Source organism: Phyllobates terribilis, unplaced genomic scaffold (genome assembly GCF_046119375.1).
Source record: "Phyllobates terribilis strain yellow unplaced genomic scaffold, ASM4611937v1 Scaffold_1__5_contigs__length_1240528914, whole genome shotgun sequence".
NCBI lineage: Eukaryota > Metazoa > Chordata > Amphibia > Anura > Dendrobatidae > Phyllobates > Phyllobates terribilis.
The window spans coordinates 1,151,429,722-1,152,583,154 of record NW_027362761.1 but is presented as its reverse complement, the minus strand read 5'-3'; the positions used below and the strand labels follow the sequence as shown (position 1 = coordinate 1,152,583,154).

General features: G+C 46.5%; 2 protein-coding genes across 3 annotated transcripts; both read left to right on the top strand.

Moving 5' to 3' along the window:
* Nucleotides 1-201,924: 201,924 nt before the first annotated feature.
* On the top strand, nt 201,925-245,324 carry WDR1 (WD repeat domain 1). Its single transcript, XM_073648526.1, has 15 exons — nt 201,925-202,134; nt 203,074-203,195; nt 208,179-208,269; nt 210,778-210,925; nt 221,345-221,525; nt 228,398-228,475; nt 228,570-228,650; nt 230,243-230,476; nt 230,556-230,645; nt 231,408-231,562; nt 233,370-233,451; nt 238,309-238,419; nt 239,857-240,030; nt 241,071-241,215; nt 244,657-245,324. Exons 1-15 carry the CDS (start codon nt 202,119-202,121, stop codon nt 244,764-244,766), a joined length of 1,818 nt encoding a protein of 605 aa, XP_073504627.1. The 5' UTR covers nt 201,925-202,118; the 3' UTR covers nt 244,767-245,324.
* Nucleotides 245,325-330,592: 85,268 nt separating this feature from the next.
* On the top strand, nt 330,593-1,072,369 carry SLC2A9 (solute carrier family 2 member 9). Of its 2 annotated transcripts, none has more exons than XM_073648512.1 (13): nt 330,593-330,713; nt 468,818-468,877; nt 470,880-470,978; nt 577,705-577,865; nt 611,737-611,861; nt 661,060-661,205; nt 722,437-722,569; nt 773,951-774,138; nt 791,884-791,994; nt 830,248-830,349; nt 832,217-832,292; nt 1,012,256-1,012,383; nt 1,071,863-1,072,369. In XM_073648512.1, the coding sequence occupies exons 1-13, from the start codon at nt 330,708-330,710 to the stop codon at nt 1,072,124-1,072,126; spliced, it is 1,599 nt and encodes a 532-aa protein (XP_073504613.1). In that variant the 5' UTR covers nt 330,593-330,707; the 3' UTR covers nt 1,072,127-1,072,369. The 2 variants fall into 2 exon arrangements, with proteins under 2 accessions (XP_073504613.1, XP_073504603.1); XM_073648502.1 differs by lacking the exon at nt 330,593-330,713 and adding an exon at nt 416,263-416,361.
* The last annotated feature ends 81,064 nt before the right edge of the window (nt 1,072,370-1,153,433 follow it).

Here is a 1,153,433-nt window from a genome sequence, read left to right as displayed (position 1 = left end):
TGGGGACCGAGTACCAAGGGATGGCCTCCGCCATCAGGTTGCGGAATGCTTCCGTCTCCACGAGCCTAAAAGGCAACATTTCGAGCGCAAGCAGTCGTGAAATGTGAGAATTTAGTAGTGTGGCCTGTGGGGCGTTGGCTGCAATTTTGCGCTTGCGTTCTAAGGACTGGGGTATGGACAACTGAACGCTGCGCTGGGACAAGGACATGAACGTGCTTCCTGATGCTGCTACTTGAGAGTGTGCAATGACAGGTGCAGAGCAGGAGGCATTTTTGCATGCACCATGGACAGGGGATTGGCTTGCATGCACAACAGCGGAAGAAGCAATGGTGCTACCCGCAGACACTGTTCCTGGACCCTGGGGTTCAGCCCACAAAGTCGGGTGCTTTGCTGCCATGTGCCTGATCATGCTGGTGGTGGTCAGGCTGGTCGTTTTGCCACCCCTTGCTGATGCTGGCCTGGCAGGTGGTGCAAATGGCCTTTTTGGGGTTATCGGCAGAGTCTTTAAAAAACAACCAGACTTGGGAAGACCTAACAGTTGTACTGGCAACTTCCTTCGTGTTGGTGTTACGGGGATCGGTTGCCTGCCTTCTGTCTGCAGCCACCACATTACTTCTTCCTGCCTGTTGGGGTGCTCTGCCTCCCTCCCCCTGTGTGCTACTGTCCTCGCTTTGCATGTCCTCCTGCCAGGTTGGGTCAGTTACTATATAATCCACCACCTCGTCTTCCACTTCTGTACCCTTGTCCTCCTCCTGACTTTCTGGCAATTGTGTCTCATCATCGTCCACCTCTTGTGACACTTTCCCACTGTCGCCTTTGTGTGACCGTGGCTGCTCAAATATTTGGGCATCGCTACATGCGATCTCCTCTTGCCCCGCTTCAAGTGGACCGGGCGAGATGCTCGAATCTATAAATGGAAAAGTGAACAGCTCTTCAGAGTGTCCAAGTGTGGTATCAGTTGTCTCCGGGCACTCGGCATGGTGGGAGGAAGGAGGATCAGGGTGAGGAATGTGCAGTCCACACTCATGGCTACTGAGACTTGACCGTGTGGAAGACAGGGTGGTGGTGGTGGTGGCTAAGTGACTGGAAGCAATATCCGCTATCCAACCAATAACCTTTTCACACTGCTCTGTGTACAATAGTGGTGTTCTGCGATCCCCTATTAGTTGGGACAGGAAGGTCGAGCGAGAAGATGTGGGTGTGTGTCGTGGCACAATTTCAGCTTGCCCATGGCCTCGGCCTCGTCCTCTGCATGCACCATCATCACCATCACATCCACTTCCCCGTCCCTTGTCACGCGCCTTGCCTATTTTAAATGAAGGACAATATTTTCCACGTTCACTACAAATGGCTGGATTTGAACCACAGTATATGTGATACGTGTGGCGGAAAACCACAGTTTTAAAAAGCTGGCCTGTAGGTTACTATTTTTCACAGCGACCTGGTGTCAATAACTTCACTAACACACGGAAACAAAATTTAAATGGAGGCCAATATTTTCCACTACAAATTTCTGGATTTTCATCGCTGTAATATGGAAAGAATCTGGCTGTATTCCTCTGTGGCAACAAGCAAATGGAGCAGAAAAACAGTGTTCTCTGGATTGCTTTTTAACCAAATAATCACAATTAAGATAAAAAAATTATCCCTGGCCCCTGATACCTGGGGCTATTTGTAGAAATGTCTGTAACAGAAGCAGCAGGCGGAACTGGAATGGAGCCTCTTGTGATGTATTATACGCTGCAATCTGCCACATATACAGTGTCCATTTTAGGACATGATCAGATATCAAAATCAAGCATCAGAATTATGTCAGTTTGAGGCTAAATACCCTGTCTGAGAACTGATTCTGACAAGTGATTCTGACGAGTGATTTTGATGAGTGATTCTGACAAATGATTCTGACGAGTGATTTTAATGAGTGATTCTGACAAGTGATTTTGACAAGTGATTCTGACGAGTGATTCTAACGAGTGATTCTGATGATCTCATAAGACAAGAAAAGCTATCAGTTAGTATCACTTGACTGGATAGGTTAAAGGTAAGGCATCAGTCTCTAAAACTACAATGTTAGAGTTCAAATCCTGATAAAGTAAGATTTTTTCATTATTATTATGGCTATTAAGCACACAAACTACAGGGGTGTTTTACTTTTAATATCTGACACTGATAGTCATACTGATGTGTTAAGAGTTTCAGACATGCTGTCTATTTGCATGGTAAATTACATAGCAAAAGTAAATTGGGAGTTTGCAGCAAGTACTTGGGTGGATGGAAATAAAAATTTACAATAAAGACATTTTATCATTAGACCCCTTTAAGAAATTATGCAAATATAAAGTCACTTGGAAATAGATATGTAGTAAATTATTGCCTCCCAATTTACTTTGGCTATGTAATTTACCATGCAAATAGACAGCGTGTCTGAAACTCTTAACACATCAGGATGAAAATCAGTGTCAGATATTAAAAGTAAAACACCCCTGTAGTTTGTGTGCTAAATAGTCATAATTAAAAAAATAAGTTTTACTCCTATCAGGATTTGAACTCTTAACACTGTAGTTTCAGAGGCTGATGCCTTACCATTAAGCTATCCAATCAAGAGATTCTAGCTGATTGCTTTTCTTGTCTTATGAGATCAACCATGAAAATACTCAGGGTGACTAAAAGTCATTGTGAGTCTGATTCTGATGTTTGAAGAAAGTCACACATCAGACTCACACATCAAAATAATCAAACATCATTTGAATTTGGCTTGCTTGCAGTCTGTGCATAAGTCCCAATGAGTTTTAGACAAGTTTGCACTGAAAATCATATAATCAAATAGAACTCCTAGGAGTTTATAGCTCAGTGGTTAGCGCACTGGCTTTAGGGCACAGAATTTTGGGTTCAAGTCCCATCAGCGAACAGTTACTTTTTTTTATTATTATTATTACAGTTGTCAAAGTCACTTGTCAGAGTCACTAGTCAGAATCGCTCGTCAGAATCGCTCGTCAGAATCACTCGTCTGAATCACTTATCAAAATCAGTTCTCAGGCAGGGTATTTAGCCTCAAACTGACATCATTCTGATGTTTGATTTTGATATCTGATCATGTCCTAAAATGGACACTATACAAAGGGGCAGTCCTTGTAATGAAGCGGGTGGCTCCCAGGGAAGGCAGGCAGGTAGTCACGGCAACTGACCGGAACAGTCTCTGGGTAGAAGGGCAGGAGGTCACGGCAAGTGACGGGAACAGTCTCTTGACAGGCGGGTGGTCACGGCAAGTGACAGCAGGGGAAGAGTCTCTAGACAGGCAGGTGGTCACAGCAAGTGACAGCAAGGTAAGAGTCTCTAGACAGGCAGGTGGTCACGGCAAGTGACGGCAGAGCCTCCAGGTAGGCTAGCAGGCGGGTAGCAGGTGAGCGCTCCCAGGTGAGCGGGTAAGAGTCTCTCGGCTGGCTGGAAGGTGGTCACAGCAAGTGACGGAAGAGCCTCCAGGTAGGCTAGCTGGCGGGTAGCAGGTGAGCGCTCCCAGGTGAGCGGGTAAGAGTCTCTCGGCTGGCTGGCAGGTGGTCACAGCAAGTGACGGCAGAGCCTCCAGGTAGGCTAGCTGGTGGGTAGCAGGTGAGCGCTCCCAGGTGAGTGGGTAAGAGTCTCTCGGCTGGCTGGCAGGTGGTCTCAGGCAGGTATCAGGCAGGTATCAGGCAGGTATCAGGCAGGTATCAGGCAGGTGCTTCCTGATCCGCCGGCGGACTGGTCCATAAACAGACTGGTGGATGCAGGTAGACAGACTGTCGGACCGCAGGAATGCAAGCAGGTAGACATAGCTGGAAAGCAGACTGGCAACGGGACCTGAGGGCTGAAGCAGAGGTGAAAGGCTTTGCAACAACTTTGCTCGGGCACCTCCATTTTGGAGGAGGTGCCTTATATATGGGAGCTCCACCGGCAATTGGCCGGGGACTCCTTAGGACGGCGTGCGCGGCCCCTGTAAGAGAGAGGGAGCGCACGCATTCCCTAAGCACAGTGCCCGGGAAGCAGCGAGCGCTGCCAGCAGCGCGGGAAGAGGACACCGAGGACGGAGCAGGGAGTTGAGAGGAACAGCGTCTCTGCCTAGCAGGAGGCAGAGACGCCGACGCTACAGTACCCCCCCTTTAGGCCCCCCTTTTTTAGGCTGGAGAGAAATTTATCAAGGATGAGCGGGGCATGGATGTTCGCCCGGGGCTCCCACGTTCTCTCCTCAGGACCAAACCCCTTCCAATCCACTAGGAAAAAGGTCTTTCCTCTTACCCTTTTGGTGGCCAGAATGCTCTCTACCTCAAACTCGTCTTCAGCGGAAACTGGAGCAGGAGGCGTACCTGTAGACTTGGAAAAAGAGTTAAGTACCACAGGTTTGAGGAGAGATACATGGAAGGAGTTAGGGATCTGAAAGTTGGCCGGGAGTTTCAATTTATATGCCACCAGGTTGATTTGTTTGATAACTTCCAGTGGGCCGATGAACCGAGGCCCTAACTTGTAGGAAGGAATCTTGAGCCGGACATACTTGGACGAGAGCCAGACTTTATCTCCAGGACGGAATTGGGGCGGATCCAGACGTCTTTTGTCAGCCTGTTTCCTCATCCGCTCGGAGGACTGAAGAAGTGCGGATCTGGTACTCTCCCAAATGGAGGAGAATTCGCTAGCAAGAGATTCCGCGGCCGGATTATCCACCGAGGCGGAGACGGGAAACGGGATCCGAGGATGTTGACCGTAGACAATAAAAAACGGGGATTTGGAGGAAGACTCGCTCTCGTGATTATTATTGGAAAATTCGGCCCACGGTAAAAGATCCACCCAGTCAGAATGGTGGGCATTAACAAAGTGCCGGAGGTAACTGGTTAAAATTTGGTTGATCCGCTCTACTTGACCATTGGACTGTGGGTGATAAGCAGAGGAGAAGTCCAAGGTGACCCCCAGCAGTTTACACATGGCTCTCCAGAAGCGAGAGGTGAACTGAACTCCTCGGTCGGATACGATGCGGAGAGGGAGACCATGAAGACGGAAAATATGATGGATAAAGTCTTTAGCCAATTCAGATGCAGACGGAAAGCCCGGCAAGGGAATGAAGTGAGCCATCTTAGAGACGTGGTCAGCGACCACCCAAATGACCGTACAACCAGCAGAGACAGGGAGATCCGTTATAAAGTCCATCGCTATATGCTGCCACGGGGCAGCAGGTATGGGAAGAGGCAGAAGGCGGCCGGCTGGCAGATGTCTAGGAACTTTGTTGCGGGCGCAGGACGCACTGTCTGAGACAAAGTCTATTACGTCCTTGTGCAGGGTAGGCCACCAGTAATGCCGGGTAATAATCAGGAGGGTCTTTTTCTGGCCAGCATGGCCAGCTAGCTTAGATGAATGTCCCCAGTGTAGGACTTTCTCACGATCAGGTACTGTTACGAACGTCTTACCGGGTGGAAGACGATTTAGATCCACGGGAGCCACCAGCATTACCTTGGCGGTGTCGATGATGTGCTTTGGCTCCTCCTCTAGATCGGAGAACAAAAAGGATCGGGACAAGGCATCAGCTTTGATATTTTTGTCTGCCGGGCGAAAATGAAGAATGAAATCAAAGCGGGCGAAGAACAAGGACCACCGGGCTTGGCGCGGGTTAAGTCTTTGGGCACTCTGGAGATAAGCCAAGTTTTTGTGATCCGTGTAGATTATTACCGAGTGAAGAGCCCCCTCGAGCAGGTAACGCCACTCCTCCAGTGCCAACTTAATGGCTAACAATTCTCGGTCTCCTATAGAATAATTGCGCTCAGATGAGGAGAAGAGTTTGGAGAAGAAGCCGCAGGTTACCATTCTTCCGGATGAAGATTTTTGGGTGAGCACCGCTCCGGCTCCGGAGGAGGAAGCGTCTACTTCTAAGAAGAATTGTTTGTTGCTGTCCGGATGGTGCAGCACAGGAGCGGAGGAGAAAGCTTGTTTCAAAGACAGGAAGGCCTCCCCTGCCTCGGGCGGCCATTCTTTGGGATTAGCGCCCTTACGGGTGAGCGCAGAGATAGGGGCAGTCCGGGAAGAGAAGTGCGGAATGAAGAGGCGGTAGTAGTTGGCGAAGCCCAGGAACCGCTGGATAGCCTTCAACCCCTCCGGTCGGGGCCACTTCTGGATGACAGAAAGTTTCTCAGGATCCATTCGTAGACCGGTCTGAGAGATGATGTAGCCCAGAAATGGAAGCGAGGTCTGCTCAAAGAGGCACTTCTCAAATTTTGCGTAGAGCCTGAGCAGGACCTGACGAACGTCCCTCTGGTGTGTGGGGAGATCCGGAGAGAAGACCAAGATGTCGTCCAGGTATACCACCACGCAGGAGTAGAGAAGGTCACGGAAGATATCATTGACCAACTCTTGAAAGACAGCGGGATCATTACAGAGACCGAAGGGCATTACGAGGTATTCATAGTGGCCGTCCCGGGTGTTGAATGCCGTCTTCCATTCATCCCCCTGACGGATACGAACCAGGTTATAGGCCAAACAGAGATCCAGCTTGGTGAAGATTCTAGCACCCCTCAGACGGTCAAATAATTCAGGAATGAGTGGAAGGGGGTATTTATTCTTCACCGTGATCTGGTTAAGGCCTCTATAGTCTATGCAGGGACGAAGTGAGCCATCCTTCTTTTTAACGAAGAAGAAGCCTGCTCCCGCCGGGGAGGTAGATTTCCGGATAAATCCCCGGGCCAGGTTCTCCTCGATATATTCAGACATGGACCGGGTCTCAGCAGCGGATAAAGGGTAGATACGTCCTCGGGGCGGAGTAGCGCCAGGTACCAAGTCGATAGGGCAATCGTATGGTCTATGGGGAGGTAATGTCTCTGCTTCCTTTTTATTAAAGACATCAGCATAAGACCAATAGGGTACCGGCAGGCCGGGTAGATTGGCTGGGGTAGGAGAAGGACAGGCGGGACGAACGGGAACTAAACAAGTCTTATGGCAGTCCTGTTCCCAGCGAAGGACTTCTCCAGTCTGCCAATCAAGCACGGGTGCATGTCTCTGGAGCCAAGGTAGGCCAAGCAAACGGGCATGAGAGAGTCCAGGTAGAACATGAAAGAAGATGCTCTCAGAGTGCAGCATTCCCACCTGCAGAGTTATGGGTTCGATGATAAGTTGGATGGGATGCGGTAAGAGACCCCTGTCCATGGAGGCGACAGATAAGGATTCGGCCAGAGGTTTGGTGGGAATGCGGTATTTCTCTACCAGGGACTGAGAAATAAGATTTCTGGCAGCTCCAGAATCAAGTTGAGCTAGTTCAAAGTAAGGGTTCTCCCCGCAGATGATAGAGACCGACAGCATCAGAGATGGAGAGGGTTTATTCTTGTCTAGGACGACCTCTCTGAGCGATCCTAGACACAGGCGTTTCCCGACCTCTCCGGGCAGGAACGGATCCGGTGCTCCTTACTGCCACAGTAGAAGCAGCTCCCCTCGGCACTGCGTGACTCTTGACGGGTTTTGACCATCTTGGTCTGGTCGACCTGCATAGGCTCGGGTGAGTGCGCCTGGGGAGTAACAGAGGAAGTGACGGGATTCTGGAAGGTAGGAGCAAGGCGAGGAAACCTCCTCTCACGGGCGACCTCTTTGGTACGCTCCTGGAACCGGATGTCAATCCAGGTGGCAAGTGTTATTAAATCTTCAAGAGTGGTAGGAATGTTCCGACCGGCAAGTTCATCCTTAATCCGGCCGGATAGACCTTCCCAGAAGACGGACACCAGGGCGTCGTTATCCCAGGCAAGCTCAGAAGCAAGGGTACGGAACCGTATGGCATATTGGCCCACGGTGAGACTCCCTTGACGGAGGCGTAGCAGAGATGAGGCGGATGAGGTCTTTCATCCTGGTTCGTCGAAGACTTTCCGGAAAGCCGTGAGAAAGGCTGGCAGGTTGGACACCAGGGGGTCTCCTCTCTCCCATAGAGGATTTAGCCAAGCCAGCGCCTCCCCAGTGAGATGGGACATGATGAAGGCCACTTTGTCTCGGTTGGTGGAAAACTGGTGTGCCAAAAGTTTGAAGTGCAGGGTGCACTGGTTAACGAAGCCCCGTGCCTGACCGGGATCTCCACCAAAACGAGGCGGGGCGGAAAGGTGGGGACCGGGAAGGGATGCCATGGTATTGATGGGCAGCGGCACTGCCGGGGTAGTAGTTGTGCGAGTGGAAGCAGCTCCCAAAGAGGCAGTCAGTGTGTCCAGGCGAGAGTGAACACTACGCAGGTGGCCCAAGATGGAGTCCTGTTGGGACCTCTGACGGGAAAGTTCATGACATAGGTCCGAGAGCGAGGGAGTTTGGGTGCCACCAGGTTCCATGGCCCGAGCAAACTGTAACGGGTCTGGGAGGTGGAAACCTCTGAGCTACTATACAAAGGGGCAGTCCTTGTAAGGAAGCGGGTGGCTCCCAGGGAAGGCGGGCAGGTAGTCACGGCAACTGACAGGAACAGTCTCTGGGTAGAAGGGCAGGAGGTCACGGCAAGTGACGGGAACAGTCTCTTGACAGGCGGATGGTCACGGCAAGTGACAGCAGGGTAAGAGTCTCTAGACAGGCAGGTGGTCACGGCAAGTGACAGCAAGGTAAGAGTCTCTAGACAGGCAGGTGGTCACGGCAAGTGACGGCAGAGCCTCCAAGTAGGCTAGCTGACGGGTAGCAGGTGAGCGCTCCTAGGTGAGCAGGTAAGAGTCTCTCGGCTGGCTGGCAGGTGGTCTCAGGCAGGTATCAGGCATGTATCAGGCAGGTATCAGGCAGGTATCAGGCAGGTATCAGGCAGGTGCTTCCTGATCCGCCGGCGGACTGGTCCATAGACAGACTGGTGGATGCAGGTAGACAGACTGTCGGACCGCAGGACTGCAAGCAGGTAGACAGAGCTGGAAAGCAGACTGGCAACGGGACCTGAGGGCTGAAGCAGAGGTGAAAGGCTTTGCAACAACTTTGCTTGGGCACCTCCATTTTGGAGGAGGTGCCTTATATATGGGAGCTCCACCGGCAATTGGCCGGGGACTCTTTAGGACGGCGCGCGCGGCCCCTTTAAGAGAGAGGGAGCGCGCGCCCTAAGCACAGTGCCCAGGAAGCGGCGAGCGCTGCCAGCAGCGTGGGAAGAGGACGCCGAGGACGGAGCAGGGAGTTGAGAGGAACGGCGTCTCTGCCTAGCAGGAGGCTGGGACGCCGACGCTACACCTAGCTCTGAAATACACTGCTCAAAAAAATAAAGGGAACACTTAAACAACAGAATATAACAACAAGTAAATCAAACTTCTGTGAAATCAAACTGTCCACTTAGGAAGCAACACTGATTGACAATCAATTTCACATGCTGTTGTACAAATGGAATAGATAATAGATGGAAATTATTGGCAATTATCAATACACCCTCAATAAAGGAGTGGTTCTGCAGGTGGGGACCACAAACCACATCTCAGTACCAATGCTTTCTGGCTGATGTTTTGGTCACTTTTGAATGTTGGTTGTGCTTTCAAACTCGTGGTAGCATGAGACGGACTCTACAACCCACAGAAGTTGCTCAGGTAGTGCAGCTCATCCAGGATGGCACATCAATGCGAGCTGTGGCAAGAAGGTTTGCTGTGTCTGTCAGCATAGTGTCCAGAGGCTGGAGGCGCTACCAGGAGACAGGCCAGTACACCAGGAGATGTGGAGGGGGCCGTAGGAGGGCAACAACCCAGCAGCAGGACCGCTACCTCCGCCTTTGTGCAAGGAGGAACAGGAGAAGCACAGCCAGAGCCCTGAAAAATGATCTACAGCAGGCCACAAATGTGCATGTGTATGCACAAACGGTTAGAAACCGACTCAATGAGGGTGGTATGAGGGCCCGACATCCACAGATGGGGGTTGTGCTCACACCCCAAACTGTGCAGGACGCTTGCCATTTGCCACAGAACACCAGGATTGGCAAAGTCGCCACTGGCGACATGTGTTCTTCACAGATGAAAGCAGGTTCACACTGAGCACATGTGACAGACGTGACAGAGTCTGGAGACGCCGTGGAGAGCAATCTGCTGCCTGCAACATCCTTCAGCATGACCGGTTTTGCCTTGAGTCAGTAATGGTGTGGGGTGGCATTTCTTTGGAGGGCCCTCCATGTGCTCGCCGAGATCCTCAGACCCCTTGTGAGACCATATGCTGGTGCGGTTGGCCATGGGTTCCACCTAATGCAGGACAATGCCAGACCTCATGTGGCTGGAGTGTGTCAGCAGTTCCAGCAAGATGAAGGCATTGAAGCTATGGACTGGCCCGCCCTGAATCCGATTGAGCACATCTGGGACATCATGTCTCGCTCCATCCACCAACGTCATGTTGCACCACAGACTGTCCAGGAGTTGGCGGATGCTTTAGTCCAGGTCTGGGAGGAGATCCCACAGGAGACCATCCGCAACCTCATCAGGAGCATGCCCAGGCGTTGTAGGGAGGTTATACAGGCATGTGGGGGCCACACACAATACTGAGCCTATTTTTGACTTGTTTTAAGGACATTACATCAAAGTTGGATCAGTCTGTAGTGTGTTTTTCCACTTTAATTTTGGGGGTGACTCCAAATCCAGGCCTCCATTGGTTAATAAATTTGATTTCCATTGATGATTTTTGTGTGATTTTCTTGTCAGCATAGTCAACTTTGTACAGAACAAAGTATACAATGAGAATATTTCATTCATTCAGATCTAGGATGTGTTATTTGAGTGTTCCCTTTAATTTATATATATATATATATATATGTGTGTGTGTGTTGTGGAATACCTATAGTAAATGAATGTTCAATGGACCCTCTTGCTATATGCACTGCAGTCAAACACATACACTGCCTGCCTGCTTCCTGCTATCACCACTGAATATATGCAGCCGGATTAGACCTCAGAAGGACTGTTAGTTCAGATGGATATATATATACTAGATGGTGGCCCGATCCTAACTCATCGGGTATTCTAGAATATGTATGTAGTTTATTTATGAATATTTAAGAATAATGCAATGAATACACAGGATTTTACAGGGAAAATATATACATTACCATTAAATTGTATTGCTCATAGAACTTAATACAACTGAATGAAATTATTAAACAGATCATCAAAATATATAAACCATTACATGAATATCTAACTGTATTTAAATAAATCATTAGACGAAAGAAGTACATCGACATTATAATATAATTGTTAACAATATCAACCCAAAATATTTTTGTACACCACATATCTTGTGAATACGTTTTGACTATCTATAAGCAAATTTCCTTATAAGGGGGTATGAAGAACTTGCACCTTGACGTTGGATCTCAGGTTAACCCTTGAAAATGCAACATAGAGTTGTCCATAATAAAAAACGGGCTCCGGTAGATATATGCCAACACGGTGTAGAGTTTGACCTTCTGACTTGTTTATTGTCATGGCAAAAGCTGGTTTTACTGGAAACTGTCGACGCCGAAGCCTAAATGTAAGACCGGTGTCCGAAGGACATAAATCAATGCATGGAATGAGCACTTCGTCTTCTTTTGCTGATCCAGTGATCACTCTTGCTTGAATTACGTGGGAAAGGAGTCCAGTAACAATAAGGCGAGTTCCATTACATAAACCATTTTTTGTTTTTTGATTCCGCAGCAACAGTACGATTGTTCCAACTTTGAGTTGTAGTCTGTGGGATAGCATTCCTGATGGCGTAAGACTATTTAAAAATTCAACTGGATAATGCTCTTGTTCATCTTCATTGTCTACATCCACTGAATCATCACTTTTGTACAACTTATACTCTTCAGGCATTCTATCCATCACACGGGAATTTAGCAGAGCCACGTCATCGTTCTTGGGACAGAGAATTGCATGGGAAGAGGCCCTCTCAACACTGCTTTGGTCGTTCACATCAATTTAAACGCATTGTCCAAAAACATCAGTTACGATGCAGTCAGTGCACAACATGTCTTCTGGTATTTCAATAATGTCTTCTCCAAGTTTGTATTCGTTGCTAACTTCACCGTTACCAAGTTTAAGAAGCCACTTGCTGTACTCTGGGTCAGAAGATCCCATGTTGTTAATTAGTTGGAGTTTATTAAACTGTTTCCAAAGGTCAGACATTTTTAAGCTGGACTCGATAACATCTGTTCTTGTTCCATTTGGTATGACTGGAAGGCATTGCTTAAAATCTCCGCCAATTAACAAAAACTTTACCTCCAAGCGGAATTTCATTTTTTTCAGCAACATTTGTAGTCATTACTTCACGCAGAAGTCTGTCAATTAAGCTCAAAGCGTATTTGGGTGCCATGATGCACTCGTCAAGTATCAAAAGATTTGCGTTGTTTAACTGTCTTCCTGCAAATGTGTCTTGTTTTAATCTGGAAACGGAGATTTCGTTGACTGGAACTGGTATCCCAAAGAGTGAATGGATAGTGTGACCTCCTCGTAAAAGGTTTGCTGCAATTCCTGTTGTATGGCAATATGACTTTTCCCAACCCTCTAACGTGATGCATTAAAACTTCATAGAATCATAGAATCATAGAATGGTAGAGTTGGAAGGGACCTCCTGGGTCATCTGGTCCAACCCCCTGCTCAAAGCAGGATTCACTAAATCATCTCAGACAGATGTCTGTCCAGCCTCTGTTATACTTCATAGAGGTATGTTTTACCGCTGCCTCCTGGACCGTCAATAAAGAAACATTTTGGCCTTGCATCTTCTTGGTTTTCTATAGCGCTCACAATAGTGTCATATGCAATCCGTTGATGTTCATTTAAGGAGTTTCTCTTCTCTGTTGCCAACAATAATTTGTAAGCTTCTTCATACTCTGGAACTTGTGGAACTTGAATTGCAGGCTGTGGCAAATTAACCCCTTTCTGACCCAGGGCGTATTAGTACGTATCTGTGCCCTGGGCCTTATGGGCCTGATACGTATTAATACGCCCTGGCGATTTCGCCCGCACACAAGTGGTGAGGGCGAGATCGCCGCCGGGTGTCAGCTGATTGTCACAGCACCGCACCGCTCCTGGCACATTAACCCCCGAAATGCTGCAATCGAAATCGATCACAGCATTCCGGTGGGAAGAGGAGGTAAGCGCTATACTTACCTTCTCTGCCGGCATCCAGCGGTGTCTGAATCCGGTCCCGGATGTTGCCATGGTGACCCGACATCATCATGACAACATCCGGGTCACCAGGAGGCTGGAAGTTGCTTTAGTCATGCGCAGTGCACGACCAAAGTAACTTCTCCCTGTGCAGCGCTGACAGGCTGCATGGCATAGGGAGCTGCTGCTCTCTATGCCATGCAGGCGATCAGGCTGCAAAAAGTGAAAGTCCCATAGTGGGACAATGTGAACAAGTAATAAAAATGTCAGAAAGTGAAAAAAAAAAAAAAAAAAAAAATTGTAAAAATATTTTTTTTAAAAAAATTAAAATAATAATAATAAAAAAATATATATATTGTACCCATAAATAAATAATCTTATGAAAAAAAAAATAAACCAATAAAAGTACACATATTTGGTATTGCCGCGTCTGTAACGACATGACCTATAAACTGTCCCACTAGTTAACCCCATTAGTGAACACGGTAAAAAAAAATAAAAAAAACGAAACATAAAACAATGTTTTATCATCATAACGCCAAACAAAAAATGGAATAAAATGCGATTAAAAAGACGAAAGTAAATAAAAATGGTACCGCTGAAAATGTCATCTTGTCCCGCAAAAAAAAAGCCGCAATACAGCTCCAACAACAGAAAAATAAAAAAGTTATAGCTCTCAGAATAAAGCAATGCAAAAACAATTCTTTTTTCTATAAAATAGTTTTTATTGTGTAAAAGCGCCAAAATATATATAAAAAAAAAAATGCAGTACCGCTGTAAATGTACTGACCCGAAGAATAAAGCTGCCTTATCAATTTTACCACACACAGAACGGCATAAAAAGATAAAAAAAAACAATTCCTGAATTGTTGGCTTTTGTTTATTCTGCCTCCCAAAAATCGGAATAGAAAGCGATCAAAAAATGTCATTTGCCCGAACATGATACCGATAAAAACATCAACTTGTCCCGCAAAAAACAAGCCGTCACATGGCTCTGTCGGCCGAAATATGGAAAAATTATAGCTCTCAAAATATGGAGATGCAAAAACTAGTCTTTGCAAAAAAATGCGTCTTTTAGTGTGTGACAGCTGTCAATCATAAAAACCCGATATGAATCTGGCATCGCTGTAATTGCACCGACCCGAAGAATAGCGTCGTCTAATCACTTATACCACACGAAGAACGGCGTAAAAAATAAACTTTAGGGTTAGGGTTGTGCTAGGGTTAGGGTTGTGCTAGGGTTTGGGTTAACGTTGGGCTAGGGTTAGGGTTGGGCTAGGGTTGGGGTTAGGTTTGGGGTTAGCGTTGGGCTAGGGTTGGGGTTAGAGTTGGGCTAGGGTTGGGCTAGGGTTAGGGTTGGGCTAGGGTTAGGGTTGAGCTAAGGTTCGGGTTGGGGTTGGGATTTTTTCAGAAGTAAAGAAAAAAAAAATGACGACAATATGGCGACTAGTGAGCGCAAGTACTCGATAATTGAGTTTGCATTGGGTGCTTGGGTATGCACCGAGTATGGCAGGTGCTCGAGTGACATGCTCGAGTCTCCTCCCCAAATGTTTTGCAGCTGTTATACAGCCAAAAAAACCTTGCGGGGATTGCCTGCCATGCACGAGCGATCCCCGCATGTTTTTTTTTGGGTGTCTAATAAAAGAAACATGCGGGGCAGGGACTCGAGCATGTCACTTGAGCACCCGCAATACTTGGTGCATACCCTAGTACCTGATGCAAACTCAAATAGCGAGCACTTGCACTCAAGACTAATGACAACTTATTCAATATGATGACCTAATGTTATCAAATTCTGTGTCGTACCTCTGGGTTCAAAATGTTCACTATACCCCTTGATAAAATCCTGGAGGGGTGTAGCTTCCAAAATGGAGTCACTGGGGGGAGGATGGGGTGGTTTCCACTATTTAGGCTCATCAGGTACTCCCCAAATGCAACCTGTTACCCTTGTAAATATGCAAAATTGGGGGCTGAAAAACATTTTTGTTGAAAAAATGTGAAAATGTTATTTTTATGGTTCAATGTTATAAACTTCTGTGAAGCACCTGAGGGTTAAGGGTGCTCACCACACATCTAGATAAGTTCCCTAAGGGGTCTAGTTTCCAAAATGGTGTCACTTGTGGGGGGTTTCCACTGTTTAGGCATATCAGGGGCACATCCGCTAATTATTCAAGCAAATTTTACATTCAAAAAGTCAAATGGTGCTCCTACCCTTCCGAACTCTGCCGTGCATCCAAACAGTGGTTTTCCCCCACATATGGGGTATCTGCTTACTCAGGAGAAATTGCACAACAAACTGCATGGTGCAATTTCTCCTGTTACCCTTATGAAAATGCAAAATTGGGGGCTGAAAAACATTTTTGTTGGAAAAATGTGAAAATTTTATTTTTACGGCTCAATGTTATAAACGTCTGTGAAGCACCTGGGGGTTTAAGGTGCACACCACGCATCTAGATAAGTTCCATAAGGGGTCTAGTTTCCAAAATGGTGTCACTTGTGGGGGGTTTCCACTGTTTAGGCACATCAGGGGCTCCCCAAACGCAACATGGCGTCCGCTAATTATTCTAGCAAATTTTACATTCAAAAAGTCAAATGGCGCTCCTTCCCTTCCAAACCCTGCCGTGCGCCCAAACAGTGGTTTTTCCTCACATATGGGGTATCTGCGTGCTCAGTGGAAATTGCACAACAAATTTTGGGGTCCATTTTTTCCTGTTACCCCTGAGAAAATAAAAAAAATTAGGTCTAAAGTAACATTTTTGTGAAAAAAGTTAAATGTTCATTTTTTTCTTCCACATTCCAAAACTTCCTGTGAAGCACCTGAAGGGTTAATAAACTTCTTGAATGTGGTTTTGAGCACCTTGAGGGGTGCAGTTTTTAGAATGGTGTCACTTTTGGGTATTTCTGTCATAAAGGCCCCTCAAAGTCACATCAAATGTGATGTGGTCTCTAAAAAAATGGTTTTGTAAATTTTGTTGTTAAAATGAGAAATCGCTGGTCAACTTTTAACCCTTATAGCTCCCTACTAAAAAAAAATGTTGTTCCAAAATTGTGCTGCTGTAAAGTAAACATGTGGGAAATGTTATTTATTAACTATTTTGTGTGACTTATCTCTTTGATTTAAGGGCATAAAAATGTAAATTTTGAAAATTGCAAAATTTTCAAAATTTCCGCCAAATTTCCAATTTTTTCACAAATAAATGCAAGTGATATCGAAGAAATTTTAGCACAATCATGAAGTACAATATGTCACCAAAAAACAAACTCAGAATAAGGGGGGTCCGTTGAAGCGTTCCAGAGTAATTACCTCATAAAGTGACAGTGGCCAGAATTGTAAAAATTGGCCTGGTCATTAATGTGCAAACCACCCTCGGGCGTAAAGGGGTTAAAGTCTGAAAACATTTTTTCCATGCAGTAGTAAGACATTTTGGACATCTTGCATGGCATAAGATTCACAATTTTGACAATTTCCACTTCTGTTGTGAAGACGTAAGCAGTAATCCTCGATTATATGTTTTTTGAAATTTGTCCAAAGTTGAGCCGGATTTGTAGGCGGTCCAAATATGCAGATGTAGGCAAACAATTCACGAAGTTGCTTAGGCATATGCAGGGTAACTGCGTCTTCTAAAGTAAGTCTCCACACAATATCATTCAATAGAAGTCCTAAAGCCAAAGCTGCAGCTTTAAATGTATCGTGCAATACTCCGTTAACTGTTTTCAAATCGTCATAACTTGTAGCTCCTTTCGCATGCAGTAGTAACAGCCAAAGGCAATATCTTTCTTGATCCTTGACACTAACAGTATACATGCATCCAATTATTCTGCTAAGTCCTCGTTGTCTTGGATTCCAAGTTTTATTCCAAAGTAATGCTCTGGAATCTTTCGATACAAATACTGCCTTGCGTTTTCGTCACGTTGGTTCAGCAAAAACCATTCCATTAATGTTGACGTCGTTCTTAAAGTTTTTGAGACATCTTTGACTTGAGCATCTTCAAAGAAATAAAGCTGCTGTTGATTTGGTAAATGAATAACTAAACGTATAATGGCTTGGGACTGTGAATGCATTGGAAAAGAAAATATCCTCCAAGCAGCTTCTGGAGCATTCACATATCTTGAGTCAACAAAAGTTGATGATTCATCGTGATTGACTGTTTTCTGTTGTATTTCGACGTTAGCTTTGTCATGGCCCTTGTAGATGTACTTGAATATTTTACACTTCTTATTGAAGCACAGATTTCTACATTGATGTGACAGTTGTAGCGTTTTGATAAGTACGGGTTGTATGGAACTATCCATTAGTTATTTATCATTTTTTTGTTGCGAACAATGTTATCAATGTGTTGTCGCCGGTAGGATGGGTATTCTTTAACAGTGTGCTGTTTGAACTCCTTTGGAAACCCTTTTGTACACTTTCCGTTTTCCATGCATGGACTTTTTGGATTTGTTACACGGGCCATGAACCATATGAGAGACAACAATATTATACAGTTCAGGATACTTTTCTTGGTTAGGAATTTCAGCCCACACTATGTTGTCGATTTCTTCTTCCGTGCGAAATTTGGAATCTGCGTCTAAGATAATTAGTATATGCGCATGTGGGAGACCTCGTTTCTGAAACTCTATGATGTGTACCATTGCTACGACTGTTCCAAAAAGCCCATTTTTGATGTCTTTCAAAAGGCTGCTGAGTTTCAGTGAAAATACGCGTGCGACTAAGTCCAGCCTGTGTTCAACTTGTTGCCAGGGTTCTAGATTTTCGGTAATTTCCGGCCACTTAGGATTACAGGTCATTGTCAGAAAAATGTCAGGTCTTCCATACTTTGTTACTATTGCCATTGCTTCTTGATAACGCTGTTGCATGTTGCGGGGACTACCTTCAAACGACGACGGGAGAATTACTGTTTTTCCAATTGGAATTCCCTTTTGAATTGTTTTTGCAAATCTTCTTGAAGAACGCAGTAGTCTTCAACTTTAAGTTGTTTTTGGTTTATTTGTATGAAATTTAGACGATTAGCTTCAATTTTAACGCATGCATCGACTAAGTACTGTTGTGTTAGTTTCCCACCGTTTAAAATAGGATTGAAGTAATTTCAGACAGACAGAAGAAAACTCTAGTAGTGCAGTTGTGTAATTCTTCTTGAAGTTCCTTGCTGGTGTAGGTTTTCATGCCACCCTTGATCACCTCTTGGAAAGAATAGCGGATACAGAAGAGCATCAAGGTTGCTGTGCTAAATGCTAATTCGTTGTGTCTTAGGAACCAAAGGGTTGTTTTGGTCTGGCTTAAGATGGATTAATATATCCCTTTGAAAAGAAGGCTCTCCGTCATCGTTTTGAAAAACAACTGCGACCTCACTTACACGTGGTTTGTTGTAAAGTCGGGGATCCTGTTTACATTCTTGTTTAATGGCCATGACAATAGAAGGCATTTCAGCCCCATTTTGTATAGCCCTCTGTTCCTCCTCAGCTTCTACGTCTTTTATCATGCGATGTACGGCAGTAAATGGGCTGATTTTTTGAAAATGTACGGCAATTTGGTTCATCAGTTCAGCATCACACTTTTCGTTTTCTTTCAGGTTCATCCTTTGTTCTGTAGCCTCATTTGTATCAAGGATGTATAATTGTGCAAATTTTGGTGGTTGTCCTATTTCTGGGTGAATTTTAAAACAATACGGTGCGAATCCAGGTGGCATTGCAATGTTGGCACCAAATGAAGCAAACACATGAGAACTGTTGATGCTTCTGATATTTTCCATAAAATTTCTACTGTGTTGATGCTCTCCTTTCATCAACTGCTCAAACAGATCTGAGTAGTGAGGTCTCTGTAGCATAACTTTTCCTTTTTGGCAGCATTGAGTAAACTGATTGTCAGATGGTTTTTCATCAATAAAATTCAGAGAGTCGCATTTAGAGCAAACTGCATTCATATTCCCACAGTAGTGTTCAATAATTGTAGTTTCATTGTCTGTTACGTAACGTGCAAGTTGTTGAATATTCTGCTGGGCTTGCCTTAGTTGGTAGATCATTCGTTTTTTAAGAATTTGGCGATCTTGTTGTTGTCTGTTTGCCCTGGATTGTGGAGATTCATTCACCCGACGTTGTCTGTGGGATTCCGCATCGTGTTCCTGCCTAGCGGCAATGTGTTGTGGTGTCTCCTGTTCCCGACGTTGTCTCTGTGAATCAGCTACTTGTACCTGTCGTGTGGCAGTTTGTTGAAGTGTCTCTTGCTCTCAACATTGTCGTTGCCTTGCTGCTGCTTTTCTGTCATCCTCATTGGCGTATTTTCGCTTACAATCCATTAGAAGACAGGAAGCGTAAATCGTGATAGCGTACAGTAAAGAAGTATCTGTTCAGCGCGCTGTGACTGACAGAACGTGTTCAGTAAACGTGACTGAACTACGTGGCACTGTGACTGACAGAGCGTGTTCAGTAAACGTGACTGAACTACATCACACTGTGACTGACGGAACTTGTTCAGTAAACATGACTGAACTACGTGGCACTGTGACTGACAGAACTTATTCAGTAAACATGACTGAACTACGTGGCACTGTGATGGACAGAACTTGTTCAGTAAACGTGACTGAATTATGTGGCACTGTGACTGACAGAACTTGTTCAGTAAAAGTGAGTGAGCTACGTGGCACTGTGACTGACAGAACTTGTTCAGTAAATGTGAGTGAACTACGTGGCACTGTGACTGACAGAACTAGTTCAGTAAACGTGAGTGAGCTACGTGGCACTGTGACTGACAGAACTTGTTCAGTAAACGTGAGTGAACTACGTGGCACTGTGGCTGACAGAACTTGTTCAGTAAACGTGAGTGAGCTACGTGGCACTGTGACTGACAGAACTTGTTCAGTAAACGTGAGTGAACTACGTGGCACTGTGACTGACAGAACTTATTCAGTAAACGTGAGTGAGCTACGTGGCACTGTGACTGACAGAACTTGTTCAGTAAACGTGAGTGAACTACGTGGCACTGTGGCTGACAGAACTTGTTCAGTAAACGTGAGTGAGCTACGTGGCACTGTGACTGACAGAACTTGTTCAGTAAACGTGAGTGAACTACGTGGCACTGTGACTGACAGAACTTATTCAGTAAACGTGACTGAACTACGTGGCACTGTGACGGACAGAACTTGTTCAGTAAACGTGACTGAACTATGTGGCACTGTGACTGACAGAACTTGTTCAGTAAAAGTGAGTGAGCTACGTGGCACTGTGACTGACAGAACTTGTTCAGCAAATGTGAGTGAGCTACGTGGCACTGTGACTGACAGAACTTGTTCAGCAAATGTGAGTGAACTACGTGGCACTGTGACTGACAGAACTTGTTCAGTAAACGTGAGTGAGCTACGTGGCACTGTGACTGACAGAACTTGTTCAGTAAACGTGAGTGAACTACGTGGCACTGTGGCTGACAGAACTTGTTCAGTAAACGTGAGTGAGCTACGTGGCACTGTGACTGACAGAACTTGTTCAGTAAACGTGAGTGAACTACGTGGCACTGTGGCTGACAGAACTTGTTCAGTAAACGTGAGTGAGCTACGTGGCACTGTGACTGACAGAACTTGTTCAGTAAACGTGAGTGAACTACGTGGCACTGTGACTGACAGAACTTATTCAGTAAACGTGACTGAACTACGTGGCACTGTGACGGACAGAACTTGTTCAGTAAACGTGACTGAACTATGTGGCACTGTGACTGACAGAACTTGTTCAGTAAATGTGAGTGAACTACGTGGCACTGTGACTGACAGAACTAGTTCAGTAAACGTGAGTGAGCTACGTGGCACTGTGACTGACAGAACTTGTTCAGTAAACGTGAGTGAACTACGTGGCACTGTGGCTGACAGAACTTGTTCAGTAAACGTGAGTGAGCTACGTGGCACTGTGACTGACAGAACTTGTTCAGTAAACGTGAGTGAACTACATGGCACTGTGACTGACAGAACTTATTCAGTAAACGTGACTGAACTACGTGGCACTGTGACGGACAGAACTTGTTCAGTAAACGTGACTGAACTATGAGGCACTGTGACTGACAGAACTTGTTCAGTAAAAGTGAGTGAGCTACGTGGCACTGTGACTGACAGAACTTGTTCAGTAAATGTGAGTGAACTACGTGGCACTGTGACTGACAGAACTTGTTCAGTAAAAGTGAGTGAGCTACGTGGCACTGTGACTGACAGAACTTGTTCAGTAAACATGAGTGAACTACGTGGCACTGTGGCTGACAGAACTTGTTCAGTAAACGTGAGTGAGCTACGTGGCACTGTGACTGACAGAACTTGTTCAGTAAACGTGAGTGAACTACGTGGCACTGTGGCTGACAGAACTTGTTCTGTAAACGTGACTGAACTACGTGGCACTGTGACTGACATAACTTGTTCAGTAAACGTGTGTGAACTACGTGGCACTGTGACTAACAGAACTTGTTCAGTAAACGTGACTGAACTACATCACACTGTGACTGACAGAACTTGTTCAGTAAACGTGAGTGAGCTATGTCGCGCTGTGACTGGGGGTTAAATTTTGCGCCAATATCTCTGATTGCTCGCGGCCGGCCGGGCGACTGATCCGCGAAGCGGGGTTTAAATTGCACGCTAATATCAGCGTAACGGGGTTTAAAGGGGTTGTCCACTACTTTGAATTAACCCCCCAATGTATCCCCCCGGGGCCCCTAATGAATTTCGTAAATACCTCATGTTGCCAATACTGCCTGTGGCGCGGCGCTATCGCTGACCGCGCACAGGCAGCACGTGACCCCCAGCTGCAGCCGGCTTTGCTTCCCCTTACGCCACGACTATTTGCGGCTGCAACCAGGGGTCTCCTGTTCCGCATTCCACGGTGAGTGACAGGTTGTGGGCGGGGTTATCCCCCATTGCATCACACCCGGCATCCACCGCGCGCCCGGTGTATGGGCAACATGAGGTATGGTATTTACAAAATTCATTAGGAGCCCCGGGGGGGATACATTGTGGGGTTAATTTAAAGTAGCTGCGCCAATATCGCTGATTGGGCGGACGCGACCAATCAGCAAAGCGTGGTTCAAATCCCACGCCAATTCGCGGCCGGACTGGTCCTGTCACTGATTGGTTGCGGGCGGCTGGCGCGACCAATCAGCGACGCGGGATTTCCGTTACAGACAAACAGAGAGAATTAGACGATTATATATATCTATATATATAATTGTCTTATCCCGTCTGTCTGTCTGTCTGTCTGTCTGTCCGTCCAGGAAATCCCGCGTCGCTCATTGGTCCGGCAGCGGCCAATCAGCGCCAGGGGATTTCTAAATAAAGATGGCGGCCGTTAGCGGCTCATCTGCGGGAGCCAAGATCGGTGATTGGTCGCGGCCGATATTTAAATTTGGCGCCCAAACACAGTAGTGTTTAACTTTCGCCGCAAGATTCGTGATTGGTCGCGGGCCAAGTCGGCGACCAATCACCGATTTGTGCGGCACATTTAAATAGCGGCCGCGACCAATTGGATGTCAGCGCCGCTCCCCGGTCCTCCCTTCACGCCCTAGCCGCATGGATGTCAGCGCCGCTGCCTGTGCGGATACTTCCACTGCGAGAACCCGGGATATGAGCGGGCGCTCGCAGCAGAAGTATCCCGACCCGCAGCTCCGCTCCCCGGTCCTCCCTTCACACCCTAGCCGCTGATGTCCCCACAGTACCCGCATGGTGATACAAAGGTCCGGGACATTTGTGTTAAAAATCGCTGATTGGTCGCTGGCGCTGCTCGCGACCAATCACCGATTTGGGCGCCAAATTTAAATATCGGCCGCAACCAATCACCGATCTTGGCTTCACATTTAAACACCGCTGTACTGATTGGTCGCGGACGCTATTTAAATGTGCCGCCAAAATAGGTGATTGGTCGCGCACAGCATCGGCGACCAATCAGCACAGCGGTGTTTGAATTTGACGCCAAGATCGGTGATTGGTCGCGGCCGATATTTAAATTTGGTGCCCAAATCGGTGATTGGTCGCGAGCAGCGCCAGCGACCAATCAGCGATTTTTAACACAAATGTCCGGACCTTTGTAACACCATGCGGATACTGTGGGGACATCAGCGGCTAGGGCGTGAAGGGAGGACTGGGGAGAGGCGCTGCGGGTCGGGATACTTCTGCTCCGAGCGCCCGCTCATGTCCCGGGTTCTCGCAGCGGAAGTAGCCGCACAGGCAGCGGCGCTCCCCGGTCCTCACTAATACGATTCCGCTCCCCGCTCCTCACCAATACGATTCGCTGATTGGTCGTGCTCTCCACACCCGACCAATCAGTGACCTTGGCGCTAAAGTTAAACACCGCTCTGCTGATTGGTTGCGGCCGCTGCCCGCAACCAATCACCGATTTAGGGCGCCACATTTAAATAGCGGCCGCGACCAATCACCGATCTTGCCGCCACATTTAAACACTGCTGTGCTGATTGGACGCGGACGCCGGACGCGTCCAATCAGCGAGATTGGCGCCAAATTTAAACAACGCTCTGATGATTGGTTGCAGACTCCAGCCGCGACCAATCAACGAGACTGGCGCCAAATTTAAACTTCACTCTGCTGATTGGTCGCAACCACCGGCCGCGACCAATCTGCGTTTTTTGTGCCAAATTTAAACAACGCTCTGCTGATTGGTCACGGTCGCTGGCCACGACCAATCAGCAGCTTTGGGGCCAAATGTAAACCCCGCTCTGCTGATTGTTCGCGGCCGCCGGCCTCGACCCATCAGCATTTTTGGTGCCAAATTTAAACCCTGCTCTGCTGATTGGTCGCGGTTGTCGGCCGTGACCAATCAGCAGTATTGGCGCCAAATTTAAACCTCACTCTGCTGATTGGTCGCAACCACCGGCCGCGACCAATCTGCGCTTTTTGTGCCAAATTTAAACACCGGTCTGCTGATTGGTCGCGGCCGGCGACCAATCAGCGATTTTGGCGCCAAATTTAAACCCCGCTCTGCATCGCTCTGCTGATTGGTCGCGGTCGCTGGCCGCGACCAATCAGCACTATTGTCGCCAAATTTAAACACCTCTTTGCTGATTGGTCGTGGTCGCGACTAATCCGCGATTTTGGTGCCAAATTTAAACACCGCACTGCTGCTTGGTCGCGGCCGCCATCCGCGACCAATCAGCCAGATTGGCGCCAAATTTAAACAACGCTCTGCTGATTGGTCGCGGTCGCCGGCCTCGACCAATCAGCGATTTTGGCGCCAAATTTAAACAACGCTCTGCTGTATGGTCGCGGCCGGCGACCAATCAGCGGTTTTGGGGCCAAATTTAAACCCCGCTCTGCATCGCTCTGCTGATTGGTCGTGGTCGGCGGCCGCGACCAGTCAGCAGTATTGGCGCCAAATTTAAACACCGCTCTGCTGATTGGTCGCGACTAATCAGCGATTTTGGTGCCAAATTTAAACACGCTCTCCAGTCCTCACTAACACGGTTCGCTGATTGGTCGCGGCCGCCGCCCACGACCAATCATCGATATTGCCCCCAAATTTAAACACCGCTTTGCTGATTGGTCGCGGTTGCCGAACGCGACCAATCAGCGATTTTGGCGCCAAATTTAAACACAGCTCTGCTGATTGCACCCGGTCGGCCGTATACCTATTCTAGAATACCCGATGCATTAGAATCGGGCCACCATCTAGTAGATATATATATGTTGAGGAATGCCTATACTAACTCTAAACAATCAATCTCTCCCTGACGCAGCAGCATCTCTCCCTACTCTGCCTGATTCCTGGGTAGACTGTGACGAGCATGGCGGCGCCAGGTCTTATATATACACCTAATGATGCTGTGTGGCCAGCGAAGCATTGTAATGCCCACAACCAACATGGCTTTGGCATTACAGTGAGTGGCAGGCAATCCCTGCATGTTCATTGGCGCTCTAAAGACCGCCAAACATGCAGGGAGGAGACACGATCTCCCGCCCGAGCAACCAGGAAATACTTGTCGAGCGTCGAGCTCGTCGAGCAGTGAAATGCTCAGGTGAGTACCGAGCAGTGGCGAACACGTTTGCTCATCACTAGTGAGCGTGCTACCATATGCCTTTTCTGTCAGCCCTCACCATCTCCATTTCATTAAACATTTCTGCACTATGGAGTGCCCTGCTTTTTTATTTACATTAAAAGTTCACATTTTATACTGGCTATGACAGTCGTTTTTTATAGGCTGGTCTATACCATGTGATGTGATAGTTGCAAGACATCTTGGGGAAGTTCGTGCAGTTGCGCCTTAGGTATATGAGTCATCTGAAGATCATGGAATCCCAACCTTCTGCAATTTGTAAAATGGATGCGTGCATTTTCTTTTGCAATCCATGTAAATCAAATTGCAAATTGTTCAAATTCACTGGGATCTGCAAATGTAATACATTTTGACACAAATTTCATTCATATCGAATTGTTTTGCTAATTTCTAGACTGCTTGTCTAAAGAGTTCAGGTGAAAAGCAACAAATTAGACTTACTGTTATTTGTTTTCTAGAGAGATTGCAGGTAATAAATTATTCAGATATAACGTGTAATCTTTACATGGTCTCTGTAATACTGGAAACACAGCGCCAAATTGCCATACCAATGTGCAGCCTCTCTAAGTTCTTCAATTATATAACTAGATTTTGAGACTTACGTGCAGCAGCTAACGTCTGTTCTTCGCTCCGTTAGTTGATCTACACAGTACATATACAACATGAGCCATTTTCTGGGGAAGCCTCTGTTCTTCAGCTGCTCTGCTCCTTTTCTCCTGTTATCCTCCTTTAAAGGGTATCTGTCAGCAGGTTTTTGCTACATCATCTGAGAACAGCATAACGTTGGAAAAGAAACCCTGAATCTAACTATATATCATTTATTTTACTAGGTGCAGCCGTTCTTACACAATCAGAGTTCTTAGATTTAGCAATGCAGCAGAGCTGAGAAAGCTAACTCCGCCCACACCAGACTCTGTATGTACATTGTGTATGGCCAGTGAGCTGCTTATCACAGAAGAGGGTGGAGACAGACTAGCATGCACGCTGCTGTAGTCTGGACAATGATAACCATCAGGTGATAAACCCTTCAGTGTAAATAAAGCTTGACATGTGATACATCATTGAAATCTGTTTTTTTAACCCCTACATAATGCTGTCCTCAGATTACATAGCAAAAACATGATTCCCTTTTAGCTCCACTTGCTGCTGCTCACTCTGGTCACTGACCAAACCTGACACTCTGTCGATCCTCTGAATCACGATTCAAAGCTGTAGCTCTTCTTGTTTCTCATCATTTTTTTCTTTACTTATCAAAATATCAACTATGGTAGGGGGGTGTAAAAGAATTTTCGTACTAATTCATGCCTCATCAGCGATATTGTGTGGCTTGGAAATTCACCAGTGACCACCAATTGTCAAAAGTGAGAACCTTGTCAAGCAAATGTTTTCACCTGTATAAGTATAAAATGGGAGACGCTGAACACTAGGTATAATCACAGCAATATGTGCACTTTTAGCTTTGGGTCAAAATAAAAACCATATTTCGGGCAGAGTTGCCAACTTTATTTTTTATTTTTTCTGGACAGCATCTCAAATAATCAAGGACAGCCTGCTTTTCTTTTACAGACACATTAGAAAACCACAATAAACCATTAGGATTTTAAGTGATACATGTCTACAGCCCATAATTCTGAAAGGAAGACATCAGCTGCATTCACTATAAACTGTAAAATGATGATAATTACAGTCAAAATATTCTGTAGAAGTTCTCCCAGTTTCAAAAAAATCATGGACGCAATAATTTTTTTACAGACAGGGGTAAAAAAAGTGCCCTATTTTTGCGGACTGTCCAAAAATTTCTGGACGGTTGACAACCTGGATGTTGGGGGAACTATTATCGGAGTTGCTAATTTTGCAGCACTATAGTTGCACTAAAATTTGTGATTTTTTACTCCTGTTGCTAAACTTGTTTAGAAAGAGTAGGGCAGTCATGTATCCGACACGTTTATTGCTAACCTAGAAGTTAATGAAAATTGGAGCGTAATGATGCGCTTGCTAATTCATTTTCTGTCTGAAGAACAGCCAACGATACGCCAAATTTATTTATAAACATCTGCCACCTAATGAATTTGGAACATTTTACCAATTTTATCATTTTACCATAATTAGATTCAGTACAAGGTTAGACAGTCCAATCGTTTGCAAAATTATTCAACATGAGATTCAAGGTGTAAAATTCTCAAAATAACATTAAAAACTGCAGAGGCTCACATCCATGGTTGTGGAGGGGTTACATACAGCACAGCTGCAGCTACGAAGGGGTTACAGGTTTTTCTTCCACGCTAGCAGGTCGTAGGAATGTGGGTTGTGCTAAACGTCTGTGCCGTGTTAAGCAATATCTAGAAAAAAATATTCACATAACACTGGGTCTGTCTATAATGGATCACTGGGAAATCAATATCTTACAATTTTGTAATCCTCAAGTATTAGACCTTCTACTTTTGATTTATATCTTTTGAACACATGTATTTCATTTTTCATTCATTCCATGCAAATCTATAGAAGAAAAAATCTAATTGTAATTATTTTTTAAATATTGTCTATTTTTTATTTCTATTTCTTACCAGGATGGAGGTGACATATTTGGGGACATACTTCCTAGATGTTTACATCTGTATAGTAAGGTTAAGAAACAGCACATTATTTTTGATGCAGGTTTTAAAGATTTTTTTTTTCTTTTACCATAACATGGTACTTAAAAAAAGTAAAAGATTTCATACATACAGTACTATAGTGCCTTGAAAAAGTATTCATACCCAGCGAACTTTTTCACATGTTTTCAAGGTACACCCACAGACTTAAATGTATTCTATTTGGATTTTATGTGAAATACCAACACACAGTATTTGTGAAGAAATGTAAAAGAAATGTTACTTGGTTTTCTAATTATTTTAAAAGCGTAAATTTGAAAATTGTGACTTGCATTTGTATTTAGCCCACCTGAGTCAATGCTTTGTAGGACAAACCTTTAGCTACAATCAGCGTATTTTTTGGATTATAAGACGCAGTTTTTTCCCCTAAATTTGGGAAGAAAATGGGGATGCATCTTATAATCCAAATGTAGCTTACCGGGAGTGGGCGGCTGTGGTGGAGCGGGGTCCCAGGAGGCAGGGTCGCTGTTGCAGGAAGCTTGTGGGCGATGCTGCCGTCCCCGGGCTGGGAGGAAGGGGGGATTCGGCAGTGTGAGGCTGCGGCGGGTTCCGGGCTTTTAGAAAATGTTGAGTCGACATCTCAACCTCAGCTTCTGGTAGCCATTTTCCCATAGTCCCCTGCATTGAAAATTATGGGAAGTGCGGGGACTCCACCGACATCTTCTGAAAGTCCAGAACCTACCGCAGACTCACACTACCAAACATGCTTTCCTCTAAACCATCCATTGTAGCTGTGGCAATATGTTTAGGGTCAATGTCCAGCTGGAAGGTGAACCTATGCCCTAGTCTCATCTTTTGCAGCCTCTAACAGGTTTTCCTACCGGATTGTCCTGTATTTAGCTCTGTCCATTTTCTGATCAACTCTGGACAGCTTCCCTGTCACTGCTGAAAATATCATCCCCATAGCATGATGCTGCCGCCAACATGTTTGACGGTGGGGACAGTGTTTTCAGCTTGATGTGCAATGTTAGTTTTCCCCTACACATAGCTTTTGCTTTTAGCCCAAAAAGTTCTTCTTTGGTCTCATCTGACCAGAGCATCTTCTTCCACACGCTAGCTTTTTGCAAACAGGACTTCTAATGGATTGCTTTCAAAATGACGCTGTTTGAGCCCTCATGTTTTTAAGCAAACCTCTGAGGCTTTTACAGAACAGGTGTAGTTATACTGAGAATAAATTACACATAGGTGGGTTCAAATTACCATTTTGTTACTCCTGGAGGGAATTTGTCACTTAGGATTTTATTTTGGCGTATCAGACTACAGGAGGCTGAACATAAATGCACGTCACAATTTTCAGATTTATATTTTTAAAATTTAGAAAACCATGTATCATTTTTCTTTACACTTCACAAATACTCGGTACTTTGTGTTTGTATATCCCATAAAATCCCAATAAAATACTTTTAAGTTTGTGGGTATAAAGTGAAAAAATTAGGAAATGTTCATGAGGCATTAAATACTTTTTCAAGGCACTGTATGTCCTAATTACTAAGCACTAAATACCACCATTACCCAAATAAGAATTACAGCAGGATGTAACCAGTAACCACACTATTAAAACATTGGTTGGATCTGGGGTTCATAGGCAAACAAAATTCTATGGAATATTGTTATTTAATTAATTGATGTCAATTATATAAAATTTAGTAACAATTGTTAATATGCTCTTTATTTCTGAAGGTGTAGTCCAAGACATATAGCTTGATGTCCTTTCCTAGAGATAAGTCATAAGTATAAAGTCAATGGGGGTCTGACACCCACCTCCTATTTGCTGCTCCCGTTGTGGCCTGTACATATTCTGACCCATTCACTTCAATAGGAGCTGAGCTGCAGTACCAGAGAATGGCCATTACACAATAAAAGCTACGTCTGTAAAAGTGAGAAGAGAATAAGACACATCCTCCCTGAAGACACCTTGCCATTTTATATGATGTAAAAAGATTTGAATAAAGGAAAAGAGGAATGCAATCATTCCCGAGTGCACACCAGTCTGATTGCCGTATGCCATGGACGCAGGTTTAGTATACGAGGACGACGTAAGTCACCCACAGACCAAATGGGGACGCTAGCTACCAACACATAATGATGGCTAGTGGGAATTAGGACATGGAGGCCAGCTAGGGGTCACGGCCCTAGAAGAGTGGAAATTATTTCCATAGTATCAGTACTGGACACCAGTCTAGAGACCCGGATGGACTTGTTGCTACGCACTCCTAATGCATGCCTGGTTTTCATGATCTGCTGCTATAGCCTGGTCACTGGAAGTTGCCTTGAAGACAAACTGTGCCCTCATTGGCTGTCACAATCTGCTGTTGCTTCAGTAAAGTTTACACCTGGTTTAGCAACATCGTGCCTGCTTACTGACTCTCTCCTGTTTCCTCCACCATGCCAACACCACAGGGAGCACCAGTAACCACATAGCTACCGGGAAACAGTAATCTCCAGCATTAACCTCTGCAACCTCACAGACATGTGTCCTATCCACTGCATCATTGCACCAGTCACCGGGCACAGCCACTACCACCACTGACACACAGGATCCGACCCTCTGCCAGGCACCAGGCACGCCCACCACCACCACTGACACACAGGATCCGACCCTCTACCAGGCACCGGGCACGGCCACCACCACCACTGACACACAGGATCCGACCCTCTGCCAGGCACCGGGCACGCCCACCACCACCACTGACACACAGGATCCGACCCTCTACCAGGCACCGGGCACGGCCACCACCACTACTGACACACAGGATCTGACCCTCTACCAGTCACCGGGCACGGCCACCACCATCACTGACACACAGGATCCGACCCTCTACCAGGCACCGGGCACGGCTACCACCACCACTGACACACAGGATCCGACCCTTTGGCTGATGCACTGGGTTCCCCTGTGCACTGCATATTCATTATTGTTGAGTGCTATTTTAATGTGATTTTGCTGCATTGTTTCTCATTAGAGCTGTGGTAAACTAGTTTATAGGGAATAAAGAGTTAACAACTAGTCAGCTCAGTTGGAGGGAAAAATTGTTAGAGCAATGAAGTTATGCAGTTTCCTGTGTGCAATGTTCAGATAGTGGCTGACAATAAGCAAGGAGAAAAGGAATAACTGTGAGCCGCCTACTAGTGTGTAGGAATATGCTGGGTAGCAACATTCATGACTGGAAATATAGCAGACTGAATGTAGTCAAAATATCCTGGATCCTTGGAAGTGGAACAGACCAAGCAAGTGTCAGGATTCCTGTTGTCGTTCTACAGTTTAAACACTAGTGGATGCAACTGTTCACCTTAATAATTTTGCTGCAAACCTTTCCCTTACCACTGGAGACTGCAGTTGTGTTCTGCAATTGCCTTTTACTAAGATGGAAGATTCTGAACCTGTGGAATCCATCTTGTTTCCTGTTTTGGCCTAGTTAAAGCCACATGGATCTCTCACTCATTGCTTGAGTATTGTATCTAGCTGTTTAGTCTAGTTTCAGTCTCCAGCTCCTGGACTGTCTTACCCCGACTGTTCTCACCTATCTACGGATTGTTTCCAACAACTCCTTTTCTATATCCAAGAACATCTATAACCGCTTGCTGTTCCTGATTGTGCTCCTTTGGCCACTGATTTCCAGCAGCGCTACACCAGTATCGTAACAGAAAGAGGGCTCAGCTGCAGTAGTTTGGCTGAAAGTCCAAAGTGGTATAGCTGTCAGTTGTGCGTAGCCCTGAGACAGCTCTGGCAATTCGGAGCTAACAAATCAATGTGTAGGCCAGACCTGGGAGTGTTAATGATGAAGTAAAGTTTGCCGGGCTAGAAGTGGGCTGTGGTATGTGAAGAACACTTATTAAAGATGGAGTATGCAAGCCACTGGTAGACACAAGCAGAAGATGGCCCCTGTGCAAGAACAGCATATGAGCTTTTTGCAGTCTAATATTTCATCTTATTTCAAAACTTCATAATCTTGAGTCACTGTGCGCCTGCACAGGTTGCACTAATGATATGTCCACCCCTGATGCAAGCCATTTATGCTATATTGCTGAATTGTTGTTAGCAAGTGTTGTGCCATCATATGTGGTCGTTAAGCCTACTGCAGAAGATGTAACCAGCAAGCTTTGTACAAGTTTTGTGCCTTTTCATAAAATAGTCAGAATCCTTTCTTGTTAATGTACTACCTCTGGGATTCCTGTGTCATCTGAGAGTTTGCGGCCCAAGTGGGAAACATCTGAAGGGAATAACATCACATATGACCAGAGGAACCCATCTGACTGGTGCCTGGGGTCACAACAGAACACAACCCTTACAAGTCCATGCTAAGCTAAGTTCTGGACAATCCATTTAATTAATCTTCATTTTGGGAATCATAAGTTTTGAATTAGTTTTTTTTATTTTTTTTAAAGCCGAAGTCTGAAATGTATCCAAGATAAAAGAAACTTATTAGTCCTTTCTTTACATGTTTTTCTCATTTCGTAGTATGACTCTGAAAACTACTGGATATCTTTTGTAATTATGTTCCCATGAAACCCAAATAAATCCCAAATAAATTGTCTGAAAATACTTGGTCTTTGGAGATCTAATATACAGTATGTGGTAATATAATTACTATAAAATTAACAGTTATAAATAGCTTTAGAGACACATCTACGCTGCAGGCTTGTTTACAAAAAAAGAATTCAAGGCCTGTTTCTTTTTTGTTTTTTTGTTTTTTTTAATTTGGATTGTATCCCAGCTGAGAAAAGAGGAACACCGTGTCCGAAAAGAAACATTTTCCTCTATTTAATTCTGTACACAAGCCGCTAGTTATATGCTAGAGAATAAAAAGTCTGTGCAAAGCCAGAAAAAGGAAGTCCCATGGGTGAAAATTACATTTGTTTGTTCAGTTACATAAAACATATATTTTTATCAATTGATATAATTTATAAAAAATGCTCCAGTGTCTACTAGTGTTGAGCGAGCATACTCGACACTGCTCGGTGCTCGCCCGAGCATCTCGCTACTCAGGATGTTCGGCGAGCACCGAGCATTTCCGAGTTAATCGGGCGGGAGCTCGGGTCTCCACCCTGCACGTTTGGCGCTCTTTACTGAGCCAATGAACATGCAGGGATTGCCAGCCAGTGATTGGCTGGCGGCACAGCGTCACCTCGAGTATTTAAAACCGGGTGCCGCCATCTTGGACACAGTCGCTCCGGATCAGACAGTGTAAGGTCAGTGCTGCTGAGTTTGGGAGAGATATAGTGCGAAATAGGTAGTGTAGGGTCTCTAAAGCCTGCAAAATCAAACAAACAGTCCTTCTCAGGACTAATATCCATTCCAGATATCAGGCAGGCAGGCTGTATAGGAGAGGCAGTGGTTATACCAGCAAACGCTGCATTACAGTCCTGTGTGCTCCTGCTGGTCAAATTGATAGACTTATACCCCGGTTTCAGAGGCAAGGAAAAATCCTTTTTTTTTTCATCTAAATCCTGTATTTTTTTCCCTCAGTCAGACTGTACAAATATGCGTCTTATTAACCTTTTGGTATTCCCCCCCCCCCCACCAAAAAATAAAATTGAGCGTGTCTGTGACTGTTCAGACACCAATATATCTGCTTAAAAGAGTCTGGTGTAGGCCAGATAACTAGAACTTTGGTTTTGCAGTTCCACGGTTCAAATCTCTGTATTATCCTGCTTTTGGCATTTTTACCGTAAAAAAAAAAACAGTAATAGTGTCTCCCTGACTGTTCAGACACCAATATATCTGTTTAAAAGAGTCTGGTGTAGGCCAGATAACTAGAACTGTGGTTTTGCAGTTCCACGGGTCAAATCTCTGTATTATCCTGCTTTTGGCATTTTTACCGTAAAAAAAACAGTAATAGTGTCTCCCTGACTGTTCAGACACCAATATATCTGTTTAAAAGAGTCTGGGTGTAGGCCAGAGAACTAGAACTGTGGTTTCCTCTTCCAGGGTTCAAATCTGTGTATTATCCTGCTTTTGGCATTTTTTCCGTAAAAAAAACTGTAATAGGCTCTCCCTGACTGTTCAGACACAAATATATCTGTTTAAAAGAGTCTGGTGTAGGCCAGAGTAATAGAACTGTGGTTTTCCTCTTCCACGGATCTAATATCCTTTTTATTACCCTTTTTCCACTGATAGTGCGAGTGTAAGCTATTTTACTTCATTTACAATGGGCAAGGAGCGTGGCAAGGGACGTGGAACTGGACGTTCTGGTGATGGTGCATGTAGGGGACGGGGCCGTGGCCAAGGTCAAAATGTGCCACAACCAACAGCCACATCTTCTCGCTCCCACTTCTTGACTGAATTACTAGGGAAGCACACTACAACACCAGTATTGCGAACTGATCAGTGTGAACAGGTTTTAGCAGAAAATACTTCCAGTTACCTGGGCACCACCACCTCCGGTCTGTCTTCCACACGGTCAAGTTTTAGTAGCCGTGAGTCTCAACCGCATACTCCTCTTCACCCTGATGCTCCTTCCTCCCACCATGCCGACAGCAACTGATCCCACACTTGGACACTCTAAAGAGCTGTTCACTGGTCCATTTCCATATTTGTGCCCCTCGCCTGCTACGCTTGAAGTGGTTGAAGAGGAGATCCCATGTAGCGATGCCCAAATATTTGAACAGCCACGGCCAGAGGAAGTTGACGCTGGCAATTTGTCACAAGAGGTGGACGATGACGAGACATAATTGCCAAGAAGTGAGGAGGAGGATCGTGGTGCGCAAGTGGAAGAGGAGGAGGTGGTGGATGATCTAGTCACTGACCCAACGTGGCACGAGGACACGCAGAGCGAGGCCAGCAGCACACAGGGGGAGGGAGGCAGAGTACCCCAACAGGCAGGAAGAAGCAATGTGGTGGCCGCACACAGAAGGCGGGCAACAGTTCCCCGTAACACCAACATGAGGGAATTTGCCAGTACAACCGGTAGGTCTTCCAGAGTCTGGAATTTTTTTAAAGACTCTGCTGATAACCCCAAATAGGCCATTTGTACCACCTGCCATGCCAGCATCAGCAGGGGTGACAAAACTACCAGTCTGACCACCACCAGCATGATCAGGCACATGTCAGCAAAGCACCCGACTTTGTGGGGTGAACCCCAGGGTCCACAACCAGTGTCAGCGGGTGTCACCACTGCTTCTTCCGCTGTTGTACGTGTAAGAGAACCCCCTGTTGTGCGTGCAAGGCAATCCCCTGTCCATACTGCATGCAAAGATGCCCCCTCCTCTCAGTCTTCACATGTTATGGCAGTTTCTCAAGAAACAGCATCAACGTCCACGTCCATGTCCCAGACCTTTGAACGAAAGCGCAAATTCTTAGCCAACGCCCCACAGGCCACAGTCCTAAATTGACACATTTCACGACTGCTTGCGGTGGAAATGCTGCCTTTTAGGCTGGTGGAGACGGAATCCTTCCGCAACCTTATGGCGGTGGCTGTCCTTCGGTACTCGGTCCCCAGCCGACACTATTTTGCCCGTTGTGCCATCCCCGCACTACACAAGCACGTGTCCCAAAACATCTACCGTTCCCTCAACAATGCAGTTACTGGGAGAGTCCACCTGACAACGGACACATGGACAAATGCTTGTGGCCAGGAACGGTACATCTCCCTGACGGCACACTGGGTAAACATAGTGGAAGCCGGGACCCAGTCGGACCTTGGGACGGAACACATCCTCCCCACACCGAGGATTGCGGGCCCTATGTCAGTCAGAGTTGCCCCCACAGTGTACAGCTCCTGCGCATCATCCTCCTCCTCATGTTCAGCCTCCATCTCAGATATCACCACATCAGTTACAAGCTGGAAGCACTGCAGTACTGCCTCAGCCAAGCAACAATAGGCTGTGCTGAAACTCATAAGCTTAGGTGATAAACCTCACACTGCTTGTGAGTTGTGGACAGCTGTGAAAGAGCAGGCAGATCTGTGGCTGAGACCGCTGAACCTACATCCAGGCACGGTCGTGTGTGACAATGGCTGTAACCTGGTGGCGGCTCTGAGGCGAGGCGAGGCGAGATCACACACGTACCATGCCTGGCTCATGTGCTTAACCTCGTGATTCAGCAGTTTCTTAAATCGTACCCCGAGTTGCCAGATCTGCTCATCAAAGTACACCGCCTGTCAGCTCATTTTCGCAAGTCAGCTACAGCTTCTGCCGCCCTTGCTGTGTTGCAGCAGCGTTTGCAGCTTCCGGCACACCGACTGGTGTGTGACGTCCCCACACGTTGGAACTCTACCCTCCACATGTTGCAAAGGATTTGTGAGCAGAAGAGAGCAGTTGTGGAGTACCAGCTGCAACAAGGCCATCGATATTCAGGTCAGACTCCACACATAAGACCTCAGGAGTGGACCTGGATGTCTGACATATGTACCATCCTGACAAACTTTGAGGAGTCCACCAAGATGGTGAGTGGCGATGACGCCATCATTAGCGTCAGCATCCCACTTGACTGTCTTTTGCAACGCTCTCTGCAGAGAATTAAAGAGGAGGCATTGCAGCCAGATTATGATGAGATGGATCAAGAACCCGTAATGGGCGATTACACACAGCCCAGCCTCATCTCATCCCAACGTGCATTGGGGGACAATGAGGGAGAGGAGGAGGAGGAAGAACAGGAGCTGGTATCATGCGCTGTAGACGGAAGTACCTGTACAACTGTCATACAGTCGGTTCAGCGTGGGTGGCCTGAGGACAGGGGGGAGGAGGAGGAGGAGGAGGAGGAGAGCATGGTCAGTCGTCATCTTGGTGAGGACACGGAAGTCTTGCCCATTACCAGTCTGGCACGCATGGCTGACTTTTTGTTACGCTGCCTTAACCATGACCCTCGCGTTGTCAAAATGTTGGGTGACAGTCATTACTGGTTGGTGACACTTGTAGACCCCCGCTACAAGGAGTACTTTCACTCTCTTATTCCTGAGGTGGAGAGGTCTACAAAAATGTGACAGTACCAGAAGGCCCTTGCTGCAGAACTGTTAAAAAAATTCCCATCTGAACACGCTAGCGGCAGAGGTCACAGTTTGTTGACCAACCAAGGCGTATTGGCGAGAGAGACGCAACTCCAATCCAGCAGAGGCAGGTGAACACTCTCAACGTTCTGGGACAGTTTTCTGAAACCCACCCAGCTTACAGGCCCTGAGGCGCGGGGTACTCTCACAAGGAGTGGAAAGTTTCAAACGATGGTGAGGGAGTACCTTGCCGACCGTACCAGCATCCTCCGTGATTCCGCTGTGCCTTTTAATTATTGGGTATCCAAGCTGGACACTTGGAATGAACTCACTCTGTACGCCTTGGAGGTCCTGGCCTGCCCTGCCACTAGCGTGTTATCGGAGCGTGTTTTTAGTGCCGCTGGGGGAATTATAACTGATAAGCGCACTCGCCTGTCAACTGACAATGCTGACAAGCTGACCAGACTTCTCATCACCACCAAATGACAGCAGAGTAACATAAAGTCTAATCCACTGTGTTATTTCGGGAGGTGTATTCCCATGCACCGCTTCACACCCACACATGGGTATACGCTTCCTCATTTCGGCTGTATTTTGCTCTTCTCCTTATCCTCAGCCTGCACCACCACTATACCACCAGGGTGACCGTGGTCGGTGTTGCCAGCATTGCAAGTTCCTCCGTCCTAATTTTTGGCAGCTTTTGCTTGGAAGGCATAGGCAAAGACTATGGGAGACCCACTCCCCAATAATGGGAATAATGTTTTGAATATGCTGTACTGCATGGCTCTTGTTTGCCAGCATTGCAAGTTCCTCCGTCCTAATTTTTGGCAGCATTTGCTTGGAAGGCATAGGCAAAGACTATGGGAGACCCACTCCCCAATAATGGGAATAATGTTTTTAATATGCTGTACTGCATGGCTCTTGTAAGGGGCATTAAAACCGTCTTGTTAAGCTACTGCGACCTCCAAGTCTCTTCCAAGTGGCATTAAAACCGTCTTGTTAAACCACTCTGACCTCCACGTCTCTTCCAAGGGGCATTTAAAACATTTTGTTATGCTACTGCGACCTCCACGTCTCTTACAAGGGCCATTGATATTGTCTTTTTATTCCACTGTGACCTCCACATCTCTTCCAAGGGGCATTTAAACCGTCTTGTTAAGCTACTGTGACCTCCATGTCTCTTCCAAGGGGCATTAAAACAGTCTTGTTAAGCTACTGCGACCTCCACTGCTCTTCCAAGGGGCATTAAAACCGTCTTGTTAAGCTACTGTAACCTCCAGCACTTCTCCAAGGGGCATTAAAACCGTCTTGTTAAGCTACTGCGACCTCCACCACTTTTCCAAGGGGCATTTAAACCATCTTGTTAAGCTACTGTGACCTCCACGTCTCTTCCAAGGGGCATTAAAACTGTCTTGTTAAGCTACTCGACCTCCACGTCTCTTCCAAGGGGCATTAAAACCGTCTTTTTAAGCTACTGCGACCTCCACCGCTCTTCCAAGGGGCATTAAAACTGTCTTGTTAAGCTACTGCGACCTCCACCACTTCTCCAAGGAGCATTAAAACTGTCTTGTTAAGCTACTGCGACCTCCACCACTTTTCCAAGGGGCATTAAAACCGTCTTGTTAAGCTACTGCGACCTTCACGTCTCTTCCAAGGGGCATTTATATTGTCTTTTTATTCCACTGTGACCTCCAAGTCTCTTCCAAGGGACATTTAAACCATCTTGTTAAACCACTCTGACCTCCACCACTTTTCCAAGGGGCATTTAAACCGTCTTGTTAAGCTACTGTGACCTCCACCACTCTTCCAAGGGGCATTAAAACCGTCTTGTTAAACCACTCTGACCTCCACGTCTCCTCCAAGGGGCATTGATATTGTCTTTTTATTCCACTATGACCTCCACGTCTCTTCCAAGGGGCATTTAACCATCTTGTTAAGCTACTGTGACCTCCACGTCTCTTCCAAGGGGCATTAAAACCGTCTTGTTAAGCTACTGTGACCTCCACGTCTCTTCCAAGGGGCGTTAAAACCGTCTTGTTAAACCACTCTGAACTCCACAGCTCTTCCAAGGGGCATTGAAATGTTGTTTTTAATTACCTCTAACCTCCACGACTCTTTCAACGGGCATTGCATTTCCTCCTAATTTTAGTCAGCTTTTGCTTTTCAATGCATAGGCGAACACTAAGGGAGACCCTCTCCCCAATAATGGGTAGAAGGTTTTTAGTATGCTGTAATCCACATCTGTTTCAAGGGGCATTGCAGTTCCTCATAATTTTTGGAAAGCCTTCCATTCACTGCTTAGGCCAACAGTGTACAAGAGACCCAGTTGCTATAAATGGAAAAAACGGTTTATTAAGGCCCTCTGACCTCCATGTCACTTCCAAGGGGCATTGGAGTGCCTCGAAATTTTTGGTAGGCATTGCACTCACTGTATGTCCTATAACTGTGTAGCCGAACTGCTCCTTTTGATACAGAAACATATCCTACAAGACATGTGTGGTTGACTGGCCTGATATTGATGTGAATGGTCCCTGTTCCTCCTGCTCTTTCTCCTTTGCCACCACCTCATCCATCATTCATCACCTGAAGCTTTGTTTCAATGGGAGTCATAGAACTGGGATAGTAGCAGGAAAACATCCAGCAATCCTCGGAGGAGGTAGGATATGCACCAAAACGCTGACCACCTCAGGTCTAGCCGCTACTACATACATGTGCTTGCATTCCAAGGAACAGAAAGCTAAGGAGATGGATGGCCTCATGATCATGAATAATTTACTCGTTGTGTAGGATGTCGACCACTGCTGTGGTCTACCTTCTGAACTTTGTGTTGAAAGCTGATTGACCCAGGACCCGCAATCCTCTATGTCTGGAGGACGTGTTGTATCCCAGTGTCAAACTGTGTCCCGGCTTCCACAATATTAACCCAGTGTGAAGGCGTCAGTGAGATGGACCATCCCTGGCCACATTCACTTGTCCACGTGTTTGTGGTTAGGCTGTCCTTCAAGTAGGGGCGGCTGGGGACTGTTTATGGACACCCGGCCGCCCCCAGGCGGCTGGGGACCATGTGTGAGCACCCGGCCGCGGGGCGGCTGGGGACCGAGTATGGACACCCGGCCGCCCCCTGGCGGCTGGGGACCAAGCGTGGACACCCGGCCGCCGGGCAGCTAGGGACTGAGTATGGATACCAGGCCGCCAACGCAGCCATGACATAGTGGCCGGCGTCTGCCTCCACATGCCTAAAAGACCCAATTTCAAGTGCAAGCAAGCTAGCAGTATGGTATTGCAGCCTGGGGGTGGGTGGGTGGCAGGTTGCACACTTATGCTTGCATTCCAAGAAAACAAAGCAGATGCTAACTTCTATCATCATGCTCCTCACCTTGGCACTCTCAACTCCCCTGATGGAGAAGCCAGGGCCCACCGGAGGAGTCTGGTTCTCTGGGGGGCTCGTCCAATGCTGCCCTAAAGTAGGCCAGGCTAAGAAAAGTGTGGGGGAAGTTCCCAGGAGAAATAGGGGCGGCTAGGGACCGTTTATGGACACCCGGCCGCCCACAGGCGGCTGGGGACCGTGTGTGGGCACCCAGCCGCGGGGGCGGCTGGGGACCGAGTATGGATATCAGGCCGCCGACGCAGCCATGACATGGTGGCCGGCGTCTGCCTCCACATGCCTAAAAGGCCCAATTTCAAGTGCAAGCAAGCTAGCAGTATGGTATTGCAGCCTGGGGGTGGATGGGTGGCAGGTTGCACACTTACGCTTGCATTCCAAGAAAACAAAGCAGATGCTAACTTCTATCATCATCATCATGCTCCTCACCTTGGCACTCTCAACTCCCCTGATGGAGAAGCCAGGGCCCACCGGAGGAGTCTGGTTCTCTGGTGGGCTCGTCCAATGCTGCCCTAAAGCAGGCCGGGCTAAGAAAAGTGTGGGGGAAGTTCCCAGGAGAAATAGGGGCAGCTGGGGACCGTTTATGGACACCTGGCCGCCCCCAGGCGGCTGGGGACCGTGTGTGGGCACCCGTCCGCGGGGCGGCTGGGGACCGAGTATGGACACCCGGCCGCCCCCTGGCGGCTGGGGACCGAGCGTGGACACCTGGCCGCCGGGCGGCTGGGGCCTGAGTATGGATACAAGGCCGCCGACACAGCCATGACATGGTGGCCGGCGTCTGCCTCCACATGCCTAAAAGGCCCAATTTCAAGTGCAAGCAAGCAAGCAGTATGGTATTGCAGCCTGGGGGTGGGTGGGTGGCAGGCTGCATACTTGCGCTTGCATTGCAAGGAATGGGGGAGGTACAATTGAACACTGCCCTGGGACAAGGACTTGCACGGGGATAGTTGCAAGTCTGCATCTTCTGATGCGGCAAGGATCACTTCTGATGGGCACACTTTTAGGCAGTGACCTGGGTGTCAGAGATGCTTCCAGGGGTCTTCCCCATGCTCTTCCCATGTCTTTTCAGCACTGTATGCATGTGTCACACAGCACATGGCCAGATAAGATTGTAAAATGTTAAAATGACATTTCCCGGTGAATGCATTTGTCACGGTTGAAAGCAATACAAAAGTGCAAAAACGCATAAAAAATGCTACTTGTGAACATAGCCCAAGGTGTGGAGGAGTATTTTTGTTTTTGGTTATTTATTTTACCTTATACACAAGTCTTTACCCTGGAAAGGAAGTTCCTTAACATATTTCACAGGAAAACAGTTTCAGTTTCGTTTTTGAACGTTTTATTGTGAGCCCTTAAAAGTGGTTTAATACCTCTGACCACGTTGTTGACAGCAGTGACCTGGGGGTCAGAAATGCTTCCTAGGGCGATCCCCATGCTGTCCCCATGTCATTTGAGCACTGTCACTATCGTTTTGGGCACTTTTTAGGCTTTCTACAGACTGCTGGGGGTGCCGCCGCAAAAATGCTCGGGTCTCCATTAACATTGGGCTCGTTGCTCGGGTCGAGCACCCGAGTATCACGGTGAGCTCGGCCCGAGCTTCAAGCACCCGAGCATTTTAGTGCTCGCTCAATACTAGTGTCTACATGTTGCTGTTGTATGCTGATTATGTCTTCTTCTTTTTGAAGAAAATATGGCGGCATAGAATTTCTTATTCCCAGACTTTTGATGATGTCACTATAGGATACAGCTTCTGGTCATTTATTTCCATTTAAATGGCCATTGCATGGAATATATAGTATTACATATTGGGCTGTAGCTATATGTTTTGCAGAGATGGCAGTCACACCTAGTACCTGAGGTAGCCTAAGGGATCTTCTACACTTAAAGGGAATATGCCACCAGGTTTTTGCTTCTGAAAGCAGCAAGATATACAAGCAGAGACCTTGATTCCAGCGATGTGTCACTTACTAGGCTACTTAGTGTAGTTTTTTATAAAATAATTCTTTTATCAGCAGGCTATTATCACTAGAGGAACTAGTAAACCTGCTGCCATGTAGTCCTCCGTATTAATGAACTGTGTATAACCCCGCCCCCACCACTGATTGGCAGCTTTCTGCCTATACACAGTGTACACAGAAAGCTGCCAATCAGTAGTGCGGGAGGGGTTATACAGAGCTTCACATTCAGAGAACTAATACATCTGCAGAAGATAAAGCTGTGATTTTATCAAATTTAAAGCAAGCAGCCCAGTAAGTGACACATCATTGGAATCACGCTTTCTACAACATGCTGCCCTCAGATGGAGCAGCAAAAAGCTTGTTACAGATTCCCTTTAATACTAGAATTATAAATATGATTTGCTAAATTGGGACACTGTTAGAGATTTAGCTCACTAAATCTCTTAAATACTGACTATTGAAATACATGAGCATTTATATATTGAACATACGATTTGAGTCTTATTAAGTTACTCTCTGTTTTGTCTCATAAAAGGGCACATGGACAGAGATTGTCTTGATGAGAAACTCTGGTAAGTGGTTAATCTATTTTCATGTTTTTAGCCCCCTCTCCACATGCGATGTATATATACATCACATGTTGAGTTCTGGTGTCCACACAGGGCAAGAAATAGCCAACACTTGCTTCTAACAAAAGTGACCAGAGCTTCAACCACTTAAAGGGAACCATGTCCTCCAAGTTTAGAAGATAGCTTCTGGTCATGCACAGTACAGGTCTCTGAAGCCGGGAGGTGTACATCTGGCTTCAGAAACGCAGTGACGCTGCTGGAATAATCAGCACGAATTCGCAAGATTTGCATCAGCGGCGATGACGCCGTTCATGCAAGTTATGTTATCACGCCCACCGGGGCGTGATTACATGAAAGAGGGCTGACTAGTCTGGAGTAACTTATGCCCCATTGACTAGTCAAAGCTTTCATTAACATAGGAAACGGGGACAATATAAATGCTTTTTTATACCTTGTTTTCACTCTTAACTTTATACAGGGCTGGTTAGGCAGGGAGTTTAATCATACATAGGTGAATGCTGCTGTGTTGGAAGTCATGGGGGACCTGTCAGGTTTCCTTTAAATACCACTGTCAATCTCTGATGGCCACATTTAAGTTTAGTGATCCACTAACACAACCCTTGCGGTGCCCGTCGCCCCCTCCCCTATTCCTATGATTAGATTGTGAGGTGCAGATAGGTTGCCAACGATGTCTCCTGGTGCCACCAACTTTGCATTCCCACTTGCCGGGCTTCATAAAAGATCATTATTTCTACTACATACAGCAATACTTTAGTACTGAAGTATACAATAATCTTGACATTCATTGACCCTAAATCACACCTACTGCTTATCCGTCTATTCTGGCACGTTCATGTTTCCCTCCCCTGCTAGCAAACTTTTCTCATCTCCTATCTGTTTATTCTTCCCATTCCTAATTGCCTGACCGGTCTCCCTGAGGCTCCTTCATCCGGTTGTCATCTGGTATCTTTCATGTTCAATTAAAGGTGAATAAATATAGAGCAACAGGTCTTTGACCTAGGTTTCACACCTATCATCCCTCGACCTCAACTCTACGTCCAGCTATCGTCCCATATAGCTGCTCCTATTTAACTCCAAACGTCTTGAACAGCATGTTCATGCTGAACTTTCCTCTCACCTCGCATCTAACTCACTCTTTGACAATCTACAGTCTGGCTTCCGTCCCAACCACTCGATTGAAACTGACCTGACCAAAATTACTAACAACTTACCGCCAAAGCTAACAGACAATTTTCTATACTTTTCCTTCTAGATCTGTCCTTTGCCTTTGACACAGTCAACCACTCCCTCCTACTACAAATGATCTCTTCCTTTGGCGTCAAAGACCTTGCCCTCTCCTGGATCTCTTCATATCTTTCTAACAGCACATTTAGTGTTTCCCATTCCCATACTACCTCCTCACCCCACTCTCTCTGTTGGTGTTCCTCAAGGCTCTGTACTGGGACCCTTACTCTTCTCAATCTACACCTTTGGCCTGGGACAACTCATAAAGTCACATGGCTTCCACTACCACCTATATGCTGGTGATGCTCAGATCTACATTTCTGGCCCAGAAGTCACCTCTCTGCAGTCCAGAATCCCCGAATGTCCAGCAGCCATATCTTCCTTCTTCTCTCGCTTCCTAAAACTCAATGTGAACAAAACTGAACTCATCGTCTTTCCTCCATCTCACCTAACTCCCTTCCTAGATCTTTCTATCACAATTAACGATGCCATGCTTTCCGCTTTACCAGAAGTCTACTGCCTTGGAGTAACTCTTGACTCTGCCCTGTATATAGTTACTTAACCCCTATAGTAAACGCCGTAAAGAGAAAAATAATCAAGATGACAGAATTGCCATCACCAAAAAATCTAATAAAAGCTAGCAAAATGTTGACTGAACCCCAGAATGGTAGCGAATAGAAAACATCACCTCAGCATGGAAAAAAAAAAAGAAAAAAAAGCTCTCATACAGCTCCACTGACAAAAAATATAATAAGTTACGGTCCTCAGTAAAAGGTGACGCAGACATTTATTTTAGAAAGATCTGACCTTAAATTAATGTTGCAAGTTAATTTTTACCACACAATGATTGCCATAAAAGCAAAGCTCAAAAAACAATGGAGTAATTAATTTTTTTTCACCATTTTACACCAAATGGAATTTTTGTTCATATTTTAATGCAATTTAAGATAAAGTGAATTAAGTAATTCAAAACTACAATTCCACAAAACCTCATAAAGCTATGAAGAAAGAAAATAAAAATGTTATAGCTCTTGGAAGGTAAGGACAAAAGTGCAAAAAAGAAAAATCACCCGTGGAAAATCTTGTACTCGCCTTCCACTTATATTACAAATTGAGAAAAATTCACAGCTCAACAAGACAAATGAGCTTGAGTAGGGGTAAACTCAGGGGCTCTTTAATATAAAAAGGTAAAAGGCTTATATAAAAGGTACAAAAAGATGACAAGGCAAGAGAAAGAAAAGAATGAAAATCCTTGTTGTACGGAGTAACATTTCTGGCGAGCGCACACCACTGATAAGATGCTCCGAATTCATAAAGTGAAGTACGCCTCTTAATGAATTTGGCACATCTTATTCCTGCACGCCCTCATTAAGACTAGTAAACAAAATGACAGTAATAATGAATTGGGTCCATGGTCTTCTTAATGTGACAAATCCAAAACTCGAAATGTGAAAAAAATTCAGAATAATGCCAATGCAAGCTAAATTGCAAAGGTTTTGCCTTAGGGCTTATTCAGGCATCCATGCCAATTGGTTCGCCAAAGCATGGATTGGCCATAGCTCTCCCGATCCCTGACATGACAGCTTCATATATTTCTATGAGGCAGTCACCCTCGAGTCGGGAGACTGACGGTCAGTCCTTGCATTGCGATTTGAGATCGAACCAAAATCCACATATGTCTAAATGAGCCCTCACCCTGGAAATGGACCAGGTTGGCATTAGCTGCATTCAGATTTAGCTTTATATACTTCAATACTTCACGGGACATTGAATATAAATGATGCTTGAATTTGGGCTGTTTCCTTCTTTGCTGCAGTTGCGGTGTTATATCGGGATTACAGCGGACCATGGCCTTCTTTAAAAGAATTTCTACCTTTTTGCTTTCCTTCCTAGTGTAACATTTTTCTATAGTTACCTTGCCATTCTAGAACAAGACTAGCCTTTGTCACGACTGACTAGTTTCATCACGCCTTCACACATAAAGGAAATAGAAAACCACAAGATAAATAACAATTTCCTTAAGGAAGAATTAGACACTGAACATGTCCATGGGTTTTATAAAATCTCAAACCATTTGTATTCAAAATCTATTCCGGAATTTTTTTAAAAAAAAGGTTTACATTTTTCTGGCATTATGTGTTTTTTATATATGTTTTGAAAAGTAATTTGATGATATTTTTAAATATCAAAAGTGTATTGTTTGGTTTGATCATTACTAGTGATGAGCGAGAATGCTCGCTACTGCTCGGTGCTCGCCCGAGCATCTCACCTCCTTCTGAGGACTAATCCATCTGCAGAGATATCAGGCAGGCAGGGTGTATAGGTAGGCAGGGTATATAGCAGACTGCAGTGCATATAGCACAAGAGGCTCCATTCCAATTCTGCCTTCTGCTGCTAATAGATATTCCTATACAAAGGCCCAGGTCTCAGGGGCCAGGAATACTTTTCTTTGGATCTTAATCCTCATTATTTGCTTAAAAAGCAATCCAGAGAACACCATTTTTTCTGCGCCATTTGCTTGTTGGCACTGCAGAATACAGCCAGGTCCTTTCCATATTAGAGCGCTAGAAATCCAGCTATTTAAAACTGTGTTTTCTCCGTCAAAAGGATCACATATACGTTTTCAGAAAATACTGCCATTTCTGGCCTCCATTAAAAATTTCCTTTAGTGTGTCATTGAAGCAATTCACCGCAGTTTGCTGTTCAAACTACTTACCTACATGCCAGCTATTTAAAACTCTGTTTTCTCCATCAAACGGATCACATATACAGTGTGTTGTTTTTCAACAGGACAATGACCCCAAACACACCTCCAGGCTGTGTAAGGGCTATTTGACCCAGAAGGAGAGTGATGGGGAGCTACGCCAGATGACCTGGCCTCTACAGTCACCAGACCTGAACCCAATCGAGATAGTTTGGGGTGAGCTGGACCGCAGAGTGAAGGCAAAAGGGCCAACAAGTGCTAAGCATCTCTGGGAACTCCTTCAAGATTGTTGGAAGACCATTTCCAGTGACTACCTCTTGAAGCACATCAAGAGAATGCCAAGAGTGTGCAAAGCAGTCATCAAAGCAAAAGGTGGCTACTTTGAAGAACCTAGAATATAAGACATATTTTCAGTTGTTTCACACTTTTTTGTTAAGTATATAATTCCACATGTGTTAATTCATAGTTTTGATGCCTTCAGTGTGAATGTACAATTTTCATAGTCAAGAAAATACGGAAATATCTTTAAATTAGAAGGTGTGCCAAACGTTTGATCTGTACTGTACGTTGTCAGAAAATACTGCCATTTCTGGCCTACATTAAAAATTTCCTTTAGTGTGTCATTGAAGCAATTCACCGCAGTTTGCTGTTCAAACTACTTACCTACAAGCCAGGTATTTAAAACTCTGTTTTCTCCATCACACGGATCACATACAAGTTCGCTCCTAATTCAGTCATTTGTAGTGAGCGTGGAAGATATTGTTCTCCATTTAAAATGGGCAAGGCACGTGGCAAGGGACGGGGAACTGGACGTGATGGTGATGGTGCATGCAGAGGCTGAGGACAAGCCAAAATTGTGCCACAACAAACACCCACATCTTCTCGCCTGACCTTTCTATCCCAATTTCTAGGGGACCCCAGCACACCACTATTGAACCCAGAGCAGTGTCAAAAGGTTGTTGGTTGGATAGCGGATAATGCTTCCAGTCAATTAGCCACCACCACCACCATCCTGCCTTCCACACGGTCAAGTCTCAGTAGCCGTAAGTCTGGCCCGCATATTCCTTACCCTGATCCTCCTTCCTCCCACCATGCCGAGTACCCAGAGACAACTGATCCCACACTTGGACACTCTGAAGAGCTGTTCACTTTTCCATTTATAGATTCGAGCCTCTCGCCCAGTCCACTTGAAGTGGGGCAAGAGGAGATCGCGTGTAGCGATGCCCAAATATTTGAGCAGCCACGGTCACACGAAGGCGACGCTGGGAAAGTGTCACAAGAGGTGGAGGATGATGAGACACAATTGCCAAAAAGTCAGGAGGAGGACCAGGGTGCGGAAGTGGAAAACGAGGTGGTGGATGATATAGTAACTGACCCAACCTGGCAGGAGGACATGCAGAGTGAGGACAGCAGCACACAGGGGGAGGGAGGCAGAGCACCCAAACAGGCAGGAAGAAGCAGTGTGGTGGCCGCAGACAAAATGTAGGCAACCGTTCCCCGTAACACCAACACAAAGGAAGTTGCCAGTACAACTGTTAGGTCTTCCCGAGTCTGGTTGTTTTTTAAAGACTCTGCCAATAGCCCCAAAAAGGCCATTTGCACCACCTGCCAGGCCAGCATCAGCAGGGGTGGCAAAACGACTAATCTGACCACCACCAACATGATCAGGCACATGGCAGCAAGACACATGGCAGCAAAGCACCCGACTTTGTGGGCCGAACCCCAGGGTCCAGGAACAGTGTCTGCGGGTGGCACCATGGCTTCTTCCACTGTTGTGCATGCAAGCCAATCCCCTGTCCATGGTGCATGCGAAGATGCCTCCTGCCCTGCACCTGTCGTTGCACACTCTCAAGTAGCAGCATCAGGAAGCACGTCCATGTCCTTGTCCCAAAGCAGCGTGCAGTTGTCCATACCCCAGTCCTTGGAACGCAAGCGCAAATATGCAGCCAAACCCCCACAGGCCACACTACTAAATTCTCACATTTCACGACTGCTTGCGCTCGAAATGTTGCCTTTTAGGCTCATGGAGACGGAAGCATTCCGCAACCTGATGGCGGCGGCCATCCCTCGGTACTCGGTCCCCACCCGCCACTATTTCTCCCGGTGTGCCTTCCCCGCATTACACAAGCACATGTCCCAAAACATTAGCCGTGCTCTCAACAACGCAGTTACCGGGAAAGTCCACCTAACCAAGGACACGTGGACAAGTGCTTGTGGGCAGGGACGGTACATCTCGCTGACGGCACACTGGGTTAACATAGTGGGAGCAGGGACCCAGTCAGACCTTGGGATGGAACACGTCCCCCCGACGCCAAGGATTGCGGGCCCTAGGTCAATCAGGGTTGCCCCCATGGTCTACAGCTCCTGCACCTCATCCTCCTCAGCCTCCTCCTCCTCTTCAGCCTCCATCTCCAAAATGACCACATCAGTCACAAGCTGGAAGCACTGCAGCACTGCCTCGGCCAAGCGGCAACAGGCTGTTCTGAAGCTAATATGCTTAGCTGAAAAACCGCACAATGCTGAAGAGTTGTGGACAGCTCTGAAAGAGTAGGCAGATCTGTGGCTCACACCTCTGAACCTACAGCCAGGTATGGTGGTGTGTGACAATGGCCGGAAACTGGTGGCGGCTCTGAGGCGAGGCGAGCTCACACACGTACCATGCCTGGCCCATGTGCTTAACCTCGTGGTTCAGCGGTTTCTCAAATCCTATCCGGAGCTGCCGGATCTGCTTGTTAAAGTATGCAGCCTGTGTGCCCATTTTAGGAAGTCAGCTACAGCTTCCGCCGCCCTTGACGTGCTTCAGCAGCGTTTGCAGCTTCCAGCTCACAGACTAGTGTGTGATGTCCCCACGCGTTGGAACTCTACGCTGCAGATGTTGGGAAGGACTTGTGAGCAGAAGAGGGCAGTTGTTGAGTACCAGCATCAACAAGGCCGTCGGTATTCAGTTCAAACTCCACACATAAGACCTCAGGAGTGGACATGGATGTCAGACATATGTACCATCCTCCAAAACTTTGAAGATTCCACCAAGATGGTGAGCGGGGATGACACCATAATTAGCGTCACCATCCCGCTTCTCTGTCTTCTGAAACGCTCTCTGCTCACAATCAAAGAGGATGCATTGCAGGCAGAGCACGATGAGATGGAGCAAGGAACCATACAGGGTGATTACACACAGCCCAGCCTCATCTCATCCCAACATGGATTGGGTGACAATGAGGAAGAGGAGGAGGAGGAAGGACAGGAGCTAGTTTCATGCACTATAGACGGTACTACCTGCACAGCTGTCATACCGTCTGTTCAGCATGGATGGCCAGAGGACAGAGAGGAGGAGGAGGAAGAGGAGAGCATGGTCAGTCATCCTCTTGATGAGGACACGGAAGTCTTGCCTGTTAGTAGTCTGACATACATGGCTGAGTTTGTTCCACTGCCTTTCCCATGACCCTCGCGTTCTCAAAATTTTGGGTGACAGTCACTACTGGTTGGTGACACTTCTAGACCCACGCTACAAGGAGAACTTTCTATCTCTTATTCCTGAGGCGGACAGGTCTACAAAAATGGGGCTGTACCAGAAGGCCCTTGTTGTGGAACTATTAAAAGAAATTCCCATCTGAAAACACTGGTGGCAGAGGGCACACTTCGTTGGACAACCAAAGAGTACCGGCGAGAGAGACACAACTCCAATCCAGCAGAGGCAGGGGAACACTGTCAAAGTTCTGGGAGAGTTTTCTCAGACCCTCCTATCGTACAGGCCCTGAGGCGTGGGGTACTCTCACAAGGAGTGCAAAGTTTGGGAAGATGCTGAGGGAGTACCTTTCCGACCGTACCAACGTCCTCCGTGATTCCACTGTGCCTTATAATTTTTGTGCTGAGGGAGTACCTTGCCGACCGTACCAACATCCTCCGTGATTCCGCTGTGCCTTATAATTATTGGGTATCCAATCTGGATACGTGGAATGAACTGGCTCTCTATGCCTTGGAGGTCCTGGCCTGCTCTGCTGCCAGCGTTTTATCAGAGCGGGTTTTTAGTGCCGCTGGTGGAATTATAACTGATAAGCGCATCCGCCTGTCAACTGAAAATGCTGACAGGCTGACTCTTATAAAAATGAACAAGGGCTGGATTGGGCCAGACTTCTCAACACCACCGAATGATAGCAGCGTAACATAAACTCAAATCCAGTGCATGGGCATTACAAGTATAGGAGGCCCGCTCCTTTCTAATGGGAACATTTTTTTATGAGGCCCTCCTCCACGTCTCTTCCAAGGGTCATTGAAGTGCCTCCAGATTTTTGGCAGCTCTTGCGTTCAGTGCATAGGCCAACACTATGGGAGACTCTCTCCTTTCTAATGGGAATTTGTCGTTACTGTGGCCCTGCTCTATGTGTCTTTAAATTCTTAGTGGGGTTTTTCCTAAAATTGGTCAGTCGTTGGACTCACTGCATACCCTATAACTGTATAGCAGACCTTTTCCTTTCTAATGGGAACATGTCGTACCTTGTTACTGTGGCCCTGCTCCCTATGTCTTTAAATTCTTAGTGGGGTTTTTCCTAAAATTGATCAGTCGTTGGACTCACTGCATACCCTATAACTGTATAGCAGACCCTTTCCTTTCTAATGGGAACATGTCATACTTGTTACTGTGGCCCTGCTCTGTGTGTCTTTAAATTCTTAGTGGGGTTTTTCCCAAAATTGGTCAGCCGTTGGACTCACTGCATACCCTATAACTGTATAGCAGACTGTCTACTTTCTAAATGGAATTTCTTGTTACAGTGGCCCTGATCTATGTGTCTTTAAATTCTTAGTGGGGTTTTTCCAAAATTTTGGTAGCCCTTGCAGTCACAGAATGGGCATTACCACCCGCTCCTTTATAATGGGAACATTTTTTTACTGAGACCCTCCTCTATGTCTCTTCAAAGGGGTATTGGATTGCATCTAAATTTTTGGCAGCCTTTGCAGTCATTGGATACGCAATAACAGTATAGGAGACCCACTTGTTAATAATGGGAAAAACAAAGCATAGCCGGCTGATGGCTCTCTAACAATAGCGAGGGCCGACTGCTGGCCTTTTAAGAATAGTAAGGGCCGTCTGATGGCCCTATAAAAATAGGCTTTATGACCTTCAGAGTCCCTCCATCATAAATAAAACAGGATGTGTTTGATGAGGTGTCACACACCACATTGCCAGATAAGGTTGTAAAATGTTAAAATGACATTTCCCGGTGAATGCATTTGTCTTAAAAAAAATAACGTAAACAAAATAAACAATAGGATCTTTCTTTAGTATAAAAAACAGCATCACCAATTTAACCTCAATGTAATCACATTGTTTAGCTCATGCACCTCCTCCTCCATCTCCGAAATGACTACATCAGTCACAAGCTGACAGCACTGCAGCACTGCCTTGGCCAAGCGGCAACAGGCTGTGCTGAAGAGAACATGCTTAATGCCTAATTGACAAACCGCCCAGCGCTGCAGAGTTGTAGAAAGCTGTAACACAGCAGCCTGATCTGTGGCTCTCACCGCTGAACATACAGCCAGGCATGGTCGTGTGTGACAATGGGCGGAACCTGGTGACGGAGAAATGACAGCCGGGGTAGATACGGTTTCCCTCTATGCCAGTCCTTTCACTGAGCTAAAGAATATGGATGTGGTGAAATACAACTCCCACTGAGAAGCTGTTTCAGATTGAAAAACATTGTACCCACCAGAGAATTTGACTCTGAGGGATAACCTTTCTCACCCGCTCAAGAGCCCCATAGCAGCTTAAAAGTTAGCGCTATCATGAACTCTCCCGAGATAGAAGCAAAGGTACACCAGAGGATTCTCTGGTTGGACTGTTCAACCCTGCCGAGAAGCAGTCCTTGCTAAGAAAAGTGTGTGGGAAGGTTCCCAGACACTATTTTTACGAGGAGGAAACACACGCAAACACGGGGAGAACATACAAAGTCCTAGCAGATGTTGTCCTTGAACCCAGGATCCCAGCGCTGCAAGGCTTCAGTGCTAACCACTGATCCAATGTGCTGCCGTTCACCCTCTAATATCTAACAGGCTGGAGAAACTTGCACCTACTGCCACTCTATCTTCAGCTCCTTTGTGAGAAAATGTATTTGGGCAGCCACTCAGTCTACCAAATAAAATTCCTGAGAAGTAAATTGGGGATGGCTTCGCTACTGGTACTGGGGGCAGTGCTAATACCATGGCATTGTACCATAGTTTGCTGGAAATATTCCAGGCTGGTAGGAGGCAAGCAAATTCCCACAAAAAAGTACCAGCAGTAATGTTCAGGCCACATTTCAAGTGCAAGCAGCTTTAGAGGACTTCCTGGGAGAAATGACACGCAGGGTAGATACGGTTTCCCTCTATGCCAGTCCTTTCACCGAGTTAAATACAACTCTCAGCAAAAACAGTTGTGGACTGGCTCCGTACCGTCCCTGGCCACATTCACCTGTCCACGTGTTTGTGGTTAGGCGGTCCTTCCCAGTAAGTGCACTGGGGAGGGCACGGGTAATGTTGTGGGACCCGTGCTTGTGGAAGGCGGAGGCAATACCGGGAAATATAGTGGCGGCTGGGGACCGAGTATGGACACCCTGCCGCTGCTGGCATGAGGTTGTGAAAAGCTTCTGCCTCCACAAGCTTAAAAGGCCATATTTCAAGTGCAAAGAGCTGGCCAGAAATCTGGCAGTTTAGTATTGCAGCCTGTGGGTGGGTGGGTGGGTGGCTGCATACTTGCACTTGCATTCCAAGTAACAGAAAACTAAGCAGATAGTGGCTTCTATTATCATCATGGCCTCACCTCGGCACTATGAACTCTCCTGAAGGAGAAGCCAGGGCCCGCCGGAGGAGTCTCCGGTTCTCTGGTGGGCCGGTCCAACCCTGCCGAAAAGCAGCCCTGGCTAAGAAAAGTGGCAGCTTTTTAAATGTGGATCGGCCATGCTTATGCATGTTATTTTTCAAAACGCATTACAGATCAGGCCATTGTCCAACTGTATTCAAGACATTAAATGCGCAAAGAAAGATGTGTGTGTGTCAAAGCACCACCGACAAGTGCGAGTTGATGTTGAACGGGCTGCCATTGCTTCTGCAACAAGCTCAATTACAGGACTTCCTGGGAGAAATGACACGCAGGGTAGATACGGTTTCCCTCTATGCCAGTCCTTTCACCGAGCTACCGAGTGGCATGTAAAAGTTTGGGCACCCCTGGTCAAAATTACTGTTATTATGAACAGTTAAGCAAGTTGAAGATGAAATGATCTCTAAAGGGCTTAAAGTTAAAGATGACACATTTCCTTAGTATTTTAGGCAAAAAGAATATATATTTTTTCATTTTTTTACATTTTAAAAATTACAAAATGGAAATGGGCCAATGCAAAAGTTTGGGCTCCTGCATGGTTAGTACCTAGTAGCGCCCCCTTTTACAAGTATCACAGCTTGTAAATGCTTTTTGTAGCCAGACAAGAGTCTTTCAATTCTTGTTTGAGAGATTTTCATCTATTTTTCTTGGAGAATTCTTCCAGTTCTGTGAGATTCCTGGGGCGTCTTGCATGCTCTGCTATTCTGAGGTCTAGCCACTAGTGTTGAGCGATACCTTCCGATATCAGGAAATATCGTATCAGATTGGATCGGGCCGATACCCAAAAAGTATCGGATATCGCCGATTCCGATACCGGAAACCAATGCAAGTCAATGGGACACAAATATCGGAATGAAAATAAACCCTTTCTTTCCTTGTAGGTTAATTCTACATGAAGTAAAACAACTAAGAATAATGTAGAATGACATGAAAAGCCGGCAATTCATCAGCGGCATACACCGGTACCCGACAATTTACAACAGAAAGAATAGAGCTTCACACATAGATTAGATAGATAGAAACATGTCAGTCACATATATATGAAGTACAGTGACAGTGTTGCTTACTGTACTTGTCATTTAGTGTAAAGGATTTATTAAAAAAAATATTAGTGTTTTCGTGCACCGTCTCTTTAAAAAAGCCGGCCGGCAATTCAGCAGCGGTACCCGACAATTTATAACAGAAAGAATAGAGCTTCACACATAGATTAGATAGATAGAAACATGTCAGTCACATATATATGAAGTACAGTGACAGTGTTGCTTACTGTACTTGTCATTTAGTGTAAAGGATTTATTTAAAAAAATAATAGTGTTTTCATGCACCGTCTCTTTAAGAAAGCCGGCCGGCAATTCAGCATCTGTACCCGACAATTTAGAACAGAAAGAATAGAGAATCACACATAGATTAGATAGATAGAAACATGTCAGTCACATATATATGAAGTACAGTGACAGTGTTGATTACTGTACTTGTCATTTAGTGTTAAAATAAAGGATTTATTTAAAAAAAAATTGGCGTGGGGTTCCCCTTAATTTTAGGCTCTAGCGGAGGTTAAGCAGACAGCTGGGGCAAATGTTTGAAGCCTGGGAAGGGGGTAATACCCACGGAGCTTCCCAGGCTACTAATATCAGCCCCCAGCTGAATACCTAGCCTTTACTAGCTATTAAAATGGGGGAACCCCCCCAAAGAAATAACGTGGGGTCCCCCCTAATTTAATAGCTAGCACAGGCTAGGCAGACAGCTGGGGGCTGATATTAATAGCCCAGGAAGGGTGCCATGAATATTGGCCCCCTCCCAGGCTAGAAACACCAGCCGTCAGCCGCCCCAGAAATGGCGCATCCATAGGATGTGCCAATTCTGGCACTTAGCCTCGCTCTTCCACGCTGCCCTGGTGCGGTGGCAGGGGGTAATAGGGTTGGGGTTGATGTCAGCTTATAATGCCAGCTGACATCAAGCCCAGGTTAGTAATGGAGAGGCGTCTATAAGACACCCCCATTACTAACCCCATAGTCAAAGTTAAAAGAAAACACAAACACCCAGAGTAAAGTCCTTTAATTGAAATAAAGACACAATTCTTTATTGTTCTAAATTAAACCATACTTACCATCACGCCCATTCCAGCTGAAGCCAACGATCTCCTGCAATAAAAGAAAAATAATAAAGCAACCTCATCCTTACCTTTCGATGGTTCCCAGGACAGCTCCAGCTCTGCTACATCGAGATGACAGGCTGGACCGCAGCAGAAAGCTGCCATCCAGCCTGTCATCCCGCAGACACTGAGAAGCGCAGGCATGCTTGCGCTCCTCAGTGTCTCTCTGTGACGTCATCCAGATGAGCCGAGTTCATGTCCAATGAACTCAGCTCACCTCATGCACGTCACTGACAGCGTGGGAAAGTTCTCCTGCACTCAGCGCTTCAGCGTGAGAATTCTCCCACGCTGTCAGTGAAATACATGAGGTGAGGTCATGTCCAATGAACTCAGCTCACCTCATGCACGTCACTGACAGTGTGGGAAAATTCTCACGCTGAAGTGCTGAGTGCAGGAGAATTTTCCCACGCTGTCAGTGACGTACATGAGGTGAGCTGAGTTCATTGGACATGACCTCGGCTCATCTGGATGCCGTCACAGCCAGACACTGAGGAGTGGAAGTATGCCTGCGCTTTTCAGTGTCTGCGGGATGACAGGCTGGATGGCAGCGTTCTGCTGCGGTCCAGCCTGTCATCTCGATGTAGCAGAGCTGAAGCTGTCGTGGGAGCCATGGAAAGGTAAGGATGATGTTGCTTTATTATTTTACTTTTATTTCAGGAGATCGTTGGCTTCAGCTGGAATGGGCGTGACGGTAAGTATGGTTTAATTTAGAACAATAAAGAATTGTGTGTTTATTTCAATTAAAGGACTTTTTTCTGGGTGTTGTGTTTTTTTAAATACTTTACTAGAAATTCATGGTGGTCATGTCTAATATTGGCGTGACCCCATGAATTTTGGGCTTAGGGCCAGCTGATAATGCCAAGCTGGCCTTAACCCCTTTATTACCCAGTGAGCCACTGCACCAGGGCCCTGGATGAGTTGGGTACAGCGCCAGAAGATGGCGCTTCAATGAACGCGCCATTTTCTGGGGCGGCTGCGGACTGCAATTTGCAGCGGGGGTGGCCCAGAAAGCTTGGGTCTCCCTGCGCTGCGGATTCCAGCCCCCAGCTGCCTAGTTGTATCTGGCTGGGCACAAAAATAGGGCGAAGCCCCACGCATTTTTTTTTTAAATTATTTCATGAAATTCATGGAATAATTAAGAAAAAAAGGGCTTCCTTATATTGTTGTGTCCAACCAGGTACAAATAGGCAGCTGGTGGTTGGGGGCAGCCCATTCCTGCCTGCTGTACCTGGCTGGACACAAATATAGTGCGAAGCCCCACGTCAATTTTTTTTAAATTATTTCATGAAATAATTTTTTTAAAAAAGGGCTTCCCTATATTGTTGTGTCCGGCCAGGTACAAATAGGCAGCTGGTGGTTGGGGGCAGCCTGTTCCTGCCTGCTGTACCTGGCTGGACACAAATATAGGGCGAAGCCCCACGTCAATTTTTTTTTAAATAAATCCTTTATTTTAACACTAAATGACATTTGACGAGTTAATAAAGATGCAGTCCCTAAATTATTATTTATTTTTTAATTAATTTTTCCCAAAACTTTTGACGTGGGCTTCGCCATATTTTTGTATGCCAGCCAGGTACAGCATCCAGCTTCTATGAACGCGCCATTTTCCGGGGTGGCTGCGGACTGCAATTTTCAGCGGGGGGGGGGGGGGGGGGCAGAAAGCTTGGGCCTCCCTGCGCTGCAGATTCCATCCCCCAGCTGCCTAGTTGTACCTGGCTGGACACAAAAATAGGGAGAAGCTTCACGTATTTTTTTTTTTTAATTATTTCATGAAATTCATGAAATAATTAAGAAAAAAAGGGCTTCCCTATATTGTTGTGTCCAACCAGGTACAAATAGGCAGCTGGTGGTTGGGGGCAGCCCATTCCTGCCTGCTGTACCTGGCTGGACACAAATATAGGGCGAAGCCCCACGTCAATTTTTTTTAAATCATTTCAGGAAATTCATGAAATAATTAAAAAAAATTGATGTGGGGCTTCGCCCTATATTTGTGTCCAGTCAGGTACAGCAGGCAGGAACGGGCTGCCCCCAACCACCAGCTGCCTATTTGTACCTAGCCGGACACAACAATATAGGGAAGCCCTTTTTTTCTTAATTATTCCATGAATTTCATGAATTTAAAAAAAAAAAACGTGGAGCTTCGCCCTATTTTTGTGTCCAGCCAGGTACAACTAGGCAGCTGGGGGCTGGAATCTGCAGCGCAGGGAGGCCCAAGCTTTCTGGGCCCCACCCGCTGCAAATTGCAGTCCGCAGCCGCCCCGGAAAATGGCGCGTTCATAGAAGCGCCATCTTCTGGCGCTGTACCCAACTCATCCAGGGCCCTGGTGCGGTGGCTCACTGGGTAATAAAGGGGTTAAGGCCAGCTTGGCATTATCAGCTGGCCCTAAGCCCGAAATTCATGGGGTCATGCCAATATTAGACATGACCACCATGAATTTCTAGTAAAGTATTTAAAAAAAACACAAACACCCAGAAAAAAGTCCTTTAATTGAAATAAACACACAATTCTTTATTGTTCTAAATTAAACCATACTTACCATCACGCCCATTCCAGCTGAAGCCAACGATCTCCTGCAATAAAAGAAAAATAATAAAGCAACCTCATCCTTACCTTTCCATGGCTCCCACGACGGCTCCAGCTCTGCTACATCGAGATGACAGGCTGGACCGCAGCAGAACGCTGCCATCCAGCCTGTCATCCCGCAGACACTGAGAAGCGCAGGCATACTTCCACTCCTCAGTGTCTGGCTGTGACGGCATCCAGATGAGCCGACAATGAACTCGGCTCACCTCATGTACGTCACTGACAGCGTGGGAGAATTCTCCTGCACTCAGCGCTTCAGCGTGAGAATTTTCCCACGCTGTCAGTGACGTGCATGAGGTGAGGTCATGTCCAATGAACTCGGCGCACCTCATGCACAGCGTGGGAGAATTCTCACGCTGAAGCGCTGAGTGCAGGAGAATTTTCCCACGCTGTCAGTGACGTGCATGAGGTGAGCTGAGTTCATTGGACATGACCTCGGCTCATCTGGATGCCGTCACAGCGAGACACTGAGGAGCGCAAGCATGCCTGCGCTTCTCAGTGTCTGCGGGATGACAGGCTGGATGGCAGCGTTCTGCTGCGGTCCAGCCTGTCATCTCGATGTAGCAGAGCTGAAGCTGTCCTGGGAACCATGGAAAGGTAAGGATGAGGTTGCTTTATTATTTTACTTTTATTGCAGGAGATCGTTGGCTTCAGCTGGAATGGGCGTGACTGTAAGTATGGTTTAATTTAGAACAATAAAGAATTGTGTCTTTATTTCAATTAAAGGACTTTTTTCTGGGTGTTTGTGTTTTTTTTAAATACTTTACTAGAAATTCATGGCGGTCATGTCTAATATTGGCGTGACCCCATGAATTTCGGGCTTAGGGCCAGCTGATAATGCCAAGCTGGCCTTAACCCCTTTATTACCCAGTGAGCCACCGCACCAGGGCCCTGGATGAGTTGGGTACAGCGCCAGAAGATGGCGCTTCTATGAACGCGCCATTTTCCGGGGCGGCTGCGGACTGCAATTTGCAGCGGGTGGGGCCCAGAAAGCTTGGGTCTCCCTGCGCTGCAGATTCCAGCCCCCAGCTGCCTAGTTGTACCTGGCTGGACACAAAAATAGGGCGAAGAGCCACACATTTTTTTTTTTAATTATTTCATGAAATTCATGGAATAATTAAGAAAAAAAGGGCTTCCCTATATAGTTGTGTCCGGCTAGGTACAAATAGGCAGCTGGTGGTTGGGGGCAGCCCGTTCCTGCCTGCTGTACCTGACTGGACACAAATATAGGGCGAAGCCCCACATAATTTTTTTTTAATTATTTCATGAATTTCCTGAAATAATTAAAAAAAAATTGACGTGGGGCTTCACACTATATTTGTGTCCAGCCAGGTACAGCAGGCAGGAACGGGCTGCCCCCAACCACCAGCTGCCTATTTGTACCTGGTTGGACACAACAATATAGGGAAGCCCTTTTTTTCTTAATTATTCCATGAATTTCATGAAATAATTAAAAAAAAAAAAACGTGGAGCTTCTCCCTATTTTTGTGTCCAGCCAGGTACAACTAGGCAGCTGGGGGATGGAATCTGCAGCGCAGGGAGGCCCAAGCTTTCTGCCCCCCCCCCCGCTGAAAATTGCAGTCCGCGGCCGCCCCGGAAAATGGCGCGTTCATAGAAGCTGGATGCTGTACCTGGCTGGCATACAAAAATATGGCGAAGCCCACGTCAAAAGTTTTGGGAAAAATTTATTAAAAAATAAATAATAATTTAGGGACTGCATCTTTATTAAGTCCTCAAATGTCATTTAGTGTTAAAATAAAGGATTTATTTAAAAAAAAAAATGGCGTGGGATCCCCCATAATTTTAGTCTCTAGCGGAGGTTAAGCAGACGGCTGGGGCAGATGTTTGAAGCCTGGGAAGGGGGTAATACCCACGGAGCTTCCCAGGCTACTAATATCAGCCCCCAGCTGAATACCTAGCCTTTACTAGCTATTAAAATGGGGGACCCCCCCCCAAAAAAATGACGTGGGGTCCCCCCTATTTTAATAGCTAGCAAAGGCTAGGCAGACAGCTGGGGGCTGATATTAATAGCTCAGGAAGGGTGCCATGAATATTGGCCCCCTCCCAGGCTAGAAACACCAGCCGTCAGCCGCCCCAGAAATGGCGCATCCATAGGATGCGCCAATTCTGGCACTTAGCCTCGCTCTTCCACGCTGCCCTGGTGTGGTGGCAGGGGGTAATAGTGGTGGGGTTCATGTCAGCGCCAGCTGCCATGAAGCCCAGGTTAGTAATGATGGGCGTCTATAAGACACCCCCATTACTAACCTACAAAGTGTTAAAAAGAAAAAACACACTACACCCAGAAAAAAATAATTTATTTGAAATAAAACACCATTTTATTTAATTCTTAGTTTACTAAAAAAAAATAGTTACCTGTCCACGTTCCTGCGCTGATCTCCCATGCACAGCTGTCACATCTGGAGATGGTGACAGCTGTGCATGGCTGCTGTAAGCTCACGCTGCCGGGAACACGTCCGCTCCCGGCAGCGGGAGCCACTGACTGAGGTTACCGGAGTGCATTCAGGCAGCGCAGCTCCGGAGACCTCCTTTACGGCAGTGCTGTACCGTGGGAATTTCTCACGATACAGCAGTGCCGTAAAGGAGCTAACCGGAGCAGCCCTGCCTGAACTCCGGTGAACCCTTACGGCCCCGTCATTCTAGCGGCGGCAGCGGTTCAGAGCGGTCACATTCTATGTGGCTGCTCTGAACTGGAGATCTTCGTGGGACACTCGTGGACTGCTACGGAGGGGTAAGGATAAGGTTGTGGTTTATTATTTTATATTTTATTACAGGAGATCGATGGCTTCGGGGAATTAGGTGTCTAGGTGAGTATAGGTGTAGTTTTTTATTTTTTACTTTATTTTAGGTGGCGATCGGCGGGGACAGGTAATGTATGAACTAATTTCTTTTAGGTAACCACTGGCCACCAATGACATGTATCTAACATTTATTGGGGACACAGTAGGGCAATTTATATAGCAGGATCAGGCTGATGGGAACTACTGCTCCCATCGAGCTGATCCTGCTGGCACGAGTGGACGGGGGACAGACATAGGCCGATGGGAGTAGTAATGTCACATCGGCCTATGTCTGCCTGCACGCACAGACACCCCGCACACACACCCCGCACACACACACACCCCGCGCACACACACACCCCGCGCACACACACACCCCGCGCACACTAATCATGACGGGTCTGGGAGGAGTGGCTGACCTGTGCGGCCGTGGGAAAGTTGATGTGAGTTCATGCAGTCAAGCATGAACTCACATGAACCCTCTGAGGGCACCGCGGCTACTTCAAATGAACAGCTGATCGGCATCACCTGATACCTCAGCTGTTCATTTGAAATAACCGGCGGGAAAGCGCAGCACAGAACGGGAAAGCCGGCGGTGAAGTCTTTTCACTGCCGGCTTCCCCGCCCGGGTCCTTCGCTCCTTGGTGCTGCGCTCCCCGCCCGGTCCTAATTTACGATTGGGATTGGAGGTGGCGAGGGGAGCGGAGGATCGGGGTGGGAGGCTGCGGGGAAGCAGTATGGGGCTGTGTGATTGTTTAAAAGCCGGCGGCTTTATACCGCCCGCCGGCTTTTAAACAATCAGGAGAATTCTCCCACGCTGGGATGGCATTCTGATGACAAGCTGGATCGCAGCTGAGCACTGCCATCCAGCTTGTCATCCTTCACAGACACTGCAGAGCGCAGGCATTATGGGAACTTCCGATTCCGGTATTCGATATTATAAAAGTATCGGAATTAAGTATCGGAATTCCGATACAGTGAATATCGGCCGATACCCGATATTTCAGTATCGGAATGCTCAACACTACTAGCCACACATTTTCAATGATGTTCAGATAAGGGGACTGTGAGGGCCATTGTAAAACCTTCAGCTTATGCCTTTTGAGGTTGTCTATTGTAGATTTTGACGTGCGTTAAGGATGATTATCCATTTATAGAAGCCATCCTCTTTTCAACTTCAGCTTTTTTACAGCTGATGTAATGTTTGCGAGAATTTGTTGAAATTTAATTTAAATCCATTCTTCCCTCTACCCACGAAGTGTTCCCCGTGCCATTGGCTGCAACACAACCCCGAAGCATGATTGATCCACCCCCATGCTTAATGATTGGTGAGATGTTCTTTCCTGAAATTCTGCGCCCATTTTTCTCCACACATACCTTTGATGATTGTGGCCAAAGAGTTCTATTTTAACCTCATCAGACCACTGGATTTGTTTCCAAAATGCATCAGGCTAGTTTAGATGTTCTTTTGCATACTTCTGATGCTGAATTTTATGGTGAGGACGCAGGAGAGGTTTTCTTCTGATGACTTTCCCATGAAGGCCATATTTGTGCAGGTGTCTCTGAACAGTAGAACAATGCACCACAACTCCAGAGTCTGCTAAATCTTTCTGAACGTCTTTTGCAGTCATACGGGGGTCTGATTTGCCTCTCTAGCAATACTACGAGCAGCTCTCACTGAAATTTTGCTTGGTCTTCTAGACCTTATCTTGACCTCCACTGTTCCTGTTAACTGCCACTCCACTGTTCCTGGTAACTGCCACTTTTTAATTACATTTCTAACTGAGGAAAGGGCAAATTGAAAATGCTTTGCTATCTTCTTATAGCCTTTTCCTGCTTTGTGGGTCTCCAACATTTTCATTTTCTGAGTACTAGGCAGCTGCTTAGAAGAACTCATGACTGCTGTTTTTGGCACAAGGTTAGAGGAGACTGGGTTTTGATAAAGCTAGGAAATTTGCATCACCTGACCTTTCCTAACGATAATAGTGAACAAGCCATAACCCTAACAGGCTAATTAAGGTCTGAAACCTTGGTCAAAGTTATCTGAGCACACAAATCTCCAAGGGTGCCCAAACTTTTGCATTGACCAATTTTCCTTTTTGTAATTCTTGAAAAGAAAAAAAAAAGACAATATATATATTTTTGCCTAAATTGAAGGGAAATGTGTTATATTTAACTTTAGGCCTATTAGAGATCAATTCATCTTCAACTTGCTTAACTGTTCACAATGACAGTAATTTTGACCAGGGGTGCCCAAACTTTTACATGCCACTGTAAATACAACTCTCAGCAAAAAAAGTTGTGAACTGGCTCCGTACCATCCCTGGCCACATTCACCTGTCCACGTGTTTGTAGTTAGGCGGTCCTTCCCAGTAAGTGCACTGGGGAGGGCACGGGTAATGTTGTGGGACCCGTGCTTGTGGAAGGCGGAGGCGATAACGGGAAATATAGTGGCGGCTGGGGACCGAGTATGGACACCCGACCTCCGCTGGCATGAGGTTATGAAAAGCTTCCGCCTTCACAAGCATAAAAGGCCACATTTCAAGGGCAAGTAGCTGTCAAAAATTTGGCAGTATAGTATTGCAGCCTGTGGGTGGATGGGTGGCTACCTGCATACTTGCGCTTGCATTCCAAGGAATATGGACAACTGAACGCTGCAGTGGGACAAGGACGTGGACGGTGATTGTTGCAAGTCTGCAACGACAGGTGCATGTTGGGAGACATCTTCGCACGCGCCAAGGATCACTTATGATGGGCACACTTTTAAGCAGTGATCTGGGAGTCAGAGATGCTTCCAGAGGTCTTCCCCATGCTGTCCCCATGTCTTTTCAGCACTGTATGCATGTGTCTGATGATTAGAGATGAGCGGTGTTCGACTCGAACTGTTCACCAATCTCAAATTCGAGCTGTTTTGAGCTGTGTTCGAGCCGTTCGGGCGAACACGAACGATTTGAAAAAAATCCGGCTGTTCGAGGTTATGTTCGATAACTGTTCGTGCACCAAAATCATAGCTGGATTTTTTCACAGTAATGCTGATAATCAATGTTAATATGCAGTTTGAATGTACAGCAGGGTGGGGGGAGGGGCAGGAGATGGATCTCTGCAGAAATAATGAAGATCTCCATTTTTTTTTCTCTTTCCTGCATTTACAGTGGGGAGGTGCAATCTGTCAGCCTATCAGCAGCGCACACACGGAGCGAACTGCTTTTTTTCACACAAGCAAGGGCGAGAGTCATTGGCTGTGTATGTCACATGTCCTTGCCCTATAAGACCCAGTCATATTCCCCGTCGCCACCATTTTCTCACTGCTGCAGCTTCCTGTTGGACGGCACCGCTGTTGCTGTGTGCGCTATACTTTGAGTGTTAATTTCAAGCCAATTTTCTCTGAAATATACAGATAGCTTGGGAGTAGGGAATAGTTGTGATTGTAGTCGCTTTGAGGACTAGGTTACAGCATTTCCTACGACTTTTAGCAGGCAGGTCTGTGCTCTGAAATAGATAGGTTGGGAGTAGGGACTAATTGTAATTGCAGTCCTTTTGAGGACAATTTTACAGCATTTCCTAGGACTTTTTGCCAGGCAGGTCTGTGCCAGTGCTGTGCAAGTGTTTTTCACAGCATTTGGCTAAATCTAGCTAAGTAAATCTTTTTTGGCCTCTTGCAGTGTGTGTTAGTCAGTGGAGTAGCCCATCTGTGTTGCAAGCTACACCACCTGTGTATAGAATACAATTTTTTTTACTACACCTAGCCAAGTAAATCCTTTTGGGCATAGCATCATTCTATTAGGCCACCTATACTAAGCTCCACCAGCTTGCAAATTAGTAATAATTTTTATCTGCATCTAGCTCGGAGAATAATTTTGGGCTTGTAGCAGTGTGTGGGACTTATTCTTAGTCCATCTATACTAAGCTCTTCCAGCTTGCAAATTACAAATAATTTTTATCTGCATCTAGCTCGGAAAATAATTTTGGCATTGTAGCAGTGTGTGGGACTTATTCTTAGTCCATCTATACTAAGCTCCTCCAGCTTGCAAATTACAAATAATTTTTATCTGCATCTAGCTCGGAAAATAATTTTGGCATTGTAGCAGTGTGTGGGACTTATTCTTAGTCCATCTATACTAAGCTCCTCCAGCTTGCAAATTACAAATAATTTTTATCTGCATCTAGCTCGGAAAATAATTTTGGGCTTGTAGCAGTGTGTGGAACTTATTCTTAGTCCATCTATACTAAGCTCCTCCAGCTTGCAAATTACAAATAATTTTTATCTGCATCTAGCTCGGAAAATAAATTTGGGCTTGTAGCAGTGTATGGGACTTATTCTTAGTCCATCTATACTCATCAGAGGTGTCACCCCAATTGCACTTGCTTCCTCACAACTCCCAAGTCTCCAGCTGCCCGTTTGAGTATGGGGTAGAACAGATGGTTGAGTCTGCAGAGCTGTTTACTCATACTATAGCCTGGGAATCAGAGGTCGGCTTCAGAGCTTCTGTGAATCCAGACGAGGAAATGATCTGCACTGATGCCCAGAATCTTTATGAGTCGGATCCAGGACCAGACGCAGAAGGTTCTGACCATAATGTAGACCCTCGTTCCCAAACTAACTCCTGTTGGTGGAGACAATGAGGAAGACGACGATGAGACTAAAGTACCTGATTGGAGCGACAACTTGACTTTTTTGTCAGGGCAGGAAGAGGTTGGCTCTGAGGACGACGGGTGTGAGAACACACAGGGTGATGATGACGAGGTTGCAGATCCCACTTACTGTCAACCCACAGTCAGCCAGTCGATGAGGTCAGCAGAGGAGGTGGAGGAGGATGCTAGTGACGACGAGGTCAGGTTGCACCTTCCTGGACAGAGATGTAGTACTGGTATGCACGTCAACAACTGCATCCTCAAACACAACTCTGCCTCTGACCACAAGTCGTGGTGGCTCATCAGGTCGCATGGGTGCTAAGCCTTGCATAGCCTGGGCATTTTTTCAGATCGATAAGGATGACCCAACTCGTGTTATCTGTAACTTTTGTCACCAAAAGCTAAGTAGAGGCCAAAAAATCCATAGTTTGAGTATTTCATGCATGAACCGTCACATGGATACGAAGCATAAGTTGCAGTGGGAAGCTCACTGTGCTACAATGCGGCCTAGCGGGCCGGGCCAACCACCGTCTGCCCCATCTTGTGCATCCGCGGCCTCTTCATCCTCTGTGACTGGGGGGACAGCAGTCACACCTGTTTTGGGACGCAGACCTGCCACCTCTTTACCCGCAACAGCCAGCGTGATTGTCAGGTCATCATTTTCTTTGGAGGTGGAAACACCAGCTGGTGTTGAGCGCTCTCTGACATCGAGAGCACCACCTTTGGATCAAGGCAACCTAACATGTCCGCCTGCATCTTCCTCACAGACCGGCAGTTTGTCGGGGACACCCTTCTCAACCCCGACTAAGCACAACAGCCAGCCCTCGGTCCCTCAGATGTGGACAAGTAAAAGACCATTTCCTCCTAGCCATGAGAAAGCTAAGAGGTTGAATTTCACCATCTGCAAGCTCTTGGCTACAGAAATTCTGCCTTTCCGCCGGTGGACACAGAGGATTTTCGAGACCTTATGTCCGTTGCAGTGCCCCAGTACCAGATGCCCAGTCGGCACTACTTCTCAAAGAAAGGTGTGCCTGCGCTCCACCAGCATGTCGCACACAACATCACCGCTTCTTTGAGAAACTCTGTGTGACAGGGTGCATTTCACCACATACACTTGGGCGAGTAGGCATGGACAGGGGCGTTACATGTCGCTGACTGGGCACTGGGTAACTATGGTGACAGCAGGACAAGGGGCTGCTGTCCAAGTCTTGCCGTCCCCATGAGTTGTGCGTCAATCCTCTTTATCTCAAAGTTCCTCCACTGCTTCTGCCTCCTCAACCTCCTCTCGGTCCTCCACCTGCACCCAAAGCCTGTCTGGTCATGCCACCCACTTTCTAACTGCGCAGAAGGGATCCTGCACACCTCCTTACTATGCTGGCAGCAGGGCTCAACGTCATCAGGCGGTTTTTACTTTGAAATGTCTGGGAAATGTGAGTCACACAGCTGAGGAGTTGTGGTCAGCTCTGGAGAACCAGTTTCATGAATGGTTGTCTCCACTGGACCTGAAACCAGGGAAGGCAGTGTGAGACAATGCTGCAAACCTGGGTGCGGCCCTTCACCGGGGCAATGTCACACACGTGCCTTGTATGGCTCACGTGTTCAACCTGGTTGTCCAGCAATTTTTAGCCCACTATCCCGGACTAGATGGCCTTCTGCAGAGGGCACGGTCGCTGTGTGCTCACTTCCGCTGTTCGCATCCCGCAGCTCAGCGACTTACATCTCTACAGAAGTCGTTGGGCCTGCCACTTCACCGGTTAAAATGCGATGTGCCTACCCGGTGGAATTCAACTCTGCACATGTTGCAGCGAATGTGGCAGCACCGACAAGCTCTGGTGCAATACGTTCTGACGTATAGCCTGGGCCAACGGGATCCAGAGGTGGGGCAAATCATGCTGGAGGAGTGGTCTCAGATCAAGGACCTATGCACCCTTCTGCACAGTTCTGAAATGGCGACGAAGATGTTTAGTGCTGATTATGCCATTTTCAGCATGACTATTCCGGTGATTTACATGCTGGAGCACATGTTAAACTGAATTCGGAGTCAGGTGGTGCGACAAGAGTAGGTGGAGGAAGTAGAGGAGGAGGAGTTGTATGCGGAAGGGCTAACATCTGCAAGGTCCAGATGGTCAGCAGCACCAAGGCGGCAGGCATGTGAGGGTGGGAGAGATGTATTTACCAGGGCGCATGGTAGCAGCCAAACTAGTGAGGAAGGTGCAGGAGCCCAGGAAGAAGTGGAGGACGAACTGATGGAAGACTCATCAGATGAGGGAGACCTTGATCACATTTCTGTTGTGCGAGGTTGGGGGGAGAGGGCAGAGGAAGGAAGCATGATTGTTACCTCGCTACCAACACAACAAGGACTTGGTCCTCCTGGATGCGCAAGACACATGAGTGCCTTCTTGCTGCACTACCTGCAACATGACCCTCGAATTGTCAGAATTCAAAATAATCCTGATTACTGGGTGGCCACACTCTTAGACCCCCGGTACAAAAGTAAATTTGCCTAAATAATTCCTGCCATAGAAAGGGTTTCACGCATGCAGGAGTATCAGCAGAGACTGTTGCAGAATCTTACATGTGCTTTTCCACAAAAAAACAGTGATGCATGTAGTGAATCTCACAGTTCTAACTTGCCAACCGTGGGACTGTCGAGTGTTGAGCACTCAAACCGTTACAGAAACACAGTATCTGCTGGTAACAGTAATTTTGCGGAGTCATTTCACAGCTTTTTTAGCCCATCCTTTGCAAGGCCACAGGAGATAAGAAGTCTGACACATAGTCAACGCCTAGAGACGATGGTACAGGAGTATCTCCAAGTAAACATCGAAGCCATGAGTGTGTCACTGGACCCTTGCTCTTTTTGGGCTTCCAATCTGGATAAATGGCCGGAGCTCGCCACTTACGCCTTGGAGATCTTGTCATGCCCCGCAGCCAGCGTTCTGTCTGAACGTGTGTTCAGCGCTGCTGGTGGTGTGTAGTGTTGAGCCACCCCCGTAGTGTTCGAGTTCGGTTCGGTTCGTCGAACACCCGTGTGTTCGCCGAACTGTTCGTCGAACTGTTCGTCGAACACCTTCGAACACCGTTAAAACCAATGGCAGGCAAACAAAAACACATAGAAACACATAGAAAACACCTTCAAAGGTGTCCAAAAGCTGACAAACTGCTCAGAAGACATAACTAACACATGGAAAAGTGACAAGTACATATAGTCATGCGAAAATAAAAGAGGTGGAGGAGTAAAAGGAGGGGGAGACACAGATATAGGCATGTCATGCCCTTCTAAAATCCAAAAAGTGAGAAGCCGACACGGCCAGTCCGCTCCTGCCCGTGCCACCTCCGTGTCGCCGGGTTTGTGCCAGAGCCGCGGTGAACCCTGACGGCCAGCCCCCCTCTCCCAATACTGGTGCCTGTCCGCTGGTGGGTCGAGCGAGCCCCCCTGTGATGGAGGCAGCTCTAAGCTTTTTAATTTAAATTGTCTCTCTAATTTGAATGAATACACTTTAAATCCATTTACAAGGATCTATTGGAGGGCAAGTCTCATGCCAGCAGCCGCGGTAATTCCAGCTCCAGTAGCGTCCACTAAAGCTGCTGCAGTTAAAAAGCTTTTATAAGGATCGAGCTCGGCTGTCCACCGCAAGGCATCCTACTGCCAGTCCCAGCCCCTATGCCTTGGGGTGCCTCCTGATGCTCTTCACTAAGTATCCCATGGTCCCGAAGCATTTCCTTTGAAAAAATTAAGTGTCTAAACTACAGGTGGTGTAGCTTGCTTAACAGCCGGGATAATCCGCTGACTAGCAGACACTGCTACTAGGCACAAAGTATTTCCTGGGCTAGATGCAGTTAAAAATTTGTAATTAGATACTCTCGTTGGATGCTGAGAAAGCATTCCATAGAGTCTCCTGGCACGCCATATATGATTCTCTTAAAAAGCTTGGGGTAGGGGTCTAGGGGACCCTTTTATAGCCAAAATCACGGCCCTGTATCGCAATACGTCACCTAGGCTGAAGATGAATGGAACTGTAGCACCCTGAGGGCTCGGTTGCTACAGACGTATTGCACCTCACCCAGAGGTGTGATATCTCACTCTCAGGTAAGGATGGAGTGTGGATCAGGACCCGACACCTGCATGCATTACACCACATTGCCGTGGGGCAGGGTGACCAATATGCCCCTGAGATGGGCACGACAGTCCCTGTCCCTGGCTGGAGTGGGGGGAGGGAACACTGAGGAAGGGGAACCCTGTAGTGCAGGAGCAGGGAGGAAGCAGTTCCTGGGTGCATTGAGAAGGGAGTATAAAAGGTGGGCACCATCTTAGTTCAGTGCAGAGAAGTCTGAGCAGAAGTGGCAGGGAGCAGGGGCTCTGCATGAGCTCTGCTCCGGAGGCGGGCCTAGTAACAGAGGCCCAGGCCTGGAAGAGGGAGAAGGAAGGAAGAGGAGCGGAGAAGGCTCCAGGAACGAGGAATGAAGGGATCCCAGGGGTGCGGACGGGCGAGTCGCCACCGCACGCCCGAATCCACCTGCGTGGAGGGGTCAAGCCAAAGGGGGAGACCGGTCCCGGAACTAGTGGAGGCAGGAAACGATCCTCAGCTAGAAACCGGAGGCTCTGACATTTTATGTGGTGCAGCCCCTCGCTACACCCGCTAGGAAGGCACCACATAGGGTCAGGGAAACTGGCGCCAAGTTTACCAAGAGGAGGCCCGAGGCAGCCGGACAGAAGTGTTGGTAAGAAAGGCCAGACAAAGGACACACAAAGGGGGTCCTGTGAAGTGCTCCAAAGTTATCTGGGAGTTGTCTGAGCCCCTCACCTGGTGAGCACAGTACGACGTGGGCAGCCGTTACCTGCAGACGTGGTCTGGATAATAAGAACTGTGAGTAAAGGCCCTGGACTGCATCACTGACTCCGTGTCGTTACTGCTGCTGCCCTGCACCATCACCCCCATCCTCCGCATACACTGCCCTGAGGCTATACTCCTCCCGTGGGAAGTTATGCTACGCTCTGCTGCTGTCACGGGTGTGTTGCCACGAAGATCGTCACGAGTACACAGCCTGACTTCTCGCAGCTGACTTGTTGGTGCTTTGTGTTTTCTCGGCAGTGAAGGAGTTAATTCTCTCTCTCTCTGGGCTAGCTGAGGTCCAGCCTCGCCCAGCTGCAATCAATGCTTCGTTAGTGAGACTCCTTTATATTCCTGCAGGTCTGTTTGTGAGGTGTCGGTGAAAGCTTTTCATTCAGACTTACAGAGCGGATCGTGGTGTTTGGAGTTGCTGAGATAAGTGTATTTGAAAGTGTTATTTCCCTTTCCTCGCTTTATCATTTATCTCCTGTCCCGTTGGTGTTCCCTCTGTTGTAGTTTTGTTGAAGTTGTATGCAAGGTGGTTTTGGTTTTTCCCTTGTACTGTCTCGTTCGTCTAAATACTGTGTGTGGGCATATTATTGCTGGTTCCCTATTGTTGTGATCGGGGTCCTTCTCAGGACTAGATTACTGTGGTGCAGGGATCCTCAGGAGGTAGGGGTTACGCTGGCGGCCTGGACCTCTGTACCTTTAACAGTACCTCCAGGATGAGGGATTAGTCAGGGCCCCAGCTTAGGGTCAGCTTAGGCCCCCTACCTCCAGTATTCTGTGACAGTGTGACATTTTCACCGACCATCTTAGTTTTTCTACAGCTACCATGGATCCAGTAGCCGGTCTAGCTCAGCAGTTGCAGAGTTTGTCCATGGGGCTGGCGGACGTTAGGTCCAAGGTTTTGCATCCTCTGGAGCAAGCCGGACCAGAACCTAAAGTAGCTCTCCCTGACAGGTTCACTGGGGGGCGGGACAAGTTTTTTGTTTTCCGGGAGGCATGCAAATTGTACTTTCGGCTGCGGCCTCGGTCATCGGGCAGTGAAGAACAAAGGGTGGGAATTGTCATCTCGCTCCTACAAGGGGACCCACAATCTTGGGCGTTCTCTCTTCCCCCTAGCTCCCCAGTTCTCCAGTCAGTGGATAGGTTTTTCGCTGCTTTGGGACTCGTGTATGATGACCCAGATCGGATCTCCCTTGCTGAGTCTAAGTTACGTAGGATTCAGCAGGGAGATCGTCCGGCGGAGGAATTCTGTTCGGAGTTCCGTAGGTGGGCCACGGACACCCAGTGGAATGACCCGGCTCTTAGGAGCCAGTTTTGTCATGGTTTATCCGACAAATTACAGGATGTGTTGGCACAGTATGACTCTCCCGCGTCACTGGAAGCCGCTATGGCCCTTGCTATTCGCGTTGACAGACGGCTTCGGGAGAGGTGCGGGATAACTCTACCCCCTGTAATGTCTCCACCTCTTACAAGGTCCCCTCATATGGTGGTTCCCCTGGTCAGTCCGGAGGAGCCTATGCAATTAGGAGGGACATCATTTCGGGGAAGGGGACCGGTGGTGCGCCATAAGACAGGAAGGTGTTTCCTCTGCGGGAAAAAGGGACATTTTATTGGGGGGTGTCCATCCCGCCCCTTGCTGAGTAAAGAGTCGTCGAAAAAACTGTTGATCCCAGGTTGTGTGGTGGACGGCAATCTGGGAGTAGGTATTTCGTCCCTAGGTTCGTCTCAGTTTCTCGTACCGGCGGAGGTGGTGGTGGGTACGAGAACTGAGAGGATATCTGTTCTTCTGGATAGTGGGGCCGGGGCTAATCTGGTTGATGCTCGGTTTGCCCGGGTTCAAGGTATGCGATTGAGTGAGTTGGCTAAACCCATCCCCATATTCTCGATCGATGCCAGGCCTCTCGGTCAGGGAAGTTTTTTGCAAGCTGTGCATGGCGTAAAACTTCAAGTGGGGGCAATACATAAAGAACTGTTGTCTTGCTACGTGTTGGAGGGTCTTCCCACTCCTATAGTGTTGGGCCTTCCTTGGTTAGCTAAGCATAACCCTGTTATTAATTGGCAAACCAGAGAGATAAGCCAATGGAGTAAATTCTGTAATAAAAACTGCATGAACACGGTCATCGGTGCGGTTACTCCTTGGGTCTTACCTCCATTTCTGGCAGACTTTGAGGATGTATTCTCGGAGAATGGGTGTCAGGAACTACCTCCTCATCGCGAGTATGACTGTTCTGTAAAACTGCTCCCTGAGGCCAAGTTACCTAAAGCTAGGTTGTATAACCTTTCTGGTCCTGAGAGGCAGGCCATGAAGGATTATATTTCTGAAAGTCTGGCTAAGGGGCATATTAGACCTTCATCTTCACCGGTGGCCGCGGGGTTCTTCTTTGTTAAGAAGAAAGATGGAGGCCTACGCCCTTGCCTGGATTTCCGTGAACTTAATCGGATTACGGTCCGAGATCCGTATCCGCTCCCACTTATTCCCGATCTCTTTAATCAGATCGTGGGCGCCAAATGGTTCTCTAAGTTGGATCTCAGGGGGGCGTACAATTTGATTAGGATGAAGGAGGGGGATGAGTGGAAGACGGCTTTTAACACTCCGGAGGGGCATTATGAGAACCTTGTCATGCCATTCGGTCTGACTAATGCCCCGGCGGTGTTTCAACACTTTGTTAATGATATTTTTCGCCACCTGGTGGGACAGTTTGTTGTCATATATCTGGATGATATCTTAATTTACTCGCCGGATCTGGTGTCTCATCAGGAGCACGTTAGACAGGTGTTACAGATCTTGCGGGATAATAAACTGTATGCCAAGTGGGAAAAGTGTGTGTTCGCTGTACAGGAACTCCAGTTTTTAGGCTTCCTGGTTTCTGCGTCCGGTTTTCGTATGGACCCTGGGAAAGTGCGGGCAGTTCTTGAGTGGGATCGGCCGGAGAATCTTAAGGCACTACAACGTTTCCTGGGGTTTGCTAACTATTACCGGAAGTTCATTCGTAATTTCTCGTCCGTGGTTAAGCCTCTCACAGACATGACTAAAAAGGGGACGGATTTTTCTAGGTGGTCTGACAAGGCTTGTCAAGCATTCTCCTCCTTGAAAAAATGTTTTGCCTCGGCACCCATACTCATTCAACCTGATGCGTCTCAGCCATTCTTTGTAGAGGTAGACGCTTCCGAGGTAGGGGTGGGAGCAGTATTGTCACAGGGTTCGTCCCCTGGTAAGTGGCATCCGTGCGCCTTTTTCTCTAAAAAATTGTCGTCCGCTGAGAGGAATTACGATGTCGGCAATAGGGAACTCCTGGCCATTAAGTTAGCTTTTGAGGAGTGGCGCCATTTTTTGGAGGGGGCAGTTCATCCGGTCACCGTCATCACCGATCACAAGAACCTGCTATATCTGGAGTCCGCTAAACGTCTGAATCCCAGACAAGCTAGGTGGTCATTGTTTTTTACCAGGTTTAATTTCGTCGTTACATATCGTCCTGGGTCTAAAAATGTAAAGGCGGATGCCTTATCTCGTAGTTTCCCTGGGGCCGGGAATACGGACGACCCGATTCCTGTTCTTCAGGAGGGGGTGGTGGTTTCGGCAGTATGCTCTGAGCTGGAGGAGGAGATATTGGAGGCTCAGGGGGACGCCCCTGTTGGACCTCCGGGGAGACTGTTCGTTCCAGATCAGTTGCGACAAAAGGTGATCGAGGCACACCATAACTCAGTTTTTGCAGGACACCCGGGAAGTAAAGCAACTGTGGATCTCCTCTCGCGTCGGTTTTGGTGGCCTAACTTACATAAAGAGGTGGTAACTTTTGTCGCGTCCTGTGGGGTTTGTGCGCGCTCTAAGACCTCACATACCCGTCCGTCTGGGGCCCTCTTACCTTTGAAGATCCCGGAGCGTCCTTGGACTCATCTGTCTATGGACTTTATTACGGACCTCCCTCCGTCTTCGGGTAAAACGGTCATACTCGTTGTAGTGGACAGGTTCAGCAAGATGGCACATTTTATCGCTCTTCCAGCTCTCCCTAATGCTAAAACTCTTGCGCAGGTGTTCATTGGGGAGATTGTGAGGCTTCACGGGGTACCCTCCGAGGTGGTGTCTGATCGGGGGTCTCAGTTTGTGTCCAAGTTCTGGAAGGCGTTTTGTGCACGGCGGGGGATGCATTTGTCATTCTCGTCGGCTTTTCATCCTCAGACCAATGGTCAGACGGAACGTATGAACCAGAGCTTGGAGACATATCTTCGGTGTTTTGTGTCAGAGAACCAGGAGGACTGGGCTTCTTTCCTACCTCTGGCAGAGTTTGCTCTCAATAATAGGCGAAGCGAGTCCACTGGTAAGTCCCCGTTTTTTGGGGCATATGGTTTTCACCCCCAGTTTTGTACTTTCAGTAGGGGGGGCTCTTCGGGGGTTCCGGAGGAGGAACGATTTTCCTCATCTCTCGCTTCAGTATGGAGAGGGGTGCTGAAGAATCTGAATACTATGGGGAACCGATACAAACGTATGGCTGATAGGAGGAGAGTGTCTGGTCCGGACCTAAGTGTTAACGATCAGGTATGGTTGTCTACCAGGAATATTAAACTTAAGGTTCCCTCCTGGAAACTGGGTCCCAGGTTCATCGGGCCGTACAGAATCAGTTCTGTTATTAATCCGGTGGCATTCCGTCTTGACCTCCCCCCTACGTTTAAAATTCACAACGTGTTTCACAGATCATTGCTTAAGAGGTATGTGGCGCCGGTGGTACCGTCACCTTTACCTCCCCCTCCTGTGGTTGTCAATGGTAACTTGGAGTTCCAGGTATCGAGGGTCATTGATTCACGCTTTAATCGCCGGTCCCTTCAGTACTTGGTTCATTGGAAGGGGTATGGTCCTGAGGAGAGGATGTGGGTTCCTGCGTCGGATATTAACGCAGACCGATTAGTTCGGGCCTTCCACACGACTCACCCGGATAAACCTGGCCCTGAGGGTCCGGAGGCCCCTCGTAGAAGGGGGGGTACTGTCACGGGTGTGTTGCCACGAAGATCGTCACGAGTACACAGCCTGACTTCTCGCAGCTGACTTGTTGGTGCTTTGTGTTTTCTCGGCAGTGAAGGAGTTAATTCTCTCTCTCTCTGGGCTAGCTGAGGTCCAGCCTCGCCCAGCTGCAATCAATGCTTCGTTAGTGAGACTCCTTTATATTCCTGCAGGTCTGTTTGTGAGGTGTCGGTGAAAGCTTTTCATTCAGACTTACAGAGCGGATCGTGGTGTTTGGAGTTGCTGAGATAAGTGTATTTGAAAGTGTTATTTCCCTTTCCTCGCTTTATCATTTATCTCCTGTCCCGTTGGTGTTCCCTCTGTTGTAGTTTTGTTGAAGTTGTATGCAAGGTGGTTTTGGTTTTTCCCTTGTACTGTCTCGTTCGTCTAAATACTGTGTGTGGGCATATTATTGCTGGTTCCCTATTGTTGTGATCGGGGTCCTTCTCAGGACTAGATTACTGTGGTGCAGGGATCCTCAGGAGGTAGGGGTTACGCTGGCGGCCTGGACCTCTGTACCTTTAACAGTACCTCCAGGATGAGGGATTAGTCAGGGCCCCAGCTTAGGGTCAGCTTAGGCCCCCTACCTCCAGTATTCTGTGACAGTGTGACAGCTGCACCCACAACACCAGCCTCAGCGGTCTGCCCTGTAGCGGCGGTTCACTCTGACCGCAATCCACGGGTGGCGTAGTCGGACATTTAAACATCAAAACCACATAAATAGTTCCGCCACTGGTTTGACCGCCCTGAGCCACGGAACCGGGTCGCCGCCACGAAGACTACAACCACCAGCATCCACCAAAAAGGGTCCGGCTCCGGGTGTCCCAAGGCCCAGGGGGTGCGTCAGAACATTTTCATCACCTTTCACAATCACCAATGGGACAAGGCAGGGATGTCCTCTGTCCCCTCTCTTATACATCCTAGTGACGGAGCACCTGCTCTCATCAATTCGCCATAACCCCAATATTAGGTGGATTGAGGTGGGAGGCACCGAGTACAAGTGCTCTCTATTTGCTGATGATGTCCTAGTATATATCACTCAATCACATATATCCATCCCTGCTGTTATGGCTGAAATAGATCACTTTGTTACATGGTAAAATTTTAAAATCAATGCAGCGAAGTCTGAGGCCCTCGATGTCTCTCTCCCCAAATCCATATAGGATTCCATCCAGTCCAACTTTCCCTTTGCTTGGCCCTCACAGGGTATCAAATACTTAGGAATTCCTATTCATAGAGACCTCTCCCATCTATGTTATCTTAATTTTGGGCACTTTATTGAACAATTCCATACAGACCACGGTTGGCAAGTTAGAACTGTAAGATTCACTACGTGAACCACTGGTGTTTTGTGGAAAAGCCCATGTACACTGCGTTCCAAATTATTATGCAAAAAGTGTTTAGGAGTGATAAGGGAAGAATTTGTTTGTTTGTCAGTTAAACTCATTGATGGTGATGTGTGTCAGGGCTCTTTATATCACTGTAAGCAATTGCAGACACCTGTGCTAATTAGTTTGGCAGGTGTGTCCAATGAAAGGCAAGACTACTTAAGAAGGCTCTCTCACATTATTAAGCAGCCTACATTTTCTGCCAAAATGGGAAAGAAAAAGGATGTGTCGGCTGCTGAGAAGCAACAAATTGTGGAGTGTTTAGGTCAAGGCATGACTACAATCAACATTGTGCGATGATCAGGATGAAGTGTCTTGGCAATCAAGAAGTATGTAGCTGATTCACAGTACACACGTGTGCGTGCTGATAAGGGCAAATTGAGGACTCTTTCCTACAGGCAATTACGTCAGGTTAAAAGAGCAGCGGCAAGAAAGCCTTGTCATAGCAGCAGACAAGTTTTTGAAGCTGCTGGTGCCTCCAACGTCCCCCGAACAACAAGATGCAGGGTCCTTCAGAGGTTTGCAGCTGTGCATACGCCATCCTGTCGACCTCCTCTATCCACTTCACACAAGCAGAAACGGCTCCAGTGGGCCAAACATTACATGAAGACTGATTTCAAAACTGTTTTGTTCACGGATGAGTGCCGTGCAGCGCTCGATGGTCCAGATGGATGGAGTGGAGGATGGCTGGTTGATGGACACCCCACGCAAACACGGCTACAGCGCCAACAAGGAGGAGGTGGAGTAATGTTTTGGGCTGGAATCATGGGGAGAGAGATTGTCGGCCCCTTTAGGATCCCTGAAGGCGCTAAAGATGAACTCCATAATGTATGTGGATTTTCTCAAACAGCACTTCCTGCCATGGTTCAAGAAGAAGAACCGTGTATTTCACAGCAAGATCATTTTTCTGCATGATAATGCACCATCTCATGCTGCACATAAAACATCTGCATCTCTGGCTGATATGGGCATAAAAGGGGACAAACTTATGGTGTGACCCCCATGCTCCCCTAACCTCTACCCCATTCAGAACCTTTGGAGCATCATTAAAAGGAGTGTCTATGATGGCGGGAGGCAGTTCACATCTAAGCAACAGCTCTGGGAGGGTATTCTGTCCTCATGCAAAACAATTGAAGCAGAAACCATCCAAAACCTGACAAATTCAATGGACGAGAGAGTTCAGAAGCTCCTTTCGAACAAGGGGTCCTATGTGAAAATGTAACATCACCTACAATAAAGTTTTGAGTTGAAAACTGTTTGATTTCAGTTTCTAACAACCTGCTAATGCTTATAATTTCAAAAATGACCATTTTTTTGGTCTTTATTAAAATGAAAAGGTTGATCGAAAAGTTTGGGGGATCTAAGAGTGTGGCAACCCAGTAGTCATGATTACTTCGAATTCTGACAATATGAGGGTCATGCTGCAGGTAGTGCAGCAAGAAGGCACTTATGTGTATTGCGCATCTCAGAGCCCCAAAACTATTTTCCGGGCTAGATGCAGCTAAAAATTATTTTTAATTTTAAATCTGGTGGAGCTTATTATAGATGGCCTAATAGGATCAGTGCTGCACACTGCTACAAAGCCCAAATTATTTTCCAGTCAAGACACAGATAAACATGATTAGTAATTTGAAAGCTTAAAATGGTTGGTAGGGTGATTTTAACCAATCATCAAGCTTTTACTCTCCCCAGGATGACACAGCGGTAGAAAAGTCGTTTCGGATCCATGATTTGTTCATCTTTATGAACGTGAGTCTGTCTACATTATCAGTGGAGAGCCGCGTGCGCTTATCTGTCAGCACACCACCAGCAGCGCTGAACACACGTTCAGACAGAACGCTGGCTGCGGGGCATGACAAGATCTCCAAGGCGTAAGTGGCGAGCTCCGGCCATTTATCCAGATTGGAAGCCCAAAAAGAGCAAGGGTCCAGTGACACAGTCGTGGCTTCAATGTTTACTTGGAGATACTCCTGTACCATCGTCTCTAGGCGTTGACTATGTGTCAGACTTCTTGTCTCCTGTGGCCTTGCAAAGGATGGGCTAAAAAAGTGGTGAAATGATTCCGCAAAATTGATGTTACCAGCAGATACTGTGGTTCTGTTACGGTTTGAGTGCTGAACACTTGACGGTCCCACGGTTGGCAAGTTGGAACTGTGAGATTCACTACGTGCACCACTGGTATTTTGTGGAAAAGCACATGTAAGATTCTGCAACAGTCTCTGCTGATACTCCTGCATGCGTGCATCCCTTTCTATGGCAGGAATAATTTCTGCAAATTTACTTTTGTACCGGGGATATAACAGTGTGGCAACCCAGTAGTCAGGATTATTTCTAATTCTCACAATTCGAGGGTCATGTTGCAGGTAGTGCAGCAAGAAGGCACTCATATGTGTTGCGCATCCAGGAGCACCAAGTCCCTGTTGTGTTGGTGGCGAGGTAACAATCATGCTTCCTTCCTCTGTCCTCTCCCCCCAACCTCGCACAACAGAAATGTGATCAAGGTCTCCCTCATCTGATGAGTCTTCCATCAGTTCGTCCTCCACTTCTTCCTGGGCTCCTGCACCTTCCTCACTAGTTTGGCTGCTACCATGCGCCCTGGTAAAACCATCTCCCCCACCCTCACATGCCTGCCGACTTGGTGCTGCCGACCGTCTGGACCTTGCAGATGTTAGCCCTTCCGCATACAACTCCTCCTCCTCTACTTCCTCCACCTCCTCTTGTGCCACCACCTGACTCCGAATTCTGTTTAACATGTGCTCCAGCATGTAAATCACCGGAATAGTCATGCTGATAATGGCATCGTCAGCATTAAACATCTTCGTCGCCATTTCAAAACTGTGCAGAAGGGTGCATAGGTCCCTGATCTGAGACCACTCCTCCAGCGTGATCTGCCCCACCTCTGAATCTCGTTGGCCCAGGCTATACGTCAGAACGTATTGCACCAGGGCTTGTCGGTGCTGCCACAGTCGCTGCAACATGTGCAGAGTTGAATTCCACCGGGTAGGCACATCGCATTTTAGCCGGTGAAGAGGCAGGCCCAACGACTTCTGTAGAGATGTAAGTCGCTGAGCTGCGGGATGCGAACGGCGGAAGTGAGCACACAGCGACCGTGCCCTCTGCAGAAGGCCATCTAGTCTGGGATAGTGGGCTAAAAATTGCTGGACAGCCAGGTTCAACACGTGAGCCATACAAGGCACGTGTGTGACATTGCCCTGGCGAAGGGCCGCACCCAGGTTTGCAGCATTGTCGCACACGGCCTTCCCTGGTTTCAGGTCCAGTGGAGACAACCATTCATGAAATTGGTTCTCCAGAGCTGACCACAACTCCTCAGCTGTGTGACTCACATTTCCCAGACATTCCAAAGTAAAAACCGCCTGATGACGTTGAGCCCTACTGCCAGCATAGTAAGGAGGTGTGCAGGATTCCTTCTGCGCAGTTAGAAAGCTTGTGGCATGACCAGACAGGCTTTGGGTGCAGGTGGAAGACCGAGAGGAGGTTGAGGAGGCAGAAGCAGTGGAGGAACTTTGACATAAAGAGGATTGACGCACAACTCGTGGGGACGGCAAGACTTGGACAGCAGCCCCTTGTCCTGCTGTCACCATAGTTACCCAGTGCCCAGTCAGCGACATGTAACGCCCCTGTCCATGCCTACTCGTCCAAGTGTCTGTGGTGAAATGCACCCTGTCACACACAGAGTTTCTCAAAGAAGCGGTGATGTTGTGTGCGACATGCTGGTGGAGCGCAGGCACACCTTTCTTTGAGAAGTAGTGCCGACTGGGCATCTGGTACTGGGGCACTGCGACGGACATAAGGTCTCGAAAATCCTCTGTGTCCACCAGGCGGAAAGGCAGCATTTCTGTAGCCAAGAGCTTGCAGATGGTGAAATTCAACCTCTTAGCTTTCTCATGGCTAGGAGGAAATGGTCTTTTACTTGTCCACATCTGAGGGACCGAGGGCTGGCTATTGTGCTTAGACGGGGTTGATAAGGGTGTCCCCGGCAAACTGCCGGTCTATGAGGAAGATGCAGGCGGACATGTTAGGTTGCCTTGATCCAAAGGTGGTGCTATCGATGTCGGACAGCGCTCAACACCAGCTGGTGTTACCACCTCCAAAGAAAATGATGACCTGCCAATCACGCTGGCTGTTGCGGGTAAAGAGGTGGCAGGTCTGCGCCCCAAAACAGGTGTGACTGCTGTCCCCCCAGTCACAGAGGATGAAGAGGCCGCGGATGCACAAGATATGGCAGACGGTGGTTGGCCCGGCCGGCTAGGCCGCATTGTAGCACACTGAGCTTCCCACTGCAACTTATGCTTCATGTCCATGTGCCGGTTCATGCATGAAGTACTCAAACTATGTATTTTTTGGCCTCTACTTAGCTTTTGCTGACAAATGTTACAGATAACACGAGTTGGGTCATCTTTATCGATCTGAAAAAATGCCCAGGCTATGCAAGGCTTAGCACCCATGCGACCTGAAGAGCCACCACGACTTGTGGTGAGAGGCAGAGTTGTGTTTGAGGATGCAGTTGTTGACGTGCTTCCAGTACTACGTCTCTGTCCAGGAAGGCGCAACCTGACCTCGTCGTCACTAGCATCTTCCTCCACCTCCTCTGCTGACCTCATCTCTTGGCTGACTGTGGGTTGACAGTAAGTGGGATCTCCAACCTCATCATCATCACCCTGTGTGTTATCACACCCGTCGTCCTCAGAGCCAACCTGTTCCTGCCCTGACAAAAAACTAAAGTTGTCGCTCCAATCAGGTATTTGAGTCTTATCATCGTCTTCTTCATTGTCTCCACCAACAGGAGTTACAGTTTGGGAATGAGGGTCTACATTATGGTCAGAACCTTCTGCGTCTGGTCCTGGATCCGACTCATAAAGATTCTGGGCATCAGTGCAGATCATTTCCTCGTCTGGATTCACAGAAGCGCTGGAGTCGACCTCTGATTCCCAGGCTATAGTATGAGTAAACAGCTCTGCAGACTCAACCATCTGTTCTACCTCATACTCAGACGGGCAGCTGGAGATTTGGGAGCTGTGAGGAAGCAAGTGCGATTTGGGTGACACCTTTGAGGACTGGAGTATTTGTGATGTTGAAGTTGATGTGGAGGAGAGCCCACTTAAAGGAGCACTTGATATCCGTTGAAGCACCTGCTGTTTTTGTGCCTCATCTGGAATTTGTAGCGATTGGCATGGCCGTAAGAAAGGGATCTTATCACATTGTCCGCTAAAAGAAGTAGACATTTTAGTTTGGCTGGAAGATGGTCTTTCTTCTGCAGATGTTACTGTTGCTTTAACACCTACCCCACGGACACAACCTTTTTTCCCCTTCCCAACACGCCTATTCCCCTTTCCACCAGCAGCAGGCCTTTTTCCACTCATTTTGGTGGTTAACTAATTCACAACTCTGGAGTTGTTTGCACAAAAAAACAATGGATGGTAACCGAGCAGAGCTGAGTGGCCAAACTGTGGTATTAGGCCAAAACTATTGGCTGGGTTAGATGCAGAAAAAAATTATATTCAATTTGCAACCTGATGGAGGTCAGTATAGATGGACTAATAGACCAAGTCCCACACACAGCTAGAAGCCCAATATTTTTTCAGAGGTAGATGCAGAAAAAAATATATTCAGTTTGCAACCTGATGGAGGTCAGTATAGATGGACTAATACAACAAGTCCCACACACAGCTAGAAGCCCAAATATTTTTTCAGAGGTACTGTAGATGCAGATAAAAATTATTTTTAATTTGCAACCTGATGGAGGTCAGTATAGATGGACTAATAGAGAAAGTCCGACACACTGCTAGAAGGCCAAATATTTTTTCAGAGCTAGATGCAGAAAAAAATTAGATTCAGTTTGCAACCTGATGGAGGTCTGTATAGATGGATTAATAGAACAAGACCCACACACAGCTAGAAGCCCAATATTTTTTCAGAGGTAGATGCAGAAAAAAATATATTCAGTTTGCAACCTGATGGAGGTCAGTATAGATGGACTAATACAACAAGTCCCACACACAGCTAGAAGCCCAATATTTTTTCAGAGGTAGATGCAGAAAAAAATATATTCAGTTTGCAACCTGATGGAGGTCAGTATAGATGGACTAATACAACAAGTCCCACACACAGCTAGAAGCCCAATATTTTTTCAGAGGTAGATGCAGAAAAAAATATATTGAGTTTGCAACCTGATGGAGGTCAGTATAGATGGACTAATACAACAAGTCCCACACACAGCTAGAAGCCCAAATATTTTTTCAGAGGTACTGTAGATGCAGATAAAAATTATTTTTAATTTGCAACCTGATGGAGGTCAGTATAGATGGACTAATAGAGAAAGTCCGACACACTACTAGAAGGCCAAATATTTTTTCAGAGCTAGATGCAGAAAAAAATTATATTCAGTTTGCAACCTGATGGAGGTCAGTATAGATGGATTAATAGAACAAGACCCACACACAGCTAGAAGCCCAATATTTTTTCAGAGGTAGATGCAGAAAAAAATATATTCAGTTTGCAACCTGATGGAGGTCAGTATAGATGGACTAACAGAGAAAGTCCCACACACTACTAGAAGGCCAAATATTTTTTCAGAGCTAGATGCAGAAAAAAATTATATTCAGTTTGCAACCTGATGGAGGTCTGTATAGATGGATTAATAGAACAAGACCCACACACAGCTAGAAGCCCAATATTTTTTCAGAGGTAGATGCAGAAAAAAATATATTCAGTTTGCAACCTGATGGAGGTCAGTATAGATGGACTAACAGAGAAAGTCCCACACACTACTAGAAGGCCAAATATTTTTTCAGAGCTAGATGCAGAAAAAATTATATTCAGTTTGCAACCTGATGGAGGTCAGTATAGATGGACTAATACAACAAGTCCCACACACAGCTAGAAGCCCAAATATTTTTTCAGAGGTACTGTAGATGCAGATAAAAATTATTTTGAATTTGCAACCTGATGGAGGTCAGTATAGATGGACTAATAGAGAAAGTCCGACACACTGCTAGAAGGCCAAATATTTTTTCAGAGGTACTGTAGATGCAGATAAAAATTATTTTTAATTTGCAACCTGATGGAGGTCAGTATAGATGGACTAATAGAGAAAGTCCGACACACTACTAGAAGGCCAAATATTTTTTCAGAGCTAGATGCAGAAAAAAATTATATTCAGTTTGCAACCTGATGGAGGTCAGTATAGATGGACTAATACAACAAGTCCCACACACAGCTAGAAGCCCAATATTTTTTCAGAGGTAGATGCAGAAAAAAATATATTCAGTTTGCAACCTGATGGAGGTCAGTATAGATGGACTAATACAACAAGTCCCACACACAGCTAGAAGCCCAATATTTTTTCAGAGGTAGATGCAGAAAAAAATATATTCAGTTTGCAACCTGATGCAGGTCAGTATAGATGGACTAATACAACAAGTCCCACACACAGCTAGAAGCCCAAATATTTTTTCAGAGGTACTGTAGATGCAGATAAAAATTATTTTGAATTTGCAACCTGATGGAGGTCAGTATAGATGGACTAATAGAGAAAGTCCGACACACTGCTAGAAGGCCAAATATTTTTTCAGAGCTAGATGCAGAAAAAAATTAGATTCAGTTTGCAACCTGATGGAGGTCAGTATAGATGGACTAATAGAATGATGCTATGCCCAAAAGATTTTACTTCACTAGGTGCAGTAAAAAAATTGGTATTCTATACACAGGTGGTATATCTTGCAACACAGATAGGCTACTCCACTGACTAACACACTCTGCAATAGGCCAAAAAGGATTAGCTTTGCTAGATTCAGCCAAATGCTGTGAAAAAAACTTGCACAGCACTGGCACAGACCTGCCTGGCAAAAACTGATAGGAACTGATGTAACCTAGTCCTGAAAAGGACTCCAATTACAATTAGTCTTTACTCCCACAACCTATCTATTTAAGAGCACAGACCTGCCTGATAAAAGTCGTAGGAAATGCTGTAACCTAGTCCTTAAAAGGACTGCAATCACAACTATTCCCTACTCCCAAGCTATCTGTATATTTGTGCGAAAATTGGCTTGAAATTAACAAGGTATAGCGCACACAGCAACAGCGGTGCCGTCTAACACGCAGCTGCAGCAGTGAGAAAATGGTGGCGACGGGGAAAATGGCTTGGTCTTATAGGGCAAGGACATGTGACATACACTGCCAATGACACATGCCCTTGCTTGTGTGAAAAAAAGCACTTCGCTCCGTGTGTGCGCTGCTGATAGGCTGACAGATTGCACCTCCCCACTGTAAATGCGGGAAAGAGAAAAAAAAATGGAGATCTTCATTGTTCCTGCAGAGATCCATCCCCTGCCCCTCCCCCCACCCCGCTGTACACTCAAACTGCGTATTAACATTAATTTTCATCATTACTGAGAAAAATCCAGTTATGATTTTGGTGCACGAACAGTTATCGAACATAACCTCGAACAGCCGAATTTTTCTCAAATTGTTCGTGTTCGCCGAACGGCTCAAACACCGCCCAAAATAGCTCGAATTTGAGATTGGCGAACAGTTCGAGTAGAACAACGCTCATCTCTAGTGGTGTGCTGACAGATAAGCGCACGCGGCTGTCCATGGAGAATGTAGACAGACTCACGATCATAAAGATGAACAAATCATGGATCCGCAAGGACTTTTCTACCCCTGTGTCATCCTGGGGAGAGTAAATGCTTGAGGATTTTGTAAAATCACCTCACCAACCGTTTTAAGCTTTCAAATTACTAATAATTTTTAGCTGCATCTTGTCTGGAAAATAATTTTGGGCCTGTAGCAGTGTGCGGTACTCATTCTATTATGCCATCTATACTAAGCTCCACCAGCTTGCTTATTACTAATAATTTTTAGCTGCATCTTGTCTGGAAAATAATTTTGGGCATAGTAGCAGTGTGTGGCACTCATTCTAACCAACCATTTTAAGCAACTCTGGGGCAATTGATGCCACTTAAGTGGTGTCTGTGCCACAAATTTATGGAAAAAATGGAGACTCTTTTTGGAGTCCCCTTGCTTTGTTTTACGTGACGTTGCCATCGTCAGTTAGAGGTGGGTTGGGTCTCCCCCCCCCCCCCCTTTTAACCGTAAGAAAATACATACACTATGGCTTGGGGTAACACAGATGGTTGAGTCTGAAGAGCTGTTTACTCAGAGGTCTGCTCCAAAGCTTCAGTGTCTGCTAGTCAGCGTAGTAACCCAGCTGCGAAGCAAGCTGCACCGCCTGTGTATCTAATAATGATTTTTAAATGCATCTAGCCTAGGTAGACTGTGGAGACCCCTAACCAAACCCAGACGCTCAGCCCCCTAACGCCCCCCTTTCATGGACAATACAATCATGTAACTCTTACAACTGGATGGGTGAGGATCGGTCACAGCTTTATTAACTGTTTATACTCATTCCATTAGAAATGCATTTTATTTCTAAAATAATTCAGCTTGTTGCAGCATGCCTTGTGTCTCCAGTCTCCACAATGGCAAGTTGGCCAACAAGTGTAACTCTCAAACATGTCCTTTCTATTTACAGGCCACGGAGGATCCTGCTTACTCATATGCAGGACTCCGACCCCCATCCATCACTCTTAACGCTTGTTCCACTCCGTCCTGGAGTCCTGACAGGAATATGTCCAGTCCAATATCCATTAAGTGAACACCGTCGGGCCGTATGAGGCCTGCTTTATCTCCTTCCAGTTGTCGGTGTCGTATCACTACACAGCCTCTGTCTCTTATAAATTTTGCCATCCGAATATTTATTACCTGCCTTGTCCATTCGATGGCCGTGATGTCTCACGCACCTTGCCATACCAATCTCGGCACAATCTCTGACCATACTATAGTTAGTTTTGTGAAAAATTCTCTGAAGCGCTCAGTGTCTAGTTTCATTATTGCCATTAGTTATGCGCTCTTGTGATAAGCTATGTCGTTTCCCCCGGCCTGTATAACTAAGATGACCGGACCTCTTGCCTCTTGCCTCTCTCCCTACCTTGATTATCTCCATTAGTAACTGTGGCCATTGCAGGCCTCTAATACCTCTCCAGTTCAAATATGTGTTATGAAACTCCAATTTCCTCCCGCCTGGGCGGACTTTCACCCTTCTTTCTGCCCAATATATATACGACTTCTTAATCATTGCATAGCAAAAAAACAGCAAGGAAGTGGTATTTATATGTCATGTCCTGCTATGCACCTGTTCAAAGCGGAGTTAATATTGGTGTTATCGCGAATTGATGAGAGCAGGTGCTCCATCACTAGGATGTATACGAGAGGGGACAGAGGACATCCCTGCCTTGTCCCATTGGTGATTATGAAAGGTGATGAAAATGTTCCATTTATCTTCAGCCTAGCTGACGGATTGCGATACAGGGCCATGATTTTGGCTATAAAAGGGTCCCCTAGACCCCTACCCCAAGCTTTTTAAGAGAATAATATATGGCGTGCCAGGAGACTCTATGGAATGCTTTCTCAGCATGCAAAGAGAGTATCTAATTACAAATTTTTAACTGCATCTAGCCCAGGCAATACTTTGGGCCTAGTAGCAGTGTCTGCTAGTCAGCGGATTATCCCACCTGTTAAGCAAGCTACACCACCTGTAGTTTGGACACTTAATTTTTTCAAAGGAAATGGTTCGGGCCCCATGGACACTCAGTGAAGAGCCTCGGGGAGGCACCCCAAGGCACAGCGGCTGGGACTGGCGGTAGGTCAGTGGACGCTTTAGTGGATGCTACTGGAGCTGGAATTCCCGCGGCTGCTGGCATCAGACTTGCCCTCCAATAGATCCTTGTAAAAGGATTTAAAGTGTACTCATTCAAATTAAAGAGACAATTTAAATTAAAAAGCTTAGACCTGCCTACACCGCAGGGGGGCTCACTCGACCCACCAGCGGACAGGCACCAGTATTGGGAGAGGGGGGCTGGCCGTCAGGGTCTACCGCAGCTCTGGCACAAACCCGGCGACACGGAGTTCGCACGGGCAGGAACGGACTGGCCGTGTCAGCTTCGCACTTTTTTGGTTTTAGAAGGGCATGACATGCCTATATCTGTGTCTCCCCCTCCTTTTACTCCTCCACCTCTTTTCTTTTTGCATGACTATATGTACTTGTCACTTTTCCATGTGTTAGTTGTGTCTTCTGAGCAGTTTGTCAGCATTTGAACACCTTTGAAGGTGTTTTCTATGTGTTTCTATGTGTTTTTGTTTGCCTGCCATTGGTTTTAACGGTGTTCGAAGGTGTTCGACGAACAGTTCGACGAACAGTTCGACGAACATACGGGTGTTCGAATAACCGAACCGAACTTGAACACTACGGGGGTGGCTCAACTCTACTGATGATGTGTCACACACCACATGGCCAGATAAGGTTGTAAAATGTTAAAATTACATTTCCTGGTGAATGCATTTGTCTTGGTTGAAAGAAATGCAAAAGTGCAAAACCGCATCAAAAACGCTACGTGTGAACATAGCCCAAGGTGTGGAGGAGTATTTTGTTTTTGGTTATTTATTTTGCCTTATATACAAGTCATTACCCTGGAAAGGATGTTCCTTAACATATTTCCCATTTTGGTTTCATTTTTGTATGTTTTATTGAGAGTCCGTAAAAGTGGTGTAATACTCTGACCACGTTGCTGACAGCAGTGATCTGGGAGTCAAAGATGCTTCCAGGGGTCTTCCCCATGCTGTTCCCATGTCATTTGAGCACTGTTCTCATCGATTTGGGCAATTTTAGTCCCTCTGCAGACCGCCGGAGGGAGCCGCCTGAAAAATGCTCGAGTTTCCCATAGACTTACATTGGGCTCGTTGCTCGGGTCGAGCACCCGAGTATTCTAATTTTCTTGACCCAAGCAACAAGTACCCGAGCATTTTAGTGCTCGCTCATCACTAATCATTACACTTTTTATTATTATATATTTGGTCTATAGATATAGGTGTAAAATTGTCACTTAGCATTTATCACTTGAATGAATAGTTATAAAAACCTACAGAAAAATACAATTAAAAGGGTTTTTTTAGGTTAGAAAGTCAACTGCAAATACCATATTTAGAAATCTTGAATTGATAGGAACCTCCATCAGTTAGAGTGGAAATTTGCTATGAGAAACCCAACATGTCCCTGCACTTAATAGTTGGTATATTAATTTTAATGGCCACTATGTAATACCTTTTTTTATTGCATTTTTGGGGAGGAGGTGCAGTTATGTCAATTATGAATGCAACACATTTACTCTCTGCACTGCAATGCTATGGTAATGCAGTCTATAGTATAAGCGATTGCACAATCGCTGGTTCAATTCCCTTCTTCAGACTTAAAAATAAAGCATAAAATGAAAAAAAAAAGTGTCTAAAAAGTTTAAATGTTCAAATCACCCACCTTTTCCCCCACAAAAATAAAGAGATGTAAAATAAATAAATTAAACATATTTTGTATTGCCATGTTCCTTAAAGACTGAACTATCAAAGTATAAAATAAATTAACCCGATCAGTAAATGTTGTAACAAGAAAAAACAAGACACGAGAATGGTGTTTTTTGGCCACCATTCCTTCCTAAAAAATGAACTAAAAATGGATAAAAATATCGTATTTATCCCAAATTAATATAAGTAAAATAGGCAGTTCATCATGCAAAAAGCAAGCCCTTACATAGCTCAGTCGATGGAAGATAAAAATGTTCCAAGTCTCAGAAAATGGCAACACAATAGAAAAAAAATGTTTTCAAATTTTTTAAACATTTTTCTCCACATAAATTAAAAAAAAAACCTATGCAAGTTTGGTGTTGCCGTCATCGTAATGACATGTAGAATTATAATTAAAAGTAATTTTTTGCAGAATTTACAGCGTAAAAACAAAACATTTGTCACACAATTTCATAGCATTTTGAATTCTTTTTCACGTTTTTTTTTCCCATTGCATTGAATGTTAAAATGAACATTCACTCCTCCTTCAAGAAAACAAGTGACTCGCCCCCTGGGCCGTGGGGTACCCGGAACCAGGCCTTCTAGTGTACGGTGCTGATGGGGGTAGTAGTGGTAACCCGGTCCCGTGGCTCAGGGCGGTCAGACCAATGTTGTGGCAGTCTATTTATAGATTTATGAAAGTCCGACTACGCCACCCGTGGATTGCGGTCAGAGATAACCGCCGCTGCGAGGCAGACCGCTGAGGCTGGTGTTGGTGTGATAACTCCCCACGGGAAGAGTGTAGCCTCAGGGCAGTGTAGGTGGATGCTGGGGGTGATGGTGCAGGCGCAGCAGAAATCACACAGAGTCCAATGATGCAGTCCAGGGTCTTTTACTCACAGTTGTTATCCAAGTCACTTCTGTCAGCAAGGACTGCCCGAGCTGTGCTGCATCCACCAGGTGAGGAGCTCGGTCAACCCCCAGGCAATTCAGGAGTATGGCACAGGACCCCCTTTTGTCCTTTCTCTGGCCTCTCGTGCCCCACCAGTGTCCTGACTTCTGTCCGGCTACCGCGGACCGTGTCGGGTAAGCGTTGGCCTTCACTTCCCGCTATCCTATATGGTGCCTTCCTAGCAGGTTTAGCGGGGGGTCGCACCAATAAATGGTCACAACCTCCGGTTCTTGGCTGAGGGTAGATTCGCCTCCACCAACTTAGGAATCCGGTATCTTTCCACAGCCTGACCCTTCCCCCCAGTATAATGGGGTATGCAATGGTTGCTGGCCATTCTGCTCTCTTAGGGTCCCTTCTGCCTTCTTGTTTCTGGAGCCCTTTCTCTCCTCTATCTCTTCTCCTTCCTTCCTTCTCCTTCTCCTCTTCTCTTCTCAGGCCCAGGCCTTCTCTCTAGGCCTGCCTCGTGGAGCTGAGCTCAGCTTAAGCCGCTGCTCCCTGCAGCTCTCTCTCTCTTCTGCTCTGACTGAGCTACTACTCTACTTCTCCTCTACTCTCAAGATGGCTCCCACCTTTTATCTGCTTCTCTGTGCTGAGCTCAGGTGACCTGCACCCAATGAGCTCCTTCCTGTGCTCCCAGAAACCGCCCCCTTTCTGCTCCCACACTACTGGGTTCTCTCCCCCCTCCCCACTCCAGCCAGGGACATGGTCAGTTGTGCCCGCAGCTGGGAGCACCGTCGAGCTGTCCCCCGGAAATTGGGAGTGTGTGTACAGCTAACTGAGCCCTGGTCCACACTCCATCCTTACCTGGGAGTGGAATATCACACCTCTGGGTGAGGTGCAATACCCCTGTAGCAACCGAGCCCTCGGGGCGCTACATTCCCCCCTGGTAAACCACAGCACGTCCTCGGGTTGGAACAGAGCAAAAGACAGTTCAAAAACATGCAAGTTTTTAGAACGCGTCCATATATAAAATTATAAACCATTATTACTCATCCCTTTATGGGAGGCAATTTTTCTCTTTTAACGTTACTAACACATTTTCTCTTTCAGCAATTATTATAAGACTTTTCTTCACATATATAAAACTCTTTTCACTTTTATAACCACATCTGTCACATATAAAACATTTTTCTTATAAACATTCTTCATGTAAAACTTTTGTTAACTGGTCACAGTGCGCTTTGCGAGCAGGTGTCCATCTTTCTATAAAATGCAAACTTGTAAACACAAACATGAGGGACCCATTCGTAAACCCTCAACGTAGGCCCTGGGCGTGGCTGCAGGGCATTGGTGATCCGGTAGCTGGACGTCTTCTGCCACGCCAAACGGGTTTTTGTTCTGAGGTCAGTTGTTGTAGTACTTTATAAAACCAGTAGGGGGCACTTTAAGAAGTGCAAATATTTACAAAGTTGACCGCTCCCAGTCCTCGGCCGGATAGTTCACTAAGTTGGCTGCTCCCAGTCCTCAGTCGGTTTTAACTGATCCGTTGCCGGGTAACTCTAGGTAACTGTCTCTTTACCCTGATGGGTAACTATATACATTGTACGCTGCCACTCCTTAGTAGCGGTGTCCTCCTTGCACACCTTCCTCCTCAAAGTGTTCTTCAGACCCGTCCGGGTCCTCTGAGCAGTAGTGCTCACGGTAATACTCTTCCTCCACCCTCTGGACATTGAGGGCATACCACCCTCCAGACCTCTGTGTCTGGTGTAGGACACTCGATCTCCCGGGAACAGATCCCGCCCCTGGTGACCTTCTGGCAGGTGGCTCTCCACGTCCCTCCGGGTAACAAACACATCCATGTCCGTCGTCGGGTCTCTGATGAAACCCCACCCTCCTTCTTGTTGGAATTTCACCACGGTCCCTATGATTCTGGGACTGCGTGCAGTTTGGGGGTCTCGCCGGGCGCGCATTTTCTGCTCCGTACTCCGGGCCTGCAGCTGCTCATGCCTCTGGCACCGCACCCGCCTCTCCTCCAACTGCGCCACCTGTCGGTGACAGAACTCCCGCCTGTGGGCTGCGGCCTCCCGCGTCTCCTGCGAGAACCCCATGAGGTCCTTCCCGGCCTGGTCCCACTCATGCAGGACCTCTTCGATCGGGAGCTGGGGGACATCAACGGGCTGTGGAGCAGGCAGGAGCGGACGAAGCAGGGCTCCATCCTCTGCGGACAGGCCCACCCGGAGACAAGGGTGGACCCACCCGGGTGGTCGGGGGACTGGCCCTCCATCCGGACCGGTCAGTTGGGCATATAGGTCCGCGCCCAGGGTGGCAGCATCGGAACCGGAGGCGCCAACGGGTGACAGGCGCCTGGAGACACCAGGCCTTGCGACCAGGCCTGAGGCGGGCTGCTCCCGGTCGCGCCCGGGGTCAGAGGGCATGACGTGGGGCATGGTTCAGTGGTGGCGCTCGCGGCTTGAGGCCCAGGTGTATGTGGCGGGAGCATGGAAGCTGCAGCGGCTCCCGGGACTCCTGGCTCCGCGGCGGGATCCAGGGGTAAGCCTACGGTGTCAGGACCCAGGGCAGGGGTGTCCGCCTTACCTGCCTCCGCGGCAGCGCTGTTCTCAGCCTCCGGTCTCCTATCTCTGTCCTCAGGGGCAGGCGCGCTGCCGGGTGCTGGTAGCGTCTCTTGCTGCCGGGTCGCGACCCACCGGGCCATTTCCTCCCTCCATCCGGCGATGACTTCCCTCTGCGCCCGGACCATCCTCCGGTCCAGCTCCTCCAGCACCGTCTGCAGGAATTCAGGGTCTTCTGCAGGGAGCTGAGCCATTATCTCCGTGAGGCTATACGGGGACGCCTCGGCCTGCAGCAGGCCGCTTGCCAGGGTGCTGGAGTTGGTGCTCCTCTCCATCTCCGTGTGTGATCTGGTGAGACTGATCCAAACCACACCCTGCTCCACAGTTTTCTTCTCTTTCCGCCCCTGTTGGGGGTGGTCCCGGAGCCATCTGCTGACAATCACTCTCAGGGGCAGCCCCCCACATTGATGGACATCTCTGCAGCCGCACTCATGGCTGTTGGGGGTGGGCTCCGCCATTGGCGCCATTCTGGGACCTCACCCACGATGGGAGGTGGCTTCTTGTTATCTTTTGGCACACACATTATGGCGTCTGTTCATCTGGGGTGGGCACCATTTTCAATACAGTGAAACAGTCTCTTTTCAGGCACGCAATACCCGTTTGTGGCGGGTTGGTCACAATCCTGCCGACTATGCCAAAGCTGACTCGCCCCCTGGGCCGTGGGGTACCCAGAACCGGGTCTTCTAGTGTACAGTGCTGATGGGGTTAGTAGTGGAAACCCGGTCCCATGGCTCAGGGCGGTCAGACCAATGTTGTGGCAGTCTATTTATAGATTTATGAAAGTCCGACTACGCCACCCGTGTATTGTGGTCAGAGATAACCGCCGCTGCGAGGCAGACCGCTGAGGCTGGTGTTGGTGTGCAGCACAGGGGTAGGATAACTCCGCACGGGAAGAGTGTAGCCTCAGGGCAGTGTAGGTGGATGCTGGGGGTGATGGTGCCGGCGCAGCAGAAATCACACAGAGTCCAATGATGCAGTCCAGGGTCTTTTACTCACAGTTGTTATCCAAGTCACTTCTGTCAGCAAGGACTGCCCGAGCTGTGCTGCGTCCACCAGGTGAGGAGCTCGGTCAACCCCCAGGCAATTCAGGAGTATGGCACAGGACCCCCTTTTGTCCTTTCTCTGGCCTCTCGTGCCCCACCAGTGTCCTGACTTCTCTCCGGCTACCGCAAACCGTGTCGGGTAAGCGTTGGCCTTCACTTCCCGCTATCCTATATGGTGCCTTCCTAGCAGGTTTAGCGGGGGGGGTCGCACCAATAAATGGTCACAACCTCCGGTTCTTGGCTGAGGGTAGATTCGCCTCCACCAACTTAGGAATCCGGTATCTTTCCACAGTCTGACCCTTCCCCCCCAGTATAATGGGGTATGCAACGGTTGCTAGCCGTTCTGCTCTCTTAGGGTCCCTTCTGCCTTCTTGTTTCTGGAGCCCTTTCACTCCTCTGTCTCTTCTCCTTCCTTCCTTCTCGTTCTCCTCTTCTCTTCTCTAGCCCCGGCCTTCTCTCTAGGCCTGCCTCGTGGAGCTGAGCTCAGCTTGAGCCGCTGCTCCCTGCAGCTCTCTCTCTCTTCTGCTCTGACTGAGCTACTACTCTACTTCTCCTCTACTCTCAAGATGGCTCCCACCTTTTATCTGCTTCTCTGTGCTGAGCTCTGGTGACCTGCACCCAATGAGCTCCTTCCTGTGCTCCCAGAAACCGCCCCCTTTCTGCTCCCACACTACTGGGTTCTCTCCCCCCTCCCCACTCCAGCCAGGGACATGGTCAGTTGTGCCCGCAGCTGGGAGCACCGTCGAGCTGTCCCCCGGAAATGGGGAGTGTGTGTGTGTACAGCTAACTGAGCCCTGGTCCACACTCCATCCTTACCTGGGAGTGGAATATCACACCTCTGGGTGAGGTGCAATACCCCTGTAGCAACCGAGCACTCGGGGTGCTACACAAGCCTTTATACGTCGACGGAAAGATAAAAACGTCATGGCTCTTGGAAAAATTGGAGGAAAAAACAAAAGCACAAAAATGAAAATTGGATGCAGAATTAAAGGATTAAAGCAATTTATGTATTTGTACTATACAGATCTTCTGTCTGTGACTGATCTCTTGTATATATGTAAAATGAAATGAGCAGAAGATTGGATAATGTAGCAGTATTGTTAATGCTTATGTTACATCATGGTGAATTTGCTTTTGATTATTTCACATTAGAAATGAAAACAATATTTAAAATAATATTTTTTTTTATCCAGAAATATTTAATAAGGAATTAAAGTATTAACAAAACTGCACTACTTTGTCTTGTAATATACCGTACAGTATATGATTGCCTATAGAAAACGTTATACTAACCTGAGAAATATATTTTTCAATTGTGTTACAATATTTGGGCTTCTTATATTTTAGATAGTAGGAAATGAATATCTTTGTATTCTTAGGATTATAGATAGAATATAAGTGCCATCTTGTGTGACTCAATGACTATTACTGCAGAATGAGAAAAGTAACCATGAAAAATGCTGATATGCAGCTACACATTCACCAGAAGGAGCTGAGAACAAAGACGGGGAAGAGAAGATCCCATAATCCTCTACTCCATGTACAGCAGTAACTCTTTCTATCCTGGGGCTATGCACACTTTGCAGCAGTATCCAGTCTAAGCACGTGGTCCTAAGAGACCTATTCTTTTACTAAGATACTCAAATGGCCAGAAAATACAGTTAGGTCCATATATATTTGGACAGAGACAACATTTTTCAAGTTTTGGTTCTAGACATTACCACAATGAATTTTAAACAAAACAATTCAGATGCAGTTCAGACTTTCAGCTTTCATTTGAGGGTATCCACATTAAAATTGGATGAAGAGTTTAGGAGTTTCAGCTCCTTAACATGTGCCACCCTGTTTTTAAAGGGACCAAAAGTAATTAGACAGATTAAATAATTGTAAATAAAATGTTCATTTCCAGTACTTGGTTGAAAACCCTTTGTTGGCAATGACTGCCTGAAGTCTTGAACTCATGGACATCACCAGACGCTGTGTTTCCTCCTTTTTGATACTCTGCCAGGCCTTCACTGCGGTGGTTTTCAGTTGCTGTTTATTTGTGGGCCTTTCTGTCTGAAGTTTAGTCTTTAACAAGTGAAATGCATGCTCAATTGGCTTGAGATCAGGTGACTTGACGCGCCCCTGGGCCTGTGTCGCGCTGCGTTGCGCACGCGGGAGCTTACCCGGAGCCGGATCTCTTGAGGGTTGTAGTCTCGTGGCGGTGACCCGGTCCGTGCCCAGGGAGTCAAACTGAGCGGCGATGTAACAGCGGTAGATGCAGGACAACTACGCCACCCGTTGAATGCAGCTATAGAGCTGCCGCTGCAGGACAGTCCGCTGAGGCCGGTGGATGGATGGTGCAGCGTAGATGGTATAACCCCCAACGGGAGGGGTATGGCCTCAGGGCAGCGGATGTGGATGATGGGGGTAGCAGGAACCACTCAGAGACGGTGCGGTGTAATTCAGGGTCTTTACTGGTAACAACGATAGACCCTCCCGGAGTACTTGCTAGTGAACGGGGCCTGGTCAGTCCTTGAGCAGATGGGATCTCCCCTGGCCAGGCGGAGTTGTAGGCCTCCCAAACTGACTGTACTCTTCTGGCTATCTTGCTAGAAGCGGATATAAGTAGCCCACGTCCCTGAGTGTACCGTGTGGTGCTCACCCGTATGGCCGGTGACTCGGGGCCTTCTAATGGCTTCCGCTCCACGATGGCGGTGCTGGTCCCACGCGTGTGACCGTGCCTTCGGGTTTCTGGGCCTGAGGACCTGAAATCCCCTGCCGGTCGGCTTCTGCTGCTGGGTAAGAGTTAGTCCCCACAGCCTCGGACGCCGGGTCTGGTAAGAAAGCTTCTCAGTCAGGGCGAGCTCTGCAGCTGCCAGCCCCTGACTCGTAGTAGTATTGCTTCTGCTGTTTCTTGTCTCTACTCTCCTTGACTCCAGGCTCAGGCCCCTGGACAGGGCCTGCCTGTGGAGCAGAGCCCATAGAGCAGCTCTGCTCCCTGTCTTCTCCTCTCAGAACTTCCTACCCTGCCTCAGCCCCAGGTTTATATAGGGGAAGTCCTTCCCCTCCCAAGACTGGGCAGGAGGTGTGGCATGTGACGCGCCCCTGGGCCTGTGTCGCGCTGCGTTGCGCACGCGGGAGCCTACCCGGAGCCGGATCAGTGGAGGGTTGTAGTCTCGTGGCGGTGACCCGGTCCGTGCCCAGGGAGTCAAACTAGATGGCAGTCTATTAGTAGTAAATAGTTGATGACTACGCCACCCGTTGAGTGCAGCCAGGAAGCTGCTGCTGCAGGGCAGACCGCTGAGGCCGGTGGTAGGATTGTGCAGCGTGATAGTATAACCCCCAACGGGAGGGGTATGGCCTCAGGGCAGCCGACGTGGATGATGGGGGTAGCAGGAACCACTCAGAGACGGTACGGTGTAGTTCAGGGTCTTTACTGGTAACAACGACAGACCCTCCCGGAGTACTTGCTAGCAAACGGGGCCTGGTCAGTCTTTGAGCAGATGGGATCTCCCCTGGCCAGGCGTAGTTGTAGGCCTCCCAAACTGACTGTACTCTTCTGGCTACCTTGCTAGAAGCTGATGTAAGTAGCCCACGTCCCTGAGTGTACCGTGTGGTGCTCACCCGTATGGCCGGTGACTCGGGGCCTTCCAATGGCTTCCGCTCCACGATGGCGGTGCTGGTCCCACGCGTGTGACCGTGCCTTCGGGCTTCTGGGCCAGAGGACCTGAAATCCCCTGCCTGACGGATTCTGCTGCTGGGTAGGAGTTAGTCCCCACAGCCTCGGACTCCGGGTCCGGTAAAGAATCTTCTTAGTCAGGGCGAGCTCTGCAGCTGCCAGCCCCTGACTCCTTGTAACTCTGCTGTTTCCTATGCTGCTTCTTGTCTCCACTCTCCTTGTCTGACTCACCCTGCCTCAGCCCCGGGTTTATACAGGGGAAGTTCTTCCCCTCCCAAGACTGGGCAGGAGGTGTGGCATGCACAGGATCCCTGACCAAAGGACCTCCCACCTGCTCTCAGACATAACATTACATTACTGTGGAAAACCAGACCCCTGGGGTGCCACATTCCCCCCTAGTGAAATTTAGTACTCCGGGACTAAACACATTTAGAAAAACATAACAAAGTATAATAATAACAATACTATAAGAAAAACACATAAGATGGTTACGGCGTGTCCGCAACCGGATGCAGTCTTTGAAGAAAAGCAAAGGTGTCCATTTCACCAACACAGGGAGACGTAACCAGGTAGGGGTCTGTCCTACCCCGAGTCCTTAACAGTCTCTAGTCCATCCTGGGTTACGCTCCAACTATATACAAGGATTCCCGGTAAATCCACCAAGGTTTCCTAAAAACAACTGGAAACACAAAATTATACACAAGCAACAATACACAGATAAACATAAATAAAACTATTTTTACACTTCAAATTCTCCAGCGTGCGGGTAACTGGCCTCTAGTGGCCCTAGTGGACCTACGGAGCTGACTGTCTGGCCCTGAACTACAGGGTGTAGGAGCTGTCAAGGGTAAACTGGGCAGCTGTCTACCGGCTCTTTGTCTCACTAGGGGTACGGCAGGCTCACTATAAGCAGAGGGTTGATTCTCCTGTTCTACTCGTGTGGAGTCTTCTGCCTCCTGGACCGGCTGTTCTTCCAGCTCTACCCGTTGCTCCGTAGGTTCTTGGGATGATGGTTGGAGGAAGGTGAGTACGGGTACCACAACTGCACCATTGACTTGAGTCCAAGACCGAGGGAAGTCCCCGAGCACGGTACTAACCATATCTTCCCTTTCTCCCACGGGTCGATGGTCTTCTTGTTCCTCTTCAGGGTTCCTCAGTTGTTCGGGACACTTCTTCAGGTGGTCCCGGGATACAATGGCTGTGGTTTCCCCTCCGTCTTTACTGATGGTACAGACCTTCGGGTTCTCGTGGCTTGAGGGCAGTACGGTGTACGGGTCCTTCTCCCACTGGTCATCCAACTTGTGGAGCCGTCTTTTCCTCTTCAAGACCTGCTCTCCGGGTACCAGGGGAACAGCGGGAGCATACTGGTTGTAAGTCTTCTCTTGTCTTTCCCTAGCCTGACAGAGACTTCGCTCCACGCTCTCTTGTACTCTCCGGTACTGCTGCTGCCTCTCTGTGTCCCAGTCTGTTTCTGGTGAAGTGTCCTCAGGTGTCAGGACTCCCATTTCCAGGTCAACAGGTAACTTACCAGGTCTCGCCCTCATTAGGTAAGCCGGGGTACAGTTGGTGGAACCTACCGGGATGTGGTTGTATAGGTCCACCAGATCGGGCAACTTCTCAGGCCACAGACTGCGTTTTTCCAGGGGCAATGTTTTTAGAAGATCCATTACCACCTGGTTCATTTTTTCACAAAGTCCATTAGTTTGCGGATGGTAGGGTGTCGTCCTTATCTTCCGGCAGCCATACAGATTGCAGAATTCCTGGAAGACCTCCGCTTCAAAGGCAGGTCCCTGGTCCGTCAGCACTTGGTCCGGGTACCCGTGTGGACGGCAGAAGTGCTGCTGGAAGGCTCTAGCTGCTGTTTGAGCCGTTAAGTCCTTGACGGGGACGACAACCAAGAACCGGGAGTAATGATCCACGATGGTTAACGCGTAGACGTAGCCACTTCTGCTTGGGGTCAGTTTTACATGATCCAAGGCTACCAGTTCCAACGGTTGCCGGGTGACGATGGACTGCAGGGGAGTCTTCTGGCTGGCCCGGTCCTTCCTTCTCAGATTGCACGGGCCACAGTCTCTGCACCACTTCTCGATGGTTCCCCTCATGCCTACCCAGTGGAACCGCTCGCGCAGCAGGAACTCCAGCTTCTTCCACCCGAAGTGTCCAGCTCCGTCGTGGTATGCCTCCATCACCATGGCTGCGTCTCTTCGTGGCACCACTACTTGCCAGAGTAATTCATGCGTCCGGGAGTTAACCATTCTGCGGCACAACTTCCCTTTGTAAAGGAACAGTCGACTCTTCTCTGCCCATAGTTGTTTGGCTTCCTCCGGAGCGTCTGGTTCAAGGCGAGCCTCCGGCCGAGTCAGCATCTCCTTCACCAGTCGGACGGCAGGGTCGCTGTCTTGCGTTTCCGCCCAGTTGTAGTGGGGTAAGGGGTTCAACGTAGCAGCCTGCTTACTCCTTACCCGGTGGGAATACTGGATAGTCCCATGACGGTGGAACGCAGGGAGTTCAACTTCTTCCAGTCCCTCCGGATCTTCTCCTTCGTCCGGCAGGTTGGGCATCCTGGACAGGGCATCCGCGTTAGTATTGGAGCGTCCTGCCCGGTATTTGATTGTGAACTCGTAGTTGGACAGACGGGCCATCCACCTCTGCTCCAGGGCACCGAGTCTTGCCGTGTCCAGGTGTGTCAACGGGTTGTTATCCGTGTATACGGTGAACCGGGAAGAAGCGAGGTAATGCCTAAAGCGCTCGGTGACTGCCCATACCACGGCCAGGAACTCTAGCTTAAATGAGCTGTAATTCTCGGGGTTCCTTTCGGTGGGTCGCAGTTTTCGGCTGGCATAGGAGATTACTCGTTCTCTCCCCTGCTGAATCTGGGACAGTACGGCTCCTAGCCCGATGTTACTGGCGTCGGTGTAGAGGATGAAGGGCTGGCTATAGTCCGGGTACGCCAAGATTTCATCCCCCGTGAGGGCCATCTTCAGCTGGCGGAAGGACTCTTCTTCTAGCTCTTCCCATTTGAAGGGCGGCTTCTGGTTCTTGGCCTTTCGGGACTGGCCTATCAGGAGGTCTTGCATAGGCGCTGCCTTTTTGGTGAAACCGGGAATAAACCTTCGGTAGTAGCCTACCAACCCTAGGAACTGCCGCACTTCTTTTACGCTGGAGGGGCTTGGCCATCCCTTAATTGCGGTGATCTTATCGGGGTCGGGAGCCACTCCGTCAGCGCTCACCACGTGTCCCAGGTATTGCACCTTTGGTTTCAGGAGGTGACACTTGGAGGGTTTCACCTTTAGGCCGTAACTTGCCAGAGCTTCGAACACCTCCGCCAGGTGTTTCAGGTGGTCCTCATAAGTTTTGGAGTATACGATGACATCGTCCAGGTACAACAGGACCGTCTCGAAGTTTCTGTGGCCCAGACAGCACTCCATTAATCGTTGGAAGGTTCCTGGGGCGTTGCAGAGTCCGAACGGCATGCAGGTGAACTCGCTAAGTCCCATCGGGGTGGTGAATGCGGTCTTCTCCCGGTCCGCCTCTGCTACAGGAACCTGCCAGTACCCGCTAGTGAGATCCAAGGTAGAGAAGAAGTTAGCAGATCTTAAAGCAGCCAATGACTCCTCTATCCTTGGTAAGGGGTACGCATTCTTGTGTGTGATACGGTTGATTTTCCGGTAATCTACACACATCCTCATGGTGTTGTCTTTCTTTTTGACTAAAACTAGTGGGGCTGCCCAGGGGCTACAGCTATCCCGGATTACCCCAGCCTCCTTCATGTCTCTAAGCATCCCCTTGGCGTGTTGGTAATGTGCAGGGGGTACGGGTCGATACCTCTCTTTCATGGGAGGATGATCTCCCGTGGGGATGCGGTGTTCTACCCCCTTGACTCGCCCGAAGTCTAACGGGTGTTTACTAAACACTCTCTCATACTCTTGAACCACCCGATAGACTCCTTGTTTCTGATGTGAGGGAGTGGAATCAGTACCCAAATGTAGTTGCTGACACCAGTCCTCCATGTCTTTCTTAGAGCCGTTACCTTCCTCCGGGTGAGATGGAGGCAAGGGTTCCACAGATTGTATAGAATTTTGATTAGTGGTATATAATTTGGCTAGCGTGGCATACCGGGGCAGGTACACTTCCCTCTCCCCGATATTTATTATGCGAATGGGCACCCTCCCATGGCGTACATTGACCACCCCCCGTGCTGTCAAAATGGTGGGCCTACTGTCTGAGTAAACTGGTTCTACCATTGCCTGGTAATCTCTACCTCTCAGACCAATAGCTGCCCGGCACCAAATCATCATTTCACTTTTTGGGGGCATGGCAATAGGAAAAGGGTCACACATTCTTACGCTACCAATCTCACCGCCGGAGAGTTCCACTTGTTGCCGTTGCATCAGTGCCCGGATCTCTTTCTGGAGCACCCGCTGCTCGCCAGAGCTGGCGTTCTTGGCAACCTGCTGTAAAAGGAAAATCACCTCTGCAAGACAATTTTCAATTACGTTAGTTCCTAGAGTTATTTTTGGGTGACTCTCATGTTTATCAATATCTACAATGATCAGTCCCTGTGCGGCCAGTTCGACTCTACCGATTTTGAGGGTCACCTCTTTAAATCCGATCTGTGGCACGGGCTGGCCATTGCTGGCGATGATACTCAAGTCGTCGTCAGGGTAGCGGGTAATATCCGAGTCATTCCAGTACTGCTTGAAGAGCACGTACGGGATGGTGGTGACCTGTGACCCAGTATCCAGTAGGGCACTCATGGGAATGCCATCCAGTACCACAGGCAAGACTGGACGTCCTCCCACATATCTGTCGCGCCAGTTCGATGGGCCTGGTGATCTTTTTCCTGGGGGTTGGCCCTCTACCCCAGGTTGTGCCCGTTTAAAGAACAGTACCTTTCCATATGTCCGGGTTGATTGCAGCGGCGGCAGATGGGTCGTCCGTCCTTGCTGTATCGGTCACTGGGTCTTCCTCTGGCCGGTGGGGTCCTCCTTGGTCGACGCCACGGGATGTCCTCCGGTCCGGATGCCAGCTGGATCTTCCCTGGGGTGGAAACCTGTAAAGACTGCACAGTTCGGGTTAGCGCAGCAACGCTCTTAGCTAGCTCTTGGACCTGATGGTGTAGGTCTGGAGCCGGGTCATTGTTCAAAGCCTGCGCATCAGCTCCCACAGGCCCTGCCGACAAGGGCGCCACCTCCTGGTGGTAAGTGATAGCTGGGCGCCTGTGGGTAACAACGCCACCCGGTGCTGGTTCTCGGAGCACCCGGATAGCTCTATCCTTGAACTGTGCAAAGTCCAGATGGGGATCCTGTAAGGCCATTGCCCGCAACTGGGTTCGGTGGGCATTGCAATATAAACCCTCTATAAATTGTTCAGTCAATAGCCTGTCCTCGTTTCCCACCCCATCAGGGTCGGTCTGCTTTATGGCCCTCAGGGCCTCTTGTAGGTTTAGTGCATAGTCCCTTATACTCTCATGCGCTCGCTGCTTGCACCCGTAGAATCTAAGCTTAATCTCGGCTGAGGTGCGGGTATCAAAGGTGTCCTTCAGCCGGGTTAGTATCCCTGCGACAGTCTTCCTCCCAGGTGGCCAGGATTTTACTTCCCTTTTGGCTGCCCCGGTTAGTTGGGCCACCAGGATGCTCACTTTTTGCTCTTCTGTGAGGGGGTACACCTGGAAGAGGCTATCCAGCTTTTCTCTAAAGTCATGCAGGGTATGTGACTCCCCTGAGTACTGGGGTAGCCAAGCTGCTCCCGGGATATAGGGCATGGTGAAGGGCATAACTGCAGCAGCGGTAGCGCTGGCGGGGGTTGAGGCAGTGAAGCTCTCCTCCGTATCCGACATCTTCCTCCCCCCTAGTGGACCGTGGCCTACCTTGCGATGATCCTCTTCCGTAGGCCGCGGCTCCGCAGTGGATCGTCAGGGTTGAGGACCTTCCGTCGCGCTCCTGTGACGTCGGCGTCTGCTGGGCTCCTTCCAGGACCTTACGCCACGTCCGGACGTGAGGCGGGGCTTCAGTTCTCGCGCGCTTTCGGAGTCCACGCCCCTCTTCTTCCCGCGCGGCGTCCTCAAGATGGCGTCCAATGGCGGGAAAACTCCACGGATGGCGGGAAGAAGGTCGAAGATGGCGCCGGATGGCGGGAAAACTTCGCGGATGGCGGGAAGAAGGTAGAAGATGGCGCCGGATGGCGGGAAACCTTCACCACTGGTAAGTTTGAACAGTCTTTGCTTTTCAGGCACGCAGTACCCGGTGGTTGCGGGCACGAAATCCTGCCGACTACGCCAAAGTTGACGCGCCCCTGGGCCTGTGTCGCGCTGCGTTGCGCACGCGGGAGCCTACCCGGAGCCGGATCAGTGGAGGGTTGTAGTCTCGTGGCGGTGACCCGGTCCGTGCCCAGGGAGTCAAACTAGATGGCAGTCTATTAGTAGTAAATAGTTGATGACTACGCCACCCGTTGAGTGCAGCCAGGAAGCTGCTGCTGCAGGGCAGACCGCTGAGGCCGGTGGTAGGATTGTGCAGCGTGATAGTATAACCCCCAACGGGAGGGGTATGGCCTCAGGGCAGCCGACGTGGATGATGGGGGTAGCAGGAACCACTCAGAGACGGTACGGTGTAGTTCAGGGTCTTTACTGGTAACAACGACAGACCCTCCCGGAGTACTTGCTAGCAAACGGGGCCTGGTCAGTCTTTGAGCAGATGGGATCTCCCCTGGCCAGGCGTAGTTGTAGGCCTCCCAAACTGACTGTACTCTTCTGGCTACCTTGCTAGAAGCTGATGTAAGTAGCCCACGTCCCTGAGTGTACCGTGTGGTGCTCACCCGTATGGCCGGTGACTCGGGGCCTTCCAATGGCTTCCGCTCCACGATGGCGGTGCTGGTCCCACGCGTGTGACCGTGCCTTCGGGCTTCTGGGCCAGAGGACCTGAAATCCCCTGCCTGACGGATTCTGCTGCTGGGTAGGAGTTAGTCCCCACAGCCTCGGACTCCGGGTCCGGTAAAGAATCTTCTTAGTCAGGGCGAGCTCTGCAGCTGCCAGCCCCTGACTCCTTGTAACTCTGCTGTTTCCTATGCTGCTTCTTGTCTCCACTCTCCTTGTCTGACTCACCCTGCCTCAGCCCCGGGTTTATACAGGGGAAGTTCTTCCCCTCCCAAGACTGGGCAGGAGGTGTGGCATGCACAGGATCCCTGACCAAAGGACCTCCCACCTGCTCTCAGACATAACATTACATTACTGTGGAAAACCAGACCCCTGGGGTGCCACACATGCACAGGATCCCTGACCAAAGGACCTCCCACCTGCTCTCAGACGTAATATCTCTATCACTGTGGCAACCAGACCCCTGGGGTGTCACATTCCCCCCTAGTGAAATTTAGTACTCCGGGACTAAACATATTTTTGTAACACAACAAAGTATAAACAATAACATTACAATAAGGAAACGCATAAAGCTGGTCACGGCGTGTCCGTAACCGGGTGCAGTCTTTGAAGAAAGCAAGGTGTCCATTTCACCAAAACAGGGAGACGTAACCAGGTAGGGGTCTGTCCTACCCCGAGTCCTTAACAGTCTTTTAGTCCATCCTGGGTTACGCTCCACTAACTGTACAAAGGATTCCCGGTAAATCCACCAAGGACTCCTATAAATAACTGGAAACACATAATATTTACAAGATATGGCCGCTCTCAGTCCTCGGCCAGTGGGGATAAGGATTGGCTGCTCACAGTCCTCAGCCTGTGGGGAGATGGGATGGCTGCTCACAGTCCTCAGCCTGGTTAAGGATAAGGGACACACGGGAACAGTTCACACTTGTCCCAACGGGGACCATATTTTAATTAGCAACACAAGTACCCCTACGGGTAACTATGTACAGTTCCACTTTACCGTACTTCAGTAACGACATCCTCCTGCTCCTTCTTGTGTGTAGGCTTCAGACCCGTCCGGGTCCTCTTGGCTTTCCTCGTATTGGTAGTATTGCAGCTCCTCCTTGGTTAACGTGGAGGGCGTACAGTCCTTTTGCACCTGGGGAGTTCAGGCCTTGCGACCAGGCGTGGAGAGGGTCGCCGTTGATGACGCCCGGGGTCAGAGGGTGCAACTTTGGGCCTGGGCGCGGGCTGGTGGTGGTAGTGCCCAGGGCTGGAGGGCTTGGCCGCAGGGCTTGTTGCGGGGGCTGGAGCAGGTCGGTGTCTGCAGCGCCCGGAATCGGCGGCTCCACCAGGGGGCCCGGGAGCAGGCTGACGCTGGCAGCGTCCGGGACAGGGAGACTCCTCTTACCTGCTCCCGCGACCGCTCCTGCGTCACGCGTCTTCTCCCGGCGCTGGTCGGGGCCGGCGACGACTGGGGCACTGCCGATGCTGGGCAGCTTAGTCTGCTGCCGGTCCGCCATCTTGCTGTCCGTTCCTGGTGTCCTCCTCCCCCCTAGTGGACCGTGGCCTACCTTCCGGAGATCCTCTTCCGTAGGCTGCGGCTCCGCAGTCAATCGTCGGGGTAGAGGACCTGGCGTCGCGCTCCTGTGACGTCGGCGTCTGCTGGGCTCCTTCCAGGACCTTACGCAACGTCCGGACGTGAGGCGGGGCTTCAGTTCTCGCGCGCTTTCGGAGTCCACGCCCCTCTTCTTCCCGCGCGGCGTCTCCAAGATGGCGCCGGATGGCGGGAAAACTCCTCGGATGGCGGGAAGAAGGCAGAAGATGGCGCCGGATGGCGGGAAAACTCCTCGGATGGCGGGAAGAAGGGAGAAGATGGCGCCGGATGGCGGGAAAACTCCACGGATGGCGGGAATCTTCACAGATGGCGGGAATCTTCACCACTGGTAAGTTTGAAAAGTCTCTTTTTCAGGCACGCAGTACCCGGTGGTTGCGGGCACGAAATCCTGCCGACTACGCCAAAGTTGACGCGCCCCTGGGCCTGTGTCGCGCTGCGTTGCGCACGCGGGAGCTTACCCGGAGCCGGATCTCTTGAGGGTTGTAGTCTCGTGGCGGTGACCCGGTCCGTGCCCAGGGAGTCAAACTGAGCGGCGATGTAACAGCGGTAGATGCAGGACGACTACGCCACCCGTTGAATGCAGCTATAGAGCTGCCGCTGCAGGACAGTCCGCTGAGGCCGGTGGATGGATGGTGCAGCGTAGATGGTATAACCCCCAACGGGAGGGGTATGGCCTCAGGGCAGCAGATGTGGATGATGGGGGTAGCAGGAACCACTCAGAGACGGTGCGGTGTAATTCAGGGTCTTTACTGGTAACAACGATAGACCCTCCCGGAGTACTTGCTAGTGAACGGGGCCTGGTCAGTCCTTGAGCAGATGGGATCTCCCCTGGCCAGGCGGAGTTGTAGGCCTCCCAAACTGACTGTACTCTTCTGGCTACCTTGCTAGAAGCGGATATAAGTAGCCCACGTCCCTGAGTGTACCGTGTGGTGCTCACCCGTATGGCCGGTGACTCGGGGCCTTCTAATGGCTTCCGCTCCACGATGGCGGTGCTGGTCCCACGCGTGTGACCGTGCCTTCGGGTTTCTGGGCCTGAGGACCTGAAATCCCCTGCCGGTCGGCTTCTGCTGCTGGGTAAGAGTTAGTCCCCACAGCCTCGGATGCCGGGTCCGGTAAGAAAGCTTCTCAGTCAGGGCGAGCTCTGCAGCTGCCAGCCCCTGACTCGTAGTAGTATTGCTTCTGCTGTTTCTTGTCTCTACTCTCCTTGACTCCAGGCTCAGGCCCCTGGACAGGGCCTGCCTGTGGAGCAGAGCCCATAGAGCAGCTCTGCTCCCTGTCTTCTCCTCTCAGAACTCCCTACCCTGCCTCAGCCCCAGGTTTATATAGGGGAAGTCCTTCCCCTCCCAAGACTGGGCAGGAGGTGTGGCATGCACAGGATCCCTGACCAAAGGACCTCCCACCTGCTCTCAGACGTAATATCTCTATCACTGTGGCAACCAGACCCCTGGGGTGTCACAGACTGACTTGGCCATTCAAGAATATTCCACTTCTTTGTGGAAAACTGGATTGGCTGGGTGAGAGGCTTCTCACAGGGAATTTAAGAGGTAAAATTTCTCCTTGTGAAGAGTGCCAAGTTGGTTTTCTAATTCTGGCAATTCAAGTGATGTCATGATGTCACGTTAGGCCTACTGAGAGCCAGAAGAATGAAGAAGACAAGTGAGAAGACTGGAGCCACAGTGAGGAAGCAAGCCAAAAGAGAATGGATGGGAAGCTGTGGTGCTACGATGGATGATTGGCAACCTGAGTATAATTTTTTTTTTAAACCTTCTGTTTATTAAGCTATGGGGTCTAAAGAGACCTCAGGATTTTAATAAATGGCTTTAATTGGTAATTTGATTTGCATTGAAAAAATTAGATGTGAAATGAATTTCCGAACCAAATGTGAGCAAATCTGGCAAATCAATTTTTGGCAGATTCACTCATCTCTATTATATGTACTTTTTTTGCCACTTTAGACTAGTAAATTAGTATTCAAAAAGCATAAAGTATTTGAATATTAGAATCTAAAGTGACCCTCTCCCTGACACTGAAAAGTTTTGATTACATTTGTCATGAATAATCACCCTACCTTTGTCCTCTATTCACCGCCTGTTGCCTTCTCTGGTTAAAACAGTGTTCAGGTCCTCCTGAAAACCACATGGCCATCACAGCGGCATAAGGAGAAGTAGTAAGTCTAAGGCTAAGTGCTCACATTCAGGATTTGAAGCAGAAATTTCCTGAGCATTTCTGCATCTCCTTGGCAGGAAAAACGCTGCGGAAAAACCATGCGGTTTTGAAGTGTTTTTGATGCATTTTTTAATGCGATTTTTGAAGCGTTTTTTGAAGCATTTTTGTACAATGAATGCTTTTTGGAGTTTGACAGAGTCACTGGTAATGTGCTGGAGTGGAGATATGTTTCCCTGAGGCTGTGCGCTTCAACGAACTAAAAACTATTAAATTTCCTCCAGCATATTATTTGTTGAGAGGGGTTAAGTCTATAGTAAAAGGGAGTGTTTTTTTTGTGAATGACTATTGTGAAGGGTGGGAGGTCATTCACCATATCTCTCCATTCAGGGGATACATCCCCTCATATTGGGACGCGATTTTCCCTTGTTCTGGGACTTGTGAGGGGAAGGGATCAAGACTGAGTCACATGGACAAAAGCCAGAACACAAGAGAAATATCGGAAGCGGATGACACTGTGTGTCCTTGCCGGCGACGAAGATGAGACGTGACCGAGGTGGCCGACCTTCCTGAATTAGAGGTGCCCAGAGAGAACTTTGGGTCAGCTCAAGTTCGGGACTTGACCTTGAATGGGGCATGAGACAATGTTACTGTTTGTAAAGGTGTTGCTCAAGAGCCGGGGGTGGACAGCAGGTACCCACACTTTGCAGTTCAGAGGGAGCTAGTATACCAGGTGGCTAAACTAAAAGGTGAAGAGGTAGTGGAACAGTTGTTAGTTCAAGGGCCATACCGATGGAGGGTATTAGATATAGCCCACTCACATATTCTGGGGGGACACCTAGTGTTATGTACTGCTACAAACACTAAGGAAAGATAGGAAAACTGTCCCTACAATAGGACTAAGCTGATTCCCTACGATGCAGCGGGGGACCTGTTCCTTGTGAACAGACCCGCCAAAGTCCTCGGCTAGTCTGAACGCAGACCTATAGATATAAGAGAGGGGTCCCTACAAGAACTAAGGACTGGGATATAGTTGAACACCTCCTAGCAGAAATTGTAGCAGAGCAAAGACAAACAAGCAAACTGAAGTACTAGTGTTCAAAAGACCAAGCAAACTACAGAGTAAGGTACAAGGCACCTGGCTAGCTTAAGAGTAAATGTAACACTGAAGTCCAGCAAGGCCAGGAGGGCGGAGCTGGATTAAATAGGTGTAGCGCCCCAAGGGTTCGGCCGCTACAGGGGTATTGCACCTCTGCCAGAGGTGTGATATTCCACTCCGGGGTAAGGATGGAGTATGGACCAGGGCTCAGTTAGCTGCATGCAACACACACACCCCATTTCCGGGGGACAGCTCAACGGTGCTCCCATTAGTACAGTAATGCAGGCACGACAGACCATGTCCCTGGCTGGAGTGGGGAGGGGGGAGGAAAACCCAGTGATGTAGGAGCAGGAGGGGACGGTTTCTGAGCATAGATAGAAGCTCATTGGTTGCTGGTCACCCGAGCTCACACACTAGGGGAGGGTATATAAGGTGGGCACCATCTTAGTTCTGTGTGCAGAAAGAGGAGAAGTTCAGTCAGTGGAGTGAGAGAAGGAGTTCAGCCAGAGAGGGCTGACAGGGGGCTGTGGCTCAGTCTGGGCCCAGCTCCACGAGGCAGGCCTAGAGTGAAGGCCGGAGCCAGAAGGAAGGAACAGAAAGGAACAGAAACGGAAAGGAACAGCAAAGAAAAGAGAAGTACCCAAAGTGTAGAAGGGCTCAGAAACAAGAAGGCAGAAGGGACCCTAAGAGCCCATGAGAATACCGGGTGAAAGGGTCAGGCAGATTAAGGGTACCGGATCCCAAATTGGTGGAGGAGAAACTACCCTCAGCCAAAGACCGGAGGTCGTGATCATTTATTGGGGCGACACCTCACCAAACCTGCTAGGAAGGCACCATATAGGACAGCGGGGAATGGGGCCCACGTTTACCCGCGCAGATTCGCGGTAGCTGGACAGAAGTGTGGTCACTGGTGGGGCACGAGAGGCCAGAGAAAGGATGGAAGGTGGTCCTGTGCCATATTCCTGAACTGCCTGGGGGTTGACCGAGCCCCTCACCTGGTGGACGCAGCACGGCTTGGGTGGTCATTGCTGACAGAAGTGACTGGGAATATACGAACTGTGAGTAAAAGACCCTGGACTGCAACACGTTGTCTTTGTGCTTTTTGCTTCGCCAGCACTAACGGTACTGGGACTCCCTGCACCATCACCCCCACCATCCACTACATTGCCCTGGGGCTGCACTCTTCCCGTGGGGAGTAACACTACCTCAGCTGCCTACACCATCAGCCTCAGCGGTCTGCCTTGCAGCGGCGGTTCATAATAGTCGCAATCCACGGGTGGCGTAGTCGGACATTACCTACAGCACATAGCAGACTACCACTGGTCTGACCACCCTGAACCATGGAACCGGGTCGCAACCACTACCCCCCCAGCGTCTCCCTATTGCCCGGCTCAGAGTGCCCCACGGCCCAGGGGGCGAGTCATAGGCAAAAAGTCATGTGACCAGCAAAATAGAAAAAACTAACAGGAGGGTTCTAACAGTACTCCCATCTTCTATGAGGATCCTCCGGATACTCCAGGCACAGGTCTATCAGGAAACCTCCTGTGAAACGCTCCGACAAGTCTAGGAGCAGAGACATCATCCGCCCTTACCCAGGAGTTATCCTCGGGACCGAAACCTTTCCAAGCGACGAGATACTGCAATCTCCCTCTATGCCATCTAGAATTAAGAATGCGAGAAATTTCATATTCACCGTATTCCTCCACCGGAGGAACAGAGACAGTGGTATCCCTATCAGAAACATCAGCTTTTTTCAATAAGGAAACATGAAACACCGGATTAATCTTCCAGGAGGTAGGAACCACCAACCTAACAGCAGATTGGTTAACTACCTGAAGCACCTTAAACGGACCCACAAACTTCGGGCCCAGTTTCTTAGAAGGAATCCTCAACCGCAGATTCCTAGAGGACAACCAAACCATGTCACCAACAGCAAACAAAACCTCTTGACGTTTCCTGTCAAAGTACCTCTTGGATTTTTTGTTAGCCTCTTGAAGGTTACGACGTACATCAGTCCAAACTCTCTCCAAATTATCGGAAAAATTCTCCTCCTCCGGCACAGCCGATACCAATTTGGAGAATGACCCAAACGACAGATGTCTCCCAGTACAACAAAAAAAAGGAGAACACCCAGCAGACAAGGATGTATGGTTGTTAAGAGCAAATTCCGCCAGTGGCAGAAACTCAGACCACCCCTCTTGATTGTCAGCCACAAAACAACGCAAAAACTGTTCAACATCCTGGTTCTTTCTTTCTGTCTGAAAATGACAAATGGACTCCCAACCTGTCACAAAAGGCACGCCAAAAACGAGCCACGAACTGAGGTCCCCTATCGGAAACAATGTCGGTAGGAACACCATGGAGCCTGACAATTTCTTTAACAAAAGACTTAGTGAGTGTCTTGGCGCAGGGCAGTTTGATGAAGGGAACCAAGTGACACATCTTGCTAAAACGGTCCACGACCACCCAGATAACAGTGAAACCCTCAGAGGCAGGAAGGTCAGTAATAAAATCCATAGCAAGATGCGTCCAAGGAGCACTAGGAACCTCCAAAGGGCAAAGCAACCCCGCAGCAGGAGCATGTGAAGACTTAGATCTAGCACACACAGTACATTGACGCACCCACTTAATGACTTCCTTCTGCCACCCAGGCCACCAAAAACTGCGACCTACAAGTCTCTTAGTCTCCGATATTCCTGGATGACCTGCCAACCGAGACTCATGACACTCCACAAACAAATCTCTCCTAAAGTTCCTAGGCACAAACAACCTCCCATGGGGAGTGTTAGATGGGGCATCCACCTGGGCTTTCAGAATCCCATCTTCCAAAACGGAGTCCAATGCTGCTATCACAACACCTTCCTGTAAAATGCTCTCCTCTTCCTCGGTACCAACCATGGGAGAAAAACTGTGAGATAAAGCATCAGATTTTACATTCTTGGCACCCGGGATGTAAGTAACAGAAAAATTAAACCGCAAAAAAAAAAGTGCCTACCTAGCTTGACGGGCATTCAAGCACTTGGCTGCATCATGATAGATCAGATTCTTATGATCACTAAAAACCTGAATGGGAAATTTAGCACCTTCCAAGAGATGACGCCAATGTTCAAATGCGAGTTTAATCGCCAGCAATTCCCGATTACCGACATCGTAATTAAGTTCGGTCTCAAAAAATTTTTTTGAAAAAAAAAGCACAGGGATGTACTCCATCCTTGTTTTCCTGAGACAAAACAGCACCGACCCCCACCGAAGAAGCATCAACCTCGACCAAAAAAGGCTTGGTCTCATCAGGCTGCATAAGGATGGGGGCAGAACTGAACCTCTCCTTGAGATACACAAAAGCTTCAATGGCCTCAGTAGTCCACTGGACCGTATTCGCACCTTTCCTGGTGAGATTGGTCAGCGGCTTAACAATTATAGAAAAATTCTTAATGAATTTTCTGTAATAATTGGCAAAACCCAAAAATCTCTGTATTGGTTTCAAACCAATAGGCCTAGGCCATTCCTGAACCGCCTGAACCTTCACCGGATCCATCTCAAAGCCCTCGCTGGAGATAATGTAGCCCAAAAAACTAATTCTCTGCACAGCGAACTCACATTTCTCCAGCTTAGCAAAAAGTGAATTGTCGCTTAACAACTGCAATACCTCACGTACACTCTGCCAATGAGACTCCAGATCCGGCGCAAAAATCAAAATGTCATCCAAATACACCACCACATTCTTACCAATCAACGGTCTTAGGATGTCATTAATAAGGTTCTGAAAAAACGCTGGTGCATTGCTAAGACCAAAGGGCATAACCAGATTCTCAAAATGACCCACTGGAGTGTTAAAAGCAGTTTTCCACTCATCATCTTCCTTCATACGTAACAAATTGTATGCCCCCACGGAGATCAATCTTAGAGAACCACTTGGCCCCCACTAACTGGTTGAACAAGTCAGGAATTAATGGCAGTGGGTAGAAGTTGCGTACTGTAATTTTATTGATTTCGCGAAAATCCAGACATGGACGTAAACCGCCGTCCTTTTTTTTTTACAAAAAAGAATCCAACAGCCACAGGTGACTTAGAAGGTCTAATGTGACCGGCGGCCAAGCTTGTCTGTATGTATTCCTTCAAGGCCTTTCTCTCAGGGATAGTAAGATTAAATAAGCGACTCTTGGGAAGAGTTGCTTCAGGGACAAACTCAATAGTACAATCATAGTCCCTATGAGGAGGCAAAACTTGCGACTCCTCCTCAGAAAAAACCTTCCAAAAATCCTGAATAGGTACAGGTAATTCCCCTCTTTCCACAGCAGCAATGCGACCGTTGCATCATCTATCATAACACTTAGGACTCTAAGACATAATTTCATTGGTAGACCAGTCCAGTACAGGATTGTGCAATTTTAACCAAGGTAACCCCAAAACCACTGGAGCAGGCAAATTATTTAATACCGCCAAATCCAAATTCTCTTGGTGGATACCATTAATGGTGAGGGGAAATTCAAAAACCTTGTGAGTAATACCTTTCAAGGGAGAGCCATCAACAGCAACCACAGAAATAGGAGATCACAAAAGTTTGGATTCTAATTTAAATTTTTCCCAAAAACCCTCATCAATCACATTGAGTGTAGAACCACAATCCACAAATACCCGAAATTCAATCAACTCCTCCTGGAATGAGGTGCATCCAGAAAGAAATACTCCTTTTGAGTTTAAACAAGCTATGTGGGCGCAACTGACCTCTTTTTTTTTTCTTTGTTCAAACAAAGCACACAGTTCTTAATAAAGTGGTCAGATTTACCGCAATAAAAAGACAATCCTTTAGCAAACCTGCGGTCTTTTTCCTGAGAGTGGGGTGACATCGCTCCAACCTCCATCGGTTCTCCACCCTCCGAACAGACCCTCTGAAAACTAGGAGCTGCCATAGCAGTAAATTTCTCTTCATTACTCCTAGCACGCAGTCTCCTGTCCACACGTATGGCTAATTGCATTGCCTCCTGCAAGGTTCCAGGTTTTGGGAAGGCAATCAGCAGATCCTTAACCCTTTCACCTAGACCATCAAGAAACAAACATTTTAATGCTGAGTCATTCCATTCCACTTCAGCCGACCATCTTCTGAAGTATGTACAATAATTTTCCACATCACCTGATCCCTGCTTCAAACGTCTTAATTCAGTTTCAGCAGATGAGACTCGATCAGGATCATTATACAACAACCCCATAGAAGAAAAAAAAATCTTCCACAGAACTAAAACATGGATCATTAGGTTGTAGAAAAAAGGCCCATCCCTGTGGTTCTTTGCGCAAAAGTGACACTATAAACCCAATGCGCTGTGGTTCATTCACCGAGGATCTGGGTCTTAAACGAAAATATAATAAACAAGCGTTTTTAAAGGAAAAAAAATCTTGCCGTTTACCATAAAAAAAATCTGGCAGTCCTACTTTCGGTTCGACAAAATGCGCTCCAGGACAGCTACTCACGTGTTGCTGGAGATTGGCCACCTCCAAAGACAGTCCCTGCAGGCGTTGAGCCAACTCCTGAACCGACACAATGATGAAATCAGGATTTCTTTCCTTAGAGTGTTTTATTTTTAGGCTGGACTTACTGTTATACACTGCTACAAACACTAAGGAAAGATAGGAAAACTGTCCCTACAATAGGACTAAGCTGATTCCCTACGATGCAGCGGGGGACCTGTTTCTTGTGAACAGACCCGCCAAAGTCCTTGGCTAGTCTGAACGCAGACCTATACATATAAGAGAGGGGTCCTTACAAGAACTAAGGACTGGGATATAGTTGGACACCTCCTAGCAGAAATTGTAGCAGAGCAAAGACAAACAAACAAACAGAAGTACTAGTGGTCAAATGACCAAGCAAACTACAGAGTAAGGTACAAGGCACCTGGCTAGCTTAAGGGTAAATGTAACACTGAAGTCCAGCAAGGCCAGGAGGGCGGAGCTGGATTATATAGGCAAAAAGTCATGTGACCAGCAAAATAGAAAAAACTAACAGGAGGGTTCTAACACCTAGGGTTTGAAAGAACCCAGAAGAGAATAATGAGGAGGTTCTATTGGCCAGGATGTTACCGGCAAATCTTAAACTATTGTAGGTTTTGCCCCACCTGCCAGATAACCGTGCCCACCTCCCATTTCCGTAGTCCCTTAGTTCAACTACCGGTGATAGAGGTCACCTTTGAGAGGATTGCTATGTACCTCGTGGGGCCCTTAGTCAAACCAGCCCTGGGCCACCAATACATTCTGGTGGTCATGGACTATGTGACCCAGTATCCAGAAGCGGAATCACTAAGGAACTCATCAAGTAAGTGCATAGCCAGGGAACTTGTCCATATATTTGCTAGGACCGGTCTGCCAAAGGAAATACTAACTAATCTAGGAACCCCGTTCATGATCAAGGTAATGAAAGAGCTGTGTAGGGTCCTCCAGATTACCCAGCTGCGAACCTCCGTTTGCCAACTCCAGACAGACGACCTAGTAGAGCGCTTTAATAAAACCTAAAAGCGATGCTCAAGAAAGTCGTAGAGAAGGATGGACATAACTGGGACTATCTGCTACCGTTCCTGCTCTTCTTGATAAGGGAGGTTCCGGAAGCCTCCACTGGCTTTTCCCGGTTTGAAATACTGTATGAACGACATCCGCGAGGGCTAATGGATATCACTAAGGAAACCTGGGAATCCGAGGTTATACCACACCGGAGCATCATTGAACATGTCGCCCAGATGCAAGAAAAAATGGCGAAAGTGATGCCTATCTTGAAGGCGCATCTCCTCCAGGCAGAGGAGGCCCAGGCAAGGGTCTATAACCGATCAGCGAGGCCAGGGCAGTTCCAGCCTGGGGACCGTGTGTTGTTCCTAATCCCTATCATTGAGAGCAAGTTCCTGGCCAAATGGCAAGGCCCATACGAGGTGGTGGAGAAAATCAATGAGTTTAATTATAAAGTCCACCAACCTGTCCGAAGAAAGCCGCATCAAGTGCACCATGTGAACCTGCTCAAGCTGAGGTGATATCGGGAACCTGTGGAAGCTCCTTGCTGGGAGCGCTCCCGAAGGTGGAAGAGGTCACAATAGCAGAGACTCTATCGCCGGCTCAAAAGCAACAATGTCGAGAACTGCTACAGCGGATTCGTGACCTGTGCTCAGAGTTGCCGGGGCATACTCAGGTGCATGATGTGCTAACAGAGACCATATACGAGTGAAACTGAAGCCCTACAGGATTCCTGAAGCACGCCGAAAGGTGAAAAGGATGCTAGACCTAGGGGTGATAGAGGAGTTGAAGAGTGGATAGTCGAGTCCCATCGTCCTCGGGCCAAAACCCAATGGGGAGTTTTGTAACGGCTACTACCGGCTGAATAAGGTGTCCAAATGTAATGCAAACCCGATACCCCGTGTCAACGAACTCATCGAAAGGTTTGGACTGGCGAGATATATCACCACCCTCGACCTGACGAAGGGTTACAGGCAGATCCCCATGTCTCAGACAGCCAAGGAGAAGACGGCTTTCTCGACACCTGATTGGTGTTTCCAATACACTCAGATGCCGTTTGGACTGCAGGGGGCCCCAGCCACTTTCCAGAAGGCTATGGATCGGATCCTAGCCCCTCATAAGCAGTATGCCACAGCCTACCTTGACGACATTGTGATCTTTAACCCAGACTGGGCTAGTCATCTGCCTAAGGTACAGGCGATTTTGGATGCTCTAAGTAAGGCGGGATTTACAATAAATCCGAGAAAATGCACTATTGGAAAGGAAGAAGCACTTGGGCTATGTCATCGGGAGAGGAGAGAAAAAAAACACAATTCAATAAAGTGGAGGCAATCCAGAACTGGCCATAACCTCTCTCCAAAAAGCAAGTGAGAGCATTCCTGGGAATGGTGGGATATTACCGGCGGTTTATCCCAAATTTTGCCATGATGGCCGCGCCACTTATGATCTCCTCAAAAGGCACCAGATCAACAATGGTGAAATGGACAGAGGAAACACAGACAGCGCTCCAACGTTTGAAGCTAGCACTGTGTAAGCAGCCGGCCCTGGTCGCACCAGTCTTTGAGAAAGTGTTCATGGTCCAGACAGACCCTTCATAAGTTTGTCTAGGAGCCGTACTCTCTCAAGAGATAAATAGGGAAGAACATCCCATTCTCTATCTGAGCCGAAAGCTCTCGTCCTGTGAGAAAAACTACTCGATAGTAGAAAAACAGTGTCTAGCCATAAAGTGTACCATAGATACACTGCGATACTACCTATTAGGTCAGAAGTTTAGACTGGTATCAGACCATGCCCTGTTGAGATGATTGAGAGAAAAGAGAGGTAAAAATGCCCATGTAACTAGGTGGCTCCTAGCACTACAAGGCGTTAATTTTCTTGTAGAGCTCAGGCCCGGGAAACTAAATGGAAATGCAGATGTCCTGTCCAGACTTCCCTGTTTAGTGAGTGAGGGTGCCAAAACCCCCGGCTTTGGGCAGGGGAGGGGGATATGTGACAGAGTCACTGGTAAAGTGCTGGAGGGGAGATATGTTTCTCTGAGGCTGTTCGATTCAGTGAACTAAAAAACATTAAATTTCCTTCAGCATATTATTTGTTGAGATGGGTTAAGCCTATAGTAAAAGGGAGTGTTTTTTTGTGAATGACTATTGTGAAGGGTGGGAGGTCATTCACCATATCTCTCCAATCAGGGGAGTGGCTGGGCTTTAAACATTTGACACTCTGGTGTGGTCAGTATCTGGAGGTCAGCTCCAGAGAGAGGAGCATGTGTTTGTTCCTGCTGAACCTGAACCATGTGGGTTTTGCTAACCCGTCGTTGCCAGACCCTGGCTGGAGCAAGGACTTTGCTGGACTCTTTTCGTCCTTTTAATTGCCGTTAGTCCGAATGGGCTTTATTTTCCAGGAATTTTTTATTGGTTTATGCTGCATAATAAACCAACTGAAAATTTAAAGAGACAGTGTTCCATTTATACCTCAATGCGTAGCCAAATGAGCCAATCTACCACAGGAACTAAATAAAGTTACTTGGTGGGACATTGCTTTTTGGATTACTCTCAAAACTGGGATGAGTATATTGGTTAATTTAAATGATTAAAGAATGTGTGTGTTATATTTCAAATAAAGTGTTTGCTCTGTGTCTGTGTGTTTATTTAACTCTTTACTTTACTTTAATTACGTTTAGTGATGAAAGGGTCTGATTGCCACCTTGTCATCATCAAACAAAAGAGCTAGGTGTCAGCTAATCCCATTCGCATTTCCATTCATGTAATTTATGCAGCAGCTGTGAGCTGCTATTTTTAGCCTAGGAAGGTGCCATTTGCAAACATAGTCCCTGGCCTTTATTAACAGCTCATAGCTGTTTGGTTAGCCACTATGTCAACCCATTCAGCACTCAGCAGCGCTTTGGACTCAGTATTTTTGCAGAGTCCAAAATGCGGTGTTCTAATGCCACACTTTTGTTGTCGGTACATGTGAATCCACCACATATAATGACACTTCAATCAGTCAAAATCTACTGTCCGCTACAGAAATTGACATGCCGTGAGTGAGTTTGGGTTCGTCGCCACTATCAGGAGCCGCTGCAGGTTTAACGCTGCGTTTAAATACAGTGTCAAACTCGCAGCATCCAGATGTTATAGCATAGTGGATGGGATCTCTAGAAATCCCATGTCCACTATGCGTGCATCTGAGGCAGCAGATCACCCATAGACCATGACATGTGGCGCATCTTTCACGACTGCAGCATGTCAAATTCTCTTGTGGAGTCGCTACTGTCCGCAACAGAAATTTGACCACTAGAATGTATTGAATGTGGTAAATATGCAGGTTCAGTGAACCCATGTGGATTTACCTATGTTCAATAGAATGCAACGTTTTAGACGCAGCAAAAAATATGCGTCCAAAGCGCTGCTATGTGTGGATCATGGGCACAGAGCCTAAAGTAAAAAAAAACATGGCGTGGGTCCCGCATCATTTTTATAATCAGCACAGGGAAAGCCGACTGCTGGGGGCTGATATTAGAAGCCAGGGAAGGGGGCCATTATCCAAAAATGTTCTCTGGCTATTAATATCAGCCCACAGCTGTTTGTTTAGCCTTTACTGGCTAGATTACAGGGGGACCCCAGAAAAAAACTGACATGGGGCCCCCCTATAAAATCTAACCAGAAAAGGCTAAACACACAGCTGCGGGCTGATATTAATAGTCAGGGAAGGGACCATGAATACTAGCCCCCCCCGCGGCTATTAATATCACACCTCAGCAGTTCCAGAAATGGCACATCCATAAGATGCGTCAAATCTGGTGCTTAGCCTCCGCTCTTCAAACTGCCCTGTAGCGGTGGAGAGAGGGGTAATGGGGTTGGGGTTCACGTCAGCCTTGTATTGGCGGCTGACGTGAAGCCCAGGTTAGTAATGGTGGGGGTAACTGAGTAAAGTTATCGCTACCTTTTCAATAAAAGACACGACCAGAATAAAGTATTCTAATGAAATAAAAAAGACGTGGTTTTGAATTTTTTTTTAATTGTACTCTGATCAAAACCATCGATCTTCTGAAAAAAAAGTAAAAAAAAAACAACCATATCCCTCACCTGTCTGCCACCAATGACTCAGTCCACGATTACGCCAATGATTGTCCCTCGGCGATCTGGGTCACTTCTACAGCAGTGACATCAGCAATCACTAATGTCACTGCTGTAGAAGTCTGCAATATTCACTGACAGGGGTGTAAAATCACTCCTGTCAGTACACATGCTGCTGCAGGAGGTCACTGGGTTTCATCAGCTGAAGATCAACTGATCAGCCTTGGTTAGCCCACCACCATGGGAACATTCTTCAGAATGTTCCCACGGTGAGGTCAAGTGAGTGATCAGCTGATAGCTCACGTGACCGCAGGTCCTGGCAGCGTAGTACACTGCTGGGAGCAAGCACGCTCCCCGCAGTGTACCGCCGGCCGCCGAGCATCGCTGGGGACCAGGACCAAGAGGACACCGGGGGGGTGCCGGACAGGTGAGTATTGTGTTTTTTTTCATTTTTACTTTTTTTTTTTTCTTTCTTTTACTGCGGGCACGCCGACTCAGCAAAGCAGACTGCTCCCCCCAGCCACGCCTCTCTCACTGTTATCAACGAGTAAAATCATTCTAATATGTGTGATTTCTTTTGTCATATGATTTTTGTATGTAACTTTATGTGTATGTCTTGTTGATTATAATCAATTTTAAACATATATGTGTGAATCTATTTGTCATGTGACTTTTGTCCTATATGCTAATTGGTGGATAATTGTATATATACCATGTGCATACTATTTGTAAGCCAGTCTTGACAAAGAACGCAAGTCCCGCGTTTGAAACGCGTTGTCCTGGCCATAGAACATGACTGTGGAATCTGATTTTAAGAAATTTTTTCTATAATAAAACAATTTGGGACTATTTATGAAGCTTGAACCCTCACTTGCGACCTGTTTGCTTGTAATCAGTGTGTGTGCATAAAAGCTGAGTGAGTTTCTGGGATCCAGAGAGACTCTTGCATCTTTCATCCAGCTACTGACGTTTCTGGATTGTGAGTCATGGGGAAAGCAAAAGAATTGTCAAAGGATCTATGGGAAAATGTAGTAGAACTGTATAACACAGGAAAGGGATACAAAAAAATATCCAAGGAATTGATAATGCCAGTCAGCAGCGTTCAAACTGTGATTAACAAATGGAAAATCAGGAGCTCTGTAAAAACCAAACCACGGTCAGGTAGACCAACAAAAATTTCGGCCACAACTGCCAGGAAAATTGTTTGGGATGCAAAGAAAAACCTACAAATAACATCAGATGAAATTCAGGACTCTGTAAACTAGCGGTGTGGCTGCATGGTCGAGTCACCAGAAGAAAGCCATTACTGCACAAATGCCACAAAGTATATCACCTACAATACGCCAAACAGCACAGAGACAAGCCTCAAAACTTCTGGAACAAGGTAATTTGAAGGGATGAGACCAAAATTGAACTTTTTGGCCACAACCATAAACGTTACATTTGGAGAGAGGTCTCCAAGGCCTATGATGAAAGGAACACCATTCCTACTGTAAAGCATGGAGGTAGATCACTGGTGTTTTGGGGATGTGTGAACTACAAAGGCACAGGAAACTTGGTAAAAGTTGAAGGAAAGATGAATGCAGCACGTTATCAGCAAATACTCGAGGCAAATTTACACTCATCAGTCCGGAAGTTGCGCATGGGACGTACTTGGACGTTCCAACATGACAACGATCCAAAACACAAGTCGACCTGTTATTGGCTACAGCAGAACAAAGTGAAGGTTCTGGAGTGGCCATCTCAGTCTCCTGACATCAATATCATTGAGCCACTATGGGGAGATCTCGAGGGCACAGTTCATGCTATACAGCCCAGGAATTTACAGGAACTGGAGGCTTTTTACCAAAAAGAATGGGCTGCTTTACCATCTGAGAAAATAAAGAACCTCATCCACAACTACCACAAAAGACTCCAAGCTGTCATTGATGTTAGAGGTAATACACGGTATTAAGAAAAGGGGTATGTGAACTTTTGATCAGGGTCATTTGGATGTTTTTGGTTGTCATTAAGATTTTAAAAGAGAAAACACAGTAGTTTGACAATAAATGGCTTCACCCAACCAATAGCCACGAGAGGACAAAAAGTTTTTTTATCGCGCATATTCTCTGAAACAAGGCCAAGACAGGAAACATTCTGCCGGGGTATGTAAACTATATATATATTTTCATCTTTTACATTTTAAAAATTACAAAAAGGAAAAATGGGCCAATGCAAAAGTTTGGGCACCCTGCATGGTTAGTACCTAGTAGCACCCCATTTTGAAAGTATCACTGCTTGTAAACACTTTTTGTAGCCAGACAAGAGGCTTTCAACTCTTGTTTGATGGATTTTCAGCCATTCTTCCTTCAAAAATGTTTCCAGTTCTGTGAGATTCCTGGGTTCCTGGGTCGTCTTGCAAGCACTGCTATTTTGAGGTCTAGCCACAGATTTTCAGCTCTCACTGAAATTTTGCTTTGTATTCCAGGCCGTATCTTGACCTCTACTGTTCCTGTTAACTTTAATTTCTTAATTAAATTTAGAACTGAGGAAAGGGCAACTTGAAAACACTGTGCTATCTTCTTATAGCCTTCTACTGCTTTGTGGGCATCCACCATTTTCATTTTCAGAGTGGTAGGCAGCTGCTTCGAAGAACCCATGGCTGCTGTTTTTTGGCACATGGTTAGAGGAGGCTGGGTTTTTATAAAGCTGGGAAATTTGCATCACCTGGCCTTTCCTAATGATGATAGTGAACAAACCATAACCCTAACAGGCTAAGGTCTGAAACCTTGGTCAAAGTTATCTGAGCACACATATCTTCAAGTGTGCCCAAACTTTTGCACTGGCCCATTTTCTTTTTTGTAATCTTTAAAATTTTAAAAATTACAATATTGTTTTTGCTTAATATACCAGGGTCAGTCAATAAGTAATGCCTCCTATTTTTTTTCTCCTTTTAATTGGCAAGAAATTCAAATGCAATTACATAGGTTGAAAACTACAACATTAACGATTAATTTGTCATCTCCATCCATTCCCACAGTCTTGGTCCACCGTTTAACAAGGGCATGTATTCCAGCATGGTAAAAAGCATTCTTGGGACCCACCATGCACAAACTTTTCTGTATCCCAGTTGTCCAATAATTTTCATCACACTGCCTTTACTGAGGCAGATAATGCCACACAATTCATCTGCAGTCACCCGGCGGTCACCACGAATGATGTCATCGACTTGCTGAATGTTGCTTGGAGTCACTGCGGTTACTGGCTTGCCACTCCAGCATTTTGTCAGCCAACGGTGATGGCCCTTCAGCTGTGTTACAGCGACAAACCCATCGTCTAACAGTACTGACATCCACTGTTGCATCACCATACACATTTTTCAGTCTCTCATGAATTCGAATGGGAGTTTCACCTTCAGCATCTAAGAATTCAATCACAGAATGTTGTCTAATACGAACATCGATGTCAGCCATTTTGCAAACGGATACAGTCCTGCCACCTGTTGGTGCAGGAAGTTGCAATTGCTGTGGATTGGAGAAGAAGGTTTGAGGAATTGTGCCAAATTCGAATATTTAACATAACTACCTTATTTAAGGAGAAAAAAATAGGAGGCATTACTTATTGACTGACCCTCGTACAAAGAAAATGTGTCATCTTTAAAGGGGTTGTTCACTACTATTGAAAAAAATAAATAAATAGGCCAATGTATTTTTATGATGAAAATAAGTATCTTTGTAAATACAGTACCTTGTGCTGGTGTTACTGCCTGTGAGCGGCGCTATCACTGGCCGCTCACAGGCATCAAGTGCTACCCCGCTGATGTCACATCAAGTGAGGCGTGACATCAGTGACGCGGTCCCCACGGTGGCTGCTGGATTGTGGGCGGGCTTACCCCGCGCATCACACCCTGCATCCACCGCGTGCTTTCCCAATGAATGGGGAGAAAGAGAGCGAGCGGTGGATGCTGGGTGTGACGTGCGGGGTAACCCCACCCACAGTCCAGCATCCACCGTGGAACGCAGAAGAGAGAGATCCCCGGCTGGATCCAGAACATGATGTGACATCAGCGGATGTCAGAGCCGGCTTCACTCTTTATCACCTACTCAACCACTCTCCTTCTTTGATGATATCATCTACTCAATTAGGTTACCAGGTCGTGTCCACTACACAATCATGATCATCATCATTATCACAAAAAAAGAAAAAAGAATTGAAACTACCTTGGATCCTGCTGGAAATTCTTCCTTCGATATCATCATCATCCCTGACTCAGCTCACAGTTGTCTCAGTGTGGAAAATAACCTGAGCTCCTCACACCCCCTCTTGATTCCCATCTTTAGATTTCATGGTACTCAGAGTGCTACCACCATCTCAGCTGCCACTGTCAGTGACCCTACCACAATAGTTGACGGAGTCATTAATACAGCTAGGCTTTGAATAATATCCTCTATTTTCTATGCCCCCATCTCATCTAATAAAGCAACTGAAAGAAGCTTTTATTGTTATGAATTATCTTCTTTAGTCACATAAGTGGTATGGTTTATGTGACTAAGGAGCAGTAAAGATAAAGACAGATGGCTTAGGGACAGATTTGAAAGTCCATAATGTAAAAGAATAACTATGGAAACATGGGACTATGCAGAACAATTCAAATTGACAGTGTCACTGTCAGAGGTAACATCATTCTGCTGTAACTGAGACAAATTATGTACTACATATTCCATATCATCCTCTGCATCTTCGTCATTAATATGCATGCCTGAGGCAAGGGTCTTGTAGTGCTACGGCTTGGCGTATTCTTATTGCCAAATACTATGGTTTGTCTTTTTCTTTTACCGTACCCTTTTTACTACGCTGCAACTTTTTCATTGTGTTCAACCGTAATTCCTTTCTTTCTGAAATGACTGAACAAGAAATGTTAATTATACACCTAAAAAGTCATCAGCAGCAACATTATTAGTATGGCATCTTCAGGTATAATAAAATAGGTATGCAAAAAACTGTAGTCTATAATGTGCACACTTTGAGAAGAAGACAGTAGCAGTTAAATAGTTTGAATTTTTTTTAAATTTTCTTTGTATTTTTTTCACACAATTATTCCCCACTTCCCAACAAGGACTGAACAAGAAAACCTAGGTACATGTCCAAAATGCCAGTGGTGGCAAAAGCAAGCAATATTATTGGTGTTGCGTGTTCAGATGTAACATTTGATTACTAAAACAGGTGTGCTTAAAACAGCAGTTTGTGACATGCACAGTTTGAGAGGTAAACAGTCACAGTTAAATGTTTGGATTTTTTTACATTTTCTTTGTATTTTTTAGTACAATTATTGCCCCTTCCCAAAAAAGGATTGAACAAAAAATACTAAGTACATACCTAAAGAGCCTGCAGTGACAACAGGCCACACTCTTGGTGTGGCACGTACAAATGTCAAATTTTACTACTAAAACAGGTGTGCACAAAAACAGTAGCTTGTGACACGCACACTTTGGGAGGTAGACAGGTCTGAAAAGGACTTAATAAGAAATGCAAAAACTCAGTACAGTTGCTTGTGACATGCACACTCTCTCTGACTAACACGGTGTTTAAAAAAAAAAATCTTTAAGAAATATTAATGGTTTGCCATTTGTTTCTTCATGAACAATTAAAATAATGTGTAACTGATACCTATCATGACAACTGCCAGCTATACTGTGTTACTATGTAATCAATTACTGACACTGCTGCTGTCAGCTCTCTCTCTCCCCCTATCAATAAAATCTCTGTATTAGGCCTCATTCAGACGTCCAGTTTTCGCATACAAGTGCTATCTGTGGTTTTCAAGTATAGCACTTGTACCTGTGATGGTCTATGGGGCCATTCACATGTCCATGATTTTTCGTGGACCAAGAGGTCAACGGAAAATTGCAGCGACAGGTCTAATTTTGATCCGCAGATTGGATCAAAATTGGCAATGCAAGTCTTTGGGTCCGTAAAGAAATCGGACTGCATTCAGATGACATCCTAGTGCTGTGTGATTTTTCACGGACTGTCAAAAAGGAGAAGGTGGAGAAACTTTTATCTCTACATGTAAGAAGATGGACATACTGCCCACATTCCCCTTTGAAGATATGCGTATTGTTATGATGTATAATGTGTATTTTGACATGTCCTATTAGTGACAGTGTTGTAGTTTGACCGACAGTAGGGAGAGTTAGAGTTAATGATCGGGACTAGCTCACAGTGTGAAAGGCTAAAGTTCAGGGACAGAGACATTTCAGGGACAGAGACTTCCTGTTAGGGCCCAGCATGCAACAGAAACAGACCTAGGGTCTGACTAGTCAGCAAAGTCGCATGATGTGGGTGTCTCTGATGTGAGTGAAGACAGAAGCAGTGAATATCGAGATTCGAAGTAAAGTAAGGAAAAGTGATCAAAGGACAGAGTGATGCATTGGAGATGGGTCCTCGGATAGTACACCTAGCAGTATGACCCAGAGTTCACTAAAGAGGTAAAGAGCCAGGACGGAACAGGGAACGTGAGATGAAGAGAGTGACCCAGGCAGTAGTTCCAAGGCATCAGCAAGCAAAGAAGTCAAATAATGGCCATAGTGGCAAATTAGTTTACCTAAGAGAATGGAGGATGTGGAAACGTGGGTTGAGGACAGGACTCTCACTTACTGGACTGTAGCACTGTGCTGAGTTGTGGTAAAGGCAGAGGAACTTGGGGGCAAAAACAAGTAAGCTCGAAGAGATTGAGAGATCGTGTGAAGATGCTCGATGTTGTAAAGGAAACGTTGGTGAAGTTATACACCCGCTATCTATTGTACATAGTTGCCACCAAGTTAATGTTAAGTAAAAGACTGTATTTTTGAGTGGTGACCTCCCTCATTAAACAGTTTAACAACCGATCCTGGTAAGCCGAAGTCATTGGCATCATGCGGCCTGCAAGGGCACCCATAGATGAAGCCTACACACCAAGCCAGGACCTCATCTTTATGTAACGTGCCGTACGTTACACACGTTCGTTAAAAACTGATGATGCTCTAACCCCACTTTGATTAAACTCTGATCAAAATAATCGCTCCGTTTTTGTCGAACGTGTAAAATTCTGATGTCTGAATGAGACCTTAAAGTTGGGAAGAGCCGTTTGTGGAACTCTTGTCCATCGGCCAAGTCAGTGCTCTGTGACTGCTAGACAGGAGCTCTACAAAACTCTTACCTTCCAGGAACCCCAGCGCAGGTATTGGTTACCTGGGCTGGTGCGACATCATCCATGCATCAAGCTGCAATGATGACGTCACACCAGCCCAGCTAATTAAAAGTCATACTGGGGATCCCGGAAGGTCATAAATTCGTGAGCCGCTAATCTAATCTAACAGCCAGAGACTACTGACCTGGCCGATAGACCAGAGTCATGCGAAACGATCCGCCCAACCCTACCCTGTTTAATAGTCAGATTATTATACTCATCTTCTTCTTTACTACTGTATTTGTGCAAAACACACATTATGTGTAGTATTTATCCACAGTTTTAGGGCTAGAGCCGAATAAAAGCAACATTTTATTCAACTTTGCAGTCATTTTTCCATGACGTGGCCAGTTTAACAAGCTAAAACTGGGGAAGGTCCTCTTAATGAAGATAAACATAAGCAACTTTGCAATTTACACCAGCTTTTTTGCAATATTACCTATTTATCATGTTGAGGCAACCCAGATGAAGATGGTTGCCTCCCTAATAATGGGCAGAAAATAAAATAAAAATAATCTACAAAAACATAAGATGAAAAGATTATGTTTCAGCATCGGGTTTTATTTAGCAAAACCATCTAAATGATACATTCCCTGTAAATCAAAATCATATTCCAGAACATTTACAATGCAGAAAATAAAAATGTGATTCATCTCTGGAGTGACCATTTCTGCTTTGTCTCCCAGGCTAATCTAATTGTACTTGCGTCACATAAACTGCTGAAAACACACAAGGAGAGAATAAACTTTACATTACAAAGAGCCATAAACTGATTGTGAAATGTTATCTCCTCTTCTATAAATCATGGATGAGTCATTATGGAGCTGGCATAAATGTCACCGCACAAGAACAGAAAAATGAAACTTTACTTTTGTTTGTGACATTTAAACAATTCCAAAACAACAGTTTATACCTTAATCTCTCAGTACTTTTAATTGCAAGAACACAGAGTAAATATAAAGGGTCTGCCCAATACCAAAAGCAACAATTAAAGGGGATATTAATTTAATACTTAAGATGTGTGGGCAGACAATGGTCTATGGCTGTTGGATGGGAAAGGGAGTTCCAAGTCTTACCTTGCAACGTTCACAGCTCTTCTTTTGATTAGCCTTCCTGGTGTAACGTCATGTGTTACATAGTTACATAGGTTGGAAAAAGACACAGGTCCTTCAGGTTCAAACTTTCTCCACCAATTATACAATATCTATTACTAAATTATTTATAGCCCAGACATTTTTTTTTTTTTACGAAAAACATCCATCCCTTTTTTCAAATGCTGATATTGTACCTGGCATTACTTTCTCAGGCGGTTGGGCGTTCCAAAGTCTCACTACTCTAACTATAAAGAACCCTTTCTTATTTAGCTGCTGAAATCACCTTAATTGAACCCGTAATGAGTGCACACGGTACTTTCTAAGGTTTTTGGAAAAGAGTAAGTCATGTGCCAGTCCTTTGTATTGGCCACACATGTATTTATACATATAAATGAGATCGCTTCTGTGGTGTGTTTTTTCTAAGCTAAACAGAAGCTTTTCTAATCTTTCAATATATGAGAGGCCTTCCATCCCATGTAATAATCTAGCTGGCGCCTTTGAACTGATTCTAACTTAGTTTTTTTTAAAATGTGGAGCCCAAAACTGGATCCCATATTCAAGATGTGGCCTCACAAGTGATTTATAGAGGGGTAATAATATATTGGAATTGCAGGATTTTTATACACCCAAAAATCTTGTTTGCTTTTGCGGCTGCTGATTGACATTGAGTACTGCTGCTCAGCTTACTTGTAACCTGAATACCCAAGTTCTTCTCCTGTTCTGTAGTCCCGACTATACTCACATTTAATGTATATGCAGTAATAGGATTACTCCGTCCAAGGTGCATTACTCTACATTTATCTACATTAAATCTCTGAAGTCCGAAGTCATGCACAGGCGTCAAATGATCGCAGCTACAAGACTATTGAAGCAAGGAAAAAGTAAAAAAAAAAAAAATGTTTTTAAAAATATATTAAAAATTTAAAAAAAAAATGAAAGTTCAAATCACCCCACTTTTTCCCCATTCAAAATAAAACAATAAAAAATACACATATTTGGTACCGCTGTATTCAGTAATGCCCGATCTATCAAAATATAAAAAAATAATAATACGATCGCTAAACGATGTAACTGTTATGAGATTTTAGAAATCTCCTGCACACGACTGCTTTTTTTCCAGACTGAATTGGAAAATTGCTGCTTTTTTTAAATCATGTCATTTGTTTCTGCAGCATTTTTTGACCACAGAGAGCATTGAGTAAGTGCAAAAACGCTGCTAGAAATGAAACCACACGTTTTTGCTGCATTTTTGGTGAATGAAACTAACCTTTCTTAAGCATGTACTTACTGTAGACAAATTACATATATTATTTACACCAAAAAAACACAGCAAAACGCACGAAAAAAAAGCATCAGAAACGCAGCAAAAGTTGTTTTTTTTGTAAGCAGCTTCTTTACTGCAGAAAAAAACATTGCAAAAATGCAAAGTGTGAACAAAACCTTCGTGGGGTTTGGGGGTTTCCAAATGTTTTGGGCTAATTCATCAACTGCATCAGCATTTTTGTGCATGGAATGATTTTATGTACCAGTAGTGGGTGATAAATGCAGAATTGATGACTTGTTGCTATTATACCTTTTCTCTGATTGTTCCTCACCAGGTTTTGGCTCCCACTCCTGAGAAAAAATACTGACCGAATACTGACCAAATACTGATAGTGGGGACATGGCCTTATACTGAAGCTACAGAAGAAGGGAATAGGGGACATTGTGTGCACATGGTTAAAAAACTGGTTAAGGCACAGGACAAAGTGTATTTGTAAACAGTACATTCTCTAAATGGGATAATGTCTACAGGGGGACCACAAAGATCTGTTTATTTTTAACCCCTTCATGACTTTGGGATTTACCATTTTTGCATTTTCATTTTTTGCTTCCCTTCTTCCCAGAATCATAACTTTTTTTATTTTTCCATCCTTATGGCCATGTGAGGGCTTGTTTTTTGCAGGACAAGTTGTACTTTTGAACGACACCATTGATTTTACCATATAGTGTAGCAGAAAATGGGAAAAAAATTCCAAGTGCTGTGAAATTGCAAAAAAAATGCAATTCCTTAAGTTAATTTTTTTTTACCACGTTCACTAAATGCCAAAACTGACCTGCCATTATGATTCTCCAGGTCATTACGAGTTTATTGATACCAAACATGCATAGGTTCTTTTTTATTTAAATGGTGAAAAAAAATCCAAATTTTGTAAAAATAAAAAAAATGGCGACATTTTACGAGGTCTGTAGCGTCTCCATTTTTCGGTCCCCTAGTAATAGCGTAATAGCATCCCAAATCTAGGGGACCGCAGCACACCACTATTGAACCCAGAGCAGTGTCAAAAAGTTGTTGGTTGGATAGCGGATAATGCTTCCAATCACTTTGCCACCACCACCTCCCTGTCTCCCACATGGTCAAGTCTCAGTAGCCGTGAGTCTGGACTGCATATTCCTCACCCTGATCCTCCTTCCTTCCACCATGCCAAGTGCTCGGGGACAACTGATACCACACTTAGACACTCCAAAGAGCTGTTCACTTTTCCATTTACAGATTCTTCTGGTCTCTCGTCTGGCCAGCTTCAAGCGGGGCAAGAGGAGATCGCATGTATCGATGCCCAAATATTTGAGCAGCCACAGTCACACAAAGGCGACAGTGAGAAAGTGCAATTACTGTCACAAGAGGTGGACGATGATGAGACACAATTGCCATAAAGTCAGGAGGAGGATAAAGATGCAGAAGTGAAAGATGAGGTGGTGGACGATGAAGTCACTGACCCAACCTGGCAAGGTGACATGCAGAGCGAGGACAACAGCACACAGGGGGAGGGAGGCATAGCACCACAACAGGCATGAACAAGCAGTGTGGTGGCCGCAGACACAAGGCGGGCAACCATTCCCCGGGAACACCAACGCAACGGAAGTTGCCAGTAAAACTGTTAGGTCTTCTCGAGTCTGGTTCTTTTTTAAAGACTCTGCAGATAACCCCAATAAGGCCATTTGCACCATCTGCCAGGCCAGCATCAGCAGGGGTAGCAATACTAGTAGCCTGACCACCACCAGCATGCTCAGGCACATGATAGCAAAGCACCCGACTAGGTGGGCCGAGCACCAGGGTCCAGAAACAGTGTCTGCGGGTGACAACACTGCTTCTTTCGCTGTTTTGCGTGCACGCCAATCCCCTGTCCATGGCGCATGCGAAGATACCTCTCGCCCTGCACCTGTCGTTGCACACTCACAACTAGCACCATCAGCATCCACGTCCTTGTCCCAGCGCAGCGTTCAGTTGTCCCTACCCAAGTCCTTGGAGCGCAAGCGCAAATACACAGCCAATGCCCCACAGGCCACGCTACTAAATTCACATATTTTGCGAATGCTTAAGTATTGCTGCCTTTTAGGCTCGTGGAGATGAACGCTTTCCGCAACCTGATGGTGGCGGCTGTCGCTCGGTACTCAGTCCCCAGCCACCATTATTTCTCCCGGTGTGCCATCCCCGTATTACACAAGCACATGTCCCAGAACATTAGCCGTGCCCTCAACAACGCAGTTGCTGGGAAGGTCCACCTAACCATGGACACGTGGACAAGTGCTTGTGGCCAGGGATGGTACATCTCGCTGATGGCACACTGGGTTAATATAGTGGAAACCGGGACCCAGTTGGACCTTGGGACGGAACACGTCCTCCCAACGCCGAGGATTGCGGGCCTTGGGTCAATCAGGGTTGCCCCCACATTCTACAGCTTCTGCACCTCCTCCTCCTCTTCAGCCTCCATCTCCGAAATGACCACATCAGTCACAAGCTGGAAGCACTGTCTCGGCTAATCGGCAACAGGCTGTGCTGAAGCTAATATGCTTAGGTGACAAATCGCACACCGCTGACGAGTTGTGGACAGCTCCTAAAGAGCAGGCAGATCTGTGGCTGTCACCACTGAACCTACAGCCAGGCATGGTCGTGTGTGACAATGGCTGGAACCTGATGGCGGCTCTGAAGCGAGGTGAGCTCACACATGTGCCATGCCTGGTCAATGTGCTCAACCCTGTGGTTCAGCGGTTTCTCAAAACCTACCCTGATCTGCCGGATCTGCTTGTCAAAGAACGCCACGTGTGTGCCCATATTAGAAAATCAGCTACAGCTTCCGCCGCCCTTGCCGTGCTTCAGCAGCATTTGCAGCTTCCAGCTCACCGACTGGTGTGAGTTGTCCCCACGTGGAGGAACTCAACTTTGCATATGTTGGGAAGGATTTGTGAGCTGCACAGGGCAGTTGTTGAGTAACAGCTTCAAAATGTCTGTCGTTATTCAGGTCAGCCTCCGCACATAAGACCTCAAGAGTGGGCATGGATGTCAGACATCTGTGCCAGCCTCCAAAACTTTGAGGACTCCACCAAGATGGTGAGCGGTGATGACGCCATAATTAGGGTCACCATCCCGCTTATATGTCTCCTGAAACGATCGCTGCTCGCAATTAAAGAGGAGGCATTGCAGGCGGAGCACGATGAGATGAAGCAAGTAACCATACAGGGTGATTCCACACAGCCAGCCTCATCTCATCCCAATGTGGATTGAGTGACAATGAGGAGGAGGAGGAAGAACAGGAGCTAGTTTCCTGCTCTATAGATGGTATTACCAGAGGCATAGCTAGGGTTTTGATTCAGGGGGGGGGGCGAAACTTCTGAGTGGGCCCCCAACCAGGTAACCATGATTACAGCTATGGTGGCGCTCCCAGATAGTGTATGTAGGAAAACCTTAGCAGATGGCCACGCTGTTACTAAAAATAATCTCTATACAAAGACCAGCACTGATACTACAGCCATATGGTGACCATATATTGATAGATGCCCGGCCTGCAGAACATACAAGAGATAACAGCAGAGTTATATATACTAACTTACAGCTGATGTTCTTTCTGATTAAATTGTTCACTTTTCCATATAGCCCAGACTGACACAACGACTTCTCCAGTCAGGACTCAGAGTCTCAGTGTAGCGTCGGCGTCCCTGCCTCCTGCTAGGCAGGGACGCCGTTCCCCTCACCTCTCCGCTCCGTGCCCGGCGTCTTCCTCCCGCTCTCCTGGCAGCGCGCGCTGCTTCCCGGCCTCTGTGCTTAGGGTGCGCGCGCGCTCCCCCTCTCTTAAAGGGGATGCGCGCGCCGTCCTAAGGAGTCCCCGGCCAATGGCCGGAGGACCTCACCATATATAAGGCACCTCCTCCAAAATGGAGGTGCCCGAGCAATGTTGTTGCAAAGCCTATCAACTCTGCTTCAGCCCTCAGGTCGCATTACCAGATACCTGCCAGTGACCTGCCAGATCTCTGCTTGATACCTACCTGATTCCTGTCTATCTGCTTGCATTCCTGCGGTCCGACAGTCTGCCTTCCAACACCTGTCAGTCTGTCTATGGATCTGCCCGCCCGCTCACCTGGGAGCGCTCACCTGCTACCTGCCTGCTAGCCTACCTAGAGGCTCTGCCGTCACTTGCCGTGGCCACCTGCCTGTCCAGAGACTCCTGCCCGCTCACCTGGGAGCGCTCACCTGCTACCTGCCTGCTGGAATACCTGGAGGCTCTACCGTCACTTGCCGTGACCAGCTGCCTGTCCAGAGACTCTTGCCCGCTCACCTGTGAGCGCTCATCGGCTACCTGCCTGCTAGCCTATCTAGAGACTCTTTCCCTGCTGTCACTTGCCGTGACCACCTGCCTGTCTAGAGACTCTTATCCTGCTGTCACTTGCCGTGACGACCTGCCTGTCTAGAGACTCTTACCCTGCTGTCACTTGCCGTGACCATGCACCTGACAAGAGACTGTCCCCGTCACTTGCCGTGATCTCCTGCCCTTCTACCTAGAGACTGTTCCTGTCACTTGCCGTGACTACCTGCCCGCCTTCCCTGGGAGCCACCCACTTCCTTACAAGGACTGCCCCTTTGTATAGTTGCTCTGAGGTTCCACCTCCCAGACCCGTTACAGTTTGCTCGGGCCATGGAACCCGGTGGCACCCAAGCTCCCTCGCTCTCGGACCTATGTCATGAACTTTCCCGTCAGAGGTCCCAACAGGAGTCCATCCTGAGCCACCTGCGTAGTGTTAACTCCCGCCTGGACACACTGACTACCTCTTCGGGACCTGCTTCCAGTCGCACGACTCCTACCCCGGCAGCGTCGCTGCCCATCAATTCCATGGCATCTCTTCCCGGTCCCCGCCTCACCGCCCCGCCTCGTTTTGGCGGAGATCCCGGTCAGACACGGGGCTTCATTAACCTGTGCACTCTGCACTTCGAACTGTTGGCACACCAGTTTTCCACCGACCGCGCCAAAGTAGCCTTCATCATGTCCCATCTCACGGGGGAGGCGCTGGCTTGGCTAAATCCTCTATGGGAGAGAGGAGACCCCCTGGTGTCCAACCTGCCAGCCTTTCTCTCGGCTTTCCGGAAGGTCTTCGACGAACCAGGACAGAGGACCTCATCCGCCTCATCTCTGCTACGCCTCCGCCAAGGAAGTCTCACCGTGGGCCAATATGCCATACGGTTCCGTACCCTTGCTTCGGAGCTTGCCTGGGATAACGACGCCCTGGTGTCCGTCTTCTGGGAGGGTCTGTCCGGCCGTATTAAAGATGAACTTGCCGGTCGGGACATTCCTACCACTCTCGACGACTTAATTACACTTGCCACCCGGACTGACATCCGGTTCCAGGAGCGCACCAAAGAGGTCACCCGTGAGAGGACGTTTCCATGCCTTGCCCCTACCTTCCAGAGACCCGTCACTTCCTCCGTTACTCCCCCGGCGCACTCACCCGAGTCTATGCAGGTCGACGAGACCAAGATGGTCAAGACCCGTCAAGAATTACGCCGTGCCGAGGGGAGCTGCTTCCTTCTACTGTGGCAATAAGGAGCACCGGATCCGTTCCTGTCCAGAGAGGTCGGGAAACGCCTGTGTCTAGGATCGCTCAGAGAGGTCGCCCTAGACAGAAATAAACCCTCTCCATCTCTAATGCTGTCGGTCTCTATCATCTGCGGGGAGAACCGTTATTTTGAACTGGCTCAACTTGACTCTGGAGCTGCCGGAAATCTCATTTCTCAGTCCCTGGTAGAGAAATACCGCATTCCCACCAAACCTCTGGCTGTACCCTTATCTGTCGCCGCCGTGGATAGGGGCCTCTTACCTCATCCCATCCAACTCATCACCGAATCCATAACTCTGCAGGTGGGAATGCTGCACTCTGAGAGCATCTTCTTCTATGTTCTGCCTGGACTCTCTCACGCCCTCTTGCTAGGCTTACCTTGGCTCCAGAGACACGCACCCGTGCTTGATTGGCAGACCGGAGAAGTTCTTCGCTGGGGACAGGACTGCCATAAGACTTATTTAGTTCCCGTTCATCCTGCTCGTCCTTCTCCTAACCCAGCCAATCTACCCGGCCTACCGGTTCCCTATTGGTCTTTTGCGGACGTCTTTAATAAAAGAGAAGCAGAGACATTACCCCCTCATAGACCATACGACTGCCCAATTGACCTGATGCCCGGAGCTACTCCTCCCAGTGGGCGTAATTACCCTTTGTCCGCTGCTGAGACCCGGTCCATGTCTGAATATATTGAGGAGAATCTGGCCCGGGGATGTATCCGGAAATCTACCTCCCCGGCGGGAGCAGGCTTCTTCTTCGTCAAAAAGAAGGACGGCTTATTCCGTCCCTGTATAGACTATAGAGGCCTTAACCAGATCACAGTGAAGAATAAATCCCCCCTTCCGCTCATTCCGGAATTATTTGACCGTCTGAGGGGGGCTAGAATCTTCACCAAGTTGGACCTCCGTGGGGCGTATAATCTGGTCCGTATCCGTCAGGGGGATGAATGGAAGACGGCATTCAACACCCGGGACAGCCACTATTAATACCTTGTAATGCCCTTCGGTCTCTGTAACGCTCCCGCCGTCTTTCAAGAGTTGGTCAATGACATCTTCCGTGACCTTCTCTACTCCTGCGTGGTGGTGTACCTGGACGACATCTTGGTCTTCTCTCTGGATCTTCTCACTCACCTGAGGGACGTTCGTCAGGTCCTGCTCAGGCTCAGGCAGAACCACCTCTACGCTAAATATGTGAAGTGCCTCTTTGAGCAGACCTCGCTTCCGTTTCTGGGCTACATAATCTCTCAGACCGGCCTACAAATGGACCCTGAGAAACTGTCTGCCATCCAGAAGTGGCCCCGACCAGAGGGGTTGAAGGCTATTCAGCGGTTCCTAGGCTTCGCCAACTACTACCGCCTCTTCATTCCGCACTTCTCTTCCTGGACTGCCCCTATCTCGGCGCTCACCCGTAAGGGCGCTAATCCCAGAGAATGGCCACCCGAAGCAGAGGAGGCCTTCCTTTCCTTAAAACGAGCTTTTTCCTCCGCCCCTGTGCTGCATCGTCCGGATGGCAACAAACAATTCTTTCTAGAAGTCAACGCTTCCTCCTCCGCAGCCGGAGCAGTACTTACCCAAAAGTCGTCTTCCGGAAGAATGGTAACTTGCGGATTCTTCTCCGAACTCTTCTCCTCTACTGAGCGCAATTATTCTATAGGAGACCGAGAATTGTTGGCCATTAAGCTGGCACTGGAGGAGTGGCGTTACCTGCTCGAGGGGGCTCTTCACCCGGTAATAATTTACACGGACCACAAGAACTTGGCTTACCTCCAGAGTGCCCAGAGACTTAACCCGCGCCAAGCCCGGTGGTCCTTGTTCTTCGCCCGCTTTAATTTCATTCTTCATTTTCGCCCGGCTGACAAAAACATCAAAGCTGATGCCTTATCCCGATCCATTTTGGTCTCTGATCTTGAGGAGGTGCCTAAACACATCATCGACCCCGCCAAAGTAATGCAGGTGGCCCCCGTGAATCTAAATCGTCTTCCACCCGGTAAGACGTTCGTAACTGTTCCTGATCGTGAGAAGGTTCTACACTGGGGACACTCGTCCAAGCTAGCTGGCCACGCTGGTCAGAAAAAGACTCTCCAGCTTATTACTCGGCATTACTGGTGGCCTACCCTGCACAAGGACGTAATAGACTTTGTTTCAGCCTGTGTGTCCTGCGCCCGCAACAAGGTTCCGAGACATCTGCCAGCTGGCCGTCTCCTTCCTCTTCCTGTACCTGCTGCCCCGTGGCAGCATATAGCTATGGACTTTATAACGGACCTCCCTGTCTCTGCCGGTTGTACGGTCATATGGGTGGTCGCTGACCACTTTTCCAAAATGGCTCACTTTATTCCCCTGCCGCATCTCCCGTCTGCATCAGAGTTAGCTAAAGACTTTATCCATCATGTCTTCCGTCTTCATGGTCTTCCTCTCCACATCGTATCCGACCGAGGGGTTCAGTTCACCTCTCGTTTTGGCGAGCCATGTGTAAACTGCTGGGGGTCACCTTGGACTTTTCTTCTGCTTATCACCCACAGTCCAATGGCCAAGTAGGACGGATCAACCAAATTTTAACCAGTTACCTCTGGCACTTTGTTAATGCTCACCATTCCGACTGGGTGGATCTTTTACCGTGGGCCGAATTTTCTTACAATAATCACGAGAGCGAATCTTCCTCCAAATCCCCGTTTTTTGTAGTCTTCGGTCAGCATCCTCGGATCCCGTTTCCCGTCTCCGCCTCCGTGGACAATCCTGCTGCGGAATCTCTCGTTAACGAATTTTCCTCCATTTGGGAAAGTACCAGATCCGCACTTCTTCATTCATCCGAGCGGATGAAAAAACAGGCTGACAAGAGACGTCTGGATCCACCACAATTCCATCCAGGAGATAAGGTCTGGCTCTCGTCCAAATATGTCCGGTTCAAGATTCCTTCCTACAAGTTAGGGCCTTGGTTCATCGGCCCACTGGAAGTTATCAAACAAATCAACCCGGTGGCCTATAAACTGAAACTCCCGGCCAATTTGCGGATTCCTAACTCCTTCCATGTATCTCTACTCAAACCCGTGATACTTAACTCTTTTTCCAAGTCTACAGGTACGCCTCCTGCTCCGGTTTCCGCTGAAAACGAGTTTGAGGTAGAGAACATTCTGGCCACCAAAAGGGTAAGAGGAAGGACCTTTTTTCTAGTGGATTGGAAGGGGTTTGGTCCTGAGGAGAGAACATGGGAGCCCCGGGAGAACATCCATGCCCTGCTCATCCTTGATAAATTTCTGTCTGGCCTAAAAAAGGGGGGGCCTAAAGGGGGGGGTACTGTAGCGTCGGCGTCCCTGCCTACTGCTAGGCAGGGACGCCGTTCCCCTCACCTCTCCTCTCCGTGCTCGGCGTCTTCCTCCCGCTCTGCTGGCAGAGCGCGCTGCTTCCTGGCCTCTGTGCTTAGGGCGCGCGCGCGCGTGCTCCCCCTCTCTTAAAGGGGCCGCGCGCGCCGTCCTAAGGAGTCCCCGGCCAATGGCCGGAGGACCTCACCATATATAAGGCACCTCCTCCAAAATGGAGGTGCCCGAGCAATGTTGTTGCAAAGCCTATCAACTCTGCTTCAGCCCTCAGGTCCCGTTACCAGATACCTGCCAGTGACCTGCCAGATCTCTGCTTGATACCTACCTGATTCCTGTCTATCTGCTTGCATTCCTGCGGTCCGACAGTCTGCCTTCCAACACCTGTCAGTCTGTCTATGGATCTGCCCGCCCGCTCACCTGGGAGCGCTCACCTGCTACCTGCCTGCTAGCCTACCTGGAGGCTTTGCCGTCACTTGCCGTGACCACCTGCCTGTCCAGAGACTCCTGCCCGCTCACCTGCGAGCGCTCACCAGCTACCTGCCTGCTAGCCTACCTGGAGGCTCTACCGTCACTTGCCGTGACCACCTGCCTGTCCAGAGACTCTTGCCCGCTCACCTGGGAGCGCTCATCTGCTACCTGCCTGCTAGCCTATCTAGAGACTCTTTCCCTGCTGTCACTTGCCGTGACCACCTGCCTGTCTAGAGACTCTTATCCTGCTGTCACTTGCCGTGACCACCTGCCTGTCTAGAGACTCTTACCCTGCTGTCACTTGCCATGACCATCCGCCTGTCAAAAGACTGTCCCCGTCACTTGCCGTGATCTCCTGCCCTTCTACCCAGAGACTGTCCCTGTCACTTGCTGTGACTACCTGCTCTTCTACCCAGAGACTGTCTCTGTCACTTGCCGTGACTACCTGCCCGCCTTCCCTGGGAGCCACCCGCTTCCTTACAAGGACTGCTCCTTTGTATAGTTGCTCTGAGGTTCCACCTCCCAGACCCGTTACACTCAGGTCTGCAGAGATCACAACAAAGACACATTTGACTCCTTACATTTCAGGCCACATCCTGATCTATTCCCAAACTGCACAAACCCCTTATCCTGCTGATAATCCAATACTGAGCCGCTGCTGCCATGTCCCTACACTGTGTGCCGAATTATTAGGCAAATGAGTATTTTGATCACATGATATTTTTTATACATGTTGTCCTACTCCAAGCTGCATAGGCTTGAGAGCCAACTACCAATTAAGTAAATCTGGTGATGTGTATCTCTGTAATGAGGAGGGGTGTTGACTAATGACATCAACACCCAATATGAGGTGTGCTTAATTATTAGGCAACTTCCTTTCCTTTGGCAAAATGGGTCAGAAGAGAGATTTGACGGGCTCTGAAAAGTCCAAAATTGTGAAATGTCTTGCAGAGGGATTCAGCAGTCTTGAAATTTCCAAACTTTTGAGGCGTGATCACCGAACAATCAAGCGTTTCATGGCAAATAGTCAACAGGGTCGCAAGAAGCGTGTTGGCCAAAAAAGGCGCAAAATAACTGCCCATGAATTGAGGAAAATCAAGCGTGAAGCGGCCAAGATGCCATTCGCCACCAGTTTTGCCATATTTCAGAGCTGCAACGTTACTGGAGTATCAAAAAGCACAAGGTGTGCGATACTCAGGGACATGGCCACGGTAAGGAAGGCTGAAAAACGACCACTTTTGAACAAGAAACATAAGATAAAATGTCAAGAACGGGCCAAGAAATATCTTAAGACTGATCTTTCAAAGGTTTTATGGACTGATGAAATGAGAGTGACTCTTGATGGGCCAGATGGATGGGCCAGAGGCTGGATCAGTAAAGGGCAGAGAGCTCCACTCCGACTCAGACGCCAGCAAGGTGTAGGTGGGGTACTGGTATGGGCTGGTATCATCAAAGACTTGTGGGACCTTTTCGGGTTGAGGATGGAGTGAAGCTCAACTCCCAGACCTACTGCCAGTTTCTGGAAGACAACTTCTTTAAGCAGTGGTACAGGAAGAAGTCGGTATCGTTCAAGAAAAACATGATTTTCATGCAGGACAATGCTCCATCACATGCATCCAACTACTCCACGGCATGGCTGGCCAGTAAAGGTCTAAAAGAAGAAAAAATAATGACATGGCCCCCTTGTTCACCTGATCTGAACCCCATAGAGAACCTGTGGTCCATCATAAAATGTGAGATCTACAGGGAGGGAAAACAGTACACCTCTCGGAACAGTGTCTGGGAGGCTGTGGTGGCTGCTGCACGCAATGTTGATCGAAAACAGATCAAGCAACTGACAGAATCTATGGATGGAAGGCTGTTGAGTGTCATCATAAAGAAAGGTGGCTATATTGATCATTCATTTTTTTGTTTTTGCATGTCAGAAATGTTTATTTCTAAATTTTGTGCACTGATATTGGTTTTCCAGGTGAAAATAAACAAGTGAGGTGGGATTATATTTGGTTTATATTAAGTTGCCTAATAATTCTGCACAGTAATAGTTACATGCACAAACAGATATCCTCCTAAGATAGCCAAATCAAAAAAAACACACTCCAACTTCCAAAAATATTAAGCTTGGATATTTATGAGTCTTTTGGGTTGATTGAGAACATAGCTGTTGATCAATAATAAAAATAATCCTCTAAAATACAACTTGCCTAATAATTCGGCACACAGTGTATTACTGCACCTGCTGTGTGCACTCTAAATGGTAAAACTAACCTCTAGAATAAAGTAATGCCATATGCAAGTGTCCTAGAAAACAGAGCCCACATTGTGCCCCATATAAAGTAATAATGCCCTCTGTGTGCCCCTTTGACAGTCACAATAATCTGAGTTGCACTATAACAAGTGCCCACTTAACATTTAATAATGTCCTGAGTCTCCCCCCATGTACAGATCTCCTCTGCACAGTATGATGCTCTCCTATACATAGTATATTGCCCCCTCACTGTATAGTACTGTATAGTACCCCCCACACAGTATACTGACCCTTTAGTAGCATCCAACACTGTATAATGGCCCACACACTGTGCAAAGACTCCACATTATCTCCCACACTGCATGACCCTAACTGTAATCCCCACACTTTATAAATAGCCTACATATAGTATAATGCACCAGATAGTCGTCAATACAGTATAATCCCCTTTAGACAGAGTCTGTAGCATAATCCTCCCCCCATAGGCAGAGTCTGTAGTATAATCCCCCCCATAGGCAGAGTCTGTAGTATAATCCCCCCATAGGCAGAGTCTGTAGTATAATCCCCCCATAGGCAGAGTCTGTAATATAATCCTCGCCCTATGCAGAGACTGTAGTATAATCCCCCCATAGGCAGAGTATGTAGTCACACTCCCTCTCTCATCACTGAGCTTGCGGTGATGGGCGAGGGGCCCGATGCTGGCACAAGGGGCCCCCCTCCTGCTCAAGGGCCACATAGCGGTCACCGGGCAGTGCAGGGACATCGAGTCTCCCTGCTCTGCCCCAGGGTGTAACTGTATGTGACTCGCCCCCTGGGCCGTGGGGTACTCGGAACCGGGCAATAGGGAGACGATGAGGGTAGTAGTGGCGACCCGGTCCCGTGGCTCAGGGTGGTCAGACCAGTGGCAGTCTTTTAGATGTTTTAGATAATGTCCGACTACGCCACCCGTGGATTGCGGTTGTTAGGAACCGCCGCTGCAGGGCAGACCGCTGGGGCTGATGATGTATGCAGCTGGGATGATGTGGCTCCCCACGGGAAGAGTGCGGCCCCAGGGCAGTGTAGTGGATGGTGGGAGTGATGGTGGTGAGAGTCCCAGTACCGGTAGTGCCGGAGGAGCGAAAAAGCACACAGACAACGTACTGCAGTCCAGGGTCTTTACTCACGGTTAATATCCAAGTCACTTCTGCAGGGAATGACTGCCCGAGCCGTGCTGCGTCCACCAGGTGAGGGGCTCGGTCAACTCCCAGGCAGTTCAGGAGCATGGCACAGGACCCCCTTTAATCCTTTCTCTGGCCTGCCTCACCAGTGACCCACTTTTGTCCAGCTGCCGCGGACTTGTGCGGGTAAACGTGGGCCCCGTCCTCCGCTGTCCTATATGGTGCCTTCCTAGCAGGTTTGATGAGGTGTCGCACCAATAAATGATCACGACGACCGGTCTTTGGCTGAGGGTAGTTTCTCCTCCACCAACTTGGGATCCGGTACCCTTAATCTGCCTGACCCTTCACCCTGGATTCTCGTGGGTTCTTAGGGTCCCTTCCACCTTCTTGTTCCTGAGCCCTTCTGTTTCTCTCTCTCTTCTCCTTCTTTCCTGTTCTGTCTTCTCCTCCTTCCCTTGGCCTCTTCTCCAGGCCCACTTCTCCTTCTCCTCTCAGGCTCCGGCCTCTTCTCTAGGCCTGCCTCTGGAGCAGCACTCAGCCTGAGCTGCTGCTCCCTGTCAGCTCTCCTCTCCTCACAGACTGAACACTGTTCTAAGATGGTGCCCACCTTTTATACCTCCCTCTGACCATGAGCCCAGGTGACCAGCAACCAATGAGCTCCTATCTACGCTCAGGAACCAACCCCTATCTGCCCCTACAGCACTGGGTGTTCCACCCCCCTCCCCACTCCAGGCAGGGACATAGTCGGTCGTGCCTGCACTTCTGTCTAGTGGGAGCACCGTTGAGCTGTCCCTCGGAAATGGGGTGTGTGTGCTGTATGCAGCTAACTGAGCCCTGGTCCATACTCCATCCTTACCCGGGAGTGGAATATCACACCTCTGGACTGAGGTGCAATACCCCTGTAGCGGCCGAACCCTCGGGGTGCTACATATGCACACGCCCATATAGTTACACTAGCGTAGTTCCGGGTGGGCCCCCTGAGAGCGCGGGGCCTGGGGCCACCGCCCCCTCTGCCCCCCCCGGTAGCTACACTACTGGGTACTACCCACACAACTGTCATACCATCTGTTCAGCGTGGATGGCCTGAGGAGAGGGAGGAGGAGGAGGAGGAGAGCATGATCAGTCGTCCTCTTGGTGAGGACACAAAAGTCTTGCCTGTTGGCAGTCTGGCACACATGGCTGAGTTTATGTTACACTGCCTTTCCCATAACCCTCGCCTTCTCCACATTTTGGGTGATAGTCATTACTGGTTGGTGACACTTCTAGACCCACGCTACAAGGGAACTTTCTATCTATTATTCCCACGGCGGACAGGCCTAATAAAATGGGGCAGTACCAGAAGGCCCTTGTTCTGGAATTATTAAAAATATTCCCATCTGAAAATGCTGGTGGCAGAGGTCACAGTTCCTTTGACAACCAAGGATGTACAGGCGAGAGAGACACAAATGTGTTCCAGCTGAGGCAGGGGAACACTGTCAAAGGTCTGGGAGAGTTTTTTCAGACCCTCCCATCTCACAGCACCTGATATGCGTGGTACTCTCACAAGGAGGGATAATTTTATGAAGATGCTGAAGGAGTACCTTGCCGACCGTACCAACATCCTCTGTGATTCCTCTGTGCCTTATAACTATTGGGTATTCAAGCTGGACACTTGGCATGAACTGGCTCTCTACGCCTTGGAGGTCCTGGACTGTCCTGCTGCTAGCGTTTTGTCAGAGCGGGTTTTTAGTGCCATTGGGGAAATTATAACTGATAGGCACAGCCACCTGTCAACTGAAAATGCTGGCAGGCTGACTCTTATAAAAATGAACAAAGGCTGGATTGGGCCAGACTTCTCAACACCACCGAATGATAGCAGCGGAACATAAACTCAAATCCTGTGTCTTATTTTTGGGAGGTCTATTCCCATGCATCTCTTCACACCCAAACATGGGTATACGCTTCCTGATTTTGTCTATTTGCTTTTGTCCTCTTCCTTCTCCTCATCCTCATCCTCCACCACCATATCACCAGGGTGACCATGACGCGACACCCACATAATTTATTTAAGGGTGCTTATGATGCCCATAGGAAATGTTTGTTATACAGTATGTTCATGTATACCTCCCAGGAGTAAATGTTTTCTATTACAAGTATAGAAGACCGGCTCCTTTATAATGGGAACATTTTTTAATGATGCCCTCCTCTACCTCTATTCCAAAGGGCATTGGAGTGCTTCCAAATTTTTGGCAGCCCTTGCAGTCACTGCATGCAGAAGAACAGTATAGGAGACCCACTCCTTTATAATGGGAACATTTTTTTAATGAGGCCCTCCTCTACGTCTCTTCCAAGGGGCATTGGAGTGCGTCTAAATTTTTGGCAGCCCTTGCAGTCACTGCATACGCAATAACTGTATAGCAGAACCACTCCATTCTAATGGGAACATGTTAATATGGAGGCCCCCCTCTATGTGTCTTTAAATTGGTCTTGGGGTATTTCCAAAATTTAAGCAGCCGTTGTAGTCACTACATACACAATAACCCTATAGCAGATCCTCTCCTTTATAATGGGAACATTTTGTTAGTGAGGCCTTCCTCTATGTCTCTTCAAAGGGGTATTGGGATGTGTTGAAAATTTAGGCAGCCGTTGCAGTCACTGAATATCCAATAACTGTATAGCAGAACTGCTCCTTTATAATGGGTACATTTTGTTACTGAGGCCCTCCTCTTTGTGTCTTTAAATTGGTATTGGGGTTTTTCCAAAATTTAGGCAGCCGTTGCAGTCACTGCATACGCAATAACTGTGTAGCAGAACCGCTCCTTTATAATGGGCACATTTTGTTACTGAGGCCCACCTCTATGTGTCTTCAAATTGGTATTGGGGTATTTCCCAACTTTAGGCAGCCGTTGTAGTCACTGCGTACGCAATAACTGTGTTGCAGAACCGCTGCTTTATAATGGGAACATGTTGTTATGGAGGCCCTCCTCTATGTGTCTTTAAATTGGTATTGGGGTTTTTCCTACATTTAGGCAGCCATTGCATACACAATAACTGTATAGCAGAACACCTCCTTTCTAATGGGATCACGTTGTTACTGAAGCTCACCTCTATGTGTGTTCAAATTGGTATTGGGGTATTTCACAAATTTAGGTAGCCCTTGCAGTCACTGCATGAGCATTACCACTATAGGAGACTCACTCCTTTATAATGGGAACATTTTTTTTAGTGAGGCCCTCCTCTATGTCTCTTCAAAGGGGTATTGGGGTGCGTCCAAATTTTTGGCAGGCCTTGCAGTCACTGCATACACAATAACAGTATAGGAAACCTACTCTTTAATAATGGGAACAATAAAGCATAGCTGGCTGCTGGCCCTTTAAGAATAGTAAGGATCACCTGATAGCCCTATAAAAATAGGCTTTGTGACTTTCAGAGTCCCTCCTTGATAAATGAAACAGGATGAGTCTGATCATGTCTTACACACCGCATGTGAAGATAAGGTAGCAAAATATTAAAATGACATTTACTGGTAAATGTTTTTTTCACCGTTGAAAGCAATGCAAAAGTGCAAAGACGCATCAAAAATGCTACATGTGAACATAGCTCCAGGTGTGGAGGATCATTTTTGTTTTTGGTTACTTATTTAGCCTTATATAAACACGTGGTCAAAATTGTTGGTACCCCTCGTTTAATGAAAGAAAAACCCACAATGGTCACAGAAATAACTTGAATCTGACAAAAGTAATAATAAACTAAAAATCTATGAAAATGAACAAATGAAAGTCAGTCATTGCTTTCCGACCCTGCTGACACAAAATTTAAAAAAAAATTAAACTCATGAACTAGGCCTGGACAGAAATCATGGTACTCTTAACCTAATATTTTGTTGAACAACCTTTTGAGGCAATCACTGCAATCAAACGATTCCTGTAACTGTCAATGAGACTTCTGCACCTCTCGACAGGTATTTTGGCCCACTCCTCATGAGCAAACTGCTCCAGCTGTCTCGTGTTTGAAGGTTGCCTTTTCCAGGCGGCATGTTTCAGCTCTTTCCAAAGATGCTCAATAGGATTTAGGTCAGAGCTCATAGAAGGCCACTTAGGAATAGTCCAATGTTTTCCTCTTGGCCATTCTTGGGTGTTTTTAGCTGTGTGTTTTGGGTCATTATCCTGTTGCAAGACCCATGACCTGCGACTGAGACCAAGCTTTGTGACAGTGGGCAGCACATTTCTTTCTAGAATCCCTTAATAGTCTTGAGATTTCATTGTACCATCCACAGATTCAAGACACACTGTGCCAGATGCAGCAAAGCAGCCCCAGAACATAACAGAGCCTCCTCCATGTTTCACAGTAGGGACAGTGTTCTTTTCTTGATATGCTTCATTTTTCCATCTGTGAACATAGAGCTGATGTGCCTTGCCAAAAACATCCATTTTTTGTCTCATCTCTCCATAGGACATTCTCCCAGAAGCTTTGTGGCTTGTCAACAGGTAGTTTGGCAATTTCCAGTTTGGATTTTTTATGATTTTTTTTCAACAATGGTGTTCTCCTTGGTCGTCTCCCATGAAGTCCACTTTGGATCAAACAACAACGAATGGTGCGATCTGACACTGATGTTCCTTGAGCTTGAAGTTCGCCTTTAATCTCTTTAATCTAGAAGTTATCCTGGGCTCTTTTGTTACCATTCGTATTATCCGTCTCTTTGATTTTTCATCAATTTTCCTCCTGCGGCCACGTCCAGGGAGGTTGGCTACAGTCCCATGGATCTTAAATTTCTGAATAATATGTACAACTGTAGTTACAGGAACATCAAGCTGCTTGGAGATGGTCTTATAACCTTTACCATGCTTGTCTATAATTTTCTTTCTAATCTCCTGAGACAACTCTTTCCTTTGCTTCCTCTGGTCCATGTTGAGTGTGGTACACACCATGTCACCAAACAGCACAGTGAGTATCTGTAGCCCTATAAACAGGCCCACTGACTGATTACAAGATTGTAGACACCTGTGATGCTAATTCGTGGACACAACTTGATTTAACATGTCCCTTTTGTCACACTATTTTCAGTGGTACCAACATTTTTGTCATGAGTTTAATTTTTTTTTAAAATTCTGTGGAAGCAGGGTTGAAAAGCAATGACTGACTTTCATTTGTTCATTTTCATAGATTTTTAATTATTATTACTTTTGTCAGATTCAAGTTATTTCTGTGACCATTGTGGGTTTTTCTTTCATTAAACGAGGGGTACCAACTATTCTGACCACGTGTGTACAAGTCATGACCCTGGAAAGGATGTTCTTTAACATTTTTCCCAGGAAAATCCAGTTTGGTTTCGTTTTTGTATGTTTATTGTGAGCCCATAAAAGTGGCATAATGCTCTGACAACAATGTTCACAGCAGTGACCTGGGAGTCAGAGATGCTTCCAGGGGTCTTTCCCATGCTGTTCCCATGTCATTTCAGGACTGTTCCCATCGATTTCAGCAATTTTTAGGCCCACTGTAGACCTCCGAGTTTCCCATAGATCTACATTGGGCTCGTTTCTCGGCTAGAGCACTCGAGCATTCCAATTTGCTCGACTCGAGCAACGAGTACCCGAGCATTTTAGTGCTCATTCATCACTAATAATGACAGCTCATTATTGATGAGCGAGCATGCTCGCCACTATTCGTTACTCGCCCAAGCATCACAGTGCTCGATATGCTCTATGTAATTTTGAAATGCTAAGGCGGGAGCTCTAGTCCCGGCCCTGCATGTTGGCACATTTTAGGCAGCCAATTACTGTGTAGGGATTGCATGACAGTCACTGTAATGCCATAGCCATGTTGATTATGGCATTACAGTGATTGGCTGGCCGCATAGCGTCATCGGGTCTATATAAGACCCGGGACCCTATGCTCATCTCAGTCTATCGGACAGAGACACAGAGTAGGGAGAGCTGCAGCTGAGTGAGGGAGAGAAATGGCGGTTATTTCAAACAGAGATTCCACATCACTATCAGAAATCTACTCTAACAGTCCTTGTAAGGACTAATTCTGAAGAAAATATAAATCCTGCTAATAGCAAAAGTTATGCAGAGTTTGTGGAGACCTAGTATAGTACAGAATAGGGTCCATTGCACGTTCTTTCTGCTGCTGAAACTCCTATCAATAGCCCTAGATATCAGGGCTGATAATATTCTTTTTGCTCTTAATCCTGCTAATTTTGGTGAAAAGCAATATAATACACCATTTTTACTGCTACATTTGCTTGTTAGCAGCATACAGCCAGATTTGGTTGATTTGAATAGCATTGCTGTAATGTGGAAGTAGAGAAACTTGTCCATCATCTCAGGTGGTCAAATATTACTGCAGTATTAATTCTGTTTATTTTTGCAAGCTGCAAAATATTATATTGCATTTAAAGTCTGGTACTTGTGTGTCAAAAATACATTCACACTTGTTCGCTGACCAAGAGCATCGCTATACCCTCACTGGGCAAAATAATTGGTCATCAGAAGTGATCAAATCCTGTGGTATTAATCCTGATTTTTGTTTTGCAAGCTGCAAAATATTATAATCCATTTAAAACGGGCAAGGCGCATGGCAAAGGATGGGGAAGTGGACGTGATGCTGATGGCGCACGCAGAGGCTAAGGCCATGGGCAAGATGAAACTGTGCCTGCTGAGGGAGATCAACAAACACCCACATCATGTCGACCTACCTTCTTGTCCCAATTTCTAGGGGGCCGCGGAACACCACTCTTGAAACCAGAGCAATGTGAAAAGGTTGTAAGTTGGATAGCAGATAATGCTTCCAGTCAATTTGCCACCACCATTATGTCTTCCAAACTGTCCAGTCTCAGTAGCCGTGAGTCTGGACCACATATTCCTCACCCTGGTCCTCCTTCCTCCCACCATGCCGAGCACCCAGAGACAAGTGATCCCACACTTGGACACTCTGAAGAGCTGTTCACATTTCCATTTATAGATTCTGGCCTCTCGCTCGGTCCGCTTCAAGTGGGGCAAGAGGAGATCACATGTAGCGATGTCACACAAAGGTGACAGTGGGAAAGTGCAATTACTGTCGCAAGAGGGTGGATGATGATGATGAGACACGATTGCCAGCAAGTCAGGAGGAGGCTCAGAGTGCTTCAGTGGAAGACGGGGTGGGTGATGTTGAAGTCACTGACCCAATCTGACATGCATAGCAAGGACAGCAGCACAGATGGGGAGGGAGGCGTAGCACCACAACAGGCAGTGGGGTGGCCACAGACACAAGGCGGGCAACTGTTCCCCAAAACACCAATATGAAGGAAGTTGCCAGTCCAACTGCTATGTCTTCCCGAGACTGGCTCTTTTTTAAACACTGTCCAGTTAACCCCAAAAAAGGCATATTTGCAACATTTGCCATGCCAGCATCAGAAGGGGCAGCAAACCTACCAGGCTGACCACCACCAGCATGCTCAGACACATGACAGCAAAGCACCCAACTAGTGCAAGGGTCCAGCAACAGTGTCTGTGGGTGACACTACTGCCTATTCCCCTGTTCTACGTGCACACCAAGCCTCCATCTAAGATGCAGGCAGAGATGCACACTTGCAACCATTACCGTCAGCAACCACATCCATGTCCTTGTCCCAGAAAAGCATTCAGTTGTCCCTACCCCAGTCCTTTGAACGTAAGCCCAAATATGCAGCCAACCACTCACAGTCCACAACATTAAACTGGCACATTTCTCAACTGCTTGCACTGGAAATGTTGCCTTTTTGGCTCATGGAGACACAAGCTTTCCACAACCTCATGGCGGCGGCCATCCCTCGGTACTCAGACCCCAACCGCCACTATTTCTCCCGGTGTGCCGTCCCCACCTTACACAAGCACGTGTCCCAGAACATTACCTGTGCCCTCAACGCAGTTACTGAGAAGGTCCACCTAACCATAGAGACGTGGACAAGTGCTTGTGGCCTGGGCGGTACATCTCGCTGACAGCACACTGGGTTAATATAATGGAAGCCGAGACCCAGTCGGACCTTTGGACGGAACACGTCCTCCCGACGCCGAGGATTGCGAGCCCTTGGTCAATCAGGGTTGCCCTCACATTCTACAGCTCCTGCACCTCCTCCTCCTCTTCAGCCTCCATCTCCGAAATGACCACATCAGTTGCAAGCTGGAAGCACTGCAGCACTGCGTTGGCAAAGCAGCAACAGGCTGTGCTGAAACTAATTTGCTTAGGTGACAAACTACACACCGCTGCAGAATTGTTGAAAGCTCTAACAGAGCAGGAAGATCTGTGGCTTTCACCGCTGAACCTACAGCCAGGTATGGTCGTATGTGACAATGGGTGGAACTTGGTGGTGGCTCTGAAGCTTGGCAACCTCGCACACGTACCATGCCTGGCCCATGTGCTCAACCTAGTGGTTCAGCGTTTTCTCAAAACCTACCCAGATCTGCCTGAGCTGCTTGTGAAAGTACACCGTGTGTCTGCCCATTTCAGAAAGTCACCTACAGCTTCCGCCGCCCTTGCCATGTTTCAGCAGCGTTTGCAGCTTCCGGTTCATAGACTGATGTGAGATGTCACCACATGTTGGAACTCAACGTTGCATATGTTGGGAACTATTTGTGAGCAGTAGAGGGCAGTTGTTGAGTACCAGTTTCAACATGCCCGTCGATATTCAGGTCAGCCTTTGCACATAAGAGCTGATGAGTGGGCATGGATGTCAGACATCTGCACCATCTTCCAAAACTTTGAGGACTCCACCAAGATGGTGAGCGGCGATGACGCCATAATTAGCGTCACCATCCCGCTTCTCTGTCTACTGAAACGCTCGCTGCTCACAATTAAAGAGGAGGCATTGCAGGCAGAGAACTATGAGATGGAGCTTTACAGGGTGATTCCACGCAGCCCAGCCTCATCTCATCTCAACGCGGATTGGGTGATAATGAGGAGGAGGAGGAAGAGGAGGAGGAACAGAAGCTGATTTCCTGAGCTACAGACGGTACTACCAACACAACATTCATACCGTCTGTTCACTGTGGATGTCCTGAGGAGAGAGAGAATGAAGAGGAGGACCAGGAGGGGGATGAGGAGGAGAACATGGACAGTTGCCATATGAAACAAACTATCAAAAGCATTCCTGTAGGGGAACTAATAAGGACCAGAAGGAATACCAGTAGTGGTAAGCAATATTTACATGAAGCTCGAAAAGTAATGGAAAGATTGAGTCAGAGAAAATATCCATATTGGATGCTTAGGAGAGCAAACAATATAGTCAATGATATGAATCGAGATTCCATGATGAAAGATAGAAAAGACGCAGAATTATCAAGACTAAACTCTTTGACATTTGTATCTAATTACAGTCCACAGTTTCCAGAAGTAAAAAAGATAATCAGTAAATACAGTATATGCCACTTTTATATCAGGATCCCAAGTTTAAAAAGATTCTTGCTAGTCCTATCAGATTTGCAGCAAAAAGAGCCACTAGTCTGGCGGATCTCCTTTCCCCTAGTCTATATCTTAATAATATTATCGCTAATAATAAAAAACCGTGGTTGTATAGCAATGGTTTTTATAAGTGTTATAAGTGTGGACACACCGTATGTAAGACCTTAACATATGTTACAAATTCACCATCCTTCACATCCACAGTTACCAATAAGTGTTATCAGATTAGAAATTTCATAAATTGTAACACGGCATACATTGGTTATCTGATTATCTGTAGTGCATACCAGCTTCATTATGTTGAATGCACGTCGGGTCCTCTTAAAGGTCGTGAAAGACGCCACCTATTGGATGCAGAAAATAAACTGGTGAATAAGAGTTCGGCAGCCTCTCGGCATTTCATTGAATGCCATGCAGGCGACTCTAGATCTTCTTCAATAATAGGACTACAGAAGGTGGTCAAACCATTCAGGGGTGGATATTTATTTAGGAAATTGCTCAATAGAGAATCATGGTGGATGTACAGTACATCCTCAAAATTAGGTCTCCGATGGGGATGAATATCTGCCACGATCTAATATAGAGAAAGATTAAGCAGGGGTTCTATTAAATCGATGACATGTGATAATGTTTTTATATTGTTTTTTGTGTTTTATGGAGTATTTAATGTTTGTGAAGTCTGTTTCCATTGGTTTTTTAAGGAACTCATATGATTGGACGTAACTACTCATGTGACTTAATCAGAACAGGTATATAATGTCTGTGTCCATACTTTTTAAGACATGCAATGAATAAGGACAGCAGTTCGAAACGCGTTTGCATATAACATATACATTCTGGATCAGGTTGTTGACCGAGGGTTATGAAGAATTATTTTTAAACATTTTGCAATGGAATTGATTACTTTTATATGAAGCTGGAATATCTACTATTGTTTTTCAAAAACATAGACAGTTGTCCTCTTGGTGGGGACAGGGAAGTCTTGGCTGTTGGCAGTCTGGCACACGTGGCTGACTTTATGTTCCACTGCCTTTCCCGTGACCCTCACGTTGTATGCATTTTGGGTGACAGTAAGTACTGGTTGGTCACACTTCTAGACCCGCGCTACAAGGAGAACTTTCTATCTCTCCATCCCGTGGCGGAGAGGACTGATAAAATGTTGCAGTACCACAGGACCCTTGTTGTAGAATTATTAAAAAAATTCCCATCTGACAACGCTGACGGCAGGACGGCTCCTTGGACAATCAAGGAGTACAGGCGAGGGAGACACAAACCAGATGCAGCAGAGGCAGGAGAACACTGTCAAAGGTCTGGGACAGTTTTCTTAGCCCCTCTCAGCGCCCAGGCCGTGATGCGCGGGGTACTCCGACATAGAGGGAAAAGTTTTGGAAGATGCTGAAGGAGTACCTTGTAGACCGTACCAGCGCCCTCTGTGATTCCTCTGTGCCTTAAAGCTATTGAGTATCCAAGCTGGATAAGTGGAATGAACTGTCTCTCTACGCCTTGGAGGTCCTGGCCTGCCCTGGCACTAGCGTTTTGTCAGAGCGGCTTTTTAGTGCTGCCGGAGGTATTATGACTGATAGGTGCATACGCCTGTCAGCTGAAAATGCTGACCGGCTGACTCTTATCAAAATGAACAAGGGCTGGATTGGGACAGACTTCTTGACACCACCGGATGATAGCAGCAGAACATAAAGTCAAATCCAGTGGTTATTTTTAGGGCGTCTATTCCCATGCACCACTTCACACCTAGACATGCGTATACGCTTTATGATTTTGTCTATTTTATGTCCCCCTCCTTCCTCTCCTTCTCCTCATCCTCCACCACCATATCAACAGGGTGACCATCATGCAACACCCACATCATTTTTTTAAGAGTGTTTATGATGCCCGTAGGAAATATTTTTAGAGGCCTACCTCTAACATTCTGTATGTTATACAGTATGTTCATGTATACAGTATGTTCATGCATATCCCCCCAAAGGTAAATGTTTTTCAGCCCATGCACTTAGTGCATGGGCATTGTCAGTATAAGAGACCCATTCCTTAATAATGGGAACAATTTTTTTTAATGCTAACAAAACGCTTGGTAGAAGGTCTGCCATATTCCCCAATGATAATCCGAAATTTCCGCTGCAGATTATCATTGCGGAAAAATCCTCAGCACTACCATTTATTTTGCCGAATCGTGGCGTTTTAGCCGCCATTGACTAGCATTGGACCTCATGACATCCGCATGACTACACGTGCACATACGGATATCATGCGGTTCAATGCACGGATGGTACCCGGTTCTGGAGAAGAGGAGACTCTCCTCCAGACCCAGGTACCATAGTGCCTGTAGTAAAAAAAGAATTAAAATAAAACCTTATACTCACCTTTCCGGCGCCCCCCGGTCTCCTCTGAGCGGCGCTGCTTCCAGCGGTGGTCTGCAAGGATCTTCAGTGATGTCATTTAATCATGTGACTGTTACGCCACCGCTGACGTCAGTGGTCAGGTGACTAAATGACATCATGGAAGGTCCTTTTTAGAGCACCAGGAGCCGCCGAAGATACCGGACGCATCGCTAAGGAGGCCGGGGGCCATCTGAAGGTGAGTATAATGTTTTTTTTATTTTTTTTTTACTATTGATGCTGCATTTGCAGCATCGTAACTTGGTCACACTATATAAATCCATGCCGGTCGCATGGATTTATATACTGTGACCAAGTTGTCAAGCACTTTTTCCAAGTGATGCTAAAATCGCTTGGAAAAGCGCTTGACAACCCGCATGCGAAATTGCATGATCAAAACTCTTCACTTACGCTTCTACCTGGCAGAAAAAATGCATGTACAATCCACATGTACAATCCGCATGCGTTTTTTCTGCCAGGGAGATGCAGAAACGCTCAGGAAAAATCCGGAGCATTTCTGCATCGTGGGCACATAGCCTTAAAATATAATTTTTTTACTAGAACATAAACTTAGGTCAGACCGTTCAAAATGTAATAAAGAGGACAATAAAATAACAAGTACAAAATGTGGAGAGGCTAATAACAGGGCAGCTGAACAAGGTCAGAGCTTTGGTGAGCATATGATTATGGACAGTCTGATTTCACATATCTATTGACTATCTGCCAAGTGGGGGATGAGACGTAGCTCAGCAGAAAAGATAATAAAAGAGAATAAAAACAAAGGCAGAGGTCTGCAGTTTTTATTGACATGGAATATAACCTTAAAAATGTAGAATTTCAAGTCCTTCACAATTACAGCCACCATTTAAGGGAATCTGTCACCCCCTGGGCGATATCAGACCTCTACTATGGGCATACAGGTTTGCGCATGCTCTGCCACCCCTCCCGCGCATGCGTAAAGTGTCGCTACCATAGAGCACACTTTGTTTCCCTCCGGTCCCATTTGGCTGCGTACTGCCAGCGAAGCGGAAGTCTCAGTGACTCATCGTCGCTTGCGCAATACAAGGCTGCGGAGCAGTACGCAGCCAGACGGGGCCGGAAGGAAACAAAGCGTGCTCCATGGGAGTGGCGCTTTGTGCATGCGCGGGAGGGGAGGCAGAGTACGGCACGTCACAGGGCCTGTCACAGGGCCCCGTGACATGCAGGGGAGGTGGGGAATATGGTAATTTAGCACAGAGATGGCAATTTAGGGGAATAGTAAGCAGATAGGAGGCGTTTGCTTGGCTTCCCCTGGATACCAAGCCTGTTAAAAATGTAATTTATAAAACCAGATTTCTCTGCAATCAGACCTCTACTATGGGCCATACAGGTATGTATAGATTTACTTTTCTATCACCTGTATGCCCATAGTAGAGGTCTGATATCGCCCAGGCGGTGACAGATTCCCTTTAACATTTAACTCTTCATAGAATTCATTAAATTGTAGATCATTTAGAATTTGGAAAAACTTTAATTTTTATATGTAATATGCAAATTGTCTCTTCAGAGAGGAAGTGGACTAGAACTGTAGTGCCACCTATAGGAAGTAGCAATTCTAAAAGTCAATATCGACTCTCTAACAAGCCTTGTTAAGCATGTCAAGGTGAGGAGACTTTTAAGCCACAATGCTCCTCTGGGAAATATGCAACTTGTGTCTTCAGACATGAAGAGGACTAGAACTCTAGTGTCACCTATAGGAAGAAGCAATCCTAAAGGTCTATATCGACTCTCCAACGAGCCTTGTCACATGACTTAGGATAAAGGCCAGAACCAGAATCTCAATTTGAAGACACTGTGTTTCAGGGTACTGCCCCTCGTCAGTGTAAAGTGTGAGATCAGGTTTGACTGGATGAGAGGTGTGTGACCGGTATCCAAAGGTAACGTTTCTCCCTGCGGAGAGTGAAATGTTAAGCATGTCAAGGTGAGGAGACTTTTAAGCCACAATGCTCCTCTGGGAAATATGCAACTTGTGTCTTCAGACATGAAGAGGACTAGAACTCTAGTGTCACCTATAGGAAGCAGCAATCCTAAAGGTCAATATCGACTCTCCAACGAGCCTTGTCACATGACTTAGGATAAAGGCCAGAACCAGAATCTCAATTTTCAGACACTGTGTTTCGGGGTACTGCCCCTTGTCAGTGCAAAGTTTGAGATCTTGTTTGGCTGGGTAAGATGCGTCCTACCAGTATCCAAGGGGTAACGTTTCTCCTTGCGGAGAGTAACATGTTAAGCATGTCAAGGTGAGGAGACTTTTAAGGTGCAATGCTCTTCTGGGAAATATGCAAATTGCCTCTTCAGAGAGGAAGAAAACTAGAACTCTAGTGCCACCTATAGGAAGGAGCAATCCTAAAAATCAATATCGACTCGCCAACAAGCCTTGTCACATTACATAGGATAAAAGCTGGAACTAGAATCTCAATTAATATGATGATTTCTTCCATTGTGACATATCATTAGGGAATACTCATTGAAACACAAGTAAAGATATTACTTTCATAATCTGAAAAATCTAAAATGAATGTCACATAATGTAACAAAAACGCCTTTTAAAGGGGTTCTCTGAGATTGCTTTTACTCTCAGTAATGAAACTTTCTGATTGTATTATACACTGCTCAAAAAATAAAGGGACCACTTAAACAACAGAATATAACTCCAAGTAAAACAAACTTCACTTCTGTGAAATCAAACTGTCCACTTAGGAAGCAACACTGATTGACAATCAATTTCACGTGCTGTTGTGCAAATGGAATAGACAATAGATGGAAATTATTGGTAATTATCAAGACACACTTAATAAAAGGAGTGGTTCTGCAGATTGGGACCACAGACCACATCTCAGTACCAATACTTTCTGGCTGATGTTTTGGTCACTTTTGAATGTTGGTTGTGCTTCCACACTCGTGGCAGCATGAGACGGACTCTACAACCCACAGAAGTTGCTCAGGTAGTGCAGCTCATACAGGATGGCCCATCAATGCGAGCTGTGGCAAGAAGGTTTGCTGTGTCTGTTAGCGTAATGTCCAGAGTCTGAAGGCGCTACCAGGAGACAGGCCAGTACACCAGGAGATGTGGAGGGGGCTGTAGGAGGGCAACAACCCAGCAGCAGGACTGCTACCTCCGCCTTTGTGCAAGGAGGAACAGGAGGAGCACTGCCAGAGCCCTGCAAAATGACCTCCAGCAGGCCACAAATGTGCATGTGTCTGCACAAATGATTAGAAACCGACTCCATAAGGGTGGTATGAGGGCCCAACGTCCACAGATGGGGGTTGTGCTCACAGCCCAACACCGTGCACAACGCTATGCATTTTCCACAAAACACCAGGACTGGCAAAGTTGCCACTGCCACCCTGTGCTCTTCACAGATGAAAACAGGTTCACACTGAGCACATGTGACAGACGTGACAAAGTCTGAAGTCGCCGTAGAGAGTGATCTGCTGCCTGCAACACCCTTCAGCATGACTGGCTTGGCAGTGGGTCAGTAATGGTGTGGGTTGGCATTTCTTTGGAGGGCCGCACAGCCCTGCATGTGCTCGCCAGAGGTAGCCTGACTGCCATTAGGTACCGAGATGAGATCCTCAGACCCCTTGTGAGATCATATGCTGGTGCGGTTGGCCCTGGGTTCCTCCTAATGCAGGACAATGCCAGACCTCATGTGGCTGGAGTGTGTCAGCAGTTCCTGCAAGATGAAGGCATTGAATCTATGGACTGGCCCGCCCGTTCCCCAGACCTGAATCCGATTGAGCACATCTGGGACATCATGTCTCGCTCCATCCACCAACGTCACATTGCACGACAGACTGTCCAGGAGTTGGCGGATGCTTTAGTCCAGGTCTGGGAGGAGATCCCACAGGAGACCATCCGCAACCTCATCAGGAGCATGCCCAGGTGTTGTAGGGAGGTCATACAGGCACGTGGAGGCCACACACAATACTGAGCCTCATTTTGACTTGTTTTAAGTACATTACATCAAAGTTGGTTCAGCCTGTAGTGTGTTTTTCCACTTTAATTTTGGGGGTGACTCCAAATCCAGGCCTCCATTGGTTAATAAATTTGATTTCCATTGATGATTTTTGTGTGATTTTGTTGTCAGCACATTCAACTTTGTACAGAACAAAGTATTCAATGAGAATATTTCATTCATTCAGATCTAGGAGGTGTTATTTGAGTGTTCCTTTTATTTTTTGAGCAGTGTACAAAGCTCTCTATGCATAAAAGTAATGTACAAAAAATGTCATGTCAAATCTGGAGATGTGGATCCTTAAAGGCTTTGGTAGATGGAATGCAGAAAGGACTGATGACATTGATGCAGTGAGGTTAACTGGTGGAAGCAATGGAGGCTTCAGAGGAATGGAGGCTGCAGACTGAAGATTTAAGGCGATTAATGGGACAGTTGTCACGCAGGGTGTGGGAAAGACTTAGTGCAACACAGAGGGAAAGGGAGCCCAGACACTAGGGAAAGGGGGGAGTGGAGACCTCCTAGTCTGGTCTAGTGTCACCCTGTCTCACCTACCGTCCCTATATCGGCTCTTCACTAATCGCCGCACGCGTGCCTCGCCCTGACTTTCAATGGCGTATGGCGAAGACTAGGGAAGGGAGGAGATGAGCACTAGTCGATCTCCACTAAACTCTAGAGACAACAAGGGTAGACAAATGGGGGGGGGGTTGCTTAGTTTTAGGCAACTCCAGCCAAATGCGCACACAGCCTCAAGCTCCAGAGAGGATGAAGTACTGCTCTTACTAAAGCCTCACAAGTAGTAATGAAAGCACCTCCCTCTCAGACACACCAGGCATTTATACACTCAGGCCAGAGAGCTAATTAGCCAGAGAGAGGTAGCCGCTGGGTCCTAGAGACTGCCAGCCTCTAAGAAGATGTCTGTAATGCCAAACGTAGAGATCTCCTGCAACCAACTGCAGGGTGACTGTCACCTCTGACACACCTGTGACAACATCCAGACACAATGCCCTTAAAAATAGCATTGTCATTATAATGCTCCTGATTAAAATATCTGTCCTACGCTGTGCCTCTGAATAAATAATTGCCCCTCACTACATTCTCTGCACAAAGTATGACCCACACACTGTTCCTCAGTCAGTATCAACAAGTAAACCGCTCTTGTAATGTCCCACAGCCAGCCCCTAGTAATGTCCCCACAGCCAGCTACTCATAATGTCCCCACAGATAGCCCCTAGTAATGTCCAGACAGCCAGCCACTTGTAATGTCACATAGCCAGCACCTCATAATGTCCTCATATCCAGCTCCCCATAATGTCCACACAACATGCCCCTCATAATGTCCACACATTCAGCCGCTCATAATGTCACCACAGCCAGCCTTCCATAATGTCTGGCAGGCATTATGATGTTTTTTCCCAAATCAGGGAGGCAAAAGGTCAAGTCCTGGGAAGGTGACTGTCTAACCTGCCTACTCCTTGTCCCGGCCCTGTATGAGATATATCACATCATGTCTGAATGAGGAAAACATAAAAAAAAACAAAAAACAAATAATTAAAGGGCACGAAAGAGGGTAACCTGCTGTGATTGTTCATTTTCTTTTCCATCACAGGAAGTGGGGGAGATGTCTAGAGATGAACGAACCTCTCAAGATTTGATTCATTTCAGATCGGCGAACGTCCCGATGTTCTCCAAACAATTTGCCGAACAGTTCATCAAACATATCCGAATCCCATTGGATTAAATGGGAGATAAAACCAAACGCATATACAACACCTTCAAAGGGGCCCAAAAGCTGCCAAAACAGCTCAAATTAGGGGCAGACAGCAGGAAAAGTGGCATCAATTGACCCACAGTCGAAATTTTATAATGGCACAGCAGCAGTCAGCCATGGGTCATGCATGAGATATCAGGGTCTGGGCCAGCATTTACAGCTTTGAATTTAACTTCAACTTCAGACACACTCAGGTGGAACAAATATCAGGTTTGTAGACTACTGTTGCTAGAAAAATTTAAGGATAGTAACACAGGTAGTTGACCAAAAGTAAGTGAAGGCCTGCTGGTCTGGGATCCCTACTGTTACAGGCAACACACAAGAAGGAGACCCAACCAGGATTCTCCACATTTCCAAAAATTAGGTGCAGACACCACCAAAGTGGCATCAATTTCACCAGAGTAGAACTAGCATAATGGGCCACTGACACACCTTCCACTACAGCCAACCTAGCAGATGGAGACCCAAACAGGAGTCTTCACATTTCCAAAAATTAGTGTTAACATCAGCAGCAGCAACAGTAGGCGCAGAAGCCACGACAAAGATATCACAGACTGCAATAATGCAAGATCAATGCAGCACACTAAAAACAACACCATCGTCTAGTCTGCAAAGTCTGCGACTGGGGTGCAAAAGTCCTTGGATATCCATGACTTGTTCATCTTTATGAAAGTTAGGCGGTCTACACTTTCAGGGGACAGCCGAATTCGCTTATCCGTCAGGACACCACCAGCAGCGCTGAAGACACGTTCTGAGACAACGCTGGCTGCTGGGCATGATAAAACCTCCAAGGCGTGACAGGCGACCTCAGGCCACTTTTCCATTTTTGAAGACCAAAATGTAAAAGGGTCCAAACACTCCCTGATGGTATTGATATTGAACTCGAGATACTCCTTCACCATACTCTTCAGTCATTCACCACATGTCAGACTTGTACTCCGTTGTTCTGGTGCACGAGTTGGTCTAAAAACTGTGTGAAAGGACTCACAGAAATTGCTTCTGCCACTTTCGCTGCTGCTGCTAATCTTTTTGCGTTGGCGAATTGACGTTCCAGAGGTTGGAAGTCTACAGCTACGATGCACACTCTGTGCCTCACTGTTGTCTTGGGGAAAGCCTCTCTTAAGGTTGTCTAAAAGCGTGTTTCGATACTCCAGCATGCGCGGGTCCCTTTCCAGGGTGGGAAGCATGTGGCAAAATTTACTCTTCTAATGTGGATCTAACAGAGTGGCAACCCAGTAGTCAGGATTATGTCGAATAGTAGCTACATGAGGATCATGTTGCAGCAAGAAGGCACTCATGTGTCGGGCTCTTCCATGAGGTCCAAGCCCATGTTGTGTTGCCGGCAACCGCGACCAATCAGCAAAACGGTGTTTAAATTTGGCGGCAATATCGGTGATTGGTCGTGGGTGGCGGCACCAACCAATCAGCGAACTGTGTTAGTGAGGACCGGAGAACTTGTTTAAATTTGGCAATAAAATCGCTGATTAGTCGCGACCGCGACCAATCAGCAGAGCGTTGTTTAAATTTGGCGCCAATCTCGCTGATTGTTTGCGGCCGGCGGTCGCGACCAATCAGCAGAGCGGGGTTTAAATTTGGCGCGAATAATGCTGATTGGTTGCGGCCGGCGACCGCGACCAATCAACAGAGCGGTGTTTAAATTTGGTGCCAATCTCGCTGACTGGTCACGGTCGGCCGGTGGCCGCGACCAATCAGCAGAGCGGTGTTTAAATTTGGCGCCAATATCGCAGATTGATCGCGGCTGGCGGTCGCTACGAATCAGCAGAGCGGTGTTTAAATTTGTCGCCAATAATGCAGATTGGTCGCGGCCGGCGGTCACGACCAATCAGCAGAGGGGTGTTTAAATTTGGCGCCAATATCGCTGATTGGTCGCAGCTGGCAACCGCGACCAATCAGCAGAGGGGTGTTTAAATTTGGCGCCAATAAATGAGGAGGTCGAGTCCTTATGGGTGGAGATACATGGGGCAAAAAACAATAATAAAATTATCATAGGAGTCTGTTATAAACCACCAAATATAGCAGAAGCCACGGAAAGTCTATTAATGAGACAAATAGACGAAGTAGCAAAAAATAACGAGGTGATTATTATGGGGGACTTCAACTACCCCGATATAGACTGGGAAACCGAAAGCTGTAGATCTCAGAAAGGAAACAGGTTTCTATCAATTATCAAAGACAATTATTTGTCACAACTTGTGCAGGAACCAACTAGAGGGACGGCCCTTTTAGACTTAATATTAACTAACAGGCCAGACAGAATAACTGAGGTGCAGGTCGGGGGGCACCTGGGAAATAGTGACCACAACATTATACAATTCCACATGTGCTTCAGTAGGGTGCCCAGCAAGGGGGTCACAAAAACACTGAACTTGAGCTAAGAGATGCCCTTCACCTTATAGACTGGGATAGTATCTTCAGTAATAGGAGCACGGATAGAAAATGGGAAATTTTCAAAACAGTCCTACATAGTCACTGTAGAAGGTACATACCTTATGGGAATAAAAGGGCTAGGAATAGGAGGAAGCCAATGTGGCTAAATAAGGAAGTCAAGAGGGCAATGAAAAACAAAAAAAGGGCTTTCGGTAAACTTAAACAAGAAGGCAGCGAGGAAGCGCTAATATCTTATAGGGAAAAAAACAAAATCTGTAAGAAACAAATAAGAATAGCAAAAGAGGAGACAGAGAGACTAATTGCCAAGGAAAGTAAAACGAATCCCAATCTCTTCTTTAACTATATAAACAGTAAAAGGATTAAAACTGATGGAGTTGGCCCATTGAAAAATAACCTGGGTAAAATCATAGAGGGCGATGAGGGTAAAGCAAACCTACTCAATAGCTTCTTCTCCACTGTTTTCACAAAAGAAAACAATTTATCGGAGGAAATGCAGAGTGATAAAGTAAACCCTCCGCTAAATATCACCCACCTAACCCAGGAGGAAGTTCAGAAACGCCTAAATAATATCAAAATAGACAAGTCACCAGGCCCAGATGGCATACACCCCCGGGTACTAAAAGAATTAAGTAATGTGATAGACAGACCGCTGTATCTTATATTCAAGCACTCTTTATGGACAGGGACTGTCCCACTAGACTGGCGCCAAGCAAATGTGGTACCAATATTCAAAAAGGGGTCTAAAAGTGACCCTGGGAACTATAGACCAGTAAGCTTAACGTCTGTTGTGGGTAAATTGTTTGAAGGATTTCTTAGAGATGTTATTGTAGAATATCTTAATGATAATAACTGTCTAACTCCATATCAACATGGATTCATGAGAGATCGCTCCTGCCAAACAAACCTGTTGGCCTTCTACGAGGAGGTGAGCTCACAGCTGGACGGGGAGAGTCAGTGGATGTTGTATACCTTGACTTCTCCAAAGCGTTTGATACCGTGCCACACAAAAGGTTGGTATATAAAATGAGAATGCTTGGTCTGGGGGATAATGTGTGCAAGTGGGTAAATAGCTGGCTGAGTGAGTGATAGAAAGCAGAGGGTGGTTATCAATGGAGTAAGCTCAGGGGGTGTCAAGGTTACTAGCGGGGTGACTCAAGGGTCTGTCTTGGGCCCTATATTATTTAATATATTTATTAATGATCTAGTGGAAGGGTTGCATAGTAAAATAGCAATATTTGCAGATGATACTAAACTTTGTAAAGTAGCTAATACAGATGAGGATAGGGCACAGCTACAGGAGGATTTAGATAAATTGGGGAGTTGGGCCAAAAAATGGCAAATGGGGTTCAATGCCGATAAATGTAAGGTCATGTACATGGGAAAGAAAAACAGCAGTCACCCATACATATTAAATGGGAAACCGTTGGGGAAATCTGACATGGAGAAGGACCTGGGCGTCTTGGTTAACAGCAAATTAAATTGGAGTGCCCAGTGTCAGGCAGCAGCTGCGAAGGCAAATAGAGTTATGGCATGCATCAGAAGAGGAATAGGGGCATATGATGAGAACATTGTTCTTCCTCTGTATAAAGCGCTGGTAAGGCCACACTTAGAATATTGTGCACAGTTCTGGGCTCCGGTGCTCAGGAAAGACATATTGGAGCTAGAGAGGGTACAAAGGAGGGCGACTAAGGTAATAAAGGGAATGGAGGGACTAGAATACCCAGAGAGGTTGTCAAAATCAGGCCTATTTTGGTTGGAAAAGAGAAGGCTTAGGGGAGACCTCATAAACATGTTTAAATACATCAGGGGGCAGTACAGAGATCTCTCCCATGACCTGTTTATACCAAGGATGGTGACAAAGACGAGGGGGCACACTATGCGTCTGGAGGAAAGGAGGTTCCTGCACCAGCATAGAAGGGGATTCTTTACGGTCAGAGTCGTGAGACTCTGGAACTCTCTGGGAGAGGAAGTGGTGATGTCCAACTCACTTAATGAGTTCAAGAGAGGCCTGGACGGCTTTCTTGAGAACAATAAAATTACATCTTATGCTTAGTGATAGTTAATTAATCCAGGGATTTAATCTAACTGCCAGATTGGAGTCGGGAAGTGAATTTTTCCTCAATGATGTAAATTGGCCTATACAGCATGGGTTTTTTTTGCCTTCCCCTGTATCAACGCTGCGGAATAGCTGCAGTGCACAAGAAATATGCTGAACTAGATGGACGCTTGTCTTTTTTCGGCCTTATAAACTATGTAACTATGTAACTATGTAACAATATAGCTGATTGGTCGCGGCCGTCAGCAGAGCGGTGTTTAAATTTGCCGCCCATATCGCTGATTGGTCGCGGTCGGCCACCACGACCAATCAGCAGATTGGGGTTTAAATTTGGCGCCAATAATGTTGATTGTTCGCGGTCGCCGACCTCGACCAATCAGCGTCGTATTAGTGAGGACCGGGGAGCAGTGCTGCTTGTGCGGCTACTTCCGCTGCGAGAAGCCGGGAGATGAGCGGCTGCTCGCAGCAGATGCATCCCAACCTGCGGCGCCGCTCCCCGGTCCTCCGCTCAGCTAGCGGCCGAGAGATGAGTGCCTCGCGCCGGTCATCTCCCTGCTGCATCGCCGCTGACCTCCGTCCTGCAGATGAGCCGCTAATGGCTGCCATCTTTTTCTCAAATCCCGCGTCGCTGATTGGCCGTGGCTGGACCAATCAGCGACGCGGGATTTCCTGGACAGACAGACAGACAGACAGACGGGATAAGACGATTATATATATAGATACTTGTTTATTATCACAATTTTCTTTTCTTTTTTTTAATTCCAGTGTATTTGAGATCTATACACATACTCTGTGTATAACATATACACATATAGTACTATGCAAAAGTTTTAGGCAGGTGTGGAAAAAATGATGCAAAGTAATAAAGAATGATTTAAAAGAAAAGTTTTGATAGATTATTTTTATCAATTAACAAAATGAAAAATGAATGATCAAAAAGGGAAATTTAACTCAAATCAATATTTGGTGTGACCACCATTTATCTTCAAAACATCATCAAAGCTTCAATTCTTCAAGGTATATTAGTCACTTGCAGACAGTTTTTGAAGGAACTCGGCAAACATCTTAGAAACATATCCATAGATCTTCTGTTGATGTAGGCTTGTGAAAATCCTTCTGTCTCTTCATATTTTGCCAGACAGATTTGATTATGTTGAGATCAGGGCTCTGTGTGGGACATATCATTACTTCCAAAACTGTGTCCTATTCTTAATGCTGAAAATAGTTTGTAATGACACTAGCTGTATGTTTGGGGTCATTGCTTCTGCTGCAGAAAAAAATTGCATTATCTGCCTGTATTTCCCAGCCTTGAGAACACCAAAAAATTTGGCAACTTTGAGGACCATAGATCCATCTACACTCATCTACAGTTTGGAGACATCGGGCCAGAATTGGTCTTTAAGTGTATACCACACAGGTCACTGATAATACTTCCCAGATACGTATTAACCACAAAGAGACTAGAGCAGGGGTCTCAAACTCGGCTGGGTATATGGGCCGCACATGGAAAAAATTTGAATTTGGGGGGCCGCATTCTTTGTTCAATGTGACATTTTTAGTGATACCATTTTTTTTTGTATACACCTTTTGAACATTTTTTCCGTGTTTATTTTTTTATAGCTTGGGTCGTTATGGATGTGGCGATAATAAACGTGCACTTTTTTGTGTTTACTTTAGTTTACATATAAAACAGCATTTTTAGTGCCCAATATTTTTTCAGGCTTTATTTTTATTTTTTTGATTTTTACAATTTTGTTTCCCCCAATTGGCCACATACAGTAATATTGTCTTACAATTAGCATCATATAGTAATAATGGCAAACATCTTGTAGTAATGTTCCCCATCCAAGTCCCCATCTTGTACTAATGTGCCCCATCCAGGTCCCCATCCTGTGGCTATGTGCCTCATCCAGGTCCCCATCTTGTGGCTATGTGCCCCATCCAGGTCCCCATCTTGTGGCTATGTGCCCCATCCAGGTCCCCATCTTGTGGCTATGTGCCCCATCCAGGTCCCCATCTTGTGGCTATGTGCCCCATCCAGGTCCCCATCCTGTGGCTATGTGCCCCATCCAGGTCCCCATCTTGTGGCTATGTGCCCCATCCAGGTCCCCATCTTGTGGCTATGTGCCCCATCCAGGTCCCCATCCTGTGGCTATGTGCCCCATCCAGGTCCCCATCTTGTGGCTATGTGCCCCATCCAGGTCCCCATCTTGTGGCTATGTGCCCCATCCAGGTCCCCATCTTGTGGCTATGTGCCCCATCCAGATCCCCATCTTGTGGCTATGTGCCCCATCCAGGTCCCCATCTTGTGGCTATGTGCCCCATCCAGGTCCCCATCTTGTGGCTATGTGCCCCATCCAGGTCCCCATCTTGTGGCTATGTGCCCCATCCAGGTCCCCATCCTGTGGCTATGTGCCCCATCCAGGTCCCCATCTTGTGGCTATGTGCCCCATCCAGGTCCCCATCTTGTGGCTATGTGCCCCATCCAGGTCCCCATCTTGTGGCTATGTGCCCCATCCAGATCCCCATCTTGTGGCTATGTGCCCCATCCAGATCCCCATCTTGTGGCTATGTGCCCCATCCAGGTCCCCATCTTGTGGCTATGTGCCCCATCCAGGTCCCCATCTTGTGGCTATGTGCCCCATCCAGGTCCCCTCTTGTGGCTATGTGCCCCATCCAGGTCCCCATGCTGTGGCTATGTGCCCCATCCAGGTCCCCTCTTGTGGCTATGTGCCCCATCCAGGTCCCCATGCTGTGGCTATGTGCCCCATCCAGGTCCCCTCTTGTGGCTATGTGCCCCATCCAGGTCCCCATGTTGTGGCTATGTGCCCCCTGTGTTGTTCTTCACACACATAAAAAAAAAAAAAAGATGATTCTCACCTGTCCTCCGTTCCCTCGGCGGCCTTCCTGCAGATGTGGCCCGCAGGCACCACAGAGTCCGACCCCTTGACGATCCCGACCTGGTCCAGGAGGAGCCGCCGACAGCAGCGCTGCATTGCCGCACAGAGACTGTCTCCCAGCACAGCATTTTCAATGTCAGCCGCCGGCCAATCAGAGGCCAGCAGCTGACATCTGCATATGGCAATGACGTCATACTCGCTGCGCCGACACGCAGATATCAGCTGCTGGCCTCTGATTGGCCAGCGGCTGGCATTGGAAATGCAGTGCTGGGAAACAGTCTCTGTGTGGCAATGCAGCGCTGCTGTCGGCGGCTCCTCCTGGACCAGGTCGGGATCGTCAAGGGGTCTGTGCCTGCGGGCCGCATAAAGCAGCCTCAGGGGCCGCATGCGGCCCGCGGGCCGCGTGTTTGAGACCCCTGGACTAGAGCTACATAAACTCATGCTCAAGGAAGATACATTTACATATGTTAAAATAAATATATTTTTATTTCAATAATTTAAAACAGAAAAATATATAAAATCAATTAAAAGCAAAAAGCCTTCCAGTTCCAATTTGCAAAAACCCTTAGTATAAACTCCAAAAACCATGTATCAATGGTTAATAACCTGAAAAATGGCCCACATAATATGTGCGTGTTAGTATTGCACTTTGACCAGTTAATAAATTATGCATGTAAGGGAATTCCTTATCATAAATAAAGGGAATTGCTAAGATTATAATAACTGTAATGCTGATTTCATATGGTACATACAGTGCCTACAAGTAGTATTCAACCCCCTGCAGATTTAGCTGGTTTGATAAGATGCAAATAAGTTAGAGCCTTCAAACTGCAAACGAGAGTAGGTTTTATGAACAGAAGCATAAATCTTACAAACCAAAAACTTATGTTGCTCAGTTGAATTTTATTAAATTTTAAACATAAAAGTGTGGGTCAATTATTATACAACCCCTATGTTTAATATTTTGTGGAATAACCCTTGTTTGCAATTACAGCTAATAATCGTCTTTTATAAGACCTGATAAGGCCGGCACAGGTCTGTGGAGTTATCTTGGCCCACTCCTCCATGCAGATCTTCTCCAAGTTATCTATGTTCTTTGGGTGTCTCATGTGGACTTTATTCTTGAGCTCCTTCCACAAGTTTTCAATTGGGTTAAGGTCAGGAGACTGACTAGGCCACTCCAACACCTTGACTTTTTCCCTCTTGAACCAGGCCTTGGTTTTCTTGGCTGTGTGCTTTGGGTCGTTGTCTTGTTGGAAGATGAAATTACGACCCATCTTAAGATCCTTGATGGAGGAGCGGTGGTTCTTGGCCAAAATCTCCAGGTAGGCCGTGCTATCCATCTTCCCATGGATGCGGACCAGATGGCCAGGCCCCTTGGCTGAGAAACAGCCCCACAGCATGATGCTGCCACCACCATGCTTGACTGTAGGGATGGTATTCTTGGGGTCGTATGCAGTGCCATCCAGTCTCCAAACGTCACGTGTGTGGTTGGCACCAAAGATCTCGATCTTGGTCTCATCAGACCATAGAACCTTGAACCAGTCTGTCTCAGAGTCCTCCAAGTGATCATGAGCAAACTGTAGACGAGCCTTGACATGACGCTTTGAAAGTAAAGGTACCATACAGGCTCGTCTGGAACGGAGACCATTGCGGTGAAGTATGTCACTTATGGTATTGACTGAAACCAATGTCCCCACTGCCATGAGATCTTCCCGGAGCTCCTTCCTTGTTGTCCTTGGGTTAGCCTTGACTCTTCAGACAAGCCTGGCCTCGGCACGGGAGGACACTTTCAAAGGCTGTCCAGGCCGTGGAAGGCTAACAGTAGTTCCATAAGCCTTCCACTTACGGATGATGCTCCCAACAGTGGAGACAGGTAGGCCCAACTCCTTGGAAAGGGTTTTGTACCCCTTGCCAGCCTTGTGACCCTCCACGATCTTGTCTCTGATGGCCTTGGAATGCTCCTTTGTCTTTCCCATGTTGACCATGTCTGAGTGCTGTTCACAAGTTTGGGGAGGGTCTTAAATAGTCAGAAAAGGCTGGCAAAAGAGATCTTTAATCCACACATGTGAAGCTCATTATTCTTGGTGCCTGAACTACTTCTTAATACTTTAGGGGGACAAAACAGAATTCTTGTGGTTTGAGGAGTTGAATAATAAATGACACTCTGAATTAACTTTTAACGTTTTAAAAAAAAAAAAAAAAAACAACAAACAAACAAAATTTGCTGCAGTGCATTTCCCACTTCCAGGCTGATGTACAGTACAAATGTCACAATGCCAAGTTAATTCCGCATGTGTCAACCAGCTAAATCTGCAGGGGGTTGAATACTACTTGTAGGCACTGTATATCTGCAAAATCCTGAATAACTGGTCTATATCCAAGTTGCAATCAGAATCGTGTAGTTAAACGCGGTATATCAAAAACAAAGTGTCTGAAACATAATGCAGAGACAAGTTCTGGGATTATACTTACAAATAGACAAGGTTTGCAAAGAGGAATCAACCCCGACGACGCCGTTTCGCCAAGTGCTTCATCAATGGGGGCGTGTTTGTATGTACATAGTGTCCCGTTTTATATATACTCATGGTCAGCTGTTTAGGATCACCTGGATAATCAGAGTGGCCAGGTGCATGCGCAAGTTACTAAGACTTCCGTTTTGAAAAAAGTGACTTCCGGAATCTAGCGTCTGACACGCATGCGATGGAACGCATGACGTGTCTAATGCGCATGACCGGAAGTCCAACGGGTCCGTTCACGCGCATGCGCGCTCTCTGTTTCAAGATCCCCATATGGCGGTAGCGGAGCTTGGAGGGGGTGTGTATTATTTAAATAAGGTAATGTGCTCCAGTGATGGGTGGTCTTTAAGTGGTCAAAAAATAATACCGACATAGAAACAAGGCATATTGAGGACCTCTGAGTTATGATACAGGTCAACAGGTCAAGCCAATCATAGAATCATGCTTCTTAGTTTTTAGAGCTGCTATGTATTTTTAAGGGCCTGTGCACACATTGCAGATGTGTCGGGTTTTTTTCTGCGCCGATTTGTCATAAAACCTGAAGAGTTTCCTGATGCCAGCAAAGTGAACCAGAATCATGCACACGTTGCTTATTTTTGACTTGCAGATTTAAATCTGCAGCATGTTAATTCTTTTAGTATTATTGCTGAAGATTTCACCCATACTAATGAGTGAGGAAAAATCTGCAACAAGAGAAACAGAAATGTTACAGAAATATCTGCACCAAATACTTAACGTGTGCACTGCACACACCCTAGTTTCATACAAATGCAGTGATGTAGGACTGAGAAGCTCCAGTAGGTGGCAGTGTGATAGCAAATATATGAAGCTTTTCGTAAAAAAAAAAAATGAAAATAAGGAAAATCCAGAATAATCTTATAATGTATGTGTGAGCAATGCTGTTCCTGGAAACAGTTTTATTGGGTATCCTCATTCATATGAAATATTTGCTCTTTAAATACTTTTGTAGCATGAGAAAATTCTCTTCTTTTATTGAGTGTGCCTGCAGAAAGGTCAGCAAAAACAGTAATATCATGAAAACGTTCCGGTAACTCACTAAGATATTTATCTGTTGTTGCTGACTTAGAAATCATCTCATTGTAAGTGAATTCTAGTGATCACTGTTATGGGCTTATATGCTGAGGTGGATTCTCTAAGCCAAGGGTCTTAAAAATGCTTTTAAGTGTTTTAAAAAAAAAGTTAAAAAATCCCCCAAAAATTCCAGTTTTCTCTCCCTAAAAAATGTTTTAAATCTGTAAAAAAAATATAAACGCAGCTAAAAAAGTTACATAATTAGTAGTGCCACGTCCACAGTGACATGTAAAAACACAATATCATTATTTATCCCACGCTGTGAACGTCCCGGAAGAAAAATAAGGAAACAACCCCGAAATTGCCATTTTGTTAACCACGCTTCACAAAAAAAATAAAAAGTGATCAAAAAGTTTGGATTTCAAAATGGTACCAATAAATACTACAGCTTCTTAAGCAAAAACAAGCCCTTATACAGTTCTGTAAAGGAAAAAATAAAAAAAGTTATGGCTCTCAACAAAAAACTGATTCAAATTTTATTTTTTTTTTTGTTTCTTAAAAAGTGATCTTCTTTTGCAAAAGTATCCCAATGTAAAAAATGATCTAAGTTGGATATCACTGTAATTGCATTGATCCATACTATAAAACTATAACATTATTTATCACATATAGTGAACGCTGTATGACATTTTTTTTTATAAAACATAAAAAAAATAACAGAATTGCTCAATTTTGTTCATCCAGCCTCACAAAAAAATGAATTAAAAAATGATCAAAAAATTCTATGTACCCAAAATGGCACAAGTGAAAACTACAACTTGCCCCGCAAAATATAAGCCCTCATACAACTCTGTGTATGCAAAAATAAAAAAATATGGATCTTGGAATATAGTGAACCCCCAAAAAGATTTGTTTTAAAAAAAAATGTTTTGTGTTCGAGAGTAGTGAAACAAAAAAAAAACTACCGTATATAAATGGGTATTATTATTATCTTCCTGTTGACAAGCAGAATAAAAGTTAATATGTCAATTAAACTAAATACTGAAGTGTTTAAAAAAAATCCAGAATTGTTGTTTGTTTTCTACATTTTACACTCAAAAAAGTGTAAAAAAAATAAGCAATCAAAAAGTCATATGTTCCAAAAAAGTTGTACCATTTAAAACTACGTATTGTACTGCAAAACATAAGCAGCTCCATTGATAGAAAAATATAAAAAAAAAAAACAAGCTCTTATGTAGCTACGTCAGCAAGAAATAAAAATACTATGGCTCCTAGAATGTGATAATGAAAAAATGAAATAATTTGCTTTGTCCTAATGACTGCAGACTCGTAGCGTGCCCAGTACGCACTGTCAGGATTCTATAATGCCGATAGAAGGCACGTGACTTCAAGAATGTGATTTGCATACATGCAGTCACACGCCGACTAGATGTCTGCGGTCAATACAAGTGAATTGAGTGAGGTTGGGCACGTGTAGTCGGAATGTGGCCAAATGTGTGTCAGATGCAACTGTGACGCCTCTACTCGAAAGCCCCTTTTTACCCTGGGAGATGGGGGACTCAGAGTCGGGTCCTGTGATGGAGAGTTGGGGTGCAGCCGTGGCCCGGATCCGCTCCGTGCCCAGGGCCGTCACATTAAAAAGAAGGATGGTATGGGCTTATCCGGGTTGAGTGGCTGATTACGACTACGCCACCTGTGGCACCTGGTGAAGGCCACCAGTGCCGCTGCAGTCTGCTGAGGCATGGTGTTATGGCGGCTGTCGTTGTTACTACTCCCCACAGGCGGAGCAGGGCCTCAGGACAGAGGGACAGGATGACGGGGGTAGTAGTCTAGAAACTCTGCGTAGTGCGGTGTAGCGCAGAATAAAGAGTCCGGAGGCCATAGGGGTGAACTTCCAAGGCTTTACTCACATAAGAGATGGCAGTAGGAAGGCGACTCCCTGCTCCTCGCGGAGTTCTGCGGTCACCAGAGACGAAGGGGATTCAACGACCTCCGAGTAAGTCCAGTGTTCAATCAGGACCCCGCACCAGAGTGTTCCTAAACTACAGACCGAGTGCTGTCCTGTCTCTGTGTGTAAATAGGCCGGGTCTCCCTCTGAACTCCTCTCAGAAAAAGGGCATGGGTGGCAGCTCGGCTCTTTCCGTTACCCGGTGGGATCCTCAGGGCCTACCGGGCTTCCCCGACCAGGACATGAAGTAGCAAGGTCGGGTGTCGGGGGCCGGTACCCCTCTTGCAGCCGGAATCCCTCTGAATAGATCAGCATAGCGAGGACAGGTGGCGTACACCGCTCCATCTGCATCCTCCCTGGGATCCATTTGCGGTGGAGCTACACTCCTGAGCTCCGGGCCTTCTTGGTCATGGTCCTTGACCGGGTTGAGACATTCATTGCCTGCAACCTGCCCCCTCGACCCAAGGCTAAGGTACGAGGGCCGTGTCTCCGTCCTCTGCAGGCCCACACAGGATCCACGCTCAGGGAGGGAGATCACAATACAAAGACTGATCAAAGACCAAGAACCAAAATGGCTTTATTATTAAATATGAAATTTAAAGTGTCACTAAAATGTGAGTCCTCCACCCTCGCCCACTAAATGGTTCCCCTAACTCTTGGTTGCCCAGTCTCCCTGTAACCAGGAGGGCAGTAGCTAGTGCATTCTAGCCCCCTTTGGTGGAGAAATGTGGTATTGGATGTGGAGGTGGAGTCCTGACCATCACACTGTTCTTACCTCAGAGGAGAAACACTACGCTCCATTAAAGAAGTGCAGCATCCCCCCCTGGTGAAACACAGCACATCCGCGGGCTGCAAAAGAGTAAGACCTAGGAAAGTTTTCTTTTTTTTTTTTATAACAATAAACCATCTTCCCTTCATGGGAGGCACATCTTCTTGAACGTTTCAAACATAGGATACAATACAAAAGTACAAAAATATAAAAGTATAAAATTATAAAAGTGATAGCATTTTCCAGAGACATTAATATGCGGACAGACGGGTTAAAGTGCAAGGACGAAGAGTCAGTTCAGAAGTGCGAGGGACCTGTCCCAAACCCCCAACGTGGGCCCTGGGGTGGCTGCAGGGCATGAAGATCCCGAGTTGGACCTCCAGGAGAGCCACCCTGACAGGTTTTTCTTCTGAGGTCTGAGGTAGAAATATATACGCGGCTTTACATAAAACCAATAAGGAGCACCTAAAGAGATGCAAACTATATACAAGAAAGGAGTCTGTCTGCTGCAAGTCCGCACGGACCAATGTCTCCAGAAACCGGGAATAGGAAATCAAAACTTAAACGTCAACATAGTAACTTTTAAACAGGTTACAACCGCCGGGGCTGCTTAGATCTCGGGTTCCCTCCTGGGAAAAGGCTCATTCCTCCCGACGGAGGCCTACCGGTCCCCTGAGGCTGATCGCGAGGGGGCGTCGCTCCCAGACACCTTGTGGACATCCAGGGTGTACCACCCCTGCACTCCATGGTGGCGAGAGTATGTAACTACATCGCCAGGGAAGAGGTTCCGGTCGGGGTGTCCCTTCTTTAAACGCGCCTCGACGTCCCGCCTGCTGACAAATACGTCATCCTCGTGCTGGGGGCTCCTGATTAACCCCCACCCCGCCTCATGGTGGAAGAGGACGACTTGCCCTTCCACACAGGGACTGGGACGGGTTGCCTCTTCCTGTCGGGCCCGGGACTTAGCAGCTTTGGCCCGTACCTCGAGGCACTCGCAGCGGAGCTCCCTCTGGCATTGCTCCTGAGTGAGCTGGAGGATCAGCTCACGGCACCGCTTACTCCTCCTCTGCGCTTCAGCCCGGGTCTCCCGGGGGAAACCCATGAGGTCCCCCCCCTGGTTGTCCCAGGCCCACTCCTCAGCCTCCAGCCAGGTGACTGTCGGTGCGGGTAGCGGTGTCATTAGGGGTTGCTGCTGGTCCTCTGCAAGTGTGGACCAGTCTGGGTTGGGGTCGGTGGATACCCCAGCAGCCTCAGGCGCTTCCGATTCGGGAGTTGGGCGGCAGCACAGGTCCCCACCTATAGCTGAAGTTTGCAGCTCCGGGGCAAAGACCTGCTCCCAGGTGACCGCGCCGGGCAGGAGATACTCAGTCATGAGGTCCAGTATGAGTACGGCAGGCTCAGCAGCCGGGGCAGGGGTAGCACACTTACCCGCCTCTGGGCCGCTCACGACCTCTATCACCGCGTCTCCCTGAGCTTCAGCTCCTTGGCGGCGGGCCCGGATGCGCAGCAGCATTTCTTCCCGACCCCGCAGCAGACGCCGCCTCCTGGGCCTCTTTCTGTCTCCACACAAGCCCCGGGGCTTCCTGGTGGAGAAACTATAAATCTCCCGCTGTTAGGATCTTGCCGCCTCGCTCCCCGCCGGGGGAAGGACCTGGACCGGGTTCGGAAGGCTCCGTAGGTTGCGCTCCAGAAGCGTCCATGTCTGCTCCCGAAGATTGCCAACCTCCGACTGCAAGGGCCACACCTTGTTGCTTTTCTTCTTCCTCCTCTTTCGGGGAGGTTCCTGGGCGGCATGCTGACAGGCCCGCCTTCGTTCAGCCCATCCGGTTTGACGGGCATTACCCCGAGGACAGTCTCTGATGGAAGGGGCGGTCCATTCTTTTGGCGCCAAGTGGGAGCCTGGCCCACGATAGGAGGTGTCAGAAGGCCATCTTTCCACAGCATTATGGCGCCTGTTCTTCTTGGGCGGGCGCCATTTTAAGTGAAAAACGAAAGTGCAAGGTGTAAGGCACACAGTACCCAGTAGCAATTGGTAATTTCTTCCTTTGCTGCGGGCGCGCAATCCTGCCGAGGACGCCAAGTTTTGTGACGCCTCTACTCGAAAGTCCCTGTTTACCCTGGGAGATGGGGGACTCGGAGTCGGGTCCTGTGATGGAGAGTTGGGGTGCAGCCTTGGCCCGGACCCGCTCCGTGCCCAGGGCTGTCACATTAAAAAGAAGGATGGTATGGGCTTATCCGGGTTGAGTGGCTGATTACGACTACGCCACCTGTGGCACCTGGTGAAGGCCACCATCGCCGCTGCAGTCCGCTGAGGCATGGTGTTATGGCGGCTGTCATTGTTACTACTCCCCACAGGCGGAGCAGTGCCTCAGGGCAGAAGGACAGGATGACAGGGGTAGTAGTCTAGAAAGTCTGCGTAGTGCGGTGTAGCGCAGAATAAAGAGTCCGGAGGTCATAGGGGTGAACTTCCAAGGCTTTACTCACATAAGAGATGGCAGTAGGAAGGCGACTCCCTGCTCCTCGCGGAGTTCTGCGGTCACCAGAGACGAAGGGGATCCGACGACCTCCGAGTAAGTCCAGTGTTCAATCAGGACCCCGCACCAGAGTGTTCCTAGACTTCAGACCGAGTGCTGTCCTGTCTGTGTGTGTAAATAGGCTGGGTCTCCCTCTGAACTCCTCTCTGAAAAAGGGCACGGGTGGCAGCTCGGCTCTTTCCGTTACCCGGTGGGATCCTCAGGGCCTACCGGGCTTCCCCGACCAGGACATGAAATAGCAAGGTCGGGTGTCGGGGGCCGGTACCCCTCTTGCAGCCGGAATCCCTCTGAATAGATCAGCATAGCAAGGACAGGTGGCGTACACAGCGCCGTCTGCATCCTCCCTGGGATCCATTTGTGGTGGAGCTACACTCCTGAGCTCCGGGCCTTCTTGGTCATGGTCCTTGACCGGGTTGAGACATTCATTGCCTGCAACCTGCCCCCTCGACCCAAGGCTAAGGTACGAGGGCCGTGTCCCCGTCCTCTGCAGGCCCACACAGGATCCACGCTCAGGGAGGGAGATCACAATACAAAGACTGATCAAAGACAAAGAACTAAAATGGCTTTATTATTAAATATGAAATTTAAAGTGTCACTAAAATGTGAGTCCTCCACCCTCGCCCACTAAATGGTTCCCCTAACTCTTGGTTCCCCAGTCTCCCTGTCACTAGGAGGGCTGCAGCTAGTGCATTCTAGCCCTCTCTGGTGGAGAAATGTGGTGTTGGATGTGGAGGTGGAGTCCTGACCATTACACTGTTCTTACCTCAGAGGAGGAACACTACACTCCATTAAAGAAGTGCAGCATCCCTGTGGCGGTCGAACCCTCAGGGGCGCCACACAACAGACAAATGTGTAGATATTGGCCGCACTCAAGTTAATTTGCAAAGAAGTGAAACGTTTATTCACAATAATTACATTCACCACACCGTAAAAATAAGAGTATATGAAGCTTAAAGCGATGTTTTGCTTGAAAAAGACCATTAGTGGTCGAAACGTCACGTCTTATCGCTTTAAGCTCCATATATTCTTATTTCTACGGTGTGGTGAATGTAATTATTGTGAATAAACTTTCCACTTCTTTGCAAATTAACTTGAGTGCGGCTAATATCTACACATTTGTCTAAGGAGAAAATCCCTTTTAGCGAGCACCTCATCTAGTGCAGTGTGCGCATCTTCTTCTACTAGATGCAACAGACAGTCGCTTTGCATCTGGCTGCAGAAGGTCTCTGCGTTTGGCATTGCAGACGCCATCTTAATCCTTCTGACTTTTGGACACAGCGACAACCTCCCTCCTGCTCTGATTGACACACCTTGGCCTAAGTGTTTATAAACTCTCAGTCTGCTTCAGGGAGTCGCCGGTGATATTCACATTTTCCCTTGTGAAGGCTTGGAGCTTTAGCAGTCGGCTTACTTCCACTCTGGTGGCCTTGGAGGATGTTTGGTGTTATCTCTCTGGAGTCAGCTCTAGCTAAGTTTCTCTCCCTTTGTATCCCTTGTTGTCTTTAGTTTATAGTGGGGACTGACCAGTGTTCATCTCCCACCCCCTTCCTATCCAGGGCCTAGCTCTAGAGATATACAGGGCTTAGGTTTCCTTCTCGGCGATAGGTGTGGAACCAATATCGGGACAGTAGGAGAGGCAGGGTGTTATTAGATCTGCTTGGGGGTCGCCACTCCCCCTTTCCCTAGTATCTGGGCTTCCTTCCCCTCATCCCTTCATGTTGCACTTAGTCTTTCCCACACCGTGCGTGACAAAATATTTGCAAATCACATTCTTGTGGTTACGCGCCCTCTACCGGCAAATCCTGATAGTGCTATGAGGTTTCAGAAGTCTGCAGTCAAATAGTGACAGCAGACTTGAGCCCCAAGCCTGGACAACTCCTTTAAGGGATTAAGTAACATTTTCATCTGAGAAAAATTATCCGATTATGCTAATCAGACTCTGATCAGAGTTTGATCAGTGTCTGATCAGAGTGGGATCCATTTTTTTCAGATGTGTAGAATAAAAAAAAAATCTAAATCTTCTCTATTCTGTCAATTAGTGAAAATCGGACTGCACTCAAATTTAACAGACCCATAGACTTGAATGAGCAAGTCACATCCGATTATCGGAGGAAAATTGTTCTTGCTGCGATTTTTTTTTTTTACCTTTGACCAATTGGTCCGAGGAAAAAATTGGACATATGCACGGCTTCATTGAATAACATTGGTCGGAGTACGATCTGATGTTTTGACAAATCGCACTTGGACCAAAAACTACAGTCATCTGCATGAGCCCTTATACTAAAAGATGTCATGTAAAGCAATATGTAATACAGCGTCGGACACAAGATGTCACTAGACAGCAGGAGATGATCTCTTTCCTACATACTACTATTTCTTCATTATAGGAATGTAAATTAAAAAGTAACTGAACCTTCAGCGTGTCTTTTTTTATATGTTGCAGACACTTTAGAGAGGATTTTTCACCGGTTTTCACATGTTAACTGGCCAAGCCATGGAATAGTGGCTGCAGTGCTGAATAAAACATAGGTTTTTATTTTAGAATTTCTCATCTCAGTGGCGGAGATCATAACTTCTAAACAGGTTATAATTTCCCCTTTAACCAAGGGGGCGCTTGCAGAGATTGTTCTGAGCGGTTGATCTGCGATTTCTCAACATGATAAACAGATAAAGGAGCAAAATGTTTGGAAAAACAAAAAAACTTTGCAATTTACCTTTTATTGAAATGTATCGCTAACCAGTTTCGGAATGCTGAACTGACCACGTGATGGAAGAGCGGTACCAGAGCTGAATAAAACATCCATTTTATTTATTAATTTGCCATCTACCTCTGCGGAGATATTATCTTATAAGGTTTAGAATTTATTTTTTGCTGAGACCAAAGGGGGCATTAACAGAGATTCTTCTCTGGGGCTGTTGACTTTTTCCCCTGCATGGCGTTGACCAATCAAAAGCAGGAGGCATCATGCAGGGGAAAAAAAAACACAAGACCCGAGAAAAGGGTCACTCCTAGCTTTGTCTATTAGAGACATGTAAGACACACAGTCCTGCTCCCTTCACTGATCTCACTGCTGACACCTACTGTGATTACAAGTGGGTGAAGGAAGTAGAGCAAAGCTGCGTGTCATTACAATCACCTCGGCATGTACAGCTCTCATTCCCAGGCACTGTCAGTGTGGAGGGAGGGGAAGTAGAGCAGAGCTGACAGAGCCATGAGATGAGAGCTGCACATGTAAAAGGTGTTTGAAGTTACACACAGCTCTGCACTACTGCTCTTTCCACTTGTAATGTACAGTAGATGCCAGCAGTTAGATCAGTGAGGAGAGCAGGGCAGTGTCATTATATGTATCAGACATAGAAAGACAGTTCTGACATTCTTTGAGGGCGTGGTCTTCTTTTCTCCTGCATGATGCCTCCTGCTTATGATTGGTCAACATCATATAGGTGAAAACATACACGTCCCTTGAGAAGAATCTTGGCTGCTAATGCCCTCTTGGTTTTAGTGCAAATTAGAATCTAATCTTTACAAGCTAATATAGATTTTATTCATCTTAGCAGTCGCTATTCCATAATGTGGCCAGATTAATATGCTAAAGCTGGTCAATGGTCCTCTTTAATTGTCAATAGTCCACAGATCACACAAAAGTCCCCCAAGAAGTGTGGAGCTCAGGCGATTGGAGCACACACTTAAAACAGAGTATGGATTCAATAGCTCTATACACCGCTCTGTACAAGCTGGGTGCTTCTCTGAGGAGTTTTCAGCGATCGGTGGGGGGTCTCAAGACGTGGCTGCAACATACAATCAGAAACCTACTGAAGAATTAATTACTTTTATTTACCTTCTGAGAAGTATTTTCTTAATTTAATGGTTATAAGTTTATATTTCACCTTTGAAGGGAATCTGTCAGCAGGATTTTGCTATGTAATCTGAGGACAGCATGAGGCAGGGGTTAAAACACAGATTTTAATGATGTATCACATGCCATGCCATGTGCTGTTATTTACTTTCAATGGAGGTTTTATCACCTGCTAGTCAGACTCCGCCCCTCCTGTGATAAGCAGCTCACTGTCTATAGACAGTGTACATACAGAGCCTGGTGTGGGCGGTGTAAGGTGGCTAATGGTTGCATAGTCAATGGGAGGTATGTGTCACAGAGATGGCTGTCCTCTGATGTAGCCCGGAGTGTTTCTCTAGTGCACGTAAGCACTAAGAGGCTGTTTGATGCATCTGGGGCCAGGTTATGGGTAGCTTTGAGAATTGGGCAGGTCCAGCTACCCATATACCTCACCTCAGGATGTGGTTAACAGCCTATATAATGGAGGCTGTTGTTTGGCACATGGTCTGTGTGTCTGGAGGGAGAAGGCCTCCTGTGTGTGGTTGTCTGCAGACTGGGCCGTGTACTGGATGCTACACCAGCCTATGTGACCACAGCGCTGGCTAACCAGAGACGTTGCCCAAAGGACTGTTTTCTCTGTTTTTGCCTGCACTAAAGGCTGTTTGTTTGCATTTTGCTTTTGACTGGTTTATGAAGCAAATAATCCGTTATGGACATTTAAAGGAACATGCCTCCTGTTTGCCTCCCATCGCACCCAAGTGAGTACCATCCCCACAGCGGGCTTAGCTTTCTCAGCTCCACTGCATTACTAAATCTAAGAACGCTGATTGTGTCACAATTACTGCACCCAGTAAACTAAGTGATAAATCTTCGGAATTAGGGTCTCTTCCCCTACATCAGGCAGATATACATAAAGGATCATTCAAACGAGTTTATTATATGGATGTGTTGTCTATGTGCATCACAGACCCCACCCTTTCATAGCCAATGAGGCAGTACACACTGCCGATTTTGCACAAGGAAAAATGGTATGCGTGGAAAAAAAAAATCGCAGCATGCACTACTTGGGTTCGATTTATGGACCAGACTAGTGCATGTCAATGGCAGGCAGCTCCTGAACTCATCCGATATGCGGATGATCACAAGGTGCTGCACATGGAGCCAGTCTTGTCCTCAATTTGCAGACGTGGCTGTCCCGAGTTTTAGTATGGCCATCTGAACCCGACTTTTCTGTGAGTATAATGTAAAGAAGTACATGGAGCAGAAGGTTTATAGAAGCATTTAACAGGATAAAGGCAGTGTATATGGTGCATTGTGTACACTAAGAGAGGACATAGGCTGCTGAATGTACTGATGGACCTCATGAGAGGAGCTCTGCTTCCTGCTATCCTGACAGTGTCACCAGATTTCACAATACAAACCGCAAACAATATTAAATAGGTCTTTGAGAGCTGATCATAATGGTGTGCTTAGTTGATGTTCCATTTCAGAATGGCTGTATAACTCTTTGTGAAAGTTTTACTCATTCTCCGCCTACCTAGTCTGATTGACAGTTCCTCAGCGTCCCTCCTTCCTGCTGAGATCTCACATTTCTCAGTACAAGCTGCAGCTGTCAGTCAGCTGATTAAGCAGAGAGCGAATACACTTGGACTCACGAGCTCGAGTATCAGGATTTTGCACTCATTTTCACATTTATTTTCACCGTAACCACACCAGCCTCATCAGGTCTAATGGCTATCTTATAATGTATGCAGCTAGTATTATGAAATCTGATGACAGATCCGCTTTAAATGGACTGACCACTACTTTGATACTGATGTACTGTCAATAGGATAAGCTATTGACGCGCCCCTGGGCCTGAGTCGTGCGGCATCGCGCGCACGGGGGCTTACCCGGAGCCGGATCAGATAGGGGTAGTAGTCTCGTGGCGGTGACCCGGTCCGTGCCCAGGGAGTCAAACTGAGTGGCAGTATTTAGCAGTAGATGTTAGAATGTTCGACTACGCCACCCGTTGAATGCGGCTATGAAGCCGCCGCTGCAGGGCAGACCGCTGAGGCCGGTGATGTGGTTGTGCAGCGTAGATGGTATAACCCCCAACGGGAGGGGATATGGCCCCAGGGCAGCAGATGTGAATTGGATGAGGGGAGTGATGGTGCGGGTGTCCCAGTACTGAAGGTGCAGGTGTGACCACGAAACACGGAGGCTTGAAGTGCAGTTTCAAAAGCTTTACTCACTGTTCTTTATCCGGTCGCTTGTGCACAATAAGGACCACCCGAGTCATGCTGCGTCCACCAGGTCAGGGACTCGGCCAACTCCCAGGTAGTTCCAGAGCGTGGCCCAGAGCTCCCCTCTCTTCCTTCCTACTGGCCGTTCTCACTAGGGACCCACCTATGTCCGGCTCCCTCGGGCCTCTTGGTGGCGAAACCTTTCCTGGCTTCCCTGGCCCTATGCGTGGTGTGCCTTCCTGGTGGATGTGGTGAGGGTCGTGCCAAAGCTTGACCACGACCTCCGGTTCCTGGCTGAGGATGATTAGCCTCCACCAGTTTGGGATCCGGTACCCTTCTCTGCCAACCCTTCACCCTTTTCGTTCTCCTGCGGGATCTCAGGGTTCCCTCTCTCCTTGCGTCTCTGGGCCTTTCTGCCTCCTTCTCTCTGCTTCAGGCCTGGCCCTGGAGCTGGGCCCAGCCGGAGCCACAGCTCCCTGTCAGCCCTCTCTGGCTGAACTCTCCCTCAGCTTCTCCTCAGGCTCAACTCCCTGTCTCAAGATGGTGCCCACCTCTTATACTCCCTCTGACACCCGAGCCCAGGTGACTAGCACCCAATGGGCTCCTTCCTATGCCCAGAGTCCCTCCCCTTTCTGCTCCTACACTACAGGGATGTTCCTCCCCCCTCCCACTCCAGCCAGGGACAGACGCTGTCGTACCTGCACATCTATCTGGTGGGAGTACCGTTGTTCTGTCCCCCGGAAATGGGATGAGTGTAGTGCATGCAGCTATCTGAGCTCTGTTCCACACTCCATCCTTACCCGGGAGTGGAATACCACACCTCTGGTTCGAGGTGCAATACCCCTGTAGCAGCCGAGTCCTCGGGGTGCTACATTATCAATATATGATTGACGGGGGGTCCAACAACCAGCACCACCACCAATCAGCTGAGAAAAAAGCCAGAACAGCACAGCTGCAGCTTAGCTCCCATTCACTTGAATCAATAAACTGGACAGAAGTGCTGGTTAGTTTGAGGAAACCGCACTAACTAGAAAAACTGGACAACCCCTTTAACTTCTTTTGGACTGCCCATAGATCATTAACATCCCAGCAGTCCACGTTCTATTCTGTAGTGATGTCACTACATAGTCGAACAACTGCACAAAACCATACAGCTGCAGAGGGCGAGGATCCGGCAAACACAGCCAAGCTCCCCATAGATAAGGAAGGGGTTGTTTGTTACTGTCTCTGCCTTCCAGATCACTATATGAACAGCGCTGAACAAGCGTTGCGTATAGAGGATATAGGAAGTGCTAATTGTGCTTTCTTCTACTGACACAGAGATCATATGATCACTGGTTGTATGGCGAGAGCAGGAGCTGCTGGGGCCCTACGAGACGCAGTCAGCTCTGCTATGCAATCAGGAGGCTGAAATTCCCCTGTAACTGGGGCTAATATACCAGCCCTAGTTACAGGGGAAATCACGTAAAAATAATTCAAATATTAAAATGCCCCCTAAAAATCTTTTATGACTTTATGGAGGGCACAATATGTGAAATAAATAAAAAATAAATGAATACAAAAATGAATAAAATAAATAAATAAAAAGCAGGTGAAATATTTAAAAAAAAAAAGCTGATTAATCCAAATCACTGTTACTAGTAGAGACAAGACTAGTCCAGCATTGACCACGGCCAGATTTTCCTTGGTGGACTCGTCTCATCTCTGCTCATGCTATTGTGGCACCCCAGGGGTCTGGTTACCACAGTAATAGAAATATTACGTCTGAGAGCAAGTGGGAGGTTTCCTGGTCAGGAGCCCTTAAGCATGCAACACCTCCTGCCCAGTCCTGGGAGGGGAGGAATCTGTCCTTATAAATTGGGTCTGGGCGGGGTTAGAGGAGAACAAGCAGACACAGGGAAAGAAACAGCAGGAGCTCTGTAGGAGCAGGAGCTGAGTGCCAGGGGCTGCAGCTAAGCAGAGCTCGCCCTGGCAGAAGAATCTAAGAACCGGACACCGGAGTCCGAGGCTGCAAGGATCTTTAAGTCCAGCAGCAGAACCCAGCCGGCAGGGGATTCCATGTCCTCTGGCCATAGAAGCCCGGAGGCTCAGTCACAAGCAAGGGACCAGCACCGCCATCGAGGAGCGGAGGCTAACAGAAGGCCCCAAGTCACCAGCCATACGGGTGAGCACTACACGGTACACTCAGGGACGTGGGCTACTATCACCCACTTATAGCAAGGTAGCCAGGAAGAGTGCAGACAGACGGGGAGGCCTACAACTCCACCTGGCCAGGGGAACTCCTGTTTGCTCACAGACTGACCAGGCCTCTTATGCTAGCCAGTACTCCCGGGAGGGTCTGCCTTATTATCATCAGTAAAGACCCTGAACTGCACTGCAAAGAGTCGTTCCTGTTGCGCTCGTGCACCATCACTCCCATCATCCACACTCATTGCCCTGAGGCTATACTCCTCCCATGGGGAGTCATCCCATTCTCTGCTGCGCATACAACACCAGCCTCAGCGGTCTGCCTCGTAGCGGCGGTACACCCTGACCGCAATCCACGGGTGGCGTAGTCGGACAATAAACCTAAAACCCATAAAAGACTGCCACTGGTTTGACCACCCTGAGCCACGGGACCGGGTCGCCGCCACGGAGACTACAACCCCCAGAGACCCGGCTCCGGGTATCCCACACACGTGCACACACGGCCCAGGGGGTGCGTCACTATGGTCCCCGGTCGGCTCTTTAAAGTAAGTTTTCTCTAAAATGCTGGAGTGTATATGAGGTATACCTGGCTTCAATTGTTCATCCAGGTTCTGATTCATGCTGCCCGTGGTTTAGGCAGCATGAACAGGCTGGCAGGTTCCTTCTAAGAGACGTGACTTAGTATATGGGCATTACGTTCATGAATGGTGCATGAAACTCCAGTCTTGATAAATTCTGCCCTGTTAGGACCACATATCCGTGTGGAATTTCTGTAGTGGAAAGTCCACATCTAATCTTTAGCAGTAAAATCAGCACCAAAATGCGCAGATTTACCGCAGATTACAGCAGTATAAGTTGACTTTTCAGTGGATCTATCATATCGATTATAGTTACTAGTTGCAATATATTTTAAGAGGAAATGCTCCAGAACGCATAATTCTAATTCTTCTAAAAATGGGGAAGAGAACCGTCCCGTCCTGTCAGATCGGCCATATAAGGACTACTCCACCCAGCAGGATAATTCTGTGCTGCAGAACATCCAGATTTGGCAAACTTTCCTCTACAGTCCGGGAGTGAAAAGAGCTGATTATTATGTGAGACCTCAGTGACAGCGACTACATATAGCCATGAGCTCACACTGCTCACCGGCCACATGTAACACGAGCACGGCCGCTGACCAGACCCGTAGCCCTCCACAGCTGCTCCTTTTATAGGGGGCTTCAAACATATGGGCAGATTTATCATGGGAATTGCCCTTTCTTCCTCATATGAAAAACAACTGGGCATTATTATCTAGAGCGAAGTAAATATCAAACACGAGGACTGAAGTGATTTTATTCTTTTTTCCCATAGTAAAGATGGTGCTGGCTGTATGTTCGTCTCATTGAGCTGGTGGCCATATTTAAAATGGGAGTCACCCCCCCTTTTGGAAATAGGAGGCGTATCCTACTCAAAATGTAAGAACTGCAAGTCCCAGCATGGTTACTACAAATAGTATGTGGTGGCCTTATACTTGTGGCATACGCGTACATATTATATATATATATATATATATATATATATATATATATTACAGTACAGACCAAAAGTTTGGACACACCTCATTTAAAGATTTTAAAGATTTTTCTGTATTTTCATGACTTTGAAAATTGTACATTCACACCGAAGGCATCAAAACTATGAATTAACACATGTGGAATTATATACTTAACAAAAAAGTGTGAAACAATTGAAAATATGTCTTATATTCTAGGTTCTTCAAAGTAGCCACCTTTTGCTTTGATGACTGCTTTGCACACTCTTGGCATTCTCTTGATGAGCTTCAAGAGGTAGTCACCGGAAATGGTCTTCCAACAATCTTGAAGGAGTTCCCAGAGATGCTTAGCACTTGTTGGCCCTTTTACCTTCACTCTGCGGTCCTGCTCACCCCAAACCATCTCGATTGGGTTCAGGTCTGGTGACTGTGGAGGCCAGGTCATCTGGCGTAGCACCCCATCACTCTTCCTCTTGGTCAAATAGCCCTTACACAGGTGTGTTTGGGGTCATTGTCCTGTTGAAAAATAAATGATGGTCCAACTAAACGCAAACCGGATGGAATAGCATGCCGCTGCAAGATGCTGTGGTAGTCATGCTGGTTCAGTATGCCTTCAATTTTGAATAAATCCCCAACAGTGTCACCAGCAAAGCACCCCCACACCATCACACCTCCTCCTCCATGCTTCACGGTGGGAACCAGGCATGTAGAGTCCATCCGTTCACCTTTTCTGCGTCGCACAAAGACACGGTGGTTGGAACCAAAGATCTCAAATTTGGACTCATCAGACCAAAGCACAGATTTCCACTGGTCTAATGTTCATTCCTTGTGTTCTTTAGCCCAGACAAGTCTCTTCTGCTTGTTGCCTGTCCTTAGCAGTGGTTTCCTAGCAGCTATTTTACCATGAAGGCAAGCTGCACAAAGTCTCCTCTTAACAGTTGTTGTAGAGATGTGTCTGCTGCTAGAACTCTGTGTGGCATTGACCTGGTCTCTAATCTGAGCTGCTGTTAACCTGCGATTTCTGAGGCTGGTGACTCGGATAAACTTATCCTCAGAAGCAGAGGTGACTCTTGGTCTTCCTTTCCTGAGGCGGTCCTCATGTGAGCCAGTTTCTTTGTAGCACTTGATGGTTTTTGCAACTGCACTTGGGGACACTTTCAAAGTTTGCCCAATTTTTCGGACTGACTGACCTTCATTTCTTAAAGTAATGATGAGCACTCATTTTTCTTTACTTAGCTGCTTTTTTATTGCCATAATACAAATTCTAACAGTCTATTCAGTAGGACTATCAGCTGTGTATCCACCAGACTTCTGCACAACACAACTGATGGTCCCAACCCCATTTATAAGGCAAGAAATCCCACTTATTAAACCTGACAGGGCACACCTGTGAAGTGAAAACCATTTCCGGTGATTACCTCTTGAAGCTCATCAAAAGAATGCCAAAAGTGTGCAAGCAGTTGTAGCACCCCGAGGGCTCGTTTGCTACAGAGGTATTGCATCTCAACCAGATGTGCAATATCTCACTTCCAGGTAAGGATGGAGTGTGGATCAGGACCCCGACACCTGCATGCATTACACCACATTTCCGGGGGGCAGGGCGACCGATATGCTCCAAGTAGAGCACAACAGTCCCTGTCCCTGGCTGGAGTGGGGGGAGGGAACACCAAGGAAGGGGGGACCCTGTAGTGCATAGGAGGGAGAGGGCAGTTCCTGGGTGCACCTAGAGGGAGGTATAAAAGGTGGGCACCATCTTAGAGATGGGGAGAAGTTGAGTTCAGACAGTGAAGAAGAGGGAGCAGGAGGTGGGAGCAGAGGCTCTGCATGGGCTCTGATCCGCAGGCGGGCCTAAGAGAAAGGCCGGAGCCTGGAGGAAGCAGAAGGAAGGAGAGGGAAGGAAGAGGAGCGGAGGAGGCTCCAGGAACAAGGAACGAAGGGACCCCAGGGGTGTGGACCGGCGAGTCGCCACCGCACGCCCGAATCTACCTGCGTAGAAGGGTCAGGCCAAAGGGGGAGACCGGTCCCCGAAACTAGTGGAGGCGGGGAACTACCCTCAGCTAGAAACCGGAGGCTGTGACATTTCACGTGGCGCAGCCCCTCGCTACACCCGCTAGGAAGGCACCACATAGGGTCAGGGAACCGGCGCCAAGGTTTACCAGAGAAGGCCCGAGGCAGCCGGACAGAAGCGAGGTCACTGGCGGGGTATGACAGGCTAGAGAAAGGACACACAAAGGGGGTCCTGTGAAACGCTCCAAAGTTATCTGGGAGTAGGCCCCTCACCTGGTGAGCACAGTGCGACATGGGACGTTATGACCAGCTCTAGTAACGTGGATAAAGAACTGTGAGTAAATACCCTGGACTGCATTACAGGACTCTGTGTCGTTACTGCGGCTCCTGCACACCATCACCCCCCTACATCCTCACTTGCTGCCCTGAGGCTACACTCCTCCCATGGGGAGTTATACTATCCCCTGCTGCACTCCCAAAACCAGTCTCAGCGGTCTGCCCTGCAGCGTCGGTTCATTCCGACCGCAATCCACGGGTGGCGTAGTCGGACATTCGGTTTAGAGACCGTCATTTGAGTTAACCACCCTGAGCCACGGGACCGGGTCTCCGCCACACGAGGACTACAACCCCCAGCATCCGCAACGGGTCCGGTTCCGGGTATCCCCACACACGCGCAGCCCAGGGGGCGCGTCACAGTCATCAAAGCAAAAGGTGGCTACTTTGAAGAACCTAGAATATAAGACATATTTTCAGTTGTTTCACACTTTTTTAAGTATATAATTCCACATGTGTTAATTCATAGTTTTGATGCCTTCAGTGTGAATGTACAATTTTCATAGTCATGAAAATACAGAAAAATCTTTAAATGAGAAGGTGTGTCCAAACTTTTGGTCTGTACTGTGTGTATATATATATATATATAATACACACACTGCTCAAAAAAATAAAGGGAACACTTAAACAACAGAATATAACTCCAAGAAAATCAAACTTCTGTGAAATCAAACTGTCCACTTAGGAAGTAACACTGATTGACAATCAATTTCACATGCTGTTGTGCAAATGGATTAGACAATAGACGGAAATTATTGGGAATTATGAAGACACCCTCAATAAAGGAGTGTTTCTGCATGTGGGGACCACAGACCACATCTCAGTACCAATGCTTTCTGGCTGATGTTTTGGTCACTTTTGAATGTACTTTCACACTCGTGGTAGCATGAGATGGACTGTACAACCCACAGAAGTTGCTCAGGTAGTGCAGCTCATCCAGGATGGTACATCAATGCGAGCTGTGGCAAGAAGGTTTGCTGTGTCTGTCAGTGTAGTGTCCAGAGGCTGGAGGCGCTACCAGGAGACAGGCCAGTACACCAGGAGATGTGGAGGGGGCCGTAGGAGGGCAACAACCCAGCAGCAGGACAGCTACCTCCTCCTTTGTGCAAGGAGGAACAGGAGGAGCACTGCCAGAGCCCTGCAATATGACCTCCAGCAGGCCACAAATGTGCTTGTCTCTGCACAAACGGTTAGAAACCGACTCCATGAGGGTGGTATGAGGGCCCGAAGTCCACAGATGGGAGTTGTGCTCACAGCCTAACACCGTGCAGGACGCTTGGCATTTTCCACAGAACATCAGTGTAGCGTCGGCGTCCCTGCCTCCCGCTGTTCCCCTCACCTCTCCGCTCCGTGCCCGGCGTCTTCCTCCCGCTCTGCTGGCAGCGCGCGCTGCTTCCCGGCCACTGTGCTTAGGGCGCACGCGCGCTCCCCCTCTCTTAAAGGGGCCGCGTGCGCCGTCCTAAGGAGTCCCCGGCCAATGGCCGGAGGACCTCACCATATATAAGGCACCTCCTCCAAAATGGAGGTGCCCGAGCAATGTTGTTGCATAGCCTATCACTCTGCTTCAGCCCTCAGGTCCCGTTACCAGATTCCTGCCAGTTACCTGCCAGTTACCTGCCAGATTCCTGCTTGATACCTGCCTGATACTTGTCTATCTACTTGCATTCCTGCGGTCCGACAGTCTGCCTACCAGCCCTGCCAGTCTGTCTATGGATCTGATTGCCAGCTCACCTGGGAGCGCTCATCTGCTACCTGCCTGCTAGCCTACCTGGAGGCTCTGCCGTCACGTGCTGTGACCACCTGCCTGTCCAGAGACTCTTACCCGCTCACCTGGGAGCGCTCATCTGCTACCTGCCTGCTAGCCTACCTGGAGGCTATGCCGTCACGTGCTGTGACCACCTGCCTGTCCAGAGACTCTTACCCGCTCACCTGGGAGCGTCCGCCTGCTACCTGCCTGCTAGCCTACCTGGAGGCTCTGCCATCACCTGCTGTGACCACCTGCCTGTCCAGAGACTCTTGCCCGCTCACCTGGGAGCATCCACCTGCTACCTGCCTGCTAGTCTACCTGGAGGCTTAGCCATCACTTGCTGTGACCACCTGCCTGTCCAGAGACTCTTGCCCGCTCACCTGGGAGCGTCCACCTGCTACCTGCCTGCTAGCCTATCTGGAGGCTTAGCCGTCACTTGCCGTGACCACCCGCCTGTCAAGAGACTGTTCCCGTCACTTGCCGTGACCTCCTGCCCTTCTAGCCAGAGACTGTCCCTGTCACTTGCCGTGACCTCCTGCCCTTCTACCCAGAGACTGTCCCCGTCACTTGCCGTGACCTCCTGCCCTTCTACCCAGAGACTGTCCCCGTCACTTGCCGTGACTACCTGCCCGCCTACCCTGGGAGCCACCCGCTTCCTTACAAGGACTGCCCCTTTGTATCGTTGCTCAGAGGTTCCACCTCCCAGACCCGTTACAGTTTGCTCGGGCCATGGAACCCGGTGGCACCCAAGCTCCCTCGCTCTCGGACTTGTGTCATGAACTTTCCCGTCAGAGGTCCCAACAGAAGTCCATCCTGAGTCATCTGCGTAGTGTTAACTCCCGCCTGGACACATTGTCTACCTCTTCGGGAGCTGCCTCCACACGCACACTTACTACCCCGCACCGCCGCAGCCCATCAACACCATGGCATCTCTTCCCGGTCCCCGCCTCTCCGCTCCTCCTCGTTTTGGCGGAGATCCCAGCCAGGCACGGGGCTTCATTAACCAGTGCACTCTGCACTTCGAACAGTTGGCACACCAGTTTTCCACCGACCGAGCCAAAGTAGCCTTCATCATGTCCCATCTCACGGGAGAGGCACTGGCTTGGCTAAATCCTCTATGGGAGAGAGGAGACCCCCTGGTGTCCAACCTGCCAGCCTTTCTCACGGCTTTCCGGAAAGTCTTCGACGAACCAGGACGGAAGACCTCATCCGCATCATCTCTGCTACGCCTCCGTCAAGGAAATCTCACCGTGGGCCAATATGCCATACGGTTCCGTACCCTTGCTTCGGGGCTGGCCTGGGATAACGACGCCCTGGTGTCTGTCTTTTGGGAGGGTCTGTCCTGCCGTATTAAAGATGAACTCGCCGGTCGGGACATTCCTACCACTCTCGACGACTTAATAACTCTTGCCACCCGGATAGACATCCGGTTCCAGGAGCGCGCCAAAGAGGTCACCCGTGAGAGGAGGCGTCTAGCCCCTACCTTCCAGAAACCCGTCACTTCTCCCGTTACTCCCCAGGCGCACTCACCCGAGCCTATGCAGGTCGACCAGACCAAGATGGTCAAGACCCGTCAAGAGTTACGCCGAGCCGAGGGGAGCTGCTTCTACTGTGGCATTAAGGAGCACCGGATCCGTTCCTGCCCGGAGAGGTCGGGAAACGCCTGTGTCTAGGATCGCTCAGAGAGGTCGTCCTAGAAAAGAGTAAACCCTCTCTATCTCTGTTGCTGTCGGTCTCTATCATCTGCGGGGAGAACCGTTATTTTGAACTAGCCCAACTTGACTCTGGAGCTGCCGGAAATCTAATTTCTCAGTCCCTGGTAGAGAAATACAGCATTCCCACCAAACCTCTAGCTGTACCCTTGTCTGTCGCTGCCGTAGATGGGGGCCTCTTACCACATCCCATCCAACTCATCACCCAATCTATAACCCTGTAGGTGGGAATGCTGCACTCAGAGAGCATCTTCTTTCATGTTCTGCCTGGACTCTCTCACGCCCTCTTGCTAGGCCTACCTTGGCTTCAGAAACATGCACCCGTGCTTAATTCGCAGACCGGAGAAGTCCTTCGGTGGGGACAGGACTGCCATAAGGCTTGTTTAGTTCCCGTCCATCCTGTCAGTCCTTCTCCTACCCCAGCCAATCTACCTGGTCTTCCGGTTCCCTATTGGTCTTATGCGGATAATAAAAAGGAGGCAGAGACATTACCCCCTCATAGACCATACGACTGCCCAATCGACCTGATGCCCGGCGCTACTCCTCCCCGTGGGCGTATTTACCCTTTGTCCGCTGCTGAGACCCGGTCCTTGTCTGAATATATTGAGGAGAATCTGGCCCGGGGATTTATCTGGAAATCGACCTCCCCGGCGGGAGCAGGCTTCTTCTTCGTCAAAAAGAAGGCCGGCTCACTCCGTCCCTGTATAGACTATAGAGGCCTTAACCAGATCACGGTGAAGAATAAATACCCCCTTCCGCTCATTCCGGAATTATTTGACCGTCTGAGGGGGGCTAGAATCTTCACCAAGCTGGACCTCCGTGGGGCGTATAACCTGGTCCGTATCCGTCAGGGGGATGAATGGAAGACGGCATTCAACACCCGGGACGGCCACTATGAATACCTGGTAATGCCCTTCGGTCTCTGTAACGCTCCCGCCGTCTTTCAAGAGTTGGTCAATGACATCTTCCGGGACCTTCTCTACTCCTGCGTAGTGGTGTACCTGGACGACATCTTGGTCTTCTCTCCGGATCTTCTCACTCACCGGAGGGATGTTCGTCAGGTCCTGGTCAGGCTCAGGCAGAACCACCTCTACGCTAAATATGAGAAGTGCCTCTTTGAGCAGACCTCGCTTCCATTTTTGGGCTACATAATCTTTCAGACCGGCCTACGAATGGATCCTGAGAAACTGTCTGCCATCCAGAAGTGGCCCCGACCAGAGGGGTTGAAGGCTATTCAGCGGTTCCTGGGCTTCGCCAACTACTACCGCCTCTTCATACCGCACTTCTCTTCCCGGACTGCCCCAATCTCTGCGCTCACCCATAAGGGCACTAATCCCAGAGAATGGCCGCCCAAAGCAGAGGAAGCCTTTCTTTCCTTAAAACAGGCTTTCTCTTCCGCCCCGGTGCTGCATCGTCCGGACGGCAACAAAAAATTCTTCCTGGAAGTGGACGCCTCCTCCTCTGGAGCCGGAGCGGTACTTACCCAAAAGTCGTCTTCCGGAAGAATGGTAACTTGCGGCTTCTTCTCCAAACTCTTCTCCCCTTCTGAGCGCAATTATTCTATAGGAGACCGAGAGTTATTGGCCATTAAGCTGGCACTGGAGGAGTGGCGTTACCTGCTCGAGGGGGCTCTTCACCCGGTAATTATTTACACGGACCACAAGAACTTGGCTTACCTCCAGAGCGCCCAGAGACTTAACCCGCGCCAAGCCCGGTGGTCCTTGTTTTTTGCCCGCTTTGATTTCGTTCTTCATTTTCGCCCGGCAGACAAAAACATCAAAGCTGACGCCTTGTCCCGATCCTTCCTGGTGTCTGATCTAGAGGAGGAGCCTAAGCACATCATTGATCCCGCCAGAGTAATGCAGGTGGCCCCCGTGAATCTAAATCGTCTCCCTCCCGGTAAGACGTTCGTAACAGTACCTGATCGGAAGAAGATCCTAAACTGGGGTCACTCGTCTAAGCTAGCTGGCCACGCCGGTCAGAAAAAGACCCTCCAGCTTATTACCCGGCATTTCTGGTGGCCTACCCTGCACAAGGACGTAATAGACTTTGTTTCAGCCTGTGTGTCCTGCGCCCGCAACAAGGTTCTGAGACATCTGCCAGACGGTCGCCTCCTTCTTCTTCCAGTACCTGCTGCCCCGTGGCAGCATATAGCTATGGACTTTATAACGGATCTCCCTGTCTCTGCCGGTTGTATGGTCATTTGGGTGGTCGCTGACCGCTTTTCCAAGATGGCTCACTTCATTCCCCTGCCGGGCCTCCCGTCTGCACCCGAGCTGGCTAAAGACTTTATCCGCCACATCTTCCGTCTCCATGGCCTGCCCCTCCACATCGTGTCGGATCGTGGGGTTCAGTTCACCTCACGCTTCTGGAGAGCCACATGTAAGCTGCTGGACGTCACCCTGGACTTCTCCTCCGCCTACCACCCACAGTCCAATGGTCAAGTGGAGCGGATCAATCAGATCCTGACCAGTTACCTCCGGCACTTCGTTAATGCCCACCATTCGGACTGGGTGGATCTCCTACCATGGGCCGAGTTCTCTTACAATAATCACGAGAGCGAATCTTCCTCCAAATCCCTGTTTTTTGTAGTCTTCGGTCAGCATCCTCGGATCCCATTTCCCGTCTCCACCTCGGTTGTACAATCCGGCTGCGGAATCTCTCGTTAGCGAATTCTCCTCCATTTGGGAGAGTACCCGATCCACACTCCTTCAGTCGTCCGAGCGGATGAAAAGACACGCTGACAAAAAACGCCTGGATCCTCCACAATTCTGTCCTGGAGATAAAGTCTGGCTCTCGTCCAAGTATGTCCGGCTCAAGATTCCTTCCTACAAGTTAGGGCCTCGGTTCATCGGCCCACTGGAAGTTATCAAACAAATCAACCCAGTGGCCTATAAATTGAAACTCCCGGCCAACTTGCGGATCCCTAACTCCTTCCATGCATCTCTCCTCAAACCCGTGGTACTTAACTCTTTTTCCAAGTCTACAGGTACGCCTCCTGCTCTGGTTTCCATTGAAAACGAGTTTGAGGTAGAGAACATTCTGGCCACCAAAAGGGTAAGAGGAAAGACCTTTTTTCTAGTGGATTGGAAGGGGTTTGGTCCTGAGGAGAGAACGTGGGAGCCCCGGGAGAACATCCATGCCCCTCTCATCCTTGATAAATTTCTGTCTGGCCTAAAAAAGGGGGGTCTAAAGGGGGGGTACTGTAGCGTCGGCGTCCCTGCCTCCTGCTAGGCAGGGACGCTGTTCCCCTCACCTCTCCGCTCCGTGCCCGGCGTCTTCCTCCCGCTCTGCTGGCAGCGCGCGCTGCTTCCCGGCCACTGTGCTTAGGGCGCGCGCGCTCCCCCTCTCTTAAAGGGGCCGCGCGCGCCGTCCTAAGGAGTCCCCGGCCAATGGCCGGAGGACCTCACCATATATAAGGCACCTCCTCCAAAATGGAGGTGCCCGAGCAATGTTGTTGCATAGCCTATCACTCTGCTTCAGCCCTCAGGTCCCGTTACCAGATTCCTGCCAGTTACCTGCCAGTTACCTGCCAGATTCCTGCTTGATACCTGTCTGATACTTGTCTATCTACTTGCATTCCTGCGGTCCGACAGTCTGCCTACCAGCCCTGCCAGTCTGTCTATGGATCTGATTGCCCGCTCACCTGGGAGCGCTCATCTGCTACCTGCCTGCTAGCCTACCTGGAGGCTCTGCCGTCAAGTGCTGTGACCACCTGCCTGTCCAGAGACTCTTACCCGCTCATCTGGGAGCGCTCATCTGCTACCTGCCGGCTAGCCTACCTGGAGGCTCTGCCGTCACGTGCTGTGACCACCTGCCTGTCCAGAGACTCTTACCCGCTCACCTGGGAGCGTCCGCCTGCTACCTGCCTGCTAGCCTACCTGGAGGCTCTGCCGTCACGTGCTGTGACCACCTGCCTGTGCAGAGACTCTTACCCGCTCACCTGGGAGCGTCCGCCTGCTACCTGCCTGCTAGCCTACCTGGAGGCTCTGCTGTCACCTGCTGTGACCACCTGCCTGTCCAGAGACTCTTGCCTGCTCACCTGGGAGCGTCCACCTGCTACCTGCCTGCTAGTCTACCTGGAGGCTTAGCCATCACTTGCTGTGACCACCTGCCTGTCCAGAGACTCTTGCCCGCTCACCTGGGAGCGTCCACCTGCTACCCGCCTGCTAGCCTATCTGGAGGCTTAGCCGTCACTTGCCGTGACCACCCGCCTGTCAAGAGACTGTTCCTGTCACTTGCCGTGACCTCCTGCCCTTCTACCCAGAGACTGTCCCTGTCACTTGCCGTGACCTCCTGCCCTTCTACCCAGAGACTGTCCCCGTCACTTGCCGTGACCTCCTGCCCTTCTACCCAGAGACTGTCCCCGTCACTTGCCGTGACTACCTGCCCGCCTACCCTGGGAGCCACCCGCTTCCTTACAAGGACTGCCCCTTTGTATCGTTGCTCAGAGGTTCCACCTCCCAGACCCGTTACAACCAGGATTGGCAAAGTCGCCACTGGCGCCCTGTGCTCTTCACAGATGAAAGCAGGTTCACACTGAGCACATGTGACAGACTTGACAGAGTCTGGAGATGCCATTGAGAGTGATCTTCTGCCTACAACTTCCTTCAGCATGACCGGTTTGGTAGTTGGTCAGTAATGGTGTAGGGTGGCATTTCTTTGGAGGGCCGCACAGCCCTACATGTGGTCGCCAAAGGTAGCCTTCCTGCCACTAGGTACCGAGATGACATCCTCAGACCCCTTGTGAGACCATATGCTGGTGGGGTTGGCCGTGGGTTCCTCCTAATGCAGGACAATGCCAGACCTCATGTGGCTGGAGTGTGTCAGCAGTTCCTGGAAGATGAAGGCATTGAAGCTATGGACTGGCCTGCCCATTCCCCAGACCTGAATCTGATTAAGCACATCTGGGAAATCATGTCTCGCTCCATCCACCAATGTCACGCTGCACCACAGACTGTCCAGGAGTTGGCGGATGCTTTAGTCCAGGTCTGGGAGGAGATCTCACAGGAGACCATCCGCAACCTCATCAGGAGCATGCCCAGGCATTGTAGGGAGGTCATACAGGCACGTGGAGGCCACACACAATACTGAGCCTCATTTTGACTTGTTTTAAGGACATTACATCAAAGCTGGATCAGCCTGTAGTGTGCTTTTACACTTTAATTTTGGGGGTGACTCCAAATCCAGGCCTCCATTGGTTAATAAATTTGACTTCCATTGATGATTTTTGTGTGATTTTGTTGTCAGCACATTCAACTTTGTGCAGAACAAAGTATTCAATGAGAATATTTCATTCATTCAGATCTAGGATGTGTTATTGTTATGTACTGCAACTTAGAACTAAGGAATAGGAGGGAAAAACTGTCCCTGCTCTGAGACTCAGCTAAACCCTATGCTGCGGTGGGTGCCCTATTCCTTATGAATAGCTCCACTGAAACTCCTGCACTGAACTCAAACGAAGACCTGTAGGAAGGGGAAAGGGGTCCCTAACAGATCTAAGGACTGGGAGCAAAAGCAGGAGACCTCCTAACAGAAAAGTTAGTTGCAGAAACAAAAATGAAAGGAAACAAAACTGGTGGAACAAGAAGTCCCAGGATAACAATAGTCCAAAGCAAGAAAAACTAAACAAGGCTACTTAGCCAGAGCACGAGCGTTACCACACTGATGTCCAGCAGCGAATGGAAGTCAGGTGCTGGGTAATAAAGAGTGCAGAGATCACGTGACCAAGAAACCCAGCACCAGAGGAAAAGACTAGAAGCCAGCAAACCACAACAAGATGGGCGATAGTAAAACAACATAGATTCTAACAGTTATTTGAGTGTTCCCTTTATTTTTTTGAGCAATATATATATATATATAATATATATTATATAATATATATATTTCTCACTCCACAGTCTTTTGGACATTTTTTTTAATTTAAAAAACAAAACAATTAAAACATTTTTTAAGAATATATTGAAAATATATATTTGTATTTATGTATAATATCATTCACAAATGTTTGATTGTATATTTTGCTTTATGCCATATGGCGCATTATATATCATCTATTATTCGGTTGTCACATTTTTTTTTTATTCTTCACACCTACCTCAATTTATTTCCACCTTTCATCTCATTATGTCTATATTGATCCACTTTGCGACTTTACTGTGTATTTCTTGTCTTTCAATTTGCTTTTATACAGGGTGATTCACTCCCTACTTTACCTGGAAAAATTGCTGTAATTTCTAGAAGAGACAATCTATTATACTGAAATTTTGACTGTACATACTTTGTTCATGGGGTACAGGGGTCCCTGGACAAATCATTTCCTGAAAAACGCGTGTCAGGTGTGGTGGGACTCTGCAAACACCTTGCCACAACTACTGGATTTCCTTGGGTTACCTATTGCGTGAATTGCCAATTGTGTTTGAGAAGGGTCCTGATTATTATGTAGGAGACCTACTTAGACATAGCACTATTGAGTATTTCACTTCTTTATTACATTTACACATGACTGGTTTGTTATACAGGAGGCCTACTTAGGCATAACATTAATTATTATACTTTTTAATTTACTCTCTGTATTACTCTTATTATTATAACAAGCCCTCTGTGTGGGTCACCCATTGTTACGATACTGGCGTAGTACTGCTGGAAATCAGTGTCCGAAGAAGCACAAGCAGCAAGAGCAAGCGGTAGTAGAAGTTCTTGAAGTTAGCAAGGAGTTGTAGGAATCCGTAGATGAATAAGAACAGTCTGGGTAAGAATGTTCAGGAGCTGGAGATTGGAACTAGGCTAACAGCTAGACACAATAATCAAGCAATGAATGAGAGGTCCATGTGGCTTTAAGTAGGCCAAAACAGGAAGCAAGATGGATTCCATAGGTTCAGAATCAGCCATTTTAGTAATGGGCAATTGTAGAACACAACAGCAGCCTCCAGTAGTAAGGAGTGAAACTCCAGTACAATTATTAAAGTGAACAATAGCGGCCACTAGTGGTCAAACTGTAGAAGGACAACAGAAATCCTTACACCCATAGTTAATATTAACATACATATATCCCCCTTTTTTAACTGGTAAGGTACCTATTACCAAAACATTTTTTGGTAGTTGTCCCCCATTTTTTCATTACCTGTGGTATTTCATTCTGTTATATGGTTTTAGACTGTTTTGTCTGTACAAATTTTTATTTAATACATACAATCATTTTAAATGGCTTGCACTGTTCTTTCCTTTGGTGTTTCTGATAATTAAAGGATATTAGCCTTAATATGTGGATTGTTAGTTTAGGTGTTTATTTTCGTCTCTTTTAGATGTTACAGCAATTTTTCCGAGTAAAGTAGCGAGTGAATCGCCCTGTATTATCCCTTCATTCTTTATAACATCATTCGCTCTATGTGTTCATCAACGGATCATATGTTGTATTGTGCCTATTGTGCATGCCTTCCTTATTTCTATCACCTTCGATGAATGCCGCTTCACCTCCATGTTTAGCTAGCGCTTTGAGCATGTATGGACCACCTTGACTGGATCGTTTAGTTTGGTGCTGCCCTTCCTGACCAGACACGTAACATGTGATGCATGTCACTTATGCGTTCCATGAAGCGTCACACATCATACGTTCCACTTGCTTTACTTGTATGTGTCATCTTTTATACTTTCTTAGGCATTGATGACTCTAAACCCAGGGGCGTAATGATCGTGGTCACAGAGGGTGAGATGGCGACCAGCGTCTATTTCAGCTGGATGTGCGTCCAAGGACGCACATTCAGATGAAGTGTATTGTGTCGCAGAGGCCTGCTGGCTCCCTGCACCGCAATACACGCCGCCGGTCAATCAGAGGCCTGCGGCTGAAGTCTGCATGCCAGTCATGGGCAACGCATGATAGTGACATCATGCGCAGTACATGTGTCACGGGTGTGTCAGGTGTGACAGTCATTCTGGATCCAGCTGTAGAAGGTCATTGCACTTGGCTCTGCATGCACCTTCTTGATCTTTTCATCTCTGTAGTGTAGTAATATCCTTCTCCCTCTAGGACCTAGCAGTGACCTCAACTTTCTGCTGCTAATTGACACACCCTTGCTAGATGTTTTAATACCTTCAGTCTCTTCAGAGAGTCGCCGGTGATAGCTCTATTTTCCTCTGTCCAGGCCTGAAGTACTAATAGTCAGCTAGTGTCTTCTTGGAGTTCCTTGGAGGATAGTTGGCATGATCTCTCTGGTGTCTTCTCAAGCTAAGTGTTTTCCCCTGTCTGTTTTCCTGTTTGTCTTTAGTTGCTGTGGGGGCTGACTAGTGCTAACCCCATCTCCTCCCTATCTAGGGCCTATCGCTAGAGGCAGTCAGGGATTAGGTTCCTGCTCGGCGATAGGTGCGGAACCTATTTAGGGACGTTAGGGGAGAAAGGGTGTTGTCAGATCTGCCTAGTGGTCTCCATTCCCCCTTTCCCTAGTATTTGGGCTTCCTTTCCCTCGTCCCATCATTGTGCACTTAGTCTTTCCCTCACTGTGCGTGATAACATGGCTGGCACGTCAAAGTCAGCAGCAGGCTACAGAAGAGGATGCCGCAAGGTGTGGAAGAAGAGGAAGGTAAGAAGAATTGTTTATTTTTTATGGGTTGGAAAAGAGAGACAAAATAGAAATTTTATGAAGAGGGGACCCAGGATAGAGGTCATTATACAAGGATGAGGGGCATTATAACAGGAAGGGATCCAGGATGGAGGATATTGTTATAGGATGGGGGGCATTATACCAGGAAAGACCCATGATGGGCGACATTATACCAGAATTGGAGGGAGGAAATTGTTACAGGAAGGGATCCAGGATGGAGGACATTATACCAGGAAGCAGCCCAGGATGGGGGACATTATACCAGGAAGGGGCCTAGGATGGGGGACATTATACCAGGAAGGGGCCCAGGATGGGGGACATTATACCAGAAAGGGGCCCAGGATGGGGAACATTATACCAGGAAGGGGCCTAGGATGGGGGACATTATACCAGAAAGGGGCCCAGGATGGGGATCTTTATACCAGGAAGGGATCCAGGATGGAGGACATTATACCCGAAAGGGGCCTAGGAGGGGGGACATTATACCAGGAAAGGGCCCAGAATGGGGGAAATTATTGCTGGAAGGAGTCCAGGATGGGGGCTTTATTACATTGAGTTTGTCTTTATAGGATTTAGAACACTACAAGGGACCATACATCTGACCAACATGCAGATGGAGGGTCAGGTCCAAATTTTGCAGCAGGGCCCATCGGGCTTTATTTATGCCACTGTTCACATCCCTTTTCTGGCGACATGACCATTATACACAGCACAAGCACTGTCATCTCACTGATTGCTCTTGTACGTGGACATTTGATCCCTGTACATCACACTCGGTGCATTTATTACATATTTTCCTGTATTGCTCGGCAGTAAGAGGTTTGGGATTACTCCTTTTCTATAACCTTTTTTATGCATTTGTCATTGGTTTTATGTTCTTGTTTTGTATCTTGGTGTGAATAATCCGTATTTTTGCACATCTCACCCCCTTTTGCCCCTTTCTCTTTATGCGTTATCTATAATCTGCATGAAGGTCTGACTTGATGTCTAATATAGTGCAGATTTTTTTGCTAGTGAACTTTAAAGGGAATTTGTTACCGCATTGGAGTTATCAGACCTCTACTATGGCCATACCGTGTATAGAAATACTTACCTGTATGGCCCATAGCAGAGGTCTGATTGCAGAGAAAAGCGCTTTAATCAATTCTATTTTGTACAGGCTAGGCGTCCGGGGGATGGGAAGAAATCCCCACCTATGTGCTTATTATTCCCCCAAATCCCCGCCGGGGGGAAACAAAGCGCGCTCTATGTGAGCTCTATGTGAGCGGCGCTTTGCGCATGCCCGGAAGTCAGGGAGCACAGTGCACGTCACAGGGCCCTGTAACATGCAGGGGAGGGGGATATGATAATCAAGCACATAGGCAGGGATTTGGGGGAATAATAAGCACATAGGCGGGGATTTGGGGGAATAATAAGCACATAGGTGGGGATTTAGGGGAATAAGCACATAGGTGGGGATTTGGGGGAATAATAAGCACATAGGTGGGGATTTAGGGGAATAAGCACATAGGTGGAGATTTAGGGGAATAAGCACATAGGTGGGGATTTGGGGGAATAATAAGCACATAGGTGGGGATTTCTTCCCGTCCCCCGGACGCCAATCCTGTACAAAATAGAACTGATTAAAGTGCTTTTCTCTGCAATCAGACCTCTACTATGGGCCATACAGGTATGCATAGATTCACTTTTCTATACCCTGTATGGTCATAGTAGAGGTCTGATAGCTCCCAGGGGTGTGACACATTCACTCATCTGATGAATGGAGCCTTGTGTACTGGAGTCTATGGGGCTCACACTGATCTCTATTGGCTTAGACTCAATGAATGAGGTTTGTGCTCACTGTGGTGATGACGATTTGGCAGCGGTGCATGGCTGCTGATTACTGCTGTCTGACATGCGGGTAGTGCGCCCCTACACGTCACAAGATGACACCAGACTGAGCTCTGCCCACGATAAACATGGCGCCGGCCGCCTCCCCGCCCCCGGGTGACGTCACGCACAGTGACAGCGCGGCGCGGCTGCGGGGGGAGCGGCTGGAGCAGCGCTGTGTGTTGACCATATATGGTCACGGGCTCAGGGAGACGTTGCCGCTGGGAGCTGGTCTTCGGCTTCCGGGTTTGAATCGTTGGCGGCCGGGAGGCAGCAGAGCACATCGCCAGACTCTCCGTGCAGCGCCGGACACTCCGCACCATGCCCTATGAGATCAGTAAGTGAGCGGGGAGCAGCCGTCACCCCCGCGGATACCGACATGGGAGGGTGCCCCGGGCTGTGCAGCGGCCAGCGGTGACGTCAGCACTGTGTGTATACAGCCGCTGTCACCAGCACTTGTCATGTAGTTTCCCGGCCGCTCCTCCGCCTGTTGCGGTGATGTCCTCCCTGCTGTGCAGATGATGGGGAGTGTAGAGCCAAGGCCGAGAGCTGGGAGAGCGGACACGGGAGCAGCGGCAGCTCCCACTACTGTCATCTGTCTGAGCCTCTGTATGAGGCGGCTGCGACGGGGCTCCCCAAAGGGGGGAGATGCCTGGGGCTCCCCAAACGGAGGAGATGCCTGGGGCTCCCCAAAGGATGTACAGCCTGGTCAGGGGGGTGCTGTTGCCGGTTGAGCTCGCTATTCCGGGCTGTTGGTGCTGTTGTCAGTAGGGGTGCTGCTTGCCTAGTTGGGGTGTACTGTTGCTGGTTGGGGCTCCCTATGCCTGGCTGTCGCACACTGTTGTCAATTGGGGTGCCCTGTTTTCGGTCGGCTTGTCAGTTGGGTGCGCTCTGCTGACTTGTTGCAGACTGTTGGCGGTGGGGGTTCCCCTGTACGTGCCGGACTGTTGCTGGTTGGAGCGCCCCGTGCCAGGCTGTTTCAGGCAGTCATCGGTGGGGATGTGCTGTAGGAGCAGAAGAATGAATGAATGTATGAAGACAGTTCCACCATTCATTCATATGTTCGTTTCCCATAATGCTTCTTGTTGTACACCATTCTGGTATATGGATGCTCGGGGCTTGTGCCTGCAGTGAGTGAGGAGTGGCGGTGGCTCATGTAGGTAGACGCGGCGGCCACCGTCCTCTTCAGGGTCCCGTGAATCTATAGATGGAATAACCTGTTTATTGCCGGAATCTCTTAACCTATTTTTCTCTCTCTCTCTCTCTCTCTCCTTAGAACATGTGTTCGCCAGCCTTCCTCAGATGGAAAGAGGGGTGGCCAAGGTCCTCGGAGGAGACCCCAAGGGCAACAACTTTGTGTACACGAATGGGAAATGTGTGATCATCAGGAACATTGAGGTACGGCACCGCCACATTGTACGGACGCTGCGTCTGTCCGGATCCTGCTGATAGGAGCTAAATGGAGCGTGGTCCTGACACAGGACAGGGCGCGCAGCATGGTTGTAGCCGAGGGATGTGACTGATCAAACACTGGCGAGATCAGCACAATGGAAAGTTCTGGTTTAATGGGGCCCAGTCCAGGTGTCCCACGTGTCAAGAAATCTAAGGGGCAGAGACCCTTCTGTTATGCGGCTGAAGCAATTTTTAGGGTACCAGCCCTTCTCAAGCCTATGTTAGCCGAAACTTTGCATCTGGCGTTTGATTATTTTTTTATTTTTTTTTATGAAAACCGTCCCATTTTATCACGGTTCAAAAAAACAAAAACTGACCTGAAACTGGGATTTATGTGCACACGGCGTCTTTTTTTGGGTGGAATCTGCTGGAAAAAAGCGCCCCATAAAGTGACCATAATGCACAGCCACATTAACAGTATAGAGAGGAAGGTGCAAGAATGACGGCCCCTGGTATCTTCCTGAAGCCTCTTTCCCGCCAATGCTCGGTGGCGGCAGCAGTGCCGGTGTCTGATTGACGCACATAGCCTTACGTTTTGTGTTTTGGTTTTTTTTTACTCACTTTTATATATTTACCATATTTTTTGGAGCTATAAGGTGCACCCCAAATTTAGAGGAGGAAAAGTTGGGGGTGGGGGAGAAGAATTTTTAATGTTAAAATGGGGGGGGTCCATCTTGTAGGCTGAATTTAGCGTACTGGAGGGGCAGTAGCGGTGGATCCTGTCACGGAAGACAGGAGCAGGGTCGCCGCTGCAGGAAGCTGGCGGACGTGGTATGGGATCACAGGAGCAGGGTCGCCGCTGCAGGAAGCTGGCGGACGTGGTATGGGATCACAGGAGCAGGTTCGCCGCTGCAGGAAGCTGGCGGACGTGGTATGGGATCACAGGAGCAGGGTCGCCGCTGCAGGAAGCTGGCGGAGGTGAAGCAGGGGTCACAGAAGACAGGAGCAGGGTCGCCGCTGCAGGAAGCTGGCGGACGTGGTATGGGATCACAGGAGCAGGGTCGCCGCTGCAGGAAGCTGGCGGAGGTGGAGCAGGGGTCACAGGAGGCAGGAGCAGGGTCGCCGCTGTAGGAAGCTAGCGGAGGTGGAGCAGGGGTCACAGGAGGCTGGAGCAGGGTCGCTGCTGTAGGAAGCTGGCGGAGGTGGAGCAGGGGTCAAAGGAGGCAAGAGCAGGGTCGCCGCTGTAGGAAGCTGGCGGAGGTGGAGCAGGGGTCACAGGAGGCAGGAGCAGGGTCGCCGCTGTAGGAAGCTGGCGGAGGTGGAGCAGGGGTCACAGGAGGCAGGAGCAGGGTTGCCGCTGTAGGAAGCTGGCGGAGGTGGAGCAGGGGTCACAGGAGGCAGGAGCAGGGTCGCCGCTGTAGGAAGCTGGCGGAGGTGGAGTAGGGGTCACAGGAGGCAGGAGCAGGGTTGCCGCTGTAGGAAGCTGGCGGAGGTGGAGCAGGGGTCACAGGAGGCAGGAGCAGGGTTGCCGCTGTAGGAAGCTGGCGGAGGTGGAGCAGGGGTCACAGGAGGCAGGAGCAGGGTCGCCGCTGTAGGAAGCTGGCGGAGGTGGAGCAGGGGTCACAGGAGGCAGGAGCAGGGTTGCCGCTTTAGGAAGCTGGCGGAGGTGGAGCAGGGGTCACAGGAGGCAGGAGCAGGGTCGCCGCTGTAGGAAGCTGGCGGAGGTGGAGCAGGGGTCACAGGAGGCAGGAGCAGGGTCGCCGCTGTAGGAAGCTGGTGGAGGTGGAGTAGGGGTCACAGGAGGCAGGAGCAGGGTCGCCGCTGTAGGAAGCTGGCGGAGGTGGAGTAGGGGTCACAGGAGGCAGGAGCAGGGTCGCCGCTGTAGGAAGCTGGCGGAGGTGGAGCAGGGGTCACAGGAGGCAGGAGCAGGGTCGCCGCTGTAGGAAGCTGGCGGAGGTGGAGCAGGGGTCACAGGAGGCAGGAGCAGGGTCGCCGCTTTAGGAAGCTGGCGGAGGTGGAGCAGGGGTCGCAGGAGCAGGGTCGCCGCTGTAGGAAGCTGGTGGAGGTGGAGCAGGGGTCACAGGAGGCAGGAGCAGGGTCGCCGCTTTAGGAAGCTGGCGGAGGTGGAGCAGGGGTCACAAGAGGCAGGAGCAGGGTCGCCGCTGTAGGAAGCTGGCGGAGGTGGAGCAGGGGTCACAGGAGGCAGGAGCAGGGTCGCCGCTGTAGGAAGCTGGCGGAGGTGGAGTAGGGGTCACAGGAGGCAGGAGCAGGGTCGCCGCTGTAGGAAGCTGGCGGAGGTGGAGCAGGGGTCACAGGAGGCAGGAGCAGGGTTGCCGCTGTAGGAAGCTGGCGGAGGTGGAGCAGGGGTCACAGGAGGCAGGAGCAGGGTCGCCGCTGTAGGAAGCTGGCGGAGGTGGAGCAGGGGTCACAGGAGGCAGGAGCAGGGTTGCCGCTGTAGGAAGCTGGCGGAGGTGGAGCAGGGGTCACAGGAGGCAGGAGCAGGGTCGCCGCTGTAGGAAGCTGGCGGAGGTGGAGCAGGGGTCACAGGAGGCAGGAGCAGGGTCGCCGCTTTAGGAAGCTGGCGGAGGTGGAGCAGGGGTCACAGGAGGCAGGAGCAGGGTCGCTTGTAGGAAGCTGGCGGAGGTGGAGCAGGGGTCACAGGAGGTAGGAGCAGGGTCGCCGCTGCAGGAAGGTGATGGAGGTGGCGCAGGGTCGCTGGCGCAGGGTCGTCGCTGAAGGAAGCTGGCGGAGGTGGCGCAGGGTCGCCGCTGCAGGAAGCTGGTGGAGGTGGACCGGGGATCACAGGAGGCTGGAGCAGGGTCGCCACTGCAGGAAGCTGGCGGTGGCAGGAGTGGGGCGATGCTGTGGGCCCTGGGCTGGTAGAAGGGGGTGTCCTGGCAGTGCGAGGCTGGAGCCATTGATCTCCCGGCGGTGGTCTGCAGGAAAGTTGTGCCGGAAATCTTGGCTTTTCATTCCACCTTGCTGGAACTATAAGACGTTACGTTTTTAGCGCAAAAATATGCCGCGTCAAACTCCTTATGAGCAAAGAGCCTTATAGACCCCCGATGTTTTTTTTTGGTTTGTGGTTTCTTCTAAACACTGCAGCATTTCAGAGGAAAACGCACAACTCCCAATAATGCCGCCAGTGTCTGGTTCTGCTGCCCGTGGTTTGGGCACCGTGAGTCAGGAGACAGGTTGCTTTTTAAAGAAGGGTATTTATTAAGAATTGGGCACATTTGCACCCTCTGAGTATCCACGCGGAATAATAGTTCTTCCGGCTGAGTGTACATGGCTGGCTTTGCGGGATATAGAGGTTTCCTCTTCAGCGGTCTGCCCATGGCTTGTACTGGGCTGGTGTGCAAGGCAGCAGGGTTTACAAGTGATGTTTTGTGTGACGGCGTCAATCCTGTGTTTGGTGCACGTCCTGTAAAGACCCCTCTGCCCCCCGTGTTGTACGATGTTCGCCCAGACGTTTGTAGACAGCAGTAGTTGGATAATTCCATGTGTTTTGCGTCCATTGCACAATGTTTGGGCGTTTTCCGCGCTCTTCTTCGTGGACAGAGAAGGAGCCACCTAAAGTTGTGATTGTTGGCGTTACCAGGAGTGTCTGATCCACAGAGGGAAGTGACCGCTGCTGCTTCATACAGGATTTTGCAGAAATGTTATATTGGGGAAGTGCAGAGTACGAGCAGCCATAGTCCGGACACTCGGCATTCCATGTATGCACAGTACCGGTGATTATGTAGAAGTAATGGGATCCTCAGCGAGCCTGGACTTGTTCCTCTGCCCAGTGTGCAGAGCGATCTGCAGAGCCTTGCATGTATTATTCTGCTGCCCGTAGGACCTACGTAACTGAGGTGAGTCAGAGCCGCGCCCGCAGAGCTCACATGTGCCTCGTTCCTGGAAGGGCTCATCTCTGCACACAGAGGTTACATGCAGCTCAAGTTTTCATTGCGTAAAACCTGCAGAAAATTCTAAAATCTTATGCACCTTTCAGTGTAAAACTCATGGGGTCTAGAAAGCTGAGATAGGAGGAACTGCTTGTTAGTCTCTGCACACTGTAAAACTGATTGCACATGCTCACTAACCATCCATTACTGGGCTGTAGGAGTTGTAGACAGATATTGGAGCAGTGGTTGCATATGCTCGCTAACACTTCACTTACACAATGAGCTTTAAGCAGGGGTCACAACAGCCAGACCCCGGCAATCATACATGTATCTTTCTTGCAGATAGGTGGTAAATGTTTATTGGACAGCCTCTTTAATGGTATATGCAGCATTTTTTTCCAGATGACAAATCCGCTAGTAATTACTATGTTTTGGATAAGACTTTATGTAGAACTATCTACACAGTTAATAGACAATCTAAGACCTAAATTAAGTGACACTGCACATGTAAAATCCACTGCAGGTGTCAATTTATGCTTCGGATGTCCCCTTACATCCCCCCCCCCCCACCACTCCCCTAGTGGATATGGCCTGTATGCATATTCCCTAATGTGATTGCAGGTGTCTCCCCTTGGAAGATCATTTGACAAACTTCATCTAGCCGGATAAGTGTGCGTTGCATCTGCTGCACACAAACTGATTTTAATTTTGAGATGTAGATGTGTAGGATCTCACCATGCTGCTGCCCATCAGAGCAGATCTCTTGTACGGCCGCCATGCGAGCAGAGCGTCTAATGCTCTTAACCACGCCGTAAGCCTGTGCACAGCTGGATGGCCCTGATCACAGCGTCTGATCTGCTGATCCTTCATGTAGCGCCTCCTTAATGAGGATGGGAGAAGGGGGAAAAAAATGAATTAATAATGGTCCGGCTTGTAGATAGATCAGCTTTGATTCTCAGATTCCCCAGTTAAATCTCCTCTCCATAGGACTGATGGGCGGGAATGTATGTGACGGGATGTGAAGATCCCTGCACCTTGTACCTAAGATAAGAGATTCTCTATATACTGTATGTAATCTGCTCTGTTTCCCCCTTTGTAGAACCCGTCCATCGCAGACGTCTACACCGAGCACGCTCAGCAAGTCGTCGTTGCCAAGTACGCTCCAAGTGGATTCTACATCGCATCCGGAGGTAGCGCCCAAGTTACCGTAACCTCATGATGTAAAGAATATGTTGCTGGTTAACCCTTAGGATATCTTCACATATTATCTTTGAAGATATAGATAGATATATATATATATATATATATATATATATATATATATATATATATATATATATATATATATATATATATATATATATATATATATATATATATATATATATATATATATATATATATACTTTTTTGCGTAATGCGCACTCCATTTTTCATGCAGGAAAAAAAATATCGCCTATCCGCAGGATAACTTACTGATCAGTGGGGGCCCAACCGCTGGGATTTGCTCTGATCGGCAGAACGGGGCATCTTTATCCTCCCTGTTACAAAATGAAGTGGAAGGTCGACGATTGACAGCCGCTCCATTCATTCTCAGAGGCTGCTGGGGAAAAGCCGCACTCGGCAGCCGCATAGAAAATGAACGGCGCGGCAGCTGCACATGCTCACTGTCCCTCCATTATAGGGGGGATGGGTTTCCCGTTCTGCCAATCAGTGGCGATCCTTGTGATCAGACCTCATCGGATCAATGAGGGAACGTGTTTTCACTGGACAACCCCTTTAAGCCGAACTCGGGAAAAGACCTGATAAAATGGAAATGAACGCTACAGTACTGGTTAGTACTAGACCACCGCTCATGGCTTCTCTTAGTGAGCAGCAGTAAGAACGGCCACAGATATCAATGGACCTGAAGTAAAGGATAAAGACAAGCTCGGGCTATTAAACATCTGCCTTATTTTACCTATGGTTTATATTCCCCATTAAGTAATTTCTTAGAACTTTTTGTTGTGCTGTTCCTCTGTTATTCCTCTTAGAAATATCTGAATAACTTAATGGCTGGGAGTTCGCATTCCTCTTGTCATAAGGTGTCTGTCCATGTACAGCCACCACTGATTGGACAATGCCTATTCGTGCAGAGACTCGCCATCTGGTAACATTAAGTCGTTAAAAGATCCAGTCCTAATATGTAGTAGATGTAATAATATTAGCAAATGCCTCCAAGTAGAAATGTAGTATAGTTCTTCTGAATCGCTATGTCGCTTACCCCATGTGCAGGGCATTGCTGCAGCTAAGGTATCCATGGTTACCACCACTAACAGCTAACTGTCATTTATATCCGTAGTTGTAACCATGGATACCTAAGCTGCTGCAATGCCCTGCATAATAGGTCAGAGACCTATTTATCAGAAGAACTATTATTACATTTCTAATTGGAGGTATTTGCTAATATTCATATTGGGATAGGATCTTGGAGATGGGAATACCCCTTTTAAAGCGCACCTGTCAACAGGATTGTGCTCAGTAAACCATATACACTGTCGGGTGCGCACTGCGCCGTTACACCGAATAAAATGATACCTTTGTTGATGAAATCCATCCAGTTGTTCTTTTATAATCTTTATTTTTAGTTCTGGCATAATGATATGCTCGTGCTTTGGGAAGGGGGCTTTATCTGGTGCTCCACTTATGTATTCCTATCTCTGCCTTCTGACATGTCACTGTGCTTTCAGTCACCTGCCTACTATTTTAAATATTGCCTGTGTAATTTGTGTGGCAAACCTAAAATTTACATGTCCCAAAATGGCCGCCGCCACCCACACATGCGCAGTAGCATTTTTCGGTTGCCGAGAGATGCAACTGCGCATGCACGGCGCCATATTGCTGCACCCAAATTCTATTTCCAAAAGCGAAATGGCGCTGGCGCGTTCGCAGTAGCGTCTCAGCAACCGAAAAATGCTACTGCGCGGGCCGTGGCAACCATTTTGGTGCATGTAATGTTTTATGTTTGCCACACAAATTGCAAAGTTAGTATTTAAAACAGTAGGCAGGTGACTGAAAGCACAGTGACCTGCCAGAGATAGGCATACATAATGAGAGCACCAGCTACAGTCCCGCCCCAGAGCACGAGCATATTATGGCAAAACTGAAAATAAAGATTATAAAAGAACCACAGGATGGATTTCATCAACAAAGGTATCATTTTACACACACTGTCAGGTGGGCGAAATTACACTATGTGGTTTACTAAGCACAATCCTGCTGACATGTGCGCTTTTAAGGCTGATTATTTGAGACCACCAGTGATCAACTGCAATCTGTTCAGGAACCTGGCAGCAAGTGCTTGGTTTCTCTGCCGCCCCCTCACAGGGGGAAGGGAGCATTGCAAAAGATCCATTGATAAAAGGCTGTAAATGTGATTAGTCGCCATTCTGAGTCCTTGAAGGTGAGAGCCTTCACTACATATGTACATTTCTCATGGGTCATTTTAAGATGTTTGTCCTTAGCCAGATGCCGGTAACCCCTGGGGCTCTGCACCTGATCGCTCTCCTCCGTGGTCTTACCGGCAGGACTTGAGACTGCCATATATGAAGGGAATAAAGGAGGCCGTTTTTCCAGCTGAATAAAAATGAATGTCTGCAGATTGTGTATAAGCGCCTCTACATTATTCAGTAAGTTCATTGTTGCGTCCCGTCTTCTAGATATCACCGGGAAGCTGAGGATATGGGACACCACGCAGAAGGAGCACATGCTGAAGTACGAGTACCAGCCATTTGTGGGGAAGATTAAGGACATTGCCTGGACCGAGGACAGCAAGAGAATCGCGGCGGTCGGCGAAGGAAGAGAGACGTAAGTCCTGGAAGCATTTTAGCATCCTGACTTCTGTGATGTCGTAGCTTTCACGTGATTATAGGTAATTCTGCATTCATGGTGGTCCACAACCTATCGGGTTCCATCAGATCTTCCTAACAAGTGTATAGTGTAATGCAAGTGCTACAAGGCGTTGTTCATCAGACCTTCTGGAGTATTAATGGTCTGGGCGGGCGGCATGTGCCCAAAGCTTCTCCTGTTAAGGAACTACGCTGCAGAGTCTTTCACCAACCAGACTGCTTTTCCCATCTCTTACAAAACTTCTGGCCGGAGGTGCCACATAATGCCATTACTTGTCATCATTGTGCTCTATACTTTGTACATAAAAGGCTATTCCCAACATCAGTTATTCTGACATGGAGTTTCATAGTAAGTATGCCTGCGTTATCAGGTCCAATATATGTACGCAGTTTGAATTGTGAGTTCTGTGCATGACTGAGCTCCGCATCTCTGTGGGATTGCAGGATAGTAAAACCTTCCTATTGTAGGAGGTATTGATTCCTTATACCCCTTGATAAAGATGTTTGATAATGAGCTGATACAGCTTTTGTTACATGGTATGTGAGTACGACTGTCTGGAGCAGTCTTGTAACTAGGGCTTCTGAAGTCTGCCGCCCTTGTGGGGGTAATATGTACTACATTCCGGCCATTCACTTGGATGGGTGCATGTTAGTGGCTGATACTCTGCACCCTGGCTGATGGTGGGAGATGGGTCTTGCTCTAAAAATGCAGATGCAAAGGAGTCATGCCATGAAGATCACATAGGACTGGTGACAAATGGGTTTATCATTAGGTGATCTCAATGGGCTAATTTATCCTGAACGTGGCCTGAGCGCTAATGGTGGAAATAAAACTCATGTGCAAAACGGGTTAGTGTTTAGCCATAGTAAGACATTGTGAAGAGAAGTGATCACTGGTGGTACATGGTTAGCTGAGCCGTCAGCGCCGGGCATCATGTCCTGTATGAATGGGTACGCCCGCTCTGTGTGCTGTTAGTGTCGGGCAGGTCATAAACATGTGTTGTGGGTTAAGTGGCTATAAAATCCACCTATGTATGAGGTATAATGGAGCTAAGCTCTCAGGAGACCACGAGGAAATGGAGAAGACTTCCCCCCCCCCCCCTTCTAAATGCTTCCATTTGTGCACTGAAGAGTAGAGCGAATACTTAAAAGGGTATTCCCATCTCCAAGATCCTATCCCACTATGTAGTAGGTGTAGTAATATTAGCAAATACCTCCAGTTAGAAATTAAGTAGAGTTCTTCTGATTCACTATGTTGCTTACCCCATGGGCAGGGCATTGCAGCAGCTTAGGTATCCATGGTTACAACCACTAACAACTAACTGTCACTATATGAGTGGTCATAACCATGGATACCTAAGCTACTGCAGTGCCCTGCACACGGGGTAAGCAACATGGTGAATCAGAAGAACTATGCTACATTTCTAATTGGAAGTATTAGCTAGTATTATGTGTATAGAATATTATTACACCTACTACATATTGGGATAGGATCTTGGAGATGGGAACACCCCTTAAACTCTTGACTGAACATTGTGGGATTGCCCAATATTGGTAAAACAGGTCTGCTTTTTTTTTTTTTTTTTTTCTTTTTAATTATCGTCTCCAGTGTAATCTCTATAGAGGTGCTATGGCTCATGGACAGGTGGCGCTGTTCCTGGAAGATGGCAGCCACTGTTTTCTAATTCTGGTAAAGGTCCGTGCCCCTGTTATAGGGGATTTGTTTTTCGTGGAGACCATGTCCTAATCTTGTTTTACAGTCTAGAGATTTAGAATTTGTCATAGCAAAGCCATTAGCCTATATTCTGCTGTTCTAGCTGGTGAGGGGTCATGTGAATATCCCAACAGGTGGGCCAGCCTCGCCCCACACCAGAGCGGACCAGCGCTAACCCCAGGTGGAGAGTGATGACTTTGTTGTCGGTAGCTACCATAACTGCCATTGTTTTCAGTGGAGAGTGATGGCCACAGCCATCTTTCTGTTTTGGGCCCGTGTCAGTCAGTGAATCATTGCTGTCTCCATAGTAACAGACTACAAGCCAGCCTGTGTAGTCAGGTTCTGCAGTCATGCTCTCCTTCCTAGAATGCTACATTTGTAAATTAGCATGAAGTTGGGGACTTCACCTGCGCTTGCTGTTGATTTTGAGGAGCGCAACACACGACCACCTCGCAAATACCAGATCTTCAGAAATTCTCAATATCTGACCCATTTATGACCTAATTCAGACTTCTGATTTTTCTACTGTCTAGAAAACTCTAATTTTCATAAAAATCGAGTGATCCCAGAGGGACATTGCTTCACACACAGTGAATTCCCAGACATGGCTGACGTATGGAGTGATGTGGTATCTGCTACTCCACCTTTCCCGCGGTTTCCTTTGTAATAGGATTCACCTGCCGGTATGATGGTTCTTTGTTGGGATTATGCTGTTACTTTTGTTCAGCCGCATTCCTGTTGAGGTTTATTTGCTTTCTATTAAGCGCAGATGGAGCAGGATGCTCCATAATAATAGGCAGGTATTTTACAGGCCGTGCTCAGATGAGAAGACCTGGTCCAAGCGCCGGGGCTCCTGATGGACACATGAGGTCGTTAAATCAGGTCATGAGCCCGGCTGGCGGGTCTGATCTTCCGATCCAAATACAGAACTTGTGAAACCGGCCTAATTGAGGGATTGTGGCATGTCATTGATGTTTTAATATAATTTTCTTGGAAACGTTCTTATAGAAAGTTATGAAATGTTCTCCTCCATCAGTAGTGTGTAGTTATGATTAAATGGTGGCTATGTTGTACTGCTGAGACTAGATAGGCAGGATTACACAGCGGACTAAAGCGGGAGCATGTACAGAAGAGCACTGCTCCATGCTGCTGTCACTGTCCTGCATGCGAGTCTCAGAGCTAAAAATGTAATTTATGATGGGGTCTGGTGTTCGGTTACCCTCTGTTTGCATTGAGCATGCAAAACTAAAAGCTGTTATTAGTGTGTGATTCCGGTTGCGCTTTCATTCGGGAGCCCATACCCTGCCACGCGATCCTGCAGTGCACATTGGTTGCCATCGCAGCCGGCGGCTTACTAAAGGACCCCTGTTGCTGCCATCTTGGCACTGTTGTGCTGCTCATCCATAGGTTGGGTTTTGTTGGAGAATGTGACTTTTGGCATTGCAATTTATAGTAAAGGAACGCAAACCATGAGAGGTTACAGCCCCTGAAGAGAACTAGTGTGTGTGTGTGTGTATGTATGTATGTATGTTTATATATTATATTAATGTCTCCCGTCTGTCCCTTCCTTATTTTGTTAGACATTAATCTTGTAGTTATGATACCTTTTTTATCTTGTTTTTCCAACTGAGAGCAATAAAATATCAATAAGAACTACAGCTCCTCATGCCCACATCACTGAGAGCAATACAGTATCAATAAGAACTACAGCTCCACATGCCCCCATCACTGAGAGCAATACAGTATCAATAAGATCTACAGCTCCACATGCCCCCATCACTGAGAGCAATACAATATCACTAAGAACTACAGCTCCTCATGCCCCCATCACTGAGAGCAATACAATATCAATAAGATCTACAGCTCCACATGCCCCCATCACTGAGAGCAATACAGTATCAATAAGAACTACAGCTCCACATGCCCCCATCACTGAGAGCAATACAGTATCAATAAGAACTACAGCTCCACATGCCCCCATCACTGAGAGCAATACAGTATCAATAAGAGCTACAGCTCCACATGCCCCCATCACTGAGAGCAATACAGTATCAATAAGAGCTACAGCTCCACATGCCCCCATCACTGAGAGCAATACAATATCAATAAGAACTACAGCTCCACATGCCCCCATCACTGAGAGCAATACAGTATCAATAAGAACTACAGCTCCACATGCCCCCATCACTGAGAGCAATACAATATCAATAAGAACTACAGCTCCACATGCCCCCAACACTGAGAGCAATACAGTATCAATAAGAACTACAGCTCCACATGCCCCCATCACTGAGAGCAATACAGTATCAATAAGAACTACAGCTCCACATGCCCCCATCACTGAGAGCAATACAGTATCAATAAGAACTACAGCTCCACATGCCCCCATCACTGAGAGCAATACAGTATCAATAAGAACTACAGCTCCTCATGCCCCCATCACTGAGAGCAATACAATATCACTAAGAACTACAGCTCCACATGCCCCCATCACTGAGAGCAATACAGTATCAATAAGAACTACAGCTCCACATGCCCCCAACACTGAGAGCAATACAGTATCAATAAGAGCTACAGCTCCACATGCCCCCATCACTGAGAGCAATACAGTATCAATAAGAGCTACAGCTCCACATGCCCCCAACACTGAGAGCAATACAATATCACTAAGAACTACAGCTCCACATGCCCCCATCACTGAGAGCAATACAGTATCAATAAGAGCTACAGCTCCACATGCCCCCATCACTGAGAGCAATACAGTATCAATAAGAGCTACAGCTCCACATGCCCCCAACACTGAGAGCAATACAATATCACTAAGAACTACAGCTCCACATGCCCCCATCACTGAGAGCAATACAGTATCAATAAGAGCTACAGCTCCACATGCCCCCATCACTGAGAGCAATACAGTATCAATAAGAACTACAGCTCCACATGCCCCCAACACTGAGAGCAATACAATATCACTAAGAACTACAGCTCCACATGCCCCCATCACTGAGAGCAATACAGTATCAATAAGAGCTACAGCTCCACATGCCCCCATCACTGAGAGCAATACAGTATCAATAAGAACTACAGCTCCACATGCCCCCAACACTGAGAGCAATACAGTATCAATAAGAACTACAACTCCACATGCCCCCATCACTGAGAGCAATACAGTATCAATAAGAACTACAGCTCCACATGCCCCATCACTGAGAGCAATACAGTATCAATAAGAACTACAGCTCCACATGCCCCCATCACTGAGAGCAATACAGTATCAATAAGAACTACAGCTCCACATGCCCCCATCACTGAGAGCAATACAGTATCAATAAGAGCTACAGCTCCACATGCCCCCATCACTGAGAGCAATACAGTATCAATAAGAGCTACAGCTCCACATGCCCCCATCACTGAGAGCAATACAGTATCAATAAGAGCTACAGCTCCACATGCCCCCATCACTGAGAGCAATACAGTATCAATAAGAGCTACAGCTCCACATGCCCCCATCACTGAGAGCAATACAGTATCAATAAGAGCTACAGCTCCACATGCCCCCATCACTGAGAGCAATACAGTATCAATAAGAGCTACAGCTCCACATGCCCCCATCACTGAGAGCAATACAGTATCAATAAGAACTACAGCTCCACATGCCCCCATCACTGAGAGCAATACATTATCACTAAGAACTACAGCTCCACATGCCCCCATCACTGAGGGCAATACAGTATCAATAAGAACTACAGCTCCACATGCCCCCATCACTGAGGGCAATACAGTATCAATAAGAACTACAGCTCCACATGCCCCCATCACTGAGAGCAATACAGTATCAATAAGAACTACAGCTCCACATGCCCCCATCACTGAGAGCAATACAGTATCAATAAGAACTACAGCTCCACATGCCCCCATCACTGAGAGCAATACATTATCAATAAGAACTACAGCTCCACATGCCCCCATCACTGAGAGCAATACAGTATCAATAAGAACTACAGCTCCACATGCCCCCATCACTGAGAGCAATACAGTATCAATAAGAACTACAGCTCCACATGCCCCCATCACTGAGAGCAATACAGTATCAATAAGAACTACAGCTCCACATGCCCCCATCACTGAGAGCAATACAGTATCAATAAGAACTACAGCTCCACATGCCCCCATCACTGAGAGCAATACAATATCACTAAGAACTACAGCTCCACATGCCCCCATCACTGAGAGCAATACAATATCAATAAGAACTACAGCTCCACATGCCCCCATCACTGAGAGCAATACAATATCACTAAGAACTACAGCTCCACATGCCCCCATCACTGAGAGCAATACAGTATCAATAAGAACTACAGCTCCACATGCCCCATCACTGAGAGCAATACAGTATCAATAAGAACTACAGCTCCACATGCCCCATCACTGAGAGCAATACAGTATCACTAAGAACTACAGCTCCACATGCCCCATCACTGAGAGCAATACAGTATCACTAAGAACTACAGCTCCACATGCCCCCATCACTGAGAGCAATACAATATCACTAAGAACTACAGCTCCACATGCCCCCATCACTGAGAGCAATACAGTATCAATAAGAACTACAGCTCCACATGCCCCATCACTGAGAGCAATACAGTATCAATAAGAGCTACAGCTCCACATGCCCCCAACACTGAGAGCAATACAATATCACTAAGAACTACAGCTCCACATGCCCCCATCACTGAGAGCAATACAGTATCAATAAGAACTACAGCTCCACATGCCCCCATCACTGAGAGCAATACAGTATCAATAAGAACTACAGCTCCACATGCCCCCATCACTGAGAGCAATACAATATCACTAAGAACTACAGCTCCACATGCCCCCATCACTGAGAGCAATACAGTATCAATAAGAACTACAGCTCCACATGCCCCCATCACTGAGAGCAATACAGTATCAATAAGAACTACAGCTCCACATGCCCCCATCACTGAGAGCAATACATTATCACTAAGAACTACAGCTCCACATGCCCCCATCACTGAGGGCAATACAATATCAATAAGAACTACAGCTCCACATGCCCCCATCACTGAGAGCAATACAATATCAATAAGAACTACAGCTCCACATGCCCCCATCACTGAGAGCAATACAGTATCAATAAGAACTACAGCTCCACATGCCCCCATCACTGAGAGCAATACAATATCACTAAGAACTACAGCTCCACATGCCCCCATCACTGAGAGCAATACAGTATCAATAAGAACTACAGCTCCACATGCCCCATCACTGAGAGCAATACAGTATCAATAAGAACTACAGCTCCACATGCCCCATCACTGAGAGCAATACAGTATCAATAAGAGCTACAGCTCCACATGCCCCCAACACTGAGAGCAATACAATATCACTAAGAACTACAGGTCCACATGCCCCCATCACTGAGAGCAATACAGTATCAATAAGAACTACAGCTCCACATGCCCCCATCACTGAGAGCAATACAGTATCAATAAGAACTACAGCTCCACATGAAGGCGGAGGAGAGCAGGGCCTGTGCGTCTAGGAAGCCCGAGGGACTCGGTGACTTCTCTAAGGATGGCTGCTGTGACTTCTGCACTTGGCTAGAAGAGGTCGGGGTCGTAGATGGCAAAAATGATAAGGAATGATTTGTGTTTTTCATGTTTTGGCATATGCAATGTGTAGATTTGCATTTCTTCTCCACTTGGTTCTATCATTTACTTCTTTGCATTTTCTCTACACGACTTTATGCAAATCTCTGAATCACAATGTAATTGTACGAACCTGAAAGAGAGGGGCCGGGTTGCATGTAAGCGGCCCCCACGCAGCTCGAGCTGACAAATGTAGGAAGCCCATAGAGTGCAGTTGCTATGAAGATGCCTCATGTAATTATAGACTTTCTCCGCTACATCTGCAAATCCCACACCTCATATTAACCCTGTCTCCACCATTGAGTGTGCTTGCGTTTAGTCTTATTCATCTGCAGTGTGCATTTAGGTCTCCAGAGAATCCACAGTCCTGCCATGGATTATTTTTCTTTCTTTAGAGAAACTCAAAGTTTGCACATAAATACCTGTATTAAAGCCCTGCCCCACACTATAGGAGGCTTTGGACACACTGTGCTTCACTTGACAAGTGGGCATGACTTAGTGGAAAGGGGTGCATGACATATCGAAAAATGGGCACCACTTAAAATGTGACTGCACCAAAATTTTTGTTGCAAAATATTGGTATAAAGCTTAAACTAAGTGCTGAAAATCTGGACAATGGTGTCTAGAGATTCACAGATGGACCTGAGAGTGCTTGAAGTTCACATTTACGCTGTCTTAAACATTAGACAAGACTTGTAAATCAGCTGTTTTTGTGAGTATTGACCTCATACGATGGCGCACATATCGTAAAGCCATAGGCAATTGGTGTCCTGACATATCATTGCTCTGTATTTAGTGACCACTTCTGGAATATGGCAGAGTTCACACTGCTTCACTTGTACATTGCGAAAACGATTCCTTGCTACTTCTGGACAGAATCTGCTGACATTCTGCAATAATGCAAGTTAGTCTCATACGTATCCTCAAGAGCGCACCTCTCCCCTGCCGAGCCTATTGGCTTCCTGCTTAGTGGCGGGGTGGGTCCACTCCTGATTGACCGCTCAGACCATCAGTGTGTCACTTGCCCAATCTGCACTCTCTCCAGTGCAGCATCAGAGGAGCGCAGGGGCACTGAGGCCGAATCCCACAAGCTTCAGAGCAGCGCTCACAAGCTGCATAGAGAGAGCCTGTAAGCTCTGCACTTCTTGCCTAGGAGACCAATATACGCTCGCACACTGCAGCGGTCACCGATGAGTTGGGCAATGAGCAGCAAACCATAAAATTGAAAAATCCTTCCGGTCTGGAAAAAAAAAAAAGTTAACGGGTAGATTTCAAAGCAATTGTACCCTTTTTTTAGAAGAGGAGACAACCCCTTTAGTGGGGTATATTGTAACCCATTCACGTGCTCCAGGAGAAAAAAAAAAATCTGCTCCCAATAACGACCTTGCTGCATATTTCCAAATCTCCATCATGGTCACATTGCTGTTGGTTCTACATGGGGAAAGCTTGGGATCGGCGATACTGACGTATGGTCTGCGGGCACTTCCATGGCAGGAATGTCTCCTGCAGATTCTATGAAGTATTCTTTGTAGATTTTCCTAAGGAAAATTCAAGCCTTATTAAAAAAAAAACCTGACTGGTTTGCTGCAATTTTATTATCCCCCTTAAAGGACTTGTAACCTAAATTATCCCCCATTACTAATAATAACTTCTCGATCACTGGAGCTCCCACCAATCCCGAGAATAGGACTGAGAAGCCCCATCTGGATGGAGCCTCGAAGAGAATGGTTGGAGTGGAGGAGCATGCTCAACTTCGGCTCCATTCAGACCGTGATCCTGTTCTCTGGATTAGTGGGGGGTGGGGGTCTCCGCACCTGCAGCGATCAAGATTATTCCCTATCCTATAAATCCATGGAGTGGAGATGACTATGAAACCTTTGCACCCCATTTAAGAACATATAATATTTTGGCTTTCACGGCTTAAGGTTTTTTTTTCTGGTTTCCATCCCTGTATTATGCAATTTTTATTTTTCCCAGTTTGTGACCCTTTTAATTTTTTTCCATCACCGTAACTTCATAAGGGGCTGTCACCAGGTTCAAGATGGGCAGTTTTCACTCTTACTTTATTGCCGCTGCTCTTAAAGACGGCGCTTCTGATAAGCATACACCCCGCTACAGAGGTGCAGTGATGCTGCCGAAATGAGTGGCGTGTATGCTCGAGACTTGCATGCGCTTTTTTTTTCTTCTTTTTTTTTTTTTTTTTACCAACAGGACGTATCTCATAGATTCCCTGGGGTCGCCTCTTTAGACTGCTCTGTGAGCGGTAAAGACAATAAAAATTAGCACCAAATTAAATAATAAAATTAAAAAAAAGCTTGTATCTCTGTAACCTAAATGATCATGAAAAATCAGAGGAAAGCAAGAGGAGCGGCACTCTCCACTGGCAATTTCAGTAAAAATACACTTTATTTTGGTCACAGGATTGCGGACAGACATCAGTAAAATGAGCAACAGCTGTTTCGCATGAGTACACGCTTCTTCAGGCTTACAACATTGAGCCAGAAATGTGGCACACCTTGTCACGTTGGGATGGCTATTGCTCTCTTCATCAAAATGGTGTCAACTAAGCACCTTGTGTTATTTACATGTACTATTCATGCTTACTTCAGAGTCTCTATTCGTTGGTTTTTATTCTAGGTTTAGTATATCATTGTGTTGGTATGTGCAAAAAAAATCACCATGGGGCAGAGATGTTGCTGGTCTTTCTTTCGGTGATGCCATCGAGGAGCACCGTAGTTCACACAGTGCCCACCCATGTGGGGTAGATCGGCTGCTGTGGCTTCTTTTGGGAGTAGAGATTTACTAGATACAGCGCCGCTATGTGTTGTGTTTTGGTATTGCAATTTAACTTATTACAGGGCTGATCTGCAGGAATAGTACTGCGTCACCCTGTGTTCTGGACCCCGCACAGATAAGGGTGTGACTCTCTTTTTTTTTTTTTTTTTTTTTTTCCGTGAGGCATCTTCATGACTCTTCTCTCCACATTCAGGTTCGGCTCCGTGTTTCTCTGGGACACCGGCTCCTCTGTGGGTGAAATCACAGGACACAATAAAGTGATCAACAGCGTGGACATCAAGCAGACCCGGCCCTATCGTCTGGTGACCGGCAGCGATGACAACTGCACGGCTTTCTTCGAGGGACCACCATTCAAATTCAAGTTTACAATTGGCGTGAGTCCTGCTCCTCTCTCCGCTCTGACCTGGTGTGAACTGTCCTTTCATTCCTGCTGCTTTTGCTTACTTAGAGATTATGTAGGGGAGGGAAACCACACGGGATGTGGAATCTCACATCAGCGGTATCGGCATGCTCTTTTTCACTGCTTTGGAGAGACTGGTTTCTCTAATGAATCATTTTCCTGCTTTTTATATGGTAATGCCAGGGACTTTGGGATGGGGATTTATCACGAGGATTATTGAAGTCAGATTTGCTTGTGGCTGCATTGCCGTTATTTGCAGCAATTTTACCTACATGTTGCACAATGATTAACATCTTTAGGTTAAGTGCCCACGATGCAGAAATACTGCATATTTTTTCTGCATTTCCTTGGCAGAAAAAACGCATGTGGATTTTTCATGCATTTTTTTTCTGCAAGGTAGAAGCTTTTTTCCAGCATTTTTAACATGCTCTTTTCCAAGCGATTTTAGCATCACTTGGAAAAGTGCTTGACAACTTGGTCTTGGGCTTTTTAAGAACATAAAAACAAACTACACATGTTCTTGTGACCCTGCCAAAGAAGTGGCACCTGCTGGTTGAAGCCCCCAGTATGCTTAGTCAGGTGGTCTGTCTTCCCAGGCTTAGCCTTGCCTAGTAATATATGAATATTAAAGCGGGGGCACTGCACGGTCTAGTAATCCTTTTCGTACACAATGGCTTTGGACATGCAAGTGTTAATCCAGGAAGCCATTATTTCTGCAATATGAATAATAAATTCCTAAGAAGCGGTGCGGTTGTGGCGGTTGCTGGCTGTGTAATTGCATTGTAATAATGCAGAAATCTGCCCCCACCTCTCCACTTTGCTATTAAATATGGTGAATTATAAAAGACCCCGCTTGTCGGTCCCCAGCATGTACGTTAAAGTGACAGGTCCAAACTTTGCTGTGCCGCTCTGTCACCCCTAATTGTAACATGCTTTCTAGTTCCCGGTCACATGTACAGAAAGAGACAGACCCCGGTGTTGTCTTTCTCTCTGCGTCCCTAATGATCCAGTCTCCGCTGTCCCTCTGAATTATTCATGCCTCCTTAACCCGCTGCCCGGATCAGTCTGTTTCCAGAGAGAAGCCGTCTGGTAAATCTGTTATTCGGCTCCTGCGCTCGCTGCGTTAATACTGTAATGGCTTTCCTAACAGATTTTCTGTTGCCCTCCCGCATCGGCCTTCACTGCTCACTAAATCAGGAAAACCTGATAAACCTACAGCGATCAGAGCGAGCGCAATCACTGATTTCAGGTGGTCTTGCACAGAAATAGGACCTAGTGATCAGTGATGCAAACTCTGTAGCCAGAATCCATCCTCCAAAGCCTGTCTAGTGTTGGGCTATGTTCATACATTGCTTTTTTTTTTTTTTTTTTTTTTTTTGCTGTTTTTTTTTTTTTTTCTGCAGCCAAAACTTGCTCTCTAGGCAGTAAAAATAGCCTGTTTACAAAAAGTAGGTTGTGGTGCTGATTATTTGTCAATTGTCTACTGTACAGGTTTAATAAAAATTTGTTTCATGCAGCAAAAATGCATGCTTTTTTTTTTTTTGCTAGTGCTCAGTTTTCAAGATCTCTGCTTGCAGTCAGTCAGTTAATAGGGTACTAAAAATGAGCTAAGGGGAAGTTAAAGGATAGTGGGGAGACCCCCATACACATTAGACTGTCTGTCGATCCTGCAGTTTCCCTTCGCTCTGCAACTTTAGGTCCATTGTCTTTTGAAGGAACAAGTTTCTTACTGCCTAAGACCACGGCCCCACTATCAGTATTTGGTCAGTATTCGGTCAGTGTTTTTTCTCTGGAGTGGGAGCCAAAACCAGGTGAGGAACAATCAGAGAAAAGGTATAATAGAAACAAGTCACCAATTCTGCATTTATCACCCACTCCTGGTTTTGGCTCCCACTCCTGAGAAAAAATACTGACCGAATACTGAAGTCTGTGTGTACAGAGATTTATTACTGGCTGTGGATACTGACTGAGGAGCAGCACAGCGCTGCAGCCAATCAGTGCACACAGGTAAAATAGCACTCATAGGTGTTGTTGCAGTCCGAGAGGGGATCGGCACTCCCATTCATTGCTGTGTACGCGATGGCAATGCCCCTTTAAGTGACCACACAAGTGCATGACTCGTTACATCAGTTGCCAGAGCCGTGTCGTCTGATTGGCCGCGCACTTCTGTTTTTAATCAATGATCTCCAATAGACATTATAGGGAGGAGCGGGTGGCATCTCACAGTAGCCAATCAGATCACTGCTTACATTCCACATAAGACCTTAGAAAAAGAGAGCCTGAAATCTGATTGGTTGCTATAGGCAGCTGCTCTTCTGTACCATGGCAACGGATTTGATGCTCCCTTTGCAGATGACTCTGTACATTTTAGCCTTTTAATGGAGGATACAATTCCCTAGAGCGAGGCGTCATTGTGATAATGGCCTGAAATAATGGCATTCTTGCCACTAGAAACATAAAATTGGCACCAAATGCAGAAAAGACCCTTTTTCTCCATCCCATAATATCTCGCCTTCTATTTCAGCCACAGCCTGTTTGAGCAGAAGTTGCCGCACTGAGGCCATTTGAGAATCCCAGTGCTTGCTGGTACAATCAAATGAAGACTCATCAGTGACGTCCGTTTCAGGGGCTGCGCTAGTCCATGCTCTGCTGAGCATGTCGGTTGTCAGATTCAATGGATGCTCAGTAGATTCCTGTCACTGTGCAATATGCACAGTGACAGTGCGCTCGCTCCCAGCTCTGATCAGAAGTAACTAGCCGATAAGAGAGCACTGTCCGTGCCCATTGTAAGAAAAATACCTGGAGTGAAGGAAAAACTACGCCCTTTGTGGCGACAGCAGCACTGGTCTCTGCTTTTTCACCACATCTGGTATTCTTCTTACAATGCGCACTGACTGTGCATTCTCTTGCCAACTTGTTAAAGAATGATGGGGACTCTTTAATTTAAAGTAGATTGGATTATGACTAGGGTTGAGTGAGTATGTTTTGTCCGAGTATGCTCGGGCCGAGCTCCGAGTATTTACAGCTGCTCGGTGATATGGTTGAATCGCTCCCGTATGCATGATTTGCAACTGTTTGACAGCTTTATTACATGTGAGGAATGTGTAAGAAATAGACATTCCTCACATGTATTAAAACTGTCAAACAGTCGCAAATCATGCACACGGGAGCGATTCAACCATATCACCGAGCAGCTGTAAATACTTGGAGCTCGGCCCGAGCATACTCGGCGAAAGGGTTAATAGAACATACTCGCTCAACACTAATTATGACCTTTAAATGGGCCTTTAGGATTGAAATACATTTTAGTTTCGGACCACCCCTTAAGTGAGTATTATCAGATAGAAACTCGTACAGGGAGAAGATTCACATGCTTCCATTGAAAACGCAGTCTATCTATCTCTCTCCATCCATCCCATTATTTTGCTCTGCAGTCGCTGTTACGTTGTGTCCAGTTCAACCTGCAGCAGATCCATGCTATCCGATCCGTGTATCAGGCACTCGCTATACAATCTCAGCCATGTGTGTTTGTTTGACTTCGAAACACTTCGGCATTTCGGAGAAAAGCATAACTTTTAAAAGCCATACGGGACGCTGTTTGGACAGGCTGCGCTCTGTGGCTTCTCCCCGCTCTCTGCCAGTGACGGAGTCTCTCCCTGCACACTTGTATAACAAGAGACCTGCCACTCCAGGGGAGAGGCTGACTCGGAGAGGCGGCGTGTGGTGTGTTTTTTTTTTTTTTTTTTTTTTCTCTTCTCTTCACCAAAGTGTTTCCGAGTTAAACGTACCTGGCTGAGATCATACAGCCAGTGTCTGTGCTGCCCGTGGATCGCAGCATGTATCCGCTGCCAGGTTCCCTTTAATGTTTATAGCACAAATCCCATGAGGCAGGTTGCTAATGCTGTATGGCCTCATGTGTTCCCGTCAGGTGTACATTTATTCCCTCTCATTATGGAACATGCTGGATCTATGTTATGTGTACAGGTAGCTCCGCTTTCCAATGTGTCGCATCCCTAAAATCACATTATCCCTACAGACGAAAGGAAGAACACACGTGTGTGAATGAGGCCTATTAAGTTGCTGTAAGACTTCCAGCGTCATAAGTGAATGACACAATGACTTAATTGTGGTGTTGGCAGTCACTATACTCGCCATTCACTTTTCCTGTAATCTACCCACGTATGACAGATGAGACAGCTGATCCTGCCTTGGAAAGTGGAGCACACGTCCTCCGTCAATTAATTATTAGTTTTCTACTCAACCCTTTCACAGCATGGGTACTCAAAGCTAAGCAGCGACACACGTTGCCATACCTCTATCGCCATCATTACTTCAAAGGCCACGCGTAATATTAGAAAAGGGAGCGTTACTACATAAGTAGGGACAGAGACCCTGATTCCAGCATATGTCGGTGTCACTTACTGGGCTTCTTGATGTAGTTCTGGTAAACTCCGTTTTATGTGCCACAGCGCTTGGTCCTCTGTGATGAGCTCCTGCTGTATAGTCTCCCATACCCATGAGCTCTGTAAAACCCCACCACTAGTTGGCAGCTTTCTGCCTATGCACAGTGCACACAGAAAACTGCCAATTGATGTTGTGTCCAGAGTTATACACAGCTCGGCACTTAGAGGACGAGCAGAGCTGCTGAAGATAAAAATGGTGATTTTTAATAAAAATAGGGAAAACATCTGAATTAGGTCAGATCCCCACATCTGTGTTTCAGTCTGAGTATGGACCGCCATGCACGGAGCGGCCGCTGGTCTCCAGACCCAAACTCAACAGCCTCATATGTGCCAAACTCGGACAGCAAAACAGCCATGTGACTCTACCGAAGTAGCTCTGGAATCAGAGGGTCTTTTTCCTTATTATGCAGTGGCTTGTGAAAGTATTCACCCCCTTGGCTTTTTACCTATTTTGTTACATTACAACCGGTGTTTTACATTTTTTTTGTAATCTGAGATGTGTGGTGCATCAGCACTAAATAGCGTAAGCTGGTGAAGTGAGAAAAATATAGGCTTAAATGCACCTCTTTAGCAATGAAGCCACTAAAAATTTCTGGTGCAAGCAATTACCTTCATAAGTTGGATGCTTTAGTGAAAGGAAGTCCACCTGTGTGCAATCTAAGTGTCATATGGTCGGTCAGTATATACACGTTACCTTTTCTGAAAGGCCACAGAGGCTGCAACAACTTTAAGCAAGAGGCACCACTAACCAAACAACACCATGAAGACCAAGGAGATCTCAGGGACAAAGTTGTTGGGTTATTAAAAAATAATAATAATAATAATAATAATAATTCCAATCTCTTATGATCCCCTGAAGCACCATTGAATCCATTATCAAATGGAAAGATCATGGTACCACAACAAACCTGCCATGAGGACCGCCCACCAAAACTCTCAGCCCGGGCAAGGAGGGCATTAATCAGAGAAGCAGCGCAGAGACCAAAGATAACCCTGAAAGAGCTGCAGAGTTCCCAAGCAAAGCCTGAAGTATCTGTCCATACGACCACAATAAGCCGTACCATCCATAAAGGTGGCCTTTATGGAACAATTGGCAGAAAAAAGCCTTTACTTTAAATATTTGTGTGTAAGGCTTGTTTTAAGTTTGCCAAAAGACATGAGGGAGACTCCCCAAATGTATGGAGGAAGGTGATGTGGTCCGATGAGACCAACATTGAACTTTTTGGCCACAAAGGTAAAGTCTATGTCTGGTGCCAAACCAACACAGCTCATCACCCCAAGAACACCATCCCTACAATGAAACATGGTAGTGGCCAGCATCATGCTGCGGGGATGTTTTTCGGCAGCAGACACAGGGGAAAATGGTCCAAGGCGAGGGGAAGATGGATGGTGTGAAATACAGGGATATTCTTGGGCAAAACTGGTTTCAGTCAGTGATTTCAGACCAGGACGGAGTTTCACCTTCTAACAATACAATAAACCTAAGCGTACTACTAAAGCAACACTCGATTGGTTTAAGGGGAAACGTGTAAATGTTTTGGAGTGGCTAGTCAAAGCCCAGACCTTTAATCCAATTGAGAATCTGTGGTTAAACTTGAAGATTGCTGTTCACCAGAGCAAACCATCAAACTTGGAAGAAGCTGGAGTAGTTTTGGTGCCTTGAGGAATGGGCAAAATTCCCAGTGGCAAGATGTGGAAAGCTCAGAGACTTATCCAAAGCGACTTGCAGCTGTAATTGTCACAAAAGGAGGCTCTACAAAGTACTGACTTTAGAGGGGTGAATAGTTATGCACACTGAAGTTTTCAATTACTTTGTCCTATTTTGTTGTTTCTACACAAAAAAAAAAAAAAAAAAAAGAATCAAATATTCCCAGTTGTAGGCATGTTCTTTACATGAACTTATGCAAACCCTCAAAGAAACCAGTGAAATTCCAGGTTGTAAGGTAGCAAAACACGAAAAATGCCAAGGGGGTGAATACTTTCGCAAGCCACTGTATACTGCCCTCAGATTGGGAATCCTAAACCTGGTGACAGATTCCCTTTACTCCCTGTAAATGGTCAAAGACGTCTTTCCATCCAAAAATTATTCAGTCACGATTATTTGTAAAGCTTTGTCTTCGGGCAATACTTATCCTATATCAGGTTATATCACCATGTCGATCCTACACCAAATAAATGGAAATATACAACTAAATCGCTTTGAAAAAAAACAAACTGCCCGTTCTGAAAAGTGGCAAAATTATTTGATTCTTGTGGTTACAAAAAGTTGTCCCAGTACTGTAGATTTGGGTAGAACAGTGTGGTGAACTGTTGCCAACTTTTTAATGCACACACTTTTATATATTGTTATTCAACTGCTATTTTATCGCCCCCCCCCATGCAGGACCACAACCGTTTTGTGAACTGTGTGCGATTTTCTCCCGATGGCAACAGATTTGCAACTGCCAGCGCAGACGGCCAGGTAATGGACGGGGAAATGGCGGAGAACTAAAGAACGGCCAAGTTCACCCAATGGTTCCTACTTTAATTTTAACATTGTTTTGTGTATCTTATAGATTTTGCTGTATGATGGAAAAACTGCTGAAAAAATCGGCTCTATTGGAAATGGAAAAGCTCACGATGGAGGAGTTTATGCAGTAATTACTTCTAATTTTTTTTATAATCTTTTATGTGCTTCCTGTATAGACGGCACAGCAGGGTGTGCGCTTTATGGCAGCTGCAATAAATGGAGGGCAGTTTTTGGAAATGTCAGAAATTACTGTCCAGAAAGTAGAGACCTGAGAGACACAGAATAGTAGCACTTTACAGACAAGGCTCTATATACATCTATCAGTACATTAGAGCCACCGCTAAAGGCAGCCGTACACATTACGTTAAAGGGGTCTTCCAGCTCCATTCACTTAATGCTACCAATGCCTGCTGGGTCACGTGCAGCATATGGTCGGTATCAGATATGAGGTCACTGGCCCCGCTCATGTTCCAATGTGAAAGAGTAGAATTGGAATATCCCTTTTAATAGAGAGGAGGGAGAGAAAAATTGTTCCGCCGGTTTTCAACATGCCATTTCTTTTGCTCTCAGGGAAGAAAAGCTGCCTTGCACTTGCTCCCCATCGAAGACATGAACGCTCTCCCGAGCATGCATGTGTTTGGGCTGCCATCAGAAACTGTTCTAAAAGTGTGACCAATTTAGGGTACTGTTCACACTGCATTTTGTAAGTGCGTTCATGTCTCTGCCCAGGATTATCCTGAAAATGGAATTCAGAAATGCCACTCACAGACCCCTCCCTATGCAAACTTTTGTTCATTTCCGGTGGGGCTTGTCTTCTTTGGAGAGAAGAAAAAAAAAAAAAAAGGTTCCTCTTGTTCCCCTCCCCCTCTCACTTCTCCCTCTTTTCCCTTCTTGTTCCCCTCCCTCTTTTCCCTTCTTGTTCCCCTCCCTCTTTTCCCTTCTTGTTCCCCTCCCACTTCTCCCTCTTGTTCCCCTCCCACTTCTCCCTCTTGTTCCCCTCCCACTTCTCCCTCTTGTTCCCCTCCCCTCTCACTCCCTCTTGTTCCCCTCCCCTCTCACTCCCTCTTGTTCCCCTCCCCTCTCACTCCCTCTTGTTCCCCTCCCCTCTCACTCCCTCTTGTTCCCCTCCCCTCTCACTCCCTCTTGTTCCCCTCCCCTCTCACTCCCTCTTGTTCCCCTCCCCTCTCACTCCCTCTTGTTCCCCTCCCCTCTCACTCCCTCTTGTTCCCCTCCCCTCTCACTCCCTCTTGTTCCCCTCCCCTCTCACTCCCTCTTGTTCCCCTCCCCTCTCACTCCCTCTTGTTCCCCTCCCCTCTCACTCCCTCTTGTTCCCCTCCCCTCTCACTCCCTCTTTTCCCTTCTTGTTCCCCTCCCCTCTCACTCCCTCTTTTCCCTTCTTGTTCCCCTCCCCTCTCACTCCCTCCCTCTTCTCCCTCTTTTCCCTTCTTGTTCCCCTCCCCTCTTCCTGTGAAAGAATGTTCCTAGAAATATTGATCGCTAAATAGTAATATCCAGTATAGACTAAAATGGTCTGTGCCGATGTAATGATTGTTCATCCAGCAAACTTCTTTTATGAAATGTGTATGGTCGCCTATAGAAAACCTCATCAGATCTGATAAATATTCTCAAGAAAAAATAAGTGCATCCCGTGTCTCCTTTCTCCCGTTATTCTGCACCGGCAGGCATTCGGCAGTAATATCCACCTTTGTTTTACTACAGATTAGCTGGAGCGCTGACAGCACCCAACTGCTTTCTGCATCTGGGGACAAAACAGCTAAAATCTGGGATGTTGCGGCGTCTAAGGCAGTCACCACGTTCAATCTGGGCAGCGATATGCTGGATCAGCAGCTGGGATGCTTGTGGCAGAAGGACTACTTGCTGACTGTTTCTCTGTCTGGCTACATCAACTATCTGGACAAGAATAACCCAGACAGACCCATCCGTGTGGTCAAGGTAGGGTGGACACAATACAATCACTGGTGAATAATTGTTTAATGTTAGGGACTGGTGAATAATTTATTTTCCATTTTAGGGACACAGCAAATCTATCCAGTGCATGACAGTCCACAGAAATGATGGTCGATCCACAATTTATACCGGCAGCCACGATGGACATATCAATATCCTTTCTATGAAAAGTTTATTACTTTACATGGGCATTCCAAACTCTTACATTAATTTCGTAACCTCCGACTATACCATAAATGTATAGTAGATGCAAGTCTTGCCAACAGGGCTCTGTTAATTGCTGATTTTATAAAGAGGTGGTCGGAATGAACAGGAATTCTCCACTGACTGCGGCGCGCGTCAGGACCTTCTAAAAAAAAATATATGCAGGGCCTATTGCTGCGACTTGTATGTACTCTACGTTTATGGAATAGCCTGTGGATTTGCTGTAAATGTGAGAAATGGGAATCTGCATCTCATCCATTTATATGGGATCTGATTGTTGGGGCATGTCACTCAAGGATGGTGTTGGCCAATCCAATCAGGAGGATGAACGGACTGAGGTCCATCGTGTTTCCTTTGGTACAGTGGCACGCCTGACACTTTACTCTAAGGATTGAAAATGGCCTTGCCTGGCGGACCCTCTCAAAATTTCATGGTGGTGGCATATTCTTACCATGATGGGATGTAGAGGAAGTGCTAGATCTCAAGGGTGTCGCACTCAGACTAGCTTCTTGACCCTTCGTATGTCTTGCGTGCGGTTGTGGTGGTTGTTCTACAGTTTAAAGTATAAGGCGAAGTAATTAGGCATATTTTAATTTGAGCATGTCCAATCCTGTACTTCCCTGGGGAGGTTTTGTTCGGCAAAGAGATGTTGTGATATTTTCTTTTCTCTTTATTATACCGGATATACTTTTCTTAACTATCGGCCATACATTATTTTGATGCGGAGACAGGAGAGAATGACTCCTTCTCTGGCAAAGGCCACACGAACCAGGTGTCCAGCATGGCTGTGGACCGCTCCAACCAACTGGTCACTTGCAGCATGGACGATACAGTGCGTTACACTAATGTCAGGGACGGAGCCTACAGGTTTGTGAGGAGACGACTACGACACTCAACAGCATTATATGTAGATTATGAGGAACCAGTCTATTTTAAAAAAAAAATAAAAAAAAAATTAGCAAGACTGTATTTCCTGCAGCCATAGTGGAATCTGCAGGGAAATAGAGTTAAACCTACACTATGTGTCTAATTGGGAGTGCGGCTGCAGGGAGGAAATGAAGCTCTATTTTCCCTGCAGCCGCTCTCTTCCAGTCATCGGGGCAGCGCTAGGGCTGTGATCAGTCAGTGAGCGTGCTGTGATCACTCCCGCTGCTCCTTCACTCTGCACTACCAGGTCATGCGTTTTGTATTGTAGCTCCGCTACATTCATGTGCATGATGTTGAGCATCAAACACCACATTCAATGCTGTTTTTGTAACAAGATGCCTATAATTTCCTAGTTTTGGAAAACTGACATCTGTACGGGTAGCTTTAGTTTGTCTTTGGTTTTTTTTTTTTTTTTTAAGTACCTAATATGAAGACAAAACATTTCAGCTAGAGCTGTGGAGTCGGTGAACCACTAAGGCTATATTCACACGTTGCGTTTTTGCAGCGGTTTTTTGTCTGAAAGTCTGAAGTTTCAGGAAACTCATGCAAACACCTTGTTTTTTTTTCTGACTGTTTTTTCAAAGAGCTGTTTTTTTGAAAATGCAGCATGACACTACTTTCAGTGTTTTTGCAGCGTTTTTCACCCATTGTGTGAAATGTGTAGTGCAAAAACCTGAGGTATCCTCTTTGGTGCCAAAAGGAAATTGAATCAGGTGTTTGTTTTTTATTTTTATTTTTTTTTATTTTATGCACTAAACTTTATCAGCATGCACAATAGACAAAAGTACCATGACACAAACTCGACAATCTGCTTCTTTACAGCCAAGAGAGCAGATCTTGCTGCAGAAAAAAAACGCATCAAAAACATAACAAGTAAAGATAGCCTAAGGCTGTGCGCCCCCGATGCGGATTTAATGCTGTGCACATGCTGCGGAAATTTCCACTGCGGATTATTATTGCAGAAAAATCCGCAGCGCTACCAATTATTGTGCGAAATCGCCGCCATTGACTTGCATTGAACCGCATAACATCTGCATGTATACATTCAATGCGTGGATTGTATCCGGGTCTGGAGAAGAGGAGACTCTCCTCCAACCCAGGTACCATGGTACCTGCCAGTTAAAAGAGAATTCTAAAGTAAAAAATATTCATACTCACCTCTCTAGCGGCCCCCAGTCTCCTCCCGGCCGCGTCCCCTCTCGGCGGCCTGCGGTGTACTGCCAGGACCTGCGGTGACGTCATTTAGTCGGCTGATGGTCACGCGACCGCTGACGTCAGGTGATGGTTGCGTGACCATCAGCTGACTAAATGATGTCACCGCGGGCCGCTGAGGAGAGGGGACGCAGCCGGGAGGAGACTGGGGGGCCGCCAGAGAGGTGAGTATGAATTTATAATTCTATTTTTTTTTTTTTTTTTTTACTATAGATGCAGTATTTTAAGCAGAAATCTCGGTCACACAATATAAATCAATGCCAGTTGCATGGATTTATATTGTGTGACCAACTTGTCAAGCCCTTTTCCAAGTGATGCTTAAAAAAAGCTTCTCCCTGGCAGAAAAAAAAACGCATGTAAAATCTACATGCGTTTTTTCTGCCAGGGAGAGGAAAAAAACGCTCAGGAAATTGCTGCTTAAAATCTGCATTGTGTGCACATACTCTGAAGCAGGCAGTATTGTGTATACAGCTTTGTACTAAAACGCGCAAGTCAAATGATATTTTTCACTTGTATTCAACTTTTTTTTTTCTAGTCCTTCTCTCAAGTTGGATGTCCAGCCAAAAAGTATTGCTGCGGGCGACGATGGCTATGCGGTCACCGTCTGCATTGGCCAGGTGTGTAATGCGAAATAGTTACAAACCGTAACTCTTCAAGTTGTTTGTGTAATTTTTTTTTTTTTTAATTATATTTGAATTGTGTACGAGAATGATCAAGCCACCGACCACCTTGGTGCGCACTCCGTATCGCCATATTTAACCGGTAACCAGGGTAAACTCAGTGAGATGGCATCACCGTCCCCCATCAGTGCGTCCCTTCTGGTCGCATGCGCTCAACATCAAGACATCTCCCTGGCAACCAGGGTAAACTTGATGAGCGCGCCTCGTGACCGCTCATAAGCAACAGCACATCCTGCCATTACCATGGTAACTGCAACTCGTTTCTGAGGTTGTGCTCCGGTTAACAGCACCTTCACAGGTGGTCATCTCTGAGGTGACAAAACCATGTACCAACCAGAAATTCATCAATCAGGGCAATACTCAGCCCATAGGGATGGAGAACATGTGGGCCTTGGATAGTAACTGCACAGTGACTGTATTAGATGAAGTGATTATAACTAAATCCCTTTTGTCATTTCTCCCCCAGAATCAGATTAAATGCTTCTTACAATTTGGCCAATGAGATATTCCAATCCTAAGGTTTATTTATTAGACCCCACTGTAAGAGAACGTCATATATTGGTACACCAGAGGTCCACGTACGATATAAATTATATTCAAGAACTCATGTAAATATTTATTTTACTCCCTTATATAGCGCCATTAATTCCACAACGCTTTACGGACAATATCGGCACTGTCCCCATTGGGGCTCCGATTCTAAGTTCCCTATCAGTAGGTCTTTGGAGTGTGGGAGGAAACTGGAGAACCAGGAGGAAACCCACGCAAACACTGTGAGAACATACAAACTCCATGCAGATGTTGTCCTTGGTGGGATTTGAACCCAGGACCTCAGTGCTGCAAAGGTGCAGTGCTAACCACTGAGCCACCATACAGTGCTAACCACTGAGCCACTGTACTGCCCATATTTACAACCAGGTTTATAGGCATTATCATGTGATAAGCCTATTTCCATTGGCAAGATGGGAGGGTTTTATTCAGTCTGAATGAAACAACTATAACTTGGCTGTTCATTAAGCCCCTTTGGGGGCAATGGTTTGCAGGTGAGAATCCACTTAGTGTCTTTCTGTAAATGAACTTTATTAATGCCCCCCCCCAACTCCCTATTAGGTTTAATGCAGTCAATCCCGGTGAAGGTGATGGCCCCAACATCTCCCCCATGCACGAGGTTGACATGCTTTGTAATGGGTGTATCTGTCGTTCAGAATGTTATTCAGGTGTTCTCCCACCCTTCTCATTTCTCTTCTGGTTTTTCCTACGTACTCTTTCCAGCACATGCAGGTAGCCTTAGAGGACATATTTTAGTTCTAAAGTTAATGATGCTCCTGGTCATGGAAGATTTCCCTCGTAACATTTCTCGTAAAAGACTTTATTGTCATATTGGGGCAAGCCACGCGCCTACTGCATTTAAAATAGTCCTTTGGTCTATCGGGTAACCATGTTTTGTTTTCAGCAGGCATTATAAAGTGGCTTCTCCTAATCCTCCTCTAATCGATCTACTTTTACAGAGTAATTTGCGGTTTTAGCCCAATGCTCTTTCAGGTCATTATCCATGTTTAAAATTCCCCAGTATTTTTCTTGACTCGTTGTGACCTTTTGGAGCTCCATTGTCGTAGGTTGCCCTTAGTCTTTATAGGCTCTTTTTTTCCTCACTTGCTTATCTGCTGGAGAGAGTAAGCTTTCCCTGTCCTCTGTTAGGGCAAACTGATAAGCCAGTCTCAAAACCCAGTCTGGGTACCCCCTAGCGGGGAACCTTTCTCGTAGATGTTTGGTCTGCCGAGTGAACTCCTACTCTTTTGAACAATTTTGTCTTGAGTCTAATTTACAGTCCTTTGGGAAAGCATGGTGGCTCTCCCACCCAAGAAGGGGATTTGTGGCTGTAAGTTTACGAAAGATCGTGGTATTTAAAATGCCATTGCTCTGTTTCGTGATGGAGAAGATCTAGAAATAATAACGAAACCCGGTCCATCTCCTATGTAAATTTAAGGCCCAGAAAGTGATCATTGAGCACCTCCACGAATTCAACAAATTTTTCCCATGGTCTCTTCCATAATACTAGAATCATTGATATACCTTGTCCACAAATCAATGCGAGCAACATGGTTATGTTTATCGACGAATATTTCTGTATCTTCCCACCAGCCCAGGAACAAGTTGGCATATGTTGACACACAAGAGTTACCCATGGCCGTGCCCCTGAGCTGGTGGAAGATTTTTTTTTTGTCAGAGGAAAAAAATTATTTGGTAATACAAACTTCAAAAGGTCCAGTATCAGATGATGATGCGCCTGAAATTGTGTCATAGGAAATAGTTTACTGCCTCGATACCTTATTCATATGGTATCGAGGAGTACAGGGCCTCCACATCTACACTGGCAAGCCAAATCTAGTCGTCCACCTGGATCTCCTCTAACTTCCACAGGAGATCCATGGTATCTCTTGAGTATGAGGGAAGTACCTCCACTAAGGGTCTCAAAACCTCATCCAAGCATATGCCTACATTTTGGCTCAGGCTGTCAATACCTGCTACAATATGTTTCCCTTTTACTGGATCCAGAACTTTATGGATCTTTGGATGAATGGGAACAAGGAATTCATATTCTTTCTTGCTAATTAAGTTATCTTTTACATAGTGGGGGTCAGGTTAGTGGATAAAATCGCATATCCATCTTTATCTGAAAGCAACTTCATACGCACATCCCTGAACCCACAGATGTCCATAATCGCTATGTTCCCTCCTTGATCAGATTTTTTGATAACTATCATAGAATTTTCTAGGTCCTTCAAAGCCTGTATCTTTGTGGTTTTTTTGAGAGATTTGGTCTAAAGGATGTGAGAGCTACCTTCCTAAGCTCATTATTCACCATGCTAACCAACACCTCAATCGAAGATACAGTACAGACCAAAAGTTTGGACACACCTTCTCATTTAAAGATTTTTCTGCATTTTCATAACTATGAAAATTGTACATTCACACTGAAGGCATCAAAACTATGAATTAACACATGTGCTATTATATACTTAACAAAAAAGTGTGAAACAACTGAAAATATGTCTTATATTCTAGGTTCTTCAAAGTAGCCACCTTTTGCTTTGATGACTGCTTTGCACACTCTTGGCATTCTCTTGATGAGCTTCAAGAGGTAGTCACCGTAAACTGTCTTCCAACAATCTTGAAGGAGTTCCCAGAGATGCTTAGCACTTGTTGGCCCTTTTACCTTCACTCTGCGGTCCTGCTCACCCCAAACCATCTTGATTGGGTTCAGGTCTGGTGACTGTGGAGGCCAGGTCATCTGGTGTAGCACCCCATCACTCTCTTTCTTGGTCAAATAGCCCTTACACAGCCTGGAGGAGTGTTTGGGGTCATTGTGCTGTTGAAAAATAAATGATGGTCCAACTAAAGGTAAACCGGAAGGAATAGCATGCCGCTGCAAGATGCTGTGGTAGCCATGCTGGTTCAGTATGCCTTCAATTTTGAATAAATCCCCAACAGTGTCACCAGCAAAGCACCCCCACACCATCACACCTCCTCCTCCATGCTTCACGGTGGGAACCAGGCATGTAGAGTCCATCCGTTCACCTTTTCTGCGTCGCACAAAGACACGGTGGTTGGAACCAAAGATCTCAAATTTGGACTCATCAGACCAAAGCACAGATTTCCACTGGTCTAATGTCCATTCCTTGTGTTCTTTAGCCCGAACAAGTCTCTTCTGCTTGTTGCCTGTCCTTAGCAGTGGTTTCCTAGCAGCTATTTTACCATGAAGGCCTGCTGCACAAAGTCTCCTCTTAACAGTTGTTATAGAGATGTGTCTGCTGCTAGAACTCTGTGTAGCATTGACCTGGTCTCTAATCTGAGCTGCTGTTAACCTGCTATTTCTGAGGCTGGTGACTCGGAGAAACTTATGCTCAGAAGCAGAGGTGACTCTTGGTCTTCCTTTCCTGGGGCGGTCCTCATGTGAGACAGTTTCTTTGTAGCGCTTGATGTATTTTGCAACTGCACTTGGGGACACTTTCAAAGTTTTCCCAATTTTTCGGACTGACTGACCTTCATTTCTTAAAGTAATGATGGCCACTCGTTTTTCTTTACTTAGCTGCTTTTTACTTGCCATAATACAAATTCTAACCGTCTATTCAGTAGGACTATCAGCTGTGTATCCACCTGACTTCTGCACAACACAACTGATGGCCCCAACCCCATTTATAAGGCAAGAAATCCCACTTATTAAACCTGACAGGGCACACCTGTGAAGTGAAAACCATTTCCGGTGACTACCTCTTGAAGCTCATCAAGAGAATGCCATGAGTGTGCAAAGCAGTCACCAAAGCAAAAGGTGGCTACTTTGAAGAACCTAGAATATAAGACATATATTTTCAGTTGTTTCACACTTTTTTGTTAAGTATATAATTCCACATGTGTTAATTCATAGTTTTGATGTCTTCAGTGTGAATGTACATTTTTCAAAGTCATGAAAATACAGAAAAATCTTTAAATGAGAAGGTGTGTCCAAACTTTTGGTCTGTACTGTATGTCGCCTGATACCAGTGGCGGTTTAACACTTTTTTTTATTCTTAAGAGACCTACGGGACCTACGCCAGTTGAACCTGGTGGATACTCCCCCAGTTCCAATAGTTCCCTAACTGCTGGGAGTAGGTCAGTTGGTATATTGAGACCAGCACGTACTCATTTATCCTGTTGTGCAAAATATTTTCGCCATCTTAATTTCCTGGCGACCCGATTTGAACCTGCACAGGATTAGCAGGGTTCTGAGCTAAGCTAACTTTTATCATCCCACAGATTGTGCTGCTAAAGGACAAGAAGCAGGTGTTTGCCATCGATTCTCTGGATTACGAACCGGAAGCTGTTGCCATTCACCCAGGCTCTGGAGATGTCGCAGTTGGCGGAGCGGTATGTACCTTGTCCAAAAGTGTGTGGGAGGGGGGGGGCAAAAAAAAACAACCGTTGGTTGAAGGGGTAGTTTGGCACTGCTCACTTCAGCACCAGGAGGCGAAGAGTAACGATTATGATGTGTCCCCCACATACCTGCCAGGACGTGTGCACCATCGAGAGGCCTTTTTATTTTTGCTTTGTGCCTATATTGGTGGGACTCGTCCTCTTACATCAGGTCTGATGCCGCATTCACACGTCCTTGGGTTTCCCAAACCAAACTCAACAGCCTCATAGGCATATATGAGAATGTCAAGTTTGCTTTTTGGAGACCCATGACCGGTCCATGCTCCAACCACCAGACACATGTGTAACTGCGGCATCATCCATATTACAAGTCCCTATTGGTTCTGTAATCTAGTGCTGGAGAGAGTCCACCACTGCCTCCATGCAAGGGTCAGGAAGTTCTTGGTATACTTCTTTTTAAGTATCTTTACAAAAGATCCAGCAGTGATAATAGAAGACGAAAAATTGTACATTGTGGTTGGAAATTGCTCTCTAGCGACAACAAAGTATGCGCCATTCTCTTTTAGGACGGTTCTAGCAGCAGAGTAACTACCTCTGCCATCATCCTGCTAGTTCTGTGATCTATCCACTAGGTGGCGCTCTTAGCTTGTTCTTCACTGAAGGATGCAAAACAAGGTTCCCCAACTCCAGTCCTCAAGAGCCACCGACAGATCAGGATTTCCGTAGTATTCTAGACGTGATGGAACAATCACCTGAGATGATCTGTCAGTGGGCTTAAGTTGGGGAACACTGATTTTAAAGGTATAGGGAAAGTTATCATTCACACTTTCCATATCACTGAAGGCGCCTCACTTGCTTGGGAGTAACCCTTTATCTCCTGAAATTGGTGCTCTGCAGCCCCATCTTGAATGCTGGTTCGAACACCCTTCCATGTCTATGGGACTGCAGGAGAAGAAAAAAGTTTACAGCGCAACTTACTGATATTGAATAATGCAGGGTGGTTGTTGTGGTGGTTGTTGTGGTGGTGGTGGTGGTGGTGTTTTTTTTTTTTCCTGGCTTGGGTAGAATATTCCTATTTTAAAGGTATGAGTTAAGGTTTCAACTCAGGAACCCCTCTATGAGTTAAAATGGAGAACTGCTTGGGTGGACCCTGCTCATCCAAGCGTTAGGGCCTGTGCACATGTGGCCCAAAGGTTTTCCTAGTTCCAGCAAAGTGAATTAGATTCCTGAAGTCACATGTTGCTTATTTTTTTATACATCATGGCTAGTCTTTCAGCGTTTTTGCTGCAGATTTCACCCATACTAATAAGTGTAGAAAAATCTGCAAAAAAATAGCGCCTATTTTACTCTTCTTTTTTTTGCTGCTAAAAGATGCAGAAACTCCCCCAGCAAATACTTGACGTGTGCATTTACCTTGTTCTTTCTGGACAGGACGGCAACATCCATCTATATTCCATACAAGGAAACTCTCTGAAGGATGAAGGGAAGTCTCTACTGGTGAAGGCCGCTGTCACCAGCCTCGCCTATTCCAACGATGGTGCCTTTCTTGCTGCCACTGACGTCAACAGGGGGGTGACGGTCTTCACTGTTGCTGACGGATATGCGGTAAGTAGTTGGTCACATGGAATGCTGTGGGATATGTGATTCCTATTTTAGTTTCTATGGTTGGACTTTGTGGCATCGTTTCTAAAATGCCGCTAGGAGAAATTTCTTCTAGATTATTGGTTACTAATGGGGTTGAGCGAGTATGTTTTGTCCGAGTATGCTCGGGCCGAGCTCCGAGTATTTACAGCTGCTCGGTGATATGGTTGAATCGCTCCCGTGTGCATGATTTGCGACTGTTTGACCGTTTTATTACATGTGAGGAATGTGTAAGAAATAGACATTCCTCACATGTATTAAAACTGTCAAACAGTCGCAAATCATGCACACGGGAGCGATTCAACCTGATCACCGAGCAGCTGTAAATACTCTGCGCTCGGCCCGAGCGTTCTCGGCGAAAGGGTTAATAGAACATACTCGCTCAACACTAGTTACTAACCTACAGCAATCCAGCTGTTGGGACACTACAACTCCCAGCATGTACTAATGCAAGCAAAAAAACAATGATCGGGAGTCAAAAGTAATATTCGAAACCCAAAAAGGTCTTTATTAGAAAATATACAGGCAGGGGGAACTGGGAACTTGCATGCATGTGAAGCAATTGTGTATGGGACTCACAGGTTAGCAGCTAATACACATATATATGTATATGTGTATCTCTTGAACAATTAATATAGATGGTAGTGTATATATAGTAGGCAAACCCTGCAATTACAACCATGTGGTATACTTGTAAAGAGTCCATATAGGTAAGAGTTGGCAATTAATGGAATGGTATGTTACCGTATGGACCCCAATAGATACAGGGGCTCCAAGGGTACTGTGCATCCACCCCGACGCGCTTTTCCGATCAGCCTTCGTCAGGGGCCCAACTTCCAGCGGATTATAAAAAATCGCAAAACCTCTAACATATAAGTAAAGGTTTACTGACCAGTAATGCCTGTCTACGTAATTTACACAGCCACTGTGACTTTTATTCCTTTTATCACCGTTTATTGCCCGACATTTCCAGGGTTGTAATTCTCCCTTGTGTTGATCACCAGGAGAAGGACCGCTTTTACGGACACCATGCAAAAGTTGTCTGCGTGGCCTGGTCACCGGACAATGAACACTTTGCCACCGGGGGAATGGATATGATGGTTTTTGTATGGACAGTGAGTGACTCAGACGCCCGTATCAAAATGCCAGGTAAGCCTCTTATCAACCGGAAAGTGACCGTAACCGGCTAAGGACATTAACCAAATCCTGTTTCCTAATATACGTCCAAACACATGAATAAAATTGAAGGTATGCCACAAAAGAGAGGATAACCGCAGGACTCTAAGCATAAAAAATACTTTTTTGATGGCATCAAGACATTAACAAACGGTAACGTTTCGACTCTAGAGGAGTCTTTCTCCAGCCGACATACGAAGTGAAAGAACGCACATTATCTAGAAGCTCAAGATGTTGCGTGACTAATTATGCCAAATCCTCCTATTTAGAGTCATGAGGACAAGTGCAAATATGCATCTAATATCTAATGATATACTGCAGAAAGACTGTTTAATATTGTAACCAGCTTGGCATTTAGGCTAAAATCTGACACCACATGCACTCGATTTGGATTATCGGCTACCTACTCTTTAATGCTAAGGAGGATATGCAGTGCTGCTGATTGATGAAAAATGCAATGTTGGCCACTAGGGGGCACTGCAATACATTGAAATATTTCATGTACCGTATTTTTCGGACTATAAGACGCATCTAGGTTTTACATAAGGAAAATATAAAAAGAAAATCGAAGCAAAAAAATGTGGTGATGATGTTATGGGGGGGGGGGGGATCTGCTGCGGACGCTGTCATAGGGGTTAAGTCCTCTAATTCTGCACTAATATACCAGGATGGGGAATGTATCCCTCCCCCATCCTGGTATATGTGGCCCTCCTCCCCCCATCCTGGTATGTATGGCACCCCTTGATTCCCCCATCATTCTGCCCAGAAAAAATAATAAACAATCATACTCACCTCCTCTCTCCTCCAGCGCTGTCCTACTCTGCTGCCGACACTCTCTCACTGTGTGAGCCATGCATGGCAGGGCGCTCATGGCGTCCCTGCCATTCGCCCTCACACAGTGTGAGATGCTGTGCTGTAATAGTCTCTGCTCCCTGCGTTGGGACTGGGGAGCAGTGACCATTCAGTCTCTTCAATAACCCGCACACTGTATGGCAGCGCGGCTCCTGCGGGCAAACTGGTCTTTAATAGCGGTCAGTGTGCCCGCTATTAAAGACCATGAATATTCACTACAACCCATGGGAGCTGCAGCAGGAGGCTTCTGCCTCCTGTGCCACGCTGTTCCCCTGCTGCCGCTCCCCCACACCCGCCACCACGCACAGCCATACAGTATGTACTAGAAGACACACACCCCCCACACACACTTTCCTCCAAAATTTTGGAGGAAAAAAGTGCGTCTTGTAGTCTAAAAAATATGGTACGCTTGGAATTGTTTGTTCCCCATTTTTCAGTACATTATTTGATAATATGAATGGGGTCACTCAAAACTACAATTCGTCCTCCAAACAAGAAACCCCTATGGCTACAAAAATAAAAATTAAATAAAATGGAGCGAAGAGATGAAAAAAAAAAATCAAAACTGCAAAAGAAAACACCCTGTTTGGAAGAGGTTAAATCGGAGCTTGGCAGTGGGGCCGGATTTCATCCCATCAATTTTTGCTTTCCTCCTTCCCCTGTAATGGGCAAGCGGTTCTCCGCAGCCAGGTTCGATGTAACATTACTCAAGCTCACACTACGCAGCCTGGTTTATTCCGGACAACCCCTCTTAGTAGGATTGCTCTTTAATTTACAGTTTTTGTTAGATTTGACGACGACCCCATTATTAATCCGTGTGATCTGTGTGTATTATGGCCACCTGACTACTGACCTGAGCGCTAACTAGACCAGCGGTCGGCCCTGAGCCTGTCGTGTAGCTTTACACCCACAATACATGTAGATATACAGTGGGGGAAAAAAGTATGATACACTGCCGATTTTGCAAGTTTGCCCACCTACAAAGAATGGAGAGGTCTGTAACTTTTATTGTATGTACACTTCACCTGTGAGAGAGAGAATATAAAAATGAAACCCAGAAAATCATTGTATGATTTTTACATAATTAATTTGTATTTTATTGCATGAAATAAGTATTTGACTACCTACCAACCAGCAAGAATTCTGTCTCTCACAGACCTGTTAGTTTTTCTTTAAGAAGCCATCCTACTCTCCACTCATTGCCTGTATTAATTGCATGTGTTTTGAACTTGTTACCTGTATAAAAGACACCTGTCCACACCATCAATCAATCACACTCCAACCTCTCCACCATGGCCAAGACCAAAGAGCTGTTTAAGGACACCAGGGACAAAATTGTAGACCTGCACAAGGCTGGGATGGGCTATAGGACAATAGGCAAGCTGCTTGGTGAGAAGGCAACAGCTGTTGGCACAATTAGAAAATGGAAGAAACAAAAGATGACTGTCTATCTTCCTCGATCTGGGGCTCCATGCAAGATCTCGCCTCGTGGGGTAAGGATGATTCTGAGAAAGGTCAGGAATCGGCCCAGAACTACACAGGACCTGGTCAATGACTTGAAGAGAGCTGAGACCACAGTCTCAAACATTATCATTAGTAGCACACTATGCCGTCATGGATTAAAATCCTGCAGGGCACGCAAGGTTTCCCTGCTCACGCCAGCACATGTCCGGGCCCTTTTGAAGTTCACCAATGAGCATCTGGATGATCCAGAGGAGGCATGGGAGGTCAGGTGAGACCAAAATAGACCTTAGGTATTAATTCCACTCGCTGTGTTTGGAAGAAGGACGAGTACAGACCCAAAAACACCATCCCAACCATGAGGCATGGTGGGGGACGACACATACTTTGGTGCTTTTCTGCAAAGGGGACAGGATGACTGCACTGTATTGAAGGGAGGATGGATGGGATCATATATCGTGAGATTGTGGCCAACAACCTCCTTCCTTCAGTAAAAGCATTGAAGATGGGTCATGGCTGAGTCTTCTATCATGACAATGACCCGAAACACAGCTAGGGCAACTAAGGGGTGTCTCCGTAATTAGCATTTCATGGTCCTGGAGTGGCCTAGCCAGTCTCCAGACCTGAACCCAATAGGAAATCTTTGGCGGGAGCTGAAACTCAATGTTGTCAAGCGACAGCCCCGAAACCTGAAAGATCTGGAGGAGTGGGCCAAAATCCCTGCTGCAGTGTGTGCAAACTTGGTCAAGAACTATAGGAGACGTCTGACCGCTGTAATTGCAAACAATGATTTCTTTGCCAAATATTAAGTTCTGTTTTTTATTGTACCAAATACTTATTTCATGCAATAAAATGCAAATTAATTATTTAAAAATCATACAATGTGATTTCCTAGTTTTCTTTTAAGATTCTGTCTCTCACAGGTGAAGTGTACCTACGATAAAAATTACAGACCTCTGTTCTTTTGTAGGTGGTAAAACTTGCAAAATCGGCAGTGCATCAAATACTTACTTTCCCCACTGTACAATCCAATGACTGCAGCCCAAGTTCGGCTTAAATGGCATGAAATCGCCTCTCTAATTGACCTGTTTGCTTTCACAGATACCCATCGGCTTCACCACGTCAGCGGCCTGGCCTGGCTGGACGAGCACACCTTGGTCACAGTGTCCCACGACGCTTGTGTCAAACAATGGACAATCACCTACAAATGAGCTCCGGCGTGGACTGGCACAACACAGCTAGGACTACTGCAATTGGAAATTCTATTAAAAATAACAAAAAAAAAAATGATATATATTTCTGTTCTACGCTCCGTGGTTACGTGGCCACATTCTCATTCTCCAGATAGGTGGTGTGTCTATCTATAAAAAGAAAAAAAAAAAAGCTTTAGTCAGTGACTGCGTGCAGGTGAATAGCTCTTACATGTCCGGTTATGTCATCGACATTCCAGAGGCGAGCGGCCAAATACTGTAGCGCTCAACGGAAGGTCGCGGGCGGATTTCCACCGGTGAGAGTGTATGTGTGCGTGCTACGTCCCAGCATGAGAGAAAGCAGACTTCTCACTTCTTTCCTTTTACAGAACATTTCCGTATCTGCTCCCATGGTGACCATAGTTGTGATCTATTTTTACAATCCTGGTATGCATTTACTGTGTTTTCTTGCTCTGTTTTGTCCCAAAAACTGTTGCCTCAAACTATAAAACCAAGTAGTACCCCCTTCCAATGACAACGGGGTGCGTAAGAAAAAATTAAAAGTTTTTTTTATGTACAGTTTTCCTCTGGTTTGTGGGTTTATGTGGTGTGGAGGATTTGGTGACCTCATGGATATTACTGGAAAGTTGGACGCTTACTAGGTGGTCCTTGCACTTCACCTCTCCGGCCCCTTCGCTCCTCAGTCACCTGTTGAGTTCTCACCACTTCTCTTGATCTTCTGCAAATGTGCACTCAAGGTTATGGCATGCGACAACCTTTTGTGCACTTCCATAGAACCCTTTTGTGCCTTGTCAAAAGTCCTGTACAGTGGCTTGTGAAAGTATTAACCCCCTTGGCATTTTCTGTATTTTCCTGCCTCACAAACTGAAATTTCAGTTTTGTCAGAACTTTGCAGAGCCTCCTTTTGCGGCATTTACAGCTGCAAGTTGCTTTGGACAAGTCTCTGAACTTTTTCACATCTTGACACTGGAATTTTTGCCCATTCCTCAAGGTTTAACTGCTCTAGCTACTTAAAGTTTGATGGTTTCCTCTGGTGAACAGCAATCTTCAAGTCTGACCACAGGTTCTCAATTGGATTTGGGTCTGGGCTTTGACTAGGCTACTCAAACATTTACACGTTTCCCCTTTAAACCACTCGAGTGTTGCTTTGGGGTATTTTCTTGTTGGAAGGTGAACCTCCGTCCCAGTCTCAAATCACTGACAGACTGAAACAGGTTTTGCTCAAGAATATCCCTGTATTTTGCACCATCCATCTTCCCCCCTCAACCATTTTCCCTGTACCTGCAGCCAAAAAACATCCCCACAGCATGATGCTGCCACCACCATGTTTCACTATGGGGATGGTGTTCTTGGGAAGATGAGCGGTGTTGGTTTGGTTCCAGACATGGCGTTTACCTTGGTGGGCAAAAAGTTCAATTTTGATCTCCTCTGACCACAGCACCTTCCTCCATTCATTTGGGAAGTCTACCACATGTCTTTTGGGAAACTCAGAATGAGCCTTACAATTTTTGTGTGTAAGTAAAGGCTTTTTTTCTGCCCACTCTTCCATAAAGACCACCTCTATGGAGTGTACTGCTTATTGTGATCGTAGGGACAGATACTAAAGTCTCTGCTTGGGAACTCTGCAGCTCCTTCAGGGTTGGCTTTGATCTCTGCGGCCTCTCTGATTAATGCCATTCTTGCCCGGGCTGAGAGTTTTGGTGGGCGGCACTCTTGGCAGGTTTGTTGTGGTACCATGTTCTTTCCATTTGATAATGGATTTGATGGTGCTCCCAGGGGCTCATCATAGATTGGGATAACTTTTTATAACCCAACCCTGACTTGTACTTCTCAACAACTTTGTCCCTGACTTGTTTGGAGATCTCCTTGGTCTTCATTGTGTTTGGTTAGTGGTGCCTCTTGCTTAATGGTGTTCCAGCCTCTGTGGCCTTTCAGAAAAGGTAAAGTGTACAACCCCTGGCAAAAATTATGGCATCACTGGGCTTGGAGGATGTTCATTCAGTTGTTTAATGTTGTTGAAAAAAAGATTGCAGACATGGCACAAAACTAAAGTAATTTCAAATGGCAACTTTATGGCTTTAAGAAACAGTAAAAGAAATAAAGAAAAAAAATGAGGTACTCAGTAAGGGTAATTTTTTTCAGACCAAGCAGAGGGAAAAATTATGGAATCGCCCTGTAAATTTTCATTTCCAAAACTCACACCTGCATCAAATTAGATCTGCTCGTTAGTCTGCATCTAAAAAGGAGTGATCACACCTTGGAGAGCTGTTGCACCAAGTGGACTGACATGAATCATGGCTCCAACAGGAGAGATTTCAATTGAAACAAAGGAAAGGATTATCAAACTCTTGAAAGAAGGTAAATCATCACGCAATGTTGCAAAAGATGTAGATTGTTCAGTCAGCTGTGTCTAAAATCTGGACCCAATACAAACATGGGAAGGTTTTTAAAGGCAAACATACTGGTAGACCAAGGAAGACATCAAAGCGTCAAGACCGGAAACTTAAAGCAATATGTCTCCAAAACAGGAAATGCGCAACAAAACAAATGAGGAACGAATGGGAGGAAACTGGAGTCAATGTCTGTGACCGAACTGTAAGAAACCGCCTAAAGGAAATGGGATTTACATACAGAAAAGCTAAACAAAAGCCATCATTAACACCTCAACAGAAAAAACAAGGTTACAATGGGCTAAGGAAAAGCAATCGTGGACTGTGGATGACTGGATGAAAGTCATATTCAGTGATGAATCGTGAATCTGCATTGGGCAAGGTGATGATGCTGGAACTTTTGTTTGGTGCCGTTCCAATGAGATTTATAAAGATGACTGCATGAAGAGAACATGCAAATTTCCACAGTCATTGATGATATGGAGCTGCATGTCAGGTAAAGGCACTGGGGAGATGGCTGTCATTACATTTTCAATAAATGCCCAAGTTTACATTGATATTTTGGACAGTTTTCTTATCCCATCAATTGAAAGGATGTTTGGGGATGATGACATCATTTTTCAAGATGATAATGCATCCTGCCATAGAGCAAAAACTGTGAAAACATTCCTTGAAAGAAGACACATAAGGTCAATGTCATGGCCTGCAAATAGTCCAGATCTCAATCCAATTGAAAATCTTTGGAAGTTGAAGAAAATGGTCCATGACAAGGCTCCAACCTGCAAAGCTGATCTGGCAACAGCAATCTGAGAAAGTTGGAGCCAGATTGATGAAGAGTACTGTTTGTCACTCATTAAGTCCATGCCTCAGAGACTGCAAGCGGTTATTAAAGCCAGAGGTGGTGCAACAAAATACTAGTGATTTATTGTATTTTCTTAAAGCCATAAAGTTGGCACAAAACTAAAGTCATTTCAAATGGCATGTCTGTGATCTGCTTTTTTACAACAACATTAAACAACTGAATGAACATCCTCCGAGCCCGGTGATTCCATAATTTTTTTGCCAGGGGTTGTATATACTGACAGAACATGTGACACTTAGATTGCACTCCAGTGGACTTCCTTTCACTAGGCATGTGACTTATGAAGGTAATTGCTTGCGCTACAAATTTTTAGGGGCGGCTTAGCAAAAGGGGTGAATACATATGCACATGCCAAACTTTAGTTACTTGATCCCATACATTTTAATTTAAGCCTATATTTTTCTCACTTCACCAACTTAGACTATTTAGTCCTGATGCATCACACACAAATCGGATTATAAAAATATTTAAACACAGGTTGTAATGTACCAAAATGGGTAAAAAGCCAAGGGGGTGAATACTTTCACAAGCCACTGTATAACTGAGAGGGCACGGGTATAAGAAGATGCAATGGAGACTGGATGGGTGATGGTAAGGAGAGGGGGTGTACTTTAAAGAAGCACTGCCATCAAAGTTTGTATCCTCTTAGTATATTGCATTCATCATATTATATAGCACTGTGTACTTACAATTGCTCATTTCGCCTTTCTACCCAGTTAATTCTTCTCTTTTCCATTAGGTCTATGACATCACGTGATTAAAAACGGACTAGCTGAATTCTGCTCAGCTCTATGTAGAAACATGAAGTTTCTTTTCCCTGCATGAGTCATCACTGCAATAGTACCTGGCAGGGGGAGGAGGGAGCACCTGGGTCATCAGTTGGAGGGGGAGATGATAAATGCAGGGACAAGAGACTTCCTGTATCCACAGAGCAGCGAAAAGAGCAGAATGAACTGGGTAGAAAGGCAAAATGAGCAATTGTAAGTATATTTTGCTGTAGAATATGATTGCAATATATTAAGAGGATGAGAACTTTGATGGGGGGAGGAGGAGTGCTTCTTTAATTTTAAGCATGATTTACTATCCAAAAAATCACCAATTTAGTCAATAGAAAAAGTGTATGTACACAACACTATATTTACAGATCATACCCCTAAAATCACTGTTTATTCGTATCCATTAAAAAATTGCAAAAAAACAAAACACAATTCCCTCAAAAAAATGTGACCATATCCAATATAAAGATAAAAATTTAAAAAAATCGCGTAGTGCAAGAGTAAGAGAGTAGGGGTCAGTGACCTTAAAATAACCACTGATCTCGAGGTTGGAACCATCTTGGACGCAAATGGTGCCGTCGCTCCACGGCGGCTCTCCCTAATCGTCCCTATGAGACCCCCCCCTAGTCCAATGAGAAATCATGGAAAGTGGGAAACCAACCTCTTATTCTGGACATTGGTCCACAGCAGACTAGAAATCCATTTTAATGGATAATTAGTAAATTGCAAAAAAAAGTGATTTTATGTGTATGATCTGTAAATATATGATTTACTAGTCAGCGGATTTTTGACTAAAGTTAAGGTTCCTATTGGTACATGAAAGATTGTTGAAAAAAAAATGGAAAAGTTGAATTAAACACCCTGAAAAATTGAAATGTGACAAAAGATATTAGTTGTCCTTAGTCAATCGTGTGGTCCACTTTGGTTTAGTCATAAGCGAGAACAGGGCTAGAGCCTAGAGGGATCATTGGATTTACTATACTTATCACTGCCCGAGCCATAGAAAAAATGGCCGCAGAAGAAGAGTGTCCTGATTACTTGTGGGAGGTAGTGACCTTTTCACTCGTATTTATGAGGACTGGTCTGTGAGTGATTTCGGTTATGAAACGACCAGCACTTATCACTACTCATCATATGGATATAATGGCAGCAGCAGGAGAAGAGTGAGCTGCCTTTGCAGGATGCAGTGACCTTTTTCTTCTGATTACAGCATACATCTAATTTTATTCCTTTTGGATGGAGGTGATCTGATCAGAAATTGCACAGATCGTTGAGTGTAATGGTGCAGATGTGGCGATTTTTTTTTTTACCAAAATCAATGAGATTTCAGAAATATCATGCACATCCATCTTTTTTTTTTCTCTGAATGTTAGTACTGCAACGGTTTGAAAATCTGCATTGTCAATTGTCAGCTTTTTTTTATTGTTTTCATTCATTGAAAGTAATGAGAATTGTGAATAAAACTAACTTGTACTGTAGGCAAATTACACATGTAGTCCATTTGAAAAATGAACCCATAAAAAGCAGCAAATGGCTGAGATTGATACACAGCACTTTTACTGCATAGAGTGAATTTTTGGCTGCTGAAAAAAAAAAAACTAAGTATGAACATACCACTGCCAAGGAAGTGGTTTCTTCTTTGGTTATGAGGTTTTCTCTCTACTATGAGATTCTGGAAGTTTATGAACAAGTCTTTGTATATCCCATGAATCATTACTAAATGGAACGTTAATCGGTTGCCCATTTCTGCTGATCTGTGATCTTAAAGGAGTTATCCAGGCCTGGGGCTCAAGTCTGCAGTCACTTCACATTGCTGTAGACTTGTGAATCTTCACAGTACCAGGTGCTGTCAGGATTTTGCTGGCAGTCATGTCGACTGCTTTTGTGATTTGTTTACTTCATGCCACAGTCCAACTAGACTTGTTTGGCCTTGTTCAACTCACTTGCATTGAGTGAGGTCGCTCACGTCTAGTCTGCATGTGCCCACATCTATGAAAATCACTTACTTTCAGTCAGGCACTTACCCGCTCCCAGCACTAGAGAATCCAGACATCACACACACTGCTTTTGAGGATTCACAACTCCGTAGTAATGTAGAATGACTGCAGACTTGAACCCCAATGCCTGTACAAGCCTTTTAATCAATGGTCTTTCCTAAAATGGCCAGTGCGGGGCTGTCTTACCCTATGTCAGGGCTTTTTGGTCAGTATTTTTAAACCAAAATCTGTAGTGGATCATAGAGAAAGAAATTATAATTGAAGCTTTGTAGCTTTCCGGGGCTTTTGTGCCACTTCTGATTTTAGCTTACATGTACTAATGAAATCCTGACCTCTGAATAAGGGCTTAAAGTGGTATTCTAGTTATATATAATCTTAGTAATTGAGTAATGAACATTTGCAAATAGATTTCTTCTTTCTGGAGGAGAGGTCCATCTCCTTAGTCCTACCTTTTGGAGGTTGCCACCTTTTATAAGTCAATGTCTAACTGTTTTATGGATCTTGCTTCCCCCTTACACATTAAGCTAATGTTGGCAGAGCTCACAGTCTGTGTATTGTGGCCCCCCAAACATATGTCGGGAGAGATAAAGACCCTACATGTCCAATTTCGGACTACCGATCCTTTTGTTCTCTGAAAGATAAGCTGCCGCGTCAGAGATGACTGTCAGCGGCTCTTTCAGCAGAGTCAGCGCTCCTGTGTGTGGGTTTGTCGCCTGACCGCTACTGGCTGCACCATCGTTTGGCCTACAGCCATCTAAAGTGTATGGGGGCCTCAATCTTGCTGTTTGATGTAGACTTCTAGGATAGAAATTTATGGAAGTCATAGTTGGAGGGGACCATCATCATAGTGTCCAACCCCCTGCTCAATGCAGGATTCCCTAAACCATCTCAGACAGATGTCTATCCAGCCTCTGTTTCCAATGAAGGAGAACTCACCACCTCTCGTGGCCGCCTGTTCCACTCATTTATCACCCTCACCGTCAAAAAGTTTTTTCTAATATCTAATCTGTATCTTCTCCCTTTCAGTTTCATTCCATTGCTTCTTGTGTTTCCATGTGCAAATGAGAATAAAGATGATCCCTCTACACTGTGACAGCCCTTCAGATATTTGTAGACAGCTATTAAGTCTCCTCTTCTTTTTTTACAAGCTAAACATTCCCAGATCCTTTATACATTCATCATAGGACATAGTTTACAGTCCGCTCACCATCCTGGTCGCTCTAATCTGAACTTGCTCCAGTTTCTTCTTGTCTTTTTTAAAATGTGGTGCCCAGATCTGGAGACAGTATTCCAGATGATGTCTGACCAAAGAGGAGTAGAGGGGGATAATTACTTCATGTGATCTAGACTCTGCTTCTCTTAGTACATTCCAGAACTGTTTGCCTTTCTTGTTGCTGCATCACACCGTTGACTCATGTGCAGTCTGTGATCTATTAGCACTTGTTCATATATTCATGGACTATGGAAATCTCTACCTGTGTATGTGTTACTCTATTGAGGAGGAGGTTACAGACCGAAAATCACAAAGGTATTCCACCTCCCCAAACTTATTCTCACGTCTGAACCAATTTTACGTAGTGCAGTTATTCCTTGTTACGACCGTTGATTTAATCAGGTCTACAAATTCCTTATATCAGTGCCTGGGTCCTCGTGCAGCTCCTTGTTCTTGCCAGCATCATGGATGGTTGCAGGAGCTGCCGTCCATTACAAGCGGTATGCTCGATAGTAATCCGGACCACAATAGTGCGTGCTGCGCTTTTTTTTTCCCCACATGAGCTCTGCTTTGCCGGTACATTCTCATTTTCTTATTTACAAACCTTAGTTATCATGCCAAGTCTCCTTCTGCTAACGCCCGGGTATAAGGTGCCCATTCATACAATAGTGAACCATTACATTAATCAGTTTAGGGTGTGCATTATAATCAGGCGTTACTCACACTTCCAGCCAAGTGTCGGACTCCACGCGGCAGTGTGACCGTGCACTCATCCGGCTGCATTCACAGTCTGAGCCTTTACTACAAGGTATTTGTTTCTGTGACTTTTTGCTTGTTCTTTAACTTTTCATAATCGGTCATTGGCTCAAAGATTTGTGTCTTTGCCTTGGATACTACAGTATTAGTTACCACTATGTCTAACTTGTAGGGCGTAAGGTGTAGACACAGCCGTATCGAGATCGCCTTACTGCTGAGGTTTTCACAAAGGGCTGTGTTCACACTTGTGTTTTGACATTCCTTTTGCCTGCACATTTTTGCGAACAGACTGAAGTATGTCAAAATCTGATGCGTTGTATAACTGATGCTAACGGGAAGATGGGGGACCCTGTTAATTATTATGGGGGAGGGGAGGGTTTTGTTTTGTGTCCATTTTTAGAACAGAAGACAAAGGACATCATGTAGATTTTTTTTTTTTTTCCTGTTCTAACAACTACCCCATCTGTATGCACGGTCTGCAGTGAATGCTGATTTTCAACTCTCTCAGAAATGAGGACAGTTACTGCTCACACTAGTCTGTGGAGGGAGGTAGAAGTTCTTCTGGATCCATAAGTACACTTTAAATCCTGAGTGATTTATCAGTTCAAGAGTGGGCAATTTTTCTCTATTCCTGGAGATAATCCATCCACCCCATAGGTATGGTATATCAAGACGCCAATTAGACAGCATGATTATTGCACAGGTGTGCCTTAGGGTACTCTAAAATGTGCAGTTTTACAGTATTGGGGAGACAGAAAACCGATCAGTATCTGGTGTGACCACCACTTGTGTCACGCAGTGCAACGCATCATCTTCGCATAGAGTTGTTAGGATTTCTGTTGTCCTTATACAGTTTGACCACTAGTGGCCGCTATTGTTCACTTTAATAATTGTGCTGCAATTTCACTCCTTTACCACTGGAGGCTGCTGTTGTGTTTTGCAATTACCCTTTACTATGATGGCAGATTCTGAACCCGTGGAAACCATCTTGTTTCCTGTCTGGGCCCACTTGAAGGCACATGGATCTTTTATACATTGCTTGAGTATTGTGTCTAGCTCCAGTCTCCAGCTCCTGGACTGTCTTACCCAGACTGTTCTTACCCATCTACAGATTGTTTCCTACAACTCCTATGCTAACTCCAAGAACATCTACTACCACTTGATGTTCCTGCTTGTGCTCCTTCGGCCACTGAATTCCAGCAATGCTGCGCCAGTATCATAACATCAGGTTGTTGATTGTGACCTGTGCAATGTTGTTTCACTCCTGTGCAATGGTTGTTTGAAGTTGCTGGATATTGGCAGGAACTTTGAACACGCTTCCAAACCATTCTCAATGGGTAACATGTCCGGTGAGTATGCTGGCATGCACGAACTGGTGTTTTCAGCTTCCAGTAATTGTGCACAGATCCTTGCAACATGGGGCCGTGCATTATCCTGCTGCAACATGAGGCGATGATCGGCACAATAGTGGGCCTCAGGATCTCATTTCGTTATCGCTGTGCATTCAAAATTGCATCAATAAAATGCACCTATTTTCGTTGTCCATAGCATACACCTGCCCATACTATAACCCCACCACCACCATGGGCCACACGATTTCCAACGCGGACATCGGCAAGCCGCTTACCTACATGCAGTTTGCCATCTTCCTTGTACAGTGAAAACTGGGATTCATCCGTGAAGAGAGCATCTCTACAACATGCCAGATGCCATCGAATGTGAGCATTTGCCCACTCAAGTCGGTTATGACGACGAACTGCAGTCAGGTGGAGACCCCAATGAGGATGATGAGCTTACCTGAGACTGTTTCTGACACTGTGTGCAGAAATTCTTTGGTTATGCAAACCAGTTATTACAGCGTGTGGCTGGTCTCAGACGATCTTGGAGGTGACAATGCTGGATGTTGATGTCCTGGGCTGGTGTGGTTACATGTGGTCTGTGGTTATGGAGGTCGGTTGGATGTACTGCCAAATTCACTGAAACGCCTTTGGAGACTGCTTATGGTAGAGAAATGAACGTTCAGTTCACGCGCAACCACTCTGGTGGACATTCCTGCAGTCAGCATGCCAATTGCACGCTCCCTCAAAACTTGCGACATCTTTGGCATTGTTCTGTGTGATAAAACTGCACATTTTAGAGTGGTCTTTAATTGTGGGCCGCCTAAGGCACCTGCGCAATAATCCTGCTGTTTAATCAGCATCTGGATATGCTACACCTGTGAGGTGGATGGATTACCTCGGCAAAGTAAAAGTGTTCCTAACACAGATTTAGGCAAATTTGTGAACACTATTTGAGAGAAAAAGGCCTTTTATGTACATAGAAAAAGTCTTGAATCTTTGAGTTCAGTGTTGTGTTTATATTTTTGTTCAGTGTAATTTCCCCTGTAATTGGGGCTGTTATATTAGCCCCAGTGCTACTTTCAAAAAGGGGGCGCTACTAGGTACTAACCATACAGGAGCCCAAACTTTTGCATTTGCCCATTTTCCTTTTCTTAAAATGTAAAAGATATATGTGTGTATATGCTTATATACACTGCTCAAAAAAATAAAGGGAACACTCCAATAACACATCCTAGATCTGAATGAATGAAATATTCTCATTGAATACTTTGTTCTGTACAAAGTTGAATGTGCTGACAACACAATCACACAAAAATTATCAATGTAAATCAAATTTATTAACCAATGGAGGCCTGGATTTGGAGTCACCCCCAAAATTAAAGTGGAAAAACACACTACAGGCTGATCCAACTTTGATGTAAAGTCCTTAAAACAAGTCAAAATGAAGCTCAGTATAGTGTGTGGCCTCCACGTGCCTGTATGACCTCCCTACAACGCCTGGGCATGCTCCTGATGAGGTTGTGGATGGTCTCCTGTGGGATTTCCTCCCAGACCTGGACTAAAGCATCCACCAACTCCTGGACAGTCTGTGGTGCAATGTGATGTTGGTGGATGGAGCGAGACATGATGACCCCGATGTGCTTAATTGGATTCAGGTCTGGGGAACGGGCGGGCCAGTCCATAGCTTCAATGTAGGAGGAACCCAGGGCCAACCGCACCAGCATATGGTCTCACAAGGGGTCTGAGGATCTCATCTCGGTACCTAATGGCAGTCAGGCTACCTCTAGCGAGCACATGGAGGGCTGTGCGGCCCTCCAAAGAAATGCCACCACACACCATTACTGACCCACTGCCAAACCGGTCATGCTGAAGGATCGCTCTCCACGGCGTCTCCAGACTCTGTCACGTCTGTCACATGTGCTCAATGTGAACCTGCTTTCATCTGGGAAGAGCACAGGGCGCCACTACATGCCTCCTATCTATGAAGGGCAGGAAGGAGGGCCACTCAGGACCAGATTTTCTTTGTTTAGTTTTGGATGTTTTTCGGCTTTTTCTTTTACGCCTTCTTCTTTTAATGTGCACCTTTTTTAAAGTCGATGGTATGTGTTCACCTATTTTTCTTTGTTTATCATTATGGGCACAGTTTGGGGTTTTCCAAATGTTTTTAGCCTTTTGATCAATTGCAACTTTTTAAAAAGTAAAAAAAAAAAATGTGCAGCTGTACCCTCCAGTCCCACTGTGGAGCAATTTTACATGTGCCTGAAATTTACCAACTTTTTAGAGGAACATGGCGTTAAAAAGGTCACAAAAAAACGTTAAAGACAAAAAATAAAGAGCATTTTTGATTTTGAGCAAAACTCCCGAACCGCATGCATCACTTGGCACAAAATACAACCACAAATAACATCAGAAGAAAAAAAAGAAAACTGGCTTAAAAATGCAAATGATGAAGAAGAAGAATTTTTATTTATATAGCACCAACATATTCCTCAGCACTTTACAATTAAGCGGGGACATGTACAGACAATAAATTCAATACAAGGTGAGACAGCTTAAACAGTTACATCAGGAGTGAGGTCCCTGCTCGCAAGCTTACAATCTACAAGGAAATGGGGGGACACAATAGGTGGAAAGTGCTTGTTATTTCAGGTCTGGCAATTATAATACATAGGGATTTTCATATAAAGCTGCATGATCCGGTCATCAGCCCGTATGTTTAAGTGCAATAATCAAGTATTGAGTGCAGTTATCGTGTGCATGGAGGGTGTAGAGACAGATGAACAGTAGGGAGCAGATTCTGAATAGTATTTAGAAGGAGGGAGCAGGGGAAAGTTAGTTTACTGAGTAGTTGAGGTGGTAGGCTTGTTTAAAGAGATGGGTTTTTAAAGCGCGCTTGAAGACGTGGAGGCTAGGCATCAGTCGAATCGTCTGGCGTAGAGCATTCCAGAGAACTGGCGCAGCACGAGAGAAGTCTTGGAGATGGAGGTGCGAGGTTCGGATTATGGGGGATGTTAGTCTTAGGTCATTTGTAGAACGGAGGGCACGTGTAGGGCGATAGAGATGAGAGAGGAAATATAAGGTGGTGCAGAACTGTGGAGAGCTTTGTGGGTGAGAGCGATGAGTTTATATTGGACCCTGTAGCGAATGGGCAACCAGTGTAATGACTGACACAAGATGGAGGCATCGGTGAAGTGGATGGACAGAAATACTACCCTGGCTGCCGCATTCAGGATGGATTGGAGAGGAGAAAGTTTGGTAAGAGGGAGATCGATCAGAAGAGAGTTGCAGTAGTCCAGACAAGAGTGAACAAGAGCGACAGTAAGAGTTTTAGTAGTTTCAAATGTGAGAAAAGATCGGATTCTGGAGATGTTTTTAAGATGCAGGTGACAGGAGCGAGTGAGTGATCGGATATGGGGGGTAAAGGAAAGGTTAGTGTCGAATATGACCCCAAGGCAGCGGGCATGCTGCTTGGGAGTTATGGTTGAACCCTCCAAGGTAATTTCGATGTTAGGTAGAGTTGGGTTAGTGGAGGGGAGAAACACAAGAAGTTCAGTTTTAGAGAGATTCAGTTTAAGATAGAGGGAGGACATGATGTTAGAGATAGCAGACTGACAATCCTTGGTATTTTGTATTAGGGTAGGGGTGATGTCAGGGAAAGAAGTGTATAATTGGGTGTCGTCAGCATAGAGATGATACTGGAACCCAAATCTGCTGATGGTTTCTCTAATAGGGGCAGTGTATAGAGAGAAGAGGAGGGGACCTAGGACTGAGCCCTGCGGGACCCCGACAGTAAGGAGACGAGGAAAGTAAGAGGAGCTGGCAAAAGATACAGTGAAGAATTTGGCCTTCCGCTCAAAATGCTGCAGCAAATTTCTTAAACTGCAAAGCCACACGCCTACAGAAGCTTCACTGGTGTTTCCATATTGTTTAATACCCCTATTATGGCCTCTAAGCATTATGATGCTTCCTTCCACTCAGTTTTTCCTGCCACACAGTTTAATGCCCAATATTCGCCCTCTCACCTACCACACAGTATGATGCCCCCACAGTGTCACACACTCTGATGCCCCACAGAGCTCTCACCAAACACACAGTATAATGTTTCATGGTCACACACACACACACACACACCCATACACTATGGTGCCCTCCCTCCCACGCACAATAAGAAGCCCCCTACCCCTACACACTGATGCCCTAATAATTGCCCCATACAGCATAGTGCCACCACAGCGCCCCCTTCCCACACACACAGTATGATGCTCCTCAAAATCCCTCCCACCTTGTAGTACCTAATATAACACTTTCTACTTTTTACAAACAAAAAGTAATTTTTGTTATACCACTATGTAAGGTATCCTTGATTTGCATCACTACAATTCAGAAAAGGTCTACAAAATGTTGGTCTATTCCTGATCTTGCCCCTGAATGCTTGTAATGGCCTGGTTGGGAGAAAGTGTGAACAGCAGTTCCTGGCCCTAATCCAGCAATATGACAGTAAAGACATCATATTTATGCAGTGCAGGAGAGCGAACAGCAGAGGGCAGTGCAGCATAATATATAACTAGCTACATATATATACTGTATATGTACACTGCTCAAAAAAATAAAGGGAACACTCAAATACCACATCCTAGATCTGAATGAATGAAATATTCTCATTGAATACTTTGTTCTGTACAAAGTTGAATGTGCTGACAACAAAATCACACAAAAATCATTAATAGAAATCAAATTTATTAACCAATGGAGGCCTGGATTTGGAGTCATTCCCAAAATTACAGTGGAGAAAACACACTACAGGCTGATCCAACTTTGATGTAATGTCCTTAAAACAAGTGAAAATGAGTCTCAGTATTGTGTGTGGCCTCCACGTGCCTGTATGACCTCCCTACAACGCCTGGGCATGCTCCTGATGAGGCTGAGTATTGTGTGTGGCCTCCACGTGCCTGTATGACCTCCCTACAACGCCTGGGCATGCTCCTGATGAGGTTGCGGATGGTCTCCTGTGGGATCTCCTCCCAGACCTGGACTAAAGCATCCGCCAACTCCTGGACAGTCTGTGGTGCAACGTAACGTTGGTGGATGGAGCAAGACTAGTGTTGAGCCACCCCCGTAGTGTTCGAGTTCGGTTCGGTTCGTCGAACACCTGTGTGTTCGCCGAACTGTTCGTCAAACACCTTCGAACACCGTTAAAACCAATGGCAGGCAAACAAAAACACATAGAAACACATAGAAAACACCTTCAAAGGTGTCCAAAAGCTGACAAACTGCTCAGAAGACACAACTAACACATGGAAAAGTGACAAGTACATATAGTCATGAGAAAAGAAAAGAGGTAGAGGAGTAAAAGGAGGGGGAGACACAGATATAGGCATGTCATGCCCTTCTAAAAGCCAAAAAGTGAGAAGCCGACACGTTCAGTCCGCTCCTGCCCGTGCCACCTCCGTGTCGCCGGGTTTGTGCCAGAGCCGCGGTGAACCCTGACGGCCAGCCCCCCTCTCCCAATACTGGTGCCTGTCCGCTGGTGGGTCGAGCGAGCCCCCCTGTGGTGGAGGCAGCTCTAAGCTTTTTAATTTAAATTGTCTCTCTAATTTGAATGAATACACTTTAAATCCATTTACAAGGATCTATTGGAGGGCAAGTCTCATGCCAGCAGCCGCGGTAATTCCAGCTCCAGTAGCGTCCACTAAATCTGCTGCAGTTAAAAAGCTTTTATAAGGATCGAGCTCGGCTGTCCACCGCAAGGCATCCTACTGCCAGTCCCAGCCCCTATGCCTTGGGGTGCCTCCTGATGCTCTTCACTGAGTATCCCGTGGTCCCGAAGCATTTCCTTTGAAAAAATTAAGTGTCCAAACTACAGGTGGTGTAGCTTGCTTAACAGCCGGGATAATCCGCTGACTAGCAGACACTGCTACTAGGCACAAAGTATTTCCTGGGCTAGATGCAGTTAAAAATTTGTAAGTAGATACTCTCGTTGGATGCTGAGAAAGCATTCCATAGAGTCTCCTGGCACGCCATATATGATTCTCTTAAAAAGCTTGGGGTAGGGGTCTAGGGGACCCTTTTATAGCCAAAATCACGGCCCTGTATCACAATACGTCACCTAGGCTGAAGATAAATGGAACTGTAGCACCCTGAGGGCTCGGTTGCTACAGACGTATTGCACCTCACCCAGAGGTGTGATATCTCACTCTCAGGTAAGGATGTAGTGTGGATCAGGACCCGACACCTGCATGCATTACCCCACATTGCCGTGGGGCAGGGCGACCAATATGCCCCTGAGATGGGCACGACAGTCCCTGTCCCTGGCTGGAGTGGTGGGAGGGAACACTGAGGAAGGGGAACCCTGTAGTGCAGGAGCAGGGAGGAAGCAGTTCCTGGGTGCATTGAGAAGGGAGTATAAAAGATGAGCACCATCTTAGTTCAGTGCAGAGAAGTCTGAGCAGAAGTGGCAGGGAGCAGGGGCTCTGCATGAGCTCTGCTCCGGAGGCAGGCCTAGTAACAGAGGCCCAGGCCTGCAAGAGGGAGAAGGAAGGAAGAGGAGCGGAGAAGGCTCCAGGAACGAGGAATGAAGGGATCCCAGGGGTGCGGACGGGCGAGTCGCCACCGCACGCCCGAATCCACCTGCGTGGAGGGGTCAGGCCAAAGGGGGAGACCGGTCCCCGAACTAGTGGAGGCAGGAAACGACCCTCAGCTAGAAACCGGAGGATCTGACATTTTATGTGGCGCAGCCCCTCGCTACACCCGCTAGGAAGGCACCACATAGGGTCAGGGAAACTGGCGCCAAGTTTACCAAGAGGAGGCCCGAGGCAGCCGGACAGAAGTGTTGGTAAGAAAGGCCAGACAAAGGACACACAAAGGGGGTCCTGTGAAGCGCTCCAAAGTTATCTGGGAGTTGTCTGAGCCCCTCACCTGGTGAGCACAGTACGACGTGGGCAGCCGTTACCTGCAGACGTGGTCTGGATAATAAGAACTGTGAGTAAAGGCCCTGAACTGCATCACTGACTCCGTGTCGTTACTGCTGCTGCCCTGCACCATCACCCCCATCCTCCGCATACACTGCCCTGAGGCTATACTCCTCCCGTGGGGAGTTATGCTACGCTCTGCTGCACCCACAACACCAGCCTCAGCGGTCTGCCCTGGAGCAGCAGTTCACTCTGACCGCAATCCACGGGTGGCGTAGTCGGACATTTAAACATCAAAACCACATAAATAGTTCCGCCACTGGTTTGACCACCCTGAGCCACGGAACCGGGTCGCCGCCACGAAGACTACGACCACCAGCATCCACCAAAAAGGGTCCGGCTCCGGGTGTCCCAAGGCCCAGGGGGTGCGTCAGAACATTTTCATCACCTTTCACAATCACCAATGGGACAAGGCAGGGATGTCCTCTGTCCCCTCTCTTATACATCCTAGTGACGGAGCACCTGCTCTCATCAATTCGCCATAACCCCAATATTAGGTGGATTGAGGTGGGAGGCACCGAGTACAAGTGCTCTCTATTTGCTGATGATGTCCTAGTATATATCACTCAATCACATATATCCATCCATGCTGTTATGGCTGAAATAGATCACTTTGTTACATGGTCAAATTTTAAAATCAATGCAGCGAAGTCTGAGGCCCTCGATGTCTCCCTCCCCAAATCCATATAGGATTCCATCCAGTCCAACTTTCCCTTTGCCTGGCCCTCACAGGGTATCAAATACTTAGGAATTCCTATTCATAGAGACCTCTCCCATCTATGTTATCTTAATTTTGGGCCCTTTATTGAACAACTCCATACAGACCACGGTTGGCAAGTTAGAACTGTAAGATTCACTACGTGAACCACTGGTGTTTTGTGGAAAAGCACATGTACACTGCGTTCCAAATTATTATGCAAAAAGTGTTTAGGAGTGATAAGGGAAGAATTTGTTTGTTTGTCAGTTAAACTCATTGATGGTGATGTGTGTCAGGGCTCTTTATATCACTGTAAGCAATTGCAGACACCTGTGCTAATTAGTTTGGCAGGTGTGTCCAATGAAAGGCAAGACTACTTAAGAAGGCTCTCTCACATTATTAAGCAGCCTACATTTTCTGCCAAAATGGGAAAGAAAAAGGATGTGTCGGCTGCTGAGAAGCAACAAATTGTGGAGTGTTTAGGTCAAGGCATGACTACAATCAACATTGAGCGATGATCAGGATGAAGTGTCTTGGCAATCATGAAGTATGTAGCTGATTCACAGTACACACGTGTGCGTGCTGATAAGGGCAAATTGAGGACTGTTTCCTACAGGCAATTACGTCAGGTTGAAAGAGCAGCGGCAAAAAGCCTTGTCATAGCAGCAGACAAGTTTTTGAAGCTGCTTGTGCCTCCAACGTCCCCCGAACAACAAGATGCAGGGTCCTTCAGAGATTTGCAGCTGTGCATACGCCATCCTGTTGACCTCCTCTATCCACTTCACACAAGCAGAAACGGCTCCAGTGGGCCAAACATTACATGAAGACTGATTTCAAAACTGTTTTGTTCACGGATGAGTGCCGTGCAGCGCTCGATGGTCCAGATGGATGGAGTGGAGGATGGCTGGTTGATGGACACCCCACGCAAACACGGCTACAGCGCCAACAAGGAGGAGGTGGAGTAATGTTTTGGGCTGGAATCATGGGGAGAGAGATTGTCGGCCCCTTTAGGATCCCTGAAGGCGCTAAAGATGAACTCCATAATGTATGTGGATTTTCTCAAACAGCACTTCCTGCCATGGTTCAAGAAGAAGAACCGTGTATTTCACAGCAAGATCATTTTTCTGCATGATAATGCACCATCTCATGCTGCACATAAAACATCTGCATCTCTGGCTGATATGGGCATAAAAGGGGACAAACTTATGGTGTGACCCCCATGCTCCCCTGACCTCTACCCCATTCAGAACCTTTGGAGCATCATTAAAAGGAGTGTCTATGATGGCAGGAGGCAGTTCACATCTAAGCAACAGCTCTGGGAGGGTATTCTGTCCTCATGCAAAACAATTGAAGCAGAAACCATCCAAAACCTGACAAATTCAATGGACGAGAGAGTTCAGAAGCTCCTTTCGAACAAGGGGTCCTATGTGAAAATGTAACATCACCTAGAATAAAGTTTTGAGTTGAAAACTGTTTGATTTCAGTTTCTAACAACCTGCTAATGCTTATAATTTCAAAAATGACCATTTTTTTGGTCTTTATTAAAATGAAAAGGTTGATCGAAAAGTTTGGGGGATCTAAGAGTGTGGCAACCCAGTAGTCATGATTACTTCGAATTCTGACAATATGAGGGTCATGCTGCAGGTAGTGCAGCAAGAAGGCACTTATGTGTCTTGCGCATCTCGGAGCCCCAAAATTATTTTCCGGGCTAGATGCAGCTAAAAATTATTATTAATTTTAAATCTGGTGAAGCTTTAGTATAGATGGCCTAATAGGATCAGTGCTGCACACTGCTACAAAGCCCAAATTATTTTCCAGTCAAGATACAGATAAACATGATTAGTAATTTTAAATCTGGTGGAGCTTATTATAGATGGCCTAATAGAATCAGTGCTGCACACTGCTACAAAGCCCAAATTATTTTCCAGCCAAGATACAGATAAACATGATTAGTAATTTGAAAGCTTAAAACGGTTGGTAGGGTGATTTTAACCAATCATCAAGCTTTTACTCTCCCCAGGATGACACAGGGGTAGAAAAGTCATTTCGGATCCATGATTTGTTCATCTTTATTAGTGTTGAGCCACCCCCGTAGTGTTCGAGTTCGGTTCGGTTCGTCGAACACCCGTGTGTTCGCCGAACTGTTCGTCGAACTGTTCGTCGAACACCTTCGAACACCGTTAAAACCAATGGCAGGTAAACAAAAACACATAGAAACACATAGAAAACACCTTCAAAGGTGTCCAAAAGCTGACAATCTGCTCAGAAGACATAACTAACACATGGAAAAGTGACAAGTACATATAGTCATGCGAAAAGAAAAGAGGTGGAGGAGTAAAAGGAGGGGGAGACACAGATATAGGCATGTCATGCCCTTCTAAAATCCAAAAAGTGAGAAGCCGACACGGCCAGTCCGTTCCTGCCCGTGCCACCTCCGTGTCGCCGGGTTTGTGCCAGAGCCGCGGTGGACCCTGACGGCCAGCCCCCCTCTCCTAATACTGGTGCCTGTCCGCTGGTGGGTCGAGCCCCCCGCGGTGGGGGGGGGAGTAACATCTGCAGAAGAAAGACCATCTTCCAGCCAAACTAACATGTCGACTTCTTTTCGTGGACAATGTGATACGATCCCTTTGTTACGGACACGCCCATCGCTACAAATTCCAGATGAGGCACAAAAACAGCAGGTGCTTCAGCGGATATCAAGTGCTCCTTCAAGTGGGCTCTCCTCCACCTCAACTTCAACATCACAAATACTCCAGTCCTCAGAGGTGTCACCCCAATCGCACTTGCTTCCTCACAGCTCCCAAGTCTCCAGCTGCCCGTCTGAGTATGGGGTAACACAGATGGTTGAGTCTGCACCGCTGTTTACTCATACTATAGCCTGGGAAACGGAGGTCTGCTCCAGAACTTCTGTTAATCCAGACGAGGAAATGATCTGCACTGATGCCCAGAATCTTTATAAGTCGGATCCAGGACCAGATGAAGAAGGTTCTGAGCATAATGTAGACCCTCGTTCCCAAACTGTAACTCCTGTTGGTGGAGACAATGATGAAGACGATGATGAGACTCAAATACCTGATTGGAGCGACAACTTGACTTTTCGGTCAGGGCAGGAAGAGGTTGGCTTTGAGGACGACGGGTGTGATAACACACAGGGTGATGATGACAAGGTTGGAGATCCCACTTACTGTCAACCCACAGTCAGCCAGTCGATGAGGTCACCTGGGCCTTTTCCTGGCCTTTGGGATGTCGCGGTGGTCGGCTCCCTGGCCCGTACCCTGGGGTCACTCTTTAAAAGGGTGGATAATTGTTAATTTTATAAGAGTTTGTGACACCACCTGTGGTATCTGGTGAGAAGCACCAGCGCTGCAGCAGTCCACTGAGGCCCGTGATAAGGCAGCTCGATGGTATAGCTCCCCACAGGTGGAGCTAGGTCTCAGGGCAGCGTATGCAGGGGGAATGCAGGACAAGCGAGACCCAGCTGGGTCAGAGCAAGAACGGAAACGGACACGGTAGTCACTTCAGTACCTTTTACTGGAGGAAATTCATACACATCCTGGAGCACTGTAGGGTGAAGGGTGCATATCAGGATCCTCCCCAATGAGCGGGTGTAGGGCCTCCTGTTTCTTGCCTCTGCGCAGTAAGTTTCTGACCTGCCTGGAGCTAGGCCTAACTTTGTCTCTGTCCTGCGCTGGCTGACCTTGTGGTAGGGCCTTCTCTTGAAGTTCACGCTCCCAGTATGCGGGGCCTAAGCGTCTCCTGGCTCTGTTACGTATCAGCACCTTAGCGATCCTGGGACTTGTAGTTCTCCAGGGATTCCGGTTATGCCTTACTGGGTCATAGAGATCCCGGTAAGCTCGGATCCGGTGTCCGGTAAATGCTTCGGGGTGAGCTGGTTAAGCTCCTCTGCCCCTTATGTACTAACTCGCCACTCGCCTTCGGCCTACTCGGGCCCTCAATAGGCTATACACACTAACGGCAGCTTGCCGCGCTTCACCGATCTTATGACGCTGGCACACCTTAAGCTCTATCTGGGCTCCCTGAATCTAGCTAGCAGGAGCCTCGTGCTCCACTGCTGAACTATTAACTGAGTTCTCTAGACTAGACTAAGCTCCACTGCAGACTGACCTCTCTTAGGCTTCTCTACTGCAGGAACTCTTCAGAGGAACTGAACTGCCTAGCTCCACCTTCCCTATTTATATCCCTAACGGGCTCCCTCTGCTGGTCTGAGGTGGAAGGTGGAGATGTGTGAATGTTTATGGGGGCCTCTTGTGGAGGATTCCATCAATACACTCTTCTAGGATCTGTGATACCAAGCGCAGCGGGGCGTCACAGATGCTATTGACGATGAGGTTAGGTTGCGCCTTCCTGGACAGAGACGGAGTACTGGAAGCACGTCAACAACTGCATCCTCAACCACAACTCCGCCTCTGACCACAAGTCATAGTGGCTCTTCAGGTCGCATGGGCTCTAAGCCTTGCATAGCCTGGGCATTTATTCAGATCGATAAGGATGACCCAACTCGTGTTATCTGTAATATTTGTCACCAAAAGCTAAGTAGAGGCCAAAAAATCCATAGTTTGAGTACTTCATGCATGTACCGTCACATGGATATGAAGCATAAGTTGCAGTGGGAAGCTCACTGTGCTACAATGCGGCCTAGCAGGCTGGGCCAACCACCGTCTGCCCCATCTTGTGCATCCGCGGCCTCTTCATCCTCTGTGACTGGGGGGACAGCAGTCACACATGTTTTTGGACGCAGACCTGCCACCTCTTTACCTGCAACAGCCAGTGTGATTGGCAGGTCGTCAGTTCATTGGGAAGTGGAAACACCTGCTGGTGTTGAGAGCTCTCTGACATCGAGAGCACCACCTTTGGATCAAGGCAACCTAACATGTCTGCCTGCATCTTCCTCACAGACCGGCAGTTTGCCAGGGACACCCTACTCAACCCCGTCAAAGCACAACAGCCAGCCCTCGGTCCCTCAGATGTGGACAAGTAAAAGACCATTTCCTCCTAGCCATGAGAAAGCTAAGAGGTTGAATTTCACCATCTGCAAGCTGTTGGCTACAGAAATGCTGCCTTTCCGCCTGGAGGACACAGTGGATTTTTGAGACCTTATGTCCGTCGCAGTGCCCCAGTACCAGATGCCCAGTCAGCACTACTTCTCAAAGAAAGGTGTGCCTGCGCTCCACCAGCATGTCGCACACAACATCACCGCTTCTTTGAGAAACTCTGTGTGTGACAGGGTGCATTTCACCACAGACACTTGGACGAGTAGGCATGGACAGGGGCGTTACATGTCGCTGACAGGGCACTGGGTAACTATGGTGACAGCAGGACAAGGGGCTGCTGTCCAAGTCTTGCCGTCCCCGCGAGTTGTACGTCAATCCTCTTTATCTAGAAGTTCCTCCACTGCTTCTGCCTCCTCAACCTCCTCTCGGTCCTCCACCTGCACCCAAAGCCTGTCTGGTAATGCCACCTGCTTTCTAACTGCGCACCTCCTTACTATGCTGGCAGCAGGGCTCAACGGCATCAGTGTTTACTTTGAAATGTCTGGGAAATGTGAGTCACACAGCTGAGGACTTGTGGTCAGCTCTGGAGACCCAGTTTCATGAATGGTTGTCTCCACTGGACCTGCAACCAGGGAAGGCCGTGTGCGACAATGCTGCAAACCTGGGTGCGGCCCTTCGCCGGAGCAATGTTACACACGTGCCTTGTATGGCTCACGTGTTGAACCTGGTTGTCCATAAATTTTTAGCCCACTATCCCGGACTAGATGGCCTTCTGCAGAGGGCACGGTCGCTGTGTGCTCACTTCCGCCGTTCGCATCCCGCAGCTCAACGACTTACATCTCTACAGAAGTCGTTGGGCCTGCCAGTTCACCGGCTGAAATGCGATGTGCCGACACGGTGGAATTCAACTCTGCACATGTTGCAGCGACTGTGGCAGCACCGACAAGCCCTGGTGCAATAGTTTCTGACGTATAGCCTGGGCCAACGAGATCCAGAGGTGGGGCAAATCACACAGCAGGAGTGGTCTCAGATCAGGGACCTATGAAGTTGACGCGCCCCCTGGGCCGTGGGGTACCCGGAGCCGGGCCGGTAGACGCTGGGGGTTGTAGTCACTGTGGCGGTGACCCGGTCCGTGACCCAGGGCGGTCAATCCAACGGTAATTTGTATATATGGATTTTATAATGTCCGACTACGCCACCTGTGGAGTGCGGCCAAAGGGGCCGCCGCTGCGGAACAGTCCTCTGAAGCTGGTGGTTTTGCTGCAATGGTATTATTACTCACCACAGGAAGAGTGTAGCTTCAGGGCAGTGTGGGTGGATGATGGTGGTTGTAGTGCAGGGAGTCAGTAATGAACACAGAGTCCGTGTGATGCAGTCCCAAGATCTTTACTCACAGTTGTTGCAGTCCAGATTACAGGTACCAGAGCTATCTCACCCGTCGTGCTGTGCGTACTCAGTGAGGGGCTCAGTCCACCCCCAGATAGCTCCGGAGTACTTAGCAGGACCCCCTTCTGTGTGTCCTTTCTCTGGCCTTCTCCCTGCACCTCACACCCAGTGACACTTCTATCCGGTATCCTCGGGCCTTGGCGGGCGACTTGTGTTCCGTCCCCTGGGTCCTATGTGGCTACCTTCTTAGTGAGACTGGTGTGGACTTTTGCCTGCAGTACATGAAATGCTGCAGCCTCCGGTTTCTAGTTGAGCCTTGCTGTTTCTCCTCTAGTTGAGGGACCGGTTCCCCTTATCTGGCCTGACCCCTCTACCTCCTGGTAGCAGCGGGAGTACAGGTGGCCTTCTGCACGGCCCGTAGCCCTAGGGTCCCTTCGGTTCCTGGAGCCTTCCTGCTCCCACTCCTCTCTTCTCTCCTTCAGTCCTGGGCCTCCCAGGCTAGCCCCGCCTCCGGAGCAGAGCTCATGCCGAGCCTCTGCTCCTGTCACTTTTCCTCCTCTGACTGGCTTGCTCTTTCTAAGATGGCTTCCTATTTATACTCTCCCTGTCATGTGCTCCCCTAAGCTGCTCCCCTAAGCACCCACTACATAGGATCCTCCCACCAGCTAGGGACCTGGGACTGTGCTCTCCCTTAGGAGCAATCTCGCCCTAACCCCACTGCGGGTATGTGTTGGATGCAGGTATTAGGGTCCCGAGCCATACGCCTTCCTTACCTGAGGGTGAGATACCACACCTCTGGGTGAGATGCAGTAACTCTGTGGTGACTGCACCCTCAGGGGCGCCACACACCTTTCTGCACAGTTTTGAAATGGCGACGAAGATGTTTAGTGCTGACGACGATGCCATTATCAGCATAACTATTCCGGTGATTTACATGCTGGAGCACACATTAAACAGAATTCAGAGTCAGGTGGTCGGACAAGAGGAGGTGGAGGAAGTAGAGGAGGAGTCGTATGCGGAAGGGATAACATCTCCAAGGTCCAGACGGTTGGCAGCACCAAGGAGGCAGGCATGGGAGGGTGGGGGAGAGGGATTAAACAGGGCGCATGGTAGCAGCCAAACTGTTGAGGAAGGTGCAGGAGCCGAGGAAGAAGTGGAGGATGAACTGGCGATGGGCATGGAAGACTCATCAGATGAGGGAGACCTTGATCACATTTCTGTTGTGCGAGGTTGGGGGGAGAGGGCAGAGGAAAGAAGCATGATTCTTACCTCGCTACCAACACAACAAGGACTTGGTCCTCCTGGATGCGCAAGACACATGAGTGCCTTCTTGCTGCACTACCTGCAACATGACCCTCAGATTGCGTAATTCGAAGTAATCTCGACTACTGGGTTGCCACACTCTTAGATCCCCGGTACAAAAGTAAATTTGCCGAAATAATTCCTGCCATAAAAAGGGATTGATGCATGCAGGAGTATCTGCAGACGCTGTTGCAGAATCTTACATGTGCTTTTCCACAAAACACCAGTGGTGCACGAAGTGAATCTCACAGTTCTAACTTGCCAACCGCGGGACTGTCGAGTCTTCATCACTCAAACCGTAACAGTAACACAGTATCTGCTGGTAACAGCAATTTTGTGAAATCGTTTCACCACTTTTTTAGACCATCCTTTGCAAGGCCACAGGAGACAAGAAGTCTGACACATAGTCAATGCCTAGAGAGGATGGTGCAGGAGTATCTCCAAGTGAACATCGAAGCCATGACTGTGTCACTGGACCCTTGCTCATTTTGGTATTCCAATCTGGAAAAATGGCCGGAGCTCGCCACTCACGCCTTGGAGATCTTGTCATGCCCTGCAGCCAGTGTTCTCTCTGAACGTGTGTTCAGCGCTGCTGATGGTGTGCTGACAGATAAGCGCACGCGGCTGTCCACTGAGAATGTAGACAGACTCACGTTCATAAAGATGAACAAATCATGGATTCGCAAGGACTTTTCTAATCCTGTGTTATCCTTGGGAGGCTAAAAGCTTGAGGATTTGGTAATATCACCTCTCCAACCGTTTTAAGCAACTGTGGGGCAATTGATGCCACTTAACCCTAGAACGCATGACCATAAAAATCTACACTTTCATATACCTGGGGCCTTTTAGGCCCGTGTGCAAATAACATTGAATAACTCAAACTCAAATGACAAACAACTATATACATGAAGAATACCTAGAGTTTCAAAATTCTAACTAAAGTAATCTTGCAGAAAATAGAAAACAATTAACAGGGCGGGACTGCGAGGCCCCAGGTATGCGTTCTAGGGTTAAGTGGTGTCTGTGCCACAATTTTGGGAAAAAATGGAGACTCTTTTTGGAGTCCCCTTGCTGTGTCTTACGTGACGTTGGCATCGTCAATTCCAGGTGGGTTGGGTCGCCCCCCCCCCCCTTTTAACTGTAAGAATCTACATACACTATGGCTTGGGGTAACACAGATGATTGAGTCTGAAGAGCTGTTTACTCAGAGGTCTGCTCCAAATCTTCAGTGTCTGCTAGTCAGCGTAGAATTTTTAACTGCATCTAGCTTAGGCAATACTTTGGGCGTAGTAGCCCAGCTGCAAAGCAAGCTGCACCGCCTGTGTATCTAATAAGAATTTTTAAATGCATCTAGCCTAGGCAGACTGTGGGGACCCCCAACCAAACCCAGACGCTCAGCCCCCCTACCGCCCCCCTTTCCTTGACAATACAATAATGTAACTCTTACAACTGGATGGGTGAGGATCGGTCACAGCTTTATTAACTCTTTATACTCATTCCATTAGAAAGACATTTTATTTCTAAAATAATTCAGCTTGTTGCAGCATGCCCTGGGTCTCCACTCCGGCAACTTGGCCAACAAGTGTAACTCGCCAACATGTCCTTTCTATTTCCAGGCCACGGAGGATCCTGCGTACTCGTATGCAGGACTCTGACCCCCACCCATCACTCTTAACGCTTGTTCCACTCCGTCCTGGAGTCCTGACAGGAATATGTCCAGTCCAATATCCATTAAGTGAACACCGTCGGGCCGTATGAGGCCTGCTTTATCTCCTTCCAGTTGTCGGTGTCGTACCACTACACCGCCTCTGTCTCTTCTAAATTTTGCCATCCGAATATTTATTACCCGCCTTGTCCGTTCGATGGCCGTGATGTCTCGCGCACCTTGCCATACCGCTATCGGCACAATCTCTGACCATACTATAGCTAGTTTTGTGAAAAATTCTCTGAAGCGCTCAGTGTCTAGTTTCATTATTGCCATTAGTTATGCGCTCTTGTGATGACCTAGGTTGTTTCCCCTGGCCTGTATAACTAAGATGACCAGACATCTTGCCTCTCTCCCTACCTTGATTACCTCCATTAGTACCTGTGGCCATAGCAGGCCTCTAATACCTCTCCAGTTGAAATATGTGTTATGAAACTCTAATTTCCTCCCGCCTGGGCGGACTTTCGCCCTTTAATCTGCCCAATATATATACGAGTGGCCTATCACCCACACTGTTGGCTTAGCGTCACCTGTAAAAGAAACAAACCACGTTAGGATAATAAGTCCGGTCTTATGTATCTTGCCAAACACGTGGATCACCATCTCTCTATCCTCTGAACTTCCGTTTCTGACAGTCCTGCTCTTGCTGCTTCTGTGGCCGCGCCTATGCGGAATGAGTGTGTCCCGTAATCTTTGGGGTGGTTCCCTGCCGATGTTATGCATTTATTAAATATAGCTTGGAACTGGTATCTTGCTAATGGCGTCCCATCAATGTGTGATAGGAACAAATTACTTTGTGATCTGATGGTTAGATATGGTTTTACTATTGTTACCTGACTCAGTGTACCGTTTGTGGGTTGTAGAAGTACCCAAGTGCCCCTGCCCGCTGGAACCATTTTCGATTTGTGTATGCGTAGACGTATTGCATTATTGGCTATGACTACGTCCTGGTGTAATAAGCCTCCACTGGTGCTAATTTTGGATTGAGGGACTAATTCGCTTATGCATAGCGCCCCGAAGAAGGCGATCACAAATGCAGTAGACAGTAGTGTTGCTTCAAATTGTGAGTGTCATGTTAATGGTGTTAGGGATATGATGTGAGAAATCAGTTTTAGTGACACGGGACGGGACGTCTACACTCCTGACTTGGCTGACCCCTTTTCCACCCTTTTATGGATTGTCTGATGATGAATCTTTGTCACATCTCCCCAATTCAGTAGTTGGAAGTGAAATGCTACTCCGGTCAGACACCGCTGCGCTGACGCCCCTGATATGCCCCTCATCATTAGCTGGTGGAGAAATTCTATGGTGACTTGTGATCTGGCTTGTTCACATTGGTCAACCCGTCTGCCTGCTACTAGTCGTGTCCACTCTTCCCATGCCTTACCGTATGCTTGCCACGTCGACGGGGCAACTGACGCTCTGATTAATGGCATCAACTATTCGCCACTAGATCCCATAGGGAAGGTGGGCAACTGTTGTCCCGATGGGTGGGCATTGTGGAAGAGCTCTGTGAAAATCTGCCAATTGAATTGTTATAAAGCGTTAGCAGCAGCTTTAGACCCCTCAGCATAGTGGCTAGCGCGGACCCATACATTATGTTTTAGGCACAGGAATGCTAGCCTGGGTAGTAGGCCTAGCACTGGGAGAGACGATGATGCCATCTTATTAATGCAGTGCGCTAAGCTGGTGTTTTTTGTTATGAAGCGTATATTTTTGTAAGCCAGGAGCGCGCCCCATATTTCTATTGCTACCACTATTGGGAAGAAAAATTATTTTCAGGGCTAGATGCAGCGAAAAATTATTATTAATTGAAAAGCTGGTGGAGCTTGGTATAGATGGCCTAATACAATGAGACCCACACACTGCTAGAAGGCCAAATATTTTTTCAGAGGTAGATGCAGAAAAAAATTATATTCAGTTTGCAACCTTATGGAGGTCAGTATAGATGGACTAATAGAACAAGTCCCACACACAGCTAGAAGCCCAAATATTTTTTCAGAGGTAGATGCAGACAAAAAATTATTTTGAATTTGCAACCTTATAGAGGTCAGTATAGATGGACTAATAGAACAAGTCCCACACACAGCTAGAAGCCCAAATATTTTTTCAGAGGTAGATGCAGAAAAAAATTATATTCAGTTTGCAACCTTATGGAGGTCAGTATAGATGGACTAATAGAACAAGTCCCACACACAGCTAGAAGGCCAAATATTTTTTCAGAGGTAGATGCAGAAAAAAATTATATTCAGTTTGCAACCTTATGGAGGTCAGTATAGATGGACTAATAGAACAAGTCCCACACACAGCTAGAAGCCCAAATATTTTTTCAGAGGTAGATGCAGACAAAAAATTATTTTGAATTTGCAACCTTATGGAGGTCAGTATAGATGGACTAATAGAACAAGTCCCACACACAGCTAGAAGCCCAAATATTTTTTCAGAGGTAGATGCAGAAAAAAATTATATTCAGTTTGCAACCTTATGGAGGTCAGTATAGATGGACTAATAGAACAAGTCCCACACATAGCTAGAAGCCCAAATATTTTTTCAGAGGTAGATGCAGACAAAAAATTATTTTGAATTTGCAACCTTATGGAGGTCAGTATAGATGGACTAATAGAACAAGTCCCACACACAGCTAGAAGCCCAAATATTTTTTCAGAGGTAGATGCAGACAAAAAATTATTTTGAATTTGCAACCTTATGGAGGTCAGTATAGATGGACTAATAGAACAAGTCCCACACACAGCTAGAAGCCCAAATATTTTTTCAGAGGTAGATGCAGAAAAAAATTATATTCAGTTTGCAACCTTATGGAGGTCAGTATAGATGGACTAATAGAACAAGTCCCACACACAGCTAGAAGCCCAAATATTTTTTCAGAGGTAGATGCAGACAAAAAATTATTTTGAATTTGCAACCTTATGGAGGTCAGTATAGATGGACTAATAGAACAAGTCCCACACACAGCTAGAAGCCCAAATATTTTTTCAGAGGTAGATGCAGAAAAAAATTATATTCAGTTTGCAACCTTATGGAGGTCAGTATAGATGGACTAATAGAACAAGTCCCACACACAGCTAGAAGGCCAAATATTTTTTCAAAGGTAGATGCAGAAAAAAAATTATTTTGAATTTGCAACCTGATGGAGGTCAGTATAGATGACTAATAGAACAAGTCCCACACACAGCTAGAAGGCCAAATATTTTTTCAGAGGTAGATGCAGAAAAAAATTATATTCAGTTTGCAACCTTATGGAGGTCAGTATAGATGGACTAATAGAACAAGTCCCACACACAGCTAGAAGCCCAAATATTTTTTCAGAGGTAGATGCAGAAAAAAATTATATTCAGTTTGCAACCTTATGGAGGTCAGTATAGATGGACTAATAGAACAAGTCCCACACACAGCTAGAAGCCCAAATATTTTTTCAGAGGTAGATGCAGACAAAAAATTATTTTGAATTTGCAACCTGATGGAGGTCAGTATAGATGACTAATAGAACAAGTCCCACACACAGCTAGAAGGCCAAATATTTTTTCAGAGGTAGATGCAGAAAAAAATTATATTCAGTTTGCAACCTTATGGAGGTCAGTATAGATGGACTAATAGAACAAGTCCCACACACAGCTAGAAGGCCAAATATTTTTTCAGAGGTAGATGCAGACAAAAAATTATTTTGAATTTGCAACCTGATGGAGGTCAGTATAGATGACTAATAGAACAAGTCCCACACACAGCTAGAAGGCCAAATATTTTTTCAGAGGTAGATGCAGAAAAAAATTATATTCAGTTTGCAACCTTATGGAGGTCAGTATAGATGGACTAATAGAACAAGTCCCACACACAGCTAGAAGCCCAAATATTTTTTCAGAGGTAGATGCAGAAAAAAATTATATTCAGTTTGCAACCTTATGGAGGTCAGTATAGATGGACTAATAGAACAAGTCCCACACACAGCTAGAAGCCCAAATATTTTTTCAGAGGTAGATGCAGAAAAAAATTATATTCAGTTTGCAACCTTATGGAGGTCAGTATAGATGGACTAATAGAACAAGTCCCACACACAGCTAGAAGCCCAATATTTTTTCAGAGGTAGATGCAGAAAAAAATATATTCAGTTTGCAACCTGATGGAGGTCTGTATAGATGGACTAATACAACAAGTCCCACACACAGCTAGAAGCCCAATATTTTTTCAGAGGTAGATGCAGAAAAAAATATATTCAGTTTGCAACCTGATGGAGGTCAGTATAGATGGACTAATACAACAAGTCCCACACACAGCTAGAAGCCCAATATTTTTTCAGAGCTAGATGCAGAAAAAAATTATATTCAATTTGCAACCTGATGGAGGTCAGTATAGATGGACTAATAGAATGATGCTATGCCCAAAAGATTTTACTTCACTAGGTGCAGTAAAAAAATTGGTATTCTATACACAGGTGGTATATCTTGCAACACAGATAGGCTACTCCACTGACTAACACACTCTGCAATAGGCCAAAAAGGATTAGCTTTGCTAGATTCAGCCAAATGCTGTGAAAAAAACTTGCACAGCACTGGCACAGACCTGCCTGGCAAAAACTGATAGGAACTGATGTAACCTAGTCCTGAAAAGGACTCCAATTACAATTAGTCTTTACTCCCACAATCTATCTATTTAAGAGCACAGACCTGCCTGATAAAAGTCGTAGGAAATGCTGTAACCTAGTCCTTAAAAGGACTGCAATCACAACTATTCCCTACTCCCAAGCTATCTGTAGATTTGTGCCAAAATTGGCTTGAAATTAACAAGGTATAGCGCACACAGCAACAGCGGTGCCGTCTAACACGCAGCTGCAGCAGTGAGAAAATGGTGGCGACGGGGAAAATGGCTTGGTCTTATAGGGCAAGGACATGTGACATACACTGCCAATGACACATGCCCTTGCTTGTGTGAAAAAAAGCACTTCGCTCCGTGTGTGCGCTGCTGATAGGCTGACAGATTGCACCTCCCCACTGCAAATGCGGGAAAGAGAAAAAAAAATGGAGATCTTCATTGTTCCTGCAGAGATCCATCCCCTGCCCCTCCCCCCACCCCGCTGTACACTCAAACTGCGTATTAACATTAATTTTCATCATTACTGAGAAAAAATCCAGTTATGATTTTGGTGCACGAACAGTTATCGAACATAAGCTCGAACAGCCGAATTTTTCTCAAATTCTTCGTGTTCGCCGAACGGCTCGAACACCGACCAAAACAGCTCGAATTTGAGATTGGCGAACAGTTCGTGTAGAACAACGCTCATCTCTAATCTTTATGAACGTGAGTCTGTCTACATTATCAGTGGAGAGCCGCGTGCGCTTATCTGTCAGCACACCACCAGCAGCGCTGAACACACGTTCAGACAGAACGCTGGCTGTGGGGCATGACAAGATCTCCAAGGCGTAAGTGGCTAGCTCCGGCCATTTATCCAGATTGGAAGCCCAAAAAGAGCAAGGGTCCAGTGACAAAGTCGTGGCTTCAATGTTTACTTGGAGATACTCCTGTACCATCGTCTCTAGGCGTTGACTATGTGTCAGACTTCTTGTCTCCTGTGGCCTTGCAAAGGATGGGCTAAAAAAGTGGTGAAATGATTCCGCAAAATTGATGTTACCAGCAGATACTGTGGTTCTGTTACGGTTTGAGTGCTGAACACTTGACGGTCCCACGGTTGGCAAGTTGGAACTGTGAGATTCACTACGTGCACCACTGGTATTTTGTGGAAAAGCACATGTAAGATTCTGCAACAGTCTCTGCTGATACTCCTGCATGCGTGCATCCCTTTCTATGGCAGGAATAATTTCTGCAAATTTACTTTTGTACCGGGGATCTAACAGTGTGGCAACCCAGTAGTCAGGATTATTTCTAATTCTCACAATTCGAGGGTCATGTTGCAGGTAGTGCAGCAAGAAGGCACTCATGTGTGTTGCGCATCCAGGAGCACCAAGTCCCTGTTGTGTTGGTGGCGAGGTAACAATCATGCTTCCTTCCTCTGTCCTCTCCCCCCAACCTCGCACAACAGAAATGTGATCAAGGTCTCCCTCATCTGAGGAGTCTTCCATCAGTTCGTCCTCCACTTCTTCCTGGGCTCCTGCACCTTCCTCACTAGTTTGGCTGCTACCATGCGCCCTGGTAAAACCATCTCCCCCACCCTCACATGCCTGCCGCCTTGGTGCTGCCGACCGTCTGGACCTTGCAGATGTTAGCCCTTCCGCATACAACTCCTCCTCCTCTACTTCCTCCACCTCCTCTTGTGCCACCACCTGACTCCGAATTCTGTTTAACATGTGCTCCAGCATGTAAATCACCGGAATAGTCATGCTGATAATGGCATCGTCAGCACTAAACATCTTCGTCGCCATTTCAAAACTGTGCAGAAGGGTGCATAGGTCCCTGATCTGAGACCACTCCTCCAGCGTGATTTGCCCCACCTCTGAATCTCGTTGGCCCAGGCTATACGTCAGAACGTATTGCACCAGGACTTGTCGGTGCTGCCACAGTCGCTGCAACATGTGCAGAGTTGAATTCCACCGGGTAGGCACATCGCATTTTAGCCGGTGAAGTGGCAGGCCCAACGACTTCTGTAGAGATGTAAGTCGCTGAGCTGCGGGATGCGAACGGCGGAAGTGAGCACACAGCGACCGTGCCCTCTGCAGAAGGCCATCTAGTCTGGGATAGTGGGCTAAAAATTGCTGGACAACCAGGTTCAACACGTGAGCCATACAAGGCACGTGTGTGACATTGCCCCGGCGAAGGGCCGCACCCAGGTTTGCAGCATTGTCGCACACGGCCTTCCCTGGTTTCAGGTCCAGTGGAGACAACCATTCATGAAATTGGTTCTCCAGAGCTGACCACAACTCCTCAGCTGTGTGACTCACATTTCCCAGACATTTCAATGTAAAAACCGCCTGATGACGTTGAGCCCTACTGCCAGCATAGTAAGGAGGTGTGCAGGATCCCTTCTGCGCAGTTAGAAAGCTTGTGGCATGACCAGACAGGCTTTGGGTGCAGGTGGAGGACCGAGAGGAGGTTGAGGAGGCAGAAGCAGTGGAGGAACTTTGACATAAAGAGGATTGACGCACAACTCGTGGGGACGGCAAGACTTGGACAGCAGCCCCTTGTCCTGCTGTCACCATAGTTACCCAGTGCCCAGTCAGCGACATGTAACGCCCCTGTCCATGCCTACTCGTCCAAGTGTCTGTGGTGAAATGCAACCTGTCACACACAGAGTTTCTCAAAGAAGCGGTGATGTTGTGTGCGACATGCTGGTGGAGCGCAGGCACACCTTTCTTTGAGAAGTAGTGCCGACTGGGCATCTGGTACTGGGGCACTGCGACGGACATAAGGTCTCGAAAATCCTCTGTGTCCACCAGGCGGAAAGGCAGCATTTCTGTAGCCAAGAGGTTGCAGATGGTGAAATTCAACCTCTTAGCTTTCTCATGGCTAGGAGGAAATGGTCTTTTACTTGTCCACATCTGAGGGACCGAGGGCTGGCTATTGTGCTTAGACGGGGTTGATAAGGGTGTCCCCGGCAAACTGCCGGTCTGTGAGGAAGATGCAGGCGGACATGTTAGGTTGCCTTGATCCAAAGGTGGTGCTATCGATGTCGGACAGTGCTCAACACCAGCTGGTGTTACCACCTCCTAAGAAAATGATGACCTGCCAATCACGCTGGCTGTTGCGGGTAAAGAGGTGGCAGGTCTGCGTCCCAAAACAGGTGTGACTGCTGTCCCCCCAGTCACAGAGGATGAAGAGGCCGCGGATGCACAAGATATGGCAGACGGTGGTTGGCCCGGCCGGCTAGGCCGCATTGTAGCACACTGAGCTTCCCACTGCAACTTATGCTTCATGTCCATGTGCCGGTTCATGCATGAAGTACTCAAACTATGTATTTTTTGGCCTCTACTTAGCTTTTGCTGACAAATGTTACAGATAACACGAGTTGGGTCATCTTTATCGATCTGAAAAAATGCCCAGGCTATGCAAGGCTTAGCACCCATGCGACCTGAAGAGCCACCACGACTTGTGGTGAGAGGCAGAGTTGTGTTTGAGGATGCAGTTGTTGACGTGCTTCCAGTACTACGTCTCTGTCCAGGAAGGCGCAACCTGACCTCGTCGTCACTAGCATCTTCCTCCACCTCCTCTGCTGACCTCATCTCTTGGCTGACTGTGGGTTGACAGTAAGTGGGATCTCCAACCTCATCATCATCACCCTGTGCGTTATCACACCCGTCGTCCTCAGAGCCAACCTGTTCCTGCCCTGACAAAAAACTAAAGTTGTCGCTCCAATCAGGTATTTGAGTCTTATCATCGTCTTCCTCATTGTCTCCACCAACAGGAGTTACAGTTTGGGAATGAGGGTCTACATTATGGTCAGAACCTTCTGCGTCTGGTCCTGGATCCGACTCATAAAGATTCTGGGCATCAGTGCAGATCATTTCCTCGTCTGGATTCACAGAAGCGCTGGAGTCGACCTCTGATTCCCAGGCTATAGTATGAGTAAACAGCTCTGCAGACTCAACCATCTGTTCTACCTCATACTCAGACGGGCAGCTGGAGATTTGGGAGCTGTGAGGAAGCAAGTGCGATTGGGGTGACACCTTTGAGGACTGGAGTATTTGTGATGTTGAAGTTGATGTGGAGGAGAGCCCACTTAAAGGAGCACTTGATATCCGTTGAAGCACCTGCTGTTTTTGTGCCTCATCTGGAATTTGTAGCGATTGGCGTGGCCGTAAGAAAGGGATCTTATCACATTGTCCGCTAAAAGAAGTAGACATTTTAGTTTGGCTGGAAGATGGTCTTTCTTCTGCAGATGTTACTGTTGCTTTAACACCTACCCCACGGACACAACCTTTTTTCCCCTTCCCAACACGCCTATTCCCCTTTCCACCAGCAGCAGGCCTTTTTCCACTCATTTTGGTGGTTAACTAATTCACAACTCTGGAGTTGTTTGCACAAAAAAAACAATGGATGGGAACCGAGCAGAGCTGAGTGGCCAAACTGTGGTATTAGGCCAAAACTATTGGCTGGGTTAGATGCAGAAAAAAATTATATTCAATTTGCAACCTGATGGAGGTCTGTATAGATGGACTAATAGAACAAGTCCCACACACAGCTAGAAGGCCAAATATTTTTTCAGAGGTAGATGCAGAAAAAAATTATATTCAGTTTGCAACCTTATGGAGGTCAGTATAGATGGACTAATAGAACAAGTCCCACGCACAGCTAGAAGGCCAAATATTTTTTCAGAGGTAGATGCAGAAAAAAATTATATTCAGTTTGCAACCTTATGGAGGTCAGTATAGATGGACTAATAGAACAAGTCCCACACACAGCTAGAAGGCCAAATATTTTTTCAGAGGTAGATGCAGAAAAAAATTATATTCCGTTTGCAACCTTATGGAGGTCAGTATAGATGGACTAATAGAACAAGTCCCACACACAGCTAGAAGGCCAAATATTTTTTCAGAGGTAGATGCAGAAAAAAATTATATTCAGTTTGCAACCTTATGGAGGTCAGTATAGATGGACTAATAGAACAAGTCCCACACACAGCTAGAAGGCCAAATATTTTGTCAGAGGTAGATGCAGAAAAAAATTATGTTCAGTTTGCAACCTTATGGAGGTCAGTATAGATGGACTAATAGAACAAGTCCCACACACAGCTAGAAGGCCAAATATTTTGTCAGAGGTAGATGCAGAAAAAAATTATATTCAGTTTGCAACCTTATGGAGGTCAGTATAGATGGACTAATACAACAAGTCCCACACACAGCTAGAAGCCCAAATATTTTTTCAGAGGTAGATGCAGAAAAAAATATATTCAGTTTGCAACCTGATGGAGGTCTGTATAGATGGATTAATAGAACAAGTCCCACACACAGCTAGAAGCCCAAATATTTTTTCAGAGGTAGATGCAGAAAAAAATATATTCAGTTTGCAACCTGATGGAGGTCTGTATAGATGGATTAATAGAACAAGTCCCACACACAGCTAGAAGCCCAATATTTTTTCAGAGGTAGATGAAGAAAAAAATATATGCAGTTTGCAACCTGATGGAGGTCAGTATAGATGGACTAGTACAACAAGTCCCACACACAGCTAGAAGCCCAATATTTTTTCAGAGCTAGATGCAGAAAAAAATTATATTCAATTTGCAACCTGATGGAGGTCAGTATAGATGGACTAATAGAATGATGTTATGCCCAAAAGATTTTACTTCACTAGGTGCAGTAAAAAAATTGGTATTCTATACACAGGTGGTATATCTTGCAACACAGATAGGCTACTCCACTGACTAACACACTCTGCAATAGGCCAAAAAGGATTAGCTTTGCTAGATTCAGCCAAATGCTGTGAAAAAAACTTGCACAGCACTGGCACAGACCTGCCTGGCAAAAACTGATAGGAACTGATGTAACCTAGTCCTGAAAAGGACTCCAATTACAATTAGTCTTTACTCCCACAATCTATCTATTTAAGAGCACAGACCTGCCTGATAAAAGTCGTAGGAAATGCTGTAACCTAGTCCTTAAAAGGACTGCAATCACAACTATTCCCTACTCCCAAGCTATCTGTAGATTTGTGCGAAAATTGGCTTGAAATTAACAAGGTATAGCGCACACAGCAACAGCGGTGCCGTCTAACACGCAGCTGCAGCAGTGAGAAAATGGTGGCGACGGGGAAAATGGCTTGGTCTTATAGGGCAAGGACATGTGAATTACACTGCCAATGACACATGCCCTTGCTTGTGTGAAAAAAAGCACTTCGCTCCGTGTGTGCGCTGCTGATAGGCTGACAGATTGCACCTCCCCACTGCAAATGCGGGAAAGAGAAAAAAAAATGGAGATCTTCATTGTTCCTGCAGAGATCCATCCCCTGCCCCTCCCCCCACCTCGCTGTACACTCAAACTGCGTATTAACATTAATTTTCATCATTACTGAGAAAAAATCCAGTTATGATTTTGGTGCACGATCAGTTATCGAACATAACCTCGAACAGCCGAATTTTTCTCAAATTGTTCGTGTTCGCCGAACGGCTCGAACACCGCCCAAAACAGCTCGAATTTGAGATTGGCGAACAGTTCGAGTAGAACAACGCTCATCTCTAAGCGAGACATGATGTCCCAGATGTGCTCAATCGGATTCAGGTCTTGGGAACGGGCGGGCCAGTCCATAGCTTCAATGGCTTCATCTTGCAGGAACTACTGACACACTCCAGCCACATGAGGTCTGGCATTGTCCTGCATTAGGAGGAACCCAGGGCCAACTGCACCAGCATATGGCCTCACAAGGGGTCTGAGGATCTCGGTACCTAATGGCAGTTAGGCTACCTGTGGCGAGCACATGGATGTCCTCCAAAGAAATGCCACCCCACACCATTACTGACCCACTGACAAACCGGTCATGCTGAAGGATGTTGCAGGCAGCAGATCGCTCTCCATGGCGTCTCCAGACTCTGTCACGTCTGTCACATGTGCTCAGTGTGAACCTGTTTTCATCTGTGAAGAGCACAGGGCGCCAGTGGCGACTTTGCCAATCCTGGTGTTCTGTGACAAATGCCAAGCGTCCTGCACGGTGTTGGGCTGTGAGCACAACTCCCATCTGTGGACATCGGGCCCTCATACCCCCCTCATGGAGTCTATTTCTAACCATTTGTGCAGACACATGCACATTTGTGGCCTGCTGGAGGTCATTCTGCAGGGCTCTGGCAGTGCTCCTCCTGTTCCTCCTTGCACAAAGGAGGAGGTAACGGTCCTGCTGCTGGGTTGTTGCCCTCCTATGGCTCCCTCCACGTCTCCTGGTATCTGCTCCATGCTCTGGACACTGCGGACAGACACAGCTACCCTTCTTGCCACAGCTCGCACTGATGTGCCATCCTGGATGAACTGCACTACCTGAGTAACTTCTGTGGGTTGTACTGTAGACACAGCCTCATGCTACTGTACCTCTAGGGGTGAGAACAATGGCAAAATGAAAAAGTGACCAAAACAACAGCCAAAAAGGATAAGAACAGAAATTGGTCTGTGGTAACCACCTGCAGAACCATTCCTTTATAGGGGGTATCTTGCTAATTGCCGATCATTTCTACCAGTTGACTGTTCCATTTGCACAACAGCAGGAGAAATTGATTCACAATCGGTGTTGCTTCATAACTGGAAAGGTAGATTTCACAGAAGACCAAAAGTTTGGACACACCTTCTTATTTAAAGATTTTTCTGTATTTTCATGACTATGAAAATTGTACATTCACACTGAAGGCATCAAAACTATGAATTAACACATGTGGAATTATATACTTAACAAAAAAGTGTGAAACAACTGAAAACATGTCTTATATTCTAGGTTCTTCAAAGTAGCCACCTTTTGCTTTGATGACTGCTTTGCACACTCTTGGCATTCTCTTGATGAGCTTCAAGAGGTAGTCACCGGAAATGGTCTTCCAACAATCTTGAAGGAGTTCCCAGAGATACTTAGCACTTGTTGGCCCTTTTGCCTTCACTCTGCGGTCCAGCTCACCCCAAGCCATCTTGATTGGGTTCAGGTCTGGTGACTGTGGAGGTCAGGTCATCTGGCGTAGCACCCCATCACTCTCCCTCTTGGTCAAATAGCCCTTACACAGCCTGGAGGTGTGTTTGGGGTCATTGTCCTGTTGAAAAGTAAATGATGGTCCAACTAAACGCAAACCGGATGGAATAGCATGCCACTGCAAGATGCTGTGGTAGCCATGCTGGTTCAGTATGCCTTCAATTTTGAATAAATCCCCAACATTGTCACCAGCAAAGCACCCCCACACCATCACACCTCCTCCTCCATGCTTCTTGGTGGGAACCAGGCATGTAGAGTCCATCAGTTCACCTTTTCTGCGTCGCACAAAGACACGGTGGTTGGAACCAAAGATCTCAAATTTGGACTCATCAGACCAAAGCACAGATTTCCACTGATCTAATGTCCATTCCTTGTGTTCTTTAGCCCAAACAAGTCTCTTCTGCTTGTTGCCTGTCCTTAGCAGTGGTTTCCTAGCAGCTATTTTACCATGAAGGCCAGCTGCACAAAGTCTCCTCTTAACAGATGTTGTAGAGATGTGTCTGCTGCTAGAACTCTGTGTGGCATTGACCTGGTCTCTAATCTGAGCTGCTGTTAACCAGCGATTTCTGAGTCTGGTGACTCGGATAAACTTCTCCTCAGAAGCAGAGGTGACTCTTGGTCTTCCTTTCCTGGGGCGGTCCTCATGTGAGCCAGTTTCTTTTTAGCGCTTGATGGTTTTTGCAACTGCACTTGGGGACACTTTCCAAGTTTGCCCAATTTTTCGCAGTGTCTGACTTTCATTTCTTAAAGTAATGATGGCCACTCGTTTTTCTTTACTTAGCTGCTTTTTTCTTGCCATAATACAAATTCTAACAGTCTATTCAGTAGGACTATCAGCTGTGTATCCACCAGACTTCTGCACAACACAACTGATGGTCCCAACCCCATTTATAAGGCAAGAAATCCCACTTATTAAACCATACAGGGCACACCTGTGAAGTGAAAACCATTTCCGGTGACTACCTCTTGAAGCTCATCAAGAGAATGCCAAGAGTGTGCAAAGCAGTCATCAAAGCAAAAGGTGGCTACTTTGAAGAACCTAGAATATAAGACATATTTTCAGTTGTTTCACACTTTTTTGTTAAGTATATAATTCCACATGTGCTAAGTCATAGTTTTGATGCCTTCAGTGTGAATGTACATAGTGAAGAAAATACAGAAAAATCTTTAAATGAGGTGTGTCCAAACTTTTGGTCTGTACTGTATATAGCCACTGCAATGTCATTAGTGGGATTCCTGACCTCTGATTGGGGTGAGCAGTAATAAGAGAATAGCCACAGTTTGTTCTGCATGGGATTTTCTTTGAGAACACGACAAGTTTCTGAATCCACATGATTACAATGTAGTATTATTTTTTAAAGAAATTCCAAAAGGTGGCATAAAGTGTTGAACAATCTTATAAAAGCATGGCTGCTTTCTTCCAGAAACCATAAATGAGACTGAGCTGCAATACCACATAGCACCTGCAGACAGGTATGGCGCTGTTTTTATGAAGAAAGCATTTTTTTCTATTCCTGTGCAACAGAGTAAATACTACATACATTTATAACTAAAGCATGCAGTCTGTAACAATAAGAATAGCATTTTTAGGATGTAAAATTTGAACTTTCTATTTTTCTGTTGTGTCAGACATTTAGCACATATGTTGTGCATAGGTCATAAATGTGTTTAGTTGGAAAACTCTTTTAAAAGGGTTCATCTGACTCCTTTATATAAAAAAAGGAGCAGGAAAAGCTCCAAATAACAAAATTACAGGAAATGAAAGTACTCACCTCTTCAATCTACTTAATCCAGCCCAAATGCTTCAGTTTTCAGTTATTTACACCCATCTTTGGATTTTCGTGACATTTTAATTTTTTAAAGGAGCACGCCGGCATTTATTTTATTGCTCAATCTGTTAGCAATGATTAATGCGTAATGTGGAGAGTGTATTAAATCACTTAGCCATCGCCGGCTTTTGCCGTTTACAGCAGAGCTCCACTGCACGAGACCACATTCGTGACCTGTCGAATGACACGGCGTCATTTGGAAATGTCAAAAGATGGTGACTTTTAAGTATTTTAATATTCTCTACACACATTAATGTATGGTAACAGTTCAATAATAAAAAAAACCACGGCATTCTCATTGCCGACTTCTGCTGTTTATAGCGCAGCTCCACTGCACGAGACCACATTTGTGACCTACCGACTCACATAGCATCTTCTGGGAATGTCAAAAGATTGTGACTAATCTTAATATTCTCTACACACATTAACCAATGTTAACAGAGCAATAAAAAAACACTGCAGTCACATATTCCTGTAATAGTCAATTTGCTAAATAGTGTAAGGTTTACATACATAACATTTATTTTTTTTAATGTTTTTTTCCATTTTTTGGATGTTGCAGACATTTTTTTTTTTACATGCATTCTACTCTCTCTCCGCCATTATTTCTGAAGTTTTTCCCAAAAGCTTCTCTTTATGACTTAAAAGAAAAAAAGTGGAAAAAAAGGTAAAAAAAAAAAATACTAACCATAGTATATATGAGACCTTGCTCTGGATCGCAGCAGGATACGGGGGTGTCTGTATTCACCCAATTAAAAAATCAAAGGTAGTGTATAGGAAAAATACTGTGCAGATGTCTACGGGGTGTAAAGCGCTAAGTGTGCAAATTATTAAAAGACCAAATGGAACAGTGAGGGTAATGAGCGGCAACTAAACCTATAATGACAATAGGTATAAAAGTGAGACAATAGCTGCAAATAATGTGCCTGCTAGTCCTATGGTCCGACTGAGTAAATGCTTCTTCAGAAAGAAATAGTTGGTAGAGGAGAATCTTGTCTGAATGTAATACAATAAAAATGAGGCTGGCGACTCTCCGAAGTTCAGGGCTACAAAGATGCCACTGACAGTGACGTCGCTATAAAAGTCCAAAGCGGACAAAAAAAACATCCAACGCGTTTTGAAAAGTTGCGCTTTTCTTTCTCTGGAAGAAAAAAAATTCTCCTCTACCAACTATTTCTATTTGGAGAAGCATTTATACCATCGGACTAGTATACACATTATTGGCGCACATAGGTCATTAACTACCTACTTGTTATACTTATTGCCATTGTAGTTTAGTTGCCATCCATTACTTTTGCTGATCCATTTGGTATAGTAATAATTTGCATACTCTATTGCTTTGCCCACCATAGACATCAGCGCAGAAGGTAAGGTTTCTTATACACCTGCTTTGAAAAAATGCCTCTATCATGTCATTTTACAGTTAGTTTCCCAGTTATTTATTGTAGGGTTCTTGTAAAGTCACCGTGCTACAGATATAAAATACTAACTAAACTTTTTTCCTTAAGTTTCATATTTAGTAGGCACTTCAATTGCCTGCAGCTCAGTGGTGGTCCTTATCCTGAGACTCCCCACTGTTCGCGCTATAGACCTCCAAAAAGTGCACCGCTCAGTAGACAAGAGCACACAAAGGATGGAACACGGATTCAATAGAAAGCATAGGCAGGCTCTTCTTGGGTTCTATTGCATGGTCGATGAGGGTCTCAGAATATGGATCCTCGCTGTAGACAATTCAAGTGCCTGGTAAGTATGAAAAAGCAGGTAGAAAGCTTAGATAGTCTTTAAAGGGTTTACCCAAGTCAGTTTTTAGGCTCATAGTGAAAAACAAACAGCAGATCTCTGCTTGAATAAAGTGGACCGCTCTTGCCAACCATTCTGCAGCTTCCACTGATGTCACGTCGACAAAGCAGTGGCTTCTCTTCCGCTCTCCTCTGTTGATGGGGAGTAACAGCCGATGTCATGCTCATTGACGATCAGCTGTCCATCACCTTGATGTCGGCAGTCACACCCCGCCGACAGAGCAGCCCAGAAGAGGAAGAGCTGCTCTATTGACGTTGAGCATCTGAATCGCTGGCAGGATCGGTCAATGATCGCTTTGTGTCAGCGATGGATAGAATAGAAAGGTACATGTCTGTTAGCTTTTAGGCCCATAGTGCAAAAAAAAAAAGTCCTGGATAAATCCTTTAAAGACAGCCTGTCTCCAGAGATAAAAAATAGATAAAGGACCAGCTCACCTACACTCTTAGGCGTCCGGGGGCACAGAACACAAGGGACCACTTGCAATAGTTGACTGAGAAAAAGCTTCCATAAAGTGCAAAAATATTTATTGATACAAAAAGTATTCCATATAAAATAGCAACGCGTTTCAAACGCAAAGCTGCGTTCTTTATCAAAGTTTTTTTTTTTGTCTCTAGAGATGTCTATTTTAGTAAATTCTTGTATTCCCCATGAAAAAATAATCCACTGTAATGCCTCTTGGATTTATGAATAAACAGAAAGGTGAGAATTAACTAGATTGTTTAGACCTATAAATCTTAAACCCTAATAGGTCATCCCATGTAACAAAAGGCACAGACACACAGTATTTTGCTGAGTGGGAACCGGTCACAGTCTTCTTATAGAATAATGATAATGCTCCAGTAATGTACCAGAACAGTCACGGTATGAAGCGTTATGCAGATACCGCTCCCGGTGTGTAAGCCAGCTCTTCTGACCCAACTGAACCTTGACCTCCACACAAACAAAAATAAAAGCCTGTTCTATACCTTCCTGAAGGCCCGTAAAAAAATATATAGAGGCCGTCAGATGGACACCATCTGGTCTGAGTAGGTGAGAACTATTCCCGTCCAATTGGCAGTGTCTGATCCCACCCAATTATGTAGTTACAACATGTTGGCCATGCGAGCATTATCCATCCTATATTCTTGCTCAACTGACTCAGCATCCTTAGCCCCCCACCAAGGGAATTGTCAGACCAGAAAATTTTAAGGTCAGAGGAAAAAAATGAAAGACTATCAAGCCTAACCACATAAGCATGAGCAACTCAGTAAGTTTTAGTAATTCCTTCAAGCATGGACTACTAATATGTTGAGGGCGAGTATGACCTTGACCACGTAAGGCTCCTTATGCCCTTCCAGGGCACATAAAAATCCCTGATGTTCGGGCTCCTGCCTCCCCTACTAATAATCCACAGTCTGAAACATTGGAGCAGCCGAGGATCCATTCCAGACATTGGGTAGAGGTGAACCTGCAAGAAACAAAAACTGAAATATTAGTTCAATAAATCCGAACAAACATATCTTGTATAAAAAGTGGAACACTAGTGACCAGTGCTCTGGACTTCTGACTTCGAAAGGCCCACCTCTGCTGCCTCTCTGGCTACCTTAGTCTAGAAAATGAGTTCTGAATTCCTGGGGGCCTACTTCTGCATCCCTTCGTAAGCAACAGAAACAAAGGTTGAAATTGATACTGGATCAAGGGGAAGCCGTCCTCAAGGACCAACATTGATTGATTGATTGTCCCTGTTTTTGTAAACTTAACAATGGAGATAAAAAACTTAGGGGGCTGTTGTGAAAAGAAGACTCCAAATAAGTCAGCCTATCTAAAAAAAAGGAAGACATTGGTACATAGCGAATTTTCCTGGCTTTATTTTCAACCAGCAGACCAGCTCACTTAGGGTGCCAAAAAAGCAAAGACAAAAAGCTGCTGCAAGCAGGACAGCACAAAGGGAGAAGAGCGAGTGTTTTGGCAAGTTTTAACAAAGATAAATAGGATATTGCCCTCCAGGAAGTCCAGGGTATCCCACTCTGTAAGCCAACCCTTAGTGGTTTGATGCACCATGAAGAACCTGGTCACATCTATCCAGCCTAGAAGTTTAAAATAGAAGAAAATACCCACTAAGCATTGCTTAGCTACTGAGGTTGATAAACACTAGTGATGAGCGAGCACTAAACTGCTCGGGTATTCGTTGCTTGAGTTGAGCAAATTGGAATGCTCGAGTGCTCGATTTGAGCAACGAGCCCAATATACAGTGGTGGCCAAAAGTATTGGCACCCCTGCAATTCTGTCAGATAATACTCAGTTTCTTCCTGAAAATGATTGCAATCACAAATTCTTTGGTATTACTATCTTCATTTAATTTGCTTATAAGGAAAAAACACAAAAGAGAATGAAGCAAAAATCAAATCATTGATCATTTCACACAAAACTCCAAAAATGGGCCAGACAAAAGTATTGGCACCCTCAGCCTAATACTTGGTTGCACAACCTTTAGCCAAAATAACTGCGAACAACCGCTTCCGGTAACCATCAATGAGTTTCTTACAATGCTCTGCTGGAATTGTAGACTATTCTTCTTTGGCAAACTGCTCCAGGTCCCTGATATTTGAAGGGTGCCTTCTCCAAACTGTGATCTCTCCACAGGTGTTCTATGGGATTCAGGTCTGGACTCATTGCTGGCCACCTTAGAAGTCTCCAGTGCTTTCTCTCAAACCATTTTATAGTGCTTTTGGAAGTGTGTTTTGGGTCATTGTCCTGCTGGAAGACCCATGACCTCTGAGGGAGACCCAGCTTTCTCACACTGGGCCCTACATTATGCAGCAAAATTTGTTGGTAGTCTTCAGACTTCATAATGCCATGCACACGGCCAAGCAGTCCAGTGCCAGAGGCAGCAAAGCAACCCCAAAACATCAGGGAACCTCCGCCATGTTTGACTGTAGGGACCGTGTTCTTTTCTTTGAATGCCTCTTTTTTTTTCCTGTACACTCTATGTTGATGCTTTTTCCCAAAAAGCTCTACATTTGTCTCATCTGACCAGAGAATGTTCTTCCAAAATGTTTTAGGCTTTCTCAGGTAAGTTTTGGCAAACTCCAGCCTGGCTTTTTTATGTCTCAGGGTAAAAAGTGGGGTCTTCCTGGGTATCCTACCATACAGTCCCTTTTCATTCAGACGCCGACGGATAGTACGGGTTGACACTGTTGTACCCTCGGACTGCAGGACAGCTTGAACTTGTTTGGATGTTAGTCGAGGTTCTTTATCCACCATCCGCACAATCTTGCGTTGAAATCTCTCGTCAATTTTTCTTTTCCGTCCACATCTAGGGAGGTTAGCCACAGTGCCATGGGCTTTAAACTTCTTGATGACACTGCGCACGGAAGACACAGGAACATTCAGATCTTTGGAGATGGACTTGTAGCCTTGAGATTGCTCATGCTTCCTCACAATTTGGTTTCTCAAGTCCTCAGACAGTTCTTTGGTCTTCTTTCTTTTCTCCATGCTCAATGTGGTACACACAAGGACACAGGACAGAGGTTGAGTCAACTTTAATCCATGTTAACTGGCTGCAAGTGTGATTTAGTTATTGCCAACACCTGTTAGGTGCCACAGGTAAGTTACAGGTGCTGTTAATTACACAAATTAGAGAAGCATCACATGATTTTTCAGCAGCAGAAGGGAAGGAAGGGAGACACAGATCCATTACTAGTGGGTAGGCGGAACCCCACAGGATAGTTCACCTCAGATTTATAAAAAGTGACGACCGGCCCCTCCAGCTTAGGCTCCTCCTACTCCCATGTTCCTCAGTCTGAAATTTGAGGTCGCAGAGGATAGTCGCTGCCTTCGCAGCTCCTCAGAAGATTTTCTTATTTTTATTCCGGAGACCTGGACCCCCTGTGAACTAGAGGTCTCAGGGGGTCTCAGCGCTGCTGGGACCCCTGACCCTCCCCTGGCAGATCTGCGTACCCCATAAGGAGGTCCCCGCAGAACCCTGCTGGCTCTGGGGGATACAGGGCGCTCCTGTTATGCACACGCCCGGGCTAAGCGGCGTGTGCGTGTGATTGTAGTGATTCCACTGGACCGTGCCGGAGAGTGAATGCCTGGAGGGGCGTGACTAAGTATTCACCCGATCCGACCAGGGTCGCACGACGGCATACGACGCCAGTGCACCAAGGAGGAACCGAGCAGAGGGACCAGGTGCTACTCCAGGACAGACCCCGGACACGGCTGTTGACCCACACAGGGGAATACAGGAACAGGCTGGTAGGCTGGCACACAGACTGGTGGGTATAGGCAGGCACGACTGGTATGCAGGCAGGGGGGTAAAGGCAAGCACAGCTAGAGTGCAGACAGGGAGGCACTAGCAGGTAGGAACACAGGCGGGATAGGACCCAGTACACACCGGGACTCAGGAACAATACAGGCAGAGGGTTACAGGCAAGCACAGCTAGAGTGCAGACAAGGCTGAGCAGGGAGGACAGGGCTCTGTTCACACGGAACAGACAGGAAGGGAAAGACAGAGCCAGATACTCACACAGTACTTGCAGAGACAATAAGCAGGAGTTAGGTACGAGTTCAGACTCTGCAGAAAAAGGAAGGGAACGGACATAGAGGCAAAACAGGTAAAGGACAGGAGAGAGTTCAGACTGGAACTGAGTGTACGGAGGAGACCGACACTGCAGAGGGATACAGGAGCGGGTCTGGGAATACGGCCCCCAGAGAGGCGGAACGAACAGGCAAGGAGCGTGTTCAGACAGGACAGACCAGACGCAGGAGCGGGTCTAGGAAATCGGCCACTAGAAGGCGGAACGAACAGGCAAGGAGCGTGTTCAGACAGGACAGACCAGACACAGGAGCGGGTCTAGGAAATCGGCCACTAGAAGGCAAGAGGAACAGGCTAGGAGCGTGTTCAGAGAGGACAGACAAGAGAACACAGAAAGGAGTCAGTTCAGACACGGGAGCTGAAACCGCAAAGCAGGAGACATACAGGACTCAGTTCAGACACGGGAACTGATACAAAAAGCAGGAGACAAGAGACGGGACCTGGCACCTTCAGAGTGCAAGCACACACTAAAGGAAACACTATGCTCAGGCCGGGATAGAAGGGAGCTGCCGAGCTATATACCAAGTGACAGACAGCAATAGGCTGAGGACGCACAAGGGGTGTGACCCACAGCAGGTACAAAAGGCAGGAAGTGATCGGGCGCCGCCCTTAAGCAGCAGAAACAGACACAAACAGACAGCATGGAGGGAAGCCAGAGAGACATTCTGGACAGGAGATCAAGTGCGCCCTCTTGCACAGTGGGAGATGGACCACCATGCAAGGACGCCGCCAGGTATGTTACAGTACCTCCCCCCTTACGCCCCCTCTTCTTCAGGCCTGCCAGAATCTTCCGCAGGGAATTCGAGGACCAGTCGTTCACTGGGTTGGAGGGGGACAGAGACTTAAGGGTAATCTCTGCTTCGAGGTACATCTTGTCAAGCTCACAGGAAGAAATAGATGGGTTATCAGGTACATAATGAGGAAAAGTCACTGTCTCTTTGTTATCTGGTGGTATCCCGGAGGATTCAGGAAACAACTGGAGGTCCTCCGCCGGGTCAGAAGAGTGCAGAGGCTCAGAGAAAACAACTGCTTCAGAGTACACTAGGTCGGACTCACTGGAGGAAGCAGGCGAGGTATCGGGTACCGAGTATAGGAAAGTCTCTGTCCATTCACCACCAGGTGGCACCCCGAAGGGTTCTGGAGACAGCTGGCGGTCCTCCGCCTGGTCAGAGGGGTGTAGAGACTCACGGGTAACCTCTGCTTCAGAGTACACTAGGTCGGACTCACTGGACGAAGCAAGCGAGGTATCAGATCCAGGATATAGGAAAGTCTCTGTCCATTCACCACCAGGTGGCACCCCGAAGGATTCTGAACACAACTGGAGGTCCTCCGCCTGGTCGGAGGGGTGTAGAGACTCGGAGGTAACTACCACTTTGGGGTACCCATTGTCAGGCTCACAGGACGAAGCGGACAAAGTATTGAGTACCGGGTGTAGAGAAGTCTCTCTCCATTTGTCATCGAGTGGTATCCCGGAGGGTTCAGGAGGCAACAGGGGATCCTCCGCCAGGTAGTAGAGGTGCACAGACTCTGAGGTAACCACAGCTTTGGAGCATCCTTGGACATGCACACCGGTTAAAGAGAAAGAAGCATCTGATGCCGGGTGCAGGAAGTTCTCCTGTGTGGAGTCTGGATGGGCAGAAGTCTCTTCGGCCAGGAGAACTGGCGCACTACCCACGCACATTACCCATTGGGGTTTCTCCGGGATACAGGGAGATGAAGCTTCAGTAGGGACTTCAAGGTTGGGGTCAGGAGGTCTCAGGGAGGACAGACCCTGGCGTGACGGCTTGCCTCTAAGTCTAGCACGTCTGGGCTGCCTCTTGAGGTTGAGAGAAGTATTCCGGAAAGCGTAGTCACCCTGTGAGGATTCTGGGTGGGCAGTAGTCTCATTGGGCTGGAGGACTATTGCGCTACCCACACACATTACCCGTCGGGGCTGCTCCGGGATATTGGGAAGTGAAGCTTCAGCAGGGGCTTCAGAGTTAGGGTCCTCGAAGACCATACGAAAGGCCACCAGGAAGGCCTGCAGGTCAAGGATGACAGGATCCCATGCTTCCCATAGGGGGTTGACCCATTTCAAGGCATCACCCGCTAGGTAGTCAATCATAAAGGCCACTTTAGCCCAATCGGAAGGAAAATAGAGAGGGTAGGCCTTAAAGTGTAGCATGCATTGCTCCACAAATGCACGACACTGTCTTGGATCCCCATAGTAACGTGGCGGATCCGCAGGAACGAGGGCTGATAGATCCATCTGGACGGGTGCGTAATTCGCCTGGAACTCAGCTAAAGGGGGAAAAAAAATTATTTATTTTATTTTAATGCATGTATTCGCTGGAAAAACTTCTCAAAGAGCGAAGGCCGTGGGGCTCAACGGGAACCATGGCCTGAGCATGCTGTTATGCACACGCCCGGGCTAAGCGGCGTGTGCGTGTGATTGGTAGTGATTCCACTGGACCGTGCCGGAGAGTGAATGCCTGGAGGGGCGTGACTAAGTATTCACCCGATCCGACCAGGGTCGCACGACGGCATACGACGCCAGTGCACCAAGGAGGAACCGAGCAGAGGGACCAGGTGCTACTCCAGGACAGACCCCGGACACGGCTGTTGACCCACACAGGGGAATACAGGAACAGGCTGGTAGGCTGGCACACAGACTGGTGGGTATAGGCAGGCACGACTGGTATGCAGGCAGGGGGGTAAAGGCAAGCACAGCTAGAGTGCAGACAGGGAGGCACTAGCAGGTAGGAACACAGGCGGGATAGGACCCAGTACACACCGGGACTCAGGAACAATACAGGCAGAGGGTTACAGGCAAGCACAGCTAGAGTGCAGACAAGGCTGAGCAGGGAGGACAGGGCTCTGTTCACACGGAACAGACAGGAAGGGAAAGACAGAGCCAGATACTCACACAGTACTTGCAGAGACAATAAGCAGGAGTTAGGTACGAGTTCAGACTCTGCAGAAAAAGGAAGGGAACGGACATAGAGGCAAAACAGGTAAAGGACAGGAGAGAGTTCAGACTGGAACTGAGTGTACGGAGGAGACCGACACTGCAGAGGGATACAGGAGCGGGTCTGGGAATACGGCCCCCAGAGAGGCGGAACGAACAGGCAAGGAGCGTGTTCAGACAGGACAGACCAGACGCAGGAGCGGGTCTAGGAAATCGGCCACTAGAAGGCGGAACGAACAGGCAAGGAGCGTGTTCAGACAGGACAGACCAGACACAGGAGCGGGTCTAGGAAATCGGCCACTAGAAGGCAAGAGGAACAGGCTAGGAGCGTGTTCAGACAGGACAGACAAGAGAACACAGAAAGGAGTCAGTTCAGACACGGGAGCTGAAACCGCAAAGCAGGAGACATACAGGACTCAGTTCAGACACGGGAACTGATACAAAAAGCAGGAGACAAGAGACGGGACCTGGCACCTTCAGAGTGCAAGCACACACTGAAGGAAACACTATGCTCAGGCCGGGATAGAAGGGAGCTGCCGAGCTATATACCAAGTGACAGACAGCAATAGGCTGAGGACGCACAAGGGGTGTGACCCACAGCAGGTACAAAAGGCAGGAAGTGATCGGGCGCCGCCCTTAAGCAGCAGAAACAGACACAAACAGACAGCATGGAGGGAAGCCAGAGAGACATTCTGGACAGGAGATCAAGTGCGCCCTCTTGCACAGTGGGAGATGGACCACCATGCAAGGACGCCGCCAGGTATGTTACAGCTCCCTGGTGGAGACGCAAACCGCTCGTGTGGGGTCCCTGTGCACTCCGCCGTGGGGGGGAGCAAGGGCCACGGCGCCACACATCCCTGGGGGTCCCTGTGGCGCTCAGCTGGGTAAGTGCCCTGTATGTGTGTGTGTGATTCAGCGGCAGCTGCGGCAGCCGCTGTTACTGTCAGTATGGTGACTGCATCTTCTGTTGTGCCTTCCTAGTAGTACACTGCCTGTAACATCACCGCTGCCGTTGGGGGGGAGCGGGACAGAGGAGCGCGGGCTCCGTTAGTTTAACGGGGGGGGCATGACTTATGTTCTTGGCTGCCTGCCATCTTCTCTGCAGTCAGGAAAAAGCGCGTGCTGGGCAGCCCCCGCCCCCCTCCTTCCTTCCTCCTTCTCAATTGCCTCACGGAGCTCAGTGCTTCTCTCCCCCCCCCCCCCCCCACCTGCTCTCCACTCTCCACTCTCACACACAGACTCCAGGAAGCTGGTGAGTCATCTCTGTTTACCCACTATTACAGTGCAGAGCGCTGCGGCCTCTCTGCTGCACGCTCTCCTTGGTCCTGTTAAGGCTAAGGTGCATTGCGTGGTCAGCAGCATTAACCCCTTCTGACGGGGTCTGGCCTCATCAGGGCACTTAACCTTTGGTCTGCAGGGCTGGGGTAGCTTTTCTCCCTAAGGAGAAGCTTTAACCCTTCAGTGCTTGGTATATTTTTTGTGACAGGCTGTGTTTGCAGACCACACATCCCCGGTTACTGTACCCTCAGTGTTGTTAAAGTGGAGGCGCTCTCACGCTCCATTGACAGTCTGTATGAACTCCTGGGTCATTGGGAATCACCTAAGTCCCAACCGGCGTCGCGGGGCAAGAAATGCCACAGGCTTGTGGTGGCGCTGTCTCCTCCGCGCAGCGCATCGGAGGCCTCGGAATCACCGACAAGCTCTGCTGGTGAGATCTCCGATTCTGACGAGGATCGGCAGGGCCGCTCGGCTTCGCTTTCGGGCCGCGTGGACGCTTTTATGGGGCCATGCGGGAAGCAGCTGTCTGAAGAGGTGACGAGGCCTGGCAAGTCGGTTTGGCTGTATCAGGAGTCGCGTCGGGCTCGTTCGGCTCTGCCGGCGCACGATGAACTTAACGAGGCGGTGGAAAAAGAACGCCTGTGCCCTGATAAACGCTTCCAGGGGTTGCGGTTTTTTGATGCCCTGTATCCCTATTCCACGGAGACGAAAGCTAATTGGGTCCCTTCTCCTGAGGTGGGCGTACCATTATCTCAGCTGAGCAAATTCTCTTTGCTTCCTTTCAAAGGGAAGGCTAGTCTACAGGACCCGCTAGAGGAGACGCAGTATCCAAACAAGGTTTGCTGAGTCTGGCGTACAAGGGCGGTCAGCTTTTTGGTTCGGACCTCACGGAGCTGATTGCTAAGGCCAAGGCCAAGGATACGTCTTTGCCGCAGCGGAAAGCAGCGGCTTTTACGTCTGGCAAGTCAAGTGCCGGCAGTGGTCGTCGGTCCTTTCGGCCCAGGGGGCGGTTCGGTCAGCCCTCTTGGAGATCGGGTCATCCCTCGTCTTCCGGAAAGAAGACCACCCAGAAATCCCGTACACCCTGGAAACAACATTTCCGTCAGGACAAACGGGAGGTTGACAAGAAGCCCGCTAAGGCGGACTGACCCCAGGAACCCTCTCGAGGGCTCTCGGGTGGGACGTCGTCTGCTACAATTCGGGTCGATTTGGGCGTCCCACGTATCGGACGCCTGGGTGACGTGGGTTATGTCGGCAGGCTATTTCTTAGAGTTTCATTCTCGACCCCCGGACAGGTTTCATCAGTCACGCATCCCATCCGAGCCCAAGCTGGCTGCCGCACTGCTGCGGGAGGTCGACCCTCTTCTGCAGCAGGGTGTGGTGGTTCCAGTTCCGCCGGAGGAACGGGAAGGGGGTTTTACTCCAACCTTTTTGTGGTCCCCAAAAAGGAGGACAAGTTTCGCCCCATTCTGGACTCAAGGAATTGAATTTTCATGTCCGGACCCGGAAATTCCGTATGGAGTCTCTTCGCTCTGTCGGGCGGCCCTGTCGCAGTACGATTTCTTGGTGTCGATCGACATCTGCGACGCCTATTTGCATGTCCCTATCGGCAGGGCTCACCAGCGCTTCCTGCGTTTCGCCATAGGTCAGGCCCATTACCAGTTTGTGGCCCTACCATTCGGGTTGGCCTCGGCGCCCAGGGTTTTTACAAAGATTCTGGCGCCACTCATGGCACTCCTTCGAAGGCAATGAGTTACGATTCTCCCCTACCTGGACGACCTGTTAATTGTGTCGCCCACAGTGGAGGAGGCGGTGACTGCTCGCGATCTCTCCCTTCAGCACCTGGAGGACTTCGGGTGGCTGATCAATTGGAAGAAGTCGTCTTTGGAGCCGTCGCAGTCAATCCTGTTCTTGGGGATGCGTTTCGACATGGTACGGGCAGTGGCCTCCCTGCCTCCGGACAAACAAGCGAACCTTCGTCTCCATGTCCAGGCTATGAGGTCGGCGAGGGCGATGTCCCTTCGGAAGTGTATGCGCCTTCTGGGTCTGATGGTGGCGGCTACGGTACCGTTGGCACAATCTCATACCCGTGATGTTCCATTGGCTTACTGGGTTAATGCGCCTGCCTTGTACACAGGTGTTTGTGAGTTCGAATCCCCTGAGCACTTTTAGTGATGTCCCAGTGGCTTACTGGGTTAAGGCACCTATTCAGTAAACAGGTGTTCATGAGTTCGAATCCTCCGATGTGATGTTCCAGTGGCTTACTGGGCTAATACGCCTGTCTAGTAAACAGGAGTTCATGAGTTCTAATCCAGTCTCGGTGGTTCCATGGTGTAATGGTTAGCACTCTGGACTTTGAATCCAGTGATCTGAGTTCAGATCTCAGTAGATCCTGGGTATTTCTTCATGAAGCACAGGTTTCACTTACCTGAGTTAATGGCTCAGTGGTTAGTGCACTGGCTTTAGGACACAGAACTTTGGGTTCAAGTCCCATCAGAGAACTGTTACTCTAAGGGGTCTCCAAGATCTTATTCTGACCCGTTGGGATCGATCGCCGGATTCGCTGGATCACTGTGTTGGTATCTCCCACAGGGTGCGAGAGTCTCTTGGATGGTGGGGAAATCCTTCCTCCTCCCACGGTGGTCGGTCATTACCACCGATGCCAGCCTGACTGGCTGGGGGGGGGTTTGGAACGATCTCTGGGTTCAGGGGGTCAGGTCGTCAGAGGAGTAGTCTCTGCCGATCAACATCCTGGAGTTGAGCAATTTTTCCTCTGCCTCCGACATTGGACGGTCTCTTTGAGCGGTCTGCCGGTCCGGATTCAGACGGACAATGCAACAGCTGTCGCGTATATCAACCATCATGGCGGGACGAGGAGTTCCAGTCTCATAATGGAGGTCTCTCGGATCCTGGTTTGGGCCGAGTCCAGGGTTCCAGCCATCTCCGCGATTCACATCCCAGGAGTGCTGAATATCACGGCAGACTTCCTCAGTCGCGAGCAGGTGGATCCCGGAGAACGCAGCCTTCATCCAGAAGTTTTTGCACTGCTGTGCTCCCGTTGGGGGACTCCCCAAGTGGACTTGATGGCATCCAGGTTGAACGCCAGGATCCCGAAGTTCATGTCCAGGTACAGGGACCCGGAGGCTGTGGCGGTAGATGCTCTATTGGCCCCGTGGGACCAGTTTGAGCTGATCTATGTGTTTCCGCCGGTATCCTTACTTCCTTTTGGTGATACGACGGATCAAACTCGAATGAATTTCGACGATTTTGGTGGTGCCGGATTGGCCGCGGAGGGCGTGGTATTCAACGCTGGTGTCTCTTCTGGCAGCGCCTCCGTTTCCACTGCCTCTTCACCCGAACCTGTTAACCCAAGGGCCTTTTCGCCATCCGGACCTGAAGTCTCTTCATTTGACGGCGTGGCACTTGAGACCGAGATCTTGACCCGTCGTGGGTTTTCGGCCGAGGTCATTGCCACTTTGCGAGCGGCCAAAGGTCCAGCTACGACTAGGATTTATCACAGAACTTGGGAGGCCTTCTATTTATGGTGTTCTGAATCTTCAAGGAACCCGAGGGTTTTTTTCCATTTCCAACTTCTTGGCTTTTCTGCAATATGGTTTGGCCAAGGGTCTGGCGGTTAGTACCTTGTGGGGTCAGGTATCTGTACTATCCGTGCTTTTTCGGAAGGCTATTGCTTCGCGCAGAGATGTGCGTTCGTTTTTTCGCGAGGTTGCACGTCAGTTTCCGCCTCGGAGGGCGTTTGTGGCTCCTTGGCGGCTCAATCTAGTCTTGGAGGCTCTTCAGCATGGGCCGTTTGAGCCTATGGATTCAGCTACGCTTTACTTGCTTTCTTGGAAGGTGGCCTTCCTGGTGGCGGTCACCTCCTTGAGAAGGGTTTCTGAGTTGGCGGCACTGTCTTGCTCGCCCCTTTTTCTGGAGTTCCACTCGGATCGCATGGTGCTTCATACCCGTTGCGATTTTCTGCCTAAAGTGGTGTCGCGTTTCCACGTCAGTCAGGACATCGTGTTACCCTCTCTCTGTCCGAAACCGAAGAGTCCAAAGGAGCTGGCCTTGCACTCGTTGGATTTGGTGTGGGCTTTGAAGTTCTGTCTTACAATCACGCAAGGGTTTCGGAAGTCGGACTCTCTTTTTGTGATTCCTGCTGGTCGTCGGCGTGGTCAGCGGGCTTCCAAGGACACTATAGCTCGGATACGTTCAGCTATCCTGGAGGCGTACCGGCTCAAGGGCGAGCCTTGTCCGGTTAAGGTTCGAGCTCATTCCACGAGAGCTGTTGGTTCGTCGTGGGCTTTTCGTCAGGGGGCCTCGGCAGCGCAGCTCGGCCGGGCGGCTACCTGGCGTTCCGTTCACACTTTTACTACATTTTATAAAGTGGACGTGAGTGCTTCTGCCGATGCGGCCTTGGGACGCAGGGCCTGCAGGCGGTGGTGGTTTAGGTTATATCTTTATCTAGTTTTGGCGCTTGTTGCGCGCTTGCCTAAGTTGTTGGGGGTTGGCGATTCTGCCACTGTTTCCCACCCTTGAGTTCTGGACTGCTTTGGGACGTCCCACTAGTAATGTCTGTGTCTCCCTTCCTTCCCTTCTGCTGCTGAAAGACGGATTTTGGTAAGAACTTACCTGTAAAATCCTTTTCAGCGAAGGAAGGAAGGGAGACACAGCACCCTCCCATGGCAGAAGTGCATTATTGCTTTCCAGATGCCGCGTGACTCTTCTCTGATGGCGGTCATCTGTGCTGGGGTGGGCGCGCTAGGGCTCTGTTCCAGCATTGCCAGCTCATCGCAGTTGTCAGGTCCAGTGAGTAGCGCCTGGGACTGTGTGTTCTTTCTGTTATATGCATAACCTGTTCTCTCGCATTTCTGAGTTTTCAGAAGGGGTTGTGTTGTTCCGCTGGTGTTGTCTGCTCTTCCTTAGCTTGTGTACGGACTGAGTAACATGGGAGTAGGAGGAGCCTAAGCTGGAGGGGCCGGTCTTCACTTTTTATAAATCTGAGGTGAACTATCCTGTGGGGCTCCGCCTACCCACTAGTAATGGATCTGTGTCTCCCTTCCTTCCTTCGCTGAAAAGGATTTTACAGGTAAGGTCTTACCAAAATCCGTCTTTCAAACAGTGCCAATACTTTTGTCAACCCCCTTTTTTAGGTTTGGTGTGGAATTGTATCCAATTTGGCTTTAGGACAATTCTTTTTGTGTTTTTTCATTGAAGACAAATTAAATGAAGATAATAATACCAAAGAATTTGTGATTGCAATCATTTTCAGGAAGAAACTGACTATTATCTGACAGAATTGCAGGAGTGCCAATACTTTTGGCCACCACTGTAGATATGCTGTGGAATACTTTTATTAACTATAAACAAGCAAATTTCTCCCTGACTCAGCAGCACCTCTCCCTACTCTGCCTGGTTCCGGGGTACACTGTGACGAGCATAGCGCCACCAGGTCTTATATAAACCCAATGATGTAATGCGGCCAGCCAATGACTATAATGCACACATCCAACATGGCTACGGCATTGCTGGGATTGCTTGCCACACACTGTATGTTCATTGGTTCATTTCCGAGCAAGCCGGAAATACTCGCTGAGCTTGTCGAGCACAGTGATGCTTGGGCAAGTATGGAGTAGTGGCGAGCACTTTCGCTCATCACTAATAAGCACTTGTCATAAAGATGAAGTAGCTACTAAAGGGTGACTTCCATCATGCTCGTCCACCACTTTGCCTACAGCATATTGTTTCCAATCATTCTAAGGCTTACTTTACATCTGCAATGTCCTTGGAGCAACCAAAGATCTGACCTTGGCCATCAGTTGATCCACACGAAGTTCCACATGAGTTGAAAACACAGGGGCCCACCAAACTGGCGCTGTGCGCATTAACTGTAGGAACTCCTGCCAATGAGAATGTGAGATAGTGTCATCTCTTGTAATTGTTGATAACTGGAACATGTTGTTCCCAAAACCAAATATTTTTTTCAAATAGCCTGCCGTGTGCTGCAAGAGTTGTGCTGTGTGTGGAGAGAGCTCCTGGGAAGGGAGGAGAGCCAGGCGGAGGTGACCGAGCGGACCGGGAGGACCAGTAGGAGGCGACCGGTGGGACGAGCGCAAGAGAGCGCTGTGGCAGCGTGCAGTGCCCGCCAGCGGAGGGTGCCAGGTGGTGGTTACCAGGAGGTGATCAGGAGGACCGGTAAGAGGCGACCGGAGGGACAAGCGCGCTGTGATAGCGTGCAGCGTCCCTAGAGGAGGTGAGTGAGGGGCAGGAGGCCGCGATAAGCGGCCCTACTGAACCCAAGTGTGTACTGTACTGTATTGTATTTGTATCTGTATTGTAATTGTATTGTATTCCCTAGTCCATATTTAATTGATTACCCCCCCGTCCATATTTAAATTGATTCCCCTGAACACCCCCGTCCATATTTAACTGATCCCTCTGACCACATTAAATTGACCCCCCCGTCCTCATTTAATTGATCCCCGACCACCCCCCGTCCATATTAAAGTGATCCCCCTGACCACATTTAAATGATTGACCCCCCCAGCCCATAATTGATTGATCCCCCTTGTCCTATTTAATAGATTCCCCTTGTCCACTTTTACTCATCCCCAGTCCCTATCTATTTGCCTTATCCCCCACCATATTTAATTAACCCCTGTCCATAATTAATTGATTGATTCCCCAGACCACAATTAATTATTTCCCCAGTCCATATTTATTGATATTATTGATACTTATTGATCCCCAGTCCTTAGTTAATTGACCCACCGTCCATACCTATTTTTTTGCTTTACCCCCATCCTATTTAATTAAACCTCCTGTCCATAATTAATTGATTGAATCCCTAGTCCACAATTAATTATTTCCCCAGTCCATACTTATTGATCCCAGTCCATAGTTAATTGACACACCGTCCACACTTAATTAATCCACCTGACCCACTCAGCTGATCCGCCGTCCATACTTAATTGATACTTAATTGATCCCCCGTCCATACTTAACTGTTCCCGCGCCGATATCTAATCGATACACTTGCACATCCCTAATTGATCCCCGTCCATACACCTATATATAAATAATTGTGTTTTGTACTTGTACATATATACTGACTGTATCCCCATATTTAGAATGACGTCCATGTTGGCCGGAGCCGTGCAGTGTACATCTTGCGCAATGTATGCATTCCCTGAGCTACCGCTCAGGGATCCATACTGCTGCGAGAGATGTGAGCATATCGTGCACTTGGAAGCCCAAATCCTGGATCTAAGTGCTCAGATAGCGGTACTGAGGAGCATCGACAACATGGAACGGAGTTTGCTGCTCACCGAGCAGACACTCAATGGGTCAACACTGGGGGTGGAGCTTAGTGGGGAAGCGCAGGCTGAACAGGCAGGGAGCTGGGTAACGGTTAGAAGGGATAGAGGGAAGAAGTATAGGAAGGCTGGTTCAGAACCGGCATTATTGGAGCACGACAGATCCTCTGACCGCCGGGGGAGTGTATGCTCCAGTAATGAGGGGGAGGGGGGAAGTGTAGGGCAGGCTAGACAGGTCCTGGTAGTGGGTGAATCTATTATTAGGGGGACAGACAGGGCAATCTGTCACAAAGACCGGGATCGCCGAACGGTGTGCTGCCTCCCTGGCGCTCGAGTCCGGCACATCGCGGATCGGGTTGACAGGTTACTGGGTGGGGCTGGCGAAGACCCAGCGGTCATGGTCCACATTGGCACCAATGACAAAGTGAGTGGTAGATGGAGGGTCCTTAAAAATGATTTCAGGGATCTAGGTAGGAAGCTTAGGGCAAGGACCTCCAAGGTAGTTTTCTCAGAAATACTACCAATCCCGCGAGCCACACAGGAGCGCCAACGGGAGGTTAGGGAGGTGAATAAGTGGCTAAAGAGTTGGTGCAAGGCAGAAGGGTTTGGGTTCATGGAGAACTGGGCCGACTTCGCTGTCGGCTACAGGCTCTACCGTAGGGACGGGCTGCACCTCAATGGGGAGGGTGCAGCGGTGCTGGGGAAGAAGATGGCTAATAGGTTGGAGGAGTTTTTAAACTAGAGATGGGGGGGGGAAACCAAGGAAATAGGTGGGATGTGAGGCAAGCAAGGGGGAAGGGGAGAAGTGAATATAATGAGGGTGGAGAGGGGGGTGGGGATAGTACAGTTAGATCGTTAGAGAAGAATAGGATGCTAAATAACCCCAAAGTTTTATCTTGCATGCTGACCAACGCAAGAAGCCTGACCAATAAGGCGGATGATCTGCGGGCGCTTATATCGGAGGAGAGGTATGACATCGTAGGTATAACAGAGACTTGGCTAGACGATAGCTACGACTGGGCGGTAAATTTAACAGATTATAGTTTATTTAGAAGGGACCGGAAACAGGGGAAGGGCGGAGGAGTCTGCTTATATGTAAAGTCACGTCTATAGCCCAGACTAAGGGAAGATATAGGAGAGGGAGAAGAGGGGGTCGAGTCCATGTGGGTAGAGATAGAGGGGGCAAAAAATAATAATAAAATATTACTGGGGGTCTGCTATAAGCCACCCAATATAACAGAGGAGAATGAGAAACTGCTATTAGGACAAATAGACAAAGTAGCAAAACATAATGAGGTGATTGTAATGGGGGACTTCAACTACCCGGATATTGACTGGGAAACAGAAACCTGTAGATCGCAGAAAGGAAAAAGGTTCTTGACAAATATCAAGGATAATTATCTCTCCCAACTAGTGCAGGAACCAACGAGAGGGAAGGCAGTGTTGGACTTAATATTGACTAATAGGCCTGATAGAATAACTGAGGTACAGATAGGGGGGCACCTAGGTAATAGCGATCATAATATTATCAATTTCAAAATGCCCTTCAGTAGGGTTATCAATAAGGGAACAACTAAAACATTAAACTTTAGGAGGGCGAAGTTTGATCAGCTGAAAGAAAACCTTCAACTTATAGACTGGGACAAAGTTCTTAATCAAGGAAATACGAATAGTAAATGGGAAACCTTCAAAAGAATTCTGAATACTCAGTGCGAGAGGTATATACCGTATGGGAATAAAAGGGCCAGAAATAAGAGGAAACCAATATGGTTGAATAAGAACGTAAAAGGGGCGTTAAATAGCAAAAAAGAGGCATTCAAGAGATTAAAACAGGAAAACAGCAAGGAGGCACTAATGTGTTACAAGGAAAAAACGAGAACCTGCAAAAAACAAATAAAAATAGCAAAGGAGGAAACAGAGAGACGTATTGCAAGGGAAAGTAGATCAAATCCCAAACTGTTCTTTACGTATATAAATAGTAAAAGGATTAAATCGAATAATATTGGACCGATAAAAAGTGATGAAGGCAAAATCATAGAGAAAGATGAGGATAAAGCTAATCTATTAAATAAATTTTTTTCGTCAACTTTCACAAAGGAAAAAGAACTAACAGGCGAAATGAGAAGTGACAAGCTTAATCCTCCACTAAGTATGATAAATCTAACCCAAGCTGGGGTACAGAAACGCCTCAGTAACATTAAAATAAACAAATCACCAGGACCTGATGGCATACACCCACGGGTACTAAGGGAACTAAGTAATGTGATAGACAGACCGTTATATCTTATATTTAAGGACTCTGTTGAGACTGGGTCTGTACCACTTGATTGGCGACAGGCGAATGTAGTGCCAATATTCAAAAAGGGAGCAAAAAGTGACGCCGGAAACTATCGGCCGGTGAGTCTGACGTCCGTTGTGGGCAAAATTTTTGAAGGCTTTATTAATGAGGCAATCATGGAGCATCTTGACGCTAATAATCTATTAACCCCGAACCAACATGGATTCATGAGGAATCGCTCCTGCCAAACAAACCTGATTGACTTCTACGAGGAGGTTAGCTCTCGAGTAGATCAGGGGGAACCAGTGGATGTCGTGTATCTCGACTTCTCAAAAGCGTTCGATAGCGTGCCACATAATAGGTTGGTATACAAAATGAGAATGATGGGGCTGGGGGAAAATGTCTGCAAGTGGGTAGCTAACTGGCTAAAGGATAGAAGGCAGAGGGTGGTTATAAATGGAATATACTCAGATTGGGTAAGCGTCACTAGTGGGGTACCACAGGGGTCTGTACTAGGCCCAATGTTATTTAATATCTTTATTAACGACATAGTCAACGGGATAAATAGTAAAATATCAATATTTGCAGATGACACAAAGTTATGTAAAACAATTAATACAAAAGAGGATAGTGAAGACCTTCATAGGGATTTGGATAAGCTGGGTAGGTGGAGCATTCAATGGCAAATGAGGTTTAACGAGGAGAAATGTAAGGTCATACATATGGGAAGGAAAAATGGAAGTCACCAGTACTCACTGAATGGGAAATCATTGGGGAATTCAGAGATGGAGAAGGACTTGGGCATCTTGATTGATAGCAAACTAAATTGGAGTGCCCAAAGTCAGGCCGCTGCTGTAAGGGCAAACAGGGTAATGGGATGTATCAGAAGAGGTATAGCTGCAAAGGATGAGAACATTGTTCTTCCACTGTACAAAGCACTGGTCAGACCACACTTGGAATACTGTGCTCAGTTATGGGCCCCAATATATAGAAAGGATATAAATGAGCTTGAAAAGGTACAAAGGAGGGCAACAAAATTAATAAAGGGAATGGAGGGACTGCAATACCCAGAGAGGTTGGCAAAACTACGACTATTCAGCCTGGAAAAGAGAAGGTTGAGGGGGGACATAATAAATGTGTACAAATATGTTAGGGGACAGTATAGAGACCTTGCCCGGGATTTGTTCAAAAGGAGGGATATTACGGTAACAAGAGGGCACTCACTAAGACTGGAAGAGAAAAGGTTTCAGCACCAGCATAGGAAGGGGTTCTTTACGGTAAGAGCAGTGAGAATATGGAATTCACTGAGTGAGGAGACGGTAATGTCGGATTCACTACACCAGTTCAAGCGGGGACTGGATGCTTTTCTAGATACCAGGCAGATTTCTGCATATACTTAAAAATAGAATAAAATAGTAGGTTGATACAGGGATTTATTCTGACTGCTGGTTTCAGAGTCGGGAGGGAATTTTTCCTCAGGTGAAGATTGGCTAAATCATTTGGGGTTTTTGCCCTCCTCTGGATCAACTTTAGCAACTACAGAACTTACAGGTCCAACTTGATGGACGCAAGTCTTTATTCGGCTTTACAAACTATGTATAATACTAGCTGTAGAGACCAGACAAGTAAGGCTATGTTCAGATGAACGTATTTTCGGTCCGAGTGCTGTCCATCTAGAAAACTTACATCACATGGACAACACTCGGACCAATATTATACAATTGGGCAGTTCAGATTACTGTTTTTAACATCATCCAGGAAAGTGCTATTTACCTGCAGATGTAGAATTAACTTGCAGGTAAATAGAGTTAAAATGCTGCCCGGCCACCTTACTGAAAGTACAGCCACACTGCAGAAAATGAACATATTTTCAGTCATGGGGCCCCGGCACTTTAATTTACAGCTTGCTCTGCACCGTTGTCCTGGACTGCAAACTGACTCATCAGTCCAGAGCACCTGCTGCCATTTTTCTGCACGTCAGTTCCTATGTTTTTGTGCATATTTGAGGCGCTAGGCCTTGTTTTCATGTCAGAGGTATGTTTTTTTTCTACTGCATTTCTTCCATAATAAACACTTCGGCCAGCATAATGAAGATCACGAGTATGGAGTGCGGAAGAACCACGACTCACACCCCATAGTCGCACAAAAGATTGCTTACTCAAGATGAGTGTAAAAACACAAGAGAAAACTGAGTATACAGCATATAAAAAAGACTTTATTAGTAGAAGTATAAATACATAATATTACATATATAGTGAATAAATGCAAATAGGGAGACGATACAGAACCACGGAAGCACGTAGCAGCTATCCACAGCTCACCAGTGTAGCAGGATAGTGTAAAAGAGGGGAGAGGGAAGAGCGACCCAAAATAGCATATGCTAATGAATGACAAGATAGGAGAGGTATCTATAGAAAGATATCAGTACTTCAAGTAATGGTGGATACATATCCCATTTTTCCCCCTAATGGGGCCAGAGTAGATATAAACCATAGTGTAAGATACACTCACCGAAGAAGTCACCAAGGGACGCTCAAGGAGGGGGCCATGGGACAAGGCAGGAGCAAACCAGTGTGGGACCTGCGGGCCTCGACGCGCGTTTCGCAAGTTTGCTTTGTCAAGAGGCGTCACAGTGAAGGTGCCGGCGTCTTTTTAAATATCCCCCCAAAATAGGTCGAGGCGCTAGGCCTTGTTTTCATGTCAGAGGTATGTTTTTTTTCTACTGCATTTCTTCCATACAGACCACTTCTGGCCAGACTTCCTTAAACAGATGGGTGTAGCTGAGTGCCACTGGTTGCTGCCACTTCTGAGCTGATGGCACTGCTAGGCATTTACAATTTTGAAGGTAAGCATGATATGTCTTTCATCTGCTGAACTCCATTCCTCTTTTTATGGTTCTCAATGATGCCCATTTCTTAGTGCTTTTTTTTAAAAAAGCTTGTGACGCGCCCCCTGGGACCGTTGGGTACTCAGTAGCCAGGCCGGTCGGTGCTGGGGATGTCACGGTGGCAGTGACCCAGTCCGTGGCCCAGGGCGGTTAATAAAAGTAAAAGGGGAATAAAGTTTTAAGAGATGATGTTCATGACGCCACCTGTGGTATGCGGCTATGTGGAGCCGCCGCTGCGGTGCAGATCCACTGGAGCTGATGGTGACGCAGCAGAATTGGTTCAGCTCTCCACAGGCAGAGCTTAGCTCCAAGGCAGTATATGAAGAATTTGTGGAGGTAGATGTTGCTGTGCAGTGTAGTGCAGGTGATAGCACAGCAATTATTCAAGGACACAGTGGGGTGCAGTCTTCAGGTTTTACTAACATTTCTTAAGTTCTCCAAGTTACAGTTACGGGTGTGCAACCGCCCACATCATCCTGTGTCCTCCAGGGTAGTGATCCAGCAAACTCTCAGGTATCTCAGGAGCACTTGGACGGGACCCCGTTCTATGTACCTTTCCCGGTCGTCTCACTGTGCTGGCTCTCACCCTCCTGTCCTGCGCCTCACAATCAGTGTCCCAAGCCAGTGGCCTCTGGCCTTGTCGGGCGACTTGTTCTCAGTCCCCTGGACCCTATGTGGCCACCTTTTCAGTAATGTAATTGTGGATTTCGGCTGCAACGCCTTGAAAATGCTGCAGCCTCTGGTTGGCTAGCTGAGCCTGGTTGTTCTCCACTAGTCTGTGGCCGGTCCCCTTCTGTGGCCTGATCCCTCCACGTCAGCGTGAATTCGGGCGCACGGGTGGCATCCTGCACTTGCCGTGCCCCTGGGATCTCTTCTCTCTCACTGGAGTCTTTCCCACTGCTCCTCTCTTCTCTCCTCACCTCACTCTCCTCCTGGGCGTCTCTCACTAGGCCCGACTCCTCTCTCTCCACTGAACTCCTGCTCCAAGCACTGGAGCCAGGAGAATGGACCCTTCTGCACTGCTCTCCTGAGCAGGACTCCCCTCTGAACTCCACTGCTCCCCTGTGCAGAATGCTCTCTAGAACTTTCTACCCTTCTTTTTATACTCCTACCCTCTGTGCTCCACTGAACTTCTTCCTCCACCCACCTCCTCTACCTAATTCCACCCTCCAGCTAGGGACCAGGGACTGTGCTCTCCCTTAGGAGCAATCTTGCCCTTCCCTACTGAAGTGGAGTGTATTGGATGTGGTTTCTGTGGGTCCCGGGTAGTACTCAGTCCTTACCTGAGAGTGGAGTTCCACACCTCTGGGTGAGATGCAGTACCTCTGTGGCTACTGGACCAGCAGGGGTGCCACACTTGAACAACACATCTTGAAACCCCAATCTACTGTGAAATATTTCCCTGGGAGACACCTTGCTGATGCAGTATAAATTCCTTGTGTCTTTTTGCTGTGTTCAGTCTTATCAAGGTGTATGACCTGTGACATGAAACTGTTTTCCAAAACCTCACCTTTATAGCAGAGATTGGCTGTTCCTCACCAAATTTTCAGCCTCCTACACAGCTGTTTCTGTTATAGTTGATGACTGTGTTTCAACTTGCATATGAAAACTGATATTAATTGTAATACTAGTAATAGAAGTAATACTGATATTTGCTCAGTCCATAGACACTTAGAATTAATTGGGCAGCATGGTGGCTCAGTGGTTAGCACTGTAACCTTTCAGCGCTGGGATCCTGGGTTCAAATCCCACCAAGGACAACATCTGCAAGGAGTTTGTATGTTGTCCCCGTGTTCTTGTGGGTTTCCTCCCACACTCCAAAGACATACTGATAGGGAATATAGATTGTGAGCCCAATGGGGACAGTGATGATGATGTCTGTAAAGCGCCATGGAATTAATGGTGCTATATCAGTGAGTAAAATAAATAAAAAATAAAATGAAAACAGTGATCATTATCACCGGTTTGGTATGTTTTGTTACTCATACACCTGATTTTAATCCTACACGGAATTATGTAACTAAGGAAGCACAAGAAGACATTATTAATACACACTTCTATATTACTATGATTAGTCACAGGGGGATATTATTACTTTAGGGGGCTATATTTCTTTGACAAGGCACAAGGGGGAATCATTACTATAAGGAGGCACACGGGTTATCATTACTACCAGGGTGCATAATTACTAGGTGGGGGCACGGGGTGCAGAGATATATGTATGTACAGAGGTGGTAGCTATTATTGGTGGGACAGAGGGGCCTATATTACCATATGGAGGCACATAGGGCAGGTGTTATTACTGTATGGCATACAGAATGAAGATAATATTATTTCTCTATAGAGCCCTATGGGTTGTACTTTGTGGTTTGTGTAAAGCTTGGGGGAATGTGAGACAGGGGTTGTAAAAGCAATAAGCCAAAGATGTCTTTGTTACGTTCTGCAGAGTTGAGTCATGTATGGAAGAAGTGGAGTGGTGGTCTGGGCTGAAAGGAGAAGATAAGGGACAGTAAAAAAACTAAGATCAGTGAGAATGTCACCGATGGGTTCCTGTATTTTGCTGCACCGTATATATATGACTTGTCTATAAAATTATAAAACATTTATAATTTTAGAGACTGCATAAGAATACACACTTTCAGTATTTCTCTTTTAATGTGGAAATCGCATGATGGATAGATGTGCTAATATGCAAATGTGGAAAAAATGGAAACAACATTTTCCAAACATCTCTATTTATTAAGTATCTAATATGAGCGCAATGTGCAGAAATCCCCACACTCCCAGCCTCTGCTGCTATCTGTTATTAATAGTTGTTTAAGGAATGTTCTGCTGCACTGAATGCACTTGGGCAAGTCATCAAGATCCACTGCTGGCAGCTTCAATGATGTCCCAGGTGTGCTCGATGGGAGACAAGTCTGAAGACGCTGCAGGCCATGATAGCACGTTTAGGTCACGCAGGCTGCTCACAGTAGCATGAGCAATATCGCGACCTGGTGTTGTGTTGAAAATCTGCTCCTAGGACACTTTGGAGTGTATTTTTGCTTGTGACGCTCGTACTCAATACTAAATAAATTGAAATGTTTTGAAAGTTTTGTTTCCCTTTTTTCATTATTTACATATCATTAACATTTCTTTACATTACTTTTTCTTCTTGCTGTTGCAATTCCAATGTTGACGAGTGTGTGTGTGTGTGTGCGTGTATAATATATATATTTTATAAATCTACATATATATGTATATATATATATATATATATATATATATATTATGTACTGAACATATCTCAAACTTAAAATAGGCAACACAACTGTGATTCTCCTGCAGTACATGCGTTGCTAGTGTTGTCTCATGACTCCTAATTACAAGAAGATTTGGTTATTAGTTTAGATTTACATGGAGAGTTTGCAGGCTTTTATGTTCTTAATGTAATTTTGTAGCTCGAGTTTCGTGCTTTTCTTTTTATGAAGTTTTAATTACAGCCTACTAACATTAATACTGGAAATCATGGGTAAATGTGATCTAAGCCTCTTTTTACATGTCCAGTATTTATTTCTGTTTTTTGGATCCATTTTGGAATGACAAAAATTAAAATGAAAAGATCCAGTACAGGATACATTAATTTAAGTGGGGACTGAAATGTCCTAAAGTGTCTTCCATTTGCCTCCTTTCTAACTGCAATCCATTTTTTTTAGCTGAATCAAAATATCTTGTTTGCACTTCTCTTTCATCTGGCCAAAGAAAGACAGACCTGTTTTTTGTTTTTTTTCGACATTAAAGTCTATCAGAAATGGATCATAACTGATGGTCATCTGTTATGTCATCTATTACCTGATCCGTGTTTTCAGAACTGTGCATGTGTTACGCAAGGTGAGAGAAAGACTAAGTGCAACATGAAGGGAAGAGGGGGAGGAAGCCCAAACACTAGGGAAAGGGGGAGTGGAGACCCCTAGGCTGATCTGATATCACCATGCCTTCCCTACCATCCCTATATAGGTTCAACACCTATTGCAGGAACCTAAGCCCTGAATGTCACTAGAGCTTGGCCCTAGGTAGGGAAGAGGACAGAGTGAGCACTAGTCAAGTCCCACTACAAACTAAAGACAACAAGTTAGACAAACAAAGGGGATAAACTTAGCTTGAGCGGACACCAGAGAGATAACGCCAACTGTCCTCCAAGGGCACCAGAGAAGAAACTAGCCGACTGCTAGTGCTCCAAGCCAACACAGGGGTACATAGAACTATCATCGGATCCTCTCTGGAGAAACTGAGAGTTTTTAACCACCAACCAAGGGTGTGTGGGCAGCAGAAGGTGGAGGTAGCTGTTGGGTCCTAAAGGAAGAAGGATATAACAATACTAAATACATAAGAGGATCAAGAAGGCGTCTGCAATGCCAAGCGCAGTGACCTTCTGCAGCCGGCTCCAGAGCATCTGTCCATCACACCTGACACACCCGTGACAGTATGCCCAAAAAACACTGGAGATGTTTAGACGGTTAGTTGGTGCTATGGGGCATCAAGAGCAGGCGCATAACTTAAAGCTCCTGGACCTCAGTGCAATATCTAGAACAGGAATCGTTACCTACTGTACTAACCTCCTTTTCTAATATTGAAACAGGATATATATATATAAATATTTCATTGTGGAAGATGATGCTGTATAGAGCCACGTAAAAAGTACACTCTATAGTTATATCTCTAAGCAGAGAAATGAATGAAAAATGTATATGGGTGCTGCACAGGGCATAACAAATTCTGAAATTGCTCTACTGTGGCCAGTACTGAAGTGGTAAAATAAATGACTACCGTCAGGCAAAGAACATTTTGCTCAGATCCCTAAAATGCACGTTAAACTATTACAGGTGGAGCTGTTGGCACAAAGACAATGACAGAAGCCACCTGCAGATTGTAGAATGCAGCTCTGGGCTATAAAGCTGTGTATTTCTATCTATCTAGTGTAAATGAATGCAGTTTAAAGCAATGAGGAAAGCATGTGATAGCCATTCCTTAGGCACCTGAACTCATCGTAATGAAGATGGGACAATGGAGTACATAGAAAGCATCACCTTCTCGAATCAGCACAGATGTATCAGAGCTGAATATGTTTTGGAAAAGGGACTTCTGGGATCAAAATATTGGTACAGTGTAGCTGATCTGATAATGATGCTCTATCCTAAAGATAGGCTATACATATTGTCATTCCAATAACATTTTTTTAAAGGGAACCTATTATGTCCCCAAATGCTATTAACCTGCAGATATAGGGTTATTCTGAAGGTTAATAGTTTTACAATGATGTTTGGCTTCTGTACCGAAAGCTGGGTAATCCAATCTCCAAGACCCTATCCCAATATGTAGTAGGTGTAATAATTAATATAAGCAAATGCCTCCAATTAGAAATGTAGTATAGTTCTTCTGGTTTGCTATGTTTCTTACCCCATGTGCAGGGCAGTTGCTTAGGTTTTCATGGTTACAACCACTAGCAAGTAACTAACTGTCACCATATAAGTGGTCATAATCATGGATACCTAAGCTACTGTAATGCCCTGCACATGGGGTGAATGACATAGCGAATCAGAAGAACAATAGTACATTTCTTATTGGAGGTATTTGCTTTTATTATTACTACACCTAATACATACTGTGATAGGATCTTGGAGATGGGAATACCACTTTAATTCCTAATGAGATCCACCGACTTTAGGTCATAGTCATGCCAGAAGCGCCTAAAATGACCACTCGGTGCACAGAGAGCGGCGGTGGTAAGCGGTGGTAAGCATGGATCGGCACTTTGACAGCTCACTGCAGTGCATCTGTGTAAAGCCGGCTGTAAATCAAAATGTCGGTGTGTGCTTACAGGCGCTGTGAGCAGTGACTGTAGCTGTTCCGTCAAACCTCAATGACTGAAAGCCGGCGGCGCTTGGGAGGTACAAAGTTCATTTTCTCTCGGTAGCCGCACTTTCAGTAAGGCGGCCGAACAGCATTTGGGGACATGACCGGTTTCCTTTAACATTTCGAGGCTTCTGTTTTGAATGTAAATTTGTAGCTGGAGATTTGTGTTTTCAATCACCTCTTAATCACGGACTAATAAGATTAATACTAGAAATTATGGCTTCATGTAATCCGACTAATCATCCAGTCTAAGGGGAAATAAATTATTCGCTTTTTAAAGTAGAGTTACTCCTGGAAATACAATTTTACATTTTACATAATCTACAGAAAAGGTCGCATTATAAATATATTGCTTTAGTGATTTCAGTCCCAGCAAAACCGACTATGGCTCTTTCTCATCAATGGCTGCATTGTTTTTACTACTGGCTACTAATTTAACCAATTTCCTTTTGCCCTTTTATTTTTTCTTCCAAGAGCCATTACTTTTTTTTTTTTTTTATTCTGATGACAACATAACCATATGAGGGTTTATGATTTTGCAGGACAAGTTGTAGTTTTGAATGACCCCTATTCATTTTACTATACAAGGTACTGGAAAGCAGTATCGGTGCCATTCTAAGCAATGCCGCCATTGTAATGTGCAGTACAAATGACCTGGCAACATAATTCAGCATTTCAGTATAATTACAGAAATACTATATACACTTATATTTATATATTTTTTAAACATTTTTCTCGCTTTTAAAAAGCTTAGAACTTAAAAAAAAAAAGAAAAAACTTAGTTTTTTGTTGCCATTTTCTGAAATCCATTATTTTTGGGTTTTCCAATGATGAAGTTGCACGAAGACTATTTTTTTGTTGTGCGAGTTGTAGTTTTATTGGCATAATTTCAGGGTACATTCAATGTTTTGATCACTTTTTTAACTGCATTTTTTGGCAGGAGATGACTAAACAAAAAACGTTGTAACGTGTATGTTTTGATCAAACTTTTATGGATGCAGCGAAACAGAATATGTTTATTTTTTCATTTGAACCTGTTATCGTTTGATCGCTTGCACAATACACTTCAATACTTTTTATTGCAGTATATGGTGAAATTAACTATTCCTTATCCCTTCATAGGGATATGGGGATGACAGTGAAGGAGCCTTCACCAGCACTTACGACATGGGGTAGGGGGATAGGATCACGTTAATGTGGACCTCCAGGATCACTTTAATGCTGCTGCCAGAAGTGTTTAAGCAGTGGCAATCAGAGCTTGCTACATACGGTACAACCGCACCTAATATGTGACATCTATGTATATCAGATGTGGGGAAAAGGATAAAATCTCCAGCATTCCCTTCTTGTTCCTATAAGAGTTCAAGTCTTGACCACAAGTTGGTCCACAAAATTTGAGTCCAAGACTGCAATTCATCAAGATGAGCGGTTTTCTTGTCGTTCTTGATAATGGGGCGGGGTAGGGTGCAAGGAGCCTAGTTCTTTAGAAGACCCCTGCCTCTTAATGAATCAGGCGAGGCGTTGAGTGACGTGCACCTCACCACAAATCTTCAGTCAGATGGCCATATAACTCTGACGGGGATTGCAACGTAGTCCTCGGACTGGCCAACTGCTCTTCCTACCCGACTGCAACAACTGCATAGAAATATCAGGTTGGGAGAGCCAACGACCAGTCTGACCATTCCCTGAGGGACTCAGCCGCTTGTCATGAATTTGACTAGGTGGGGTCGCCACACTCCGTCCCACCCCAGTTATGACCACTTTGGTGGAGCTGGGCGAAAATGGAGTGAAAATGTAAAAGATCACAAACTTTTTGAACAGTCTCCCATTGTGCAAAAATGTTTCAACTTTGCAAAGCTTTTTACACCAGCATTTTGACATTTGATGAATCAAGACCAAAGTCTTTCATTATACTCTTTCAAGAACACACAAACTGGAATTGCAACACTACAATTATTTTGCTTACTGCCGCCTGAGTTTGACACAGAAATTACATTCCTGTGTTCACAATTGAAACGATGTGAAAGAAGATTATTTGGCAGCAGTTGTACCTCGCGGGAGGAGGCTCACTAGTAAACACTCGGCTCAAGGTTAGGCCAATTGCAGACTCGTTTCGTCAAAGTCTTGAGATCTCGGCTTACAAATCCATATGCTACAGGGGTGGCCTCAATGAGAAGAGATGTCCATAGAAGTCAGATGTACCAAATTTATTAACCCTCCGTCACATACAATATCGGTTCTAACGAGTTCACATACAATGTGACTGTTAGGCGCAGGCTAGAAAAATACCTATAATATCTAATGTTTGCAATTTCAGTGCTCTAAAAGTGATCAGTGACCTTCATAGGGATGTAATAAAAGAGACTACACATAATGAGGTGCAAAAAAAAACCATTTACTTAACCTAAAACTAATAACTCTGAAATACAAACATTTCAAAATTCCCGCCAAATAGTCCCCAGTTCGACTCTGTCAAAAAACTCTACAAAGAAAATTTATGGAAACAAACTTAATTTTAAGGTACCTTAAGTACTATTAAACACATATTCAATCAGAATTAGATCCTGAAGTTTCCCCAGAAAAATTACACTTGCAGAGCAAAGAGCAAGAATTACACATCATTTTTGCATGTGTTAGGCAGATTGCATTATGACATTTGTGACATTCATAATTAGAAAGCCTTCTGATTCCGCTTTCCGTGGTGCAGGTGGTGCATCTCCTTCTTTTGGGAGGTGATGCAGGTGGTGAATTTTCACTATCATCTTCTGGGCGGAATCTTTTGAGCTGAACTTGAAGGCGAGAGGGGATACCGATTGTTTTCATACTTCTCCTGCATAGCTCTCCAAGCACTAGTTCATGGGCCAATTTTTTCCGATAGAATCGTCTACGGAGTGGTTCAAGCTTGTTTTCAAGGTAAATGACTTGTGAATTTATACCACCCAAATTCAACATAGCAAAAAATATGACCATTGGCCAGCATTTGGTGTTTCTGCTGACGTTGAAAGTTGAGCACATCTGATCAGCTGTATCAACACCCCCTTTGGTTGCATTATAAAATGTAATTATCTCCTGTTTTTTTTGTGCCTCAGTCCCAGGATCGATGGCATCATCATCATGAAGTGTTGATAGAAGAAGTACAATTTTTTTTGCTTGTGGTACATAGGAAACCAAAACCTTTCCATTATGGAATGCAAACATACTGCTGTACTGTTGTCTCCCTTTCACACTTACAAACTGTGTAGGCAATTCTTTTTTATTTTTTCTTACAGTTCCGACATATGAAAGCTTCTGCATTTTCAGATAATCAATCAGATCACAATTTGAAAACCAATTGTCAGCTGTTATATTGCAACCCAATCCAAATAAGGGCTCAGCCAGTCTTTTTACAACATCACTGGGTTTGTTGCTGACACAGTAAGGACCTTCTGGTTGTTTTCCTGCATAAACTTCCAGGTTGTAAGTGTAGGTCTTACTGGCATCAACAAGGGCATACATTTTTATTCCATATTTGTTAGGCTTTGATGAAATATATTGACGAAAGGCACATTTACCACGAAAACCAGGGAGCATTTCGTCAATAGTGAAATTCTCCCCAGGGCAATAGCTTTTTTTACAGTTTTCAACAAATTTTTGGAATATATCACGAATTGGAGCAAGTCGGTCATGTGTTTTACGTTCGGTTCGGGTAGTTCTGTCGTCAAACCGAAGGCAACGAATTAGAAGCTTGAATCTGTTTATGGACATAACAAGGCCAAATTTTTCAACTCCATCCCCATCTTTACTCCAAAGTTCCTCCAAACTTTGTCTATTTGCCCTATAAGCTCCTGCAAGGTATAATAATCCAAAAAAAGCACGTAGTTCTATTTCATCTGTGGCCTTGATGGTTCTGTTGCAGATGAACTTGTCCTTTATAATGTCTATATATTGGTTGGTATATGTGACAATAGAGTCCAGAATGTCATCTGTGAATAAACTATTCCAGCATTCAACTGCAGTTTTTGCATTACTTGCAGCTCCTATAACTGCAGGAAGGTGAGTAATAATGTTTTGAGGTTCCCTACGTTTTTTCTGGAGTGGTTTCTTGTTCCATTGTTTTTTTTTTTATCTTTTCCCATATAATAAGATTCTACATCTTCATCCTCATCACTGTCACCATCTTGCTCTGTTTCAGAATCCACTTCACATACTTCCACCTCATCATGAGAATCAATCTCACTTTCCTCTCCTAAATCCTCATTCAGTGTGGGGTCTGCATCATCTAACAGCATGTTTGTTACTTCCTCAACATCAAGGTTTTTTGATAAATTGTACATTTTCCTCTCCATTTCAGCAGATAATCTGAAGCAAGAGAAGGAATATGTGTTAGGGAACTACTGTATATGCCTGAGCAGCACACTTTCTTTTTAAATCTGCCTTATTTCTATTAAATATCCTCACACTTTGTGCTATACATTCATAAAACAAGCTAAATAAACAATTGTGATGAATAAAAACATAAAATACCAACCTAATTGAGTGTGATGTGTTCACATACAATGAGCCTGAGAGATTAACGCAGTTATATCTGTCCTCCTGAAGCTCTGCAATCCAACTGTGGTATGAGGTTTCACAGAGCTGCTAGAGACAGGAGACTACCTGGAGGGAGGGGATTTCCTCACAATCTGGTGAGGAAGGAGAAATGAAAGTAAAAGAGATGTGTCTGTCAGGCCTATTGTATGTGACGGAGGGTTAAGAGGTCTACATTACTAAGCTGAACTTGGTCAGGGGGCACCACACAATTCATTGACCACTGGCTCTCTTGGCAGAACTTAGGATAAAAACAATTAAGCAAATACCCTGAAATAAGTAAATAAATAGTGATAGTTCTTGTAAATAACATGGGGCACTTAGTTAATATTATATTGAGCTAAAGAGTGTAAAAGCCAACCCACCACGACACGGTGTACCCAATCAGGATGGTCCATAACTCTTGTAGTTCATCTTGCTACGTGCCAGGAGGCCTCAAAATTGATGGCGGGCAGAGCAGAATCCAAAACTGACTTTTGTCTATATAGCTTTCCATGGGCAGGTATTGAAACAGTCAGCTCTGGGTCCTGCTTTGCCCTCTCTCCCCATCTATTTTGAGGCCGCTGGCAGGAAGCAAGGTGAACTACAAGAGCTATGGATCATCCTGATCGGGAACACCTTGTCGCAGTGGGAAGACTTTTACTCTCTTTTGATCAAAATAGTATTAGGCTAAGTGCCCATGAAGCAGAAATGCTCCGGACTTTTTCTGGATCTCCCTAGCAGGAAAAACGTATGCGGATTGTACATGCGTTTTTCCTGCCAGGTAGAAGCGTTTGTGAAGCGTTCTTCACATGCATTTCTGCATGCGGGTTATCAAGCGCTTTCCAAGCGATTTTAGCATCACTTGGAAAGTGCTTGACAACTTGGTCACACTATATAAATCCATGCAACTGGCATGGATTTATATAGCGTGACAAAGTTAAGATGCTGCAAATGGAGCATCAATAGTAAAAAAAAGAATAAAATGGTGACAAATAAAAAAAACAATTATGCTCACCTTCTGATGGCTCCCGGTCTCCTTCTCCGGTGTCTTCGACGGCTTCCGTTGGTGTAAAAGGACCCTCCATGATGTCATTTAGTCATGTGACAGGTCACTCGACCGCCGACGTCGGATAAATGACATCATGGAAGGTCCTTTTACACCACCGCGAGTCGCCGAAGACACCGGAAGCACCGTACAGGAGACCGGGGGCCATAAGAAGGTTAGTATAATGATTTTTTTTTAAATTCTTTTTTAACTACAAGTACTATGGTACCCGGGTCTGGAGGAGAGTCTCCTCTTCTCCAGACCCGAGTAGCATCCGCGCATTGAATCGCTTAATATCCGCATGTGCACATGTACTCATGCGGATATTATGCGATTCAATGCAAGTCAATGGCGGCAATTACACCACGTTTCCGCAAAAGTAATGGACGTGCTGCAGATTTTTCCGCAATGATAATACGTAGAGGAAATTTCCGCATGCGGATTATCATTGTGGACCATTGCAGACCTTCTACCAAACGGTTTTAAATTTTGCCGCTGCAGAAACGCTTAAAAAACGCATAGTGGGCACGCAGCCTTAACTAAGTGCCCTATGTTAATTACATGTACTATTTATTTATTTATTTATTTACTTACTTACTCCAGAGTATTTGCTCAATTGTTTTTATCCCATGTTTTGTCTGTTAAATGGTCACAATGTGAATGTGCACCTAGACATTACATTAGACATTACATGTCTACTAACATGTGTGGTGGCTAGTGTTGAGCATTCCGATACTGAAATATCGGGTATCGGCCGATATTCGCGGTATCGGAATTCCGATACTTTTACAATATCGAATACCGGAATCGGAAGTTCCCATAATGCCTGCGCTCTGCAGTGTCTCTGAAGTATGACAAGCTGGATGGCAGCGCTCAGCTGAGATCCAGCCTGTCATCAGAATGCCATCCCAGCGTGGGAGAATTCTCCTGATCGTTTAAAAGCCGGCGGGCGGTAAAAAGCCGCCGGCTTTTAAACAATCACACAGCCCCATACTGCTTCCCCGCAGCCTCCCACCCCGATCCTACGCTCCCATCGCCACCTCCCATCCCGATCGTAAGTTAGGACCAGGCGGGGAGCGCAGCACCAAGGAGCGGGGAGCGAAGGACCCGGGCGGGGAAGCCGGCAGTGAAAAGACTTCACCCCGGCTTTCCCGTTCTGTGCTGCGCTTTCCCGCCGGTTATTTCAAATGAACAGCTGAGGTATCAGGTGATGCTGATCAGCTGTTCATTTGAAGTAGCCGCGGTGCCCTCAGAGGGTTCACGTGAGTTCATGCTTGACTGCATTGCATGAACTCACATGAACTTTCCCACGGCCACACAGGTCAGCCTCACCTCCCAGACGATCAGCCCGTCATGATTGGTGTGTGTGGGTGTCTGTGCGTGTGTCTGCGAGTGTGTGGGGGGTGTCTGTGCGATGTCTGCGGGTGTGTGCGATGTCTGCGGGTGTGTGCGGTGTCTGTGCGGGTGTGTGCGGGTGTGCGATGTCTGCGGTGTCTGTGCGATGTCTGCGAGTGTGTGCGGTGTCTGTGCGATGTCTGCGAGTGTGTGCGGTGTCTGTGCGATGTCTGCGAGTGTGTGCGGTGTCTGTGCGATGTCTGCGAGTGTGTGCGGTGTCTGTGCGATGTCTGCGAGTGTGTGCGGTGTCTGTGCGATGTCTGCGGGTGTGTGCGGTGTCTGTGCGATGACTGCGAGTGTGTGCGGTGTCTGTGCGATGTCTGCGGGTGTGTGCGGTGTCTGTGCGATGTCTGCGAGTGTGTGCGGTGTCTGTGCGATGTCTGCGGGTGTGTGCGTGCAGGCAGACATAGGCCGATGTGACACTACTACTCTCATCGGCCTATGTCTGTCCCCCGTCCACTCGTGCCAGCAGGATCAGCTCGATGGGAGCAGTAGTTCCCATCAGCCTGATCCTGCTAAATTGCCCTACTGTGTCCCCAATACATTTTAAATACATGTCATTGGTGGCCAGTGGTTACCTACAATAAATTAGATCATACATTACCTGTCCCCGCCGATCGCCACCTAAAATAAAGTAAAAAATAAAAAACTACACCTATACTCACCTAGACACCTAATTCCCCGAAGCCATCAATCTCCTGTAATAAAATATAAAATAATAAACCACAACCTTATCCTTACCCCTCCGTAGTAGTCCACGAGTGTCCCACGATGATCTCCAGTTTAGAGCAGCCACATAGCATGTGACCGCTCTGAACCGCTGCCGCCGCTAGAATGACGGGGCCGTAAAGCAGCCCCGTCATTGCATAAGCGGGTTCGCCGGAGTTCAGGCAGCGCTGTTCCGGTCCGGTTAGCTCCTTTACGGCCCTGCTGTATCGTGAGAAATTCCCATGGTACAGCAGTGCCTTAAAGGAGGTCTCCGGAGCTGCGCTGCCTGAATGCACTCCGGTGACCTCAGTCAGTGGCTCCCGCTGCCGGGAGTGGACGTGTTCCCGGCAGTGTGAGCTTACAGCAGCCATGCACAGCTGTCACCATCTCCAGATGTGACAGCTGTGCATGGGAGATCAGCGCAGGAACGTGGACAGGTAACAATTTTTTTTAGTAAACTTAATAAAATTAATAAAATAATAGTAATAAAATTGTGTGTTTTATTTCAAATAACTTATTTTTTTCTGAGTGTAGTGTGTTTTTTCTTTTTAACACTTTGTAGGTTAGTAATGGGGGTGTCTTATAGACGCCCATCATTACTAACCTGGGCTTCATGGCAGCTGGCGCTGACATGAACCCCAACCCTATTACCCCCTGCCACCGCACCAGGGCAGCGTGGAAGAGCGAGGCTAAGTGCCAGAGTTAGCGCATCCTATGGATGCGCCATTTCTGGGGCGGCTGACGGCTGGTGTTTCTAGCCTGGGAGGGGGCCAATATTCATGGCACCCTTCCTGGGCTATAAATATCAGCCCCCAGCTGTCTGCCTAGCCTTTGCTAGCTATTAAATAGGGGGTACCCCACGTCATTTTTTGGGGGGGGGGTCCCCCATTTTAATAGCTAGTAAAGGCTAGGTATTCAGCTGGGGGCTGATATTAGTAGTCTGGGAAGCTCCGTGGGTATTACCCACTTCCCAGGCTTCAAACATCTGCCCCAGCCGTCTGCTTAACCTCCGCTAGAGCCTAAAATTATGGGGGATCCCACACCAATTTTTTTTAAAATAAATCCTTTATTTTAACACTAAATGACATTTGAGGAGTTAATAAAGATGCAGTCCCTAAATTATTATTTATTTTTTAATTAATTTTTCCCAAAAATTTTGACGTGGGCTTTGCCATATTTTTGTATGCCAGCCAGGTACAGCATCCAGCTTCTATGAACGCGCCATTTTCCAGGGTGGCTGCGGACTGCAATTTGCACCGGGGGGGCAGAAAGCTTGGGCCTCCCTGCGCTGCAGATTCCATCCCCCAGCTGCCTAGTTGTACCTGGCTGGACACACAAATAGGGAGAAGCCCCACGTATTTTTTTTTTAAATTATTTCATGAAATTCATGAAATAATAAAGAAAAAAAGGGCTTCCCTATATTGTTGTGTCCGGCCAGGTACAAATAGGCAGCTGGTGGTTGGGCGCAGCCCGTTCCTGCCTGCTGTACCTGGCTGGACACAAATATAGGGTGAAGCCCCACGTCAATTTTTTTTTAATTATTTCAGGAAATTCAAGAAATAATTAAAAAACAAAATACGTGGGGCTTCGCCCTATATTTGTGTCCAGCCAGGTACAGCAGGCAGGAACGGGCTGCGCCCAACCAACAGCTGCCTATTTGTACCTGGCCGGACACAACAATATAGGGAAGCCCTTTTTTTAAAAAATTATTTCATGAAATAATTAAAAAAAAAAATACGTGGGGCTTCGCCCTATTTTTGAGTCCAGCTAGGTACAACTAGGCAGCTGGGGGCTGGAATCCGCAGCGCAGGGAGGCCCAAGCTTTCTGGGCCCCACCCGCTGTAAATTGCAGTCCGCAGCCACCCCGGAAAATGGCGCGTTCATAGAAGCGCCATCTTCTGGCGCTGTACCCAACTCATCCAGGGCCCTGGTGCGGTGGCTCACTGGGTAATAAAGGGGTTAGGGCCAGCTTGGCATTATCAGCTGGCCCTAAGCCCGAAATTCATGGGGTCACGCCAATATTAGACATGACCACCATGAATTTCTAGTAAAGTATTTAAAAAAAACACAACACCCAGAAAAAAGTCCTTTAATTGAAATAAACACACAATTCTTTATTGTTCTAAATTAAACTCTACTTACCATCACGCCCATTCCAGCTGAAGCCAACGATCTCCTGCAATAAAAGAAAAATAATAAAGCAACCTCATCCTTACCTTTCCATGGTTCCCACGACAGCTTCAGCTCTGCTACATCGAGATGACAGGCTGGACCGCAGCAGAACGCTGCCATCCAGCCTGTCATCCCGCAGACACTGAGAAGCGCAGGCTTGCTTGCGCTCCTCAGTGTCTCTCTGTGACGGCATAAAGATGAGCCGAGGTCATGTCCAATGAACTCGGCTCACCTCATGCACGTCACTGACAGCGTGGGAGAATTCTCCTGCACTCAGCGCTTCAGCGTGAGAATTTTTAACTTTGACTATGGGGTTAGTAATGGGGGTGTCTTATAGACGCCTCTCCATTACTAACCTGGGCTTGATGTCATCCTATGGATGCGCCATTTCTGGGGCGGCTGACGGCTGGTGTTTCTAGCCTGGGAGGGGGCCAATATTCATGGCACCCTTCCTGGGCTATTAATATCAGCCCCCAGCTGTCTGCCTAGCCTTTGCTAGCTATTAAATTAGGGGGGACCCCACGTCATTTTTTTGAGGGGGTCCCCCATTTTAATAGCTAGTAAAGGCTAGGTATTCAGCTGGGGGCTCATATTAGTAGCCTGGGAAGCTCCGTGGGTATTACCCCCTTCCCAGGCTTCAAACATCTGCCCCAGCCGTCTGCTTAACCTCCGCTAGAGACTAAAATTAAGGGGAACCCCACACCAATTTTTTTTTAAATAAATCCTTTATTTTAACACTAAATGACAAGTACAGTAATCAACACTGTCACTGTACTTCATATATATGTGACTGACATGTTTCTATCTATCTAATCTATGTATGATTCTCTATTCTTTCTATTCTAAATTGTCAGGTACCGATGCTGAATTGCCGGCCAGCTTTTTTAAAGAGACGGTGCATGAAAACACTATTATATTTTTAAATAAATCCTTTACACTAAATGACAAGTACAGTAAGCAACACTGTCACTGTACTTCTTATATATGTGACTGACATGTTTCTATCTATCTAATCTATGTGTGAAGCTCTATTCTTTCTGTTGTAAATTGTCGGGTACCAGTGTATGCCGCTGCTGAATTGCCGGCTTTTCGCGTAATACATTCTACATTATTCTTAGTTGTTTTACTTCATGTAGAATTAACCTACAAGGAAAGAAAGGGTTTATTTTATATCCGATACTTTTTGGGTATCGGTCCGATCCAATCCGATACGATATTTCCTGATATCGGCAGGTATCGCTCAACACTAGTGGTGGCCCATTTCTTTGGTTTTGCACTGGCTCTCTTGGACAACAATGTTTTATCGGAAACCCCAACCTTAATAGTACTTTGTTTATCTGTCACAATTGACTTTCAGAGTCCAGATCCAGACTGTCTCTCTCCATCTCACACTGCAATAGCAACTCCACACCTCCTTAGGCTTCAGCCACTTCCTGCCTGTCTCTAGACTCAAACCTTCATGCTGACCCTTCATAAGGTCTCTCTTTACACTCATGTACCCTACTGCACTGCGGCAAGGGGAACTGTTTGAAATTGAAGTTTCTGACGGAAAAGCATACTCGAAGGAAAGGTTTACATTAACGCTAGTTTAATACTCTGTTTTTTTTTTTCATTTTTAAGGTGGACCTAGATATAACGAGTCATGGTCGGGAGAAGTCTTCCGGCAGTCTGGGGGGCATGGGGTTGAGAAGGAAAGTGAATAGCTGCAACCAGAGAAAATGTCTCCTGTGGGTCCCTGGATTTAATGTAATGCATCACTTACATGTTCTGCACAACGGCAGTGTAGATCTGGTATCTACCACTGTATGATAACTGTATGGGGGTAATAATGGTCTATTTATTTATATATATTATCACACTGTGATTCTGGTCACTACTCATGGATAAGCCGCGAGGGTAGACAAGAGGTCCGAGGTCAAAAAGCCACCCTCCCAGGAAACCTACAATGGTCAGACGATCAGCATTCACGGAACAAGCCAGGACCCAAGATCTCTTATCAGGTCGGTAACTCGGTATCCCCTCCATAGAACAACATTTCAAAAAACATCACAGAAAAAAAGATACAGCCTTACCAACACCAGGTCAGATAACCCATGCACTAGCAGGATGCAGCAGACCCTCATGATAAAGGCGGGGTCCGAGGTCAAAAAAACACTCGAGAGTATGTCATAGACAGAGGGGTGAGACAAAGGCATAGTCAGGAAACAGTCCAAGGTCAATAATCCAAGAAGGTAGCGGATCACGACAAAAGGGCTAGGCAAACGGATGGTCAAGACAAATCCTAGGTCGAGCACAAAGATCAGAATTCCAAGGAATACAGAACAAACACACACCTCATGAGCAAAGCTACAATTAGCAGCAACCAAGGGCAGAGAGCTGGATAAATAGCTAGGTAATTACTCTGGACAAGAGACACATGGATGAAGCCCCAGCACACCCTGGTCCTGATTGGGACGGCTAAACTGTCACTCCAGACACTGACAGCTCAGCATGCCCCAGCATCCGATTGGAAGGTTTAGCTGCCATGGGAAAAATTATTTTTAGTTTTTGTTTTTTTTAGAATTTGTTTACCTCCGTTAACTTAATATGCAGGGACAATGCTGAGTCAGTATAACTATGCCCGTCATGTTATAAAAGGCTTCATTTTATACATGTGTATAAATAGATATATATGTGTGTGTGCATATATATATATATATATATATATATATAATACAGACCAAAAGTTTGGACACACCTTCTCATTTAAAGATTTTTCTGTATTTTCATGACTATGAAAATTGTACATTCACATTGAAGGCATCAAAACTATGAATTAACACATGTGGAATTATATACTTAACAAAAAAGTGTGAAACAACTGAAAATATGTCTTATATTCTAGGTTCTTCAAAGTAGCCACCTTTTGCTTTGATGACTGCTTTGCACACTCTTGGCATGCGTGGCTTCGTTAGGAGGCATGGCTAAGAGTGTGCTAGTGGGTGTATAAGTATGACACAGCAGTGATGTCCGGCCAATCAGTGCAGTGTGAATCAAGACACGGCGCCCCTTCCGGCAGCCGGGCGGGCCCTGAGCACACCGTGCACAGCAGGGCGAAGGACTACGTCATCCGACCCGCTGCCTCGGCAACCCAGACACGCCCCGGATGCAAGAGACATGCGGCGCCAGGTGCACAAGAAAATAGCACCGATCGGAGGGAGCGATACTTACCATGACTGCGATCAGGTGCGCACATCCTGACAATAGGTGGGTGGCCAGTCCAATAGTGTCAGGGTCGTCCCCCGATTTCCTCATCGTCAGGCCTATAAAAGAGGTATGCACCATGAGCCTATGGATAAATATAAATATATATATATAATGATATAATATAATAATCTGCCATTGCGGAAGTTGAATGTGCTGACAAGAAAATAAATCACACAAAAGTCATCAATGGAAATCAAATTTATTAACCAATGGAGGCCTGGATTTGGAGTCACCCCCAAAATTAAAGTGGAAAAACACACTACAAGCTGATCCAACTTTGATGTAATGTCCTTAAAACAAGTCAAAATGAGGCTCAGTATTGTGTGTGGCCTCCATGATGTCTCAGATGTGCTCAATTGGATTCAGGTCTGGGGAACGGGCGGGCCAGTCCATAGCTTCAATGCCTTCATCTTGCAGGAACTGCTGACACACTCCAGCCACATGAGGTCTGGCATTGTCCTGCATTAGGAGGAACCCAGGGCCAAACGCACCAGCATATGGTCTCACAAGGGGTCTGAGGATCTCATCTCTATACCTAATGGCAGTCAGGCTACCTCTGGCGAGCACATGGAGGGCTGTGCGGCCCTCCAAAGAAATGCCACCCCACACCATTACTGACCCACTGCCAAACCGGTCATGCTGAAGGATGTTGCAGGCAGATGATCGCTCTCCACTGCGTCTCCAGACTCTGTCAAGTCTGTCACATGTGCTCAGTGTGAACCTGCTTTCATCTGTGAAGAGCACAGGGCGCCAGTGGTGACTTTGCCAATCCTGGTGTTCTGTGGCAAATGTCAAGCGTCCTGCACGGTGTTGGGCTGTGAGCACAACCCCCATCTGTGGACGTCAGGCCCTCATACCACCCTCATGGAGTCGGTTTCTAACTGTATGTGCAGACACATGCACATTTGTGGCCTGCTGGAGATCATTTTGCAGGGCTCTGGCAGTGCTCCTCCTGTTCCTCCTTGCACAATGGCGAAGGTAGCGGTCCTGCTGCTCGGTTGTTGCCCTCCTACAGCCCCCTCCACGTCTCCTGGTGTACTGGCCTGTCTCCTGGTAGCACCTCCAGCCTCTGGACACTACGCTGACCTCCATGCGGCTAACGTCGGAAGATCAGCGGCTTGGCCCGCTGATCTCCCGACAGCAAGTGTGAACGGAGGACCGGGGAGCGGCGCCGCCGGTCGGGATGCTTCTGCTGCGAGCAGCCTCTCATCTCCCAGCTTCTCGCAGCAGAAGGAGCCGCACAGGCAGCGCCGCTCCCCGGTCCTCGCTAATACGGAGCCGCACAAGCAGCGACGCTCCCGGGCCCACACTAATACGACGCTGATTGGTCACGGTGGCCGGCCGCGACCAATCAGCGAGATGGGCGGCAAATTTAAACGCCGCTCTGCTGATTGGTAGCGGCCAGCCACCGCGACCAATGAGCGAGATGGGCGGCAGATTTAAACGCCGCTCTGCTGATTGGTCGCGGTGGCCGGCCGCGACCAATCAGCGAGATGGGCGGCAAATTTAAACGCCGCTCTGCTGATTGGTCGCGGTGGCCGGCCGTGACCAATCAGCGAGATGGGCAGCAAATTTAAACGCCGCTCTGCTGATCGGCCACCGCGACCAATCAGCGAGATGGGCGGCAAATTTAAGCGCCGCTCTGCTGATTAATCACGGCCGGTCACCGCGACCAATGAGCGAGATGGGCGGCAAATTTAAACGCCGCTCTGCAGATTGGTCGCAGCCGGCCACCACGACCGATCAGCGAGATGGCCGGCAAATTTAAACGCCGCTCTGCTGATTGGTCGCGGTGGCCGGCCGCGACCAATGATCGAGATGGGCGGCAAATTTAAACGCCGCTCTGCTGATTAATCGCGGCCGGCCACCGCGACCAATCAGCGATATAGGCTGCAAATTTAAATGCCGCTCTGCTGATTGGTCGCGGCCGGCCACCGCGACCAATCAGCAAGATTGGCGCCAAATGTAAACACCGCTGTGCTGATTGGTCGCGGCCGCCAGCCGCGACCAATCAGCGAGATTGGCGCCAAACTTAAACAACGCTCTGCTGATTGGTCGCGGCCGCCGGCAACCGCTACCAATCAGCGGTTTTGGCGCCAAATTTAAACACCGCTCTGCTCATTGGTCCCGGCCGACCACCGCGACCAATCAGCAGAGCGGCGTTTAAATTTGCAGCCTATATCGCTGACTGGTCGCGGCCGGCCAACGCGACCAATCAGCAAGATTGGCGCCAAATGTAAACACCGCTGTGCTGATTGGTCGCGGCCGCCAGCCGCGACCAATCAGCGAGATTGGCGCCAAACTTAAACAACGCTCTGCTGATTGGTCGCAGCCGCCGGGAACCGCTACCAATCAGCGATTTTGGCGCCAAAATTAAACACCGCTCTGCTCATTGGTCCTGGCCGCCGGCCGGCCGAGACCAATCAGCGAGATTGCCGGCAAATTTAAACAACGCTCTGCTGATTGGTCGATTTTATCGCCAAATTTAAACAAGCTCTCCGGTCCTCACTAACACAGTTCGCTGATTGGTCGCGGCCGCCACCCGTGACCAATCACCGATATTGCCGCCAAATTTAAACACCGTTTTGCTGATTAGTCGCGGTTGCCGGCCGCGACCAATCAGCGATTTTGGCGCCAAATTTAAACAATGTTCTGCTGATTGCGCCCAGTCGGCCGCATACATATTCTAGAATACCCGATGCGTTAGAATCGGGCCACCATCTAGTATATATATATTTAGAATGTCTCTCCTGGTCTTAAATGTCATGTCATAATAAGTGCAGAGCTGCTGCGTACGCTGATGGTAATAGCAGTTCATTTCTTGGCTCCAAAGACAAAATTGGGAAAGTGCTCACGTTGCCAATTACAACAAATCAAATGACTCAGTGCACAAAAATAAGGGAGTTCTTTTACAGCATGTGATATCTATTTCCTAAGTACTGTAGCTTCATAAAAATATATTAAGTGCAGTCTCGTCTCCAAAACTCTTATTATAAAGAAACTGGATGATGGTAAGTACATAGACAGCCCTAAACAATTGTCAATGATGTAGCAGAGCTGTAGGTGTTTATTTAATTCTTTAGATCTGCATTATGATTATTCAGAAAAAAAAGAATTAAATTACAAACTCAAGAGCTGTAAGTTTTGCTTAATTTTCTATATATTATTACTCCAGCCGATTTAATGATTTTCAGAATTCCGTTGCAATATTAACTTTCTGTTATGAAACACAATAAGATGTTTTATATATTATTGCCATTTTTTATTTTGGTACTAAGAAAGTGCACATTGCCTTAAAGAGTGATTCCGCACACATTGTTTTTAGAGAACTGACATTGCACATTTCTTTGAAGTTTTCTAGGACAGGGTAAAGCCAAAATTGGATCCATCAGGAAGGAGAAGTATAAGTCCTTCCTTTATATTTCTATGACTTCTCCATCCAATTTTGACTTTGGCTAAAATATAACTGTATCAAAAACTGCAGTGGTGTTTTTGCAAAAGACGCTGCGTATGATACCACCTTTAAGGATCGTTCACACCACCGTATAAATCGGACGACTGTTATGCAATTTTTTATTGGATAGAACTCGGACCAATGTTATTCAATTGGGCAGTGCTGATGACAGAATCTATGTGTGAAATCGCGCCATGCTGTGACTTTTTTCACAGATACTGGCAGTGAAAAAAATTGGTCATCACTCAGTACTGTTCCACTGAATAACATTGGTCCGAGGGCTGTCCGATAAAAAATGTGATAGCACTTGCCTTGGACTGGGTTAGCAAAGGCCCGTAACATTGATTCTTGGGGTCCACTGTTCAGCTACATGCAAAAATAACCTGACATTAGTACACAATTATTTTTTTGCTTCTACATAGTATTAATCTTGCTTACTTGTTTAATTAATTTTTAGCTTACAAATTTTGAATCAAGTGTAACAGCACTACTCATCAGCACTTCTTCACTGGGGCCTACCGGAGGATTCTCCTGCTCTCCTGTGGGCCAGTCCGAGCCTGCACTCGTCTGATTTATACGGTGGTGTGAACGAGCCTTGAAGAAATGTGCTTGATATGCCTATGCTCATTGATGATTTTGAGTGCAATGTTCGCACTTGCTGATAAAATGTCTGCAAATCTTTAAAGTCTGTATTTGCAAAACACTAGAGTCTCAGTAAATTATAAACTAATTAGAAAAGTGACTCATAAAGGAATCCATGTGGGCAGGGGGTGGATAGATTTTGGTGGAAAGCAAATCTGTTTATATTTCTTTCTGCCCACTTTATTGGCAATTTGCCCAAAACAGGTGAAAATCCATAAAACTGTGGAGTACCAGTGCCAGGACATCTGTGAATGAGAAGCACAATATATTCTGTTCTGCTAATTTATGTACATAATAATTTACAGTGTAGGCATACAGTATATATGGCGTTCATTTACCAGAGTATATACATCACTCTTCTACTGATCCCGGATCACATAATATTATAGCCAAGAGCTGCATTCCTACTTCTGCTCCTTTAGTTCAGAATTTGCTTCTTGGGTTTTGCTTTTACGGTATTCATTGTATGGTAAGGATGATCTGGGAATCTGATTCTTCAGATCAGTGGAATTACAGCGATACTGAACATTCATAGATTTTTTTTGTTCAATGGTTTTTGAAAAGTGTATCAGTTTATCATTTTTATTTTTCCTTCTATGGAGCTGTGTGAGGGATTGTTTTTTTGCGTACATGAGGTTTAAAGAGCTGTAAAAAGTGTTTGGTTTTTTTGTGATATGTGGGGTCTAGTTTTTATGTTAACGTCATACTCTTGTTTTAATCTTGTAGCCAATATCGGGCAATATTAGTGTAAAAATATAGAAACTACATGTCTGTTATTCTTATTTTATATTAAAAAAATTATGACCACAAAGGACCACATTTAAAAATCCCCCTTTTTGTAATAATTATTTGTATATACCAGACAAATTTTGTTCTTTTACTAGGTCGGGGCTAGTAACATCAACATAAATTGCCAGTGGCTTTTTATTTATTCTGGTATTTATTTTTTATTCATTTATTTTTACACCTATTTCACATTTTGTTTCCCCCACAAGGTATTAAAAGAGCTTTGGGTGGGGGATTTTTACCTGTAAATAATGTTTCTTTGTAAATCTGATTTAATCTGTAACTTGGGTTGGTGTATTAGCCCAAGTTACAGGGTAAATTCAGTCTCCTGCCTGCTTAGGAGAGGTGACAGTGTCTCCTAGGACCAAGAAGCGTCTATTCCCTCAATACACCCAACGATCACATAACTGCTAGGTTCAGAGAAGGAAGCTCCATTAGCGCTTCCTGTTACTGTATACACAGAACTTGTTTAACACTGTATATACAGAGATAGAAAAGGCAGAGACGGTAATAAACCATCTTTGCCTTCTCTATGGGAAGACTGGATGTTGTGCAGCTGCTCTACTGTACAGTGATGTTTTAGAATGTCACTTCAGAGTAAAATGTGAACCTCCCGGACTTCACCGTTTGATCAGTAGCACAACAAAAAGTCTCTGTGGCCATCTCTGCAGTCACCTCTAGCTCCTGAGTAAAAATGTCTTCTGCCTCACAGAACAACCACATGAGCTACAAGACTACACCTCTCCACAGACAAAGCATTCAGTGCCAAATATCCAAGTCGTGATTCATATGCACACGTATACAGCTAAATACATGAATTAGTAACATGCAGCAGAGCGAATACCACAAAGAAAAACAGTTTCACAGTCTTAAGCCTTATTCAGATGTGTGATTCTCGCTGATAGCACTCGTACCTGCGATAGTCTACGGGGCCAATCATATGTCCAATTATTTACCTCAGACCGCGCGGTCCGTGGAAAATATTGGAAACGTCTGATTTTGATCTAAGGGTTCGATCAAAATCATTAAAGCAAGTTAAGGGCCCATTAAAAAATCGGACTGCATCTGATTTTCATTGACTGCAAGAATGGAGATAGCGGAGAACTATTCTCTTTAATTTCTTCACGTACGAGAAGATTGGATGACACTCATATCACACTGTGATCAAACTCTGATCAGAATAATTGGTCTGAAATTGGACGTCTGAAATGAGGCCTCACACACATGCAAAAACAAACCCTATGCTGAATGGAGAAATGTATGCAAGAAAAAAAAATCTTTAAAATATAAATTTACCTTAAGGTTTTACTCGCTTTTACTCACTTTTTGTTGCAATTTTAAAAAGAACTTTGCAAAAAATTGTTGAAATGTCCATGGTGCATTCTTATTCTTGCTGAGGCTTTCATAAGTCACAACAAAAGCACAATGTTTTTGCCGTAATATTAGAAAAAGTGCAGAAGAAATACTGCATTTATACCGCAAAAAACTGTAATGAGTTTTTGCTACAACTTCAGGTAAGCTGCAGAAACAAAAATGCACCATACTGTGACCGCAATGAAACTCTAGTCGGTAGTGCTATTCTCTGAATCATTCCATTAAAAACGAATTTAATTAAGGCCTTGTGTTTAGAAATTATTCACATCGTGCTCTTTCAAGAACACAGGGCTAATTAATTAAAATTCTGTACTTTGAAGCAAATGCAGACGTCACAGACTTCATCACTTTTTCTTCTTGTTTTTTTTTTTTTTTCATTCTTTCTTCTTTTTTTGGGAAATTACAGACAGTAATATATATATTTATTGTCAAAGTTTACAAACTTTCTGCTGTTTTCATGTTTACTAGTGATGAGCGAGCATACTCGCAAGTACTCAGTACTCGCCCGAGCATATCAGTACTCGAGATGCTTGGAGCTCGTCGAGTACTTGCGACATGCTCGGGCGGATGCTCGGATCCCCTCCCTGCATGTTTGGCGCTCTTTAGAGTGCCAATGAACATGCAGGGATTGCCTGCCACTAATTGTAATGCCGCAGCCATGGTGGTTGAGGCATTACAGTGATTGGCTGGCCGCACAGCATCATCAGGTCTATATCAGACCTGGCGCCGCTGTGCTCGTCACAGTCACTACGAAATCAGACAGTGTAGGTGTAGCACCCTGAGGATTCGGCTGCTACAGGGGTATTGCACCTCAACCCAGAGGTGTGATATTCCACTCCCGGGTAAGGATGGAGTGTGGACCTGAGCTCGGTAGGCTGCATGCACTACATACATCCCATTTCCGAGGAACAGGCCGACGGTACTCCCACTTAGAAATGTGCAGGTACGACCGAGTCTGTTCCTGGCTGGAGTGGGAGGGGGGGTGGTACATCCCAAGTAGTGTAGGGGCAGATAGGGGGAGCAGCCTGGGTAAAGATAGGAGCTCATTGGGTGCTGGTCACCTGAGCTCACACATAGAGGGTGTATATAAGGTGGGCACCAACTAAGAACAGGGTCAGTCTGTCAGCCTTTGCAGAGAAGTAAGAAGCAGAGGAGCAGAGAAGCCCCAGAGAGTGAGAGAGGAGAAGAAAGAGAGACCCAGAGGGGGAAGCAGAAGAGAGGACTCTAAGACCCCAAATTCAAGCTACGGGTGAAGAGTCGGCATTAGGGTACCGGAACCCAAGCTGGTGGGGGCAAAAACACACCCCAGCCAGAGACCGGAGGCCGTGGGCAGCGTCTGCCACGGCCACCCACCACATCCACCACGAAGGCATACCACGTGGAGGGTCAGGGAACCCAAGGCCAAGGGTCACCCAACAGAAGGCCCGAGGGAGCTGGACCTGGGTGGATCAATAGTGGGGACGGCCAGAGAAAGGACAGAAGGAGAGCTCAGGGTCACGCTCCGGACTCGCTTGGGGGTTGGCTGGATCCAGGACCTGGTGGACGCAGCACGGCTCGGGAGGTCACTTGAAGCTGGAGTGACCGGAACATCAGCAGTGAGTAAACACCCTAAACTGCACAACCCGACTCTGTCTTCATTTAACACCTATGCTGCACCACCACAACCCCCATCCTCTGCACCTGACCCCCTGAGGCTATACCCCACCCGTTGGGGGTTATACCATCAAACGCTGCACCTACACCATCAGCCTCAGCGGACCCTGCTGCAGCGGCGGCCATAGTGACCGCAACACAACGGGTGGCGTAGTCGACAATAAAGAACTTATAACATCTGTAGGACTGCCACATACAACTGAGTTTGACACCCTGGGCACGGACCGGGTCACAGCCACTCGGAAGACTACAACTCCCATCTGATCCGGCTCCGGATATTCCCCCTAAAGAATATGGCCCAGGGGGTGCGTCAACTTTGGCGTAGTCGGCAGGATTACGTGCCCGCAACAACCGGGTACTGCGTGCCTGAAGAAAAGAACGAGTTTACCTCAAAAAGAAGTCTCCTGCCGGTTCCGGAGGGTCCCCGCCATCGGACCCCATCACCAGTCGATTCCCGCCGGTTGTCCGCCATTAACAGCTTTTTCCCGCCATCTGCAGAGTTTCCCGCCACTGGGAAGCGATTCCCGCCATTTCCAAAGGTTTCCCGCCTTGGAAGAGCGGACGCCATTATGGGCGTGCCAGAGGGTGGCAGGAGGCCACCTCCCATCGTGGGCCAGGACCGAAAATGGCGCCAAAAGTGGAAACCGCCCCCACCAACAGAGACTGTGATGCTAGAGGTGTCTGTCAGCGTGAAAGAACAGCCCCTGGAGCTGACAGTCACCAAGTGGCCCCGGGACCGCCCTCGAGGGGGGAGGAGACGAAAGGAGAGAACAAAGATGGGTGCCGCCTGGAGCAGTCGAGAGCGAGCGCACCCGGAGGCAAGAAGCCTGGAGAAGAACATCGGAGGAGCTTACCCAGAGATGGCGAGAAAGCAGAGCAGCACCGGCCCGCTGGCCAGGAGCCTGCCGGGAACAGCAGAAGGAGAGCAGAGCAGCACCGACCCGTTGGTCAGGAGCCTGCTAGAAGCAACGACCCCACTAGGCCTAGTGGAGGTCCTGGCACAGCTCCCCCGAGATCGGGAGTGTGCGCAGACCGCTCTGGAGGGCCTCGCAAGGAGGATGGCCCGGGTGCAACGAGAGACGTTGGCGCAGTGGAGCCGAGAGATGGCCCAGCAGACCGAGACTCGTCAGCGGAGCACGCCACCCGAGATGAGGAGACAGACCGCCTCTGAGGATGGCGCAGGAGGACTGAAGGCCGGAGACGGCGCCGAAAAGGGAGCCGAACGAAAGGAGGCAGGTAAAGGGGACGTTTCTACCCCAAACCGGGAAACCGCGTACCTGCCCCAGCTCCCCGTCGCAGAGCCCGAAGTACCCCCTGCCGTGCCCGTAACCGCAACGTCACCGCCGCAGACTAGGCCTCAAACGGGAGCCGCGACCCCTGTGACGTCACACGCCTCGACCCCGGGCGTGACCAAGCAGGAAGTACCACCAGCCTGGTCGCAAGGCCTAGTACCCCCGGGCGCCGCAATACCAACAGCGCCCCCTACCTCCGCGGAGCCCCCGGCCTGGTCGCAGGGCCAAGTAGCCCAGGGCGCCGCCGTCCTTACGGTGCCCTTCACTTTCCAGATACCCCAGGCCTGGCCGCAAGGCCCGGGCAACCCGGGCGCTAACACCACCGCGCCCATAAGACCTAAAGTGCCGCATCTGGGAGAGGACCTGTACGCCCAGCATACGTGCCCGGATGGGCAGCCATTTATATGGCCACCGGAGTTCCACCATCCCCGACTCCGGAGAGAGAGACCCCTGGATGAACCCCTGATCCCGGCTCCAAAGCCCGTTAAGAGGATCTCGCCCCCGCTAGCGGAAGCGCAGTTTGAGTGGGACCCCACCGGAGAAGATCTTATGGGGTTCACTCAAGAAACTCGGGCAGCTGCAGCGGAGCGTGCTGAGTGCTGCCGCCAACAGCTCGAGGACTTCGAGAGGGAGCGGAGAGAGAGGCGGGTCCGGGAACAGCAAGCTCAAATAAGGAGCGCGGAGCAGAAGAGCCGGGCCAGGAGAGACCCCCGTGCAGCGCATAGTCCCCGCACCACCGGGACTGTGATAAAGTTTAACCTGCAGCATGGGTGGGGCTTCAGCCGAGACCACCACACCCTAGGCGACGTCTTCGTAACAAGGAGAGACGTTGAGTCCCACCTACCGGAGGGACACAGAGGTCGTGACCTTTACATCGGGGACGAGGTCACCTTCACCCGGCACAAGTGTGCCAAAGGACCCTACGCCCTCCATGTGCATCGTCTGACGGAGGAAGAGCTGCGGTGTGAGGAGGAAGAGCAAGAGGACCCGGACGGGTCTGAAACTAGAGCCAAAGGTAACAATAAAGAAAGAGCAGGAGGACGCCGTCGTTAAGTACAGCGAAGCAGGAGCTGTATATAGTTGCCCGTCGGGGCACAGTAAACTGAAACTGAAACTGAAACTGTTGCTGTTGCTAAATATAGTCCCCGTTGGGACCAGCAAGTGTGAACTGTTACCCGTATTTCCCTAAATCCCACTGACCGAGGACTGAGAGCGGTCATCCCTATTCCCATTACCTGGCCGAGGACTGAGAGCGGCCACCTTCCCTTGTAAATAGTTGCGCGTCCTAAAGCGCCCCCTACTGGTTTTATAGGAAAGCCACGAGTTCCAAAGACTGTCGCACTTTACCCGGTCACACGTTGCACAGTGACCGGAGGAGGAGCCAGAGGCGACGAGAATGTTTTATATTGATCTATATATATATATTGTTTTATATGTTTTATATGTTTATGAAAAAAATTTGTATGTTTTGGTGTTGTTTTATGTCTTACAGCCCGAGGACGTGCTGTGATTTACCAGGGGGGAATGTAGCACCCTGAGGATTCGGCTGCTACAGGGGTATTGCACCTCAACCCAGAGGTGTGATATTCCACTCCCGGGTAAGGATGGAGTGTGGACCTGAGCTCGGTAGGCTGCATGCACTACATACATCCCATTTCCGAGGAACAGGCCGACGGTACTCCCACTTAGAAATGTGCAGGTACGACCGAGTCTGTTCCTGGCTGGAGTGGGAGGGGGGGTGGTACATCCCAAGTAGTGTAGGGGCAGATAGGGGGAGCAGCCTGGGTAAAGATAGGAGCTCATTGGGTGCTGGTCACCTGAGCTCACACATAGAGGGTGTATATAAGGTGGGCACCAACTAAGAACAGGGTCAGTCTGTCAGCCTTTGCAGAGAAGTAAGAAGCAGAGGAGCAGAGAAGCCCCAGAGAGTGAGAGAGGAGAAGAAAGAGAGACCCAGAGGGGGAAGCAGAAAAGAGGACTCTAAGACCCCAAATTCAAGCTACGGGTGAAGAGTCGGCATTAGGGTACCGGAACCCAAGCTGGTGGGGGCAAAAACACACCCCAGCCAGAGACCGGAGGCCGTGGGCAGCGTCTGCCACGGCCACCCACCACATCCACCACGAAGGCATACCACGTGGAGGGTCAGGGAACCCAAGGCCAAGGGTCACCCAACAGAAGGCCCGAGGGAGCTGGACCTGGGTGGATCAATAGTGGGGACGGCCAGAGAAAGGACAGAAGGAGAGCTCAGGGTCACGCTCCGGACTCGCTTGGGGGTTGGCTGGATCCAGGACCTGGTGGACGCAGCACGGCTCGGGAGGTCACTTGAAGCTGGAGTGACCGGAACATCAGCAGTGAGTAAACACCCTAAACTGCACAACCCGACTCTGTCTTCATTTAACACCTATGCTGCACCACCACAACCCCCATCCTCTGCACCTGACCCCCTGAGGCTATACCCCACCCGTTGGGGGTTATACCATCAAACGCTGCACCTACACCATCAGCCTCAGCGGACCCTGCTGCAGCGGCGGCCATAGTGACCGCAACACAACGGGTGGCGTAGTCGACAATAAAGAACTTATAACATCTGTAGGACTGCCACATACAACTGAGTTTGACACCCTGGGCACGGACCGGGTCACAGCCACTCGGAAGACTACAACTCCCATCTGATCCGGCTCCGGATATTCCCCCTAAAGAATATGGCCCAGGGGGCGCGTCATAGGGAGAGGTGCTGCTGAGCTAGGGACAGATTTGGTTGTGTATGTAATAGTGGGGAAGGGCGTAGCCTTCCCTTGGTACTGAGATAGTTAAAGGAAGTGTCCCTGAGGTCAGACCTCCCTAACTGTGGTAGACCAAGCTAAGGGGGTTAGCTTTAGTGGTCCAGTTAGTAGAGTAGAGGGGGAACTTAGTGCCCTTATCAAGCCTAGAGAGATATAGAGCTTGTTCCTGGTATAATTCCTTCTGGGCTGTAGTACCTGAAAACAGCCACAAGATGCCACTGTTCTGGGTGCAGATGTCAGGTTGAGTCTGCCAGCAAAGTTATAGACAGTGATGGGTTAAAGTTCTGTGATGACAGCTCACTGAGGGTGGGCATATTAGGAAAGTCTCTGTTTAGTTTCCAGAATCAGGAAGTGATTCTTTAGTACGAGTTGAGACCACAAGTTGTTCAGACAGCCTGATTATAGTGGCTGCTAGGGTAGACGGGAGCTCCGTACCCTCAGACAGTGGGATCCCAGTGTGCAAGTCTCCCCACACAAGAGCACGAGTCCTGTCAGCCCGCCGGAGAAACTCATCAAAGCGTAGTATTTGAAGGACCTGTATTGTTCAACATCTTTATAAATGATTTAGATGAAGGAATTGAGGGTAAACTGATTAAATTTGCTGATGACACAAAGCTAGGAGGGATAGCTAATACTAGAGAAGAGAGAGAGAGGATTCAAAAAGACCTAAATAAACTGGAGCAGTGGGCAGCAACCAACAGAATGGTTTTTAACAGGGAAAAATGCAAAGTACTACATCTGGGCAATAAAAATGAAAAAAGCATATACAGAATGGGAGGAATAGAGCTAAGCAACAGTACATGTGAAAAAGACTTAGGTATACTAATAGATCATAGACTGAACATGAGTCAACAGTGTGATGCAGCAGCAAAAAAGGCAAATACAATTCTGGGATGTATTAACAGAAGCATACAGTCTAGATCACGTGAAGTCATTATCGGTCTTTACTCCTCTTTGGTCAGACCTCACCTGGAATACTGTGTACAGTTTTGGGCACCACATTTTAAAAAAGACATAGACAAACTGGAGCAAGTTCAGAGAAGAGCGACCAGAATGGTGACTGGTCTGCAAACCATGTCCTATGAGGAACGGTTGCAGGATTTGGGAATGTTTAGCTTGCAAAAAAGAAGACTGAGAGGAGACTTAATAGCTGTCTACAAATATGTCAAGGGCTGTCACATTGTAGAAGGATCATCTTTATTCTCATTTGCACAAGGAAAGACTAGAAGCAATGGGATGAAACTAAATGGGAGGAGACACAGATTAGATATTAGAAAAAACTTTTTGACAGTTAGGGTGATTAATGAGTGGAACAGGCTGCCACGAGAGGTGGTGAGTTCCCCTTCAATGGACGTCTTCAAACAGAGGCTGGACAGACATCTGTCTGAGATGATCTAGTGAATCCTGCTTTGAGCAGGGGGTTGGACCAGATGACCCAGGAGGTCCCTTCCAACTCTACTATTCTATGATTCTATGATTCTATGATTCTAGTGAGGACACGGGGCACTTCTAGTCTGCAGGAAGCAGAGGAAGCTAAATAGGACTCCAGGCTAAGACGTGGGGGAGAGATATCGGATCAAGGTCACTGTGAATACAGAGGAGTCTCTTGGGCCAGGGATTATAGCCACAGAGATGCTCCGCTTAAAGAGGGAACCAGGGCTGAAGCAGTTAACAGCGCCTGTGAGAGAGATGATTGCCTGTCGGGCCTTATCCATTATATCTGACTGTAAATATTGTATATATTCCTCTTCCCCAAGTAAAGTCCAAGTTCTGGTTAAGAACCTCGTGTCCTCTGAAATTATTGCTGCCCTGGTCCCAGAAGAAAATTGCCTGGATACAGCCGTGATCGGATGGCTGGAAGTAAGTGAAGAGCACTACATACACAGCCACACTTCAGAGGGAGGACACGTATTGTCTGTAGGGTGCCATAGCGAGAGGGGGCTACAGCTCGCCCACGACTACCTCGCTGGGGCACCTTACATTTGGCGTAGTCGGCAGGATGCGAGTTCCTCGCACGAAGAAAGCGGGGAAGAGACGACGCAGAACACTGAGGAGAAAGTGTTGGAAGGCATGAGGCCCAAGATGGCGGCCCGAAGCATGGTTTCCAAGATGGTGATGAGGCAGTAAAGTCTGGGAGAAGAACCGCCTATCGTGGGAGTGGACGGCGCTGGAGAGCGCGAAAAGATGTCCAGTCCCTACGAGTTGCGGCCGGTAGAGGGAGGGGCCCAGCGGTGAAGATGCGTCCCAGGATGGGATGTCCAGAGAGGAAGAGGGCACGGCGCAGAGTGAAGCCCAGCCCCGTGAGTATCAGCGCGCACAGAGAAGGGGCGCGGCTGAAGGCGGAGCGGCCGAGAGTGACGAGTGACGCGGTGGTCGCGTCAGAGGTCCGGCCCAGGAAGAGGCGGAGCTGGACGCGCAGGACGCGCGTCACCGGTAAGCGACCGGCGCCATTTTCTGTCCGACACGTCAGGAGAAGGGGATCCGGCAGCGGACGTCTCGCAAGAATGGCAGCCTCAGGGCCTCACGGCGTGCGAGAGACCGGCGGAGAGTTGGAACCCCTGCAGATCGTTACCCTGGGGGCCGCGGCTGGAAGCCGTTCGCCAGCGGGCGCTGCCCGTGACCCGTTGCCTTTACCCCCAGTGGCTGTTCAGTGGGCCACTAGGCCCGATCCGGAGCTGGGCCTGCTACTGCACGAGCTTCGCGTGTGGTGCTGGAGCCGGATACCGGTGGAGTCGTCCCCCTCGGCTGACGGAGGAGAACACCCAGGAAGGGCCGGAGCAATCGTTGCAGCGGAACTAAGAGAAGGTGAGCGGTCCATGCCCCAGCAGCCGGTCACCTCTGTAGGACCTGCCCCAGCAGCCTCGGCGACAACAGAAGCCCTCAGGCCCTCAAGAGGCGGAGCAGAAGAGAAGCCTCCTAAGAGAAAGGCTCCGCAAGAGAGCTTCTGGTCATTGGCCATGGAGGCCCTACATTCCCCCTCCGCAGAGCGGTACACCAAGCCGGGAGTCCACAGTGGGCCACCCGCGACCCTCCGATGACCTCGCGGGAGCAGCGGAGGTGGACCCACACTTTCCTAAGAGGCTGGCTGGAGGGATCCAACGCGGCGTGGAGGGAGTCAATGGAGGACTCCCAGACCCGGGGGCAGGTTGTGGAGTTCCATGTCCGCGAGGGATACGGGTTCCTCGAGGAAGAGTGGACTGGGCACGAGGTATTTATCAGCCGGAGGCCATTAAACGCGAATACCTGCCCGATCGCCTCCACAATCTGCGGGAAGGGGAAATTGTCATCTTCGTAAAATGTGAGTGTGCAAGGGGGTGGTATGCGGCTGCGGTCACCCGCCCATACAAGTGGGAAGACATCCTAGAGAAGGACCGGCAGGTCTTCCGGCGAAGGGCTGAGAGGGAGGCTCGGCAACGTCGGGCTAGGGAAGCTCCTGGAGGATTCTTGTCCCCTCCCAAGGTCAGCACCCCGCAGGAGGAAAAGCCGGGAAGCCAGCAGCTGAGAGATGGTGCCGAAAAAGAGGAGGATGTCCCAGATCGTAGTAGGGCTGACTCTCCAAGTGAGGCTATGGGCTCAACAACCAAACACCCAGGAGGGGCCGAGGCAGCTAATAGTGGAGTCGCCGAAAGGACTCAGGCGGCTGTTAGTCAGGAGGTCCACAGTTTCACCGTGACCAGCTACGGCCCCACGCAAGTTGGCTGTGGCAGCGCTACCTCCTCGGATGAGGACCCGGGGCATAGCCGACACCCTGACCAGCCTTGGAGGTGGAGGAAGCCACCTTCCTCTGCAGCATGGGCCGCCTTGATGAAGGAGAAGAAGGACGCCCGGAAGAAGTGAGCTGGCTAAAAGGTCCGTTGACCTTCCACTTTTCTCTTTAGGACCCATCGGTGGTGGTCCTGTCTGTAGTTTGGGACTGTTACCCAGTGGGGGCGGAATGCCCCATGTTGACTTAAGTTAAAAGGAAAAAAAAAAATGGAGGACTGTTCCCCTACCTCCTAGGCCAGGAAGGCCTTAAGCAGCACCCAAAAGTTGCGTGCCCGGGAGAGCTGCTCTTTTTGTTTTTACTTTTGTTTTCTTTTTGTTGCGCTTGTTGCGCCTTTTTCTGCTGGAATTTAAAATGCTGAGGCACACTTTGAGGATGGATATCCTCCAAATCTAAAAGACTTGCGGCCTAGCGGGAAGAACCGGTGACCCCCACTAGGGCCAAGAAGAAAGAGACTCACAGGGTGTTACCTGTGACTGTGTGCCTCAGAATGTAGCCCCAGGAGGGGATTGGGGGCTATTGAGGTGTTGACTTGACTTAAAACTGTGGACACTTCGTTCCCAGGTTCCTTACCCAGAAGAACCGGTGCCTCTGAAAAAGTTGATAATGGACTGTCCTGAATTGCTGTTCCAGGGCCCTTAACCGAGAAGGGCCGGTCTTCCATCCAAGAAGATGACCTCAGGACCAGTCGTTTACTAAAAATGTTTTAGTAAAATTTAGTTATGTAACATAATTTTAAAGCTGTTGATTGATGTTTATTGCTTAGTGTGGTCAGGGACGACCAACATTAAAGTGTCGGGGAATGTAATAGTGGGGAAGGGCGTAGCCTTCCCTTGGTACTGAGATAGTTAAAGGAAGTGTCCCTGAGGTCAGACCTCCCTAACTGTGGTAGACCAAGCTAAGGGGGTTAGCTTTAGTGGTCCAGTTAATAGAGTAGAGGGGGAACTTAGTGCCCTTATCAAGCCTAGAGAGATATAGAGCTTGTTCCTGGTATAATTCCTTCTGGGCTGTAGTACCTGAAAACAGCCACAAGATGCCACTGTTCTGGGTGCAGATGTCAGGTTGAGTCTGCCAGCAAAGTTATAGACAGTGATGGGTTAAAGTTCTGTGATGACAGCTCACTGAGGGTGGGCATATTAGGAAAGTCTCTGTTTAGTTTCCAGAATCAGGAAGTGATTCTTTAGTACGAGTTGAGACCGCAAGTTGTTCAGACAGCCTGATTATAGTGGCTGCTAGGGTAGACGGGAGCTCCGTACCCTCAGACAGTGGGATCCCAGTGTGCAAGTCTCCCCACACAAGAGCACGAGTCCTGTCAACCCGCCGGAGAAACTCATTAAAGCGTAGTGAGGACACGGGGCACTTCTAGTCTGCAGGAAGCAGAGGAAGCTAAATAGGACTCCAGGCAAAGACGTGGGGGAGAGATATCGGATCCAGGTCACTGTGAATACAGAGGAGTCTCTTGGGCCAGGGATTATAGCCACAGAGATGCTCCGCTTAAAGAGGGAACCAGGGCTGAAGCAGTTAACAGCGCCTGTGAGAGAGATGATTGCCTGTCGGGCCTTATCCATTATATCTGACTGTAAATATTGTACATATTCCTCTTCCCCAAGTAAAGTCCAAGTTCTCGTTAAGAACCTCGTGTCCTCTGAAATTATTGCTGCCCTGGTCCCAGAAGAAAATTGCCTGGAGACAGCCGCGATCGGATGGCTTGAAGTAAGTGAAGAGCACTACATACACAGCCACACTTCAGAGGGAGGACACGTATTGTCTGTAGGGTGCCATAGAGAGAGGGGGCTACAGCTCGCCCACGACTACCTCGCTGGGGCACCTTACATGTATTAGGTAGTGTAGGGAGAAAAACCGTACATTACACATATCCATCTTAACAAACAGGCCTTCTGAGGACTAATCCATCTGCAGAGATATCAGGCAGGCAGTGTATATAGGCAGGCGGTGTATATAGCAGACTGCAGTGCATATAGCACAAGAGGCTCCATTCCAATTCTGCCTTCTGCTGCTGTTAGATATTTCTATATAAAGGCCCAGGTCTCAGGGGCCAGGAATAATTTTTTTTGGATCTTAATCCTCATTATTTGCTTCAAAAGCAATCCAGAGAACACCGTTTTTCTGCGCCATTTGCTTGTTGGCACTGCAGAATACAGCCAGGTTCTTTCCATATTACAGAGCTAAAAATCCAGCTATTTAAAACTGTGTTTTCTCCGTCACACGGATCACATATATGTTTTCAGAAAATACTGCCATTTCTGACCTCCATTCAAAATTTGTTTCAGTGTGTCAGTGAAGCAATTGACCCCAGATTGCTGTTCAAAATAGTTACCTACAGGCCAGGTATTTATAACTGTGGTTTCTCCATCACACGGATCACTTATACGTTCGCTCCAAATTCAGTCATTTGTAGTGAGCGTGGAAGATATTGTCCTCCATTTAAAATGGGAAAGGCACGTGGCAAGGGACGGGGAACTGGACGTGAGGCCAAGGCCGTGGGCAAGCTGAAATTGGGCCACAACAAATACCCATATCTTCTCGCCCGACCTTCCTGTCCCAATTCCTAGGGGACCGCAGCACACCGCTATTGAACCCAGATCAGTGTCAAAAGGTTGTTGGTTGGATAGCGGATAATGTTTCCAGTCACTTAGCCACCACCACCACTACCCTGTCTTCCACACGGTCAAGTCTCAGTAGCCGTGAGTCTGGACCACATATTCCTCACGCTGATCCTCCTTCCTCCCACCATGCCGAGCGCCCGGAGACATATGATCCCACACTTGGACACTCTGAAGAGCTGTTCACTTTTCCATTTATAGATTCGGGCCTCTCGCTTGGTCCACTTGAAGCGAGGCAAGAGGAGATCGCATGTAGCGATGCCGAAATATTTGAACAGCCGCGGTCACACGAAGGCGACGGTGGGAAAGTGTCACAAGAGGTGGACGATGATGAGACACAATTGCCAGAAAGTCAGGAGGAGGACAAGGGTGCTGAAGTGGAAGATGAGGTGGTGGATGATATAGTAACTGACCCAACCTGGCAGGAGGACATGCAGAGCGAGGAGAGCAGCGCACAGGGGGAGGGAGGCAGAGCAACCCAACAGGCAGGAAGAAGCAGTGTGTTGGCCGCAGACAGAAGGCAGGCAACCGTTCCCCGTAACACCAACACGAAGGAAGTTGCCAGTACAACTGTTAGGTCTTCCCGAGTCTGGTTATTTTTTAAAGACTCTGCTGATAACCCCAAAAAGGCCATTTGCACCACCTTCCAGACCAGCATCAGCAGGGGTGGCAAAACGACCAGCCTGGCCACCACCAGCATGATCAGGCACATGGCAGCAAAGCACCCGACTTTGTGGGCCGAACCCCCGTGTCCAGGAACAGTGTCTGCAGGTGGCACCATTGCTTCTTCCGCTGTTGTGCATACAAGCCAATCCCCTGTCCATGGTGCATGCGAAGATGCCTCCTGCCCTACACCTGTCATTGCACACTCTCAAGTAGCAGCATCAGGAAGCACGTCCACGTCCTAGTCCCAGCGCAGCGTTCAGTTGTCCACACCCCAGTCCTTGGAACGCAAGCGCAAATACGCAGCCAACGCCCCACAGGCCACACTACTAAATTCTCACATTTCACGACTGCTTGCACTCTAAATGTTGCCTTTTAGGCTCGTGGAGACGGAAGCATTCTGCAACCTGATGGCGGCGGCCGTCCCTCGGTACTCGGTCTCCAGCCGCCACTATTTCTCCCGGTGTGCCGTCCCCGCATTACACAAGCACGTGTCCCAAAACATTAGCCGTGCCCTTAACAACGCAAATTATTGGGAAAGTCCACCTAACCACGGACACGTGGACAAGTGCTTGAGGGCAGGGACGGTACATCTCGCTGATGGCACACTGGGTTAACATAGTGGAAGCTGGGACCCAGTTGGACCTTGGGACGGAACACGTCCTCCTGACGCCAAGGATTGCGGGCCCTAGGTCAATCAGGGTTGCCCCCACGGTCTACAGCTCCTGCACCTCATCCTCCTCAGCCTCCTCCTCCTCTTCAGCCTCCATCTCCGAAATGACCACATCAGTCACAAGCTGGAAGCACTGCAGCCCTGCCTCCGCCAAGCGGCAACAGGCTTAGGTGACAAACCGCACAATGCTGAAAAGTTGTGGACAGCTCTGAAAGAGCAGGCAGATCTGTGGCTCACACCGCTGAACCTACAGCCAGGCATGGTCGTGTGTGACAATGGCCGGAACCTGGTAGCGGCTCTGAGGCAAGTTCAAACACGTACCATGCCTCCCAATTTTTGGCAGCCCTTGTATTCACTGCATAGGCCAACACTATGGGAGACCCACTTCCTAATAATGGGAATATTTTTTTATGAGTTCCTCTACGTCTCTTCCAAGGGGCATTGTAGTGCCTCCCAATTTTTGGCAACCTTTGCATTCACTGCATAGGCAAACACAATGGGAGACCCACTTCCTAATAATGGGAACATTGTTTTCAGGAGGCCCTCTGACGTCCACGTCTCTTCCAAGGGGCATTGGAGTGCCTCCAAATTTTTGGCAACCCTTGCATTCACTGCACAGGAAAACACAATGGGAGACCTACTTCCTAATAATGGAAACATTGTTTTCAGGAGGCCCTCCTCTAGGTCTCTTCAAAGGGGTATTGCAGTGCATCCAAATTTTGTGCAGCCTGGCACTCACTGCATAAGCAATAACAGTATAGGAGACCCACTCTTTAGTAATGGGAACAATAAAAGATAGCCGGCTGATGGCTCTCTAAGAATAGTGAGGGCCGACTGTTGGCCCTTTAAGAATAGTAAAGGCCGCCTGATGGCCCAATAAACATAGGCTTTGTGACTTTCAGAGTCCCTCCTTCATAAATGAAACACGATGTGTCTGATGATATCTCACACACCACATGGCCAGATAGGGTTGTAAAATGTTAAAATGATATTTCCTGCTGAATGCATTTGTCACGGTTGAAAGCAATGCAAAAGTGAAAAAACGCATCAAAAACGCTACGTGTGAACATAGCCCAAGGTGTGGAGGAACATTTTTGTTTTTGGTTGTTTATTTTGCTTTATATACAAGTCATTACCCTGGAAAGGATGTTTCTTAACATATTTCCCAGGAAAATCCATTTTGTTTTTGTTTTTGTATGTTTTTTTGTGAGTCCGTAAAAGTGGCGTAATACTCTTACCACGTTGTTGACAGAAGTGACCTGGGAGTCAGAAATGCTTCCAGTGGTCTTCCTCATGCTGTCCCCATGTCATTTGAGCACTGTTCCCATCGATTTGGGCAATTTTTAGGCCCTCTGCAGATCGCCAGGGGGAGCCGCCTGAAAAATGCTCGAGTTTCCCATAGACTTACATTGGGCTCGTTGCTCGGGTCGAGCACCCAAGTATTCCAATGTGCTCGACCCGAGCATCGAGCACCCGAGCATTTTAGTGCTCGCTCATCACTAATGTTTACCCATGAAACAAGAATAATTTAACCCCTTAATGAGCTGGAGATTTGTTTTTCTATTTTCGCGCTTTGCCATTTTCTTCCCGTTCTTCCAAGTGCAATAACTTTTTGATTTTTCACTTGACATAGCCGTATGAGGGCTTTTTTTTCTGTTTGTGGAGTGATTGTAGTTTTGAGGGACATTTTACCATATACTGTACAAAAAAATAAGACAAAAAATTCCAAGTGAGGAAAAATGGTCAAAAAAACTCAATTCCATCATTGTTTTTTGCGTGTCGTTTTTACAGCTTGCATTGTACCGTGAAAATGACCTGACAATATGATTCTCCAGGTCAGTACAATTACAAAACAAAAATTTGTAGTTTATTATTAATATTATTTTTTTTGAACCTCTTAACCCCCGCCAAGGTGGATATATCAGCCATGGAGCATGTCAGGGACTTTGGAGTGGACTCAGAAGCAGAGCCCGCTCCACAGAGGGCAGATGTAACCTATGTTGTACAGCTGATATCTGCAAGTGGGTAGCTAACTGGCTAAAGGATAGAAGGCAGAGGGTGGTTATAAATGGAATATACTCAGATTGGGTAAGCATCACTAGTGGGGTACCACAGGGGTCTGTACTAGGCCCAATGTTATTTAATATCTTTATTAACGACATAGTCAACGGGATAAATAGTAAAATATCAATATTTGCAGATGACACAAAGTTATGTAAAACAATTAATACAAAAGAGAATAGTGAAGACCTTCAGAGGGATTTGGATAAGCTGGGTAGGTGGAGCATTCAATGGCAAATGAGGTTTAATGAGGAGAAATGTAAGGTCATACATATGGGAAGGAAAAATGGAAGTCACCAGTACTCACTGAATGGGAAATCATTGGGGAATTCAGAGATGGAGAAGGACTTGGGCATCTTGATTGATAGCAAACTAAATTGGAGTGCCCAAAGTCAGGCCGCTGCTGTAAGGGCAAACAGGGTAATGGGATGTATCAGAAGAGGTATAGCTGCAAAGGATGAGAACATTGTTCTTCCACTGTACAAAGCACTGGTCAGACCACACTTGGAATACTGTGCTCAGTTATGGGCCCCAATATATAGAAAGGATATAAATGAGCTTGAAAAGGTACAAAGGAGGGCAACAAAATTAATAAAGGGAATGGAGGGACTGCAATACCCAGAGAGGTTGGCAAAACTAGGACTATTCAGCCTGGAAAAGAGAAGGTTGAGGGGGGACATAATAAATGTGTACAAATATGTTAGGGGACAGTATAGAGACCTTGCCCGGGATTTGTTCAAAAGGAGGGATATTACGGTAACAAGAGGGCACTCACTAAGACTGGAAGAGAAAAGGTTTCAGCACCAGCATAGGAAGGGGTTCTTTACGGTAAGAGCAGTGAGAATATGGAATTCACTGAGTGAGGAGACGGTAATGTCGGATTCACTACACCAGTTCAAGCGGGGACTGGATGCTTTTCTAGATACCAGGCAGATTTCTGCATATACTTAAAAATAGAATAAAATAGTAGGTTGATACAGGGATTTATTCTGACTGCTGGTTTCAGAGTCGGGAGGGAATTTTTCCTCAGGTGAAGATTGGCCAAATCATTTGGGGTTTTTGCCCTCCTCTGGATCAACTTTAGCAACTACAGAACTTACAGGTCGAACTTGATGGACGCAAGTCTTTATTCGGCTTTACAAACTATGTATCACTATGTATGCCCCTAACAGCAGGAGCCCACCGATAATCTGCTGTTAACCTCTTAAATGCTGCTGTCAATTGCTGACAGCGGAAATTTACCGGTACGTCAGTTAGGGCAGCCATCGACAGGGCAGCCAGGGAACCGATGGTTTGCTATCATAGCCGGAGCGTCATAGAAGACAGTGATTTTTACTCTAAAGAGCAATGATCTTGCATTGCTGTATATAGTAGAAGTGATCAGACGATCACAGGTTTCAGTCTCCTAAGGGGACTAACAAAGTAAAAAGTAAAGAATAAACGTTTTGAAAAAAGTTAAAAATCAATAAAAACTGATGAAAATTTGAATCAAGAAAAAAAATTACAATAAAAATAAAAAATACACATATTTGGTATCGGAGTGTTCAGAAAAGTTGGATTCATGAAAATATAATAGTAATTAACCCGATCTGCAAAAACTGTAATGAGAAAAAAATAAAAATGCCAGAATTGCTGTTTTTTGGTTACCACAACTCCACAAAAAAATGCAATCAGAAGCGATCAAAACATCATACATATACCCAAAAAATAGTATCAATAAAATCAACAGTCTATCATGCAAAAAATGAGCCTTCACTCAGCTCCGTTGACAGAAAAATAAAAATGTTACGGGTTTTGCAAAACGGCGACTCAAGATCTTTTTTTTTTTTTACGAATTTCTGAATTTTTTTCACCACTTAAATTAAAAAATAAAAAAATAATGCAAGTTTGGTATCACCGTAATCATACTGACATAGACGATCATATTTCCAGGTAATTTTTGCTGCAGAATGAATGCAAAGACAACAAAATTCTGGAATTGTGGTTATTTGTTTTTCACTTCACTTGCAATTTTTTTTATCCCATTTTCCAGTAAACCGTATGATAAAATGAATAGTGTCATTCAAAAGTACAACTAGTCCCTCACAAAAATAAGCCTTCAAATGACTTTGTCAATGGAAAAATAAAAAAGTTATGGCTCTTGGAAGAAGGGGAGGGAAAAATTAAAGCGCAAAAATGAAAAATTGCTCTGTCCTTAATGCATTAACGCATAGATGAGGGTATAGAGTGTGTTGGAAACCAAACATTGTATGAACATGTAAGAAACTAATCAGGTAAGTTACAGGCCAAGTAAAACAGTAAATTATTAGAAAGACAATATAAGAAAGGACTCATGACAGCAGCTCTGTGTTCATAACTTCGACCATAAATTTTCATTTTGTATATTAAGAGCTCGAAATAAAACTAAGAGAGGGGTATATCATACAAAGAAAAGAAAAAGAGATAAAAAAAAAAAATAAAAAGATCAATAAATAAACAAATGGGGTGCGGCGGAGGAAGGTCCGGGAAGTGGGGCAGAATTGGCACTGTAGCATACAGATGAAATCAGTAATCTAAGTAGCTGGATTCCTATATATTTATGAATGTAACAGTATCAAATATGCTTATATTTTGATATTTTTTTTAACTGGGAATGATTCAGATTTTTAGTTGTTTTCTTTTTAAAAAAGTTTTTTTTTTCTGTTTTTGACTTTTTTCAACTTCATAGGGGACTTGAACATGCGATCTTTTGATCATTGGTACTATTTACTTCCATACTTCTCACTGACCTGCTACAGGACAGATAAATCTGTTATTGGGTGTTAATAGTTAAAATGGTCAACACACCTACTATTTCAACAACAACTATTTCTATCGCACTTTTCTCACAGTTGATTCAAGTGGATTCTTCAAATTGAACACAAAATGCCACTTTCAATGATTACTGCAGGCTCCGAATTATTCAACCCCTTCATGATATGCATCTTTAGCACAAGCCAGATTCCAAAAAAGTTGGACGCTGTGTAAAATGGAAAGAAAATAAGAATGCAATTATTTGGAAATCTCTTATAGCCATATTTTATTCACAATAGAACATGGACCACGGATCAGAAGGTGAAAGTTAGACATTTTTCTTCACACTTAACAGAGTCCGACCTTGGAATTGGGGTTGTATTTAGTAAACTAACTTTGGTTATTATGACTTGTTGCAAACATGAAGTATAACCAAACACCGGCTTCTGGCAATATCCCAGAGGAATCTTAGCCAATTTAAAATGAGCAATGTCTTCCGGTTCACTAATTTTCTTGGGTTTGTGTGTTGCAGCTACGTTATTCAAATCCCACCAAAATATTCTATGGGGTTCAACTCCGTCAACTGTGCTGGTCATGCCAGAATTTTATAGGACTTCTTTTGAAACCAAGCCTCGGTGTACGCTGATGTATTCTTTGATAATTGCCCTGTTGAAATTTCTAATGACGCCTTCAGCTTTCATCGATGGCATGATATTTTTTCCTAGGACTTACTGATAATTAATTGAATCCATCTTGCCCTCTACAGGCTTGGTTGCATGGGCCGCGGATCACATCAGCAGCCCAAAACAGCAGTGAAAACAGTTCTCTTATACGTACAGTGCCCACAAGTAGTATTCAACCCCCTGCAGATTTAGCTGGTTTGATAAGATGCAAATAAGTTAGAGCCTTCAAACTGCAAACGAGAGTAGGTTTTATGAACAGAAGCATAAATCTTACAAACCAAAAAGTTATGTTGCTCAGTTGAATTTTATTAAATTTTAAACATAAAAGTGTGGGTCAATTATTATACAACCCCTATGTTTAATATTTTGTGGAATAACCCTTGTTTGCAATTACAGCTAATAATCGTCTTTTATAAGACCTGATCAGGCCGCACAGGTCTGTGGAGTTATCTTGGCCCACTCCTCCATGCAGATCTTCTCCAAGTTATCTAGGTTCTTTGGGTGTCTCATGTGGACTTTATTCTTGAGCTCCTTCCACAAGTTTTCAATTGGGTTAAGGTCAGGAGACTGACTAGGCCACTCCAACACCTTGACTTTTTCCCTCTTGAACCAGGCCTTGGTTTTCTTGGCTGTGTGCTTTGGGTCGTTGTCTTGTAGGAAGATGAAATTACGACCCATCTTAAGATCCTTGATGGAGGAGTGGAGGTTCTTGGCCAAAATCTCCAGGTAGGCCGTGCTATCCATCTTCCCATGGATGCGGACCAGATGGCCAGGCCCCTTGGCTGAGAAACAGCCCCACAGCATGATGCTGCCACCACCATGCTTGACTGTAGGGATGGTATTCTTGGGGTCGTATGCAGTGCCATCCAGTCTCCAAACGTCACGTGTGTGGTTGGCACCAAAGATCTCGATCTTGGTCTCATCAGACCATAGAACCTTGAACCAGTCTGTCTCAGAGTCCTCCAAGTGATCATGAGCAAACTGTAGACGAGCCTTGACATGACGCTTTGAAAGTAAAGGTACCATACAGGCTCGTCTGGAACGGAGACCATTGCGGTGGAGTAAGATACTTATGGTATTGACTGAAACCAATGTCCCCACTGCCATGAGATCTTCCCGGAGCTCCTTCCTTGTTGTCCTTGGGTTAGCCTTGACTCTTCGGACAAGCCTGGCCTCGGCACGGGAGGACACTTTCAAAGGCTGTCCAGGCCGTGGAAGGCTAACAGTAGTTCCATAAGCCTTCCACTTACGGATGATGCTCCCAACAGTGGAGACAGGTAGGCCCAACTCCTTGGAAAGGGTTTTGTACCCCTTGCCAGCCTTGTGACCCTCCACGATCTTGTCTCTGATGGCCTTGGAATGCTCCTTTGTCTTTCCCATGTTGACCATGTCTGATTGCTGTTCACAAGTTTGGGGAGGGTCTTAAATAGTCAGAAAAGGCTGGCAAAAGAGATCTTTAATCCACACATGTGAAGCTCATTATTCTTGGTGCCTGAACTACTTCTTAATACTTTAGGGGGACCAAACAGAATTCTTGTGGTTTGAGGGGTTGAATAATAAATGACACTCTGAATTAACTTTTAACGTTTTTAAAAAAAAAAAAAATAAAAAAAAATTTGCTGCAGTGCATTTCCCACTTCCAGGCTGATCTACAGTACAAATGTCACAATGCCAAGTTAATTCCACATGTGTCAACCAGCTAAATCTGCAGGGGGTTGAATACTACTTGTAGGCACTGTATGTGCCATGTACCATGTGGTGCGCAAAAGTTACCACTCCGGCATGGCAGTGACAAAAAAAAGAGAAAGTTTGTGACGCTAGGGTGTACTTGATTCCTAGTAGTGTGGTGTAATGTGGTGCACTCCAAATAGCCAGAAAGCAGGGAGGACACAGGAGCAGCTGATAACATTTACTTGTTGTAAGAGTACACAGGTACAGTACCGACCAAGAGTTTGGACACACCTTCTCATTTAAATATTTTTCTGTATTTTCATGACTATGAAAATTGCATCAAAACTATGAATTAACACATGTGGAATTATATACTTAACAAAAAAGTGTGAAACAACTGAAAATATGTCTTATATTCTAGGTTCTTCAAAGTAGCCACCTTTTGCTTTGATGACTGCTTTGCACACTCTTGGCATTCTCTTGATGAGCTTCAAGAGGTAGTCACCTGAAAAATGAGAAAACAAATCCTGAAAATCACATTGTCTGATTTGGAAAGAATTTTTTTTCAAATTTTGGTGGAAAATAAGTATTTGGTCAATTACAAACAAGCAAGATTTCTGGCTCTCACAGACCTGTAACTTCTTCTTTAAGAGGCTCCTCTGTCCTCCACTCATTACCTGTAGTACTGGCACCTGTTTGAACTTGTTATCATTATAAAAGACTCCTGTCCACAACCTCAAACAGTCACACTCCAAACTCCACTATAGTGAAGACCAAAGAACTGTCGAAGGACACCAGAAACCAAATTGTAGCACTGCACCAGGCTGGGAAGACAGAATCTACAATAGGCAAGCAGCTTGGTATGAAGAAATCAACTGTGGGAGCAATAATTAGAAAATGGAAGACATGCAAGACCACTGATAATCTCCCTCGATCTGGGGCTCCACACAAGATCTCACCCTGTTGGGTCAAAATGATCTCAAGAACGGTGAGCAAAAATCCAAAAACCACACGGGGGACCTAGTGAATGACCTGCAGAGACCTGGGACCAACGTTACACAGGCTACCATCAGTAGCACACTACGCTGCCAGGGATTCAGATCCTGCCGTGCCAGACATGTCCCCCTGCTTAAGGCATTACATGTCCGGGCCAGTCTGAAGTTTGCTAGAGAGCATTTGGATGATCCAGAAGAGTATTGGGAGAATGTCATATGGTCAGATGAAACTAAGGTAGAACTGTTTAGTAGAAACACAACTCGTCGTGTTTGGAGGAGAAAGAATGCTGAGTTGCATCCAAAGAACACCATACCTACTGTGAAGCATGGGGGTGGCAACATCATGCTTTGGGGCTGTTTCTCTGCCAAGGGACCAGGACGACTGATCCGTGTACATGAAAGAATGAATGGGACCATGTATCGTGAGATTTTGAGTGCAAACCTCCTTCCATCAGCAAGGGCATTGAAGATGAAATGTGGCTGGGTCTTTCAGCATGACAATGATCCCAAGCACACTGCCAGGGCAGTGAAGGAGTGTCTTCGGAAGAAGCATTTCAAAGTCCCGGAGTGGCCTAGCCAGTCTCCAGATCTAAACCCTATAGAAAACCTTTGGAGGGAGTTGAAAGTCCGTGATGCCCAGCGACAGCCCCAAAACATCACTGCTCTAGAGGAGATCTGCATGGAGGAATAGATCAACATACCACCAACAGTGTGTGCCAAACTTGTAAAGAATTACAGAAAACGTTTGACCTCTGTCATTGCCAACAAAGGATATATAACAAAGTATTGAGATGAACTTTTGTAATTGACCAAATACTTATTTTCCACCAAAATTTGAAAAAAACATTCTTTCCAAATCAGACAATGTGATTTTTAGGATTTGTTTTTTCATTTTGTCTCTCATAGTTGAGGTCTACCTATGATGTCAATTACAGGCCTCTCTCATCTTTTTAAGTGGGAGAACTTGAACAATTGGTGGCTGACTAAAGACTTTTTTTCCCCCAATGTACAGTCATGGCCAAAAGTGTTGGCACCCTTGAAATTGTTCCAGAAATGAAGTATTTCTCTCAGAAAATTATTGCAATACACATCTTTTGTCATACACATGTCCACTTCCTTTGTGTGTATTAGAACAACACAAAAAAACTGAGAAAAAAAGGCAAATTGGAGATCATTTCACACAAAACCCCAAAAATGGTCTGGACAAAATTGTTGGCACCTTTCCAAAATTATGGGTAAACAACTTCAATTCAAGCATGTGACAATTGTGAGCAATATGAAAATCACATCTGAAACCAGATAAAAAGGAAAGAAATGGACTCATCTTTGCATTGTGAGACTGTGTGTGCAACACTAAGCATGGAGAACAGAAAGAGAAGAAAAGAGCTGTCATAGGACTTGAGAACCCAAATTGTTGAAAAATATGAACAATCTCAAGATTTTAAGTCTATCTCCAGAGATCTTGATGTTCTTTTGTCCACGATGAGCTCCATAATCAAGAAGTTTACAACCCATGGCACTGTAGCTAATCTCCCTGGACGTGGACGACAGAGAATAATTGATGAAAGGTTGCAAGGCAGGATAGTCCAGATAGGCGGTAATCAGCCCCAATCAAGTTCCAAAGAAATTCAAGCTATCCTGCAGGCTCAGGGTACATCAGCGTCAGCGCCAACTATCCATCAACATTCGAATGAAATGAAATGCTATGGCAGGAGACACAGAATGACCCCACCGCTGACACAGAGACATAAAAAAGCTAAACTGCAAATTGCCAAAATGTATATGAGTAAGCCAAAATCCTTCTGGGAAAGCGTCTTGTGGACAGATGAGACCAAGATAGAAAAGAACACAGTACCTACAGTCAAATATGGAGGAGGATCAAATATGTTTTGGGGTTGTTTTGTTGCCTCTGTCACTGGGTGCCTTGACTGTGTGAAATTGGATCCAGTTAGATGAACATCTAAATGGGCTGAGCTGCTGGAGTAAATCAATTCTTCAGAAATGATGATGAGAATAAGGTCTTTTATTCACAATGAATTTCAATGCTGTACCAGCATCTTTATCAAGTGAAAGAAACAAATGTGCAAAACATGACAACAGATGGGTTTTTAAAGGCCCAAAATGGATGTCAATTACATAGGGAACATCCACAGAAATACTTAAAATGGTTTTCCTACGAACAAAAGTTCATTTCAATAATGGCTGTGTCTGACCGTCTGATAATACCACAGCTCCTGGGCGGGGGGGAAGCAAAAGACAATAGAAACATTACATCAAGGGATCACAGAGGATTCCTTGAAGTAAAACATTGTTTAAAAACAGGCAGTGAAATGTTTTACCATACAAAAAGAATCAGCTGTGATCCCCTGCTGTAATGTTTGTATTGTCTTTTGCTTCCTCACCTGCCCAGGAGCTGTAGCATGATCAGACCATGTTCCTGTATGGTCAGTAACAGCCAGGGCTGGCTCCAGGTTTTTCTAGGCCCCGGGCGAAAGACTCTCTGTGGGCCCCTTTAACACATACCACGTTTCATGATGCACAGATACAGCAGAGAAATATATATATATATAGTACAAGGCCAAAGATTTCACTTCTTACATTACATGACCTATATCTATTGTAAATTCCACAACAGCTCAGAAACCGGCGAATTTCTCCATACAGAATGCTGGCCCCCATAAAATGCTCCACGCAGGATACTGACCCCCATATTACGCTCTGTACAGAATACTGGCCCCCAGATAATGCTCCATGCAGGATACTGACCCCCATTTTACGCTCTGTACAGGATACTGGCCCCCATATAACTCTCCATACAGAATACTGGCCCCCACATAATGCCCCATGCAGGCTGTGCCCCCACATAATGCCCCATGCAGGCTGTACTCCCCACATAATGCCCCATGCAGGCTGTGCTCCCCCATAATGACCCATGCAGGCTGTGCCCCCTACATAATGCCGCATGCAGGCTGTTCCCCCCACATAATGCTCCATCAGGCTTTGCCCCCACATAATGCCCCATGCAGGCTGTGCCCCCCACATAATGCCCCATGCGGGTTGTGCCCCCACATAATACCCCATGCAGACTGTTCCCCCCACATAATGCCCCATGCAGGATACTGGCCTCCATATTATGCTCTGTACAGGATACTGGCCCCCTTATAATGCTCCATACAGAATACTGGCTCCCAAATAATGCTCCATGCAGGATACTGATCCCCATATTACGCTCTGTACAAAATACTGGCCCCCTTATAATGCTCCATACAGAATACTGGCCCCCAAATAATTCTCCATGCAGGATACTGGCCCCCATATTACGCTCTGCAAAGGATACTAGCCACCTTATAATGCTCCATACAGAATAATGGCCCCCTTATAATGCTCCATACAGAATACTGGCCCCAAAATGATGCCCCATGCAGGCTGTTCCTCCCACATAATGCCCCATGCAGGTTGTTCCCCCCACATAATGCTTCATGCAGGCTGTTCCCCCCACATAATGCCCCATGCAGGCTGTTCCCCCCTATATAATGCCCCATGCAGGATGTCACCTCTCCCCTCCCTTATAATGCCCCATGCAGGATGTCACCCCCTTATAATGCCCCATGCAGGATGTCACCCGCCTTATAATGCCCCATGCAGGATGTCACCCCCCTTATAATGCCCCATGCAGGATGTCACCCCCCCTTATAATGCCCCATGCAGGCTGTTCCCCCCACATAATGCCCCATGCAGGATGTCACCCCCATATAATGCCCCATGCAGGATGTCGCCCCTCATATAATGCCCCATGCAGGATGTCACCTCTCCCCCTATATAATGCCCCATGCAGGATGTCACCCCCTTTATAATGCCCCATGCAGGATGTCATGTCCCCCCCATATAATGCCCCATGCAGGATGTCACCCCCTCTTATAATACCCCATGCAGGATGTCACCTCCTCCTTATAATGCCCCATGCAGGATGTCACCCCCGCCCTTATAATGCTCCATGCAGGATGTCATCTCTCCCCCCCCTTATAATGCCCCATGCAGAATGTCATCTCTCCCCCCTTATAATGCCCCATGCAGGATGTCATCTCTCCCCCCCATATAATGCCCCATGCAGGATGTCATCACTCATATAATGCCCCATGCAGGATGTCACCTCGCCCCCTATATAATGCCCCATGCAGGATGTCAAACCCCCTTATAAAGCCCCATGCAGGATGTCACCTCTCCCCCCCATATAATTCCCCATGCAGGATGTCACCTCTCCCCCATATAATGCCCCATGCAGTATGTCACCTCCCCCCAATATAATGCCCCATGCAGGATGTCACCCCCATTATAATGCTCCATGCAGGATGTCACCTCTCACCCCCATATAATGCCCCATGCAGGATGTAACCTCCCCCCATATAATGCCCCATGCAGGATGTCACCGCCTTTATAATGCCCCATGCAGGATGTCACCTCTCCCCCCCATATAATGCCCCATGCAGGATGTCACCTCCCCCCATATAATGCCCCATGCAGGATGTCACCCCCTCTTATAATACCCCATGCAGGATGTCATCTCTCCCCCCCTTATAATGCCCCATGCAGGATGTCATCTCTCCCCCCCTTATAATGCCCCACACCTCCATATATTAAAAAACAAAAAAACAAATACTCACCTCACTTCTCACCTGCTGCCGCTGCTCCAGACTCCTCACCCGCGCCGACGTCTTCCCGCTCTGTGCTGTCACGGCTCAGGAGAGAGCGTGGTGGAAAGACGTCACCGCGCCCTCTGACCTGAGATGTCACAGTGCAGCAGCCGCGGGAGAGACCGCAGCTGCTGCAGAGGCACGGGGACAGGTAAGTATTGTAGTATTGTGCCGGGGCCCTGAGCAAGCGCGGGGAGCGGGCGCTGGCACCACACCGCTCACGGGTCTCATAGCATGCAGGGGTCCCCGACAGTGAGTGGGCCCCTCCACCTGCTCAGGGCCCCAGCACTTGCCCGGGAGCTGACGCCGGCCCTGGTAACAGCCATTGTTTAAAATTAACTTTTGTTTATGAGAAAACCCCTTTAATTCAATAGGTAAACTGGGAAGGGGGGGACGTTCAACTGGCAATTTCAAATTGATTAAAATAAGAGGGAAAAAAAAGGGGAGACCATACTTATTGATGATAAGATGTAAATAGATGAATAGAAGACAAAGTGAGGAGGAAAAATGATTGGCGTGTATGAGAAATGGGATTAGAACCTGGGATGGGCCAGTGAATAGAAGCCAGACAGAGAACATTTATCATTTGACTGTGTGCAAGGCATCATGAAATCTGAAGGTTACCAATGGATTTTGGGTTGCAATGTAGTTCCCAGTGTCAGAAAGTTGGGTTTGCGTCCTAGATCATGGTTCTTCCAGCAGCACAATAACCCCAAATATTTCAGAAATGGATGGAAACAAAGTGCTGGAGAGTTCTGAAGTGGCCAGCAAAGAGTCTGGATCTAAATCCCATTGATCACCTGTGGAGAGATCCTAAAATTGCAATTGGGAGAAGGCGCCTTCAAATATGAGAGACCTGGAGCAGTTTGCAAACAAGAGGGGTCTAAAATTCCAGTTGAGAGGTGCAAGAAGTTGTTTGATAGTTATAGGAAGCGATTGATTGCAGTTATATATTCCAAAGGGGGTGCAACCAAATATTAATGTTGTCCGGCCCATTTTGGGGGTTTTTGTGTGAAATTATGTCCAATTTGCCTTTTTTTCTGTCTTATTTTGTGTTGTTCCAATACACACAAAGGAAATAAACATGTGTATGTGTATAACAAAACGTGAAATTGTAATAATTTTCTGAAAGAAATACTTCATTTTCTGGAATAATTTCAAGGCTGCCAACACTTTCAGCCATGACTGTACTATACACATTAAGGGCCTTCCATATGTGTGATGATTCATCTTACAGACACTTTCCGAGGCAGCCGTGTGCTTCTAGCAGATACTGAACTTTGGAACTCTTGCTCACATAAAGCAAGGAGAGACTTTGTTTTATAAAAAATAAACTTTCTATTAGTGCAGACTTTGGTTAACACTACAGTTAGAGGATAGCAGGCACATAGCTTCACAAATACATCTTCTTTAAAAAAGGTACTAACCTTGCGGTTTTCATTAGCAGTATACTTGAGGATAACATTACATTTGCACGACAAAGCCTACTTCTTATAACTAACTGGTTGACTATGGCTGGGTTTTAGCACATTACCTAGTGTTCCACAGTAGTGTTGAGCCACCCCCGTAGTGTTCGAGTTCGGTTCGGTTCGTCGAACACCCTTGTGTTCGCCGAACTGTTCGTCGAACACCTTCGAACACCGTTAAAACCAATGGCAGGCAAACAAAAACAGATAGAAACACATAGAAAACACCTTCAAAGGTGTCCAAAAGCTGACAAACTGCTCAGAAGACATAACTAACACATGGAAAAGTGACAAGTACATATAGTCATGCGAAAAGAAAAGAGGTGGAGGAGTAAAAGGAGGGGGAGACACAGATATAGGCATGTCATGCCCTTCTAAAATCCAAAAAGTGAGAAGCAGATACGGCCTGTCCGTTCCTGCCCGTGCCACCTCCGTGTCGCCGGGTTTGTGCCAGAGCCGCGGTGGACCCTGACGGCCAGCCCCCCTCTCCCAATACTGGTGCCTGTCCGCTGGTGGGTCGAGCCCTCCCGCGGTGGGGGGGAGTAACATCTGCAGAAGAAAGACCATCTTCCAGCCAAACTAACATGTCGACTTCTTTTCGTGGACAATGTGATACGATCCCTTTGTTACGGACACGCCCATCGCTACAAATTCCAGATGAGGCACAAAAACAGCAGGTGCTTCAGCGGATATCAAGTGCTCCTTCAAGTGGGCTCTCCTCCACCTCAATTTCAACAAATATTCCAGTCCTCAGAGGTGTCACCCCAATCGCACTTGCTTCCTCACAGGTCCCAAGTCTCCAGCTGCCCGTCTGAGTATGGGGTAACACAGATGGTTGAGTCTGCAGAGCTGTTTACTCATACTATAGCCTGGGAAACGGAGGTCTGCTCCAGAGCTTCTGTTAATCCAGATGAGGAAATGATCTGCACTGATGCCCAGAATCTTTATAAGTCGGATCCAGGACCAGATGAAGAAGGTTCTGAGCATAATGTAGACCCTCGTTCCCAAACTGTAACTCCTGTTGGGGAAAACAATGATGAAGACGATGATGAGACTCAAATACCTGATTGGAGCGACAACTTGACTTTTCAGTCAGGGCAGGAAGAGGTTGGCTTTGAGGACGACGGGTGTGATAACACACAGGGTGATGATGACAAGGTTGGAGATCCCACTTACTGTCAACCCACAGTCAGCCAGTCGATGAGGTCACCCAGGCCTTTGCCTGGCCTTGGGGATGTCGCGGTGGTCGGCTCCCTGGCCCGTACCCTGGGGTCACTCTTTAAAAGGGGGGATAATTGTTAATTTTATAAGAGTTCGTGACGCCACCTGTGGTATCCGGTGAGAAGCACCAGCGCTGCAGCAGTCCACTGAGGCCGTGATAAGGCAGCTCGATGGTATAGCTCCCCACAGGTGGAGCTAGGTCTCAGGGCAGCGTATGCAGGGGGAATGCAGGACAAGTGAGACCCAGCTGGGTCAGAGCAAGAACGGGAACGGACACGGTAGTCACTTCAGTACCTTTTGCTGGAGGAAATTCAGGCACATCCCGGAGCACTGTAGGGTGAAGGGTGCATATCAGGATCCTCCCCAATGAGCGGGTGTAGGGCCTCCTGTTTCTTGCCTCTGCGTAGTAAGTTTCTGACCTGTCTGGAGCTAGGCCTAATTTTGTCTCTGTCCTGCGCTGGCTGACCTTGTGGTAGGGCCTTCTCTTGGAGTTCACGCTCCCAGTATGCGGGGCCTAAGCATCTCCTGGCTCTGTTACGTATCAGCACCTTAGCGATCCTGGGACTTGTAGTTCTCCAGGGATTCCGGTTATGCCTTACTGGGTCATAGAGATCCCGGTAAGCTCGGATCCGGTGTCCGGTAAATGCTTCGGGGTGAGCTGGTTAAGCTCTTCTGCCCCTTATGTACTAACTCGCCACTCGCCTTCGGCCTACTCGGGCCCTCACTAGGCTATACACACTAACGGCAGCTTGCCGCACTTCACCGATCTTATGGCGCCGGCACACCTTAAGCTCTATCTGGGCTCCCTGAATCTAGCTAGCAGGAGCCTTGTGCTCCACTGCTGAACTATTAACTGAGTTCTCTAGACTAGACTGAGCTCCACTGCAGACTGACCTCTCTTAGGCTTCTCTACTGCAGGAACTTTTCAGAGGAACTGAACTGCCTAGCTCCACCTTCCCTATTTATATCCCTAACGGGCTCCCTCTGCTGGTCTGAGGTGGAAGGTGGAGATGTGTGAATGTTTATGGGGGCCTCTTGTGGAGGATTCCATCAATACTCTCTTCTAGGATCTGTGATACCAAGCGCAGCGGGGCGTCACAGATGCTATTGACGACGAGGTTAGGTTGCGCCTTCCTGGACAGAGACGGAGTCCTGGAAGCACGTCAACAACTGCATCCTCAACCACAACTCTGCCTCTGACCACAAGTCGTAGTGGCTCTTCAGGTCGCATGGGCTCTAAGCCTTGCATAGCCTGGGCATTTATTCAGATCGATAAGGATGACCCAACTCGTGTTATCTGTAATATTTGTCACCAAAAGCTAAGTAGAGGCAAAAAAATCCATAGTTTGAGTACTTCATGCATGTACCGTCACATGGATATGAAGCATAAGTTGCAGTGGGAAGCTCACTGTGCTACAATGCGGCCTAGGAGGCTCGGCCAACCACCGTCTGCCCCATCTTGTGCATCCGCGGCCTCTTCATCCTCTGTGACTGGGGGGACAGCAGTCACACATGTTTTTGGACGCAGACCTGCTACCTCTTTACCTGCAACAGCCAGTGTGATTGGCAGGTCGTCAGTTTATTGGGAAGTGGAAACACCTGCTGGTGTTGAGAGCTCTCTGACATCGAGAGCACCACCTTTGGATCAAGGCAACCTAACATGTCCGCCTGCATCTTCCTCACAGACCGGCAGTTTGCCGGGGACACCCTACTCAACCTCGTCAAAGCACAACAGCCAGCCCTCGGTCCCTCAGATGTGGAAAAGTAAAAGACCATTTCCTCCTAGCCATGAGAAAGCTAAGAGGTTGAATTTCACCATCTGCAAGCTGTTGGCTACAGAAATGCTGCCTTTCCGCTTGGAGGACACAGTGGATTTTCGAGACCTTATGTCCGTCGCATTGCCCCAGTACCAGATGCCCAGTCGGCACTACTTCTCAAAGAAAGGTGTGCCTGCGCTCCACCAGCATGTCGCACACAACATCACCGCTTCTTTGAGAAACTCTGTGTGTGACAGGGTGCATTTCACCACAGACACTTGGATGAGTAGGCATGGACAGGGGCGTTACATGTCGCTGACTGGGCACTGGGTAACTATGGTGACAGCAGGACAAGGGGCTGCTGTCCAAGTCTTACTGTCCCCACGAGTTTTGCATTAATCCTCTTTATCTCGAAGTTCCTCCACTGCTTCTGCCTCCTCAAACTCCTCTAGGTCCTCCACCTGCACCCAAAGCCTGTCTGGTAATGCCACCTGCTTTCTAACTGCGCAGAAGGAATCCTGCACACCTCCTTACTATGCTGGCAGCAGGGCTCAACGGCATCAGTGTTTACTTTGAAATGTCTGGGAAATGTGAGTCACACAGCTGAGGACTTGTGGTCAGCTCTGGAGACCCAGTTTCATGAATGGTTGTCTCCACTGGACCTGCAACCAGGGAAGGTCGTGTCGACAATGCTGCAAACCTGGGTGCGGCCCTTCGCCGGGGCAATGTCACACACGTGCCTTGTATGGCTCACGTGTTTAACCTGGTTGTCCAGCAATTTTTAGCCCACTATCCCGGACTAGATGGCCTTCTGCAGAGGGCACGGTCGCTGTGTGCTCACTTCCGCCGTTCGCATCCCGCAGCTCAACGACTTACATCTCTACAGAAGTCGTTGGGCCTGCCAGTTCACCGGCTGAAATGTGATGTGCCGACAGGGTGGAATTCAACTCTGCACATGTTGCAGCGACTGTGGCAGCACCGACAAGCCCAGGTGCAATACGTTCTGACGTATAGCCTGGGCCAACGAGATCCAGAGGTGGGGCAAATCACGCTGCAGGAGTGGTCTCAGATCAGGGACCTATGAAGTTGACGCGCCCCCTGGGCCGTGGGGTACACTGAGCCGGGCCGGTAGACGCTGGGGGTTGTAGTCACAGTGGCAGTGATCCGGTCCGTAACCCAGGGCAGTCAATCCAACGGTAATTTGTATATATGGATTTTATAATGTCCGACTACGCCACCTGTGGAGTGCGGCCAAAGGGGCCGCCGCTGCGGAACAGTCCTCTGAAGCTGGTGGTTTTGCAGCAATGGTATTATTACTCACCACAGGAAGAGTGTAGCTTCAGGGCAGTGTGGGTGGATGATGGTGGTTGTAGTGCAGGGAGTCAGTAATGAACACAGAGTCCGTGTGATGCAGTCCCAAGATCTATACTCACAGTTGTTGCAGTCCAGATTACAGGTACCAGAGCAATCTCACCCGTCGTGCTGTGCGTACTCAGTGAGGGGCTCAGTCCACCCCCAGATAGCTCCGGAGTACTTAGTAGGACCCCCTTCTGTGTGTCCTTTCTCTGGCCTTCTCCCTGCACCTCACACCCAGTGACACTTCTATCCGGTATCCTCGGGCCTTGGCGGGCGACTTGTGTTCCGTCCCCTGGGTCCTATGTGGCTACCTTCTTAGTGAGACTGGTGTGGACTTTTGCCTGCAGTATATGAAATGCTGCAGCCTCCGGTTTCTTGTTGAGCCTTGCTGTTTCTCCTCTAGTTGAGGGACCACTTCCCCTTATCTGGCCTGACCCCTCTACCTCCTGGTAGCAGCGGGAGTACGGGTGGCCTTCTGCACGGCCCGTAGCCCTAGGGTCCCTTCGGTTCCTGGAGCCTTCCTGCTCCCACTCCACTCTTCTCTCCTTCAGTCCTGGGCCTCCCAGGCTAGGCCCGCCTCCAGAGCAGAGCTCATGCAGAGCCTCTGCTCCTGTCACTTCTCCTCCTCTGACTGGCTTGCTCTTTCTAAGATGGCTTCCTATTTATACTCTCCCTGTCATGTTCTCCCCTAAGCTGCTCCCCTAAGCACCCACTACATAGGACCCTCCCACCAGCTAGGGACCTGGGACTGTGCTCTCCCTTAGGAGCAATCTCGCCCTACCCCCACTGCGGGTATGTGTTGGATGCAGGTGTTAGGGTCCCGAGCCATACGCCTTCCTTACCTGAGGGTGAGATACCACACCTCTGGGTGAGATGCAGTAACTCTGTGGCGACTGAACCCTCAGGGGCGCCACACAACCCTTCTGCACAGTTTTGAAATGGCGACGAAGATGTTTAGTGCTGACGACGATGCCATTATCAGCATGACTATTCCGGTGATTTACATGCTGGAGCACACATTAAACAGAATTCAGAGTCAGGTGGTGGGACAAGAGGAGGTGGAGGTAGTAGAGGAGGAGTCGTATGCGGAAGGGATAACATCTCCAAGGTCCAGACGGTTGGCAGCACCAAGGCGGCAGGCATGGGAGGGTTGGGGAGAGGGATTAACCAGGGCACATGGTAGCAGCCAAACTGTTGAGGAAGGTGCTGGAGCCGAGGAAGAAGTGGAGGATGAACTGGCGATGGGCATGGAAGACTCATCAGATGAGGGAGACCTTGATCACATTTCTGTTGTGCGAGGTTGGGGGGAGAGGGCAGAGGAAGGAAGCATGATTCTTACCTCGCTACCAACACAACAAGGACTTGGTCCTCCTGGATGCGCAAGACACATGAGTGCCTTCTTGCTGCACTACCTGCAACATGACCCTCAGATTGCAGAATTCGAAGTAATCCCGACTAATGGGTTGCCACACTCTTAGATCCCCGGTACAAAAGTAAATTTGCCCAAATAATTCCTGCCATAAAAAGGGATTGACGCATGCAGGAGTATCTGCAGACGCTGTTGCAGAATCTTACATGTGCTTTTCCACAAAACACCAGTGGTGCACGAAGTGAATCTCACAGTTCTAACTTGCCAACCGTGGGACTGTCGAGTCTTCATCACTCAAACCGTAACAGTAACACAGTATCTGCTGGTAACAGCAATTTTGTGGAATCGTTTCACCACTTTTTTAGACCATCCTTTGCAAGGCCACAGGAGACAAGAAGTCTGACACATAGTCAATGCCTAGAGAGGATGGTGCAGGAGTATCTCCAAGTGAACATCGAAGCCATGACTGTGTCACTGGACCCTTGCTCATTTTGGTATTCCAATCTGGAAAAATGGCCGGAGCTCGCCACTCACGCCTTGGAGATCTTGTCATGCCCTGCAGCCAGTGTTCTCTCTGAACGTGTGTTCAGCGCTGCTGATGGTGTGCTGACAGATAAGCGCACGCGGCTGTCCACTGAGAATGTAGACAGACATGTTCATAAAGATGAACAAATCATGGATTCGCAAGGACTTTTCTAACCCTGTGTTATCCTTGGGAGACTAAAAGCTTGAGGATTTGATAATATCACCTCACCAACCGTTTTAAGCAACTGTGGGGCAATTGATGCCACTTAACCCTAGAACGCATGACCATAAAAATCTACACTTTCATATACCTGGGGCCTTTTAGGCCCGTGTGCAAATAACATAGAATAACTCAAACTCAAATGACAAACAACTATATACATGAAGAATACCTAGAGTTTCAAAATTCTAACTAAAGTAATCTTGCAGAAAATAGAAAACAATTAACAGGGCGGGACTGCGTGGCCCCAGGTATGCGTTCTAGGGTTAAGTGGTGTCTGTGCCACAATTTTGGGAAAAAATGGAGACTCTTTTTGGAGTCCCCTTGCTGTGTCTTACGTGACGTTGGCATCGTCAATTCCAGGTGGGTTGGGTCGCTCCCCCCCCCTTTTAACTGTAAGAAACTACATACACTATGGCTTGGGGTAACACAGATGGTTGAGTCTGAAGAGCTGTTTACTCAGAGGTCTGCTCCATATCTTCAGTGTCTGCTAGTCAGCGTAGAATTTTTAACTGCATCTAGCCTAGGAAATACTTTGGGCGTAGTAGCCCAGCTGCGAAGCAAGCTGCACCGCCTGTGTATCTAATAAGAATTTTTAAATGCATCTAGCCTAGGCAGACTGTGGGGACCCCCAACCAAACCCAGACGCTCAGCCCCCCTACCGCCCCCCTTTCCTTGACAATACAATAATGTAACTCTTACAACTGGATGGGTGAGGATCGGTCACAGCTTTATTAACTCTTTATACTCATTCCATTAGAAAGGCATTTTATTTCTAAAATAATTCAGCTTGTTGCAGCATGCCCTGCATCTCCACTCCAGCAACTTGGTCAACAAGTGTAACTCTCCAACATGTTCTTTCTATTTCCAGGCCACGGAGGATCCTGCGTACTCGTATGCAGGACTCTGACCCCCACCCATTACTCTTAACTCTTATTCCACTCCGTCCTGGAGTCCTGACAGGAATATGTCCAGTCCAATATCCATTAAGTGAACACCGTCGGGCCGTATGAGGCCTGCTTTATCTCCTTCCAGTTGTCGGTGTCGTACCACTACACCGCCTCTGTCTCTTCTAAATTTTGCCATCCGAATATTTATTACCCGCCTTGTCCGTTCGATGGCCGTGATGTCTCGCGCACCTTGCCATACCGCAATGGGCACAATCTCTGACCATACTATAGCTAGTTTTGTGAAAAATTCTCTGAAGCGCTCAGTATCTAGTTTCATTATTGCCATTAGTTATGCGCTCTTGTGATGACCTAGGTTGTTTCCCCCGGCCTGTATAACTAAGATGACCGGACATTTTGCCTCTCTCCCTACCTTGATTACCTCCATTAGTACCATAGCAGGCCTCTAATACCTCTCCAGTTGAAATATGTGTTATGAAACTCTAATTTCCTCCCGCCTGGGCGGACTTTCGCCCTTTTTTCTGCCCAATATATATACGAGTGGCCTATCACCCACACTGTTGGCTTAGCGTCACCTGTAAAAGAAACAAACCACGTTAGGATAACAAGTCCGGTCTTATGTATCTTGCCAAACACGTGGATCGCCATCTCCCTATCCTCTGAACTTCCGTTTCTGACAGTCCTGCTCTTGCTACTTCCGTGGCCGTGCCTATGCGGAATGAGTGTGTCCCATAATCTTTGGGGTGGTTCCCTGCCAATGTTATGCATTTATTAAATATAGCTTGGAACTGGTATCTTGATAATGGCGTTCCATCAATGTGTGATAGGAAGAAATTACTTTGTGATCTGATGGTTAGATATGTTTTTACTATTGTTACCCGACTCAGTGTACCGTTTGTGGGTTGTAGAAGTACCCAAGTGCCCCTGCCCGCTGGAACCGTTTTCGATTTGTGTATGCGTAGACGTATTGCATTATTGACTATGACTACGTCCTGGTGTAATAAGCCTCCACTGGTGGTAATTTTGGATTGAGGGACTAATTCGCTTATGCATAGCGCCCCGAAGAAGGCGATCACAAATGCAGTAGACAGTAGTGTTGCTTCAAATTGTGAGTGTCATGTTAATGGTGTTAGGGATATGATGTGAGAAATCAGTTTTAGTGACACGGGACGGGACGTCTACACTCCTGACTTGGCTGACCCCTTTTCCACCCTTTTATGGATTGTCTGATGATGAATCTTTGTCACATCTCCCCAATTCAGTAGTTGGAAGTGAAATGCTACTCCGGTCAGACACCGCTGCGCTGACGCCCCTGATATGCCCCTCATCATTAGCTGGTGGAGGAATTCTATGGTGACTTGTGATCTGGCTTGTTCACATTGGTCAACCTGTCTGCCTGCTACTAGTCGTGTCCACTCTTCCCATGCCTTACCGTATGCTTGCCACGTCGACGGGGCAACTGACGCTCTGATTAATGGCATCAACTATTCGCCACTAGATCCCATAGGGAAGGTGGGCAACTGTTGCCCGATGGATGGGCGTTGTGGAAGAGCTCTGTGAAAATCTGCCAATTGAATTGTTATAAAGCGTTAGCAGCAGCTTTAGACCCCTCAGCATAGTGGCTAGCGCGGACCCATACATTGTGTTTTAGGCACAGGAATGCTAGCCTGTGTAGTAGGCCTAGCACTGGGGGAGACGATGATGCCATCTTATTAATGCAGTGCGCTAGGCTGGTGTTTTTTGCTATGAAGCGTATATTTTTGTAAGCCAGGAGCGCGCCCCATATTTCTATTGCTACCACTATTGGGAACAAAAATTATTTTCAGGGCTAGATGCAGCTAAAAATTATTATTAATTTAAAAGCTGGTGGAGCTTGGTATAGATGGCCTAATACAATGAGTCCCACACACTGCTAGAAGGCCAAATATTTTTTCAGAGCTAGATGCAGATAAAAATTATTTTTAATTTGCAACCTGATGGAGGTCAGTATAGATGGACTAATAGAACAAGTCCCACACACTGCTAGAAGGCCAAATATTTTTTCAGAGCTAGATGTAGATAAAAATTATTTTTAATTTGCAACCTGATGGAGGTCAGTATAGATGGACTAATAGAACAAGTCCCACACACAGCTAGAAGCCCAAATATTTTTTCAGAGGTAGAAGCAGAAAAAAATTATATTCAGTTTGCAACCTGATGGAGGTCAGTATAGATGGACTAATAGAACAAGTCCCACACACTGCTAGAAGGCCAAATATTTTTTCAGAGCAAGATGCAGAAAAATATTATATTCAATTTGCAACCTGATGGAGGTCAGTATAGATGGACTAAAAGAACAAGTCCCACACACAGCTAGAAACCCAAATATTTTTTCAGAGGTAGATGCAGAAAAAAATTATATTCAGTTTGCAACCTGATGGAGGTCAGTATAGATGGACTAATAGAACAAGTCCCACACACTGCTAGAAGGCCAAATATATTTTCAGAGCTAGATGCAGATAAAAATTATATTCAGTTTGCAACCTGATGAAGGTCAGTATAGATGGACTAATAGAACAAGTCCCATACACTGCTAGAAGGCCAAATATTTTTTCAGAGCTAGATGCAGATAAAAATTATTTTTAATTTGCAACCTGATGGAGGTCAGTATAGATGGACTAATAGAACAAGTCCCACACACTGCTAGAAGGCCAAATATTTTTTCAGAGCTAGATGCAGATAAAAATTATATTCAGTTTGCAACCTGATGGAGGTCAGTATAGATGGACTAATAGAACAAGTCCCACACACTGCTAGAAGGCCAAATATTTTTTCAGAGCTAGATGCAGAAAAATATTATATTCAATTTGCAACCTAATGGAGGTCAGTATAGATGGACTAATAGAACAAGTCCCACACACAGCTAGAAGCCCAAATATTTTTTCAGAGGTAGATGCAGAAAAAAATTATATTCAGTTTGCAACCTGATGGAGGTCAGTATAGATGGACTAATAGAACAAGTCCCACACACTGCTAGAAGGCCAAATATATTTTCAGAGCTAGATGCAGATAAAAATTATTTTGAGTTTGCAACCTGATGGAGATCAGTATAGATGGACTAATAGAACAAGTCCCACACACAGCTAGAAGCCCAAATATTTTTTCAGAGGTAGATGCAGAAAAAAATTATATTCAGTTTGCAACCTGATGGAGGTCAGTATAGATGGACTAATAGAACAAGTCTCACACACTGCTAGAAGGCCAAATATTTTTTCAGAGCTAGATGCAGATAAAAATTATTTTGAATTTGCAACCTGATGGAGGTCAGTATAGATGGACTAATAGAACAAGTCCCACACACTGCTAGAAGGCCAAATATTTTTTCAGAGCTAGATGCCGATAAAAATTATTTTTAATTTGCAACCTGATGGAGGTCAGTATAGATGGACTAGTAGAACAAGTCCCACACACTGCTAGAAGGCCAAATATTTTTTCAGAGCTAGATGCAGATAAAAATTATTTTGAATTTGCAACCTGATGGAGGTCAGTATAGATGGACTAATAGAACAAGTCCCACACACAGCTAGAAGGCCAAATATTTTTTCAGAGGTAGATGCAGAAAAAAATTATATTCAGTTTGCAACCTGATGGAGGTCAGTATAGATGGACTAATAGAACAAGTCCCACACACAGCTAGAAGGCCAAATATTTTTTCAGAGGTAGATGCAGAAAAAAATTATATTCAGTTTGCAACCTGATGGAGGTCAGTATAGATGGACTAATAGAACAAGTCCCACACACTGCTAGAAGGCCAAATATTTTTTCAGAGCTAGATGCAGATAAAAATTATTTTGAATTTGCAACCTGATGGAGGTCAGTATAGATGGACTAATAGAACAAGTCCCACACACAGCTAGAAGGCCAAATATTTTTTCAGAGGTAGATGCAGAAAAAAATTATATTCAGTTTGCAACCTGATGGAGGTCAGTATAGATGGACTAATAGAACAAGTCCCACACACAGCTAGAAGGCCAAATATTTTTTCAGAGGTAGATGCAGAAAAAAATTATATTCAGTTTGCAACCTGATGGAGGTCAGTATAGATGGACTAATAGAACAAGTCCCACACACTGCTAGAAGGCCAAATATTTTTTCAGAGCTAGATGCAGACAAAAATTTATTTTGAATTTGCAACCTGATGGAGGTCAGTATAGATGGACTAATAGAACAAGTCCCACACACTGCTGGAAGGCCAAATATTTTTTCAGAGCTAGATGCAGACAAAAAATTATTTTGAATTTGCAACCTGATGGAGGTCAGTATAGATGAACTAATAGAACAAGTCCCACACACTGCTAGAAGGCCAAATATTTTTTCAGAGCTAGATGCAGACAAAAAATTATTTTGAATTTGCAACCTGATGGAGGTCAGTATAGATGAACTAATAGAACAAGTCCCACACACTGCTAGAAGGCCAAATATTTTTTCAGAGCTAGATGCAGAAAAAAATTATATTCAATTTGCAACCTGATGGAGGTCAGTATAGATGGACTAATAGAATGATGCTATGCCCAAAAGGTTTTACTTCACTAGGTGCAGTAAAAAAATTGGTATTCTATATACTGGTGGTGTAGCTTGCAACACAGATAGGCTACTCCACTGACTAACACACTCTGCAATAGGCCAAAAAGGATTAGCTTTGCTAGATTTAGCCAAATGCTGTGAAAAAAACTTGCACAGCACTGGCACAGACCTGCCTGGCAAAAACTGATAGGAACTGATGTAACTTAGTCCTGAAAAGGACTGCAATTACAATTAGTCTTTACTCCCACAACCTATCTATTTAAGAGCACAGACCTGCCTGATAAAAGTCGTACGAAATGCTGTAACCTAGTCCTTAAAAGGACTGCAATCAAAACTATTCCCTACTCCCAAGCTATCTGTAGATTTGTGCGAAAATTGGCTTGAAATTAACAAGGTATAGCGCACACAGCAACAGCGGTGCCGTCTAACATGCAGCTGCAGCAGTGAGAAAATGGTGGCGACGGGGAAAATGGCTGGGTCTTATAGGGCAAGGACATGTGACATACAATGCCAATGACACATGCCCTTGCTTGTGTGAAAAAAAGCACTTCGCTCCGTGTGTGCGCTGCTGATAGGCTGACAGATTGCACCTCCCCACTGTAAATGCGGGAAAGAGAAAAAAAAAATTGGGATCTTCATTATTCCTGCAGAGATCCATCCCCTGCCCCTCCCCCCACCCCGCTGTACACTCAAACTGCGTATTAACATTAATTTTCATCATTACTGAGAAAAAATCCAGTTATGATTTTGGTGCACGAACAGTTATCGAACATAACCTCGAACAGCTGAATTTTTTTCAAATCGTTCGTGTTCGCCGAACGGCTCGAACACCGCCCAAAACAGCTCGAATTTGAGATTGGCGAACAGTTCGAGTCGAACAACGCTCATCTCTCTTCCACAGCGACTTCCACCGCCCCCCATTGCCAACTCCTCAAGGGCTGTTCCTCTCAACCCCCACTCAGGCAGCACAGGAACAATCGTTGGAAATTCTGGAGTATTTTGTTAATGCTATTCTAGGCATAGAGGCTTGACCTCCCTCCAGAGTTCCTCTACTGCAGAGAACTTTTACTGCTGACTAACTTCACTCATTCTGGCAGTCGATGTCAGGAGCTCTTCTACTACACTGTTGCTCATAGGATGGCTGCCCAGACACTGATGCACATCTGCCCTGATTTACTATCCTTCCCTCTCTTCACACCACTTTCTTGCACGCATCTCCTTCGATGGACAGGACTTCTTAAGCATTGCGCTCTTTTCCAATGTTTCTATTCCAATGTTGGCTAAGCTTCACTGGGCTACTCTGCATTGTCTCCTCTCACGATGGGCCTATCTTTTCTTTCTTACTGTGCCATACTTTGCCATCAAGAACAGATATTTGGAGCAGCAACGGAGACTCAGTACTGGACCTGGGCAAAGTAACTAAAGCTCAATTTGTTTTTCTACTACTAAGGGAACTTCTACGAAAAACTTTTTTGAAAGGGACAACACACTGAAATGACTCAAATAAACCGATCCTAGTCTACACAGTGCAGTTCAGGGGTGGACATATGATTGGTGTATTCTGTGTGGCCGCACAGGGGTGTAAGAGGTAAGGGGGCCCATTTCTACCTCCAAAGCAGGTGTAATTTTATATTTTTAGGAGATCTTGGGCTGCAAAGGGCCCATATATTGTCCTTGCACAGGGGCCCTTTTCTGTCTGTGTTGACAGAGGTGCAGATGCCTAGTCACCCAAAAAATTACGAAAGTAATCTGTCATTTTCTGGTGACCCATTTTGTTCTAAGGGATTTTAAAATACCACAATATCTTAAGCTAAGGAAGGTGAAAGGAATTACCAGTGATTAGCTGCAGTGGTCACATGGGTATGACGTGGGGTGCTCGGTGGCAGGCCGTTCGTTGTTAAGGGAGATGTCACAGTGGCGGTGACCCGGTCCGTGACCCAGGGCGGTCAATAAAAGGCTATTTTATAATTTTTGTATTTAATGTTTGTGACACCACCTGTGGTATGAGGCTATATGGAGCCGCCGCTGCGGAGCAGGTCCTCTGGAGCTGTTGTTAATGCAGCAGAGTTGGTTCAGCTCTCCACAGGTAGAGCTAAGCTCCAGGGCGTTGCTGTGATGTTGAATGATGAAGTAACTGTGGTGGTGCAGTGTGGTGATGGCGCAGCAAAGGGGTGCAGTCTTCAGTGTTTACTCACGGTTATCACGTTGCTCCTGGTTACAACGGCCGTTCATAACCACCCACGTCGTCCTGCGCTTACTCAGGGAGGGGTTCAGCAAACCCTCAGGTAATCCAAGAGCACTTAGCGGGACCCCTTTCTATCGTCCCTCCTGGTCGTCTTCCTGCGCTGGCTCTCACCCTCCTGCCCTGCGCCCCGCAAAAATGTGTCCCAAGCAGGTAACCGCAGATCTTGGCGGGCAATCTGGAGTTCCCTGGATCTTGTGTGGCTACTTTTTTGGTGATTAATTGCGGCTGAGGCAACTACACCCTGAATGCCCCTAAGCCTCCGGTTTCTAGTTGAATATGCAATTCTCACTAGTTAGGGGCCGGTCCCCTCTGCGGCCTGATCCTTCCACTCCTGGTAGATTCGGGCGTATGGGTGGCCTCCAGCACTTCCCGTACCCCTAGGATCCACTCTTCCTTTCTTGGAGCCTTTCTCCCTGCTCCTCTCCTCTCTTCAGTCTCTCTTCCTCCTGAGCAGAACTCCTGCAGAGCTCCTGCTCCTCCTCTGACTGAACACTGAACTGACTGACTGACTACACACCCAAGATGGCTTCCCTTTTTATATCCTCCTTCTCAAGTGCTCCCCTGATCTTCTTCCTCCACCCACACCCACTACATGGTTCCCCCTCTCTTGGTTCCCCCCACTCCAGCCAGGGTCAGGGCTCAGCAGCGCAGCAGTGCATCTTGCTCCTCCTGCTGGTCTGGAGTAGTGTAGTGTTGGATGCAGGTGTTTGGGTCCCGGGCAGTACTGATACAGATGAGGTTGGAAGTGCATTGGGGACGTTGGTGTACTGAGTGCTTTCACAAGCAATCATTCCACTTCTAGGTTGACTTGCATGTGGTCACAACAAAGCTTAAAGGGGTTGTCCAGGCTTGGGATTTAAGTCTGTGGTCACTCTATGAGACTGCAGACTCATGAATGCTCACAGTTCGCACTGTCAGTATTCACCAGTGCTTATACCGGGGGCGGGCATGCTCTTGACCACAAGTATGTGATTTGCATACTTGAGGCCACATTTCGACTAGACGTGTCGTATTGAGTGAGTGAGGCTGTGCACATCTAGTCGGCGCATGACTGCATTTATGCAAATCACATACTTGCGGTCACGAGTCTGCCCGCTTTCGGCACCAGTGCTGGAGAATGACTGCAGATTTGAACGTCAAGCTAGGACAACTTCTTTAATTTCTCAGTACTGGCACATTGGATTACTACAAGACAAGTATCATTTTTACTGATGTACTATGACCTATACAGTCGTTCCACTAGTTTGATTAGTTAAATCTTCCTGACAGGCCCTATTTAGAGCAATAAGGTGAACTTCATTTTGGCCATGTATTTATGGAAGGGAAGTCTTTGGCTGTGTACACAGGCTGCAAACAGTTATGATTTACTAAAAATCTATTACCGCACTTCCAAGGGTCCACATTGGGAGACAATGACCTGTGAAAGAGTATTTACTACCCAAGTAGTTCTGGCTGCAATATCAGCGCTGGTAATATTTATTGTGTTCCTGGAGTGATAACCTTCACATTTCATCATCAGCAGTTTATATTGGAGTTGAAGGTTCTGTTCCCTGAACGAGTGGGAGATAAGAACTTTGTAATTTACTCTTGTGTGATCTATGTGCTAGTAATCTTATTAGGTATCATGAGGGGAGGATTTAAGGTATCTGAGGCTGTTCAAAAATTGGGGTCCCCAGTATGATTTTCGATCATGTGATTGGGATCATGTGACAAATCACTTGACAAACACAGATGATCAGGTGCACGTCTGAGAGTCACAGAGAAGGTGGAAAAAAAGTAGCGCTCAAAGCAAGCCTCCCCAAATTTTTTACATGCATTGGCACCTTTGACATTTGACTCATAAATAACACATATGACCAATATTAAGTGAATACCCACCACACCCTAGCTAAATACATACAGCAAATTTGCAATTTACTTGTTATTTAAAATGCTCTCCATTCTCAAGAATAGAGGAATTTTTTATTTAATTTTCTGTTAGATGCCTAGGTTACTGGCCACCACTGTAGTCTCTCATCGGTTCCCAGTTTCCTAAGCAAGGTGTGCAGTACTTACAAGCTCTCTTCTATAGAGCATGTAACTGCTGGATCGGTGAAGTTAATGGTTTGCTCCTAAATTGGCTAGCTTCAGTACCACTGAGCTCTTCCAATCATGCAAACGCAAAGCTGTCTCATATTGCATTATCAGTAAAGACATAGTTCAGGGAAGCATTATCATGATGCCCCTGGTATGAACTGGTTATCAATAAGAAGTTCAACACCTCTCAGCAGGGTGGACACTAACAACTTGGGGCTCCTGTGCAAAAAAACGTGTTTGGGCCCCCTACTTTTATGGCAACCAATGTACAGATACTGTATATATAATTACAGTCTCCTCGCCTTGTGTATATTGCCGCCCCTTATTACACAATGCACTCTCTTGTTATGTGCAGCACCGTCCCTTACATATCGGATTCTCGTAATTTATAGCGCCCTGTTCTTTATTACATGCTGTCCTCTCTTGTTAGATATAAACTGAAATGACAGCTGATGGAACATGGTAAAGTTTCCTTCCTGATAGAGGAGGCTGATGAACTTGTCTCCTGGTCAGATACTGCTCCATCAGCATTTGAACCACAAAAATAACAAGAATATGCTATGTAAGGGATGGTGCTATATATTACAAGACATAATAGTATGTGATTATGGGACAGCACTGTACATTACAACAGAGGATGCTACGCAATAAGGGACCGCCCCATACATAACTAGAGAGAATGCTATATAATAAGGGTCATCCCTTCCAGTAATAATGTCCCCCATACCAGGCCCATTCCTGGGATAATGTCTCCAAACATGGCCTCTTTTTCTTGGTATAATGTCCACCATCCTGGTCCCCTTCCTGGTATAAAGTGTCCCATCCTGGTCCTCTCCCTTGTATAATGTATGTCATCCTGGTTTCCTTCCTGTTATAATGTTCCCCGTTCTGGTCCTCTTCCTGATATTATGTTCCCCAAATGTGGTCCCCTTCTTGGGATAAGGTCCCCATCCTGGGCCCCATCCTGGCATAATGAACCCAATCTTGATATAATGTGCCCTATCATGGTCCCTTTTCTGGTATAATATGTTTCATTCTTGTTCCCCATCCTGTTATAATGCCCCCCATCCTGGTCCCCTTCCTGGTAAAATGTTCCCCATCTTGGTCTCCTTCCTTTGATAATGTACCCCATCCTGGTACTGTTCCTGGTATAATGTGCCCCATCCTGGTCCATTTCACTAGTATAAAGTGACTCATCCTGGTTTAATATGCCCAATACTAGTCCATTTCCTGGTATAATGCGCCCCATTCTTTTTATAATGTGACCCATCCTGGTCCCTTTCCTGGTAAAATGTTCACCATCCTGGTCTCCTTCCTTTGATAATGTGCTCCACGGTAGTATTGTTCCTGGTATAATGTGCCCCATCATGGTCCATTTCACTAGTATAATGTGCCCCATCCTGGTATAATGTGCCCCATACTGGTCCATTTCCTGGTATAATGCTCCCCATTCTGGTATACTGTGCCCCATCCTAGTATACTGTACCCTATCCTGGTATAATGTGGCCCATCGTGGTGCATTTCCTGGTACACTGTCTCCAGTCTTGTATACTGTCTGTGACCCATCATGATCCATTTCCTGCTATACTGTGCCCCATGCTGGTATACTGTGCCCCATTGTGGTAGACTGTGCTCTGTTCTGTTATTCAATACATTAAAGAAAACCACAACACTATTCACCTTTTCCCACGCTCCAACGCCGCGCAGGGTCCTCTTTTACAGCCGGCACAAGAGCCAGCAGCTGACTTTGGCGTCCCTGATGTCACTGCCATGCACCCTAAGTCATAGGCAAGCCAGTGTCAGCTGCTGGACTCTGATTGGCAGGCGGTCTGTATTGCACTGCTGGGAACCGGCGGGTCCCCTGTGCTGCAATACATTTCAGCAGAATGTACGTTCGAGGATGCACAGCTGAAATAGTCACTAGTGCCCCAAGGGGTCCACCTCCTCCTTCATGCCTCATTGGAGCTACCCCCCAGATGAAGCAATCTCTCTAACAAGGGTAATGTTAATGGGGTTGTACACTACTATTTAATATATGCCAAAGCGTTTTTATGATGAAAAGCAACTTCTTTATAATTACCTCCCTCTGCCTTTTCTGCCTGTGAGTGGCACTATCACTGGCCGCTCACTGGCAGCACGTGACCCCCCGCTGACGTCCCGTCTTTTGAGGCGTGACTCAGCGCTGGGGTCCCCGTGGTGGCTTCTGGGTTGTGGGCGGGGTAACCCCACTGCGTCACACCCAGCATCCACCGAGCGCTTTCCCAATGAATGGGGAGAGGGAGAGCACGCCGTGGATGCTGGGTGTGATGCGCAGGGATAACCCTGCCCACAACCCAGCAGCCACCGTGGAACGCGGAAGAGAGAGACCCCCGGCTGCAGCCTGGACTTGTCATGACGTCAGCGGATGTCAGAGCCGGCTGTTGCCGGGGGTCACGTGATGCCTGTGAGCAGCCAGTGATAGCGTCGCTCACAGGCAGAAAAGTCAGAGGGAGGTAATTACAAAGAAGCTGCTTTTCATCATAAAAATGCTTTGGCATATTTTGAATAGTAGTGGACAACCCCTTTAAATGTAATAAGGGTCTAAAGGGTAACATCTCTCCTTGAGGAGAGTGACATATCTGACATGCCAGGGTAAGAAGACTTAAGGCCATGCAATGCTCCTCTGGAAAATTAAATATGCAAATTGCCTCTTCAGAGAGGAGGAGGACTAAAACTCCAGTGCCAAATATTGGAAGCAGCAATCCTAAATGTCAATATCGACCCTTTAATGAGCCTTTCATGACCTATAAGTCTCCTTACCCTGGCATGTCAGACATATCACTCTCTACAAGGGGAGACGTTAGCCATTAGACCCCAGTCAGAGGCCTCTCATACAGTCAAATCAGATCTGAGGAGGGGCAACATGTCGAAACACGTCTCTGCAAATTGAGATTCTGGTTTAGCTTTTATCCTAAGTCATGTGGCAAGGCTCGTTAAAGGGTGATATTGACATTTAGGATCGCTGCTTCCAATAGGTGGCACTAGAGTTCTAGTCCTCTTCCTCTCTGAAGAGTCAATTTGCATATATAATAAGGGAGGACACTATGTACCAAGGGACAGGTCTTAAACTACCCATCTTATCTTTTCAGGTCACACAGTATAAATACAGAATACATATTAATGTCCAGGGACCTACCAGTGACACCTCATCTGATTAGAGGTTTTTCTTTTATTTCTTCATCACCTGCTGCCGACCTTCATAACGACTTCTCCCAGCTATGATTTGTCTACTACTTCTTTCTTATTAAGCAGATATCTGCATCCTTGAATAAAAAGTGCTGCACGCTGCATCTCTGAATGCAAATATGCACCACACCATTATTATAAAATTAGCCATGGTGCTTCCATTTAAAATAGAAATGAATTACCCAGCGCTGTGTGCCCTCCATATTGTACACATTAATTAGTAACTTTCTGATTAAAAATATTAATTAATTAGCTTCCAATTGTCTCTTCTGGACGGGATCCTGCAGAAAGACCCAGGGAGCTCAGTGTCATCACAGCATTGCCTGAGTTATGGAGAAGGCACAGGCAGGCGGTGCTCCATTCTCCTCTTTACGTGCCTGCTCTCTTCCGAAATAAATGTGAGAAGTTGCATAGAGAATATTTAAGGGCGATACTGGTCTCAACCTTGGCTCCTCTCAAAATGTTTGTGAGCTTGAATTTTGACTTGTCTTAGACTTTGCTCATTTATCTTTTCCTGATTACTGATTATGGCTTCACTCCAGGATCCTCAACGCCCATTATACGTCATTCATCCTCTAGAGAGTCATCTCTGAGAACAATGGAAGTCCTTAAAGAATTATTACCAACATTGAACGTTTTCGCCAATCCATATCCATATAGGAGTGGTAATTACTTTCAGATTAGTAAATGTCTTACCCCTGGCACCCCCACTGATCCTGAGAAGGGGTCTCTAAAATTTCCTGGCAGAACTGAGCAGTTGCATCACATGCATGCCACCACTCTACTCGTGACTTTCAGATATGGAATGGACCCCACTCCACTGTAAAACAACCATAACTACACTAAACCTAAATGCAATAAATGTACAAAGCACATTGGTTTGGTTGTCAAAATGGCCACAGCTTTATTTACATCACAGGATTAAAACAATCACCGTAGAAGTCAGGTGAAGTGCTCATACATTGGGATTTGTGAATATTGTTATATCTCCAGCTGTCTTACATATAACACCAGAACAAACAGCACCAGACCAGACAGCCAAAGAAGGCAGCACCCACTTGCTTGACATTCAAGCAGCGCCAGTAACATCACCAATGACCCTACTGAAGATCCTCACTCAGGTGATTAACCAAGCATGCCCACCCCAGATTGACATTACCATTACGACATCCTTCAGGCTGGTCACCAAAGCCGAGCCATTGCACCACAAGTTTTCCATACTATATTAGCTAAAATTAGTCCACGGTAACTTGCCTACGACTTCCACCTAACTCCAAATCGGCAAAACTGACACCGGTTAGAGAATATTCCAAGCCACATTTGACACTCGGATCCATTTTTTTAAATTTTTTTAAACACTTAATTAAATGTTGTGGACGAATAAAGTAGCTGCCCCTGCAAAAGATATAAAAAGGGGACTAGACACGGCAAAACTCTGACTAACAAAAAAGGAGTGGAAATATCCCCCTTTGCAGGAAACCTCTAAGGAATCATGTTTGAATGATTGCTATGCCCTAGTGCTTAGAAGGTTAATTCTAACTTGAATTCTTTATTGCCGGGGTGGGGAACCACAGGCCCTCGGGCCGTTTACGGCCCTCGATTGCGTTTTATCCAGACCCCGGGCAGTGCTTGGGCTGGCAGCTGTATTTTGATGTTTTCTCCTGGAGAGAGAAAAAGGAAGAGAGATAAGACAGGAAGTTACATCTCTTCATAAACCTCACTCTCCTTACAGTAAAACACTAGCAGCACACATACTATGTTCCTTTCTATTAAAGCAGAACTACCCTTGCTTAAACGCTACAAAGCAGTAGGACTTATATGTCCCCCCCACCTCCCAAAGTCATGCACCACCTTGCTTAGTGCTCCAGGCATGCCTTGCTATATGGGATTGTTGGAGAAAGCCAAGCAATATACTCTGCTATCTTCAGCATTCCCATAGAGAATGAATGAATGAAGCCGAACTGTTCACATTTTGGATTACATTTTGGGTCAAATTTTGCCCCAGTTGTTTATCCATTGGTTATTTCCTCAGCTCTCTCCACCAGTCAGTGACTATACAGAATCAGCCTATGTGAGCATTCAGAGAAAACCAAATCTCTACACAAATGTATGGAATCCAGGGTATCTCTTGCACTCTGTGAAACAGAAAAGCCAGAGCCAAAACGGACCATAAAAAAATCTCACTATTGTAAATGATTGTAGCTATCAGGGTAGCAAGCATATCAGCTGATATGGGGACCATGCTGACCATAAGAGCTTACACTCTACAGGACAGAGAGACAGAAAGATAGAGGACCCTGCTAGAGCTACACTCTACAGGAGAGAGATGACCCCACTGACCATAAGAGCTTACACTCTACAGGAGAGAGAGAGAAAGAGGACCCCACTGACCATAAGAGCTTACACTCTACAGGAGAGAGAGAGAGAAAGAGGACCCCGCTGACCATAAGAGCTTACACTCTACAGGAGAGAGAGAGGACCCCGCTGACCATAAGAGCTTATGTAGCACCCTGAGGATTCGGCTGCTACAGGGGTATTGCACCTCAACCCAGAGGTGTGATATTCCACTCCCGGGTAAGGATGGAGTGTGGATCTGAGCTCGGTAGGCTGCATGCACTACACACATCCCATTTCCGAGGAGCAGACCAACGGTACTCCCACTTAGAAATGTGCAGGTACGACCGAGTCTGTTCCTGGCTGGAGTGGGAGGGGGGTGGTACATCCCAAGTAGTGTAGGGGCAGATAGGGGGAGCAGCCTGGGTAAAGATAGGAGCTCATTGGGTGCTGGTCACCTGAGCTCACACATAGAGGGTGTATATAAGGTGGGCACCATCAAAGAACAGGGTCAGTCTGTCAGAGTAAGAAGCAGAGGTCCAGATGAGCCTGCAGAGAGAGAGTGGAGCAGAGAAGAAAGACCCAGAGGAGACAAAGAAAGGAACTCTGAGAACCCAAAGTCCATCAGCGGGTGAAGAGTTGGCATTAGGGTACCGGAACCCAAGCTGGTGGGGGCAAAAACACACCCTAGCCAGAGACCGGAGGCCGTGGGCAGCGTCTGCCACGGCCACCCACCACATCCACCCCGAAGGCATACCACGTGGAGGGTCAGGGAACCCAAGGCCAAGGGTCTCCCAACAGAAGGCCCGAGGGAGCTGGACCTGGGTGGATCAATAGTGGGGACGGCCAGAGAAAGGACAGAAGGAGAGCTCAGGGTCACGCTCCGGACTCGCTTGGGGGTTGGCTGGATCCAGGACCTGGTGGATGCAGCACGGCTCGGGAGGTCACTTGAAGCTGGAGTGACCGGAACATCAGCAGTGAGTAAATACCCTAAACTGCACAACCCGACTCTGTCTTCCTTTAACATCTATGCTGCACCACCACAACCCCCATCCTCTGCACCTGACCCCCTGAGGCTATGCCCCACCCGTTGGGGGTTATACCACCAGAAGCTGCACCTACACCATCAGCCTCAGCGGACCCTGCTGCAGCGGCGGCCATAGTGACCGCAATACAACGGGTGGCGTAGTCGACAATAAAGAACTTAATAACATCTGTAGGACTGCCACATACAACTGAGTTTGACACCCTGGGCACGGACCGGGTCACAGCCACTCGGAAGACTACAACTCCCATCTGATCCGGCTCCGGATATTCCCCCTAAAGAATATGGCCCAGGGGGCGCGTCAACTTTGGCGTAGTCGGCAGGATTACGTGCCCGCAACAACCGGGTACTGCGTGCCTGAAGAAAAGTACGAGTTTACCTCAAAAAGAAGTCTCCTGCCGGTTCCGGAGGGTCCCCGCCATCGGACTCCATCGCAGGTCGATTCCCGCCGGTTGTCCGCCATTAACAGCTTTTTCCCGCCATCTGCAGAGTTTCCCGCCACTGGGAAGCGATTCCCGCCATTTCCAAAGGTTTCCCGCCTTGGAAGAGCGGACGCCATTATGGGCGTGCCAGAGGATGGCAAGAGGCCGCCTCCCATCGTGGGCGAGGACCGAAAATGGCGCCAAAAGTGGAAACCGCCCCCACCAACAGAGACTGTGATGCTAGAGGTGTCTGTCAGCGTGAAAGAACAGCCCCTGGAGCTGACAATCACCAAGTGGCCCCGGGACCGCCCTCGAAGTGGGAGGAGACGAAAGGAGAGAACAAAGATGGGTGCCGCCTGGAGCAGTCTAGAGCGAGCGCACCCGGAGGCAAGAAGCCTGGAGAAGAGTATCGGAGGAGCTTACCCGGAGATGGCGAGAAAGCAGAGCAGCACCGGCCCGTTGGCCAGGAGCCTGCTAGAAACAGAGGAGGGAAAGCAGAGCAGCACCGGCCCGCTGGCCAGGAGCCTGCTGGAGACAACTGAAGGAGAGCAGAGCAGCACCGACCCGTTGGTCAGGAGCCTGCTGGAAACAACGACCCCACTAGGCCTAGTGGAGGTCCTAGCACAGCTCCCCCGAGACCGGAAGTGTGCACAGACCGCTCTGGAGGGCCTCGCACGGAGGATGGCCCAGGTGCAGCGAGAGACGTTGGCGGAGTGGAGCCGTGAGATGGCCCAGCAGACCGAGACCTGTCGGCGGAGCGCGCCACCCGAGACGATGAGACAGACCGCCTCTGAGGATGGCGCGGGAGGACTGAAGGCCGGAGACGGCGCCGAGAAGGGAGCCGAACGAGTGGAGGCAGGTAAAGGGGACGTCTATACCCCAAACCGGGAAACCGCGTACCTGCCCCAGCTCCCCGTCGCAGAGCCCGAAGTCTATCCTGCCGTGCCCGTCGCTGCAACGTCACCGCCGCAGACTAGGCCTCAAACGGGAGCCGCGACCCCTGTGACGTCACACGCCTCGACCCCGAGCGTGACCAAGCAGGAAGTACCACCAGCCTGGTCGCAAGGCCTAGTACCCCCGGGCGCCGCAATACCAACAGCGCCCCCTACCTCCGCGGAGCCCCCGGCCTGGTCGCAGGGCCAAGTAGCCCAGGGCGCCGCCGTCCTTACGGTGCCCTTTACCTTCCAGATACCCCAGGCCTGGCCGCAAGGCCCGGGCAACCCGGGCGCTAACACCACCGCGCCCATAAGACCAAGAGTGCCGCATCTGGGAGAGGACCTGTACGCCCAGCATACGTGCCCGGATGGGCAGCCATTTATATGGCCACCGGAGTTCCACCATCCCCGACTCCGGAGAGAGAGACCCCTGGATGAACCCCTGATCCCGGCTCCAAAGCCCGTAAAGAGGATCTCGCCCCCGCTAGCAGAAGCGCAGTTCGAGTGGGACCCCACCGGAGAAGATCTCATGGGGTTCACTCCAGAGACTCGGGCAGCTGCAGCGGAGCGTGCTGAGTGCTGCCGCCAACAGCTCGAGGACTTTGAGAGGGAGCGGAGAGAGAGGCGGGTCCGGGAACAGCAAGCTCAAATAAGGAGCGCGGAGCAGAAGAGCCGGGCCAGGAGAGACCCCCGTGCAGCGCATAGTCCCCGCACCACCGGGACTGTGATAAAGTTTAACATGCAGCATGGGTGGGGCTTCATCCGAGACCACCGCACCCTAGGCGACGTCTTCATGACGAGGAGAGACGTTGAGTCCCACCTACCGGAGGGACACAGAGGTCGTGACCTTTACATCGGGGACGAGGTCACCTTCACCCGGCACAAGTGTGCCAAAGGACCCTACGCCCTCCATGTGCATCGTCTGACGGAGGAAGAGCTGCGGTGTGAGGAGGAAGAGCAAGAGGACCCGGACGGGTCTGAAACTAGAGTTAGAGGTAACCATAAAGAAAGAGCAGGAGGACGCCGTCGTTAAGTACAGCGAAGCAGGAGCTGTATATAGTTGCCCGTCGGGGCACCATAAACTGAAACTGTTACTGTTGCTAAATATAGTCCCCGTTGGGACCAGCATGTGTGAACTGTTACCCGTAATTCCCTAAATCCCACTGACCGAGGACTGAGAGCGGTCATTCCTCCCTAATACCTGGCCGAGGACTGAGAGCGGCCACTACCCCTGTATATAGTTGCGCGTCCTAAAGCGCCCCCTACCGGTTTTATAGGAAAACCATTTTTCTAAGAGACTGTCGCACTTTTCCCGGACACACGTTGCACAGTGTCCGGAGGAGGAACCAGAAAAAGAAGAAAGAATGTTTATATGAAAAGTTTTATATGATGTTTTATTATGTTTATGTTTATGAAAAAAAAAAAAAAAATGTATGTTGTGGATGTTTTTGTCTTACAGCCCGAGGACGTGCTGTGATTTACCAGGGGAAAATGTAGCACCCTGAGGATTCGGCTGCTACAGGGGTATTGCACCTCAACCCAGAGGTGTGATATTCCACTCCCGGGTAAGGATGGAGTGTGGATCTGAGCTCGGTAGGCTGCATGCACTACACACATCCCATTTCCGAGGAGCAGACCAACGGTACTCCCACTTAGAAATGTGCAGGTACGACCGAGTCTGTTCCTGGCTGGAGTGGGAGGGGGGTGGTACATCCCAAGTAGTGTAGGGGCAGATAGGGGGAGCAGCCTGGGTAAAGATAGGAGCTCATTGGGTGCTGGTCACCTGAGCTCACACATAGAGGGTGTATATAAGGTGGGCACCATCAAAGAACAGGGTCAGTCTGTCAGAGTAAGAAGCAGAGGTCCAGATGAGCCTGCAGAGAGAGAGTGGAGCAGAGAAGAAAGACCCAGAGGAGACAAAGAAAGGAACTCTGAGAACCCAAAGTCCATCAGCGGGTGAAGAGTTGGCATTAGGGTACCGGAACCCAAGCTGGTGGGGGCAAAAACACACCCTAGCCAGAGACCGGAGGCCGTGGGCAGCGTCTGCCACGGCCACCCACCACATCCACCCCGAAGGCATACCACGTGGAGGGTCAGGGAACCCAAGGCCAAGGGTCTCCCAACAGAAGGCCCGAGGGAGCTGGACCTGGGTGGATCAATAGTGGGGACGGCCAGAGAAAGGACAGAAGGAGAGCTCAGGGTCACGCTCCGGACTCGCTTGGGGGTTGGCTGGATCCAGGACCTGGTGGATGCAGCACGGCTCGGGAGGTCACTTGAAGCTGGAGTGACCGGAACATCAGCAGTGAGTAAATACCCTAAACTGCACAACCCGACTCTGTCTTCCTTTAACATCTATGCTGCACCACCACAACCCCCATCCTCTGCACCTGACCCCCTGAGGCTATACCCCACCCGTTGGGGGTTATACCACCAGAAGCTGCACCTACACCATCAGCCTCAGCGGACCCTGCTGCAGCGGCGGCCATAGTGACCGCAATACAACGGGTGGCGTAGTCGACAATAAAGAACTTAATAACATCTGTAGGACTGCCACATACAACTGAGTTTGACACCCTGGGCACGGACCGGGTCACAGCCACTCGGAAGACTACAACTCCCATCTGATCCGGCTCCGGATATTCCCCCTAAAGAATATGGCCCAGGGGGCGCGTCACTTACACTCTGCAGGAAGGACTTACTCAGTATTTCTGAAGATAGAAAACGATTCTACCTTAAAAATTATGCTCCACTGAGAACTGTTGATACCCAGGTACTGACCCCAATGTACAAGGTATGATAATCTGCTAAATGTAATAGCTGCAGGGCAATATGGGGAGGCCCACAAGATGACGTTACCCTGCTCTCTGAAGAAATGGTGCAGGGCAATTTTTAAATGCTTTTATCTGTTTTTGCAAATCGATTCTCAATGTATTCGAATGCACATGAAACCACAAATTTCAGGAAATTCGACTCAAATTCGATCCCTCGCTGATCGAGCCACTATCTCTAGTGATTGTGGATGTTGAGTTTGGAAATTCATCATTAGATCAATAAAAAGGAGTAAAAGACAAAGGACACAGAATAGACACTAAAATGTTCATCATAAGCTATGTGGTCCAATGATTACTTGATACATCCCTCATCTATAGAGCAGGGTGGATGTTACTTGTATGAGAGACAATACAGCAGGTTGTCTCCTCTCACCAACTCAGAGTCAACTGCAAATAAAGAGATAGAGCCTGCAGAGGGGAAAATGGTGAAAATTCAGAATATAAGACATATTCTGGCCATAAATGGTATTATTCCTAATGTACACACCAGGCGGCTTGTTCTGAAAAGATATTGAAAGTACTCAGTAAAACGAAGGATGAAGTGTATTCATGGCCAAAACATTCAACCTATTCTATTGGGGTCTGACCAGTGGCAAACCCACAAGCCACAAAGGCGTAGTTCATATTTCCCTTGTGTGAATGGGGTTGTAATGATTGTACATCCATAACCACCGCTCCATTCACTGTCTATGGGAATGGTAGTCACACATTCACGCACCCTCTCCCATCGACTCACAGAAGTTAGTACATCACTACTGCCACTACAGCTATATTCACACTGGAATTTGAGTATTCCCTTTTCAGAATCAGTGAGGGTCCCAGTGGTCAAGCCCCCACCAATCATACATTTATCATCTATTTTGTGGATAGGTCAATGGTATTTGTAGAATGACCCTTTTGGTTGTTTGCAAATCCAACATTTTCAAAAGTTTTGGCCACAGGTTGTTGAATTTAATTTTTGCCGAGGTTGACGGAATATTTCCTCTTTCTTTGCGATTTTCAAGGATAAATGTACCATAAAGTCTGAAAATGCAACTGCGCTGAGGGAATGGGCTTTTAAGTTTTCTTTTTGGTGCATTGAAAAATTTAGACATTTTAGGAGTAAAAACACCCGCCTCATCAAACCTCTCTGTTTCAGATCATACTATAAGGAAAGTTATGCACATATTGTGCTGCTTTCACATTGCCATTTTGCCCACATTCATTGGTCACATTAGGGTTTGACGTAGTAGACTGCATCTGAATGTCCACCTCCAGTAGACGTACACTCCTGCACGTCAGAGCACACGTTGACTCTGTCGAAACCATTATAGTCTATGGCTTCGTCTACGCATACTCCCGAATTCCGGTTTGTGGGGAGTGGGGTGGATGACGCAAGCCCCGATGGGACCAATGAACGTGGGCAACAACGCAAGGTTAGAAGGGCCTTAGTATAGATAATCTGTAGTATGAGATTCCTCTGGACAGTGAGCTGACATTTTTGCTCTGCATTTCTAAGTTGATATGTGGACACAGGGTGGCGTGTTTTGTAGTGTTTGGTTACAGGACAGATCTCGTATGTTTCTTACGTTTTGTTCAGTTTTGCATTATCTCACGCTGTCTGCCCACGGGTGTAGACTCTAAAATCTCCTTGGAAACTGTGTTCCGTCTAAATAAATGTTAAATAAAGGATGTTGTGTTATCCTAAACAGGCAGCAAACTGTTCTATAGGTGTTTGAGGTAAAACAGTACTTACTTAACACATGGAGTACTCATGACTCATATGCTTGTTAACAGGTGCGGGAACGCAGTGGCACAGAGAATGCAAACTCAGTGGTACAATTAAACAAGTTTATATTTATTAACTATGTATAGGCTTAGCAAATGAAAGTGCAAAATTAGGAAAATGACAGTTCGTACATTAACAAAAATGCAAACAATTCAGCACAATTCCTGCAATCTCTCTTGGCCGCGTGGTTACCGTTAGTGATGGGCGAGCACTAAAATGCTCGGGTGCTCGATGCTCGGGTCGAGAAAATTGGGCAACGAGCCCAATGTAAGTCTATGGGAAACTTGAGCATTTTTCAGGCGGCTCCCCCCCGGTGGTCTGCAGAGGGTCTAAAAATTGTCCAAATCGATGGGAACAGTGCTCAAATGACATGGGAACAGCATGGGGAAGACCCCTGGAAGCATTTCTGACTGCCAGGTAAATGCTGTCAGACGTGAGACATGATCAGACACATCCTGTTTCATTTATGAAGGAGGTACTCTGAAAGTCACAAAGCCTATTTTTATAGGGCCATCAGGCGGCCTTTACTATTCTTAAAGGGCCAGCAGTCAGCCCTCGCTATTATTAGAGAGCCATCAGCCGGCTATGCTTTGTTGTTCCCATTACTAAAGAGTGGGTCTCCTATACTGTTATTGAGTATACAGTGAGTGGCAGGTCTGCCCAAAATTTGGATGCACCCCAATACCCCTTTGAAAATTTGGACGCACCCCAATACCCCTTTGAAGAGACGTACAGGAGGGCCTCCTGAAAAAAAATGTTCCTATTATTAGGAAGTGGGTCTCCCATTGTGTTGGCCTATGCAGTGAATGCAAGGATTGCCAAAAATTTGGAGGCACTCCAATAACCCTTGGAAGAGACGTAGAGGGCCTCATGAAAACATGTTCCCATTATTAGGAAGTAGGTCTCCCAGTGTGTTGGCCTATGCAGTGAATGCAGGGGCTGCCAAAAATTGGGAGGCACTCCAATGCCCCTTGGAAGAGACCTAGAGGGCCTCATGAAAAAATATTCCCATTATTAGGAAGTGAGTCTCCCATAGTGTTGGCTTATGCAGTGAATGCAAGAGCTGAAAAAAAAAATTGGAAGGCACTTGGAAGAGATGTAGAGGGCCTAATGAAAAAATGTTCCCATTATTAGGAAGTGGATCTCTCACAGTGTTGGCCTATGCAGTGAATGCAAGGGCTACCAAAAATTGGAAGGCACTCCAATGCACCTTGGAATAGACGTGGAGGAGGGCCTCATAAAAAATGTTCCCATTAGAAAGGAGCAGGACTCTTATACTTGTAATACCCATGAACTAAGTTTATGGGCTCACAAACATTTACCCCTGGGGGGTATACATGAACATACTGTATAAAATTTTTTTTTAAGGGCATCATAAACACCCTTAAAAAAGGTATGTGGGTGTTGCATCACAGACCATGGTCACCCTAGTGATATGGTGGTGAAGGATGAGGATGAGGAGAAGGAGGAGGACAAGAGAAAATAGCCAAAATCAGGAAGCGTATACCCATGTGTGGGTGTGAAAAGGTGCATGGGAATACACCTCCCAAAAAAAGACTCTGGATTTGAGTTTATGTTACTCTGCTATCATTCGGTGGTGTTGAGAAGTCTGGCCCAATCCAGCCATTGTTCATTTTTATAAGAGTCAGCCTGTCAGCATTTTCAGTTGACAGGCGTATGCGCTTATCAGTTATAATTCCACCAGCGGCACTAAAAACCCACTCTGATAAAACGCTAGTGTCAGGGCAGGCCAGGTCCTCCAAGGCGTAGAGAGACAGTTCATGCCACGTGTCCAGCTTGGATACCCAATAATTCTAAGGCACAGAGTAATCACGGAGGACATTGGTACGGTTGGCAAGGTATTCATTCAGCATCTTCCCAAACTTTGCACTCCTTGTGAGAGTACCCCGTGCCTCAAATGGGAGGGACTGAGAAAACTCTCCCTGAACTTTGACAGTGTTCCCCTGCCTCTGCTGGATTGGAGTTGTGTCTCTCTCGCCTGTACTCCTTGGTTGTCCAACGAACTGTAACCTCTGCCATCAGCGTTTTCAGATGGGAATTTTTTTAATAGTTCCGCAACAAGGGCCTTCTGGTACTGCCTCATTTTTCTACACCTGTCGCCTCAGGAATAAGAGATATAAAGTTCTCCTTGTAGCGTGGGTCTAGAAGTGTCACCAACCAGTAATGACTGTCACCCAATATTTTGAGAATGCGAGGATCACGGGAAAGGCAGCGTAACATAAACTCAGCCATGCATGCCAGACTGCTAACAGGCAAGACTTCCGTGTCCTCACCAAGAGGATGACTGACCATGCTCTCCTCCTCCATTTCATCCTCATTCATGTCCTCAGGCCATCCACGCTGAACAGACGGCATGACAGTTGTGCAGGTAGTACCATCTATAGTACATTAAACTAGCTTCTGTTCTTCCTCCTCCTCTGCCTCATTGTCACCCAATCCACATTGGGATGAGATGAGGCTGGGCTGTGTGTAATCTCCCTGTATGGTTCCTTGCTCCATCTCATCGTGCTCCGCCTGCAATGCATCCTCTTTGATTGTGAGCAGAGAGTGTTTCAGATGACAGAGAAGCGGGATGGTGATGCTAATTATGGCGTCATCGCCGCTCACCATCTTGGTGGAGTCCTCAAAGTTTTGGAGGATGGTACATTTTTCTGACATCCATGTCCACTCCTGAGGTCTTATATGTGAAGTCTGAACTGAATACCGACGGCCTTGTTGATGCTGGTACTCAACAACTGCCCTCTTCTGCTCACAAATCCTTCCCATCATATGCAGTGTAGAGTTCCAACACGTAGGGACATCACACACAATCGGTGAGCCGGAAGCTGAAAACGCTGCTGAAGCAAGGCAAGGGCGGCGGAAGCTGTAGCTGACTTTCTAAAATGGGCAAACAGGCGGCATATTTTGACAAGCAGATCTGGTATCTCCGGGTAGGTTTTGAGAAAATGCTGAACCACGAGATTAAGCACATGGGCAGGCATGGTACATGTATGAGCTTGCCTCACCTCAGAGCCGCCACCAGGTTCCGGCCATTGTCACACACGACCCTGCCTGGTTGTAGGTTCAGCGGTGTCAGCCACAGATCTGCCTGCTCTTTCAGAGCTGTCCACAACTCTTCAGCATTGTGCGGTGTATCACCTAAGCATATTAGCTTCAGCACAGCCTGTTGCCGCTTGGCTGAGGCAGTTCTGCAGTGCTTTCAGCTTGTGACTGATGTGGTCATTTCGGAGATGGAGGCTGAAGAGGAGGATGAAGTGCAGGAGCTGTAGACTGTGGGGGAAACCGTGATTGACATAGGGCCCACAATCCTTGGCGTTGGGAGGATGTGTTCCGTCCCTAGGTCCAACTGGGTCCCGGCTTCCACTATGTTAACCCAGTGTGCCGTCAGCGAGATGTACCGTCCCTACCCACAAGCACTTGTCCACGTGTCTGTGGTAACTGCATTGTTGAGGGCACAGCTAATGCTGTGGGACACGTGCTTGTGTAATGCGGGGATGGCACACCGGGAGAAATAGTGGCAGCTGGGGACCGAGTACTGAGGGACGGCCGCCGCCATCAGGTTTAGGAAAGCTTCAGTCTCCATGAGCCTAAAAGGCAAAATTTCGAGCGCAAGCAGTCACAAAATGTGGGAATTTAGTAGTGGGGCCTGTGGGGTGTTGGCTGCATATTTGCGTTCCAAGGACTGGGGTATGGACAACTGAACGCTGCGCTGGGACAAGGACGTGCTTGCTGATGGTGCTAGTTGACAGTGTGCAACGACAAGTGCAGAGCAGGAGGCATCTTCGCATGCACTATATACAGGGGATTGGCTTGTACGCCAACAGCGGAAGAAGCAGTGTTGCCACCCGCAGACACTGTTCCTGGACCCTGGGGTTCGGCCCACAAAATCGGGTGCTTTGCTGCCATGTGACTGATCATGCTGGTGGTGGTCAGGCTGGTAGTTTTGCTACCCCTGCTGATGCTGGCCTGGCAGGTGGTGCAAATGGCCTTTTTGGGGTTATCGGCAGAGTCTTTAAAAAACAGCCAGACTCGGAAGATCTAACAGTTGTACTGGCAACTTCCGTCGTGTTGGTGTTACGGGGAATGGTTGCCTGCCTTCTGTGTGCGGCCACCACACTGCTTCTTCCTGCCTGTTGGGGTGCTCTGCCTCTCTCCCCCTGTGTGTTGCTGTCCTCGCTCTGCATGTCTTCCTGCCAGGTTGGGTCAGATACTATATCATCCACCACCTCGTCTTCCACTTCCTCACTCTAGTCCTCCTCCTGACTTTCAGGCAATTGTGTCTCATCATCGTCCACCTCTTGTGACACTTTCCCACTGTCGCCTTCGTATGACCGTGGCTGCTCAAATATTAATATTTGGGCATCGCTACATTCAATTTCCTCTTGTCCCGCTTCAAGTGGACAAGGCGAGAGGCCCGAATCTATAAATGGAAAAGGGAATAGCTCTTCAGAGTATCCAAGTGTGGGATCAGTTGTCTCTGGGCACTCGGCATGGTGGGAGGAAGGAGGATCAGGGTGAGGAATATGCGGTCCAGTCTCACAGGTACTGAGACTTGACCGTGTGGAAAACAGGGTGGTGGTGGTGTTGGCTAAGTGACAGAAAGCATTATCTGCATTATCTGCTATCCAACCAATAACCTTTTCACACTGCTCTATGTTCAATAGTGGTGTTCTGCGGTCTCTTATTAATTGGGACAGGAAGGTCGAGTGAGTAAATGTGGGTGTTTGTTGTGGCACAATTTCAGCTTGCCCACTTCCTCTGCATGCACCATCATTATCACCATCATGTCCAGTTCCCCGTCCCTTGCCACGTGCCTTGGCCATTTTAAATGGAGGACAATTTCTTCCACGCTCACTACAAATGACTGAATTTGGAGCGAATTTATATGTAATCCGTGTGATGAACAAACCACAGTTTTAAATAGCTGGCCTGTAGGTAACTATTTTAACAGCGCCGAACTCATGTCAAAAAGTTCACTGACACACTGCAACAAAATTTCAATGGAGGCCAGAAATGGCAATATTTTCAGCCCAATTATATGTGATCCGTGCAATGGACAAACCACAGTTTTAAATAGCTGGCCTGCAGGTAACTGTTTTTAACAGCAAACTGGTGTCAATAACTTCACTGACTCACTGAAACAAAATTTTAATGGAGGCCAGAAATGGCAGAATTTTGTGCGAACTTATATGTGATCCATGTGACGGACAAACCACAGTTTTAAATAGCTGGCCTGTAGGTAACTATTTTTAACAGCGACCTCGTGTCAATAACTTCGTTGACACACTGAAACAAAATTTCAATGGAGGCCAGAAATGGCAGAATTTTAAACGCAATTATATGTGATCTGTGTAACGGACAAAGCACAGTTTTAAATAGCTGGATTTATAGCGCTGTAATATGGAAAGGACCTGGCTGTATTCTGCAGTGCCAACAAGCAAATTGCACAGAAAAACTATGTTCTCTGGATTGGTTTTTAAGCAAATTATCAGGATTAAGATAAAAAAAAATTATTCCTGGCCCCTGATACCTGGGCCTATTTCTACAAATATCTGTAAAAGCACCAGCAGACAGAACTGTAATGGACCCTCTTGCTATGTGCACGGCAGTCTGCTATATAACCTGCCTGCCTGTCTAGCACTGATATCTCTGCAGCTGCAGTCCTCAGAAGGATTTTTAGTTGAGATGGATATGTAGAGAATCTTGTAGAATACCTACACTAACTAATAAACAACTGAATCTCTCCCTAGCTCAGCAGCACCTCTCCCTACACTGCCTGATTGCAGAGTAGACTGTGATGAGCACGGCGGTGACAGGTCTGATATAGACCTGATGAAGCTGTGCGGCCAGCCAATCACTGTAATGCCACAACCAACATGGCTGTGACATTACAGTGTGTGGCAGACAATCCCTGCATGTTTATTGGCACTCTAGAGACCACCAAACATGCAGGGAGGGGACCCGAGCTCCCGCCGAGTAATCCCGGAAATACTCGGTGAGCGCCGAGCATCTCGAGCAGTGAGATGCTTGGGCGAGCATCGAGCAGTAGCGAGCATGCTTTCTCATGAATAGTTACCATCTATCCCTAATTCTGGTCCTGTTGACCTGACCACTGCCCTATAAAATAATAAACCTGGCAGAACCGCATTAAGAAGTGCGACACTCATAGCCTAATTTTCAATTAGATATGCCTAACTTTCCCTAATACAAATAGCCACTGTCTGTCAAGCTAATGCACCTTGTATCACTCAATTATACTCCTGTAGAGCTACTCACTAAGAACATATACAGTATTGTATACAATTCCAACTATAACATTAGTATTCACAAATGGCATATGAAACATAATTCAATAGACTTTAGTATGGATATACATAGATGATAATAACAAGCATAAGGAGGAAGGAAGAAATCCGGAACAAATGTCCAATGTAAAATCCAGTTTATTCACAAACCATTAAAAACAGAGGCCCAAGGAAACCATATTAAAACTTTCTGGCTCTTCACAGGCGCCCTTAGTCATAGTCATAGTCATTCACTATGACTAAGGGCGCCTGTGTAGCGCCGGAAAAGGATCAGGTTTTAATATGGTTTCCGTGGACCTCTGTTTTTAATGGTTTGTGAATAAACTGGATTCTATGTTGGACGGTTGTGATGGATTCCTTTTTTCCTCCTCCTCCTACAACTGTGCCTCACCAGCAGAACCAGTACCCTCCACGTGTATTTTCATGTCGGACATCAATTACTTCACAGCATAGAATAGAATTATAGAATGTTAAAGTTGGAAGGGACTTCCATGGTCATTGTGTCCAACTCACTGCAGGATTCACTAAACCATCTCAGACAGATATCTGTCCAGCCTTTGATTGAAGACAACCATTGAAGGAGAACTCACCACCTCTCATAGAAGCCAGTTTTACTCATTGATTATCCTCACTGTCAAAAAGTTTTTTCTAATATCTAATCCGTATCTTCTCCATTTCAGTTTCATTCCATTGCTTCTCATGTTTCCATGTGCAAATGAGAATAAGGATGATCCCTCTACACTGTGACATCCCTTCTGGTATTTGTAGACAACTTTTAAGTCTCCTCTTAGCCTTCTTTTTTGCAGGCTACACATTCCCAGACCCTTTAACCGTTCCTCGTAGGACAGAGTTTACATCCACTCACGATCCTGGTAGCTCTTTTCTGAACTTGCTTCAGCTTTTCAATGTCTTTTTTAAAATGTGGTGCCCAGAACTGGACACAGTATTCCAAATGAGGCTTGACCAAGGAGGAGTAGAGGGGGATAATTATCATTTTTCGTGCCCAGATGTAGAATCTTGCATTTCTCCCTGTTAAATACCATTCTATTAGTTGCTGCCCATTGTTCAAGCTCATCTAAATCTTCTGAATCCTTTCTCTGTCTTCTCTATTTTTGGCTATTCCTCCTAGCTTTGCATTGTCTGTCAATTGTCTGTCATTGTCTGCCACCCCACAGGCCGCCCGAAGCACGAGCATATCATTATCTCCAAACTGAAAGTAAACATTACACAAGAACCACAGGATGGATTTCATCAGCCAAGGTATCATTTTGTAATAGTGTAATGTCGCCCACCTGACAGTTTATGTAGTTTACTGAGCACAATCCTGTTTATTTATTCTTTAAACATTCACATGCTTCATCTAGCTCTCCTCTGAAAGTAAGAAAGTTGTCCCTGCGATGATGTTAAAGTGTCAATGCAAGCGCTTTTGCACATGAACATACTTTCGGTCTGAGTGCAAACCAACAAAACATCGCATCAAACTCGGATCAATGTTATTCTATGCGGCCATGCACATGACCAATCTTTTAGTCAGGTCGAGTAAGGCAGAGGAAAAAAAATGCAGCATGCTGGAGTTTTATCCAATATTCGGATCACACTCAGCCATGCAAGTCAATGAGTAGGGATGAATGGACCAGTGGAAGTTTGGATTCGGCGGGTTCAGTTGAACTTGAATCCAAAGTTTGGTTCGGGTACCTGAACTTGACCCATACTTGACCCTGGACCCGAACCCCATATAAGTTAATGGGGACCCGAACTTTGGTGCTGTAAAATGTCTGAATTAATGGCTAGGGCATTGTGAAAGGAGGCTGTCATGACTCTGTCGGGTATCTCGGGACTAGGGGCTCCTTCCCTGTCCTCAACGCTAGGAGAGCCCTAGCTGGCCCTGTTCCCTGGATTACTTCTGAAGGTGAAGACGTCGAGCCCACATACCTAGTCTGAGCTCCTCAATCCACTCTCAATATGTTTCCTCCCCCCACCCAGGGAAGAGGGGAGTAGTAGTATATCACAATACACTAACCAGACTAACAAGTTAATACAAACAGGGATAAAGAAAAATACCACTCATACAAGTATATGCACACAAAAATAAGAGAGGAAAACACAGGGGAGTGGAGGATGTGGAAAACCAAATAAGGAGAAGGAAGGGATAAACACACAACCAAAACCACGCAACAGTCTTAGATAAATCCACCAATTGCCTTCTCAAACAACAACAAACCACAAACTCCTGAACCATGCAGCAATGAAGCTAGCTCTGGCAATTACTGCTTGCCAAAGCTCAAAGTATATAGGCTCCGGGAATAGCTAACAATGAACAGCTGCAAGTGTCAAGGCAGGTAAGCTTCCAGGAGCTGAGAGCTAAGCAGATTAACCCCTGCACTGCTAAAAGAAACCTGCACAGTTTAATACACTGCTCAAAAAAATAAAGGAAACATTCAAATAACACATCCTAGATCTGAATGAATGAATGAAATATTCTCATTGAAAACTGTACAAAGTTGAATGTGCTGACAACAAATTCACACAAAAATCATCAATGGAAATCACATTTATGAACCAATGGAGGCCTGGATTTGGAGTCACCCCCAAAACTAAAGTGGAAAAACACACTACAGGCTGATCCAACTTTGATGTAATGTCCTTAAAACAAGTCAAAATGAGGCTCAGTATTGTGTGTGGCCTCCATGTGCCTGTATGACCTCCCTACAACGCCTGGGCATGCTCCTGATGAGGTTGCGGATGGTCTCTTGTGGGAGCTCCTTCCAGACCTGGAGTAAAGCATCAGCCAACTCCTGGACAGTATGTTGTGCAATGTGACATTGGTGGATAGAGCGAGATATGATGTCCCAGATGTGCTCAATCGGATTCAGGTCTGGGGAATGGGCGAGCCAGTCCATAGCTTCAATGCCTCTTGCAGGAACTGCTGACACACTCCAGCCACATGAGATCTGGCATTGTCCAGCATTAGGAGGAACCCAGGGCCAACCGCACCAGCATATGGTCTCACAAGGGGTCTGAGGATCTCACTGACTCGCCCCCTGGGCCGTGGGGCACTCGGATCCGGGCAATGGGGAAACGGTGGGAGTAGTAGTGGCAACCCGCTTCCGTGGCTCAGGGTGGTCAGGCCAGTGGTAGTCCGTTATGTGCTGATGATAATGTCCGACTACGCCACCCATGGATTGCGGTTATTAGGAACCGCCGCTGCATGCAGACCGCTGGGACTGATGATGTGTGCAGCTGGGGTAGTGTGACTCCCCACGGGAAGAGTGCGGCCCCAGGGCAGTATAATGGATGGTGGGAGTGATGGTAGTGAGAGTCCCAGTGCCGATAGTGCTGGAGGAGCAAGGAGCACACAGACAACAGGTTGCAGTCCAGGGTCTTTACTAGAACAGGTAAATTGACCCACAAACAGTCCCGGCTAGGAGGGGACCTGGATGTCTGAGAGCAACGGGGAAATTGGCCCTGGTCAGGGTGAGGGTGTAGGCCTACCGTGCTTTCTGTGCTCCTTCTGGCTATCTCCTCGTTATAGGGTAACAGCTCACGTTTCCGAGCTTTCCGTGTATTCTCGCCTGTATGGCCTGCGACGTGGGTTCCTTTCTGCTCCCAGCCTTGTACGGCTTTACTGGTCCCTTCGGTTGTGGCAGAGCCTCCAGGCTTCTTAGGCCAAGGAATATACAGTCCCTTGCGGACTGGTTCTCTGCTGTGGGATGTGGAATCCTCCCAACCTCAGACACCAAAGTCTGGTAAAGTAAGTCTTTTATCTGCCAAGACAGGCTCTCTTCGCCTCTTGTCTCTGGCTTGTGGCTCTCCTCCTGCCACACTTCCTCTTAGGTGCAATACAACTGTCTGTCCCTGCTCTGCTCTGGGACAAGTCTCAGTCCTGAGACAGGCCTTCAAGTTCTCTCTAACCCTGCCCCCAGCACCAGCTTTTATAGGGGCAGCCTGCTCCCCCTACTGGCCTGAGACAGGAGGCATTGCATGCTAATGTTCCCCTGATCAGAGAACCTCCCCTTGCTCTCAGACACAGCTTTATTACATTTTGTGGCATCCAGGCCAGGGTGACACATTCCCCCCTAGTGAAATTTAGTACTCCGGGACTAGACAATAAACAAAGACAATATGCATAACTATAAAACATTAATAGACAGGCGACGCACAGATTGAGTTCTTAAGGTCACAGTGTGGCCTGTGACCGGGTGTCCATATCACCAGCACAACGGGGAGCCTTAACCAGGTGGGGGTCTGTCCTACCCCAATACTTTACAGTCTTAGTTCATTCCTGGGTTAGGCTCCGAACGCAGTCCATACAAGGTCCCGGTTATACAAAGTCCATAACCTTTGAGTCCTTACGGTAGCTGCAAGAAACTGAAACACAGAATTACCAAACATGCACGTAACTTGGCAAACAATTCAACATTTGGCAACAGGGTCATTTACAATCTTAGTGCGCTCTATATTCTCCAGCGAGCGGGTATCTGCCCCTTTGTGCTCCTGGTTTACCTCCTTAACCCACTGTCTGGTGGTGGACCAACCTGGCTTTCCCCACTAGCGTTAGGGGTACAGCTACCAGCTGGGTGTACAGGTAGGGCAGGCAGCTGTCTGCGGGTTCTTTGGCTTACCACAGGCATGGCAGGCTCACTGTCAGCAGAGGGTTGACTCTCCTGGGCTGCTGGTACAGGCTCTTCTGCCTCTGGAACTGCTTGCTCCTCTTCACCTTCCAGCTCTGGTGTTGGTTGTTGCTGTGCCGGTTGCAGGAAATGCAGGACGGGTACCACTATGGCATCATTTATGCGAGTCCAGGACTGAGGGAACTCTCTGAGAACGGTGCTGATCATTTCTTCCTTGTCCTCTGCGGGTTCAAGGTCACTCTGATCCTCTTCTGCACTACGGAGTTGCTCGGGGCACCTTTTGAGGTGGTCTCTGGAGACGACACTAGTGGTTTCTCCTCCGTCCTTGGTGATTACGCACACCTTTGGGTTGTCGTGGTCAGACTGCAGTACTGTGTAGGGTTCCCTTTCCCACTGGTCGTCCAACTTATGTAGCCTTCTTTTTCGCTTTAGGACTTGCTCACCAGGTTCTAGGGGACCAGCAGGGGCGTGTTGATTGAAGAGTTTTTCTTGCCTCTCTCTCACCTGGGCCAGGCTCTTCTCCACACTCTCCTGTACCTTCTTGTACTGCAGTTGCCTTTCCGTATCCCAGTCCGCATCCGGGGAGGTGCCCTCAGGTATTAGGACTCCCATCTCAAGGTCTACGAGCAGCCTACCTGGTCTAGCTCGCATCAGGTGAGCCGGGGTGCAGTTTGTAGCATTCACCGGGATATTGTTGTATAGGTCTATCAGGTCCGGCAGTTTTTCTGGCCACAGGCTGCGTTCCTCCAGGGGTAACGTCTTCAGGAGATCAATGACTATATTGTTCATCTTCTCACACATCCCGTTGGTTTGGGGGTGGTAAGGCGTTGTACGAATCTTCTTACAGCCATAGAGGTTGCAGAACTCCTGGAAGATTTCAGCCTCGAACGCTGGACCCTGGTCTGTCAGGACCTGTTCCGGATACCCGTGTGGACGGCAGAAGTATTGCTTGAAGGCTCTGGCCGCTGTTTGGGCTGTCAAGTCTTTTACCGGGACCACCACTAGAAAACGGGAATAGTGGTCCACGATTGTCAGGGCATAGATGTATCCTGACCGGCTTGGAGCCAATTTGGCGTGGTCCAGAGCTACCAGCACAAGAGGCTGCGTGGTGACGATGGGCCTCAAGGGTGTCTTCTGGCTGGTGCGGTCCTTCCTCCTCAGGTGACAAGGGCCACAGTCTCTGCACCATTTTTCTACAGCTCCTCTCATGCCGACCCAAAAGAACCTTCCTCTTAGTAGGAACTCCAGTTTCTTCCAACCGAAGTGTCCCGCTCTGTCATGGTAAGCCCCCAGGACCATAGCTGCATCCCGCCTTGGGACCACGACTTGCCAGGTCAGCTCGTGCGTCCGGTGGTTAACAATCCTTCTGCACAACTTGCCTTCGCAGAGGAACAGCTTGCTCTTCTCCTTCCACAGCTGCATGGCTTCCTCTGGGGCATCTGGATCTAGGCGGGCGTCTTCCCGGGTCAGCAGATCTTTCACCAGGCGGACTGCAGGGTCACTATCTTGGGTCTCGGCCCAGCTGTGGTGAGGTAGGGGATTGATCATCACAGTTGTTAGATCCTCCTCCTTCACGCGGTGAGAGTGTTGAGCGGCTCCATACCGGTGAAACGCGGGGAGTTCTACCTCCTCCAGCTCTTCTGGGTCTTTGTCACCCTCAGGTAAGTGAGGCATTCTTGATAGGGCGTCCGCGTTGACATTGGTTTTGCCTGCCCGGTACTTGATCACGAAGTCATAGTTGGAGAGATGGGCCATCCGCCGCTGTTCCAGGGCACCCAATCTTGCATTGTCCAGGTGTGTCAACGGGTTGTTGTCCGTGTACACGGTGAACTTTGCGGAGGCCAGGTAATGCTTGAAGCGTTCTGTCACGGCCCACACCACCGCCAAGAATTCTAGCTTGAAGGAGCTGTAATTCTCCGGGTTCCTCTCGGTGGGCCTCAGCTTCCGACTGGCGTATGCGATCACCCGTTCTCTGCCCTGTTGGTTTTGGGACAGTACGGCTCCCAGTCCCACATTACTGGCGTCTGTGTGAAGGATAAAAGGCTGGCCATAATCAGGGTAGGCCAGGATCTCATCCCCCTTGAGGGCCATCTTCAACTGGCAGAAGGACTCCTCTTCCGGTTTATCCCACTTGAAGGGTGGCTTTTGACTCCTGGACTTAGACTGTCCGATCAGGAGGTCCTGCATAGGAGCTGCCATCTTAGTGAACCCGGGGATGAACCTTCGGTAGTAGCCTACCAACCCGAGAAACTGTCTCACCTCCTGGATGTTCGAGGGGCTTGGCCAGCTCTTGATTGCCGTGACCTTGTCAGGGTCGGGGGCTACTCCTTCCGCACTTACCACGTGCCCTAGGTACTGGACCTTTGGTTTCAGCAGGTGACACTTCGATGGTTTCACCTTCAGGCCATAGCCTGCCAGCGCTTCGAACACCTCAGCCAGGTGTTTGAGATGGTCCTCGTAGGTCTTCGAATAGACGATCACGTCGTCCAGGTAAAGGAGTACCGTCTCGAAGTTTTGGTGCCCTAGACAGCATTCCATCAGCCGCTGGAAGGTCCCTGGTGCGTTGCAGAGCCCGAAAGGCATACAGTTGAACTCGTTCAGTCCCATCGGGGTGGTGAAGACGGTCTTCTCCTTGTCAGCCTCTGCCACAGGAACCTGCCAGTACCCGCTAGTAAGGTCCAAAGTAGAAAAGAAGTTAGCTGATTTTAGTGCGGTTAAAGACTCCTCTATTCTAGGCAGCGGATATGCGTCTTTGTGGGTGATACGGTTGATTTGTCTATAGTCGACGCACATTCTCATGGTGTCGTCTTTCTTTTTCACCAGAACCAAGGGGGCTGCCCAGGGGCTACAGCTGTCTCTAATGACCCCAGCTTCTTTCATTTCTCTTAGCATGCCCTTGGCGTTCTGATAATGTGCAGGGGGTACAGGCCTGTGTCTCTCTTTTATTGGTGGGTGGCTCCCTGTGGGGATGTGGTGTTCTATCCCCTTTACTCTGCCGAAGTCTAGCGGGTGCTTACTAAAGACTCTCTCGTACTCCTGTACCACCCGGTAGACTCCTTGTTTTTGGTGCAGGGGAGCGGAGTCAGCACTAGAGATGAGCGGTGTTCGACTAGAACTGTTCGCCAATCTCAAATTCGAGCTGTTTTGGGCGGTGTTCAAGTTGTTCGACGAACCCGAACGATTTGCAAAAAATTCGGCTGTTCGAGGTTATGTTCGATAACTGTTCGTGCACCAAAAGCGTGTCCTGCATGTCTGGCGCTATTTAGAGCACCAATCATGCAGGGATTGTCTGCCACTCACTGTAATGCCACAGCCATGGTGGTTGTGGCATTACAGTGATTGCCCAAATCGATGGGAACAGTGCCAACAGTGAAACATGAAAAGCCGGCAATTCAGCAGCGGCATACACCGGTACCCGACAATTTAGAACCGAAAGAATAGAGCTTCACACATAGATTAGATAGATATAAACATGTCAGCCACATATATATGAAGTACAGTGAAAGTGCTGCTTACTGTACTTGTCATTTAGCGTAAAGGATTTATCAAAAAAAATAATAGTGTTTTCATGCACTGTCTCTTTAAAAAAGCCGACCGGCAATTCAGCAGCGGTACCCGACAATTTATAACAGACAGAATAGAGCTTCACACATAGATTAGATAGATAGAAACATGTCAGCCACATATATACGAAGTACAGTGACAGTGTTGCTTACTGTACTTGTCATTTAGCGTAAAGGATTTATCAAAAAAAATAATAGTGTTTTCATGCACCGTCTCTTTAAGAAAGCCGGCCGGCAATTCAGCAGCGGTACCCGACAATTTATAACAGACAGAATAGAGCTTCACACATAGATTAGATAGATAGAAACATGTCAGTCACATATATATGAAGTACAGTGATAGTGTTGGTTACTGTACTTGTCATTTAGTATTAAAATAAAGGATTTATTATTAAAAAAATTGGCGTGGGGTTCCCCTTAATTTTAGGCTCTAGCGGAGGTTAAGCAGACGGCTGGGGCAGATGTTTGAAGCCTGGGAAGGGGGTAATACCCACGGAGCTTCCCAGGCTACTAATATCAGCCCCCAGCTGAATACATAGCCTTTACTAGCTATTAAAATGGGGGACCCCCCAAAAAAAATGACGTGGGGTCCCCCCTAATTTAATAGTTAGCAAAGGCTAGGCAGACAGCTGGGGGCTGATATTAATAGCCCAGGAAGGGAGCCATGAATATTGGCCCCCTCCCAGGCTAGAAACACCAGCCGTCAGCCGCCCCAGAAATGGCGCATTCATAGGATGCGCCAATTCTGGCACTTAGCCTCGCTCTTCCACGCTGCCCTGGTGCGGTGGCAGGGGGTAATAGGGTTGGGGTTGATGTCAGCTTATAATGCCAGCTGACATCAAGCCCAGGTTAGTAATGGAGAGGCGTCTATAAGACACCCCCATTACTAACCCCATAGTCAAAGTTAAAAAAAACACAAACACCCAGAATAAAGTCCTTTAATTGAAATAAAGACACAATCCTTTATTGTTCTAAATTAAACCATACTTACCGTCACGCCCATTCCAGCTGAAGCCAACGATCTCCTGCAATAAAAGAAAAATAATAAAGCAACCTCATCCTTACCTTTCCATGGTTCCCACGACAGCTTCAGCTCTGCTACATCGAGATGACAGGCTGGACCGCAGCAGAACGCTGCCATCCAGCCTGTCATCCCGCAGACACTGAGAAGCGCAGGCTTGCTTGCGCTGCTCAGCGTCTCTCTGTGACGACATCCAGATGAGCCGAGTTCATGTCCAATGAACTCGGCTCACCTCATGCACGTCACTGACAGCGTGGGAAAATTCTCACGCTGAAGCGGTGAGTGCAGGAGAATTCTCCCACGCTGTCAGTGACGTGCATAAGGTGAGCTCATGTCCAATGAACTCAGCTCACCTCCTGCACGTCACTGACAGCGTGGGAGAATTCTCCTGCACTCAGCGCTTCAGCGTGAGAATTCTCCCACGCTGAAGCGCTGAGTGCAGGAGAATTTTCCCACGCTGTCAGTGACGTGCATAAGGTGAGCTCATGTCCAATGAACTCAGCTCACCTCCTGCACGTCACTGACAGCGTGGGAGAATTCTCCTGCACTCAGCGCTTCAGTGTGAGAATTCTCCCACGCTGAAGCGCTGAGTGCAGGAGAATTTTCCCACGCTGTCAGTGACGTGCATGAGGTGAGCCGAGTTCATTGGACATGAACTTGGCTCATCTGGATGCCCTCACAGAGAGACACTGTGTAGCGCAAGCAAGCCTGCGCTTCTCAGTGTCTGCGGGATGACAGGCTGGATGGCAGCGTTCTGCTGCGGTCCAGCCTGTCATCTCGATGTAGCAGAGCTGAAGCTGTCATGGGAACCATGGAAAGGTAAGGATGATGTTGCTTTATTATTTTTCTTTTATTTCAGGAGATCGTTGGCTTCAGCTGGAATGGGCGTGATGGTAAGTATGGTTTAATTTAGAACAATAAAGAATTGTGTGTTTATTTCAATTAAAGGACTTTTTTCTGGGTGTTGTGTTTTTTTTAAATACTTTACTAGAAATTCATGGTGGTCATGTCTAATATTGGCATGACCCCATGAATTTCGGGCTTAGGGCCAGCTGATAATGCCAAGCTGGCCCTAACCCCTTTATTACCCAGTGAGCCACCGCATCAGGGCCCTGGATGAGTTGGGTACAGCGCCAGAAGATGGCGCTTCTATGAACGCGCCATTTTCCGGGGTGGCTGCGGACTGCAATTTGCAGCGGGGGTGGCCCAGAAAGCTTGGGCCTCCCTGCGCTGCGGATTCCAGCCCCCAGCTGCCTAGTTGTACCTGGCTGGACACAAAAACAGGGCGAAGCCCCACGTCAATTTTCTTTAAATTATTTCATGAAATAATTAAGAAAAAAAGGGCTTCCCTATATTGTTGTGTCCGGCCAGGTACAAATAGGCAGCTGGTGGTTGGGGGCAGCCCGTTCCTGCCTGCTGTACCTGGCTGGACACAAATATAGTGCGAAGCCCCACGTCAATTTTTTTTAAATTATTTCATGAATTTCCTGAAATAATTTAAAAAAATTGAAGTGGGGCTTCGCACTATATTTGTGTCCAGCCAGGTACAGCAGGCAGGAACGGGCTGCCCCCATCCACCAGCTGCCTATTTGTACCTGGCCGGACACAACAATATAGGGAAGCTCTTTTTTTCTTAATTATTTCATGAATTTCATGAAATAATTAAAAAAAATTGAAGTGGGGCTTCGCACTATATTTGTGTCCAGCCAGGTACAGCAGGCAGGAACGGGCTGCCCCCAACCACCAGCTGCCTATTTGTACCTGGCCGGACACAACAATATAGGGAAGGCCTTTTTTTCTTAATTATTTCATGAATTTCATGAAATAATTAAAAAAAAGTACGTGGGGCTTCGCCCTATTTTTGTGTCCAGCCAGGTACAACTAGGCAGCTGGGGGCTGGAATCTGCAGCGCAGGGAGGCCCAAGCTTTCTGGGCCCCCCCCGCTACAAATTGCAGTCCGCAGCCACCCTGGAAAATGGCGCGTTCATAGAAGCGCCATCTTCTGGCGCTGTACCCAACTCATCCAGGGCCCTGGTGCGGTGGCTCACTGGGTAATAAAGGGGTTAGGGCCAGCTTGGTATTATCAGCTGGCCCCAAGCCCAAAATTCATGGGGTCACGCCAGTATTAGACATGACCGCCATGAATTTCTAGTAAAGTATTTAAAAAAAACACAACACCCAGAATAAAGTCCTTTAATTGAAATAAAGACACAATTCTTTATTGTTCTAAATTAAACCATACTTACCATCACACCCATTCCAGCTGAAGCCAACGATCTCCTGCAATAAAAGAAAAATAATAAACCAACCTCATCCTTACCTTTCCATGGTTCCCACGACAGCTTCAGCTCTGCTACATCGAGATGACTGGCTGGACCGCAGCAGAACGCTGCCATCCAGTCTGTCATCCCGCAGACACTGAGAAGCGCAGGCATGCTTGCGCTCCTCACTGTCTCGCTGTGACGGCATCCAGATGAGCCGAGGTCATGTCCAATGAACTCGGCTCACCTCATGCACGTCACTGACAGCGTGGGAAAATTCTCACGCTGAAGTGCTGAGTGCAGGAGAATTCTCCCACGCTGTCAGTGATGTGCATGAGGTGAGCTCATGTCCCATGAACTCAGCTCACCTCCTGCACGTCACTGACAGCGTGGAAAAATTCTCCTGCAATCAGCGCTTCAGCGTGAGAATTTTCCCACGCTGTCAGTGACGTGCATGAGGTGAGCCGAGTTCATTGGACATGAACTCGGCTCATCTGGATGTCGTCACAGAGAGACGCTGAGCAGCGCAAGCAAGCCTGCGCTTCTCAGTGTCTGCGGGATGACAGGCTGGATGGCAGCGTTCTGCTGCGGTCCAGCCTGTCATCTCGATGTAGCAGAGCTGAAGCTGTCGTGGGAACCATGGAAAGGTAAGGATGAGGTTGCTTTATTATTTTTCTTTTATTGCAGGAGATCGTTGGCTTCAGCTGGAATGGGCGTGATGGTAAGTATGGTTTAATTTAGAACAATAAAGGATTGTGTCTTTATTTCAATTAAAGGACTTTATTCTGGGTGTTTGTGTTTTTTTTAACTTTGACTATGGGGTTAGTAATGGCGGTGTCTAACCTGGGCTTGATGTCAGCTGGCATTATAAGCTGACATCAACCCCAACCCTATTACCCCCTGCCACCGCACCAGGGCAGCGTGGAAGAGCGAGGCTAAGTGCCAGAATTGGCGCATCCTATGAATGCGCCATTTCTGGGGCGGCTGACGGCTGGTGTTTCTAGCCTGGGAGGGGGCCAATATTCATGGCTCCCTTCCTGGGCTATTAATATCAGCCCCCAGCTGTCTGCCTAGCCTTTGCTAGCTATTAAATTAGGGGGGACCCCACGTCATTTTTTTTGGGGGGTCCCCCATTTTAATAGCTGGTAAAGGCTATGTATTCAGCTGGGGGCTGATATTAGTAGCCTGGGAAGCTCCGTGGGTATTACCCCCTTCCCAGGCTTCAAACATCTGCCCCAGCCGTCTGCTTAACCTCCGCTAGAGCCTAAAATTAAGGGGACCCCCACGCCAATTTTTTTAATAATAAATCCTTTATTTTAATACTAAATGACAAGTACAGTAACCAACACTATCACTGTACTTCATATATATGTGACTGACATGTTTCTATCTATCTAATCTATGTGTGATGCTCTATCTTTCTGTTCTAAATTGTCGGGTACCGCTGCTGAATTGCCGGCCGGCTTTTTTAAAGAGACAGTGCATGAAAACACTATTATTTTTTTAAATAAATCCTTTACACTAAATGACAAGTACAGTAAGCAACACTATCACTGTACTTATTATATATGTGACTGACATGTTTCTATCTATCTAATCTATGTGTGAAGCTCTATTCTTTCTGTTCTAAATTGTCGGGTACAGATGCTGAATTGCCGGCCGGCTTTTTTAAAGAGACGGTGCATGAAAACACTAATATTTTTTTTAATAAATCCTTTACACTAAATGACAAGTGCAGTAACCAACACTGTCACTGTGCTTCTTATATGTGTGACTGACATGTTTCTATCTATCTAATCTATGTGTGATGCTCTATTCCTTCTTGTCTAAATTGTCGGGTACCGGTGTATGCCGCTGCTGAATTTGCCGGCCGGCTTTTTTAAAGAGATTGTCTTCTGAGCAGTTTGTCAGCTTTTGGACACCTTTGCAGGTGTTTTCTATGTGTTTCTATGTGTTTTTGTTTGCCTGCCATTGGTTTTAACGGTGTTCGACGGTGTTCTAAGGTGTTCGACGAACAGTTCGACGAACAGTTCCTCGAACATCCCGGTGTTCGACGAACCGAACCCGAACACTACGGGGGTGGCTCAACACTAGTCAGCACCCACATGGAGTTTCTGGCACCAGTCCTCCTTTTGTTTCTGGGAGCCATTACCCTCCGCCTGAGGACTTGGAGGCAAGGGTTCCACGGCCCTGATAGCTTTGTGTTCGACCACAAACAGCTTGGCGAGTGTAGCGTACCTGGGTAAGTGTACCTCCCCCTCCCCAATGTTGAGGATACGGACGGGCACCCTCCCATGATGGACATCAACCACCCCCCGGGCTGTCAAAATGGTGGGCCTGCTGTCTGAGTACATGGGTTCTACCATGGCTTGGTAGTCTCTACCTCTCAACCCGATTGCAGTCCGACACCAGATCATCATTTCACTTTTGGGAGGCATGGAAATGGGGAATGGGTCACTCAGTCTTACGCTACCGATCTCACCACCAGACAGTTCTACCTGCTGCCGTCTCATCAGGGCTTTTATCTCCTTGTTGAGGACTCTCTGTTGGCTGGAACTAGCATTCACCGCCACCTGTTGTAGAATTACAATTACCTCTGAAAGACAATTTTCAATTACATTAGTACCCACAGTTATTTTAGGGTGACTTTCACGACGGTCAATGTCCACAATAATCACTTCCTGTGCCGGCAGTTCAACTTTACCAATTTTAATGGTCATCTCCTTGAACCCCATCTGCGGCATGGGTAAGACATTACTGGCGATGATGCTCAAGTTACTGTCTGGATACCGTGTGATATCAGCATCAGTCCAATACTGCTTAAAAAGTACATAAGGGATAGTGGTTACTTGTGACCCAGTATCCAGTAAGGCGCTCATGGGGATACCGTCCAGCACCACGGGTAAAACCGGGCGCCCCCCAACGTACTTATTACGCCAAATGTAAGGGCCTGGTGATCTTATGCCTGGGGGTTGGCCCTCTGCCCCAGGTTGGACCCGTTTAAATTACAGTACCTGGAAATGTGTCCGGGCTGGTTGCATCGACGGCAAATGGGCTGTCCATCCTCTGCGTAGCGGTCTGTGGGCCTCCCTCGGAACGACGGGATCCTCCTCTGTCGACGCCATGGGACATCCTCCGGACGGTCCTGGTCAACGCCGCGACGCTCCTGGTCAGCTCCTGGACTTGGTGGTGCAGGTCTTTCGACGGGGCTTGTTCAGGGCCTGTGCATCAGCCCCCACAGGGTCCATAGAGGAGGGCGCCGCCTCCTGGTGGTAGGTGAGAGCAGGGCGCCGGGGGTTTATAGCGCCACTGGTTGCAGATTCACGGAGCACCCTTATGGCCCTGTCCTTAAATTGGGCAAAGGTCAGGTCGGGGTTCTGAAAGAACATGAGGTGCAGTTGGGCCCTGTGGGCACTAGACAGCAGACCTTCTATGAATTGTTCTGTTAGTAGTCTATCTGTTTCCTGCACACTGCCAGGGTCAGTTTGTTGAATAGCCCTCAAGGCTTCCTGCAGATTTAGGGCATAGTCTCTGATGCTGTCCTGTGCCCGCTGCTTACATCCATAGAACCTCATTTTAATCTCAGCGGAGGTACGTGTGTCAAAGGTACCCCGCAGTCGGGCCAGAATACCCTTCACAGTCCTTTTCTCCTCAGTGGGCCATGATTTTACCTCCCTTTGGGCTGCGCTAGTTAACTGCCCTGTTAGTATGCTGACCTTCTGTTCCTCTGTCAGGGGGTAAACCTGGAATAAACTGTATAGCCTTTCCTTAAAGTCAGTTAGGGCATGGGGCTCCCCTGAGTACTTGGGCAGCCAGGCCGCTCCAGGGATGTAGGGCAGGGAAAAGGGCATCACCGCTGCTGCAGCTGCGCTGGTGGTAGTGGGCGCCTCTGTATCCGACATCTTCCTCCCCCCTAGTTAAGCGTGGCCTACCTTCCGACGATCCTCTTCTGTAGGCCGCGGCTCCGCTGCTGCTGCTATGGACGAGGACCTGGCGTCGCGTCCTGATGACGTCAGCGTCGCTCTCTCTCCCTTCCAGGACCTTGCGCAGCGTCGGTGCGTGGGGCGGAGCTTCGGATCTCGCGAGGTTTTGACGTCCACGCCCCTCTTCTTCCCGCGCGGCGTCCTGAAGATGGCGTCCGATGGCGGGAAGCAGCTGCGGATGGCGGGAAGATGGCAGAAGACGGCGGGAAACGGTCCAAGATGGCGTCTGATGGCGGGAAAACGGCTGGAAATGGCGGGAACCGGCGGAAGATGGCGGGAGACGGCTGGAAATGGCGGGAAACGGCTCCGGATGGCGGGAAACCTCTTTTCAGGTAAGTGCAAAGTCTTTTCAAGGCACGCAATACCCGTTTGTGGCGGGTTGGTTGCAATCCTGCCGACTACGCCAAAGCTGACTCGCCCCCTGGGCCGTGGGGCACTCGGATCCGGGCAATGGGGAAACGGTGGGAGTAATATTGGCAACCCGGTTCCGTGGCTCAGGGTGGTCAGGCCAGTGGTAGTCCGTTATGTGCTGATGATAATGTCCGACTACGCCACCCGTGGATTGCGGTTATTAGGAACCGCCGCTGCATGCAGACCGCTGGGGCTGATGATGTGTGCAGCTGGGGTAGTGTGACTCCCCACGGGAAGAGTGCGGCCCCAGGGCAGTATAATGGATGGTGGGAGTGATGGTAGTGAGAGTCCCAGTGCCGATAGTGCTGGAGGAGCAAGGAGCACACAGACAACAGGTTGCAGTCCAGGGTCTTTACTAGAACAGGTAAATTGACCCACAAACAGTCCTTTCTGTGCTCCTTCTGGCTATCTCCTCGTTATAGGGTAACAGCCCACGTTTCCGAGCTTTCCGTGTATTCTCGCCTGTATGGCCTGCGACGTGGGTTCCTTTCTGCTCCCAGCCTTGTACGGCTTTACTGGTCCCTTCGGTTGTGGCAGAGCCTCCAGGCGTCTTAGGCCAAGGAATATACAGTCCCTTGCGGACTGGTTCTCTGCTGTGGGATGTGGAATCCTCCCAACCTCAGACACCAAAGTCTGGTAAAGTAAGTCTTTTATCTGCCAAGACAGGCTCTCTTCGCCTCTTGTCTCTGGCTTGTGGCTCTCCTCCTGCCACACTTCCTCTTAGGTGCAATACAACTGTCTGTCCCTGCTCTGCTCTGGGACAAGTCTCAGTCCTGAGACAGGCCTTCAAGTTCTCTCTAACCCTGCCCCCAGCACCAGCTTTTATAGGGGCAGCCTGCTCCCCCTACTGGCCTGAGACAGGATGCATTGCATGCTAATGTTCCCCTGATCAGAGAACCTCCCCTTGCTCTCAGACACAGCTTTATTACATTTTGTGGCATCCAGGCCAGGGTGACACATCATCTCGGTACCTAATGGCTGTGCGGCCCTCCAAAGAAATTCCACCCCACACCATTACTGACCCACTGCCAAACCGGTCATGCTGAAGGATGTTGCAGGCAGCAGATCACTCTCCACGGCATCTCCAGACTCTGACACGTCTGTCACATGTTCTTAGTGTGAACCTGCTTTCATCTGTGAAGAGCACAGGGCACCAGTGGCGACTTTAAATATTCTGGCGTTCTGTGCCAAATGCCAAGCATCCTGTACGGTGTTGGGCTGTGAGCACAACCCCTATCTGTGGACATCGGACCCTCATACCACTCTCATGGAGTCGGTTTCTAACCGTTTGTGCAGACACAAGCACATTTGTGGCCTGCTGGAGGTCATTTTGCAAGGCTCTGGCAGTGCTCCTCCTGTTCCTCCTTGCACAAAGGCGGAGGTAGCGGTCCTGCTGCTGGGTTGTTGCCCAGCTACGGCCCCCTCCACATCTCCTGGTGTACTGGCCTACCTCCTGGTAGTGCCTTCAGACTCTGGACACTACGCTGACAGACACAGCAAACCTTCTTGCCACAGCTCGCATTGATGTGCCATCCTGGATGAGCTGCACTACCTGAGCAAAGTCTGTGGGTTGTAGAATCTGTCTCATGCTACCACGAGTGTGAAAGCACAACCAACATTCAAAAGTGGCCAAAACATCAGCCAGAAAGCATTGGTACTGAGATGTGGTCTGTGGGCCCCACCTGCAGAAACACTCCTTTTTTGAGTGTGTCTTGATAATTGCCAATAATTTCCATCTATTGTCTATTCCATTTGCACAACAGCATGTGAAATTGATTGTCAATCAGTGTTGCTTCCTAAGTGGACAGAAGTTTGATTTACTTGGAGTTATATTCTATTGTTTAAGTGTTCCCTTTATCTTTTTGAGCAGTGTATTTATTTATTTTACTCACTTATATAGCGCCATTAATTTCACAGGGCTTTACAGACATTATGTCCACTGTCCCCAGTGGGGCTAATCTACATTTCCTATCAGTATGTCTTTGGAGTGTGGGAGGAAACAGGGAGCACCCGGAGGAAACCCACGTAAACATCCCACTACAAACTCCTTGCAGATGTTGTCCTTGGTGGGAATTGATCCAGGACCCCAGTGCTGCAAGGCTGCAGTGCTAACTACTGAGCCACCGTGCTGCCAATATGAAGGTGAAAGGCTTTTAATGAGTGCAGGAGTAGGAAGAATCAGCCGCTGGGGTCTTATGGCTCCTCTCTGTCGCAGTAAACCTGTTTTTTGAAATTATCTATTTTTTTTAACACTGTCAGGCCTGGTCACGTGCTGCGCCGGCCAATCACACCATGCTATTACTTGACATGGCTGTGATGGGGCAGGAAGCCAATAAACAAGTCTTAAAGCCTGTTGATTGGCTATGCTGCAGTCTATCAACAAGCTTTATCAGGCTGCCGAACCCAAACAGTAACCCGGACGTCCAGTAAGAAGTCTGGGTTTGGGGTTTACTTTACAGTTCGAGTTCACTCATCCCTACCAATAAGTCCATGGGAAGCAGATTTCCACAGACTAACAGAATGAAGAAATTTTTTCCTCCATCTTCTCCTCATCCGAGAGAATTGGATCACACTTTGCTCATACTCTGGTCAAATTGTGATCACAGTTTCACCAGAGTGTGATTTGCATAGTTGGCCTGATTCTATTGGATGAAAAAATATACGCTTGTGTGACCCTAACCTAAAACAGAGACTTTGACGGTGTCACATGAACAATTTCCTTACTTCTGACAGAGAGGTAATTTGCAAACTTTTTTTACCCCAAGAAGCATTGCCCGACCACCAAAAACTCCCTATGCTCGCTGGCAGTCTCCACCAGGAGAAACATTACCCCCCCAAGATCTGCAAGAAATCATTGTGACACAATTGGTGCCCATAGCTTGTATGGGGAGACGGCACAGAGGCCATTGAAGGGCCTCAGGGCTATCAGACCATATTGCATTTTATTAGGGCACATTCATCTATAAATATTAGAGCGGTTGTATGACAACTACCACCGTGTCCCGATGAACACAATGTCCTGATGACTTGCCATGTGCATGTTGCCTTCCCAGAATCTGCTCAATATTTGTTTTTTTTTAACAGGAAAACAGAAATTAAAAGTGAAAGCAATGGAATTTCTCTGGTCAAATATGACGAAATCTGTAATGGGGGTTTTGGACATAGATATTTTAAGAAAAGGGATACAGCTATGGTTGGATGGCGGTGCTACTCTTGGTGCTGGATTGATGGTATTTTGATACCTGCTTAATTGTCAGTGAGGAGAAGTTTTTCTGCGAGTAAAGGAAAAGCTAGCCAAAAGCTTCAGTGATATTCATAAACTGAATGGTAAAGCTACAGGAGGTATCGGTGCCAGCTCAGACTGTTCACCAAGTCCATCCCATAACTAGTAATTGCCTGAAATGGCTTATAAACTGAGTGACTTTCTATTGATTATTGTTAATGATTTATCGATATAAAAAATAATTCAGTGAAATTGGGGCCAATAAAAGCAAATGTGTTTAATGATTAACGTGCAGTTCTGTTTTGGTCCCATTCGTAAAGTTTCTTTAAAACATTTGGTAAGTCACGCGAGGACACATTACACAATGAAAGAAGAAAACGGAGTCAGCCAGCTGGTAGGTGGACGTCCACTCATGGGGATTTCTAGCTTGGACTTTTTAGGATTGAAAGGTTACTATTGTATATTAATTGGATTCACTATAATGAAATTATGGCAGGGATCCTTCCGTGATGTAAGATTTAAAATGGATTGTCTAATCTTTCTCCAGGAACTCCTGAAGATTTACAGTTTGGATCAGCAGCATGATTGCACTGCTGGTCTGAACTGTGTCTTCCATGTTACAAGCAGAGGCAGCTTTGTCTTTACAGCATCATAGAAGCTTCGGGGCAGTGAAACTTAACCAGCTTCAGAGCAGCGGTTGCAAGCTGGTTAGGAAACAGCTTGCAAGTGCTGATTCTATGCCTAGGAAACTGCCTACCCCTGATAGACTGCAGAGGTGACAAGTAACCCAACCATAGAGCAGTAAACTATAAACGTAAAAATCCCACTGTTCTTGAGAAGGGAGTTAAATTAAAAAGTTGCTTGTTTTTATAAGACATTTCTAATTTTAACCCTTTAAAAAAACACTCCAGCCTTTTTTTTTTTGTTTCAGCGCTGGAGTGGTGCTACTAAGCTAAATTCCCTGCCCTAGTCTCATACTTGCCAGCCACCATCTCCATCTGTTCCAGAAGCTGCTCTGGTCGGTCCTGTGCTGTCGGATCACTCCAGGGTTTGCCAGAGCAATCCTGAACTCACAACTCCATGTAAGTTTATGAGAGCCAAAATGAGGCCAGAACAGGGATCTCATAGACTTACACTGAGAGATTGTGACTGTTACCTCGGACTTCCGGTCAGTCAGAAGTTGCAGTCACAAGATGGCGGTGCGGAACCGGAGCGGCGCCAGGTAGAGCTGAAGACGGCGACTGGAGAGTATAATACTAGGGTCAAGGAACTTAGTTTAGTAGCACCACTCCAGCGCTAAAATAAAAAAAAACACAGGAGTGGTGCTTTAAGAATCAGAGACAATTTAATATTATTTTAATGGATATCATCTAGAGTCGAATATACGTACATTAAATTAAATTAATTATTTTTCTCCTTGGATGATCTCTGTAGTCTGCAAATCCAGTAAATAGTTGAGTTCTTTGTATATCTTCTGGGCAATGTTGGAAAAAATGTAACAGCCTGGAAATCGGGAATAAGTTGCTGTTTACTGATGCTATTTTTCTTCTTGTTATAAACATTTATGAGATATTCAGTGTTGGGATAAGGAAATTATTCTGAGGGTCTACCTTTCACCTATAATAAATATGTGCACATCTTCCTATAATTACATTGTAATGTAGTTTTCATTGTACACACAGAGCATGTAATGTAATAGATTATTTGTGAATTAGTCTATAAGTAGTAGATCCTGGTGAAAGGTGATTGTCTCCAGTTGAAGGTTTCGTCTGCTGGACCTTTTGCATAAAAGCTCCATTTATAAGAGCATGTGCAGATGGTAGAATTATAATTTGATAATCGTCAGTCCAAGTTCGAACCGACAAAACATCGGATCTCACCCAGACCAATGTTATTCTATGGGGTTATGCACATGTCCGAGATTGATCCAATATTCGGATCACACTCGTCCATGCAAGTCAATGAGTACATGGAAATTATCGAACTGCACTTGGATTCCATCTCAGTGTAGTCCGATTTCTGCGCACTGGCACAATGGAGAAGATGGAGATATTTTGTTCTCCTTCTTCTCCTCGGTGTGCTCTTATTTTCTCAGATCACACTATGTTGACACTCTGATCAGAGTTTGATCGCAGTGTCATTTGTATAATTGGCACGATTCTCTTGTATAAGAGAATCTACGGCCATCTGCACGAATTCTAATATTGTGTATTACTTTGGTTGCCCTCCTATGAACCATCTCCAGATTGGTTTTTTCTTTCTTTTCCACTTTATCTGTGATCTGAATTATGATTTGAAAGGAGTTAAAACTGTGTCTCCTTATTTTACTTGGCCTGCCTGGCACTAGTTGCCGCAGTTCAGTTTACAGTCAACTCAGATGCCCAAGTCCATTTCAGTTTACCCAGTGCATGTAATGGTGTAGTTTGTTTTCATTTCCCAAATTCATAACATTACATCAAGGTTTCCCAACCTGTTTATCATTCGGATACCCCTAGTAAAAAAAAAATAATTATCTCCAGGAACCCATACAATTTTCATCTTTCCAAAACAAGAAATATGGGTAAAAACAAGTAACAAGCAAAATTAATTTAGCCCACTCCTACCCCCAATTTAATTGAAAACCCAGACCAGACTCCTTAATAATTCAGACCCAACACCAGACATAAGAATTAATTCAGACTTCTGACCCCACAATCAAATCAGATCGCCCACAGGAAAATTAACTCAGACCCCAGAAGTCAAACCCTAAAATGATTTACCGTAAGATTCTGTTTTTCAAAATTAATCTGGACCCCTAAGAGACTAGATCCCAAATTTGACATTCCACACTAGAACTCTAAAAAAGTTTTAGACCTCAGAACAAACCCCGAAATTAATCAAATATCTACATTAATCAGACTCTTACATCCAACCTCTAAATTAATTAAGACCCCACACTACACCCCTGAACTAATTCAAACTCCATTTTAGACCGCAAAATAAATAAGACCCCATATCAAATGATGTTCCAACAACCGGCACCCGCAGCAATCAGTAGTTTTCAACTTAACCTGTTAGCTGGATGTAAACAGTGAATAGTTCTGACACAGCACAGCTCCATACATTGTGTAATACCCGTTCCCAGGTCCTGCAGATCATCCTGGTGCCTGGTTTCAGACCCTGCCTGATCTAATATTGATGAGGGACCAACCTATAGATAATCAATATATTTTATCCAGTAAGCACTTTTAATTGCATAGTCTTTGACCTAGTACAATAATACAATAAGGTTGGCAGCACTGTTGCTTTGCAGTGCTGGGGTCCTGGGTTCAAATCCCACCAAGGACAACATCTGCAAGAAGTTTGTTCTCCCCGGGTTTGCGTGGGTTTTTTCGGGGTTCTCCGATTTCCTCCCACACTCCAAAGACATACTAATAGGGAATCTAGATTGTGAGCCCCAATGGGGACAGTGATGATAATGTCTGTAAAGTGCTGTGGAATTAATAGCGCTATATATAAGTGAGAAAAATAAATAGGTATTTGTAGAATCGTTCAATTTAACTTTAATTGAAGGGAAAGTGCCATCAGACAATGACCTGTTGTTTAAATCAGGCTTAGTGTTTATGAAGCAGTCGTGTCGTCCTGGGTACTTGGTAACCGGGCAGACTGTCCGACGCGGGTATCACGGTGGCAATTGCCCAGTCCGGTGGCCTTGACCAGGCAAGTGAAAGGGGGGAATTATTTATAGGGGATTATAGTTTATGGATGATCCGTGACGCTAGCAGAGGTATCTGGCCAGGGATGGCCAGCGCTGCATATGGGGTCCCCAGGAGATAGATGGTAGTGCAGCAAGGTAGATCACTCCCCTCAGCCGAAGCGGGCCCCTGGGGTGATGATGGGGTTTGTGATGAGCAGTTCAGGAGAAAGAAGCAAGGAAGCAAATTAATTCAATCTTTACCTTTACTGATGAGGGATGCAAGTTGATTCCAGGAGGGGTACTGGTCATTAGGTACAGGGTCAAGCCAGACTGGAAGCACATGGAGTCCAATCCACCAGGTGGGATGAGTATGCCTTCCTTCTGCTCTTTATATTTAGGTTTTTCAGATGCCTGTGAGTTGATCTGTCCCTCTGTGTACTTTCTTCTCCTTGTAGTTATTCCAGCAAGCAGAGCGAGCCTAACAGAGTGCTGTACTGTGTCTTACAGCTCCTGGCTCTCTATTCTGCTGTGCTGTTGGCCTACACGTGTGACCAGAAAATGTTGTATTCCTCTGGTTTCCAGACTTGGCTGCTGGGGCTTGCAATCCCCTGACTAGCCCAGCACTCTGGTGTCCTCTTCTCAGCATGAGCCTGGGGCCAGTCTTCCTAAACAGACCCTGACCTCCCAGAGCTCTTGTCCCCTCCAGACTCTTCTCCCTTCCTCTCCTCACACTCTCTCTGTGGAACTCTCTGACTCCCCCCCCAGCCAGGAAAAGCCCTGACTCTCCTAAAACTAGGTACTTGTATTCCTCCTTCTGGTAAGGGATGAGGCGTGTGTGTGGATGAGTGGATACCTGATGTAGGGAGCTTCATTTTCCTCCAGACATGATACCACTCCCCGGTTAGGGAGGCGATGCCACTGTGGCGCTGGACCGCAGGTTCGCCACATTCCCCCCTAGTGAATCACAGTACGTCCCAGACTGTAAAGACATAAAATACAGGGTATTGGTAAATAACATAAAACATTTTCATAATAACAAATAACATGGTATGAAGTCATAAAAACGTTGTAAAAACGGCAAACACTGCGTTGTAGTGCATTAGTGGATAACCACCCCAAACCACCTTTTAATTTGAGGTATCGTCCCTGGGCGTCGCTACAGGGCACACAGACCGTATATGCATATTCTCTTTGGCCACGCCGACGGTTTTTGAGGTCTCCAAGGAAGTGCGAAGGCGCTGACTCGCCCAGGGGCAATGGGGAAGACTCGGTACCCGGGCCTTTGCCTGGCCTTGGGGATGTCGCGGTGGTCGGCTCCCGGGCCCGTACCCTGGGGTCAGCTTTAAAAAGGGGATTGTTTGTTAAGTTTATGAAAGTTTGTGACGCCACCTGTGGCTTCTGGTGAGAATCACCAGCGCTGCGGCAGTTCACTGAGGCCGGTGATAAGGCAGCTCGATGGTATAGCTCCCCACAGATGGAGCTAGGCCTCAGGGCAGCGTACGGAGAGGGGGATACAGGACAGGCGAGACTCAGCCGGGTCAGAGCAAGAACAGGGACAGACACGATAGTCACTTCAGTACCTTTTACTGATGGAAATTCAGGCACATCCCGGAGCACTGTAGGGTGAAGGGTGCATATCAGGATCCTCCCCAATGAGCGGGTGTAGGGCCTCCTGTTTCTTGCCTCTGCGTAGTAAGTTTCTGACCTGCCTGAAGCTAGGCCTAACTTTATCTCTGTTCTGCACCGGCTGACGTTGTGGTAGGGCCTTTTCTTGGAGTGCACGCTCCCAGCTTACGGGGCCTATGTGTCTCCTGGCTCTGTTACGTATCAGCTCGCTGGTGAACCTGGGACCTATAGTTCTCCAGGGATTCCGGTTATGCCTTACTGGGTCATAGAGATCCCGGTAAGCTCGGACCCGATGTCCGGTAAATGTTTCGGGGTGAGCTGGGTAAGCTCCTCTGCCCCCACTGCTACTCACTTTCCACTCGCCTTCGGCCTACTCGGGCCCTCACTAGGCTTCTCACACTAATGGCAGCTTGCCGCGCTTCACCGATCTTATGGCGCCGGCACACCTTAAGCTCACTATTCTGAGCTACAACTGAGCCTTAGTCTGGATGAGCTCCACTGCAGGATAGCAGCTGCAGGAGCTGGAACAGGCTCTGTCCTCTGAGGTAAATCTTCAGAGAAACTGCTGAATCACTCTGTACTCTAAACTAGACTAGACTAGACTGAGCTCGACTCTGTATTCAGGTCTGTACAGGTCAGGCACTTCTTCTTGGGGTTTAAGTAGATCTGGACACAACTTTAGGTGGTCCCTGGACACTGTTGCAGACGTTCTTCCTCCATCTCTACTAATTATGCAGGTCTTCTTATTATCAAATCTTGACTGTAACACAGTTTAGGGTTCTCTCTCCCACTGGTCATCAAGTTTGTGGTTTCGTCTTTTCCTTTTCAATACTACTTCACCAGGTGTGAAGGGTTCTGCGGGCGCGTTTTTGTTGTAGTTCACCTCCTGCTTTTCTCTCACCCGGGAGAGACTGTCCTTGACACAGGCTTGTACTCTTCTGTACTGGTGCTGTCTGGCCGTGTCCCAGTCCTCAGTGGTCATATCAGCTTCAGGCTCAACAACATCAAGCTCCAGATCCATGGGCAGCTTTCCTGGCCTTGCCTGCATGAGATATGCCGGAGTGCAATTGGTGGAACTTACTGGTATATGATTATACAGATCTACTAGGTCAGGTAGTAAGTCTGGCCACTGATTTCTTTCCTCAAGTGGTATGGTCTTTAGCAGGTCGATGATGATGTTATTCATCTTCTCACAGAGACCATTGGTTTGTGGGTGGTACGGTGTAGTTCTTATCTTCTTACACCCATATAGATGGCAGAACTCCTTGAACAACTCAGCCTCAAAGGCAGGGCCTTGGTCCGTCAGCACCTGCTCAGGGTATCCATGAGGTCTGCAGAAACACGCCTGGAATGTCTTTTCTGCTGTCTCTGCCGTCAAGTCTTTGACGGGGGCGACCACCAGGAAACGTGAGTAGTGATCCACCTGTTAGAACTCTCCTGTTAGGTTTTTTCTATCTTGCTGGTCACATGACCTTTTTTGCCTATTTAATCCTGCTCCGCCCTCCTGGCCTTGCTGGACTTCATTGTAATTTCTACTCTTAAGTTAGCCTAGTGCTTAGTTACCTTTCTCAGTCAGTTTAGCTAGGTCTTCGGACCTTTATGTTCTATGTTGATTGTTTGTCTTTTACTGCTACAATTTCTGCTAGGAGGTGTCCAACTTTATCCCAGTCCCTAGTTCTTGTAGGGATCCCTCCCTTGCATCTATAGGTCTTCGTACAGACTAGCCGAGGACTTTAGCGGGTCTGATCGCAGGATCAGGTTCCCCGTTACTTCGTAGGGATCTAGCTTAGTTCTATTGTAGGGACAGATCTCCTTTCTTTCCTTAGTGCTTGTAGCAGATCTTAACACCACCATGGTCAGAGCATAAAAGTACCCTGACCGGCTGGGGGACAGCTTGACATGGTCCAGGTCCACGATCTCCAGGGGTCGAGTCTTCTTGATGGGTTGCAGGGGTGCCTTCTGGCTGCTGTAGTCTTTTCTTCTAAGGCCACAGGGTCCACAGTCCCGGCACCACCGCTCAATGGAGCTGCGCATTCCTACCCAGTAGAATCGACACTTCAGCAGGGTCTCTAGCTTTTTCCAGCCAAAGTGCCCCGCCTGATCGTGGTAGGCCTCCAACACCATTTGGATGTCTGTCTTGGGGACCACTATCTGCCATACCATCTCATGGGTTTTTGGATTGACGTACCTCCGGCATAGCTTCTCACGGTTGATAAACAGCCGGCTTCTCTCGTTCCACAGCTGCTTTGCTTGCGGAGACGCTTCTTTTTCCAGGGAGGCACCTTCTTGGGTTATCAGCTCCTTAATGTGGCTGACAACCGGGTCTCTGTCCTGGGTCTCTTTCCAGCTGTGGTGAGGCAGGGGGTTTAACGTCTTTCCACGCTGCCTCCTGGAGGCTCGTTGCTCGTGGATCATCCCATTCCGGTGAAAGGCAGGTATCTCAATCTCTTCCAGGTCATCCACTTCTTCCGTGTCTGACTGGTGAGGCATCCTGGACAGGGCATCGGCGTTGGCGTTCTTGCGGCCCACCCGGTATTTAATTGTGAATTGATAATTTGACAGCCGAGCCATCCATCGATGTTCCAGTGCTCGTAGCTTAGCTGTTTCAAGATGGATAAAGGGGTTGTTATCAGTGAAGGCAGTGAACTTACTGGAGGCTAGATAGTGCTTGAACCTTTCAGTGATGGCCCAGACCAAGGCCAGGAACTCTAACTTAAAGCTGCTATAGTTCTCTGGGTTCCTCTCGGTCTGGCGGAGCTTCCTGCTTGTGTATGCGATCACTTTCTCTTGGCCATTCTGCTTCTGACTTAAGACAGCTCCCAGTCCTTCGTTGCTGGCATCAGTATACAGCAGGAACGGTTGGCTGTAGTCAGAGTAGGCTAGGATCTCATCACCTGTCAGGATCTCCTTCATCTCCTGAAACGACTTGGCTTGCTTCTTACCCCAGTGGAATGGGGGATTTTTGCCTTTGGGGGACTGCCCTAGCAGGAGGTCTTGCAGAGGAGCTGCTTTCTTGGTGTAGTCTTTTACAAACCTCCGGTAGAATCCTACTAGTCCCAAGAACTGACGCACCTCTTTGAGGTTCTTCGGCTCCGGCCACTTCTGGATGGCAGTGACCTTCTCCGGGTCTGGTGCTACCCCTTCCGAACTGACAATGTGCCCCAGGTACTGTACCTTTCTCTTGAGCAGGCGGCACTTTGAGGGCTTCAGCTTCATCCCGTACCGGGACAGTGACTCAAATACCTCCGCCAGGTGCTTCAAGTGGTCCTCATACATTTTGGAGTACACTATCACATCGTCCAGGTAAAGTAACACAGTCTCGGTGTCCCAGGCAGCACTCCATCAATCTCTGGAACATTCCAGGGGCATTGCAGAGTCCAAACAGCATACTGTTGAACTTGCAGAGTCCCATCGGGGTAGATCTTCTCCCGATCCTCCTCAGCCACAGCTACTTGCCAGTACCCACTAGTGCGGTCAAGGGTGGAAAAGTAATTTGCAGACTTTAAGGCAGCTAGGGACTCCTCTATGCGTGGTAAAGGGTATGCATCCTTATGTGTAATGCGATTTACTTGTCGGTAATCTACACACATTCTCATGCTCCCGTCCTTTTTCCTAACTAGCACTAGGGGAGCTGCCCAGGGACTACAACTATCCTTTATTGCCCCCGCCTTTCTCATGTCATGCAGCATTTCCTTAGCCTTCTGGTAGTGTGCTGGTGGTATAGGCCTGTAACGTTCTTTGATGGGTGGATGGTCACCTGTGGGGATATGGTGTTGAACCCCCTTAATCCTCCCGAAGTCAAGTGGATGTTTACTGAACACCTGCGCATATTCTTGAACCACCCGGTGTACACTCTGTTTCTGATGGGCAGGAGTGGTGTCTGTCCCAACATGGAGCTGTTGACACCAATCCTCCACCTGGGTTGCAGGGTCATTATCCTCCACTTCATCTGGTGAGGCTAAGGACTCTGCCTTGTGAATGCAGTTGTTATTTACAGCATGTAATTTGGCAACAGTGGCATAACGTGGCAATCTGACCTCATTTTCCCCATAGTTGAGAAGACAGACGGGCACCCTCCCATTGCGTACATCTACCACTCCTTTGGCGGTTAAGAGCATGGGTCTGTGCTCAGAGCAAAGGGATTCTACTACCGCCTGGTAGCTCTGTCCTCTAAGACCTATAGCAGCCCTACACCAGATAAGCATTTCACTCATTGGGGGGATCACAATGGGTATGGGGTCCGTCACCCGCACATTACCGATTTCACCATGTGTTAACCTTACTTGCTGTTGGTACATCAGGACTCGGATCTCCTTCTGCTGCACCCTCCTCTGTCCTGGTCTGGCAGTGTCAGCTATCTGTTGGAGTAAGAACACAACTTCTCCCAAACAGTTACCAACAATGTTAGTGCCTAGTACCATATACGGATTGGTATCATCAGGATTAGTCTCTACTACAATTAGCCCCTGGTCCTTCAGCTCCACTCTCCCCACCTTTACAGCCACATTCTTAACCCCGATTAGGTAAAGGGGGAGTCCATTTGAGGCATAAACCAGAAAGATTTGGAGCTGGCGGACGTAGGTCGTCCATGGACCAGAACCTCTTGTAGAGGACGTCAGGCATTATGGTTACCTGTGATCCTGTGTCCAGCAAAGCGTGCGTCGGGATGCCGTCCAGCACAATGGACAGGAAAGGTCTTCCTCCGACGAACCTGTTGTACCAGTCTGATGGGCCTGGGGAGTTTACTCCTGGGTGTCGGCCCTCGGCCCCAGGGTTTTCTCGTTTAAAGGACAATTCTGGGCAGTGTGTCCGGTCTTGCGGCAGCGGTAGCAGGTAGGGTCCTTCTGTGGACGGCGCTGGTCACTGATCCTCGTAGAGGGTGGTGTTGTCCTCCTCCTCCTTCGCATCCAGGGGACATCCTCAGGGCTATTGGCTAACAGGATTTTCCCTCCTTCCTCAGGCTCCGTCCGCAGCTGCAGGGCACTCAGCACAGTGGTCAGGGTTTTGCTCAACTGGCGCACTTCAGAGCGCAGACTGTCCAGCTCTCTAGGGGACGTTGCTGGAACCTTGGCTTCAGTAGCCACTGGGGAAAAGGTGGGTGTAGCAGGCACTGGGATAACCCCACCCTGGTAACATTGGATGGCATTTGTTTCCAGGGGCTGCAGTCCTTTTATAGCCATGTCCTTAAGATTGTCAAAGGTGGCATCTGGATGATCTAAGGACCACCAACGCACAGTCCTGCGCTCCTCTGGAGACCTCAGTCCCCGGACAAACTGTTCCTTCAGCATTTTGTTTACATTCTCGATGCTGGTCAGACTAACCTGTTTCAGAGCCCGCAGGGCCCCTTGTAGACGCCAGGCATAGTCCCGAACATTGTACTCCGGCTGTTGGAAACAGTTGTAGAACCTCATCCGGAGGTCCGCCTCAGTATGATCCTCAAAAACAGTCTGTAGCTTTTTAAAGATTGCGGACACTGACTCCTGGTCTGCGGCCGACCATGTCAGTTGTCCTAATACAACAGCGGCCCTCTGCTTGCCTGTCATAGAGTACATGTCCAAGATACTGCATATCTTCCGTTTGAATCCATACAGGGTATCTGGTTTGCCGTTGTACTGGGGGAGCCACTTTGCTCCCGGCATGTACGGTAGAGTTATGGGGATGACAGGAGTTACAGGCGCTGCTGGTGGAGCGGGCGCCTCGGCCTGCCCGGCGTCGGGCGCGGGTTGAACATCAGGGCCGTTAACCGGTATTCCGGCGTCGTGCTGTTCCTCGGACATTCTAGCGCCCCCCTTGCGAACCGTGGCCTACCTTCTTTTTCTTTTCTTCCGGTAGGCCGCAGCTCCGCAGGTGACGGTCGTATTCAGGACCTTGCGTCGCTTGCGTCCTATGTCAGTGCGTTCAGCGACGCTCCTTCCAGGACCTGGCGCTTCTTGGTTTGACGTCGAAGCGTGGGGCGTGTCCGGGGCTTCGCGCTCTTTTGCAGGTACGTCCCTCAGTTTCCCGCGGTTACGCCCTTCTTGTCGCTCGGCGGCCCAACAATGGCGGCAATCTTCACCACAGTTTAACGTACACAGTTTTTAATTAAAGGCGCACAGTACCCGGTGGCAACGGGCATAACACTCTGTCGTTGCAGCGGGCACCCGATCCTGTTCGTGATGCCAGGAAAGATGACTCGCCCAGGGGAATGGGGAAGACTCGGTACCCGGGCCTTTGCCTGACCTTGGGGATGTCGCGGTGGTCGGCTCCCGGGCCCGTACCCTTGGGTCAGCTTTAAAAAGGGGATTGTTTGTTAAGTTTATGAAAGTTCGTGATGCCACCTGTGTCTTCTGGTGAGAATCACCAGCGCTGCGGCAGTTCACTGAGGCCGGTGATAAGGCAGCTCAATGGCATAACTCCCCACAGGTGGAGCTAGGCCTCAGGGCAGCATACAGAGAGGGGGATACAGGACAGGCGAGACCCAGCCGGGTCAGAGAAAGAACAGTGACAGACACGATAGTCACTTCAGTACCTTTTACTGATGGAAATTCAGGCACATTCCGGAGCACTGTAGGGTGAAGGGTGCATATTAGGATCCTCCCCAATGAGCGGGTGTAGGGCCTCCTGTTTCTTACCTCTGCGTAGTAAGTTTCTGACCTGCTTGAAGCTAGGCCTAACTTTATCTCTGTTCTGCACCGGCTGACGTTGTAGTAGGGTCTTTTCTTGGAGTGCACGCTCCCAGCTTACGGGGCCTATGTGTCTCCTGGCTCTGTTACGTATCAGCTCGCTGGTGAACCTGGGACCTGTAGTTCTCCAAGGATTCCGGTTATGCCTTACGGTTTCGTAGAGATCCCGGTAAGCTCAGACCCGGTGTCCGGTAAATGTTTCGGGGTGAGCTGGGTAAGCTCCTCTGCCCCCACTGCTACTCACTTTCCACTCGCCTTCGGCCTACTCGGGCCCTTACTAGGCTACTCACACTAACGGCAGCTTGCCGCGCTTCACCGATCTTATGGCGCCGGCACACCTTAAGCTCACTATTCTGAGCTACAACTGAGTCTTAGTCTGGATGAGCTCCACTGCAGGATAGCAGCTGCAGGAGCTGGAACAGGCTCTGTCCTCTGAGGTAACTCTTCAGAGAAACTGCTGAATCACTCTGTACTCTAAACTAGACTAGACTAGACTGAGTTCGACTCTGTATTCAGGTCTGTACTTGCTTAACTCTCCAGAGGAACTGAACTGCCTAGCTCCACCTTCCCTATTTATATCCCTAACAGGCTACCTCTGCTGGTCTGAGGTGGAAGGTAAAGATGTGTGAATGTTTATGGGGGTCTCTTGTGGAGGAATCCATCAATGCACTCTTCTAGGATCTGTGATACCAAGCACAGCTGGGTGTCACAGCGCGATGTGACTCTCGCCACGACACGTTAAGGCAAAAGGAAAGAAAAGAGCAATAGTCCCCGAAAGGTGAATTGAGTGCTCAGCAAGTACATTAGTCCACCTTTAGGTACTCTTAGTTTAGCTTATAAGTCCCTATAATAGTCTTTGTAGGCAACTTAAGGGTATTGCTTACTGGGTCTCACATTTAGTCCATGTGGGCGCAAACCTTTTCAACATTTCTAAACAACGTTACAATAAAGCACACTTTAACATATGTACAGGTTTATAGCATGTTCTATGTGTCCTGTCTATAGCGACTAGGGATTTGTCCTTGTGTGCTACGCTGTGACCTGTGCACTATGGGGATACTTGGCAGCTTTTTGCGACTCTTTGAGTTTACCTTAGGTACGACAGGCTCACTGCCGACAGGAGGCAAATTCTCTTGATCCGAAGCAGGTAAAGTGTCTGTTGCTAGGGTTAACTGCTCTTCTTCTTGAGGATTCGCTGTCTCTGATGTGTCTGGCGTGGTCAACTGCGTGAATGTTAGTACTGGCACTACTACTGCATTGTTTACTTGTGTCCACGACTTGGGAAATTCACCTTGGATTGTGTGAACCTTTGCTTCAGCCTCTTCTATTTGCTGAGGAACTTCTGGACTTCCATCTCTCTTGCGCAATTGGACTGGGCACACTTTCAGGTTGTCTCTGGATACAGTAGCAGAGGTTTTTCCTCCGTCCTTGGTGATGAAGCACACTTTGCTGCTGTCAAAGTTGGATGGTAGGACTGTGTAGGGTTCAGCTTCCAACTGATCATCTAGCTTATGTTGTCTTCTTTTCCTTTTCAACACTTGCTCTCCTGGTAACAAAGGAGAGGCAGGGGCATGTTGATTGTAGTCTTTCTCTTGTTTTTTCCTGGCCTGCTACAGGCTTTCTTCTACACGCTGCTGGACTATGCGGTACTGTAGTTGTCTCTCAGTATCTCAATCTGTGTCTGGCTGGCTAGGTATGGTTTCTGGTGTTAGGACACCCATCTCCAGGTCGATGCGGGGTTTACCTGGTCTTGCTCACATCAAGTAAGCCGGGGTGAAGTTAGTCGATAGGAATGTGGTTATACAACTCGACTAGGTATGGTAACTTCTCAGGCCATTGGTTGCGTTCTTCTAGTGGTATTATCTTTAGTAAGTCGATCACCACTTGGTTCATTTTCTCTCACAGGCCGTTACTTTGCGGATGGTACGGTGTTGTCCGGATCTTCTTACAGCCATACAGGGTGCAGAATTTTTGGAAGACCTCTGCTTTGAAAGCCAGACCTCTGTCTGTCAAAGCCAGACCTCTGTCTGTCAAAGCCGGACCTCTGTCTGCCCCACAGGACTTCTGCAGATCCCACAGTTACATACTGATAGGGAATCTACACTGTGTTCCAATAATAATTTGGAACATGCATTTTGAGTGCAGTTTGAGTTTTTTATTTTTTTTTTAAATATACTGTTATCTTAGGCAGTTTGTACAAAAACCTTTCAATTGTACTCTAATAGTTATTTGACTGGAAAATTACAATGACTGCAATTCATATAGGTAATTTGGGAAAATCTGAGAAAATATTATTTGCATAATAATTTGGAACACAGTGTAGATTGTGAGCCCCAATGGGGACAGTGATGATAATGTCTGTAAAGTGCTGTGGGATTAATAGCGCTATATATAAGTGAGTAAAATAAATAGGTATTTGTAGAATCGTTCAATTTAACTTTAATTGAAGGGAAAGTGCCATCAGACAATGACCTGTTGTTTAAATCAGGCTTAGTGTTTATGAAGCGGTCGTGTCGTCCTGGGTACTTGGTACTCCGACGGGGGTATCACGGTGGCAATTGTCCAGTCCCGTGGCCCTGACCGGGCAGGTGAAAAGGGGGAATTATTTATAGGGGATTATAGTTTATGGATGATCCGTGACTCCAGCAGAGGTATCTGGCCAGGGATGGCCAGCGCTGCATATGGGGTCCCCAGGAGATAGATGGTAGTGCAGAAAGGTAGATCAGTCACCTCAGCCGGAGCGGGCCCCTGGGGTGATGATGGGGTTTGTGATGAGCAGTGCAAGTGAAAGAAGCAAGGAGGCAAATTAATTCAATCTTTACCTTTACTGATGAGGGTTGCAAGTTGATTCCAGGAGGGGTACTGGTCATTAGGTACAGGGTCCAGCCAGACTGGAAGCACGTGGAGTCCACTCCACTGGGTGGGATGAGTATGCCTTCCTTCTGCTCTTTATATTTAGGTTTTTCCGATGCCTGTGAGCTGATCTGTACCTCTGTGGGCTTTCTTCTCCTTGTAGTTCTTCCAGCAAGCTGACCGTGGGGTCTGCAGAAGTACTCTTGAAAGGCCTTGGCAGTTGTTCTTGCTGTCTGATCTTTTACTGGCACCACCACTAGGAAGCGTGAGTAGTTGTCCACTATCGTCAAGGCATAAGTGTATCCTGACCTACTCGGGGACAATTTCACGTGGTCTAGAGCCACTATTTCGAGTGGTTGCTTGGTGATGATGGGCTGCAAGGGGGCCCTCTAGCTGTTGCGATCTTTTCTTCTGAGGTTACATGGGCTGCATTCTCTACACCATTTTTCAATGGACCGTCTCATACCCATCCAGAAGAAGCGAGCACGGATGATGATTTCTAACTTCTTCCATCCAAAGTGTCCTGCCTGGTTGTGGTAGGCTTCAAGGACCATCGGTACATCCTTTCTTGGGACCACGATCTGCCACACCAGCTCATGCGTACGGGAGTTGATAGACCTTCGACACAGTTTGCCTTCATAGAAGAACAACTTCTTCCTTTCCTTCCACAACTGTAAGAATTCTGGTTGTGAATCAGGAGTGGGAGATGAATCAGCGGTCCTAAGCAGTTCCTTCACCATGCGGACGGCTGAATCGCTGTTCAGTATCTCCGCCCAACCATGATGAGGTAGTGGATTGAGAGAGAACTCTCGGACTGCTGAGCGCTTGTTATTCAGGCAGTGGGAGCATTGGGAAGCTCCCTGGCGATGGAATGCTGGCATCTCGATCTCTTCCAGGCCTGCCGGGTCTTCTTCCCAGTCTGGAGTGTTCGGTATGCGGGATAAGGCATCGGTGTTGGCGTTTTTGTTACCAGCTCGATACTTGATGACGAATTCATAGCTGGACAACCGCGCCATCCACCATTGCTCTAAGGCACCGAGCTTTGCAGTCTCCAGATACGTCAGTGGGTTGTTGTCGGTGTAGATGATAAACTTGAAAGAGGCGAGGTAGTGCTTGAACCTCTCAGTCACTGCACAGACGATAGCTAGGAACTCTAACTTGAAGGAACTGTGATTGGCAGGATTTCTCTCGGTAGGACGAAGCTTCCTACTGGCATAGGCGATGACTTTCTCTTTTCCCTGTTGTACTTGAGAGAGGACAGCTCCCAGACCGACGTTGCAGGCATAAGTGTAGAGAATGAATGGCTGACCATAGTCTGGGTAAGCCAGGATCTCTTCTCCGGTGAGAGCCTGCTTAAGGTTGTTGAAGGACTCGTTCAATTTGGTGTTCCACTCAATCGGGGAACTCTTTGTTCTGGCCTTTTTGGAGTGGCCCACTAAGAGGTCTTGAAGGGCAGTCGCCATTTTCGGGAAGCCTTTAATGAAGCGTCTGTAATAGCCGACTAACCCCCAAAATTGTCAAACCTCACGGACGGTAGTGGGTACTTGCCAGTCTTGGATGACAGTCACCTTGTCTTGATCCGGTGCCACTCCTTCTGCGCTCACGACATGGCCTAAGTACTGCACCTTGGGCTTCAGGAGGTGACACTTTGATGGTTTCACCTTCAAACCAAAGTTGGACAGTGCTTCAAACAATTCTGCCAGGTGTTTCAGGTGGTCCTCATACGTCCTGGAATAAACTATGACATCGTCCAGATACAACAGCACAGTCTCAAAGTTCTAGTGCACGAGGCAGCACTCCATTAATCTCTGGAAGGTTACAGGTGCGTTACACAACCCAAATGGTATACAGTTGAATTCACATAGCCCCATTGGTGTGGTGAAAGCAGTATTCTCTTTGTCTGCCTCTGCTACAGGAGCCTGCCAATACCCATTGGTTAAGTCTAGAGACGAGAAATACTTGGCTGATTTTAATGCTGCTAGTGACTCCTCTATGCGTGGCAAGGGGTAGGCATCTTTGTGAGTGATTTTATTTATTTGCCTATAATCTACACACATGCGCATGGTACCATCTTTCTTTTTGACCAATACCAAGGGAGCTGCCCAAGGGCTGCAGCTGTCCCTTATTTCCCCTGCTTCCTTCATCTCTTTTAGCATACCTTTGGCACACTGGTAATGAGCAGGAGGGACAGGATGATACCTCTCTCTGATACATGGGTGATCTCCTGTAGGGATTTGATGTTGGATCCCCTTGACCTGCCCAAAATCCATGGGGTTCTTGCTGAAAACCCTCTCATACTCCTGGACTTCTCGATAGACCCCATTTTTCTGGTGTGAAGGAGTGGAGTCAATGCCAATGTGCATTTTCTGACACAAGTCCTCCAACTGTCCTTCGTCGACTCAGAGGGGTCCAAGGGCTCTACTGCCTGAATAGCATTGTTACTGACAGTAAAGAGCTTGCCTACAGTAGCATACCTGGGCAAGTTAGCTTCTTTCTCCCCACAATTCACCACTCATACTGGCACTCTTCCCTTTCTGACATCCACCACCCCTCTAGCGGTCATGACAGTGGGCCTGCTGACGGAGTCAACTGGCTCCACTAAGGCCTGATAGTCTCGGCCTCTAATACCTATGTCTGCTCTGCACCATATGATAGTCTCACTCCTGGGGGGAAGCACAATGGGGTAGGGATCACTCACCCTTACGCTGCCAATCTCTCCACCGGTCGACTCTACCTGCTGCCATTGCATGAGGGCTCTAATCTCCTTGTGAAGGGTCCACTGTTGCCTGGAGTTGGCGATCTCAGATACTTCTTGCAGGAGTACAATGATCTCACTAAGACACTTTTCAATCACATTAGTACCCAGGGTGACCATAGGGTTACATTCAGATTTGTCAATATCAACCACTATCAAACCTTGAGGTTTAAGTTCCACCCTCCCCACCTTAATGGTAACCTCTTTATACCCCACCTGAGGCAAGGGCTGACTGTTACTCGCTATCACTGTTAAGTCTCCATCAGGGTGGTGAGTAAAGTCAGTATCAGCCCAATTTATACAGCATGTGAGGCATAGTGGTTACCTGAGAACTGGTGTCCAAGAGGGCGTTTAAAGGGATGTCATCGATCACAACGGGTAGAATCGACCTTACTCCTGGAGGTTGGTCCGCTGCCCCAGGGGTCGCTTGTTTAAAGGACATCCTCTTTCAATGTGTAGCGTCGGCGTCCCTGCCTCCTGCCAGACAGGGACGCCGTTCCCCTCACCTCTCCGCTCCATGCCCGGCGGCTTCCTCCGGCTCTGCTGGCAGCGCGCGCTGCTTCCCGGCCTCTGTGCTTAGGGCGCGCGCACGCTCCCCCTCTCTTAAAGGGGCCGCGCGCGCCGTCCTAAGGAGTCCCCGGCCAATGGCCGGAGGACCTCACCATATGTAAGGCACCTCCTCCAAAATGGAGGTGCCCGAGCAATGTTGTTGCAAAGCCTTTCAACTCTGCTTCAGCCCTCAGGTCCCGTTACCAGTTACCTGCCAGTCACCTGCCAGATACCTGCCTGATACCTGCCTGATATCTGCTTACCTGCTTGCTATCCTGTGGTCCGACAGTCTGCCTACCAGCACCTGCCAGTCTGTCTATGGATCAGTCCGCCTGCGGACCAGGAAGTACCTGCCAGATACCTGCCTGATACCTGCCTGCCTGTCCAGAGACTCTTACTCGCTCACCTGCTACCTGCCTGCTAGCCTAACTGGAGGCTTAGCCGTCACTTGCTGTGACCACCTGCCTGTCCAGAGACACTTACTCGCTCACCTGGGAGCGCGTACCTGCTACCTACCTGGAGGCTTAGCCGTCATTTGCTGTGACCACCTGCCTGTCCAGGGACTCTTGCCCGCTCACCTGGGAGCGCTCACCAGCTACCTGCCTGCTAGCCTACCTGGAGGCTCTGCCGTCACTTGCCATGACCACCTGCCTGTCCAGAGATTCTTGCCCGCTCACCTGGGAGCGCTCACCTGCTACCTGCCTGATAGCCTATCTAGGGACTCTTCCCTGCTGTCACTCCTGCTGTCACTTGCCGTGACCACCTGCCCGTCTAGAGACTCTTTCCCTGCTGTCACTTGCCGTGACCATCCGCCTGTCAAGAGACTGTCCCCGTCACTTGCCGTGACTTCCTGCCTTTCTACCCAGAGACTGTCCCTGTCACTTGCCGTGACTACCGGCCCGCCTTCCCTGGGAGCCACCCGCTTCCTTACAAGGACTGCCCCTTTGTATAGTTGCTCAGAGGTTCCACCTCCCAGACCCGTTACAGTTTGCTCGGGCCATGGAACCCGGTGGCACCCAAGCTCCCTCGCTCTCGGACCTATGTCATGAACTTTCCCATCAGAGGTCCCAACAGGAGTCCATCCTGAGTCACCTGCGTAGTGTTAACTCCCGCCTGGACACATTTACTGCCTCATCGGGAGCTGCCTCCACTCGCACACTTACAACCCTGGCACCACCGCTGCCCATCAATACCATGGCATCTCTTCCCGGTCCCCGCCTCTCCGCCCCGCCTCGTTTTGGCGGAGATCCCGTCCAGGCACGGGGCTTCATTAATCAGTGCACTCTGCATTTCGAACTGTTGGCACATCAGTTTTCCACCGACCGAGCCAAAGTAGCCTTCATTATGCCCCATCTCACGGGGGAGGCGCTGGCTTGGCTAAATCCTCTATGGGAGAGAGGAGACCCCCTGGTGTCCAACCTGCCAGCCTTTCTCATGGCTTTCCGGAAAGTCTTCGACGAACCAGGACGGAAGACTTCATCCGCCTCATCTCTGCTACGCCTCCGTCAAGGAAGTCTCACCATGGGTCAATATGCCATATGGTTCCGTACCCTTGCTTCGGAGCTTGCCTGGGATAACGACGCCCTGGTGTCCGTCTTCTGGGAGGGTCTGTCCGGCCGTATTAAAGATGAACTCGCCGGTCGGGACATTCCTACCACTCTCGACGACTTAATTACACTTGCCACCCGGATTGACATCCGGTTCCAGGAGCGCACCAAAGAGGCCACCCGTGAGAGGAGGTTTCCACGCCTTGCCCCTACCTTCCAGAGACCCGTCACTTCCTCTGTTACTCCCCCGGCGCACTCACCTGAGCCTATGCAGGTCGACCAGACCAAGATGGTCAAGACCCGTCAAGAATTACGCCGTGCCGAGGGGAGCTGCTTCTACTGTGGCAGTAAGGAGCACCGGATCCGTTCCTGCCCAGAGAGGTCGGGAAACGCCTGTGTCTAGGGTCGCTCAGAGAGGTCGCCCTAGACAGAAATAAACCCTCTCCATCTCTAATGCTGCCGGTCTCTATCATCTGCGGGGAGAACCGTTATTTTGAACTGGCTCAACTCGACTCTGGAGCTGCCGGAAATCTCATTTCTCAGTCCCTGGTAGAGAAATACCGCATTCCCACCAAACCTCTGGCTGTACCCTTATCTGTCGCCGCCGTGGATGGAGGTCTCTTACCTCATCCCATCCAACTCATCACCGAATCCATAACTTTGCAGGTGGGAATGCTGCACTCTGAGAGCATCTTCTTTCATGTTCTGCCTGGACTCTCTCACGCCCTCTTGCTAGGCCTACCTTGGCTCCAGAAACACGCACCCGTGCTTGATTGGCAGACCAGGGAAGTTCTTCGCTGGGGTCAGGACTGCCATAAGACTTGTTTAGTTCCCGTTCATCCTGCCCGTCCTTCTCCTACCCCAGCCAATCTACCCGGCCTACCGGTTCCCTATTGGTCTTTTGCGGACGTTTTTAATAAAAGAGAGGCAGAGACATTACCCCCTCATAGACCATATGACTGCCCAATTGACCTGATGCCCGGCGCTACTCCTCCCCGTGGGCGTATTTACCCTTTGTCCGCTGCTGAGACCCGGTCCATGTCTGAATATATTGAGGAGAATCTGACCCGGGGATTTATCCGGAAATCTACCTCCCCGGCGGGAGCAGGCTTCTTCGTCAAAAAGAAGGACGGCTCACTCCGTCCATGTATAGACTATAGAGGCCTTAACCAGATCACAGTGAAGAATAAATACCACCTTCCGCTCATTCCTGAATTATATGACCGTCTTTGGGGGGCTAGAATCTTCACCAAGTTGGACGTCCGTGGGGCGTATAATCTGGTCCGTATCCGTCAGGGGGATGAATGGAAGACGGCATTCAACACCCGGGACGGTCACTATGAATACCTTGTAATGCCCTTCGGTCTCTGTAACGCTCCCGCCGTCTTTCAAGAGTTGGTCAATGACATCTTCCGTGACCTTCTCTACTCCTGCGTGGTGGTGTACCTGGACGACATCTTGGTCTTCTCTCCGGATCTTCTCACTCACCGGAGGGATGTTCGTCAGGTCCTGGTCAGGCAGAACCACCTCTACGCTAAATATGAGAAGTGTCTCTTTGAGCAGACCTCGCTTCCGTTTCTGGGCTACATAATCTCTCAGACCGGCCTACAAATGGACCCTGAGAAACTGTCTGCCATCCAGAAGTGGCCCCGACCAGAGGGGTTGAAGGCTATTCAGCGGTTCCTGGGCTTCACCAACTACTACCGCCTCTTCATTCCGCACTTCTCTTCCCGGACTTCCCCTATCTCGGCGCTCACCCGTAAGGGCGCTAATCCCTGAGAATGGCCGCCCGAAGCAGAGGAGGCCTTCCTTTCCTTAAAACGAGCTTTTTCCTCCGCCCCTGTGCTGCATCGTCCAGACGGCAACAAACAATTCTTTCTAGAAGTCGACGCTTCCTCCTCCGGAGCCGGAGCAGTACTTACCCAAAAGTCGTCTTCCGGAAGAATGGTAACCTGCGGCTTCTTCTCCAAACTCTTCTCCTCATCGGAGCAATTATTCTATAGGAGACTGAGAATTGTTGGCCATTAAGCTGGCACTGGAGGAATGGCGTTACCTGCTCGAGGGGGCTCTTCACCCGGTAATAATTTACACGGACCACAAGAACTTCGCTTACCTCCAGAGTGCCCAGAGACTTAACCCGCGCCAAGCCCGGTGGTCCTTGTTCTTCGCCCGCTTTAATTTCATTCTTCATTTTCGCCCGGCTGACAAAAACATCAAAGCTGATGCCTTATCCCGATCCTTTTTGGTCTCTGATCTTGAGGAGTAGCCTAAACACATCATTGACCCCGCCAGAGTAATGCAGGTGGCCCCCGTGCATCTAAATTGTCTTCCACCCGGTAAGACGTTCGTAACTGTTTCTGATCGTGAGAAGGTTCTACACTGGGGACACTCGACCAAGCTAGCTGGCCACGCTGGTCAGAAAAAGACCCTCCAGCTTATTTCCCTGCATTACTGGTGGCCTACCCTGCACAAGGACATAATAGACTTTGTTTCAGCCTGTGTGTCCTGTGCCCACAACAAGGTTCCGAGACATCTGCCAGCCGGCCGTCTCCTTCCTCTTCCTGTACCTGCTGCCCCGTGGCAACATATAGCTATGGACTTTATAACGGACCTCCCTGTCTTTGCCGGTTGTACGGTCATATGGGTGGTCGCTGACCGCTTTTCCAAAATGGCTCACTTTATTCCCCTGCCGGGTCTCCCATCTGCATCAGAGTTAGCTAAAGACTTTATCCATCATGTCTTCCGTCTACACGGTCTTCCTCTCCACATCGTATCCGACCGAGGGGTTCAGTTCACCTCTCGTTTTTGGCGAGCCATGTGTAAACTGCTGGGGGTCACCTTGGACTTTTCTTCTGCATATCACCCACAGTCCAATGGCCAAGTAGAACGGATCAACCAAATTTTAACCAGTTACCTCCGGCACTTTGTTAATGCTCACCATTCCGACTGGGTGGATCTTTTACCGTGGGCCGAATTTTCTTACAATAATCACGAGAGCGAATCTTCCTCCAAATCCCCGTTTTTTGTAGTCTTCGGTCAGCATCCTCAGATCCCGTTTCCCGTCTCCACCTCGGTGGACAATCCGGCTGCGGAATCTCTCGTTAGCAAATTTTCCTCCATTTGGGAGAGTACCAGATCCGCACTTCTTCAGTCATCCGAGCGGATGAAGAAACAGGCTGACAAAAGACGTCTGGATCCACCACAATTCCGTCCTGGAGATAAGGTCTTGCTCTCGTCCAAGTATGTCCGGCTCAAGATTCCTTCCTACAAGTTAGGGCCTCGGTTCATCGGCCCACTGGAAGTTATCAAACAAATCAACCCGGTGGCCTATAAATTGAAACTCCCGGCCAATTTGGGGATTCCTAACTCCTTCCATGTATCTCTACTCAAACCCGTGGTACTTAACTCTTTTTCCAAGTCTACAGGTACGCCTCCTGCTCCGGTTTCCGCTGAAAATGAGTTTGAGGTAGAGAACATTCTGGCCACCAAAAGGGTAAGAGGAAAGTCCTTTTTTCTAGTGGATTGGAAGGGGTTTGGTCCTGAAGAGAGAACATGGGAGCCCCGGGAGAACATCCATGCCCCGCTCATCCTTGATAAATTTCTCTCTGGCCTAAAAAAGGGGGGGCCTAAAGGTGGGGGTACTGTAGCGTCGGCGTCCCTGCCTCCTGCCAGACAGGGACGCCGTTCCCCTCACCTCTCCGCTCCGTGCCCGGCGGCTTCCTCCCGCTCTGCTGGCAGCGCGCGCTGCTTCCCGGCCTCTGTGCTTAGGGCGCGCGCGCTCCCCCTCTCTTAAAGGGGACGCGCGCGCCGTCCTAAGGAGTCCCCGGCCAATGGCCGGAGGACCTCACCATATATAAGGCACCTCCTCCAAAATGGAGGTGCCCGAGCAATGTTGTTGCAAAGCCTTTCAACTCTGCTTCAGCCCTCAGGTCCCGTTACCAGTTACCTGCCAGTCACCTGCCAGATACCTGCCTGATACCTGCCTGATATCTGCTTACCTGCTTGCTATCCTGTGGTCCGACAGTCTGCCTTCCAGCACCTGCCAGACTGTCTATGGATCAGTCCGCCTGCGGACCAGGAAGTACCTGCCAGATACCTGCCTGATACCTGCCTGCCTGTCCAGAGACTCTTACTCGCTCACCTGGGAGAGCTCACCTGCTACCTGCCTGCTAGCCTACGTGGAGGCTTAGCCGTCACTTGCTGTGACCACCTGCCTGTCCAGAGACTCTTACTCGCTCACCAGGGAGCGCGTATCTGCTACCTACCTGCTAGCCTACCTGGAGGCTTAGCCATCACTTGCTGTGACCACCTGCCTGTCCAGAGACTCTTACTCGCTCACCTGGGAGCGCGTACCTGCTACCTACCTGCTAGCCTACCTGGAGGCTAAGTCGTCACTTGCTGTGACCACCTGCCTGTCCAGAGACTCTTGCCCGCTCACCTGGGAGCACTCACCTGCTTCCTGCCTGCTAGCCTACCTGGAGGCTCTGCCGTCACTTGCCGTGACCACCTGCCTGTCCAGAGACTTTTGCCCGCTCACCTGGGAGCGCTCATCTGCTACCTGCCTGCTAGCCTACCTGGAGGCTCTGCCGTCACTTGCCGTGACCACCTGCCTGTCCAGAGACTCTTGCCCGCTCACCTGGGAGCGCTCACCTGCTACCTGCCTGATAGCCTATCTAGAGACTCTTCCCTGCTGTCACTTGCCGTGACCACCTGCCCGTCTAGAGACTCTTTCCCTGCTGTCACTTGCCGTGACCATCCGCCTGTCAAGAGACTGTCCCCGTCACTTGCCGTGACTTCCTGCCTTTCTACCCAGAGACTGTCCCTGTCACTTGCCGTGACTACCTGCCCGCCTTCCCTGGGAGCCACCCGCTTCCTTACAAGGACTGCCCCTTTGTATAGTTGCTCAGAGGTTCCACCTCCCAGACCCGTTACACAATGTGACCAACCTTGTCACAGCGTCGGCAGATGGGTCTTCCGAATGGGTCGAAGTAGTCTGTTGGCCTTCTCCTGGCGTAGGTCGGTGGTCTCCTCCTCTGTTGTCGCCATGGCAGGTCATCCGGGCTCGATGCTAGCTGGATCCTCTCTGTAGGGGAAGACACCTGTAGAGACTGGACAGTTTTAAGCAATGTAGCCATACCCTTAGTCAGTTCCTTGACTTGCAAGCGCAAATCTGCAGTGGAGTCTTCACCCTGTGTCTGAGCATATGGTTCAACAGTTGTTTGAGGCAAAGATGCTGCCCCCTGGTGGTACAGAATTGCTGTGCGTTTAGTGGGCTCAGTGTCGGCATAGGTTGGCTCCCGCAGTGCACAGATTACCCTGTCATTGAACTGAGCGAAGTCCATATCAGGGTTTTGCAAGGACATTATGATCAATTGAGTCTTATGGGAGTCAGACAGAAGGCCCTCTATGAATTGCTCTGTCAGCATCTTGTCCTCATCCTGCACACTGCCTGGATCTATTTGTTTGATGGTTCACAGCTCCTCCTGCTCTGCGGGTCACTGTACAGCTGCACAGCTTCTCACACTTGAAGTGTATTAACAGGGTTGCAGCAGCTGGCTGGGATGGTCAGATGGATGGATTACACAGCACAGGGCTGCAGCAGCTTGGATGGTCGGATGGATGGATTACACAGCACAGGGCTGCAGCAGCTTGGATGGTCGGATGGATGGATCACACAGCTGCACACAGCTCACACAGCCCTTTGCAGCGGGAGACAACAATCTCCCCATCCAGTCTGATGTAAAGGGGAAGGCTGGCACCTTTCAGCTTGAGTGACAGACAACTCCAGGTACAGTCTATGCAAGTGGGAGGGGCCTCTTTTGGCACCGATTCCGAGGCTCCGCCCACGATGGGACACCCCACATATCATTAACTCCACATATGCTGCAGTAATGTCTGCTCTCACAGTTAAAATGCACCACACAGCATGCAGCATTTTACACAGTTGACAACAGTTCAAAAGCAAGGATTAGGCGCACAGCACTCCGCTTGGCGGCAGTTCTTTAATCCTGTTCGTGACGTCAAGATATAGCCGCGGTCGTGTCAGCCGGGGTACTCGGTAACCTGGATATCCCGGTGGCAATTGCACAGTCCTGTGGCCCTGACCGGGCAAGTGAAAAGGGGGAATTATTTATAGGGGATTATAGTTTATGGATGATCCGTGACGCCAGCAGAGGTATCTGGCCAGGGATGGCCAGCACTGCATATGGGGTCCCCAGGGGATAGATGGTAGAGCATCAAGGTAGATTACTCCCCTCAGTCGGAGCGGGCCCCTGGGGTGATGATGGGGTTTGTGATGAGCAGTGCAGGAGAAAGAAGCAAGGAGGCAAATTAATTCAGTCTTTACCTTTACTGATGAGGGTTACAAGTTGATTCCAGGAGGGGTACTGGTCACTAGGTACAGGGTCCAGCCAGACTGGAAGCACATGGAGTCCAATCCACCAGGTGGGATGAGTATGCCTTCCTTCTGCTCTTTATATTTAGGTTTTTCAGATGCCTGTGAGTTGATCTGTCCCTCTGTGTGCTTTCTTCTCCTTGTAGTTCTTCCAGCAAGCAGAGCGAGCCTAACAGAGTGCTGTACTGTGTCTTACAGCTCCTGGCTCTCTATTCTGCTGTGCTGTTGGCCTACACGTGTGACCAGAAAATGTTGTATTCCTCTGGTTTCCAGACTTGGCTGCTGGGGCTTGCAATCCCCTGACTAGCCCAGGACTCTGGTGTCCTCTTCTCAGCATGAGCCTGGGGCCAGTCTTCCTAAACAGACCCTGACCTCCCAGAGCTCTTGTCTCCTCCAGACACTTCTCCCTTCCTCTCCTCACACTCTTTTTGTGGAACTCTCTGACTCCACCCCACCCCAGCCAGGAAAAGCCCTGACTCTCCTAAAACTAGGTGCTTGTGTTCCCCCTTCTGGTAAGGAATGAGACGTGTGTGTGGATGAGTGGATACCTGATGTAGGGAGCTCCATTTTCCTCTAGACATGATACCACCCCCCGGTTAGGGAGGCAATACCACTGTGGCGCTGGGCCACAGGGGCGCCACGTTTAATGTATTTTTTATGTTTGGCAATGTTTTATCCATATCATCATAACCTTCATTAAGAATAAAAATAAAAATCTTCCAATTTTCACACTGGCCACTGTGGCTTTTTTAGACACCCTGTTGTTTCATGAAATGCAGCAATAGACTGACTCAGACCCTATGTTTTGCAATGAAACATCTAATGAGCGTGTGAAAAAGTCATTGTGAAGGAAGAGAAGCCGGGTCAGCTGTGAAATCGCCTCACCAGAATGTCATTGCAACCATGCCTCTGATGATAATGAGCTTGCTGAAAGCTCTTTCTGTTAAAGACATTAAGTATGAGCCAAAAATAGCCCCAGTGGCCAGTGTGAAAATAGCAAGACTACTACATTTTCATTTTTAAATAAAAATCATGATATGAAAAAATAATTGCTAAACATTTGTAAAAATACACATAACACAAAAATCTGATTTAAACAACCAGTCATTTTCTGACAACACGATCCCCTTAAGCCATAGAACACTTGGCATAAGGGCAAAAAAACTATTATGGATTTCACAATGGCGACTTTTTTTTTTATTCCTATGTGTTCCCCTGCCTGTCAATCAATATTGGTAATCTGCTAATCTCTAAGGAGACCACCTGAGACCCTTGCTATATTCTCAGCATTAAGAAGCAAATGACCTTGAAAAAGACAAATAACCTTGCTTTAATCCTTACAATATTCTTTTTCATTCCTTTGGCAGTTTGCACGGTCAGGGATAAAGCAGCTCCAGTTAGTTACATATAATTTTCCGTTTCATACGTGTCACTGTTCTTTCTCGGTAATATCTTCAGTTCTCCCACACTAACCTTCCTAAGGTTAGAATTTACGTTTTAGTGCAGATTATGCCATTTACTGTATTCATTGGTGCTATGGTAACAAATAAATGTGCTTTAACTGTATCCTCGTCTAGTTTCTTAGCTATAACCCATAATACTGGTCTTGGCTACGATATACAAGGATGAGTGATTTTATTACTAAATTAACACCTTTGCCCCCCAAACCTCATGACCAAGCCAAGTTTTACAATTCTGACCAATGTCACTTTATGAGGTAATAACTCTGGAAAGCTTCAATGGATCCCACTGATTATGAGACTGTTTTTTCGTGACATATTGTACTTTATTGTAGTGATTAATTTTTTTCGATATATTTTGCGGAATATTGGAGAAAATTTTAAAAGTTTATCAATTTTCAAACTTTTAATATTTGTGTCCTTAAATCAGAGAGTTATGTCACACAAAATAGTTAAAATATAACATTTCTCACATGTTTACTTTTGATGAGCACAATTTTTGAAACATATTTTTTTTTTTGTTAGGAAGCTATAAGGATTAAAAGTTGACCATTGATTTCTCATTTTTCCAGTAAAATTTACAAAACCATTTTTTAGGGACCACATTACGTTTGAGGTGACTTTGAGTGGTCTATATGACAGAAAATATGCAAAAGTGACACCATTATACAACATTTCACCCCTCAAGGTGCTCATAACCACATTCAAGAAGTTCATTAACCCTTTAGGTGCTTCTCAGGAATATTTGGAATGTGGAAGAAAAAAAATAAACATTTAACTTTTTTCACCAAAATTAAATTTTAGACCCAATTTTTTTTTTTTTTTTGCAAGGGTAACAGGAAAAAATGGACCGCAACATTTGTTGTGCAATTTCTCCTGAGCATGTCAGTATCCCATATGTGGGTTAAAACCACTGATTGGAAGGAGTGGCATTTGACTTTCTGAATGCACAATGTGCTGGAATAATTGGCGGACGCCATGTCGTGTTTGGAGAGCCTCTGATGTACCTAAACTGCGGAAACTCCCCACAAGTGACACCATTTTGGAAACTAGACCGCTTTAGGGGTTTAGTTTCCAAAATGGGGTCACTCATGGGGGTTTTCCACTGGTTTGGCACATCAGGGGCTCTCCAAATGCGACATGACACCCGCAGTCCATTCCAAGAAAGTCTGCGTTCCAAGCCGCCACTCCTTTTCTGAGCTCTGCCATGCACTCAAACCGTAGTTTACCCCCACATATGGGGTATCTGCGTACTCAGGAGAAATTGCACAAATTTTGTGTTTCATTTTCTCCTGTTACTCCTGAGAAAATAAAAAAAATTGGTGGTAAAAGAACATTTTTGCAGGAAAAATGTGATTTTTTTCTATTTTCACCCTATTTTCAAGGTGCTCACCACACATCTAGATAAGTTCCCTGAGGAATTTATTCAGATGTGTGATGAGCACTAGTGATGAGCGAACGTGCTCGCCACTGCTCAGTACTCGCCTGAGGATCACGGAGCTCGACAAGCTCGGCGCTCGTCGAGCATTTCCAGGTTGCTTGGGCGGGAACTCTGGTCCCCTCCCTGCTTGTTTGGTGCTCTTTAGAGAGCCAATGAACATGCAGGGATTGCCTGCCATGCACTGTAATGTCGTAGCCATGTTGGTTGTTGGCATGACAGTGATGGGCTGCCGCACAGCGTCATCAGGTCTATATAAGACCTGGCGCCGCTATGCTCATCACAGTCTACCCCGGAACCAGGCAGAGTAGGGAGAGGTGCTGCTGCGTCAGGGAGAGATTTGCTTGTTTATAGTTAGTATAGGTATTCCACAATAGATACACTGCTCAAAAAAATAAAGGGAACACTTAAACAACAGAATATATCTCCAAGTAAATCAAACTTCTGTGAAATCAAACTGTCCACTTAGGAAGCAACACTGATTGACAATCAATTTCACATGCTGTTGTGCAAATGGAATAGACAATAGATGGAAATTATTGCCAATTATCAAGACACACTCAATAAAGGAGTGGTTCTGCAGGTGGGGACCACAGACCACATCTCAGTACCAATGCTTTCTGGCTGATGTTTTGGTCACTTTTGAATGTTGGTTATGCTTTCACACTCGTGGTAGCATGAGACGAACTCTACAACCCACAGAAGTTGCTCAGGTAGTGCAACTCATCCAGGATGGCACATCAATGCGAGCTGTGGCAAGAAGGTTTGCTGTGTCTGTCAGCGTAGTGTCCAGAGGCTGGAGGCGCTACCAGGAGACAGGCCAGTACACCAGGAGACGTGGAGGGGGCCGTAGGAGGGCAACAACCCAGCAGCAGGACCGCTACCTCCACCTTTGTGCAAGGAGGTGTAAGATGCCCCAGCTAGGTAGTCGTGGGCGAGCTGTAGCCCCCTCTCGCTCTGGCACCCTACAGACAATACGTGTCCTCCCTCTGATGTGTGGCTGTGTATGTGGGGCTCTCCACTTACTTCAAACCATCCGATCGCAGCTGTCTCCAGGCATTTCTCTTCTGGGATCAGGGCAGCAATAAATTCAGAGGACACGAGGTTCATAACCAGAACTTGAACTTTACTCGGGGAAGAGGAATATGTACAATATTTACAGGCAAATATAATGGATAAAGCCCGACAGGTTATCATCTCTCTCACAGGCGCTGGTAACTCCTTTAGCCCTGGTTCCCTCTTTAAGTGAAGCATCTCTGTGACTCTAATCTCTGGCCCAAGAGACTCTTCTGAAATACTAACAGTGATCTGGATCCGATATCTCTCCCCCACGTCTTAGCCCGGAGTCCTATTTATATTCCTTCCTATTTGATCAAGTAGGAGAGTGATAGGGTGCTATGCCAGATGACCTGGCCTCCACAGTCACCAGACCTGAACCCAATCGAGATGGTTTGGGGTGAGCTGGACCGCAGAGTGAAGGCAAAAGGGCCAACAAGTGCTAAGCATCTCTGGGAACTCCTTCAAGATTGTTGGAAGACTATTTCCGGTGACTACCTCTAGAAGCTCATCAAGTGAATGCCAAGAGTGTGCAAAGCAGTCATCAAAGCAAAAGGTGGCTACTTTGAAGAACCTAGAATATAAGACATATTTTCAGTTGTTTCATACTTTTTTGTTAAGTATATAATTCCACATGTGTTAATTCATAGTTTTGATGCCTTCAGTGTGAATGTACAATTTTCATATTCATGAAAATACAGAAAAATCTTTAAATGAGGTGTGTCCAAACTTTTGGTCTGTACTGTATATACAGTGCGTATGGAAAGTATTCAGACCCCTTTAAATTTTTCACTCTTTGTTTCATTGCAGCCATTTCGTAAATTCTAAAAAGTTCATTTTTTTCTTATTAAAGTACACTCTGCACCACATCCTGACTGAAAAAAAACAGAAATGTAGAAAAATTTTTTTGTGTGTTTCCTATACTGTTACTGCATATGCAACAATTTAAAGGGCTTCCAAAACTTAGGATGCACTCCAATACACATTTGAAGAGACTTAAAAATGAAAAATAAAAACACAGTGGGATCTTTCTTTAGTATAAAAACCAGACTCGCCAATGTAATCTCAATGTAATCAATTTGTTTAGCTCCTGCAACTCCTCCTCCAGTTTGGTCTCCATTCTCCAAAATGACTACATCAGTCACAAGCTGGGAGCACTGCAGCACTGAGTTGGCCAAGCGGCAATAGGCTGTGCTAAAGCTAATATGCTTAATGCTTAGGTGACAAACCGCCCACCGCTACAGAGTTGAAGAAAGCTGTAACACAGCAGCCTGATATGTGGCTCTCACCACTGAACATACAACCAGGCAGAACTTGGTGGCAGAGAAATGACAGCCGGAGTAGATACGATTTCCCTCTATACCAGTCCTTTCACCGAGCAAAAGAATATGGCTGTGGTGAAATACAACTCTCACCAAGAAGCAGTGTCAGACTGAAAAACATTGGGCCCACCAGAGGATTTGACTTTGAGGGCCCACCTTTCTCGGCCGGTTCTCTGGTGGGCTCCGGTTCTCTGGTGGGCCCATCCATCCCTGCCTAGAAGCATCCCTGGCTAAGAAAAGTGTGTGGGAAGGTTCCCGGACACTCTATTGCTATTTATTTTTTGTTTATTGTGGACTGGCTCCGTATCGTCCCTGGCCACATTCACCTGTCCAAGTGTTTGTGGATAGGCGGTCCTTCCCAGTAAGTGCACTGGGGAGGGCACGGGTAATTTTCTTGGACCCGCGCTTGTGGAAGGTGGAGACAATACCAGGAGAAATAGTGGCGGCTGTGGACCGCATATGGACACCCGGCCGCCGCCAGCATGATGCTGTGAAAATCTTCCGCCTCCACGAGCCTAAAAGGCAACATTTCAAGTGCAAGCAAGCAGTCCAGAAATGTGGCAGTTTAGTATTGCAGCCTGTGGGTGGGTGGTGGGCTGCATATTTGCCCTTGCATTCCAATACAATATTAACCCAGTGACATGCGTCAGTGAGATATACCATCCCTGGCCACCTTCACTTTTCCACATGTTTGTGGTTAGGCTATCCTTCCCACTTAAGTGCACTGGGAAGGGCACGGGTAATGTTCTGGGACTCGCGCTTGTGGAAGGCAGAGACGATACCAGGAGAAATAGTGGCGGCTGAGGACCGAGTATGGACACCCGGCCGCCGCCATGAGGTTGTGGAAAGCTTCCGCCTCTACGAGCCTAAAAGGCAACATTTCAAGTGCAAGCAGTCCAGAAATGTGGCAGTTTTGTATTGCGGCCTGTGGGTCGGTGGCTGGCTGCATACTTGCGCTTGCATTCCAAGGACTGTGGTAGGGAAAACTGAACACTGCAAAGGACATGGACGGTGATGGTTGCAAGTCTGCAATGACAGGTGCAGGGCAGGAGGCATCTTCGCATGCACCATGGACAGGGAATTGGTGTGCACGGAAACAGTGGAAGAGGCAGTGGTGTCACCCACATACACTGTTTCTGGACCCTTGTGTTCGGCCCAGCTTGTCAGGTGCTTTGCTGTCATGTGCCTGAGCATGGTGGTGGTGGTCAGGCTGGTAGTTTTGGTGCTCTTGCTGATTCTGGCCTGGCAGATGTTGCAAATGGCCTTTTTTCGGGTTGTCTAAACAGTCTTTAAAAAGAACCAGACTTGGAAAGACCTAACAGTTGTACTGGCAACTTCCGTCGTGTTGGTGTTCCAGGCAGCAGTTGCCTGCCTTGTGTCTGTGGCCACCACACTGCTTGCTCCTGCCTGTTGTGGTGCTACGCCTCCCTCCCCCTCTGTGCTGCTGTCCTCGCTCTACATGTCTTAAATGGAGTTTAAGATTTGTCACGCTGCCAAAAATGTCTGTATTATTACCGCAGTAATATAGGATCACGTCTGATGAGATGACCACAGTTTTAGGCAGTGCCCTGGGAGTCAGAGATGATTCCAGGAGTCTTCCCTATGCTGTTCCCATGTCGCACACCACATGGCCAGATAAGATTGAAAAATGTTAAAATTACATTTCCTGGTGAATGCATTTGTCTTGGTTGAAAGCCATTCAAAAGTGCAAAAACACATAAAAAACGCTACGTGTGAATATAGCCCAAGGGGTGGAGGAGCATTTTTGTATATTTATTTTGCCTTATATTCAAGTCATTACCCTGGAAAGGATGTTCCTTAACATACAGTACAGACCAAAAGTTTGGACACACCTTCTCATTTAAAGATTTTTCTGTATTTTCATGACTTTGAAAATTGTACATTCACACTGAAGGCATCAAAACTATGAATTAACACATGTGGAATTATATACTTAACAAAAAAGTGTGAAACAACTGAAAATATGTCTTATATTCTAGGTTCTTCAAAGTAGCCACCTTTTGCTTTGATGACTGCTTTGCACACTCTTGGCATTCTCTTGATGAGCTTCAAGAGGTAGTCACCGGAAATGGTTTTCACTTCACAGGTGTGCCCTGTCAGGTTTAATAAGTGGGATTTCTTGCCTTATAAACGGTGTTGGGACCATCAGTTGTGTTGTGCAGAAGTCTGGTGGATACACAGCTGATAGTCCTAATGAATAGACTGTTAGAATTTGTATTATGGCAAGAAAAAAGCAGCTAAGTACAGCAAAACGAGTGGCCATCATTACTTTAAGAAATGAAGGTCAGTCAGTTCGAAAAATTGGGCAAACTTTGAAAGTGTCCCCAAGTGCAGTTGCAAAAACCATCAGGCGCTACAAAGAAACTGGCTCACATGAGGACCGCCCCAGGAAAGTAAGACCAAGAGTCACCTCTGCTTCTGAGGATAAGTTTATATGATTCACCAGCCTCAGAAATCACAGGTTAAGAGCAGCTCAGATTCGAGACCAGGTCAATGCCACACAGAGTTCTAGCAGCAGACACATCTCTTCAACAACTGTTAAGAGAAGACTTTGTGCAGCAGGCCTTCATGGTAAAATAGCTGCTAGGAAACCACTGCTAAGGACAGGCAACAAGCAGAAGAGACTTGTTTGGGCTAAAGAACACAAGGAATGGACATTAGACCAGTGGATTTTTGTGCTTTGGTCTGATGAGTCCAAATTTGAGATCTTTGGTTCCAACCACCGTGTCTTTGTGCGATGCAGAAAAGGTGAACGGATGGACTCTACATGCCTGGTTCCCACCGTGAAGCATGGAGGAGGAGGTGTGATGGTGTGGGGGTGCTTTGCTGGTGACACTGTTGTTGATTTATTCAAAATTGAAGGCATACTGAACCAGCATGGCTACCACAGCATCTTGCAGCGGCATGCTATTCCATCCGGTTTGGGTTTAGTTGGACCATCATTCATTTTTCAACAGGACAATGACCCCAAACACACCTCCAGGCTGTGTAAGGTCTATTTGACCAAGAAGGAGAGTGATGGGGTGCTACGCCAGATGACCTGGCCTCCACAGTCACCAGACCTGAACCCAATCGAGATGGTTTGGGGTGAGCTGGACCGCAGAGTGAAGGCAAAAGGGCCAACAAGTGCTAAGCATCTCTGGGAACTCCTTCAAGATTGATGGAAGACCATTTCCGGTGACTACCTCTTGAAGCTCATCAAGAGAATGCCAAGAGTGTGCAAAGCAGTCATCAAAGCAAAAGGTGGCTACTTTGAAGAACCTAGAATATAAGACATATTTTCAGTTGTTTCACACTTTTTTGTTAAGTATATAATTCCACATGTGTTAATTCATAGTTTTGATGCCTTCAGTGTGAATGTACAATTTTCATAGTCATGATAATACAGAAAAAGCTTTAAATGAGAAGGTGTGTCCAAACTTTTGGTCTGTACTGTATTTCTCAGGAAAATCCATTTTGGTTTCTTTTTTGTATGTTTTATTGTGAGTTCGTAAAAGTGGCATAATACCTCTGACCATGTTGTTGACAGCAGTGACCTGGGAGTCAGAAATGCTTCCAGGGGTCTTCCCCATGCTGTTCCCATGTAATTTGAGCACTGTTCCCACTGATTTTGGCAATTTTTAGGCCTCTGCAGACCGCCGGGGGGTGCCGCCAGAAAAGTGCTTAAGTTTCCCATAGACTTACATTGAGCTCGTTACTCAGACTGAGCACTCGAGCATTCCAATTTGCTCGACCTGAGCAACGAGCACCTGAGCAATTTTTTTTAAACTGTAATTTTTTATTAAAGTATAAAATATAACCAACATAACAAACATAACCAAAATCCCGCAACATAATATGAAATTGAGATAGATGGAGTGAAAACATTCTTATAATTCGATTGACCTTTTCTATCATAAGGCTTAGTACCTGCCCACTTAGTGCTATCCAAGATGTCAGGATAGAAATGGACCCGCAAACAGACCCAACTTCCCATCAACTGTAGGCCTTCCAGCTGTCAATGAAAGCCTTTCTTCAGACCATCCTAAGCAATAATATATTCTATCATATAGACATTCAAACTGACAAAGGACATAAGACACATACAAGAAGGAGGGAGAGGAAAGGAATGGGTAGGAAGAACCATTCAGCTGTTATGTTGTGCCCAATAGTAATCCCATGGGGTCCAAATTGTATCAAATAAGGCTACTTTATCATTTAGTATGGCTGTCATGTATTCCATCCTCCTGATATCAGAGATCCTACTCAACAGTTCCCCAAAAGAGGGGGGAGCGCTTGTCTTCCAATGAAGACCCGCCAAGCATCTGGCCGCTGTCAGCATATGTAGTAGCAGTTTGGAGGAATTCTTACCCATTCCCCTAGGAGTGACATTGAGCAGGTATATAAGTGGATCTAGGGGAACATCAGCAAATAATACCCTCTGCAGCAATGTTTTGACTGATTCCCAAAACCTTATAATCATTTTACAGGACCAGAAAATATGAAACTGAGGGGTGACCCACAGCGCCAGCAAACATCAAGTTTATGCAACAGTTCTGGAGTATGATACCAGAACATTAGTATTTTGTACTGTTTCTCCTTGTACAATATGTATATGGAGGTTTTAGCCGCCTTGTACCAGATGGTTTGCCAGCTCTGCGGCGGAATATCCTTATAAACCAGCCTCTCCCATCTAGCCATATACGAGTGTTTGGGAAAATAATTTTTACTAGGAGCATTAAGGATACTATAAATATTAGAAATCAGACCCTTAGTTGAAGGGCCTCTTTTGCACAATATTTCAAATTCAGTTGGATACTTTTGCTGATCCATAAAGGGTTGAGGCCAGATGCTTGATTTGTAGGTACTGAAAAAATTCCCGATTGGTTATTGGGAATTTGGATTTGATACAATCAAACGATAACATTTCCAATGTGTCTCTATCCACGATATCAGTGTATCTGAAGAGGCCTACTGAGACCCAAGGGTGGACCATTGCTGGATCTGATCTATTGTGTAGTAAAGGTTGAAAAATTAAAGAGACCATTGGTGAGTTTGGAGAGGATAGGTCAAAGCGTTTCATGCATGCCATCCAAATATCCTTTGTAAACTGGATGGGGCCTAAAATTGGGGCCGATAATTTGATGGGCTGGACGACAGACGCGCCCCCTGGGCCATATTCTTTAGGGGAATACCCGGAGCCGGATCAGATGGGGGTTGTAGTCTTCCGAGTGGCTGTGACCCGGTCCGTGCCCAGGGTGTCAAACTCAGTTGTATGTGGCAGTCCTACAGATGTTATTAAGTTCTTAATGTCGACTACACCACCCGTTGTGTTGCGGTCACTATGGCCGCCGCTGCAGCAGGGTCCGCTGAGGCTGATGGTGTAGGTGCAGCTTTTGATGGTATAACCCCCAACGGGTGGGGTATAGCCTCAGGGGGTCAGGTGCAGAGGATGGGGGTTGTGGTGGTGCAGCATAGATGTTAAATCAAGACAGAGTCGGGTTGTGCAGTTTAGGGTATTTACTCACTGCTGATGTTCCGGTCACTCCAGCTTCAAGTGACCACCCGAGCCGTGCTGCGTCCACCAGGTCCTGGATCCAGCCAACCCCCAAGCGAGTCCGGAGCGTGACCCTGAGCTCTCCTTCTGTCCTTTCTCTGGCCGTCCCCACCAGGGATCTACCTAGGTCCAGCTCCCTCGGGCCTTCTGTTGGGAGACCCTTGGCCTTGGGTTCCCTGACCCTCCACGTGGTATGCCTTCGGGGTAGATGTGGTGGGTGATCGTGGCAGATCAATCCTGCCCACGACCTCCGGTTCCTGGCTAAGGTGTGCTGTAGCCTCTGCCAGCTTGGGATCCGGTACCCAGTTGCCAACTCTTCACCCGCTGATGGACTTTGGGTTCTCAGAGTTCCTTTTCTGTTCCCCCCTCTGGGTCTTTCTTGCTTTCTCCTCTCTCTCTCTCTCTAGGGCTGTTCTGCTCCTCTTCCTGACTCTGACAGACTGACGTCTCTCAGGCTCCTCACAGACTGACGTCTCTCAGGCTCCTCACAGACTGACCCTGTTCTTTGATGGTGCCCACCTTATATACACCCTCTATGTGTGAGCTCAGGTGACCAGCACCCAATGAGCTCCTATCTTTACCCAGGCTGCTCCCCCTATCTGCCCCTACACTACTTGGGATGTACCACCCCCCTCCCACTCCAGCCAGGAACAGACTCGGTCGTACCTGCACATTTCTAAGTGGGAGTACCGTTGGTCTGCTCCTCGGAAATGGGATGTGTGTAGTGCATGCAGCCTTCTGAGCTCAGTTCCACACTCCATCCTTACCCGGGAGTGGAATATCACACCTCTGGTTTGAGGTGCAATACCCCTGTAGCAGCCGAATCCTCAGGGTGCTACATTCCCCCCTGGTAAATCACAGCACGTCCTCGGGCTGTAAGACATAAACACCAAAAACATACAAATTTTTGCAAAAACATATAAAACGTATAAAACAACATATATTAGCATAAAACTTTTCATATAAAACATTCTCGTCGCCTCTGGCTCCTCCTCCGGTCACTGTGCAACGTGTGACCGGGTAAAGTGCGACAGTCTCTCTAGACAAATGGTTTTCCAATAAAACCGGTAGGGGGCGCTTTAGGACGCGCAACTATATACAGGGATATGGCCGCTCTCAGTCCTCGGCCAGGTAATGGGAATAGGGATGACCGCTCTCAGTCCTCGGTCAGTGGGATTTAAGGGATATACGGGTAAACAGTTCACACTTGCTGGTCCCAACGGGGACTATATTAGCAACAGTTACAGTTTCAGTTTACGGTGCCCCGACGGGCAACTATATACAGCTTCCGCTTCGCTGTACTTAACGACGGCGTCCTCCTGCTCTTGCTTTATGGTTACTTTTGGCTTCAGACCCGTCCGGGTCCTCTTGCTCTTCCTCCTCACACCGCAGCTCTTCCTCCGTCAGGCGATGCACATGGAGGGCGTAGGGTCCTTTGGCACACTTGTGCCGGGTAAAGGTGACCTCGTCCCCGATGTAAAGGTCACGACCTCTGTGTCCCTCCGGTAGGTGGGACTCAACGTCTCTCCTCGTCACGAAGACGTCGCCTAGGGTGCGGTGGTCTCGGATGAAGCCCCACCCATGCTGCATGTTAAACTTTATCACAGTCCCGGTGGTGCGGGGACTATGCGCTGCACGGGGGTCCCTCCTGGCCCGGCTCTTCTGCTCCGCGCTCCTTACTTGAGCTTGCTGTTCCCGGACCCGCCTCTCTCTCCGCTCCCTCTCGAAGACCTCGAGCTGTTGGCGGCAGCACTCAGCACGCTCCGCTGCAGCTGCCCGAGTCTCCTGAGTGAACCCCATGAGATCTTCTCCGGTGGGGTCCCACTCAAACTGCGCTTCCGCTAGCGGGGGCGAGATCCTCTTTACGGGCTTTGGAGCCGGGATCAGGGGTTCATCCAGGGGTCTCTCTCTCCGGAGTCGGGGATGGTGAAACTCCGGTGGCCATATGAAGGGCTGCCCATCCGGGCACGTATGTTGGGCGAACAGATCTTCTCCCAGATGCGGCACTTTTGGTCTTATGGGCGCGGTGGTATTAGCGCCCGGGTTGCCCGGGCCTTGCGGCCAGGCCGGGGGTATCTGGAAGGTGAAGGGCACCGTAAGGACGGCGGCGCCCTGGGCTACTTGGCCCTGCGACCAGGCCGGTGGCTCCGCGGAGGTAGGGGGCGCTGTTGGTATTGCGGCGCCCGGGGGTACTAGGCCTTGCGAACAGGCTGGTGGTACTTCCTGCTTGGTCACGCTCGGGGTCGAGGCGTGTGACGTCACAGGGGTCGCGGCTCCCGTTTGAGGCCTAGTCTGCGGCGGTGACGTTGCAGCGACGGGCACGGCAGGATAGACTTCGGGCTCTGCGACGGGGAGCTGGGGCAGGCACGCGGTTTCCCGGCTTGGGGTATAGACGTCCCCTTTACCTGCCTCCACTCGTTCGGCTCCCTTCTCGGCGCCGTCTCCGGCCTTGAGTCCTCCCGCGCCATCCTCAGAGGCGGTCGGTCTCCTCGTCTTGGGTGGCGTGCTCCGCTGACGGGTCTCGGTCTGCTGGGCCATCTCACGGCTCCACTCCGCCAACGTCTCTCGCTGCACCCGGGCCATCCTCCTTGCGAGGCCCTCCAGAGTGGTCTGCGCACACTCCCGATCTCGGGGGAGCTGTGCTAGGACCTCCACTAGGCCTAGTGGGGTCGTTGTTTCCAGCAGGCTCCTGACCAACGGGTCGGTGCTGCTCTGCTCTCCTTCTGTTGTCTCCAGCAGGCTCCTGGCCAACGGGCCGGTGCTGCTCTGCTCTCCCTCCTCTGTTTCTAGCAGGCTCCTGGCCAACGGGCCGGTGCTGTTCTGCTTTCTCGCCATCTCCGGGTAAGCTCCTCCGAAACTCTTCTCCAGGCTTCTTGCCTCCGGGTGCGCTCGCTCCAGACTGCTCCAAGCGACACCCATCTTTGTTCTCTTGTCCTCAGTCCTCCCACTTCGAGGGCGGTCCCGGGGCCACTTGGTGATTGTCAGCTCCAGGGGCAGTTCTTTCACGCTGACAGACACCTCTAGCATCACAGTCTCTGTTGGTGGGGGCGGTTTCCACTTTTGGCGCCATTTTCGGTCCTGGCCCACGATGGGAGGTGGCCTCTTGCCACCCTCTGGCACGCCCATAATGGCGTCCGCTCTTCCAAGGCGGGAAACCTTTGGAAATGGCGGGAATCGTCTCCCAGTGGTGGGAAACTCTGCAGATGGCGGGAAAAAGCTGTTAATGGCGGACAACCGGCGGGAATCGATCTGTGACGGAGTCCGATGGCGGGGACCCTCCGGAACCGGCAGGAGACTTCTTTTTGAGGTAAACTTGTTCTTTTCTTCAGGCACGCAGTACCCGGGTGTTGCGGGCACGTAATCCTGCCGACTACGCCAAAGTTGACGCGCCCCCTGGGCCATATTCTTTAGGGGAATACCCGGAGCCGGATCAGATGGGGGTTGTAGTCTTCCGAGTGGCTGTGACCCGGTCCGTGCCCAGGGTGTCAAACTCAGTTGTATGTGGCAGTCCTACAGATGTTATTAAGTTCTTAATGTCGACTACGCCACCCGTTGTGTTGCGGTCACTATGGCCGCCGCTGCAGCAGGGTCCGCTGAGGCTGATGGTGTAGGTGCAGCTTTTGATGGTATAACCCCCAACGGGTGGGGTATAGCCTCAGGGGGTCAGGTGCAGAGGATGGGGGTTGTGGTGGTGCAGCATAGATGTTAAATCAAGACAGAGTCGGGTTGTGCAGTTTAGGGTATTTACTCACTGCTGATGTTCCGGTCACTCCAGCTTCAAGTGACCACCCGAGCCGTGCTGCGTCCACCAGGTCCTGGATCCAGCCAACCCCCAAGCGAGTCCGGAGCGTGACCCTGAGCTCTCCTTCTGTCCTTTCTCTGGCCGTCCCCACCAGGGATCTACCTAGGTCCAGCTCCCTCGGGCCTTCTGTTGGGAGACCCTTGGCCTTGGGTTCCCTGACCCTCCACGTGGTATGCCTTCGGGGTAGATGTGGTGGGTGATCGTGGCAGATCAATCCTGCCCACGACCTCCGGTTCCTGGCTAAGGTGTGCTGTAGCCTCTGCCAGCTTGGGATCCGGTACCCAGTTGCCAACTCTTCACCCGCTGATGGACTTTGGGTTCTCAGAGTTCCTTTTCTGTTCCCCCCTCTGGGTCTTTCTTGCTTTCTCCTCTCTCTCTCTCTCTAGGGCTGTTCTGCTCCTCTTCCTGACTCTGACAGACTGACGTCTCTCAGGCTCCTCACAGACTGACGTCTCTCAGGCTCCTCACAGACTGACCCTGTTCTTTGATGGTGCCCACCTTATATACACCCTCTATGTGTGAGCTCAGGTGACCAGCACCCAATGAGCTCCTATCTTTACCCAGGCTGCTCCCCCTATCTGCCCCTACACTACTTGGGATGTACCACCCCCCTCCCACTCCAGCCAGGAACAGACTCGGTCGTACCTGCACATTTCTAAGTGGGAGTACCGTTGGTCTGCTCCTCGGAAATGGGATGTGTGTAGTGCATGCAGCCTTCTGAGCTCAGTTCCACACTCCATCCTTACCCGGGAGTGGAATATCACACCTCTGGTTTGAGGTGCAATACCCCTGTAGCAGCCGAATCCTCAGGGTGCTACACGACCATAGTAATGAATTCGGATAAATAGGTGCTAACCATAATTTCTCTATCTACGTCCATTTGTTATATGCCTAGACTGAGGCCCAAGAAGGAATTCTTAGTAAGTGAGGGGCCCAATAATATTTAGTAACATCAAGAACCGACAGGCCACCATGATGCTTATGGGCAATCAGATTTTGTTTTGATATTCTATGTTGTTTCCCACCCCATATAAATGTCATGAGGCTAGCCTGTGAGGATTTAAAGGGGTATTCCCATCTCCAAGATCCTATCTCAATATATAGTAGGTGTAATAATAATAATATTAGCAAATACCTCCAATCAGAAATGTAGTATAGTATTTTTGATTTGCTATGCCACTTACCTCATGTGCAGGCATTACAGGACCTTAGGTATCCACGGTTACAACCACTAGCAGGTAGCTAACTAAATGTCACTTTATCAGTGGACATAACCATGGATACCTAAGGTCCTGCAGATGAGAAGAGAGACATAGCGAATCAGAAAAACTATACTACATTTCTAATTGTAGGTATTTGCTATTATTATTATTATTACATGTGCTACATATTGGGATAGGATCTTGGAAATGGGAATACCCCTTTAAGTTCACTCAGGGGACTTTGACTGGAAGGGTTTCAAAAAAATACATCAATTTTGGAAGCAGGGACATTTTACTTGACGCTATTCTACCCATCAGGGAAACTGTTATTGACTTCCACTTGATTAGTAATCCTTTCAGTTCCCTAAATAATTGTGGAAAGTTAGATGAGTATAGTAGTGTGTGTAGCGTCGGCGTCCCTGCCTCCTGCTAGGCAGGAACGCTGTTCCCCTCACCTCTCCACTCCGTGCCCGGCGTCCTCCTCCCGCTCTGCTGGCAGCGCGCGCTGCTTCCCGGCCACTGTGCTTAGGGCGCGCGCGCGCGCGCTCCCCCTCTCTTAAAGGGGCCGCGCGCGCCGTCCTAAGGAGTCCCCGGCCAATGGCCGGAGGACCTCACCATATATAAGGCACCTCCTCCAAAATAGAGGTGCCCGAGCAATGTTGTTGCAAAGCCTTCACTCTGCTTCAGCCCTCAGGTCCCGTTGCCAGTTACCTGCCAGTCACCTGCCAGATTCCTGCTTGATACCTGCCTGATATCCGCTTACCTACTTGCAAGCCTGCGGTCCGACGGTCTGCCTTCCGACACCTGTCAGTCTGTCTATGGACCAGCCTGCCCACTCACCTGGGAGCGCTCACCTGCTACCTGCCTGCTAGCCTACCTGGAGGCTCTGCCGTCACTTGGCGTGACCACCTGCCAGTCCAGAGACTCTTACCCGCTCACCTGGGTGCGCTCACCAGCTACCTGCCTGCTAGCCTACCTGGAGGCTCTGCCGTCACTTGCCGTGACCACCTGCCAGTCCAGAGACTCTTGCCCGCTCACCTGGGAGCGCTCACCTGCTACCTGCCTGCTAGCCTACCTGGAGGCTCTGCCGTCACTCGCCGTGACCACCTGCCTGTCCAGAGACTCTTGCCCGCTCACCTGGGAGCGCTCACCTGCTACCTGCCTGCTAGCCTACCTGGAGACTCTGCCGTACCACCTGCCCGTCCAGAGACTCTTGCCCGCTCACCTGGGAGCGTCCACCTGCTACCTGCCTGCTAGCCTACCTGGAGACTCTGCCGTACCACCTGCCCGTCCAGAGACTCTTGCCCGCTCACCTGGGAGCGTCCACCTGCTACCTGTCTGCTAGTCTACCCAGAGACTGTCCCTGTCACTTGCCGTGACTACCAGCCCTTCTACCCAGAGACTGTCCCTGTCACTTGCCGTGAGTACCTGCCCGTCTTCCCTGGGAGCCACCCGCTTCCTCAAAGGACCGCCCCCTTGTAGAGTTGCTCAGAGGTTCCGCCTCCCAGACCCGTTACAGTGTGTTGTAGGAGGCGGAAATATCAACCCCCAGATATTTAATTGCTTCATCCTTCCAACGAAATTTGTAATTTAATTTAAGTTGATCTATCATATCCAACGGCATATTCAGAGGGAGAGCTTCTGTTTTGGAGACATTAATCTTGTATCCTGAGAGATAACCATACTCCTTCAAAGTCAAAAGCAGGTTGGGCAGTGTGGGCAGGTTGGGCAGTGTGGTGTGTGGCTTAGTGAGTGTTAATAGCACGTCATCTGCGAATAACAAGATCTTAAATATCTTGTCCCTCACTGACACCCCCTCTACGTTGGGGTTAATGCGAACAGTTGCTGCCAATGGTTCTATGCATAGTGCAAACAAAAGGGGGGATAAGGGACACCCCTGTCTCGTTCCATTAAAAATTTTAAAGGTCGGGGAAGAAAATAGGGTTAATTTGATGGACGCAGAGGGAGATTTATAGAGCACTTTCAGTGCTGTAAGAAATGACCCCCTAATCCCAAATGCCCCCACAGTCTCAAACATGAAGGACCAGCTGAGGCGGTCAAAAGCCTTCTAGGCTTAGGAGTAATGCCTTAACCTTATTTTTATTAGCCACTTCTATCAAGTCCACTGTTCTCCTGGAATTGTCTCCTACTTGACAGAAGGGGACAAACCCCACCTGGTCCTTATGTATAAGCTGTGGCAACCAATGATTCAATCTATCAGCTAAAAGATGGTTAAAAATGTTTAAGTCCGAATTGAGGAGTGCAATGGGTCTATAATTTGAACAGTCTAATGGATCTTTACCAGACTTGTGGATAAGGGTAAGATATGAGTGGGACAGAGACTCAGGAATGAGTGATCCCTCCATAAAAGAGTTAAACATCCTAACCATATGGGGGATCAACTCCTCTCCAAAAGTCTTGTAATACAAATAAGTCAGGCCATCTGGACCTGGAGATTTACCCAAAGGGAGGTCCTTAATAATTTCCTCTACTTCTTCCACTGTAATAATATTATTCAATGAGCTAATCACCTCTGAGGGAAGTTTAAGTTTATATAAATAGCCCTTTAAAAGCTCGGACCGCGTTTCCTGATTCACTGGGAGCGGGTCTTGGAGGTTATAGAGGTTTTTATTGTATTTATAAAATATTTTAGGGACTTTAGCATGGTTATATTGGGTTATTCCATTCTCGTCTCTAAGAGTCTGAGGAGCAAGGGTCACAGAGCGCTCCTTCAGTTGATTGGCCAAAAGAGTATGGGCTTTATTACCCTTCTCGGAATATTTCTGTCTGGAGTATAGAAGCATCTTCTCCACTTTACGCATGGTCAGATCTTTTAATTCCTCTCTTGTAGTAACCAACTTCCTCAAGACTCTCTTAGACAGCGCATTTACCAGTTTCCTTTCCAAACATTTAATTTGAGATGTGAGTCTAACGTAAATTTGATTTGTATTTTTTTTTAGTTTGGTAACTTCCCTGATGCAATAACCCCTCATCACTGCTTTATGGGCTTCCCAGAGTACCTAGGGAGAGGACACAGAACCTGTATTGATCGAAAAGAATTATTTTAGATGATCCAAAAGTATTTGCTTAATATTAGGGTATTTTATCAGGAATTCATTCAATCTCCAGTGACTTGTTCTTACCGACGGAAATGTTGATTTCAGATCTAAAAGAATTGGGGCATGGTCTGACCACATAATTGGGTCCATCTCCGCATTAGTCATCATGCTAAGAATTGTGATATTACCAAAGAAAAAATCTATTCTAGTGTAAGTGTTATAAGGGGGTGAGTAGAAGGCGTAGGCTCTCTCTTTGGGGTGGGCGATCCTTCACAAATGAAACAATGAGTGAGATCTAATCAGCCTCCTAAAAATTTTTGTTATGTTAACTAGGTTTGCCGAGGGGGTGGAATCTCTTATTGAGTGTCTATCAAAAAGTTTGGAAAATGGGATGTTAAAGTCCCTGCCCACTAACAGTGGTGCTGCACTCAGATCCCGAAGAAGATAAAACACCCTTTTTAAAAATCAGATTTGACCCATAGTTGGAGCATAAATATTGCATAAAATAATGGGTTTACCCCCAAGAAGGGTCTCTAGTTTGATGTACCTGCCGTCCGTGTCTAAGTGAGAACCAGTCACCTGAAGTGGGCAAGTTGAGGAAATCAAGATCACCACACCACCCTTCTTATTCCTATTAAAGGCTGAGTATGTAATAGGATACTGTCTAGCTGCAAAATGGAAGGTTCCAGATTCATCATAGTGAGTCTCCTGGAGGAAAACTATTTCTGGCCCCTAGGTCCTCAGTTCCCTCTGAGTTATTCTTCTCTTCTTGGGGGAATTCAGCCCCAATTTAACATTTAAAGATAATAGATGGGTGTGGCCTAGCAAGGCATGTGAGAGGACATGTGTTGGAGCTCTCCCACTGCACATACCGAATACAGGGCTGAACGAAGGCGCCGCCGAATGCCTGAGATAGCTGCTCTGGTTCCCAAGATTGCGGTGAGCTTGAGGAACCCGCCGGAGGCTACATCCGAGATCCAGATGATTCGCAGGAGGCAGAAAGAGCTGGGGACAGAGGGGAGTACCCGGACCCAAGATGGAGCTGGATCAGCAGAGGAGGCGGCGGCCAAGGCAAGTGCTGCATACAGGAGGAATATGGAGGGGATCTCCAGGCTGGAGACGTTTGCCAGAGTGGAGCGAGCAGAGAGGCAGCAGCAGGGAGCTGGAGGTGCGGAGGCTGGAGGTGTAGAGGACACAGGGGAGTTGAACAGAGAGTAGTCCCAGGCACAGTACAGCCCCATTACTCAGCGGATCCCCATGCATGTTGATAATTCACAGGATAAGTGTGACACATCCGCCACTGCAGTAACCTCACAGGCCCCAGCACACAGCGAACAGCCTGTAGACTCATGTGAAGCAGCTGTGAATGAACCAACACTGAAGGATGTATTCTCAGTAGTGACATTTTGCAAATCTGCACTCACAGCCCTGACCCTGCCAGTTGCTGGCTTAAAGGTTGAAATGGCTAATTTCCGTACTGCCATGCAGAAAGCTGAGGAGATGATGGAGGCGGTGGAGGAGCGTGTAGGCAGTGCTGAAGAGCAGATTGCTGAACTGTTAAAAAGGAAGAAAAAATATGTCCAGCGCATTTCGGAGCAGGAATTTAAAACAGACAATCTTGAAAACCGTTCCCGTAGGAACAATCTAAGGATAATTGGTGTGCCTGAAAAGGTAGAAGGGAACAACCCCACAAATTATATCGAATCATGGCTGAAAACCAAAGTGGGAGGAGACAGCCTTACAAAATTGTTCGCAGTGGAGAGGGCTCATCGAGTACCATCAAGACCCTTTCCCCCAGAGTTGGCCCTGAGATCTATCCTGGCAAAAATCCTAAACTACCGGGACCGCGATCTCCTACTTAGAAGGGCCAGAGACATGGTAGACTTAACTACTGATGGCAACCGGATATCTATATACCCGGACTATTCCGAGGCAGTTCAAAAGCTCAGAATGAAATTCGGAGAGGTCAAGAGGAGACTACAGGGACTGGGTTTGGCTTACTCAATGCTATATCCAGCCAAATTAAGGGTGGTGGCTCTGGGAGGGGTACACTTTTTTCAGACCCCTGAGGAGATGAAAATTTGGCTGAATCAGAATGGCAAACATATCAGAGCTGATGGGGCCCGTTGAAGAAGGCTCTGGTTGTTCGAGGGTTAATTGTTATTAAGATTGTAAAATTTGAATGGTTATAGGATAATTGTCCTTTGGTACTGCGGGACGAAAATGTTTATAATGGTTGTGTTTGGCGGCGCAACAGGCATTTTATTCTGTCATCAGTGGGCGGGAGAGACGAAGAGGTGGAGAGTTAACTAGAAGAGTAGTAAAGCGTCTGAAATCTCAGACCCTAATAATTGCTAAGTTGTGGAAAGGCATTCTTCTTTCTCGTATAGAGATTGGAGTATAGGTATTAAAACAAAAGGTTGATAAAGTTCCTGTGGGGAAAGGGTTGGGGAAGTTCGAGGGGTAGTTTAAGTTGAGTTTTAAAATTGGGAATCGGGGGGCGGTAGGTGTTAGAGAAGGGAGGGTACTGGGGGGATGGAGACCAATGGGGGGGGGGAGAAATACTGATATCACTGACTATGATGGGAGGAAGAGTTAAAATTTTGAGCTGGAATGTTAGAGGCCTATCTAACAACACGAGACGAACAGCAATACTGCAATATATTATGCAACAGAGGCCCTCGGTGATATGCCTTCAGGAAACACACCTGATTAGTGAAAAAAAAGCTGTGCTACAGAAGAGATGGGTGAGGAAGGTGTATCACTCGACATTCTCAGCCTACACTAGAGGGGCGTCAATACTGGTACACTCAAGCACGCAGTTTGTAGAGGTAGAGGTGTCAATAGACAAAGATGGTCAATATGTATTTGTAGTGTGTAAGATTTTCAATAGACTATTATGCATTGTGTCTGTATATATCCCTCCGCCATAATCAGGGAAAAAGATGCAGGAAATTCTAGAAATATAGGGTAGATGGGTAGGGGTTCCTATGCTTATAGTGGGTGATGTAAACAATATTGTCAATGACCACTGGGATAAGGGAAGACATGCCTTGTTGAGGAATGAGGGGAATGAGACAGCGTTTGGTAACTATTTAAAGGAAGTAGCCTTGACAGATCTATGGTGGGTATGAAATGTGGATAAGTACTGTTACTCCTGCTATTCGGCCACATATGGCTCTTTGTCCCGTATAGACGTAGCCCTGGGAAATGAATGGATGAATAATTTGGTACAGGAGGTGGAGTATTTACCAAGAATGGTGTCGGACCACAGTCCGCTAGTGGTGCTACTACAAATTGAGGGGGAGTAAATCGGTCATCCTTTTTGGCTGCAACTCCTAGACATGGGGAAGATTGGTGATGAGGTCGCTGAATTTTTTACGCTTAACGAGGGTAGTGCAGAGCAGCACATTGTTTGGGACACTATGAAGTCATATTTAAGGGGGATTTTGTTCAGAGACATATCAAGGCATAAGACTACATCCAGAAACAAGGATATAGCGGTAATGGAAGAATTGAGGGCAGCGGAGGGAGTGCTGAGTAACCAGAATTCACAGGACATGCAAAACCGCATGAAGGCTGCTCAGGAAGACGTAAATAAACTACATTTGCACAAGGCAGAAAGGTTGAGGGCATTTCCAAAAGAGGCTTTATATGCAGAAGGTGAAAAAGGAGGACATCTGCTCTCAGTGGTGGCTTCTGCGCAGCGGGACTCGGTACATGTATATGCATTAAAACAAGAGAATGGCTGTGTAGTTACTCAGGGGGAGCAAATTTTGGAAGTCTTTAGGGGATTTTACAGGAAGTTATACTACTCGCAGTCGCAGCAGGTGGAAGGGGAGAATGATGCTTTCCTAGGGGAGGCTCACCTACCTAAGTTAAGCAACGAAGATAGAGAACTGTTAGACGAACCGCTTTCAGCGGAGGAATTGGGAGAGGCTTTGGCATCCATGGCATCGTATTGGAATGGTGTATAGGTGTATTGTCCCTAGGGAACCACTGACATGTATATTAGGGTACGCTGAGGAAATAAAAACAGACAACATGACCAAAAGAGCAACTGCGAGATTATTGTTTATTGCCAGAAAATTGATTGCAAAATATTGGATTAGAGAGGAGCCCCTGTCCAGACGCGAATTCATTGCCCAAACGAACTATATAATTCAACTTGAAAAAAGTATTTACACCAAGAGGAATAAGCAGGAATACTTCCATAAATTATGGCAGCCATGGTTGGATAGGATTAATTAGAGTACTCCTATATATACTACTGTAGAGTAAAACTCTTGGTAAACTGCATGGCGGAGTGGAGAGGGAAGAAGGAAAGAAGAAAAGGGGAAGAGAAGGAAAGGGAGTAGGGGAAGGAAAGAAAAGGAGTAAAGTACGGAAGAAAAGGAAAGGAAAGAAGGGGGGGTAAAATTTAAAAAAAAAAGAGAAAGAAAGATCTCCATGGAGAGCATGGGGGGGGGTAAGGGAAGTGGGGGAACTTACTATAATATTGTAAAGCAAGTATTGTCATGTAATATCTGTTCCAAGTTTTGTTGTGTTTAATAAAAATGTATCTGATTAAAAAAAAAAAAGATAATGGACGTTTCATGATAATATGTTAATGGATGCATAGAATTTGATGTACTAACACTACTCACTCTTTTGCTGTACCCCTCTGTGAAGGCACCAGGTCTCCACTGGAAGGACCAAATGCCACCGTCCATCACAAACAAGAATAGCCAAACTTGTGAGGGGGGAAAGGAGAGATACGTAAGGGAAAGGGGGAAACAAGGACAATGACAACATTTAACATACATGAATAATATAGAAAACTGTACAATAATCTCAAGATTCCTAGAAAATTTTCTGGTTAGGGACATATCCTTTGGCAACTAATGAGCCCACAGAGTATCATATAATGAGGCTGCAACCTTGTCAGCCCGCCTCACCAATGATAAAACTATTGGAAAGAAACAATAAAATACACACAACTGTCCCCTGTAGAAATTGAGGAGGGGAGTCTCCAGGACAACCGAATGGAAGCGTCACCAACTTTCTTCGGCGACCCCTACTGAACACCTAGAGCAAATATTCTTGTAGATATCTCGCAAAACTGAATTATCTCAAATATCACATCAGTATAGCAAAATAAAGTACCGGCCACTACTAATATAAATTTAGACACGCCCCCTCTGGTGGGTTGAAGGGGCCTCAATGTCCACGTGGTCGGGGAGACCGATGAGTCCCCAGGCGTCTTCCATCATCACGTCTCCGTCGACCTCCGCCTCCCTTCCTCTTCCAGACTGGCAAGGGTGCATCAGAAGGCTGTAGAGCATTCCAGTCCACAATCTTGGGCAAGGGAATATTTAAAGTTTCACAGAAAGCAGGAAGATCCCCTACAGACCTCAAAATAGATGAGACTCCATCACGCTGTGAAATCAGGGCAAATGGAAAACCCCACCTATAGGGAATTTTATGATCCAGCAAGATCTGTAATAGCGGCTTTAGATGTCTTCTCTTTTGGAGAGTTAGGTGGGAGAGTTATGGAAATAGCTGTATGTCAGAGCCCATGTACTTTATAACCTTCTCTTCACCGTCGGCATGAACTCGGGCGCACAGGTGGACTCCGCACATCCCGTGGCCCTAAGATCCTTTCTCTCTCTGGAGCCCTTCTCACTGCTCCGGTCCTCTCTCCTCACTCTCCTACCTGGCCCCTTTGACTGGGCCCTCACTCCACCTGGACCCTACTCCTCAACGGTCCTCACTTACTCGTTCTGGACCCAGGACTGGAACCCTCTAGATTTTTCTACCCTTCCTTTTATACTCTCTGTCATGTGACCCATGTCACCAACTGTCACTCTATATGGTCCCTTCTACCTTCAGTCCTTCCTTTAGTGCTCCCCTAAACTACTTCCTCCACCCACCTCTTCTACTTAGCTCCATCCTCCAGACAGGGACCGGGTCTGTGCTCTCCCTTAGGAGCAATCTTGCCCTTCCCTGATGGAGTGGTGTAGTGTTGGATGTGAGTGTGTGGGTCCCGGGTAGTGCTCCCTCCTTACCTGAGAGTGCGGTACCACACCTCTGGCTGAGATGCAGTACCTCTGTGGCAACTGGAACCGCAGGGGCGCCACAGAAGCACCATAAATTATTATACAATGGAATACAGAAATTTGTATATACAGAATAGTAACGCACTATTGTTGTATTATTACAAAAAAACAAATATTATCGTCAGTGATGTCTTGGTCTTAATATCTTAACCTGAGATGCGTCACCATCACTATTGGCTCGTTACCGCGTCTCTCTGTCACTCTTCAGGCAATGTGAGCAATGATACAGACCCTAACAGAGGCTAATGATACCATGCCATTAGGCTGCAGGTTCCTCATCGATGAGTCACTTTGCACACCAATTACACTGGCTGCCTTCGTCCCCCTTATGTACCGTACATGTACACTGGAAGTCGCAGCTCACAAGAACTTCCCTCTTCAATGGCCTGGTCGTCTCTATCGGGTCTTGCTCTGCTCCCTTGGCTCAGATCTCTTATTTCTGGTCACACCCCCCCGATTCTGGTTACTTGATTCTTCACTCATGTCTAGTCACTCGATTCTTCACTCGGGTCTGGTCACTCAACTTCACTCGGGTCTGGTCACTCGACTCCTCACTCGCTGCTGGTCACTCGAAATGGCATCCATAAGCCAACCTCGCGGCACCACGCTTCCGTCCTGCTACAAGTACAGGTCCTCCTCCCCCTCACTGCCCTCCTGGACCTTTTATAATTATTAACTGCTCCACAGCTGTCACCTAACCTCGTGTCTCCTCCAATCTGTTTCCCTCAGGAATCAAGTGCTTCCTTATGCAGTTCCTGCTGATGCAATCCTTTCTATTTTCTCTTGTTTTACAATCTTTGGCCAGTAGAAAGCGGCGCTGACTTGCTGACGTCCTGTTATATATTAACTGCGGATATCTTCCATTTGTGCATTTCCTTGCAACAGGGTCAAATAAAGTTATACAAAGTTATGAAGTTATAATAATAACAACGTCATCAAGTTGCAACTGCCATTAGGGGCTCTCACTTCATACCAATATATTCAGATCCCATTGAGTTACAATATGAGCCACATAAATCCATATACTGTGACTGTGTGCCAGGGCCTTGCCACAATTATACCTCGGTATTTGTACCCAATAGTTATCATTTACTGCTCCTTGGTGTTCTTTATACCACTGTAAACTGGCATTATTCTTAATTACATTCCTGTTGCACAATAACAAAAATACACTATATGAACAAAAGTATTGGGATGCCTACACATTACACCTACAGGGGCTTCTCTGATCTCCCATTTTACATCCACAGACATTAATATGGAGTCTGTCCCATTGCAGCTATAACCACTTCAAGTCTTCAGGAAAAACTTTCTTCAAGATTTTGGAGGTGGCTGTGGGAAGTTTTGCCCATTCATCCAGAAGAGAATTTGTTGCGTCAGACAATGATGCTGGAGGAGAGGCCGGGCTCACAATCTCTGTTCTAGTTCATCCCAAAGGTGTTGGATGGGAATTAGGTGCAGCCAATCATGTTCTTCCACAAAACTCCCCCAACCGTGTCTTTATATGGACCTTTCTTTGTGCACTGGGGCACAGTCACGGGGAACAGGAAAGGGCCTTCTCCAAACTGTTCCCACAACGTTAGAAGCTGCAATTGTCCAAAATGTTTTGTGCAGAAGCATTAAGATTTCCCTTCACTGCAAATAAGGACCCCTGAAGACAAGCCCATAGTATTATCCATCCTCCATCAAACTTAAATTCAATGATTAAGAAGTGTGTCACAATACTATTATCCATATTGCGTATGTATATATCACCTTGATAACAAAATACTTAACCTGTGTTTACTTCAATAGGGAAAAGAAAATGAAAATATGGACCCACCCATTAATGTGAAAGTAGAAAACCCTAAAAAGGTAAGCGACCACAGTAATAATTTAGGCAATAAAACTACATCTAATTTATTCATCCTATTTAAAAAAAAAAGTTAAACAACATTTTTCGAATTACTCAGAAACAGTTTTTCAAAATGCTCTAAACGATTCTCAAAATACCAAATTCTCAAACATTTATCATGGTTTCCAAGTAAAATGGATATGAATTCATGACACGTTAAAGAGGACCTTTCACTATTTTTTTATTTAAACTAATTGTCGCTGCCCCAACTGATTCTAGAACACTTTTTTTCCTGCTCCCCTCCATTCCATAGTTATTCCCCCCAGAACTAAAGATGTAAATTTTCCCTTCAACCAACAGGGCGTGTATGACTTCTCTGTGGGCGTTTGCTTTTTTTTTCCCTCTGATAGTGGCCAATCAAAACACAGCCACACCCACAAAGAAGATGAGTGACACATGCCCTATTGGTTGATGGGAAAATTAATATCTTTATTTCCAGGGGTCTTAACTTTGGAACAGAGGGGCACAGAAGAAAAAGAAAAAGGGTTCCAGAATCAGTGGAGCAGTGTCAACTATTTGAATTACTGAGTTTAAATAAAAAAAAAATCAAATGAAAGGTCCTCTCTAAAGAACCTAAAACTATTTGATCACCCCTAATGACACTCAAGATATTTTTCTTCAGAGCGAACATTAATTGAAATGTTTATTTTCCATTACTGCCCTGTGCAAGCATGGTAACAATCATCCGATTGACGTGTGACATCATCAATCAGTGCATGTTAGGGGCAGATGTTCTTCTCAGCTATCCATAGGCTAGGGTCACACAACAGTATTTTCTCGCATCCGAGAGAAACGGGCCGATTATGCTAATCACACTCTGATCAGAATTTTATCAGAGTGTGATCATAGTGTGATCCGATGTTCTCAGATGAGAAGATGGAAAAAAAAGTCTCCATCTTCTTCATTGTGTCAATCCATGAAAATCAGACTACACTCAGATGTCATCCAAGTGCAGTATGATGGTTTCCATTGACTCATTGACTTGCATGGCCGAATGCGATCCAAATCGGATCGAACTCAGGCACGTCGCAACTTTTTCCTCTGACCAGCTCGGTCCAAGGAAAATATCGGACATATGCAGGACCCCATAGAATAACATTGGTCATAACTGGAAATACATGCATGAGACCTTACTGAGAGCCATTAACATGCACACAAAACTCGCCCAGTATTCTTATTTATTTCAATGGCGAGAGGAGAAAAGTATCGATCGTTGGGAGACTGTAGGGACATTGAAGAATCTATAACATTTTTTATCTCAGAAAAAATGTAGGAATATTTCAAAATGTTTTCATTTTTCTACACTAGCCTGCTTTCAGTCACACAAATCTATTTAGGTAGGCTATCAGAAAAAGGGAAGACTTTTTAGACACCTGGAAGAGCTAGAAGTCTTCCAGACATCACAAAAATTTCACGTGTTACTTAATTTTTTTTTGCCATGACACAAAGCCAGGAGTCCAGATGCACATTTAGTAGGCATTATTGAGGTGTAACTTAATAAGGGGTACGGTCTGTGGAAACTGAGGCATATACCATATATTGGCGCACTTCACCAAATCTTATAGAACAATGTAAAAAAAAGTTGAGAGTTACAGTATGTAAACAACATTACTTTTGTCTTGGCTTAAATTGCACGGTGTGCCTTTAATATGTGTTCTTGGTGCTGTTTATTTTTGAAAATACAGAACGGAATAATTCCCGCTGTCCAAAAAATTTTTGTCTTGAAAAGGATCTGTCAGGCCACAGTCACTTCATTACATTGAGAAAATGCTGGGATGATCATACAATCTTTTGTCTATGTAAGAAGAGTACCCGCCACTGATTCACGTTGAGCGTATTAAAGGGCTATAACCGCAAAATAAACAGATGAAGTTAAACATCATGTAATACAAAAATAAGCTATATTTTTTACATATTAATTCCATTTTTTGTGACACAATTTTTTGTTTTATTTGCATCTAGGAAATCACATGGAGGCTGATAATGGCGGCTCTTGTTGGCGCTTTGGGATCCTCCTTTCTATATGGTTATAATTTATCTGTAGTGAATGCACCTGCAACAGTAAGTACTCAGGATTTAGTAAAGCAGCTATAATAATAACAGTAATGGGTCTTTTACATGGGCTGATAATCTACTGAATAAGCATTTATAGGAACTCTCTTTTCCAACCATTGGACTGTATAAACCTATAAGTGATCACCCGATGAGTGAGCAAATGGCTAATCACTTCTTTGTGCAACATAAAATATCATTGTTATGGCCGCTCATCTCTCATTTTAAACAGGGAATGTACTGATGACAACATGCAAACTGTGAGGGACGGAGTGAGGATAACAAATGGGCTCTCCAAGAATGTAATAAAATGGGCCATATAATTCAAATGATAGCCTGCCCACTCACATGTCAGTCTGAATAAAACACAGCTCCCAAGACCTGTCTCTCAAATGACAAAGAATTTTTATCGTAAGCACATATACCGTGGATTGCGATAGTATTCATTCCCTTTGGCTTTTTACCTATTTTGCTACTTTACAACCTGTGTTGAAATATTTTTGTAATCCGATTTGTGTGCGATGCATCAGCACTAAATAGTCTAAGTTGGTGAAATGAATTGAGAAAATATAGGCATAAATTAAATTTATGGGATCAAATAACTAAAAATTGTCATGTGCATATGTATTCACTCCTGTTACTATGAGCCCCTAAAAATTTCTGGTGCAAGCAATTACCTTCATAAGTCACATGCCGAATGAAAAGATGTCCACCTGTGTGCAATTTAAGTGTCATATGTCTGTCAGCATATACACACCTTTTCTGAAAGGCCACAGAAGCTGCAGCACCATTAAGCAAGAGCCACCACTAACGAAACACCATGAAGACCAAGGAAATCTCCAAACAAGTCAGAGACAAAGTTGTTGAGAAGTACAAGTCAGGGTTAGGTTATAAAAAGTTATCCCAATCTCTGATGATCCCCCGGAGCACCATCACATCTATTATCAAGTGGAAAGAACATAGTACCACAACAAACCTGCCAAGAGAGGGCTGACCACCAAACCTGGCAAGGAGGGCATTAATCAGAGAGGCAGCACAGAGACCAAAGGTAACCCTGAAAGAGCTGTAGCATTACCAAGCAGAGAATGGAGTATCTATGCATACAACAACTATAAGCCATACACTCCATAGAGGGGGTCTTTATGAAAAAGTGGGCAGAAAAAAACCTTTACTTGCGCACAAAAATTGTAAGGCTTGTTATGAGTTTGCCAAAAGACATGTGGGAGACTCCCCAAATGTATGGAGGATGGTGCTGTGGTCAGATGAGACCAAAATTGAACTTTTTGGGCACAAAAGTAAACCCTATGTATAGGGCCAAATCAACACAGCCCATCACACCATGAACATCAGCCCCACAGTGAAACATGGTGGTGGCAACATCATGTTGTGGGGATGTTTTTCAGCCGCAGAGGCATGGAAAATGGTCCAAGTCGAGGGGAAGATGGATGGTGTGAAATACATAGATATTTTTGAGCAAAACCTGTTTCAGTCTGTTAGTGATTTGAGACTGGGACAGAGGTTCACCTTCCAACCGGACAATGACCCAAAGCATTCTGCTAAAGCAACACTCGAGTGGTTTAAGGGGAAACGTGTAAATGTTTTGGAGTGGCCTAGCCAAAGCCCAGACCTTAATCCAATTGAGAATCTGTGGTCAGACTTGAAGATTGCTGTTCACCAGAGGAAACCATCTAACCTGAAGGAGCTGGAGCAGTTTTGCCTTGCGGATTGGGTAAAAATCCCAGTGGCAAGATGTGGAAAGCTCATAGAGACTTATCCAAAGCGACTTGCAGCTGTAATTGTCACAAAAGAAGGCTCTAAAAATATTGACTTTAGGGGGGTGAATAGTTATGCTCACTGAAGTTTTCAGTTATTTTGTCCCATTTGTTGTTTGCTACGCAATAAAAAAGCAAACAAATGTTCACAGTTGTAGGCATGTTCTTTACATGAACTGATGCAAACCCTCAAAAAAACTGAAATTCCAGGTTGTGAGGTAGGAAAACACGAAAAATGACAAGAGGGTGAATACTTTAGCAAGACACTGTACCTTCATGAATCGAGGAGAAAGGCTGTGACATGAGAAGCAATAAATCTTCTCCTCGGCTGACTGAGCACACGGATTCATACACATGTCCAATATTATCATATTAGTACTATCAATTGTTTTCATGAATAGCACTTGCACCGATGATAGTCTAAGGGGCCATTTACATGTCCGTGATTTTTCGCCGTCGGAGTGGTCCACAGAAAATCATGGAGACTGTCTGATTTTGATCTGAAGGTCAGATAAAAATCAGCAATGCAAGTCTACGGTTCCGTGAAAAAAATCAGACCACAATTGATCTGACTTTCACGGACTGTCAGAGAGAATAAGGTGGAAAAACGTTATTTTTTTTTCTTTACATGCAAGAAATGCTAATGATGCATTTTGATTAACTCTGATCCAACTCTGATCCAACTCTGATCAAAATAATCAGTCTGTTTTCTCCAGCCTCAGACCATCGTGTGCAGTAAGCTGAGGAGAAGATTTTTTTTTTCCTGGTACAGCCCTTCTCTTCTGCTCATGGAGATACAGTATGTGTGCTTATTAGAGATGATTGGTGTTCGACTCGAACTGTTCGCCAATCTCAAATTCGAGCTGTTTTGGGCGGTGTTCGAGCTGTTCGGCGAACACGAACAATTTGAAAAAAATTCGGCTGTTCAAGGTTATGTTCGATAACTGTTCGCGCACGAAAATCATAACCGGATTTTTTCTCAGTAATGCTGAAAATTAATGTTAATACGCAGTTTGAGTGGACAGCGGGGCGGGGGGAGGGGCAGGGGATGGATGTCTGCAGAAATAGTGAAGATCTCCATTTTTTTTTCTCTTTCCCGCATTTACAGTGGGGAGGTGCAGTCTGTCAGCCTATCAGCAGCGCACACACGGAGCGAAGTGCTTTTTTTCACACAAGCAAGGGCATGTGTCATTGGCAGTGTATGTCACATGTCCTTGCCCTATAAGACCCAGCCATTTTCCCCGTCGCCACCATTTTCTCACTGCTGCAGCTGCGTGTTAGACGGCACCGCTGTTGCTGTGTGCGCTATACTTTGTTAATTTCAAGCCAATTTTCGCACAAATCTACAGATAGCTTGGGAGTAGGGAATAGTTGTGATTGCAGTCCTTTTAAGGACTAGGTTACATCATTTCCCACGACTTTTATCAGGCTGGTCTGTGCTCTTAAATAGATTGGTTGGGAGTAAAGACTAATTGTAATTGCAGTCCTTTTCAGGGCTAGGTTACATCAGTTCCTATCACTTTTATCAGGCAGGTCTGTGCTCTTAAATAGATAGGTTGGGAGTAAAGACTAATTGTAATTGCAGTCCTTTTGAGGGCTAGGTTACATCAGTTCCTATCACTTTTTGCCAAGCTGGTCTGTGCCAGTGCTGGGCAAGTTTTTTTCACAGCATATGGCTAAATCTACCAAAGCAAATCCTCTTTGGCCTCTTGCAGTGTGTGTTAGTCACTGGAGTAGCCTATCTGTGTTGCAAGCTACACCACCTGTGTATAGAATACAAATATTTTTACTGCACCTAGTGAAGTAAAACCTTTTGGGCATAGCATCATTCTTTTAGTCTATCTATACTAACCTCCACCAGGTTGCAAATTCAATATAATTTTTATCTGCATCTAGCTCTGAAAAAAATATTTCGGCTTGTAGCAGTGTGTGGGACTTGTTCTATTAGTCCATCTATACTAACCTCCACCAGGTTGCAAATTCAATATAATTTTTATCTGCATCTAGCTCTGAAAAAATATTCGGGCTTCGACTTGTAGCAGTGTGTGGGACTTGTTCTATTAGTCCATCTATACTAACCTCCACCAGGTTGCAAATTCAATATAATTTTTATCTGCATCTAGCTCCGAAAAAATATTTTGGCTTGTAGCAGTGTGTGGGACTTGTTCTATTAGTCCATCTATACTAACCTCCACCAGGTTGCAAATTCAATATAATTTTTTATCTGCATCTAGCTCTGAAAAAATATTTCGGCTTGTAGCAGTGTGTGGGACTTGTTCTATTAGTCCATCTATACTAACCTCCACCAGGTTGCAAATTCAATATAATTTTTATCTGCATCTAGCTCTGAAAAAATATTCGGGCTTCGGCTTGTAGCAGTGTGTAGGACTTGTTCTATTAGTCCATCTATACTAACCTCCACCAGGTTGCAAATTCAATATAATTTTTATCTGCATCTAGCTCTGAAAAAATATTTTGGCTTGTAGCAGTGTGTGGGACTTGTTCTATTAGTCCATCTATACTAACCTCCACCAGGTTGCAAATTCAATATAATTTTTATCTGCATCTAGCTCTGAAAAAATATTCGGGCTTTGGCTTGTAGCAGTGTGTGGGACTTGTTCTATTAGTCCATCTATACTAACCTCCACCAGGTTGCAAATTCAATATAATTTTTATCTGCATCTAGCTCTGAAAAAATATTTTGGCGTGTAGTAGTGTGTGGGACTTGTTCTATTAGTCCATCTATACTAAACTCCACCAGGTTGCAAATTCAATATAATTTTTTATCTGCATCTAGCTCTGAAAAAATATTTCGGCTTGTAGCAGTGTGTGGAACTTGTTCTATTAGTCCATCTATACTAACCTGCACCAGGTTGCAAATTCAATATAATTTTTATCTGCATCTAGCTCTGAAAAAATATTCGGGCTTCGGCTTGTAGCAGTGTGTGGGACTTGTTCTATTGGTCCATCTATACTAACCTCCACCAGGTTGCAAATTCAATATAATTTTTATCTGCATCTAGCTCTGAAAAAATATTTTGGCTTGTAACAGTGTGTGGGATTTGTTCTATTAATCCATCTATACTAACCTCCACCAGGTTGCAAATTCAATATAATTTTTTATCTGCATCTAGCTCTGAAAAAATATTTCGGCTTGTAGCAGTGTGTGGGACTTGTTCTATTAGTCCATCTATACTAACCTCCACCAGGTTGCAAATTCAATATAATTTTTATCTGCATCTAGCTCTGAAAAAATATTCGGGCTTCGGCTTGTAGCAGTGTGTGGGACTTGTTCTATTAGTCCATCTATACTAACCTCCACCAGGTTGCAAATTCAATATAATTTTTATCTGCATCTAGCTCTGAAGAAATATTTTGGCTTGTAGCAGTGTGTGTGACTGGTTCTATTAGTCCATCTACACTAACCTCCACCAGGTTGCAAATTCAATATAATTTTTATCTGCATCTAGCTCTGAAAAAAATATTTCGGCTTGTAGCAGTGTGTGGGACTTGTTCTATTAGTCCATTTATACTAACCTCCACCAGGTTGCAAATTCAATATAATTTTTATCTGCATCTAGCTCTGAAGAAATATTTTGGCTTGTAGCAGTGTGTGTGACTTGTTCTATTAGTCCATCTATACTAACCTCCACCAGGTTGCAAATTCAATATAATTTTTTATCTGCATCTAGCTCTGAAAAAATATTTTGGCTTGTAACAGTGTGTGGGATTTGTTCTATTAATCCATCTATACTAACCTCCACCAGGTTGCAAATTCAATATAATTTTTTATCTGCATCTAGCTCTGAAAAAATATTTCGGCTTGTAGCAGTGTGTGGGACTTGTTCTATTAGTCCATCTATACTAACCTCCACCAGGTTGCAAATTCAATATAATTTTTATCTGCATCTAGCTCTGAAAAAATATTCGGGCTTCGGCTTGTAGCAGTGTGTGGGACTTGTTCTATTAGTCCATCTATACTAACCTCCACCAGGTTGCAAATTCAATATAATTTTTATCTGCATCTAGCTCTGAAGAAATATTTTGGCTTGTAGCAGTGTGTGTGACTTGTTCTATTAGTCCATCTATACTAACCTCCACCAGGTTGCAAATTCAATATAATTTTTTATCTGCATCTAGCTCTGAAAAAATATTTCGGCTTGTAACAGTGTGTGGGACTTGTTCTATTAGTCCATCTACACTAACCTCCACCAGGTTGCAAATTCAATATAATTTTTATCTGCATCTAGCTCTGAAAAAAATATTTCGGCTTGTAGCAGTGTGTGGGACTTGTTCTATTAGTCCATTTATACTAACCTCCACCAGGTTGCAAATTCAATATAATTTTTATCTGCATCTAGCTCTGAAAAAATATTTTGGCTTCGGCTTGTAGCAGTGTGTGGGACTTGTTATATTAGTCCATCTATACTAACCTCCACCAGGTTGCAAATTCAATATAATTTTTATCTGCATCTAGCTCTGAAAAAATATTCGGGCTTCGGTTTGTAGCAGTGTGTGGGACTTGTTCTATTAGTCCATCTATACTAACCACCACCAGGTTGCAAATTCAATATAATTTTTATCTGCATCTAGCTCTGAAAAAATATTCGGGCTTCGACTTGAAGCAGTGTGTGGGACTTGTTCTATTAGTCCATCTATACTAACCTCCACCAGGTTGCAAATTCAATATAATTTTTATCTGCATCTAGCTCCGAAAAAATATTTTGGCTTGTAGCAGTGTGTGGGACTTGTTCTATTAGTCCATCTATACTAACCTCCACCAGGTTGCAAATTCAATATAATTTTTTACCTGCATCTAGCTCTGAAAAAATATTTCGGCTTGTAGCAGTGTGTGGGACTTGTTCTATTAGTCCATCTATACTAACCTCCACCAGGTTGCAAATTCAATATAATTTTTATCTGCATCTAGCTCTGAAAAAATATTCGGGCTTCGGCTTGTAGCAGTGTGTAGGACTTGTTCTATTAGTCCATCTATACTAACCTCCACCAGGTTGCAAATTCAATATAATTTTTATCTGCATCTAGCTCTGAAAAAATATTCGGGCTTCGGCTTGTAGCAGTGTGTGGGACTTGTTCTATTAGTCCATCTATACTAACCTCCACCAGGTTGCAAATTCAATATAATTCTTATCTGCATCTAGCTCTGAAGAAATATTTCGGCTTGTAGCAGTGTGTGGGACTTGTTCTATTAGTCCATCTATACTAACCTCCACCAGGTTGCAAATTCAATATAATTTTTTATCTGCATCTAGCTCTGAAAAAATATTTCGGCTTGTAACAGTGTGTGGGACTTGTTCTATTAGTCCATCTACACTAACCTCCACCAGGTTGCAAATTCAATATAATTTTTATCTGCATCTAGCTCTGCAAAAAATATTTCGGCTTGTAGCAGTGTGTGGGACTTGTTCTATTAGTCCATTTATACTAACCTCCACCAGGTTGCAAATTCAATATAATTTTTATCTGCATCTAGCTCTGAAAAAATATTTTGGCTTCGGCTTGTAGCAGTGTGTGGGACTTGTTCTATTAGTCCATTTATACTAACCTCCACCAGGTTGCAAATTCAATATAATTTTTATCTGCATCTAGCTCTGAAAAAATATTTTGGCTTTGGCTTGTAGCAGTGTGTGGGACTTGTTATATTAGTCCATCTATACTAACCTCCACCAGGTTGCAAATTCAATATAATTTTTATCTGCATCTAGCTCTGAAAAAATATTCGGGCTTCGGTTTGTAGCAGTGTGTGGGACTTGTTCTATTAGTCCATCTATACTAACCTCCACCAGGTTGCAAATTCAATATAATTTTTATCTGCATCTAGCTCTGAAAAAATATTCGGGCTTCGACTTGTAGCAGTGTGTGGGACTTGTTCTATTAGTCCATCTACACTAACCTCCACCAGGTTGCAAATTCAATATAATTTTTATCTGCATCTAGCTCCGAAAAAATATTTTGGCTTGTAGCAGTGTGTGGGACTTGTTCTATTAGTCCATCTATACTAACCTCCACCAGGTTGCAAATTCAATATAATTTTTATCTGCATCTAGCTCTGAAAAAATATTTCGGCTTGTAGCAGTGTATGGGAATTGTTCTATTAGTCCATCTATACTAACCTCCACCAGGTTGCAAATTCAATATAATTTTTATCTGCATCTAGCTCTGAAAAAATATTTTGGCTTGTAGCAGTGTGTGGGACTTGTTCTATTAGTCCATCTATACTAACCTCCACCAGGTTTCAAATTCAATATAATTTTTTATCTGCATCTAGCTCTGAAAAAATATTTCGGCTTGTAGCAGTGTGTGGGACTTGTTCTATTAGTACATCTATACTAACCTCCACCAGGTTGCAAATTCAATATAATTTTTATCTGCATCTAGCTCTGAAAAAATATTCGGACTTCGCCTTGTAGCAGTGTGTGGGACTTGTTCTATTGGTCCATCTATACTAACCTCCACCAGGTTGCAAATTCAATATAATTTTTATCTGCATCTAGCTCTGAAAAAATATTTTGGCTTGTAACAGTGTGTGGGATTTGTTCTATTAGTCCATCTATACTAACCTCCACCAGGTTGCAAATTCAATATAATTTTTTATCTGCATCTAGCTCTGAAAAAATATTTTGGCTTGTAACAGTGTGTGGGATTTGTTCTATTAGTCCATCTATACTAACCTCCACCAGGTTGCAAATTCAATATAATTTTTTATCTGCATCTAGCTCTGAAAAAATATTTCGGCTTGTAGCAGTGTGTGGGACTTGTTCTATTAGTCCATCTATACTAACCTCCACCAGGTTGCAAATTCAATATAATTTTTATCTGCATCTAGCTCTGAAAAAATATTCGGGCTTCGGCTTGTAGCAGTGTGTAGGACTTGTTCTATTAGTCCATCTATACTAACCTCCACCAGGTTGCAAATTCAATATAATTTTTATCTGCATCTAGCTCTGAAAAAATATTTTGGCTTGTAGCAGTGTGTGGGACTTGTTCTATTAGTCCATCTATACTAACCTCCACCAGGTTGCAAATTCAATATAATTTTTATCTGCATCTAGCTCTGAAAAAATATTCGGGCTTCGGCTTGTAGCAGTGTGTGGGACTTGTTCTATTAGTCCATCTATACTAACCTCCACCAGGTTGCAAATTCAATATAATTTTTATCTGCATCTAGCTCTGAAAAAATATTTTGGCGTGTAGTAGTGTGTGGGACTTGTTCTATTAGTCCATCTATACTAAACTCCACCAGGTTGCAAATTCAATATAATTTTTTATCTGCATCTAGCTCTGAAAAAATATTTCGGCTTGTAGCAGTGTGTGGGACTTGTTCTATTAGTCCATCTATACTAACCTTCACCAGGTTGCAAATTCAATATAATTTTTATCTGCATCTAGCTCTGAAAAAATATTCGGGCTTCGGCTTGTAGCAGTGTGTAGGACTTGTTCTATTAGTCCATCTATACTAACCTCCACCAGGTTGCAAATTCAATATAATTTTTATCTGCATCTAGCTCTGAAAAAATATTCGGGCTTCGGTTTGTAGCAGTGTGTGGGACTTGTTCTATTAGTCCATCTACACTAACCTCCACCAGGTTACAAATTCAATATAATTTTTATCTGCATCTAGCTCTGCAAAAAATATTTCGTCTTGTAGCAGTGTGTGGGACTTGTTCTATTAGTCCATTTATACTAACCTCCACCAGGTTGCAAATTCAATATAATTTTTATCTGCATCTAGCTCTGAAAAAATATTTTGGCTTCGGCTTGTAGCAGTGTGTGGGACTTGTTCTATTAGTCCATTTATACTAACCTCCACCAGGTTGCAAATTCAATATAATTTTTATCTGCATCTAGCTCTGAAAAAATATTTTGGCTTCGGCTTGTAGCAGTGTGTGGGACTTGTTATATTAGTCCATCTATACTAACCTCCACCAGGTTGCAAATTCAATATAATTTTTATCTGCATCTAGCTCTGAAAAAATATTCGGGCTTCGGTTTGTAGCAGTGTGTGGGACTTGTTCTATTAGTCCATCTATACTAACCTCCACCAGGTTGCAAATTCAATATAATTTTTATCTGCATCTAGCTCTGAAAAAATATTCGGGCTTCGACTTGTAGCAGTGTGTGGGACTTGTTCTATTAGTCCATCTACACTAACCTCCACCAGGTTGCAAATTCAATATAATTTTTATCTGCATCTAGCTCTGAAAAAAATATTTCGGCTTGTAGCAGTGTGTGGGACTTGTTCTATTAGTCCATTTATACTAACCTCCACCAGGTTGCAAATTCAATATAATTTTTATCTGCATCTAGCTCTGAAAAAATATTTTGGCTTCGGCTTGTAGCAGTGTGTGGGACTTGTTATATTAGTCCATCTATACTAACCTCCACCAGGTTGCAAATTCAATATAATTTTTATCTGCATCTAGCTCTGAAAAAATATTCGGGCTTCGGTTTGTAGCAGTGTGTGGGACTTGTTCTATTAGTCCATCTATACTAACCACCACCAGGTTGCAAATTCAATATAATTTTTATCTGCATCTAGCTCTGAAAAAATATTCGGGCTTCGACTTGAAGCAGTGTGTGGGACTTGTTCTATTAGTCCATCTATACTAACCTCCACCAGGTTGCAAATTCAATATAATTTTTATCTGCATCTAGCTCCGAAAAAATATTTTGGCTTGTAGCAGTGTGTGGGACTTGTTCTATTAGTCCATCTATACTAACCTCCACCAGGTTGCAAATTCAATATAATTTTTTACCTGCATCTAGCTCTGAAAAAATATTTCGGCTTGTAGCAGTGTGTGGGACTTGTTCTATTAGTCCATCTATACTAACCTCCACCAGGTTGCAAATTCAATATAATTTTTATCTGCATCTAGCTCTGAAAAAATATTCGGGCTTCGGCTTGTAGCAGTGTGTAGGACTTGTTCTATTAGTCCATCTATACTAACCTCCACCAGGTTGCAAATTCAATATAATTTTTATCTGCATCTAGCTCTGAAAAAATATTCGGGCTTCGGCTTGTAGCAGTGTGTGGGACTTGTTCTATTAGTCCATCTATACTAACCTCCACCAGGTTGCAAATTCAATATAATTCTTATCTGCATCTAGCTCTGAAGAAATATTTCGGCTTGTAGCAGTGTGTGGGACTTGTTCTATTAGTCCATCTATACTAACTTCCACCAGGTTGCAAATTCAATATAATTTTTTATCTGCATCTAGCTCTGAAAAAATATTTTGGCTTGTAACAGTGTGTGGGACTTGTTCTATTAGTCCATCTACACTAACCTCCACCAGGTTGCAAATTCAATATAATTTTTATCTGCATCTAGCTCTGCAAAAAATATTTCGGCTTGTAGCAGTGTGTGGGACTTGTTCTATTAGTCCATTTATACTAACCTCCACCAGGTTGCAAATTCAATATAATTTTTATCTGCATCTAGCTCTGAAAAAATATTTTGGCTTCGGCTTGTAGCAGTGTGTGGGACTTGTTCTATTAGTCCATTTATACTAACCTCCACCAGGTTGCAAATTCAATATAATTTTTATCTGCATCTAGCTCTGAAAAAATATTTTGGCTTTGGCTTGTAGCAGTGTGTGGGACTTGTTATATTAGTCCATCTATACTAACCTCCACCAGGTTGCAAATTCAATATAATTTTTATCTGCATCTAGCTCTGAAAAAATATTCGGGCTTCGGTTTGTAGCAGTGTGTGGGACTTGTTCTATTAGTCCATCTATACTAACCTCCACGAGGTTGCAAATTCAATATAATTTTTATCTGCATCTAGCTCTGAAAAAATATTCGGGCTTCGACTTGTAGCAGTGTGTGGGACTTGTTCTATTAGTCCATCTACACTAACCTCCACCAGGTTGCAAATTCAATATAATTTTTATCTGCATCTAGCTCCGAAAAAATATTTTGGCTTGTAGCAGTGTGTGGGACTTGTTCTATTAGTCCATCTATACTAACCTCCACCAGGTTGCAAATTCAATATAATTTTTATCTGCATCTAGCTCTGAAAAAATATTTCGGCTTGTAGCAGTGTATGGGAATTGTTCTATTAGTCCATCTATACTAACCTCCACCAGGTTGCAAATTCAATATAATTTTTATCTGCATCTAGCTCTGAAAAAATATTTTGGCTTGTAGCAGTGTGTGGGACTTGTTCTATTAGTCCATCTATACTAACCTCCACCAGGTTTCAAATTCAATATAATTTTTTATCTGCATCTAGCTCTGAAAAAATATTTCGGCTTGTAGCAGTGTGTGGGACTTGTTCTATTAGTACATCTATACTAACCTCCACCAGGTTGCAAATTCAATATAATTTTTATCTGCATCTAGCTCTGAAAAAATATTCGGACTTCGCCTTGTAGCAGTGTGTGGGACTTGTTCTATTGGTCCATCTATACTAACCTCCACCAGGTTGCAAATTCAATATAATTTTTATCTGCATCTAGCTCTGAAAAAATATTTTGGCTTGTAACAGTGTGTGGGATTTGTTCTATTAGTCCATCTATACTAACCTCCACCAGGTTGCAAATTCAATATAATTTTTTATCTGCATCTAGCTCTGAAAAAATATTTTGGCTTGTAACAGTTTGTGGGATTTGTTCTATTAGTCCATCTATACTAACCTCCACCAGGTTGCAAATTCAATATAATTTTTTATCTGCATCTAGCTCTGAAAAAATATTTCGGCTTGTAGCAGTGTGTGGGACTTGTTCTATTAGTCCATCTATACTAACCTCCACCAGGTTGCAAATTCAATATAATTTTTATCTGCATCTAGCTCTGAAAAAATATTCGGGCTTCGGCTTGTAGCAGTGTGTAGGACTTGTTCTATTAGTCCATCTATACTAACCTCCACCAGGTTGCAAATTCAATATAATTTTTATCTGCATCTAGCTCTGAAAAAATATTTTGGCTTGTAGCAGTGTGTGGGACTTGTTCTATTAGTCCATCTATACTAACCTCCACCAGGTTGCAAATTCAATATAATTTTTATCTGCATCTAGCTCTGAAAAAATATTCGGGCTTCGGCTTGTAGCAGTGTGTGGGACTTGTTCTATTAGTCCATCTATACTAACCTCCACCAGGTTGCAAATTCAATATAATTTTTATCTGCATCTAGCTCTGAAAAAATATTTTGGCGTGTAGTAGTGTGTGGGACTTGTTCTATTAGTCCATCTATACTAAACTCCACCAGGTTGCAAATTCAATATAATTTTTTATCTGCATCTAGCTCTGAAAAAATATTTCGGCTTGTAGCAGTGTGTGGGACTTGTTCTATTAGTCCATCTATACTAACCTTCACCAGGTTGCAAATTCAATATAATTTTTATCTGCATCTAGCTCTGAAAAAATATTCGGGCTTCGGCTTGTAGCAGTGTGTAGGACTTGTTCTATTAGTCCATCTATACTAACCTCCACCAGGTTGCAAATTCAATATAATTTTTATCTGCATCTAGCTCTGAAAAAATATTCGGGCTTCGGCTTGTAGCAGTGTGTGGGACTTGTTCTATTAGTCCATCTATACTAACCTCCACCAGGTTGCAAACTCAATATAATTCTTATCTGCATCTAGCTCTGAAGAAATATTTTGGCTTGTAGCAGTGTGTGGGACTTGTTCTATTAGTCCATCTATACTAACCTCCACCAGGTTGCAAATTCAATATAATTTTTTATCTGCATCTAGCTCTGAAAAAATATTTCGGCTTGTAACAGTGTGTGGGACTTGTTCTATTAGTCCATCTACACTAACCTCCACCAGGTTGCAAATTCAATATAATTTTTATCTGCATCTAGCTCTGCAAAAAATATTTCGTCTTGTAGCAGTGTGTGGGACTTGTTCTATTAGTCCATTTATACTAACCTCCACCAGGTTGCAAATTCAATATAATTTTTATCTGCATCTAGCTCTGAAAAAATATTTTGGCTTCGGCTTGTAGCAGTGTGTGGGACTTGTTCTATTAGTCCATTTATACTAACCTCCACCAGGTTGCAAATTCAATATAATTTTTATCTGCATCTAGCTCTGAAAAAATATTTTGGCTTCGGCTTGTAGCAGTGTGTGGGACTTGTTATATTAGTCCATCTATACTAACCTCCACCAGGTTGCAAATTCAATATAATTTTTATCTGCATCTAGCTCTGAAAAAATATTCGGGCTTCGGTTTGTAGCAGTGTGTGGGACTTGTTCTATTAGTCCATCTATACTAACCTCCACCAGGTTGCAAATTCAATATAATTTTTATCTGCATCTAGCTCTGAAAAAATATTCGGGCTTCGACTTGTAGCAGTGTGTGGGACTTGTTCTATTAGTCCATCTACACTAACCTCCACCAGGTTGCAAATTCAATATAATTTTTATCTGCATCTAGCTCCGAAAAAATATTTTGGCTTGTAGCAGTGTGTGGGACTTGTTCTATTAGTCCATCTATACTAACCTCCACCAGGTTGCAAATTCAATATAATTTTTATCTGCATCTAGCTCTGAAAAAATATTTCGGCTTGTAGCAGTGTGTGGGACTTGTTCTATTAGTCCATCTATACTAACCTCCACCAGGTTGCAAATTCAATATAATTTTTATCTGCATCTAGCTCTGAAAAAATATTTTGGCTTGTAGCAGTGTGTGGGACTTGTTCTATTAGTCCATCTATACTAACCTTCACCAGGTTTCAAATTCAATATAATTTTTTATCTGCATCTAGCTCTGAAAAAATATTTCGGCTTGTAGCAGTGTGTGGGACTTGTTCTATTAGTACATCTATACTAACCTCCACCAGGTTGCAAATTCAATATAATTTTTATCTGCATCTAGCTCTGAAAAAATATTCGGACTTCGCCTTGTAGCAGTGTGTGGGACTTGTTCTATTGGTCCATCTATACTAACCTCCACCAGGTTGCAAATTCAATATAATTTTTATCTGCATCTAGCTCTGAAAAAATATTTTGGCTTGTAACAGTGTGTGGGATTTGTTCTATTAGTCCATCTATACTAACCTCCACCAGGTTGCAAATTCAATATAATTTTTTATCTGCATCTAGCTCTGAAAAAATATTTCGGCTTGTAGCAGTGTGTGGGACTTGTTCTATTAGTCCATCTATACTAACCTCCACCAGGTTGCAAATTCAATATAATTTTTATCTGCATCTAGCTCTGAAAAAATATTTTGCCTTCGGCTTGTAGCAGTGTGTGGGACTTGTTCTATTAGTCCATCTATACTAACCTCCACAGGTTGCAAATTCAATATAATTTTTATCTGCATCTAGCTCTGAAAAAATATTCGGACTTCGCCTTGTAGCAGTGTGTGGGACTTGTTCTATTGGTCCATCTATACTAACCTCCACCAGGTTGCAAATTCAATATAATTTTTATCTGCATCTAGCTCTGAAAAAATATTTTGGCTTGTAACAGTGTGTGGGATTTGTTCTATTAGTCCATCTATACTAACCTCCACCAGGTTGCAAATTCAATATAATTTTTTACCTGCATCTAGCTCTGAAAAAATATTTCGGCTTGTAGCAGTGTGTGGGACTTGTTCTATTAGTCCATCTATACTAACCTTCACCAGGTTGCAAATTCAATATAATTTTTATCTGCATCTAGCTCTGAAAAAATATTCGGGCTTCGGCTTGTAGCAGTGTGTAGGACTTGTTCTATTAGTCCATCTATACTAACCTCCACCAGGTTGCAAATTCAATATAATTTTTATCTGCATCTAGCTCTGAAAAAATATTCGGGCTTCGGCTTGTAGCAGTGTGTGGGACTTGTTCTATTAGTCCATCTATACTAACCTCCACCAGGTTGCAAATTCAATATAATTCTTATCTGCATCTAGCTCTGAAGAAATATTTTGGCTTGTAGCAGTGTGTGGGACTTGTTCTATTAGTCCATCTATACTAACCTCCACCAGGTTGCAAATTCAATATAATTTTTTATCTGCATCTAGCTCTGAAAAAATATTTCGGCTTGTAACAGTGTGTGGGACTTGTTCTATTAGTCCATCTACACTAACCTCCACAAGGTTGCAAATTCAATATAATTTTTATCTGCATCTAGCTCTGCAAAAAATATTTCGGCTTGTAGCAGTGTGTGGGACTTGTTCTATTAGTCCATTTATACTAACCTCCACCAGGTTGCAAATTCAATATAATTTTTATCTGCATCTAGCTCTGAAAAAATATTTTGGCTTCGGCTTGTAGCAGTGTGTGGGACTTGTTCTATTAGTCCATTTATACTAACCTCCACCAGGTTGCAAATTCAATATAATTTTTATCTGCATCTAGCTCTGAAAAAATATTTTGGCTTCGGCTTGTAGCAGTGTGTGGGACTTGTTATATTAGTCCATCTATACTAACCTCCACCAGGTTGCAAACTTAATATAATTTTTATCTGCATCTAGCTCTGAAAAAATATTCGGGCTTCGGTTTGTAGCAGTGTGTGGGACTTGTTCTATTAGTCCATCTATACTAACCTCCACCAGGTTGCAAATTCAATATAATTTTTATCTGCATCTAGCTCTGAAAAAATATTCGGGCTTCGACTTGTAGCAGTGTGTGGGACTTGTTCTATTAGTCCATCTACACTAACCTCCACCAGGTTGCAAATTCAATATAATTTTTATCTGCATCTAGCTCCGAAAAAATATTTTGGCTTGTAGCAGTGTGTGGGACTTGTTCTATTAGTCCATCTATACTAACCTCCACCAGGTTGCAAATTCAATATAATTTTTATCTGCATCTAGCTCTGAAAAAATATTTCGGCTTGTAGCAGTGTGTGGGACTTGTTCTATTAGTCCATCTATACTAACCTCCACCAGGTTGCAAATTCAATATAATTTTTATCTGCATCTAGCTCTGAAAAAATATTTTGGCTTGTAGCAGTGTGTGGGACTTGTTCTATTAGTCCATCTATACTAACCTCCACCAGGTTTCAAATTCAATATAATTTTTTATCTGCATCTAGCTCTGAAAAAATATTTCGGCTTGTAGCAGTGTGTGGGACTTGTTCTATTAGTACATCTATACTAACCTCCACCAGGTTGCAAATTCAATATAATTTTTATCTGCATCTAGCTCTGAAAAAATATTCGGACTTCGCCTTGTAGCAGTGTGTGGGACTTGTTCTATTGGTCCATCTATACTAACCTCCACCAGGTTGCAAATTCAATATAATTTTTATCTGCATCTAGCTCTGAAAAAATATTTTGGCTTGTAACAGTGTGTGGGATTTGTTCTATTAGTCCATCTATACTAACCTCCACCAGGTTGCAAATTCAATATAATTTTTTATCTGCATCTAGCTCTGAAAAAATATTTCGGCTTGTAGCAGTGTGTGGGACTTGTTCTATTAGTCCATCTATACTAACCTCCACCAGGTTGCAAATTCAATATAATTTTTATCTGCATCTAGCTCTGAAAAAATATTTTGGCTTCGGCTTGTAGCAGTGTGTGGGACTTGTTCTATTAGTCCATCTATACTAACCTCCACAGGTTGCAAATTCAATATAATTTTTATCTGCATCTAGCTCTGAAAAAATAGTTGGGCTTGTAGCAGTGTGTGGGACTTGTTCTATTAGTCCATCTATACTAACCTCCACCAGGTTGCAAATTTAATATAATTTTTATCTGCATCTAGCTCTAAAGAAATGTTTTGGCTTTGGCTTGTAGCAGTGTGTGGGACTTGTTCTATTAGTCCATCTATACTAACCTCCACCAGGTTGCAAATTCAATATAATTTTTATCTGCATCTAGCTCTGAAAAAATATTTGGGCTTGTAGCAGTGTGTGGGACTTGTTCTATTAGTCCATCTATACTAACCTCCACCAGTTTGCAAATTTAATATAATTTTTATCTGCATCTAGCTCTGAAAAAATGTTTTGGCTTTGGCTTGTAGCAGTGTGTGGGACTTGTTCTATTAGTCCATCTATACTAACCTCCACCAGGTTGCAAATTCAATATAATTTTTATCTGCATCTAGCTCTGAAAAAATATTTGGGCTTCGGCTTGAAGCAGTGTGTGGGACTTGTTCTATTAGTCCATCTATGCTAACCTCCACCAGGTTGCAATTCAATATAATTTTTATCTGCATCTAGCGCTGAAAAAATATTTCGGCTTGTAGCAGTGTGTAGGACTTGTTCTATTAGTCCATCTATACTAACCTCCACCAGGTTGCAAATTCAATATAATTTTTATCTGCATCTAGCTCTGAAAAAATATTTCGGCTTGTAGCAGTGTGTGGGACTTATTCTATTAGTCCATCTATACTAACCTCCACCAGGTTGCAAATTCAATATAATTTTTATCTGCATCTAGCTCTGAAAAAATTTGGTCTTTGGCTTGTAGCAGTGTGTGGGACTTGTTCTATTAGTCCATCTATACTAACCTCCACCAGGTTGCCAATTCAAAATAATTTTTAGCTGCATCTAGCCCGGAAAATAATTTTGGGCTTAGTAGCAGTGTGTGGTACTCATTGTATTAGGCCATCTATACCAAGCTCCACCAGCTTTGAAATTAATAATAATTTTTAGCTGCATCTAGCCTGGAAAAATTTTTTTCTTCCCAATAGTGGTAGCAATAGAAATAGCTTCTGGCTAACAAAAATATACGCTTCATAACAAAAAACACCAGCCTAGCGCACTGCATTAATAAGATGGCATCATCGTCTCTCCCGTCTACGCCGGCTAGCATTCCTGTGCCTAAAACACAATGCATGGGTCCGTGCTAGCCACGATGCAGAGGGGTCTAAAGCTGCTGCTAACGCTTTATCACAATTCAATTGGCAGATTTTCACAGAGCTCCTCCCCAACGCCCACCCATCGGGCTACAGTTGCCCACTCTCCCTATGGGATCTAGTGGCGAATAGTTGATGCCATTAATCAGAGCGTCAGTTGCCCCGTCGACGTGGCAAGCATACGGTAAGGCATGGGAAGAGTGGACACGACTAGTAGCAGGCAGATGGGTTGACCAATGTGAACAAGTCAGTTTACAAGTCACCATAGAATTTCTTCACAAGCTAATGATGAGGGGCATATCAGGGGCGTCAGCGCAGCGGTGTCTGACCGGAGTAGCATTTCACTTCCAACTACTTAATTGGGGAGATGTGACAAAGAGATTCATCATCAGACAATCCATAAAAGGGTGGAAAAGGGGTCAGCCAAGTCAGGAGTGTAGACGTCCTGTCACGTGTCACTAAAACTGATTTCTCCCATCATATCCCTAACACCATTAACATGACACTCACAATTTGAAGCAACACTACTGTCTACTGCATTTGCGATTGCCTTCTTCGGGGCGCTATGCATAAGCGAATTAGTCCCTCAATCCAAAATTACCACCAGTGGAGGCTTATTACACCAGGACGTAGTCATAGCCAATAATGCAGTACGTCTACGCATACGCCAATTGAAAATGGTTCCAGCGGGCAGGGGCACTTGGGTACTTCTACGACCCACAAACGGTACACTGAGTCGGGTAACAATAGTAAAAACATATATAACCATCAGATCACAAAGTAATTTCTTCCTATCACACATTGATGGAACGCCATTATCAAGATACCAGTCCCAAGCTATATTTAATAAATGCATAACATCGGCAGGGAACCACCCCAAAGATTACGGGAAACACTCATTCCGCATAGGCGCGGCCACGGAAGCAGCAACATCAGGACTGTCAGAAACGGAAATTCAGAGGATAGGGAGACGGCGATCCAAGTGTTTGGCGAGATACATAAGACCGGACTTGTTATCCTAACGTGGTTTGTTTCTTTTACAGGTGACGCTAAGCCAACAGTGTGGGTGATAGGCCACTCGTATATATATTGGGCAGAAAAAAGGGCGAAAGTCTGCCCACGTGGGAGTAAATTAGAGTTTCATAACACATATTTCAACTGGAGAGGTATTAGAGGCCTGCAATGGCCACAGGTACTAATGGAGGTAATCAAGGTAGGGAGAGAGGCAAGAGGTCCGGTCATCTTAGTTATACAGGCCCGGGGAAACGACCTAGGTCATCACAAGAGCGCATAACTAATGGCAATAATGAAACTAGACACTTAGCGCTTCAGAGAATTTTTCACAAAACTAACTATAGTATCGTCAGAGATTGTGCGGATAGCGGTATGGCAAGGTGCGCGAGACATCACGGCCATCGAACGGACAAGGCGGGTAATAAATATTCGGATGGCAAAATTTAGAAGAGACAGAGGCAGTGTAGTGATACAACACCGACAACTGGAAGGAGATAAAGCAGGCCTCATTCGGCCCGACGGTATTCACTTAATGGATATTGGACTGGACATATTCCTGTCAGGACTCCAGGACGGAGTGGAACAAGCGTTAAGAGTGATGGATGGTTGTCAGAGTCCTGCATACGAGTACGCAGGATCGTCTGTGGCCTGGAAATAGAAAGGACATGTTGGAGAGTTACACTTGTTGGCCAACTTGCCAGTGTGGAGACCCAGGGCATGCTGCAACAAGCTGAATTATTTTAGAAATAAAATGCCTTTCTAATGGAATGAGTATAAAGAGTTAATAAAGCTGTGACCGATCCTCACCCATCCAGTTGTAAGAATTACATTATTGTATTGACAAGGAAAGGGGGGCGGTAGGGGGGCTGAGCGTCTGGGTTTGGTAGGGGGTCCCTACAGTCTGCCTAGGCTAGATGCATTTAAAAATTCTTATTAGATACACAGGCGGTGCAGCTTGCTTCGCAGCTGGGCTACTACTCCCAGAGTATTGCCTAGGCTAGATGCAGTTAAAAATTCTACGCTGACTAGCAGACACTGAAGCTTTGGAGCAGACCTCTGAGTAAACAGCTCTTCAGACTCAACCATCTGTGTTACCCCAAGCCATAGTGTATGTAGTTTCTTACAGTTAAAAGGGGGGAGGGCGACCCAACCCACCTGGAATTGACGATGCCAACGTCACGTAAAACACAGCAAGGGGACTCCAAAAAGAGTCTCCATTTTTTTCCAAAAATTGTGGCACAGACACCACTTAAGTGGCATCAATTGCCCCAGAGTTGCTTAAAACGGTTGGTGAGGTGATTGTACCAAATCCTCAAGCTTTCAGTCTCCCCAGGATGACACAGGGGTAGAGAAGTCCTTGCGGATCCATGATTTGTTGATCTTTATGAATGTGAGTCTGTCTACATTCTCAGTGGACTGCCACGTGCGCTTATCTGTCAGCACACCACCAGCAGCGCTGAACACATGTTCAGAGAGAACGCTGGCTGCAGGGCATGACAAGATCTCCAAGGCATGAGTGGCGAGCTCCGGCCATTTTTCCAGATTGGAAGCCCAAAATGAGCAAGGGTCCAGTGACACAGTCATAGCTTCGATGTTCACTTGGAGATACTCCTGTACCATCCTCTCTAGGTGTTGACTATGTGTCAGACTTTTTGTCTCCTGTGGCCTTGCAAAGGATGGTCTAAAAAAGTGGTCAAACGATTCCACAAAATTGCTGTTACCAGCAGATACTGTGTTACTGTTACGGTTTGAGTGATGAAGACTCGACAGTCCCACGGTTTGCAAGTTAGAACTGTGAGACTCACTACGTGCACCACTGGTGTTTTGTGGAAAAGCACATGTAAGATTCTGCAACAGCCTCTGCTGATACTCCTGCATGCGTGAATCCCTTTCTATGGCAGGAATTATTTTGGCAAATTTACTTTTGTACCAGGGATCTAAGAGTGTGGCAACCCAGTAGTCGGGATTACTTTGAATTCTGACAATCCGAGGGTCATGTTGCAGGTAGTGCAGCAAGAAGGCACTCATGTGTCTTGCGCATCCAGGAGGACCAAGTCCTTGTTGTGTTGGTGGCGAGGTAAGAATCATGCTTCCTTCCTCTGCCCTCTCCCCCCAACCTCGCACAACAGAAATGTGATCAAGGTCTCCCTCATGTGATGAGTCTTCCATGCCCATTGCCAGTTCGTCCTCCACTTCTTCCTCGGCTCCTGCACCTTCCTCAACAGTTTGGCTGCTACCATGCGCTCTGGTTAATCCCTCTCCCCCACCCTCCCATGCTTGCCGCCTTGGTGCTGACGACCGTCTGGAGATGTTATCACTTCCGCATACGACTCCTCCTCTACTTCCTCTACCTCCTCTTGTCCCACCACCTGACTCTGAATTCTGTTTAACGTGTGCTCCAGCATGTAAATCACCGGAATAGTCATGCTGATAATGGCATCGTCGTCAGCACTAAACATCTTCGTCGCCATTTCAAAACTGTGCAGAAGGGTGTGTGGCGCCCCTGAGGTTTCAGTCGCCACAGAGGTACTGCATCTCACCCAGAGGTGTGGTATCTCACCCTCAGGTAAGGAAGGAGTATGGCTCGGGACCCTAACACCTGCATCCAACACATACCCGCAGTGGGGGTACGGTGAGATTGCTCCTAAGGGAGAGCACAGTCCCAGGTCCCTAGCTGGCGGGAGGGTCCTATGTAGTTGGTGTGGGTGGAGAAAGCAGCTTAGGGGAGCACATGACAGGGAGAGTATAAATAGGAAGCCATCTTAGAAAGAGCAAGCCAGTCAGAGGAGGAGAAGTGACAGGAGCAGAGGCTCTGCATGAGCTCTGCTCCCGAGGCGGGCCTAGCCTGGGAGGTCCAGGACTGAAGGAGAGAAGAGAGGAGTGGGAGCAGGAAGGCCCCAGGAACCAAAGGGACCCTAGGGGTACGGGCCGTGCAGAAGGCCACCCGTACTCCCGCTGCTACCAGGAGGTAGAGGGGTCAGGCCAGATAAGGGGAACCGGTCCCTCAACTAGCGGAGAAACAGCAAGGCTCAACTAGAACCCGGAGGCTGCAGCATTTCATGTACTGCAGTCCAAAGTCCACACCAGTCTCACTAAGAAGGTAGCCACATAGGGCCCAGGGGACCGAACACACGTCGCCCGCCAAGGCCCGAAGATGCCGGATAGAAGTGTCACTGGGTGTGAGGTGCAGGGAGAAGGCCAGAGAAAGGACACACAGAAGGGGGTCCTGCTAAGTACTCTGGAGCTATCTGGGGGTGGACTGAGCCCCTCACTGAGTACGCACAGTACAACGGGGGAGATTGCTCTGGTACCTGTAATCTGGACTGCAACAACTGTGAGTAAAGATCTTAGAACTGCATCACACTCTTCCTGTGGGGAGTAATAATACCATTGCTGCAAAACCACCAGCTACAGAGGACTGTCCGGCAGCGGCTGCCCCTTTGGCCGCACTCCACAGGTGGCGTAGTCGGACATTATAAAACCCATATATACAAATTACCCTTGGATTGACCGCCCTGGGTCACGGACCGGGTCTCCGCCACAGTGACTACAACCTCCAGAGTCTACCGGCCCGGCTCCGGGTACCCCACGGCCCAGGGGGCGCGTCAACTTCATAGGTCCCTGATCTGAGACCACTCCTGCAGCGTGATGTGCCTCACCTCTGGATCTCGTTGGCCCAGGCTATACGTCAGAACATATTGCACCAGGGCTCGTCGGTGCTGCCACAGTCACTGCAACATGTGCAGAGTTGAATTCCACCGTGTCGCATATCACATCGCATTTCAGCCAGTGAACTGGCAGGCCCAACGACTTCTGTAGAGATGTAAGTTGTTGAGCTGCGGAATGCGAACGGCGGAAGCGACCATGCCCTCTGCAGAATCATAGAATCATAGAATCATAGAATGGTAGAGTTGGAAGGGACCTCCTGGGTCATCTGGTCCAACCCCCTGCTCAAAGCAGGATTCACTAAATCATCTCAGACAGATGTCTGTCCAGCCTCTGTTTGAAGACGTCCACTGAAGGGGAACTCACCACCTCTCGTGGCAGCCTGTTCCACTCATTAATCACCCTAACTGTCAAAAAGTTTTTTCTAATATCTAATCTGTGTCTCCTCCCATTTAGTTTCATCCCGTTGCTTCTAGTCTTTCCCTGTGCAAATGAGAATAAAGATGATCCTTCTACAATGTGACAGCCCTTGACATATTTGTAGACAGCTATTAAGTCTCCTCTCAGTCTTCTTTTTTGCAAGCTAAACATTCCCAAATCCTGCAACCGTTCCTCATAGGACATGGTTTGCAGACCAGTCACCATTCTGGTCGCTCTTCTCTGAACTTGTTCCAGTTTGTCTATGTCTTTTTTAAAATGTGGTGCCCAAAACTGTACACAGTATTCCAAATGAGGTCTGACCAAAGAGGAGTAAAGACCGATAATGACTTCACGTGATCTAGACTGTATGCTTCTGTTAATACATCCCAGAATTGTATTTGCCTTTTTTGCTGCTGCATCACACTGTTGACTCATGTTCAGTCTATGATCTATTAGTATACCTAAGTCTTTTTCACATGTACTGTTGCTTAGCTCTATTCCTCCCATTCTGTATATGCTTTTTTCATTTTTATTGCCCAGATGTAGTACTTTGCATTTTTCCCTGTTAAAAACCATTCTGTTGGTTGCTGCCCACTGCTCCAGTTTATTTAGGTCTTTTTGAATCCTCTCTCTCTCTTCTCTAGTATTAGCTATCCCTCCTAGCTTTGTGTCATCAGCAAATTTAATCAGTTTACCCTCAATTCCTTCATCTAAATCATTGATGAAGATGTTGAACAATACAGGTCCCAGGACAGAGCCCTGTGGTATCCCACTTGAGACATTCATCCAGCTGGATGTGAAGCCATTTACAACCACCCTTTGAGTCCGATCACTAAGCCAGTTATGAATCCACCTAACAGTTGCCTGGTCCATTGCATACTTGGTCATTTTTTCAATAAGGATGGTGTGAGATACTTTGTCAAATGCTTTGCTGAAGTCAAGATATACTATATCTACAGCATTTCCCTGATCCACCCAGTCAGTGATTCTGTCATAGAAGGAAATTAAGTTAGTCTGACATGACTTGTTAGTTACAAACCCATGCTGACTCTGGTTAATCACTTCATTCTTATCCAGGTACTTACATACATGATGTTTAATAATTTGTTCAAAGATCTTTCCTGGTATAGAAGTCAGACTCACCGGCCTATAGTTCCCTGGGTCCACCTTCTTCCCCTTTTTGAAGATAGGAACAACATTTGCTCTTCTCCAGTCTTCTGGGACTTCTCCTGTTCTCCAAGAATTTTCAAAGATTATGGAGAGTGGTTCTAAAATTTCTTCTACGATCTCCTTCAGTACTCTGGGGTGTAATTCATCTGGACCTGGAGACTTGAACTCATTTATGTTAGCTAAATATTCCCTCACAATCTTTCTGTTTACAGATAACTTGGATTCTTCTATTCCTTTAAAAGGACAGTGAAAATCAGTTGATGTTACATTTTCTTTCTGAGAGAAAACAGATGCAAAATAGGAATTAAAAAGTTCGGCCTTCTCAACATCCTCTCTTACCATTTCTCCATTTTCATCCTGTAAAAATCCTATAGCATCTTTGACTTTTCTTTTACTTTTGACATACCCCCAAAATCCTTTTTTATTGCTTTTGACATCTCTTGCAAGCCTTAATTCATTGTCAGCTTTAGCTAACCTGATACGTGCCCTGCAGGATCTGCAGACTGCATTATAATCTTCTTTAGATATGCCTCCCTCTTTCCATTTAATAAACATTTCTTTCTTTCTTTTTAGCATGTGTTTAAGTTCTGTGTTCATCCATCCTGGTTTCCTTAAATGCTTCCCATTCTTCCTACTTTTCGGGATTGTTAACGATTGTGCTTTGAGAATCTCATTTTTAAAAATTTCCCATCCTTCCTGGACATTTTTGTCCTTAAGGACATCCAGCCATTGGATCCCTCCTATTCTCTTTCTGAGTCTCTTAAAATCTGCCTTTCTAAAATCTAACCTTGAAGTTTGAGTCTTCACATGTCTTCCTCCTCTAGTTATCCAAAATTCTATAATAGCATGATCGCTGCCTCCTAGGGTCCCAGCCACCTTTACCTCCTCAACCATTTCCTCCCTGTTTATAAGGATTAGATCCAAAGTAGCAGATCCCCTTGCTTTCTCCCCTACCTTTTGGAAGATAAAGTTGTCAGCAAGAGAGGATAAGAATTTGCTTGACCTGTTAGTTTTACTTGAGAGAGATTCCCAACAAATGTCTGGATAGTTGAAATCTCCCATGACCACTACGTCATATTTTTTGGAGAACTTGGTCATTTGATACATAAAGAGTTCATCCATATCTTCAGCTTGCCCAGGTGGCCTGTAGTAAATGCCTACAATGGTGTCCTTTCCGTTGTTCTCTCCTTGTATTCTTACCCAAACAGTTTCCACAGAACTCCCAGTCTCTGAAGCTTCAATCTCTGTGCAGATATACGCTTTTCTAACATACAATGCGACACCTCCTCCTCGTTTATCAATTCTGTTTCTTGCAAATAAGTTGTATCCTTTTAGCCTTTTATTCCAATCATGTGTATCGTCCCACCAAGTTTCAGTGATTCCAATGACATCATATTCCTTTTCCTGCATTAGTAGTTCCAATTCTCCTTGTTTGTTGCCCATGCTTTGTGCATTTGTATAAAAACATTTTAGTTTGTGATTGGTTTCTCTTCCTCCCATATTTTTATTTAGATTTTTTTGTCTTTGTTCTTTCTTTCCACTTCCAGTAGCAGAGATCTCAATAGTATTTGTCAGCTGTATGGCTTTTTCTGGCCTTTTTCTTCCCTTCCCACATTGTTCTAGTTTAAAGCTCTCCTGATGAGTGTAGCAAGGCGACTTCCAAATACATGTTTTCCAGTCTTCGTAAGGTGCACCCCATCTCTAGCAAGTAGTCCATCGTATAGGTAATTCATCCCGTGATCCAGAAATCCAAATCCTTGTTGACGGCACCATCGACGTAGCCAGTTGTTCACCTGTAGAATCTTATTCCACCTCATTGTTCCATGGTCATCCACTGGGAGGATGGATGAGAAGACCACCTGCGCTCCCAATTCTTTGACTTTCTTGCCTAAGTCTTCAAAGTCACTGCAGATGGTTTCCAGGTCCTTTCTTGCGGTGTCATTTGTCCCCACATGTATTAGCAGGAATGGGTAGTGATCTGTAGGTCTGAAGAGTCTTGATATCCTGTCAGACACATCTTTAATTTTTGCTCCAGGAAGACAGCACATTTCTCTTGAGGTTATGTCTGGTATGCAGATAGCGGCCTCTGTTCCTCTTAACAGGGAATCCCCCATGACCACCACTCTTCGTTTTTTCTTCACAACATTCTTCTTTCTCCATCCAGGAGGATTCTGAGGACTTACAAGGTTATTCATTGCTGGCAAAGTCTTATCTTGCTGTATTTCTTCAAGGTTCTCCTGCGTGAGAGCCTGGTACTGGTTCCTGAGCAGTATGGGTGCTGACTGCCTCTCGATCCTCCTGCTTCTCTGGGTCACATGCTTCCATTCCTCTGTTTCGTCAGGTGCAGTTCGAATTTCTTCTCTTTCTGAATCATGAAGAGATAATTCTGCTCTGTCTAAGAACTCTTCACCTTCCTTAATGATTTTCAAGGTAGTTAACCTCTCTTCTAGATTTCGCAACTTTTCCTCCAACAGGGACACAAGCTTGCATTTCTGGCATGTGAAGTTTGGCTTTTCCACTGGCAAGTCTGTGAACATGTAGCAGGATATGCAGCTCACCAAATGGCTACTGGACTCTTCCATGTTCTTACTGTTAATGTTCTGAAAACAGTGAAAAATGCTTACCCATGTCCTCTTTTCAGCTCCAACAGCCAAAATCCAGTGTTCTTTGAGCTCGCGGAGACTCTTCACTTACCCCAAAATGCAGTGGAAATATGCAAATTATCTCCTCAGGACTCCTCCCCTGGTTTACCGATGTCCTCTTTTCAGCTCCAACAGCCAAAATCCAGTGTTATTTGAGCTCGCGGAGACTCTTCACTTACCCCAAAATGCAGTGGAAATATGCAAATTATCTCCTCAGGACTCCTCCCCTGGTTTACCGATGTCCTCTTTTCAGCTCCAACAGCCAAAATCCAGTGTTCTTTGAGCTCGCGGAGACTCTTCACTTACCCCAAAATGCAGTGGAAATATGCAAATTATCTCCTCAGGACTCCTCCCCTGGTTTACCGATGTCCTCTTTTCAGCTCCAACAGCCAAAATCCAGTGTTCTTTGAGCTCGCGGAGACTCTTCACTTACCCCAAAATGCAGTGGAAATATGCAAATTATCTCCTCAGGACTCCTCCCCTGGTTTACCGATGTCCTCTTTTCAGCTCCAACAGCCAAAATCCAGTGTTCTTTGAGCTCGCGGAGACTCTTCACTTACCCCAAAATGCAGTGGAAATATGCAAATTATCTCCTCAGGACTCCTCCCCTGGTTTACCAATGTCCTCTTTTCAGCTCCAACAGCCAAAATCCAGTGTTCTTTGAGCTCGCGGAGACTCTTCACTTACCCCAAAATGCAGTGGAAATATGCAAATTATCTCCTCAGGACTCCTCCCCTGGTTTACCGATGTCCTCTTTTCAGCTCCAACAGCCAAAATCCAGTGTTCTTTGAGCTCGCGGAGACTCTTCACTTACCCCAAAATGCAGTGGAAATATGCAAATTATCTCCTCAGGACTCCTCCCCTGTCCTCCATCCTCCATCTAGTCCGGGATAGTGGGCTAAAAATTGCTAGACAACCAGGTTCCACACGTGAGCCATACAAGGCACGTGTGTGACATTGCCCCGGCTAAGGGCCGCACCCAGGTTTGCAGCATTGTCGCACACGGCCTTCCCTGGTTGAAGGTCCAGTGGAGACAACCATTCATGAAACTGGGTCTCCAGAGCTGACCACAACTTCTCAGCTGTGTGACTCACATTTCCAAGACATTTCAAAGTAAACACGGCCTGATGCCGTTGAGCCCTGCTGCCAGCATAGTAAGGAGGTGTGCAGGATTCCTTCTGTGCAGTTAGAAAGCGGGTGGCATTACCAGACAGGCTTTGGGTGCAGGTGGAGGACCGAGAGAAGGTTGAGGAGGCAGAAGCAGTGGAGGAACTTCTAGATAAAGAGGATTGACGTACAACTCGTGGGGACGGCAAGACTTGGACAGCAGCCCCTTGTCCTGCTGTCACCATAGTTAGCCAGTGCCCAGTCAGCAACAAGTGTCTGTGGTGAAATGCACCCTGTCACACACAGAGTTTCTCAAAGAAGCGGTGATGTTGTGTGCGACATGCTGGTGTAGCGCAGGCACACCTTTCTTTGAGAAGTAGAGCTGACTGGGCATCTGGTACTGGGGCACTGCGACGGACATAAGGTCTTGAAAATCCTCTGTGTCCACCAGGCGGAAAGGCAGCATTTCTGTAGCCAACAGCTTGCAGATGGTGAAATTCAACCTCTTAGCTTTCTCATGGCTAGGAGGAAATGGTCTTTTACTTGTCCATATCTGAGGGACCGAGGGCTGGCTGTTGTGCTTAGACGGGGTTGATTAGGGTGTCCCCGGCAAACTTGCCGGTCTGTGAGGAAGATGCAGGCGGAAAGTTAGGTTGCCTTGATCCAAAGGTGGTGCTCTCGATGTCGGAGAGCGCTCAACACCAGCTGGTGTTTCCACTTCCAAATGAAATGATGACCTGCCAATCACACTGGCTGTTGCGGGTAAAGAGGTGGCAGGTCTACGTCCAAAAACATGTGTGACTGCTGTCCCCCCAGTCACAGAGGATGAAGAGGCCGCGGATGCACAAGATGGGGCAGACGGTGGTTGGCCCGTACCGCTAGGCCGCATTGTAGCACAGTGAACTTCCCACTGCAACTTATGTTTCATATCCATGTGACGGTTCATGCATGAAATACTCAAACTATGGATTTTTTGGCCTCTACCTAGCTTTTGGTGACAAATATTACAGATAACACGAGTTGGGTCATCCTTATCGATCTGAAAAAATGCCCAAGCTATGCAAGGCTTAGAGCCCATGCGACCTGAAGAGCCACTACGACTTGTGGTCAGAGGCAGAGTTGTGGTTGAGGATGCAGTTGTTGACGTGCTTCCAGTACTCCGTCTCTGTCCAGGAAGGCGCAACCTAACCTCGTCGTTAATAGCATCTGTGACGCCCAGCTGCGCTTGGTATCACAGATCCTAGATGAGTGCATTGATGGAATCCTCCACAAGAGGCCCCCCATAAACATTCACACATCTTCACCTTCCACCTCAGACCAGCAGAGGGAGCCCGTTAGGGATATAAATAGGGAAGGTGGAGCAGGGAAAGTTCAGTTCCTCTGAAGAGTTCCTGCAGTAGAGAAGCCTAAGAGAGGTCAGTCTGCAGTGGAGCTCAGTCTAGTCTAGAGAACTCAGTTAATAGTTCAGCAGTGGAGCACGAGGCTCCTGTTAGCTAGATTCAGGGAGCCCAGTTAGAGCTTAAGGTGTGCCGGCGCCATTAGATCGGTGAAGCGCGGCAAATTGCCGTTAGTGTGTATAGCCTAGTGAGGGCCCAAGTAGGCCGAAGGCGAGTGGAGAGTTAGTACATAGGGGGCAGAGGAGCTTAACCAGCTCACCCCGAAGCATTTACCGGACACCGGATCCGAGCTTACCGGGATCTCTATGACCCAGTAAGGCATAACCGGAATCCCTGGAGATCTACAAGTCCCAGGATCGCTAAGGTGCTGATACGTAACAGAGCAAGGAGACGCTTAGGCCCCGCATACTGGGAGCATGAACTCCAAGACAAGGCCCTACCACAAGGTCAGCCAGCGCAGGACAGAGACAAAATTAAGCCTAGCTCCAGGCAGGTCAGAAACTTACTACGCAGAGGCAAGAAACAGGAGGCCCTACACCAGCTCATTGGGGAGGATCCTGATATGCACCCTTCACCCTACAGTGCTCCGGGATGTGCCTGAATTTCCACCAGTAAAAGGTACTGAAGTGACTACCGTGTCCGTTCCCGTTCTTGCTCTGACCCAGCTGGGTCTCGCCTGTCCTGCATTCCCCCTGCATATGCTTTTCTGAGGCCTAGCTCCACCTGTGGGGAGCTATACCATCGAGCTGCCTTATCACCTGCCTCAGTGGACTACTGCAGCTCTGGTGCTTCTCACCAGATACCACAGGTGGCGTCACGAACTCTTAAAAAATTAACAATTATCCACCCTTTTAAAGACTGACCCCAGGGTACGGGCCCGGGAGCCGACCACTGCGACATCCCAAAGGCCAGGCAAAGGCCCGGGTGCCAAGTCATCCCCATCCCCTGGGCTACTCAAATCCTCCTCCACCTCCTCTGCTGACTTCATCGACTGGCTGACTGTGGGTTGACAGTAAGTGGGATCTACAACCTCGTCATCATCACCCTGTGTGTTCTCACACCCGTCGTCCTCAGAGCCAACGTCTTCCTGCCCTGACCGAAAAGTCAAGTTGTCGCTCCAATCAGGTATTTGAGTCTCATCATCGTCTTCATCATTGTCTTCACCAACAGGAGTTACAGTTTGGGAACGAGGGTCTACATTATGCTCAGAACCTTATTCATCTGGTCCTGCATCCGACTCATAAAGATTCTGGGCATCAGTGCAGATAATTTCCTCGTCTAGATTAACAGAAGCTCTGTAGCAGACCTCCGTTTCCCAGGCTATAGTATGAGTAAACAGCTGTGCAGACTCAACCATCTGTGTTACCCCTTACTCAGACGGGCAGCTGGAGACTTGGGAGCTGTGAGGAAGCAAGTGCGATTGGGGTGACACCTCTGAGGACTGGAGTATTTGTGATGTTGAAGTTGAGGTGGAGGAGAGCACACTTGAAGGAGCACTTGATATCCGTTGAAGCACCTGCTGTTTTTGTGCCTCATCTGGAATTTGTAGCGATGGGCGTGTCCGTAAGAAAGGGATCGTATCACATTGTCCACGAAAAGAAGTAGACATCTTAGTTTGGCTGGAAGATGGTCTTTCTTCTGCAGATGTTACTCCCCCCCACCGCAGGGGGGCTCGACCCACCAGCGGACAGGCACCAGTATTGAGAGAGGGGTGCTGGCCGTCAGGGTCCACCGCAGCTCTGGCACAAACCCGGCGACATGGAGGTCGCACGGGCAGGAACGGACTGGCCGTGTCGGCTTCGCACTTTTTTGGTTTTAGAAGGGAATGACATGCCTATATCTGTGTCTCCCCCTCCTTTTACTCCTCCAGCTCTTTTCTTTTCGCATGACTATATGTACTTGTGTTACATACCTGGCGGCGTCCTTGCATAGTGGTCCATCTCCCACTGTGCAAGAGCGCGCACTTGATCTCCAGTCCAGAATGTCTCTCTGGCTTCCCTCCATGCTGTCTGTTTGCTTCTGTGTGCTGCTGCTTAAGGGTGGCGCCCGATCGCTTTTTGTACCTGCTGCAGGCACACACCTTGTGCGTCCTCAGCCTATTGCTCTGTCACCTGGTATTTAAACCAGCTGCTCCAATTAACCCATGCCTGAGCATTTTGTTTCATTCAGTGTGGTCTTTCACTCTGAATGTGCCAGGTCCCCTTCCGTGTTCTCTTGTCTGCCTATCCTGGAGGCTGTATTTCCAGGCCTGTCTGAACACGCTCCTATTCTGTTCCTCCCGCCTTCTAGGGGCTGCATTCCTAGACCCGCTCCTGTATCTAGTCTGTCCTGTCTGAACACGCTCCTAGCCTGTTCCTCCCGCCTTCTAGGGGCCGATTACCTAGACCCGCTCCTGTATCTTGTCTGTCCTGTCTGAACACGCTCCTGGCCTGTTCCTCCCGCCTTCTAGGGGCTGCATTCCTAGACCCGCTCCTGTATCTTGCTACTGTGTCTGTTCTTGTCTGTATACTCTTCTAGCCTGTTTTCCCATGTTTCTCTATGTCCGTACCTTTCCTTTTTCTGCAGAGTCTGAACTCGTACCTAACTCCTGCTCGTTGTCACTGTACTCCCGTTTGTGAGTTTGTGGTCCACTCGCTACTTCACTGCAAGTACCCTGTGGGTATCTGGTTCTGCCTTTCCCTTCCTGTCTGTTCCGTGTGAACAGAGCCCTGTCCCCCCTGCTCTGCCTTTGCTCACCGCTCCGGCGGTTCTAGCCTGCTCTGCCTTTGCTCACTGCTCCGGCGGTTCTAGCCTGCTCTGCCTTTGCTCACCGCTCCGGCGGTTCTAGCCTGCTCTGCCTTTGCTCACCGCTCCGGCGGTTCTAGCCTGCTCTGCCTTTGCTCACCGCTCCGGCGGTTCTAGCCTGCTCTGCCTTTGCTCACCGCTCCGGCGGTTCTAGCCTGCTCTGCCTTTGCTCACCACTCCGGCGGTTCTAGCCTGCTCTGCTCTTGCTCACCGCTCGGCGGTTCTAGCCTGCTCTGCTCTTGCTCGCCGCTCCGGGTGGCCTCGTCCTGCTCTGCTCTTGCTTGTCGCTCTGGGCGGCCTCGTCCTGCTCTGCTCTTGCTCGCCGCTCCGGGCAGCCTCGTCCTGCTCTGCTCTCGCTCGCCGCTCTAGGCGGTCTCGTCCTGCCCTGCTCTTGCTCGCCTCTCTGGGCGGCCTCACTCTGCTGTGTTTGTCCGCCACATCTGTGGTTCTGTTCCTGAGTCCCTGTGTGTACTGGGTCCTATCCCGCCTGTGTTCCTACCTGCTAGCGCCTCCCTGTCTGCACTCTAGCCGTGCTTGCCTGTACCCCCCTGCCTGCATACCCGCCTGCCTGCATACCAGTCGTGCCTGCCTATACCCACCAGTCTGTGTGCCAGCCTAACCAGTCTGTTCCTGTATTCCCCTGTGTGGGTCAACAGCTGTGTCCAGAGTCTGTCCTGGAGTAGCACCTGGTCCCTCTGCTCGGTTCCTCCTTGGTGCACTGGCATCGTATGCCGTCGTGCGACCCTGGTCGGATCGGGTGAATACCTAGTTACGCCCCTCCTGGCATTCACTTTCCGGCACGGTCCAGTGGAATCACACGCACATGCCGCTCAGCCCGGGCGTGTGCATTACAACTTGTCACTTTTCCCTGTGTTAGTTGTGTCTTCTGAGCAGTTTGTCAGCTTTTGGACACCTTCGAAGGTGTTTTCTATGTGTTTCTATGTGTTTTTGTTTGCCTGCCATTGGTTTTAACGGTGTTCGAAGGTGTTCGACGAACAGTTCGGCGAACATATGGGTGTTCGACGAACCGAACCGAACTCGAACACTACGGGGTTGGCTCAACACTAGTGCTTATGACACAGCTCCTCTGTCAGTTGAGACACAGGTCTCAGCAGCTGTGTTTCTTCAGACTGCAGCCTGGCCTGACACGTGACTGGGATAGGCTGCTGTTCGAATTACGTGACAGTGGCTATTTTATTACATTCTTGAAGAATCCCTTTAATGACTGCTTGTATTTCCTTTAATAATGTGCCAGTTGATTTGTAACATTAATTCATGCTCACTATGCACAGAAACCTGCCTGTGCAAAAAGACCCCAGTGATCTATTCACATCTGCCGTATCACATGCCGTATATGTAACGTAAAAACTGAGATATGTAAAATTCTAAAAATAATGATCTAATACTTACTCTTGGTACCAGCCTTGAGTTCCCACTGCCCTCCGCTGGTATACTGTTTACTCACTGGCCTCGGTGGATTCGGGCTGTAATGTGGTTTCTATGGGTTGCGTTGTCTGCTGCAATGAAAAAAGTATACTGGTGAGGAGTATCAGCAAAGCAATTTTATTTCACTTAGTGTTACTGCTGCTCAGGTGCACCTTTTACATAGTTTACAATGTAATTATTAATATTGCTTTTACTCCTATATTTAATATTGTTATCCAACATCACCCGATTGGAAACAATAATATATATTACATGTAAAAATCTAATAATCGCTTGGTGGAGAGAATAAGGTTATATTATTATTATTATTATTATTATTATTTATTATTATAGCGCCATTTATTCCATGGCGCTTTACATGGTTCATTCATTATAACCCTAAATCAAAGTAATAAGATCCGCTCACTTTTCCAGGAGGATTTATAGATCCAGATGTTTCCTTTACATTTAGAAATATTCAGGAACTTCTTATCATCAGATAAAAGATCTTATGAATTACAATGTCTTTCTAACAAACTAACACAATTATTCTGTGTTATTATCGCAAACTTCTTATCTACTTTGCGGCATGTCATAATGCATAATAAATAATGCCTAACGCAATTGGCAGATAGATAGACCGGTGTCATCATTGGGCCACTCTCCCTTTCCTCCTTTGCACACACAGTAGCCCCTCTCTTCTCCTCTCTTGCCCTTATGACCAGCTCCAGGATAGGTGAGCCCGGCTACACTGTGCCATTGTGCATTTATTTATTAGTGCTGACTCCCTACCCTTGGCGACATTGTGCTCTAATGGGAATCCATCTGATTAGGGTATTCTGGGACTTTTAGCTCACATTTAGCTCTCCGGTGTTCCACTATGCTTGAGAAAGCGGCATTAGACGCCGCGAAACGCGCGTCGGGGTATGCCACTGTGACCTTTGCCTGACCAGCCTGTTCCCAGCCTGCAAGTACTGGTAAGATTACCACCCTTAAAAAACCTTCAGTCACAGGTGTATTTCTTTTGACATGCTGACCCCAGCAGTAATTATTTGATTATCTGTTACCCAGTGATCAGGGGTATGAGTGCATGATCTTACCTTTATAGTACTTTAGGTGCCACTATTTTGCAACTTTTCACAACTTAAATGAGCACGCAGCACTTTATATTGCGGCCTGTGGATAGTCTGGTCTGTCTTGCCACTGTGCCACGAGGCACGTCACTGTGATCTCTGTCTGGCCAGCCTGCCCCCAGCCTGCCATTTTTGGTAAGGTTACCACCCTCAACAAACTCTTGGGGTCATAGATGTATTATATTTTTTTCTGATATGTTGACTTCAACAGCAAGTATTTGATTATCTGATATTCAGTGACTGGGGTTATAAGCGTATTGTCTTACCTTTATGGTATTTTAGGTGCTACTCTTTGCAATTTTGCACAAACTAAATGAGCATGTAGCACTATACACTGTGGGCTGTGGACGGTCTGGTCTGTCTTGTCATTAGTTACCTTGCACTTTATTTTGATGTATTGGGGTTTTTTTTAATGAATTTATTTCTAATAAAATATGTATCATTCTTTGTAAAAAAAATTTTTTATTAGTTTTTTTGCAGAGACTTGCAATGTATTTTTATTTTTATTATTATTATTATTATTAGTAGTATTATTATTTATGTAGCACCATTGATTCCATGGTGCTGTACATAAGAAAGGGTTACATACAAAATACAGATATCACTTACAGTAAATGAACTAACAATAATAGACTGGTGCAGAGGGAAGAGGACCCTGCCCTTGCGGGCTTACATGCTACAGGATGGGGAAGGAGACAGTATGTGGGGGGTACTTTATTGCTTGGTTGTTGGAACAAGGAAATTGGAACTTCAGGGTTCCATTATACATTTAATACATGGTTATTAGTGATGAGAGAGCACTAAAATGCTTGGGTACTCGTTGCTCGGGTCGAGCAATGAACCCAATGTAAGTCTATGGGAAACTTGAGCATTTTTCAGGTGGCTCCCCCACGGCGGTCTGCAGAGAGCCTAAAAATTGCCCAAATCGATGGGAACAGTGCTCAAATGACATGGGAACAGCATGGGGAAGACCCCTGGAAGAATCTCTGACTCCCAGGTCACTGCTGTCAACAACGTTGTCAGAGTATTACGCCACTTTTACGGACTCACAATAAAACATCCGAAAACGAAACCAAAATGGATTTTCCTGGAAAATATGTTAAGGAACATCCTTTCCAGGGAAATGACTTGTATATAAGGCAAAATAAATAACCAAAAACAAAAATACTCATCCGCAACTTGGGCTATGTTCACACGTAGCGTTTTTGATGCGTTTTTGCATTTTAGCATTGCTTTCAACTAAGACAAATGCATTCACCGGGAAATGTCATTTTAACATTTTACAACCTTATCTGGCCATGTGGTGTGTGACACATCATCAAACACATGCATACAGTGCTGAAAAGACATGGGAACAGCATGGGGAAGACCTCTGGAAGCATCTCTGACTCCCAGGTCACTGCCTAAAAGTGTGCCCATCATAAGTGATCCTTGGCGCATGCGAAGATGCCTCCCGCCATGCACCTGTCATTACAGACTTGCAACAATCACCGTCCACGTCCTTGTCCCAGTGCAGCGTTCAGTTCTCCCTACCCCATTCCTTGGAATGCAAGCGCAAGTATGCAGCCCGCCACCCACCAACCCACAGGCTGCAATACTATACTGCCAAATTTTTGAAAGCTGCTTGCACTTGAAATGTGGCCTTTTAAGCTCGTGGAGGCGGAATCTGTCCACAATCTTATGGCGGCGGCGACCGGGTATCCATACTTGGTCCTCAGCCGCCACTATTTGTCCTGGTGTCGTCTCCGCCTTCCACAAGCACGGGTCCCACAACATTACCTGTGCCCTCCCCAGTGCACTTACTGGGAAGGACCGCCTAACCACTAACACGTGGACAGGTGAATGTGGCCAGGGACGGTACGGAGCCAGTCCACAGCTTTTTTTGCTGAGAGTTGTATTTCACCACAGCCATATTCTTTAGTTCGGTGAAAGGACTGGCATAGAGGGAAACCGTATCTAATCTGGGTGTCATTTCTCTCAGGAAGTCCTCTAAAGCAGCTTGTTGCAGAAGCAATGGCAGCCCGTCCAACATCATCTCACACTTCTCGGTGGTGCTTTGACACACAAACATCTTTCTTTGTGCATTTAATTTCATGACTACAGAGTTGGGCAATGGACTGATCTGCAATGCGGTTTGAGAAATAACATGCATAAGCATGTCCGATCCACATAAAAAAAAAAACCATAGAGTGTCCGGGAACCTTCACCCACACTTTTCTTAGTCAGGGCTGCTTCTCGGCAGGCTTGGACGAACCCACCAGAAAACCGGAGACTCCTCCGGTGGGCCCTGGCTTCTCCTTCAGGAGAGTTCATAGTGCCAAGGTTAGGCCATGTGGATGATAGAGGCCACCATCTGCTTAGTTTTCTGTCACTTGGAATGCAAGCGCAAGTATGCAGCCAGCCACCCACCCACAGGCTGCAATACTAAACTGCCAGATTTCTGGGCAGCTGCTTGCACTTGAAATGTGGCCTTTTAGGCTCGTGGAGGCGGAAGCTTTTCCCAACCTCATGCCTCGTGTCCATACTCAGTCCCCAGACGTCACTATTTCTCCCGGTGATGTCTTCGCCTTCTACAAGCGCTGGTCCCTGAACATTACTGCTGGTACTTTTCTGTGGGAATTTGCTTGCCTCCTACCAACCTGGAATATTTCCAGTAAACTATGGTATGACGCCATGGTATTAGCACTGCCCCCAGTAACAGTAGCTAAGCCATCCCAAATTTCCTTCTCAGGAATTTTATTTGGTAGACTGAGTGGCTGCCCATATACACTAGTTTCTCACAAAGAAGCTGAAGATAGAGTGGCAGTAGGTGCAAGTTTCTCCAGCCTGTTAGATATTAGAGGGTGAACGGCAGCACATTGGATCAGTGGTTAGCACTGAAGCCTTGCAGCGCTGGGATCCTGGGTTCAAATCCCAGCAAGGACAACATCTGCAAGGACTTTGTGTGTTCTCCCCATGTTTGCGTGGGTTTCCACCTCAGTAAAAAAGCAGCCATAGAGTGTCCAGGAGCAACATCAACATCAACTCGCACTTGTCGGTGGTGCTTTGACACACACACACACACATCTTTCTTTGCGCATTTAATTTCATGACTACAAAGTTTGGCAATGGCCTGATCTGCAATGTGGTTTGAGAAATAACATGCATAAGTACGTCCGATCCGCATTTAAAAAGAAGCCATAGAGTGTCCGGGAACCTTCCCCCACACTTTTCTTAGCCAGGACTGCTTCTCGGCAGGGTTGAACGGTCCCACCAGAGAATCCTCTGGTGTGCCTTGGCTTCTACCTCAGGAGAGTTCATGATAGCGCTAACTTTGCAGCTGCTATGGGGCTCTTGAGAAAGGTGAGCCCTCAGAATCAAATCCTCTGGTGAGCACAATGTTTTTCAATCTGAAACAGCTTCTCAGTGGGAGTTGTATTTCACCACAGCCATATTCTTTAGCTCAGTGAAAGGACTGGCATAGAGGGAAACCGTATCTACTCCGGCTGTCATTTCTCCGTTACCAGGTTCCGCCCATTGTCACACATGACCATGCCTGGCTGTATGTTCAGCGGTGAGAGCCACAGATCAGGCTGCTGTGTTACAGCTTTCAACAATTCTGCAGCGCTGGGCGGTTTGTCACCTAAGCATTAAGCATGTTATCTTCAGCACAGCCTGTTGCCACTTGGCCAAGGCAGTGCTGCCGTGCTTTCAGCTTGTGACTGATGTAGTCATTTCGGAGATGGAGGAGGAGGTGCTGGAGCTGAACAATGTGATTACATTGAGGTTACGTTGGCGACTCTGTTTTTATACTAAAGAAAGATCCTACTGTTTTTTTTTTTTACGTTATTTTTTAAAGCAAAGGCATTCAATGGGAAATGTAATTTTAACATTTTACAACCTTATCTGGCAATGTGGTGTGTGACACATCATCAGACACATCCTGTTTCATTGATGATGGAGGGACTCTGAAAGACACATAGAGCAGGGCCACAGTAACGAGTACGACATGTTCCCATTAGAAAGGAGAGAGTCTGCTATACAGTTATAGGGTATGCAGTGAGTCCAACGGCTGAACAAATTTAGGAAAAACCCCACTAAGAAATTAAAGACACATAGAGCAGGGCCACAGTAATGACAAATTCCCATTAGAAAGGAGAGAGTCTGCTATACAGTTATAGGGTATGCAGTGAGTCCAACGGCTGACCAAATTTAGGAAAAACCCCACTAACAATTTAAAGACACATAGAGCAGGGCCACAGTAGCAAGTATGACATGTTCCCATTAGAAAGGAGAGGGTCTGCTATACAGTTATAGGGTATGCAGTGAGTCCAACGTCTGACCAAGTTTAGGAAAAACCCCACTAACAATTTAAAGACACATAGAGCCGGGCCACAGTAACGACAAATTCCCATTAGAAAGGAGAGAGTCTCCCATAGTGTTGGCGATGCAGTGAATGCAAGGGCTGCCAAAAATTTGGAGGCACTTCAAAGCCCCTTGGAAGAGACATGGAGGAGGGCCTCATAAAAAAATGTTCCCATTTGAAAGGAGCGGGCCTCCTATACTTGTAATGCCCATGCACTAAGTGTATGGGCTCACAAACATTTACCCCTGGGGGGTATACATGAACATACTGTATAAACATTTTTTTTTACGGACATCATAAACACCCTTTAAAAAAATTATGTGGGTGCTGCATCATGGACCACGGTCACCCTGGTGATATGGTGGTGGAGGATGAGGAGAAGGAGGAGTGACTCACCCCATGGGCCTGTGTTGTGCGTGCACGTGTATGCGGGGAATACCTGGAGCCAGATCGGTGGGGGTTGTAGTCTCCGTGGCGATGACCCGGTCCATGCCCAGGGTGGTCAAATCAGTGGCAGGGTTATTAGTATGATGATGGTCCGACTACGCCACCCGTGGATTGCGGTCAGTGGGGACCGCCGCTGCAAGGCAGACTGCTGAGGCCGGTGTTGTGTGTGCAGCTAAGAATGGGATGACTCTCCACGGGAGAAGTATAGTCTCAGGGCAGTTGGTATGGATGATGGGAGTGATGGTACACGAGCGCAGCAGGAACAACTCAGAGTCTGTGCAGTGCAGTTCAGGGTCTTTACTGGTGTTATAAAGCAGACCCTCCCGGGAGTACTGGTTAGCAGTAGAGGCCTGGTCAGTCTGTGAGCAAGCAGGATCTCCCCTGGCCAGGTGGAGTTGTAGGCCTCCCCGTCTATCTGCACTCTTCCTGGCTACCTTGCTGTATGCGGGTAGAAGTAGCCCACGTCCCTGAGTGTACCGTGTGGTGCTCACCCGTATGGCCGGTGACTTGGGGCCTTCTGTTAGCCTCCGCTCCACGATGGCGGTGCTGGTCCCTTGCTTGTGACCGTGCCTCCAGGCTTCTATGGCCAGAGGACCTGGAATCCCCTGCCGGTTGGATTCTGCTGCTGGACCTGGATGTCCCCACAGCCTCGGACTCCGTGTCCGGTCTTAGTGTCTTCAGCCAGGGCGAGCTATCTGGCTTCCAGCCCCTGGCACTCGCTCCTGCTCCTACAGAGCTCCTAATTCTTGCTTTCCCTCTCCAGGCTCTGACTGACCTAATACCGCCCCAGACCCAGTTTATAAGGGCAGATTCCTCCCCTCCCAGGTCTGGGCGGGCGGTGTTGCATGCTTAGGGCTCCTGACCAGAGAAACCTCCCACTTGCTCTCAGACGTAATATTTCTATTACTGTGGTAACCAGACCCCTGGGGTGCCACATTCCCCCCTAGTAAAATTTAGTACTCCGGGACTAAACATATTTTTAAAGAAACATAAATGCAGGGTATAACAATAACAAGACAACATGAAAAAGTACATTTTGTGGTCACGGCGTTTCCGTAACCGGGTGTCCATATCACCCAAGGTGAAGTTTTAAGCGAGGTAGGGGACCTGTCCAAAGAAAACCCCTTGCGTTGGCCTTGGGCGTGGCTGCAAGGCGAGCTAACTACTTTGGGCCACAAGGAGGCCACGCCAGACAGGTTTTCTCTTCTGCGGCCATCTTCGCAAGAGGCACTTTGTGCAACTATCTGCAAGAATTGTTCCGGTTATCCAGCGTCCATAACCTGTTAGTCCATAGAAATCTGCAGGGTAACTGAGAAACATAATTAATAACAGGCAACAACAAAAACCATAAACATTTTCAAGAAACAGGTAAATTTACAGTGCATTACTTTATATTCTCCAGCGAGCGGGTATCTGACCTCTAGTGACTCTAGTGGACCTACGGAGCTCACTAACTGGTCCTGCACTACAGGGTGTAGGAGGTGTTATGGGTAAGCTGGGCAGCTGTCTGCGTACTCTTTGGCTCACTAGGGGCACGGCAGGCTCACTACTAGCAGAGGGTTTATCCTCCTGCGCTGCTGGTGTGGACTCTTCTGCCTCCTGGGCCGGCTGCTCTTCCAGCTCTACCTGGTCTTCTGTAGGCACTTGAGGGGCTGGCTGGAGAAAGGTGAGGACGGGCACCACGATAGCGTTGTTTACTTGTGTCCAGGACCGGGGAAAGTCTCCGAGTACGGTGCTGATCATTTCCTCCTTTTCCTCTATGGGTTGAGGGTTTTCCTGATCTTCATCCTTGCTTTGCAACTTCTCGGGGCACTTTTTCAGGTGGTCTCTGGAGACAGTGGCTGTGGTCTCTCCTCCATCCCTGCTGATGACGTACACCTTTGGATTATTGTGGCTTGAGGGCAGTACGGTGTATGGGTCCTTTTCCCACTGGTCGTCCAACTTATGGAGCCGCCTTTTTCTTTTCAAGACCTGCTCTCCAGGTACCAGGGGAAAAGCGGGAGCATGTTGGTTATAAGTCCTCTCCTGCCTTTCTCTTGATTGACAGAGACTTCGCTCAACGCTCTCCTGTACATTCCGGTACTGCTGCTGCCGTTCTGTATCCCAGTCTGCCTCTGGCGAGGTGTCCTCGGGTGTCAGGACTCCCATATCCAGGTCAACAGGCAGCTTACCAGGTCTTGCTCGCATTAGGTAAGCCGGGGTACAGTTGGTGGAACCTACCGGGATGTGGTTATACAGGTCCACCAGATCAGGCAGTTTCTCAGGCCACAGGCTGCGTTCTTCCAGGGGCAATGTTTTTAGCAGATCTATCACCACCTGGTTCATCTTCTTGCAGAGTCCATTGGTTTGGGGGTGATAGGGCGTTGTTCTTATCTTCCGGCAGCCGTACAGGTTGCAGAACTCCTGGAAGACCTCCGCTTCGAAGGCTGGCCCTTGGTCTGTCAACACCTGTTCCGGATACCCGTGTGGGCGGCAGAAATGCTGCTGGAAGGCCCTAGCTGCTGTTTGAGCTGTTAAGTCTTTGACGGGGACCACCACTAGGAACCGGGAGTAGTGATCCACAATGGTTAGGGCGTAGACATACCCGCTTCTGCTTGGAGCCAGTTTAACATGGTCCAGAGCGACCAGTTCCAGCGGCAGCCTGGTGATGATGGGCTGCAGGGGAGTCCTCTGGCTGGCACGGTCCCTTCTTCTTAGATTGCACGGGCCACAGTCTCTACATCATCTCTCAATGGCTCCTCTCATGCCTATCCAGTAGAACCGTTCACGCAGCAGGAACTCCAGCTTCTTCCATCCGAAGTGCCCTGCCCCATTGTGGTAGGCCTCCAGCACCATAGCTGCGTCCTGTCTCGGTACCACAACCTGCCAGATCAGTTCATGTGTCCGGGAATTGACCATTCTGCGGCACAACTTCTCCTTGTAGAGAAACAGTCTGCTCTTTTCCGTCCACAGTTGCTTGGTCTCTTCCGGGGCATCTGGGTCCAGGCGGGCGTCAGCCTGGGTCAGCATCTCCTTCACCAGACGGACTGCGGGGTCACTCTCTTGCGTCTCCGCCCAGTTGTAGTGGGGTAAGGGGTTGAACGTAGTGGATCGCTGGCCCCTCACACGGCGGGAATACTGGGTAATCCCATGACGGTGGAACGCAGGGAGTTCGACCTCCTCCAGTTCTTCTGGATCTTCCCCTCCGTCCGGTAGGTTTGGCATCCTAGACAGGGCGTCCGCGTTGGTATTGGAGCGTCCTGCCCGGTATTTGATCGTGAACTCATAATTGCTCAGGCGGGCCATCCATCTCTGCTCCAGGGCACCCAATGTCCAGGTGTGTCAACGGGTTGTTGTCCGTGTACACGGTGAACCTGGAAGAGGCAAGGTTACCGCCCGCACCACTGCCAGGAACTCTAGCTTGAACAAGCTATAATTCTCAGGGTTTCTTTCCGTGGGTCACAGTTTTCGGCTGGCGTAAGCAATTACCCGTTCTCTCCCCTGCTGGATCTGGGACAGTATGGCTCCTAGCCCGATGTTGCTTGCGTCCGTGTGGAGGATAAAGGGCTGGCTGTAATCAGGGTACGCCAGGATTTCATCCCCCGTGAGAGCCATCTTCAGCTGGCGGAATGACTCCTCTTCCAGCTTTTCCCATCTGAAGGGTGGCTTCTGTTTTTTGGCCTTCCTGGACTGGCCTATCAGGAGGTCCTGCATAGGAGCTGCCTTCTTGGTAAAACCGGGAATGAATCTTCGGTAGTAGCCTACCAACCCGAGGAACTGCCGGACTTCCTTTATGCTGGATGGTCTTGGCCAGTCCTTAATCACGGTGATCTTGTCAGGGTCGGAAGCCACTCCGTCAGCACTCACCACGTGTCCCAGGTACTGTACCTTTGGCTTCAGTAGATGACACTTTGAGGGTTTTACCTTTAGGCCATAGTTTGCCAGGGCTTCAAACACTTCTGCCAGGTGTTCCAGATGGTCCTCATAGGTCTTGGAATAGACGATGAGATCGTCCAGGTATAATAGGACCGTCTCGAAGTTCCGGTGTCCCAGACAGCATTCCATCAACCTTTGGAAGGTTCCTGGTGCGTTGCAGAGCCCGAACGGCATACAGTTAAATTCGCTGAGTCCCATCGGGGTGGTGAATGCGGTCTTCTCCCGGTCATAAGAGCGGCAACACTCTTAGTCAGCTCTTGGACCTGGTGGTGCAGGTCTGTAGCCGGGTTACTGTTCAAAGCCTGCGCATCAGCTCCCACAGGCCCTGCAGACAAGGGCACCGCGTCTTGGTGATAAGTGATAGCAGGGCGCCTGTGGGTCACAGCGCCACCTGGTGCCGATTCTCGGAGCACCCGGATGGCTCTGTCCTTGAACTGTGCAAAGTCCAGGTCAGGGTCCTGTAAGGTCATTGCCCGCAACTGGGTTCGGTGGGCATTGCACAGTAGACCCTCAATAAATTGTTCGGTCAACAGCTTGTCTTCATTCCCCATGCTGTCAGGGTCTGCCTGCTTAATGGCTCCCAGGGCCTCTTGTAGGTTTAGAGCATAGTCTCTTATACTTTCGTGTGCCCGTTGATTGCACCCGTAAAATCTGAGTTTTATTTCTGCTGAGGTTCGGGTATCAAATGCGTCTTTCAGCTGGGCTAGTATTTCTCTGACAGTCCTCTTCTTCCTAGGTGGCCAGGACTTTACCTCCCTTTGGGCTGCCCCGATTAACTGGGCCACCAGGATGCTCACTTTTTGCTCTTCCGTGAGGGGGTATACCTGAAAGAGGCTATCCAGTCTTTCCCTAAAGTCACTTAGGGTATGTGACTCCCCTGAGTACTGGGGTAGCCAGGTTGCCCCCGGGATATAGGGCATGGTGAATGGCATGACCGCAGCAGCGGTTTCGCTGGCGGCAGCTGTGGCGGTGGAGCTTCCCTCTGTATCCGACATCCTCCTTCCCCCCTAGTGGACCGTGGCCTACCTTGCGATGATCCTCTTCCGTAGGCCGCGGCTCTGCAGTCGATCGTCGGGGTTGAGGACCTTGCGTCGCGCTCCTGTGACGTCAGCGTCGCTCTCTCTCCCATCCAGGACCTTGCGCAGCGTCAAGACGTAAGGCGGGGCTTCAGTTCTCGCGCGCTTTCGATGTCCACGCCTCTCTTCTTCCCGCGCGGCATCCTGAAGATGGCGTCCGATGGCGGGAACCGACTCCGGATGGCGGGAACCAACTGAAGATGGCGGGAAACGGCTCCGGATGGCGGGAAGACGGCTGCAGACGGCGAGAAACGGCTGCGGATGGCGGGAAGCTTCTCTCAGGTAAGTGCAAAAGTCTTTTTCAGGCACGCAATACCCGTTGGTGGCGGGTTGGTTTGAATCCTGCCGACTACGCCAAAGTTGACTCGCCCCCTGGGTCTGTGTTGTGCGTGCACGTGTGTGCGGGGAATACCCGGAGCCGGATCGCTGGGGGTTGTAGTCTCCGTGGCGATGACCCGGTCCGTGCCCAGGGTGGTCAAATCAGTGGCAGGGTTATTAGTATGATGATGGTCCAACTACGCCACCCGTGCATTGCGGTCAGTGGGGACCGCCGCTGCAAGGCAGACCGCTGAGGCCGGTGTTGTGTGTGCAGCTAAGAATGGGATGACTCCCCACGGGAGAAGTATAGCCTCAGGGCAGTTGGTATGGATGATGGGAGTGATGGTGCACGAGCGCAGCAAGAACAACTCAGAGTCTGTGCAGTGCAGTTCAGGGTCTTTACTGGTGTTATAAAGCAGACCCTCCCGGGAGTACTGGTTAGCAGTAGAGGCCTGATCAGTCTGTGAGCAAGCAGGATCTCCCCTGGCCTGGTGGAGTTGTAGGCCTCCCCATCTATCTGCACTCTTCCTGGCTACCTTGCTGTATGCGGGTAGAAGTAGCCCACGTCCCTGAGTGTACCGTGTGGTGCTCACCCGTATGGCCGGTGACTTGGGGCCTTCTGTTAGCCTCCGCTCCACGATGGCGGTGCTGGTCCCTTGCTTGTGACCGTGCCTCCGGGCTTCTATGGCCAGAGGACCTGGAATCCCCTGCCTGTTGGATTCTGCTGCTGGACCTGGATGTCCCCACAGCCTCGGACTCCGTGTCCAGTCTTAGTGTCTTCAGCCAGGGCGAGCTATCTGGCTTCCAGCCCCTGGCACTCACTCCTGCTCCTACAGAGCTCCTAGTTCTTGCTTTCCCTCTCCAGGCTCTGACTGACCTAATCCCGCCCCAGACCCAGTTTATAAGGGCAGATTCCTCCCCTCCCAGGTCTGGGCGGGCGGTGTTGCATGCTTAGGGCTCCTGACCAGAGAAAACTCCCACTTGCTCTCAGACGTAATATTTCTATTACTGTGGTAACCAGACCCCTGGGGTGCCACATGAGGACAAGAGCAAATAGCCAAAATCAGGAAGCTTATACCCATGTCTCGGTGTGAAAAGGTGCATGGGAATACACCTCCCAAGAAAAGACACTGGATTTGAGTTTATGTTATGCTGCTATCATTCGGTGGTGTTGAGAAGTCTGGCCCAATCCAGCCCTTGTTCATTTTTATAAGAGTCAGCCTGTCAGTATTTTCAGTTGACAGGCGGATGCGCTTATCAGTTATAATTCCACCAGCGGCACTAAAAACCCGCTCTGATAAAACGCTAGCGGCAGGGCAGCCCTGGACCTCCAAGGAGTAGAGAGCCAGTTGATTCCACATATCCACATATCCAGCTTGGATACCCTATAATTATAAGGCACAGAGGAATCACGGAGGACGTTGGTACGGTCGGCAAGGTACTCCCTCAGCATCTTCCCAAACTTTGCACTCCTTGTGAAAGTACCCCGCGCCTCAGGGCCTGTGCGATGGGAGGGGCTGAGAAAACTTGTGTCTCTCTCGCCTGTACTCCTTGGTTGTCCAACAAAGTGTGCCCTCTGCCGCCAGCGTTTTCAGATGGGAATTTTTTTAATAGTTCCGCAACAAGGGCCTTCTGGTACAGCCCCATTTTTGTAGACCTGTCCGCCTCAGGAATAAGAGATATAAAGTTCTCCTTGTAGCGTGGGTCTAGAAGTGTCACCAACCAGTAATGACTGTCACCCAAAATTTTGAGAACGCAAGGGTCATGGGAAAGGCATTGTAACATAAACTCAGCCATGCGTGCCAGACTACTAACAGGCAAGACTTCCGTGTCCTCACCAAGAGGATGACTGACCTTGCTCTCCTCCTCCTCTCTGTCCTCTGGCCATCCACGCTGAACAGATGGTATGACAGCTGTGCAGGTAGTACCGTCTATAGCGCATAAAACTAGCTCCTGTCCTTCCTCCTCCTCCTCCTCCTCTTCCTCATTGTCACCCAATCCATGTTGGGATGAGATGAGGCTGGGCTGTGTGTAATCACCCTGTATGGTTCCTTGCTCCATCTCATCGTGCTCCGCCTGCAATGCATCCTCTTTGATTGTGAGCAGAGAGCGTTTCAGAAGACAGAGAAGCGGGATGGTGACACTAATTATGGCGTCATCGCCGCTCACCATCTTGGTGTAGTCCTCATAGTTTTGGAGGATAGTACATATGTCTGACATCCATGTCTACTCCTCACGTCTTATGTGTGGAGTCTGAACTGAATACCGACGGCCTTGTTGATGCTGGTACTCAACAATTGCCCTCTTCTGCTCACAAATCCTTCCCAACATTTGCAGTGTAGAGTTCCAACGCGTGGGGACATCACACACTAGTCTGTGAGCCGGAAGCTGCAAACGCTGCTGAAACACAGCAAGGGCGGCGGAAGCTGTAGCTGACATTCTAAAATGGGCACACAGGCGGCGTACTTTAAAAAGCAGATCCGGCAGCTCCGGGTAGGATTTGAGAAACCGCTGAACCACAAGATTAAGCACATGGGCCAGGCATGGTACGTGTGTGAGCTCGCCTCGCCTCAGAGCCGCCACCAGGTTCCGGCCATTGTCACACATGACCATGCCTGGCTGTAGGTTCAGCGGTGTGAGTCACAGATCTGCCTGCTCTTTCAGAGCTGTCCACAACTCTTCAGCATTGTGCGGTTTGTCACCTAAGCATATTATCTTCAGCACAGCCTGTTTCCGCTTGGCCGAGGCAGTGTTGCAGTGCTTCCAGCTTGTGACTGATGTGGTCATTTCGGAGATGGAGGCTGAAGAGGAGGAGGAGTCTGAGGAGGATGAGGTGCAGGAGCTGTAGACCGTGGGGGCAACCTTGATTGACCTAGGGCCATTCCAAGGTTCGACTGGGTCCCGGCTTTCACTATGTTAACCCAGTGTGCCATCAGCAAGATGTACCGTCCCTGCCCCAAAGCACTTGTCCACGTGTCCGTATGGACAACTGAATGCTGTGCTGGGACAAGGACATAGACGTGCTTCCTGATGCTGCTACTTGAGAGTGTGCAATGACAGGTGCAGGGCAGGAGGCATCTTCGCATGCACCATGGACAGGGGATTGGCTTGCATGCACAACAGCGGAAGAAGCAATGGTGCCACCCGCAGACACTGTTCCTGGACCCTGGGGTTCGGCCCACAAAGTCAGGTGCTTTGCTGCCATGTGCCTGATCATGCTGGTGGTGGTCAGGCTGGTCGTTTTGCCACCCCTGCTAATGCTGGCCTGGCAGGTGGTGCAAATGGCCTTTTTGGGGTTATCAGTAGAGTCTTTAAAAAACAACCAGACTCGCGAAGACCTATCAGTTGTACTGGCAACTTCCTTTGTGTTGGTGTTACGGGGAATGGTTGCCTGCCTTCTGTCTGCGGTCACCACACTGCTTCTTCCTGCCTGTTGGGGTGCTCTGCCTCCCGCCCCCTGTGTGCTGCTGTCCTCTCTCTGCATGTCCTCCTGACAGGTTGAGTCAGTTACTATATCATCCACCACCTCGTCTTCCACTTCCGCACCCTTGTCCTCTTCCTGACTTTCTGGCAAGTGTGTCTCATCATCGTCCACCTCTTGTGACACTTTCCCACCGTCGCCTTCGTGTGACTGTGGCTGCTCAAATATTTTGGCATAGCTACATGCGATCTCCTCTTGCCCCGCGTCAAGTGGACCGGGCGAGATGCCCGAATCTATAAATGGAAAAGTGAACAGCTCTTCAGAGTGTCCAAGTGTGGGATCAGTTGTCTCCGGGCACTCGGCATGGTGGGAGGAAGGAGAATCAGGGTGAGGAATATGCGGTCCAGACTCACGACTACTGAGACTTGACCGTGTGGAAGACAGGGTGGTGGTGGTGGTGACTAAGTGACTGGAAGCATTATGCGCTATCCAACCAACAACCTTTTGACACTGCTCTGGGTTCAATAGTGATGTGCTGCGGTCCCCTAGAAATTTGGACAGGAAGGTCGGGCGAGAAGATGTGGGTGTTTGTTGTGGCACAATTTCAGCTTGCCCACGGCCTTGTCCTCGGCCTCTGCATGCACCATCACCATCACGTCCAGTTCCCCGTCCACTGCCACGTGTCTTGCCCATTTTAAATGGAGGACAGTATCTTCCACGCTCACTACAAATGATTGAGTTTGGAGCGAACTTATATGTGATCCGTGTGACAGAGAAAACAGAGTTTTAAATACCTGGCCTGTAGGTAACTAGTTTGAACAGCAAACTGGTTTGAATTACTTCACTGACACACTAAAAGAAATTTTTAATGGAGGCCAGAAATTGCAGTATTTTCTGACAATGTATATGTGATCCGTATGACGGAGAAAACAGAGTTTTAAATACCTGGCCTGTAGGTAACTAGTTTGAACAGCAAACTGGTGTTAAACACTTCGCTGAATGGAATGGATGCCAAAAATGGCAGTATTTTCTGAAAATGTATATATGATCCGTGAGACGGAGAAAACACAGTTTTAAATAGCTGGATTTCTAGCGCTGTAATATGGAAAGGACCTGGCTGTATTCTGCAGTGCCAACAAGCAAATGGCGCCGAAAAACGGTGTTCTCTGGATTGCTTTTTAAGCAAATAATGAGGATTAAGATCCAAAAAAAAGTATTCCTGGCCCCTGAGACCTGGGCCTCTGTATAGAAATATCTAACAGCAGCAGAAGGCAGAATTGGAATGTAGCCTCTTGTGCTATATGCACTGCAGTCTGCTATATACACTGCTATATACACTGCCTGCCTGCCTATATACCCTGCCTGCCTGATATCTCTGCAGATGGATTAGTTAGTCCTTAAAAGGACTGTTTGTTAAGATGGATATGTGTAATGTACGGTTTTTCTCCCTACACTACCTAATACACAAGCAAATCTCTCCCTGACGCAGCAGCACCTCTCCCTACTCTGCCTGATTCCGGAGTGACTGTGACGAACATGGCGGCGCCAGGTCTGATATAGACCTGATGACGCTGTGCGGCCATCAAATCACTGTAATGTCACAACCACCATGGCTGCGGCATTACAATGAGTGGCAGGCAATCCCTGCATGTCTAAAGAGCGCCAAACATGCAGGGAGGGGACCTGAGCTCCTGCCGAGCAACCCCGGAAATACTCGGCGAGCGCCGTGCATCTCGAGCAGTGAGATGCTCGGGCGAGCACCGAGCCGTAGCGCGCATGCTCACTCATCACTAATGGTTATGCTTGGACTTATAGTTCCTTTGTGTTTCACAGTGTATTTAATATTTGGCTATCCTGAGACTTATAATACCTCAATGTGACATTTATTTGGGGTATGTGTATTTATTCATTACCAGGTTGTGCTAGGACTGTAGTGCCTCAGTGTTCCTGTATGCATTTATTCATTGCCTGGTTATTGTGATTGTTATTATTCTATTCTAAATTTATTTCACAAAATTGAAGTGGACAGACAATGGTGAAGAACATCTCAAGATGTTCTAGCTCTCCATGTAATAATAATAATAATCTTTATTTTATTTATATAGCACCAATGTAGCATCGCCGTCTTTCTCACCTTCCTGTTCCGGGCGCGGCGTCCTCCAATGCTCCTTCCCTCATTGCTGCCGGCGCGTGCTCCTTCCCGTGCACTGTGCTTAGGGCGCGCGCGCGCTCCCCCTCTCTTAAAGGGACCGCGCGCCGTTCTAAGGAGTCCCCGGCCAATAGCCGGAGGACCTCCCATATATAAGGCACCTCCTCCAAAATGGAAGTGCCCGAGCAAAGTTGTTGCAAAGCATGCTCACCTCTGCTTCAGCCCTCAGGTCCCGTTGCCAGCCTGACTACCAGTCCTGTCTGCCAGCTTGTCTTCTCTCCAGCCCGACATTCTGTCTCCAATCATCCGCCAGTCTGTCTATGGGCGACTCCACCTGCATACCAGGAAGCACCTGCCAGTTACCTGCCTGCTACCTGCCGTACTTGCTAGCCCGCTCACCTGGGAGCGCTCACCTGCTACCCGCCTGCTAGCCTACCTGGAGGCTCTGCTGTCACTTGCCGTGACCACCTGCCTGTGAGCCAAGAGACTCTTACCTGCTCTGCCGTCACTTTCCGTGACTACCTGCCTGCCTGCCAAGAGACTCTTACCTGCTCTGCCATCACTTACCATGACCACCTGCCTGCCAGCCAAGAGACTCTTACCTGCTCTGCCGTCACTTGCCGTGACCACCTGCCTGCCTGCCAAGAGACTCTTACCCCTTCTGCCGTCACTTGCCCTGACCACCCGCCTGCTCACCCAGAGACTGCTACCCTCCTGTTGTGTCCACCCGCTACACCAATCAGTCCCCGCTATCTGACCCGTGGGAGCCACCTGCTCAATTACAAGGTCGTCCCCAGACTAACACCTGCCCCTCGGGGTCCCTCCTTGTTCCAAGGCACAGAGGTTCCACCACCCGGCCCCCTTACAGCCAACATATTCCGTAGCACTTTACAATACAGAGGATCATATACAACAGTCATAAGTAACATAGCTAAAAGATAATACAATAATTAAAGCAAAAATAACAACGACCCTTCTCTTAAGAGCTTACAATCTACAAATGAGGTGGGGGTGACACAAAGTACAGGGGCTTATTTACAATGATGGTCCAGCCATCTTGAGGGGATGAGGGATAGATAAAGGCTGCATGTGCTCATCACCAGCCAGTATCTGTAGTGCTTTTGGGTGCGGTGGAGTTTGGTGGAGACTTATGTTTGGAGAAATAATGAATGGGCTATAAAAATATAAAATGGACTTTGATTAGGGAATGTGATAGGCTGCCCTAAACAGGTGTGTTTTTACGGAGCGCCTAAAACTGTGTAAGTTGTGGTTCGTCCTAATTTCTTGGGGTAGAGCATTTCAAAAAATAGGTGCCACTCGGGAGAAGTCTTGGAGCCGGGAGTGGGAAGTACGGATTAGTGCAGATGTTAGTCGAAAGTAGGGGGATGCCACACTGTGGAGAGCTTTGTGGGTGAGAACAAGCAATTTAAATTGGATCCTATACTTCATGGGCAGCCAGTGCAATGACTGGCACAGAGCGGAAGCGTCTGAGTAACGATTAGCCAGATAGATGACCCTGGCTGCAGCATTAAGGATAGTTGAGTGAGGGCGAGGCCAATTAATAGAGACTTACAGTAGTCATGGCGGGAGTGGATCATGCAACAGTGAGGGTTTTTATGGTTTCCAAGATGAGAAAGGGGCAGATTCTAGAGATGTTCTTCAGGTGCAAGCGACAAGAGCGGGCAAGAGATTGTATATGGGAGGTGAAGGAAATATTGGTGTCAAACACAACGCCCAGACAGCGTGCCTGCTGGCTTGGCATTATTGTGGTGCCACATACGGAGAGGGAGATGTCAGATGGCGGGAGCAGAAGAAGTTCTGTTTTGGAAAGGTTGAGTTTCAGATAGAGAGCGGATATGATGTTGAAAACTGCGGCCACACAGTCACTGGTGTTCTGTAATACAGTGGGGGTAAGGTCAGGGGATGAGGTGTATAGTTGTGTGTCATCAGCATAAAGATGGTACTGAAAGCCAAATTTGCTGATGATCTGTCCAATTGGGGCTGTGAAGAGAGAGAAGAGGGCCAAGGACTGAACCCCAATAGTGAGAGGAAGGGGGGAAGAAGTGGAGCCAGTGAACAATACACTGAAAGAGCAGTCAGATAGGTAGGAAGAGAACCAGGAGAGAGCAATGTCCTTTATGCCGATTGAGTGGAGCATAGAGAGTAGAAGGTGGTGGTCAACGATGTCGAAAGCTGCAGAGAGGTCAAGAAGAATGAGCAGAGACTAGTCACCATTACGTTTTGCTGTCAGAAGGTCATTGGTTACTTTGATGAGTGCTGTTTCTGTAGAATGTAGGGGCAGAAGCCGGACTGTGATAGGTCTAGACGAGAGTGAATGGAGAGGTAATGGGTAAGGCGGTTGTAGACCAGGCACTCCAAGAGTTTAGAGATAAAGGAGAGATTGGAGATTGGAGACTGGTCTGTAGTTTGTGCATGTAACTCTATATGTAATAGCCTCCGGTATTTGCTGATAACGTGCTGCATTCATCTTTCCTTCAACTTTTACCAAGTTTCCTGTGCCTTTGTAGCTCACACATTCTCAAAACATCAGTGATCCACCTCCATGCCTTACTGTAGGAATGGTGTTCCTTTCATGATAGGCCTTGTTGACCTCTCTCCAAATGTAACGTTTATGGTTGTGGCCAAAAAGTTCAATTTTGGTCTTATCACTCCAAATTACCTTGTTCCAGAAGTTTTGAGGCTTGTCTCTGTGCTGTTTGGCGTATTGTAGGCGAGATACTTTGTGGCATTTGCGCAGTAATGGCTTTCATCTGGCGACTCGACCATGCAGCCCATTTTTCTTCAAGTTCTTCCATCTTGAAACTACCACACCTCTAGTTTTCAGAGAGTCCTGAATTTCATCTGATGTTATTTGTGGGTTTTTCTTTGCATCCCGAACAATTTTCCTGGCAGTTGTGGCCGAAATTTTTGTTGGTCTACCTTACCATGGTTTGGTTTTTACAGAGCCCCTGATTTTCCATTTGTTAATCACAGTTTGAATGCTGCTGACTGGCATTATCAATTCCTTGGACAATTTTTTGTATCCCTTTCCTGTGTTATACAGTTCAACTACCTTTTCCCATAGATCCGTTGACAATAATTTCGCTTTCCCCATGACTCACAATCCAGAAACGTCAGTGGCTGGATGAAAGATTCAAGAGTCTGTCTGGATCCCAGAAACTCACTCAGCTTTTATGCACACACATTGATTACAAGCAAACAGGTCACAGGTGAGGATGTTATCTTTAGTAGCCATTCGTGTCAAATTCTGTGCATGTTATTAGGCCAAAATCACCAGGGTATGTGAACTTTTGATCAGGGTCATTTGGATGTTTTTGGTTGTCATTAAAATTTAAAAAGAGAAAACACAGTAGTTTGACAATAAATGGCTTCACCCAACCAATAACCTTGAGTGGAGTAAAAGTTTTTTTGTTATCATTCATATTCTCTGAAACAAGGCCAAGAAAGGAAAAATTCTGTCGGGTTATGAAAACTTTTGAGTACAACTGTATATACTGTGTATACAGTATATACAGTTGTATTCAAAAGTTTACATACCCCGACAGAATTTTTCTTTTCTTGGCCTTGTTTCAGGGAATATGAATGATAGCAAAAAATATATATATATATATACAGTATTTATATTTTTTTGGGGGGAAAATCTGCTATTCTTTGGCAGAAATAATACATAAAAGTATAAATATTTAATGTTGCCTTAATTGTACTGATCTGTAGAATAAACGTAGCTGCACTGTAAAATGAATCATTTAAAATGCAAAAAAGAATGGTGGAACTGTTATTTTTTTCCATTTGGATGTACCCCCAATATGATGCCATTGAAAAATAAAACTCAGCCTGCTACATTGATATAAAAATTCAAAAGTTATCCCAAAAACAAATGCGTATATCAAAGTAGGTGTAGAAATATCACTTCACCACATGATTCCTTGATTCTTGAGTTTGATGAATTTATTTTTTTTCCGAACGAAAACACATTTTGTGATAAACTTAAAACTGAGAAACACATTGCACAACATGTAATCTAATTGTATCTATGAAGACAGCGGCGCTCCTGCTTATTATTGGAAACACTCACCAGTGGATCGATATAGGCCATTTTGAAATAAAACGTATATTTATGACTTGGCGCACATGAGGGCAATTTTTCAGTGAATAGACCCGAAATGTTTCACTTAGTTTTTTTTTTTTAAACATGTTCAATACGGATGATTCTTAAGTCGCCAGGCCATTTCAATCTAATAATCCTTAAGCTTTCAGAACAAGATAATACCCCATTATGACACTGACTCAATTCAAGCTGGTGTTTGCTTTGACAGTAGCCTCTTTTATTCTGGTATTACATGTCAGACACTTATTATGTCGATACTGCTGGTATAAAAGGCTTTTATCAGAGGAGTCTTTTTTTAAAAAGCAGGTTTCCTATGCTACACTCGTTTCTATGGTTTCATTCTCATTCAGTAATTTCAAGTGAAAAACTGTTTGACTGCTGCCGGGACTTACAGAGAAAGTCTGAGTTCTGCTTCCCCCATCCATTCACAGAGAAAACCTGCGAGTCCCATGTTTCCCACCTGCTCATACAGAATATTGTGAGTCCTGTTTGCCATACCTATTCATATAGAAAGCCTGTGAGTCCTGTTTCCCTCACCTACTCATAGACCACATTCACACGTTCAGTATTTGGTCAGTATTTCACATCAGTATTTGTAAGCCAAAACGAGGAGTGGGTGATAAATGCAGAAGTGGTGACTAGTGTTGAGCGAGCATGCTCGACATTGCTCGGTACTCGGCCGAGCATCACGCCACTCGGGATGTTCGGCGAGCACCGAGCATTTCCGGTTTACTCTGGCGGGAGCTCGGGTCTCCGGCCTGCATGTTTGGCGCTCTTTACAGAGCCAATGAACATGCAGGGATTGCCAGCCAATCACTGTAATGCCGCAGCCATGTTGTTTGTGGGCATTACAGTGATTGACTGGCCGCACAGCGTCACCTTGAGTATTTAAAACCGGGCGCCGCCATCTTGGACACAGTCGCTCCGGATCAGACAGTGTAGGGACAGCGCTGCTGATTTAGGGAGAGATATATCATAGAATCATAGAATCATAGAATGGTAGAGTTGGAAGGGACCTCCTGGGTCATCTGGTCCAACCCCCTGCTCAAAGCAGGATTCACTAGATCATCTCAGACAGATGTCTGTCCAGCCTCTGTTTGAAGACGTCCATTGAAGGGGAACTCACCACCTCTCGTGGCAGCCTGTTCCACTCATTAATCACCCTAACTGTCAAAAAGTTTTTTCTAATATCTAATCTGTGTCTCCTCCCATTTAGTTTCATCCCATTGCTTCTAGTCTTTCCTTGTGCAAATGAGAATAAAGATGATCCTTCTACAATGTGACAGCCCTTGACATATTTGTAGACAGCTATTAAGTCTCCTCTCAGTCTTCTTTTTTGCAAGCTAAACATTCCCAAATCCTGCAACCGTTCCTCATAGGACATGGTTTGCAGACCAGTCACCATTCTGGTCGCTCTTCTCTGAACTTGCTCCAGTTTGTCTATGTCTTTTTTAAAATGTGGTGCCCAAAACTGTACACAGTATTCCAGATGAGGTCTGACCAAAGAGGAGTAAAGACCGATAATGACTTCACGTGATCTAGACTGTATGCTTCTGTTAATACATCCCAGAATTGTATTTGCCTTTTTTGCTGCTGCATCACACTGTTGACTCATGTTCAGTCTATGATCTATTAGTATACCTAAGTCTTTTTCACATGTACTGTTGCTTAGCTCTATTCCTCCCATTCTGTATATGCTTTTTTCATTTTTATTGCCCAGATGTAGTACTTTGCATTTTTCCCTGTTAAAAACCATTCTGTTGGTTGCTGCCCACTGCTCCAGTTTATTTAGGTCTTTTTGAATCCTCTCTCTCTCTTCTCTAGTATTAGCTATCCCTCCTAGCTTTGTGTCATCAGCAAATTTAATCAGTTTACCCTCAATTCCTTCATCTAAATCATTGATAAAGATGTTGAACAATACAGGTCCCAGGACGGAGCCCTGTGGTACCCCACTTGAGACATTCATCCAGCTGGATGTGAAGCCATTTACAACCACCCTTTAAGTCCGATCACTAAGCCAGTTATGAATCCACCTAACAGTTGCCTGGTCCATTGCATACTTGGTCATTTTTTCAATAAGGATGATGTGAGATACTTTGTCAAATGCTTTGCTGAAGTCAAGATATACTATATCTACAGCATTTCCCTGATCCACCCAGTCAGTGATTCTGTCATAGAAGGAAATTAAGTTAGTCTGACATGACTTGTTAGTTACAAACCCATGCTGACTCTGGTTAATCACTTCATTCTTATCCATGTACTTACATACATGTTGTTTAATAATTTGTTCAAAGATCTTTCCTGGTATAGAAGTCAGACTCACCGGCCTATAGTTCCCTGGGTCCACCTTCTTCCCCCTTTTGAAGATAGGAACAACATTTGCTCTTCTCCAGTCTTCTGGGACTTCTCCTGTTCTCCAAGAATTTTCAAAGATTATGGAGAGTGGTTCTAAAATTTCTTCTACAATCTCCTTCAGTACTCTGGGGTGTAATTCATCTGGACCTGGAGACTTGAACTCATTTATGTTAGCTAAATATTCCCTCACAATCTTTCTGTTTACTGATAACTTGGATTCCTCTATTCCTTTAAAAGGACAGTGAAGATCAGTTGATGTTACATTTTCTTTCTGAGAGAAAACAGATGCAAAATAGGAATTAAAAAGTTCGGCCTTCTCAACATCCTCTCTTACCATTTCTCCATTTTCATCCTGTAAAAATCCTATAGCATCTTTGACTTTTCTTTTACTTTTGACATACCCCCAAAATCCTTTTTTATTGCTTTTGACATCTCTTGCAAGCCTTAATTCATTGTCAGCTTTAGCTAACCTGATACGTGCCCTGCAGGATCTGCAGACTGCATTATAATCTTCTTTAGATATGCCTCCCTCTTTCCATTTAATAAACATTTCTTTCTTTCTTTTTAGCATGTGTTTAAGTTCTGTGTTCATCCATCCTGGTTTCCTTAAATGCTTCCCATTCGTCCTACTTTTCGGGATTGTTAACGATTGTGCTTTGAGAATCTCATTTTTAAAAATTTCCCATCCTTCCTGGACATTTTTGTCCTTAAGGACATCCAGCCATTGGATCCCTCCTATTCTCTTTCTGAGTCTCTTAAAATCTGCCTTTCTAAAATCTAACCTTGAAGTTTGAGTCTTCCTGCGAAATAGTTAGTGTAGGGTCTGTAAAGGCAGCCAGATCAAACAAACAGTCCTTCTCAGGACTAATATCCATCCCAGGTATCAGGCAGGCAGGCAGGCTGTATAGGAGACGCAGTGGTTATACCAGCAAACGCTGCATTACAGTCCTGTGTGCTCCTGTTGCTGAAATTGCTGGACTTAGCTCCAGATCTCGGGGGAAAGGAAAAATCCTTTTTTTTTCATCTAAATCCTCCAAAAAAAGTGTGTCTCTGATTTTTCAGACACAAATATATCTGTTGAAAACAGTGTGATGTAGGTCAGAGAAATATAAGTGTAGTTTGCAGTTCCATGGGCCATTTGTATCTAAAAAAAACAGTTTGAGTGTGTCGCTCACTGTTCAGCCGCAAATATATATATTTAAAAAAGTCTGGTATACACCAGTAAATTATAATTGTGGTTTTGCTGTTCCATGGTAAAAAATCTCTATTATCCTGTTTTTGACATTTTTTGCCATAAAAAAATAATAATAGTGTCTCCCTAATTTTTCAGACACAAATATATCTGTTGAAAATAGTCTGGTGTAGGCCAGAGAGACAGAAGTGTGCTTTTGCTGTTTCACGGTAAAAAATCTCTATTATCCTGCTTTTGGCATTTTTTGCCGTAAAAGAAAATAATATTGTCTCCCTGATTTTTCAGACACAAATATATCTGCTGAAAATAGTCTGGTGTAGGCCAGAGAGACAGAAGTGTGCTTTTGCTGTTCCACAGTAAAAAATCTCTATTATCCTGCTTTTGGCATTTTTTGCCGTAAAAAAAAAAAAATAATAGCGTCTCCCTGATTTTTCAGACACAAATATATCTGTTGAAAATAGTCTGGCGTAGGCCCGAGAAATACAAGTGTGGTTTTGCAGTTTCACGGGCCAAATCTCTGTATTATCCTGCTTTTGGCATTTTTTGCCGTAAAAAATAGATAATAGTGTCTCCTGATTGTTCAGACACAAATACATCTGTTGAAAATAGTCTGGTGTAGGCCGGAGAAATACAAGTGTGGTTTTGCAGTTCCACGGGTCAAATCTCCGTATTATCCTGCTTTTGGCATTTTTTGCCGTAAAAAATAAATAATAGCGTCTCCTGATTTTTCAGACACAAATATATCTGTTGAAAATAGTCTGGTGTAGGCCCGAGAAATACAAGTGTGGTTTTGCAGTTCCACGGTTCAAACCTCTGTGTTATCCACTTTTGGGCCATTTGTATGTAAAAAAAACAGTTTGAGTGTGTCGCTCACTGTTCAGCCGCAAATATATATATTTAAAAAAGTCTAGTATACACCAGTAAATTATAACTGTGGTTTTGCTGTTCCACGGTAAAAAATCTCTATTATCCTGCTTTTGGTATTTTTTGCCGTAAAAAATAAATAATAGTGTCTCCTGATTGTTCAGACACAAATATATCTGTTGAAAATAGTCTGGTGTAGGCCAGAGAGACAGAAGTGTGCTTTTGCTGTTCCACAGTAAAAAATCTCTATTATCCTGCTTTTGGCATTTTTTTGCCGTAAAAAATAAATAATAGTGTCTCCTGATTGTTCAGACACAAATACATCTGTTGAAAATAGTCTGGTGTAGGCCGGAGAAATACAAGTGTGGTTTTGCAGTTCTACGGGTCAAATCTCTGTATTATCCTGCTTTTGGCATTTTTTGCCGTAAAAAATAAATAATAGCGTCTCCTGATTTTTCAGACACAAATATATCTGTTGAAAATAATCTGGTGCAGGCCCGAGAAATACAAGTGTGGTTTTGCAGTTCCACGATTCAAACCTCTGTATTATCCACTTTTGGGCCATTTGTATCTAAAAAAAAAAGTTTGAGTGTGTCGCTCACTGTTCAGCCGCAAATATATATGTGTCACCCTGGCCTGGATGCCACAAAATGTAATAAAGCTGTGTCTGAGAGCAAGGGGGAGGTTCTCTGGTCAGGGGAACATTAGCATGCAGTACCTCCTGTCTCAGGCCAGTAGGGGGAGCAGGCTGCCCCTATAAAAGCTGGTGCTGGGGGCAGGGTTGGAGAGAGATGGACGACCTGTCTCAGGATTCAGGTCCCAGAGCAGAGAGGGACAGTTGTATTGCACCCTAAGAGGAAGTGTGGCAGTAGGAGAGCCACAAGCCAAAGACAAGAGGCAAAGAGAGCCTGTCTTGACAGATAACGGACTTAATTTACCAGACTTTGGTGTCTGAGGCTGGGAGGATTCCACATTCTCCAGCAGATAACCAGTCCGCAGGGGACTGTATATTCCCTGGCCTAAGAAGCCTGGAGGCCCTGCCACAACAGAAGGGACCAGCAAAGCCGTACAAGGCTGGGAGCAGAAAGGAACCCACGTCGCAGGTCATACAGGCGAGAATACACGGAGAGCTCGGAAGCGTGGGCTGTTATCCTATAAGGAGGAGATAGTCAGAAGGAGCGCAGAAAGCACGGTAGGCCTACACCCTCACCCTGACCAGGGCCAATTTCCCCATTGCTCTCAGACATCCAGGTCCCCTCCTAGCCGGGACTGTTTATGGGGCAGTTTACCTGCTTTAGTAAAGACCCTGGACTGCAACCTGTTGTCTGTGTGCTCCTTTGCTCCTCCAGCACTATCAGCACTGGGACTCTCACTACCATCACTCCCACCATCCACTACACTGTCCTGGGGCCGCACTCTTCCCGTGGGGAGTCACACCATCCCAGCTGCATACATCATCAGCCCCAGCGGTCTGCCTTGCAGCGGCGGTTCCTAATGACCGCAAATCCACGGGTGGCGTAGTCGGACATAATCATCCGCACATAACGGACTACCACTGGCCTGACCACCCTGAGCCACGGAATCGGTTTGCCACTGCTACTCGCATCGTTCCCCTACTGCCCGGATCCGAGTGCCCCACGGCCCAGGGGGCGAGTCAGCCTTGGCGTAGTCGGCAGGATTGAAACCAACCTGCCACAAACGGGTATTGCGTGCCTAGAAAAGACTTTGCACTTACCTGAAAAGAGGTTTCCCGCCATCCGGAGCCGTTTCCCGCCATTTCCAGTCGTCTCCCGCCATCTTATATCGGTTCCCGCCATCTTCAGCCGTTTTCCCGCCATCGGACGCCATCTTCAGGACTCCGCGCGGGAAGAACAGGGGCGTGGACGTCCAAACCGCGCGAGATCCGAAGCTCCGCCCACGCACCGACACTGCGCAAGGTCTTGGAAGGGAGAGAGAGCGACGCTGACGTCATCAGGACGCGACGCAAGGTCCTCGTCCAGAGCAGCAGCAGCGAAGCCGCGGCCTACAGAAGAGGATCGTCGGAAGGTAGGCCACGCTTAACTAGGGGGGAGGAAGATGTCGGACACAGAGGCGCCCACTACCACCAACGCAGCTGCAGCAGCAGTGATGCCCTTTTCCCTGCCCTACATCCCTGGAGCGGCCTGGCTGCCCAAGTACTCAGGGGAGCCCCATGCCCTAACTGACTTTAAGGAAAAGCTGTACAGTTTGTTCCAAGTCTACCCCCTGACAGAGGAACAGAAGGTCAGCATACTGACAGGGAAGTTAACTGGCGCAGCCTTAAGGGAGGTAAAATGATGGCCCACTGAGGAGGAAAGGACTGTGAAGGGTATTCTGGCCCGGCTGCGGGGTACCTTTGACACACGTACCTCCGCTGAAATTAAAATGAGGTTCTATGGATGTAAGCAGCGGGCACAGGACAGCATCAGAGACTATGCCCTAAATCTGCAGGAAGCCTTGAGGGCTATTCAACAAACTGACCCTGGCAGTGTGCAGGAAATGGATAAGCTGCTAACAGAACAATTCATAGAAGGTCTGCTGTCTAGCGCCCACAGGGCCCAACTGCGCCTCATGTTCTTTCAGAACCCCGACCTGACCTTTGCCCAATTTAAGGACAGGGCCATAAGGGTGCTCGGTGAATCTGCAACCAGTGGCGCTATAAACCCCCTGGCCCCCTGCTCCCGCCTACCACCAGGAGGCGGCGCCCTCCTCTATGGACCCCGTGGGGGCTGATGCACAGGCCCTGAACCAAGCCCCGTCGAAAGACCTGCACCAGGAGCTGACCAGGAGCGTCGCGGCGTTGACCAGGACCGTCCAGGCGATACAAGTGGACCCGTCAAGACTAGTGTTGAGCATTCCGATACTGAAATATCGGGTATCGGCCGATATTCGCGGTATCGGAATTCCGATACTTAATTCCGATACTTTTACAATATCGAATACCGGAATCGGAAGTTCCCATAATGCCTGCGCTCTGCCGTTTCTCTGAAGGATGACAAGCTGGATGGCAGCGCTCAGCTGCGATCCAGCCTGTCATCAGAATGCCATCCCAGCGTGGGAGAATTCTCCTGATTGTTTAAAAGCCGGCGCACGGTAAAAAGCCGCCGGCTTTTAAACAAGCACACAACCCCATACTACTTCCCCACAGCCTCCCACCCCGATCCTCCGCTCCCCTCGCCACCTCCCATCCCGATCGTAAGTTAGGACCGGGCGGGGAGCGCAGCACCAAGGAGCGGGGAGCGAAGGACCCGGGCGGGGAAGCCGGCAGTGAAAAGACTTCACCGCCGGCTTTCCCGTTCTGTGCTGCGCTTTCCCGCCGGTTATTTCAAATGAACAGCTGCGGTATCAGGTGATGCCGATCAGCTGTTCATTTGAAGTCGCCGCGGTGCCCTCAGAGGGTTCATGTGAGTTCATGCTTGACTGCATTGCATGAACTCACATGAACTTTCCCACGGTCGCACAGGTCAGCCTCACCTCCCAGACCCGTCATGATTGGTGTGTGTGGGTGTCTGTGCGATGTGTACGGGTGTGCGCGGTGTCTGTGCGATGTCTGCGGGTGTGTGCGGTGTCTGTGCGATGTGTGCGGGTGTGCGCGGTGCCTGTGCGATGTGCACGGGTGTGCACGGTGTCTGTGTGATGTGTGCGGGTGTGTGCGTGCAGGCAGACATAGGCCGATGTGACACTACTACTCCCATCGGCCTATGTCTGTCCCCCGTCCACTCGTGCCAGCAGGATCAGCTTGATGGGAGCAGTAGTTCCCATCAGCCTGATCCTGCTATTTAAATTGCCCTACTGTGTCCCCAATAAATGTTAAATACATGTCATTGGTGGCCAGTGGTTACCTAAAATAAATTAGTTTATACATTACCTGTCCCCGCCGATCGCCACCTAAAATAAAGTAAAAAATAAAAAACGACACCTATACTCACCTAGACACCTAATTCCCCGAAGCCATCGATCTCCTGTAATAAAATATAAAATAATAAACCACAACCTTATCCTTACCCCTCCGTAGTAGTCCACGAGTGTCCCACGATGATCTCCAGTTCAGAGCAGCCACATAGAATGTGACCGCTCTGAACCGCTGCCGCCGCTAGAATGATGGGGCCGTAAAGCAGCCCCGTCATTGCATAAGCGGGTTCACCGGAGTTCAGGCAGCGCTGCTCCGGTCAACTCCTTTACGGCCCTGCTGTATCGTGAGAAATTCCCACCGTACAGCAGTGCCGTAAAGGAGGTCTCCGGAGCTGCGCTGCCTGAATGCACTCCCGTGACCCCAGTCAGTGGCTCCCGCTGCCGGGAGCGGACGTGTTCCCGGCAGTGTGAGCTTACAGCAGCCATGCACAGCTGTCACCATCTCCAGATGTGACAGCTGTGCATGGGAGATCAGCGCAGGAACGTGGACAGGTAACTATTTTTTTTTAGTAAACTAAGAATTTAATAAAATTGTGTGTTTTATTTCAAATAAATTATTTTTTTCTGGGTGTAGTGTGTTTTTTCTTTTTAACACTTTGTAGGTTAGTAATGGGGGTGTCTTATAGATGCCCATCATTACTAACCTGGGCTTCATGGCAGCTGGCGCTGATATGAACCCCAGCCCTATTACCCCCTGCCACCGCACCAGGGCAGCGTGGAAGAGCGAGGCTAAGTGCCAGAATTGGCGCATCCTATGGATGCGCCATTTCTGGGGCGGCTGACGGCTGGTCTTTCTAGCCTGGGAGGGGGCCAATATTCATGGCACCCTTCCTGGGCTATTAATATCAGCCCCCAGCTGTCTGCCTAGCCTTTGCTAGCTATTAAAATAGGGGGGACCCCACGTCATTTTTTTGCGGGGGTTCCCCATTTTAATAGCTAGTAAAGGCTAGGTATTCAGCTGGGGGCTGATATTAGTAGCCTGGGAAGCTCCGTGGGTATTACCCCCTTCCCAGGCTTCAAACATCTTCCCCAGCCGTCTGCTTAACCTCCGCTAGAGACTAAAATTATGGGGGATCCCACGCCAATTTTTTTTTTAAATAAATCCTTTATTTTAACATTAAATGACATTTGAGGAGTTAATAAAGATGCAGTCCCTAAATTATTATTTATTTTTTAATTAATTTTTCCCAAAAATTTTGACGTGGGCTTTGCTATATTTTTGTATGCTAGCCAGGTACAGCATCCAGCTTCTATGAACGCGCCATTTTCCGTGATGGCTGCGGACTGCAATTTGCAGCGGGGGGGGGCCCAGAAAGCTTGGGTCTCCCTGCGCTGCAGATTCCAGCCCCCAGCTGCCTAGTTGTACCTGGCTGGACACAAAAATAGGGCGAAGCTCCACGTATTTTTTTTTTTAATTATTTCATGAAATTCATGAAATAATAAAGAAAAAAAGGGCTTCCCTATATTGTTGTGTCCGGCCAGGTACAAATAGGCAGCTGGTGGTTGGGGGCAGCCCGTTCCTGCCTGCTGTACCTGGCTGGACACAAATATAGTGCAAAGCCCCACGTCAATTTTTTTTTAATTATTTCAGGAAATTCATGAAATAATTAAAAAAAAATTGATGTGGGGCTGCGTCCTATATTTGTGTCCAGCCAGGTACAGCAGGCAGGAACGGGCTGCCCCCAACCACCAGCTGCCTATTTGTACCTGGCCGGACACAACAATATAGGGAAGCCCTTTTTTTAAAAAATTATTTCATGAAATAATTAAAAAAAAATTGACGTGGCGCTTCGCACTATATTTGGGTCCAGCCAGGTACAGCAGGCAGGAACGGGCTGCCCCCAACCACGAGCTGCCTATTTGTACCTGCCTGGACACAACAATATAGGGAAGCCCTTTTTTTCTTAATTATTTCATGAATTTCATGAAATAATTAAAAAAAAAAATACGTGGGGCTTCGCCCTATTTTTGTGTCCAGCCAGGTACAGCATGCAGGAACGGGCTGCCCCCAACCACCAGCTGCCTATTTGTACCTGGCCGGACACAACAATATAGGGAAGCCCTTTTTTTCTTAATTTCATGAATTTCATGAAATAATTAAAAAAAAAAATACGTGGGGCTTCGCCCTATTTTTGTGTCTAGCCAGGTACAACTTGGCAGCTGGGGGCTGGAATCTGCAGCGCAGGGAGGCCCAAGCTTTCTGGGCCCCACCCGCTGCAAATTGCAGTCCGCAGCCGCCCCGGAAAATGGCGCGTTCATAGAAGCGCCATCTTCTGGCGCTGTACCCAACTCATCCAGGGCCCTGGTGCGGTGGCTCACTGGGTAATAAAGGGGTTAAGGCCAGCTTGGCATTATCAGCTGGCCCTAAGCCCGAAATTCATGGGGTCACGCCAATATTAGACATGACCACCATGAATTTCTAGTAAAGTATTTAAAAAAAACACAACACCCAGAATAAAGTCCTTTAATTGAAATAAACACACAATTCTTTATTGTTCTAAATTAAACTATACTTACCATCACGCCCATTCCAGCTGAAGCCAATGATCTCCTGCAATAAAAGAAAAATAATAAACCAACCTCATCCTTACCTTCCCATGGATCCCACGACAGCTTCAGCTCTGCTACATCGAGATGACAGGCTGGACCGCAGCAGAACGCTGCCATCCAGCCTGTCATCCCGCAGACACTGAGAAGCGCAGGCATGCTTGTGACGCGCCCCCTGGGCCAGTGTTGTTGGGGATACCCGGAGCCGGATCAGATGGGGGTTGTAGTCTCCGAGTGGCTGTGACCCGGTCCGTGCCCAGGGTGTCAAGCTCAGTGTGTGGCAGTCCTTACTGATGTTACTAAAGTTCTTTATGTCGACTACGCCACCCGTTGAATTGCGGTCACTACGGCCGCCGCTGCAGCAGGGTCCGCTGAGGCTGATGGTGTTTGTGCAGCTTAGGTGGTATAACCCCCAACGGGAAGGGTATAGCCTCAGGGGGTCAGGTGCAGAGGATGGTGGTTTTGGAAGTGCAGGGAAGATGGTAATGAGAGTCAGAGTCGGGTTGTGCAGTTCAGGGTTCTTTACTTACTGCTGTTCTTGTACCGGTCACTCCGGCCTTGAGTGACCACCCGAGCCGTGCTGCGTCCACCAGGTCCTGGACTCGGCCAACCCCCAAGTAGTTCTGGAGCGTGGTTCTGAGCTCCCTTTCTGTCCTGTCCTCGTCTCTGGCCTTCCCCACCAGGGATCCACCTATGTCCGGCTCCCTCGGGCCTCTTGTGGGCGAACCCTTGCCTCTGGGTTCCCTGACCCTATGCGTGGTCTGCCTTCCGGGTGGATTTAGTGGGTGATCGTGGCAGATCGGTCCTGCCCACGACCTCCGGTTCCTGGCTAAGGTGTGCTGTAGCCTCTGCCAGCTTGGGATCCGGTACCCTGTTGCCAACTCTTCACCCTCTGGTCTAATTTGGGCTCTTGGAGTTCCTTCTTTCTCCCCCTCTGGATCTTTCTTTCTCCTCTCTCTCTCTCTTGGCCTTGGGGCTGCTCTGCTCCTCTGCTCTCTTCCTCTGCAAAGACCCTGTCCTAAGATGGTGCCCACCTTATATACTCCCTCTATGTGTGAGCTCAGGTGACCAGCACCCAATGAGCTCCTAGCACTACCCAGACTGCTCCCCCTATCTGCCCCTACACTACTGGGATGTTCCACCCCCCTCCCACTCCAGCCAGGAACAGACACTGTTGTACCTGCACATTTCTCTAGTGGGAGTACCATCGGTCTGTTCCTCGGAAATGGGATGTGTGTAGTGCATGCAGCCTACTGAGCTCAGTTCCACACTCCATCCTTACCCGGGAGTGGAATACCACACCTCTGGTTTGAGGTGCAATACCCCTGTAGCAGCCGAATCCTCAGGGTGCTACATTCCCCCCTGGTAAATCACAGCACGTCCTCGGGCTGTAAGATATAAACATCCAAAAACATACATTTTTTTTTCATAAACATAAACATATAAAACTTATAAAACATCATCAGCAGCAATAAACTTTTCATATAAACATTCTTGTTTCTGGTTCCTAAGGTCACGGTGCAACTTGTGACCGGGTAAAGTGCGACAGTCTCTTGAAGAAACACGGTTTCCTATAAAACCGGTAGGGGGCGCTTTAGGAAGCGCAACTATATACAAGGGGATATGGCCGCTCTCAGTCCTCGGCCATATATTAGGGAGAAATGACCGCTCTCAGTCCTCGGTCAGTGGAAATAGGGACATACGGGGTTAACAGTTCACTCTAGGCTGGTCCCGACGGGGACTATATTTTAACTAGAACAGTTCTTATACCCTGACGGGCAACTTTATACAGTCTCTCTCTACCGTACTTCAACGACGGCGTCCTCCTGCTCCTTCTTGTTGGTTGGTTTCAGTTTCAGACCCGTCCAGGTCCTCTTGCTCCTCCTCACACCGCAGCTCCAGCTGGATGTATTCCTGGGGCCATACGAAGGGCTGCCCATCCGGGCACGTATGCTGGGCGAACAGGTCCTCACCCAGGTGCGGTACTTTAGGTGTTATGGGCGCCGTGGTGGTAGCGGCGCCCGGGTTAACCAGGCCTTGCGACCAGGCCTGGGGCACCTTGAAAGTAAAGAGCACCGTAAGAACGGCGGCGCCCTGTGTTACTTGGCCCTGCGACCAGGCCGGGGGCTCCGCGGAGGTAGGGGGCGCTGTTGGTATTGCGGCGCCCGGGGGTACTAGGCCTTGCGAACAGGCCGGGGGCTCCGCGGAGGTAGGGGGCGCTGTTGGTATTGCGGCGCCCGGGGGTACTAGGCCTTGCGACCAGGCCGATGGTACTTCCTGCTTGGCCACGCTCGGGGTCGAGGCGTGTGACGTCACAGGGGTCGCGGCTTCAGTTTGAGGCCTAGTCTGCGGCGGTGACGTTGCAGCGACGGGCACGGCAGGGGGTACTTCGGGCTCTGCGATGGGGAGCTGGGGCAGGCACGCGGTTTCCCGGCTCGGGGTAGTGACGTCCCCTTTACCTGCCTCCATTCGTTCGGCTCCCTTCTCGGCGCCGTCTCCGGCCTTCAGTCCTCCTGCGCCATCCTCAGAGGCGGTCTGTCTCCTCGTCTCGGGTGGCGTGCTCCGCTGACGAGTCTCGGTCTGCTGGGCCATCTCTCGGATCCACTCCGCCAACGTCTCTCGTTGCACCCGGGCCAACCTCTGTGCGAGGCCCTCCAGCGCGGTCTGTGCACACTCCCGGTCTCGGGGGAGCTGTGTTAGGATCTCCAGCAGGCCTTCTGGAGTGGCGACCTGCAACAGGCTCCTGACCACTGGGTCGGTGCTGCCTGGGGTGGCGGCCCGCATCAGGCTCCTGACCGCTGGGTCGGTGCTGCCTGGCTCTCCCTCCAGACGTCTTGTCTCCGGGTGCGCTCTCTCCAGACTGCTCCAGGTGACACCCATCTTTGTTCTCTCCTTCTGTCTCCGCCCACATCGAGGGTGGTCCCGGGGCAACTTCAGTTCCAGGGGCAGTTCTCTTACGCTGATGGACACTTCCAGCATCACAGTCTCTGTTGGTGGGCGCGGTTTCCGCTTTTGGCGCCATTCTTCGACCTGGCCCACGATGGGAGGTGACCTCTTGCCACCCTCTGGCACGCCCATAATGGCGTCCGTTCTTCCAAGGCGGGAAATCTTCGGAAATGGCGGGAATCGTCTCCCAGTGGCGGGAAACTCCATGGATGGCGGGAAAAAGCTGCAAATGGCGGACAACCGGCGGGAAACGACCTGTGATGGGGCCCGATGGCGGGGACCCTCCGGAACCGGCAGGAGACTTCTTTTTAAGGTATCGATGTACTTTTCTTCAGGCACGCAGTACCCGGTTGTTGCGGGCACGTAATCCTGCCGACTACGCCAAAGTTGACGCGCCCCCTGGGCCAGTGTTGTTGGGGATACCCGGAGCCGGATCAGATGGGGGTTGTAGTCTCCGAGTGGCTGTGACCCGGTCCGTGCCCAGGGTGTCAAGCTCAGTGTGTGGCAGTCCTTACTGATGTTACTAAAGTTCTTTATGTCGACTACGCCACCCGTTGAATTGCGGTCACTACGGCCGCCGCTGCAGCAGGGTCCGCTGAGGCTGATGGTGTTTGTGCAGCTTAGGTGGTATAACCCCCAACGGGAAGGGTATAGCCTCAGGGGGTCAGGTGCAGAGGATGGTGGTTGTGGAAGTGCAGGGAAGATGGTAATGAGAGTCAGAGTCGGGTTGTGCAGTTCAGGGTTCTTTACTTACTGCTGTTCTTGTACCGGTCACTCCGGCCTTGAGTGACCACCCGAGCCGTGCTGCGTCCACCAGGTCCTGGACTCGGCCAACCCCCAAGTAGTTCTGGAGCGTGGCTCTGAGCTCCCTTTCTGTCCTGTCCTCGTCTCTGGCCTTCCCCACCAGGGATCCACCTATGTCCGGCTCCCTCGGGCCTCTTGTGGGCGCACCCTTGCCTCTGGGTTCCCTGACCCTATGCGTGGTCTGCCTTCCGGGTGGATTTAGTGGGTGATCGTGGCAGATCGGTCCTGCCCACGACCTCCGGTTCCTGGCTAAGGTGTGCTGTAGCCTCTGCCAGCTTGGGATCCGGTACCCTGTTGCCAACTCTTCACCCTCTGGTCTAATTTGGGCTCTTGGAGTTCCTTCTTTCTCCCCCTCTGGATCTTTCTTTCTCCTCTCTCTCTCTCTTGGCCTTGGGGCTGCTCTGCTCCTCTGCTCTCTTCCTCTGCAAAGACCCTGTCCTAAGATGGTGCTCACCTTATATACTCCCTCTATGTGTGAGCTCAGGTGACCAGCACCCAATGAGCTCCTAGCACTACCCAGACTGCTCCCCCTATCTGCCCCTACACTACTGGGATGTTCCACCCCCCTCCCACTCCAGCCAGGAACAGACACTGTTGTACCTGCACATTTCTCTAGTGGGAGTACCATCGGTCTGTTCCTCGGAAATGGGATGTGTGTAGTGCATGCAGCCTACTGAGCTCAGTTCCACACTCCATCCTTACCCGGGAGTGGAATACCACACCTCTGGCTTGAGGTGCAATACCCCTGTAGCAGCCGAATCCTCAGGGTGCTACACTTGCGCTCCTCAGTGTCTCTCTGTGACGGCATAAAGATGAGCCGAGTTCATGTCCAATGAACTCAGCTCACCTCATGCACGTCACTGACAGCGTGGGAAAATTCTCCTGCACTCAGCGCTTCAGCGTGAGAATTCTCCCACGCTGTCAGTGACGTACATGAAGTGAGCTGAGTTCATTGGACATGAGCTCACCTCATGCACGTCACTGACAGCGTGGGGAAATTCTCACGCTGAAGCGCTGAGTGCAGGAGAATTCTCCCACGCTGTCAGTGACGTGCATGAGGTGAGCCGAGTTCATTGTCGGCTCATCTGGATGCCGTCACAGAGAGACACTGAGGAGCGCAAGCAAGCCTGCGCTTCTCAGTGTCTGCGGGATGACAGGCTGGATGGCAGCGTTCTGCTGCGGTCCAGCCTGTCATCTCGATGTAGCAGAGCTGGAGCCGTCGTGGGAACCATGGAAAGGTAAGGATGAGGTTGCTTTATTATTTTTCTTTTATTGCAGGAGATCGTTGGCTTCAGCTGGAATGGGCGTGACGGTAAGTATGGTTTAATTTAGAACAATAAAGAATTGTGTGTTTATTTCAATTAAAGGACTTTATTCTGGGTGTTTGTGTTTTTTTTTAACTTTCACTATGGGGTTAGTAATGGGGGTGTCTTATAGACGCCTCTCCATTACTAACCTGGGCTTGATGTCAGCTGGCATTATAAGCTAACATCAACCCCAGCCCTATTACCCCCTGCCACCGCTACAGGGCAGTGGGAAGAGCGAGGCTAAGTGCCAGAATTGGCGCATCCTATGGATGCGCCATTTCTGGGGCGGCTGACGGCTGGTGTTTCTAGCCTGGGAGGGGGCCAGTATTCATGGCACCCTTCCTGGGCTATTAATATCAGCCCCTAGCTGTCTGCCTAGCCTTTGCTAGCTATTAAAATAGGGGGAACCCCACGTCATTTTTTTGGGGGGGTCCCCCATTTTAATAGCTAGTAAAGGCTAGGTATTCAGCTGGGGGCTGATATTAGTAGCCTGGGAAGCTCCGTGGGTATTACCCCCTTCCCAGGCTTCAAACATCTGCCCCAGCTGTCTGCTTAACCTCCGCTAGAGACTAAAATTAAGGGGAACCCCACGCCAATTTTTTTTAAAATAAATCCTTTATTTTAACACTAAATGACAAGTACAGTAATCAACACTATCACTGTACTTCATATATATGTGACTGACATGTTTCTATCTATCTAATCTATGTATGATTCTCTATTCCTTCTATTCTAAATTGTCGGGTACAGATGCTGAATTGCCGGCCAGCTTTCTTAAAGAGACGGTGCATGAAAACACTATTATTTTTTTATATAAATCCTTTACACTAAATGACAAGTACAGTAACCAACACTGTCACTGTTCTTCATATATATGTGACTGACATGTTTCTATCTATCTAATCTATGTGTGAAGCTCTATTCTGTCTGTTATAAATTGTCGGGTACCGCTGCTGAATTGCCGGCCGGCTTTTTTAAAGAGACGGTGCATGAAAACACTATTATTTTTTTAAATAAATCCTTTACACTAAATGACAAGTACAGTAAGCAACACTGTCACTGTACTTCATATATATGTGACTGACATGTTTCTATCTATCTAATCTATGTGTGAAGCTCTATTCTTTCTGTTGTAAATTGTCGGGTACCGGTGTATGCGCTGATGAATTGCCGGCTTTTCGCATACATTGTACATTATTCTTAGTTGTTTTACTTCATGTAGAATTAACCTACAAGGAAAGAAAGGGTTTATTTTCATTCCGATATTAGTGTCCCATTGACTTGCATTGGTTTCCGGTATCGGAATCGGCGATATCCGATACTTTTTGAGTATCGGTCCGATCCAATCCGATACGATATTTCCTGATATCGGAAGGTATCGCTCAACACTAGTCAAGACCCATCGAGCTGGCTTCAAGTCCGGAGGATGTCCCGTGGCGTCAACAGAGGAGGATCCCGTCATTCCGAGGGAGGCCCACAGACCGCTACGCAGAGGATGGACAGCCCATTTGCCGTCGATGCAACCAGCCCGGACACATTTCCAGGTACTGTAATTTAAACGGGTCCAACCTGGGGCAGAGGGCCAACCCCCAGGCATAAGATCACCAGGCCCTTAAAATTGGCATAATAAGTACGTTGGGGGGCGCCCGGTTTTACCCGTGGTGCTGGACGGTATCCCCATGAGCGCCTTGCTGGATACTGGGTCGCAAGTAACCACTATCCCTTATGTACTTTTTAAGCAGTATTGGACTGATGCTGATATCACACGGTATCCAGACAGTAACTTGAGCATCATCACCAGTAATGGCTTACCCGTGCCGCAGATGGGGTTCAAGGAGATGACCATTAAAATTGGTAAAGTTGAACTGCCGGCACAGGGAGTAATCATTGTGGAAATTGACCGTCGTGAAAGTCACCCTAAAATAACTGTGGGTACTAACATGATTGAAAATTGTCTTTCAGAGGTAATTGTAATTCTACAACAGGTGGCGGTGAATGCTAGTTCCAGCCAACAGAAAGTCCTCAACAAGGAGATAAAAGCCCTGATGAGACGGCAGCAGGTAGAACTGTCTGGTGTTGAGATCGGTAGCGTAAGACTGAGTGACCCATTCCCCATTTCCATGCCTCCCAAAAGTGAAATGATGATCTGGTGTCGGACTGCAATCGGGTTGAGAGGTAGAGACTACCAAGCCATGGTAGAACCCGTGTACTCAGACAGCAGGCCCACCATTTTGACAGCCCGGGGGGTGGTTGATGTCCGTCATGGGAGGGTGCCCGTCCGCATCCTCAACATTGGGGAGAGGGAAGTAGACTTACCCAGGTACGCTACACTCGCCAAACTGTTTGTTGTCGAACACAAAGCCATCAGGGCGTGGAACCCTTGCCTCCATCTCCACAGGCGGAGGGTAATGGCTCCCAGAAACAAAAGGAGGACTGGTGCCAGAAACTCCATGTGGGTGCTGACTCCACTCCCCTGCACCAAAAACAAGGAGTCTACCGGGTGGTACAGGAGTACGAGAGAGTCTTTAGTAAGCACCCGCTAGACTTCGGCAGAGTAAAGGGGATAGAACACCACATCCACACAGGGAGCCACCCACCGATAAAAGAAAGACACAGACCTGTACCCCCTGCGCATTATCAGAACGCCAAGGGTATGCTAAGAGAAATGAAAGAAGCTGGGGTCATTAGAGATAGCTGTAGCCCCTGGGCAGCCCCCTTGGTTCTGGTGAAAAAGAAGGACGGCACCATGAGAATGTGCGTGGACTATAGACAAATCAACCGTATCACCCATAAAGACGCATACCCGCTGTCTAGAATAGAGGAGTCTTTAGCCGCACTAAAATCAGCTAACTTCTTTTCTACTTTGGACCTTACTAGCGGGTACTGGCAGGTTCCTGTGGCAGAGGCTGACAAGGAGAAGACCGTCTTCACCACCCCGATGGGACTGAGCGAGTTCAACTGTATGCCTTTCGGGCTCTGCAACGCACCAGGGACCTTCCAGCGGCTGATGGAATGCTGTCTAGGGCACCAAAACTTCGAGACGGTACTCCTTTACCTGGACGACGTGATCGTCTATTCGAAGACCTACGAGGACCATCTCAAACACCTGGCTGAGGTGTTTGAAGCGCTGGCAGGCTATGGCCTGAAGGTGAAACCATCGAAGTGTCACCTGCTGAAACCAAAGGTCCAGTACCTAGGGCACGTGGTAAGCGCGGAAGGAGTGGCCCCCGACCCTGACAAGGTCACGGCAATCAAGAGCTGGCCAAGCCTCTCGAACATCAAAGAGGTGAGACAGTTTCTCGGATTGGTAGGCTACTACCGAAGGTTCATCCCCGGGTTCACTAGGATGGCAGCTCCTATGCAGGACCTCCTACTCGGACAGTCTAAGTCCAGGAGCCAAAAGCCGCCCTTCAAGTGGGATAAACCGGAAGAGGAGTCCTTCCGCCAGTTGAAGATGGCCCTCACGGGGGATGAGATCCTGGCCTACCCTGATTATGGTCTGCCTTTTATTCTCCACACGGACGCCAGTAATGTGGGACTGGGAGCCGTACTGTCCCAAAACCAACAGGGCAGAGAAAGGGTGATCGCGTACGCCAGCCGGAAGCTGAGGCCCACCGAGAGGAACCCGGAGAATTACAGCTCCTTCAAGCTAGAATTCTTGGCAGTGGTGTGGGCCGTAACGGAACGCTTCAAGCATTACCTGGTCTCCGCAAAGTTCACCGTGTACACGGACAACAACCCGTTGACACACCTGGACAATGCGAGACTGGGTGCCCTGGAACAGCGGTGGATGGCCCGTCTCTCCAACTATGACTTCGTGATCAAGTACCGGGCAGGCAAAACCAATGCCAATGCTGACGCCCTATCAAGGATGCCTCACTTACCTGAAGGTGACGAAGACCCAGAAGAGCTGGAGGAGGTAGAACTCCCCGCGTTTCACCGGTATGGAGCCGCTCAATACTCCCACCGCATGAAGGAGGAGGATCTAACAACCGTGATGATCAATCCCCTACCTCACCACAGCTGGGCTGAGACCCAAGATAGTGACCCTGCCATCCGCCTAGTGAAAGATCTGCTGACCCAGGAAGACGCCCGCATGGATCCGGATGCTCCAGAGGAAGCCAAGCAGCTATGGAAGGAGAAGAACAAGGTGTTCCTCTACGAAGACAAGCTGTGTAGACGGATTGTCAACCACTGGACCCATGAGCTGACCTGGCAAGTCGTGGTCCCAAGGTGGGATGCAGCTATGGTCCTGGGGGCTTACCATGACAGAGCGGGACACTTCGGTTGGAAGAAACTGGAGTTCCTGCTAAGAGGAAGGTTCTTTTGGGTCGGCATGAGAGGAGCTGTAGAAAAATGGTGCAGAGACTGTGGCCCTAGTCACCTAAGGAGGAAGGACCGTGCCAGCCAGAAGACACCCTTGAGGCCCATCGTCACCACGCAGCCTCTTGAGCTGGTAGCTCTGGACCATGTCAAATTGGCTCCCAGCCGGTCAGGGTACATCTACGCCCTGAAAATCGTTGACCACTATTCCCGTTTTCTCGTGGTGGACCCGGTAAAAGACTTGACAGCCCAAACAGCGGCCGGAGCCTTCCAACAATACTTCTGCCATCCACACGGGTATCCGGAACAGGTCCTGACAGACCAGGGTCCAGCGTTTGAGGCTGAAATCTTCCAAGAGTTCTGCAACCTCTATGGCTGTAAGAAGATTCGGACAACGCCTTACCATCCACAAACCAACGGGATGTGTGAGAAAATGAACAATATAGTCATTGATCTCCTGAAGACGTTGCCCCTGGAGGAACGCAGCCTGTGGCCAGAAAAACTGCCGGACCTGATAGACTTATACAATCATATCCTGGTGAATGCTACAAACTGCACCCCGGCTTACCTGATGCGAGCCAGACCAGGTAAGCTGCCCGTAGACCTGGAGATGGGAGTCCTAACACCTGAGGACACCTCCCCGGATGCAGACTGGGATACGGAAAGGCAACTGCAGTACAAGAAGGTACAGGAGAGTGTGGAGAGGAGCCTGGCCCAGCTGAGAGAAAGGCAAGAAAGACTCTTCAACCAACACGCCCCTGCTGGTCCCCTAGAACCTGGTGAGCAGGTCCTGAAACGGAAGAGAAGGCTACATAAGTTGGACGACCAGTGGGAAAGGGAACCCTACACCGTACTGCAGTCTGACCACGACAACCCGAAGGTGTGTGTGATCACCAAGGACGGAGGAGAAACCACTAGCACCGTCTCTAGAGACCACCTCAAAAGATGCCCCGAGCAACTCCGTAGTGCAGAAGAGGATCAGAGTGACCTTGAACCCGCAGAGGACAAGGAAGAAATGATCAGCACCGTTCTCTGAGTGTTCCCTCAGTCCTGGACTCGCATAAATGATGCCATAGTGGTACCCGTCCTGCATTTCCTGCAACCGGCACAGCAACAACCAACACCAGAGCCGGAAGGTGAAGAGGAGCAAGCGGTTCCAGAGGCAGAAGAGCCTGTACCAGCTGCCCAGGAGAGTCAACCCTCTGCTGACAGTGAGCCTGCCATGCCTGCGGTAAGCCAAAGGACCCGCAGACAGCTGCCTGCCCTACCTGTACACCCAGCTGGTAGCTGTACCCCTAACGCTAGTGGAGAAAGCCAAGTCAGTCCACCACCAGACAGTGGGCTACGTAGGTCAACCAGGAGCACAAAGGGACAGATACCCGCTCGCTGGAAAATATAGAGCGCGCTAAGATTGTAAATAACCCTGTTAACAACTGTTGAAATGTTTGCCTAGTTACATGCATGTTTGGTAATTCTGTGTTTCAGTTTCTTGCAGCTACCGTAAGGACTCACAGTTTATGGACTTTTTATAACCGGGACCTTGTATGGACTGCGTTCGGAGCCTAGCCCAGGAATGAACTAAGACTGTAAAGGACTTGGGGTAGGACAGACCCCCACCTGGTTAAGGCTCCCCGTTGTGCTGGTGATATGGACACCCGGTCACAGACCACACTGTCACCTTAAGAACTCAAGCTGTGCGTCGTCTGTCTGTTAATGTTTTATGGTTATGCAAATTGTCTTTGTTTCTTGTTTAGTCCCCGAGTACTAAATTTTAGTAGGGGGGAATGTGTCACCCTGGCCTGGATGCCACAAAATGTAATAAAGCTGTGTCTGAGAGCAAGGGGGAGGTTCTCTGGTCAGGGGAACATTAGCATGCAGTACCTCCTGTCTCAGGCCAGTAGGGGGAGCAGGCTGCCCCTATAAAAGCTGGTGCTGGGGGCAGGGTTGGAGAGAGCTGGACCACCTGTCTCAGGATTCAGGTCCCAGAGCAGAGAGGGACAGTTGTATTGCACCCTAAGAGGAAGTGTGGCAGTAGGAGAGCCACAAGCCAGAGACAAGAGGCAAAGAGAGCCTGTCTTGACAGATAACGGACTTAATTTACCAGACTTTGGTGTCTGAGGCTGGGAGGATTCCACATTCTCCAGCAGATAACCAGTCCACAGGGGACTGTATATTCCTTGGCCTAAGAAGCCTGGAGGCCCTGCCACAACAGAAGGGACCAGCAAAGCTGTACAAGGCTGGGAGCAGAAAGGAACCCACGTCGCAGGTCATACAGGCGAGAATACACGGAGAGCTCGGAAGCGTGGGCTGTTATCCTATAAGGAGGAGATAGTCAGAAGGAGCGCAGAATGCACGGTAGGCCTACACCCTCACCCTGACCAGGGCCAATTTCCCCATTGCTCTCAGACATCCAGGTCCCCTCCTAGCCGGGACTGTTTATGGGTCAGTTTACCTGCTTTAGTAAAGACCCTGGACTGCAACCTGTTGTCTGTGTGCTCCTTTGCTCCTCCAGCACTATCAGCACTGGGACTCTCACTACCATCACTCCCACCATCCACTACACTGCCCTGGGGCCGCACTCTTCCCGTGGGGAGTCACACCATCCCAGCTGCATACATCATCAGCCCCAGCGGTCTGCCTTGCAGCGGCGGTTCCTAATGACCGCAAATCCACGGGTGGCGTAGTCGGACATAATCATCAGCACATAACGGACTACCACTGGCCTGACCACCCTGAGCCACGGAACCGGGTTGCCACTACTACTCCCATCGTTCCCCTACTGCCCGGATCCGAGTGCCCCACGGCCCAGGGGGCGAGTCATATATATTTAAAAAAGTCTGGTATACACCAGTAAATTATAACTGTGGTTTTGCTGTTCCACGGTAAAAAATCTCTATTATACTGCTTTTGGTATTTTTTGCCGTAAAAAATAAATAATAGTGTCTCCTGATTGTTCAGACACAAATATATCTGTTGAAAATAGTCTTGTGTAGGCCCGAGAAATACAAGTGTGGTTTTGCAGTTCAACGGTTCAAACCTCTGTATTATCCACTTTTGGGCCATTTGTATCTAAAAAAAACCAGTTTGAGTGTGTCGCTCACTGTTCAGCCGAAAATATATATATTTAAAAAAGTCTGGTATACACCAGTCAATTAGAACTGTGGTTTTGCTGTTCCACGGTAAAAAATCTCTATTATCCGGCTTTTGGCATTTTTTGCCGTAAAAAATAAATAATAGTGTCTCCTGATTGTTCAGGCACAAATATATCTGTTGAAAATAGTCTGGTGTAGGCCCGAGAAATACAAGTGTGGTTTTGCAGTTCCACGGGTTAAATCTCTGTATTATCCTGTTTTGCTCATTTTTTGCCGTAAAAAATAAATAATAGTGTCTCCTGATTGTTCAGACACAAATATATCTGTTGAAAATAGTCTCGTGCAGGCCCGAGAAATACAAGTGTGGTTTTGCGGTTCCACGGGTCAAATCTCTGTATTATCCTGCTTTTGGCATTTTTTGCCGTAAAAAATAAATAATAGTGTCTCCTTATTATTCAGACACAAATATATCTGTTGAAAATAGTCTGGTGTAGGCCCGAGAAATACAAGTGTGGTTTTTCAGTTCGACGGGTCAAATCTCTGTATTATCCACTTTTGGGCCATTTGTATCTAAAAAAAACAGTTTGAGTGTGTCGCTCACTGTTCAGCCGCAAATATATTTATTTAAAAAAGTCTGGTATACACCAGTAAATTATAACTGTGGTTTTGCTGTTCCACGGAAAGAAATCTCTATTATTCAGCTTTTGGTATTTTTTCCGTAAAGAAAAACAGTAATAGTTTCTCCCTGATTGTTCAGATTGTTTAAAAGAGTCGGGTGTAGGCCAGAGAAATAGAACTGTGGTTTTCCTCTTCCATGGTTCTAATCTACCTTTTATTACCCTTTTTCCATTGATAGTGCGAGTGTAAGCTATTTTACTTCCTTTACAATGGGCAAGGCGCATGGCAAGGGACGTGGAAGTGGATGTTCTGGTGATGGTGCGTGCAGAGGACGGGGCCGTGGACAAGGTGAAAATGTGCCACAACCAACAACCACATCTTCTCGCTCCCACTTCTTGACCGAATTACTAGGGAAGCTCAGAACAACACCAGTATTGCGAACTGATCAGTGTGAACAGGTTATTAATTGGATAGCAGATAATACTTCCAGTTACCTGGGCACCAACACCTCCGGCCTGTCTTCCACACGGTCGACTCTTAGTAGCCGTGAGTCTCGACCGCATACTCTTCCTCACCCTGATGCTCCTTCCTCCCACCATGCCGAGTGTCGTCAGACAGCAACTGATCCCACACTTGGACACTCTGAAGAGCTGTTCACTGGTCCATTTCCATATTTGTGCCCCTCGCCTGCTCCGCTTGAAGTGGTGGAAGAGGAGATCCCATGTAGCGATGCCCAAATATTTGAACAGCCACGGCCACAGGAAGTTGACGCTGGCAATTTGTTACAAGAAGTGGACGATAACGAGACACAATTGCCAGGAAGTGAGGAGGAGGATCGTGGTGCGCAAGTGGAAGAGGAGGAGGTGGTGGATGATCTAGTAACTGACCCAACGTGGCAGGAGGACATGCAGAGTGAGGCCAGCAGCACACAGGTGGAAGGAGGCAGAGTACCCCAACAGGCAGGAAGAAGCAGTGTGGTGGCCGCAGACAGAAGGCGGGCAACCGTTACCAGTAACACCAACACGAGGGACATTGCCAGTACAACCGGTAGGTCTTGCAGAGTCTGAAATTTTTTTAAAGACTCTGCTGATAACCCCAAAAATGCCATTTTTACCACCTGCCATGCCAGCATCAGCAGGGGTGACAAAACTACCAGCCTGACCACCACCAGCATGATCAGGCACATGGCTATAAAGCACCCGACTTTGTGGGGCGAACCCCAGGGTCCACGACCAGTGTCAGCGGGTGTCACCACTGCTTCTTCCGCTGTTGTGCGTGCAATAGAACCCCCTGTTGTGTGTGCAAGGCAATCCCCTGTCCATACTGCATGCAAAGATGCCCCCTCCTCTCAGTCTTCACTTGTTATGGCAGTTTCTCAAGAAACAGCATCAACGTCCATGTCTACATCCCACCGCAGCGTTCAATTGTCCATATCCCAGACCTTTGAACGAAAGCGGAAATTCGCAGCTAACGCCCCACAGGCCACAGTCCTAAATTCGCACATTTCACGACTGCTTGTATTGGAAATACTGCCTTTTAGGCTGGTGGAGACGGAATCCTTCCGCAACCTTATGGCGGTGGCCGTCCCTCGGTACTCGGTCCCCAGCCGACACTATTTTGCCCGGTGTGCCATCCCCGCACTACACAAGCACGTGTCCCAAAACATCTGTCATGCCCTCAATAACGCAGTAACTGGGAGAGTCCACCTGACAACGGACACGTGGACAAGTGCTTGTGACCAGGGACGGTACATCTCCCTGACGGCACACTGGGTAAAAATAGTGGAAGCCGGGACCCAGTCGGACCTTGGGACGGAACACATCCTCCCCACACCGAGGATTGCGGGCCCTAAGTCAGTCAGAGTTGCCCCCACAGTGTACAGCTCCTGTGCATCATCCTCCTCCTCATGTTCAGCCTCCATCTCAGATATCACCACATCAGTTACAAGCTGGAAACACTTCCGTACTGCCTCCGCCAAGCGGCAACAGGCCGTGCTGAAACTCATAAGCTTAGGTGAGAAACCTCACACTGCTAGTGAGTTGTGGACAGCTGTGAAAGAGCAGGCAGATCTGTGGCTGAGACCACTGAACCTACATCCAGGCATGGTTGTGTGTGACAATGGCCGTAACCTGGTGGTGGCTCTGAGGCAAGGCGAGATCACACACGTACCATGCCTGGCTCATGTGCTTAACCTCGTGGTTCAGCGGTTTCTTAAATTGTACCCCGAGTTGCCAGATCTACTTGTCAAAGTACGCCGCCTGTCAGCTCATTTTCGCAAGTCGGCTACAGCTTCTGCCGCCCTTGCTGTGTTGCAGCAGCGTTTGCAGCTTCCGTCACACCGACTGGTGTGTGATGTCCCCACTCTTTGGAACTCTACCCTCCACATGTTGCAAATGATTTGTGAGCAGAAGAGAGCAGTTGTGGAGTACCAGCTGCAACAAGGCCGTCGATATTCAGGTCAGACTCCACACATAAGACCTCAGGAGTGGACCTGGATGTCTGACATCTGTACCATCTTGACAAACTTTGAGGAGTCCACCCAGATGGTGAGTGGCGATGACGCCATCATTAGCGTCAGGATTCCACTTGTCTGTCTTTTGCAACACTCTGCAGAGAATTAAAGATGAGGCATTGCAGCCAGAGTATGATGAGATGGATCAAGAAGCCGTAGTGGTCGATTACACACAGCCCAGCCTCATCTCATCCCAACACGCATTACGGGACAATGAGGGAGAGGAGGAGGAGGAGGAGGAAGAGCAGGAGCTTGTATCATGCGCTGTAGACGGTAGTACCTGTACAACTGTCATACCGTCGGTTCAGCGTGTGTGGCCTGAGGACAGGGGGCAGGAAGAGGAGGAGGAGAAGAGCATGGTCAGTCGTCATCTTGGTGAGGACACGGAAGTCTTGCCCGTTACCAGTCTGGCACGCATGGCTGACTTTATGTTACGCTGCCTTAACCGTGATCCTCGCGTTGTCAAAATATTGGTGACAGTCATTACTGGTTGGTGACACTTTTAGACCCCCGCTACAAGGAGAACTTTCACTCTCTTATTCCTGAGGTGGAGAGGTCTACAAAAATGGGGCAGTACCCGAAGGCCCTTGCTGCAGAACTGTTAAAAAAGTTCCCATCTGAACACGCTAGCGGCAGAGGTCACAGTTCATTGCCCAACCAAAGCGTACAAGCGAGAGAGAGGAAACTCCAGTCCAGCAGAGGCAGGGGAACACTGTCAACGTTCTGGGACAGTTTTCTGAGACCCGCCCAGCTTACAGGCCCTGAGGCGCAGGGTACTCTCACTAGGAGTGGAAAGTTTCAAAAGATGGTGAGGGAGTACCTTGCCGACCGTACCAGCGTCCTCCGTGATTCCTCTGTGCCTTTTAATTATTGGGTATCCAAGCTGGACACCTGGAATGAACTTGCTCTGTACACCTTGGAGGCCTGGCCTGCCCTGCCGCTAGCGTGTTATCGGAGCGTGTTTTTAGTGCCGCTGGGGGAATTATAACTGATAAGCGCACTCGCCTGTCAACTGACAATGCTGACAAGCTGACCCTTATCAAAATGAACAAGGGCTGGAATGGGCTAGACTTCTCATTACCACCAAATGACAGCAGAGTAACATAAAGTCAAATCCACTGCGTTTTTTCGGGAGGTGTATTCACATGCACCGCTTCACACCCACACATGGGTATACGCTTCCTCATTTCGGCTGTATTATGTTCTTCTCCTTATCCTCAACATCCACCACCACTATACCACCAGGGTGACTGTGGTCTTTGTTGCCATTATTGAAAGTTCCTCCGTCCTAATTTTTGTCAGCTTTTGCTTGGAAGGCATAAGCAAAGGCTGTGGGAGACCCACTCCTCAATAATGGGAATAATGTTTGTTATATGCTGTACTGCATGGCTCTTGTAAGGGGCATTGCAAGTTCCTCCATCCTAATTTTTGGCAGCTTTTGCTTGGAAGGCATAAGCAAAGACTATGGGAGACACACTCCCCAATAATGGGAATAATGTTTGTAATATGCTGTACTGCATGGCTCTTGTAATGGGCATTGCAAGTTCCTCCGTCCTAATTTTTGGCAGCTTTTGCTTGGAAGGCATAAGCAAAGACTATGGGAGACCCACTCCCCAATCATGGGAATAATGTTTGTAATATGCTGTACTGCATGGCTCTTGTACAGGGCATTGCAAGTTCCTCCGTCCTAATTTTGGGCAGCTTTTGCTTGGAAGGAATAAGAAAATACTATGGGAGACCCACTCCCCAATCATGGCAATAATGTTTGTAATATGCTGTACTGCATGGCTCTTGTAAGGGGCATTGCAAGTTCCTCCGTCCTAATTTTTGTCAGCTTTTGCTTGGAAGGCATAAGCAAAGACTATGGGAGACACACTCCCCAATAATGGAATAATGTTTGTAATATGCTGTACTGCATGGCTCTTGTAATGGGCATTGCAAGTTCCTCCGTCCTAATTTTTGGCAGTTTTTGCTTGGAAGGCATAAGCAAAGACTATGGGAGACCCACTCCCCAATCATGGGAATAATGTTTGTAATATGCTGTACTGCATGGCTCTTGTACAGGGCATTGCAAGTTCCTCCGTCCTAATTTATGGCAGCTTTTGCTTGGAAGGAATAAGAAAATACTATGGGAGACCCACTCCCCAATCATGGCAATAATGTTTGTAATATGCTGTACTGCATGGCTCTTGTAAGTGGCATTGCAAGTTCCTCCATCCTAATTTTTGGCTGCTTTTGCTTGGAAGGCATAAGCAAATACTATGGGAGACCCACTCCCCAATCATGGGAATAATGTTTGTAATATGCTGTACTGCATGGCTCTTGTAAGGGGCATTGCAAGTTCCTCCATCCTAATTTTTGGCAGCTTTTGTTTGGAAGGCATAAGCAAATACTATGGGAGACCGACTCCCCAATCATGGGAATAATGTTTGTAATATGCTGTACTGCATGGCTCTTGTAAGGGGCATTGCAAGTTCCTCCATCCTAATTTTTGGCAATTTTTGCTTGGAAGGCATAAGCAAAGACTATGGGAGACACACTCCCCAATAATGGGAATAATGTTTGTAATATGCTGTACTGCATGGCTCTTGTAATGGGCATTGCAAGTTCCTCCGTCCTAATTTTTGGCAGCTTTTCCTTGGAAGGCATAAGCAAATACTTTGGGAGGCCCACTCCCCAATCATAGGAATAATGTTTGTAATATGCTATACTGCATGGCTCTTGTAAGGGGCATTGCAAGTTCCTCCGTCCTAATTTTTGGCAGCTTTTGCTTGGAAGACATAAGCAAAGACTATGGGAGACACACTCCCCAATAATGGGAATAATGTTTGTAATATGCTGTACTGCATCGCTCTTGTAATGGGCATTGCAAGTTCCTCTGTCCTAATTTTTGGCAGCTTTTGCTTGGAAGGCATAAGCAAATACTATGGGAGACCCACTCCCCAATCATGGGAATAATGTTTGTAATATGCTGTACTGCATGGCTCTTGTAAAGGGCATTGCAAGTTCCTCCGTCCTAATTTTTGGCTGCTTTTGCTTGGAAGGCATAAGCAAATACTATGGGAGACCCACTCCCCAATCATGGGAATATTGTTTGTAATTTGCTGTACTGCATGGCTCTTATAAGGGGCATTGCAAGTTCCTCCGTCCTAATTTTTGGCAGCTTTTGCTTGGAAGGCATAAGCAAATACTTTGGGAGGCCCACTCCCCAATCATGGGAATAATGTTTGTAATATGCTATACTGCATGGCTCTTTTAAGGGGCATTGCAAGTTCCTCCATCCTAATTTTTGGCAGCTTTTGCTTGGAAGGCATAAGCAAAAACTATGGGAGACACACTCCCCAATAATGGGAATAATGTTTGTAATATGCTGTACTGCATGGCTCTTGTAAGGGGCATTGCAAGTTCCTCCATCCTAATTTTTGGCAGCTTTTGCTTGGAAGGCATAAGCAAATACTATGGGAGACCCACTCCCCAACCATGGTAATAATGTTTGTAATATGCTGTAATGTATGGCTCTTTTAAGGGGCATTAAAAGCGTCTTGTTAAGCTATTGCGACCTCCACCACTTTTCCGAGGGGCATTAAAAGCGTCTTGTTAAGCTACTGGGACCTCCACGTCTCTTCTGAGGGACATTAAAAGCGTCTTGTTAAGCTACTGGGACCTCCACGTCTCTTCTGAGGGGCATTAAAAGCGTCTTGTTAAGCTACTGGGACGTCCACCACTTTTCCGAGTGGCATTAAAAGCGTCTTGTTAAGCTACTGGGACCTCCACATCTCTTCTGAGGGGCATTAAAAGCGTCTTGTTAAGCTACTGGGACCATTTCCTCCTAATTTTTGGCAGCTTTTGCTTGGAAGGCATAAGCAAAGACTATGGGCGACCCATTCCCCAATCATGGGAATAATGTTTGTAATATGCTGTACTGCATGGCTCTTGTAAGGGGCATTGCAAGTTCCTCTGTCCTAATTTTTGGCAGCTTTTGCTTGGAAGGCATAAGCAAATACTATGGGAGACCCACTCCCCAATCATGGGAATAATGTTTGTAATATGCTGTACTGCATGGCTCTTGTAAGGGGCATTGCAAGTTCCTCCATCCTAATTTTTGGCAGCTTTTGCTTGGAAGGCATAAGCAAATACTTTGGGAGACCCACTCCCCAATCATGGGAATAATGTTTGTAATATGCTGTACTGTATGGCTCTTGTAAAGTGCATTAAAAGCGTTTTGTTAAGCTATTGCGACCTCCACCACTTTTCTGATTGGCATTAAAAAGGTATTGTTAAGCTACTGGGACCTCCACGTCTCTTCTGAGGGGCATTAAAAGCGTCTTGTTTAGCTACTGGGACCTCCACGTCTCTTCTGAGGGGCATTAAAAGCATCTTGTTAAGCTAATGGGACCTCCACGTCTCTTCTGAGGGGCATTAAAAGCATCTTATTAAGCTACTGGGACCTCCACCACTTTTCCAAGGGGCATTAAAAGCATCTTGTTAAGCTACTGGGACCTCCACGTCTCTTCTGAGAGGCATTAAAAGCGTCTTATTAAGCTACTGGTACCTCCACCACTTTTCCGAGGGGCATTAAAAGCGTCTTGTTAAGCTACTGGGACCTCCACATCTCTTCTGGGGGGCACTAAAAGCGTCTTGTTAAGTTACTGGGACCTCCACATCTCTTCTGAGGGGCATTAAAGCGTCTTGTTAAGCTACTGGGACCTCCACCACTTTTCCGAGGGGCATTAAAAGCGTCTTGTTAAGCTACTGGGACCTCCACGTCTCTTCTGAGGGGCATTAAAAGCGTCTTGTTAAGTTTCTGGGACCTCCACGTTTCTTCTGAGGGGCATTAAAAGCGTCTTGTTAAGCTACTGGGACCATTTCCTCCTAATTTTTGGCAGCTTTTGCTTGGAAGGCATAAGCAAAGACTATGGGAGACCCACTCCCCAATCATGGGAATAATGTTTGTAATATGCTGTACTGCATGGCTCTTGTAAGGGGCATTAAAACCATCTTGTTAAGCTACTGCGACCTCCACCACTTTTCCGAGGGGCATTAAAACCGTCTTGTTAATCTACTGTGACCTTCACATCTCTTCCAAGGGGCATTCAAACCATCTTGTTAAGCTACTGGGACCTCCACGTCTTTTCCGAGAGGCATTAAAACCGTCTTTTTAAGCTACTGTGACCTCCACGTCTCTTCAAAGGGGCATTAAAAGCGTCTTCTTAAGCCACTCTGAACTCCACAGCTCTTCCAAGGGGCATTGAAATGTTGTTTTTAATTGCCTCTAACCTCCACGACTCTTCCAACGGGCATTGCATGTCCTTCTAATTTTAGTCAGCTTTTGCTTTTCAATGAAAAGTCGAAAACTAAGGGAGACCCACTCCCCAATAATGGGTAGAAGCTTTTTAGTACTCTGTAATCCACATCTGTTTCAAGGGGCATTGCAGTTCCTCATAATTTTTGGAAAGCCTTCCATTCACTGCTTAGGCCAACAGTGTACAGGAGACCCAGTTGCTATAAATGGAAAAAACGGTTTAGTTAAGGCCCTCTGACCTCCATGTCATTTCCCAGGGGCATTGGAGTGCCTCAAAATTTTTGGCAGGCATTGCATGCCCTATAACTGTGTAGCCGAACCTCTCATTTTGTTACAGAAACATATCCTACAAGGCATATGTGGTTGACTGGCCTGATATTGATGTGAATGGTCCCTGTTTCTCCTGCTCTTTCTCCTTTGCCACTACCTCATCCATCATTTATCACCTGAAGCTTTGTTTTAACGGGAGTCATAGAACTGGGATAGTAGCAGGAAAACATCCAGCAATCCTCGGAGGAGGTAGGATATGCGCCAAAACGCTGACCACCTCAGGCCTAGCCGCTACTACATACATGCGCTTGTATTCCAAGAAAACAAAGCAGATGCTAACTTCTATCATCATCATCATGGTCCTCACCTTGGCACTCTCAACTCCCCTGATGGAGAAGCCAGGGCACACCGGAGGGGTCTCGTTCTCTGATGGGCTCGTCCAATTCTGCCCTAAAGCAGGCCGGGCTAAGAAAAGTGTGTGGCGGATGTTCAAAGGAGAAATAGGGGCTGCTGGGGACCATTTATGGACACCCAGCTGTCCCCAGGCGGCTGGGGACCGTGTGTGGACGCCATGCCGCGGGGCGGCTGGGGACCGAGTATGGAAACCTGGCCGCCCCCTGGCAGCTGGGGACCGAGTGTGGACACCCGGCCGCTGGGCGGCTGGGGACTGAGTATGGATACCAGGCCCCCAACGCAGCCATGACGTGGTGGCCAGATTCCGCCTCCACATGCCTAAAAGGCCCAATTTCAAGTGCAAGCAAGCAGTATGGTATTACAGCTTGGGGGTGGGTGGGTGGCAGGCTGCATACTTGCTCTTGCATTGCAAGGAATGGGAGAGGTACAATTGAGCACTGCCCTGGGACAAGGACTTGAACGGGGATAGTTGCAAGTCTGCAACGACAGGTGCAGGGTGGGATGCATCTCCGCATGTACCATGAACAGGGGTTTGGCATGCACACACTACAGTGGAATAGGCTGTCTTTCCCACTAAATGCACTGGGGAGGGCACAGGTAATGTATTGGTCTGCGCGCTTAATCTTATGCATAAGGCACACCGGGACAAATAGGGGCGGCTGGGGACTGAGTGTGGATACCTCGCTGCCGAAGCAGCCATGAGGTAGTGGCCAGCTTCAGCCTCCTCCAAACTAAAAGGCCCCATTTCAAGTGCAAGCTAGCAGTATGGCATTGCAGCCTAGGGGTGGGTGGGTGGCAGGCTGCACACTTACTCTTGCATTCCAAGAAAACAAAGCAGATGCTAACTTCTATCATCATCATCATGGTCCTCACCTTGGCACTCTCAACTCCCCTGATGGAAAAGCCAGGCCCACCGGAGGAGTCTGGTTCTCTGGTGGGCTCGTCCAATGGTGCCCTAAAGCAGGCCGGGCTAAGAAAAGTGTGTGGGGGGATGTTCCAAGGAGAAATAGGGGAGGCTGGGGACCCTTTATGGACACCCGGCTGCCCCCAGGCAGCTGGGGACCATGTGTGGACACCCGGCCGCAGGGCAGCTGGGGACCGAGTATGAACACCCGGCCTCCCTCTGGCAGCTGGGGACCAAGTGTGGACACCGGGCCGCCGGGCGGCTGGGGACTGAGTATGGATACCAGGCAGCCAACGCAGCCATGACGTGGTGGCCAGATTCCGCCTCCACATGCCTAAAAGGCCCAATTTCAAGTGCAAGCAAGCAGTATGGTATTGCAGCCTGGGGGTGGTTGGGTGGCAGGCTGCATACTTGCACTTGCATTGCAAGGAATGGGGGAGGTACAATTGAACACTGCCCTGGGACAAGAACTTGCATGGGGATAGTTGCAAGTCTGCATCTTCTGATGCGGCAAAGATGACTTCTGATGGGCACACTTTTAGGCAGTGACCTGGGTGTCAGAGATGCTTCCAGGGGTCTTCCCCATGCTGTCCCCATGTCTTTTCAGCACTGTATGCATGTGTCACACAGCACATGGCCAGATAAGGTTGTAAAATGTTAAAATGACATTTCCCATGTTAAAATGCATTTGTCACGGTTGAAAGCAATACAAAAGTGCAAAAACGCATAAAAAATGCTACTTGTGAACATAGCCCAAGGTGTGGAGGAGTATTTTTTTTTTGGTTATTTATTTTACCTTATACACAAGTCTTTACCCTGGAAAGGAACGTCCTTAACATATTTCACAGGAAAGCAGTTTCAGTTTAGTTTTTGAACGTTTTATTGTGAGCCCTTAAAAGTGGCTTAATACCTCTGACCACGTTGTTGACAGCAGTAACCTGGGGGTCAGAAATGCTTCCTGGGGGGATCCCCATGCTGTCCCCATGTCATTTGAGCACTGTCACTATCGTTTTGGGCACTTGTTAGGCTTTTAAAAGACTGCTGGGGGTGCCGCCGCAAAAATGCTCGGGTCTCCCATAGACTAACATAGGGCTCGTTGCTCAGGTCGAGCACCCGAGTATCACGGTGAGCTCGGCCCAAGCTTCGAGCACCGGAGCATTTTAGTGCTCGCTCAACACTAGTGGTGACGTGTTTCTTTTATACTTGTCCTCTGATTGTTCCACTCCTAGTTTTGGCTTACAAATACTGATGTAAAATGCTGACTAATTACTCAATGTGTGGACGTGTCCTCACAGAATGATTTGAGTCTTACTGCCATTTGTATTCACAGAGAAAGCCTGTGAGTCCCCTTTTCCTCTGGGTACTCATGCAGAATATTATGAGTTCTATCAGTCCTGTTTGCCACGTCTATTTAGAGAGAAAGGCTGTGAGTCCTGTTTGTCACCCCTGCTCATACAGAATTTTGTGAGTCTTGTTTCCCCTGCCTATTCAGAAACTAAGTCTGTGAGTCCTATTTCCTCCATCTTCTTATAGAGAAAGTGTGTGAGTCCTGTTTGTTATGCCTACTCATACAGAATCCTGTGAGTCTTGTTTCCTCTATTTTCTCATAGAAAGATCTTGTGAATCCTGTTTACTCCATCTTCTCATAGAGAAAGCTTATGGGTCCTGTTTCCCCTGCCTTCTCATGCAGAATCTTGTGAGTCCTGTTTCCTCCATCTTCTCATAGAGAAAGCTTGTGAGTCATATTTTCCCTGCCTACTCATACATAATCCTGTGAGTCTTGTTTCCTCCATCTTCTCATAGAGAAATCCTGTGAGTCCTGTTTGTCACACCTACTCATGCAGAATCTTGCATTCTGTTTCCGTCATCTTCTCATAGAGAAAGCTTATGAGTACTGTTTATCAAAACCTACTCAGACAAAATCCTGTGAGTCCTGTTTCCTCAATCTTCTTATAGAGAAAGTGTGTGAGTCCTGTTTGTTATGCCTACTCATACAGAATCCTGTGAGTCTTGTTTCCTCTATTTTCTCATAGAAAGATCTTGTGAATCCTGTTTACTCCATCTTCTCATAGAGAAAGCTTATGGGTCCTGTTTCCCCTGCCTTTTCATGCAGAATCTTGTGAGTCCTGTTTCCGCCATCTTCTCATAGAGAAAGGTTGTGAGTCCGGTTTATCACTCCTGTGAAGACCCGGGGTCTTCCATGGGCATAATACTACTCAGATAACACGGAGTGAGGGTAAAACAGAGTGGCAAAGCGGAGAATAAACACATAGAACAGTCCCAGGAAATACCCAAGATGGTACAACATTACACAGTCTCACCCTTCCGCTCCGACCACCTGGAACAGAACAGCTGCAACTTTGGGACTTCCGGGGCCAACTACCTCAACCAGTGGCCCCCCGCTTCTGATGGGCCCCACAGAGAGAAGGTATCGGCAAGCTTTGGAAGCTAGCAGTCCATCGAGGTACAAGGCCAGGAGACCTGAGGGTCCCAGCCTGGCCTCTCAGAGAGATTCCATGGGGCCAGATGACCGGCTGGTACCAATCTGGCTTCTCCGAATGTCTACATGGGTTCCAGGCGACTGGAGGGTCCCACCTGGTAACCCCCAAACAACATATCCATGGGGCCAGATGACTTCACCGTCCCAACCTGGTCTCCTCGAATGTATCCATGGGCTCTCTGATGGTCAATGGAGCAGATCCGTATCTTTCCAGTCAGGGCCATATACCCTTAGGCCGGAATCATGTAGAGTACAAATCTGTGTCTCTTTAGTTAAAGCCATGCTTCCAAGCTGATGGTCTCAGAGAGTCTCATCTTTTGCTTCTTCTTGATTCTCCTTGTAGCAGGATAGAAAAACCCTTTTTATATTTACATATGTGGCTAAGGTCAGCAGTCAGAGGTTTGGGGGAAAGGTGCAGTGCTCAGGTCTCATTGTTTGAGCATTTAATAAATTTACGTAGTTTGTCCTCCTGTTTGGTGAGTCAACAAGCCACAGGGTCCACACAATGGTTAATCAACATATTTAGCAAACATTCATTGTTCCACGCTGGGTCACTGTCCTTCTTGACCAGCCACATAAATGCACATACATTTACAAGTCAACAGAAAGATAATAGTGTATTTCTCTTGGATTAACAAATCTAAACATCTGGCTGATTAATATTATAAGCTGTATCGTCGCAATGCCTACTCAGACAGAATCCTGTGAGTCCTGTTTCCTCCATTTTATCATAGAGAAAGACTGTGAGTCCTGTTTGTCACGTCTACTCATACAGAATCCTGTGAGTCCTGTTTGCCATGCCTATTCAGAAAAAAAGCCTGTGATTCCTGCGTGTCACACCTACTCATAGAGAAAGCCTCCTGCTTGCATAGACATCTTAGGAGTCCTGTTGCCACCCCAACACAAAAGGATTTACAGCTCTACCCATATGCAAACTTACAGGAAATGCTGTCAATATCTGTGTGTGGGTGGGGGAAGCAGGACTCACAGGTTTTCTTTCAATGGACAGAGGAAGAAAGACACAGATGTTCCTTGTGAGTGGCAGGGGAAGCAGGACTCACGTTTTCTTTATGAGGATTTTTAGAAGTTATACTAATTACAAAAATATACTGAATTATATGATAGAAAACTATAGATGCACAGTTTAGTTCCTCTTTAGGGCATTATTGCAGATGTCACTCTCTCTGCTAGACCCATTTCGGAGGACAATTGTGTGAAAAAATTTGATTGGAAGGTATTCTGAGATAACATTTGTAGTGAAATCTTCTTTGCCAATAACTAGAGTGAATCTAATAGACATACTGATAGCTGAAAAGTAGAATAGTACAGACCAGAAAAAAAGGGTAGGATCAGTTGGTATGAAGAGACAATGTCCAGATACAATAAGTAACATCTTTTATACACTGTTGTGACATCATAGGGCAGAGAAAATGTTTCCAACAGTAATAGAATGGATTCATGGGAATAGTTAGGGAGTCTTGCTAAGTAATAATATCTAAAGGGAATGTCATCAGAAAATTACCTAATGTTTAAATCAGGATTTTGTGTTAAATGTTTTTTTACATTGTTTTTTTTCATATCATAATCTTTATTAAAATTAAAAATTAGAAATCTTGCAATTTTCACACTGACCACCATTGGGGCTTTTTTAGACTCTAACTTCCTGTTGTTTCAGGAAACAACACATGTACATTAGTTGCAATGAACAGACTCAGTCAATCACATCTTTTGTACTGAAGCATCTAATGAGCATGTGCAAAGATCATTGTAAAGGGAGGGGGACAGAAGGAATGGTGAGATCAACATTTTATGATTGGTGGATCTTGTGTTGAGAATGGAGAATTGATTCACTGGACTTTGGTCCCAGTAATGTTTGTCCAATGGACAGGAGGACTGCAAATCTTCCAGCATTCCCTGTTCATCTTTGACTGGTTGGTTTCCATCCAACGATCACAGATTACTGATCTATCTAATGACTGGAGTCCTGCTGATTGATTCTCCCATCTGTAATCTTGTATTATTAGCTGTGTATGGAAGTACTACCAGTCATTGTAATCCTGCCTCTAATGATAAGGAAACTGCTGTAAACTCTTCCTAATATTACAGGAAATTAAAGTCTAAAAAAGTCCCAGTAATCAGTGTGAAAATTGAAAGATTAATCATTTTGTTTTTTAATAATTTTTTTGTGATGTGAAAATATTGGCAAAATGTTTCAAAAATATATGCAACACAAAAACCTGCTTTAAACAATAACGCATTTGTTTTACAACACATTCCCTTTAAATTGCTTCAATACAGAGGTGCTCGTGCATCAAATGTATTATGTGTTATAGACACTTTTGAAACCTTACCTGCCAGTTTTGAAAATGATCATGGTCATTGGTAAAAGGGGCATGGGGCATGTATACCCCTTCCCGACACAGCCAATTTTCCTTCCCTTCTTCTAAAAAACATAACTTTTTTATTTTTCAGTCCAGATAGACATATTAGGATTTCTTTTTTGTGGTACGAGTTGTACTTTTGAAAGACACCATTCTTTTTATCATATAATATACTGGAAAACAGGAAAGAAATACTAAGTTCAATTAAATTTTAAAAAAAAAGCAATTCTGACTTTGTTTTTGGGTTTTGTTTTTATGGCATTTTATCAGTATGACTGTCCATTTTTTTAATTATTTTAGTGGTAAGAAAATAATTTTGGGGCTTGTGTCACCATTTTCCAAAACTTGTAGCGTTTTCATTTTCCAGATGATAAATCTGTGGGCTTGTCTTTTGTAAGAATATCTGATGTTATTATCTATAGCATTTTGGCTTAAGTATGACATTTTGATCGCTTTTTATTACAACGTTGCCGCGACAAAAATACCCTCAATTTTGGAGTTTGATTTTTTTCCTCCTAAGGGTGTTTACCAATGGGGTTGGTTCATTTTATATTTTCATAGGTCAGACTTTTATGATACCACATTTTTATATTTTTTATCTTTATTTTTAATGGGAGAAAAGAGGGGTGATGCAAATTATTATTTTTATTTCGTTAGTTTTTTTAAAAAGTTTTCATTTTACTATATCATTTGTTAGTCCTCTTAAGGGACTTGAACCTGTCGTCATCTCCTTGCTTATCTATAATATAAGGCGGTATGCGTGTTTCTGTCTGAAGCCTCGATAGACTGCGCATGCGTGACGCGCAGTCTGGCTCCAGAGAGAAGCAGGCATCCAGCCATTACAGGTAAGAGGAGGTGTATGGTGCCGGAGATCGCAGTATGTGTAGACACTGAACACACACTGCGATCTCTGGCGCCATACTTACATACTTACCTGACTGGGAGGAGCATTGCCGCTGCGCCTCTCTTCGCTGGAGACCGGGGGCGGAGTGAAGGCGTCGGACCTGCGTGTGCGCATTGCGCTATCCGGCGCCATTTTACTGAAGACACATTTACAGTGTGTCTTCAGCAAAATGGCGCCGGACCGCGCGGTGCTCCGGCGCCACAGTCCTCCACCGGCTTCCGGCAGAGAGGACGCAGCAGCGCTGGAGTACAGAGAAGAAAGGTGAGTATAACTGTTTATTTTTTTTGTATGTGTGTACAGTGTGAAAGGGATGAGGGGGCCACACATAACAGGATTGTGGGGTGAGGGGACCATGCATATATCAGGATTGGGGGGGTGAGGGGTACCACACATACCAGGATTGGTGGGTGAGGGGTACCGCACATACCAGGATTGGGGGTGAGGGGTACCACGCATACCAGGATTGGAGGGTGAGGGGTACCACGCATACCAGGATTGGGGGGTGAGGGGTGCCACACATACCAGGATTGTGGGTGAGGGGTACCACGTATACCAGGATTGGGCGGTGAGGGGTGCCACGCATACCAGGATTGGGGGGGTGAGGGGTGCGACGCATACCATGATTGGGCGGTGAGGGGTGCCACGCATACCAGGATTGGGCGGTGAGGGGTACCACGCATACCAGGATTGGGCGGTGAGGGGTGCCACACATACCAGTATTGGGGGGTGAGGGAACCATGCATACCAGGATTGGGGGGTGAGGGGACCATGCATGCCGGGATTGGGGGTGAGGGGTGCCATGCATGCCGGGATTGGGGATGAGGGGTGCCACGCATGCCGGGATTGGGGATGAGGGGTGCCACGCATGCCGGGATTGGGGATGAGGGGTGCCACGCATGCCGGGATTGGGGGTGAGGGGTGCCACGCATGCCGGGATTGGGGATGAGGGGTGCCACGCATGCCGGGATTGGGGATGAGGGGTGCCACGCATTCCGGGATTGGGGATGAGGGATGGAGTGCCATGCATACCGGGATGAGGGATGGGGTACCATGCATACCAGGATGAGGGATACCATACACACCAAGATAGTGATGAGGGGTGCCATACATACCAGGATAGGGATGAGGGGTGCCACGCATATCGGGGTGAGGGGTGCCAAGCATTGAGGGGTGAGGGGTGCCACGCATACTGGGATTGGGGGTGAGGAGTGCCACGCATACTGGGATTGGGGGTGAGGGGTGCCACGCTTACCGGGATTGGGGTTGAGGGGTGCCATGCATACCGGGATTGGGGATGAGGGGTGCCACGCATACTGGGATTGGAAATGAGGGATGGGGTGCCATGCATACCAGGATGAGGGATACCATACACACCAGGATAGGGATGAGGGATGGGGTACCATGCATACCAGGATGAGGGATACCATACACACCAGGATAAGGATGAGGGGTGCCACGCATACCGGGATTGTGGGTGAGGGGTGCCACGCATACCGGGATTGGGGGTGAGGGGTGCCATGCATACCGGGATGAGGGGTGCTACGCATACCGGGATTGGGGGTGAGGGGTGCCACGCATACCGGGATTGGGAGTGAGGGATAGGGTGCCATGCATACCAGGATGAGGGATACCATTCACACCAGGATAGGGATGAGGGGTGCCACGTATACCAGGATTGGGGGTGACGGGTGCCACGCATACCAGGATTGGGGGTGAGGGGTGCCACGCATACCAGGATTGGGGGTGAGGGGTACCACACATACCAGGATTGGATGGTGGGGACAGGATGGGGGCAGCACAAATACAAGGAGGGGGGCAGCACATACCAGCATGGGAGACCATATACCAATAAAAATGCTCACCACCCGGGCGTAGAATGGGTTCAATAGCTAGTACTATATACAGCAATACCATAGTGCTACTGTATAAAGCAAAATCATGGTTTGCTTTGAAGCCCAGCCACTTTCTAGGCTTCAATGGAGCACGATAAGGGTGCAGTCATACGGCCTTATAAATCAGAGTGAGATGCAGTGCATGGACTGGCCGGTGGCTCTCCTGACAGCTGCATAGAAATACATGAAGCTGTTACGCTCGGGCAGGAAGACTCGCCGGCCAGTCTATTCACTGCATTTCGATCTCGCTTCGATTTATACAGTTGTCTGACAGCACCCTAATGGTTAACAAGGTGGTCTTGAGCAGACCCCCAGCTGATATGGCAACTCATCAGCGCCACACAATCATGTCGTGAGCGACCCAATGGCCGCATCGAATTGCACGTCTCCCAGTTGGGCAACTTTAATGCCACTGTTAGAGATTGACAGTAGCATTTAAGTGGTTCTTAAGTGGAACTCAGCTCCACCAGATTCTGTTAGAAGCAGATGCTGGCTGTGTTGCTGTGTGTCACAGCATCTGAGACCGCTTCATACATCCGTTCCTGAATTGCGTGGTAAATGTATGGCGGATGTCAGATAGGGGTTAAATACCCCAGATTTAATAATGACAAGTGCCATGATTTTGACTCAGAATATTGATGTAAGCCAATCAAGAAATAGCATTAGAAAAAGAAAAGTGTGGAACATGTTGAGCACGATGCGCCAAATCTATCATGTACAATGTGCCACGGTGATGAACGAGGAGCAGTTTCTAGCAGTCTCCTCCAACTACATGCTGTCTAAATTTAGGATAGCACTGATAAATCTGCACCTTTATTCCAGTTTTTTCAGTATTATCTCATGAGCTACAACCAGGCTTTCAAGATTTTCCTTGTCCGTTCGGCTTTTCTTCTTCATTGTTGCTGTTATGACAATAGATCTTTTCTGTGAGAAGTGAACGAGGGTCTTAGCAATTAAGTTGAAAGTAGATGTGATATACAAAACTGAAGACTATGAACCTAGACAGGCTATTCAAAATCCTCTGGTAAAAGTTTCCTGCATACACATACTGAATATGAAGAGTATAATCTCTTTAAGGGTACGCTCACGCTCACTATGAGACAGATGGACTTGTTTTGGACTCTGTTTGCTGTCCTGTTCCGGTGGTGTCCATCTTTTTAGGCGTTCACAGAACGGTGATCGTTCACACCTGTGCGCTAAAAAGACACCTAAAATGATGGAACTCTGCCAGAGACCAGACAAAGTCCAAAATGTCTCTATCTGCCTCACTATAGTGAGAGGTTTTGTTTGAATCGCGGTTTTTGGGATTTAAACGGAAATCCCGATGTAAGCGCTCAGCGGAGAGCGCAAGATAAATGTGAACCGAGCCTCATTCCAATTTTAGGGAGGCAGAATGAACAAATAGGCAGCAGTACAAGAATAGTTCTTATTTTTATTTTTGCACAGTTCACCAATTTATTCTTCCAGTCAGTGTAATAATATAGATACCAGATTTATATTTTTTTTTTTTGTGTTTTGCTGCTATCACACTGTAAAAATGCTTTTTTATAAAAAATTGTTTTTTTGTCTCTATATTCTGAGAGCTGTAACATTTTTTTTTGGGGCAAACAGAGCTGTCTGAAGGCTTATTTTTTGCACGACGAGTTGGAGATTTTTTTGTTACCATTTTGGGGTACATTAAATTTTTTGATCACTTTTTAGTCAGATTTTTTGACACAGAATAAGCAAAAACCAGCAATTCAGTTGTTCTTTTTATTTTTTGTGCAGTTCACCATGTGGTAAACGTGAAAAGACCAATTTGTTCGTCGGGTCAGTACGACTACATTGATACCAGATTTATATAGTTTTTTTTTTATGCCTTGCTACTTTTACATACTAAGAACACTATTTTGCAACAATTGATTTGTCTTATTCTGAGAGCTGTAACTTTAAAAAAAAAATTCCGAATGAGCAAAATTAGGGCTTGTTTTTTGTAGGACGGTTTGGCGTTTTCATTTATACCATACTTTTACATATGTCTTTTTGATTGCTTTTTATAAAATGTTAGGTGTATCAGTATGAGGACAAAGCAACATTTTTGGCATTTTTTTTATTTTATATATACAAAATAAATAACATGCCAGTTTTATAGATTGGGTCGTTCCATACACGGAGATACTAATTATGTATATATTTTTTTGTTTATTTTTGTTTTAATGCAAACGCTGCATTTTTAGTGGTGAAACTACTTTTTGTGATTTGTGTGTGTTTTTTGTGTTTTTTTTTAACGTTTTTACCCATTTTATGTCATTATTTTTTACTTTTTCACTTAGTCCCACTGTGAGACCTGTCAGTGCCCCATTGACACATCCTGTGGGACCCTGCTTATAGCTGGATCTCACAGGCCACCGTACTGCGGAGTGATCAGATGACCTCAGATTACTATGGCAATGATCGGCACCTGCAATTTTGATCACGTGAGGTTGATCCCTCCATAGGGGATCTTTTAACCCCCTTTTAACCACTTAGAAACCGCTGTCATTATTGATAGCAATACTTAATGGGTTAATCAGCCACCACCAGTTTCAAAATTGGCTGGGGCTGAAACCACAGGGTGTTAGCTGTCATGTACAGCTAGCTGTCACCCATGGGAATTGCATCCATGCGTGAGTGGGGCGCTAGTCACTTATTCCTGACTGCCTTTAGGAATAAGGCCCCTTAATGGCCACCGCTTTAATGCATATTGGGGGTCATTAAGGGGTTAAAGTAGATGGACAGTATGCAGATATATAGATGATGAAATATTTAACTAGCCCTTTTTAGGAAAAGAATGAGATATGTCTCCTATAAAAAAAATTGGGAAAATTTCCCAAAATTTTTATTTTCCTCCCTTTTTTCGAAAAGCCATAGTTTTTCTTTATTTATCTGTCAATGTAGACATATGAAGGTTTGCTTTTGTGTGGGACAAGTTGTAGTTTTGATTAACACCTTTCACTTCACCATATAATGTATTAAAAAGCCAGAAAACAAATCCAAGTGGTTTGAAATAAAAAAAAACAACTTCAATTCTGTGATTGTCTTTGGACTTTCCTTTAAAGGGCGCTCAGTGTATGGTACAAATTATCTGGAAACCTGAGTCTACAGGTCAGTACAATTACGGTGATACCAAACTTGTATAGGTTTTTTAGTTTTAAGGAAATTCAGAAATTTGTAGGAATAAATTTGTTTTGTGCCACCATTTACCGAGACCTATAACTTTTTTATTTTTGCATTGTAAGGTGCCCAAGGCGGTAGCCATGGGTGAGCTGCTGCTTCTCCACGACCTGGCACCCCACAAACAAACAGTGTCCCAGTTCATATGTGTTGTGCTATGAAGGGTGCTTTGCACTCACTTGTAGGCCGGAGACCTCCGCTGCATCCACGTCCTTAGCTCCTGGATCAGCTGCGCACACATCAGGGGACACTCGGTTTGCTTTAACAAGTTCAACTTTACTGGACAGTTCAATTACATCAGTCTTTTACACGTAGTATAGGGCACATGACCCTCCAGTTCCACCAGTGTATTGGCACTGAACACCGCATATCCCCATGCGGGATATGCGGTGTTCAGTGCCAATAGACTGGTGGTAAGCATGCTCATCTTATTTTATTCTTTATGAGCTTGCCCTTTTTATCATATGAGGGGAACATTGCTTTAATAGTGGCTATCTTATCTTATGAATTGTTTTTTCTTTCTTTATTTATTTTTACATATCTGCACTTTATTTGCATTGTCACTTTACCTCTTCACCACTAGGTGAAATAATTATGATTGTCTATTCCACCACTTTGTGGATTACACATACTTTGAACAGTTCCTTTCCTTTTTATCTATATCTCCACTTTTTGAGCTTTTGATCATATTAATTGTTTGTATTGATAACATGCATTTTGTGGTTATGTCTGCATCTACCCATGTGGAAACTTAAATAGATTTTCATGGGTATCTCATGTTTTAAAACATAAATTGCCATCTGTACAATATTATACATGTCCCCATGACTTTATTCATTTACTTAGGCACTTTACCCTATATACAACACCTGTTGTATCCTGTACTGTCCTGAATTTGTATGTCTAATTTTATTCAATAAAGTTTTTGATTTTCATTATTGTCTGCTGTGCATTCTGGTTGTAGGGGATTATTGTACTCCACGTGACTCCAGCTCACAGTACCTTGAACTTCCACTAGTTACGGACCTCATAACTCATTCTAACTAACTAAAACCAGTGTTTTCCCTTTTTACTTGAACCCTCCCCCTCCCATGCTGGGCTGGTTACAAACATTTAACTGTATCCTGTACTATTCCTATAACTGAACACTAATAAGGCCCACCACTGCCTTATCTATCCTAATGTCCCTATATATCACTAACGAAGCTCTAAACTATGTTATATACTTTCTCTACCCCTGAGCTGAGTATACCAGGTTGCCTTAGGCATTATCAATACAGTACCCACACAGCATCATCAGTCCCTATAACTCTCAATGCATTTTACATGACATCTTACACATTTCTCTTTATACAATAAAACACACTAAAACCCAAGTCCATATTCACACTACAATTATCTTCAGGACCAGGTATACAACAGTGTCTGTCACACACTTACATACCTCCCCTCTTTAAATATGGTCGTCCTCAACCATAACAGAACCTGCAAAACAACAGTGCACACCTAAAACTTTCACTTTAAATACACATAAAATTAGTGTTCCCTTCGTCCAGGGACAAAAAGTGACTTTTTGCTGGTCAATCTTTACCTCAGTCCCACTCAGTTGGGACCCTGTAACGTAGAGTCCAATAGAAACAGTACAAAATAGTAGTCGCCCAATGGTCCATGGGCACAGTCCTTTTTCTCTTCAACCAGGCAGGCACATTGGTAGTCAATTTTTCCACGGTCCAAAACACTGCTCCTGGGACCCCAGACACAGAGTGTCCAAGTTCCTGTAAGCACGGGTCTGCATGACCCCGGACCAACTGTTACGGGGATCCCAACATAGAGTGTCCACATTCCTGCAATAAAACAGCCCATTGGCCAACAGTCCAGGAGCACAGTCCATACAGTCCTTACTTTGCTCAATCCTCGGGTCGTCCGTCTCCTCCGTCTCTTCCCTTTTGCGAACAACGGTTGCTTTAAGAAGTGCAGTGCTGCCCCCATGTCAGGCTCATAATTCCAGGGGGAAAGTTCATGGATAGTGTGGGGCAGAGTCCATGGGAACAAGGGGACATAGTCCATAGGGCCACAAGGATTTCTGGCTCTTTAAGAGTTCACAGTCCTGCATTCAAGCAGGGGGATGTGAAATGTGCGTAAAGTAACTTGGCGGGGGGAAACAAAAATTCTGGTCAGCACCGGCATTCTCGGCACACTTATGGCCTCCTGCCCTCAGAGTCGCTGGACAGTCCCATTTGATGTGCAACAGGAACTTACCGACACTTTAACTTCAGGCCGCCATTCTAACTCTAGTTTACTGTGGCCGCATCATACACACGTTTGCCAACGTAGGTGGCCATTTGCGTGCCCTGATACATGAAGATGATGGTGCTCATAGATGAGTCACTCAATCTGGACTCTCCACTACAGCTAGGCCACATCCACTGTCACACTTCCGCCTCCGTCTGGTCCTCAGGTTCCACTTCCGAAAGTTTTGGTGGGATCTTCTCTTTGAGGCCGTCTTCTGGAAACTCAGTGGCAGCTGGAGTCTCTGCTGCCCTTAGACCTCGCCTTCTCTAACAATGGTACCGGCCCATTCTCCTCAGGGTTTACTCTTCCAGGACTCTGCGTCTCACTGGGTGGAGTTACTTCCGGCTGTTCTGCCGGTTCTGCACGAGTCCTCACCTGTTCTCCAGCCACTTGCAGCAACGGACAAGGTGTCTTCTTCTTCCTCCATGCCCATATTGGGTGGGCACCGCTTACGATGGGACGTCTTCTCCATATGGACCACCTCTTGGGCTGGACGACCTTTCACGCATTTTTCCTCCCTAGACATCCACGACGGGCGGAGCTTCCTCTGTTTTTCGTGCCATCGTCCGCCATCTTGGGTCACTCGAACAGTCGCCATCTTAGCGTTCATTGAAATCTTCCCCACATCTTTCATATTTTCACAATGCATGATAAGGCCTACCACTGCCTTATTTATCTTAATGTCCCTTTCTATCACTAACTAAGCACTAAACTGTGTTATAAACTTTCCCTACCCCTGGGCTGAGTCTACCAAGTTACCTTAGACATTACCAATACAGCACCCACACAGCAGCATCAGTACCTATAACATTCTATGCATTTCACATGACATTTTACACATTTCATATCATACAAACACACTAAAACTCAAGTCAATATTCACACTACAATTGTTGTCTTCAGGGGCAGGTATACAACAGTTTCGGTCACACCATAATTTGCAATTTTTGGTGGAGGTGAGCGAGAAAGAGCAATTCTAACATGTTTATTATTCTTTACTTCTTTTTATGTGTGCGTTAAATAAATTCATATTTTGATAGATAGATCTTTTACAGATGCAGACATAACCTTAAATGCCTAATTTTTAAAAGAAATGTTTTAACTACAGTACAGACCAAAAATTTGGACACACCTTCTCATTTAAAGATTTTTCTGTATTTTCATGACTTTGAAAATTGTACATTCACACTGAAGACATCAAAACTATGAATTAACACATGTGGAATTATATACTTAACAAAAAAGTGTGAAACAACTGAAAATATGTCTTATATTCTAGGTTCTTCAAAGTAGCCACCTTTTGCTTTGATGACTGATTTGCACACTCTTGGCATTCTCTTGATGAGCTTCAAGAGGTAGTCACCGGAAATGGTTTTCACTTCACAGGTGTGCCCTGTCAGGTTTAATAAGTGGTATTTCTTGCCTTATAAATGGGATTGGGACCATCAGTTGTGTTGTGCAGAAGTCTGGTGGATGCACAGCTGATAGTCCTACTGAATAGACTGTTAGAATTTGTATTATGGCAAGAAAAAAGCAGCTAAGTAAAAAAAAACGAGTGGCCATCATTACTTTAAGAAATGAAGGTCAGTCAGTCCGAAAAATTGGGAAAACTTTGAAAGTGTCCCCAAGTGCAGTTGCAAAAACCATCAAGCGCTACAAAGAAACTGGCTCACATGAGGACCGCCCCAGGAAAGGAAGACCAAGAGTCACCTCTGCTTCTGAGGATAAGTTTATCCGAGTCACCAGCCTCAGAAATTGCAGTTTAACAGCAGCTCAGATTAGAGACCAGGTCAATGCCACACAGAGTTCTAGCAGCAGACACATCTCTTCAACAACTGTTAAGAGGAGACTTTGTGCAGCAGGCCTTCTTGGTAAAATAGCTGCTAGGAAACCACTGCTAAGGACAGGAAACAAGCAGAAGAGACTTGTTTGGGCTAAAGAACACAAGGAATGGACATTAGACCAGTGGAAATCTGTGCTTTGGTCTGATGAGTCCAAATTTGAGATCTTTGGTTCCAACCACCGTGTCTTTGTGCGACGCAGAAAAGGTGAACGGATGGACTCTACATGCCTGGTTCCCACCGTGAAGCATGGAGGAGGAGGTATGATGGTGTGGGGGTGCTTTGCTGGTGACACTGTTGGGAATTTATTCAAAATTGAAGGCATACTGAACCAGCATGGCTACCACAGCATCTTGCAGCGGCATGCTATTCCATCCGGTTTGCGTTTAGTTGGACCATCATTTATTTTTCAACAGGACAATGACCCCAAACACACCTCCAGGCTGTGTAAGGGCCAAGAAGGAGAGTGATGGGGTGCTACGCCAGATGACCTGGCCTCCACAGTCACCAGACCTGAACCCAATCGAGATGGTTTCGGGTGAGCTGGACCGCAGAGTGAAGGCAAAAGGGCCAAAAAGTGCTAAGCATCTCTGGGAACTCCTTCAAGATTGTTGGAAGACCATTTCCGGTGACTATCTCTTGAAGCTCATCAAGAGAATGCCAAGAGTGTGCAAAGCAGTCATCAAAGCAAAAGGTGGCTACTTTGAAGAACCTAGAATATAAGACATATTTTCAGTTGTTTCACACTTTTTTGTTAAGTATATAATTCCACATGTGTTAATTTATAGTTTTGATGCCTTCAGTGTGAATGTACAATTTTCATCATCATGAAAATACAGAAAAATCTTTAAATGAGAAGGTGTGTCCAAACTTTTGGTCTGTACTGTACATTTTACATATTTTTTAAGCTCCCTACTGGACTTAAACCTGTGACTATTTGATTGTGTGTACTATGTACCGTAATACAATAACTTAGTATTGCAATGTATAGTAAAATAAACTCTTATGAAGCCCAGTCATTGGCTGAGTTTCATAGTAGCAGCAAGGTGCCGGCAACAGGCACCTTCAGTAGTCCCTCTGGCTACCTTTGTAACCCATTGGCACCCACATTTGCGTTGCAGATTGGCTGATGGGTGTCCAAATGGACAGCCACATAGTTGAAAGCTGTTATATGCCAATGTCAGACATTGACAGTTAGCTCCCTCCACTACTGTTAAAGGCAAATGCCTGCTGTATAACACAGGCAACACCTGTCCTGTATGGAGCAGGCTCAGCTCCCGAGCAGCTCCATGATCCTGTACCAAACCTGGGATGCACATTAACATCCTGTGTCTTAAAGGGGTTAAATAAACCACAAGCAGCATGAATCTAGGACAGTCTTCCTCATTGAAAATATCTATCTATGTCTATTTCTGAAATTCTATGGCACTTCAGAGAAAATATAGTTTAAACAAGCTCCAGGAATGAGAAGACTGAGAGGACTGGTCACCGAGGTGGGACTCCTCCTGCTTCTCCTGTTCAGCTAGATTGATAGGTCTCTCCCTATATTCACATAGGGAAAAAGTTGTCAATCAAGCAGAAGAAGTGAAAGAGGGAGAAATTTTGTCCCCATTGATTAAATTATGTTCTCTCTGAAAAGCCACATTTTTTAATCTAAATATAAATATCTGCAACAAAGTTGTCTTTATTTTTCCTAACATTTTTTTTTCTTTCTGTATAAAATCTTGACCTTATTAACTTTTATTTCTTGTATGGAACTTATGGCATTTTCAGTGTAGTATTATTGGAGTAAGATGAATGAGTCTGCTGTTGTATTTGTGCTGATATTTAGAAGACATCTTAAGATTTTCTTTGTTGCTGTTTGAGGCGGCTGAACACAACTTCAGTTAGAAATGCTAAATAAAAAAAACTTCATTGAATAGAGGTTACCTGAATGATGAGGGGTCCGGGAGACAGGGTCTGTCAGTATCTCAACATGATTGATTAGACTGCAAATATCCTGTGTAAGGGCAGACTATACAAATGGAACAAATACTAACAATAGACATAAAAATCTGAAAACTTGACTTACTCATTGTGCAGAAGCTTCGGAGGCCTTTACTGGCATTTCGTGAATTGGAACAGCCTAAATCAATAATACCATTAGAAGTCAAATATTTGACGATTGAATGTGGAGGGGTATTTGTTAACATTTCACCAAAAGCAGAAACCATTAAACCTTTTCTCTTATAGCTCTAGAAGTTCTTCTTACAAAAAGTAAAGTATGCAGTAAGTTCCTTTTAGTGGCGACTAAAGGCAACTAGAGTTTTTTCATTTAATAGTTTCCTGTACTTTCCGACAACTTGAACTCATTTAAGATATTGAGATATGATAAATAGTCTTTCTTAAAGCACCACTCCAGCAGGTTTTTTTTCAACACTGGAGTGGTGCTTCTAATGTAATGTTCCTCCCAGTCTTTGGCTATGTTCACACGTTGCGTTTTTGCTGCATTTTTTTTCTGCAGGAAAACCTGCTCTCTTGACAGAAAAGAGGCAGCGTCAAAAATGCAGGTTTTGGTGCGTTTTTTTTGCTGCGTTTTTGGTGCATTTTTCAGGATCCCAAAGTTCACCTTTCATTCTACCACAAAGGCATGAACACAGGTCACTAATGGCAGAACATTGAGTTTGTAGGACACTGTTTACTTTCACACTTTGACTGCTGATGAGCTGCTCAGGCATTGTTCAATTTCACACCTTGGTTGGCCACAAGTATTGTTCAATCTCACACCTTGTATCGGTAAATATTTACTTTGTATGCATCACTGATTTAATTAAACTGTACTAATCCAAACTGCTATCTAAGGTGGCCAAGACAAGATGGTAAACTTGGGAAAATCACAAAAATAAATGGGTTTCACATACTTCTATACTTCTAACTGACCAGAAGTCAAAAGATACATCACAAGCTCAATGGAAGATGAGAGTCAAAGCAAAGAACTCATAGACTTATATTGTGACCTCCAGCTCTCTCCATGAAGCACTGGAGCAAACTGGCTGGTCACAAACTGCTGGAGACCGGCAGGAGCGGCGGTGATAAAAGGTGAAGACGTCGGAGGGTGAGTATAGGAGTAGGGTAAGGGACCTTAGATTAGAAGCACTACTCCAGCAGTAAAATAAAAAAATATGCTGGAGTGGTGCTTTAGAATTATTAAAACAAAAATAAATGTACAAGATCGGAATACCCCTTTAAGTCTTTTGATATATTATATTTTTTTTATTTACAGTACATAAGACAACTATACAATGAGAGCTGGTCCTCACGATATAATTACGTAGTAAGCGGCAACATGATATCCATAATGTGGTCCGTTACTGTGTCGATCTTCGCTATTGGAGGTCTTGTAGGGGCTCTCATTGTGATACCAATGGTGAATACTTTAGGAAGGTAAGTGTTTTTTTGTTCAACATAAATTCTCACATAGATTGTGGTATAGTAGAGTTATTAGCACCACAAATCAGAGTCATATAATAGAACTGTAGAAAAAGATTTGAACCGCTCATTCAAATATTATACATTGATCTATTATGGCTAGCCAAAACTTACAAAACTAAACAAGAGTTTACATTTTGATCAGAATGTGTAAGCCCACTGACATATCAAATCAAACCTCTCATTTGGTCCCTCCCTATTCTGTCAGATGTACTGCCATGTGGTGAACACAGCTGCAGTGACACCATACCAGCAGAGGGATGGACCAAGGTGCCCCGCAGCACCCTTGCTGCAAAGTAAAGGTTATATGGCTTAAAGTCACCCACCCCTCAGGCACAGCACCACAGCAACAATGGATGATACACGATATCCATATTGTGGTCTATACTGTGTAACATAGTAACATAGTCACATAGTTTTTAAGATTGAAGGAAGACTAAGTCCATCTAGTTCAACTCATAGCCTAACATGTTGATCCAGAGGAAGGCAAAAAAAAAACATGTGGCAAACACTAAGCTCCACATTGGGGAAAAAAATTCCTTCCTGACTCCATATGGCAATCAGACTAGTTCCCTGGATCAACGCCCTATCAAGGAATCTAGTATATATAACCTGTAATATTATACTTTTCAACAAAGGCATCCAGGCCCTTCTTAAATTTTAGTAGTGAATCACTCATTACAACATCATGCGGAAGAGAACTCCATAGTCTCACTGCTCTTACAGTAAAGAATCCCCGTCTGTGATTATGATTAAACCTTCTTTCCTCCAGATGTAGAAGATGCCCCCTTGTCCCTGTCTCAGGCTTCAGAGTAAAAAGATCAGTAGACAGGTCTTTGTACTGTCCCCTCATATACTTGTACATAGTAATAAGATCACCCCTAAGCCTTCGTTTTTCCAAACTAAATAACCCCAAGTGTAATAACCTGTCTTGGTATTGCAGACCCCCCAGTCCTCTAATAACCTTGGTCGCTCTTCTCTGCACCCGCTCTAGTTCAGCTATGTCTTTCTTATACACCGGAGACCAAAACTGTGCACAGTATTCTAAGTGTGGTCGCACTAGTGACTTGTATAGAGGTAAAATGATGTTCTCTTCATGAGCATCTATGCTTCTTTTAATGCATCCCATTATTTATTTGCCTTTGCAGCAGCTGCCTGACATTGGCCACCAAACGTGAGCTTGTCGTTCACCAATACACCCAGGTCTTTTTCAGTTACAGTTTTGCCCAGTGTTTTACAATTAAGCATATAATTATGCATTTTATTTCTTCTGCCCAAGTGCATTACCTCACATTTATCCCCATTAAAGCTCATTTGCCATTTATCAGCCCAAGCTTCTAGTTTACATAGATCCTCCTGTAATATAAAATTGTCCTCCTCTGTATTGATTACCCTGCAGAGTTTAGTGTCATCTGCAAATATTGAAATACTACTCTGTATGCCCCCTACAAGGTTATTAATAAATACGGTCCCTCGTAAACCCATGTTGATATTGGGTCATGAGGTTATTCTTCTTCAGATACTCTATTATAGCATCTCTTAGGAAACCCTCCAGGATTTTACCCACAGTAGAGGTTAAGCTTACCGGCCTATAATTTCCAAGTTCGGTTTTTGTACCCTTTTTGAATATTGGCACCACATTTGCAATACGCCAGTCGTGTGGTACAGACCCTGTTATTATGGAATCTTCAACCCTAGAACGCATGACCATAAAAATCTACACTCTCAAATACCTGGGGCCTTTTAGGCCCGTGTGCAAATAACATGGAATAACTGAAACTTAAATGACAAACAACTATATACATGAACAATACCTAGAGTTTCAAAATTCTAACTAAAGTAATCATGCAGAAAATAGAAAACAACAGGGCGGGCCTGCGAGGCCCCAGGTATGCGTTCTAGGGTTAAAGATTAAAAATAATGGTCTCTCTATGACGTTACTTAATTCCTGCAGTACTCGCGAGTGTTTCTCATCCGGGTCTGGGGATTTGTCAACTTTAGTGATTTTTAGACGCCACCGTACTTCCTGCTGGGTTAAGCAAGTGACATTTAATGGAGAATTTTTGTCATCACTGATCATGTTTTCTGTCATGCGATTTTCTTGTGTAAATACTGTTGAAAAAAAATCATTTAGCATATTTTCTTTTTCCTCATCCTCATCCACCATTTCACCCAGACTATTTTTAAGGGGGCCAACACTATCATTTTTTAGTTTTTACTATTTATGTAGTTAAAGAATATTTTGGGATTATTTTTAGTGATGATCGAGCATGCTCGTTGCTCGAGATTTACGAGCATGCTCGGGCGAGCACCTATTATCTTCAGCGTGCTCGGGTGTTAAGTTTTCGTCGCTCCGTGAACATGATTTGCAACTGTTTGACAGCTTTAATACATGTGAGGAATGCTAGAAAAACAGTCATTCCTCACATGTATTAAAGCTGTCAGTCGTAAATCATGTTCACGGAGCGACAAAAACGTAATGCCCGAGCACGCTGAAGATAATAGATGCTCGCCCGAGCATGCTCGTAAATCTTGAGCAACGAGCATGTTCGATCATCACTAATTATTTTTACTTTTTCTGGCAATGAGTCTCTCTGTCTCAATCTTTGCTGCCTTGATTGGGTTTTACAGAATTTATTTTATTTTCTATATTTATTTAATGCCTCATCACTACCTACTTGCTTTAGTTCTCTAAATGCTTTCTTTTTGTCACTTATTGCGCCCCTTACAACTCTATTTAGCCATAGTGGTTTCCTCCTATTTCTAGCATGTTTATTCCCATAGGGTATATATTGTGCACAGGTCCTATTCAGGATGCTAATAAATGTCTCTCATTTGCTTTGTGTAGTTTTTTGTCTCAGTATATCGTCCCAGTTTATTGCACTAAGATCATCTCTCAACCGTTGGAAATTTGACTTCCTGAAGTTTAGTGTCCTTGTAACCCCTCTACTACACATCTTATTAAAGGATACATGAAAACTTATTATTTTGTGATCACTATTACCCAAGTGACCCCCAACTCGTATATTTGATATGCGGTTGGGCCTGTTGGTTAGTATTAGGTCTAGCAGTGCCCCCCTTATTGTTGGGTCCTGAACCAGTTATGAAAGGTAATTGTCTCTCACAGTTGTCAAAAACCTATTACCTTTGCTACAGGTTTCTGTTCCCCAATGTACTTCAGGGTAGTTAAAGTCCCTCATAATAATGACTTCTCCTTGAGTCACTGCTTCATCTATTTGCTTTACGAGGATATTCTCCGCTGATTCCATTATTTTTGGAGACTTATAACAAACTCCTATCAGTAATTTATTAATTTTTCCCCCTCCCCTTATCTCCACCCACAGGGACTCTACATTTTCATTAGATTCACATATATTCTCATTCAAGATGGGTTTTAAGGATCATTTTACATATAAACACACACCCCTCCTCGCTTGTTTGTACGGTCATTTCTGAACAGACTATAGCCCTGTAAATTAACTGCCCAGTCATGCCTCTCGTCCAGCCATGTCCCAGATATCCCCACCATGTCATAATTATTTTCCAACAAAATTAATTCTAATTACTTCATTTTGTTGGTGAGGCTTCTGGCATTAGTGTACATGCATTTTGTGTACAGTGCATTGTGAAAGTATTTGGCCTCCTTGAACTTTTCTACCTTTTGCCACATTTCTGGCTTCAAACATAAAGATATAAAATTCAATTTTTTTGGGAAGAATCAACAACAAGTGGGACACAATCGTGAAGTGGAACGAAATTTATTGGATATTTTAAACTTTTTAAACAAATTAAAAACTGAAAAGTGGGGCGTGCAATATTATTCGGCCCCTTTACTTTCAGTGCAGCAAACTCACTGCAGAAGTTCAGTGAGGATCTCTGAATGATCCAATGTTGTCCTAAATGACTGGTAATGATAAATAGAATCCACATGTGTGTAATCAAGTCTCCGTATAAATGCACCTGCTCTGTGATAGTCTCAGGGTTCTGTTTCAAGTGCAGAGAGCGTCATGAAGACCAAGGAACACACCAGGCAGGTCCGAGATACTGTTGTGGCACAGTTTAAAGCTGGATTTTGATACAAAAAGATTTCCCAAGTTTTAAACATCTCAAGGAGCACTGTGGAAGCGATCATATTGAAATGGAAGGAGTATCAGACCACTGCAAATCTTCCAAGACCCGGCCGTCCCACTAAACTTTCATCTCGAACAAGGAGAAGACTGATCAGAGATGCAGCCAAAAGGCCCATGATCACTCTGGATGAACTGCAGAGATCTACAGCTGATGTGGGAGAGTCTGTCCATAGGACAACAATCAGTCGTACACTGCACAAATCTGGCCTTTATGGAAGAGTGGTGTAGCGCCCCGAGGGTTCGGCCGCTACAGGAGTATTGCACCTCAGACCAGAGGTGTGATATTCCACTCCCGGGTAAGGATGGAGTATGGACCAGGGCTCAGTTAGCTGCATACAGCACACACGCCCCGTTTCCGAGGGACAGCTCAGCGGTGCTCCCACTGGACAGAAGTGCAGGAACGACTGACTATGTCCCTGTCTGGAGTGGGGAGGGGGTGGAACACCCAGTGCTGTAGGGGCAGATAGGGGTTGGTTCCTGAGCGTAGGTAGGAGCCCATTGGTTGCTGGTCACCTGGGCTCATGGCTAGAGGGAGGTATAAAAGGTGGGCACCATCTTAGATCTAGGTTCTGTCCAGAGAGGAGAAGACAGGGAGTAGAGGCTCTGTAGGAGCTCTACTCCAGGAGGGCCTAGTGAGAGGCCGAGGAGGAGGTGAAGGGGAGCTGAGATTGCGTCTCATCCCAGCTCCAAGAGAAAGGAACAGGAAGGAACAGAAAAGGAGAAGAAGAGAGAGAAACAGAAGGGCTCAGGAACAAGAAGGTGGAAGGGACCCTAAGAACCCACGAGAATCCAGGGTGAAGGGTCAGGCAGATTAAGGGTACCGGATCCCAAGTTGGTGGAGGAGAAACTACCCTCAGCCAAAGACCGGTCGTCGTGATCATTTATTGGTGCGACTCCTCATCAAACCTGCTAGGAAGGCACCATATAGGACAGCAGAGGACGGGGCCCACGTTTAACCGCACAGGTCTGCGGCAGCTGGACAAAAGTGGGTCACTGGTGAGGCAGGCCAGAGAAAAGACAAAAGGGGGTCCTGAACCATACTTCTGAACTGCCTGGGAGTTGACCGAGCCCCACACCTGGTGGACGCAGCACGGCTCGGGCGGTCACTACCGGTGCCGAAGTGACCCGGAGCACATGAACTGTGAGTAAAGACCCTGGACTGTAACTTGTTGTCTGTGTGCTACTTTGCGCCTCCAGCACTACCGGTACTGGGACTCTCACCACCGTCACTCCCACCATCCACTACACTGCCCTGGGGCCGCACTCTTCCCGTGGGGAGTCACACCACCTCAGCTGCACCCACCATCAGCCCCAGCGGTCTGCCCTGCAGCGGTGGTTCCTAATGACCGCAGATCCATGGGTGGTGTAGTCGAACATTATCTAAAACATCTGAATCACTACCACTGGTCTGACCACCCTGAGCCGTAGGACCGGGCCGCCACTACTACTCCCAGCGTCTCCCTATTGCCCGGTTCCGCATGCCCCGCGGTCCAGGGGGCGCGTCAGCTTTGGCGTAGTCGGCAGGATTTCGTGCCCGCTAACAACGGGTACTGCGCGCCTGAAAAGAGACTGTTTCGCTGTACTAAATATGGCACCCACCCTAGAAGAACGAGCGCCATAATGTGTGCGCCAAAAGACCACAGGAGGCCGCCTCCCATCGTGGGCCGGGTCCCAGAATGGCGCCAAAGAGGAAGCCCGCCCCCAACAACCATGAGCACGGCTGTAGAAATGTCCGTCAACGTGGGGGGGCTGCCCCTGAGAGTGATTGTCAGCAGAATGCCACCGGACCACCCCCCATGGGTGCGGAAGGAGAAGAAAACTGCGGGGCAGGGGGTGGTCTGGATCAGTCTGGCCAGGCCGCACCCAGAGATGGAGAAAGGAACCAGCTCCAGCACTTTGGCAAGGGGCCTGCTGCAAGCCACACCACCATGCAGCCTCACAGAGCTGCTAGCCCACCTCCCCAAGGAGGACCCCGAGTATGCGCGGGCGGCGTTGGAGGAGCTGGACCGGAGGATGGTCCGGGCGCAGCAGGACGTGATCGCCGGGTGGAAAGAAGAAGTGGCCCGGCGGGCTGTGACCCTGCAGCAGGAGGCGCCGTCGACATCCAGCAGCACACCAGCCACCGGGGGCAGTGAAGGCGGAGCGGAGGCTGAAGACGACGCCGCGGAGGAGGCCGCGACAGCAGAAGCACGTAACGGAGACGCCCCTACCCCGAACCCTGGGGCCCCCGACCTGCCCCTGCACCCTGTTGCGGAGCCTAACGTACCTGGACCCGCCGTCGACACCGTGCCTCCACCGCCATCAACCGGCCCCCAGGCCGTCGACGCTGCCAGAGAGCCCCGCCCCACGCCATGCCCTCTGACCCCGGGCGTGCTTAGCAAACCACTGTCGCAGGCCCGGCCGCAAGGCCTAGCGCCCCCGGGCGCCGCTGCCCCGACGGAACCCCCTGCACCCGCTGTACCACCCCAGGGTGCAACTAGGAAACACGCAGCGCGGGCCTGGTCGCAAGGCCGCGTACCCCGGGCGCCGCCAACCCGCTCGCGCCCCCTGCCTCTGCAGTACCACCACTGGGTGCAGATCTCTTCGCCCAACATACCAGTCCGGATGGGCTGCCTTTCATCTGGCCCCCCGAGTTTGTCAACCCCCGCCTTCGGAGGAGCCCGCCCGCGGAGGTTGCAGTACCATCTAAGCCCCTCATACCTGCTCCGGCGCCTCAGGAAACCCCCCAGCTGCCGTTGGAGGACGCCCAGTTTGAATGGGACCCCACAGGGGAGGACCTAATGGGGTTCACAAAGGAAACACGGGCGGACGCAGCCGAATGGCGGGAGGCCTGCCGCCAACAGCTGGAGATGTTTGAGAGGGAGCAGCGAGAGCGGCGCGTGAAACAAGAGAAGCTGCAGGTCCGGAGCGCGGAGCAGAAAATGAAGGCCCGGCGAGATCCCCGAACTGCCCGCAGTCCCCGAGTCACCGGGACTGTTGTGAAGTTCCAGATGGAGCGCGGCTGGGGTTTCATCCGAGACCCCGAGACCATCAGCGACGTGTTCGTGACGAGGAGGGATGTGGAGAGCCACCTGCCGGAGGGTCATCGAGGGCGGGATCTATTTCCAGGGGATGTGGTGTCTTACACCCGACACCAAGGCGTGAAGGGATGGTACGCCCTCCACGTCCACAGAGTAGAGGAGGAGGAGGAACAGCACTACTCAGACTCTGAGTACCAGGAGTAGTGTTGAGCCACCCCCGTAGTGTTCGAGTTCGGTTCGGTTCGTCGAACACCCGTGTGTTCGCCGAACTGTTCGTCGAACTGTTCGTCGAACACCTTCGAACACCGTTAAAACCAATGGCAGGCAAACAAAAACACATAGAAACACATAGAAAACACCTTCAAAGGTGTCCAAAAGCTGACAAACTGCTCAGAAGACACAACTAACACATGGAAAAGTGACAAGTACATATAGTCATGCGAAAAGAAAAGAGGTGGAGGAGTAAAAGGAGGGGGAGACACAAATATAGGCATGTCATGCCCTTCTAAAATCCAAAAAGTGAGAAGCCGACACGTTCAGTCCGCTCCTGCCCGTGCCACCTCCGTGTCGCCGGGTTTGTGCCAGAGCCGCGGTGAACCCTGACGGCCAGCCCCCCTCTCCCAATACTGGTGCCTGTCCGCTGGTGGGTCGAGCGAGCCCCCCTGTGGTGGAGGCAGCTCTAAGCTTTTTAATTTAAATTGTCTCTCTAATTTGAATGAATACACTTTAAATCAATTTACAAGGATCTATTGGAGGGCAAGTCTCATGCCAGCAGCCGCGTAATTCCAGCTCCAGTAGCGTCCACTAAAGCTGCTGCAGTTAAAAAGCTTTTATAAGGATCGAGCTCGGCTGTCCACCGCAAGGCATCCTACTGCCAGTCCCAGCCCCTATGCCTTGGGGTGCCTCCTGATGCTCTTCACTGAGTATCCCGTGGTCCCGAAGCATTTCCTTTGAAAAAATTAAGTGTCCAAACTACAGGTGGTGTAGCTTGCTTAACAGCCGGGATAATCCGCTGATTAGCAGACACTGCTACTAGGCACAAAGTATTTCCTGGGCTAGATGCAGTTAAAAATTTGTAATTAGATACTCTCGTTGGATGCTGAGAAAGCATTCCATAGAGTCTCCTGGCACGCCATATATGATTCTCTTAAAAAGCGTGGGGTAGGGGTCTAGGGGACCCTTTTATAGCCAAAATCACGGCCCTGTATCACAATACGTCACCTAGGCTGAAGATAAATGGAACTGTAGCACCCTGAGGGCTCGGTTGCTACAGAGGTATTGCACCTCACCCAGCGGTGTGATATCTCACTCTCAGGTAAGGATGGAGTGTGGATCAGGACCCGACACCTGCATGCATTACACCACATTGCCGTGGGGCAGGGCGACCAATATGCCTCTGAGATGGGCACGACAGTCCCTGTCCCTGGCTGGAGTGGGGGGAGGGAACACTGAGGAAGGGGAACCCTGTAGTGCAGGAGCAGGGAGGAAGCAGTTCCTGGGTGCAATGAGAAGGGAGTATAAAAGGTGGGCACCATCTTAGTTTAGTGCAGAGAAGTCTGAGCAGAAGTGGCAGGGAGCAGGGGCTCTGCATGAGCTCTGCTCCGGAGGCGGGCCTAGTAACAGAGGCCCAGGCCTGGAAGAGGGAGAAGGAAGGAAAAAGAGCGGAGAAGGCTCCAGGAACGAGGAATGAAGGGATCCCAGGGGTGCGGACGGGCGAGTCGCCACCGCACGCCCGAATCCACCTGCGTGGAGGGGTCAGGCCAAAGGGGGAGACCGGTCCCCGAAACTAGTGGAGGCAGGAAACGACCCTCAGCTAGAAACCGGAGGCTCTGACATTTTATGTGGCGCAGCCCCTCGCTACACCCGCTAGGAAGGCACCACATAGGGTCAGGGAAACTGGCGCCAAGTTTACCAAGAGGAGTCCCGAGGCAGCCGGACAGAAGGGTTGGTAAGAAAGGCCAGAAAAAGGACACACAAAGGGGGTCCTGTGAAGCGCTCCAAAGTTATCTGGGAGTTGTCTGAGCCCCTCACCTGGTGAGCACAGTACGACGTGGGCAGCCGTTACCTGCAGACGTGGTCTGGATAATAAGAACTGTGAGTAAAGGTCCTGGACTGCATCACTGACTCCGTGTCGTTACTGCTGCTGCCCTGCACCATCACCCCCATCCTCCGCATACACTGCTCTGAGGCTATACTCCTCCCGTGGGGAGTTATGCTATGCTCTGCTGCACCCACAACACCAGCCTCAGCGGTCTGCCCTGCAGCAGCGGTTCACTCTGACCGCAATCCACGGGTGGCGTAGTCGGACATTTAAACATCAAAACCACATAAATAGTTCCGCCACTGGTTTGACCACCCTGAGCCACGGAACCGGGTCGCCGCCACAAAGACTACAACCACCAGCATCCTCCAAAAAGGGTCCGGCTCCGGGTGTCCCAAGGCCCAGGGGGTGCATCAGAACATTTTCATCACCTTTCACAATCACCAATGGGACAAGGCAGGGATGTCCTCTGTCCCCTCTCTTATACATCCTAGTGACGGAGCACCTGCTCTCATCAATTCGCCATAACCCCAATATTAGGTGGATTGAGGTGGGAGGCACCGAGTACAAGTGCTCTCTATTTGATGATGATGTCCTAGTATATATCACTCAATCACATATATCCATCCATGCTGTTATGGCTGAAATAGATCACTTTGTTACATGGTCAAATTTTAAAATCATGCAGCGAAGTCTGAGGCCCTCGATGTCTCCCTCCCCAAATCCATATAGGATTCCATCCAGTCCAACTTTCCCTTTGCCTGGCCCTCACAGGGTATCAAATACTTAGGAATTCCTATTCATAGAGACCTCTCCCATCTATGTTATCTTAATTTTGGGCCCTTTATTGAACAACTCCATACAGACCACGGTTGGCAAGTTAGAACTGTAAGATTCACTACGTGAACCACTGGTGTTTTGTGGAAAAGCACATGTACACTGTGTTCCAAATTATTATGCAAAAAGTGTTTAGGAGTGATAAGGGAAGAATTTGTTTGTTTGTCAGTTAAACTCATTGATGGTGATGTGTGTCAGGGCTCTTTATATCACTGTAAGCAATTGCAGACACCTGTGCTAATTAGTTTGGCAGGTGTGTCCAATGAAAGGCAAGACTACTTAAGAAGGCTGTCTCACATTATTAAGCAGCCTACATTTTCTGCCAAAATGGGAAAGAAAAAGGATGTGTCGGCTGCTGAGAGGCAACAAATTGTGGAGTGTTTAGGTCAAGGCATGACTACAATCAACATTGTGCGATGATCAGGATGAAGTGTCTTGGCAATCAAGAAGTATGTAGCTGATTCACAGTACACACGTGTGCGTGCTGATAAGGGCAAATTGAGGACTCTTTCCTACAGGCAATTACGTCAGGTTAAAAGAGCAGCGGCAAAAAAGCCTTGTCATAGCAGCAGACAAGTTTTTGAAGCTGCTGGTGCCTCCAACGTCCCCCGAACAACAAGATGCAGGGTCCTTCAGAGGTTTGCAGCTGTGCATACGCCATCCTGTCGACCTCCTCTATCCACTTCACACAAGCAGAAACAACTCCAGTGGGATAAACATTACATGAAGACTGATTTCAAAACTGTTTTGTTCACGGATGAGTGCCGTGCAGCGCTCGATGGTCCAGATGGATGGAGTGGAGGATGGCTGGTTGATGGACACCCCACGCAAACACGGCTACAGCGCCAACAAGGAGGAGGTGGAGTAATGTTTTGGGCTGGAATAATGGGGAGAGAGATTGTCGGCCCCTTTAGGATCCCTGAAGGCGCTAAAGATGAACTCCATAATGTATGTGGATTTTCTCAAACAGCACTTCCTGCCATGGTTCAAGAAGAAGAACCGTGTATTTCACAGCACGATCATTTTTTTGCATGATAATGCACCATCTCATGCTGCACATAAAACATCTGCATCTCTGGCTGATATGGGCATAAAAGGGGACAAACTTATGGTGTAACCCCCATGCTCCCCTGACCTCTACCCCATTCAGAACCTCTGGAGCATCATCAAAAGGAGTGTCTATGATGGCGAGAGGCAGTTCACATCTAAGCAACACCTCTGGGAGGGTATTCTGTCCTCATGCAAAACAATTGAAGCAGAAACCATCCAAAACCTGACAAATTCAATGGACGAGAGAGTTCAGAAGCTCCTTTCGAACAAGGGGTCCTATGTGAAAATGTAACATCACCTAGAATAAAGTTTTGAGTTGAAAACTGTTTGATTTCAGTTTCTAATAACCTGCTAATGCTTATAATTTCAAAAATGACCATTTTTTTGGTCTTTATTAAAATGAAAAGGTTGATCGAAAAGTTTGGGGGATCTAAGAGTGTGGCAACCCAGTAGTCATGATTACTTCGAATTCTGACAATATGAGGGTCATGTTGCAGGTAGTGCAGCAAGAAGGCACTTATGTGTCTTGCGCATCTCAGAGCCCCAAAATTATTTTCCGGGCTAGATGCAGCTAAAAATTATTATTAATTTTAAATCTGGTGGAGCTTAGTATAGATGGCCTAATAGGATCAGTGCTGCACACTGCTACAAAGCCCAAATTATTTTCCAGCCAAGATACAGATAAACATGATTAGTAATTTTAAATCTGGTGGAGCTTATTATAGATGGCCTAATAGAATCAGTGCTGCACACTGCTACAAAGCCCAAATTATTTTCCAGCCAAGATACAGATAAACATGATTAGTAATTTGAAAGCTTAAAACGGTTGGTAGGGTGATTTTAACCAATCATCAAGCTTTTACTCTCCCCAGGATGACACAGGGGTAGAAAAGTCGTTTCGGATCCATGATTTGTTCATCTTTATGAACGTGAGTCTGTCTACATTATCAGTGGAGAGCCGCGTGCGCTTATCTGTCAGCACACCACCAGCAGCGCTGAACACACGTTCAGACAGAACGCTGGCTGCGGGGCATGACAAGATCTCCAAGGCGTAAGTGGCTAGCTCCGGCCATTTATCCAGATTGGAAGCCCAAAAAGAGCAAGGGTCCAGTGACACAGTCATGGCTTCAATGTTTACTTGGAGATACTCCTGTACCATCGTCTCTAGGCGTTGACTATGTGTCAGACTTCTTGTCTCCTGTGGCCTTGCAAAGGATGGGCTAAAAAAGTGGTGAAATGATTCCGCAAAATTGATGTTACCAGCAGATACTGTGGTTCTGTTACGGTTTGAGTGCTGAACACTTGACGGTCCCACGGTTGGCAAGTTGGAACTGTGAGATTCACTACGTGCACCACTGGTGTTTTGTGGAAAAGCACATGTAAGATTCTGCAACAGTCTCTGCTGATACTCCTGCATGCGTGCATCCCTTTCTATGGCAGGAATAATTTCGGCAAATTTACTTTTGTACCGGGGATCTAACAGTGTGGCAACCCAGTAGTCAGGATTATTTCTAATTCTCACAATTCGAGGGTCATGTTGCAGGTAGTGCAGCAAGAAGGCACTCATGTGTGTTGCGCATCCAGGAGCACCAAGTCCCTGTTGTGTTGGTGGCGAGGTAACAATCATGCTTCCTTCCTCTATCCTCTCCCCCCAACCTCGCACAACAGAAATGTGATCAAGGTCTCCCTCATCTGATGAGTAGTGTTGAGCGATACCTTCCGATATCAGGAAATATCGTATCGGATTGGATCGGGCCGATACCCAAAAAGTATCGGATATCGCCGATTCCGATACCGGAAACCAATGCAAGTCAATGGGACAGAAATATCGGAATGAAAATAAACCCTTTCTTTCCTTGTAGGTTAATTCTACATGAAGGAAAACAACTAAGAATAATGTAGAATGACATGAAAAGCCGGCAATTCAGCAGCGGCATACACCGGTACCCGACAATTTACAACAGAAAGAATAGAACATCACACATAGATTAGGTAGATAGAACCATGTCAGTCACATATATATGAAGTACAGTGACAGTGTTGATTACTGTACTTGTCATTTAGTGTAAAGGATTTATTTAAAAAAATATTAGTGTTTTCGTGCACCGTCTCTTTAAAAAAGCCGGCCGGCAATTCAGCAGCGGTACCTGACAATTTATAACAGACAGAATAGAGCATCACACATAGATTAGGTAGATAGAACCATGTCAGTCACATATATATGAAGTACAGTGACAGTGTTGATTACTGTACTTGTCATTTAGTGTAAAGGATTTATTTAAAAAAATATTAGTGTTTTCGTGCACCGTCTCTTTAAAAAAGCCGGCCGGCAATTCAGCATCTGTACCTGACAATTTATAACAGACAGAATAGAGCTTCACACATAGATTAGATAGATAGAAACATGTCAGTCACATATATATGAAGTACAGTGACAGTGTTGATTACTGTACTTGTCATTTAGTGTAAAGGATTTATTTAAAAAAATATTAGTGTTTTCATGCACCGTCTCTTTAAAAAAGCCGGCCGGCAATTCAGCATCTGTACCCGACAATTTAGAATAGAAAGAATAGAGAATCACACATAGATTAGATAGACAGAAACATGTCAGTCACATATATATGAAGTACAGTGACAGTGTTGATTACTGTACTTGTCATTTAGTGTTAAAATAAAGGATTTATTTAAAAAAAAATTGGCGTGGGGTTCCCCTTAATTTTAGGCTCTAGCGGAGGTTAAGCAGACAGCTGGGGCAAATGTTTGAAGCCTGGGAAGGGGGTAATACCCACGGAGCTTCCCAGGCTACTAATATCAGCCCCCAGCTGAATACCTAGCCTTTACTAGCTATTAAAATGGGGGACCCCCCCCCAAAAAATAACGTGGGGTCCCCCCTAATTTAATAGCTAGCAAAGGCTAGGCAGACAGCTGGGGGCTGATTTTAATAGCCCAGGAAGGGTGCTATGAATATTGGCCCCCTCCCAGGCTAGAAACACCAGCCGTCAGCCGCCCCAGAAATGGCGCATCCATAGGATGCGCCAATTCTGGCACTTAGCCTCGCTCTTCCCACTGCCCTGTAGCGGTGGCAGTGGGGTAATAGGGCTGGGGTTGATGTCAGCTTATAATGCCAGCTGACATCAAGCCCAGGTTAGTAATGGAGAGGCGTCTATAAGACACCCCCATTACTAACCCCATAGTCAAAGTTAAAGAAAAACACAAACACCCAGAATAAAGTCCTTTAATTGAAATAAACACACAATTCTTTATTGTTCTAAATTAAACCATACTTACCATCACGCCCATTCCAGCTGAAGCCAACGATCTCCTGCAATAAAAGTAAAATAATAAAGCAACATCATCCTTACCTTTCCATGGTTCCCACGACAGCTTCAGCTCTGCTACATCGAGATGACAGGCTGGACCGCAGCAGAACGCTGCCATCCAGCCTGTCATCCCACAGACACTGAGAAGCGCAGGCATGCTTGCGCTCCTCAGTGTCTCTCTGTGACGTCATCCAGATGAGCCGAGTTCATGTCCAATGAACTCAGCTCACCTCATGCACGTCACTGACAGCGTGGGAAAATTCTCACGCTGAAGCGCTGAGTGCTGGAGAATTTTCCCACGCTGTCAGTGACGTGCATGAGGTGAGCTCATGTCCAATGAACTCAGCTCACCTCATGCACGTCACTGACAGCGTGGGAAAATTCTCCTGCACTCAGCGCCTCAGCGTGAGAATTTTCCCACGCTGTCAGTGACGTGCATGAGGTGAGCTGAGTTCATTGGACATGACCTCGGCTCATCTTTATGCCGTCACAGAGAGACACTGAGGAGTGGAAGCATGCCTGCGCTTCTCAGTGTCTGCGGGATGACAGGCTGAATGGCAGCGTTCTGCTGCGGTCCAGCCTGTCATCTCGATGTAGCAGAGCTGGAGCTGTCGTGGGAGCCATGGAAAGGTAAGGATGAGGTTGCTTTATTATTTTACTTTTATTGCAGGAGATCGTTGGCTTCAGCTGGAATGGGCGTGATGGTAAGTATGGTTTAATTTAGAACAATAAAGAATTGTGTGTTTATTTCAATTAAAGGACTTTATTCTGGGTGTTGTGTTTTTTTAAATACTTTACTAGAAATTCATGGTGGTCATGTCTAATATTGGCGTGACCCCATGAATTTCGGGCTTAGGGCCAGCTGATAATGCCAAGCTGGCCTTAACCCCTTTATTACCCAGTGAGCCACCGCACCAGGGCCCTGGATGAGTTGGGTACAGCGCCAGAAGATGGCGCTTCTATGAACGCGCCATTTTCTGGGGCGGCTGCGGACTGCAATTTGCAGCGGGGGTGGCCCAGAAAGCTTGGGCCTCCCTGCGCTGCGGATTCCAGCCCCCAGCTGCCTAGTTGTACCTGGCTGGGCACAAAAATAGGGCGAAGCCCCACGCATTTTTTTTTTTAATTATTTCATGAAATTCATGGAATAATTAAGAAAAAAAGGGCTTCCCTATATTGTTGTGTCCAACCAGGTACAAATAGGCAGCTGGTGGTTGGGGGCAGCCCATTCCTGCCTGCTGTACCTGACTGGACACAAATATAGTGCGAAGCCCCACGTCAATTTTTTTTTAATTATTTCATGAAATAATTTTTTTAAAAAAGGGCTTCCCTATATTGTTGTGTCCGGCCAGGTACAAATAGGCAGCTGGTGGTTGGGGGCAGCCCGTTCCTGCCTGCTGTACCTGGCTGGACACAAATATAGGGCGAAGCCCCACATAATTTTTTTTTAATTATTTCATGAATTTCCTGAAATAATTAAAAAAAAATTGACGTGGGGCTTTGCACTATATTTGTGTCCAGCCAGGTACAGCAGGCAGGAACGGGCTGCCCCCAACCACCAGCTGCCTATTTGTACCTGGTTGGACACAACAATATAGGGAAGCCCTTTTTTTCTTAATTATTCCATGAATTTCATGAAATAATTAAAAAAAAAAAAAACGTGGAGCTTCTCCCTATTTTTGTGTCCAGCCAGGTACAACTAGGCAGCTGGGGGCTGGAATCTGCAGCGCAGGGAGGCCCAAGCTTTCTGCCCCCCCCACCCCCGCTGAAAATTGCAGTCCGCAGCCGCCCCGGAAAATGGCGCGTTCATAGAAGCTGGATGCTGTACCTGGCTGGCATACAAAAATATGGCGAAGCCCACGTCAAAAGTTTTGGGAAAAATTAATTAAAAAATAAATAATAATTTAGGGACTGCATCTTTATTAACTCCTCAAATGTCATTTAGTGTTAAAATAAAGGATTTATTTAAAAAAAAAATGGCGTGGGATCCCCCATAATTTTAGTCTCTAGCGGAGGTTAAGCAGACGGCTGGGGCAGATGTTTGAAGCCTGGGAAGGGGGTAAAACCCACGGAGCTTCCCAGGCTACTAATATCAGCCCCCAGCTGAATACCTAGCCTTTACTAGCTATTAAAATGGGGGACCCCCCCCAAAAAAAATGACGTGGGGTCCCCCCTATTTTAATAGCTAGCAAAGGCTATGCAGACAGCTGGGGGCTGATATTAATAGCCCAGGAAGGGTGCCATGAATATTGGCCCCCTCCCAGGCTAGAAACACCAGCCGTCAGCCGCCCCAGAAATGGCGCATCCATAGGATGCTCCAATTCTGGCACTTAGCGTCGCTCTTCCACGCTGCCCTGGTGCGGTGGCAGGGGGTAATAGTGGTGGGGTTCATGTCAGCGCCAGCTGCCATGAAGCCCAGGTTAGTAATGATGGGCGTCTATAAGACACCCCCATTACTAACCTACAAAGTGTTAAAAAGAAAACACACACTACACCCAGAAAAAAATAATTTATTTGAAATAAAACACACCATTTTATTTAATTCTTAGTTTACTAAAAATAATAGTTACCTGTCCACGTTCCTGCGCTGATCTCCCATGCACAGCTGTCACATCTGGAGATGGTGACAGCTGTGCATGGCTGCTGTAAGCTCACGCTGCCGGGAACACGTCCGCTCCCGGCAGCGGGAGCCACTGACTGAGGTCATCGGAGTGCATTCAGTCAGCGCAGCTCCGGAGACCTCCTTTACGGCACTGCTGTACCGTGGGAATTTCTCACGATACAGCAGGGCCGTAAAGCAGCTAACCGGAGCAGCGCTGCCTGAACTCCGGTGAACCCTTACGGCCCCGTCATTCTAGCGGTGGCAGCGGTTCAGAGCGGTCACATTCTATGTGGCTGCTCTGAACTGGAGATCTTCGTGGGACACTCGTGGACTACTACGGAGGGGTAAGGATAAGGTTGTGGTTTATTATTTTACATTTTATTACAGGAGATCGATGGCTTCGGGGAATTAGGTGTCTAGGTGAGTATAGGTGTAGTTTTTTATTTTTTACTTTATTTTAGGTGGCGATCAGCGGGGACAGGTAATGTATGAACTAATTTATTTTAGGCAACCACTGGCCACCAATGACATGTATTTAAAATTTATTGGGGCACAGTAGGGCAATTTAAATAGCAGGATCAGGCTGATGGGAACTACTGCTCCCATCGAGCTGATCCTGCTGGCACGAGTGGACGAGGGACAGACATAGGCCGATGGGAGTAGTAGTGTCACATCGGCCTATGTCTGCCTGCACGCACACACCCCGCACACAGACACCCCGCACACAGACACCCCGCACACAGACACCCCGCACACACACACCCCGCACACACACACCCCGCACACACACACCCCGCACACACACACCCCGCACACACAAACCCCGCACACACACACCCCGCACACAGACACCCTGCACACACACACCCCGCACACTCACACCCCGCACACAGACACCCCGCACACACACTAATCATGATGGGTCTGGGAGGTGAGGCTGACCTGTGCGGCCGTGGGAAAGTTCATGTGAGTTCATGCAATGCAGTCAAGCATGAACTCACATGAACCCTCTGAGGGCACCGCGGCGACTTCAAATGAACAGCTGATCGGCATCACCTGATACCTCAGCTGTTCATTTGAAATAACCGGCGGGAAAGCGCAGCACAGAACGGGAAAGCCGGCGGTGAAGTCTTTTCACTGCCGGCTTCCCCGCCCGGGTCCTTCGCTCCTTGGTGCTGTGCTCCCCGCCCGGTCCTAATTTACGATTGGGATGGGAGGTGGCGAGGGGAGCGGAGGATCGGGGTGGGAGGCTGCGGGGAAGCAGTATGGGGCTGTGCGATTGTTTAAAAGCCGGCGGCTTTTTACCGCGCGCCGGCTTTTAAACAATCAGGAGAATTCTCTCACGCTGGGATGGCATTCTGATGACAGGCTGGATCGCGCTGCCATCCAACTTGTCATCCTTCACAGACACTGCAGAGCACAGGCATTATGGGAACTTCCGATTCCGGTATTCGATATTGTAAAAGAATCGGAATTAAGTATCGGAATTCCGATACCGCGAATATCGGCCGATACCCGATATTTCAGTATCGGAATGCTCAACACTACTGATGAGTCTTCCATCAGTTCGTCCTCCACTCTTCCTGGGCTCCTGCACCTTCCTCACTAGTTTGGCTGCTACCATGCGCCCTGGTAAATCCATCTCCCCCACCCTCACATGCCTGCCGCCTTGGTGCTGCCGACCGTCTGGACCTTGCAGATGTTAGCCCTTCCGCATACAACTCCTCCTCCTCTACTTCCTCCACCTCCTCTTGTGCCACCACCTGACTCCGAATTCTGTTTAACATGTGCTCCAGCATGTAAATCACCGGAATAGTCATGCTGATAATGGCATCGTCAGCACTAAACATCTTCGTCGCCATTTCAAAACTGTGCAGAAGGGTGCATAGGTCCCTGATCTGAGACCACTCCTCCAGCGTGATTTGCCCCACCTCTGGATCTCGTTGGCCCAGGCTATACGTCAGAACGTATTGCACCAGGGCTTGTCGGTGCTGCCACAGTCGCTGCAACATGTGCAGAGTTGAATTCCACCGGGTAGGCACATCGCATTTTAGCCGGTGAAGTGGCAGGCCCAACGACTTCTGTAGAGATGTAAGTCGCTGAGCTGCGGGATGCGAACGGCGGAAGTGAGCACACAGCGACCGTGCCCTCTGCAGAAGGCCATCTAGTCTGGGATAGTGGGCTAAAAATTGCTGGACAACCAGGTTCAACACGTGAGCCATACAAGGCACGTGTGTGACATTGCCCCGGCGAAGGGCCGCACCCAGGTTTGCAGCATTGTCGCACACGGCCTTCCCTGGTTTCAGGTCCAGTGGAGACAACCATTCATGAAATTGGTTCTCCAGAGCTGAGCACAACTCCTCAGCTGTGTGACTCACATTTCCCAGACATTTCAAAGTAAAAACCGCCTGATGACGTTGAGCCCTACTGCCAGCATAGTAAGGAGGTGTGCAGGATCCCTTCTGCGCAGTTAGAAAGCTTGTGGCATGACCAGACAGGCTTTGGGTGCAGGTGGAAGACCGAGAGGAGGTTGAGGAGGCAGAAGCAGTGGAGGAACTTTGACATAAAGAGGATTGACGCACAACTCGTGGGGACGGCAAGACTTGGACAGCAGCCCCTTGTCCTGCTGTCACCATAGTTACCCAGTGCCCAGTCAGCGACATGTAACGCCCCTGTCCATGCCTACTCGTCCAAGTGTCTGTGGTGAAATGCACCCTGTCACACACAGAGTTTCTCAAAGAAGCGGTGATGTTGTGTGCGACATGCTGGTGGAGCGCAGGCACACCTTTCTTTGAGAAGTAGTGCCGACTGGGCATCTGGTACTGGGGCACTGCGACGGACATAAGGTCTCGAAAATCCTTTGTGTCCAGCAGGCGGAAAGGCAGCATTTCTGTAGCCAAGAGCTTGCAGATGGTGAAATTGAACCTCTTAGCTTTCTCATGGCTAGGAGGAAATGGTCTTTTACTTGTCCACATCTGAGGGACCGAGGGCTGGCTATTGTGCTTAGACGGGGTTGATAAGGGTGTCCCCGGCAAACTGCCGGTCTGTGAGGAAGATGCAGGCGGACATGTTAGGTTGCCTTGATCCAAAGGTGGTACTATCGATGTCGGACAGCGCTCAACACCAGCTGGTGTTACCACCTCCAAAGAAAATGATGACCTGCCAATCACGCTGGCTGTTGCGGGTAAAGAGGTGGCAGGTCTGCGCCCCAAAACAGGTGTGACTGCTGTCCCCCCAGTCACAGAGGATGAAGAGGCCGCGGATGCACAAGATATGGCAGACGGTGGTTGGACCGGCCCGCTAGGCCGCATTGTAGCACACTGAGCTTCCCACTGCAACTTATGCTTCATGTCCATGTGCCGGTTCATGCATGAAGTACTCAAACTATGTATTTTTTGGCCTCTACTTAGCTTTTGCTGACAAATGTTACAGATAACACGAGTTGGGTCATCTTTATCGATCTGAAAAAATGCCCAGGCTATGCAAGGCTTAGCACCCATGCAACCTGAAGAGCCACCACGACTTGTGGTGAGAGGCAGAGTTGTGTTTGAGGATGCAGTTGTTGGCGTGCTTCCAGTACTACGTCTCTGTCCAGGAAGGCGCAACCTGACCTCGTCGTCACTAGCATCTTCCTCCACCTCCTCTGCTGACCTCATCCCTTGGCTGACTGTGGGTTGACAGGAAGTGGGATCTCCAACCTCATCATCATCACCCTGTGCGTTATCACACCCGTCGTCCTCAGAGCCAACCTGTTCCTGCCCTGACAAAAAACTAAAGTTGTCGCTCCAATCAGGTATTTGAGTCTCATCATCGTCTTCCTCATTGTCTCCACCAACAGGAGTTACAGTTTGGGAATGAGGGTCTACATTGTGGTCAGAACCTTCTGCGTCTGGTCCTGGATCCGACTCATAAAGATTCTGGGCATCAGTGCAGATCATTTCCTCGTCTGGATTCACAGAAGCGCTGGAGTCGACCTCTGATTCCCAGGCTATAGTATGAGTAAACAGCTCTGCAGACTCAACCATCTGTTCTACCTCATACTCAGACGGGCAGCTGGAGATTTGGGAGCTGTGAGGAAGCAAGTGCGATTGGGGTGACACCTTTGAGGACTGGCGTATTTGTGATGTTGAAGTTGATGTGGAGGAGAGCCCACTTAAAGGAGCACTTGATATCCGTTGAAGCACCTGCTGTTTTTGTGCCTCATCTGGAATTTGTAGCGATTGGCGTGGCCGTAAGAAAGGGATCTTATCACATTGTCCGCTAAAAGAAGTAGACATTTTAGTTTGGCTGGAAGATGGTCTTTCTTCTGCAGATGTTACTGTTGCTTTAACACCTACCCCACGGACACAACCTTTTTTCCCCTTCCCAACACGCCTATTCCCCTTTCCACCAGCAGCAGGCCTTTTTTCACTCATTTTGGTGGTTAACTAATTCACAACTCTGGAGTTGTTTGCACAAAAAAACAATGGATGGGAACCGAGCAGAGCTGAGTGGCCAAACTGTGGTATTAGGCCAAAACTATTGTCTGGGTTAGATGGAGAAAAAAATTATATTCGATTTGCAACCTGATGGAGGTCAGTATAGATGGACTAATAGAACAAGTCCCACACACAGCTAGAAGCCCAAATATTTTTTCAGAGGTAGATGCAGAAAAAAAATATATTCAGTTTGCAACCTGATGGAGGTCAGTATAGATGGACTAATAGAGAAAGTCCCACACACTGCTAGAAGGCCAAATATTTTTTCAGAGCTAGATGCAGACAAAAAATTATTTTGAATTTGCAACCTGATGGAGGTCAGTATAGATGGACTAATAGAACAAGTCCCACACACTGCTAGAAGGCCAACTATTTTTTCAGAGCTAGATGCAGAAAAAAATTATATTCAGTTTGCAACCTGATGGAGGTCAGTATAGATGGACTAATAGAACAAGTCCCACACACAGCTAGAAGCCCAAATATTTTTTCAGAGGTAGATGCAGATAAAAATTATTTTTAATTTGCAACCTGATGGAGGTCAGTATAGATGGACTAATAGAGAAAGTCCCACACACTGCTAGAAGGCCAAATATTTTTTCAGAGCTAGATGCAGATAAAAATTATTTTTAATTTGCAACCTGATGGAGGTCAGTATAGATGGACTAATAGAGAAAGTCCCACACACTGCTAGAAGGCCAACTATTTTTTCAGAGCTAGATGCAGAAAAAAATTATATTCAGTTTGCAACCTGATGGAGGTCTGTATAGATGGATTAATAGAACAAGTCCCACACACAGCTAGAAGCCCAATATTTTTTCAGAGGTAGATGCAGAAAAAAAATATATTCAGTTTGCAACCTGATGGAGGTCTGTATAGATGGATTAATAGAACAAGTCCCACACACAGCTAGAAGCCCAATATTTTTTCAGAGGTAGATGCAGAAAAAAAATATATTCAGTTTGCAACCTGATGGAGGTCAGTATAGATGGACTAATAGAGAAAGTCCCACACACTGCTAGAAGGCCAACTATTTTTTCAGAGCTAGATGCAGAAAAAAATTATATTCAGTTTGCAACCTGATGGAGGTCAGTATAGATGGACTAATAGAACAAGTCCCACACACAGCTAGAAGCCCAAATATTTTTTCAGAGGTAGATGCAGATAAAAATTATTTTTAATTTGCAACCTGATGGAGGTCAGTATAGATGGACTCATAGAGAAAGTCCCACACACTGCTAGAAGGCCAAATATTTTTTCAGATCTAGATGCAGATAAAAATTATTTTTAATTTGCAACCTGATGGAGGTCAGTATAGATGGACTAATAGAGAAAGTCCCACACACTGCTAGAAGGCCAAATATTTTTTCAGAGCTAGATGCAGAAAAAAATTATATTCAATTTGCAACCTGATGGAGGTCAGTATAGATGGACTAATAGAATGATGCTATGCCCAAAAGATTTTACTTCACTAGGTGCAGTAAAAAAATTGGTATTCTATACACAGGTGGTATATCTTGCAACACAGATAGGCTACTCCACTGACTAACACACTCTGCAATAGGCCAAAAATGATTAGCTTTGCTAGATTCAGCCAAATGCTGTGAAAAAAACTTGCACAGCACTGGCACAGACCTGCCTGGCAAAAACTGATAGGTACTGATGTAACCTAGTCCTGAAAAGGACTGCAATTACAATTAGTCTTTGCTCCCACAATCTATCTATTTAAGAGCACAGACCTGCCTGATAAAAGTCGTAGGAAATGCTGTAACCTAGTCCTTAAAAGGACTGCAATCACAACTATTCCCTACTCCCAAGCTATCTGTAGATTTGTGCGAAAATTGGCTTGAAATTAACAAGGTATAGTGCACACAGCAACAGCGGTGCCGTCTAACACTCAGCTGCAGCAGTGAGAAAATGGTGGCGACGGGGAAAATGGCTTGGTCTTATAGGGCAAGGACATGTGACATACACTGCCAATGACACATGCCCTTGCTTGTGTGAAAAACAGCAGTTCGCTCCGTGTGTGCGCTGCTGATAGGCTGACAGACTGCACCTCCCCACTGCAAATGCGGGAAAGAGAAAAAAAAATGGAGATCTTCATTATTCCTGCAGAGATCCATCCCCTGCCCCTCCCCCCACCCCGCTGTACACTCAAACTGCGTATTAACATTAATTTTCATCATTACTGAGAAAAAATCCAGTTATGATTTTGGTGCATGAACAGTTATCGAACATAACCTCGAACAGCCAAATTTTTCTCAAATCGTTCGTGTTCGCCGAACGGCTCGAACACCGCCCAAAACAGCTCGAATTTGAGATTGGCGAACAGTTCGAGTAGAACAACGCTCATCTCTAACCAGGAGGGCCCGAATGGGCCTGAGGATCATGAGGAGCAAGGGGCAGCTGGAGGGTATCGCTACCAGTGAACAGTAGCATGCCAGTGTAAATAGTTACCCGTCAGGGTACAAAGGAACTGTTTGGGATTGTTTCAGAGAAAAGTGTGGTCCCCGTTGGGACTGATATAGGACTGTGTGATAGTTACCCCCTACATCCCCCAACAGGCTGAGGACTGTGAGCAGCCATTACCCTTCCCAAAACTGGCCGAGGACTGAGAGCGGCCACCCCTTGTATATAGTTGCGCTTCCTAAAGCGCCCCCTACCGGTTTTATAAAAAGACTGCAACATCTACCTCAAGACAAGTTTGCTGGACTGTTGCACCTTTAAGAGGAAAGAACACCTGGTCGCAAATTGCACCGCGGCCATGATCCAAGAATCCAAGAATGTGCTTTACTTAAAAATGTTTGACATGAGAAAGTTTTATATGCTGCCAGGTGATAATGCAAGAGTTTTATAAGATATTTTATACAAAAGAGTTCCGGAAGTATTGAAAATGTTTTTATAAATGCCTAGTGAAAAGAAAAGTGTGTCCCATAAAGGGAATTGAACCGTGTTGCCTGTTTTCTGATGTGAAAAGTTTAAAAAAAAAAAAAAAAGGTTTTGCATGTCTTGTAATCAACTGTTTTTGCTCTTTTCCAGCCCGAGGACGTGCTGTGCTTTACCAGGGGGGAATGTAGCGCCCCGAGGGTTCGGCCACTACAGGGGTATTGCACCTCAGACCAGAGGTGTGATATTCCACTCCCGGGTAAGGATGGAGTATGGACCAGGGCTCAGTTAGCTGCATACAGCACACACGTCCCGTTTCTGAGGGACAGCTCAGTGGTGCTCCCACTGGACAGAAGTGCAGGCACGACCGAATATGTCCCTGTCTGGAGTGGGGAGGGGGGTAGAACACCCAGTGCTGTAGGGGCAGATAGGGGTTGGTTCCTGAACATAGGTAGGAGCCCATTGGTTGCTGGTCACCTGGGCTCATGGCTAGAGGGAGGTATATAAGGTGGGCACCATCTTAGATCTATGTTCTGTCCAGAGAGTAGAAGACAGGGAGTAGAGGCTCTGTAGGAGCTCTACTCCAGGAGGGTCTAGTGAGAGGCCGAGGAGGAGGTGAAGGGGAGCTGAGATTGCGTCTCATCCCAGCTCCAAGAGAAAGGAACAGGAAGGAACAGAAAAGGAGAAGAAGAGAGAGAAACAGAAGGGCTCAGGAACAAGAAGGTGGAAGGGACCCTAAGAACCCACGAGAATCCAGGGTGAAGGGTCAGGCAGATTAAGGGTACCGGATCCCAAGTTGGTGGAGGAGAAACTACCCTCAGTCAAAGACCGGTCATCGTGATTATTTATTGGTGCGACACCTCATCAAACCTGCTAGGAAGGCACCATATAGGACAGCGGAGGACGGGGCCCACATTTAACCGCACAGGTCCGCGGCAGCTGGACAAAAGTGGGTCACTGGTGAGGCAGGCCAGAGAAAGGACAAAAGGGGGTCCTGAGCCATACTTCTGAACTGCCTGGGAGTTGACCGAGCCCCACACCTGGTTGACGCAGCACGGCTCGGGCAGTCACTACCGGTGCCGAAGTGACCCGGAGCACATGAGCTGTGAGTAAAGACCCTGGACTGTAACTTGCTGTCTGTGTGCTCCTTTGCACCTCCAGCACTACCGGTACTGGGACTCTCACCACCATCACTCCCACCATCCACTACACTGCCCTGGGGCCGCACTCTTCCCGTGGGGAGTCACACCACTTCAGCTGCACCCACCATCAGCCCCAGCGGTCTGCCCTGCAGCGGCGGTTCCTAATGACCGCAGATCCACGGGTGGCGTAGTCGGACATTATCTAAAACATCTGAAAGACTACCACTGGTCTGACCACCCTGAGCCGCGGGACCGGGCCGTCACTACTACTCCCAGCATCTCCCTATTGCCCGGTTCCGCGTGCCCCACGGCCAAAGGGGCGCGTCAGTGGCAAGAAGAAAGCTATTTCTCAAAGATATCCATAAAAAGTCTCGTTTGAAGTTTGCCACAAGCCACCTGGGAGACACACCAAATATGTGGAATAAGGTGCCCTGGTCAGATGAAACCAAAATCGAACTTTTTGGCCACAATGCAAAACGATATGTTTGGCGTAAAAGCAATACAGCTCATCACCCTCAAAACACCATCCCCACTGTCAAACATGGTGGTGGCAGCATCATGGTTTGGGCCTGCTTTTCTTCAACAGGGACAGGGAAGATGGTTAAAATTGATGGGAAGATGGATGGAGCCAAATACAGGACTATAAAGGGAGGTGCCCCAGGTTGTACATGTACAGTATGTATGTATCTTCATGCTAGCCATGCGTGCAGATACATATATATGTATATATTTGCCCCACAACTCCCCATGTGTTTAGGCCCAATCCCCATCCACACTGATAGAATTCAGAGTGTTTGTTGCTGTTGGGGGAGGATCAACAGAATGTCCAGCCATGTGCTAAAACAGGTTTTGCTAGTATGGTTGGACATGAACAAAGACCTTAGCCAGTGGGCGGGGAATGATACATCATTTCCTGTCACATGAAGCTGGACACTGGCTGGACTTAAAACCCCAGAGCCCATATGTGCTAGGCCTCTTTGACTCTTGGAGACGGACATAACAACACATGGCTGAGTATCTCTCTTCCCCTGTAACCTCTTTACGTACTAGCCCTACATACCCTGTACTAACCCTCCTAGATATTGATATCCTTGTATCTGTATATATATAGGGAAAGTTATTATAGTTGGGTGGGCCAATATTGCATGAGTGATTAGGAAACGTGGGTGGAAAATATATTAGGTAATTGGGAATTGTATATCCGTCTTGTGTGCTATTGCTATTATTATTGTGTACTGTGTTAGTGTGATAAATAGTAGTATATTAACTGTAGACTTTTCTGTAATAAATACCTTTTTAATAGTACACGGTTTTGTCTCAGTTGGTATATAGTATAAGGCACAGATAACGTTAGTGGATATTAATTATTAATAGTCAAGTTTGATGTTAATAGTTAATATTGGACCTCAATAGAGGTGTAGGAGAGTTCCCCCATTAATAACTGATATTTTTAGAGGGAAATCTCGCCCTTTTACAAGGACCATTCTGGAAGAAAACCTGTTGGAGTCTGCAAAAGACCTGAGACTGGGAAGGAGATTTATCTTCCAACAAGACAATGATCCCAAACATAAAGCAAAATCTACAATGGAATTGTTCAAGAATAAAAGTATCCAGGTGTTAGAATGGCCAACTCAAAGTCCAGACCTGAGTCCAATCGAGAATCTGTGGAAAGAGCTGAAAACTGCTGTTCACAAACGCCCTCCATCCAACCTCAATGAGCTCGAGCTGTTTTCAAGGAAGAATGGGCAAGAATTTCAGCCTCTCGATATGCAAAACTGATAGAGACATACCCCAAGCGACTTGCAGCTGTAATCGCAGCAAAAGGTGGCGCTACAAAGTATTAACTCAAGGGGGCCGAATAATATTGCACGCCCCACTTTTCAGTTTTTCATTTGTTAAAAAAGTTTAAAATATCCAATAAATTTCGTTCCACTTCACGATTGTGTCCCACTTGTTGTTGATTCTTCCCAAAAAAATTTGAATTTTATATCTTTATGTTTGAAGCCAGAAATGTGGGAAAAGGTAGAAAAGTTCAATGGGGCCAAATACTTTCACAATGCACTGTATCTCTCTGTACCTCTATTCCTTCTTACCATATTGACTGTTCTAACCCCACCGCCAATTTCTTTATTTGTGCCCAGGTCACTATCTGCACTATCTTCCCCACCTTTAAAATGAATACCCTCCCCCCAATCCCTAGTTTAAACACTCCTCCAACCTTCTAGCCATTTTCTCCCCCAGCACAGCTGCACCCTCCCCATTGAGGTGCAGCCCGTCCCTAGCGTAGAACCTGTAGCCAACTGAGAAGTCGGCCCAGTTCTCCAGGAACCCAAAGCCCTCCTTCCTACACCAATTCCTGAGCCACGTATTTATCCCCCTAATCTTTAGATCTTTCCTATTGGAGGTTTCCTAGGGGCTTTCTTTGTGATACCAATGGTAAATACCTTAGGAAGGTAAGTGATTTTTCTCCTCACATACCCTCACATAGATTGTTGTATAAAAGCATTATGAGCACAACGAATCAGAGTCGGTAATTGAAGCCATGTGCCATGTAAAATATGTTTCAACATTTTTAACTGTCAGCACATGATCACCAAGTATGTAGAAACAGCTGAATCCTAACAGTGAGCACATTACACACTGTTAGCATTCCACATGCTATTCTCTTTGCAAAATTATATAAATGGCTTCCGATTTTCGCACACATAGACTTGAATTGGCGAGTTTTACCTGATTTATGGAAGAAACTAGTGTATGCTGCCATTTTATTGACAACGCAAATTCGGTCATTGAAAAAAATTGTTCATCTTCACTGCCCTATTGAATAGCATTGGTTATAATGCTGTCTGTTTATTTCACTGCAGCTGCCAGAAAAGTTGCTGTCCCTAAACTTCCAAGCATTTTTTATGGTCTGTCCCATCTTATCTCTCTACCATGCTGCTCCTGCCACAGCCACTGCACAGCCATGCTAGCCACACACCTCCTGGCTGCCCACTGTGTTTCATAATTCTTGACCATACAACGGTTGCTGGGAAACGTCCTCTCATGTTTTTGTACTTTCAAGAAACAGCTCTGCAAATAGGGCTAATTTTTTAAAAGGCTTGATGACAACAAGCCATAATATCTTCACATTCAAAACAATTCCACTGTTTTGTCTCCCGAAATAAGGGGATATTTTTTGGACAGATTGATAAAAAGCCTTTGTAATTAATTACCTAATCATTTTGTGATTAAGAAACCAGTTGCTGATCACAATTCTGGTTGAGAAGCCATTACTTCTTTGCATTCAATACAGTACAGTATGCCTGTTTTGTCTCCCTATTAAAGAGATAGCTTTTTATAAGTTGCTATAAGCCGTTCAAAAATTATCGCTTCTTTATTTAGCAACGTACAAAGCTCAACTGTTACAAAGAGATAACTGTTGCTATCAACCATGTGAAAATAACACGGCTTCTTTCATTTGTACTACCTGTCTATAAACAGCAATGCTTGCATCTTCCCCCTCAAAAGGGATAATTTTTAGACCTTTTATATAATTTAGGCAGCTTAAAAAGTCTGATACTGCAGTGTGCTGCTAAATGGTGCTGTTGTTTCCCTCTGGTTACGATCTGCTTTCCCCTTTCCATATAGTTGGAAGCCATTTAAATATTAAAAGGCTGTGTTTACATTACAGAAATCAAAACAAGTTCAGTTAACTCTAAGGGGAACTCATATTGATCTACACATATTTTCCAGGCTATTAGAGGCTTTTGAATTACACTGTCAGTGTATTCGCTGCAAATCAATTTTTGGGGGGAAATTCCGCAAAGTTGGTGAATTCGATTTTCAAAAGTTCTTTAAGTCCCTCTTGAGCCCAAAAATGTCTAACTAGCTCAACTTTAATACTAGCCCATAGCAGTACCCCATCTCCATGTTGCTGTTGTCTGAGTGGAAGTAGAGTTGTGTACCCGTTACTGTTCCAGCCACATGATCACCCATTTGGTCCATCAAGAGTCGCTCTCATCTCATCAGTCTATAATACCCTTGAAAATCTTTTTTCAGATATTTCTTGGCCCAGTCTTGATGTTTCACCTTATGTGTCTTGTTCAGGGGTGGTCGGGTTTCAGTCTCCTCACCTCAGCTGTGTCTCTGAGCACTGAACACCTTGTACTTCTGTGTCTTGCTCAGCGGTGGTCGGTGATCAGCCTTCCTTACATCGGCCATGTTACTGAGCATAGAATACATTGTACTTCTGCTTAGTGGTGGTCAGGCTCAGCCTCCTCACCTGAGCCGTGTTTCAGGAGCTGCTGCATATAAATCAGGGGACACACAGTTCGCTTCATGACAAAGAACTTTACTCAGACATCCATAAGCGACATCTTGCAATACGTAACGGATACCACACTTTCTGCTTCTTTTTCCAAAGCACAGTTCACTTTCAGATCTTCCTTACATTCTACCTGGACTATCCCTGCTTTAGCCGATCCTGTTAGCCCTAGGGATTCCCAGCCCAGTCCCGCAGTACTTCCGAGGTCCATTACTTCTCCCACCCACAAATGCACGTTACTCTTCCTCTGTACAGAAGGGTTACAGTGCTTGCCATAGCACTGAGTTTGAGCTTTAAGCTCCAGATGCTAATGGAGTTTGTTCACCCAGGGAGTTCTAGTAAACACCTTATACTGCCAGAACCGCTTGCATTCCTTCTTCTAACTCAGCCTTCACACACTTCTGTTCGAACTGTAACTTGGCCCTCGCTGACTAACTACAGGATGCAGTCACTTGCCCTAGTACTTGCCCCACTATGGGCTAGTCCCAAACTTTAACACTTACCTTACCCTAACCTCACTACTTAACTACAGTCAACTATCTTATACTACCTATCTTGTGTCCTAAGTTTTAAACTATGTCTTACCCTATGCAATTTTATACTGTACACTTATGCATTACCTTTACATTACTTACACACTGTATATTACCACAATGCACAAAATATATAAAAGACATATAACACTATTCACATTACAATATAACATGATTGTCATCAGGGATAGGAATGCGACAGTCATTGTCCACCACACTTAGATACATTCCCAGAAACAACACAGCAGTAATGAGCATTATAGCTGTGCATCCAGCTTTCAGTTTAGATAACACACTTAACCCCTTCACGACCTTAGATGTATCCATATGTCCAGGTCTGTAGGTACGACCAGGCGATTTTGCGCACACAGCCTCTGCTGATTCTGACAGCTGACACCCAGCACTCAGTGCCAGGAGCGGTCCCGCAGCACTCAAGGCTCCTTAACCACCTAAACGCTGCTATCGAAATCAATCATAGCATTTAGACAGCCAGACAGAGGGAGGAAGCCCCTCTGCCCTTGGATTGGCGCCCCTGCGACATCATCGTGGGGGCCGATCATTGCTATGGTGACCCTATGTTGTCATGACGACATCCGGGCAGCCAGAGCTAGCAAAGTTGCTAGATCATGCGCAGTGCATGATCTAGCAAGTTTGCCTGTCAGTGCAGCGCTGACAGTTTGTATAATATAGGAATGCTCCTTCATTCCGTTGCTATACAAGCTATCAGATATAATAAGCTTAAGCCTCTGCCTTTATATATCAGATAACACTCCTCTAGATGACTCTAGTATATATATATAGCATAGGTGATATCATAAAATAAGAGGTGCAGTTTGTAAAATGGGGTCACTTATGGGGGTTTTGCTGTTCTGGCACCTCAGGGGCTCTTGGAGTGGGTCATGGCACCCGCAAATCATAACAGCAAAATCTGCACTATAATATACTGCTCCTTCCCTTCTGAGCTTCGCACTGTGCCTGAAAAGTATTTCCCGATTACATGTAGGGTATTGGCGCACTCTGGAAAAAATGGACCTCAGTTTGTAGTAAAAATTTCTATTAGCCCTTAGAAAAATTAAAAAATTGGAGCTAAAACAACATTTTAGTGGTAAAAATGTAATTTATTCATTCTTCACCACCCAATGGTATTAAATTCTGAGACACATGTGGTTCCCTGAGGGGTATAGTTTCCAATATGGTGTCACTTGTGGGGGGTTTCCACTGTTTAGGCACATCAGGGGCTCTTCATGCTCTCCAAAGGTGACATGGCGTCCGCTAATTATTCAAATTTTACATTAAAAAGTAAAATGGAGCTCCTTCCCTTTCGAGCTCGGCCGTGAACCCAAACAGTGGTTTTCCCCCACATATGGATTATCAATGGAGTAAGCTTATCAATGGAGTAAGCTTATCAATGGAGTAAGCTCAGGGTGTGTCAGGGTTACTAGCGGGGTGCCTCAAGGGTCTGTCTTGGGCCCTATATTATTTAATATATTTATTAATGATCTAGTGGAAGGGTTGCATAGTAAAATAGCAATATTTGCAGATGATACTAAACTTTGTAAAGTAGTTAATACAGATGAGGATAGGGCACAGCTACAGGAGGATTTAGATAAATTGGGGAGTTGGGCCAAAAAATGGTAAATGGGGTTCAATGCCGATAAATGTAAGGTCATGCACATGGGAAAGAAAAACAGCAGTCACCCATACATATTAAATGGGAAACCGTTGGGGAAATCTGACATGGAGAAGGACCTGGGCGTCTTGGTTAACAGCAAATTAAATTGGAGTGCCCAGTGTCAGGCAGCAGCTGCAAAGGCAAATAGAGTCATGGCATGCATCAGAGGAGGAATAAGGGCATATGATGAGAACATTGTTCTTCCTCTGTATAAAGCGCTGGTAAGGCCGCACTTAGAATATTGTGCACAGTTCTGGGCTCCGGTGCTCAGGAATGACATATTGGAGCTAGAGAGGGTACAAAGGATGGCGACTAAGGTAATAAAGGGAATGGAGGGACTAGAATACCCAGAGAGGTTGTCAAAATTAGGCCTATTTACGTTGCAAAAGAGAAGGCTTAGGGGAGACCTCATAAACATGTATAAATACATCAGGGGGCAGTACAGAGATCTCTCCCATGACCTGTTTATACCAAGGATGGTGACAAAGACGAGGGGGCACACTATGCGTCTGGAGGAAAGGAGGTTCCTGCACCAGCATAGAAGGGGATTCTTTACGGTCAGAGCCGTGAGACTCTGGAACTCTCTGGGAGAGGAAGTGGTGATGTCCAACTCACTTAAAGAGTTCAAGAGAGGCCTGGACGCCTTTCTTGAGAACAATAAAATTACATCTTATGCTTAGTGATAGTTAATTAATCCAGGGATTTAATCTGACTGCCAGATTGGTGTCGGGAAGTGAATTTTTCCTCAATGATGTAAATTGGCCTATACCGCATGGTTTTTTGTTGCCTTCCCCTGGATCAACGCTGCGGAATAGCTGCAGTGCACAAGAAATAGGCTGAACTGGATGGACGCTTGTCTTTTTTCGGCCTTATAAACTATGTAACTATGGAGTATTAGCATGCTCAGGAGAAATTGCACTACAAAATTTTGGGTCCATTTTTTCCTGTTAACCTTGCAAAAATAAAAAAATTTGAGTCTAAAGTAAAATTTTTGTGAAAAAAAGTTAAACGTTTATTTTTCTTCCACTTTCCAAAAAATCCTGTGATGCACCTGAAGGGTTAATTAACTTCTTGAATGTGGTTTTGAGCACCTTGAGGGGTGCAGTTTTTAGAATGGTGTCACTTTTGGGTATTTGCTATCATATAGACCTCTCAAAGTCACTCCAAATGTGATGTGGTCCCTAAAAAAAACGTTTTTTGTCAATTTTGTTGGAAAAATGAGAAATCACTGGTCATTTTTTAACCCTTATAACTTCCTAAGTTTAAAAAGAAGTTGTTTCAAAAATTGTGCTAATGTAAAGTAGACATGTGGGAAATGTTATTTATTATTTTATGTGACATATCTCTCTGATTTAAGGACATAAGAATTCAAAGTTTGAAAATTGCAAAATTTTCGCCAAATTTCAGTTTTTTTCACAAATAAACACAAGTAATATCGAAGAAATTTTACCACTGTCATGAAGTACAATATGTCACAAAAAAACAATCTCAGAATCAGTGGGATCCGTTGAAGCGTTCCAAAGATATTACCTCATAAAGTGACAGTGGTCAGAATTGTAAAATTTGGCCTGGTCATGAAGGTGCAAACAGCCTTGGTGGATGAAGGGGTTAATATAAGCTGCAGTAAGGTCTGTGTGTGTCTTGCTCTCTCTCAAAAAACTTCCTCTCCCTTCTCCTTGCTCTCTACTTCATGCATTTTTTTTAATTAGATCTACTGTATTCTAAAGTTTCTTGTCTTCCCCTGTACTAATGAGTTATGAAAAAAATAAGTTCCATTATTTTTTAACATACTACTTTTGTTCTTCTGTGTTGCAGAAAAAAAACATTGCTCATCAACAACCTATTTGCACTTTCAGCTGCATTATTGATATCGTTAGCGGATCTAGCGCAGGTTCCAGAAATGGTGATTATTGGTCGCTTTATAATTGGAGTTGATGGAGGTACAGTATAAAACTTATCACCTGTTTATGTTGTGTAGTGATTAGTCAGTGATCAGACACTGTAATACACGCACAATATTTTTCCTGCTTTTTAAGAAAGTTTCAGTTGAAGTTTGTACATAAATAATTGTGTTTAATATAGAATGACATTTCGGCATGATCACTGAAATTTGTAGAGCCGAAGCGTAGCCACATTACTACTGCATTTAATCAATCCATATGGCTAAACAGCGTCTTTATACATGTCCCCTTATAATTTAACTAGCTATTGAACCCGTTCTATGCCCAGGTGGCGAGTATTTTTATTGCTATATAGTCCCCCATCCTGTTATGTGCTGCCCCCATCCTGTTATGTGCTGTCCCCATCCTGTTATGTGCTGTCCCCATCCTTTTATATGCTGTCTCCATCCTGGTATTTGTGCTTCCCCCATCCTGGTATTTGTGCTGCCCCCATGCTGGTATTTGTGCTACCCAATCCTGTTCCCCCATCTTGGTATGTACTGCCCCCATCCTATCCTGGTATGCATGGCACCCCTCATCCCTATCCTGGTATGCATGGTACTGCTCATCCCCAGTCCTGGTATGTATGGCACCTCTCATCCCCAATGTTGGTATGCATGACACCCCTTTTCCCAATCCTGGTATGCATGGCACCCCATCCCTCATCCTGGTATGCATGGCCCCCTCATCCCAATCCTGGTATGCATGGCACGCCATCCCTCATCCTGGTATCCATGGCTCCCTCATCCCCCATTCTGGTATGTATGGCCCCCTCAGCCTTATCCTGGTATGCATGAGCCCCTCACCCCCATCCTGGTATGCATGGCACTCCTCATCCCCCAACCCTGGTATGCATGGCACCCCATCCCTCATTCTGGCATGTATGGTACCCCTCATCCAGTGTTGGACTGGGGTGTCTGGGGCCCACAGGAGGAATTGATCCTCGGGGCCCACCCTACAGCTATATGCAAATACCTGATAGCCGATATCTCCATTATAGTGGAGCGTCTGCTGTAAATCACAGCACATCTACTGTGCACATGCTATAACTGGGGTGTACAATTATGGTAGCTTGCAGTAAAGGGGTTCTTTGGTTAAAACAAGTTATCACCGATCCAAGGGCTCCACAGGATAGGTGATAACTTACTGATCGTTTGAGTCCGAACATTGAAAACCACACTGATCGGAAGAATGGTGACGTTTTATCCCTGACAGGACACTTATCCCCATTTTAAAATGCGTTTTAAAATGCAGCGGCAGGTAGGGCGTCTGACTGCTGCTCCATTCATTCTTTTTGAGGTTTCCAGAAAAAAAACAAGAACAGCCACTGAAGGAATGAATGGATCAGTGGTCAAGTTGCACATGAGCTCCAGTCTAATGGGGATAAAAGCTCCACATTCTACCAATCGGTGCAGGTCCCAGCAGTCAGACCCCCACTAATCAATAATGTATCACTTATCCTGTGGAGAGGTGATTACTTGTTTACCTCGGAGAACTCCTGTAAGTGCATCTTGTTCCAAGTATTTAATCACTAATGGAAATAAAGAATCTTCTCTAATTAATATCAGAGAGAACAAATGACCGCCATACACAACACAATCCACTGTACCAACACAAATAGTACCACATACAAGAGAGAAATACTGCCACACCATGACTGGACTACATATTACCACCACATAGTGACCGAATAATACTACATACAAAGGAGAAATACCACCACACCATGACCAGACCACATAATGCCACCACATAGTGACTGAATAATACCACATACAAGGGAGAAATACCACCACACCATGACCAGACCACATATTACCACCACATAGTGACCGAATAATTATACATACAAGGGAGAAATACCACCACACCTTGACCAGACCAGACATTACCTTCTCCATCATTGTCATATCTCCCCCACCTCCTCCATCATTGTCATATCTCCCCCCACACCTCCATCATTGCCATATCTCCCCCCACCTGCTCCGTCATCATTGCCATATCTCCCCCCACCTGCTCCTTCATCATTGCCATATCTCCCCCCACCTGCTCTGTCATCATTGCCATATCTCCCCCCACCTACTTCATCATCATTGCCATATCTCCCCTCATCCCCCAATCCTCGTATGCATGGCACCCCGTCCCTCTTCCTTGTTTGTATGGTACCCCTCATCCCCAATCCTGGTATGCATGGCACCCCTCATCCTCAATCCTGGTATGTATAGTACCCCTCATCACTATCCTGGTATGTATGGTACCTCTTATCCCCAATCCTGGTATGTCTGGTACCCCTCATCCCTATCCTGGTATGTATGGTACCCCTCATCCCCAATCCTGGTATGCATGGCACCCATCATCCTCAATCCTGGTATGTATAGTACCCCTCATCACTATCCTGGTATGTATGGTACCTCTTATCCCCAATCCTGGTATGTCTGGTACCCCTCATCCCTATCCTGGTATGAATGGTACCCCTCATCCCCAATCCTGGTATGTATGGTACCCCTCATCCCTATCCTGGTATGCATGGCACCCCCTCACCAGTATCCTGGTTTGCATGGCCCCTCATCCGTATCCTGGTATGCATGGTACCCCCTCATCCCTATCCTGGTATGCATGGTGCCCCCTCATCCCTATCCTGGTATGCATGGTACCCCATCCCTCATCCTGGTATGCATGGTACCCCCTCATCTCTAGCCTGGTATGCATGGTACTCCTCATCCCTATCATGCTGCACGCACACAAAAAAAGAAACACTTATACTCACCTTTCTTCCCTGTGCTCAAGCGCTGCGACCTGTTCTGCCGGAGGCCGGGGAAGGAGTGTGGTGCCGGAGTACGCACGTGCCCATACTGCTCTGTCCGGCTCCATTTTGCTGAAGACACACTGCAAATGTGTCTTCAGTAAAATGGGGACGGATAGCGTGCAATGCGCATGCGCCGATTCCGGCTCCGCTCTCCTGCCCCGGTCTCCGGCCAGAACAGAGGCGCCGCGGCAACACACCTCCCGGTCAGGTAAGTATGTAAGTATGGTGCCGGAGATCGCGGTATGCCTACTGTGCCTATGCATACCGCGATCTCCGGCGCCATACACTCCTCTTACCTGTAACGGCTCGATGCGTTTTTCTGTCTGGAGTCAGACTGCGAAGGTGCATTGCGCTTGCGCAGTCTATAAAGGCTTCGGACAGAGGGACGCATCTATGATTATATTATAGATGTAATCTTTTTTGTACTTATTTTACTTATATAGATTAGGGATGTGCGAACCTAAACGAGGAAGTTCAGGGTCCCTATAGGACAACTAGTGTCCGTTACCGAACCCTGAACACGGCCTTTTTACTGTATGTCCGGTTCCCTGTTTTGGTTTGACAGTCTAATAAAGCTTGTTGAAAGGCTGCAGCGTAGCCAATAAACATGTTTTTAGACTGTGGGCATTTCCGGAGCCATCACAGCCATGACAAGTTTTTTCATGGCTGTGATTGGCCGGCACAGCACATGACTCGGCCTATATAAAGTAGTCTGGGAAATAAATAATTGGCATCAACCGTCTCATTTCTAGGCACAAAAAATATATTTTCAAGAGCGCTGTATGTTTTCTAGTACTGTTGCCAATAAATAAATCCACTCTTCCACCATCTCTTTGCAAGTAATGTTAAGAAAAACCACCTCCAAAAATGAGGAGAGCATCCAATTGGGGACATGGACGTGGCCGCTGTGGTGCTGGTGTAGCTGCTGATGATGTTGGTGGTGTAGCTGATGTGGGGAGAGGATGTGGTCAATGTGTACCTGCTACGTGCCCAAATACAATACCTTCCTCTGGTGTACGCAGGTGACAGGACGTTATTCATCCTTTCGTAGGCCCGAATACCGCTACATGAATGGCGAGGCCAAAAGATGATGAAAAGGTGTTAGATTGGATGGCTGAGAGTGCCTCCAGTTCCTTCACATTATCTTTCACCTGGTCCACTGCAGAAAGTGCACAGTTGGCACTTGAGGACCATGGTCATCCGGCTTCCATCTCACCCCCCTTGCAAATCAGCCAAGCAGGCTGAGCCCCAAGTCACACAGTCTTTTCTGCTTTTTGATGACTCCGATGGCTGTGGTTCCGTGGCCCATCCACCTAGCCCTGCCCCAGAAGTGGAAGAGGCTGAGTGCACTGATGCTCAAGCACTTGTTATGTTGGAGGATGAGTACATGGGAGGGCTAGTGCACACGGTCAGTGGACCACCGCAGTACATGTCAGATGATGAGTGATGAAACTCAGTTGCCAACTGTAGTGTCTTTCTACAGTGTGCAGACAAGCAAGGAAAGCAGAGTTGAGGAGTCAGTTGAAGATGATATGGGTGTTAATGAGATCCTAGACCTCAAATGGAGCAGAAGACATCCTAGTGACATGTGTAGTTTGGAGGAAAAGGAGGTGGCCACACTGCCACTGCAGCACAGCACAAGAGGGAGCAGGGTGCAAAGGCTCAGAGGGCAGCCCCTAGCCAGAACATGGGCTGCTACTGCCCACCGTGCCTCTGAAATAAGAACACCAAAGACATCTCAAAAGAGCTCCCTGGCATGGCATTTCTTCAGGGAATGTGCTGCCAATAAACGACAGGTGGTTTGCACTCTGTGTCATCAGACTCTGAAGAGAGGCATAAATGTTCTGAACCTGAGCACCACCTGTATGATGATGCATCTGAATTCCAAGCACACTGTGCTGTGGTCCTGGCCTCTTTCTCCCACTCATGATCAACAGGGCCACCTGCCTCCCCACAAAGAGTGGATGTGACAGCATCACCAACACCATCAGTGTCACAGAGCATCTTCACACCATCCCATGGAAATGTTCAGCTTTCATCCCCCCAAATCCTCAATAAAAAGAGAAGATACCCACCTAGCCACCCACGAGCCATGGTCCTGAATGACAGCATTTCCAAATTACTGGCCTTTGAAATGCTGCCATTCCGGCTGGTGGAAAAGGACAGTTTTAAAAAACTGATAGTGGCTATCCTGGTGTACGTTGTTCTCACCCTGCTGCTGCTCAACTGTCTGTGCTGCAGTGTCACTTCTGCATTACATATCACCGGCTGATATGCGATGTACCAACAAGTTGGAACTCCACCTTGGAGTTTCAGCTGTAGCACGCACAAGTCGCTCTGCAGAACAACATCACTTTACCAAGAATGAGTGGGCCTACATGTGGGACGTGTGTGCAGTGTTGCGCTGCTTAGAATATTCCACCAATATGACCAGTGCTGATGACACCATCATCAGCGTTTTTATACTACTTATCTGGATGCTTGAAAAAACAATTCAGTCTATGATGGATGAGGTGGTAGTACAGGAGGAAGAGGAGCAGACTAGTGTTGAGCCACCCCCGTAGTGTTCGAGTTCGGTTCGGTTCGTCGAACACCCGTGTGTTCGCCGAACTGTTCATCGAACTGTTCGTCGAACACCGTTAAAACCAATGGCAGGCAAACAAAAACACATAGAAACACAAAGAAAACACCTTCAAAGGTGTCCAAAAGCTGACAAACTGCTCAGAAGACACAATTAACACATGGAAAAGTGACAAGTACATATAGTCATGCAAAAAGAAAAGAGGTGGAGGAGTAAAAGGAGGGGGAGACACAGATATAGGCATGTCATGCCCTTCTAAAATCCAAAAAGTGAGAAGCCGACACGTTCAGTCCGCTCCTGCCCGTGCCACCTCCGTGTCGCCGGGTTTGTGCCAGAGCCGCGGTGAACCCTGACGGCCAGCCCCCCTCTCCCAATACTGGTGCCTGTCCGCTGGTGGGTCGAGCGAGCCCCCCTGTGGTGGAGGCAGCTCTAAGCTTTTTAATTTAAATTGTCTCTCTAATTTGAATGAATACACTTTAAATCCATTTACAAGGATCTATTGGAGGGCAAGTCTCATGCCAGCAGCCGCGTAATTCCAGCTCCAGTAGTGTCCACTAAAGCTGCTGCAGTTAAAAAGCTTTTATAAGGATCGAGCTCGGCTGTCCACCGCAAGGCATCCTACTGCCAGTCCCAGCCCCTATGCCTTGGGGTGCCTCCTGATGCTCTTCACTGAGTATCCCGTGGTCCCGAAGCATTTCCTTTGAAAAAATTAAGTGTCCAAACTACAGGTGGTGTAGCTTGCTTAACAGCCGGGATAATCCGCTGACTAGCAGACACTGCTACTAGGCACAAAGTATTTCCTGGGCTAGATGCAGTTAAAAATTTGTAATTAGATACTCTCGTTGGATGCTGAGAAAGCATTCCATAGAGTCTCCTGGCACGCCATATATGATTCTCTTAAAAAGCTTGGGGTAGGGGTCTAGGGGACCCTTTTATAGCCAAAATCACGGCCCTGTATCACAATACATCACCTAGGCTGAAGATAAATGGAACTGTAGCACCCTGAGGGCTCGGTTGCTACAGAGGTATTGCACCTCACCCAGAGGTGTGATATCTCACTCTCAGGTAAGGATGGAGTGTGGATCAGGACCCGACACCTGCATGCCTTGCACTACATTGCTGTGGGGCAGGGCGACCAATATGCCTCTGAGATGGGCACGACAGTCCCTGTCCCTGGCTGGAGTGGGGGGAGGGAACACTGAGGAAGGGGAACCCTGTAGTGCAGGAGCAGGGAGGAAGCAGTTCCTGGGTGCATTGAGAAGGGAGTATAAAAGGTGGGCACCATCTTAGTTCAGTGCAGAGAAGTCTGAGCAGAAGTGGCAGGGAGCAGGGGCTCTGCATGAGCTCTGCTCCGGAGGCGGGCCTAGTAACAGAGGCCCAGGCCTGGAAGAGGGAGAAGGAAGGAAGAGGAGCGGAGAAGGCTCCAGGAACGAGGAATGAAGGGATCCCAGGGGTGCGGACGGGCGAGTCGCCACCGCACGCCCGAATCCACCTGCGTGGAGGGGTCAGGCCAAAGGGGGAGACCGGTCCCCGAAACTAGTGGAGGCAGGAAACGACCCTCAGCTAGAAACCGGAGGCTGTGACATTTTATGTGGCGCAGCCCCTCGCTACACCCGCTAGGAAGGCACCACATAGGGTCAGGGAAGCTGGCGCCAAGTTTACCAAGAGGAGGCCCGAGGCAGCCGGACAGAAGGGTTGGTAAGAAAGGCCAGACAAAGGACACATAAAGGGGGTCCTGTGAAGCGCTCCAAAGTTATCTGGGAGTTGTCTGAGCCCCTCACCTGGTGAGCACAGTACGACGTGGGCAGCCGTTACCTGCAGACGTGGTCTGGATAATAAGAACTGTGAGTAAAGGCCCTGGACTGCATCACTGACTCCGTGTCGTTACTGCTGCTGCCCTGCACCATCACCCCCATCCTCCGCATACACTGCCCTGAGGCTATACTCCTCCCGTGGGGAGTTATGCTACGCTCAGCTGCACCCACAACACCAGCCTCAGCGGTCTGCCCTGCAGCGGCGGTTCACTCTGACCGCAATCCACGGGTGGCGTAGTCGGACATTTAAACATCAAAACCACATAAATAGTTCCACCACTGGTTTGACCACCCTGAGCCACGGAACTGGGTCGCCGCCACGAAGACTACAACCACCAGCATCCACCAAAAAGGGTCCGGCTCCGGGTGTCCCAAGGCCCAGGGGGTGCATCAGAACATTTTCATCACCTTTCACAATCACCAATGGGACAAGGCAGGGATGTCCTCTGTCCCCTCTCTTATACATCCTAGTGACGGAGCACCTGCTCTCATCAATTCGCCATAACCCCAATATTAGGTGGATTGAGGTGGGAGGCACCGAGTACAAGTGCTCTCTATTTGCTGATGATGTCCTAGTATATATCACTCAATCACATATATCCATCCATGCTGTTATGGCTGAAATAGATCACTTTGTTACATGGTCAAATTTTAAAATCAATGCAGCGAAGTCTGAGGCCCTCGATGTCTCCCTCCCCAAATCCATATAGGATTCCATCCAGTCCAACTTTCCCTTTGCCTGGCCCTCACAGGGTATCAAATACTTAGGAATTCCTATTCATAGAGACCTCTCCCATCTATGTTATCTTAATTTTGGGCCCTTTATTGAACAACTCCATACAGACCACGGTTGGCAAGTTAGAACTGTAAGATTCACTACGTGAACCACTGGTGTTTTGTGGAAAAGCACATGTACACTGTGTTCCAAATTATTATGCAAAAAGTGTTTAGGAGTGATAAGGGAAGAATTTGTTTGTTTGTCAGTTAAACTCATTGATGGTGATGTGTGTCAGGGCTCTTTATATCACTGTAAGCAATTGCAGACACCTGTGCTAATTAGTTTGGCAGGTGTGTCCAATGAAAGGCAAGACTACTTAAGAATGCTGTCTCACATTATTAAGCAGCCTACATTTTCTGCCAAAATGGGAAAGAAAAAGGATGTGTTGGCTGCTGAGAAGCAACAAATTGTGGAGTGTTTAGGTCAAGGCATGACTACAATCAACATTGTGCGATGATCAGGATGAAGTGTCTTGGCAATCAAGAAGTATGTAGCTGATTCACAGTACACACGTGTGCGTGCTGATAAGGGCAAATTGAGGACTCTTTCCTACAGGCAATTACGTCAGGTTAAAAGAGCAGCGGCAAAAAAGCCTTGTCATAGCAGCAGACAAGTTTTTTGAAGCTGCTGGTGCCTCCAACGTCCCCTGAACAACAAGATGCAGGGTCCTTCAGAGGTTTGCAGCTGTGCATACGCCATCCTGTCGACCTCCTCTATCCACTTCACACAAGCAGAAACGGCTCCAGTGGGCCAAACATTACATGAAGACTGATTTCAAAACTGTTTTGTTCACGGATGAGTGCCGTGCAGCGCTCGATGGTCCAGATGGATGGAGTGGAGGATGGCTGGTTGATGGACACCCCACGCAAACACGGCTACAGCGCCAACAAGGAGGAGGTGGAGTAATGTTTTGGGCTGGAATCATGGGGAGAGAGATTGTCAGCCCCTCTAGGATCCCTGAAGGCGCTAAAGATGAATTCCATAATGTATGTGGATTTTCTCAAACAGCACTTCCTGCCATGGTTCAAGAAGAAGAACCGTGTATTTCACAGCAAGATCATTTTTTTGCATGATAATGCACCATCTCATGCTGCACATAAAACATCTGCATCTCTGGCTGATATGGGCATAAAAGGGGACAAACTTATGGTGTGACCCCCATGCTCCCCTGACCTCTACCCCATTCAGAACCTCTGGAGCATCATCAAAAGGAGTGTCTATGATGGCAGGAGGCAGTTCACATCTAAGCAACAGCTCTGGGAGGGTATTGTGTCCTCATGCAAAACAATTGAAGCAGAAACCATCCAAAACCTGACAAATTCAATGGACGAGAGAGTTCAGAAGCTCCTTTCGAACAAGGGGTCCTATGTGAAAATGTAACATCACCTAGAATAAAGTTTTGAGTTGAAAACTGTTTGATTTCAGTTTCTAATAACCTGCTAATGCTTATAATTTCAAAAATGACCATTTTTTTGGTCTTTATTAAAATGAAAAGGTTGATCGAAAAGTTTGGGGGATCTAAGAGTGTGGCAACCCAGTAGTCATGATTACTTCGAATTCTGACAATATGAGGGTCATGTTGCAGGTAGTGCAGCAAGAAGGCACTTATGTGTCTTGCGCATCTCGGAGTCCCAAAATTATTTTCCGTGACACAGTCATGGCTTCAATGTTTACTTGGAGATACTCCTGTACCATCGTCTCTAGGCGTTGACTATGTGTCAGACTTCTTGTCTCCTGTGGCCTTGCAAAGGATGGGCTAAAAAAGTGGTGAAATGATTCCGCAAAATTGATGTTACCAGCAGATACTGTGGTTCTGTTACGGTTTGAGTGCTGAACACTTGACGGTCCCACGGTTGGCAAGTTGGAACTGTGAGATTCACTACGTGCACCACTGGTGTTTTGTGGAAAAGCACATGTAAGATTCTGCAACAGTCTCTGCTGATACTCCTGCATGCGTGCATCCCTTTCTATGGCAGGAATAATTTCTGCAAATTTACTTTTGTACCGGGGATCTAACAGTGTGGCAACCCAGTAGTCAGGATTATTTCTAATTCTCACAATTCGAGGGTCATGTTGCAGGTAGTGCAGCAAGAAGGCACTCATGTGTGTTGCGCATCCAGGAGCACCAAGTCCCTGTTGTGTTGGTGGCGAGGTAACAATCATGCTTCCTTCCTCTGTCCTTTCCCCCCAACCTCGCACAACAGAAATGTGATCAAGGTCTCCCTCATCTGATGAGTCTTCCATCAGTTCGTCCTCCACTTCTTCCTGGGCTCCTGCACCTTCCTCACTAGTTTGGCTGCTACCATGCGCCCTGGTAAAACCATCTCCCCCACCCTCACATGCCTGCCGCCTTGGTGCTGCCGACCGTCTGGACCTTGCAGATGTTAGCCCTTCCGCATACAACTCCTCCTCCTCTACTTCCTCCACCTCCTCTTGTGCCACCACCTGACTCCGAATTCTGTTTAACATGTGCTCCAGCATGTAAATCACCGGAATAGTCATGCTGATAATGGCATCGTCAGCACTAAACATCTTTGTCGCCATTTCAAAACTGTGCAGAAGGGTGCATAGGTCCCTGATCTGAGACCACTCCTCCAGCGTGATTTGCCCCACCTCTGGATCTCGTTGGCCCAGGCTATACGTCAGAACGTATTGCACCAGGGCTTGTCGGTGCTGCCACAGTTGCTGCAACATGTGCAGAGTTGAATTCCACCGGGTAGGCACATCGCATTTTAGCCGGTGAAGTGGCAGGCCCAACGACTTCTGTAGAGATGTAAGTCGCTGAGCTGCGGGATGCGAACGGCGGAAGTGAGCACACAGCGACCGTGCCCTCTGCAGAAGGCTATCTAGTCTGGGATAGTGGGCTAAAAATTGCTGGACAACCAGGTTCAACACGTGAGCCATACAAGGCACGTGTGTGACATTGCCCCGGCGAAGGGCTGCACCCAGGTTTGCAGCATTGTCGCACACGGCCTTCCCTGGTTTCAGGTCCAGTGGAGACAACCATTCATGCAATTGGTTCTCCAGAGCTGACCACAAGTCCTCATCTGTGTGACTCACATTTCCCAGACATTTCAAAGTAAAAACCGCCTGATGACGTTGAGCCCTACTGCCAGCATAGTAAGGAGGTGTGCAGGATCCCTTCTGCGCAGTTAGAAAGCTTGTGGCATGACCAGACAGGCTTTGGGTGCAGGTGGAAGACCGAGAGAAGGTTGAGGAGGCAGAAGCAGTGGAGGAACTTTGACATAAAGAGGATTGACGCACAACTCGTGGGGACGGCAAGACTTGGACAGCAGCCCCTTGTCCTGCTGTCACCATAGTTACCCAGTGCCCAGTCAGCGACATGTAACTCCCCTGTCCATGCCTACTCGTCCAAGTGTCTGTGGTGAAATGCACCCTGTCACACACAGAGTTTCTCAAAGAAGCGGTGATGTTGTGTGCGACATGCTGGTGGAGCGCAGGCACACCTTTCTTTGAGAAGTAGTGCCGACTGGGCATCTGGTACTGGGGCACTGCGACGAACATAAGGGCTCGAAAATCCTCTGTGTCCACCAGGCGGAAAGGCAGCATTTCTGTAGCCAAGAGCTTGCAGATGGTGAAATTCAACCTCTTAGCTTTCTCATGGCTAGGAGGAAATGGTCTTTTACTTGTCCACATCTGAGGGACCGAGGGCTCGCTATTGTGCTTAGACGGGGTTGATAAGGGTGTCCCCGGCAAACTGCCGGTCTGTGAGGAAGATGCAGGCGGACATGTTAGGTTGCCTTGATCCAAAGGTGGTGCTATCGATGTCGGACAGCGCTCAACACCAGCTGGTGTTACCACCTCCAAAGAAAATGATGACCTGCCAATCACGCTGGCTGTTGCGGGTAAAGAGGTGGCAGGTCTGCGCCCCAAAACAGGTGTGACTGCTGTCCCCCTAGTCACAGAGGATGAAGAGGCTGCGGATGCACAAGATATGGCAGACGGTGGTTGGCCCGGCCGGGTAGGCCGCATTGTAGCACACTGAGCTTCCCACTGCAACTTATGCTTCATGTCCATGTGCCGGTTCATGCATGAAGTACTCAAACTATGTATTTTTGGCCTCTACTTAGCTTTTGCTGACAAATGTTACAGATAACACGAGTTGGGTCATCTTTATCGATCTGAAAAAATGCCCAGGCTATGCAAGGCTTAGCACCCATGCGACCTGAAGAGCCACCACGACTTGTGGTGAGAGGCAGAGTTGTGTTTGAGGATGCAGTTGTTGACGTGCTTCCAGTACTACGTCTCTGTCCAGGAAGGCGCAACCTGACCTCGTCGTCACTAGCATCTTCCTCCACCTCCTCTGCTGACCTCATCTCTTGGCTGACTGTGGGTTGACAGTAAGTGGGATCTCCAACCTCATCATCATCACCCTGTGCGTTATCACACCCGTCGTCCTCAGAGCCAACCTGTTCCTGCCCTGACAAAAAACTAAAGTTGTCGCTCCAATCAGGTATTTGAGTCTCATCATCGTCTTCCTCATTGTCTCCACCAACAGGAGTTACAGTTTGGGAATGAGGGTCTACATTATGGTCAGAACCTTCTGCGTCTGGTCCTGGATCCGACTCATAAAGATTCTGGGCATCAGTGCAGATCATTTCCTCGTCTGGATTCACAGAAGCGCTGGAGTCGACCTCTGATTCCCAGGCTATAGTATGAGTAAACAGCTCTGCAGACTCAACCATCTGTTTTACCTCATACTCAGACGGGCAGCTGGAGATTTGGGAGCTGTGAGGAAGCAAGTGTGATTGGGGTGACACCTTTGAGGACTGGAGTATTTGTGATGTTGAAGTTGATGTGGAGGAGAGCCCACTTAAAGGAGCACTTGATATCCGTTGAAGCACCTGCTGTTTTTGTGCCTCATCTGGAATTTGTAGCGATTGGCGTGGCCGTAAGAAAGGGATCTTATCACATTGTCCGCTAAAAGAAGTAGACATTTTAGTTTGGCTGGAAGATGGTCTTTCTTCTGCAGATGTTACTGTTGCTTTAACACCTACCCCACGGACACAACCATTTTTCCCCTTCCCAACACGCCTATTCCCCTTTCCACCAGCAGCAGGCCTTTTTCCACTCATTTTGGTGGTTAACTAATTCACAACTCTGGAGTTGTTTGCACAAAAAAACAATGGATGGGAACCGAGCAGAGCTGAGTGGCCAAACTGTGGTATTAGGCCAAAACTATTGGCTGGGTTAGATGCAGAAAAAAATTATATTCAATTTGCAACCTGATGGAGGTCAGTATAGATGGACTAATAGAACAAGTCCCACACACAGCTAGAAGCCCAAATATTTTTTCAGAGGTAGATGCAGAAAAAAATTGTATTCAGTTTGCAACCTGATGGAGGTCAGTATAGATGGACTAATAGAACAAGTCCTACACACAGCTAGAAGCCCAAATATTTTTTCAGAGGTAGATGCAGAAAAAAAATATATTCAGTTTGCAACCTGATGGAGGTCAGTATAGATGGACTAATAGAGAAAGTCCCACACACTGCTAGAAGGCCAAATATTTTTTCAGAGCTAGATGCAGACAAAAAATTATTTTTAATTTGCAACCTGATGGAGGTCAGTATAGATGGACTAAGAGAGAAAGTCCCACACACTGCTAGAAGGCCAAATATTTTTTCAGAGCTAGATGCAGACAAAAAATTATTTTTAATTTGCAACCTGTTGGAGGTCAGTATAGATGGACTAATAGAGAAAGTCCCACACACTGCTAGAAGGCCAAATATTTTTTCAGAGCTAGATGCAGATAAAAATTATTTTTAATTTGCAACCTGATGGAGGTCAATATAGATGGACTAATAGAGAAAGTCCCACACACTGCTAGAAGGCCAAATATTTTTTCAGAGCTAGATGCAGAAAAAAATTATATTCAGTTTGCAACCTGATGGAGGTCAGTATAGATGGACTAATAGAACAAGTCCCACACACAGCTAGAAGCCCAAATATTTTTTCAGAGGTAGATGCAGAAAAAAATTATATTCAGTTTGCAACCTGATGGAGGTCTGTATAGATGGATTAATAGAACAAGTCCCACACACAGCTAGAAGCCCAAATATTTTTTTAGAGGTAGATGCAGAAAAAAATTATATTCAGTTTGCAACCTGATGGAGGTCTGTATAGATGGATTAATAGAACAAGTCCCACACACAGCTAGAAGCCCAATTTTTTTTCAGAGGTAGATGCAGAAAAAAAATATATTCAGTTTGCCACCTGATGGAGGTCAGTATAGATGGACTAATAGAGAAAGTCCCACACACTGCTAGAAGGCCAAATATTTTTTCACAGCTAGATGCAGACAAAAAATTATTTTTAATTTGCAACCTGATGGAGGTCAGTATAGATGGACTAATAGAGAAAGTCCCACACACTGCAAGAAGGCCAAATATTTTTTCAGAGCTAGATGCAGATAAAAATTATTTTTAATTTGCAACCTGATGGAGGTCAGTATAGATGGACTAATAGAGAAAGTCCCCACACTGCTAGAAGGCCAAATATTTTTTCAGAGCTAGATGCAGAAAAAAATTATATTCAGTTTGCAACCTGATGGAGGTCAGTATAGATGGACTAATAGAACAAGTCCCACACACAGCTAGAAGCCCAAATATTTTTTCAGAGGTAGATGCAGATAAAAATTATTTTTAATTTGCAACCTGATGGAGGTCAGTATGGATGGACTAATAGATAAAGTCCCACACACTGCTAGAAGGCCAAATATTTTTTCAGAGCTAGATGCAGACAAAAAATTATTTTGAATTTGCAGCGTGATGGAGGTCAGTATAGATGGACTAATAGAACAAGTCCCACACACTGCTAGAAGGCCAAATATTTTTTCAGAGCTAGATGCAGAAAAAAATTATATTCAATTTGCAACCTGATGGAGGTCAGTATAGATGGACTAATAGAATGATGCTATGCCCAAAAGATTTTACTTCACTAGGTGCAGTAAAAAAATTGGTATTCTATACACAGGTGGTATATCTTGCAACACAGATAGGCTACTCCACTGACTAACACACTCTGCAATAGGCCAAAAAGGATTAGCTTTGCTAGATTCAGCCAAATGCTGTGAAAAAAACTTGCACAGCACTGGCACAGACCTGCCTGGCAAAAACTGATAGGAACTGATGTAACCTAGTCCTGAAAAGGACTGCAATTACAATTAGTCTTTACTCCCACAATCTATCTATTTAAGAGCACAGACCTGCCTGATGAAAGTCGTAGGAAATGCTGTAACCTAGTCCTTAAAAGGACTGCAATCACAACTATTCCCTACTCCAAGCTATCTGTAGATTTGTGCGAAAATTGGCTTGAAATTAACAAGGTATAGCGCACACAGCAACAGCGGTGCCGTCTAACACGCAGCTGCAGCAGTGAGAAAATGGTGGCGACGGGGAAAATGGCTTGGTCTTATAGGGCAAGGACATGTGACATACACTGCCAATGACACATGCCCTTGCTTGTGTGAAAAAAAGCACTTTGCTCCGTGTGTGCGCTGCTGATAGGCTGACAGATTGCACCTCCCCACTGTAAATGCGGGAAAGAGAAAAAAAAATGGAGATCTTCATTATTCCTGCAGAGATCCATCCCCTGCCCCTCCCCCCACCCCGCTGTACACTCAAACTGCGTATTAACATTAATTTTCATCATTACTGAGAAAAAATCCAGTTATGATTTTGGTGCACGAACAGTTATCGAACATAACCTCGAACAGCCGAATTTTTCTCAAATCGTTCGTGTTCGCCGAACGGCTCGAACACCGCCCAAAACAGCTCGAATTTGAGATTGGCGAACAGTTCGAGTCGAACAACGCTCATCTCTAGTGCAGACCCAATTGACACCGTTATCAGGCCTGTCATCCACAAATGGCTCGGAGGGTGTGTCACTGTCCCACAATTGACCAGGTCCCCAACTGTACAACCAGGGGACCGTTTGGGTAGGATGATGATGATGAGGTTGCAGTGGGAGAAGGAACAACTGTGTTCACATCAGGGTGACACTCAGGTCAGCTCACAGGCATCACTGTAGCTTGACTGGGGGGATAAAGAGTACCCAGACAATATACCTCTCACCAAGGACAGCTTGTCATTGCCTCAGGGCCGCCTGGCACACATGAGCCAATACATGCTGCAATGCCTGTGCAATGACTGACGAGTTGTCCGTATTGTTCCCGGTGGTTATTGGGTGGCCACCCTGCTGGATCCGCGCTACAAGGACAACGTACCATCATTACTTCCGTCACTGGAGAGGGATCGCAAAATGCGTGAATACAAGCACACGATGGTAGAGAAACTACTGATGACTTTCTCATCTGACATCGGGGGCTCAGTGGAACAACAAGGCGTAGGCGAAGGAGGAAGTAGCCAACCCAGCTGGGGCACCACCAGCACCTCAGAGGACAGGGTTAGCTTGGCTGAAACGTGGCAAAACTTTATGAGCATGTCACAGCACACAGCAACACCATGTAATATGATACGTATTAGCAGGAGGCAGCATTACAACAACATGGTGGAAGAATACGTGCTCACATGTCTCCACGTACTAACATATGGGTCTACCCCATTTAACTTCTGGGTCTCCAAATTGGACACATGACCTGAGCTTGCCCTTTATGCATTGGAGGTGCTGGCCTGCCCTGCAGCAAGTGTCATGTTGTAACGTGTGTTTAGCATGGCAGGGGGTGTGATCACAAACAGGCGCATCTGCCTGTCCACAGCCAACGTGGGGAAGCTAACATTCTTTAAAATGAACCAGGCGTGGATCCCACAGGACTTGGCCATACCTTTTATATGACTAGACAACTATGACAGTTGCACCCAGCCAATGTTGAACTCTATTTGCCATTCGTTTCATTTGGGTGCCTCCTCCTCAAATAAAAAAACCCAAAAACTGTGTTGGCTATCTCCTCCGTCTCTTCCACCTACACTGCCATGTCCACCTCCTCCGCCTCTTCCTCCAGTTGAACCTCCACTCCCTGGTTGTAGAATGTTAGTTTATTTTGGGTTCATTCTACGTTCTTTGTAGTCTGAAAAAAAAGAAAAATAAAGAAACATTGTTGAATTACTCCTCCCATTGCCTCTTCCACCCATACCGCCACATCCAGGTCTTCCTCCACTTGTGCCTATGCCTCGTGGTTCTAGATAGCTAGGTTGTTTTAAGTGAGTTACATTAAAAAAAGATGGTGGGGGTGATGGTGCGCGGGAGCAGCAGTAATGACTCAGAGTCCAGTGATGCAGTCCAGGGTCTTTACTCACAGTTTTACACTCCAAGCCACTTCTGCAGATTATGGCTGCCCACGTCGTGCTGTGCTCACCAGGTGAGGGGCTCGGCCAACTCCCAGGTACCTTTGGAGTGCTTTTCAGGACCCCCTTCGTGTGTCCTTTCTCTGGCCTGTCGTACCCCACAAGTGACCACATTTCTGTCCAGCTGCCTCAGGCCTTGGCGGGCAAACGCATGTTCCGTTTCCCTGGGTCCTATGTGGTGCCTTCCTAACGGGTGTAGTGAGGGGCTGCGCCACATAAAATGTCACAGCTGAGGGTAGTTCCCCGCCTCCACTAGTTTCGGGGATCGGTCTCCCCCCTTGGCCTGACCCCCCTACGCAGGTAGATTCGGGCGTGCGGTGGCGGCTGGCCGGTCCGCACCCCTGGGGTCCCTTCAGTCTTCTCTTAGAGCTTCCTCCATTCTTCTTCCTTCCCTCCTTCTCCTTCTGTTTCCTCCCTCCAGGCTCAGGCCTTAAGACTTGGCCTGCCTGCGGAGCAGAGCCCATGCAGAGCCTCTGCTCCCTGCCTCCTTCTCTCTCTCTTCTCCACTTCTTTCTACTACAACTACTTTAAGATGGTGCCCACTATATATACTCCCCTATACAGTGCACCCGGGATCTACTCTCCCCACCCACACACTACCGGGTTCCCCCTTTCTAGGTGTTCCCTCGCCCCACTTCAGCCAGGGACAGGGACTGTTGTGCTCACTCTTGGGAGCATTGTCGCCCTGTCCCCCAGAAATGTGGTGTAGTGCATGTGGGTGTTAGGGTCCTGAGCCACACTCCATCCTTACCTGGAAGTGAGATATCACACCTCTGGGTGAGATGCAATCCCTCTGTAGTGACCGAACACTCGGGGCGCTACAGAAGCAAAGCACAGGTCAGGTAGAGTTCCTGAACAAGCAGGGCAGAGTATTTTCAGGCAGAAAGATAAGGATTGGAAGAAATGGTGTCACAGGGATCATCTCCCTCAGCAAACCCTCCCCCCTCCTCCATCTCACTGTGCTGTAAAGAATGCTGTGTTCATTAATGTGCCTTTGCATTAGAACTGTGCTGTCCTATACTACTGCGAAGACTGTGAACTGCTGTGCTGCTAAGGAACCTATACTGCTTGTCACTGGGGCCTGTTGCTCATAAGACTTAACTTACACAGGTTGTGCGGCTTCTTATTAAATGCAACTGTTCTACCATTTATGAGGACTGTTGTCAAGTGTCTCTGGTTAGCAAGTGAAACTACCTATGTGTCTGTACCTGAGGGTCAATATCCCTGTGAGAAGCTGCAGCACATGGTCTATGGTTGCCCTGAGTAACGGTTCCCCCAGGATTCCAAAGAATTCATGTAACCTGTCTCACCCCTATCTGAACCTAGCGGCGTGCTTATAACATTGATAGCCCATACGGGGAGTCCTGAGTGGGAATTAGCATGTAGAGGGAGAAGAGTTAAAGTGTCTGGAAAAACACAGCAGCACAGCACCTCAACTCAAGTCTGCTACAACAGTAAAAGGGAACCAGGGCTAAAGAAAAACTCACTAGCAGCGTGAATGTGGAAATACAAATACAGAATTAGTGAGCTGCTTCTTCAGTTAACCTGTGAAGAATTGAGAACAGTAGCAGAACATATAAAGATGTCAGAAGAACAGATTTCTAAAGCACACAACCGCAGGCAACTGTTAGCTGCCATTAATGCAAAACTGGATGAGCTGGGGAGAAAGAAGCTGAAGACGTCATGGGGACATTCCTCCAGGTGTAGAACGGGCAGGAAAGATTGTAAAAGAACTTCAACATGACGTTTCAAGGATGAAGCGAGACTGCCATCTACTGGCCAGATACAGTCAAGCGGAACCAAAATATACAAAGGAAGTTGCAGGGGGAGCAGGTTCAGACGCTGGACCCGATCAGGTGACTTCCAGGAAGGAGTTCAGAGAGATAAGAGGCCAGCGCGCCAAACCTGAGGGGTCTTTGGCGCCAAGCAGCAGAGAGGAGCAGACGTGCTCCCTGCGTCCTGAGAAACCCCGCGTGGCCGGCCAAATCCAGAGGCCTGAGAGGTGCTCCAGCCGGGCACCGGTAAAAGAGCTCCGGATCCCTCACAGTTGTGACCCGAGTGCTGTGCCTGCTGAGGATACTAGGAACCTGATCGCGGTGCTGAGTGAGTTCGCGGAACCCGACGTCGCCCGCCGACAGACGAGGCCTGGACCCCCCTATCCACGGCTTGAGAGACTGCCTCCAACGGCCAAGCAGAGAGGAGCTGCATACGTGAGCAGGGCTGTCACTTCCACTGCTCACCCATGGTACCGGGGACAATTGGGTTTAAGTACTCAGGTTGGGAGGGGAACGGTTGGGGCTAAAGTAGCACAACGTGATTCAATTGAATTTATCCGGAAAGAGACTCACGGCCTAGCGGGAACAACCGGTGACCCCCGCTAGGGCCAAATTCACGGTTAAAGAACTTGTGTGGTGTCTCTCATGCCTGAGGGCATCACCTTACTTTAAGAGACTGCGCCTTATTTTAAGAGACTGCGCCTTAATTTGAGAAAATTCATATTTTTCTGATATTTCAAACCACTGTTCATTACCCTTGTTGCTAATCCCTTGTTTCAGTATACCTGTTATATAAAACTGTTTACAAACATCTCTGACTGTTCTCGCCTTGTGCCTCTGTGTGTTGCATTCCAGCACCTGCATTACATTTGGCGTAGTCGGCAGGATGCAACATTCAGACGCAGAGATGGCGGATCAGTCTGTGGTTGGGTCCGGCCGGAGCCATATACCCCTGGGGGCTATGCTCAGCCATCTTCCCAAGTTTACAGGGGATGGCCTGTCACTTTGGGACTGGGCAGAAAGACTGAGAAGTATGCTACGTATGTATCCCCTTGACCCTCTAGCCCAGGCGGAGCTGACCCTCCTAACCCTTGATGGAGAGGCCCGACAGACTGTGATGTACCGCCCACCTGGGGACCGTGACACCGTGGATAAAGTGATAAAAATTCTAGAGGACATGCACGGTGACACTACAGATTTGGGACACTTGCGCTTACGGTTGTTTCAGCGGGTCCAAGGGGAAAATGAGACAGTAAATCAGTATGTTAATGCATTACAGGAAGTGACGGCCCATATCACTAAGAAAACTCGAGATGGGAACCGAGGACTGGGACCATTGGATGAGGTGTTGCGTGACCAACTGATTGCTGGCTTGAAAGACCCTTCCCTGAGGCAGATCCTGAAGGAGCGGCTGCGATTGAGCCCTGATATGGGCATCCTGGAGGTAGGGGCTGAAGCTAGAGTCCTGGAGAGAGAAGTTCCTGTTCTCAAAGCCACAGTTAGAAGTCATGAGGCAATTGCTCCTGGATTCACCAAACAAGAGCCTGATTGGGTACGGGAAATACGTCAGGAAATTCGAGACATTCGGGGTGAGCTGAATGCTATTAGGAAGACTCCTGCTGCCCCCTTGCCGACGGACCGTACTGCTCAACGTGGACGGAGACCAGAACGAGAAAGACGTTCCTATCCGGCCCCAGCACGACATGTACCCGACCTATCGACAGAACGAGGACCGGATTGCTGGACCTGCGGAAGTAGGGGGCATATCTCCAAAGACTGTCCCAACCGAGAAAGGAGGAGGAGGGGACAGCCGTTAAACTAAAATGCCCCACGGTTGTGGAGCATACCGTGGGGTCTCGAGCTTCAGAGAGTAGAAGAGGGAGCTCTGAAGACATTGTCTCCGAGAGGCCCATTATCTGGGCTGAATTCATGGGCAGCGGATCCGCTGTTTGATGGACACCGGGTCTCAAGTGATCACTATGCTTGAGACGTACTTCCAAAGTCACTTTCCTGAAGTCGCTCGTTCCTGCCGGGAAACCACTGTCAAACTGGTGGCGGCTAATCAACTACCTATCCCAGTAGCGGGAGTAGTATGGATGTCCGTGCGGGCGTGTGGAAAGGACCTCGGTCGAAAAGGGATCGTACTGACCACCGGGCCCGAAGGCGATGGGCCCATTGTAACCCTGGGCATGAATGTGCTGAAAGAAATCGGACAGTTCCTGGCTGAGGGCTGTAGCAAAAACAACTGGACCCGCGCCACTCGAGACCCAGCTAACAAGAGAGTGTTCCAGCACCTCGTGCAGGTCAGTCAGATTCAAAAGTTGCCCACTACCTCCCAGTACCTTGGTAAGGTATCGATACCGCCCGAAGCCACAATGACACTGCCGGTGGGACAGACTGTACTCACTTTGCCGGTGCTGGCACATGTGTCCTTAGAGGGCGTGGACATTCAAGTTGAACCAATGGAGGGAGAAGAAGCGCCCTCTGGACTCCTGATTGCTCAAACTCTGGCCACCGTGCGGCACGGTCGAGTACCCGTGCGCTGCATCAATTTAAGTGGCACCAGTTTACAGTTGTTGCCCCGACAAGAGGTGGCGCGAGTGTGCATAATGCCGGAGGCCCTTACTAGAGCTCACGCTATAGGGCTGGCACCTGTGGAAGGAAAACCATGGACCCTAGAGGTGTCCCTCAATAGCCAGGAACATGGAAGAGAACTGGACGCCACCTCCTGGAAGAAATGGAAGCTAACCTGACTGAGTTTTCTGCTGGACAAGTAAGGCAGATCGAACAACTTCTATAGCGATATCAGGGAGTGTTTGCACAGCATGAAGATGATTTCGGGTGCACTCGGGACATTCAGCACGAAATACCCACCGGAAATACTACTCCCATCCGAGAGAGATATCGGCAGATCCCGCCTCAAATGTACCAGGAGGTGAAAGAGCTGTTGGCCCACATGTTGCGGAACGGTGTGATCCGTGAAAGCCAGAGCCCCTGGGCAGCTACGATCGTGCTGGTCCGAAAGAAGGATGGTACCCTGAGATTCTGCGTAGACTATCGAAAGCTGAATGCCTGTACAGTACGGGACTCCTATCCACTCCCCCGAATCGAAGAGTCTCTATCTGCACTGGGGAGCGCCAAATTCTTCTCCTCCCTCGACCTGGCCAGTGGCTATTGGCAGGTCCCAGTAGCTGAGAAGCTTTTGTTCTCCCTATGGGCCTGTTTAAGTTCAATCGAATGCCGTTCGGACTAACAAATGCACCAGGAACCTCCCAACGGCTGATGGAGAGATGCTTGGGGGACCTCAACTTTGAAGCCACTTTAATATATCTGGACGATATAATTATCTATTCCGCTACATCTGAGGATCATCTCCGCCGATTGGAACAAGTGTTAGAACGGCTACAAAGGCACGGCCTGAAAATTAAGCCTTGTAAGTGTCGTCTCTTCAAACGAGAAATTGAATATCTGGGGCACACTGTGTCCAGTGCAGGGGTGCACCCCACTGCGGAGAAAGTAGCTGCCGTGCAGAAGTGGCCCACGCCCGCCAATCTAAGGGAACTAAGGGCGTTCCTGGGGCTTGCTGGATACTACCGCAGATTCATTAAAGACTTCGCTAAGATTGCGATCCCGCTCAATGAATTGCTGAGAGGAACAGCCGAGGGAGCCAAGCGGCAGCCCATTCAGTGGGGCCCACGACAAGAAGAGGCATTCCGAGCTTTGAAAATGGCGCTAACAGATGCCCCAATTCTGGCCTACGCTGACTTTTCGCAGCCTTTCATGTTGTACACTGATGGAAGCTTACATGGGCTGGGAGCAGTGCTGGCTCAAGTACAAGGAGGGAAAGAGCGAGTGATCGCGTATGCCAGCAGGTCACTCCGAGATACGGAGAAGAATCCGGACAACTACAGTTCGTTTAAGCTGGAGCTACTGGCACTGGTGTGGGCCATGACCGAAAAATTTGCTGAGTACTTGTCAGGGTCAGAAGTGCAAGTGCGGACAGATAACAACCCTTTGGCCCACTTGGAGAACGCCAAACTGGGCGCGTTAGAACAGCGGTGGGTCGCAAGGATGTCCAAATTCCAGTATAAAATCGCCTATCGGTCCAAGGCCCTGAACACACATGCAGATGCCCTGTCCCGGGTCACTCAGGTGGGGCCGAAGAAGGACAGAGATGAGGAGCTCGAAGGCAAAAAGATCCCGGATTTCAGCCAGTTCGCCGCTGCTGTGGTCGACGCCCAAGAGACCAGAGAGGAGCCGAGGCCCACTCAGATTCTGGGCCGTTCAAGAGACCAATGGATACATCTGCAGCAATCCGACCTGGAGCTAGCAAAGTTGAGAGAATGGGTCGCCCTTAATCAGAGACCCGACCAGGAAACCAGAGCCGCTTCACTTCCAACTACCCTACAAATCCTAGGCCAGTGGGAGAGGCTCCTCCTGAAGGACGGCTTGCTATGCCGAAGAATCCAGCTGCCTTGAGAGTTTGATGTTACCTGGCAAGCGGTAGTTCCAGGAGCGCTAGTAACACAGCTAGCCCGAGAAGCTCATAGAAGAGGTGCTCACTTCGGAGTAGAAAAGACCTTCCGGTGGTTGCAACGGCTGGTGTATTGGCCTCAACTGCGACAAGAAGTCGAGGGGGTCTGCCGAACATGTCGCCAGTGTGAGTTGAACAAGCCCCCGGAGCAAAGAGCTCCCATTCAGACCATCCGAACTTCTGCCCCTTTGGAAGTCTTGATGATTGACTACTTGATGGTAGGAACTTCATACAACGGTTATGGACACTGCTTAGTCATGACTGATCACTTCACCAAGTTCGCAGTAGTGGCGCCCAGAAAAGATCAGACGGCAGAAGCCGCAGCCAAGGTCATCTGTCAAGATTTCATCCGGATTTATGGGTGCCCGAAGCGAATACATTCTGACCAGGGAGCCTGCTTCCAAGGACGAGTGATGGATGAGCTATACCGCATCTATGGGATCGACCTTTCCCGGACAACGCCCTACCACCCGCAAGGGAACGGTGCATGCGAGCGCTTTAACCAAACCCTGCTGCAAATGTTGCGAACACTGGAAACGGACAAAAAGATGAAGTGGCCCGAATTCGTGTCCGAGCTGGTGTGGGTGTATAATAAACGAGTTCATGCAACCACCGGCTACACCCCCTACATGTTGCTGTTAGGAAGAAGTGGCCGAGAAATCACCGAACTGGAGCTAGACTCAGAAGACCCCGGTCCGGGCAGTAGCCCAAGTACCTGGATTCGAGAACACCAGCGTCGACTCCATACCGTGAGAAGATTGGTTGCTCAGAAGTTTCAGGAAGTAGAGCATGCAGTTCGGCCCCCGACCACAGGTGGATCGCTTCAGCCAGGAGACCGAGTGCTGGTGAGGGCTAATCGATTTGGGAGTAAGCTGGACCATCGTTGGGAGGCAATACCATATCGGGTGGTGAAGAAGGTTCACCCAGACAACCCCGTCTACGAGGTTAGGCCCGAAGGGGATGACGCCGCGACATCCAGGGTGTTGCACCGTAATATGTTGCGACCTTGCTCCTCTGAAGCAGAAGTCTGTAACGGGGCTGGGCCCTCAGACGTGTTGGCTGAAGTGCCACATACAGGAACCTTGGGGGATGAAGAAGGGTGGGCCACAATGCAGTTGGGCCCGTCAGAACCGTTGGTGCCTCTCCCGAGTGGAACTCAGAATGAGTCAGGAAATGATTTGCAATCCCCAGTAGTTGATTCCTCGGATCTCCCGGAGTCTCCTCCGCAAGAAGAGCCCCGCCGAACTGAGCGGGCTAATGCCGGAATTCCTCCTAACCGGTATGCTCAGGAAGAGTTTATCTGGTCTCGAATCCAACAGAAAACGCAGGAGTGTGCCCAACTCCTGTCTGAGCTTGCACTGCCTGGAAGGAAACATCAATTCTGCGAGGAGTCCACTCGCCCGAGGACTGGTGAGCAAAAAGGAGGGAGGAATGTAGAATGGGCAAGAAAGATTGTAAAAGAACTTCAACATGACGTTTCAAGGATGGAGCGAGACTGCCATCTACTGGCCAGATACAGTCAAGCGGAACCAAAATATACAAAGGAAGTTGCAGGGGGAGCAGGTTCAGACGCTGGACCCGATCAGGTGACTTCCAGGAAGGAGTTCAGAGAGATAAGAGGCCAGAGCGCCAAACCTGAGGGGTCTTTGGCGCCAAGCAGCAGAGAGGAGCAGACGTGCTCCCTGTGTCCTGAGAAACCCCGCGTGGCAGGCCAAATCCAGAGGCCTGAGATGTGCTCCAGCCGGGCACCGGTAAAAGAGCTCTGGATCCCTCACAGTTGTGACCCGAGTGCTGTGCCTGCTGAGGATACTAGGAACCTGATCGCGGTGCTGAGTGAGTTCGCGGAACCCGACGTCGCCCGCCGACAGACGAGGCCTGGACATGGCTTGAGAGACTGCCTCCAACGGCCAAGCAGAGAGGAGCTGCATACGTGAGCAGGGCTGTCACTTCCACTGCTCACCCACGGTACCGGGGACAATTGGGTTTAAGTACTCAGGTTGGGAGGGGAACGGTTGGGGCTAAAGTAGCACAACGTGATTCAATTGAATTTATCCGGAAAGAGACTCACGGCCTAGCGGGAATAACCGGTGACCCCCGCTAGGGCCAAATTCACGGTTAAAGAACTTGTGTGGTGTCTCTCATGCCTGAGGGCATCACCTTACTTTAAGAGACTGCGCCTTATTTTAAGAGACTGCGCCTTATTTTGAGAAATTTCGTATTTTTCTGATATTTCAAACCACTGTTCATTACCCTTGTTGCTAATCCCTTGTTTCAGTATACCTGTTGTATAAAACTGTTTACAAACATCTCTGACTGTTCTCGCCTTGTGTCTCTGTGCGTTGCATTCCGGCTCCTGCATTACACAGGAACTAACACATTTTCTAACTATGTTGAAGTTGGAGTATGGAGGGGTGGCACCAATTACCAAAAGTGGGAATCTCCGTCCACAGACTGAACTACAGGAATTGAAAGAACAATTCAAAGTCCTAACAACAGCCCTGCGGGAATCGACCAAAACCTCTGAACGGGTGATAGACTCAGGCAGGACCTTGAACCTGGTCGGGTTAGATAAATCAGGGAGACAGTCCTCTCTAACACCACAAATCACCATAAGGAAAGTATTCAAGATCCTGGGACAGATTGAAAAGTGTGAACAGAAAGAGAGACCGTCTTATAGGAACTTTTTGCACCAGATCGATGCAGGCTTATAGAAAGGCTACCAGCCAGATGAGATCGTTGAGGGGGTGGTAAAAGCAAGCAGCCCAGGACTGAACCTCCGTAGTATGCTAGAAATGAAGAGTCAATTGACCTTGCAACAGCTGAAGATGATTTTAAAAGGGCACTATAAAGAAGAGAGTACTTCAGAATTGTTCCACCAACTCATTAACCTCTCACAGAAAAATAATGAATCACCCCAAAGTTTCTTGTTCAGAGCAATTGAACTGAAGGATAGACTGTTGTTTGCATCCAGAGATGTAGACGCAGAAGAGAAGTTTGATTCTGGACTGTTTCAGCTGCAAAGACATCAAATTGCAGCTGAAACAGCTGAAACAGTATCTAGAAGATTCTGGCATTCTGGACGAAGTCCTAATTGAAAAAATTAACGAGGCAACTAGTTTGGAGTCAGAGAGCGAGCAGAAGTTAAAGAAAGGCTCTGCTCCTAAAATCACCAAAATGAGTCAGCTGAAGTTGGGGACCCCCAGTGGCCAGTCCGAAGATCATCATAGAGACCCTCCAGTGTCACATCCAAGAGGGAACCTTAAATCACCAAAAAAAAAGAGAGGACCGCCAGTGCTGATTGGGAGGAAGTAATAGGAGAACTGCGAGCCGAGTTGATTGAGGTGAAAAAGTTGATTCGTTCCAGGCCAGAACTGGTATCCCTCAGACCCAGGAGTGGGCTCCAAAACAGAAGATACCCGGATTGTGAAGCATGCCGTTCATCAAATCAGAGTATAGTGTGTGTCCACTGGCTAAGATGTGGTGAGGAAGGACATTATGTCAAGGAATGCCGATGGTCACGGTCGTTTGGGTTAAAAGACAGGAAGCTACTAGTGCGGGGCGACTGGTAACCCGCGACATGGAGGAGGCAAAGAAGCAAATCCAAATCTCACCAAACCCCAGAATGGAGCATGAGGTAAAACGGCTGCGTCAGTACTATCCCCAAGTGTGCTCATTGTCTACAACAGCTGCAAGGGAGACATGGGCATCAGTTACTTAATGGCCAGTGTGGAGGTCAAACGATGTACTCCTGGGAGGAGGATTCCTCGGTCAGTAAAGATAGCCTAATCGGTGAAAGGTGCTTTATACAGTGCCAGCTAGATGGACTCCTAGTAAAAGCACTGTGGGACACAGGAGCCAAAGCAATCCTTTTAAATGAAGAATGGAGAAGGCACTACCTGCCACACACTTGGCTTTGGTCACTAAAAGAACTCTTGGGACCAGTGGAACTCCATGGCAAAGCGGTCAACCAGACCGAAATCCCTTTCATAGGCTGGGTAGAAGTGACTTTCCAACTCAGGGCCACAAAGAACAGCAACACCCTCGAGCTTTTGGTACCTTTTCTCCTGACCAGTGATCAGAACATGGCAGAGGATCCTATCCTGGATTATAATGCAACCAGTGAGGTCATCACGAAACACAAGGCAGGGGCGTTGGTGGTGGATGCAATCACCACATCGCTCACCATACCCAATGCCATGGTGGAAAATGTGATTCATAGGGTAAAGAAAGCACAGAATACAATGGACCTAAAAGAAGTCAAGGTAGGCTGGCGCCCAACCATCATCACTGCAAACCAAATGGTGGGGGTGAGGTGTGGAGTCCGGGTAGAACCGGGAAGAAAAGTCCAGAAAAGACTGTTCATGCCAAAAGACTCCTCAGAACTTCCGGAAGGCCTAGTTTAAGGTGAGACTGTGCTTGCGATTCCTACTGGTGGGTTTGCTCGAGTGACAGTACCGGTGATGAATACTACGAGACACAAAATTAGACTGGATCCAAAGACTGTGTTAGGTCACATCGAAACCATTAAAACGGTATATCCAGCCAGTATGTAACCCGCCCAGGGGTCAACAGTGAATTCAGTCTCCCAACCAAGGAACAGGAGTTGCCCAGAAATTGCATGACCCACCTCGGAGTCCTGTGATCCCCCAGTACCCCTGGAACACTTGTGTGCTGAAGATCGAGCGGTAGCAAAACAGATGCTGAGAGAAGAGTATCATGCATTCTCCAAAGATGACTTTGATATAGGCTGTATCCCATCGTTGCAGTTGAAAATCAATTTGAAAGACACGATCCCAGTAACCATAAGTTACATGTCTGTGCCAAAACCATTAGACCATGAAGTGAGAGAGTATTTACAAGACCAAATCAACAGAGGCTGGGTCCAAAAGTCGAGGTTGTCTTGTTCCTCTCCTATTGTTTGTGTTAGGAAGAAGGACGGTACATTGATAGTCTGCTGTGATTACCGGGAAGACACACCATTGTGGTGTCCATTGACGGTGGAAACCACCATAAAAGCGAGAGAACATGATCACCCCCGGTCTATTCAACAACTACCAAAAGGGAAAATCCATAGAGCACAACGGGAAGATAAGATAATTGGTAGAATACTACTTTATGTGGACCAAAATCGGTTTCCAAGTAAACGAGAGATAGAGACAATGAGTCACCAGCAGTTCCTGTTTTAATTAAAGAATGGACGAAGCTCTACCTCAGTGAAGACGGTATCCTGTATTGTAAAGGAAGACAAAACTGGCAGTTGGTACTACCCAGAGTATTCCGTAGGTTGGTCATCAAAGAACTCCATGAAAATATGGGATACCTGGGAGTGGAAAGGACAACCAACTTGATCCATGAATGTTTCTTCTGGCCATACATGTAGAGAGATATTGAGAGGTATGTGACCAGGGAGTGTGGGTGTCTGAAAGATAAATGTCCCAACACATCAACCCGGGCACCTATGGGCAACATCCAAACTACGTATGCGTTTGAGATGGTCTCAATAGACTTTATACATCTCGAGACGTGCAAGGGTGGTTACGAATACATCTTGGTGGTGATGGACCATTTCACTCGATTTGCTCAAGCATATGCCACCACCAATAAATCAGGTCGAACAGCGGCAGAGAAGATCTTCAATAATTTTGCTTTGAGGTTTGGGTTCCCTACGAGGTTACAACACGACCAAGGAAGAGAATTTGAGAACCAGCTCTTTGCCAAGCTAGGAAAGTACTGTAGAATTCAGAGATCCCACACAATGCCCTATCACCCAGAGGGTAATGGACAAGTGGAACATTTTAACCGGACATTATTGTCGATGTTGCGCACTTTAACAGTTGATGAGAAGAAAGACTGGAAGAGTTCCTTGTCAAAAGTGGCACATACCTATAACTGTACAAAGAGTGATTAATTCTCACCCAATTCAGATCTGATGATCGAACACCGGCCACTGAAGAGACCGATCGACACTCAGGAGGAGAGGAATTACCAGACCGTGCGGAAACAAGCGACTCAGAAGTACAGAAACTTACAGAGGCAGCTCCAAGAGCATCTGAGGAACCACGGGAAATGAGTGCAGCGGAAGAAACTTCTGTGAAAGAAGAACCCGTGGTCTCTGAGAAACAACCCACCCGGAGGATGTCGACTCGAGAAGTGAGGAGGCCCGTGATGCTGACGTATGAGACACTTGGTGAACAAAGTCAAGTGCCAAGGACAGTCAACTGGAAACAGGTATCTCTGCCTGCGGACCAGGTAAGCCCCCTTGAGTGGTATTCACCACCGAGAGGCAGTATGGAAGATGTTGCCTGGTGGAAAGACTTGTTTTCATGCTTTGAATTTCCTTAAAAGACTTTCTTTCTACAAAGAACTGTTAAAGCCTGGAGAGAGAGCTGGTTGAAGACGTACGAAAAGCTCCAGCTGAAAAGATGCTGATTGTTTTAATTGTATTAATTGTTTATTTCTTACAGTCATCCTACAAGAAAAAGGTTGTAAGAAGAGGTTGATATCAATGTTTATAAATTTGATGCCAATTTGACAATGTCCATTTGTATATAAAGTTACTCAACTTTCAGTGCTGTCTCAGAATTGGTAAGATTGATCAATTAAGGCGAATGTCGAGGACGTCATTCAAAAAGGAGGGAAGAGTGTGACATGCCGAAGTAGCGCTGTTGCTTTAAAAGCATAAAGCAACTAGAGGGGTTAACACAGTCACAGGAGACAGGGAGGGTTTTATCAGAGCCCCAGGGGGATTGTGGGGAAGTTGTTTACTGTCTGTCTGGAGCTGAAGAGAAAGGTGGTGTGTGTGTTCTGTATCTCACAGAAGCGCCCCTGCAAGTGAAAAGGATTCAAGTCAGGAGTGAAGCTAAGCACAGGTCAGGTAAAGTTCCTGAACTAGCAGTTCAGAGTATTGTCAGGCAGAAATATAAGGACTGGAAGAAATGGTGTCACAGGGATCATCTCCCTCAGCAAACCTTACCCCCATCTGCCATCTCACTGTGCTGTAAAGAATGCTGTGTTCATTAATGTGCCTTTGCATTAGAACTGTGCTGTCCTGCACTACTGGGAAGACTGTGAACTTCTGTGCTGCTAAGGAAACTGTACTGTTTGTCACTGGAGCTGCAGGACAGTGAGGCAACTAGCTGGGTGACAGAAGAGGGGGTAGAGGGAAGAGTGCCAGGGAGGCTAGTCCTGATCTGGCACACACCAATAAGTTTGCAAAGTTGGCAGATGTAGGGGGTGTTGGTACAGGGGTAGCACGGCTGCAGCAAGGCATGTCCTCTGAAAGCCAGAGGAGTGTCAGCTCCAGTAAGGGGGGGAAATAGGAGAGCAGGGCAGGCCAGGCAGGTGCTGGTAGTGGGGGACTCAATTATTAGGGGAACAGATAGGGCAATCTGTCACAAAGACAGGGATCGTCGAACAGTGTGAAGCCTACCTGCGCTCGAGTCCGGCACATCGCTGATCGGGTTGACAGATTACTGGGAGGGGATGGTGAGGACCCAGCGGTCATGGTGCACATTGGCACAAATGACAAGGTTAGAGGTAGGTGGAAGGTCCTTAAAGATGATTTCAGGGAATTAGGCTGCAAGCTTAAAGCAAGGACCTCCAAGGTGGTATTCTCTGAAATACTACCTGTACCACATGCCACGAGAGGCAACGGGAGATTAGGGAGATAATATATTATTAAACATATTTTTCTAATCTTATTTAAACATGTCTGTGATATTACTGTGCCAAAAGCCGCTGTGTGTATTCTTTAACCCATATCTTTAGGAGTACTGTGCCTTTAAGTCTCTGTGTGTACTCTGCAACCCTGCCTTTGGGGGTATGGTGTCCCATTGTCTCGACTCAGTGTGAAATTTTTAATAAGATTTCTCAGGGAAATGTGAAAACATGCTCTGTAGGTGAAATTTGTTATCAGCTTCTGTCGGTGAAATTTGTTATCAGCTTCTGTGGGAGTACTGTGCCAAAAGCCTCTGTGTACTCTGCAGCTGTGTCGGTATTAGTATTGTGCCCAAAATTTTTTTTTACTCTAACTTTACTCTGTGGGGGTATTATGCACTATGCTGTGTGGCTGAAATTTTTAATAATCTTATGTTGGGGTACTGTTCCCCATGCTCTGTGGGTGAAATTTGAATCAGTTTGTGTGGGGCTACTTTGACCCATGGTCTGGGGGTGAAGTTTGTAAGCTGCTTCTGTGGGGTACTCTCCCCAATGCTCTCTGGGTGAAATTTTTAACGGGACTGGCAGTAGAAAACCTCAGTCTCTGTGACGGAGCTGTTAAAATTTTTGTTAGTCATTTACTTCCTATTTTACCATGATTGCTATAGTGACAGAACCCCTTTAAGTAATTTCTCTATCCACATTTGTTTGCAGGGCAATTGTCCTGCTCTTAGACCCATTTTGTTTCCTTTTGCAGCCCCTAGCCCTTACTCCGACCATTTTACAGCACTGAAGTTCGGTCCCCATTGACTTATATGGAGTTTGGGGTTTGGGGTCGAGTTCGGGTCAAGTTTGGGTCCCAAACAAGACTTTTTAAAAAGTCCGTCCTAACCCGGCGAACCAGAACGTCCACAGGTTCACTCATCATTAGTCTTATCCAAGCAATATTGAGGAAACAAAAGGGTAAATGTGCCCACCAAGTGAGGTTCTGTGTAACACAACCACTGGAAATACATGGATTCAAGCTGCTGCAGCTTCCACAGAATTGTATACAAATTATGCCAGGGAAGATGGAAGTATCCTGCGCTGCTGAATAACAATAACAATGCAAGACAAGAATGAAGGAATGGTGGTTTAATGTCCACGTGTTTCAGAGTCACAATTTTCCTTCTCTTTACACATAATTCTTCACCTTTTTACTGATTTAATTTAATAATAAAGTGATACTTCTGTTTTCTGTTTGTTACATTTGATTGTTTTTCCCCTCCCCGCTTACATTGGCGCCCTTTTTTGAAATTTTCATGTGTTTAACCGCATATATGTTATCCGTTGTTTTAAATGCTTGTATTTCGTGGTAAAAATAATTTGTGGAATTGGATTACAATCAAAATGTTGTGCCATTTTGCTTTTTCAGGCACTTTGTTTCCCTGCATATTCAACATTGATGTGATTTGTATTCATAAATCAATTGAGAGGAGCTAAAAAAAAGACAGATAAAAAAATGTCAAACTCCCCATCAAACCATGACAGCTCAAGTCAGAGGCTACAAAAAGGCAAATGGTGGAAATTTTTTAGTGAAAACCAATTGCAAGAATGATTTTTAGCCCCATTTACATGAATTTAAAGCACCATTCCAACATTTTTTTTTATTGCAGCGCTGGAGTGGTGCTACAAATCTAACTTCCATGACCTCAGTCTTATACTTACCAGCCATTGTACACTGCTCTTCCTGGAACCGCTCCGATCCCGCACCACCATCTTCTTACTACAATTTCTGACCTACCTGAATTCAGAGGTAACGGTCACAAGCTCTGTGTAAGTCTATGAGATCCTCGTTTTGGCCTTGTTCTTGCTCTCATAGACTTACATTGAGTTGTGACTAGAGATGAGCGTTGTTCTACTCGAACTGTTCGCCAATCTCAAATTCGAGCTGTTTTGGGCGGTGTTCGAGCCGGTCGGCGAACACGAACAATTTGAGAAAAATTCGGCTGTTCGAGGTTATGTTCGATAACTGTTCGTGCACCAAAATCATAACTGGATTTTTTCTCAGTAATGATGAAAATTAATGTTAATACGCAGTTTGAGTGTACAGCGGGGCGGGGGGAGGGGCAGGGGATGGATCTCTGCAGGAACAATGAAGATCTCCATTTTTTTTTCTCTTTCCCGCATTTGCAGTGGGGAGGTGCAATCTGTCAGCCTATCAGCAGCGCACACACGGAGCGAAGTGCTTTTTTTCACACAAGCAAGGGCATGTGTGATTGGCAGTGTATGTCACATGTCCTTGCCCTATAAGACCAAGCCATTTTCCCCGTCGCCACCATTTTCTCACTGCTGCAGCTGCGTGTTAGACGGCACCGCTGTTGCTGTGTGCGCTATACCTTGTTAATTTCAAGCCAATTTTCGCACAAATATACAGATAGCTTGGGAGTAGGGAATAGTTGTGATTGCAGTCCTTTTAAGGACTAGGTTACAGCATTTCCTACGACTTTTATCAAGCAGGTCTGTGCTCTTAAATAGATAGATTGTGGGAGTAAAGACTAATTGTAATTGGAGTCCTTTTCAGGACTAGGTTACATCAGTTCCTATCAGTTTTTGCCAGGCAGGTCTGTGCCAGTGCTGTGCAAGTTTTTTTCACAGCATTTGGCTGAATCTAGCAAAGCTAATCCTTTTTGGCCTATTGCAGAGTGTGTTAGTCAGTGGAGTAGCCTATCTGTGTTGCAAGATATACCACCTGTGTATAGAATACCAATTCTTTTACTGCACCTAGTGAAGTAAAATCTTTTGGGCATAGCATCATTCTATTAGTCCATCTATACTGACCTCCATCAGGTTGCAAATTGAATAAAAAAAATTTCTGCATCTAGCTCTGAAAAAATATTTGGGCTTCTAGCGGTGTGTGGGACTTGGTCTGTTAGTCCATCTATACTGACCTCCATCAGGTTGCAAATTAAAAATAATTTTTTTCTGCATCTAGCTCTGAAAAAATATTTGGGCTTCTAGCAGTGTGTGGGACTTGGTCTATTAGTCCATCTATACTGACCTCCATCAGGTTGCAAATTAAAAATAATTTTTTTCTTCATTTAGCTCTGAAAAAATATTTGGGCTTCTAGCAGTGTGTGGGACTTGTTCTATTAGTCCTTCTATACTGACCTCCAGCAGGTTGCAAATTGAATATAATTTTTTTCTGCATCTAGCTCTGAAAAAATATTTGGGCTTCTAGCGGTGTGTGGGACTTGGTCTATTAGTCCATCTATACTGACCTCCATCAGGTTGCAAATTAAAAATAATTTTTTTCTTCATTTAGCTCTGAAAAAATATTTGGGCTTCTAGCAGTGTGTGGGACTTGTTCTATTAGTCCTTCTATACTGACCTCCAGCAGGTTGCAAATTGAATATAATTTTTTTTCTGCATCTAGCTCTGAAAAAATATTTGGGCTTCTAGCGGTGTGTGGGACTTGGTCTATTAGTCCATCTATACTGACCTCCATCAGGTTGCAAATTAAAAATAATTTTTTTCTGCATCTAGCTCTGAAAAAATATTTGGGCTTCTAGCAGTGTGTGGGACTTGGTCTATTAGTCCATCTATACTGACCTCCATCAGGTTGCAAATTGAATAAAAAAATTTTCTGCATCTAGCTCTGAAAAAATATTTGGGCTTCTAGCGGTGTGTGGGACTTGGTCTATTAGTCCATCTATACTGACCTCCATCACGTTGCAAATTAAAAATAATTTTTTTCTGCATCTAGCTCTGAAAAAATATTTGGGCTTCTAGCAGTGTGTGGGACTTGGTCTATTTGTCCATCTATACTGACCTCCATCAGGTTGCAAATTGAATAAAAAAATTTTCTGCATCTAGCTCTGAAAAAATATTTGGGCTTCTAGCGGTGTGTGGGACTTGGTCTATTAGTCCATCTATACTGACCTCCATCAGGTTGCAAATTAAAAATAATTTTTTTCTGCATCTAACCCAGCCAATAGTTTTGGCCTAATACCACAGTTTGGCCACTCAGCTCTGCTCGGTTACCATCCATTGTTTTTTTGTGCAAACAACTCCAGAGTTGTGAATTAGTTAACCACCAAAATGAGTGGAAAAAGGCCTGCTGCTGGTGGAAAGGGGAATAGGCGTGTTGGGAAGGGGAAAAAAGGTTGTGTCCGTGGGGTAGGTGCAGAAGAAAGACCATCTTCCAGCCAAACTAAAATGTCTACTTCTTTTAGCGGACAATGTGATAAGATCCCTTTCTTACGGCCACGCCAATCGCTACAAATTCCAGATGAGGCACAAAAACAGCAGGTGCTTCAACGGATATCAAGTGCTCCTTTAAGTGGGCTCTCCTCCACATCAACTTCAACATCACAAATACTCCAGTCCTCAAAGGTGTCACCCAAATCGCACTTGCTTCCTCACAGCTCCCAAATCTCCAGCTGCCCGTCTGAGTATGAGGTAGAACAGATGGTTGAGTCTGCAGAGCTGTTTACTCATACTATAGCCTGGGAATCAGAGGTCGACTCCAGCGCTTCTGTGAATCCAGACGAGGAAATGATCTGCACTGATGCCCAGAATCTTTATGAGTCGGATCCAGGACCAGACGCAGAAGGTTCTGACCATAATGTAGACCCTCATTCCCAAACTGTAACTCCTGTTGGTGGAGACAATGAGGAAGACGATGATAAGACTCAAATACCTGATTGGAGCGACAACTTTAGTTTTTTGTCAGGGCAGGAACAGGTTGGCTCTGAGGACGACGGGTGTGATAACGCACAGGGTGATGATGATGAGGTCGGAGATCCCACTTACTGTCAACCCACAGTCAGCCAAGAGATGAGGTCAGCAGAGGAGGTGGAGGAAGATGCTAGTGACGACGAGGTCAGGTTGCGCCTTCCTGGACAGAGACGTAGTACTGGAAGCACGTCAACAACTGCATCCTCAAACACAACTCTGCCTCTCACCACAAGTCGTGGTGGCTCTTCAGGTCGCATGGGTGCTAAGCCTTGCATAGCCTGGGCATTTTTTCAGATCGATAAAGATGACCCAACTCGTGTTATCTGTAACATTTGTCAGCAAAAGCTAAGTAGAGGCCAAAAAATACATAGTTTGAGTACTTCATGCATGAACCGGCACATGGACATGAAGCATAAGTTGCAGTGGGAAGCTCAGTGTGCTACAATGCGGCCTAGCCGGCCGGGCCAACCACCGTCTGCCATATCTTGTGCATCCGTGGCCTCTTCATCCTCTGTGACTGGGGGGACAGCAGTCACACCTGTTTTGGGGCGCAGACCTGCCACCTCTTTACCCGCAACAGCCAGCGTGATTGGCAGGTCATCATTTTCTTTGGAGGTGGTAACACCAGCTGGTCTTGAGCGCTGTCCGACATCGATAGCACCACCTTTGGATCAAGGCAACCTAACATGTCCGCCTGCATCTTCCTCACAGACCGGCAGTTTGCCGGGGACACCCTTATCAACCCCGTCTAAGCACAATAGCCAGCCCTCGGTCCCTCAGATGTGGACAAGTAAAAGACCATTTCCTCCTAGCCATGAGAAAGCTAAGAGGTTGAATTTCACCATCTGCAAGCTCTTGGCTACAGAAATGCTGCCTTTCCGCCTGGTGGACACAGAGGATTTTCGAGACCTTATGTCCGTCGCAGTGCCCCAGTACCAGATGCCCAGTCGGCACTACTTCTCAAAGAAAGGTGTGCCCTCGCTCCACCAGCATGTCGCACACAACATCACCGCTTCTTTGAGAAACTCTGTGTGTGACAGGGTGCATTTCACCACAGACAGTTGGACGAGTAGGCATGGACAGGGGCGTTACATGTCGCTGACTGGGCACTGGGTAACTATGGTGACAGCAGGACAAGGGGCTGCTGTCCAAGTCTTGCCGTCCCCACGAGTTGTGCGTCAATCCTCTTTATGTCAAAGTTCCTCCACTGCTTCTGCCTCCTCAACCTCCTCTCGGTCTTCCACCTGCACCCAAAGCCTGTCTGGTCATGCCACAAGCTTTCTAACTGCGCAGAAGGGATCCTGCACACCTCCTTACTATGCTGGCAGTAGGGCTTAACGTCATCAGGCGGTTTTTACATTGAAATGTCTGGGAAATGTGAGTCACACAGCTGAGGAGTTGTGGTCAGCTCTGGAGAACCAATTTCATGAATGGTTGTCTCCACTGGACCTGAAACCAGGGAAGGCCGTGTGCGACAATGCTGCAAACCTGGGTGCGGCCCTTCGCCGGGGCAATGTCACACACGTGCCTTGTATGGCTCACGTGTTGAACCTGGTTGTCCAGCAATTTTTAGCCCACTATCCCAGACTAGATGGCCTTCTGCAGAGGGCACGGTCGCTGTGTGCTCACTTCCGCCGTTCGCATCCCGCAGCTCAGCGACTTACATCTCTACAGAAGTCGTTGGGCCTGCCACTTCACCGGCTAAAATGCGATGTGCCTACCCGGTGGAATTCAACTCTGCACATGTTGCAGCGACTGTGGCAGCACCGACAAGCCCTGGTGCAATACGTTCTGACGTATAGCCTGGGCCAACGAGATTCAGAGGTGGGGCAAATCACGCTGGAGGAGTGGTCTCAGATCAGGGACCTATGCACCCTTCTGCACAGTTTTGAAATGGCGACAAAGATGTTTAGTGCTGACGATGCCATTATCAGCATGACTATTCCGGTGATTTACATGCTGGAGCACATGTTAAACAGAATTCGGAGTCAGGTGGTGGCACAAGAGGAGGTGGAGGAAGTAGAGGAGGAGGAGTTGTATGCGGAAGGGCTAACATCTGCAAGGTCCAGACGGTCGGCAGCACCAAGGCGGCAGGCATGTGAGGGTGGGGGAGATGATTTTACCAGGGCGCATGGTAGCAGCCAAACTAGTGAGGAAGGTGCAGGAGCCCAGGAAGAAGTGGAGGACGAACTGATGGAAGACTCATCAGATGAGGGAGACCTTGATTACATTTCTGTTGTGCGAGGTTGGGGGGAGAGGACAGAGGAAGGAAGCATGATTGTTACCTCGCCACCAACACAACAGGGACTTGGTGCTCCTGGATGCGCAACACACATGAGTGCCTTCTTGCTGCACTACCTGCAACATGACCCTCGAATTGTGAGAATTAGAAATAATCCTGACTACTGGGTTGCCACACTGTTAGATCCCCGGTACAAAAGTAAATTTGCAGAAATTATTCCTGCCATAGAAAGGGATGCACGCATGCAGGAGTATCAGCAGAGACTGTTGCAGAATCTTACATGTGCTTTTCCACAAAATACCAGTGGTGCACGTAGTGAATCTCACAGTTCCAACTTGCCAACCGTGGGACCGTCAAGTGTTCAGCACTCAAGCCGTAACAGAACCACAGTATCTGCTGGTAACATCAATTTTGCGGAATCATTTCACCACTTTTTTAGCCCATCCTTTGCAAGGCCACAGGAGACAAGAAGTCTGACACATAGTCAACACCTAGAGACGATGGTACAGGAGTATCTCCAAGTAAACATTGAAGCCACGACTGTGTCACTGGACCCTTGCTCTTTTTGGGCTTCCAATCTGGATAAATGGCCGGAGCTAGCCACTTACGCCTTGGAGATCTTGTCATGCCCCGCAGCCAGCGTTCTGTCTGAACGTGTGTTCAGCGCTGCTGGTGGTGTGCTGACAGATAAGCGCACCCGGCTCTCCACTGATAATGTAGACAGACTCACGTTCATAAAGATGAACAAATCATGGATCCGAAACGACTTTTCTACCCCTGTGGCATCCTGGGGAGAGTAAAAGCTTGATGATTGGTTAAAATCACCCTACCAACCGTTTTAAGCTTTCAAATTACTAATCATGTTTATCTGTATCTTGACTGGAAAATAATTTGGGCTTTGTAGCAGTGTGCAGCACTGATCCTATTAGGCCATCTATAATAAGCTTCACCAGATTTAAAATTAAAAATAATTTTTAGCTGCATCTAGCCCGGAAAATAATTTTGGGGCTCCGAGATGCGCAAGACACGTAAGTGCCTTCTTGCTGCACTACCTGCAGCATGACCCTCATATTGTCAGAATTCGAAGTAATCATGACTACTGGGTTGCCACACTCTTAGATCCCCCAAACTTTTCAATCAACCTTTTCATTTTAATAAAGACCAAAAAAATGGTCATTTTTGAAATTATAAGCATTAGCAGGTTGTTAGAAACTGAAATCAAACAGTTTTCAACTCAAAACTTTATTCTAGGTGATGTTACATTTTCACATAGGACCCCTTGTTCGAAAGGAGCTTCTGAACTCTCTCGTCCATTGAATTTGTCAGGTTTTGGATGGTTTCTGCTTCAATTGTTTTGCATGAGGACAGAATACCCTCCCAGAGCTGTTGCTTAGATGTGAACTGCCTCCCGCCATCATAGACACTCCTTTTAATGATGCTCCAAAGGTTCTGAATGGGGTAGAGGTCAGGGGAGCATGGGGGTCACACCATAAGTTTGTCCCCTTTTATGCCCATATCAGCCAGAGATGCAGATGTTTTATGTGCAGCATGAGATGGTGCATTATCATGCAGAAAAATGATCTTGCTGTGAAATACACGGTTCTTCTTCTTGAACCATGGCAGGAAGTGCTGTTTGAGAAAATCCACATACATTATGGAGTTCATCTTTAGCGCCTTCAGGGATCCTAAAGGGGCCGACAATCTCTCTCCCCATGATTCCAGCCCAAAACATTACTCCACCTCCTCCTTGTTGGCGCTGTAGCCGTGTTTGCGTGGGGTGTCCATCAACCAGCCATCCTCCACTCCATTCATCTGGACCATCGAGCGCTTCACGGCACTCATCCGTGAACAAAACAGTTTTGAAATCAGTCTTCATGTAATGTTTGGCCCACTGGAGCCGTTTCTGCTTGTGTGAAGTGGATAGAGGAGGTCGACAGGATGGCGTATGCACAGCTGCAAACCTCTGAAGGACCCTGCATCTTGTTGTTCGGGGGACGTTGGAGGCACAAGCAGCTTCAAAAACTTGTCTGCTGCTATGACAAGGCTTTTTTGCCGCTGCTCTTTCTACCTGACGTAATTGCCTGTAGGAAAGAGTCCTCAATTTGCCCTTATCAGCACGCACACGTGTGTACTGTGAATCAGCTACATACTTCTTGATTGCCAAGACACTTCATCCTGATCATCGCACAATGTTGATTGTAGTCATGCCTTGACCTAAACACTCCACAATTTGTTGCTTCTCAGCAGCCGACACATCCTTTTTCTTTCCCATTTTGGCAGAAAATGTAGGCTGCTTAATAATGTGAGAGAGCCTTCTTAAGTAGTCTTGCCTTTCATTGGACACACCTGCCAAACTAATTAGCACAGGTGTCTGCAATTGCTTACAGTGATATAAAGAGCCCTGACACACATCACCATCAATGAGTTTAACTGACAAACAAACAAATTCTTCCCTTATCACTCCTAAACACTTTTTGCATAATAATTTGGAACGCGGTGTACATGTGCTTTTCCACAAAACACCAGTGGTTCACGTAGTGAATCTTACAGTTCTAACTTGCCAACCGTGGTCTGTATGGAATTGTTCAATAATGGGCCCAAAATTAAGATAACATAGATGGGAGAGGTCTCTATGAATAGGAATTCCTAAGTATTTGATACCCTGTGAGGGCCAGGCAAAGGGAAAGTTGGACTGGATGGAATCCTATATGGATTTAGGGAGGGAGACATCGAGGGCCTCAGACTTCGCTGCATTGATTTTAAAATTTTACCATGTAACAAAGTGATCTATTTCAGCCATAACAGCAGGGATGGATATATGTGATTGAGTGATATATACTAGGACATCATCAGCAAATAGAGAGCACTTGTACTCGGTGCCTCCCACCTCAATCCACCTAATATTGGGGTTATGGCGAATTGATGAGAGCAGGTGCTCCGTCACTAGGATGTATAAGAGAGGGGACAGAGGACATCCCTGCCTTGTCCCATTGGTGATTGTGAAAGGTGATGAAAATGTTCTGACGCACCCCCTGGGCCTTGGGACACCCGGAGCCGGACCCTTTTGGTGGATGCTGGTGGTTGTAGTCTTCGTGGCGGCAATCCGGTTCCGTGGCTCAGGGCGGTCAAACCAGTGGCGGAACTATTTATGTGGTTTTGATGTTTAAATGTCCGACTACGCCACCCGTGGATTGCGGTCAGAGTGAACCGCCGCTACAGGGCAGACCGCTAAGGCTGGTGTTGTGGGTGCAGCAGAGCGTAGCATAACTCCCCACGGGAGGAGTATAGCCTCAGGGCAGTGTATGCGGAGGATGGGGGTGATGGTGCAGGGCAGCAGCAGTAACGACACGGAGTCAGTGATGCAGTTCAGGGCCTTTACTCACAGTTCTTATTATCCAGACCACGTCTGCAGGTAACGGCTGCCCACGTCGTACTGTGCTCACCAGGTGAGGGGCTCAGACAACTCCCAGATAACTTTGGAGCGCTTCACAGGACCCCCTTTGTGTGTCCTTTGTCTGGCCTTTCTTACCAACACTTCTGTCCGGCTGCCTCGGGCCTCCTCTTGGTAAACTTGGCGCCAGTTTCCCTGACCCTATGTGGTGCCTTCCTAGCGGGTGGAGCAAGGGGCTGCGCCACATAAAATGTCAGAGCCTCCGGTTTCTAGCTGAGGGTCGTTTCCTGCCTCCACTAGTTCGGGGACCGGTCTCCCCCTTTGGCCTGACCCCTCCACGCAGGTGGATTCGGGCGTGCGGTGGCGACTCGCCCGTCCGCACCCCTGGGATCCCTTCATTCCTCGTTCCTGGAGCCTTCTCCGCTCCTCTTCCTTCCTTCTCCCTCTTGCAGGCCTGGGCCTCTGTTACTAGGCCCGCCTCCGGAGCAGAGCTCATGCAGAGCCCCTGCTCCCTGCCACTTCTGCTCAGACTTCTCTGCACTGAACTAAGATGGTGCCCACCTTTTATACTCCCTTCTCAATGCACCCAGGAACTGCTTCCTCCCTGCTCCTGCACTGCAGGGTTCCCCTTCCTCAGTGTTCCCTCCCCCCACTCCAGCCAGGGACAGGGACTGTCGTGCCCATCTCAGGGGCATATTGGTCGCCCTGCCCCACGGCAATGTGGTGTAATGCATGCAGGTGTCGGGTCCTGATCCACACTCCATCCTTATCTGAGAGTGAGATATCACACCTCTGGGTGAGGTGCAATACGTCTGTAGCAACCGAGCCCTCGGTGCTACAGTTCCATTTATCTTCAGCCTAGGTGATGTATTGTGATACAGGGCCGTGATTTTGGCTATAAAAGGGTCCCCTAGACCCCTACCCCAAGCTTTTTAAGAGAATCATATATGGCGTGCCAGGAGACTCTATGGAATGCTTTCTCAGCATCCAACGAGAGTATCTACTTACAAATTTTTAACTGCATCTAGCCCAGGAAATACTTTGTGCCTAGTAGCAGTGTCTGCTAGTCAGCGGATTATCCCGGCTGTTAAGCAAGCTACACCACCTGTAGTTTGGACACTTAATTTTTTCAAAGGAAATGCTTCGGGACCACGGGATACTCAGTGAAGAGCATCAGGAGGCACCCCAAGGCATAGGGTCTGGGACTGGCACTAGGATGCCTTGCGGTGGACAGCCGAGCTCGATCCTTATAAAAGCTTTTTAACTGCAGCAGCTTTAGTGGACGCTACTGGAGCTGGAATTACGCGGCTGCTGGCATGAGACTTGCCCTCCAATAGATCCTTGTAAATGGATTTAAAGTGTATTCATTCAAATTAGAGGGACAATTTAAATTAAAAAGCTTAGAGCTGCCTCCACCACAGGGGGGCTCTCTCGACCCACCAGCGGACAGGCACCAGTATTGGGAGAGGGGGGCTGGCCGTCAGGGTTCACCGCGGCTCTGGCACAAACCCGGCGACACGGAGGTGGCACGGGCAAGAGCGGACTGGCCGTCTCGGCTTCTCACTTTTTGGATTTTAGAAGGGCATGACATGCCTATATCTGTGTCTCCCCCTCCTTTTACTCCTCCACCTCTTTTCTTTTCGCATGACTATATGTACTTGTCACTTTTCCATGTGTTAGTTGTGTCTTCTGAGCAGTTTGTCAGCTTTTGGACACCTTTGAAGGTGTTTTCTATGTGTTTCTATGTGTCTTTGTTTGCCTGCCATTGGTTTTAACGGTGTTCGAAGGTGTTCGACGAACAGTTCGACGAACAGTTCGGCGAATACACGGGTGTTCGACGAACCGAACCGAACTCGAACACTACGGGGGTGGCTCAACACTAGTTGTGACCTCCGGATTCCCCAGATGAAGACAGCAGCTAGTAAGAATGAGACTAGGTGCAGGGAACTTAGATTAAAAGCATCACTCCAGTGCTGCAATAAAAATATGCTGGAGTGGAGTGCTTTAAGTTTAAAAAAAAAAAAAAGTAAATTGTCTCCAAAGGTGAACAATCCACATCCTTTCCTAGCTGATTCCTGACTTTGTCACTGCCTTATCCTTTGGATTGTTGGCCTGATACCTGCTAATGTATCAGGCAGTTCCTAACTATTCTCCCATCTCCTCATCTCCTCCTCTGGACAGTGGCATTCTGATTGATCTTCTGATGAAGACCCTTGATCCTTTCCTGACCACACTACTTCCCCAACAAAGTTTTGTTATAAGGAGATGGACATACTGCCCATGTTGCCCCTTGAAGAACAAGTGTAATGTCTTATTGAGTAATGGGAATTGTGAAATGTGTTAATACTGTTGGTATTGTGTGTTGCCCAATGGTAGGGAGAGTTAGAGTTAAAGTTTAGGACTAGCCCAGAGTGGTAGGGGTTAAAGTGCAGGGACAGAAACAGTTTCCTGGAAGGACATGAGATAGGGCCGAGTGTGCAAAACCCAAGAGAATAACAAAATAAGCAAATACCCTGCAGTAAATAAATAGCAACAGTGCACGAAAATAATGTAGGGTACATGGTTAACATATTTTTGATATAAAAAAACATAAAAGCCATCCCAGTGTGCATAGAAAGCAAACCTAAGGTCTGGTCAGTGAGCACTGCCGCATGAAGTTGGGGTCCCTAATGTGAGAGGAGACCATGACAGAGGATAGCAATATCCTGGTGGAAGGAAGGAGGGAAGTGACAGAGTGATCAAACCGAGAAGGGGTCCTGGGAGAGGACGTCTAGCAGTATGGCCCAGAGTTAATAACTCAGAGAGGTAACATGCCAAGATGGGACAGAGTACGTGAGACAAAGAGAGTGCCCCAGGTAGGAGCGCCAAGGCGTCAGTAACAAAGAAGATAAGTACCGGTCATACTGGTAATATAGTTCCATAGAGGGGAAAGAAGACACAGAACCGCGAGTTGAGAATAGGACTCTTGCTAACTGGACTGTAGTACTGAGCTGGGTTGTGGTGAAGTAGAGTGAAACAGTGAAGATAATGAAACAGGAGAGTGAAGAGGAAGGAATAGAGACTGTGTGTGAAAAAATGCACCTTATCGTGAAGGAAACCTTCATAAAGATGTGTACCCGCTACCTACTGTATATAATTCCCGCAAAGTTATCGTTAAGTAAGGAGTTTATTTTGGACTGGTGGTCTCCCTCATTAAAGTCCTCAACATCTGGTCCTGGCCAACTACAGTCATCAGTAACATGTGGCCTGCAAGGGTGTAGCGCTCCCAAAGAACAAATCCACACACCCAGCCAGGACCTCCAACTTCTTGTAACGTTCCAGGCAATAAGAGATGAGTACCATGGCTACCACTCCACACAACGTTACATTGTTACTAGTGATGAGCAAGCATGCTCGTTACTTGAGATTTACGAGTATGCTAGAGGAACACATCTTCAGCATGCTCGGTGATATGGTTGAATCGCTCCCGTGTGCATGATTTGCGACTGTTTGACAGCTTTAATACATGTGAGGAATGCCTAAGAAACAGACATTCCTCACATGTATTAAAGCTATCAAACAGTCGCAAATTATGCACACGGGAGTGATTCAAACATAACACCGAGTACCCTGAAGATACTCGGTGTTTGCTCAAGCATACTCGCCGAAAGGGTTAACCGAACATACTCTCTTATCACTAATTGTCACCAGTTCATGACTACTATGGGCCATGACCTGGGAATCTCTCTACAGCAAAGACCACAACTTCATAATGATTGTGGGATAGAGAATACACATTCCGGAATATGACCATACACATTAGATAACTGTACCAGGACCACTCGCTGTAAAATAAGTGGGCAAAAAAGATGGATGACATTGTCCTTTAAATATTTAAAGGGAATCTGTCACCCCCCTGGGACTTATCAGACCTCTACTATGGGCATACAGGTGATAAAAATGTGAATCTATACTTACCTGTATGGCCCATATTAGAGGTCTACTTGCTTTGTGATAGCTTTTTATTAAATTAGTTTTGGCAAGCTTCGCGTCCGGGGGATGCTAAGAAATCCCCACCTATTAGCTTCATTTCCATATCCCTCCTCCTCCCCTGCACATCAGTCTGTGTAGCCTTGAGGAGCAGGAAACTTGTGTGCAGGTGTCTGGAAAGCAGAGTCACTCACCGACAGACTGCAGGAAAAAGAGCGCCTTCCGTACAGGGTAAAGTGCGCAGGCGTGGGATCCGGCCAGGAACTGCACGTCACAGGACCCTGTGACGTGCAGGGAAGGGGGGATATGGAAATGAAGCTAATAGGTGGGGATGCCTTCGCGTCCCCCGGACGCGAAGCTTGCCAAGACTAATTTAATAAAAAGCTATTACAAAGCAAGTAGACCTCTAATATGGGCCATACAGGTAAGTATAGATTCACATTTCTATGACTTGTATGTACATATTAGAGGTCACCTAGGTCCCAGGGGGTGACAGATTCCCTTTAAGAGTTGAGTAGTAAGGAAATCTCCTCACTGGTGTTGAAACCTTCTTTCCCTTGCAACATTGCAGTGTAGGAAACCAAAATCTCTTGGAAGGCAAAAGCTCAGTGAAAAAAAAAAATAACGAAATAACATAATTGGATGTTTGCAATTACAAAATAGTATTTGCACTTCATGGATAATTCTACATGTAATTTAGATTTCTCTAATTCTAATACACACTAATGGAGATACATTTCAATGTTTGTCTGCTTTATTATCAAGGTCTCAGTCACCGACATGAGATATTCTTGCTGTTCTCCAAATGATGTCTGATTTCTATTTACCACATTTCACGATTTGTCTCGCTCTTTTGTTTGTCAAGCAGAACCATGAAATGTTTATTTCCAACTGGGCATAAAGAAGCATGAAGAATAACTAAAACTCAAATAAGTGTTTCCCGATATGCCTAGAGTAATACAAAACACATGCATGAAAAGATTCAAAAGTTTGTCAGACTTGAATATTTTTGTAGACAAATTGGTTCATTAGCACACCAGAGTTTTCTATGACTATTGTTACTTATAAGGTGGCATTGGTTTGGCACCATCATCTGTCATGCGTTTGAATAGTAGTAGCCCTTCTGATTTTCAGCTAGAAGAACCAGTGACAAATAAACACAAAACAAAAGGCTGCAGGCTTGTACAAACTCTGCAAGTTTCCAACTGCCCACAGAATAGGTGATAACATACCGATTGCTGGAGGTCTGACTGCTGAGACCCACCCCCATCCCCGGATAAGGGATCTAAAATAGAATGGCGAGGTAATGGTACTTGTGCACCACCACTGTATTCATTGGTTATGGGACTGCTGGAGATCTTTGGCGGCTTACCTACCGCCAAAGCTAACAGACAATTCTTTGTACTCCTCCTTCTAGATCTGTCCTCTGCCTTCGACATAGTCGACCACTCCCTCCTACTAAAATTTCTCTCTTCCCTTGGTGTCAAAGACCTTGCCCTATCCTCAATCCCCTCACACCTTTCTAGGTGCACATTTAGCGTTTCCCATTTCAATACTATCTCCTCATCCCGACCTCTCTCTGTTCAGGTGACATGAATGTGCCACACCGTACTGGGACCTTTGGTGCATCTGGGATCAGACGATCAGAGATTAGCTTATCCCAGGTCCTCTTTGGAGTCTACTCGGCCATTCACATGAGTGGTGCGGGTTAATTGTTTCTTAGGAAGGGGCTAAGAGTTCCTGGTTTAAATCTGCTGAGATTCCATTTGGCCTTTGTCTCAGCTGCTGCTCATTGGGACCACTCCTCCTTCATTATTTAAACCCATTCCTGGCTTCTTTCCATGTCAGCAATAGAGTTTCTATCCTGAGTCTGACTTACCTGGAGAAAGGTGTTCCTGGAGAAGCTGTTGTGTCTTTCATTGATAACGTGGAGTTCTATTTGTTTGTGTGTTTTCCGCTGCTTGTCTCCTTCCCTGTGTTGTTTTGTCAGAGTAGTGAGACTAGTGTCTTGCTGCCCATCTCACTAGCCAGGACAAAGTCCAGGGCCAGACAGCCCTTAGGCATGTGACGGTGCACGGGGGAAGGACCCATCTAGGCTGATAGGGAGTGAAGGGTTCAGCATTAGGTGAGTGTTGAGGGGTCACCATCTCCCCCTTTTCTTATTGTCAGGGCCCTCCCTTTCCTGTTTCCACCTCTCTGTTTGCGCTGCTCGCCGGGCATCTCCTTGCTCTGGTGTGACATTGTGTCCCTCAAGGCTCTGCCTTGGGACCCCTACTTTTCTCAATATATACCTTTGGTATGGGACAACTCAAAGTCCCATGGCTTCCAGCACCACCTATAAACTGACGACTCTCACATTTATGTCTCTGGCCCAGATGTCACCTCTCTGTGTCTATCAGCCATATCCTCCTTCTTCTCATCACTAAAGCTCAATGTGGACAAAACCCAACTCATCATCTTTCCTCTATTCCACTTAAATCCCCTACCTGATCTATGTATTGCAACAAACATCACGCTTTACCCTGCACAGGAAGTTGGCTGCCTCTGAGTAACCCTTGAATCTGCTTTATCCTTCTGCACATTCAAACTCTTACCACCTCCTGCCACCTCCAACTCAAAAATATTTCCAGAATCCGTCATTTCCTCATCCCGGAATCTACTAAAATGTTAGTGCATGCCCTCATCATCTCCCGCCTTGACTACTGCAATATTCTCCTCTATGGGCTACCTGCTAACAGTCTCGCACCTCTCCAGTCCATCCTTAACTCTGATGCCTGATTAGTCCACCTCTCCCCTTGCAACTCCTCCACTTATTCCCTCTTCAAATCCCCTACAAAACTGTTCATAATCTGTCTCCTTCATATATCTCCAAACTAAATTCCTGATATCTTCCCACAAATAATCTCCGGTCCTCTTAAGATCACCGTCTCTCCACTACACTCGTATGTCCACTACATTCCGAACTTTCAGCTGGAACTTGAAAACCCATCCATTCAAGAAAGCTTACAGCCTGCAATGACCCCTTGACGCCTCACGCCCACCGAAGCTGCCGCAATCCCCCGACCTATTGTCCATTTCCCCATTATCCTGTAGATAGTGAGACCAGAAGGGCAAGGTCCTCTCCTTTTTCTAATAGTTTGTCACTGTTAGTCTTTTTATTGTAATCTATATTTGTATTTTGTATGTAACCCCTTCTCATGTACAGCACCATGGAATCAATGTTGCTCTAAAAATAAATAATAATAATTCATATGATGCTTTTTGTTCAAATTGTATTAATCCTCCTGCCATGACAAGGAAACTTTATTCAGATAGATCCATACGCTAAACATTAGTTGTTTACAACAAAAGAGTTACCTCTTCAGAATGAATGTAATGACATTCATTATGACTATGTAATCTCCAGCATTGTGATGACATAGACAACATCTATTGATCTTGGACTTTGTAAGGTCTAATGACACGATGCATTTTTATTTTCACGAGGAAACACTAGATGAGCTAAATATTTAATATTCATAAATAATCAATATCACTCATAATAATCTAATAAATAACATAAAATAACAAACCGATCTCTGATGATAAAATCTTGACATTTTTTCAGGTATAGCTCTCAGCACCCTTCCAATGTATCTTAATGAAATATCACCAAAGAAGATCCGTGGGTCTCTGGGTCAAATCACAGCGATACTGATATGTGTGGGAGTATTTACTGGTCAAGTCTTGGGTTTGCCAGAAATATTTGGGCGGGTAAGAAATGTGTCTCTTTATTTTTTTTCAAAACCTAAATTTATTTTAAAGAGAGAGTCTGTCACATTATTCATGCTGCCCAAACAGGCTATGACGTTTCAGAGAACAAATAGTTAGAAGATTCGGCTGGGAACCACAGGCAGAGACTAGACTAGTCTGGCGCTGCCTCCATCCAACTTCTCGCCGTTCCAGTCTAGGTGATTGACAGGTCTCTCCCATAGCAAGAAACATGTAAAAGACCTGGACTGGCACTGGGAGCAGTGGCACCAGACAAGTCTCATATATTCCTATGTTCCACGGACAGCTCTTCTAACTGTATTTTCTCTGAAATGCCAAAGCATTTCAGAGAAAAATATGCCTGGCTACATATGGGCAATTGTGGTTTGGGTGGGCAGCATGAATCAAGTGATAGGTTTCCTTTAGAACCATTTGACTGTATATTTGCACGTTCTTAAATTATCATATATGGTCTGTGTCTTGTTGGATGGACCTCCCCATTTCTCTCTCAATGTCCACATTCACAGACATTTTTCTTTATTGCTTTAATGGATCTCAAAATTAGAAATGAAAGTTACTTGTCAATAGTCTTGATAAAAAAAAATAAAAAAAATCATTTTGTGCATAATGCTCCTGTGCAGACTTATGTGTCTCCATGGTAACAGACTACAAACAAGACTGATGTAGTCTGATTTTGTAGTTATATTCTCTTTCATCTGTTCTTAATTTCCTGCTAAACTACTGAATGTAAAATGAACAAGTATGACTATAAGATCAAACTACACAGAGTTCCTCTAGAGTCTGTCACCATGACGAAGCTGAACTTGTTGGAAATATTTTTGAAAACTTTTTAAAAAATATATGAATTTTTTTATACCTTTATTTAGACAGTGCTTTAAAGTATAATGTGTACCAACTGGCAAAAAAAACTTTTTTCTTTGTAGTCAATATGACTTTGACTTACGACTTTCAGCAAATTCGAACACAGAAAAATGATATATTTGCTGCCGCTGACAAATAATATTTTGGACTGAAAATATAATCATAATGGTTTTATTGTCCCTATAGTAGATGCAGGTCAACAGAACAAATGAGACTCCGAGCTGTTCACACAAGTCCCTGTACTGCTAGTGCAGTCATTAATGGTTACTAACAGGAAAATATGCAGAACATAGAGCCATCAATCAGATATCAATCTCTACATTGTGAAATAAGTCCTATATTGGGCCAAAGCTAATTACTTATTTTCGCTCTTACCTAATGCAGAGGTGCAATTGTTCACAAGTTCATTGCTACTTTCATCGTTCTTAGAAACAAGCAATTCTTATATTTTTGCTGCCTGCTGTTGTAATTATAATTAATTTTTCCATTAATTTTTGAAACCAATTAACCAAGTTCAATAACAACCTTATTAAACAATGTAGTGCAATTACCAATACAGCCTGTACACAGGAGTATAAAATGGATCCAGAATGGCCAGTGCTTCTTCATGGTCTTCTTTGTTCTGACAAACTCCTCTTAAAGTGCACCTGTCAGCAGAATTGTGCTCAGTACACTACATACACTGTCAGGTGGGCAATATTACATTGATTAAAATGATACCTTGGTTGATGAAATCCGTCCTGTGGTTCTTGTGTTCTCTTTACTTTCAGTTTGGTGATAATGATATGCCCGTGTTTCGGGGCAGACTGTGGGGGGTGCTCTATCTGATGCTCTGCTTATATATTCATCTGTATGATCCCTCAGTGACCTGCCTCCTATCTTCCATAATGCATATACTCTGTGGGGTTAGGGAAAAAAAATCTACATCCAGCAAAATTGCGCTGGTTCCCGAGCATGCGCAGTAGCAGCTAATTCTGGCCGATAGATGCAACTGTGCACAAGCCGCCGCCATTTTTGCTGGAGCTAAAAAAATATTTTTTTCTTAGATGCTACTGCGCATGCGCGGGTGCCATTTTGTTGGAGCAAAGAATTTTTTTAGCTCCAGCAAAATGGCCGTGGCGCAAACGCAGTAGCATCTATCGGCAAGTGATAGCTGCTACTGTGCATGCGTGGGGGCCGGATGTAATTTTTTTTTTCCTAACCCCACAACAGTATATGCACTATGGAAAATAGGAGGCAGGTCCGTGAAGGATCAGTGACCTGTCAGAAGGCATACAGATGAATATGTAAGCAGAGCACCAGATAAAGCCCCGACCACAGGCTGCCCCGAAGCACGAGCATATAATTAACTAAAAAATGCAATCAAAGATTAAACAAGAACCACAGGACAGATTTCATCAATCCAGGTATCATTTTAATCAGTGTAATGTTGCCCACCTGACAGCGTATGTAGTTTACTGAGCACGATCCTACTGATGGGTGCGCTTTAAAGGGAAAAAGCCCGCAATGATGTGTAGGCACATAAATGATAGAAACAGGAATGGGTGTGGGCTCGTCTATCCTTTTGGAGCATATATCCCTGTGGGAACCTTACTGTCTTATCGGCCTCCTGAGGAACCAAAAATGGGGAAACGCGTTGAAGCCATAATGGGGCATTTATCTTAGCAACATCATTCTATTATATTATTTATTATTATACCGCCATTTATTCCATGGCGCTTTACATGTGATAGGGATATACATAGCAAAAACATTTACATAATATTAACAAAACGAGTCAGCGACTAGTAAAGGAGGAGCTAGGACCCTGCCCGCGAGGGCTCACAGTCTACAAGGGATGGGTGAGGATACAGTAGAGGAGGTCATGCAGTAATGTGGTGGAGCGGAGGTTACTGCAGGTTGTAGGCTTGTCGGAAGAGGTAGGTCTTAAATCATCTATATTTACTTCAAGATAAGTTTCCATTTACCGTAATATTTTATCATTGTTATACTGTATTTATTTATTGTCTGCATTTGACTGTTATGAAACAAATTGTATAGTTTTATGGCTATCCAGGGCCAGTCAGGGAAAGCCCCCGTGGAGGGGGTGCGCCATATCGCCAGCTTTAATTAGGGTGCCAACCTCCACTGCAAGGCAGGTATTAGCATATAGGCTTTTTGACTTAGGGCCTTGTTAGTTAATATATTTATGCTGTGCCCAGTCTTCATCATAGAGACTAGTGGGAAACTTATCGATTTTTGTCAATTAATTAGCTCGGTACACTCAGAGGTCTGAACTAACATGATATGGGACCCTGTTTAAACCTCCAGTTTTCTTACTACATATAGGAGGTAGTAGGGTGTTGGCCTTACACACAATTTGTGGGCTGTGAATTCCAGGACTGAGGTGATATTGCCACAACCCCTACTCACCATTCTATGCATTTTGGCGGTTCATTGGTCTATGAATGCACTGGATCTGTTTACACTTGGGGTATTTGTTGTTTCTGCTTTTTAATATTATTAATAATAAAATTTTGGCTTGATTTCCTCTTGAATTTTTGAAAAAAAAAAGTTAAATATAATTTTTAGTGATGCTCGCCCGAGCATCTCAGTACTCGAGATGCTCGGAGCTCGTCAAGTACTTGCGAGATGCTCGGGCGGATGCTCGGGTCCCCTCTCTGCATGTTTGGCGCTCTTTAGAGAGCCAATGAACATGCAGGGATTGCCTGCCACTCATTGTAATTCCGCAGCCATGATGGTTGTGGCATTACAGTGATTGGCTGGCCGCACAGCGTCATCAGGTCTATATCAGACCTGGCACCGCTGTGCTCGTCACAGTCTACTCTGCAATCAGGCTGAGTAGGGAGAGGTGCTGCTGAGCTAGGGAGAGATTTGCTTGTGTATTTGGTAGTGTAGGGAGAAAAACCATACATTACACATATCCATCTTAACAAACAGTCCTTCTGAGGACTAATCCATCTGCAGAGACAGGCAGGGTATATAGGCAGGCAGTGTATATAGCAGACTGCAGTGCACATAGAAAAAGAGGCTCCATTCCAATTCTGCCTTCTGCTGCTGCTAGATTTTTCTATACAAAGGCCCAGTTCTCAGGGGACAGGAATACTTTTTTTTGGATCTTAACCGCTTCCCAACCGCCCACTGTACATAAACGTTGGCGCTACCTGGGCTCTGTGCAGCGGCGACGTTTATGAACGGTCGGTGATCCCGCAGCCCTCAGGACCCCCAGGGTCCTGCAAGTTCTGCGGTTGCGGTTCAGAGCGACAGCTCTGACAGGGGACATCATCGGGACCTGATTGGATCAGGTCCCAATGATGTTAACTCTTTGCTATCTTCTATATGCCGCGATCTATAGTAATCGCGGCATATCAAAGATAGTGAGAGGAGAGGGGGTCGTACACTTACCGCTCCGACGGCATCCTGATGCCTTCCAGGACCTGCCGTTGTTATGGCAGCTGGAGGTCACATGACTGCCTCCAGATCTGCCATATATGGTGTCCTGCTAAGCTCAGGCTGCAGCTGAGTCCAGCAGGAGACAGACAGTGTGAAACTGTCAGCAAAGTTCTCATGCAATGTAATACATGTCTATTACATTGCATGAGAACAGTGATTAGAAAAATAAAAATTAATGTCCCATACAGGTACTAAGTAAAATTGTGAAAAAAAGTCTAAAGAATGTTTTAAAACTGTTAAAGAAATTCACAAAATTAATAAATAAAATATTAAACCAATAAATCAGTATATTTATGCAAAAACAAAAAGAGCACACATATTTGGTATCGCCGCGTCCGAAACAACCCGATCTATAAAACTGTCACACTGATTAACTCCTTCTGTGCACACTGTAATAAAAATAAATAAAAAACGGAGAAAAAAAACTATGCTTTTTCATCATATTGCCAAACAAAAAGTGGAAAAAAATGCGATCAAAAAGCAAAATGGAAATAAAAATGGTACCGCTGAAAACGGCATCTTGTTCCGCAAAAAAAAGCCACCATACAGCTCCATCAGCCAAAAAATAAAAAAGTTATAGCTCTCAGAATAAAGCGATGCAAAAAAAATATTTTTTCTATAAAATTGTTTTATTGTGTAAAAGCGCCAAAACATAAAAAAATATACAGTAAATGTAGTATCGCTGTAAACGAACTGTCATGAAGAATAATGCTGCCTTATCACTTTTACCACAGGCAGAACGGCATAAAAAAAAAACTCAAAAAAAAATTCCTGAATTGTTGGTTTTTGTTAATTTTACCTCCCAAAAAACGGAATAGAAAGCGATCAAAAAATATCACATACCCAAAAATGGTACCAATAAAAATGTCAACTCGTCCCGCAAAAAAACAAGCAGTAACATGACTCTGTCGGCCGAAATATGGAAAAATTATAGCTCTCAAAATATGGCGATGCAAAAACTAGATTTTGCAAAAAAGCGTCTCTTAGTGTGTGACATGTGTGACAGCTGTCAGTCATAAAAACCAGATATAAATCTGGTATCTCTGTAATCGCACCGACCCGAAGGTGGCTACTTTGAAGGCATACTGAACCAGCATGGCTACCACAGCATCTTGCAGCGACATGCTATTCCATCCGGTTTGCGTTTAGTTGGACCATCATTTATTTTTCAACAGGACAATGACCCCAAACACACTTCCAGGCTGTGTAAGGGCTATTTGACCAAGAAGGAGAGTGATGGGGTGCTACGCCAGATGACCTGGCCTCCATAGTCACCAGACCTGAACCCAATCAAGATGGTTTCTGGTGCGCTGGACCGCAGAGTGAAGGCAAAAGGGCCAACAGGCGCTAAGCATCTCTGGGAACTCCTTCAAGATTGTTGGAAGACCATTTCCGGTAACTACCTCTTGAAGCTCATCAAGAGAATGCCAAGAGTGTGCAAAGCAGTCATCAAAACAAAAGGTGGCTACTTTGAAGAACCTAGAATATAAGACATATTTTCAGTTTTTTCACACTTTTTGTTAAGTATATAATTCCACATGTGTTAATTCATAGTTTTGATGCCTTCAGTGTGAATGTACAATTTTTAAAGTCATGAAAATACAGAAAAATCTTTAAATGAGAAGGTGTGTCCAAACTTTTGGTCTGTACTGTATGGGGTATCGGCGTACTCAGGAGAAATTGCACAACAAATTTCATGGTGCAATTTCTCCTGTTACCCTTATGATAATGCAAAATTAAGGAATGAAAAATGTTTTTGTGGGAAAAATGTGAAAATTTTATTTTTATGGCTCAATATTATAAACTTCTGTGAAGCACCTAGGGGGGGGAAGGTGCTCACCACACATCTAGATAAGTTCCCTAAGGGGTCTAGTTTCCAAAATGGTGTCATTTGTGGGGGGTTTCCACTGTTTAGGCACATCAGGGTCTCCCCAAATGCAACATGGCGTCCGCTAATTATTCAAGTAAATTTTACATTCAAAAAGTCAAATGGCGCTCCTTCCCTTCCAAACCCTGCCGTGCACCCAAACAGTGGTTTTCCCCCACATATGGGGTATTGGCGTGTTCAGGAGAAATTGACAACAAATTTCATTGTGCAATTTATCCTATTACCCTTATGATAATGCAAAATCAAGGGATGAAAAATGTTTTTGTGGGAAAAATGTGAAAATTTTATTTTTACTGCTCAATATTATAAACTTCTGTGAAGCACCTGGGGGTGCAAGGTGCTCACCACACATCTAGATAAGTTTCCTAAGGGGTCTAGTTTCCAAAATGGTGTCATTTGTGGGGGGTTTCCACTGTTTAGGCACATCAGGGGCTCCGCAAATGCAACATGGCGTCCGCTAATTATTCAAGCAAATTTTACATTCAAAAAGTCAAATGGCGCTCCTTCCCTTCCGAACCATGCCGTGCGCAAACTAGATTTTGCAAAAAAGCGTCTCTTAGTGTGTGACATGTGTGACAGCTGTCAGTCATAAAAACCAGATATAAATCTGGTATCTCTGTAATCGCACCGACCCGAAGAATAAAGTAATCTCATAACTTATACCGCACGAGGTGAATAAAACCAATTCTTCACCTGCTACTGATTTGTTTATTATGTCTCCCAAAGATCGCAGTAAGGCTCTGCTCACATTTATCCTGCGCTCTGCGCTGAACACTTACACCAGAGTTTCCGTGTAAATCTCTGAAATACGTGATTCAGACGGAACCCATGACGGAAGATTCCCTGTAATGAGGCAGATATAGGCCACTGTGGATGCCATCTGGCCTGTGATCCCACGGTGTCATTTTTTTAGTCGTGCATAAAAGTGCGGTTGGCCACAGTTTTGTGCACTTCTGAAAAAAAAGGACACCGCTAAACAGAGGCCAGACGGAGTCCAGAGTAACTCTGCTGCCTCATTACAGTGAATAGATCCCACAAGGGTTTCATCTGAATTACATCACTTGGAAATTTAGATGGAAACCCCGATGTAAGTGCTCAGCCTAGAGCACCGGGTAAATGTTACGTAAAATGTTCCCAATAAAAGCTTCAACTCGGTCCTCAAAAAAAGCTAGTCCCCACTCAGGTCCATCATCTGTTAAAAATATAAGGGACTTCCAAGTTACTGGGAGCAGAAGGCTCTGCAAAAGCGAAATGGCCCTTGCCCCCCAAAAGAAATTCAGAAAATTTTGTGCTCCCAAATCCAAATGCCTAATCTACAATAATTTGTTCTCCAATTGTCAAATAGCGCTCCGTCCCTCCCAGATATCGTTGTATGGCTAAGCGGTATGATACAGCCACATATGGGGTATTGCCACTTTTAGAAGAAATTGTGTGACACATTTCAGCACCATTTTTACCCATTGCCCTGTGTGAAAATGTAAAATCTGAGGGTAAAACATTTTTTTTGTGGTAAAAATACAATTATGTTTTCTTCACAGCCCAATGGTATAAATTTAAAAATTAAAAAATAATCACTACTTCCCTAGATGAATTCCTTGAGAGGTGTAGTTTACAAAATGGGGTCACTTGTGGGGGTTTCTGCTGTTTCGACATGTCAGCGACTCTTCAAATGTGACATGGCTCCTTTCTCTTCCGAACCCTGCCGTACACGAAAGCAGTGGTTTTCCCCCACATACAGTACAAAAGTTTGGACACACCTTCTCATTTTAAGATTTTTCTGTATTTTCATGACTTTGAAAATTGTACATTCACACTGAAAGCATCAAAACTGTGAATTAACACATGTGGAATTATATACTTAACAAAAAGTGTGAAACAACTGAAAATATTTCTTATATTCTAGGTTCTTCAAAGTAGCCACCTTTTGCTTTGATGACTGCTTTGCACACTCTTGGCATTCTCTTGATGAGCTTCAAGAGGTAGTCACCGGAAATGGTTTTCACTTCACAGGTGCACAGGTGTGCCGTGTCAGGTTTAATAAGTGGGATTTCTTGCCTTATAAATGGAGTTGGGACCATCAGTTGTGTTGTGCAGAAATCAGGTGGATACACAGCTGATAGTCCTACTGAATAGACTGTTAGAATTTGTATTATGGCAAGAAAAAAGCAGCTAAGTAAAGAAAGATGAGAGGCCATCATTAACTTTAAGAAATTAAGGTCAGTCAGTCCGAAAAATTGGGAAAACTTTGAAAGTGTCCCCAAGTGCAGTTGCAAAAACCATCAAGAGCTACAAAGAAACTGGCTCACATGAGGACCGCCCCAGGAAAGGAAGACCAAGAGTCACCTCTGCTTCTGAGGATAAGTTTATCCGAGTCACCAGCCTCAGAAATCGCAGGTTAACAGCAGCTCAGATTAGAGACCAGGTCAATGCCACACAGAGTTCTAGCAGCAGACACATCTCTTCAACAACTGTTAAGAGGAGACTTTGTGCAGCAGGCCTTCATGGTAAAATAGCTGCCTCGAAACCACTGCTAAGGACAGGCAACAAGTAGAAGAGACTTGTTTGGGCTAAAGAACACAAGGAATGGATATTAGACCAATGGAAATATGTGCTTTGGTCTGATGAGTCCAAATTTGAGATCTTTGGTTCCAACCACCATGTCTTTGTGCGATGCAGAAAAGGTGAACGGATGGACTCTACATGCCTGGTTCCCACCGTGAAGCATGGAGGAGGAGGTGTGATGGTGTGGGGGTGCTTTGCTGGTGACACTGTTGGGGATTTATTCAAAATTGAAGGCATACTGAACCAGCATGGCTACCACAGCATCTTGCAGCGACATGCTATTCCATCCGGTTTGCGTTTAGTTGGACCATCATTTATTTTTCAACAGGACAATGACCCCAAACACACTTCCAGGCTGTGTAAGGGCTATTTGACCAAGAAGGAGAGTGATGGGGTGCTACGCCAGATGACCTGGCCTCCATAGTCACCAGACCTGAACCCAATCAAGATGGTTTCTGGTGCGCTGGACCGCAGAGTGAAGGCAAAAGGGCCAACAGGCGCTAAGCATCTCTGGGAACTCCTTCAAGATTGTTGGAAGACCATTTCCGGTAACTACCTCTTGAAGCTCATCAAGAGAATGCCAAGAGTGTGCAAAGCAGTCATCAAAACAAAAGGTGGCTACTTTGAAGAACCTAGAATATAAGACATATTTTCAGTTTTTTCACACTTTTTGTTAAGTATATAATTCCACATGTGTTAATTCATAGTTTTGATGCCTTCAGTGTGAATGTACAATTTTTAAAGTCATGAAAATACAGAAAAATCTTTAAATGAGAAGGTGTGTCCAAACTTTTGGTCTGTACTGTATGGGGTATCGGCGTACTCAGGAGAAATTGCACAACAAATTTCATGGTGCAATTTCTCCTGTTACCCTTATGATAATGCAAAATTAAGGGATGAAAAATGTTTTTGTGGGAAAAATGTGAAAATTTTATTTTTATGGCTCAATATTATAAACTTCTGTGAAGCACCTAGGGGGGGAAGGTGCTCACCACACATCTAGATAAGTTCCCTAAGGGGTCTAGTTTCCAAAATGGTGTCATTTGTGGGGGGTTTCCACTGTTTAGGCACATCAGGGTCTCCCCAAATGCAACATGGCGTCCGCTAATTATTCAAGTAAATTTTACATTCAAAAAGTCAAATGGCGCTCCTTCCCTTCCAAACCCTGCCGTGCACCCAAACAGTGGTTTTCCCCCACATATGGGGTATTGGCGTGTTCAGGAGAAATTGACAACAAATTTCATTGTGCAATTTATCCTATTACCCTTATGATAATGCAAAATCAAGGGATGAAAAATGTTTTTGTGGGAAAAATGTGAAAATTTTATTTTTACTGCTCAATATTATAAACTTCTGTGAAGCACCTGGGGGTGCAAGGTGCTCACCACACATCTAGATAAGTTTCCTAAGGGGTCTAGTTTCCAAAATGGTGTCATTTGTGGGGGGTTTCCACTGTTTAGGCACATCAGGGGCTCCGCAAATGCAACATGGCGTCCGCTAATTATTCAAGCAAATTTTACATTCAAAAAGTCAAATGGCGCTCCTTCCCTTCCGAACCATGCCGTGCGCCCAAACAGTGGTTTTCCTCCACATATTGGGTATCGGCCTGTTTAGGAGAAATTGCACAACAAATTTCATGGTGAAATATATCCTATTACCCTTATGATAATGCAAAATTAAGGGATGAAAAACGTTTTTGTGGGAAAAATGTGAAAATTTTATTTTTACAGCTCAATATTATAACCTTCTGTGAAGCACCTTGGGGTTCAAGGTGCTCACCACACATCTAGATAAGTTCCATAAGGGGTCTAGTTTCCAAAATGGTGTCACTTGTGGGGGGTTTCCACTGTTTAGGCACATCAGGAGCTCTCCAAACGCAACATGGCGTCTGCTAATTATTCAAACAAATTTTACATTCAAAAAGTCTAATGGCGCTCCTTCCCTTCCGAACCCTGCAGTGCGCCCAAACAATGGTTTTCCCTCACATATGGGGTATCAGCACGCTAATGAGAAATTGCACTACAAATTGTGTATTCCATTTTTTCCTGTTACCCTTGTGAAAATAAAAAAATTGGGTCTTTTTTGTGAAAAAAGTTAAATGTTCATTGTTTTCTTCCACATTCCAAAAATTCCCGTGAAACACCTGAAGGGTTAATAAACTTCTTGAATGTCGTTTTGAGCACCTTGAGGGGTGCAGTTTTTAGAATGGTGTCACTTTTGGGTATTTTCTGTCATAAAGGCCCCTCAAAGTCACTTCAAATAAGATGTGGTCCCTAAAAAAATGTTTTTGTAAATTTTGTTGGAAAAATGAGAAATTGCTGGTCAACTTTTAACCCTTATAGATTCCTAACAAAAAAATTTTGGTTCCAAAATTGTGCTGATGTAAAGTAGACATATGGGAAATGTTATTTATTAACTATTTTGTGTGACATATCTCTCTGATTTAAGGGCATGAAAATTCAAAGTTTGAAAATTGCTAAATTTTCAAAATTTTCGCCAAATTTCTGATTTTTTCACAAATAAACACAAGTGATAGAAGAAATTTTACCACTATCATGAAATACAATATGTCACGAAAAAACATTCTCAGAATCAGGGGAATCCATTGAAGCGTTCCAGAGTAATTACTTCATAAAGTGACAGTGGTCAGAATTGAAAAAATTGGCCTGGTCACGAAGGCAAAAACAGTGGTTAATCCTCATTATTTGCGTAAAAAGCAATCCAGATAACACCATTTTTCTGCGACATTTGCTTGTTGGCACAGCAGAATACAGCCAGGTCCTTTTCATATTGTTCAACATCTCTATCAATGATTTAGATGAAGGAATTGAGGGTAAACTGATTAAATTTGCTGATGACACAAAGCTAGTAGGGATAGCTAACACTACAGAAGAGAGAGAGAGAGACTTCAAAAAGACCTAAATAAACTGGAGCAGTGGACAGCCACTAACAGAACAGAATGGTTTTTAACAGGGAAAAATGCAAAGTACTACATCTGGGCAATAAAAATGAAAAAAGCATATACAAAATGGGAGGAATAGAGCAAAGCAACAGTACATGTGAAAAAGACTTAGGTATACTAATAGATCATAGACTGAACATGAGTCAACAGTGTGATGCAGCAGCAAAAAAGGCAAATACAATTCTGGGATGTATTAACAGAAGCATACAGTCTAGATCACGTGAAGTCATTATTGCACTTTCCTTCTCTTTGGTCAGACCTCATCTGGAATACTGTGTCTAATTTTGGGCACCACATTTTAAAAAAGACACTGACAAACTTGAGCAAGTTCAGAGAAGAGCGACCAGAATGGTGACCTGTTTGCAAACCATGTCCTATGAGGAACGGTTACAGGATTTGGGAATGTTTAGCTTTCAAAAAAGAAGACTGAGAGGATACTTAATAGCTGTCTACAAATATCTCAAGGGCTGTCCTACTGTAGAAAGATCATCTTTATTCTCATTTGCACAAGGAAAGACTAGAAGCAATGGGATGAAACTGAATGGGAGGAGACACAGATTAGATATTAGAAAAAACTTTTTGACAGTTAGAGTGATCAATGAGTGGAACAGGCTGCCACGAGAGGTGGTGAGTTCTCCTTCAATGGACGTCTTCAAACAGAGGCTGGACAGACATCTGTCTGAGATGATTTAGTGAATCCTGGTTTGAGCAGGGGGTTGGACTAGATGACCCAGGAGGTCCCTTCCAACTCTACCATTCTATGATTCTATGATATTACAGCACTAGAAATCCAGCTATTTAAAACTGTGTTTTCTCCGTCACACGGATCACATATACGTTTTCAGAAAATACTGCCATTTTTGGCCTCCATTCCAATTTTTTTTCACTGTGTCAGTGGAATTTTTGAAACCGGTTTGCTGTTCAAACTAGTTACCTACAGGCCAGGTATTTAAAACTCTGTTTTCCCCATCACACGAATCACATATATGTTGTCAGAAAATACTGCCATTTCTGGCCTCCATTAAAAATTTCTTTCAGTGTGTCAGTGAAGCAATTCACACCAGTTAGCTATTCAAACTAGTTACCTACAGGCCAGGTATTTAAAACTGTTTTCTCCATCACACGGATCACATATAAGTTCGCTCTAAACTCAGTCATTTGTAGTGAGCGTGGAAGATAGTGTCCTCCATTGAAAATGGGCAATGCACGTGGCAAGGGACGGGGAACTGGACGTGATGGTGCATGCAGAGGCCAAGGACAAGGCCGTGGACAAGCTGAAATTGTGCCACAACAAACACCAACATCTTCTCGCCCGACCTTACTGTCCCAATTCCTAGGGGACCGCAGCACACCACTATTGAACTCACAGCAGTGTTAAAAGGTTGTGGGTTGGATAGCGAATAATGCTTCCAGGTCACTTAGCCAACACCACCACCACCCTGTCTTCCACACGGTCAAGTCTCAGTAGCCGTGAGTCTGGACCGCATATTCCTCACCCTGATCCTCCTTCCTCCCACCATGCCGAGTACCCAGAGACATCTGATCCCACACTTGGACACTCTGAAGAGCTGTTCACTTTTCCATTTATAGATTCGGGCCTCTCGCCCGGTCCACTTGAAGCGGGGCAAGAGGAGATCACATGTAACGATGCCCAAATATTTGAGCAACCAAGGTCACACGAAGGCGACGGTGGGAAAGTGTCACAAGAGGTGGACGATGATGAGACATAATTGCCAGAAATTCAGGAGGAGGACATGGGTGCGGAAGTGGAAAACTAGGTGGTGGATGATATAGTAACTGACCCAACCTGGCAGGAGGACATGCAGAGCTAGGAGAGCAGCACACAAGGGGAGGGAGGCAGAGCACCCCAACAGGCAGGAAGAAGCAGAGTGGTGGCCGCAGATAGAAGGCAGGCACGGTTCCCCGTAACACCAACACGAAGGAAGTTGCCAGTACAACTGTCAGGTCTTCCCAAGTCTGGTTGTTTTTTAAAGACTCTGCCGATAACCCCAAAAAAGTCATTTGCACGACCTGCCAGGCCAGCATCATCTGGGGTGGCAAAATGACCAGCCTGACCACCACCTGCATGATCAGGCACATGGCAGCAAAGCACCCGACTTTGTGGGCTGAACCCCAGGGTCCAGGAACAGTGTCTGCGGGTGGCACCATTGCTTCTTCCGCTGTTATGCACGCAAGCCAATCCCCTGTCCATGGTGCATGCGAAGATGCCTCCTGCCCTGCACCTGTCGTTGCACACTCTCAGGTAGCAGCATCAGGAAGCACGTCCACGTCCTTGTCCCAGCGCAGCATTCAGTTGTCCATACCCCAGTCCTTGGAACGCAAGCGCAAATATGCAGCCAATGCTCCACAGGCCACACTACTAAATTCTTACATTTCACAACTGCTTGCACTCAAAATGTTGCCTTTTAGGCTTGTGGAGACGGAAGCATTCCGCAACCTGAAGGCAGCGGCCATCTCTCGGTACTCGGTCCCCAGCCGCCACTATTTCTCCCAGTGTGCCGTCCCAGCATTACGCAAACACGTGTCCCAAAACATTAGCCGTGCCCTCAACAATCCAGTTACCGGGAAAGTCCATCTAACCACGGACACGTGAACAAGTGCTTGTGGGCCGGGATGGTACATCTCGCTGACGGCACACTGGGTTAACATAATGGAAGCCGGGACCCAGTCGGACCTTGCAACAGAACACGTCCTCCCGACGCCAAGGATTGCGGGCCCTAGGTCAATCAGGGTTGCCCCCATGGTCTACAGCTCCTGAACCTCATCCTCTTCAGCCTCCATCTCCGAAATGACCACATCAGTCACAAGCTGGAAGCACTGCAGCACTGCCTCGGCCAAGCGGCAACAGGCTGTGCTGAAGAAAATATGCTTAGGTGACAAACCGCACAATGCTGAAGAGTTGTGGACAGCTCTGAAAGAGCAGGCAGATCTGTGGCTCACACCGCTGAAACTACAGCCAAGCATGGTCATGTGTGACAATGGCCGGAACCTGGTGGCGGCTGTAAGGCTAGGTGAGCTCACACACGTACCATGCCTGGCCTATGTGCTAAACCTCGTGGTTCAACAGTTTCTCAAATCCTACCCGGAGCTGCCAGATCTGCTTGTTAAAGTACACCGCCTATGTGCCCATTTTAGAAAGTCACCTACAGCTTCCGCCTCCCTTGCCGTGTTTCAGCAGCATTTGCAGCTTCCGGCTCACAGACTGGTGTGTGATGTCCCCATGCATTGGAACTCTACACTGCAGATGTTGGGAAGGATTTGTGAGCAGAAGAGGGCAGTTGTTGAGTACCAGCATCAACAAGGCTGTCGGTATTCAGTTCAGACTCCACACATAAGACCTCAGGAGTGGACATGGATGTCAGACATATGTACCATCCTCCAAAACTTTGAGGACTCCACCAAAATGGTGAGCGGCGATGACGCCATAATTAGCGTCACCATCCCGCTTCTCTGTCTTCTGAAACGCTCTCTGCTCACAATCAAAGAGGATGCATTGCAGGCGGAGCACGATGAGATGGAGCAAGGAACCATACAGGGTGATTACACACAGCCCAGCCTCATCTCATCCCAACGTGGATTGGGTGACAGTGAGGAAGAGGAGGAGGAGGAAGAACAGGAGCTAGTTTCATGCGCTATAGACGGTACTACCTGCACAGCTGTCATACCGTCTGTTCAGCGTGGATAGCCAGAGGACAGAGAGGAGGAGGAGAGCATGGTCAGTCATCCTCTTGGTGAGGACACGGAAGTCTTGCCTGTTAGTATTCTGGCACGCATGGCTGAGATTATGTTACGCTGCCTTTCCCATGACCCTCGCATTCTCAAAATTTTGGGTGACAGTCATTACTGGTTGGCGACACTTCTAGACCAACGCTACAAGCAGAACTTTATATCTCTTATTCCTGAGGCGGAACTATTAAAAAAATTCCCATCTGAAAACGCTGGCGGCAGAGGGCACACTTCGTTGGACAACCAAGGAGTACAGGCGAGAGAGACACAACTTCAATCCAGCAGAGGCAGGGGAACACTGTCAAAGATCTGGGAGAGTTTTCTCAGCCCCTCCCATCGCATAAGCCCTGAGGCGCGGGGTGCTATCACAAGGAGTGCAAAGATGCTGAGTACCTTGCCGACCGTACCAACGTCCTCCGTGATTCCTCTGTGCCTTATAATTATTGGGTATCTAAGCTGGATACGTGGAATGAACTGGCTCTCTATGCCTTGGACGTCCTGGCCTGCATAGCCGCCAGCGTTATATCAGAGCTGGTTTTTAGTGCCGCTGGTGGAATTATAACTGATAAGCGCATCCGTCTGTCAACTGAAAATGCTGACAGGCTGACTCTTATAAAAATGAAAAAGGGCTGGATTGGGCCAGACTTCTCAACACCACCGAATGACAGCAGCGTATCATAAACTCAAATCCAGTGTCTTTTCTTGGGAGGTGTATTCCCATGCACCTTTTCACACCCAGACATGGGTATACGCTTCCTGATTTTGGCTATTTGCTCTTGTCCTTCTCCTTCTCCTCATCCTCCACCACCATATCACCAGGGTGACCGTGGTCTGTCATGCAACAACCACATAATTTTTTTAAAGGGTGTTTATGATGCCTGTAAAAAAACATTTTTATACAGTATGTTCATGTATACCCCCCAGGGGTAAATGTTTGTCAGCCCATACACTTAGTGCATGGACATTACAAGTATAGGAGGCCCGCTCCTTTCTAATGGGAATATTTTTTTATGAGGCCCTCCTCCACATCTCTTCCAAGGGGCATTGGAGTGCCTCCCTATTTTTTGCAGCCCTTGCATTCACTGCATAGGCCAACACTATGGGAGGCCCACTTCCTAATAATGGGAATATTTTTTTATGAGGCCCTCTACGTCTCTTCCAAGGGGCATTGGAGTGCTTCCAAATTTTTGGCAACCCTTGCAATCACTGCATAGGCAAACACAATGGGAGACCCACTTCCTAATAATGGGAACATTGTTTTCAGGAGGCCCTCTGACCTCCTCGTCTTTTCCAAGGGGCATTGGAGTGCCTCCAAATTTTTGGCATTCCTTGCATTCACTGTATAGGCATTCAAAATGGGAGACCCACTTCCTAATAATGGGAACATTGTTTTCAGGAGGCCTTCTGACCTCCACGTCTCTTCCAAAGGGCATTGGAGTGCCTCCAAATTTTTGGCAACCCTTGCATTCACTGCATAGGCAAACACAATGGGAGACCTACTTCCTAATAATGGGAATATTGTTTTCAGGAGGCCCTCCTCTAAGTCTCTTCAAAGGGGTATTGGGTTGCATCCAAATTTTGGGCAGCCCTGGCAATCACTGCATACGCAATAACAGTATAGGAGACCCACTCTTTAGTAATGGGAACAATAAAACATAGCCAGCTGATGGCTCTCTAAGAATAGTGAGGGCCGACTGCTGGTCCTTTAAGAATAGTAAAGGTCGCCTGATGGCCCTATAAAAATAGGTTTTGTGACTCTCAGAGTCCCTCCTTCATAAATGAAACACGATGTGTCTGATGATATCTCACGCACCACATGGCCAGATAAGGTTGTAAAATGTTAAAATGACATTTCCCAGTGAATGCATTTGTCATGGTTGAAAGCAATGCAAAAGTGAAAAAACGCATCAAAAACGCTACGTGTGAACATAGCTCAAGGTGTGGAGGAGCATTTTTGTTTTTGGTAATTTATTTTGCTTTATATACAAGTCATTACCCTGGAAAGGATGTTCCTTAACATATTTCCCAGGAAAATCCATTTTGGTTTCGTTTTGGTATGTTTTATTGTGAGTCCGTAAAAGTGGCGTAATACTCTGACCATGTTGTTGACAGAAGTGACCTGGGAGTCAGAAATGCTTCCAGGGGTCTTCCCCACGCTGTTCCCATGTCATTTGAGCACTGTTCCCATCGATTTGGGCAATTTTTAGGCCCTCTGCAGACCGCCGGGGGGAGCCGCCTGAAAAATGCTCGAGTTTCCCATAGACTTACATTGGGTTCATTGCTCGGGTCGAGCACCCGAGTATTCCAATGTGCTCGACCCGAGCATCGAGTACCCGAGCATTTTAGTGCTCGCTCATCACTAATAATTTTCTGTTTTCCTCCCTTACAAAATGAAAAAAAATAAATAAATACAAACGTGAGCTGACTAAAACTTGTGCAGTTTCGCCTTCAAAGCTATGACAGCTGAAGTGTTAAATGGGCCCATCTGTATGACACACCATAAAATAAAGGTTTTTGTAAACATGTTTCACACGGAGATTTAAAGCTGATGGGGATATAATAGGGAAAAGTAGGAAATGACAGATTTAGATATGTGTTTGTCAGTTGCACAGAATGCAGCGGGAGAGATTTGTCAAAATACATGAAAGGTTGAATCATCCATTCTGACAATAATTTTCTAGACTGGAATATGCCACCCTCTGCATTTCATTACACTGTGCCATAATTCAGTACATGTCAGTGACTTGAGTGGGCGTTATGGCAGAGACATGAAATCAAACAGTTTAGCACATAAAAAAATGCTAATATAGTGAGATCTATCCAGCCGCAGGCCGTGAATACACTCACAATGAACACTGGTAAGAGCCTGCTCTCTGCTCTGACTACTGGTGGTGGAAGTCATCCTTGCCATTATTGACATTGCGAAGGAAAGGGAGAGCTAAATTTCTTATGCCCCATATTGGATACTACCCCAGCCTATGGCAATTGAATCACAAATATTACATTTGACCCTTCAGCAATCCCAAAATAAGTGCAGAAGACCCCCTAAACAAATACAGCCTACACTACAAACTCCCTGAAAATGTAGTCCTCCCTTTATGGACTCCTGCCCAGTCCTATATATAGACACTAGTGTTATGATTGTGTAACAACTCACACGGGAAAATAGGTAAAATACTAAAACACTGTGTGGCACCCTGCTACCACAGGTACCACAGGACCCAAAAGGGTGCATGGATGGACTTCTCCACAAGAGGCCCTCATTACAAACAAGCCTGTTAGGGATATATATATGGAGGGTGGAGCCAGGCAGTTTAGTCAGAGAGTGTGCTGCCACTGAGAGCAGTGAAGACACAGCACGTCTGCTGCTGTATTGAGGGCCCCGAGTGTGGCCAGAGGCAAAGAGGAGAGAAGAGTTGAGGGGGCAGAGGAGCATCATAGGCTCACCCCAAGACACAAACCGGACACTTGTCCTCTATACCCAGTAGGGACTACCGGCATATTAGGAGGCTTCCAGACCCCTGGTCATCCTGAAGCTACCAGCAATAACAGGACTAGGAACCACGAAGGCCCCGGCTCCCAGGGATAGTGGTTGCCAAAGAAAGGTCCTACTACCAAGCGGTCAAGTGAGAGAGCAACACAACACAGAAGCTAGGCCAAGTTCCAGGCTGGCTAGAAGCTTAGAGAGAGGGAGACACGGATCAGGAGGCCTTATACCCGCTCACTGGGGAGAAGTTCTGAAGTGCACCCTTCCTAGCAAGTACCCTGGACCATACCTGCCGTTACACCAGTAAAGGTACTTAAGCGAACCCCCTGTGTGCGTGTCATTCATTCCCCCTGACCTGGCCATCTCTCACCTGCATCCATTCCATCAACTCTGCCCCGGGGGTCCGCTCCGCCTGTGGGGAGCAGAAACATCCCAGCTGCCATCCCATCACCCCCGGAGGTCTGCAGCAGTGCCGGTAACCATTACCGGAAACCACAGGTGGCGTCACGAAACAAACCATACACTAAAACCCCCTTTTTCAAGAGAGACCCCAGAGTACGGGCCCGGGAGCCGACTGCCGTGACATCCTAAGCAAGGTAAAAGGCTCGGGTACCGAGTCCCCTATATGCCCCCTGGGTGACACAACTGCAACTGACTCAGCCGGTTCTTGTACAGACTAGAGATTCAGACCCCACAGTCCCTAGTGGGCTGTAATAGCCCTAACAACAGACTAAATAATGGCAGCTCAGACCTATGCTGCCTGAAAGGCCATCGAGCGCTTCACACTCCTAAGGAACCGGAGGGCAGATCAGAGTGCAATTTACCTACAAAAGGGAAAAAGTGTTGAGATAGAAAGAGATCCCAGAGTGATTTAAAACAAACCATGAAATACAAAGTGAAAAGATAAGGTACGAACTGTTAGAGAATATGCCGTCTACTTCCTAAACAAGAAACAGAAGATAGGTGCAGGGTGAAAAGCCTAATCAGCAGAGAGATAACCCCTTGCTGGTCTTTCACTGACTGGCATAAACAACAGCAGTATTCCTGAACATCCAAATGAGAATATCACCAGCAGGAAACACCCGCAGGGGGAAAGTATATACAGCCACACCTGAAAGGTGATAGGACAGACAAATGAGTATATGTAAACACATGTTAACCTAAAAAGACTAAAGCAAGGATAACAGACAATAAACACTGTGAGAAAAGGTGTATCTGCTGTTGCTCAGCGGATAGAGAAGCTGACTATAAAGAACAGGCTCAAGGGTTCGAACCCAGGTGCATGACAACCAGCTCCTTTGTAAACAGACCAAAGACAAAACTCTCACTGTACACAAGCCCTTATTCCAAAAACATTCCAGCATACAAATCACAGATCCCACTTCCTCAATTTATACTAAACCCCAAATTGGCCCCAAAGACTGGACCCCCACTATATAGACACCGGACAAAAACTCTCTATACAAACAGACTAAACAACCTCTCTCTAGAGCAGTGTTTCCCAAAGTCCGGTCCTCACAGCCACCAACACATCATATTTTCAGGATTAACTTAGTATAGGGGGTGGAATTACTATGAAGGTATCAGTATTTGCCACAGGTTCTCTCATCTGTGCAATACTAAGGAAATCCTGAAAACATAATGTGTTGGGGGCTGTAGAGCCTTTTGAACAGACCTCTTATTTGTACTGACTCCAGACTGAACATTCAGATACTGAGCTCCGATCACTCTTCACTTCTCTATATGACAGAATACGTCAATGAACATGGTCCAGGAGGCCCGAAATGTTTGTTACTCACCTGACCCAGCTCCAGTACAGGGCCTTGTTCCCTTCTCCTTTGACCAGCTCCCTGCTGTCCTCAAAGCCCCAACATGTCATGCTTCCAGGATTAATTTAATATTGCACAGGTGATGGAATTACTATCAAGGTATCGACAGTAGTCTGTGCCAGGGTGTTCTGGTAGCATGGCAAGTATTTCTGATGTTATCACCCAAGGTTTATTAAGACTGACTCGGGCAGCCATGAGTTGTCTGAGAATTCAGGAAAGTATAGCACTTTACTACCACATGCTTTCTCAGGAGTAAGGCTCTAGATTATGTTCCAGTCAGTTGGTTATTTATTCTCCCTGCAACTCCTGCGTGCTTTCCAGCATTGAACTACTACGTCCAGAGAATCCTGTTGCTTCCGCTCTCTCAGCTCCATTGAATCAAGCTACAAGCCACAAATTATTTTCTTCTATCAAGGTACCTGATTGCATACACTTTGCTAATTCTGTTTTTAACCATATCCCTGGTACAAGTTTGTGATTGCTAATACATCTCTGCCAATCCTGTGATTAACCATATCCCTGCAGCAAGTTCCTGATTGCATAAATGTCTCTGCTAAACCGATGGTTATCTGTATCCTCGCAGCCAATTCCTGATTGCAAATATGTCTCTACTGTTCCAGTGTGTAACTGTCCTCTTGCTTTATCTACTACTTCACTAGCCCTTCTGCTGTCTTTTATAACCAGGATCCATGTACTGTTCCACTGCATTATCATCTCCAGTCTGTGCTGCTCAATTTACCTTATAGCTTAGAAAATTCACCTCACCAGGTGAACTCAGAACATTTTCTCTCAAGTATTCACCATAATTAGCACTGTAATTTACACAAGGTTTATTGAAGGGAACCTGTCAGCTGTTTTTTTCTATGTAATCTGAGAACACCATGATATAGGGTCTAAAAACTTCATTTCAGTGATGTGTCACTAACTAGGCTGTGTATTTTTGTTTCAGTAAAATCAGTGTTTTATAAGCATGATATTATAATTAGAGGACTAGGTCTCTCATGCCTCCTAGTCCAGCCCTGTCACCACCACTGATTAGCAGCTTTCTGTCAATGTACACAGAAAGCTTCCAGTCAGTGGCCTGGGCGGGTTATCCATGGCTCAGCATTCAGAGAACTGATAAATCTGCAGCAGATAAAACTGTGATTGTATCACAACTGCTTCACCCAGTAAACAAAGTGATATATCACTGGAATCAGGGTCTCTGTCTCTACATCATGCTGCTCTTAGATGACATGGCATAAAACCTGCTGACAGATTTCCTTTATGGATTTACTTTGACATGACAGATCAGACAACTCCAGTTTAATTGCTTTCATAACCATGTAGCAACATCTGCCATATATACTCATTGGCTTTCCACTGGCAAGGTATGGAGCTGACACTCACTTGAAACAGCAGCAATTGGTGGAAATTTTACTTATTTTTTTTTTAATAATAATAAAACATATAAAATGTAAATATACATTTGATATCTTCATTATCAGACTAACTTACAGAATAAAGGTAATGTCTCTTTTACCGCAAAGTAAACACTAAAAAAAAATAAAACCCAAAAAACAATGGCAAAATAGCTTTTAGAATTCCACTTAAAATTTATTTCTGCTTTCCCATATTATTATGTGGTAAACTAAACGGTATCAATGAAAAAAAAATAACTCTCATGACTATGTTGATAAAAAAAAAAAAAAAAAAAGTTATACCTCTTTGAAGGCATAAATGAACAGAACCAAGGCAAAAAAATGAACAATGGCTGCGTTGTAAAAAGGAACTGCGTTGCGGGGCCAAGTTTTTTGTATACATTGTAATGTTCTGTACATCGGAAAGCTGGGATCACACTTGATTCCCAATTTAGATTGTCTCTTATGTGATCCTATATGGCTGTTTGCCTGTACAAGTAGAACAACCCGCCAGTCACCTACAATATTCGCTGACCATAACCATGACATTAGTCATAAATATATACACCTATCGCTGATATCAAGTGATTTGGAAGTGCATATACGAGGGGCGTTCATTAAAGCTTTCCCCTGAACCACTTCCTGTGGACTGAGAGCAATGAAACTTGGCACAGTTATTAGTCATTCTCTACATACAGTAGGTACCACCTAGGGACAAACACTTCTCCCATCTATTTAAGCAACTGTAAACACCTCGATTGTAGAAGTCGACAGGTTGCCCCATAAGCCACCTTGACATTTTTGGCTAGGTGGCAAATGGTTACACTGCGATTTTTCAAAATGGCGACCTCCACTTGCTGGATGGTGTGTTCATCAATAACAGAGTGGGGTCGCCCTGATTTGACCTATGAATCCTTGATGCACGACCTCAAAGATGCATGCTACATGATAACTCGACATGCACAGGAGCAGAGGAAGCTGGCCGCCAAGGGAGGAAGATAAAGACCTAGAGCTGTTACAGATGAGTAACAACTATATATACCTACAAGTCACCTGACATCAGCAATAGGTGCATAAACACGACGTTACACATAATTTCCTACTGCTGATAATACAGGCCAAAAACGTATATGATGTACAATTCATTAATTTGAAGTGAAATGCATAAAGCTCATTTCCCCAGTGAAAGGTGGATTTTATATTAATAAATAAATCGTCCCATTCTACAGAGTGATTGAATGCATATTGCCTATATTTCAGAACTGTTTTTAGACACTGTGTCAGTGCCTGATCTCATTGTTCACATAGCGCCTCTGCAATTTTTGGATAACCCTGCTGTTCTTAGGCAGTGAGTATTGTGACCATATCCTAATTTTTATGCAGATTTTCCACCTCCATGCTGTATAAAAGTGAATGCTTATTGGATGAAGCAGATCAGGTGATGTATATTTGTGTAATAAGGAGGGTGAGGCCTAAGGAATGGATACAACATTCTTTACCAAGATGTGTAGAGTTATTAGGCAGCTTGTTTTCCTCAGGCCTAAACAGAGATTTTCCTGACTTTGAAAAGTCAAATTGTTTCAAGTCTTACAGATGGATCAACACTAAGATATTGAGGCAACGAGGGTCACAAAAAATGTGCTGAGAAAAAGGATGCACAATAACTGCCAAATGTGAGAAGAATCAAATGTGAAGTGACCAGGAAGCCATTATCCTCCAGTGTGTTCTGTTATCAGAGACATGGTCGAAGTGAGAAGGCTGAGCCTGACCACCACCGAGAAAGACACGGAAGTACAAGGTGTTCAGTACTTAGAGACACGGCCAAGGTAAGGAGGCTGAAACCCAACCACTACTGAGCAAGACACAGGAGTACAAGGTGTTCAGTGTTCAGTGCTTAGAGACATGGCCGAGGTAAGAAAGGCTCAACCCAACCACTGCTGAGCAAGACACGGAAGTACAAGGTGTTCAGTACTTAGAGACACGCCCAAGGTAAGGAGGCTGAAACCCAACCACCACTGAGCAAGACACAGAAGCAAAAGGTGTTCAGTGCTCAGAGACACGGCCGAAGTGAGGAGGTTGAACCCGACCAGAACCTGAGCAAGACACAGAAGGGGAAACGTCAAGATTATCTGAAGACAGGTTGTTCAAAGGTTTTATGGATTGATGAGATGAGAGTGACTCTTGATGGACCAGATGGATGAACCGTGGCTGTATCAGTAATGGGCAGAGAACTCCACTTCCATTAAGACGCCAGAAAGGTGGAGGTGGGGTACTGCTATGAGCTGGTATTATTAAAAATGATCTAGTTTGACTGTTTTGGGTTGAAAATGGACTCAAAATCACCGCCTAAACTTACTGCCAGTATTTAGAAGACACTTTCTTCCAGCAGTGGTACAGGAAAACGTCTGCATCATTCAAGAAAACCATGATTTTTCTGCAGGGCAAAGTTCCATCACAGCATCGAAGCCTCCACTGCTTGGCTGGCAGTAAAGGTCTTAAAGATGAAAGAATAATGACCTGGCCCCTTCATCACCCGACCTAAGCCCCATTGTGACACTTCTTAATCGGGAGATTAAGGAAAAACAGTCACATTGAGCTGTTTGGTTCTTATTCTCTCTTTAACAGATGAAAACAAACTATTGAGATGTTTTATTAAATGAATAATAATTCTGCACACTAATAGTTGCCCAATAATTCTGCACACATATATATTCTCACAAGAAAGACAAATCCTCACTTTTACTTTCTTAAATATACATATTTCAGGTTTATTAACCTTTTGCATTGACTGACAGCTCTGTAGTTGTTCAATAATAAAATTAATCATCAAAAATACAAATTGCCTAATAATTGTGCAGAGTTTAATTTCATCCCGCATTTACTGTATATTCTTTCAACTTTACAGTTTCTCAGGAATGTAATCCCATTGCCTCAGCTTGCTTCGCTAATAAAGACGATCAAAGATGAATAAAAATTGACTATGCATATCTGCAGCAGGCACATGGAGATGTGTGTTTAATATCATTTCATGTTATCCAGTGCTAGATTCATCATTAGGAAAAGCGAACCAGTACTACTGCGCAGCATAGCTGAGAGGCAATCAATTAAGATTTAACTATAAGTTTGTAATTTTTCTAAAATGCAACCAAGTTGGAAACTTGCACTTTATACAAGTATGAAAGTGAGACATTCATGGATTGCTAGACGCATCTTGTGGTGCAATTTGCAAGCAACGCAGTAGTTTATAAAAACGAAAAAGATTAACTTTCTCCGTGTTGTCTTAACCAAGTTTTCTTTTTTAAATATTTTGTTAATTTTTAATATTTTGTTATTTTTTTTTAAATTTCTATTCATAGTACAAAAAAAAGAATATGTCGGGTTTACCGCGACATGAGCCAGAAGACCGCAGCATCTCATTCCTCCCACTCAAGCACTCATTAGATGCCTTTCACCTTCATATTTAATGGTGCAGGTTTCTTTTAGCAGTGTAGGGGTTAATCTGCTCCAGTGTTAGCCACTCCCCGCTCCTATGTATTCTGGGCTTTGGCAGGCTATCTCATTGCCAGAGCTAGCTTATGCTGCATGGTTCTAGGAGTGTGGTGGAGAGTGGTTATTTGAGAAGGCGTTTGGTGGATTTCAGCTTAGACTGTTGTGTGGTTTAAGTTGCATGTTAATCCTATTCTTCTCCCATTTTGATTTGTTCCCCATCCTCCACTTCCCAGAGTTAACCTCTATTGTTTGTGTGCATATATTTGTATGATTGGTATTTTCCTTTAGCCCTGTTTGTATTACCTTGTTAGTCTGGTTGGTGTACTGCCATACACTACTACTCCCCTCTTCCCTTGGTGGGGGAAGGCAACAGACTGAGGGCAAATTGTGGAGCTCAGACAAGGTACATGGCCCCAGCGTCTTCACCTTCAGAAGTATTCCGGGGAACAGGGCAAGCTTGGGCGCACCCTAGCATTAGGGACAGGGTAGGAGCCCCTGGGCCCAGGATACCCGACAGCAGAGTCGTGACAGTATATATGATATTTTGTGATTTTTCACTATTGCCAATAATTAAAAAATAAGATAGTTGATACATTCCTTTAAAAAAATATTGAAATACTATTGCAAATATTCACAATCAAATACCCAAAAATGAATGTTCACTTTATTTTTTATTACAAAAGTTGCAAAATTTTGTGTTCATTAATTTATTAATACATATTTTTAGTGTTTGGAGTTTCATTTGATTTCCTCTTTAAACATATGGTCTGTTTCAGTTTTATGCAGCTTGTCCTCAGACTTGTATTCGCTCTCTGCCTATAGAGGGCATGGCACTACATCTCAGGCATATGCCCAAGTAACCTTTTGGTGAGAAACTCTCTGTCTTATACTGGGTCACTAAACTCCTCTCAATAAATGCTCCAGTGCACACACCATATTCTGCATCCTCTTAGGGCTCCTCGATTGATCAGTACTCAGCAATCATAGTATACAGGATACTGCACCCCGCCGTCATGTTGCCACTGTCACCAGTAACAATACCTGCTAAAAATAGTTAACATAAATGCGAAAGAGGTCTGCAAACATACTTAGCATAGTGTTGTAGACCACCCTGCGATTGCAAAAGGCATAATGAATGAATAATCCAAGTCCGTGACAAATCTGTCATGAATCCATAATGTCTGAATATGTTACTTGTGGATTTTGTCAAGGATTTGTCCTATATTTCAACTTATTCCATTACAAAGCATATAAAGAGAAATCTAATATAGAGATCTGCAAAATAATGAGTATTCTTCGTATTTCAAAATCTACAGCATGCTTTCATTTTCGTGTGGATTTTTTTCTGAAACTTGTGAATGGGGTTTTCATATATGTACAGTAGGGAAAATAAGTATTTGGATTCACTGCCGATCTTGCAAGTTTTCCCACCTACAAAGAATGGAGAGGTCTGTAATTTTTATTGTAGGTACACTTCAACTGTGAGAGACGGAATCTTAAAAAAAAAAAAAAAAAAAGAAAAAAATGGAAAATCACATTTTTACATGCTTATTTCATGCAATAAAATGAAAATTAATTATTTGATACAATAGAAAAACAGAACTAAATGTTTGGCGCGGAAACCTTTATTTGCAATTACAGAGGTCAGATGTTTTCTTTAGTTCTTGACCAAGTTTTCACACACTGCAGCAGGAATTTTAGCCCACTTCTCTGCTCCAGATCTTTCAGGTTTCAGGGCTGCCACTGGGCAACACTAAGTTTCATTGAGTTTCAGCTCCCTCCAAAGATTATCTATTCGATTCAGGCCTGTAGACTGGTTAGGACCTTCCAGGACCTTGAAATGCTTATTATGAAGCCACTCTTTAGTTGCCCTGGCTGTGTGTTTCGGGTCATTGTCATGCTGGAAAATTCAGCCATGAACGATCTTCAATGCTCTTACTGAGGGAAGGAGATTGTTAGTCAAAATCTCGCAATACATGACCCCATCCATCCACCCTGCATTCATTCTGTCCCTTTTGCAGGAAAGCACTCCTAAAGTATGATGTTTCCCCCACCATGCTTCATGGTTGGGATGGTGTTCTTAGAGTTGTACTCATCCTTCTTAAAAGTTCTATTTTGGTCTCATCTGACCACATGACCTTCTCAAATGCCTCCTCTGGATCATCCAGATGATCATTGGTGAACTTCAAACAGGCCTGGACATGTGCTAGCGTGAGCAGGGGGAACATTGCTTGCCCTGCATGATTTTAATCTATGACGGCGTAATGTGCTACTAATGGTAATATTTGAGACTGTGGTCCCAGCTCTCTTCAGGTCGTTGACCAGATCCTCCTGTGTATTTCTGGGCTGATTCCTGACCTTTTTTCAGAATCATCCTTACCCCACGAGGTGAGATCCTGCATGGAGCCCCAGACCGAGGAAGATTGACAGTCATCTTGTGTTTCTTCTATTTTCTAATAATTGTTCCAACAGTTGTTGCCTTCTCACCAAAGTGCTTGCCTATTGTCCTGTAGCCCATTCCAGCCTTGTGCAAGTCTACAATTTTGTTCCTGGTGTCCTTAGACAGCTCTTTGGTCTTGGCCATGGTGGAGAGGTTGGAGTGTGATTGATTGAGTGTGTGGACAGGTGTCTTTTATACAGGTAACGAGTTCAAAGAGGTGCAATTAATACAGATAATGAGCACAGAGTAGGAGAGCTTTTTAAAGAAAAACGAACAGGTCTGTGAAAGCCAGAACTCTTGCTGGTTGGTAGGTGATCAAATATGTATTTCATACAATAAAATGCAATTTAATTATGTAAAAATCATACAATGTGATTTTCTGTTTTTTATTTTTAGATTCTCTCTCACAGTTGAAGTGTACCTACGATAAAAATTACAGACCTCACCATTCTTTGTAGGTCGAAAAAAAACAAAATCGCAGTGAATTTATTTATTTATTTTACTCACTTATACTCACTTATATAGCGCCATTAATTCCACAGCACTTTACAGACATTATCATCACTGTCACCATTGGGGATCACAATCTTAATTCCCTATCAGTATGTCTTTGGTGTGTGGGAGGAGACCGGAGTACCCGGAAGAAATCCACGCAAACACAGGGAGAACATTCAAACTCCTTGCAGATAAGCTGCATGCCCACTATGCATTTTTCAAGTGTTTTTGCCGTGAAATTTCCGCAGCAAAAACGCTTAAAAACCGCCTGGTAATACATACCTCATGGTCCCCAATGATAATCCGCATGTGCTGTGCACATGCTGAGGAAATTTTCGCTGCGGATTATCATTGCGGAAAAATGCGCAGCATGTCCATTAATTTTGCGGAAACGCAGCGTAATTGCCGCCATTGACTTGCATTGAAACGCATATTATCTGTGTCAGTACATTTGCACACACGGATATTATGCGTTTCTATGTGCGGATGGTACCCGGGTTTGGAGAAGATAAGACTCTCCTCCAGACCCCGGTACCATAGTGCCTGTTAAAAAAAGAATTTAAAATAAAAAATAAAGATTATACTTACCTTCTGATTTCCTCTCGGTGTTTTCTCCGCTACGTCCGGTCTGCTGTATGGGTCGCGGTGTTGTGAAGGACCTGCCATGACGTCATTGAGTCATGTGACCTGACACATGACTCAATGACGTCACCGCAGGTCCTTCACACTACCGCGAGCTGCCCAAGACACCGGACGGAGCGAAGAAAACACCGGGAGGACATCAGAAGGTAATTATAAAATTTATTTTTTATTTTTTACCATTCTTATTCTTTTTTTTAACTAACTTGGTCCCATTACTATAAATCCATGTCAGTTGCATGGCTTTATATAATGTGAAAAAGTTGTCAAGCACTTTTCCAAGTGATGCTAAAATCGCTTGGAAAAGTGCTTGATAACCCGCATGCAGAAATGCATGTGAAGAACGCTTCACAAACGCTTCTACCTGGCGGGAAAAACGCATGTAAAATCCGCATGCGTTTTTCCTGCCAGGAAGAAGCGGAAAAAATATGCAGCATTTCTGCATTGTGGGCACTTAGCCATATTGTCCTTGGTTGGATTTGAACCCAGGACCCCAGCACTGCAAGGCTACAGTGCTAACCACTGAACCACCGCTCTTATTTTCCCAACTGTATATCAGGACACTCCACAGCAAATAACCACTGTTGATATACTTGAGCACATGACCTAAGAATGCCATTCTACCTTGAAAAATGAGCCAGTCTGGCACCGAAATGAGGTGGTGTAATCAAAACCTTAATTTCAGACCATTGAGGATCCTTTATTCCCGAAAGTGCAGCCCTAATACCATGATCTCTCTACTAAAGTGGAGTGCCATCTTTAAGAATTTTTCCTCCAACCATAGATTCTAAGGCTCTTATAGGTGTTGTATCCCTACACAACAAACCCAGTTTTGTCACACATTCACAAGTCATATTTGGACATGTTCTAATATGGTGAGTTTGTCGTAGATTTTCGGTGTTTATTCTGCACCAAAAAGTCCAAAAAATTACATCTCCATGTAAAACATCCATGTGGAATACAGAGTGAGCTACAAATGTTCATTATGTTGCAGAGACGTCATGCCATCAAGAAGTTTATTGCATGGGGTTTTTGTACTGATAGACTTGATATTTTTAGGTATACGTTTTGCTTTATTGATTAAACTTCATTTTAAGTGAGCAATGAAATATAATTTGGGCAAAATTATTGTAAAAATTTGATGTTTAGCTATCCCAATGCCACTGTCTATAGAATCACTACTGAGATCAGTAATTACTTTCCACAGAGTTCCCGGTCAGGAAAAAAGAGTAAGTCCGGGCTTCATTTATTGCCGTTCGTCTTCTGTCTATATACTGAACATATAGTCAGCTGAGCAAGACTGAGTGATTCAGAAATAGAACGGAGAATTGGAGGTTGAGCCATCTATAATCTCACATATAATGATGACTGCACAGTGACATCCGAAGTCCTGGAACAACTCATCAGGAAGGTCATAAAGGAAGAGAAGCCTACTGCTATAACTAAATCGAAGATGAGGAGGAGGCGATTTCATATCATCTGACCAATGAAATAGGAAATAATGATGAATAATTATAACTGCAGAGGATTTTATATTCCTTTGCTTATGGCGGGAAATAAGTGTTAACGTCCAAAACAGCGGCCAGGGCTATAATGAGAAAAAAAAATAATAGCTCTACAGAGATACGTGAAGTCATATTACAGGAAGAAGGAAAATAAGATGTACCTCAATGATAAAATTTTGGGTTTAGTGCTTCCTCAGCAGCCGCTTATTATCAATTTTGACCATTCTAGATGTAACAGAAAAAGTCAAACTCATCGTCAATCCTAGACATTTTACTAATAGTTATATAATTGAAACTGTAGCATTTATGTTGGATGACATTTCAAGTTGCAATAGCCCCAGGAACATCATTTCTAAGTTAAAATGTATCTGTCCTTTCAAGTAACTTTTCAGAATAAGTTTTCATCTGTGTGTACATGAGGGATAGCACTATTTCTGACCATTATATAACTTTTGTTTTGCATTTTTCACCAGTCTTGCCCCCTGCCTTGTATGTATCTCTAATTTTCAGTTGTCTCTGAGCTGGTGGGAGGAGACTCGCTGCTATGATGTTTCCTATATCACCTTTCCGATAAATGACGCACTATTATGTTATATGTCTAGTCAATGTCTTTAATGCAAGCTCAAAAACTGAGCTTGCATCTTTCCTGGCAGATAATGGTTGTTACACGCCATCATCTGCCCCTAACAGCAGTGAATGGAGCTGAGCTCTACCTGCCGCTGTTAACCATTTAAATGCCACTCTCAGTCTGTGAGAGTAGCATCAAAAGCATGCAAACTGGTAGGCGTACCATTTCATGCAGCCATCACCCAATGCCACGACTCATTCATATAGAGCCAATGGGTTTGTATTGTAGCTAGGGGTCTGAAGACCTCCATGCCTGCCTTGACAATGTTCTTATGAAGGCAAGCATTTCACTAGTATCACTGATCATGGACATTGAACTCAAAGGACTCCACTAATCAAACAAAAATTTCACTGACTGCGACCGAATCCCCAATAAAAATTAACTTTTATCTCTATTAATTAAAATACCTAATATCCACCGTACCCAATTTGCAGTCTATCTGTTCTGCACCATTTCGTGTCAGAAACAGTTACACATGTGAAGCTTACACTTCACATATGAATTGTCTGAGTGATTATTGTTTACATAGGGTCACAATATTAATAGACCCTAGTCTCTCATATACTATAATCCAAGGAAAACCTTACATCTATATAGCTTATTACTCATATATCTCATGGAATGTTGCACTATTATTACTAATGCACTAAATACCATTTGTGGTTATCAAAATTGCACTCTGCCCTTATTCCTTTACAGGTACTTTCACTGCCACATATTATACATGGAGTTATAGATGTCTCAATATATAGCTCTAGGCAGACAATTATTATATGAATTGTTTAGGTGATATCTGATTAAATCCCAGAGAATATATTTCTAATGGGGATTGATTGAAAATGTATGGGATTCGAATGTATGGGATTAGACATCATGAATTAAGTAGTTTATCCTAATTGTGGGCAAGCTGCTATAGCAGAAGACTTTGCGCTGGCTGCTACCGGGGTCATCACAGATCAGAGGTTCCCAGTGGAGCACAATTTTTACAGCAGAGTCATTTTCCATCTCCAGAGTCACTGGATAGGATTCTCTCTTCTGTAGAGTGTAAGCTCTTATGGTCAGCGGGGTCCTCTCTCTTTCTCCTGTACAGTGTAAGCTCTTATGATCAACGGGGTCCTCTCTCTCCTGTAGAGTGTAAGCTCTTATGATCAACAAGGTCCTTTCTACCTCCTGTAGATTGTTAGCCCTTATGGTCAGCAGGGTCCTCTCTCTCTCCTGTAGAGTGTAAGCTCTTATGATCAATAGGGTCCTCTCTCTCTCCTGTAGAGTGTTAGCCCTTATGGTCAGCAGGGTCCTCTCTCTCTCCTGTAGAGTGTTAGCCCTTATGGTCAGCAGGGTCCTCTCTCTCTCCTGCAGAGTGTTAGCCCTTATGGTCAGCAGGGTCCTCTCTCTCTCCTTTAGATTGTTAGCCCTTATGATCAGCAGGGTCCTCTCTCTCTCCTGTAGAGTATAAGCTCTTATAATCAACAGGGTCCTCTCTTTCTCCTGTAAAGTGATAGCCCTTATGGTCAGCAGGGTCCTCTCTCTCTCTCCTGTAGAGTGTTAGCCCTTTTGGTCAGCGGGGTCCTCTCTCTCCTGTAGAGTGTTAGCCCTTATGGTCAGCAGGATCCTCTCTCTCTCCTTTAGATTGTTAGCCCTTATGATCAGCGGGGTCCTCTCTCTCTCCTGTAGAGTATAAGCTCTTATGATCAACAGGGTCCTCTCTTTCTCCTGTAGAGTGTTAGCCCTTTTGGTCAGCGGGGTCCTCTCTCTCTCCTGTAGAGTGTTAGCCCTTATGGTCAGCAGGGTCCTCACTCTCCTGCAGAGTGTTAGCCCTTTTGGTCAGCGGGGTCCTCTCTCTCTCTCCTGTAGAGTGTAAGCTCTTATGATCAGCGGGGTCCTCTCTCTCTCCTGTAGAGTGTTAGCCCTTATGGTCAGCAGGGTCCTCTCTCTCTCCTGTAGAGTGTTAGCCCTTATGGTCAGTAGGGTCCTCTCTCTCTCCTGTAGAGTGTAAGCTGTTATGATCAGTGGGGTCCTCTCTCTCTCCTGTAGAGTGTTAGCCCTTATGGTCAGCAGGGTCCTCTCTCTCTCCTGTAGAGTGTTAGCCCTTATGGTTACCAGGGTCCTCTCTCTCTCTCCTGTAGAGTGTTAGCCCTTTTGGTCAGCGGGGTCCTCTCTCTCTCCTGTAGAGTGTAAGCTCTTATGATAAGCGGGGTCCTCTCTCTCTCCTGCAGAGTGTTAGCCCTTATGGTCAGCAGGGTCCTCTCTCTCCTGTAGAGTGTAAGCTCTTATGATCAGCGTGGGGCATCTATCTCTCTCCTCTATCCTGCAGAGTGTAAGAACTTATGGTCATTCTACGCAAATCAAATTTTGGAGTAAAATTTGGCGAAGTTGGCAAATTCGAATTTCAACTGATCTTCTCATCTCTAGAATCTAAGCTTTGATATGAGGCTATAACCACCTTCACTCTTTGGAGAAGAATTTCCACATGATTTTGCAGTGTGTCTGTGAGAATTTGTGCCCATTAGGCAAAAAAAGTATTGTGAGGTCCTGATGTAGGATGAGAAGGTCTGGTTCATAATAATTATTACAACTTATCCCAAAGGGGTTAGATTTGGTTGAAATCTAGAATTCAGCAGCAAACATTGAGTAAAGATGCAGATTTTTCATCCATAGATTGTTCAGTTATAATGGATTTTACCTGTTTGTCTATGGAAATTGAATGGCTTTGAGTGCTGGATTTTATGCATCTGTTTTCAGAACTCAATTATTTAGAGGGTTATCTACTTTTGTCTATATATTATAGTGCTATACATCCTTACAGTTAGGTAAAAAAAATGCATTTTCTGCTTCAATCTCTCTAAAGGACCAAACTCACATAGAAAATACGTCATACAAGTCAAGCAAAATTGTTTTGCTCTCACTTTTCCAAACTGCACCAACATTATTAGTGATAGCTAACAATATGGTAATTGCTGCCTTCCTTATTGGGTCGTGTAACAAAAAATCTACTTAATGAACTAGTAGAACATGGAAACTATTTTAGAACTTGAAAATGGGACCTAATTGTATTTACCAAGGTCTTTGTGTTCCCTAGAGTCCCAACTCCATTGTCTGTTGTACCTTTTCAGTGCTAAGATTATACACTGTATATATAGAAAGTGCATTGAGACACACCATAGGAATTGAAGATGAATGACTGAATAACACTTACCAGAATCAGGTGACTTTGTAAATCACTAATTAATATGTGATGGATGTACTGTAAATTATGGAAGCTTAGCCCTGTGGAAATATGTTGCTCCCGCAGGAGTTCAGATTTAATCCAAAGTCTTTATTTCTCACTTTGAAAAGGCTCTTTCCAACAGAAGCTTATATTATTATTATTTTTATTTCTCCTTTTTTGATATATATATTTTTTTCATTTTTAAAAAATATCATTATTTCTAGTTTAGAGGATGTCTGCTTAACTTATGAAAATTCTTCAAAAAGATGTAAAAAAGATAAACTCTAAAAATGCAAATGTCTAAAATATGTATGTGGGCTCTAAAAATAAGTTTTCAACACCTAGTAAAGAACTGTGCTGACAACTAAGCGCTGTAAATCTTTAAAATAAAATTCTGCAAATTTAATCTTTGAAAAAATGTACATTTCTATACTGAAACTGTAATTTTCTCTGAAACGGAATATATGTGCCCTTAAAGCTAGTTGTTATGTCCAGTACCCATATGTAACTGCATACTGAATTTATTTTCTATTGTTTGTATAGTGCCAATGTAACACGGCGCGGGGCGGTAGCTGCGGCCGAAACACTGGTCTTCTCCTGTCAGGCCCCAGCGCGCCACATGAAAGAGTGGATCCTGGTTGGGTGTTGGTGTTAGTGTTGTGTGGGCCTTTAGCCGATGGTGTTGACTGGCCAGGACCACAAATTCTACAGATTAATAAAGAAGACTAGAGATGAGCGTTGTTCTACTCGAACTGTTCGCCAATCTCAAATTCGAGCTGTTTTGGGCGGTGTTCGAGCCGTTCGGCGAACACGAACGATTTGAGAAAAATTCGGCTGTTCGAGGTTATGTTCGATAACTGTTCGTGCACCAAAATCATAACTGGATTTTTTCTCAGTAATGATGAAAATTAATGTTAATATGCAGTTTGAGTGTACAGCGGGGTGGGGGGAGGGGCAGGGGATGGATCTCTGCAGGAATAATGAAGATCTCCATTTTTTTTTCTCTTTCCCGCATTTACAGTGGGGAGGTGCAATCTGTCAGCCTATCAGCACCGCACACATGGAGCGAAGTGCTTTTTTCACACAAGCAAGGGCATGTGTCATTGGCAGTGTATGTCACATGTCCTTGCCCTATAAGACCAAGCCATTTTCCCCGTCGCCACCATTTTCTCACTGCTGCAGCTGCGTGTTAGACGGCACCGCTGTTGCTGTGTGCGCTATACCTTGTTAATTTCAAGCCAATTTTCGCTCAAATCTACAGATAGCTTGGGAGTAGGGAATAGTTGTGATTGCAGTCCTTTTAAGGACTAGGTTACAGCATTTCCTACGACTTTTATCAGGCAGGTCTGTGCTCTTAAATAGATAGATTGTGGGAGTAAAGACTAATTGTAATTGCAGTCCTTTTCAGGACTAGGTTACATCAGTTCCTATCAGTTTTTGCCAGGCAGGTCTGTGCCAGTGCTGTGCAAGTTTTTTTCACAGCATTTGGCTGAATCTAGCAAAGCTAATCCTTTTTGGCCTATTGCAGAGTGTGTTAGTCAGTGGAGTAGCCTATCTGCGTTGCAAGATATACCACCTGTGTATAGAATACCAATTTTTTTACTGCACCTAGTGAAGTAAAATCTTTTGGGCATAGCATCATTCTATTAGTCCATCTATACTGACCTCCATCAGGTTGCAAATTGAATATAATTTTTTTCTGCATCTAGCTCTGAAAAAATATTTGGGCTTCTAGCAGTGTGTGGGACTTGTTCTATTAGTCCATCTATACTGACCTCCATCAGGTTGCAAACTGAATATAATTTTTTTCTGCATCTAGCTCTGAAAAAATATTTGGGCTTCTAGCAGTGTGTGGGACTTTCTCTATTAGTCCATCTATACTGACCTCCATCAGGTTGCAAACTGAATATATTTTTTTTCTGCATCTACCTCTGAAAAAATATTGGGCTTCTAGCTGTGTGTGGGACTTGTTCTATTAATCCATCTATACAGACCTCCATCAGTTTGCAAACTGAATATAATTTTTTTCTGCATCTACCTCTGAAAAAATATTTGGGCTTCTAGCAGTGTGTGGGACTTGTTCTATTAGTCCATCTATACTGACCTCCATCAGGTTGCAAACTGAATATATTTTTTTTCTGCATCTACCTCTGAAAAAATATTGGGCTTCTAGCTGTGTGTGGGACTTGTTCTATTAATCCATCTATACAGACCTCCATCAGGTTGCAAACTGAATATAATTTTTTTCTGCATCTACCTCTGAAAAATATTTGGGCTTCTAGCTGTGTGTGGGACTTGTTCTATTAGTCCATCTATACTGACCTCCATCAGGTTGCAAACTGAAAATAATTTTTTGTCTGTATCTAGCTCTGAAAAAATATTTGGCCTTCTAGCAGTGTGTGGGACTTTCTCTTTTAGTCCATCTATACTGACCTCTATCAGGTTGCAAATTAAAAATAATTTTTATCTGCATCCAGCTCTGAAAAAATATTTGGCCTTCTAGCAGTGTGTGGGACTTTCTCTATTAGTCCATCTATACTGACCTCCATCAGGTTGCAAATTAAAAATAATTTTTATCTGCATCCAGCTCTGAAAAAATATTTGGCCTTCTAGCAGTGTGTGGGACTTTCTCTATTAGTCCATCTATACTGACCTCCATCAGGTTGCAAATTAAAAATAATTTTTTGTCTGCATCTAGCTCTGAAAAAATATTTGGCCTTCTAGCAGTGTGTGGGACTTTCTCTATTAGTCCATCTATACTGACCTCCATCAGGTTGCAAACTGAATATATTTTTTTTCTGCATCTACCTCTGAAAAAATATTGGGCTTCTAGCTGTGTGTGGGACTTGTTCTATTAATCCATCTATACAGACCTCCATCAGGTTGCAAACTGAATATAATTTTTTTCTGCATCTACCTCTGAAAAAATATTTGGGCTTCTAGCTGTGTGTGGGACTTGTTCTATTAGTCCATCTATACTGACCTCCATCAGGTTGCAAACTGAAAATAATTTTTTGTCTGCATCTAGCTCTGAAAAAATATTTGGCCTTCTAGCAGTGTGTGGGACTTTCTCTATTAGTCCATCTATACTGACCTCCATCAGGTTGCAAATTAAAAATAATTTTTATCTGCATCCAGCTCTGAAAAAATATTTGGCCTTCTAGCAGTGTGTGGGACTCTCTATTAGTCCATCTATACTGACCTCCATCAGGTTGCAAATTAAAAATAATTTTTATCTGCATCCAGCTCTGAAAAAATATTTGGCCTTCTAGCAGTGTGTGGGACTTTCTCTATTAGTCCATCTATACTGACCTCCATCAGGTTGCAAATTAAAAATAATTTTTTGTCTGCATCTAGCTCTGAAAAAATATTTGGCCTTCTAGCAGTGTGTGCGACTATCTCTATTAGTCCATCTATACTGACCTCCATCAGGTTGCAAACTGAATATATTTTTTTTCTGCATCTACCTCTGAAAAAATATTGGGCTTCTAGCTGTGTGTGGGACTTGTTCTATTAATCCATCTATACAGACCTCCATCAGGTTGCAAACTGAATATAATTTTTTTCTGCATCTACCTCTGAAAAAATATTTGGGCTTCTAGCTGTGTGTGGGACTTTCTCTATTAGTCCATCTATACTGACCTCCATCAGGTTGCAAATTAAAAATAATTTTTATCTGCATCTACCTCTGAAAAAATATTTGGGCTTCTAGCTGTGTGTTGGACTTGTTCTATTAGTCCATCTATACTGACCTCCATCAGGTTGCAAACTGAATATAATTTTTTTCTGCATCTAGCTCTGAAAAAATATTTGGCCTTCTAGCAGTGTGTGGGACTTTCTCTATTAGTCCATCTATACTGACCTCCATCAGGTTGCAAATTAAAAATAATTTTTATCTGCATCCAGCTCTGAAAAAATATTTGGCCTTCTAGCAGTGTGTGGGACTTTCTCTATTAGTCCATCTATACTGACCTCCATCAGGTTGCAAATTAAAAATAATTTTTTGTCTGCATCTAGCTCTGAAAAAATATTTGGCCTTCTAGCAGTGTGTGGGACTTTCTCTATTAGTCCATCTATACTGACCTCCATCAGGTTGCAAACTGAATATATTTTTTTTCTGCATCTACCTCTGAAAAAATATTTGGGCTTCTAGCTGTGTGTGGGACTTTCTCTATTAGTCCATCTATACTGACCTCCATCAGGTTGCAAATTGAATATAATTTTTTTCTGCATCTAACCCAGCCAATAGTTTTGGCCTAATACCACAGTTTGGCCACTCAGCTCTGCTCGTTTCCCATCCATTGTTTTTTTGTGCAAACAACTCCAAAGTTGTGAATTAGTTAACCACCAAAATGAGTGGAAAAAGGCCTGCTGCTGGTGGAAAGGGGAATAGGCGTGTTGGGAAGGGGAAAAAAGGTTGTGTCCGTGGGGTAGGTGTTAAAGCAACAGTAACATCTGCAGAAGAAAGACCATCTTCCAGCCAAACTAAAATGTCTACTTCTTTTAGCGGACAATGTGATAAGATCCCTTTCTTACGGCCAGGCCAATCGCTACAAATTCCAGATGAGGCACAAAAACAGCAGGTGCTTCAACGGATATCAAGTGCTCCTTTAAGTGGTCTCTCCTCCACATCAACTTCAACATCACAAATACTCCAGTCCTCAAAGGTGTCACCCCAATCGCACTTGCTTCCTCACAGCTCCCAAATCTCCAGCTGCCCATCTGAGTATGAGGTAGAACAGATGGTTGAGTCTGCAGAGCTGTTTACTCATACTATAGCCTGGGAATCAGAGGTCGACTCCAGCGCTTCTGTGAATCCAGACGAGGAAATGATCTGCACTGATGCCCAGAATCTTTATGAATCGGATCCAGGACTAGACGCAGAAGGTTCTGACCATAATGTAGACCCTCATTCCCAAACTGTAACTCCTGTTGGTGGAGACAATGAGGAAGACGATGATGAGACTCAAATACCTGATTGGAGCGACAACTTTAGTTTTTTGTCAGGGCAGGAACAGGTTGGCTCTGAGGACGACGGGTGTGATAACGCACAGGGTGATGATGATGAGGTTGGAGATCCCACTTACTGTCAACCCACAGTCAGCCAAGAGATGAGGTCAGCAGAGGAGGTGGAGGAAGATGCTAGTGATGACGAGGTCAGGTTGCGCCTTCCTGGACAGAGACGTAGTACTGGAAGCACGTCAACAACTGCATTCTCAAACACAACTCTGCCTCTCACCACAAGTCGTGGTGGCTCTTCAGGTCGCATGGGTGCTAAGCCTTGCATAGCCTGGGCATTTTTTCAGATCGATAAAGATGACCCAACTTGTGTTATCTGTAACATTTGTCAGCAAAAGCTAAGTAGAGGCCAAAAAATACATAGTTTGAGTACTTCATGCATGAACCGGCACATGGACATGAAGCATAAGTTGCAGTGGGAAGCTCAGTGTGCTACAATGCGGCCTAGCCGGCCGGGCCAACCACCGTCTGCCATATCTTGTGCATCCGCGGCCTCTTCATCCTCTGTGACTGGGGGGACAGCAGTCACACCTGTTTTGGGGCACAGACCTGCCACCTCTTTACCCGCAACAGCCAGCGTGATTGGCAGGTCATCATTTTCTTTGGAGGTGGTAACACCAGCTGGTGTTGAGCGCTGTCCGACATCGATAGCACCACCTTTGGATCAAGGCAACCTAACATGTCCACCTGCATCTTCCTCACAGACCGGCAGTTTGCCGGGGACACCCTTATCAACCCCGTCTAAGCACAATAGCCAGCCCTCGGTCCCTCAGATGTGGACAAGTAAAAGACCATTTCCTCCTAGCCATGAGAAAGCTAAGAGGTTGAATTTCACCATCTGCAAGCTCTTGGCTACAGAAATGCTGCCTTTCCACCTGGTGGACACAGAGGATTTTCGAGACCTTATGTCCTTCGCAGTGCCCCAGTACCAGATGCCCAGTCGGCACTACTTCTCAAAGAAAGGTGTGCCTGCGCTCCACCAGCATGTCGCACACAACATCACCGCTTCTTTGAGAAACTCTGTGTGTGACAGGGTGCATTTCACCACAGACACTTGGACGAGTAGGCATGGACAGGGGCGTTACATGTCGCTGACTGGGCACTGGGTAGCTATGGTGACAGCAGGACAAGGGGCTGCTGTCCAAGTCTTGCCGTCCCCACGAGTTGTGCGTCAATCCTCTTTGTGTCAAAGTTCCTCCACTGCTTCTGCCTCCTCAACCTCCTCTCGGTCTTCCACCTGCACCCAAAGCCTGTCTGGTCATGCCACAAGCTTTCTAACTGCGCAGAAGGGATCCTGCACACCTCCTTACTATGCTGGCAGTAGGGCTCAACGTCATCAGGCGGTTTTTACTTTGAAATGTCTGGGAAATGTGAGTCACACAGCTGAGGAGTTGTGGTCAGCTCTGGAGAACCAATTTCATGAATGGTTGTCTCCACTGGACCTGAAACCAGGGAAGGCCGTGTGCGACAATGCTGCAAACCTGGGTGCGGCCCTTCGCCGGGGCAATGTCACACACGTGCCTTGTATGGCTCACATGTTGAACCTGGTTGTCCAGCAATTTTTAGCCCACTATCCCAGACTAGATGGCCTTCTGCAGAGGGCACAGTCGCTGTGTGCTCACTTCCGCCGTTCGCATCCCGCAGCTCAGCGACTTACATCTCTACAGAAGTCGTTGGGCCTGCCACTTCACCGGCTAAAATGCGATGTGCCTACCCGGTGGAATTCAACTCTGCACATGTTGCAGCGACTGTGGCAGCACCGACAAGCCCTGGTGCAATACGTTCTGACGTATAGCCTGGGCCAACGAGATCCGGAGGTGGGGCAAATCACGCTGGAGGAGTGGTCTCAGATCAGGGACCTATGCACCCTTCTGCACAGTTTTGAAATGGCACGAAGATGTTTAGTGCTGACGATGCCATTATCAGCATGACTATTCCGGTGATTTACATGCTGGAGCACATGTTAAACAGAATTCGGAGTCAGGTGGTGGCACAAGAGGAGGTGGAGGAAGTAGAGGAGGAGGAGTTGTATGCGGAAGGGCTAACATCTGCAAAGTCCAGACGGTCGGCAGCACCAAGGCGGCAGGAATGTGAGGGTGGGGGAGATGGTTTTACCAGGGCGCATGGTAGCAGCCAAACTAGTGAGGAAGGTGCAGGAGCCCAGGAAGAAGTGGAGGACGAACTGATGGAAGACTCATCAGATGAGGGAGACCTTGATCACATTTCTGTTGTGCGAGGTTGGGGGGAGAGGACAGAGGAAGGAAGCATGATTGCTACCTCGCCACCAACACAACAGGGACTTGGTGCTCCTGGATGCGCAACACACATGAGTGCCTTCTTGCTGCACTACCTGCAACATGACCCTCATATTGTCAGAATTCGAAGTAATCATGACTACTTGGGTTGCCACACTCTTAGATCCCCCAAACTTTTCGATCAACCTTTTCATTTTAATAAAGACCAAAAAAATGGTCATTTTTGAAATTATAAGCATTAGCAGGTTATTAGAAACTGAAATCAAACAGTTTTCAACTCAAAACTTTATTCTAGGTGATGTTACATTTTCACATAGGACCCCTTGTTCGAAAGGAGCTTCTGAACTCTCTCGTCCATTGAATTTGTCAGGTTTTGGATGGTTTCTGCTTCAATTGTTTTGCATGAGGACCGAATACCCTCCCAGAGCTGTTGCTTAGATGTGAACTGCCTCCCGCCATCATAGACACTCCTTTTGATGATGCTCCAGAGGTTCTGAATGGGGTAGAGGTCAGGGGAGCATGGGGGTCACACCATAAGTTTGTCCCCTTTTATGCCCATATCAGCCAGAGATGCAGATGTTTTATGTGCAGCATGAGATGGTGCATTATCATGCAAAAAAATGATCTTGCTGTGAAATACATGGTTCTTCTTCTTGAACCATGGCAGGAAGTGCTGTTTGAGAAAATCCACATACATTATGGAGTTCATCTTTAGTGCCTTCAGGGATCCTAAAGGGGCCGACAATCTCTCTCCCCATGATTCCAGCCCAAAACATTACTCCACCTCCTCCTTGTTGGCGCTGTAGCCGTGTTTGCGTGGGGTGTCCATCAACCAGCCATCCTCCACTCCATCCATCTGGACCATCGAGCGCTGCACGGCACTCATCCGTGAACAAAACAGTTTTGAAATCAGTCTTCATGTAATGTTTGGCCCACTGGAGCCGTTTCTGCTTGTGTGAAGTGGATAGAGGAGGTCGACAGGATGGCATATGCACAGCTGCAAAGCTCTGAAGGACCCTGCATCTTGTTGTTCGGGGGACGTTGGAGGCACCAGCAGCTTCAAAAACTTGTCTGCTGCTATGACAAGGCTTTTTTGCCGCTGCTCTTTTAACCTGATGTAATTGCCTGTAGGAAAGAGTCCTCAATTTGCCCTTATCAGCACGCACACGTGTGTACTGTGAATCAGCTACATACTTCTTGATTGCCAAGACACTTCATCCTGATCATCGCACAATGTTGATTGTAGTCATGCCTTGACCTAAACACTCCACAATTTGTTGCTTCTCAGCAGCCGACACATCCTTTTTCTTTCCCATTTTGGCAGAAAATGTAGGCTGCTTAATAATGTGAGACAGCCTTCTTAAGTAGTCTTGCCTTTCATTGGACACACCTGCCAAACTAATTAGCACAGGTGTCTGCAATTGCTTACAGTGATATAAAGAGCCCTGACACACATCACCATCAATGAGTTTAACTGACAAACAAACAAATTCTTCCCTTATCACTCCTAAACACTTTTTGCATAATAATTTGGAACACAGTGTACATGTGCTTTTCCACAAAACACCAGTGGTTCACGTAGTGAATCTTACAGTTCTAACTTGCCAACCGTGGTCTGTATGAAGTTGTTCAATGAAGGGCCCAAAATTAAGATAACATAGATGGGAGAGGTCTCTATGAATATTAATTCCTAAGTATTTGATACCCTGTGAGGGCCAGGCAAAGGGAAAGTTGGACTGGATGGAATCCTATATGGATTTGGGGAGGGAGACATCGAGGGCCTCAGGCATCGCTGCATTGATTTTAAAATTTGACCATGTAACAAAGTGATCTATTTCAGCCATAACAGCATGGATGGATATATGTGATTGAGTGATATATACTAGGACATCATCAGCAAATAGAGAGCACTTGTACTCGGTGCCTCCCACCTCAATCCACCTAATATTGGGGTTATGGCGAATTGATGAGAGCAGGTGCTCCGTCACTAGGATGTATAAGAGAGGGGACAGAGGACATCCCTGCCTTGTCCCATTGGTGATTGTGAAAGGTGATGAAAATGTTCTGATGCACCCCCTGGGCCTTGGGACACCCGGAGCCGGACCCTTTTTGGTGGATGCTGGTGGTTGTAGTCTCCGTGGCGGCGACCCGGTTCCGTGGCTCAGGGTGGTCAAACCAGTGGCGGAACTATTTATGTGGTTTTGATGTTTAAATGTCCGACTACACCACCCGTGGATTGCGGTCAGAGTGAACCGCCGCTAAAGGGCATACCGCTGAGGCTGGTGTTGTGGGTGCAGCAGAGCGTAGCATAACTCCCCACGGGAGGAGTATAGCCTCAGGGCAGTGTATGCGGAGGATGGGGGTGATGGTGCAGGGCAGCAGCAGTAACGACACAGAGTCAGTGATGCAGTCCAGGGCCTTTACTCACAGTTCTTATTATCCAGACCACGTCTGCAGGTAATGGCTGCCCACGTCGTACTGTGCTCACCAGGTGAGGGGCTCAGACAACTCCCAGATAACTTTGGAGCGCTTCACAGTACCCCCTTTGTGTGTCCTTTGTCTGGCCTTTCTTACCAACCCTTCTGTCCGGCTGCCTCGGGCCTCCTCTTGGTAAACTTGACACCAGTTTCCCTGACCCTATGTGCTGCCCTCCTAGCGGGTGTAGCGAGGGGCTGCGCCACATAAAATGTCACAGCCTCCGGTTTCTAGCTGAGGGTCGTTTCCTGCCTCCACTAGTTTCGGGGACCGGTCTCCCCCTTTGGCCTGACCCCTCCATGCAGGTGGATTCGGGCGTGCGGTGGCGACTCGCCCGTCCGCACCCCTGGGATCCCTTCGTTCCTCGTTCCTGGAGCCTTCTCTGCTCCTCTTCCTTCCTTCTCCCTCTTCCAGGCCTGGGCCTCTGTTACTAGGCCCGCCTCCGGAGCAGAGCTCATGCAGAGCCCCTGCTCCCTGCCACTTCTGCTCAGACTTCTCTGCACTGAACTAAGATGGTGCCCACCTTTTATACTCCCTTCTCAATGCACCCAGGAACTGCTTCCTCCCTGCTCCTGCACTACAGGGTTCCCCTTCCTCAGTGTTCCCTCCCCCCACTCCAGCCAGGGACAGGGACTGTCGTGCCCATCTCAGGGGCATATTGGTCGCCCTGCCCCACGGTAATGTGGTGTAATGCATGCAGGTGTTGGGTCCTGATCCACACTCCATCCTTACCTGAGAGTGAGATATCACACCTCTGGGTGAGGTGCAATACCTCTGTAGCAACCGAGCCCTCAGGGTGCTACAGTTCCATTTATCTTCAGCCTAGGTGACGTATTGCGATACAGGGCCGTGATTTTGGCTATAAAATGGTCCCCTAGACCCCTACCCCAAGCTTTTTAAGAGAATCATATATGGCGTGCCAGGAGACTCTATGGAATGCTTTCTCAGCATCCAACGAGAGTATCTAATTACAAATTTTTAACTGCATCTAGCCCAGGAAATACTTTGTGCCTAGTAGCAGTGTCTGCTAGTCAGCGGATTATCCCGGCTGTTAAGCAAGCTACACCACCTGTAGTTTGGACACTTAATTTTTTCAAAGGAAATGCTTCGGGACCACGGGATACTCAGTGAAGAGCATCAGGAGGCACCCCAAGGCATAGGGGCTGGGACTGGCAGTAGGATGCCTTGCGATGGACAGCCGAGCTCGATCCTTATAAAAGCTTTTTAACTGCAGCAGCTTTAGTGGACGCTACTGGAGCTGGAATTACGCGGCTGCTGGCATGAGACTTGCCCTCCAATAGATCCTTGTAAATGGATTTAAAGTGTATTCATTCAAATTAGAGAGACAATTTAAATTAAAAAGCTTAGAGCTGCCTCCACCACAGGGGGGCTCACTCGACCCACCAGCGGACAGGCACCAGTATTGGGAGAGGGGGGCTGGCCGTCAGGGTTCACCGCGGCTCTGGCACAAACCCGGCGACACGGAGGTGGCACGGGCAGGAGCGGACTGAACGTGTCGGCTTCTCACTTTTTGGATTTTAGAAGGGCATGACATGCCTATATCTGTGTCTCCCCCTCCTTTTACTCCTCAACCTCTTTTCTTTTCTCATGACTATATGTGCTTGTCACTTTTCCATGTGTTAGTTGTGTCTTCTGAGCAGTTTGTCAGCTTTTGGACACCTTTGAAGGTGTTTTCTATGTGTTTCCATGTGTTTTTGTTTGCCTGCCATTGGTTTTAACGGTGTTCGAAGGTGTTCGACGAACAGTTCGACGAACAGTTCGGCCAACACACGGGTGTTCGACGAACCGAACCGAACTCGAACACTATGGGGGTGGCTCAACCCTAAAGAAGACTTCTGTTCAAGCATGGGGACTTTACAGGACTTGATAAGCGTTATGTACAGGAATAGCGGGTTCACAGTCATAAGCCTTTTCATTCCCACTGTATCGGTCCTCTGTAGGCTGCTCCAGGGCTCTTCAGCTTATCTGTTTTGTCTCTACGTCTCAAGTTTCTCTCTCCTTCCTCAGCGGTTTTGCATCCTATCACTATGGATGCCCTAGATCTACTGTTCAGGACCCCCACTAGTCCCACGCTCTCAGCCCTCTTTAGGTTCATTACCTTCGGCAACAACAAGCTCTCGGGTTTCTTGTGACTCGGCGTCTTATCCGATAACGCCTTCTGGAAGGTCTCTAAGTATCGTCAGTAAATTTCTTCAGGATCTCGCTATTCTTTGCTCCAGTCTCTTCTCACTGTGGATCACCCCTTGGCAGCACTTCACACTTATTACTTTGGTGTCTTCAGGGGTAGGAACGCGACAGTTAAGTCTACACCCCTAACTGTAGTCTGTGGCTGTATAGGCGCTGTTATACTGAGTCACGGCACAGTCAGACAACAGTATAGATTGGACCGAGATTAGAACGCAGGGCATGGCCTGGCCGATGGCTGTTCCGACCTGAGCATAACAGCTTCCTATATTTCTATGCAGATGTCATGCATGCATCGGTAGAGCCGCCAGCCAGTCCGTGCACTGTGTTTCGATCTTGGTCCGATTTATATGGCCGCCTGACTGTGCCCTAAATCAATAACTTTCTTGTATAAATCTTCCCTGCTATTGCTGAATAATCTGCTGTTGAAGTTATATGAAAATTAAGTGCAAGTGCTTTGGGGTGTACCAAAGCAATTCCAGCTCTCCAGGCCACACTCCATTCCCTGCCTGGCTCCTACGTTTGATTGCAAGTAGGCCAGCCTCTGTCATCTGCCACGTCTCGCTGAGATCTCTCACACAGACACAGATTCCAGGCGGATTTCTTCAAGAAAAGTATGGATCTACTCAGGGAAACAGCACCTATACAGCCAGACCCTCATTTTTAGGTAGAAAAAAATTCTTCTTCTAAGTGCCCTTTAATATTTTATGGCCTTTTACTTTGTGTTGACGTTAAAAAAAACCTTCTAGACTAAAGTTAAGCATAAGCTGAAATAACTTCTGTCATCAGAAAAAAAATGTACAAGATGGAAATAATTGATTACAACTGAGAAAGAAAAAGATGATTTGTTTCTGAAAGGCTGTGAAGAAAAATAGAAAGGGTGACATTAGCGTTCATTTTTAATTCAGGTAGGACACAGAAACTCAATTACTCTGTCAAAACTTTTCACATGTTACAAATGCAAAAATATTGTAAAGCAGAGGTTAATACTAATGTAGCACAGAGAAATCCCAACTGCATCCCCCATACCTGCTAGGTCAACACATGGTAGCAATCAATAAGTTAACCGGCAAATTATAAACAAAATTACTTTAAAGAAATATTGCTGCTTCTTGTTCGAATTCCCGGCCTGTCATCAATTTTTAAAACAGCTGAAGAATAACAGGTTTAGAAATGAAACATGAGAAACTGAAGTTTCCTCTAGAGCTGCCCATAGGCATAAGGATTACTAGCAGCCAAAATAATTTATAAGTGTTAAAAGGGTTATCTCACCACAGATCCCTTTAATATTAGAGCGACACTGCTGATCAACTAATTTTGGAAAGCCATGGGCAACTAACTAGATATTTTATTACAAAAAAAATCTTAGTTATAGTCTGTGCAATGATATTCCTGATGACTACAGCCGATTGTCAGGGGTGATCACTGGGGCATCTTCATTCAAAGAGCAGAAAGTTGGAGCTCTGCTTCCTGAATATACTGCAACGTGTATGTGGAAGATGGGAACATTAGTCATTTGCATAGTGCCACCCCAGGTTACACACTGTGACTGACGGTCCCAGTTGGAGGAAGCTGCGTAGCTCTTATGGAAATCAATGGCAAGACAAGAGTTTGGGGAAGAGTAGAGTCCTGACATGGTGTCTTATAGGCAGTGAGGTGGAACCGCAAGGGAGGGAAAGAGAGAACTTGACGTTAGTGATGAGCATAAATGTTATAAAATTTGAATTCACCAGTAATTTTCCCTAAAAATTTGATTTGCAATGAATTTATTCAATAGTGCTAAGCCCCTAACACAAAAGATGTGTATAATACTCAGAGGCCTCCCAAGACAGTATTAAACCCCTTTTGAGCTGTTTAATACAAAAACAGCCTCATTAATATCCAAGTGACCTCAACATATCTAGCTGAGGATGCTTTCACACTACGTTCTTTGCCACGTTCAGTGGTCTCTTTGGGGTTTACGTCCGAACCATCCGCAAAACTGGTTTTGGGTGTATGCGCCGACGGGGCTATTCACTATAATGGTACAGACGGTGTCATTGTGTGCTTTGTCGTGCATAATTTTTGGGCGTTGTAGGGATTTGTACTCACTGAGCCGCGTTGGAGGTAGGCACAGGTTCACACAGTGATGCAGTCCATGGGTTCAAACAAACTGGTGGTTTATTTAGTGTCCATACACCAGTGAGGAAACAAAAGTAACAGCCTTTTCCTGACACAAAAAGGAATAACAGAACAAAGCTCAAAATAATAAGTCCATGCAGCGTGGCCTCAGCCGTTTAACCCCTTAAGCCCCGCGGGTGGTTTGCACGTTAATGACCGGGCCAATTTTTACAATTCTGACCACTGTCAATTTACTCTGGAACGCTTCAACGGATCCCCCTGATTCTGAGACTGTTTTTTCGTGACATATAGTACTTCATGATTGTGGAAAAATTTCTTCAATATCACTTGCGTTTATTTGTGAAAAAAACGGAAATTTGGCGAAAATTTTGAAAATTTTGCAATTTTCAAAATTTGAATTTTTAAGCCCTGAAATCAGAGCGATATGTCACACAAAAGAGTTAATAAATAACATTTCCCACATGTCTACTTTACAACAGCACAATTTTGGAACCAAAATTTTTTTTTGTTAGGGAGCTATAAGGGTTAAAAGTTGACCAGCGATTTCTCATTTTTCCAACAAAATTTACAAAACCATTTTTTTAGGGACCACATCACATTTGAAGTCACTTTGAGAGGTCTTTATGACAGAAAATACCCAAAAGTGACACCATTCTAAAAACTGCACCCTTCAAGGTGCTCAAAACCACATTCAAGAACTTTATTAACCCTTCAGGTGCTTCATAGGAATTTTTTGAATGTGGAAGAAAAAAATGAACATTTAACTTTTTTCACAAAAATGTTACTTTAGACCCAATTTTTTTTATTTTCACAGGGGTAACAAGAAAAAATGGACCACAGAATTTGTTGTGCAATTTCCCCTGGGCACGCAGATACCCAATATTTGGGGAAAAAACTGTTTGGGCGCACTGTAGGGCTCGGAAAGGAAGGAGCGCCATTTGACTTTTTGATTGTAAAATTTGCTTGAATAATTAGCGGACACCATGTTGCGTTTAGAGAGCCCCTGTGTGCCCAAACATTGGAGCTCCCCCACAAGTGACCCCATTTTGGAAACTAGACCCCCCAAGGCACCTATCTAGATGCATAGTGAGCAGTTGCAACCCCCAGGTGCTTCACAAATTGATTCGTAAAAATGAAAAAGTGAAAAAAAAAAACACTTTTTCATTGTTACGAATCAATTTGTGAAGCACCTGGGGGTTCCAACTGCTCACTATGCATCTAGATAGGTGCCTTGGGGGGTCTAGTTTCCAAAATGGGGTCACTTGTGGGGGAGCTCCAATGTTTGGGCACAAAGGGGCTCTCTAAATGCAACATGGTGTCCGCTAACAATTTGAGCCGATTTTCCATTCAATTTGTTAGCAGACACCATGTTGCATTTGGAGTGTCCCTGTGTGCCCAAACATTGGAGCTCCCCCACAAGTGATCCCATTTTGGAAACTAAACCCCCCAAGGCACCTATCTAGATGCATAGTGAGCAGTTGGAACCCCCAGGTTCCAAATTGAATGGAAAATCGGCTCAAATTGTTAGCGGACACCATGTTGCATTTAGAGAGCCCCTTTGTGCGCAAACATTGGAGCTCCCCCACAAGTGACCCCATTTTGGAAACTAGACCCCCCAAGGCACCTATCTAGATGCATAGTGAGCAGTTGGAACCCCCAGGTGCTTCACAAATTGATTCGTAACAATGAAAAAGTTTTTTTTTTTCACTTTTTCATTTTTACGAATCAATTTGTGAAGCACCTGGGGGTTGCAACTGCTCACTATGCATCTAGATAGGTGCCTTGGGGGGTCTAGTTTCCAAAATGGGGTCACTTGTGGGGGAGCTCCAATGTTTGGGCACACAGGGACACTCCAAATGCAACATGGTGTCTGCTAACAAATTGAATGGAAAATTGGCTCAAATTGTTAGCGGACACCATGTTGCATTTAGAGAGCCCCTTTGTGCCCAAACATTGGAGCTCCCCCACAAGTGACCCCATTTTGGAAACTAGACCCCCCAATGCACCAATCTAGATGCATAGTGAGGAGTTGGAACCCCCAGGTGCTTCACAAATTGATTCGTAACAATGAAAAAGTGTTTTTTTTTTCACTTTTTCATTTTTACGAATCAATTTGTGAAGCACCTGGGGGTTGCAACTGCTCACTATTCATCTAGATAGGTGCCTTGGGGGGTCTAGTTTCCAAAATGGGGTCACTTGTGGGGGAGCTCCAATGTTTGGGCACACAGGGACACTCCAAATGCAACATGGTGTCTGCTAACAAAGAGACCCCATTTTGGAAACTAGACCCCCCAAGGCACCTATCTAGATGCATAGTGAGCAGTTGGAACCCCCAGGTGCTTCACAAATTGATTCGTAACAATGAAAAAGTGTTTTTTTTTTCACTTTTTCATTTTTACAAATCAATTTGTGAAGCACCTGGGGGTTGCAACTGCTCACTATGCATCTAGATAGGTGCCTTGGGGGGTCTAGTTTCCAAAATGGGGTCACTTGTGGGGGAGCTCCAATGTTTGGGCACACAGGGACACTCCAAATGCAACATGGTGTCTGCTAACAAATTGAATGGAAAATCGGCTCAAATTGTTAGCGGACACCATGTTGCATTTAGAGAGCCCCTTTGTGCCCAAACATTGGAGCACCCCCACAAGTGACCCAATTTTGGAAACTAGACCCCCCAAGGCACCTATCTAGATGCATATTGAGTAGTTGGAACCCCTTTGTGCCCAAACATTGGAGCTCCCCCACAAGTGACCCCATTTTGGAAACTAGACCCCCCAAGGCACCTATCTAGATGCATAGTGAGGAGTTGGAACCCCCAGGTGCTTCACAAATTGATTCGTAACAATGAAAAAGTGTTTTTTTTTTCACTTTTTCATTTTTATGAATCAATTTGTGAAGCACCTGGGGGTTGCAACTGCTCACTATGCATCTAGATAGGTGCCTTGGGGGGTCTAGTTTCCAAAATGGGGTCATTTGTGGGGGAGCTCCAATGTTTGGGTACACAGGGACTCTTCAAATGCAACATGGTATCCGCTAACAAATTGTCGGCTCAAATTGTTAGCGGACACCATGTTGGGTTTAGAGAGCCCCTGTGTGCCCAAACATTGGAGCTCCCCCACAAGTGACCCCATTTTGGAAACTAGACCCCCCAAGGCACCTATCTAGATACATATTAAGCAGTTGGAACCCCCAGGTGCTTCACAAATTGATTCGTAAAAATGAAAAAGTGAAAAAAAAACACTTTTTCATTTTTATGAATCAATTTGTGAAGCACCTGGGGGTTCCAACTGCTCACTATGCATCTAGATAGGTGCCTTGGGGGGTCTAGTTTCCAAAATGTGGTCACTTGTGGGGGAGCTCCAATGTTTGGGCACACAGGGACTCTTCAAATGCAACATGGTATCCGCTAACAAATTGTCGGCTCAAATTGTTAGCAGACACCATATTGGGTTTAGAGAGCCCCTGTGTGCCCAAACATTGGAGCTCCCCCACAAGTGACCACATTTTGGAAACTAGACCCCCCAAGGCACCTATCTAGATGCATAGTGAGCACTTGGAACCCCCAGGTGCTTCACAAATTGATTCGTAAAAATGAAAAAGTGGAAAAAAAAATACTTTTCCATTTTTACGAATCAATTTGTGAAGCACCTAGGGGTTCCAAGTGCTCATTATGCATCTAGATTGGTGCCTTGGGGGGTCTAGTTTCCAAAATGGGGTCACTTGTGGGGGAGCTCCAATGTTTGGGCACAGAGGGGCTCTCCAAACACAACATGGTGTCCGCTAACAATTTGAGCCGACAATTTTTTAGCGGATACCATGTTGCATTTGAAGAGTCCCTGTGTGCCCAAACATTGGAGCTCCCCCACAAGTGACCCCATTTTGGAAACTAGATCCCCCAGGGAACTTATATAGATGTGTGGTGAGCCCATTGAACCCCCAGGTGCCTCATAGAAAATCATAAGGTTGACTTGTGAAAATAAAAAAAAAACATTTTTTCCACAAAAATGCAAAAAAAAATATTTTCACAAGGGTACCAGGAGAAATTGCACCCCATAAGTTGTTGTGCAATTTCTCCTGAGTACTCATATACCCCATGTGTTGGAAAAAACTACTGTTTGGGCGCATGTAAGGGCTCGGAAGGGAAGTAGTGACGCTTTTGAATGCAGACTTTGATGGAATGGTCTGCTGGCGTCATGTCATGTTCTCAGAGCCCTTGATGTGCCTAAACAGTGAAATGCCTAACAAGTGCCCCCTTTTTGGTAGTGTTAGTTGATTTTTGAATTTTGTAATGTAGTGTTATACATCAGTTGTGTAGGACAATCTGACGAACACTACACAACTGACGTATGACAACCTGACGAACACTACGTCAGCTGTGCAGTGTTCGTCAGGTTGTCATACGTCAGAAATGAATTCAATAGTCCATCGAAGTATGGTACCTTTTGAAGCAGTGTTTCATACACAGGCCAGGTTTGTCGGGGCAGGTGTCACATTGGTAAATGGTGTCCTTGCATATTCCCCTTCGGTAACACACTCGGTACCTCTTTTGCGACTTTCCTTTTTTTCCGCTGTGAGGGATCTGCCCTGGGAAATGCTGGCCTGGTACAATTCTTGGTCCTTCAATTCCAGAAGTACTTGGGCCCGCTCTGTCACCGCTGCCAAATATCAGGGCCTTGATAACTGTTTCCTGAAACTGAAGATACGACGCAGAAGTCTGGCCAGCACATCGTGACAGAAGGAAAGCGTTGTGCATTGCCATCTATACAATGTGCACGGCCAGCTTCTTGTACCACACTCTGGCCTTTCTCAAAGCACTGTATGGCTGGAGGACTTGATCAGAGAGATCAACTCCCCCCATGTACTTGTTGTACCCCACTACACAGTCTGGTTTGACGACCTGTGTAGTGGAACCTCGTACAGTGCTGAGTGTGCTGCCATCACCATGTATGGTGGTCAAGAAAAGGACATCCCTTTTGTCCTTGTACTTGACCATCAACAGGTGGTCGCTACATTGGGCTCTGCTCTCACCCCTTTTGAGCAGCTGCCCAATTAGCGTCTTTGGGAGGCCTTTCTGAATTTTGCGGACAGTACCGCAGGCTGCGGTACGTCGCACAGAGAGGGACTGGAAGAGCGGGATACTTGTATAAAAGTTATCCACATAGAGGTGATAACCTTTATCAAGCAGTGGGTGCACCAAGTCCCACACAATTTTCCCACTCACTCCCAGAACAGGGGGGCATTCAGGGGGTTCAATCTGGGAGTCCTTCCCTTCATAAACTCTAAACTTGTGAGTGTATCCTGAGGTACTCTCACAAAGTTTATACAGCTTGATCCCATACCTTGCCCTCTTACTGGGCAGGTACTGCCGGAATCCAAGCCGCCCCTTAAAAGAAATTAAGGACTCATCCACACAGATGTCCCTTTGGGGCACGTACACTTCACCAAACTTGTTGTTGAAGTGTTCGATGACCGGCCGAACTTTGAAAAGACGATCAAAGTTCGGGTCATCGCGTGCAGGACACCTTGCATTATCTTGGTAATGCAAGAACTTGTAGATGGCCTGAAAACGAGTCCGGGGCATGACCATTCGGAACACTGGAGTGTTATACAAAACGTCAACACTCCAGAATTGCCTAAGTTCGGGCTTCTTCAAGATCCCCATAAGAAGGACCAAGCCCCAAAACTTCATCATTTCTACTGCGTCTACAGGAGACCAGTTAGAAAATGATGAAGAGGGGTTTTGTTCTAAAAATTGATGAGCGTATAAATTAGTTTGGCCCACCATGAGGTTTATAAAATCCTCAGAGAAAAAGACTTTGAAAAAGTCTATTTCTGTGAGGCCGGTGGTGTCAAACTTGATTCCTGATTCTGCTACGAAATCAGGAATCAGCGGCTCATAATTTTCGGGGGGCGAAGTCCATATAGGCTCAGTAGTGGGGGGCGCTGGAACATCTCTCCTGCGACGACGGCGGGGCGGGCCAGCAGAACCTGAGGAAGAGGAGGAAGAAGAGAAGGAGGAAGAAGAGAAGGAGGAAGACGACGAGGAGTCGGAAAAATAAAGAAATGTGGGATCCTCACCCTCACTGTCAGTGTCGGAGGCAAGAATAGCGTATGCCTCCTCCGCTGAATACTGAGTTTGGGATGAGCTGGACATTGTTTGTTATGTATGTGGTGCGTGTGTGTCAATACTTTGAGAGTGTGTGTGTCAGTACTTTATTTAGAGTGTGTGGAAAAAGGAAATACTGTATGTGGTGCAAACAGCGAGCACGAGTGTGGATTGGTGAACTATGCCACCGATCAATACTCGGCGGCTGCTGGATGTGCGCACAAATGTGTGGGGAGTGGGAAGAGGGGAATTGGGTTGGATGAGGGGAGATCAGATTACTTACCAAAGTCCCCTCTGTTCTTCTTTCAGGACCGGGAGCCCGGAGCAGGAGCCCGGCGCTGGTGACCGGGAGCCCGGCGCTGGTGACCGGGAGCCCGGAGCAGGAAGACGGGAGCCCGGAGCAGGAAGACGGGAGCCCGGAGCAGGAGACTGGCGCTGGTGACCGGGAGCCCGGCGCTGGTGACCGGGAGCCCGGAGCAGGAAGACGGGAGCCCGGAGCAGGAGACTGGCGCTGGTGACCGGGAGCCCGGCGCTGGTGACCGGGAGCCCGGAGCAGGAAGACGGGAGCCCGGAGCAGGAAGACGGGAGCCCGGAGCAGGAGACTGGCGCTGGTGACCGGGAGCCCGGAGCAGGAGACCGGGAGCCCGGCGCTGGTGACCGGGAGCCCGGAGCAGGAAGACGGGAGCCCGGAGCAGGAAGACCGGGGGCCCGGAGCAGGAGACCGGGAACCCGGAGCAGGAGACCGGGAACCCGGAGCAGGAGACCGGTACTGGAGCTGGAGATCAGAAGCAAAAGAATTAACAGGGACACTGGGGTGAGGCGGATTGGGGTGGGAAGGGGGGTAAAAAGACGGGAGTGGGAAGAGGGGTAAAAAGACAGGGGAGTGGGAAGAGGGGGATTGGGGTGGATGAGGAGAGATCAGAGATGGACTTACCAAAGGGTCAGCAGGACTGGAGCAGAAGACCCAGAGCAGGAGACCGGGAGCCCGGAGCAGGAGACCGGGAGCCCGGTGTAGGAGACCAGGAGCCCGGTGCAGGAGACCAGGAGCCCGGCGCTGGTGACCAGGAGCCCGAAGCTGGTGACCGGGAGCCCAGCGCAGGAGCCCGGAGCAGGAGCCCGGGAGCAGGAGACCGGTACTGGAGCTGGAGATCAGAAGCAAAAGAATTAACAGGGACACTGGGGTGAGGCGGATTGGGGTGGGAAGGGGGGTAAAAAGACAGGGGAGTGGGAAGAGGGGTAAAAAGACAGGGGAGTGGGAAGAGGGGGATTGGGGTGGATGAGGGGAGATCAGAGATAGACTTACCAAAGGGTCAGCAGGACTGGAACAGAAGACCCAGAGCAGGAGCCCGGAGCAGGAGACCAGGAACCCGGTGCAGGAGACCAGGAGCCCGGTGCAGGAGACCAGGAGCCCGGCGCTGGTGACCGGGAGTGGAGCTGGAGACTCGGACCAGAGCTGGAGACCGCTGCAGGATGCAGAAAAAAAGGTTACGGGGGTAAAAAGAGGGGGGAGGGGGGATTGGGGTGGATGAGGGGAGAACAGACTTACCAAAGTCTTCTCTGCAGGATCAGCAGCAGGCTCTGGAGCAGGAACCACAGCAGGTCAGGAGCAGAAGATCCAGGAGCTGGAGCACAAGATCCAGGACGCTGGAACAGAAGATCCAGAAGCAGCAGCAGCAGCGACTGGAACAGTGAGAAGATGGTCTTGTGGTGTCACAGAATATTCTGTGGCACTACAAGGCCCAGCACAGACACATCAGATGTGATCGCTCTGTAGAAATCCTCACCAAATGTGAGGGTCTGCAGGGCGGTCACAGGGTGATGATGGGGTGGTGACAGGTGGAGGTAATCTGATTGGAGCAATCATTGATGACATTGATCGCTCCAATCAGAGTACCTGAATACAGGTGACCAGGCGGTCACAGGGAGGTGTCACCCCTCTGTGACCCCCTGTGGTGCATGTTGTGCCCCAGCCATCTGATTGGTGACACTGATTGCACCAATCAGATATGGCTGGAGCAGAGCACGCACCACAGGGGGTCACAGAGAGATGACACTTCCTTGTGACCGCCGGTCACCTGTATTCAGGTACTCTGATTGGAGCAATCGATGTCATCATCGATCGCTCCAATCAGAGCAGTCTGGGGGCTTGAATCACATTACAGGGGGTCATGGGGGGGTGACAGGCAGGTCACAAGCCGGTCACCGCCCCATGACTGCCCTGTCACCGCGAGGTCGCGCTACGATCGGTGCGATCGATGTGATCGGCGATCGCACCGATCATAGCAGTCCGGGGCCAGGGCTGGGGTGTCCTATCAACATCCTAGGATCGGTGCTCATAGGAGCACCGATCCTAGGCTGCAGATCACTGTTTCCGGCAATCACATTGCCGGAAACAGTGAGAAATGCTGTGATTGGCTGTTCAGATTTGAGCAGCCAATCACAGCGATCGCTGGTGCGGGGGGGCGGCGACAGCCCCCGGGATGATGACGCCATCTAACAGGAGGTAGGATGGCACCATAACTTTAATGCTGTCACCGCGACTTAAGTCGCGGTGCCGCATTAAAGATATGACGTACTAATATGGGTCTGGCTCTTAAGTCCCAGGGCACAGACGCGTATTAGTACGGCAAATGTTGTTAAGGGGTTAAACAAAGTGCCTTCCTCTGCCTCCAGCAGAGTCTGAGCAGCACATGATAGGTCTGCTCACCTAGCCCAACACACACAGACAGACTGAGACAGGCGCAGCTGTCTTAAATCAGCTTTCCAAGACCTGGACTTCAGGTAAGTGAGCAGCTGCCCCCCCCCCCCCCCCAGCTCTTTCAGCTGTTCGTAAAACCTGGCCCTGTAATACGGACCCATTAAATTCCTCTCAGCACTATGTGTGCTGGAGCCTGCTTCTCTGGGTTCTACATCACCGAAGCTTTCACTTCGGGGACACATACAGTACAGACCAAAAGTTTGGACACACCTTCTCATTTAAAGATTTTTCTGTATTTTCATGACTTTGAAAATTGTACATTCACACTGAAGGCATCAAAACCATGAATTAACACATGTGGAATTATATACTTAACAAAAAAGTGTGAAACAATTGAAAATATATATTATATTCTAGGGTCTTCAATGTAGCCACCTTTTGCTTTGATTACTGCTTTGCACACTCTTGGCATTCTCTTGATGAGCTTCAAGAGGTAGTCACTGGAAATGGTTTTCACTTCACAGGTGTGCCCTGTCAAATTTAATAAGTGGGATTTCTTGCCTTATAAATGGGGTTGGGACCATCAATTGTGTTGTGCAGAAGTCTGGTGGATACACAGCTGATAGTCCTACTGAATAAACTGTTAGAATTTGTATTATGGCAAGAAAAAAGCAGCTAAGTAAAGAAAAACGAGTGGCCATCATTACTTTAAGAAATGAAGGTCAGTCAGTGCGAAAAATTGGACAAACTTTGAAAGTGTCCCCAAGTGCAGTTGCAAAAACCATCAAGCGCTACAAAGAAACTGGCTCACATGAGGACCGCCCCAGGAAAGGAAGACCAAGAGTCACCTCTGCGTCTGAGGATAAGTTTATCCGAGTCACCAGCCTCCGAATTTGCAGGTCAACAGCAGCTCAGATTAGAGACCAGGTCAATGCCACTCAGAGTTCTAGCAGCAGACACATCTCTACAACAACTGTTAAGAAGAGACTTTGTGCAGCAGGCCTTCATGGTAAAATAGCTGCTAGGAAACCACTGCTAAGGACAGGCAACAAGCAGAAGAGACATGTTTGGGCTAAAGAACACAAAGAATGGACATTAGACCAGTGGAAATCTGAGCTTTGGTCTGATGAGTCCAAATTTGAGATCTTTGGTTCCAACCACCGTGTCTTTGTTAGACTGTGACTGTGGAGGCCAGGTCATCTGGCGTAGCACCCCATCACTCTCCATCTTGGTCAAATAGCCCTTACACAGCCTGGAGGTGTGTTTGGGGTCATTGTCCTGTTGAAAAATAAATGATGGTCCAACTAAACGCAAACCGGATGGAATAGCATGCCGCTGCAAGATGCTGTGGTAGCCATGCTGGTTCAGTATGCCTTCAATTTTGAATAAATCCCCAACAGTGTCACCAGCAAAGCACCCCCACACCATCACACCTCCTCCTCCATGCTTCACGGTGGGAACCAGGCATGTAGAGTCCATCCGTTCACCTTTTCTGCGTCGCACAAAGGAGCAAGGAGGTATGCACAAAATGTGTTTCTTTGTTTTTTTTACTACACATTGTGAGATAGACAGTTTCCTTTACATTTCTGGATTCTGGAGAATTTTCTTTTGAAACAAGCCTTGGTTTCTGAATTTTTCTTTAGTAGCAAAATTTGGACTTAAAATTGCCCTCTTTGTTTGCAGTACGCGAAGAATAATCTGTTCATAGATTGGTGAATCTCTGACCATGTTTGACTCTGAGAGACTCTGCCTCTGTGTTCTGTTGTGAATAAAATTATTATTATTTATTATTATAGCACCATTTAATCCATGGCGCTTTACATGTGAAAAGGGGTATACGTAGCAAACAACAAGTACAATAATTTGAACAAGAACGAGTATAGGAGTAGAGAGGATAATATGGCTATAAGATTCCAAATCATTGCATTCTTGTTTTCTTTACATTTTATGCAGTGTCTCAACTTTTTTTTTAAATTGGGGTTGTGTAAAGTTACTGTGCAAATAAATATAATGCTACTATGTTTTTTCCACCAGGAGCTAATTTTCCTCTATGTTGATTTGTGCTTTTCCTCCTACTATTGTGAATATATGAAGTCAGTCTACAAAGTACAGTATCTATGAAGATGATCATTAGTGATGGGCGAACCCGAGCGGTAAAGTTCAGGGTCCGTACCGAACACATAGTGTCCATGCACAGACCACGAACACGGACTTCTTCCTGAAGTCCATGTTACTATTCGGGTTTGGCAGCCCGAACATCCTGTGTTTCCCACGCTGTCATCTGTGTGACAGCGCGAGAAACAGCGGCTCTTCTCAGCTGTCAGAGCGCTGCGGTTCCCACGCTGTCAAACAGATGACATCATGTGAGTCAGCAGCAGCTGTGACCGGCGGTAAAAAGGTTACCTTCAGTCACAGGCGTCCGCTGATGAGAGTACTACTCTCATCATTCTACGTCTGGTCTTGCTGAAAGCAACGAGACCAACCTTCCTCATTTCCGGTTTCTTAAATGAGACATCCAAGGAGTTATAGTGCTGTGATCAGAACTTGCTCCTTTCCCAGCAGTTAGACTCTCATGCCAGCTGTATAACAGAGCTGGCACCCATGTTGTATTTAGCATGCTTATCTGAGCATGCTCCAAACATGTAGTATGCATATCCTCCATACATGTACTGCAGATTAAAACCTGGCCGAAGTGGGCCCCAACACTCCCCGTTTTCGCTCGGTGCTGATGCCAGCCTTGTTACTGGAAATCCCCATTATACTGAGTAGTAAACTGCAATTCATCGTCTACAGACAAGTAGTTCTGTTTCTGGAAAAAAAAAAAAAAAAAGGATGCCCTTTTTTCTAATTTTGGAAAAACTCTTAAGTGACCAGTCACTTTAGCAATTCATCACGCACAACAAACTTGCATTGGGATAAACAATATGTTTAGTAGATTTTGCCCATGACTTCACCTGCATCAAACAAGACTACAATATGTGTTTCTATCATAACTGTTTGGCAAATTAGAGATTATCACTATGTGCCGGCTGCGTTCATGGAAAGGATGAGATCCAGAGAGTTTTTGATTCACACCATTGCGTTTTTCAGCGTCGGACCGGTACCTTTCTCACTGTAAAAAAACAAACTGAAGCGCCAAAACCACCGGCGCTGAAACGCGTTGGGATGAATAAGGTTGCTTATACTCTCCAGATCTTATCCTTTCCGTGAGAGCAGCCCACACATCATGATAATGTCCACTTTGCAGATTGCTATCTGGACGATACTGTCATCTAGCCATGGAGCTGCAGCTATGGCACATCAGGCTTCTACATGTGTTGTGTCCATACACAACCCTTACAGATGAGCGCCACAATCATACTGACCCCCACTTCATTCCTTACGGTACTGTCCTATTTGTAGGCGACTTTGTCCCATCCAGATCCTCCCAATTTCTCCCATAAGTGATTTTTTACATTTACAATGACGTAGTCAAGAAAAGCTGCAGATAAAATCTCTTGGGTTTGGGTTCCATGTTGAGTTTCTGTGCCACAATTAAATTACTATTCGATCACTGTACACCATAAGGTAACATATTATTGGAGTACAGGGGGCATATGGGAAAAGCATGGAGGCGTGCTGTACCCATGATGTGTATTGCCCATAATCTTACATTGCTGATGCTCCTATTTCAGACTTTCTTTCAGAGTATATTAATTTATGATTTGCTCTTCTGGCTAATTCTCCCTTTTTGATCTATTTTAGGAATCCCTGTGGCCCTGTTTGTTTGGGTTTATCCTGATTCCTGCGGTATTGCAAATTGTGTTTTTGCCATTTTTTCCCGAAAGTCCTCGATATCTTTTACTTGAAAAGCAAGATACGAAGAGAGCTGAAAAAGGTAATTGTTCCTAAGATTTAGTGCTAATGTGATGTGTCAGAGGCATGTAGACGCTCAAGATTCATCTACTCCTGCTGTCATGACAACTGTTATGAGAAGGGACAAGTACACTTTATTTCTCACTTCATATTAAAAAAAACTGTGCAAATGCTTAAAGGAACACTAAGCCGAAAAATCAATGATTAATTTTAACAAGAAATCTAGTTGTCCTCATTGTTTGTAGTCTACGACATTTTCTGGATCATTCTAGGACAGACAGTCTCGGAGAAAGAAGGCTGAGAAATACCGAGATTACTCTCCTGCTGACCTGTTCCATCTCCGGTCAGTAGTCACCAGAAGCCACACCTACTTAGCTAAGAGGCTGGGCTTAGCCATCTCATATCCCACTGCAGACAGAGCAGGAGGGAGGCTTTAGATTTCTTTGTTCTATAATTACCAGTTTAAATTTCAAAATGAGACAAAACAGGATAAAAACAAAAGGAGGTGATTAAAGGGGTTTTCCAGGATTAATTATTTTTTATTCGTTGGCTTGCCCAGTATAAAAATCGCAAAATAAGCTGTACTTACACGCTGCTTGTCTAGCACTGCCTCTCTGCTGCTGGCAACGATCTTTGCCCACAGGCTGCAGCGGTGATGTCACTACTACACCAGCCAATCAGCTATCTAGTGCCAACTACCAGTCATTGGCTGCAGCGGTCACATGTGCTGAAATTGTGGTGCCACTGCAAGAGGCTGGTCAACCAAGATCGGAGGCAGAAGTGGAAAAGCAGTGCTGGACCTGAGGAAGGTGGAATGAGTATAGCTTATTTTATTCTATTTACTTTGGGCAAGCTGGAGAGAGGAATTAATAGAATTACTGGTTCCTTTAAGAGAGGAACTGATGGCTTATATTTATACATTTTTGAATATTTTATGTGATTAATGTTCCCGTAAAGTGGTTTTCCCATTGGATTAAATAAGGCTATATTGATCCAGGTAGCTAATAATGTCTTACCCCGCAAACACCCCTTACCCCCGCACTGAAGTTTGGCGGTCACAAATGCATAGTAAAGTTGCAAACTCCATATGCTTTTCCTGGAACTATCTGTGCCTATTGGGATCTCTGCACAAGCGCAAGAGCAGAAAAATAGTTTTTTTTTTCAATCTGAAACTGCAAAATGTGGGAAACTGTGGGTGCAACGCGAGAACACTGGGGAACTGTAGCCCATGTTAGAGCAACACACAGGGAAAATGGAAGAACACTGTTCTCATAAGGATATGAGATTTTCAAAAAAGTGACTTTATTTATAATAATACATCTATTGTAAAAAATGGTGAGGTCCATAGTGTTTTGTAATGGAAAACTTTAAATTGTTTAATTTTCAGCAACTTTTTAACAAACTTCACAAAGGACGGCCCCCCTTCTAATCCTTGTACAGAGAAATTTCTAGGATTGACTTCCTCTCTGTGTGAGATAGTATCACGTTAAAAAGCTTTTCTGGCATTTATTTAGGATAGGCCATTAGTACTTGATGCGTTGAGGTCCAATATCTGACTTATGCAGTATTAGGTGATGGTTAGTGAGGATTCCCGGTATCAAACACCAATTAATCATGTATTGATACCTTAAATTTATAATCAGAAGAATAAATATTATTTAAATTAGTTTATTATAAACTTTTTTTTTTTACAATTTGTTGGTATTTCATTTCTAATTTTGATTTACTTATCAATAAAAGATCTTGAAGTGTTACAATTGTTACACTGACCACTGTAGGAACACAAAATCTGTTAATTTCGACTTTGCTGTTTAGGCTAGGACAGAGTTCGCAGAGTGAGGATTTAATGGCAGCTCCTTTGTACCAATGTAGGAATGAATAGACAGTATAGTAACTTTATAGACATACTGTACATAAAGCTCCATGTGCATCTACATGTCCCTCCCTGGTCTCTGGGAGAGGTGTCGTACCCCATCACTTCCATCCTTTATGTTATGACGTTTTTTGTCGGCTAACTCTTATGCAGAAACTGTGCGGTACTGTCTGCAGTACATAGACATACAAGATTTGTGTCATGGTGGGAATTTTGTCAGGATGCATGCACTATTCTAGATATCCTCTGATTCCTGGTCTAAATTAACATTTTTTGTAAATGCCAAATTTGTCCACTACCACTCTATATTCCCTATCAGGAGCGGAGCATGTCTAGCGGTGTACATATGAAAGCGGGTGATTGATCAGGATTTATAATGGAAACCAGAGATCCCCAACCTTTTATACTTTGTGAACCACATTAATAGGGCAGGTGCAGGCAACAGTATGTTCTCCATCCAAGAAAATCGAACTGTTCAGATCACACCCCCGATGAAGCTTGATGCGAAACGCGCATCAGGTGTGTTTTCTTTAATAGGTAAAGTGTATAACTTTTATGTGATATCACTCTCTCCTTGTTTACCTGTATGTACCTTAAAGGGCCTTAACCTGCACAGCACTTGCTATTTTGGCTTGTACCTTTTGAGAATCTGTCCTCAATAATGTGATTGCACATAATATAACCCTGGATTGATTTGTAGCATTTTCACAAGGGAGTTTTGGTATGATCACTTACCTACTTTTAGTATTTTATATATCTGACTTTTGTGTGTCTATGTTTATATTTTTAATTATTATGTTATCCAATTAATAATATATTTTTTATTTATTTTGAGCCCTGCACATTTCTTCATAGGTATTCTTTATCACTGTATAGTAAAAAAATAGATAATGTCTCTATGTGCTTCTTTTTGACAAAGTGCCAAAGAATTAACATTGGACTTACCAGCGATGAGTTCGGATATATTAGCGGCTATCAGTTTAAATATAATTAATTTTCATATCTAATCCTATTGAGCCTCATGGAGGTGATAGAGAGCAGCAGATAAAATCGTTGGATGAGATTACTCTTGTCCTTTGGTTGTGTGTGGTATCACTTGCATGAGACGGATTACCAATACTAATAAAGCCCATGGATAGTCTTGGCGCTCTTTACCGAACAAGCTAATCTGTGAGTTAAAGGAGATCTAGTAAAATCTACAATAGACCTCTTAGCCATAATATATCTTCATCTATGATGATTAGCATAGTTTATTTACAAGTGGAAGAGATTTGGTTAGTAGTCGAGAACAGATGAAGGGAAATCAGTTTATTCTGCTGCTCTCTCCATTGCAATCAGCAGAACACAGGAACTGTGAATGGAAGCAAGAAGTAGGGTCGTAGTCAGTGCTGATTGTAGCTGCGGCGTCCCTGCACGCTTCCCATCCTCCTTTACCTCGGCAGGGACCCGACTCACTCACCGCCACCACCCTCGGTGCCCGCTTCCTCTTCCTGCTGCTGCCTCCCGGGGTCTGTGCACGTCTGGTAGATCCCCTAGCACTGCGTCTAGGGCACTTTCTTGCACAATCCCCATTTCTTAAAGAGACAGCGTGCGCCATCCTTAAGTATCCCCAGCCAATGGCTGGGAGACACTTATTATTTAAGGCATCTCCAGCTGTTGGGAGGTGCCTGAGCAATGTGTTTAGTCAGTTATCTTCATGCTTGCTTGTTCTCAGGTCCCCAGTGCTTGTATCTCAGTATACCTGTCCTGTCTACCTGCACTTGCTGTGCCTGCATTTCAGTTGTATCTTCCATTATACCTGTCCTGTCCACCAGTACCTGCCACGCCAGTCCGTATACCAGTCATACCTGCCGTGCCAGTCTATAGAACCATCCGTATCTGCCTGCACCTGCCATGCCAGCCTATATACCAGCCATACCTGCTTGCACCTGCCATGCTGCCTTTATAAAAGCCATGCCTGCTTGCACCTGGCGTGCCAGTCTGCATTCCAGCTGTACCTTGCTGCACCTGCTGTGCCAGCCTGTATACTAGCCGTACCTGCCTGCACCTGCCGTGCTAGCCTGTATACCAAACGTACCCACCTGCACCTGCCTTGTCTTATCGTATACCTGCCATGCCTGTCTGTACTAGCCAAGTCTACCCGTTCCTGGTCGTTCCAGCTTCCTGCTCTTTTGGGGGCCAGCTGCCGTGTGTTTGAGGTCTGTCCTGGAGTAGCACCTTTCGTCCACCTGGAGCCAAATCTAACTCCACCTTCAGGGGCTCTAGCGAAGAGACAGGTGTTTGCCTAGTTACACCCCTCCAGGCTCTCCACGGTCCACGGCACAGCGGTTCCACCACTATTCCTGTTTCACTGACATATGTACCAACCAACAGGCTCCATGATCTCTACATTAAAGAGGTTGCCCATTTCAAGCAATCCTTTTTGTAAGAACATCCCCACTTCAAAAAATAATAATAACAAAGTATTCCTTTTTTTGGGGGGACTCACTCAGTTATCAGCTGTAATCTGTGTGTGAACCAATTGGTAAGTGTGCTATTCCCCTGCTGCGCTGGAGAACCCACCTGGAGTTCCCTATGGTTCACACCACGCTGTCATCAAATTAGCAGTTGAACGAGGGGCTCTTATACCCTTGCACAGGGGCCCTATGTTGCCTGTGTCTAACCCTGGCGACTCTATTCTGCCGGGAATTGCAGACACAGAAGAAAATTTTAATTTTTTTCCTCTATTGTCCTTTGTTATATATAAGCACCCACTTATAAAACAAAATGATTGTGGCAATAGAATTCTAGCGATAGAGCACAGGACCTAAAATGGAATTGTATTCAAATTTATAACTACAGCTATCGGTTATATCTATGTTCCGGATCTTCTTGTTCCCATACGTGACTATTTTTTCTCACTAAGCCACATAAGATTACTCAAAAAAATTGTGTCATCGGTCGTCCTGTTCAGGTTGACAACCGGTCTAATGTGAAATCGGTATAAATAATACATGTGGCAGTGAGCACCCTATAAGAAATGAGTATGCATCTCCACCGGCATTCATATTAAGTGTCTTCAGTCCATTATTAGTCATAATGTAATACATTTTGTATGCATATGGAGAGATTTTAAAAATGCATGGTATCAACACATTGAATACCAAGACTGTCGTTCACTCTGCGCAGCAAATAAAAAAATTAGAAGCCTTTTTTGTAATTTCTTCCTGACGCCTTTTATTTGAAGTTGTCATTGTCTTCCATGTTCCAGATACAGCGTAGTTGCAGTCCCGCCATGGTCACTGCTGTAAAATCTTTTCACTTTCCATTTTGCCTAAAATAGTACAGATAATCATAATAATTTACTACTTTATCACTTTTTTGAAGACACACAGACAACTAGCAAATCTCTGGGCAAAATATTGAAATTAATTTAGTTATAATTCTACCTCTTTCTAATGGAAGTGAGGAAGTAAAGAACTGACACATGCTAAAAAAAGATGGAGTATGGAGCTTGTAATGGAATGAAATGAATGAACAGCAAAGAACGCCAATTATTTTTATTCTTCATTAAAACGTATAAAATGAGGTTTGTGTCCTTCGAAATTCTTTACTTGATGAATGATACTCCTTAGTTAATCATCTTTCGAGACTATTAGGCTTAATGGAGCTAAATTCATTGTCCTCAATCTCACGGCAAAACACCACATTGATAAGTACTTCTTAGCAAAATAAAATAAATGCACGGGTGCACGTTATTGTGACCGCACTCCACTAGTATACAAGGAAAGAAATACAACCGCATTCTGAGCCCAAGGAATATGCGAACATTGAATTAATGCATTTGAGCTGCATAAACTATAATCATAAATTTGAAGCACAATTTGATCAAATTGTGTGTACCCATCTTCCTTATATTTCCTGGGCTTAGACCTACAAATTTAAAGGGAAGGTAGGATTCAGCTCTGATTAAAAATGGCCCCGGACAAGTAAGAGTAATGCTGAGCTCAGTGTGCAGTTTTATTTTTTTGCTTGTCTTCTATAGAAACGCTGACTTTATTTCCTGCAGTTAGGATGACATATTTTTCCATTCAGACCCCTTTAAATTTTTCACTCTTTGTTTCATTGCAGCCATTTGGTAAATTCTAAAAAGTTAATTTTTTTTCTCATTAAAGTACACTCTGCACCCCATCTTGACTGAAAAAAACAGAAATGTAGAAATCATGAGCTTAGTTCCTTTGAGCTCATGATTCTCATTTGGTCTGACATGCACTGTGAGCTGTGAGGTCTTATATAGACAGGTGTGTGCCTTTCCAAATCAAGTCCTATCAGTTTAATTAAACACAGCTGGACTCCAATGAAGGAGTAGAACCATCTCAAGGAAGATCACAAGGAAATGGGGGAGCACCAATGTTTGGGCACACAGGGGCTCTCCAAACGCAACATGGTGTCCGCTAACAATTTAAGCTGACAATTTGTTAGCGGACACCATGTTGCATTTGAAGAGTCCCTGTGTGCCCAAACATTGGAGCTCCCCCACAAGTGACCCCATTTTGGAAACTAGACCCCCCAAGGCACCTATCTAGATGCATAGTGAGCACTTGGAACCCCCAGGTGCTTCACAAATTGATTCATAAAAATGAGAAAGTGAAAAAAAAAACACTTTTTCATTTTTATGAATCAATTTGTGATGCACCTGGGGGTTCCGAGTGCTCACTATGCATCTAGATAGGTGCCTTGGGGGGGGTCTAGTTTCCAAAATGGGGTCATTTGTGGGGGAGCTCCAATGTTTGGGCACACAGGGGCTCTCCAAACACAACATGCTGTCCGCTAACAATTTGAGCCGACAATTTGTGTTTATTTCCTTGATTCACATTCGCTCTAAATTACGAAGCTCAGTTAATTTTCCTTTTCTCTTTCATTTGACATTGAGAAACAGATGTAACTTGTAAATGCTATGATTTTGATCAAGAATACGATTTGACAGAGATTATTCTGGCCTGTGGCTTTCTCATCTGCTGGAAGTGCAATTATTTCTATAATTATGAAATCCCACCACATATCATATTTAGGTAAATGGATTTTTTTTTCCTGTATATTTATGTCTTTCGCCCTGATGTATTGACATTTTCCAATTATTTACATGTTATTCATATGCCTACACAATGGGGATCTCATGGTGGCAACAAATGGATTTCTGCTAGTTCTGTTAAGATAACTGGGACAGTCGCAGAAATTTCAGCAACAAAATCCTCAGCAAATAAATCCATCCTTAAGGACACCACACAACTTAGATTAAAGGGAACTTGAAAAGTCTAAAACGGTTATTAACCTGCAGGTGTAGGGTTAATCCACAGATTAGTAGCATTCTGAAGCCACGTGGCTGCTGCACTGAAAGCCCCACTGCCAGGAGGAAATTAACTTTATTCTTCCTGGCAGCATCCGGCTTTCAGTCATAGAGGCGCGGCTTCAGTTACCATTCAGTACATAGCGAGCGGCAGGTGTAACCCTGTCCCTGAACTGACAGACAGACAGCTTTGCAGTGGATGCCATAAGGATGTAGTCAATATGCCATTTGTTATTTTTAGATAGCTATTGCCATTTATGGGTGAAACTGCTCTGTAAAAAAGAAGAATTAGTGCAGATGGTGTTTTTTTAATTCACATGTTCACTTTGACCATGCTAATCTGAACTAGCCCATCCTCATCTGAGCTAGCCCATGTGATAACTTTGGTCTGTTTGTTTTCCATGTGCTATCCATTTTGTACATGGCATCACACACACATAAAATCCCCTGGTCTGAACAAGACCTAAAGACAGCCAAAGCCTCCAATATCGATTGAGAATCTTATGTTTATGAAGGATTTCTGACCTTGACAGATAATTTTGGGAAGATAACAATTGGCCCTGAGTCATATCTTGAAAAACCCTTAAAATTTTTGGCCCAAGATGGACCCAGATAACCTGTACTCACCATAGATGATAAGTGTCTGATTGGTTGGGGTGCGACTGCTGGAATCCCTAATGATCACAAGATTTGATTGGAGTGGAGGGAAGTGCCCTCCTGCTCAATTCACTGTCTTTGCATCTGCTGGAGATAACAAAGTCCTTCACCTGCTCCGCTATCCCCAGTAGTCTGATAGAGATTGATCGCCACAGAAATATGCATGCTCAACCGTTACTTCATCCAAGCAGAGAATTCAAAAGCCTCATTTTTGTGATTGATGGGGGTGCCAGTGGTATGACCCCCCCCATAGATCAGACACTTATTACATCTTCTATGCATACATTTGAAATTTGCAAGCATCTTAATTGAACCTGAAGGGAACTGAAGGTAACTGGATACTAAGTCACAGTAAACAATGTTTGTCTTTGTTTTCATTCTCACCCCCTTAATCCTTCACTTTTTACAACCACCCCTAATCCCTACACCTAGTAATGAAATCTTCATCTCTCCTTTCATCCTCCCCATTCATCTCACCTCCTCAGAACTATTCCTCAACATTCTATCCTGTGTCACAAAACACAGACAGACACCTCACGCTCTCTCCTGCTTCCATCTACTAACACTTTCTCTGCTCCTCCTCACTGCTGGCGATATCTACCCAAATCCTGGTCCTCCTCACCACATCCCCACAGTCACTTTCACCTCCTACCCACAATCTATCACAAACTCTTGCAACCCTTCCTACCTTATACCCATCTGCCCAGCCCCAGCTTCCGCTGTCCCTCTAACAGGAGCTCTATGGAACGCCCGCTCCGTCTGCAACAAACCTTCCTATATTCACAATCTCTTCATCACTACCAAGCTTTCCTTCCTCGGAATCACTGAAACCTGGCTCACCCCCTCCAACACGGCCACTCCTGCTGCACTTTCGTATGGTGGATTGCACCTTTTCCACACACCCCACCCACTGGCAAGCATGGTGGAGGAGTAGGTTTCCTCCTATCAGATAACTGATCCTTCACCAAAAACCCACTGCTACCCTCCGTTATTCTCCCCTCTTTTATGGTGCACTATGTGCGTATCTACTCCCCCTCCAACCTCCAACTGGCTGTCATTTACTGTCCCCCAGGGTCAGCCACCACCTTCTTTGACCACTTCACCACCTGGCTACTTCATTTCCTTTCCACTGAGATACCCACTATCATCATGGGTGACATCAACATCCCCATTGACACTTCCCTCCCAGCTGCCTCTAAGCTTCTATCCCTCACTTCCTCCTTCAGTCTTACCTAGTGTTCTTCCGCAGCCACTCACAAAGATGACCACACTCTGGACCTCATCTTCATCTGCCTCTGCTCCCTGTCTAACCTCTCTAACTTACCCCTCCCTCTTTCTGACCACAACCTACTTATATTCCCTACCCTCTCCTCTCCAGTTCCTCAATCCCCACTCCACAAACTTGCACACCCTCACAGAAATCTTAAACACCTTGACTTACACTCACTCTCTGAATCCCTTCTCCCTATTGCAGACATTAGTTCCTTACATGATACAGACATTACTGCCACTTTATACAACACCACAACAGCTGCAGCTCTCAATTCGGTCGCCCCCCTCACACATACCAAAGCTCGCACAATCAACAGGCAACCCTTGCACACCAGCCTGGCTAAAGAACTGCGCCGGGTCTTCAGGGTCGCTGATTTTAGATGGAAAAGGTCCCACACCAAAGAACACATCATCACAATCAAACAGTTCCTCACTACCTTCAAGTCCACACTCACTGCAGCAAAGCAAACATACTTCTCATCTCTCATATCCTCCCTGTCTCAGAACCCCAAACAGCTATTCAGCACTTTCAATTCTCACCTGCGTCCCCCAGTGTCTCCACCCTCTCTTCTTATTTCAGCTGAAGACTTTGTCTCATTCTTCAAGCAGAAGATTGACACCATCAGACAAAGCATTTGCTTAAAGTCCATACAGCCCCTCCTCATATCTACTCAACCCTCCTCCTCCAAAACCACCTTCTCCACCATTACGGAAGATCAACTTTCCTTTTTACTCTCCAAATCACACTTCACCACCTATAAACTTGACCCAATCCCGTCCCATCTCATCCCAAACCTTACCACTATTTTCATCCCAACCCTAACCCACCTTTTCAACCTGTCACCAACAACTGGCGTCTTCCCCTCATGCTTCAAACATGCCTCAATCACACCATCCTCAAAAAGCCCTCCCTTGACCCTTCCTTTCAGACTAGCTACTGCCCCATTTCACTTCTCCCCTATGCCTCAAAACTACTGGAACAACATGTCCATTCTGAACTGTTCTCCCACCTCTCCTCCTGCTTCCTCTTCAACTGCCTACAATCTGGTTTCCGACCGCACCATTCTACTGAAACTGCACTGACTAAAGTCACCAAAGACCTACTAACTGCCAAATCCAAGCAACACTACTCTGTCCTCCTCCTCTTGGACCTGTCATCTGCCTTCAACACATTTGACCATTCCCTTTTACTAGTGGTGAGCGAGCATGCACGCTACTGCTCGGTGCTCACCCGAGCATCTCACTGCTCGAGATGCTCGGCGCTAGCCGAGTATTTCCGGGTTTGCTCGGTGGGAGCTCGGGTCCCCTCCCTGCATGTTTGGCGCTCTTTAGAGCGCCAAACAACATGCAGGGATTGCCTGCCACTCACTGTAATGACGTAGACATGTTGGTTGTGGCATTACAGTGATTGGCTGGCCGCACAGCTTCATCAGGTCTATATCAGACCTGGCGCCGATGTGCTCATCACAGTCACTCCGAAATCAGGCAGAGTAGGGAGAGGTGCTGCTGCGTCAGGGAGAGATTTGCTTGTGTATTAGGTAGTGTAGGGAGAAAAAACGCACATTACACATATCCATCTTAACAAACCGTCCTTCTGAGGACTAACTAATACATCTGCAGAGATATCAGGCAGGAAGCGTATATAGGCAGACAGGGTATATAGCAGACGGCAGTGCATATAGCACAAGAGGCTCCATTTCAATTCTGCCTTCTGCTGCTGTTAGATATCTCAATACAAAGGCCCAGGACTCAGGGGCCAGGAATACTTTTTTTTGGATCTTAATCCTCATTATTTGCTTAAAAAGCAATCCAGAGAATAGAGATGAGCATTGTTCTACTCGAACTGTTCGCCAATCTCAAATTCGAGCTGTTTTGGGCGGTGTTCGGGCCGTTCGGCGAACACGAACAATTTGATAAAAATTCGGCTGTTCGAGGTTATGTTCGATAACTGTTCGTGCACCAAAATCATAACTGGATTTTTTCTCAGTAATGATGAAAATTAATGTTAGTACGCAGTTTGAGTGTACAGCGGGGTGGGGGGAGGGGCAGGGGATGGATCTCTGCAGGAACAATGAAGATCTCCATTTTTTTTTCTCTTTCCCGCATTTGCAGTGAGGAGGTGCAATCTGTCAGCCTATCAGCAGCGCACACACGGAGCGAAGTGCTTTTTTTCACACAAGCAAGGGCATGTGTGATTGGCAGTGTATGTCACATGTCCTTGCCCTATAAGACCAAGCCATTTTCCCCGTCGCCACCATTTTCTCACTGCTGCAGCTGCGTGTTAGACGGCACCGCTGTTGCTGTGTGCGCTATACCTTGTTAATTTCAAGCCAATTTTCGCACAAATATACAGATAGCTTGGGAGTAGGGAATAGTTGTGATTGCAGTCGTTTAAGGACTAGGTTACAGCATTTCCTACGACTTTTATCAGGGAGGTCTGTGCTCTTAAATAGATAGGTTGTGGGGGTAAAGACTAATTGTAATTGGAGTCCTTTTCAGGACTAGGTTACTGTAGCACCCTGAGGATTCGGCTGCTACAGGGGTATTGCACCTCAACCCAGAGGTGTGATATTCCACTCCCGGGTAAGGATGGAGTGTGGACCTGAGCTCGGTAGGCTGCATGCACTACACACATCCCATTTCCGAGGAGCAGACCAACGGTACTCCCACTTAGAAATGTGCAGGTACGACCGAGTCTGTTCCTGGCTGGAGTGGGAGGGGGGTGGTACATCCCAAGTAGTGTAGGGGCAGATAGGGGGAGCAGCCTGGGTAAAGATAGGAGCTCATTGGGTGCTGGTCACCTGAGCTCACACATAGAGGGTGTATATAAGGTGGGCACCATCAAAGATCAGGGTCAGTCTGTCAGAGTCAGTAGGAAGCAGAGGTCCAGATGAGCCTGCAGAGAGAGAGTGGAGCAGAGAAGGAAAGACCCAGAGAGGGAAAAAGCAAGGACTCTGAGAACCCAAATTCAAGCTACGGGTGAAGAGTCGGCAATAGGGTACCGGATCCCAAACTGGTGGGGGCAAAAGCACACCCTAGCCAGAGACCGGAGGCCGTGGGCAGCGTCTGCCACGGCCACCCACCACATCCACCCCGAAGGCAAACCACGTGGAGGGTCAGGGAACCCAAGGCCAAGGGTCTCCCAACAGAAGGCCCGAGGGAGCTGGACCTAGGTGGATCACTAGTGGGGACGGCCAGAGGAAAGGACAGAAGGAGAGCTCAGGGTCACGCTCCGGACTTGTTTGGGGGTTTGCTGAATCCAGGACCTGGTGGACGCAGCACGGCTCGGGTGGTCACTTGAAGCTGGAGTGACCGGAACATCAGCAGTGAGTAAATACCCTAAACTGCACAACCCGACTCTGTCTTCACTTAACATCTATGCTGCACCACCACAACCCCCATCCTCTGCACCTGACCCCCTGAGGCTATACCCCACCCGTTGGGGGTTATACTATCAAAAGCTGCACCAACACCATCAGCCTCAGCGGACCCTGCTGCAGCGGCGGCCGTAGTGACCGCAATACAACGGGTGGCGTAGTCGACATTAAGAACTTTATAACATCTGTAGGACTGCCACATACTCTGAGCTTGACACCCTGGGCACGGACCGGGTCACAGCCACTCGGAAGACTACAACCCCCATCTGATCCGGCTCCGGGTATTCCCCTAAAGAATATGGCCCAGGGGGCGCGTCAACTTTGGCGTAGTCGGCAGGATTACGTGCCCGCAACACCCGGGTACTGCGTGCCTGAAGAAAAGAACAAGTTTACCTCAAAAAGAAGTCTCCTGCCGGTTCCGGAGGGTCCCCGCCATCGGACTCCGTCACAGATCGATTCCCGCCGGTTGTCCGCCATTAACAGCTTTTTCCCGCCATCTGCAGAGTTTCCCGCCACTGGGAGACGATTCCCGCCATTTCCAAAGGTTTCCCGCCTTGGAAGAGCGGACGCCATTATGGGCGTGCCAGAGGGTGGCAAGAGGCCACCTCCCATCGTGGGCCAGGACCGAAAATGGCGCCAAAAGTGGAAACCGCCCCCACCAACAGAGACTGTGATGCTAGAGGTGTCTGTCAGCGTGAAAGAACTGCCCCTGGAGCTGACAATCACCAAGTGGCCCCGGGACTGCCCTCAAAGTGGGAGGACTGAGAAGGAGAGAGCAAAGATGGGTGTCGCTTGGAGCAGTCTGGAGCGAGCGCACCCGGAGGCAAGAAGCCTGGAGAAGAGTATCGGAGGAGCTTACCCGGAGATGGCGAGAAAGCAGAGCAGCACCGGCCCGTTGGCCAGGAGCCTGCTAGAAACAGAGGAGGGAGAGCAGAGCAGCACCGGCCCGCTGGCCAGGAGCCTGCTGGAGACAACAGGAGGAGAGCAGAGCAGTACCGACCCGTTGGTCAGGAGCCTGCTGGAAGCAACGACCCCACTAGGCCTAGTGGAGGTCCTTACACAGCTCCCCCGAGATCGGGAGTGTGCGCAGACCGCTCTGGAGGGCCTCGCCAGGAGGATGGCCCGGGTGCAGCGAGAGACGTTGGCGGAGTGGAGCCGAGAGATGGCCCAGCAGACCGAGACCCGTCAGCGGAGCACGCCACCCAAGACGAGGAGACAGACCGCCTCTGAGGATGGCGCGGGAGGACTCAAGGCCGGAGACGGCGCCGAGAAGGGAGCCGAACGAGTGGAGGCAGGTAAAGGGGACGTCTATACCCCAAACCGGGAAACCGCGTACCTGCCCCAGCTCCCCGTCGCAGAGCCCGAAGTCTATCCTGCCGTGCCCGTCGCTGCAACGTCACCGCCGCAGACTAGGCCTCAAACGGGAGCCGCGACCCCTGTGACGTCACACGCCTCGGCCCCGAGCGTGACCAAGCAGGAAGTACCACCAGCCTGGTCGCAAGGCCTAGTACCCCCGGGCGCCGCAATACCAACAGCGCCCCCTACCTCCGCGGAGCCCCCGGCCTGGTCGCAGGGCCAAGTAGCCCAGGGCGCCGCCGTCCTTACGGTGCCCTTCACTTTCCAGGTGCCCCAGGCCTGGCCGCAAGGCCTGGGCAACCCGGGCGCCGCCACCACCACCGCGCCCATAAAACCAAGAGTGCCGCATCTGGGAGAAGATCTGTTCGCCCAGCATACGTGCCCGGATGGGCAGCCCTTCGTATGGCCCCAGGAATACATCCAGCTGGAGCTGCAAAAAGCAAGGCCCATGTGTGAACCCCTGATCCCGGCTCCAAAGCCCGTTAAGAGGATCTCGCCCCCGCTAGAAGAGACCCAGTTTGAGTGGGACCCCACCGGAGAAGACCTCATGGGGTTCACTCAGGAGACTCGGGCAGCTGCAGCGGAGCGTGCTGAGTGCTGCCGCCAGCAGCTCGAGGTCTTTGAGAGGGAGCGGAGAGAGAGGCGGGTCCGGGAACAACAAGCCCAGATAAGGAGCGCGGAGCAGAAGAGCCGGGCCAGGAGAGACCCCCGTGCAGCGCATAGTCCCCGCACCACCGGGACTGTGATCAAGTTTAACATGCAGCATGGGTGGGGCTTCATCCGAGACCACCGCACCCCAGGCGACGTCTTCGTGACCAGGAGAGACGTTGAGTCCCACCTACCGGAGGGACACAGAGGTCGTGACCTTTACATCGGGGACGAGGTCACCTTTACCCGGCACAAGTGTGCCAAAGGACCCTACGCCCTCCATGTGCATCGCCTGACGGAGGAAGAGCTGCGGTGTGAGGAGGAAGAACAAGAGGACCCGGACGGGTCTGAAGCTAAAGGAAACCATAAAGAAAGAGCAGGAGGACGTCGTCGTTAAGTACAGCGAAGCAGAAGCTGTATATAGTTGCCCGTCGGGGCACAGTGAACTGTTGATAATATAGTCCCCGTTGGGACCAGCATGTGTGAACTGTTACCCGTATTTCCCTTAATTCCCACTGACCGAGGACTGAGAGCGGCCATATCCCTGTATATAGTTGCGCGTCCTAAAGCGCCCCCTACCGGTTTTATAGGAAAACCATTTTTCAAGAAAAGACTGTCGCACTTTACCCAGTCACGCGTTGCACAGTGACCGGAGGAGGAGCTAGAAGCGAAGAAAAGTCTACAAGAATGTTTTATATGAAAAGTTTTATTGATATATATATATATAATGTTTTGTATGATGTTTTATATGTTTATGCAAAAATTTGTATGTTTTGTGGTGTTTTGTTCTTACAGCCCGAGGACGTGCTGTGATTTACCAGGGGGGAATGTAGCACCCTGAGGATTCGGCTGCTACAGGGGTATTGCACCTCAACCCAGAGGTGTGATATTCCACTCCCGGGTAAGGATGGAGTGTGGACCTGAGCTCGGTAGGCTGCATGCACTACACACATCCCATTTCCGAGGAGCAGACCAACGGTACTCCCACTTAGAAATGTGCAGGTACGACCGAGTCTGTTCCTGGCTGGAGTGGGAGGGGGGTGGTACATCCCAAGTAGTGTAGGGGCAGATAGGGGGAGCAGCCTGGGTAAAGATAGGAGCTCATTGGGTGCTGGTCACCTGAGCTCACACATAGAGGGTGTATATAAGGTGGGCACCATCAAAGATCAGGGTCAGTCTGTCAGAGTCAGTAGGAAGCAGAGGTCCAGATGAGCCTGCAGAGAGAGAGTGGAGCAGAGAAGGAAAGACCCAGAGAGGGAAAAAGCAAGGACTCTGAGAACCCAAATTCAAGCTACGGGTGAAGAGTCGGCAATAGGGTACCGGATCCCAAACTGGTGGGGGCAAAAGCACACCCTAGCCAGAGACCGGAGGCCGTGGGCAGCGTCTGCCACGGCCACCCACCACATCCACCCCGAAGGCAAACCACGTGGAGGGTCAGGGAACCCAAGGCCAAGGGTCTCCCAACAGAAGGCCCGAGGGAGCTGGACCTAGGTGGATCACTAGTGGGGACGGCCAGAGGAAAGGACAGAAGGAGAGCTCAGGGTCACGCTCCGGACTTGTTTGGGGGTTTGCTGAATCCAGGACCTGGTGGACGCAGCACGGCTCGGGTGGTCACTTGAAGCTGGAGTGACCGGAACATCAGCAGTGAGTAAAAACCCTAAACTGCACAACCCGACTCTGTCTTCACTTAACATCTATGCTGCACCACCACAACCCCCATCCTCTGCACCTGACCCCCTGAGGCTATACCCCACCCGTTGGGGGTTATACTATCAAAAGCTGCACCAACACCATCAGCCTCAGCGGACCCTGCTGCAGCGGCGGCCGTAGTGACCGCAATACAACGGGTGGCGTAGTCGACATTAAGAACTTTATAACATCTGTAGGACTGCCACATACTCTGAGCTTGACACCCTGGGCACGGACCGGGTCACAGCCACTCGGAAGACTACAACCCCCATCTGATCCGGCTCCGGGTATTCCCCTAAAGAATATGGCCCAGGGGGCGCGTCATTACATCAGTTCCTATCAGTTTTTGCCAGGCAGGTCTGTGCCAGTGCTGTGCAAGTTTTTTTCACAGCATTTGGCTGAATCTAGCAAAGCTAATCCTTTTTGGCCTATTGCAGAGTGTGCTAGTCAGTGGAGTAGCCTATCTGTGCTGCAAGATATACCACCTGTGTATAGAATACCAATTTTTTTACTGCACCTAGTGAAGTAAAATCTTTTGGGCATAGCATCATTCTATTAGTCCATCTATACTGACCTCCATCAGGTTGCAAATTAAAAATAATTTGTATCTGCATCTACAGTACCTCTGAAAAAATATTTGGCCTTCTAGCTGTGTGTGGGACTTGTTGTATTAGTCCATCTATACTGACCTCCATCAGGTTGCAAATTAAAAATAATTTTTATCTGCATCTACAGTACCTCTGAAAAAATATTTGGGCTTCTAGCTGTGGGTGGGACTTGTTGTATTAGTCCATCTATACTGACCTCCATCAGGTTGCAAACTGAATATATTTTTTTCTGCATTTACCTCTGAAAAAATATTTGGGCTTCTAGCTGTGTGTGGGACTTGTTGTATTAGTCCATCTATACTGACCTCCATCAGGTTGCAAATTAAAAATAATTTGTATCTGCATCTACAGTACCTCTGAAAAAATATTTGGGCTTCTAGCTGTGTGTGGGACTTGTTGTATTAGTCCATCTATACTGACCTCCATCAGGTTGCAAATTAAAACTAATTTTTATCTGCATCTACCTTACCTCTGAAAAAATATTTGGGCTTCTAGCTGTGTGTGGGACTTGTTGTATTAGTCCATCTATACTGACCTCCATCAGGTTGCAAATTAAAACTAATTTTTATCTGCATCTACAGTACCTCTGAAAAAATATTTGGGCTTCTAGCTGTGTGTGGGACTTGTTGTATTAGTCCATATATACTGACCTCCATCAGGTTGCAAACTGAATATATTTTTTTCTGCATCTACCTCTGAAAAAATATTGGGCTTCTAGCTGTGTGTGGGTCTTGTTCTATTAATCCATCTATACTGACCTCCATCAGGTTGCAAACTGAATATAATTTTTTTCTGCATCTAGCTCTGAAAAAATATTTGGCCTTCTAGCAGTGTGTCGGACTTTCTCTATTAGTCCATCTATACTGACCTCCATCAGGTTGCAAATTAAAAATAATTTGTATCTGCATCTACAGTACCTCTGAAAAAATATTTGGGCTTCTAGCTGTGTGTGGGACTTGTATTAGTCCATCTATACTGACCTCCATCAGGTTGCAAATTAAAAATAATTTGTATCTGCATCTACAGTACCTCTGAAAAAATATTTGGGCTTCTAGCTGTGTGTGGGACTTGTTGTATTAGTCCATCTATACTGACCTCCATCAGGTTGCAAACTGAATATATTTTTTTCTGCATCTACCTCTGAAAAAATATTTGGGCTTCTAGCTGTGTGTGGGACTTGTTGTATTAGTCCATCTATACTGACCTCCATCAGGTTGCAAATTAAAAATAATTTGTATCTGCATCTACAGTACCTCTGAAAAAATATTTGGGCTTCTAGCTGTGTGTGGGACTTGTTGTATTAGTCCATCTATACTGACCTCCATCAGGTTGCAAACTGAATATATTTTTTTCTGCATCTACCTCTGAAAAAATATTGGGCTTCTAGCTGTGTGTGGGTCTTGTTCTAATAATCCATCTATACTGACCTCCATCAGGTTGCAAACTGAATATAATTTTTTTCTGCATCTAGCTCTGAAAAAATATTTGGCCTTCTAGCAGTGTGTCGGACTTTCTCTATTAGTCCATCTATACTGACCTCCATCAGGTTGCAAATTAAAAATAATTTTTATCTGCATCTACAGTACCTCTGAAAAAATATTTGGGCTTCTAGCTGTGTGTGGGACTTGTTGTATTAGTCCATCTATACTGACCTCCATCAGGTTGCAAACTGAATATATTTTTTTCTGCATCTACCTCTGAAAAAATTTTGGGCATCTAGCTGTGTGTGGGACTTGTTGTATTAGTCCATCTATACTGACCTCCATCAGGTTGCAAATTAAAAATAATTTGTATCTGTATCTACAGTACCTCTGAAAAAATATTTGGGCTTCTAGCTGTGTGTGGGACTTGTTGTATTAGTCCATCTATACTGACCTCCATCAGGTTGCAAATTAAAACTAATTTTTATCTGCATCTACAGTACCTCTGAAAAAATATTTGGGCTTCTAGCTGTGTGTGGGACTTGTTGTATTAGTCCATCTATACTGACCTCCATCAGGTTGCAAACTGAATATATTTTTTTCTGCATCTACCTCTGAAAAAATATTGGGCTTCTAGCTGTGTCTGGGTCTTGTTCTATTAATCCATCTATACTGACCTCCATCAGGTTGCAAACTGAATATAATTTTTTTCTGCATCTAGCTCTGAAAAAATATTTGGCCTTCTAGCAGTGTGTCGGACTTTCTCTATTAATCCATCTATACTGACCTCCATCAGGTTGCAAATTAAAAATAATTTTTATCTGCATCTACAGTACCTCTGAAAAAATATTTGGGCTTCTAGCTGTGTGTGGGACTTTTTGTATTAGTCCATCTATACTGACCTCCATCAGGTTGCAAATTAAAAATAATTTTTATCTGCATCTACAGTACCTCTGAAAAAATATTTGGGCTTCTAGCTGTGTGTGGGACTTGTTGTATTAGTCCATCTATACTGACCTCCATCAGGTTGCAAACTGAATATATTTTTTTCTGCATCTACCTCTGAAAAAATATTGGGCTTCTAGCTGTGTTTGGGACTTGTTGTATTAGTCCATCTATACTGACCTCCATCAGGTTGGAAACTGAATATATTTTTTTCTGCATCTACCTCTGAAAAAATATTGGGCTTCTAGCTGTGTGTGGGTCTTGTTCTATTAATCCATCTATACAGACCTCCATCAGGTTGCAAACTGAATATATTTTTTTTCTGCATCTACCTCTGAAAAAATATTTGGCCTTGTAGCAGTGTGTCGGACTTTCTCTATTAGTCCATCTATACTGACCTCCATCAGGTTGCAAATTAAAAATAATTTGTATCTGCATCTACAGTACCTCTGAAAAAATATTTGGGCTTCTAGCTGTGTGTGGGACTTGTATTAATCCATCTATACTGACCTCCATCAGGTTGCAAATTAAAAATAATTTTTATCTGCATCTACAGTACCTCTGAAAAAATATTTGGGCTTCTAGCTGTGTGTGGGACTTGTTGTATTAGTCCATCTATACTGATCTCCATCAGGTTGCAAACTGAATATATTTTTTTCTGCATCTACCTCTGAAAAAATATTGGGCTTCTATCTGTGTGTGGGACTTGTTGTATTAGTCCATCTATACTGACCTCCATCAGGTTGCAAACTGAATATATTTTTTTCTGCATCTACCTCTGAAAAAATATTGGGCTTCTAGCTGTGTGTGGGTCTTGTTCTATTAATCCATCTATACAGACCTCCATCAGGTTGCAAACTGAATATAATTTTTTTCTGCATCTACCTCTGAAAAAATATTTGGCCTTGTAGCAGTGTGTCGGACTTTCTCTATTAGTCCATCTATACTGACCTCCATCAGGTTGCAAACTGAATATAATTTTTTTCTGCATCTAGCTCTGAAAAAATATTTGGCCTTCTAGCAGTGTGTCGGACTTTCTCTATTAGTCCATCTATACTGACCTCCATCAGGTTGCAAATTAAAAATAATTTTTATCTGCATCTACAGTACCTCTGAAAAAATATTTGGGCTTCTAGCTGTGTGTGGGACTTGTTGTATTAGTCCATCTATACTGACCTCCATCAGGTTGCAAACTGAATATATTTTTTTCTGCATCTAACCCAGCCAATAGTTTTGGCCTAATACCCCAGTTTGGCCACTCAGCTCTGCTCGGTTACCATCCATTGTTTTTTTGTGCAAACAACTCCAGAGTTGTGAATTAGTTAACCACCAAAATGAGTGGAAAAAGGCCTGCTGCTGGTGGAAAGGGGAATAGGCGTGTTGGGAAGGGGAAAAAAGGTTGTGTCCGTGGGGTAGGTGTTAAAGCAACAGTAACATCTGCAGAAGAAAGACCATCTTCCAGCCAAACTAAAATGTCTACTTCTTTTAGCGGACAATGTGATAAGATCCCTTTCTTACGGCCACACCAATCGCTACAAATTCCAGATGAGGCACAAAAACAGCAGGTGCTTCAACGGATATCAAGTGCTCCTTTAAGTGGGCTCTCCTCCACATCAACTTCAACATCACAAATACTCCAGTCCTCAAAGGTGTCACCCAAATCGCACTTGCTTCCTCACAGCTCCCAAATCTCCAGCTGCCCATCTGAGTATGAGGTAGAACAGATGGTTGAGTCTGCAGAGCTGTTTACTCATACTATAGCCTGGGAATCAGAGGTCGACTCCAGCGCTTCTGTGAATCCAGACGAGGAAATGATCTGCACTGATGCCCAGAATCTTTATGAGTCGGATCCAGGACCAGACGCAGAAGGTTCTGACCATAATGTAGACCCTCATTCCCAAACTGTAACTCCTGTTGGTGGAGACAATGAGGAAGACGATGATAAGACTCAAATACCTGATTGGAGCGACAACTTTAGTTTTTTGTCAGGGCAGGAACAGGTTGGCTCTGAGGACGACGGGTGTGATAACACACAGGGTGATGATGATGAGGTTGGAGATCCCACTTACTGTCAACCCACAGTCAGCCAAGACATGAGGTCAGCAGAGGAGGTGGAGGAAGATGCTAGTGACGACGAGGTCAGGTTGCGCCTTCCTGGACAGAGACGTAGTACTGGAAGCACGTCAACAACTGCATCCTCAAACACAACTCTGCCTCTCACCACAAGTCGTGGTGGCTCTTCAGGTCGCATGGGTGCTAAGCCTTGCATAGCCTGGGCATTTTTTCAGATCGATAAAGATGACCCAACTCGTGTTATCTGTAACATTTGTCAGCAAAAGCTAAGTAGAGGCCAAAAAATACATAGTTTGAGTACTTCATGCATGAACCAGCACATGGACATGAAGCATAAGTTGCAGTGGGAAGCTCAGTGTGCTACAATGCGGCCTAGCCGGCCGGGCCAACCACCGTCTGCCATATCTTGTGCATCCGCGGCCTCTTCATCCTCTGTGACTGGGGGGACAGCAGTCACACCTGTTTTGGGGCGCAGACCTGCCACCTCTTTACCCGCAACAGCCAGCGTGATTGGCAGGTCATCATTTTCTTTGGAGGTGGTAACAGCAGCTGGTGTTGAGCGCTGTCCGACATCGATAGCACCACCTTTGGATCAAGGCAACCTAACATGTCCGCCTGCATCTTCCTCACAGACCGGCAGTTTGCCGGGGACACCCTTATCAACCCCGTCTAAGCACATTAGCCAGCCCTCGGTCCCTCAGATGTGGACAAGTAAAAGACCATTTCCTCCTAGCCATGAGAAAGCTAAGAGGTTGAATTTCACCATCTGCAAGCTCTTGGCTACAGAAATGCTGCCTTTCCGCCTGGTGGACACAGAGGATTTTCGAGACCTTATGTCCGTCGCAGTGCCCCAGTACCAGATGCCCAGTCGGCACTACTTCTCAAAGAAAGGTGTGCCTGCGCTCCACCAGCATGTCGCACACAACATCACCGCTTCTTTGAGAAACTCTGTGTGTGACAGGGTGCATTTCACCACAGACACTTGGACGAGTAGGCATGGACAGGGGCGTTACATGTCGCTGACTGGGCACTGGGTAACTATGGTGACAGCAGGACAAGGGGCTGCTGTCCAAGTCTTGCCGTCCCCACGAGTTGTGCGTCAATCCTCTTTATGTCAAAGTTCCTCCACTGCTTCTGCCTCCTCAACCTCCTCTCGGTCTTCCACCTGCACCCAAAGCCTGTCTGGTCATGCCACAAGCTTTCTAACTGCGCAGAAGGGATCCTGCATACCTCCTTACTATGCTGGCAGTAGGGCTCAACGTCATCAGGCGGTTTTTACATTGAAATGTCTGGGAAATGTGAGTCACACAGCTGAGGAGTTGTGGTCAGCTCTGGAGAACCAATTTCATGAATGGTTGTCTCCACTGGACCTGAAACCAGGGAAGGCCGTGTGTGACAATGCTGCAAACCTGGGTGCGGCCCTTCGCCGGGGCAATGTCACACACGTGCCTTGTATGGCTCACGTGTTGAACCTGGTTATCCAGCAATTTTTAGCCCACTATCCCAGACTAGATGGCCTTCTGCAGAGGGCACGGTCGCTGTGTGCTCACTTCCGCCGTTCGCATCCCGCAGCTCAGCGACTTACATCTCTACAGAAGGCGTTGGGCCTGCCACTTCACCGGCTAAAATGCGATGTGCCTACCCGGTGGAATTCAACTCTGCACATGTTGCAGCGACTGTGGCAGCACCGACAAGCCCTGGTGCAATACGTTCTGACATATAGCCTGGGCCAACGAGATTCAGAGGTGGGGCAAATCACGCTGGAGGAGTGGTCTCAGATCAGGGACCTATGCACCCTTCTGCACAGTTTTGAAATGGCGACGAAGATGTTTAGTGCTGACGATGCCATTATCAGCATGACTATTCCGGTGATTTACATGCTGGAGCACATGTTAAACAGAATTCGGAGTCAGGTGGTGGCACAAGAGGAGGTGGAGGAAGTAGAGGAGGAGGAGTTGTATGGGGAAGGGCTAACATCTGCAAGGTCCAGACGGTCGGCAGCACCAAGGCGGCAGGCATGTGAGGGTCTGGGAGATGGTTTTACCAGGGCGCATGGTAGCAGCCAAACTAGTGAGGAAGGTGCAGGAGCCCAGGAAGAAGTGGAGGACGAACTGATGGAAGACTCATCAGATGAGGGAGACCTTGATCACATTTCTGTTGTGCGAGGTTGGGGGGAGAGGACAGAGGAAGGAAGCATGATTGTTACCTCACCACCAACACAACAGGGACTTGGTGCTCCTGGATGCGCAACACACATGAGTGCCTTCTTGCTGCACTACCTGCAACATGATCCTCGAATTGTGAGAATTAGAAATAATCCTGACTACTGGGTTGCCACACTGTTAGATCCCCGGTACAAAAGTAAATTTGCAGAAATTATTCCTGCCATAGAAAGGGATGCACGCATGCAGGAGTATCAGCAGAGACTGTTGCAGAATCTTACATGTGCTTTTCCACAAAATACCAGTGGTGCACGTAGTGAATCTCACAGTTCCAACTTGCCAACCGTGGGACCGTCAAGTGTTCAGCACTCAAACCGTAACAGAACCACAGTATCTGGTGGTAACATCAATTTTGCGGAATCATTTCACCACTTTTTTAGCCCATCCTTTGCAAGGCCACAGGAGACAAGAAGTCTGACACATAGTCAACGCCTAGAGACGATGGTACAGGAGTATCTCCAAGTAAACATTGAAGCCACGACTGTGTCACTGGACCCTTGCTCTTTTTGGGCTTCCAATCTGGATAAATGGCCGGAGCTAGCCACTTACGCCTTGGAGATCTTGTCATGCCCCGCAGCCAGCGTTCTGTCTGAACGTGTGTTCAGCGCTGCTGGTGGTGTGCTGACAGATAAGCGCACGCGGCTCTCCACTGATAATGTAGACAGACTCACGTTCATAAAGATGAACAAATCATGGATCCGAAACGACTTTTCTACCCCTGTGTCATCCTGGGGAGAGTAAAAGCTTGATGATTGTTTAAAATCACCCTACCAACCGTTTTAAGCTTTCAAATTACTAATCATGTTTATCTGTATCTTGACTGGAAAATAATTTGGGCTTTGTAGCAGTGTGCAGCACTGATCCTATTAGGCCATCTATAATAAGCTCCACCAGATTTAAAATTAAAAATAATTTTTAGCTGCATCTAGCCCGGAAAATAATTTTGGGGCTCCGAGATGCGCAAGACACATAAGTGCCTTCTTGCTGCACTACCTGCAGCATGACCCTCATATTGTCAGAATTCGAAGTAATCATGACTACTGGGTTGCCACACTCTTAGATCCCCCAAACTTTTCGATCAACCTTTTCATTTTAATAAAGACCAAAAAAATGGTCATTTTTGAAATTATAAGCATTAGCAGGTTGTTAGAAACTGAAATCAAACAGTTTTCAACTCAAAACTTTATTCTAGGTGATGTTACATTTTCACATAGGACCCCTTGTTCGAAAGGAGCTTCTGAACTCTCTCGTCCATTGAATTTGTCAGGTTTTGGATGGTTTCTGTTTCAATTGTTTTGCATGAGGACAGGATACCCTCCCAGAGCTGTTGCTTAGATGTGAACTGCCTCCCGCCATCATAGACACTCCTTTTAATGATGCTCCAAAGGTTCTGAATGGGGTAGAGGTCAGGGGAGCATGGGGGTCACACCATAAGTTTGTCCCCTTTTATGCCCATATCAGCCAGAGATGCAGATGTTTTATGTGCAGCATGAGATGGTGCATTATCATGCAGAAAAATGATCTTGCTGTGAAATACACGGTTCTTCTTCTTGAACCATGGCAGGAAGTGCTGTTTGAGAAAATCCACATACATTATGGAGTTCATCTTTAGCGCCTTCAGGGATCCTAAAGGGGCCGACAATCTCTCTCCCCATGATTCCAGCCCAAAACATTACTCCACCTCCTCCTTGTTTGCGCTGTAGCCGTGTTTGCGTGGGGTGTCCATCAACCAGCCATCCTCCACTCCATCCATCTGGACCATCGAGCGCTGCACGGCACTCATCCGTGAACAAAACAGTTTTGAAATCAGTCTTCATGTAATGTTTGGCCCACTGGAGCCGTTTCTGCTTGTGTGAAGTGGATAGAGGAGGTCGACAGGATGGCGTATGCACAGCTGCAAACCTCTGAAGGACCCTGCATCTTGTTGTTCGGGGGACGTTGGAGGCACAAGCAGCTTCAAAAACTTGTCTGCTGCTATGACAAGGCTTTTTTGCCGCTGCTCTTTCAACCTGACGTAATTGCCTGTAGGAAAGAGTCCTCAATTTGCCCTTATCAGCACGCACACGTGTGTACTGTGAATCAGCTACATACTTCTTGATTGCCAAGACACTTCATCCTGATCATAGCACAATGTTGATTGTAGTCATGCCTTGACCTAAACACTCCACAATTTGTTGCTTCTCAGCAGCCGACACATCCTTTTTCTTTCCCATTTTGGCAGAAAATGTAGGCTGCTGAATAATGTGAGAGAGCCTTCTTAAGTAGTCTTGCCTTTCATTGGACACACCTGCCAAACAAATTAGCACTGGTGTCTGCAATTGCTTACAGTGATATAAAGAGCCCTGACACACATCACCATCAATGAGTTTAACTGACAAACAAACAAATTCTTCCCTTATCACTCCTAAACACTTTTTGCATAATAATTTGGAACACAGTGTACATGTGCTTTTCCACAAAACACCAGTGGTTCACGTAGTGAATCTTACAGTTCTAACTTGCCAACCGTGGTCTGTATGGAGTTGTTCAATAAAGGGCCCAAAATTAAGATAACATAGATGGGAGAGGTCTCTATGAATAGGAATTCCTAAGTATTTGATACCCTGTGAGGGCCAGGCAAAGGGAAAGTTGGACTTGATGGAATCCTATATGGATTTGGGGAGGAAGACATCGAGGGCCTCAGACTTCGCTGCATTGATTTTAAAATTTGACCATGTAACAAAGTGATCTATTTCAGCCATAACAGCATGGATGGATATATGTGATTGAGTGATATATACTAGGACATCATCAGCAAATAGAGAGCACTTGTACTCGGTGCCTCCCACCTCAATCCACCTTATATTGGGGTTATGGCGAATTGATGAGAGCAGGTGCTCCGTCACTAGGATGTATAAGAGAGGGGACAGAGAACATCCCTGCCTTGTCCCATTGGTGATTGTGAAAGGTGATGAAAATGTTCTGACGCGCCCCCTGGGCCTTGGGACACCCAGAGCCAGACCCTTTTTGGTGGATGCTGGTGGTTGTAGTCTCCGTGGCGGCAACCTGGTTCCGTGGCTCAGGGCGGTCAAACCAGTGGCGGAACTATTTATGTGGTTTTGATGTTTAAATGTCCGACTACGCCACCCGTGGATTGCGGTCAGAGTGAACCGCCGCTCCAGGGCAGACCGCTGAGGCTGGTGTTGTGGGTGCAGCAGAGCGTAGCATAACTCCCCACGGGAGGAGTATAGCCTCAGGGCAGTGTATGCGGAGGATGGGGGTGATGGTGCAGGGCAGCAGCAGTAATGACACGGAGTCAGTGATGCAGTCCAGGGCCTTTACTCACAGTTCTTATTATCCAGACCACGTCTGCAGGTAACGGCTGCCCACGTCGTACTGTGCTCACCAGGTGAGGGGCTCAGACAATTCCCAGATAACTTTGGAGCGCTTCACAGGACCCCCTTTGTGTGTCCTTTGTCTGGCCTTTCTTACCAACCCTTCTGTCCGGCTGCCTCGGGCCTCCTCTTGGTAAACTTGGCGCCAGTTTCCCTGACCCTATGTGGTGCCTTCCTAGCGGGTGTAGCGAGGGGCTGCGCCACATAAAATGTCACAGCCTCCTGTTTCTAGCTGAGGGTCGTTTCCTGCCTCCACTAGTTTCGGGGACCGGTCTCCCCCTTTGGCCTGACCCCTCCACGCAGGTGGATTCTGGCGTGCGGTGGCGACTTGCCCGTCCGCACCCCTGAGATCCCTTCGTTCCTCGTTCCTGGAGCCTTCTCCGCTCATCTTCCTTCCTTCACCCTCTTCCAGGCCTGGGCCTCTGTTACTAGGCCCGCCTCCGGAGCAGAGCTCATGCAGAGCTCCTGCTCCCTGCCACTTCTGCTCAGACTTCTCTGCACTGAACTAAGATGGTGCCCACCTTTTATACTCCCTTCTCAATGCACCCAGGAACTGCTTCCTCCCTGCTCCTGCACTACAGGGTTCCCCTTCCTCAGTGTTCCCTCCCCCCACTCCAGCCAGGGACAGGGACTGTCGTGCCCATCTCAGGGGCATATTGGTCGCCCTGCCCCACGGCAATGTGGTGTAATGCATGCAGGTGTCGGGTCCTGATCCACACTACATCCTTACCTGAGAGTGAGATATCACACCTCTGGGTGAGGTGCAATACCTCTGTAGCAACCGAGCCCTCAGGGTGCTACAGTTCCATTTATCTTCAGCCTAGGTGACGTATTGCGATACAGGGCCGTGATTTTGGCTATAAAAGGGTCCCCTAGACCCCTACCCCAAGCTTTTTAAGAGAATCATATATGGCGTGCCAGGAGACTCTATGGAATGCTTTCTCAGCATCCAACGAGAGTATCTAATTACAAATTTTTAACTGCATCTAGCCCAGGAAATACTTTGTGCCTAGTAGCAGGGTCTGCTAGTCAGCGGATTATCCCGGCTGTTAAGCAAGCTACACCACCTGTAGTTTGGACACTTCATTTTTTCAAAGGAAATGCTTCGGGACCACGGGATACTCAGTGAAGAGCATCAGGAGGCACCCCAAGGCATAGGGGCTGGGACTGGCAGTAGGATGCCTTGCGGTGGACAGCCGAGCTCGATCCTTATAAAAGCTTTTTAACTGCAGCAGCTTTAGTGGACGCTACTGGAGCTGGAATTACGCGGCTGCTGGCATGAGACTTGCCCTCCAATAGATCCTTGTAAATGGATTTAAAGTGTATTCATTCAAATTAGAGAGACATTTTAAATTAAAAAGCTTAGAGCTGCCTCCACCACAGGGGGGCTCGCTCGACCCACCAGCGGACAGGCACCAGTATTGGGAGAGGGGGGCTGGCCATCAGGGTTCACCGCGGCTCTGGCACAAACCCGGCGACACGGAGGTGGCACGGGCAGGAGCGGACTGGCCGTGTCTGCTTCTCACTTTTTGGATTTTAGAAGGGCATGACATGCCTATATCTGTGTCTCCCCCTCCTTTTACTCCTCCACCTCTTTTATTTTCGCATGACTATATGTACTTGTCACTTTTCCATGTGTTAGTTATGTCTTCTGAGCAGTTTGTCAGCTTTTGGACACCTTTGAAGGTGTTTTCTATGTGTTTCTATGTGTTTTTGTTTGCCTGCCATTGGTTTTAACGGTGTTCGAAGGTATTCGATGAACAGTTCGACGAACAGTTCGGCGAACACACGGGTGTTCGACGAACCGAACCGAACTCGAACACTACGGGGGTGGCTCAACACTACCAGAGAACACCATTTTTCGGCGCCATTTGCTAGTTGGCACTGCAGAATACAGCCAAGTCCTTTCCATATTACAGCGCTAGAAATCCAGCTATTTAAAACTGTGCTTTCTCCGTCACACGGATCACATATACATTGTCAGAAAATACTGCCATTTCTGGCCTCCATTAAAAATTTCCTTTAGTGTGTCAGTGAAGCAATTCACACCAGTTTGCTGTTCAAACTACTTACCTACAGGCCAGGTATTTAAAACTCTGTTTTCTCCGTCACACGGATCACATATACGTTGTCAGAAAATATTGCCATTTCTGGCCTCCATTAAAAATTTCCTTTAGGCTATGTGCCCACGATGCAGAAATGCTCAGGATTTTTTCCTGAGCATTTCTGCATCTCCCTGGCAGAAAAAAACGCATGCGGATTGTACATGCGTTTTCCTGCCAGGGACATGCGTTCTTCACTTGCATTTCCACATGCGGGTTGACAAGCGCTTTCCAAGCGATTTTAGCATCACTTGGAAAGTGCTTGTCAGCTTGGTCACACTATATAAATCCAGCAAACGGCATGGATTTATATAGTGTGACCGAGAGAATGTCAAAAAATAAAAAAATAAATGTATACTTACCCTCCAATGGCCCGCGCTGTCTTGCTTCACCGTCCCGGCTGCCGGCAGTGGTGGATTGAAGGACTTGCCGACGTCAGCGTCGCTTGACCCGTCACATGACTCTGACGTCAGTGCAGGTCCTTCATTCCATCGCGAACTGCAGCCAAGCAAGGAGGAGCGCACCGCGGGCCGCCGGAAGGTAAGTATATATTTATTTTTTATTTTATTCTTTTTTTTACAGTTTTCAATGGTACCCAGGTCCGGAGGAGAGTCTCCTGTCCTCCACACCCGGGTACCATCCGCACATTAGAATGCGCCAATTACGCAAGTACAGATGCAGTCTTGCAGAATTGGCGCATTCTAATGCAAGTCAATGGCGGCGAAAACGCAGCACTTCCGCAAAATAATTGGTAGTGCTGCGTTTTTTTCCGCAATGATAATCCGCAGCGGAAATTTCCGCAGCATGTGCACAGCACATGCGGATTATCATTGGGGGTCATGGCAGGCCTTCTACCATGCATTTTTTAAGCGTTTCTGCAACGTTTTTGCCGCTGCGGAAACGCTTAAAAAACGCATCGTGGGCACACAGCCTTAGTGTGTCGGTGAAGCAATTCACACCAGTTTGCTGTTCAAACTACTTACCTACAGGCCAGGTATTTAAAACTCTGCTTTCTCTGTCACACGGATCACATATACGTTGTCAGAAAATACTGCCATTTCTGGCCTCCATTAAAAATTTCTTTCAGTGTGTCAGTGAAGCAATTCACACCATTTTGCTGTTCAAACTACTTAACTACAGGTCAGGTATTTAAAACTCTCTTTTCTCCATCACACGGATCTCATATAAGTTCGCTCCAAACTCAGTCATTTGTAGTGAGTGTGGAAGATATTGTCCTCCATTTAAAATGGGCAAGGCACGTGACAAGGGACGGGGAACTGGACGTGATGGTGATGGTGCATGCAGATGCCGAGGACAAGGCCGTGGGCAAGCTGAAATTGTGCCACAACAAACACCCATATCTTCTCACCTGACCTTCCTGTCCCAATTACTAGGGGACCGCAGCACACCACTATTGAACCCAAACCAGTGTCAAAAGGTTGTTGGTAGAATAGCGGATAATGCTTCCAGTCACTTAGCCACCACCGCCACCACCACCCTGTCTTCCACATGGTCAAGTCTCAGTAGTCGTAAGTCTGGACCGCATATTCCTCACCCTGATCCTCCTTCCTCCCACCATGCCGAGTGCCCGGAGACAACTGATCCCACACTTGGACACTCTGAAAAGCTGTTCACTTTTCCATTTATAGATTCGGGCCTCTCACCCGGTCCACTTGAAGCGGGGCAAGATGAGATCGCGTGTAGCGATGCCCAAATATTTGAGCAGCCGTGGTCACACGAAGGCGACGGTGGGAAAGTGTCACAAGAGGTGGACGATGATGAGACACAATTGCCAGAAAGTCAGGAGGAGGACCAGGGTGCGGAATTGGAAGACGAGGTGATGATATAGTAACTGACCCAACCTGGCAGGAGGACATGCAGAGCGAGGACAGCAGCACACAGCGGGAGGGAGGCAGAGCACCCCAACAGGCAGGAAGAAGCAGTGTGGTGGCCGCAGACAGAAGGCAGGCACCGTTCCCCGTAACACCAACACGAAGGAAGTTGCCAGTACAACTGTTAGGTCTTCCCAGATCTGGTTGTTTTTTAAAGACTCTGCCAATAACCCCAAAAAGGCCATTTGCACCACCTGCCAGGCCAGCATCAGCAGGGGTGGCAAAACCACCAGCCTGACCACCACCAGCATGATCAGGCACATGGCAGCAAAGTACCCGACTTTGTGGGCCAAACCCCAGGGTCCAGGAACAGTGTCTGCAGGTGGCACCATTGCTTCTTCCACTGTTGTGCATGCAAGCCAATCCCCTGTTCATGGTGCATGCGAAGATGCCTCCTGCCCTGTACCTGTCATTGCGCACTCTCAAGTAGCAGCATCAGGAAGCATGTCCATGTCCTTGTTCCATCGCAGCATTCAGTTATCCATACCCCAGTCCTTGGAACGCAAGCGCAAATATGCAGCCAATGCCCCACAGGCCACACTATTAAATTCTCACATTTCATGACTGCTTGCGCTCGAAATATTGCCTTTTAGGCCTGTGGAGACGGAAGCATTCTGCAACCTGATGGTGGCGGCCATCCCTTGGTACTCGGTCCCCAGCCGCCACTATTTCTCCCGGTGTGCCATCCCCGCATTACACAGGCACGTGTCCCAAAACATTAGCCGTGCCCTCAACAACGCAGTTACCGGGAAAGTCCACCTAACCACGGACATGTGGACAAGTGCTTGTGGGCAGGGACAGTACATCTTGCTGACGGCACACTGGGTTAACATAGTGGAAGCCGAGACCCAGTCGGACCTTGGGACGGAACACATCCTCCCGATGCCAAGGATTGCGGGCCCTAGGTCAATCAGGGTTTCCCACACGGTCTACAGCTCTTGCACCTCATCCTCTTCAGCCTCCTCCTCCTCTTCAGCCTCCATCTCCGAAATGACCACATCAGTCACAAGCTGGAAGCACTGCAGCACTGCCTCGGCCAAGCGGCAACAGGCTGTGCTGAAGCTAATATGCTTAGGTGACAAACCGCACAATGCTGAAGAGTTGTGGACAGCTCTGAAAGAGCAGGCTCACACCTCTGAACCTACAGCCAGGCATGGTCGGGAATGACAATGGCCAGAACCTGGTGGCGGATCTGAGGCAAGGCGAGCTCACACACGTACCATGCCTGGCCCATGTGCTTAACCTCGTGGTTCAGCGGTTTCTCAAATCCTACCTGGAGCTGCTGGATCTGCTTGTTAAAGTACGCCGCCTGTGTGCCCATTTTAGAAAGTCAGCTGCAGCTTCCGCCGCCCTTGCTGTGTTTCAGCAGTGTTTGCAGCTTCCGGCTCACAGACTGGTGTGTGATGTCCCCACACGTTGGAATTCTACACTGCAGATGTTGGGAAGGATTTGTGGGCCGAAGAGGGCAGTTGTTGAGTACCAGCATCAACAATGCCATTGGTATTCAGTTCAGACTCCACACATAAGACCTCAGGAGTGGACATGGATGTCAGACATATGTACCATCCTCCAAAACTTTGAGGACTCCACCAAGATGGTGAGCGGCAATGACGCCATATTTAGTGTCACCATCCCGCTTCTCTGTCTTCTGAAACTCTCTCTGCTCACAATCAAAGAGGATGCATTGCAGGCGGAGCACGATGAGATGGAGCAAGGAACCATACAGGGTGATTACACACAGCCAAGCCTCATCTCATCCCACCGTGGATTGGGTGACAATGAGGAAGAGGAGGAGGAGGAAGGACAGGAGCTAGTTTCATGCACTATAGACGGTACTACCTGCACAGCTGTCATACCGTCTGTTCAGCGTGGATGGCCAGAGGACAGAGAGGAGGAGGAGGAGAGCATGGTCAGTCATCCTCTTGGTGAGGACACGGAAGTCTTGCCTGTTAGTAGTCTGGCACGCATGGCTGTGTTTATATTACGCTGCCTTTCCCATGACCCTCGCGTTCTCAAAATTTTGGGTGACAGTCATTACTGGTTGGTGACACTTCTAGACCCACGCTGCAAGGAGAACTTTATATCTCCTATTCCTGAGGCGGACAGGTCTACAAAATTGGGGCTGTACCAGAAGGCCCTTGTTACGGAACTATTAAAAAAATTCCCATCTGAAAACGCTGGCGGCAGAGGGCACACTTCGTTGGACAACCAAGGAGTACAGGCGAGAGAGACACAACTTCAATCCAGCAGAGGCAGGGGAACACTGTCAAAGTTCTGGGAGAGTTTTCTCAGACCCTCCCATCGCACAGGCCCTGAGGCGCGGGGTACTCTCACAAGGAGTGCAAAGTTTTGGAAGATGCTGAGGAAGTACCTTGGAGACCGCACCAACGTCCTCCGTGATTCCTCTGTGCCTTATAATTATTGGGTATCCAAGCTGGATACGTGGAATGAACTGGCTCTCTATGCCTTGGAGGTCCTGGCCTGCCCTGCCGCCAGCGTTTTATCAGAGCGGGTTTTTAGTGCCGCTGGAGGAATTATAACTGATAAGCGCATCCGCCTGTCAACTGAAAATGCTGACAGGCTGATTCTTATAAAAATGAACAAGGGCTGGATTGGGCCAGACTTCTCAACACCACCGAATGATAGCAGCATAACATAAACTCAAATCCAGTGTCTTTTCTTGGGAGGTGTATTCCCATGCACCTTTTCACACCCAGACATGGGTATACGCTTCCTGATTTGGGCTCTGTGCTCTTGTCCTCTTCCTTCTCCTCATCCTCCACCACCATATTACCAGGGTGACCGTGGTCCGTGATGCAACACCCACATCATTTTTTTAAAGGGTGTTTATGATGCCCGTAAAAAAAAAAAATTATACAATATGTTCATGTATACCCCCCCAGGGTTAAATGTTTGTCAGCCCATATACTTGTGCATGGGCATTACAAGTATAGGAGACCCGCTCCTTTCTAATGGGAACATTTTTTCATGAGGCCCTCCTCCACATCTCTTCCAAGCAGCATTGAAGTGCCTCCAAATTTTTGGCAGCCCTTGCATTCACTGCATAGGCCAACACTATGGGAGACTCTCTCCTTTCTAATGGGAATTTGTCTTTACTGTGGCCCTGCTCTATGTCTCTTTAAATTCTTAGTGAGGTTTTTCCTAAAATTGTTCAGCCATTGGACTCACTGTATACCCTATAACTGTATTGCAGACCCTCTCCTTTCTAATGGGAACATGTCATACTTGTTACTGTGGCCCTGCTCTTTGTGTCTTTAAATTCTTCGTGGGGTTTTTCCTAAAATTCGTCAGCCTTTGGACTCACTGCATACCCTATAACTGTATAGCAGTCTCTCTGCTTTCTAATGGGAATTTGTCGTTACTGTGGCCCTGCTCTATGTGTCTTTAAATTCTTAGTGGGGCTTTTCCTAAACTTGTTCAGCCATTGGACTCACTGCATACCCTATAACTGTATGGCAGACCCTCTCCTTTCTAATGGGAACATGTCGTACTTGTTACTGTGGCACTGCTCTGTGTGTCTTTAAATTCTTAGTAGGGTTTTCCTAAAATTGGTCAGCCGTTGGACTCACTGCATACCCTATATCTGTATAGCAGACCCTCTCCTTTCTAATGGGAACATGTCGTACTTGTTACTGTTGCCCTGCTCTATGTGTCTTTAAATTCTTAAGGGGCTTTTCCTAAAATTGGTCAGCCGTTGGACTCACTGCATACCCTATAACTGTATAGCAGACTCTCTCCTTTCTAATGGGAATTTGTCGTTACTGTGGCCCTGCTCTATGTGTCTTTAAATTCTTAGTGGGGTTTTTCCTAAAATTGGTCAGTCGTTGGACTCACTGCATACCATATAACTGTATAGCATACTCTCTCCTTTCTAAGGGGAATTTGTCATTACTGTGGCCCTGCTCTACGTGTCTTTAAATTCTTAAATTTTTCCCAAATTTTGGCAGCCCTTGCAGTTACAGCATGGGCATTACCACTATAGGAGACCCGATCCTTTATGATGAGAACATTTTTTTACTGAGACCCTCCTTTATGTCTCTTCAAAGGAGTATTGGGTTGCGTCCAAATTTTTGGCAGCCTTTGCAGTCACTCGATATGCAATGACAGTATAGGAGACCCACTTGTTAATAATGGGAACAACAAAGCATAGCCGGCTGATGGCTCTCTAACAATAGCGAGGGCCGACTGCTGGCCTTTTAAGAATAGTAAGGGCCGTCTGATGGCCCTATAAAAATAGGCTTTATGACTTTCAGAGTCCCTCCATCATAAATAAATCAGGGTGTGTCTGATAATGTGTCACATACCACATTGCCAGATAAGGTTGTAAAATGTTAAAATGACATTTCCCGGTGAATGCATTTGTCTTAAAAAATAACGTAAAAAAAAACAAAACAATAGGATCTTTCTTTAGTATAAAAAACAGCATCACCAATTTAACCTCAATGTAATCACATTGTTCAGCTCCTGCATCTCCTACTCCATCTCCGAAATGACCACATCAGTCACAAGCTAACAGCACTGCAGCACTGCCTTGGCCAAGCGGCAACAGGCTGTGCTGAAGATAACATGCTTAATGCTTAATTGACAAACCGCCCAGCGCTGCAGAGTTGTTGAAAGCTGTAACACAGCAGCCCGATCTGTTGCTCTCACCGCTGAACATACAGCCAGGCATGGTCGTGTGTGACAATGGGTGGAACCTGGTGATGGAGAAATGACACCCAGAGTAGATACAGTTTCCCTCTATGCCAGTCCTTTCACTGAGCTAAATACAACTCTCATCAAAAAAAGCTGTGGACTGGCTCCGTACCGTCCCTTGCCACATTCGCATGTCCACGTGTTTGTTGTTAGGCGGTCCTTCCCAGTAAGTGCAGTGGGGAGGGCATGGGTAATGTTGTGGGACCCATGCTTATGGAAGGCGGAGACGATACCGGGAAAAATAATGGCGGCTGGGGACCAAGTATGGATACCCGTTCGCCGCCACCATAAGATTATGAAAAGCTTCCGCCTCCATGAGCCTAAAAGGCCATATTTCACGTGCAAGCAGCTGCCCAGAAATCTGGCAGTTTAGTGTTGCGGCCTGTGGGTGGGTGGGTGGCTGGCTGCATACTTGCGCATGCATTCCAAGTAACAGAAAACGAAGCAGATGGTGACCTGTATCATCATCATGGCCTCACCTCGGCATTATGAACTCTTCTGAAGGAGTAGCCAGGGCACACCGGAGGAGTCTCCGGTTCTCTGGTGGGCCCGTTCAACCCTGACGAGAAGCAGCCCTGGCTAGAAAAGTGTGGGGGAAGGTTCCCGGACACTCTATGGCTGCTTTTTTAATGTGGATCGGACATGCTTATGCATGTTATTTCTTAAACCGCATTGCACATAAGGCCATTGTCCAACTCTGTATTCATGAAATTAAATGCGCAAAGAAAGATGCTTGTAGGTCAAAGCACCACCGACAAGTGCGAGTTGATGTTGGACGGGCTGCCATTGCATCTGCAACAAGCTGCATTAGAGGACTTCCTGGGAGAAATTACACCCAGGGTAGATATGGTTTCCCTCTATGCCAGTCCTTTCACCGAGCTAAATACAACTCTCAGCAAAAAAAGCTGTCGACTGGCTCCGTACCCTCCCTGGCCACGTTCACCTGTCCACGTGTTTTTGCTTAGGCGGTCCTTCCCAGTAAGTGCACTGGGGAGCGCACGGGTAATGTTGTGGGACCCGTGCTTGTGGAAGGCGCAGGCGACACTAGGAGAAACAGTGGCGGCTGGGGACCGAGTATGGACACCCGGCCGCCGCCAGCATGAGGTTATGGATAGCTTCCGCCTCCACGAGCCTAAAAGGCCACATTTCAACTGCAAGCAGCTGTCAAAAATTTGGCAGTATAGTATTGCAGCCTGTGGGTAGGTGGCTGGCTGCATACTTGCGCTTGCATTCCAAGGAATGGGGTAGGGATAACTGAACGCTGCACTGGGACAGTGGACGGTGATTGTTGCAAGTCTGCAACTGCAGGTGCATGGCGGGAGGCATCTTCGCATGTGCCAAGGATCACTTATGATGGGCACACTTTTAGGCAGTGACCTGGGAGTCAGAAATGCTTCCAGAGGTCTTCCCCATGCTGTTGCCATGTCTTTTCAGCTCTGTATGCATGAGTTTGATGATGTGTCACACACCACTTGGCCAGATAAGGTTGTAAAATGTTAAAATGACATTTCCCAGTCAATGCATTTGTCTTTGTTGAAAGCAATGCTAAAGTGCAAAAATGCATCAAAAACGCTACGTGTGAACATAGCCCAAGGTGTGGAGGAGTATTCTTGGTTTTCGTTATTTATTTTGCCTTATATACAAGGCATTACCCTGGAAAGGATGTTCCTTAATATATTTTCCAGGAAAATCCATTTTGGTTTTGTTTTTGTATGTTTTATTGTGAGTCTGTAAAAGTGGCGTAATACTCTGACAACGTTGTTGACAGCAGTGACCTGTCAGTCAGAAATGCTTCCAGGGGTCTTCCCCATGCTGTTCCCATGTCATTTCAGCACTGTTCCCATCGATTTGGGCAATTTCTAGGCCCTCTGCAGACCACCGGGGGGAGGCGCCTGAAAAATGCTCGAGTTTCCCATAGACTTACATTGGGCTCGTTGCTCGGGTCGAGCACCCAAGTATTCCCATTTGCTTGACCCGAGCAACGAGTACCCGAGCATTTTAGTGCTCGCTCATCACTACCTCTTACTACAGACTCTCTCATCTCTCGGCATCACAGACTTGGCCCTATCCTGGATCTCCTCATACCTAACAGACTGGACATTCAGTGTCTCCCACTCACACAACACCTCCTCATCTCGCCCCCAATCTGTTGGTGTTCCCCAAGGTTCAGTTCTAGGACCCCTGCTCTTCTCCATCTACACCTTAAGCTTGGGACAGCTCATAGAGTCTCATGGATTTCTGTATCACCTCTATGCCGATGACACACAGATCTACCTCTCTGGACCCGATATCTCCTCCCTACTAACCAAAATGCCACTATTTCTGTCCGCTATTTCATCCTTCTTCTCTGCTAGATTTCTAAAACTTAACATGGATAAAACAGAATTCATCATATTTCCGCCATTTCACTCAACCCCCTCCAACTGACCTATCTATCAAAGTCAATGGCTGTCCACTCTCCCCAGTCATGCAAGCTCGCTGCCTTGGGGTAAACCTGGATTCTGACCTCTTCTTCAAACCACATAGCCAAGCCCTTTCTTCTTACTGCCGACTCCAACTTAAAAATATCTCCCGGATCCACACATTCCTCAACCATGAATCTGCAAAAACACTAGTGCATGCCCTCATCATCTTCCGCCTTGACTACTGCAACCTCCTGCTCTGTGGCCTCCCTTCTAACACTCTTGCACCCTTCCAATCTATCCTAAACTCCGCTGCCCGACTAATCCACCTGTCTCCCCTCTATTCCCCGCCTCTCCTCTCTGTCAATCTCTTCAATGGCTCCCCATTACCCAGAGACTCCAGTTCAAAACCTTAACCATGGCATACAAAGCCATTCACAACCTGTCTCCGCCATATATCTCTGACCTATTCTCCAGATACATACCCGCACGCAACCTCCGATCCTCACAAGATCTCCTTCTCTACTCCCCTTTTATCTCCTCTTCCCACAATCACACACAAGATTTCTCCCGTGCATCCCCTCTACTCTGGAACGCTCTACCCCAACATATCAGACTCTTTCCTACCATGGAAACCTTCAAAAGGAACCTGAAGACCAAGCTCTTTCGACAAGCATACAACCTGCAGTAACCACTGCTACGCCATATCGCTGCACGACCAGCCCTACCCTCACCTACTGTATCCTCACCCATCCCTTGTAGACTGTGACCCCTCATGGGCAGGGTCCTCTCTCCTCCTGTACCAGTCGCCGTCACGTTTTGTTCAAGATTATTGCACTTGTTGTTTGCTATGTATACCCCTTTCTCACTTGTAAACCGCCATGGAATATATGGCGCTATAATAATAAATAATAATAATCTTAAGGCTGTCATCTGAGAGAATCAAGCTGATTATGCTAATCATCAGAGTTTGGTCAGAGTGTGATCATAGTGTGATTCGATTTTCTTGTATGTGGTGAAGATGGAAAAAAAAAATGTCTCCATGTTCTCCATTGTGTTAGTCTGTGAAAATTGGAATTGCAAGTCAATGAGTATGATTTTAACAAAGACTCACTGACTTGTATGGCCGAGTGCGATTTGAATACTGGATACGAATCGGAATGCTGAAATTTTTTCCTCTGACTTATTCTAAGAGAAAAAAAAAGACGTGTACGGCCCCACAGAGTAACATTGGTTCGAGTGCGATTTGACATTTTGTTGGATCACACTTGGACCAAAAATACGGTCGTGTGCGTGTGCCCTAATGAAGAGAAGTACAGAAAATAAAGCAAATGGCTATAATCAGAGAAGACACACATGTGCATTCACATATTACATCTGCATTGGGTATTTGCCGCAATCAAGATAAAGCGTGCAAAGTTTTTGCAGCAGTTGTGGCAAAAAAAAAAACCCCAAAACACAAAGCGGCTCAACAAGTGAACGCAGCCTTAATAAGAGTGCGTGGATGTGCTTTTTTGGAAGGGATTTCACTTCTGCTATGGGGCTATATGATTTCACATCTTCAATCTTGGAAGACGATCTGTTTTTTCCCTTTAGTCGGTTTACAGAAATCTTGAAAGGTAGAATAACCGAGAAAGAAGTATTGTGTGAACAAGATGCAAATATTATCTCTGTAATTTCACAAATTAGGAGTAAACAAAAATATAAAACTAAATCTTTTACACTTAAGGCAGAAAAAGTGTCCTACAGAAAAAAAAAAGTGACAGGACTCGTCTCCGGAAGTTAAAAAATTTCCATTCAGTTCTATTACATTCCCACTTTGAAGTACATTATGAAAAATGCGTTACTTGTATACTGCAGTTCTGCAGCCTCCGGCGCGGAAGACTTTCTTCAGATGATACTTATATTTTCAGTGTGTAATCCCACTTTCTAGAGTCACAAGGAGCTTTTATTCCCTCATGAAAGATAAATGTCAGGTGCCCCGTCTCCTTCCTTCTTGATCCTTCTACTGAAAAAAACAATGAATAAAACATCAGCTTCTAACATACTCTGCTCACCTCCGGTATCAAATAGCAGAAGCAAAATGTGATCATAATTTATGGTAACATCACGACACAATTTTCCCTTATTAACATGGATTTTCTTTTAATACCAATGTCCCCTTTTTGCCATCTCCACATGCGGATGTAAGGGTGTAATTAGGACTCAGAACTCACACGAGGGTAGATCCATCGTCCATCACATATTTTTGTTGGTTCTGTTTTTATTAACATTTCCAAGTTAGAGAGAAATTAATGACGAAGTGCATCCAGTTTCCGTCTCGTATTTCGTTTGCAGACATATAACAATTTGGATAAGCTAGCCATAATACTGCAAATATTAACAGAACCTTATGTCTACTGCCGTAACTCAAGAGAAGAAAACAGGAGAAACAAAAGAAAGAAATAGGAAAACAAGCAAAAGAAAAAGAGAGAAGGAAAGAAAGAATGAGAAAGAAGACAAAAGAAAGACTTTAAAAAAGAGAGAAAGAGAAAGAATGAGAGGAAGAAAGAGTAAGAAAGAGAAAAAAGAAGGAAAGAGAGAAGGAAGGAGAGAAGGGAAGAAATTGAGAGAGAAAGAAAGAAAGTAATCAACAGAGCTCAGAAACAGGATAGATCTTATGAAAGGATTGAGTGTATTTCTATCATCTAGTCAGAAAATTGTAATTTTTATCCTGTGCAAGACAGGCCACCGGCGTTTTTTGTGTTAGGATGATTATTTTCTGCCAGTCTGCAGCTGACACTGTATATCTTGTTCCCAAGCTTCAACAAATGAGGAGTTTGTAGAGGTCATTATTTAACAGGAGGTCATAAAGTTGAGATACTACATCCAACAGGGGGAGGTCAGGATTCGAGAAGGACAGATTCAAAATTTATGGGAGAGAAATTCAATTAAAAAAAAAAGTGAAAAGTTTCAGTTCCAAAAAGTTATATTAAAAAATTCCAAGTTTTTATTACATCATTTTAAAATCTGATGAGGTCACAAGGTACATGGAAATTCACATAGCAACACGTTTCCAACTCCAACCAGCGTTCTTTGTCAAGCTCAGAGAAATTCAATAGCTTTCACAGAGGATTTGTTTGGAGGAAATCTTTCATCCGCACAGGTTGCACCAATGGTATGTCCGTCCATGATGAATATATTTTTTTTCTTTCAGCCATATTATCTATGGCCACAGTATTTAATGATGGATCTGTAGACAGAACATTTCATCCACAGAAATAATTGCCATATTCGCTTCTTTCTTGCAGAGGTAAAGTATCCGAATCACACAAAGTCATTTAATCTTTATGTATTCCGTGCCATGATAGATGATATTTGTCCTGAGTATAGGAGAGAATATGAAATGAAGATGTAGCAAACAATGTGAAATGAAGACTAAGTTATTTTATGTAAAGCTGTGAGTGGGATGTGAGTTTGCAGACTGTACTCTACGAGTCTAGCATAATGTAATTAAGCGGAACATTTGCTGGTGATAAACTGGAGTTAGATGAATGATGTTACACAATATAATCTTGTTTTTTACGTAGTTGTATTATTTTCAATGTTTGTTTTTCCTGGGAGAAAGCGCTAAGTAGGTCGTCTCAAAACCAGTCACGAAGTTTGAAGTTGCAGTTCATCTACTTTATGAATCTTATTTTGCTACTCATTGTTAAATAACTTAAAAAAAGTACAGTATAACTTCTAAGTCAGACACAAGATGTGACCAAGAAGAACTGCTTGGGGGTGACCTGAGGGTGGTCTATGACTCTGGGCAATAAAAGTCACATGTATCTTATCAACCATCATTTAACAAAAAAAATTACTATATTGGGGTCATAAAAACTTTTGCTTTTTCTATCATCTACAAGGATGCTGTCATCTTTTGTTATTTTGATGTTATAGTTCAAGTGGATTCCTGGACATTGTGACCAGTGAGAAATGATAATAAGGGAAAACTGGGCAACCGCCAGGGCCCAAAGTTCCTATGGGCAAATGGCCATAATGTCCCCCACTATAATATTGAGCACCACCTCGTGGAGAATTAGGGATATGGATATAATAAGCTGTCTATGAATCCCCACCTGGCAACTTCTCAATGATACAGGTGGTGTGATTATGTCCAGATGCCTTCATTATTTAATAGGATGCTGATGGGAAGAGGCTAGAAGCAGTGTCAGAAGTTGAGTGATTCATATTGGGGGTTTTAAATCGCTCCTCTGAAATTAATTGGATGAGCAGAGTGAGTAATGAATTGAGGGGGAGCCCACTGGATAATGAACAAGAAGGGAAGAACATAACAATTTCACAAGTGTGCAGCACTCTGCTGGGACCTGTGGTACGTCTGGGATCAGAAGATGAGAGATTAGCTTATCCCAGGTCCTCTTTGGAGTCTATGCGGCCATTCACATGAGTGGTGCAGATTTATTGTTTCTTATGGTATGGAAGGGGCTAAGAGTTCCTGGTTTAAATCGGCAGAGATTCTATTTGTCATTTGTCTCAGCTGCTGCCCATTGGGACCACTCCCCTTCATTATTTAAACTCATTCCTGGCTTCCTTCCATGTCAGCTATAAAGTTTCTATCCTGGGCCTGACTTCTCTGGAGTCGGTGTTCCCAGGAGAAGCTGTTGTGTCTTCCATTTATGCCGTTAAGTTCTATTTGTTTGTGTGTTTTCCCCTGCTTGTCTCCTTCCCTATGTCTCTTTGTTTTGTGATAGTAGTAAGATCGGTATCTTGCTGCCCATCACAATAGCCATGAGCCCAGGGTCAGCCAGGGCTTAGGCACGTAATGGCGCACGGGGGAAGGACTCTTCTATGGCGATATGGAGTTCTGGGTTCAGCATTAGGTAAGTGTTGAGGGGTCACCATCTCCCCCTCCCCCTATCATCAGGGCCTTCCTTTTCCTGTTTCCCACTCTCCCTTTGCGCCGCTCGCCAGGCTTGTCGCTTCCCTGGTGTGACAAATAAGTAATAAATTGGGAAAGGGATAGCGCACAATAACTAAATAAAGAAACAAGCAAAAATGGAAAAATTGTCTAGCTATGCATGTATTACAAACTATGAAAATATGTATTATCAATCATCATAATCTTGGTGCATATGAGTAATGATAGCACGTTGTATTTCAGAAGCATTTTTCTCCCTAGTTTTTCTTTTTACAAGACCCACAACTAGAATTTCATGAGTGCTGTGTAAAAGTGAGGGGCTCCCTTCTGCTCATCAATCCTCAGTCACTGGACAAATGCCTAAAGATATATTCAACTGAGCGGTTAAGAGTTCTTCCTGGACATAGATGCTCGTCTGTTACTTCACTAAAGGCAAATGGTCAATCCAGTCCTTTATGGAGAGTAGACTCTACTCTTATTCAATAAATAATGTGCTGCAATTTGGTTTTCTGTCCATGTTTCAACAGAATCTTAAGAATTCGCAGCATCCATGTTGTGGAGACTGGTGATAACAGGTAGCACATAAGACCATATTGATTAGTGTGATATAGACCAAGGGAAGTATTCAATGGTTAATGCAGTGTAAGATGGCTGCCGGACATGTCCTTGAGGGGAGATATGTATCGCTGAGGTTGGTAGCTTCAGTGATGTAAAACTGGGAAAGCATGCTCCAGCACACATAGTGCTGACAGGGTTAATTGGGCATATTAGGGCCGTTTTTTACGAGCAGTCATAAGAGACTGGTGGGATTGGCTGCTCACATATCCCCATCCCAGGGTGTGTGTATAAAATTGAGGCCGAGTGTCTCATTCAGTGTCTGTGGCTGGCGGATACTCCTTAGAGGTATCCTGTGTCTACCTCTAATGCGGCCGAGTGAGTACCAAACCCTACAGCAGTCTATATTATGCCTCAGTGAAACACCATGATGCTTTCAAGTAGCAATGCCTCTAGGAGAAAAGAACCTCCATAATAAAATAGGTTTTCATAATTTATAGGGAACTTGTCACCTAGGAAAATGCTATTTACCTGCAGATATGGGGTTAATCCGCAGGTAAATAGCATTACAATGCTGCCTTACTGAAATAGCAGCTAATGATCGAAAATGAACTTGTGTCCTTCTGGGAGCCGCCAGCTTTCAGTCATAGAGGTGTGCCCAGAGCGGTTACAGTACACAGTGAGCGGTAACTGTAAGCACGCCCCAGCACTTTGATTAGCAGCTTGCTCTGCACAGACGCTCTGGAGAACAAGCTGTCAATCAAAATGCTGAGGCGTGCTTACAGTTACCACTCACAGTATAATGAGCTGTATTGTGAGTGATAACTGTAACTGGTTTGTGCACTGCCCCAATCACTGAAAGCCGGAGGCTCCCTGGAGGAAATAAGTTCATTTTTTCCCAGTAGCCACACTTTCAGTGCGGTGATGGGGCAGCATTTTAATGCTATTTACCTCCACATGAACCCTATATCTGCAAGTAAATAGTGTTTTCCAATGTGACCTCTTCCCTTTAAAGCTGGCTATCACTATGAAATATTCTGATAAAGGCAAATAAATTCTAATAATTTTTTGAAACTTTTTTTTTTTTTTAGATTTTTGTACAGTATACTCCTGGGTCAGGCTAAACTAAGTTTGTAAGCAATTTTTCTGCGAATATGGAGCATTTAGCATCTGTCTTATGGAATGTTTGCCTTCTTCCTGATCAACATGTTAGGATTCTAAGTTGAACTCAATGGACTTATTTTTTTAAATCGTAACAACTATGAAACTATAATAATACTAGATCTATAAAAAAAAATATAAAAACAGCATTATGTGTCACAAAACAAACACCAAAAAATGTAATACTATAGTCTGAGATATAAAAAAAAAAGGCATCAGGCACTGTCCTCCTGTCTGCATCTGTCAATCAAATGAATACTTCTTGTTTCATCTTCTAACAAATTTACCAGTGGTGCTCATGGACAATGAGTCATATAGAGGATGCTATGGGGTATGGCTATGGCTGCCAATCCTTGATTAGATTTGTTAGGCAGTCCAGCTTTACCGTAGTAACAACCTGGGGAGTATATGTCCATCTTAGGTCAGGTGCAGGTTATGGAGCAGCCTAAGAAGCTGAGCCCACTCCATAAATGGTGGCTGCCAGCTGTGCTATACAGCCATCACCTGTCTCTAACAGCAGTGACCAGAGTTAGCTCTGATTGCCACTATCAATTTCTGACAGCGACATTTAAATATTTGCAATCTATGTGTGAGATGTTTACTTTGCCCATAGTTTGTCATGGCATCCAAGCTGTATTTCATTAACCAATATATGATGAAATACAGTTGTGCTCAAAAGTTTACATACCCCGGCAGAATTTTTCCTTTCTTGGCCTTGTTTCAGAGAATATGAATGATAACAAAAAAAAACTTTTGTTGGTTGGGTGAAGCCATTTATTGTCAAACTACTGTGTTTTCTCTGTTTAAATCTTAATGACAACCAAAAACATCCAAATGACCCTGATCAAAAGTAAATACAATTACCTCCTTTTCCCAATCCTAAAATAAATAAATAATATAAAAAATCAGCACATGTGGTGTTGTGCACAAAAATCCAACCTATCAAAGTATAAAACTAATTAACTCATCCCATAAACACGGTTTAAATAATAATAAAAAAAAAAAACAAACAGCAGAATTGTTGTTTTTTGGTCACCTGAAAAATACAAATTTATGGTTGTCGAAAAATGGAGACACAAACCAAGTTTTTTGTGCAAAGGACAAATTTTTTTTAAACCACTTAATTAAAAAAAAAAAAGTTTAATATCACCTTAATTTTCCCATCTCCAAGATCCTATCCCGATAGGTAGTAGGTGTAATAATAATATTAGTAATGTAGTATAGTTCTTCTGATTCGTTATGTCTCTTTCCTCACATGCAGGGCATTGCAGGATCTTAGGTATCCATGGTTACGACCACTGATATAGTGACAGTTAGTTAGCAAGTTGCTAGTGGTCGTAACCATGGATACCTAAGGTCCTGCAATGCCTGCACATGAGGAAAGAGACATAGCGAATCAGAAAAACCACACTACATTTCTATAATTGGAGATATTGGCTAATATATTTATTATTACACCTACTATATATAGGGATAGGATCTTGGAGATGGGAATACCCCTTTAAGTACATCATGTGGTAAACCGAATCATGTCGCTCAAAACTATAACTTGTCTAGCAAAAAAACAAGACCTTTTATGATTATGGCTCTTTAAAGAAGGAGAGAAAAAAAACAAAAGCACACAAAATAAGATTTATTAAGACACATTGTAAACACCATAAAGATGTAATAACAGAATTGCTGTTTATTGTTCACTGAAAAAAATACAACGTTTTGGGTGACAGAAAATGGGGACACAAACCAATTTTTTTATTATAACGTTAAGAATTTTTGAAACTATTAAAATAGAAAAAAAATATTTATTTTTAGTGTCTTATTAATTTCCCGCTTTTCAGTACATTAAATGGTAAAATGAATGGTGCCACTTGAAACTACAACTCATCTCACCCCCCAAAAAATAAAGTTCTTTTATGGCTCTTGGAAGACGGGGAGAAAACAAATAAGGCATAAAAGAACAGCAATTTATAAAGAGGATCTGTCATTATCCATAAATATGTAATCCTGAATGTGTTTGTGAGCTATGGCTTCTGACGCGCCCCCTGGGCCGTGTGTGTGTGGGGATACCCGGAACCGGACATTTTGTGGATGCTGGGCGTTGTAGTCACCGTGGCGGTGACCCGGTCCCGTGGCTCAGGGTGGTCAAACTAAATGGCAGTCTATAAGCTGAATGTCCGACTATGCCACCCGTGGATTGCGGTCAGAGTGTACCGCCGCTGCAGGGCAGACCGCTGAGGCTGGTATTGGGAATGCAGCAGAGAATAGTATAACTCCCCACGGGAGGAGTATAGCCTCAGGGCAGTAAGTAGGGATGTTGGGGGTGATGGTGTGCGGGAGCAGCAGTAACCACACGGAGTCTGTCATGCAATTCAGGGTCTTTACTGTTGATGGTATTAAGGGACCCATCCGGAATACAGGTTAACAATGGAGGCCTGGTCAGTCCGAGAGCAACTGGGAAATCATGCTGGTCAGGGGGAGTTTGTAGGCCTACCGTGCTGACTTCACTCTTTCTTGGCTATCCTGCTGTAGTGTAGTGATAACCCACGTCTCTGAGTGTACCGTGTTGTTCTCACCCGTATGACTGGCGACTCGGGCCTTCCGTGCTTCTCACCCCTCCAGGGCAGTAGTGGTCCCTCTCGTGTGGCTGAGCCTCCGGGCTTCCTTGGGCCAGAGGACTTGAAGTCCCCTGCGTGGTGGTTTTCTGCTGCTGGGCTTATAACCCTCACAGTCTCGGACTCCAGTGTCCGGCTTTTCAAGTCTCTAGTCAGGATGAGCTCTTCTAGCTCCCCTCCTGGCCTTGTGTTCCTCCTCTGCCTACAGAGACTCCTCAGCCTGCTGCTGACCTGTCCCTGTCTCTGGAACTAGACTCTGGCTGGACTGGACTCTGGAACTTGTCTGTCTAACCCCGCCCCAGATCCAGGTTATAAAGGGCAAGTTTCTCCCCTCCCTGGACTGAGGCAGGAGGTGCTGCATGCTAATTGTCCCCAACCAGGGAACCTCCCACCTGCTCTCAGACATGACATTGCTGTCACTGTGGTGACCAGACCTGGGGTGCCACACTTCCTCTTCACTATATATAAATCTAGTCTTCTTAGCCAAGAGTGTGTGTTCCTCAACTCTTTTCTGTAGGCACGTTTTTGAGGGCCAAGCATCCTCGACTACTAAGATCAGATTTATATACAGGGAAGATGAGGTCATATCTCAAGAACAAAAGAAAAATAATGCCAGATTCAGAAGAAAAGCAGTATTTACTCCAGGTAAAAAAAATTACACATTTATGACAAGTGACGTGACAGGTCATCTGTAATGGTTAAAAAAGTTTCTATGAGACTGACCATCTGTGGGTAACTGGAGGCTGTCTGACATTAGTAACCCCTGCCAGGGGTGGACATGTCATTGGTGCAGTCGCACAGGGGCCCAAGAGGTAAGGGTAACTCATTGGTGTAATACAACCCTTTAGGGATTAAAATTCTCATTAACAAATTACTCAGGGAGGGTAAATAAACCCTAATTAGGAGATGTAATAAAACTTGACTTTTATCTAATTTGAATAAAACGGGGTCTATACTGTTTAAAAGTACTAAAGTGGTCCTGTATTATTTCTATATTTCATCAGGTTCCTAGAGTTAGGAAACCCTACCATATTGGCTAATTGTTCTTTACACATTGCTGAGGCTGTGCTTTCTTGCCTAAACCATGGCTGCAGTCCATGGATTGCATATAGCACTATCCAGGTATACTGTACATGATTAATGGTATATACAAGAACACTGAAGCTGAATTAAAAGTTACTTGTAGCCTCCTCTACAAGTTTCACCTTGACAGGCTTGCTCAGGGGGCTAAGGCTATAGCAATAGCAGGGACAGCCACCCATACAAATAAGCCAATGTGTCTGTGTAAACTATAAAGGGGACCTTGCTCTTGCAGTAGTGCTGTGAGCCAAACATTGTTCTGATCGCCTTGAGTCCTGGATGCCAGATCTCTATCAATCAAACACTGGTGGCCGTTCACATGGACCTCTTTAAAGGGAACCAGTCATCTGATTCTTACTGCTCAAACCGATTGCAACATAAATCAGAGTCTAAAAATCCGGCCAGGGAACATAGCCGGAAACAAGACTAGTCCGGCACTGCCCCGCCTTCCCAGTGTTGCTCTAGATGATTGACAGGTCTCTCTTTTGTGTACACATATGGAGAGATCTGTCAATTACCTACAGGAGCTCTGGGAATAGCTGGCCAGGGAGGAGCCTGACTAATCTTATTTCCAGCTATAGTCTTGGTCGCAACATTTAAGAGAAAAATATACCTCGCTGCAACCGTGCAGCCAGGCTATGAATAATATTGCCCGCGGTTTGAGCAGCGTGAATCAGATGACCTGTTTCCTTTAATATCTTGTCTTTGCCAAAACATGATGTTTGGGTCATGAAAAGTGCATACTCTTCTTATAATCTTTGGACACATATAGCCGGATCTAGTGTTGGGAGGAAATAGTTCCTATTAGCAAGTTATAGGTCACTTTGTTTTGATGTTTTTCATTTGAGCGCTTTCCGCTTTTCTGTAGTGACTTTTTATTAGCTATCATGTACTCAGCTCTCTGCAATTCCATGGAGGTTAGGAATGAAAGTAGGCCAGTACTTTGAAGTCAACTTTTCCGAGTGGCTTCACCTATGCATGTGCATGTTTCCAGGTACTTTGATGCACTGCCAAATCCCATTAGTGAAATGTCATTTTATCTAGTCTATACCTAGTCTACCATTGTTTGCTTTTTGATGTTCAGTGTTAATCCCTTTATCTTGCTTTTTGATCTGCTGTGTACAACTACAAAACTACCAAAGGCAGTAATCTACAAAATTATACATAAATATATCTCTTTATCAGACAGTAAAAAAATATCTAAAAATAAAAATATGAAATGTAAAACAAAAAAAACAAAAAAAGAAGAAACAGTCTTGGTAAAATAATATTCACAAAAATATGAAAAATTAGCCTTTCTCACAAAATGAAAAATGTGTTTGTGCAGTTTATAATATAATTCTTCCCATATTCATCAATATAAACCATTGCATGGTATACAGTTAGGTCCATATATATTTGGACAGAGACAACATTTTTCTAATTTTGGTTCTAGACATTACCACAATGAATTTTAAACAAAACAATTCAGATGCAGTTGAAGTTCAGAGTACTTTCAGCTTTCATTTGAGGGTATCCACATTAAAATTGGATGACGGGTTTAGGAGTTTCAGCTCCTTAACATGTGCCACCATGTTTTTAAAGGGACCAAAAGTAATTGGACAGATTAAATAATTGTAAGTAAAATGTTCATTTCTAGTACTTGGTTGAAAACCCTTTGTTGGCAATGACTGCCTGAAGTCTTGAACTCATGGACATCACCAGATGCTGTGTTTCCTCCTTTTTGATGCTCTGCCAGGCCTTCACTGCGGTGGTTTTCAGTTGCTGTTTGTTTGTGGACCTTTCTGTCTGAAGTTTAGTCTTTAACAAGTGAAATGCATGCTTAATTGGGTTGAGATCAGGTGACTGACTTGGCCATTCAAGAATATTCCACTTCTTTGCTTTAATAAACTCCTGGGTTGCTTTGGCTTTATGTTTTGGGTCATTGTCCATCTGTAGTATGAAACGACGACCAATCAGTTTGGCTGCATTTGGCTGGATCTGAGCACACAGTATGGCTCTGAATACATCAGAATTAATTCGGCTGCTTCTGTCCTGTGTCACATCATCAATAAACACTAGTGACCCAGTGCCACTGGCACCATGCATGCCCAAGCCATCACACTGCCATCTGTTTTACAGATGATGTGGTATGCTTTGGATCATGAGCTGTACCACGCCTTCGCCATACTTTTCTCTTTCCATCATTCTGGTAGAGGTTGATCTTGGTTTCATCTGTCCAAAGAATGTTCTTCCAGAACTGTGCTGGCTTTTTTAGATGTTTTTTAGCAAAGTCCAGTCTAGCCTTTTTTTCTTGATGCTTATGAGTGGCTTGCACCGTGCAGTGAACCCTCTGTAGTTACTTTCATGCAGTCTTCTCTTTATGGTAGATTTGGATATTGATATGCCTACCTCCTGGAGAGTGTTGTTCACTTGGTTGGCTGTTGTGAAGGGGTTTCTCTTCACCATGGAGATTATTCTGCGATCATCCAACACTGTTGTCTTCCGTGGGTGCCCAGGTCTTTTTACATTGATGAGTTCACCAGTGCTTTCTTTCTTTCTCAGGATGTACCAAACTGTAGATTTTGCCACTCCTAATATTGTAGCAATTTCTCGGATGGGTTTTTTCTGTTTTTGCAGCTTAAGGATGGCTTGTTTCACCTGCATGGAGAGCTCCTTTGACCGCATGTTTACTTCACAGCAAAACCTTCCAAATGCAAGCACCACACCTCAAATCAACTCCAGGCCTTTTATCTGCTTAATTGAGAAAGACATAACGAAGGGATTGCCCACACCTGTCCATGAAATAGCCTTGGAGTCAATTGTCCAATTACTTTTGGTCCCTTTAAAAACAGGGTGGCACATGTTAAGGAGCTGAAACTCCTAAACCCTTCATCCAATTTTAATGTGGATACCCTCAAATGAAAGCTGAAAGTCTGAACTTCAACTGCATCTGAATTGTTTTGTTTAAAATTCATTGTGGTAATGTCTAGAACCAAAATGAGAAAAATGTTGTCTCAGTCCAAATATATATGGACTTAACTGTAATTCACATCTTCTATCAGAGTAGAAACACATGTATGCAGAAGGTATTCGTAGAAATTTGGTATATTATTTTCCACAAATCTAATGCTGATTAAAATTCTTATTTTTTTTTCTGCAGCTTTCCGCACATTCCTTGGAAAGAAAGACGTTTCTCAAGATATTGAAGATGTGCTGGCAGAGACCAGGATACAGAGGAACATGCGATTGGTGTCTGTAATTGAACTTTTCAAGGATTGCTCGGTTCGGTGGCAGATAATAACCGTCATGGTGACAATGGCGTCTTACCAGCTGTGCGGCCTGAATGCTGTAAGTAGCTACAGTAAGTGACTCACAGTCTTCACATCATCTCTTCCTATCATCCCGCCCAGTAGTCACAGCACAACTCTTCTTTCCACAGTAGTCAAAGCAAAACTTGCTCTTCGCTCATTAGCAGCTAAAAAAAAATATTAACTTCCCTGTCCTCATATGTTCTCAGCTAATGCACGCCTGCAATGTCAGTCTTGAATAGAAACCCACTGGACTAAAAGGCTCCTCTCTTAATAAATTTGGTGCATTTTGGGATATCCATGTGCCACAAGTTCAATTTTATATTGCTGGTGTAAATATGTTGGGAAGTAAGTGTTCTCACTCAATCTGCTAAACCAAACCATATTAAGAAAAGTAAAAAAAAAATGTGGCTTATGCAAAAAAAAAAAAAAAAAAAATAGATTTTTTTTTTACACTAAAATTCCAGGAGACAATGATTTTATGTTCTTCTTTTACCTCTGCCAGCTCCCTTCAAGCAAGGTTCCCAGCCTAATAGAACTTATGCCTAAGGTCTTATTCACACGTCCGCGTTTAAACACATGAGTGAAAACATGGTATACAAAAAGTAGTGTCAATTCAGCTTACCCCTTATGTATTGGAGATAAGTATCCCAGGAGACTTACAGGGTTGACAGTCTGTGGTCTGGGTGTGGTGCACGGAGTATGGGTAAGAAGATGGAATTGTTGCCCACGTTTCCTCACAAAGACACGTGTATTTTCAGAATGTATTTTATATATGTCATGTTTAGTAATTAGTGATAGGTTGTGCTCTGCCAAGCAGGAAGGAGTTAATAGGGACAGTTAGGGTTAATAGTTGGGACTAGCCCAGCGTGGGAGGGGATAAGGTGAAGGAACAGAGATAGTTTCCTGTCAGGAAGTCAGATGGGGCCCAGCCTGTGTAGCACCCTGAGGATTCGGCTGCTACAGGGGTATTGCACCTCAACCCAGAGGTGTGATATTCCACTCCCGGGTAAGGATGGAGTGTGGAACTGAGCTAGTAGGCTGCATGCACTACACACATCCCATTTCCGGGGAACAGACCGATGGTACTCCCACTAGAGAAATGTGCAGGTACGACAGTGTCTGTTCCTGGCTGGAGTGGGAGGGGGGTGGAACATCCCAGTAGTGTAGGGGCAGATAGGGGGAGCAGCCTGGGTAAAGCTAGGAGCTCATTGGGTGCTGGTCACCTGGGCTCACACATAGAGGGAGTATATAAGGTGGGCACCATCTTAGATCAGGGTCAGTCTGTGAGACGTCAGTCAGTCAGCCACAGTCAGTCAGTCAGACAGTCTGTCTGAGAGCCTGAGAAGCAGAGCAGAGGAGAAGAGAGAGAGACCCAGAGGCGCAGAGGGGACCCCAAGAGCCCATAAGAGAGCTAATAGGGTGAAGGGTCGGCAACAGGGTACCGGATCCCAAGCTGGCAGAGGCTACAGCACACCTTAGCCAGGAACCGGAGGTCGTGGGCAGGATCTGCCACGATCACCCACTAAATCCACCCGGAAGGCAGACCAAGAATAGGGTCAGGGAGCCCAGAGGAGGCTTGACCAACAAGAGGCCCGAGGGAGCCGGACTTAGGTGGATCCCTGGTGGGAACGGCCAGAAGAAGGGAGAGACAGAAAGGAGCTCAGGACCACACTCCGGAGTTGCCTGGGAGTTGACCGAGTCCAGGACCTGGTGGACGCAGCACGGCTTGGGTGGTCACTGCTGTACACAGTGACCCGAGCAACACCAGTAAGTAAAACCCTGGAACTGCATTTTATGTCTCTGAGTCTCCTTGCTGCACCTTCACAACCACCATCCTCCACGGCTGACCCCCTGAGGCTATACCCCTCCCGTTGGGGGTTATACTACCTAAGCTGCACACACATCACCAGCCTCAGTGGACCCTGCTGCAGCGGCGGCCTTTTGACCGCAAATCAACGGGTGGCGTAGTCGACACAAAGAACTCTAATAACATCTGTAGGACTGCCACACACTGAGTTTGACACCCTGGGCACGGACCGGGTCACAGCCACTCGGAGACTACAACCCCCATCTGATCCGGCTCCGGGTATCCCTAACAGCACTGGCCCAGGGGGCGCGTCAACTTTGGCGTAGTCGGCAGGATAACGTGCCCGCAACAACCGGGTACTGCGTGCCTGAAGAAAAGTTCACCGTTACCTCAAAAAGAAGTCTCCCGCCGGTTCCGGAGGGTCCCCGCCAACGGACCCCATCACAGGTCGTTTCCCGCCGGTTGTCCGCCATTTGCAGCTTTTTCCCGCCATCCATGGAGTTTCCCGCCACTGGGAGACGATTCCCGCCATTTCCAAAGATTTCCCGCCTTGGAGGAGCGGACGCCATTATGGGCGTGCCAGAGGGTGGCAAGAGGCCACCTCCCATCGTGGGCCAGGTCGAAGAATGGCGCCAAAAGCGGAAACCGCGCCCACCAACAGAGACTGTGATGCTGGAAGTGTCCATCAGCGTAAGAGAACTGCCCCTGGAACTGACAATCACAAAGTTGCCCCGGGACCACCCTCAATGTGGGCGGAGACAGAACCAGAGAGCAAAGATGGGTGTTGCCAGGAGCAGTTTGGAGAGAGCGCACCCGGAGACAAGACGTCTGGAAGAGAGTCCAGAGAGAGCCTACCCGGAGATGGAGGGAGAGTCAGGCAGCACCGACCCAGTGGTCAGGAGCCTGTTGCAGGTCGCCACTCCAGAAGGCCTGCTGGAGATCCTAGCACAGTTCCCCCGAGACCGGGAGTGTGCACAGACCGCGTTGGAGGGCCTCGCACGGAGGATGGCCCGGGTGCAGCGAGAGACGTTGGCGGAGTGGAGCCGAGAGATGGCCCAGCAGACCGGCACCCGTCAGCGGAGCACGCCACCTGAGACGAGGAGACAGACCGCCTCTGAGGATGGCGCAGGAGGAATGAAGGCAGGAGACGGCGCCGAGAAGGGAGCTGAACGGACGGAGGCAGGTAAAGGGGACGTCTCTACCCCGAGCCGGGAAACCGCGTGCCTGCCCCAGCTCCCCGTCGCAGAGCCCGAAATTCCCCCTGCCGTGCCCGTCGCTGCATCGTCACCGCCGCAGACTAGGCCTCAACCGGAAGCCGCGGCCGCGACCCCTGTGACGTCACGCGCTTCGACCCTGAGCGCGGCAAAGCAGGAAATACCACCGGCCTGGTCGCAAGGCCTAGTACCCCCGGGCGCCGCAATTCCAACAGCGCCCCCTACCTCCGCGGAGCCACCGGCCTGGTCGCAGGGCCGAATAACCCAGGGCGCCGCCGTTCTTGCGGTGCCCTTTGCCTTTAAGGTGCCCCAGGCCTGGTCGCAAGGCCTGGTTAACCCGGGCGCCGCTACCATCAACGCGCCCTCAACATCTAGAGTGCCGCACCTGGGTGAAAATCTATTTGCCCAGCATACGTGCCCGGATGGGCAGCCCTTCATATGGCCCCAGGAGTACATTCAGCTGGAACTCCAGAGAGCAAGGCCCATGTGCGAGCCCCTGATTCCGGCTCCGAAGCCTGTAAAGAGGACCTCGCCCCCGCTGGAGGAGGCACAGTTCGAGTGGGACCCCACTGGAGAAGACCTCATGGGGTTCACTCAGGAGACTCGGGCGGCCGCAGCGGAGCGTGCAGAGTGCTGCCGGCAGCAGCTCGAGGTCTTCGAGAGGGAGCGGAGAGAGAGGCGGGTCCGGGAACAGCAAATGCAGATAAGGAGCGCGGAGCAGAAGAGCCGGACCAGGAGGAAACCCCGTGCAGCTCATGGTCCCCGTGCCACCGGGACTGTGATAAAATTCAACATGCAGCATGGGTGGGGCTTCATTAGAGACCATCATACCCCCGGCGACGTCTTTGTGACCCGCAGAGACGTAGAAAGCCATCTGCCGGAGGGACACAGAGGTCGTGACCTGTATGTAGGGGACGAGGTCACCTTCACCCGGCACAAGTGTGCCAAAGGACCCTACGCCCTCCATGTGCATCGCCTGACGGAGGAGGAGCTGCGGTGTGAGGAGGAGCAAGAGGACCCGGACGGGTCTGAAGAATCTAAAGAAGGAGCAGGAGGACGCCGTCGTTGAAGTACGGTAGAGAGAGACTGTACATAGTTACCCGTCAGGGTATAAGAACTGTTCTAGTTAAAATATAGTCCCCGTTGGGACCAGTCAATTGAACTGATGCCCGTGTGTCCCTAGTTCCTAATACCTGGCCGAGGACTGAGAGCGGCCATATCCCCTTGTAAATAGTTGCGCTTCCTAAAGCGCCCCCTACCGGTTTTATAGGGAACTGTTTTATTCCAAGAGAGACTGTCGCACTTTACCCGGTCACAAGTTGCACAGTGACCGGAGGAACCAGAAACAAGAATGTTATTTATATGAAAAGTTTATTGCTGATATATATATATATGATGTTTTCTATGTTTATGTTTATGAAAAAAAAAATTGTATGTTTTGGATGTTTATATTTTACAGCCCGAGGACGTGCTGTGATTTACCAGGGGGGAATGTAGCACCCTGAGGATTCGGCTGCTACAGGGGTATTGCACCTCAACCCAGAGGTGTGATATTCCACTCCCGGGTAAGGATGGAGTGTGGAACTGAGCTAGTAGGCTGCATGCACTACACACATCCCATTTCCGGGGAACAGACCGATGGTACTCCCACTAGAGAAATGTGCAGGTACGACAGTGTCTGTTCCTGGCTGGAGTGGGAGGGGGGTGGAACATCCCAGTAGTGTAGGGGCAGAAAGGGGGAGCAGCCTGGGTAAAGCTAGGAGCTCATTGGGTGCTGGTCACCTGGGCTCACACATAGAGGGAGTATATAAGGTGGGCACCATCTTAGATCAGGGTCAGTCTGTGAGACGTCAGTCAGTCAGCCACAGTCAGTCAGTCAGACAGTCTGTCTGAGAGCCTGAGAAGCAGAGCAGAGGAGAAGAGAGACCCAGAGGCGCAGAGGGGACCCCAAAAGCCCATAAGAGAGCTAATAGGGTGAAGGGTCGGCAACAGGGTACCGGATCCCAAGCTGGCAGAGGCTACAGCACACCTTAGCCAGGAACCGGAGGTCGTGGGCAGGATCTGCCACGATCACCCACTAAATCCACCCGGAAGGCAGACCAAGAATAGGGTCAGGGAGCCCAGAGGAGGCTTGACCAACAAGAGGCCCGAGGGAGCCGGACTTAGGTGGATCCCTGGTGGGAACGGCCAGAAGAAGGGAGAGACAGAAAGGAGCTCAGGACCACACTCCGGAGTTGCCTGGGAGTTGACCGAGTCCAGGACCTGGTGGACGCAGCATGGCTTGGGTGGTCACTGCTGTACACAGTGACCCGAGCAACACCAGTAAGTAAAACCCTGGAACTGCATTTTATGTCTCTGAGTCTCCTTGCTGCACCTTCACAACCACCATCCTCCACGGCTGACCCCCTGAGGCTATACCCCTCCCGTTGGGGGTTATACTACCTAAGCTGCACACACATCACCAGCCTCAGTGGACCCTGCTGCAGCGGCGGCCTTTTGACCGCAAATCAACGGGTGGCGTAGTCGACACAAAGAACTCTAATAACATCTGTAGGACTGCCACACACTGAGTTTGACACCCTGGGCACGGACTGGGTCACAGCCACTCGGAGACTACAACCCCCATCTGATCCGGCTCCGGGTATCCCTAACAGCACTGGCCCAGGGGGCGCGTCACCTGCAGCAGAAGCAGACCTACAGTCTAAAAAGGGAGCAGAGCCGTATGACATGGGTGTCCCTGGGGTGAGTGGAGACCGAGAGAATGGATAGTGAGATCCAGGAAAGAAGCAAGAGAAAGTGACAGAAGGTGTGAGTGATTCTCCGGAGACAGGATCTGGGTCAGGAAATGTAGCAACATAATCCCAAGCTTGCAAGTCCAGAAGGTAATGGGCTAGATCAAAGCAGGGAACGTGAGATGAAGAGAGTGCCCCAGGCGGTAGTTCCAAGGTGTTGATGGGCAGAGAAGTTGAGTAACGGCCATAGTGGCAAAGTAGCTCCCCAGAAGAACGGGCGCCATTATGTGTGTGATCAAGGACGACAAGAAACCTCCCATTGTGGGCTGGTTCCCAGAATGGCGCCAAAAGCTGAGCCCGCCCCATGCACCTGTGGCCATATACCTAGACTTGTCCATCAGTCTAGGGAAGACGCCCCCTGGTGTGGCCAACAGCAAGCTGCCATGGAACCACCCCAAAAAGGGGAGAGGAGAAGAAAAACCTTACAGACAGGGTGGGGCCTCCAGCAGTGAAGACAGAACGCACCCGGCAGACAACATGGACGGAGACAAGCAGCAGACTCCCGCCCGTGGCCTGCAGCCAGCTGAAACTTTCCTCAACCTGGAGGGGGTCCTCACCAAGCTGTCCCTGGAGGATACTGGTTTCCTCCGCGCTGAGGTACAGGAGCTGGGACTGCGAATGGAAGAGGCCCAGCAGGCCACCGTCGTGCTATGGAAGGACGAGGGTGTACGGATGCACCGAGTGGGATTGGTCCGCGAAAATTGAGGACCAGAGTCTCCCATTGCTGCCCACTCCCGCACCTCCGGTTGCCCGCAAAGAGGAAGGAAAGGAGCACAGGTGAGACAACCCGGCGGGTGACCTGATGGGATTCCCCAGGGAGACCCAAACAGAGGCCCTACGCAGGGAGGAGCACTGCCGGCGGGAACTCCTCCAACTAGAGGCTGAGCAGCGGGAACGGGGGTTGCACTGGGAGGAGATGGAGGCCCACAATATGCAAGAAAAGACCTGGGCCCGCAAGACCAAGTCGGCCACATCCAGTACACGCGCTGAGGGGACTGTGGTTAAATTTGATCTAGACGCTGGATGGGGCTTCGTTAGGGAGCTGCTATTGGCTAAGGACTTTTTCGTCAACCGACAGGGTCACCTATACCCAGCATAAGGGAGAGCGTGGATGGTATGCCCTCCACATGCACAGGGTGGTGGAGAAGGAGAGTATGCCCTCGCCATCCGAAGAAGATGACCCGGCTGGGCCATCTAGTGGTAGGCCAATGTTCCCCCGGAGGGAATACCACTACTGAACTACTTCCTGGAAAGATAAAAGTGACTGTATATAGTTACCCGGAAGGGTATTGAAAATAATGCAGAGAGTTAAAGTGTGTGTTTAAAGTTTTATAAGTTACCCGGTTAAAAAAGACTTTTAGGCTGTGGACGGTGAACAACCAAAAAACTTTCCATTGTAAATAGTTCGCACTTTTTAAGATGCTTCTTGTTGGTTTTATCACGACCACTGAACTAAAACCCGTTTGGCGTGGCCGAAGACGTGGTCCAACAGCTGAATCATCTATGCCCTGCAGCCACGCCCAGGGCCTATGTTGAGGGTTTTCGGACGGGTCCCTCAAATTGCACCTTCTCCAGTGAGATGGACACCCAGTTACAGATCTCACTGTCGCTTGCTGAAAATGTGTTTTATATGGAAAAATGTTTCATAAGTGTGAAGAAAAATGTTATTAAAAGTGGTTTTATAATGTTTTATATACTGTATAAAGATAGAAACATGTAACGTTCAAGAAAAGAGCTCCCCATAAAGGGAAGAAAAAGTTATGATTATTCTTCTATGTGAATGCATTCTAAAAATTTTGTATGTCTAAAACGCCTGTGTTTTTACTCTGTTACAGCCCACGGACATGCTGTGTTTAACAAGGGGGGTATGTGGCGCCCCTGCGGGTTCAGTCGCCACAGAGGTACTGCATCTCACCCAGAGGTGTGGTACCCCACTCTCAGGTAAGAAGGGAGTACTGCTAGGGACCCACCCACCTGCATCCAACACTACACCATTCCAGACCAGCAGGAGGGGCAAGATGCATGAATCCACTGCTGAGCCCTGTCCCTGGTTGGAAGGGGGGGAACAAAGAGAGGGGGAACCATGTAGTGGGTGTGGGTGGAGGAAGAAGCACAGGGGAGCACCGTCAGTAGAAGAGCAGTGTAGGAGGTCCAGGCTCCTGGCTCCAGTGCTTGGAGCAGGAGTTGAGAGGAGTGGGGCCTAGTAAGAGAGGCCCTGGAAAGAGAGAGAGGACGGGAGCAGAGGGAAGACTCCAGAGACAGAGGGGATCCCAGGGGCACGGTGAGTGCAGGAAGCCACCCGTACGCCTGAATCTACACGGACATGGAGGGATCAGGCCGAAGAGGGGACTGGCCTCTAACTAGTGGAGAACAACCAGGCTCAGCTAGACAACCGTAGGGCTGCTGCATTTGCAAGGTGCTGCAGCCAACAGCCACAATTACATCGCCGAAAAGGTGGCCATAGAGGGTCCAGGGGACTGCACGTCGCCCAACAAGGCCCAAGGCTACTGGCTTGGGACACTGATTGGAAGGCGCAGTGCAGGAGGGTGAGAGCCAGCGCAGGGAAGACGACCGAGAAAGGAACATAGAACGGGGTCCCGTTTAAGTACTCCTAAGAGACTGGAGAGTTGCTGAACCCCTTCCCTGGTGAACACAGGACGACGTGGGAGGTTACACACTGGCCCTGGTAACCTGAAGTCTTGAACAACTCTGAGTAAACCTTGAAGACTGCATCCCACTGTGTCCTGGAATTATTGCTGCGCCATCACCAGCCCTGCACTACACAGCACAAACAACATCTACCTCATAACACCACTATATCCTGCCCTAGAGCTAAGCTCTGCCTGTGGAGAGCTGAACCAACTCTGCTGCGTCACCATCAGCTCCAGAGGATCTGCACCGCAGTGGCAGCTCCATATAGCCGCATACCACAGGTGACGTCACGAACATTATCTCTAAAAACTTTATTCCCCTTTTAGTTTTTCCCTTTAATTGACCGCCCAGGGTCACGGACCGGGTCACTGCCACCGTGACATCCCCCAGCATCGACGGCCTGGCTACTGAGTACCCCACGGCCCAGGGGGCGCGTCATACCCTCTATCTGCTGTGTATTATTCCCACCAAGTTATTCTTCAGTAAAATACAGTTTATTCTTAAATGGTGGTCTCCCTCTTTGAACTTTGCATGGTCCTGGCCAGCCGAAGTCACTGGCAGCATGCGGCCTGCTGTTACGGATCTGGGTGGTGGAACCTCTGTGCTGCGGTGCAAGGAGGGACCAGAGGGGCGTAACTAGGTATCAACTCGGACTGACCAAGATCGCACGGCGGCTCAATCGACTCCCTGAACCAGGGAAGGACCGAGCAGAGGGACCAGGTGCTACTCTGGGTCTGTCCTTGTATAAGAGCAGGTGACTCCCACGGGTAACTGGCAGGAGCCTCCGGGTAGGCACGGCAGGTAACTGGCAGGAACCTCCAGGTAGGCTGACAGATAGGCACGGCAAGTAACTGGCAGGAGCCTCCAGGTAGGCTGACAGATAGGCACGGCAGGTAACTGGTACGTTCTCCGGGTAGGCAGGCAAGCCAGGCCCATAGACAGACTGGTGGGTTTGGATCATAGGCAGACCGTCGGGCTGGAGAGTACACTTGGGTGGCGGAGACAGGTAGTCAGGCTGGTGGACAGGACTGGTAGTCAGGCTGGCAGACTGGACTGGTAGTTAGGCAGGCAGACTGGACTGGTAGTCAGGCTGGCGGACTGGACTGGTAGTCAGGCTGGCAGACTGGACTGGTAGTCAGGCTAGCAGCGAGACCTGAGGGCTGAAGCAGAGTTTAGGACAAAAATCTACAACCTTGCACGGGCACCTCCATTTTGGAGGAGGTGCCTTTTATATGAGAGGTCCTCTGACCATTGGCCTGGGACTCCTTAGGACGGCGCGCGTGGCCCCTTTAAGAGGGTGGGAGCGCGCTCGTGCTCTAAGCACAGTGCCCGGGAAGCTGCGCGCGCCGGCAGCAGCAGCAGGAGCGCCGTAGGACACCGGGCGGGAAGCGCGGCGTTAAGAGGGACGGCGTCTCTGCCTGTCAGGGGGCAGAGACACCGATACTACACCTGCAAGAGCATAACTCCTCCTTAGCTAAAGCCCACACCCTCAGTCAGGACCCCCATTTTCATGTAGCGTACCAGGGCATAGAACATGAGTAACTCGCCCTCGGCTACTGCTCCACGCCACGTTACGTACGCACTGGTCTGACTTTCATGTCAAAAAGCTCTCAATGGTCCAAAAGGGAATGTCCTCCAACACCAAAGGGAAATAGTTAAAACTTAGTCTTTAATCATATTGGATAGAAAAAATTAGGAGAATGTCCACATATTAAAAAAGGAAACCTACAATTCTTATGCGTTTCAGGTAGAAAAATTAGCTTTGATTAAGGATTTATCTTCCCGAAACGCATAAGCATTATGGATTTTCTATTTTAATAAGTGCACATTATCCTAATTTTTTGATTAAAGGCTAAGTTTTAACTACATTACTTTGGTGGTGGAGAACATCTCCTTTTGAACTATTGAGAGTGAAAAAATGGTACCAGTGTCAATCAGTGTTTTGGATCAGTGTGTCATCTGTGTGTCCATTTTTACCATCAGTTTTCAACTATTTTTTTCACAGATGGATAAATAAATCAGTTACAAGGCTTCTCCTATACTTTGTAATGTTAAATACGGACATCAAATTTCATGGACCCATAGACTTGTATTGCCCTTGTCATCCTTGCTGCCAGATAAAAATGGACATCTCTCCATGAGTTTTGCACGGACACACAGTCCGTTAAAAAACACGGACATGTGGATAAAACCATAGATAATAATGGCTACATGTTGTATTCGTGAAAAAAAATGGATACAACACGTAAATGCAACACGGGCGTCTGAATGAGGCTCAGGCTATGTGCCCACGTTGCATTTATGAAGCAGAAAATTTCTGCTGCATAAATGCAAGTCCTCTCCCGGAAAAACGCATGCGGAATTCCGCACGCGTTTATCACGCGTTTTCCACATGCGGAATTGCCTTGCGTTTTTTATGCATTGGACTAAGGCAATTCCGCTTGCGGAAACGCAAAATTAAATGACATGCTGCGGATTTTTGAACGCGGCATAAACGCTGCGGAAAAATCCGCAGCATGTGCATAGAACTTGCGGAATCCCCTTGGGGACCATAGGGTGCGGATTACCTAGCGTTTTACAAGCGTTTCCGCTGCGGAAATTCCGCAGCATAAACGCTTGAAAAACGCTACGTGGGCACACAGCCTAAGACTGCTTTGTTTGACAAAGGATAAAAAAGAAACATTTACAAAAAAAGAAAAGAAAAAAAAGGAAAAACTAAGGGGGAGATTTACTCAAATACATGTAGCATAATTCTGGGGCAATTAGCTTTTATTTTTACACACCTTGAACCTAATTTATAATATGGTTTAGAAGTTTTTTCTAACTATTTATACTCCTAAATTTTGCCCCAAATGTTTGGCACAAAGCAGGACAATAAATGTGTTGTAAGTTTAAGCGTACACAGCCTTAAAACAAATCAAATGTACTGTATCAAGCAGCATGATCCATTGCGATAATTTTGGCATATTTTAAGACTGTCTAGTCTAAGTATAAAACTGTCAAAAAATGAGACCGTTTTAGTAAATCTGCCTCAGTGTGTTCCATATATTTTCAGCTAAATAGTCAAATACCCATTTAGTGATTGCCTTCAAACCCTTTGGGTCCTCATTTACTTTATGGAGGATACAAGATTAGAGGGGCAGAGGACAGACCAGTAAATTTAAATTTGGTTAACTCCCCCCGAGGGAAAAGCATATCTAATATATAAAGCTGAATGTGTGTGTATGTATGTATGTATGTATGTATGTCCGGGATTGGCATCTGCACCGTCGCAGCTACAGCCACAAAATTTTGCACAGTCACACGTCTGGACCCCGAGAGCGTCATAGGCTATGTTGTGAGGCGAAATTTTAACCCCGTGCGTTCCAGTTCACCAAACAATTTTGCCCCTATCTACATAATGGGAAAAAGTGAAAGGAAAAGTGTTGGAGGCAAATTGACAGCTGCCACATGTGAACAAGGGAGAATTAAAGAATGAGAGCGATGGCGCCAAAGAGTATATACCGTACAGTTGCTATGGTGGGGCCCCGTCATGGGATACTCATACTCACCACACAGGGGGATATGAACACACACACAAAATGCGCCACACACTACCACGTGCTTGAACACATATACCACCCTCAGCACACACAAAACTCATCTCACAAAGATTTATCAGGCTGCCAATAGCAACCAATCACAGCTCAGCTTCTATTTTGCTACAGTTAATTAATCTGAGCTGTGATTGGTTAATATAGGCAACAAAGGACATTCTCAGTATAACAAAGCTTGTGTAAGGTAATAAGATGTCAGTTAGGGTGTGTTGGTGGAAAGGCTGGTGTCAGTCACATTACTTCTATGTGAGTGGATATAGAAACTGCCAGTTACAGACTATTTTTACCACAATAATGCCTCATAAGAAAAGGAATTTCATGGCACGAATGTCAGCTGATGCGAAAAGAAAAGCTGCATTACGGGCCAATGAGAAATGTGAAGACCGAGAAACAAGGCTGACACACATGAGAACAGCAGCTGCTTCCTCAAGAGCCAATGAACTTTCTGAGCAGAGGGAAGCGAGGCTTGCAGACAAGAGAACAAGAGCTGCTTCCTCAAGGGCCAATGAACTTTCTGAGGAGAGGGAAGCGAGGCTTGCAGACATGAAAACAAGAGCTGCTTCCTCAAAAGCCAATGAACTTTCTGAGGAGAGGGAAGCGAGGCTTGCAGACATGAAAACAAGAGCTGCTTCCTCAAGAGCCAATGAACTTTCTGAGGAGAGGGAAGCGAGGCTTGCAGACAAGAGAACAAGAGCTTCTTCCTCAAGAGCCAATGAACTTTCTGAGAAGAGGGAAGCAAGGCTTGCAGATAAGAGAAGAAGAGCTGCTTCCTCAAGGGGCAATGAGTCATCTCAGCAGAGAGAAGGCCGACTTGCCACTAAGAGAATTGCTATTTCTTCCACCAGGGCACAGGAAATGGTTGGAGATTTGAAACGTGCTGCCTTTTGTTACCAGTCAGACATAAAGTTTCCACATGTAATTGAGGCAACCATTTTGACAGGATGTGCCACAGGAGAAGATGTTTTCATTACAACAATTCCTCTCATTCCATCTAATTTGCCTTTTGATTTTAAACGCCTCCAGTTTCCTGTTCGACTGGCATTTGCTATGTCCATCAACAAGGCTCAGGGACAGTCCTTGAAAGTATTTGGAATCGATTTAAAATCTCCATGCTTTTCTCATGGTCAACTTTATGTGGCCTGTTCAAGAGTTAGAACAGCCAAAAATCTGTTCGTGTTTGCACCTGAAGGAGAAACTAAGATTGTCGTTTATCAAAAGGCTCTCGAATAAGGACTAGAAGATTATTTCACATTACTTGGCCAATTTAGTTAAATCTGTGTGGAATATCTCTGGTGTTGAAATATATGTTGTGAAATGCTTCTATTAGCTTAGTTTTTGCCTTTTAATAATTACATTTCTGTCTATTTGTTTTGTGTTTTTTGTGTGGAGAATAAATTTTTGTTAACATATTCTATTTTGCTAACAGCAGTTATTAACCCCGGCGAAGCCGGGTAGTACAGCTAGTATATATATAAAAACAGAAATGTAGACATTTTTGCAAATTTATTAAAAAAGAAAAACTGAAATATCACATGGTCATAAGTATTCAGACCCTTTGCTCAGTATTGAGTAGAAGCACCCTTTTGAGCTAGTATAGCCATGAGTCTTCTCACCTGGATTTGGGGATCCTCTGCCATTCTTCCTTGCAGATCCTCTCCAGTTCTGTCAGTCTGGATGGTAAACGTTGATGGACAGCCATTTTCAGGTCTCTCCAGAGAGAGGTCAGGGCTCTGGCTGGGCCAGTCAAGAATGGTCACAGAGTTGTTCTGAAGCCACTCCTTTGTTATTTTAGCTGTGTGCTTAGGGTCATTGTCTTGTTGGAAGGTGAACCTTTGGCCAAGTCTGAGGTCCAGAGCACTCTGAAAGAGGTTTTCATCCAGAACATCTCTGACTGTACTGTGCAACCAGTCGTCCTGTCCCTGTAGCTGAAAAACACCCCCATAGCATAATGCTGCCACCACCATGTTTCACTGTTGGGATTGTATTGGCCAGGTGATGAGCAGTGCCTGGTTTTCTCCACACATACCGCTTAGAATTATCACCAAAGAGTTCTATCTTCGTCTCATCAGACCAGAGAATCTTATTTCTCATAGTCTGGGAGTTCTTCATGTGTTTTTGAGCAAACTCTATGCGGGCTTTCATATGTCTTGCACTGAGGAGAGGCTTCCGTCGGGCCACTCTGCCATAAAGGCACGACTGGTGGAGGGCTGCAGTGACAGTTGACTTTGTGGAACTTTCTTCCATCTCCCTACTGCATCTCTGGAGCTCAGCTACAGTGATCTTGGGGTTCTTCTTTACCTCTCTCACGAAGGCTCTTTTCCCATGATTGCTCAGTTTGGCTGGACGGCTAGGTCTAGGAAGACTTCTGGTGGTCCCAAACTTCTTCCATTTAAGGATTATGGAGGTCACTGTGCTCTTAGGAACCTTGAGTAATGCTGAAATTCTTTTGTTACCTTGGCCAGATCTGTGCCTTGCCACAATTCTGTCTCTGAGCTCCTTGGGCAGTTACATTTAAGTTCATGATTCTCATTCGGTCTGACATGCACTGTGAGCTGTGAGGTCTTATATAGACAGGTGTGTGCCTTTCCAAATCAAGTCCTATCAGTTTAATTAAACACAGCTGGACTCCAATGAAGGCGTAGAACCATCTCAAGGTGGATCACAAGGAAATAGACAGCATGTGACTTAAATATGAGTGTCTGAGCAAAGGATCTGAATAATTATGACCATGTGATATTTCTGTTTTTCTTTTTTAATAAATTTGCAAAAGTTTCTACATTTGTTTTTTTCAGTCAAGATGGGGTGCAGAATGCACTTTAATGAGAAAAAAAATGAACTTTTTAGAATTTACCAAATGGCTACAATGAAACAAAGAGTGAAAAATTTAAAGGGGTGTGAATACATTTTCCGTACCCACTGTTTATATGTATATGTGTGTGTATATATATATATATATATATATATATATATACACAGTACAGATCAAAGGTTTGGACACACCTTCTCATTTAAAGATTTTTCTGTATTTTCATGACTTTGAAAATTGTACTTTCACACTGAAGGCATCAAAGCTATGAATTAACACATGTGGAATTATATGCTTAACAAAAAAGTGTGAAACAACTGAAAATATGTCTTATATTCTAGGTTCTTCAAAGTAGCCACCTTTTGCTTTGATGACTGCTTTGCACACTCTTGGCATTCTCTTGATGAGCTTCAAGAGGTAGTCACCAGAAATGGTTTTCACTTCACAGGTGTGCCCTGTCAGGTTTAATAAGTGGGATTTCTTGCCTTATAAATGGAGTAGGGACCATCAGTTGTGTTGTGCAGAAGTCTGGTGGATACACAGCTGATAGTCCTACTGAATAGACTGTTAGAATTTGTATTATGGCAAGAAAAAAGCAGCTAAGTAAAGAAAAACGAGTGGCCATCATTACTTTAAGAAATGAAGGTCAGTCAGTCTGAAAAACTGGGAAAATTTTGAAAGTGTCCCCAAGTGCAGTTGCAAAAACCATCAAGTGCTACAAAGAAACTGTCTCACATGAGGACCAACCCAGGAAAGGAAGACCAAGAGTCACCTCTGCTTCTGAGGATAAGTTTATCCGAGTCACCAGCCTCAGAAATCGCAGGTTAACAGCAGCTCAGATTAGAGACCAGGTCAATGCCACACAGAGTTCTAGCAGCAGACACATCTCTTCAACAACTGTTAAGAGGAGACTTTGTGCAGCAGGCCTTCATGGTAAAATAGCTGCTAGGATACCACTTCTAAGGACAGGCAACAAGCAGAAGAGACTTGTTTGGGCTAAAGAACACAAGGAATGGACATTAGACCATTGGAAATCTGTGCTTTGGTCTGATGACGAGTCCAAATTTGAGATCTTTGGTTCCCACCGTGAAGCATGGAGGAGGAGGTGTGATGGTGTGGGGGTGCTTTGCTGGTGACACTGTCAGGGATTTATTCAAAATTGAAGGCATACTGAACCAGCATGGCTACCACAGCATCTTGCAGCGGCATGCTATTCCATCCGGTTTGCGTTTAGTTGGACCATCATTTATTTTTCAACAGGACAATGACCACAAACACACCTCCAGGCTGTGTAATGGCTATTTGACCAAGAAGGAGAGTGATAGGGTGCTACGCCAGATGACCTGGCCTCCACAGTCACCAGACCTGACCCCAATCGAGATGGTTTGGGGTGAGCTGGACTGTAGAGTGAAGGCAAAAGGGCCAACAAGTGCTAAGCATCTCTGGGAACTCTTTCAAGATTGTTGGAAGACCATTTCCGGTGACTACCTCTTGAAGCTCATCAAGAGAATGCCAAGAGTGTGCAAAGCAGTCATCAAAGCAAAAGGTGGCTACTTTGAAGAACTTAGAATATAAGACATATTTTCAGTTCTTTCACACTTTTTTGTTAAGTATATAATTCCACATGTGTTAATTCCTAGTTTTGATGCCTTCAGTGTGAATGTACAGAAAAATCTTTAAATGAGAAGGTGTGTCCAAACTTTTGGTCTGTACTGTATATATATATATATATATATATATATATATATATATATATAAATAAAAGTTTTAATCTACTTAAGATGGACTTTAATGTAATGTGTTTAGAAATTTTCCTTTAGAGAGGACAGTATTGGCTCTACTGATATGTTTTTTGTAGGAAATACTTAGATCACAATGCTTTAGAATATTTTCTTAGAACTTTATATTGTGCTGTTCCTTTGGTAATAAGATGTGTCCGTATGTAGTCTAAGGCCGGGGGTCACAGGATTATGCTAATGGCAGAGTTTGATCTGAGTGTCACCTTAGTGGGATCCAAATCTCTTCCATGCGAGAATTGTATCACAGGAGAAGAAGGAGAATTTAAATGGATGCGCGTGATTCGAATTCCGGAGCCACCCACAGCATGCTGTGATTGTTTTCTCATGCTGAATCCGATAAAAAAGTGGATAGCACTCACTCATGTAAGCAAGCCATAAAGGAGCCCATACACATTGGATTAAAGGGGGTTGTTCGCCTTGGGGTACACATCTGCAGTCACTCTATGTGATTGTAGACTTGTGAAACCTCACAGTGCACAGTGTTGGCGCCACAAGCAAGTGGTAATGTGACAGCAAGTATGCGATTTGCATACATGCGGTCACGTGCCGACTAGACATGTGCGGCCTTGCTTAATACAAGTGAATTGAGCATGGCAGGATACAGCTAGTCAGAATATGTCCAAAAGTAAGAAAATTTCATGCTTGCAGTCACATGACCGCCTGCTCCTGCTGCACGTGATGTGAGGATTCACAAGTCTGCAGTGTGCTAGAATAATTGCACACTTGTACCCCAAAGTTGGACAACCCATTTAAAGGGAGCCTGTCATATAAAAAATGCTATTAACCTGCAAATATTAGGTTACTCTGCAGGTTAATAGCATTCTGAACCTGCCTGTGGCCCGCCCTGAGAGCCCCGCTGCCAGGAGGAAATGAACTTAGGGCAGGGGAACACAACTGTAGATTCTCTCATTCGAAGGATAGGCCATCAATTTAAAAGTACCAGACAACCCCTCTAAGGTACAAGTATTTACTGAAACAGACTTGTAAAGAGATGGCACAGATGCTCATGAAGTTCTGTAGACATGTAGTTTGAAAACTTTTGTCTTCATTTTTTTACAGGATGGCTGCTTATTAAACTTTTTTTTTCGTTATTTGTTTTGTTTTACTTCTCAACAGATTTGGTTTTATACAAACAGTATATTTAAAGAAGCTGGTATACAACCTCAAACTATTCCATACATCACCTTATCCACAGGGGGCATTGAAATTTTGGCTGCAGTTGTATCTGTAAGTAGGTTTTTGAACTGATATTATCTGTAACTATTCTTTCTACAATGTGCATGTGAAAGATTTTCATGGGAAATATTCTCCTGCTGACAGACAACAATACTGTAACTTTTTTTTTCTGTTTAATAAAATTACTTCCATATTGTTATGGTAAATAGTTATACTTTGCTTTATTATTTAGACAATTCATATATCTTTGATAATTTTGTATTTTAATATTAGCTTTACAAGTGTTATTTCGTTGTATCCAATATAAGCTGTCTCTGTATTAAAGCTGTCCTTTGTTCTGAAAGTATAGTAAAACTAGATATAGCCAGATCCTAAGGAATGCAACAGAATACATAATTTACGACTTTGTTTTTCCCAACTTATCTTCCTTTATAGGTAACGTAATGTAAGACTTTCCCACTTTCCTTATCTATGTGGAATTCTAAAGACAGATAGGAGATGTTTTAGACAAAACACCTGAATTCTTTTTCAAATTGTACAAAAAAGTGGGAGAGAAGACTAACGAAAAAAAAAAAAAAAAATGTAGTATGATTATAAAGAAATTACTTTAAGGATAAGTCATCAATATCAGACTGGTAGGGATCTGACACCCAGCACCCTCTCTAGTTTCGCCCTTGGTGCCGACGACGGCCAAATGTTAGCAGCCGCAGAGATGAACAATAAAACTCCATAAAGTGTTCCATGTCCGTGGCCGAGTACTACAGATCCATCCCTGTTCGAATGATCGTGGGGGTGCCGAGTGCCATACCTGATATTGATGACCCATCCATAGGATATGACATGAAATCTAAAAATAATGGAGCATTTTTTTTTAACCTCAACTGGTTTTATTTGCCTCTTTTAATCTCGGATGCTTTCTGCCCCAACAATTCTGACGTCCATGGAAGTGTTTCTTTATTCACTCTTATGTACAATATACAGCTGCCCATAATTTGTGATGAGAACAATGCGTCGTCTGTGAGCTTTTGCTGTGTCTCAGTGGACTATAATATTATATGTTTTTTTTTCTTATCATAAAGACTTTGACCTTTTTAGATATAGATCCGTAAAAGTATTCTTTGCTATTGCTTCATGCTGTAACCTATGAGCTGGATCTGCAGGAAGAAATGTGGCTGCAGGTCTTGGTAGTTGGTAAACAAATTACCAGATTGGATTATGGGTTGAGAGGTCATATACTGTCACCACTGATGCTTGTAATGAGGATTTGTTAGAGAGAGCAATTACTTAATCATTATATCTATACATAGCTTCCATTCGAATAAGATAATATATCTTCTAAAAATTAACTATTCTTTAAATCTTTTTTTTGTGTTACATGCATTTATGAAATATTTTTGTTTTTACATATCATAATCTGTATTAAAAATAAGAAGTAAAAAACATGCAATATTCACATTGACCACTAGAGGTTTTTTTTTAGATTCTAAATTCCTGCTGTTTCAGGAAACAACACATGTACATAGCCACAATGGTTGGATCCTGATTCTTTTTTAGATTCCAACTGCCTGCTGTTTTAGGAAACAGCACATGAATATAGTCACGATGGTTGGAACCTGATCCTATCTTTGGTATTGAAGTGTCTAATGAGCATGTGCAAAAATCAAAGTGCAGGGGAAGCTGTGACATCGCGTATAGTGATTGGTGGATCATGTGTTATCAGCTCTGTGTAGAGGTGATATTTGCTGTAATCCTGCCTCTGATAATAAGCAGCATGCAGAAAACTGTTCCTAAAAGGACAGGAAGTGTCAGTCTAAAAAGCCTTTTGAAAATTGCAAGATAACTAATCATGTTTCATTTTTATTAATGAAGACAGTGATCTAAATAGAAAAAAAAACATTAACAAAAATGTTTAAAAAATGCATTTTTAAAAAAATATAAAAGCATGGTTTAAACAAAAGGTAATTTTCTATTGACAGCTTCCCTTTATTTTTGGATAATTTTTGGACCATAATAATTAGACTTGGGCATATTTATCAAATAAAATCTGCTATAAATATAGCAAAAACTACAGTGTGTTACCTTGTACTATAAAGTCACTTTAATGTTGTGATTTAATATGTACAATGAATTTATAAAAATGGATTAAAAGGACTTGGCTAAATATTTCACAAAGGCTGAGTGAAAATGTATTACTATTTTTTGGCATTGTGTAAAGTATGGTGTGAGTTTTGCCAAATGATTCATGTTTATTATTATGATTTATGATGAACCATGCTTAATCTTGAAAAATAGAGTATGTCCTCAGATGTTAGACCAACGTCAAAAAAAGTTTGTTTTTAAAAAATTTTTTTTAAAAAAATACAAGTTTAATGTACTGTAAACTTTTTTTCTATTGTATGACGTGAGATTGTATTGAACTCTTCCCATCAAATCTTAGTGAAGACCATAAATGGGGTACCATAGATAGGTTTCCAGACCTAATGGAGCAGAGCTGGGCAGGATGTACACATAAATACACACTGAGGATGTGTTCTTTAAGGTGTAAATGCAAAGAAAAAATGGTCAGGCTCAACGAATGTATATTAACATTTCTTCAATGTTTTATTCCAAAATATTTAAAACAATTACAGCAAATCCATAAAAAATATGTAGATCCAACGCATTTTCAGCATCAAGTGTTCTTACACCATTAGTAGGGGCACTTGATGCCAAAAACGCGTTGATAGTATGAAAAAGTAAATTTCTACATAACTATAGAAGGATTTTGTTCAGTGTCATAACAATGGAAGTTTATAACTTTCTACTCTAGTAAATAGTTGGGATTATGTTCTTTGAAAGATTGAGATTAAGAGAAAGTTATATTTAAAGGGAAACAGTAGATTAATGCTGCTATATAGCCACAGGCAAAATGAAATCTCAACAGGCATCTCATTTACAAATTACTGTTTTTTACTCTGGAATGCCCCAGTTGCTTACATTTAATATTGCTAACAATTGGACAGTGTAAACTTAAAGGGGTGTTCCAAAATACAACTTAATTTTCATCCTAAATCCCCATTTAATGCCATAAATTAAACTGCTTTTTAAGGCACTACAATTAAAAATACACTATCTTTCCCTCACTACATTATTTAACTGTTTCTCTTTTTTTCTACTTGCTTTTTTACAGCGCTTCGTTTGAGAATCCCAGTGCATGCTGGGAAATTCAAACAAAACAGGCTCCTATCCACCCTCCCCACCAAAATGAAGCATCAACAGTGACACTCTTTCAGGAGCTGGGCTATTCCCTGCTTTGTCACTGTGCAATGTGCACAAAGACAGTGCACTCTCTTTCCAGCTCAGGTCAGTAGTAACACGTGGCAACAGAGCGCACTGTTAGTGCATGTTGTAAGGCGAATAACCAGCTGCAGAGACCAGTGAGAATGTAACAGGATGGGATATAACATTATATTGGTTCAAAGAATTTCGTAAGGGGTTTATAGATATATAATTTATATATATATATATATATATATATATATATATATATATATAAATTGAATTTTCCATTAAAAAATATATATATATATATTGTGGGGGGTATATATGTATATGTATATAAATATATATTATTTATATATATATATATATATATATAAACCCCCCATAATATATATATATATATATATATATGCAGTGGGTACGGAAAGTATTCAGAACCCTTTAAATTTTTCACTCTTTTTTTCATCGCAGCCAGTTGGTAACTTCTAAAAAGTTCACTTTTTTTTCTCATTAAAGTACACTCTGCACCCCATCTTGACTGAAAAACACCAGAAATGTAGAAATTGTCAGGCCAGTCGGGCCTTTATGGTAGAGTGGCCTGACGAAAGCCTCTCCTCAGTGCAAGACATATGAAAGCCCACATAGAGTTTCCTCAAAAACACATGAAGGACTCCCAGACTATGAAAAATAAGATTCTCTGGTCTGATGAGAGGAAGATAGTACTTTTTGGTGATAACTAAGCTGTATGTGTGGAGAAAACCATGCACTGCTCATCACCTGCCCAATACAATCCCAACAGTGAAACATGGTGGTGGCAGCATCATGCTATGGGGGTGTTTTTCAGCTGCAGGGACAGGACGACTGGTTGCAATTGAAGGAAACATGAATGCGGCCAAGTACAGAGATATCCTGCTCTGGACCTCAGACTTGACCGAAGGTTCACCTTCCAACAAGACAGTGACCCTAAGCACACAGCTAAAATAACAAAGGAGTGGCTTCAGAACAACTCTGTGACCATTCTTTACTGGCCCAGCCAGAGCCCTGACCTAAACCCAATTGAGCATCACTGGAGAGACCTGAAAATGGCTGTCCACCAACGTTCACCATCCAACCTGACGGAACTGGAGAGGATCTGCAAGGAAGAATGGCAGAAGATCCCCAAATCCAGGTGTGAAAAACTTGTTGCATCATTCCCAAGAAGAATCATGGCTGTACTAGCTCAAAAGGGTGCTTCTACGCAATACTGAGCAAAGGGTCTAAATACTTATGACCATGTGATATTTCAGTTTTTCTTTTTTAATAAATTTGCAAAAAAAATCTACTTTTCTGTTTTTTTTTCAGTCAAGATGGGGTGCAGAGTGTACTTTAATGAGAAAAAAAAATGAACTTTTTAGAATTTACCAAATGGCTGCAATGAAACAAAGAGTGAAAAATTTAAAGGGGTCTGAATACTTTCCGTACCCACTGTATATATACTGTATATATATATATATATATATATATACATATATATATATACAGTTATATGAAAAAGTTTGGGCACCCCTATTAATCTTAAGCTTATTGTTTTATAAAAATTGGTGTTTTTGCAACAGCTATTTCAGTTTGATATATGTAATAACTGTTGGACACAGTAATGTTTCTGCCTTGAAATGAGGTTTATTGTACTAACAGAAAATGTGCAATCTGCATTCAAACAAAATTTGACAGGTGCATAAGTATGGGCACCTCACCAGAAAAGTGACATTAATATTTAGTAGATCCTCCTTTTGCAAAAATAACAGCCTCTAGTCGCTTCCTGTAGCTTTTAATGAGTTCCTGGATCCTGGATGAAGGTATTTTTGACCATTCCTCTTTACAAAACAATTCCAGTTCAGTTAAGTTTGATGGTCGCTGAGCATGGACAGCACTCTTCAAATGATCCCACAGATGTTCAATGATATTCAGGTCTGGGGACTGGGATGGCCATTCCAGAACATTGTAATTGTTCTTCTGCATGAATGCCTGAGTAGATTTGGAGCGGTGTTTTGGATAATTGTCTTGCTGAAAGATCCATCCCCTTCGTAGCTTCAACTTTATCACTGATTCTTGAACATTATTGTCATGAATCTGCTGATACTGAGTGGAATCCATGCGTCCCTCAACTTTAATAAGATTCCCGGTTCCAGCATTGGCCACACAGCCCCAAAGCATGATGGAACCTCCACCAATTTTTACTGTGGGTAGCAAGTGTTTTTCTTGGAATGCTGTATTTTTTTGCCGCCATGCATAACGCCTTTTTGTATGACCAAACAACTCAATCTTGGTTTCATCAGTCCACAGGACCTTCTTCCAAAAAGAAATTGGCTTCTCCAAATGTGCTTTTGCATACCTCAGCCGACTCTGTTTGTGGCGTGCTTGCAGAAACGGCTTCTTTCGCATCACTCTCCCATACAGCTTCTCCTTGGGCAAAGTGCGTTGTATAGTTGACCGATGCACAGTGACACCATCTGCAGCAAGTTGATGCTGCAGCTCTCTGGAGGTGGTCTGAGGATTGTCCTTGACTGATCTCACCATTCTTCTTCTCTGCCTTTCTGATGTTTTTCTTGGCCTGCCACTTCTGGCCTTAACAAGAACTGTCCCTGTGTTTTTCCATTTCCTTACTATGTTCCTCACAGTGGAAACTGACAGGTTAAATCTCTGAGACAGCTTTTTGTATCCTTCCCCTGAACAACTATGTTGAATAATCTTTGTTTGCAGATCATTTGACAGTTGTTTTGAGGAGCCCATGATGCCATTCTTCAGAGGAGATTCAAACAGGAGAACAACTTGCAAGTGGCCACTTTAAGTAGCTTTTCTCATGATTGCATACACCTGGCTCTGAAGTTCAAAGCTCAATGAGGTTACAAAACCAAACAAATTGCTTTAGTAAGTCAGTAAAAAGTAGGTAGGAGTATTTAAAACAAGAAAATGATAAGGGTGCCCATACTTATGCACCTGTCAAATTTTGTTTGAATGCAGATTGCACATTTTCTGTTAGTACAATAAACCTCATTTCAAGGCAGAAACATTACTGTGTCCAACAGTTATTACATTTATCAAACTGAAATAGCTGTTGCAAAAACACCAATTTTTATAAAACAATAAGCTTAAGATTAATAGGGGTGCCCAAACTTTTTCATATAACTGTATATTTTTTATTTATTTTTTATTTTTTTTAATGGAAAATGCCATTTCTTGCAGGGCTGTTAGGTCCAGATCTTTTTAATTTCTACATTTTCTGTAGGTATCAATGAAACGTGCATTTGTTTAAAGTGGAAAACAAGAATATACAGTGCCTACAAGTAGTATTCAACCCCCTGCAGATTTAGCTGGTTTGATAAGATGCAAATAAGTTAGAGCCTTCAAACTGCAAACGAGAGTAGGTTTTATGAACAGACGCATAAATCTTACAAACCAAAAAGTTATGTTGCTCAGTTGAATTTTATTAAATTTTAAACATAAAAGTGTGGGTCAATTATTATTCAACCCCTATGTTTAATATTTTGTGGAATAACCCTTGTTTGCAATTACAGCTAATAATCGTCTTTTATAAGACCTGATCAGGCCGGCACAGGTCTGTGGAGTTATCTTGGCCCACTCCTCCATGCAGATCTTCTCCAAGTTATCTAGGTTCTTTGGGTGTCTCATGTGGACTTTATTCTTGAGCTCCTTCCACAAGTTTTCAATTGGGTTAAGGTCAGGAGACTGACTAGGCCACTCCAACACCTTGACTTTTTCCCTATTGAACCAGGCCTTGGTTTTCTTGGCTGTGTGCTTTGAGTCGTTGTATTGTTGGAAGATGAAATTAAGACCCATCTTAAGATCCCTGATGGAGGAGCGGAGGTTCTTGGCCAAAATCTCCAGGTAGGCTGTGCTATCCATCTTCCCATGTATGCAGACCAGATGGCCAGGCCCCTTGGCAGAGAAACAGCCCCACAGCATGATGCTGCCACCACCATGCTTGACTGTAGGGATGGTATTCTTGGGGTCGTATGCAGTGCCATCCAGTCTCCAAACGTCACGTGTGTGGTTGGCACCAAAGATCTCGATCTTGGTCTCATCAGACCATAGAACCTTGAACCAGTCTGTCTCAGAGTCCTCCAAGTGATCATGAGCAAACTGTAGACGAGCCTTGACATGACGCTTTTAAAGTAAAGGTACCTTACGGGCTCGTCTGGAACGGAGACCATTGCGGTGGAGTACGTTACTTATGGTATTGACTGAAACCAATGTCCCCACTGCCATGAGATCTTCCCGGAGCTCCTTCCTTGTTGTCCTTGGGTTAGCCTTGACTCTTCGGACAAGCCTGGCCTCGGCACGGGAGGACACTTTCAAAGGCTGTCCTGGCCGTGGAAGGCTACCAGTAGTTCCATAAGCCTTCCACTTACGGATGATGCTCCCAACAGTGGAGACAGGTAGGCCCAACTCCTTGGAAAGGGTTTTGTACCCCTTGCCAGCCTTGTGACCCTCCACGATCTTGTCTCTGATGGCCTTGGAATGCTCCTTTGTCTTTCCCATGTTGACCATGTCTGAGTGCTGTTCACAAGTTTGGGGAGGGTCTTAAATAGTCAGAAAAGGCTGGCAAAAGAGATCTTTAATCCACACATGTGAAGCTCATTATTCTTGGTGCCTGAACTACTTCTTAATACTTTAGAGGGACCAAACAGAATTCTTGTGGTTTGAGGGGTTGAATAATAAATGACACTCTGAATTAACTTTTAACTTTTAAAAAAAAAAAAAAAATTTGCTGCAGTGCATTTCCCACTTCCAGGCTGATCTACAGTACAAATGTCACAATGTCAAGTTAATTCCGCATGTGTCAACCAGCTAAATCTGCAGGGGGTTGAATACTACTTGTAGGCACTGTATATCTTCTGTGAGCACAGCAGGTGAAACTTTCCAGGATGACAGCACATTAACTTGTCTGCCACATCTGCTACCTGCACATTTCTTTCAGTAGATGTGCTGACAATTAAATGTTCAATATTCGGGAGGAAAGTTTTACACCTCATTCTCCATCCGTTCCAGTAAGAGATAAAATAGTCTGTAAAATGGGTTTACAGTGCAAAATATCAGCAAATAGGAATACTGCAATGATTGAGCCGAGAGAGGACATGATGCTGCAATCTAATGAAATCCCCCCCCCTTTGTATATACCAGAGCATGCAGTGAAAGTTTACCAGGGGAGGATGAGTGACACCGGGAAGATTTCACTTTTGCATGGAATTTTTCTTTTTGCACATATTTTTTTGTAGCACTTTTGGATTATTTTTGCATTTTGTGCCTTATGTATCGTGGTATTGCTTTGATTACGTTCACTATTTTATGTATGTGTTTCCAGCTATTTATTTTTATAGGTTTTTTTTTATCCACTTATTTTTTTCTTTAATAATGTTTTTATACATGTTTTTATCCTATATATGAGACACAAATAATATTTCCTTATCTTTTTTTTTTTTGTTTAGCACATTTTCTTTTTTTCCTTTTGAGGGATATCAAAGTAACGGAAAGCGTATATCTCTACCCTGATTGCAATACTATAATCCTATTTCACTGCATTAAAGTCTCAGCACCTGATTCCTTCTACTGACCCACATTAATGTCTATGTAGGCTTCTATGTTGATCTAAATTTGGTCTTATGGTATCACAAGAGTGTAGATTTTCAAGCCATAAAAGGTGATGAAATAGAAATATGCATGTGATACTGGCCAAATAGCATTTCAAGACTCAGACAGCACTTTGCAGAGTTTTTCACTTAAATTACCGTGAGAAGATTACAGAATACTTTACATAGTTTGTTGTCAGATCAGGTACATGCTGACATGCTGCTTATTAGTGTAACTGAGGCAATATCCCGAAAGCATATTACACAGTTCAATGCATCGATATTAACCTTTATCAATCCTATCTGGTGTTTTGAGGCCAATTCACAACCCTCATATTTTCCAAAATATGAACCCTCAATGACTACAAAGAGACCAAAGAGTTATGCCAAGTGATGTGATCGGCTACGTTACCAAGTTGAGTTTTTGGTGAGTTTTTGACGCTACGTATTTTTGCTGCATAAAAAAACGCAGCGTCTTACAGTTCCAGCAAACTGGATGGGATTCATAGAAATCTCCTGCCCACTGGGTTTCTTGATAATGCAGCATAATCTGACCTGCGGTGCATGTTTCATATCCGCAGCGTGTCAATTTCTCTTGCTGAGTTTTCTGTGCGAAATTTCCCCATAGATTTGTATTAGGTGTTGAAATTCCACAGGTAAAAAATGCACGTGTTTATAGTCCATTTCCACACACATATAACAGAGGCTACTAGGTACTTCTGTAGCTAAATCCCCTAAGCATCTAATAGGGTATGTTCCCCTGATGAGGCCTTGATAACAAGGCTGAAATGCGTAGGGACTTTGGGGTACTAGGTTACTTCCCTTGTTAGGGCAGGAGTCTATGTTTGGGGTACAACAGGGGATAAGAGGGGATAAGAGAGGGGATAAGAGAAGTATGCTGCCTCCCAGGGGCGAAGATCAAGGATGTTACCGATAGGATACCGAAGCTCATCAGTTCCAAGGATGTCCACCCATTTCTTCTGATACATGTTGGCACCAATGACACGGCAAAGAAGGACCTACCGACAATCTGCAAGGACTTTGAAGCATTGGGGAAGAAAGTAAAAGAACTGGATGCGCAGGTAGTTTTTTCTTCTATCCTTCCAGTAGACGGGCATGGCGTCAGGAGATGGAACAGGATCCTTGATGTGAACAACTGGCTGAGACGATGGTGCAGACAACAAGGATTTGGATTCCTGGACCACGGTGTGAATTACCTCTATGACGGACTCCTTGCCAGAGACGGACTACACCTCAACAAACCCGGGAAACACACATTTGCCAGGAGACTCGCAACACTCATCAGGAGGGTGTTAAACTAGAAGAAGAGGGGATGGGAAGAAAAATGCCGGACACGAACATGCAACCAGAGAACATACTAATGAAAGATTTGAAGTGCGACAAAGAAGGTCCAAGACAAGATACTTGGAAGGGAGGTAAGAAAATTTCTAATACAATCCACAGGGAGAAGATTGGAACAAAACAAAATCATGTAAACTGTGTGCTAGCAAATGCCAGAAGCCTGACAAACAAGATGGATGAACTGGAAGCAGAAATATCTACAGGTAACTATGACATAGTGGGAATAACCCAGACATGGTTAGATGAAAGCTATGACTGGGCAGTTAACTTACAGGGTTACAGTCTGTTTAGAAGGGATCGAAGAAGTCGGAAAGGGGTGGAGTCTGTCTATATGTAAAGACGTGTCTAAAGCCTACAATACGGGAGGATGTATGGGAGGGAAATGAGGAGGTCGAGTCCTTATGGGTGGAGATACATGGGGCAAAAAACAATAATAAAATTATCATAGGAGTCTGTTATAAACCACCAAATATAGCAGAAGCCACGGAAAGTCTATTAATGAGACAAATAGACGAAGTAGCAAAAAATAACGAGGTGATTATTATGGGGGACTTCAACTACCCCGATATAGACTGGGAAACCGAAAGCTGTAGATCTCAGAAAGGAAACAGGTTTCTGTCAATTATCAAAGACAATTATTTGTCACAACATGTGCAGGAACCAACTAGAGGGACGGCCCTTTTAGACTTAATATTAACTAACAGGCCAGACAGAATAACTGAGGTGCAGGTCGGGGGGCACCTGGGAAATAGTGACCACAACATTATACAGTTCCACATGTGCTTCAGTAGGGTGCCCAGCAAGGGAGTCACAAAAACACTGAACTTGAGCTAAGAGATGCCCTTCACCTTATAGACTGGGATAGTATCTTCAGTAATAGGAGCACGGATAGAAAATGGGAAATTTTCAAAACAGTCCTACATAGTCACTGTAGAAGGTACATACCTTATGGGAATAAAAGGGCTAGGAATAGGAGGAAGCCAGTGTGGCTAAATAAGGAAGTCAAGAGGGCAATGAAAAACAAAAAAAGGGCTTTCGGTAAACTTAAACAAGAAGGCAGCGAGGAAGCGCTAATATCTTATAGGGAAAAAAATAAAATCTGTAAGAAACAAATAAGAATAGCAAAATAGGAGACAGAGAGACTAATTGCCAAGGAAAGTAAAACGAATCCCAAACTGTTCTTTAACTATATAAACAGTAAAAGGATTAAAACTGATGGAGTTGGCCCATTGAAAAATAACCTGGGTAAAATCATAGAGGGCGATGAGGGTAAAGCAAACCTACTCAATAGCTTCTTCTCCACTGTTTTCACAAAAGAAAACAATTTATCGGAGGAAATGCAGAGTGATAAAGTAAACCCTCCGCTAAATATCACCCACCTAACCCAGGAGGAAGTTCAGAAACGCCTAAATAATATCAAAATAGACAAGTCACCAGGCCCAAATGGCATACACCCCGGGGTACTAAAAGAATTAAGTAATGTGATAGACAGACCGCTGTATCTTATATTCAAGCACTCTTTATGGACAGGGAGTGTCCCACTAGACTGGCGCCAAGCAAATGTGGTACCAATATTCAAAAAGGGGTCTAAAAGTGACCCTGGGAACTATAGACCAGTAAGCTTAACGTCTGTTGTGGGTAAATTGTTTGAAGGATTTCTTAGAGATGCTATTGTAGAATATCTTAATGATAATAACTGTCTAACTCCATATCAACATGGATTCATGAGGGATCGCTCCTGCCAAACAAACCTGATGGCCTTCTACAAGGAGGTGAGCTCACAGCTGGACCGGGGAGAGTCAGTGGATGTTGTATACCTTGACTTCTCCAAAGCGTTTGATACCGTGCCACACAAAAGGTTGGTTTATAAAATGAGAATGCTTGGTCTGGGGTATAATGTGTGCAAGTGGGTAAATAGCTGGCTGAGTGATAGAAAGCAGAGGGTGGTTATCAATGGAGTAGGCTCAGGGTGTGTCAGGGTTACTAGCGGGGTGCCTCAAGGGTCTGTCTTGGGCCCTATATTATTTAATATATTTATTAATGATCTAGTGGAAGGGTTGCATAGTAAAATAGCAATATTTGCAGATGATTCTAAACTTTGTAAAGTAGTTAATACAGATGAGGATAGGGCACAGCTACAGGAGGATTTAGATAAATTGGGGAGTTGGGCCAAAAAATGGCAAATGGGGTTCAATGCCGATAAATGTAAGGTCATGCACATGGGAAAGAAAAACAGCAGTCACCCATACATATTAAATGGGAAACCGTTGGGGAAATCTGACATGGAGAAGGACCTGGGCGTCTTGGTTAATAGCAAATTAAATTGGAGTGCCCAGTGTCAGGCAGAAGCTGCGAAGGCAAATAGAGTCATGGCATGCATCAGAAGAGGAATAGGGGCATATGATGAGAACATTGTTCTTCCTCTGTATAAAGCGCTGGTAAGGCCGCACTTAGAATATTGTGCACAGTTCTGGGCTCCGGTGCTCAGGAAAGACATATTGGAGCTAGAGAGGGTACAAAGGAGGGCGACTAAGGTAATAAAGGGAATGGAGGGACTAGAATACCCAGAGAGGTTGTCAAAATTAGGCCTATTTACGTTGGAAAAGAGAAGGCTTAGGGGAGACCTCATAAACATGTATAAATACATCAGGGGGCAGTACAGAGATCTCTCCCATGACCTGTTTATACCAAGGATGGTGACAAAGACGAAGGGGCACACTATGCGTCTGGAGGAAAGGAGGTTCCTGCACCAGCATAGAAGGGGATTCTTTACGGTCAGAGCCGTGAGAATCTGGAACTCTCTGGGAGAGGAAGTGGTGATGTCCAACTCACTTAATGAGTTCAAGAGAGGCCTGGACGCCTTTCTTGAGAACAATAAAATTACATCTTATGCTTAGTGATAGTTAATTAATCCAGGGATTTAATCTGACTGCCAGATTGGTGTCGGGAAGTGAATTTTTCCTCAATGATGTAAATTGGCCTATACCACATGGTTTTTTGTTGCCTTCCCCTTCCTTTTATTCTCTTTCTCCTGTAGAATGTAAGCTCTTATGGTCAGCAGGATCCTTTCATTCTCTTTCTCTCTCCTGTAGAGTGTAAGTTCTTGCAACCAGTACGGTCCTCTCTCTCCTCTCCCCCATGTTTATTTTGCAAGCATTTAAAAGCTTTCCAGTATTGAGATTCGCTGGAAATTGAATTTTTTTAGACATTTTAGTGAAGTTGGAGAATTTGAATTTCCAATGATCCTCTCATCTCTAGTTATGGGGTTTTCTATGCCTTAGTGGAGCTGGGCAATAGGGGAATAAAGGGAGTGAATTTTTGGAGAAGTTTTTTTCACTATAGCCCATGTACGCACTGTAGATGTGGACTAGATTACTTAACAGCCAGCTTCCCATCACTAAGAGTCAGTTGCAGAGGGCAGGAGCAGAAGATGGAGCTCCACACCCAAAAAAATCCTACGACTGGTAGATAACGGATGAGCACATTAAGCCTAAAGTGTGTCACTTCATCAGTTGTAGGGGAGAATGACTCTGTGATTATCCTAAACCGGTGAGGTGCTTGGCTTTAGGAAAACACCATTGCCCTTGCAACACACCCATAGCGAGATAGGAGACAGGGAAGAATAAAGGTTTGTTGTGTTGAACTGATGGCAGAGGAACGGAGCAACAAGTGAATGGTCGGAGTCAGTTCTAACAATAGTGTTGTTAAGACAGCATCAAGTTTCAACATCATGTAGATGGACTAACGCCAAACATGGGATGATGATTTATCCTAAGGAAAATCTAAATAAAATAAGGAGGCTTCAGCATCCAATAATGATCAACTTTATGTAGAGAAACTCTCTTCATGGTGGCCTGGCAGCTCTTAATAAGGCATCTATGGACCGGCCTGAACAGGGAAGAAAAGGGCAGTTGCTCAGCAGACAGAAAATTTGACCACAAAACAAGTCACCTGATCGAATCCCCAAACTGAGCCATGACACTCTGCAGCCCATCAGGCATGAGGAGTGTTTACAACCAGCCGAGATGTTGCTGTCAGCTCATAGATGTTTTTTATATTGTTTTATTCTGCACTGTTTATATAGTGTTATTCAATTACACTTGGACTTGACGATACACATGTATGTTGGTAATCCTACATATAATGTTTAATGACATACTTTTTTTAAAGATTCTCTCTATTGGTAGATAGTCATATGTAAAGATGATTTGATTTGTTAAAGGGGGTTTAAATCAGACAGCTGGGCCCTACAGCATTAGTTTAACAAAGAAGCAGATACATGGTGTTGAAACTAGAGATAAGCAAATATATTCTAGTGGAATTAAATGTTAATTAAATTTTACAAAAATCTGTGTTTGCCAAAATATGGATTTTTTGCAATTCGCATCCATATGGGTCCTCTGGCCACCATTTTTCTGAAATGTAAAGGCCTATCAAAAGATTAAGAACTAAAAAAATCCTTATACTCACCTTACCGCTCACCTATTTGCTCCTCAACATCACCTGCCCGTTCCTCGTCGCATTCTTTCTTCCCAGCTGCAAGGGCTTAAATCCCTAGGTCTCTCACACCGAGCTGGCACTTCCGGCCCTGATAAGGCTCAGGACGCTTCTACACATCTTATGACGTAACCTTTCAAAGAATCCAGAATCCTGTAAGTTTTTCTTTAAGAAGACCTCTAACTCTGCAGTCATTACCTGTATTAAGTGCACCTGTTTGAATTTGTTACCTGTATAAAAGACAACTGTCCACACACTCAATCAATCGCACTCCAACCTCTCCACCATGGCCAAGATCAAAGAGCTGTCTAAGGACACCATGGACAAAATTGTAGACCTGCAGAAGGCTGGGATGGTCTACAGGAAAATAGGCAAGCAGCTTGGTGAGAAGGCAACAACTGTTGGCACAATTATTAGAAAATGGAAGAAACACAAGATGATTGTCAATCTTCCTCAGCCTGGGGCTCCATGCAAGATCTCGCCTCATGGGATAAACATGATTCTGAGAAAAGTCAGGAATCAGACCAGAACTACATGGGAGGACCTGGTCAATGACCTGAAGAGAGCTGGGACCACAGTATCAAACATTACCATTAGTAACACACTACACCGTCTTGGATTAAAATTGGACAGGGCACGCAAGGTCCCCCTGCTCACGTCAGCACATGTCCAGGGCTGTTTGAAGTTCATCAATGACCATCTGGATGATCCAGACGAGGCATGGGAGAAAATCACGTTGTCAAATGAGACCAAAATATCATTTTTTGTTATCAACCTCACTTGCTGTGTTTGGAGGAAGATGAAGGATGAGTACAAGCCCAAGAACATTGTCCCAACCATGAAACATGGGGGAGCTATTCTGCAAAGGGGACAGGACAACTGCTGGGGGGAAGGATGTGGTCATGTATCACAAGATTTTGGCCAACAACCTCCTTCCCTAAGTAAGAGCATTGAAGATGGGTCATGGCTGGGTCTTCCAGCTTGACAATGACCATGAAATACACAGCCAGGGCAACTAAGGAGTGACTCTGTAAGAAGCATTTCAAGATCCTGGAGTGGCCTGAACCCAATAGAAAATCTTTGGAGGGAGCTGAAACTCAATGTTGCCAAGTGACAGCCTGAAACCTGAAAGATCTGGAGAAGATCTGTATGGAGGAGAGGGCCAAAATCCCTGCTGCAGTGTGTGCAAACTTAGTCAAGAACTACAGGAAACGTCTGACCTCTGTAATTGCAAACAAAGGTTTCTGTACCAAATATTAAGTTCTGTTTTTCTATTCTATCAAATACTTATTTTATGCAATAAAATGCAAATTACTTATGTAAAATCATACGATGTGATTTTTTGAATTTTAATTTATATTCTGTCTCTCACAGTTGAAGTGTATCTACCAGGGCCGGCGTCAGCACCCGGGCAAGTGCCGGGGTCCTGAGCAGGTGGGGGGGCCCACTCGCCGTCGGGCACCCCGCCGCGCTATGGGACCCGTGAGTGGAGGAGAGAAGTGTCAGTGCCCATCCCCCCGATCTTGCTCAGGGCACCGGCAGCCAGCACAATACTTACCTCTCCCCATGCTTCCGCAGCAGCTCCGGTCTCTTCCGCGGCTGCTGCACTGTGACGTCTCAGGTCAGAGGGCACAGTGACGTCTTTACACCGCGCTCTCTCCTGAGCCGTCACAGCACAGAGCGGGAAGACGCCGGCGACACTGGAGTCTGGAGCAGTGGCAGAAGGTGAGGAGAAGTGAGGTGAGTATTTGGGCCAGTATTCTGTATGGCGGGTTATAAGGAGGCTAGTATCCTGTGTGGAGCGTTATATGGGGGTCAGTATCCTGTATGGAGTGTTATTTTTTTTTTTTTTAATGTATGGAGGCATGGGGCATTATAAGGGAGGAGGAGTGGGGGTTGTGACATCCTGCATGGGACTTTATAATGCGGGGGAGTGACATCCTGCATGGGGCATTATAAGGGGGGGGGGGTTCATCCTGCATGGGGCATTATAAGGGGGGTTTCATCCTGCATGGGGCATTATAAGGTAGGTGGGGAGAGGTGACATCCTGCATGGGCATTAAAAGGCAAGGTGGGGGGGTGACATCCTGCATGGGGCATTATAAGGGGGGAGTGACATCCTGCATGGGGCATTATAAGGGGAGGGGGGGTGACATCCTGCATGGGGCATTATATGGGGGGGAGTGACATCCTGCATGGGGCATTATATGGGGGGGAGTGACATCCTGCATGGGGCATTATAAGGGGGGGTAAGCGACATCCTGCATGGGGCATTATAAGGGAGGTGGGGAGAGGTGACATCCTGCATGGGGCATTATAAGGGGGGGGAGGTGACATCCTGCATGGGACATTATAAGAGGGGGGGAGAGGTGACATCTTGCATGGGGCATTAAAAGGGGGGAAGTGACATCCTACATGGGGCATTATAAGGGAAGGGGGGTGTGACATCCTGCATGGGGCATTATATGAGGGGGGAGTGACATCCTGCATGGGGCATTATAAGGGGGGAAGTGACATCCTACATAGGGCATTATATGGGGGGGGAGTGACATCCTGCATCATGGGGCATTATATGGGGGGGAGTGACATCCTGCATGGGGCATTATATGGGGGGGAGTGACATCATGCATAGGGCATTACATCCTGCATGGGGCATTATAAGGGAGGTGGGGAGAGGTGACATCCTGCATGGGGCATTATAAGGGGGGGTGACATCCTGCATGGGACATTATAAGAGGGGGGAGAGGTGACATCCTGCATGGGGCATTATAAGGGAAGGAGGGGTGTGACATCCTGCATGGGGCATTATATGGGGGTGTGTGACATCCTGCATGGGGCATTATAAGGGGGGGGAGTGACATCCTACATAGGGCATTATATGGGGGGAGTGACATCCTGCATGGGGCATTATATGGGGGGGAGTGACATCCAGCATGGGGCATTATAAGGGAGGTGACATCTCCTGCATGAGGCATTATGTGGGGGGAACAGCCTGCGTGGGGCGGTATGTGGGGGGAACAGCCTGCATGGGGCATTATATGGGGGGAACAGCCTGCATGAGGCATTATGTGGGGGGAACAGCCTACATGGAGCATTATGTGGGGGAACAGCCTGCATGGAGCGTTATAAGGGGGCCAGTATTCTGTATGGCGGGTTATAAGGAGGCTAGTATCCTGTGTGGAGCATTATATGGGGGCCAGTATACTGTATGGAGCGTTATATGGGGGTCAGTATTCTGTATGGAGCGTTATATGGGGGCCAGTATCCTGTATGGAGCGTTATATGGGGCCAATATTCTGTATGGAGCAATTCTCCGGTTTCTGAGCTATTGTGGAATTTACAATAGATATCTGTCATGTAATGTAAGAAGTGAAATCTTTGGCATTAATCTATATATATATATGTGTGCCTGCCGTATCTGTGCATCATGAATTGTGGTATGTGTTAAAGGGGCCCACTGAGACTCTTTCGCCCAGGGCCCACAAAAACCTGGAGCCGGCCCTGGTATCTACGATAAAAATGACATTCTTTGTAGGTGGGAAAACTTGCAACATCAGCAGTGTATAAAATACTTATTTTCCACACTGTATATGTGAAAACAAATAAACTACCAACCAGTCCATGGGGAAATATATTTACGGAGAAAGAGCAGAAAAAAACTTTTTGTTTGTCTGTAAAGGGAATGTATTAGATAATAAAGTCCTGGTATTTATTTCCATGGGTTCAAGCAGATGGACTCTTCTCTGTAGGGGGATAGTGCCCATGGCAGTGTGCTAATTAGAGATGAGCGAATATATATGATTGGAATTGAATTCTGCTTATAGGTAGTCGCCAAAATGATTTTTGTTTTTTCTTTCCACGCAGATTCAGCAAAATAGCGTCCACTGGCTACCATTTTTATGAATCCTACAGTCATCAAAATGTTAAGAAATAAAAAAAAAAATGTATACTCATATTACCGCTCATTTCTCTGGTCCCTCTGCTCTTTACCACCACCCGCTGTTTGCTGCTGCTTGTGCTAAAATTCCAGGGCCTCTCATGCTGAGCTGGAAGGACTCTGTGCATACCCAGTGCACATCATGATGTCATGATGCTGTGACCTTTCACGTTCTTGTGCAGAATCCTCCTGGGCCTCATTAGAGCCTAAAGTCCTGACTGACTGTTAGAGGCCCATGGACTTCGGTAAGAGCAGCAGCGATCAGAAGATGTGGCGATCATCGGATGGGTGGTGGTGAGGAGCAGAGGATCCAGAGAGGTGAGCAGTGAAGTGAGTACAAGGATTTTTTTTTAAATCTCACTTTTATTATGCTCTGTGATCCAGAGAATAATAAGGGACAATACATTTATAGAGAATACCTTCTCTGCCAATCGAATGTCCCAGGAAAATTTGCCCAAACAGGCAAATTCAGGCAGCACGGTGGTTCAGAGGTTAGCACTGCAGCCTTGCAGTGCTGGGGTCCTGGGTTCAAGTCCCACCAAGGACAACATCTGCAAGGAGTTTGTATGTTCTCCCCGTGTTTGTGTGGGTTTCCTCTGCGTTCTCCAGTTTCCTCCCACACTCCAAAGACATACTGATAGGGAATGTAGATTGTGAGCCCCAATGAGGACAGTGATGATAATGTCTGTAAAATACTAAAATAATAATAAATAAATTAGAATTTTTTGCCTGATTCGCTCATCTGTAGTGCTAATAGATACATTGGAAGAGGAAGAATAGGAATGGAAAATGTAAGGGTGCAATCAGACGGCCATATAAATTGGACCGAGATTGGAATGCAGTGTACAGACTGGCCGGCGGCTCTCCCAATCCGAGTGTGACAGCTGCATAGAAATACATGAAGCTGTCAGGATCGGGTGGGGAGAGCCGCCGGCCAGTCCAGGCACCGCGTCCTGATCTCGGTCTGACTTATACAGCCGTCTAATGTGAACCAACTGGCTTGTTGAAACAGTGACTGAGACCGGAACGCAGCTCCACTGTCGTGTAAATCGAAATGCTACGAAGGCGACTTCCACTGTGAATTAGGGATGAGCAGCATAAAAAGCTGAGCTTTGAGAAGAAAGGCTTTCCATAGACAATGTAAATGAGGAGCTACTTTTTTTTTTTATTTTGTCCTTGAAGATCTGCCATAAATCAGCTTTGTATGGTAGCTTTACTTTCTGAAGATATATAAATGTGTACAAAAAATGCTAATATGTCTATTCCACTATATGAACCAGTGAACTGTATGATACATTCCCTGCAATATCTCACGGCAAAGTCCAATCGTCTGACATTACCAATGTGTTTCAGAGCAATCTGGCATCCCATTACACTCAGAATGAAGATATCAGTCGCAATACGAAATTCCCATCTTGTCTTGTATTGAAGACACATACGTCAGTGGAGCTCATTACAGCCTCAGCTGTCATTTCTTTTTTTTCTTTTCTTGCATTATACATGTCTAAGATGCTAGTTCAAATGAAATTGGGATCCCTGTCAGCCTGAAGATTCATATGGGATTACAGGGTAATAAACGTTTAATCATATACCAGATTAAAGTATAGGGTCCATCAATATACAATGTATCTTATCAGTCATTTAATAGGACATGTTAGCACGGTTCCCAGTTACTGAAGAGCTCTTCTACGCTGCTCGAGAACGTAGTGATGAGTTTTATGGTTAACAGAATTTGACAGAAGTCTTTCCCCTTTGATCCTATTTGATTGCATGAATAGATTAGTTAACGTCACAGTTCTATGGACACGTTTACGTCTAGATTCAAAGCTACCATAGGGATATGTGATCCAAATAGGTCTCAAATTCTGTGTAAATTAATCTCTTAATATATCGATATAGCAGACAGAGATCAATTCTTTCCGATACATAAATTCATCTAATTATCTGCGAATGAACATAAATTTAAAGAGTTACCATCATTTTATTTATGTATTTTTTTATAAGTCAATAGTACGTGTTAAAAGAAGAAACTTCTTGATAGATCTTGTTAGGCTGTGTGCCCACTATACGTTTTTTAAGCGTTTCCGCAGCAGCAATTCCGCTGCAGAAACGCTTAAAAACCGCTTGGTAGAAGGTCTGCCATGCTCCCCAATGATAATCCGCATGTGCTGTGCACATGCAGCAGAAATTTCCGCTGCGGATTATCATTGCGGAAAAATCAGCAGCACTACCAATTATTTTGCGGAAGCGCGGCGTTTTCGCCGCCATTGACTTGCATTAGAGCGCATGGATTCCGCATCCCTGCATCTGTACATGCAGAATCCATGCGTTTGAATGTGCGGTGGTACCCGGGTCTGGAGGAGAGGAGACTCTCCTCCGGACCTGGGTACCATAGAACCTGTAAAAAAAAAATAAAGTAAAAAATATACATTATACTTACCTTCTGATGGACCCCGGTGTCCTTATCCGATCCGTCTTGGCTTGCTGGCAGCTCGCGAAGGTATAAAAGGACCTGCCATGACGTAATTTAGTCATGTGACGGGTCACGTGACCGCTGATATCGGCAGGTCCTTTAATCTACCGCGAGCTGCCAGCAAGCCACGACAAGGACTGTGGGGGCCATCAGAAGGTAAGTATAATATTTATTTTTTACTTTTTACCATTCTTTCGGTCACACTATATAAAGCCATGCCGGTTGCATGGATTTATATAGTGTGAACAAGTTGTCAAGCACTTTGTAAGTGATGCTAAAATCTCTTGGAAAGCGCTTGACAACCCGCATGCGGACATCCGCTTGTCCCTGGCAGGAAAAACGCATGTACAATCCGCATGTACAATCCGCATGTACAAATCCCATGTACAATCCGCATGTACAATCCGCATGTACAATCCGCATGCGTTTTTTCTGCCAGGGAGATGCAGAAACGCTCAGGAAAAATCCGGAGCATTTCTGCATCGTGGGCACATAGCCTTAGAGAAATTTACTTCTTTCTCCTCCTTTATTCTCAAAATTCTCAGTTCACAAGTAGAATGTGTCTTCAGTGAACACAGACTTTCCCATTACTGAGATAGGAGATGACAGTTGGTGCAGATGAGATTCTTTGGACACAGGAGGGAGGAGCATAATAAATTAAATTTATGAATACATTTCAATTTACATTTCAACTGTAAGGATATGTTCACTTTTCTTTTTTACAGTGTAATTTTCTGCACTAAAAACCAAACTGGTGGTGGGAAAAAAAAAATGCTGCTTACAATATGGGTGTTTTCGACATGTTTTTTATGTACCCTTTTTTCAGCATTTTTACTTGTATTTTTAAACCTTTCGTTTGAATGAGTGAAAATGCTGAAAGAATTGACATACTGCCTCTTGGCAAAAATGCAGCACGGCTCAAATTACATGCAGAAAAAAAAACAATATGTGCATGAGATTTCAGAAATCTCACTGATTATGCTGTTACTTCGTATTTTACACACCAAATACACTGTGTACAAAAAGTGCAGCAAAAATGTCACATGTGAACATACCCTAACTGTTGTTTCAGAAAAATTTGTAGCAGAATGTCTGAGTCTGACTCCAGCTCCTCCCTCTTTCTTACACCTCCTTTTTCCATAGAACTTTATGAGCACCAACTGTCATCTTCTATTCATTCATATTTTCTAATGGGAAAATATGGTTTCACTGAATTCAAATTTTACCCATAAATTTAAAATGAAAACTCAGTCTAGAAAGAGAAAGAATCAGATTTTTCTAATAACATATATTACAATGTTGCTTATTTTCATGTGTACTATTTATTTAGAATATTCAAATTAAAATGATGATTACTTTTTAAAGGGAATATGTCTGCCAATTATTCTGCTCAAACCCTTGACTTAATGATCTCTTCCAATGTGTGTGTATATCGAGAGTGACCCGTCATGGGAAGTGGGATGGGGGGAAGGCACAAGGAACCTACCTCCGACTAGTCATCTGTGATGCATAGTCCCCGGCCGGCTTTTCAAAGTGTGTTTGAAAAAATATACGTGATTATAGGGATGAGCGGACCCGCGGATGTTCAGGTTCGTTGGGTTTGACCGAACTTTAGTCCAAAGTTCAGTTCGGGTATCAGAACTCTACCTAAACTTAAACTCGAACATCATAGATATCAATGGGGATCCGAACTTTGGTGCTGTAGAAAGGTCTGCCAAAGAAGCAGAGTACCCCCACAGAAAATCTCTCTATCTCTCACAGTTCTCCAGGAACTACGAACACTAAAACGGACTTGGAGAAGTCGGTGTTTGGAGTTCAGCACCGGGTACTAGGTGTCCGGTACAACCCGGTGCAGTTCGGGTTTGCTCATCTCTAGGTGGTTGAAATACCATAGTGCCTGATTTATACTGCTCATCATTCAGGCAGCACAAATCATATCGACCTCCAGTGATTAGTTGTAATCTGTGAGAAAACATGTTGAATTTTCCTGCAGCACTCCCACAGGAGAAATTGAGTATTACACAGAAACTAGTCAAATCTATGGATTGTCTGTATAATGCAGGTCAGGACATGTCCTCCAGAGCTTTATTTTTGTCAATTTATGAGAAAAATAGGCACATTTATTTTCTCATGATACTCTATAAAACAGAGATTTGGCAAAGGAAGTCAAATGCATTTTGACAGATATACATACATATAAATTACCTGGCCCATTCGGTCAAATTGCGGCTTAATATGAATGTAGATTCCAGCTAGAAGCTAAATTTGTTTGCTTTTTTCGAAACTAATGTACTGTATATACTTTTAATATATTACTGTATTTCATTTCTTACATTTACAAAAAAATACAATAGTCTTAGAATTATTTTTTGCATTATATTTCACTTTATGGGCAGCAGGTTGTTGACCCCTTAGTGCAAAGAAGTCATCTATCAAATTCCCATCAAAACATTGTATCTACCCCAAAATGGTATCAGTAAAAATGCCAGTTCAGGGCAAAAAAAATAAGCCCTCACACAGCCCCAGATCCCAAAAAATGAGAACGTTATGGGTCTCGGAAAATGGCGACAAAAGCAAAAAAATAATTTTTGACAAATTTCTGAATTTTTTTTCATCGCTTAAATAGTAAAAAAAAAACTATACATTTTCGGTATTTGCATACTCGTGCTGCCCTGGGGAGTCATATTGCCAGGTCAGTTACACCATATATTGAACATGGTAAATTAAAAACCCCAAAAACCAATGTAGATTTGCACTTTTTCTTTGGCAATTTCACCGTGCTTAGAATTTTTTTCCCCATTTACAGTACAGTATGTTCCAGAATGAATGGCGTCATTCAAAAGTACATTTCGTTCCATAAAAAAACAAGCCTTCATGTGGCTGGAAAAAATAAAAAAAAGTTATGGATCTTGGAAGAAGGGGAGGAAAAGCTGAAAACAAAAAATGGAAAATCACTCAGGGCTGAAGGGGTTAATATTTTTTCTTACACGGTTATATTTAAAAGTGATTTTTTTTTTAGGTTGTTTTTCCACCACCGACATGCTACTAGTTTTGATGAAATGTCAACACATTACCAGTGGACGAATCCATTCTCATATCCACTATGACCATAAGAGCAGATGTGTAGATTAACCATATTAATACTGCACAGGTTTTGATCCTAAAAGGGTTGCTCTCTTTCACTGAATGTTAATCTCTGGCTGCTATTCTTCCAATAAAAAGTCAGTAAAATAAGGCTTTTCGTACTGCAGAATGGTGCCAATTAAAAATACATGTTCTGCAAAAAAAAAAAAAAAGACTCTTGAAATATATCAACAAAAACCAAAAAGTTTTTGCCCTTAAGGCCATGTTCACACTTTTCAGTATTTGTCCAGTATTTTCCATCAGTACATGTAAGCCAAAAGCAGTAGTGGGTGAAAAATGCAGAAGTGGTGACGTGTTTCTATTATACTTTTCCTCTGATTGTTCCACTCCTGGTTTTGGCTTAAATACTGATGTAAAATACTGATTAGAGATGAGCGGTGTTCGACTCGAACTGTTCGCCAATCTCAAATTCGAGCTGTTTTGGGCGGTGTTCGAGCCGTTCGACGAACTCTCACGATTTGCAAAAAATACGGCTGTTCGAGGTTATGTTCGATAACTGTTCGTGCACCAAAAGCGTAACTGGATTTTTTCACAGTAATGCTGATAATCAATGTTAATACACAGTTTGAGTGTACAGCGGGGCGGGGGGAGGGGCAGGGGATGGATCTCTGCAGAAATAATGAAGATCTCCATTTTTTTTCTCTTTCCCGCATTTACAGTGGGGAGGTGCAATCTGTCAGCCTATCAGCAGCGCACACACGGAGCAAAGTGCTTTTTTTCACACAAGCAAGGGCATGTGTCATTGGCAGTGTATGTCACATGTCCTTGCCCTATAAGACCCAGCCATTTTCCCCGTCGCCACCATTTTCTCACTGCTGCAGCTGAGTGTTAGACGGCACCGTTGCTGCTGTGGGCGCTATACAGTATAATTGTGTGAATTGCGAGCGAATTTCCAGTTACATAGAGAGATAGGTTTAGGGAGTAGGGACTAGTTCTAATTGCAGCCCTTTTGAGGGCTAGGTTACAGCAGTTCATAGCACTTTTTGCCAGGCAGGTCTGTGCCAGTGCTGTGCAAGTGTTTTTCACAGCATTTGGCGAAATGTAGCTCAGCCAATCCTTTTGGGCCTGTAGCAGTGTCTGTTAGTCATTGGAGTAGCCTATCGGTGTTGCAAGCTACACCACCTGTGTATCTAATACCAATTTTTTACTGCATCTAAGCCAGACAATCCTTTTGGGCATAGTAGCAGTGTCTCATAGTCAGCGGAGTTGCCCATCTGAAGCAGGCTTCACCACCTGTATATCTAATAACAATTTTTTACTGCATCTAACCCAGAAAATCCTTTTGGGCACAGTAGCAGTGTCTCGTAGTCAGCGGAGTAGCCCATCTGAAGCAAGCTACACCGTCTGTGTATCTAATTCTAATTTTTTACTGCATCTAACCCAGGAAATCTTTTTGATCCTAGTAGCAGGGTCTGATAGTAAGCGGAGTAGCCCACCTGTGAAGGAAGCTACACCGCCTGTGTATCTAATTCTAATTTTTCACTGCATCTAACCCAGGAAATCCTTTTGGGCCTAGTAGCAGTGTCTGGTAGTCAGTGGAGTAGCCCATCTGAAGCAAGCTACACCACCTGTGTATCTAATAACAATTTTTTACTGCATCTAACGCAGGAAATCCTTTTGGGCTAGTAGCAGTGTCTCGTAGTCAGCGGAGTAGCACATCTGAAGCAAGCTACACCGCCTTTGTATCTAATAACAATTTTTAACTGCATCTAGCCCAGGCAATACTTTGGGCCTAGTAGCAGTGTCTGCTAGTCAGCGGAGTAGCCCAGCTGTTTTTCAAGCTACACCGCCTGTAGATCTAATTACAAATTTTTAACTGCATCTAGCCCAGGCAATACTTTGGGCCTAGTAGCAGTGTCTGTTAGTCAGCGGAGTAGCCCAGCTGTTTTGCAAGCTATACTGCCTGTAGATCTAATTAAAATTTTTAACTGCATCTAGCCCAGGCAATACTTTGAGCCTAGTAGCAGTGTCTGCTAGTCAGCGGAGTAGCCCAGCTGTTAAGCAAGCTACACCACCTGTTCTTTGGACACTTAATTTTTTCAAAGGAAACGCTTCGGGCCCCCGGGACACTCAGTAAAGAGCATCAGGGAGGCGCCCCAAGGCAAAGGGGCTGGGACTGGCGGTAGCACGCCTTGCGGTGGACCGCCAAGTTCGATCCTTATAAAAGCTTTTTAACTGCAGCAACTTTAGTGGACGCTACTGGAGCTGGAATTACCGCGGCTGCTGGCACCAGACTTACCCTCCAATAGATCCTTGTAAAAGGATTTAAAGTGTACTCATTCAAATTACAGAGCCAATTTAAATTACCAAGCTTAGAGCTGCCTCCACCGCGGGGGGTCTCGACCCACCAACGGACAGGCACCAGTATTGGGAGAGGGGGGCTGGCCGTCAGGGTCCACCGCGGCTCTGGCACAAACCCGGCGACACGGAGGTCGCATGGGAAGGAACGGCCTGGCCATGTCGGCTTCGCACTCCAGGGTAGTCGCTCTGCCCGCTCGCGCCTGTAACCTCAAAGGGATGCGCAAGCGGCTTTTCTTCCCAGGGCTGTTCCCCGCCCAGCAGGAACGTGGGGGGAGCTCAGGTCGGCCTTCCACCATACTCCCTTACCTCCCTCGCCCTCTTTCCTTCTTCCGTTCTCCATCTATCGGCTCTGTGGTGTCCACTCTCCCTCCAGCTCTCTCCTTCTCACAGGTGGACTACCGCGTGTATTCACACTGTGGCAAATCTTTTGGGCCCAGGCATAAGAAGTCGTCGAGGTAATAGATAATATGTGCCCCCTTAGAAACGTCCATGACGACCCATTCGAGGAAACAACTAAACGCCTCAAATAGTGAGCTGGATCTGGAGCACCCCATGGGCAAACAACGATCTTTATAGTATGCTCCGTCCCAGAAGCAGCCCAATAGGCGGACACTATTTGGAGGCACAGGTAGTAAGTAACCAGAACGCCCCCTCAATGTCTGTTTTGGCCATTAGGGTGCCCCGTCCCAACTTCTTGACCCGCCTGATTGCCTTGTCAAAGGAGGTACAGTATATACTACTGTACTTGGTTCCGCGTCGATGTTGTCGTTTACTGACCTGCCCCTTGGATATGACAAATGGTGGATTAGACCGAATGAATTGGGTTCCGTTTTTGGCACGACTCCCAACGGGGATACCACTATGTCTTGTAAGGAAAGTGTTCTGAATGGAACCGCCATTCTACCTAAAGATATTTATTTTTTTAACTTTCTTGTCACGACGTCTGGGTGTTGGTAGGCTGATTTTAGATTTTTACTCCAGCCTTTCTTGATTTTAGAAGGGCATGACATGCCTATATCTGTGTCTCCTCCTCCTTTTACTCCTCCACCTCTTTTCTTTTCGCATGACTATATGTACTTGTCATTTTTCCATGTGTTAGTTATGTCTTCTGAGCAGTTTGTCAGCTTTTGGACACCTTTGAAGGTGTTTTCTATGTGTTTCTATGTGTTTTTGCTTGCCTGCCATTGGTTTTAACGGTGTTCGACGGTGTTCGACGAACCGTTCGGCGAACATGCCGGTGTTCGACGAACCAAACCGAACCCGAACACTACGTGGGTGGCTCAACAATAATACTGACCAAATATTGAATGTGTGAACATGGCCTTAAAGGATTTTTCCCTTTCAGTAAATGTTAATCACTGGGTGCAGGTTATTCTAAAACAACAAACCACACTGTACTCACGTTCCCCGGGTCCACCGGTGAGTCAGGCCTTTGCTGCACTGACATCACGTGGACAGCACTGCGACCAATCAGTGAGCTCAGCTGCTCTGAGCAGGGCTTTACCATGTAATCGGAATGCCCTGATCTCCTGAGCTCACTCAGCTGCTGCTCTGTCAGATGAGATTCACTGGTGGAAAATCAAGTAAACTTGATTTGCTTATTTTTTTTTAACGACATATTTAACCCCTTAAAAGCCCAAGGCATACTAATACGTACCTGCGCCCTGGGACTTAAGAGCCTGGTACGTATTAGTACACCCTGTTGATTTCGTCCGCACATAGGCTGTCACAGCTGACCCCCGGAGCTATGTGCTGGGAGCGGTCCTGCACCGCTCCCGGCACATTAACCCACACAATGCTGCGATCAAAGTCGATCGCAGCATTGCGGTGGCAAGGGGAGGGGATCGCGATACTCACCTCTCCTGCCGGCATCCAGCGCTGTCTGCCGCGGCTTCCCGGATGTTGCCATGACGACCCAATGTCGTTATGACAACATCCGGGTCACCAGACAGCAGGAAAATACTTTGGTCATTCGCATTGCATGACCAAAGTATCTTCTGCATCTGCAGAACTGACAGCCTGTATAGCACAGGGATGGTGCTCCATCCCTATGCTGTACAGGCGATTAGAATAAAAAAAAGTAAAAGCCCTATAGTGGGACAAAGAATAAAAGTAAAAAAAGTGTTAAAAATTAAAAAAAAAAAAAAAAAAAAACAATAAAAATACACATATTTGGTATCGCCGCGTCCAGAACCACCTGACCTATAAAACTGTTCCACTAGTTAACCCCTTTAGTGAACACGGTAAAAAAAATAAATAAAAAACGAAGCAAAAAACAATGCTTTATCATCATACCGCCAAACAAAAAATGGAATAACACGCAATCAAAAAGACGAATATAAATAAAAATGGTACCGCTGAAAACGTCATCTTGTCCCGCAAAAACAAGCCACCATACAGCCATCAGCCGAAAAATAAAAAAGTTACAGCTCTCAGAATAAAGCGAAGCAAATAAATAATTTTTTCTATAAAAAAAAGCGCCAAAACATAGAAAAACTATATAAATGTGGTACTGTAAACATACTGACCCGAAGAATAAAGTTACCTTATTAATTTTACCACACGCAGAACAGCATAAAAAAATTAAAAAAAGAACAATTCCTGAATTGTTGGTTTTTGTCTATTCTGCCTCCCAAAAATTGGAATAGAAAGCGATCAAATAATGTCACGTTCCTGAAAATGGCACCAATAACAACATCAACTCATCCCGCAAAAAACAAGCAGTCACATGACTCTGTCAGCCAAAATATGGAAAAATTATAGCTCTCAAAATATGGCAATGCAAAAACTAGATTTTACAAAAAAATGCGTCTTTTAGTGTGTGACAGCTGTCAATCATAAAAACCCGATATGATTCTGGTATCCCTGTAATCGCACCGACCCGAAGAATAAAGTCGTCTAATCACTTATACCGCACGAGGAACGGCGTAAAAAATAAACTGTATGGTTAGGATTAGGGTTGTGCTAGGGTTAGGGTTGGGGTTAGGGTTAGGGTTGGGCTACGGTTAGGATTGGGGTTAGGGTTGGGGTTGGGGTTAGGGTTGGGCTTGGGTTAGGGTTGGGCTAGGGTTGGGCTAGGGTTAGGGTTGGGGTTAGGGTTGGGCTAGGGTTAGGGTTGGGTTTGGGATTAGGGTTGGGCTAGGGTTAGGGTTGGGCTAGGGTTAGGGTTGGGGTTGGGGTTAGGGTTGTGCTAGGGTTAGGGTTAGGCTAGGGTTGGGGTTGGGATTTATTTAAAAAGTAAAAAAAAAAAAAATATGACGATATGGCGACTAGTGTTGAGTGCAAGTGCTCACTACTTGAGTTTGCATCAGGTGCTTGGGTATGCACTGAGTATCACGGGTGCTCGAGTGACATGCTCAAGTCTCCACCCCCATATGCTTTGTGGCCAAAGAAACCTCGTGGGGATTGCCTGCCATGCACGAGCGATCCCCGCATGGTTTTTTTTTTGGGTGTCTAATAGCCGTGAAACATGCGGGACGGGGACTCGAGCATGTCACTTGAGCACCCACGATAAATGGTGCATACCTGAGTACCCGATGCAAACTCAAGTAGTGAGCACTTGCGCTCAAGACTAATGACAACATATTCAATATGATGACATAATGTTATCAAATTCTGTGTCGTACCTCTGGGTTCAAAATATTCACTATACCCCTTGATAAAATCCTTGAGGGGTGTAGTTTCCAAAATGGGGTCACTTGTGGGGGTTTCCACTATTTAGGCACATCAGGGCTCTCGAAACACAACATGGCATCCGCTCTCAATTCCAGCCAATTTTGCGTTCAAAAAGTTACACAGTGCTCCTTCCCTTCTGAACTCTGCCGTGCGCCCAAACACTGTATTTTCCCCACATATGGAGTATTGGCATACTCAGGAGAAATTTCACAAAAGTTTTTGGGGTCCATTTTCTCCTCTTACTCTTGTGAAAATAAAAAAATTGGGGCTAAAACATCATTTTTGTGGAAAAAGTTTGATTTTTTTATTTTCACGGCTCCATGTTATAAAGTTCTGTAAATCACTTGGGGGTTCAGAGTGCTCACTACACATCTAGATAAGTTCCCTCTGGGGTCTAGTTTCCAAAATGATGTCACTTGTGGGGGTTTTCCACTGTTTAGGCACATCAGGGGCTCTCCAAACACAACATGGCGTCCGCTAATTATTTAAGCAAATTTTACATTCAAAAAGTCAAATGGTGCTCCTTCCCTTCCGAACCCTGCCATGCACCCAAACAGTGGTTTTCCCCCACATATGGGATATCTGCTTACTTGGAGAATTGCACAACAAACTGCATGGTGCAATTTCTCCTGTTACCCTTATGAAAATGCAAAATTGGGGGCTGAAAAACATTTTTGTGGGAAAAATGTGAAAATTATATTTTTACGGCTCAATGTTATAAACTTCTGTGAAGCACCTGGGGGTTCAAAGTGCTCACCACACATCTAGATAAGTTCGTTGAGGGGTCTAATTTCCAAAATGGTGTCACTTGTGGGGGGTTTCCACTGTTTAAGCACATCAGGGGCTCCCCAAACGCAACATGGCGTCTGCTAATTATTCAAGCAAATTTTACATTCAAAAAGTCAAATGGCGCTCCTTCCCTTCCAAACCCTGCCGTGCACCCAAACTGTGGTGTTTCGACACATATGAGGTATCTGCGTGCTTAGGGGAAATTGCACAACAAATTTTGGGATCCATTTTTTCCTGTTACCCCTTCGAAAATAAAAAAAAAATGGGTCTAAAGTAACATTTTTGTAAAAAAAGTTAAATGTTAATTTTTTTCTTCCACATTTCAAAAATTCCTGTGAAGCACCTGAAGGGTTAATAAAGTTCTTAAATCTGGTTTTGAGCACCATGAGGGGTGCAGTTTTTAGAATGGTGTTACTTTTGGGTATTTTCTGTCATAAAGACCCCTCAAAGTGACTTCAAATGTGATGTGGTCCCTAAAAAAATGGTTTTCTAAATTTTGTTGGAAAAATGACAAATCGCTGGTCAACTTTTAACCCTTATAGCTCCCTAATAAAAAACAAATTTGGTTCCAAAATTGCGCTGATGTAAAGTAGACATGTGGGAAATGTTATTTATTAACTATTTTGTGTGACATATCTCTCTGATTTAAGGGCTTAAAAATTCAAATTTTGAAAATTGCAACATTTTCAACATTTTCGCCAAATTTCCATTTTTTTCACAAATAAACGCAAGTGATATAGAAGAAATTCGACCACAGTCATGAGTTACAATATGTCACGAAAAACAGTCTCAGAATCAGGGGGATCCGTTGAAGAGTTCCAGAGTAATTACTTCATAAAGTGACAGTGGTCAGAATTGTAAAAATTGGCCTGATCATTAACGTGCAAATCACCTTGGGTTGTAAAGGGGTTAAACCAGTAAGTGATTGCCTATTCTAGAAACTTTTACTAAAGTACAAATATATGTATAGAACCACATTGCTCTTCATGACAAATAGATCTTCATGTGCACAAGTGCATCTTTTCTTGTATGTCTGTGGCTTACACATTATTTGTTACCAGGGAAAGTTAACAGAGGCAGTTACAGAAGGAAGTTTTTTGGGTATGAATAAGTAGAATTTTCCAACCTCATTTTATTTCTACTTCTTATATTTAGCCCCATAATGTTTACTAAACAGCCTTATATTTAGTGAATATGTATTGCTAGAATTTGTGAATTCCTATTCTTCGTTTCCCTAGCTATTATAAAGCTATTATGAATGCAGTGAACAGAAGACAACATGTTCTTCCAATTAATACAAGATCTACTCATTGAAAATGCAACAGCAAAATGGAAAGTAGGCAATAAAAAAGTGTCAAAAATATGTATTGTTTACTAAACTTTCTAAACTTTGCATTTAACTATGCCATGACCAGGCCTAATTTTGGGCTTTAACCACCCAATATTTTTTCTATATTTACCTACTTTCATTCACAAGACATAATTTTTTTTTCATTGACGTGCCTGTATAACGTCTTATTTTTTTATGTGTGGATTATATATGTAGGCACAAGAAGCTCAGGATGTCTTTAAGACAACAATAAGTGCCTCCTTTTTGGAGATCCATTCTAGGTCAGCTAGGCTTATTGTACTGCGCTTCTTAATAGAAATGATAAAGTCGATTAGTAAAAAATCGAATAAATTTTTCTGGAAATTTAGCAAATCTGAAATTTTTGCAAATAGATCCAAATGAATCCAGCTAATTTTATGCCAGGCAACCAACATTTCACCATTTTGCTGGATTATTTTTAGAGCCAGAAAGGGAATAAAAAACACATTGGCCCTGATTCATCAACGCTGGCCTTGATGATGGGGCATGTTGGAGTAAGATACTCCTGATTAATTTGCACCTCGCCACAATTTTTTTTCCAGTCAGGGATGGAGTGAGATTTCTGGCACAAAGTATGCCATAGCATGTCATGAATTAGATGATCTGTGTTGTAATGCCCTTCCACCCCCAATTCTGCCCCCATCCTTCCCCAGTTCTGCCCATTTTATTGGAACTGGGAAAAATGGACGAAACTGGCGTGAAAATGTCAAAAGTTGCAATATTTTTTGAGTAACTCAAAGCAATATACAACCCGTGGCAAATTTATGAAATCACCGGGCTTGGAGGATGTTCATTCAGTTGTTTAATGTTGTTGAAAAAAGCAGATCACAGACATGGCACAAAGCTAAAGTCATTTCAAATGGCAACTTTAGGGCTTTAAGAAACACTAAAAGAAATCAAGATAAAAAATGTGGTACTCAGCAAGGGTAATTTTTTTCAGACCAAGCAGAGGGAAAAAATTATGGAATCACTCAATTCTGAGGAAAAAATTATGGAATTTCTCAGGGGTGTGTCAGAGGTGACAGACAGTCGCCCTGCAGTTGGTTGCAGAAGATCTCTACGTTTGGCATTACAGACATCTTTTTAGAGGCTGGCTGTCTCTAGGACTCAGCAGCTACCTCCCTCTGGCTAATTAGCTCCCTGGCCTGAGTGTTTAAATGCCTGGTGTGTCTGAGAGGAAGGTGCCAGCAATGTTCATTACTACTTGTGAGGCTTTATCAAGAGCAGTACTTTGTGCTCTCTGGAGCTTGAGGTCGTGTGCGCATTTGGCTGGAGTCATCAAAACCTAAGCACTCCTTCCCTGTTTGTCTACCCTTGTTGTCTATAGAGTTTAGTGGAGATCGACTAGTGCTTATCTCCTCCCTTCCCTAGCCTTAGCCATACGCCAGGGACAGTTAGGGCGAGGCACATGTGTGGCGATTGGTGAAGAGCCTATATAGGGACGGTAGTTGAGACAGGGTGACACTAGACCAGACTAGGAGGTCTCCACTCCCCCTTTCCCTAGTGTCTGGGCTCCCTTTCCCTCTTCCCTCTGTGTTGCACTAAGTCTTTCCCACTCCCAGCGTGACAGACGAAGATGGATTTGCTGCAAATGTGATTTATTTTAATCCGGTATCATGGAAAAAACAGATATTGCCAACACATCGGGCCCCATATACATGCACCAGGAAAATTACCCACACAAATGTCCCTGATAAAAATCACAAACTGGTTGAAACATTGGGCAATATTGTTTTTTTATTGGTGCTGGATCAAAATAAATCACATTGGCATCAAATCCATCATTGTTTCTCAGCTGATATTAGGCTATTGTGTATGTTGGATTTAATCATATCACCTGATTGTATCAAGAGGTGAGTCAGTAACTCGATCAAGGGAGGAGTCTACATTGATCATGTTGCAGTTTCTCTTGACCGCAGCAATCAAAGGGTTATTATTGGTAAAAATGTGAAACAGTATGTTCTTATTTAACATGGAGATATTTGGGCTGCTTCCTGTATCTATCGAGTTGCCTGCAGGGATGCACTCCTTTCACTACTCTGCGTATGGTACATATTGGTAAATGGGTTGCACAATTTAAATAATCCCTTTCTTTAGAGTGTTGCCTAAAATTAGACTTGATCATGTAGAGCCGCACTGTTTGGACCCTACCCGATCAGCTATCATTTTTAATGTTCAATTTCCCTGCAGAACCTCCACAGGGGAAATGAGGCATTACAGGTGAATTATTTTTAATTTAATACATAGACATGATGGTTATTTCAGATAGAGACACTTTCTGTAACCACTCTGCACTCAACTAACCAACAGGTCAATGGAGAACTCTTCAGTATGAAATAAGAATTCCTCAATATGGTATTTAAAAATAGTTTTTCTATACTCAACATCTACTTTTGCCTTTGATTGCTAAAATCAAACTATGATATTAAAAAAAAAACGTTAATGTGGAGCCATCGAAGCTAAACCCGCACCGATACATATCTGAAGAACACAGTCCTAATTACGCAGTGTATCTGATTTGTCATACATTGCCCGACATATAAAAGATTTTTCTCACTTATTTTCATTCTGTAATTTACCTGAACACTGTTAATGAACTCATTCACACCTTCGTGTTGCAAGCACATGATGTAATTTAGTTTTATGCTTCATAAATATGAAAATTTATAGTGAGATAAATACACTGCTCAAAAAAATAAAGGGAACACTCAAATAACACATCCTAGATCTGAATGAATGAAATATTCTCATTGAATACTTTGTTCTGTACAAAGTTGAATGCGCTGACAACAAAATCACACAAAAATCATCAATGGAAATCAAATTTATTAACCAATGGAAGCCTGGATTTGGAGTCACCCCAAAAATTAAAGTGGAAAAACACACTACAGGCTGATCCAACTTTGATGAAATGTCCTTAAAACAAGTCAAAATGAGGCTCAGTATTGTGTGTGGCCTCCAAGTGCCTGTATGACCTCACTACAATGCCTGGGCATGCTCCTGATGAGGTTGCGGATGGTCTCCTTTGGAATCTCCTCCCAGACCTGGACTAAAGCATCCACCAACTCCTGGACAGTCTGTGGTGCAACGTGACGTTGGTGGATGGAACGAGACATGATGTTCCAGATGTGCTCAATCAGATTCAGGTCTGGGGAACAGGCGGGCCAGTCCATAGCTTCAATGCCTTTATCTTGCAGGAACTGCTGACACACTCCAGCCACATGAGGTCTGGCATTGTCCTGCATTAGGAGGAACCCAGGGCCAACCGCACCAGCATATGGTCTCACAAGGGGTCTGAGGATCTCATCTCGGTACCTAATGGCAAACAGGCAACCTCTGTCGAGCACATGGAGGGCTGTGAGGCCCTCCAAAGAAATGCCACCCCACACCATTACTGACCCACTGCCAAACCGGTCATGCTGAAGGATGTTGCAGGCAGCAGATCGCTCTCCACAGCATCTCCAGACTGTCACGTCTGTCACATGTGCTCAGTATGAACCTCCTTTCATCTGTGAAGAGCACAGGGCGCCAGTGGCGACTTTGCCAATCCTGGTGTTGTGTGGCAAATGCCTAGCGTCCTGCACGGTGTTGGGCTGTGAGCACAACCCCCATCTGTGGACGTTGGACCCTCATACCACCCTCATGGAGTCGGTTTCTAACCATTTGTGCAGACACATGCACATTTGTGGCCTGCTGGAGGTCATTTTGCAGGGCTCTGGCAGTGCTCCTCCTCTTCCTCCTTGCACAAAGGCGGAGGTAGCGGTCCTGCTGCTGGGTTGTTGCCCTCCTACGGCCCCCTCCACGTCTCCTGGTGTACTGGCCTGTCTCCTGGTAGCACCTCCAGCCTCTGGACACTACGCTGACAGACACAGCAAACCTTCTTGCCACAGCTCGCATCGATATGCCATCCTGGATGAGCTGCACTACCTGAGCAACTTCTGTGGGTTGTAGAGTCCGTCTCATGCTACCACGAGTGTGAAAGCACAACCAACATTCAAAAGTGACCAAAACATCAGCCAGAAAGCATTGGTACTGAGATGTGGTCTGTGGTCCCCACCTGCAGAACCACTCCTTTATTGAGGGTGTCTTGATAATTGCCAATAATTTCCATCTATTGTCTATTCCATGTGCACAATAGCATGTGAAATTGATTGTCAATCAGTGTTGCTTCCTAAGTGGACAGTTTGATTTCACAGAAGTTTGATTTACTTGGAGTTATATTCTGTTATTTAAGTGTTCCCTTTGTTTTTTTGAGCAGTGTATATAAACAATCAGTACAGAAATCTCTTCCATGATATTTTTATACCTAGAACTGTAGCTATGACAGGGAAGAAGGTTTTAATACCAACCTTCATAGGGATTCTTTACTGTAAGAGCAGTTGCACTATGGAATTCACTTCAGGAGGAAGTTGCTATGGTGAATTTACTAAAAGCAGGATCCTTTCTTCACTGTCATAGTAAATTATAGTTACTGCATTACTAGAAATGGGTCACTTATCCAGGAATTTATTCGGATTGCCAGATTTGGAGGATTTTTTTTTCACTAAACAGAAAAAAACATTGCCGAAAAATAAACTGAAATAATATCCTTGTCTTTTTTCAAGTTCACAATATTACTGTGTAATTATTCAGCTAAGTATCAAAATTAGCGATATCAAGACTTCTTCAACCCATTCTTGACATCTATCATACATGGCATGCCTGTTTCATTCATGGTGAGCGTCGGCTGTGTTAAACAGCCAGCATCCGTCTTTAGCAGAAGAAATCAGAGCTAGTTTTGATTGCTACCATTTATGAAGGTGAAGTGTTTCAATCTGGGGAAGTTGAGTGTTTTTATTCACCATTGTTTGTACTATTATAAAGCAAAAATTTAAAAAGTTGAAATCACCTCCTCCCTTTTCCAAAAAAGGGAAAAAAACAACACATTCATTAAAATTCAATCTTTTAAACTATTGAATTATGTAACCCATATGGTAATCTCTGTAAAGTACAAAAAAATACAGAATTGCTTTTTTTGGGACACCTTGCCTCCCAAGAAGTGGTATAAAAATTGATCACAGGTCATATGCCCCCTATATTACTAAAAAAATCTACTGCCCTCAAAAAAAATAGAAGCTTATGGGCATTTTAAAAAAAAGTAGAGATGAGTGAATAAATTTGAGTGTAACTGAATTCTACTTGATTCTTACAAAAATCCGCACACGATAAAATGCAGATTTTTTGTAGTTTGCTCCCATCTGGTCTTCATCACACTTAGCCGTGACTTCCAGCTCTGAGGAGACTGTTCTGCACGGGCAAGGTCATGAACACATCATGACTTGACCATTTGTGCGCTAGCGCAGAACCCTCCTGAGTCTCATCAGAGCTGGAAGTCCCAGCTAAGTATGAGAGACCTGGAGATTTCAGTATTCGCGGCAGGGATCTAAAGACGCGACAAGAACCGGACAGGTGATGGTGATGAAGAGGGGGAGCTGGCGTGGTGAACAGTAAGGTGAGTATAATTTTTTTTTTTTTTTCATTTTTTTTACATATTACGTTTATTATGCTCTGGGGTCTGTATAGAAGGGACAATAAAGACTACAAACCCTACAACATATGGTAGAATTACAATTTTTCAATACACAACCCCACTTGGAATTTTTCTTGTTTCTAAGTACATTATATGGTAAAATAAATGATGTCATGCAAAACTATAACTTGTCCACTAAAAACAACCATTCATACAAAAAAAGTTACAATATGTAAGAGGAGGAGGAAAAAAAATGAAAGGACAAAGACAAAAATTGGCCTTGTCAGGAAGAGTTTTTTGTTTTTTTTGCTATTAATGGTAATGGTTTAACAATATGTATATTTTTGTGCATATCTCTAGGGAATGACGGTTGAAAAACTTGGAAGAAGGGTTCTTCTTATTGGTGGTTTTGGGTTGATGACAGTGTTTTTCGGAATATTGACTATATCACTGACTTTCCAGGTGAGAATTTTCTGTGTGTATTTAAGTAAGTTTCCATAAGATTTTGTATGACTAATTTTTCACTCACCAATTATTTTACTTTTTTTCTGGATTGCAACTTTAAGCTAGGCTTATTGTTTTCCACTAAATTATTCTTAAAAAAAGACTTTTCAGTTGTATTTTACATTTAAAGAAATTGGCCGCTATTCGGACAACCTCTTCTCAATCCCCCTTTTAAAATAATAACAACTATACTCCCTCCAGTGTCGTTCCAGCTGCTTCTTACTGCTCTCTCACCTCCTCCAGATGTACTGTATCAGAGGTATATGACCCCAAGGCTATAGGGTCTAGGAGAGGGGAAAAGACAGAAAACACAGGCGCAGATCTAAGTGCAGATTATTAGGTTCAGCTATTTTTCAGAAGCTAATTTGCTCACCTTTGATGTAGCTTGTGGTATAGCGTATCGACCTCTTAGGTCTGACTGAGATGCCTTGACTCCTTGGTGTGCAGCTATAGTCTGGATACAATGGATCTCTCAGCCAGGAGACCGTGGAATGAAGGTCAGGAGAAAATGAAAGGATTCATCCAGTCAGTTCAGCGCTCCCAGGAGACAGGCACCAGGCAGAGGTATTAAAAGTCTTCAGAAATTTACTTAGATAAAAATCATCATAAAAAAAGATACATAGAACAACGCGTTTCGGCTATATATTGGTACAGAATAGCCTTACTCAGGTAAGATATTGCTTAAAGCCTGTCTCCTGGGAGCGCTGAACTGACTGGATGAATCCTTTCATTTTCTCCTGACCAGATGTACTGTATGTGATTCGTCCAAAAAAAGAGAAAGTGAAGCCAGCACTGATTGGCCACAGGGATCACTTGACTTTACAATGTCACGCGATCCACGGGAGAACCAATGAGTGCAGTCCAATTTCTTCACGGTCCCATAGACTTGCATTACCAATTTTGATCCAGCACTCGGATCAACATCAGACATGTCTCCGCTATTTTGCGCTGACAGTGCAGTCCATGAGAAATCACTAACATGAGAATGACCCCATACACTATTATAAACACAATTGATATTAGTGAAACTTACAGATAGCACTTGTACACAAAGCATGGATGTCTGCATGAGCCCTAAAGATTTTCACTATTTCTAATGTGAAATTTTCAGCTCAAATTTTGATGGATGACAAGAACTGCTGTCCAGGTCTGTAGCCCACCTAGAGGTTGCTCAGAACACTTTGTGACTATAAATTTGTGACAAATCGTAACAACCAAAAATTTTGTTGCACTTTTCGAGGTGCAAAATGTTATAATTTTGCAGAAAATTACATTTTCTAAAAACAAAATTCCATTTGGTGGCACAGAATAACATTATTTTTTGTCAAATTGTGTGTTTGTGAAATTATAGATTATTTTGGAATTTTGGTTTTCATAGTTCTGCAATTCCAGGTTTCAAATTGACAGAAACTTAGTTAATTTAGTATCTTGAAGAGAATGTGTCACTTGCAAAAAAAAAAAGAGTTAAATAGCTTGTAAGCTCTTAAAACAGCTAGATCAGCTGGGAATCTGTAATTGGCAACATTTTGGGAGGGATGAGAGAAAGCACAAGCCCCCAGAGAAAACTGCAAAGGAACGCCCATTTGGGCTGCAAGCAGAGATTTCACATGCTGCGCTCCAGAAGAAACAAATGTGAATATCTCTGCAATGTAACGACGCAGCGCAGAATGGAAAACAGAGTTAGGGTCAGGGGGGCTCAGGGATATTTACAAGGTATTTATCTCAATCTTTTTGAGCAAGTGAGAGGTCCTCTTTTAAACAATATTGTAGCCTAATGTATTGCCATTGATGTTTTTATATTTTAAAATATTTGGTTTATTAATAGGATCGGGCATCGTGGGTACCATACATTAGCATTGTCTGCATTTTGGGTGTAATTGCATCATTTTGCATCGGACCAGGTAAAGCATTTCTGCTGATGGCAGCGTATTATTTATTACGTGAAGTATGACAGTTCTTAGCACATAGCTTGTTCTTTCTTTGACAACATTTAATTTTGCAAAGCTGATACAAAGCAGAGCTTTAATAATGTCATTCAATTTTGTTTTAGGAATTTAGAACATATTTAATTAAGATAATTAGATGAAGTCGTACTATTCGCACAAAGTGGTTGCAAAAAATTCAATGTTCATTTAACACGGGGTAACCTTTATAATTGAATTACAGAGAAAATGGATTGGGAATTTACCCAGAATTCAAATTTCAAATTATGTAATTGATTGTAAATGTTTTTTTTTATTAAAATTTTGGTAACTAATAACTGTTACATAGGGTTTCCTAATAATAAAGAACGCCAGATTATATGGTCCCTATTCATATAAAAAGCATGTAGCAAAACATTTCCCCAGCAGTGACCGCTGGAGAAAATGTGTGTGGTCATCCAGAGCTCCTGCAGCGCTTCTTTATAAAAGGAGATTGTCTTCACAAGACAATCCCTCTAATATTGCATCATCATAGTAAAGATCGATAATTCAATTTTATATATTTTTAAAGTCTGCTTCATTGGAGGATTTTCAAATCCTATTAATATACTTTAGGAATTTTTAAAACATTTGTGTAGACGTGGTGAAATGCATAAAAATGTGCCACGCAAATCAATGTAAACTCACGTCATTGCTATGTAGACTTATGTGTCTCCATGGTGACAGACTACAAACAAACCCCATGTAGTCTGAACTTGCAGTCATATCCTTTTCCACCTATCCTCTGTAACAGGTCTGGGAGGTGGAACCTCTGAGCAACTATACAAAGGGGCAGTCCTTGTAAGGAAGCGGGTGGCTCCCAGGGAAGGCGGGCAGGTAGTCACGGCAAGTGACAGGGACAGTCTCTGGGTAGAAGGGCAGGAGGTCACGGCAAGTGACGGGGACAGTCTCTTGACAGGCGGATGGTCACGGCAAGTGACAGCAGGGTAAGAGTCTCTAGACGGGCAGGTGGTCACGGAAAGTGACAGCAGGGAAAGAGTCTCTAGACGGGCAGGTGGTCACGGCAAGTGGCAGCAGGGAAAGAGTCTCTAGATAGGCTAGCAGGCAGGTAGCAGGTGAGCGCTCCCAGGTGAGCGGGCAAGAGTCTCTGGACAGGCAGGTGGTCACGGCAAGTGACGGCAGAGCCTCCAGGTAGGCTAGCAGGCAGGTAGCAGGTGAGCGCTCCCAGGTGAGCGGGCAAGAGTCTCTGGACAGGCAGGTGGTCACGGCAAGTGACGGCAGAGCCTCCAGGTTGGCTAGCAGGCAGGTAGCAGGTGAGCGCTCCCCGGTGAGCGGGCAAGAGTCTCTGGACAGGCAGGCGGTCACGGCAAGTGACGGCAGAGCCTTCAGGTAGGCTAGCAGGCAGGTAGCAGGTGAGTGCTCCCAGGTGAGCGGGCAAGAGTCTCTGGACAGGCAGGTGGTCACAGCAAGTGATGGCTAAGCCTCCAGGTAGGCTAGCAGGCAGGTAGCAGGTGAACGCTCCCAGGTGAGCGAGTAAGAGTCTCTGGACAGGCAGGCAGGTATCAGGCAGGTATCTGGCAGGTACTTCCTGGTCCGCAGGCGGACTGATCCATAGACAGACTGGCAGGTGCTGGTAGGCAGACTGTCGGACCACAGGATAGCAAGCAGGTAAGCAGATATCAGGCAGGTATCAGGCAGGTATCAAGCAGGACTCTGGCTGGTGACTGGCAGGTAACTGGTAACGGGACCTGAGAGCTGAAGCAGAGTTGAAAGGCTTTTCAACAACATTGCTCGGGCACCTCCATTTTGGAGGAGGTGCCTTATATATGGTGAGGTCCTCCGGCCATTGGCCGGGGACTCCTTAGGACGGCGTGTGCGGCCCCTTTAAGAGAGGGGGAGCGCGCGCGCGCGCCCCCTAAGCACAGATGCCTGGAAGCAGCGCACGCTGCCTGCAGAGCGGGAGGAAGACGCCGGGCACGGAGCGGAGAGGTGAGGGGAACGGCGTCCCTGCCTAGCAGGAGGCAGGGACGCCGACGCTACAGAACCCCCCCCCCTTTAGGCCCCCCCTTTTTTAGGCCAGACAGAAATTTATCAAGGATGAGCGGGGCATGGATGTTCTCCTGGGGCTCCCATGTTCTCTCCTCAGGACCAAACCCCTTCCAATCCACTAGAAAAAAGGTTCTTCCTCTTACCCTTTTTGTGGCCAGAATGTTCTCTACCTCAAACTCGTTTTCAGCGGAAATCGGAGAAGGAGGCGTACCTGTAGACTTGGAAAAAGAGTTAAGTATCACGGGTTTGAGTAGAGATACATGGAAGGAGTTAGGAATCCGCAAATTGGCCGGGAGTTTCAATTTATAGGCCACCGGGTTGATTTGTTTGATAACTTCCAGTGGGCCGATGAACCGAGGCCCTAACTTGTAGGAAGGAATCTTGAGCCGGACATATTTGGACGAGAGCCAGACCTTATCTCCAGGACGGAATTGTGGTGGATCCAGACGTCTCTTGTCAGCCTGTTTTTTCATCCGCTCGGATGACTGAAGAAGTGCGGATCTGGTACTTTCCCAAATGGAGGAAAATTCGTTAACGAGAGATTCCGCAGCCGGATTGTCCACCGAGGTGGTGACAGGAAACGGGATCCGAGGATGCTGACCGAAGACTACAAAAAACGGGGATTTGGAGGAAGATCCGCTCTCGTGATTATTGTAAGAAAATTCGGCCCACGGTACAAGGTCCACCCAGTCGGAATGGTGAGCATTAACAAAGTGCCGGAGGTAACTGGTTAAAATTTGGTTGATCCGTTCTACTTGGCCATTGGACTGTGGGTGATAAGCAGAAGAAAAGTCCAAGGTGACCCCCAGCAGTTTACACATGGCTCGCCAAAAACGAGAGGTGAACTGAACCCCTCGGTCGGATTTTATGTGGAGAGGAAGACCATGAAGACGGAAGACATGATGGATAAAGTCTTTAGCTAACCCTGATGCAGACGGGAGACCCGGCAGGGGAATAAAGTGAGCCATTTTGGTAAAGCGGTCAGCGACCACCCATATGAGCGTACAACCGGCAGAGACAGGGAGGTCCGTTATAAAGTCCATAGCTATATGCTGCCACGGGACAGCAGGTACAGGAAGAGGAAGGAGACGGCCGGCTGGCAGATGTCTCGGAACCTTGTTGCGGGCGCAGGACACACAGGCTGAAACAAAGTCTATTACGTTTTTGTGCAGGGTAGGCCACCAGTAATGCTGGGAAATAAGCTGGAGGGTCTTTTTCTGACCAGCGTGGCCAGCTAGCTTGGACGAGTGTCCCCAGTGTAGAACCTTCTCACGATCAGGAACAGTTACGAACGTCTTACCGGGTGGAAGACGATTTAGATTCACGGGGGCCACCTGCATTACTTTGGCGGGGTCGATGATGTGTTTAGGCTCCTCCTCAAGATCAGAGACCAAAAAGGATTGGGATAAGGCATCAGCTTTGATGTTTTTGTCAACCGGGCGAAAATGAAGAATGAAATTAAAGCGGGCGAAGAACAAGGACCACCGGGCTTGGCGCGGGTTAAGTCTCTGGGCACTCTGGAGGTAAGCCAAGTTCTTGTGGTTCGTGTAAATTATTACCGGGTGAAGAGCCCCCTCGAGCAGGTAACGCCACTCCTCCAGTGCCAGCTTAATGGCCAACAATTCTCGGTCTCCTATAGAATAATTGCGCTCAGAAGAGGAGAAGAGTTTGGAGAAGAAGCCGCAAGTTACCATTCTTCCGGAAGACGACTTTTGGGTAAGTACTGCTCCGGCTCCGGAGGAGGAAGCGTCGACTTCTAGAAAGAATTGTTTGTTGCCGTCCGGACGATGCAGCACAGGGGCGGAGGAAAAAGCTCGTTTTAAGGAAAGGAAGGCCTCCTCTGCTTCGGGCGGCCATTCTCAGGGATTAGCGCCCTTACGGGTGAGCGCCGAGATAGGGGCAGTCCGGGAAGAGAAGTGCGGAATGAAGAGGCGGTAGTAGTTGGCGAAGCCCAGGAACCGCTGAATAGCCTTCAACCCCTCTGGTCGGGGCCACTTCTCGATGGCAGACAGTTTCTCAGGGTCCATTTGTAGGCCGGTCTGAGAGATTATGTAGCCCAGAAACGGAAGCGAGGTCTGCTCAAAGAGGCACTTCTCATATTTAGTGTAGAGGTGGTTCTGCCTGGGCCTGAGCAGGACCTGACGAACGTCCCTCCGGTGAGTGAGAAGATCCGGAGAGAAGACCAAGATGTCGTCCAGGTACACCACCACGCAGGAGTAGAGAAGGTCACGGAAGATGTCATTGACCAACTCTTGAAAGACGGCGGGAGCGTTACAGAGACCGAAGGGCATTACAAGATATTCATAGTGGCCATCCCGGGTGTTGAATGCCGTCTTCCATTCATCCCCCTGATGGATACGGACCAGATTATACGCCCCACGGAGGTCCAGCTTGGTGAAGATTCTAGCCCCCCTCAGATGGTCAAATAATTCAGGAATGAGCGGAAGGGGGTATTTATTCTTCACTGTGATCTGGTTAAGGCCTCTATAGTCTATACAGGGACAGAGTGAGCCGTCCTTCTTTTTGACGAAGAAGAAGCCTGCTCCCGCCGGGGAGGTAGATTTCCGGATAAATCCCCGGGTCAGATTCTCCTCAATATATTCAGACATGGACTGGGTCTCAGCAGCGGACAAAGGGTAAATACGCCCATGGGGAGGAGTAGCGCCGGGCATCAGGTAAATTGGGCAGTCGTATGGTCTATGAGGGGGTAATGTCTCTGCTTCTCTTTTATTAAAGACGTCCGCAAAAGACCAATAGGGAGCCGGTAGGCCGGGTAGATTGGCTGGGGTAGGAGAAGGACGAGCAGGATGAACGGGAACTAAACAAGTCTTATGGCAGTCCTGTCCCCAGCGAAGAACTTCTCCGGTCTGCCAATCAAGCACGGGTGCGTGTTTCTGGAGCCAAGGTAGGCCTAGCAAGAGGGCATGAGAGAGTCCAGGCAGAACATGGAAGCAGATGCTCTCAGAGTGCAGCATTCCCACCTGCAGAGTTATGGATTCGGTGATGAGTTGGATGGGATGTGGTAAGAGGCCCCCATCCACGGCGGCGACAGATAAGGGTACAGCCATAGGTTTGGTGGGAATGCGGTATTTCTCTACCAGGGACTGAGAAATGAGATTTCCGGCAGCTCCAGAGTCACGTTGAGCCAGTTCAAAATAACGGTTCTCCCCGCAGATGATAGAGACCGACAGCATTAGAGATGGAGAGGGTTTATTTCTGTCTAGGGTGACCTCTCTGAGCGATCCTAGATACAGGCGTTTCCCGACCTCTCCGGTCAGGAACGGATCCAGTGCTCCTTATTGCCACAGTAGAAGCAGCTCCCCTCGGCACGGCGTAATTCCTGACGGGTCTTGACCATCTTGGTCTGGTCGACCTGCGTAGGCTCGGGTGAGTGCGCCGGAGGAGTAATGGAGGAAGTAACGGATCTCTGGAAGGTAGGGGCAAGGCGTGGAAACCTCCTCTCACGGGTGACCTCTTTGGTGCTCTCCTGGAACCGGATGTCAATCCGGGTTGCAAGTGTAATTACGTCGTCGACAGTGATAGGAATGTCCCGACCGGCGAGTTCATCTTTAATACGGCCGGACAGACCCTCCCAGAAGACGGACACCAGGGCGTCGTTATCCCAGGCAAGCTCCGAAGCAAGGGTACGGGACAGTATGGCATATTGGCCCACGGTGAGACTTCCTTGGCGGAGGCATAGCAGAGATGAGGCGGATGAGGTCCTCCGTCCTGGTTCGTCGAAGACCTTCCGGAAAGCCAAGAGAAAGGCTGGCAGATTGGACACCAGGGGGTCTCCTCTCTCCCATAGAGGATTTAGCCAAGCCAGCGCCTCCCCCGTGAGATGGGACATGATGAAGGCTACTTTGGCTCGGTCAGTGGAAAACTGGTGTGCCAGCAGTTGGAAGTGCAGAGTGCACAGGTTAATGAAGCCCCGTGCCTGACCGGGATCTCCGCCAAAACGTGGCGGGGCGGTGAGGCGGGGACCGGGAAGAGATGCCATGGAATTGATGGGCAGCGGCGCTGCCGGGGTAGGAGTCGTGCGACTGGAAACCGATCCCGAAGATGTAGTCAGTGTGTCCAGGCGGGAGTTAACACTACGCAGGTGGCTCAGAATGGACTCCTGTTGGGACCTCTGATGGGACAGTTCATGGCATAGGTCGAGAGCGAGGGAGCTTGGGTGCCACCGGGTTCCATGGCCCGAGCAAACTGTAACGGGTCTGGGAGGTGGAACCTCTGAGCAACTATACAAAAGGGCAGTCCTTGTAAGGAAGGGGGTGGCTCCCAGGGAAGGCGGGAAGGTAGTCACGGCAAGTGACAGGGACAGTCTCTGGGTAGAAGGGCAGGAGGTCACGGCAAGTGACGGGGACAGTCTCTTGACAGACGGATGGTCACGGCAAGTGACAGCAGGGTAAGAGTCTCTAGACGGGAAGGTGGTCACGGCAAGTGACAGCAGGGAAAGAGTCTCTTGACGGGCAGGTGGTCACGGCAAGTGACAGCAGGGAAAGGGTCTCTAGATAGGCTAGCAGGCAGGTAGCAGGTGAGCGCTCCCAGGTGAGCGGGCAAGAGTCTCTGGATAGGCAGGTGGTCACAGCAAGTGACGGCAGAGCCTCCAGGTAGGATAGCAGGCAGGTAGCAGGTGAGTGCTCCCAGGTGAGCGGGCAAGAGTCTCTGGACAGGCAGGTGGTCACGGCAAGTGACGGCAGAGCCTCCAGGTTGGCTAGCAGGCAGGTAGCAGGTGAGCGCTCCCAGGTGAGCGGGCAAGAGTCTCTGGACAGGCAGGTGGTCACGGCAGGTGACGGCAGAGCCTCCAGGTAGACTAGCAGGCAGGTAGCAGGTGAGCGCTCCCAGGTGAGTGGGCAAGAGTCTCTGGACAGGCAGGTGGTCACAGCAAGTGACGGCAAAGCCTCCAGGTTGACTAGCAGGCAGGTAGCAGGTGAATGCTCCCAGGTGAGCGAGTAAGAGTCTCTGGACAGGCAGGCAGGTATCAGGCAGGTATCTGGCAGGTACTTCCTGGTCCGCAGGCGGACTGATCCATAGACAGACTGGCAGGTGCTGGTTGGCAGACTGTCGGACCACAGGATAGCAAGGAGGTAAGCAGATATCAGGCAGGTATCAGGCAGGTATCATGCAGGACTCTGGCAGGTGACTGGCAGGTAACTGGTAACGGGACCTGAGGGCTGAAGCAGAGTTGAAAGGCTTTGCAACAACATTGCTCGGGCACCTCAAATTTGGAGGAGGTGCCTTATATATGGTGAGGTCCTCCGGCCATTGGCCGGGGACTCCTTAGAACGGCGTGTGCGGCCCCTTTAAGAGAGGGGGAGCGCGCGCGCGCGTCCTAAGCACAGAGGCCGGGAAGCAGCGCGCGCTGCCAGCAGAGCGGGAGGAAGACGCCGGGCACGGAGCGAAGAGGTGAGGGGAAAGGCGTCCCTGCCTAGCAGGAGGCAGGGTCGCCGACGCTACATCCTCTATGTCTTCATAATCTAATGACAAGTGGGCAAGAAATGAGGGACAGATCAAAAAGAGTATGACTGCAACAAAGGATTCAGATAGAAGAAAGCTTGACTGCAGAATCAGACTGCACAAAGTTTGTTTGTAGTCTATTACTATGGATACTGCATGAGAAATATATAATGGTAGAATATTTTAATGCGGTGGTCCGTAACTAACATTTATTTTAATCTTAAATGTCTATTTAATCTAATCACAATCTAATCTTCTTTCTAATGTACTTCAATAAAAACAATCCCTATTGTTCCCTCTATAACTGTTTTTTTTTTTTAATTACTTCCTGTTTTATGATGCCAGTGCATGCTGGGATACTCAAATGAGTCATCATCAGGGGGCACTGCTGCAGCCACTGTCCCCACCCTGAAATGAAGAATCATTTGTCAACTGAATAGTGGCCGCTGCGAAGTACTGCAGATCCATCCCTATTCGAATGAATGAGATTGCATCTGCAGTACCCCGCTGCATCCCCTATTTAGTTGGCGGAGCTGTGCTGTTCTCCTCTGCAACTACGCACATCCAGACGCTGCCAGCACCAAGAACAGCTGATCAGTGTGGTGCTGTGTGAGCAACCCCCACTGATTGATGCATTGATGACCTATCCTAATGGCAGGAGCAGACAACCGTATTTTCGGTCTGAGTGCGATTCGACGAAACATTAGTTTGCAACCGGGCCAATGTTATGCTATAGGGCCATAAACATGTCCATGTCGCTGCATGCCCTAGTTTGATCCAATATTCGGATTGCACTTAGCCATGCAAGTCATTGAGTTCAGGAAAACCATTGGATTGCACTCGGATGACATCTGAGTACAGTTCGATTTTTGCACACTGACAGAATGGAGAAGATGGAAAAAAAATTTTCTCCATCTTTTCCTCATCCAAGAGAATTGGATCACACTAAGCTGACACGCTGATCAAACTCTGATCAGAGCATAATTTACATAATTGGCCTGATTCTCTCAGATGAGAGAATCTATGGATATCTGCAGCTGCCCCAAGGACAGGTCATCAACCCCTTTAAGGTTATATTTGCACAAAGCAATCGCGATGTACTTTTTTGCTGCAATTTTACAAAATGTCTGTAAAGTGTGACAATGTTATTGTGATTAAGGAAAATCGCTTAAAACAATCATGTGAATATACCATGAATCTCTTATTTATTTCTCGTCGCCTATAGCGAGAAGTCTCCAGCAATTGAAGAGTTAATAAATTCAATGGTTTTCCCAGTGATAATACGGTGGATTAGTCTGCTTCTCTCAGGACTACTTTATACAGCAGATTAAAATACCGCCTGTGTTTTTTTTTTTAACTCAGTGGTTCACAGTCGCAGAGTAAGATTAGGACACATTTTGACATATTTTGTCTATAGGGAGCCCTGAAGAGCCTAGTGCTGTGCCTAATCAATGCAAGCCAATTTCTACTGCATAGTATTAATGTACTTTAAACTAATGCAACTTTTTAATGGAAATATTCAACCTACTTTCTGTATATTTTCTGGTGATAGTTTCATGTAATGTAAATTATTAAAGTAGGATCCTCTTGTCATGAACTTTTTCACAAAGCCAGATCTTTCTGAAAATGCTTACGAGATGTCACGGGTGTGTCAGAAGTGACAGACAGTCGCCCTGCTGTTGGTTGCAGGAGATCTCTTCATTTGGCATTACAGACACCTTCTTAGAGGCGGTCTCTCTAGGACCCAGCGGCTACCTTCATTTAGCTAATTAACATACCTGCTGTCTGCTAGATCGAGGTGCCGACGATACTCACATGATCCCTTGTGAAGACTCTGAGCAAGTGCATTACTTCTTCCTCTCTGGAGCTATGAGGATGGGTGTTCATCTCTCTGAAGTCGACTTAAAGCTAAGCTCTCTTCCCTTGTTTGTTCCACCCTGCTGTCTTTAGTTGTCAGTGTGGATTGACTAGCGCTCACCCCCTCCTTTCCAAAGCCAGGGCTTAACGCCAGAGAAAGACAGGGCGAGGTTCACGTGCGGCGATTGGTGAAGAACCAATATAGGGACGTTAGTGGAGACAGGGTGATATTAGATCAACCCAAGAGGTCTCCACTCTCCCCTTTCCCTAGAGTCTGGGCTCCCTTTTCCTCTTCCCTTTGTGTTGCATTATCGCCAGCCAAGCATATTTTGAAAAGGAAAAAAAAAAAGAAAAAAACTGACACTTTGGTTGTTTTTTTGTGTGTGTGTTTTTTGGGCATGATTTTTACTTTCTCCTTGGTATGGGTTCAGTTGCATACCTCGCAGAGCAGTTTGTCTATGGAGGTGAATGACCTCCACTGTGAGGTTCAGAAGCAGCATCAGCAGCTACAGGTTGCCAATGTGGGGGTCTCTGCAGGTAGGCCTGTCCAGCCTGGACCCAAGGTTTCCCTCCCGGACAGGTTTTCAGGAGGTAGGGACAAGTTTTTTGTATTCAAGGAGGCCTGCAAACTGTATTTTAAACTTCGTCCTTACTCCTCTGGAAATGAGGAGCAACGGGTTGGAATTGTGATCTCTCTACTGCAGGGAGATCCTCAGTCATGGACGTTTTCTTTACCGCAGGACTCGGTTTGTCTCCAGTCTGTGGAGGGGTTTTTCGGTGCTCTGGCCCTCATCTTTGATTACCCTGACCGAGTCGCCTTGGCTGAGTCTAGACTACGTTGCCTTCAGCAGGGGAATCGGTCAGTGGAGACATACAGTTCTGAATTCCGTAGATGGGCAATGGGTTCCAAATGGAATGACTCAGCCCTTAGACGTCAATTTTGTGAGGGTCTTGCTGAAAGGTTGAAAGATGCCTTGACAGTATTTGAAACCCCTCAGTCCTTGGAGGCTGCCATGTCGTTGGCCATACGTCTTGATAGACGCCTTCAGGATAGGCGGGTGAGACCACCTTCTCCGGGGCCTTCTTGTCAAGGTTATTTACCTCTGCTGGGGGAGCGGTCTGGTGGTGAATCAGTATTGGGGGAGGTGAAGGAACCCATGCATTTAGGGTGTGTCTCTGCATCACACATTTCCCCGGGGATTTGCAAGAAAAAAGGCATATGTTTTTTTGTGGGAAAAAGGGACATTTTATTGGGACCTGTCCTTCAATTCTTAAACAAAAGGAGACTCGATTAACTCTTGGTAGTCTGGAGTTGGATAAAAAAAGGGGTGCATTTGTTGCCAACCTGCAGTTCCTGCTTTGTTCTGACAGCAGAGGTGGTGCTAGAGAGCAAAAACGAGAAAATTTCTGTGTTTGTTGACAGTGGAGCCGGAGTCAGCATGGTTGATGCTGAGTTTGTGCAAACTCATGGTCTTGCTTGCTGTACTTTAGCTAAACCTATTTCCATCTTCGCCATCGACTTGGTGCCACTTGCACAGAAAGCATTTACTCAGATTGTACATAATGTAAAACTGAGGGTGGAGTCAGTTCATTATGAAATAATCTCTTGCTATGTCCTTGACAGTCTTCCCACACCTATTGTTTTGGGTATTCCTTGGCTTGTTAAACATAATCCATTGGTGGATTGGCAAGCCGAAGAGATTATTGAATGGGGAGATTACTGCCATGAGAACTGTTTAGATATTTCCCTTGCTACTGTCTCTACGGAAATATTACCTGCTTTTCTGTCTGGTTTTGAGGGCGTCTTTTCTGAGAGGGGGTGTCAGGATTTGCCTCCTCATCATGCATATGACTGTCCTATTAACCTGACCCCTGGAGCTAAACTACCCAAGTCCACACTGTAAAATCTTTTGTGTCCTGAGAGACAAACCATGAAGGTTTTCATTGCGGAAAGTCTGGAGAAGGGACATATCAGACCCTCATCTTCGTCTGTGGTGGCAGGGTTCTTCTTTGTGAAGAAAAAAGATGGCGGTCTACGTCCCTGTTTAGATTTCCAGAAATTAAATCAAATTACTATCCATGATCCATACCCTCTTCCTCTGATTCCTGATTTGTTCAGCCAGGTTAGAATCAGAGAAGGGGACGAATGGAAAACAGCGTTCAATAGCCCTGAAGGGCATTTCGAATGTCTGGTTATGCCTTTCGGTTTGACCAATGCACCTGCGGTATTCCAGCATTTCATAAATTATATTTTCCATCATTTGGTGGGGAGGTTTGTGGTGGTCTATCTGGACAATATTTTGGTTTACTCACCTGATTTTGAGATACGTCGTGCGCATGTTAAGCAGGTGCTCCAGATATTAAGGGCTAACAAACTTTATGCCAAACTGGAAAAATGTGTTTTCACTGTTCAGGAGGTGCAACTTTTAAAGTACGTGTTGTCATCTTCAGGTTTTCAGATGGATCCGGAGAAGATCCGTGCAGTCCTTCATTGGGACCATCCTGAGAACCTGAAGGCTCTACAACGTTTTCTGGGCTTTACTAATTTTTACCGTAAATTTATCAAAAATTTCTCCGTAATTGTGAAACCCCTTACTGACATGACTAAGAAGGGATCTGATTTTTCCAAATGGTCAGATGCCTCCCTCCAGGCTTTTTCTTCTTCCTTAAAGAATCATTTTGCCACTGCACCTATTCTCAGTCAACCCGATGTTTCTCAACCCTTTATTGTGGAGGTTGATGTGTCGGATGTTGGGGTTTGGGCTGTGTTGTCTCAGGGTCCATCCCCTGGTAAATGGCATCCACGCGCCTTCTTCTCTAAAAAATTGTCTTCGTCTGAGAGAAATTATGACGTGGGTAATAGGGAATTTTGGCGATCAAATTGACCTTCAAAGAATGGCGACATGGGTTGGAGGGGGCTGTCCATTCTATTACTGTTATTATTGACCATAAGAACATGTCATATCTCCAGTCAGCTAAACGTCTCAACCCTAGGCAAGCCAGACGGTCCCTGTTTTTACTAGGTTCAATTTTGTTGTCACTTTTTGTCCAGAGGTCAAAAATGTCAAGGCTGATGCTTTGTCCCAGAGCTCCCCTGGTGGTGGTGACCATGAGAACCCTGCCCCGATATTACAGAAAGATGTAGTCTTTTCGGAGGGTGAGGTGTTGGAGGCTCAGGGGGTCGCCCCTGCCTCCTGCCCTTCAAGAAGGTTATTTGTACCATCTAATCTAAGAATAAAATAAGAATAAATATATAAGAATAAATATATAAGAATAAATGTTTGTGGAGGTCCTTGCTTTGAAAGAGTTACAATGTCTATGTCTTCAGATACTTTTATTTAGCACCAGTTGAAAAATTCACATTGGCTATTTAAAAGGGGATTTTAGTTTTCTCATTAGAGTTCATTTATATTCCCGGAGTAGAATTCTTATTTTGCTGTTTTGCTGTTTCTCTGAATCTAAAGCCAGCCTCACTTCTACCAGAATAAATTGATTGTTTTGTTTCTCTAGTTTCTCTCTTGATGATTTTTTTTTGTTGCTATGTTCATTCTGAGAAAAATAAAGCTAATTCCCACACGTTTGCCTTGTTACCTCACCATTTAATATTCTGCAGATTAGGAACGTATTTGATGGAGCTGATGCTCCCTATAGATTGTAGCTTCTCCTGTCGTCATTTATCTCTCGGATTTCTTTCATGCATGATTTTATGGCGACATAAGGTCAACATTTACATTGCATTATACCGGTTTTTACATACAGTTTCTAGATTATACAATGCATTTTCATAAGGATAAAATATTGCTGAAAAATACTTATTTTTCATAGTCTAAATGGCAGGTAGAAATGAAGTAATAAATCACAATTGATCAATGCACGTGGGACAGTATAATGTACAGCTGCTATCTGCTTCCCCTTTGTTCCTTGTCCTCTGTGCTCGAAGACTCTTTGTTTGCCTGTAGGTATTATTGCAACATCTTTTGTACATTTTTCGCTCCTTTGTCTATTGTGGAACTGAGGAGGTTTTACAGAAAAGGAAGCTGGGGGGATAAAGCAATATTCCTGTTATGGAACTATGCCAGATTTTACCTCTGCGACTGCATGTCCCAGCACTGTCGGACACTTTGTCTTTTGAGCCCCCATATGGCTGCACAGGTTGCACCAATGATATGTCCTCCCCTGTGTCCTAGGAATGGTGCTCCAGTCAACAGCTCCTACTCAGCCCCCCAGTGGTGCCCATTACGTGTCTCATTCACTATGTTACTTGTGAGGTCCATATGTCGCATCACCAACCAACGGTCTTGGCTAAAAGAGTTGCCATTGGATTCTTATGACCACCAGAAATTTCAACCAGGTGGTCTGGGGAACAACAATTGCTTAGAAAGTTACAAAAATTGTTAAATAAATTATCTTTCTAATTGATCTTTATAAAAAAAAAATCAGAATTAGTTTGCCAGTTTCTGGGCCCATTTAGTAGGGGACCGGAAGCTCTGCATTTTCTTAACTGGGAGTGTCACTGTATCATATGGTCCACCATCAATTGTCTTCACCTCCTTAGCCGACACTCAGTGTGACTATATGACACAATTAGCAGTGGGCCAGAAAAAGAATGAAGTGGGGAGGACAGACTCCCAATAGTGAGGACAGAACCTGGTAAAATGATTCAACATTTTTCAAAAAATGTAATTATAAATAATATTTTTTTGTTTGTTTTTTTTTGTAAAACATTATTATTACTATATTTAGGGAGCTGTTATTTGGGGAACAAAATGTTGATGTTTAGTATATCAGATTCCAGTTTTTGATTTTTAGAAACATTTTCAGACAATAGGGTGATAAAACAAGGCTCAAAAACAAATACAACACAAGAATATTAGTGACCTGTAGCCATTTCCCATGAGGAATGGTCTAATAGTCCTCAGGAATGCTGCCAGAACTCATTGGCTGGCTATGCATCACGTGTGCAGCAGGTTATAACAGCCAGCGGGGCTCTACTAAGTACCAAAGACACTTGTCATGAAGGGGTTGGTTGTAAAATTCTGAGACTGCAGTAGTCGGTAAAAGTGGCATTTTGTGCTGAATTTGGAGAAACCACTTGATATATTAATTGTTTTTATGTATTTAAATTGCTTTTGTTTAATCGGTTTATTGTAAACAGCAGAGAGTTTGTAAATTTTGCTAATAAACCTAATTTGCAATGGAGGGGGGGATCATTTTGATTGCAACTGTATATACTGTATATTTTATTACATCTAGGTGTTTTTGAGCAGAATCCATATCATCTGGAATCCTCCCTCTCTGTCCCACATCCACTGCCAGTGTACTCCATCCCATGATGCTGCTATCAGTTCTGCTAACACCATTAGTGCCCCAAGCAACTGTTATCTACAATATTGTCATGAGTTTCACTCAAAGGGAATCTGTCAACAGGCTTTTGCTACCTCATCTGAGGGCAACATAATTTAGAGAAAGAGACCCAGATTCTAGCTATGTATCACTTGGTTTACTCGGTGCAGCAGTTCTGACATAATCAGAGTTTTTAGATGTAGCAGAGCTCAGAAAGCTGACACCGCCCTCACCTCTGATTAGCAGCTTTCTGTGTACATTGTATATTGACAGTAAGCTGTTAATCACTGCTGGGGTGGGGTTGTACCAGGATGCATACAGGCAGCCAGTCTGGCAGTGATAATCTCCTGCTGATAGTACACTCATTATATAGAAACAACAGCACACAGCCTAATAAGTGACACATCGCTGAAATCAGTGTTTCACCCCCTACATCATGCTGTCCTCAGATTACATAGCACACACCTGCTGACATATTCGCTTTCAATTGTAACTGTTGTTCTAACTTTTATTTCATAAATCAATAGTACTCATGATAATAAGTAACTTAATAATAAATCTTATCAGAGAAATCTGCATCTTTCTCCTCCTTGGATTAATTTTTCATTTTCAAAATTCTCATTACACACATAAAATCTATCTTCATTAAAGGGATTGTCCACTACTAGGGCAACCCCTTCTTGGTCCTAATGTTTGGCCCCGATAAAATAAAAAAAAACACACTCACCTCCCATGCCAGCGCCATTCCAGCGGTGTTGGCATTCGCAGTCCCGGAGCTCTACTGCTCTGGTGTCACTGTCCCCGCCTTCATACGAATTGAACACGGAGAGGAAGTCCTAGAGCAACCACAGCCCTGACTTTCTCTTCTTGTTCAATTCACACGAAGGTGGAGACAGTGACTTGTGCCATCTTCTGTAAGTGAAAACACGGAGCCATTCCCGAAGTGCCTCCAATTCATCGAATGGATGCCATGTAATGCTACTTTTACACGAGTACTTTTACCCTGCAGTGGGTGTAACCCGTAAAATGTATAGTTGACTGTGGTTTCCCTTAGTTGTTTGCCTAGGGGGCCACAATTCTGAAAGGGGATGCCTCTGATAAGACAACCACTTTAAATGGATATTCAGGCATAAACAATTAACAACTATGTATTGGATAATTAAAAATGTTCTCTTGGGGGATAACTCACCATTAGCTCCTACATTGACTGTCGTAAGGAACCGATCCCTATGACGTTTTATTGAGCATGTACAAGCACTTAAAAGTACATACAATTCCAGTATACTTATACTGCCTCGCTTTAAAATGGATTATATGTTATAATCATTTTTGCTCTTTCACAAAAAGAACGATCTGACGCCCACTAAGGACAAGTAGCTACTTCTACCCTACAAGGACGTTGTTGTCATCAATATCACCTCTTACTTCGAAATTGCAACATCTTTGGCTTCATTTTAGTTGAATTACTGTAGGTGAAAGCATTTATCTGTGCCATGAAGTCAAGATACAAGAGCTCCTCATTCCACCTCTGAAGGTGACTATAAGCCTCCCTCTGATCCTCACAGATTTGGTGTCAGAAGTGCGTGCAGAGTAACCTTTCATCCTCTATAATTACAAACCTACCTGTGTTATCGAAATCAGGAAAAGGAATGAATACAGATATTTTCTGGAATCAGACTGTCCTCCATTTCTCTTCCAGTGTTTAGCTTCTTTAAATGATTGCTAAACCTAGAAATTGATGTTTAAATTAAGTAAGTAATATAGTCTCACTCACAGATCGTTAAGGCCCTCATACACATTAGACCAGGAATGCACAACACTTTTTGGTGCAAGGGCCACATTGCCATACTGAACTAATCCCACAGGTAGCAAAAAAATGTAAATGGAAACTTACATGTACATCAATAGAACCACCATCAGTGCATTAATACATCACCAGAACCAAATTTTGAGGATTTGGAGAGTTTTTCCTCAGGTTCTGCTCCCAAAAAAATAAGTGTAAACACTAGTGATGAGCGAGCACTAAAATGCTCGGGTACTCATTGCTCAGGTCGAGCACATTGGAATACTCGGGTGCTCGACCCGAGCAACGAGCCCAATGTAAGTCTATGGGAAACTCAAGCATTTTTCAGGCGGCTCCCCCCGGCGGTCTGAAGAAGGCCTAAAAATTGCCCAAATCGATGGGAACAGTGCTCAAATGACATGGGAACAGCATGGGAAAGACCCCTGGAAGCATTTCTGACTCCCAGGTCACTGCTGTCAACAATGTTGTCAGAGGTATTATGCCACTTTTACGGACTCAATAAAACATACAAAAACTAATCCAAAATGGATTTTCCTGGGAAATTTGTTAAGGAACATCCTTTACAGGGTAATGACTTGTATATAAGGCAAAATAAATAACCAAAACCAAAAATACTCCTCCACACCTTAGGCTATATTCACACGTAGCGTTTTTGATGCCTTTTTGCACTTTTGCATTGCTTTCAACCAAGACAAATGCATTCACTGGGAAATGTCATTTTAACATTTTACAACCTTATCTGGCCATGTGGTGTGTGACACATCACCAGACACATGCATACATGAAAAGACATGGGAACAGCATGGGGAAGACCCTGGAAGCATCTCTGACTCCCAGGTCACTGCCTAAAAGTGTGCTCATCATAAGTTATCCTTATCGCATGCGAAGATGCCTCCCGCCATGCTCCTGTCGTTGCAGACTTAAAACAATCACCGTCCACGTCCTTGTCCCAATGCAGCGTTCAGTTGTCCCTACCCCATTCCTTGGAATGCAAGCGCAAGTATGCAACCAGCCACCCACTCACAGGCTGCAATACTATGCTGCCAAATTTTTGACAGCTGCTTGCAGTTGAAATGTGGCCTTTTAGGCTCGTGGAGGCGGAAGCTGTCCACAATCTTATGGCGGCGGCGACTGGATATCCATACTCGGTCCCCAGCCGCCAGTATTTGTCCCAGTGTCGTCTCCGCCTTCCACAAGCATGGGTCTCACAACATTACCCGTGCCCTCCCCAGTGAACTTACTGGGAAGGACCGCCTACCCACAAACACGTGGTCAAGTGAATGTGGCCAGGGACGGTACGGAGCCAGTCCACAGCTTTTTTTGCTGAGTTGTATTTCACCACAGCCATATTCTTTAGCTTGGTGAAAGGACTTGGGAAACCATATCTACTCCAGCTGTCATTTCTCCCAGGAAGTCCTCTAAAGCGGCTTTCACTTGAAATGTGGCCTTTTAGGCTCGTGGAGGCAGAAGCTTTTCATAACCTCATGCCAGCGGCGGCCGGGTGTCCATACTCGGTCCCCAGCCGCCACTATTTCTCCTGGTATCATCCTTCCACAAGCGCGGGTCCCTGAACATTATTGCTGATACTTTTCTGTGGGAATCTGCTTGCCTCCTATCAGCCTGGAATATTTCCAGTAAACTATGGTACAACTCCATGGTATTAGCACTGCCCCCAGTACCAGTAGCGAAGCCATCCCCAATTTCCTTCTCAGGAATTTTATTCGGTAGACTGAGTGGCTGCCCAAATACATTAGTTTCTCACAAAGGAGCTGAAGATAGAGTGGCAGTAGGTGCAAGTTTATCCAGCCTGTTAAATATCAGAGGGTGAACGGCAGCACATTGGATCAGTGGTTAGCATTGAAGTCTTGTAGCGCTGGGATCCTGGGTTCAAATCCCAGCAAGGATAACATCTGCGTGGGTTTCCACCTCAGTAAAAAAGGAGCCATAGAGTGTCCGGGAACCTTCCCACACACTTTTCTTAGCCAGGACTGCTTCTCGGCAGGGTTGGACAGTCCCACCAGAGAATCCTCTGGTGTGCCCTGGCTTCTACATCAGGAAAGTTCATGATAGCGCTAACTTTGCAGCTGCTATCTGGTTCTTGAGCGGGGGAGAATGGTGAGCCCTCAGAATCAAATCCTCTGGTGGGCCCAATGTTTTTTAATCTGAAACAGCTTCTCAGTGGGAGTTGTATTCCACCACAGCCATATTCTTTTGCTCTATGAAAGGACTGGCATAGAGGGAAACCGTATGTTCAGCGGTGAGAGCCACAGATCAGGCTGCTGTGTTCCAGCTTTCAACAACTCTGCAGCGCTGGGCGGTTTGTCACCAAAGCATTAAGCATGTTATCTTCAGCACAACCTGTTGCCGCTTGGCCAAGGCTGTGCTGCAGTGCTTTCAGCTTGTGACTGATGTGGTCATTTTGGAGATGGAGGAGGAGGTGCAGGAGCTGAACAATGTGATTACATTGAGGTTACATTGGCGACTCTGTTTTTTATACTAAAGAAAGATCGTACTTTTTTTTTTTTATACCTTATTTTTTAAGACAAATACATTCACCAGGAAATGTCATTTTAACATTTTACAACCTTATCTGGCAATGTAGTGTGTGACACATCATCAGACACATCCTGTTTCATTTATGATGGAAGGACTCTGAAAGTCACAAAGCCTATTTTTATAGGGCCATCAGGCGGCCCTTACTATTCTTAAAAGGCCATCAATTGGCCCTCACTATTGTTAGAGAGCCACCAGCCGGCTATGCTTTGTTGTTCCCATTATTAATGAGTGGGTCTCCTATACTGTTATTGCGTATGCAGTCACTGTAAGGGCTGTCAAAAATTCGGACGCATCCCAATACCCCTTTGAAGAGACATAGAGGAGGGTCTCAGTAAAAAAAATGTTCCCATTATAAAGGAGCAGGTCTCCTATAGTGGTAATGGCCATGCTGTGACAGCAAGGGCTGCCAAAATTTGGGAAAACCCCCACTAAGAATTTAAAGACACATAGAGCAGGGCCACAGTAACGAGTACAACATGTTCCCATTAGAAAGGAGAGAGTCTGCTATACAGTTATAGGGTATGCAGTGAGTCCAACGGCTGACCAAATTTAACATAGTATATAAAAAAAATTTTTTACGGGCATCATAAATATAAACCCTTTAAAAAAATTATGTGGGTGTTGCATCACGGACCACGGTCACCCTGGTGACATGGTGGTGCAGGGTGAGGATGAGTAGAAGGAGGAGGACAGGAGCAAATAGCCAAAATCAGGAAGCGTATACCCATGTGTGGGAATACACCTCCCAAAAAAAGACACTGGATTTGAGTTTATGTTACGCTGCTATCATTCGGTGGTGTTGAGAAGTCTGGCCCAATCCAGCCCTTGTTCATTTTTATAAGAGTCAGCATTTTCAGTTGACAGGCGGTTCCGCTTATCAGTTATAATTCCACTAGCGGCACTAAAAACCCACTCTGATAAAACGCTGGCGGTAAAGCAAGCCAGGACCTCCAAGGCGTAGAGAGCCAGTTCGATCCACGTATCCGCCTTGGATACCCAATAATTATAAGGCACAGAGGAATCACGGAGGATGTTGGTACGGTTGGCAAGGTACTCCCTCAGCATCTTCCCAAACTTTGCACTCCTTGTGAGAGTACCCCGCGCCTCAGAGCTTGTGTGACGCCTCAGGGGCTGATCTGTGTGACGGACAAAACACAGTTTTATATACCTGGCCTGTAGGTAACTATTTTAAACATCAAACTGGTGTCAATTGCTTCACTGACACACTGAAACAAATTTTAAATGGATGCCAGAAATGGCAGTATTTTCAGCTCAATTATATGTGATCCGTGTGACAGACTAACCACAGTTTTATATAGCTGGATTTTTAGCGCTGTAATATGGAAAGGACCTGGCTGTATTCTGCAGTGCCAACAAGCATATGGCGCAGAACAACGTTGTTCTCTGGATTGCTTTTTAAGCAAATAATGAGAATTAAAATCCCCCAAAAAAATTATTCCTGGCCCCTGAGACCTTGGCCTATTTCTAGAAATATCTAACAACAGCAGCAGACAAAACTGGAATGGAGCCTCTTGTGCTATGTGCACTGCAGTCTGCTATATACACTGCCTGCCTGTCTATATACACTGCCTGCCTGATATCTCTGCAGATGGATTAGTCCTCAGAAGGACTGTTTGTTGAGATGGATATGTGTTTCTAATATAGTTTGGTACACCTACACTAACTAGAAACAAGCAAATATCACCCTAGCTCAGCAGCACCTCTCCCTACACTGTCTGATTCCGGAGTGACTGTGACGAGCATGGCAGCGCCAGGTCTGATATAGACCTGATGACGCTGTGTGGCCAGCCAATAACTGTAATGCCACAACCAACATGGCTACGGCATTACAGTGAGTGGCAGGCAATCCCTGCATGTTCATTGGCTCTGTAAAGAGTGCCAAGCATGCAGGGAGGGGACCTGAGCTCCCACCGAGCAACCCCGGAAATACTCGGCGAGCGCTGAGCATCTCAAGCAGTGAGATGCTTGGGCGAGCACCGAGCCGTTGGGAGCATGCTCGATCATCACTATTAAACACGTTAACTTAAATTGAGTTTCTGAAGCAGAACCTCACTAAATCTTCCTCATATTCTCAAATCTCTAAGGTTTTAAAATTTTTAAGTTTTAACATAGCCATGAAGCATTTTACGGATTGCTACATGTGTACAAAATCAGAACCATGAGTGTGGCGCTAGAACCACCATCATGAATACATGAATTCAGCATCAGGACAACCTTCAATACATGAATGTAGCAACAGATCCACCATCAGTACATGCATGTAGCTCCAGAACCACTGTCAGTATATGAATGTAGCGCCAGAAGCACTGAAAATAGACATCTGGATAATTAAGATTAAATGTGGTGTCGTCACAACTGCCATATGCTGGCCAGGCGAGATCAGGCGGAACCAAATTGTGCTGGAAGATTTGCAGGGAATGTGGCTTCAGGTACTAGACCTGATCAGGTGACCCACAGAAAGGACTTCCACGATATAAAAGCCTTGTGCGCCAAACCACACGCAGAGTTGGCGTTAAGCAAGAGAGTGAAGCAGACGTTCTCCAGAGACTCCGCTGAGTCTCTGGTCAAATGTGATCATTGGAATTAGGATGAGAGGTCCTCTCATTCTCTATGTCAATGGTTGTCCAAACTAGGGATGATCAAATTGATTCATAAAAAATATAAATTGTTCTGAATTTTTGTTACAAAAATGTTGAATTCTGGAAAATCCAAAATTTTTAGGATTTGATTTGCACAAATCAAGGAAAATGATGACCAGGCATCTGCCATTTTTCTGAATGCTTTTGAGAGTCGGTAAAGGGTTAAAAAAAATTATACTCACCTGTCCTATACCCTCAATTAATTCCTTACGTTGCAGCTTCCCTGCTCCTCCACGCGGGTGTTCAGCTCTTCTGGTACTAAAACCCATTCAATCACATGGGGGGCAACGTAACGCAATGACGTTAATGACATTCATCGCCCCCCCCCAAGTGACAGCGTGAAGACGCAGTTAGATGAGGGCCTAGAATGGATGAGTTTAATGTGTTTTTTTAACCTATTCCTTGCCCTTTTTTATGCTTTAGTGTCTGGTGGGACCTCGGAGCATATTAAACATCTTTTGAGATGGAATTTAACCCGTCGACTTATTTGAATGGATATGCCCAAAACAAATTCAGGAGATTCACTTACCTATGTATATTCCTTGTTGATGTACCCTCTATGACTTGTATAATTCACTTGCCATATAACTCTCTTTATTAAAATTCTACTGTATATGAATATAGCTATTGATATAGTTCTGTAATAAATTACAAGGTGGCTCAGTGGTTAGCACTGTTGTATTGTAGCGCTGGGGTCCTGGGTTCAAATCCTACCAAGGACAACATCTGCAAGGAGTTTGTATGTTCTCCCCATATTTGCATGGGTTTTTCTCTGGGTTCTCCAGTTTCCTCCCACACTCCAAAAATATACTGATGGGGAATTTAGATTGTGATCCTTAATAGGGTTAATGGTGCTATATAAGCGAGTAAAATAAATAAATTAATAAAGTGGCTCTTCCTAATGTATGTTCATTATTGAACGTGAGCATCTAGGGGTAAAGCTGTAGGAGGCGCAGAAATCGCAACTGTACCCAGGTCTTGGAGCTAAGTTCCACATGGTAGATGAGGGACCGAGTATGGAGAGTCCCAAGTCTCCAACACCTTTATGAGCATCTACTATGTATGATAATTCTTAGTTTTATTACACTTACGTTCTTTATTTGGTTGATTATGATTTCTACTATCAAAATGTTTTATCTGTGCTTGTGATTTGTGTATGTATGTCAGAGGGCAAAATCTAAAGCAGCATCTCTGCAGGGAAAGGGGTTTAGCTAAAAGCAACACATTGACCTAGTTTGACATTTGATTTATCATTTTGGTGCTTTTGCTGGTGATTTGCTTTGCTATTTTCTAAATTAGAGATTTAACCATTTTTCGGACAGTTTCTGGACATTTGTATGTCTAGAAACCGTCAGAAAAAAAGGTAAATCTGTACTGCAGAATTTAGAAAAGCACAGCACTGTGCAAAAGTTTTAGGCAAATGTGGAAAAAATCCTGCAAAGTAAGAATGCTTTCAGAAAGAAAAGTGCTAGTAGTTTATTTTTCACCAATTGACAAAGTACAAAGTGAACGAACAAAAGAGAAATCTAAACCCACGTTCACACGTTCAGTATTTGTTCTGTATTTTACACCAGTATTTATAAGCCAAAACAAGGAATGGGTGAAAAATGCAGAACAAGTGACGTGTTTCTATTATACTTTTACCCTGATTGTTCCACTCCTGATTTTAGCTTACAAATACTGAAGTAAAATACTGACCAAATACTGAAGATGCGAATGTGGCCTAATTCTAATCAATATTTGGTGTATCCACCTTTTACCTTCAAAAAACATCAAATGTTTTAGATACACTTGCACAATTTTTGAAGGCACTCAGCAGGGAGGTTGTTCCAAACAACTTGGAGAACTAACCACAGATCTTCTGTGGATGTCACTTGTACAAATCCTTCTGTCTTTTCACGTGATCCCAGATGGACGTAAGATCAGGGCTCAGTGGGGCCAAATCATCATTTCCAGGACTCCTTGTTCTACTTGATGAATCATCCTTGTCACTGTCCAAGAGCATCTATCCATCTATCCAGGAACACTTACAACTTGGAGGGCAATTAGTATCCAGTATTTATTAACTGACCTAAGCACCAATCAAGCAGTGGACTTAACAGTGGATTTCAGAGATTCAAGTCTTATTCAGGGTCGATCACAAGTGAAGTTGTCAAAGCTGAGCGTTGACAAGTATTTAGTTTGACTGATGAGTAAGTCGAAATGTTGATGTTAGATATAAAAAGATGCCAAAACAGAAAAAGTCAAAAATTTTCAGACAAATATCAAATGTTAATTGGTCAAGCAATCCAACAGGAGAATGGAAAAATTCTTCAGGCACCACTGTGTGATATTTAATTTGGACCCGTAGAAGCGTTTGTAAGATGCGAAACGGCCATCATCCTCTCGTCTCCTCTCATGTCTCCCCTGCACCTGATTGTCCAGAATACTATGAAATAAATGACTTTTTAGCCAAAGGACTGGGTGAGTGCTGCTATTCATTTTTCTACTTGTGTTGCGTTAATTGGTCAAGAGTTAGGGTGCTTTCGCATTGTGTTCTGTGTCCCGGTCGGGGCATATGTCCGAAATCACCGCAAAACAGGGTCCGGCCGTATGTGCCGATGGGGCCATAGACTGTAATGGTGACGGTAGAGAGAATGTGCTCTCTGACGTGCATCATTTTCGGGAGTGTACACCTACTGGAGTAGACTGCATCTGGGTGCCAGCCTCCTGCAGGCCTAAACTCCCAAAAATGGTTAAGAAAAGATTGCAGAGGACAAGCAGATGATATACACTTATATTTATGTATGGTATTGATGGTTCCAAAAATGGTGCACGTCAGAGAGCACATTCTCTCTACCGTCACAGTTACAGTCTATGGCCCAGCCGGCGTATATGTCTGAACCCCGGAGGGACCCGCGAAGGCAATGTAAAAGCACCCTTATGCTGGGTTTGGATGGCACCATTGCAGCAATTAAATTACATGCAAGCAGTTAAATGTCCTGGTTAGACTTGGAGACCCCAGTAATTGGCGCACCAAGCAATCATTAATGCAGTTATTCAGTCCTCCTGTAATATCAATTATTGGAGCACATTTGTTATAGCCGAGAGGCATTCCCCAAACTATCTAACATTGCTGATCATTTAGTTTTAATTGCAGCTACATTGTTTGCTTAAAAGTGATCAGGAAGCCAGATGAATGCGATTAACGTGCCAATCAATTCTATAAAAATTGCTACAACTGTGTGTCCCGGTGAACCTAATTTCCTTGATTTGTATCAGTAACTTTTTGCCAGTGACCTTCTTATCAATGGCATCCTTCAACCGACCATTTGTTTTGTTGTGACGTGTACGGAGATAATAGCCGTCTGGGAAAAGGAGATGCAATAGGTGAACCACGGGATCCTTTAGGTCATTATCTCTGAAAAACTGCACTACATCAAGTTCTCGGTTCACAGTTCATTAACAGCAGCGAATCAATAGCAATAAGTAGAGCTGAGAAAATCTCTAACAACAAATCTATTTCCCACCTGAAATCGGCCATTTAGAAATTGATTTGGAAGCTGCAACCTTTAAGGATCTGCTTACATTTGCTTTCTGACTTCTGTTTGGAATGGAAGCCACAGAGTCGCGAAGTGTCAGTCACACAACAGACACCACCGGCGGCCAACGCACTCCATTTGCTATATAGAGTCAAAAAATTAATTAGCAGGAAGTATTAGATCTATTTAAATGAAAAACAACAAAAAAAAAAGATGTTAGCATTTCACTATACAGGTACTTAGTGCAAAATATCTACAGCTGCTTCCATGTATGACAGCATTAGTAGATGTTTTTAAATGGTTCCTTTTAACCATTTTTAGTACTATTTATATTCACCTTTAACACTCTCTTCCTGCATTTGTACCGCATAGTTTGAGTAATTAAGGTCCATTTAAACATAAAAAATGACTTGAGAGTGACTACTGTGCTACAGATTGAGTAGCAGCGCCACATATTGCATTTTGCAGTAAATACACAGACTGTAATGATTTATAAAGATTGGCGCTTGGAAATACTCTGGAAAAACATTTCTAACAAAAGAAAACATCAGAAACCTCTATTTTATGGAATGGAAAGGTTCGATGTAAACCCACAGGGAAAATGTAACTTTACTACTTACTGAAGTTAAATGTACACTGCTCAAAAAAATAAAGGGAACCCTCAAATAACACATCCTAGATCTGAATGAATGAATTATTCTCATTGAATACTTTGTTCTGTACAAAGTTGAATGCGCTGACAACAAAATCACACAAAAATCATCAATGGAAATCAAATTTATTAACCAATGGAGGCCTGGATTTGGAGTCACCCCCAAAATTAAAGTGGAAAAACACACTACAGGCTGATCCAACTTTGATGTAATGTCCTTAAAACAAGTCTAAATGAGGCTCAGTATTGTGTGTGGCCTCCACGTGCCTGTATGACCTCCCTACAACGCCTGGGCATGCTCCTGATGAGGGTGCGGATGGTCTCCTGTGGGATCTCCTCCCAGACCTGGACTAAAGCATCCGCCAACTCCTGGACAGTCTGTGGTGCAACGTGACGTTGGTGGATGGAGCGAGACATGATCTCCCAGATGTGCTCAATCGGATTCAGGTCTGGGGAACGGGCGGGCCAGTCCATAGCTTCAATGCCTTCATCTTGCAGGAATTGCTGACACACTTCAGCCACATGAGGTCTGGCATTTTCCTGCATTAGGAGGATCCCATGGCCAAGCGCACCAGCATATGGTCTCACAAGGGGTCTGAGGATCTCATCTCGTTACCTAATGGCAGTCAGGCTACCTCTGGCGAGCACATGGAGGACTGTGCGGCCCTCCAAAGAAATGCCACCCCACACCATTACTGACCCACTGCCAAACCGGTCATGCTGAAGGATGTTGCAGGCAGCAGATCGCTCTCCATGGCATCTCCAGACTCTGTCACGTCTGTCACATGTGCTCAGTGTGACCCTGCTTTCATCTGTGAAGAGCACAGGGTGCCAGTGGCGACTTTGCCAATCCTGGTGTTGTGTGGCAAATGTCAAGCGTCCTGCACGGTGTTGGGCTGTGAGCACAACCCCCACCTGTGGATGTCGGGCCCTCATACCATCTTCATGGAGTCGGTTTCTAATCGTTTGTGCAGACACATGCACATTTGTGGCCTGCTGGAGGTCATTTTGCAGGGCTCTGGCAGTGCTCCTCCTGTTCCTCCTTGCACAAAGGCAGAGGTAACGGTCCTGCTTCTGGGTTGTTGCCCTCCACGGCCCCTTCCACGTCTCCTGGTGTACTGTCCTGTCACCTGGTAGCGCCTCCAGCCTCTGGACACTATGCTGACAGACACAGCAAACCTTCTTGCCACAGCTCGCATTAATGTGCCATCCTGGATGAGCTGCACTACCTAAGCAACTTCTGTGGGTTGTAGAGTCCGTCTCATGCTACCACGAGCGTGAAAGCAGAACCAACATTCAAAAGTGACCAAAACATCAGCCAGAAAGCATTCGTACTGAGATGTTGTCTGTGGTCCCCACCTGCAGAACCACTCCTTTATTGAGTGTGTCTTGATAATTGCCAATAATTTCCATCTATTGTCTATTCCATTTGCACAACAGCATGTGAAATTGATTGTCAATCAGTGTTGCTTCCTAAGTGGACAGTTTGATTTCACAGAAGTTTGATTCACTTGGAGTTATATTCTGTTTATGTGTTCCCTTTATTTTTTTGAGCAGTGTATATATTGTATACCACAGTACGGTCACTGCCAACTCCATAATAACAAAAAGAAATACTAGCTGCCACCACCAATCGTTTATGCAGGCCGATTGGACACCGATTGCAGGTAGCTTATGGTTTCAGGGGTGCTGTTTACAGAGCAAGAGGAAAAGAGTTATTAAATTTTATATATTTAATCCAGAAAGATAAGCAGTGTTTATAAAAGTATACAAAGATGATACAAAATGGGAACAAAACAATACGATATATACAATTAAATGGAATAAAAAGGATAACAAAGGAAAATTACTAAGCCTGATGTCATGGAAATTGCTCAGAGCTTAGTGGAGGGAGATACTTTTTAGGAAAACAGAACCCACAGCAAGCTGTGCCTTCCAGGACAGACAAATGACCAAACCAACATTCTGCTTTTCATTAGATCAAGGTTACTCCCAAAACCTCGCTTTTGTGAGCTCACATGGGGGTTGGTTGTGGGATGTGCTAATGTCATGCTCCTGGGCTTCAACCCTTGAGCCTTTGTTGTTTTGGTTGGCTTCTTTGTCCACTGAGCAAAAGCAAAAAACACCTTTTCTCCAGGTGTTTAGGTTATGTTATTCTGCCTGCTGTCTGTTTTGTATAACACAAGTGTTTTCATTTTTCTGCCCTATCACCTTTTGGGTGCGGCCTTATATTCTCTCCCCCGCTGTCATTTCCTGCTGGTGATAGTTTCTTGTGGATGTTCAGCCATTCTGCTGTAGCTTATAGCAAGTCAGTGAAATTCCAGATATGGTTTATCTCCTTGCTGTTTCTGTTCTTTACTCTGCATCAACCTTTTGTTTCTTTTTAGGAAATAGGCGGCATATAATCTAACAGTACTTACTTTATACTTTATTTTGTATTTCGTGGTTTACTTAACTCACTCTGAGATCTTTCATTTTTCAGCACACTTTCCCTTTTATAGGTAATTTACACTCTGCACTGACTTCCAGTTCTTTAGGAGGAACGTGAAGCGCTCGATGGCCTTTCAGGCAGCATAGGCACGAGCTGCCATCTTCTAGTCTGTGTTAGGGCTATCTCTGCTCATGCAGGAACCATTAGGGTCTGCGGGGTCAGGATCTCTAGTCTGTACAGGAACCGACAAGGTCAATTGCAGTTTTTAGTTTGTTACCGATTTTCCCGAGTGAGTTACTACTCTATCATAATAGCTAGGTCCTTTAAAATTTTATGAGATTCCCAACTTATAGGATACGTTCACCCCTGGAAATCCCAGGTAGATTTTGTCCTCATATGTCTTATAGTGATTTTACCAGTCTATAGAGATGAAACATGGCATGGATAGCACCATTCATCGAAACAATATTAAAGTGGAAGGGTTCTGTTGTCATTATGGTGATGTGAGTGAATGCGTTATATTTGTCCCTTCGCTATGGCGCTGAAAATATATCTCCTATAAATATTGGCTCAATGCAAACCCCAATATTCATCACTGACCATTGGCTTCAAAACGTCTCAGGATAGTGCTTTGATTAGAGAAAGCTCTATCCCTGGGAAGTGTATTTCCCCACCTCTCCATCAATGAATCTTAGTCTTGGTGTCTTTTTCCCAGAACAAATCTCCTGTTGTCATCGCCTGCTCACTGCAGGAGACCTCTACTTCAATGGAGGTTGAATTGTTAGTGCTTTCTCACTTCCCCAGTTACAATTAGTTTCTCTCTTCCCCAGCTACTGTGGCGCCCCTGAGGGTTCGACCGCCACATGGATGCTGCACCTCTTCAATAGGGTGTGGTGTTTCTCCTTCGAGGTAAGAACGGTGCAATGGTCAGGACCCCACCTCCACATCCAACACCACGCTTCTCCCACCAGGGGGGGCTAGTAGGCACTAGTGTGCTGCCCCTACTGGAAAATGGGAGACTGGGGAACCAAAAGATAGGGGGAACCATGTAGTGGGTGAGGGTGGAGGACGCACTTAATATTTCATATTTAATTAACAGCCATCTTGGGCTCATGGTTCTTTGATTGTGATCTCCAGCCCTGAACGTGGCTTCTGGGTGAACCTGCAGCGGATGGAGACATGGCCCTCGAGGGGTTGGTTGGTTGGAGTTAACGTATGTCTCAACCCGGTCAAGGACCATACCCAAGAAGGCCTGGAGCTTAGGTGTGTAGCTCCACCACAAAAGGATCCCAGGGGGATACAGACAGAGCAGTATATGCCACCTGTCCTCGCTATTCTGGCTTAGTCAGAGGGATTCCGGCTGCAAGAGGGGTACCGGCCCCCGACACGTGACTTTGCTACTCTACGTCCTAGTCAGGGAAGCCTGGCAGGCCCACCCGTACCCTTTTTCTGAGCGTAGTCCAGAAGGAGACCCGGCCTATCTACACACACACAGACAGGAGAGGACTCGGTCTGAAGTCTAGGAACACTCTGGTGCGGGGACCTGATTAAGCACTTGAATTACTTGGAGGTTGTCGGACCCCCGTCCCTGGTGACCGCAGAACTCCGTGAGGAGCAGGGAGGAGCCTTGCAGCTGTACTCTCCACCTTGAGTAAAAACCCTGGAAGTCAACCCCTATGGCCTCTGGACTCTTTATTTCTGCACTGCACCGCACTACGTAGCACCAGACCTCCTACACTACAACTCCCTCTATCCTCGTCTCTGCCCTGAGGCCCTGCTCCGCCTGTGGGGAGTAGTATCAACGTCGGCTGCCACAACATCCCGCCTCAGAGGACTGCAGCAGCGCTGGTGGCCTTCACCAGGTACCCCAGGTGGCGTAGTCGATAAGAACCACTCAACCCTGTAAGCCCATTACTTTTATGTGACGGCCCTGGGCACGGAGCGGGTCCAGGCCACGACTGCTCCCCCAACATCTGACCCGGCTCCGAGTACCCCATTTCCCAGGGAGGGCTGTGAGCGTCACACTACAATTAATCCCATATGATTAATGTCGAGTCCTACTTCAATGGAGGTTGAAGTGTCAGTTCTTTCTCTCTTTTCCCAGCTATAATTAATCCCATATGTTCAATTTGAGGGTGATATGTCCTCCCTCCGGAGATGTCTTATGGATTTAAATTTTTCTCTATAACAGTTTTTCACTGAAATGCTGCAATTTTGAGGCTTAATCATACAGCCAGTGTATGAAACATCTGAATGGGGCAGCATGTATCAACTGGCAGGCTCTTTTTAAGGGGTTGGCCCACTGATAACATTGATTACCTATCCATAGGATAGGTAGTAATTGTAAAGTTCCTGGAGGGTCCCACCATTGGTCCAAAAACATGTCCCTCATATAAATTGCAATTATGGTCATTTATGCACCACCAATTCATTCTTCTCAAGACTACTGGAGATAATCATGTATGCTGCACAGCTACAGTGCCTTGAAAAAGTATTCACATAGAACTTCTCCACTTTTTTCACGTTACATCTGTAGCACCCTGAGGATTCGGCTGCTACAGGGGTATTGCACCTCAACCCAGAGGTGTGATATTCCACTCCCGGGTAAGGATGGAGTGTGGATCTGAGCTCGGTAGGCTGCATGCACTACACACATCCCATTTCCGAGGAGCAGACCGACGGTACTCCCACTTAGAAATGTGCAGGTACGACCGAGTCTGTTCCTGGCTGGAGTGGGAGGGGGGTGGAACATCCCAAGTAGTGTAGGGGCAGATAGGGGGAGCAGCCTGGGTAAAGATAGGAGCTCATTGGGTGCTGGTCACCTGAGCTCACACATAGAGGGTGTATATAAGGTGGGCACCATCAGAGAACAGGGTCAGTCAGTCTTTGCAGAGGAGGAGAGCAGAGAGCAGAGAAGCCCCAGAGAGAGAGAGAGAGAGGAGAAAGCAAGAAAGACCCAGAGGGGGAAACAGAAAAGGAACTCTGAGAACCCAAAGTCCATCAGCGGGTGAAGAGTTGGCATTAGGGTACCGGATCCCAAGCTGGTGGGGGCAAAAGCACACCCTAGCCAGAGACCGGAGGCCGTGGGCAGCGTCTGCCATGGCCACCCACCACATCCACCCCGAAGGCATACCACGTGGAGGGTCAGGGAACCCAAGGCCAAGGGTCTCCCAACAGAAGGCCCGAGGGAGCTGGACCTGGGTGGATCACTAGTGGGGACGGCCAGAGGAAAGGACAGAAGGAGAGCTCAGGGTCACGCTCCGGACTTGTTTGGGGGTTGGCTGGATCCAGGACCTGGTGGACGCAGCACGGCTCGGGTGGTCACTTGAAGCTGGAGTGACCGGAACATCAGCAGTGAGTAAATACCCTAAACTGCACAACCCGACTCTGTCTTCCTTTAACATCTATGCTGCACCACCACAACCCCCATCCTTTGCACCTGACCCCCTGAGGCTATACCCCACCCGTTGGGGGTTATACCACCAAAAGCTGCACCTACACCATCAGCCTCAGCGGACCCTGCTGCAGCGGCGGCCATAGTGACCGCAATACAACGGGTGGCGTAGTCGACAATAAAGAACTTAATAACATCTGTAGGACTGCCACATACAACTGAGTTTGACACCCTGGGCACGGACCGGGTCACAGCCACTCGGAAGACTACAACTCCCATCTGATCCGGCTCCGGATATTCCCCCTAAAGAATATGGCCCAGGGGGCGCGTCAACTTTGGCGTAGTCGGCAGGATTACGTGCCCGCAACAACCGGGTACTGCGTGCCTGAAGAAAAGGACAAGTTTACCTCAAAAAGAAGTCTCCTGCCGGTTCCGGAGGGTCCCCGCCATCGGACTCCATCACAGGTCGATTCCCGCCGGTTGTCCGCCATTAACAGCTTTTTCCCGCCATTTGCAGAGTTTCCCGCCACTGGGAGACGATTCCCGCCATTTCCAAAGGTTTCCCGCCTTGTCAGAGCGGACGCCATTATGGGCGTGCCAGAGGGTGGTAAGAGGCCGCCTCCCATCGTGGGCCAGGACCGAAAATGGCGCCAAAAGTGGAAACCGCCCCCACCAACAGAGACTGTGATGCTGGAGGTGTCTGTCAGCGTGAAAGAACAGCCCCTGGAGCTGACAATCACCAAGTGGCCCCGGGACCGCCCTCGAGGTGGGAGGAGACGAAAGGAGAGAACAAAGATGGGTGTCGCTTGGAGCAGTCTGGAGCGAGCGCACCCGGAGGCAAGAAACCTGGAGAAGAGTATCGGAGGAGCTTACCCGGAGATGGCGAGAAAGCAGAGCAGCACCGGCCCGCTGGCCAGGAGCCTGCTGGAGACAACAGAAGAGGGAGAGCAGAGCAGCACCGACCCGTTGGTCAGGAGCCTGCTGGAAACAACGACCCCACTAGGCCTAGTGGAGGTCCTAGCACAGCTCCCCCGAGACCGGGAGTGTGCACAGACCGCTCTGGAGGGCCTCGCAAGGAGGATGGCCCGGGTGCAGCGAGAGACGTTGGCGGAGTGGAGCCGTGAGATGGCCCAGCAGACCGAGACCTGTCAGCGGAGCACGCCACCCGAGACGAGGAAACAGACCGCCTCTGAGGATGGCGCAGGAGGAATGAAGGCCGGAGACGGCGCCGAGAAGGGAGCCGAACGAGTGGAGGCAGGTAAAGGGGACGTCTATACCCCAAACCGGGAAACCGCGTACCTGCCCCAGCTCCCCGTCGCAGAGCCCGAAGTCTATCCTGCCGTGCCCGTCGCTGCAACGTCACCGCCGCAGACTAGGCCTCAAACGGGAGCCGCGACCCCTGTGACGTCACACGCCTCGACCCCGAGCGTGACCAAGCAGGAAGTACCACCAGCCTGGTCGCAAGGCCTAGTACCCCCGGGCGCCGCAATACCAACAGCGCCCCCTACCTCCGCGGAGCCCCCGACCTGGTCGCAGGGCCAAGTAGCCCAGGGCGCCGCCGTCCTTACGGTGCCCTTTACCTTCCAGATACCCCAGGCCTGGCCGCAAGGCCCGGGCAACCCGGGCGCTAACACCACCGCGCCCATAAGACCAAGAGTGCCGCATCTGGGAGAGGACCTGTACGCCCAGCATACGTGCCCGGATGGGCAGCCATTTATATGGCCACCGGAGTTCCACCATCCCCGACTCCGGAGAGAGAGACCCCTGGATGAACCCCTGATCCCGGCTCCAAAGCCCGTAAAGAGGATCTCGCCCCCGCTAGCAGAAGCGCAGTTTGAGTGGGACCCCACCGGAGAAGATCTCATGGGGTTCACTCAAGAGACTCGGGCAGCTGCAGCGGAGCGTGCTGAGTGCTGCCGCCAACAGCTCGAGGACTTTGAGAGGGAGCGGAGAGAGAGGCGGGTCCGGGAACAGCAAGCTCAAATAAGGAGCGCGGAGCAGAAGAGCCGGGCCAGGAGAGACCCCCGTGCAGCGCATAGTCCCCGCACCACCGGGACTGTGATAAAGTTTAACATGCAGCATGGGTGGGGCTTCATCCGAGACCACCGCACCCTAGGCGACGTCTTCGTGACCAGGAGAGACGTTGAGTCCCACCTACCGGAGGGACACAGAGGTCGTGACCTTTACATCGGGGACGAGGTCACCTTCACCCGGCACAAGTGTGCCAAAGGACCCTACGCCCTCCATGTGCATCGCCTGACGGAGGAAGAGCTGCGGTGTGAGGAGGAAGAACAAGAGGACCCGGACGGGTCTGAAACTAGAGTTAGAGGTAACCACAAAGAAAGAGCAGGAGGACGCCGTCGTTAAGTACAGCAGAGTAGAAGCTGTATATAGTTGCCCGTCGGGGCACCGTGAACTGAAACTGTTACTGTTGCTAATATAGTCCCCGTTGGGACCAGCAAGTGTGAACTGTTACCCGTTTATCCCTAAAAATCCCACTGACCGAGGACTGAGAGCGGTCATTCCTCCCCAATACCTGGCCGAGGACTGAGAGCGGCCACTACCCCTGTATATAGTTGCGCGTCCTAAAGCGCCCCCTACCGGTTTTATAGGAAAACCATTTGTCTAGAGAGACTGTCGCACTTTACTCGGTCACAAGTTGCACAGTGACCGGAGGAGGAGCCAGAGGCGACGAGAAAGTTTTATATGAAAAGTTTTATTAATATATATATATATATATATGATGTTTTATATGTTTATGCAAAAATTTGTATGTTTTTGGTGTTTTGTTCTTACAGCCCGAGGACGTGCTGTGATTTACCAGGGGGGAATGTAGCACCATGAGGATTCGGCTGCTACAGGGGTATTGCACCTCAACCCAGAGGTGTGATATTCCACTCCCGGGTAAGGATGGAGTGTGGATCTGAGCTCGGTAGGCTGCATGCACTACACACATCCCATTTCCGAGGAGCAGACCGACGGTACTCCCACTTAGAAATGTGCAGGTACGACCGAGTCTGTTCCTGGCTGGAGTGGGAGGGGGGTGGAACATCCCAAGTAGTGTAGGGGCAGATAGGGGGAGCAGCCTGGGTAAAGATAGGAGCTCATTGGGTGCTGGTCACCTGAGCTCACACATAGAGGGTGTATATAAGGTGGGCACCATCAGAGAACAGGGTCAGTCAGTCTTTGCAGAGGAGGAGAGCAGAGAGCAGAGAAGCCCCAGAGAGAGAGAGAGAGAGGAGAAAGCAAGAAAGACCCAGAGGGGGAAACAGAAAAGGAACTCTGAGAACCCAAAGTCCATCAGCGGGTGAAGAGTTGGCATTAGGGTACCGGATCCCAAGCTGGTGGGGGCAAAAGCACACCCTAGCCAGAGACCGGAGGCCGTGGGCAGCGTCTGCCATGGCCACCCACCACATCCACCCCGAAGGCATACCACGTGGAGGGTCAGGGAACCCAAGGCCAAGGGTCTCCCAACAGAAGGCCCGAGGGAGCTGGACCTGGGTGGATCACTAGTGGGGACGGCCAGAGGAAAGGACAGAAGGAGAGCTCAGGGTCACGCTCCGGACTTGTTTGGGGGTTGGCTGGATCCAGGACCTGGTGGACGCAGCACGGCTCGGGTGGTCACTTGAAGCTGGAGTGACCGGAACATCAGCAGTGAGTAAATACCCTAAACTGCACAACCCGACTCTGTCTTCCTTTAACATCTATGCTGCACCACCACAACCCCCATCCTCTGCACCTGACCCCCTGAGGCTATACCCCACCCGTTGGGGGTTATACCACCAAAAGCTGCACCTACACCATCAGCCTCAGCGGACCCTGCTGCAGCGGCGGCCATAGTGACCGCAATACAACGGGTGGCGTAGTCGACAATAAAGAACTTAATAACATCTGTAGGACTGCCACATACAACTGAGTTTGACACCCTGGGCACGGACCGGGTCACAGCCACTCGGAAGACTACAACTCCCATCTGATCCGGCTCCGGATATTCCCCCTAAAGAATATGGCCCAGGGGGCGCGTCACATCCACAAATTCTAATGTATTTTTTTTGCATTTTATATGACATACCAACACAAAGTAGCATGTATTTGTGAAGTGTATAAGAAATAATACATGGTTTTCTAATTATTTTAAAAATATAAATCTAAATATTGCGACTTGCATTTGTATTCAGCCCCCTTAAGTCAATAACTTGTAAGACCAACTTTCACTGCAATTACTGCTGCAAGTCTTTTTTAGGTCTGTATCTACCAGCTTTACTCATTTAGAAATGGGCTGAAATTTTTGCCCATTGTTCCTTGAAAACTAGCTCAACCTCAGTGAGATTGGATGGAGACATCTGTGAACAGCATTTTTCAAGTCTTGCCCCATATAGTCTTAATGGGATTTAGGTCTGGACTGGGACTGAGCCATTCACACACATGAATATGCTTTAGTCTATACCATTCCATTGTAGCTTTGGCATTGGATTGGTATAGATCAAACTGTAGCGGAGCAGCAATGTTATTTTTGGAGAGGAGTTGCATTCTCTTTGCAATCCTGCTATGCACCCCATTGTTATTCAGTGTCGTCCTGAAGGTGGACTCATGAACATTAACACTAACTCATGTAAGAGGCCTTTAGTTGTTTAGAGATTACCTTAAGTTCCTTTGTGACCTCACGCATTATTATATGCCTTGTTCTTTGAATGATCTTTGTTGGTCGACTACTCCCAGGGAGTTACTTAGGCCTTGAATTTTCTCCATTTGTACATAATCTTTCTGACTGTGGATTTGTGAGGTCCAGCTTTTGTAACCTTTCCCAGCCTCAAGAGCATCAGCAACTCTTCTGTGGGCCTCAGAACTCTCCTTTCTTCATGCCAAGATACACTTCCACAATATATGTTGTGAAGATCACACTTTGAAAGATCCCTGTTTGTAAAATATAAACTCACACCTGATTGTCATCCCATTGACTGAAAACACCAGACTTTAATTTCACTTTCAGATTATCTGCTAATTCTAAAGGTTTGCAAACCTTTGCCACTCACAGATATGTGATATTGAATTATTTTCCACATTTAAAACAATTAAAAAAATCGAATATTTTTGACTTATTTGTTTTATTTGATTCGATATATCTACTTTATCTACTATTCATCTTGCTTAAAAATCTGATGTAGTTTTAGGTAAAGTTTATGCAGAAATGTGGAAAATTCTGAAGGGTTCACAGATTTTCAAGTACCACTATATCTGTTGTGTATGGGGCTCCTTACAATCTACAAGGGAAGGAGACAGTAGATGAGGGTAGGAGCTACTTATAGAATAGTGTAGTGAACAACGTATTAATGTGGGGTATACATTTTTCTCAAGAGCTTCAGGTTACTTTTGAGAGTTTGGATGATGGGAGAGAGTCTGATATGAATGTGACGCGCCCCTGGGCCTGTGTCGCGCTGCGTTGCGCACGCGGGAGCTTACCCGGAGCCGGATCTCTTGAGGGTTGTAGTCTCGTGGCGGCGACCCGGTCCGTGCCCAGGGAGTCAAACTGAGCGGCGATGTACTAGCAGTAGATGGTTGGTGACTACGCCACCCGTTGAATGCAGCTATGGAGCTGCCGCTGCAGGGCAGACCGCTGAGGCCGGTGGAAGGATGGTGCAGCGTGGATGGTATAACCCCCAACGGGAGGGGTATGGCCTTAGGGCAGCCGACGTGGATGATGGGGGTAGCAGGGACCACTCAGAGACGGTGCGGTGTAGTTCAGGGTCTTTACTGGTGACAAAGATAGACCCTCCCGGAGTACTTGCTAGTGATAGGGGCCTGGTCAGTCCTTGAGCAGATGGGATCTCCCCTGGCCAGGTGGAGTTGTAGGCCTTCCCAACTAACTGTACTCTTCTGGCTACCTTGCTAGAGGCGGGAATAAGTAGCCCACGTCCCTGAGTGTACCGTGTGGTGCTCACCCGTATGGCCGGCGACTCGGGGCCTTCTAATGGCTTCCGCTCCACGATGGCGGTGCTGGTCCCACGCGTGTGACCGTGCCTTCGGGCTTCTGGGCCAGAGGACCTGAAATCCTCTGCCGGACGGTTTCTGCTGCTGGGTAGGAGTTAGTCCCCACAGCCTCGGACTCCGGGTCCGGTAAGAAATCTTCTCAGTCAGGGCGAGCTCTGCAGCTGCCAGCCCCTGACTCGTTGTAACACTGCTCCCCACAGAGCTCCTGATGTTTCTTGCTATGCTGCTTCTCTTCTCTACTCTTGTTCTGTCTTCTTTCTCTCAGAACTCCCTACCCTGCCTCAGCCCCAGGTTTATATAGGGGAAGTCCTTCCCCTCCCAAGACTGGGCAGGAGGTGTGGCATGCACAGGATCCCTGACCAAAGGACCTCCCACCTGCTCTCAGACGTAATATCTCTATCACTGTGGCAACCAGACCCCTGGGGTGTCACAAATGTATGGGAGAAATCTTGGATACGTTGATGTAAGGAGGAGACACGATAAGGGCAGAGAAGGACTTATGAGGACCAGAAATTACACATTAGCAGGTATTGGGAGATTAGGACACAGGGGACAGGTTTTTGACAGTATTATATGTCATTGTAAGTATTTTGAAATGAATCACTGGCCAAAAAAGATGTTACAGAGAGGAGAGGCAGACGAGTAACAAGGCGAGAAGTGAATGAAAGCTGCACCTACCATAGAGGCCGACCATGCAACTGTTATGTCTCTGTGCGCTTTGTATGGGAGACATCACAGCAGCTAGTTTCCATTCACTAGCTCAGAGAGAACTGAAAATTGTGTTGTGGAAGAGATAAAAAAAATAGTGAAAAATGCAGTATACATGTCATACAGTATAATGGCTAGAGATAGTGTTATTCCTTCTATGTATAAAAAGGGAAAAAAGAGATACATACTGATCAGCTCACTCAAGGGTTAATGTGACTCCTGGATCCAAAGTATTGATGGAGTGATGCACGGAAAATAAATCTCAATTGGTTCCTGGATGGAGCAGTACTAAAAACAGCAAGACCAGAATCCAGCAATATCAAAAGTTTTTTAAAAAAATCTTTATTTCAAAATTCTTAAAAACATGGTGAAAGCATCAAGAAAGAAAAAATATAAAATCAGATGGATGACGAATTTTGAACCACATGGATTCTCAATCATAGACTCACTAGCTCTGAGAGAACTGAAAATTAGGGAGTGGAGGAGAAGAAGACTCATGAAAAATGTAGAATACAAGTCATACAGTATAATGCCCAAAAAAGGGTTATTCCTCCTGTATATAAAAAAGGAAAAACAAGAGTTATATACTTATCAGCTCACCCAAGGTTTAGTGTGCAAGACTAGTGACGCGCCCAGGGGATGGGGACGACTTGGTACCCGGGCCTTTGCCTGGTTTTGGGGATGTCGCGGTGGTCGGCTCCAGGGCCCATACCCTGGGGTCACTCTTGAAAAAGGGGATTGGAACTTGGATAAAATAAATAAACAGTTGGTGATGCCACCTGTGGTACCTGGTAATGATTACCAGCGCTGCTTCAGACCTCTGGGGGTGTTGGGATGGCAGCTGAGATGTTTCTGCTCCCCACAGGTGGAGCGGGCCCCCGGGGCAGGGATGGTGTGAAGGGATACAGGAGAGGGAGACCCAGCCGGGTCAGAGGAAGAACAGCCACGCACACAGGGGTTCGCTTCTGTACCTTTACTGATGATGGTAGTCAGGTACGGTCCGGGGTACTTGTAGGTGGCGTGCACTTCTGGACTTGCTCCCCAGTGAGCGGGTGTAAGGCCTCCTTTCTGTATCTTCCTGTCTCTCTCCCTGGAGCTTCTGACCTGCCTGGAACAGGGTCTAGCTCCCTTGATGTTTCTATCACCCGTCTTGCTTGGCGGCGAAGGCTTTCCCACTGGTTACCACAGGGGTCTCAAACTCGGCTGGGTATATGGGCCGCACATGGAAAAAATTTGAATTTGGGGGGCCGCATTCTTTGTTCAATGTGACATTTTTAGTGATACCATTTTTTTTTGTATACACCTTTTGAACATTTTTCCGTGTTTATTTTTTTATGGCTTGGGTCGTTATGGATGTGGCGATAATAAACGTGCACTTTTTTGTGTTTACTTTAGTTTACATATAAAACAGCATTTTTAGTGCCCAATATTTTTTCATGCTTTATTTTTATTTTTTTGATTTTTACAATTTTGTTTCCCCCAATTGGCCACATTCAGTAATATTGTCTTACAATTAGCATCATATAGTAATAATGGCAAACATCTTGTAGTAATGTTCCCCATCCAAGTCCCCATCTTGTACTAATGTGCCCCATCCAGGTCCCCATCCTGTGGCTATGTGCCTCATCCAGGTCCCCATCTTGTGGCTATGTGCCCCATCCAGGTCTCCATCTTGTGGCTATGTGCCCCATCCAGATCCCCATCTTGTGGCTATGTGCCCCATCCAGGTCCCCATCTTGTGGCTATGTGCCCCATCCAGGTCCCCATCCTGTGGCTATGTGCCCCATCCAGGACCCCATCCTGTGGCTATGTTCCCCATCCAGGTCCCCATCTTGTGGCTATGTGCCCCATCCAGGTCCCCATCTTGAGGCTATGTGCCCCATCCAGGTCCCCTCTTGTGGCTATGTTCCCCATCCAGGTCCCCATCTTGTGGCTATGTGCCCCATCCAGGTCCCCATCTTGAGGCTATGTGCCCCATCCAGGTCCCTTCTTGTGGCTATGTGCCCCATCCAGGTCCCCATCCTGTGGCTATGTGCCCCATCCAGGTCCCCTCTTGTGGCTATGTGCCCCCTGTGCTGTTCTTCACACACATAAAAAAAAAAAAAGATGATTCTCACCTGTCCTCCGTTCCCTCGGCGGCCTTCCTGCAGATGTGGCCCGCAGGCACCACAGAGTCAGACCCCTTGACGATCCCGACCTGGTCCAGGAGGAGCTGCCGACAGCAGCGCTGCATTGCCGCACAGAGACTGTCTCCCAGCACAGCATTTTCAATGTCAGCCGCCGGCCAATCAGAGGCCAGCAGCTGACATCTGCATATGGCAATGACGTCATACTCGCTGTGCCGACACGCAGATATCAGCTGCTGGCCTCTGATTGGCCGGCGGCTGGCATTGGAAATGCAGTGCTGGGAAACAGTCTCTGTGCGGCAATGCAGCGCTGCTGTCGGTGGCTCCTCCTGGACCTGGTCGGGATCATCAAGGGGTCTGTGCCTGCGGGCCGCATAAAGCAGCCTCAGGGGCCGCATGCGGCCCGCGGGCCGCGTGTTTGAGACCCCTGGGTTACCACGATCCCTGGACGCTGGGGCCTTCATGTTACCTAGTCCTCTGAATGTGTGGTATTCATGGATGGACTGAGGGATATGAAATCCTCCTCAGTATGACGGATTCCCTACTGGGCATAGAGATCCCAATAGGCTCGGGCCTGGTGCCCGGCTTGCATCAGGGGACGAACCCTCTGTGGTTCCTCTGTCCCAGATGGCTCTTCTCCTCTACTCTGCCTTCTGGCCCACTCTAGGCCCTCACTGGCCAGACTAGCCCGCAGCTTGGGCCTAGCCTGGCTTTCAGCCACACAGACTTCAGCTTGTCTGGTGCTGCAGCATCGTGTCACACTCACTGCTTCCCACTGACTGACTTCCTGAACTCCACCCCCCAGTATATATATACCTGACAGGGCTCCATCTAGTGGACTTGGGTGGAGGTGTCTGCATGTATTGAGGCCACTGGGAAGAATCCATCTGTGCAACACCCAGGAGTTCTGTGACAGCCTGCAGCCGCAGGGCGTCACACTAGTATCTAGCAATCTCAAAAGTTGAAAAAAATCTTTATTCCAAAATCATTAAAACCATGGTGAGAAAATCAAGAAAGAACAAATATAAAATCACGTGGCTGACGCGTTTTGAACTGCATGGGTTCTTAATCATTGCCCCACTAACTCAGAGAGAACTGAAAATCAGAGAATGAAAGAGATGACAAATACAGAATACAAGTAATACAGAATAATGGCCAGAAATTGTGTTATTCATCCTGTACACATACAGCACAGCCTATTCTGAAAACTCACCTGAAATGACAGGTAGACTTTAACAGCATGATAGCTGTCTCCTTAAAAATCTCACTTTGCTGTGATCCCTCAATCAGTATAATGTAAAATTTGAGTATTTTTTTGTATAAAGTTCATTTATTCTTACACTTTTAGTTTATTTTTATCTTTTATAGAAACTTCCAGCCTGTGGTGCAGTTTTATCGACCCGTTCTCACCATGAATTCTTTCTTATCATGTATTTCTGGTTGATAACTGACTTTAGCACTTTATCATGCAGGCAACATGATTTCACTTATTAGGGAAATGTATTCTTTGTTACATTGTCACACTGCATCTACATATAACGTTACTTATATTGGGTATCAGACACAAATACTGTAATTTAGTCCAGCTCGTGCTCTCAGTGTAACAATGGGCACTGTGTTCTGCTGCCCACATAGTGTAGATGCCCAGTGGGTGTACGATGGAACATTACTGTATCAAAGACTTGACCACTACTTCTTGGTATTCTAAATTGGGTCTGTGCTGCGTATTGGTTGATCAGCTTAGTAATTTTATATGCAAAGTCTAAAAGGAAATTTCATCAGGTAATGCTGGTGGTCAATCAGAATACATTGTGTGGGCACGGAGAACGTTTTCTAGATGAAGAACAATACAATAGTCATGGAAACAGTCGAGTGTTACTTATTACTACCAACCTTAGAATTACAGTAGATATTTGACATTAAAGCATACATATCCTTTCACACCAGACTTATAATAGTTTGGCTGCCCTTGTTCCCCAGTAGTTAAAACTGCACCAACATTCTGCCCAGTCTGTAGGTGCAGAAAATTATTTTTATGTTACAGTCCAATATGCTTTGTTCCTTCCATTGTGCAATTGCGCGCCTATCCTGAATTGTTATGCCTGTATGGAATTTGATATACAGGCAGAAATAAAGATTCACCCCTACTTTTTGTAATCCGTCACAGGGGTGTCTCTGCTACTAGAGACAGATTACGCTTGACAACAGGCAGAGCACAGCCTTTTAGACAGAAGGCAAACACCTAGTAGTTAGCAGTTTGGAGATATTTTTCAGGAGTAAGACTGGCCATAAACATTGTATGGCTGTAGGCCGAATGATGCTTCAGCTGACCGTTCAGTCGACAGCAATCTCAGATGACTCTCCCATACACAGGAGCACTCGCTGTGTTCTCTATGAGAAAACCACGGACCTGCGCCCCCATACACATTAGAATGTCAGCTAAACTCGGATAACAGTCTAATATTTACATGTGTTAAGCACCTGTATCTTCTTCAGGGCCAGGTACCGCTCCCTTCACCTATGACCGTCACCCATCGCTGTGCTCTACATCGAGTCTTACAAGTGGCCCAGAATTTCATAGTAACATCATCTCCCAAGGCCTTTTAAGGCCTAATTATACATACCTCTGTGTCTGAGAATTGAGACTGAAATGTGTTTCGATAATCGTTTTTTGGAGATTGCCACCATCCTGTTTCTTTTGTCGTCATCATCTCCTCAGACTTCAGTGATTTCCACCATTTTCATCTGTTGCCAGTTAACTCATAATTTGCTATAAGCATCAATTACTGTGAGACTGATCTGGTTACATCACAATCTGCTGTGGATTCTTTAACCTGCATCTGCTTCGGTTAAGCCATCTTTTGCTGCAAGTATCACAATCTTTTGTTAGAGCCTGTTTGCACTATGTTACAATCTACTGTGGATTTTGCTATCTACATCTGAGTGCTGCTTTAGACCTGCCGATTTCCTCTTCATCCACTCTCCCGGTTCTTTGGCTTCCGGTGTATTCTGCCATCCAGCATAGCCTGTTGTCAAGTCCTTTCTATTGCATGTGCCTTCCAGTCCGCTTTGTTAACGTTTAAGGTCCATGTGTCCACCATGACCTGTGGCTTTGTTAATCCCCCTTACCGTATGTGCCTAACAACAAGTAATTTTAGTGATGATTTTCTGTCAAGCTGGAGTTCAGAACAATGCAGCGGCTTACGGCTGGTAAACACAAAATACCTTGGCCAACATGAAAATGGGGAATCAGGAGAATTACAATGAGAAGTATTTGAGATGATATGAGTCAATATGATGTCAATGGGTAGTCATGTTGGTCTTAGCACATAGTGGACTAGTGATAAAGAGGTTGTCCACTACTTTTTCATTGATGACATATCCTTAGGATAGGTCATCAATGTCTGATTGATGGGGGTGCGACACCTGGCACCCCAACCAATCAGCTGTTCCCAATATCGGCGGCTGCTGGAGCTGCTTAGTTACAGAGCTGCATAGCACAGCTCCGTCGACTGTATAGTGGCCGAGGCCAGGTACTACAAATATACCACCTATTCAAAGCAATTTGGGGCGGATGTGCAATACCCTGCCGTGACCACTATTTCGGCAATGGAGCTGTGCAGCTCCTTAACTCAGCAATTCTGGCTGCCAGCGACACCGGGAACAGCTGATAATTAAAAGCTTTTTATTTATATAGCACCAACATTTACAATTCAGACAATTTAAAGACATTATCAGCACTGTCCCTATTGGGGCTCACAATCTACATTCCCTATCAGTATGTATTTGGAGTGTGGGAGGAAACCAGAGGAAACCCAAACAAACACAAGGAGAACATACAAACTCCTTGCAGATGTTGTCCTTGGTGGGATTTGAACCCAAGATCCTAGCACTGCAAGGTTATATATATATATATATGTCTCAACAGCAGTTTCTTTTTCTTGGAACTATTTATTTATTATATTTTTTCTACTTTTTGGATGAATTGTCACAAATCAATACATATAAATCAAAACTATTTCTATATAATCCTACTTTAAGAAAACCTGTCAGCATCATTTTGCATGCTTAAGTAAAGGTATGGCCATAATGGCTCTGTTATACAGATTCAATAGATAACTTTAGTGAAGAAATCCGCATTGTAGTTGTTCTCTAATCAGCATTTGAAGTTTTGGTGTAATAAGCTTTAGGTGCACAGGGATGGGACTGTGGGTAGGGTCTTCAGCTCCTGCCTTTTTGGTGACTTTTTGGTTGATGTCCTCGTCCTCTCTGAAAAGGTAAATTGCATATTTAATGGCCTCCAAATTAAAGTTTGACAAGGCAACAAAGACGTAGTTGATGAACTTGTTATCACGGCACCCTAAGGTGTTGTGATCTAAGCAGGGGCGGACACAGACTGTAGTGGGCCCCTGTGCAAGAATTTTTGGGGGGCCCCCCCACCTACCCTTCATAGGGGGCATGAAGGGCCCCCCCCCCCGTGCATCTCTCATCCCCCCATGTATCTCTGATTCCCCCCACTCCTAGTTAATTAATTGTATTTAAAAAAAATAAAACTTGTTATACTTACCCCCAGGGCCGGCTCCAGGTTTTTGTGGGCCCTGGGCGACAGAGTTTCAGTGGCCCCTTTAACACATACCATGATTCATGATGCACAGATACCGCAGAGAAATATATATATAGTACAAGGCCAAGGATTTCACTTCTTACATTACATGAGGGATATCTATTGTAAATTCCACAATAGCTCAGAAACCGGCGAATCCTCACAGTGCAGAGTGCAGACCGGACAGTATAGTCCTCCATACAGTATTATGGGCACCATATAATGCTCCATACAGGATACTGACCCCCATATAACGCTCCATACAGAATACTGACCCCCATATAACACTCCATACAGAATATTTGCCCCCATGTAACGCTCCATGCAGAATATTTGCCCCCATGTAAGGCTCCATGCAGGCTGCTCCCCCCTTATAATGCCCCACGCAGGATGACACCCCCCTTTTAATGCCCTATGCAGGATGTCACCTCTACCCCCCATAAAATGCCCCATGCAGGATGTCACCTCTCCCCCCCATATAATGCCCCTTGCAGGATGTCACTTCCCCCCTTTTCAATGCCCCATGCAGTATGTCAGACCACCCCCTTCCTTACAATGCCCCATGCAGGAGGTCACACCCCCCCTCCTTATAATGCCCCATGCAGGATGTCAATTCCCCATCCCCCTCCTATAATGCCCCATGCAGGATGTCACACCCCCTCCCTTATAATGCCCCATGCAGGATGTCACACACCCCCTCCCTTATAATGCCCCATGCAGGATTTCACTTCCCCCCTTCCCCTCTTATAATGCCCCATGCAGGATGTCACTTCCCCCCTTCCCTTCTTATAATGCCCCATGCAGGATGTCACACTCCCCCCCACCCCCATATAATGCCCCATGCAGGATGTCACTTCCCCCCTCCCCCTCTTATAATGCCCCATGCAGGATGTCACTTCCCCCCTTCCCCTCTTATAATGCCCCATGCAGGATGTCACTTCCCCCCTTCCCTTCTTATAATGCCCCATGCAGGATGTCACACTCCCCCCACCCCCATATAATGCCCCATGCAGGATGTCAATTCCCCCCTCCCCCTCTTATAATGCCCCATGCAGGATGTCACACCCCCCCACCCCCATATAATGCCCCCATGCAGGATGTCACCCCCCCTCCCTTATAATGCCCCATGCAGGATGTCACCCCCCCTCCCTTATAATGCCCCATGCAGGATGTCACTTCCCCCCTTCCCCTCTTATAATGCCCCATGCAGGATGTCACACCCCCCACCCCCATATAATGCCCCCATGCAGGATGTCAATTCCCCCCTCCCTCATATAATTCCCCATGCAGGATGTCAATTCCCCCCTCCCCCTCTTATAATGCCCCATGCAGTATGTCACCCCCCCATATAATGCTCCATGCAGGATGTCACGCCCACATATAATGCCCCATGTAGGATGTCACACCACCCCCCCCATATAATGCCCCATGCAGGATGTCACCCCCCCCATATAATGCCCCATGCAGGATGTCACACCCACTCTCCCCCCACCATATAATGCCCCATGGCCCGATACATAAAAAAAAAAAATCAAATACTCACCTCACTTCTTACCTGATGCTGATCCGGACTCCAGCATCGCCCGCATCTTCCCGCTGTGACAGCTCAGGAGAGATCGTGCGCGGTGTAAACATATCACCGCGCCCTCTGACCTGACACGTCACAGTCAGAGGACGCGGAAGACGCTGCGGAGCGACAGGGAGGGGTAAGTATTGTGCCGGCGCCGTCACATGACCGGAGCGCAGGGACATCTCCGGTCATGTGACGGCGGGGGGTCCTGCGGGGGGGCCCCATGAGGAGACGCACAAGAGGGGGGCCCCAACGGGGCTCCGAGGGGGCCCCGACCGGCCGGACCCCATGCTGGAGTCAGGGCAGTCATGCCCTGATGGCGGCCCTGCTGGAGGCTGGAGGGGCCCCCTCTCCCTCCGGGTCCCCCGTTCAATGAACTGGCTGCACGGGCGGTAGGTCCGCCCCTGGATCTAAGTGTAGCGCCCCGAGGGCTCGGCCGCTACAGGGGTATTGCACCTCTGCCATGCTCCTGAATAGCCTGGGAGTTGACCGAGCCCCTCACCTGGTGGACGCAGCACGGCTCGGGCGGTCACTGCCGACGGAAGTGACCCGGAACAAACGAACTGTGAGTAAAGACCCTGGACTGTAACTTGTTGTCCGTGTGCTCCTTCGCTCCTCCGGCACTACCGGTACTGGGACCTTCACCACCATTACTCCCATCATCCACTACACTGCCCTGGGGCCGCACTCTTCCCGTGGGGAGTCACACTACCCTAGCTGCACACTTCATCAGCCCCAGCGGTCTGCATGCAGCGCCGGTTCCTAATAACCGCAATCCACAGGTGGCATGGTCGGACATTATCAGCAGAACGTAGCAGACTACCATTGGCCTGACCACCCTGAGCCACGGAACCGGGCCGCCACAACTACTACCCCCATCGTTCCCCTATCGCCCGGATCCGCGTGCCCCACGGCCCAGGGGGCGAGTCATAAGCACAATTTGTGATGAGCAAGAGTTACTTCTCCGGCATGGCAAGGGCAAAAGGGAAAGTTTGTGATGCCTGGGTGCACTTCATTAGCCTCTGCTTCCTGATAGGTTGATTTCATTTTCCGGAAAAATTTGTCTGAACAGGCAAATTCAAATTTTGTCAGATCCACCCATTTGTAGTGATCAGCATAATTTAAATAGCCACCAACCACAAATTATATAGCATCTAATGCCTCTACCAGGGGAGGAGTCCTGAGGAGATAATTTGCATATTCCTACTGCATTTTGGGGTAAGTGAAGAGTCTCCGCGAGCTCAAAGAACACTGGATTTTGGCTGTTGGAGCTGAAAAGAGGACATCGGTAAACCAGGGGAGGAGTCCTGAGGAGATAATTTGCATATTCCCACTGCATTTTGGGGTAAGTGAAGAGTCTCCGCGAGCTCAAAGAACACTGGATTTTGGCTGTTGGAACTGAAAAGAGGACATCGGTAAACCAGGGGAGGAGTCCTGAGGAGTTAATTTGCATATTCCCACTGCATTTTGGGGTAAGTGAAGAGTCTCTGCAAGCTCAAAGAACACTGGATTTTGGCTGTTGGAGCTGAAAAGAGGACATTGGTAAACCAGGGGAGGAGTCCTGAGGAGATAATTTGCATATTCCCACTGCATTTTGGGGTAAGTGAAGAGTCTCCGCGAGCTCAAAGAACACTGGATTTTGGCTGTTGGAGCTGGAAAGAGGACATCGGTAAACCGCGCGCCTGCCGGCGCACGCATATTGAAGCTTTTTTCACTGTTTTCAGAACATTAACAGTAAGAACATGGAAGAGTCCAGGAGCCATTTGGTGAGCTGCATATCCTGCTACATGTTCACAGACTTGCCAGTGGAAAAGCCAAACTTCACATGCCAGAAATGCAAGCTTGTGTCCCTGTTGGAGGAAAAGTTGCGAAATCTAGAAGAGAGGTTAACTACCTTGAAAATCATTAAGGAAGGTGAAGAGTTCTTAGACAGAGCAGAATTATCTCTTCATGATTCAGAAAGAGAAGAAATTCGAACTGCACCTGACAAAACAGAGGAATGGAAGCATGTGACCCACAGAAGCAGGAGGATCGAGAGGCAGTCAGCACCCATACTGCTCAGGAACCAGTACCAGGCTCTCTCGCAGGAGAACCATGAAGAAATACAGCAAGATAAGACTTTGCCAGCAATGAATAACCTTGTAAGCCCTCAGAATCCTCCTGGATGGAGAAAGAAGAATGTTGTGAAGAAAAAACGGAGAGTGGTGGTCATGGGGGATTCCCTGTTAAGAGGAACAGAGGCCGCTATCTGCAGACCAGACATAACCTCAAGAGAAATGTGCTGTCTTCCTGGAGCAAAAATTAAAGATGTGTCTGACAGGATATCAAGACTCTTCAGACCTACAGATCACTACCCATTCCTGCTAATACATGTGGGGACAAATGACACCGCAAGAAAGGACCTGGAAACCATCTGCAGTGACTTTGAAGACTTAGGCAAGAAAGTGAAAGAATTGGGAGCGCAGGTGGTCTTCTCATCCATCCTCCCAGTGGATGGCCATGGAACAATGAGGTGGAATAAGATTCTACAGGTGAACAACTGGCTACGTCGATGGTGCCGTCAACAAGGATTTGGATTTCTGGATCACGGAATGAATTACCTATACGATGGACTACTTGCTAGAGATGGGGTGCACCTTACGAAGACTGGAAAACATGTATTTGGAAGTCGCCTTGCTACACTCATCAGGAGAGCTTTAAACTAGAACAATGTGGGAAGGGAAGCAAAAGGCCAGAAAAAGCCATACAGCTGACAAATACTATTGAGATCTCTGCTACTGGAAGTGGAAAGGAAGAACAAAGGCAAAACAATTTAAATAATAAAAATATGGGAGGAAGAGAAACCAATCACAAACTAAAATGTTTTTATACAAATGCACAAAGCATGGGCAACAAACAAGAAGAATTGGAACTACTAATGCAGGAAAAGAAATATGATGTCATTGGAATCACTGAAACTTGGTGGGACGATACACATGATTGGAATAAAAGGCTAAAAGGATACAACTTATTTGCAAGAAACAGACTTGATAAACGAGGAGGAGGTGTCGCATTGTATGTTAGAAAAGCGTATATCTGCACAGAGATTGAAGCTTCAGAGACTGGGAGTTCTGTGGAAACTGTTTGGGTAAGAATACAAGGAGAGAACAACGGAAAGGACACCATTGTAGGCATTTACTACAGGCCACCTGGGCAAGCTGAAGATATGGATGAACTCTTTATGTATCAAATGACCAAGTTCTCCAAAAAATATGACGTAGTGGTCATGGGAGATTTCAACTATCCAGACATTTGTTGGGAATCTCTCTCAAGTAAAACTAACAGGTCAAGCAAATTCTTATCCTCTATTGCTGACAACTTTATCTTCCAAAAGGTAGGGGAGAAAACAAGGGGATCTGCTACTTTGGATCTAATCCTTATAAACAGGGAGGAAATGGTTGAGGAGGTAAAGGTGGCTGGGATCCTAGGAGGCAGCGATCATGCTATTATAGAATTTTGGATAACTAGAGGAGGAAGACATGTGAAGACTCAAACTTCAAGGTTAGATTTTAGAAAGGCAGATTTTAAGAGACTCAGAAAGAGAATAGGAGGGATCCAATGGCTGGATGTCCTTAAGGACAAAAATGTCCAGGAAGGATGGGAAATTTTTAAAAATGAGATTCTCAAAGCACAATCGTTAACAATCCCGAAAAGTAGGAAGAATGGGAAGCATTTAAGGAAACCAGGATGGATGAACACAGAACTTAAACACATGCTAAAAAGAAAGAAAGAAATGTTTATTAAATGGAAAGAGGGAGGCATATCTAAAGAAGATTATAATGCAGTCTGCAGATCCTGCAGGGCACGTATCAGGTTAGCTAAAGCTGACAATGAATTAAGGCTTGCAAGAGATGTCAAAAGCAATAAAAAAGGATTTTGGGGGTATGTCAAAAGTAAAAGAAAAGTCAAAGATGCTATAGGATTTTTACAGGATGAAAATGGAGAAATGGTAAGAGAGGATGTTGAGAAGGCCGAACTTTTTAATTCCTATTTTGCATCTGTTTTCTCTCAGAAAGAAAATGTAACATCAACTGATCTTCACTGTCCTTTTAAAGGAATAGAAGAATCCAAGTTATCTGTAAACAGAAAGATTGTGAAGGAATATTTAGCTAACATAAATGAGTTCAAGTCTCCAGGTCCAGATGAATTACACCCCAGAGTACTGAAGGAGATCGTAGAAGAAATTTTAGAACCACTCTCCATAATCTTTGAAAATTCTTGGAGAACAGGAGAAGTCCCAGAAGACTGGAGAAGAGCAAATGTTGTTCCTATCTTCAAAAAGGGGAAGAAGGTGGACCCAGGGAACTATAGGCCGGTGAGTCTGACTTCTATACCAGGAAAGATCTTTGAACAAATTATTAAACAACATGTATGTAAGTACATGGATAAGAATGAAGTGATTAACCAGAGTCAGCATGGGTTTGTAACTAACAAGTCATGTCAGACTAACTTAATTTCCTTCTATGACAGAATCACTGACTGGGTGGATCAGGGAAATGCTGTAGATATAGTATATCTTGACTTCAGCAAAGCATTTGACAAAGTATCTCACACCATCCTTATTGAAAAAATGACCAAGTATGCAATGGACCAGGCAACTGTTAGGTGGATTCATAACTGGCTTAGTGATCGGACTCAAAGGGTGGTTGTAAATGGCTTCACATCCAGCTGGATGAATGTCTCAAGTGGGGTAACACAGGGCTCTGTCCTGGGACCTGTATTGTTCAACATCTTCATCAATGATTTAGATGAAGGAATTGAGGGTAAACTGATTAAATTTGCTGATGACACAAAGCTAGGAGGGATAGCTAATTATAGAGAAGAGAGAGAGAGGATTCAAAAAGACCTAAATAAACTGGAGCAGTGGGCAGCAACCAACAGAATGTTTTTTAACAGGGAAAAATGCAAAGTACTACATCTGGGCAATAAAAATGAAAAAAGCATATACAGAATGGGAGGAATAGAGCTAAGCAACAGTACATGTGAAAAAGACTTAGGTATACTAATAGATCATAGACTGAACATGAGTCAACAGTGTGATGCAGCAGCAAAAAAGGCAAATACAATTCTGGGATGTATTAACAGAAGCATACAGTCTAGATCACGTGAAGTCATTATCGGTCTTTACTCCTCTTTGGTCAGACCTCATCTGGAATACTGTGTACAGTTTTGGGCACCACATTTTAAAAAAGACATCGACAAACTGGAGCAAGTTCAGAGAAGAGCGACCAGAATGGTGACTGGTCTGCAAACCATGTCCTATGAGGAACGGTTGCAGGATTTGGGAATGTTTAGCTTGCAAAAAAGAAGACTGAGAGGAGACTTAATAGCTGTCTACAAATATGTCAAGGGCTGTCACATTCTAGAAGGATCATCTTTATTCTCATTTTCACAAGGAAAGACTAGAAGCAATGGGATGAAACTAAATGGGAGGAGACACAGATTAGATATTAGAAAAAACTTTTTGACAGTTAGGGTGATTAATGAGTGGAACAGGCTGCCACGAGAGGTGGTGAGTTCCCCTTCAATGGACGTCTTCAAACAGAGGCTGGACAGACATCTGTCTGAGATGATTTAGTGAATCCTGCTTTGAGCAGGGGGTTGGACCAGATGACCCAGGAGGTCCCTTCCAACTCTACCATTCTATGATTCTATGATTCTACTATGGCCACCTAAGAAAAGTTTTTAAAAAAATGGCTACAATAATAAAAATTAGAGGCAAACACATGATTTCCTTTGTACAGGCTTCCATAAAATTAATGACATTACAAGTGACTATGACCTTGGAATCTGACTTGGAAAGTCCATACCTCCTTGTAGGCGTTACGGGTGAACAACAGGAAGATTCTTTAAACTCTGCACCAACCTGCTCCAAACTGATTGCGGCTTAGAGGATCCAGGACTCTGGTGAGAAACATAACTGATGCAAAGCATTGTTGGTTTTCATTCCGTAAATTATTCGTTTCCCTAAGACTAAAATTATATTACAAAACTATTTAAGTGGACCAGTCCCATTCCCAGAATAATTAATAATAATACAGCATTTAGCATGCTGAGAATGGTAATAGCCTATTTTCAAAGCAGGGGTTGCAAATGTATTCTAATATCTATAATGGCACAAAACTGCAAATTCGTCTTATGTGTATGACAATTTAAGAAGAAAAAGAAAAGTTTCTAGTTTTTAATGTGTCCTCAGAAATACAATATTTTAGATAGCATTCAATACCAGACAGAGGCAACAAAAGTATCTTTGGATCACTTAGAATTAGGGATGGCTGCCAGTAACAAACAGAAGCACTCCCATGACATTTTTAATTACCCAAACTTGTGTAAAAGTGTATGTAATATAGTATAAGTGTATTAATATACTCACCGATCGTCATCGGACAAAAGTGTTGGCACCTTTCCAAAATTCTGGGTAAACGACTTTGTTTCAAGCATGTGATCCTCATTCAAATTCACCTGTGGCAAGTAACAGGTGTGGGCAATAAGAAAATCACACCTGAAGCCAGATAAAAATGGGAGAAGTTGACTCAATCTTTGCATTTTGTGTCTGTGTGCGCCACACTAAGCATGAAGAACAGAAAGAGGAGAAGAGAACTGTCTGAGGACTTGAGAACCAAATTGTTGAAAAATATCAACAATCTCAAGGTTACAAGTCCATCTCCAGAGATCTTGATGTTCCTTTGTCTTGTAATCAAGACAAAGACATGGCACTGTAGCTAATCTCTCTGGACATGGACAGCTGAGAAAAACTGATGAAAAGTTGCAAAACAGGATAGTGCAGATGGTGGATAAGCAGCCCCAATCAAGTTCCAAAGAAATTTAAGTTGTCCTGCAGGCTCAGGGTGCATCAGTGTCAGTGCAAACTATCTGTCGACATTTGAATGAAATGAAACGCTATGGCAGGAGACCCATAAGGACTAGAAAACAGCAAAAAGGCAATGGTACTCACGAGCCAAGGGTTCAAGAAAAATGCACACCAGGACGCAGCCGGCCCCCTTTTATAAAAAAGAGGTAACACAGGTGCAGAATGCTGATAAACAATCACTCTCAACCTCTCACTGGAGGAGCGACTGCCCAGGGCACAGCCAAACGTCAAAGGTCCTCACGATTTTGTGAGTCCCTACTCTATCATTGAAAACAAACAGCATAGCCAGAACAATAAACAGAATTTTTTAAAAAATACCAAAGCCAAATTAGAAAACAGCAAAAAGGCAATGGTACTCACCAGCCAAGAAGGAGGTAACACAGGTGAAGAATGCTGATAAACAATCACTCTCAACCTCTCACTGGAGGAGCGACTGCCCAGCATTAAAACTGGGCAAGATGAAACTTGCAATAGGGTGCAATTCACACACTCGCGGCACCGTGCCTGGTCAGCATCCTTTTACACGCCCCTCCTATTCGATTAGGCGGGATGCCCGGCACCCTATCCGTGCATTGCAGAGGTGCAAAGCCCCCATTCACAAGGTCACCATTAAATGGGTCTGGCTGCGCCTTGGCAGATAAAAAAGTGTAAAAATATCATATGAGGTATTAGTTAATATTTTGGCCAAAATACTTAAGCTTGCAACCCAAACGTCAAGGGTCCTCACGATTTTGCGAGTCCCTACACTATCATTGAAAACAAACAGCATAGCCAGAACAATAAACAGAATTTTTATCCGTGCTGCGATGCATCCCGCCTAATCGAATAGGAGGGGCGTGTAATAGGATGCTGACCAGGCACGATGCCGCGAGTGTGTGAATTGCACCCTATTGCAAGTTTCATCTTGCGCAGTTTTAATGCTGGGCAGTCGCTCCTCCAGTGAGAGGTTGAGAGTGATTGTTTATCAGCATTCTGCACCTGTGTTACCTCATTCTTAGGCTGCGTGCCCACGTTGCGGATTACAAGCGTTTTTGATGCGGATTTTCCGCAGCGTAAACGCTTGTAAAACGCTTGGTAATCCGCACCCCATGGTCCCCAATGAGAATCCGCAAGTTCTATGCCCATGCTGCGGATTTTTCCGCAGCGTTTATGCTGCGTTGAAAAATCCGCAGCATGTTCATTAATTTTGCGTTTTCGACATGCGGAATTGCCTTATTCAATGCATGAAAAAACGCAAGGCAATTCCGCATGTCGAAAACGCGTGAAAAACGCGCGATAAACGCGTGCGGAATTCCGCATGCATTTTTCCGGGAGAGGACATGCGGAAATGAAGCAGAAATTTTCTGCTTAATTTCCACAACGTGGGCACATAGCCTTACAAAAGGGGGCCGGCTGCGTCCTGGTGTGCATTTTTCTTGAACCCTTGGCTGGTGAGTACCATTGCCTTTTGCTGTTTTCTAATTTGGCTTTGGAATTTTTTTAAAAAAATCTGTTTATTGTTCTGGCTATGCTGTTTGTTTTTAAAGACCCATGAGGACCCCACTGCTGACACAGACATAAAAAAGCTAGACTGTAGTTTGCCAAAATGTACGTGAGTAAGCCAAAATCCATCTGGGAAAGCGTCTTGTGATCAAATCTCATCCACACCCTGGAGAGAAAAAAATCCAGAGTGCTTACTGATATATGGTTCAGTTTTTAAAGTGGATGTATCCTCAGATTTCACAATAAAAATTGCATATATTATTAATTAGATCTCTTAGACCTGATGAGGCTTGTGTGCTTACTTAGAAAACCCATTTCAGAATGGCTTTATAATTCTGATATAGAAATGAGCATGTTGTAAGTCCAGTTCATGAGTGAGAACTCTCATGAGTCCTATGTGAATCCAAATGTATTGAGGCTCAACCCAAATCGAAAGCTGCAGCTTGTATTGAGCGGTGTGAGATTTCAACAACAGCAGAGAGGAGGGGCACTGAGGAGCTGTCAGACTTTCCAAAAAATGTATTCAATGATTCTAATATCAATTATCACAGTACAAACTCCAGCCTCATTAGATCTAAAATATATTGGTTAATTTTTAAGCAAAACCATATCAAAATCCGCAATGTAGCACATCAGAAAATGGAAAAGTATCAACAGAAATGCATCTTCAGAAAACGACCAATTAATTAATTCAGCTTTTTATGTGAGACATATTTTTTTTTAAATTGTTTTAGTCGTAATATTTTTTACTTTCCATGTATTGAAAATCTTGAGTTATTGCAATTTCCACATTGACCACTGAGCCTCGCAATATGCTAACATTTCCTGTTCTGTAGAAATCACTTTTCAGCAGTCTCTTTATCTTTACAGACAGGATTTTAATGAATACTTATATACTAATACACAGATAACACAGGATCCGCCATTCACAGAAGATGATAATCTCCCTCCCTACATAATGACCTGTGCATAGGTCATATGGCTGCTAACAACACTCACACATAGAAATCAATGAATATCCACAAGCTATTGTTTCCTATGGTCCATGACACTTCCATAAATCATATCTCTATGCTCAGGCTTCAATATTAATCAAGCAAAAGAAAAAGAAAATGTGTTTCAGTATACTGTATATATATTTTTTGTAAAATATATAAATTAAACATTTCCTTTAAGGCCACGTTCACACGTTCAGTGTTTCGTCAGTATTTTACATCACTATTTGTGAATCAAAACCAGGAGTGGAACAATCAGAGGAAAAGTATAATAGAAACACATCACCACTTCTGCATTTTTCACCCACTCCTGATTTTGGCTTATAAATACTGATGTAAAATACTGACCAAATACTGAATGTGTGAACGAGGTCTAAGACTAAGAACAGAAAAGATTACTGTTAGTGTTAGTGTTCGTCATCGATCTTCCAATACAATCTCAAGTGGCCCCAAGGGACAAGGCAGAAATTTTTCTTCCTGTTCTAATTCCGCTCTGATTTTTGATAGTCACCAAGAAAGGGGTCTTTTTTTCTACTGGGGATGAGAAGTCGAGCAGATGTAGATCTAATCACTTCCCTGTGCCTACTAAAGACATTTTTTCGTCTTTGTGTCTCAGATGTTCACAGCATATGGATGACTGAGATTTTTAGTGTCTTCAGTTTGGATGATTAAGAGCTCTGCTAGGGTCAAACTTTTAGCTACAGTAAAAAATTTGTATATATTTTGTTACTAAAACATTATGCTTCGCTGTTTAATTGCATTAGGGTGCCATTCGTGTAATGGTATATTCATATGGAGAACATTGACGTGGATTTTGGAGCAGATTCTGCTCCAAATTCCACATGAAAAAACACTTCTTTGATTAGTATCTATAGTGTACATGGTGCTATTTTTTTCAATGTGTGTATCTCATTGTGGAAAAAGAAGCAGGGGTATGTTCTCATGGAGTTTTTTATGTGGATTTTCTTTGCGTGAAAAATCTATGTCAAAAGTCTTAGTTTTTTTTTGGCAGATTATTTGCTGGGTTTTGGGGGTTGTTTTACTGTATATTATTTTTTTTTCTGTATTAACTTATCCAGCAGTCAAATTTGGAGAGTTTTTCAAACAGAAACGCCCATTGGGATGTGTTCACATTTTTTTGTACATTAATTTTCAAACTGATCCTCTTCAAAATCCACATCAAAGAGTAGTCATAGAATATGCTCAAATAGCTTTTTTCATTAGTTTTAGGAAAATATGTTGTTCGAAATCCACACAAAAAAATCTGTGTGCACCTACCGAACGAGTTTTTGAAGTGCTTTTTTATGTGGCTCTTGAAGCAGATCTGCTTCGAAATCAACGTAAGAAAAGCTATGTGTAAACATATAACACATAAAGTTGCTCCAAATTTTACTAATGCATCAGCTGAAGCAGAAAAAAAAAATCATCCAATACATAACAACAATCTTTTTATTTATATAGCACCAACATATTCAGCAGTGCTTTACAATTCACAGACATTATCGGCACTGTCCCCACAATCTATGTTCTCTATCAGTATGTCTTTGGAGTGTGGGAGGAAACCGGAGAACCCAGAGGAAACCCACACAAACACAGGGAGAACATTCACACTCCTTGCAGATATTGTCCTTGGTGGGATTTGAACCCAGCACTGCAAGGCTGCAGTGCTAACCGCTGAGCCACTGTGCTGTCCAATACATCAGAGAGGCCACATGGGAGACCGTGACTGTTGTGGAGACAGAAATTAATTCTGCTCAATAGTATTAACATGTTAACTATAATTATTTAATATTAATATCAGTTGTATCACTTAATATTGAGCAGAATTAAGTATGCTGACATCCCCCTATATACCATAAGAACTAACACATAGCCCCATTCATACAGTATGAGCCCCCATATAGCCCCTCTATATACAGTATGTATCCCACATAGCCCCCTGTATACAATGTGAACCCCCACATAGCCTATCTATGTACAATATAAATCCTCACATAGCCTCCTATATACAGTATGAGACACCACGTATTCCCCACATATACAATATGAGCCACCACATAGCCTGCTATATACAATATGAGCACCAACATAGCCTATATACAGTGAGCCCCCACATAGCCTCCTATATACAGTATGAGCCCCCACATAGCCTCCTATATACAGTATAAGCCCCCATATAGCCTCCCTATATACAGTATGAGCCCTCACATAGCCTCCTATATACTTGCAAACATCCCATACACATATTAAAAAAAAACAACACATACTCATCTCGTTCTGGTTCCCTCAGCTCTCTGCTCCGGGCTCTGTTGCACCCCAAATAATGCACCAAAATACTAAGCATATATTGATATGGATTTTTTAACTAGAGAAAATCCACATAAAAAGTTCTACATGTGCCAAGTGGCATTTTGACAATGTACAAGGTGGCATGAAAAATCAAAATGCATGCAGGGTTTGTTTGTCATTATTTTTATTTTTTTTACTGTCTGTAACCATTGAGAAACTTAGCTTTGCATTCGAGCTGCGGACACAAAACAATATTTTTTTTTCCATCATGAGTTGTTCTATTCTTTATTTTAGATGTATTAAAGCATCGAAAAAAATTCAAAGTTTACATATCCTTTAACGCTTTGGGGCTGGCACATTAGTTATGTAATTTGAGGACAACAATATTAAAACCCTGAATTCAACGATTTATCATTTATTAAGCTGTGCTGTTGTTTGCTTACATTGAAGGCTTTATCACTAGGAGATTATCATTGCCAGGTCAGATGTGCACACAACTGCTAGTCTGACTCCACCCCCTCCTGTGATAAGCAGCTCACTGTCTATGGACAATGCACATGCAAAGCCTAGTGTGGGCGGGGTTAGCGTTCTCAGCTCTGCTGAATTCTACATCTAAGAACTCTGATTGTGTCAGAACTGCTGCAGCCAGTAAACTAAGTGATACATCGTTGGATTCAGGGTCTCTTTGCCTACATCATGTTGCTCTCAGATGGGTTAGCAAAAACCTGCTGACAGATTCCCTTTAAGACTCCATTGAGCTCTGCTACACCTGAAGAGTCACAAAATTAGAATGACATTATAAAGTTCTTTATCTGTTGCGGTTTCAATGACTGTGTAATAGCATTGATAGAATACATTGGCATTGACTTTGATGCTTTATATAAAGTGTTGTGCGTCATTAACAGGACACATTTTATCTAGCCATGACCGTAACATTGCGAATGTTAATGATAAGTGAGTGATAGAGATATGTTCGGGGATTAGAAGCAGATTTCAGCATGAAGCTTGATTAATACTGTCCACAGGCAATATCAAATGCAGAAATGGTTATGCGTCTCCGCAAGGAAGGACAAAGCGAGCGCCCTTGTCAAACGCAAGCCATTAAAAGAAGAAAAAAAATCTCAAAGTTCAACTGGTATTATGCCTGAAAAAATGATAGTGAGCAGCATAATTTGAATGGAAGCAATTGGGAGAATATGATATTCAGCATCTACTCTACAAACAGTAGAGTCAGGCTTTTTTCAGCATTACCTTATGTCAGCTCCTGCACACTTCATAGGATTCAGCTGATTTAATTTAGCAAAGAAAACCTTTTCTTTTATTCTATGGGCTGGAATTAAATATGTAGCACATTAACTTGCAATAGTAAAGTTTCCATCTTCTCCTGGCAGGAAAGTGAGAACTCAAATGAGGTTACTAGTCTATGATCGCTGCATTCAAGACCAGAGACTGAAATGTGCCACTTCACAAAGAAATGAGGATCTCTTCCCCACTGCAAAAATTCCAGGGCTGCTGTGTGCTCTCATATTTACAGTGGGTACGGAAAGTATTCAGATGCCTTTAAATTTTTCACTCTTTGTTTCATTGCAGCCATTTGGTAAATTCTAAAAAGTTCATTTTTTTTCTCATTAAAGTACACTCTGCACCCCATCCTGTCCCTGCAGCTGAAAAACACCCCCATAGCATGATGCTGCCACCACCATGTTTCACTGTTGGGATTGTATTGAGCAGGTGATAAGCAGTGCTTGGTTTTCTCCACACATACCGCTTAGAATTATCACCAAAAAGTTCTATCTTTGTCTCATCAGACCAGAGAATCTTATTTCTCATAGTCTGGGAGTCCTTCGTGTGTTTTTGAGCAAACTCTATGCGGGCTTTCATATGTCTTGCACTGAGGAGAGGCTTCCGTCGGGCCACTCTGCCATAAAGGCACGACTGGTGGAGGGGTTCAGTGATAGTTGACTTTGTGGAACTTTCTCCCATCTCCCTACTGCATCTCTGGAGCTCAGCCACAGTGATCTTGGGGTTCTTCTTTACCTCTCTCACCAAGGTTCTTCTCCCACGTTTGCTCAGTTTGGCTGGACAGCCAGGTCTAGGAAGACTTCTGGTGGTCCCAAACTTTTTCCATTTACGGATTATGGAGGCCACTGTGCTCTTAGGTACCTTGAGTAATGCAGAAATTATTTTGTAACCTTGGCCAGATCTGTGCCTTGCCACAATTCTGTCTCTGAGCTCCTTGGGCAGTTCCTTTGAGCTCATGATTCTCATTTGGTCTGACATGCACTGTGAGCTGTGAGGTCTCATATAGACAGGTGTGTGCCTTTCCAAATCAAATCCTATCAGTTTAATTTAACACAGCTGGACTCCAATGAAGGAGTAGAACCATCTCAAGGAGGATCACAAGGAAATGGACAGCATGTGACTTAAATATGAGTGTCTGAGCAAAGGGTCTGAATACTTATGACCATGTGATATTTCAGTTTTTCTTTTTTAATAAATTTGCAAAATTTTCTTCATTTCTGTTTTTTTCAGTCAAGATGGGATGCAGAGTGTACTTTAATGAGAAAAAAATTAACTTTTTAGAATTTACCAAATGGCTGCAATGAAACAAAGAGTGAAAAATTTAGAGGGGTCTGAATACTTTCCGTGCCCACTGTACGGCCATACCCACGCACTTCAACCACCTCACTCTTATAAAATCAGCCAGCATCTAGTTTCTACAATTTGGAAGGTAAACCTGAAGAATTCCAAAGAGGAAGCATTAAAAATGTCAACATCATATCCAGTGTACTGCCATTACTTTTACGTAAAGGTGATCTGTCAGGACTATTTTAGACTCAAACTAGTTTTATGGTTGTAAAGGTCCTGGAAAAACAATAAAAATGGCACCTGTCTTGTAATAATCCGATGTGCTAGTCCTGAGAAATCAAGCTTTGAATCCAAATGCAAATTAGCCTGAAAGTGCATTGGGGGTGTGTCGATGTGTGCTTCACAGATAATGTGCATGTGGCTCCAAAGTTTGATTTCTCAGCACTAGCACATCGGATTATTACAAGACAGGTATCATTTTTATTCTTGCACTAGGACTTATACAGCCGTACCACTAGTTTCAATAGTAAAATTTTCCTGACCGTTCCCTTTAATGGGATCTTTGTTTTCTCTTCCGTGATGTAAGTTGACTGCCGTGCATGATGTCTTCTAGGGAAACTAGAAAACTTTCATTTTTTTTCTGTTACATGGGTCCAATGGTGGTCATACTAGAAGTCAGTTTAAAAAAGTCACACTAGGTGTTCAATATTCCAGCAGCACCCTCACAAATTAAATAACAATGGGCTATATGTGACAAGCTGAGTTTTCCAGAGGGAGAGATGCTCACTGTGTTTGCTTTCTGCTCTGGCTATTAGATTTGTGTTTTGCACAGGGAATTGCATGATTAATTTAGTGTATGCAAATGTTTTTTTTCCAAACGTGCTAATCTTTTTAAATTCTTCAAAAAAATCTTTTAAAATATTTTTTAAATGCACGACTTGCTCGTTGTACACTTACGAACATTCTGAAAATGAAAACTTGAATGTTGAGAAGAAACAGGGGCTTAGCTATAGGAAAATTAGTTGTAGTCACACTCAGCTTCCGATACCCAAGGGGGCCAATTTGCCAAAAAAGAAGACATCAGTATTATGCACACATGGACAAGATTGTCGGTACCCTTCTGATAAAATAACAAAAACCCACAACATCCACTGAAATAACTTGAAACTGCCAAATATAGTTTTCAATTTAAATTTCCTGAACATAAACTAATGAAAATCAGACATTGCTTTTGAATTGTGGTTCAACAAGAAAAAAAAAAGTGTCATCCAGGGGGGATATAGGGGACTCGGTACCCGGGCCTTTTACCTTGTTTAGGAGGTCACGGCAGTCGGCTCCCGGGCCCGTACTCTGGGTCTCTCTTTAAAAAGGGATTTTAGTATACAGTTTGACTCGTGACGCCACCTGTGGTTTCCAGTAATGGTTACCTCCGGGGGTGATGGGATGGCAGCTGGGATGTTCCTGCTCCCCACAGGCGGAGCGGACCCCCGGGGCAGTGTAGGTGCAGATGGTGATGATGCTGGGGCTTGTAGTGCAGGAGAGATGGTGCAGCAGGAGTAACTGACAGAGACAGGGGATTCACTTCAGTACCTTTACTGGTGCGGATGTCAGGTACAGTCCAGGGTACTCGGTAGGAAGGGTGCACTTCAGGATTTCTCCCCAGTGAGTGAGTATAAGGCCTCCTGGTCCGTGTCTCCCTCTCTCTAAGCTCCTGGCCAGCCTGCAACTGGGCCTAGCTTCTGTGTCGTCCTGTTCCTTCATCTGTCGCTTGGTAGTAGGACCTTCTGCTGGCAACCACTATCCCTGGATGTCGGGGCCTTCGTGGTTCCTAGTCCTGTCAAGGGTTTAGCTTCAGGTCGACCAAGGACTTGTAGTCCTCCTGGTATGCCGGTGATCCCTACTGGGTATAAAGGACCCTGTAGGCAAGGACCCGGTGTCCGGTTCGTGTCTTGGGGTGAGCCTATGATGCTCCTCTGCCCCCTAAATTCCTCTCTCCTCTCCTCTTTACCTCCGGCCACACTCGGGGCCCTCAATACAGCAGCAGCAGACGTGCTGCGTCTTCACTGGTCTCAGTGGCAGCACACTCTCTGAACTCTCTCACTCAACTAACTAACTGCCTAACTTCACCCTCCATATATATATCCCTAACCGGCTCCCTCTGGTGGTATGAGGTGGAAGGGTGGAGGTGTCTGTTTGTAATGAGGGCCTCTTGTGGAGAAGTCCGTCCATGCACCCTTTTGGGTCCTGTGGTACCTGTGGTAGCAGGGTGCCACATTCCCCCCTAGTACAATTCAGTACTCTTGGACTGAAGCATTTTTTTAAACAGGTAACAACAAGCAATTACAACAACAATAACAATAATAATTATAACAATAACAATAATTAAGTTACAGTATGTCCCTTAACCAGGTGTCCATTTCACCGAAGATGGTATAACATGAGTAACATGAGGGACCCGCCTGAAAACCCTCAACGTAGGCCCTGGGCGTGGCTACAGGGCATAAGTGTTCCAGGTGCTGGACCACGTCTTCGGCCACGCCAAACGGGTTTTTGTTCAGTGGTCAAATAAGGGGGGCACTTTTGATGAGTGCAACTATTTGCAAGGACAGTCTTTATACCCTTACGGGTAACTAAATGAACACATATTATTTCAGTTCATACAATAAACAATAGTAGGCAGTACCCAACTGGGTAACTATTTATAATGTAGGCGCTTTGTGCTTATTCCCTATACCTGGCAGGGATTTGGCCTTGTGTGCTGCGTGTGGACCTTCGTAGCACTGGGGTGATACTGGTGTCTGTGCATGCACTCTCGGCTAACCTATCAGGTGTACGTGCGGGTAGATTATAAAACTGCCTCAATCTCTCTATGGGACTGGCAAGTACACTGATTACTGAGCCTTCAGGCTCTGCCTCAACGGGTGATCCTCATCTTACTGGGGACTCTTCCTGTTCCTGAGCAGGTTCTTCTAGGGCGCTCACAGGTTCTTCTTGTGGTTGATAGAAGTGTATTACTGGTATAATAACTGCAAGTTGAGGCCAGTCCGCAGAAAAATCTCCTAGAACTGTGTGAAGCACATCTTCCTTGGGTTCTTCCGGTGCTATAGGAGGTACTTCTTCCTCCGTTGTCTTCAGTAGACCTGGGCACACTTTCAAGTGGTCTCTTGAGACTGTTGCGGTTATCTTACCTCCATCCTTACTAATCAGGCAGGTTTTACTGTTGTCAAATCTGGAGTTTAGCACAGTGTAGGGCTCTCTTTCCCACTGGTCATCGAGCTTGTGACCTCTTCTTTTCCGCTTTAGCACTATCTCTCCAGGTGCCAAGGGTTCTGCTGGTGCATGCTTATTGTACTGTTCTTCCTGTCTTTCCCTCACCTTGCTTAGACTGTCTTCGACACAGGCCTGTACCTTCCGGTACTGCTCTTGCCGACTTGTGTCCCAATCTTCAGTGGACGTATCTGCAGCAGGTTCTACCACTCCGAGCTCCAGGTCCATGGGCAATTTTCCAGGTCTTGCTCTCATGAGGTACGCTGGGGTACAATTAGTAGAACTCACGGGTATGTGGTTATACAGGTCCACTAGGTCAGGTAGCTTGTCTGGCCACTGGTTCCTCTCTTCCAAAGGTAGGGTTTTCAACAGGTCTATAACGATGTTGTTAATTTTCTCGCACATACCATTGGTTTGCGGATGATATGGCGTAGTCGGGATCTTCTTGCATCCATACAGGTGGCAGAATTCCTTGAATAGCTCAGCTTCGAAAGCAGGGCCTTGATCTGTGAGCACCTTTTCGGGATATCCATGGGGTCTGCAGAAGTAGGCTTGGAACGTTCTTGCTGCAGTTTCTGCTGTCAGGTCCTTGACCAGGAACCGGGAATAGTGATCCACCATGGTCAGGGCATAGGAATAGCCTGATCTGCTGGGTGACAGTTTGACGTGATCCAGAGTGACAATCTCCAGGGGTTGGGTTGTTTTGATGGACTGCAAGGGTGCTTTCTGGCTGCCGTAGTCTTTCCTTCTGAGGCTACAGGGCCCACAATTCTGGCACCACCTTTCTATTGAGCTCCGCATTCCAACCCAATAGAACCAGTCCTTCAGCAGGGTTTCCAGCTTCTTCCAGCCAAAGTGACCTGCTTGATCGTGGTAGGCCTCCAACACCATCTGGATATCCATCCTGGGTACAACAATCTGCCACACCATTTCATGGGTCTTGGGGTTGACATACCTTCTGCACAGCTTCTCTCTGTAGATGAGCAGCCGGCTTCTCTCATTCCACAGGTTTTTGGCTTGTGGGGGAGCATCCTTCTCTAGGTGAGAACCTTCTTGGGTTATCAGTCTTTTGATGAGGCTGACAACCGGGTCACTGTCCTGGGTCTCCTTCCAGCTGTGATGAGGTAGAGGGTTTGACGTCCTACCGTGACATCTTCTGGAGGCGTGTTGCTCGTGGACCACTCGGCTTCTGTGGAATGCAGGTAATTCAACTTCTTCTAGGTCATCCACTTCATCCTCGGTGTCTGACTGGTGGGGTGTTAGAACCTTGCTCTTAGTTTTTTTTTCCTTTGCTGGTCACATGACCTTGTTGGCCTATTTAAGCCTGCTCCGCCCTTCTGGCTTTGCTGGACTTCATTGTATATCTACTTTCTAGCTAGCCTGTGCTCTGTGTCTTGCTCTGTTAGTTTGCTTGGTCTACTGACCTCTATGTTCTATATATTTTGTTTGTTCGTCTGTCTGCTACTATCTCTGTTAGGAGGTGTCCCATATTCCTCCCAGTCCTTAGTACTTGTAGGGATTCCCTCCCCACATCTATAGGTCTCCGTACAGACTAGCTTAGGACTTTAGCAGGTCTGATCGCAGGATCAGGTCCCCTGTTACATCGTAGGGATTAAGCTGAGTTCTATCGTAGGGACAGATCTCCTCTCTTTCCTTAGCTCTGGTAGCAGAACATTACAGTAAGTCCAGCCTGCAAATTCTCTAAGGAAAGATATTTCTGTTCCATCATGGTGTCGGTTCAGGATTTGGTTCATCGCCTGCAGGGACTCTCTCTGGAGGTGGCCGAGCTCCGTCAGCACGTGAGTAACTGTCCTGGAGCACATTTCTTGGAGCCTAAGGTATGTTTGCCGGATTTATTTTTTGGTGAACACCGAGAATTTTTTTCATTTAAAAATGCTTGCTTATTGTATTTTCGTTTGAGACCCAAGTCCTCTGGGGATGAATCCCAGCGCGTAGGGTTCATAATGTCACTTTTGCGCAAAGAGCCTCAGGAGTGGGCCTTTTCTTTGCAACCTAGTGATTCATGCTTCAGATCAGTGGATAGTTTTTTTTCTGCTTTGGGACTATTATATGATGATCCTGACCGTGTCGCATCAGCTGAGACTGAGTTGAGACGTTTAAAACAAGGATCAGGTAATGTGGAAAAATATTGTACTCATTTCCGTCGTTGGTCTACTCAAACAGGGTGGAACGATTCTGCTCTGAAAAGTCTATTTCTTGCTGGGCTCAGTGAAAGGGTTAAAGACCTGCTAATTGCTTATCCTACACCTGAAGATTTGCAACAGGCTATGCAATTAGCTATACGGGTGGATAGAAGACTACGTGCAAGGGTTAATGAGAGCAAATCCTCTGCTATGTCAGTTTCTGGTTATGAGAATGTGTGTACTAACAGTGGTGAACCGATGGAGATTGGATCGGTGACACCTCGCTCTCAAGAAAAAGAACGTCGATTTTTTGAAGGCTTGTGTTTCTATTGCGGAAAATCTGATCATTTGATTAAAGGCTGTGAGCTTCGTATGAAGAAAGAAAAAAAAATGGTCAGTCATGCCCGTATTGCCTGTTTAAATTCCAAGGGTGTATTTTTAGCTGCTTCCACGATTGCTCAGAAAAAATTAATGGAATTTCGGGTGTTTGTTGATTGCGGGTCTACTCTGAATGTAATTGATGGGGGATTCGTGGAAAGACTCAATTTAAAACCTGAACCTTTATCATCCCCCATTGCTGTGGTTTCTGTGGATGGTTCCCCTTTGAAGAATATTACTCTCAAGGTCTGTGAATTTCCTCTCACTATTAATGGTGTTCACCATGAGAAATTGGATTTGGTAGTTTTGAATAACTTGCCTTCTCCAGTAATATTGGGATTGCCCTGGTTAAAATTTCACAATCCTGTACTGGATTGGTCTACCAGTGAAATTAAATCCTGGAGCCCTAAGTGTTATGACAAGTGTTGTAACGGGCGTATTGCAGCTTTGGATAGGGGAGAATTGCCTGTTCCTATTCAGGATTTTTGGAGAGTTTTTTCTGAGAAGGAATCGCAGGTTTTGCCTCCCCATAGAGACTATGATTGTTCTATTGAATTTGTCCCTGGAGCGACTCTTCCTAAAAGTCGTTTATTTAACCTTACTATTCCTGAGAGGAAGGCTTTGGAGGAATACATACAGACAAGTTTGGCCGCCGGTCACATTAGGCCCTCTAAGTCTCCTGTGGCGGTTGGATTTTTTTTTGTAAAAAAAAAGGACGGCGGTTTACGTCCTTGTCTGGATTTTCGTGAGATTAACAAAATTACTGTACGCAATCCTTACCCACTGCCATTGATTCCTGATCTGTTTAACCAGTTAATGGGGGCCAAGTGGTTCTCTAAAATTGACCTTAAGGGGGCATACAATCTGTTGCGCATGAAGGAGGGTGACGAATGGAAGACTGCTTTTAACACTCCTGTGGGTCATTTTGAGAATCTGGTGATGCCTTTTGGTCTTACTAATGCTCCTGCATTTTTTCAGAATCTGATTAATGACATCCTTAGACCTTTGATCGGCAAAAATGTGGTTGTGTATTTGGATGACATTTTGATTTATTCGCCGGATCTGGAGTCTCATTGGCGGAGTGTGAGTGAGGTATTACAGTTATTAATGGACAATTCGCTTTTTGCTAAGCTGGAGAAATGTGAGTTCGCTGTACAGAGAATTAGTTTTTTGGGCTACATTATCTCCAGCAAAGGTTTTGAGATGGATCCGGTTAAGGTTCAGGCTGTGCAGGAATGGCCTAGGCCTATTGGTTTGAAATCGATACAGAGGTTTTTGGGTTTCGCCAATTACTACAGAAAATTCATAAAAAAATTTTCTAGTATTGTCAAACCTCTGACTGATCTCACCAGGAAAGGTGCTGATGCTGTTCAGTGGTCTTCTGAGGCCATTGAAGCTTTTGTGTATCTCAAGGAGAGGTTCACCTCTGCTCCCATCCTTATGCAGCCTGATGTTACTAGGCCGTTTTTGGTTGAGGTTGATGCTTCCTCTGTGGGGGTTGGCGCAGTATTGTCTCAGGATAACGGGGATGGATTACATCCCTGTGCCTTTTTTTCAAAAAAATTTTCGGAGACTGAATTGAATTACGATATTGGTAATCGGGAATTATTGGCTATTAAACTCGCATTTGAACACTGGCGCCACTTCTTGGAAGGTGCGGAATTTCCCATTCAGGTTCTTACGGATCATAAAAATCTGATATATCTTGATGCTGCCAAGCGCCTGAATGCCCGTCAGGCTAGGTGGGCACTGTTTTTCTCGCGGTTTAATTTCTCCGTTACTTACATCCCTGGTACTAAGAATGTTAAGGCGGATGCCTTGTCTCGCAGTTTTTCTCCCATAGTCGGTGCTGAGAAAGAGGAGAACATTTTACAAGAAGGTGTTGTGATAGCTGCTTTGGACTCCGTTTTGGAAAATGAGATTCTTAAAGCACAGGAGAATGCCCCTTCTAACACTCCTCATGGGAGGTTGTTTGTGCCTGGGACCTTTAGGAGAGATTTGTTTGTTGAGTGTCATGAATCTCGGTTGGCAGGTCATCCCGGAATCTCTGAGACCAAGAGACTGGTGGGTCGCAGTTTTTGGTGGCCTGGATGGCAGAAGGAAGTCATTAAGTGGGTGCGTCAATGTACTATATGTGCTAGATCTAAGTCCTCACATACTCCTGCTGCGGGGTTGCTTTGTCCTTTGGAGGTTCCCAGTGCTCCTTGGACACATTTGGCTATGGACTTTATAACTGACCTTCCCCCCTCTGAGGGTTTTACTGTCATCTGGGTGGTCGTGGACCGTTTTAACAAGATGTGTCACTTGGTTCCCTTTGTCAAACTGCCCTGCGCTAAAACTCTCACTAAGGCCTTTGTCAAGGAAATTGTCAGACTTCATGGCGTTCCTACTGACATTATTTCTGATAGGGGTCCTCAGTTCGTGGCTCGTTTTTGGCGTGCCTTTTGTGACAGGTTGGGAGTTCATTTATCGTTCTCGTCCGGATATCATCCTGAATCTAATGGCCAGACAGAAAGGAAAAACCAGGATGTTGAGCAGTTCTTGCGTTGTTTTGTGACAGACAATCAAGAGGGGTGGTCTGAGTTTCTGCCACTTGCTGAATTTGCTCTGAACAATCATACATCTTCTTCTGCTGGTTGTTCGCCTTTTTTTTGTTGTTCTGGGAGACATCCGTCGTTTGGGTCGTTCTCCAAGTTGGGATCTGCCGTGCCTGAGGAAGAGAATTTTTCCGGTGATTTGGAGAGAGTTTGGACGGATGTGCGTGGTAATCTTCAGGAGGCCAACAGAAAATCTAAGGACTACTTTGATAGGAAACGACAGGAGGTTTTGTTCGCTGTTGGTGACATGGTTTGGTTGTCCTCTAGGAATCTGCGGTTGAGGATTCCTTCTAAGAAATTGGGTCCCAAGTTTGTAGGGCCCTTTAAGGTGCTTCAGGTTGTCAACCAATCTGCTGTTAGGTTGGAGGTTCCTACATCCTGGAGAATTAATCCGGTGTTTCATGTCTCTCTGTTGAAAAAAGCTGTTGTATCGGATTGTGACGCCTCTGCCTCTGTTCCTCCGGTGGTGGAGGACGGGGAATATGAAATTTCTCGCATCCTTAACTCTAGACTGTATAGAGGTAGTTTGCAGTATCTTGTGGCCTGGAAAGGTTTCGGACCCGAGGATAACTCTTGGGTGAGGTCGGATGATGTTTCCGCGTCCAGACTTATCAGAGCGTTTCACAGGAGATTTCCTGATAAGCCTGGTCCTAGGGGATCCGGAGGATCCTCTTAGAAGGGGGGGTACTGTTAGAACCTTGCTCTTAGTTTTTTTTTCCTTTGCTGGTCACATGACCTTGTTGGCCTATTTAAGCCTGCTCCGCCCTTCTGGCTTTGCTGGACTTCATTGTATATCTACTTTCTAGCTAGCCTGTGCTCTGTGTCTTGCTCTGTTAGTTTGCTTGGTCTACTGACCTCTATGTTCTATATATTTTGTTTGTTCGTCTGTCTGCTACTATTTCTGTTAGGAGGTGTCCCATATTCCTCCCAGTCCTTAGTACTTGTAGGGATTCCCTCCCCACATCTATAGGTCTCCGTACAGACTAGCTTAGGACTTTAGCAGGTCTGATCGCAGGATCAGGTCCCCTGTTACATCGTAGGGATTAAGCTGAGTTCTATCGTAGGGACAGATCTCCTCTCTTTCCTTAGCTCTGGTAGCAGAACATAACATGGGGCATCCTTGACAGGGCATCAGCATTGGTGTTCTTGTGACCTGCCCGGTACTTGATTGGGAACTGATAATTCGACAGCCTGGCCACCCAACGCTGTTCCATGGCTCCCAACCTGGCTGTCTCCAGGTGTGTCAAGGATTATTGTCGGTAAAGGCTGTGAATTTAGTTGAGGCTAGGTAATGCTTGAATCTTTCAGTGATAGCCCAGACCAAGGCCAGGAACTCCAGCTTGAAGGAACTGTAATTCTCTGGGTTCCTCTCAGTAGGGCAAAGCTTCCTGCTGGCATACGCAATTACCTTTTCTCTGACGTTTTTCTTCTGGGACAACACAGCTCCCAGTCCCTTGTTGCTGGCGTCGGTGTACAACAGGAAAGGCTGGCTGTAGTCAGGGTAAGCCAGGATTTCTTCACCGGTTAGGACCTCCTTCATTAATGCAAAGGACTCAGTCTGTTCCTTACCCCACTGGAATGGGGGACTTTTACCTCTCTTGGACTGTCCTACCAGGAGATCTTGTAAAGGTGCTGCCTTTTTGGTGTAATCCTTTATGAACTTCCTGTAGTACCCGACCAGTCCCAGAAACTGACGTACTTCCTTGATGTTTCTCGGTTCAGGCCACTTCTGGATGGCAGTGACCTTCCCCGGGTCTGTTGCTACTCCCTCTGAGCTGACTACGTGTCCCAGGTACTGAACCTTCTGTTTGAGCAGGTGGCACTTGGAAGGTTTTAGTTTCATCCCATACCGGGACAATGCTTCAAATAACTCCGCCAGGTGCTTCAGATGGTCTTCATGCGTCCTCGAGTACACGATAACGTCATCCAGGTACAGCAGCACTGTCTCAAAGTTCCGGTGTCCCAAGCAACACTCCATCAACCTCTGGAACGTTCCGGGTGCGTTGCAGAGTCCAAACGGCATGCTGTTGAATTCGCACAGTCCCATCGGGGTGGTGAAGGCTGTCTTCTCCCAGTCTTCCTCAGCAACAGAGACTTGCCAGTACCCGCTAGTGAGATCCAATGTAGAGAAGTAATTGGCAGATTTTAGTGCAGCCAGGGATTCCTCTATACGGGGCAAAGGGTATGCAACTTTATGTGCTATTCGATTAATTTGTCTATAATCTACACACATCCTCATGCTACCGTCCTTCTTTCTGACCAGGACCAGGGGAGCTGCCCAGGGGCTACTGCTATCCCTTACTACCCCTGCCTTTTTCATGTCATAAGAGAAAAACTGGCCAGATACATACAATAAAACGAAACATGGTGCTAAGACATATTATCAGGCACCAGGTTCGTATTGCCTACTCATATATAATATATAAAGGAAACAGGAGAACAGAAGAGTAGTTTAGCAAAAAGACAGAATCTTTATTTATAATCCATCATCACAGTGATAAAAGTTATATGAAAATCACAAAACAAGGGGATAAGGGCAGAAGGTGCCAGAAACAAGGCGTTTCCTGGAAATCAAAATGCTGGGCAGTCCAAAACTAAAGGGTCCATGTAGGTATAAAGGCAGAGGAGCAGTACATAGGTATATAGCCAAAATAAAGGCAATACATTAATAAGGGAATTCACCCATGATGGGACAAAAACCGGCTCAATAAATATGGTAAGAAATATCATGTGCAAAATCGCAAAGTATTAAATAGTAGCCAAGATAAAACGCAGATCAGAAAATTAAATGTACATGTATCCTGCACCATATAGTTATAGATTGCAAAGTCCAACAAGTACCCAGGACGTAGTTGAAATAACTCACCCAGCCTAAGTAAACACGGGTGACAGAGAGCCCGCAGGATGCCAGGAAAGCCACAGAGAGTGCTACCAGTGAGGGGCGCGTTGGTAATGTGCTGGTGGTATGGGTCTGTAACACTCCTTAATGGGTGGATGGTTACCGGTGGGTATGTAGTGTTGTACCCCTTTAACCCTGCCAAAATCAATTGGGTGTTTACTAAACAATTGTTCATATTCCTGAACCACTCTGTAGACACTGTGTTTTTGATGGACAGGAGTGGCGTCAGTTCCAACATGGAGCTGTTGACACCAATCCTCCAGCTGAGCTTCGGAGTCATTGTCCTCCACTGTATCTGGTGGGGTCAAGGATTCCACTATGTGTATGGCATCATTATTCACAGCATACAATCTGGCAACAGTGGCGTATCTTGGCAATTTGACTTCCTCCTCCCCACAATTTAGGAAACGTACAGGTACCCTCCCATTGCGTACATCAACTACCCCTCTAGCAGTAAGGAGTGTAGGTCTGTGCTCTGAGCTAATGGGATCCACTACTGCCTGGTCGTTCTGTCCCTTGAGACCTATTGCTGCCCTACACCAAATCAGCATTTCACTCATTACCAATCTCACCACCTGTTAGCTTTACCTGCTGCTGGTACAGGAGGGCGCGAATTTCCTTCTGGAGCACCTTCCTCTGCCCCGGTTTGGCAGTGTCAGCCATCTGTTGGAGTAAGATCAACACTTCTCCCAAACAGTTACCAACTACATTTGTGCCAAGTATCATATACAAGTCTGTATCACCAGGGTTAGACTCCACTACAATCAGCCCTTGGTCCTTTAGTTCCGCTATCCCCACCTTCAATGTCACGTCCTTAACCCCTACTAGGTTAAGAGGAAGGCCATTGGATGTATACACAGAGAGGTTCGGGGCTGGCGGGTGGAGTTCATCTATGGACCTGTACCTTTTGTAGAGGACATCAGGTATGATGGTTACCTGTGAGCCGGTGTCCAGTAATGCAGGTGTTGCAATGCCGTACAGCACGATGGACAGGAAAGGCCTTCCTCCTACGAACCGGTGGTACCAGCTTGATGGGCCTGGTTGGTCTACTCCTGGGTGTCGGCCCTCGGCCCCAGGGTTTGCCCATTTAAAGGACAGTTCCACGCAGTGTGGCCTGCCTTGTGGCAACGGTAGCAAACAAAGTCTCCTGGAGGGCGACGTTGGTCGTTGGTCCTCCCACGGGGTGGCGTTGTCCTCCTACGGGGTGGCATTGTCCTCCTTCTTCTCCTCATCCAGGGGACATCCTCAGGACTGTCGGCGAGTAGGATCCTTCCTTCCGGCTCAGGCTCCGTCTGTAGCTGCAGGGTGCTCAGGACAGTGGCCAGGGTTTTACTTAGCTGACGCACTTCAGAGCGCAGGCTGTCCAGCTAGCTAGGGGGGATTGTTTGCATTTTTGTTTCAGCTGTTAATGAAGGAGCAGTGGGTGCTGCGGGCACTGGGGTGGCCCCACCCTGGTAACGCTGGATAGCAGTATCTGATGGTTCCAGGGGCTGCAGACCCTTAATAGCCATGTCCTTCAGAGTGTCAAAGTGGCATTTGGATGATCTAAGGCCCACCACCATACAGTTCTGCTCTCCTCCTGGGACCTCAACCCCCGGATGAACTGTTCTGTCAGCATTTTGTCCTCACCATGTATGCTGGCTGGACTAACCTGTTTCGGGGCCTGCAGGGCTTCCTGTAAGCGCCAGGCGTAGTACCGGATACTGTCCTCAGGCTTCTGGGTACAGTGGTAGAACCTCATCCGGAGATCTGTCTCAGTTCGGTTTTCAAAGACAGTTTGCAGTCTCTTAAAGATAATGGATACTGATTCCTGGTCTGCGGCTGGCCAGGTTTGAACTTCCCACTCTGCGGCACCAGTCAATTGTCCCAGCACAACAGCGGCTCTCTGTTTACCAGTCATTGAATACATGTCCAATACACCGCATATCTTTCTCTTGAATCCAGACAGGGTGTCTGGTTTGCCATCATACTGGGGAAGCCATTTTGCTTCAGGGATATACGGCAGGGCCATGGGTATCAACGGAGTCATGACCCCTGCTGGTGGGGCGGCCTCTCTGGCCTGAGCAGCGCCGGGCGCAAGTTGAGCATCAGGAGCATTAACCGGTGCTCTGGCGTTTTGCTGGTCGTCGGCCATGGTTGCGCCCCCCTAGTGAACCGTAGCTTACCTCCTTTACTTTTGATCAGGTAGGCCGCAGCTCCGCAGGCGACGGTCTCCTTCCAGGACCTGACGCTTCCCTGGTGCTGCGTCAGAGCGCGAGGCGGGGCTTGAGCTTCGCGAACTTCCAGCAGTCACGCCTCTCCAATTCCCGCGGTTACACCCCTCTTCTTCCCGCACGACGACGCAGTAATGGCGGCGATGTTCACTAGTGTTGAGCCACCCCCGTAGTGTTCGAGTTCGGTTCGGTTCGTCGAACACCCGTGTGTTCGCCGAACTGTTCGTCGAACTGTTCGTCGAACACCTTCGAACACCGTTAAAACCAATGGCAGGCAAACAAAAACACATAGAAACACATAGAAAACACCTTCAAAGGTGTCCAAAAGCTGACAAACTGCTCAGAAGACACAACTAACACATGGAAAAGTGACAAGTACATATAGTCATGCGAAAAGAAAAGAGGTGGAGGAGTAAAAGGAGGGGGAGACACAGATATAGGCATGTCATGCCCTTCTAAAATCCAAAAAGTGAGAAGCCGACACGTTCAGTCCGCTCCTGCCCGTGCCACCTCCGTGTCGCCGGGTTTGTGCCAGAGCCGCGGTGAACCCTGACGGCCAGCCCCCCTCTCCCAATACTGGTGCCTGTCCGCTGGTGGGTCGAGCGAGCCCCCCTGTGGTGGAGGCAGCTCTAAGCTTTTTAATTTAAATTGTCTCTCTAATTTGAATGAATACAATTTAAATCCATTTACAAGGATCTATTGGAGGGCAAGTCTCATGCCAGCAGCCGCGTAATTCCAGCTCCAGTAGCGTCCACTAAAGCTGCTGCAGTTAAAAAGCTTTTATAAGGATCGAGCTCGGCTGTCCACCGCAAGGCATCCTACTGCCAGTCCCAGCCCCTATGCCTTGGGGTGCCTCCTGATGCTCTTCACTGAGTATCCCGTGGTCCCGAAGCATTTCCTTTGAAAAAATTAAGTGTCCAAACTACAGGTGGTGTAGCTTGCTTAACAGCCGGGATAATCCGCTGACTAGCAGACACTGCTACTAGGCACAAAGTATTTCCTGGGCTAGATGCAGTTAAAAATTTGTAATTAGATACTCTCGTTGGATGCTGAGAAAGCATTCCATAGAGTCTCCTGGCACGCCATATATGATTCTCTTAAAAAGCTTGGGGTAGGGGTCTAGGGGACCCTTTTATAGCCAAAATCACGGCCCTGTATCACAATACGTCACCTAGGCTGAAGATAAATGGAACTGTAGCACCCTGAGGGCTCGGTTGCTACAGAGGTATTGCACCTCACCCAGAGGTGTGATATCTCACTCTCAGGTAAGGATGGAGTGTGGATCAGGACCCGACACCTGCATGCATTACACCACATTGCCGTGGGGCAGGGCGACCAATATGCCTCTGAGATGGGCACGACAGTCCCTGTCCCTGGCTGGAGTGGGGGGAGGGAACACTGAGGAAGGGGAACCCTGTAGTGCAGGAGCAGGGAGGAAGCAGTTCCTGGGTGCATTGAGAAGGGAGTATAAAAGGTGGGCACCATCTTAGTTCAGTGCAGAGAAGTCTGAGCAGAAGTGGCAGGGAGCAGGGGCTCTGCATGAACTCTGCTCCGGAGGCGGGCCTAGTAACAGAGGCCCAGGCCTGGAAGAGGGAGAAGGAAGGAAGAGGAGCGGAGAAGGCTCCAGGAATGAGGAATGAAGGGATCTCAGGGGTGCGGACGGGCGAGTCGCCACCGCACGCCCGAATCCACCTGCGTGGAGGGGTCAGGCCAAAGGGGGAGACCGGTCCCCGAAACTAGTGGAGGCAGGAAACGACCCTCAGCTAGAAACCGGAGGCTCTGACATTTTATGTGGCGCAGCCCCTCGCTACACCCGCTAGGAAGGCACCACATAGGGTCAGGGAAACTGGCGCCAAGTTTACCAAGAGGAGGCCCGAGGCAGCCGGACAGAAGGGTTGGTAAGAAAGGCCAGACAAAGGACACACAAAGGGGGTCCTGTGAAGCGCTCCAAAGTTATCTGGGAGTTGTCTGAGCCCCTCACCTGGTGAGCACAGTACGACGTGGGCAGCCGTTACCTGCAGACGTGGTCTGGATAATAAGAACTGTGAGTAAAGGCCCTGGACTGCATCACTGACTCCGTGTCGTTACTGCTGCTGCCCTGCACCATCACCCCCATCCTCCGCATACACTGCCCTGAGGCTATACTCCTCCCGTGGGGAGTTATGCTACGCTCTGCTGCACCCACAACACCAGCCTCAGCGGTCTGCCCTGCAGCGGCGGTTCACTCTGACCGCAATCCACGGGTGGCGTAGTCGGACATTTAAACATCAAAACCACATAAATAGTTCCGCCACTGGTTTGACCACCCTGAGCCACGGAACCGGGTTGCCGCCACGAAGACTACAACCACCAGCATCCACCAAAAAGGGTCCGGCTCCGGGTGTCCCAAGGCCCAGGGGGTGCATCAGAACATTTTCATCACCTTTCACAATCACCAATGGGACAAGGCAGGGATGTCCTCTGTCCCCTCTCTTATACATCCTAGTGACGGAGCACCTGCTCTCATCAATTCGCCATAACCCCAATATTAGGTGGATTGAGGTAGGAGGCACCGAGTACAAGTGCTCTCTATTTGCTGATGATGTCCTAGTATATATCACTCAATCACATATATCCATCCATGCTGTTATGGCTGAAATAGATCACTTTGTTACATGGTCAAATTTTAAAATCAATGCAGCGAAGTCTGAGGCCCTCCATGTCTCCCTCCCCAAATCCATATAGGATTCCATCCAGTCCAACTTTCCCTTTGCCTGGCCCTCACAGGGTATCAAATACTTAGGAATTCCTATTCATAGAGACCTCTCCCATCTATGTTATCTTAATTTTGGGCCCTTTATTGAACAACTCCATACAGACCACGGTTGGCAAGTTAGAACTGTAAAATTCACTACGTGAACCACTGGTGTTTTGTGGAAAAGCACATGTACACTGTGTTCCAAATTATTATGCAAAAAGTGTTTAGGAGTGATAAGGGAAGAATTTGTTTGTTTGTCAGTTAAACTCATTGATGGTGATGTGTGTCAGGGCTCTTTATATCACTGTAAGCAATTGCAGACACCTGTGCTAATTAGTTTGGCAGGTGTGTCCAATGAAAGGCAAGACTACTTAAGAAGGCTGTCTCACATTATTAAGCAGCCTACATTTTCTGCCAAAATGGGAAAGAAAAAGGATGTGTCGGCTGCTGAGAAGCAACAAATTGTGGAGTGTTTAGGTCAAGGCATGACTACAATCAACATTGTGCGATGATCAGGATGAAGTGTCTTGGCAATCAAGAAGTATGTAGCTGATTCACAGTACACACGTGTGCGTGCTGATAAGGGCAAATTGAGGACTCTTTCCTACAGGCAATTACGTCAGGTTAAAAGAGCAGCAGCAAAAAAGCCTTGTCATAGCAGCAGACAAGTTTTTGAAGCTGCTGGTGCCTCCAACGTCCCCCGAACAACAAGATGCAGGGTCCTTCAGAGGTATGCAGCTGTGCATACGCCATCCTGTCAACCTCCTCTATCCACTTCACACAAGCAGAAACGGCTCCAGTGGGCTAAACATTACATGAAGACTGATTTCAAAACTGTTTTGTTCACGGATGAGTGCCGTGCAGCGCTCGATGGTCCAGATGGATGGAGTGGAGGATGGCTGGTTGATGGACACCCCACGCAAACACGGCTACAGCGCCAACAAGGAGGAGGTGGAGTAATGTTTTGGGCTGGAATCATGGGGAGAGAAATTGTCGGCCCCTTTAGGATCCCTGAAGGCGCTAAAGATGAACTCCATAATGTATGTGGATTTTCTCAAACAGCACTTCCTGCCATGGTTCAAGAAGAAGAACCGTGTATTTCACAGCAAGATCATTTTTTTGCATTATAATGCACCATCTCATGCTGCACATAAAACATCTGCATCTCTGGCTGATATGGGCATAAAAGGGGACAAACTTATGGTGTGACCCCCATGCTCCCCTGACCTCTACCCCATTCAGAACCTCTGGAGCATCATCAAAAGGAGTGTCTATGATGGCGGGAGGCAGTTCACATCTAAGCAACACCTCTGGGAGGGTATTCTGTCCTCATGCAAAACAATTGAAGCAGAAACCATCCAAAACCTGACAAATTCAATGGACGAGAGAGTTCAGAAGCTCCTTTCGAACAAGGGGTCCTATGTGAAAATGTAACATCACCTAGAATAAAGTTTTGAGTTGAAAACTGTTTGATTTCAGTTTCTAATAACCTGCTAATGCTTATAATTTCAAAAATGACCATTTTTTTGGTCTTTATTAAAATGAAAAGGTTGATCGAAAAGTTTGGGGGATCTAAGAGTGTGGCAACCCAGTAGTCATGATTACTTCGAATTCTGACAATATGACGGTCATGTTGCAGGTAGTGCAGCAAGAAGGCACTTATGTGTCTTGCGCATCTCGGAGCCCCAAAATTATTTTCCGGGCTAGATGCAGCTAAAAATTATTATTAATTTTAAATCTGGTGGAGCTTAGTATAGATGGCCTAATAGGATCAGTGCTGCACACTGCTACAAAGCCCAAATTATTTTCCAGCCAAGATACAGATAAACATGATTAGTAATTTTAAATCTGTTGGAGCTTATTATAGATGGCCTAATAGAATGAGTGCTGCATACTGCTACAAAGCCCAAATTATTTTCCAGCCAAGATACAGATAAACATGATTAGTAATTTGAAAGCTTAAAACGGTTGGTAGGGTGATTTTAACCAATCATCAAGCTTTTACTCTCCCCAGGATGACACAGGAGTAGAAAAGTCGTTTCGGATCCATGATTTGTTCATCTTTATGAACGTGAGTGTGTCTACATTATCAGTGGAGAGCCGCGTGCGCTTATCTGTCAGCACACCACCAGCAGCGCTGAACACACGTTCAGACAGAACGCTGGCTGCGGGGCATGACAAGATCTCCAAGGCGTAAGTGGCTAGCTCCGGCCATTTATCCAGATTGGAAGCCCAAAAAGAGCAAGGGTCCAGTGACACAGTCATGGCTTCAATGTTTACTTGGAGATACTCCTGTACCATCGTCTCTAGGCGTTGACTATGTGTCAGACTTCTCTTCTCCTGTGGCCTTGCAAAGGATGGGCTAAAAAAGTGGTGAAATGATTCCGCAAAATTGATGTTACCAGCAGATACTGTGGTTCTGTTACGGTTTGAGTGCTGAACACTTGACGGTCCCATGGTTGGCAAGTTGGAACTGTGAGATTCACTACGTGCACCACTGCACATGTAAGATTCTGCAACAGTCTCTGCTGATACTCCTGCATGCGTGCATCCCTTTCTATGGCAGGAATAATTTCGGCAAATTTACTTTTGTACCGGGGATCTAACAGTGTGGCAACCCAGTAGTCAGGATTATTTCTAATTCTCACAATTCGAGGGTCATGTTGCAGGTAGTGCAGCAAGAAGGCACTCATGTGTGTTGCGCATCCAGGAGCACCAAGTCCCTGTTGTGTTGGTGGCGAGGTAACAATCATGCTTCCTTCCTCTGTCCTCTCCCCCCAACCTCACACAACAGAAATGTGATCAAGGTCTCCCTCATCTGATGAGTCTTCCATCAGTTCGTCCTCCACTTCTTCCTGGGCTCCTGCACCTTCCTCACTAGTTTGGCTGCTACCATGCGCCCTGGGTAAAACCATCTCCCCCACCCTCACATGCCTGCCGCCTTGGTGCTGCCGACCGTCTGGACCTTGCAGATGTTAGCCCTTCCGCATACAACTCCTCCTCCTCTACTTCCTCCACCTCCTCTTGTGCCACCACCTGACTCCGAATTCTGTTTAACATGTGCTCCAGCATGTAAATCACCGGAATAGTCATGCTGATAATGGCATCGTCAGCACTAAACATCTTCGTCGCCATTTCAAAACTGTGCAGAAGGGTGCATAGGTCCCTGATCTGAGACCACTCCTCCAGCGTGATTTGCCCCACCTCTGGATCTCGTTGGCCCAGGCTATACGTCAGAACATATTGCACCAGGGCTTGTCGGTGCTGCCACAGTCGCTGCAACATGTGCAGAGTTGAATTCCACCGGGTAGGCACATCGCATTTTAGCCGGTGAAGTGGCAGGCCCAACGACTTCTGTAGAGATGTAAGTCGCTGAGCTGCGGGATGCGAACGGCGGAAGTGAGCACACAGCGACCGTGCCCTCTGCAGAAGGCCATCTAGTCTGGGATAGTGGGCTAAAAATTGCTGGACAACCAGGTTCAACACGTGAGCCATACAAGGCACGTGTGTGACATTGCCCCGGCGAAGGGCCGCACCCAGGTTTGCAGCATTGTCGCACACGGCCTTACCTGGTTTCAGGTCCAGTGGAGACAACCATTCATGAAATTGGTTCTCCAGAGCTGACCACAACTCCTCAGCTGTGTGACTCACATTTCCCAGACATTTCAAAGTAAAAACAGCCTGATGACGTTGAGCCCTACTGCCAGCATAGTAAGGAGGTGTGCAGGATCCCTTCTGCGCAGTTAGAAAGCTCGTGGCATGACCAGACAGGCTTTGGGTGCAGGTGGAAGACCGAGAGGAGGTTGAGGAGGCAGAAGCAGTGGAGGAACTTTGACATAAAGAGGATTGACGCACAACTCGTGGGGACGGCAAGACTTGGACAGCAGCCCCTTGTCCTGCTGTCACCATAGTTACCCAGTGCCCAGTCAGCGACATGTAACGCCCCTGTCCATGCCTACTCGTCCAAGTGTCTGTGGTGAAATGCACCCTGTCACACACAGAGTTTCTCAAAGAAGCGGTGATGTTGTGTGCGACATGCTGGTGGAGCGCAGGCACACCTTTCTTTGAGAAGTAGTGCCGACTGGGCATCTGGTACTGGGGCACTGCGATGGACATAAGGTCTCGAAAATCCTCTGTGTCCACCAGGCGGAAAGGCAGCATTTCTGTAGCCAAGAGCTTGCAGATGGTGAAATTCAACCTCTTAGCTTTCTCATGGCTAGGAGGAAATGGTCTTTTACTTGTCCACATCTGAGGGACCGAGGGCTGGCTATTGTGCTTAGATGGGGTTGATAAGGGTGTCCCCGGCAAACTGCCGGTCTGTGAGGAAGATGCAGGCGGACATGTTAGGTTGCCTTGATCCAAAGGTGGTGCTATCGATGTCGGACAGCGCTCAACACCAGCTGGTGTTACCACCTCCAAAGAAAATGATGACCTGCCAATCACGCTGGCTGTTGCGGGTAAAGAGGTGGCAGGTCTGCGCCCCAAAACAGGTGTGACTGCTGTCCCCCCAGTCACAGAGGATGAAGAGGCCGCGGAGGCACAAGATATGGCAGACGGTGGTTGGCCCGGCCGGCTAGGCCGCATTGTAGCACACTGAGCTTCCCACTGCAACTTATGCTTCATGTCCATGTGCCGGTTCATGCATGAAGTACTCAAACTATGTATTTTTTGGCCTCTACTTAGCTTTTGCTGACAAATGTTACAGATACCACGAGTTGGGTCATCTTTATCGATCTGAAAAAATGCCCAGGCTATGCAAGGCTTAGCACCCATGCGACCTGAAGAGCCACCACGACTTGTGGTGAGAGGCAGAGTTGTGTTTGAGGATGCAGTTGTTGACGTGCTTCCAGTACTACGTCTCTGTCCAGGAAGGCGCAACCTGACCTCGTCGTCACTAGCATCTTCCTCCACCTCCTCTGCTGACCTCATCTCTTGGCTGACTGTGGGTTGACAGTAAGTGGGATCTCCAACCTCATCATCATCACCCTGTGCGTTATCACACCTGTCGTCCTCAGAGCCAACCTGTTCCTGCCCTGACAAAAAACTAAAGTTGTCGCTCCAATCAGGTATTTGAGTCTCATCATCGTCTTCCTCATTGTCTCCACCAACAGGAGTTACAGTTTGGGAATGAGGGTCTACATTATGGTCAGAACCTTCTGCGTCTGGTCCTGGATCCGACTCATAAAGATTCTGGGCATCAGTGCAGATCATTTCCTCGTCTGGATTCACAGAAGCGCTGGAGTCGACCTCTGATTCCCAGGCTATAGTATGAGTAAACAGCTCTGCAGACTCAACCATCTGTTCTACCTCATACTCAGACGGGCAGCTGGAGATTTGGGAGCTGTGAGGAAGCAAATGCGATTGGGGTGACACCTTTGAGGACTGGAGTATTTGTGATGTTGAAGTTGATGTGGAGGAGAGCCCACTTAAAGGAGCACTTGATATCCGTTGAAGCACCTGCTGTTTTTGTGCCTCATCTGGAATTTGTAGCGATTGGCGTGGCCGTAAGAAAGGGATCTTATCACATTGTCCGCTAAAAGAAGTAGACATTTTAGTTTGGCTGGAAGATGGTCTTTCTTCTGCAGATGTTACTGTTGCTTTAACACCTACCCCACGGACACAACCTTTTTTCCCCTTCCCAACACGCCTATTCCCCTTTCCACCAGCAGCAGGCCTTTTTCCACTCATTTTGGTGGTTAACTAATTCACAACTCTGGAGTTGTTTGCACAAAAAAACAATGGATGGGAACCGAGCAGAGCTGAGTGGCCAAACTGTGGTATTAGGCCAAAACTATTGGATGGGTTAGATGGAGAAAAAAATTATATTCGATTTGCAACCTGATGGAGGTCAGTATAGATGGACTAATAGAACAAGTCCCACACACAGCTAGAAGCCCAAATATTTTTTCAGAGGTAGATGCAGAAAAAAAATATATTCAGTTTGCAACCTGATGGAGGTCAGTATAGATGGACTAATAGAGAAAGTCCCACACATTGCTAGAAGGCCAAATATTTTTTCAGAGCTAGATGCAGACACAAAATTATTTTGAATTTGCAACCTGATGGAGGTCAGTATAGGTGGACTAATAGAACAAGTCCCACACACTGCTAGAAGGCCAAATATTTTTTCAGAGCTAGATGCAGAAAAAAATTATATTCAGTTTGCAACCTGATGGAGGTCAGTATAGATGGACTAATAGAACAAGTCCCACACAAAGCTAGAAGCCCAAATATTTTTTCAGAGGTAGATGCAGAAAAAAATTATATTCAGTTTGCAACCTGATGGAGGTCTGTATAGATGGATTAATAGAACAACTCCCACACACAGCTAGAATCCCAATATTTTTTCAGAGGTAGATGCAGAAAAAAAATATATTCAGTTTGCAACCTGATGGAGGTCAGTATAGATGGACTAATAGAGAAAGTCCCACACACTGCTAGAAGGCCAAATATTTTTTCAGAGCTAGATGCAGAAAAAAATTATATTCAGTTTGCAACCTGATGGAGGTCAGTATAGATGGACTAATAGAACAAGTCCCACACACAGCTAGAAGCCCAAATATTTTTTCAGAGGTAGATGCAGATAAAAATTATTTTTAATTTGCAACCTGATGGAGGTCAGTATAGATGGACTAATAGAGAAAGTCCCACACACTGCTAGAAGGCCAAATATTTTTTCAGATCTAGATGCAGATAAAAATTATTTTTAATTTGCAACCTGATGGAGGTCAGTATAGATGGACTAATAGAGAAAGTCCCACACACTGCTAGAAGGCCAAATATTTTTTCAGAGCTAGATGCAGAAAATAATTATATTCAGTTTGCAACCTGATGGAGGTCAGTATAGATGGACTAATAGAACAAGTCCCACACACTGCTAGAAGACCAAATATTTTTTCAGAGCTAGATGCAGAAAAAAATTATATTCAATTTGCAACCTGATGGAGGTCAGTATAGATGGACTAATAGAATGATGCTATGCCCAAAAGATTTTACTTCACTAGGTGCAATAAAAAAATTGGTATTCTATACACAGGTGGTATATCTTGCAACACAGATAGGCTACTCCACTGACTAACACACTCTGCAATAGGCCAAAAAGGATTAGCTTTGCTAGATTCAGCCAAATGCTGTGAAAAAAACTTGCACAGCACTGGCACAGACCTGCCTAGCAAAAACTGATAGGAACTGATGTAACCTAGTCCTGAAAAGGACTGCAATTACAATTAGTCTTTACTCCCACAATCTATCTATTTAAGAGCACAGACCTGCCTGATAAAAGTCGTAGGAAATGCTGTAACCTAGTCCTTAAAAGGACTGCAATCACAACTATTCCCTACTCCCAAGCTATCTGTAGATTTGTGCGAAAATTGGCTTGAAATTAACAAGGTATAGCGCACACAGCAACAGCGGTGCCGTCTAACACGCAGCTGCAGCAGTGAGAAAATGGTGGCGACGGGGAAAATGGCTTGGTCTTATAGGGCAAGGACATGTGACATACACTGCCAATGACCCATGCCCTTGCTTGTGTGAAAAACAGCAGTTCGCTCCGTGTGTGCGCTGCTGATAGGCTGACAGACTGCACCTCCCCACTGCAAATGCGGGAAAGAGAAAAAAAAATGGAGATCTTCATTATTCCTGCAGAGATCCATCCCCTGCCCCTCCCCCCACCCCGCTGTACACTCAAACTGCGTATTAACATTAATTTTCATCATTACTGAGAAAAAATCCAGTTATGATTTTGGTGCACGAACAGTTATCGAACATAACCTCGAACAGCCGAATTTTTCTCAAATCGTTCGTGTTCGCCGAACGGCTCGAACACCGCCCAAAACAGCTCGAATTTGAGATTGGCGAACAGTTCGAGTTGAACAACGCTCATCTCTAATGTTCACCACAGTTAAAACACAGTTCAATTACGGCACACAGTACCCGGTGGCAACGGGCACGAAATCCTGTTCGTGACGCCAGGAAAGAGAGATGTGTCACCCAGGGGGGATATAGGGAACTCGGTACCTGGGCTTTTTACCTTGTTTAGGAGGTCACGGCAGTCGGCTCCCGGGCCCGTACTCTGGGTCTCTCTTTAAAAAGGGGTTTTAGTGTACAGTTTGTCTCGTGACGCCACCTGTGGTTTCCGGTAATGGTTACCGGCTCTGCTGCAGACCTCCGGGGGTGATGGGATGGCAGCTGGGATGTTCCTGCTCCCCACAGGCGGAGCGGACCCCCGGGGCAGTGTAGGTGCAGATGGTGGTGATGCTGGGGCTTGAAGTGCAGGAGAGATGGTGCAGCAGGAGTAACTGACAGAGACAGGGGATTCACTTCAGTACCTTTACTGGTGTGGATGTCAGGTACGGTCCAGGGTACTCGGTAGGAAAGGTGCACTTCAGTACTTCTCCCCAGTGAGCAGGTATAAGGCCTCCTGGTCTGTGTCTCCCTCTCTCTAAGCTTCTGGCCAGCCTGCAACTGGGCCTAGCTTCTGTGTCGTGCTGTTCCTTCACCTGTCGCTTGGTAGTAGGACCTTTTTCTGGCAACCACTATCCCTGGACACCGGGGCCTTCATGGTTCCTAGTCCTGTCAAGGGTTTAGCTTCAGGTCGACCAGAGACTTGTAGTCCTCCTGGTATGCCGGTGATCCCTACTGGGTATAAAGGACCCTGTAGGCGCGGACCCGGTGTCCGGTTCATGTCTTGGGGTGAGCCTATGATGCTCCTCTGCCCCCTAAACTCCTCTCTCCTCTCCTCTTTACCTCCGGCCACACTCGTGGCCCTCAATACAGCAGCAGCAGATGTGCTGCACCTTCACTGGTCTCAGTGGCAGCACACTCTCTGAACTCTCTCACTCAACTAACTAACTGCCTAACTCCACCCTCCATATTTATATATATCCCTAACGGGCTCCCTCTGGTGGTATGAGTTGGAAGGGTGGAGGTGTCTGTTTGTAATGAGGGCCTCTTGTGGAGAAGTCCGTCCATGCACCCTTTTGGGTCCTGTGGTACCTGTGGTAGCAGGGTGCCACAAAAACACTAATGTAAATGGCCTGGACAAAAATGATGGTACCCCTAAAAAAGATTGAAAATAATTTGACCACAGGGACATGTGAAACTAAGGTATCCTGTAATTAGCATCCCAGGTGTCAACAAACTTGTAATCAGTCAGTCTGCCTATTTGAAGGGTGAAAAGTAGTCACTGTTCTGTTTGTTATCATGGTGTGTACCACACTAAATATAAAGCAGAGAAAGCTAAGGAGATAATTGTCTCAGGAGATTAAGAAGAATATTATAGATAAACATAGTAAAGGTAAAGGCTATAAGACCATCTCCAAACAGCTTTATGTTCCTGTTAATACAGTTGCACATATTATTCAGAAGTTTAAGGTTTATGCGACTGTGGCCAGCCTCTCTGGATTTGGCTGCAAGAGGAAAATTGCTGACATAATTGCAGAGACTGATATTGCAAATGGTAACAAAAGAGCCCAGAACTACTTCCAAAGAGATTGGAGGTAAACTTCTAGGTCAAGGTACATCAGTGTCAGATCGGATCAATCATTGCTGTCTTGGCCAAAGTACATTTCACGGAAGACGACCGAGAAGGAAACCACTGTTGAAAGCAAATCATAAGAAATCAAGACTGGAATTTGTCAAAATGCATATTGACAAGCCTCAAAGCTTTTGGGAGAATGTCCTCCCTTGACCCATGCTCTCCAGCTAGCTATCGCCCCATATCATTTCTCCCCTATGCCTCAAAACTACAGGAACAACATGTCCACCTTGAACTGTCCTCCCACCTCTCCTCATGTTCCCTCTTCGACTGCTTACAATCTGGCTTCCGACCGCATCAGTCGACTGAAACTACCTTGACCAAAGTCTCCAATGACCCACTAACCGCCAAATCCAAGCGACACTACTCCGTCCTCTTCCTCCTGGACCTGTCATCTGCCTTTGACACAGTCGACCACTCTCTCTTACTACAGACTCTCTCATCTCTTGGCATCACGGACTTGGCCCCTATCTTGGATCTCCTCATATCTAACAGACAGGACATTCAGCGTCTCCCACTCACGCATCACCTCCTCATCTCACCCCCTATCTGTCGATGTCCCCCAAGGTTCAGTTGTAGGACCTCTGCTCTTCTCCATCTACACCTTTGGCCTGGAACAGCTCATAGAGTCTCTTGGCTTTCAGTATCACCTCCATGCTGATGACACACAGATCTACCTCTGTGGACCTGATATCTCCTCCCTACTAACCAAAATCCCACGCTATCTCATCCTTCTTCTCTGACAGATTTCTAAAACGTAACATGGATAAAACAGAATTTATCATATTTCCACCTTCTCATTCACCCCCCCCACACACACTTGACCTATTCATCAATGTCAATGGCTGTTCAGTCTCCTCAGTCTCACAAGCTCGCTGCCTTGGGGTAACCCTGGACTCTGATCTCTCCTTCAAACCACATATCCAAGCCCTTTCCACTTCCTACCGACTCCAACTCAAAAATATCTCCAGCATCCGCTCATTCCTCAGCACAGACTCTGCAAAAACACTAGTGCATGTCCTCATCATCTCCCGCCTCGACTACTGCAACCTCCTGCTCTGTGGCCTCCCTTCCAACACTCTTGTGCCCCTCTAATCTATCCTAAACTCTGCTGCCCGACTAATCCACCTGTCCCCCGGCTTTTCCCCGGCTTCTCCCCTCTGTCACTCCCTGCACTGCCTCCCCATTGCCCAGAGATTTAAGTTTAAAACCCTAACCTTGGCATACAAAGCCATCCACAACCTGCCTCCTCCATACATCTGTGATCTAGTCTCCCGGTACCTACCTGCACGCAACCTCCGATCCTCACAAGATCTCCTGCTCTACTCTCCTCTTATTTCCCCTTCCCACAATCGCATACAAGATTTTTCCCGTGCATCCTCCCTACTCTGGAACTCTCTACCCCAACATATTAGACTCTCGCCTACCGTGGAAACCTTCAAAAGAAACCTGAAGACCCACCTCTTCAGACAAGCCTACAACCTGCAGTAACCACCGCTCCACCACATTGCTGCATGAGCAGCTCTACCCCCACCTACTGTATCCTCACCCATCCCTTGTAGATTGTGAACCCTCGTGGGTAGGATCCTCTCTCCTCCTGTACCAGTCACTGACCCGTTTTGTTAAGATTATTGTAAGTGTTTTTGCTATGTATACACTCTTTTTCACATGTAAAGCGCCATGGAATAAATGGCGCTATAATAATAAATAATAATAATAAATTGGAACTTTTTGGCAAGTCACATCAGCTCTATGTTCACAGATGCAAAAATGAAGCATTTAAAGAAAATAACATATAGTAATAGCAATTACCCCAAAAAGTATCAATATAGCATATAATGACCCATGATGCATCAATACAGCATCACATGATGTCTGCAGTGATAACATTGCAATAGTCCTTTTTTCTACATTTTCCTAAATAAACTAATAGATTATAATTATGCAGGGAGGCTGAACTGTCATCTCCTATATTATAACTGTGTGACAGGCACTGTGCTGTCATTATCATTATATTTGATATAGGTTTCAGTCCTGTCCATGTGGAGAACCTGTGTCTGCTGCTAGAACTCTGTGTGGCATTGACCTGGTCTCTAATCTGAGCTGCTGTTAACCTGCGATTTCTGAGGCTGGTGACTCGGATAAACTTATCCTCAGAAGCAGAGGTGACTCTTGGTCTTCCTTTCCTGGGGCGGTCCTCATGTGAGCCAGTTTCTTTGTAGCGCTTGATGGTTTTTGCAACTGCACTTGGGGACACTTTAAAAGTTTTCCCAATTTTTCGGACTGATTGACCTTCATTTCTTAAAGTAATGATGGCCACTTGTTTTTCTTTACTTAGCTGCTTTTTTCTTGCCATAATACAAATTCTAACAGTCTATTCAGTAGGACTATCAGCTGTGTATCCACCAGACTTCTGCACAATGCAACTGATGGTCCCAACCCCATTTATAAGGCAGGAAATCCCACTTATTAAACCTGACAGGGCACACCTGTGAAGTGAAAACCATTTCCGGTGACTACCTCTTGAAGCTCATCAAGAGAATGCTTTGAAGAACCTAGAATATAAGACATATTTTCAGTTGTTTCACACTTTTTTGTTAAGTATATAATTTCACATGTGGTAATTCATAGTTTTGATGCCTTCAGTGTGAATGTACAATTTTTATAGTCATGAAAATACAGAAAAATATTTAAATGAGAAGCTGTGTCCAAACTTTGGGTCTGTTCTGTATATGTATATAGCTGATGAAATAAGCATTGAACACTTCACCAGGCAAAGACATCAAATCATAGATGTCCCTAAATTAAGTTAAGTGCAATAATGAGAGAGGACACAGGATAAAAGTATTGAACACATGAAGAAAGAGAGATGGATTTAACCCCTTTAAAGCCCAGGGCATACTAATATGTACCTGCACCCTGGGCTTTAAGAGCCAGGTACGTAATAATACACCCTGGCGATTGCGCCAGCACACAGGCTGTGCCGGACGATCGCCGCCGGGTGTCAGCTTATTGTCACAGCTGACTAGTGTTGAGCCACCCCCGTAGTGTTCGAGTTCGGTTCGGTTCGTCGAACACCCGTGTGTTCGCCGAACTGTTCGTCGAACTGTTCGTCGAACACCTTCGAACACCGTTAAAACCAATGGCAGGCAAACAAAAACACATAGAAACACATAGAAAACACCTTCAAAGGTGTCCAAAAGCTGACAAACTGCTCAGAAGACACAACTAACACATGGAAAAGTGACAAGTACATATAGTCATGCGAAAAGAAAAGAGGTGGAGGAGTAAAAGGAGGGGGAGACACAGATATAGGCATGTCATGCCCTTCTAAAATCCAAAAAGTGAGAAGCCGACACGTTCAGTCCGCTCCTGCCCGTGCCACCTCCGTGTCGCCGGGCTTGTGCCAGAGCCGCGGTGAACCCTGACGGCCAGCCCCCCTCTCCCAATACTGGTGCCTGTCCGCTGGTGGGTCGAGCGAGCCCCCCTGTGGTGGAGGCAGCTCTAAGCTTTTTAATTTAAATTGTCTCTCTAATTTGAATAAATACACTTTAAATCCATTTACAAGGATCTATTGGAGGGCAAGTCTCATGCCAGCAGCCGCGTAATTCCAGCTCCAGTAGCGTCCACTAAAGCTGCTGCAGTTAAAAAGCTTTTATAAGGATCGAGCTCGGCTGTCCACCGCAAGGCATCCTACTGCCAGTCCGAGCCCCTATGCCTTGGGGTGCCTCCTGATGCTCTTCACTGAGTATCCCGTGGTCCCGAAGCATTTCCTTTGAAAAAATTAAGTGTCCAAACTACAGGTGGTGTAGCTTGCTTAACAGCCGGGATAATCCGCTGACTAGCAGACCCTGCTACTAGGCACAAAGTATTTCCTGGGCTAGATGCAGTTAAAAATTTGTAATTAGATACTCTCGTTGGATGCTGAGAAAGCATTCCATAGAGTCTCCTGGCACGCCATATATGATTCTCTTAAAAAGCTTGGGGTAGGGGTCTAGGGGACCCTTTTATAGCCAAAATCACGGCCCTGTATCGCAATACGTCACCTAGGCTGAAGATAAATGGAACTGTAGCACCCTGAGGGCTCGGTTGCTACAGAGGTATTGCACCTCACCCAGAGGTGTGATATCTCACTCTCAGGTAAGGATGTAGTGTGGATCAGGACCCGACACCTGCATGCATTACACCACATTGCCGTGGGGCAGGGCGACCAATATGCCCCTGAGATGGGCACAACAGTCCCTGTCCCTGGCTGGAGTGGGGGGAGGGAACACTGAGGAAGGGGAACCCTGTAGTGCAGGAGCAGGGAGGAAGCAGTTCCTGGGTGCATTGAGAAGGGAGTATAAAAGGTGGGCACCATCTTAGTTCAGTGCAGAGAAGTCTGAGCAGAAGTGGCAGGGAGCAGGGGCTCTGCATGAGCTCTGCTCCGGAGGCGGGCCTAGTAACAGAGGCCCAGGCCTGGAAGAGGGAGAAGGAAGGAAGAGGAGCGGAGAAGGCTCCAGGAACGAGGAACGAAGGGATCTCAGGGGTGCGGATGGGCGAGTCGCCACCGCACGCCCGAATCCACCTGCGTGGAGGGGTCAGGCCAAAGGGGGAGACCGGTCCCCAAAACTAGTGGAGGCAGGAAACGACCCTCAGCTAGAAACAGGAGGCTGTGACATTTTATGTGGCGCAGCCCCTCGCTACACCCGCTAGGAAGGCACCACATAGGGTCAGGGAAACTGGCGCCAAGTTTACCAAAAGGAGGCCCGAGGCAGCCGGACAGAAGGGTTGGTAAGAAAGGCCAGACAAAGGACACACAAAGGGGGTCCTGTGAAGCACTCCAAAGTTATCTGGGAGTTGTCTGAGCCCCTCACCTGGTGAGCACAGTACGACGTGGGCAGCCGTTACCTGCAGACGTGGTCTGGATAATAAGAACTGTGAGTAAAGGCCCTGGACTGCATCACTGACTCCGTGTCATTACTGCTGCTGCCCTGCACCATTATCCCCATCCTCCGCATACACTGCCCTGAGGCTATACTCCTCCCGTGGGGAGTTATGCTACGCTCTGCTGCACCCACAACACCAGCCTCAGCGGTCTGCCCTGGAGCGGCGGTTCACTCTGACCGCAATCCACGGGTGGCGTAGTCGGACATTTAAACATCAAAACCACATAAATAGTTCCGCCACTGGTTTGACCGCCCTGAGCCACGGAACCGGGTTGCCGCCACGGAGACTACAACCACCAGCATCCACCAAAAAGGGTCCGGCTCCGGGTGTCCCAAGGCCTAGGGGGCGCGTCAGAACATTTTCATCACCTTTCACAATCACCAATGGGACAAGGCAGGGATGTTCTCTGTCCCCTCTCTTATACATCCTAGTGACGGAGCACCTGCTCTCATCAATTCGCCATGACCCCAATATTAGGTGGATTGAGGTGGGAGGCACCGAGTACAAGTGCTCTCTATTTGCTGATGATGTCCTAGTGTATATCACTCAATCACATATATCCATCCATGCTGTTATGGCTGAAATAGATCACTTTGTTACATGGTCAAATTTTAAAATCAATGCAGCGAAGTCTGAGGCCCTCGATGTCTGCCTCCCCAAATCCATATAGGATTCCATCCAGTCCAACTTTCCCTTTGCCTGGCCCTCACAGGGTATCAAATACTTAGGAATTCCTATTCATAGAGACCTCTCCCATCTATGTTATCTTAATTTTGGGCCCTTTATTGAACAACTCCATACAGACCACGGTTGGCAAGTTAGAACTGTAAGATTCACTACGTGAACCACTGGTGTTTTGTGGAAAAGCACATGTACACTGTGTTCTAAATTATTATGCAAAAAGTGTTTAGGAGTGATAAGGGAAGAATTTGTTTGTTTGTCAGTTAAACTCATTGATGGTGATGTGTGTCAGGGCTCTTTATATCACTGTAAGCAATTGCAGACACCTGTGCTAATTAGTTTGGCAGGTGTGTCCAATGAAAGGCAAGACTACTTAAGAAGGCTGTCTCACATTATTAAGCAGCCTACATTTTCTGCCAAAATGGGAAAGAAAAAGGATGTGTCGGCTGCTGAGAAGCAACAAATTGTGGAGTGTTTAGGTCAAGGCATGACTACAATCAACATTGTGCGATGATCAGGATGAAATGTCTTGGCAATCAAGAAGTATGTAGCTGATTCACAGTACACACGTGTGCGTGCTGATAAGGGCAAATTGAGGACTCTTTCCTACAGGCAATTACGTCAGGTTGAAAGAGCAGCGGCAAAAAAGCCTTGTCATAGCAGCAGACAAGTTTTTGAAGCTACTTGTGCCTCCAACGTCCCCCGAACAACAAGATGCAGGGTCCTTCAGAGGTTTGCAGCTGTGCATACGCCATCTGTCGACCTCCTCTATCCACTTCACACAAGCAAAAACGGCTCCAGTGGGCCAAACATTACATGAAGACTGATTTCAAAACTGTTTTGTTCACGGATGAGTGCCGTACAGCGCTCGATGGTCCAGATGGATGGAGTGGAGGATGGCTGGTTGATGGACACCCCACGCAAACACGGCTACAGCGCCAACAAGGAGGAGGTGGAGTAATGTTTTGGGCTGGAATCATGGGGAGAGAGATTGTCGGCCCCTTTAGGATCCCTGAAGGCGCTAAAGATGAACTCCATAATGTATGTGGATTTTCTCAAACAGCACTTCCTGCCATGGTTCAAGAAGAAGAACCGTGTATTTCACAGCAAGATCATTTTTCTGCATGATAATGCAGCATCTCATGCTGAACATAAAACATCTGCATCTCTGGCTGATATGGGCATAAAAGGGGACAAACTTATGGTGTGACCCCCATGCTCCCCTGACCTCTACCCCATTCAGAACCTTTGGAGCATCATTAAAAGGAGTGTCTATGATGGCGGGAGGCAGTTCACATCTAAGCAACAGCTCTGGGATGGTATTCTATCCTCATGCAAAACAATTGAAGCAGAAACCATCCAAAACCTGACAAATTCAATGGACGAGAGAGTTCAGAAGCTCCTTTCGAACAAGGGGTCCTATGTGAAAATGTAACATCACCTAGAATAAAGTTTTGAGTTGAAAACTGTTTGATTTCAGTTTCTAACAACCTGCTAATGCTTATAATTTCAAAAATGACCATTTTTTTGGTCTTTATTAAAATGAAAAGGTTGATCGAAAAGTTTGGGGGATCTAAGAGTGTGGCAACCCAGTAGTCATGATTACTTCGAATTCTGACAATATGAGGGTCATGCTGCAGGTAGTGCAGCAAGAAGGCACTTATGTGTCTTGCGCATCTCGGAGCCCCAAAATTATTTTCCGGGCTAGATGCAGCTAAAAATTATTATTAATTTTAAATCTGGTGAAGCTTTAGTATAGATGGCCTAATAGGATCAGTGCTGCACACTTCTACAAAGCCCAAATTATTTTCCAGTCAAGATACAGATAAACATGATTAGTAATTTTAAATCTGGTGGAGCTTATTATAGATGGCCTAATAGAATCAGTGCTGCACACTGCTACAAAGCCCAAATTATTTTCCAGCCAAGATACAGATAAACATGATTAGTAATTTGAAAGCTTAAAACGGTTGGTAGGGTGATTTTAACCAATCATCAAGCATTTACTCTCCCCAGGATGACACAAGGGTAGAAAAGTCGTTTCGGATCCATGATTTGTTCATCTTTATGAACGTGAGTCTGTCTACATTATCAGTGGAGAGCCGCGTGCGCTTATCTGTCAGCACACCACCAGCAGCGCTGAACACACGTTCAGACAGAACGCTGGCTGCGGGGCATGACAAGATCTCCAAGGCGTAAGTGGCTAGCTCCGGCCATTTATCCAGATTGGAAGCCCAAAAAGAGCAAGGGTCCAGTGACACAGTCGTGGCTTCAATGTTTACTTGGAGATACTCCTGTACCATCGTCTCTAGGCGTTGACTATGTGTCAGACTTCTTGTCTCCTGTGGCCTTGCAAAGGATGGGCTAAAAAAGTGGTGAAATGATTCCGCAAAATTGATGTTACCAGCAGATACTGTGGTTCTGTTACGGTTTGAGTGCTGAACACTTGACGGTCCCACGGTTGGCAAGTTGGAACTGTGAGATTCACTACGTGCACCACTGGTATTTTGTGGAAAAGCACATGTAAGATTCTGCAACAGTCTCTGCTGATACTCCTGCATGCGTGCATCCCTTTCTATGGCAGGAATAATTTCTGCAAATTTACTTTTGTACCGGGGATCTAACAGTGTGGCAACCCAGTAGTCAGGATTATTTCTAATTCTCACAATTCGAGGGTCATGTTGCAGGTAGTGCAGCAAGAAGGCACTCATGTGTGTTGCGCATCGAGGAGCACCAAGTCCCTGTTGTGTTGGTGGCGAGGTAACAATCATGCTTCCTTCCTCTGTCCTCTCCCCCCAACCTCGCACAACAGAAATGTGATCAAGGTCTCCCTCATCTGATGAGTCTTCCATCAGTTCGTCCTCCACTTCTTCCTGGGCTCCTGCACCTTCCTCACTAGTTTGGCTGCTACCATGAGCCCTGGTAAAACCATCTCCCCCACCCTCACATGCCTGCCGCCTTGGTGCTGCCGACCGTCTGGACCTTGCAGATGTTAGCCCTTCCGCATACAACTCCTCCTCCTCTACTTCCTCCACCTCCTCTTGTGCCACCACCTGACTCCGAATTCTGTTTAACATGTGCTCCAGCATGTAAATCACCGGAATAGTCATGCTGATAATGGCATCGTCAGCACTAAACATCTTCTTCGCCATTTCAAAACTGTGCAGAAGGGTGCATAGGTCCCTGATCTGAGACCACTCCTCCAGCGTGATTTGCCCCACCTCTGGATCTCGTTGGCCCAGGCTATACGTCAGAACGTATTGCACCAGGGCTTGTCGGTGCTGCCACAGTCGCTGCAACATGTGCAGAGTTGAATTCCACCGGGTAGGCACATCGCATTTTAGCCGGTGAAGTGGCAGGCCCAACGACTTCTGTAGAGATGTAAGTCGCTGAGCTGCGGGATGCGAACGGCGAAAGTGAGCACACAGCGACCGTGCCCTCTGCAGAAGGCCATCTAGTCTGGGATAGTGGGCTAAAAATTGCTGGACCACCAGGTTCAACACGTGAGCCATACAAGGCACGTGTGTGACATTGCCCCGGCGAAGGGCCGCACCCAGGTTTGCAGCATTGTCGCACACGGCCTTCCCTGGTTTCAGGTCCAGTGGAGACAACCATTCATGAAATTGGTTCTCCAGAGCTGACTACAACTCCTCAGCTGTGTGACTCACATTTCCCAGACATTTCAATGTAAAAACCGCCTGATGACGTTGAGCCCTACTGCCAGCATAGTAAGGAGGTGTGCAGGATCCCTTCTGCGCAGTTAGAAAGCTTGTGGCATGACCAGACAGGCTTTGGGTGCAGGTGGAAGACCGAGAGGAGGTTGAGGAGGCAGAAGCAGTGGAGGAACTTTGACATAAAGAGGATTGACGCACAACTCGTGGGGACGGCAAGACTTGGACAGCAGCCCCTTGTCCTGCTGTCACCATAGTTACCCAGTGCCCAGTCAGCGACATGTAACGCCCCTGTCCATGCCTACTCGTCCAAGTGTCTGTGGTGAAATGCACCCTGTCACACACAGAGTTTCTCAAAGAAGCGGTGATGTTGTGTGCGACATGCTGGTGGAGCGCAGGCACACCTTTCTTTGAGAAGTAGTGCCGACTGGGCATCTGGTACTGGGGCACTGCGACGGACATAAGGTCTCGAAAATCCTCTGTGTCCACCAGGCGGAAAGGCAGCATTTCTGTAGCCAAGAACTTGCAGATGGTGAAATTCAACCTCTTAGCTTTCTCATGGCTAGGAGGAAATGGTCTTTTACTTGTCCACATCTGAGGGACCGAGGGCTGGCTATTGTACTTAGACGGGGTTGATAAGGGTGTCCCCGGCAAACTGCCGGTCTGTGAGGAATATGCAGGCGGACATGTTAGGTTGCCTTGATCCAAAGGTGGTGCTATCGATGTCGGACAGCGCTCAACACCAGCTGGTGTTACCACCTCCAAAGAAAATGATGACCTGCCAATCACGCTGGCTGTTGCGGGTAAAGAGGTGGCAGGTCTGCGCCCCAAAACAGGTGTGACTGCTGTCCCCCCAGTCACAGAGGATGAAGAGGCCGCGGATGCACAAGATATGGCAGACGGTGGTTGGCCTGGCCGGCTAGGCCGCATTGTAGCACACTGAGCTTCCCACTGCAACTTATGCTTCATGTCCATGTGCCGGTTCATGCATGAAGTACTCAAACTATGTATTTTTTGGCCTCTACTTAGCTTTTGCTGACAAATGTTACAGATAACACGAGTTGGGTCATCTTTATCGATCTGAAAAAATGCCCAGGCTATGCAAGGCTTAGCACCCATGCGACCTGAAGAGCCACCACGACTTGTGGTGAGAGGCAGAGTTGTGTTTGAGGATGCAGTTGTTGACGTGCTTCCAGTACTACGTCTCTGTCCAGGAAGGCGCAACCTGACCTCGTCGTCACTAGCATCTTCCTCCACCTCCTCTGCTGACCTCATCTCTTGGCTGACTGTGGGTTGACAGTAAGTGGGATCTCCAACCTCATCATCATCACCCTGTGCGTTATCACACCCGTCGTCCTCAGAGCCAACCTGTTCCTGCCCTGACAAAAAACTAAAGTTGTCGCTCCAATCAGGTATTTGAGTCTTATCATCGTCTTCCTCATTGTCTCCACCAACAGGAGTTACAGTTTGGGAATGAGGGTCTACATTATGGTCAGAACCTTCTGCGTCTGGTCCTGGATCCGACTCATAAAGATTCTGGGCATCAGTGCAGATCATTTCCTCGTCTGGATTCACAGAAGCGCTGGAGTCGACCTCTGATTCCCAGGCTATAGTATGAGTAAACAGCTCTGCAGACTCAACCATCTGTTCTACCTCATACTCAGACGGGCAGCTGGAGATTTGGGAGCTGTGAGGAAGCAAGTGCGATTGGGTTGACACCTTTGAGGACTGGAGTATTTGTGATGTTGAAGTTGATGTGGAGGAGAGCCCACTTAAAGGAGCACTTGATATCCGTTGAAGCACCTGCTGTTTTTGTGCCTCATCTGGAATTTGTAGCGATTGGCGTGGCCGTAAGAAAGGGATCTTATCACATTGTCCACTAAAAGAAGTAGACATTTTAGTTTGGCTGGAAGATGGTCTTTCTTCTGCAGATGTTACTGTTGCTTTAACACCTACCCCACGGACACAACCTTTTTTCCCCTTCCCAACACGCCTATTCCCCTTTCCACCAGCAGCAGGCCTTTTTCCACTCATTTTGGTGGTTAACTAATTAACAACTCTGGAGTTGTTTGCACAAAAAAACAATGGATTGGAACCGAGCAGAGCTGAGTGGCCAAACTGTGGTATTAGGCCAAAACTATTGGCTGGGTTAGATGCAGAAAAAAATTATATTCAATTTGCAACCTGATGGAGGTCAGTATAGATGGACTAATAGAGAAAGTCCCACACACTGCTAGAAGGCCAAATATTTTTTCAGAGCTAGATGTAGAAAAAAATATATTCAGTTTGCAACCTGATGGAGGTCTGTATAGATGGATTAATAGAACAAGTCCCACACACAGCTAGAAGCCCAATATTTTTTCAGAGGTAGATGCAGAAAAAAATATATTCAGTTTGCAACCTGATGGAGGTCTGTATAGATGGATTAATAGAACAAGTCCCACACACAGCTAGAAGCCCAATATTTTTTCAGAGGTAGATGCAGAAAAAAATATATTCAGTTTGCAACCTGATGGAGGTCTGTATAGATGGATTAATAGAACAAGTCCCACATACAGCTAGAAGCCCAATATTTTTTCAGAGGTAGATGCAGAAAAAAATATATTCAGTTTGCAACCTGATGGAGGTCAGTATAGATGGACTAATACAACAAGTCCCACACACAGCTAGAAGCCCAATATTTTTTCAGAGGTAGATGCAGAAAAAAATATATTCAGTTTGCATCCTGATGGAGGTCTGTATAGATGGACTAATAGAATGATGCTATGCCCAAAAGATTTTACTTCACTAGGTGCAGTAAAAAAATTGGTATTCTATACACAGGTGGTATATCTTGCAACACAGATAGGCTACTCCACTGACTAACACACTCTGCAATAGGCCAAAAAGGATTAGCTTTGCTAGATTCAGCCAAATGCTGTGAAAAAAACTTGCACCGCACTGGCACAGACCTGCCTGGCAAAAACTGATAGGAACTGATGTAACCTAGTCCTGAAAAGGACTCCAATTACAATTAGTCTTTACTCCCACAATCTATCTATTTAAGAGCACAGACCTGCCTGATAAAAGTCGTAGGAAATGCTGTAACCTAGTCCTTAAAAGGACTGCAATCACAACTATTCCCTACTCCCAAGCTATCTGTAGATTTGTGCGAAAATTGGCTTGAAATTAACAAGGTATAGCGCACACAGCAACAGCGGTGCCGTCTAACACGCAGCTGCAGCAGTGAGAAAATGGTGGCGACGGGGAAAATGGCTTGGTCTTATAGGGCAAGGACATGTGACATACACTGCCAATGACACATGCCCTTGCTTGTGTGAAAAAAAGCACTTCGCTCCGTGTGTGCGCTGCTGATAGGCTGACAGATTGCACCTCCCCACTGTAAATGCGGGAAAGAGAAAAAAAAATGGAGTTCTTCATTATTCCTGCAGAGATCCATCCCCTGCCCCTCCCCCCACCCCGCTGTACACTCAAACTGCGTATTAACATTAATTTTCATCATTACTGAGAAAAAATCCAGTTATGATTTTGGTGCACGAACAGTTATCGAACATAACCTCGAACAGCCGATTTTTTCTCAAATTGTTCGTGTTCGCCGAACGGCTCGAACACCGCCCAAAACAGCTCGAATTTGAGATTGGCGAACAGTTCGAGTAGAACAACGCTCATCTCTACAGCTGACACCCGGTACCAGCACATTAACCCCTGCAATGCTGCAATCGAAGGCGATCGCAGCATTCCGGAGGTACTCACCTCTTCCCGGCGTCCCGCGCTGTTTGAAGTCGGGTCCCGTGGTTGTCATGGTGACAAGGATGTTGTCATGTCAACATCCGGGTCACCAGACAGCCGGAAGATACTTTGATCATAAAAATAAAAATTTAAAAAAATAATCCCCAAAAAATAAAAATATAATGTGCACATCAATAAATATTATTCTGAAAAAAAAAACAAAACAATAAAAGTACATATATTTGCTATCACCGCGTCCGGAACGACCTGACCTATGAAACTGTCCCCCTAGTTAACCCCTTGAGTGAACACGGTAAAAAAAAAAAAAAATATATGCTTTATCATCATACCGGCAGGCAAAAAATGGAATAAAACGAGATCAAAAAGACGAATATAATTACATGACTTTGTTGGCCGAAATAAGGAAAAATTATAGCTCTCAAAATATGGCGATGCAAAAACTAGTCTTAGTCTTTTAGTGTGTGACAGCTGTCAATAATAAAAACCCGCTATAAATCTGGTATCGCTGTAAGACTGTGTGCCCGCTATGCGTTTTTTAAGCGTTTCGGCAGCGGCAATTCCGCTGCAGAAACGCTTAAAAAACGCTTGGTAGAACGTCTGCCATTTTCCTCAATGATAATCCGCATGTGTTGTGCACATGCTGCGGAAATTTCCGCTGCGGATTATCATTGGGGAAAAATCCGCAGCACTACCAATTATTTTGCGGAAGCGCTGCGTTTTCGCCGCCATTGACTTGTATTGGAACGCATGGAATCCGCATCACTGCATCTGTACATGCGGATTCCATGCGTTTCAATGTGCGGATGGTACCCGGGTTTGGAGAAGAGGAGACTCTCCTCCGGACCCGGGTACCATAGAACCTGTAAAGAAAAGAATAAAATAAAAAATAAATATTATATTTACCTTCTGATGGCCCCCGGTGTCGTTGTCTCGGCTTGCCGGCAGCTCGCGTTGGACTCAAGTACCTGTGGTGAAGTCATTTAGTCATGTGACTGGTCACGCGACCGCTGACGTCGGCAGGTCCTTTAGTCTACCGCGAGCTGCCGGGAAACCAAGACAAGGACACCGGGGGCCATCAGATGATAAGTATAATATTTATTTTTTATTTTTTACCATTCTTTCGGTCACACTATATAAATCCATGCTGTTTGCATGGATTTATATAGTGTGACCAAGTTGTCAAGCACTTTCCAAGTGATGCTAAAATCGCTTGGAAAGCGCTTGTCAACCCGCATGCGGAAATGCATGTGAAGAACGCTTCACATCCGCATGTCCCTGGCAGGAAAAACGCATGTACAATTCGCATGCGTCTTTTCTGCCAGGGAGATGCAGAAACGCTCAGGATAAATCCGGAGCATTTCTGTATCGTGGGCACATAGCCTAATTGCACCGACCGGAAGAATAAAGTCGTCTAATCACTTATTCCTCATGAGGAACAGCGTAAAAAATAAACTCTAGGATTAGGGTTAGGGTTATGCTAGGGTTAGGGTTGTGATAGGGTTAGGGTTAAGGTTGTGCTAGGGTTAGGGTTAGGGTTGTGCTAGGGTTAGGGTTTTGCTAGGGTTAGGGTTATGCTAGGGTTAGGGCTGTGCTAGGGTTGGGGTTGTGGTAGGGTTGGGGTTGTGCTAGGGTTAGGGTTGTGCTAGAATTGGGGTTGTGCTAAGGTTAGGGTTGTGCTAGGGTTGGGGTTGTGCTACAGTTGGGGTTGTGCTAGGGTTATGATTGTGCTAGGGTTAGGGTTGTGTTGGGGTTGGGATTTTTTCAAAAGTAAAGAAAAAAATGATGACGATATGGCCACTAGCGTTGAGCGCAAGTGCTCGCTATTTGAGTTTGCATCGGGTGCTCAGGTATGCACCGAGTATCCCGGGTGCTCGGGTGACATGCTCGAGTATCCGCCCCATATGCTTCGCGGCCAGAAAAACCTTGCGGGGATTGCCTGCCATGCACGAGCGATCCCTGCATGGTTTTTGTGGGGGTTTCTAACAACCGTGAAACATGCAGGGTGGGGACTCGAGAATGTCACTCGAGCACACGCGATACATGGTGCATACCCGAGTACCCGACGCAAACTCTTGGTCTTCCTTTCCTGGGGTGGTCCTCATGTGAGCCAGTTTCTTTGTAGCGCTTGATGGTTTTTGCAACTGCACATGGGGACACTTTCAAAGTTTGCCCAATTTTTCGGACTGACTGACCTTGATTTCTTAAAGTAATGATGGCCACTCGTTTTTCTTTACTTAGCTGCTTTTTTCTTGCCATAATACAAATTCTAACAGTCTATTCAGTAGGACTATCAGACTTCTGCACAAAACAACTGATGGTCCCAACCCCATTTATAAGGCAAGAAATCCCACTTATTAAACCTGACAGGGCACACCTGTGAAGTGAAAACCATTTCCGGTGACTACCTTTTGAAGCTCATAAAGAGAATGCCAAGAGTGTGCAAAGCAGTCATCAAAGCAAAAGGTGGCTACTTTGAAGAACCTAGAATATAAGACATATTTTCAGTTGTTTCACACTTTTTTGTTAAGTATATAATTCCACATGTGGTAATTCATAGTTTTGATGCCTTCAGTGTGAATGTACAATTTTCAAAGTCATGAAAATACAGAAAAATCTTCAAATGAGAAGGTGTGTCCAAACTTTTGGTCTGTACTGTATATATATATATATATATATATGCAGTATATATATATATTATATACACAGTAATCGGTATAAATGAGTATACTACCTTTGAAAAATAATATCTGAATATCTCAGTGAGCACAAGAGCAATTTCCAAAATTTTGACAAGACTGAGTTTCATAGAGCATTTTTTAACCCATAACATGGGACTAGTGATGTTGAACAAAAAATAAATAAAACTGGAGTTTTTCTTTAAAGAAGCAATCCCATTGAAAATTTTAATGGCTAAACACATGTGAATTTATATATGGTGTAGTGAAGATATATATATTTGCTCATCAATCGCTATTTTTTCCAGTGTCCAACACCGTATAGGTCCTCGTCTAGGTCATGTGACTTCTATTCTGACTCTACGGATCACACTGGGGGTCTATGTTTGAGCCCGAAGTGACTATTATAACGTAAGTCTATGGAGCATTAAAACAAGTCGCGGAGCGGCACTGGACACTGGAGAAGACGGCAATCGATTATAGTAATGCACCTACAAAACACTATAGATACATTCACACAGATTTAGCTCATAGAAATTTAATGAGAGTGCTTCTTTAATCCTGAGGCAACAAAACTGGCATGTATTAGTAAAGCAGAAATTGCATGTTTTCAGGACCTGCTTAAACTGCTGTTCCACAACATTTACACATCGGAAGTAATTACAAGGTTTGATTCTCATAGCTCCAGACTACATTACAGAACTAGCCATCACCCAGGCCTCTGAGTAGAAGAAATTGATTGTTCAGTGCTATGTAATGGAGTAGAAGACTTGAACCCCCCACAGGACTTGACTTGATGTGTTCATAATCAGACATCAGGAAATCCGCTCATATAGCACTTATTGCTAGTAATTATTTTTCTTACGATATTATTTTAATACGTTTTAAATGGACTTCAAAGAAAGAAAGAAAACACAAGTTTATGGGATAAGTCAGTGTAACGTACCAAAATAAATTATTTCCGAGGACACTGTTCAAAGACCAGATAGCTAGGAGGTACGAAAGAAAATATTTTTGCAGGAACACTTCAAAGTGGGCACCACGCAAAGAAATCTGGAACATTTGCTTTTATGATGAGCTCACCCTGCAGGATGAAGTATTTTCCTTGTGTCATTTCTGCTTTTCCGTTCCGGTTATATGAATTTTTACATCTAACAGACACCATCATATACAGCCCCTTGTAACTTCAGTGTTTTTCAAAGTTTTTATGTCCATTAGATACCCTAAGCTTTGGCCAAAACTTTTGCTTAAAGGGATGGTAATTAGTCCAAATATTGACCTGAATTATTTATTTAATTGGAGGAGTTAATCTGAAGTTATTTTTACAAAATGTTGGTTAATTACTTAAAGGGGTTTTCCATGGTTATAAAATAAGGACCTACTCTTTTTTTTCTTTTCACAGAAACCAAGCTGCTGTTGTCCAGTAATTGTAGCTCAGACCAATTCACTTCAATAGGGATGGGCTGCAATTCCATGTACAACCCATGGGAAGGAGTGCAGCTGCTCTAGGAAAAAAAATCAGAACCTCTTTCCTAATTATTTTTAAAGAAAACTGAAGCCTGATGTGTTTTCTGGTTCTGCTTTTTTACACGACACCCATTGTTAATGGGCCCATGCTCTGCCTCCATGTACCTCTGTATGAACTGATGACAAAATAAAATTGTGGTTAATAAGATAATACTATCAATTAGTTCATAGTAATCATTTACGGGGGCAGCCATACTGGAAACCCACACTTTCACAGTTTCCTCCTTGTATCGGAGCTTGTGGCTCAGAAGCTTAAGCTCCTGCTTGTAATGTTAAGGTTGTGGGTTTGAGAACTGGGGAGACTTGCAGAAAAAAAAATCACATTTTAAATATACAATTGGTGGAGGTTGGTAGAACTTGATGGACCTAGGTCTTTTTTCAACATATGTAGCTATGTAACTATTGTCTAAATAGACAATGTAGGATAGGCCTAAATGCTGACTTTGGTCGCGAAAGCCATCGTGCAACTGAAGTTTGCTCATTGTGGCCAAATAGAAGTGAATGGTGTCGGATTTGCACTCCTACACTACTGCGACTAAGACAAGCAAGTTGCAAAAAATCCAACCAAGTAGGACAATGTATAATTCCGGTCATTTTTTAATGGAAAGTAATAAGAATCAATGAATGATTTTCTATGTAGAATGCTGAAATTCAAATATTTGGGGAACAATAGGGTGAATTCTGAAATACCTACTGTACCTTAAAAAAACAAAAAAAAATGTCCCTATTACTCACCTTGTTTCAGTTCCACACCCCTTCATACAGCCTCCCGGTCTCCTTACTACAAAGGTCAACCCTGACGATATCTGTAGCAGCAGCTTTAACCGTAAAGTTCTTTGTTTGATATTCTTGCCAGGGTGCACAGTGCTGTCTTTAATTGCTAGTTTTCTACTGTTTTAAGCTGACCATAAACATGAGATAGTGGTCACCCGAATGTTCCTTATTCCCTCATACATATGAGCGCTCAGCTTACAGATGCATCTCACAAAATTAGAATATCATCAAAAAGTTAATTTATTTCAGTTCTTCAATACAAAAAAAGTGAAACTCCTATATTATAGAGTCATTACAGACAGAGTGATCTATTTCAAGTGTTTATTTCTGTTAATGTTGATGATTATGGCTTACTGTTTTTCTTCATGCCTTCATATAAGTTGTGCCTGTCACAGCTCCACCAGGTGAGCGTAACCAGCAATCTCCTACTCTCCCTCCATAGGGTATCACCCTATTGTGCGCTCTGTTTCCCTCTTATTGGATCCAGTTGGATGAACACGTAGGTGGGCTGCGCTGCTGGAGTAAATCAATTCTTCAGAAATGAAGATTAGAGATGAGCGTTGTTCTACTCGAACTGTTCGCCAATCTCAAATTCGAGCTGTTTTGGGCGGTGTTCGAGCCGTTCGGCGAACACGAACGATTTGAGAAAAATTCGGCTGTTCGAGGTTATGTTCGATAACTGTTCGTGCACCAAAATCATAACTGGATTTTTTCTCAGTAATGATGAAAATTAATGTTAATACGCAGTTTGAGTGTACAGCGGGGTGGGGGGAGGGGCAGGGGATGGATCTCTGCAGGAATAATGAAGAACTCCATTTTTTTTTCTCTTTCCCGCATTTACAGTGGGGAGGTGCAATCTGTCAGCCTATCAGCAGTGCACACACGGAGCGAAGTGCTTTTTTTCACACAAGCAAGGGCATGTGTCATTGGCAGTGTATGTCACATGTCCTTGCCCTATAAGACCAAGCCATTTTCCCCGTCGCCACCATTTTCTCACTGCTGCAGCTGCGTGTTAGACGGCACCGCTGTTGCTGTGTGCGCTATACCTTGTTAATTTCAAGCCAATTTTCGCACAAATCTACAGATAGCTTGGGAGTAGGGAATAGTTGTGATTGCAGTCCTTTTAAGGACTAGGTTACAGCATTTCCTACGACTTTTATCAGGCAGGTCTGTGCTCTTAAATAGATAGATTGTGGGAGTAAAGACTAATTGTAATTGCAGTCCTTTTCAGGACTAGGTTACATCAGTTCCTATCAGTTTTTGCCAGGCAGGTCTGTGCCAGTGCTGTGCAAGTTTTTTTCACAGCATTTGGCTGAATCTAGCAAAGCTAATCCTTTTTGGCCTATTGCAGAGTGTGTTAGTCAGTGGAGTAGCCTATCTGTGTTGCAAGACATACCACCTGTGTATAGAATACCAATTTTTTTACTGCACCTAGTGAAGTAAAATCTTTTGGGCATAGCATCATTCTATTAGTCCATCTATACTGACCTCCATCAGGTTGCAAATTGAATATAATTTTTTTCTGCATCTAGCTCTGAAAAAATATTTGGCCTTCTAGCAGTGTGTGGGACTTGTTCTATTAGTCCATCTATACTGACCTCCATCAGGCTGCAAATTAAAAATAATTTTTATCTGCATCTACCTCTGAAAAAATATTTGGCCTTCTAGCAGTGTGTGGGACTTGTTCTATTAGTCCATCTATACTGACCTCCATCAGGTTGCAAATTGAATATCATTTTTTTCTGCATCTACTTCTGAAAAAATGTTTGGGCTTCTAGCAGTGTATGGGACTTAGTCTATTAGTCCATCTATACTGATCTCCATCAGGTTGCAAATTAAAAATAATTTTTATCTGCATCTAGCTCTGAAAAAATATTTGGGCTTCTAGCTGTGTGTGGGACTCGTTCTATTAGTCCATCTGTACTGACCTCCATCAGGTTGCAAACTGAATATAATTTTTTTCTGCATCTAGCTCTGAAAAAATACTTGGCCTTCTAGCAGTGTGTGGGACTTTCTCTATTAGTCCATCTATACTGACCTCCATCAGGTTGCAAATTAAAAATAATTTATATCTGCATCTAGCTCTGAAAAAATATTTGGCCTTCTAGCAGTGTGTGGGACTTTCTTTATTAGAACATCTATACTAACCTCCATCAGGTTGCAAATTAAAAATAATTTTTTGTCTGCATCTAGCTCTGAAAAAATATTTGGCCTTCTAGCAGTGTGTGGGACTTTCTCTATTAGTCCATCTATACTGACCTCCATCAGGCTGCAAATTAAAAATAATTTTTATCTGCATCTACTTCTGAAAAAATGTTTGGGCTTCTAGCAGTGTGTGGGACTTGGTCTATTAGTCCATCTATACTGATCTCCATCAGGTTGCAAATTAAAAATAATTTTTATCTGCATCTAGCTCTGAAAAAATATTTGGCCTTCTAGCAGTGTGTGGGACTTGTTCTATTAGTCCATCTATACTGACCTCCATCAGGTTGCAAATTGAATATCATTTTTTTCTGCAGCTACTTCTGAAAAAATGTTTGGGCTTCTAGCAGTGTGTGGGACTTGGTCTATTAGTCCATCTATACTGATCTCCATCAGGTTGCAAATTAAAAATAATTTTTATCTGCATCTAGCTCTGAAAAAATATTTGGGCTTCTAGCTGTGTGTGGGACTTGTTCTATTAGTCCATCTATACTGACCTCCATCAGGTTGCAAACTGAATATCATTTTTTTCTGCATCTACCTCAGAAAAAAATTTGGGCTTCTAGCAGTGTGTGGGACTTGTTCTATTAGTCCATCTATACTGACCTCCATCAGGTTGCAAATTAAAAATAATTTATATCTGCATCTAGCTCTGAAAAAATATTTGGCCTTCTAGCAGTGTGTGGGACTTTCTTTGTTAGTCCATCTATACTGACCTCCATCAGGTTGCAAATTAAAAATAATTTTTTGTCTGCATCTAGCTCTGAAAAAATATTTGGCCTTCTAGCAGTGTGTGGGACTTGTTCTATTAGTCCATCTATACTGACCTCCATCAGGTTGCAAATTGAATATCATTTTTTTCTGCATCTACTTCTGAAAAAATGTTTGGGCTTCTAGCAGTGTGTGGGACTTGGTCTATTAGTCCATCTATACTGATCTCCATCAGGTTGCAAATTAAAAATAATTTTTATCTGCATCTAGCTCTGAAAAAATATTTGGCCTTCTAGCAGTGTGTGGGACTTGTTCTATTAGTCCATCTATACTGACCTCCATCAGGTTGCAAATTGAATATCATTTTTTTCTGCAGCTACTTCTGAAAAAATGTTTGGGCTTCTAGCAGTGTGTGGGACTTGGTCTATTAGTCCATCTATACTGATCTCCATCAGGTTGCAAATTAAAAATAATTTTTATCTGCATCTAGCTCTGAAAAAATATTTGGGCTTCTAGCTGTGTGTGGGACTTGTTCTATTAGTCCATCTATACTGACCTCCATCAGGTTGCAAACTGAATATCATTTTTTTCTGCATCTACCTCAGAAAAAAATTTGGGCTTCTAGCAGTGTGTGGGACTTGTTCTATTAGTCCATCTATACTCACCTCCATCAGGTTGCAAATTGAATATAATTTTTTTCTGCATCTACTTCTGAAAAAATATTTGGGCTTCTAGCAGTGTGTGGGACTTGGTCTATTAGTCCATCTACACTGGCCTCCATCAGGTTGCAAATTAAAAATAATTTTTATCTGCTTCTAGCTCTGAAAAAATATTTGGGCTTCTAGCAGTGTGTGGGACTTGGTCTATTAGTCCATCTATACTGATCTCCATCAGGTTGCAAATTAAAAATAATTTTTATCTGCATCTAGCTCTGAAAAAATATTTGGGCTTCTAGCAGTGTGTGGGACTTGGTCTATTAGTCCATCTATACTGACCTCCATCAGGTTGCAAATTGAATATCATTTTTTTCTGCATCTAGCTCTGAAAAAATATTTGGGCTTCTAGCAGTGTGTGGGACTTGTTCTATTAGTCCATCTATACTAACCTACACCAGGTTGCAAATTCAATATAATTTTATTCTGCATCTAGCTCTGAAAAAATATTTGGGCTTCTAGCAGTGTGTGGGACTTGTTCTATTAGTCCATCTATACTGACCTCCATCAGGTTGCAAATTGAATATCATTTTTTTCTGCATCTACTTATGAAAAAATGTTTGGGCTTCTAGCAGTGTGTGGGACTTGGTCTATTAGTCCATCTATACTGATCTCCATCAGGTTGCAAATTAAAAATAATTTTTATCTGCATCTAGCTCTGAAAAAATATTTGGCCTTCTAGCAGTGTGTGGGACTTGTTCTATTAGTCCATCTATACTGACCTCCATCAGGTTGCAAATTGAATATCATTTTTTTCTGCAGCTACTTCTGAAAAAATGTTTGGGCTTCTAGCAGTGTGTGGGACTTGGTCTATTAGTCCATCTATACTGATCTCCATCAGGTTGCAAATTAAAAATAATTTTTATCTGCATCTAGCTCTGAAAAAATATTTGGGCTTCTAGCTGTGTGTGGGACTTGTTCTATTAGTCCATCTATACTGACCTCCATCAGGTTGCAAACTGAATATCATTTTTTTCTGCATCTACCTCAGAAAAAAATTTGGGCTTCTAGCAGTGTGTGGGACTTGTTCTATTAGTCCATCTATACTGACCTCCATCAGGTTGCAAATTAAAAATAATTTATATCTGCATCTAGCTCTGAAAAAATATTTGGCCTTCTAGCAGTGTGTGGGACTTTCTTTATTAGTCCATCTATACTGACCTCCATCAGGTTGCAAATTAAAAATAATTTTTTGTCTGCATCTAGCTCTGAAAAAATATTTGGCCTTCTAGCAGTGTGTGGGACTTGTTCTATTAGTCCATCTATACTGACCTCCATCAGGTTGCAAATTGAATATCATTTTTTTCTGCATCTACTTCTGAAAAAATGTTTGGGCTTCTAGCAGTGTGTGGGACTTGGTCTATTAGTCCATCTATACTGATCTCCATCAGGTTGCAAATTAAAAATAATTTTTATCTGCATCTAGCTCTGAAAAAATATTTGGCCTTCTAGCAGTGTGTGGGACTTGTTCTATTAGTCCATCTATACTGACCTCCATCAGGTTGCAAATTGAATATCATTTTTTTCTGCAGCTACTTCTGAAAAAATGTTTGGGCTTCTAGCAGTGTGTGGGACTTGGTCTATTAGTCCATCTATACTGATCTCCATCAGGTTGCAAATTAAAAATAATTTTTATCTGCATCTAGCTCTGAAAAAATATTTGGGCTTCTAGCTGTGTGTGGGACTTGTTCTATTAGTCCATCTATACTGACCTCCATCAGGTTGCAAACTGAATATCATTTTTTTCTGCATCTACCTCAGAAAAAAATTTGGGCTTCTAGCAGTGTGTGGGACTTGTTCTATTAGTCCATCTATACTCACCTCCATCAGGTTGCAAATTGAATATAATTTTTTTCTGCATCTACTTCTGAAAAAATATTTGGGCTTCTAGCAGTGTGTGGGACTTGGTCTATTAGTCCATCTACACTGGCCTCCATCAGGTTGCAAATTAAAAATAATTTTTATCTGCTTCTAGCTCTGAAAAAATATTTGGGCTTCTAGCAGTGTGTGGGACTTGGTCTATTAGTCCATCTATACTGATCTCCATCAGGTTGCAAATTAAAAATAATTTTTATCTGCATCTAGCTCTGAAAAAATATTTGGGCTTCTAGCAGTGTGTGGGACTTGGTCTATTAGTCCATCTATACTGACCTCCATCAGGTTGCAAATTGAATATCATTTTTTTCTGCATCTAGCTCTGAAAAAATATTTGGGCTTCTAGCAGTGTGTGGGACTTGTTCTATTAGTCCATCTATACTAACCTACACCAGGTTGCAAATTCAATATAATTTTATTCTGCATCTAGCTCTGAAAAAATATTTGGGCTTCTAGCAGTGTGTGGGACTTGTTCTATTAGTCCATCTATACTGACCTCCATCAGGTTGCAAATTGAATATCATTTTTTTCTGCATCTACTTATGAAAAAATGTTTGGGCTTCTAGCAGTGTGTGGGACTTGGTCTATTAGTCCATCTATACTGATCTCCATCAGGTTGCAAATTAAAAATAATTTTTATCTGCATCTAGCTCTGAAAAAATATTTGGGCTTCTAGCTGTGTGTGGGACTTGTTCTATTCGTCCATCTATACTGACCTCCATCAGGTTGCAAACTGAATATCATTTTTTTCTGCATCTACCTCAGAAAAAAAATTGGGGCTTCTAGCAGTGTGTGGGACTTGTTCTATTAGTCCATCTATACTGACCTCCATCAGGTTGCAAATTGAATATAATTTTTTTCTGCATCTACTTCTGAAAAAATATTTGGGCTTCTAGCAGTGTGTGGGACTTGGTCTTTTAGTCCATCTACACTGACCTCCATCAGGTTGCAAATTAAAAATAATTTTTATCTGCATCTAGCTCTGAAAAAATATTTGGGCTTCTAGCAGTGTGTGGGACTTGGTCTATTAGTCCATCTATACTGACCTCCATCAGGCTGCAAATTGAATATAATTTTTTTCTGCATCTAGCTCTGAAAAAATATTTGGGCTTCTAGCAGTGTGTGGGACTGGGTCTATTAGTTCATCTATACTGACCTCCATCAGGTTGCAAATTAAAAATAATTTTTATCTGCATCTAGCTCTGAAAAAATATTTGGGCTTCTAGCAGTGTGTGGGACTCATTGTTTTAGGCCATCTATACCAAGCTCCACCAGCTTTGAAATTAATAATAATTTTTAGCTGCATCTAGCCCTGAAAATAATTTTTCCCAATAGTGGTAGCAATAGAAATATGGGGCGCGCGCCTGGCTAACAAAAATATACGCTTCATAACACAAAACACCAGCCTAGTGCACTGCATTAATAAGATGGCATCATCGTCTCTCCCAGTGCTAGGCATACTACGCAGGCTAGCATTCCTGTGCCTAAAACACAATGTATGGGTCCGCGCTAGCCACTATGCTGAGGGGTATAAAGCTGCTGCTAACGCTTTATAACAATTCAATTGGCAGATTTTCACAGAGCTCTTCCACAACGCCCATCCATCGGGCAACAGTTGCCCACCCTCCCTATGGGATCTAGTGGCGAATAGTTGATGCCATTAATCAGAGCGTCAGTTGCCCCGTCAACGTGGCAAGCATACGGTAAGGCATGGGAAGAGTGGACACGACTAGTAGCAGGCAGACGGGTTGACCAATGTGAACAAGCCAGATCACAAGTCACCATAGAATTTCTCCACCAGCTAATGATGAGGGGCATATCAGGAGCGTCAGCGCAGCGGTGTCTGACCGGAGTAACATTTCACTTCCAACTACTGAATTGGGGAGATGTGACAAAGATTCATCATCAGACAATCCATAAAAGGGTGGAAAAGGGGTCAGCCAAGTCAGGAATGTAGACGTCCCGTCCCGTGTCACTAAAACTGATTTCTCACATCATATCCCTAACACCATTAACATGACACTCACAATTTGAAGCAACACTAATGTCTACTGCATTTGTGATCGCCTTCTTCGGGGCGCTATGTATAAGCGAATTAGTCCCTCAATCCAAAATTACCACCAGTGGAGGCTTATTACACCAGGACGTAGTCATAGCCAATAATGCAATACGTCTACGCATACACCAATCGAAAACGGTTCCAGCGGGCAGGGGTACTTGGGTACTTCTACAACCCACAAACGGTACACTGAGTCGGGTAACAATAGTAAAAACATATCTAACCATCAGATCACAAAGTAATTTCTTCCTATCACACATTGATGGAACGCCATTATCAAGATACCTGTTCCAAGCTATATTTAATAAATGCATAACATCGGCAGGGAACCACCCCAAAGATTACGGGACACACTCATTCCGCATAGGTGCGGCCACGGAAGCAGCAAGAGCAGGACTGTCAGAAACGGAAGTTCAGAGGATAGGGAGATGGCGATCCACGTGTTTGGCGAGATACATAAGACCGGACTTGTTATCCTAACGTGGTTTGTTTCTTTTACAGGTGACGCTAAGGCAACAGTGTGAGTGATAGACCACTCGTATATATATTGGGCACAAAAAAGGGCGAAAGTCCACCCAGGCGGGAGGAAATTAGAGTTTCATAACACATATTTCAACTGGAGAGGTATTAGAGGCCTGCTATGGCCACAGGTACTAATGGAGGTAATCAAGGTAGGGAGAGAGGCAAGAGGTCCGGTCATCTTAGTTATACAGGCCGGGGGAAACAACCTAGGTCATCACAAGAGCGCATAACTAATGGCAATAATGAAACTAGACACTGAGCGCTTCAGAGAATTTTTCACAAAATTAGCTATAGTATGGTCAGAGATTGTGCCGATAGCGGTATGGCAAGGTGCGCGAGACATCACGGCCATCGAATGGACAAGGCGGGTAATAAATATTCGGATGGTAAAATTTAGAAGAGACAGAGGCGGTGTAGTGATACGACACCGACAACTGGAAGGAGATAAAGCAGGCCTCATACGGCCCGACGGTGTTCACTTAATAGATATATGACTGGACATATTCCTGTCAGGACTCCAGGACGGAGTGGAACAAGCGTTAAGAGTGATGGGTGGGGGTCAGAGTCCTGCATACGAGTACGCTGGATCCTCCGTGGCCTGGAAATAGAAAGGACATGTTGGAGAGTTACACTTGTTGGCCAACTTGCCGGAGTAGGGACCCAGGGCATGCTGCAACAAGCTGAATTATTTTAGAAATAAAATGCCTTTCTAATGGAATGAGTATAAAGAGTTAATAAAGCTGTGACCGATCCTCACCCATCCAGTTGTAAGAGTTACATTATTGTATTGTCCATGAAAGGTGGGCGGTAGGGGGGCTGAGCGTCTGGGTTTGGTTGGGGGTCCCCACAGTCTGCCTAGGCTAGATTCATTTAAAAATTCTTATTAGATACACAGGCGGTGCAGCTTGCTTCGCAGCTGGGCTACTACGCCCAAAGTATTGCCTAGGCTAGATGCAGTTAAAAATTCTACGCTGACTAGCAGACACTGAAGATTTGGAGCAGACCTCTGAGTAAACAGCTCTTCAGACTCAACCATCTGTGTTACCCCAAGCCATAGTGTATGTAGTTTCTTACAGTTAAAAGGGGGGGAGTGCGACCCAACCCACCTGGAATTGACGATGCCAACGTCACATAAGACACAGCAAGGGGACTCCCAAAATTGTGGCACAGACACCACTTAACCCTAGAACGCATACCTGTGGCCTTGCAGGCCCGCCCAGTTAATTGTTTTCTATTTTCTGCAAGATTACTTTAGTTAGAATTTTGAAACTCTAGGTATTCTTCATGTATATAGTTGTTTGTCATTTGAGTTTGAGTTATTCCATGTTATTTGCACACGGGCCTAAAGGGCCCCAAGTATGTGAAAGTGTAGATTTTTATGGTCATGCGTTCTAGGGTTAAGTGGCATCAATTGCCCCACTGTTGCTTAAAACGGTTGGTGAGGTGATTTTACCAAATCCCCAAGCTTTTAGTCTCCCAAGGATGACACAGGGGTAGAAATGTCCTTGCGAATCCATGATTTGTTCATCTTTATGAACGTGAGTCTGTCTACATTCTCAGTGGACAGCCGCGTGTGCTTATCTGTCAGCACACCACCAGCAGCGCTGAACACACGTTCAGAGAGAACGCTGGCTGCATGGCATGACAAGATCTCCAAGGCGTGAGTGGCGAGCTCCGGCGATTATTCCAGATTGGAATACCAAAATGAGCAAGGGTCCAGTGACACAGTCATGGCTTCGATGTTCACTTGGAGATTCTCCTGTACCATCCTCTCTAGGCATTGACTATGTGTCAGACTTCTTGTCTCCTGTGGCCTTGCAAAGGATGGTCTAAAAAAGTGGTGAAACGATTCCACAAAATTGCTGTTACCAGCAGATGCAGATACTGTGTTACTGTTACTGTTTGAGTGATGAAGACTCGACAGTCCCACCGTTGGCAAGTTAGAACTGTGAGATTCACTACGTGCACCACTGGTGTTTTGTGGAAAAGCACATGTAAGATTCTGCAACAGCGTCTGCAGATACTCCTGCATTTGTCAATACCTTTTTATGGGAGGAATTATTTCGGCAAATATACTTTTGTACCGGGGATCTAAGAGTGTGGCAACCCAGTAGTCGGGATTACTTCGAATTCTGACAATCCGGGGGTCATGTTGCAGGTAGTGCAGCAAGAAGGCACTCATGTGTCTTGCGCATCCAGAAGTACCAAGTCCTTGTTGTGTTGGTAGCGAGGTAAGAATCATGCTTCCTTCCTCTGCCCTCTCCCTCCAACCTCGCACAACAGAAATGTGATCAAGGTCTCCCTCATCTGATGAGTCTTCCATGCCCATCACCAGTTCGTCCTCCACTTCTTCCTCGGCTCCTGCACCTTCCTCAACAGTTTGGCTGCTACCATGCGCCCTGGTTAATCCCTCTCCCCCACCCTCCCATGCCTGCCGCCTTGGTGCTGCCAACCGTCTGGACCTTGGAGATGTTATCCCTTCCGCATACGACTCCTCCTCTACTTCCTCCACCTCCTTTTGTCCCACCACCTGACTCTGAATTCTGTTTAATGTGTGCTCCAGCATGTAAATCACCGGAATAGTCATGCTGATAATGGCATCGTCGTCAGCACTAAACATCTTCGTCGCCATTTCAAAACTGTGCAGAAGGGTGTGTGGCGGCCCTGAGGGTTCAGTCGCCACAGAGTTACTGCATCTCACCCAGAGGTGTGGTATCTCACCCTCAGGTAAGGAAGGCGTATGGCTCGGGACCCTGACTCCTGCATCCAACACATACCCGCAGTGGGGGTAGGGCGAGATTGCTCCTAAGGGAGAGCACAGTCCCAGGTCCCTAGCTGGTTTGAGGGTCCTATGTAGTGGGTGCTTAGGGGAGCAGCTTAGGGGAGCACATGACAAGGAGAGTATAAATAGGAAGCCATCTTAGAAAGAGCAAGCCAGACAGAGGAGGAAAAGTGACAGGAGCAGAGACTAGGCATGAGCTCTGCTCCGGAGGCGGGCCTAGCCTGGGAGGCCCAGGACTGAAGGAGAGAAGAGAGGAGTGGGAGCTGGAAGGCTCCAGGAACCGAAGGGACCCTACGGCTACGGGCCGTGCAGAAGGTCACCTGTACTCCCGCTGCTACCAGGAGGTAGAGGGGTCAGGCCAGATAAGGGGAACCGGTCCCTCAACTAGTGGAGAAACAGCAAGGCTCAACTAGAAATCGGAGGCTGCTGCATTTCATGTACTGCAGGCCAAAGTCCACACCAGTCTCACTAAGAAGGTAGCCACATAGGACCCAGGGGACGGAACACACGTCACCCGCCAAGGCCCGAGGATACCGGATAGAAGTGTCACTGGGTGTGAGGTGCAGGGAGAAGGCCAGAGAAAGGACACACAGAAGGGGGTCCTGCTAAGTACTCCGGAGCTATCTGGGGGTGGACTGAGCCCCTCACTGAGTATGCACAGCACGACGGGGGAGATTGCTCTGGTACCTGTAATCTGGACTACAACAACTGTGAGTAATATCTTGAGACGGCATCACACGGACTCTGTGTTCATTACTGACTCCCTGCACTACAACTGTAGCACCCCGAGGACTCGGCTGCTACAGGGGTATTGCACCTCAAACCAGAGGTGTGGTATTCCACTCTCGGGTAAGGATGGAGTGTGGGACCGAGCTCAGTAGCTGCATGCACTACACTCATCCCATTTCCGGGGGACAGAACAACGGTACTCCCACTAGGTAGATGTGCAGGTACGACAGCGTCTGTCCCTGGCTGGAGTGGGAGGTGGGGAGGAACATCCCAGTAGTGTAGGAGCAGACAGGGGAGGGACTCTGGGCATAGGAAGGAGCCCATTGGGTGCTAGTCACCTGGGCTCGGGTGTCAGAGGGAGTATAAGAGGTGGGCACCATCTTGAGACAGGGTCTGTCTGTTCTGAGGGAGAGTTCAGCCAGAGAGGGCTGACAGGGAGCTGTGGCTCCGGCTGGGCCCAGCTCCAGGGCCAGGCCTGAAGCGCAGAGAAAGAGGAAGAAGAGGAAAAACCCAGTGAAAGGCCCAGAGACACAAGCAGAGGGAACCCTGAGATCCCACAAGTGAACTAAGACGGGTGAAGGGTTGGCAGAAGAGGGTACCGGATCCCAAACTGGTAGAGGCAAAACATCCTTAGCCAGGAACCGGAGGTCGTGGACAAGTTTTGGCGCGACCCCTCACCATATCCACCAGGAAGGCAAACCACGCATAGGGTCAGGGAAGCCGGGAAAGGTTTCGCCACCAAAAGACCCGAGGGAGCCGGACAAAGGTGGGTCCCTGGTGAGGACGGCCCGTAGGAAGGAATAGAGGGGAGCTCGGGACCACGCTCTGGAACTGCCTGGGGGTTGGCCGAGTCCCGCACCTGGTGGACGCAGCACGGCTCGGGTGGTCACTGCTGGCCAAAGTGACCGGAGCAACACCTGTGAGTAAAAGCCTTGAAATTGCACCACACGTCTCTGAGCTTCCTTGCTGCACCATCACTACCACTATCATCCACATCTGCTGCCCTGAGGCCATACCCCTCCCGTTGGGGGTTATACCATCTACGCTGCACATCCGTACCACCGGCCTCAGCGGACTGTCCTGCAGCGGCGGCTTCATAGCCGCATTCAACGGGTGGCGTAGTCGAACATTCTAACATCTACTGCTATACTCAGCCACACAGTTTGACTCCCTGGGCACGGACCGGGTCACCGCCACGAGACTACTACCCCCATCTGATCCGGCTCCGGGTAAGCCCCCGTGCGCGCGATGCCGCACGACACAGCAGGCCCAGGGGCGCGTCAACTTTGGCGTAGTCGGCAGGATTTCGTGCCCGCAATCGATGGGTACTGCGTGCCTGAAGAAAAGTTCACATTTACCGTAAAAAGGAGTCTCCCGCCAATTCCAGAGGGTTCCCGCCATCGGACGCCATCTCGGGTCGTTTCCCGCCGTTTGCCCGCCATCTGCAGCCTTTTCCCGCCATCCACGGAGTTTCCCGCCATAAGGAGACGATTCCCGCCATCTGAGACGATTTCCCGCCCTGGCAGAGCGGACTCCATTGTGGGCGTGCCAGAGGGTGGCAAGAGGCCACCTCCCATCGTGGGCCAGGTCCAGGAATGGCGCCAAAAGCGGAAACCGCCCCCACCAGCAGAGACTGCAATGATAGAAATGTCCATCAGCGTGAGAGGGCTTCCCCTGGAACTGACAATCACTAAGTTGCCACGGGACCACCCTCAATGGGGACGGATACAGAACAAAACAGAGAAGATGGGTGCGGCCTGGAGGAGTCTGGACAGATCGCACCCGGAGATGGAGGAAGAGTCAATCAGCACCGACCCTGTGGTCCGGAACCTGTTGCAGGCTGCCACCCCAGAAGGCCTGGTGGAGATCCAGGCACAGCTCCCCAGAAATCGGGAGCGTGCACAGACCGCGCTGGAGGCCTTGGCCCGGAAGATGGCCCGAGTGCAGCAAGAAGCACTGGCCGAGTGGAGGAGAGAGATGGTCCAGCAGGCTGGAACCCGCCAGCAGAAGACGCCACCCGCAACGTGGAGCATGTCTGCCCCTGAGGATGGTGCAGGAGGAACGGAGGCAGGAGACGACGCCGCAGAGGGAGCCGCAGAGATGGAAGCAGGTAATGGGGACGTCATCACCCCGTGCCCAGTAGCCGCAAGCCTGCCCCAGCTCCCCGTCGCAGAGCCCGAAGTTCCACTTACCGCGCCCGTTGCCGCACCGCCGCTGCTTCCAACTAGGCCTCAAGCGGCAGGAGCCGCGGTCGTGCCCTCTGTTACGCCACGCCCCTTGACCCTGAGCGTGGCAAAAGAGGAAGTGCCCCCGGCCTGGTCGCAGGGCCGAGTACCCCCGGGCGCCGCAGTCTCCACAGCGCCCTCTACCTCCATAGCGCCACCGTCCTGGTCGCAGGGCCGAGTACCCCCGGGCGCCGCAGTCTCCACAGCGCCCTCTACCTCCACAGCGCCACCGTCCTGGTCGCAAGGCCGAGTACCCCAGGGCACCGCCGTCTCCACCGTACCCTTCATCTTCAGAGTGCCACCGGCCTGGTCGCAAGGCCTGGTGAATCCGGGCGCCGCTGCCCCCACCGCGCCCTCAACCTCCACAGTGCTGCCCCTGGGTGAAGACCTATTCACGCAGCACACTTGCCCGGATGGGCAGTCCTTCATGTGGCCACCGGAGTACGTCAACCCCCGACTCCGGAAGGAGTGGCCCAAGTGTGAGCCTCTGATCCCGGCTCCGGCGCCCGCCAACATTGTCCCGCTCCCATTGGAAGAGGCCCAATTTGCGTGGGACCCCACCGGTGAATACCTCATGGGGTTCACTCAAGAGACCCGGGCGGCCGCAGCCCAACGTGAGGAGTGTTGCCGACAACAACTGGAAGTCTTTCAGAGGGAACGGCGAGAGAGGCGGGTCCGCGAGGAGCGGCTGCAGGTCCAAAGCGCGGAGCAGAAAAGCCGGACCCGACGAAACCGCCGTGCGGCCCACGGTCCCCGCGCCACCGGGACTGTAATAAAGTTTCAAATGGAGCATGGCTGGGGCTTTATCCGGGATCACAGAACCCCCGGCGACGTCTTTGTCACCCGCAGGGATGTCGAGTCTCACCTGCCGGAGGGACACCGAGGACGTGACCTCTACCCGGGTGATGAGGTCACCTTCACCCGGCACCAGTGTGCCAAAGGACCATACGCCCTTCACGTGCACCGGTTGACGGAGGAGGAGTTGCAGTATGGGGAAGATCAAGAGGACCCGGACGGGTCTGAAGACTATCCTCAGGAGGAGACAAGGAGAAGACACCGCTACTGAAGGGAAGTAGCCCAAATAAAGTACTGTAAATAGTTACCCGTAAGGGTACTTGACATGCTGCTAATCAGAGTATGGTCCCCGTTGGGACTAGTGTGGAACTGTTTAAAGGAATTGTTTCCTGTATGCCCCTATCCCTTACTAGGCTGAGGACTGTGAGCAGCCATTCCCCTATCCCCACTGGCCGAGGACTGAGAGCGGCCATACCCTGTAAATAGTTGCGCTTCCTAAAGCGCCCCCTTTTGGTTTTATAAAGAACTGTTTTTCTCTAGTGACTGTTGCACTTTACCCGGTCACAAGTTGCACCGTGGCCGGAAGAACAAGAACATTTTATATAAAAGAGTTTTATATAATATAAAAAGTTACCCGTAACGTTATATTTTCTGATAATGTTTTTTATAATGTTTTATATGTTAGTGCGTATTTTAAAAATTTTGTATGTCTAAATGTCTTTACTCTTTTCCAGCCCGAGGACGTGCTGTGGTTTACCAGGGGGGAATGTAGCACCCCGAGGACTCGGCTGCTACAGGGGTATTGCACCTCAAACCAGAGGTGTGGTATTCCACTCCCGGGTAAGGATGGAGTGTGGAACCGAGCTCAGTAGCTGCATGCACTACACTCATCCCATTTCCGGGGGACAGAACAACGGTACTCCCACTAGGTAGATGTGCAGGTACGACAGCGTCTGTCCCTGGCTGGAGTGGGAGGTGGGGAGGAACATCCCAGTAGTGTAGGAGCAGACAGGGGAGGGACTCTGGGCATAGGAAGGAGCCCATTGGGTGCTAGTCACCTGGGCTCGGGTGTCAGAGGGAGTATAAGAGGTGGGCACCATCTTGAGACAGGGTCTGTCTGTTCTGAGGGAGAGTTCAGCCAGAGAGGGTTGACAGGGAGCTGTGGCTCCGGCTGGGCCCAGCTCCAGGGCCAGGCCTGAAGCGCAGAGAAAGAGGAAGAAGAGGAAAAAAGCCAGTGAAAGGCCCAGAGACACAAGCAGAGGGAACCCTGAGATCCCACAAGTGAACTAAGACGGGTGAAGGGTTGGCAGAAGAGGGTACCGGATCCCAAACTGGTAGAGGCAAAACATCCTTAGCCAGCAACCGGAGGTCGTGGACAAGTTTTGGCGCGACCCCTCACCATATCCACCAGGAAGGCAAACCACGCATAGGGTCAGGGAAGCCGGGAAAGGTTTCGCCACCAAAAGACCCGAGGGAGCCGGACAAAGGTGGGTCCCTGGTGAGGACGGCCCGTAGGAAGGAATAGAGGGGAGCTCGGGACCACGCTCTGGAACTGCCTGGGGGTTGGCCGAGTCCCGCACCTGGTGGACGCAGCACGGCTCGGGTGGTCACTGCTGGCCAAAGTGACCGGAGCAACACCTGTGAGTAAAAGCCTTGAAACTGCACCACACGTCTCTGAGCTTCCTTGCTGCACCATCACTACCACTATCATCCACATCTGCTGCCCTGAGGCCATACCCCTCCCGTTGGGGGTTATACCATCCACGCTGCACATCCGTACCACCGGCCTCAGCGGACTGTCCTGCAGCGGCGGCTTCATAGCCGCATTCAACGGGTGGCGTAGTCGAACATTCTAACATCTACTGCTAAAGACTGCCGCTCAGTTTGACTCCCTGGGCATGGACCGGGTCACCGCCACGAGACTACTACCCCCATCTGATCCGGCTCCGGGTAAGCCCCCGTGCGCGCGATGCCGCACGACACAGCAGGCCCAGGGGCGCGTCACAACCACCATCATCCACCCACACTGCCCTGAAGCTACACTCTTCCTGTGGTGAGTAATAATACCGTTGCTGCAAAACCACCAGCTTCAGAGGACTGTTCCGCAGCGACGGCCCCTTTGGCCGCACTCCACAGGTGGCGTAGTCAGACATTATAAAATCCATATATACAAATTACCCTTGGATTGACCGCCCTGGGTCACAGACTGGGTCACCGCCACAGTGACTACAACCCCCAGCGTCTACCGGCCCGGCTCAGGGTACCCCATGGCCCAGGGGGCGCGTCAAACTCATAGGTCCCTGATCTGAGACCACTCCTGCAGCGTGATTTGCCCCACCTCTGGATCTCGTTGGCCCAGGCTATACGTCAGAACGTATTGCACCAGGGCTTGTCGGTGCTGCAACAGTCGCTGCAACATGTGCAGAGTTGAATTCCACCGTGTCGGCACATCGCATTTCAGCCGGTGAACTGGCAGGCCCAACGACTTCTGTAGAGATGTAAGTCGTTGAACTGCGGGATGCGAACGGCGGAAGTGAGCACACAGCGACCGTGCCCTCTGCAGAAGGCCATCTAGTCCGGGATAGTGGGCTAAAAATTGCTGGACAACCAGGTTCAACACGTGAGCCATACAAGGCACGTGTGTGACATTGCCCCGGCGAAGTGCCGCACCCAGGTTTGCAGCATTGTCGCACATGGCCTTCCCTGGTTGCAGGTCCAGTGGAGACAACCTTTCATGAAACTGGGTCTCCAGAGCTGACCACAACTCCTCAGCTGTGTGACTCACATTTCCCAGACATTTCAAAGTAAACACTGATGCCGTTGAGCCCTGCTGCCAGCATAGTAAGGAGGTGTGCAGGATTCCTTCTGCACAGTTAGAAAGCAGGTGGCATTACCAGACAGGCTTTGGGTGCAGGTGGAGGACCGAGAGGAGGTTGAGGAGGCAGAAGCAGTGAAGGAACTTCGAGATAAAGAGGATTGACGCACAACTCGGGGGGACGGTAAGACTAGGACAGCAGCCCCTTGTCCTGCTGTCACCATAGTTACCCAGTGCCCAGTCAGCGACATGTAACGCCCCTGTCCATGCCTTCTCATCCAAGTGTCTGTGGTGAAGTCCACCGTGTCACGCACAGAGCTTCTCAAAGAAGCGGTGATGTTGTGTGCGACATGCTAGTGGAGCACAGGCACACCTTTCTTTGAGAAGTAGTGCCGACTGGGCATCTGGTACTGGGGCACTGTGACGGACATAAGGTCTTGAAAATCCTCTGTGTCCTCCAGGTGGAAAGGCAGCATTTCTGTAGCCAACAGCTTGCAGATGGTGAAATTCAACCTCTTAGCTTTCTCATGGCTAGGAGGAAATGGTCTTTTACTTTTCCACATCTGAGGGACCGAGGGCTGGCTGTTGTGCTTAGACGGTGTTGAGTAGGGTGTCCCCGGCAAACTGCCGGTCTGTGAGGAAGATGCAGGCGGACATGTTAGGTTGCCTTGATCCAAAGGTGGTGCTCTCGATGTCGGAGAGCGCTCAACACTAGCAGGTGTTTCCACTTCCCAATGAACTGATGACCTGCCAATCACACTGGCTGTTGCGGGTAAAGAGGTGGCAGGTCTGCGTCCAAAAACATGTGTGACTGCTGTCCCCCCAGTCACACAGGATGAAGAGGCTGCGGATGCACAAGATGGGGCAGACGGTGGTTGGCCCAGCCGGCTAGGCCGCATTGTAGCACAGTGAGCTTCCCACTGCAACTTATGCTTCATATCCATGTGACGGTACATGCATGAAGTACTCAAACTAAGGATTTTTTGGCCTCTACTTAGCTTTTGCTGACAAATATTACAGATAACACGAGTTGGGTCATCCTTATCGATCTGAATAAATGCCCAGGCTATGCAAGGCTTAGAGCCCATGTGACCTGAAGAGCCACTACGACTTGTGGTCAGAGGCAGAGTTGTGCTTGAGGATGCAGTTGTTGACGTGCTTCCATTACTCCGTCTCTGTTCAGGAAGGCGCAACCTAACCTCGTCGTCAATAGCATCTGTGATGCCCCGCTGCGCTTGGTATCACAGATCCTAGAAGAGTGCATTGATGGAATCCTCCACAAGAGGCCCCCATAAACATTCACACATCTCCACCTTCCACCTCAGACCAGCAGAGGGAGCCCATTAGGGATATAAATAGGGAAGGTGGAGCTAGGCAGTTCAGTTCCTCTGAAGAGTTCCTGCAGTAGAGAAGCCTAAGAGAGGTCAGTCTGCAGTGGAGCTCAGTCTAGTCTAGAGAACGCAGTTAATAGTTCAGCAGTGGAGCACGAGGCTCCTGCTTGTTAGATTCAGGGAGCCCAGATAGAGCATAAGGGGTGCCGGTGCCGTAAGATCAGTGAAGCGCGGCAAGCTGCCGTTAGTGTGTATAGCCTAGTGAGGGCCCGAGTAGGCCGAAGGCGAGTGGCGAGTTAGTACATAAGGGGCAGAGGAGCTTAACCAGCTCACCCCGAAGCATTTACCGGACACAGGATCCGAGCTTACCGGTATCTCTATGACCCAGTAAGGCATACCGGAATCCCTGGAGAACTACAAGTCCCAGGATCGCTAAGGTGCTGATATGTAACAGAGCCAGGAGACGCTTAGGCCCCGCATACTGGGAGTGTGAACTCCAAGAGAAGGCCCTACCACAAGGTCAGCCAGCGCAGGACAGAGACAAAGTTAGGCCTAGCTCCAGGCAGGTCAGAAACTTACTACGCTGAGGCAAGAAACAGGAGGCCCTACACCCGCTCATTGGGGAGGATCCTGATATGCACCCTTCACCCTACAGTGCTCCGGGATGTGCCTGAATTTCCACCAGTAAAAGGTACTGAAGTGACTACCGTGTCCGTTCCCGTTCTTGCTCTGACCCAGCTGGGTCTCGCCTGTCCTGCATTCCCCCTGCATACGCTGCCCTGAGACCTAGGTCCACCTGTGGGGAGCTATACCATCGAGCTGCCTTATCACCGGCCTCAGTGGACTGCTGCAGCGCTGGTGCTTCTCACCAGATGCCACAGGTGGCGTCATGAACTCTTATAAAATTAACAATTATCCACCCTTTTAAAGAGTGACCCCAGGGTACGGGCCAGGGAGCCGACCACCGCGACATCCCCAAGGCCAGGCAAATGCCCGGGTACCGAGTCATCCCCATCCCCAGGGCTAGTCACATCCTCCTCCACCTCCTCTGCTGACCTCATCGACTGGCTGACTGTGGGTTGACAGTAAGTGGGATCTCCAACCTCGTCATCATCACCCTGTGTGTTATCACACCCGTCGTCCTCAGAGCCAACCTCTTCCTGCCCTGACCGAAAAGTCAAGTTGTCGCTCCAATCAGGTATTTGAGTCTCATCATCGTCTTCATCATTGTCTCCACCAACAGGAGTTACAGTTTGGGAACAAGGGTCTACATTATGCTCAGAACCTTCTTCATCTGGTCCTGGATCCGACTTATAAAGACTCTGGGCATCAGATCAGATCATTTCCTCATCTGGATTAACAGAAGCTCTGGAGCAGACCTCCGTTTCCCAGGCTATAGTATGAATAAACAGCTGTGCAGACTCAACCATCTGTGCTACCCCATACTCAGACGGGCAGCTGGAGACTTGGGAGCTGTGAGGAAGCAAGTGCGATTGGGGTGACACCTCTGAGGACTGGAGTATTTGTGATGTTGAAATTGAGGTGATGGAGAGCCCACTTGAAGGAGCACTTGATATCCGTTGAAGCACCTGCTGTTTTTGTGCCTCATTTAGAATTTGTAGCGATGGGCGTGTCCGTAAGAATGGGATCGTATCACATTGTCCACGAAAAGAAGTCGACATCTTAGTTTGGCTGGAAGATGGTCTTTCTTCTGCAGATGTTACTCCCCCCCCACCGTGGGGGGCCTCGACCCACCGGCGGACAGGCACCAGTATTGGGATAGGAGGGCTGGCCGTCAGGGTCCACCGCGGCTCTGGCACAAACCCGGCGACACAGAGGTGGCACGGGCAGGAACGGACTGGCCGTGTCGGCTTCTCACTTTTTGGATTTTAGAAGGGCATGACATGCCTATATCTGTGTCTCCCCCTCCTTTTACTCCTCCACCTCTTTTCTTTTCGCATGACTATATGTACTTGTCACTTTTCCATGTGTTAGTTGTGTCTTCTGAGCAGTTTGTCAGCTTTTGGACACCTTTGAAGGTGTTTTCTATGTGTTTCTATGTGTTTTTGTTTGCCTGCCATTGGTTTTAACGGTGTTCGAAGGTGTTCGACGAACAGTTCGACGAACAGTTCGGCGAACACACGGGTGTTCGACGAACCGAACCGAACTCGAAAACTACGGGGGTGGCTCAACACTAATGAAGATGAGAATAAGGTTTTATATGACATTTGACTTTTTCACTTGATAAAGACGCCATTACGGCGTTGAAACGTGTTTTGAATAAAAAAACCTTATTCTCATCATCATTTCTGAAGAATTGATTTACTCCAGCAGCGCAGCCCACCGTGTTCATCCAACTGGATCCAAAATTACAGGTTATGGGTACTAGATTCAGTAATGGGACGTTGATCCAGGGAACTAGTCCGCTTGCCGTATGTGGAGACAGGAAGGCATATGGGGCAATTAGCATCTGCCTCATGGGGTTTTTGCTTTCTTTTGGATCAACATGTTAGGCTATAGGTTGATCTTGATGGTCTTATGTCTACCTTCAACATCAAAAACTGAAAATATGAAACCCTGCACCTCAGTTTAGCCATGAGCACTGCCAATGTGTTGACATGACCCCAAAGTCATCCTGACCTTGTTTACTCAAATAATGAAGAATACCTGCAATAGGAGACACGCTTTTGATGGTCAGTGGGGGAATACAGAGATTACACCAGTAAGAGTAATTGGTTAGATATAATTTTTGCAATTCAATATGATTCCGTTTCTAAACATGTATTACCACCATTTCCTGGGCTTTATGATAGCATCAGCTACTATTAGATATATCTTACTCTAAGTGACAACAATGATTTATTGCTGTTTATGTTACGGATCCACGTGGTGGAACCTCTGTGCTGCGGTGCAAAGAGGGACCAGAGGGGTGTAACTAGGTATCAACTCGGACTGACCAAGGTCGTACGGCGGCTCAATCGACTCCGTGACCAGGGAAGGACCGAGCAGAGGGATCAGATGCTACTCTGGGCCAGACCTTGTATGAGAGCAGGTGACTCCCACGGGTCAGAAGGCAGGGACTGACCGGTACAGCAGATGAGCACGGCAGGCAGGCTGACGGGTGATCCGGGTAGACGAACAGGCAGACACCACGGGTAACTGGCAGGAGCCTCCGGGTAGACGGACTTTCAGACACAGCAGGTAACAAGCAGGAGCCTCCAGGTAGGCTGGCTGGTAGGCACGGCAGGTAACAGGCAGGTGCTTCCAGGTAAGCAGGCGGGCAGAGCCCATAGACAGACTGGCGTACTGGACTGTAGACATACTGTCGGGCTGGAGAGTAGACAAGCTGGCAGACAGGACTGGTAGTCAGGCTGGTGGACTGGACTGGTGGTCAGGCTGGCGGACTGGACTGGTAGTCAGGCTGGCAGACTGGACTGGTAGTCAGGCTGGCGGACTGGACTGGTAGTCAGGCTGGCGGACTGGACTAGAACTCAGGCTGGTGGACTGGACTGGTAGTCAGACTAGCAGCGGGACCTGAGGACTGAAGCAGAGTTTAGGACACAAAGCTACAACCTTGCATGGGCACCTCCATTTTGGAGGAGGTGCCTTTTATATGAGAGGACCTCCGGCAATTGGCCAGGGACTCCTTAGGATGGCGTGCAACCCCTTTAGAGGGAGGGAGCGTGCCCACGTGCACCCTAAGCACAGTGCCCGGGAAGCTGCGCGCGCAGGCAGCAGCAGAAGCAGGAGCGCCGGAGGACGCCGGGCGGGAAGCGCAGCGGTAAGAGGGACGGCATCTCTGCCTGTCAGGGGGCAGAGACACCGATACTACAGTTTATTTACCACATTATTGCTCTTAGGACCAATGTGGCTTACAGCTATCATATTAATCTTTGTATTTTCTTTTAACTTTACCATTTTATTTTTCTTGGCTTAGATAGGAATTCTATTCCATATTAATCTAAGATGTAGTTCTCCAAAATCTGGGACGTATGGACAGGACAGTTCCCAGGACAGCGTGGTGTAAATAACTTCAGTTGGTGGCTTTCTCTCCTGTACTTTCCAATCTATCCCTTCTCCCGCAGGAACAATTGAGATTGGTTGGGGCTTCACCTGCCCAGATTGGAGGCAGTCAATTGTTGCATGGCTCCAGAAGTTTGCTTTCAGTTACAATAGATACAGATGTACAATTATTGAATATGCTGCTATATGTCAGTATACTGTTTATGCTTTTATGCTCTCAATCCGTACTGTTTCTGCTTCTAACTTGTTTAAAGAGAATCAGTCAGTAGGATCAACCCTCCTAAGCCGTCTATATGGGCATGTAGGTCATATGAAGCTGAATAAAATGATACCTTGATATCTGCAATCCGATGTCTTATTCCAGAGAAATCCATATTTATCTTAATATGTAAATGAGCTGTTAAGATCTATGGGCTGGACATAGATCTCCCTGAAAAACTGTCCCCAGACCTTATTTTAAATGAAAGGGGGCGTTACCAATGTGAGACATGTAATAACTGACAGTCCGCTCTCCTGATCTACATGCCTCATACTGGTAATGCCCTCTTTCATATATAATAATCTCTGAAGGCAGATTCTTGGAGAGATCAGTGTCCGGCCCAGAGATCTTAACAGATCATTTACATATTAAGAAAAACAATTTTCTCTGGAATAAGGCATCAGATCACAGATATTAAGGTATCCTTGTATTTAGCTTCCTAGGACCTACATGCCCATATACACTGTTTAGGAGGGTTAATCCTACTGACTGATACCCTTTCATTTCTGATGTGTTACTACAATACTCATAATGTGTCTTGCACCAGCTGGCACTAAAATAAATTTAAAAAAGTAGCAAAAATAGAAGATTTCAGGTGAAGGGGCAAATATTTTTTCACAGGACTGAACGTAGATAACCATGCTGTATTTAACTTGAACTATACTAAGATAAATACACCAGAGATTAGCAATTAGCAAAATTCGACTAATCAGATTCCATTAAATTTGGCCAAGAAATTTGATGCGGTCCTCTGTTGACTTGCTTCTTCCATCTGGATACTATCTTTTCTTCTGTCCTCAGTCTTTTTTCAATATTTGGCCAATCAGGCACTTACTTGACTTTACACAATCTCATGATGTCATTTGAGGCCTAGTCTATGCCGAAAAGTGAAGATATACAGTATGAAAAGAGCAAAGACAGAAAGAGAAAATGAGTCAGCAGAGGACGGATGTAGAGTTGTGGCCCCGTGGCAGGTGAGGGCTGAGGGAAATATAATGGGCCCAATTCATCTATGTGTTTTTGACAGAATTCTGACCTAAAACACCTTAAAATTTGTACAACTTTTGACATTTTTCTGCCAGTCCTGGCCGGCTCCACCAAAGAGGGTGGTGCTGGGGTGGGACCGAACATGGTGAAGCCTACCAGGTATATTCATCATAATTTACACTGCTAAAGTGGTGTACATTATGCCAAACATGTACGCCAGCCTCTGGCTAGAGGGGCACAGCAGTTTTAAGGTACATCTAATTCATTAAGAGGCACATGTTATTCCAGTGCTGCCTTTATTATAAGGTTGGTCCGAAAGTAACTTATTTTAATCTTAAATGTCTATCCATTTATTGTAATAATCTCTCTTTTCTAATATACTTATATTAAAAAGTCCCTACCATTCTTTCTCTACACTAACTGCTTTATTTATTTATTTTTTTACCTACTTATGGTTTGATGAAATTTCATTTGAGAAACCCCAGTGCATGCCGGGATACTCAAACGATACGTCATCAGGGGGAAAAGGCTGTGGTAACTGTCTCAGCCTCTGTCCCCACCCTGAAACAAAGTGCTATCAGTGAATTCCATTTCAAGGCCTGGTCTAGTCCCTGCTCTGCTGAGCATGTGTCGGTTGTCAGTGACAGTGCTCTCCCTCACAAGCTCTGATGAGAAGTGATGAGTTGAGCAAGAGAGCATACTGCCAGTGAACATTGTACAGAATGAAAGCGATGAGCAGGAAAAGCAGAGACCAGCCCTGCCCCAGAAACAGACATCACTGGTCTCTGTTTACTCTGCCCACTACATGTCTCCTTACAATGCACACTGACAGTGTGCTCTATTGCCAGCTCATCACTTCTCGTCAGAGTCGGTGAAGGAGCTTGCTTTCACTGTGCATTGAAAATGATATCACACAGTGACAAGGGAGATCGTACTGAGCATACGTCAGAATTGACTACTGACTCATGCTCAATAGAGCAGGGACTAGCACAGTTTAGAATCTGTCACTTCCTGTCCCTTTCGTACTTGCTTTGGCTGTTAGGCGGCACAGCGCCTTTGTTGTGGGTGATGCATGACAGCATCGGTTCTGTTTAATTCCAGGGACTTTTGGTGCAGCTAGATCAGGGAACTATGAGTTTAATTGTCGGTTTTTTTGATTACTCCTTTCTGAAAACCTTGGGTGGGGCTGCCTGCTATTTAAACCCTTGTGTCTCTGACTTCCACTGCAAGTCAATTAGTTTTGCTACCTGACTTGTGCTCTTGTCCTTAATTCTGCTGGTTTTCATATTCCTCCTGATTTTTTACCTAGGCGTGAATTTGACTATCGTCTTGTTTTACTATTCTGTTCATGATGTGTCCTCTGGGCTTTGACTCTGCTTGGTAACCCTTCCTACCTCTGGTTTGCTCCATCAAACAACAACCCTTTTGTTGAATCAATACTTTGGACTCTGTTGTTAGATCAGATCCCTGTGCAAGAGTTAAATTGCAAGGGTCGGGGTACCTCTGCAATCTGCCAGATGGAGTGGCTTGTGCCAAGTCTGTCTGTCATGAGTGTGTCATGTCCTCCTGGGAGATCTGGGATTAGAAAATTATTGCGTATTATGAATCGCAGCTCTTCCATTTAGCCTGGGTGTTTCCTGTCCCATATTAAATGGATTTAGTTTTCTTTGGTGCTGAAGAGGTTAACGACCCTTTCTATGCTGGTTAGAAACATGCAGCTCCATCTCACAGCTGCTCTTGATCTGGTCATCTCCTCTCTCTATATAATCTGGGCTTCTGCCAGTGAAAGTTTACTTCCTGGTTCCCTGGAGTTGCTGGGCTGGGCTTAGTTGGAGATCGTTTTTTGCTGCTGGAGATTGTTGTATGCTGTTTTTGGGTGTATGCTTTTCTCCTTGACCTATTCTCATTTGGTTTGTACATTCCTTCTGTGAAGATCTGAGGTTGTGGGTTGTAATAATCACCTAGGCAGGTTAACGATGCAACAATATTTTATTCCTTACTAGTGTTGAGCGAGCATGCTCGACCCTGCTCGGTACTCGCCCAAGCATCTCACTACTCAGGATGTTCGGCGAGCACCGAGCATTTCCGGGTTACTCGGGCGGGAGCTCGGGTCTCCGCCCTGCATGTTTGGCGCTCTTTACAGAGCCAATGAACATGCTGGGATTGCCAGCCAGTCACTGTAATGCCGCAGCCATGTTGGTTGTGGGCATTACAGTGATTGACTGGCCGCACAGCGTCACCTCGAGTATTTAAAACCGGGCGCCTCCATCTTGGACACAGTCGCTCCGGATCACACAGTGTAGGGAGAGTGCTGCTGAGCTAGGGAGAGATTTATACTGCGAAATAGGTAGCGTAGGGTCTCTAAAGCCTGCAAAATCAAACAAACAGTCCTTCTGAGGACTAATATCCATCTCAGATATCAGGAAGGCAGGCAGGCTGTATAGGAGACGCAGTGGTTATACCAACAAACACTGTATTACAGTCCTGTGTGCTGCTGCTCAAATTGCTAGACTTGGCCCCCGGTCTCAGGGGCCAGGAAAAATCCTTTTTTTCTATCATCTAAATCCTCTTTTTTTTTTTTTTTTCCTCAGTCAGACTGTATAAATACCCGTCTTATTAACCTTTTGGTATCCCCCCCCCCCAAAAAAAAAAAAATTGAGTGTGTCTGTGATTGTTCAGACACAAATATATCTGTTTAAAAGAGTCTGGTGTAGGCCAGATAACGAGAACTGTGGTTTTGCAGTTCCACGGTTCAAATCTCTGTATTATCCACTTTTTTGCCTTTTTTCCATAAAAAAAAACTGTTTAAGTGTCTCGCTGACTGTTCAGACACAAATATATCTATTTAAAAAAGTCTGGTATACGCCAGGAAATTAGAACTGTGGTTTTCCTCTTCCACGGTTCAAATCTGGGTGTTATCCACCTTTTTGCCTTTTTTACATAAAAAAAACATTTTGAGTGTCTCGCTGACTGTTCAGACACAAATATATCTGTTTAAAAGATTCTGGTGTAAGCCAGAGAACTAGAACTGTGGTTTTCCTCTTCCACTGTTCTAATCTCCTTTTTATTACCCTTTTGCCATTGATAGTGCGAGAGCAAGCTATTTTACTTCATTTACAATGGGCAAGGCGCGTGGCAAGGGACGTGCAGAGGTGATGGTGCGTGCAGAGGATGAGGCCGTGGCCAAGGTGAAAATGTGCCACAATCAACAGCCACATCTTCTTGCTCCCAGTTCTTGACCGAATTACTAGGGATGCACACAACACCACTATTGCGAACTGATCAGTGTGAACAGGTTATTATTTGGATAGCAGATAATACTTCCAGTCACCTGGGCACCACCACCTCCGGTCTGTCTTCCACATGGTCAAGTGTTAGTAGCAGTGAGTCTCGACCGCATACTCCTCCTCATCCTGATGCTCCTTCCTCCCACCATGCCGAGTGTCGTAAGACAGCAACTGATCCCACAGTTGGACACTCTGAAGAGGTGTTCACTGGTCCATTTCCATATTTGGGCCTCTCGCCTGCTCCGCTTGAAGTGGTGGAAGAGGAGATCCCATGTAGCGATGGCCAAATATTTGAACAGCCATGGCCACAGGAAGGCGACGCTGGCAATTTGTCACAAGAGGTAGACGATGACGAGACACAATTGCCACGAAGTGAGGAGGAGGACCGTGGTGCGCAAGTGGAAGAGGAGGAGGTGGTGGATGATCTAGTAACTGACCCAGCGTGGCAGGAGGACACGCAGAGCGAGGCCAGCAGCACACAGGGGGAGGGAGGCAGAGTACCCGAACAGGCAGGAAGAAGCAGTGTGGTGGCCGCAGACAGAAGGCAGGCAACCGTTCCCCATAACACCAACACGAGGGACGTTGCCAGTACAACCGGTAGGTCGTCCAGAGTCTGGAATTTTTTTAAAGACTCTGCTCAAAAAGGCCATTTGTACCACCTGCCAGGCCAGCATCAGCAGGGGTGACAAAAATACCAGCCTGACCACCACCAGCATGATCAGGCACATGTCAGCAAAGCACCCGACTTTGTGGGGCGAACCCCATGGTCGATGACCAGTGTCAGCGGGTGTCACCACTGCTTCTTCCGCTGTTGTGCGTGTAAGAGAACCCCCTGTTGTGCGTGCAAGGCAATCGCCTGTCCATACTGCATGCAAAGATGCCCCCTCCTCTCAGTCTTCACTTGTTATGGCAGTTTCTCAAGAAACAGCATCAACGTCCACGTCCCACCGCAGCGTTCAATTGTCCATATCCCAGACCTTTGAACGAAAGCGTAAATTCGCAGCCAACGCCCCACAGGCCACAGTCCTAAATTCGCACATTTCACAACTGCTTGCGTTGGAAATGCTGCTTTTTAGGCTGGTGGAGATGGAATTCTTCCGCAACCTTATGGCGGTGGCCATCCCTCGGTACTCGGTCCCCAGCCGACACTATTTTGCCCGGAGTGCCATCCCCGCACTACACAAGCACGTGCCCCAAAACATCTGCCGTGCCCTCAACAATGGGAGAGTCCACCTGACAATGGACACATCTCAGATATCACCACATCAGTTACGAGCTGGAAGCACTGCAGTACTGCCTCAGCCAAGCGGCAACAGGCTGTGCTGAAACTCATAAGCTTAGGTGATAAACCTCACACTGCTTGTGAGTTGTGGACAGCTGTGAAAGAGCAGGCAGATCTGTGGCTGAGACCGCTGAACCTACAACCAGGCATGGTTGTGTGTGACAATGGCCGTAACCTGGTGGCGGCTCTGAGGCTAGGCGAGATCACACACGTACCATGCCTGGCTCATGTGCTTAACCTCGTGGTTCAGCGGTTTCTTAAATAGTACCCCGAGTTGCCAGATCTGCTCGTCAAAGTACGCCTCCTGTCAGCTCATTTTCAGAAGTCGGCTACAGCTTCTGCCGCCCCTGCTGTATTGCAGCAGCATTTGCAGCTTCCGGCAAACCGACAGGTGTGTGATGTCCCCACACGTTGGAACTCTACCCTCCACATGTTGCAAAGGATTTGTGAGCAGAAGAGAGCAGTTGTGGAATACCAGCTGCAACAAGGCCATCGATATTCAGGTCAGACTCCACACATAAGACCTCAGGAGTGGACCTGGATGTCTGACATATGTACCATCCTGACAAACATTGAGGAGTCCACCAAGATGGTGAGTGGCACCATCATTAGCGTCAGCATCCCACTTGTCTGTCTTTTGCAACGTTCTCTGCAGAGATTTAAAGAGGAGGCATTGCAGCCAAAGTATAATGAGATGGATCAAGAAGCCGTAGCGGACGATTACACACAGCCTCATCTTATCCCAATGTGCATTGGGGTACAATGAGGGAGAGGAGGAGGAGGAGGAGGAGGAAGAACAGGAGCTGGTATCATGCGCTGTAGACAGTAGCACCTGTACAACTGTCATACCGTCGGTTCAGCGTGGGTGGCCTGAGGACAGGGGGGAGGAGGAGGAGATAGAGAGCATGGTCAGTCGTCATCTTGGTGAGGACACGGAAGTCTTGCCCGTTACCAGTAGAGATGAGCGTTGTTCTACTCGAACTGTTCGCCAATCTCAAATTCGAGCTGTTTTGGGCGGTGTTCGAGCCGTTCGGCGAACACGAACAATTTGAGAAAAATTCGGCTGTTCGAGGTTATGTTCGATAACTGTTCGTGCACCAAAATCATAACTGGATTTTTTCTCAGTAATGATGAAAATTAATGTTAATACGCAGTTTGAGTGTACAGCGGGGTGGGGGGAGGGGCAGGGGATGGATCTCTGCAGGAACAATGAAGATCTCCATTTTTTTTTCTCTTTCCCGCATTTACAGTGGGGAGGTGCAATCTGTCAGCCTATCAGCAGCGCACACACGGAGCGAAGTGCTTTTTTTCACACAAGCAAGGGCATGTGTCATTGGCAGTGTATGTCACATGTCCTTGCCCTATAAGACCAAGCCATTTTCCCCGTCGCCACCATTTTCTCACTGCTGCAGCTGCGTGTTAGACGGCACCGCTGTTGCTGTGTGCGCTATACCTTGTTAATTTCAAGCCAATTTTCGCACAAATATACAGATAGCTTGGGAGTAGGGAATAGTTGTGATTGCAGTCCTTTTAAGGACTAGGTTACAGCATTTCCTTCGACTTTTATCAGGCAGGTCTGTGCTCTTAAATAGATAGGTTGTGGGAGTAAAGACTAATTGTAATTGGAGTCCTTTTCAGGACTAGGTTACATCAGTTCCTATCAGTTTTTGCCAGGCAGGTCTGTGCCAGTGCTGTGCAAGTTTTTTTCACAGCATTTGGCTGAATCTAGCAAAGCTAATCCTTTTTGGCCTATTGCAGAGTATGTTAGTCAGTGGAGTAGCCTATCTGTGTTGCAAGATATACCACCTGTGTATAGAATACCAATTTTTTTACTGCACCTAGTGAAGTAAAATCTTTTGGGCATAGCATCATTCTATTAGTCCATCTATACTGACCTCCATCAGGTTGCAAACTAAATCTAATTTTTTTCTGCATCTAGCTCTGAAAAAATATTTGGCCTTCTAGCAGTGTGTCGGACTTTCTCTATTAGTCCATCTATACTGACCTCCATCAGGTTGCAAATTCAAAATAATTTTTATCTGCATCTACAGTACCTCTGAAAAAAATTTGGGCTTCTAGCTGTGTGTGGGACTTGTTGTATTAGTCCATCTATACTGACCTCCATCAGGTTGCAAACTGAATATATTTTTTTCTGCATCTACCTCTGAAAAAATATTGGGCTTCTAGCTGTGTGTGGGACTTGTTGTATTAGTCCATCTATACAGACCTCCATCAGGTTGCAAACTGAATATAATTTTTTTCTGCATCTAGCTCTGAAAAAATATTTGGCCTTCTAGTAGTGTGTCGGACTTTCTCTATTAGTCCATCTATACTGACCTCCATCAGGTTGCAAATTAAAAATAATTTTTATCTGCATCTACAGTACCTCTGAAAAAATATTTGGCCTTCTAGCAGTGTGTCGGACTTTCTCTATTAGTCCATCTATACTGACCTCCATCAGGTTGCAAATTCAAAATAATTTTTATCTGCATCTACAGTACCTCTGAAAAAATATTTGGGCTTCTAGCTGTGTGTGGGACTTGTTGTATTAGTCCATCTATACTGACCTCCATCAGGTTGCAAACTGAATATATTTTTTTCTGCATCTACCTCTGAAAAAATATTGGGCTTCTAGCTGTGTGTGGGTCTTGTTCTATTAATCCATCTATACAGACCTCCATCAGGTTGCAAACTGAATATAATTTTTTTCTGCATCTAGCTCTGAAAAAATATTTGGCCTTCTAGCAGTGTGTCGGACTTTCTCTATTAGTCCATCTATACTGACCTCCATCAGGTTGCAAATTCAAAATAATTTTTATCTGCATCTACAGTACCTCTGAAAAAATATTTGGGCTTCTAGCTGTGTGTGGGACTTGTTGTATTAGTCCATCTATACTGACCTCCATCAGGTTGCAAACTGAATATATTTTTTTCTGCATCTACCTCTGAAAAAATATTGGGCTTCTAGCTGTGTGTGGGACTTGTTGTATTAGTCCATCTATACTGACCTCCATCAGGTTGCAAACTGAATATATTTTTTTCTGCAACTACCTCTGAAAAAATATTGGGCTTCTAGCTGTGTGTGGGACTTGTTGTATTAGTCCATCTATACTGACCTCCATCAGGTTGCAAACTGAATATAATTTTTTTCTGCATCTAGCTCTGAAAAAATATTTGGCCTTCTAGTAGTGTGTCGGACTTTCTCTATTATTCCATCTATACTGACCTCCATCAGGTTGCAAATTAAAAATAATTTTTATCTGCATCTACAGTACCTCTGAAAAAATATTTGGCCTTCTAGCAGTGTGTCGGACTTTCTCTATTAGTCCATCTATACTGACCTCCATCAGGTTGCAAATTCAAAATAATTTTTATCTGCATCTACAGTACCTCTGAAAAAATATTTGGGCTTCTAGCTGTGTGTGGGACTTGTTGTATTAGTCCATCTATACTGACCTCCATCAGGTTGCAAACTGAATATATTTTTTTCTACATCTACCTCTGAAAAAATATTGGGCTTCTAGCTGTGTGTGGGTCTTGTTCTCTTAATCCATCTATACAGACCTCCATCAGGTTGCAAACTCAATATAATTTTTTTCTGCATCTAGCTCTGAAAAAATATTTGGCCTTCTAGCAGTGTGTCGGACTTTCTCTATTAGTCCATCTATACTGACCTCCATCAGGTTGCAAATTCAAAATAATTTTTATCTGCATCTACAGCACCTCTGAAAAAATATTTGGGCTTCTAGCTGTGTGTGGGACTTGTTGTATTAGTCCATCTATACTGACCTCCATCAGGTTGCAAACTGAATATATTTTTTTCTGCATCTACCTCTGAAAAATTATTGGGCTTCTAGCTGTGTGTGGGACTTGTTGTATTAGTCCATCTATACTGACCTCCATCAGGTTGCAAACTGAATATATTTTTTTCTGCATCTACCTCTGAAAAAATATTGGGCTTCTAGCTGTGTGTGGGACTTGTTGTATTAGTCCATCTATACTGACCTCCATCAGGTTGCAAACTGAATATATTTTTTTCTGCATCTACCTCTGAAAAAATATTGGGCTTCTAGCTGTGTGTGGGACTTGTTGTATTAGTCCATCTATACTGACCTCCATCAGGTTGCAAATTGAATATAATTTTTTTCTGCATCTAACCCAGCCAATAGTTTTGGCCTAATACCACAGTTTGGCCACTCAGCTCTGCTCGGTTACCATCCATTGTTTTTTTGTGCAAACAACTCCAGAGTTGTGAATTAGTTAACCACCAAAATGAGTGGAAAAAGGCCTGCTGCTGGTGGAAAGGGGAATAGGCGTGTTGGGAAGGGGGAAAAAGGTTGTGTCCGTGGGGTAGGTGTTAAAGCAACAGTAACATCTGCAGAAGAAAGACCATCTTCCAGCCAAACTAAAATGTCTACTTCTTTTAGCGGACAATGTGATAAGATCCCTTTCTTACGGCCACGCCAATCGCTACAAATTCCAGATGAGGCACAAAAACAGCAGGTGCTTCAACGGATATCAAGTGCTCCTTTAAGTGGGCTCTCCTCCACATCAACTTCAACATCACAAATACTCCAGTCCTCAAAGGTGTCACCCAAATCGCACTTGCTTCCTCACAGCTCCCAAATCTCCAGCTGCCCGTCTGAGTATGAGGTAGAACAGATGGTTGAGTCTGCAGAGCTGTTTACTCATACTATAGCCTGGGAATCAGAGGTCGACTCCAGCGCTTCTGTGAATCCAGACGAGGAAATGATCTGCACTGATGCCCAGAATCTTTATGAGTCGGATCCAGGACCAGACGCAGAAGGTTCTGACCATAATGTAGACCCTCATTCCCAAACTGTAACTCCTGTTGGTGGAGACAATGAGGAAGACGATGATAAGACTCAAATACCTGATTGGAGCGACAACTTTAGTTTTTTGTCAGGGCAGGAACAGGTTGGCTCTGAGGACGACGGGTGTGATAACACACAGGGTGATGATGAGGTTGGAGATCCCACTTACTGTCAACCCACAGTCAGCCAAGAGATGAGGTCAGCAGAGGAGGTGGAGGAAGATGCTAGTGACGACGAGGTCAGGTTGCGCCTTCCTGGACAGAGACGTAGTACTGGAAGCACGTCAACAACTGCATCCTCAAACACAACTCTGCCTCTCACCACAAGTCGTTGTGGCTCTTCAGGTCGCATGGGTGCTAAGCCTTGCATAGCCTGGGCATTTTTTCAGATCGATAAAGATGACCCAACTCGTGTTATCTGTAACATTTGTCAGCAAAAGCTAAGTAGAGGCCAAAAAATACATAGTTTGAGTACTTCATGCATGAACCGGCACATGGACATGAAGCATAAGTTGCAGTGGGAAGCTCAGTGTGCTACAATGCGGCCTAGCCGGCCGGGCCAACCACCGTCTGCCATATCTTATGCATCCGCGGCCTCTTCATCCTCTGTGACTGGGGGGACAGCAGTCACACCTGTTTTGGGGCGCAGACCTGCCACCTCTTTACCCGCAACAGCCAGCGTGATTGGCAGGTCATCATTTTCTTTGGAGGTGGTAACACCAGCTGGTGTTGAGCGCTGTCCGACATCGATAGCACCACCTTTGGATCAAGGCAACCTAACATGTCCGCCTGCATCTTCCTCACAGACCGGCAGTTTGCCGGGGACACCCTTATCAACTCCGTCTAAGCACAATAGCCAGCCCTCGGTCCCTCAGATGTGGACAAGTAAAAGACCATTTCCTCCTAGCCATGAGAAAGCTAAGAGGTTGAATTTCACCATCTGCAAGCTCTTGGCTATAGAAATGCTGCCTTTCCGCCTGGTGGACACAGAGGATTTTCGAGACCTTATGTCCGTCGCAGTGCCCCAGTACCAGATGCCCAGTCGGCACTACTTCTCAAAGAAAGGTGTGCCTGCGCTCCACCAGCATGTCGCACACAACATCACCGCTTCTTTGAGAAACTCTGTGTGTGACAGGGTGCATTTCACCACAGACACTTGGACGAGTAGGCATGGACAGGGGCGTTACATGTCGCTGACTGGGCACTGGGTAACTATGGTGACAGCAGGACAAGGGGCTGCTGTCCAAGTCTTGCCGTCCCCACGAGTTGTGCGTTAATCCTCTTTATGTCAAAGTTCCTCCACTGCTTCTGCCTCCTCAACCTCCTCTCGGTCTTCCACCTGCACCCAAAGCCTGTCTGGTCATGCCACAAGCTTTCTAACTGCGCAGAAGGGATCCTGCACACCTCCTTACTATGCTGGCAGTAGGGCTCAACGTCATCAGGCGGTTTTTACTTTGAAATGTCTGGGAAATGTGAGTCACACAGCTGAGGAGTTGTGGTCAGCTCTGGAGAACCAATTTCATGAATGGTTGTCTCCACTGGACCTGAAACCAGGGAAGGCCGTGTGCGACAATGCTGCAAACCTGGGTGCGGCCCTTCGCCGGGGCAATGTCACACACGTGCCTTGTATGGCTCACGTGTTGAACCTGGTTGTCCAGCAATTTTTAGCCCACTATCCCAGACTAGATGGCCTTCTGCAGAGGGCACGGTCGCTGTGTGCTCACTTCCGCCGTTCGCATCCCGCAGCTCAGCGACTTACATCTCTACAGAAGTCGTTGGGCCTGCCACTTCACCGGCTAAAATGCGATGTGCCTACCCGGTGGAATTCAACTCTGCACATGTTGCAGCGACTGTGGCAGCACCGACAAGCCCTGGTGCAATACGTTCTGACGTATAGCCTGGGCCAACGAGATTCAGAGGTGGGGCAAATCACGCTGGAGGAGTGGTCTCAGATCAGGGACCTATGCACCCTTCTGCACAGTTTTGAAATGGCGACGAAGATGTTTAGTGCTGACGATGCCATTATCAGCATGACTATTCCGGTGATTTACATGCTGGAGCACATTTTAAACAGAATTCGGAGTCAGGTGGTGGCACAAGAGGAGGTGGAGGAAGTAGAGGAGGAGGAGGTCCAGACGGTCGGCAGCACCAAGGCGGCAGGCATGTGAGGGTGGGGGAGATGGTTTTACCAGGGCGCATGGAAGCAGCCAAACTAGTGAGGAAGGTGCAGGAGCCCAGGAAGAAGTGGAGGACGAACTGATGGAAGACTCATCAGATGAGGGAGACCTTGATCACATTTCTGTTGTGCGAGGTTGGGGGGAGAGGACAGAGGAAGGAAGCATGATTGTTACCTCGCCACCAACACAACAGGGACTTGGTGCTCCTGGATGCGCAACACACATGCGTGCCTTTTTGCTGCACTACCTGCAACATGACCCTCGAATTGTGAGAATTAGAAATAATCCTGACTACTGGGTTGCCACACTGTTAGATCCCCGGTACAAAAGTAAATTTGCAGAAATTATTCCTGCCATAGAAAGGGATGCATGCATGCAGGAGTATCAGCAGAGACTGTTGCAGAATCTTACATGTGCTTTTCCACAAAATACCAGTGGTGCACGTAGTGAATCTCACAGTTCCAACTTGCCAACCGTGGGACCGTCAAGTGTTCAGCACTCAAACCGTAACAGAACCACAGTATCTGCTGGTAACATCAATTTTGCGGAATCATTTCACCACTTTTTTAGCCCATCCTTTGCAAGGCCACAGGAGACAAGAAGTCTGACACATAGTCAACGCCTAGAGACGATGGTACAGGAGTATCTCCAAGTAAACATTGAAGCCACGACTGTGTCACTGGACCCTTGCTCTTTTTGGGCTTCCAATCTGGATAAATGGCCGGAGCTAGCCACTTACGCCTTGGAGATCTTGTCATGCCCCGCAGCCAGCGTTCTGTCTGAACGTGTGTTCAGCGCTGCTGGTGGTGTGCTGACAGATAAGCGCACGCGGCTCTCCACTGATAATGTAGACAGACTCACGTTCATAAAGATGAACAAATCATGGATCCGAAACGACTTTTCTACCCCTGTGTCATCCTGGGGAGAGTAAAAGCTTGATGATTGGTTAAAATCACCCTACCAACCGTTTTAAGCTTTCAAATTACTAATCATGTTTATCTGTATCTTGACTGGAAAATAATTTGGGCTTTGTAGCAGTGTGCAGCACTGATCCTATTAGGCCATCTATAATAAGCTCCACCAGATTTAAAATTAAAAATAATTTTTAGCTGCATCTAGCCCGGAAAATAATTTTGGGGCTCCGAGATGCGCAAGACACATAAGTGCCTTCTTGCTGCACTACCTGCAGCATGACCCTCATATTGTCAGAATTCGAAGTAATCATGACTACTGGGTTGCCACACTCTTAGATCCCCCAAACTTTTCGATCAACCTTTTCATTTTAATAAAGACCAAAAAAATGGTCATTTTTGAAATTATAAGCATTAGCAGGTTGTTAGAAACTGAAATCAAACAGTTTTCAACTCAAAACTTTATTGTAGGTGATGTTACATTTTCACATAGGACCCCTTGTTCGAAAGGAGCTTCTGAACTCTCTCGTCCATTGAATTTGTCAGGTTTTGGATGGTTTCTGCTTCAATTGTTTTGCATGAGGACAGAATACCCTCCCAGAGCTGTTGCTTAGATGTGAACTGCCTCCCGCCATCATAGACACTCCTTTTAATGATGCTCCAAAGGTTCTGAATGGGGTAGAGGTCAGGGGAGCATGGGGGTCACACCATAAGTTTGTCCCCTTTTATGCCCATATCAGCCAGAGATGCAGATGTTTTATGTGCAGCATGAGATGGTGCATTATAATGCAAAAAAATGATCTTGCTGTGAAATACACGGTTCTTCTTCTTGAACCATGGCAGGAAGTGCTGTTTGAGAAAATCCACATACATTATGGAGTTCATCTTTAGCGCCTTCAGGGATCCTAAAGGGGCCGACAATCTCTCTCCCCATGATTCCAGCCCAAAACATTACTCCACCTCCTCCTTGTTGGCGCTGTAGCCGTGTTTGCGTGGGGTGTCCATCAACCAGCCATCCTCCACTCCATCCATCTGGACCATCGAGCGCTGCACGGCACTCATCCGTGAACAAAACAGTTTTGAAATCAGTCTTCATGTAATGTTTGGCCCACTGGAGCCGTTTCTGCTTGTGTGAAGTGGATAGAGGAGGTCGACAGGATGACGTATGCACAGCTGCAAACCTCTGAAGGACCCTGCATCTTGTTGTTCAGGGGACGTTGGAGGCACCAGCAGCTTCAAAAACTTGTCTGCTGCTATGACAAGGCTTTCTTGCCGCTGCTCTTTTAACCTGACATAATTGCCTGTAGGAAAGAGTCCTCAATTTGCCCTTATCAGCACGCACACGTGTGTACTGTGAATCAGCTACATACTTCTTGATTGCCAAGACACTTCATCCTGATCATCGCACAATGTTGATTGTAGTCATGCCTTGACCTAAACACTCCACAATTTGTTGCTTCTCAGCAGCCGACACATCCTTTTTCTTTCCCATTTTGGCAGAAAATGTAGGCTGCTTAATAATGTGAGAGAGCCTTCTTAAGTAGTCTTGCCTTTCATTGGACACACCTGCCAAACTAATTAGCACAGGTGTCTGCAATTGCTTACAGTGATATAAAGAGCCCTGACACACATCACCATCAATGAGTTTAACTGACAAACAAACAAATTCTTCCCTTATCACTCCTAAACACTTTTTGCATAATAATTTGGAACGCAGTGTACATGTGCTTTTCCACAAAACACCAGTGGTTCACGTAGTGAATCTTACAGTTCTAACTTGCCAACCGTGGTCTGTATGGAATTGTTCAATAAAGGGCCCAAAATTAAGATAACATAGATGGGAGAGGTCTCTATGAATAGGAATTCCTAAGTATTTGATACCCTGTGAGGGCCAGGCAAAGGGAAAGTTGGACTGGATGGAATCCTATATGGATTTGGGGAGGGAGACATCGAGGGCCTCAGACTTCGCTGCATTGATTTTAAAATTTTACCATGTAACAAAGTGATCTATTTCAGCCATAACAGCAGGGATGGATATATGTGATTGAGTGATATATACTAGGACATCATCAGCAAATAGAGAGCACTTGTACTCGGTGCCTCCCACCTCAATCCACCTAATATTGGGGTTATGGCGAATTGATGAGAGCAGGTGCTCCGTCACTAGGATGTATAAGAGAGGGGACAGAGGACATCCCTGCCTTGTCCCATTGGTGATTGTGAAAGGTGATGAAAATGTTCTGACGCACCCCCTGGGCCTTGGGACACCCGGAGCCAGACCCTTTTTGGTGGATGCTGGTGGTTGTAGTCTTCGTGGCGGCGACCCGGTTCCGTGGCTCAGGGCGGTCAAACCAGTGGCGGAACTATTTATGTGGTTTTGATGTTTAAATGTCCGACTACGCCACCCGTGGATTGCGGTCAGTGTGAACCGCCGCTACAGGGCAGACCGCTGAGGCTGGTGTTGTGGGTGCAGCAGAGCGTAGCATAACTCCCCACGGGAGGAGTATAGCCTCAGGGCAGTGTATGCGGAGGATGGGGGTGATGGTGCAGGGCAGCAGCAGTAACGACACGGAGTCAGTGATGCAGTCCAGGGCCTTTACTCACAGTTCTTATTATCCAGACCACGTCTGCAGGTAACGGCTGCCCACGTCGTACTGTGCTCACCAGGTGAGGGGCTCAGACAACTCCCAGATAACTTTGGAGCACTTCACAGGACCCCCTTTGTGTGTCCTTTGTCTGGCCTTTCTTACCAACACTTCTGTCCGGCTGCCTCGGGCCTCCTCTTGGTAAACTTGGCGCCAGTTTCCCTGACCCTATGTGGTGCCTTCCTAGCGGGTGTAGCGAGGGGCTGCGCCACATAAAATGTCAGAGCCTCCGGTTTCTAGCTGAGGGTCGTTTCCTGCCTCCACTAGTTCGGGGACCGGTCTCCCCCTTTGGCCTGACCCCTCCACGCAGGTGGATTCGGGCGTGCGGTGGCGACTCGCCCGTCCGCACCCCTGGGATCCCTTCATTCCTCGTTCCTGGAGCCTTCTCCGCTCCTCTTCCTTCCTTCTCCCTCTTCCAGGCCTGGGCCTCTGTTACTAGGCCCGCCTCCGGAGCAGAGCTCATGCAGAGCCCCTGCTCCCTGCCACTTCTGCTCAGACTTCTCTGCACTGAACTAAGATGGTGCCCACCTTTTATACTCCCTTCTCAATGCACCCAGGAACTGCTTCCTCCCTGCTCCTGCACTACAGGGTTCCCCTTCCTCAGTGTTCCCTCCCCCCACTCCAGACAGGGACTGTCGTGCCCATCTCAGGGGCACATTGGTCGCCCTGCCCCTCGGCAATGTGGTGTAATGCATGCAGGTGTCGGGTCCTGATCCACACTCCATCCTTACCTGAGAGTGAGTTATCACACCTCTGGGTGAGGTGCAATACGTCTGTAGCAACCGAGCCCTCAGGGTGCTACAGTTCCATTTATCTTCAGCCTAGCTGACGTATTGCGATACAGGGCCGTGATTTTGGCTATAAAAGGGTCCCCTAGACCCCTACCCCAAGCTTTTTAAGAGAATCATATATGGCGTGCCAGGAGACTCTATGGAATGCTTTCTCAGCATCCAACGAGAGTATCTAATTACAAATTTTTAACTGCATCTAGCCCAGGAAATACTTTGTGCCTAGTAGCAGTGTCTGCTAGTCAGCGGATTATCCCGGCTGTTAAGCAAGCTACACCACCTGTAGTTTAGACACTTAATTTTTTCAAAGGAAATGCTTCGGGACCATGGGATACTAAGTGAAGAGCATCAGGAGGCACCCCAAGGCATAGGGGCTGGGACTGGCAGTAGGATGCCTTGCGGTGGACAGCTGAGCTCGATCCTTATAAAAGCTTTTTAACTGCAGCAGCTTTAGTGGACGCTACTGGAGCTGGAATTACCGCGGCTGCTGGCATGAGACTTGCCCTCCAATAGATCCTTGTAAATGGATTTAAAGTGTATTCATTCAAATTAGAGAGACAATTTAAATTAAAAAGCTTAGAGCTGCCTCCACCACAGGGGGGCTCGCTCGACCCACCAGCGGACAGGCACCAGTATTGGGAGAGGGGGGCTGGCCGTCAGGGTTCACCGCGGCTCTGGCACAAACCCGGCGACACGGAGGTGGCACGGGCAGGAGCGGACTGGCCGTGTCGGCTTCTCACTTTTTGGGTTTTAGAAGGGCATGACATGCCTATATCTGTGTCTCCCCCTCCTTTTACTCCTCCACCTCTTTTATTTTCGCATGACTATATGTACTTGTCACTTTTCCATGTGTTAGTTATGTCTTCTGAGCAGTTTGTCAGCTTTTGGACACCTTTGAAGGTGTTTTCTATGTGTTTTTGTTTGCCTGCCATTGGTTTTAACGGTGTTCGAAGGTGTTCGACGAACAGTTCGACGAACAGTTCGGCGAACACACGGGTGTTCGACGAACCGAACCGAACTCGAACACTACGGGGGTGGCTCAACACTAGTTACCAGTCTGGCACGCATGGCTGACTTTATGTTGCGCTGCCTTAACCGTGACCCTCGCGTTGTCAAAATGATGGGTGACAGTCATTACTGGTTGGTGACACTTTTAGACCCCCGCTACAAGGAGAACTTTCACTCTCTTATTCCTGAGGTGGAGAGGTCTACAAAAATGGGGCAGTACCAGAAGGCCCTTGCTGCAGAACTGTTAAAAAAAATTCCCATCTGAACACGCTAGCGGCAGAGGTCACAGTTTGTTGACCAACCAAGGCATACAGGCGAGAGAGACGCAACTCCAATCCAGCAGAGGCAGGGGAACACTGTCAACGTTCTGGGACAGTTTTCTGAGACCTGCCCAGCTTACAGGCCCTGAGGCGCGGGGTACTCTCACAAGGAGTGGAAAGTTTTAAAAGATGGTGAAGGAGTACCTTGCCGACCGTACCAGCATCCTCTGTGATTCCTCTGTGCCTTTTAATTATTGGGTATCCAAGCTGGACACTTGGAATGAACTCGCTTTGTATGCCTTGGAGGTCCTGGCCTGCCCTGCCGCTAGCGTGTTATCGGAGCGTGTTTTTAGTGCCGCTGGGGGAATTATAACTGATAAGCGCACTCGCCTGTCAACTGACAATGCTGACATGCTGACCCTTATCAAAATGAACAAGGGCTGGATTGGGCCCGACTTCTCATCACCACCAAATAACAGCAGAGTAACATAAAGTCAAATCCACTGTGTTATTTCTGGAGGTGTATCCCCATGCACCGCTTCACACCCACACATGGGTATACGCTTCCTCACTTCGGCTGTTTTATGTTCTTCTCCTTATCCTCAGCCTCCACCACCACTATACCACCAGGGTGACCGTGGTCCGTGTTGCCAGCATTGCAAGTTCCTCCGTCCTAATATTTGGCAGATTTTCTTGGAAGGCATAGGCAAAGACTATGGGAGACCCACTCCCCAATAATGGGAATAATGTTTTTAATATGCTGTACTGCATGGCTCTTGTAAGGGGCATTAAAATTGTCTTGTTAAGCTACTGTGACCTCCACGTCTCTTCCAAGGGTCATCGATATTGTTTTTTTATTCCACTGCGACCTCCACCACTCTTCCAAGTGGCATTGATATTGTATTTTTATTCCACTGCGACCTCCACCACTCTTCCAAGGGGCATTGATATTGTCTTTTTATTCCACTGGGACCTCCACGTCTCTTCCAAGGGGCATTAAAACCGTCTTGTTAAGCTACTGTGACCTCCACGTCCCTTCCAAGGGGCATTAAAACCGTCTTGTTAAACCACTCTGAACTCCACAACTCTTCCAAGGGGCATTGAAATGTTGTTTTTTATTAACTCTAACCTCCACGACTCTTCCAATGGGCATTGCATTTCCTCCTAATTTTAGTCACCTTTTGCTTTTCAATGCATAGGCGAACACTAAGGGAGACCCACTCCCCAATAATGGGTAGAAGGTTTTTAGTACGCTGTAATCCACGTCTGTTTCAAGGGGCATTGCAGTTCCTTATAATTTTTGGAAAGCCTTCCATTCACTGCTTAGGCCAACAGTGTACAGGAGACCCAGTTGCTATAAATGGAAAAAACGGTTTAATTAAGGCCCTCTGACCTCCATGTCACTTCCAAGGGGCATTGGAGTGCCTCGAAATTTTTGGTAGGCATTGCACTCACTGTATGCCCTATAACTGTGTAGCTGAACCGCTCCTTTTGGTACAGAAACATATCCTACAAGACATGTGTGGTTGACTGGCCTGATATTGATGTGAATGGTCCCTGTTCCTCCTGCTCTTTCTCCTTTGCCACCACCTCATCCATCATTCATCACCTGAAGCTTTGTTTTAACGGGAGTCATAGAACTGGGATAGTAGCAGGAAAACATCCAGCAATTCTCGGAGGAGGTAGGATATGCGCCAAAACGCTGACCACCTCAGGCCTAGCCGCTACTACATACATGCGCTTGCATTCCAAGGAACAGAAAGCTAAGGAGATGGATGGTCTCATGATCATGAATAATTTACTCGTTGTGTAGGAGGCCGACCACTGCTGCTGTCTACCTTCTGAACTTTGTGTTGAAGCCTGATTAACCCAGGACCCGCAGTCCTCTATGTCTGGAGGACGTGTTGCATTCCAGTGTCCAACTGTGTCCCGGCTTCCACAATATTAACCCAGTGTGAAGGCGTCAGTGAGATGGACCATCCCTGGCCACATTCACTTGTCCACGTGTTTGTGGTTAGGCTGTCCTTCCCACTAAATGCACTGGGGAGGGCACAGGTAATGTTTTGGTTTGCGCTCTTGTGTATAAGGCGCACCGGGACAAATGGGGGCGGCTGGGGACCGTATATGGACACCCGGCCGCCCCCAGGCAGCTGGGGACCAAGCGTGGACACCCGGCCGCCGGGCGGCTGGGGACTGAGTATGGATACCAGGCCGCCGACGCAGTCATGATGTGGTGGCCACATTCCGCCTCCACATGCCTAAAAGGCCCAATTTCAAGTGCAAGCAAGCAGTATGGTATTGCAGCCTTGGGTGGGTGGGTGGCAGGCTGCATATTTGCGCTTGCAATGCAAGGAATGGGGGAGGTACAATTGAACACTGCCCTTGGACAAGGACTTGCATGGGGATAGTTGCATCTTCTGATGCAGCAAGGATCACTTCTGATGGGTGTCAGAGATGCTTTCAGGGGTCTTCCCCATGCTGTTCCCATGTCTTTTCAGCACTGTATGCATGTGTCACACAGCACATCGCCATATAATGTTGTAAAATGTTAAAATTACATTTCCCGGTGAATGCATTTGTCATGGTTGAAAGCAATATAAAAGTGCAAAAACGCATAAAAAATGCTACTTGTGAAAATAGCCCAAGGTGTGGAGGAGTATTTTTGTTTTTGGCTATTTATTTTACCTTATACACAAGTCTTTACCCTGGAAAGGATGTTCCTTAACATATTTCACAGGAAAACCGTTTCAGTTTCGTTTCTGAATGTTTTATTATGAGCCTGTAAAAGTGGCTTAATACCTCTGACCACGTTGTTGACAGCAGTGACCTGGGGGTCAGAAATGCTTCCTGGGGCGATCCTTATGCTGTCCCCATGTCATTTGAGCACTGTCACTATCGTTTTGGGCTTTCTACAGACTGCCGGGGGTGCCGCCGCAAAAATGCTCGGGTCTCCCATTGACTAACATTGGGCTCGTTGCTCGGGTTGAGCACCTGAGTATCACGGTGAGCTCGGCCCGAGCTTCGAGCACCCGTGCATTTTAGTGCTCGCTCAACACTATTCCTTACCTTCATGATTTTATAACAATTCCAGGTAAAATGGCCAAAACACATTGCCCCCAGTCCATAAGATCCCCGGGGCGGTAATTCCATTGCCATAGTACCAGGCGATACTCACTGTCTCCCAACTTTTGGTTGGCCCACAGATTTCGTATCTCCAGCCAGTATAGTCTGTAGCCACAGTCCATGCTCCTCCAGACGACAGATAAAATGATAGAAGCACACGTATCCAGTAGCAATGATCCTTAAGAAACTTTATCAAATCCAGGCGACAGATCCCACAACTGTAGATCCAGCCCAGTTAGCAACCGATCTCCAAACTCCATAGGCCATCCATCCATACATGGGTTCCCGGACCTCAGTCTAGATCCTCTCCCTTCTATCTTTTCCACATTCTCTCTCTAAAACATGTGGCTTATTTTCTTCCCTCCCTGGGATCAGCCCCCTGAATTGTCAGAAGTGTTCACACCCTCTCCCTTAAGCATTTTCTTTTAGCTGAAAGAATGAAGAATTTTCCAGAAGCCCTTCATCTGGGACTGCATGTGAGACCCCCTGTGATGATGGCTCTGGTGGCTGTTAGAACAATGGCTCAATGCCCCTGAGATACTAACAAGATTAATAGAATGATTGCTTTCCTTGATTACCAATCTTGGGCATGGCTTTATGTGTGCATAAGATCCAGCCTGTATATATTCCTCTGCTGTCTGTCACTGAATGGAATTATTGATTCCTGAGGCTGAAATGATGAGCAAGCAAATCACTAATAAAACATAGCAAGCAAATCTCTAATAAAACTTAACAAGTAAATCTCTAATAAAACACAATAAGATCAATGGAACTGGTGCTCCGTGCTGAAAAAAGTCTGCATCCCTTAGAGCGGTGGACTCCACTCTACATCCATTGGTCCAGTAGTTTTTAGAACAAGGACAGCTCCTCACACCTTCCCTTCCTCATATACCTTTCTGCCTCTGGTGAGTGTTTTGTATGTTAGTTGCTTTTCTGTTATCCCTGTTTGTCTTACGTGTTTATACAGTAGCATTTCTGTCCCAGGCCTCCTGGGGGAGGGAGTGGAGACAGCCAGGGTATTACTGGAGAGCAGTAAGGCACGTGGCCCAAACCTCCTCACCATCAGGAGTACCTTTGGGAGCAGGAATAGTTAGGGTCCTAGTCCGAGGGATAGTGCAGGGCCCCTTTCCCTATATCACGTACAGTCACAGCGTGACACTGTCCAAGGCAGCCTTTTTGAGCCTCTGACAATCAGACCCTGAAAAGGAAGTCATTGATGATGACTCGCCCACAGGGCCGTGGGGTACTCGGCAGCCGGGCCTTATGGCTGCTTTTGGGGGAGATCACGGTGGCTGGCCCGGTCCGTGACCCAGGGCAGTCAGTGCAAAAAGGGGGGTATATTTATAGGGGATTTGTCGTGACACCACCTGTGGTGTCTGGTGAGGATCAGCAGGGCTGCAACAGTCCTCTGAGGCAGATGGTTGGGCAGCTTGTGATGGAATGGCTCCCCACAGGTGGAGTGGGCCTCAGGGCAGCGTGGGGGATGTATTGCATGGCGGTGCAGGGGAGATACGGCAGGATGGTCCCGGAGGAAGGACGGACACTCACACGGGGGTAAGCTTCAGTACCTTTACTGGTGATGCTGCTGGCATGGTCCAGGGTACTCCAGGTGAAGGGCACACTTCTGGACTCTCCCCAGTGAGCGGGTATAGGGCCTCCTGATCTGTTTCTTATTTCTCTAAGCTTCTGGCCTGCCTGGAGCTGGGCCTAACTTGGTTAATCTCTCTCTCTCTCTCTCTGCACCTGCTGACCTGGTGGTAGGGCCTTCTCTTTGGAGATCACTCTCCCTGAATGCTGGGACCTCCGTGACTCCTAACCCTGGTACTTTAGTCAGTGCTTGGTGAACCTGGGACCTGTAGTTCTCCAGGGGTTCTGGTGGTTCCTACTGGGTATAAGGAGTCCCTGTAGGCCCGGACCCGGTGTCCGGTATATAAATCGGGGAGAGCTTACTATGCTCCTCTGCCCCCTTAGCTCCACTCGGGGCCCTCACTACTTGGCAGCTGGCGTGCTGCATCTTCACCGCTCTCTGAGCGTCGGCACGCTCTCTGCTCACTCAGAGCTGTGTTCCTCTCTGAACACTGACTGGAACAAACTCTAGACTCAAACTGAAACTTAACTGAGCTGCCTAGCTCCACCTTCCCTATATATGTCCCTAACAGGCTCCCTCTGCTGGTCTGAGGTGGTAGGTGGAGGTGTATGAATGTAGTGAGGGCCTCTTGTGGAGAAGTCCATCCATTCACCCTTCTGGGTTCTGTGGCACCAATGCACAGCAGGGCGCCACAATGACACTCCATTTCAGGGTGGGGTCAGAGACTGTGGTAGTGACTGCAGTCTCTACCCCCCTCATGACGTCTCGTCTGTGTATCCCTGTCGGCTGTTAGTGAGTGTCAGGGATGGCGTTACAGATGCCTCTCTCTATACATTGAAACTGTGCCGGCTGCACCCCTATGACTGAAAGAGTGAGGCTGAAGGGAGGAATAAAGTTAATTTCCTCCCAGCAGCGGGGCTCCCAGTGCGGCGGCCGCACTGTGTCAGAACGTTATTAACCTTCAGAATTACCCCATATCTGCAGGTTAATTGCACTATTTTACATTACAGGATCCCTTTAAGGCTGTGTGCCCACTATGCGTTTTTTAAGCATTTCCGCAGCTGCAATTCTGCTGCAGAAACGCTTAAAAAACACTTTGTAGAAGACCTGCCATGTTCCCCAATGATAATCCGCATGTGCTGTGCACATGCTGCGGAAATTTCCGCTGCGGGTTATCATTGCGGAAAAAAACGCAGCACTACCAATTATTTTGCGGAAGCGCTGCGTTTTCGCCGCCATTGACTTACATTGGAACACATGGATTCCGCATCACTGCATCTGTACATGCGGAATCCAAGCGTTTCAATGTGCGGATGGTACCCGGGTCTGGAGGAGAGGAGACTCTCCTCTGGACCCGGGTACCACAGAACCTGTAAAAAAAAGAATAAAATAAAAAATAAATATTATACTTACCTTCTGATGGCCCGCGGTGCGCTTGTCCTCGCTTGCCGGCTGATCGCAGTGGACTGAAGGACCTGCGCTGACGTCATTTAATCATGTGATGGCAGGTCCTTCAGTGTAGTGTACCGCGAGCTGCCGGCAAGCCGAGACGCATGGAATCAAGACTCCGGGGCCATCAGAAGGTAAGTATAGATTTATTTTTTTATTTTTTAACATTATTTACGGTCACACTATATAAATCCATGCCGTTTGCATGGATTTATATAGTGTGACCAAGTTGTCAAGCACTTTCCAAGTGATGCTAAAATCGCTTGGAGAGCGTTGTCAACCCGCATGTGGATTGTCCCTGGCAGGAAAAACGCATGTAAAATCCACATGTAAAATCCGCATGCGTTTTTTCTGCCAGGGAGATGCAGAAACGCTCAGGAAAATCCGGAGCATTTCTGCATCGTGGGCACTTAGCCTTAGTCCTTCCCGGTGAATCAGTCTTCATCTTGAATCAATTCACTAATTTCTACCAGTAATGTGTTCTGTGCCATTACTGCAACTTGTTAACAATTATGCAGAAGTTAGACTTGGCCATATTTTATCTAACATGAGGCCACTCCTTGTAATTATGCATTTTTCGGTTACCTTTCACCTTTCTCAGTTGTGTCACCAGTCTGTCAGCTGTGACTAAAGATTATCCGGGAGGTGGACACATTATAAACAATTCTAACCTTCTAAGATAAACTTTCAGATCCATGATCAGACTGGAGGTGAGAAAATTGTGGACTCTGTAATTATGAAGATGTTATTAAAGCTCACACAAGTGTAACTAATGATGGATAATAATGAGATCAGCCAACCAGAAAAAATTACTGCAAGTTTCATTTCAATGGCTCCTAGCAGCTGTTTGAGTCTCCGATGCAGTGCAGTAGATTAGGAGACTTTCACATCAGAGCAGCGCACACATATACAAAGCCCGAGAGATGAGACTGCGTGCTGGAATTATTACAGTATGTTGCATAAGAAAGGTGCAAGGAGAAAATCTAAAAAATATCTACCACCCAGAGTTGAAGTAATTCCTCCAAGAAAATTCTCCAAATATTTCCATAATTCCTGAGAATTTGCTATTAACCTTGTTCATTAGATTTCTAATTATTGATTTCTCAGAAGGTATGATGCTCCCATAAATCCAACAGGTAGGGAGAGTCTTAAGGGCAAATGGGAACATTTTTGCAAAGTAGCTCTCTTTCAGAAGGAATGAGTTTAAATCTCTAGTGCCGCCTAGTCTTAAAACACAACTTGTGTGTTTTGTGTTAGAAACTACACAAACTTTTTTTTCCATTTGGAGTAGAGTTCTTTTGCATAATTGTTTTGTTTTGCCCTATTTACATAATTTAAGGTGGCCATGTACAGAAACATAAAAACATTTTTTTATGCTGCGTCACACTGTTGACTCCTGTTCAGTCTGTGATCTATTAGTATACCCAAGTCTTTTTCACATGTGTTGTTGCTTAGCCCTATTCCTCTCATTCTGTACAAGATTCTTATATGCTTTTTGTGATGATGCAGCTTATAATCTTAATCAGCCAGACAATTAGATTTGTTGAGCCAAGAGAAATACACTATTGTGTTCATGTTGACTTGTAAATGTATGTGTATTTCTGTGGCTGGTCAAGAAGGACACACTATTATGTGTATAAAACTGAATGTTGACTTCTTTTCCTTTGGAAACAATGATATTTGTTACTATGATAATGACATATTATACTAAGCTAGCTAGATGTTTATTTACAAGAGTCCCCTCCTATACCAACTATGTAAATAGATTAGCTCAAACAATGAGACCTGAACCCTGTGTGTAATGCCCTCCCTAACCGCTTACCTGTGTACTTGAAAAGGACACCTGAAACTATTTTAAGGGACATGTGCTTCTGTAGCAGTCAGACTTGAAGCAGAGATTGAAAAGAGACTTTACAAGGAGAATCAAAGATCAGAGACTCTATCAGACCATCAGCTTTGAAGCATGGCATTAACCAAAGAGACACAGATTTGGATTCTAGATGATTCCGGCCTAAGGGTATATGGCCCTGACTGGAAAGATACGGATCTGCTCCATTGACCATCAGAGAGCCCATGGATACATTTGGAGAGAACCAGTTTGGGATGATGAAGTCACCTGGCCCCATGGATATGTTGTTTGTGGTTGCCAGGTGGGACCCTCCGGTCGCCTGGAACCCATGGAGACATTCGGAGAAACCAGATTGGGACCCGCCGGTCATCTGGCACCATGGAAATTCCCGGAGAGGCCAGTGTGGGACACTCGGGTCTCCTGGCTTTGTACCTTGATGGACTGTTATCTTCCTAAGCTTGTCACTACCTGCTCTCAGTGGGGGCCTGCCAGAAGCGGGGGGCCACTGGTTGAAGTAGTTGGCCTTAGAAGTCCCAAAGTTGCAGCTGTTCTATCCCAGGTGGACCAGCGGAAGGGTGAGCTCTGTGTAATGTTGTACCATCTTGGGTATTAACGGGGACTGTTCTATGTGTTTATTGTCCATTTGGTGGGTCAATAAAGTATTGCAACACTGTTTTACCCTCACCCTGTATTGTCTGAGTAATATTACGCCCACGGAAGACCCCTTGTCTTCACACGATGTCTTAAAAGGGTTTACGATTATCTTGCGCTGGTTGAAAATGACAGACTCAGCAGTTACACCCCCCTTCTGTTCCAGCAATACCTCTCCACAGCTGCATTGGTCTTCGTTGACAGGGTATAGCAGTGATATCACAACTACAGTACAGGTGACCTCTGCATCCAATCACTTTACTCAGCGATCATTCTGCTTAGCCCAATGATTGGCTGCAGCGGTCTCATGTGCTGGAGTCATGATGTCACTTCTGCGTGTTGTCAACAAAGAGGAGAGCGATGGCAGAGAGGCATTGCCGGGGGATGAGTAAATGCTGCCTTTATAATTTCCACCTAATGCAAACCATTACTGCTGAGTCCACTGATTGGCTGAGATGTAGTTGTAGTGTCACAGCTAGAGATGAGTGAATGTTTTGATAATCGGGTTTGGGGTCTGATCGTCGAATCTGCAATATTCGCCGATTTATTCGTCGAATATTCGACGAACGTTACCGAACACCATAGGATTCAATGGGGGGGCAATAAATGCATATGCAACGCCTTCAAATGGGCCCAAAAGCTGCCAAAACACATAAAATTAGGAATAGACACCTGGAAAGTGCTATCAATTGACCCAGAGTACAAGTACTATAATTATTATTACAGCGACATTTATTCCGTGGCGCTTTACATGTCAGTGACTCACCGACTGGTACAAGAGGAGAGAGGACCCTGCCCGTGAGGGTACACAAACAATCTATAAGGGATGGGTGAGGATACAGTAGGTCAGGGTGCAGCCAGTTGTGCAGTGGTAAGCTGGGGAGAGGCTTACTGCAGATTGTACGCTTGTCACAAGAAGTGGGTCTTCAGCTTCCTTTTCAAGGTTTCCACAGTAGGCGACAGTCTGATGTGTTGGGGTACAGCGTTACACAGTAGGTGAGATGCACGGGAGAAATCTTGTATGTGATTGTGACAAGAAGAGATAAGAGGGAAGTAGAGAAAGAGATCTTGGAAGGATGGGAGGTTGCGTGCAGGTAACTAGTACAGGGAGACTAGGTCACACATGTATGCTAAACTTAGGCTTTTCAACTGGAGTCTCTGGGCAACAGGGGGTCAGCACAGGGATTGACAGAGAGGAGAAGTCTGGGAATAGCGGGTTGACATGTGGATTAATCAGCCAGCACAGTTTAGGACAGATTGGAGGGGTGCGAGAGTGGTAGAAGGGAGGCCACAGAGCAGAAGCTTGTAGTAGTCGAAGCGGGAGATGATGAGGGCGTGCACTGGTGTTTTTCTAGATTCATGGTTGAGGAATGTGCAGATCCCCCAGACACTTTGGAGTTGGAGTCAGCAGCAAGTGGAAAGGGCTTGGATCTGACGTTTGAAGGACAGATCAGAGTCAAGCTTGTGGGACTGGGGAGAGTGGGCAGCCATTCACTTTGATGGATAGGTCAGTTAGTGGGGGATGAATGAGATGGTGGAAAGATGATGCATTCTGTTTTATAAATTTTTACAAATCTAGCAGAGAAGAAAGATGAAATAGAAGATACACATTTACACATTGTGGGATTCTGGTTAGTAAGGAGGTGATATCAGGTGCAGAGAGGTAGATATGTGTGTCATAAGCATAGATGTGATACAGAAAGCCTTGAGACCATGAGCTGTCCCAGGCCGAAGGTGTAGATGGAGAGGAGCCTGGGTCCTATAACTGAACCTTGGGGGACACCGACACATAGGGGGTGAGATGAGGAGGTGGTATGTGTGTGGGAGACACTGAATGTCCTGTCGGTTAGGTATGAAAAGATCCAAGACAGGGTCGAGTCTGTGATGCCGAGAGATGGGAGTCTGAAGTAAGAGGGTATGGTCTACTGTGTCTAAGGCAGATGACAGGTCTAGGAGGAAGAAAGAGTAGTCTTGCTTGGATTTGGCAGTTAGTAGGTCGTTGGTGACTTTAGTCAGAGAGAATTCCCTCCACCTCTGTACTGCGCAGCCAGTGCTCACCGCAATCAGGCAGTGTTCAAATTAATATGCCTTGAAGATCGCAGTCATATAGATGAAGAGTTGTGGACAGCTCTCCAGGCCGAGTTTGAGCAATGGCTGTCTCCACTGAACCTGAAGCAAGGGAAGGCCGTGTGTAATAACGGTGCAAATCAGGTGGCGGTCCTACGCTGAGGCAACCTCAGACAAGTGCCTTGCATGGCTCGCATCCTCAACCTGATGGTACAGCAATTTCTCCGCCACTATCTCGGCCTGGATGCGCTGCTGCATAAACCATGGTCTCTGCATGCTCACTTAAAACTATAAAATAAACAGGATCTTTAGTATAAAAGCCAGACTACTAGACAACGAGCAAACTCCTTCATGATGATAGTACCAGTACCAGAAGCAAAGCCATCCACAATTTCCGTACTTCAGGAATTTTATTTGGCAGACTGGCTGAGAAAACATTAGTTTCTCACAAAGGAGCTGAAGACACTGAGTGGCAGTAGGTGCAAGTTTCTCCAGCATGACCTGTTTGTTATTATTAGATATCAAAGGGAGAACATAACTGGGCTTTGCCAAGGTGCCATATTGCATATTAAGTCTTATAGACCCTGCTCTTTCCGCCTTATATTCTACAGGATGGTGGGGAAGGAGACAGTAGGTTGTGGAGTTGCATTAGCTCCGGTGGTATTGAGGTGGCAGCGAGGCAATGGCAGGCTGTAGGCTGTCTTGAAGAGCTGGGTTTTCAGGTTGTGTCTGAAGGATCCGAATGTGGTGGCTAATCGGATGTGTTGAGGCACAGAATTCTAGAGGATGGGGGATATTTGGTAGAAGTATTGGAGGAGATTGGATAAGAAACAAATAAGTGTGGAGAGAAGGAGGTCTTGGGAGAACTGGAGTTTACGTAAGGGAATATATGAGGAGATTAGTTCAGAGATGTAAGGAGAAGACGAAAGGGTATGGATGGCTTTGTACATCAGTGTTAGTAGTTTTAACTGAATACGCTGGGCAATTGGGAGCCAGTGAAGGGATCTTATAGATTGCAATCTTATGGATTGCTGGAGCCAGTCCACAATAAAAAAGCAACCATAGAGTGTCCGGGAACCTTCACACAGACTTTTCTTAGCCAGGGCTGCTTCTCGGCAGGGTTAAACGGGCCCACCAGAGAATGGGAGAATCCTCCGGTAGCCCTGGCTTCTCCATCAGGAGAGTTCATAATGCAAACCTTGCAGGTTGTGATGATGATGAGGCCATCTATCTCCTTAGTTGTCTGTTACTTGGAATGCAAGCTCAAGTATGCAGCCAGCCAAACAGACCGCAATACTAAACTGCCACATTTCTGGACAGCTGCTTGCACTTGAAATATTGCCTTTTAGGCTCATGGAGGTGGAAGCTTTACATAACCTCATGGTGGCGGCCGGGTCTCCATACTGGGTCCCCAGCCGCTACTATTTCTCCCAGTGTCGCCCAAGCCTTCCACAAGCACGGGTTCCAGAACATTACTGTTGGTACTTTTCTGTGCGAATCTGTTTGGCTCCTACCAGCCTGGGATATTTCCAGTGAACTATGGCACGATGCCATGGTATTAGCAGTGCCCACAGTACCAGTAGCAAAGCTATCAACAATTTCCTTCTCAAGAATTTTATTTGGTAGACTGAGTGGCTGCCCAAATACATTAGTTTCTCACAAAGGAGCTGAAGATACAGAGTGGCAGTAGATGCAAGTTTATCCAGCATGTTAGATATCAGAGGGAGAACGGCAGCACAGTGGCTCAGTAGTTAGCACTGAAGCCTTACAGCGCTGGGATCCTAGGTTCAAATGCCAGCAAGGATTTTGTATGTTCTCGCTGTGTTTGCGTGGGTTTCCCCCTCAGTAAAAAAGCTGCAATAGAGTGATCAGGAAGCTTCACACAGACTTTTTTTAGCCAGGGCTGCTTCTCAACAGGGTTGGATGGGCCCCCCCGAACAACCGGATTATCCTCCGGTGGGCCCTGGCTTCTCCTTCAGAAGAGTTCATAGGCAAACCTTGCAACTGCTATGGGGCTCTTTAGCAGTGGAGAAAGGTGGTCCCTCAGAATCGAATCCTCTGGTGGGCCTAATGTTCTTCAGTCTGACACTGCATCTCGGTGAGAGTTGTATTTCATCACAGACATATTCTTTAGCTCAGTGAAAGGACTGGCATAGAGGGAAACTGTATCTACTCCGGCTGTCATTTCTCCCAGAAAGTCCTCTAATACAGCTTGTTGCATAAGCAATGGCAGCCCGTCCAACATCAGCTCACACTTCTTGGTGGTGCTTAGTCACAGAGAAAGATCTTTTTTTATGCCTTGAATTTAATCATTACAAAGTAGGACAATGGCCTAATCTGCAATGCGTTTTGAGAAATAATGTGCATAAGCAAAGCCACAGTTTGGGCCATTGAAGGTCATTAAGCGAAACTCCTACAGCTTTCCCACAGACTGAAAGAGGGGTATCAAGACTTCTAATACAGCCAAGAGTTCCCTATTCTCACCAAGAACATATCCATGTTCTCCTCCTCATCATCCTCCTCCTCATTATCACCCAATCTGCGTTGAGATGAGATGAGGCTGGGCTGTATAGTTCCTTGCTCCACCTGCAATGCCTCCTCTTTAACTATGAGCACCGAGCATTTCAGTAGACAGAGAAGCGGGATGGTGACGCTAATTATGGCGTCATCGCTGCTCACCATCTTGGTGGAGCCCTCAAAGTTTTGGAGGATGGCACAGATGTCAGACATCCATGCCCACTCATCGGCTCTTATGTGCGGAGGCTGACCTCACAGAAATTGCTTCTGCCACTTACACTACTGATGCTGCTAATATTTTGACGTTGATGAATTGACGTGCCGGAGGTCGTTAGTGTAGAGCTGCGATGCACTCTGTGTGCCTCACTGCTGGCTTGGGGAAAACCTATCTTAAGGTTGTATAAAAGCATGTTTCGATACACCAGCATTCGCGAGTCCCTTTCCAGGGCGGAAAGCATCTGTCAAAATGTACTCTTATAACGTAGATCTAACAAAGTGGCAACCCAGTAGTCAGCACTATTTTGAATCAGAACTATACGGGGATCATATTGCAGATAGTTCAGCAAGAACGCATTCATATGTCGGGCTCTTTCATGAGGTTCAAGCCCATGTTGTGTTGGTGGCTGGGTAATTCTGATGCTTGCTTCGTCCGTCCCCTCCCGGCAAACACGAACAGAGAGGGGATGATTATCCTCTTCGTGTTCCGACTGTTGCTCGCCCATCACCTCTTCCTCTTCCATTTGTTCCTCGCCTTCACTAACACCTTCACTAACAGCTTTTCTGGCATCACCAACCCCCCTCGATCGCAGTGAACCACCCTCCCTTGGCACCCTGAGATGTCCCCTAGTGTATGATATAAGTAACAGAAGAAAGTATTTTTTTAGTGTGGATGACGCCTGTATAATATAGGAGATATGCTACGAACAATTTCAAACTGAGGTGTCCCCTATTGTATCACATTAATAACAGAAGAAAGTATTTTTTTAGTGTGGATGAAGCTTGTATAACATACGAGATATTCTCCAAACTAATTCAAACTGAGATAGTCCCTGCTGTATAACGTTAGGAATCGAAGAAAGTATTTTTTGACTGTGAATGAGGCCTGTATAACATAGAATTTATGCTCCAAGATATTTCAAACTCAGATCTAATCTGCTGTATCACGTTAGTCACAGCAAAAAATAGATTTTTTTACTCTGCATGAGGTCTGCATACAGCTGAATTTCACCGCCACTAATATAGTAGGTGGCTTTTAGCAGACTGTATCACGTTTGCCACACAAAAAAATCTTTTGTGGAAGCTGCCTAGCAACAGAAAAAATATATTTGTTTTACTGTGCAAAAAGCTGAATTTCATCCACCAAAAAAATTACAAACTGGGCTAACACAGCTTGCACTATCACATTTAAAAGTTTTTTTGTGCTCTGCACTCAGAAGCTCTGCACTGAAAGCTCTGCAGATAGCTGAATTTCAACCCCACAAAATCAAAAAGTGGCCTACAAGGGCTTGCTTGCTTGATCACATTAGCAAGTGCAAAAATAGATTGAAGGTATACTCGTGCATACAGCACAATACAACTGGTGCACAACACTGTTCTATGGCATGGCCCCTGCTCTTTCTGTCAGAATCTCAGTAATTGCACAAGAAAAAAAAATGTACTGCAAGGTCGATTGAACAGGTACACAGGACTTATCTACACTATCTGACTTCAAAACAAGCGCCCATCTATCTAGGTAATATCTCTCAGTACACGGGCGCACACTGAGCAGCGTCTTTCTCCAGCAGTGACATGGATAAAATGGCACTGAGGAAACATGGCCGCTTTTTATACAGAGAGAACATATGATTTCAGCAGCCTATGGCAGAAGCCCTTGTGTCTGGACAGTGTGGATGCTTCCTGCGCTGTGATTGGCTAGCCGTGCTTTCCTCACTTAAAGTTACAGGGAAAAAAAATTTTAAAATTACAAGTGCGCCGCCGATCTGACCTGTTCTGAGCTATTACCAGCCCCCACACTCATCTACCACGTCCCCCCGCTCATTATACACAAGCACTATGTTAGCAAAATTGTTAAAAACGCTGTAGTTGCCCCGCAATCACGTTCTTACACTTATTCGCTGAACAGTGCCGATTTTCGCCGATTTTAAGTAAAACTGCTAGCCTTTCCGATCACAAATCCGAATGTGCCAGATTAGTGTCGAACTTAAGTTTGGAGATCGGATTTTGAACATCACTAGTCATGGCAGCAATGTATCAATAGAAACATGGGGCAGCGGCTGAGAGCTAGTGCTGGAGAACAGATTGGTGAGTGAATGTTTTAAGCCATGGCTCCACTATCAGTATTTGGTCAGTATTCGGTCAGTGTTGGTCAAAACCAGGAGTGGGTGATAAATGCAGAATTGGTGACTTGTTTCTATTATATCTTTTCTCTGATTGTTCCTCATCTGGTTTTGGCTCCCACTCCTGAGAAAAAATACTGACCGAATACTGACCAAATACTGATAGTGGGGCCAGGGCCTTATTGTTACTGTGGAAGCCTCTGGGGTAAAAAAAATTTTTCTTGGAAAACCACTTTCATGGACAAGATCTTCACGTTTGCAGTAAACTATAATTCACTATGACATTCACAGGATGAGGAAAACACAGGGTAGTAAAGGTTATACCAGCGCAACACCAACTCCTCTGCAATAAGTGAGTGGGAACCTATGTCGGATGTTAAATAACAGGTTATAATTAGTATGTGCTCTGTGGAGAGATTCAGGGAAAATACAGTTACTGAATGTGAGAGATTGTTCTTCATTATAAAGATCTTTATCTTTTTAATTAAAACAACTCACGTACAGTATATAGTATAGAGAAAGCCCCAAAAAGAAAGAAAACAGAATAACAGTGAAGTTTGCAGCATGATGCCTTTATTCTATTATTCAGGAGAGAGGAAAGCTCCCGTAAGGGCTCGTTCAGATGATCGTATTATACATATGTGTGCTGTCCGTGTTAAAATTGAATAACACATGGGCATTGCTCAGACCAGTGTTATTGAATAGGGCTATTCAGATGAAAAAAAATTCATATGGACCAAGTGTATTCTCTTCCTTTTTGTGGATCACACTCGCTCATTCAAGTCTATGGGTACGTAAAAAATGAAAAAGATTCCATATGGATCATCAATAATACATCCGTTTTTTATGGATGCATTGTGATTATTAACACAGGAAACTGTATCTTAGCTTCAAATTTTTTTAAATATTGTTGGTCTAAAGTGGCTGTTGGACACCTAGTGGATGGAGAATAAACCTGGAGTAATGCTTTAGTACATATAGGACTAAAAGGGGTTAATCGGCCATGATAGATTGATTGTGAGCAGCTTAAGAGTTGGCAGAGATGGCTGCTCACCATATCTTTACTCCTGAGTGTGGTTCACTGTGTAATATGAGACCTGTTTGTCTCACACATGTCTGTGTGTATGGAGGTGTGCTGATCTCCTGGATTGAGTGCCTTTGCTAAAAGACTAAGAAGCTGGACTCTAAGCCAGGTGGGCTAACTAGCACTGTTGTATGTATTTTTTGCTTTAGGTTTTACTTTATGCTGGGCAAGGGTTATATCTGAGTTTCCTGTGATGTGGTTTATGAGGACTGAAATTGTCACAGGTGTGTCAGAGGTGACAGACAGTCGCCCTGCAGTTGGTCGCAGAAGATCTCTACGTTTGGCATTACAGACATCTTTTTAGAGGCTGGCTGTCTCTAGGACCCAGCGGCTACCTCCCTCTGGCTAATTAGCTCCCTGGCCTGGGTGTATAAATACCTGGTGTGTCTGAGAGGGAGGTGCTGGCGATATTCATTACTACTTGTGAGGCTTTAGCAAGAGCAGTACCTCGTCCTCTCTGGAGCTTGAGGCCGTGTGCGCATTTGTTTGGAGTAGTCTAAAGCTAAGCAATTCCCCCTGTTTTTCTGCCCTTGTTGTCTATAGAGTTTAGTGGAGATCAACTAGTGCTCATCTCATCCCTTCCCTAGCCTTAGCCATACTGCAGGGACAGTCAGGGCGAGGCACGCATTCGGCGATTGGTGAAGAACCAATATAGGGACGGTAGTTGAGACAGGGTGACGCTAGACCAGATTAGGAGGTCTCCACTCCCCCCTTTCCCTAGTGCCTGGGCTCCCTTTTCCTCTTCCCTCTGTGTTTCACTAAGTCTTTCCCACACCTTGCATGACAGAAATAAACCAGCCGAACTTTTAAATAGAAATGGTTCCTGTGATACCTCATATCGCTCCCAAGTGAGTTGCATTGTTACATTGGGCAAAAACAGATGCCACATGGATGTCATACAAAACACAGAAATATGGATGACACATGGAAGGCATACAGATGGAATAAAAATTACAATAAGGATGAAAATTGTCCATTTTTCTGGCTAAAAAATAGACAATTTTACATATGCTTAAACTTTCTCATATACATGTACATTAATTGTTTATTTTGATCACTAGCCATATATTTGTAACTGCTGACTTATATTTGTAAGTCAGCAGTTAAAGTAGCAACCAAAGTTTGGATTAGTTACGCACCCTTCCATGCTCCGGGAATGCCTCTCTGCCTCCGCTCGGCTCTTTTTTGTCAACATGTAGTATTGACCTCATGACTCCAGCACATGAGACCACTGCAGCCAATCAATGGGCTTAGCGGAATGACCACTAAGCATAGTGATTGATTGCAGAGGTCACATGCACTATAGTTGTGATATCACCGCCATGCCCTGTCAATGAAGACCAGTGCAGTTGCCAAGAGGTATTGCTGAAACATGGGAGAGAGGACAACTGCTGAGTCTGTGATTATCAACCAGCTCAAGTAAACCAAAAATCCTTTTAAGATATCTTCTGAATATAGCCGCCTTAAATTATGTAAATGTGGCAGCATTAAAAGAGAACAGTTATAAAAAATAACTCTCCTCCAAATGGGAAAAAGTTCTTCGTAAATCACAATTTTGCAAAAATATTCAGAAATTATCGCAAGCTGATAAAATGACAAAATCTTTGTAAGCACTTTAGTCCTAATTTCATTTTTTTGTAAACCAAGCCCCTTGTGGTCTAAAAATAAAAGAATACACTAATCTACTGATCTCCCAGAAATTCTTCTGTAGTGGTCTCCTTGCTTCCTTTCGTGGTGGGGATGGTCTGTGACCATTGATGCCTATCAGTTACAGCTGTGGTAGGTAAGTATAGATTTTTTATTTTGCTGGGTAAAAAAATGACTGGACAAACCCTTCTATGAATTCATGACTAATTTTAATATAAATCTTCTTGAAAGTCCTTTTTGAAGTCCTACTTAAAGGGGTTGTCCGGCCTTAGGCTACAAGACTACAGTGAATCCTTGTGTGCACTACACGCTGTCAGGTATTCTGTCGACACCGGAAGTGGCAGAATTATGACAGGGCCCCCAATGCAAAATCTGTAATCAGACCCTTATGTGGCAGAAGGGTCTTTAAACCCCTTAAGGCAGAGGTCCCCAACCTTTTTTGCACCAGGGACCGGCTTTAAGCAAGACCAGTTTTCCATGGCCCGGTGGGGGTGGGGGCGGGGCTTTGGTCATATGGGGGTGGGGTTATGGAGGGGTGGAGCTGTATGGAGAGGATGCTGGCGGGACCTCGGTGTACAGCGCTGCTAAGTAGCAGCATTGTACATTGAGCGTCAGTGTATACAGCGCTGCTGCTTAGCAGCGCTACACACTGAACACCGGTACCGGGAGCCGCGTCACTGAAGCCAGTCTGCTGCCCCAGCACGCCCCACATAACATGTTCTGCCGGGGGCGTGTCAGTGAGGAGAGCCTGCCGCCCCACCCCGTCAGGAACACACCATGCTGTGCAGGAGGGCCGCGTCACTAAGACCCGCCCCGTGACGTACAACAGGTACCATGCTGTGCTGTGGAGGGCTGCGTCACTAAGACCCGCCCGACGCCCCACCCCGTCCTGCATAATGTTCTCTGCCGGGAGCTGCGAGCTGTCACGGCTATGGCAGAAAACATTATAAATCCACACAGAGCGAGCTCTGACCAGGCGCAGGGCCGCGGAGCTAGCTGTCAGCGGCGCCGCGGACCGGCTGAAAAACCCCAACGGCCCGGTCCTGGTCCGCGGACCGGCGGTTGGGGACCTCTGCCTTAAGGCATCATGGCTCAGATGCCAGTGCTCCCTCTGTACTCCCCATAGCTAAAGCCCCTGGGAGGATTCTCTGACCGCAATCTTTATAGACTACAGATGACATATTTCTGCAAGAATTCCTGCAACATCTTTAGTATTGTGTGCATCACTGACATGCTAGTGAATAGAACAAGAAAAGTACATAAAAGTAGGAGATCTCAGGGGGCCCGCACGCCTTCAGACCGCCACTTAATGCTCTCTTGATAGGTAAGTCTATTAAGTAACGCGTGTAGAAGTCACTTTCTCGCATTAATTATTATGCTGATTCCATTTATAGAGTTCCATTCGTTTAATAATACAGCCGGTCAAGAGTCCGGTCTATGGATGGATTCTCTTTTCCTTTGTTCCTTTTAGCCATCACTTTGTTAAATACATTGTATCGTAGAGTAAAACACCATGTGATATTTTCAGCCTGACATTGCGTAACTGTGTATCTACGACACTACAGTAATGCAGAAAAAAGGGACAATACAGCAACTAATTTCATCTGAGAGCTGATGAAATAGACAAGCAGGTTCAGTTCTTATTGTATAATGAAAAAAGTCGTAAAAATTTCCCAATTTATAATCTGTATCATGCAAATTGCCTCTTCAGAGAAAAAGAGGACTTGTACTCTATAGCGCCACCTATTGGAAGCAGCAATCCTACAAGTCACAATCAACCCTTTAACGAGTCGTGCAATATGACTTAGGATAAAAGCCAAATCAGAATCTCAATTTGCAGACACTGTGTTTCAGGCTGTTGGCCCTCATCAGTGCAAAGTATGAGATCTGATTTGGCTAGGTGAGAGGCTCTGGACTGAGGTCTAAGGGGTAACGTTTCTCCTTATGGAGAGTGACACACCAGCTCTGGCACGTCAAGGTAAGGAGGCTTTTTCGCCATGCAATGCTCCTCTGGGAAATTTAATATGCAAATTGCCTCTTCAGAGAAAAAGAGGACTTGTACTCTATAGCGCCACCTATAGGAAGCAGTAGTACTGTATCAGTAACTCAGTTTTCAAGATCTCTGCTCGCTGTTATTTAAATAAAAACCTATATCTAAACGTTCAAAGCTCATGTGATGGATACAGAGGCGTACGGATCATTATATGGGCAGTCAGTGATGTGACTTATCAGAACCGTGCACACAGTAAGTATCTAGGTTTCTATGAAATGATGGCAGGATCTTGAAAACTGTAAGAAATTGATGTAGAAAGTATACAGTGGTGTGAAAAAGTGTTTCCCCCCTTCCTGATGTCTTATTCTTTTGCATGTTTGTCACACTTAAATGTTTCAGATCACAAAACAAATTTAAATATTAGACAAAGATAACACAAGTAACCACAAAATGCAATTTTTAAATGAAGGTCTTTATTATTAAGGGAAAAAGAAATCCAAACCTACAGGGCCCTGTGTGAAAAAAGTGTCATCCCCCTTAAAACATAAATTAACTGTGGTTTATCACATCTTTGGGAAGCTGAGTTCAATTTCCCTAGCCACACACAGGCCTGATTACTGCCATATCTGTTCTCAATCAAGAAATCACTTAAATAGGACTTGCCTGACAAAATTAAGTAGACGAAAAGATCCTCAAAAGCTAGACATCATGCTGCCATCCAAAGAAATTCATGAACAAATAAGAAACAAAGTAATTGAGATCTATCAGTCTGGAAAAGGTGTTAAAGCCATTTCTAACCAAAATGAAAGTGAAGTGTCAGTAAGAAGAGAACAAGCTGGCTGGGTGTGGTGAAGTACAGGGGATCAGGAACAACGAGGACAAGCTACAGGACAGTTCTCATTAAACCGCTTAGTAAGGGAAGTCCATCATTGTCGAGCTGCAACGCAGCGCAGTAGCGTGCCGGAAATGAAAACAGCCTTGTATAGAAGGTGGATCCAGGACAGTCAGGTATCGGGAACAGTAGGGTGGAAGCAGGAACTCCCTTACATCGAGGTTCCAGGGAAATGGAGTTACCCTTAGGGCTGAGTCGTTCCGCAGTAGTGTTTAATGTAAAGACTGTCTCTGTGTCTGTAAGCACTGAAAACGTGCCATTGCATGTGGGAGAAGATAATGAAGCGTGTGCCATATGTGATGCCCTGTATTTGACCTCAAGTAACAGTAAAATGGTTGTTGATTTTAAGAGCTGGTGTGGTTCCTTCATTCTGGAGTCCAAACGGACTGGCAATGCGTCTGGTGAGAAAGAGGTGAGTACCCTCCAATGAAGCAGTGCAACCCACACACAACCAGGAACCCAACGGGCCAGGGTGCCAAACAAACAACACTCGCCCATGACTACTATCTTGTGCCCCATTACATTATTCCAAAACAAACAAAGGAAATGAACATGTGTATAGCAAAACATGTGGAATTGCAATAATTTTGTTGGAGAAATACTTCATTTTCTGGAACAATTTCAATGGTGCCAAAACTTTCGGCCATGACTGTATCTTATTATTATAAAAAATAAATATTTATTTAATATTTATCTTCTTACCTGCCATTAATCCGAGAGGGGATTTCGTATATCCATGAGATTCACTCAGAGAGAGACTAATGTTTTAATACTTTAGTCACTTCTCGTGTGTATCACAGGGCTCTGTAATACTTTAGTGCACTTTTGTAGTATTTTTATATTGGGGTTATTTAAATGAATAATTAAAAGTTAAGTTTTATGGTTATTCCTTCTCAATGTAAAACCACTCACTGGCATCGGTGGTAAAGTGGTCATGCGTGGTGGACGGCCTGACATCGCCGAGACCATGTAATCAGTGACTGGTGAGGACGACTTGCATCTCAGCAGCAGGAAGAATTTCCAAGGACTATATTTCTTTTTCCATTTTTCACATTTCACCTCCCTTAGACAACCCAAAAATCCCACAACTTATATAATTTATGTTATACTGAGCCGGAGTTACAGCCTGTGGTCCAAAAAAGCAGTTTGGTTAATATAAGATGGAACTAAGAATCAGTACAACATGTGTAACACAGGCAGATCAATAGACAGATATGTAGATAGAAAGAGTTAAAGCAGCTCAAGCCTCAAAAATAGATAAGTGATACTAGTCTATGGGTTGTGGCCCCAAACTATACAAAATTAGGAAAGATAAGCAGCACACATAGTATAAGTTTTCAAAAGTGCAGTAAATTTTAATAAGTCAGACCTGGGCAAAGTGTGGCCCGCGAGTCAGTGTACCTGAAACAACAGCAGAGGCAGAGCGCCGAGAGAACGGGAGAGAGATTTGTATGTGGTGTTTTTTTTCATGTGTATGGGATGCTTGGCTGGACATGGGGAGGCTATGAAGGTCTCATGCTGGACATGGAAAGGCTATGGGGGTCTCATTACAGATGAGCGGTGTTCGACTAGAACTGTTCGCCAATCTCAAATTCGAGCTGTTTTGGGCGGTGTTCGAGTTGTTCGACGAACCCCAACAATTTGCAAAAAATTCGGCTGTTCGAGGTTATGTTCCATAACTGTTCATGCACCAAAAGCGTGTCCTGCATGTCTGGCGCTATTTAGAGCACCAATCATGCAGGGATTGTCTGCCACTCACTGTAATGCCACAGCCATGGTGGTTGTGGCATTACAGTGATTGCCCAAATCGATGGGAACAGTGCTCACAGTGAAACATGAAAAGCCGGCAATTCAGCAGCGGCATACACCGGTACCCGACAATTTAGAACAGAAAGAATAAAGCATTACACATAGATTAGATAGATAGAAACATGTCAGTCACCTATATAAGAAGTACAGTGACAGTGTTGATTACTGTACTTGCCATTTAGTTTAAAGGATTTATTTAAAAAAATAATAGTGTTTTCATGCACCGTCTCTTTAAAAAAGCCGGCCGGCAATTCAGCAGCGGCATACACCGGTACCCGACAGTTTAGAATAGAAGGAATAGAGAATCACACATAGATTAGATAGATAGAAACATGTCAGTCACATATATATGAAGTACAGTGACAGTGTTGATTACTGTACTTGTCATTTAGTGTTAAAATAAAGGATTTATTTAAAAAAAAATTGGCGTGGGGTTCCCATAATTATAGGCTCTAGCGGAGGTTAAGCAGACGGCTGGGGCAGATGTTTGAAGCCTGGGAAGGGGCTAATACCCACGGAGCTTCCCAGGCTACTAATATCAGCCCCCAGCTGAATACCTAGCCTTTACTAGCTATTAAAATGGGGGACCCCCCCAAAAAAAAATGACGTGGGGTCCCCCTTATTTTAATAGCTAGCAAAGGCTAGGCAGACAGCTGGGGGCTGATATTAATAGCCCAGGAAGGGTGCCATGAATATTGGCCCCCTCCCAGGCTAGAAACACCAGCCGTCAGCCGCCCCAGAAATGGCGCATCCATAGGATGCGCCAATTCTGGCACTTAGCCTCGCTCTTCCCACTGCCCTGTAACGGTGGCAGTGGGGTAATAGGGCTGGAGTTGATGTCAGCTTATAATGCCAGCTGACATCAAGCCCAGGTTAGTAATGGAGAGGCGTCTATAAGACACCCCCATTACTAACCCCATAGTGAAAGTTAAAAAAAAACACAAACACCCAGAATAAAGTCCTTTAATTGAAATAAAGACACAATTCTTTATTGTTCTAAATTAAACCATACTTACCATCACGCCCATTCCAGCTGAAGCCAATGTCTTCTGCAATAAAAATAAAATAATAAAGCAACATCATCCTTACCTTTCCATGGTTCCCACGACGGCTTCAGCTCTGCTACATTCACATAACAGGCTGGATCGCAGCAGAAAGCTGCCATCCAGCTTGCCATGCCGCACACACTGAGAAGCGCAGGCATGCTTGCGCTCCTCAGTGTCTCTCTGTGACGGCATCCAGATGAGCCGAGGTCATGTCCAATGAATTCAGCTCACCTCATACACGTCACTGACAGCGTGGGAAAATTCTCCTGCGCTTGCAGTGAGCGTGAGAGAATTTTCACGCTGAAGCGCTGAGTGCAGGATAATTTTTCCTCGGCTCATCTTGATGCCGTCACAGCCTGACACTGAGGAGCGCAAGCATGCCTGCGCTTCTCAGTGTCTGTGGGATGACAGGCTGGATGGCAGCTTTCTGCTGCCATCCCGCCTGTCATCTCGATGTAGCAGAGCTGGAGCTGTCCTGGGAACCATCGAAAGGTAAGGATGATGTTGCTTTATTATTTTTCTTTTATTGCAGGAGATCGTTGGCTTCAGCTGGAATGGGCGTGATGGTAAGTATGGTTTAATTTAGAACAATAAAGAATTGTGTGTTTATTTCAATTAAAGGACTTTATTCTGGGTGTTGTGTTTTTTTTAAATACTTTACTAAAAATTCATGGCGGTCATGTCTTATATTGGCGTGACCCCATGAATTTCGGGCTTAGGGCCAGCTGATAATGCCAAGCTGGCCCTAAACCCTTTATTACCCAGTGAGCCACCGCACCAGGGCCCTGGATGAGTTGGGTACAGCGCCAGAAGATGGCGCTTCTATGAACGCGCCATTTTCCGGGTTGGCTGCAGATTCCAGCCCCAGCTGCCTAGTTGTACCTGGCTGGACACAAAAATAGGGCGAAGCCCCACGTATTTTTTTTTTAAATTATTTCATGAAATTCATGAAATAATTAAGAAAAAAAGGGCTTCCCTATATTGTTGTGTCCAACCAGGTACAAATAGGCAGCTGGTGGTTGGGGGCAGCCCGTTCCTGCCTGCTGTACCTGGCTGGACACAAATATAGTGCGAAGCCCCACGTCAATTTTTTTTAAATTATTTCAGGAAATAACAATATAGGGAAGCCCTTTTTTTCTTAATTATTTCATGAATTTCATGAAATAATTTAAAAAAAAAATACGTGGGGCTTCGCCCTATTTTTGTGTCCAGCCAGGTACAACTAGGCAGCTGGAGGCTGGAATCTGCAGCGCAGGGAGGCCCAAGCTTTCTGGGCCCCACCCGCTGCAAATTGCAGTCTGCAGCCACCCCGGAAAATGGCGCATTCATAGAAGCGCCATCTTCTGGCGCTGTGCCCAACTCATCCAGGGCCCTGGTGTGGTGGCTCACTGGGTAATAAAGGGGTTAGGGCTAGCTTGGCATTATCAGCTGGCCCTAAGCCTGAAATTCATGGGGTCACGCCAATATTAGACATGGCCACCATGAATTTCTAGTAAAGTATTTAAAAAAAACACAACACCCAGAAAAAAGTCCTTTAATTGAAATAAACACACAATTCTTTATTTTTTTAAATTAAACCATACTTACCATCACGCCCATTCCAGCTGAAGCCAACGATCTCCTGCAATAAAAGAAAAATAATAAAGCAACATCATCCTTACCTTTCCATGGTTCCCACGACAGTTTCAGCTCTGCTACATCGAGATGACAGGCTGGACCGCAGCAGAAAGCTGCCATCCAGCCTGTCATCCCGCAGACACTGAGAAGCGCAGGCTTGCTTGCGCTCCTCAGTGTCAGGCTGTGACGGCATCTAGATGAGCCGAGGTCATGTCCAATGAACTCAGCTCACCTCATGCACATCACTGACAGGGTGGGAAAATTCTCCTGCGCTCAGCGCTTCAGCAGGAGAATTCTCTCACGCTCACCGCATGCGCAGGAGAATTCTCCCACGCTGTCAGTGACGTGCATGAGGTGAGCTGAGTTCATTGTCGACTCATCTGGATGCCGTCACAGCCAGACACTGAGGGGTTAGTAATGGGGGTGTCCAGGGGCGGACACAGACTGTACTGGGCCCCTGTGCAAGAAATTTTTGGGGCCCCCCCCTGCCCTTCATAAGGCAACAAAGTTATGTAAACATAACCCCCCCATGTGCATCTCTCATCCCCCCCCATGTGCATCTTTCATCGCCCCCCATGTGCATCTCTCATCCCCCCCATGTGCATCTCTCATCCCCCCCCATGTGCATCTCTCACCCCCCCCCATGTGCATCTCTCACCCCCCCCCATGTGCATCTCTCATCCCCCCCGTGCATCTCATCCCCCCCGTTCCTAGTTAATTAATTGTATTTAAAAAAAATAAAACTTGTTATACTTACCCCCATGCGATCCCTGCAGAATCCTGGCGCTCGTCCACGTCGCTGCCACCAGGTTCTCCTGACGTTCGGCCATGTGACGGCGGCACATACATAGCCAGCAGCTTTTGTTTTGGCCAAAAGATTTTTAAAGCCGCCACCACGATAAGGTAGACTCTTCTGGCCGGGCCCTACTCTAACCTATTAAAATTTTCTTAAAACATCCAATACTCTTTTTAGATATATTTTTATTTCGTTTTCTTTAAGGGAATGTGTCATATACATTTTTTTTTAAATGACCAATAATACCACATACAGGGAATACCGCCACACCATGACCAGACCACATATTACCACAACATAGTGACCGAATAATACCACACAGAAGGAAGAAAAACTGCCACACCATGACCAGACCACATATTACCACCACATTACTAATATTACCATAAGTGTCATTATACACGGGAGCTCTATACATGGTATGTATAATTTAAGTGTCCAGGTAATCTAGTGATCACCAGTGACATTATACACAGGAGCTCTGTATATAGTGTCAGTGTACAGGTAATACAGTGATCACCAGTGACATTATACACAGGAGCTCTGTATATAGTGTCAGTGTACAGGTAATACAGTGATCACCAGTGACATTATACACAGGAGCCCGGTACATAGTATATAGTGTAAGTGTACATGTAATACACTGACTCACTGGTGACGTCTCTAGGTGAAGTCCTTCAGCTACGCTTTTCTCCTTCATCCAGCACAGACCGCCATCACGTCTTCCAGCCAGGACTCGTCTCTGCATAAAATAACACAGTTATCTAGAGCACATTCCCCAACTTCTACATTACGCAGCTGAATACAGACGTGCACCCACCATTAATATATAGTTATTATGCCACCCACCATTCCAAATATAAATTGTAATCCACCACGGTGCCCCCATTAACTGTAAATAGGCACTTAATATATAATTTAATTAGAACCTCTACTCTTTCCACCAATTTGTTACCAGTTACACTCCTGCATCCGCAACGCCCCCTACTCTATACTTCCTGCTCCCCGCATTCATTATTTACATGCACCCCCTGCCCCAATTCATTATATCATGTCCGTGCTCTCCCCACCCCATCATCATTTACTCTCCCCCACCCCACATTCATTATGTGCAGCTCATTATCCCCCTACTCCCAATTCCCCCATGTGCAGCTCATTTTCTCCCAATTCCCCCATGTGCAGCTCTCATCCCCCCCATGTGCACATCTCTCATCCCCCTCCCCATGTGCATCTCTCATCCCCCCACATGTGCAGCTCTCACCACCCCCCCCATGTGCAGCTCTCTCATCCCCCACATGTGCACCTCTCTCATCCCCCTCCCCCACATGTGCACCTCTCTCATCCCCCTCCCCCACATGTGCACCTCTCATCCCCCTCCCCCCATGTGCATCTCCCATTCCCCCCCCATGTGCACCTCTCTCATCCCCCTACCCCCATGTGCATCTCCCATTCCCCCCCCATGTTCATCTCCCATTCCCCCCCCCATATGTGCATCTCCCATTTCCCCCCCCCTCCATATGTGCATCTCCCATTTCACCCCCCCATATGTGCATCTCCCATTTCCCCCCCCATATGTGCATCTCCCATTTCCCCCCCCATATGTGCATCTCCCATTTCCCCCCCCCATATGTGCATCTCCCATTCCCCTTCCCCCCCATGTGCATCTCCCATCCCCCCTCCCCCATATGTGCATCTCCCATTCCCCTTCCCCCCCATGTGCATCTCCCATTTCCCCCCACTCCTAGTTAATTGTATTTAAAAAAAAAAAATAAAACTTGTTATACTTACCCCCATGCGATCCCTGCAGAATCCTGGCGCTCGTCCAAATCGCTGACACCAGGTTCTCCTGACTTCCGGTCATGTGACGGCGCGGTCACATGACCGGAAGTCAGGGGAATCATAAAGGCGCTGCCGCAGCAGAGCAGCGCAGCGCTGATGTCCCGGACCCGGCGCTTAGCATGGGGCCGGGGGCCCCATGAGGAGAGAGACGCACAAGAGGGGGGGCTCCGAGGGGGCCCCTACCGGCCGGGCCCCATACTGGAGTCAGGGCAGTCATGCCCTGATGGCGGCCCTGCTGGAGGCTGGAGGGGCCCCCTCTCCCTCGGGGCCCCCGTTCAATGAACCGGCTGCACGGTCGGTAGTTCCGCCCCTGGGGGTGTCTTATAGACGCCTCTCCATTACTAACCTGGGCTTGATGTCAGCTGGCATTATAAGCTGACATCAACCCCAACCCAAAAACAGGGGGGACCCCACAACATTTTTTTGGGGGGGTCCCCCATTTTAATAGCTAGTAAAGGCTAGGTATTCAGCTGGGGGCTGATATTAGTAGCCTGGGAAGCTCCATGGGTATTACCCCCTTCCCAGGCTTCAAGCATCTGCCCCAGCCATCTGCTTAACCTCCGCTAGAGACTAAAATTTAGGGGGAACCCCACGCCAATTTTTTTTTTAATAAATCCTTTCTTTTAACACTAAATGACAAGTACAGTAACCAACACTGTCACTGTACTTCTTATATATGTGACTGACATGTTTCTATCTATCTAAACTATGTGTGATGCTCTATTCCTTCTTGTCTAAATTATCGGGTACCGGTGTATGCCGCTGCTGAATTGCCGGCCGGCTTTTTTAAAGAGAGCGTCTTCTGAGCAGTCTGCCAGCTTTTGGACACCTTTGAAGGTGTTTTCTATGTATTTCTATGTGTTTTTGTTTGCCTGCCATTGGTTTTAACGGTGTTCGACGGTGTTCTAAGGTGTTCGACGAACAGTTCCTCGAACATCCCGGTGTTCGACGAACCGAACCGAACCCGAACACTACGGGGCTGGCTCAACACTAGGTCTCATCCTGGATATGGGGAGGCTATAGGGCTCTGATGCTGGACGTGGGGAGGCTATGGGATCTAATGCTAACATGGGGAGGCTATGGGGCTCTCATGGTGGACATGGGGAGGTTATGGGGCTCCCATGCTAGACATGGGGAGGCTATGGGGTCTAATGCTGGACATGGGGAGGCTGTGGGGGTTTCATACTGGACATGGAGAGGCTGTGGGGGTCTCATGCTGGACATGGGGAGGCTATAGGGCTCTCATGCTGGACAATTTGAAGCTAGGGTGTTCTCATGCTGGACATAGGGAGACTGTGGTGCTCTCATGCTGGACATGGGGAGGCTATGGGGCTCTCATGCTGGACATGGGGAGGCTAGGGTGTTCTCATGCTGGACATGGGGAGACTGTGGTGCACTCATGCTGGACTTGTGTAGGCTGTGGGGCTCTCATGCTGGACATGGGGAGGCTGTGGGGGTTTCATGCTGGACATGGAGAGGCTGTGGGGGTCTCATGCATTACATGGGGAGGCTATGGGGCTCTCATGCTGGACATGGGGAGGCTAGGGTGTTCTCATGCTGGACATGGGGAGACTGTGGTGCTCTCATGCTGGACATGGGGAGACTATGGGGCTCTCATGCGGGACATGGGGAGACTGTGGTGCTCTCATGCTGGACATGGGGAGGCTGTGTGGCTCTCATGCTGGACATGTGCAGGCTGTTGGGCTCTCATGCTGGACATGTGTAGGCTGTGGGGCTCTCATGCTGGACATGTGTAGGCTGTGTGGCTCTCATGCTGGACATGGGGAGGCTGTGGGTGTTCTCATGCTGGACATGGGGAGACTGTGGTGCTCTCATGCTGGACATAGGGAGGCTGTGTGGCTCTCATGCTGGACATGGGGAGGCTGTGTGGCTCTCATGCTGTACATGTGTAGGCTGTGGGGCTCTCATGCTGGACATGGGGAGACTGTGATGCTCTCATGCTGGACATGGGGAGGCTATGGGGCTCTCATGCTGGACATGTGTAGGCTGTGTGGCTCTCATGCTGGACATGTGTAGGCTGTGGAGCTCTCATGCTGGACATGGGGAGGCTGTGTGGCTCTCATGCTGGACATGTGTAGGCTGTGGGGCTCTCATGCTGGACATGGGGAGGCTGTGGCGCTCTCATGCTGGACATGGGCAGGCTGGGGGGCTCTCATGCAAGACATGGGGAGGCTATGTGAGTCTTATGCTGTATAGGGGGCTGTGTGGGGGGCTGTTACGGTATATAGGGGGTTGTGTGGGGGCTCGTACAATATATAGAAGGGGTTGTATGCTGGCTCAGACTGTATATAGGGGTGTCAGCATACTTAATTCTGCTCAATATTAAGTGATACAATTAATATTAATATAAAATAATTATAATTAATATGTTAATATTAATATTGAGCAGAATTTATTTCAGCCTATTGGTTCGGCCCTTCACAACAGTCATGATCTCTCATGTGACCCCTCTGGAAAATTAATTGCCCACCCCTCGTTTATGTCAGCCATTTCAGTCATCTTAAAATTTCAAGGCTATAGTCAATTTAAGCACACTCCATTTTTTAGATATTTGCTTTCATCTCCGCTCTCTGGCTTTCTTAATTGTAAAGTGCTGCGGAAAAAGTTGGCGCTATATAAATAAAAATTATTATTATTATTATACAAATTTCCTCATTTACAACAACAGTGAAGTTACACAGTGCAGATTAGATAGTGGGAAAGAGGGGGGGGCATCGAAATCTTTATGGAGGTAAGATCAAACAAATTGTGCTTGATCAGAGTGTAGATAAGGAAAGAAGCATACATTGCAGAGGGACAGGGAAATCTTACACTTTCTAGCTTCAGTATCTGTTACAACAAGATAAAAGGAATCCATTGTAGACTTTTAAATGGGAGCGCAGTTTAAGAATAAAGTTCTGTTGATACATACGTGTTTGTGAAGGCACGGACATACTAGAGTCCCAAAACTAACATGCAATGTAAAAAAAAAAGAAAGAAACTAGAACAAGATTAAGAACCACTTAACAAGAGGTCTGAAAATAAACAAAGATGATAGCCTTAAAGGGGTTGTATCATGTTATTATTATTATTTATTATTATAGCGCCAATAATTCCATGGTGCATTACATGTGAAAAAGGGGTATACGTATCAAACAGCAAGTACAGTAGTTGTTTGAACAAAAACAAGTCACTGACTGGTACAGGAGGTGAGAGGACCCTGCCCGCGAGAGCTCACAATCTAGAAGGGGTGGTGAGGATACAGTAGGTGAGGGCACAGCTGGTCATGCAGTGAGGGTTACTGCAGGTTGTAGGCTTGTCGGAAGAGGTAAGTCTTCAGGTTCTTTTTGAAGGTTTCCACGGTAGGCGAGAGTCTGACATGTTGGGGTAGAGAGTTCCAGAGTAGGAGGATGCATGAGAGAAATCTTGTATGCGATTGTGGGAAGAAGAGAGAAGAGGGGAGTAGAGAAGGAGATCCTGTGAGGATCGGAGGTAGCGTGCAGGTAAGAACCGGGAGACTAGATCACATATGTATGGAGGAGACAGGTTGTGGGTGGCTAGGTATGCCAAGATTAGGGTATTGAACTTGAGTCTTTGGGCAATGGGGAGCCAGTGCAGGGATTGGCAGAGGGGAGAGGCAGGGGAATAGCGGGGGGGACCAGTGGATTAATCGGGCAGCAGAGTTTAGGCTAGATTGCAGGGGTGCGAGAGTAGTAGAAGGGAGGCCACAGAGCAAGAGGTTGCAGTAGTCGAGGCGAGAGATGATGAGGGCATGTACTAGTGTTTTTGCAGATTCATGGTTGAGGAATGTATGGATCCAGGAAATATTTTTGAGTTGGAGTCGGCATGAAGTGGAAAGGGCTTGGATATGAGATTTGAAGGAGAGATCAGAGTCAAGGGTTACCCCGAGGCAGTGAGCTTGCGGGACTGGGGAGCGTGGACAGCCATTGACTTTGATAGATAGGTCAGGTGGGGGGGGTTGAGTGAGATGGTGGAAAGATGATGAATTCAGTTTTACCCATATTAAGTTTTAGGAATCCAGCAGAGAAGAAAGATGAAATATCCGACAGACATTGTGGGATTCTGGTTAGTAAGGAGGTGACATCAGGTCCAGAGAGGTAGATCTGTGTGTCATCAGCATAGAGCTGTGAGACTCTATGAGCTGTTCCAGGCCAAAGGTGTAGATGGAGAAGAGGAGGGGTCCTAGAACTGAACCTTGGGGGACACCGACAGATAGGGGGCGAGATAAGGAGGTGGTGTGTGAGTGGGAGACGCTGAATGTCCGAACTGTTAGGTATGAAGAGATCCAACATAGGGCCAAGTCTGTGATGCCGAGAGATGAGAGAGTCTGTAGTAAGAGGGAATGGTCCACTGTGTCAAAAGCAGAGGACAGGTCCAAGTGGAGGAGGACTGAGTAGTGTCGGCGGAATGGTGAGGTCGGAAGCCAGATTGTAAGCAATCAAAGAGGGTGCAGGAAGAGAGGTGGGAGAACAGTTCAAAATGGACGTGTTGTTCCAGTAGTTTTGAGGCATAAGGGAGAAGTCAAATGGGGCGATAGCTAGGCAGAGAGGATGGGTCAAGGGAGGGCTTTTTGAGGATGGGTGTGATCGAGGCATGTTTGAAGCATGAAGGAAAGATGCCAGTTATTAGTGATGGGTTGAAGAGGTGAGTTATTAAGTTATCCTCTTTTACTGGGACCCCAACTTATCCTGAGAACGGGACTCTGAATTCATTCTCTATACGAGTACCAGAGCTAGCTAAGTAAAGTGAATGAAGCAGCGGGGTGCATGCTTGACCTTCGCTCCATTCAGACAAGACTGTACAGAGACCCATTTTTGGGATCATTGGGGGTGCCAAGTGATTGAATAACCAGCGATCAGTATGTTATTCCCTAACCTACTAACACTAAGCCGTCCATAATCTGTCTCTTCCGTATATCTCCGAACTAATCTCCCGATATCTACCCTCACGTAATCTCCAGTCCTCCCAAGACCTCCTTCTTTTCTCCACACTCATTCACCCAATTGCCTCCATGACTTCTCCCGATTATCCCCCATCCTCTGGAATTCTGTGCCCCATCATGTCCACCACACTCGGAATCTTCAGACGAAACCTGAAAACCAATCTCTTCAAGAACGTTTATAGCCTATAATGAACCTTCTGCCATCTCACCACAACTGGAGCTGCCGCAACCCCCCAACCTACTGTCTCCTTCCCCATTACCCTGTAGATTGTAGGCCGTGAGCACAAGGTCCTCTCCCTTCTGTACCAGTATGTCATTGTTAGTCTGTTCACTGTAATCTATATTCATATTTTGTCTGTAACCCCTTCTCATGTACAACACCAAAGAATCAATGGTGCTCTAAAAATAAATAATGATCTTAATAATAACCTTTCAATATGGGATATCTTATAAACTTGATGAAAACCCATGAAACATACAGTAACTTTTTTTTTAACTCAAGGTAATCATTAACATGTATGCAAATATTTTTGTCCATGGCAATGATGTCTAAGTTGAAAAAGTTGACAACTTCTTTTATCAGTTACTAGATGAGAAAATACATAATATATAACTTTTATTCCATGTGTAGTGTTCTGCTTCAGATTTGCATTTATAGCTAACTCATTAATCCATGTCTTTTCTTATTAAAGGAGGCATCCCTTTTGTCCTGGTAGCGGAGCTTTTTCAGCAGTCTCAGCGTCCTGCGGCTTTTATGATAGCTGGGTCCGTCAACTGGATCAGCAACTTTGCTGTTGGACTTCTCTTCCCTTTAATCCAGGTAAATATAATTTAGCAAGTTTATGCATGCATGAGATACTGTAGACTCGAAAGCTACATAAAATATCAATCAGCAGTTTGTTCGACCTAGAAATAAAACTAAAATAAAGTTTTTCTCAAGCTATAATCCATACTCCCAGAAAGAACAGATAAGAGCTGCGAAAGGCAGAACTACCAGGAGATTGCCTGTAGCATTGAGACAAAAAAGCCATTCAGATCATCAGAGCCTACAACAAGAATGATTGTGAGCTTAGATATTTGACCGACACAGAGTCACAAGGCTAACACATGGTCATCAGTAAGCGTCATCGGATCGTCAGTGGTCAGCAAGTAAAGGCATCACATGGAAAGAATCAGGAGGAACAGAGCAAAGGAGAAGAGGTCTAGTTATAAAATCAACATAGTGAATGGTCTGTTATATTCTCACTGGTACACATAAATCATTAGTGAATGTTACTAAGGCAAGGGCGCACTAAAGATACAAAAAATGGTTTGGTGGTTTCCTGTATCATACACTAGCCGCAGGCAACTATCATTTCCTTAATATGACCTCTGCTAGATGAAAGAAGTGCCCTCTGCAAACACTGTACTTAACACCAACATCACTCAGACCAATATCCATTATGTGCTAAAATCCTTTAACACTCATTTTGTAGGAACCAAAGGTCTCTCTTCACATTTATAACATTTACCGGTGAGCAGCAATTCAGACAAAATGGGTAATGTAATAGCAAAAGATGAAACGTGTCCTTCTCATCTATCCTGTGCAGTTTTGACATGTGCAAAAAATCTATATTAGGTAAAATTACTTGCATAAAGGATGATGGAGTAATTAATACCGTATATATAAAAAAATATATATTTATATACAGTGTTGTGAAAAAGTGTTTCCTGATATATTCCTGATATCTTATTCTTTTACATGTTTGTCATACTTAAGGCCCCGTCACACTTAGTGACGCTGCAACGATCCCGACAACGATACGACCTGTCAGGGATCGTTGCTGCGTCGCTATGTGGTCGCTGGTAAGCTGTCAAACAGGCAGGCTCACCAACGATCAGGGGAGCAGCGACATCGTGGAAAGAATCTTTCCACGATGTCCTGCTCCTGGTTACCAGCCTGCTGCTGAAGCAGGAGCAGGCTGGTAACCATGGTAAACATCGGGTTACTAGGGGCACAAGCGCACCTAGTAACCCGTTGTTTATCATGGTTACCACTCTGCTACAGTGAGCGGGAGGTTACCGCTCACTTTAGCAGGCTGGTAACCATGATAAACATCGGGTTACTAGGGGCACACGCACACCTAGTAACCCGATGTTTACCATGGTTACCACTCTGCTACAGTGAGCGGGAGGTTACCGCTCACTTTAGCAGGCTCGTAACCATGATAAACAACGGGTTACTAGGAGCGCGTGTGCCCCTAGTAACCCGATGTTTATCATGGTTACCAGCCTGATCGCTGCTCCCGCTGGTCACACACAGCGATGTGTGCTGACCAGTGGGAGGGCAACGACCAAAAAATGGTCTAGGACACTTTGCAGCGATCAGCGACCTCACAGAAGGGGCCTGATCGCTGCAAAGTGTCACACATAGCGACATCGCTGGTGAGGTCGCTGTTGCGTCACCAAAACCGTGACACAGCAGTGATCTCGCTAGCGATCTCGCTATGTGAGATGGGGGCTTTAAATGTTTCAGATCACAAGACAAATTTAAATATTAGACAAAGATAACACAAGTAAACACAAATTGCAGTTTTTAAATGAAGGTCTTTATTGTTAAGGGAAAAAGAAATCCAAACCTACAGGGTCCTGTGTGAAAAAGTGATTTTTCACACAAGGCCAATTTCAATCTTTAAGTGTGACAAACATGCAAAAGAATAAGAAATAATGAAAGGGACAAACACTTTCTCACACCACTGTGTACATATACAGTACAAACCAAAAGTTTGGACACACCTTCTCATTTAAAGATTTTTCTGTATTTTCATGACTTTGAAAATTGTACATTCACACTGAAGGCATCAAAACTATGAATTAACACATGTGGAATTATATACTTAACAAAAAAGTTTGTCGAAGTGTAAGAGGCAGACTTCAAAGCTGTGCAAATTGTAATGGAAAACAGTTTGAGCACCTGCGTTGATAAAATTTAAGGGCTTTTGTATTATTGTTCAGAATAAAATTAAATTGTCAATGTTATGCTTGTGTTAGTAAATATAATTTTATATATAAATCAAAATAAATGTTATTATTTTCTGTCCACCTACTTTTGGACCACCCTGTATATATATAAATTAGAATATCATCAAAAACTTAATTTATTTCAGTTCTTCAGTACAAAAAGTGAAACTCATATGTGACCTCAGATGTGAGGTCTGTGTGTCTCTTCCAGACCTCACATCTCTTCCAAACCTATGTGAGGTCTGTGTGTATCCAGGGTGTTGCTGTCTTCACTGCTCATACTGTATATCGTTGGGATCATGAGTTTTACCTCTCTTTTTATACATCATAAAATCTTGTTTGCTTTTGCAGCTGCTGCTTGGCATTGAGCACTGCTGCTTAACTTCCTTGTAACCAGAATACTCAAATCCTTCTCTTGTTCTTCAATCTCTAGTAATTTCCATTTAATGTACACTGGTGCTTGAAAGTTTGTAAGTTTGTGAACCCTTTGACATATTCCATATTTGTGCATAAATTTGACCTAGAACTATATCCGTTTTTCACACAAGTCCTAAAAGTAGATAAAGAGAACCCAATAAAACAAATGAGTTAAAAATATTAGACTTTGTCATATTTTTTCAGGAAAATTATTTAATATCACATGTCCGTAAGTAGCAAAAGTATGTGAATCTTTGCTTTCAGTATCTGGTGTGACCCCTGGTGCAGCAATATCTCTATGTAAATGTTCCCAGTTGATTAGTTCTGCACATCGACTTGGAGGAACTTTAGCCCCTTGCTCTTTATAAAACAACTTCAACTCTGTTACGTACATTATTTTTTTAATTTCATTCTGTTTATTCACTTTTAGGACGTATTTGAAAATCTTATATTGTTATATTAGGTCAAATTTCTGCACAAAAAAAATCAACTTTCAAGCAACATTGTACAGCTAAATTTTTTTGTTTTTTTTTCAACGGCCTTCAGCTCGATCTCAAGCCATGGCGAGTTGATGGATGAGCGCTCCGTAGGAAGATTGATCTTGTGCAAGCCTAGATAGGTCCACCAGGATCTTCTGCTCCGTTATCTTGATAATATCAAGTCATCGGGCTGCTGGTCTTCCTGTCGCCTTGTTCCTTCTATTCTTCCGACCATGATGTCCTTCTCCAGTGATTGCTTTCTTCGTATGATTGTGTCAAAAGTAGACAAGTCAGAGCTTGATGATTCTTGCTTTGAGTGACATTTCTGGCTTGATTTGTTCCAAGATTGATTTGTTTGTTCTTCTTGCAATCCATGGTATTGATAACATCTGTGTTTAGCACCATATTTCAAAGACATTGATTCATAGAGAAAAAAAGTTTAAAAAGAAAATTATGGCTTTTAGAAGAGGGAGAGGAAACAACAAACTTAGAAAAATCACCTGGTCATGATGAAGTTAAAAGGAAACTGTCAGTAGATGATAGTGGGTGCATCAGGGCAGCAGGGTGGCTCAGTGGTTAGCACTGTAGCCTTGCAGCGCTGGGGTCCTGGGTTCAAATCCCACCAAGGACAACATCTGCAAGAAGTTTGTATGTTCTCCCTGTGTTTGCATGGGTTTCCTCTGGGTTCTCCGGATTCCTCCCACATTCCAAAGACATACTGATAGGGAATTTAGATTGTGAGCCTTGATGGGGACAGTGCCCATTATGTATATAAAGCACTGTGGAATATGTTGGTGCTATATCAAAATTATTATTATTATTATTATTATCTCTATACACACCATGGCCTGTCTGATTCTTCTTGAGAAGGATGGACACTATTTTAATGAAGTCTGAGACGTTTTGCAAATTTTTAAAAATGTATTTGGGCAATCATTGGGTGCAAGGTTTGGTATTAGGCTTTAGCACAAATCTTACTCTATATTAGTGATGAGTGAGCACTAAAATGCTCGGGTCGAGCACATTGGAATATTCGGGTGCTCGACCCGAGCAACGAGCCCAATGTAAGTCTATGGGAAACTCGAGCATTTTTCAGGAGGCTCCCCTCCGGCGGTCTGCAGAGGGCCTAAAAATTGCCCAAATCGATGGGAACAGTGCTCAAATGACATGGGAGCAGCATGAGGAAAACCCCTGGAAGCATTTCTGACTCCCAGGTCACTTCTGCCAACAATGTTGTCAGAGATATTACGCCACTTTTACGGACTCACAATAAAACATACCAAAACGAAACCAAAATGGAATTTCCTGGTAAATATGTTAAGGAACATCCTTTCCAGGGTAATGACTTGTATATAAAGCAAAATAAATAACCAAAAGCAAAAATGATCCTCCACACCTTGGGATATGTTCACACGTAGCGTTTTTGATGCGTTTTTTCACTTTTGCATTGCTTTCAAACGTGACAAATGCATTCACCAGGAAATGTCATTTTTAACATTTTACAATCTGGCCAAGTGGTGTGTGAGATATCATCAGACACATCGTGTTTCATTTATGAAGGAGGGACTCTGAGAGTCACAAAGCCTATTTTTATAGGGCCATCAGGTGGCCTTTACTATTCTTAAAGGGCCAGCAGTCGACCCTCACTATTCTTAGAGAGCCATCAGCCGGCTATGTTTTATTGTTCCCATTACTAAAGAGTGGGTCTCCTATACTGTTATTGCATATGCAGAGAGTGCCAGGGCTGCCCAAAATTTGGACGCACCCCAATACCACTTTGAAAATTTGGATGCACCCCAATACCCCTTTGAAGAGGCTTAGAGGAGGGCCTCCTGAAAACAATATTCCCATTATAAGGAAGCAGGTCTCCCATTGTGTTTGCCTATGCAGTGAATGCAAGGGTTGCCAAAAATTTGGAGGCACTACAATGCCCCTTGGAAGAGACGTAGAGGGCCTCATAAAAAAATATTCCCATTATTAGGAAGTGGGTCTCCCATAGTGTTGGCCTATGCAGTGAATGCACGGGCTGCCAAAAATTTTGAGGCACTCCAATGCCCCTTCGTAGAGATGTGGAGGAGGGCCTCATAATTTTTTTTTCCCATTAGAAAGGAGCGGGCCTCCTATACTTGTAATGCCCATACACTAAGTGTATGGGCTGACAAACGTTTACCCCTGGGGGGTATACATGAACATACTGTATAAAATTTTTTTTTACGGGCATCATAAACACCCTTTAAAAAAATTATGTGGGTGTTGCATCACGGACCACAGTCACCCTGGTGATATGGTGGTGGAGGATGAGGAGAAAGGGGAGGACAAGAGCAAATAGCCAAAATCAGGAAGTGTATACCCATGTCTGGGTGTGAAAAGGTGCATGGGAATACAGCTCCCAAGAAAAGACACTGGAATTGAGTTTATGTTACGCTGCTATCATTCGGTGGTGTTGAGAAGTCTGGCCCAATCCAGCCCTTGTTCATTTTTATAAGAGTCAGCCTGTCAGCATTTTCAGTTGACAGGCGGATGCGCTTATCAGTTATAATTCCACCAGCGGCACTAAAAACCCGCTCTGATAAAACACTAGCAGCAGGGCAGGCCAGGAGCTCCAAGACATAGAGAGCCAGTTCATTCCACGTATCCAGCTTGGATGCCCAATAATTATAAGGCACGGAGGAGGACGTTGGTACGGTCGGCAAGGTACTCCCTCAGCATCTTCCCAAACTTTGTACTCCTTGTGAAACTACCCCACGCCTCAGGGCCTGTGCGATGGGAGGGGCTGAGAAAACTCTCCGAAACTTTGACAGTGTTCCCCTGCCTCTGCTGGATTGAAATTGTGTCTCTCTCGCCTGTACTCCTTGGTTGTCCAACGGAGTGTGCCCTCTGCTGCCAGCGTTTTCAGATGGGAATTTTTTTTAATAGTTCCGCAACAAGGGCCTTCTGGTACTGCCCCATTTTTATACACCTGTCCACCTCAGGAATAAGGGATATAAAGTTCTCCTTGTACCGTGGGTCTAGAAGTGTCACCAACCAGTAATGACTGTCAGCCAAAATTTTGAGAGCGCGAGGGTCATGGGAAAGGCAGCGTAACATAAACTCAGCCATGCGTGCCAGACTACTAACAGGCAAGACTTCCGTGTCCTCACTAAGAGGATGACTGACCATGCTCTCCTCCTCCTCCTCCTCACTGTCCTCTGGCCATCCACGCTGAACAGACGGTATGACAACTGTGCAGATAGTACCGTCTATAGTGCATGAAACTAGCTCCTGTCAGCAGAGAGCGTTTCAGAAGACAGAGAAGCGGGATGGTGACGCTAATTATGGCGTCATCGCCGCTCTCCATCTTGGTGGAGTCCTCAAAGTTTTGGAGGATGGTATATATGTCTGACATCTATGTCCACTCCTGAAGTCTTATGTGTGGAGTCTGAACTGAATACCGATGGCCTTGTTAATGCTGGTACTCAACAACTGCTCTCTTTTCTCACAAATCCTTCCCAACATTTGCAGTGTAGAGTTCCAAAGTGTGGGGACATCACGCACCAGTCTGTGAGCTGGAAGCTGCAAATGCTGCTGAAACACGGCAAGGGCGGAGGAAGCTGTAGGTGACTTTCTAAAATGGGCACACAGGCGGCGTACTTTAACAAGCAGATCCGGCAGCTCTGGGTAGGATTTGAGAAACCACTGAACAACGAGGTTAAGCACATGGGCCAGGCATGGTACGTGTGTGAGCTCGCCTCGCCTCAGAGCCGCAACCAGGTGCCGGCCATTGTCACACATGGCCATGCCTGGCTGTAGGTTCAACGGTGTGAGCCACAGATCTGCCTGCTGTTTCAGAGCTGTCCACAACTCTGCAGCATTGTGCGGTTTTTCACCTAAGCATATTAGTTTCAGCACAGCCTGTTGCTTCAGTGCTGCAGTGCTTCCAGCTTGTGATTGATGTTGTCATTTCGGAGATGGAGGCTGAAGAGGAGGAGGAGGCTGAGGAGGATGAGGTGCAGGAGCTGTAAACTGTGGGGGCAACCCTGATTGACCTAGGGCCCACAATCCTTGGCGTCGGGAGGACTTGTTCCGTCCCAAGGTCCAACTGGGTCCCAGCTTCCACTATGTTAACCCAGTGTGCCGTCAGCGAGAGATACCGTCCCTGCCCACAAGCACTTGTCCACGTGTCCGTGGTTAGGTGGATTTTCCCGGTAACTGCGTTGTTGCCGGCACGGCTCATGTTTTGGGACCGAGGGATGGCCGCCGCCATCCGGTTGCAGAATGCTTCCGTCTCCACGAGCCTAAAAGGCAACATTTCGAGCGCAAGCAGTCGTGAAATGTGAGAATTTAGTAGCGTGGCCTGTGGGGCGTTGGCTGAGTATTTGCGCTTACGTTCCTAGGACTGGAGTATGGACAACTGAACGCTGCGCTGGGACTAGGACGTGGACGTGCTTCCTGATGCTGCTACTTGAGAGTGTGCAACGACAGGTGCAGGGCAGGAGGCATCTTCGCATGCACCATCGACAGGGGATTGGCTTGCATGCACAACAGTGGATGAAGCAATGGTGCCACCCGCAGACACTGTTCCTGGACCCTGGGGTTCGGCCCACAAAGTCGGGTGCTTTGCTGCCATGTGCCTGATCATGCTGGTGATGGTCAGGCTGGTCGTTTTGCCACCCCTGCTGATGCTGGCCTAGCAGGTGGTGCAAATGGCCTTTTTGGGGTTATCGTTAGAGTCTTTAAAAAACAACCAGACTCAGGAACACCTAATAGTTGTACTGGCAACTTCTTTCGTGTTGGTGCTACGGGGAACGGTTGCCTTCATTCTGTCTTCGGCCACCACACTGCTTCTTCCTGCCTGTTGGGGTTCTCTGCCTACCTCCCCCTGTGTGCTGCTCTCCTTGCTCTGCATGTCGTCCTGCCAGTTTGGGTCAGTCACTAAATCATCCACCACCTCATCTTCCACTTCCGCCCCCTGGTCCTCCTCCTGACTTTCTGGCAATTGTGTCTCATCATCGTCCACCTCTTGTGACACTTTCCCACTGTCACCTTCGTGTGACCATGGCTTCTCAAATACTTGGGCATCGCTACATGCGATCTCCTCTTGCCCCGCTTCAAGTGGACCGGGCGAGAGGCCCGAATCTATAAATGGAAAAGTGAACAACTCTTCAGAGTGTCCAAGTGTGGGATCAGTTGTCTTTGGGTACTCGGCATGGTGTGAGGAAGGAGGATCAGGGTGAGGAATATGCGGTCCAGACTCATGGCTACTGAGACTTGACTGTGTGGAGGTGTGGTGGCTAAGTGACTGGAAGCATTATCCGCTGTCCAACCAACAACCTTTTGACACTGCTCTGGGTTCAATAGTGGTGTGCTGCGGTCCCCTAGGAATTGGGACAGGAAGGTCGGGCGGGAAGATGTGGGTGTTTGTTGTGACATAATTTCAGCTTGCCCACGGCCTTGTCCTCGGCCTCTGCATGCACCTTCACCATCACGTCCAGTCCCCTGTCCCTTGCCACGTGCCTTGCCCATTTTAATTGGAGGACAGTATCTTCCACGCTCACTACTAATGACTGAGTTTGGAGCAAACTTATGTGATCCGTGTGATGCAGAAAACAGAGTTTTAAATACCTGGCCTGTAGGTAGCTAGTTTGAACAGCAAACTGGTGTGAATTGCTTCACTGACACACTGAAAGAAATTATTAATGGAGGCCAGAAATTACAGTATTTTCTAAAAACGTATATGTAATCCGTGTGACGGAGAAAAGAGGGTTTTAAATAGCTGGATTTTTAGCGCTGTAATATGGAAAGGACCTGGCTGTATTCTGCAGTGCCAACAAGCAAATGGCGCAAAAAAACGGTGTTCTCTGGATTGCTTTTTAAGCAACTAATGAGGATTAAGATCCAAAAAAAGTATTCCTGGCCCCTGAGACCTGGGCCTTTGTATAGAAATATCGAACAACAGCAGAAGGCAGAACTGGAATGGAGCCTCTTGTGCTATATGCACTGCAGTCTGCTATATACACTGCCTGCCTGCCTATATACCCGGCCTGCCTGATATCTCTGCAGATAGATTAGTCCTCAGAATGACTGTTTGTTAAGATGGATATGTGTAATGTCCGTTTTTTCTCCCTAAACTACCTAATACACAAGCAAATCTCTCCCTAGCTCAGCAGCAGCTCTCCCTACACTGTCTGATCCAGAGTAACTGTGACGAGCATGGCGGCGCCAGGTCTGATGTAGACCTGATGACGCTGTGCGGCCAGCCAATCTTTGTAATGGCACAACCACCAGGGCTGCAGTATTACAATGAGCGGCAGGAAATCCCTGCATGTTCATTGGCTCTCTAAAGAGCGCTAAACATGCAGGGAGGGGACACGAGCATCTGCCCGAGCATCTCACAAGTACTCAGCGAGCTCCGAGCATCTCGAGTACTGAGATGCTCGGGCGAGTACTGAGTACTTGCGAGTATGCTCGCTCATCACTACTCTATATACAAAGGACAAAAACATAAAACCAGTTTGGTACCTCAGGTTCACAAGGGAAAAGAGATAAGAAAAACTTATCTGTGGACACTGGGCTTATGACAATACAGGGAATGGGATAGTTTAGTCCCACCCTTGCTGTTATAGGCCTTTGGTTTCCCCTGGGTTGTCCAAAAAAATGATAAATAATGCAGTGTATATTTTTGGGGGGTTTTGAAAGGTATGGGCATGGTAACGCCACTGTATGTGGTAGATTCACTCCCCATGGTCTAATTGTAGCTTCTTGGCCTTTGCTTTGGCTGGAGAATTTGTAAAAAGTTTTTGAATAAACTGTAAGTTTTTCTACATTTTTTCAAAATATCAGTCAGCCCTTTGCCTTTCTAACCTGCCCATTGTCTCTATAACAATCCTAAACTACAGGATGAATGGCAGGTTTTGCCTCCTGGGAAGACTTTCAAGCAGCTGCCCCAATGTCACTACATTTCCATTTTACATTACAGATAGAGCGCTCTCTTTATAGTACCTATCGGCAATGCCTCTTTACCTTCTGACCTCTCGCTATAATATCTTTACAAGGAGCATTAGGATCTAGCTAATTTGGGCCCTGAGGCCACCAATATTTCTTTTTATCTCTTTTTTTTTTTTATTACTGTTATCAGAGTACAATACGTTTTTCATTTTTCCATCAAGGTAGAAGTATGAAGTTTTGTTTTTGTAAAGAAGAGTTGAATTTTTTTATTGTCACAATCTTGGGGTACATTGAAAAAATTTTATTACATTTTGAGGGAAATAGAAAAAAAAAACAAGAAATTACATATTTTGTGTTTTAAATGGTGCTCACTGTGCGGTAATAATAGTACATTATTATTTTTATGATGGTTGATAAAGGTGATACTCTTTATAGTTACATTATTTTATGTTTTACCTCTCGTGTAAAGATGAGCGAATCATATTAGAAGCCTGTGGCTGCCGGACAGGAGCCCCTCATAATTTCTCCTACCTGCCAAAATCCCTGACACTTCTTCCGATTTATATGTTGATTGTTGCAGCTCAATGTACACATAATACAAAATCCCAAAAAAGAGGTATATCTACCTTGGCAAATCACCAATAAAAGTAAATAGTCAATTTTATTAAGAAAATGCAAAGACACAATAGATAAAAAAACTAAAAAAGATAAAATGATACCGGATGGGCCAAAAGTAAAGCAAACACCTATCTGCTTTGCAATAATAATTACATACAATAACTATAAGTATAACTCAGATAAATGTTATTCGATGCTTTATCGGATAGCACCAGGACCAATAGCATGAGAAAAAAACTGCAGCATTCTGCAAGTGGCTCTGCAAATCGGACCACGCTCACCCATTAAAGTCTATGAGTGCATGTAAAACATTGGACTGCACTCAGAAGTCATCCATGTACAGTCCAATTACCGTGGACACAGACAATGGGGAAGATGGAGAAATGAAGTTCTCCATCTTCTTCGCACCTGTGAAATAATTCTCTCAAGCCAGAGAATCAGATCACAGTAAACTGAAACTCTGATCAATCTCTGATCAGAGTTTGAGCCGAGTGTCTTAGCATAATCGATCCGATTTTGTTGCATGAGAAAATCATCGCTTGTGTGACCCCGGCCTAATAATACAAATAGAAAAAGTAGATGAACTCCAATCCTGGCTATCTGAAAATGGTAAAGTGATAATATTTGCCAAGGATAAATGGTTACCGTATGGGCAGGTGAGGACGAACGTATTCTCGGTCCGAGCACAATCCGACAAACATCCAGTTTTTTGCTCGGACACAGTCTGTCTGAGGAAAGAAATCTGCATGCCCGAGTTTGATCCGATATTCTGATCATACTCGGCCATTCAATTCAATGAGTTCGTGGAAACCATTGGATTGCTCTTGGATGACATCTGAGCACAGTCTGATTTGGACGGACTTATAAAATGGAGATGAGACATTTTTTCTCTAACTTCTCCTCATCTGTGAGAATACGATCACACTATGCTCACACTCTGATCAAACTCTGATCAGAGTAGTATCAAAGTGTGATTTGAATAATTGATCCAATTCTCTCTGATGAGAAAATACTGCCGTGTACATCTGCCCCAAGCGTGAAGTAACAACCAGTGACACAAAATAAAGTAATACTGTATGAAAGTAAGAAGGTACTGAAGTGTGAACTCAGTATGAAAAATGAGGTGGACAGCAAAAAGAGTACCAAGGTAAGATAAATAGAAACATAGGACTATTTGATTAAGCAGACCTTATCAGGAAAGATAAAACTTCTAAAACACAAAGTGAAGAAAGCCAGGAGAGAGAGGCAAGATCTGATTATAGTGAAGCAGGGCAGTGACAGGACCCAAGCGTTTCGCCTCCAGAATGTTGGTTTCCTCAGGGGTGAAGTCACTCATACCTGAAAGGGGTACTCTCAAGCTATTAAATTGTCTTAATTAGTTAGAAAGCATGAAAATAATCAAATTTGCAATTGGCTTACTTTTTATTTGCTGTCATTCTCCTGCAGTGACATATTTTAGCTTTCATAGTTGTCAGCTGGTTTCAATTGAGCTCGATAACTAGGGCCTAACCAGTCTCTGGCCGAAAGTGTCAGTAGCTACATTCCAGCAGAGGGGTTAACTCCTAATATCCCAGCCACCTCTCTCCAACCCATTGATCTCCATAAAGCAGTTAGCTGCTTCCCTCCCTCCCATTCCCTCTCTGCTGTTGACAAGCTGCTTTGATAAATCTTGCAAAACCTCAAGCCTGCAGCTTTCAGAGCAGGTCTTCTAATCACAGCTCTTGGCTCTCGATGTCCTGAGCTGTGTGCTTGTTATCGCTATGTGTAAATATAGTGGTAACAGTGTAGACTCCAGAACAAACCACTGATAGTTGAATGTGTTATAGCAGATCTTCTGCTGAGCTTTATAGTTATTACTACAGCTCTGCTGCTCACCAGAGCTGTTACTCAATGAGGATAGCCCGCCCTGCCAGAAACCAGGAAGTAAGGAGAATATAAGGAGACTTCATAGCTTTGAGCTACTCACGAGACACCCTTTTAAGGTTGGACTATATTATTATTACCATTTGTTGCAGAGCAGGTGGGTGTTTTCTATATTTTTGGCACATCTGGTATCTTTTGTTTAGCCTGGGCTTTTTTATTGCTTTTAGCTTTTTTAGCTTTGCCTTGTCGAAATATTTACTTTTCTTTGTGATCCTCTAAGTTTACATACCTTACATACCTATTTTTTCACTTTTTTGGGTTTTGACATATGTTCTCAGTATGTCGTAAGTTGTTCTATAGTAGTGTCCTCCCATACTTTACTACAGTGCACACTTAATGTCGTGCCAGACCTACTAGTCAGGAAGAAGAGGTGTCGTGGATGCCGGTAGGGAGGAAGAGGTCCTGTCCAATGGCCATAAATTAGTGATGTGGCTGCCGGACCATGGTTTTGTGAATCAATTCACTCAGCTCTATTTTTTTGCATTGTAGTAACAATTTTTTTACAACTTCTTGAAAACTGTTACAGATGGGTGTCAGTTATATAATATAGCCAGTCCCAGCTTTGTATGGGGCAGACATAGCCATAGCTTGTTATTTGCTGCATATCTACACAGGAGATAATATCAGCCATGAAGGACCTTGTTAGACCTAAGTCTGCCAACGTAACCCCTCGCCCCTACCTCATTCTAACCATCAAGATGCCACGGTACTATTGATGGCCAATAGTGATGGATGAGCACTAAAATGCTAGGGTGCTCGATGCTCGGGTCGAGCAAATTGGAATGCTCGGGTGCTCGACCCGGTCAATGAGTCCAATGTAAGTCTATGGGAAACACGAGCATTTTTCATGCGGCTCCCCCCGGCGGTCTGCAGAGGGCCTAAAAATTGCCCAAATCGATGGGAACAGTGTTCAAATGACATGGGAACAGCATGGGGAAGACCCCTGGAAGCATTTCTGACTCCCAGGTCACTTCTGTCAACAACGTTGTCAGAGGTTTTACGCCACTTTTACGGACTCACAATAAAACATACAAAAACCTGGGAAATATGTTAAGGAACATCCTTTCCAGGGTAATGACTTGTATATAAGGCAAAATAAATAACCAAAAGCAAAAATACTCCTCCACACCTTGGGCTATGTTCATACATAGCGTTTTTGATGCATTTTTGCACTTTTGCATTGCTTTCAACCGTGACAAATGCATTCACCGGGAAATGTCATTTTAACATTTTACAATCTTATCTGGCCATGTGGTGTGTGAGACATGATCAGACACATCCTGTTTCATTTATGAAGGAGGGACTCTGAAAGTCACAAAGCCTATTTTTATAGGGCCATCAGGCAGCCTTTACTGTTCTTAAAGGGCCAGCTGTCGGCCCTCGCTATTCTTAAAGAGCCATCAGCCGGCTAAGCTTTGTTGTTCCCATTATTAACAAGTGGGTCTCCTATAGTGTTATTGCTGTTAGAACTCTCCTGTTAGGTTTTTTCTATTATGCTGGTCACATGACCGTTTTTGCCTATTTTATCCTGCTCCGCCCTTCTGGCCTTGCTGGACTTCATTGTAATTTCTACTCTTAAGCTAGCCAGGTGCTTTGTTACCTTTCTCAGTCAGTTTAGCTAGGTCTTTTGACCTCTATGTTCTATGTTGTTTGTTTGTCTTTTACTACTACAATTTCTGCTAGGAGGTGTCCATCTTTCTCCCAGTCCCTAGTTCTTGTAGGGATCCCTCCCTCACATCTATAGGTCTTCGTTCAGACTAGCTGAGGACTTTAGCGGGTCTGATCACAGGATCAGGTTCCCCGTTACATCATAGGGATCTAGCTTAGTTCTATTGTAGGGACAGATCTCCTGTCTTTCATTAGTGCTTGTAGCAGATCATAACAGTAAGTCCAGCCCAAAAAAATTTCTCTAAGGAAAGACCTCCTGTTTCCATCATGGTGTCGGTTCAGGATTTGGCTCAACGCCTACAGGGACTCTCTCTGGAGGTGGCCGAGCTCCAACAACACGTGAGTAGCTGTTCTGGAGCGCATTTTGTGGAGCCAAAGGTACGATTGCCTGATTTATTTTTTGGTGAACAACAAGATTTTTTTTCCTTTAAAAATGCTTGTTTATTGTATTTTCGTTTCAGACCCAGATCCTCTGGTGATGAATCACAGCGCATAGGGTTCATAATGTCACTTTTGCGCAAAGAACCTCAGGGATGGGCCTTTTCTCTCCAACCTAGTGATCCGTGCTTTAGATCAGTGGATAGTTTTTTTTCTGCTTTGGGGTTGTTGTATGATGATCCTGATCGTGTCTCATCAGCTGAGACGGAATTGAGACATTTGAGGCAGGGATCAGGTAATGTGTAAAATTATTGTACTCACTTCCGCCGGTGGTCTGCTCAGGTGGGGTGGAACGATTCAGCTCTGAAAAGTTTGTTTATTGCTGGGCTAGGTGAAAGGGTTAAGGATCTGCTGATTGCTTATCCTACACCTGGAAACTTGCAGGAGGCAATGCAATTAGCTATACGGGTGGACAGGAGACTGCGTGCAAGGGTTAATGAGAGTAAATCCTCTGCCATGTCAGCTCCGAGTCTTGAGAGGGTCTGTACTGACACTGGAGAGCCGATGGAGATTGGGGCGATGTCACCCCGCTCTCAGAAAAAAGACCGCAGGTTTTCTGAAGGTTTGTGCTTCTATTGCGGCAAATCTGACCATTTCATTAAGAACTGTGTGCTTCGTATGAACAAAGAAAAAAAAAAAGATCAGTTATGCCCGTATAGCCTGTTTAAACACTAAGGGTGTATTTCTTTCTGCTACTACCGCAGCTCAGGAAGAATTAATTGAATTTCGGGTATTTGTGGATTGTGGTTCAACTCTGAATGTGATTGATGGGGGATTCTTGGAAAAACTTAATTTAAAACCCAAACCTTTGTCATCCCCTATTGCCGTGGTTTCTGTCGATGGCACTCCCTTGAAATGTGTTACTCACAAGGTTTATGAATTTCCCCTCACTATTAATGGTATTCACCAAGAAAATTTGGATTTGGTGGTATTAAATAATTTGCCTTCTCCAGTAGTTTTGGGGTTGCCCTGGTTAAAATTGCACAATCCTGTACTGGATTGGTCTACCAATGAAATTAAGTCCTGGAGCCCTAAGTGTTATGACAAGTGTTGTAACGGGCGCATTGCTGCTGTGGATAAAGGGGAATTACCTGCACCTATTCAGGATTTTTGGAAAGTTTTTTCTGAGGAGGAGTCGCAAATTTTGCCTCCCCATAGAGACTACGATTGTACCATTGAATTTGTCCCTGGAGCGACTATTCCTAAAAGTCGTTTATTTAATCTGACTATTCCAGAGAGAAAGGCTTTGGAGGAATACATACAGACGAGCTTGGCCGCCGGTCATATCAGACCCTCTAAGTCACCTGTGGCTGTTGGATTTTTTTTTGTTAAAAAAAAGGACGGCGGTTTACGTCCTTGTTTGGACTTTCGCGAGATTAATAAAATTACTGTACGCAATCCCTACTCACTGCCATTGATACCTGATTTGTTTAACCAGTTAGTGGGGGCCAAGTGGTTCTCTAAAATTGATCTCCGGGGGGCATACAATTTGTTGCGCATGAAGGAGGGTGATGAATGGAAGACTGCTTTTAACACTCCTGTGGGTCATTTTGAGAATTTGGTTATGCCTTTTGGTCTTACCAATGCACCAGCATTTTTTCAGAATCTTATTAATGACATCCTTAGACCTTTGATCGGCAAAAATGTGGTTGTGTATTTGGTGACATTTTGATTTATTCGCCTGACCTGGAGTCTCATTGGCGGAGCGTACGTGAGGTATTGCAGTTATTGATTGACAATGCGCTTTTTGCTAAGCTGGAGAAATGTGAGTTTGCTGTACAGAGAATTAGTTTTTTGGGCTACATTATCTCCAGCGAGGGCTTTGAGATGGACCCGGTGAAAGTTCAAGCTGTGCAGGAATGGCCTAGGCCTATTGGTTTGAAATCGATACAGAGGTTTTTGGGTTTCGCCAATTATTACAGAAAATTCATTAAAAAATTTTCTATTATTGTTAAACCACTGACCGATCTCACCAGGAAAGGTTCTAATACGGTTCAGTGGACTACTGAGGCCATTGAAGCTTGTGTGTTTCTAAAGGAAAGGTTCAGCTCTGCCCCCATCCTTACGCAGCCTGATGTGACTAAGCCGTTTTTGGTTGAGGTTGATGCTTCTTCTGTGGGGGTTGGTGCGGTGTTGTCTCAGGAAAACAAGGATGGAGTACATCCCCGTGCCTTTTTTTCAAAAATTTTTTCTGAGACTGAACTTAAATACGATGTTGGTAATCGGGAATTGCTGGCTATTAAACTCGCATTTGAACACTGGCATCATCTCTTGGAAGCTGCTGATTTTCCCATTCAGGTTTTCACTGATCATAAAAATCTGATCTATCTTGATGCTGCCAAGCGCTTGAATGCCCGTCAGGCTAGGTGGGCACTTTTTTTATCGCGGTTTAATTTTTCCGTTACTTACATCCCGGGTACCAAGAATGTTAAAGCTGATGCTTTGTCTCGCAGCTTTTCTCCCATGGTCGGTGCTGAGGAGGAGGAGAGCATTTTACAAGAAGGTGTTGTGATTGCTGCATTGGACTCCGTTTTGGAAGATGAGATTCTTAAAGCACAGGAGAATGCCCCATCTAACACTCCCCATGGGAGGTTGTTTGTGCCTAGGACCTTTAGGAGAGATTTGTTTGTTGAGTGTCATGAGTCTCGGTTGGCAGGTCATCCTGGAATTTCTGAGACCAAGAGACTTGTGGGTCGCAGTTTTTGGTAGTCTGGATGGCAGAAGGAGGTCATTAAGTGGGTGCGTCAATGTACTGTGTGTGCTAGATCTAAGTCTTCACATACTCCTGCTGCGGGGTTGCTTTGCCCTCTGAAGGTTCCTAGTGCACCTTGGACACATCTGGCTATGGACTTTATTACTGACCTTCCCCCCTCTGAGGGTTTCACGGTCATCTGGGTGGTCGTGGACCATTTTAGCAAGATGTGTCACTTGGTTCCCTTCATCAAACTGCCCTGCGCTAAGACACTCGCTAAGGCCTTTGTCAAGGAGATTGTCAGACTCCATGGTGTTCCTTCTGACATTGTTTCTGATAGGGGACCTCAGTTCGTGGCTCGTTTTTGGCGTGCCTTTTGTGACAGATTGGGAGTTCATTTGTCATTTTCATCTGGATATCATCCTGAGTCTTATGGCCAGACAGAAAGGAAGAACCAGGATGTTGAGCAGTTCTTGCGTTGTTTTGTGGCAGACAATCAAGAGGGGTGGTCTGAGTTTCTGTCGCTTGCTGAATTTGCTCTTAACAACCATACATCCTCTTCTGCTGGGTGTTCTCCTTTTTTTTGTTGTTCTGGGAGACATCTGTCTTTTGGGTCATTCTCCAAATTGTTATCGGCTGTGCCTGAGGAGGAGAGTTTTTCCGGTGATTTGGAAAGAGTTTGGACGGATGTGCGTGGTAATCTTCAGGAGGCTAACAAAAAATCTAAGAGGTACTTTGACAGGAAACGTCAAGAGGTTTTGTTTACGGTTGGTGACATGGTTTGGTTGTCCTCTAAGAATCTGCGGTTGAGGATTCCTTCTAAAAAATTGGGTCCCAAGTTTGTAGGGCCCTTTAATGTGCTTCAGGTAGTTAACCAATCTGCTGTTAGGTTGGAGGTTCCTACCTCCTGGAAGATTAATCCGGTGTTTCATGTTTCTCTATTGAAAAAAGCTTATGTATCAGATAGAGACGCCACTGCCACTGTTCCTCCGGTGGTGGAGGACGGGGAATATGAAATTTCCCGCATCCTTAATTCTAGACGGTATAGAGGGAATTTGCAGTATCTCGTCGCTTGGAAGGGTTTCGGTCCCGAGGATAACTCATGGGTGAGGGCAGATGATGTTTCTGCTTCCAGACTTGTCAGAGCGTTTCACAAGAGGTTTCCTGATAAGCCTGGGCCTAGGGGATCCGGAGGATCCTCATAGAAGAGGGGGTACTGTTAGAACTCTCCTGTTAGGTTTTTTCTATTATGCTGGTCACATGACCGTTTTTGCCTATTTTATCCTGCTCCGCCCTTCTGGCCTTGCTGGACTTCATTGTAATTTCTACTCTTAAGCTAGCCAGGTGCTTTGTTACCTTTCTCAGTCAGTTTAGCTAGGTCTTTTGACCTCTATGTTCTATGTTGTTTGTTTGTCTTTTACTGCTACAATTTCTGCTAGGAGGTGTCCATCTTTCTCCCAGTCCCTAGTTCTTGTAGGGATCCCTCCCTCACATCTATAGGTCTTCGTTCAGACTAGCTGAGGACTTTAGCGGGTCTGATCGCAGGATCAGGTTCCCCGTTACATCGTAGGGATCTAGCTTAGTTCTATTGTAGGGACAGATCTCCTGTCTTTCCTTAGTGCTTGTAGCAGATCATAACAATTGTGTATGCAGTGAGTGGCAGGGCTGCCCAAAATTTGGACGCACCCCAATACCCCTTTGAAAGTTTTGACGTACCCCAATATCCCTTTGAAGAGACTTAGAGGAGGGCCTCCTGAAAACAATGTTCCCATTATTAGGAAGTGGGTCTCCCATTGTGTTTGTCTATGGAGTGAATGCAAGGGTTGCCAAAAATTTGGAGGCACTCCAATGACCCTTGGAAGAGATGGGGAGGTCAGAGGGCCTCCTAAAAACAATGTTCCCATTTTTAGGAAGTTTGTCTCCCATTGTGTTTGCATATGTGGTGAATGCCAGGGTTGCCAAAAATTTGGAGGTACTCCAATGCCCCTTGGAAGAGTCGTGGAGGGCCTCATGAAAAAATGTTCCCATTATTAGGAAGTGGGTCTCCCATAGTGTTGGCCTATGCAGTGAATGCAAGAGCTGAAAAAAAAATTGGGAGGCACTCCAATGCCCCTTGGAAGAGACGTAGAGGGGCTCATGAAAAAATGTTCCCATTATTAGGAAGTGGGTCTCCCATAGTGTTGGCCTATGCAGTGAATTCAAGGGCTTAAAAAAAAATTGGGAGGCACTCCAATGACCCTTGGAAGAGACGTAGAGGGCCTCATAAAAAAATGTTCCCATTAGAAAGGAGCGGGTCTCCTATACTAAGTGTATGGGCTGACAAACATTTACCCCTGGGGGGTATACATGAACATACTATATAAAAAAAATTTTTTAGGAGCATCATAAACACTCTTTAAAGAAATTAAAGTCCAGCTTGGATACCCAATAATTATAAGGCACAGAGGAATCACAGAGGACGTTGGTACGGTCAGCAAGGTACTCCCTCAGCATCTTCCCAAACGTTGCACTCCTTGTGAGAGTACCCCGCGCCTCAGGGTCTGTGCCATGGGAAAGGCTGAGAAAACTCTCCCAGAACTTTTACAGTTTTCCCCTGCCTCTGCTGGATTGGAGTTGTGTCTCTCTTGCCTGTACTCCTTGGTTGTCCAACGAACTGTGACCTCTGCCGCCAGCGTTTTCAGATGGGAATTTTTTTAATAGTTCCATAACAAGGGCCTTCTGGTACTGCCCCATTTTTGTAGACCTGTCCACCTCAGGAATAAGAGACATAAAGTTCTCCTTGTAGCGTGGGTCTAAAAGTGTCACCAACCAGTAATGACTGTCACCCAAAATTTTGAGAATGTGAGGGTCACGGTAAAGGCAGCGTAACATAAACTCAGCCTTGCGTACCAGACTGCTAACAGGTAAGACTTCCATGTCCTCACCAAGAGGATGACTGACCATGCTCTCGTCCTCCTCCCTGTCCTCAGGCCATCCACACTAAACAGACGGTATGACAGTTGTGCAGGTAGTACCATCTATAGTGCATGCAACTAGCTCCTGTTCCTCCTCCTCCTCCTCTTCCTCATTGTCACTCAATCCAGGTTGGGATGAGATGAGGCTGGGCTGTGTGTAATCACCCTGTATGGTTCCTTGCTCCATCTCATCGTGCTCCGCCTGCAATGCATCCTCTTTGATTGTGAGCAGAGAGCGTTTCAGAAGACAGAGAAGCGGGATGGTAACGCTAATTATGTCGTCATCACCGCTCACCATCTTGGTTGACTCCTCAAAGTTTTGGAGGATGGTACAGATGTCTGACATCCATGTCCACTCCTGAGGTCTTATGTGTAGAGTCTGAACTGAATACCGACGGCCTTGTTGATGCTGGTACTCAACAACTGCACTTTTCTGCTTGCAAATCCTTCCCAACATTTGCAGTATAGAGTTCCAATGCGTGGGGACATCACACACCAGTCGATGAGCCGGAAGCTGCAAACGCTGCTGAAGCATGGCAAGGGCGGCGGAAGCTGTAGCTGACTTTCTAAAATGGACACACAGGCGGCGTACTTTGAGAAGCAGATCCTGCAGCTCCAGATAGGTTTTGAGAAACCGCTGAACCACGAGGTTAAGCACATGAGCCAGTCATGGTACATATGTGAGCTCGCCTTGCCTCAGAGCCGCCACCAGTTTCTGGCCATTGTCACTCATGACCAAGCCTGACTGTCCTTTCAGCGATGTCAGCCACAGATCTGCCTGCTCTTTCAGAGCTGTCCACAATTCTTCAGCATTGTGCGGTTTGTCACCTAAGCATATTAGCTTCAGCACAGCCAGTTGCCACTTGGCTGAGGTAGTGCTGCAGTGCTTCCAGCTTGTGACTGATGTGGTCATTTCGGAGATAGAGGCTGAAGAGGAGGAGGAGGCTGAGGAGGATAAGGTGCAGGAGCTGTAGACCGTGGGGGCAACCCTGATTGAACTAGGGCCTGCAATTCTCGGTGTCGGGTGGATATGTTACATCCCAAGGTCCAACAGGGTCCCGGCTTCCACTATGTTAACCCAGCGAGCCATCAGCGAGATGTACCGCCCCAGCCCACAAGCACTTGTCCATGTGTCCGTGGTTAGGTGGACTTTACCAGTAACTGCATTGTTGAGGGCACGGCTAATGTTTTGGGACACGTGCTTGTGTAATGCGGGGACGGCACACCGAGAGAAATAGTGGCGGCTGGGGACTGAGTACCGAGGGACGGCCGCTGACATCAGGTTGCCGAAAGCTTCCATCTCCATGAGCCTAAAAGGCAACATTTCGAGCACAAGCAGCCGCGAAATGTAGGAATTTAGTAGTGTGGCCTTTGGGGCATTAGCTGCATATTTGCGCTTGCGTTCCAAGGACTGGGGTAGGGACAACTGAACGCTGCGCTTGGACAAGAATGTGGACTTGATTTCTGATGGTGCTAGTTGAGAGTGTTCAATGACAGGTTCAGGGTGGGAGGCATCTTGGCATGAGCCATGGACAGGGGATTGGCGTGCGCGCACAACAGCGGAACAATGTCACCCGCAGACCCTGTTGCTGGACCCAGGGGTTCGGCCCACTTAGCCAGGTGCTTTGCTGCCATGTGCCTAATCATGCTGGTGGTGGTCAGGCTGGTAGTTTTGCTAGCCCTGCTGATGCTGGCCTGGCAGGTGGTGCAAATGGCCTTTTTGGGGTTATCGGCAGTCTTTTAAAAACAACCAGACTCGGGAAGACCTAACAGTTGTACTGGCAACTTCTGTTTTGTTGGTGTTATGGGGAAGGGTTGCCCGCCTTCTGTCTGTGGCCACTACACTGATTCTTCCTTCCTGTTAGGGTGCTCTTCCTCCCTCCACCTGTGTGCTGCTCTCCTCGCTCTGCCTGTCCTCCTTTCAGGTTGGGTCAGTTACTATATCATCCACCACCTCGTCTTCCACTTCCACACTCTTGTCCTCCTCCTGACTTTCTGTCAACTGTGTCTCATCATCGTCTACCTCTTGTGACAGTTTTCCACCGTCGCCTTTGTATGACCATGGCTGCTCAAATATTTGGGCATCGCTACATGCGACCTCCTCTTGCCCCGCTTCAAGTGGACCAGGCGAGAAGCCCGAAACTATAAATGGAAAAGTGAACCTCTCTTCAGAGTGTTCAAGTGTGGGATCAGTTGTCTCTGGGCACTTGGCATGGTTGGAGAAAGGAGGATCAGGATGAGGAATATGCAGTCCAGACTCACGGCTACTGAGACTTGACCGTGTGGAAGACAGGGTGGTGGTGGTGGCTAAGTGACTGGATGCATTATCTGCTATCCAACCAATAACCTTTTCACACTGCTCTGTGTTCAATAGTGGTGTTCTGCGGTCCCCTATTAATTGGGACAGGAAGGTCGAGCGACAAGATGTGGGTGTTTGTTGTGGCACAATTTCAGCTTGCCCACGGCCTTGGCCTCTGCATGCACCATCACCATGACCATCAAATCCAGTTCCCCGTCCCTTGCCACGTGCCTTGCCCATTTTAAATGGAGGACAATATCTTCCATGCTCACTACTAATGGCAGAATTTAGAGCGAAATTATATGTGATCTGTGTGATGGACAAACCACAGTTTTAAATAGCTGGCCTGTAGGTAACTATTTTTAACAGCAAACTGCAGTCAATAAGCCCACTGACACACTGAAACAAAATTTTAATGGAGGCCAGAAATGGCAGAATTTTTAGCGAACTTATATGTGATCCGTGTGACGGACAAACCACAGTTTTAAATAGCTGGCCTGTAAGTAACTATTTTTAACAGCACCAACCTCGTGTCAATAAGTTTGCTGACACACTGAAATAAAATTTTAATGGAGGCCAGAAATGGCAGAATTTTTAGCGAACTTGTATGTGATCCGTGTGATGGACAAACCACAGTTTCAAATAGCTAGCCTGTAGGTAACTATTTTTAACAGCACCGACCTCGTGTCAATAAGTTCGCTGAGACACTGCAACAAAATTTCAATGCAGGCCAGAAATGGTAATATTTTCAGCGCAATTATATGTGATCTGTGTGACGGACAAACTACAGTTTGAAATAGCTAATCTCTAGGTAACTATTTTTAACAGCCCCGACCTCGACCATAGCGCTGTAATATGGAAAGGACCTAGCTGTATTCTGCAGTGCCAACAAGCAAATGGCGCAGAAAAACTGTGTTCTCTGGATTACTTTTTAAGCAAATAATCAGGATTAAGATAAAAAAAAAAATTATTCCTGGCCCCTGATACCTGGGGCTATTTCTAGAAATATCTGTAAAAGCACCAGCAGACAGAACTGTAATGGACCCTCAGAAGGACTGTTAGTTGAGATGGATATGTGATTAATATATGGTGATATACCTACACTAACTAATAAACAAGCAAATCTCTCCTTAGCTCAGCAGCACCTCTCTCTACACTGCCTGATTGCGGAGTAGACTGACGAGCACAGCGGCGCCAGGTCTGATATAGACCTGATGACGCTGTGCAGCCAGCCAATCACTCTAATGCCACAACCAACATGGCTGCGGCAATTACAGTTTGTGTCAGACAATCTCTACATGTTGATTGGCGCTCTAAAGAGCGCCAAACATGCCGGGACGGGACCCGATCGCCCGCCGAGCAACCCCGGAAATACTCGAGCACCGAGCAGTAGCGAGCATGCTCGCTCATCACTAATGACCACCTCCATCCAATGGATGGAAACTGGACTTCTATTTGCAGTAATACATTTCTATTCTATTTGTGGCAAGGGATTACACTTTATTAACATAAAATCAGAAAACCTCTTTCAAAGTGTTTTTTTTTATAAGACCATTTTTTTTTGCTATATTTTTCCCGCTATTTTTGCTGCTCTTTTTTGTGGCCAGATGTACGATCAACTGAAAAATATATTTTGCTTGCTACAAAGCTCACCACTTTTTTTTTCTTTTGTTCTTTTCCAGGTAAATTTTCCCCAAGTCCAAAAGACGTAATAATTTCACATTTAGTCAATATAACTAAATAGACAATAACATAGGGCAAACCATTAAAGCTTAACTGTCAGTGTATCTGCACTTGAACAAATGGGATCAACTTCATGTTACGTTTTTCCTATTCACAGGTCATAAGCAATCACACCGGGATTTTTCTTCATGACCACTCAGCCTGAGATAATTATCCGGTAGATAAGTATGTAATAAATCAGGACAAATAATGAGGGCTCCCGCACATGTAGAGTGTAGAGATGTGACCTGTGTGTCCTACACAGCTATTTATTGGTTGCGCTTTTATCTATCTTTTTATTTTTATGCACATTCAAGTTCATTTTTTAGAAGAAATAGGAGAAATAATTAGGCTTCTTGTCCGCAAGTGTCCTCCATCATCCTAGCACATGTGGCTTCTTCGAGAAAAAGGCTTGACATCTCCTCTATATATCATTTACTTGAATTTAAAACAGAGCTTAGATTTTAATGTATTTCTGTGAAAGTACGTAGGAGATGCTATAATTTATGTAAAGGGAATTGACCGCGATGGTGAAAGATGAAAAAAGAAAGAAAAAGGGAAGAGAAACGAGGTTGAGCTTACATACATCGACTTATTCTGGTTCTGTTTGGTTACATCCATGCAGGAATGAGATACTGCGTTGGATTTGCGCATGCAAAATTGCCAGTTTATTACAACACCAGCATTGTGAATGAAATTTTCTGCTATGGAATATACATAGTAAATAAGTCCAACATTTTCACACAACATTTTTTTTTTCCAGATGGATTTGGAGCAGATCCACTCCAAAATCCAACTGAAAATGCCCCCCAGAAAGTGCTCAAAAGACAATGTTTTGTCTCTTGAGCCTCTTTTAACTTCTGTAGGTTTTAAAAGAAGAGTGTTTAACAGAAATAAGTGGACTATTATTTAGGCATTTTCCATTTGGAAGACGCTTACCAAGAAAAGTCAATGGAATACTCAAGAGACTCCCGGAAGATGCATGGATGAATTTTGGAGCATTTTTTCCCTTCCAAAAATGCTCAAGTTTTATTCGTTGGTAAATGAACTAAAAAAAAAAACAAACACTCGCAAAACGCCCCAAAAAGATGCTCCAAAAAAAAGACTCCGAAAAAAAATTGTTATGAAATTGCCAACTAAAAAAAATTACAAACCGCTTTAGGAGAAGTCAGAAAAATACACAATGGCTATGTTCCCATGTGGCATTTTTTTTTGCTGTTTTTTTATGCAAACTAAAAGCTGCTTTTTAAAATCACTAGCAAAGCTATGAGGCTTCAAAAACTGTGCGCTCATGCTTACTTTTTTTCCTGACTGAATTTGAAAACTGTTGCATTTTTTAAATCTGCAGCATGTCAATTCTTTTAGCATTTTTGCAGCATTTTTTCACCCATAGAAAGCAATGCATAGTAACATAGTAACATAGTTTTAAGGTTGAAGGAAGACTAAGTCCATCTAGCTCAACCCATAGCCTAACATGTTGATCCAGAGGAAGGCAAAAAAAAACCATGTGGCAAACACTAAGCTCCACATTGGGGAAAAAAATTCCTTCCCGACTCCATACGACAATCAGACTAGTTCCCTGGATCAACGCCCTATCAAGGAATCTAGTATATACAGTATAATCTGTAATATTATACTTTTCAAGAAAGACATCCATGCCCTTCTTAAATTTTAGTAGTGAATCACTCATTACAACATCATGCGGCAGAGAGTTCCATAGTCTCACTGCTCTTAACAGTAAAGAATCTGCGTCTGTGATTAGGATTATACCTTCTTTCCTCCAGACGTAGAAGATGCCCCCTTGTCTCAGGCCTCAGAGTAAAAAGATCAGTAGAAAGGTCTTTGTACTGTCCCCTCATATACTTGTACATAGTAATAAGATCACCCCTAAGCCTTCGTTTTTCCAAACTAAATAACCCCAAGTGTAATAACCTGTCTTGCTATTGCAGACCCCCCAGTCTTGTAATAACCTTGGTCGCTTTTCTCTGCACCCTCTCTAGTTCAGCTATGTCTTTCTTATACACTGGAGACCAGAACTGTACACAGTATTCTAAGTGTGGTCGCACTAGTGACTTGTATAGAGGCAAAATTATGTTCTCCTCATGAGCATCTATGCCTCTTTTAATGCATCCCATTATTTTATTTGCCTTTGCAGCAGCAGCTGCCTGACATTGGCCTCAAAACGTGAACTTGTTGTCCACCAATACACCCAGGTCTTTTTCCGTGACAGTTTTGCCCAGTGTTTTACAATTAAGCATATAATTATACATTTTATTTCCTCTGCCCAAGTGAATTACCTTACATTTATCCCTATTAGAGCTCATTTGCCATTTATCAGCCCAAGCTTCTAGTTTACATAGATCCTCCTGTAATATAAAATTGTCCTCCTCTGTATGGATTACCCTGCAGGGTTTAGTGTCATCTGAAAATATTGAAATACTACTCTGTATGCCCCCTACAAGGTCATTAATAAATATGTTAAAAAGAAGTGGGCCCAATACTGACCCCTGTGGTACCCCACTGTTAACTGTGACCCAGTCTGAGTGTGTTCCATTAATAACCACCCTTTGTTTCCTATCATTGAGCCAGTTCTTAACCCACATACATATATTTTCCCCTATCTCCATTGTTCTCATTTTATGTATCAACCTTTTGTGTGGAACCGTATCAAAAGCTTTTGAAAAGTCCATATACACAACATCCACTGCATTTCCTTGGTCCAGTCCGGAACTTACCTCTTCATAAAAGCTGATCAGATTAATTTGACAGGAACGGTCCCTCGTAAACAAATGTTGATATTGGGTCATGAGGTTATTCTTCTTCAAATACTCTAGTATAGCATCTCTTAGGAAACCCTCCAGGATTTTACCCACAGTAGAGGTTAAGCTTACTGGCCTATAATTTCCAAGTTCGGTTTTTGTCCCCGTTTTGAATATTGGCACCACATTTGCTATACGCCAGTCGTGTGGTACAGACCCTGTTATTATGGAATCTTTAAAGATTAAAAATAATGGTCTATCTATGACGTTACTTAATTCCTGCAGTACTCGTGGGTGTATCCCATCCGGGCTCGGGCATTTGTCAACTTTAGTGATTTTTAGACGCTGCCGTACTTCCTGCTGGGTTAAGCAATGAGCTATGAGAAAGTGAAAAAAAGTTGCGTGAACACACAAAATAACGTTAAAATACCTTACCATAGTTTCTATTTGCATGCGCTTGCCCTTTGTTTTTTGTTCCACATCTACAAATATGGATTGAAAGGAACCGTCTCTGATATCTCCACTTCTACTGCTAGAGTTCTGCCACTTTTTTTTCTTTTAGGATGAGAGAGAAGGGAGGAGGGAGAGAAGGGAGGAGTGAAAAAATGGTAGAGGAACTGATCAGAGGAAAGAGGAGATAATAACTAGAGAAAGAAGGAGACTAGTGGAGAGGGTAGATGAAGGGAGATGAAGGGATGGGAGGAGAGAGAAAAATAGGGTGGAGAACAAGGTAAGGATCAGGGAAGGCTGCAGTGTTCGTTGGAGGTATATGTCCAGTGTCGGACTGGGTTGGCAAACGCCCACCAATAACTGATTCTTGGGCCCACTGTTCAATCACATGCAAAAATAAAAAAAACCCTAGTACCCAAATGTACTTTTGCTTCTATATAATATTAACTTGGCTAGCTTGTTTAATGAATAATTAGATTATACCTTTTTCTAAAAATTGTGAATCAAGTGTAATAGCACTGCTCATTAGCAGTCCTTTACAGGGGCCTACCGGAGGATTCTCCTGTTCTCCGGTGAGCCAGTCCGAGCTTGTATATGTCGTGTGGACTTTCAGAAGTATACATGCCATTATATATGCATATAATAACTTCTTTTACCCATAGATTACCAAAAAAATGTAAAAAATGAGCGATCACACATACTGATATGCCAAACTGCTGAAATTTGAATTCAGCAGATCCTAGATAATAATAAAAGTAGGGTGTAACAAAAAAATAATACTCACCTTGCCCACCATCCATTCCTCTGCGCCATCCGAGCGGTTTTTTATGCCTTCCCCCATCACATGACATACTCTTTGGCCCTCTTCACTCTGCTTTGAGGCTTCTGGTGATTTACACCCTCCGATGTCCCGTTGTACGTTGTGACATCGTGTGTTATGACGTGCATCGCCCAAGGACTAGTCGAGACCGTGGGTGACACACTTTGTAAAGTCATGACATCACAACATGGTTTGTAACATCAGAGGCCTACTTGGCACCAGAAGCCCTGGCGCAGAGTGAAGAAGGATGAAGAGGACGTTGCACAACAGGGGTAGGTGTAATGAAAGGGCCAGACGGCAGGCTTCAGCTGAAGGAAAAGTGAGCATCAAGGTGAATCTTAATTATTTTTTTAACCTTCTTCTTGGACTACTACAAATAAGGCGCCATTTTGGTCAATTTGAATGAAAAATTTTGATTGAGGAGAATCCAGATTTTCTTTTTAAAATCAAGGCCTCGAACAAATTCACTCATCTCTTATCACACGGTATCTGCTTTTATTTTTTACAGTTTGACTTAGCATATCAAAGTATTCCATACTGACAGAGGCCAGAAAGGAATTTTTTTGTTCTTTGTTGAGTGAAACAAATCACAGCAAAACGCAGTGTGAAACTGCCCTTAGCGTATGTTCACACAGAATTTTTTTCAATGAATTTTTCAGGATAAAAATCCACATCAGAAAAAGTTTTTTTGATGCAGATTTTATTGTGCATGGGGCATTTTCTTGACCCTTTAGCGTTCACTAGCCAAATTTGGAGCTGTTTTTTTTTCTGGCAGAGATGCCTCAAGCATTAATATGTTGCTGCTTTTTCCTGGTGGAAAAAACAGCCCAATGTATACTGTAGGTGTGTCTTCAAATTGACATCAATTTGAAGAGTCTGCTCCAAATTTGTTCCAAATCTAAGTAAAAAAAAATTTGTGAGCACACCATTGAGTATAAAAAACAAGGATGAAGGGAGGACAGCAAATAGGAAATAAACTTTTAAGTGGTTGTCCCTTTTCAGGTATCATTTGTCCCTGGGTGCAGTTTGTATAACAAAAACAAACCGCGCTTGTACTCACCTTCCCTCGGTCCACCAGCAAGTCTCCTCCTCATCACATTGTGTCTGGCATTGGCTGTGGCACTGACATTACATCACCAGCGCGGCAGTCAATCACAGAAATCAGTGGCTCTGATTGGAGAAATCTATCTACACCCGTAGAGCCGCTGAACTCACAGATTGGCTGCCATGTTGTCAACGGGATACTTCTAATGCTTGACATTAGTAGGAGCAGCGGAGACTCAGATCTGGACCTAGGGAGGGTGAGTACAGGATGATATTTTTTACATACCAAACTGCGTCCAGGGATGAACATTAACTAAAAAGGGTCAACCCCTTTGGAGGGGAGGTATCGAGAGAAGTGAAGTAGGGAATAAGGGGTTTAGAGGAAAGAGTAGAAGGGAAGCAAAGAGAGAATGGGAAGGAATTAGAGACAAGGTGAAGAGAAAGAAAACTATAGAGGAGAGGAAGAGGAAAAAGAATGAAAAGGGAGAGGATATAGAAAACGATGAGATTAATTGTAAATGGATAGCAAAAAAGAAAAATGGAAAGATAGGAATGGAAAATATATAGTAAATAAAAGAAAGGAAAGGAGGGGAAAGAGGAGAGCATGGGAAGGAAATTAGAAAGATTTTTGCCTTCTTCTTTCTAACATTGCCAATATGGAATAACAGTTGATGTTTGATGGACTACCAAGGGCTACACAATGGTTGTGTACTTTTTACCATACTAAAATAGGTTCAGCCTTAGGGTTGTACTTCCTATTCAGCCCCAGAGAGTGCATCACTTGTCACCTCTGGCATCTGAACTTATACCCAAATCTACAAAAAAGCAGCTACCATTAATGCTAGTGATATGAACAACTGGTCTGCACAGTAACCTAATAGGATCAACAGACACCACTTAATATAGAATGAAAAAAATAGGGTGCTACATATATGTATAAAATAACTGCATAAAATACATAAAGACGTGGTACATGCACATAGTGTCCCTTAAATACACAATGATGCATACCATCGCAATATGCAGAGCAGTGCCGTATAACAATTTCCACATAATATGACACACAAATATACAGAAAACAAATTGAGAGAATACAAGATAAAAGAGAATACTTTGTCAGGAGTCTTCATAACACAAGCCAACCCTGGGAACTTGAACTGGGAATATTTATGGTCAGTGCCCCGTAATGGCACCAACTAGTACAAAGCATAGATAGAGTAAGAAAGAGATATCAGGCCATTATAACATATTTTATTACTGGTAGAGAGGTCAGTAATGATTGCAAACACATAAAAGGTCAAATAAAACATGGCATACTGTAATATCATGGAGATATTTCACTCTAAATTTCCAACCTCGTAATCATAGTATGATACATTGTAGTGTCGAAATGTCTGTTTGTAATAAACCAACCAATCGAGAACAATTACATTTTAAATGTGTTTCTTAAAACATTCAGCTTTAATCAGTGAATGATAAGTAACATCTGATACTTAGCAACTTCTCGTGCGTTCCTGATAATTAGTGAACAATTCGATTTCTTAAATTACATTTAAGAGGAGTTTTGTTAGAGAGGTTGTCCCCTTTCAAGAAATCTTCATCCCAGGTGCGCTTTGGTATAAAAAAAAACCTCAAACATTGTATACTCACCATCCCCTGGTCCACCGATTTTGAGTCTCTGCCACTGCTCCCGCTGTCTGGCAGCGTCAACATTAACAGAGCGGCAGACAATCGCTAAGCTCAGCGGCTCTGCCAGTGTAGACGGAAATCTCTGCTCAGAGCCGCTGAGATAACTAATTGGTTGTCACGCTGTCAACGTCCAAGGACGTCTTCCTCCAGATATGAAGATAATCTGAAAGGGGACAACCCCTGTAATAAAATTATTTATGATCATAATTTAAGAAATTGGACAGTTTACTTATGATAAAGTAGTAAATCGCTGCACTTCCTATATGTGGTGCTCGAGCAGGGTCCAACGCCAGTAGATATATGAACACACAAGAAGCTCCAATGGATCAACTCTATTTATCATTCATTCATTAAAGAAATACTCCTATAAACGTTGTTATCTTTTTAATATATTGCAGTCATCATATTATATAGCACTGTGCACTTACAATTGCTCATTTTGCATTTCTACCCAGATAATTCTTCTCTTTTCCATTAGAGCTATGAAATCACAAGATTAAAAACTGACTAGCTGAATCCTTCTAAGATCTATGTAGAAACAGGAGGTCACTTTTTCCTGAATGACTCATAAGTCACTGCAAAGGTCCCTGTTAGGGGTGAAGAGCGGAGCAGCTGGGTCAGGAGTTGAAGAGGGGAATGTTTTTGCAGAGACTTTCTGTTTCTCCATAGAGCAGAGAAAAGAGAAGAATTATCTGGGTAGAAAGGCAAAATAAGCAATTGTATGTACACAGTGCTATATAATATGATTGCAATATATTAAGAGGATAAAAACGTTTATAAACACGCTGATATGTGTTATTAAATGGCAGATATTTCAATATTACTGCAGTAGTTATTACCATACAGTCACATTCATAAGCTACTATATTTCATTAACAAGTTTGAGATGCGGTGTATATACAGTAAAATGGCATTTTGGGCTGAGTTTGGAGAAACCACTATATTAGTTGTGTTGAGCTATATACATTGTTCTGGTTTGGTTAGTATATTGACGGTGAGCTGAGTGAAAAAAAAACAATCAAGCCAGAACTTGAGAGTCAGGGAACAGAACAACATCAGGTCAATTGTCATAGTCAGACAGAGCTGAGTAAGGCCTCATTCAGGGGTCAGTTTTTCTCATACGAGTGCTGTCTGTTTTATTCATAGATGATAGTTTATAGGGCTATGATAGCCCTATAAACTATGTGCACATGTCCGATTTTTTCCTCAGACCGAGTGGTCCGTGCAAAATCGCATAGACGTTTCCTATTTTTATCGAGTGTTGGATAAAAATTGGCGACGCAAGTCTATGGGTCCATGAAAAAAATTGGACAGCACTAGGATGCCATCCGAGCACGGTCCGAATTCCAAGGACTGATAGACAGAAGAACTTGGAGAATTTTTTCATTTTTTTTAATTAATTTTTTATATTTGGACCAAACTGTGCTGAAACTCATATGAAACTCTAATTACTGATGAAACTTGGCTCATTTTTCTCGTATGTGAAAAAAACTGATGTGTGAAAGAGTCCACAAGGTTCATGTGTTTCAAATCAAGCAGCCCAAATGTTAAACTACTGAGGGTGTCCAGGAGATTAATTAGGAGAGAAATCAAGATATAGGGATGAGCGGGCCCTTTGGAAGTTCGGGTTCGTCAGGTTCGACTGTACTTTAGTCCAAAGTTCGGTTTGGGTACCAGAACTTTAACCCGAATCCCACAAATGTCTGTCTCTTTGTCTCTCTCACTCTCTCTCTCTCCCCTCTCCCGGACTTCGCTCAGAACTTTTAACACTAAAATGTGCTTCCGTGAAAAGTCCATGTTCAGAGTTCGGCGGTACGAACCCCATACTTTGCAGTTTGGGTTCGCTCATCTCTAGTCAAGGAGTTAGCCAGGTCAGAACACAGGAAAGCAATCCAAAAACTACCAGTGCAGTATCCAAAATGTGTAGAAATAGCTGGCACCGGTTCCAGGAGAGGGAGCTTTTAAATAAAGCTTCAGGATAATCTGTTGGCCATCGAACTCATACCTTGAATAAACCATTGATCTGCTCCTGTGATTGGCCAATCAGCCAGAGAACTTAATTGACCCTTAAAAGTTCCAATGATTTCGGATGGACAGTGCTTGAGCTACCGTAGTCCTCTGTCAGCTAGAACTAAGGTAAATTTGTAAAATGTATTCAGTTTTGTTTGGATTTGGTTCTAGTTTCAACACCCAAAGAACATGTTCTCTGAATCGACTGGCATTTTAGTTTAATTTTTCATTATTGCCATTTGATGATGGTCTAAGTTTCCTTAGTGAATAGGATGGAATTAAAAAAAAGATTGCACCTTTAGCATTTGTTTTTATGCACTGTTGGTACATATTTATGTATACCATTTATTCATTGCTTGTATGTATTTATGTATATAGTTTATTCACTGTTGGTATATATTTACACACACAGCCCTTGGGGATGTTCAATATAAGCTACAGAAGAACAATTTTAGATTTTAGTTTTGTACAATTTTCTTAGAAATTATTTTTTTATGGGTAGGGGAACACCACCTCCTTTTTATGCCTTAAGCATCAGAAAAACCAAGATAAACTGCCACCCCCTAGATCTGTACCCCTTAAAACCACCATTTTTCTATTTAGCAGTGACGGATTCCCAATGTGTTCTGCTCAAAAATTTTTCACTAATGTCACAAATACACACTAATAATCATGTTTTTAGGAAGTAGGAGCAAACACAGTTTTATCTACATGGCCTTTTGTTTTCACCTTTTCTTTGCAGAACTTGTTTCATGACACTGAATCTATACAATATGTTACTGAAAGGGTTGTTTCAGAAATGATTGCAACATTTAGAATCCAAATACTTCTATTATTTGTCATTGCATGCCATAGCTCAGAGAGTACACTTTGAGCCCTTGGCAATAAACATGGATGTCCTTCCATAACCTCCCGGTATCACTCATGACCCTTTGAACGAGTACAGTTTATTGGATATTTTTATTTGCCATAGAAAATGTTTGCAAAGCTCCTTCAGGCGCTGTCATATTAATTATTGTCTGGTCGTACCATGCTAATGACCTCCGTGATTACTTAATGTTCTCTGTTCTCTACTTTTATTTTTGGAGGATTGTTGGGGTCAATCGGATCTTCATTCTCTGTGTTATTATGGGTTTTTCTGAAGAAAGCTGATCAATTTATTGTATATTAGAGCTTTAGTCCAATGAAGTGGCAGAACCCCAACATATAGAGGATATAGTGCTGTAGGGTACATACTGTGCATTTATTGTCTAATAAATGTGGCATAACTTTCTAGGCAGGCTAGAAGGAATGTTAGAATTTAAGGGGTAGAATCAACATGATAAATTGTTAAAATTGCAAATTGCTTGCAAAAACCAGCAAACTTGTTATGTACTTGTTACAAAATGATCTCAGTTCATAAGGATTTTTTAATCCCATGTATTAATGCTTGTTGCCTAGATTACCAGCCACTTCTGCAGTTAGTCAGAGGTGGCAGGTCTCCTAGGCAAGGAGTGCAGCTGTTATAAGCTCTTTGCTATAGACCTGGCAAGCTCTGCTCTGAAGGTGGCGGTATTGCAGCTTCCCTGACTCTGCAGCAGTGTTGAGCCTCCCCTGTAGTGTTTGAGTTCAGTTCGGTTCGTCGAACACCCGTATGTTCGCCGAACTGTTCGTCGAACTGTTCGTCAAACACCTTCGAACACCGTTAAAACCAATGGCAGGCAAACAAAAACACATAGAAACACATAGAAAACACTTCAAAGGTGTCCAAAAGCTGACAAACTGCTCAGAAGACACAACTAACACATGGAAAAGTGACAAGTACATATAGTCATGCGAAAAGAAAAGAGGTGGAGGAGTAAAAGGAGGAGGAGACACAGATATAGGCATGTCATGCCCTTCTAAAATCAAGAAAGGCTGGAGTAAAAATCTAAAATCAGCCTACCAACACCCAGATTTCGTGACAAGAAAATTAAAAAAAGAAATATCTTTAGGTAGAATGGCGGTTCCATTCAGAACACTTTCCTTACAAGACGTACTGATATCCCCGTTGTGAGTTGTGCCAAAAACGGAACCCAATACATTCGGACTAATCCACCATTTGTCATATCCAAGGGGCAGGTCAGTAAACGACAACATCGACGCGGAACCAAGTACAGTAGTATATACTGTACATCCTTTCACAAGGCAATCAGGTGGATCCAGAAGTTGGGAAGGGTCACCCTAATGGCCAAAACAGACATTGATGCGGCGTTCCGGTTACTTACTACCTGTGCCTCCGAATAGTGTCCACCTATTGGGCTGCTTCTGGGAAGGAGCATACTATATAGATCGCTGTTTCCCCATGGGGTGCTCCAGATCCTGCTCACTATTTGAGGTGTTTAGTTGCTTCCTCGAATGGGTTGTAATGGACGTTTCTAAGGGGGCACATATTATCCATTACCTCGACAACTTCTTATGCCTGGGCCCAAAAGATTCGCCACAGTGTGAATACACGCGGTAGTCCACCTGTGAGAAGGAGAGAGCTGGAGGGAGAGCGGACACCACAGAGCCGAGGGGTTAGATGGAGAACGGAATAAGGAAAGAGGGTGAGGGAGGTAAGGGAGTACAGTGGAAGGCCGACCTGAGCTCCCCCACATTCCTGCTGGGCGGGGAACAGCCCTGGGAAGAAAATCCGCTTGCGCATCCCTTTGATGTTACGGGCGCGAGCGGGCAGAGGGACTACGCTGGAGTGCGAAGCCGACACGGCCAGTCCGTTCCTGCCCGTGCGACCTCAGTGTTGCCGGGTCTGTGCCAGAGCTGCGGTGGACCCTGACGGCCAGCCCCCCTCTCCCAATACTGGTGCCTGTCCGCTGGTGGATCGCGCCCCCGCCACGGTGGGGGGGGGGGAGTAACATCTGCAGAAGGAAGACCATCTTCCAGCCAAACTAAGATGTCTACTTCTTTTCGTGGACAATGTGATACGATCCCTTTCTTACGGACACGCCCATCGCTACAAATTCCAGATGAGGCACAAAAACAGCAGGTGCTTCAACGGATATCAAGTGCTCCTTCAAGTGGGCTCTCCTCCTCAACTTCAACATCACAAATACTCCAGTCCTCAGAGGTGTCACCCCAATCGCACTTGCTTCCTCACAGCTCCCAAGTCTCCAGCTGCCCGTCTGAGTATGGGGTAACACAGATGGTTGAGTCTGCACAGCTGTTTACTCATACTATAGCCTGGGAAATGGAGGTCTGCTCCAGAGCTTCTGTTAATCCAAACGAGGAAATGATCTGCACTGATGCCCAGAATCTTTATGAGTCAGATCCAGGAACAGATGAAGAAGGTTATGAGCATAATGTAGACCCTTGTTCCCAAACTGTAACTCCTGTTGGTGGAGACAATGATGAAGACGATGATGAGACTCAAATACCTGATTGGAGTGACAACTTGACTTTTCGGTCAGGGCAGGAAGAGGTTGGCTCTGAGGATGACGGGTGTGAGAACACACAGGGTGATGATGACGAGGTTGGAGATCCCACTTACTGTCAACCCACAGTCAGCCAGTCGATGAGGTCAGCAGAGGAGGTGGAGGAGGATGTGACTAGCCCAGGGGATGGGGATGACTCGGTACCGGGGCCTTTGCCTTGCCTTTGGGATGTCGCGGTGGTCGGCTCCCGAGCCCGTACCCTGGGGTCACTCTTTAAAAGGGTGGATAATTGTTAATTTTATAAGAGTTCGTGACGCCACCTGTGGTATCTGGTGAGAAGCACCAGAGCTGCAGCAGTCCACTGAGGCCGGTGATAAGGCAGCTCGATGGTATAGCTCCCCACAGGTGGAGCTAGGCCTCAGGGCAGCGTATGCAGGGGAAATGCAGGACAGGCGAGACCCAACTGGGTCAGAGCAAGAACGGGAATGGACACGGTCGTCACTTCAGTACCTTTTACTGGGGGAAATTCAGGCACATCCCGGAGCACTGTAGGGTGAAGGGTGCATATCAGGATCCTCCCCAATGAGCGGGTGTAGGGCCTCCTGTTTCTTGCCTCTGCATAGTAAGTTTCTGACCTGCCTGGAGCTAGGCCTAACTTTGTCTCTGTCCTGCGCTGACTGACCTTGTGGTAGGGCCTTGTCTTGGAGTTCACGCTCCCAGTATGCGGGGCCTAAGCGTCTCCTAGCTCTGTTACGTATCAGCACCTTAGCGATCCTGGGACTTGTAGTTCTTCAGGGATTCCGGTTATGCCTTACTGGGTCATAGAGATCCCGGTAAGCTCGGATCCGGTGTCCGGTAAAAGCTTCGGGGTGAGCTGGTTAAGCTCCTCTGCCCCCTATGTACTACCTCTGCACTCGCCTTCGGCCTACTCGGGCCCTCACTAGGCTATAAACACTAACGGCAGCTTGCCGCGCTTCACCGATCTTATGGTGCCGGCACACCTTAAACTCTAACTGGGCTCCCTGAATCTAGCTAGCAGGAGCCTCGTGCTCCACTGCTGAACTATTAACTGAGTTCTCTAGACTAGACTGAGCTCCACTGCAGACTGACCTCTCTTAGGCTTCTCTACTGCAGGAACTCTTCAGAGGAACTGAACTGCCTAGCTCCACCTTCCCTATTTATATCCCTAACGGGCTCCCTCTGCTAGTCTGAGGTGGAAGGTGGAGATGTGTGAATGTTTATGGGGGCCTCTTGTGGAGGATTCCATCAATGCACTCTACTAGGATCTCTGATACCAAGCGCAGCTGGGCGTCACAGATGCTATTGACTATGAGGTTAGGTTGCGCCTTCCTGGACAGAGACGGAGTACTGGAAGGACGTCAACAACTGCATCCTCAACCACAACTCTGCCTCTGACCACAAGTCGTGGTGCCTCTTCAGGTCGCATGGGCTCTAAGCCTTGAATAGCCTGGGCATTTTTTCAGATCGATAAGGATGACCCAACTCGTGTTATCTGTAATATTTGTCACCAAAAGCTAAGTAGAGGCCAAAAAATCCATAGTTTGAGTACTTCATGCATGAACCGTCACATGGATATGAAGCATAAGTTGCAGTGGGAAGCTCACTGTGCTACAATGCGGCCTAGCTGGCCGGGCCAACCACCGTCTGCCACATCTTGTGCATCCTCGGCCTCTTCATCCTCTGTGACTGGGGGGACAGCAGTCACACATGTTTTTGGACGCAGACCTGCCACCTCTTTACCCGCAACAGCCAGTGTGATTGGCAGGTCATCATTTCATTTGGAAGTGGAAACACCAGCTGGTGTTGAGCGCTCTCCGACATCGAGAGCACCACCTTTGGATCAAGGCAACCTAACTTTTCCGCCTGCATCTTCCTCACAGACCGGCAGTTTGCCGGGGACACCCTACTCAACCCCATCTAAGCACAACAGCCATCCCTCGGTCCCTCAGATGTGGACAAGTAAAAGACCATTTCCTCCTAGCCATGACAAAGCTAAGAGCTTGAATTTCACCATCTGCAAGCTCTTGGCTACAGAAATGCTGCCTTTCCGCCTGGTGGACACGGAGGATTTTCGAGACCTTATGTCCGTCGCAGTGCCCCAGTACCAGATACCCAGTCGGCTCTACTTCTCAAAGAAAGGTGTGCCTGCGCTCCACCAGCATGTCGCACACAACATCACTGCTTCTTTGAGAAACTCTGTGTGTGACAGGGTGCATTTCACCACAGACACTTGGAAGAGTAGGCATGGACAGGGGCGTTACATGTCGCTGACTGGGCACTGGGTAACTATGGTGACAGCAGGACAAGGGGCTGCTGTCCAAGTCTTGCCGTCCCCACGAGTTGTACGTCAATCCTCTTTATCTAAAAGTTCCTCCACTGCTTCTGCCTCCTCAAACTCCTCTCGGTCCTCCACCTGCACCCAAAGCTGTCTGATAATGCAACCCGCTTTCTAACTGCGCAGAAGGAATCCTGCACACCTCCTTACTATGCTGGCAGCAGGGCTCAACGGCATCAGGCGGTGTTTACTTTGAAATGTCTGGGAAATGTGAGTCACACAGCTTAGGAGTTGTGGTCAGCTCTGGAGACCCAGTTTCATGAATGGTTGTCTCCACTGGACCTGCAACCAGGGAAGGCCGTATGCGACAATGCTGCAAACCTGGGTGCGGCCCTTCGCCGGGGCAATGTCACACACGTGCCTTGTATGGCTCACGTGTTGAACCTGGTTGTACAGCAATTTTTATCCCACTATCCCAGACTAGATGGCCTTCTGCAGAGGACACGGTCGCTGTGTGCTCACTTCCGCCGATCGCATCCCGCAGCTCAGCGACTTACATCTCTACAGAAGTCTTTGGGCCTGCCAGTTCACCGGCTGAAATGCGATGTGCCGACACGGTGGAATTCAACTCTGCACATGTTACAGCGACTGTGGCAGCACCTACAAGCCCTGGTGCAATACGTTCTGACGTATAGCCTGGGCCAACGAGATCCAGAGGTGGGGCAAATCACGCTGCAGGAGTGGTCTCAGATCAGGGACCTATGAAGTTGACGCAACCCCTTGGCCGTGGGGTACCCGGAGCCGGGCCAGTAGACGCTGGGGGTTGTAGTCACTGTAGCGGTGACCCGGTCAGTGACCCAGGGCGGTCAATCCAAGGGTAATTTGTATATATGGGTTTTATAATGTCCGACTACGCCACCTGTGGAGTGCGGCCAAAGGGGCCGCCGCTGCAGAACAGTCCTCTGAAGCTGGTGGTTTTGCAGCAATGGTATTATTACTCCCCACAGGAAGAGTGTAGCTTCAGGGCAGTGTGGGTGGATGATGGTGGTTGTAGTGCAGGGAGTCAGTAATGAACACAGAGTCCGTGTGATGCAGTCCCAAGAACTTTACTCACAGTTGTTGCAGTACAGATTACAGGTACCAGAGCAATCTCCCCCGTCGTGCTGTGCGTACTCAGTGAGGGGCTCAGTCCACCCCCAGATAGCTCTGGAGTACTTAGCAGGACCCCCTTCTGTGTGTCCTTTCTCTGGCCTTCTCCCTGCACCTCACACCCAGTGACACTTCTATCCGGTATCCTCGGGCCTTGGCGGACGACGTGTGTTCCGTCCCCTGGGTCTTATGTGTCTACCTTCTTAGTGAGACTGGTGTGGACTTTGGCCTGCAGTACATGAAATGCTGCAGCCTCCGGTTTCTAGTTGAGCCTTGCTGTTTCTCTGCTAGTTAAGGGACTCGTTCCCCTTATCTGGCCTGACCCCTCTACCTCCTGGTAGCAGCGGGCATACGGGTGGCCTTCTGCACGGCCCGTAACCCTAGGGTCCCTTCGGTTCCTGGAGCCTTCCTGCTCCCACTCCTCTCTTTTCTCCTTCAGTCCTGGGCCTCCCACGCAAGGCCCGCCTCCGGAGCAGAGCTCATGCAGAGCCTCTGCTCCTGTCACTTCTCCTCCTCTGACTGGCTTGCTCTTTCTAAGATGGCTTCCTATTTATACTCTCCCTGTCATGTGCTCCAATAAGCTGCTTTCTCCACCCACACCCACCACATAGGACCCTCCCGCCAGCTAGGGACCTGGGACTGTGCTCTCCCTTAGGAGCAATCTCGCCCTACCCCCACTGCGGGTATGTGTTGGATGCAGGTGTTAGGGTGCCGAGCCATACTCCTTCCTTACCTGAGGGTGAGATACTACACCTCTGGGTGTGATGCAGTACCTCTGTGGCGACTGAACCCTCAGGGGCACCACACACCCTTCTGCACAGTTTTGAAATGGCGACGAAGATGTTTAGTTCTGACGACGATGCCATTATCAGCATGACTATTCCGGTGATTTACATGCTGGAGCACACGTTAAACAGAATTCAGAGTCAGGTGGTGGGACAAGAGGAGGTGGAGGAAGTAGAGGAGGAGTCGTGTGCGGAAGGGATAACATCTCCAAGGTCCAGACAGTCGGCAGCACCAAGGCGGCAGGCATGGGAGGGTGGGGAAGAGGGATTAACCAGGGCGCATGGTAGCAGCCAAACTGTTGAGGAAGGTGCAGGAGCCAAGGAAGAAGTGGAGGACGAACTGGCGATGGGCATGTAAGACTCATCAGATGAGGGCGACCTTGATCACATTTCTGTTGTGTGAGGTTGGGGGGAGAGGGCAGAGGAAGGAAGCATGATTCTTACCTTGCTACAAACACAAGGACTGGTCCTCCTGGATGCGCAAGACACATGAGTGCCTTCTTGCTGCACTACCTGCAACATGACCAGTGGATTGTCAGAATTCGAAGTAATCCCGACTACTGGGTGGCCACACTCTTAGATCCCCGGTACAAAAGTAAATTTGCCGAAATAATTCCTGCCATAGAAAGGGATTTGCGCATGCAGGAGTATCAGTAGAGGCTGTTGCAGAATCTTACATGTGCTTTTCCACAAAACACCAGTGGTGCACGTAGTGAATCTCACAGTTCTAACTTGCAAACCGTGGGACTGTTGAGTCTTCATCACTCAAACCGTAACAGTAACACAGTATCTGCTGGTAACAGCAATTTTGTGGATTCGTTTCACCACTTTTTTAGACCATCCTTTGAAAGGCCACAGGAGACAAGAAGTCTGACACATAGTCATCGCCTAGAGAGGATGGTACAGGAGGATCTCCAAGTGAACATCGAAGCCATGACTGTGTCACTGGAACCTTGCTCATTTTGGGATTCCAATCTGGAAAAATGTCCGGAGCTCGCCACTCACGCCTTGGAGATCTTGTCATGCCATGCAGCCAGCGTTCTCTCTGAACGTGTGTTCAGCGCTGCTGGTGGTGTGCTGACAGATAAGCGCACGCGGCTGTCCACTGAGAATATAGACAGACTCACGTTCATGAAGATGAACAAATCATGGATCCGCAAGGACTTTTCTACCCCTGTGTCATCCTGGGGAGACTAAAAGCTTGAGGATTTGGTAAAATCACCTCACCAACCGTTTTAAGCAACTCTGGGGCAATTGATGCCACTTAAGTGGTGTCTGTGCCACAATTTTAGGAAAAAATGGAGACTCTTTTTGGAGTCCCCTTGCTGTGTTTTACGTGACGTTGGCATAGTCAATTCCAGGTGGGTTGGGTCGCCCCCCCCACCCCCTTTTAACTGTAAGAAACTACATACACTATGGCTTGGTGTAACACAGATGGTTGAGTCTGAAGAGCTGTTTACTCAGAGGTCTGCTCCAAAGCTTCAGTGTCTGCTAGTCAGCGTACAATTTTTAACTGCATCTAGCCTAGGCAATACTTTGGGCGTAGTAGCCCAGCTGCGAAGCAAGCTGCACCGCCTGTGTATCTAATAAGAATTTTTAAATGCATCTAGCTTAGGCAGACTGTGGGGACCCCCAACCAAACCCAGACGCTCAGCCCCCCTACCGCCCCCCTTTCCTTGACAATACAATAATGTAACTCTTACAACTGGATGGGTAAGGATCGGTCACAGCTTTATTAACTCTTTATACTCATTCCATTAGAAAGGCATTTTATTTCTAAAATAATTCAGCTGGTTGCAGCATGCCCTGGGTCTCCACACCGGCAAGTTGACCAACAAGTGTAACTCTCCAACATGTCCTTTCTATTTCCAGGCCACGGAGGATCCTGCGTACTTGTATGCAGGACTCTGACCCCCATCCATCACTCTTAACGCTTGTTCCACTCCGTCCTGGAGTCCTGACAGGAATATGTCCAGTCCAATATCCATTAAGTGAACACCGTCGGGCAGTATGAGGCCTGCTTTATCTCCTTCCAGTTATCGGTGTTGTATCACTACACCGCCTCTGTCTCTTCTAAATTTTGCCATCCGAATATTTATTACCCGCCTTGTCCGTTCGATGGCCGTGATGTTTCGCGCACCTTGCCATACCGCTATCGGCACAATCTCTGACCATACTATAGTTAGTTTTGTGAAAAATTCTCTGAAGCGCTCAGTGTCTAGTTTCATTATTGCCATTAGTTATGCGCTCTTGTGATGACCTAGGTAGTTTCCCCCGGCCTGTATAACTAAGATGACCGGACCTCTTGCCTCTCTCCCTACCTTGATTACCTCCATTAGTACCTGTGGCCATAGAAGGCCTCTAATACCTCTCCAGTTGAAATATGTGTTATGAAACTCTAATTTCCTCCCGCCTGGGAGGACTTTCACCCTTTTTTCTGCCCAATATATATATACGAGTGGCCTATCACCCACACTGTTGGCTTAGCATCACCTGTAAAAGAAACAAACCACGTTAGGATAACAAGTCCGGTCTTATGTACAGTACAGACCAAAAGTTTGGACACACCTTCTCATTTAAAGATTTTTCTGTATTTTCATGACTATGAAAATTGTACATTCACACTGAAGGCATCAAAACTGTGAATTAACACATGTGGAATTATATACTTAACAAAAAGTGTGAAACAACTGAAAATATGTCTTATATTCTAGGTTCTTCAATGTAGCCACCTTTTGCTTTGATGACTGCTTTGCACACTCTTGGCATTCTCTTGATGAGCTTCTAGAGGTAGTCACCGGAAATGGTCTTCCAACAATCTTGAAGGAGTTCCCAGAGATGCTTAGCACTTGTTGGCCCTTTTGCCTTCACTCTGCAGTCCAGCTCACCCCAAACCATCTCGATTGGGTTCAGGTATGGTGACTGTGGAGGCCAGGTCATCTGGTGTAGCACCCCATCACTCTCCTTCTTGGTCAAATAGCCCTTACACATCCTGGAGGTGTGTTTGGGGTCATTGTGATGGTCCAACTAAATGCAAACCGGATGGAATAGCATGCCGCTGCAAGATGCTGTGGTAGCCATGCTGGTTCAATATGCCTTCAATTTTGAATAAATCCCCAACAGTGTCACCAGCAAAGCACCCCCACACCATCACACCTCCTCCTCCATGCTTCACGGTGGAAACCAGGCATGTAGAGTCCATCCGTTCACCTTTTCTGCATCGCACAAAGACACGGTGGTTGGAACCAAAGATCTCAAATTTGGACTCATCAGACCAAAGCACAGATTTCCACTGGTCTAATGTCCATTCCTTGTGTTCTTTAGCCCAAACAAGTCTCTTCTGATTGTTGCTTGTCCTTAGCAGTGGTTTCCTAGCAACTATTTTACCATGAACGCCTGCTGCACAGTCTCCTCTTAACAGTTGTTGTAGAGATGTGTCTGCTGCTAGAACTCTGTGTGGCATTGACCTGGTCTCTAATCTGAGCTGCTGTTAACCTGCAATTTCTGAGGCTGGTGACTTGGATAAACTTATCCTCAGAAGCAGAGGTGACTCTTGGTCTTCCTTTCCTGGGGCGGTCCTCATGTGAGCCAGTTTCTTTGTAGCGCTTGATGGTTTTTGCAACTGCACTTGGGGACACTTTCAAAGTTTTCCCAATTTTTCGCACTGACTGACCTTCATTTCTTATAGGATTGATGGCCACTCGTTTTTCTTTACTTAGCTGCTTTTTTCTTGCCATAATACAAATTCTAACAGTCTATTCAGTAGGACTATCAGCTGTGTATCCACCTGACTTCTGCACAACACAACTGATGGTCCCAACCCCATTTATAAGGCAAGAAAGCCCACTTATTAAACTTGACAGGGCACACCTGTGAAGTGAAAACCATTTCCGGTGACTACCTCTTGAAGCTCATCAAGAGAATGCCAAGAGTGTGCAAAGCAGTCATCAAAGCAAAAAGTGGCTACTTTGAAGAACCTAGAATATAAGACATATTTTCAGTTGTTTCAAACTTTTTGTTAAGTATATAATTCCACATGTGTTAATTCATAGTTTTGATGCCTTCAGTGTGAATGTACATTTTTCAAAGTCATGAAAATACAGAAAAATCTTTAAATGAGAAGGTGTGTCCAAACTTTTGGTCTGTACTGTATCTCGCCAAACACGTGGATTGCCATCTCCCTATCCTCTGAACTTCCGTTTGTGACAGTCCTGCTCTTGCTGCTTCCTTGGCCGCTCCTATGCGGAATGAGTGTGTCCCATAATCTTTGGGGTGGTTCCCTGCGGATGTTATGGATTTATTAAATATAGCTTGGAACTGGTATCTTGATAATGGCATTCCATCAATGTGTGATAGGAAGAAATTACTTTGTGATCTGATGGTTATATATGTTTTTACTATTGTTACCCGACTCAGTGTACCGTTTGTGGGTTGTAGAAGTACCCAAGTGTCCCTGCCTGCTAGAACCGTTTTCGATTTGCGTATGCGTAGACGTATTGCATTATTGGCTATGACTACGTCCTGGTGTAATAAGGCTGTGTGCCCACGTAGCATTTTTCAAGCTTATATGCTGCGGAATTTCCGCAGCGTAAACGCTTGAAAAACGCATGTATATCCGCACCCCATGTTCCCCAATGGGATTCCGCAAGTTCTATGCACATGCTGCGGATTTTTCCGCAGCGTTTATGCCGCGTTCAAAAATCCGCAGCATGTCATTTAATTTTGCGTTTCCGCAAGCGGAATTGCCTTTGTCCAATGCATAAAAAACGCAAGGCAATTCCGCATGTGGAAAACGCGTGATAAACGCGCGAAAAATGCGCGATAAACGCGTGCGGAATTCCGCATGCGTTTTTCCGGGAGAGGACTTGCATTTATGCAGCAGAAATTTTCTGCTTCATAAATGCAACGTGGGCACATAGCCTAAGCCTCCACTGGTGGTAATTTTGGATTGAGGGACTAATTCGCTTATGCATAGCGCCCCGAAGAAGGCGATCGCAAATGCAGTAGACAGTAGTGTTGCTTCAAATTGTGAGTGTCATGTTAATGGTGTTAGGGTTATGATGTGAGAAATCAGTTTTAGTGACACGGGACGGGACGTCTACACTCTTGACTTGGCTGACCCCTTTTCCACCCTTTTATGGATTGTCTGATGATGAATCTCTTTGTCACATCTCCCCAATTCTGTAGTTGGAAGTGAAATGCTACTCCGGTCAGACACCGCTGCGCTGACGCCCCTGATATGCCCCTCATCATTAGCTGGTGGAGAAATTCTATGGTGACTTGTAATCTGGCTTGTTCACATTGGTCAACCCGTCTGCCTGGTACTAGTCGTGTCCACTCTTCCCATGCCTTACCGTATGCTTGCCACGTCGATGGGGCAACTGACGCTCTGATTAATGGCATCAACTATTTGCCACTAGATCCCATAGGGAGGGTGGGCAACTTTTGCCCGATGGGTGGGCGTTGTGGAAGAGCTCTGTGAAAATCTGCCAAGTGAATGGTGATAAAGCGTTAGCAGCAGCTTTAGACCCCTCAGCATCGTGGCTAGCGCGGACCCATACATTGTGTTTTAGGCACAGGAATGCTAGCCGGTGTAGCAGGCCTAGCACTGGGAGAGACGATGATGCCATCTTATTAATGCAGTGCGCTAGGCTGGTGTTTTTTGCTATGAAGCGTATATTTTTGTTAGCCAGGCGCGCGCCCCATATTTCTATTGCTACCACTATTGGGAAGAAAAATTATTTTCCGGGCTAGATGCAGCTAAAAATTATTAGTAATTTGAAAGCTGGTGGAGTTTAGTATAAATGGCCTAATACAATGAGTACCACACACTGCTAATATGCCCAAAATTATTTTACAGGCAAGATGCAGCTAAAAATTATTATTAATTTCAAAGCTGGTGGAGCTTGGTATAGATGGCCTAATACAATGAGTACCACACACTGCTACTAAGCCGAAAATTATTTTACAGGCAAGATGCAGCTAAAAATTATTATTAATTTCAAAGCTGGTGGAGCTTGGTATAGATGGCCTAATACAATGAGTACCACACACTGCTACTAAGCCGAAAATTATTTTCCGGGCTAGATGCAGCTAAAAATTATTATTAATTTCAAAGCTGGTGGAGCTTGGTATAGATGGCCTAATAGATTGAGTACCACACACTGCCACAGGCCCAAAAGGTTTTACTTGGCTAGGTGCAGTAAAAAAATTGTTTTACATACACAGGTGGTGTAGCTTGCAACACAGATAGGCTACTGCACTGACTAACACACTCTGCAATAGGCCAAAAAGGATTTGCTTAGCTAGATTTAGCCAAATGCTATGAAAAACACTTGCACAGCACTAAAACAGACCTGCCTGGCAAAAAGTGATAGGAACTGATGTAACCTAGCCCTCAAGAGGGCTGCAATTACAAACTAGTCCCTACTCCCTAAACCTTTGTCTATTTAAGAGAAAATTCGCTTGCAATTCAGTTACACAATATAGCGCTAACAGCAGCAGCAGTGCCGTCTAACACTCAGCTGCAGCAGTGAGAAAATGGTAGCGATGGAGAAAATGGCTGGGTCTTATAGGGCAAGGACATGTGACATACACAGCCAATGACACATGCCCTTGCTTGTGTGAAAAAAAGCACTTCGCTCCGTGTGTGCGCTGCTGATAGGCTGACAGACTGCACCTCCCCACTGTAAATGCGGGAAAGAGAAAAAAAAAAATGGAGATCTTCATTATTTCTGCAGAGATCCATCTCATGTCCCTCCCCCCACCCCACTGTACACTCAAACTGTGTATTAACATTGATTATCAGCATTACTGTGAAAAAAATCCAGTTACGATTTGGGTGCACGAACAGTTATCGAACATAACCTCGAACAGCCGGATTTTTTTCAAATCGTTCGGGTTCGTCGAACGGCTCGAACACCGCCCAAAACAGCTCGAATTTGAGATTGGTGAACAGTTCGAGTCGAACACCGCTCATCTCTACTCTGCACGCCTCTGATGCTGCGGAAGGCATAGCTGCCTCTGCTTGTAACAAGAAACCCACAGTTATGTCATTCTTCAGGAGCACACCGCTCCCTCTGTAAGGAAAAAGCTGTGAGAAAGAGGAGCGCTGTGCTCTTGAAGACTGAACATGAGAAAACCCATTTAATGATTGGTATTTAGTGTGATTAGGTGACATTCACATGTGTCATAAAATGTTACAGATGTCTTTAGATATTGATTAATCTGCACCTAATATATTTAGCTTACATCATTTTCCGACATCATTTTTGACATGAGCAGAGGTTGGTTCATGCGATGATTTATGCTTCATTGCAAATATACAATCATTGATAGAAGTGGGGAAAGCAAAAATTGACGAAATAGGTGGTTTTACACAGGGTAATTCTCATTTGTGGGTTAAGTGTGATCCAATATGTGATACTCAAATATTGTCAATTTCAGCATGCAAATAAGCTCTCCTACAGAAGAGAGAAATCTGTCACTTTAGTGTCATCTACAGGTAGCAGCGGACAGCCCATTAAAGAATCTTGAAAAAAAGCTATAAGCCAAAACAAAGACTCCCACCTGTAGACAGCACTGTTTTTGAACATATACATACAAGATGGGTCAGCACACTGCGATTAATGAATACATGAACTCCAATCTTGCTGTAAACTTTAAAAATATTAATAACGCAAGGTACTTAGTTAGCGTTTTTTATTAAAGAGTGCAAAAGCCATCCAACCACGTCAAGGTGCACCTAAACATGGAAACATGGATGGTCCCTGTATGCTAACTAAGTACTAAGCATTCTATATGTTTACTGCAATAGTGTAGTTTGTGTATTCATTAGTCGCAGTGTGTATGTACAGTATATGTTTGTATACTAGCAACATAGCATATTTGTGCACCTGTACATTAATTTAATACTAAAGACCATATATTTTTGTAGTATGCGTTGCGGGGGGAGGTGGGGGCCTCCAGGTCTCAGCACCCTTATCTCTCCATCTTTCCCAGACAAGATTTTAATTGTGAGCTATGCTTGGTTTTCACTTCCCGAAGCTCAGATGAGGCCTAGTTTGGCACTTGGAGACCTAGGACATTAGTGATAGGGACTATCCATATTTGGGCACACCTTGACGCAGTTGGATGGCTTTTGCGCTCTTTGATCAAAAATGCTAAGTGGCTTACATTTTTAATGTTTACAGTGATATTAGAGTTCAAGTATTCATTAAGCGCAGTGTGCTGATGTGTCATGTTTGTATATGTCATTATATTGGCCTCATAGTGCAGCACTCCCCCATCCTAGTCTGCTCCATGTCTCTTCATTGTTTACAATTCAATGCTGCAAACTTTTAGGAACATTTGTTCTGGTATTTGTGCCAGAGGCATACATAGAAATCATGGGGTCCCATAGCAGAAGTTTTACTTGGGACCCCCGCAACTTTGCAGCTTTTACAAAGTAATTTTCCTACAGTTGAAGCTCCTAGATTCCCCTTCCATTGACCCCATAAAGTATGATGCCAAAAAAAGTGTCCCCGAACACAGAAGGGTACCCCACAGGGCATTCTTTCCCAGTATCCTCCACTCGCACAGTATGATAACCCCACAGTGCACCCCCCACCAAAGTATGGCAACCCCAACAAAGTATGATGCCCCATCTGTGACCTCTTACACAGCCCTCCAGACAATAGGATGGCTCCCACACAGCCCTCCAAACAGTTTAATGGCCCATACACAGCCCTCCAAGCAGCATAATGGCCCCCATACAACCCTCAACACAGAATGAGGATCCCACACAAACCTACACACTGTATAATTGCTTGCATGCAGTATAATGACCCGCACTAGCCCTACAAACAGTATAATGGCCCCCACATAGCCTTCCATATAGTATAATGCAACCTCCCCCACCCCATAGCCCTCTAAACAGCATCATGGCCCCACAATGCATTTATTAATTAAAATTAAAAAAAAAAATACTCAGGATGCCAATACAGTTAAAAAGTGTGGTGCCAGGCTGAGGGGATAAAAGTGAGTGACACTGGCACCAAGCCCCCCTGACTCATGGCCCCATAGTGGCCACGTGGTCTGCCACTATTGGCTTTACAGCACTGATTGCAGCTTATTCCCATTTACCACCACTCTAGCATTTTGTTTTGTACAGCGCTGGAGTAGTACTTTAAATCTAAGGCCCCTGCCCCAGTCTTATACTCATCCTCCGGTGTCTTCATAGTTTTTTCAATTCCGCTCCGGTCCCCCCACACCATCTTCTGACCATAGCTTCTGATTGGCCAGAAGTCAGAAGCTACATCACATGGTCTCAATACAAGTCTATGAGAGACAGAACGAGGCTCTCATAGACTTGTATTGAAAAGTGACTTCCGACGGACTCCATGAAACACTGGAGCTGCGAGCAGGTCACTTTTCGCCAGAGACCGACCGGAGCAACGCTGGAAACGGATGAAGTTGGCGGCAGATGAGTATGAGACAGTGGCAGGGGAATTACATTCATAGCATCACTCCAGTGTGCAATAAAAAAACGCTAGAGTGATGCTTTAAATGTAGTGAGCTGTAATACAGTTGTACCGGGAAAACAATGAAGAGGAAGTGACCCTCCAATAAATGCTACACTTAAAACCAGTATCAATTTTAAATTTTGATGGCCTTCTTAAAAGTTATTCTAAACATTTATGTTATCACTAGATGGAGGCCCTATGCTATCGCATCGGGAGGGCGGTAATGTCACGATGGGGGCAGACTTTGCAGCGTTGAGAATCTCCCCCCCCCCCATGTGCTCACCCACCTATCCACTCTCTCTTTCCCCCCCATGTGCTGACTTCTCCCGTCTGTGCTCTCTTCTTTTACCTGTCTACCCCATGTGCTATCCCCCTTGTCTGCTGTCTCTTTCCTTCTTGTGCAGTGTTCTCCCCTCATGTGCTGTCCCGTGTGAGCTGTCTCCCCCCTGTGCTCTGTCTCTTTCCCCTCTGTGCGCTTTCTCTCTCTCTTTGACCTGTATACCCCATGTGCTCCCCCCCTTGTCTGCTCTCTCTCTCCACCCCTGTGCGGTCTTCTTCCCTCATGTGTTCTCTCATTTGAGCTGTCTCCCCCCTGTGTGTCCTCTTTCCTATGTTCACTCACTCCTCCCCCTGTGATAAAATGAAAGAAAAGTAGGTAAAGGTAACATTTTATTAACATGGAAAAATTTATGACAAAGGTGCTTTAATTTACATTGTATCCACATAAGGACAAAACGTACGTACGGCGTATATAGAGTGTGTGTGTGTGGTGCATACGGTGTATACAGTGTGAGTGTGGTGCGTATGGCGTATACTGTGTGTATGTACAGCGTGTACAGTGCGTGGGTGTGTGTGGGGGGTGCGTACGGTGTATACAGTATGTGTGTGTGGTGCTTATGGCGTATACAATGTGTGTATGTGGTGCATATGGCGTATACAGAGTGTGTGTGTGCGTGGGTGTGTTTCGTGCGTACGCAATATACAGAGTGTGTGTGTGGTGGTGCGTACGGCGTATACAGTGTGTGTGTGTGTGTGGTGCGTACGGCATATACAGTGTGTGTGTGGTGCGTACGGCATATACAGTGTGTGTGTGGTGCGTACGGCATATACAGTGTGTGTGTGGTGCGTACGGCATATACAGTGTGTGTGGTGTGTGTGGTGTTGCGTACGGAGTATACAGAGTGTGTGTGCGGTGGTGCGTACGGCGTATACAGTGTGTGTGTGTACGTGTGGTGCGTACGGAGTATATAGTGTGTGTGTGTGGTGCATACGGCGTATACAGTGTGTGTGTGTGTGTGGTGCGGTGCATACGGCGTATACAGTGTGTGTGTGTACGTGTGGTGCGTACGGAGTATATAGTGTGTGTGTGTGGTGCATACGGCGTATACAGTGTGTGTGTGTGTGTGGTGCGGTGCATACGGCGTATACAGTGTGTGTGTGGTGCGGTGCATACGGCGTATACAGTGTGTGTGTGTGTGTGTGGTGCATACGGCGTATACAGTGTGTGTGTGTGTGTGTGTGTGGTGCATACGGCGTATACAGTGTGTGTGTGTGGTGCATACGGCGTATACAGTGTGTGTGTGTGTGTGGTGCGGTGCATACGGCGTATACAGTGTGTGTGTGTGTGTGTGTGGTGCATACGGCGTATACAGTGTGTGTGTGTGTGTGTGTGTGTGTGTGTGTGTGGTGCATACGGCGTATACAGTGTGTGTGTGTGTGTGTGTGTGTGTGTGTGTGTGTGTGTGTGTGTGTGGTGCATACGGCGTATACAGTGTGTGTGTGTGTCCGGCGTATACAGTGTGTGTGTGTGTGTGTGTGTGTGTGGTGCATACGGCGTATACAGTGTGTGTGTGTGTGTGTGTGTGTCCGGCGTATACAGTGTGTGTGTGTGTGTGTGTGTGTGTGTGTGTGTGGTGCATACGGCGTATACAGTGTGTGTGTGTGTGTGTGTGTGTCCGGCGTATACAGTGTGTGTGTGTGTGTGTGTGTGTGTGTGGTGCATACGGCGTATACAGTGTGTGTGTGTGGTGCATACGGCGTATACAGTGTGTGTGTGTGTGTGTGTGTGTGTGTGTGTGTGTGTGTGGTGCATACGGCGTATACAGTGTGTGTGTGTGTGTGTGTGTGTGTGTGTGTGTGTGGTGCATACGGCGTATACAGTGTGTGTGTGTGTGTGTGTGTGTGTGTGTGTGTGTGTGTGTGTGGTGCATACGGCGTATACAGTGTGTGTGTGTGTGTGTGTGTGTGTGTGTGTGTGTGTGTGTGTGGTGCATACGGCGTATACAGTGTGTGTGTGTGTGTGTGGTGCGGTGCATACGGCGTATACAGTGTGTGTGTGTGTGTGTGGTGCGGTGCATACGGCGTATACAGTGTGTGTGTGTGTGTGGTGCATACGGCGTATACAGTGTGTGTGTGTGTGTGTGGTGCGGTGCATACGGCGTATACAGTGTGTGTGTGTGGTGCATACGGCGTATACAGTGTGTGTGTGTGTGTGTGTGTGTGTGTGTGGTGCATACGGCGTATACAGTGTGTGTGTGTGTGTGTGTGTGTGTGTGTGTGTGTGTGTGGTGCATACGGCGTATACAGTGTGTGTGTGTGTGTGTGTGTGGTGCATACGGCGTATACAGTGTGTGTGTGTGTGTGTGTGGTGCATACGGCGTATACAGTGTGTGTGTGTGTGTGGTGCATACGGCGTATACAGTGTGTGTGTGTGTGGTGCATACGGCGTATACAGTGTGTGTGTGTGTGTGTGTGGTGCATACGGCGTATACAGTGTGTGTGTGTGTGGTGCATACGGCGTATACAGTGTGTGTGTGTGTGTGTGTGTGTGTGTGTGTGTTGCATACGGCGTATACAGTGTGTGTGTGTGTGTGTGTGTGTGGTGCATACGGCGTATACAGTGTGTGTGTGTGTGTGTGTGTGTGTGTGTGTGGTGCATACGGCGTATACAGTGTGTGTGTGTGTGTGTGTGTGTGTGTGTGTGTGTGTGGTGCATACGGCGTATACAGTGTGTGTGTGTGTGTGTGTGTGGTGCATACGGCGTATACAGTGTGTGTGTGTGTGTGTGTGTGTGTACGGCATATACAGTACAGTGTGTGTATGTGGTGCGTACGGTTTATACAGTGTGTGTGTATGTGGTGCGTACGGCATATACAGAGTGTGTGTGTGTGTGTGTGTGTGTTTGATGCGTACACAGTATACAGAGTGTGTGTGGTGCATACGGCATATACTGTGTGTGTGTGTACGGTGTATGCAGTGTGTGTGTGTGGTGCGTATGGCGTATACAGAGTGTGTGTGTGTGTGTGTGTGTGTGTGTGTGTGTGTGTGTGTGTGTGTGTTTCGTGCATACGCAGTATACAGACTGTGTGTGTGGTGGTGCGTACGGCGTATGTGCATACAGTGTGTGTGGTGCGTGTGTGTGTACGGTGTATGCAGTGTGTGTGTGAGGTGCATATGGCGAATACAGTGTGTGTGTGGTGCATACGGCGTATACAGTGTGTGTGTGTGTGGTGCATAAGGCGTATATGACGCGCCCCCTGGGCCATATTCTTTAGGGGAATACCCGGAGCCGGATCAGATGGGAGTTGTAGTCTTCCGAGTGGCTGTGACCCGGTCCGTGCCCAGGGTGTCAAGCTCAGAGTATGTGGCAGTCCTACAGATGTTATAAAGTTCTTAATGTCGACTACGCCACCCGTTGTATTGCGGTCACTATGGCCGCCGCTGCAGCAGGGTCCGCTGAGGCTGATGGTGTTGGTGCAGCTTTTGGTAGTATAACCCCCAACGGGTGGGGTATAGCCTCAGGGGGTCAGGTGCAGAGGATGGGGGTTGTGGTGGTGCAGCATAGATGTTAAGTGAAGACAGAGTCGGGTTGTGCAGTTTAGGGTATTTACTCACTGCTGATGTTCCGGTCACTCCAGCTTCAAGTGACCACCCGAGCCGTGCTGCGTCCACCAGGTTCTGGATTCAGCAAACCCCCAAACAAGTCCGGAGCGTGACCCTGAGCTCTCCTTCTGTCCTTTCCTCTGGCCGTCCCCACTAGTGATCCACCTAGGTCCAGCTCCCTCGGGCCTTCTGTTGGGAGACCCTTGGCCTTGGGTTCCCTGACCCTCCACGTGGTATGCCTTCGGGGTGGATGTGGTGGGTGGCCGTGGCAGACGCTGCCCACGGCCTCCGGTCTCTGGCTAGGGTGTGCTTTTGCCCCCACCAGTTTGGGATCCGGTACCCTATTGCCGACTCTTCACCCGGGGATTGAATTTGGGTTCTCAGAGTCCTCTCTTTGTCTCCTCTGGGTCTTTCCTTCTCTGCTCCACTCTCTCTCTGCAGGCTCATCTGGACCTCTGCTTCTTACTGACTCTGACAGACTGACCCTGTTCTCTGATGGTGCCCACCTTATATACACCCTCTATGTGTGAGCTCAGGCGACCAGCACCCAATGAGCTCCTATCTTTACCCAGGCTGCTCCCCCTATCTGCCCCTACACTACTTGGGATGTACCACCCCCCTCCCACTCCAGCCAGGAACAGACTCGGTCGTACCTGCACATTTCTAAGTGGGAGTACCGTTGGTCTGTTCCTCGGAAATGGGATGTGTGTAGTGCATGCAGCCTACCGAGCTCAGGTCCACACTCCATCCTTACCCGGGAGTGGAATATCACACCTCTGGGATGAGGTGCAATACCCCTGCAGCAGCCGAATCCTCAGGGTGCTACATATACAGTGTGTGTGTGGTGCATAAGGCGTATACAGTGTGTGTGTGGTGGTGCACACGGTGTATACAGTGTGTGTGTGGTGGTGCACACGGCGTATACAGTGTGTGTGTGGTACGTACGGCGTATACAGTGTGTGTGGTGGTGCGTACAGAGTATACAGGCGTAAACAGTGTGTGTGTGCGCGCGTGTGGTGCGTACTGCATATACAATGTGTGTGGTGCATACGGCGTATACTGTGTGTGTATGTACGGCATATACAGTGTGTGTGTGTGTGGTGCATATGGTGTACACAGTGTGTGTGTGTGTGATGCGTACGGCGTATACAGTGTGTGTGTGTTTGATGCGTATGCCTGTATACAGAGTGTGTGTGTGTGTGTGTGTGTGTGTGTGTGTGTGTGTGTGTGTGTGTGTGTGTGTGTGTGTGGTGTACGGCATATACAGTGTGTGTGTGTGTGTGTACGGCGTATACATTGTGTGTGTTGTGCATATGGCGTATGCAGTGTGTGTGTGTTGTGTGTATGGCGTATACAATGTGTGTGGTGCGTACTGCATATACAGTGTGTGTGTGTGGTGCGTACGGCGTATACAGTGTGTGTGGTGCATACGGCGTATACAGTGTGTGTGTGGTGCATACGGCGTATACAGTGTGTGTGTGTGTGGTGCACACGGCGTATACAGAGTGTGTGTGTGTGTGGTGGTGCTTACGGCGTATACAATGTGTGTGTGTGTGTGTGTGTGTGTGTGTGTGTGTGTGTGTGTGTGTGTGTGTGTGGTGCGTACGGCGCATACAGAGTGTGTATGTGTGTGTGGTGCGTACGGCGCATACAGTGTGTGTGTGTGTGTGTGTGTGTGTGTGTGTGTGGTGCGTACGGCATATACAGTGTGTGTGTGTGTGGTGCGTACGGCGTATACAGTGTGTGTGTGTGTGGTGCGTATGGTGTATACAGTGTGTGTGTGGTGCGTACGGCGTATACAGTGTGTGTGGTGCATACAGTGTGTGTGTATGGTGCATACGGCATCTACTGTGCGTGTGTGTGGTGCATACGGCATCTACAGTGCGTGTGTGTGGTGCATACGGCGTATACAGTGTGTGTGTGTGGTGCATACGGCGTATACAGTGTGTGTGTGTGGTGCATACGGCGTATACAGTGTGTGTGTGTGGTGCATACGGCGTATACAGTGTGTGTGTGTGTATGTGGTGCGTACGGCGTATACAATGTGTGTGTGTGGTGGTGCGTACGGCGTATACAGTGTGTGTGTGTGGTGCGTACGGCGTATACAATGTGTGTGTGTGGTGGTGCGTACAGCGTATACAGTGTGTGTGTGGTGCGTACAGCGTATACAGTGTGTGTATGTGTGTGTGGTGCGTACAGCGTATACAGTGTGTGTGTGTGGGTGTGTGTGTCGGGCGTATGGCGTTTACAGTATATATACAGTGTGTGTGTCGTGCGTACGGCATATACAGTGTGTGTGTGTCGTGCGTACGGCATATACAGTGTGTGTGTGTGGCAGGCGTATACAGTGTGTGTGTGGTGCGTACGGCGTATTCAGTGTGTGTGTGTGGTGCGTACGGCGTATACAATGTGTGTGTGTGGTGGTGCGTACAGCGTATACAGTGTGTGTGTGGTGGTGCGTACAGCGTATACAGTGTGTGTGTGGTGCGTACAGCGTATACAGTGTGTGTGTGTGTGTGGTGCGTACAGCGTATACAGTGTGTGTGGTGCGTGTGTGCGTCGGGCGTATGGCGTTTACAGTATATATACAGTGTGTGTGTGTCGTGCGTACGGCATATACAGTGTGTGTGTGTGTGGCAGGCGTATACAGTGTGTGTGTGGTGCGTACGGCGTATTCAGTGTGTGTGTGTGGTGCGTACGACGTATACAGTGTGTGTGTGTGTGGTGTGTAAGGCATATACAGTGCTGCTCACCATTATTGGCACCCCTTCATTTTTTTCATAGACTGTACAATATCTACAGAAATAAATGGATTTTTTAATTAGTGGTCCAAAGTAATACAACAATAAAACATTGTTTTTCAACTTCCATGTTGCAATTTCAAATCAGAAACAGAATAAACAACATCTGCTGCAATAAAGGCACTCCTAATTAATACTTGGTTGCAGACCCTTTGGCATTGATGACAACCTCCAAACATTTCTTGTAGCCATTGTAAGGCGGCAGTGACCCAAGCAAGTCCAACTTAAACAGCTTTTATTCAGCAACTCACGGGTAAACAGAAAGTCCTCCGGTTCGCAGCCAGGTTAACATGAGTCCATAAACAACGGTTGCCGGGGACAACGGCCACGCCGGGCCGCGTAGAGCCTGACAGGTGCAGAGCCTTCCTAGGCGGTGGTTCAACCACACTCAGTCCTGCTGAGCTAACCTGCTGTGCTCCTAGCAGGTTGCAACATAGAACAACACTAAACCTTAGAGAAGGAGTTTTAAAGGACCTGTGGCAAGAGCCACTGGAAAATCCGGGTTGGAGGGAGGAGGCCGCCCCACTGCCTCCTGTGACCTCCTCCAAGAAATGAAGGCCCTGCCGGGTTTTACTTAATCTGCCTTAGCCAGGTAGTCTGACCAGGTGATTGCTCACCTTCATTCCTGCATTGCAGCCGCAGCTGTGTCTGTGACTGCAATGCACTCCAATGGATTTAATAGGTCTCTGTACACATTCTGGGGAATATATACCGTCCCTCGTATACGATCCCGGTCACTGCCTCACACCATCTATAAGCTTCTTGCACTTCTCAGCTGGAATTTTCTCCCACTTTTTCTTTGCAGTTTGTTCAAGCTCTTGAATGTTTGCAGGGTTCTTTTTCCCAATGGCAGATTTCAGCTCACCCCAAAGATTTTCAATGGGATTGAGGTCCAGACTCATTGCTGGCTATTTTAAAACAGTCCATTTTTTCTTTTTCAACCATTCCTGTGTACTTTTTGATGTGTGCTTTGGGTCATTGTCTTGCTGGAGGACCCATGATCTTTGACTCAAACCAAGTTTTCATACACTGGGTAGGACATTTTGTTCTAAAATCTCTTGATAATTCTCTGATTTCATGAATTCTGTGATACGGTCAATGCCTCCAGTACCAGACGCAGCAAAGCAACCCCACAGCATTATGATTCCTCCACCATGCTTAACTGTTGGCAAGGTGTTCTTTTCCTTATAAGCTTCATTGCGTCGCCTATAAACAAACTGTTACTTTGCATTGCCCAAAAGCCCTATTTTTGTTTCATCTGTCCACAGAACATTTTCCCAGAAGAAATGTGGTTTGTCAAGGTACTCTTTGGCAAAGATCAGTCATTCCTTTTTATATTTGTTCTTTAGCAATGGTTTCTTCCTTGGCCTTCGTGCACAAAGCTCTGCTTGGTTTAGTGTGTGGCATATGGTACTTGTTTAAACCATGACCCCAGACTGTTCCAGATTGGCCTTCAGATCTTTGGATGTTTGACGTGGTGTTTTTTCCACCCATTTGCACCAACTTTCGAAGACATCTATTGTCAATTTTCCTCTTTCCCCCACATCCATGGAGGTTCTGGCTGTTCCATGCTTGGCAAAATTCTTAATAACATTGCGCACTATTGAAACTTGGATACCAAGGTCTTTAGAGGTGGCCTTACACCTTGTGGAAGTCTTGTGTTTGCTAATAATAGCAGTTCAGATGTCCTCAGACAGCTCCTTTATCTTAACCATTGTAACAAAGGAACAGGGCCTACTTTATGTCTTTTTAAAACACTGAAGTCATCATTCATTGGTTAATTCATGTCACTTGTTCACTGACAATTAATCACATGAGAATCTCTTTTGTGATTTACCACAGGCAAGTCAAAATGTGTTTCCATACTAAGTGAATGTAATGAATGCACTGCGCATGATCTTACTACCTTGCTAGTGCCTGGTGACCCGAATGTCGTCATGACGACATGAGGTCACTATGGCAATGATCGGGACCCCGATGTGACGTCGCGGGGGCTCCAATCCAAGAGCAGAGGGGCTTCTGTCCCTCTGCCTGCTTGATAAATGCTGCAATCACAGTGATCACAGCATTTAGGAGGTTGAATTCTCGGGAGCGGTGCTTCTCCTGGCACTGAGAGCCGGGTGTCAGCTGTCAGAATCAGCTGACACTTCTGACAGCCTTTGTGCGCGCAAAATCGCCTAGACCTATCCATATATCCAAGGTCGGTAAGTACCAGGCCACCTGTCTAGTGTGAACAATGTTAGTCTTGATGAATCAAGCCCAAAGACTTGTTCTTAGTTTAAAAACTGTGGACCCCCCTCAGGCAATAATGTACCCGACTAAATGTTCTTTTCACCCCTGAGTCCAGATCAAAATATAAAGCAGAGCTTTAAGTTAATTGGTAATTTGAGGGTGGTTACAATACAATGCTAGGGAACCATGTGGAAGGGTGCACTAACTTATACACTTTTCTAACATTCTATTTCATTATTTATGTTACAAATAACATTTATGTAATTATAAAAAAATATATCTTCTGATACTGCAATCCACATTCCTGGAAGGACTTTAATATCCCATTTATTTACCTCTCTCCTTTGTCTTTTTAGGATGGATTGGGCAACTACTGTTTCCTGGTGTTTGCCACAATCTGCCTGGCAGGAGCCCTCTACCTCTACTTCGTGTTGCCAGAGACAAAGAACAAGACATTTAATGAAATCGATCAGGCATTTGCGAAGATTAATAAAATTTCTCAGTCTGTGAAGGAACTTGAGAAGCTTCCGCCTGAAGAGAAGACGATGGATCAGAGTGACTTGCACTCGCCTTGCAGTGACTGCAGCAATCTGCAGATGGAGCATCTGGGTCAGGCATGAAATATGTGGAGCTGGTGGATATGAAGCGGATTATGACTCCAATCACCAGAACCAAGTCTGACCTGACTGATGGTTGTTGTAAGGAAAGTGGAGAGCAACAATGTCTGGCCACTGTGCAGAGCCTTATAGTTAAGATGTGACAACACCAGCATATATTGCATTATCTCAATGCACTTCTTCCTATGTTAAAGTGGATCTATCACCTGTTTTCAGAATAAAATCTGCATACATTAATATATCTTAGATTTGATGAGGCTGGTGTACTTACTTTGCAAACCCATCTCAGAATGATAATATTAAAATTAGCATTTTATGAGTGCAGCCTTAGAATGAAAGAGTTCACTTGTTCATGAGTCCAAGTGTATTCAGTCTCCATCCACCCAGCCTGAATGACAGCTGCAGTCAGAATCGACAATCGGATCACAGGTGCGGACAAGGTGGAGAACTTAATTTCTCCATTCTGTGAGCCGATGTATATCGGACTACACTCGGATCACATCCGAGTGCAGTCTGCCGTTTTGCACGCTCCTGTAGACTTGTATGGGTGCTTACCGTCCGATATACAGTGGGTACGGAAAGTATTCAGACGCCTTTAAATGTTTCACTCTTTGTTTTGTGGCACCCCAGGGGTCTGGTTGCCACAGTAATAGAAATATTATGTCTGAGAGCAAGTGGGAGGTTTCTCTGGTCAGGAGCCCTAAGCATGCTACACTGCCCACCCAGACCTGGGAGGGGAGGAATCTGCCCTTATAAACTGGGTCTGGGGTGGGATTAGGTGAGTCAGAGCTTGGAGAGGGAAAGATACAGCAGGAGCTCTGTAGGAGCAGGAGTGAGTGTCAGAGGCTGGAAGCTAGATAGCTCGCCTTGGCTGAAGACACTAAACCCGGACACGGAGTCCGAGGCTGTGGGGACATCCAGGTCCAGCAGCAGAATCCAACCGGCAGGGGATTCCAGGTCCTCTGGCCTTAGAAGCCCGAAGGTACGGTCACAAGCAAGGGACCAGCACCGCCGTCGTGGAGCGGAGGCTAACAGAAGGCCCCAAGTCACCGGCCATACGAGTGAGCACCACACGGTATACTCAGGGACGTGGGCTACTTCTACCTGCATAGAGCAAGGTAGCCAGGAAAGAGTGCAGATAGACGGGGAGGCCTACAACTCCACCTGGCCAGGGGGAGATCCTGCTTGCTCACAGACTGACCAGGCCTCTACTGCTAACCAGTACTCCCAGGAGGGTCTGCTTTATACCATCAGTAAAGACCCTGAACTGCACCACACGTCTCTGTGTTTCATCGCCGCACCAGCACCATTAGTACTGGGACGCTCACACCATCACTCCCATCATCCACACTAGCTGCCCTGAGGCAATACTTGGTTATCCCATACTTGGCTGCGCTTACAACATCAGCCTCAGCGGCCTGCAGCACAGCGGCGGTCCCCACTGACCGCAATCCACGGGTGGCGTAGTCGGACGTTTGTTATTACACTAAGACTGCCACTGGTTTGACCACCCTGAGCCACGGGCCGGGTCACCGCCACACTGAGACTACCACCCCCAGCATCCCACCAGAGGCCCAGTTCCGGGTTCCCCACAGGCCCAGGGGGCGAGTCAGTTTCATTGCAGTCATTTGGTAAATTCTAAAAAGTTCATTTTTTTCTCATTAAAGTACACTCTGCACCACATCTTGACTGAAAAAAAACAGAAACGTAGAAATTTTTGCAAATGTATTAAAAAAGAAAAACTGAAAAGACATCCGAGTGCAGTATGGCCTTACTAGTGGGCTACTACTTTTCTCCTCTGGTTGACTTTCAGTCTCTACAACCTCCTTTACTCCTCCAAGTCCATTTTGCTGTACCAACATCTTCTGTAGAGATGAGCGAACATGTTCGGAAAATGTTAGTTTTTTTTCAAATTCGGCACGAACATTGCACATTCTGAGTCGTGATCGGACACCTGAGCGTATTTACTGAAAATCGGCCCAAATCGGCAAAAGTACGGGAAATGATCGCGTTTACACTAAAGTATTTTTAGGACTTTGGCTAGGATAGTGGGCCTTTATGATGAGCGGGAGGGACGTGTTTGATGAGAGGAGGGGGTGGGAGAGGTCAGAGTAGCGGCGGGCTGTTAATATATATATTTTTTTCCTAACTTAATTTGTGGAGAATCCGATAAGCCAATCAGGGCGCAGGAGCCATCCACAAAGTCCAGACACAAGGGCTTCTGTCATTGGCTGCTGAAGTCACATGTCCATCTCCATATAAAGAGCGGACATGTTGTTTTAGCGCCATTTTTTCAGTGTAACAGCGCAGAGAGGCTACTCCTGATGCTGGTCCTGGATAGTGATGAGCGAATATGTTCGAAATCTGATCTCCAAACTTAAGTTCGACACGAACATTCGACATCCGACATTCGGATTCGTGATCGGAAAGGCGAGCAAAATTTGTTAAAGTCGGGAAAATCGGTAACGAATTTGCGTGGTTACGTGATTGCGGGGCAACTACAGCATTTTTAACAGTTTTGCTAGCATAGTGCTTGAGTATGATGAGCGGGGGGACGTTGCAGATGAGTATGGAGGGCTGGTGATAGCTCAGAACAGGTCAGATCAGTGGCGCGCTGTGTTTTTTTTTTCTTGTAGGCGGTAACTTTAAGTCAGGAAAGTGCGGCTAGCCAATCAGAGCGCAGGAAGCATTCACAGTGTCCCAGACACAAGGGCTTCTGTAATTGGCTCCTGAAATCACATGTCCTCTCAATATAAAAAGCAGCCATGTTCCCTCAGAGCCAATTTATGCATGTCACTGAAGGAGACAGATGCTGCTTAGTGTGCGCTGTCCTGTGTAATGAGAGATATCAGATAGATAGATGGGCGCTTCTGTGGAAGTCAGATAGTGTAGATAAGTAGTGTTGAGCCACCCCCGTAGTGTTCGAGTTCGGTTCGGTTCATCGAACACCCGTGTGTTCGCCGAACTGTTCGTCGAACTGTTCGTCGAACACCTTCGAACACCGTTAAAACCAATGGCAGGCAAACAAAAACACATAGAAACACATAGAAAACACCTTCAAAGGTGTCCAAAAGCTGACAAACAGCTCAGAAGACACAACTAACACATGGAAAAGTGACAAGTACATATAGTCATGCGAAAAGAAAAGAAGTGGAGGAGTAAAAGGAGGGGGAGACACAGATATAGGCATGTCATGCCCTTCTAAAATCCAAAAAGTGAGAAGCCGACACGTTCAGTCCGCTCCTGCCCGTGCCACCTCCGTGTCGCCGGGTTTGTGCCAGAGCCGCGGTGAACCCTGACGGCCAGCCCCCCTCTCCCAATACTGGTGCCTGTCCGCTGGTGGGTCGAGCGAGCCCCCCTGTGGTGGAGGCAGCTCTAAGCTTTTTAATTTAAATTGTCTCTCTAATTTGAATGAATACACTTTAAATCCATTTACAAGGATCTATTGGAGGGCAAGTCTCATGCCAGCAGCCGCGTAATTCCAGCTCCAGTAGCGTCCACTAAAGCTGCTGCAGTTAAAAAGCTTTTATAAGGATCGAGCTCGGCTGTCCACCGCAAGGCATCCTACTGCCAGTCCCAGCCCCTATGCCTTGGGGTGCCTCCTGATGCTCTTCACTGAGTATCCCGTGGTCCCGAAGCATTTCCTTTGAAAAAATTAAGTGTCCAAACTACAGGTGGTGTAGCTTGCTTAACAGCCGGGATAATCCGCTGACTAGCAGACACTGCTACTAGGCACAAAGTATTTCCTGGGCTAGATGCAGTTAAAAATTTGTAATTAGATACTCTTGTTGGATGCTGAGAAAGCATTCCATAGAGTCTCCTGGCACGCCATATATGATTCTCTTAAAAAGCTTGGGGTAGGGGTCTAGGGGACCCTTTTATAGCCAAAATCACGGCCCTGTATCACAATACGTCACCTAGGCTGAAGATGAATGGAACTGTAGCACCCTGAGGGCTCGGTTGCTACAGAGGTATTGCACCTCACCCAGAGGTGTGATATCTCACTCTCAGGTAAGGATGGAGTGTGGATCAGGACCCGACACCTGCATGCATTACACCACATTGCCGTGGGGCAGGGCGACCAATATGCCTCTGAGATGGGCACGACAGTCCCTGTCCCTGGCTGGAGTGGGGGGAGGGAACACTGAGGAAGGGGAATCCTGTAGTGCAGGAGCAGGGAGGAAGCAGTTCCTGGGTGCATTGAGAAGGGAGTATAAAAGGTGGGCACCATCTTAGTTCAGTGCAGAGAAGTCTGAGCAGAAGTGGCAGGGAGCAGGGGCTCTGCATGAGCTCTGCTCCGGAGGCGGGCCTAGTAACAGAGGCCCAGGCCTGGAAGAGGGAGAAGGAAGGAAGAGGAGCGGAGAAGGCTCCAGGAACGAGGAATGAAGGGATCCCAGGGGTGCGGACGGGCGAGTCGCCACCGCACGCCCGAATCCACCTGCGTGGAGGGGTCAGGCCAAAGGGGGAGACCGGTCCCCGAAACTAGTGGAGGCAGGAAACGACCCTCAGCTAGAAACCGGAGGCTGTGACATTTTATGTGGCGCAGCCCCTCGCTACACCCGCTAGGAAGGCACCACATAGGGTCAGGGAAACTGGCGCCAAGTTTACCAAGAGGAGGCCTGAGGCAGCCGAACAAAAGGGTTGGTAAGAAAGGCCAGACAAAGGACACACAAAGGGGGTCCTGTGAAGTGCTCCAAAGTTATCTGGGAGTTGTCTGAGCCCCTCACCTGGTGAGCACAGTACGACGTGGGCAGCCGTTACCTGCAGACGTGGTCTGGATAATAAGAACTGTGAGTAAAGGCCCTGGACTGCATCACTGACTCCGTGTCGTTACTGCTGCTGCCCTGCACCATCACCCCCATCCTCCGCATACACTGCCCTGAGGCTATACTCCTCCCGTGGGGAGTTATGCTACGCTCTGCTGCACCCACAACACCAGCCTCAGCGGTCTGCCCTGCAGCGGCGGTTCACTCTGGCCGCAATCCACGGGTGGCATAGTCGGACATTTAAACATCAAAACCACATAAATAGTTCCGCCACTGGTTTGACCACCCTGAGCCACGGAACCGGGTCGCCGCCACGAAGACTACAACCACCAGCATCCACCAAAAAGGATCCGGCTCCGGGTGTCCCAAGGCCCAGGGGGTGCATCAGAACATTTTCATCACCTTTCACAATCACCAATGGGACAAGGCAGGGATGTCCTCTGTCCCCTCTCTTATACATCCTAGTGACGGAGCACCTGCTCTCATCAATTCGCCATAACCCCAATATTAGGTGGATTGAGGTGGGAGGCACCGAGTACAAGTGCTCTCTATTTGCTGATGATGTCCTAGTATATATCACTCAATCACATATATCCATCCATGCTGTTATGGCTGAAATAGATCACTTTGTTACATGGTCAAATTTTAAAATCAATGCAGCGAAGTCTGAGGCCCTCGATGTCTCCCTCCCCAAATCCATATTGGATTCCATCCAGTCCAACTTTCCCTTTGCCTGGCCCTCACAGGGTATCAAATACTTAGGAATTCCTATTCATAGAGACCTCTCCCATCTATGTTATCTTAATTTTGGGCCCTTTATTGAACAACTCCATACAGACCACGGTTGGCAAGTTAGAACTGTAAGATTCACTACGTGAACCACTGGTGTTTTGTGGAAAAGCACATGTACACTGTGTTCCAAATTATTATGCAAAAAGTGTTTAGGAGTGATAAGGGAAGAATTTGTTTGTTTGTCAGTTAAACTCATTGATGGTGATGTGTGTCAGGGCTCTTTATATCACTGTAAGCAATTGCAGACACCTGTGCTAATTAGTTTGGCAGGTGTGTCCAATGAAAGGCAAGACTACTTAAGAAGGCTGTCTCACATTATTAAGCAGCCTACATTTTCTGCCAAAATGGGAAAGAAAAAGGATGTGTCGGCTGCCGAGAAGCAACAAATTGTGGAGTGTTTAGGTCAAGGCATGACTACAATCAACATTGTGCGATGATCAGGATGAAGTGTCTTGGCAATCAAGAAGTATGTAGCTGATTCACAGTACACACGTGTGCGTGCTGATAAGGGCAAATTGAGGACTCTTTCCTACAGGCAATTACGTCAGGTTAAAAGAGCAGTGGCAAAAAAGCCTTGTCATAGCAGCAGACAAGTTTTTGAAGCTGCTGGTGCCTCCAACGTCCCCCGAACAACAAGATGCAGGGTCCTTCAGAGGTTTGCAGCTGTGCATACGCCATCCTGTCGACCTCCTCTATCCACTTCACACAAGCAGAAACGGCTCCAGTGGGCCAAACATTACATGAAGACTGATTTCAAAACTGTTTTGTTCACGGATGAGTGCCGTGCAGCGCTCGATGGTCCAGATGGATGGAGTGGAGGATGGCTGGTTGATGGACACCCCACGCAAACACGGCTACAGCGCCAACAAGGAGGAGGTGGAGTAATGTTTTGGGCTGGAATCATGGGGAGAGAGATTGTCGGCCCCTTTAGGATCCCTGAAGGCGCTAAAGATGAACTCCATAATGTATGTGGATTTTCTCAACCAGCACTTCCTGCCATGGTTCAAGAAGAAGAACCGTGTATTTCACAGCAAGATCATTTTTTTGCATGATAATGCACCATCTCATGCTGCACATAAAACATCTGCATCTCTGGCTGATATGGGCATAAAAGGGGACAAACTTATGGTGTGACCCCCATGCTCCCCTGACCTCTACCCCATTCAGAACCTCTGGAGCATCATCAAAAGGAGTGTCTATGATGGCGGGAGGCAGTTCACATCTAAGCAACAGCTCTGGGAGGGTATTCTGTCCTCATGCAAAACAATTGAAGCAGAAACCATCCAAAACCTGACAAATTCAATGGACGAGAGAGTTCAGAAGCTCCTTTCGAACAAGGGGTCCTATGTGAAAATGTAACATCACCTAGAATAAAGTTTTGAGTTGAAAACTGTTTGATTTCAGTTTCTAACAACCTGCTAATGCTTATAATTTCAAAAATGACCATTTTTTTGGTCTTTATTAAAATGAAAAGGTTGATCGAAAAGTTTGGGGGATCTAAGAGTGTGGCAACCCAGTAGTCATGATTACTTCGAATTCTGACAATATGAGGGTCATGTTGCAGGTAGTGCAGCAAGAAGGCACTTATGTGTCTTGCGCATCTCGGAGCCCCAAAATTATTTTCCGGGCTAGATGCAGCTAAAAATTATTACTAATTTTAAATCTGGTGGAGCTTAGTTTAGATGGCCTAATAGGATCAGTGCTGCACACTGCTACAAAGCCCAAATTATTTTCCAGTCAAGATACAGATAAACATGATTAGTAATTTGAAAGCTTAAAACGGTTGGTAGGGTGATTTTAACCAATCATCAAGCTTTTACTCTCCCCAGGATGACACAGGGGTAGAAAAGTCGTTTCGGATCCATGATTTGTTCATCTTTATGAACGTGAGTCTGTCTACATTATCAGTGGAGAGCCGCGTGCGCTTATCTGTCAGCACACCACCAGCAGCGCTGAACACACGTTCAGACAGAACGCTGGCTGCGGGGCATGACAAGATCTCCAAGGCGTAAGTGGCTAGCTCCGGCCATTTATCCAGATTGGAAGCCCAAAAAGAGCAAGGGTCCAGTGACACAGTCATGGCTTCAATGTTTACTTGGAGATACTCCTGTACCATCGTCTCTAGGCGTTGACTATGTGTCAGACTTCTTGTCTCCTGTGGCCTTGCAAAGGATGGGCTAAAAAAGTGGTGAAATGATTCCGCAAAATTGATGTTACCAGCAGATACTGTGGTTCTGTTACGGTTTGAGTGCTGAACACTTGACGGTCCCACGGTTGGCAAGTTGGAACTGTGAGATTCACTACGTGCACCACTGGTGTTTTGTGGAAAAGCACATGTAAGATTCTGCAACAGTCTCTGCTGATACTCCTGCATGCGTGCATCCCTTTCTATGGCAGGAATAATTTCTGCAAATTTACTTTTGTACCAGGGATCTAACAGTGTGGCAACCCAGTAGTCAGGATTATTTCTAATTCTCACAATTCGAGGGTCATGTTGCAGGTAGTGCAGCAAGAAGGCACTCATGTGTGTTGCGCATCCAGGAGCACCAAGTCCCTGTTGTGTTGGTGGCGAGGTAACAATCATGCTTCCTTCCTCTGTCCTCTCCCCCCAACCTCGCACAACAGAAATGTGATCAAGGTCTCCCTCATCTGATGAGTCTTCCATCAGTTCGTCCTCCACTTCTTCCTGGGCTCCTGCACCTTCCTCACTAGTTTGGCTGCTACCATGCGCCCTGGTAAAACCATCTCCCCCACCCTCACATGCCTGCCGCCTTGGTGCTGCCGACCGTCTGGACCTTGCAGATGTTAGCCCTTCCGCATACAACTCCTCCTCCTCTACTTCCTCCACCTCCTCTTGTGCCACTACCTGACTCCGAATTCTGTTTAACATGTGCTCCAGCATGTAAATCACCGGAATAGTCATGCTGATAATGGCATCGTCAGCAGTAAACATCTTCGTCGCCATTTCAAAACTGTGCAGAAGGGTGCATAGGTCCCTGATCTGAGACCACTCCTCCAGCGTGATTTGCCCCACCTCTGGATCTCGTTGGCCCAGGCTATATGTCAGAACGTATTGCACCAGGGCTTGTCGGTGCTGCCACAGTCGCTGCAACATGTGCAGAGTTGAATTCCACCGGGTAGGCACATCGCATTTTAGCCGGTGAAGTGGCAGGCCCAACGACTTCTGTAGAGATGTAAGTCGCTGAGCTGCGGGATGCGAACGGCGGAAGTGAGCACACAGCGACCGTGCCCTCTGCAGAAGGCCATCTAGTCTGGGATAGTGGGCTAAAAATTGTTGGACAACCAGGTTCAACACGTGAGCCATACAAGGCACGTGTGTGACATTGCCCCGGCGAAGGGCCGCACCCAGGTTTGCAGCATTGTCGCACACGGCCTTCCCTGGTTTCAGGTCCAGTGGAGACAACCATTCATGAAATTGGTTCTCCAGAGCTGACCACAACTCCTCAGCTGTGTGACTCACATTTCCCAGACATTTCAAAGTAAAAACCGCCTGATGACGTTGAGCCCTACTGCCAGCATAGTAAGGAGGTGTGCAGGATCCCTTCTGCGCAGTTAGAAAGCTTGTGGCATGACCAGACATGCATTGGGTGCAGGTGGAAGACCGAGAGGAGGTTGAGGAGGCAGAAGCAGTGGAGGAACTTTGACATAAAGAGGATTGACGCACAACTCGTGGGGACGGCAAGACTTGGACAGCAGCCCCTTGTCCTGCTGTCACCATAGTTACCCAGTGCCCAGTCAGCGACATGTAACGCCCCTGTCCATGCCTACTCGTCCAAGTGTCTGTGGTGAAATGCACCCTGTCACACACAGAGTTTCTCAAAGAAGCGGTGATGTTGTGTGCGACATGCTGGTGGAGCGCAGGCACACCTTTCTTTGAGAACTTAACCAAAAAAGGAGGGGGGGGGACAAAGACCTCTGATCTACAGTATATAGTCACAACAATTGAGCCCAAAAAGACTATCAGTCCAAACGCGTGTACCGTTGGCATCAGAAGCGCCATAGACTTACAGCTCGCTCACAATCAGTCTCCAATATCTCGACAACTTCAGAGGAAGAATGTGGAGATCATTTTTTAGAAAAACGGTTAACATCAGCAGAAGACGCTACACCCCAAAATTCAAAAACACGCCTCAGAACACTAAACACCAAAGGGAGGAATCACCCCTATTACTTCAGGGACAAGAAAATGAAGAAACCTTAAAGGTAATCAACCTATCCAATAAACATCTTTCTAAGTCACAGGTGGAAGTACTTGCTAAAGGCCTTTCCTTTGCACCGGTGATGGGCTCTGATTATTTCACTTTAATCAAAGATCTGGAACTATTTGCTCGTAAACTCCTTTTTAAAAAACACTTTAGTCCGGACCTATCATAATTTACGACAGCTACTGAACTCCGGGCACTTCGGGACCTAGAGTCATTGGAAGCTGAGAATAGTCCACAAAGTGACCCCCTCTTCCCCCCCAATCTATATCCACGTTCACAGACGTTTCCATCTCTGTCCTCCTGTCCACCGGTGGAAATTTTCGTTGACATGGTAAGGGAGGACTTTGCTAAACTTAACAATAAATCAATTAAGGACAATCTTTCTCGATCACATAGACTAGCCCTTAAAGAACTGATGAATATGAAGGATGTTGTCCTGAAAAGGGCGGATAAGGGAGGCAACGTGGTTGTTTGGCCGGTGGACATGTATGAGACCGAGGTCTTTAAGCAATTGAATAGGAAAGACTGGTAAAAGAGACTGGACTCTATCCCATTGCTTAAATTCAAACAAGAACTGACTGAATTAATTGATGATGGCCTGGCGGCCTCTACCATTCCGCCTAAAATTGGGGAAGCCCTATTACCAGAACATCCTATCATACCCACTTTTTATTTGCTTCCCAAAGTTCACAAAGACCCCCTCTGCCCTCCGGGGAGACCCATTGTCTCCGGCATGGGGGGTCTTTGTGAACCAGCATGTCAGTTTATTGATTTTTATTTGAAAAAAAGTGTCGAAACCCTCCCTTCCTATGTTAAGGACACTTCTGATGTTCTGAGGAGATTGGACGGGGTCGTTTTGGAGGAAGATATGTGGCTCGTCACTTGCGACGTGGAGTCCCTGTATACGTCGATATGTCACGACCACGGGATCAATGCTGTGCGGGTCTTTTTGAACATGACTAATCTTGAGTCAGATCTTATCTTATTCATTTTGTCATTGTTACAATTTATTTTAACACAATTTTTTTGTGTTCAAGGACCGCCCCTTCCTACAGCTCCAGGGCACGGCAATGGGGGCATCTTGTGCCCCCTCTTATGCCAACCTTTTCCTGGGGCTGTGGGAGAGGGATACGGTCCTGGACACACCCGGACATGAGCATGTGGTCTCGTGGTCGAGATATATCGACGATATCATCTTTATCTGGCAGGAACCCTCGTCGCAACTAGACTCTTTCTTAAATTTACTTAATATTAACGATTTTAATATTAAGCTCACATGGAAATACAGCCGATGTCAGATTGACTTTTTGGACCTGCTCATTACTAGGTCCCCGGATGGGACTATTAATACGGATATTTTTAGGAAAAAAACATCTACTAATTCTCTCCTGCATTTCCATTCTTCTCACCCTCCGCAATTGAAAAAATCAATCCCCATTGGCCAATTCTTAAGAGCCCGTCGCATTTGCTCTGACAATTGTGTACAAATTTGTTAGGGGACAGTATAGAGACCTTGCCTGGGATTTGTTCAAAAGGAGGGATATTACGGTAACAAGAGGGCATTCACTAAGACTGGAAGAGAAAAGGTTTCAGCACCAGCATAGGAAGGGGTTCTTTACGGTAAGAGCAGTGAGAATATGGAATTCACTGAGTGAGGAGACGGTAATGTCGGATTCACTAAACCAGTTCAAGCGGGGACTGGATGCTTTTCTAGATACCAGGCAGATTTCTGCATATACTTAAAAATAGAATAAAATAGTAGGTTGATACAGGGATTTCAGAGTCGGGAGGGAATTTTTCCTCAGGTGAAGATTGGCTAAATCATTTGGGGTTTTTGCCCTCCTCTGGATCAACTTTAGCAACTACAGAACTAACAGGTCGAACTTGATGGACGCAAGTCTTTATTCGGCTTTACTAACTATGTAACTATGTAACTATGTAATAAGAGCTTTAATACCCAGGTAGATGATCTATCCCGCAGGTTCTTGAGCAGGGGATACAACCATCAGGATATTAGAAAAGGTTATAATCGCGCCAAGAACACTAATAGACAAACCTTACTGACAGGGAACCTAAAATCTAAGAAATCTTCCCCTTCTGATCAACCTCCGAGATTTATCACCACCTTTAATGCCAATTGGGACGGGATTCAAAAAATCCTGTCTAAACACTGGCCAATATTACGTTCGGATAAAGACTTACAATATCAGTTACCAAAACATCCATCCGTGACCTGGCGCAAATCACGCACACTTGGTGATCTGCTCTGTAATAGCCATTATGTTCCTCCCAAGAACCAATACCTGTTTGGTGGCTCGGGCCCCCCTTGGGGTTGCTTCCCCTGTGGAGATTTCTCGGCCTGTAAATACATAGTCAGAACAAAAACATTTGGCAATGCAAATAATAAAAAAACCTTTAAAATTGTTCATCATATCACGTGTAACACTACAGCAGTGATATATCTTGCCAAATGTCCATGTGGACGTATTTACACAGGCATGACAACTAGAGCGTTAAAAATAAGGACACAAGAACATGTGCGGGATATAATCAATGCAGCTAATTGCCCTGATCCACACCTACTAAAGACCATCCCTAGACATTTTTCTGAATACCATAACTGCAATCCAAAGGGCCTGACTGTCTGTGGGATTGATCACGTTTATATGGGCATCAGAGGGGGGAATTTAAAACAAAAGCTGCTCCAGAAAGAGACTCGTTGGATGGTTATTTTGGACACACTATCCCCTAATGGTCTTAATGAGACCATCAGTTTCAAGCCTTTTCTTTGATATTTTTGTTTTTAACCTTGGACACTATTTTCTGTGTTTTTATCGTAGTTATGTCTATTTACATTTATATTTTCTTATATTTTGTAGTTTTGAGGTACCTTTGTGCTTCATTTCTGTCTGGTGTCGGGCGGTGAGGAGCGGCGCTACTACTTATTCTTTACCATGAGATTGCGGAATGATGGCACCGATCTGACGGAATTCTTTATCATTAAAGCAGCAAGCTGATTGGCTGATTATTGCATACCTTCTGTGAACTTCTACAAGAAGGACTGTCAAGATTGTCAACATTGAAGCATAATATTGATGTCTGTATATTTTAACTATGTCTGCCTCCATTAATCAATCATTATTTTTGGAACCACGCTGTCAGTTTTGACAGAAGGTTGTCATTACTCTTGTAAGAAATGGTGGGCTATTTTTATGGTCTTCCTAGACTGAAACCTATACTGTGGCATGTTATTTTATAAAAAAATCTATAAGATTGTATTTGTGGTATTCAAGAGGCGACATATATGCTTACGGCACAGTTGGTTCCCGATATACATGCCCACCATATAGCCCTACTAAAATAAAATATATTATTTGCAAGTTTTCAAAAAGATATTATTGGGCCGATTTATACTATCCGCTTTTAATAAGCTTGGCCTGGTAGGGTCACTGTTATCATCTGAGCAAGCGGACCTATCTGTCTGCCGTTCTTAGGATATTGTGCTCATGTCAGTTTTATACCTCACTTTTTGAGGATAGTGTACCCTCACTACTTAACTACACAATTTGACCCCCTTAATTATTATAATTATCGAACCTTGACTACTTCTTTATCTTGATGGTGCAGACGCATCCCGCTCATGCGCTGCTCGTCCCCTGTGGCATCGCCGGCTGTACGCGTTGCCGGGACGACGGGAGCGATGACGTTGTCCTCCCTCCCGTCTTCCCCGGCGCGCGTCGGCTGGCCGCGCCTCCCAGGGGAGGGGCAACATGATGAGTGATGCGCCGATTCGCCAGCCGCCCGGACCCCGCGATATTTATAGTGTCCATTCTTAACTTGTGTCACGCCTCCTGACGAAGCCGGAAGGAGAAACGCGTGTCGAGGCGCTTGTGTGGATCTCCAGCCCTCTCCCCACAACGCGGATATGTCCCCAGGTACAGCATGTATTTAATATATTTTACTATGCCGTGTTATACCCGCTTAGTGCTCATTGCCAAGCATATTTCGATCCCTATCTATACCTAAAGTTTTGCTGTCTCGGAGGCTGCTATACATGCCTGTTAGTGTGGGGGGCGAATTTCTGCCTATTTTGATTGAGGGCTGGGAATCCTCTGTGTTTCTATGAGTTTCTATCACTCATTATTGCTGCAAATATTTTAGCAATTTGTCTTCTTTCACCATATGTGGATTTTCTATGTGTATTAATATTTTGCTCTAATAAAATTAATTTGATATTTAAACCGATCCCGCGGTTTTTCTTCTGACAAAGAGTCCTCTGGTCTTTCTTTATTCCTCTGAGACTCATTTGAACCCTTAGCTAAAACCTTAATACTGTCATAATATTCTATTTCTTTTTGGGCTCAATTGTTGTGACTATATACTGTAGATCAGAGGTCTTTGTCCCCCCCTCCTTTTTTGGTTAAGTTTATATAATCGGGTCAGACTCCACTTTTAGTGGATTCGTTATAGGTTTACACCTTTCTTTGAGAAGTAGTGCCGACTGGGCATCTGGTACTGGGGCACTGCGACGGACATAAGGTCTCGAAAATCCTCTGTGTCCACCAGGCGGAAAGGCAGCATTTCTGTAGCCAAGAGCTTGCAGATGGTGAAATTCAACCTCTTAGCTTTCTCATGGCTAGGAGGAAATGGTCTTTTACTTGTCCACATCTGAGGGACCGAGGGCTGGCTATTGTGCTTAGACGGGGTTGATAAGGGTGTCCCCGGCAAACTGCCGGTCTGTGAGGAAGATGCAGGCGGACATGTTAGGTTGCCTTGATCCAAAGGTGGTGCTATCGATGTCGGACAGCGCTCAACACCAGCTGGTGTTACCACCTCCAAAGAAAATGATGACCTGCCAATCACGCTGGCTGTTGCAGGTAAAGAGGTGGCAGGTCTGCGCCCCAAAACAGGTGTGACTGCTGTCCCCCCAGTCACAGAGGATGAAGAGGCCGCGGATGCACAAGATATGGCAGACGGTGGTTGGCCCGGCCGGCTAGGCCGCATTGTAGCACACTGAGCTTCCCACTGCAACTTATGCTTCATGTCCATGTGCCGGTTCATGCATGAAGTACTCAAACTATGTATTTTTTGGCCTCTACTTAGCTTTTGCTGACAAATGTTACAGATAACACGAGTTGGGTCATCTTTATCGATCTGAAAAAATGCCCAGGCTATGCAAGGCTTAGCACCCATGCGACCTGAAGAGCCACCACGACTTGTGGTGAGAGGCAGAGTTGTGTTTGAGGATGCAGTTGTTGACGTGCTTCCAGTACTACGTCTCTGTCCAGGAAGGCGCATCCTGACCTCGTCGTCACTAGCATCTTCCTCCACCTCCTCTGCTGACCTCATCTCTTGGCTGACTGTGGGTTGACAGTAAGTGGGATCTCCAACCTCATCATCATCACCCTGTGCGTTATCACACCCGTCGTCCTCAGAGCCAACCTGTTCCTGCCCTGACAAAAAACTAAAGTTGTCGCTCCAATCAGGTATTTGAGTCTCATCATCGTCTTCCTCATTGTCTCCACCAACAGGAGTTACAGTTTGGGAATGAGGGTCTACATTATGGTCAGAACCTTCTGCGTCTGGTCCTGGATCCGACTCATAAAGATTCTGGGCATCAGTGCAGATCATTTCCTCATCTGGATTCACAGAAGCGCTGGAGTCGACCTCTGATTCCCAGGCTATAGTATGAGTAAACAGCTCTGCAGACTCAACCATCTGTTCTACCTCATACTCAGACGGGCAGCTGGAGATTTGGGAGCTGTGAGGAAGCAAGTGCGATTGGGGTGACACCTTTGAGGACTGGAGTATTTGTGATGTTGAAGTTGATGTGGAGGAGAGCCCACTTAAAGGAGCACTTGATATCCGTTGAAGCACCTGCTGTTTTTGTGCCTCATCTGGAATTTGTAGCGATTGGCGTGGCCGTAAGAAAGGGATCTTATCACATTGTCCGCTAAAAGAAGTAGACATTTTAGTTTGGCTGGAAGATGGTCTTTCTTCTGCAGATGTTACTGTTGCTTTAACACCTACCCCACGGGCACAACCTTTTTTCCCCTTCCCAACACGCCTATTCCCCTTTCCACCAGCAGCAGGCCTTTTTCCACTCATTTTGGTGGTTAACTAATTCACAACTCTGGAGTTGTTTGCACAAAAAAACAATGGATGGGAACCGAGCAGAGCTGAGTGGCCAAACTGTGGTATTAGGCCAAAACTATTGGCTGGGTTAGATGTAGAAAAAAATTATATTCAATTTGCAACCTGATGGAGGTCAGTATAGATGGACTAATAGAACAAGTCCCACACACAGCTAGAAGCCCAAATATTTTTTCAGAGGTAGATGCAAAAAAAAATTGTATTCAGTTTGCAACCTGATGGAGGTCAGTATAGATGGACTAATAGAACAAGTCCTACACACAGCTAGAAGCCCAAATATTTTTTCAGAGGTAGATGCAGAGAAAAAATATATTCAGTTTGCAACCTGATGGAGGTCAGTATAGATGGACTAATAGAGAAAGTCCCACACACTGCTAGAAGCCCAAATATTTTTTCAGAGCTAGATGCAGACAAAAAATTATTTTTAATTTGCAACCTGATGGAGGTCAGTATAGATGGACTAATAGAGAAAGTCCCACACACTGCTAGAAGGCCAAATATTTTTTCAGAGCTAGATGCAGAAAAAAATTATATTCAGTTTGCAACCTGATGGAGGTCAGTATAGATGGACTAATAGAACAAGTCCCACACACAGCTAGAAGCCCAAATATTTTTTCAGAGGTAGATGCAGAAAAAAATTATATTCAGTTTGCATCCTGATGGAGGTCTGTATAGATGGATTAATAGAACAAGTCCCACACACAGCTAGAAGCCCAAATATTTTTTCAGAGGTAGATGCAGAAAAAAATTATATTCAGTTTGCAACCTGATGGAGGTCTGTATAGATGGATTAATAGAACAAGTCCCACACACAGCTAGAAGCCCAATATTTTTTCAGAGGTAGATGCAGAAAAAAAATATATTCAGTTTGCAACCTGATGGAGGTCAGTATAGATGGACTAATAGAGAAAGTCCCACACACTGCTAGAAGGCCAAATATTTTTTCAGAGCTAGATGCAGACAAAAAAATTATTTTTAATTTGCAACCTGATGGAGGTCAGTATAGATGGACTAATAGAGAAAGTCCCACACACTGCTAGAAGGCCAAATATTTTTTCAGAGCTAGATGCAGATATAAATTATTTTTAATTTGCAACCTGATGGAGGTCAGTATAGATGGACTAATAGAGAAAGTCCCACACACTGCTAGAAGGCCAAATATTTTTTCAGAGCAAGATGCAGAAAAAAATTATATTCAGTTTGCAACCTGATGGAGGTCAGTATAGATGGACTAATAGAACAAGTCCCACACACAGCTAGAAGCCCAAATATTTTTTCAGAGGTAGATGCAGAAAAAAATTATATTCAGTTTGCAACCTGATGGAGGTCTGTATAGATGGATTAATAGAACAAGTCCCACACACAGCTAGAAGCCCAATATTTTTTCAGAGGTAGATGCAGAAAAAATATATATTCAGTTTGCAACCTGATGGAGGTCAGTATAGATGGACTAATAGAGAAAGTCCCACACACTGCTAGAAGGCCAAATATTTTTTCAGAGCTAGATGCAGACAAAAAATTATATTCAGTTTGCAACCTGATGGAGGTCAGTATAGATGGGCTAATAGAACAAGTCCCACACACTGCTAGAAGCCCAAATATTTTTTCAGAGCTATATGCAGAAAAAAATTATTTTCAATTTGCAACCTGATGGAGGTCAGTATAGATGGACTAATAGAATGATGCTATGCCCAAAAGATTTTACTTCACTAGGTGCAGTAAAAAAATTGGTATTCTATACACAGGTGGTATATCTTGCAACACAGATAGGCTACTCCACTGACTAACACACTCTGCAATAGGCCAAAAAGGATTAGCTTTGCTAGATTCAGCCAAATTCTTTATAAAAACTTGCACAGCACTGGCACAGACCTGCCTGGCAAAAACTGATAGGAACTGATGTAACCTAGTCCTGAAAAGGACTCCAATTACAATTAGTCTTTACTCCCACAATCTATCTATTTAAGAGCACAGACCTGCCTGATAAAAGTCGTAGGAAATGCTGTAACCTAGTCCTTAAAAGGACTGCAATCACAACTATTCCCTACTCCCAAGCTATCTGTAGATTTGTGCGAAAATTGGCTTGAAATTAACAAAGTATAGCGCACACAGCAACAGCGGTGCCGTCTAACACGCAGCTGCAGCAGTGAGAAAATGGTGGCGACGGGGAAAATGGCTTGGTCTTATAGGGCAAGGACATGTGACATACACTGCCAATGACACATGCCCTTGCTTGTGTGAAAAAAAGCACTTCGCTCCATGTGTGCGCTGCTGATAGGCTGACAGATTGCACCTCCCCACTGTAAATGCGGGAAAGAGAAAAAAAAATGGAGATCTTCATTATTCCTGCAGAGATCCATCCCCTGCCCCTCCCCCCACCCCGCTGTACACTCAAACTGCGTATTAACATTAATTTTCATCATTACTGAGAAAAAATCCAGTTATGATTTTGGTGCACGAACAGTTATCGAACATAACCTCGAACAGCCGAATTTTTCTCAAATCGTTCGTGTTCGCCGAACGGCTCGAACACCGCCCAAAACAGCTCGAATTTGAGATTGGCGAACAGTTCGAGTCGAACAACGCTCATCTCTATAGATAAGTCCTGTGTTGTGTACCTGTTCAATCGACCGTGCAGCACTTTTTTTTGTGCAATTACTGAGATTCTGACAGAAAGAGCAGGGTCTATGGCATAGAACAATGTTGTGCACCGGTTGTACTGTCTGTGCTCCATGCAGGGGTATACCTTCAATCTATTTTTGCACTTGCTAATGTGATAAAGCAAGCAAGCCCTTGTAGGCCACTTTTTGATTTCATGGGGTTGAAATTCAGCTATCTGCAGAGCTTGTCAGTGCAGAGCTTCTGAGTGCAGAGCACAAAATCCTTTTTTTTTTCATTTGCTAATGTGATAGTGCAAGCTGTGTTAGCCTAGTTGATCATTTTTTTTGGTGGGTGAACTTCAGCTGTATGCACAGTAAAACAAATATTTTTTCTGTTGGCAGGCAGAGTCCACCAAAGATTTTTTTTAAGTGGCAAACGTCACACACGCTATATGTCAGCTACTACATTAGTGGCGGTGAACTTCATCTGTTTTCAGAGTAAAAAAAGATTTTTTTTGTTGATAGCCACAGTCCACCAAAGATTTTTTTGAGTGGCAAACGTAATACACTCTGCTAAAATCCACCTACTATCTTAGTGGCGGTGAACCTCAGCTGTTTTCAGAGTAAAAAAAAATATTTTTTTGTCTTGCTAGGCTGAGTCCACCAAAGATTTTTTTGTGTGGCAAATGCCATACACTGTGCTATACGTCAGCTACTACGTTAGTAGCTGTGAACTTCAGCTGTATTCAGAGTGAAAAATATATATTTTTTATGTTGCCAGCCACAATCCAAAAAATATTTTTTTTCTGTTGCAAACGTGTTACACTTTGCTATAAACCACCTAGTCCTTTTAGTGGCGGTGAAATTCAGCTGTATTCAGAACTTGTGCAGAGTCAAAAAATCTATTTTTTCCTGTTCCTAACGTGATACAGCAGGCTAGATCTGAGTTTGAAATAGTTTGGAGAATATCTCGTATGTTATACAGGTGTCATCCACACTAAAAAAAACTTTGTTCGGTTCCTAACGTTATACAGTAGGGACATCTCAGTTTGAAATAGTTTGGAGAATATCAACTATGTTATACAGGCCTCATCCACAGTAAAAAATACTTTCTTCTGTTGCAAACGTCATACACTAGGGGACATCTCAGGGTGCCAAGGGGGAGTGGTTCCCTGCGATCGAGGGGGTTGGCGATACCAGAAAAACTGTTAGTGAAGATGTTAGTGAAGGCGAGGAGCAAATGGAAGAGGAAGAGGTGATGGGCGAGCAACAGTCAAACATGAAAAGGATAATCATCCCCTCTCTTTTCGTGTTTGGCGGGAGGAGGCAGAGGAAACAAGCATCAGAATTACCCAGCCACCAACACCGCATGGGCTTAAATCTCATGAAAGAGCCTGACATGTGAATGCGTTCTTGCTGCACTATCTGTAACATGATCCCAGTATAGTTATGATTCAAAATAGTGCTGACTACTAGGTTGCCACTCTGATTGATCCACGTTACGAGAGTAAATGTTGCCAGATGCTTCCCGCCCTGGAAAGGGACCTGCGAATGCAGGAGTAGCAAAACACACTTTTACACAACCTTAAGATAGGTTTTCCCCAAGCTAGAAGTGAGGCACACAGAGTTCATCGCAGCTCTACACTTCCAACATCCGACATGTCAATTCGTCAATGCTAAAATATTGGCAGCAGCAGTAGTGAAAGTGTCAGAAGCAATTTCTGTGAGTCCTTTCACACATTTTTAAGACCAGCTCATGCACCTGCACAACAGAGTACAATTCTGACACATGGTGAACGGCTGGAGAGGATGGTGCACTCCTGATTGAGTCTCCATCTGCTGGGTTGCTATGGTGGAAGAGGTTTTGGTCTCCATTATACTACTTCTACTCTAGTGAAATTTGTTACGCACACCCCCGGACTGACTGGCGAGAGCATGATTAGTGATCCCACTGGACAATGAACCGAGGAGTGCCTGGAGGGGCATAGCTAAGTATCAACTTGGCCCGACCATGGTCACACGGCGGCTCAGTCAACTCCGTGAACCAGGGAGGAACCGAGCAGAGGGACCAGGTGCTACTCCAGGTCAGACCCCAGTCACAGCTGTTGACCCACACCGGGGAATGCAGGAACAGGCAGGTTAGGCTGGCATACAGAAAGGTGGGTACTGGAAGGCACGGCTGGTATGCAGACAGGTGGGTATTGGCAGGCACGGCTGGTATGCAGACAGGTGGGCACTGGCAGGCACAGTTGGCATACAGGCAGGTGGGTACTGGCAGGTGTCGCACCCCCATGGGCCTTACTGTTTGGGGACAGTATATATCTATCACGGTGGCTGGCCCAGGGCGGACAGTGCACAAAAAGGGGTAGCGATTATTAATAAAGTTCGGAGAAATTCGTGACCCCACCTGTGATGTCTTGTGAAGGTCACCAGTAGTGTTGAGCCACCCCCGTAATGTTCGAGTTCGGTTCGGTTCGTCGAACACCCGTGTGTTCGCAGAACTGTTCATTTAACTGTTCGTCGAACACCTTCGAACACCCTTAAAACCAATGGCAGTCAAACAAAAACACATAGAAACACATAGAAAACACCTTCAAAGGTGTCCAAAAGCTGACAAAACTGCTCAGAAGACATAACTAACACATGGAAAAGTGACAAGTACATATAGACATGCGAAAAGAAAAGAGGTGGAGGAGTAAAAGGAGGGGGAGACACAGATATAGGCATGTCATGCCCTTCTAAAATCCAAAAAGTGAGAAGCCGACACGACCAGTCCGTTCCTGCCCGTGCCACCTACGTGTCGCCGGGTTTGTGCCAGAGCCGCGGTGGACCCTGACGGCCAGCCCCCCTCTCCCAATACTGGTGCCTGTCCGCTGGTGGGTCGAGCCCCCCCGCGGTGGGGGGGGGAGTAACATCTGCAGAAGAAAGACTATCTTCCAGCCAAACTAACATGTCGACTTCTTTTCGTGGACAATGTGATACGATCCCTTTGTTACGGACACGCCCATCGCTACAAATTCCAGATGAGGCACAAAAACAGCAGGTGCTTCAGCGGATATCAAGTGCTCCTTCAAGTGGGCTCTCCTCCACCTCAATTTCAACATCACAAATACTCCAGTCCTCAGAGGTGTCACCCCAATCGCACTTGCTTCCTCACAGCTCCCAAGTCTCCAGCTGCCCGTCTGAGTATGGGGTAACACAGATGGTTGAGTCTGCAGAGCTGTTTACTCATACTATAGCCTGGGAAACGGAGGTCTGCTCCAGAGCTTCTGTTAATCCAGATGAGGAAATGATCTGCACTGATGCCCAGAATCTTTATAAGTCGGATCCAGGACCAGATGAAGAAGATTCTGAGCATAATGTAGACCCTTGTTCCCAAACTGTAACTCCTGTTGGTGGAGACAAAGATGAAGACGATGATGAGACTCAAATACCTGATTGGAGCGACAACTTGACTTTTCGGTCAGGGCAGGAAGAGGTTGGCTTTGAGGACGACGGGTGTGATAACACACAGAGTGATGATGACAAGGTTGGAGATCCCACTTACTGTCAACCCACAGTCAGCCAGTCGATGAGGTCACCCGGGCCTTTGCCTGGCCTTGGGGATGTCGCGGTGGTCGGCTCCCTGGCCCGTACCCTGGGGTCACTCTTTAAAAGGGTGGATAATTGTTAATTTTATAAGAGTTCATGACGCCACCTGTGGTATCTGGGGAGAAGCACCAGCGCTGCAGCAGTCCACTGAGGTCCGCGATAAGGCAGCTCGATGGTATAGCTCCCCACAGGTGGAGCTAGGTCTCAGGGCAGCGTATGCAGGGGGAATGCAGGACAGGCGAGACCCAGCTGGGTCAGAGCAAAAACGGGAACGGACACGGTAGTCACTTCAGTACCTTTTACTGGAGGAAATTCAGGCACATCCCGGAGCACTGTAGGGTGAAGGGTGCATATCAGGATCCTCCCCAATGAGCGGGTGAAGGGCCTCTTGTTTCTTGCCTCTGCGTAGTAAGTTTATGACCTGCCTGGAGCTAGGCCTAACTTTGTCTCTGTCCTGCGCTGGCTGACCTTGTGGTAGGGCCTTCTCTTGGAGTTCACGCTCCCAGTATGCGGGGCCTAAGCGTCTCCTGGCTCTGTTACGTATCAGCACCTTAGCGATCCTGGGACTTGTAGTTCTCCAGGGATTCCGGTTATGCCTTACTGGGTCATAGAGATCCCGGTAAGCTCGGATCCGGCGTCCGGTAAATGCTTCGGGGTGAGCTGGTTAAGCTCCTCTGCCCCTTATGTACTAACTCGCCACTCGCCTTCGGCCTACTCGGGCCCTCACTAGGCTATACACAATAACGGCAGCTTGCCGCGCTTCACCGATCTTATGGCACCAGCACACCTTAAGCTATATCTGGGCTCCCTGAATCTAGCTAGCAGGAGCCTTGTGCTCCACTGCTGAACTATTAACTGAGTTCTCTAGACTAGACTGAGCTCCACTGCAGACTGACCTCTCTTAGGATTCTCTACTGCAGGAACTCTTCAGAGGAACTGAACTGCCTAGCTCCACCTTCCCTATTTATATCCCTAACGGGCTCCCTCTGCTGGTCTGAGGTGGAAGGTGGAGATGTGTGAATGTTTATGGGGGCCTCTTGTGGAGGATTCCATCAATACACTCTTCTAGGATCTGTGATACCAAGCGTGGGGGGCGTCACAGATGCTATTGACGACGAGGTTAGGTTGCGCCTTCCTGGACAGAGACGGAGTACTGGAAGCACGTCAACAACTGCATCCTCAACCACAACTCTGCCTCTGACCACAAGTCGTAGTGGCTCTTCAGGTAGCATGGACTCTAAGCCTTGCATAGCCTGGGCATTTATTCAGATCGATAAGGATGACCCAACTCGTGTTCTGTAATATTTGTCACCAAAAGCTAAGTAGAGGCCAAAAAATCCATAGTTTGAGTACTTCATGCATGTACCGTCACATGGATATGAAGCATAAGTTGCAGTGGGAAGCTCACTGAGCTACAATGCGGCCTAGCAGGCTGGGCCAACCACCGTCTGCCCCATCTTGTGCATCCGCGGCCTCTTCATCCTCTGTGACTGGGGGGACAGCAGTCACACATGTTTTTGGACGCAGACCTGCCACCTCTTTACCTGCAACAGCCAGTGTGATTGGCAGGTCGTCGGTTCATTGGGAAGTGGAAACACCTGCTGGTGTTGAGCGCTCTCTGACATCGAGAGCACCACCTTTGGATCAAGACAACCTAACATGTCCGCCTGCATCTTCCTCACAGACCGGCAGTTTGCCGGGAACACCCTACTCAACCCCGTCAAAGCACAACATCCAGCCCTCGGTCCCTCAGATGTGGAAAAGTAAAAGACCATTTCCTCCTTGCCATGAGAAAGCTAAGAGGTTGAATTTCACCATCTGCAAGCAGTTGGCTACAGAAATGCTGCCTTTCCGCCTGGAGGACACAGTGGATTTTCGAGACCTTATGTCCGTCGCAGTGCCCCAGTACCAGATGCCCAGTCGGCACTACTTCTCAAAGAAAGGTGTGCCTGCGCTCCACCAGCATGTCGCACACAACATCACCGCTTCTTTGAGAAACTCTGTGTGTGACAGGGTGCATTTCACCACAGACACTTGGACGAGTAGGCATGGACAGGGGCGTTACATGTCGCTGACTGGGCACTGGGTAACTATGGTGACAGCAGGACAAGGGTCTGCTGTCCAAGTCTTACCGTCCCCACGAGTTTTGCGTCAATCCTCTTTATCTCGAAGTTCCTCCACTGCTTCTGCCTCCTCAACCTCCTCTCGGTCCTCCACCTGCACCCAAAGCCTGTCTGGTAATGCCACCTGCTTTCTAACTGCGCAGAAGGAATCCTGCACACCTCCTTACTATGCTGGCAGCAGGGCTCAATGGCATCAGTGTTTACTTTGAAAGTCTGGGAAATGTGACTCACACAGCTGAGGACTTGTGGTCAGCTCTGGAGACCCAGTTTCATGAATGGTTGTCTCCACTGGACCTGCAACCAGGGAAGGCCGTGTGTGACAATGCTGCAAACCTGGGTGCGGCCCTTCGCCGGGGCAATGTCACACACGTGCCTTGTATGGCTCACGTGTTAAACCTGGTTGTCCATAAATTTTTAGCCCACTATCCCGGACTAGATGGCCTTCTGCAGAGGGCACGGTCGCTGTGTGCTCACTTCCGCCGTTCGCATCCTGCAGCTCAACGACTTACATCTTTACAGAAGTCGTTGGGCCTGCCAGTTCACCGGCTGAAATGCGATGTGCCGACATGGTGGAATTCAACTCTGCACATGTTGCAGCGACTGTGGCAGCACCGACAAGCCCTGGTGCAATACGTTCTGACGTATAGCCTGGGCCAACGAGATCCAGAGGTGGGGCAAATCACGCTGCAGGAGTGGTCTCAGATCAGGGAACTATGAAGGTGACGCACCCCCTGGGCCGTGGGGTACCCTGAGCTGGGCCGGTAGACGCTGGGGGTTGTAGTCACTGTGGCGGTGACCCGGTCCGTGACCCAGGGCGGTCAATCCAACGGTAATTTGTATATATGGATTTTATAATGTCCGACTACGCCACCTGTGGAGTGCGACCAAAGGGGCCGCCGCTGCGGAACAGTCCTCTGAAGCTGGTGGTTTTGCAGCAATGGTATTATTACTCACCACAGGAAGAGTGTAGCTTCAGGGCAGTGTGGGTGGATGATGGTGGTTGTAGTGCAGGGAGTCAGTAATGAACACAGAGTCCGTGTGATGCAGTCCCAAGATCTTTACTCACAGTTGTTGCAGTCCAGATTACAGGTACCAGAGCAATCTCACCCGTCGTGCTGTGCGTACTCAGTGAGGGGCTCAGTCCACCCCCAGATAGCTCCGGAGTACTTAGCAGGACCCCCTTCTGTGTGTCCTTTCTCTGGCCTTCTCCCTGCACCTCACACCCAGTGACACTTCTATCCGGTATCCTCGGGCCTTGGCGGGCGACTTGTGTTCCGTCCCCTGGGTCCTATGTGGCTACCTTCTTAGTGAGACTGATGTGGACTTTTGCCTGCAGTACATGAAATGCTGCAGCCTCCGGTTTCTAGTTGAGCCTTGCTGTTTCTCCTCTAGTTGAGGTATCGGTTCCCCTTATCTGGCCTGACCCCTCTACCTCCTGGTAGCAGCGTGAGTACGGGTGGCCTTCTGCACGGCCCGTAGCCCTAGGGTCCCTTCGGTTCCTGAAGCCTTCCTGCTCCCACTCCTCTCTTCTCTCCTTCAGTCCTGGGCCTCCCAGGCTAGGCCCACCTCCAGAGCAGAGCTCATGCCGAGCCTCTTCTCCTGTAACTTTTCCTCCTCTGACTGGCTTGCTCTTTCTAAGATGGCTTCCTATTCATACTCTCCCTGTCTTGTGCTCCCCTAAGTTGCTCCCCTAAGCACCCACTACATACGACCCTCCCACCAGCTAGGGACCTGGGACTGTGCTCTCCCTTAGGAGCAATCTCGCCCTACCCCCACTGCGGGTATGTGTTGGATGCAGGTGTTAGGGTCCCGAGCCATACGACTTCCTTACCTGAGGGTGAGATACCACACCTCTGGTTGAGATGCAGTAACTCTGTGGCGACTGAACCCTCAGGGGCGCCACACACCCTTCTGCACAGTTTTGAAATGGCGACAAAGATGTTTAGTGCTGACGACGATGCCATTATCAGCATGACTATACCGGTGATTTACATGCTGGAGCACACATTAAACAGAATTCAGAGTCAGGTGGTGGGACAAGAGGAGGTGGAGGAAGTAGACGAGGAGTCGTATGCGGAAGGGATAACATCTCCAAGGTCCAGACGGTTGGCAGCACCAAGGCGGCAGGCATGGGAGGGTGGGGGAGAGGGATTAACCAGGGCGCATGGTAGCAGCCATACTGTTGAGGAAGGTGCAGGAGCCGAGGAAGAAGTGGAGGATGAACTGGCGATGGGCATGGAAGACTCATCAGATGAGGGAGACCTTGATCACATTTCTGTTGTGCGAGGTTGGGGGGAGAGGGCAGAGGAAGGAAGCATGATTCTTACCTCGCTACCAACACAACAAGGACTTGGTCCTCCTGGATGCGCAAGACACATGAGTGCCTTCTTGCTGCACTACCTGCAACATGACCCTCAGATTGCAGAATTCGAAGTAATCCCGACTACTGGGTTGCCACACTCTTAGATCCCCGGTACAAAAGTAAATTTTCCGAAATAATTCCTGCCATAAAAAGGGATTGACGCATGCAGGAGTATCTGCAGACGCTGTTGCAGAATCTTACATGTGCTTTTCCACAAAACACCTGTGGTGCACGAAGTGAATCTCACAGTTCTAACTTGCCAACCGTGGGACTGTCGAGTCTTCATCACTCAAACCGTAACAGTAACACAGTATCTGCTGGTAACAGCAATTTTGTGGAATCGTTTCACCACTTTTTTAGACGATCCTTTGCAAGGCCACAGGAGACAAGAAGTCTGACACATAGTCAACGCCTAGAGAGGATGGTACAGGAGTATCTCCAAGTGAACATCGAAGCCATGACTGTGTCACTGGACCCTTGCTCATTTTGGTATTCCAATCTGGAAAAATGGCCGGAGCTCGCCACTCACGCCTTGGAGATCTTGTCATGCCCTGCAGTCAGTGTTCTCTCTGAACGTGTGTACAGCGCTGCTGATGGTGTGCTGACAGATAAGCGCACGCGGCTGTCCACTGAGAATGTAGACAGACTCACGTTCATAAAGATGAACAAATCATGGATTCGCAAGGACTTTTCTAACCCTGTGTTATCCTTGGGAGACTAAAAGCTTGAGGATTTGGTAATATCACCTCACCAACCGTTTTAAGCAACTGTGGGGCAATTGATGCCACTTAACCCTAGAACGCATGACCATAAAAATCTACACTGTCATATACCTGGGGCCTTTTAGGCCCGTGTGCAAATAACATGGAATAACTCAAACTCAAATGACAAACAACTATATACATGAAGAATACCTAGAGTTTCAAAATTCTAACTAAAGTAATCTTGCAGAAAATAGAAAACAATTAACAGGGCGGGACTGCGAGGCCCCAGGTATGCGTTCTAGGGTTAAGTGGTGTCTGTGCCACAATTTTGGGAAAAAATGGAGACTCTTTTTGGAGTCCCCTTGCTGTGTATTACGTGACGTTGGCATCGTCAATTCCAGGTGGGTTGGGTCGCTCCCCCCCCTTTTAACTGTAAGAAACTACATACACTATGGCTTGGAGTAACACAGATGGTTGAGTCTGAAGAGCTGTTTACTCAGAGGTCTGCTCCAAATCTTCAGTGTCTGCTAGTCAGCGTAGAATTTTTAACTGCATCTAGCCTAGGCAATACTTTGGGCGTAGTAGCCCAGCTGCGAAGCAAGCTGCACCGCCTGTGTATCTAATAAGAATTTTTAAATGAATCTAGCCTAGGCAGACTGTGGGGACCCCCAACCAAACCCAGACGCTCAGCCCCCCTACCGCCCCCCTTTCCTTGACAATACAATAATGTAACTCTTACAACTGGATTGGTGAGGATCGGTCACAGCTTTATTAACTCTTTATACTCATTCCATTAGAAAGGCATTTTATTTCTAAAATAATTCAGCTTGTTGCAGCATGCATTGGGTCTCCACTCTGGCAACTTGGCCAACAAGTGTAACTATCCAACATGTCCTTTCTATTTCCAGGCCACGGAGGATCCTGCGTACTCGTATGCAGGACTCTGACCCCCACCCATCACTCTTAACGCTTGTTCCACTCCGTCCTGGAGTCCTGACAGGAATATGTCCAGTCCAATATCCATTAAGTGAACACCGTCGGGCCGTATGAGGCCTGCTTTATCTCCTTCCAGTTGTCGGTGTTGTACCACTACACCGCCTCTGTCTCTTCTAAATTTTGCCATCCGAATATTTATTACCCGCCTTGTCCGTTCGATGGCCGTGATGTCTCGCGCACCTTGCCATACCGCTATCGGCACAATCTCTGACCATACTATAGCTAGTTTTGTGAAAAATTCTCTGAAGCGCTCAGTGTCTAGTTTCATTATTGCCATTAGTTATGCGCTCTTGTGATGACCTAGGTTGCTTCCCCAGGCCTGTATAACTAAGATGACCGGACATCTTGCCTCTCTCCCTACCTTGATTACCTCCATTAGTACCTGTGGCCATAGCAGGCCTCTAATACCTCTCCAGTTGAAATATGTGTTATGAAACTCTAATTTCCTCCCGCCTGGGCGGACTTTCGCCCTTTTTTCTGCCCAATATATATACGAGTGGCCTATCACCCACACTGTTGGCTTAGTGTCACCTGTAAAAGAAACAAACCACGTTAGGATAACAAGTCCGGTCTTATGTATCTTGCCAAACACGTGGATAGCCATCTCCCTATCCTCTGAACTTCCGTTTCTGACAGTCCTGCTCTTACTGCTTCCGTGGCCGCGCCTATGCGGAATGAGTGTGTCCCGTAATCTTTGGGGTGGTTCCCTGCCGATGTTATGCATTTATTAAATATAGCTTGGAACTGGTATCTTGATAATGGCATTCCATCAATGTGTGATAGGAAGAAATTACTTTGTGATCTGATGGTTAGATATGTTTTTACTATTGTTACCCGACTCAGTGTACCGTTTGTTGGTTGTAGAAGTACCCAAGTGCCCCTGCCCGCTGGAACCGTTTTCAATTTGTGTATGCGTAGACGTATTGCATTATTGGCTATGACTACGTCCTGGTGTAATAAGCCTCCACTGGTGGTAATTTTGGATTGAGGGACTAATTCGCTTATGCATAGCGCCCCGAAGAAGGCGATCACAAATGCAGTAGACAGTAGTGTTGCTTCAAATTGTGAGTGTCATGTTAATGGTGTTTGGGACATGATGTGAGAAATCAGTTTTAGTGACACGGGATGGGACGTCTACACTCCTGACTTGGCTGACCCCTTTTCCACCCTTTTATGGATTGTCTGATGATGAATCTCTTTGTCACATCTCCCCAATTCAGTAGTTGGAAGTGAAATGCTACTCTGGTCAGACACCGCTGCGCTGACGCCCCTGATATGTCCCTCATCATTAGCTGGTGGAGAAATTCTATGGTGACTTGTGATCTGGCTTGTTCACATTGGTCAACCCGTCTGCCTGCTACTAGTCGTGTCCACTCTTCCCATGCCTTACCGTATGCTTGCCACGTCGACGGGGCAACTGACGCTCTGATTAATGGCATCAACTATTCGCCACTAGATCCCATAGGGAAGGTGGGCAACTGTTGCCCGATGGGTGGGCGTTGTGGAAGAGCTCTGTGAAAATCTGCCAATTGAATTGTTATAAAGCGTTAGCAGTAGAGATGAGCGTTGTTCTACTCGAACTGTTCGCCAATCTCAAATTCGAGCTGTTTTGGGCGGTGTTCGAGCCGTTCGGCGAACACGAACAATTTGATAAAAATTCGGCTGTTCGAGGTTATGTTCGATAACTGTTCGTGCACCAAAATCATAACTGGATTTTTTTCTCAGTAATGATGAAAATTAATGTTAATACGCAGCTTGAGTGTACAGCGGGGTGGGGGGAGGGGCAGGGGATGGATCTCTGCAGGAACAATGAAGATCTCCATTTTTTTTTCTCTTTCCCGCATTTGCAGTGGGGAGGTGCAATCTGTCAGCCTATCAGCAGCGCACACACGGAGCGAAGTGCTTTTTTTCACACAAGCAAGGGCATGTGTCATTGGCAGTGTATGTCACATGTCCTTGCCCTATAAGACCAAGCCATTTTCCCCGTCGCCACCATTTTCTCACTGCTGCAGCTGCGTGTTAGACGGCACCGCTGTTGCTGTGTGCGCTATACCTTGTTAATTTCAAGCCAATTTTCGCACAAATATACAGATAGCTTGGGAGTAGGGAATAGTTGTGATTGCAGTCCTTTTAAGGACTAGGTTACAGCATTTCCTACGACTTTTATCAGGGAGGTCTGTGCTCTTAAATAGATAGGTTGTGGGAGTAAAGACTAATTGTAATTGGAGTCCTTTTCAGGACTAGGTTACATCAGTTCCTATCAGTTTTTGCCAGGCAGGTCTGTGCCAGTGCTGTGCAAGTTTTTTTCACAGCATTTGGCTGAATCTAGCAAAGCTAATCCTTTTTGGCCTATTGCAGAGTGTGTTAGTCAGTGGAGTAGCCTATCTGTGCTGCAAGATATACCACCTGTGTATAGAATACCAATTTTTTTACTGCACCTAGTGAAGTAAAATCTTTTGGGCATAGCATCATTCTATTAGTCCATCTATACTGACCTCCATCAGGTTGCAAATTAAAACTAATTTTTATCTGCATCTACAGTACCTCTGAAAAAATATTTGGGCTTCTAGCTGTGTGTGGGACTTGTTGTATTAGTCCATCTATACTGACCTCCATCAGGTTGCAAACTGAATATATTTTTTTCTGCATCTACCTCTGAAAAAATATTTGGGCTTCTAGCTGTGTGTGGGTCTTGTTCTATTAATCCATCTATACTGACCTCCATCAGGTTGCAAACTGAATATAATTTTTTTCTGCATCTAGCTCTGAAAAAATATTTGGCCTTCTAGCAGTGTGTCGGACTTTCTCTATTAGTCCATCAATACTGACCTCCATCAGGTTGCAAATTAAAAATAATTTGTATCTGCATCTACAGTACCTCTGAAAAAATATTTGGGCTTATAGCTGTGTGTGGGACTTGTTGTATTAGTCCATCTATACTGACCTCCATCAGGTTGCAAACTGAATATATTTTTTTCTGCATCTACCTCTGAAAAAATATTTGGGCTTCTAGCTGGGTGTGTGGGACTTGTTGTATTAGTCCATCTATACTGACTTCCATCAGGTTGCAAATTAAAAATAATTTGTATCTGCATCTACAGTACCTCTGAAAAAATATTTGGGCTTCTAGCTGTGTGTGGGACTTGTTGTATTAGTCCATCTATACTGACCTCCATCAGGTTGCAAATTAAAAATAATTTGTATCTGCATCTACAGTACCTCTGAAAAAATATTTGGGCTTCTAGCTGTGTGTGGGACTTGTTGTATTAGTCCATCTATACTGACCTCCATCAGGTTGCAAACTGAATATATTTTTTTCTGCATCTACCTCTGAAAAAATATTTGGGCTTCTAGCTGTGTGTGGGACTTGTTGTATTAGTCCATCTATACTGACCTCCATCAGGTTGCAAATTAAAAATAATTTGTATCTGCATCTACAGTACCTCTGAAAAAATATTTGGGCTTCTAGCTGTGTGTGGGACTTGTTGTATTAGTCCATCTATACTGACCTCCATCAGGTTGCAAATTAAAAATAATTTGTATCTGCATCTACAGTACCTCTGAAAAAATATTTGGGCTTCTAGCTGTGTGTGGGACTTGTTGTATTAGTCCATCTATACTGACCTCCATCAGGTTGCAAATTAAAAATAATTTGTATCTGCATCTACAGTACCTCTGAAAAAATATTTGGGCTTCTAGCTGTGTGTGGGACTTGTTGTATTAGTCCATCTATACTGACCTCCATCAGGTTGCAAACTGAATATATTTTTTTCTGCATCTACCTCTGAAAAAATATTGGGCTTCTAGCTCTGTGTGGGACTTGTTGTATTAGTCCATCTATACTGACCTCCATCAGGTTGCAAACTGAATATATTTTTTTCTGCATCTACCTCTGAAAAAATATTGGGCTTCTAGCTGTGTGTGGGTCTTGTTCTATTAATCCATCTATACAGACCTCCATCAGGTTGCAAACTGAATATAATTTTTTTCTGCATCTACCTCTGAAAAAATATTTGGCCTTGTAGCAGTGTGTCGGACTTCCTCTATTAGTCCATCTATACTGACCTCCATCAGGTTGCAAACTGTATATATTTTTTTCTGCATCTAACCCAGCCAATAGTTTTGGCCTAATACCACAGTTTGGTCACTCAGCTCTGCTCGGTTACCATCCATTGTTTTTTTGTGCAAACAACTCCAGAGTTGTGAATTAGTTAACCACCAAAATGAGTGGAAAAAGGCCTGCTGCTGGTGGAAAGGGGAATAGGCGTGTTGGGAAGGGGAAAAAAGGTTGTGTCCGTGGGGTAGGTGTTAAAGCAACAGTAACATCTGCAGAAGAAAGACCATCTTCCAGCCAAACTAAAATGTCTACTTCTTTTAGCGGACAATGTGATAAGATCCCTTTCTTACGGCCACGCCAATCGCTACAAATTCCAGATGAGGCACAAAAACAGCAGGTGCTTCAACGGATATCAAGTGCTCCTTTAAGTGGGCTCTCCTCCACATCAACTTCAACATCACAAATACTCCAGTCCTCAAAGGTGTCACCCAAATCGCAGTTGCTTCCTCACAGCTCCCAAATCTCCAGCTGCCCGTCTGAGTATGAGGTAGAACAGATGGTTGAGTCTGCAGAGCTGTTTACTCATACTATAGCCTGGGAATCAGAGGTCGACTCCAGCGCTTCTGTGAATCCAGACGAGGAAATGATCTGCACTGATGCCCAGAATCTTTATGAGTCGGATCCAGGACCAGACGCAGAAGGTTCTGACCATAATGTAGACCCTCATTCCCAAACTGTAACTCCTGTTGGTGGAGACAATGAGGAAGACGATGATAAGACTCAAATACCTGATTGGAGCGACAACTTTAGTTTTTTGTCAGGGCAGGAACAGGTTGGCTCTGAGGACGACGGGTGTGATAACACACAGGGTGATGATGATGAGGTTGGAGATCCCACTTACTGTCAACCCACAGTCAGCCAAGAGACGAGGTCAGCAGAGGAGGTGGAGGAAGATGCTAGTGACGACGAGGTCAGGTTGCGCCTTCCTGGACAGAGACGTAGTACTGGAAGCACGTCAACAACTGCATCCTCAAACACAACTCTGCCTCTCACCACAAGTCGTGGTGGCTCTTCAGGTCGCATGGGTGCTAAGCCTTGCATAGCCTGGGCATTTTTTCAGATCGATAAAGATGACCCAACTCGTGTTATCTGTAACATTTGTCAGCAAAAGCTAAGTAGAGGCCAAAAAATACATAGTTTGAGTACTTCATGCATGAACCAGCACATGGACATGAAGCATAAGTTGCAGTGGGAACCTCAGTGTGCTACAATGCGGCCTAGCCGGCCGGGCCAACCACTGTCTGCCATATCTTGTGCATCCGCGGCCTCTTCATCCTCTGTGACTGGGGGGACAGCAGTCACACCTGTTTTGGGGCGCAGACCTGCCACCTCTTTACCCGCAACAGCCAGCGTGATTGGCAGGTCATCATTTTCTTTGGAGGTGGTAACAGCAGCTGGTGTTGAGCGCTGTCCGACATCGATAGCACCACCTTTGGATCAAGGCAACCTAACATGTCCGCCTGCATCTTCCTCACAGACCGGCAGTTTGCCGGGGACACCCTTATCAACCCCGTCTAAGCACAATAGCCAGCCCTCGGTCCCTCAGATGTGGACAAGTAAAAGACCATTTCCTCCTAGCCATGAGAAAGCTAAGAGGTTGAATTTCACCATCTGCAAGCTCTTGGCTACAGAAATGCTGCCTTTCCGCCTGGTGGACACAGAGGATTTTCGAGACCTTATGTCCGTCGCAGTGCCCCAGTACCAGATGCCCAGTCGGCACTACTTCTCAAAGAAAGGTGTGCCTGCGCTCCACCAGCATGTCGCACACAACATCACCGCTTCTTTGAGAAACTCTGTGTGTGACAGGGTGCATTTCACCACAGACACTTGGACGAGTAGGCATGGACAGGGGCGTTACATGTCGCTGACTGGGCACTGGGTAACTATGGTGACAGCAGGACAAGGGGCTGCTGTCCAAGTCTTGCCGTCCCCACGAGTTGTGCGTCAATCCTCTTTATGTCAAAGTTCCTCCACTGCTTCTGCCTCCTCAACCTCCTCTCGGTCTTCCACCTGCACCCAAAGCCTGTCTGGTCATGCCACAAGCTTTCTAACTGCGCAGAAGGGATCCTGCACACCTCCTTACTATGCTGGCAGTAGGGCTCAACGTCATCAGGCGGTTTTTACATTGAAATGTCTGGGAAATGTGAGTCACACAGCTGAGGAGTTGTGGTCAGCTCTGGAGAACCAATTTCATGAATGGTTGTCTCCACTGGACCTGAAACCAGGGAAGGCCGTGTGCGACAATGCTGCAAACCTGGGTGCGGCCCTTCGCCGGGGCAATGTCACACACGTGCCTTGTATGGCTCACGTGTTGAACCTGGTTGTCCAGCAATTTTTAGCCCACTATCCCAGACTAGATGGCCTTCTGCAGAGGGCACGGTCGCTGTGTGCTCACTTCCGCCGTTCGCATCCCGCAGCTCAGCGACTTACATCTCTACAGAAGTCGTTGGGCCTGCCACTTCACCGGCTAAAATGCGATGTGCCTACCCGGTGGAATTCAACTCTGCACATGTTGCAGCGACTGTGGCAGCACAGACAAGCCCTGGTGCAATACGTTCTGACGTATAGCCTGGGCCAACGAGATTCAGAGGTGGGGCAAATCACGCTGGAGGAGTGGTCTCAGATCAGGGACCTATGCACTCTTCTGCACAGTTTTGAAATGGCGACGAAGATGTTTAGTGCTGACGATGCCATTATCAGCATGACTATTCCAGTGATTTACATGCTGGAGCACATGTTAAACAGAATTCGGAGTCAGGTGGTGGCACAAGAGGAGGTGGAGGAAGTAGAGGAGGAGGAGTTGTATGCGGAAGGGCTAACATCTGCAAGGTCCAGACAGTCGGCAGCACCAAGGCGGCAGGCATGTGAGGGTGGGGGAGATGGTTTTACCAGGGCACATGGTAGCAGCCAAACTAGTGAGGAAGGTGCAGGAGCCCAGGAAGAAGTGGAGGACGAACTGATGGAAGACTCATCAGATGAGGGAGACCTTGATCACATTTCTGTTGTGCGAGGTTGGGGGGAGAGGACAGAGGAAGGAAGCATGATTGTTACCTCGCCACCAACACAACAGGGACTTGGTGCTCCTGGATGCGCAACACACATGAGTGCCTTCTTGCTGCACTACCTGCAACATGACCCTCGAATTGTGAGAATTAGAAATAATCCTGACTACTGGGTTGCCACACTGTTAGATCCCCGGTACAAAAGTAAATTTGCAGAAATTATTCCTGCCATAGAAAGGGATGCACGCATGCAGGAGTATCAGCAGAGACTGTTGCAGAATCTTACATGTGCTTTTCCACAAAACACCAGTGGTGCACGTAGTGAATCTCACAGTTCCAACTTGCCAACCGTGGGACCGTCAAGTGTTCAGCACTCAAACCGTAACAGAACCACAGTATCTGGTGGTAACATCAATTTTGCGGAATCATTTCACCACTTTTTTAGCCCATCCTTTGCAAGGCCACAGGAGACAAGAAGTCTGACACATAGTCAACGCCTAGAGACGATGGTACAGGAGTATCTCCAAGTAAACATTGAAGCCACGACTGTGTCACTGGACCCTTGCTCTTTTTGGGCTTCCAATCTGGATAAATGGCCGGAGCTAGCCACTTACGCCTTGGAGATCTTGTCATGCCCCGCAGCCAGTGTTCTCTCTGAACGTGTGTTCAGCGCTGCTGGTGGTGTGCTGACAGATAAGCGCACGCGGCTCTCCACTGATAATGTAGACAGACTCACGTTCATAAAGATGAACAAATTATGGATCCGAAACGACTTTTCTACCCCTGTGTCATCCTGGGGAGAGTAAAAGCTTGATGATTGTTTAAAATCACCCTACCAACCGTTTTAAGCTTTCAAATTACTAATCATGTTTATCTGTATCTTGACTGGAAAATAATTTGGGCTTTGTAGCAGTGTGCAGCACTGATCCTATTAGGCCATCTATAATAAGCTCCACCAGATTTAAAATTAAAAATAATGTTTAGCTGCATCTAGCCCGGAAAATAATTTTGGGGCTCCGAGATGCGCAAGACACATAAGTGCCTTCTTGCTGCACTACCTGCAGCATGACCCTCATATTGTCAGAATTCGAAGTAATCATGACTACTGGGTTGCCACACTCTTAGATCCCCCAAACTTTTCGATCAACCTTTTCATTTTAATAAAGACCAAAAAAATGGTCATTTTTGAAATTATAAGCATTAGCAGGTTGTTAGAAACTGAAATCAAACAGTTTTCAACTCAAAACTTTATTCTAGGTGATGTTACATTTTCACATAGGACCCCTTGTTCGAAAGGAGCTTCTGAACTCTCTCGTCCATTGAATTTGTCAGGTTTTGGATGGTTTCTGCTTCAATTGTTTTGCATGAGGACAGAATACCCTCCCAGAGCTGTTGCTTAGATGTGAACTGCCTCCCGCCATCATAGACACTCCTTTTAATGATGCTCCAAAGGTTCTGAATGGGGTAGAGGTCAGGGGAGCATGGGGGTCACACCATAAGTTTGTCCCCTTTTATGCCCATATCAGCCAGAGATGCAGATGTTTTATGTGCAGCATGAGATGGTGCATTATCATGCAGAAAAATGATCTTGCTGTGAAATACACGGTTCTTCTTCTTGAACCATGGCAGGAAGTGCTGTTTGAGAAAATCCACATACATTATGGAGTTCATCTTTAGCGCCTTCAGGGATCCTAAAGGGGCCGACAATCTCTCTCCCCATGATTCCAGCCCAAAACATTACTCCACCTCCTCCTTGTTGGCGCTGTAGCCGTGTTTGCGTGGGGTGTCCATCAACCAGCCATCCTCCACTCCATCCATCTGGACCATCGAGCGCTGCACGGCACTCATCCGTGAACAAAACAGTTTTGAAATCAGTCTTCATGTAATGTTTGGCCCACTGGAGCCGTTTCTGCTTGTGTGAAGTGGATAGAGGAGGTCGACAGGATGGCGTATGCACAGCTGCAAACCTCTGAAGGACCCTGCATCTTGTTGTTCGGGGGACGTTGGAGGCACAAGCAGCTTCAAAAACTTGTCTGCTGCTATGACAAGGCTTTTTTGCCGCTGCTCTTTCAACCTGACGTAATTGCCTGTAGGAAAGAGTCCTCAATTTGCCCTTATCAGCACGCACACGTGTGTACTGTGAATCAGCTACATACTTCTTGATTGCCAAGACACTTCATCCTGATCATCGCACAATGTTGATTGTAGTCATGCCTTGACCTAAACACTCCACAATTTGTTGCTTCTCAGCAGCCGACACATCCTTTTTCTTTCCCATTTTGGCAGAAAATGTAGGCTGCTGAATAATGTGAGAGAGCCTTCTTAAGTAGTCTTGCCTTTCATTGGACACACCTGACAAACTAATTAGCACTGGTGTCTGCAATTGCTTACAGTGATATAAAGAGCCCTGACACACATCACCATCAATGAGTTTAACTGACAAACAAACAAATTCTTCCCTTATCACTCCTAAACACTTTTTGCATAATAATTTGGAACACAGTGTACATGTGCTTTTCCACAAAACACCAGTGGTTCACGTAGTGAATCTTACAGTTCTAACTTGCCAACCGTGGTCTGTATGGAGTTGTTCAATAAAGGGCAAAAAATTAAGATAACATAGATGGGAGAGGTCTCTATGAATAGGAATTCCTAAGTATTTGATACCCTGTGAGGGCCAGGCAAAGGGAAAGTTGGACTGGATGGAATCCTATATGGATTTGGGGAGGGAGACATCGAGGGCCTCAGACTTCGCTGCATTGATTTTAAAATTTGACCATGTAACAAAGTTATCTATTTCAGCCATAACAGCATGGATGGATATATGTGATTGAGTGATATATACTAGGACATCATCAGCAAATAGAGAGCACTTGTACTCGGTGCCTCCCACCTCAATCCACCTAATATTGGGGTTATGGCGAATTGATGAGAGCAGGTGCTCCGTCACTAGGATGTATAAGAGAGGGGACAGAGAACATCCCTGCCTTGTCCCATTGGTGATTGTGAAAGGTGATGAAAATGTTCTGACGCGCCCCCTGGGCCTTGGGACACCCGGAGCCGGACCCTTTTTGGTGGATGCTGGTGGTTGTAGTCTCCGTGGCGGCAACCCGGTTCCGTGGCTCAGGGCGGTCAAACCAGTGGCGGAACTATTTATGTGGTTTTGATGTTTAAATGTCCGACTACGCCACCCGTGGATTGCGGTCAGAGTGAACCGCCGCTCCAGGGCAGACCGCTGAGGCTGGTGTTGTGGGTGTAGCAGAGCGTAGCATAACTCCCCACGGGAGGAGTATAGCCTCAGGGCAGTGTATGCGGAGGATGGGGGTGATGGTGCAGGGCAGCAGCAGTAATGACACGGAGTCAGTGATGCAGTCCAGGGCCTTTACTCACAGTTTTTATTATCCAGACCACGTCTGCAGGTAACGGCTGCCCACGTCGTACTGTGCTCACCAGGTGAGGGGCTCAGACAACTCCCAGATAACTTTGGAGTGCTTCACAGGACCCCCTTTGTGTGTCCTTTGTCTGGCCTTTCTTACCAACCCTTCTGTCCGGCTGCCTCGGGCCTCCTCTTGGTAAACTTGGCGCCAGTTTCCCTGACCCTATGTGGTGCCTTCCTAGCGGGTGTAGCGAGGGGCTGCGCCACATAAAATGTCACAGCCTCCTGTTTCTAGCTGAGGGTCGTTTCCTGCCTCCACTAGTTTCGGGGACCGGTCTCCCCCTTTGGCCTGACCCCTCCACGCAGGTGGATTCTGGCGTGCGGTGGCGACTCGCCCGTCCGCACCCCTGAGATCCCTTCGTTCCTCGTTCCTGGAGCCTTCTCCGCTCCTCTTCCTTCCTTCTCCCTCTTCCAGGCCTGGGCCTCTGTTACTAGGCCCGCCTCCGGAGCAGAGCTCATGCAGAGCCCCTGCTCCCTGCCACTTCTGCTCAGACTTCTCTGCACTGAACTAAGATGGTGCCCACCTTTTATACTCCCTTCTCAATGCACCCAGGAACTGCTTCCTCCCTGCTCCTGCACTACAGGGTTACCCTTCCTCAGTGTTCCCTCCCCCCACTCCAGCCAGGGACAGGGACTGTTGTGCCCATCTCAGGGACATATTGGTCGCCCTGCCCCACGGCAATGTGGTGTAATGCATGCAGGTGTCGGGTCCTGATCCACACTACATCCTTACCTGAGAGTGAGATATCACACCTCTGGGTGAGGTGCAATACCTCTGTAGCAACCGAGCCCTCAGGGTGCTACAGTTCCATTTATCTTCAGCCTAGGTGACGTATTGCGATACAGGGCCGTGATTTTGGCTATAAAAGGGTCGCCTAGACCCCTACCCCAAGCTTTTTAAGAGAATCATATATGGCTTGCGAGGAGACTCTATGGAATGCTTTCTCAGCATCCAACGAGAGTATCTAATTACAAATTTTTAACTGCATCTAGCCCAGGAAATACTTTGTGCCTAGTAGCAGGGTCTGCTAGTCAGCGGATTATCCTGGCTGTTAAGCAAGCTACACCACCTGTAGTTTGGACACTTCATTTTTTCAAAGGAAATGCTTCGGGACCACGGGATACTCAGTGAAGAGCATCAGGAGGCACCCCAAGGCATAGGGGCTGGGACTGGCAGTAGGATGCCTTGCGGTGGACAGCCGAGCTCGATCCTTATAAAAGCTTTTTAACTGCAGCAGCTTTAGTGGACGCTACTGGAGCTGGAATTACGCGGCTGCTGGCATGAGACTTGCCCTCCAATAGATCCTTGTAAATGGATTTAAAGTGTATTCATTCAAATTAGAGAGACAATTTAAATTAAAAAGCTTAGAGCTGCCTCCACCACAGGGGGGCTCGCTCGACCCACCAGCGGACAGGCACCAGTATTGGGAGAGGGGGGCTGGCCATCAGGGTTCACCGCGGCTCTGGCACAAACCCGGCGACACGGAGGTGGCACGGGCAGGAGCGGACTGGCCGTGTCGGCTTCTCACTTTTTGGATTTTAGAAGGGCATGACATGCCTATATCTGTGTCTCCCCCTCCTTTTACTCCTCCACCTCTTTTATTTTCGCATGACTATATGTACTTGTCACTTTTCCATGTGTTAGTTATGTCTTCTGAGCAGTTCGTCAGCTTTTGGACACCTTTGAAGGTGTTTTCTATGTGTTTCTATGTGTTTTTGTTTGCCTGCCATTGGTTTTAACGGTGTTCGAAGGTGTTCGACGAACAGTTCGACGAACAGTTCGGCGAACACACGGGTGTTCGACGAACCGAACCGAACTCGAACACTACGGGGGTGGCTCAACACTAGTTAGCAGCAGCTTTAGACCCCTCAGCATAGTGGCTAGTGCGGACCCATACATTGTGTTTTAGGCACAGGAATGCTAGCCTGAGTAGTAGGCCTAGCACTGGGAGAGACGATGATGCCATCTTATTAATGCAGTGCGCTAGGCTGGTGTTTTTTGTTATGAAGCGTATATTTTTGTAAGCCAGGAGCGTGCCCCATATTTCTATTGCTACCACTATTGGGAAGAAAAATTATTTTCAACGCCAGATGCAGCTAAAAATTATTATTAATTTAAAAGCTGGTGGAGCTTGGTATAGATGGCCTAATACAATGAGTCCCACACACTGCTAGAAGGCCAAATATTTTTTCAGAGGTAGATGCAGAAAAAAATTATATTCAGTTTGCAACCTGATGGAGGTCAGTATAGATGGACTAATAGAACAAGTCCCACACACTGCTGGAAATCCAAATATTTTTTCAGAGCTAGATGCAGAAAAATATTATATTCAATTTACAACCTGATGGAGGTCAGTATAGATGGACTAATAGAACAAGTCCCACACACAGCTAGAAGCCCAAATATTTTTTCAGAGGTAGATGCAGAAAAAAATTATATTCAGTTTGCAACCTGATGGAGGTCAGTATAGATGGACTAATAGAACAAGTCCCACACACTGCTAGAAGGCCAAATATTTTTTCAGAGCTAGATGCAGATAAAAATTATTTTTAATTTGCAACCTGATGGAGGTCAGTATAGATGGACTAATAGAACAAGTCCCACACACAGCTAGAAGGCCAAATATTTTTTCAGAGCTAGATGCAGAAAAAAATTATATTCAATTTGCAACCTTATGGAGGTCAGTATAGATGGACTAATAGAATGATGCTATGCCCAAAAGGTTTTACTTCACTAGGTGCAGTAAAAAAATTGGTATTCTATACACAGGTGGTATATCTTGCAACACAGATAGGCTTCTCCACTGACTAACACACTCTGCAATAGGCCAAAAAGGATTTGCTTTGCTAGATTCAGCCAAATGCTGTGAAAAAAACTTGCACAGCACTGGCACAGACCTGCCTGGCAAAAACTGATAGGAACTGATGTAACTTAGTCCTGAAAAGCACTGCAATTACAATTAGTCTTTACTCCCACAACCTATCTATTTAAGAGCACAGACCTGCCTGATAAAAGTCGTAGGAAATGCTGTAACCTAGTCCTTAAAAGGACTGCAATCACAACTATTCCCTACTCCCAAGCTATCTGTAGATTTGTGCGAAAATTGGCTTGAAATTAACAAGGTATAGCGCACACAGCAACAGCGGTGCTGTCTAACACGCAGCTGCAGCAGTGAGAAAATGGTGGCGACGGGGAAAATGGCTGGGTATTATAGGGCAAGGACATGTGACATACACTGCCAATGACACATGCCCTTGCTTGTGTGAAAAAAAGCACTTCGCTCCGTGTGTGCGCTGCTGATAGGCTGACAGATCGCACCTCCCCACTGTAAATGCGGGAAAGAGAAAAAAAAAATGAAGATCTTCATTATTCCTGCAGAGATCCATCCTCTGCCCCTCCCCCCGCCCCGCTGTACACTCAAACTGCGTATTAATATTAATTTTCATCATTACTGAGAAAAAATCCAGTTATGATTTTGGTGCACGAACAATTATCGAACATAACCTCGAACAGCCAAATTTTTTTCAAATCGTTCGTGTTCGCCGAACGGCTCGAACACCGCCCAAAACAGCTTGAATTTGAGATTGGTGAACTGTTCGAGTCGAACAACGCTCATCTCTAGTCACCAGTGCTGCAGCAGTCCTCTGAGGCAGGTGACAAAGCAGCTAGAGATGGTACAGCTCCCCACAGGTGGAGCGGGCCTCAGGGCAGTGTAGATAGATAGATGGTGGAATGGTGTGCTGGGCGTTGTAGTGCGGTGAGGATCAGTGATGCCGGTGAAGAAAAAGACAGAGGCTGTTCGATGCAGTCGTCCAAGATTTTACTTACAGTTCTTAGGCAAATCACAAAAGCACTTTGCAGGTGAAGGACTCCCTCGTCGCGTTGCGTTCACAGGGCTGGGGTTCAGTCCTTTCTCAGCAAATTTAGGAATGCCTGGCGGAACCCCACTTTCAAACTGTATGTACCTATCTTGACCTTTCCCACACTCGGTCCTTCTCACCGCTGCTCTACGCTGCTCACTCTCATTCCCGCTCGGGTATGCTGAAATCCTTCCTGTACATCGGATCCGGGACCAACCTGAACCCCTGGGGTTTTGCGTGTAGCAACCGATCCTTCCTGATCACCTGGCAGGAGCGGGGCGTACGGGTGCCGTCCTGCACGCGCCGTACACCCCTGGGATCCTTTAAGTAGAATGGAGCCTGCTCCCCTCCGGGGCCTCTATCCTGGGCCCTAACTTGTGGAGCAGAGCTCTGACTGAGCCTCTGCTCCCTGACTGTTCTGCACTGCTTGCTGAACTGAACTCTCCTAGACCTAATATGGCTTCCTATTATATACTTACTGTATATGTGCTACGTGTACTGTTTCCTCCACCCACACCCACTATTGGTTCCTCCCACCTTTGGGTTCCCCCCCTACTCCAGCCAGTGCCAGGGCTCAGCAGAAAACTACATTGCGTCTTGTCCCTCCGGCTGGCATGGAGCAGTGTTGTGTTGGATGAAGGTGGTTGGGGTTCCATGCAGCACTCCCTCCTTACCTGAGAGAAGGGAGACACGACACCTCGGGGTGAGGTGCAGCATCTCTGTGGTGACTGAACCCTCAGGGGCGCCACACAGGCACGGCTGGTATGCAGACAGGTGGGTATTGGCAGGCACGGCTGGTATGCAGACAGGTGGGTATTGGCAGGCACGGCTGGCATGCAGACAGGCGGATACTGGCAGGTAGGAACGCAGGCAGGATAGGGACCAGTACAGACTGGGACACCGGAACGGAGCTGCAGGTGCGGTAGACAAGCAGAGCAGAGCAAAACCCGCAGATGCGGTAGACAAGCAGAGCAGAGCAAAACCCGCAGACTCGGTAGACAAGCAGAGCAGAGCAAAACCCGCAGGTGCGGTAGACAAGCAGAGCAGAGCAAAACCAGAAGGTGCGGTAGACAAGCAGAGCAGAGCAAAACCCGCACGTGCGGTAGACAAGCAGAGCAGAGCAAAACCCGCAGGTGCAGTAGACAAGCAGAGCAGAGCAAAACCCGCAGGTGCGGTAGACAAGCAGAGCAGAGCAAAACCCGCAGGTGCGGTAGATAAGCAAAGCAAAACCCGCAGATGCGGTAGACAAGCAGAGCAGAGCAAAACCCGCATGTGCGGTGAACAAGCAGAGCGGAGCAGAGCGAAACTGCCGATGCATTGGACAAGCAGAGCGGAGCGAAACCCCAGGTGCGGTGAACAAGCAGAGCAGAGCAAAACCCTCGTGCTGTAGACAAGCAGAGCAGAGCAAAACCAGAAGGTGCGGTAGACAAGCAGAGCAGAGCAAAACCCGCAGGTGCGATAGACAAGCAGAGCAGAGCAAAATCGCAGATGCGGTAGACAAGCAGAGCAAAGCAAAACCCGCAGATGCGGTAGATAAGCAAAGCAAAACCCGCAGATGCGGTAGACAAGCAGAGCAGAGCAAAACCCGCATGTGCGGTGAACAAGCAGAGCGGAGCAGAGCGAAACTGCCGATGCAGTGAACAAGCAGAGCGGAGCGAAACCCCAGGTGCGGTGAACAAGCAGAGCAGAGCGAAACCGCAGGTGCGGTGAACAAGCAGAACCAGATACACACAAGGTACTTACAATTAGAGATGAGCGGTGTTCGACTAGAACTGTTCGCCAATCTCAAATTCGAGCTGTTTTGGGCGGTGTTCGAGTTGTTCGACGAACCCGAACGATTTGCAAAAAATTCGGCTGTTCGAGGTTATGTTCGATAACTGTTCGTGCACCAAAAGAGTGTCCTGCATGTCTGGCGCTATTTAGAGCACCAATCATGCAGGGATTGTCTGCCACTCACTGTAATGCCACAGCCATGGTGGTTGTGGCATTACAGTGATTGCCCAAATCGATGGGAACAGTGCCAACAGTGAAACATGAAAAGCCGGCAATTCAGCAGCGGCATACACCTGTACCCGACAATTTAGAACCGAAAGAATAGAGCTTCACACATAGATTAGATAGATATAAACATGTCAGCCACATATATACGAAGTACAGTGAAAGTGCTGCTTACTGTACTTGTCATTTAGTGTAAAGGATTTATCAAAAAAAATAATAGTGTTTTCATGCACCGTCTCTTTAAAAAAGCCGGCCGGCAATTCAGCAGCGGTACCCGACAATTTATAACAGAAAGAATAGAGCATCACACATAGATTAGATAGATAGAAACATGTCAGCCACATATATAAGAAGTACAGTGACAGTGTTGCTTACTGTACTTGTCATTTAGCGTAAAGGATTTATCAAAAAAATAATAGTGTTTTCATGCACCGTCTCTTTAAAAAAGCCGGCCGGCAATTCAGCAGCGGTACCCGACAATTTATAACAGACAGAATAGAGCTTCACACATAGATTAGATAGATAGAAACATGTCAGTCACATATATATGAAGTACAGTGATAGTGTTGGTTACTGTACTTGTCATTTAGTATTAAAATAAAGGATTTATTATTAAAAAAATTGGCGTGGGGTTCCCCTTAATTTTAGGCTCTAGCGGAGGTTAAGCAGACGGCTGGGGCAGATGTTTGAAGCCTGGGAAGGGGGTAATACCCACGGAGCTTCCCAGGCTACTAATATCAGCCCCCAGCTGAATACATAGCCTTTACTAGCTATTAAAATGGGGGACCCCCCCAAAAAAATGACGTGGGGTCCCCCCTAATTTAATAGCTAGCAAAGGCTAGGCAGATAGCTGGGGGCTGATATTAATAGCCCAGGAAGGGAGCCATGAATATTGGCCCCCTCCCAGGCTAGAAACACCAGCCGTCAGCCGCCCCAGAAATGGCGCATTCATAGGATGCGCCAATTCTGGCACTTAGCCTCGCTCTTCCACGCTGCCCTGGTGCGGTGGCAGGGGATAATAGGGTTGGGGTTGATGTCAGCTTATAATGCCAGCTGACATCAAGCCCAGGTTAGTAATGGAGAGGCGTCTATAAGACACCCCCATTACTAACCCCATAGTCAAAGTTAAAAAAAACACAAACACCCAGAATAAAGTCCTTTAATTGAAATAAAGACACAATCCTTTATTGTTCTAAATTAAACCATACTTACCGTCACGCCCATTCCAGCTGAAGCCAACGATCTCCTGCAATAAAAGAAAAATAATAAAGCAACCTCATCCTTACCTTTCCATGGTTCCCACGACAGCTTCAGCTCTGCTACATCGAGATGACAGGCTGGACCGCAGCAGAACGCTGCCATCCAGCCTGTCATCCCGCAGACACTGAGAAGCGCAGGCTTGCTTGCGCTGCTCAGCGTCTCTCTGTGACGACATCCAGATGAGCCGAGTTCATGTCCAATGAACTCGGCTCACCTCATGCACGTCACTGACAGCGTGGGAAAATTCTCACGCTGAAGCGGTGAGTGCAGGAGAATTCTCCCACGCTGTCAGTGACGTGCATAAGGTGAGCTCATGTCCAATGAACTCAGCTCACCTCCTGCACGTCACTGACAGCGTGGGAGAATTCTCCTGCACTCAGCGCTTCAGTGTGAGAATTCTCCCACGCTGAAGCGCTGAGTGCAGGAGAATTTTCCCACGCTGTCAGTGACGTGCATGAGGTGAGCCGAGTTCATTGGACATTAACTCGGCTCATCTGGATGCCCTCACAGAGAGACACTGTGGAGCGCAAGCAAGCCTGCGCTTCTCAGTGTCTGCGGGATGACAGGCTGGATGGCAGCGTTCTGCTGCGGTCCAGCCTGTCATCTCGATGTAGCAGAGCTGAAGCTGTCATGGGAACCATGGAAAGGTAAGGATGATGTTGCTTTATTATTTTTCTTTTATTTCAGGAGATCGTTGGCTTCAGCTGGAATGGGCGTGATGGTAAGCATGGTTTAATTTAGAACAATAAAGAATTGTGTGTTTATTTCAATTAAAGGACTTTTTTCTGGGTGTTGTGTTTTTTTTAAATACTTTACTAGAAATTCATGGTGGTCATGTCTAATATTGGCGTGACCCCATGAATTTCGGGCTTAGGGCCAGCTGATAATGCCAAGCTGGCCCTAACCCCTTTATTACCCAGTGAGCCACCGCATCAGGGCCCTGGATGAGTTGGGTACAGCGCCAGAAGATGGCGCTTCTATGAACGCGCCATTTTCCGGAGTGGCTGCGGACTGCAATTTGCAGCGGGGGTGGCCCAGAAAGCTTGGGCCTCCCTGCGCTGCAGATTCCAGCCCCCAGCTGCCTAGTTGTACCTGGCTGGACACAAAAACAGGGCGAAGCCCCACGTCAATTTTTTTTTAATTATTTCATGAATTTCCTGAAATAATTTTAAAAAATTGAAGTGGGGCTTCGCACTATATTTGTGTCCAGCCAGGTACAGCAGGCAGGAACGGGCTGCCCCCATCCACCAGCTGCCTATTTGTACCTGGCCGGACACAACAATATAGGGAAGCCCTTTTTTTCTTAATGATTTCATGAATTTCATGAAATAATTAAAAAAAATTGAAGTGGGGCTTCGCACTATATTTGTGTCCAGCCAGGTACAGCAGGCAGGAACGGGCTGCCCCCATCCACCAGCTGCCTATTTGTACCTGGCCGGACACAACAATATAGGGAAGCCCTTTTTTTCTTAATTATTTCATGAATTTCATGAAATAATTAAAAAAAAAGTACGTGGGGCTTCGCCCTATTTTTGTGTCCAGCCAGGTACAACTAGGCAGCTGGGGGCTGGAATCTGCAGCGCAGGGAGGCCCAAGCTTTCTGGGCCCCCCCCGCTACAAATTGCAGTCCGCAGCCACCCCGGAAAATGGCGCGTTCATAGAAGCGCCATCTTCTGGCGCTGTACCCAACTCATCCAGGGCCCTGGTGCGGTGGCTCACTGGGTAATAAAGGGGTTAGGGCCAGCTTGGTATTATCAGCTGGCCCCAAGCCCAAAATTCATGGGGTCACGCCAGTATTAGACATGACCGCCATGAATTTCTAGTAAAGTATTTAAAAAAAACACAACACCCAGAATAAAGTCCTTTAATTGAAATAAAGACACAATTCTTTATTGTTCTAAATTAAACCATACTTACCATCACACCCATTCCAGCTGAAGCCAACGATCTCCTGCAATAAAAGAAAAATAATAAACCAACCTCATCCTTACCTTTCCATGGTTCCCACGACAGCTTCAGCTCTGCTACATCGAGATGACTGGCTGGACCGCAGCAGAACGCTGCCATCCAGTCTGTCATCCCGCAGACACTGAGAAGCGCAGGCATGCTTGCGCTCCTCACTGTCTCGCTGTGACGGCATCCAGATGAGCCGAGGTCATGTCCAATGAACTCGGCTCACCTCATGCACGTCACTGACAGCGTGGGAAAATTCTCACGCTGAAGTGCTGAGTGCAGGAGAATTCTCCCACGCTGTCAGTGATGTGCATGAGGTGAGCTCATGTCCAATGAACTCAGCTCACCTCCTGCACGTCACTGACAGCGTGGGAAAATTCTCCTGCAATCAGCGCTTCAGCGTGAGAATTTTCCCACGCTGTCAGTGACGTGCATGAGGTGAGCCGAGTTCATTGGACATCAACTCGGCTCATCTGGATGTCGTCACAGAGAGACGCTGAGCAGCGCAAGCAAGCCTGCGCTTCTCAGTGTCTGCGGGATGACAGGCTGGATGGCAGCGTTCTGCTGCGGTCCAGCCTGTCATCTCGATGTAGCAGAGCTGAAGCTGTCGTGGGAACCATGGAAAGGTAAGGATGAGGTTGCTTTATTATTTTTCTTTTATTGCAGGAGATCGTTGGCTTCAGCTGGAATGGGCGTGATGGTAAGTATGGTTTAATTTAGAACAATAAAGGATTGTGTCTTTATTTCAATTAAAGGACTTTATTCTGGGTGTTTGTGTTTTTTTTAACTTTGACTATGGGGTTAGTAATGGGGGTGTCTTATAGACGCCTCTCCATTACTAACCTGGGCTTGATGTCAGCTGGCATTATAAGCTGACATCAACCCCAACCCTATTACCCCCTGCCACCGCACCAGGGCAGCGTGGAAGAGCGAGGCTAAGTGCCAGAATTGGCGCATCCTATGAATGTGCCATTTCTGGGGCGGCTGACGGCTGGTGTTTCTAGCCTGGGAGGGGGCCAATATTCATGGCTCCCTTCCTGGGCTATTAATATCAGCCCCCAGCTGTCTGCCTAGCCTTTGCTAGCTATTAAATTAGGGGGGACCCCACATCATTTTTTTTGGGGGGTCCCCCATTTTAATAGCTAGTAAAGGCTATGTATTCAGCTGGGGGCTGATATTAGTAGCCTGGGAAGCTCCGTGGGTATTACCCCCTTCCCAGGCTTCAAACATCTGCCCCAGCCGTCTGCTTAACCTCCGCTAGAGCCTAAAATTAAGGGGACCCCCACGCCAATTTTTTTAATAATAAATCCTTTATTTTAATACTAAATGACAAGTACAGTAACCAACACTATCACTGTACTTCATATATATGTGACTGACATGTTTCTATCTATCTAATCTATGTGTGATGCTCTATCTTTCTGTTCTAAATTGTCGGGTACTGCTGCTGAATTGCCGGCCGGCTTTTTTAAAGAGACAGTGCATGAAAACACTATTATTTTTTTAAATAAATCCTTTACACTAAATGACAAGTACAGTAAGCAACACTATCACTGTACTTATTATATATGTGACTGACATGTTTCTATCTATCTAATCTATGTGTGAAGCTCTATTCTTTCTGTTCTAAATTGTCGGGTACAGATGCTGAATTGCCGGCCGGCTTTTTTAAAGAGACGGTGCATGAAAACACTAATATTTTTTTTAATAAATCCTTTACACTAAATGACAAGTGCAGTAACCAACACTGTCACTGTGCTTCTTATATGTGTGACTGACATGTTTCTATCTATCTAATCTATGTGTGATGCTCTATTCCTTCTTGTCTAAATTGTCGGGTACCGGTGTATGCCGCTGCTGAATTTGCCGGCCGGCTTTTTTAAAGAGAGTGTCTTCTGAGCAGTTTGTCAGCTTTTGGACACCTTTGCAGGTGTTTTCTATGTGTTTCTATGTGTTTTTGTTTGCCTGCCATTGGTTTTAACGGTGTTCGACGGTGTTCTAAGGTGTTCGACGAACAGTTCGACGAACAGTTCCTCGAACATCCCGGTGTTCGACGAACCGAACCGAACCCGAACACTACGGGGGTGGCTCAACACTACTTACAATGAAGTAGTGAATGTACACAAAACTCACAAGCAGAAGTTCAGAGACAACGAGTCGGAGTTAGGTGCAGGTTCAGACACTGCAGAAAAAGGGAAGGTTCGGACATAGAGAGAAACAGGTAACGGGCTAGGACACAGTTCAGACAGGAACTGAACCAGGATTAAGACACAGGAACGAGCCTGGGAACTCAGCCCCCAGGGTAGCGGAGACATACTAGAAGTCACAGATACAGGTAACAGGCCTGGGTATACAGCCCCCAGGGGCGGAAACAGACAAGATACAGGAAAGGACCTGGCAACTCAGTTGAAAGTGTTGCTGGGTGTAGGGGTTTAAGTATCCAGTGACTCACAGCAATAGGCTGGGGAGGCATTAGGAGTGCGCACACAGCAACTATAAGAATCAGGCAGTAGCCGCGCCGCCGCCCTAAGCAATCAGACAAGAGACACAGCAGGTACTGGAGCAAAGTGTGCAGCCTGAATTGATAGGTAAGATGGCGGTCTTGCATGGTGGGAGGTGGTAAGTCATGCCAGCACGCCGCCAGGGATGTTGCAAAATTGATGCCACTTTGGTGGTTTTAGGCCATAATATATTAAAATGTGAACACTCCTGATTGGGTCTCCATCTACTGGGCTGAATGTAGGAGAAGAAGTGTCATTCCTAATTCTACAATTTCTACTGTACTGAAATTGATGCCTCTTTGCTGGTGTTTGCCACTAATGTTTGAAAATGTGGGGAATCCTGATTGGGTCTCCATCTATTGGGTTGGCTGTAGTGGAAGCGGTGTTGGTCCCCATTATACTACTTCTACTCTAGTGAAATTGATGCCACTTTGGTGGTTTTAGTCCCTCATTTTTTTTAAATGTTAACACTCCTGATTGTGTCCCCATATATTGGGTTGGCTGTAGTGGAAGAGGTTTTGGTCTCCATTACGCTACTTCTACTCTAGTGAAATTGATGCCACTTTGGTGGTTTTAGGCCCTAATTTATTAAAATGTGAACACTCCTGATTGGGTCTCCATTTATTGGGTTGGCTGTAGTGGAAGAGGTTTCTGTCTCCATTAAACTACTTCTACTCTGGCGAAATTGATGCCACTTTGCTGGTGTCTGCCACTAATCTTTGGAAATGTGGAGAATCCTGATTGGGTCTCCATTTACTGGGTTGGCTGTAGTGGAAGAGGTGTCTGTCCCCATTATACTACTTCTAATCTACTGAAATTGATGTCACTTCGGTGGTGTCAGGCCCTAATTTTTTTAATGTGAACACTCCTGGTTGTGTCTCCATTTGTTGTGTTGGCTGTAGTGGAAGAGATTTTGGCCTCCATTTTAATAGTTATATTCTAGTGAAATTATTTTTTGGTGCAGATATTGTTCTCAACACAGAGGTACACAAACATCATAAACTCAAAATTGGTTTTCAATAAACAACCATCAGCCATCCCATCAAATCCATTTGCTGCTTCTTCCTCCTCCTCTGTTACCTTGCCAAGTATTGTCACGCAGGTCTCCCACCGCAGAACCCCCGGTTGTATACCTGCTTCAGTCAGGCTGAGTAAGAGCCCGTCAGCTCTAACGGAAGCAGACATGCCTGGTGTGTTTGTTTCACTGAGCACACCACATGTTTCTCAATCCACTGAAACATCTCCGCCTGCACCTCACTCAGTTTAGCAGTTTGTCCTTTTCACCGTACTCCACCCTCTCTCAGCACTGCAGCCAGCCCTCGGTCCCGCAGTTGTGGTCACATAAAGGATTGTTTACTCCTACACATGACAAAGCTAAGAGGTTGAACTCCACCATCTCCAATCTGTAGGCCATGGAAAAGTATTAGGTCCTAACTTTCTTAAATGTGAGCAAACCTGATTGGGTCTCCATCTACTGGGTTGGCTGTACTGGAAGAGGTGTCGGTCCTAATTACATTATTTGTACTGTAGTGAAATTGATGCCACTTTGCTGGTGTCTGCCACTAATTTTTGGAAATTGGGTTTGGCTGTAGTGGAAGAATTGTTGGTCACCATTATACTAGTTCTACTCTAGTGAAATTAATTCTTAGGTGCAGATATTTTTGTCACAGGGCTACACAAGATATAATTGAAATTGGTTTTCTTAGTACCGAGGTATATAAAGCAGGCTACATTCATCTTTTAATTTTTTGGTGCTGATATTGTTCTCCATACAGGGTTACACATTAGTAATGAGACAGCACTAAATGTGCTCAACTTAGTGGTTCTGTGGTTTCTCAAAACCTACCCAGATTTGCCAGAGCTGCTTGTGAAAGTACAATACATGTGTGCCCATTTCAGAAAGCTAAAGCTTCAGCCACCCTGGCAGTGCTTCAACGGCGTTTGCAGCTTCCAGCTCACTGACTATTGTGCGATGTCACCACATGTTGGAAATCAACGTTGCAGATGTTGGGAAGGATTTGTGAGCAGCAGAGGGCAGTTGTTGAGTACCAGCTTCAACGCACCCATCATCATTCAGGTCAGCCTCCGCACATAAGAGCTGATGAGTGGGCATGGATGTCTGACATCTGTGCCGTCCTCCAAAACTTTGAGGACTCCACCAAGATGGTGAGCGGTGATGACACCATAATTAGCGCCACCATCCTGCTTCTCTGTCTACTGAAATGCTCGGTGCTCACAGTTAAAGAGGAGGTATTGCAGGCGGAGCAAGGAACTATGCAGCCCAGCCTCATCTCATCTCAATGCGGATTGGGTGATAATGAGGAGGAGGAGGATGAGGAGGAGAACATGTACAGTCGTCCTCTAGGGGAGGACAGGGAAGTCTTGGCTATCTTGGAAGTCTGGATACCCCTCTTTCAGTCTGTGGGAAAGCTGTATGAGTTTCGCTTAATCGCCTTCAGTAGCCTAAACCGTGGCTTTGCTTATGCATGTTATTTCTCAAAACACATTTCAGATCAGGCCATTGTCCAACTCTGTAGTGATTAAATTCAAGGCATAAAGAAAGATCTTTGCCTGTGACTAATCACCACCGAGAAGTGTGAGCTGATGTTGGACTGGCTGCCATTGCTTATGCAACAAGCTGTATTAGAGGACTTCCTGGGAGAAATGACACAGTAGATACAGTTTCCTCTATGCCAGTCCTTTCACTGAGCTAAAGAATACGGCTGTGGTGAAATACAACTCTCACCGAGAAGCAGTGTCAGACTGAAGAACATTGGGCCCACCAGAGGATTTGATTCTGAGGGACCACCTTTCTCCCCTGCTAAAAAGCCCCATAGCAGCTGCAAGGTTTACGCTATGAACTCTCCTGAAGGAGAAGACAGGATTCTCCGGTTCTCTGGTGGGCTCGTCCAACCCAGCCGAGAAGCATCCCTGGCTAAGAAAAGTGTGTGGGAAGGTTCCAGGACACTCTATGGCTACTTTTATTTACTGTGGACTGGCTCCGTACCATCCCTGGCCACATTCACTTGTCCACGTGTTTGTGGTTAGGCGGTCCTTCCCAGTAAGTTCACTGGGAAGGGCACGGATAATGTTCTGGGACCAGTGCTTCTGGAAGGTGAGTGTTACTGACGCGCCCCTGGGCCTGTGCTGAGTAGCGTTGCACACGCGGGAGCCTACCCGGTGCCGGATCTGATAGGGGTAGTAGTCTCGTGGCGGTGACCCGGTCCGTGCCCAGGGAGTCAAGCTGAGTGGCAGTATATTAGCAGTAGATGTAGGACGACTACGCCACCCGTTGAATGCAGCTATGGAGCTGCCGCTGCAGGGCAGACCGCTGAGGCTGGTGGAAGGATGGTGCAGCGTGGATGGTATAACCCCCAACGGGAGGGGTATGGCCTCAGGGCAGCCGACGTGGATGATGGGGGTAGTAGGAACTAGTGTTGAGCCACCCCCGTAGTGTTCGAGTTCGGTTCGGTTCGTCGAACACCCGTGTGTTCGTCGAACTGTTCGTCGAACACCTTCGAACACCGTTAAAACCAATGGCAGGCAAACAAAAACACATAGAAACACATAGAAAACACCTTCAAAGGTGTCCAAAAGCTGACAAACTGCTCAGAAGACATAACTAACACATGGAAAAGTGACAAGTACATATAGTCATGCGAAAATAAAAGAGGTGGAGGAGTAAAAGGAGGGGGAGACACAGATATAGGCATGTCATGCCCTTCTAAGATCCAAAAAGTGAGAAGCCGACACGGCCAGTCCGCTCCTGCCCGTGCCACCTCCGTTTCGCCGGGTTTGTGCCAGAGCCGCGGTGAACCCTGACGGCCAGCCCCCCTCTCCCAATACTGGTGCCTGTCCGCTGGTGGGTCGAGCGAGCCCCCCTGTGGTGGAGGCAGCTCTAAGCTTTTTAATTTAAATTGTCTCTCTAATTTGAATGAATACACTTTAAATCCATTTACAAGGATCTATTGGAGGGCAAGTCTCATGCCAGCAGCCGCGGTAATTCCAGCTCCAGTAGCGTCCACTAAAGCTGCTGCAGTTAAAAAGCTTTTATAAGGATCGAGCTCGGCTGTCCACCGCAAGGCATCCTACTGCCAGTCCCAGCCCCTATGCCTTGGGGTGCCTCCTGATGCTCTTCACTAAGTATCCCATGGTCCCGAAGCATTTCCTTTGAAAAAATTAAGTGTCTAAACTACAGGTGGTGCAGCTTGCTTAACAGCCGGGATAATCCGCTCACTAGCAGACACTGCTACTAGGCACAAAGTATTTCCTGGGCTAGATGCAGTTAAAAATTTGTAATTAGATACTCTCGTTGGATGCTGAGAAAGCATTCCATAGAGTTTCCTGGCACGCCATATATGATTCTCTTAAAAAGCTTGGGGTAGGGGTCTAGGGGACCCTTTTATAGCCAAAATCACGGCCCTGTATCGCAATACGTCACCTAGGCTGAAGATAAATGGAACTGTAGCACCCTGAGGGCTCGGTTGCTACAGACGTATTGCACCTCACCCAGAGGTGTGATATCTCACTATCAGGTAAGGATGGAGTGTGGATCAGGACCCGACACCTGCATGCATTACACCACATTGCCGTGGGGCAGGGCGACCAATATGCCCCTGAGATGGGCACGACAGTCCCTGTCCCTGGCTGGAGTGGGGGGAGGGAACAATGAGGAAGGGGAACCCTGTAGTGCAGGAGCAGGGAGGAAGCAGTTCCTGGGTGCATTGAGAAGGGAGTATAAAAGGTGGGCACCATCTTAGTTCAGTGCAGAGAAGTCTGAGCAGAAGTGGCAGGGAGCAGGGGCTCTGCATGAGCTCTGCTCCGGAGGCGGGCCTAGTAACAGAGGCCCAGGCCTGGAAGAGGGAGAAGGAAGGAAGAGGAGCGGAGAAGGCTCCAGGAACGAGGAATGAAGGGATCCCAGGGGTGCGGACGGGCGAGTCGCCACCGCACGCCCGAATCCACCTGCGTGGAGGGGTCAGGCCAAAGGGGGAGACCGGTTCCCGAACTAGTGGAGGCAGGAAACGACCCTCAGCTAGAAACCGGAGGCTCTGACATTTTATGTGGCGCAGCCCCTCGCTACACCCGCTAGGAAGGCACCACATAGGGTCAGGGAAACTGGCGCCAAGTTTACCAAGAGGAGGCCCGAGGCAGCCGGACAGAAGTGTTGGTAAGAAAGGCCAGACAAAGGACACACAAAGGGGGTCCTGTGAAGTGCTCCAAAGTTATCTGGGAGTTGTCTGAGCCCCTCACCTGGTGAGCACAGTACGACGTGGGCAGCCGTTACCTGCAGACGTGGTCTGGATAATAAGAACGGTGAGTAAAGGCCCTGAACTGCATCACTGACTCCGTGTCGTTACTGCTGCTGCCCTGCACCATCACCCCCATCCTCCGCATACACTGCCCTGAGGCTATACTCCTCCCGTGGGGAGTTATGCTACGCTCTGCTGCACCCACAACACCAGCCTCAGTGGTCTGCCCTGTAGCGGCGGTTCACTCTGACCGCAATCCACGGGTGGCGTAGTCGGACATTTAAACATCAAAACCACATAAATAGTTCCGCCACTGGTTTGACCGCCCTGAGCCATGTAACTGGGTCGCCGCCACGAAGACTACAACCACCAGCATCCACCAAAAAGGGTCCGGCTCCGGGTGTCCCAAGGCCCAGGGGGTGCGTCAGAACATTTTCATCACCTTTCACAAACACCAATGGGACAAGGCAGTGATGTCCTCTGTCCCCTCTCTTATACATCCTAGTGACGGAGCACCTGCTCTCATCAATTCGCCATAACCCCAATATTAGGTGGATTGAGGTGGGAGGCACCGAGTACAAGTGCTCTCTATTTGCTGATGATGTCCTAGTATATATCACTCAATCACATATATCCATCCATGCTGTTATGGCTGAAATAGATCACTTTGTTACATGGTAAAATTTTAAAATCAATGCAGCGAAGTCTGAGGCCCTCGATGTCTCCCTCCCCAAATCCATATAGGATTCCATCCAGTCCAACTTTCCCTTTGCATGGCCCTCACAGGGTATCAAATACTTAGGAATTCCTATTCATAGAGACCTCTCCCATCTATGTTATCTTAATTTTGGGCCCTTTATTGAACAACTCCATACAGACCACGGTTGGCAAGTTAGAACTGTAAGATTCACTACGTGAACCACTGGTGTTTTGTGGAAAAGCACATGTACACTGCGTTCCAAATTATTATACAAAAAGTGTTTAGGAGTGATAAGGGAAGAATTTGTTTGTTTGTCAGTTAAACTCATTGATGGTGATGTGTGTCAGGGCTCTTTATATCACTGTAAGCAATTGCAGACACCTGTGCTAATTAGTTTGGCAGGTGTGTCCAATGAAAGGCAAGACTACTTAAGAAGGCTCTCTCACATTATTAAGCAGCCTACATTTTCTGCCAAAATGGGAAAGAAAAAGGATGTGTCGGCTGCTGAGAAGCAACAAATTGTGGAGTGTTTAGGTCAAGGCATGACTACAATCAACATTGTGCGATGATCAGGATGAAGTGTCTTGGCAATCAAGAAGTATGTAGCTGATTCACAGTACACACGTGTGCGTGCTGATAAGGGCAAATTGAGGACTCTTTCCTACAGGCAATTACGTCAGGTTGAAAGAGCAGCGGCAAAAAAGCCTTGTCATAGCAGCAGACAAGTTTTTGAAGCTGCTTGTGCCTCCAACGTCCCCCGAACAACAAGATGCAGGGTCCTTCAGAGGTTTGCAGCTGTGCATGCGCCATCCTGTCGACCTCCTCTATCCACTTCACACAAGCAGAAACGGCTCCAGTGGGCCAAACATTACATGAAGACTGATTTCAAAACTGTTTTGTTCACGGATGAGTGCCGTGCAGCGCTCGATGGTCCAGATGGATGGAGTGGAGGATGGCTGGTTGATGGACACCCCACGCAAACACGGCTACAGCGCCAACAAGGAGGAGGTGGAGTAATGTTTTGGGCTGGAATCATGGGGAGAGAGATTGTCGGCCCCTTTAGGATCCCTGAAGGCGCTAAAGATGAACTCCATAATGTATGTGGATTTTCTCAAACAGCACTTCCTGCCATGGTTCAAGAAGAAGAACCGTGTATTTCACAGCAAGATCATTTTTCTGCATGATAATGCACCATCTCATGCTGCACATAAAACATCTGCATCTCTGGCTGATATGGGCATAAAAGGGGACAAACTTATGGTGTGACCCCCATGCTCCCCTGACCTCTACCCCATTCAGAACCTTTGGAGCATCATTAAAAGGAGTGTCTATGATGGCGGGAGGCAGTTCACATCTAAGCAACAGCTCTGGGAGGGTATTCTGTCCTCATGCAAAACAATTGAAGCAGAAACCATCCAAAACCTGACAAATTCAATGGACGAGAGAGTTCAGAAGCTCCTTTCGAACAAGGGGTCCTATGTGAAAATGTAACATCACCTAGAATAAAGTTTTGAGTTGAAAACTGTTTGATTTCAGTTTCTAACAACCTGCTAATGCTTATAATTTCAAAAATGACCATTTTTTTGGTCTTTATTAAAATGAAAAGGTTGATCGAAAAGTTTGGGGGATCTAAGAGTGTGGCAACCCAGTAGTCATGATTACTTCGAATTCTGACAATATGAGGGTCATGCTGCAGGTAGTGCAGCAAGAAGGCACTTATGTGCCTTGCGCATCTCGGAGCCCCAAAATTATTTTCCGGGCTAGATGCAGCTAAAACTTATTTTTAATTTTAAATCTGGTGAAGCTTTAGTATAGATGGCCTAATAGGATCAGTGCTGCACACTGCTACAAAGCCCAAATTATTTTCCAGTCAAGATACAGATAAACATGATTAGTAATTTGAAAGCTTAAAACGGTTGGTAGGGTGATTTTAACCAATCATCAAGCTTTTACTCTCCCCAGGATGACACAGGGGTAGAAAAGTCGTTTCGGATCCATGATTTGTTCATCTTTATGAACGTGAGTCTGTCTACATTATCAGTGGAGAGCTGCGTGCGCTTATCTGTCAGCACACCACCAGCAGCGCTGAACACACGTTCAGACAGAACGCTGGCTGCGGGGCATGACAAGATCTCCAAGGCGTAAGTGGCTAGCTCCGGCCATTTATCCAGATTGGAAGCCCAAAAAGAGCAAGGGTCCAGTGACACAGTCGTGGCTTCAATGTTTACTTGGAGATACTCCTGTACCATCGTCTCTAGGCGTTGACTATGTGTCAGACTTCTTGTCTCCTGTGGCCTTGCAAAGGATGGGCTAAAAAAGTGGTGAAATGATTCCGCAAAATTGATGTTACCAGCAGATACTGTGGTTCTGTTACGGTTTGAGTGCTGAACACTTGACGGTCCCACGGTAGGCAAGTTGGAACTGTGAGATTCACTACGTGCACCACTGGTATTTTGTGGAAAAGCACATGTAAGATTCTGCAACAGTCTCTGCTGATACTCCTGCATGCGTGCATCCCTTTCTATGGCAGGAATAATTTCTGCAAATTTACTTTTGTACCGGGGATCTAACAGTGTGGCAACCCAGTAGTCAGGATTATTTCTAATTCTCACAATTCGAGGGTCATGTTGCAGGTAGTGCAGCAAGAAGGCACTCATGTGTGTTGCGCATCCAGGAGCACCAAGTCCCTGTTGTGTTGGTGGCGAGGTAACAATCATGCTTCCTTCCTCTGTCCTCTCCCCCCAACCTCGCACAACAGAAATGTGATCAAGGTCTCCCTCATCTGATGAGTCTTCCATCAGTTCGTCCTCCACTTCTTCCTGGGCTCCTGCACCTTCCTCACTAGTTTGGCTGCTACCATGCGCCCTGGTAAAACCATCTCCCCCACCCTCACATGCCTGCCGCCTTGGTGCTGCCGACCGTCTGGACCTTGCAGATGTTAGCCCTTCCGCATACAACTCCTCCTCCTCTACTTCCTCCACCTCCTCTTGTGCCACCACCTGACTCCGAATTCTGTTTAACATGTGCTCCAGCATGTAAATCACCGGAATAGTCATGCTGATAATGGCATCGTCAGCACTAAACATCTTCGTCGCCATTTCAAAACTGTGCAGAAGGGTGCATAGGTCCCTGATCTGAGACCACTCCTCCAGCGTGATTTGCCCCACCTCTGAATCTCGTTGGCCCAGGCTATACGTCAGAACGTATTGCACCAGGGCTTGTCGGTGCTGCCACAGTCGCTGCAACATGTGCAGAGTTGAATTCCACCGGGTAGGCACATCGCATTTTAGCCGGTGAAGTGGCAGGCCCAACGACTTCTGTAGAGATGTAAGTCGCTGAGCTGCGGGATGCGAACGGCGGAAGTGAGCACACAGCGACCGTGCCCTCTGCAGAAGGCCATCTAGTCTGGGATAGTGGGCTAAAAATTGCTGGACAACCAGGTTCAACACGTGAGCCATACAAGGCACGTGTGTGACATTGCCCCGGCGAAGGGCCGCACCCAGGTTTGCAGCATTGTCGCACACGGCCTTCCCTGGTTTTCAGGTCCAGTGGAGACAACCATTCATGAAATTGGTTCTCCAGAGCTGACCACAACTCCTCAGCTGTGTGACTCACATTTCCCAGACATTTCAATGTAAAAACCGCCTGATGACGTTGAGCCCTACTGCCAGCATAGTAAGTAGGTGTGCAGGATCCCTTCTGCGCAGTTAGAAAGCTTGTGGCATGACCAGACAGGCTTTGGGTGCAGGTGGAAGACTGAGAGGAGGTTGAGGAGGCAGAAGCAGTGGAAGAACTTTGACATAAAGAGGATTGACGCACAACTCGTGGGGACGGCAAGACTTGGACAGCAGCCCCTTGTCCTGCTGTCACCATAGTTACCCAGTGCCCAGTCAGCGACATGTAGCGCCCCTGTCCATGCCTACTCGTCCAAGTGTCTGTGGTGAAATGCACCCTGTCACACACAGAGTTTCTCAAAGAAGCGGTGATGTTGTGTGTGACATGCTGGTGGAGCGCAGGCACACCTTTCTTTGAGAAGTAGTGCCGACTGGGCATCTGGTATATTAATATTTTGCTCTAATAAAATTAATTTGATATTTAAACCGATCCCGCGGTTTTTCTTCTGACAAAGAGTCCTCTGGTCTTTCTTTATTCCTCTGAGACTCATTTGAACCCTTAGCTAAAACCTTAATACTGTCATAATATTCTATTTCTTTTTGGGCTCAATTGTTGTGACTATATACTGTAGATCAGAGGTCTTTGTCCCCCCCTCCTTTTTTGGTTAAGTTTATATAATCGGGTCAGACTCCACTTTTAGTGGATTCGTTATAGGTTTACACCTTTCTTTGAGAAGTAGTGCCGACTGGGCATCTGGTACTGGGGCACTGCGACGGACATAAGGTCTCGAAAATCCTCTGTGTCCACCAGGCGGAAAGGCAGCATTTCTGTAGCCAAGAGCTTGCAGATGGTGAAATTCAACCTCTTAGCTTTCTCATGGCTAGGAGGAAATGGTCTTTTACTTGTCCACATCTGAGGGACCGAGGGCTGGCTATTGTGCTTAGACGGGGTTGATAAGGGTGTCCCCGGCAAACTGCCAGTCTGTGAGGAAGATGCAGGCGGACATGTTAGGTTGCCTTGATCCAAAGGTGGTGCTATCGATGTCGGACAGCGCTCAACACCAGCTGGTGTTACCACCTCCAAAGAAAATGATGACCTGCCAATCACGCTGGCTGTTGCGGGTAAAGAGGTGGCAGGTCTGCGCCCCAAAACAGGTGTGACTGCTGTCCCCCCAGTCACAGAGGATGAAGAGGCCGCGGATGCACAAGATATGGCAGACGGTGGTTGGCCCGGCCGGCTAGACCGCATTGTAGCACACTGAGCTTCCCACTGCAACTTATGCTTCATGTCCATGTGCCGGTTCATGCATGAAGTACTCAAACTATGTATTTTTTGGCCTCTACTTAGCTTTTGCTGACAAATGTTACAGATAACACGAGTTGGGTCATCTTTATCGATCTGAAAAAATGCCCAGGTTATGCAAGGCTTAGCACCCATGCGACCTGAAGAGCCACCACGACTTGTGGTGAGAGGCAGAGTTGTGTTTGAGGATGCAGTTGTTGACGTGCTTCCAGTACTACGTCTCTGTCCAGGAAGGCGCAACCTGACCTCGTCGTCACTAGCATCTTCCTCCACCTCCTCTGCTGACCTCATCTCTTGGCTGACTGTGGGTTGACAGTAAGTGGGATCTCCGACCTCATCATCATCACCCTGTGCGTTATCACACCCGTCGTCCTCAGAGCCAACCTGTTCCTGCCCTGACAAAAAACTAAAGTTGTCGCTCCAATCAGGTATTTGAGTCTTATCATTGTCTTCCTCATTGTCTCCACCAACAGGAGTTACAGTTTGGGAATGAGGGTCTACATTATGGTCAGAACCTTCTGCGTCTGGTCCTGGATCCGACTCATAAAGATTCTGGGCATCAGTGCAGATCATTTCCTCGTCTGGATTCACAGAAGCGCTGGAGTCGACCTCTGATTCCCAGGCTATAGTATGAGTAAACAGCTCTGCAGACTCAACCATCTGTTCTACCTCATACTCAGACGGGCAGCTGGAGATTTGGGAGCTGTGAGGAAGCAAGTGCGATTTGGGTGACACCTTTGAGGACTGGAGTATTTGTGATGTTGAAGTTGATGTGGAGGAGAGCCCACTTAAAGGAGCACTTGATATCCGTTGAAGCACCTGCTGTTTTTGTGCCTCATCTGGAATTTGTAGCGATTGGCGTGGCCGTAAGAAAGGGATCTTATCACATTGTCCGCTAAAAGAAGTAGACATTTTAGTTTGGCTGGAAGATGGTCTTTCTTCTGCAGATGTTACTGTTGCTTTAACACCTACCCCACGGACACAACCTTTTTTCCCCTTCCCAACACGCCTATTCCCCTTTCCACCAGCAGCAGGCCTTTTTCCACTCATTTTGGTGGTTAACTAATTCACAACTCTGGAGTTGTTTGCACAAAAAAACAATGGATGGTAACCGAGCAGAGCTGAGTGGCCAAACTGTGGTATTAGGCCAAAACTATTGGCTGGGTTAGACGCAGAAAAAAATTATTTTGAATTTGCAACCTGATGGAGGTCAGTATAGATGGACTAATAGACCAAGTCCCACACACTGCTAGAAGCCCAAATATTTTTTCAGCGCTAGATGCAGAAAAAAATTATTTTTAATTTGCAACCTGATGGAGGTCAGTATAGATGGACTAATAGACCAAGTCCCACACACCGCTAGAAGCCCAACTATTTTTTCAGAGCTAGATGCAGAAAAAAATTATATTCAATTTGCAACCTGCTGGAGGTCAGTATAGAAGGACTAATAGAACAAGTCCCACACACTGCTAGAAGCCCAAATATTTTTTCAGAGCTAAATGAAGAAAAAAATTATTTTTAATTTGCAACCTGATGGAGGTCAGTATAGATGGACTAATAGACCAAGTCCCACACACTGCTAGAAGCCCAAATATTTTTTCAGAGCTAGATGCAGAAAAAAATTATTTTTAATTTGCAACCTGATGGAGGTCAGTATAGATGGACTAATAGACCAAGTCCCACACACCGCTAGAAGCCCAAATATTTTTTCAGAGCTAGATGCAGAAAAAAATTATTTTTAATTTGCAACCTGATGGAGGTCAGTATATATGGACTAATAGACCAAGTCCCACACACCGCTAGAAGCCCAAATATTTTTTCAGAGCTAGATGCAGAAAAAAAATATTTTTAATTTGCAACCTGATGGAGGTCAGTATAGATGGACTAATAGACCAAGTCCCACACACCGCTAGAAGCCCAACTATTTTTTCAGAGCTAGATGCAGAAAAAAATTATATTCAATTTGCAACCTGCTGGAGGTCAGTATAGAAGGACTAATAGAACAAGTCCCACACACTGCTAGAAGCCCAAATATTTTTTCAGAGCTAAATGAAGAAAAAAATTATTTTTAATTTGCAACCTGATGGAGGTCAGTATAGATGGACTAATAGACCAAGTCCCACAAACTGCTAGAAGCCCAAATATTTTTTCAGAGCTAGATGCAGAAAAAAATTATATTCAGTTTGCAACCTGATGGAGGTCAGTATAGATGGACTAATAGAATGATGCTATGCCCAAAAGATTTTACTTCACTAGGTGCAGTAAAAAAATTGGTATTCTATACACAGGTGGTATATCTTGCAACACAGATAGGCTACTCCACTGACTAACACACTCTGCAATAGGCCAAAAAGGATTTGCTTTGCTAGATTCAGCCAAATGCTGTGAAAAAACTTGCACAGCACTGGCACAGACCTGCCTGGCAAAAACTGATAGGAACTCATGTAACCTAGTCCTGAAAAGGACTCCAATTACAATTAGTCTTTACTCCCACAACCTATCTATTTAAGAGCACAGACCTCCCTGATAAAAGTCGTAGGAAATGCTGTAACCTAGTCCTTAAAAGGACTGCAATCACAACTATTCCCTACTCCCAAGCTATCTGTATATTTGTGCGAAAATTGGCTTGAAATTAACAAGGTATAGCGCACACAGCAACAGCGGTGCCGTCTAACACGCAGCTGCAGCAATGAGAAAATGGTGGCGACGGGGAAAATGGCTTGGTCTTATAGGGCAAGGACATGTGACATACACTGCCAATGACACATGCCCTTGCTTGTGTGAAAAAAAGCACTTCGCTCCGTGTGTGCGCTGCTGATAGGCTGACAGATTGCACCTCCCCACTGCAAATGCGGGAAAGAGAAAAAAAAATGGAGATCTTCATTGTTCCTGCAGAGATCCATCCCCTGCCCCTCCCCCCACCCCGCTGTACACTCAAACTGCGTATTAACATTAATTTTCATCATTACTGAGAAAAAATCCAGTTATGATTTTGGTGCACGAACAGTTATCGAACATAACCTCGAACAGCCGAATTTTTCTCAAATTGTTCGTGTACGCCGAACGGCTCGAACACCGCCCAAAACAGCTCGAATTTGAGATTGGCGAACAGTTCGAGTAGAACAACGCTCATCTCTAGTAGGAACCACTCAGAGACGATGCGGTGTAGTTCAGGGTCTTTACTGGTGACAAAGATAGACCCTCCCGGAGTACTGGCTAGCGGTCGGGGCCTGGTCAGTCCTTGAGCAGATGGGATCCCCCTTGGCCAGGCGGAGTTGTAGGCCTCCCCAACTAATTGTACTCTTCTGGCTTCCTTGCTAGAGGCGGGTAAAGGTAGCCCACGTCCCTGAGTGTACCGTGTGGTGCTCACCCGTATGGCCTTCTAGTGGCTTCCGCTCCACGACGGCGGTGCTGGTCCCACGCGTGTGACCGTGCCTTCGGGTTTCTTGGCCAGAGGACCTGAAATCCCCTGCCGGGCGGTTTCTGCTGCTGGGTCTGGGTTAATCCCCACAGCCTCGGACTCCGGGTCCGGTGGTAACTCTTCAATCAGGGCGAGCTCTTCAGCTGCCAGCCCCTGATTCCTTTTAGCACTGCTCCCACAGAGCTCCTGATCTTTCTTTCCTATGCTGCTCCTCTTCTTCTCTCTACTCTTCTCTTCTCACTAACCCTGCCTCAGCCCCAGTTTTATATAGGGGAAGTTCTTCCCCTCCCAGGACTGGGCAGGAGGTGTCGCATGCATAGGATTCCTGACCAAGAGACCTCCCACCTGCTCTCAGACATAACATTGCTATTACTGTGGAGACCAGACCCCTGGGGTGCCACATTACAACTCTCCTGTTAGGTTTTTTTAGTTTGCTGGTCACATGACCATTTTGCCTATTTAATCCGGCTCCGCCCTCCTGGCTTTGCTGGACTTCATTTGTATTTACTACTGTTGAGCTAGCTTGTTGCTCTGTTGCCGTTCTCTGTTAGTTTTGCTTGGTCTTCTGACCCCTATGCCTTTTTGTTGTGTGTTTGTCTTTGACTGCTACTATTTCTGCTAGGAGGTGTCCAACTTTTCCCTAGATCTTGTAGGGATCCCTCCCTCACATCTATAGGTCTGCGTTCAGACTAGCCAAGGACTTTAGCGGGTCTGATAGCAGGATCAGGTTCCCCGTTACATCGTAGGGATCTAGTTTAGTTCTATTGTAGGGACAGATCTCCTCTCTTTCCTTAGTCTCTGTAGCAGATCATAACAGTAAGTCCAGCCATAAAAAAAAAAAATTTCTCTAAGGAAAGACCTCCAGTTTTCCATCATGGTCTCGGTACAAGATTTGGCTCAACGCTTGCACGGACTCTCTCTGGAGGTGACCAAGCTCCAACAACACGTGAGTAGCTGTTCTGGAGCGCATTTTGTGGAACCTAAGGTACGTCTGCCTGATCTATTTTTTGGCGAACAACAAGATTTTTTTTCTTTTAAAAATGCTTGTCTATTATATTTTCGTTTGAGACCCGGATCCTCTGGTGATGAATCACAGCGCATAGGGATCATAATGTCACTTTTGCGCAAAGATCCTCAGGGATGGGCCTTCTCTCTCCAACCTAGTGATCCGTGCTTTAGATCAGTAGATAGTTTTTTTTCTGCTTTGGGTTTGTTGTACGATGATCCTGATCGTGTCTCATCTGCTGAGTCTGAATTAAGACGTTTGAGGCAGGGATCAGGTAATGTGGAAAAATATTGTTCTCACTTCCGTCGGTGGTCTGCCCAGGTGGGGTGGAACGATTCAGCTTTGAAAAGCTTGTTTCTTTCAGGGCTATGTGAAAGGGTAAAGGATTTACTGATTGCTTATCCCACACCTGGAGACTTGCAGGAGGCAATGCAATTAGCTATACGAGTGGACAGGAGACTGCGTGAAAGGGTTAATGAGAGCAAATCCTCTGCTATGTCAGCTTCGAGTCCTGAGAGGTTCTGTGCTGACAATGGAGAGCCGATGGAAATTGGGGCGATAGCACTCCGCTCCCAGGAAAAAGACCGCCGACTTTCTGAAGGCTTGTGTTTCTATTGCGGAAATTCTGGTCATTTTATTAAGAGCTGTGTGCTTCGTAAGAAGAAAGAAAAAAAAATGGTCAGTCATGCTCGTATTGCCTGTTTAAATTCTAAGGGAGTATTCCTATCTGCCACTACTGCTGCTCAGGATGAATTAATTGAATTTCGGGTATTTGTGGATTGTGGATCTACTCTGAATGTGATTGATGGGGGATTCTTGGAAAAACTTAGATTAGAACCTAAAACTTTGTCATCCCCTATTGCTGTGGTTTCTGTCGATGGCTCTACCTTGAAGAGTGTTACTCACAAGGTCTGTGAATTTCCCCTCACTATTAATGGTATTCATCAAGAGAATTTGGATTTGGTGGTATTGGATAATTTGCCTTCTCCAGTAATATTGGGGTTACCCTGGTTAAAATTGCACAATCCTGTACTGGATTGGTCTACCAATGAAATTAAGTTCTGGAGCCCTAAGTGTTATGACAAGTGTTGTAACGGGCGCATTGCTGCTGTGGATAGAGGGGAATTGCCTGTACCTATTCAGGATTTTTGGAGAGTTTTTTCTGAGGAGGAGTCGCAGGTTTTGCCTCCCCATAGAGACTATGATTGTGCCATTGAATTTGTCCCTGGCGCGACTCTTCCTAAGAGTCGTTTATTTAATCTTACTATTCCTGAAAGAAAGGCTTTGGAAGAATACATACAGACAAGCTTGGCCGCCGGTCACATTAGGCCTTCCAAGTCTCCTGTGGCTGTTGGATTTTTTTTTGTAAAAAAAAAGATGGCGGTTTACGTCCTTGTCTGGACTTTCGTGAGATTAATAAAATTACTGTACGCAATCCTTACCCACTGCCATTGATTCCTGATTTATTTAACCAGTTAGTGGGGGCCAAGTGGTTCTCTAAAATTGATCTCCGGGGGGCATACAATTTGTTGCGCATGAAGGAGGGTGATGAATGGAAGACTGCTTTAAACACTCCTGTGGGTCATTTTGAGAATCTGGTTATGCCTTTTGGTCTCACCAATGCTCCAGCATTTTTTCAGAATCTTATTAATGATATCCTTAGACCTTTAATCGGCAAAAATGTGGTTGTGTATTTGGATGACATTTTGATTTATTCGCCGGATCTGGAGTCTCATTGGCGGAGCGTATGTGAGGTATTACAGTTATTAATGGACAATTCGCTTTTTGCTAAGCTGGAGAAATGTGAGTTCGCTGTACAGAGAATTAGTTTTTTGGGCTACATTATCTCCAGTGAAGGTTTTGAGATGGACCGGGTTAAAGTTCAAGCTGTGCAGGAATGGCCTAGGCCTATTGGTTTGAAATCGATACAGAGGTTTTTGGGTTTCGCCAATTATTACAGAAAATTCATAAAAAAAATTTCTATTATTGTCAAACCGCTGACCGATCTCACCAGGAAAGGTGCTAATGCGGTTCAGTGGACTTCTGAGGCCATTGAAGCTTTTGTGTTTCTAAAGGAGAGGTTCACCTCTGCTCCCATCCTTATGCAGCCTGATGTGACTAAGCTGTTTTTGGTTGAGGTTGATGCTTCTTCGGTGGGGGTTGGTGCGGTGTTGTCTCAGGAAAACAAGGATGGAGTACATCCCTGTGCCTTTTTTTCAAAAAATTTTTCCGAGACTGATCTTAATTACGATATTGGTAATCGGGAATTGCTGGCGATTAAACTCGCATTTGAACACTGGCGTCATCTCTTGGAAGGTGCTGAATTTCCCATTCAGGTTTTCACTGATCATAAAAATCTGATCTATCTTGATGCTGCCAAGCGCTTGAATGCCCGTCAGGCTAGGTGGGCACTTTTTTTCTCGCGGTTTAATTTTTCCGTTACTTACATCCCGGGTACCAAGAATGTTAAAGCGGATGCTTTGTCTCGCAGCTTTTCTCCCATGGTCGGTGTTGAGGAGGAAGAGGAGACCATTTTACAAGAAGGTGTTGTGATTGCTGCTTTGGACTCTGTTTTGGAGGATGAGATTCTTAAAGCACAGGAGAATGCCCCATCTAACACTCCCCATGGGAGGTTGTTTGTGCCTAGGACCTTTAGGAGAGATTTGTTTGTTGAGTGTCATGAGTCTCGGTTGGCAGGTCATCCAGGAATTTCTGAGACCAAGAGACTGGTGGGTCGCAGTTTTTGGTGGCCTGGATGGCAGAAGGAAGTCATTAAGTGGGTGCGCCAATGTACTGTGTGTGCAAGATCCAAGTCTTCGCATGCTCCTGCTGCGGGGTTGCTTTGCCCTCTGGAGGTTCCTAGTGCACCTTGGACACATCTGGCTATGGACTTTATTACTGACCTTCCTCCCTCTGAAGGGTTCACGGTCATCTGGGTGGTCGTGGACCGTTTTAGCAAGATGTGTCACTTGGTTCCCTTCATCAAACTGCCCTGCGCTAAGACACTCGCCAAGGCCTTTGTCAAGGAAATTGTCAGACTACATGGTGTTCCTACTGACATTGTTTCTGATAGGGGACCTCAGTTCGTGGCTCGTTTTTGGCGTGCCTTTTGTGACAGGTTGGGAGTTCATTTGTCGTTTTCATCCGGATATCATCCTGAGTCTAATGGCCAGACAGAAAGGAAGAACCAGGATGTTGAGCAGTTCTTGCGTTGTTTTGTGGCAGACAATCAAGAGGGGTGGTCTGAGTTTCTGACACTTGCTGAATTTGCTCTTAACAACCATACATCCTCTTCTGCTGGGTGTTCTCCTTTTTTTTGTTGTTCTGGGAGACATCCGTCTTTTGGGTCATTTTCCAAATTGGTTTCGGCTGTGCCTGAGGAGGAGAGTTTTTCCGGTGATTTGGAGAGAGTTTGGACGGATGTGCGTGGTAATCTTCAGGAGGCTAACAAGAAATCTAAGAGGTACTTTGATAGGAAACGGCAAGAGGTTTTGTTTGCTGTTGGTGACATGGTTTGGTTGTCCTCTAAGAATCTGCGATTGAGGATTCCTTCTAAAAAATTGGGTCCCAAGTTCGTAGGGCCCTTTAAGGTACTTCAGATAGTTAACCAATCTGCTGTTAGGCTGGAGGTTCCTACGTCCTGGAGGATTAATCCGGTGTTTCATGTTTCTCTGTTGAAAAAAGCTGATGTGTCGGATGGTGACGCCTCTGCCACTGTTCCTCCGGTGGTGGAGGACGGGGAATATGAAATTTCCCGCATCCTACATTCTAGACGGTATAGAGGGAGTTTGCAGTATCTCGCCGCTTGGAAGGGTTTCGGACCTGAGGATAACTCATGGGTGAGGGCGGATGATGTTTCTGCTCCCAGACTTGTCCGAGCGTTTCACAGGAGGTTTCCTGGTAAGCCTGGGCCTAGGGGATCCGGAGGATCCTCTTAGAAGAGGGGGTACTGTTACAACTCTCCTGTTAGTTTTTTTTAGTTTGCTGGTCACATGACCATTTTGCCTATTTAATCCGGCTCCGCCCTCCTGGCTTTGCTGGACTTCATTTGTATTTACTACTGTTGAGCTAGCTTGTTGCTCTGTTGCCGTTCTCTGTTAGTTTTGCTTGGTCTTCTGACCCCTATGCCTTTTTGTTGTGTGTTTGTCTTTGACTGCTACTATTTCTGCTAGGAGGTGTCCAACTTTTCCCAGTCCCTAGATCTTGTAGGGATCCCTCCCTCACATCTATAGGTCTGCGTTCAGACTAGCCGAGGACTTTAGCGGGTCTGATCGCAGGATCAGGTTCCCCGTTACATCGTAGGGATCTAGTTTAGTTCTATTGTAGGGACAGATCTCCTCTCTTTCCTTAGTCTCTGTAGCAGATCATAACAGTGAGGACGACACCGGGAGAAATAGTGGTGGCTGGGGACCAAGTATGGAGACCCGGCCACCGCCATGAGGTTGTGAGCTGTCCAGAAATGTGGCAGTTTAGTATTGCGGCCTGTGGGTGGGTGGCTGGCTGCATACTTGCATTGCATTCCAAGTAACAGAAAACTAAGGAAATGGATCATCATCACAACCTGAAAGGTTTGTGCTATGAATGAACTCTCCTGATGGAGAAGCCAGGGCCCACCAGAGGATTCTCTGGTTCTCTGGTGGACCCGTCCAACCCTGCCAAGAAGCAGCCCTGGCTAAGAAAAGTGTGTGGGAAGGTTCCTGGACACTCTATGGCTGCTTTTTTACTGTGGACTGGCTCCAGTATTCCATAAGATTGCAATCTATAAGATCCCTTCACTGGCTCCCAATTGCTCCTAACACTGACGTACAAAGCCATCCATAACCTTTCTTCTCCGTACATCTCCGAACTAATATCCCGATATATTCCCTTACCTAATCTCCGGTCCTCCCAAGACCTCCTTCTTTACACACTTACTTGTTCCTCACCCAATCACCTCCTATACTTCTACCAAATATCCCCCATTCTCTGGAATTCTGTGCCTCAACAATTCCGATTAGCCACCACATTCGGATCCTTCAGACACAACCTGAACACACTCAGACTGGGTCACAGTTAACAGTGGGGTATCACAGAGGTCAGTATTGGGCCCACTTCTTTTTAACATATTTATTAATGACCTTGCAGGGGTCATACAGAGTAGTACTTCAATATTTGCAGATGACACTAAACTCTGCAGGGTAATCCATACAGAGGAGGACAATTTTATATTACAGGAGGATCTATGTAAACTAGAAGCTTGGGCTGATAAATGGAAAATGTGCTTTAATGGGGATAAATGTAAGGTAATGCACTTGGGAAGAGGAAATAAAATGTGTAATTACATGCTTAATTGTAAAACTCTGGGTAAAACTGTCACTGAAAAAGACCTGGGTGTATTGGTGGACGACAAGCTCACGTTTGGTGGCCAGTGTCAGGCAGCTGCTGCAAAGGCAAATAAAATAATGGGATGCATTAAAAGAGGCATAGATGCTCATGAGGAGAACATAATTTTACCTCTATACAAGTCACTAGTGCGACCACACTTAGAATACTGTGTATAGTTCTGGTCTCCGATGTATAAGAAAGACATAGCTGAACTAGAGCGGGTGCAGAGAAGAGCGACCAAGGTTATTAGAGGACTGTGGCGATCTGCAATACCAAGACAGGTTATTATACTTGGGGTTATTTAGTTTGGAAAAACGGAAGCTTAGGAGTGATCCTATTACTCTGTACAAATATATGAGGGGACAGTACAAAGACCTTTCTACTGATCTTTTCACCCTGAGGCCTGAGACGGGACAAGGGAGCATCTTCTACGTCTGCAGGAAAAATGGTTTAATCATAATCACAGATGCGGATTCTTTACTGTAAGAGCAGTGAGACTATGGAACTCTCTGCCGCATGATGTTGTAATGAGTGATTCACTATTAAAATTTAAGAAGGGCATGGATGCCTTTCTTGAAAAGTATAATGTTACAGGTTATATATACTAGATTCCTTGATAGGGCGTTGATCCAGGCAACTGGTCTGACTGCCGTATGTGGAGTCAGGAAGGAATTTTTTTCCCCAATGTGGAGCTTGGTGTTTGTCACATGTTTTTTTTTTTCCTTCCTCTGGATCAACATGTTAGGCTATGGGTTGAACTAGATGGACTTTGTCTTCCTTCAACTTTAAAAACTATGCTACTATGTATGTTACTATGTATGTTACATTTCAGCTTTTAATTCTTTGGTGCTGATATTCCGCTCCATACATGGGTTGACATTAAGAAATCTAAATTTGTTGTCTTAGCACTGTGCTACAGAAACTAGTCCACATTTGAGCTTTTAATTCTTTGGTGCCGATATTCTGCTCCATCCAGGGGTTGACATTATAAAATCTAAATTTTTGCTGTTACTACCGTACTACATGCACCAAGGCCACATCTAAGCTTGTAATTGTTTTGCGCTGAGATTCTGCTCTATACAGGGCTCTACATTATAAAATCTATTTTTTTCGGGTACTACGGTGCTACAGAAACCAAGTCACTTTTCAACTCCAGCCAGGAGTCCACATTTCACAATGTAAATTCTTTGTGATAATAGCGTGGTCCAGAAACCAGGCCACATTTCAGCATGTGACAGGGCTTGGAGCAGAATTTCTAGCTTAAACTTTGATCATTAACAGGTGGATTAGTGACTGATGTAGGCCTGGTGCTCCGAAAGCTCAGCCAAATTCAGGCAACACACATGAAGGAGACCCAACTTGGAGACCAAACATTTCCAAGAAATATGGGCAGATACCACTAAAGTATCAATTTGTATTTATTTATTTATTTTACTCACTTATATAGCGCCATTAAATCCACAGCGCTTTACAGACATTATCAATTTCCCCAGAGTAGAAATAGTATAATGCGGCACTGACACCCCTTCCCCTACAGGCAACCCACCACATGGAGGCCCAACTTGGAGTCTCCACATTTCGAAAAATTTTTAGTAACATCAGCAGTACTAGCAACAACAGACAGAGAAGCCGTGACAAAGGTGTCACAGACTGCAATAATGTGAGATCAATGCACAACACTAAAAAGTACACCATCACCTAGTCTGCCCAGTCTGTGACTGAGGTGCAAAAGTCATTGGAGATGTATGACTTGTTCATCTTGTTTAAAGTTTGGCGGTCTACAGTAAACTCTGCTGGTGCACAGGTTGGTCTAAAAAATGTGTGAAACAACTCACAGAAATAGATTCTGCCATTTAGACTGCTGCTGCTAATGTTTTTGTGTTGACGACTCAATGTTCCCGGGGTTGGAAGTCTATATCTGTGATGCAAGCTGTGGGCCTCGCTGCTGTCATGGGGAAAACCACTCTCAAGATTGGCTTCAAGCATGTTTTGATTCTCCAGCATGGGCACGTCCCTTTCCAGGGGGAAAAACATCTGGCAAAATTTACTCTTGTATCGTGGATCGAACAGAGTGGCAGCCCAGTAGTCAGCACTATTTCTAATCCTACAATACAGGCAACAATCATGTTGCAGATAGTACAGCAAGAAGACGCTCATGGGTCGGTCTCTTCCATGAGGTCCAAGTTCATAGTGTGTTGGTGGCGGGATAACACTCAAGCTTGCTTCCTCCATCCTCTCTCACCAACCATGGACAACAAAGAGGGGATCATTATCCTCTTCATCTCCTTGACTGTTGCTCGCCCATCACATCTTCCTCCTCCATTTGTTCCTCAGCTCATACACTTTCACTAACAGTTTGTCTGCTACCATGAACCCCCCTTGATCACTGCCATCCATTCACCCATGGCAACCACCTGTGCGACGACAGTCCAGAATTTAGAGATATTATTGTCCTTCCACATCTTCCTCTGCTTCCTCCTCTTCCACTGGGACCAACACCTTCTCCCGCAGACCATTAAAAGTGTGCTCCAGCATGTAGATGACCGGAATAGTGATGCTGATGATGGCATCGTCAGCACTAACCATCTTAGCCATTTCAAAAATGTGCAGAGGGGTGCAGAGGTCTTTCATCTGTGTCCACTTTGCCAGTGTAATTTGCACCACGTCCGTACTGCATTGGCCCAGGCTATGAAAAATGACATACTGCACCAGGGCTCATCGCTGCTGCCACAGTCGCTGCAACATGTGCAGAGTTGAATTACACCATGTCGTCATATGGAATATAAACCGGTTAACCAATAGTCCGAAAGATCTCTATAGCAATGCAAGTCGATGACCCGCGGGTTGCAAATGGTGGAAGTGAACACACAGAGACTGTGGTTTCTGCAGCAGTACAACCAGGCTGGAATAGTGCTGTACCACCAGGTTGAGGATGCGATCCATGCATGGCATGCGTGTCAGGTTGCCCTGGAATAGGGCCGCCCCTGGTTCGCACCATTATTGCACACGGCCTACCCTGGCTCCAGGTTCAGTGGAGACAGCGATTGCTCAAACTCGGCCTACATAGCTGTCCACAACTCTTGAGCTATATGACTGCGGTCTCCAAGGCATATTAATTTAAACACTGCGGTGAGCCCTGGCTGCGCAGTACAGAGGTAGGGGAGATTCTCTCTGCACTGTTCAAATGCATGTCTCATTATGACAGTGGTTGAGGGCACAGATGGAGGCCCTAGAGGAGGTGGAGGAGGCAGAAGCAGTGGAAAAAGTGTTAGATACAGAGGTTTGTCCCTCAAGCCTTGGGGATTCCAAGACATGGTGTCTAGTGGTTTAGTTCTCCATCTCCTGGTGTGTAGTGGTTTAGTTTTCAAACCCCCGCAAGCCTTGGGGATTCCAAGACTTGGTGTCAAGTGACACCTTGGTGTCTAATGGTTTAGTTCTCCTTCCCCTGGTGTGTAGTGGTTTAGTTCTCCAACCCTAGCTGTTTAGTAGTTTAGTTCTCCAACCCCTGTTTTCTAGTAGTTTAGTTCTCCATCTTCTGGTGGGTAGTGGTTTAGTTCTCCATCCCCAAGCACCCTAAAAGCCTTTATGATTCCAAGACGTGTGGAACAGCCCATTCCTCACCTGCCTCCACAGCCACCAGAGTCACCTAATGGCCAGTCAGTGAGATGTAACACCCCTGGCCTTGCTTGCTTGTCCAGGTGTCAGTGGTGAAATGCACCTTTGTCAGACATAGATTTTTTTTCAAGGAATGGGTGATGTTGTCTGCAACATGCTGGTGTAGCACAGGCACAACTTTCTTTGAGAAGTAATGGAGACTGGGCAACTGGTACTGGGGGACTGCGTCGGCCATCACCTTTCAGAAACCATCTGTATCCACCAGGCGGAAAGGCAGCATTTCCGTGGCCAACAGATTGGAGATGGTGAAGTTCAAGTTCTTTGCTTTGGCATGTGTAGGAGGAAGCAATCTTTTACGTGACCACAACTGCAGGACCGAGGGCTGGCTGCTATACTGAGAGAGGTCAGAGTAGGGTGAACACGACAAACTGCTGGACTGCGAGAGAGATGCAGGCAGAGATGTTATGGTGGATTGAGAAAGATGCAGTGTGCTCTGTGTCTGAGAGAGGTCAAACACAGCAGGTATGTCCACTTTTCGTAACAGCTGACGGGCTCTCACTCACCCTGACTGTAGGGGGTAAAGAAGAGGAGGTTATGCGGCCGGAGACCTGTGTGAGAACACTTGCCGCGGTGACGGAGGACCTTTCCAGCCTGATAATATCAGTTTACAGCTGTCTGCTTTACCTTGGCTTATTATCAAAAATATGGGGGAACTTACATCAATGTCATTTTTTTAAACTATTTATTAGGTTAAACAAGCCTAAAACACTGTAGAATAGAAGCGATATGAAAGGCATTAGATAGTGTAACTTTATAATATTCTATTTATCTATTTATTAGTAGTGTTGAGCCACCCCCGTAGTGTTCGAGTTCGGTTCGGTTCGTCGAGCACCCGTGTGTTCGCCGAACTGTTCGTCGAACTGTTCGTCGAACACCTTCGAACACCGTTAAAACCAATGGCAGGCAAACAAAAACACATAGAAACACATAGAAAACACCTTCAAAGGTGTCCAAAAGCTGACAAACTGCTCAGAAGACACAACTAACACATGGAAAAGTGACAAGTACATATAGTCATGCGAAAAGAAAAGAGGTGGAGGAGTAAAAGGAGGGGGAGACACAGATATAGGCATGTCATGCCCTTCTAAAATCCAAAAAGTGAGAAGCCGAGACGGCCAGTCCGCTCCTGCCCGTGCCACCTCCGTGTCGCCGGGTTTGTGCCAGAGCCGCGGTGAACCCTGATGGCCAGCCCCCCTCTCCCAATACTGGTGCCTGTCCGCTGGTGGGTCGAGAGAGCCCCCCTGTGGTGGAGGCAGCTCTAAGCTTTTTAATTTAAATTGTCCCTCTAATTTGAATGAATACACTTTAAATCCATTTACAAGGATCTATTGGAGGGCAAGTCTCATGCCAGCAGCCGCGTAATTCCAGCTCCAGTAGCGTCCACTAAAGCTGCTGCAGTTAAAAAGCTTTTATAAGGATCGAGCTCGGCTGTCCACCGCAAGGCATCCTAGTGCCAGTCCCAGCCCCTATGCCTTGGGGTGCCTCCTGATGCTCTTCACTAAGTATCCCGTGGTCCCGAAGCATTTCCTTTGAAAAAATTAAGTGTCCAAACTACAGGTGGTGTAGCTTGCTTAACAGCCGGGATAATCCGCTGACTAGCAGACACTGCTACTAGGCACAAAGTATTTCCTGGGCTAGATGCAGTTAAAAATTTGTAAGTAGATACTCTCGTTGGATGCTGAGAAAGCATTCCATAGAGTCTCCTGGCACGCCATATATGATTCTCTTAAAAAGCTTGGGGTAGGGGTCTAGGGGACCCTTTTATAGCCAAAATCATGGCCCTGTATCACAATACGTCACCTAGGCTGAAGATAAATGGAACTGTAGCACCGAGGGCTCGGTTGCTACAGACGTATTGCACCTCACCCAGAGGTGTGATATCTCACTCTCAGATAAGGATGGAGTGTGGATCAGGACCCGACACCTGCATGCATTACACCACATTGCCGTGGGGCAGGGCGACCAATATGCCCCTGAGATGGGCACGACAGTCCCTGTCCCTGGCTGGAGTGGGGGGAGGGAACACTGAGGAAGGGGAACCCTGCAGTGCAGGAGCAGGGAGGAAGCAGTTCCTGGGTGCATTGAGAAGGGAGTATAAAAGGTGGGCACCATCTTAGTTCAGTGCAGAGAAGTCTGAGCAGAAGTGGCAGGGAGCAGGGGCTCTGCATGAGCTCTGCTCCGGAGGCGGGCCTAGTAACAGAGGCCCAGGCCTGCAAGAGGGAGAAGGAAGGAAGAGGAGCGGAGAAGGCTCCAGGAACGAGGAATGAAGGGATCCCAGGGGTGCGGACGGGCGAGTCGCCACCGCACGCCCGAATCCACCTGCGTGGAGGGGTCAGGCCAAAGGGGGAGACCGGTCCCCGAACTAGTGGAGGCAGGAAACGACCCTCAGCTAGAAACCGGAGGCTCTGACATTTTATGTGGCGCAGCCCCTTGCTCCACCCGCTAGGAAGGCACCACATAGGGTCAGGGAAACTGGCGCCAAGTTTACCAAGAGGAGGCCCGAGGCAGCCGGACAGAAGTGTTGGTAAGAAAGGCCAGACAAAGGACACACAAAGGGGGTCCTGTGAAGCGCTCCAAAGTTATCTGGGAGTTGTCTGAGCCCCTCACCTGGTGAGCACAGTACGACGTGGGCAGCCGTTACCTGCAGACGTGGTCTGGATAATAAGAACTGTGAGTAAAGGCCCTGAACTGCATCACTGACTCCGTGTCGTTACTGCTGCTGCCCTGCACCATCACCCCCATCCTCCGCATACACTGCCCTGAGGCTATACTCCTCCCGTGGGGAGTTATGCTACGCTCTGCTGCACCCACAACACCAGCCTTAGCGGTCTGCCCTGTAGCGGCGGTTCACTCTGACCGCAATCCACGGGTGGCGTAGTCGGACATTTAAACATCAAAACCACATAAATAGTTCCGCCACTGGTTTGACCGCCCTGAGCCACGGAACCGGATCGCCGCCACGAAGACTACAACCACCAGCATCCACCAAAAAGGGTCCGGCTCCGGGTGTCCCAAGGCCCAGGGGGTGCGTCAGAACATTTTCATCACCTTTCACAATCACCAATGGGACAAGGCAGGGATGTCCTCTGTCCCCTCTCTTATACATCCTAGTGACGGAGCACCTGCTCTCATCAATTCGCCATAACCCCAATATTAGGTGGATTGAGGTGGGAGGCACCGAGTACAAGTGCTCTCTATTTGCTGATGATGTCCTAGTATATATCACTCAATCACATATATCCATCCCTGCTGTTATGGCTGAAATAGATCACTTTGTTACATGGTCAAATTTTAAAATCAATGCAGCGAAGTCTGAGGCCCTCGATGTCTCCCTCCCTAAATCCATATAGGATTCCATCCAGTCCAACTTTCCCTTTGCCTGGCCCTCACAGGGTATCAAATACTTAGGAATTCCTATTCATAGAGACCTCTCCCATCTATGTTATCTTAATTTTGGGCCCTTTATTGAACAATTCCATACAGACCACGGTTGGCAAGTTGGAACTGTGAGATTCACTACGTGCACCACTGGTATTTTGTGGAAAAGCACATGTAAGATTCTGCAACAGTCTCTGCTGATACTCCTGCATGCGTGCATCCCTTTCTATGGCAGGAATAATTTCTGCAAATTTACTTTTGTACCGGGGATCTAACAGTGTGGCAACCCAGTAGTCAGGATTATTTCTAATTCTCACAATTCGAGGGTCATGTTGCAGGTAGTGCAGCAAGAAGGCACTCATGTGTGTTGCGCATCCAGGAGCATCAAGTCCCTGTTGTGTTGGTGGCGAGGTAACAATCATGCTTCCTTCCTCTGTCCTCTCCCCCCAACCTCGCACAACAGAAATGTGATCAAGGTCTCCCTCATCTGATGAGTCTTCCATCAGTTCGTCCTCCACTTCTTCCTGGGCTCCTGCACCTTCCTCACTAGTTTGGCTGCTACTATGCGCCCTGGTAAAATCATCTCCCCCACCCTCACATGCCTGCCGCCCTGGTGCTGCCGACCGTCTGGACCTTGCAGATGTTAGCCCTTCCGCATACAACTCCTCCTCCTCTACTTCCTCCACCTCCTCTTGTGCCACCACCTGACTCCGAATTCTGTTTAACATGTGCTCCAGCATGTAAATCACCGGAATAGTCATGCTGATAATGGCATCGTCAGCACTAAACATCTTCGTCGCCATTTCAAAACTGTGCAGAAGGGTGCATAGGTCCCTGATCTGAGACCACTCCTCCAGCGTGATTTGCCCCACCTCTGAATCTCGTTGGCCCAGGCTATACGTCAGAACGTATTGCACCAGGGCTTGTCGGTGCTGCCACAGTCGCTGCAACATGTGCAGAGTTGAATTCCACCGGGTAGGCACATCGCATTTTAGCCGGTGAAGTGGCAGGCCCAACGACTTCTGTAGAGATGTAAGTCGCTGAGCTGCGGGATGCGAACGGCGGAAGTGAGCACACAGCGACCGTGCCCTCTGCAGAAGGCCATCTAGTCTGGGATAGTGGGCTAAAAATTGCTGGACAACCAGGTTCAACACGTGAGCCATACAAGGCACGTGTGTGACATTGCCCCGGCGAAGGGCCGCACCCAGGTTTGCAGCATTGTCGCACACGGCCTTCCCTGGTTTCAGGTCCAGTGGAGACAACCATTCATGAAATTGGTTCTCCAGAGCTGACCACAACTCCTCAGCTGTGTGACTCACATTTCCCAGACATTTCAATGTAAAAACCGCCTGATGACGTTGAGCCCTACTGCCAGCATAGTAAGGAGGTGTGCAGGATCCCTTCTGCGCAGTTAGAAAGCTTGTGGCATGACCAGACAGGCTTTGGGTGCAGGTGGAAGACCGAGAGGAGGTTGAGGAGGCAGAAGCAGTGGAGGAAAATTGACATAAAGAGGATTGACGCACAACTCGTGGGGACGGCAAGACTTGGACAGCAGCCCCTTGTCCTGCTGTCACCATAGTTACCCAGTGCCCAGTCAGCGACATGTAACGCCCCTGTCCATGCCTACTCGTCCAAGTGTCTGTGGTGAAATGCACCCTGTCACACACAGAGTTTCTCAAAGAAGCGGTGATGTTGTGTGCGACATGCTGGTGGAGAGCAGGCACACCTTTCTTTGAGAAGTAGTGCCGACTGGGCATCTGGTACTGGGGCACTGCGACGGACATAAGGTCTCGAAAATCCTCTGTGTCCACCAGGCGGAAAGGCAGCATTTCTGTAGCCAAGAGCTTGCAGATGGTGAAATTCAACCTCTTAGCTTTCTCATGGCTAGGAGGAAATGGTCTTTTACTTGTCCACATCTGAGGGACCGAGGGCTGGCTATTGTGCTTAGACGGGGTTGATAAGGGTGTCCCCGGCAAACTGCCGGTCTGTGAGGAAGATGCAGGCGGACATGTTAGGTTGCCTTGATCCAAAGGTGGTGCTATCGATGTCGGACAGCGCTCAACACCAGCTGCTGTTACCACCTCCAAAGAAAATGATGACCTGCCAATCACGCTGGCTGTTGCGGGTAAAGAGGTGGCAGGTCTGCGCCCCAAAACAGGTGTGACTGCTGTCCCCCCAGTCACAGAGGATGAAGAGGCCGCGGATGCACAAGATATGGCAGACGGTGGTTGGCCCGGCCGGCTAGACCGCATTGTAGCACACTGAGCTTCCCACTGCAACTTATGCTTCATGTCCATGTGCCGGTTCATGCATGAAGTACTCAAACTATGTATTTTTTGGCCTCTACTTAGCTTTTGCTGACAAATGTTACAGATAACACGAGTTGGGTCATCTTTATCGATCTGAAAAAATGCCCAGGCTATGCAAGGCTTAGCACCCATGCGACCTGAAGAGCCACCACGACTTGTGGTGAGAGGCAGAGTTGTGTTTGAGGATGCAGTTGTTGACGTGCTTCCAGTACTACGTCTCTGTCCAGGAAGGCGCAACCTGACCTCGTCGTCACTAGCATCTTCCTCCACCTCCTCTGCTGACCTCATCTCTTGGCTGACTGTGGGTTGACAGTAAGTGAGATCTCCGACCTCATCATCATCACCCTGTGCGTTATCACACCCGTCGTCCTCAGAGCCAACCTGTTCCTGCCCTGACAAAAAACTAAAGTTGTCGCTCCAATCAGGTATTTGAGTCTTATCATCGTCTTCCTCATTGTCTCCACCAACAGGAGTTACAGTTTGGGAATGAGGGTCTACATTATGGTCAGAACCTTCTGCGTCTGGTCCTGGATCCGACTCATAAAGATTCTGGGCATCAGTGCAGATCATTTCCTCGTCTGGATTCACAGAAGCGCTGGAGTCGACCTCTGATTCCCAGGCTATAGTATGAGTAAACAGCTCTGCAGACTCAACCATCTGTTCTACCTCATACTCAGACGGGCAGCTGGAGATTTGGGAGCTGTGAGGAAGCAAGTGCGATTTGGGTGACACCTTTGAGGACTGGAGTATTTGTGATGTTGAAGTTGATGTGGAGGAGAGCCCACTTAAAGGAGCACTTGATATCCGTTGAAGCACCTGCTGTTTTTGTGCCTCATCTGGAATTTGTAGC

Bases quoted from the DNA above. Each gene is read 5' to 3' on its own strand.
- WDR1 (XM_073648526.1), top strand. The intron at 203,196-208,178 runs GTACGGCACCGC...CCCCCTTTGTAG, and splicing joins TGATCATCAGGAACATTGAG to AACCCGTCCATCGCAGACGT. The intron at 230,646-231,407 runs ATCCTTTCTATG...TCGGCCATACAT, and splicing joins GCCACGATGGACATATCAAT to TATTTTGATGCGGAGACAGG.
- SLC2A9 (XM_073648502.1), top strand. From the start codon at position 416,332: ATGAAAGAAGAAAACGGAGTCAGCCAGCTG. The intron at 416,362-468,817 runs GTAGGTGGACGT...TTACTTCAATAG, and splicing joins AAAACGGAGTCAGCCAGCTG to GGAAAAGAAAATGAAAATAT. The intron at 1,012,384-1,071,862 runs GTAAATATAATT...TTGTCTTTTTAG, and splicing joins TTCTCTTCCCTTTAATCCAG to GATGGATTGGGCAACTACTG.